Below are 1,113,910 nucleotides of genomic sequence, written 5' to 3'. Positions count from 1 at the left end.
ATCAATCTAATCCATTTCCACGAGTTCCAGCAAAGTCCAAGTTCAAAGTCTCATCTGAGACTCGAAGGCAAACTTTTGACTGTGATTACCCTGTAAAGATCAAAAGCAACTTACACATATTTGTTACTATATAATGGCACAGAGTAAACACTTCCTTTCCGAAATAGATAAATAGGGGCATAGAAAGAAGGGATGGGACTAAAGAAAGTTTCAAATCTAAATGGGCAAACATGGGCTGGGGATCTAGCTCAGTTGGTAGAGTGCTGGCCTTGCAAGCACAAGGCCCTGGGTTCTAATCCCCAGCACTGCAAAAAAAAAAAAAAAGGGCAAACATGTCCTATAGCTTCACATCCACGTCCAGGTGCCAGCTGTGGCACATGGCATCATGATGTTCTCTGAAAATCGCTTGCGTAGCTTGGTTTGTTGCCATCTTGATCAGTAACCAGGCATCCTGGGGCTATGACTGTAGCAGCCTCTGACTGCGTGGGCAGCTAAACTCTGTGGGGTAGCTTTCTATGCCCACTTGTGCAAGCAGAATGCCCATATAACCACTTCTCATAGGAAGTTTTGTTTACACTCTTCAGTCTGTGATGATTGTGGTCTTGCCAATTCCTTAAATACCCTCAAACCATCTTGTCTATCATGTCTGAGTAAATACTTATCCTTTAAAGTTTGTAATCTCTCCCATGTCTACACCTTCCTTGGGCCCAAGTTTACATGAATTTTTCTGGTGAAATTACAAAAGTTTTTCATATCTTTATGCCATACTCTCTGATCCTGATTATCATAGTAAGCTTGGCTAAACACTACTAGCAATGTTCATGCCACCACCGCAATTCGTGTTGCCTTGAAATTTCCTCCACCAGAGGAAATTTCAGCCTCACAGAAAGTTTCAGGTCATGGGCAAAATGCAGACAACTTCTCTACTAGAATGTAATACTAACAGCCTCTAGCCCAATTACTAATAGAGTCCCCCTGACCCCCCAAAACCACATGAGCTCAGTCTTTACTATACACAGACCTATTGGCATTCTGGTCTTCTGAGCTCCATCAGAATCACCCAAAAAACTGTGCTTATAACATTCTAAGGCCTCTCCTGCCTGCACGTGCAGACTTTCCAAACTCCTCCCACAAATCAGTTCCAAATTTCCGCGTGCTTGCAAACCACATAGGTTAGTCACAGCAAAGGCCTCCTTCTCAGTGCCAATTTCTGTATTAGTCAGCTTTTGGTTGGTGACTAAAAGACCTGACAAGAACAACAAAGAGAAGAAAAAGTTGATTTTGGCTCAATTTCAGAGTTTCAGTCCGTGGTCAGCCAATTACACAATTCTGGGATTGAGGTAAGAAAGAACATAATGATGGGAAGGCCAGATAGGAGGAAATCTGCTCAGTTTATGATAGCCAGGAAGCAGAGAGAGAACTTGAGTGCAAGAAGCCATAATATAATCCCAAGTGCCTTACTTCCTCCAGCTAGGCCATACCTTCCTATATTTACCACTCATTAATACTTTCAAATTATTAATTCACTGATAAGGTTGTGACTCTTCTAGTCTAATAGTGCAATTCTAAACATTCTTGCATTGTCTCACATATGAACTTTTAAGGGACACTTCATATCCAAATCATGACAATATTATATTTCAGCAAATCATAGTTCCCAAGTTTTTCATATTTAATATCTTTGAAATTAGAATGCAGCATACAATGATGGTATGCCTTAATTTAATTATATAATTTGAGTATCAAGATTTTTTAAAAATTAGTATTATACAAAATAAATTTTTGTCTTATAATTGGTAGTGTCTTAGATTCAATGAGATACAGTATAATGGAAGCTGGCATTCAGAGTAGTACATTACTAGTAAAGTATTATTCTATGTGGGATGAGGTTTGAATTCTCACTTCTTTGCAAGATTGTTTTGTATTATTTGGTATCTTTGGGCCAAATTTATTGAACATTAAGTAGTCTGGCAAAATAGTCTCTAATTTTCTTTCTATGATTTATATTCTATAATTTTAGAGGATGATGATGATGATAATGATGACAATTGCCATGACCAAGTGAAGAAAAAGAGGCCACACCAAGGAAGAGATGAATACAAAACATCAAGCCACAATTTTCTATCAATCAGTCTTATTTACGTAATTTTAGAAATGAAGAAAATGGCTTAATGTTTTTTGTTGGTTACTGGCTGTTTATTTTACTGCAGAAGAATGATTTCGACAGATAAAATTACTGGTGGATAGCAACTGAAAAAAGTGTGGTCGCCTCAGTGTAGTAAAAATCAAGTATCACCACACATCCCATGAAGTTAAGTGCATGTGCTATGCATTAAGTGATGGTGTCCTACAATTCATGCTGAAACCTAGTCCACGATAGAATGGAATTAAGAGGTATGACCTTCCATAGCTCATTAAGTCACCAGGGCTCCATCCATATGAATGGAATTAGCACACTTATATCATGGTTTGATATTGAAGGTGATGCTCTCTTCACCATGTGTATCTTCCACTGTGTGAGGACACAGTGTTCATCCCTTCCAACAACAAGGCACCATCTTGGAAGCAGAGAGCAGCCCTCACCAGACATGCAATTGGCCAGTGCCTCCAGAACTGTGAGAAATAAATTTCTTTTCTAATATAAATTACCAGTTTAACATACTTTGTTATAGCAGTACAAATGAACTATGGCAACATACATAAGCTCAATTATATACTGAATATTATGAAAGACTAGTTTAAATTTCAGGCTTCTCTTAAATACATTTTTAGCTTTCATTATTTCATGCTTTCAATTCTTGTGGGTTAACACAGTTTTGGCTAGATTCTTGATTACTCTTTGGAACTATATCTGGCTTTGAGATGTAAAAACAATAACTTTAATATTCCCAAGGAAACTGCTGAACTAGGCTATGTATATGTAAGATCAGTGCTGACTTTCCTTCATCTACCGCTTGTCATCAATCTTTACAAGCAATAAGTGGAAATGGAAGCTGTCGACCAGACCTCAGCATTTGCTTTGGAGCCTTCGGGCAGCACATTTCCATTCACTTCTCTTAAGCATTGAACTTCATCCTGTCCTTTCTTGATAACCAGAACTTGACTTTATCTGCACCTGTCATTCCAGCCAGTAAACAGATTTGCTCATCATTCTTGTCTTCCACATCATTTAAAAGGCTTAACTATGATTATGGATTGCTTTCCAAAATGCTTTCTTCTGGTCATATCTGTGTCTTCTCATGCATAAAAATACATAGGCATGAAGCCCCTATGGCAACAGAAAGAGCATCCAGAATATACTGAGGATTCAGTCTGGTGTTAATGCACCAATATAAGGTAATAAAGTAAAGGTAAAGTTTCAAGATACCTTTGTGCCCTTGTACCTAGAAATTGGAAACAGTTCATTAAGTAATGCATGTGCAGCAATAATTTGTACAGAGATTATGAAAAATGTGCCCTCTGAGTTTTTTGTTCAGATGATAAATGTGATCCAATCAAACCATTAAAATGACTTAAATGCAGCTGAATGTCATTTGTTGCTTGCCATAGTATTTTAAGAAAAAATAATCATTATGAACTCTCAAAAAGGTCTTAATTGCTTTATAACCTATGACAGCTCTCGAGGTCTGGTAATAGCCATTTGGCTTTTGTGGAAATTATGAACTATGAAGGTTGAAATGTCATGTCTGCACGAGAGTATAAAAAGTGTTTCTTTGAGTTTTGTGTTATATTCTTAAATTATCTAGAAAAATTAAAAGAAGTCAGAACTTGAAACAGCTTAATGACTTATTTTTGTCAATATGATCTGTGCTAAGACCTAATTTAGGACATGTTAGCTCAGTTATCATTGACCAAAGAAAGTGTTCTTGAATCTGTAATCTTCTGAATCAAAATAGTTTTCATTGAAAAGACACCCCCCTATACATTGGCTACTTATAACTTTAGTAAAATATATACTTAAATTTCAGTCTATAATATTTCATAGATTATTATTGTTATTATTAAAATTAGAACAGTAATTTCAAAATCGTGGAAAATTTGTGGAATATGTAAATGAACTTTTAGCATCATATATATCATTGAGTATAATTCAGGCCTACAATTTATTGAGTATAAGTGCAATTGATTTTATCATCCATTTGTTTACTGATTCAATGTATTTACTAAGTTTCTATTGTGTCTGGGATATTAGGATGTGTTTCAGTGGGTGTCTGTGTAACAATAATTAAGTTTTTTTTTTTTTTTTAACTAGGCCACCATTCATAAATTACAGAAAATTGTAAAAGTACCCCCTGGTACTTTCCTAAGAAGTTTCCTCCTCAGATGGGTGGGGTTAGAGGAGATTAAGGTGTTTTCCGAGTCTGGTTATTTTAGTGAGCAACGAGAAGCAAGTAACTGACAGAAGGAGGACAACTGTCTCCAGTGACACTCAATGGGGACAGGGCTGGAGGATAAATGCGATGCTTAATTCTGATAAGACGAGAAGACACCAGCAGTTTTTCAGTAGAACTGGGTTAAAAGAGGGTAACTGACATTGTCAAGGCATATGTGGCCCTGGAGTCCTGAAATGTTACATGTTCCAAAGTAAGCTTTTTTCTTGCACAATACATACTAGTCATTTGGGTCATCATTATGTTCATGTTGTTTTCTGATTTAAAACTTGTTCCAAGTAATTCCAAAATAAGAACGACACCAGGAGTGTGTGTGTTGGCTTTCAGGGGAAACCACATGTGCTCCATGTCTGCTACCAGAGAAAAGTACCATTGTCATAATCCTAAAACTTACTCTTTAAATTGTAAATTGTAAATTATATTCTAATACACAAGTTTATAAAAAGCATACTTTACCCATCAAGATAGAAAATAAAAACATAGAAAACCACACATCAATTGATGATATGTTTTCACTGTGGTGGTTGAACCAGGCTGATAGTGAGAGGTTCTGCTCATTTGTCAACTTGACATCACTCCCCATTTCTTGGCATGCACATTTCTTATTCTGTTTCAGTCATATAACATTTTGGTCTAGGGTCTTTATGTTCTATGTCTTTGAAAGTATTATTTCAATTATTTGAAACTGACATCATACTAATATCTAGAATGTTGTCTGGCATATTGGAATCATTCAAATGTTGGTGACTCTTTGGGTAGGATTATTTTTATCCCTCTCTATCAAACTCACAGAGACCATGCTGCCTCTCCTGAAGTCTCAGGCTTTTATCTTCTCTTTATTGCCTCACTCTATCTTCCCTTCTTTCTTTGGAATTCTCTGGAGTGGTGGAGAGGTGATACAACATGTTTTCAGTGTCCCAAGAGTGGGCAGGGTTGACTTGGCCTCTAGATACTTATACACATGTGCCACCCTGTCTCTGTTTTATTAACCTAGAACTCTAATGCTTTTTCATTTCCCTAAGAAAAAAAATTGTATAAACAATCATTGAATAATGAATTTCAGTTTATCTAGTTTTCAGAAAAATTAACATTTTGTTTTGATTATTGAGGTAGAGGCAATTAAACATTAGCTGAGTGTAGTCTGATATCTGGGATTAAAGGCAAAATTTGTTAAATTCAACCATAATTACAGAAATTTTTACTAATATTAAGATCAAGTATATAATTTTAAACTAGTTAAGTATTTAGCTTACAATATTTAGCTATACTATGGAAATCATTTAAAGTGATACTAGTAAAATATAAGCCTTCTATTCATATGCATGCAATACTGCTATATTAATAAGGTTATTTATTTATACATGTTCTGCTAGAACAAAAATAAAAACATGAATAAGAAAGTTTTCAGGGTCAGTACTCCAAATGTAAACTTCATTACGTATTACCATAACTTTTTCTAGATTCCTTATAATTCATGAATGGGAAATGCTATAATCTCAAAGAATATTATTTTTTGCTATTTTATTTAGGGAAAGCTGCTTTTGGATAGCTTATTAAATAATTCAGTGAATATGTGCTGATTCACTTAAAATAAGAAATATACACATAGTGAGACCCAAGTGTTTTCTAGCACAACATGTAACAAGGTGTTCTATGTGCTAGTAAAACAACACATATGAAGAAAACAAGGACTAAAAAGGAATGGAAGGGAGCCTATGTATTTCTTCCTCTTCTTTTTTCAACCCTTGCATCTACCAATAGGCAGAGTGCATCAAATGAGAGACTACCTTCTTGGAATCAAACACCACACCTGCCTGCATTTCCATCATTTAGAGATCCATTGGTTTCATAAGTACAATACCTCTGGGAAATTACCATCTGGGAGATGTATTCTCCTCAGTTTATAAACCAAAGACAACCGTCTTCAATTTTGCAGAATCCCAATAGAATATAATGAAAGCTTTAAACTAAAGGGAGCAACAGGGATAAACTTTCAGACCTTAACATTATCCAGAATGCCTCTGAACATTGGCAGTTAATGTTTGCTTACATGTACAACTCAACTGGTAGAATCTAATTATGGGAATTCCCAAGATTTATTGTATTTATTAATAAAACTGACATTCTTTTAGTTCCTTAAATTTTGGACTATTAATTTACCGGACAAGATGTCTAAAATATGTACCACCTGTTTGCCTAAGATATTACAAGCCTGATTTTAGAGGTTAATATTCCATGTCAGAATCATGGTGCTGGTGGCAGTAGTAGGTTGTAAATGCCTATGATGTTTCAGTACTGTGATGGGTAAAAGAGAATGATTCTTAAGAGTTAACGTTCTAGCAAGATCACACGTTAACTGTATCACTAAATAGATATTAATTATCAAATGAATAACCAAGATAGATATAAAGAGTATGAATCCATAAAATGACTAAGGTATTTCATATAAATTGTTTAAAATTACTTGTCCTGCTTACTTCAGAGCAATGTGGTGGACTTAGAACAAGTTTTGTTACAAGGAGTTTCAGTGTTCGACTCAACTCTTTAATATTCTTACACTTGTGGTGTATTCAGGTACTACTGCACTAACTTCCTTGTAATGGCTAATTTGAATGGTCAATTTCACTGGATCAAGAGATGTTGATAATTAAGAGGCTTCTGAGTGTGTCAATGAGGGTGTGTCTAGGAATGATTGGAATTGGGAAAATGAACTGAAGTGGAGTACCTCCCTAAGAGTGGGCAGTACCATCCAATAGGATGGTGGCTTGGATGGAATAAAAGTTGGAAGAACAAAGAAGCAGCAGCAGATGCAAGTTCCATTCTTCTTGAACAGGTTTTTGATTGCTGCTGTGATCACCTGAGGATATCAGACTCTCACCTCTTCACTCTTCCAAAGTGGACCCTGCTAGTGATTCTCCAGGGAGTTTCCAAAAGCCCTCAGTCTCAGACTAAGGTAGCACAATTGATCCTTCCTGTTCTGAGACTTCAGCCTCTTGGACTGTGCATCTACTGGTTCCTCCAGCTCTCCATTCTACAGATGGTCATTGAGGACTATCCAGCTTCTGGTCCTGTAAGCCAATCTAGTAAGTCCCCTTTTTATAATCATACTTTCTATTGATTCTGTTCCTCTAGAGAACCCTGACTAATACATTACTGATGCTCAATACCTATCAAAATCTTATTGGAGGAGACTTAAGATTAACTTTAAAAATATTCTCTTCAGCCCAGAATAGACAAAGCTATCCTTAGCAAGAAAAGAAAAGCAGCAGACATCACAATACTTGACCTTAAATTATATTACAGAGCTACAGTAACAAAAATAGCATGGTATTGGCACCAAAACAGTCATAAAGACCAATGAAATAGAAAAGAAGGCACAGAGACAAACCTACATAAATACAGTTATCTCATACTGGACAGTGGTGCCAAAAACATACATTGGAAAAAAGACAGTCTCTTCAACAAATGGTGCTGGGAAAACTGGAAATCCACATGTAGTAGAATGGAATTTAACACCTATTGCTCACCCTGCACAAAACTCAACTCAAAGTGGATAAAAGATGTAGGTATTAGGCAAGAAACCCTGCACCTACTAGAAGAAAATGTAGGCCCAATTCTACATCATGTCAGCTTAGGGACTGATTCCTTAACAAGACTCCTACAGCACAAGAAGTAAAGAATCAATAAATGAGATGGCATTGAATTAAACACTTCTTCACAGCAAAGAATCAAAAACATGAAGAGAGAGCCCAAAGAATGGGAGAAAATCTTTACCACCTGCACCTCAGATAGGACATTAGTTTCAAGGATATACAAAGAACTCAAAAAGTTTAAAACCAAGAAAAACATAATGCAATTAATAAATGGGAAAAGGAACTGAACAGGCACTTCTCAAAAGAAGAAAGATGAATGACTAACAAATATATTTTTAAAATGTTCAAAATCTCTAGCAATTAGAGAAATGTCAATTAAAACTTCACTGAGAGATCCAAGATGGCGGACTAGAGGGAGGCTGTGTTCCTTGTCGCTCCATAACTCCGGTTTCAAGCAGAGGATATCTGTTTCTTGGTGAGGCAGTTTTTGCTGCTTATCGATCCCCTGCTGTTTATCCCATTTGTCTGCCGGGATCACCTGCAGTCTGCCAGCATATTGATGCCTTTTTTGAGTGCAGATTGCTCACTCTCAGGTGCCTATCATCCACCATTTGCCTGCCTCTCAACTGTCCATTGCCTGCCTTTAACCTATCCATCACCCAACGCACGAGGTTCACCTCCTGATCGTTGGACAACAGTCAGCAAACTGATCGCCGACCGCCAGTGGAGCACCAGCTGCCTGCTGTTGCCTGGAAGTTCACTGTGAAAGTACTTGCAGGTCTGATTACACGTGGCTGCCACCATTTTGAGACAATAGACAGGACCTGTAGGACTCCTTGCCGGACTGACTGAGCCCCGTCTCCAGGATACCTCAGCCTGACTGATCACTCCCTGCCTCTGGGGCCCTCACATTGACTGACTGCTCCCTGCTGCTAGGACCCCCAGACCACTGACTGCACCCTATCACTGGGACCCCAGACTGACTGATTGCACCCGGCCTCCAGAATCCCACAACCACACCAAACACACCTGACCTCCAGGACCCCTGCCTCACCAACCGCACCCACCTCCAGGACCTCCAGCTGACCACGTCCACACCCTGAGCTGCAGCTCCCCATTTGCCAACACATTTCCAAGCCAGAGCAGCCATCTTAGATAATCCGGGAAGCCAGAGCTCCCATCTTAAGCCAGAAATCCCATCCTGAGACACCTGCTGGAGGCTTGAAGCTCATTGTCAGGTACCTCTCATGCATCAGGCTGCTAAAGACTAGGAGGTTTCACTACTATATGACTGTTAAACTGTAGATTTTCTTTTTTCTCCTTATTGAAAAAATTTAAGTTTTTATTTCTTTACTTTTCTTGCTCTCTTTTCCTTTTGTTTACCTGCTCCCTCAGAGTCACTTTCTCCCTTTTTTGCATGCTAACATCAAATTTCTTTTGATTACACTCTCACCCTTTCTATTATCTAGAACTTCTGTATATTCTTTTCTTATCCCATTAACAACTACATTCTACATCTCTCTGCATCCTCTTTGTCCTCCATTTGAAACTGCAGACCTTATTGCAAATCTGTTTGTTTTACTGAAGATAATATTTGAACTCATTCTGTTTATTATGACAATTTTGTTATTGTCCTCATAGGGGCTATTTGGTCTAGGATTGCATAGTGTCTGAATTGGGCACTGCTAATATTGATCTCCCCTTAAAGAAAGGGTTTTGGAAACCTATAGGACCATTATAAGCCTATAGGGGGAAATCTGCAATACCCCAGATTTGCACTGCTAGAGGGGAAGATATATGAACAACATAAAAAAAACAAGGGAAGAAAATGATACAAACAAATCTAGATTCTATATTAATAGAACCCAATGACAGTATGTTAGAAGAAATGTCAGAAAAGGACTTCAGATTATACATGATTAAGATGATTCACAAAGCAAAGGATGAGATAAGAGAGCAAATGCAGGCAATGAATGATAATACCAATAAGCTGAAAGAGCAAGTTCAGGAAGCAAAAGGTCATTTCAACAAAGAGATAGAGATTTTCAAAAAAAAAAAAAAAAAAAAAAAAAAAAAAAACCAAACAGAAATCCTTGAAATGAAGGAAACAATAAACCAAATAAAAAACACAATGGAAAGCATCACCATCTTTGAAGACAGAACCTCAGACAATGAAGACAAAATATTTAATCTTGAAAATAAAGTTGCCCAAACAGAGAAGATGGTAAGAAATCATGAACAGAATCTCCAAGAACTATGGGACATCATGAAAAGACCAAATTTAAGAATTATTGGGATTGAGGAAGGCACAGAGATACAAGCCACAGGAATGAACAATATATTCAATGAAATAATATCAGAAAATCTCCCAAACCTGAAGAATGAAATGGAAAATCAAATACAAGAGGCTTACAGAACACCAAATACACAAAATCACAACAGGTCCACACCAAGGCACATTATAATGAAAATGCCTAACATTCAAAATAAAGATAGGATTTTGAAGGCCGCAAGAGAAAAGCATCAGATTACATATACGGGGAGACCAATACGGATAGCAGCCAACTTCTCAGCCCAGACTCTAAAAGCTATTAGGGCCTGGAACAATATATTTCAAGCTCTGAAAGAACATGGCTATACCCAGCAAAACTGACCTTCATTTTTGAGGATGAAATAAAATCCTTCCATGATAAACAAAAGTTAAAAGAATTTACAAATAGAAAGCCTACACTACAGAATGTTCTCAACAAAATATTCCATGAGGAGGAAATGAAAAACAACAATGTAGGTCAGCAAAGGGAGGAACTACCTTAGAGAAAAACCACTCAAAGGAGAAACCAAGCCAAATTAAAATCCAAAAATAAGCCAAATGACTGGAAATACAAATCATATCTCAATAATAACCCTGAACATTAATGGCCTAAACTCTTCAATCAAAAGGCATAAACTGGCAGAATGGATTAAAAAGAAAGACCTAACAATATGCTGCCTGCAAGAGACTCATCTCATAGAAAAAGACATCCACAGACTAAAGGTGAAAGGATGGGGAAAAACCTACCACGCACATGGACTCAGTAAAAAAGCGGGTGTTTCCATCCTTATATCAGATAAAGTGGACTTCAAGCCAAAGTTAGTCAGAAGGGATAAAGAAGGACATTTCATACTGCTTAAGGGAACCATAAATCAGGAAGACATAACAATAGTAAATATTTATGCCCCAAACAATGGTGCATCCCTGTACATCAAACAAATCCTTCAATTTCAGGAATCACATAGACCACAATACAATAATTCTGGGTGACATTAATGCACCGCTGTCACCAATAGATAGAACTTCCAAACAAAAACCAACCAAAGAAACTGTAGAACTCAATAACACAATCAATAACCTAGACTTAATAGACATATATATATAGAATATTCCATCCATCAATGAGCAGATTCATTTTCTTCTCAGCAGCACATGGAACCTTCTTGAAAATAGGCCACACGTTATGACACAAAGCAGCCCTTAGGAAATGCAAAAAAATAGAGATACTGCCTTGTGTTCCATCAGATCATAATGGACTGAGAGTAGAAACCAATGACAAAATAAAAAACAGAAATTACTCCAACACCTGGAGACTAAATAATACGCTATTGAATGAAACATGGATAACAGAAAACATCAAGGAGGAGATAAAAAAAATTCTTAGAAGTCAATGAGAATGACGAGACAACATATCAAAATCTCTGGGACACTATGAAAGCGGTACTAAGAGGAAAATTCATTGTATGGAGCGCATCCCAGAAAAGAATGAAAAGTCAACAACTAAATGACCTAACATTACAGCTCAAAGCCCTAGAAAAAGAAGAACAGAATAACAGCAAAAGTAGTAGAAGACAGGAAATAATTAAAATCAGAGCTGAAATCAATGAAATTGAAACAAAAGAAACAATTAAAAAAATTGACAAAACAAAGAGTTAGTTCTTTGAAATGGTGAATAAAATAGACAAGCCCTTAGCCACACTAACAAAGAGAAGGAGAGAGAAAACTCAAATTACTAAAATTCGTGATGAAAAAGGAAATATCACGACAGACACCACTGAGATACAGAACATAATGAGAAGCTACTTTGAAAATCTGTATTCCAACAAAATAGAAAGTACCAAAGACATTGACAAATTTCTAGAGACATATGATCCTCCCAAACTGAACCAGGAGGACATTCACAATTTAAACAGATCAATATCAAGCAATGAAATAGAAGAAGCCATTAGAAAACTACCATCCAAGAAAAGCCCAGAACCAGATGGATTCTCAGCCGAGTTCTACAAGACCTTCAAAGAAGATCTCATTCCAATACTTGTCAAAGTATTCCAGGAAATAGAAAAGGAGGGTACCCTACCAAACTCTTTCTGCGAAGCTAATATCACCCTCATACCCAAACCAGGCAAAGACACATCAAGGAAAGAAAATTTTAGACCAATATCCTTGATGAATATAGATGCAAAGATCCTTAACAAAATATTGGCAAACCGTATCCAAAAACATATTAAGAAAATTGTGCACCACGATCAAGTGGGGTTCATCCCAGGCACACAAGGATGGTTTAACATCCATAAATCAATAAACGTCATCCATCATGTCAATAGACTTAAGGATAAGAATCATATGGTTATTTCCATTGACACAAAAAAGCATTCCACAAAATACAACACCCCTTCATGCTCAAAACACTAGAAAAAATAGGGATAGTAGGAACATACCTGAACATTGTAAAGGCTATTTATGCTAAGCCCATGGCCAACATTATTCTTAATGGAGAAAAACTGAAACCATTCCCTTTAAAAACGGGAACAAGACAGGAATGTCCTCTTTCACCACTTCTATTCAACATTGTCCTCGAAACTCTAGCCAGAGCAATTAGATAGACTAAAGAAATTAAAGGGATACAAATAGGAAAAGAGGAACTTAAGCTGTCACTATTGGCTGATAACATGATTCTATATTTAGAGGATCCAAAAACCTCCTCCAGAAAACTTCTAGACCTCATCAATGAATTCAGCAAAATAGTTGGCTATAAAAACAACACGCATAAATGTAAACCATTTTTATATGCAAGTGACGAAACATCTGAAAGGGAAATGAGGAAAACAACCCCATTTGCAATAGCCTCAAAAACATTAAAATACTTAGGAATCAATCTAACCAAAGAGGTAAAAGATCTCTACAATGAAAACTACAAAACATCGAAGAAAGAAACTGAGGAAGACCTTAAAAGATGGAAAGATCTCCCATGTTCTTGGATAGGCAGAATTAATATTGTCAAAATGTCCATACTACCAAAAGTGCTATACAGATTCAATGCAATTCCAATTAAAATCCCAATGATGTACCTTACAGAAATAGAGCAAGCAATCATGAAATTCATCTGGAAGAATAAGAAACCAAGAATAGCTAAAGCAATCCTTAGCAGGAAGAATGAAACGGGGTATCACAATACCAGATCTTCAACTCTACTACAAAGCAATAGTAACAAAAACGGCATGGTATTGGCACCAAAATAGACAGGTAGATCAATGGTACAGAATAGAGGACATGGACACAAACCCAAATAAATACAATTTTCATATACTAGACAAAGGGTTGAAAAATATTCAATGGAGAAAAGATAGCCTCTTCAACAAATGGTGCTGGGAAAACTGGAAATCTATATGCAATAGAATGAAACTAAGCCCCTTTCTCTCATCTTGCACAAAAATCAACTCAAAATGGATCAAGGACCTTGGAATCATACCAGAGACCCTGCATCTTATAGAAGAAAAAGTAGTTCCAAATCTTCAACTTGTTGGCTTAGGATCAGACTTCCTTAACAGGACTCCCATAGCACAAGAAATAAAAGCAAGAATCAATAACTGGGATAGATTCAAACTAAATAGCTTTCTCTCAGCAAAGGAAACTATCAGCAATGTGAAGAGAGAGCCTACAGAGTTGGAAATATCTTTGCCACTCATACTTCAGATACAGCACTAATTTCCAGAATATATAAAGAACTCAAAAAACTCTTCACGAAGAATACAAATAACCCAATCAACAAATAGGCTAAGGACATGAACAGATGCTTCACAGAAGAAGATCTACAAGCAATCAACAAACATATGAAAAAATGTTCAACATCTCTAGTAATAAGAGAAATGCAAATCAAAACTACCCTAAGATTTCATCTCACCCTAATTAGAATAGCGATTATCAAGAATGCAAGCAACAATAGGTGTTGGCGAGGATGTGGGGAAAAAGGTACACTCATACATTGCTGGTGGGGCTGCAAATTAGTACAGCCAATCCGGAAAGCATTGTGGAGATTCCTTAGAAAACTTTGAATGGATCCAACATTTGACCCAGCGATCCCACTCCTTGGTCTGTACCCAAAGGACTTAAAATCAGCATACTACAGGGATACAGCCACATCAATGTTCATAGTTGCTCGATTCACAATAGCCAGATTGTGGAACCAACCTAGATGTCCTTCAATTGATGAATGGATAAAGAAACTGTGGTATATATATACAATGGAATATTACTCAGCCATAAAGAATGATAAAATTATGGCATTTGCAGGCAAATGGATGAAATTGGAGAATATCATGCTAAGTGAGATAAGCCAATCTCAAAAAACTAAAGGTCGAATGATCTCGCTGATAAGCGGATGATGACACATAATGGGGGTCTGGGGGGCAAGAATGGAGGAAGGAGGGACTGATTAGAGGGAAAAAAATGTGGTATATATACATAACGGAATCTTACTTGGCCATAAAGAAGAATGAAACTATGGTATTCCAGTAACTGGATGGAAATGGAGAACATCATAGTGAAATAAACCAGACTCAAAAAGTCCATGTGACCCAGCTATCCCACTCCTTGGTCTATACCCAAAGGACTTAAAATCAGCATACTACAGAGATACAGCCACATCAATGTTCATAGCTGCTCAATTCACAATAGCCAGATTGTGGAACCAACCTAGATGCCCTTCAATTGATGAATGGATACAGAAACTGTGGTATATATATATATATATATATATATATATACACAATGGAATATTACTCAGCCATAAAGAATGATAAAATTATGGCATTTGCAGGCAAATGGATGAAATTGGAGAATATCATGCTAAGTGAGATAAGCCAATCTCAAAAAACCAAAGGACGAATGATCTCGCTGATAAGTGGATGATGACACATAATGGGGGGTGGGAGGGATTAGTGTTAGGGTTAGAGTTAGGGTTAGGGAGAGGCGCAAGAATGGAGGAAGGAAGGACTGTATAGAGGGAAAAGAGGGGTGGGAGGGGTGGGGGGAAGGGAAAAAATAACAGAATGAATCAAACATCATTACCCTATGTAAATGTATGATTACACAAATGGTATGCCTTTACGCCATGTACAAACAGAAAAACAACATGTATCCCATTTGTTTACAATAAAAAAAAAGAAAAAGAAAAAAAAATACAGGCAAGGAAACAGAAAAAAAAAATGTCAAAAGTAGAATGTTTTCTCAGCCGTGGAAGCTAGAGTAAAATAGGGACTAAAAGGGTAGGGGATGTCATGAGATTAGAAGGGAAATCAGTAGAGTAGAGGAAGAGGATTCAGGAAAAAGGAAAGAGGGATGGGAGAAGGGAGAAAATATGGATTAAAAATGACCACATTATGCTATGTACACACATAGATATATCACAGTAAATTTCATCCTTATGTACATCTATAAAGCACCAATTTTATTTTATTTTATTTTTATTTTTTGGGTGTTCGGGATCGAACCCAGGGCCTTGTGCTTACAAGGCAAGCACTCTACCAACTGAGCTATCTCCCCAGCCCCTAAAACACCAATTTTTAAAAGCAATAAACAAATGGAAGGAAGACAGTACAGGAAGAGAAATAGAGGGGAAAGGAGGTGAGAAGAAAGCGGAAGTAGTGGGAACTGAAATAGAAAAATTTTTATTCCATGAATGTATGATGGTGTCAAAATGAACCCAATGATAGATATAATTATAATGCAGTAATAAAAACATTTTAAAAGCATGTTTAGAAGTAGAATCTGAAGACATGACTGAATTGCTGCCATCTTATGATAAATCTTCAATGGATGAGAAGTTACTTCTAATGGATGAGCAAAGAAGGTGGTTTCTTGGTATGTAATCTACTAAGTTACCATAAACAGTTGAAAATGACAACAAAGGATTTACAATGTTACATAAACCTCATTGATAAAGTAGTGGCAAAGTTAGAGATGATCAATACCAGTTTTGAAAGAAATTCACTGTGGGTCAAACAATATCGCAGATTATATATTTTCATACTAAAGCAAGAAGGGTCAATTATTGTTGCAAACTTCAATGTTGTCTTATCTGACAATATAAATATGGAATCTGAATAAATTGCCACAACCACTCTAACCTTCCATGACCACTGCCCTGATCAGTTAGCAGCCATCATCACTGAGAAAAGACCCTCCACACAAAAAATATTTCAACTTACTGCAAACTCATATGATTGCTAGCATTTTTAGGATTAAAGTACTTCTAAAGTTTATAAACATTTGCTTTTAGACACAATGCTACTGTGTTCTTAATAGACTATAATTTAGGGTAAAAATGATATTTACATATACTTGAAAACCAAAATATTTTGTGATGTGCTTTATTATAGTACTTGCCTTATTGCTGTTGTCTGGAGCCAAAATTTGAATATCTCCTTGGTGTGCCTCGATTTATTTATCTTTACTGTGAATTCAGGAACTCTGAATACAGTAACAGTACACTCAGTAGTTTGAAGATGGTTAGTTATTCAATGGAAAAAATAATAACAACTTTTAAAAATAAAATAAATGGTCATTTCATCTTACAGAGGTAGAAATATCTAACGATACTGAAATTCAGGATTCACAAAACTGAAATGATCTTAGTCCTTAAATATGAAAAATCTGCAATGATATGCAGAATATAATATATAATAAAGGATTAAATACATAACACAAGGTTAATTTTCTACATTATAAGTAAAAGATAATAAGCAGAAAAAAATGACAGATGATAAGAATAGAGAATACTAGATGGAAGAAATGAAATAGTCCTAAAACTCTAAAATTCAGACAATTGTAGACACTTCAAAAAAAAATGATGTTTAAGTTGTCACAAAAGTGAATTGGAAGACATTAAAATCTATCTAGAAAGATGAGAAAACAGCATTACACTCATTCTAATTTGACCAACAAATAATCATTATAATAAAAATGCATGTAAACATGTCCCACTAACCTCATCTTGGGACAGTTAGTATATATAAGTAATTTATTGCTATCCCTGCATTTTCATATGAGGATATATTCTGCTTCCTTGTGTGCTAGGTAAACAAACCCTGTAATAATAATGGTAACACAAAGAAGGTCCATTAAAAACAAAAAGGCAACAAAAGCAGAAAGAAGAGAGAAAAGGCTCTTATACTTAATCCTGCTATTCCACATGGAATGTCCTCCTTCTGAGCTTCCCCTCCTGGTGAATTACTATACATGACATTTTCTAAACTAATGATAATAATTAAACTGTGTTCTCATTTGTTCTCTAGATTTAAATTGATAATTGTGCTGGAAGCTCAGAAAAAAAGATAATTAGTATATTCATCAACAGGAACTGAAGAAAAACTATTCCTTAGATGATGTTAAATAAGTTGGTACACAAAATTGAAAATGCTATTTTGGCCTGGAATGTGTGTGCATTAGGAGTGTGTTGGATATTGTTGGCTATCACAACTTGTTGTGCTTAGGAAAAGATAGTAATTTCAGTTTGAACTAGCCTTATTGCAGCAATTGGCTAATATATACATATATATACATATATATGTACCTTTGAGATATGCATATATATATATATAGAGAGAGAGAGAGAGAGAGATTATATTCCATATATGTTTATTATATATATTAGTCTCACACACCCACACATACATTAGTTTGGTTAAAAAAAAACTATTTTGTGATTGTTATTATCAGCACTTTTAACTACCTTTTTTTTTTCCTGGTTTTATCTTAATGTTCCAAAAATGTTTATAGTGGTAGACATTTTATTATTTACACAAGCAGTAAAAAATTTATGTTCTGACTTCTTCTAACCACCATGCCCCACCTTCTTAACTTTCATATATAGAATCACCATGAAAGATTCAAGAATACTGAGATGAAGACTAGTAGGAAAAGCAAGGCCTGACAGGTTACAATACTGAGAGTGAATCAGCACTGCAGTGTTTGAATTTTGACCAGGAAGTTCTCAGCTAATTCTCATCTATTTTACCAATCCAGAACGGATTTTTTTTAAAATTCTCTAATTTGATTAGTGGTGTTTATTAAATCAGCAGTATGAGGCTAGAATGTTACTGGAATACCTGTTGTTTAGGTTTTTAGCACTTAGGACATTTTGTAAGGATAGACTTACATAGCTCTTCAGAAAAGGTTTTATTGAATACTGATTATTGAATGAATACAAAAGTGTGAAGAAATCTTACTAGTAATTATATATGAAGGCTAGCATCTGTCACTGAACTCCATTTCTCAACTTGTTCTTCCTGCTTTAATTCAGAAAAACTGGGGGATAAGAGAGATGGAGGTCCTGCTAAATTTCTTGTCACTTTGTTCTAATAGGATGGTCACAGGAGGAATATGTGTTCCTAACAGCTTACAGAGAAAGGGGGGGAAAAAGGAAATGAGCAGAAAATTGAAATTGGTTTAAAAAACATTACTATATACAAAATTGCATTAAAAACAGGAAAAAGATTTCATAGTTTTAATAGGTCTATGAAGGCTATAGCAAAGGAAATAACAAAGCAACTATGTAATTTGAAAAATTATAAAATATGTTGCCAATTATTATGAAGATGTGAATTTTTATTAATAGTAATTATTTTAATTTTTCCCAAGATGTGAATGCACCATAGAGCTTCAAGAATCACTGTTGAAAACAGTTACTTAAAAGTCAAATTTACCATTAAAAATGGAAGAAGCAACCTTGAACATGATAAGTGATTTTTGTTGGTTTGAAGATAAGATAAAACCTTATTAATTCAGATTCTACTTAATTTGGAATTTGTGATCATTTGCCAAGGCTGACATTTCCTCTTGCATTATCTTGAAGAAAGTTCTAACAGAATTGATGAATAGCTTAAAGAAGATAGTGGGGGGGGCATTTAACCTTTGTGGAAGAGACAACATAATTTTAGAAGACTTTATAACATTGTTTATATGCAAATGGATGCCATTATTTATGAATTGATTTTTGTCTTTTAAAGCAAACCTAGAATAATTTATTTTTACAAATACAGCTTTAGTTACTCTAACATACATATAATTCCAACTAATTAAATACAGTGAATTGGATTTGCTTATTATTCATTTACCTAGTAAACAAGTGTTTATTGAGAAGCAGTCATGTGCAGGGCCCTGTGAAGGGCGCAGAGACAGACCTCATTTCTTTTACTGTGGAGTATTTGGTCTAGTGCCATGTTTTAAAATCTTCTTTGATTACTCAGCTCTATTAGCAAAAATATTTGAGAATGTACCTTCGACATATGCATATTTACTTACAAATTACATGCATGTACTATTTTACTAACATATGAAGTACATTTAAAACTAATTTAAGAATAAATTACAAACAGGATGAGATAAAAAGAAACAAATAAAAGTTGCAAAAATGAATCTTCAGGTTTATGTTTACTGTTTAACCCATTGGTCTCCCGATACCCATGTGGGAAACTGCTTAGTGGATGATATCGGCATGAATCAATGGAGAGAAAAAATTCACATATTTGTAATAAATCCTACAAAGAAAAATGCAGTGGGAAGAGGGGAGAGAGAGAGAGAGAGAGAGAGAGAGAGAGAGGAGAGAGAGAGAGAGAGAGAGAGAGAGAGAGAATATGAGACTGACTGACTGACTTAAGTTATATAGTAAGTTTGGAAGGCTGGCAAGACCATACTGAGACCAGTTTAAGTAAGGTGGAAGAGCATTCCATGATGAGTGTACAGAATGTTCAGACTTTGTGGGGGTAAAGTTTGGTGTATGTGAGAAGCTGGAAGAAGGCCAGTACAGCAGAGAATCTATGGCAAAACATGAGACTGAATGGTCAGAGAAGGACCATTAGGAAACTTAGCATTTTGACTCTCTTCAGTGACAAACAATTGGAGGGTTTTCAGGCAGGTTGTTGCCATAGCCTGATTTATGTTTTAGAAATAAGTGTTAGAGTGATAACAGAGATTTAGAACTTGAGGAACCAAGTAACTGGTGCTGTACTTATTGAGATGAATGAGAATATAATGGGGAAATAGAGTTGTATTTTAGGCATATTGCATTTGAGATGTGTTTGTGTAATCAATATGTACAATAAAACTTATTGTACATATAAGCTATATATATATGTGTGTGTGTGTATATATACATATACACACATGTATATATATACATGTTTGTGTTTATATGTTGAATATATTGAGATAAAGTCAGTCTTCTTTATAATATCAAATTTTCCCTAGGAGTGGGGATGAGAATATGGTATAGGCATCTCTGATGAAAAAGAAAACATTCTTTTGTTTATGGGAAGAGTACAAGAGGGGATTTGTTTGAGAAACAGACCTTTAATCATGTCTAAGGTTCTCCATGTGAACAAAAGAAAACATTAATCTTGGATATTGATATAGTCATAAGTCCTTATTTGTCAAGCCCTAGTCCTTGTGACAGGTATTTGTGGTCACTAATGACTTTTTCCTTTTCATCTTTTGCCCTCTGTAAAGAACATGAAGGAGCTCACCATATCTTTTTACCAGTGTGACTTTGCCCATTATTTTTCTTATTGCTTTGAGGTTTGCAGTATTTCAGACTAGGCTTTTCAGATGCAGCTAAGATTTTATGCTCACCCTTCTGATGTTACTGGCACTGGGAAAGCCAATATACTAGAATTCTTAGTTATGGGTGAATAACTGAGCAGCTTCAGGAAAGTGCATACAGATTTTACAATGCCATCTTAAAGGTTGCTATTAATATTTATCATAGAAAGCTATATATTTTAGTTAAAGCATTTCTGATTAATCATAACAACAAATGAAAAAGAAAAGCAAATACTTATGGAAATATAAACTCTCTCTGTTGGAAAATAATAATATTTTCAAAGATATTATTGATACCTAGTCTGACAAAAGCAATTAACACATACTGTCTCCCCAGGATTATTTCATGTGTGAAAGTTACTGTTTAGACCTGCCAGGTTTGATTTGTTCTTTCTCTTATAAAAAGGGTTCTTTATATGAAAATGCTCCCTGTGCAGTTGAACTTCCTTTCTGCCTCTTTGTAGTCCCAAAGTGCCTTTTTTGTTCCTGGCAGACCTTTCTTTCTACCGGATTGGTTTTGCCTTTCAGAATGTGACCTCTTGTTCCCAAGCATATGCCATGATTTTCTCCTTACAATATCTACAAAAATTAATATGATTGAACAAAAACTAGATTTTGGCAAAAACAGGTACTTACTGAATAAAAGGTAATTTGAACTGATCCTCATAAGAAGAAAATACCATTGAGACACGACACTTAATTCAGAGTTTTGAAATAGTGTTTTAAAATCCACTCTATGGACTGGTTTTCTTAATCTCAAAAATCAAAGGTATCATTCAATAATCATATTTCTAAAACAAATGGATTCTTTTGGTTCATATATTAGATAAAAATGTCAATCAGACATAGTCAAGTAATTGACCTTCCCTTTCCCCAATAAATTGCCCAAGTATTTAATTAAATTTTATTTAGAAAGTAATTATTCTTAGTTATTTTGCATATGTTTAATAGTAATAATCTTTTTAGATAAATATTAAACAGATCAGTTTTCTGCTTTTCATTTATAAGTTATCTTTCCTTTTTAGTAGGTTGACTTTTTATCTTGAATTTAAAGATAAAATATCAACATATTAACCAAAAGTATCTAAATATGAAATAATTTATATATGAAAATTCAAAATAGGTTCTCATTCCCTGGAGGAGAGAGAGATTATTTTGTAGCCTCTGTAAAAGCAAAACATTTACAACTAACATTTCTATACTATTTTAAAAGTAAGCTCTGATAAAGGATCCAAGATGGTGGACTAGAGGGTGACTGCATCTCCAGTCGCTCCAGAACCCAGGATTCAAGAAGGGGAGGTATTGAGAGACTCGGACTAACATAGAGCCCTGGGGAACTAGCCTAAAGGAATAGTCAAATAAAGGAGAAACTAAATCATGTCAAAAAACAAAAATGAGTCAAATGACTGGAAATACAAATCATATCACAATAATACCCTGAATGTTAATGGCCTAAACTCATCAATCAAAAGACATAGACTGGCAGATTGGATTAAAAAGAAAGATCTAACAATATTCTGCTTGCAAAAGACTCATCTCATAGAAAGAGATACCCATAGACTAAAGGTGAAAGGATGGGAAAAAACATACCATGCACATGGACACAGCATAAAAGTTGGAGTATCCATCCTCATATCAGGTAAAGTGGACTTCAAGCCAAAACTAGTCAGAACGGATAAAGAAGGACATTACATACTGCTTAAGGGAAGCATAAATCAACAACACATAACAATCATAAATATCTATGCCCCAAGCATTGGCTCATCCATGTATGTCAAACAAATCCTTCTCAATTCCAGAGATCAATAGACCACAACACAATAATACTAGGTGATTTTAACACACCTCTCTCACCACTGCATAGATCTTCCAAACAAAAATTGAATAAAGAAACCATAGATCTCAATAACACTATCAACAATTTGGACTTAACAGACATATAAAGAATATACCATCCAACAAAGAATGGGTACACTTTCTCAGCAGCACATGGATTCTTCTCTAAAATAGACCATATTTTATGCCACAAAGCTACTGTTAGCAAATACAAGTAGAGATACTACCTTGTACTCTATCAGATCATAATGGATTGAAATTAGAAATAAATGTCAGAATAAACAACAGAAACTTCTACAATACCTGGAGATTAAATAATACCCTATTATATGATGAATGGATAACAGAAGACATCAAGAGGCAAATAAAAAATTCTTAGAAGTAAATGAGAACAAAGATACATCATATCAAAATCTCTGGGACACTATGAAAGCAGTACTTAGAGGAAGATTTATTTCATGGGCACATTGAAAAAAGGAAGTAAAATCAACAAATGAAGGACTTAACACTACAGCTCAAAGCCCTAGAAAAAGAAGAGGCAGACCAACACCAAAAGTAGTAGAAGACAGGAAATAGTTAAAATCAGAGCTGAAATCAACGAAATTGAAACAAAAGAAACAATAGAAAAAATTAGCAAAATAAAGAGTTGGTTCTCTGAAAAAATAAACAAAATTGATAAACCCTTAGCCACACTAGCAAAGAGAAAGAGGGAGAAAACTCAAATTATTAAAATTCGGAATGAACAAGGGAATATCACAACAGACATGAGTGAAATACAAAACATAATTAGAAACTATTATGAAAATCTATACTCCAACAAAACAGAAAACCTCGAAGATATCAAGAAGTTTCTAGAGACATATGAATTACCTAAACTGAACCAGGAGGACATAACACAATTTAAATAGATCAATTTCAAGTAACAAAATAGAAGAAGTCATCAAAAGCCTATCAACAAAGAAAAGTCCAGGACCAAAGGGTTCTCAGCCGAGTTCTACAAAACCTTTAAAGAAGAGCTCATTCCAATACTCCTCAAGTATTCCATGAAATCGAAGAGGAGGGAACCCTCCCAAACTCATTCTATGAAGCCAGAATACCTAAACCAGACAGAGACACATCGAAGAAAGAAAATTTCAGACCAATAACCTTAATGAATATTGATGCAAAAATTTTCAACAATATTTAGCAAATCGCATACAAAACTATATTAAAAAGTTAGTGCACCACAATCAAGTGGGTTTTATCCCAGTGATGCAAGGTTGGTTCAACATCCAGAAATCAATAAATGTCATTCACCATATCAACAGATTTAAAGTTAAGAATCACATGATTATTTTGATAGATGCAGAAAAAGCATTCAATAAAATACAGCATCCCTTCATAGTCAAAACGCTAGAAAAATAGGGATAGTGGGAACATTCCTTAACATTGTTAAGGCCATCTATGCTAAGCCCATGGCCAATATCATTCTAAATGATGAAAAAGAGAAAGCATTCCCCCTAAAACCTGGAACAAGGCAGGGATGCCCTCTTTCACCACTTCTATTCAACATCGTCCTTGAAACTCTAGCCAGAGCAATTAGACAAACCAAAGAAATTAAAGGGATATGAATAGGAAAAGAACTCAAACTATCCCTGTTTCACTGATGACATGATTATATATTTAGAGGAACCTGGAAATTCCACCAGAAAACTTTTAGAACTCATAAGTGAATTCAGTAAAGTAGCAGGTTACAAGATCAATGCTCATAAATCCAATGCATTTTGTATACATAAGTGATGAAACTTTAGAAAGAGAAGTTAGGAAAACTACCCCATTCACAATAGCCTCAAAAGAAATAAATACTTGGGACTCAATCTAACAAAATAGGTGAAAGACCTCTACAATGAGAACTACAGAACACTAAATAAAGAAATTAAAGAAACCTTAGAAGATGGAAAGATCTCCCATGTTCTTGGATAGGCAGAATTAATATTGTCAAAATGGCCATACTACCGAAAGTGCTATACATATTCAATGCAATTCCAATTAAAATCCCAATGATGTACCTCACAGAAATAGAGCAAGCAATTATGAAATTCATCTGGAAGAATAAGAAACCCAGAATAGCTAAAGCAACCTCAGCAGAAAGAGCGAAGCAGGGGGTATTGCAATACCAGATCTTCAACTATACTACAAAGCAATAGTAACAAAAATGGCATGGTATTGGTACCAAAATAGACAGGTAGATCAATGGTACAGAATAGAGGGCATGGACACAAACCCAAATAAATACAATTTTCTCATACTAGAGAAAGGGGCCAAAAATATGCAATGGAGAAAAGATAGCCTCTTCAACAAATGGTGTTGGGAAAACTGGAAAATCATATGCAACAGAACGAAATTAAACCCCTATCTCTCACCCTGCACAAAACTCAACTCAAAATGGATTAAGGACCTCGGAATCATACCAGAGACCCTGCTTCTTATAGAAGAAAAAGTAGGTCCAAATCTTCAACATGTTGGCTTAGGATCAGACTTCCTTAACAGAACTCCCATAGCACAAGAAATAAAAGCAAGAATCAACAACTGGGATAGATTCAAACTAAAAAGCTTTCTCTCAGCAAAGGAAACTATCAGTAATATGAAGAGAGAGCCTACAGAGTGGGAGAAAATCTTTGCCACTCATACTTCAGATAGAGCACTAATTTCCAGAATATATAAAGAACTCAAAAAACTCTACACCAAGAATACAAATAATCCAATCAACAAATGGGCTAAGGAAATGAGCAGACACTTCACAGAAGATGTACAAGCAATCAACAGATATATGAAAAATGTTCAACATCTCTAGTAATAAGAGAAATGCAAATCAAAACTACCCTAAGATTCCATCTCACCCCAATTAGAATGACGATTATCAAGAACACAAGCAACAATAGGTGTTGGAGAGGATGAGGGGAAAAAGGTACACACATACATTGCTGGTGGGGATGCATATTAGTGCAACCACTCTGGAAAGCAGTATGGAGATTCCTCAGAAAGCTTGGAATGGAACCACCATTTGACCCAGCTATCCCACTCCTCGGCCTATACCCAAAGACTTAAAATCAGCATACTACCGAGATACTGCCACATCAATGGTCATTGCTGCTCAATTCACAATAGCCAGATTGTTGAACCAACCTAGATGCCCTTCAATTGATGAATGGATAAAGAAACTGTGGCATATATATACAATGGAATATTACTCGGCCATAAAGAATGATAAAATTTTGGCATTTGCAGGCAAATGGATGAAATTGGAGGAATATCATGCTACGTGAGATAAGCCAATCTCAAAAAACTAAAGGACGAATGATCTTGCTGATAAGCGGACATATAATGGGGGGTGGGAGGGGTTAGCGTTAGGGTTAGGGTTAGGTTTAGGGTCAGGGTTAGGGAGGGGGGCAAGAATGGAGGAAAGAAGGACTTATAGTGGTAAAAGAGGGGTGGCTGGGGTGAGGGGGAAGGGGGAAAATGGCAGAATGAATCAAACAGCATTGTCCTGTGTAAATTTATGATTACACGAATGGTATGCCCTTTACTCCATGTACAGAGAATCAAAAAGTATCCCATTTGTTTACAGTAAAAAAAAAAAAATAAAAGCAAGCTCTATACAAATTCTTTGAGATACTTTATTATTGGCTCCAATTTATAGATGTGGAAAACCGAAGTTCGCAAAGCACAGCAGGTACTGTTAATGACTTGAAGTACTTGTTATCTGTGCATGCTAGCTTGATTTCGAATTTCCAGTATGTGTGATCATTTACTTTTCTAATGTCAAAATTAAAATTCCATAAAGTACCTGATTTCTCCTAATGGAATACCATACAATATTGCTGGGTCCAAGGGAGGCACTTATAGGAATGGAAGCCCAGCAGTGGACACATGACCTAGGACCTGTTAGTGCTATCATTATGTATCATCCAGAAGCTGCTGACCTGTTGTGTGTGTTTTTTTTCTTAAAGCTAAAAAATCAATTGGGAGATGCAGCTCTGATGGGTTGGGTCTATGCATTCAAGAGGTGTTGTCAACATTAAATTCATTACCATGATATGGTGCTATGTTTTCTGATAGGTAGAAAGGAAGTAGAACAGGGATGACCTACCTCAATATTAGTCTCATTAGAGAATTCATGTTTCCTATATCCACAAATTTAAACCTTGCTGGATTAAAGGTCTTGGTCCTATGTTAGTCAACGTTCCATTACTGTAATAAGACCTGTGAGAATCAGCATGTAAAGAGGAAAGTTTTATTTTGTCTCATTCATGGTTTCAGAGGTTCTAGAATCCATGATCAGTTGGTCCTGTTGCTTTGGGTTTGCATGGCAGAGGAAATTGCTTTCTTCATTGCCAAAAAGTGAAAGAAAGAAGAGACTGGGGTCCTATAATTCCCTTCAAAGTATGCCTCAAGGATCTGGTCTCCTACTAGGACCCATCTCTCAATGGTTTCACTACCTTCTTAGAGTGCCAAGCTGGGGATTAAGCTTCAACATATGCACCTTTTGGGGACATTTTAGACACACAGTTCCTAAGAAGAGGAAGTAAGGCCTCTACCAAATGATACAGCAAGTGTTTCACTAAACCTTAGCAATGTCTACCACTTGGCTGTTTGATGCTTTTCATAATAGTAGGCAAGCAGACAAGAAAAGAAGTTACCATATTGGTAGGGTAATTCATTCTGATTATCAAGAGGATCTAGGGTTGCTGCTACAAATAGGAGCAGAAACAGCACCAGTAGAACTCAGGGTATTCAGTGAGGTTCCCCTTAATACTTCTGTGCCTAGGGATAACTGTGAATGTACACTGCAGATGCCATAACTGACCAGGGTACAGGTACCAGGAGTTAAGACTCCTCAGGAAAAGTCTGGTCACCCTACTAGGTAGGGTGACATAGAGAACCAGAAAACTAGCTGGGGGAGCTTTTGATAAATAAGTTAGCCTGACTGATAATGGAAGGAGATAATATATGCCAGTTATGGTCTTAGGAACAACTGAAGCAATGGGGATTGAAGTTTGTTCCACTAAAACTCATTTTGTGATTTTATAAAAAACATTGTGAATTAGTGACAGGATGCAGTGACCTGGGGTTATGCTTGAAATCTAGTTGTGCAAGGGGATAAAGCAGCAAAACCCTCAGAGGGCCCTACCCCGCAGCCTTGGTTTTTACTATTTCTTTGCATCCTCTTGCTTCTTCCCATGTGTGAGTCTTTGACTAAAAGCTTACTCTGATCACAGATCCTTCTGGGCATGTTCTAAAGGCAGGTTTGAATTAATCCTCCCCACTGCAAAAGCTCTTGACCAATGTGTGATAGAAGATACTGCTTAAATATCTCAATTTCCTAAATTGGAGTTAGATAACTTGGAGGCATATCTTTTATTTCTCAGAGTTTCCCAGCAGGATTAAGCTCTAGTTTTCCACAGTGAGAAATTGTTTATCATAATATATTTGTTATTAACCTTTTACTTTTTGTTTCATTTTTCCACTCAGCTACTGGGACTCACCTTCCAAGTCAACTAATTGTATTGAAATATTTGAATTAGGGTATGTTTCTTTGAAAACCCAAACAAAGAAAGTGACTTGTTAAATGTCACTGAGACAGTAATAGTGCAGACCTGCATTTTCTCTTAAGCCAGTACTCTTTTTGCTACTATATTCCAGAAGTGTTCTGTATACACTAGACTTGATATTGATATTGATTTACTCTAGACCTTTATGTAGAAAGGTTACATTAACACATTATGGCGGTAAAAACATCTATCCAGGTAATTTTTTTTTGTACAGGAAGATAATCAAGTAATATGAATTTGAAAATTTAAAAACTGAAGTATAGTGTAGACTTTCCATATTCGTGGTTTTTATTCTGACATGCTCTTCAAAGGAGAGAGGATTCTGCTTTCTATGGTTGGGTCAGTTTATTGGCTTTCTTTCATTCTGTGGTTTAATTGATGTACTGATTTTTGGGGAGAGAAGCAGGTGACACCTTTTTCGTCTGTAAGTGGGATGTTTCAAGAATGGAGAATTTGACTTCATGGTGTGGATGAAGTCACAAAATGAATATGCAGGAAGGGCAGTGGGAAAGCAGTGTGTAGACTCCAGTTTTTGCACTGATGAAGAAAGACTTATTGACATGAAAAAGGCAGTATGGAAAGAGAAAAGAACCATATGAGTTGAGATTTTGTGAGGATCTCTGCCTGTGTGGAAAGTATTAAGAGTGGTGATGGCTAAAAGGATTTTAAAGATATTCCATTGTATTTTGGGATTTCCTAAGAGATGAGTGCAGATTTAAAGTAATTTGTATTTAATTTTGTTTGTTTCCCTTGATTGTGGTGCCATGCCCAACTGGATCATAGCAGACCTCTGTAATTTCCTGGTAGGAAAATTACATGTGCTAGAACCAACATAGCTTGAACAGAGTTCCTACTAAATTTAGTTTGTGGGTCTTTTGTTACCTGGGTGGGAAGCTTGTCTTCCAGGTGAGGCAGCAAGACACCTCTGGAATGAGAAGTAAAGAAAGAACCAAGGGTGACAAAAGGAAAGCAGATTCAGTGTAGAGATGATTTCATGAGTAAAGGATCCAGAACTCCTAAAACAATTTTAATTCTTCCATCCTTCAATCTAGGCTAAGAACTCAGGAAGTTCAGGTGTTGGAGGAGTCAAGGGACAAAACAGTGTAGTGTGTGCTCAGGCTGTGACCCTTGTGGAGGAGAGATGGTTTCCAAGGGGGTTGCAGTGGGAATTAACCATTCAGGTTTTACCTGGATTGACCTCACAGTGACGTTCCTGAGCTCTGACCAAGTCCATAGTTAGTGTCTAGGCCACCTAGAAATATGAACTTTGAAAGAGTTGGACTGTACTGAGAAGCCAAGTTAGTGTGGAAATGAGAATGAAAGAAGTTGGAAGAGGAGAGCAAATTGATCCCATTGGCTTCTGTGTTTGGTTATTATGCACTAGGTCAAGGAGGAACTTACAAATAGGTGTGAAAGACCATAAAGAGGAATAAAATTATGGCATTTACAGGTAAATGGATGGAGTTGGAGAATATCATGCTAAGTGATATAAACCAATCCAAAAACCAAGGACCGAATGATCTCTCTGATAAGCAGATGATGATACATAACTGGGATTGGGAGGGAGGCAAGAATGGAGGAAGGATGGATTGTATAGAGGAAAAAAAGGGGTGGGGAGAGGGCAGGGGGAAGGAAAAATAACAGAATGAGACAAACATCATTACCCTATGTACATGTATGATTGCACAAACAGTGTGACTCTACTTCGTGTACAACCAGAGAAACAATAGTTGTACCCCATTTGTGTTCAATGAATCAAAATAAATAAATTTTTAAAAAGATTAAATTAAAAAGTATAGAGGGTTTTAAGAAGATTTCATAAACAATTGTTTAATCTGTCGTTTCATGAATTTTAAGTACAATAAAAGAACACTTCATCTTAGAAAAATAAAAAAAGAGAGCCCACACAGTCTCTAAGAGGCTGTGAGGGCTGCCGGTGATGCCTTCAAGGGAAGAATCATAGTGAAGGTTTGGCACAGGGGACTCAGAAGAGTTGTTCAACCAGGGAGCACCGATGAGAAACTCAGTTGGATTGAACACAAGAGGCATGTTAGAGATAATTAAAATCCTTGTTAATAATGAATTTTCTGTAAACTTCAGAATGGGTGAAAGAAATTGGATTCAACTTTGGAGAATACATTAGGGGGAGGTCAGGAATTCTGCAATGATTTTTGTGATTCTTCTGAATAAGCCAAGACTAAAGAATATCAGAAAATAAAGGTCAGAAAAGAAGTGACTAAGAGATAGGATGAGTGGTAAATAGTGGTAAAAATATAGAAGCCACAACAGCAGTGAAAACTTAGGAGAGAAATGTAACTGGATTGAATGACACTAGGACAAGGGGGGATTGAAAGGAAGACCTGAGAGAGTCTACTAATGAAAATGTGTCTAACAACATTGCAGAAAGCCCATACTATGGAAAAGGGTAGCGTTATTATTTGGGTTGTTAGGTACTTAAAGGAATAGCTGAAAGAAAAAAAAATATTAAGTCCTCTTTGGAAGCTAGATGCCTGAAAAGAAAAAGTTATTAGTTTGTAAAAGCTAGGAAAAGAAAGATGGTAAGGGGGAAAATGCCAGTAAGATTTAATCCTCTTAAAACATTAGAGAAGACCACCAGCAAGAACTCTCGTGGTCAGTGTCCATGAGAAAGTCAGCTACTAAGCTCTGTCACCTACGCACGAGGCGAGGATTCCAGGAGGTGCCATTCTTTCCATCACTGCATGGCATCATCTGCCCTGTTCTGGGAGCCAGGAATGCTGCAGGGCAGATGGAATCTGAGCAAAACAAATAAGTCAGAGGCCCCTACTCACCAAATAAGGTGACCATCACACAAATGGAAGGTGAATAATAAGGGGAAAGAGATATTTGCTAGATGACACACACAAAAAATTATGTGCTTGTGTGTTACTTAGGTCATAAAGAGATTACATAGTAATGTCTCAAAATATTGTTTATTGGAATCTGTAAGAGTTGGGAATGTGGGGATGCAAGAGGAAGAGGATATGAGAAGAAAAATGAGATTTATTTTAAGTTCAGACTTCACACATGAAAAGATACTTCTATCAAAGGGTATTTTAAATCTCACTTATTGCCACAGCATCTTGAAAACACAAAGATTCTGATCCTTCTAAAAATTCGCAGATTTATATATTTAAGCTAAAAAGAAATGATGCATTTTGGAGTTACTTTGGATTAACACATGTTCAAGTAATGGGATTATCTCTAATTTTTAATGTTTTTTCACATTATCATTTTCTCCTAGTCAATCCTTGGAAACTTTCAAAAAAAGGAGTGTAATTTCTCTTTGGGCTATATGCTCCTGATAGTTATAATCCCATTTCTTCCCCACTCCAGTATGTTTTTTAATGGTGCAAATGTAATACACTTTATGCTTCTCTTATCCATTAAAATTCATCTTCAAAAGCTAGAGCTGAAGACCAGGGAACTCCTTGCCATGTAAACATATAAGCATTATAATTTAATCTCCCTTCTGTCCAGGTTCTCTGTCCATGAAAAAAAATGTGATGATGCTTAAAAGGACACGCCAGCATTTGAAGTAGGAAAAAAATGGATATTTTGAGATGTATTTCATAGATAAAAATGACAAATAGGGCTTACCCTTGATTAAATTTTGGGGGCAGAGAAGGAAAGAGAGGAGTAAAGGGTGAAGCTATGGTTTAGCCTATATTATAAGAAAGATGATGATACTATTCATGAGATGGAGAATCCTGGAAGGAGAGCAGAAGGGTTTTCACTAAAAGATTTACTTATATCATGTTGAATATGAAATGCCTTTTGGAAACCCAGATAGAGATGTCAAATTGAAGCGGTATATATAAGAATAGTCCTAGATATAAGATTTTGGAAGTCAATTAAAAAATAGCAGTTCTTTCCTTGGATCTAGAAGGTATTACACAGAGATATTACTTAAAGATGAGAAACAAACCTTTAATTACTAAGCTTTCTAATAGTTATCAACTGAATGTGTCCTCCCTAAATGTTATGTTGAAATCCTAATTCCCAAAGTGATGGTATAGAGAGGTAGGGCTATGGGGAAGTAATTGGGTCATTTGAGTAGAGCTCTTATAAATAGGATTAATACCCAGAGTTCACTTGCCCCCTTTCAGCCATGTAAGGAAACAGCAACTTGGCAGTCTGCAACCCAAAGAATCCCCTCACCAGAACTTGTCCATGCTGACACCCTGATCTCAGATTTCCAGCCTCCAAAACTGTGAGAAATAAATTTCTCTTCTATATAAGCCACCCTGCTTATCATATTTTGCTGTAGAAGCCCAAACTGACTAAGAAAAGTATTAAGAAGTCAGAAAAGAGAATAGTCCAACAAAGAAGATGAGGAATAAAAGAAAATGAAAACCAGGATTGTTAAATATCATGGAATAAAGGGAAAAAAGACTTCAAGTAAAAAATGAATGCTTGAGGTAATAATGTCTGTTTCACTCTACTATCATTTCTGACCAATGTGATCTGACAATATGTATAATCAGAAAAATGAGAAATTATACTCCATTTATGTTTGATCTATCAAAATCTATAAATGCATTCTACTGTCATATATAACAAATTAGAACACATAAAAATTATTAAAATTTTTTCTTTAAAATGAATGCTTGGTGAATTCTGCTGAGAGGTCAAGGAAGAGAAGACCAAGTGAAGTAGCATGGATTTGGCAGGGTACCCGTTGTTGACTGCCAGAAACAGCAGAGGGGGTTCAAAGAGAAGGAAGCGGGGTGGTGACTGAAGAATGAATAGAAGGTGAGGAAGTAAAGCCCATGAGAGCAGATACTTCAGATGTTTCCCTGTGAGAAGGATCAGGGATGGAATAGTACATACAGGGGACTTTAGAATTGAAGGAGAAGGTTATATTTTAAGGAGATTAGACCCCAGAGCATGCCCATGAAAGACTGAGTGGCATGGTAGGGAGAAGGATTGACTGGGATGACTGCAGAGCAAAAGCTCAGAGAAGGTGAGTCAGTGGCAGGAGGATCTGGAGCACCAGCAGAGCATTGCGAGGGTGTGTCTTCCATCATTGCAAAAGGGAAGGCAGAGAACAATGGCAAGCAGGAAGGGAGGTCCATTGACTGAGTGGTAGGAGACAAAAGTGTTATATTTGGCAAAAGAAGTAAAAATCTGCATGAGACAGAATCTAGAAGTGTTTCTGTTCAGGACCAAAGCAAATGGCGTGCCCCTGATTGTGCTGACTTAGAGATATATCAGTTCCTCACTGAAGGACAGGTAAGCTGGAGTTGACATTCACACTGTATAATAAACTTTACGTAGTTTTATTTATAGAGTGTAGATTCAGTCATTGCCAACAAATCCCTTTATCATTGCCAGAAAAATCTTCAAATAAAGAACTTCTCTAGGGGTTATTAAAAATAGATCCAGGGATTTGTGGGACCCTACCTTTCCACCAGGTCCCAGTTATGGTGCCCCTTGGGTAGGGCCAAAGAAGCTGAGTTGCTTTAAGGAGCTTGGTTACATATGGAATAATGTTAATAATGAGAAAAGGAGAAGAGCTTAAGAGTTATTGAATATTTTTTCTGTGCCTGCACTGTATTGAAATATGTGCATTGTCCTATTGTAATTGTCCTATTGTAATCATCAAACAGAGCTCTGAGGTAGGATATTACCTTCTTTTCACATGTGAGGAATCTAAGGTTAGACAGAAAAGGGACTCATTTACAGTGTGTAACTAGGGTATGAGTCCAGAGCCAGCAAAATGTACATGCAGAAATGTACATGCGTGTACCTGCACCCATGCTCATGAACTGAGTAGCTTAACGAATGTTGCCTGGTTTGAAACTTATGGGGCAGGCTATTTACAAGTGTTCCAATCTGATTTCTCTAGAGTTCAGACCAAAAATAAGAAGGAAATAATTAACAAATAAAGTACATGTTAAAGTAAAAATAAGTAAAGTAAGTAACATAATGTTGAAGAATTTATACCTGGAAACTAGGAGTCAAAAGTGATTCTACTTTAGTCTAAGAAAGGCTGAAAGCAACAGAAAGAGAGATGGATAGATAGATGGACAGATAGATAGGGAATTATTGGTTCTTAGAATTGCAGAAATATGTAGCACTAGAAGCAATCCACCAAGTGAGGCCCATAGAGGGACAGTGGTTTGCCTCAAGGTTAACAGGAGATCATGCCCTAGGATTAACCCTGAATTTCTTTCCTATTTAAGTTTTTTTTTCCTTTTAGGTAAAAAGGAGAAATTAAAACATAAGTTATTAAAAGACCAACAACAACAACAAACATTGTTCAGATAGGGAGAAAAGAGGTACAACTTACAAGTCCTAAAACATATTGAGAAAAAGCATGTCAAATGATTTAGAGGAATTGTGTCCAAAATTAGTGTGATGAAGAACAGAAGAATTGAAGAATATTCATTTTTGAAATGATCCCAGAAATAGCTAAAGAAACAGAATTATGGAAAGAATGCCAAAATAGCATGTGGAAGTCCAAGGAATGAAAAAAAAAATTGTGGACAGAGAAGTCACAGATATGATGGGCCTCCACGCTGTAGTGCTGAATTCTAGAAGGCGTTTGAATCTTCTCATCAACCTCTGACAAAAGTTTTCAATAATGTGTGGAAAATGTCAAATGAATACAACTTTGAAGTAAAGTGCTAATAATGTTTTTAAAAGGGAATGGAAAAAGGGAAGCCCTTGACGTTGGTAACTGCAGTTTTCAAGTTTTCTTCCGTGCCCCCCTCCCCAGTTACCCTGCAGCATTTATTCTTGTGAATGGTATTAGGTGACACCTATTAAGTGGCACCTGCAGCCTCATGGTTGTATCATAAATCAGAAGGAAAGGATCAGTGACCTTAAAATCATAAAACTGGCTGTGAGGAAGACAGGGACGGGAAGAATACTTTAGAGAGACCTTCCCCCATCTCTCTCTCTTCAGGACCATCCCGGGATATGTGAGGACAGCACTTCTACGTGAACCTAGGGTGCCCACACTCAGTGGAGGTGGGAAAAGACAGGAGGACAGGTGGAGTGAAGGAACGCGTCTTCGTTATGTGGGTCGTCCCCCGTTCCTCCTCATGGGGAATGTGTCAGATTCATACCAAGTGAAGACTGCAGTTGAAGGTTCCAAATGGAAGACAGGTAGCTGGGCTTTTCTGGCCACATGATATTGTGTGGGCCTAACAGGAGGGTGGGAGAGAAACACGTGACGGAACATAGTAAGAAAATTGATGAAGTAGGCAAGAATCCATTAAAAAGGGGTTTTCACGGAATGTGCTTTGTAAGCCTGACAACACTTTGACTCTCTGTAATGGAATGTGTATTGTGGTTGTAATATGGTGTGACAGAATGTTGAACTATATGTTTGTGAATGTATATAGCACATAATTTGGAAAAAACCCTGAAAAGTACACCATTATTCCAATGCACTTTATAGTATATAAAATATTTCTCTCTGTAGTAAAATTTGCTAATTAAAAAAAGTCATAAAACTAGATTGATAATCTTGAAGCTTGCTAGACAGGGCATAATTTTGGTTTTGTTTGATTTTGTTTTTGTGCAAAGCAAATAAAACAAGCAAATAAAAGCATGAACATGGTATATATCTCATATTTTGGATTGGAGTATGGCAAGAAAGTTATTGAAATGCATTATTTTTATTTTATTATGTCTTCTGCTATTTAAATAAAAATTATTTGGGAGGGAATTGAAGCTCATGTTTCATTCTGTGAAAGCACAGTCTAATTAAGATTGTTGTTCTCACATATCTAAGAATATTTAAATTTTAATCATGTAATTGTATAGGGACTTATAATTTTAACATCCTATTAACTAGCTAGCCATGTGGTATACTGTTTCCTATTACTACTATACTAGTTAAAACAAACACATAAACATTATCTCTTGAATTTCAATGACAGAGCTAAGGATATTTCAAAAATATTTCAATATTAAAAAATATCTGTAGCACCACATTCTAGAACATTTTTTATTCTTTGCTTCTCGTGAACTCTCTGCACAACAAAGCATTGTGAAGGATATTCAGTTTTTTTTTTCCTATTTCCTCTTATACTGTCCCCTTCTTTGCTGGGGTCAGAATTCTGGGAACTGAATTCTCTAGAATTTAGTTCTAGTTTCCATTGATGAGAGGTGCTTAATGAATTTGGAAGTTGTAGAGAAAGTAGGGCATATCGTTCTTCCTCCAGTGTGGTATATAGTGGTGTGGACTTCACAAAACATGACTTTTAAAAACTTTTTAATTGAGGTAAAATAATATACACTAATGTACACTAATATTAACTCTACAGCTTAATGAATATCACATCAATGCTATAAATTTTTACAACGACTATTTAGTTTTATCCTCCAAATTTTATATTGTTTTATTCTCACTTCAAATATTTTTAATTTCCCTTTTGATTTTTCCTCAACCAATAAGTTTATTTAGATGTGTTTTTATTTCAAAAATTGGGGGAATATTCTAAGGATATATTTTTTGTTGGTTTCTAATTTATTTCCAAAGAGAACGTATTTTATATAACTTGAATACTTTTAAGTTTACTGAGTTATTTTTTGGCGGCAGGGAGAGTGGCAACCCAGAATATGGTCTGCATTGTTAAATATTTTGTATGAACTTGAAATGCTTGTAATTAGCTGTCAGGTGGGGTCTTAATAAATATTAGCTAATGGCATTGGCTAGTAGCATTTTCCATATCCTCCATATGCTTATTTCTCTCTACTTTCAGTTATTGAGAGTGCATGAAATCTCCAACTATAATCATGAATTTGTCAATTCCTTCTTACACTTCTATCAGTTTGATATTTTAATATCTGCTGTTAGGCAAATAATTGTTTAGTATTGTTATTTCCTCTTAACAGATTAAGTCCATTAAAATTATGACATAGTGTCATTTATCCTTCGCCTATTGTTGCTTTGAAATTGACTCTTCAATGTTTTTTTAATTTATTTTTATTGTAAACAATGGGATACATGTTATTCTCAGTTTGTACATGGAGTAAGGCATACCATTTGTGTAATCATACATTTTACATAGGGTAATGTTGTTTGATTCATCCTGTTATTTATTTCCCCTACCCTCCCACCCCTCCCAACACTCTTTTCCCTCTATACAGCCCCTCCTTCCTCCATTCTTGCCCCTCCCCCCATTATGTGTCATCAATCCGCTTATCAGAAAGATCATTCGTCCTTTGGTTTTTTGAGATTGCCTTATTTCACTTAGCATGATATTCTCCAGTTTCATCATTTGCCTGCAAATGCCATAATTTTATTATTCTTTATGGCTGAGTAATATTCCATTGTATATATATACCACAGTTTCTTTATCCATTCATCAATTGAAGGACATCTAAGTTGGTTCCACAATCTGGCTATTGTGAATTAAGCAACTATGAACATTGATGTGACTGTATCCTGTAGTATGCTGATTTAAGTCCTTTGGGGACAGACCAAGGAGTGGATAGCTGGGTCAAATGTTGGGTCCATTCCAAGTTTTCTAAGGAATCTCCACAATGCTTTCCGGATTGGCTGTACTAATTTGCAGCCCCACCAGCAATGTATGAGTGTACATTTTTCCCCACATCTCTCCAACACCTATTGTTGCTTGCATTCTTGATAATTGCCATTCTAATTGGGGTGAGATGGAATCTTAGTGTAGTTTTGATTTGCATTTCTCTTATTACTAGAGATGTTGAACATTTTTTCATATGTTTGTTGATTGCTTGTAGATCTTCTTCTGTGAAGTGTCTGCTCATTCCCTTAGCCCATTTGTTGATTGGATTATTTGTATTCTTGGTGCAGAGTTTTTTGAGTTCTTTATAGATTCTGGAGATTAGTGTTCTATCTGAAGTATGGGTGGTAAAGATTTTCTCCTGTTCTGTAGGCTCTCTCTTCACATTGTGATAGTTTCCTTTGCTGAGAGAAAGCTATTTAGTTTGAATCTATTCCATTTATTGATTCTTCCTTTTATTTCTTGTGCTATGGGAGTCCTGTTAGGGAAGTCTGATCCTGGGTCGACATGTTGAATATTTGGACCTACTTTTTCTTCTGTAAGATGAAGAGTCTCTGGTCTGATTCTGAGGTCCTTGATCCATTTTGAGTTGAGTTCTGTGCAGGGTGAGAGATAGGGTTTAATTTCATTCTGTTGCATATGGTTTTCCAGTTTTCCCAACACCATTTGTTGAAGAGGCTATCTTTTCTCCATTGCATATTTTTGGCACCTTTGTCTAGTATGAGAAAATTGTATTTATTTGGGTTTGTGTCCATGTCCTCTATTCTGTACCATTGATCTTCCTACCTATTTTGGTGCCAATACCATGCTGTTTTCGTTACTATTTCTTTGTAGTATAGTTGAAGTTCCGGTATTGCGATACCCCTGTTTCATTCTTCCTGCTAAGGATTGCTTTAGCTATTCTGGGTTTCTTATTATTCCAGATGAATTTCATGATTGCTTGTTCTATTTCTGTAAGGTACATCATTGGGATTTAATTGGAATTGTATTGAATTTGTATAGCACTTTTGTTAGTATGGCCATTTTGACAATATTAATTCTGCCTATCCAAAAACATGGGAGATCTGTTCATCTTCTAAGGTTTTCTTTAATTTCTTTCTTTAGTGTTCTGAGTGTTCTGTAGTTCTCATTGTAGAGGTCTTTCACCTCTTTTGTGAGATTGATTCCCAAGTACTTTATTTTCTTCGAGGCTATTGTGAATAGGGTAGTTTTCCTAACTTCTCTTTCTGAAGATTCATCGCTTATGCATAAAAATGCATTGGATTTATGAACATTAATCTTATATCCTGCTACTTTACTGAATTCACTTATGAGTTCTAAAAGTTTTCTGGTGGAATTTTCTGGTTCCTCTAAATATATAATCATGTCATCAGCGAACAGGGATAATTTGATTTCTTCTTTTCCTATTCATATCCCTTTAATTTCTTTGGTTGTCTAATTGCTGTGGCTAGAGTTTCAAGGACGATGTTGATTTGAAGTGGTGAAAGAGGGCATCCTGCCTGTTCCAGTTTTTAGGGGGAATGCTTTCAGTTTTTCACCATTTAGAATGATATTAGCCATGGGCTTAGCGTAGATGGCCTTTACAATGTTAAGGAATGTTCCCACTATCCCATTTTTCTAGTGTTTTGAGCATGAAGGGGTGCTGTATTTACCAAATGCTTTTTCTGACTTCATAGAATGAGTTGGGAGGGTTCCCTTCTTTTCCATTTCATGGAATACCTGAGGAGTATCGGAATGAGCTCTTCTTTAAAGGCTTTGTAGAACTCGGCTGAGAACCCATCTGGTCCCGGACTTTTCTTTGTTGGTAGGCTTTTGATGACCTCTTCTATTTCATTGCTTGAAATTGATCATTTAAGTTGTGTATATCCTCCTCGTTCAGTTTAGGTAATTCATATGTCTCTAAAAACTTGTTGATGTCTTCGAGGTTTTCTGTTTTGTTGGAGTATAGATTTTCAACATAGCTTCTAATTATGTTTTGTATTTCACTCGTGTCTGTCGTGATATTTCCTTGCTCTTTCCAAATTTTAGTAATTTGGGTTTTCTCTCTTCTTCTCTTTGTTAGTGTGACTAAGGGTTTGTCATTTTTGTTTATTTTTTTCAGAGAACCAACTCTTTATTTTGTTAAGTTTTTCTATTGCTTCTTTTGTTTCAATTTCATTGATTTCAGCTCTGATTTTAACTATTTCCTGTCTTCTACTACTTTTGGTGTCGATCGGTTCTTTTTCTAGGGCTTTAAGCTGTAGTGTTAGGTCCTTCATTTGTTGATTTTTACTTCTTTTATTGAATACGCTCCATGAAATAAATCTTCCTCTAAGTATTGCTTTCACAGTGTCCCAGAGATTTCGATATGATGCGTCTTTGTTCTCGTTTACTTCTAAGAAATTTTTATTTCCATCTTGATGTCTTTTGTTATCCATTCATTATATAATAGCATATTATTTAATCTCCAGTTGTTGGAGTAGTTTCTGTGTTTTGTTCTGTCATTTATTTCTAATTTCAATCCATTATGATCTGATAGAATAAAAGGTAGTATTTCTATCTTCTTGTATTTTCTAAAGGTAGCTTTATGGCATAAAATATGGTCTATTTTAGAGAAGTATCCATGTGTTGCTGAGAAGAAGGTATATTCGCTCTTTGTTGGATGGTATATTCTATATATGTCCATTAAGTCTAAAATTATTGGTTGTGTTATTGAATTCTATGGTTTCTTTATTCAGTTTTTGTTGGAAGATCTATCCAGTGGTGAGAGAGGTGTGTTAAAATCGCCTACTTTATTGGGTTGTAGCCTATTTGATATCTGGAATTGAGAAGGATTGTTTGACATACATGGATGAGCCAATGTTCGGGGAATAGATATTTATGATTGTTATGTCTGCTCATTTTTGCTTCCCTTAAGCAGTATGAAATGTCCTTCTTTATCCCTTCTTACTAAACTTTGGCTTGATGTCCACATTGTCTGAAATGAGGATGGATACTCATTTTTTTTGCTGTGTCATGTGCTTGGTATGTTTTTTCCCATCCTTTTACCTTTAGTCTGTGGGTATCTCTTTCTATGAGATGAGTCTCTTACAGGCAGCATATTGTTGCAATTTTCTTTTTAATCCAATCTGCCAGTCTATGTCTTTTGATTGATGAGTTCAGGCCATTAACATTCAGGGTTATTATTGTGATATGATTTGTATTTCCAGTCATTTGGCTCTTTTTTGTTTTTTGACACAACCTTGGTTTCTCCTTTATTTGGCTATTCCTTTAGGTTAGTTCCTCCCTTTGTTGATTTACATCATTGTTTTTCATCTCTTTCTCATGCAATATTTTGGTGAGAATGCTCTGTAATGCTGGCTTTCTTTTTGTAAGTTTTCTTAGTTTTGTGTATCATGGAAGGATTTTATTTCATCATCAAATCTGAAGATTAGTTTTGCTAGGTGTAAGATTCTGGTGGCATCCATTTCTTTCAGGGCTTGAAAAACGTTTGTTCAAGGCCCTTCTAGTTTTAGGGTCTGATTTGAAAAATCTACTGATATTCTTATGGTTTCCCTCTGAATGTAATTTGACTTTTTTCTCTTGCAGAATTTTTAAAAATTCTGTCTTTATTTTGTATGTTAGGTATTTTCATAATAATGTGCCTTGGTGTGGGTCTGTTGTAATTTTGTGTATTTGGTGTTCTATAAGCCTCTTGTACTTGATTTTCCATTTCATTCTTCAGATTTGGGAAATTTTCTGATATTATTTCATTGAATAGATTGTTCGTTCCTTTGGTTTGTTTCTCTGTCCTTTCCTCTATCCCAATAATTCTCAAATTGGCCTTTTCATGATATTCCATAATTCCTGTAGATTGTGTTCATGGTCTCTTACCATATTCTCTGTTTGGTCAACTGTGTTTTCAAGATTAAACATTTTTTCTTCAAAGTCTGAGGTTCTGTCTTCCAGGTGTTTTATCCTATTGGTTATGCTTTCTATGGAGTTTTTAATTTGGTTTATTGTTTCCTTCATTTCAAGGATTTCTATTTGTTTTTTTTTTCAGTATCTCTAACTCTTTATTGAAATGATCTTTTGCTTCCCATATTTGCTCTTCTAACTGTTGATTGGTGCGATCATTTAATGCCTGCATTTGTTCTTTCATCTCATTCTTCAATGCCTACATTTGATCTCTCATCTCCTCATTTGCTTCTCTGATTGTTTTAATTATGTACATTCTGAACTCCCTTTCTGACATTTCTTCTGCCATGTTGTCATTGGGTTTTATTGATATAGCATCTAGGTTTGTTTGGTACATTTTCTTCTGTTGTTTTCTCATATTGGTCAGATATCAGTGGGTCTCTGAAATATTGCAGATTTCCTTTATTGGCTTATAGTGTCCCTGTAGATTTCCAGCATATCACCTCCTAAGCTTCAGTTGCCTGAAGTCTTGGAGGAACTTGATAAGGCAGTGCTTCAGAAGAAAGCTGCCCCTGGCCTGCTGCTGGATGTGGGATTTGGGGATGGGTGTGCTTGGAAAGCCTCTCACTAGGCGGGCCTACTCTGAGAAGCCTGCAGTGGACCGGGCCTGCCACTGGATGGAGCTGGGCTTCCCAGCAAAGCCTCAGGCCCCCCTTGCCTGGTCTGAGAAGCTGCCTGGGGACTGGACCCGGGCTGCCACTGGGGACTGGGTGTGTGCAGAAAGCCTCTCACTGGGAAAGTCTGCTCCGAGAAGCTGGCTGTGGGCTGGGCCTGCCGCCCAATGGAGCTGGGCTCCTGGGGAAAGCCTCTCACCGCCCTGTCCTGCTCCAAGTAGCTGCCCACTGTCCCAGCCTGCTGCCTGGGCCGAGCTTCACCCGGTGGGAGCAACTCACCCAGCATCTCTGAGTTCGTCGGAGTCTCTCAATACCTCCCCTTCTTGAATCCTGAGTTCTGGAGCGACAGGAGATGCAGTCACCCTCTAGTCCTCCATCTTGGACTCTTCAATGTTAATACAACCATTCCAGCTTTTTTGATGGTTACTGTTAGCCTTGTGCATCTTTTTTCCTTCTTTTCTGTTATTTATTTATTCATTCACCCATTTATTTTCCTTTTTAACTGAAAAAATATAATTGTGTGCATTTGTCATGTACCTAGTGCTTTTTATTTCTTTTGTTGTTTGTTTGATATGATAGGATTTCCAGTATTGTTTTGAACAGAAATGGTGGGAGTTTGGTCATCCTTTCCTTTTTCCTGCTCTTAGAGAAAAAAACTTTAAATTTATTTTCACCATTGAGTTTGATGTTAACTGGGAATTTGCCACATTTGGCTTCCATTGTCTTCAGGTACATTCCTTCTATGTTTAATTTGTTGTGCAGTTTTATCATGAAAGAACATTGAATTTTACCAAAAGCCTTTTATGTTGAAAGAAGGATGATCATATCATTTTTGTCATTCATTTTATTAACATGTTATGTCACATTTATAGATTTGTGTATGGTGAACCATTCATACTGGAGTCCTGGGATGAATCTCACTTGCTCATAGTATTCACTTTTAATGTGCTGGAACATTTGTTTTGTTAGTATTTTGGTTATAGGATATTGTCCTAAAATTTACTTTTCTTGTCTGGCTTTGATATCAGGCTATGCTGTCCTCATAATGTGAGTTTTGAAAAATTCCATTTTCTCAGTTTTGTGAGGGAAGAGTTGAAAAGTATTTTTTAATTTATTTTTTATTTACTTATTTTTTTTTATTTTTACAGACTGTATTTTGATTCATTGTACACAAATGGGGTACATCATTTTTTTCTATGGTTGTGCATCATGTAGATTCACACCATTCGTGTAATCATACATGTACATAGGGTAATGATGTCTGTCTCATTCCACCATCTTTAATAACCCCCCATCTCATTTCCTTCTATGTAATCTAAAGTTCCTCTATTCTTCTTTCATCCCCCACCCCCATTATGGTGCAGCCACTTTGGAAAGCAGTATGGAGAATCCTCAGAAAACTTGGAATGTACCAACTTTTGACCCAGTTATCCCACTCCTCAGTTTATCCCCAAAGGAATTAAAATCAGCCTACTACAGTAACACAGCCACATCAATGTTTGTGGCAGCTCAATTCACTATACCTGGATTGTGAAACCAACTTAGATGCCCTTCAACAGATGAATGGATAAAGAAACTGTGGTATATATATACAATGGAATATTATTCAGTCATAAAGAAGAATAATATTATGGTATTTGCAGGCAAATGGATGGAATTGGAGAATATCATGCTAAGTGAAATAAGCCAATCCCAAAGAACTATAGGCCAAATGTTTTCTCTGATAAGTGGATGATGAAAAGTATTGATATTTGTTCTTTTAGTGTTCAGTAGAATTCAACAAGGAAGTCATCAGGTTCTGGGCTTTTCCTTGATGGAAGATGATTTACATTTGGTTAACTTAGTATTTATTCTTGTTTCAGTTTTATCTTCTTCATTGCATTAGTAGCTGCAACTTTTTAAAGAATATGATGTTATTTATCATAGTGTACATTTACATGATATTACACAATTTTAATGGAATAACTTTTCATATGTGATTTATACTTTTTTTAAATTTTATGATACTTTTGATCATACCTTTTGTTTGTACACAATATAAACTATACACTATTATTTGTTATCATTGTATTATAAGTTATTTTGCTTTTTGTTTGGAAGGTGGTGTTGATTGGTATAGTATTCTTGCCTGATAGTTATTTTTCTTTGTTATTATTGATGTTTTCCTTTTATGATACCACTCTACTGTCTTCTGGCTTGTGTTATTTTTGAAGAGAAATATACTGTTATTTATATCTTTTTTTTTTTCTGTACATATCATGTATTTTTTCCCCTGACTGTTTTAAAGATTTTCCTATCACTTTTAAGAGCAGTTTGATGTGACTTGCTGTGATTTCTTTATGTCTTATATTTTTGAAGTTGGTTGAGATTTTGGATGTGTGGGTTTCATCAAGCTTGGAAATTTTCAGCCAATATTTTTTCAAATAATTTTTGTCCTTTCTCCTCTCTCTTCACCTTTAGACATTCCAATAACACACCTATTAAGTGACGTAAAATTGTAGCTCAGATCATTAATTTTTTTCTTTATCTATTTCTGAGTCTCTTTTTGTCTTTTTCATTTCATATAGTTTATATTTTATTTCTTCAAATTGAAAAGAAAACAATTGTAAAGTTGAATCTGCTATTGATCTCATCTGATACCTTTTCCATCTCATATATTGTAGTTTTTATCTGTAGGCTTTGATTAGTGTTTTTGTACCTTACATATCTCTATGTAAAACACTAACTTCATAACATCTTGTTCATATGAAGTAGTTTTAATAACTGTCAAATTTGTCATATTTTAGCTTTAATATCTATGTAAATTCAGGGTTGGTTTTGATATATTGATTTTCTTATGAAGTTCATAATTTTCATGTTTCTTTGCATGCCTTGTAGTTTAAGATTGTGTGCCATGCATTGTGCATTTTACCTTACTTAATGGTGGATATATTTGTACTACTGTAACAGTTTTGGGGCTTTGTTCAAGAGTGAGTTAAGTTATTTATATGATTATGATGCACTATTAAAATAATAGTAGAAGGGAGACCATTAGATTACGGTGAGTGGATTGAGGAAGGAGGAGAGGTACTGGGGAATGAGGTGGACCAATGATGTTATTTACATGTATGAATATGGCAAAATGCATGCATGTAAAAGAATATGGTTACATTTTTGAAATAGTTTGATTTTTTGAGTGATGCTGAAGGCATCACAGTACCTGATTTCAAATTGCACTACAGAGTCATAGTAACAAAACTGCATGGTACTGGGATAAAAAAAAGCAGACACACAGACCAATAGTACAGAATAGAAGACACAGAGACAAACCCATTGAGATACAGTCATCTGATCCTTGACAAGGCACCAAAAACATATATTGTTTTCAACAAATGGTGCTGGGAAAACTAATTATGCATATGTAGAAGAATGAGACAAGACCCTTATCTCTCACCCTGCACAAAAAGTCAACTCAAAATGAATCATGATATAAAAATTAAACCAAAAATTATGCAACTCCTAGATGAAAATGCAGGGTCAACACTCCAACATACAGGCACAGGCAACAACTTTCTCAGTAGAACTCATAAAGCTCAGGAAATGATGCCAAGAATTAATAAATAGATGACATCAAAGTAAAAGGTTTCTTCCCAACAAAGGAATCAATTAAGAATGTGGAGAGAGAACCTACAGAATGGGAGAAAATCTTCATTTTTCTGACAGAGGATTAATATTCAGACTATATAAAGAACTGAAAAACAACACCAAAAGAACAGATAATGAAATTAATAAATGGGCAAATGAACTAAATAGAAGAAATACATGTGACCAACAAATATATGAAAACTTATCATAAATCATTAGCAATTAGGGAAATGCAAATCAAAACTACACTGAGAGTCATCTTCAGTCAGAATGCCAATAATCAAGAATACAAACAACAATAAGTGCGGGAGAGGTTGTGAAGAAAAAGGAATTACTTTTATCAGTGGTGGAATTGTAAATAAATACAACCACTATGGAAATCAGTATGGAGTTTCCTCAAAAGACTAGGAATGGAATCACCATATGCCCCAGCTGTACCACTCCTCAGTATTTATCCTAAAGTTATACCAATATTTATAACAGCACAGTTCACAATGGCCAAAAATATGGAGCCAGAATAGGTATCCATCAATAGATGAATGGAAAAAGAAAATGCAGTATATATAGACAATAGAGTGTCATTCAGCTTCAAGTAAAAATTATATTATGTCATTTGCAAGGAAATGGATGGAACTTGATAACATTTTGTAAAACAAAATATGGAAAACTGAAAAGGTTAAGGGTAACATGTTTTCTTTTATATGTGGAAGCTAAAAAGGAAAAAAGAAAAGAAAGGTTGGGGTGAGTGTTCTCATGAAAATCAAAGGGAGATCAGCAGACCAGGAAAGCAATCAGGGTAGGGAGGAATGGAAGGAAGGAAAGGGAAAATACTGGGGAATGATATTGGTTAAATTTTATTGTCATATTATGTGCATGTGTGAATATTTAACAACTAAAGTGACCATTGTATACATCTATCATGCACCAATAAAAATATGGAAAAAAGAGACTGACTTTTTGTTATACCTTTTAATTTTGGTATACAACTCAAGACTGTTGAGTTCAGAGTGATTTATTTTGCACTAATGTGGCAGTACTCTTCTGTTAAGTCTATTCAGTACTTGTAAATAATAAGGATTTCCAATAAGGTTCATCCCTTTATTATTTTAGATAAGTCTTTTCATAGATTCAGGTAGATTCCTAGTGTGTAGATTCCTGATTAGTAGTTTGCTGAATACATAAAGAGAACCCTCTTCAGAACTCTGGGATTCTTTTGCTTTGTAACTCTTCCATCTCTTATTCAAGGAACTACAGCTGCCTTGGTCTCCATGTACCCTCAGCTCCATGTCTTCAATTGTGAATTCTTCCAAAACTACCTATATTCTCCTCCTCCATTGGCCATGGCCAGAAAATTTCTCAAAGCAGTGGTTTGGGGCTGTAGTTATGCTCACCTCATTTGTTTCCTCTCTCTCAGACATTGCAATGTATCATATCAGGTTTTAAGTATTATTGCCTGGAATCTGTTTTGTTGGGGTTCGTTTGTTTTTCAAGTGACAGGTAAATCTGGTCTCTGTGTTTTCACTTGAACTATAAATAAAATTCCTTATCAAATTGATAACTATTTTTTAACAAAATATAAGATTTTACCTATTGAAGGAGGTTTGGGATTTCTGATGATAACTCTGAATACCTGATGTCTAATTTTAAGTGCATTTGTTGAATAATGACCCGTTAATATTTTAATGGCCTGTATTTTAAAGCATGTTAGGTGATGAGTGTGTGTCACAAGTCAATATACTCTTTTTGAGATTATATGTTAGTTTTTGGACACTATAGCTCAATTAAAACTGTGGTGATATAAAGTAAATAATGAAATTTTGTAAAAATAAATCTTGAAAAATAAAATTATATTATGAAGCCAGCTAAGAGATACCAAAAAACCAAAACTGTTAATTTTCCCCTACTGTTATTCTGACTCATTGTTTTTGTATATTTAGGCAGAGGGAGTCGTATAATTAAGAACTCTTATAAAATGTTGAAAAGACTTTTAGGTAGTGGAAAATGTAAGTAGAGAAAAATTAACACTATCCAATCAAGATGAGAAATAAATAATAAAATCATATAGACTGCATTGATGCAGTTCTCAGGATGAAAGGGATTATTCAATTTAACTTGATGAGCTCCTGTATCATTTTCCTCAAAGAACCAACATTTCAGGAAAACAATGAGAACAAATGGAAAATTTAAGGTTATCTGAAGTGAATAAAGTGATGCATGCAAAAAAAGTCATTCAAACTTTAGATAATTATACCTGTTTGCAATTAGGGGTGACTTGTAAGGAAAAGTAAGCCAGGTGTAAATCAAATGCATCCAATGGGATGACCCCCAGCTAGCACTTCCTGGCAGGCATTCCATTGTTCTGAAATATAATTTATTTATGCCACAAAATTTTGATTTAAAGAACCCTCAGTTCTGAAAGTTTTAAAATGAATTTCATGCCACTTTGAACAGCTGGAGTTGGAAGATAGAAAAGATTCTAATATAAGCTGCATGATTACTTGTTAGTCACTCATGGTAGAAAAAAGAAAAAGAAGAAAGATATTTTGAACACTTTTCACTTATATTCCAAGGTGATCCTACTTTTAAGAAAATTCTAGAAAATATGGACAAGGTCCTTGAAAAAATAAGTAATATGTCCTTTGATGATAATATTGCTGTCTCTCCTAGAATACATCTATCTATTCACAAGTTTAACTTAGGAATATAAATAAGGGGAATGTACACTTTCACTTTATTTGCTTTACTCACAAGATGCAGTGTGAAAACCATTATTCAACAGGGAATTGGTAACCTTGTTTAAACTAATTTAGGACAAGATAAAAATTCAAAGTCCTTAGTAATAATGGATATTTATTTGCATATTCCTAATCTTTAGTACAAAATAAACCATGAAAGTTTTTATCCTATCCTTTTCAATTCTGTAGGGAATTGAAAACAAACATCTTGGTTAAATATAATAATGCAAGCATTTGTCACAGAACAAAGATAAAGCAGAGGTTTCTTATTTTCAGCTTATTTTTCTGTGCTGGGAATATTTTATTAATAAAAGGATATTTCATTTCTGATCTTGAACAGAAAGAATTTATAGTGTTGTAATCAGAGAATTAATTTTGTTAAACTGAATTGTCTTGAAACAATAACTATTAAAATGGTTCAAAAGAACACAAATGAACAACAACAAAAAGACATACCCACAAATGTAATTGAATAAATTGTTTTCTTTATCTTTTCAAATTCTCACAATGAGTCCATATTAGGTGCCATTTACTGTATGTACTTTGATTTGGCTTTCTTTATTTAACCATCCATTGTCCAGGGAAGCATTTCTTCCTCTCAGTCTACATGTCATGCTGTTGAAGTACACTCTGGCTCTAGGGTTGAGAGAGATGAAGACTGTCCCAGGCAGAACATAGTATCCTCCAAACACCAGTAACTGTTTCAGAGTGCGTATCTGAGCTTTGCCTAGCCACTCAAGTTAAAATAGACTAAACTGGGGGTCTTTACTTAGCAGTCAAGAAAGGATTTGACATCTGTTTTTCTGAATCTGGAACTATAAATTGGCATATCTAGAACTGCTTATGATTCTCATAATATCATAAGGAAGGATCTCTTGATAATGTAACCTTTCCAGAAGAAATCAGAACTAAGGGGACTTCTGGTTTGTGACAAGGGATAAGCACCAAATTATCCTAAAAAAAATAAAAAGCAACAAGCATAAAGAACTGGTTCCAATATATGAAACAATGGGTACCAGGCAATTATGAGCCTGCAAAAAATGGGAAACAACGTGGGTTCTATAATATTTCCAAGCTATTGAAAGAGTTTCTAGGCTGGGATCAGGGAGAGGGGAACAAAGTAGAGTGTGGCAGATTTCTGATTGAGGGTCACCATGAAGATTTGAGTTTGTAGGAAAAAGTATGGTATGGTTTGAATCTTAAATATCTCTCGGTGGTCCATGTGTTAATGGCTTGATCCCCAAGTTGTACTATTGAGAGGTTGTGGGATTTTTAAGAATCAAAGCCTAGTGGGAAGAATTTAGGTTATTGGGACCTTGCCCTGAAGGAATCATGGGACCCAGGTTTCTCCCTTGTTCTCTTCTGCATTCTAGCTTTGAGGTGAGTAGCTTTGATCTACTATGCCATAATGTGCTGCCTCACCACAGGCCTAATAGCAACAGGGCCAAAAGATCATGTGTTGAAATCACCAAAAATGCGGGGGCAAAATAAACCTTTTATCTGTAGTTAATTATCTCTGATGTATTTGTTATAGTTATGGAAATTTGACTAACACAGAGTACCAGAAACAGGAAATCTCCACAGACAGCATGAACATCTTCAGATTTTTCCCCTCAAGTTTTCAGCAGAATGCTGATTAGTACAAACTTAGAGGAAAGTGCCCACAGTTATGGAAAGAATCACACAAAATTGCTACAGAGAACAGTACCCAGTAATCACAACAGGATTAAGAATAGATCTTGAAGACAAGGTAGAAAACCTTATAAATCACAGAGTAGTGGGTAGAGCCTTGATTCAGTAATTAGCATTAGACTAAGTACTACTCTTGCCCTTCCATGAAAAAATTTAAAAAGCAAGACCTGAAAGGATCAAACTGTTGCCAACCAACTTAACTGTATCCCTCAAAAAATGCTCAAGAATACTTACACAAATACAAAAATATCCAGAATCCAGCAAGGTAAAATTAACAATGTATAGCATCCAATAAATATTGCCAGGCATGAAATGAAGCTAGAAAATACAACCCATACAAAGGAGAATAATCATTAGAAACTCAAAGATGCTAGAATTAATAGAAAAGGACATTGAACAGTTATTGACTATACCCCTTATCTTGAATTGTTAAGTAGAAATGTGGGAGATATTTAAAAAGACCCAAATTGAACTTCTAGAGAGGAAAGCCATAATATATGAAATGAAACAATTTATGTGATTAATTTGCTGAGATAAAAATATACAGATTAGACATTGAGGAACATGAGATGAATGAATTTAAATATTCCACAAAAGAAACTATTCAAAATGACACAGAGGGGAAAAAATGGGGGAAAAAAGGAAAGGACATCTGTGAACTATAGAATCTATAAGAAGTTAACTAACATTTACTATAAAATAACTTAAAAAAGTAAATGAGTTTACTAAGATTTCAGAATAAGTAATTGATACACAAGCATCAATTTTATTTATATATTAGTAATGAATGATTAAAATTAAAATTGAAAAACAATGTAATAGCAAACTAAAAATAAGTATAAATTGAATTAAAGCTGTGCTGACCTAGACACTGAAAACCATGTTGCACTACCAAGAAAAATCACAGCCCTAAATAAATGCATATATATAATGTGATGTTGAGTCAGAAGACTCAATATTGTAAAGATATGAGTTCTCTACACATTGATACAGGTTCAATGAATTCCCGATTAAATCCCAGCAGTTGTTTGTTGGTTTGTTTTTTCTAACAGACAAGCTGATTCTAAAATTCATTTGGAAATTTAAATGACCTGAGAGAAGCACAACAAATTGGATAAAGCAAAATAAAGCTAAAAAGTTAACATTACCTGATTCAAGATTTATGATAAAGCTACCGTTGTCAAGATTGTGTGGCACTGAAGTGAAGATAGACAATTAGAATAATGGAAGAGAAGACTGAAATGAGCAATAGCCTCACATATGTAGGGACGGTGTATTTCTAACAAGGGTACTGTGGGGAGAGCACAACCTTTCAATAAATACTGCTGGAATAATTGGCTAACTGTACACAAAAAAGCTAAAACAGAACTTGGATTCATATCTCCTATAACATATAAAAATCAATTCAAAATTGGTTATACATAAATTTTATTTTATTTTTTATTGTAAACAAATGGGATACAACTTGATTCTCTGTACATGGAGTAAAAGCATACCATTCGTGTAATCATAAATTTACACAGGGCAATGTTGTTTGATTCATTCTGCCATTTTCCCCCTACCCCCCCCACCCCATCCACCCCTCTTTTCCCTCTATACAGTCCTTCCTTCCTCCATTCTTGTCCCCTCCCTAACCCTAACCCTAAACCTAACCCTAACGCTAACACCTCCCACTCCCCATTATACGTCATCATCCACTATCAGCGAGATCATTCGACCTTTCGTTTTTTGAGATTGGCTTATCTAACTTAGCATGATATTCTCCAATTTCATCCATTTGCCTGCAAATGCCATAATTTTATCATTCTTTATGGCAGAGTAATATTCCATTGTGTATATATGCCACAGTTTCTTTATCCATTCATCAATTGAAGGACATCTAGGTTGGTTTCACAATCTGGCTAAGGTGAATTGAGCAGCAATGAACATTGATGTGACTGTATCTCTGTAGTATGCTGATTTTAAGTCCTTTGGGTATAGGCCAAGGAGTGGGATAGCTGGGTCAAATGGTGGTTCCATTCCAAGCTTTCTGAGCAATCTCCATAATGCTTTCCAGAGTGGTTGCACTAATTTGCAATCCCACCAGCAATGTATGAATGTACCTTTTTCCCCACATCCTTGCCAACACTTATTGTTGCTTGTGTTCTTGATAATTGCCATTCGAATTGGGGTGAGATGGAATCTTAGGGTAGTTTTGATTTGCATTTCTCTTATTACTAGAGATGTTGAACATTTTTTCATATATCTGTTGATTGCTTGTAGATCTTTTTCTGTGAAGTGTCTGTTCATTTCCTTAGCCCATTTGTTGATTGGATTATTTGTATTCTTGGTGTAGAGTTTTTTGAGTTCTTTATATATTCTGGAAATTAGCACTATATCGGAAGTATGAGTGGCAAAGATTTTCTCGCACTCTGTAGGCTCTCTCTTCACATTGCTGATAGTTTCCTTTGCTGAGAGAAAGCTTTTTAGTTTGAATCGATCCCAGTTGTTGATTCTTGCTTTTATTTCTTGTGCTATGGGAGTCCTGTTAAGGAAATCTGATCCTAAGCCAACATGTTGAAGATTTGGACCTACTTTTTCTTAAAGATGCAGGGTCTCTGGTATGATTCCGAGGTCCTTGATCCATTTTGAGTTGAGTTTTGTGCAGGGTGAGAGATAGGGGTTTAATTTCATTCTGTTGCATATGGTTTTCCAGTTTTCCCAGCACCATTTGTTGAAGAGGCTATCTTTTCTCCATTGCATATTTTTGGCCCCTTTGTCTAATATGAGAAAATTGTATTTATTTGGGTTTGTGTCCATGTCCTCTATTCTGTATCATTGATCTACCTGTCTATTTTGGTACCAATACCATGCCATTTTTGTTAATATTGCTTTGTAGTATAGTTGAAGTTCTGGTATTGTGATGCCCCCTGCTTCGCTCTTTCTGCTAAGGATTGCTTTAGCTATTCTTATTCTTCCAGATGAGTTTCATGATTGCTTGCTCTATTTCTGTAAGATACATCATTGGGATTTTAATTGGAATTGCATTGAATCTGTATAGCACTTTTGATAGTATGGCCATTTTGACAATATTAATTCTTCCTATGCAAAAACATGGGAGATCTTTCCATCTTCTAAGGTTTCTTCAATTTCTTTCTTTAGTGTTCTGTAGTTCTCATTGTAGAGTTCTTTCACCTCTTTGTTAGATTGATTCTCAAGTATTTTATTTTTTTCGAGGCTATTGTGAATGGGGTAGTTTTCCTAACTTCTCTTTCTGAAGATTCATCACTTGTGTATAAAATGCATTGGATTTATCAGCTTTGATCTTATATCCTGCTACTTTACTGAATTCACTTATGAGTTCTAAAAGTTTTCTGGTGGAATTTCCAGGTTCCTCTAAATATATAATCATGTCATCAGCGAACAGGGATAGTTTGAGTTCTTCTTTTCCTATTCATATCCCTTTAATTTCTTTGGTTTGTCTACTTGCTCTGTCTAGTGTTAAAGGACGATGTTGATTTGAAGTGGTAAAGGAGGGCATCCTGCCTTGTTCCAGTTTTTAGGGGGAATGCTTTCAGTTTTTCACCATTTAGAATGATATTGGCCATGGGCTTACCATAGATGACCTTTACAATATTAAGGAATGTTACCCCTATCCCTATTTTCTCAAGTATTTTGAGCATGAAGGGATGCTGTATTTTATCAAATGCTTTTTCTGCATCTATCAAAATAATCATGTGATTCTTAACTTTAAGTCTGTTGCTATGGTGAATGACATTTATTGATTTCCGGATGTTGAACCAACCTTGCATCCCTGGGATAAAACCCACTTGATCGTGATGCACTATCTTTTTAATATAGTTTTGTATGTGATTTGCTAAAATTTTGTAGAGAATTTTTGCGTCGATGTTCATGAAGGATATTGGTCTGAAATTTTCTTTCCTGAATGTGTCTCTGTCTGGTTTAGGTATCAGGGTGATATTGGCTTCATAGAACGAGTTTGGGAGGGTTCCCTCCTCTTCTATTTCATGGAATACTTTGAGGAGTATTGGGATGAGCTCTTCTTTAAAGGTTTTGTAGAACATGGCTGAAACCCATCTGGTCCTGGTCTTTTCTTTGTTGGTAGGCTTTTGATGACCTCTTCTATTTCATTGCTTGAAATTGATCTATTTAAGTTGTGTATGTCCTCCTCATTCAGTTTAGGTAATTCATATGTCTCTAGAAACTTGTTGATGTCTTCGAGGTTTTCTGTTTTGTTGGAATATAGATTTTTAACATAGCTTCTAATTATATTTTGTATTTCACTCGTGTCTGTTGTGATATTCCCTTGTTCATTCCGAAATTTAGTAATTTGAGTTTTCTCCTTCTTTCTCTTTGTTAGTGTGGCTAAGGGTTTATCAGTTTTGCTTATTTTTTCAAAGAACCAACTATTTATTTTGTTAATTTTTCCGATAATTTTTTTTGCTTCAATTTCGTTGATTTCGGTTCTGATTTTAATATTTCCTGTCTTCTACTACTTTTGGTGTTGGTCTGCTCTTCTTTTTCTAGGGCTTTGAGCTGTGGTGTTAAGTCATTTATTTGTTGATTTTTACTTCTTTTTTTAAATGCGCCCCATGAAATAAATCTTCCTCTAAGTACTGCTTTCATAGTGTTGCAGAGATTTTGATATGATGTGTCTTTGTTATCGTTTACTTCTAAGAATTTTTTTATTTCCCTCCTGATGTCTTCTGTTATCCATTCATCATATAACGTACTATTGAATCTCCAGGTATTGGAGAAGTTTCTGTTTTTTATTCTCACTTTTATTTCTAATTTCAATCCATTATTGTCTGATAGAATACAAGGTAGTACCTCTATCTTCTTGTATTTGCTAACAGTAGCTTTGTGGCATAAAATATGGTCTATTTTAGTGAAGGATCCATGTGCTGCTGAGAAGAAAGTGTATTCATTTTTTGTTGGATGGTATATTCTATATATGTCTGTAACGTCCAAATTGTCGATTGTGTTATTGAGATCTATGGTTTCTTTATTCAATTTTTGTTTGGAAGATCTATCCTGTGGTGAGAGAGGTATGTTAAAATCGCCTAGTATTATTGTGTTGTGGTCTATTTGATTTCTGGAATTGAGAAGGATTTGTTTGACATACATGGATGAGCCAATGTTCGGGGCATAGATATTTATGATTGTTATTTCTTGCTGATTTATGCTTCCCTTAAGCAGTATGAAATGTCCTTCTTTATCCCTTCTGACTAGTTTTGGCTTGAAGTCCACATTACCTGATATGAGGATGGATACTCCAGCTTTTTTGCTGTGTCCATGTGCATGGTGTGTTTTTTCCCATCCTTTCACCTTTAGTCTATGGGTATCTCTTTCTATGAGATGAGTCTTGCAGGCAGCATATTGTTGGATTTTTCTTTTCAATCCAATCTGCCAGTCTATGTCTTTTGATTGATGAGTTCAGGCCATTAACATTCAGGGTTATTATTGTGATATGATTTGTATTCCCAGTCATTTGACTCCTTTTTGTTTTTTGACATGATTTAGTTTCTCCTTTATTTGGCTATTCCTTTAGGCTAGTTCCTCCCGTTGCTGATTTGCATTGCTGTTTTTCATCTCTTCCTCATGGAATATTTTGCTGAGAATGTTCTGTAATGCCAGCTTTCTTTTTGTAAATTCTTTTACCTTTTGTTTATCATGGAAGGATTTTATTTCGTTGTCAAATCTGAAAGTAAGTTTTTCTGGGTATAAGATTCTTGGTTGGCATCCATTTTCTTTTAGGGCTTGGTAAATGTTGTTCCAGGCCCTTCTAGCTTTTTGGGTCTGGATTGAAAAATCTGCTGCTATTCTTATTGTTTTTCCCCAAATGTAATTTGATTCTTTTCTGTCACGGCCTTTAAAATTCTGCCTTTATTTTGTATGTTAGTTATTTTCATAATAATGTGCCCTGGTGTGGGTCAGTTATAATTTTGTATATTTGGAGTCGTATAAACCTCTTGTATCTGGTTTTCCATTTCATTCTTCAGATTTCGGAAATTTTCTGATATTATTTCATTGAATAGATTGTTCATTCCTTTGGTTTGTTTCTCTAAGCCTTCCTCAATCCCAATAATTCTTAAATTTGGCCTTTTCATGATATCCCATAATTCTTGTAGATTCTGTTCATGATTTCTTACCATCTTCTCTGTTTGGTCAACTTTGTTTTGAGGATTAAATATTTTGTCTTCAATGTCTGAGGTTCTGTCTTCCAGGCGTTCTATCCTATTGGTTATGCTTTCTATGGAGTTTTTAACTTGGTTTATTGTTTCCTTCAGTTCAAGGATTTCTGTTTGGTTTTTTTTTTCAATATCTCTAACTCTTTATTGAAATGATCTCTTTCTTCCTGTATTTTCTCTTTTAACTGTTGATTGGTGAGATCATTTAATGCCTGCATTTGCTCTTTCATCTCCTCATTTGCTTCTCTGATTGTTTTAATTGTGTACATTCTGAACTCCCTTTCTGATGTTTCTTCTGCGTGCTCTCATTGGGTTTTATTGATATACTATCTAGGTCTGTTTGGGACATTTTCTTCCCTTGTTTTCTCATATTGGTCAGATATCAGGAGGACTCTGAGATATTGCAGATTTCCTCTTTGGCTTACAGTGTCCCTGTAGATTTCCAGTATATCACCTCCCAGCCTTCAGTAGCCTGAAGTCTTGGAGGAACTTCATAATGCAGTGCTTCCAAAGAACGCTGCCCCCAACCTGCTACTGGTTCCAGGACTGGGGGCTAGCTCTGTGAGGAAAGGCTCTCACTGGGCAGCCTGCTCCAAGAAGCTGGCTGTGGAAGGTGCCCACCACCAGAGGGAGCAGGGCTGCTTGTGGAAGCCTCTGGCTGTCCTGCCCTGGTACCAGAAGCTGCCTGTGGGCCAGGGCCCGCTGCTGGGTCAGGGATTGGAGCTGGCTCTGTGCGGAAAGGCTCTCACAGGGCGGCCTGCTCCGAGAAGCTGGCTGTGGAAGGAGCCTGCCACCGGAGGGAGCAGGCTGCTTGGGGAAGACTCTAGCTGCCCTGCCCTGCTCCGAGAAGCTGCCCCTGTCCGGCCCTCCGCCTGGACCAAGCTTCACCCAGTGGGGGAGACTCACCCCACGGCTCTATGTTGGTCCGAGCCTCTCATTGCCTCCCCTTCTTGAATCCTGAGTTCTGGAGCGATGGGAGATGCAGTCACCCTCTAGTCTACCATCTTGGATCTATATATAAATTTTAAATATAAGTCTTTAAAACTTCTAGAAGGGCCCCAGCACCCATATGCATCTCCCATGCAAGACCTGACCCAGCACCTGCTGTCTCCAGTGCCAAGAACCATTCCAGCATGTGGTCTTGTGCTCGCACTGTGGCAGACCATCTATCAACATTTGGGGTCGCTTCTGCCCACTAGCATGGATTATTCCTGACTTGGAGGCCACCATCCTTAGTGGAGCAGCACCCTTCTTGGAACACTGCATTATCAAGTTCCTTTCAGGCATCAGACTACTGAAGACTAGGAGGTTTAAACAGTACAGTATAGTTTTACTGTAGTTTTTTTTCAGTAGTAGCAGTAGTATTATGATTATTCCTATTACACTTACTATTATTCCTAATTTTTTTTTATTAATTTTTTTCACTATTTTCTTCTTATCTAACTGTTTACTTGGAGACTCCTCCTTTTCTCATGCTAACAACCAATTTCTTTTAATTCTGCTTTCACTAGTTCTACAACATAATACCTCTATAGACTCACTTCTTATCTCATTAATGTTATATCCTATACCCTCCCCATCCTCTTTGTCCACTATTAGAAATTATGGTCCTTATTGCAAAACTATTGGTTGTGCTGTAGATAATAATCAAACTCATAATCTCTGTTTATTAAGACAATATGGTTAATATCCTAATAGGGACTATTTGGGTTAAGGATGCATATTGTTTTTATTGTGTGCTGCTAAGATTGATCTCTCACTTCAAGGTGAGGTATTGGAAACCTGCAGGGACACTATAAGTCTACAGGGGGAGAACTGTAATACCTTGGATTCACACTGCTAGAGGGGAAGCTACACAAACGACATGAGAAAACAAGATAAGAAAATGTCCCAAACAAACCTAGATACTATATCTATAGAATCTCATGACAGCATGCAGAAGAAATGTCTGAAAGGAGTTCAGAATGTACATAATTATAACAATCAGAGAAACAAACAATGAGATAAGAGAGCAAATACAGGCATTGAATGATCGCACCAATAGACAGTTAAAAGAGCAAATGCAGGAAGCAAAAGGTCATTTCAAAAAAGAGAGATTCTGAAAAAAACCAAACAGAAATCCTTGAAATGAAGGAAACAATAAACCAAATTAAAAACTTGATAGAAAGCATAATCAATAGGTCAGATCACTTGGAACACAGAAACTCAGATAATGAAGAAAAAATATTTAATCTTGAAAGTTGACCAAACAGAGAAGCTAGTAAGAAATCATGAAAAGAACCTCTGAGAATTATGGGATATCATGAAAAGATCAAATTTAAGAATTATTGTGGGTGATGAGGAAAGTGCAGAAATACAAACCAAAGGAATGAATAATCTATTCAATAAACTAATATCAAAAATTTTGAAAATCTGAAGAATGAAATGGAAAATCAAATACAAGAGATTTACAGGACACCAAATGTACAAAATTACAACAGATTCACACCAAGGCACATTATAATGAAAATACCTAACATACAAAATAAAGATAACATTTTAAAGACTGCAAGAGAAAAGCATCAGATTACATATAGGGGGAAAACAATATGGATATCAGCAGATTTCTCAGTCCAGACTCTAAAAGCTAGAAGGGCCTAGAACAACATATTTCAAGCTCTGAAATAAAATGGATGACAACCAAGAATCCTATTCCCAGCAAAACTTATCTTCAGATTTGATGATGAAATAAAATCTTTCCATGATAAACAAAAGCTAAAATAATTTACAAATAGAAAGCTGGCACTACAGAACATTCTCAGCAAAATATTCCATATTGAAGAAATGAAAAACAACCATGTAAGTAGCAAAGGGAGGAACTACCCTAAAGGTAATAACCAATTTAAGGAGAAACCAAGTTAAGTTAAAAAACAAAAATAAGCCAAAATGACTGGAAATACAAGTCATATCTCAATAGTAACCCTGAATGTAAATGGCCTAAACTCATCATTCAAAAGAAATAGACTGGCAGATTGGATTAAAAAGAAAGATCCAATAATATGCTGCCTTCAAGAAACTCATAAAATAATATACCCACAGACTAAAGGTGAAAGGATGGGAAAAAAACATATCATGCACATGGACTCAGTAAAAAAGCAGGGGTTTCCATCCTCATATCAGGTAAAACAGACTTCAAGTCAAAGTTACTCAGAAGGGATAAAGAAGTACATTTAATATTGCTTAAGGGAAGCATAAATCAGCAAGACATAACAATCATAAATATTTATGCACCAAACAATGGTGCATCCATGCACTTGAAACAAATCCTTCTCAATTCCAGGAACCAAATAGACCACAACACAATAATTCTAGTTGACTTTAACACACCTCTATCATCATTGAACAGATCTTCCAAACAAAAATTGAACAAGAAACCATAGAACTCAATAACACAATCAATAATTTAGAATTAACAGACATATATGAATGTTCCATCCATCAATGGGCAAGTACACCTTCTTCTCAGCAGCACATGAATTCTTCTCTAAAATAAACTGTATGTTATGCCACAAAGCTACTCTTAGCAAGTACAATAAAATAGAGATACTACCTTGTATTCTATCAGAACATATTGGAATGAAATTATAAATCAATGATAAAATAAAAAACAGAAACTGCTCCAACAACTGGAAACTAAATAATACACTAATGAATAATGCATGGATAACAGAAAACATTGTGGGGAGATTAAAAAAAATTCTTGGAGGTAAATGAGAATAATGATATGACATATGAAAATCTCTGGGTTGCTATGAAAGCAGTATTAAGAGGAAAATTCATTGCATGGAGTGCATTCAATAAAAGAAGAAAAAGTCAACAAATAAATGACCTAACATTACACCTCAAAGTCTTAGAAAAAGAATAACAGATCAATTCCAAAAGTAGTAGAAGACAGGAAATAAGTAAAATTAGAGCTGAAATCAATGAAATTGAAACAAAAGAAACAATTCAAAAAATTGACAAAACACAGAGGTTATTCTTGGAAAAATAAACAAAATTGACAAACTGTTAGCCACAGTAATTAATAGAAGGAGAGAAAACTCAAATTACTAAAATTTGTGATGAAAAAGGAAATATCATGACAGACACTATTGAAATTCAAAACATAATTAGAAGCTATTTTGAAAATCTATACATCAACAAAGTAGAAATTCTTGAAGACATTGACAGGTTTCTAGAGACATATAATCCACCCAAACTGAATGTGGAAGACATGCACAATTTAAATTGATCAATTTCAAGCAATGAGATAGAAGAAGTCATCAAAAGCCTACCAAAAAAGAAAAGTCTAGGAGAAGATGAATTCTCAGTTCTAGAAGACCTTCAAAGAAGAACTCATTCCAATACTCCTCAAAGTACTCCATGAAATAGAAAAGGAGGGAAACTTTCCAAACACATTCTATGAAGCTAATAGCACCCTGAAACCAAAACCAGAAAAAAGACACATTGAGGAAAGAAAACTTCAGAACAATATCCCTAATGAACATAGATGCAAAAATTCTTAAAAAAATTTTAGCAAATCACATGCAAAAACATTTTAAAAAGATAGTGCAGCATGATCAAGTAGGGATGCAAGGTTCGTTCAACATCTGGAAAGCATTAGATGCTTTTCACCACATCGACATACTTAAAGTTACGAATCGTGATTATTTCAACAGATGCAGAAAAACCATTAGATAAAATACAGCACCCCTTCATGTTCAAAACAATAGAAAAAAATAGGCATAGTAGGAAAATACCCCAACATTGTAAAGGTTATCTATACTAAGCCCATGGCCAACATCATTCTAAATGGAGAAAAGTTGAAAGCATTCCCCCTAAAAACTGGAACAAGGCAGGGATGCCCTCTTTCACCATTCTATTCAACATTGTCCTCAAAACTGTAGCCAGAGCAATTAGACAGGCCAAAGAAATTAAAGGAATATGAACAGGAAAAGAAGAACTCAAACTATCCTTCTTTGCCAATGACATGATTCTATATTTAGATGAGCAGAAAAATTCCACCAGAAAACTTCTAGAACTCACACATGAATTCAGTAAAGTAGCAGGATATAAAATCTACAATTATAAATCTCATGCATTTTTATTGGTAAGTGATGAATCCCTTGCAAGAAACATTAGGAAAACTACCCCATTCACAATAGCCTCAAAAAAAAAATAAAATACATGGGACTCAATCTAACAAAATAGGTGAAAGACCTCTACAATGAGAACTACAGGACACTAAATAAAGAAATTAAAGGAAACCTTAGAAGATGGAAGGATCTCCCATGTTCTTGGATAGGCAGAATTAATATTGTCAAAATGGCCATACTACCAAAAGTGCTATACAGATTCAATGCAATTCCAATTAAAATCCCAATGACTTACCTCACAGAAATAGAAAAAGCAATCACAAAATTCATTTGGAAGAATAAGAAACCCAGAATAGTTAAAGCAAACCTTAGCAGGAAGAGTAAAGCAGGGGTATCACAATACCAGACCTTTAACTACACTACAGACCAATAGTAACAAAAACAGCATGGTATTGGCACCAAAATAGACAGGTAGATCAATGGTACAGAATAGAGGACACAGAGATAAATCCACCTAAATACAGTTATCTCATTTTAGGCAAAGAAGCCAAAAACACACAATGGAGAAAAGAGAGCCTCTTCAAGAAGTGTGCTGGGGAAAACTGGAAATCCATTTACAGCAAAATGAAACTAAACTCCTATCTCTCACCTTGCACAAAAATCAACTCAAAATAGATCAAGGACCTCAGAATTAGACCAAAGACCCTGCACCTAACAGAAGAAAAAGTAGGTCCAAATCTTCATCACATTGGCTTAGAGGCAGACTTCCTTAATACGACTCCCAAAGCACAAGACATAAAAGCAAGAATCAATAATTGGGATAGATTCAAACTAAGAAGCTTTTTCTCAGCAAAGGAAGCAATCAACAATGTGAAGAGAGAGCCTACAGAGTGGGAAAAAATCTTTGCCACACATACTTCAGATAGAGCACTAATCTCCAGAATCCATAAAGAGCTCAAAAACTTTACTCCAAGAATACAAATAACCCAGTCAACAAATGGGCTAAGGAAATGAACAGACACTTCACAGAAGAAGATCTACAAGCAATCAACAGATATATGAAAAAATGTTCAACATCTCTAGTAATAAGAGAAATGCAAATCAAAACTACCCTAAGATTCTATCTCACCCCAATTAGAATGGCGATTATCAAGAACACAAGCAACAATAGGTGTTGGTGAGGATGTGGGGAAAAAGGTACACTCATACATTGCTGGTGGGACTGAAAATTGGTGTTGTCACTCTATAAAGCAGTATGGAGATTCCTTAGAAAACTTGGAATGGAACAATCATTTGACCCAGTTATCCCACTTCTTGGCCTATGCTCAAAGAACTTAAAATCATCATACTACAGTAATTCAGCTACCTCAATGTTTACAGCAGTTCATTTCACAATAGCTAGATTGTGGAACCAACCTAGATACCCTCAATAGATGAATGGATAAAGAAACTCTGGTATATGTACACAATGGAATATTATTCAACCATAAATAAAAATAAAATTATGGCATTTGCAGGTAAATGGATGGAGTTGGAGAATATGCTAAGTTAAATAAGCCAATTCCAAATAACCAAAGGCCGAATGATTTCTCTGATAAGTGGATGATGATACATAACAAGGTGATTAGGAGGAGGAAAGGGAAGAATGGAGGAAAGATGGATTATATAGAGGGAAATGAGGGATGGGAAGGAGGCAGGAGGAAGAAAAAATAATAGAACGAGATAAACATCATTACCCTATGTACATGTATGATTATACAAATGGTGTGACTCTACTTCATGTACAACCAGAGAAATGAAAGTTGTACTCTATCTGTACAATGAATCAAAATTTTACAAACTTCTAGAAATATATATGGGAGAAAACAGTGATCTTGAGTTTTGCAACTCTTTTCGTTAGGCATGTTATTTCTATAGAAAAATGTTCATTGTGCACATTCATATGAGTTTTGTCAAGATTTTTTAAAACAACACAAAAATCACGAATTGTAAAATAAAAAGTCAACAAATTGGACTTAATAAAAATCAGTAGAGCAAAAATGAATATAAAATGATAAGCTATTTTATGAAAAAATATTTGAAAATCCTATCTGATAAAGGCCTTTCTGTACGTACTGTACTACAAGTATATACAGACATCTTTTAACTCAATGTGACAAACATCCAATTAAAATTTTTGGAACAGATTCAAAGAAGTGAACAGATGCCTCACCAAAGATTTATATACAGCTAATAAACACCTGATATCATAAGTCAACAGGGAAATGCACATTAAAACCACAGTGAATACAATACTCATACTAGAAGAACTAAAGAGATGGATAATACAAGGTGCCGGAGATAAAAATGAAGAAATGGATACCCTCACATAATTCTGGTAAGAATGTAAAATGATTTACATTACAACTATTTTATAAAGCAGCTGGACAGTTTTTCAAAACCTAAACATGTACCTACCAGATGATCTAGCTATTCCACTTCTAGGTATTTATTCAAAAGAAAGGAAAAGAGTATACAAGTTTTTATATCTATATTTATTCATGTATTCTGATAGGAAATATAAAGTAACTGGGTGAGAGAATAGACTGTCTACTCACAGATCATCTTAGTGTCATTTCTCCATGCCCAGAGGTCCAAGAACACAAAACAATGTCCCTATACAAGGAAAAGGGTTTGTTTGCACCTCAGGAGATTAACTCCAAAATTGAGTTTATATAGAATAGCAGGCCAATATAACCCTGACTTGGAGAGAGTGAGAGAAAAAAATTTGGATTGTACAGAATGTAGGCAAATACTCTCTAGGGAGAAAATGTACAGTCTCTAGCTCCATTACCCTTTCAAATGGAAGTAATGATGGTCTTGGGGAGTGATACATCTTTGTCTCTCGCTGGAGGTTTCTATCTTCAGGGTTGCAGCTTAGTCATTCTTTAAGTACTGTGCTCAGAAAACCATGACCATTCAGAAAAGTGAAAATATTTATGGAAATCTGTTTCCTTAGACTGTTCATTCAAAACTTGTACAGAAATATTCACAGCAACTTTGTCTTGAGTAGCAGCAAGCTAGATACAACCGAAATGTCTATCAATAAGTCAATGTATAGGCACTGGTTATATATCCACAGAACTGAATAACACTCAAAAATGAAATTATGAACTATTAAAGTGCACAACTATAAGGATGAATCTCAAAATGCTGTGCTGAATGAAAAATGTCCAACCAAATAAATCATGCATGATCATTTCATTTATATAAAATTCTAGAAAATACAAGTTAATTTATAGTGACCAAAGCAAATCAGTGGTTACATGAAAATGGAATGGGACAAGAGATTGTGTAGGGTTGGAAGAAACAATTATAAAAGAGGAATGAAGTAACTTACTTGAACATGACAATCATTCCATAGGTTAAGGCATATGTCTAAAACCCATCAAACTGAACACTTTAAATATGCATAGTTAATTTTATATCAATTTTACTGTAATAAACCTTTTTTTAAAATCAGTCTTCTAGAATCTTTGAAGCTCTTTCTTTGAATTTCTGGTTTAGAGTTACATGGGGAGACAAAAGGACAAGAATAGCTTTTCCCATAGACAGGGAAATTAATAGCCACAGTTCTCACATTTTTCAGATTTACACTTAATCTGGAGCCTGGAGCTAAACTAGAGTGGCTTTGACCTGGGGATCAATAGACCCTGGAGTTGAAAATTTTCAGAGTACTCATGTCTTCATAATTTTTTATAAGAATCTAGTAACATTGCATAGGGAAAAGAAAGCAGAAAATTGAAGTTCACTTATGAGTACATGATTTATTAATAACCTTGTATAAGCCATTTAACTTTTCCTATTGTAAAGATATTTAATTTTTTTGCTATGATTTTTAAGTCAAAACAATTACTATGTATTTGTATATGGGTTGGGCAGATTATTAGTCCATCTTACGTTTAATTCTCAAAACAACGTTGTGAGTACCATTGTGCCCATTAAACATTAAAAATGGTGATAGCTTTTTGACAGGAACTTTTCCCCTGTGCCCATCTCTTTATTTCATAAATGTATGTTAGCAGACTTGCTATTGTTTCCTTATCAGGACTATTTTGTTCTTTCCTGTCTTCTCCTCTCTAGTTGGTACTTCCCATTGGCTAACTCCAGTTATAAACCAGAGGGCAAGAGAGCCCTAAAAATTCTGTCCATAGAGGAGCTCAGAGCAAATAAAAGTAGAGGATGAATGGGATGGTGGGGGGTGGGAAAAAAACAGAGAAGTCCATTTCCCCTACGCATGCTTGGGATCCTAGATACATCTACAGACTCCCCTAGTAGAAGCTAATTTGCTTTACAACATTACTCCTTAAACTGATGTCTGCCTTGAGCTCTTGTTTGGAAAGAAACTTCTCATAGGTGTGGTTGCAGGTGTGAACCATGGCTTCATCACTTTGAATCATGGTCTTTAGCATGCTCTTACCTGGCCTCAATTTTCTTCCTCTATAAAATGGAAATATTGAAAAACATGAAATAGTGTGTTTAATAAATGCTAGGAGGTCTCTTTTCTCTTTTTATTAGAGTCTTAATTCTGACACATGAGAAATATATATTGCAATTTTTCTTTATGAGGTTCAGACTGTCTTTATTATTTGCAGATTTAATGTTTGTGAATTCTCCTACTTGCTCAAAGTTATTTGTAATTCCCCAAATTAGTACTCCAATGTTTTTACAGTCACTTATGGCATGTGCAAAGCTTCACAAAATTTGAGTCCCCTGTCCAATTCACACATTCTAGCTGAAGTTGAATAAAGTGACACTCTACATTCTTGCTTCAACTCTGATACTGTAAAAAAATATCCATATCTATTCTTTTCCAGGTCTATTTAGATCTATTCTGTATGTGATGTTTTTCACATATTTTCACTTTTTTGTTGGTGATTTCACTTTTAAAAATGTGCCTCCCCCAGCTGCCCCACCAGGGTATGACTGAAGAGCTGTCCAGTCTTGCAAAGTACAAGTAGGCTGGGTTGTGCCTCATGAAGGAAAAAATACAGGTGAGCTATGCTGTTTGCCAGAAGTTCAACATTAATGAATTGATAACACTACATGTCCAGAATAAGAAAAAAATTATGATCCGTACATAAGGCTACTTCATGAAGTTCTAAAGTAACATCTAGGGTATGTGGTGATGTTATGAAAAGTGACTGTATTTGTGTATTCCTGATTTTTTAAATGTAAAATAGCCTTGTTACAAGACTGAAAGTCAAAGAAAGTTATGGTCACATTACCCAGCATCAGGAAAATGTGAAACTGTTCTCAATTATTGCTAGCTGGCTTGCACATTTACAAAAGGCCATATGGTGTGAAAGTTGTAAGATTTTCAGGTGAGGCAGGTTCTATATATTGGGATGTTGAAGAAAAATAAAATACCTGTTAAGTGTTACATATGAAAAGGTTATGTGGAACAGGCCTTCAAAACTGATAAGAATGACTTGTTTAGAAAGGGTACTGACAAAGGAGCCTACATAATGTAAATTGGTATTTTGGCTGATAAAAATTCTATGACCAGGGACTCCTAGGAACCTAACCTTGAAGTTCCTCTAAGAGCAATACTTCAGAGTTCACAATAATAGGAATAAATCACATGTGTTTAATTATTTTTTCCTCTACCAAATTGACTTTCTCTCCTACTTTTTGTCAGTGAGTTATTCTCTATAACTTTTAGACATTTCCATGAAAAAAATACAATGAATTTTTGTGCAACTCTTGCATGTTCCATGTATAAATAAAAAAAGTAGTACTTATGATTACAGAAAAATTAAAATATCTATAGGTTAGTTAAGATTTTAAAATGCTTGTTTTATCTGGCCATACTACTATACAGTTGTCTAATTTTCTATTAAACACATGAGCCTGACTTGGGGAGGGTATTTTTCTTAGATATTTCATACTTTCAGAGGCATATAATGGTATCATAAATCTCCAAACTTGGAAAATGGAATACTGGTACTACAAGGTTCTTGAGTTAGAATCAGAGTTACATGTGCAGGATACAATTTAACAGAACTTATAACAAGGTAATTAGATTGGTGCATTACTATACTTACATTTAAGGACTTTTTGAGCAAACCAGTGTTATTATTCTTGTGGGAAAATGTTAGGATTTTTTCCCACTTACTTAAAATTAACAAGTATTTTCTATAATCTTGGCTCTTATCACTACACTTTAAGCAATTTACATTTTGGAAAGATAGGGCAGTCTTTGAGCAGGTAAATAAGATCACATGGTAAATAAAGATGCTAAGAAATTCCATTTCAGCTTTTCAAACTTAGTATTAACCATCTGTGAAGTTATAGCTGCAAAACTAGCCATATGTTTAAATCATTTTTCTTATTCAATGTGTACAGTATTTTTAAAAGGTCTTTGTTATTGTCTAAATAGGCTATGAAAGGGACTTGAAGATTTTTTAAAATTAATACAGGTCATCTATTTTGAGGGAGTTTTATTATAATGATCAATAAAAAATTTTATTTGTATTACAGTGAATGTGTTAAAGCAATGGTTTTACATGTTTTTAATTTTTAATTCAATGAATTTTATAAAATTTAGAGACTACATATATAATATATGTAAAACTAAAGCATATTATTTTCATTTTCTGAAAACTCCTTCCAATTATGTATTTGGCAAGTACATGATATTTTATGTTGAACTTGGTAAAGACTGTTAAATTGACTGTTTTTACTTTACATGGAAACTTTTATTAGTCTATTGCCAAGAGCATAATGTTTGATTTATTGGTTTCTAGTTATGTTAACTTCCAATGTAATTATCATTTATAACTAGAAAAAAAAATTTAAATTTCATTTGGGCACATCCATATTCATAACAGTATTTTTCACAATAGCCAAAAGGTGGAAGCAACCCAAGTGTCCATCAGTGGGTGAATAGGAAAACAAAGTATGTATAGTAGATTATTATTCAGCCCTTTTAAAGGAAGGAAACTCTGACATTTATGAAGGAATCTTAAGAACGTTATACTAAATAAAATAAGCCAGGCCCCACAAGACAAGAACTGAATGATCCCACTTACAGTATTTATCTGTAGTAGCCAAACTCATTGAAATAGCAGAATGGAGGTGTTAGGAGCTGTCAGGGTCTTGGGGAAATGGGAAATTTTTGTTTGATAGGTAAAGAGTTTCAGTTTTACAAGACAATAAGCGTTTGGGAGATTGGTTGTACAACAGTGTGAATACATTTAACTCTTGTGAACTATATGCTTAAAAGTAGTTAAAGATGATAAATTTATGTTACATGTATTTCCCACAATTAAAATATTTTTTAAATGTATTTAAAAGGATTCATGAAATGATCTGTTTATCACTTTAACAGTTCACAATATTGCTTTTAAATGTCAAATTAAAATTTCCTCCTATCACTGAAATATTATGAACAGGTAAAAATATTTTTTTGGATTAAATAAATTTGTACCATGTGCATGTGTATCTGTGTGTTTGTACTTATTTTACATTCCCACAAATATTTGCATTACTTATTTAAAAGTAAAAAAATCTCTACTTAGAAAATGCTTGTGGTAAATCTTTTCATTTCTATTTAATGAAATAAGGGAACCCACTGTAGGTGACCCCAAGCCAATTTGCGATCACATGATTCACAGTATCTATGTCTACTGTGTGTATGTCCTGTATATGTATTCATATCAGCATGTCAGCAGGCCCCTGCTCATACTTGGGCAAGTATTTCTCCCAGGAGTTATTGATTACAACTAGTGCCATTTAATAGTTTATTATCCTCATCTTTATAAATATTTTCTCTTCTCTTCCACCAGGATACAGCATCCTGGTTCTCCCTGATGTTTTAAAATCCACTTTTTATGGTTTTCTTTTCCCTGCTCCCTGCTTCCTCTAATTCTGCTTTTCCTGCCAAATCAATGCTCCTAATATGGATGCTTCCAAAGCTCATGCCTTGGATTTCTTTTTTGTGTGTTTTTGTTTTCCCCTTTTTAAACATTTGTTCTCATAATTTTAACTCTCACAGCTAGATCTTATTTCTGAGACTTAATAGGAGGCTTAATCAGAGTTAGGATGTAGCTAACTGAATAAGAGTTAAGAGAATTTCAAAGGACCACTAAGAGGTAATCATTGCAGTCTCATTAATTCATTTTATAAACATTTGTTTAGTGTATGTGATAGAAATTAAGGGTACCCAATATTTAGAAAGAGAAAGAGGTAAGTAAATCAATGATTTTAGGACCATGGGATAATATTTATAAGATGATTCATGGGGAGTTTATGGTGTACAGGAGGAACTTTTAGTCAGCATGTGCTGGTAAATTCTCAACGACTCATTCTGTGGAGGGAAACTAAATATGTAGTAGTTGAATATCCCCATGGTGTAAAATGCTACTAGTAGCAGGGATGGTTTTGAGTTATCAACATAATGTCACTGACACTTGAGTTGTGAAGAGATCTGCACATTCGGTTCTCAGAAGCATGTTTGAGTCAGGTCTACCTAATTCTATTTTTAAGTCAGACTATGGATGCTACACAGGTTCCCTGAAGGAATCAACACTTGGGGTGGGACTGATGAAGAATTGTCTAGATGAAGGGGATGGTGAGACAGGAAAATGGACTAATATTACAAGAAATAGCATGGGGATGACATGCAGTTTTGTGACAAAATTAAATGTTTGTGTGAACTTAAATGGTTATGCTTAGCTGCAGTGAAGTATAGGCACTGGGAATCAGTAGCAAGTTGAGTCAGAGAGGAGGGGTTTGTGTGGTAAGAGGACTCAGTTCTGAAAAGGAGCTTTATGAGATGGAATAGGATACTAAATCCTTGATTTCTGTTTATTTAAGTTAAATACACTTTGTTCAATGTCTACCCTAGGCCAGGTACTTGACATATGATGATGAATAAGATATAATTGTTTTTTTTTAAGGATATCATAGAAGTTGAATGGGGAACTAGTCAGAAGTTTAATTGGTAACTGGCATTCTTACTAATTGATTCTTTCTTTTGTGGACATATCTACCTAATCTACACCCTTCAATTAACCTCTGTTTCCTATCTTTTATGTATCCTCAAGGTTTCACAATAAACTTATTCATAGATCCAGATCATTAGCTTTGATTACAACCTTGAACTCAAGTACCACATCTTTAAACCTGTGATGCTATATTTCTTGTTAGTATTCTGCCACCATCTCAAAATTAACATGTCCCAAACAAAACTCAGCTTTCACTAAACCAACTCCTTTTCTAATCATTCCACTTTTATATTCTCGCAGGGTTATCTCAAGAGGATAATCTTTGAGTCATCCCTTGTCTTCATTGCCTAACCTTAGGTAGGTGCTAGTCTTTGTTAATTTGTTCTGTTTATTCATCACCTATTGAAATTATTTTCTCTTTTACTATTCTGACCCCAAGCTCTATCACCTTAGAGTTTTACTGCGTCTCTGAGTCACTCTGCTAAACCATAGCTAGATTAACCTTCCTTCAACACATCAAGATCTAGGATCTTGCTGTCTGTGTACTTGCAAGGCACAATAAAATGATAATTATGATGCTAAAGAAATGGAAGACTCTTCTTTAAGATTATTTTCCCTCCTCCCACACATTTCCAGTGGAGATCTGATCAAATATCAGTCTGGATATGATTTTCACTCCTATCAAAAATTTTCTGTATTGACGAATTCTAATTTCAAGGACATCCTTATTTAGGTTCATCTAGGTAAAGTTTTATACTGGGGAAGAACTAGCTAATTCTTACTCTTGCTTCCCTGCTTGTGTGAAATGTTGTGTTGCCTGATTTTGGTTGAGCCCTTTCTGTGGGTGTCACCTGAATGTACCTGATGCCTCATTCTCTTCAGTCTCCTGAGTTCTCCTTAGCCCTGTTTTACCACTAGGACTCACACCAACCTGAGTTTTGACAACCAATAAGATTCAAGGATTCCTGGGTTTTCTTAGTCTTGTCATACTGTCATGATTTCTCGCACACTGCAGGACTTTTCTTTGAGTCATCTCTGTTCATCTTTCCCACGCAGGCAAACTCTTTCACTCTACTGGAACCTTGTTCAAAAATACATTTATTGATTGCTAACATCAAGGTTTAAACTTTAAAATTATTCCATAGTTTTTATTTCTTTCCCATATATTTTCCACCATGTTTTTCACTACACTTATTCTACTTTCTTTGCTTTCAGCAATTTCATTTCACCCACATACTTAGCCCTATTTTCTCCTCTTTGCATATCCAAGTACTATTTATCGGTTTTCCTGCTCTGCCTTTATATCTAAGCACTGACTCAGTGCTCACTGTGATATTTGTTTTTCTGTCTTCCTCTTGTGTTTTCTGTCCATCTCACATATTTTGGATCTTAATTATTTTAATCAACAATTATGCTATCTGTTCTCCATGTGTCTTCTTTTTTTATAAAATTCAATTCTTTGCATGCACCCACTTTATCAAACCATAGTTTCATGTAAAACAAACTCAATAAATACTTAATAGTTCTGATGTTTAACAGATAGATTTCATTGTTGTGGTAACCTACAGGTTACCACATATTTCATATGATGAAATATCACATATTTCATATGATGCAACACTAATTTTGTACTTCTTAGGTTACAGGCACTGTGTTAAACTCTTGACCTTTAAGGGCCTTTATAGCATATGTGAAAAAAATCAATACATGACAGTTTATAACTTATAAATTTGCAACCTTTGTATCCATCTTGGATACATATTATTAATGATAAACATACTGATTGTAAAGGCAGCTACTTAATTCTATTATTAATAAGGATCCTAATAAAAACTACTATTATCTAGAATTTTTTCTGTCCCAACATCATGTGGAAAAATATTGCTTCTCCAACAACAATACAAGGATCTATTTAGTTTATGGTTAAGATATAGTTGTGCTGTATTCTTTTCAGTTAATTAAATGTGGTCAGAAGGGTCCAAGTCTGGGTTCTGCTACCTGCTATGTGATCTTAAAAAATTTACTTAACTGTTTCTGAGCCTCAGTTTTCTTTGATTTGACTAAAAAATATAAAATGGTATCTATTTATTAAAGCAATTGTAGAATTAATAGATTCATGGATCAAAATAATTAGCACATGCCCTGACACAAAATACTTTGGCTCTAATGACTCTGCAACCTCTGCAACTAAGCAGCTGTCCCAGCACATTGTTACCAGGATGCAGTGATGTTGACCATGAAGCTCAGATACGTTATTGTCATTTGGCTTCTGACTGGCTGACTTCTGATAATATTGTATAATGCAAAATTCCAGTTTATGTTTTAATTCAAATCTTATATTTCTGAGATCCTTTTGGAGTGCAGAGACCTAAGGCTACATATGTGTGACAACAGTAGGTGTTCTCGTACAGGAAATCAAAAACATGTTGAGCCGAGTCTCTCATCAACTTGCTGGAAGCTTTGTATAGGTCAATCTGCATACTCAACTTCTTCAGATAGAGGAAAAATAGTTTAATTAGGTGATTCTTAAGGTTTCTTCTGCTTACTCATTCCATAGTTTATTTTTCTTTACAATTCAATTTTATTTTTTAAAAAGTTTTAGGTGTACAGAAAAATTAAGCAGTTAGTATAGAGTTCCCATATGCTCTCCTTACACACACACACACACACACACACACACACACACACACACACAGAGTTTCTCCTAACATCTTGCATTAATGCGATATATTCGTTAAAATTAATGACACAATATCAATACATTATATCAGCAAAAGTCCATAGTCCATAGTTTATCTTGTACAGATTTACTCTGTGCCATATAGTTCTATGGGTTTTGATAAATACAAACTGTAATGTACCCACTACTATAGCATCATACAGAACAGTTTTACCACCATAAAAATCCCTTGTGCTTCACCTGTTCTTTCCCCTATCCCGTCACTGGCAACCACTAATCATTTTACTGTCTCTGCAGTTGTGCCTTTTCCAAAATGTCATATAGCTGGAGTCATGCATTATGTAGCCTTACTTGACTGAATTCTTTCACTGAGCAACAAGCATCTAGCATTTCAGGTTCCCCCATATCACTTCAATCCTCAATATTTAATTTATTCTTATTGTTGTGGAATATTTCATTGTGTGGATACACCACAGTTTGTTTGCCCTTTCAATAATTAAAGAACATCTTTGTTTTTTATAGCTCAACGTTTGGTGATAATTAATGAAGCTGCTGTAAACATGTATGTAGATGTTTTCATTTTTAAAAAAAATTATTTATTTTGATTCATTGTATACAAATGGGATACAACTGTTGTACAGTCATTCTCTAGTTTTGATCCACTACAGACATTTTGGTAGCAATTCAGTTTGAACTATGACATAACTTCCATAATTGTCAATGTAATGTTAGATTAGTTAATAAAAGCATAACCATTGAGCAGGATGTGGTGGTGCACACCAGTAATCCTAGGGACTCAGGAGGCTGAGGCAGGAGGATCACACGTTCAAGGCCCTCAGCAATTCAGCAAGGGCTTTGTCAGCAACTTAGTGAGACAACAACATTATACATAGCTATAAGAAATGGAGATATGTTAAGAGGAGAAGGATCAGTGAGTAGGAAGACCTCAAAATCCTTGTTGGATATAGATGAATTGAAGTAAGGAGCTGGAACTCTTTACCTTGAAAGAACACAGACTAATAAGGGGAGGACATGATGGCTTAGTCAGTATTTGTCATTCTTTTAAAGGTTATCTAATGGAGGAAAAAAATTACAGTAATCTGTGAGTACCACAGGGAATAATGAAGAGCCAGAGAGGCTTATACTAGGACATGCTTTGTCTTACAGAGACAATAGATAGATGATGTTTGTAGTAGAGTTCCACATGAACATTCTATGACTTTATGATTATATTTGTCTGGAGAATGTCCCTGTGATAGGTCCCTACCTACTCTCCATCTACAGATTTCTCTTTATTTTCATTAGAACATTTGATCTTTCTTACTGTTTCTGTTTCTTAGGAGGTAAACTCAATGTCTATCCTTAGAGTTTTAAAAATTATATCTGAGATATAATTTATATACAGTGAAATGTACAGATCTCAAAAATAGTTTGATGAATTTTTAAAAATTTTCAAAAATGTATGTATACATTTACCCCACACGCTACTCAAGATTTAAAACATTTCCAACACTCCAGAAAGTTCTCTTAAACCTTTTCCCATCCAATACTTACCCTTAGAGAATACCATTGTTCTGATCTTACCAATGAATTTTTCTGTTCTTTAAGAAGGTAAATAAAGTGGTGTGCCTCCTTGTATCTGGCTTCCTTTACTTAACTTAGTGCTTTTTAAGATTCATGTGTTTGAAGAATTTTTTCTATTTATTGCCAAATAGTGTTCCTTTTAGTAACTATTCTATATTCAGTTTATCCATTTCATTATTGATGAATATTTGGATTGCTTCCTACTTTTGACTATTATAAATAAAGATGTTTGAACATTTTTTAAAAAGTCTTTGTGTGAATGCAGTTTCTCTTGAAAAATATCGAGGCATCAACTACTGGTGTGTATTTTAGTGAACTGTATAAGAAACTGCCTAAGAATTTTACAAAGTTATTTGGAAGAATAAAAGATCCACAATAGCCAAAGCGATTCTGAACAAGAAAAGTGATGCAGGAGACATCACAATACCCAATCCCAAATTATACAACAGAGCTGTAGTTGGAGAAACAGCATGGTATTGGCATCAAATTATGAAGACCAATGGAATAGAAGACACGGAGACAAACTGAAATGTTTATAGCCATTTGATACAAAGATGCCAAAAATATATGTTAAAGGAAAGGCAGACTTTTTAATAAATGGGGCTGCAAAACTGGATATCCATTTGTAGAAGAATGGATTTTTTTCTCTTTTCAGTTATATATGACAGTACAATGTATTTTGACATATCATACATATATGGAGTATAACTTCCCATTCTTGAGGTTGTACATGATGTAGAGTCACACTGGTCATGTATTCATATATGAACATAAGAAAGCTATGTCCAATTCATTCTACTGTCTTTCCCATTCCTGTTCCCCCACTCTTTCCCCCCATTCCCCTGTCCAATCCAGTGAACCTCCCCTCCTCTTTTCCCTTCCCCTGCCTATTGTGAGTCAGCATCTGCTTATCAGAGAAAACATTTGCCCTTTGTTTTTGGGGGGGATTTGGCTTATTTCACTTAGCATGATAGCCTCCAATTCCATCCATTTACTGGCAAATACCATAATTTCATTCTTCTTTATGGCTGAGTAATATACCATTGTGTATATATACCACATTTTCTTTATCCATTTATCTGTTGAAGGGCACATAAGTTGGTTCCACAGCTTAGCTATTGTGAACTGAGCTGTTATGAACATTGATGTGGCTGCATCACTATAGTATGCTGATTTTAAATTCTTTGGGTATATGCTGAGGAGTGGGATACCTGGTTCAAATGGTGATTCCATTCCAAGTTTTCTGAGGAATCTCCATACTGATTTCCAGAGTGGCTGCACCAATTTGCAACCCCACCAGCAGTGTAAGAGTGAGGGTACCTTTTTCCCTCACATCCTCGATAACATTTATTGCTCCTTTTATTCTTGATAATTGCCATTCTAACTGGAGTGATATGAAATCTTAGTGTAGTTTTAATTTGCATTTCTCTAATTGCTAATGATGATGGACATTTTTTCTTATATTTGTTGACCATTCATATTTCTTCTTCTGTGAAGTGTCTATTCAGTTCCTTTGATCATTTATTGATTAGGTCACTTGGTTTTGGTGGTGTTTTTTGAGTTATGTATATATGTATATGTCCTGGAAATTAATGTTCTATTTGAGGTGCAGGTGGCAAAGATCTTCTCCCATTATGTAAACTCTCTGTTTCTGACTGTTTCTTTACTGTGAAGAAGATTTTTAGTTTGATACTATGAAGAAGAGATTTAAATCCCTATCTTTCATCCTACACCAAAAGTCAAATCAAAATGTGGAAGCAATCTAGATACACTTCAATAGATGAATGGCTAAAGAAACTGTGGTATGTATACACAATGGAATATAACTCAGTCATAAAAGAGAATAAAAGTATGGCCTTTTTAGGTAAATGAATGGTGTTGGAGGGTATCATGCTAAGTAGAATAAGCCAATTCCAAAAAGCCAAAGGCCAAATGTTTTTCTGAAATTCTAGAATTTTACACTCAATTTGGCAAACCACAAGTTTCGCCAAACCATTTTTGATAAATTTTCAAAATTCCTAAGCAAAATTGAACCTCTGGAAAATCCTAATTTTATTATCATTTATAAACCTTTAAAGGGCTGCCATTAACTCAATTGGGTGAAACAGGCCACAAAGTTACATCTCTATAATATAACACTCAAAGATGAAAAATATTTTAAGATATTTGCATTATTGCAGGTAGAGATTTTTCTTGTAGAAGAAAAATAATTGCCATTTTGTACCTGGGACCACTATTAAATAACTAAATTTGGTAATAAAGGAATGAAAACTGTTTTGTTTGATATATTGTTAATAGAGAGAGAAATTATCATGAAAGGAGTTTGGCAAGAGTCAGGATAAATACTGTGGTTCTTGTTTCAAAGGATTTGTGAAATCAGTGAAATTTTTTGCAGTAATGGAAGGTCAATTTGGGTGTGTATGTGTGTCTGTATGTGAGTGTGTGAATGTGTATGTGTGCAAGCCCATGCATGTGATTTTTTTTTAGTAGGACGGGATCAAGAAAGTCTAAATGTGATTCATGACCCTAAGGAAAAGATAGTTAAACAGATTAACAATGCTTTGAAATATTATTTCCAATTTTCCCTACATGAATTTTAATATTAGATATGCAAATTTGATTAATACTTGCAAGAATCCAAAATGTAATTGATCCTTATTATATGTTTCATTTCCTTCCTTTCTCACCTCCCCAGTTCTCTGTAGAACTAAATAAAATCCTGCTCAATATCAAGTAATTTACTGCAAAGCTTGAGCTTTATTTGGCTGCTAAAATGTGTTAGAACATAGAGCTTTGCTTTAAGAGGGGTTTCATCAACTTCTAGAAAGCTTACTGTTCATGTTTGTCTAATCCCATAAGAGTTGAAAGGTCTTAGAATTTTTCCTCTCAATGCAGAAATAAAAGATGAAAAAGACCTGGTTTTTGGCTTGGTCCTGTGCCAACCAAAGATTACCTTTTCAATAGCCTTGCAAGTATATCCATTTTGACTTTAGAAATTTTAAATTATTTCACTTGAACCACTTGCTTTGGGAGACCACTTCAGAGAACAAATAACTGTTTGAGCTTATCTCTGTTCTATATTTAAATTATAATATAAAGTGTTCTAAGTACTAAAGGCTAGATAAATCCTGATAAACAGCAGTGGCTCAGATTATCTTTGCCAAGTATGTGTTACTGATCCTCTTACTTTTCAAGCTTCTATTTCAAAAATAGTCAACATTACCCTGAATGTAAGAGGAATACATATGCATTATGGTAGAATAAAAACTTCTTAACTTTATGAAGTTGGACTTGAGCATCTCCCTTCAGCTCCACAAATTGGTGACAAAATCTATACTTGAGCACAGAGCCAGGCAGGATCATCTTGATTTTGCTGTAGAAAGGATCCTAGATGAAAGCTCAGTATATACATTAGAAGTAACATCCTCTGTGTTAACACCTAAACTTTGATCTTTTTCCTTTTGGGCTGGTCATGGGAAGCAAGGATTGTAGCACTGTTGTGGTTCTTATTTTATGTAGTTGGTATGAATCATCATTGGCTTTTTTTAGCTACTACTTTCCTGAAATCTTCTGTGTATAGTTGTTTCTGAGAACCCACGGCCAGGTCTGAGAGTAAAACTTGAAAGTTCTCCTGCTCCTATATTTAGGTACAGATCTTACGATGTCACCTTTCCTTGTGTGTTACAAGACATATTTTATTGCCTCTTCTTTCTCTTGCAGTCTCCTTGATCTCAGCAGTCAAGTTTCTGGTCCATTAAATTGTGTCCTTATTACCAATTCCAAGTGTATGATCTCATTACTTATCCTTTTGCAGTTCTTCATTGCCTTTGTTTCTTTTTCCTCCTTGAAATAACACTTCAGGATTCAGAGATAATGTTTCCCCACCCTATTCTTATTCTTTATTTTAAATTGATCTTTTTATTCCTGTCCAAAGTTTTGTGTTTTTAGGAATTTCAATTGCCATCAATTTATACTAGATTATTTTCTTGTGACAGGTATAAATTACTCAATATTTTTCTTTTTTGGGGGGGATTTTTGCTGGGGGAAAACACGCAATCATAAAGGGTGGGTCTTAGAGATGACTGATGAATCTGGCATTCAGCCTTGTAAAGCTGGAAATTCAATGTCATCTGTATTCTAAAACGATACAATGCAGGCATGGGGAATCATGCAAACGGTTTTCATAAAATACCAATATGTGAAACAAAAGTGCAGTTTATTCATTTGAAATGAACAGTAACTATTAGAAAGAACAGATATTTCGGTTGTCCCGCCCTGCCCTCCTGTCTACCTAGACAAAGTATTTGGGATTGATGTAATTGGAACAAGGGATATTAGTTAAGTGGATTCAATGTGCAAGAACATCCTTCTTGGATAGTATACTGAATCTGGTTCTGTAATATAATATTCCAGTAGATCAGCTCTATGTCTATGCCTGCCTGGAAACATATCCTCTCCTAGTTAGTGTTTATTTTGTCAGTGTGGATATTTTCCTCTGTGACCATCTTTTTTGTTCTTTTATAGCTTTGTGTTTGAATGACATGGTTTTTGCTTAGTTATATCAATAATGTTAACTAGTTTATGATCAATTCTTCATGGCCAAAGAATATATTTATATCTATTGCATTTGCTTTCTCAGTTTAATTAAGAAAAGAAAATTCTAACAGGACTTATTTTCCCCCATATGCTTCTATAACTTTGAGAATGATCCATTTGGTTACATGTAGATTGATATATTTAAATACATGCCATGCTGTATTCAGAGTATTCCATTTGAATATATAACTCTGAAAATCTCATGGCAAAATAATATGTGTATTTCCAATTCCTTTGCTAGATATTTCTAAGCACCTAGCAAAGCATTCTTTCCTATCACACTGTAAACTTTTCTTTCTGGCTGAAAATCCCATACACTGGAGAAATCAGACAATGTACATTAGAAAAACTGTAGGTTAAAATAAAAGTCAGAGGTTACAATATTTGTAGTAAATTGTGAAATATATTTTAAAGACAAGACACAGCAGACAGTATACTAGAAGAGAGAAGCATGTTATCATAATTATTTTAAGCACTCAAAGTATCATAGTAAAGATAGATATTTATTCTATTATATTTTTATTAGTGCTTCTTGATTATGCAGAATGGTATATTTCACTGTGGTAAATTCACACATATATAAAAACATGATTTGATCAATTTCACTCCCCAATATTTGCTTCCTCTTCTTCCTTCTCTTGTCCCCCTGCCTTTATCCTAAAAGTCATCATTCTACTTTCATGGTGTCCCTTTCTAAGTCTGGTTTATTTCACTCAGAATTATGGTCTCCAATTCCATCCACTTCCCTTCAAATTACATAATTTCATTCTTTTATATGGATGAATAAAAATCCCTTATGTATACATACCACAGTTTCTTTAAACACTCATCTGTTGATGGACACCTAGGTGGATCCTGTAACTTAGCTATTGCAAAATGTGCTGCAATAAACATGGGTACGCATATATCTAATTCTTTTTAATAAATGCTGAGAAGCAGCTGGATCATATGGTAGTTCCATTTTCAACTTTTGAGGATCTTCCATGCTGATTTCCATAATAGCTATCCTAATTAGCGTTCCCACCAGCATTATGTAAAAGTTTCTTATTCCTGGCATCCTCACCAGCATTTATTGTTATTTGTATTCTTGGAGATTGCCATTCTAACTGGAGTGAGATGGAATCTCAGTGTAGTTTTGATTCTCTTTTTTTTTTTTTTTTTTCCCTAGTGGCTGAAGATGGTGAATATTTTTTCACATAGTTGTTGACCATTTGTACTTCTTTTGAGAAATGACTGTTTAGTTTATTTGCCAATTTAAAGATTGGGTTATTTGATCTTTTTAAATGTCAAGTTATTTGATTTACTTATACATTTTGGATATCAATTCTCCATCAGAAGAGTAGCTGGCAAACATTTTTTTCTCATTTTGTCAATTATCTCTTCACTATGTTGTTTCCTTTGCTATGCAAGCTTTTAAATTTGATGTAATACCATTTATCCATTCTTTCTCTTATTTTTTGAGCTATTGGGGTTCTATTCAGGAAGGCTTTGCCTGTGTCTATATTGTGTTTCTCTTATTTAGGAAGCTATTTAAACAGGTTGTTTTAATAGAAAGGAATATGTTAGAAATGGACAGGTGGAGTTCATAACTATTTCTAGAGAGAACAAGAGCACCTAAGAAATATTTGAGGCTTGTGAAGAATGAGTAGGTATAATTTTTCTTGTCAAATTGGATAACTGCACTGCTCACTGTATTTGGGAAGGTTAAGTTTGATTGAAAGTGGGATACAGAGCAAGAAGTGAGAGTTGCTAAAGCTGGAAAGATCAGTTATAGGTGATTCCAAAGTCTTCCTCATCTTGGTTATGAATCTTGACTTCTGTAGGCAAATGGAAGCTATGAGGTTCTTTTAAGCTAAGGACTATTAGGACTTCTTATACGTACATCTTTGGCTTTGGAAATAGACATCAGAATATCAAAGAGAATAGTTTGGAGGAGTCACCCTGAGAGACCAGTAATGAGGTTACTGAATGGATTAAAATAAGTGTTAAGTGTTTAAACAAAGTTACAGCAGTGGTAAGAAAAGGCACAAGATTCAAGATACATTTTTATAGCAAAAATTTGTAGACTTGATGACCAGACAATATAATGTAAAAGGAGAAAAAGTGAGAACAATTGTAAATTGCCTACCTTTGAAAACTAGTGAGTAGAGATGCCCTTAATAAAACAGAGGAAACATATAAAGTGGGTACAGTGGAAAGTTATCCATGACACGTGGACAAGTTAGCTTTTTTTTTTCCTTCTAGTATACCTGCATTATGTCACTTAGAAGGCAAATCCACATAGATACAGTCATCTTATTCTTGATAGAGACGCCAAAAAGATTTGTTGGAGAATAGAGAGCCTTTTAAACAAATGGTGCTGGGAAAACTGGGTATCTATATGTAGAAGAATGAAACCAGACTCCTAACTTGCCTCCTGCACAAAAACCAATTCCAAGGGATCAAAGTCCTAAGAATTAGACCAAAAACAGTGCAACTGCTACAAGAAAACATAGGGTCAATATTCCAACATTGGTGCAGGCACCAACTTCATTAATAAAACTCCTGAATCTTGAGAATTAAAACCAAGAATCAATAAGTGGGATGGCATAAAACTAAAAAAGTTTCTGAACATCAAAGGAGACAAGAGCATGAAGAGACAGCCTATAGAATGGGAAATAATCTTTGCTGGATAATTTTCTGATAAGGGATTAATATCCAGAATATACAAAGAATTCAAAAAAATTAACACCAGAAAACACAGAATATAGTCAATAAATGAACAAATGATCTAAACAGATATTTCTCAAAAAAGGAAATGCAAATAGCCTAAATATATGTGAAAAACAGTTCAAAATCTTTATCAGCTGGGTGTGGTGGTGCGCACCTGTAATCCCTGAGGCTAAGGCAGGTAGATAGGGAGTTCAAAGCCAGCCTCAGCAAAATCGAGGCACTAAGCAACTCAGTGAGACACTGTCTCTAAATAAAATACAAAACAGGGCTGGGGATGTGGCTCAGTGGTCAAGTGCCCAAGTTCAATTCCTGGTATCCCCCAACCCCAGGGGAAAAAAAAGTCCTTAGTAATCAAGAAAATGCAAATCAAAACTACACTGGGTTTCTGTTACACCCCAGTTAGAATAGTAGTCATTAAGAAAACAAAGAACAGGAATTGCTGGAAGGATGTTGGGTAAAGGTACACTCATACATTGCTGGTGGGACTATAAACTGGTACAACCACTTTGGAAAGCAGTAGGGAGATTTCTCAAAATTCAAAGAATGGAAACACCATATGACCCAGCTAGTCCACTACTTAGTATTTATCCACAATTAGTATACTATAGTGATACTGCATACCGATGTTTATAGCAGCACAATTCACAATGGCCATGTTATGAAACCAACCTAACTGCCCATCAGCAGAGGAATGGATAAAGGAAATGTGTATATACACAATAGAGCTTTACTCAGTCATAAAGAGTGAAATTATGTCATTTGCTGGTAAACAGATGGAAATGGAGAACATCATGCTAAGTGAAAAAAGCCAGGCTCAGAAAATCAATGTTTTCTCTTGTATGTAGAAGTTAGAGGAAGAAGGTGTGGGAGAACAGAATTTTTAAAATGAGATCTCTTGAAAATAAAAGAGTAGAGGACTAAGAGGGAGGGAGGAGGTCAAGGTATGGGGCAGTACTGGGGAATAAAATTTACCAAATTATGCTATGTCAATGTAGGAATACACCATAATGGATTCCACTTGTACATATAATGTACTAATTAAAATAAATGTAATACTCATAATCATAATAGAAGAGAGATCAGTAGAGTGGAGTAAGTATATCAGGGGAGGGAGGAGGAACAGAAAGATAAAAGTATTGGGGAATGTAACTGATCAAATTATGTTATAAGCAAGTACAAATATGGCAAAGCGAATCGCAGAATTACATGATTATAATGCACCAATTTCATAAAGGCTTTTTAAAAAAGAAAAAAGGCAAATGTAAATATAGGGATAGAACTTTGGAGAGAGAAACTGGAGACAGAAGCTAACTTCAATCAGAGACAACCTGTACACTAAACAGAGAAGTTAAAGGATTCAAGAAGAATAGTGCATCTTTTGGTGTGGAGTGATTATTCTTGTTTGGGAATGAATTGAAATATTTAATGATTTCTCATGGAGCTGTGGATGTAGTTCAGTGGTAGAGTACTCACCTAGAAGGCACAAGGTCCGGAGTTCAATCTCTAGTACTGCTTAAAAATTAATATCTCATGTATATTAGGTCATATTTATGAAGGTAAATATTCTGGATGGGTCCTGTTATATAGATGTAGTTGAGAGTCATGTCTGGATCTCAGTCTTGCATCTCTAAGTCAAGTAGTATAATTATTTTGTTTGTGAAAGTTATCACAATTGTTACTAATCTATCACAGAGGCTTTTGAAACTCATTCATTTTTATTATTTTTCAGTTTTGTCATTTTTTAAAATTTCATGCTTTGTATTTCTTAATTTCTTTGGTCAAATAATGAACTTTCTTTTCCGTCAACTTAATTTCTTCTCTTCTAACTCCTTTGCTTGCTTTCTTTTGATAATGCTTTGAAAATTATCTTCACCCTTTGGAGTTTTCACATGTCCATCTGTTGCTCTTTGCAACAGATTCCCTTCTCAGTTTCAGACACTCTTTCAATTTCTTCTATGTATCTTTATATATCCTTTGTCCTTTCCTTTGATTGCAACTAAATAAACATCCTATTTTCTTGCTTAATCTACTAAAACTTTGTCTAACCCTCTCTCACTGTTCCTTTTCTTTAGTATAATTTACAGGTCATCATCAATCACTTTTTAGTTTAAAGCCTGCTTTAAAGGAAGCTCTTCCTTAATTTATCTGCAGCACACCTTCACAAACCTCAAATACTACTTCTGAGAAAGGGACTGTCACATCTAATTTTTTGACCAGTTTAGAGTGTGCACTGTTTGAAGGAAAGGAATGTTCTTTCATATTTTTATATCTTATATTTTTAAAAATTTTAAATCTCTTTATGTATCATGAATAGAATCCTGAGAAAGATTTAAGACTAATATTTTAGAACTCTGTGTTAGTACTTCATCATAAATATTTACATATATATTATTTTTATGGAAAGGAATTATAATTTTAGTTAATTTTTAAGAGTCTAAGATGAAAATAAGGGATTAAGGATCAAGATCTTAACTTTAGTTTATGGAAGGAACAAGTATGTTTGGATTTTTTGTAGAAGTTTGAAATAATTTATGTATAATTTATATCACTACTTTTCTTCCTTATGAAGTTTGGTATTATTTTTACGATTTATTAACCTACTTACCAGATTCAACAAGACCCAGAAGTTATAGACGGCCTTCACATAATAATAGCTATTTTTTTTTAAGCTTTTGAATGTAGCTCTACTTAACTTGTTCTTTGGAAAAACTTTATTTTTCAAAGAACAAAATCTGAAACAGGAAAATGGGAACTTCTGGCAGCGTCGAAGCAAAGTGTGTAATTTTCTAGCCATTCAGCTGCCACCTGCCCTGCCACCAGAGATTCAGTCTAATTATACTCACTGATCTAAGCCAGCTACAGAAAGAGACATGATGTATGTGAAAGGGGAGGTTCTTTGAGGAGTTAAAGCAATCTTTCTTTAAAAGCTGGTTCTGTTTTTGCCTTGATGCTTGCTTTAACTGCTTCTTCCTGCCCATGATGCAAACCCAGTTTCCATAGAAGTAGGTGACAGAGTGGAGCTGACAGTAGTAACATTAATCATGAGGAAGTCTAATTTTTCTAGCTTTCAGTTCCACTAAGTGACAGAATGATTTTTACTTTTCCAGAATTCTAATGTGCTGGATGATATTTAGACTTTCCACTGTCCTCAAAGTATCCCAGTATCAGACTAACAAATGATCCTATCATCTGCAGGATGCCAGGGTTTAGACCATGGTCACGTTGGTTTATTTATTTTATTTTCAGTTTAGGAGAAGTGTTGGAAAGGTCTTACCTGATCAAAGTGATATGACACTGGCATTATTTTTGTTGTTCCTATAGAATTGAGTTTCCATTTCTGAGTGTCAAAGTTTCTCATAGTGATCAGCTCATTTGACATTGATATAGATAGTATAAATTCATCTCTGCGGCTTTCAAGTGTATTTTCACTGATTATTTTTATTTGTATAAATGTAATATTGGGTAGGTATGTTGCATGCATTTAGATTAAATCAATATTTATAAGATGATGACTTTTGGACAGTTATTATCTTACTAGAAGCTCTTTTTTTTTCAGAATCTAAGAAAATGTGCTTCATAAACGTGCCTCTTTAGCTGCAGGCCTGGAGTAGGCCTTTTTCATCGAAGTTTCAATGTAGTGAAGTTCGTATCTTAGTTTTATGTAAATTTTTCTCTTGGGACAAATGATGGTGTCATTGCTTTATAAAACAATATTAATCTTAGCATCCTTTGGATTAGATTTCAGAACTTCTTTATTATTAGAAAATATTGGATTACTTGCTGAATGTAAATAGTCTTCCTGTAACCTTTGGGTATAAGGCCCAAATTGTTCTAGACTAGAGACTTTGGTCGAAAGTCACTACTGCCAATGAATATAACTTAACTTTCCTGTGTACATATACAAATATACCACAGTGAATCTCACCATTATGTATACACTCAAGGCACTAATTTTAAAAAAACTATAAGTAAATAGTAGAAAGATCCATAGAATAGAGGGAAGGGAACAGGGGGAGGGAGGAGAGGAGGGAAAGGGGAAGTACTGGGGACCAAATTAGAGCAAATTACATTTTGTGATTTTTATAATGATGTCAAAATAAATCCTAATGTTATGTATAACTAAAAAGAACTAATAAAAAACTCACCATTTCCCCTTGCTTTTACAAAACTCTTTTCATTGTGGTAACTTTAAAATATCTCTTTTCCTTCAAAGTATTTCTCACCTCCCTACCACATGCTATTTTCCTAAATTACTTTCATCATGTAAATATTAATTTTAAAGTTTTCATAGGATAATTTTAAAACAATTTTTGTGTATATTTGAGGTTTTCAATATGATAATATATAGTACATATAGATAGTAAAATGGTTACTACATATTCAGAGCAGATTAACATAGTTATTATCTCACATACTTACTTTTTTGTGACAGAGCAGATATAAGCTACTTATTTAAAATATACAACACAATTTTATTAACTTTACTTTTGATTAAACTTATTTCTTCATGTAATACATTAAATCTCTAGGTCTGTTCATCTTCTATATTTGCTATTTTGGATCCTCTTAACTTTCTCCCATTTTCCCTCTCCTGTCTTCCCCAGCCATGATCATCACTATTTTATTCTCTATCTCTGTCTATTCAAGTTCTTTTTTTAAATGTCAATATAAGTGAGATGATGCAATATTTTTATTTCTGTGTCTGGCTCCTCTACTTAGCATAATGTCTTCCGGGTACATCATAAGAACATTATACTAGTAAAATAAGGATATTTGGTATGCAGTGTTTAATGGTATATTAGATCTCTAATGCTGTGTAACAAATTACCACATACTTAGTGGCTTTGGGACAATACCCATTTATTAGCTCATAGGTGAGAAGTTCAACATAACACAACTGAGTCTTCAGTTCAAGGTCTCAAAATATTAGCTAAAATGAGTTCTTATCTGAAGACTGAAGGTTCAGGAGAGTCTTTTCTAAACTCACTCTTGTCAAAATTCAGTTCCTTGATGATGTAAGCCTGAGGTCCCCGAAGTCCCTGACGTCCCTTTAAGAGAGCAAAGGTACTTTGAGTTCTCCTTGGCTTCTTTGTCAAGATCCGTTATTAAAAGTCTACAATAATTATATTAGGCTGAGCAAGATACTGTCCCTATGTTAAAGTCAAAAGATTTGGGTCTTTAGTTACATCTTCAAAAGTCCCTTCATAGTTGTAATTTATATAGAGTTTGTTTATAAAACTGGGAGCCTGGTGTACACCAGGAGATGCCTTAGAATTCTGCCTACCCCAGGATTCTACCGTTATCCACTCCTAATCCCTTCCTCCTATGCCACACCCAGTATAGATAAGTTGGAAAGCCTTATTCCCTGTTTTCTAGCCTTCCTTCCAGGTAGAGTGACATGTTGACCCAGTTTTGACCAATGAAGCATTAAGAGGAAATTAAATGGGACACTATCGAAACTTTTGCTTTCCCCCCAAAATAAACAAACAATCCTAGAATTTTTCTTTCTTTTTTCTTTGTGCTTGGAATGTGGATATGATACTGGGACCTGCATTGGCCATCTGGTGACCACGAGGTGATAAACAAGCATATCATGCCACTTTGGTACCCACAAGCACATGTTTTCTTTGGGCAATCAATTATATTCTTGTTTGATAAAATGATGCTTAGGGTGAGAAGAAATATCAAAAGTACTTCTGGACATTATTAAACTAGTGTTCCAATCTTAGGTCTTTATATTTCTAGACTTATTAATTTTGAGAGATAATTATATGTGTTTAGTGACAAAGCTACTATTATTTGCACTCAAAACATTCCTAATTGATACAAAGCAAAATGAAGAATTAATATTTATGAGTAATTACTAATTACAAGCCATGGAGCTAGATGTTTTGTATATTATTTCTGTAATCAAACAGAAATTTTGTTAGGAAAGAATTAGTATTACTCTGTCTAGGGTTTCCCTGACACAGAGATAGCAAGTACAGGAACTGGGATTTCAAAGCCATGTCTCTGGCTCAAAAAGCCTGTATTCACTTCACCTAACAGGGCTGTACTTCCTAAAGATTTAATCTTGTACCTCAGGGCATTTTCTTAAAATCTTGTCATGCTGAATTTGGCATTTTATATTATTATAGCTACATAGTAATATTACAAGTATTTAGAAATCTTATGCTAAAGACTAAATTGTCCCTCTTTCCCTCCCTCTAATTCCTATGGTGAACCCCTAAAACCCAATGTGATAGTATTTTGAGATTGGGTCTTTTGGGAACATTAGACTTATATGAGGTCAAAAGGGTAGGGACCTCTTTTTAATAGAACACAGCATAGAAATTTTTCTCTACTACATGAGGACACAGCAAGAAGATAGCCGTCTGCAAACTAGTAATAGTCTTCACCATAATCTGACCATGCTTTACCATAAACTTGGACTTCCAGCCTCCAAAATGTGAGCAAACAAATTTCTATTGCTTAAGTCACCCAGTCTATGGTATTTTGTTATCACAGACTGAGATAACTAAGACAATTTATAAAAATGTGATGTATAACATGTCAACCCTGAAATATTGATCTTAAAATAGAATTGTACAATGATTCTTTCATTTGCAGACACTAGAAACTTGACTACAATAATCTGGTAGCTTTCACACACCTCAGGTATAGCAATCTCTAGAGATGCTTTGAACTCAGAATTTGCAAAGTCAAGAAAAAATTGAGAGTTAATAAAGTTACACTAGGTGTTATGGTTTTGATGTGAATGGTCCCCCAAAAGCTCTTGTGTGAAACATGCAAGAAAGTTTAGAGGTGTTTAGGTTATGATAAGTTTAGGTTATGAGAATCTTAACTAATTGGTGCATTAGTTCACTTGAATGGATTAACTGGGTGGTAACTTTAGGCAGGTAGGGTCAAAGGAGATAGATCATTGGGGTATGCCTCTGGGGTATAGATTTTGTTCCTGATGAGCAGAACACTCTCTCTGCTTCTTGGTGACATGTCCTAAGCTACTTTCCTCCTGTCACACTCTTCTGCTTTGATGTTCTGCCTCACTCCAGCACAGAATAATGGAGTTGGCCATCTATGGACTAAGACCTCTAAAACCATGAGCCCCAAACTTTTTCTCCTCAAAAATTGTTCTTCTCGGGTCTTTTTGTCTCAGTGGTAAAAAAGCTGATTCAAACATTAGGGAACTAGGACCTATATAACATTTGTTATATAACATTTCACAAAACACCTTAAAGTTCTTGCACATACTACCAGATATTTTTTAAATGTACATTTTTTAATGTACAATGTAAAATTTCTTTGTGTGGACCAAGGAGGATGTTACTGTCCAAGTTCAGCTGCCCAGCTGTATTCATATGACTACTGAACCATATCCACTAGCCTTAGGATGGCCACCTCTTTGTTCAAAACTCCCCCTACACACACACACACACACAAAAAAAAAAAAAAAAAAAAAAAAAAAAAAAAAAAACTTTGCTAATTTTCATTTCATTTTAATTTGATTTTTAAAATTCTGTCTTATTTTTAAAGGAAATATTAGGTATTTTTTCTTTATCCATATGCTCTGCAGAATTTTGGTTGTCTATTTTGTTTGTTACCCTAGGACTGTCTTAAGTTCTTTTTGCTTACTTAACTCCCCAGTTATTATCACTAACCTTAATGCTAATTGTCTCATCTATTTATTCAAGGTCATCAGATTTGTTTTCATGTAAGAAAGTAAAATTTTTTATTATTATCTGTCACTGGAATATTAGGATTGAACAAAGCTGTGAAAGAATAAAATAGAGTTATGAACTGAACGTAATGAGGAGGGAGAGCAAAAGAAATATAAGGGGATAGTTAGGTATGGTGGCATATGCCTATAATCCCAGCAGCTTATGAGGCAGAGGCAAGAGGATCTGAAGTACAAAGCCAGCCTCAGCAACTTAGAGAAGCTCTAAGTAACTTTGTGAGACCCTGATTCAAAATAAAAAGTAAAAAGGCTGAGGATCTGGCTTAGTAGTTGAGCACCCCTGGGTTCAATCCTGGTACCAAAAAAAAGAAAGAAAGAAAGAAACACAACTGGTCATTGACCGTCAGGAAACCACAGAGTAGTTTCACTTGGCCTATCTCTATTCATTAGTGTCTACTGTACGTGGTTTATAGAGATGGTTGATTCTTCTCCAGCGTGTTCGCTCTTTTGTCTTAGAAAACCTTTTATCAGGTACTGACCCTAGACCTAATGCAGCTCTACATGTCCCAGTTGTTTTTTTTGTTTGTTTGTTTGTTTTTAGATTTTTTTGCATCTAGGTATGTCCATGTATTGTGAGTTTTGCTCAATAGAGTCTGAACAGAAGTGAAGCATGCAATGTGTGATCACAAAAAGAAAGGGCATGCTGTTCCTTTGTTCCTTTCTTTCTTGTTGTTAGTTAGAATATAAGACTATTTATAGGACTTAGAATATCTGTCTTTAATTATGAGAGATAAACTATATGGGGAGATTAGGAGGACAGCCAGTAGGAGAAACTGGGGTCCCTCTTGATGGAAACTGGAACCCCTATTAACTGATGAGCATACCAGTCCTGAACTTCTTATCCATATTTCACATGAAAGAGAAATAAACTACCTTGTTACAGACATTTTGTTCTCCGTTACCACATCAGAACTTGTATTCTAATACACTGAGCAAAATTTTTAGACTGCTCAGTAATTTAAGGAACTTTCCTGAAAATTCCTATCTACTAAGGTCTGTTATCTCAAGTTAATCCCATAAAGAGGTTTCTATCCACTCTGGGGTATGTGAAATCTTTCACCTCTGCTTGTAATTTCTTGATTCCAGAGTTTTTCTGTATTCCAACAGAAATTCTCTCCTGCTGTAGTCATTGGTAGAGGAGAAAAGAGACGTGTGAGATAGTCTACATATGCTTCTGTTCCTCTCCACTCTGTACCCACTTGGATATAAGAAGAACCAAACTTGAGGCATTGTTCAGAACCAGAATTTCAAAATATTTTACTTTAGATTTCGCATGGATACAAAGCTTTCCTGGTGTAAGGACAGAAGATGGAATGAGAGTGTTATTTGTTATTTGTCCTAGTGCCCAGGACAGAAGATGAAGACACAGTGCTATTTGTTCAGTCTACTTCCAGATTTCTTTTACTATCTGTCAGGTTCTGTTGATTTTCTTCCTACTAGTTCTGTTTCCACCCATGAGTAATTGGGGGCAGAAGCTGACCCTGCTGTTGTATAAAAGTAATTGACTCTTATACAACAAAATTTAGTTCTTTGTGTTGCTCAGGTATAGAAAGTCCTTTATTTCATACTATATCGTAAATTATCTTCTCACAGCTAGGTTCTGAAATTGTCTTTCCCAACTTCAGTTAAAGTTCATGGAGTTTGATGAATAGATTTAGTGTGGGATTAATTCCAGAGTCATGACCTTAGGCCTTTTTAGTCATAGGTTTGCCATATATGGCATTTCCTATTAAGATAAAATCTGATTAGAACATAGATATTTACTCTTCCAGAGATGTTCTCAAATACATGTCTCAATTATCACAAATCCCCTACTTTAAAAGCCCTATTAGTGTGAGATGTTTTTGTTTTTCTCTTATGATTATTATTTACTTAATTTTGATTTTTGTGTCATTTTATATTTAACTAGCCACATGAGAGGATATAAATGGAAGAAAGCACATGAAAATATGTCAAAAGTTAAGTGGTCAGGTTCACATTTAGAGTAGTGATTTAGGAGAACGAATGCACCAACTGGGGCTAGTATTTATTTGAATTTCTATCAGAATGATTGACTAAACAAGCCCACAAATATTGAGATGAATCTTAATGGTATTGCCTAGGAAAAATAATTTTTTATTTACTACATATAATAAATTTTATTTATTATGCTGGTCACAGTGGTGCATGCTTATAATCTCAGCAATTTGGGAGATTGAGGCAGGAGGATTGTATGTTCAAAGCCAGTCTCAGAAACTTAGTAAGACCCTGTTTCAAAAATTTTTTAAAAAGTTGGGGGCTGGTAATGTGGCTAAGTGGTTAAGCATCCCTAGTTTCAATCCCATGGTACCAAATAAATAAATAAATTGTATTTATTGCAAATAATAATTTTTTTATTTATAGCATATATTAGGAAATTCTTCTAAAGAACACTGCATTAGAAGGTGACATCTTAAAGCAAAATCCTATCCTGTGGTCCATTCTCCTAATGCCATGATTCCTAATTCCTAGGAATATGATCTATTTTTGAGAACTCCCACCTCAGTTTTCTGATGCTGCTCTATCCACTGCAGGTATTCACTCTAAGTCTAATTATTATTTCTGTATTTATGTGCTGTCATTTCTTTGCTCATCATTCTGTTTTTGTGAACACACTGAAAAGAAGAAACTGGGGCCCAGATCAATAATCACAAATATGCTTGCCTCGTGTAGTCTTTAAGAATGTGGATGTCTGTGTGTCTGCCAAGTATAGAAACCAAAACAAAAAAATTACACTCTTAGAAGTTACCTGGGAGATGTTTCTTTCTATCTAAAATGCTCTTAATAAAAAAGATATGAGAAAGCAAAATAGATTGAATCAGGAAAAGCCATAATACCATTTTGGATGATTAATTCTGATAGGAATATTAAAATTCTCAAACCGGAAAGTAAATCCACATTGTCTAGTAAATATGAATTTCCAGTTTATGTATAGATAACCTAATATTATGTACTAAAAATTATAAATTTAGTTAGAATGTGCTTTGGGGCTCAGGAACGCAATAGTCAGTGACAGACAGCTGGAAATGAGGAAGAGTAAGAAAAGTATGATGATCACCAAGAAGTCCCCAAAAACGACAGGCAGTAAAGGAAAGGTACACATCTCTATAATTTAGGGACCCATAAAGAGCTATCAGTAGAACCCTCATGGGTCATCAAGGTCATGATGACCCAGGATGGAAAGGAAGAGCTGAAGTAAGATTTAGTTTAGATGTCAAGTCCTTTGTGGCCAGAGAGAAATGAAGAATGAAAGTAAGTAAAAAGAAAAATTGTGAGGTAATTATGTACACAATTTAGTGGCATAAATGGTGAAAAAAAAATAGCAAAAGAATAAAAGGGGCCGTATTGTTCAGTGAGTCAGCACGCCACTGGGCTTATGACTTAAATAAAACTTTTCTGGCCTTAACTTACCAAAATTCCTTCAACAGTTAGCTAAGACACTGTGACTATCCATTTCTTTATGTGTACAATGGAGATAAAAATGGTGTCCCATCTTATAGGGATATTTGGAGATTAAATAAGTTAATGCATGTGAAGTATGTTACACCATTCCTGGCCCATTCAGATGTTCTATATAAGAGCATTAATAATAATCAACAATTATTATTCTAATCCTAATTTTTCTAATTAGTCTCACACCAAACTTGGGATCAATCCTATAACAAGGTGTTGGTAATCTCAAGTTGAACACCAATCTCACTGCTGGTTCTGTTTGGATTCTTTTGTTCATTTATGAATATAGTCATTCATCAGATATATGTAGATGTGTGTTGAGTCTCTTCCCTGGAGAGGCTTCTATTCTAGTAGAGACTGTTATCAACAAATAAGATAACTTGATAGAATTATAAATGCTGTGAAGGAAAACAAAGCAAAGGGAAGAAGGGTGACTGGGGTAGAGAAATGCTGTTGGATTATGTAATCAGAGAAGGCCATTTTTAGTAGGTAGACTTCGAGCAGAAAGCTAAATGACAATATGCAGTCATTTGGGGAAGATATTCTAAGAAACCATTCCAACTCAAGGAAATAATAGTGATAAAATCAGAGAAGAAAGAATTTCATATATTTGAGTTTCAGAGACTCAGAATTCATACTGGTGTATCTGGGCCAATATTGATCCAGATGCTTCTGAAATAAGAAGGGACTGGTGAGGCCAGGGGAGTAGATCATGAAATCTGAAGGATGTGGTAAGGAGTTGGGATTATTTATATTCTACCTAATTAACATTGCCACTTGACCAACTCAAAAGCAACTCAAATGGAGCGCTATCTCTAAATAAACTCTTAAGGATATTTCTGGGGAGACTAAAACTGAAGTAGCATTGTCTTAATATGACCTTCATTATTTTAGTACTTTCAATAACCTACTGTATTAGGTATTAACTATGAAAAGCTTGTCCCTGAGCCAAGGACACCATTTCTCTCACTTAACACCTATTTACTTGTGAGTACCATACACCAGATACTGTTAGATGTTCAAGTTCCAATAGTTAATTATATAGCCACAGACCTGATTTTTCTGTGAAGTAAACTGGAATTTTCAAGATCTGGAAAGTTCTGAGTACTGTGAAAGCATAGAGTAGCATGTCCAACAAGACTGTTGTCTACATTGGGACCTGTACAGGAATAGAATTAAGCCAAGCATACAGTGTTGTTCTGGGAGGGACCTGAAATTGAGGATAGATTGTATAATTCTGTCAGGATAAAATATTTATTGATAACTAAATAAATCTCTTTGTATATTATTTGAATAATTATGTTTTGTCTTGGTAGGGATTATTTAGATAAATATAAAACCATCTATGTAGTGACTGAGTATCAACTTCTTTGTTGTCTTTAAAGTTATCATGAATATCTCAAAGCACTATGGTATATTGAATTACTGGCTCCAATGGCTCACCACTTCCTGAATTCGTGGATTTTCTCCTATGACATTGCTGTCCCTCCTATGACAGCTAGAGTGAACTCCCACCTTGGCTTTGTGCTCAATCACATGACTTGTTTCGTTCAAGGGGATGTCAGCAGATACCAAGGTTTAAAGTAGACTTAAACTGTTGGGCTTGCCCTTTTGCAATCTCCTGAAAAGAACTTTCCCTGGGTAGATAACGGAATCCAAACCATAATGAGGAAATAAGCCTAAGTACAACAAAAATTTTAAGCAGAGTAGATCAACTAACTTCCAAATGAACTAAAGATGCCTACATTGCTGTTTGAATCCAATGAATTTTGGGTCATTTGTTACACAACATATGTGGCAATAGCTAATTGATGCAAAAAACTGGTACCAACAATGGTCCTAAGGTCTACTGTTAATATGTTTTCCTCATTCTTTTTCCTATCAGTATTTACATTTTCTGATTATATATCTTAGTTTCCCAATACTTGTAGCTGAGCCCTTCCTGCCTCCAATGACAATAACATCTTCACCTTAACCATCATGATTATCCTTCATGTGAACAATGCAATGACTGAACAGGTGCCCTTGATCATTGAATAGATTCTATACACTGATATTGTTCACATATTTTCTCTCAGAACTGTTCTCACTATGATTTTGAACCTACCTTAAACTTCCATCTCTGTTCAATTATTTCTAGGAAAATGATTTGAGATTTTTCTTTAAAATTCTTTATTAGATATTGTGCTAGAACCTGGAAATACATAAGTGACTAAAATAGTCTTGACTCTCCAAGTATTTGTAACCTAGTTGTTATATGTTGAATTGTGTCCAAAATTCATGTTTAAACCTTAACCCCCAGTACCTCAGAATGTGATTTTATTTATAGATGGGGTCTTAGGAGGTAATTAAGTTAATGATGTTAACCTAGTAGTTATATGCTAGTATGACCAACGTCCTTAAAGAAGGGAACTTAGGACACACATACCTACATAGGAAAGACTATCTAAAGACACAAAAATAAGTCTTTTTGGCTATAAGCCAAGAAAGAGAATTCAGAATGAACCAACCCCGCTGACATCTTAATCTCAAACTTCTAACCTACAGGGTGGAGAAAATGTTTTAAAGTCACCCAGTATATAGTACTTTGTTATGGCAAACCCAGAAAACAAATATACTAGTCAAGCAGATAAAGCAGAATAAGTGCTTTTTTTAAAAAACAATAAATCATATTAAAACCAGTATAAAAACACGAAGGGGGGATAATGTAATTTTATGGATTCAGAGAAAGAAAGAAAAGTAGAAATCTTCATAAAAGTGGTAATATTTGAATTTTAAATGGTGATTAAGATGATACCAAGTAGAAATATAGGGGAAGAAAAGCATATGCAAACCCAGGAAGATATGATAAGCCATGGCATATTTAGGTAAATGCAAGTTGTTGGTTAAAGTTGGGAGTGTGTGTCCACATGTGTCGCTGAGGTATGTATGAAAAGGGAAAGGAGGGAGGCAGATGAGGAGTAGAGACTGAAATCAGGCAACATCCTTTATGTAAAGATAATTCATTTAGCCAGAACAGTGGCACACACCTGTCATCTCAGCAATTCAGGAGGCTAAGGCAGCAACTTAGCAAGGCCCTTAGCAACTTTGTGAGAGCCTATCTCAAAAAAAAAAAAAAAAAAAAAAAAAAAAAAGACTGAGAATGAGGCTCAGTGTTTAAGCTCCCCAGGGCTCAATCCCCGTACCTAATAAAATAATAATAATGCATTTATACTTTATCACATTTAAGTTAATTATTCTCAACCTTAGTTAGACATGCCAGAATCATTTGTGAACTACACTTAGCCAGTTTTGCCCCCACTCCCTCAGTTTGAAAACCCTTATTATAATGGACAAAAATAGAAATTGGTACAATATTAGGATGCATGTTTATACAGGAAAAAAGTATGAAAACCAATACATAGACAATGCTGCTGGAAACTTGCAGTAAGTATTAAATATATGGTCACTAAGAGGAAAAACTAAAAACTGGAAAAGTTAGAGGCAAGCAGAGGAGTGACATGCTTGATTTTCTCTCTGGTAATCAAGAGGGGTGGCCTGGAAAGAGGAAAGTCTGAATGCAAGGAGACCGTAACTGGCTTTAGCAATCACCTTAGGAAATATAATATCTTGACCTAGAGCCACAGTGTTTTAGTCAGCTTTTTCACTACTGTGACTAAAAGGATCTGACCAGCACAATTTTAGAGGAGGAAAATTTATTTGGGGGCTCACAGTTTCATAGGTTTTAGTCCATAGAAGGCCAGCTCCATTCCTCAGGGCTTGAGGTGAGGCAGAACATCATGGAGGAAGAGTGTGGCAGAGAGAAGAAACTCACATCATCAGCAAGCAGAGAAAGAGTCCACTGACCAGATACAAATATATACCCAAAGCCATGCCCCAATTCCCACCTCCCCCAACCACATCCTACCACTTCAGTTACAACTCAGTTAATCCCTATCAGGGGATTAATTCACTGATTGGGTTAAGACTTTCACAACCCAATCATTTCTCTTCTGAACCTTCTTGCGTTGTCTCACATGTGAGCTTTTGGGAGATAGCTCACATCCAAACCATAACATAGAAATGGTGATGAAAGAAGAGGACAAACTCAGAGAACTGACAAGATCTGGCAGAGTACAAAATATGGAGAAACCAAGAATGGATCACAGCTCTTTCATTCAGAAACTTGAGTGATGGTGGGAGAAAAAAGGTTTGAAAAGAGATTTGTTTCAGTTTGGACATGTTGAATGTGAGGCACTGAAGAAGCATTCAGGTAGGCATATATAAGCACAAGGAAACCTGTAGCATATAAGGTTTCAGAGTCAGTCACCTATAATGGTATGTCCACTCTTTAACTTTTAGTGGCCCAAGAGAAATCACGATTAGAATTTTTCAAATGAAAAGAAAAAAACTTGATAATTTCCCAAACATTTTTTCCTTCCCCAAATCCCTGGGAATTCTCATGTTTACTGTTTTGTGCTAGGGACTTGGAGAAAATTTAGTTCCTAGAGTCCCCAATGTAAGCTTTGGATTTACAATAGCATGGAAAGGTATACAATATTAGATTACAATGTTGTACTATAAAGGTTCCATTTTTTTTCTGGCTTCTCTGATTTCATTTTTCTCTGTGTCCAACCAAGAAAAAAGGGTATAATTAGATCAAAAACAAGTTTCTAGACTTCTCAATAAAATGCTGTCATATCACTGTAAGGGTGTTATCCTGAGAAATATTTTTATTCTAATTTTTTTTATTATTCTTAGGTCAAGATGAGTATAGTAATCAAATTTATAGTTGACTTTGAACTCGTGAGGATAGGTCAATGAGTGTAGTAAAAAACTCCCAAATCTCCATAGTTAACAAAAGTTTCTCATTCAGTCTGTATATGCAAAATGAGTTGGTAGCAAAACTCTACTCATTGAACTAAATTTAGATACCTAGATAGATGGTAGTTCCATCTAGATAGTCATTTCATCAGCAGGAAGAAAATGTGGGAAATCACTCACTGGTTCTTAAAGCTTCCCCAAGGAAGTGGCACATGTCATGTCCACTCAAATATTATTAGCCAAAGAAGCCACATAACTACAAAGATCAGAACATTGTCTGAAAAATGGGAAGAACCAATAATAGTAGGAGATTAGCAAAAAATTAGTTAGGTTATTTCTAGCTCAGGCATCTTGTGCTTATAATTCATATTTAAAGAGAGTATATGCTGTTTTCCTAGAACATATGAATCTATCTACTACATAAAATAATTTTTGTAACAAAAGAGTGATTTCTCTATATTCTATTCCAAATGAATTCCTGGTGTCAAATTGGGTGATATTTAAAATATCTTGACAGCTTGATTCTAATATCTAACTGCAAAACTTTTGGAGGGAAAGTGATATTACTGTATTTTTTATCAGTTATTCATACCACTACATAATCGTTGTGCCAAATGTTCTTCCATTTTTATAGACTATTTAAGTAGTTTCCAAAGATAAAGCTCTGAATTGGTTACAGAGGTTATAAAATCAGAGAACCTGGGTCCTATTTATCACCACAGTGAATAAGAGTAGTTTTTTTCCTTGCTTTTAGAAGGGCTAAGAATTCGTGATTGTTTTGAGATGTAGAGATGAGAGTGAGAAAAGTGGCTAAAACATCGAGTCTCTGGAAGAAGGAAGTTGAGTGAATTTCTCTTATTGGGCTTCTCTCCAGAAAGAGTCATCTGGCAAGTTGGCAAATACAAAATCAAACAGCTATGTGCCAGATGTGTACGGCTGTTGTTGGGCCATCTGCAGCTTGCTTCTATGCCATATGCCACTTTTACATTTGGTTGACTTGGGTATCAGAGGCAAAATTCACAGTGCAACTTTTTGTATTATTTTTGTTAATTTGATCAGAATAAAATGAACTCATAACTTGCTCTGCTAGGGAGTGAGTATAGCATAGTTGATGCAGGAGATGAGGGTTGTCAGGATTGCTTAGGTCTCAAGAGCTAGAAATTATAACCATTTAATACATGTTGGGAACAAATGATAGAAAGGTGCTATAATTCTGACTCTTTGGTGTGCTTGTTAACTTCAGTCATCTCTGAGGGAGTCTTTTTCCTTTTTTTTTCTTCTTGAAGTTTTTCCACTTTGCCTTTCTTCTGATCTATGAATAACAATGCTACTACTGCAAATAAAAACCTAGCCAATTATTTTCTCTTTATTGAAAATGGATAGCATTTGTAGTTTTACATTTCTGAGTTGTTGCCCTGCTTGGTAATGTACATCATTAGTCAAAAAAAAAAAAGATGACTTTGCAATTTGAGTTCCATAAGTAATATATTAATACTAATAATAAGGCATGAACATATGAAACACGTATTATGTATTATGTAAAATGTGCTTACATTTTACACCCAGAAAATATATTCTTGACTTTCTACCAGATTTTTCCAAGGTCATCAATTATTAGAGACCATATATTAATATATTTGCATTCTACTGATTTGGAATCAACTTGAGGTAAAACTTAAGGCAACACTTTTCTGAACTAAAGTCTAGAGTTTTAATTAAGCTAACAAGTGACTGAACATCTTAATAGAAGTAGTCACAGCATTATGCTGTATCCTGCTGTTGGTATTTTTATTTTGCTGGTAGTTTTCTTTTGCTGGTATTCTTATTTGGATATTCTTGTTTTGGATATATACACTAAAACAAACACTATATTAAAAAGTATGCCTAAAATAAAGGGTTCTCTGATTTTTAAAGATTTTATGAATATTGTATTAATATGTTAGAGTTTTCATGGAATAAGTAAGGCTTGGGAGCCTTAAAGAGGTATAAATAGTAGTTATAAAGGAAAGAAATTTAGGGTAGGTAGCATAAAAAATGCATTAAGATCTATATGGCTAATTTGATGTTTTAGCTCCATTTTAAGGATATATTCTCTATTTAAATAAGTGTTCTCAGTAACTTAAACCTTATAAAATGGATAACATGTAATGTTTAGTACATTCATATCATTCTAAATTGCCACTGATGTTAAGTTATCTTTTGAATTTCAAAACAACCACAAAAAAAGGCTCTTAGATGTTTTGGCACCTAAATTTTGGGTTCAGAGCTATTCTGTGTCATCTAGATAGATTAGCACTGTAAGGAAAATTACGGGTTTATAGACCATGATCCTAAACTAGGATGGTGAAGGGGTTTTCTATTAAAGACTAAATTTAGATTCCTTATCTGCAAAATTAGTAGACTAGAATGATTTATACCTGTAAATCAGCTGTTATGGTACCTGATTATCACTTGTAGCATTTGGTTTTCCATCTTGTGGCTATCTTCACTAACACAAAAAGTTGAGAATAGGTTATACCTCAAGGTCAGCATCATCCATGAGGAAATGAGGGGAAATTGAGGGAACATTGTTGTGGTCTTGATTGTATTCCAGGACAGGTGTGCTAGGTGTTCTTCACAGAGTATTTCTATAATCCCTCAACAGACATGTAAGAGTTACTTATTAGGTTATACCACATTAAATTTCCCTCTTTATAGGTCAAAAACTATTGAATATTCAGCGATTTCATGTGGATCATCTTAAATGTTATTCCTTCTAGTTTACAGGTAAAACACTGAGTCCTAGAAAAGACAAATAATTTGCCCAAGTTCACAACTATTAAGTGGTCAACCTGAGATCAGAGATACTATGTAAATTAATACAAATTACTGCTTCTATAAACTAGATATTATTAACTATTCTATTTACATGTAAATAATACCCTGAAATCCTTTAATTTTTATTTTAATGGGTTAAATGTGCTTCCATCCCTTGATTTTTCTTGCTGGAAATTCCCTTTTTTGTATGCTAACATGTTATATATTAACTTTTGACAAAGAATTATAGAAATAAAGCTATTGTTACTTATGAATGTCCATGTTAGCATGTGAATAACCTAGTTATTTTTGCATATAAAATGCCACAATCAGTACTAATTTTTTCCCATTTATTTTATTTTGTTTTTAAGCAAAGGTTTTGTTTATGGTTGCTACTAGAAATTTTGCATTTGAGTGTGTGTGGTTGTTGGGGTGAGGATTAGGGGAGTATCATTCAGTTTTTTGAAATACATATTTTCCTTATGACTAGTTTCTTACAAAAAATTTGGTTTTGCATCCTTAGTTTGTCTTATCTATGACTAGTAGATGTTGGGTATAGTTTCATAGGAGAGATGCAAATATGTTTATTTGAGTTATGATTAAAGCAATTAGGTGTATAAGAATTTGAATTTGGCAGAATTTTGTATAATAGTCCTTACTTGCTATGAAAAATGAGCAACAAAAAGGTCAATATATGGGTGCCATTCTGGCCCAGTATATTAGTGCAATGTTACCCAGGTACATAGCTATGTGGCAAAGTTACATGGCAAAGCATTCTGCTGATGATCTTTAGTGATTACTACACAGTCCAGAGAACCAAAGGGAAAGAACATCCTTCAGAAGACATGAGCGGTCCCTTTAGTCATTTCTTCTCAATTCTCTTATCATCCCTTGAAATGAGGCACAAGCCCTTAGAGTAGCAGGATATACCATGTACAGTGCTTGGTGATTTACATAAATGAGCGATTTGCATACAGCATGTGCTCAGTAGACAATTTTGAGTAAATCAATGATCTCTAATTTTCACAACAATATTAGGAAGTAGATATTGTTACACCTCTTCACAGGTTTTTACAGATTAGGGGCCCACAACAGTTGTTGTTGGTTTCTTGCTTTTGCTGTTTTTCTATGGCTGACAGGTGAGCACAGACATGGAACCACATGGTGGGAATGTGATGCCTGTACAAGACCATGACAAAAAAGAGGAGACAGCCCTCACGGACATGATCAGTCCATAAATCTGCCACCAATTCTACACAATATTCAAGCAGGTAACCCTGCACAGGGGAAAGGTCATGAATTTTGGAGTCAGACAGACCTGAATCTGAATCCTAATCTCTATCAAAATAACTGTGGACAAATAACCTCTTTTTGGTCTTCACTACCAGAACCTATGAAATGGGACTTATAGTATACAACTCATGGTGTAGTTTCTAGAATGACATCAAATAATATATGTAGTGCATCTGATGTATTTGGCTCAGAGTTGAATGTGCGACAAATGTTAGTTTATGTCCCTCCTTCTTGAGTCTCCATTTTCTGCGTTAAGATCTTCCCGATGATGTTTTACTGTGACTTGGACAGTTAGAAAATGTTCAAGATGGAGGTACTTGAATGAAGTCATTTTTTTCTTCTTAGCCTCCTTTTCTTTTCCTAGGTGTGATTTTAGATGTGAGTTTACAATTTCCTCAGGAACCATGTCTAGCAATGGATGAATCTGCATGATAGGTTATCTTCTAAAAGCACAATAGAAGCTGGAAAAAAGTAGAAATGGTATTAAAGAAGTTCACACTTACACGGAGACCCAAAAGTTCTAATATTTGCTTCCTGTGACAAAAGTAGGTTGCTTTTGGGATGAGTGAGGTGCTGGGCACAAGATGAGGTACTTCCTTTCAGTGAAAATATGCTCTCTATGAAATGCTTTGACCGGGTAGAACTTATGGCTCTGGAAGAATATACATCAGGTATCCTTATTCTCTGTTAGAATTTGTAATAAAATTCACATTAATATTTATTCATTTGGAGAAATGTTTTTCTCTTTGTTTTTATATTGGATGCTACATTTATTTTTTCTCTTTGAAAATTCTAATGACCATCTGCAGTACTGGGAACTAGAGAAGTTATTATGACAGCTATGCTTCAGATTCAGTTAAGATTACTAGTAAATTGCATGCATTAGCTTTTAAAAATTTGGGGCAGATTCTAAACACCTATATACTAGCTTTTAAAATAAAATGTGTCCCTCTTAAATGCTGGAAATTTCTCAAAAAAGAAAAGAACATAAAATCTGTTCGGCATGTTTTTTTAGAATTTTTCAGCACATAGAAATCTTAATTAACTTTGGCTTAAACAATTTTTCTTCTTCTTTTTTAGTAGTTGACTTCCTTCACCCTTCTATAATCATTGAATTTTATGGCCAATCCATTCTTCTGGAAACTTGTTTCTTCTCTTTCTTGGGTTCCTTCTCTTAGCATGACTGGTGTTCTACTCTCTACTTATTTCTGTTGGTTTATTTGTTCTTTTTTCCTCCTACAAAAATGTAGCTTTCTGTCTGTGGTCTTATTCTCTTCTTTCTATATCATCTGTTACTTAGTGAGCTCACATATTCCATGGCTTCAGTGATTACCCCCTAACTAGGTGATTTTTAATATCATTCTCAACAGCTATTTCCAACTCTTTGACAACATCCAGAAGTACCAACGGCACTCTTCATGGCTCCCCACATGCGCACACTTTTTTTTTTTTAATACTGGTGGCAATAAATTGCCATGTGTGATTACTTCCTTTTCCACTTTATCTTCGATAATTCAGTTATGAAACTCTGTCAAAGTTTTTTTGCCTCTGCCCTTTGCATTGCAAGCAATTTTACCTTATTTCATCAATTCTAACGTGTATTTGTTCAAATGTTAACATCTCTGAAACTAGCACGTCTTATAATCAGTGGCATATTTGGATTGTGTCAGCTTCATTAGCAGTGCTTTATGTTATTTTGTGATGGTACATAAAATAAGGACGAATCTTACACTGATGGTTCTCAGATTGGAGGTCTCATTCTATGTAAACTCCTAATTACCACTCACTTGAATTATGTAAGTGGTTTGTTTAGCTCCAGTTGTTCTTTCCATCATCACTATAACACTCTTCTTAAAGATCAATTCTGATCAATTGTTCTCTGTCAAGACTCATTTCTACTCATTCGTTATCATATAAATTCCAAATTCTACCTTGCTGCATTAAAATCCCTCTGTAATCTGAGCCCAGCCTAACTTTGTAATTGTATTTCTCAGAGTTGTCAAAATTACCCACTCCTTATATAAACTGAAATAAATGGAAAGTATACCCTGTCATTTATTACCTATGTTCCTCCTTCAAATGCTGCATTCTTCTTTCTCTTGATAACCTACAAGTGATAGTTTAAATGTCATTTTTTTCCATGAAACCTTACTTATACGCCCCAGCATCTATGAATTGTCTCACTCATGAACAATAACATTATTTTACTCTCACTATTTTATTTATTTATTTTTATGTGGTGCTAAGGATCAAACCCAGTGCCTCACACATGCCAGGAAGTGCTCTACCACTGAACCACAACCCCAGCCCCTGACTTTAAATCTTTTCCCCAATTCAATATAAAAAAAAAGTTGAGAGTCAGGGAGTTGTCACTCAAGGACAAGGGTGAGGGAAAGCGTCAGGATGTGAGCCTATATCTGATATCTTATGTGTAATAATACACCCTCTTTAGTTACTGAGGAAATGTAAGGAATAAGCTGAGGAGAATAAGGAAAAGAGGTTCAAGTATCTGCTTTCTCTATTGTAGAAATAGAAACCTGATAATAACTTTATTTTATCTTAGGATCTACTTATGATGAAAAACCAACATTTTATATTCAGCTGAATGGATTATAATGTATCATGGGGAAAACTTAAAACTCTCAAATTTAATATCTCCTTACATATCTGGACACAGCACCATCTGTTATCAGCATAAACACTGCATTCAACAGTGTTTCCAGCTATAGGCTTTGCTAATAAAATATAAATAAAATTAAGTGACACACTAAAAAGAGAAAATAATAAAGAGATGAAATAAAGCATAAACACACACACACACACACACACACACACACATACACACATACTCACAAAGGATAAAATATGATGTACAGACCCATTTTCCCATAGAAGTAAATGATTTCCTTTAAATTGCAACAAATTCAAAAACAGAGTTTCCTTCCTAGAGCTTCATTCAGAAGTCAGGTATCACATAGTGGTTCCTGAGAGAGATGTCTCAAAAGTAAGGTCCTGTGTCTTATGTTGCCCAAATCTTGATCTCATGCCAACCTCACAATTTTGGGGTGAGGGAAGTCATGAGCCTCATAAGATGAACACTCTGTACTCAAACATCCAAATCCCAAATCTAGCCACCTGTCTCCTCTTACAATCTACACTGTAAAATCTTCTACTACAAACAAGTGTCCATGAAGGGTCTGCCATTCACATATAGAATCTTTTTCATCTCCAGTATAAAGGATCAGCTTTCAATTGAAATAAGTCAGTTTCTTGGTATATATATTTTGTGAAAAAAATCTGCTGAAAGTATAAAGTCTCATGAGTTTTAACAAATATAGCTATCATCATGCTTAAAATATAGAACATTTTCATTACCTCAGCAGGTTCCTTGGGTCCCTTTCCTTTAATCTACCCAACAATAACACTACTCAGATTTTCTATTTTTCCTTGAATCAGTTATTTTTTTGTCTTTCAAATAGTTTGCCTATTTTATGTTACCAAACTTATTGGCAAAAATGTAGTTCTAATATTCTATTATTATTTAATATCTCTAGGACCTGTAGTATACCTAATATAAGTAATTTTATTTTCAGTATTTCTGTTTATTTCTGTCTTTTCCTGTCTCTCCCTCAGTGTCTCTCAATATGTCTCAGAGTTGATCAATTTTATTATGTTTTTCTGAAAATGCATCATTTTATTGATATTTTTCCCTTATTTTTTAAAATTTCACTGAACTAATGAACACTACAAAAAAAAAAAAAAAACTTAGTTAAGTTGAAAATAAAAAAAAGTATAGGACTGGGTTTGCCGCTCAGTGGTAGAGTGTTTGCCTCGCAGTAAAAAGTCTCTGGTTTTGATTCCAGCACTGAAAAAAATAAAAGCAAGCATAAAACTGTTTCAGACAATTTTAAACTAACCAATCAACCAACAAATCTCATGAACCCTTCTTCATGTGGTTTAATGTATAACAAAAAGTCTAAATGAGACAAGGAAGGTAAATTAATTTTGATAACAACCCACAATAAACATTTAACATTCATGAATAACTAAGAACCAAATAGCGGAGATCAAAATATAGAACATACAAGATGATACAGAATTGCATTAGTGACAGGATAAGCCTTATTTCTTTCAGAAAATAAGAAATTTAATGGGATGAAAAACAAGTAGAGGTATAGGAAGATTAACTAGACTTACTTGAATATAATATATATTTATTTATATGTAAAATTACTGAAAGAAAACAGAGTGTATACCTTTTATAAAAGTACTGATAATACATAATGAGGAGAAATAAAATTTATAAAATAGAAATAAAAGTGCTCTGTTACAGGAAAATAAAAGTAGAAAATAAAAATCTTTCAACTTAAAATTAAAAGTTTGAAAAACTCTTGTGATTGAATGAACTGCCGATTGGAATTTCAGAATATTTACAAAATAATAATTATAGTACTACCCAGCAGAATCAATTATATAGAGCTGAAATTATACTCAGAGGAATTACATTTACTTAACAATATATGAAAATAAGAAAAAAATAGTTGAATGGTAGCAGAAGGAAGGAATTCACAAATAAAAAAATTCACGAACAAAAAAATCAGAAAGCAAAGAAGTGCCCTAAATAAATAATAAATACAAACTTGTTGGGGAAAATGTTATATATCATTAACATTTATAAGAAGACAATAAAATAAAAGCATATTAACTTATTTAATTGATAAATTAGAAAATTGAAGCAACCATGCATTTGGGGAAAATTAAGGAATTATAAGACCGTATAATAAATAAAAAACTACGTATGAACATATAAATAGAAGAAAATATGATTGGAATTTTGAATAGAAATGTAAGTACTTAGAAGTATAAATTGCTGAAAATGACTTTAGAAAGACAGAAATTCTAAGCAAACCAATTACCATAAAAGAAAGCTACTGGAGAATGATGAATGACTATATTCACATATGTGTGAAATAATCTGTGCGAAAGGATATTTACTTCAGTATATTTACACTACAAAAGGGTGGAATAACCTAATTTTTCAACAATAATGCATTAATATTAATCATAGTTATCTACATAGCCATTAAAAGGGATAAGGAGGCTTTATTTGTATTGATAAACAATATCCCTAAGGTAAATTGCTATTTTATTATATAACAATGTAACATAATTATGATGTAATAACCTACTGAACCATGCATATAATATTCCACATTATTTATGATGAATGGGGAGGGTCTGCTTTTCTCTGTATTGCCTCTCATATATTTTGAATTTTGCATCATTTTGAATTTTATAGCATGTGATTAGTTTCATCTATTTAAAAATATTTAACTCAAATATATAAAAAGTAGAGTACCTGATGAAGATAATGATGATGACAACTCCCACATATTGATTTCCTGTGACAGGAAATTTCATATATAATATCACCTTCAATTCTTCAAAGCCTGTTATAAGCCTGTTATATAAGTGAGGACACTTCTGCTCAGAGAGGCTAATAAGTGTAAAGGATTAGTAACCCACCTACCACCTGGAAATCAGATCTGTCCACCTTCAAAGTCAGTGGTAACAAAGGTTTGCCCAAGTTCAACTGAGCATCAAGTTAACTAACTTTAAATAGCTATTAACCATTTCTCCACTTCATTGAGCCACATAGCACTTATTTTAAGTACCATGTTTGATATAAATTAGCTAACTTTATTACTATAGTTTGTGATTTTATATACATGAAATCTTGTTCTCCTGAAAGATCCAATTAAGATTGCATAAAGGTTTACAACAGTCCTATTGTGTAAATGGTTCAACATTCCAACAACAAACTAGATAAACATTTTGCCAATCACTAATTAAAAAGCTGGCTCAAAGTACAATAACCTGGAGTCAGTTTGCATTCACATTTCTATTAAAGGCTAATGAATACACAGCTAAACTAATTTAGCCAAATTGTTTCTTCATTGTGTTCAAAGTTAAAACTAACAATTCAGTGTTAGCCCTAGTCTTTTAAATTATTTTTCCTCCCCTATTGAGTAAAAGTCTAATTAAAAGCTTTTAGTCTTTCACATTGTGCAGGCTGCTAAGTGATATTGTTTAGTCTGCAGGGATTCAATTATTACTTGGCTTTAAAATATAAAATTCTACAAGAATCTTTTAACTCACTTTGCCTGGAAGTTTTGGGGTTCTAAAATATAATCTGATCACAATTTATCAAATTGTGAAACAACAGAAAAATTTTCTCTATTAGTTGTGAGATTTTAATACATCCCTACAATTTATTGATTATGCACAATAGGTAAATTTCAAATCAGGCAGAGAGGTCAAAAATGTTTAAAACACTACATAGTACATGTAAGTTTAACTCTGCATACTCACAGATAGAAATGACTGGACAATTTTCTGGACCTATTACAAACTGAAAATGCAGAACCTCTTGTTGAAATACTTTAAAAAATTTCAATATGGTGGCACAATAGCATTAAACCAAACCACAAGGGTCCTTGTGCAGCTGCATAGATTATACACTCACGAAATCAGCCCTGCTCATAAGTATAGACTTCAGAAATTGTACATTTTGTTATTATTACTTTTGAAACTAAACTGACTACCCAAATCACTGACAGTACAATGCATTATTGTGATTTGTAGTTACCATTATAAATTCCTAACTAACTGTAACTTAGTACCCACTGATTTGGTTAATAGCTCCCTACCACCCACTAGGCTTTTACAGTCCCCAAACTCTTGTAACCCCCATTCTACTCAAAACTTCCACCAGATCAGTTTTTTTGTTTTAGTTTTTGTTTTTGTTTTTAGATTCCATGATTAAGATAATGTGGTAGTTATCTTTCTGTGTCTGGTTTATTTCACTTAAACTAATGATCTTTAGTTCCATGGTGTTGTTGCCAAGTATAGGAGTTCATTCTACTTTATGACTTCATTGTGTTCCTTTGTACATATATAACACATTTTCTTTATCTGTTCTTCAGTTGATGGACATGTCAGTTGTTTCTATTTTTTAGACTATTATAAATAATGCTGCAATGAAAATGGGAGTGAAGATGTCACTTTGACATGATGATTTTAGTTCCTTTGACTATAAACCTGGTAGTGGGATTGCTAGATTTATTACTTCTATTTTAAAATTTTTAAGAACTATCACCCTCTTTGCCATAATGGCAGTATTAATTTGTATTCCCACCAATAGTGTTCAAGGGTACCCATTTTGCCACATTCTCACCAGTATTCATTATCTTTAATTTTTTGGTTTTTTTTTTTTTTTTTTTTTTTTTTTTTTTTTATAACAGTCATTCTTACTGGGAAGAGGTGATATGTCATTGTGGGTTGTGATTTGCATTTCCCTGATGAGTAGTAATGTTAAAAATTTTTTTCATGTACCTGTTGGCCATTTGTATGTCTTCAAATAAATGTCTAGATCTATTGTCCAGTTTTAATAAGGTTTGTTTTTCTTGCTATTGAGTGTTTGGAGTTCCTTTTGTATTCTGAGTATTAACACTATGTCACATGTATAGTTTGCAAACATCCTCCCATCTGTAGGTTGTTTCTTCATTCTGAAGATTGTTTCTTTAGCGCTGCAGAAATCTTTTATTTTTATGTATTGTCATTTGTCTGTGTTTCCTTTTATTTCCTTGCTTTTGAGGTCTTCTTTCCCATACCAATATCATGAAGCATTCCCTTGTTTTCTTCTAAGAGGTATCACAGTTTCAGACCTTATGTTTAAGTCTGTAATCCAATTTGATTTGATTTTATCAATATCATGAAGCATTCCTTTGTTTTCTTCTAAGAGGTATCACAGTTTCAGACCTTATGTTTAAGTCTGTAATCTATTTTGATTTGAATTTATCTAATGGGAGATAGAAGTTATTATGGTTTGGATCAGGACTGTCCCCCAAAGGCTCATGTGTTGAAGTTTTGGTCCTAAATGCAACAGTGTTTAGGTGGAGCTCTTGGGAAGTGATTGCATTATGAGGTCCCATGATCCTCATCAGTGCACTAATGCATTGATGGGTCGATAATTTGATGACATCACTGGGAAGTGGTAGAGACTGTATGAGGTGGGGCCTAGTTGGAAGAGGTAGGTCACTGGGGGTATGCCCTGGAAGGTTATATCTTATGCCTGGCCTCTTTCTCCCATTTGTCTCTCTTGGCTTCCCTGCTGCCATGACCTTAGCAACAACTTCTGTCACACGCTTCTGCCATGACATTCTGCTTTCCCTCCCATCCAAAACACGGCAGCCAGTTGACCACAGACTGAAACCTATGAAACTGAGAACCAAATCTTTCCTTCATAAGTTGTTTTTCTCAGGTATTTTGTCCCAGCAATGAAAGCTGACTAACACAAGGGTCTAGTTTCAGTCTTCTGCAAGTGGATACCAATTTTCACAGAATCATGTATTTAAAAAGACTGTCCTTTCTCCAATGCATATTTTTAGCACCTCTGCCAAAACTCAGTTGGTTATAGATGCATGTTTATTTCTAGTCTGTTTTGCTCTATTAGTGTGTGTGTCTATAATTAAAATACCATGCTATTTTAATTATTATTGTTTTGTAGTAAATTTTGAAGTTTGGGAGTATAATGTTTCCTGCTCTTTTTGTTGTTGTTGTTTTTCTTTTTGCTAAAGATGACTGTGGCTACTCAGTACTTCTGTGTGTATGTGTGTGTGTGTGTGGGTGGGTGTATGTGTTTCATACAAGATTTTTATCTGTTTTTCTCTAATTCTGTGAAGAAAGTTCTTGATATTTTTGTAGGCATTTCATTGAATCTGTAATTGCTTTAGGTGATATGGACATTTTAAGAATATTGATTCCTCCAATCTATGAACATGGGATTTCTTTCCAATGTTTTTGTGTTCTCTATAATTTCATTCATTAATGTTTAATAATTTTTATTATACAGATATTTTACCTCTTAGGCATTTTATTTTTTTGTAGCTATTCTGTTGAAATCTTTCCTGATTTCTATGTCAGATAATTCACTGCTGGTATATAGTAATGCTACTGATTTTCTGGAACTTTGTTGAATTAATATATTCTTTTTTTTTTTTTTGGTGTTATCTTCTGAATTTTCTGTATATAAGGTCATATCATCCTCAGACAGTAACAATTTGACTTTTTCTTTTCCAATTTGAATGCCCTGTGTTTCTTTGCCTTGCCTGTTGTTCTGGCTAACTCTTCCAGGACTATGTTGAATAAAAGTGGTGAAAGTGGGTATCCTCGTCTTGTTCCATACTTTAGAGATAAAGTCTTCAACTTTTCTCCAATCAGTATGTAGTTAGTTATTGTCTTGTTATATATGGCCTTCATCATGTTGAGATATATCCCTTTTTTTCCTAATTTTCTTAGAATGTTTATCAAGAAGAAATATTGTATCTTGTCAAATATCTTTTCTGCTTCTAGTAAGATGACTGTATGTTTTTTACCCTCATTCTGTTGATATAATATATATATATATATATATATATATATATATATATATATATATATAAAACCATCTGGGGAAGAATTCTATTTGATCATGAAGAATAATCCTTTTAATATGCTGTTGGATTTGGTTGGCTAATAATCTGTTGAGGAGTTTTGCATCGGACCACTACTTTTCAATGCATCCATCAATAGTAGTGTATTGTTCCTTTTTCCTATGCATCTTCAGCTGTTTTCCTAATCATTCTCTCTTTCTCTCTGTTGAGGAGTGAACTCTGGGCTTCATTCTTGCTAAACAACACTACCTCTGAGCTATAACCCCAGACTTCATTTTCTTAAACTCATGTCAAAAGTAGGAATAAGTAGGCTTGAAATAAAATTGAGATGATCTCCTAATAGTGAAGCATAAAAATTTTATCATGTGACCTTTCCAGACCTTAATTTGAGTTCACTAAAATTATTTATTTATCTATTGCTTCTATCCAGATGCTTGATATTTTCTCATTAACTGAGATAGCCAATGGGCTACTAGTTCAACAAGCATTAAAATGTTCACAAGTATAAATTGTTATTTAATATTGTTATGTGGGAATATAAAAAATATAAAATCAATATACAAAAATAAGGATTATTCCTTTTGCACTATAATTCTTAAGCCCCATTTTTAGTACATGAACTTTTTCTGAGCAGAGGGCTATATTTCTAATATAAAAGCCTTGCAAAGTGAAGAACAAGAGATTGCCTATGCAGCTGCTGGAAGGAGAGGTGATTAGAAACACTGAGGATAGAAGCAGATACTTGTCTCTTGGTTTCATTGTCTTGGCTTTGCAAGAAAAAAAGTAATAAAAGTTCTTGAGATTCAAATTAAGGGTACTTTGAATTTTTTTCTCTTGGTACAGACTTGATCTAGGTGTTCTGGAATATTTTGTAATGAATATTAAGCTATTTGTTACTTATTTGTACATCCTGTTTTTCATGAGATTGAGTAATGGTAAGATTATTTTTCCCATGCAATTAACTCTCTGAATCTAGTCAATATGTTTTCAATACAAATCAAAGTTGTATCTCGGCTATCAGAGAAATCAGATTTAGTAATTAAATTATAGAATTTTTAAATTCTATAAAATAATTGCTTCTCTCTTACCAATTCCATTTCCCTGTTTTTTTTTTTTTTTTTTGGTATAGCCTTCTTTTTTCTTAATTTTTTCTTTAACTCTGCTAATCTCTTCCAAATTACATGAAAAAAGTCATATATTCTTAACTTTTCAGCATGCAAACTATTTCCATTCTTATCCAATCACATTTTACATTAGTATAAAGAATTCTGTGAAGAACTTGTCATTCTTTCATGCTAAGATGGTGACAGAAAATTCGCTGTCCAGCCTGAGAGGAGTCCCTGAATAGTTAGCAGGTTTTCAGGTAACAATTTATGCAACCTAGCCTTAAGTATGAAATCTTAATCACTCATGTTTTCATTTAAAGCTCATAATGATGACAATTAGGTAAGGATGACTTTATTGTCATTGCCAACATTACCTTAAGCAGATTTTCTCAGAAAAGGAGGAAAATAGGATTCTTTACACAACTTTCATTTCAGCTTCAGTGAGATACAACACTCAAATAGAAACCTTTAGGGAGTAGTTAATGACCAAAATGAATTTCCTTTATTACCCCCACAAAATTGTCAACTTACTAGCATAAAACTATCTCAATAACAGTTAAATTAAAAGTGCAATTGAATGAGATGTCACTATAGAGGTACAAACTGGGGACCCTTTCTATTTAAACTCAATTTTCCATAATCAGCCAAGTCCTTCAGTCTTCAGAGAGATACCATTTTAGCAAAAGAGATCATATTCATGATTGTCTAGTTGGTTGTATTCATTTGCATTATTTCAGTCCCTCAGGAGAACTTTGTCTTAAACAATCACTTTCTGTTTTCATATAAGACAGTTTTCTCTGTATTTTCTGTAATTGCCTTTTCAAAATGCTCTCCTGCCCAACAAGAATTATGCCATCACTTGGGGTTCTGAGATGCTTTGAAGTCCAAAGTAATGATATCAAACAGTTTGATATCATTACTTCAGTTTTTTCAAATGTATTTTAACTGATATGTAAAAATATACATTTTTCATATATTAATGGGGTACCATGTAACATTTTGATGCATGTGTACATATAATCATGCTTAAATCAGGTTAAACCTATTTATATCCTCAAATATCTATCGTTTTATTATAGTGAAAAATTTTTAAAAACCCTTTCTTCTAACTTTTTGAAATGTGTAGTACATTATTATTATCAACATTCAGCCAACTATGCAATAGTACCCCCACAGATTCTTGCTCTCTCCTCTTATTATTTTTGTTTGAAATCTGAAATATCCTATAAAATTTACATCAGCTCACACATGGGACAGTGAAATTAATTGACTTGTTTAGATTTCAGTTTAGGCCAGATGCAGAGCTGAACCCAGAACCCAGGTCTCTACCTCTTTTTTTCATTAAGTCACCTATAATGTTACTTATTGTTGATTTTTGTATTTCTAATTCCATGAATTTTTGTTTATCTCATTGTTCTTTATATATGCACCTGTTCATTTCTTCTTTAATCATCAAAAATGAGTATTTCTAAAAATAGGCAAATGTTCTGAATAAATGTTTTTCTGAAGACATACAAATGATAAATAAATGTATGAAAAATGTTCAGCATCACTAAGTATCAGGGCAATGCAAATCAAAACCACAATGGGATATCATATCACCCCAGTTATAATGGTTATTATCAAAAACACAAAATTTCACAAATGCTGGCAAGAATACAGAGAAAAGAGAACTCTCATACACTGTTGGTAGAAATGTAAATTAGTACATCTATTATGGAAAATAGAATTGGAGGTTCCTCAAAAAACTAGAAATAGAATCACCATATGATCCATCAATTCCAATACTGGATATATATCAAAGGAAAAGAAATCAGCATACTAAAGAGATTTTGGCACTCCTGTGTTTATTGAAGCGTTATTCACAATGGCAAAGACATGGGATGAACCTAGGTATTCACTCACAGAAGAATTTATGTAGAAAATGTGGCAAATAGACTGAATGAAATATTATTCAGACATAAAAACCAAAACCCTGTCATTTATGGCAAAATGGATAGAATTGAGAACATAAGAGTAAGTGAAATAAGTCAGGCTGAGAAACAAAAATTCCATATATTATGACTTCTATGTGTAAATTAAAAGGTTGATCCTCTAATAAGTTTTGAAATCAATGTCAATCCTCTTTGTTCCTCTTTTTTTCAAAGTTGTGTCGGCTATATTGAATTCTTTGTCTTTCCATATAATCTATATAATAATGTCAGCAATCTCACAAACTAGCCTGCTACAAATTTTACTAGATTCTAACATGGATAACAGATCAAATTGGGAAGACCTGACATCTTAACAATAACGAGTTTTCTAATTCTTAAGCACAAAATATACTATTCCTCTGTGGCATCTTATATTTTGGCTTTTTTGTTTTATTTTATATAAATTCTGATTTTTAAATCATTGCCTCCTTCATTTAATTTAAAAATATTTTGCATATTTTATAACCTTATGACATAAAATTTTAATGACAGTATAAGATTCAAATTTATAAGAATTCTTGTTTCTATACTATACGTGGTATGTGACCTTGGCAAGTCAGTTTCCAAAAATTAAATCTAAAATTTTCTTCATGTTAAAAATGAAAGAGTAGGTGTAGGTGTTTTAGCTGTCAAAGACTAAGATCTTATTTCTAAAGATGAAACTAAAGATCTATTTTTCCTTTACCTGAGAAGATTCTTACAGAGAATATACAGACTTATAAATAAAATTAGAACTTATTGCTGCTCCTGCCACTTTTTGACCCAAGAAAGAAAAGGGGGCCCCTGGATTAGGAGAGAGTAAGGTTTACAGTTTTTTTCTTCAGGCAGGGTACAACAGAGTAGAAATTTATAGTCATGCCCCAACAGCAGGCAGGTACTCAAAGAACACTGCTTCAAATTCGTTTTGGAAGGGCCTGTATTTTATCTGTGGGTGTCAGTAGGTGCCATTCATCCTAAAGTGGGGACAAGAATCTGTGTCCTATTACCTCAAGTTGTCACGGAGAATATTCTTGAGTGTCAACTCCTGTGTGGAATCACTTGATAGTTACAGCTCTCATCAAGAATGACATATACAGAAAAAAAGAAAATCAAGATTAAAAAAAAAGAATGACATATATAGTCACTCAATGATCATGATCTCCCCATGTGACATAACTTAAAACCAATTTCAAGCTTAAAATCTCATCATAGCTTCAAGAAACAAAATCAACTAAGAGAATGATGAGATTATGTCTTCCTTGTTCTAATTAATCAATGAACTGTTCTTAAGGAAAGATCATTTCAACTAATTATTTACTCACATCAGCCTAGGAGGGAATCTCTAAATTGCTACCTAATACCTACAAATAGGTTCCCTCCTGGTCTCTCAGATTAGTGTAATAAATTTTTGTATTCTAAATATACATAGTTGTCCCTCGAAATTCCAGTTCTTCTCTTCATTTGTGTTTCTTTTTAATTTTTCTTTTTCTTTTAAAAATTTTTGGTACCAGTATTGAATCCAGGGGTGCTTAACCACCTAGCCACATCCCCAGTCTTTTAATTTTTAAAACAGGGTATCACTAAATGGCTGAGGTTGACCTCAAACTTTCTATCCTCTTGCCTCAACCTTCTAACAAATGGGATTATAGGCATGCACCACCATGGACAGTTCATTTGTATTTCTAAATATTCAGACACAAACCCAAATAAATACAATTTTCTCATATTAGACAAAGGGGCCAAAAATATGCAAGGAGAAAGATAGACTTTTCAACAAATGATGCTGGGAAAACTGGAAATCCATATGCAACAGAATGAAATTAAACCCCTATCTCTCACCCTGCACAAAACTTAACTCAAAATGGATCAAGGACCTTGGAATCAGACCAGAGACCCTGCATCTTTAAGAAAAAGTAGGTCCAAATCTTCAACATGTCGGCTTGGGATCAGACTTCCTTAACAGGACTCCCATAGCACAAGAAATAAAAGCAAGAATCAACAACTGGGATAGATTCAAACTAAAAAGCTTTCTCTCAGCAAAGGAAACTATCAGCAATGTGAAGAGAGAGCCTACAGAGTGGGAGAAAATCTTTGCCACTCATACTTCAAATAGAGCACTAATTTCCAGAATATATAAAGAACTCAAAAAACTCTACACCAAGAATACAAATAATCCAATCAACAAATGGGCTAAGGAAATGAACAGACACTTCACAGAAGAAGATCTACAAGCAATCAACAGATATATGAAAAAATGTTCAACATCTCTAGTAATAAGAGAAATGCAAATCAAAACTACCCTAAGATTCCATCTCACCCCAATTGGACTAGCGATTATCAAGAACACAAGCAACAATAGGTGTTGGCAAGGATGTGGGGAAAAAGGTACACTCATACACTGCTGGTGGGGTTGCAAATTAGTGCAACCACTCTGGAAAGCAGTATGGAGATTCCTCAGAAAGCTTGGAATTGAACCACCATTTGACCCAGCTATTCCACTCCTTGGCCTATATCCAAAGGACTTAAAATCAGCATACTACAGAGATACAGCCACATCAATGTTCATTGCTGCTCAATTCACCATAGCCAGATTGTGGAACCAACCTAGTTGTCCTTCAACTGATGAATGGATAAAGAAACTGTGGCATATATATACAATGGAATATTACTCCGCAATGAAGAATGATAAAATTATGGCATTTGCAGGCAAATGGATGCAATTGGAGAATATAATGCTAAGTGAGATTAGCCAATCTCAAAAAACCAAAGGACGAATGATCTCGCTGATAAGCAGATGATGACACATAATGGGGGGTGGGAGGGGTTAGTGTTAGGGTTAGGGAGGGTGGCAAGAATGGAGGAAGGAAGAACTGTGCAGAGGGAAAAGAGGGGTGGGAGGGGTGGGGGGGAAGGGAAACAAATAACAAAATGAATCAAACAACATTACCCTATGTAAATTTATGATTACACAAATGGTATGCCTTTACGCCATGTACAAACAGAGAAACAACATGTATCCCATTTGTTTACAATAAAAAAAAATTCAGTACCACTTATTCCAGCTTCCCTGGAAATCAGTGAAGGTAAAAGATGTTGTACATTTGAATTTAGGGAATATGATGGATTACATTAAAAAGATTTTATATGTCAGTAAGGAGGGGAGGGGTTGTGGGGATTGGAAGGACAGTGGAATGAGACAGACGTTATTAGTATGATTACACTAATGGTGTGACTCTACACCACATTCAGCAAGAGGAAGAAATTGTGCTCCATTTGTGTACAATGTGTCAAAATGCATTCTACTGTCATGTATAGCTAATAGAACAAATTTAAAAATAAAATGAAATAAAGCAACATAAATGACCCCCCCAAAAATAATTTATATAAAAAATTCCAACATTCAATTTCTCTCTACTTTTTAACTCTTAATTTTAGGAATATTTAATAAAATTTTTACTACTTACAAAACTTACAAATTGATCACCTGAAAGATGATGTTGCTTATTTTCTCTTAAATTACAGTAGTTTGAAAATCCCAAAGAATGCCTTTGGGTTCATTACATTCTACACATACATCTTAATTTAAACCTGGAATAGTCTGTGCAATGAAAAAATATCTATGGTCAGATGTGTTTCAGTATAAACCAGAACTAGAAGAGCACGTGTACTGGAGTGGGACCAGGGTGTATATTTCAGAGTGGACCATGGAGCTGCAAGTTCATGAAGCAGGACGCATGTAGAATTTGGTGAAAACCAGTGTTTGGAATAGATCAAATTATTGACGCTAATTGAAGATAACTGGCACAATAGTGTCTGAGGTTAAGGAATAGTGTTAGAAATTAGTCTGTGTCTATAAAATAGATCTAGAGCTATAGGTATAGTTAGGAATGATTTTTGAAGGCAGGATATATTGAATAAGATAGGACTGGAAATGTTGATAGATGCATTAAGATTTGATAGGAAATGTTGATAATCCAGGATTACAGAGATATATACCTGAGTTTTGTAGTTTTAGACTTTGGACTCTTATATTTATGTTTTTGATCTATTTTACATTAATTTTCATAGGGCATGAAAACCCCATTAATTATTTTGCATATGGATATCTCTTCACCCCAGCACCATTTGTTGAAAAGACTTTTTTCTCTTTTGAATGGCAGTAAACCCCTTGTCCAAAATCAATTGAGCATATGTTGTAGCTTTATTTCAGTACTATTCCTTTATTTTATGTGTCTATCCTTGTGCCAGTACCACAGTCACTTTATTGTTTTAGCTTTGTAGTTGGTTTTGAAATTGGAGAGTATGAGCTCTCCAACTCTCTTTTTTTGAAACTGTTTTGGCTATTTAGGGTCCCTTGCATTTTAAATAACTTTAAGGATAAGCTTGTCTATTTCTACAAAAAGGCTTTTGGAATTTTGATAAGGACTGATTGAATCTGTAGACCAATTTGGTGTGATAGCCAGTGTGTATCTATGGGAAATATTCTTTTCTTAATTATTAAGTTTTTCAAGTCATGAACACAATGTTATACATTTATTAGATTTATAAAATGCATTTTAATTATATTTTGGAGTTTGCAGTGTATAAGTTTTGCACTTCTTTAGCTAAATTTATTCCAAAATATTTTTTTTGATGCCATTAGAAATGGAATTGTTTTCTAAATTTCATTTTCAGGTTGTTTATTACTAGGGTATAGAAATAAAATTGGCTATTGTATGCTGATCTTGTATTCTGTAAAACTTAACTAGTTTAGGATTCTGTGTATATAATATATCAAATTCAAATAAAAATAATTTTACTTCTTTCTTTCCAATATGAATGACTTTTTCTCTAATTGCTCTGAATTAGTCATGATTAGAGTGGGCATTCTTGTATTGTTTCTAATATGAGGGTAAAGATTTAGTCTTTCATTATTGTTATCTGCATGTTTTTCATAAATGTCCTTTATCCTTTTGGGAAGGCTTCCTTTTATTCTTATTTTGGTGTATATTTATAATCATGAAAAGATGCTGCATTTTGTCAACTGTTTTGAGACTATCGACTATATTGAGATGATCATCTCATCTTGCCTCTTTATTAAATTAACATGGTGTATTATGTGGACTAATTTTCATATGCTGAACTGACCTTGAATTTACCACAGGATACAATACAATTTATAAATATATATATATATATATATGTATGTATATAAATATACATCTTTATATATATTTATATACAAATATACATTTATATATTTATATATGTATTTATATAAATACACCCATATATGTACACACACACATATACACAATTTTTATATATGGTGAGAAAGAGATGTATATACCGAGAGTGATAAGGTTTTATTTATTGTGTGCTACTGAACTTCATTTGCTAGCATGTGGTTGAGGATTTTTACATCTATATTTATAAGCGATATTGCTATGTAGTTCTTTTTTGTGCTGTCTGTCTGGCCTAGGAATCAGGGTAATGATGTTCTCATATAATAAGGTAGTATGTGTTCCCTCTTCTATTTTTTGATTGAGGTTTTGGGAGGAATGGTGTTACTTCTTATTTAAACATCAGCAATGCCATCTGGTCCTATCCATTTCTTTGTGGTAATTTTTAATTATTATTACCATTACAGAAAAATATTGTGCTGCCCAAGATGATGAAGTTGAAGTTGATTTGATTCCAATACTAATGTCAATTATAGGGGATAGAACGAACCCTTGTCTGGAAACTCACCTCCTTTAAGATGAAGGGCTAGGGAATTTCAAGAGCTGGGGTAAGGTGGAGGAATTATGGTTTATCATTATTTGCTAGTTTGCCTCTTTCAAGTTAAAAGGAAACTTTCCCTTGTCTTTCTCTTGTAATTATGACAGGGTAGGCTTACAAATTGCAGCAAGGTGCCCTCCTCTGACCCTGACCTACAGACTAGAAGACAGGGATACTACCTTTCTGGATGATTGCATTTCAAAGAGATGGTTCCCAGGTCCTTGAGGACGACAATCCTTGGTTGAAATTTACATCTTCAAAGGAGTAGAGAAAGATTTATAATTATAACTTTTTCTCATGTAAAATCTCTAAGAGTGAGGTCAGGATCCTACAGTGAGGAAGAAGCCCCTGGCTGAAGTCTAGTGAAGCTGAGAATGATAAGGTCATCTTGGTCGTAACTCCAGTTATTTATTTTTTGTTACAGGTTTTTCCTCAGGTTTTCTATTCCTTCTTGAGTCAATTTTGGCAGTTGGTATCTTTCTAGGAATTTTTCCATTTCATGTACATTTTTGAAATGTTTAGATACAGTCGTATTCCCTTATAATTATTGTTTCTCTAAGATCAGTAATTACATTCTTCTTTCATTCCTGATTTTACTAATTTTGGTGCAGACCATATAAAGAAGCCCTTCACCCAATAATAAAATGAGAAACAATATACACTAAATGAGCTAAAGACTGAAAAATGTGTCATAAAGTATTATGTGATTGACTAATAACATTTTAAGGTCGTATTTTTAAATAAATCTGTTTATTGCATTTAAGTTGTCAAATAAAAAGGCATAATATTGTTTATAATACTCTTAGTGTCTTTTTAATATATGCTGAATCTATAGTGATGTGACCTCTGTCATTCCTGATACTGATACTTCTTTTCTCTGTTTATTTCCGATTGGTCTGGCTAGTGCCTATAGATTTTATTGATTTTTTTCATAAAGTGTTTTTTGGTTTCACTGATTTTCTGTGGTGTCATTCTGTTTTCTATTTCATTCGTTTCTTTTCTGATCTTTATTATATACTTCTCTTTGCACAAAATTTGCTCTTCTTTTCCTTATTTCTAAAAGGGACAATAAAATAAGTATTAGGGATCCTTTTTTTTCCTCTAAATTCTGCTCCAGCTGCATCTTACAAACTTTTGTTTTTCATTTTTAATCAGTTCAAATATATTACTTTCTCTCTTGATATCTTCTTTGACCTAAGGGTTTTTCAGAAATGTATTATTTCATTTCTAAATATTTGAAGATTATCCAGATATCCTTCCATTACTGATTTCTAATTAAATTCCATCGTGATCAGAGAGTCAACTTTGTAGACTTGACTCCTTTTAAATCTACTAAGACTTATGAAATTCATTTGGAAAAATAAGAGGCCCAGAGGAGTCAAAGCAATCCTTATGGAGAAAAACAAATCAGGAGGCAACACAATACCAGACCTTAAATATTTCTATATAACTACAGTAACAAAGCAGCAAGTATGAGCACCAAAGTAGTCATGAGGACCAATGGAACAGAATAGAAGACACAGAGACAAACCCACATAAATACAGTTATTTCATACTAGACAAAGGTGTCAAAAACATACACTGGAGAAAAGATAGCCTCTTCAACAAATGGTTCTAGGGAAAATTGGAAATCTACATGGAGCAGGATGAAATTTAACCACTCTCACCCTGCACAAATTCAATTCAAGTGGATCAACAACCCAGGAATTACACCAGAAACCTCGTGCCTGCTAGAACATGGAATGGAATCACAATTTGACCCAGGTATCCCACTCCTCCATTTATACTCAAAGGACTTAAAATCAGCATACTACAGTGACAGTCATCAATGTCGATAGCAGTTCAATTCACAATAGCTAAACTATGGAACCAGGTTAGGTGCCCTTCAACAGATGAATGGATAAAGAAAATGTGGTATACATACACAATGGAATACTACTCAACCACAAAGAGAAATGAAATTATGGCATTTGACAGTAAATGGATGGAACTGATGACTGTCATGCTAAGTGAAATAAGTCAAACTCAAAAAACCAAATACGGAATATTCTCGGTAATAACTCAAAATAAGGGAGAGAGTAAGGAAGAATGGAAGTACTTTGGATTAGACAAAGGGGAATGAAAGGAAGACAGGGGGAATGAGAATAGGAAAGATAGTAGAATGAATCAAACATTACTTTTCTATGTGCACATATGAATACACGACCAATGTAATTCCACATCATGTACAACCAGCAGAATGGGAAATTATACTCCATATGTGTATAATATGTCCAAATACATTCAAGTTTTAAAAATGTAGACCCAACTCTCTAACATATTGGCTCAGGAACTGGCTTCTCTAAGAAGTCTCCTAAAGCACAAGAAGTAAAATCAAAAAATCAGTAATTGTGATGGCATCAAACTAAACAGCTTCATCACAGCAAAGGAAACAAGTGTGTGAAGACAGAGCATAGAATGGGAGAAAATCTTTGCCTGCAGCTGCTCAGAGGGGGTGTTAATATCCAGGATACACAAAAAACTAAAAAAACTGAACACCAACAAACCAAATAACCCAATCAATAAATGATCAAAGGAACTAAACATACACTTCTCAATAAAAGAACTATGAACAGTCGACAAATACATCAAAAATGATCGACATCTCCAGCAATTAGACAAATGCAAATTAAAACTACACTGAGATTTCACCTCATTCCAGTTAGAATGGCAATTATCAAGAATATAAGTGATGACCTAGGTCGGTGCCATCACTGGTTGGTCTCAGTTATGGAGTGAGCTGGCGGGTGAGTCAGGCCGCCTGCATCGTGGAGGTAGGCAGTGGGCACCCAACCAGACTGCCTTGCAGAGCTGGGCAGCAGGTAGCCAACCCGCCCAACCACCAGGCCAAAGACAGACGCCATCACTGAACAACCCCACCCGACCACCACGCCAAGATTTGTCACCATCATGGAGTTACCCAGAGGCTTCTTTACAGGCTGGTGCAGGCATTTTGAATTACTAGTGAGGGCATGACCATCATCATTGGAAGGGCAACTCCCTTCCTGAGACACCTACAGGAGGCTAGAGGACCTTTGACAAGACCCAGGAGCCAAGAAGTGGTATTGAGAGACTTGGGACCAACTCAGATTCACCGGGGAATATACCCCACCTAAAGGCCACCACTCCTAGAAAGCCAGCTTCCTAGTGGAGCACCACATTATCAACTTCCTCCAAGACTTCAGGCTGCTGAAGGTTAAGAGGTGAGTTATTGAAAATCTACAGAGAAAATATTAGTCAATAGAGGAAATCTGCAATATCCCAGAGATTCACTATTAGAGGGGTAGATACCTGAACAATATGAGAAAACAAGGGAAGAAAATGTCCCAAACAAACCAAGATGGTATAGCAATAAAATCCAATGACAGCATGGCAGAAGAAATGTCAGAAAGGAAGTTCAGAGTGTACATAATCAAAATGATCAGGGAAGTAAACGAGGAGATGAAAGAGCAAATGCAGGCATTGAAGAATGAGATGAAAGGGCAAATGCAGGCAATGAATGACTGCACCAATCGACAGTTAAAAGAGCAAATACAGGAAGCAAAAGATCATTTCAATAAAGAGTTAGAGATATTGAAAAAAAACCAACAGAAATCCTTGAAATTAAGGAAACAATAAACCAAATTAAAAACTCCATAGAAAGCATAACCAATAGGATAGAACACCTGGAAGACAGAACCTCAGATATCGAAGAGAAAATATTTAATCTTGAAAACAAAGTTGACCAAACAGAGAAGATGGTAAGAAATCATGAACAGAATCTACAAGAACTATGGGATATCATGAAAAGGCCAAATTTAAGAATCATTGGGATTGAGGAAGGCTTAGAGAAACAAACCAAAGGAAGGAACAATCTATTCAATGAAATAATATCAGAAAATTTCCCAAATCTGAAAATGAAATGTAAAATCAAGTACAAGAGGCTTATAGGATTCCAAATATACAAAATTACAAGAGACCCACACCCACGAAAATTATAATGAAAATAACAAACATACAAAATAAAGAATTTTAAAAACTGCAAGAGAAAAAAATCAAATTACATTCAGGGGGAAACCAATATGGATATCAGCAGATTTTTCAATCCAGACCCTAAAAGCTAGAAGGGCCTGGAACAACATTTTTCAAGCCCTGAAAGAAAATGGATGCCAACCAAGAATCTTATACCCAGCAAAACTTACTTTTGGATTTGACGACGATGACAAAATAAAATCCTTTCATGATAAACAAAAGCTAAAATAATTTACAAAAAGAAAGCCGGCATTACAGAACATTCTCACCAAAATATTCCATGAGAAAGAGATGAAAAACAATGATGTAAATCAGCAACGGGAGGAACTACCGTAAAGGAAAAACCAAATAAAGGAGAAATCAAGTCGTATCAAAAAAAAAAAAAAAAAAAAAGAATCAAAGGATCGGGAATACAAATCATATCTCAATAATAACCCTGAATGTTAATGGCCTGAACTCATCAAAGGACATAGACTGGCATGTTGGATTAAAAAGAAAGATCCAACAATTTGCTGCCAGCAAGAGACTCATCTCATAGAAAGAGATACCCACAGACTAAAGGAGAAAGGATGGGGAAAAGCATACCATGCACATGGACTCAGCAAAAAAGCCGGAGTATCCACCCTCATATAAGAAAATGTGGACTTCAAGTCACAGGTAGTCAGAAGGGATAAAGAAGGACATTTCATACTGCTTAAGGGAAGCATAAATCAGCAAGACATAACAATCATAAATATCTGTGCCCCAAACAGTGGCTCATCCATATACGTCAAACAAATCCTTCTCAATACCAGAAATCAAATAGACCACAACACATTAATGCTAGGTGATGTTAACACACCTCTCTCACCACTGGACAGATCCTCCAAACAAAAATTGAACAAAGAAACCATAGATTGCAAAGACACATTCAATAATTTAGACTTACCGAACATTTATAGAATATACCATCCAATGCGAAATACACTTTCTTCTCAGCAGCACATGGATCCTTCTCTAAAATAGACCATATATTAGGCCACAAAGCTACTGTTAGCAAATACAAGAAGATAGAGGTAATACCTTGTATTCTATCAGATCATAATGGATTGAAATTAGAAATAAATTACAGAGTAAAAAACAGAAAACTACTCCAACACTTGGAGATTAAATAATATGCTATTGTATGATGAATGGATAACAGAAGATATCAGGAAGGAAATTAAAAAATTCTTAGAGGTAAATGATAACAAAGAAACAACATATCAAAATCTCTGGGACACTATGAAAGCAGTTCTTAGAGGAAAATTTATTTCATGGAGGACATTCAATAAAAGAAGAAAAAATCAACAAATAAATGACCTAACACTACGGCTCAAAGCCCTAGAAAAGAAGAACAGAGCAACACAAAAAGTAGAAGGCAGGAAATAATTAAAATCAGAGCGGAAATCAACAAAATTGAAACAAAAGAAACAATAGAAAAAATTGACAAAATAAATAGTTGGTTCTTTGAAAAAATAAACAAAATTAGTAAACTCCTACCCACACTAACAAAGAGAAGAGAGAAAACCCAAATTACTAAAATTCAGAATGAACAAGGAAATATCACAACAGACATGATTAAAATACAAAACATAATTAGAAGCTATTTTGAAAATCTATATTCCAACAAAATAGAAAATCTCGAAGATACCAACAGGTTTCTAGAGACATATGAATTACCTAAACTGAATGAGGAGTATATACACAATTTAAATAGATCAATTTCAAGTAATGAAATAGAAGAAGTCATCAAAAGCCTACCAACAAAGAAAAGCCCGGACCAAATGAGTTCTCAGCCGAGTTCTACAAAACCTTTAAAGAAGAGTTCATTCCAATACTTCTCAAAATATTTCATGAAATAGAATAGGAGGGAACTCTCCCAAACTCGTTCTATGAAGCCAATATCACCCTGATACCTAAACCAGACAGAGACACACTGAGGAAAGAAATTTTCAGACCAATATCCTTAATGAATATTGATGCAAAAATTCTCAACAAAATCTTAGCAAATTGCATACACAAATATATTAAAAAGATCCCAGGGATGCAAGGTTGGTTCAACATCCAGAAATCAATAAATGTCATTCACTATATCAACAGATTTAAAGTCAAGAATCATGTGATTATTTTGATAGATGCAGAAAAAGCATTTGATAAAATACAACATCCCTTCATGCTCAAAACACTGGAAAAAATAGGGATACTGGGAACATTCCTTAACATTGTAAAGGCCAACTACGCTAAGCCCATGGCCAATATCATTCTAAATGGTGAAAAACTGAAAGCATTCCCCCAAAAAACTGGAACAAGGAACAAGGCAGGGATGCCTTCTTGCACCACTTCTAATCAACATTGTCCTTGAAACTCTAGCCAGAGCAATTAGACAGACCAAGGAATTTAAAGGGATACAAATAGGAAAAGAACTCAAACTATCCCTAGTTGCTGATGACATGATTATATATTTAGAGGAACCAGAAAATTCCACCAGAAAACTTTTAGAACTCATAAGTGAATTCAGTAAAGTAGCAGGTTACAAGATCAATGCTCATAAATCCAATGCATTTTTATAATAAGTGATGAATCTTCAGAAAGACAAGTTAGGAAAACTACCCCATTCACAATAGCTTCAAAAAAAATAAAATACTTGGGAATCAATCTAACAAAAGAGGTAAAAGACCTCTACAATGAGAACTACAGAACATTAAAGGAAGAAATTAAAGAAAGCCTTAGAAGATGGAAAGACCTCCCATGTTCTTGGATAGGAAGAATTAATATTGTCAAAATGGCCATACTACCAAAAGTGCTATACAGATTCAATGCAATTCCAATTAAAATCCCAATGACATACCTTACAGAAATAGAGCAAGCAATTATGAAATTCATCTGGAAGAATAAGAAACCCAGAATAACTAAAGCAATCCTTAGCAGGAAGAATGAAGTAGGGGGTATCACAATACCAGAACTTCAACTATACTACAAAGCAATAGTAACAAAAACGGCATGGTATTGGCACCAAAATAGACAGGTAGATCAAAGGTACAGAATAGAGGACATGGACACAAACCCAAATAAATACAATTTTCTCATACTAGACAAAGGTACCAAAAAATATGCAATGGAGAAAAGATAGCCTCTTCAACAAATGGTGCTGGGAAAACTGGAAAATCATATGCAACAGAATGAAATTAAACCCCTATCTCTCACCCTACACAAAACTCAACTCAAAATGGATCAAGGACCTTGAAATCACACCAGAGACCCTGCATCTATAGAAGAAAAAGTAGGTTCAAATCTTCAACTTGTTGGCTTAGGATCAGACTTCCCTAACAGGACTCCCATAGCACAAGAAATAAAAGCAAGAATCAGTAACTGGGACAGATTCAAACTAAATAGCTTTCTCTCAGCAAAGGAAACTATTAGCAATGGGAAGAGAGAGCCTACAGAGTGGAAGAAAATCTTTGCCAATCATACTTCAGATAGAGCACTAATTTCCAGAATATATAAAGAACTCAAAAAACTGTACACAAAGAATACAAATAATCCAATCAACAAATGGGCTAAGAATATGAACAGACACTTCACAGAAGATCTACAAGCAATTAACAAACATATGAAAAATTGTTCAATGTCTTTAGTAATAAGAGAAATGCAAATCAAAACTACCCTAAAAATCCATCTCACCCCAATTAGAATGGCTATTATCAAGAATACAAGCAACAGTAGGTGTTGGAGAGGATGTGAGGAAAAAGGTACACTCATACATTGCTGTTGGGGCTGCAAATTAGTGTAACCACTCTGGAAAGCAGTGTGGAGATTCCTTAGAAAACTTGGAATGGAACCAACATTTGACCCAGCTATCCCACTCCTCGGCCTATACCCAAAGTTCTTAAAATAAGCATACTGCAGAGATACAGACACAACAATGTTCATAGCTGCTCAATTCACAATAGCCAGATTGTGAAACCAACCTAGATGCCCCTCAATTGATGAATGGATAAAGAAACTGTGTTATATATATACCATGGAATATTACTCAGCCATAACTAATAATAAAATTATGGCATTTGCAGGCAAATGGATGCAGTTGGAGAATATCATGCTAAGTGAGATAAGCCAATCTCAAAAAACCAAAGGACAAATGATCTCACTGATAAGCGGATGATGACACATATATGGGGTGGGAAGGGGGCAAGAATGGAGGAAGGAGGGACTCTATAGAGGGATAAGAGGAGTGGGATGGGTGGGGGGGGAGAAAAAAAATAACAGAATGAATGAAACATCATTATCCTATGTAAATGTATGATTACACAAATGGTATGCCTCTACTTCATGTATTGAGAAACAAGATGTATCCCATTTGTTTACAATAAAAATGAATTTAAAAAAAAAAAGAACATAAGTGACAACAAATGTTGGCATGGATGTGGGGAGAAGGATACATTGCTGGTGGACCTGAAAATTGGTGCAACCACTCTGGAAAGCAGTATGGAGATTCCTCAAAAAAAAAAAAAAAAAAAAAAAAAAACTTTGAATAGAACTACTATTTGACCCAGTTATCCCACTCCTCAGTATATTTTTAGAGAATTTAAAATATGCATACTACAGCATATTACATTAATGTTTATAACTGCACAATTCACAATAGCTAAGTCATGAAGCCCATGTAGTTGCCCATGGACAGATGAATGGACAAAAAAAAATGGTATATATACACAAAGCAGTATTACTCAGTCATATAGAAGAATGACTTTATGACATTGGTGGTAAATGGATATATCTGGAGACTACCATGCTAAGTAAAATAAGACAATTCCCAGAAGCCAAGGTCGAATGTTTTCTCTGATATGTAGAAGCTATTCCACAAAAGGGGAGAGGGGATAGAAGTTCAGTGGATTAAACAAAAGGGAATGAAATGAAAGCGGGGACAGGAATAGGAAAGACAGTGGAATGAATCTGACATAACTTTCCTGTGTACATATCTGAATACATCACAGTGAATCTCACTAACTTGTATGTCCACAAGAAATTAATTAAAAGATAACTATGGGTAAATGGCAGAAAAATAAATAGAGAGAAAGGAGCAGGGAGTGAAAGAGAAGCAGAAGGAGAGATACTGGAGTTAGAATTAGAAAAAAGTGTATTCCATGCTTGTTTAATTATGTCAAAATAGAGTCTACTGTTGTGTATACAACTAAAAAGAACCAATAAAATAAAAATAAATAAATAAATCTACTGAAACTTGCTTTGTGGCCCAGAACGTCTATCTTGGCAAATATTCTGAAAAGGTGTTTAATCCACTGTCGAGGGGAGTGCTCTGTACATGTCAGTTAGATACTGTTGGTTGATAGCAATTTTCAAGATTTTTATATCCTTATTGATTTTCATCTGCATGTTCAGGTAATTATTGAGGGGGTTACTATAAATATACAAATATAATGGCACATTGTTCTATTTCTTCTTGCTTTTCTGTGGGTTCTTGCTTCAAGTATGTTAAAACTCTGTTATTAGGTTTATAAACACAGGATTGTAATTTCCCCATAACAAATTTAAATGGTATTATTATGAAATGATGCTTTATCCTTGTTAATATTCTTTGGTTTGAACTCAACTTAGTCTGGTATTAATATAACCATTCCAAATGACTTTTGATCCATGTTCATGTGCCATATATTTCTCCATCCTTTTAGTTAATTCATTTGCATCATTTTAGGTAAAGCCTATTTCTTGGAAGACAGCATGTGACTGGGCCTTATAATTTTAACCAGTTTGAGAAGTTCCAACTTTAAATTGGTTTGGTTAGATTGTTTACATTTTTTAAAATTATTAATATGGTTAGGTTTAAGTTTGTCATCTTCTATCATTCTCTGTTTGCCTCACAATTTCTTTGTTTCCCCTATTCTTTTTTCTCTGCCACCTTATAGATTTTGTTTTTTCAGAGACAGTGTCTTACTATGTTGCCCAGGCTGGCCTCAAATTTGTAATCCTCCTGCCAAAATCTCCTGAGTAGCTGAGATTACAGGTACACACCACATTTTATTTCCTTTGTTTACCTATTAAATATAAATCTTTGTTTTATTATTTTAGTGCATACTTTAAAGGTTTATCACATACATTTTTAACTTTTCCCAGTCAATACTAAGTGTTCTTGCCAGGTCTTAAATTTCATTTTATCCTACCTATAAGTCAATAAATAAATAAATTATCCTCTTATAGTTTCATAGATGCTTGAGGGAGGAATAAGACCCTTAGGTCAAAGGCAATGGACTTTTTACTAATGGTACAATAAGCAACATGGGCATCTGCATGGGTGGTTCCTTTTACCTTCATTGTATCATAAAGGCAATGTAAGGACTAGATGAATGCATGCACAGGCAGTGGTTTGTGTCACAAATGAGTAACACTGAATTTGGGAACCCACTCTTTCATAGCAAGCAATAAGCAAGACTGTCATTTATGCCAGAGGAAGACTTTACCTCATCCCTCAATATTGCTTGCTACAAATACAATTCTGAGGGGAAAAAAGCAGGAAAAAGTATTTGGGGTACTTTGCATTCTTGGCATAGCTCCAAGGAATGACCAGATGAAAAATGATAACATAAGAGACCCATGAAAGACTATATCTGCACATAGTATTTCACTACCTCAAGCATAGCATATGAAACTTCCAACACGATATGTCCATTTCTCCTTTCCTTGACACTGTCACTATTGCTTTCTATATTATACATATACTTGCATTTATGTATTATAAAACCCACTACTTAGTTTTGCTTAGTCAATTATCTTTTTTTTCAGTACTGATACTTGAACTCAGGGCCTCACACATGCTAAGTAAGTGTTCTACCACTGATCTATATCACCAGCACAATCAATTATCTTTTAAATAAATATAATTAATGAGAAAAATATTTACATTTAATCATGTAGTTAGCATTCATGGAATTCATGTAGTTAGCATTTATTCATTATTCCTTTGTGGTAATCCAAGTTTTACTCTGTTATCATTTTCCAATGGGTCAATTTTAAAAAATACATATCTTTTACTGTAGGTCTGCTCCTGATGAATTATTATAGATATTGTTTCTGAAAAAATATATTAAAAGATATTTTTGATGGGTAAAATATCCTACATTGACAGATTCTTTTCCTTTTGCTACTTTAAAGATATTTTTCTACTGTATTCTAATGTTCACAGTTTCTGGTAACAAACCTACTGACATTGCTTTTTTAAAAATTTTTTGTAGTTGTTGATGGACCTTTACTTTTCATTTATTTATTCATATGTGGTGGTTAGAATCAAAACCAGTGCCTCATACATGCTAGGCAAGTACTCTACCTCTGAGCTACAACTCCAGCCCCTGACAGCTTAATATTTGTTTCTCTCTTCATAATTTCTACCCTTCCTGTCAGATTTTATGGCCTTTCCCTTATCACTGATTTTAGGGTATTGGTTATAATGTGAGTGAATGTAAAGTTTTCCTGTTTCTTATACTTGGGGTTCATTAAGCTTATTAGACTGCTGAGGAATTTGGAAAAATTCTTTTCATTATTTCTTAATTCCTACTATTATTCATACCATTATTTTTCTAGCCTTATATTACTCAGCTTTTCATGGCTATCACCAAAATACCAGATAAGAACAAATTAGAGTAGGACAAGTTTATTTTGAGCTTATAATTTTAGAGGTCTCAGTCCATGTTCAGCTGACTCCATTTCTCTGGGTCCATGGTGAGGCAGAACATTATGGCAGAAGGGTGTGGTGGAAGAAAATTGCTCTGCTTTTGGGAGCCAGGAACCAGAGGGAAGTCAAGGAGCCAGGTGACATGATATAAGACCAAAGGGCAAACCCCAGTGACCTACTTCCTCCAGCCACACCCTACCTGCCTTTGGTTATCACCCACTATTCCATTCAGATTATTAATCCATCCAGTGGATTAAACCACTGGTTAGTTATGGCTATCTTAATCTAATTATCTCACCTCTCAACACTCCTTTATTGTCTATTACTTGAGCTTTTTTGGGGGATACCTCATCCAAACCTTAACAGGTCTCATCCTTATGGAGATTCCAATTACATGTATATTTGACTACTTTAAGTTGTTCTATGGTTCATGGATGTTCTGATTGAGTGTTTTGGTCCTTTTTCTGAACATTTTATGTTGGTGAGTTTATATTGTATTATCTTTGGATTCATTAATCTTTTCTCTTGTAACACACAATCTGCTTTTAATCTGACCAGTGCATTTTAAATCCTGAATATTGTAGGATTTATCCCTAGTGTTATGGTTTGAATATGAGGTGTCCCCCAAAAGCTCACATGTGAGACATGCTTCCTGGTTCAGAGGAGAAATGATTGGGTTGTGAGAGTCTTAACCCAATCAGTGATTTAATCCCCTGATAGGGATTAACTGAGTGGTAACTGAAGGGATAGGGTATGGCTGGAGCAGACTGGAATTGGCTCGTGACTTTGGGGCATATATTTTATATCTGGCAAGTGGACTCTCTCTCTCTGCTTCCTGATCACCATGATGTGAACTGCTTCCCTCTGCCACACTCTTCCTTCATGATGTTCTGCCTCACTTCAAGCCCTGAGCCTTCTATGGACTAAGACCACTAAAATCATGAGTCTCCAAAGAAAACATTCCTCCTCTAGATTTGTGCTGATCAGATCTTTTAGTCACAGCAGCAAAATAACTAACTAAAACACCTAGGAATTTGAATTTTTTATATATCCCATGAATTTTCCCTACTTTCTTAATTATATGTGATGCATTTATAGTAAATGTTACTGTCATTATCTACTAGTTTTATAATCCATCATTTGTTGGTTTAATTTTTCTTCTCAGTACTGGTGGCTGTATTTTCTTGCTTCTTTGCATGCCTAAGAATTTTTGTTTTATGCCATACTTTGATATTTGTTTGAGGAAACAGACAAGTTACTCAGAAATAGTTTAGTCCTGTGTAATTCCGTACACAGGAGCAGCAGTATTTAGTCTATGATGAATTTTATCCTGCTTAATGGCAAGAACTTGCCTTGTTCTCTGATAGCCCATGTATTATAAGGTTTTCTACTGTGGCAATTGAGTACAGTCCAATATTTTCTACTCTATATGGGTCTGAAGCATTATTTTCTATAATATATTTAAGCAGCACCCTCCCTGCTTTATTTGGATAACTTGCTAACAAGCAAGTGTTCAAGGGAGACTCTCTGAAGTCCTCTGGGTTGCTGTGATTGAGATCTCCTTCCTTAAAGTGTGACCTAGAAATGTCCTTTAAGCAGTGAGTTAGATCAATGATAGAGGTTACTTCCATGTCTTGAGTGATATTGTTCAGTATATTCTGTTTTTTTTTTTCATTACCTTAGTAGATAGGATAAATATTGTTTCTGTTTCTCTCAGAGCTGAAATTGGCAGATTTTATTTATTTTTTCTTTTTTATTAGATCTTTATAGTTATACATAGTGATTCAGTTAATCCCAACAAACTCATACATGCATGGAATTCAATTGCAGTTCATGATCTTCCACTCTTCCCTCCCGTCCTTCCTTTCCTCTTCCACTTTTCTTCTACTACTCTACTAGACTTCCTTTGGTTTATCTATTAATTTATATTTGATTGGTTCTTTTTACCTATGCATAAAGGTGAAATTCCTTGACATATATTTACATATGCACATATGATTTTTTAAGAATTCATTCTGCATTGACTCCCCTTTGCCATCCCTCTACTCTGCCTCTTGATCTCCTTCTTCTGCATTGCTGATCTTCTCTTTATCTTTATGTTATCTTATCTATCCTTTCCTCTTTCCTTTATTTTACTCTAACTTCTGCATGTGAGAGAAAACATTCAACCTTTGAGCTCCTGAATTTGGTTTATGTCACTTAGCATGATATTCTCCATCTCCAGCATTTACCAACAATTGTGATAATTTCGTTCATTTTTATAACTGAGTAGAACTCCATTTTATATGTATACCATAATTTCTCAATCCATTTATTTATTAACAGGCATTTGGGTTAATTCCATAATTTTGCTACTGTGAATTATGCTGCTTTAAACATTGAGGTAGCTGTATTGCTATAGTATGCCAATTTTAGATCTTTGAGGAAAATACCAAGGAGTGGGACAGCTGGGGCATTTGGTGGTTTCATCCCTAGTTTTTGAGGAATCTCCATATTGATTTCCAGAGTGGTTGTACTAGTCTGGAGTCCCACCAACAATGTACAAGTGTCCCTTTTCTCCCACAGTCTCCCCAGCATTTATTATTTGTATTCTTGATCATTTGAAATAGGCATATTTTAAATGACTGACTTAATGTTTGTAATGATTAGTTTCATTTGTGTTTTCTTGTTCATTTTGATTCAGTTTAGTAAGTTATTTGTTATAAAACTCTGTTCTGATTTTAGTATTTATGGGGCAAAGTCATTAATAGCACACTTTTATCATATTTAAATTTTCTGCTTTTAGTTATGGCATTTACTATTGCCGATTTTCTGGATTAATCTTGTTTTATATTGGTCAATTTTCTTAGATTTTTAAAGAGTCATATCTTGAACTGGATGATTCTATTTCATCTTTATTTTCTATACCATTAGTGTCTATTATATTTACTTTGTTATTTGTAATTTTTAAATTTAGTCTATTGATATTTTTCTAACTTCATCAGTATGTCACATCTCATCAACTTTTATTCTATTTTTTTTCTCTAAGTAGTTAAGGCTATAAGCAACCCTCTAATAACCATTAGTTTTGCTATGTTGTAAGTCTTTTATCATTGTCTTCCAAGAACTTTCTAATTTCAACTACAAAGTCTTTGTTTTTGCTCATACATTATTTGGAAACGATGTTTATTTTTAACTTCCAGTATTTTCCTCATCTGGAACTTGCTATTCACTCATTCCCCCAAATTTTTTCCTCTTGTGAAACTCTTTCCTCATACAGAATTAGATATACTAACTTCTCTTCCCCCATCAGTTTCCAGGTCATCCTTGAAGTTTCTCCAGTTTAAACAGTTTTGTACAGGTTTAGGAGCTGTGTTCACGTGCAAATCCTTTCTTATCTCTCAGTGTATTTAAAGGTATACATAAGTGATGAATCTTCAGAAAGAGAAATTAGGAAAACTACCCCATTCACAATAGCATCGAAAAAAATAAAATACTTGGGAATCAATCTCACAAAAGAGGTGAAAGACCTCTACAATGAGAACTACAGAACACTAAAGAAAGAAATTAAAGAAAACCTTAGAAGGTGGAAAGATCTCCCATGTTCCTGGATAGGCAGAATTAATATTGTCAAAATGGCTATACTACCTAAAGTGCTATACAGATTCAATGCAATTCCAATTAAAATCCCAATGATGTACCTTGCAGAAATAGAGCAAGCAATTATGAAATTCATCTGGAAGAATAAAAAACCTAGAATAGCTAAAGCAATCCTCAGTAGAAAGAGCGAAGCAGGGGGTATTGCAATACCAGAACTTCAACTATACTACAAAGCAATAGTAACAAAAACGGCAAGGTATTGGTACCAAAATAGACAGGTAGATTAATGGTACAGAATAGAGGACATGGACACAAATCCAAATAAATACAATTTTCTCATACTAGACAAAGGTTCCAACAATATGCAATGGAGAAAAGATAGCCTCTTTAACAAATGGTGCTGGGAAAACTGGAAAACCATATGCAATAGAATGAAATTAAACCCCTATCTCTCACCATACACAAAACTCAACTCAAAATGGATCAAGGACCTCGGAATCAGACCAGAGACCCTGCATCTTATAGAAGAAAAAGTAGGTCCAAATCTTCAACTTGTTGACTTAGGATCAGACTTCCTTAACAGGACTCCCATAGCACAAGAAATAAAAGCAAGAATCAACAACTGGCATAGATTCAAACTAAAAAGCTTTCTCTCAGCAAAGGAAACTATCAGAAATGTGAAGAGAGAGCCTACAGAATGGGAGAATATCTTTGCCAACCATACCTCAGATAGAGCGCTAATTTCCAGAATCTATAAAGAACTCAAAAAACTCTACACGAAGAATACAAATAATCCAATCAACAAATGGGCTAAGGAAATGAACAGACACTTCACAGAAGAAGATGTACAAGTAATCAACAGATATATGAAAAAATGTTCAACATCCCTAGTAATAAGGGAAATGCAAATCAAAACTACCCTAAGATTTCATCTCACCCCAATTAGAATGGCGATTATCAAGAATACAAGCAATAATAGGTGTTGGTGAGGATGTGGTGAAAAAGGAACACTCATACATTGCTGGTGGGGTTGCAAATTAGTGCAGCCACTCTGGAAAGCAGTATGGAGATTCCTCAGAAAGCTTGGAATGGAAACACCATTTGACCCAGCTATCCCACTCCTTGGCCTATACCCAAAGGACTTAAAATCAGCATACTACAGAGATACAGCCACATCAATGTTCATTGCTGCTCAATTCACCATAGCCAGATTGTGGAACCAACCTAGATGCCCTTCAGTTGATGACTGGATAAAGAAACTGTGGCATGTATATACAATGGAATATTACTCCGCAATGAAGAATGATAAAATTATGGCATTTGTAGGCAAATGGACGAAATTGGAGAATATCATGCTAAGTGAGATAAGCCAATCTCAAAAAACTAAAGGACGAATGATCTCGCTGATAAGCGGATGAGGACATATAATGGGGGGTGGGAGGGGTTAGCATTAGGTTTAGGGTTAGGTTTAGGGTTAGGGATAAGGAGAGCGGTAAGAATGAAGGAAAGAAGGACTGTATAGAGGGAAAAGAGGGGTGGGAGGGGTGGGGGGGAAGGGAAAAAAAATAAACATCATTGCCCTATGTAAACGTATGATTACACAAATGGTATGCCTTGACTCTATGTACAAATAGAGAAACAACATGTATCCCATTTGTATACAATAAAAAATAAATAAATAAAAATAAATAAATAAATATATAATGATACTAAAAAAAAAAAAAAAAAAAAAAAAAAAAAAAAAAAGGCTTGATGTCCCCTCAGCATGCTCCAATCTAGGTAGTTCATTCTAGTTAGTCAAAGTAATTCTGGAGAAAACAACTCTTCACTACTGATTAAAGACTGTATGCTGAGAATTCTGACAGAATAAGGTCCTTGAGTCTTCCTTTAGTTAGGTACCACCCTTTGGGGTTTTCCTCTAGATTTTTTCACCAATTTAGATATTGATATGCCTCATGTCATGTATTTATATCACCCAAGGTTCTTCCTTAAAAAGAAAACTGGGTCATAATTCCTACAGGGATATATTCCACCCAAAATTTTGCTGAACCTCTGAAGGTGAGCATTTGAATAGCCTGTAAATAAAGAAAGTGGAAAGTGTGTCCAAATCATTGTTACCAAGGCTTACTGTGTAACAAAACAGGGAAACTATGGTCAACTGCTATTGCCACTCAGCATTGCCACATGCCATATATCATTTGGCTCTGGTGTTTGGGATTTTTCAAAGATATTGTCTGCCACATGCAACTTCCTTGTCAGCAGTGACTACTTTTAACCTAGAGACCCTATTTTGTGAGTAGAACAAAGACTTTCACATTTAGTCAAATGGGTTCACCTGAGGTTTTGGCCATTACCGTTCATCTTTGTCTTTGTATAAAGACAATTCAGTTCCTATGTCCCCAAAGACAGTACCTAAGGAATTAAGAAATTGTGGAGCAATCACCAGAAGCAAGACAAGGTTCACACTGGACCAAATAGCAGGTCAGGAAGTCTGCTCACAGTGTTCACACAGGGCTCTAGGAAAACAAGAAAGACTGGAGGTGAGTTGGACTGAGAAACCAATTGTCCAGTTGGTGTCCTTTGATTTTTCTGGGAACTCTCCAACTATACATTAATAAAATAGAATTAAATCATTAAGCAGTTTAGTAACCTGAGAATAGTTTCTTACAAAATTAGAGCAACCTCCAAGCCCTTGATGATTTTCATTTCTTTGCAGTCCATGGGGCATTGCCAATGGTTGTTATCTGGTAACTTTCCAGGACTGGTGCTCACTCTGTACTTGAACGATTTGTGCCCAACATATTTGAGAAAGATTGGAAAGAAATGGGAACTGGTAATTCCAAATCTGTCCCTCCCAAACTGTTCAGTAGATTAAGAAGTGGTTATTCATGTTTCTTCCAAGCCCTGCAGAAAATAATTACTTCATCTAATTAAACCAACACTTCTGGCTAACTGGTATCCTTAATTACCTTTTCTTCCTTCCTTTCTTTCTTTCTTTCTTTCTTTCTTCCTTTCTTTCTTTCTTTCTTTCTTTCTTTTTTTCTTTCTTTTTTGTTAATCATTGAAAAGTGGTGGTTGTTCCTGAAATACCTTGAACTTTACATTCAAATTAATAGACTCCCATAGAAATGTGACAAAAACTTATTCTCCTAAATCATAGATATTTTCTGCAGTGTTTTGGGAAGAGAAGCAAAGAGAGCAGAGGGCCTTTTAAGGTAAGAGAAAAAGAGAAAGATTTTGTGTGTATGTGTTCATGTGTGTAGCACTAGTCAAATTTTAATTTAAAGAAAACCAAGAAACATTCAGTTTTTGCTTACTTGAGATTTTCATCAAGATTCACATCTGCTAGAGTAGTAAACTTTATGTTTTAGAATAGATCATAGAAACGGCTAATATTCGTACTTTACAAATTAGACCTTGATTATTAACAGGCACTAAGTGAACTGACAATTCCTAAAATTTGTGTATTTTTCAATTTCCTGTTAGCTCTGAACATCAGTGATAATAGGAATAAATATTTGTTTCATCAATTACATTCACATTTCATTAAAATGTCTCTATCCCCAATCACTATTTCTGGGATTGTTTTAGTCAGCTTTTGCTTCACTATGAACCATCATACTTGATAAGAATAACTGAGGGGAGGGAAAGTTCATTTGGGGCTCCCAATTTCAGAGGTCTCAGTTCATAGATTCCATTGCTTTGGGCCAAGGTGAGTCAGTATATCATGGAGAAAGGGCACAGTGGAGGAAAGCTGCTCAGCTCATGGTAGCAGAAAGACAGAAGGAGGGATGAAGAGACCTCAGGGAAGATGCACCCTTCCAGTGACCCACTTCCTCTAACCATGCATTCCTCTACAGTTACTACTCAGTCCATTCTAGTTTGAATTAGTTTGATTTAGGTTACAATTCTCACAATCCAATCATTTTACCTCTGAATATAGAGGTATTCAGATAATACCTGCACTGATAATAGAACTTCTGGAGTACACCTAATATCCAAATCATAATAGGGATCAGGTTGGAAGTATCAATTGAAGTTAAAAGTGAAATATACTTGAGAGAAATATTTGCATTGTATAGAGAAGACAGATACAAGTTATTCATTGCAGTACTGTTCACAATATCAAAAACCTAGGAAAATTTAAATGTGTATCAGTGAATTAATTATGAAATAAATTGAAGCATATTCATAAAATGACATACATAACAGTTAAAATGGATAAATTAGATTCATATTTAGCAATATGGAAAGGCTTCAGAAACATAATATTGAGTGAAAAAGGAAGCTATGTAAAGATATCATTTATTTAAACTTTAGAAAAACATTTTTGGTACTGGGAATGGAACCCAAGGGTGTTTTGCCACTGAGATATATGTCCAGTCCTTTTTATTTTGGTTTTGAGACAGGTCTTGCTAAGTTGCTTTGGGCCGCACTAAATTGGTGAGGCTGCCTTTGAACTCGAGATCCACCTGTCTCAGTCTACCAAGTAGCTGGGATTATAGGCATATGCCACCACATCCAGCCTTATTTAGATTTTTAAAATGCACAAAATAATACTAGCATTGTTGATGGGTTATTGAATATGTTAAAAGTATTTACAATGAACTCATGTGGTTAAGTTATAGGATAACTCCATGAGAGGCTATCTACAGTGAGAGTCAAGTAAATGCAAGTGTAGTTTGCATATGAATAGAACTTTAACTGTACTAGAAATGCTTTTGGTTAAAAAAATGTGGCAATTAAAATGTTAACAGTTGTTATTTACTTATTATTTCTAGATGGATACATCAGTGCTTGTTATAATATTCTCTTTATTTTAGAATTTTATAAAATGTTATTCGTCCTTTCTACTCTCCGATATCAAATCAGTACAAGTTTTCCCATTATTCTTTAATTCCTTCTTTGGAAATTGAGCATTTTCTAGTATTAGGATTCAAGAGCTTAAAACCTCCGTTGTTAAATATGCAAAAGATAAATAACAGGATACAATCACCTAAATGCACTAAAAGGAAATTGCACTGAGCTGTATGTATGAAAGGGGTTAAAGAAGGAGAGAAAGAATCCCCATGAGCATTCAGGAAGGCTTCTCAGAGTTTCAGAAGTCTTCCCATTTGTGCCAGGTTCATTAAAATCCTGTTCATCCTTCAGGTAGGATATTCTGGACCAAGGGAACAGAGAAATGAAACTGCATGGGGCACTCGGAGAGCAGGAAGACATCAAGCTTGAGGTCAATGTGGATTTCTAGGACAAGATGTTAAAGGCAAACGTTTCATGACTTTTAGATGGATGAGGTCTCCAGCCGATGATCTTACAGGGAGAAGCTCCAGACAAGTGATCAGAGAGGAAACCAGGCAACAAGATGCTGCTGATAAGATTGTTCCTTATAGAAGTGTGATGGTTAAGAAAAGGGGGGATGGAATAGCTGTAGAAGAAAGAAAATTGATTCATAACTGTGTCTGAAGTTTATTTTCAGATTTATTACATAATAAATGACTTTCAGATATATAAGCATTTCAGACTTATAATAAGATGGGTTATTTGGGAGCTTTTTATAAAGGGAAGCATGACAGAGCTCTGACTTTTAGCAAAGGCGAGAGACCTATGAAATATCTTGTTATGAATTATGCTGTTCATTTCATTTATCATTTACACCCAATACTAGATTGAAATACTCTTTTATAAAAAATTCTATAAGAGTAAAGTCCTGTTTGTAGGGAAAGAAAAAACAGCATTTTCAGACAAGGATCTTTTCTTTTTTCATTCTTTTTTTTTTTTTTTTTTTTTTTTCTGAATGGGATTTCCACAGCTTAAGGAAAGGGAATAATGTTTTGGTTAATTCTTTTAGGAAGACAAAAAGGGGCGTTAATGAGAATTCTCTGAGTCTACAAAGGTTTTATAATACATAGTAGGAAATAAAGAGAAGGCAGGCAGTCCAGGGAAAGTGCTGATTAAATTGTATGTTGTGGGGGAGTGCTTGGGGAGTTTCAAGATATCCAGAAATAGAACTGTTCCTCAAACTTTCTAGGCAGACCAGGTGCCACCCGATACAGGGACTAGGTTTTCTCTGTGCACAGCTGGCTGTGGGTGGAAGTTATATCCACCCAAGCTGTGAATTGAAAACCAATTTCTTTGAAATTGTCTCAGTTTGAATGTATTCTCTTCCTCCCTTAACCCATCAGTGAGCCATGAGCACTGATGTGTGTATGTGTGTTCAGTTTCTGTAAGTGAAAGTAGTACTGAGGCTGCAAGAGTGCTTTAACATTCCTTTCTGCCTAATCCATCCTCATATTTAAAGATTTTACACTTTGTGAAACACATTCATTTAAACCTGGGAGCAGGTATTCCAGTCTATTTTACAGAGAAAGAGATAAAGGCTCAGAAAGTCTGGATGAGTTATCTTAACTACTGACAGGTAATGGGGTAAGTTCCCATAGGGAAAGTTTGGTCCTTTGTTATATCAAATTGGGAGAGTAATCAGTGAAAATTATTCAGGCTTTTCTTGCATTCCTTACCCTTTTAGTTCTTTTACCCATGAAAAAAATAATGTAATATTCTGGTCAAAGTTTGGAACACACCTTGGTCTTTATGTGAATGGTAAGGTTTCTGTGGCTCATGGGCAGAAGCGAGCTGTACTCTTTCCATTTTAATTTCTGGATTCTCACAGGTGAGTTCCTAATGTCTTTGTCCCTTACGTCAGAGACACAGAAACTCACATCCTGGTGTATGGGGAAGACCAGTCATTTCTATACTCTATACAAAGACTGTGTTATATGTTGGTCCAGATGTTAACAGCACCTGAGTTCAAATCCCAAATCTTCCCTTACTCTTCGGTAGTAACTTTGCTCATGCTTCTTTTCACAGATGAAAGCTACCACACTCTGTGGTGGTCTTATAGTGGCTATGGTCCCTGGGGTGTGTAATAACATTGGTAAGAACAAAGAAAAAATAATTAAAGCTTCTTTTTATATTGTTTTTCAAATAGAAAGCTAAGCTTTCCTATTTAACAATAAGGACTAACACTGGTTCCCATACTCTCTGGCACTGAGTAATACAGATCCTTGGAGGCATCAGGAAGGACAAATGGGAGTTTCTCAGGATGGAGGTGTTAACAGTGTTCTGCTTTGGCTTCAGTGTCTCATGTCAAAGTGTATTTACATGCAACTTATTGCTACTGAAGTAATTATTTTCATAAAAGCAAGACATAAATATGTTTTCATTTTCAAATGCTTTATGAAAATGATGCAGTAGCTTCAGAAATCTGTTCCACATGGAGGTTTGCCATTTATCTTGTGGCAAAATATTTCAAACATCTGTGAAAATTTAAAAGGTGTACATTCTTATTTTATAAAATGATAAATATTTTAAATTTGCTAAATATTTTTATGAGGGAAATGACTTTTGGCAATATGTTAGGGAGAAGGACCAACTATATCTCCCTCAAAGGAAAAGGTAACATTTAAACAATAAGTGAGAAAGTAAATGCTATTTTGTTTTAAATTTCACTCCACCAAGAGCACTTTGAAAGTGGATATTAGAAAAATTTCCTTACCTGTGTAATTTTATTGTTGAAAACAATGTCACTTATAAAAACTTATATATACAAAACTATGCACTTACAAAATACAAATGGTATGAATCTACACTGTGCACAACCTAGAAACAAAATGATGGACCCCATTTGTATACAATGAATCAAAATTTAGTCTGTAAAAAATAAAAAAAAAGTTAAAAAATCAACAACAACAACAAAAGTAGGAAACTGAATATCCTCATGTGTTTAAAAATCTTCCAGTTTACTAGAGTATAAATTTTCAAAATAGTTTCTAATGATCTTCTGGAATTCAAAAGTTTGTGGTGAAATTTCCTTTTCCATCTCTAATTTTGTTGATTTGGTTCTCCTCTTCTTTTGGTTAGATTGGCTAAGAGTTATTAGTCTTATTTATCATTTCAAAGAACCAACTCTGTTATTGACCCTTTATACTCTTTTTTTTTCTCAATTTCATTACTTTTGAATCTGATCTTAATTTATATTTCCTATCTACAACTGATTTTGGAATTATTTTGTTCTTCCTTTTCTAGGGTCATGAGATGTAGCATTGTATTATTTATTTAGGATCTTTCTTGATTTTTTGGGAGGGGGTGTTGTTATTATTTGTTTTTTAATGGAGGCACTCAATGCTATAAACTTTTCTCTTAGAATTTCCCTCATACTGTTCCAGAGATTTTGCTATGTTGTTTTTCTGTTCTCATTTGCTTCTAAGAATTTCTTGAATTCTTCTTTCATTAATTATATCATCTAATTTTCAGTTACAAAAGTATTGTTCACTCTGCATATGTTTACATATTTTCTATAATATTTTTGCTGTTGATTTCTAATCTCAATCCATTATTATATGATAAGATGCATGAAATTACTTTTTTTTTTTTTGGAATTTGCTAAGACTTACAATTTGACCTAAAATATGGTCTATTTTGGAAAAGATCCCATGAGTTTGGGAGCAAAAAGTGAATTTGGTTTGTATTGGATGAAATATTCTGAAGATGTCTGTTAGGTCCATTGTATTTAGAGGATTATTTAAGGTGAAAATACCTTTATTGGTTTTATGTCTGGATGACCTGTGTATTGGTGAAAGGGGTGGGTTGAAATCATGCAGTATTATTGTATTGGGCTCTATCTGGGATTTAATATCAAGAAGTATTCTTTTGTTATTAGGTGCACTGAAATTGGAGCATAAAAATTATCATTTGGTGGTGTGTACCTGTAATCCCAGTAGTTCAGGAGACTGAGGCAGGAGGATTGCCAGTTCAAAGCCAGCCTCAGCAACAGTGAGGCACTAAGGAACTCAGTGTGACCCTGTCTCTAAATAAAATACAAAATAGGGATGGGGATGTGGATCAGTGGTCAAATGCCCCTGAGTTTAATCCCTGGCACCCCCCCAAAAAAAAGTTATTATCATTTAATATATTTGTTAGGTTGTTCCCTTTACCAGAATGTAGTGACCTTCTTTGTCTCTTCTGATTGAATTTTGCTTGAAATCTGCTTTGACAGATATAAGAATAACTGCTCCAGTATGCTTTTGAATTCCATTTGCATGAAATATTTTTTCCATCCTTTTACTTTCTGCATGTCTTTGCCTATTAGGTCTCTTGCAAACAGTATATAGATGGATCTTGTTTTTTAATCCACTCTTCCAATCCATGTCATTTAATTTGGGAATTGAAATCATTTATATTCAGTGTTATTACAGATAGATGTTGGTTGTTTCCTGCTATTTTGGTTTGTTTGCTGTATTTTTGTCTTAGTTTTATCATATGACCTACCCAAATTAAACCAAGAAGATATAGAAAATCTAAACAGACCAATATTTAACAATGATTTTTGTAGAAGCGAGTAAAATCCCTCCAACAAAGAAACACCCAGGACCAGATAGATTCTCCATTGAGTTCTACCAGATCTTTAAAGAAGAACTAATGCCAATTTTCCTTAAATTATTCCATGAAATAGAAAGAGAGTGAACACTCCCAAATACATACTATGAAGCCAGTATAACCCTGATACCAAAACATCATACAAAGGAACCTATAGACCAATATTCCCTGATGAACATGAATACAAAAAATTCTTAATAAAATATTGGCTAACCAGATTCAAAAACACAGAAAGAAGATGGAATACCATGATCAAGTGGGTTTCATCCCAGGAATACAAGTTGGTTCAACATAAGCAGATCAATCAATGTAATTTGCCACATAAATAAAATTAAAGACAAGAATCATATTATCATCTCAATAGATGTGGGGAAAAAACAATGAAAAAATCCAGCACCCATTCATGTTAAAAATACTGGAGAAACTAGGAATAGAAGGAATTTGCCCTAACATTATAAGGGATATATATCACAAACACAAAGCCAACATCACACTGAATGGAGAAAAACCGGAAGCATTTAAAAGCAGGGAATAAGACAAGAATGTCCATTCTCACCATGCCTATTCAACATAGTCCCTAAAACTCTAGCCAGAGCAATCAGGCAAGAGAAGAAAATTAAAGGGATACAAATAGGAAAAGAAGTTAAATTATCTCTGTTCTGATCCTATATTTACAGAGACAAAAAGAAAATTCCACCAGAAGACTTCTAAAGCTGATAAACAAATTCAGCAAAGTATCAGGATACAAGATCAACATTCAAAAATCAATAGGTTTTCTATACTCCAATAATGAATCTACTGAGAAAGAAATCAGGAAAACTCTCTAATTCACAATAACAATCACAACAATAACAAAATTAAAAGAAAGTAGTTGGGAATAAATCTAACCAAAGTTGTGAAAGACCTCTACCATGAAAACTACAGAACACTGAAGGAAGAAATTGAAGAAGATCATAGAAGATAAAAAACAAAACAAACAAAAAACTCCCATTTTCTTGGATAGACAGAATGAATATTGTCAAATGGCCATACTACCAAAAGCAATATACAGATTCAATGCAACCTCCATCAAAATCCAATGAAATTCTTCATAGAACTAGAAAAAAACATTTCCAAAACTCATTGGGAAAAATGGTGACCCAGAATAGCCAATACGATACTGAGTAAGAGGAGCTACACTAGAAGCATGAAATACCTGATATTTAAAAATATTTTTTGTCTCCATATATTTTTTGATGCATTATAGTTGTACATAATGTTGGACTTTCTTGTTACATACTTGTACATGAACAAAGTACAACAATATAATTTGACCAATATCACTTCCCAGTATTTCCCCACTCCCTCCCTACTTCCCTCACCGTGGTTCCTTTCTTCTACTGATCTCCTTTTGATTTCCATAAGATCTGACCCCACCTTTCCTTTTCCCTCTCTAGGTTCCTTATATGAGAGAAAACCTATTTCCTATGATCTTCTGGGTTTGATTTATTTTACTTAACATAATGGTCTCTAGTTCCATACATTTTCCTGCCAGTAACATCATCTCATTTTTCTGTATGACTGAATAAAACTTCATCCATTCATTCATTCACTGATGGACACCTAGACTGATTCCATAATTTGACTACCATAAATTGTATTGCTATAAACATGGGCATACATGTATCACTGTGGGATGATGACTTTAATTCTTTAGGATAAATACTCAGGAGTGGTATAGCTATACCATATATTGGTAGCATGCTAGTCTTTTGAGGAAATTCCATGCTGATTTCCATAGTGGTTGTTTTCATTTATAATCCTACCTACAGTGTTAAAGTTTTCCTTTTTCTCCACATCCTCTCCAGCATTATTATTTGTATTCTTGATAGTTACCATTCTGACTGGTGTGAGATGAAATCTTAGTGTAGTTTTGATTTGCATTTCCATAATTGCTAATGATTGAGGGAAGCCACCTATGAACAGTGTGTGAACTGAGTGATGTTGGAGCCTTTAGGCAGGGAAGCCTGGTTTTGGGAACTCCCAGCTGGAATCCACTGGTTTCAGAACACCTGTTTCATGTGGCACCCTGTCCTAGCTCACTGTTCAGATTCAAGCACAGCCTTGGAGATGGGAGTGACCTAGTGACCTACTAAGAGCCAAACAACCTGTTTAACCTCACCCATGCCCTTTTTTGTGTAAAGAAGCAAGCACCAAGACCAGACTCTTCCCACACTGAAACATTATATCTACCAATCCCCTTTGATCTGTACTGCTATAAATAAAGCAAGCTTGTGTTCCATCTTTATTAGAAGTTATACCCCTCTGGTTGGTTTAACCTGTCACTGCCCCCACTCTTTAAAATATATTTCAGGTCTTTTGTGCCTATTTTGTGGTTATATTTTCAGAGCTTTTATTTCCCAGCCAGCCCATCCCTCCCATGGGAACCCTCTCCCTCATCCACGTGGGACTTGAGTGAGAACTAATGTTGAACATTTTTTCATATGTTTGTTAGCCATTGCTATCTCTTCTTTTTGAGAAGTGTTTGTTTAATTTATTTGCCCATTTGTTAATTTGATTTTTTTGGTGTTGATTTTTTTGAGTTCTTTATATATTTTAGATATTAATCCTCTGTTAGAAATGTAGCTTGCAAAGATTTTTCTTCCATTCTGTAGGTTCTCTCTTCACATTCCTAATTGTTTCCTCTGCTGTACAGAAGCCTTTTAATTTGATGACATTCCATTTATTCATTCTTGGCATTATTTCACAAGCTTCAGGGGTCCTATTGAGAAAGTCATTGCCTGTGCTTATATATTGGAGTGTTGACACTACATTTTATTCTAAGACTTGCATGGTTTCTGTTCTGGTTCCTAGGTCTTTGATCCACTTTGGGTTGATATTTGAGCAGGATGAGAGATAAATGTCTAATTTCATTGTTCTACATATGGATTACCAGATTCCCCAGAATGATTCATTTGTTTTTTTTTTTATTGTAAACAAATGGAATACATGTTGTTTCTCTATTTGTACATGGCGTAAAGGCATACCATTTGTGTAATCATAAACTTACATAGGGTAATGTTGTTTGATTCATTCTGTTGTTTTTTCCCTTCCCCCCACCCCTCCCACCCCTCTTTTCCCTCTATACAGTCCTTCCTTCCTCCATTCTTGCCCCCCTCCCTAACCCTAACCCTAACCCTAACCCTAATACTAACCCCTCCCACCCCCCATTATGTGTCATCATCCACTTATCAGCGAGATCATTCGTCCTTTGGTTTTTTGAGATTGGCTTATCTCACTTAGCATGATATTCTCCAATTTCATCCATTTGCCTACAAATGCCATAATTTTATCATTCTTTATGGCAGAGTAATATTCCATTGTATATATATACCACAGTTTCTTTATCCATTCATCAATTGAAGAACATCTAGGTTGGTTCCACAATCTGGCTATTGTGAATTGAGCAGCAATGAACATTGATGTGGCTGTATCTCTGTAGTATGCTGATTTTAAGAACTTTGGGTATAGGCCAAGTAGTGGGATAGCCGGGTCAAATGGTGGTTCCATTCCAAGTTTTCTAAGGAATCTCCACACTGCTTTCCAGAGTGGCTGCACTAATTTGCAGCCCCACCAGCAATGTATGAGTGTACCTTTCTCCCCACATCCTTGCCAACACCTGTTGTTGCTTGTATTCTTGATAATTGCCATTCTGATTGGGGTGAGATAGAATCTTAGGGTGGTTTTGATTTGCATTTCTCTTATTACCAGAGATGTTGAACATTTTTCCATATGTTTGTTGATTGCTTGTAGATCTTCTGTGAAGTGTCTATTCATTTCCTTAGCCCATTTGTCAATTGGATTATTTGTATTCTTGGTGTAGAGTTTTTTGAGTTCTTTATAGATTCTGGAGATGAATGATTTGTTTTAAAGACTGTCTTTTCTCCAAAGTATATTTGTAGAACCTTTGTCAAGGTCAGATGACTATAGATATATGGGTTTGTCTCTGTGGTTTTGTTCTGTTCCATTAGACTCTGAGTCTATTTTTATGCCAGTACCATTTTGTTTTTGTTACTACAGCTCTGTAGTATAATTTGAAATCAGGACTGGCAACAAAGTAGACATGAAGACGAATGGAATAGAATAGAAGACACACAGACAAATCCACATAATTATAGTCAATTGATCTTTGACAAAGATGCCAAAACCATACTTTGGAGAAAAAACAGCCTCTTTAACAAATGGTGCTGGGAAAACTGGATATCCATATGTAGAAGAATAAAACTATATCCCTATCTTTCACCCCACACAGAAAATCAAAAGTGGATGAAAGACTTAAGAATTAGACCAGAAACTTGGCAACTTCTAGAAGATAATAAAGGGTCAACACTCCATCATATTGGTGCAGGCACCAACTTCCTTAACAAGATCCCTGAAGTTTGAGAAGTAAAACTGAGAAACAATAAGTCATATGGCATTAAATTGAAAAAAAAAAAAAAAAACCAAAAAACTTTTCCTCAGCAAGGGAAATGATTAAGAGAATATAGAGAGAACTACAGAATGGGTAAAAATCTTATCAACTACTCCTCTGACCAGAGATTAAATCCAAAATATATAAAAAACTAAAATAACACCAAAAACATAATTAACCCAATCTATAAATGAGAAAAAGAACTAAACTAAAGAACTAAATAGACACTTCTCAAAAGAAGAAATACAATTGACCAACTAATATATAAAAAAAAAGTTCAATATTCCTGGAAATCAAAGAAATGCAAATCAAAACTACATTGAGATTTCATCTCACTCCAGTAGAAAATGGCAATCATCAAAAATACAAATAATAATGCTGGTGAAGATGTGGTGAAAAATGTAGTCATGCATTGTTGGTGGGACTGCAAATTAATGCATCCATTCTGGAAAGTAGTATTCCAGATTTCTTAAAAAGACTAGGAATGAAACCATCATACAGTTCAGTTATTCCATTCCTTAGTGTTTATCCAAAGAACTAACATCAGCATACTATAGTGATACAGGCACATCAATGTTTATAGCAGTGCAAATCACAATAGTCAAGTTATGGAATTAGCCCAGTTGCCCATTCACAGATGAATAGATTAAAAAATACATGGTGTACATATACAATGCAGTTTTATGCAGTCATAAGGAAGAAAGGAATTATGGCATTTGTTGGTGAATGGATAGAAGTGGAAAACATAATACTAAGTGAAATAAATCAAACTCAGAAAGTCAAGGATCAAATGTTTTCTCTCATATGTGGAAACTACAGGAAAGTAAGGGAAAAAAGAGGGGAGTCAGATCCCATTAAAAGAGGGGAGATCAGTGGACTAAAGTAAGGAATTCAGAGAGAGGTAGGAGAGACAAGGAAAGGGAGGTAATGCAAAATGAAATTGACAAAATTATGCTATATACATATGTGAATATACTACAGTGAATTCCACCTTAATGTATACCTAAAAAACACCAATTTAAATAAATAAATAGGTAAGTAAATACATAAATAGGCAGCAGAAAGACTAGTAGAGAAAGACAAAGGGGAGGAAGGAGGGCAGGAAAAGAGGAAGTGCTTGGGACTGAAATGGAATAAGTTATATTCCATGCATGTATAATAATGTCATAATGAACCCTATTATTTGGTATAATTATAATGCACTAATAGAAAACATTTAAAAATTCTTCCAAATGAAGTTTTCAGCAAACTTTGAACCCATTTGTTTAAAAATATCTGAAGGGCTGGGGAGATAGCTCAGCTGGTAGAGTGCTTGCCTCGCAAGCACAAGGCCCTGAGTTTGATCCCCAGTATGGCAAAAAAAAAAAAAAAAAAAATCTGAAAACCATCACCTTCACTTTTGTCTTAATAAGAACAAGTGATGTAATAACAGGGAAGACAGAAATTTATGTGAATTTCAACAAAAAAATTTGGGGTAATTGCTAGACAGGATTGAAATATAGATTTTATGATTTAGCAAGCTTAGTTATATGCTCCTATTTGAAAGTATGTATGTTTTTGAAACAGTTTTTCAACTCTGACAGCAAATAAAACTGTGTTGAAGTGAACTAGACCCAAATCTAGAAGTTCAAATAGCTGAATCATAAAGTCAAATTTCTAAAAAATGGTAAGACATATTTATAGACAATATTGTAGGAAGAGGTTTACCCAGAATAAGAAGAGACTATTTAAAAAATTTTGTATTATATTTGTCATATAATGTACCAAATACTTTAATAGTGTGTCATGAAGAAGTAGATCTTCATCAAGGATTCATTTAAGGGTGTAGGCTTAAAATCTCTTTGATTTGGGGCATACCTGACAAGAAAGCTTGCTCAGTTCTCTTACAAAAGAATATGAGCAGGCTCTGGTGGTGTCAGAGATGTGTTCCTGAAAGTGGAAACTCAAATTAGGGTATTTCTCTACAGGTTATTAATGCTTAGTCCTAATGAGTCCTACTTCCAGAAACTCATGTTAGTAATCACTTTTCTCTTTCTCCTGATGTTGTGACACACTTGTAAATATACTATCTTCCTACTACCAGCCAAGTATTTATTGGTGGATTCTCCCTATTTGTAACACTTGGGCCATGCCCTTAGTAATGTTAGCATTCCTCTAATCCCTAAGTGTTTGTTGGTCCTCCTTGCTTGTTGGTCTGTTCTCTTGATTAGGTTTCAGGCTGCTCTGAAACTTGAAACTTGAATATTCAGGTATAGTATGACACTCCTCCCTTGGGTCTATGCAGAACTGCAGAATTATTACTTGTACACCCTGTAAAAACCAAAATTTTTTTTGCCAGAAAACAAAATAAAAAAATAAAAGACAGATTTGGGAATAACAGCAGAGAGACCATGTAGGTTGTAGAACTCACTCAATTTAGGAGCCTATATAGAACTCACTGGTTGACTGTAGCTCAAAAAAGCTTCGAATAATCTACCACTCTATTTCTCAATGACAATAAGCCCTTTTTATTAAAATGTATTCAAAACTAGAAATGTCGATTGAAATGATCTAGCCTGACACTGAATTGCACTCTTCATACAAAATTCCTTTGACTAAACTGTACTTCCTGACCACCCAGGATGAGGGACAAGGCTTCCTGCAATCAGTAGGAAATTTCTAGATGTAGGCATCTCAAAGAAAAGGCAAATTTCTCTAAGGTGGTGATCATCTCACAGGTCACATTTTTATCATGCATCCCCTACATTCATAGCCCAAGGCTAATTTACAATAGTGTTTAGGAGATAGTTGTTAAATTGTGTGTTGAAGTCAGCAGGTGGAATAAAGTTTGTAATACAATATCACAAACATTGACTCCCCAATAATTTAATGTTATTTTTGGCTTTTGAATATGCATGTATCTGAGTTTCCATATTAGACACACTTTAAAAGTGCTAATATTCTGTGAAAACCCAGTGCACAGGAAGTTGAGGGAAAACTGTACCAGTTTCTTATCCAAGTGCTTTTCTTCTCTTGGTATAGAGGACAAATCTCTAAAGCTGATGTACTTTGAGCAAAACTATCCAAACTCTGTCTCAAATTACTGATTTCCCTTGGAGGACAGGCATTTAAGACTGTCCTCCTCTTTGTTCCCCCCAGCTCCCCACTTTTTTTCATTAGAACTAAGCTTCTTTTGAGGACTATTGAAAGAAAGCTTTTCTTCCAGCTTTTGCTGAAATGCATAAAACAAGTAAACAACTGAAAAAGCCAAAAGTGGTTGTTAGACTGCAGATTCTATATTTAAATGAAATTTGAGTATGCCAGAGAATTTAGCTAGAAGTCATAACACATGGAGTTCTGGACTAGTATCTTCTTGGCTGCCCTGTTTAACTTCTGGTTTAACTAGGTTAGAGAGTGGATTCACTGGAGTCCAAACAATGAAACTCATTAACTACTGAGGAAGCGCTAAAGGACCTAGAGCATTACTTACACTCACATAAACCCCCTTTAAAAACATCTCAGTGCTCTTTTTGTTTGTTTTCTGATTTTAAAAAATGGAAAATTGTTCTCTTCAATTGTTCTGTTTTAGTCCACTTTTTCACTGCCATGACTACAAAGACCTGACCTGAACAATTTTAGAGGAGGAAAAGTTTATTTGGGGGCTCATGGTTTCAGAGGTCTCAGTCCATAGAAGACCAGCTCCATTCCTCAGGGCTCTAGGTGAGGCTGAACATCATGGCAGAAGAGTGTGGCAAAGGGAAGCAGCTCACATGATGCTCAGGAAGCAAAGAGAGAGGTCTCCACTTGCCAGATACAAATATGTACCCCAAAGTCACATCTCCACTTCCCTCCTTCTCCAGTCACACCCTACCAATTCAGTTACAACTCAATTAATCCCTATCAGGAGATTAATCCACTGATTGGGTTAAGACTCTCAACCCAACCATTTCTTCTCTGAACCTTCTTACAATATCTCACATGTGAGCTTTTGCAGTATACCTCACATCCAAACAATAATAGTTCTTCCCTTCAGAAAGTACCAGATTAGAACAAAGAGTGTGTGAATGGTTACTGTCCCTAATGCTAAAGAGAGCATATGGAGCCTTTATTACATTCCCTTTACAGAAAAACACCCGCGTTTATTATCTGTTAAAAAACAGTATTTTCTAAACCAGTTTTCCTCAATTTCTATAGCTGATCTTGGATTTCATTTGCAGAAAGGAGAGAATTGAAATATTTTTAGTTAATAGTCTAAACATGTCAATTTAAATGGGGTTCAGTGGACCAAGGTATTTATTATACTTCTTACGAGGGGAAATTGTACTGATAAGATTTTAGGAGCTTACAGGAAGAAGGCTGCTTCAGACCTGCTCATACAGGTTGAGTACTGTGAGTAAATGATGCCAAAATGCACTGGAAAGATAACGTTTTTATTAAAAGCAACAGAGAGAAAGCATGAAAAATATGATGCACTAAATAAGCTCTTTTTCCCCCTCATAAAAAGCATATAAAATGAGAATATGCTAGTGGTGCATACTACAGACTTAACTTAGAAGTAAATTATGGGACTACATTGGCTAGGTTCATTTAAATTCTCATTTGAACATCAATTTTCTATCATTTCCTGGGTTTATCACTGTCTTCCTTTTCCCTATCTGTGAAGCACCATGTTTTCTATGGTTCTTTTGCAAAATCAATATGATAGGCTCTCTCCAAATAACATTCTTCTGGTTTAGAAAAGCATGAATTCAGAGTTAATAATAATCATTACTTTAAAATTAATATTCATCTTAGTAGAGTCCAGGGACAATTTCTGAAGAAAGTAAATCTTTGGAAATTGGAAGAATTTTTATTTGACTTAATATAGACTTTAAGTGTTTATGGTTTATTCATATAGAAAAAAAAAGATTAACTTTGGTTAGTCTTTATTTTTTCTAAATGTGTGTGCATGTGTGTGTGTGTGTGTGTGTGTGTGTGTGTTCATTTTAAGGTGAAACTCTCTTAGCTTCCTGTGTCTTTAGCTTTATTGATCCTCCATGGTCTAACAGGGGATACAACATACTAGTTTACTCATTTAAATCTATTTATCTAATCAGAAACCTGAAATAAATTTTTTCGACACTTTATGCTGGATATTACATGTGTTTTTCTACTTTACTCAACATGCATACAATGTATAGTGACAGCATCATGAAAGTTTTCCAAAGCTGCAAGTACATACCTCTAGGGTAAGTGAGATTCAGAAGAACTTCTTCACACAGATCTCAACAAATTGCTGCCCATATACCAGTTGCTCTCTTTCTTGCACTTGCAGAATCCCAGCTGAGTCTCCTTATGAAAAGAGAGCACATAATAATTGCTCTAAATATGCATTAAATTACTTTGCAAAATGATAGTGGCATCCATTATAAATCCTGTGTTTGAGGAGCTTAATCAGCTATTTAAATTTTCATCAGGATGCAAGTTAACATGCAAGTTCTTGGCCACAGGCATTCTATTTACACATAAATATTTGTTGATTAAGAAAAGCATGGGCCCTTACACTTTCCTAGGGTTTCAGAGGCACATAAGCATTTCTCAGGAGCAATAAATTAAAACATGAATTTAAAAAAAAAATCTAACATGAATTGGGATACACTGTTTAGTTGGCAACTATATTTCCCATGAATAATATGCTACTTCATGGTGATTTAATATTAATATTCCTCAGGAAATCAAGCTTAGGAGAGTAGAATTAAAGAACACAGAAAATGCTAGTAAATTGTATTACAGAAGAGCAAAGCTAATAAATGAAAAACAAATGATTTGCTGATTATATCACAAGGTTTTATTTTAGTTTCTTCTATGTTAAATCTTTTGTCTACTAGAGCACTTAAATCAAAATTAAAATAAATGGAGCATTTGAGGGTAAAGAATTTTATTTGTACATTTCTTTTCATATTTACCTAACCTTAGTTGCATCCAGAGTTTGGATCTGTATTGATTAGCTCCAGAAAACAGAGTTGATACACCTTATGTCTGCTGGGCTCCAGGGAGGAGACTAAGGGGAAAGTGACTTCTGCTGTCCATCCCAGCAAGTGCTCCCTTTATAGAGCTCTGGATATCCTCTGCAGGGAAGTGCTGGCAGGAAGAACAGGAGGGAGGGAAAGAAGGGAGAAGGGAACTGAGAACACCTTGACCTTGGCTAGGACTAACTGGTTCCTGGATAAGGATAAGGATGGAATTTAAAAATTTTTTTCCCTGGAATAATTTAGCATTCTACATTGAAAGGCAAGAGTGATGAATTTGTAGAAACTATAAATGAAACTTCCTAACAGAGAAAAGAAAAAGGTAACATATTTAGATATTGTGATTTGCTCTTTGAATAGGAATTTATAATACAAGGATGTTGAAATTTTCATTCCTTATTATACTTCTAATATCCAGCAATTATTTTGTCAGGTGTAAAATGATAAGGCTGGAAAATTATTTAGTTGAATTTCTTTTCAAAATTTTAAACTATAAATATGAATCCTTATGAAAGTCACACAATATTTTGTCCACTCTGTTGTATCCACCAGAATTAATATGCAATGCCAATAGAACTTTTCTATTTTTTACTGAACTTACTCCTATAATAATGGAACAAAATGGGGCAAATGGCTCTTTATGTATTTGCAGGGGTTTCCTCTGAAGAGAGTGAAACCACTGAATTCAATTGTTAGGGCTACTCTTTCTAAGTAACAATTTGTATGTGAATGATAGTGTATTTTCAGTTATGTATGTATATGTGATGCTTTCTCTCTTCTTTGAAGATGTCTTTACTAACAAATAGATACCTATATAAATGAAAATCAATTAGCAGTGAATGCTTTTTCTGTTCTTTCTGCATGAAAACTTGCCTTTGTTTTCTAACTGAAAGTCTTTGGAAGGCATTGACCTGCCTCTGACCCTGAGTGTCACTCAAAATCTTTGTTCAAAAAGTCTGAAATATTTATCTACCTGCTGTTACTAACCAGGCATATGACCCCAAGCAAATAACTACCTCGTTTATTTGCTTCAGTTTCTCCACCTATGAATTGCTAGTTATGGTATTTGTGGAAAGCTCCATGGTTTCTTTCAGCATAACAGCCTATGAATTTTCAGTCCAAGATAGACCTTGATTACTGCTTGAAGACTAGAGGTTCTTGCTATGTAACACTGTAGTGCATTTTAGAGGTGTGTCTTCTGCTCCTCTTTGCTCTATGTTCACACTTCAGTTGAGCAGGTAACTTACCTTCACTATGTCTCTGCTGCTCTAGAAGTAGAGATGTGTAGGGCTCTGGGTACAGGCCAGTTGACGAGGCAATTTGTCTATGGGACTCTTTGTTTTATGTTAGTAAGTCTCATGAGTAAGTCATGAATGTGCTCAAGAAGTTGAAGCAAGGTATCTCTGAGTTCAAATCTCAAAGCTAAATGGGACACAGATCCCTCCTTTTCCTGCTTTGTGTGTGTACTTTTTGAATGGGTGTGTGTTCATGAGCATTCACCAGCACAAAGTGAAAGACGATATAATCCTGAGACACAAAATCATCCATCCTTTCATAAGCATAAACATTCTTATAAGCAAAATGAAAGAAGACTTTTCAGCACCACAATACTACCAATTAGTTTACAAAGCATCTCACTAGTTATATGGGAAAAGATTAACTCAGAAATCTAGTCTGTTCTCTGGGGCAATGAGAAGTTTTATCTATTCACAGTATCTTTAATCTTTCTATCCGCTTCTCTGTACTTCAGGATAATAGCTCTGCCACCAAAATCTTTCCTGATTTCGAGCCTCATTTCCTTTTTCTTCCTTCCATTCATTTGGTTTTAATCATACACTTTTAAAGCCTCTTAAAATTTTCTCTTTTCAATGCATTTAATCACTTTTTCTATAACTATTTCAAAGATGATTTTTGAAAAATTCTACTCATTTAAATATTTTTAAGTTAATCATACTGCTCATGTTCTCTCTCTCTTCTCTTCTCTTCTCTTCTCTCTCTCTCTCTCTCTCTCTCTCTCTCTCTCTCTCTCTCTCTCTCTCTTTCTCTCTCCCCCTTCTTCCTCTCAAAATATTGCCCTTGGCAAAATTTAAAGTTTATGTGGTTAATCTGAAAAGCTGTTTATCTGATATTTGGAAACTTACTGAAGCAATATCCAGTTTTCAAGGTAAGTCAATTTACACCTTTTCCTCAAAATTATTGGACACTTTTAATTTTCAAAATCAATGTCTTTACTAGCTCTCCACATCCTGTCTTATAAGTTCACAGTCCTCTACAAACCTTGTTAATAGCTCTTGGAAATAAAGAGAAAAGGGATATAAGAAGTCTCAGATTCAGCAAGGGTCATAAACTAAACACATTTTAAAAACAATATCTTGAGAGCATATTTTAAATGGCAAATAAGTGAGGAAAATAAAAAAATGACCATAGAAGTACAGAAGTTGAAGCTAAGGCAGGTGGGAAGCTCAACAGAGAACTATGGCAGTGGTCTTCTAGGGTTCAATTCCATATCTTGAGATCTAGTTGTTTGTGAAAGTCATCCATGTACCACTATGGGACCAACAGATGGATTTCGCAAGCAACAAGTATCTCCTGAAATTATGTTGGAATTTTTATTTTTGTATAATGTTGTCCTGGGACAGTCAGATTTTCAGTGCTGTTTAGGAACAAGGCTCTTGACTCAGTATAGGGCAATTGCTGCCAAAGGCTGTGATCTGGTATATAGGGTGTTTGTGTACTCACTAGTCTTAACACCCCACCCATTATATGAGTTACTATTATGTAAATATGAGAGTCAATTTGGCTTTTTTGAGACTATTGTGAATGGGGTAGTGTTCCTAACTTGGGAATCAATCTAACGAAAGATCTGAAAGGCCTCTACAATGAAAATTACAGAACACTAAAGAAAGAAATTGAAGAAAACCTCAGAAAATAGAAATATCTCCCATGTTCTTGGATAAGTAGAATTAATATTGTCAAAATGGCCATACTACCAAAAGTGCTGTACAAAGTCAATGCAATTCCAATTAAAATCCCAATGATTTACCTCACAGAAATATAGAAAGCAATCATAATGTTCATTTGGAAGAGTAAGAGACCCAGAATAGTTAAAGCAATCCTTAGCAGGAAGAGTAAAGCAGGGGGCATCACAATACCAGAACTTTAACTATACTACAGAGCAATAGTAACAAAAACAGCATGGTATTGGAACCAAACTAGACAGGTAGATCAATGGTACAGAATAGAGAACACAGAGACAAACCCACATATATACAGTTTTCTCATACTAGACGAAGGTGACAAAAACACACAATGGAGAAAAGAAAGCCTCTTCAAGAAATGGTGCTGGGAAAACTGGAAATCCATATGCAGCAAAATGAAACTAAACCCCTATCTCTCATCCTTCCCAAAACTCAACTCAAAACGGATCAAGGACCTTGGAATCAGACCAGAGACCCAGCACCTAATAGAAGAAAAAGTAGGTCCAAATCTTCATCATGTCAGCTTAGGATCAGACTTCCTTAACAAGACTCCCAAAGCACAAGAAATAAAAGCAAGAATCAATAATTGGGATAGATTCAAACTAAGAAGTTTTTTTTCTCAGCAAAGGAAACAATCAACAATATGAAGAGAGAGCCTACAGAGTGGGAGAAAATCTTTGCCACACACACTTCAGATAGAGGACTAATCTCCAGAATCTATAAAGAGCTCAAAAAACTCTACTCCAAGAATACAAATAACCCAGTCAACAAATGTGCTAAGGAAATGAGCAGACACTTCACAGAAGAAGATCTACAAGCAATCAACAGATATATGAAAAAATATTCAGCATCTCTAGTAATAAGAGAAATGCAAATCAAAACTACTCTAAGATTTCATCTCACCCCAATTAGAATGGCTATTATCAAGAACACAAGCAACAATAGGTGTTGGCAAGGATGTGGGGGAAAAAGTACACTCATACATTGCTGGTGGGGTCGCAAATTGGTGCAGCCACTCTGGAAAGCAGTGTGGAGATTTCTTAGAAAACTTAGAATGGAACCACCATTTGACCCAGGTATCCCACTTAAAATCAGCACACTACGGTGATGCAGCCACATCTATGTTCATAGCTGCTCAATTCACAATAACTAGTTGTGGAAACAACCTAGATGCCCTTCAATAGATGAATGGATAAAGAATCTGTGGTATATATACACAATGAAATATTACTCAGCCATAAAGAAGAATAAAGTTATGGCATTTGCAGGTAAATGGATGGAGTTGGAGAATACCTTGCTAAGTGAGATAAGCCAATCCCCAAAACCGAAGACTGAATGGTCTCTCTGATAAGTGAATGATGATATATAACGGGGGTTGAAGGGAGGCAAGAATGGAGGAAGGATGATTTTCATTACCCCATGTAAATGTATGATTACAAAAATGGTATGACTCTACTTCGTGTACAACATGAGAAACAACAGTTGTACCCCATTTATGTACAATGAATCAAAATAAATAAATTTTTAAAAATTTGCTTTTTGTCTCAAATTCCCAGTAACTAAACTTCTATTGAGCTTCTATGGATGAGTCCCTACCTGCACTACCTCTCTTATCCCTAGACCTCACAGAGCATGAATTTTCTAATCCTGAACCAACTTCTCTGAGTTGGTTTTCTAGTATCTGCTGCCACATTTTTGAATGCTAGCCACTTGTCTGTCCTTTTTGTTTTAGCCAACCACCCAGGTTGAATGGATGCCATGAATTTAGATAAGGTCTAGAACTTTTGATTAATTATGTTTTAGTCCTGCCTGTCTTTTCCCCCTGATTAACTCATCTCCAAATTTCAGATCTGCCTTTGGAACCTTGATCTCATGTTCAAAGCTACCAAGATTTTTAGTTCTTGTTATTGTTGTCCAAACTTTCAATGCCAATCACTAATCTAAGCATAGGTAGAAACTACACATAGCACTAGATTGTCTTATAACTCTCAGACTTAAACAAAGCCTTGAAAGAAACATGATCCAATAAATCTTGAGGTGGGTAAGAGGGGTTATTGAAAAATATAGAAAACATCCTAGTAAGAGGTAGTGGAAGCAAATAGAATCAAAATAAGAAATGTAGAGATCCTATAGCATGTTCAGTAAAGAAGACAGTTATCATAAATAATAAATATCCTAAATTTATGCAGTATTTCTGATTGAAATAGAGAGTTGATATTTTTGTTCATAATCTCCCCTTTAAATTGCAAAATTTTACAAAATTTTTAGAGATCAATGGCAATATTTTTCCCTCAGAGTCATTTTAAATGCTTTCTTGATTTCCTATTTGTCGAGATTAAAAACTAGGCAATTAGCTTTGGTTGATTGTACCTAGCATCTGATGGGCTCTTGCACTGTTTTCACCATCCCATTGTAATATTCCAGAGACACCATATGATAGCAGAATGCCGAGATTCCAAACTAAACCTTGTTTCCTGAAATGACACGCATTGCTAAAAACCTATAATTGTCATGCCAGTAAATTTCTACAAAGAAATTAAAGTATTACAAAGAATTTGCTTTCGATGGCAGTTCTATCTTCCTAGATGTATTTTTGTTATTTAAAATATGAATATTTCAATGATGAGTTACTGTACCATGTGATGTTTTCATTTTATAAAATTATTATTAAGTGCACAAGCCCTGACTCTTAATTTAGGGTAGGTTTAGCTCGTAATTTTTAGAGTACTTTTTATGACTAGAAGCCATTTTTCAGTGATAATTAAAATTATATTAAGTAAATCTTGTAAAATATAACACCATAAACTGTTATAGTGGTGCTAATCTGATAAATCTGAAGAGCAATGAATGTCATTAGCACTTTAAACAAATGAAAAACAAATATAGAGGGAGACATAGAAACAAGCTTAATATTAGCCCTTAAACTTTGAAAGGGCTAGCAGTAATGCTGATTTTATAAGCTTAGCATCTTCTGAGATTATTGCAAGGGGGTTATGGTTTCCAAGTATATGCTGCCCTATTTTATTAAAAGGGAAGAACACCAAAATTATTTCACTAAAATATTTGCCTTTGAAAAACAATGAAGCTCCAAACATGGTAACTGAACATATCCCTGCAAATAGAGAAGGAAAGAAAAATTGTATTGAATGGTATCTATTCAAGTCAGGATAGTTGGCTAAAACAAAGACAGGCACATGGCTAACATTCAGAAATGTGGCAAAAAGATACTGAAAAACTAGGTCTGATAAGTTGGTTCAGGGATAGAAAATTCATCCTCTGGGAAGTCTAGGGATAAGAGAGGTGGTGCAGGTAGGGACTCATCCATAGAAGTTCAGTAGAAGTTTAATTACTAGGAATTTGAGGCGACACAGTAGGTCTTTAATAAATAAAGGTTTTGGGAATCTCCAACCAATCATTCAGAGCTTCACCTGACTTCTGTAGGAATTCTAACACAGAGTCAGCTTGGATATTATGGGTTAAAGAATTCCTGCCACAAATCAGAACTGGAATCCTTTGAGGTCATATTTCGCCTTTGAAGGGACATAACTGTGGCACCCTGGTTAGTGCAGGAGCACAGATCAGAAAGAATCACATTAGGGAATCCTAAATATCTATTTCTCCCTAAGGTTAGAAATGAGATCCAACCCCAAGGGAGATAACAAATTTAATATGCTTTGATTTACCAAACCATGTCTGAGAAAGTCTCTGACATACAGGCTATAGGACTTTATACAAAATAATAGTTTTTAAAAAATCAAATAAAATCCCCATTCTTCCAAACGTAACAGTACAAAATTATGAACAGGTATAATTATAAAGTCTGCTTAAGTAGAGGAAGAAAATTGTCTCCATTTGCATAAAATTCTGAAAAAGTACATTTCATCTTGTTAATGTGCAATAATATATTTTAAATAAAAAATATAACAGATTTTTGACTTGCAATCTCTTAATTTGTTCTGTCTCCCTCATAGTTTACTTTGTTTGCAAATTTGGTTCAAAAACTGCTTCTTAAAACTGGAGAATTTCAGTTTTAGTAAATGTGGAATTTGAGACAATTTTGTGATACAAAATTGAGGTGGCAGAGTGCATGATACTTTGGAAAGAAAAGGAGTTCATGAGAAGTACATGGAAGATATCAAGAGTGGGGTGGTGTTTGTCTTTACTTTTCTCTAATACCACAATAGAGTGAACCAGGTTGTGAACAGAGAAAATCTGATAACCCTTAGAAATATGTTAGATCATTCACAGCACATTATACTCTGCAAGACAAGTCATCATCCTGGCAAAGTGAAATTTTGTTTTCTTATTTTCCCCTTCATTTTTGTTTATTTTTTAGTCAAGGTAGGATAAGAACAGACTGACCAAGTTCATCATCTTGTAGAAGCCGTAATACCACACCCTGAGAGAGGGACAGCTCTTTCAGTTTTCATGAAAAAAGAGCAATAAAACAGTAGTTGTCAGCAAAGCACGTGGCAGAGGGTTTCCATGCTATTGCCTTAAAAGAGACATGGAAAGATGATACAGATAACCCCAAGCCTTCCCTATTAGAAGCAGTTCAACAGTGTCAGAGTTCTCACTGATCAGGCCTATCTTGTTGTGTTCTAATCTGTACTTCATTGGTAGGTCCATGAGTAAAGCTAATCCTGAGGAACTGTCTCTGTTTGGGGAAACATTTGTGGGTGGAATTAAGCCCTAATACTCCTCTGTAATACACTGAAAAATTTACAAGTTCCCCACTATTTTATTGTTATCATTGTTTTATTTTCCTTCATCTCCATACATCAAATATACATGTTATTTTGGTTTTCTTGGCTCCCTAGAAACAGGACTCAACAATTTAGCTCAGAAGAACAGAAATGTATTGATTATTTTATAAGGGACCAGAATTTACTTGAGTATGTTTACAAGTTGCAATAAGACAAAGTTAATTAATAAAACTCTCATTAAAAAATAAAACTTTCTCATCCAAAAGGAAGGATGAGAAAAATGGAAATTGACTGCATAGTATTAGTAATTATTAATTTAAAATTTCCAGTGTGTCCTTGATGTTCTATTTAATATCTATACTTTCTCTGTTTTGCTTCATGTAAAAAATATGTATATAAATATAGGGCTTTCACAGGTGCTCAATTATCAACTCCTTAAACCCATTTCCACATAATCTTAAATTCCTAAGGAATGAATTTTCTCACAGCAGGGTTTTTCAAGAACATAATAGAAGTCAGAGAAGGATTACCATTTTATTCTTAGAGTTGTTTCTAAAATTAAAAGCAACCCACAATTGACTTCCCTTCCAGAAAATGGGAAGTATTTTAACTAATGCATCCAACATTTTCATCTTGTCCTGTCTTATTTGCAAAAGGCAAATAGACACACAAGGATTTGGGGAAGAGGTTTCTTCAGATGGCATTGGTGACTGGCTTCAGGAACATGGTATTCAAACTGTAGAGTCCATGTCTCATGCAACCATAGTTATCTGAGTCAATAAACATCAGATGATGATATTAACAAATACATCCAGCATTGCATGATATTTTCTTCATTTCTTGAATTTACTAGGGCTTGTGATTCACTTATATACTACAGAAGTTGAGAAGTATAAAATACACTCCACACCACTTCACTGTTCATAATCAGTAGTAATGTGATAGGGAGCAATTGCTTCATATCTTCACACCTTCTTTCTTAGGTTCACCTAACAGCCTCCCTCATGTTCACAGGGAGTTAACTTGTGAGTTATCAAATTCTGAACCATATTCCTGGTGAACAGGGGTAATAATGCATTAAAAACTCTTTATCGATACTTGATTTTCTTCCTCCATTGCTGAATTCAGCTTTAGAGAACTTTAAGCCAAGTTTGCCTTTAGGTATATTCTGACCATTAATAAAACCAAGTACTTTCAAACCACTTCTCCCCTGAAATTATGAATTTTTGAGGATAGAAAGTAAAAAGTAGTAATATTATTGGCTTGGTTCCAATTTATAATGATATAGTACTTCAATTTCATTTTCTACTATTTTTTGAGTTTGCATTCATGTGTTAGCTTAACGGAAAATTCTGGGTGTAACTATAATGTACTCTTATAGGATATTTACCCACAACAGGATATAAAATGTCATGCCTTTAAATTACTAAGAATTATAATTCTCAAGTTCTCAAGTCAGTGCTGTCCTTTCTTGGTGTGTACCTTCCATTTCCTTTCAGCTTTCCTTCTACATTGCCTATTGTGTCTCTCTGAGTTTTATCTTCAGTTGTGTATAGCCATAGTCCTGAAGCCCTTCTCTTTAACTGACAGTGAGTTACTTGGAATCTGATTTTTCAGACCTCCAGAGTGTACTGAGGAATGAGGAGAGCTTTGTGCTTTCTTCACCAACCCAAGGTGATCTCACTCGTCCTCTGGTGTTAACATAAAAATCAGATCTTAGTCTCTGTATCCAAGCTGAGAGAATAGGAATATGATTTCATTCTCAACACTGGATGCACATTAAAATCACCTGGAAAGCTTTAGAGAAAGAACCTGTGCCCAGCTCCTACCTAAGACCACTCCTTGGGTAGCACTGGATATGTGAAAGGCTGGTGCTTCCAATGTGCAACTAAAGTTGAGAACTCACTTTCTGGAGAAAAGAGGCATTCATTGCTCTTTAACCCATCAAGAAAATGCCCTCTACCTTTTGTGATCTAAGAAACACTATCCAAACTTTGTAAGCAGTAAATAGCAAATATATTATGGTATTCTAGCAAGTGAAAAATGATCAATACCATATCAATTTTATTATATTATTAATTACATTATTTACTTGCTTTTTTTCTCATTTGGTGTCAATCTCCCTGACGAGACTGTAAGTTCTATGACATGAAGGATTTCTCTTATTTTCTGTGCAGAGAACCTTGCCTTATTTCCTGAGACCCTGGAGCAGTGACCAGAACATAGTTGGTGCTCAATAACTTCTTGCTGATGAGTAAAATATCACCGGAAACCAATAATGAAGGATGAATAGTAATCATGAGGAAAAAAAGGCCAAAATATGACAAAGGGTTATGTAATAACGGAATAAAACACAGTGCTATAATAAAAAAGATGGTCAAAAGACATGCATAAACAATCCAAAGAAGACATATAAAAATTATTTTTATTTTTAAATTTTTTAAAAAATTATTAACCATGAGAAAAAAACATGAATTACTGTAAGCCCAAATATTCAAATGAGAACATTAATTACATATGGTTTTATCTACCATACTAGTCAAGGTTCTTTAAAAGCAATATTCAATGCCAAATTAGATGTGGTTTGACCAGGACTTTCAAACTTCACCAGTAGAAGAACAAATTAGGATAAACTTTCCCGAATGCAATTGGGAGCTACATGTAGAGAGCCCTAAGGATAATTTATAGGATGTATTCTGCAGAAATAAAAATCAATTATTTAGTCCAATATTTGCATGCAAGTATATTTATCTTAAATTTCTTTTGAATAGTAAAGATCGGAATAAATCTGTTTCTTAAACAATAGGGAAATTAAAAGTACCTTCTCATGAAAGACTGTAATAAACCACTGTAACCATTGTTGAAAATATTAATAACAGGAAGTAATGACCCCATTATAATGTTAAGAGAAGCTATGAAAAATTCAAATCTTCTTGCTTTTAAATATATAAATTTGTAAAATAATTATGTTTGATTTTTGTTTTTAGTTTATTGCTTTATGCTCTGAAATTTTTCTTTTATTATACCTTGTATATTCTGATCATTAACAATAATAGATGTTTTTAAAAAATACATTCCATGAGTGAGGCACTATACTAAGCAGTTCCTACTTAAAACTATGAAGTGAGTTTGATTATTGTACCTATTTTGCAGGTGAGGGTGTGCAAGCAAAAAGCAATTAGGTAGCCTGCCCTAGGTCACAAGTTTGAATTGCCCAAGCACATGATGCTCATGCACTATTAAAAAAACATGTTAAAAAATGTAAAAAATCAATGCAGGAAATCTTCTTAAGTTCTAAGGAAGTTTGTGTTAGAGTTCACACATTGTCTTTATTAGAGTCCACACATTAGACAGAACTCACTCAGGGGCTGGAAGAAATAGAGGTGTGTGGTGGTACAGGGCATCCAGAGAGAAAGTTTCATCTTCAGTTTTTTAATAAATAAAAACGTACAATTCCTTTGTTTAAAACACATTATATATGTTATCTTCCTCCAGAAAAGAACCCTGCAGTTATACTGACAGGGCAGAGACAGAGGCATGGCCTGTTCCTTCTGACCATTTTCTCCTGTAGACTTTGATTAGCAGCTCCCCTGACAATTTGTTATGGATGAGCCTGCTTCTTCTATCCTAGCAGAGGAAATATAGCCCATGTAGTAGTCTTCAGTGAACCCACAAATCATCACTGTGGTGTGACTCGCTGACTCTGGCTATTTGGAACTAGAAGAGGGAATACCATCATCAGCTCATGGAATCTGTGTTTTGGCAATGAGAGGGAGGCTTCCACTTACTATCATGCCCAGGGAAAGAGAAAAGACATTGATGAGTACCCTGATTTCTCTCCACATTTCTTTCATTACAAGTGTCACAGCAAACTTCAGTAACAGAAAGGGAACTGGTGAGAATTAAAATCATACTTCTCATAGTCAGGGGAATAAGACAAACTGAAGAATTATGCAGAGATTATATGAAGTGTCATGAAGCAGTTTTATATCTGGTTTTCTAGAGGTTGTCAATCAAGGATTCTACTAGCCATAAGAGTGAATGTCCAAATCCATCGATGAACCTCAGCCCAGACCCCTTGCCCTTAATCTCAGGGCAAATAAATGACTTTGTATAAATCTAATCTGAAATTGTGTTGGTGCTAAGATTTTCTAACTTTAGATATTTCTGTTTCCTTATGGGTGCTTTCATTCTCCCTTCCTTAAACAAAATTGTTTTTGATATTTTTATTTAAAAACACATCACTAGAAACTTTTCCCAAGGTGATGGTGAGATTTTCTTCATAATGGCTTCAGTTAAGAAAGCATTTTGGGATAATGAAGGATGAAAATCACAGTAGAAATGTAAAAATTCTTATATTAATGAAGCATAACATATTATTGGACCCTTCACGGAATTTCCATTGCCAAATCAAGGTTCATTATTCTGCACCTGAGCACCACAATCCCTGGAGTTCCATGGCATGCTCTAATAATGAGAGAAATGTCCCATTTTGTTTTATAAAACCTTATTTTCTCTTTCTGACAGCCTTTTTCTCAGTGAGTTTTACTATGGTCTCAGAGATTTTGAATACAAACTCCCTTAAGACACATCTTTTTCAATTGTGTGGGTTGAAGCAGGGTAGAAGTGCTGCTGTCATCCGAGAAATAGTTTAGTTTAAGTCTTGGCAGAATATCTGCATTGGAAGACATTACCAAAGTATTTCCTACCTTGAGTTTATGATACAAATCGTAACACCTATAGCACAAAAATCATATTATATTGAGAACTGATTTATATATTATGACAATCTTTGCCTTTTTGGTTCTCAATGGTAGGCTGATATCTTAAGCAGTAAGCATCGGAGTCCCTGCTAGAGAAAGGCAAAGATTCTCTATTGCCTCCATTGATCTTCCTTTCAGAAATAATTTTTTCCTGCTGTGTTTTTCTCCCCAGAGTTTGTATGTGACCTTCTGTCTTTTGTTTGTAATTGTCCACAACTCTTGTGCATTAAATCATGTCTCATGAGAAAGACAAGGGGTTACTGCTCATTTATTATCCCACATACAGACTGATAGACTGAAGAGACTCTGATGTATTAGTTGAATGGAATTGATTACAATGATAGGATCAATGCACTAATACCAAGTAGTGACTCTAGTTTAATTCTATGAATGAGTGTGGTTTTATTTTTTAATGAGTTCCAAGAAAAAATGAAGATATTTGGAATAAATATGATGTGCTAAATTCAGGTTTACTCTTTAAGTATAAATGAATCTATTAAAAATTTTAAAAGAATCTCATATTGACCACAAATATAAATCTTTATATTTTAATAAATAATAACAGTACAATCCATATTTTTGGTAATATGTAATAAAACAAAAACTTATAGCCAAAAATATGAAGCAAAAATCTGAAACCAGACTTTAAAAAATAGAAAGAAAGAAAGAAAGGAAAGAAGGAAGAAAGGATAAGCCACTCTTACACAATCCTTAGGTCATGAAGAAATCAAAACAAATTATAGAATTTCAAGGAAATATACTGCCTTTCAAAACTCAAAATCTATAGACTACAGCTAAGAATGTACACAGAAGAAAATGGTAAGACACTTAATTTATTAAACATAAAAGAAAAAAACTAAGTCAGTTAACTATTAAAATCAAGAAATTGGTAAAATAAAAATAAATCCTAAGACTATCGGAGAAAATAACTGTTAAAATAAAAGTATAAAATAATGAATTAGAGAAAGGAAGACAGCAACATAGATAACCCAGAGTCAGTTTTATGAAAAAAATAAACGTCAGGGTTTGGGGGTATAATTCAGTGGTAAAGTATTTACCTACATGTCTGAGGTTCTGGGTTCAATCCTAGCACTGCATAAAAGAAAAAAATCAACACTGAAAAAAATAGGTACCTTTTATTAAAAAAATTTTTTTTGATAAAGAAAAGGAAGCAAAATAAGAAGAAGAAAAAGCAGAAAAGCAGTGTCTATGGATTGAGTGCAAATACATAATTTAAACATTAAAAGATTTCCTTGTACTTTTCCATATTTATGAATTTGTGGAAAATACTAGAAAAAAATAAATGTTTTTGCAATTAGAATTTTTTTAAAATTGATCTTAAAAGGTAAGACAATTTAATAAACAAATATAAAATGAGAAAAATTGAGAAGAATTTTAAAAATCTATATCCATCACTAGCTACCAAGAAACAAACTAACAACCATAAGAACAACAAAAAAACAACCACCCAATAGTAAAATACTTCTTACAGAGTGGAGAGAAAGGCCTGCGCTGTGTGGGTGTCCTGTCTTGCCCCCACGCCTCCAGCCCCACCGGACACATACTCCTTTGCCCCTGGCGTCCCCTCTGGCTCGCTGCTCTAGCTTGTCCTCTCCAGTCAGGCTGGCTCGGCGGGCGCTGTTGCTGTACACTAGCCATGTCCGCTCACCAGCGCTGGACTCCAGTTACTTCACTACACTTTCCCTTCTGTGGTCTGCATTTCATTACATCCAGAATAAAAGTTGCATCTCCTATCACTGGAGTAAAATGGAACATTTTGAGGATGATAGAATAATTATCTAGCCTTTCTGGATGATGAGGGTAAGGTTTATTTTTTTTTTCTCTGTCATTTTACTAAAGAAATTTCTTGTGAACCAAAGAATTAAGTACAAAATTAAAAGCCTTAAAAGAAATCAAAGAAAACATAAGTGTAGGACCAGTATTCAGTCTGTTCAAACTAGTATAGTTATAGCTTATCTCTCTATCCCTAAATGTCATCTACCTATCCTTTCTCTGAAAAAGAAAGATAAGAATTTTTCTTTTTCTCTCTCTCTCTCTTTCTCCCTCATTTTACTATATAAATGTAAACTCAAATTGGGATCACACTAAATATTTTTCAGTTTCTCTCTCACCTTTGGGTATATTTATGTTATATAGATTAATACATTGGAACAATCTTACTAAATATGGCACAAAATTAACATCTCTGTGGCAAAATATAGAAATATCATGACCAATCTCAAAAACAATCAGCCTAGGAAGAATATTTGCAACAATAACACAGGCCAAAGACCCTTTCTAATATACAAACAGTTTTAAAATATTTCATACAGAAATGAACTACAGAGACTATACCCAGTAATTTCAGCAATAATTAAAATTCAAATTAAAATATTTTAAGTATTAAAAACATTAACACCTACTGTTGGTGAAGGTGTAACAAAGTATATATTCATTTAGGTAGATAAAAGGTAAAAGAGTATAATCTTTTTTTCATAGAAATTTGGTCATTAAAATTATTTTTAAAATACATACTCTCTGCTCTAGAAATTCCATTTCTAGAACACTCACCCTACAGAAACACACAAAGAAAATCTAAGCACAGGGATATTCCCTTGGAAGAAGAGAAAAGAGCAAAAACATACATGCTTATCAAACTGAATTTGATAAATGTTTTATTGTATAGTCATAAAATATTGTGCTGTTATTTTACAAAATGAAATTTATCTGTTTGTACTAATATGAGAAGGCCTACAAGACATTTCATTAGATCAAAAAGGCAAACATTAGCACACTATTCATTGGTATAATTCTGTTTCTGTAAAAATATATCCATGTAGCTGTCTGTTTAAATGCATGCACACATATTCATGTGCATATACACATGTACACCAGGATATACAGAGTGAAAAATAGAAAGTATATTCACTACCTGCTGATAATCATCACTTTGAGGACTGCAGGTATTTTCTGTTTCTAAGCCATACATTTTGCTAATGTTTGCATTTTTTATCATGAACATGTACTTTTTAAATGAAGTAAAACACAGTTTTTAAAAGATTAAAAGGAAGTTGTAAATGTAGACCCCCCTGAAACATATTTTAGGTTTCTGTTTCATCTAACATAGATTTAGGACTACAAGTCAAGCTGAAGAATGTATACAGCATCTCTAAACATAGTTTCTGTGAGACAAAAAAAAAAAAAAATGATGGATCATTTCTGGATAATAGCAAAATGTGCAATCTGATCTCTCTTCTATGAGTTCAGAAATATATTGCCTTGAGGGAAATGAAGTTCATCCAGTGTTTTACTTATTAACTTCTGTCAATGGGCATGCTAAAAAAAAGTGACTTTTTCTAATCTTTGTGATTTTCTTTATTTTATCTTTTGAAACGTTTTATTCCTACTAATATTTGAGAAATGTTCTGAGTAAATTGAGTGTGAGGAGTTTTTAAAAAAGGATTTAGTAATATGTCTTTTTGAAATGCTAATCTTTGGAACATTTTAAAGTTTCCAGCTCACATCAGTCTCCTAGTTACACTGCATAAATTGGAACATTTGCACTTAGCCAGTTCACTTCCTTGAGGAGGAAGCTTAGCAAAGAAATTTTTTTTTAAATATACCCAATTGACTTAATACATTCTGAAAGATTCTGCAATTGGACTTGATTAAAAGCAGCATCATATAATAAAATCTCATTTCTGAAAATAACACCATGCAATTATTTGAGAAAACATTAAGACCAAGGCAAGTCTGGACCATCTGAAGAAGTCAAATTGCACAGCCTCCATCCTGCACGACTTGCTCTAAAAGAGAGAGAAGGACAAAAGACTTTCTCCAGGAGGAAAACTAGAGATGTAATGTGTTTTCTCAACGTTGAACAAAGACTTGCAGAAACCGTCACGTGCCCAGCACTATTCTCGGTGCTGGAGGTGAGATAGTAAGCACAACGCAAAAATACTCCCTTGGAGTTCCCAATCTTGAAAATAAAACCACAGAAGACTGATTCCTAGATTCTAAATTAATTTTAGATTTAAATGATTGAGCAGGGACTAAGTTGCCATGTTTTATAGAAATATCTCCTATTAAAAACATACATTAATAAACCTGGAGCCAAGTAATGTTTAAAATGTTTTTTAAATGTTTTAGAATATATATTTAAAAATTTATGATCTTAAGTATAACAGACAGCAAATTAATCTCATGATTAAATTAGAATCTGCAGAATCTATGAACATATATTTACAGTTATATACAATAAAATGTTTTATTGTTTATATTTGAAAATAATTACAAAATGTCTTAAAAATACTTGAAATTTTGGGGGGGCTAAGGAACTCAGCAGACACTTCACAGAAGATATACCACAATCAACAAATGTGTGAAAGAAGGTTCAACATCTCTAATAAATAGAGAAATGCAAATTAAAACTACCCTAAGATTTCATCTCACCCCAATTAGAATGACTATTATCAAGAATACAAGTAACAATAGATGTTGGCAAGGATGTGGGGAAAAAGGTACACTCATACATTGTTGGTGCGACTGCAAATTGGTGCAACCACTCTGCAAAGCACTATGGAGATTCCTCAGAAAACTAGGAATGGAACCATCATTTGACCCAGCTATCCCACTCTTTGGCCTATACCCAAAGGACTTAAAATCAGCATACTAAAGTAATGCAGCTACATCAATGTTTATAGTAACTCAGTTCACAATAGCTAGATTGTGGAACCAACCTAGATGCTATTCAATAGATGAATGGATAAAGAAACTGTGGTATATATACACAATGGAATATTATTCAGCCATAAAGAAGAATAAAAGTATGGCATTTGCAGGTAAATTGATGGAGCTGGAGAATATCATACTAAGTGAAATAAGTCAATCCCAAAAAACCAAAGACTGAATGTTTTCTCTGATAAGTGGATGCTGATATATAACCGGGGTTGGTGGGGTAAGGAAGTAAGGGAAGAATGGAGGAATGTTGGATTTTATAGAGGGAAATGAGGGGAGGGGAAAGGGTGGAGGGAAGGAAAGATGGTGGAACGAGACAAACATTATTACCCTATGTACATGTATGATTACATGAATGGTGTGACTCTACTTTCTGTACAACATGAGAAATGAAAATTTGTACCCCATTTGTGTACAGTGAATCAAAATGCATTTTGCTGTAACAAACAATAAACATTCACATACATCCAAAAAGATTGCACTGTACTTTAGGCAGAGGGGAGTGAAGGGAAGGGAAGGGGTACAGGGGTAGGAAGGATAGTAGAGTGAAATAGACATTATTACCTCATGTACATATTTGACTGCATGACTGATGTGATCCTACAACATGTACAATCAGAAAATTGAGAAATTATACTCTATTTATGTATGATTTATCAAGATGCATAAATGCATTCTATTGTGTCATGTGTAACTAAGTAGAACAAATAAAATTTTTTAAAAAGAAAAAATGGAAAGAAAATTGGAAAAAGATAACCAACATATGATATTATTGAGTCTTTGACCACCATGGAAACAATTCCTTAATCTTCCATTAAGAAGCTTATTCTTAAAAAAAAAATTAAAATTTTAAAATAGCTCATTTTTTTTTTCAAATTTCTTTGGTATATGGGTTTTTTATATTAAATTTGGAATTTGGAATTCAAAGGTGTTTAGGATAGAGACATTCATTTTTAACAAGTCCATTTTGGTCAATATTTTGTAAATTTAACTAAATTTCCCATATACTGCTATGCAGATATTATTGGGGTTTTAATTTTTTTTTCTTAATTCTAATATAAATTAATAGAGTGGTGAGTGAATAGTTGAAGAATAAAATCTATTCTGTTGAACTTTGAACAAAATGATTTAATTGAGAGTGATCATTTTCTTAGCACTTATTTAACATCCTCAATTAGCCTCCGAGCTTCCTAATGTGAGTCATATCTTTGGGAGTTTGAACAGCCAAAATGTTTTTCTTTCTTTTCTTTTCTTCCCAGATAGATGGGTTATGGTTGCTTGTTGATGGCTGTAAGTTCAAAGTATATATATAGTCTGTGAAGCATTAAATATTTTAGCTGCACATTTGAGACTTGAAATCACTTTACATTTAAATCTATTTATATAAGCACATTCTGAATTCCCTAATATGTGTTAAGGGAATATGCTTGCTAAAAATGAATCTGTTTTCCAGGTTTTACAAACGTTGTTTAACCATTCATCTTCAATTATTTTTTTAATTTGGTTTTCTCTTTTGGAGAAAATTTTCAGTTGCATGTCTAAAGATTGTTTTGTTCTTTAAATTCAAATAATTTAGATGAAGCTGCAATTCAAACATCCATTACAGTTTGTGATTCCCCTCAATTTTGTGTGTCTGTTTATGTGTATGTGTGCTTATTTTGTTTGTTTTTTTCCCCCAAAATCTTTGCTCAAGAGCAACTATAAGTTCCTTAATGATTTGCTGGTTTCGTTGATCTACCCTGCTTATTTTCCAGTGACCTACTGTTTTGCTGCCCTATAAAAGAGGAGGGGCTAGGATGTTTACAGAATTTGTGTAACTTATGTCAAAAGAGTAGAGAGGTGACAGTAATAAATACTACTTTGATGACAGAGTCATTTCAACTACATCTTGTTCTAATTTTTTTATGTACATATGGTCTAACATGATACATATGTAGGTCAATATATGTAATAATTTATATATAGATTTTATATATATAGTATAATTCTGTTTCTCTAAAAATATATCTATGTAAGTGGATATATATATCTTTTGCATCACCATCCACGAGAGAGTATTAAGTATTGATGGAGCATAGAAGAGATGGTTCAGGATCAAGTAAAGAATAAGATGAAACTTTTTCACCCCCAAAGAATAAGTGAAATTTAATTTTATTACTGTCGAGAAGTGAACCATGTATGGAAATAGATGGAATATTTCAGGAGTCTGACAAGTACTTTCTCTGCCGTTAGGCTAATGGAGTTAAGAATCAACTGTGAGGAGAAGCAAGACATATTTTACAGAAATATAAAGTGTGTTTTTGAACACACACACACACATATATTTAAAGATATTGTAAGTATGCTGATAAACAATCTACTGTTGCCATTAAATCACAATACATACTCTGATCTATAGAATTTTTGTATATTTTTTCCTTTGATTAAACTTATATAGTTTTGTGATGAAACTCATGACAACTTTTCTAGCTGTGTAACTGAGGTACATTCTTTAGTTGGTGGGTAACTATAAACACCAGTAATGCTGCTGTCTACTTTAAACTACAAGCACCTAAAGGGCAAGAACTGCACCTGGTTCCAGTCAATTTAGTTAAAAATTAACCCACATAACCAAAATAATCTAATAAAAACTTTACTTTTTCACCTACTACTTTGGTCATATAGATACAAGCTTTTTGGAAAGTGTTCTGTTCAGTATCAAAACTTTATCTTGTATCATGTGTACAAATTTATTGATTATTATGATACTATTACCTAGAAATTTTTTTTGCTGCTAATATGGCATAGAAATTGAATCTTGTAATAGCAAATGTGCTAACTAGTTGCTCTTTAAGAGTCTTTTATGGAATATTTTCCCCTTTAGGTAATTTTAGCATGCCATAATTTCTCACTGGCTGTTAATTTATCACTATTAAGACTTTTTAATAGTTTTTATGGTCTATATTATTAACAGAATATTCTGATTCAATAATATAATGCAGTTTGAAAATCATTGTGTTGCCTTTAAGTTTTTTAATAAGCCTTTGCCTTTCATTTTAATTGAGAATCAGCATGATATACCTCATACGTCAGAGACTCAAAGATGTGGGTGCCACCTTGCCATGATCACTACCTACTGTGTCACCTCAAGTGAGTTCTTATACCTTTTTTATAGCTACAAAAAGATTTGGACTCTCATTTCTAACATCTTGCTGTATCAAAGTTTTAATGATATATTTTGCTACTAATTTGTGTTTAATGGTAAATAAAGTGTCAAATTTGCCAAGAATCGACATTTTATTTTAGGTTGGTTATCACTAGCCTTGTATCGTTCACACTCATTTTCACTCCTATATTCTATTTTCGAGTGGGAGAGAAAAAAGTAGATTTGTAGTTTGTGTGTCAGGAATAACTGTGGGATGTAGTTCATGCTTGTGAGCATCATTTTATATAAGGATTCATAAAAAGAGGTTGAGAAATTCAGGGTCAGTAAGGCTATATGTTACACTACATTCCAGGATTCCATTATTCTTCTACAGACATTCCCTATTCTCCATGTCAAAAAATCAAAGGTGCACAAAATGTCCTTCATATCTAAAAAAAATTAAAGAGACGGGTATGTTAACTACCCTGAATTGATCATTACTTACTATTTATATGTATCGAATTATAACTTGGTACCCCATAAATTTGTATAATTAATATCATAAATAAATAAATAAAATGTCCTTTAAGTTACTTTATTTATCACATGGAATTATTTTCTTTCATTTTATCTTTTCAATGACATTAACATTTTATATACTCAGAAAAAATTCTTTTCTTTTTAGAACAGCAACATCCTTGTTTATTTGTAATCACAGTTTTGATCAACCACAGATTTAAATCTCAAAATAAATACAAATACATACATATCTTTTAAGTGTCAACAGTGAAAATTGCTGAAAAGAACCACAGACACAAAAATCAAAAGGTCATAAAAATATAATTATTTACTTCATCACACTGGACAAAAGAACACTATTATTGGATGTTAATGTGATAATCAAAATCTTAGCAGGATTAAAGAGGATTGAGGCAGGGTAAAATAGGAATGGCAGGAAAAGATGCTGTTTGAATACCTTTGGGAATTACAAAATGGTGTTGCAAGAATGTGCTCCACCTGCACAGTGGCAGAGTGTCTACAAAGAGTGGTGGGTGAGAGAGAAGCTTTTCCTAGCATTCTGAGGACACAGAGTATGGGGACATGTTAGCCACCACGTGGCTCAGTTACCCTCCAGGGATCCTTAGTGTCAATTTAATAATAAAGCTCACCAATTAGAACATAAGAGCATTCTGGAACCACACACTTTTGGGGAAAGCAATATTTCATGCTCCAAAGTACAGAAAACGGTAATATGTTACTGCATAGTTCATTTTGTCATTTATTCAAGTAATCTTTTTAGATTCATCAAGAATATTTTAAAGTGTTTTGAGAAGCTTTTATTTTATAAAGCAGAGAACTAAGTAAGATATCTTCAAAAGAATTTATTGACCAAAAGAATGGGGTTTTTTTGTGGATTCTGAAGAACCAAGTTTGATATTGCATTTTCAACTCATAAGATATTTGTCTATGAAAAAGTCATTTAGATTCTCAGAGCTTTAGGTACCCCCCCAACAGTCCCCACTTTGTGAGAATACCTATTCTACACACCTTGCACAGTGGAGGAAAGGATTAAAATAATATATGTTCTTTGAGTAATTGAAATATATAAAATGCATTTACAAGATTACATTACTATGATTAAAAATTTCAAGCTTTGAACATACAGTTGAAAGGATCTAAAATTCTTCTTTGTTCAAAATACCTCATTTCGAATGCATAGGAACTACAGAATACTGCAGAATAAATCAGTTAGTTTTTATTTCAAGGACCAGAATTCTGAGGAAAAAGGAACCAAGTAAGTAAGCAAATGGTGGGATGGCTTTATTTATATTTGGGGAATGGAATTTGACTTGTGTTATAAACCTCTAAACTTGAGGTTTCTGTTTTGTGCATATCAGAATGTAGCTTCCAAATGAATACAATTATTCGGAACTCTTAAAAGAATACAGAACTAATTGATGCACTGTGATATTAACTTTAAACATGATTTTATAAAAGATCTAATTTGCATTTAATGGAAACTTAACACTGACACTTGTCAAAGATATGAAAGAGTTAGCAGTTTCTTACATACAGTTTCTGCTTAAGAGAAATGCTCCTAAACAGGAGCCCAGGGGAACCCCAAACATGTTTGCTAGCACTTGGTCCCTAAAGGTGGCTATGCCAGTTTTCACTACTCTGATTCCATCTGTAGTTATGTAAGAGCATCCTCCATTGCATATCCTCATATATGCCTTCTTTATACCTACCTAAAGGGTTGTGGTTTCATAAACATAGTGAATTTCTTATCAGCTTTGTAAGTGCTAAGCAGTGGCTTGTGGTAAGGTAATAAATCTCTTTGAATAAATTGGTTATTGTAGATGAACAGTGTGATACATGAGGAAATATTGACTATTCATGTTTTCTTACTGAATGAGATTTGTATCAAAATAAAGAACTTCTACACCAAAGTTATATTCTGCTAAAAAATGAAAGCGTATTATGCTTTTGTGATTAGAGGCAGACTGGGATGAATTTAGGTCATATCTTGTAGGTTTTCAAATCTGGTAATTTTTTGATGGAAATGCAGACCAGAAGATTCATAAATTCATTTGGAAAGGGATGAAGACAATGAAGAGCTATGTCTTTTGAGTTTTTTATTATGAAATTTGCAGCAAAACAAAGATAAGGAAAAGTAGGATAAGAAACCTCTATATTTGGAAACTTTCTACTATAGGTTTTAAAATATATTCTTTGCCACTGAAAGACTGCTTTTACTGTTTCAGTAGGGAATGAAGCTGTGCTCAATGGTAAAAAGACAGCAGGTAGACAGCATTAGGCCATGTGATTCCATGAATTGTGCTACCAGCTCTATGGTGGGTAAGGTGGCAGAGCAGCCTGCATACACTGGGAGCTCCCCTACTCATTGCACCCAAGGGAGAGTCATTTGAATCAATAAGTTTTAATGTTTGAGAAGGAAATTCAGGCTCACTGTTCATTCACCAGTTCCTGTAAATTGCTCTAGGATCTGTTTCAGTAATTGGACATTTTGATGGGAACATGGTGAATACAAGTGGAAAAGAAGTAAAGGAGACTATGTCTCTGGAGACATGTGTTCCAAGATCCTGTCTCCATTTTAAAAACTCTGCATCTATGGCACATAATAGGCTTCCACCTAGCTTTGAATTATCTAAAACTTAGTGTAAAACCTTAGGGTTTCACAGGTGTGATGATCAAACTTTCCTACCTTGGCAGGTTCTGATAGCCACAGCCTGGTTGGGAATGTCATGAGATGGGAATTCTGCTTGGATGATGGCAGCAGACATTGAGGCCATTTGGATGCTCAGGAGCTTCTTATTCTCACATAAAATGGAAAGTGAGCTCATCTTACAATAGTAATGGGGGTAGTAGTTATGGTTGAAAGGAATAAAGAAGGTGGAAGGTAAAGAAGTTGTTGTAGTTTTTTTAATGAATTGCAGTACTGGATTTTCTTTTTCTATATCTAAGCTTTTGTAATTTTATTTGGCATGCTTTCATTTTATCTCAGAAATTTTATTCATAAAAACTAATTCTGGCTATGCCAAAAGAGATCACATGGAAGAAACATTGCACTTTTCAACCCAACAACATTTAATAATAGAGGAAAATAAAACTGAAGAAGGACCTGGGGCACATTCCACAGCGGCCTAAAACACCTAGAAATTTCTTTGAAGTTCTGTGTCTTAAAATTCTAAAAAACTTGGTTTTGTGTAATATAAAATAGCCATGCATGCACATTTTGACATAAAACAATGTATCAAATTTCTTATTAGTGACAAATTTTCATAACCACATAATTCTGGCTATGCAGGCTAGAATTCTAGAATCATGAATCAAGATTCTGTCTCTCATCTTTGCTGGTTTTGCAACCATAGGGAAGTTAGTTACCATTTCTGAATCTCTGCGTCATATAGAAAATGAAGAGAAAGGACACTTATGAACTTGGCTCTAACTATTAAATGAGAGAATGTGTCTAGCACTTACTAGGCTCTCAATACATGGTGCTAGTACAAGAAATTGTTTTTCCAAATTCTAGTACTTGGAAAGAAATAGTTGCCTCTAAGAGACTCTCTTGGGAGAGCAGAGTACTCTGAACACAGCAGGAACAGATGCAGGACTGGGAGATGTGACAGCCTAACCCCACAGTTCACATCAGTGATGTCATATTCAAGAACAGGCTTCTGAGGGGTTGATATGATTTCTAACTTCTACCTTTGATCCTGAATCTTTCTTCTTCCACTGTTCCATTCCTACTTGAGTTCCTTAGATTTCCTTCTTTTAATACCTGTGAAAATGTTGATTCTCCTTTAATTGAAATTGAGTTCATTTTTAGTACCTATTATTGTCATTGTCATCTTAGGCATCTTGTCAAAAAAGAATTTTCAGTTTTTCTTTCTTCCTGAGACTAGCAAAAGCACAGGTAGTAATTGCCTCCTTTTGCACATATGGATTGCTTCTCAGAGGCAGGACCTTCACTTCACATCCACTTCCAAAGTCCCTGACCACAGAATCAGGAAAGATGGGAAGATTTTGTCACAGTCCTTCACAAAACCTTTCAATGTGCCATTACCAGAGGCATCTCACTCATTTCTAATCATTGTCCTTTCAGAGAAGAACAGAACAAAAACAAAATTCCAGGACCATTACTCAGCTATTGTGAAAATGATTCAGAATAAGTCGAGATTGATCAATATGGAATTATTCAGCAAATCTAAGAGTAGAAATCCAGAGAGCAACTCCTCTCCAAAGTGGTTTTAATGACAGGATTTTAAAACAACAACAACAAAAAGCATTATATTTATCCATATTTTCTCTATTTTTCTTTGCATTTTCACCTAACACAGAAGGGCCTGGGGACTTGTGGGTGTATTCACTTTTTTTATTGTTTGTTCTATTTAGTTATACATTACAGCAGAATGCATTTTGATTCATTGTACACAAATGGAATACATCTTTTCATTTCTCTAGTTGTATGAGATGTAGATTTTTATTCTTAAAGATTTTCACATTTTCTATACTAAAGAGTAGGTATTCATCCAGAGGAACATAGTACTCATTCGCAAAGCAAATTGGATTGAGGTATTTAAAATATTTTTCTTGCCTTCAGCAATTTCTCCTGCACCTAGTGAAAGATTTAAATGTATCTGTCTGCAGAGCAAAGAAATAAAGGACTGGAAGTTTGCAAGGATTTGAATAGCACAGTCAATATCTACCACATCCAAATTTTGTATTACATTTAGGTTCTTTGGTTCAGGAGAAGTGGAGCCTGGCAGATATCACCTGTCTATCTGCTCATGACATAACAAAATATCATAGATGGAGTGGCTTAAACAAAATACATTTCTCAGTTCTGGGGACTGGAACATTGAGATCAGAATATAAGCATGGTTGGATACTTGTGAGGTTTCTCTTCTTGGCTTACAGACAGCTACACTCTTGAAGGTGTCTTCATCTGGTATAGAAAAAGCAAGTGTTCTCTCTGATGTATCCTTTTATAATGGCACTAATCCCATGATGTGGGCACACCTCATGACCCTACCTAAACCTAATTTTTTTCCAAAGGTTACATTTCCTAATACCATTACTTTGGGAGTTAGGGCTTAAACATATGAATCTGGGAGTAAGATGCAATGCAGTTCACAGTATCACCCTGTTATAGGTTCAGTATTGCTTCTTTATTCCAAAAGTGAACCTTCAGCTCAGGACAACATTGGAATCATTTTTCTTGATATTCTGGGTCAATGGTGAAGTAGTTTGTTACTGGTTATGCTCTGACCTTGATGGTATCATATTAAAAAAAACAGACTTTAATTTTTAGGGAAGATCTAGGTTCACAGAAAAATTGAGAACATGGAAAGTTCTCATGTACTCCCTCACACTACCTCCATCAATCAAACTGCCACTTTTAACACCTCACCTAGGAATGGTGTGTTTATTATAATGAACCCATACTGAAACATCATTATCACCTAAGGTCTGTAGTTTACAGTAGAGTTCCCTCTTGGTGGAATACACTCTGAATTTCAACAAATGTATGATAACAAGTATTCACCCTATAGTATCATATGGAATGATTTTGCTACCTTAAGAATTATTTGCTCTATCTATTCATCTTCCCTCATTCCTAATTTCTGGCAAACACTAATGTTTTCACTATCTACATTGTTTTGAATTTTCCAGAATGTCATATAGTTAGTTGAACTTTCAGACTTTTTTTTCCTCTTAATTATATAGTTTAAGGCTCTTCCAAGTCTTTTCATGACTTGATAGCTCATTTCTTCTTTGTACTGAATATAGTTTATTCTTTAATTGTCTGGATTTCCACCTTGACCTCAAGTGTCCTGGTGCCTAGATTTGGCTCCAAGGGCTCACTCTTTAGGTGACTAAGTCTCCATCTGTACTGCTGAGGTCTTGATCTTCAGCTTCTTAAACCTGGTTTCTGTCTGACTTTTTGGACTCCTCTAAGGTCCATCTTCCTTTATTCTGCATAGCTTTGTATCTCATTGGCAACTGTCTTTTTTGTAAGCCCTAGACTTTGCTCAACCCACACACATGCTTTACCCTCCTGTGCATAATGTCCTCTCCTTACGGAGTTAGTGTAGCAGGTAACAGGCAGGGAAAAGCAGTAGTGCTACAGAAATTTTCATGCATTTTCTCCTAGCTACCTGTTTCAAAGAGCAAACTAGAATCTTAGTCCTGACAAGAGAATTCTTAAAAAAAAAAAAACTATTTTAAAAAATCACACACATGCCTCCAAACTAACACACAAAAACACTAAGTTAAGGTAAAATATTAAAATAAGTGTTTGTTTATTTTCTTTTCAAAACGAGATTGGTGTCAGGGATATCTGAATCTTTTCAATTAACACCGTTGCTCTTTGTAAAGCAAAAGATTCACACCCAAAATGTAGTGGTCTCTCTTCTGCTCCTTCTTATACCTTTCCAATCTGGAGGTTAAATAGGTAGAAAATCCAATTGGTGGGAAAAGAATGTTACTAGCTTCACAGGTGCTCAAACTTTAGCAAGTTAGAAAGAATCTGACAGCCAACGTTTGACTCAATATCCTCTAATATGATCCGGACTTATTTGGCTCAGCTCTTTTGTCATCATCTATAACTGAATATTTTTTCTCATAGAGAAATAAAATGATAGGAGGCAGAAAAAACTCTGTTAAAAGCATTGGAACATTAACCTTTCTTGGTTTCTTTCTACTAATATGAATGACATAATTGCATATTGAATTTGAATCCACGTGGGCAGTCTGAAGGGATGTTGTGAGAATTCATCTGTAAGTTGTTCCAGCTCTATGAGAATATGAAAAAGGCTCTGTACTTGGAAAACTCTGCAACAATAACAAAATACTCTTTTTGTTTTACTATGGCAGACACAAATAAAATGGAAGGGGAAACCAGGTTTGACAAAAGACAATGCTGGGTCAGGAAGATGAGATAGTTGTAACCTTTGGTTCTATAGTACTGTCTGTGAATACTCTTTGATGAAAATGGAGACTGTGCCAGGAATTATGAATGTATGCCATAATTATGCTCAACTATATTCACAATGACCTGTTGTTGACCTATCTCTGAGAACAATTTGGTAGTTGTTTCCATTCTGATAGAGTGGTTGAAATCTCTTCTGTTCCTCTTTAAGTGAATGGCTAAATTCAGTGTTACAAAACTATAGATGATTTGATTTAACATAAAATGAATAAAAAATGGACTTAATCCCACCTTGATTGCTGCCAGCATTTTAATAGAAGTCTCTTTTTTTTATTTCTGTTATTGGACAAGATTTGAGAGAGAAAGGGCTTACAATGCAGAGTTGAAGAAGCATCATGCTGTCTGTCCCCAGGGAGAAAAGAAATCTGTCCTCATTTTGAAATAGCTCTTGGCTATGGCTCAGAAACACTCAATGGGCAGCTTTAGATTATAGTACTTTCTATGACAAAAAGAAAAATCTCTGTATGTCTGTGTACTGTTAAAGGAAATAGAGGAGGTTAAGGAACAGATACAGAAATAATTATATACTTGTAGGAGCACCCATAGTATTAAATATTCTTAATTTTTATTAGAAATGTTATGCATTCTCCTCTGAGCATAATCTTTTAAATTTATTTAAATTTAAAACTATTTTGTTCTATATTCAAATCATGTGCTCCAATTCTGCATTAGGGAGCATACAAGATATATTGTATTATATTATATTCAAGAAGTCTTTCATCAGAGTTGTAATTTTTTACTCAATATTATGCAGTCTTCAAAAATAACTTTACCTGAGGTTGGTAGTCTTAGTTTTGCAGAGGGGAGCTGGAACAGGCATCTTTTTGATTCAATCAATTACATCTTCCTGCTCCAAACTTGAGGGTCTAATCTTATATTTTGCTCACCTTTATATTGCAGGCAATAGAAACTGTCAAAGTTAAAATCAGTTTTGAACCTGAAGAGTTCACATGGAGTTGGAAGTTGGAATTCTTTCCTGTTTAAAAAGTATTTCAACCAGGAAAAAAAAATCAGCAACTGGTTTTTGTTGTCTGTCTGAAAAAGTATAAGAAAACTGACATATAAACATGACATTTCAGCAATATACTGAGATAAAGCCCTGAAAATTAGTTTACTCTCTGTTTTGCAGTTCTTTTGGAATAAAACCACATTTATAGAAAATAGGGGAACACTATTTTGAAGATTCCTTGAGGTATTTCTATGAAGCCAAGAATATTATCAAAGTATATGCTCAGTCACAGAAGTTCCTCCTATCTAACTTAGATTTAATTTTTAAAATAGTATTCCTTTGTTATCAGAGTCAATCCTGGAAAGTGAAGTGGAAAACACGAACTTTGGAAGTAAGCAGAGCTAGGCTCTACAATGACGAAGCAGACTGAGATCTGAAGACCCCTCTGAGGCAGTCTTTATATCTTCTTTGAAGGATTATTGCAGAAAGGTTGAGTGAGATAAAATGTGCAAAGTGTTTCAGAAAGTATCTTTATGTAACTTGATTCAATAAAAATCTATTCTTTTTCCCATCCTCAGAGGGGTAAAAAGATCCAGAAAAAAAAAAAAAAAAAAACGAGTTATCTGTTTTCGCCTTCTATCAGATTTTACAGGACAAGATGAATATGGATCATGGATCACCTGCCAGACTTAAACAGTTACAAATGAGTAAACTTGAGGAAAAAAGAGAATTAATTGATATATAAGTGATGTCTCAATCATTTTGCTTTGGTGCCAGTTAAAGGGTCAATGAACTACTGGTATATACACTAAAAGTCCTGAGCCTTCTGAGCACAAACAGAATGGTTATCTTCTGAAATTGAAGTCTAAAAACCAGTAAAACAGAAGCTTGTTTTCAAAAATTGGTCATCAGCAGTGATAACTCTTTTCCTCTTATCTAATTATGAAATTGTATTTTTGAAATAAAATATGACAAAAGAGATTTGAAGTTTATAGGTTGAAAAATAATTTTATTATACTTAGATACAAATTATAAATAACAATGTGGTATTTTACGTGTTATAAATTATAATTTTGTTATTAAATTGTTTACTTTTTGCTTAACACTTAAGGGATAATAAGTCTTCATGTTGAGTTTGTTGTCTACCTGTTCTGTGACAGGCTGTGGGGATAGAGGGATGAATAATAAAATTATGGCCCCTTAGGAAGAGGGCTATATTCCAGTAGAACAGAGAGTGCCAAGTGCCAAGAAGAATAAGAAACAGAATAACATGATGGAGTGTTAGAGATGGGGTTGGATGACTAGGGAAGCCATCCTGGAGAAGGCAATAACTGAACTGAGACCTACGAGATGAAAACAACTCAACTATATGAAAATCTAGGGCAAGAAAACTCCAGGCGGAAGGAAAAGGAAATATGACACAGGAACAAATGAGTATAAAGGATACCAGCCTAGAAGGTCAGAGTGTTCAGGGGAAAGGGATAAAAGCCGGTATATACATACTACTGTGAAAGAGGGTGAACTTGATGGTGAAAGAAGTTGGAAAGATGAGTAGGTGCCAGGTGCAGCCATGCTGGTGCAGGCCTATAATCCCAGCAGCTTGTGAGGTTGATAAAAGGACTGCAAGTTCAAAGTCAACCTCAGCAACTTAGTGAGGCCCTAAAGAACTTAGCAAGAACCTGTCTCAGAATAAGAAAGAAAAAGGGTGGGGATGTGGCTCAGTGGGTAAGTGTCCCTGATAACCCCCTCAAAAAAACAAAAAAAGAAAAAAGAAAATAAAAAGAAAAAACAGAATGAGTAGACTTTGCAGAATCATGGGAAGGAGTTGAGTATTACAAAAATTCATCAAATGGAATCCCAGAAGGTTCTAAGAAGGGGGAGGTACTGATGTTAAGATCATTTTTTAAAAGATGGAGAATGGATCAAAGGGGCAAGAGAAGAAGTGAAGATACAATTTAATGTTATGGCAGAGTAGCATAGGAGATAGATGGTGGTGGCTTGGACCAAGGCTTGTGTAACAAACATGGAGAGAAGTCTAGAAGATGAGGAAAACAACAGGAACACAGGACTGGGCGATGTGAAGGAGGCAGGTTTCCTGGGCAAGAACAGTTTCAGTGAAGTAAAGGGATGAATGTCCAAGTTGCATTTTTTCAAGAAGGTGAGGTAGGAAATAGAAACAAGATTAGATGACTAAAAAACCTTTTGCTATCAAGATTAGCAAAGAAATGGGGCTATAGCTAGGAGAAGACACAGAATGGAAAATTATTTCCTTTTTCTTTCTTGAAGAACTGAGCTAAATGAAGATGTAAAAGAGTTCAGAATCCAAGACACAAGTAATTGGATGCACTTTCAAAGAGAAAGTTGGATCATGCTATCTTTTGGAGGATCAAGTATGTGTCATGATATGGAAACAGGTGACAACAGTGGAAAGAATTTGTTGATAGAGTAAATAATTCCTATCTGATTCTTTTATTTCAAGTAGAAATGAAGCACATTATAAACTGAAATGAGAATTTGAAGGAGAAGAAAAGAGATGTGAAATAGTTGTTTCTTAAGAGAGAGAGAGCAAACTTGCAGGACAGTTTTGAGGGTTTAATTGTAATGTATAGTTATTTATGTTGATTTTGGTCAGTGTCCTTGTATTAGTTTTCTTGGGTAGCTGCAGCAAAGTATCACCATGTGAGCAGCTTCAAAGATATTTATTCTCCCATGATCTGGAAGCCAGAGGTCAAATATCAAAACTCCTTATGGGAGCTTTATTAGAGAAACTGTCCCATATCTTTCCCTAGCTTCTGGTGGTTTCTGATAATCTTTGATGATATTTGGTTTACAAATGCATTAATCCTATCTCTCCCTCCACCTTCCCATGGTTGTCTTTCCTCTGTGTGTGACTGTGTCTAAATTTTCCTCCTATTATAAAGTCACAAGTGATACAGGGTTTAGGACTCAATCCAGAAAGACCCCATCTGTTGTGGTTTGGGCATGAAGTATCTTCCAAAGACTCATGTGTTGAAGGCATAGTTCCCAATGCAGCAGTGTTCAAAGGTGAGGCTTTTAGGAAATGTTTGGATCATGAGGTCTCTAACATCATCGGAAAGATTAATCCATTTGATGGAGGTGGGGCCTGTTTGGAGGAAATAGGTAACTGGGAGCGTACCCTGGAAGGGTGTTTCTTGTCCTTACCCATTTCCTCTTTCTCTCTTTCTTCTGGCTGTCATGAATTCAGCAGGTTTTCTCCACCATACCCTTCTACCATGATGTTCTGCCTTGCCTTAGGCAAAAAACGTGAACTAAAACCTCTGAAACTGAGCTTTAAAAGGAGGGAAACAAATCTTACCTTTAAAAGTTGTCTATGTCAGGCATTTTGTAACTGTAGTGAAAAGTTGACTCACATAACTTCTCACTTTGATTCCATCACAAAGATTCACTTTCCAAATAAGTTATCATTCATATTCCACATGTGTCAAGTAGACACAAATTTGGGGGAGACACTATTCAACCCATCTAGGCCCAATTGTCCAATTTTTTCTAGAAATTTTCAGCTGCTAGGGTTCAAAGAGCAAGTGGATGACTGTATTCAATCACTGTCACGTTTATAAAAAGTATTGTACTACTGCTTCCCATATATGTTAACTTTAGGCATAAAATTATAGAATTAGTATTTGTAGTGGTTTTTGCCAGGTACACAAAAAGTATTGTTTTTTGTCAGAAAGACTTATTTTTAAGTTATATTGTAAGGTTTGAATATTTCCAATGACTTTAGATGAAGTATCAAAGCAAAAGAACTATATGTCATCTGTAGCTTAGCTCTTGATGTGGGATGTTTCATCATCAAGACAGTAGTTGAAGTCCAGTGTCCAGAGTCCTTTCTTCATTCCTGTAGTGGTTGTAGTCTGATACTAGTTCTGTCAAGAACCATCACTTTTTTGTTTTTTTAATTGCTAGGACCTGTAGTAATCAAAATAAATTCCTGCTTCATATTTTACAAGTGTGAAAAGTAGCAAAGACTTCATTTTTAAACAGAGGTTTAGTTAGCAAAAACTCTTAGTCCAGTGTTGCTTTTGCTATATCATAAAATTGATCTGAACTTTTTTCTCCTAATTCATAAAAGGAGGAATTATCCTCATCATGTCTCTTGGCATTCTTTCGGGATTGCTATATAGAATGAGAAATAAGCAAAAATGACATAAATAATGGATTCTACCCCTTTATAGTTGAGACCAATTTTATAATTCTGGCTTCTGATAGTTGGATCTTGGGAAATTCCTTTTTTTGTGTGGTTGCTTATTTTAAAATAAAGTGAAGTACATACAAATATGAACCTTATATCTTGTCTTAGGTGAGTAAATATTAAAACATAATATAGCCATTTAGCATATATTTTCTGATTTATCCACCACAATGATTTCTATTTATCAGATATTATTTGTTTCCATATCACAAATTCTTCTTTCTATTTTCCTAATTTAAATGTATTTAATTTTGTAGAAATAACTCTAAAGCTGTCAATTTGTCAGCCTAGAAGAGCATCAAGGACAATGTGTTTAACCACATTTTCAGTTTGTAAACAAGTTTTGGTTGGATGGCTCTGTTTATGAAGTGGAAATGTGGTCAACAAACCCTTAGTCCCTACAGTCCACAGAAAAGGCTAAATCTGCTTTTGATTTCTACATGATCAACTACATAAAATATTGATGCAGTTAAGTGATGCATTGCTACTGTCCATCTCTTTGTACTCAAATTTAACATGTGTTTACAAAGGGATTCTGATCTGCGAGCAGATTGAGACAGTTATCTATTAAAAGTTTGTTGGGACAACAGATTGCAAAATAAAAGTTTATTTTCTGATTCTCACACTTTCCATTATCATGCAGAATACGGGTCTACATTTTTATTCTAGCCTCCTCTCTGTTTATTTCCCTTTCATTTTAAACTTATTGCCTCATCCATTAATTTACAGAATTAAAAACCGTAACTGAATTCTATTACCTCTGTTGTGTGCTATCCAACAGTGCACATCCACACCAGGCCATGGCAACCCTTAGTCAGTATCCTTATGATTCTTCTGTAGAAGGGAATATGAAATATCAGCAGAGTGTTCATATCCTTAATGCATATCAGTCCTTAAAGCTGAGCTAACCTGCAAAAAGAGAGTTGAAGACTTTTCTAATTAGAATTACTTCATTAAATCAGAGGAGGAATATATATTTACACTGTGGTCAGTTCCAAAAGGCCCTCCATTGAAAGCATGACCTCTCCAGGCATGGTCCATAAAGGGAGCAGTCTTAATTCTGTACTGAAACAACTTCTTTATTGGTGAACTCATACAATCAGGCTTTGCTAAGAAAGTAGATCTTAAGTGTTCACATTACAGAAAGAAAAAAGGTAAGGAGGTGGATATGTTTATTAACTTGACTATATTAACCATATATTTTATGTACATCAAAATATGTCACATATCTTAAATATTTGCAAATAAAAACATGTAAAATCTGATTCAATATTCTGCAATAGTTTACAAACTTTGTCTTTAAGATGATAATTTTGCAGTTGATAGACCTGTTTAGATAATTAAATGCTATATTTTATGCAAAATATGCCTAAAATAGAGTAGATTTTAGATAAATCATAACTCCCTTTTTCTCCCTGAGTTTTGCATTAAAAAAGAGTGCAGAGCAAGAATGAGTGAAGAATGCTCTTGATTTGCATTTGGCATTTTCTTTGGGATCTGGCAAAGTACACTCTGTGCTTTGAGGAAATGTGTACTTCTGCCCTGTATGCCTTCCTCCTCTACCCAGAATGCAATTCTCTTTCCACTTGTTCACACTCCTAATGATCTTCATTACTTCTTTCCTTCTATGTTGGTAGAATAGGGAGTCCAGCACAAAATATTTTCAAATACAACACACCTCTGATGGTGCCACCTCTGCATTATCTGCTGATACACTCCTGCTTTTCCTTCAGTGATTTCTACAAAAGCAGGGGCAGGAATATCAAAATCTGACTTCCAGAAGTTATCATGTGTTTTTAGAAATATTTTACAAGGTGTACTGCCTACATTTTTTTCTTCATTGTCTTGTCTTCATTTCCCAACATGGTAATTTAGTAAATAATTGCTAAAAAAAATTGATTAGCTACCAGGTGAAATAGAATTTGAAGGTTTATGAATTGGCACAGATAAGGGCAGCATAGGATGGATGAGGGAAGACAGTATAAATACACTGAAGGAAGGGTGAGTGGGAGTCATTTGAATATTCAAAGTTTTACAATTCATAAAAGTAGAGTGGACCTAAGTGTTGGTGATGAATCTAACTACATTTCATTATCCTTTCACACTTCCATGCACTTAGTGTGATATAAAAATATCACACTTTCTCTATTTTCCTTAAACATCTAAGAACTTTGCCTCTCTCAAGATTCTTGACTTGTTTTAATTCTTATTTTTTGAGGAAAACAAAGAAGAACAAGAAGATCTCATATTCTCTTCCTGTTCCTATTTCTCCTTTCTTATCCCTTCCCTTCCTAAGAAGTTCAGTACTAAAACCATTGGAGGGAACCAAGCAAAGCAGTGTCTGTATGGGAGTAAATCCTGGTGGCTGGAAAGTGGTATGGAAGGTGAATATGAGGCAAAGTTCTGGAGTTCAAGTAAGAAAAGTAGACTCTCAGTACCACACTTAGAAACCAATTGACATTTGTGCTGTGTCCTCTGCCTCTCCTCTTCTTACTTGGGTTGACTGATGCTTCTCCTGTTCCAGGGTAACCTTTCTGTGTCACTATATTAAATGGCCAGTTTGTGGTGCTGACTATCAGCAGCATTTAGCTCAGCTGAACAATTAGTCATTTGTCTTCTTAGCTTCTGAGAAACTCTTGGTTGTTCCTCTATCTCAGTGGCTGCTACTTCTTTATCTCCTTTGTTATTTTCTTATATCATCAATGCATACACTTTGGAATATTTCAGTGCTCAGTCTTAAGAACTTTTCAGTATCCCATGTACGTAGTCTCTGTGATTATCTCATTTGCCTCATATCTCTATGAGCTGATGAATGGCAAATGAATAACTCTTCTCTGAACCCCTGGCTTATGGTATACAACTATCTGTTCAGAATTTCTACCTAGATGTCCAATGTATGTCACAAACTTAATATTATTAATATTTCCAAATCTTCACTCATTATTCATCTGATATCTTCCAAACCTCTTCTGTAATCATTCTTACCTAAAAAAAATAACTAGATTCCTTAGTCAGAATAAAAAGTTTGGGCTCATTCTTCTTCTGATTCATCAGCAAATTATGCAGTTTTACTTAAAAATATATCTAGAATCTGACCACTTTTCATCATTTCCATGCCACTACCCTCTACAGTCTGTCCTTGTCTAGATTATTTCAGGAGCCTCTCAGCTGGTGGCCTTGATTTGACCCTAAACTTTGTTAAGCCTGGTCCATCTTAATTAGAATAGCTGGAGTGCCTATTTACATGTGTCAGACTATACCTCTCCTCTCGTCACGGTCCCTTCATGGCTTCTGTGTTGCCTTCAGAGAAAATCCAAAACTCTCCAGGGCATGACTTTCTGTTCCTCTCTGACTGGATTTTCTACCAGTTTGCACTGTCATCTCTGGGAATTGACCTCTTTGCTCTTCTTCAGAGGTTTTATACTTGTGTCAAACTCAATTTTTTCTACCTGGAAGCTTCTTTTTTCCAGATACACACATGTTCTTTTCCTTTATTTCCTTCAAATGTCAACTAATCAGGGAGTCATTTCCTGCCCACTGGCAGCAAAACAGCACCTTTCCCATGTTCAGCTTCCCTATTATGTCCTATTATGGCTACTCTGCTTTATTTTTCTCCATTATACTCCCTGCTATCTCACATCTTATATGTTTACTTGGGTATTTATTTATAGTCTTTCTGCCACTCAACCAAAAGCTCAATGAGGGCAAGGGTTTTAATTTGTTCACTGCCATCATACTACCCTGGAACAGTATAGGACAGATAGCATCACTCAATAAATATGCCAGGAGACTTTAGAAATGAATAATAGAAGCCGTCCTTCAGAAACAGATATTAATTAATCTGAGAGTAAATCCCCAGTAGGCTCTTATGTGTTATTAACACATCAGTGTAATTCATGTCTAATTACTTTTTAAAAGATCTGAAGGAATGGAAACAGGTGGTAATCACGACATCTGATCTGCAGTGCTTGAGTCATTCTTAAGCCACTCTTTGACTCTAAGTCTTTTTAGGTCTACATTTTCTCATCAATAAATGGTATTGTTGGACTGGATCAATGGTTTTTAGTCTGGGTTTGAAGGGGTCCTCAGCAGCCTATAGGCTTCAGAAGATCTGTGCATCTTCTATTATTTATTGTATGCAAAATTTCAAGGTCATGTGCACACATGTACATTTTTCCCCAGATGAAAGGTCTGAGAAGCTGAAGTGTCCTTGAAGTTTCCAACTTCATATGAGTTTAAATTTTACAAGGGAATGACAGAAGACACCCTAATGCAGCTACAAGGCAGTCTTAGTTCAGCACATTTTGAGGGGAAAAAAAAAAAGTCACTCCTTTTTTCTCATTTTGGTTTTTATCACCTGTAAAATGAAGTCATGGAAGGAGGTGATCCAAAATAACACCCTTCAATTCAATTCAAACAAACCAGGCCAAACAAATAAACTCCAGCAGTGAGCTTTAGAGTTCAGATATGTCCCTGTTGGGGTCAGGAATCAAGATCCCAGAGCTGATAATGTTCCAAGAGGACTTTGAAAAGTAAGAAAAGGAAGACCGGGAGGCGATTTCTGTAGGACTAGCTGAGAACTACTAACTTTCTCAAATATAGATTATTTTAGGATGACTGAGAATAGAGAGGAAACTTTTTCATGGCTGCCTCAGAAGGGACTTGGGTTATATTTCCTTCAATTAACAAATCCTGGAATAAATTATGAAAAAGATATCTTTATAACACTGGAAAATTTTGAAGGGTTAAATGGATATAGTCAAATACTTTTTTCTATTAGAATCTAGATAATATTTTGCTATTTGAGGAAATGAATCTGTCACAATATGCATAATTTTGATGTTCCACTCTTCCCTTGCTCCTTTGGCCCTTGCTTAATTAAGCCTGTTCTATAGTTTTCGTGTATTCTGTTTGTTTGGAAAAGAAATCCATAACTAGAGTCTCAGATCAATCACAAACAGCACAAAAAGGAAGTTGTTCCCTAAGCCTCTCCCTCCCTGAATAAAACAGTGTATCCAAGGTGTGCCTGGGCACAACAGTGCAGAAGGTGGATGGCTGAAACCAGTAATTCCACCACTCTTTCATTCAACATCTACTGTATGCCAGACCCTATGCTAAGCACTTAAAATTACACACAGTTCTTGTTTTACACTATCAGAATCATCACAAAACAGCTGGATACCTTCATCAGGGATTTCCACTACTATGTCAGGTGTTTTGCTCCTCCCTCCCTGAAAGGCGTGGGGGTTGTTTCAATGACAAGGAGAGTGTCTTTGGCTAGTAGACAAGTTGTCTTCATTACTCCAGTGAGGGAATGGGACTGAATGGGGCAATTTTTACCAGCCTGGCCCAAACTCGAGCCGATTCGAGGGTCCATTAGGCTGCAGGTCACAGCAGCTGGAGCCCAGGCGCCTGGAGGCGGTCACGCGTCTGTGCTGCCCGCTCCAGGATACACAATGGACTCATTGACTATTTATTTACTCCATACAACAAGGCTGCTGTTGACTTAATTACGGGAGCCTCCCAGCCACCCCCGGGATCTTTAAACGACTAACTGAACTCCATTGCTACTAACTCTTCTCTCCTTAACCCAAGCCCTGAGTTTCCCCACCCCAGCAGGCGCAGGAGGCATGTGAGGGTGGTGTACAGAGCCCGGGTTAGAGACTGGTGGTGTTGGTAGGACTGAACTTCTGTGTTTTTCTGAGATAGGCTTTCAGACGCTAACCCCAGGGTGTGAAGGGTGGAACCCATATACCAAAGTGGGGTGAGAGCTTAACTCAGTGAGGGCTGATCATAAAAAGGCAGTAGCAAAACGAAAAATGCACATCTCCAGACAAGACAACTGCTCCCAAGAGTCAAAGCCTCTCTACTTCATGGTTCTCCGAATTAGAGAATGGAGGGCCTCCGGGGCTTAGGACTGCTGGGGACTTCACAGAGCCTAGGAATCCCACCTGTCTCCTTCCTTGTACAGTCGGTATGAAAATTATCTCCTGGGCCCAGCGTGCTGGGTCTGTTCCTGCTCAGCCTCACTTAGACCTTCTTACGAATCGCAGCTCTCCAATTTACTCTGGGGAAAACTGCTAAGTCTCTGCTTTAGTTAATATTGTAGGACTGAGGATAAAATAGCAACAGTATTGAATACATGTTGACTTTCTGACCCAAAGGAGCAGAAATCCGGGATTATTTGCAGAAGCTAATCGCTTTCACTGAGAAGCTGGGTGTGTGTGTTGCCGGCAGGCGGGGTTGGCTGGTGTGCTCACCACCGCAGGTCCCTCTTTGCGAGCAGATCTGCGGGAAGACTTGGATGCAGGCATCCCTTCCCATCTCTGGTCTTTAAAAAACGTTCACGGGAGAACACAGATATGCGGCTGCCAAATCCGGGCAGTTTCTCAGGTTCCTTTCCCCTACCTTTGAGTCTGTGACCTCAGGCTGAGCGCCTACAAGGTCTCAAATCCAACTTTGTTCCCTCCCCCACAATGTGCTTGGGTTGAGAGTTCAGGGACTTAGAATGTCTCAAGAGAACATCTGGCATTTACGAGCCAGACATTACAGAGCGGCCCAACAACCTCCTGATACTGGGAAAGCACCCCCCACCCCCGCCTTTTGGTATTTGTTCTCAGTAGCCGGTAGAAGCGGGGTATTTTGATTCCGGGTGTCTATCCAAGCACTAGAAGCACACAGGGGCGTATTTGTTTTGTGCACCAGGAGTGGGACTGGGAGAGAACGCAGATCAAGATTTACCCCACAAACCTCAAAGGGAAATGCAGTGGTTGAAGTAAGAGGGCTACTTTGGAGACTACCAGCTGCTCCCCATACCCTAGCAGAGAAGTTTCGTTGCTATGGTTTCGGAGAGGTATAAAAGCCACGACCCAGAACCAAACGTGCTAGGGCTCCTTATGTGTGTTTTCGCCACTCAGGGCCAAGAAATTCCTCAGGCTTTTTGCATTACTTACTATCTGACCGAGCATTTCGGTCCCAGTTTCCTTATTCCACGAGGCGGGAAGAGGGCGAAGTCCTGGCCGGGGGTTCATAACGACCTAGTCTGGCAGAGTCCGGAATTCTTAACTCTGGTTCTTGTAACACTGGGGCCGGCGCGGCGCCCAGGTGGTCCGGGGGGCCCTGGAGCGTGCACCCGCCACGGGAAAGGAGCGCGGCGCCTTTAAAGCAAGAGGCGAGGAACCCCCGCCAGGAGGCGTGTCTGTCTCTGCCGCCGCTATAGCGGCTCCACGGTCACCGTCTTCACCACCGCCGTCACTCGCGCTCGGCGCCGGCGGCTGCGTTGCTAGGTCTAGGAGCTGGGGACTTCCCGCCCGACCTCCTCCGGCAGCTCCTCCCGGAGGACCACCCCACCTCCCTCCCCGCCCACCTCACCCTTGCTCAAGGTAAGGACTCCCTGGTGGTGGGCTCCTTGGGGCTCCTTCCCGAGGTGTTTTTTCCCTTGAGGACGGGAGGGACAGTGGGTGGGCGAGGAGCATTTTCCTCCTGAAGAGATGGAAGAAGGCAAGCGGCAGCGCGACGGAGTCCGGCGCTCTGGAGGCACCTGCTGGACCTATTCGCTATGAGCGGCTTCGTTCCACTCGCCTCAGCCAATTCCTGTCAAGGATGCAAGTGGCTCTTTTGGCTGCAGGCGCTCATATTCTTCACATAAAATAATTTAATAAGTTGATGTGTCAGGAAGTGGCCTCAGCTACCGGGACTCACGCGAGGCGAAGAGAGTGAGACAGATGGCATGAAGCTGTGTATTTGCCTGCAGGTCTGACGACTCTCCGTCTCTCCTTCCGTCCATGTATCCTTCCATTAACCCTGATCCTTAGTTCTGAGCTGAGGAAGTACAGACATTATTTTAACTGACGCCAGTGTTAAGAGCTTCTGGGGGAAAAAAAAAAAAAAAAAAAAACTACGAGGGCGTCCCACTAGGGTAAGGAGTGGGTAGTGTCACTGGGGTGGATCATCAACGTCAAGAACTTTTTTAAAGAACCGCATTTCCTAATATTTTATCTTTGAGGGGATAGGTGTGCGTGTGTGTGTGTGTGTGTGTGTGTGTGTGTGTATCTCTGTGTGCATTTCTCTGTATGTGTGTGTGTGTGTGTGTGTGTGTGTGTGTAAACCAAACAACAGGACTGTTCTGAGGCTTCTTAGATAATAATTTCCGATTTAGGGAATAAAGACTATGTATCTAACTGACTACATCTTTTCCATAATGCACCGATTATCTTTTATCATTTCTTCATCTTCATACCCTCTTTCTCATCAGAAATTTCCTTATGGATTAATGATTATTTCCATTTCACAACAGATGATTGATTCATTTGAATCTTTGTAGTTTAATCGCTAGAAAATAGGCAATCATATTTCGATCTCCACTTGTCTTAGTTCGTTAGTTTGTAACTTTTTGTAGAATGTATTTCTGGAACAACCAAGGCAGCTTATCAACTTCCTGCCAGTGGCCTTAGTAACTTATGTGCTAAACAAACAAAAAAGCACAGAAGGAAGGTGATAGAGAAATGAGTGATGTCTACAAGTCATAACCTGTTTGTTTCTGTTATTTAAACCCACTGAAGATTGCAAAGCTGATTTTTTAAAAAAGATTCCAGGATACATAAATCTATTCCACTTTAATATCTTAATTAAGACACATTTATTTTAAGTATCTAAAATTAATTAAAATTCTAAATGTCATTAATCATCAATGCAGTAGAACGTTAACAGAAGAGCTGATAATGTATTCAGAATCACAAGGGCTAGCATAGCATTCATAGTTAGGAAGAGTGACTTACAAGTATGCAACAGTGTGATTTCTACTGATCTCAGCTTTGACTTTATTCTCTGGCCTCTTTAATGCCATGGGTGAGCAGGCTGTTTATTTTAGCTAAGCTGCAATACAGCATACCATTTGCATGAAAGAATAAGTTAGGTGTTACTACAAGATGAGGTCACTCAAATGTCACATAACAGCATGACTTTAGTAACAAGTCAGTTGGAATCCTTAGTAAGAGATCCAAGTGAAAAAAATAATTTAAATGTAGATATGGCATGGAAGAACCTTGGAAACACCTCTGAAATTCAGGTTACTCTGGGATATATATTTCCAACCAAAGGTATGGCATTGTCTTTTTAAATGTTGTGCTATAACGATTATTACACATTTGTTCATGCCCCAGCAGGTGGCAGCTAACTAGAATAAGATTCATTTTCACCAGGAGAATAGGAAACTAAAATTGCTTCTGAAGTAATAGTGCCCAAGAATAAGAGGTCATTAGTATCAGCAAAAACAACAACAAAAAAATGTAGTGAACTATGAAGCTAGTGGGTCGTTGTTGTTGTTGTTGTTGTAACAAGCTTTGCAAGAACATGATATGTATTTTCTTCTTTTATCATGGGCTTGATATTTCTTCATGTTAACCTTTTGTGGTATATTTTTCAAGGCTTAACTTTTAGACTTATCCCTTCTCTGTGTGTGCATATTATCTGTGCGTTTGCAGTTTTTCATCTCTGCTTTGACCTTGGAACCTACGAAGCTTTGGCTTCTAGAAATAAAGGTTGCCACGTAGTTAAAATAACAATAAGGCAACTAAATGTCACTATTACTAAATATAAAAGATAACATGACTCCCAATTGCAGTTTTTTTCTTTTCCCTTACAAAAGGAGCAAATTACAGAAGTGACATAGTTCAAAAAAAGAGTTAAATCAGATTAGTTGAATACTGTATAGTGGCTATAAATTCTTCATAACCTCAAAACTATGATAGTGTCCTTATTAGGAAGAAACTTGTGATAACTTCATAATTTCCACATAATATAGCATTTTTTACACCATCAAATCATTTTCTTGTATTGGGGAAATAAATTTTGTGAGTTTTGTTGTTCTTGTTCTGGGAGTGAGTGAAGTTTAATGAGAAAGAATGTGAATTAATCTGAATATCCTCATAACAGATGGAAATCTGGAGGTGGAGAATTGAGAGTGAAAACTAATCATACATTTTAGAAATGTCTTCAGCCACTGAACACTGACAGCATGTTTCAGTATCCTGAATTCTTTGTAGTCTTCCAGGCAATTTTTTTATATGAAGAAAAAAAAATAGTTTAGTGCTCAGGAGGGATTGCACAGTGAATGTAAGTGACTTTTGTAGTAGTGTGTCCTGGAAAGGGATGACATCCTGGTTATGTCAAGCAATCCAGTTAGTCACACTGAAAAATACACACAAAACAGTTGAAAAAATTGTCCTCTTGGCAACGTACTGTGCAATAATTCAAATTACTTGACTCTGTGTAATAGAAATATGCATGTTGTCACTTCAAATGGCATATTACCCATTCATTGTACTACTTTAATGACAACTCCAGAATAAATCCATGCCTGTAGCGCTGTCCACGGTCCTGAAGAAAGGTCGTTTTCCAGTCTTGCAGAAGTTCAGTTGGACAGGTGGAGTTGCTGTCTGTTGCAGTAAGCTTTTCAACTTACTTGATAGATGTAAATGAACCTAATTTAGCAGATGTGCAAAACTGGTTCTTTGGGGACCAATTAGTAGTAAGAAAAAATTCTACTAGATTTTTTTAACTGTTTATTCTTTCTGAACTTCATGAATCTGGAAATTTGATCTTTCACTTTTCAACTAGACATTCAACAAATAACCCCACACAAACTACATAGTTTGGAATACAAGTTTTAAGAAGATATATTACAACTGTTAGGACGAATACCAATTTGTTAACAGAATAAATGAACAAGGAGTTACAGTGAACTTTGTTTTCTCAGGTGCCACTAAATGCCAACTACACTGCAAAAATTGCCATCTTTTGTTTAGCCATAAAAGAATGTGCTATTTTCAGGTAATAGATGTAATTGCATTGGGGGATGGAAAAACTAAGAATATTTATTTTATCCTAGCAGTCCTTATTATCTCTGCTAAAATAAAAAAGAAAACAAACAAACAGAATGGAATAAAATGAGGCAACAAATACAAGACAGAACAGTAGGGCTGTACATGTTTTACAAGAGATATTTTAAACATGGACTGAAGGAGTCGCTAGATACCCTTGTTTTTAACACTAGGTGTTCCTTTTAAAGTGCTCAAATAGTCGACTTATTTGATTGAATTGCCTGCTACTGCAGAACTAGCCATTCATGATACTTATTTTTGACATTGCAGCTATGTCTCCATCTTAAAAAAATCAATGCCACTAAGTGCCTTTGCAAAATGTAGATTTCTTTTCAAATCAGCATTTTATAATGTCTTAAGAAAATACAGATTGAAAAATTACTATAATAAAATGAATACATCGTATTTTCATGCTATTTGGAAAAAACATAACAGGACTTAAATAGCACTCATGTCATTATTTTAAAATTAGATAGTCTTCAAATAAAATACAATCATAAGTTTTCAGAAGGTTTAAACTATGCCCTGTTATTTGGTTAAGAAAGAGTTAAATTGTAAAGTAGAAGTTCAATAGTTAGCCTTTTGTGCTGCTTAATAAGTTAAAAATGTTAACAGGGATGTATTTGTTGCTATACATGTTAGTTTTATTTACATGCTATATGTTAGTATTTATTTATAAAATACTAGTATTGGGTATTTTCAATACACTTCTTATATATTACTCATTTCAGTGATAAAAATGTACCATTTCCCCTAAATCGCTACTTATGAAAGCCCAGAGAGGTATTCTCAACATAAAACTAGCAAATGATAAAATCTTTTGAGACAAAGCTCTGACACTCAATGTTGATCAAGTTATGATCCCATATTCCATCCTTAAAAGAAAAAAAAATCTAAAAACCAAGATAGGAAGAAATTTGAGCATAAAATTCCTTTAAAGTTTACTTCACCAGTTAAAACATTATTGTTTTTATATATGTAACAATTAATTTATATGAGCTAAAATGAGTGGGGAAATATAATTTTCTCATTTTAAGTTAATATTTCTCCCCTAAAAGTTCACTTGAAGAAATTTCTCTTTACTCTGGATAGTAATCAAGAAATGCTTCATCAAGTTTTTTAAAACTACATTTACTTCTCCAATTGCATTCCACTCTATATTCATTCCTAGTCAAAATTTTAAAAAGTACAAGCAAGACTCTCTTTCAACCTGTCCACAAGTTAGATTACAATAAATTCCTCTGTCTTAGAGCTTTTCCTTTCTTTTACAATTCCTAGGCAAAGTGACTTTGACTTAGCTAGTCATTTATTAAAATTCATCAGTTGATTGTAAGAAGTCTGCTTGCACACACTACTCACTCTCTTAGCAGAGTCTTATTGAAAAATCAAAGCAATTTTCATCACGTAAATAAATCCCGACTTCTTTCTTGTAACTCAAGGCGGGCTATCAGATCGGTTGCATAATAGATATTGGGAAGCTCACTGGCAGGGAGCCTTAACAGGCGAGCAGCGATCTCAATTTTTCTCACTTAATCTTGGCTTCACGTCAGAAGCTGTGCAGCAGTGCAGTAGAATAGGGCCTGGCAAAACCTTTGCGAGCAAAGAGGCTTTTGTGCTGGAACTGTCTAGCTATCAACATCTCGTCCAGGTCCAAGGCTGGATTTCCTATTGATTTGCTCTTCTTTTGCATCCTTAGGCTCTCGCGACCGGACATTGTGGGTGTGCGTGCTGGATTTCTGCCGGATGCTCCCCTACTAACATGGATGTCCCACCATCCCTTGCAGTGGAAGGTTGCTCCTTGGCGCAGTGAGTGAAGAACATGCAGCGATTGCTAATGGGTTTGGGAAGCGGAGACTCCTTCCTCTTTCTGTGACCATGCCGTGATCGTGTCTGCGGCTACCACTCGACGCATCCTCATTCCAACCCGAACCGGGAGCCTAACGCTAGATCGGGGAAGTGGGTGCCGCGCGTGTAGGCACAGAAACACCATGAAGATTATTTCCCCGATTTTAAGTAATCTAGTCTTCAGGCGCTCCATTAAACTCCTGCTCTGTTTACTGTGGATTGGATATTCTCAAGGAACCACACATGTATTAAGATTTGGTAAGATTTCCCATCCCCACTGCCTGGCATCCGGCTCTGAGGCAGCCGGATGTAAACAGGCGGGCTCGCTCAGGCTGGCGGTGGGCTCAGCGCTTTCCAACCTGCTCCCTGCTCTGATGCATCCCGGTTTTAAGGAACCCTCGTACTTTCATTTATTTTCTTATATCATTATTTTTAGCTACGGGAAGGTGAAAGGAATGTCAATGTATGGTAGTGGTCCTTGCATGTACCTCTCCACAGTAGCAAGCCACAGAGATGGTGATGACGCTAGGGGCTCCGCCAGCCTCCGAGTCTGCCTGTCTCCCGGAGCCTTTCTGGCTGCGAGGTCAGAGCAAAAGCGAGCACCAGAACTGCAAGCTTCTTAGCTTGCAGAGCTGATGAATTAGTATCTGGTAACTCTGACGAGTTGCGTCTGTCCACTTCCGCCCAGTCCAAGTCCTCACGTGCAAGAGAAAGGCGCGAGCCCATTTGATTTCTTTTGTCAGAGAGCCTTTTCTATTACTCTAAAGCTTTCTCAGCTTTTGGTGTCCTTATTGGGTTGCAAAGCTTTAAAAAAGTATTGTAAAATTTGAGGTTTTACTTAAGGGAAGAACTCTGTTCAGTTAGAGTGAAATAGCCATAAGACAGCTTTTTGTTTGTTTTTTTAACTTGATGAGTCTGTTCACAGCTTTTCTGAGTCCTGGACTAATAGATGATGTATGGTAGTAACTGGGAGCAGAGGGGGTAAGATAATTGTGTATAAGGATCTAAGTCTGTAGTTTTATTTCACTCTGGCATGGTAAAAGACCCAAGATAGTTAAATTTTAGGAGAATTTATTGCTTTCCTAAGAATCAAGGTTTCTTTGGAGCTTGAAGGAAAATCTGAACATGGGACTCCAGTGCAAACCCTAGTCAGGTTCAGTTGGAGGAAATTAAGTGTAGGAAGGTTCAGCCATTCTCCATGACCAGTGGAGTTTTTAGTAAGGAGCTGAACTAGTCAGATGAAGTTCCCTAAAGTAGGTAGGGGCAAGAGAGGATAAATCCAACAGGGTAAATGCTTCCACTGTAGGCACCTCTTTTGTCAGTTTGAGTGGATTTAGACCAAAGAGTGCCGCAAACCATATAATTCTGAGTGTATGTCTTTGAAATAAAAGTGGATGCATTAAGTTATTCAGTACAATTTAAAGCAAAGGATGATAACCTGAATCTTCTGTAACACCAGCATCTTCTATTTTTCGTGTGTGTGTGTGTGTGGGGGGGGGATTTACATAAATTCTCATAGGCTCTGTGGAAATAAGGTAGAGGTCCTTTCACACATGTTAAAAAAGGGAACCTCACCTTCCACCCCTATAGACACATGGAGTCAAGAAGACTGATAAAGACAAAAGAAACAATAGGTTATAGATGTAGTAGTTTTCCTGCCTTTCTTCATGTCTTTAGATGGTACTTAAGTATGTTGCTCTTAGCAACAAGCATCCACAGGAATGCTTATTTCTTTGGAAGGATTAAACAGGTCCTTATATTATTGGAAATTCTGTGTGTTTTCAGCAGTTCTGCTTCAAATATGGTAAGCACTACCGTATGGCAGTTTTGCCCAAAATTTTGAGTATAAAAAATACTTATATGGAATTCTGAAGAATCTTCTGATGTGTTTTTGTGAATAAGTGTGAATTAGTGTGTTTTTGGACTGGGTGTGTGGGGGAAAAGACTTGGAATCGAAAAACTGCCACCAATACTCTAAAGATTTAATTATTGCTGCTCTGGTCTTGCAGCACAATATTTGCTGAATCATTAGATTGTTACATTCGCTGATCATTTCATATCTTCATATTAAAAATCTTGGCGACTGTAGCACAGTGTATAGCAGCTTTCCAAAAGAGCTGACACACACACAAAAATACATTTTCCTAGACTAACTCTTACTAAGAATACCCTTAAGAAATAGGGTGGTAGGAAAAGATCTCCACGCTTGTACCTTGATACCCTAAACCAACAATCTGGTTTCTAAATAACTTGTTATATTTTTATATTAACTTCAAACATCTTCCACGTGGAGTTCCATTTTCTCTGATATCTGACCTGAGTTGTGGGGAAGGACTGTGTGCATTGTAACCACTGGAACATTTCCCTGTTGGGACTATTTTGGTGCGACGGTGGGAGTTTTATTTTCTTCTGTGGAAACATGTTCTGAGTGAATTGGACGGTTGGTTAAGCGAGTATAAGCCACTCGAGAATGATTATTTTCAACTTTGGCTCTAAAGTCGAACCAGTGCCTCATCCCTGGCCCCGTGCCCTGGAAGGAAAAGGGTTGGAGATGGTAGTAGAGCAGCTGCTCTTCGGCGGTGGCAGGCCGCTGGGTGCTGGTGGAGACAGCCGCCTCTCAGGGGGAGCAGCCTGGAGAGCCCCTCCACCCTTCACCCCCGCGAAGGCTACAAGCTGCCAAGCGCGGGGCGCTTCCGCCGCGGCACTATGGCAACCGTGAAGCCCTGCCTGGCGGCCACGCCAACACCCCCTTCCCCGCTGACTGTAGAAATCCACCCTCTTGAGCTCTGTACTGCCCTGCCTCCTGTCACTATTAGAACTGTGACTCGACCCTTTCTCCTCCTATCACCGCTTGTGGAGCGAGGAGCAGCCCCCATTCAGGTTGCTGACCCTTGCAGCATGGTTTCTCTTCCCCGCCCATTTCTGCCGGCGCAGCGTCTTCCCCTCTCTTAACCTTTTCCCCTTTCCCTCTGTGCCTTTTTTTTCCCTCCCCCGCCCGACACACACCATAACACAGCGGGCACACACGCCCTCGTGAAGCAAATCTCAGACTTTGCTACGGTTACTCTTTTCCTAGTGTCCAAGAAAACTTTGCAGTTCCGTCCGGGAACGCCTCCTTCCCACCCCAGGCCTGACTCCCTCCAGGCTGCGCACTCCGGCCTGCTCTTCAGCAGCGGTTCGGCAAACGCATCCTGGGCGCTGACCCCAGGACTCTGTCCCAAACCTTTAAGGCAGTCCCATGCAGTGAGGAAAGCACCGGAGGACTAGCCCAGTGTCCCCTTATGACAGGCAGGCGAAAGGGCGGGCGCAGCGCCTCGGATTGGGCCCGTTCCCCTGCCTTCGATCCTGAGTCTGCGCAACTTGGCTTCTCTCTGGCGCCCACCCAAATGGCATGTTTTCGAGGGGTTAGATGCATCTTAGTCAGTTCCCCTGCCCCAGGTCAACTCAGAAGTTCTCCACGGCTTTTCTGGGCGCAGAGCCTGCAACTCCCCGAGGCAGGCCTCTCCCGAGCCCGGGCGCGCCCCAGCGCTATGTAAATGAGGCACCTTTGTTTCTCCGCAGCTGCGTCCGGGCCTGTTCGCTGCTGTGGAGGGCGAGGGCAAGATCCTTCCGTCCCAGGGGGTGTGGCCTTTAATTCCAGCCTCCAGGTCCAGAGCCGCAGCTCTGCCTTTAATGTTTCTTCTTTTGTTACTTTAGAGGGTCTTTTCCCGCTTCCGGGTCTGCTCGGACCCCTCGCCCCGGGAAGCTAGAATAAAGCTCAGAAGCCCGCTCGGGCTCTGTGCGGGGCTGGCGTCCCAGCTCTTATTCTGGGAAGATGATGTTTAAGCATCATCTTTAAGGAATCACTCCCCAAAACATTATGTTTCTGATCTTCCAGATAAAATTATTATTCAGCCTTGACACGAATTGGAATTTAAAAAGCTAGGAGCAAAGCCATCAACCCAAACTTTATTTCAAACTTCTGGGCAGCTTTTCAAGATAGTTCTTTCCTAGGAGCTGGGCATATAATAGGTCCCTTTCTTACCTTCTGATGTTGCGACCAAACTTTTGAGGAAGCCGGTAGAGCGGCTTTCTTAAAAGGTTTGCGGTATGCCGTCTTCCCTCCCCAGAGCGCTGGGATCTCTTTGGCACTACACATTGGCCACGCGTCCACCGCACAGCGTGCAGTCACCGCCCTGTGCACACGCGGAACGTGAGGCCGCCAGCCAGGTCAGGGGCGGCTCACAAGATAAAACCCACTACGTGAGAAGCAACGAAAAGGGTTCATAGGGAAACTCCCCTATTCTTCTGGGCATCCCGTGTGCTCCCAGATATAATAATTGGTAGCAGATGTACTGCACCATCGAGGAATCTGAATGAATTGACTGAGCTTGAAATCTGCCACTCTCTACAAGTTCTTTGAAAGAGATTTTTCTTCCTTTGGGAGGTGAAGTGGGCGGGAGGGAGGAGTGGCTTTACATCTGGAAGCAGGAAAACTGACTCTTGGGAGGCGGGGATGGGGGAGTGATATAGGCTACTATCTGCAACAGATAAAACCTAACACCTGCTCAGAGTTGAGCTCCGGAAAGCAAGACAGGGAGATCTTTCCAAGAATGGCCAAAACAGCAGGCGCCCTCCCCTTTTTAAAATTAGGTTTTCTTGTAAGTTGTTGCTTTTTCTTAAAGTCTCAAATAATTAATGTGATCCATCAACAGAGGATTTCAGAAAATGACTTTGAAGAGTGATCTTTCCGTCCTGTGGAAATATCACTCTTTCTCCACCCAGGCACTGGGAAACTCAACACATTTTCTGGTTTTGTGAGGTTCTCTCTCAGTGAACAGTTGGGGGTCATTTTTTGAGACAAATTTTGGTTTTGGGTTTAATGCAAGTGATCATTACAGTGTGTTCATTCCCTGAATTCTCAGATGACACTGTTTCAACATTTACTCAGCAAAGGAAAGTTAATGTGAATTCCTTTCACACAAAGGAGGAAAATATCAAAGATCAAATGAGAATGTCTCATTGATCATCAGACCCTTTTCAAGTCTATTCATAAAATAAAGTGTTGTCTATGATATAGTGACATAATCTTTTATGGCATTTTGTTATCATAATATCTGACAAAGAAAATGTTTTGCTCTTTGTGGAAAAAATTTAGGGTTAATGTGGTAGAAATTACATTCTTTTCTCATTATGTTTTTGAGACTTTACTGTGTTACTATAGCCCAGTTACATTTATTTCCTAGAAATTTCAGTGTTCATTTTTACACATCAGAGTCAAAAGTAGTTCACTTTCTTTCAAATGTATTATGCCTAAATCATTAGTCCATTGCATGCATAGTACTTGGGGTATGCTGAGACCTTCTCAGTAGCATAGTATGATATATTGAAATGTAAGCATTGATTGTTTTTCATTTGGGTAGTGAAACTCTGTCTTCTAAGGACTTTCAATTTGTAGTCCACTTATCAAAGTATTAGAAGTGCTCCAAATGAATCTTAAACCCTCAATCTTGGCATGAAAGGGAAGGTCAAAAGCTGCTGAAATGGAAGGAAGTAGGTGCACATCATCATTATTGACTAGTCTAGATTAAACACCGAAGAGGAAGGTTTCAATCTGATAACGTCATAGGGCTTCCTGTTTTTCTTTGCTGCTTCTGCTGACAATTTTGTAAGGTAATTAAATTGGCTGATTGAAGTCACAGTGGTCATGGGGTGATAAAGACCATTTGGATTTAATGGAATTTAAAACAACAGAGCACTGAACACAACTCTTACTGAACAAGAATTTTAATGGCCTATTCAGGGTGCTGACTAAATAGAACGCCCTTAACAAGTTTAATTGAAAGGGCAAGGCAGATTAGCACTATATAGTCTTTATGGTTGAAGATTGGGGAATTAAAATTATCCCTTTAAAAGACTCATTAATGCATTATCAAGATTTAATGTAGGTTAAATAAGCCTTCTTGAGACCTTCATCATGTACTGTGAACCTAGGTTTAGGACCACATTTCAATACGGAAATATTTTTAAGAGCTGACTTAATAAATGGAATTAACGATTTATTTCATTTTAAAAGGAAGCGACATTTTAAATTCTTTGAGTGTGTACAGTGTGTTGAGGGTGTCAATGATAAATCTTTTCTTCTAAAAAAGTTAACCTACATTTGACTTTTCTTTGAAAGTTTTGATATTGGTATTTTTTTTTTCTTACAAACAAAGCTTTTCATAGTAGAGAAACTTCACAGATAGTAAAGGAATGCTCTCTTTTAACAGTTTCATACAACAATAAGTATCAAGCTATTTTATACTGTCTTTGTAATCCTGATGTTTTTTCTTGTTGAAACTTTTGCAATCATATTAAATACTTTAGTACCTTTAAATACCTTTGCCCCCTGAAAAAGGGACATTCCTTGCTTTACATTGGAAACACCCAGGTTCAGTCAATTCCAAGCAATAGTCAAGCCTTAGTCTCTTGTTGGATTATTCATTCTATTTGTCTTTTGTCATATAAAATTGACTACTTGGGGTTGACAGTTCCTTTGATATTTCCCGACAGATCTGAAACTCAAATTTTAACATGAATATCTTACTGATTTTAAATATATAATTTTGAAAATTGTTTTAAAAATCTAAATTGGACAAACCAAAAGCATTTATCAGGATGAATGTGATCCTGAGGTTACCTGTTTTAACCTTCCAGTATAGCCCACATTCTGAAGGTTCTCTTAGGCTCTCCCTCTAAGGCTTGTCTCCTTTCTCATTGATCCATAAATGAGTAAAGCTTATTTGCCTCATGCCCTTAGGGGCACTTTATATTTTTATATTTTCAAAGAGACCATGAGCTAATCTGATAAAATTTATTCATGATAATGAGTGCGAGATTAGAGACGACTCAAAATCTTCCTCTAGGATTTTTATTAGTCATTTTAGTTTTGCATTTGAGCTTTGAGCCTCCTGTTCAAAGACAGCAGTATTCAAATATAGCATGTGGTACTTAGGTTTCTGTCTACAGATTAATTTAAGCCCTTTATTTCCTTAATGAAAAACTGAACATTCTCTTCTGGATTTTGTAGAGCTGGGTCAGTAGACAGCAGGGCTACATGGGAAGATCCGAAAGCATAGGGGGAGGCTGTGTCATTCAGATGTTTTCCCCACAGATACATCTAATTCTATTAGTCTTTCTTTTTGGTTCAGCATTTGCTGTCTCCCATGACCTGTTTTAAAACAAATATATTCTGGAAGAGAGAGCACATAGTCCCAAGACTATAGAGTTAGGATGAGTTTATTAGATCAATCGATTCTGTCTGTGACAGAGATGCTCAGATACCAAAGAGAAAACTGGGTGCCTAAGGGAGTGCTGAGTGATTAACACTGATGTGAATGGGAGGCTGAGAAAAGAGAGAAGTTAATGACATTTGATACATGGTCTTTTCTAGATTTACTGCTAGACATCTCAGTGTCTAGTACTTTGTAAATTATTATTTTTTGCTTGTATTAGTCCATATCTGAACTATATGATTATTTTAAATATGGTCAATGATATTCTTAAGTTGACATTCTTCCTCTCAATCAAAAGGTCTTTAATGCTTTTCAAGTCCTTTTAAATCAGCCAGCTAATTTTCCATCATTGAACTAAAACAAATATTTGGAAGTTGTTGCCTCTAGCTTTCATTTCTGTCTCCAACTCAGTCTCATTCTAAGTTGTTGACCTATCATACTGGGAATATTGTGTGTCTAACGCTATCAAATAAACAAAGGAGGTATTAAAGAATTCTGTTTCTGAAATTTCAGTATATTCAGATATTTGATCTATGTTATGTTGTCTTTTTGATCCTTCCTTTCGTTTTACTTACTGAAGCTCCTGCGTTTGGTGCATATCATAACTCTTACTGCATTCAGTTCCCTTTTTCCCCAGAAGAAATGAAAGGGGAACTCTCAGGATGAATGAAAAGTAGAGGATCCTGGATTATCTAATCCAAAGAGAACTTTAGAGATCATCAAATCTAGTAGCCTAAATTTAGAGATGAATTGCCAAGTGCAGTTTGTAGTTCTGAGTCACAAATATTTAGTGTCCAATTTTAGACCAAAACACAAATACCCTCAGTGCCAATCTAGTGATACATTTTTACTGGATTATGCTTTTATTTTCAGGGTAGCCTCTGACTTCCTGTGCTTTACAGTTTTAAGAAGAACCATAGGTTTTGATTGCTGCCTTAGACATTTGTCTACTTTGTCTCCCCCGTCTTTACTTTCATAGAACATTATCTCATTGCTTGTCCCTTCTTCTCTTTTACACCTGCAACTTTCTTCCTATTCATTTCCCATGCTTGCTTAGGTCCTCCTTTCCCAGTGTCCAAAACTTTTGTCATATCCATTAATTCAACAAATAGTAATTGAATACATGCTATGTGTCATGCATGTTGAAAATATATTTCGAAGACCCAACTTCTGATCTCAAGGAATTTGTACTCCAGTAAAAGAGAAAAGATATATGCATATTGAGTACCAATTATGCAATAGAGAATATATACAATTGTTCTTTAAAGGAGATTGAATGTTTATAGGAGTGATGGGACTCTGACTAGGGCCTGAAGAAACTGTGTAACAGGAAAAGGGAGGAAGAAATGCATCATTGGTGGAAGACTCAGCACAAATAAAGGAACTTAGGTATAGATTGAGAAGTTGAGCTTTGGGACAGTTAATGGACCAGCTTATAAATAAGGCCTCACTTTCGTAGAGCTTATATTTAAATTGCAGACTTTAAACTCCTGTTTGAAGGAGTTTACACACAAGAAAATCTTTGGTCTGTAACAGGCAGTCAAGCGAGTTTAGTGATTCGGTGCTAGTATTTTATGAAGAACAAATGGATCACCTTTCTCTGTATTACTGAAATGCAAGCAAAGGACCAGCTATGATCATTGAAACCTTTAAGAACTTCTTGTGAAATGGGGTTGTGGCTTAGTTGTATAGCACTTTCCTGGTATAGACAAGGCCCTGATTTTGCTCTCTACCAATGCAAATTAAAAAAAAAAAAGTTGTCTGTCTGAGATAACAGATTGTCTTAATCATGGTCTCCAGATAAAAAGAGATCCCATATTAGTAAGGACAATGCTTCTTGAGTCTGTGAGTCAAGATTCAGATACTAATCTCTTTCTGAAGCACCCCTTACAGACACACCCATAATGAGTGACCAAATATCTGGGTACCCCATTGTCCAATCAAGTTGACATATAACATCAAGCATGATACTGATTCTTTGTAAGCAAAATTCTGCAAGGAAATAGAGGACTGTCTTCTTAGCACATGTCCAGATCAAATGATTAAATAAGGAATAGTATGAGTTAGTTTCAAGGAAAATTCTTTGGAGAATACTTAAAAAGCATGTTTGCTTCTCTGAGGGATACAATAAATCACCTCCAAGAAATTCTCAATGTTTTATGCCTGGTTCCAAGGGATCTCTATTAACTGAAATAGTATACATTTATTTGTAAATATAGTTAATAATCATACATATCATTTTTATTTTATATTATATAATAAATTCTTTTTGATCAGAATTTAAGATTAAACTAAAATTAAAAACAATTTCAGTTGAATAAATTCATAATTAGTAATATTTTTCAAATTTTAGATGAGATCATTACCTCAGATCCTGAATTTAGTACAGTCATAGAATTCACTTTTGACTTTGTCACACGGTGGTTATAAATCAGGAAAATTAATTAAATCTCACTAGTCTTTGACTTCCTTTTCTGAAGAATGAATATTACTTGCTATCTGTTTAACTAAAAATGATAATTTCAGAATTAATAGGAATATCTCCAGAGCTTTGAGATTATTGGCAGAAAAATTCTTTGAAATTGTGGTTGTTTATTTACTTTGTATGTTTGGAATAAAATAATATTTTTTATCTCTCACAAATTTTTGTTTCTTTTCTTTTTAGGGAGGATGGGCACTGGGGATTAAACCCAGGAATGCTCTACCAGTGAGCTACATCCTCAGCCTTTTTTATTTTTTGAGACAGGATCTTGCTAAATTGTCAGACTGGCATGGAACTTGTGATCCTTCTGCTTCAGCCTCTTAAGAACTGGGATTACAGGCCTGTGCCACTATGCCCTGCTTATTCAATTTCCTAAACTGTACATAAACTTTTAAGGCAAACTGCTTTTCTAAGGTACTGAACATTATTCCTTGGAATGTACATGAAGTTTTTACAAACAAATTGAGTACAAATTTTCTTTTGATTAAGTAGTTCTATGCAATTCCATTCCTTTTTCTTTTTCATGCAACAAGATTTTTGTTGGTATTCTCAAATATCCAGGAAATAAGTAGGAAAAAAAAAAACTTAAAAGCAAAAATAATTAGCAAAGAAGTCATTCTAAGTGTTGTGGTTTAATTTTTTTTCCCACTTGACAAGTACATAGTTGTGGTTTATGTACACAAACATTTTTCTTCATCCTTCAGTTGTATATGATAAACTTTTAGTTGTTAAGCAAAATTTAAAGACATGCCAGTGACTGTATTTTGGCCATTTGTGTTGACTCACGAAAAGTTTCACAAACTTTCTTATATGCTACAATTGCTTGAGATGGAAAAGTGGATACTTTTCTATGGCTAGATTGGCTACTTCATCAAGGAACTGTCTATATAGTTTTTCTGGGCTTACTGTTTTAGGGAGAACAGACTGTGTTGCCACCCTAAACCTCCAACCTCACCATTCTTCCATAAAATGCCTTTAGGCTAACTTTTGGTTCTTTTTAAAAAGATCTAATCCAATGTTACAAGGATCAGCATAGAGGCAGTTAGGGAAAAATGAGACAGGAGGACCCCCAAACTTCAACCAATGGAATCACATCAGAGAATCCAGGGAAACATTTGAAAAATGTATTTTACTTACAATATAAATCATATTTGGAAATTTATTTCTTTAAAATTTTAGAATGTGAAGTATATTAGAAAAATTTTATAGCTGCTGAGGATATTTATTTGAATAATTAGGTAATTTGAGAAAATGTGAGATGGAAAAGAGAGTCTCAGGATTTTTTATGTTAATCTACAGGGGGAATGCATTAAATGCTGGTTGAAAAATACTCTCCTATTTTAAGCTTAATTCTAGACTCTCCCACTCCTGGAAGCATCCTGAGTCACAGCATAGCTGATGTTAGAGTGTGTAAGAGTAATTTTGAGTTCTTGTCTTCAGTAGGTGAAGAACAGACCAGAATCTTATTCCGTCATCTTTCCCTGAGAATTTCAGTTGATCTCTCAGGAAACATAAGTGACATTCTAATAGCTTATTCTCAGCTCGTTCTCCAGATACATTTCTCTTCCTTTTGCTGTTCTAAAATCCACTCTATTTTAAAATCTAAATCAAGTTTTGCCTTGTCCAAAAGGTCAGAAATTGATAGGCATATTGTCAAATAAATTCAAGTATTGACTGGAGACTCTGATCAGATCAATAGGTTTTAAATTTGTTGCACGTTAGAAGAGAAGATACTTTAAATAATTTAAATTTCTGATCCTCAATGATGGAGATTCTGTGGTTTGAGATGTTTTACTTTTCCATGAACATGGGATATCTTCTTATGTATTTATGCCTTCTTCAGTTTTTCTTTTTTGTCAATGTTTTATAGTTTTTAATGTAAAGATCTTTTATTTTCTTGATTGAGGTTATTTCTAAGTATTTTCTGACAACTACACAGTTCTTTTGCGTGGTTCTTAGTTGTTTATTAAAAACAAAACAAAACAGAAACAAACTCTTAGTAACTATACTTAAAAGAAAAAAAATGAAACAAAACTCCCAGTCAGATTGAGGATGATTCACAGAACTAGATAATCCAAAGGAGTTTTTGACTTTTTAATTTACATTTCCTCTGTTTATAATGGGTAGATACATTAGCTTTTTGACTTGGTGGTTGATTGTCATGACTAGATTATTCAAAACAATTTTTGTAAGTAATTGTTGGGACTTGGATTTTTTATTATTTCTCACAGTAAACACTGTTGGGGGTTCTCAGCACACTACTGAAAGATTGCTTTTTTAAACCTATGCATTTAGAACATTCATGCTCACATAATCAACCCCATAACCCAAAGGGAGCTTAAACAGGTGTTGTTTTATAAATAATGTCTAAGTGATGTATGGTTGTGGGATTTTACTTTTCAATCTCCCACTATAGGAGGCCCTAATAGATCATTCTATGTATTCCACTCCATGTATTATATTTCAATATTTCATTTCAATTCCTTGTTAGAATTAAGTAATCATCTTACATATTTTTAATCTAAGAAATTCACATATAGTTTGGCATAATTTAATATGTGTTTATAGTTGAAGATTATTATTCTCTAATATTTATAGTTCATATTGTGGGATTCATATATTTATAATATTCTCATGTCTGTGTTTGTACCAGCAACCAATAATTGGAATTATTATTTAAAAATTATTTTTTGTTCTTTCAACCATTCACTTAACAAATATTTACAATACTTTTCATGTGGTAGGCACTGGGCTAGGCACTAGGGCCCTAAGAATTTGAAAGCAAAATGATCTGGCCTCTGCATCAAGACTATCTTAATCTACAGGTATAAATGGCCATATAAAAGTATATTGTAAAACTACATGACAAGTGCACACAGAAGTTTGTAAATAATTATTCTCTCATGAAGGGAGGCATCTGGCTGTCTCTGCAGTGGATGTCCAAAGCCTTTTGTTTGCATCTAAGATGTGTGATTCACTGAGGACTTGACTCAGAAATTCCGTTCTTGACATCACATTAGAATGACTGAACTTTGTGTGCTCAATCTCTCTACTGCCCCTGGCACCAGAAATCTCAGCTGAGCCTCTTGTCACATCATAGTGATGCCATTAACACATTTCATCTGTATTTCATACGTGGCACATTTATATTTATCATATGCAATAGTTCTTTTTTTTGAGAAAGCTAATCTAAATTATTTTAAGTGTGTAGATACAATATTAATTAGGATACAGAATGAGTCTCATAACACAGATTTTTCCTTCCAAAGTGAAAACAAAAACAAAATAGATGTCCAATTTTGTAAACTCTATATTTGGGCAGTTCAGGGATAGTGTGGTAAATTTGAAGCCTTCTGAGCTTCCTGCCACGTCCAGCTGTCTGTTCTGGCATCCTTAGGGTGTATCCTTTCTCATAATTTCAAATGGAGCTTTAGTGATCTCATCCACCTTCCCAACAGCGTAATGGACACTTCCCGTTCAGTGCATAGGTGGCTGAGGGTTGAGTTCCTTTTTTAGGAATTGTACCCAGCCGAAAATCTCAGTGTCTATTTTTGTAGAAGACATGGAGAATGTTCATTGTAGGACAACTGGAAGTTTTTGCAATAGGCATCCAATTAAACATTTCAGAAAGGAGTTCTTTACAGTTTTAAACATGTGTGTGTCCAAGGGGAGGGTGGTTTGTAAATGCTCTGTAGCACATTTAGAAAATAGGAAGAAGCATACAAGTGAAAATAGAACCTCTAGTAATTATATTATTCAGCCAACTGTTGTCATTTTGTTTCTGTTTATTACCTTTTTAAAATTAAAACCAAACAAAAATATTTAGTTTATGAAAGTAGTAAAATAATAAATAATGAATAATATTTATTATAGAAAATGGAAAATACAAGAGAATTATAAAGAAAAGAAATATCATCCATTAGGTCACCGTCAGTAGCATTTTCATAAAATCTGTCCTTGATCTCATTATCCATGTTTTGTTAATTTTTATCATTTAACATTTTATTGTAAGCATTTTTGTGGCACCAAGTCTTTTTCCCATAACAATTTTTAAGATTCTGAATTTCTATTACATAGACGTTTATCATATATTAACTGATCTGTTAGTTTATACCTGAATTTGAACTTGACTTTGTCTTAAGTTTTAGTTTCCTTATTTTTGAAATGGTAATGATATTATCAACTGTGTAAAGGTATTCTTGGAATGAAGAGAGAATATGCTTAAAATAGTGAAGTGCCTGGCATGTAGGTACATAATAAGAGTCAGCATAATTATCAATCAATCATTTAATTAATTTTGCCTGACAACGTGCTTGATTTCTCTTATTGGTTCCAGATTTTATGCTGTTCTCACAAGGGAACCCACAGAAGTCTTATGAAGCCTTTTAGGCCATCCTTTTAGGAATGTGAGGGATCAAGTAACCAGGACCCTTGTGATCTATGGCAACAGGGCAAACCTTTATATGAAGATATATAGATACCTGAGATTATGTAGGCTAGGGATGATCAGAGGAGGCTAGAACAACTTATAAATTCCTAGATGTGTTGGGTTAAGGCTTTTGAGCATGACCTGCCCTTCCCTTCCCTGCTTGTTTCCTCTGATGGTTCCTCAGTATTGATACTGATGAGGTGAGAAAAGGAGTGGGGTGGGGTAGCAGCAGTTTGAACAGCAGTCTCCTCTTTGCTTTCTGATTTGCTAAGCAAATTCCAGATGTCTTACTTGCTAATCACATTATCATCCCTGATGCTTAATTATTTTCTGTTGGGAAATAGAGTTGTTTGAAGCTTTCAGGAAATTAAATTGAACTTCAAAAGCCACTTCCACATAACAATTAACATTTTGAAATGGGTAATTCCTCAGGGTTTCTTGCTAGGTGAGTTTACCCAGTTTTTTTTTTTTTTTTTTTTTTTTTCCCCTTTAAGAGGTGCACTTTTAAATAGTGAATTTATTTCTCCTGTTAATTTGAATTTATATTTTTTAAAGATTGTGTACATTAAATCTTCCTAAGGTGCTAGTAAAACATCATGAAAATGTGTAGCTACAACCTTTGAGACAGACTAATGCTGACATATATGGACTAGGAAATTCAAGATAATTGTCCTGAGTTCTGTATTTGGGAGGAGCCAGCATCAGGGAAAGGCGACCCCCTTGGCCTAACCACAAAGACATAAGTGGTTTCAATGTTAGTACAGTGATAATGCCTGAAGGTGATTTGCATATGTGTAAGAAAGTGAATTTCTATGTGGCTATCACTCCTATTTTCCTATAGAGTGTATATAACCTCAGCACAAATGTTATCAGTTCCATTTTGATTTGACAGAAATTCTAGAGATTCCATGAGTTGCCACATTATCCCCTTCCAAAATTCTTCCTCTATTTATTCTTATATGTTAACCCTTAAACCTTTAAGGTTGCCCATGAGTTTTAGTATTTTCTGATTTTCAGACACACAGATGCAGTCACATGGAATCATAATTTGATGTGGGTACAGAATATATATCAGCTTTTGAGAGATCTTTCCAAATTATAAGATCCTCAACCAGTTACTCATAGCCTACTATTGTCAGGAACCATTAGACTTACCTAGAAAAGGCCTGGAAAATGTGTTCAGAAAGACTGGGATTCCAGGTCCAGTTCTACCACCTACAAGGTATGAACCTTAGACAAGTTACTCAAACTTTTGAGTCTCACTTTTTATTTGAGAAATGAGAATAAGAACACCTCACTTACCTGATTGTTGTAGGCATTAAATGAAATAAAGTCCCTGTGCTTAGTAAACAAACAAAAACATCCTTCTTTTTTAGTTATTCTAAAAAATTGGTTGTGGAGGAATTGTTGAACAGTAGGTTAGCTCTATATTTCACGAGAGCTTGTCTGTCAAATGCAGAGTTGTATGTGTTTATTGACTACTGGTTTCGTCTTCTGTGCAGCTGAGAAACAAATTCAGCCCTAGGCTTTTATCCACAGATCTGAGAGGAGGAAGGCAGGCAGTACCTGTAATTATAGTGGCAGTGATGAGCTGCAGCTGAATTGCATGGTGTGTTAAGACTTTTCTATGCTGCTTGGCTTGGGTTTTTCTATAGCAAGTCTGGAAATAACAGACAATATTTTAGCAAGTGTTTGTCTCTCTGTTATCCATCTTAAAGTAATCTGAGAATCTCCACAGATGTATAATGTGTTCTTTTGTTGCTGCAGATAAAAGGATCCATTTTTATAAAGTTATCTCTGCAGAGCCATTTTATGGACTGGTACTAGATTACACATGAAGGAATGGAGTGAAGATTGTTTTCCCAGTAATATTTATAAAAATCTTAGATTCAGATTTCCATGAAAATATGTTATTTTACAGAAGTCTGAGACTCTAAACTTTTTAAATGATTTTCCTTTGCTTCTCCAAATCCTTTCTTCACATTGGTTATGAAGGCACCTGTCCACTTGATCTGTCCCAGGGGGTTCTGTGAGGTCTGACAGTTGGGCAGGTAAGGAAGGTGGGAAAGAGGGCACTTTCCCTCTGGAACATCCCTTTCATTAATTACTCTGTTTATTCCTCTTTCCCTAAATTCTCATAATAAAAAGTTAAATGCTCTTAACATCAGTAGAATGAGAAATGACTATTTTAAACAGCATCTGCAAAATGACATTTATGAAATCTAAAAGAAAATGAGCCCCTAAACCCATGCTATTTTCCATTTTTCCTTCATTTAGTTGAGAGCCCCAGTAACAAGGTCACCTTGACATGCTAAGGGAATTTAAAATTTTACTGGAATTTATTGAATGTGCTATTTTTAATATCATCATGGCTACATGACTTCCTAGCCTTTAAGAGCAAGAGGCGAATCTTAGCTAGCTATGCCCAAGATAGGAAAGAAGAAAGTTCTTGTACGTCTTAACACCGCTCTTCCTCTAACTTAGATTCTCTTACCCTGGTGGACAGCTGTGATGCCTCATCTTTTTTCTTCTTTCTCAGAGTAGGCACCAAGGTGGTTTTACTTGTTTCTCTTATTTTATTTTAGCAAATGATATGTTCTCCATGTTGATGTAGGTTTTATTCCCATTACCCCTTCATCTTTCCAGGAACCACTTCCATTTCTTTCTGCCTATGACCATTCATTTCTCATTGTAGTTTTTTCTTTTTTGTGTAACTAGTAGCTTTATATAATAACCAAAACCACATGCAGACATGTGAGTAGGCAAGGGAGGAGTATCTGGTAACATACAAAAATGGCTGGGATCCTGAGATATTTAAAGTCTCTATAGCTATGGTGACCCATATTTTGTGGATCCTAAGTCAACACATAGGTATGACTGGTATGGGTTGATTTAGAGGGTCATTGGAATAATATGGTTGAGACTTGTCCTTCCTCATTGCACAACTAAATAAGTTTTCTAGTTCATTGCATTGTATATACATTTGTATACACAGCACTCATTTATTCTTTATAATAAGTCTATGAAATAGTTGCTGTTCTCTTTCTCAAAATTAAAATGGGTTGAGAAGGAATAAGTAACTTGCTCTAAATGTCCTAAATATCTAGGCATATGAAGTTGGTTTAGACTTCTGACATTGTCTTATGCTCCTTCCATTTCAACACTTTTTCCTTGCACTTAGTTGAATTTCACTCCCATTTACTGGAATGTAAGATTCCCCCCACACACTGTGGGTACTAAAGTGGGTGTTGCACTTGGTGACAAAAACATTTTCCTCAGCAGGAAGAGTAATGGCTCTTTAGAAACAACCCTCAAGCATTTTTCCCCCCCAATTCTGGTTTACTTCTAATAGAGAAAACACACAGAAGAATATGAGTTATTCTAATGTCTGGGAGTATAGCCCTGTGTCAAGATGATAATACTAATTGTGAAATTAACAATTCCTTTATCAAGTATCACCATATGCCAGGTACAATACTTGGTGTTTTCCATGTATGATTTCACATTCAAAACAAGCTCATCATTCCTACTTTAGAGGGTGTGAAAACAGAAGCACTAAGAAGGTAAGTGATTTATGTGGGGCATCACATCTAGAATGTGTCAAATTGAATTTTTAAATACATGTCTGTCTGGCTCTAGAACCCATGTTCTCTAGTCTGCTATGTGTGTTAATGCTGGTTTTGCATAAAAGCAAGCTCAGGAAAGAATGTAAATGCTTACATTACATTCAACTATTCATTTGTCACTATTAATTCATAAGCATACTGGATTGAATAATATAAAGTTGCTAATGTTGGCCTTTTGGGATCAAGAAATATGATAATTTCATGTGGCTTCATAACCAGCCTTGGTCTGGATCTCCTCCAGTCTGAGCTCCTGTGCTCCTTAATACATGTTTTCAGAGAGAGACATTCCTAATATTCTCTTATTCGCCAAAGCACATGAGTCTCGAATGTTTGAAGAACACTACATTACTGAGTAATTTTTAAAAATTTATTTTAAAAAATTTTATTTAAAATTTATTTAAAAATTTATTTTATGTTCTGGATGGACATAAAACCTTTACTTTATTAATTTTTTTTATGCTGTGCTGAGGCTTGAACCCAGTGCTTCACAAGTGGTAGGCAAGCACTCTACCACTGAGCTACACCCTAGCCCCCTGAGTAATATTTTAAAATCAGACTTATCTTGGGTTCATATTTTCTTCATTCTCTATTGATGTTCTTTTTCAAAATAACACTCAAGTACAAGTCATGTATCTTGAATAAAGCCTAGATCTTCTGAAAGTATAACCAGGCCATTTGTACCACCAATTTTCCAAAGAAAAGGGAATAGACATCTGTTGTATGCTCTCTTAAGGAAAAAATATTTAAAGAAATTTTAAGTAATCTCAAGTAAATGAACATAGAATTTCATTTGGATTCCCTCCCTTCCATTGGTAACGGTTTAGAAAATCATTTGACAGAAATTCTAATGATGGGATTAGAATCTGAAGATATGTAAGAAGAGCGAGGATACTTTCTGACAATGTACATTTTGGGTACTGACATTAAAAATGTTGCTCCTATTACTAATACTTAATTTGAATTAAATTTCCAAATGTAATTCTATACTTGTTACAGGAGAACTAATTCACATATACAAATAGCAGTAGTTGTATGTTCTGTAAAGACAAGCCATATGCATATCAGGCATTAAGAATGGGAATCCCACCTCTGAGAATTCAGTAGAGTATTCACATAATCAACACAGGCTTGTACTCATTTGATTGAATTTTATTTCCTTGACTGTAACTGGGGGAGGGAGATTCTTAAAGTTATGAAATCAATGCAAGCTGCTTTTGGATTTTGTGATGGGCTTGAATTCAGGATCCAGCCTCTTCTCATCACCTGAAAGACAAATCATGTTTTTCTCCTGGAGTCCTTCAGAAATTCCCAGAGTATGCTCAAGTATTACATGAATAATTCATTTTACTCACTACACATTACAGCACTTAACAAAGGCTGCGGCCAGAATCCCCTCCTCAGGGAAGCTAATTTGGAGCATCATTATGGCTCTGATTTTACAATGTTTAGCAGTTTTATGACCTACCTGATGAAGTCCTCCTATCTTGTTCAGACCTTTTAAAGAAACACTTCAAGTTTAAAATTTTATCGAGTATATTCTTGGCAGAAAATACTCCTGGGCTTTCATACTTACTCCACCCCTACCCTTGAATAAAAAAGAAAAAGAACAAGAGACGAAGAGATAATTTGACTATAAATTAAATCATTTGCTCACCAATATTTCTTTACCATTGAAAATTGTGACATGATTTTAATGGCATATAAATATTTCTCCCAAATCATGTGATGGTACAATTCAACTAGGAAAACCAATTATGTGAATATATCTGTGGACATCACTTAGTTCTGGTGTCTTTTTAATATTGATTTGGAGTGCATTTTTTTCCCAGTGGCTTTTATGGGAACTCATATGAGCCTTCATGTTGCCATTATACCATAGTGTTCTTTCAGTTATAATTTATTACCATGTGGGATGTGTCCTGCCACAAGAGCAGATGGGCTGTTCACTTCAGTACATTCTGAAATATGAAAGTTCTAAGGCAGTGCTGACTATTCAGTCAACTCTACCAATGAACTTCTCTCTTTTTTGTTTTAGTTTTGTTTACTCTTTCTCACAGTCTACAATATACCGAGACAAATTTTCAAACAATTGAATAGAATATGTTGCGTGTAGCACTCTTAGACTCTCTAATTCCAACTTCAGTTTCTCAATGACTCTCACTAGTACACAGCTGAATATTTTTTTAATTGCCTTGGTTTTGAATATATAGAGGGAACCCCTTTTGAACAGATGGGTGAGGCAGCTAAACTTATTCCTAAGTACACTTTTTAATATATATTTTTCTTTGTTCTAATTAGTTAAACATGACAGTAGAATGAATTTTGACACATCATACATAAATGCAGTATAACTTCTCATTCAACTAGTTGTACATGATGTAGAGGTACACAGGTCATGTAATCACATGTGCACATGGGGTAATAATGTCTGATTCATTAGGTACACTTTTAACACGTCCTATTTTTAACTTTTTAGAGGAACTTTCCATACTGTTTTCCATAGGGATTGCACTGTTTTACAGTCCCACCAACAGTGACCAAGTGTTTTAATTTCTCCATATCTTTGCCAATACATTTTTCTTTAGTTTTTGATAATAACTAACGTGTATGAGATATCATTGTGGTTTTGATTTGCATTTCCTCCATGACCTGGTTATGTTAATCATCTTTTCATGTACCTGTTGGTCATTTGTATGTCCCTTTTGGAGAAATGTTCATTGCCTGTTTTTAATTAGCTTATTATTATTAATTGTTGCCTATTGGAGTTTAGAAATCTTAACCTCTTATAATACTGTTGTATGATCACTCAATCCTAGTTCTGAGTATTTATCCCAAAGTATTGAAATCAGAATATCCAAGAGATATTTGCACTCCCATGCTCATCTTAGCATTTTTCATAATAGCCAAGATACAGAAACAACCTAATTGCCCATACACAGATAAAGTTTTAAAAAATGTGGTATACACACAAAATGGACTATTATTCAACCATAGAAAGAAGAAAATCTGCCATATGCAAAACATAGACAAACTTGAGGACATGATATTAAGTGAAATAAGGTTGTGACAGAAGGACAAACACTACATTGTTACACTTTTATAAAATATCTAAAACAGTCAAATACAGAGAAGCAGAGAGTAGAATGGTGGTTTCCCAGGACTGGGGAGGCAAGGAAAGGAGGAGTTGCTATTCATCAGGTCCAAAGTTTCAGTTATGAAAGACAGATTTGTTGTAGAGATCTACTGTTCAAAATTATGCTTATAGTTAACAAGTGCATATTATATTACGCACTTGAAAATTTGTCGAGAGGGTAGATCTCATGTATGCTCTCATTACCACAGTCAAGAAAAACAAATGAAGAAGCCCTAGGAGGGTATCCCTAAAAGGAGAAGAAAATGAACTTCTTAATTTTTAATAGCACTTGACCAAATTGCATGTGTAAAGAAGTTCAAAGTTTATTAGCAGTTAGGGAAAGGTAAACTAAAAATAAGTGATATATGACTTCACACTCAGCCTGGCTGAAAAAGAATGAAGCCATGGCATGTATTGCTGTCTATGAGGTTGGGAGAAAGAATACTTATATTTATTGCTGGGGAAAATGTGAAATAATATAGCTTTATTTGGAAGCAATCTGGCAGTATTGATTAAGTTAAATATATATATTAGTGCAAATAATACATTCATAAGATTCTAACCCATAGAAACAAAAGAACCGCATATAAAGACATAGGGTAAATTGATCTCTATTTCAACATTGTTCTGGCAAAAAATGGAAATAAAGCAAATTTGCATTAAGAAGACAATCACTGAATAAAGGATGATATATTCATATCATATATTATGTCATATTAAAATGAACAAAAGAGGATGACACTGGATGAGTTGTAGGGCTTTCCAAAAGATAATGTTGAATGCATAAAGCAAGAAGTAATTATATATAATATATAACATGTTATATATTTTTCCTATATTTGTGCAGCAGTGACAAAACATCCTGTGTAACTGTATGCCCATGTGTTGTGTCTGTGTCTGTGTGACTGTGTGAGTCTTTGTGTGTCTGTATGCCCAAGCACAGATTTGTATGAGACTACCCAGATGTAGAATAAGTCCACAGCTTGATAACAGGGTATCTGGAGAGGCAGGGACATGGATGTATGGGGGTATTGCAGATGTACATGGGAAATCTAAAGGGAGGAATGAAATTTAGGAAGAAAAAAAGAACAGGTGAGGGGAGGAGAACACATGAGCATGCTTATACATCTACATAAAGTTATACATATGCATTCATAAAAGAGTTAAGTGAAAAAAGGCAGGGAGAAATGGAAAGAAAATATGCCTGGAAGGACTCCCTATCATTCAAAACTTAATCAAATTAGTTTAATCTGATTGCTTTCTTCTGATTTTGACAGAGGTTAGAGCAGAAATAGAAGTGAATTTTAGGCTTGAAGGATTGAGAGAAAGTGAGAACAGGCCAGGTGGAATGTAGAAACAGATTTGTGATACCTAAAGAGACTGTGTGGTGGAAAGGTATCGAGACATTTTCTTGAATATTTCAACTTTTAGCTGAGGTCGGACCCAGTAGGAACAGAGATGAACTGGCTCCAAACTGAATTGAACAAATTCTGATTAATACAGCTCATTATCCCCAACTTTATAGAGCAGATCACAAGTCTTTGGGTGGAAACCCCCTTGACATTTATAGAGAATTTGGTTCCTTATACACTGGGACAACTGTTTTTGATGAAATAGCTAATTCAAGCTTTGACTTCTTCAACAGTCTAGATCCATTCCCATATAAAGCTTCACCAATTTGGGGGTGCAGGTAGATGTGGCAGTGGTAAATGTTGAGTCAAAGGAAAACTTACAATGATTATTCATGAAAACTTGGTTTTTCTCATGGAAAATATATATATATATATATATACTTGAGTGTTTAGAATAGACAGCAAGTACATAAATCTTAATCCAAATTTTTGTAGATTGAATGTAAAAATTAGTCATTAGGTACAATCAGTACTATAGAAAATTGGTTACATTAATGTTAACACTATGTTTTCCCAGTTCAATTGTTTTAATAAATTTAATTTACCATATATTTATATAGCCATATAACATAAAACATAGTAACACATCATTCACAAGAGCAATGACAAATGGAACTACTGGTAGTATTTTAGCATATTCAGTTCCATGTTTCCCAATATACACATTTTTGTTTCTAATTTTCACTATGACTACAGAAAATTTTATCCTCTATTTTTCAATTTTTATTATATCATAAGTTTAAACCATTTATTAGCATGATGTATAATAAGATTAAAATTTAAAGGCAGCAGGGCATGTTTATTATTATATAATTAACTTTTTACAATCAATCCTGTGTATCCCAGCCAATTCAAATTTAAGAGATTCATTTTCACTGGCTTTGTTTGCTCCTGCTCTAGACAGTTAAATCTAAGTGTTTTCAGAGTATCAGTAGTGTTCTCTGTATGGCTGGTACTCCCCTGGCTTCTACTAATACCCCTTGTGAATTATTCTTGAAGAGTTGAGTCTGTCTTCTGAGCCTCAGTGACTCTCCAGGATTGGACGGGTATACTGATTTGAAATTCTCATGAGCACAAAGGTCACAATCTATCATTCCCCAACTAGCTCCCTGCTCCCAGGTTCTTTATTGTTGTTCATGATGATGATGGACTTTTGGTTCTTTCAGACTTAAAAATTTGGAGGCATCTTTGATCTTCTTTCTCTTCTTTATCCACATCCATTGAGAGATGTCAATATTGTGATAGCTAAACCTTTTCTCTAAGGATTCTAATTCCTAATATAAGTCTTTGTTATTTTCCCCTTTGTCTACTGAGAAGCAGTAAACACTGTGCCTAGTGACACTGAAGATAGAACAACTGGGGTAAAAACTCCTGCTCTGCCATATGTTAGCTGGGTGATCTTGGGCAAGATTTTTTAAGTTTGTTCTTGTCTCTGGTCTGTAAAATGGGTAATGCAATAGTGCATAGCTCACAAGATTGTGGGGAGGATTGCAGAGTATCTAATATATACTAGGCACTCAAAAACTATAGCCCCTGTCATATTTGATTTCTATTTTTCCCTCTCTATCCTGTGCACTGTTCCCAGATTGATTTTTCTAAAATATAGGAAAAACATATATCCTATATAAAATATATGTACTTTGTATATGGATTGCCTCTCTTTTCTTCCCTCTCACCCTCCAACCACCATAATACTTCTTGCTAAGTGAAATCCAAACTCCTTGGCTTGGCATTTCAAGTCCTCTATAATCAGATTTCAGGGCCCATTTCCAAGTATCCCCCTGTACTATAAACAATCTGGACAACATGATGTTTTTTCTTAAAAGGCCTAATTTAAGGCTGATATGTGATATATTATATATATCACCTAATATATATTACATTAAAACACTACAACAGACCATAAGCTGGAGTAGAGGGAACTACATATTAAAATTATAGTTGCCTTGTTGTGTGAGGCCCCAGGACCCATGGGATGGAGGAGGGCCCTGGGCAAGTTTCAGGTTGAGACCAGTTACTACCTGGTAGGCATGGAAGTATCTCATTATTTTAATAACTCCTGTGACTGAACTGAGGCATACTGACTGAATGTGAACCCTGAGCAGCTGCCTCCCCTCTTCATCCTCCTCTTCCTGTGCATTGAACTCTGGTTTAAATTCCCAGACATTCTAGAAGACTTAGATGAAAAGCTTCTTCACTTTTCTGAAATTCCATAGCACATCTAAGTAATTGTATTTTAGAATTTACATATTTGACTGATATTTTGTTGTTTTTGTATATGAACACATATAGTTAGATATGACTAGATAAGTGACAGGAAAACCTACTTGTAGACAGGCCTGTACATTTTTCATATCTGCATCCATACCCTGGTGCTCCTATACTAGCAGCCAGTCAATATTTGCTGAGTTGAGTAAGGGAATTGTTAAATATTTTTATCTTTTATGTCTTTTGCTGGCAAAGAATGTTTTTGTGTTCCTGAGTACCTTTGCACATGGACTGCCAATTACCAGGTTTGGATTATAGTCTTGCTTTATATATGTGCTTTCTGTGAGGAAACAAAAATCTACAATGTTTGGCAAAATTGAATGATTCATTTAGTGAACTGATCATTCAGTCTGTCAGTGAGTCATTCTGTCCTTGGCCATTCAGTTTATCTATCACTCATCCATTCATTTACTCATTCAGTAAATGCCAATAATTCCCAGCTAAAAGATACTGGTGGCTTATATGGTGTTGGGAAGTTTCTGAGATGATCTGATGGATCTCACAGGCAACATGTAACATTTTCATTAAGAATGAGTTGGGGAGGCTGGGGATATAGCTCAGTTGGTAGAGTGCCTGCCTCACATGCACAAGGCCCTGGGTTCAATCCCCAGCACCACAAAAAAAAAAAAAAAAAAAAAGAATAAATTGGAAATGCTTTTCTAATTGCTAATCTAGTGATCTACTTAGAAAGTAGTTCTGGAATCATTAATGCTTAACATATCCTAGTAGGAGACTTTCTTTAATTATCTCACTAGGAATTAATATTGATGTCAGAAGTAATAGCCTACATTTTATTATATATAAATAAAAATGTCAGTGATTGTCTTTCATGTGAACCAGATGAACATAAAATCATTTCCGAATGTGAATCACTGACATCAAAAATAAAACAAAAAATCGAGAGTTCTTTTGAGCTTGGTTATAGCTTGTTGTCAACTCTGTTGGCTATCTATGTTGTATCTATGTTGGCATTTCAAGTCCTCCATAATCAGATTTCAAGACCCATTTCAAAGTACAACTTTGATGTGTTAATATGCAGTTCTTCTAAACTGCCCTCCTTATTAAAGTGAAGGAAATGCATTTCAGCCTATTTGTTGCTATTTTTGCAGCATTAAATGGGAAAAACAATGAGAACACATAGTCAGTTTCCAACACAGAAGAAAAAGCTAAAACTTTTAGCATTTAAAAAGTTTGAACCTCTATAATAATTTTAATCTTGATAGGATATTTTTATTGATATTTTTAAAAAATAACCCATGGAACTTTGGTAAGATGTAAGAAAAACTACAAAAAGGAAACTAAAGAAAGATATTATATAAGGAAATTATTAATATTAAGCATTTTGAAAATGTCTACTTGTGTAAAGGTCCAAGCTTGAATGAAATCCATGTGCTAGTTTTAAAAAATATAATAATCATCTATAAAACCATAGGGTTTATTTTTATTTATTTATTTTTTTAGTTATACATGATAGTAGAAACCATTTTGATACATTTATATAAACTTGGAATATATCTTACTCTAATTAGGATCCCACTCTTGTGGATGTACGTGATGTTGAGATTCACTGTGGTGTGTTCATGTATGTACGTAGGGAAGTTAAGTCAGATTCTTTCCACCGTCTTTCCTATTCCCATTCCCCCTTCCATCCCCTTCATCTCTCTTTGTCTAATTCACTGAACTCCTATTCTTCCCCTCCCCCACCTGTTGTGTGCTAGCATCCACTTATAAGAGAGAATATTGGATCTTTGGATTTTGGGGATTACCTTATTTCACTTAGCATGATAATCTCCAGTTCCATTCAATTACTGGCAAAAGTCAAAAGTCATTCTTTTTTGTAGCTGAGTAATATTTCATTATATATGTATATATATATATATATACATCACATTTTCTTTATCCATTCATCTGTTGAAGGGTACCTAGTCTGGTTCCATATCTTAGTTATTGTGAATTGAGCTGCTATAAACATTGATGTGACTGTGTCACTGTAATAGGCTGATTTTAATTCTTTTGGGTATATACTGAGGAGTGGGATAACTGGGTTAAATGGTAGTTTCATTCTAAGTTTTCTGAAAAATCTCCATACTACTTGGATTGCACCAAATTGCAGTCCTACCTGCAATATATGAGTGTACCCTTTTTTTCCCACATTCTCACCAGCATTTATTGTTGCTTATATTCTTGATTGTTGCCACTCTTGCTGGAGTGAATGTAGTTCTAATTTATATTTCTCTAATTACTAGAGATGTTGAAAATTTCTTCATATGTTGTTCATTCATATTTCTTCTTTTGAGAAGTGTCTGTTCAGTTCCTTTGCCCATTTATTGATTGGGTTATTTGATTTTTTTGATGTTAAGTATTCCAAGTTCTTTATATATCTAGAGATTAATGCTTTATCGGAGGTGCAGGTGGCAAAGATTTTCTTCTATTCTTAAGGCTCTCTTTTTATGCTCTTGATTGTTTCCTTTGCTGTGAAGAGGATTTTTAGTTTGATACCATCCCATTTATTGATTTTTCTTTTTATTTCTTGTGCTTTAGGAGTCTTGTTGAGAAAGTCAGTTCCTAAGCTGACATGATGAAAGTTGGGCCTACATTTTCTTCTAGTATGTGCAGTCTTTCTGGTCTATTTTCTAGGTCTTTGATTCACTTCGAGTTGAGTTTTGTGCAGGTTGAGAGAGTTTAGAAGCAAAGAGCACCTTAAAAATAACTATATCCAATAGTCTCATTTCTTCCCTAAGAGTTGTAGGTGTCCAAGGAATCACTCAGGATAGTGTGCAGGTCAGAGGCAGGGATTAGACTCCTACCCATGTCTTCCTGTCCTGTGCCCTTCCCCTGCATCGCACTATCTTTCTTTTAAATATTTTTTATGATTCTTTTTTGCCCTCTCACATTCTTGGGTTTCTTTTCTTCTTTCCTTTCATTGTACTAAGGACTGAACTTAGGGCTTCACACTTGCTAACCACTTAAACATTTATCGGAAGTTGCTACAATGGAATTCTAAGCTAAAGCTTTTATGAAAAATTGAGAGCATCGTTATTTAAAAAAATTCAAAATACTTGCACCTGAACCCTAGTCTAAACTACTAATTTGTTTGTATGTTGTCCATTGCATTGTCAGTTCTCTTGGGAATTGCTAAAGTCATGGTGACGTTTTGTCCCCACAAGGAGTGTCGTTTGTGAATGTGACCAGATCTTCTTTAATCAAAGTAGTCTGCAAGGCTCTATTTACCTTTCGTTCCTAATTAGAGCACCACAAGGACCTTGATACTATAAGTAGTATGTGAGGAGGAGAAATCATATTGCAGATGAATGGAAGAATTTACATAGGGCCAAAAGAAACCATGCCCTTGTCACTCTTCTTTGTTTTATTAATTCTTAACTAGAGAGAGATGTAGTGCTCTTACTGCAGATACTCTGCCCTTCTTCTTTTATATTTTGAGCAGGATAATTCACAGCTGTGAATCAGAACAAGAGCATAAGGGCTTCAGAGCTCTGATAATAGACCAAGAATTATCTTGGCAGAAAAACTAAGAGCAGTTAGTACTGAGAGCCTAAAAAGAAAGTGCTAACTGGATAATTAACATCTTTTCTCTCAGTGGCAACCTGGAAAAACTCTTGGTCTGAAGCCATGAAAAGATTTCAGGCCTGTAAGAAAGGAGAAAAGGATAACAGACCTCAAGGAAAGGAGGGTTTTACTGCAGTTGTATGTGCTCAGTGTGTTTGTATACATGTGGAAGAGAGTGTGTGCTCAAAACAAAGCTGGCTTACAGTACTCATTTCAGGGTAGAGCTTGTGTTTAACATCAGTGTGTCCATTTGAAAAGTGGGAATACTCATTTTCACTTTGTACACTTGGCCTGCATGGATACCTTATAACTACTGACTTAGTATTTTTTGCAGAAATGTAAAATTTCCAACACTGAATTAGGGGAAGGGGCATAAGCCTTCCTGCACAAGGCAACACTTTTTATGGAGTTCCATGAGTTTCAGAGTTGGACAGCTGTCATGGAGAGTCACTTAACACTTGAGTCATGTGAGTAGACTCTCCATTCTCACTTACTATCCATAGACAAGAGGCTAATAACCCATTTTGAACAAATTTTAAGGAAATTAATATTCTTATCATTAAGAATCTGGGACTGTTCAATTGCTGCTCTTCTCATTCGATCTTGTCCTGTTTCTCTCTAGATACCCATGATCTTGTATCTCTTCCCATTTCCCAGGACCTTCTCTTGGGCACTTTCTACCATAACCTAAGGAGGCCTCTCTTCCAGGGTTTTTTCATAATTTAGATATTTCTCTTCTGATTCCCTTAGGACCAGTTGCTTCCTGAGTCATCCATTCAGCTAATATTTGCTGGAATACTGTGCTACCCCAACCTGTCCTATGTGCTTGCTAGAAAGACAAGTCCTTGCTCTCATGGAGTTGATATTCTACTGTCCTAATCCTTTGAGCCCATTCTTGATGTAGTTATTCTGATGAACAAATTTGTACTATGGTATTAGTTACAAATTTTGGATTAAATGATAGTTCCTGCCCAGATAATACTCCACAACAATTCACTCAGTAAACATTTACTAATAAACCTAATTTCAAGTGAGAGTATAAAAATTAATCAGCTATAGTCCCGTAGTCTACTACTAGTCTACTACATGAGGAAAGTGTTGCCTATGTATGGAAAGTGATATTTATGTGTAAAATGCACTTCTCTTGCCTATTGGGAATCAGATCCATTCTAGTGTATTTACCCTTCTATCAGCTCAAAGTGATTAGAAGGAGTGTTAATTATTTTTTTATGAAAAAGATCATAATAGCATGATCTTTTTGATCTGTTTCGTCACTCAAGAATAGGGTGAAAGAGCTCAATAGTAACATACAAGTCAGAATATTATCTTGAGAAAATATCTTCTGAATATCTTTTCCTTCCCCTGTGGCAAAGAATGTGTAGAGAGAAAACCATTCTCTACTCTTAAGCCCACACAGAGGGAAAGAAAAACGAAGATGTGAAAAAGGAAAAAAAAATCCACATCCTTGTTAGACACGTCAATTTTAAGGAGAAAGAGGAAGATGACAAAGGAAGAGTGGAAGAGAACTGGGAGGAAGAGGAAAGGAAAACAAGGTGTCATGGTGTCGTGAGTCCCCTTCGACCCAGAGCTGTTGTGTTTGAGACACAGATGGAGTTGAGAGCACCAGCCTCTCATGGCAGGAGGAGGTGACCTAGGGCAGAGGCTGTGGAGGGCATCAGGACTGGCAGAATCCTATGCAATGTTTTCTGTAAGTTGGAGGTAATAATATCTACTCTGGGGGTTCCTACAAAAATCACAGAAAGGGATGTCAAGTGTCCAATAAAGTATCTGACTTCTAGAAAATGCTCAGGAAGTGCAAGTTATCTCCTTCTGGCAAGACAAAACTAACTTCTTCAAGGTTGAAATGACTGCCTGGCTTGCTGCTTTTATTGCTGTGGACTGATCAAATTTCTCAACCTTTTAAAAACTCAATTTATTCACGGATAAAACAAAGATCATATTAGTAACTACTTTGTAGAAAGACTATGAGTACTAAGGAGTACTTATATAATGAGCTTAGTCCATTGCCTCACATGTGATCAGGGTTCAATAAATGTTTATTTTATCTGAGAATTGAAATCAATTTTTTGTTTTTTCTTTTTATGTAATCTGATGTGTCTAAAGTTATCTTTTATTGTTTTTTCATCGTTGAAAGGTACCTACCTCAGGTATTTGATTTTTTTCCTTATTGTTTTATCTTCTGTATACTGAAGAGCAAACTATTTGCCTACATTTCCAGTCACCCAATTAATGATCATCAGTCACCTATGCAAATTACTCCCAGGAGTAGCTTAAGGAACACTTTATGAGTCTTCCAAGCCAGGAATAGATCTTAAAATAGTGACTAGAGATTTAAAGTCCTCTTTTCTCTGTTAGAATAAATAGTGCATGTCCATTCACAGCAACATGGTAACTCAGAGTTTTACTGTAGTCTGCTGCCAATAGCATATAGGTAACTTAAAGGTCACTGATAAACACAGAAAAGTATCTGACCATGGGTTTCATAGACACCATCAGGCAAATAGTGCTCAAGTGGGCCTCCATGCCTGCTACTTACTCCTGCAGGAGAGGAGGGGTCCCAAGCAGAATTCTAGAAGCCTTCAGCAGAAGCTCCAACTGGAGGCGAGGAAGAGATGAGCAATGGAATACACCTCCTTGGGCCATTTGTGAAGAAAGACACTTCTAATCAATCCTAAGGAGTGACAGGGCTCAACTCATCTCCTTGAGAAGGGTTCCCATGAAAGTATCAGGCAAAATCCAAACAGAAGAATCCGAGCTGGAAGGGATCTTGAATATTAGACTTAAGGTACTGGTAGGTGTCTGATTCAGTGAACAGAAGCTCTGACATGCAGACTTTTCTCATTAATTATTATTTATTTTTATTAGAAGAGTTAAGAAAAATACAGGTTTTCCTCTGAGAAGTTTGTCATTCTTGGGTAAAACTTTATAGCTCTATTGGGTTTAATTTAAGAGTTTTGAATATCACCTTTTGGACATGGAAGTTATAATATTCTCTTACCCTACCACTTTCTGGAAGGAGACCATACCTTTCACAAGTGAGGGGGCTTTTCCCAACCACCTACATCTAATGTGTCACAAACCTGTTCCCTCATAGTGAACGAACTGCCCTTTCTTCTCAGGTCACACCTGTCAGTGGAGGCACCGCTATAATAGGGAACTTCTTTCCCCAACTGGTGACCACAACCAGTGAGGAAAAACAAAAAACACGAGGAAATGAAGAACATGTTGCTTATTTCTCTGCAGCTACTCTGGGAGGACCCTGGGTACTTGGAACATCTGTTTTTGCTCCTGAGAAAGAGTCTGAACAAAAAAGAAAATTTTGTCCATTGAAATTTAGGCTGTCAAAACTCAGCCTGTATTTCCAAAGAAAATAATAGATCACATAGTCCTAGTTCTTAGAGTTAAAATTATTTTTTTCTTTTTCATTGACACCATTCTTGCCTGCTATACAACAGTTTCTAGATCAGATTTTTGAGTGCTTTCACTCAGAATGAGTGACTGTAGTTTTTGTTCTTTTTTTTTTTTTTTAATGTAGTTTGACTCAGTTGCAGTAACAATGTTTTGTGCTCAATTTCTTAGTAGCTGCTGTGACTCATTGGAGAACTCTTACCTGGCCCTTTCTGCCATTCAGAACCAGATCTTTCCCCTAAGGACTTAAGCTTAGCCCACGTTGAACCATGCCAAAAATGAGACAATTTTCCCAGTTAACTATATTATGAAGACATTTGGTGAATTTTTGGCAATAGAATACTTAAGACAGATATTTTAAAGTAGGGTATAGCAATTCCTTTACCTCCTTGACTTCTTACCTCAAATATGCCACTGTCAGTTTTTCTCATTTCTCTCCCAGTTTGCTGGTGACAATTCTAGGCCTTTCTCTTCTCCATTGCCTCCATATCAATGACTCAAGAAATTTCCTTGGCACACATGGTTTATAAATCCCTATTTCTAGTTCCTGTGAATACACAATTTCCAAATCTCTAGATTTTTCTGCGCTATTGCTTTTCCTTTGGCACCTCAAGATTAATGTACCCAAATAGCACTCATTTCATTCTTCCCAGAGCCTTTCTCATTCTTACTAATGCCACTGACATTCTCCAGTCACTTAGACTTAGAATCTTGATAAGTACTTAACCTTTTTCTCTTCTGAGTCTCAAATGTGAACATGTTTATAGCCTTGGAGACACTTGTTCTCAATGCATCCTGGATTCAGCATGTCTTCATATGCATAGTGTGTTAGTTAACTTTTCTGTTGCTGTGCTCAAAATACCTAATGAGGGGTCAGCTTCAGTGGTACACACCTGTAATCCCAGTGACTTGGGAGGCTGAGGCAGGAGGATCACAAGTTTGAGGCCAGTCTCAGCAACCCTGTGTCAAAACAAAAAACAAAAAGGGTTAGGAATGTAGCTCAGTGATGAAGTATCCTTAGGTCCAATCCCCAGTACCAGGGGAAAAAAAAATCCCTATGAGAACAATTTATGGGAGAAAAGTTTATACTTTTGGGTCCCAGTTTCAGAGTTTTAGTTCTAGTCATGGTTGATCAATTTTGGACCCAAGATGAGGCAGAACTTCATGGTAGAAGGATATAACATAGGAAAATGCTCAGCTTCTGGTGGGGGTGGGGGGAGAGAGAGAGAGAGAGACAGAGAGAGACAGAGAGAGACAGAGAGAGAGAGAAGGAGACATGAAGTCCAAGTTATATCCCCAGTGATTTGCTTCTTTTTGTCATGCTTCCTCTTCCTACAGTTACCACATAATAGTCCATACAAATTATTAAACCGTCAAATAGATTAACCTAACAATGAGATTACAACTCTCATAATCTAATCATTTTACCTCTGAACATTCCTGAATTGCCTAATATATGGGCCTTTGGGGGACATTAATGGCACAAAACTTAAGTTTCTACCCTTGGGCCCCAAAATCTCAAGTCCATCTCATAATACAATTAGTTCATCTCCAAGAGTCCCTACAATATTTTAAAAATTTTTATTTGTTCTTTTTTAGTTATACATGACAGTAGCAATCATTTTAATATATTTATACAAGATTGGAATATATCTTATTCTAATTAGGATCCCATTCTTGTGGATGTACATGATGGTGAGAGTCACTGTGGTGTATTCATGTGTGTACATAGGAAAGTTATGTTAGATTCATTCCACTGCCTTTCTCATTCCCATCCCCCTTCCCTTTCTTTCCTTCCCCTTTGTTTAATCCACTGAACTTCTATTCTTCCCCTTCCCCACCATTATTATGGGTTAGCATCCACATGTCAGAGAGAACATTGGACCTTTGGTTTTTGGGGATTTGTTTATTTTCCCTAGCATAATAGTCTGCAGATCTACCCATTTAATGGTGAATGCCATAAAGCTGTTCTTTATGACTGAATAATACTCCATTGCATATATATATTATATTTTCTTTAATCCATTCATTTATTAATGGGCATCTAGTTTGGTTCCATAGCTTAGCTATTGTGAATTGTGCTGCTATAAACATTGGTGTGACTGTGTCACTGTAGTATGCTGATTTTAATTCTTTTGGGTATATATCAAAGAGTGGGAAAACTGGGTTAAATGGTGGTTTCATTTCTAGTATTTGGAGGAATTTCCATACTTCTTTTCAGAGAGGTTTCACTAATTTGCAGTCCCACCAACAGTGTATGAGTGTATGTTTTTCCCACATCCTTGCCAGCATTTATTGTTACCTATATTCTTGATGTTGCCATTCTTAATGCAGTGAGATGAAATATCAGTGTAGTTTTAATTTGCATTTCTCTAATTGCTAGAGACATTGAACATTTCTTCATATATTTGTTGTCAATTCATATTTCTTCTTTTGAGAAGTGTCTTTTTAGTTCATTTGCCCATTTATTGGTTGGGATATTTGTTTTCTTGGTGTTTTTAAGTTCTTTGTGTATCTTGGAAATTAAAACCCTGAAATTCGAGTGGCAAAGATTTCCTACCATTCTGTTAGATTCATTCCACTGTCTTTCCAATTCCCATCCCCCTTCCCTTCTCTTCCTTCCCCTTTGTTTAACCCACTGGCTCTTTTTTCATGCTCTTGATTATTTCCTTTGCTGTGAAGAAGCTTTTTAGTTTGATACCATCCAATTTATTGGTTTTTAATTTTTTTTTTCTTTTTCTTCATGAGTCTTGTTAAGGAAGTCAGTTCCTGAGCTCATATGTTGAAGTGTTGGGTCTAGATTTTCTTCTGTAGGTTCAGGGTCTAATTCCTAGGCTTTTGATGCAATTTGAGTTAAATTTTGTGCAGGGTGAGAGAGAGAGGGGTGAAATGTTATTCTACTACTTATGAATTTCCAGCACTATTTGTTGTAGAGCTCTTTTCTTCAATGTATGTTTTTGGTGTTTTTGTCTTGTATGAGGTAACTGTATTTATGTGGGTTTGTCTCTAGGTCTTCTGTTCCATTGGTCTTCATACCTGTCTTAACCATTCTTGCACTGCATAAAAGTCTAAGTCTAAAGTCTCCTCTAAGACTCAAGGCAAATTCTTAGCTGTGAACCCCTGCAAAAATCGAAAGGAAGTTACATTCATCCAAAATACAATGGCTCAGAGTAAACACTTATCTTTCAAAAGGGAGGGATAGGGGCATAGAAAGAAGGGATGGGACCAAAGGAAAACTGAAAGCCAGCTGGGAAAACAAATCTTGTAGCTCTGCGTATGGAATCTGGGATGCATGGAGCCAAGATGTAAATCTCAACAAGATTGGGTAAGCCCTGTTTCTATGGCCTTGTCAGTGGCAACTTATGTTGCCTCTCTCTGGCCTGGTTGGTTGCCTCTTCAGCTTTCCGGCAGATGTTCCATGTTCCTAACATCTCTTAATACCTGAAATATTCATTATCTTCATTTTAACTTCAATTTCATTCACATGATTCCATGCATTGCCTTCTTGTGGGCTGCCCATGGGGGTTCTTATACTTTACTTAGTTTGGTCTCTCCGGCCTTTTAAATCTTAGTGGAAGTCTCCATGACCAGCATCTTATATTCCTACAGAACTGACACCATGTCAGTAATGCCAAGGTTTGCTTGCAGCTCGAGTAGTAGCCAGGACTCCATGGACCATGGGTGCAGCTGCCTCTGAGGCCTCAGTATGCATGGGAAGCTGAAAACAGTGAAATAAATTCCAGGCAACAACTTCTGGGCATATCTGTGCAAGCAAAGTGCTCCCATGGTCTCTTCTTAAAAGAATTTTCACTTTTACACCTTTGAGCCTGTCATGTGTCTGGTCTTGTTTGTTCCTGAGATACCTTCAAAAGGCACCGTCAAGGCATTTTTACTACAGCCTCTGTGGAAATTATTTAACCTCTCTTTATTGGTGGTAATATCTTCAGTAACCTTGCCTTCTTTGGCCACAGTTTTATATGTGCTTGTCTCTGGTCAAATTTCAAATTAAAAAAATTTTTCCCTTCTGCTCTGTTCCTGATTACTATCATAAACCTAACTAAAAGCTGCCAGCAATTCCCATGCATGAATCTTGTGCTGCCTAGAAATTTCTTCCACCAGATTGACTAGGTCATCACCTTTAAATTTCAACCTCACAGAAAGTCTTCAGACATGGACAAAATGTAGACAAGTTCTTTGCCAGAATTTAATGTGAATGTCCTCTAGTTCAACTTCTAATACAGTCCTCATTCCCATGTGAAACCTCCTGAACATAGTCTTTATTGTTTACATTCCTTTTAACACTTTGGTCTTCTAAGTTCCCATCAGAATTGCTTATTAAACTCTGCTTACACATTCCATGACTTTTTATTTTTTTTTATAACAAACATGGAGACATGCAAAAGGCATGTCCTGTGTCCTCATTTTTTGTTTTCTGTGACTTTGAACATCATAAAGTATCTTTAAGCAACCTGGCTTAGAATATGATCTCTTTATAGAACTATCTCGAGCATCTAGGGAATTGGGATTATTGCCCTGGACACCATAATTGAGGAAATTTCTCTTTTAAAAATTGTCCTTTGGAACTGAGGGAGTTGAATAGTAAACTAGAGAATCTTCAGTCTAGGACTACACAAACCAAAAGCTCATACAAACCATAATCATCCAATAACATTTCTTTCTTACATCAACCCATGTAACCACCATTATTAGAGCAGAAGACTCCATCCCTTCTACATATTTTTCTCAGAGAATATCCTATATTCTTATATAATATTCTCTTCATTGTGATTCCATTTGTTCAAGCAAGGAGAATTGATGACATATTTCTTCTTTATCCATGCCTGACAAACTTTATATATATATTTCTGCTTTTATTTATTTATTTATTTTATTTATTTTAATTCATTTTTATTGTAAACAAATGGGATACATCTTGTTTCTCTGTTTGTACATGAAGTAGAGGCATACCATTTGTGTAATCATACATTTACCTAGGGTAATAGCTTTTGATTCATTCTGTTATTTCCCCCCCACCCTCCCACCCCTCTTATCCCTCTATATAGTCCCTCCTTCCTCCATTCTTGCCCCCCTCCCACCCCCCATAATGTGTCAATAAGCAGCTTATTTCTGCTTTTAAATCACTTCCAGTGATGAATTAAATTGCTTAAGGAAAGTAAGGCTGTCATTCTTTTTTTTTCAGTTTCATCATCTAGACTTTTAATTTGTTCTTATTAGTTATACATGACAGTTGAATTTATTTTGACATATTATATATATGTGTTATATTACTTGCCTTTCTTCTGGTTGTACATGATGTAGAATTGCATTGGTTGTGTATTCATATATGCACATAGCAAAGTTATGTCTGATTCATTCTACTAGCTTTCCTATTACCGTTCCCTTCCCTTCCCTTCATTCCCCTTTGTCTAATCCATAGTACTTCTATTCTTCTCTTCCCTCACAACCTTATTATGAATTAGCATCCTCATATCAGAGACAACATTTGGCCTTAGAATTTTTGGAATTGATTTATTTCACTTAGCATGATATTCTCCAGTTCCGTCCCTATACCAGCAAATACCATAATATCATTTCTCTTTATGACTGAGTAGTATTCCATTGTGTATATATACCACATTTTCTTTATCCATTCATCTGTTGAAGAGCACCTAGTCTGGTTCCATAGTTTCAATGTTGTGAATTGAGCTGCTATAAACATTGATGTGACTGTGTCACTATAGTATGCTGATTTTAAGTCCTTTGGATATAAACTGAGAAATGGGATAACTGGGTCAAATGATGGTTCCATTCCAAGTGTTCTGAGGAAACTCCATATTGCTTTCTAAAATGGTTGCACCAATTTGCAGTCCTCCCAGCAATGTTCGAGTATAGATTTCCCCCCATATCCTTGCCAACATTTATTGTTATAACTGCATCTTCAAAGTTTTCCAAATTAATTTTGCAAACCAGTTCCAAAGTCTTCTGAACCATATAGTCAGATTAGTCACAGCAATGACCCCACTCTTGATACTAATTTCTGTGTCAGTTTTCCACTGCCCAGAACAAAACACCTGATAAGAACAACGGAGGAGGAAAAGTTTATTTTGGATTCATGGTTTCAGAGTTTTATTCCATGGTCTATCAATTCCATTGCTCTGGAACTAAGGCAAGACAAAACATCATGGTAGAATGATGTGGCAGAGGAAAGCTACTCAACTCCAGGCAGCCAGGAAGTACAGAAAGACAGGAAGAGCAAGAGTCCATGGACATATATAGTTCATGCCATGCCCCCAGTGATGTACTTCCTCTAGTCATACTCCACTTGCCTACAGATACTGCCCAGTAGTCAATTTAAATTATTTATCTATCAAATGGATTAACCCACTGATGGGGTTTTAGATCTCATAATCTAATAATTTCACACCTTAGCATAACTTTATTGCCTAATAATGAGTTCTTTTGGGGACATTAATGACACAAACCAAAACAAATAGTCAAGTAATCATACTTTTTCAGATGAATGCAGTAACCTTATAAATTGTTTCTTTATCTTCACTGTTACCTTCTTTTATTGCCTATGCAAATATTAAAATATGTACATTCATACTTAAGAGAATCTATTGTTTAATTCTTTTCAAAATTCAGTCTGAGGTTTTCTATAAGTATAATTTTGCCTATTGCACTTAAAATCAACTTTAATTATCTAGTCAGAGTAAAATTTAAAAAATTTCAGGAGTAAAATTTTGATGAAGTTGACATTTTTATATACATTTATATAGCTATATTTCATTGGTTTATGAGATAAACAATGAATTCAAGTTATTTTTTCAAGCTGTATTTTGATATCTATCACATTTCTACAGCATTTTTTTTTAGTATCTCAGAATATTTCACATAATAGAAAATTTGAGATGAATTTTTTTCTGTACTGAACTCTTAGTGACATTGCTAAAAAATTTTTTTTTCAGCTGCAAGGGTATGTACAGAGACATTTAGCATTTGCCTCATGAGAAAAATGTTCTGTAGCAAAGCTTGAATAGAGTGGGGGTGTAATAGATAATTAGGTTTTTTCCATTTTTAGATCCTATGATTTATGTTACCCTTGCTCTTATTGGAATAAGATTTTTATGTGGGAGCAAGTAAGTCTGGATAAAGAGAATGCAATTTGGGGAATTGGTATCTTCTGCAAATTTTCAATTTCTTCTCAGTTCACTTCATATATAATTTTTTCCTAGAACTAAATCACTGTATTCAAGATCTTATAATTCTCCTTTATTCTGTTCTAAGTAGAGGTTTGTTTTTTTCTGCTTTTGTTATTATCAATAATGATTTAAAATGAAAAAAGTACTGGATGATTTAAAATTATATTATGAATTTCTTCTAAGTTGAGATTAGAAATGACATATCTTAGTGTTTAAAGATTGTGATCTAGTTTATAATTGTGTGATATATTGAATAAATTGATTAATTTTGAATGTAAATACACATATAAGCATATATATTGTATTTTATAAAAAAACTGAAAAAAAAAGAAATGTCATTTTGTCCTTATAGCCAATAGCTGACAATGAAATAGTCCTGAATTTAACAATTTAACCTCCTGTCACTTGATGCTAGCAGTCAATCAACAAGCCACATTGCTGGCTCATTTTCATACTCAGAAAAATCTTCAGTTTTGCATTTTCACAAAGGTAAAGGTATTAGCAAAAAGGTCCTTTTACATTCCTTCATGAGACCTATTTTACTTAATGGAAGTCTAAGCAAATATGTTCTTTTTCCTCTTATTAATCATGGTCCAGCTACATAATAGAAACATAATGTGGTGAGCATCTAAGTTACCCCACAACCCAAAATGGTGGCAAAAGGATTGCTCCATTTCTCTTTATTTCAAAGATCCTGTTTATATTGTTTGTTGCTATATAGTAATACCATGATTAAAAATGTCCTCTATTTCTCCATTATTATGTTTTTAAGAACATTTAATTTGATAGGACTTTTTATTAGGAATAAGGATATTATAAATAAATAGGGCATATGCTCTTAATATCTTGAGTTGGGGAAAACAGTAACATATTTGTTTTCTTATAGCAAATACAGCTGTATATCTTATAGTAGATACTAGCTGTCTTCCCAAGGTGGGCAAAGTGTCCAGCTTGCCTTCCAAGTGGCAATGAGCAATGATCATAATCTCTATGAGTCTCAGATTCTCACCTATAAAATAAGGACAGATACAGAGTAATTGTAAGAATCAAAATACATGATATATGTAAAACATCTAACAGAATGCCTGATCCTTTCATTCCCTCCTTGCCGCCAAACCCTCATCCTGCTTCCCTCAAAGGGCCTATATTCATTGTGAGAAACAGAAATACATATATAAGGTAATAAAATATAAAGCAATGGCCAGAGAGAGTGTAGTGAAGGAAAAATGGAAAGAAACCCCCTAAATTCTAGTAGGTCTAGTCTTGCACCTAAACAGCTTTGAGACCTTCTTTGATTATAAATTTTTTCTGTGTCTCCACACAGCTAAAGCTTTAACTGGTATTCTTTGATTTAAGTGCCAAATATGTTTTGTAAATGTGAGGGTTTTTTTTTGTAATTCTAATGTTAGTGATCTTTGTGGATGAAAGCAAGTGATTAGGGAAGATATCATGGAAGAAGTGGGACATGAAATGGGCTTTAGAAGTTGATTGTGAGTTGGTTAGCTCAAGGGAAGACATTTATTTGTTGTTGTTTTTGATGTTTTGATCTTAGCCAACTGAAATGTTTCAATTTTTCACAGAATGACATAATTGACCAGAGCAATTTGTTCTGAAGCAACTGGTTATCAATTTAATTACTTTAACTCTTTAGATGAGCTTTATTTGAGAGATTTAAAATTACAAAAGATAATTCATTTCTGTGAATAACTTCAGTATTGCAATATTAATAAGTGTTTATGTAGAACTCTGGAATGGAACATAGATCTTTCAAAGACAGGGTTCTCTGTGTGTGTAGACACATTGTAAGATCACCATCAACAAACATGTACTCAACATCTACAGTTATAAATATAGCCTTAGATATGATAATATGTAAAAGCAACCTATCAAATATGATTAGTACTTTTCTCAGTGAACTGATATGGAACAATGTGCCCTAAAACAAAGTTATAAACAAGGGAGCTTTGAGAGTCATTACCACGCAGAAGGCAATTGAATTCCTGGGAATAGATTAGATCACCTAGGTAAGACAACTCTATGTTTATAAGGCAACACACACTTTTGTAAGCTGTAATGATTTTTTGTGACAATAACAGCAATGATTATTGAGGTTGTTATGCATGTGTAGTACTGTTATATAGTGCTAATGAAGTTTGGTACATTTTACGCCAAATTGGTTTCAGTTATATTGAATCCCAATTTTATCTTAGAGTGTCTAAAACTGAGATTTAACACGGATTGCATAGATATTTTAAACAATTGCATGGTTGATTTCAATGGAAAACTAGAGCTTGGTGACCACCTGTCTGGTGTCCTGAACGGTCTTAATCTTAAAAGTGGGTCTCATTGTCTTCATACATGTTTATATCATAAGGATTATTCCTATTGCTTATTGTTCCATGGAATCTATCTCAGAGACAAACTTACTTAGGTTTGTATACATATTTGTTACCAGTCCCTTGCCTAGTTAATTTTGCCCTAGGAAGCTGAATGATTCATTGGGCACCTTTAGAGAAAGTAACAACTTTTTGCAGAATGAGTACTTGGCACCTTTAACCTTAGAAGGCAGACATACTTGTGGCAGTCACATAGTGTGTCATGGGTTCCATTATGCCCAGCCTGACCATTTTAGTGAGACCCTGTCTAAAGATAAAAAATGGAAAAGACTGGAAAAGGTAGCTCAGTGGTATGGTGCTCCTGGGTTCTATCCCCAGTACCAGAAAAATAGGAAATACAATGCTGTGTAGTTGAAATTAAAACACACACACACACACACACACACACACACACAGTGCTTGTAGGAGATGCAGCTATTATAAATGTTTATCTTACCTATTATGTTAAGAAAGATAACTGGTTTAGGACTTTGAGTTATATGGGCATATGTAGTCACCCTGAATTTAAATACAGTTTCTAAGAAAGAAAAAAAATACCAATATTTTACCTTAGAAAATCTCATGAAAGAAGACTTTTGAAAAGATTCCTGGGGGCATATTCATTTTAATGAGAATCTGGGTTTAAAAATTGCAGCTATGGCAATGATGTTTCTATTGATGAATGATACCACTTTTATGATCTTATGAAAATACTTATGAGATAAATGTTACCAGTAGAAGAAATAATTTCTAAGAAAAGTATAAGAACATACATATACAATTGTAGAAAAAATAATGGGATATCAAAGAAAAATAACCTTTTTCCTAGAAAAAGTGCTAGAAAAAGAATCTATTAAAACAATAAAACACTAGGAAATCATCAAGGTGAAATTAGATGGAGAAAAATTCAACAGAATTAGGTTTAAGACACAGCATGGATCAATCTTATTTGACAAGGGTCAATTGATGCCAACAAAAACTGGAGAGAAACACCAGATTTTATGAAGAAATGAACAAAGTCGTAATTTAGTTCAGTGCATTAAGTTAATCAGTAATTAAGATAATCCTGCTGAGGCACTCGAATCTCTATTTCTTTACCCAATGGTTTGGAGCCACAAGAACCCTAGGACAAATGCTTGCACAGTCGATCTGGTTAATCAGCCAATTCTAAGACTGGTCAGCTTTGAAGGAAAATCACTTGAGGAAGATTATTCTGCCCAGTTGGAAGTAATTGGTCTGGGGAACTGAAAGCTGTACATCTTTCTACTTGTGTTTTAGACCAAGACCTGTACCCATGAATGCTGTTCAACAACTGTATTTCCTAGGATTTTTCAGTGAAAATATTTGGAATTGAGGATCAGATTCCAACTGGGGCCCTTCTCTGCCCTGCAATATAGTGACACATTTACTCCTCTTTTCGTATGAGGACTTAGTGCAGCTCAAAGCCCTTTTCCCAGATTACTATGTGTTACTTCCTTACACTTGTCTGCACTTGCTCCCAAATATGCAAGGTACCTGAAGACCCAGTTATTATCATTCTTAGACTTAAAGACTCATCATCTTCTTTGCCAGATTCCGCAAGAAAAAAACATGCTTTTCAAAAAATTGTGGAAGACTCACAGAGCGGGGAGTGGTTGATTGCTGGTCGGTTATCTTCTGTCATGTAGGCCTTAAGACTTTTATATTCTCCCCAAGCTCAACCCTTTCCAAAAGCCAGTACCCCACACATGCTGTTCCGTACCATGTGATACTTCCTGAGTAGTCTAGTGTCTGTCCCCTGTCTACACAGTATCTCTGCCTTTGAAGAGATAGGTACTACCTAACCAATCTGTATCTCTGGGAATGCTATAAACAATAAGACTCTACTTCGATACTACAGTATAGAGGAAAAAATTAAGCAGTCATAATTTACTGTTTTCCTAAAAAAATCTGCAAGTTACTTTTTATGTATGTAGTAAGAGGACTGGTTTTTGTTTGCTTGTTCATCTTGTTGTGTCGTACCACTGGATACACTTTTGTGTTACTTAGAACATGGTGTTACCCTGTTTAGGAGATGAGTCACCCCCTTGAGTCAATAGAATGTCAATAGTTCTACCTTGATTGGCTTGAACATCTGGAAAACCTTTGTGAAGTGAGTCTGTATGGCTTAGTTTTGCTGCTGGAACTGCTGAGTACAAGAAAATGGCCTGGGAAAGTTCCCAGAATGAAAAGGATTTATCTACTTGTCTTTTGGATGATGTGAGGAGAGGGTAAGCAGAGCAGTTTTTCCAGTTCTGGGCTGAGGGAAAACTTCAAGGGATAAGACTGGGTGGAGATCATTTCAAAGAGGAAAGAACCATTGGTAGAGATTCTGGGTGGCAGGAAAAGGATAGTATGAAGTCTGTATTTGGTCATACATGAATCCTGAAGTTTGACACTTGCTTACTTGCTGCCGTATGTCTTAAAACACATGATGGAAACACATTTTCTATATGCCGACATAGGGATCAGAGGGAATTATAAGACAAAAATAGTTATGGAAAGACAGATTAATGGAAAATTCCTTTAATCCTAGATCTGGGGTCTGCATTTTACATTTTCTGTAAAAGACCAAACAATAAATATTTTAGCTTTGTAAGATATACTTTCTGTAACAATTCACTCTACCTTTATAGCATGAAATCAACCATAGCCAAATATGTAAATGAACAGGTACTATTAAGATTCAATATACCTTTATTTACAAAAGAGGGTGGTAGGCAAATTTGACCTGACATTACCCTTATCTAGGCTTTTCCCCCAGATTTCTGGGAATCAACATTTTTACTGTATCTTGTTAGCAAGACATAGTTTTAGCAATATATATGTGAGAAAATTACTATGCTCATTAAACAGCAAAGAAACAACACAAGGTACTTTTCCAGTTTTGTTTTTTCTTTTCTTTCATTCACAATAAAATTGGACATGGATGCTTTTGATTTTATTGCTCCTTCTCTGAACATTAGATTTCATTTTCATTTTCCTTTGCAATGTAATAGAATGCATCATAAAGTGATCACCTTGAGATTAGCTGATTGCTATTTTTAAATGTCCAAAGTATGAAAGGGGTCTTTAAGAAAACACACCCAGAATAAAAGAAAAACATTGGTTTAAAGAACAAGGGATGCTAATAACACATTTTGTGCAGGTAAAAAGTGAATAACAGAGTTTCTCTTTTTATTTTCAAGAACTGAACAGTTCACTTGAAAGAAAATAAAAAGGAAAATGTCTCAAAATATGGAATAAACAGAGCTCAAAATCAAAATAATTTAATTCCAATTGCCATAAGGGAATGCTATCATACAGAAAAGCACTAAAAAATCTAGTAATTGAGAAAAAAAGAAGAGTACATGAAACATCAACATAAATTATGTGATTTTATTGTGGTTATTCCTCAGGGCAAATAAGTGGATATATGTTTTTGAATTTTAATTAGGGAAATCAATTTTGTTCAGCCATATATTATGAGGAAATATTTGTATGAAAGGAAACATTTTTAAAAATCATTTAAAAAGTGATTATTGTTATTATGTATCAATGGAAATTATTTCTGAGACTTAAAGGACAGATATTTTAAATATATGTGAAAGACTTCACATATATGTGAAAGATTTCGTATATATGTGAAAGATTTCAAACTAGAACCAAGTAATAACTTCATCTCTGATTACTCTATAAGATTGCTACCTGAAAATATTTGCACAATACTAAATGTAATTTTCTGTATTTTAATCTAAAATTGTGTTCATTGTTATACTATTTTTTTTTCTTTTCATGGAAGAATATTTCTATCTGCTGAGTCTTGATGGGAGTTATATTTGTATGTATTCACATGTTGTTACTTTAATAATTTTTAGAAATATTTCAGATTACATTAAATAATATATTCAATTTAGTCAAAATGTTTCATCTTTAAGCCTTTGCTATATGACAGTATGATATTTATTTATTTATTTATTGAGGTACTGGGAATTGAACCCTCTGGTGCTTTATCACTGACCGATATCTCTGGCCCTTTCTAAATTTTTTATTTTGAGAAAGGGTCTTAATAATTTGCCCAGGCTGGCCAGGAACTTGAGATTCTCCTGCCTCAGCCTCCTGAGTGGCTGGGATCACAGGCATGCACCACCATGCCATGCAACAATAGAACTTTTAAAATATTGTTTGTAAAGTGTATCAAGCTTTCTGAATTAGGACAGGAAACATTGTTGTTAAATAGCCTGTGGTAACTCTTGAATTCTAGATTTATTATAAAAGTCAGTATGATTCACTTTCACAAAATTCCTTCAATTTATATGCAAAGTTCACCTCCATTATATTTTCTTATAGGACCATACAATTTCTTCACTAAGTAATAATTTCCAGGAAGGGAACTGTGGTCCTTGTTGCTTACTGTGAAACTTTATTTTTCAGATAAAACAAAATAGGTAACTACTTGCCCCTCATGGTTGATGGTACTAAAAAAAATTTCTTCATTAACTTTGTTCAATCTATTCACTAGTCCCTGTCTAATTACATAACCATGAGCCTTTTTTGTTCCTTGAATGAAAGCGTCTCCATTTTGCTCCATGTGACTTTGTTTTCTTAGGCTTTTCAGTTCTGACCCGTAAGCTCTCTAAACCACTCTGTCCCATCTGCTGTTTATTAGTTGCTTCTGCTTTGCTACCTGCGTGTCTTGTTCTATGGGTAACAAACTAATCCTAGAGTTCAAATTTTTCTGCTATGTTTCTTCCTCCTCCTTCTTATATACCCCAAATCTGACCACATATCTGGAATTCTACTCCTGTGCAGGTTGCTTCTCCATCGATTTCCTGACAATCTTGGAAATGAGAGGTAGGCTCAACATACTGCTAGACTACCACTACCCTACTCTTCTCTTCTCTAGTAATTTCAACAATTTGGTCAGTCTTCTTCACTGACTTTGTCTTACCACAGTGTTTAGAAGCATGGTACTCTGTTGATGACTCTTGTCTCATTGTTTTCACCTTCTAAGGTTTGTTGGCATTTGACCCTCTTCAGTCTGGACCAGTCTGTGCTTCCTATTATTGTGATTACACTCTAATTACTTGAGCGTATTCCATTTCTAAGCTTTCTATCTCATCATAGTTTCTGTAAGCACTACATCTTACTTCCTCTCCCATAATGAACTTCTCATTTATCTCCTCCCCTGAGCCCTTCTGTCCTTCTCATATGCCCTCTACATCTTATTCATTCTGGTTCATCTGCTTAAATGTTCAGCTCCTACTCCAGGGACAGTCATTTCTAAAGTGCGCAGGCAACCACTTTAGAATCTATTGTCCTTTTTATCTTCTACCAATTCCCTTTCATCCTTCCACAACCCAAGATATTCTCTAGTGACTTTATCTTTCAAAATGGGCCAACAAATTTAATTGACATGGGCTATGGATCCAGAGTGCTGCTTAACTACAGCAAATTCTTGTGATTTTATAGCAGTTGGGTTGTAGCCACTTTTCCCATCTCTAGGTGACTCATTCACTATTGTGGACATAGCAAGCCTTTCCAGATTTCAGGGCTTGCAGGATTTTTTCCCATTAATGGCACACATTTCTGTGTGACTCTTCACCTATAAAGGAGGCAGAATTACTTATCTTGTTTACATCAGTGAACATGGTAAGGACTTAAATGAGATAATATGTGTGGAAGTATACTTTTACACCTGTAAGACCATGGTCTTATCATTCCATAAGCACATCTCATATTTACCACCTCTGATTTATTAATCCTGATCTCTACCTGTGATATCCTTTCCCAACCTTCAAGACTTAGCTTAAGCATTGTTTTCTTCTCTGTGATCTCTCCTTGCTCAGCACTTAGCATATTTCTGTGACCTTTGATGAATAGAAATATTTATATGTGATAATTCTGACTAATATTATATGTTTTTGGTGCCCTGGTAGTACATAGTCCAGTACTCTATATATAATTGGGTAGAATAAATTTTTACTGAACCATATTAACTTGAATGGCAAGTTTTGCAAATTTAGAAACAAATTTCTATATTAAAGTTTTGAATGAGTTCATGGATTATTCATAGGATTTTTGTGCTTGTCTCAGACTTTTTGTGCAGTTCATTATAAAATTTAATTACAAACAATATAAAGTATAAAATCACATATTTTCTGTTAGAATAAACAGATTTAATATAGTATTGATGCTTCTACTTTTTAGTGGTTGCATCCTTTCTTTTATACACACAGAAACTATGGCTTTATAAGGATGAGATAGTTATCTTGTAAAAGAGGATCCTGTGTGATCATCTGTAAGGTGGATTTTAGGGCTTTTGATTTTGATTCCATAACAAGTTCTGAGTCCTCTTTTTCATGTGTTATATGCTTCAAGAGGATCCTACTTTTTACCAGTCTCTAAACACTTCTTTTTCTTTTAATTATTTCTTTTATTTATTTATTTTTACAGTACTGGAATTGAACCCAGAGGCACTCTACCACCGAATTACATCCCCAACCATTTTTATTTTTTGTTTCGAGACAGGGTCTTTATTAGTTGTCGAGACTAGCCTTAAATTTGTGATCCACCTGCCTCTCCTCAAAACTAACTGGGATTACAGGCATGTACCACCATGCCAGCTCTTCTTCCTCTTTAGACTAATCATTGTACTGCCATCTCATAGTCTTTATTCTCAGAAAAGGTAAATTCTACTTAATCATTATAATTGAGCTCAGTTTTGTCACGAGCATAGTCTTCTTGATTCCTAATACTGAAATTAATTTCTCTTTCACCAGGACTATTGGTAATTCTTGGTTTAAACTTTTTTCTAGCATATAATATATACTTTTTCATCAAAGATTATTTGTGTAATAATATCTTAGAAGACAGACTTCATATGGTTACTATTATTATATTAATATATTGTTACATTATTGTTATATTAGCTACTAGCAGTCATTGATTATTTTAGGTAGCCAGTAAATTGGTTGAGTGTAATTGGATTAATTATGGAATTTTTTTCAAGGTATTTGTTTCTGTTTTCCTCTGAAAGTGAATTATACAAAATTACTCTTTCATGGGGACTGTATGGAGTGGTGGGACAAATTCACAAAGTGAAATCAGGATTTGCACCCTATTTTTAAAATTAATCATTGTGTTAATGTTTGAACTGGAACTTTTCAGTTCCCATTGTGTAATCTGATGAGTGAAAGGTACCAAGCGCATCACAGGTTTTTTGTTTTTTTTTTTTAAAGAAAGGTGAAATAATACATTTAATGATATGACCCAAAAATGGGCCTTCCAAATGTCAATGTCATTTTCATTACCCTTTTAGTAAAAATTAGAAACTTTATTTCGTACTCTTTATTTTGTGTTATGTTATTTCACCCTTCCCATGGAGACACTCTTGATATCCAACATTAAGATACATTAATATATATTAAAGTGTAAAAAATATTCACAAATATTCAAACTAATATTCAATACTTTGTCCCAGTCAGTAGTTTTCCATGAGTTATGACTCTACATAATATTTTGTTAACTTTATAGTATGGTTATGTTTAATACTTTTCTCTTAATCAACACATTAAATATGGATGGTATGTTTCTTATGCAAGTGACACAAGGCTAAAATGGCATTTTGCATAATATACATAGAAACAGAGCATATGGGTATTCAAGACAAGCATATGGATCTCCATGTGTTAAGTACTTTCTTCAAGAAACATGGCTGTAGTATTGATAATCAGCATAGTATGATGTCCTGATTTAATTAAAGACTAGAGTCCATTTGGCAACAGTAAAAACCCAAATAACATTTTATGAAAAATTTACCCTGCTTTAGCAGTGTTTCTCAAACCTGGCCACATATTTGAATCATTAGGCAACTTTAAAACATTACTAAAGCCTGATGTTTTACCCAAAGACATTGTCATTCAATTGACCTGGAATTCAGCATAAGCAGAAGGAGTTTTTATTTTCCCTTTAATTTTTAATTTTTTTTTATTTTTTATTGTTCCCTAGTGTGTAGCCAGCGTTAAGAGCTATTGCTCTCAAAGTATCAGATAAACACTGATTTTGAGTTTCTCCCAAACTACTTGACACTATTAGATCTTTTTTTCTTAAAAAGATGGCAATGATAATATGAACAATATATTTGCCCAATACTTAAATCAGTTCTTGGTATCAAAAATTAAAATACCTTCAGGCAAAAACTAAATAATGCAAACTATGTTTTTATTTGAGAACAAGTTAGGATTCTGTTTCAATATTCTTCTTTATTGCTTTCCTATCTTAATATAAAAATCATTGCAGTACCATTGTTTAATCACTGCAGTTCCCATTGTTTTATCTGATGAGTAAACCAAAATAGTTTGAAGAGAAGTATTGAGAATACTATCTGAATGTGGTCCATAGAAATATCTTAGTAGTCTCAGCTTCTACAAGTGATCAAATTCAAACCATGAGATTAATGGTAATAAAAGAAAATGGCAGTATTATTTTTGCAATAAGTTTGTAACTTTTAGCTACCATAAGAATGCAGTTTTCTTTATACGATTGTGCTAAAAAAGCTTTCTGTTTAGGATATTGCTTGTGAAAATGATGTACTGACTCTCTACACATTAAAGTTTTCAAAATGGATTTCCATCCCTACATATTGGTGACCTCCAATAGATAATGTTATTATTCAGCTGTATCCTGCTATTAAGATCAGAATAAGAAATAGAAGCTTTAGATTTTTTTCTTTGTTTCATTCCCTTCCCAGTAATTTCCTTTTTTATTCATCTTCAGATTTATCCATCCTTGGCAATTTCAAGCTAGAAGACACAAATTAAGAAAAAATATTAATTGACTTTATTTGCTTTAATGCTGCCAGCCCATATTATCTGCTTTCTTTAAATGAGTTTGGAATTGCCAGCTTTGAGGATATTACACTACATTTTGGGTTGCTGCCAGCATATCCTAAGCAAATATATTTAAATCAAGGCTAAGCTGCTTAAATATTCATGTTATGCTCTTATTATGGTTTTAGAGAAATGTGAAACCATTTAAGATTTGCAAACGTGTTACATGGCCAAATAATGTATTAGAACTGTCAGAAAAATACTTTAAATTGATAGTGTTAACTTAGTTTCATAAGCAGAGATTTCCACAGTCTTATTAGTTGTGACATGTTCAAAATATCTTAATTTGTTTGTTATTTTCCGGTCACTAGGGCAATACAAATACAAACTTTTTCTTTAGAAATATATGTTGTACATGATCCCCCAGTATGTTGTGTTATTAAAATGTTGTAGACTCTGATTCTGTGTGCTTTATTTCTGTTCTATGATTTTATAAGCACCCTTTTATCACATATACATTATATTTTATTATATTAATTTTTCCTCCTTGCTTTGCTGACCCATTTCTTCAAAAATATACAGTTTTTAAGCTTTGCATATTTACTTATTTTCTACGGACAAACTTTGAGGATTTTTCACTATTTGAATGTAACATTGAATATAAAGAAAGGAATAATCAAGAAATGCTAAACACCAAATAAACATTACAGGGAGAAAAGGAAGCAAAGGAGGAGAAACTGAATTCACACTCTTTGGACAGGGGGAGTTTGAGTTATTCCTACCAAAGGCTGAAACCAGGCCTTTCACTGTTTTCTCTTCCTCCCTCCCTTTCTTATTTTCTTCCTCTTCATTTTTTTTCATTGGTAACATAACCAGTTGCATATTCAAAGCATCTGATTTGGTGTAAAATAGATCTATTTCCTTCCAGACAAAAAATAAAACTATTCAGAAGTTATAAATTCTGGAATACCAAAAGCTATTTGTTTATAATCAGAGTTTCTAATCATAGTAGAACAATCTATGATTTATGAGATGGAGCATTTTTAAAGCATTGTGAAAAATTCAATATAAATTCATGAGATGTCAGTGAGAATTGCCACTGTCCCACCTCTAGCCCTCACATGAATATAGCCAAACATGCTAGACCTTCCCAGCAGAGACAGGGCCCGGAAAGACAGTGCAGCTGTCTCAGAGAAGCCACTTGTGCTGTTTTATGCAGCTAAATGTTCTGATGTCCATGTAAAAAATAAACTAGTTATAGCTGCAGACCCAGCCATAGATCACTATACTGAGCTCTTTTCACAATTTGTGAAATGAAATCCTTGAAGGGTCTAATACAACTGCTAATTTTCACTGAATTCTTCTCTAATGTTGTTGTGACAGAAATTTTAAGTTTCTCAGTGGGGAAACTGAAGGTTGTTTTTTTTTGCTTATGTGAGGCATAAACCTTACTGTGGTAGGGCCTGCAGGGATCACATGAGCATTTAGCGTTCAACTAAGAGGAAAAATTAAGCTTATTGGTATAAATTTGTTGGGTTCTCGAGAATACCACACATGATCATGAATGTTATCATTATTGTGATTTAATAACTCACACTTACAAAAATTTCATATGCAGCAAATATGTTAACTTTAACTGTTTCTGTGCTGTTTATTTTTTCATGTAATTTGGAGTTTTAACTGCTTGAAATAATTTTTAAGACTATCATTTATGAATACATTTGATACTTTATCACTGGATTTGGTAATAACAGAATGAAAAATACTATTTTGTGAAGTTTGTATGTATGTCAGCTAGGAAGAAAGGTTTGGAAGTTCATGGAGCATGGCAGGCTTGGGTAGGGAAGGGGAACAGAGATTTTTGCTGGCAAAGTGGGTTGATTTGTTTTGTTATCTGTGTTTTGCATTATCTAAGAAAGAAGAAAAAATTGAAAGTAATGTATTTAGAAATTTCGATTCTATTTAGTTCCAGTGATTTTAGCAATATATGTTGAGCCTCCTCTCTGTAAGCAAAATTCCATAATTTAAGAGAGTGCTTTTTGGGTGACCTGAGTGGGAAGTGGGATAAGTTCTTCACAGGAGATTAGTGTTGGCAGTGGGAAGCATTATTTTAAAACTTCTTCACTTTTTTAAAGAATTTTTTTATTTGTACATTGTTATTATATATAACAGTGGTATTCATAATGCTATATTAGCACATACACAATTTAATCAATATCCTTCCCCAGTGCCTTCCTTTTCCCTCCCTTCCTCTCTTCCCCTGACTAATTTGCTTTAGTCTACTGACCTCCCTTTTATTATCGTGATTATTTTAATTAATTAATTATTTATTATACACTCACAACTGGAATTATTGTGGTATATTTGTGCATGGGAACATGAACATATCATCATTTGGTAGACTTTCTTCCCCAGTCTTCCCCATACTCTCTCCTCTTCCCTTTCTCCATCCCTTCTTCTGCTCTATTCTCCTTTCTATTTTCTTTGCTGAATTGTTTCTGTATCCCTGCTTCTAGAATGTCATGGGTCAGAGTACATTACTATAACAGAGTTACAGGTGTCATCCCATAAAATTAGACCTAGGCTAGATTTGTACTTCCCAAGTTAATTTTAATATGAAATGTGGATATTTGGGGGAGTCCTTATATGTTAAGGATTCAGTAATTTTTTTGAGTTCTCGTTCAGGGGTCTTTTTAGTTGGATAGTCATGTAGGAATATTTTGATTTGGAAATCATCAAGGAAACATGACATGAAGCCACATTCATTACAAAGTCCTCCTTAAATATGTCAAGGATTAATTTAGTAGGAGATAAAAGAATGCATTTGTGACTTGATGGGATAACTTGTTTTATGTTGGTGTATTCTGTGTATGATCTGATTGTATTGTAGTATCTCTAATGGTGGATGCCATCAAAATCAGGATTATAACTCCATAAGCACAGGGTCTGCTCAGTATATAATTGAATTAAATAGCTGGTATCCTGAATTGAAAGGTGAAAACTCAAAAGGCTGGGGTGCAAGAAAACTGGAGCTTAAAAATTTTTTGAGGAACCAGATTAAGATTTTAGGGAGATTGTATAATGCTTTCAGGTTCAGGTTTCCACATCTGTAAATAAAGGAGTTTTACCCTGTTGTCTTGAAAGTTTATTCCAGATCAGAAATGACTTTTAACTGTGGGCTTGTTCTGGTGTCTGAAATTTCAACCACAGTAATAATTTCTACCGTTTAAGATAGTATCTCTTGGAAGCTCCTATTAATATATAATGTACAATATATAATATATTACTGTGAAATTATCCCAGTAGGACCCAGTTACATATTGGCTTTCTTATTATATAAGCTGGCTGTTTTTTATCAAAGGAGACATTCTATAGAGGAGTTGATGTGGGACCTGAACCAGGACAGGCATGCAATAAGTGCTCATGAAATTTTAAAGAGGAGATAACAACGTGTTTTACTTAGTTTTTTTTTTTTTTTTTTTTTTTTTTTTTTTTTTTTTTTGTGGCTGTGATGATAAGACCTGAAAAGAACAATTTTAGAAGAGGAAAAGTTTATTTGGAGCTCATGGTTTCAGAGGTCTCAGTCCATAGACAGCTGGCTCCATTGCTCTGGGCCTGAGGTTAAAGCAGGATATCTTGGCAGAAGAGGAAAGCAGCTCAGAACATTGACTAACAGAAAGCACAGAGACTGTGCTCAGCTTATCAAGGACAAAATATATAGCCCAAAGATATGTCCCCAGTGACCAACCTCATCTAGCCACACCCTACCTGCCTACAGTTATCACTCAGTCAATTCATTCAAGTGGATTAATGCATCGATTAGACTAAGGTTTTCATAACCCAATAGTCTTTCACCTCTAAACTTTCTTCCACTGTCTCTCACACATGACCTTCTGGGGGACATTTCATATCTAAACCATAACACATGACATGATTCATGAACTTGATCTGGAATATTAGATGCTTCTAATATGGGGCAGGACTTGGGGGCCCTGAATACCCTTAGGTTGTTGGACAGTAGCAGGAATTGGGGCAGATATTTTATAAAGGAGAAGGATACTGAAAGAGATATGTGCATACAAGAAGACACTGGAGAAAAATTTTATTAACATTATGATATTGAGCACATATGGTCCTGAATTGACAAGAAAGAATACTTTGAAGTCTTAGTAGAACCCAGAATTAGGTACTGATATATTTTTACATTTGAGGAAAAGTATTTTATTTGAGATAATTTATTCTCATATGTGGATAGACTGAATAGCTGAATATTGTTTGTCCAGGAAGCTACCTGGAGATAGGGGGTAGAGGAGAAGAAACAAAGGTTCACTAGTAAAAGTTGTCCTGAAAATCGAATTGTAGGAAGAAGAGTAGTAAGTTTAGTCAAATAACTAGTTACTATTTGAAATAAATATTTTCTGTTCCTGTTGCACCTAGAGGTCAATGTATGGCATATAGTAAATGCTCAATTTTGGATTGTGTAGAGGGTGATGTGGCGGGGAGGGGAAAGGAAAGATAGTGGACTGAGACAGACATCATTACTCTATGTACATGTATGATTACATGAATGGTGTGAATCTACATTGTATACAACCATAGAAATGAAAAGTTGTACTACGTTTGTGTACAATGAATTAAAATGCAGTCTGTAAAAATATAATAAATAAATAATTTTTTTTGTCGAAAGAATGAAAATAAGTTTTAATTCAACCGCAAATGTGCATTTGATACGTATGTATGTGTACATTTTTGTGTAAATGCAACCCTAATTTGAAAAAAATAGAGATCATTTAAGACTTTATGTAAGTTATTTTCTGGAATTTTTGTTTTATATTCTTGGTGTCTTGTATTATTAAGATTTTTCCTTTGCAGCTATATACAATTTTTTATCTAAATGTAAAAACTTTTAATATTTTCATTTTTTCAATCAGGCTTGAAAAAAATATAACTTTCCTAGATTAAAACATATCTAGACAGACAATGCTAGGAGACAAATTCAGAGTATTGATGATTATTTTGGATTAAAAATAGAGTGAAGTTTGTTGCCTATGTAATTGAAGCATGCCATAGCAAAAATGTAGCATTTGACTCAGCTGGATTGTGTGACTGAGTGCTAAACAATTTTAAAGGGAACACTGTAGTTTCTTGCATGTGTACTTGGACTCAGGTGACAAATTAGTGAGTAAAACTGACATGTTTATTAAGCTGCAGATATGTAACTGTCAGTAATCAAGCCAATGCATAGGAATTTATGAACAAATTCTGAATGCGTCTATTTTTTTCTTATATACATGATATTAATATCAATTAGCATCAATATTAGAAGAGAGGTAATTGTAAAAGGGTATGCTTATCTTAGTGAGGCTTAAGCATGTTAATAAATGAGCACCTCTTGAGGTCACTTATTGATTACAAACAAAGCTTATTATCTTTGATGTGCATTTAAAGGAGTAATTGCTTATGGAAATCATAGCAGGATAGTACCAACTGCAAATTAGCAGCTAGGTAGTATGGCACTGGGCATACCTGAGGCTTTGATTTTTTTTTTTCCACAGTTGTAATCTTTATTAACTAAGACAGCCTATTCACACTTCACTTTTGTGGGATATGTATTTTTTTCATAGCTAAACCTGCCTTAATTAACATTTTAACTTTTCTTCTAAAAATGAATGTCCATTTTTGGTCTTTAAATGTAATCTACTGCCTATTCAAGTTATACTTACTTGCTAAAAGCTCCAGTGAGTCCTTTCATCCTGTTTTATTGAGTTAGGAATTTCAACTACATTAACATTTGAGTTCTTGGTGGTTCACCGAAGGTTATTTCTTTGAATGTTTTCTTGTGCACAAGTTTGACCTGGCATTAGAAATTATAACTAGATATACTTGTTTAATCAACTACTTGAATGCCAGAGAATCCTTTGGCTTCCACCCTGAATGCAAAGGTGAAGAAAGAAACATTTTTGTAATAAATTTAAAACCATTAATCTTTCTATAATACCTTCAATTAAAATGATGAAATATCATTTTTAGACTTCAAAGTAAACTGCTTTTGTAAAACACAGAACAACAACCACAAACCCCTCACTTATTGTTACAGGTCTCTTAGAAAATAAGTGTTCTCATAAAAATTTATTATGCATATTTAGAAAACATTAAGATACAGATTTCTTTTAATTAAATAGATGGCATTATTATTGCTATGCTTCAATGTTAAATTATATTTTTGTTGTATGTTCTATGTTTTTTTTTCCGTCTGAGGGATGATTGAATTTTTGAAGAACATTTCTGTAAAAATCTTAACACACATTCAAGGAAAGTTTGGTCATATTGCTATTTCAAGACTTTTGTGTAACTAATTCATTTATCCCATCATATTTTGTTTGTAGAAAGCCAGGAACCACTCTATTTAGTTCTTTTATTCAGCGCTCCAGATGTTCTTTGTTTTGGCACACATAGAAAGTAATCAGATTCCTGTGGCCCATTGGACAAATGTAAGAATGCTGACAGTTGGAAGCTGCTTGTTCAGGACTGGGGCTGACTCAGCTCCTTGCAGTGACCTCCAACCATATACCTGTTGAGAGGCTCTGATATCACTGACACTGATGTTGCCACTCTGAGCCACTATAGGGTACAAACACTGTCAGAGAGGGTTAGGACCCTCCCTGTATACTGTGCCTGGCAAAAAAGTGTCACTGGGGAAACCCAGCCCACCACTGTTTGGCAGCTTCTAGTTCAGGGTTGTGGCCTCTTTAGCAAGAAGCGGGTGCACCCACCAAATCCTAAGAGGGCTTCTCCTGAAGAAGCTCATTTATCCACACAGAGTATTTATTATTATCATAAGTTTATCTAAAAACACAGGATCTCTAATTCCAGGAAATCAAAGATTTCTTAACTTGAAGATAAATTTTAATGCATGAGAATATGGCTGTTATTGATTAAAGAAAGATTCAAACTTTTCGAATCCTTTTTTATGATCATGACCTCAATTGTTTGTGTCTTTTTTGTTTTCATTAAGTACACAAGTTTGAAGCATCAACATTTTCAGTTTTTTCAAAGTTGGAGTCCGAAAAAAAAGGAAAAATAAAGTCTGTCTATTCTGCTGCTTTCTGCTTCTGTGCTGTGCTGGGACTGAGTTGAAGGGGCTAAGGTACCCAACACACCTTCTTTGCACAAATATGATTTTACTCACCAAAAGCACATACTGTCAGCCTACATGTAATGGAAACTATCTGTATGTGATTTCTAGCCCAATTTGGCAGACTCCAAGGGTCCCTTTGAAAGGCAGCTGACATTTCTGATGTTTACTGAAGTTGAGTTGAACCTCTACAGTTCAAAGAGTAAAACGAGTAAGAATCATGTATTACAATTTCTGTTGATGTGGAAGAAACTATTTAGTCTCCCATTTAGAAGGTACAAATATACTTACCATGTATCTTAAGGAAATCCATTATGATATACATTTACTGAAATTGCTTTCCCAGTTTTCATTAATATATAGATCTAGTCATATACAGAAAGCTTTTTTTTTTTTAATATACAGCTTACTTGGACATGGTTTTGATGATTCCTCCTATAGGTGGGCCTTAACTCTGCAAAACAGAAACTTAATAGGAAGTTCTAGACTAACATTTTTTCCCACAATATTGGACCATTCCTAGTGGTCCGTGAGCAAGCCTCCAAATGTGAATCTCACTGTAAAGTTTCACTGATGAGTGCTTCTTGCATTCTTGTAGTCTAGGGGATATTTTACTCTGGAATTGAACATCATTTGCTCTTATGCACAATCATGTCCTCCAAATTCTGCTCTGACTGCACATCTGCTAGATTTGCCATGACATTTGCAAAGCCACAGTTGCATATTGCCTCTTGGTGAAACATTTCTTGGCTTCTTTCCAGCCCTTTATCCAAGTCCCTCAAGTAGAGTGTCACTGCTTTTCCAGGGGCCATTGGGGTCACTGTACCATGTCACTATGTTTTCCTAGGGCCACCAAGGTCTGTTTACACTTGGACAAATGTTGGAAGGAGAAAAAAAACCTTCCCTATTTTACAAACCCAAGAGTCAGTGTACAACATTCTGATGAAATTGTGTGGGGAATAGGTGTTATTTCTCCAATGGAAGTTTGTTTCTTCTTGAATAGCAGAATAGATCTTAAAATAAACTTATGATATTAGTAATATAACACAAGTTTATAATCTAATTTATAGCAGCATGCATTCTTAACGCTGATAGGAACTGTTGCAAATAAGCTAGAATAGTCCTTTGCAGTTTGGATTACTTTTCTAATATAGTAAGAATGATAGCAGTACATTAACACATTGCCTCGTTTCACATAGATAGAGAGGATATTTGCAACTTCATCTTGGAGAAATTTGCATTTAATCTTTGAATAGCAGGGGGTTATCTCCATACAGAGAATCTTCAATTTTCACTATGCAATTCCTTAATTTTCTCTGGAAGGACAGCTGGAAAAATTAAACACAGGCTCTCTAACATCCAATTTTGTGTCCTTAGAAACCTGAGGGAAAGCAGAAGGACATTCTTGACAAGTCAATTTTTTTTCTTTGATGAGGAATCATCTTTCTTGTTTTGGTATAACAACAAATCAACTCTTTGTAATGAAGTTTATGTGGGTAGTTACTTTATGATGAGACTTAAAGGTGACATATAACATTTTTTAACAGCAGTACTTTTAGTATAGTACCAGTGTGTGTGTGTGTGCATGCACGCTCAAAGTGTGTGGCATTATCCTAGATATTACTAAATAGAAAGAAATGTAATAGAATGATGTATTGTAGAGATAAAGTAATAACTTTTTAATAATTTTTTCATCAAGACAGAAAAGTTACCTAATTCTACAGTTTCTAAATTCTGGAGATGAAGCCATGTGGATATTTACAAATGTTGGCTCTGGGTGCCTATATTAGTTTTCTATTGCTGACATCATAAATTACCAAATTTAATGGTGTAAAACAACACAAATGTATTATCCCACTGTTCTGTAGGTGGGCAGTCATGTGTGGGTTTCACAGGACTAAAATTAAGGTTTCAGGAAAGCTATATTCCTTTTCAAGGATCTAAGGAAGAATTTGTTTCCTGCTTTTTCCAGCTGTTAGTAACATTCCACTTCTTGTAATTGAAGCTTTGAGATCCTGTTTTTTAAATAGTCAACAACTAAGAATTGGCTCCAGGTTCTACAACATTCTTGGTCTAATGGCTTACTTCTTTCATTAGTAAAACAACATGGGTGAACCTGTAGGACATTAGGTTAAGTAAATAAGGTAGGTACAGAAAGACAAATCCATGAGTAATCTCTCTCATCTGTGAAATCTAAAAATGTTGGTCTCACAGAAGTTGAGGATAGAATGGACATTACCAGATGTATGAATGAATGGGTGGTAAGAGGAAAGAGAAAGGAAGGATTGGAGAAATGCTGATCAAAGAACGTGTGTGTGTGTGTATAATTTTTTTTTTTCAGTACTTGAGATTGAACTCAGGGCCTCCAGTGTGATAGGCAAAAGTGATGCTGCTGAGCTTCCTCTCCAGCACTTTTAATTTTCTAATTATTATTTTATTTTGAGATAGGGCCTTAGTTGCCCAGGCTGACCTTGAACTTATGATCTTTTTGCCTTAGCCTCCCAAGTCACTGGGACTATAGGTGTGCATCACTGCACCTGGGCAGGAGGAATATTTTTCAAAATGTCTAGAATTGGCAAATATATAGAGGCAAAAATTAGATATGTGACTGCCTGAGGCTGGAGTGTGGGGTTTGCATGAATGGTGACAGGGTAGACAGGAATGGGGAAAGACTACTAATGATTATGAAGATGATACTTATGAAAATGTCCCAAAATTGATTTTGATGATTGTTACTCAATTCTGTGAACAACAACAACAAACAATGGATTATAACTTTCAATGGGTGAATTGTATGATATGGAAGTTATATCTCAATAAGGCTGATAAAAAAAAAATGGTCAGTTATTTCTCACATTACATTTCTCCTACGTAGCCAGGAATAGTTCTCCACTCTTAAGGAGTCAGATTTTTAGATTGGGCGCAGCAGGATAATCTGTAATAATCCACATTTCTGGGTATGCACTTTAATCACACCTGCAACATCCTTTGTGCCATGTAGAGTAATATAGTCACAGGTTCCAGGGAGGAAACCACAAACACTTTGCAGGTCATTTTCCTGCCTACCACAGTGCTGAAAACAAAGTGATTTTCATAGTTCTCAATTGCCAACAACCTTTTAGCATTGGGGATTACTAGAATATTAGTTGATTAGGTTTAAATTGCCACACCCCTCCAAATAAAATAACTGAGTTAAAAGTTTTAAGTTATAAAGCTCATTTTTTAACTTCTGTTTTTCCACAGAACCAGAAGATTAGAATGTTATGTTCCCTGACATTAGCTATTCTTAAAATACACTAAGCTGAAATTGATTCACAAAGTTACTTCGTTTTGAATCTCAGTTCTAATTTACCTGATTTCCAATAGTTCAGTGTGATCTTAAGGAATTTGGGTAACCTCTCTGTGTCTAATTTTGCTTCCATAAAATAGAGATACTAATAGTACCTCTTTGAGGGTGTTAAATGTTAGTAGATTAATATTATTCAGTTAGAACTGTTAGGTCCTAGCACTGTAGGAGGTATGTATAACCACAGAACCATACATTGCTGCCGAGAACTCCAGCATGCCTCACCTAATACATCTTCTTATGATTTAACTGTTCCATTCAAAATCAGAAACATTTTTTTTAAACTGATAATTTATTAGAAAAGGAATGTCATGGAAAAAAATTTTTAGAGTTAAAATCATATTTTCTATTTCTCAGGAGAAGGTTGAATGAGGGCACAATGTTCCTTTTTTTTTTTTTTTTAAGTGTTGTGAGTCTTTTCTTTCAGCAAAACCAGTCAAGATACTGTTCTAGGATAATGGCTTCTTAAAAAATGTAGATATAGGGACATCTTAGAAATTGCATTGTCTATTAGGATTATTACAAACCTGGCCATCTTTTATCTGTACTCTGGAGAGTACAAGTCATGTTCATTGCAGTGTTTGTAAGGCATGTGTAAGGAGGAAGTTAGTTGGTATAGCCCAAGTAAAGACTGAGTGTAGAAACAAGATGTTGTGCAGGAAAGCAGGGCTGCTGGGCAAGGGGACTTGAGATATTCATCCTGAATTAGCATCCTTACATTCGTCTCCCTCACGGATTCCTGAAACTTTGTAGTGGAGGTTAGTGAAAGATGGGGAAGGCATTGAAGGACTGCCAAGTGTGTCTGATGGAGAAGAACTATGAACCCAGAATCTCTGAGTTATACTACGAGAAGTCTGTTTTAACGTAATTTGAAGTTTATAATGTTGAAAATCGTGTTAAAACAGCAATTATCTTCTGTTTAAATTGATCCATTAAAATACCATCAATTAGCTGCTAGCTACCTTAAACATTTTAGACATATCTTTTTGATAAATTATGTATCAAAATATTTTGTTTGAAATTTGAATTAAATGTAGTGATATGACAAATTACTTCAAAAATATTCTATTAACATTATCTATTAGCTTAAATAATGACATTTTACACAGTATTTTAGAGACAAATCGTCCACACTCTGTAAGAAACCATATAAAACATGTATTTTTAAAAAGGAAGCTACAATCTATCCCTAGACATTTATGAGTTATATTTATTATTACAATATTACTAAGTGCTTTCTTACAATGTTATGTTCCTACTATTTCTTTGAAGAAATCTGTGGTGAAAAAAATGATTTTGTTTTCCTACTCAAGAGAGTTGTTGACTTACTAGATACCATCCATAATGGTTGGGATTGGAGTGAAATAGGAACAATATAAATTGTATTTCATATATTACATTGTCTTTATAGCAAACCAGAAAAACTCAGTTGTATTCAGAATATACTGCCTGGTCTGTTGGGGTAGTTCTTCAATCAACTTTGAGAATGGCTTAAAATGCCATAACTCTCTCAGGTAACCACTTCATGTGCACCTGAGATAAGAAGGTTTCTTTTGGCAGACACTGCAGGACTTTGTATCCAAGGATGACTCCAGGGCTTTAATCTCTATCACAGAAACAGAATCAGATCATGAGCACAAGACAAAGGAACTGCAATGTGCATAGAGAGCAGCATTTCCCCGTTGATTCTAAGGGGCATTTGTGAATGTGGTTGTGGTAATCCAGAAGTTTCACATGGATTAGAATATATTATAGACTTTTCCTTACTCTAAGAATTCTCCTTCTGCAACACACTAATGTTCTTAGTAAATCTGTAAGAAAGGTAATATACAAAGTACATGACATTTCCTCAAATAACAAATGACTATGTTACAGTCTTTTTTGTGATATATCTTCTATATCACTGGGAACCAACTTAGTTGAAGTGTCTGTAGGTAGGAATAGACAAAGACAACACTTGGCATAGGATATCAACACAGGTTTGGGAGCTAGCAATTTAGACAATCAGCAGAGACCAGAATCTCAGGAAGTTGGGACAGCTTTACATAAGCTATCTTGAAGAGAAGGTCAATATCTTTATGAAAGATGAAGTTCAGTAAGTGTTAGGCATCTGAGAGATAGATGCATAAAGGCAGCTGAGGAAAATGTGATTTAAGATTGCCCACTACTTCAGATTTTAAGCATTGTGTGTGTGTGTGTGTGTGTGTGTGTGTGTGTGTTTCCTCTTGAGTAGGAGGCAATCTGAGTGGAACAAGTATAAACCTTGTCTGTGGTTGTAAGTCACTGCATTGTACTTTATTTTAATTTTTACCTCACCTTTTTCTTATAAAAAGACTGTGGTAGATTTTTCAAGGTAGAAAAAGTCTTTGAAAGGATTTATACCTGGGAGAGATGGAGTATATCAGGGAATTAGATCAATAGTTCTTTGTAAGTCAGTCTTGAAAACAGGTGTCCTAAATTCTTTGTCCACTAATTCATCCATAGCAGCACTCCCTTTAATAGTCCTGCAATGCAAGATGACCAAGGACTTTAGAAGAGTTTTGACTTTCTTTGGAGAATTTATCATAAAAGTATATTCTCAGAATCCAGATTTAGAGAGGCTGAGTTAGTAGATCTGTAGTGGGATCTAGGACTCTCCAATTTTTAATGAGCTTCCTGGATGGGTCTAGGATAGGAAGTTCAGGTATCATTGAGTGGAGACCATCCTGAGATCTTTGTGGTTATGAAAGATCCGTTCTTTAGCTGGGAAATATAGAACAGGACACTGGTGTTATTTAAAGCAAGGGGATTCAGACACATCAGGATTCTAGTCAGGTCAAATATTTAGCAGCATTTCTCAGAAAGAGAATGATCTTCAGTTTTGAAAATAAAATTATTAATTCAAGCCTTATGGACATTGAATGCTGTTTTGACTAGAGGGAGGCAATGTTTTAAAGCATGAGGTAAAATTGTCTTCCCAAGTGAATTCAAAATCAAGAACAACAAGAACAACAATAAATCAAAGACAGGTTTATTTAAATCTTGGCCTCCAGTCAGTGTTGTGGCCATTGACACCCTAGGCCATTATTCTGTCCTTTCCAAAATATTTTCTTCTGTCATTGTCAGTGTTCTTAAGTTGTCAGAGTGTTCCTTTCTGGGTCAAGGTCTCATTACCCTGAACTCTTCAAACTTCAACCTTCCCTGAAACTAAAATGTTGTATTAATAAATTGGTTCGGCTTACCTCAACAGAGCACAGTTGTAGTTTATGAATATGTAATATTCAATATGATATTCATTAATATGATTCTATTTTGTTAATTTTACTTAATATATACATTCAAAAGACTAATTTCAATTTGTGACATTTTTATAATTGGATGAATAATGGTATATTGCTATTTTAATTAGTATTTCAATGCACTGAACAATCCTAAAAATGACCAGCAATCAATAGAAGACACTCTGTATCCTGCAGCCTATAGAGTGCATTTTACCTCACAATTAGTAACCAGTTGCTATGTAAAGAAAACCCTTTGGAGTTAGTGAAACTTTTTCATTAGTTACTTTGAAATATTGACCACGACGCCTGGCACTCTTCAAAAGCAATTTCTGTACTGACACCTGTCATGTCACATATATTTTCTTTCATTCATCTCTTGTCCAGGACTCAAGTAACTTTCTCAAGATGTCAACCTTTATGGAGAGCAAACAAAACATCAGCAATTTCAGGCAATTATAAAAGCTCTGATATACTTTGAAAGAGTTAATGTGCTTTCAGAAGTTTTAGCAGGAAACCCTTGCAGGTGGTTAAGGTAGAAATCTAGAAATGTTTGTTGTCTTCTTAAAATATGGAGTTAGCAACATTTACTTCTTGACTGATTGGATTTCAAAGGATGGATGAGTTTTAAAGTGTTCATTTATTACTTTTGAATAACTTGTAAAAATGATTTCCTTTCTCCTGAGATTTGATCTAAGCACCTGCTAATATACACAAATAGTAGCTGTGTCAGATGACACAGGAAAATGAAATGTCTATTCATTCATTTCTGGTTTGGCAAGTTGCATATATCACAAGATACATTTCATTTCCTTTTCCAGCAATAGAAATATGCTTTTATTGTATAATTTAAGGCCATTTTCTTTGTAAAATTTTAAACAAATTAGATTTTTTTTTTTGAAATTGAATTGTTTCTGGACCAGAAAAAGCACTATGAATGGGGAATACATATAAATAATTGAAAAGTGAATAAGAGAAAAAGCCAAGAATTCATTTGCATTTTTGAATAAAGCCAAATTTCATTTAATTATACAGTAGTGGGCTTTAAACATATATTTTTAGTCAAGTCTGTAAAAATGCCAGATGCTAAAGTAACATAGATAGTCCAATTATGGATTGTGCTTCATTAACATAATCAGAGATTTTATAAAGGATAAAAAGCTTTCAAGGTTTGGATCTGAGACAAGGTTTTCAATGCCTCTATGTAGCTTAGTAAAAATGTGCAATGATTCAAATGCAGAGTGGTGCAAGCTAGTGTCTTTTATCCTATTCTGCTGGTTAAAAAACCTGGGACTCTAGCCCCTGTTATTCAATATTCCCTCACCTGCTATAGTGGGAAGAAAGGCAGAGCAGGGACAGGGGGAATTCCTGTAGGGCACTTGTAGGGAAATATTACACCCTGATTGATAGTACTAAAAAAAATGCTTGTCTCCTTTTCCCCCAATTTCTGATATTATCCAGGTGTAGCAATATAGTAAAACATCAAACCTGTGGCAAAGAGCAATCTAGATTACATTTCCCAGGTAAACACCTAGCTTGCTGCTCCCATAATCCCTTCTCACTTTTTTTTCCCTAGGTTTCTTCCATTGGTTCAGTTTAACTTCTTATTCTTTCACTATGGCTTAATTTCACATGCACACATTCAATTTAAATCTGTCTATACTGGGGGACCTGATCAAACAGAAACACAAGTTCTAATTCTAGTTAACTCGCATGTCTTTTTATGGTATGCTTTCACTTTGGCATGGCCTGAAAGTTGCAACTGCTCTCCATGGGAATTACAATGGAAATTACAAAGGAAATTCTAGGCAGATTTTGTTTTGATTTTTAAAAAGTTGAAAATGTTGCTTTAGGCAAAAGACTTGTAAAATATGAATGGTTGACTCTTGTAGTTTTCAGTTTGCTTTTAAAATAGATTCAAGAACCACTCCCCTTTGAAAGAGGTTGTAGATAGGAACTGTTTTACTGGATCTAACTTGTCTTACTGAATAGTTTAACAACATATGGATTTTATGCAGATAAAATCTTAGGAGTTTTCCTGGAAATAGGATAACCCATTAAGCCACACTATTAGATAATACACTTTTTTAAATCTCATCAAGGGAGGGCAAAACTTCTCCATATTTTAAGAGGTTCTACATTATAATAACCTCATATCTCCTTATACCCTCCTTCTGCCTTTCCCTTCCTCCCAACACATATCCCTTATATTCATTTTGGGGGACTGTGGAGAATGCAGACCCATGGTGTCAGAAATGAGTAGGCCTGAAGACTTCCCAAGTTCCATCAGAACAGTAATGTTACAAATACTTGAATAGCTTTTGGGTGGTCGCCTTTCAGAAATATTGAAGGTTTTCAGCTTGAGCCACAAGTTCACTATGTATTCTCTGTTACTCCTCCAACTAGAAAATTCTGTATTTGAAATTTTATAGCAGAGTAAACAAGGTGGTTTGTTCAAAACTAATGGACTATTGTCATGTAACACAAGACAATTATCTCACATTCCTTAAGACACAAAGTAGTCAAATGAAATTGTTCAAAGTAAATGATATCATTTCCTTTCTTTCTTGTAGGGGATGTTAATCCATTGGGTCTGTTTAGATTAGTGGACTATCCAAATATTACTAATGAAGTAACATTATCATTGATAAGTAATATTTATTTGTTTAAAAACGTTTAGCACTAACCATGGGGTAAACGTTTGCAATGTCATGTTTGTTTAACTCTCCAAATTCATTAGATGGTGAGATAAAACTCTAAATGGTCTTGTTTCTTGCCAAGCAATATTTCAATCATTTCCTTCCCATACTTGAAAAAGTTCCACAACTTTGTGGTTACTTTTTAATTCTAAAACCCAGTCCAGCGTAACATTTGACTTTCATTTAATCCTGTGCTATTCTCTAACTGCAGGATAAGGGGGTGCATGATATCTTGGAGTGATGCAGGTGTTGGTCCAGTCTCCATCTAGGCTCTACTCCTTTTTCCTTCTGTTCAGGACTTGACTCCTCCAGTATTCAGGGGAAAGGAAGACAAAGGGATGAACATTCTCCCCAATTTCACCACTGTTGAAGTTCTTTTCTGTTGGTAGTCAATAATAACCTGGCTAATACTACCTGGGTGCTGACAACCCCTACATAACTGGCATGGGGAACATGCAAGTTCTTCAGAGGCTCTGTGAACCTTCCCATGGGTCAGTCCCTTGACAAAACTTGAGTTGGTTTCTTCCTATCCCACTTTAGCTCTGCCTCAGGCAGTCCACCAACTGTTTGTTAATCTCCTTCTTGGTGGTTAGCTCTCCTGGGTGGAGAACTGGCAAAATGATGTCTCTTCACCTGAGGGACTCTCTTATATCCTTGCTCTGACAGATGGAGGGAAAGTGAATTACTTTTCTGTAGCCTGTTTCTCTTTACTGTACTGTCTTTTTAGTTCTCTTTCCTTCCACAGTTATGTAAGAGGGCAGTCAGGGAATTTGTTGCCTAAGCATATCTTCAAACAAGGAGCAAAATGCCAATCTCCTCTTCTTAATGAAAACTCCGATTTCTAGGTACAGTCTTTTTTAAACCATTCCACACATATACAAGTGCTGGATGTTCAAGAGTAATTCTTCTTTCTTTCCTCAGAAACCCTCTCACCAGGCTAATTCTGAAAGCTTCCTCTCTTTCTTCCTCATCCTCTCCATTTATATCCTGGGGATAAGAGAGGGGTTGGGTGATAAGTCTCTGGTAGAAGGGTGGGTTCTGTGCCTGCAGGAGGATCATTAACCTTCAGATTTAGTGAGCCATTCTTCTCAGTCTATAAGCTTAGTCACCTGTTTCAAAGAAGCAGGAAATGTCCTATTACCATCCTTCTGCACAGTGATATTAGACTGCACAAAGGAAATATGAAAAAAACCTAATAATTCCTAGTTGACATTTTGCAATGGAATAGCAAATGTTCTACATATCTATCATATATGACACATGTGAAATGTTTAGTGGACTACATCACCTATAAATACAACCATGATATTATAAATACCAATATGCATGTAGGGACAAATTATTAAGTTGAATATAATAACACAAATATGAATCTTACTACTTGATGCTCTTTTGTGACATAATGCACAATAGTAACTCTAGTTATCTCAGTTCCACATTTTCACTCTGTTCTTTTAATGTATAACCAGCATTTTTTTTAATTTGCACGTGTATTGGAACGAGTTCTGGACTTGACGTCAGAAAGAATTCTTGACTCAGACATCTTTCAAGTGAATTCAAATCTAGATTTTTTTCAGTCACTATACTTGCTAGATGACTTCGGGCAATTTCCTTACTTTCCCTAGATATCTTTGAGCAGTCTTAGCTATAACACTTTAAAGATTGTTTAATCTGTTGTGTTATGCCTAATATGCTTCCTAATTCTTAACAAAATGTTGCTGAATAAATAATTTAATGCATTTGTTCCAATGTTTGTCATCTGTAACCAGATTTTACTTTGTATCCATTAACTTCACATTCCACAGTGGTTTCTATCTATATCTTGTACGCAACCTTGTTAAAGTAGACCATTAGGTATTTTTGAGTTAATCTTTTGATTACTAAAAACTAATAATTTAGAGATAAAATGATAAGCATAACTTACAACTAAATATCAGAATCATAAAATGACTTTAAACATGTTACATGTTCCATATAATTTATGATGTCCTAAAAATTTGCTCCAATAAGGAATGTTTTCTTATTGCCATACCACATTCGAAATATTGTTTTTCTGAGAACTTGGTTGTTTGCTTTATATTGCTAAGCAGTTTTGTTATTTAAGCTGGATTATTCAGCTTTTGCTTTTGTTTGCCGTGGAGCAGTAACTTTTCTAAAAATATGTCTTCATAAGTTATCTACTTTATTGGATGTTATGTTTATGATTGGCAGTATTTGGTTTTCTTGTAATGCTTCTCTTTTGGGATAGCTCTCCTTTTGGAAATTTCACTAGCAAAAAGATTGCTTTTCAAAGACATATTTTCCTTTGTGCCTTATTTTTTGTTTGAATTTGTTTTCCCTGTAGAGATACAATACTGTTTAGAAACAGAGATACTGAAGATTACCTTTTGTTCTGGTATTTTTCAAAAAATCAGAGTTATTTATTTTGACTTCGATATTCAATGGAGAATCCTAGGAGACACATCATAGATTTCCCATACTGAATATATGTATCTAAAATAAAGACATACAAAATTGTTTACAAAAATATAAATGTACTGTGTTTTTTGTCTTTTAAAATCAGCAATGTCTTCCATAGCTTTCAAGATATAAGATACAGCCTAAAGACTACTCAAAATTCATGAAATTTGTGCAGACTGAATTTTATTTTTAAGTGTGAATAAGAAACAATTTCCATTTCAGGTTCTTTTTGAGCCAGCACAATACATAATTACAATTAGCTGATTGGCAGCTATTCCTTCTAGTGATTTAAAATCATTATGCAGTTGCTGCACTGTCCGCTTTCAAAGTTCTTTGATTGCTAATTTTAAAGACTGATATTCATTTCAGAATGAGAAATGTTATATATTCAGAATTTGGAAAGCAACAAATTGTATTCAATTCATTTTTAATTTTTTAGTTTAATAGAAACTTTAGGATAGATGTTAGGAGGAAAGAAAAAGGTTTGATAACTAAAATTGAGACCATTTCTAATTTCATATCTTCTTGTTTATTCAGTCCATTTCAAAGAAATTCTTTCATTTCTTTAAGACTTTTTAAAGCATGTGCATCACCCCACATACACAATGAAAAACAGTGAATGTCAGTTTTTCCTAAAACTCCTTGTGTTTAACTCAGAATCTGATATACTACTTCAGAAAAGTAGGTTAATCAATTTGTTTCAACTGTGGGATTTCATTTATTCATTTATTCTTTGGAGAATGTTAGGAATTTTAAGACTTGTAGGACAAGTGGTACCCTAGTTTTTCTTCATGTACCTATTTTTTATACAGGTTTTGTAAACAATTACAAGGTCATTCTTTGTTATTGAGCTACAAAAGTAATAGTGATTTAAAAAAATTTGTTGGACTTAAATCACAATGCTACTAGTTTTTGTTTTATTGTTCTGATATTATGTATTAAGGAACAAATATTTTCTTCCAAAACCAAAAAAGAATAAACCAAAAAATTCCATTGACTAATTTCAATGTACTGTACTTCCCTCTTTGAGATAGCTTATATTTTTGTTCCAGAATCAGATAATAACTGAATCAATTGATTCTATTACTAGTTATGAGTCTGTTTTTGCCTATATTTTCAGCATGCTGGATGCCCTTAGGTTTGTAACACATTTTATTTCTCTGCTGTGTCATAAAGTAAAACACATTCATAGCTTTGAGGAATAGTGGTGGTGATCGATCCCTAAATGGAAAGCACCAAAAAATGAGGAGCAGATGTTGTTTTTTCTCATTTTGCTTTATTTTACATGTCATAAGTTAAACTCATATAAAATTGTGTAGGGATTTTGGACACGGGGCATATAGAGCAGTGCATATTCTCATTGCTCTATAGCTAAAACATCCTACTGCCCACTCCTTTTAGCTTATCAGCTCTGTGGCTAATTATCTAGTTCTTTTCATGCCACCCACCCCCACATTTACCTCTAGAGTTTTCTGTTGGAGCTTCAAAAAATGGTGGTTGTAGGGTGGATTTGGGGTGAAGAGACAGAATAAGCAGCAAAACTCTCTGAGTTAGGCCAATGCTACACCCCCCCAAAAAACAAAAACAAAAACAAAAACAAAAAAACCTTTGGTCATTTAGGACTATTTCAAATGTTACTATCATTCATCCCTTTAGCATAATCTTACTGACTGAATGAGTGATTCTAAAAACACTTGAGATAAAGACCTTTAAAATTTATTTACATTAGAAAGGAAATGCCCTATTCATTTGAAATTGAAGATTTAAAAGAGGCGAGTGCTTTATTTCTTAAGCCACATGGAATTTTAAATGACATCTTTTTCTGAGGACCAAGATAGCCAGGATAGGGGAAAAACTCTTAATACTTATTTCTCACTTGGTATTGGTATTATTCATTTTAATATAATAAATGCCTTAAAGATTTATCTGGTCATTTAGAATATTTTACTTTGATGACAAATTATCTTATGAATAGTGTATCTTGCATTTTTCTGTAGATTTTTCTAACAGTAAACAGTAAAGGCATTATACTTGTAAAAATCTTATTCCTATGATAGTTGTTTCCTAAGACTCTGATGCTTTATTTAATATTCCCACTAACTTATTACATAACTCACTGTTATATTTAAGCACATGAAATAAATTAAAATTTCACAGAAAAAATTTGAAAGTGTGGCAGTTTTTCTGCACTTTGACCTTTCACTGTTCAAATCCCATTGTACAACTGGCTATTAGATAACTTTCATGAATAGTGTAATGATTTGATTATATACCATAGATACTGTTTAAATGAAAGCTCACATAGTACTATTCATCACAATATATATAAATATAAATTTGTAGAAAATCTGAAATGTAAATCTTTATAGCAGTGCTTTCTTTTCTACTTGAATCATTGGCAGGCTTTTCTTCTTCCCATGGTCCCATACTAGCTAACACTTGAGTGCTTCATTACATGGATCATTTGTGCTTCCTAGATAACCAGAAGGTGTAACTCTTGTGTTGATCAATTATAGGAGACTTCCCTTGAGGCCTTAGAAAAAGAATTCTTGAAAGAAATTTTTATCTGCTTTCCCTGACTCTCTCTGATGACTGATAACACATCTAAAGGCTAATATGTGTTAGAAGCTGACACACATTTGGAAAGGTGTATTGTGCCCTAGAGATCCAAGGCTTTCCTTCACTGTCTAGAATTCTATCATCCTCTGTGTCTAGTGAATTTACAAAAGTCAACTTGGTGAGCAAGCACATCACTGATTTTTTTTTTTTAGCATCACACGTACTGTGTTTGTCAGAGTCCATCAAAATGATGGATTAAAAATATTAACACTATATGTGAAATATGTTGTAGAGAATGTCATTGAAAGGAATTAGGCTAAGAAAAAATATTGTACATTAGACCCTAAACTTCAGTATGTTTGAAAGCTGGACACAATTTAAGAAATGTGTAAGTTATAAAGAACTATTTTATTGCTTTAATGACTTTCTCTTTAAGGTGAATGTTACTGGGTTTTGTTTGCCTTGTTTCTCTTAGATTTTATGTTATACTTTTTGAAGAGTTTGGTGTATACTTCAAGTTCCCTTTCTTTACACAGCAGAGGAAGGAAAGAATTGCATAAAGTATTTGGTAATCTTATGTTTATATTTGTATTATTTGATAGCATATGAAATGAACTAATGACATAAAGGTTACACAGGTTTGGAATTTAGATCTCAAAATGCAATATTTATATGAATGAGCAGAACATAAGTAGGAGATATATGAAAAGAAGAATCATTAATACCTTCATAAAACCTGCCTTGACATTGCTTGGTCAGAATGCTGTGAATGCAACAGTACATGCTTAACATCTGATCATCTCAGTGACCCGATGAAGTGACCAGATTTTTAATGAGGTGAAGCAGAATATAACTTTTAATAGACAATCAAACCAAAAGAAGTAGTGGAAATGACTTCCATATGAGGTCATAAGAAACCTTGCAATTTCTATCCAGAAAACTCCTAGGTATCTAACTCTGGGGATTCTTCATTCTTGTTAAGTGTCACCATAGTTAAGGAAGCCATGTCATATGGAGAGACCATGTGTGAGCACTGGCAGTTGACAGTCCCAATTGAACTCAACCAACAAGTAGCAGCAACTTCCAGAAATATGAGAGGGTCCTCTTGGACACAGTCTTGTCAAGCATTTGGGGAATTCCAGTCCCAATCTTTGATTGACTGTAACAGTATGAGAGACCCTAAGTAAGAACTGATCAGCAATTCTACAGAATCCTGAGAGAGATAATAAATTGTATTTCAGACATTAAGTTTTGGGATAGCCTATGAGGCAACAGACTACTAAAACATTTGACTATCAGGTCACACATTATTCAATAGGCAATAAATCCCTACAGAATATTGAGATAAAAAATAATGTTCTCAGAGCTCTGATTTTGGGTAGATTCCTTTGATAATTACATGTAATAATTAGGGACATAGAAAAACTGAAGACAAAAGGGCAAGAAGCCATTGCAATAGTCCAAGCAAAGCATAAAGGATGTGTGAGAACAAAAGAGTAACACAAAAAGAGGATGGATATCAGAGATCAGTAGGGGTAAAATCCAAAAGACTCTAATTGATGAAATTTAAGCACTAATAGAAGGCAGAGGTCAAAGTGAGTTCTAGGGTTACATAACTGAGACAACCAAGAAGATAGTAATTCTACTAATCAAGATTGGTTAAAAGGCATATATGGAGGAAATTAAGTTTTAAGTGCTGGGAGGTCAGTGAGGTAGAATCATTCAATAAGCAAATGGCAATGGGGCATAGAGTGCCCTTTAGGAAATTAAATATTTTTTATATCTGGTTGATATCTGAAGTCACCCAAAGTCCTGAAAACATTGACATCCTTTGTGTCTCCAAAGTGTTACAAGTTTCTTTTCAAGTTAATTCCTTCTCTTTTCTTGGCAGGACAGAAGGAGGAAGGGATGGAGGGAGGAAGAAGAAGAGAGATGTAGATAGCTTTCCAAAAAATACCTTACTAAAAGTTAAAAGCACTTAAGACAAATTTATAATAGTTTAAACAAATTAATCTCAATCTGAAACAGCTTGCTAAATTTTAAATGTGACCCCCTGCAATGCTCATGTATTGAAAACTTAATCCCCAATGCAACAATGTTGAGAGATGAGACCTTTAAAAGGTGATCAGGTCATAAGGACCTTGCCCCGCCTCCCTCCATAAACAGATTAATGGTTATCACAAGAAGGGGTTAGTTATCTTGCCAGGGAGTTCCTGATAAAAGGATGGGTTCAGACCCTCCCCCAACTTCTTTTTCCTGCAGGCTCTCCTGCCATTTCACTTTCCACCGTGGGATAATTCAGCCAGAAGACCCTCACCACGTGCAGCCTCCCCATCTTGAACTTTTTCCACCTCCAATACCATGAACCAAATGCATTTCTGAACACTATAAATTACTTAGCTTGGCATTTTGTTACAGTAGCAAAATCAAACCAAGACAAATTTTCTACTTAAAAATTAAATTCTTCCAAGTTCCCAATCTTAAAAAAAAAAATTCACTTTAAAAATATTAAATTTCCTCATGGAAAAAGTTTAAGGACCACTATTCTAAAATTTCATCCCCTTTTTTCTCTACCACAGTATAATTACTATATAGGTAGAATTCAGTGAGCTCTTTCCATGTGCCAAGCTCTCTGTCTCATCTCCCTACTGTCCTATAAAGTAGGTGCTATAATCATGCATGCCAGACTCTATGAAGGAATGTTTAAATAATACTCCAGAAAGACAAGTCGTGAGCTCTAAGATCATCACCCAATATGACCAACCTAAAAGAACCTATTTAAGTCTCAAAACAATAATTTACCATAATAAAGAAACAAACATTAATTCAATTTTATAAATTATAGAGATTTTAAAGATTAGTTTATAAAATTCAAAACTCTTTATGACCAAAAGTATACTCAGATTCTACCTAGTTTAAGTGTGTAAATATTTATGGAACCATATAAAATAATTTAAAGCTAGAGGTTTGTAAACCATTTGTTTTTTAAAGGAAATGCACACAGTCCTTAAGTTTAAGGCACATCCTGGGGGAATGGAATGCAGTTTAGGGTGGCATATGCAGAGCCGTGATTAAGTCTGGTTGAATCCTTGGGCTCTATGTTGAGATGAGAAGGGTAGTACACTGATATTAGGGAGAGAATGACAAGACATCAGGAGAATGGTGAGATGCACAGAAAGGCAAATGTTTTTACTTTTAGAATTTATCCATCCTGGTCATTCCTTGGTGCTTAACTCACCAAACAATTCATTAAATTATGTTTCTCATCTATTATGGTCTCCCTTCCTTTGTAGCTGTTCTTTGACTCAGTGGCTAATGATGAAGCATGGGACTCAGGGCAGGATTCAAGCATGTTGGCTACTTTTCAGTCCACTCTATTGGCAGGATGTGGACCTTAACCATATGGCAAGGCAGAGCACTTACACTCATTCTAGAGGTTTATCCATGTCTGCCTGCTGCAAGAAATTAGCGCTGTTCACACTTGTTTAGCCTTCATAAAATTCTTTTTAGCTGAAGCACAAGGATAAGGTCACCATCTGCCACATAGAAATGCCAATATCAAATGAACAACAGGAGGGAGTTGTGTTTCATTCTTAGGGGCTTTTAGAAAGAACTTCAAATGGATTAAGCACTAATTGCTTCCCCTCTATACTGCTATAGACCGTGATTTATATTTTATATTGTCAATTGCATTATAATAGCTCTTAAATCTATCACAATACACTACTTGCATTCCTAGAAACAGAATTGCAGGTAGCATTTAAGAATATGAATATCTTTAAGATCAAACATATACTGTCTGTGCCAGACAGTGTCTGTAACTTGAGTTAAAATGACTGGTGGAGTACCTTTGAGTTTTCATTAAAGATTTTAGGGAGATTAGAAATTATGAAGTCTTGACTAAAAAGTAAAATTTTTAATGGTGGTATATAATATTAAGGAAACTTTGTGATTAATAAATTCATTGGCACTTAGGAAAAGTTAATGAATACATTATTTAAACCCAGATTTTTTTTTTGGCATGAGTAGGTTTTCTTGAGTCCTTGGAAATTACTTGACACTTCTAAAATCTGATTCTATCAACTGAATTTTAGTCATGAGAAGACAGCTAAAATTTAAATAATGCTGTTATTATATCTTTGGATTCTGTGTATTTCAGTGAATGTTTAATTTGTTTAGTATGTTCTATAAACAAAGCACAATTAATGATGACTGGAAAAATGATTAAAATTATTTTAAATAAAACTAGAGGTGGAAAGTTTTAAAAGTTCTGTTATGTACACAGGAGTGAGCTTTTTCTTCTGTTTGGGTTTTTATTTTTATAAATAAAAAATTTAACTCTGAGTCTAACGTTAATGCATATAATATCCATTTTGTCTCTATCTACCACCTTTACCCTTTTTTGGTTACTTAAAGCCCTTTATATGTTTTTGGTAGAAATATAATCTTAAAACGTTGACTATATATTGGGATTTTATTGAAGTAGATTTTCATACTGATCCTAGCTACAGAATTGGCAGAATTTAGTTGAGGAGAAAATGAGGTGCAATAAAGATTGTGGACAAATGAAAAGAATGATCTAGAAAGTTGATATATTGTTCTTATTTTATTTTGGTCTTACACAATTATACAAATTAAACAGCAAATGTCTGGACAGGAATAAATTCTCATTCTTACTGCTATAGTCACTAATCTCATTTCTTTGACCTCATTTTTCTCTGTAACATTTAATTCTTAGGAGTCTGTACCATTTATTTTAGCTTAATTAGCAATGAGCATGAGGCTATCTGTTCCAGAGTTGCTCTAAATGATATTTGTTGGATGGTTAGATCACATAGTTGTTATCTTCTCAATGAGGGAGAATTATCTTCCTTATATTTTAAAGTTAATATGAATCTCATGTGGTTGAAAACCAGTCCTGTCATTTATCTTTATGTGTTCATGTGCCTGTATGCTGAATTGGAGGCAAAATTTTGATATGAGGTCTACAAAGCAAGTTTAAAAATTAGTTAAAAAATTAATATTAGAGTGTTTGAGCTCTTAATGATAAAAATCATTATTTTAAAAAAATTCATCATGTTCTTCCATTGATAAATTCTTTTTGCTTATGAGAGTAATAGGTTATTAACATGAATATGCAAGTTACTTATTTAATGAAATTGGTTTTGTTATTGGTAATTTGTGCATACTGGCTGTTAAATGTCAGTTCTTAGATACCTTTTAAATCTTTAACTTCAGAAATTGAAAAATTCTTCACTCTTGTGACTAAAACACAAACTTTTGGCAATTTTAATTTTTATTGGATCTTCACATTACTTGGGCAATACTTTTTATTGCCTATGCCAAAATTTTTTATTTGAAAATTGTCCAATATTGAGGGACAAAATCTTACTATATTTAGTAGAAATATAGGACTTGCTGACTGTATTAAATTTATGGAACAACTCAGATATCAGCAGCACATTTAAATAATATCAATTTCTACTCTTACCAGGCCCCAAAGAAGTCCAGTCCCTCTACAGAGTTTCTGCAGATTTACAAAGGAACTTTGAGGTCATTCTGCTAAAGCTTATTTTGGAGACATTTCTGTTACAAATTGCATCAACTCAGAAGGGAAATCAAGTCTCTTCATTAATGTCCACAAAACAACTACTTATACCAGTGATTCTCAAGAGCAATAAACTTTGCTGATGATTTTAGGAGAGCAAAGGAGGAGGGTCATAGCACATCAATTCAAATGACTTCAAATTGGAACTCAAGTCAACTATGCTATTATGTAATCTGTCAGGGTTTCAGATAGCCCCCACTTCATAGCATTCCACTGGCTTCTCTCACCACATCCTCTATTATCATCCTATCCAATGTTCTCTTCTCTTTTGCCAGGAGTAAAACAAATCCCATTTTCCTTCTACAAGGGAAATTTAATTTTCCTTCTTCCTACAAAACCTCACTGTTGCTTTGGCTTCCACCTCTGCCAAAGTACTGCTTTCTTTAGGTTGGGAAGAACTTTTTCCAGATGAAGAAAGCTTCCTTTGTAATAGAAGTTCTTGAATCAGCTATTACAATAGCATTAACATTGCTATCTTGTTACCAAGATTTTCCTTTGCAGATTGCCTACTCAAAATTATACTAGATGCTTAAAAACTGTGATAAATGCACAGTGCTATGTTCATAGGGCCCTGCTTTGGCCTTTCCCTTACTATTTTTGTTGTTGTTATTGTTAGTCTTGCTGACATTGAAATAAATAGATAAGATCTTCAATGACAGGTATTGGTAGAGAAACATTAAATCAACTATTGAGATTTTAAAGGCAGTAAAAAGCTTGAGCAGAAGCATGTCATATAAGGAAAATGGGTCATGAATAGTGTGTTAGCCAACAAGAATGACACAGGAAAACATGAAATGAAAATGTATTTTGTAAATCTGAAGACAAGCCATGCCTAAACCCAAGGATAATTTTGATGTCAAAGCAAGTGCTTCTGATTGATTTTAATTGCAACTTTGTATAATGAAAAATCTTTCTTAGTGGCTCATTGATATTGATTTTTCTCTAATGTAACTGAAGGAAAATATGTTCTGGTATTTTTCAGGGTCTCTCTTTAGTTGGGATTAGGAACTAATAGCATTGTTTTCAAAAATTTATCTTTTTAAATTTAACGGGTATATAACAAAAATGTCGAAATGAGCAAAACTGCATTTTGCAAGTCTCAAAATAGCATAATTTTTGAAACCATTTTTTGTGTTTCAAAGGGAGTATACAGGCTGTTTTTGGTAATTGGAATCAATGCAGAAGGCTTTTCTATTTCAGCCAGTGCATCCTAAGCAAATCCAAAAGAAATCTTCATATTGTGCCATCAGTAAAGCAATAATTATGAATTAACAATTAATTAGTTCTCAACCTGCATGTGGAAGTTTGGAGTATATCATTGGAGATATAGAGATAATATTCTAACTATTGGCAAAACTATTTGGAAGACAATACTAACAAAACAACATTCCTAAAAATCATAGTTTCCTATATTTAAAAAAATTTCCTTGTCAAAGTTTGTGCTTATTTGTGTCAATTTAAAAGACAATTTCAGATTATTTTTTAGTTCTAAATATGTAATATTTTCAGGAAAATTCAAATTTTATTTATTTAAATTACAAATAACCAAGATTAATATAAGTGTTTCAAATCCATTTTGCCATTTGGAACTAGTTAGTTTTGAATTTAATCAGTGAATTAAACTGACATGTCATTAATTATTACACTAGCAACTTTGAAGTCTATTATTTTTATTCCCCTCAGCTAAATTAAACTTCCTCATATAGATTCATAGTAACAAATATTAGTTGCACACCTATTATTGTCAGACCTTGGTTCAGCTGTGGAAAGCGAGAATCATGGTCCCTCACTCAGTAGATATACCCAGTCTGTTCATGTCAAGGCAGCATCGCCAGTGATACTTTTCTGACAGCTGCTACTCTGATTGAAATGAGGTGCAGAAAATGGAGATCTATAATGGACTAGGCAATTCAGGATTTCCAGAGCAGATATACCAGATTGACATTAAAGGCGAGGTTACTGTGAGTAAGTCAAAAAGGGAAAAGCATTTCATGGAGAGAAAGAACTGTGACCAAAGGATTGGTGGTGAGACACAGCTCTTGTTATCAAGGCACACATCATGTCACTTTCTGCCAAGAGAAAAGGACATATGTGAGAAGAGAGGCAAAGATGAGGTTACAAAGGAAGCCTGAATGAAATGGAAAGTTTTGGATTTAAACTAAGGTCTGCATACTATGGAATAGAATTTTGGAAAACCTTTTAAGGATTCAAGTAAAGGAAAAACATTGGAATAGTATTTTGGGAAAATCATTCCAGAAGTAATAGAAATATGGGATATGTATGGGCACTGGGGCGTGAGTGGGTAGATTTGAGCACAGAGACAAAGAAAAGGTCATGTTAAGGGACTATTAGACTAACTGGTAAGAAGTATGAGAGCTTGAATAAGTAGGAATGGGAGTGGAGAAGAAGTGAAGGGATGAATGAGATGGTTGACTCAGTATGACTTAGGATATATTGGAATTGAGAAATGATGAGAAAGCAGGACTCTAACATGATCTCCTTCATCCACAAAAGGTATACAGCTATTTTTCAATGTCCATGAGAAGGTATTTTCTTGCTTATTATCCAAACAAATCATATGAAGTGAAACCAAAAATTATGTGATAATTTTAATAATTATTTCCATTTAATGTGTAACTTATACATTAGTGGTGTGATATAGAGATGTTTAACAAAAAATAACTACCAATGCACTGCAGCAGTCTTAGATTGTATTTTATTATGTATCTTTGAAAAGCAATGGCCACAATTTTTAAATTTTATTTTGTTTCTTCATAGTTTCAAAATGGTGCAGAACTTACTGTGGAACATTTAATTCTTTATGGAATTTCACTCTTTCAAATTTACCCTTATGGAGGATTTTCTGGGCAAGGGAGAATGTCATCTCTTATCATGATTTTTACAAAGAATATTTATTAAATAAGCACTTTCCACTCTTTTGTGTCATCTGAAGAATTATTAATAATGGGTTTAGAAATGCCACTTCTGATTAGATGCTTTTCTGAGCCACATTATTGCTTATCCATATATATCTTTTAAAGAGAATGTGAGCTACATGTTAGTTTTAATCCCTTTTAAAAAGTCTACATAACTGAAAGAAATTCTGTTTTTTCCTGCTACTCCTGTGTTAGTTTTGTTGGCCCTTTTTCTCTTTCTCCTAAACCAAAGAGTTATTTAAGATACAAAATTAATATGGACATTTTGTCAACACAGAACTTGGTTATAATGAGAGATATTGGAAAGCCTGTTAAAGAGTTTTATATACTTTCTTTAAGCATGGGGAAATCAGCATTGGCCTATAACCTGAGTTTAATTTGTTTAGTTTTTATAACTTTACAGTCAACCTTATTTTAATTTATACTAGATTTTCTGTGAGTCTGCTGATTGCAAAAAACAACAAAGAACAAAATTAGAATTTTAGTAGAGTAGATAATATTCCCAGTTGCTTGCCTCCTTTGATAGCACATATGAATTATTCACCATCCATATTTAATAGCATATGTTATACTCCTTAATACATTTATAACCATCTACTTCCAGAGGGAAAACTATTCAGATGCTGTGGTTTGTTTAGTTTTTCAATGAAATCTGAAGAGAGAGTTGAATATTTCCCCTAAGACCTACTACAGCCTGTATATTACTATTTTCTCATTATCCTCCATGGTGCTTTCCAAAAAGGTTTCTTTGGGAATGCTATCAGGTTTTTTTTTTAAATTTAAAATAAATTCTATTTTGAAATACTGGCAATTATTTCTATACTGTATTTCTATAACATTTAAAATGCATATATGTAATTATATACATGTATATAATTACATGTATATATTACACGTATATCTATAGGATATGCGAAGTTGGAATTTATGTCTAATATGAGGAAATGTGCAGTTAGATAATGTTAAGATGATATTTAAGCAACTGTCTCAAAGGAGAGTGAAAGCTTCAAGTATTATTATTGTTGTTGGTTACTGAGATTTTTCTCAGCCATCAGAGAAATTTGAGGTAAAATATATTTCTTTAACCTGGAAAACATACTATTGGTTTTTCCCAGCAATTCCTCTTAATATCTCAATGCTTATATAGATTCTATATTTTTAGATAAGTATGAAATTATAAGTGCAGAGTTTATGAGTTCAAAATGCTTCTATTATTGACAAATAACTTAATCACTGGAAACATTTATCACTTTTATTGGTGCAGTTGACAGACAGCAGATTGCTGCTTTCTTGAAGGAATCAGGTTGCAAAAATATGTCATAATTCAATTGAATCACACTTTTTCTATCGGGAAAGCTAACTAGCATCAGATATCCTTGGCTACAAAGCATGATGAGGACAACCTCGACTAACCCCAGAGCATTTACTTCAACAAAAGGAACAGGACAAATATCAGAATGGAAAATCCCCTATCTTGCTCCAAATTATGTAAAATAGTTATAGATTCAGAATTATATATTGTGAAGAGAATTTAGCCAATGTAATTTCTTCATTTTATAGATGAAAACAGTTAAGTTCCACAGAGGTCGTTATATTCCTAAGATAAGCAGCTGGTTAGTAGCTAAGTGGAGCTATAATGCAAAACTTGTGATTCTAACTCAATCCATTATTCTTTCTGTATTGCATTGTACTTAATTATTTTTAAGCATTATAAACTAATTTGGATGATCAGCAATTTTCTTTAATCTGTCAAATATTAATATTTTTTCTCTATAAAACTTTGTGTTAGTTTAAAAAACTGAATCTTTAGATGCAAAATATAACATTCCTCTGTGATATTTATATAAAATATGGTAATAAACTTGTATGTAGTCATTTGTTTTAGCCACTAATTCTGGAAAGTAATTCTAATGGAATTTAGAGAATGATTTGCCCCATAAATATTAGTGGATCTGATTTCAGTAGTCAGGGAGGTTTTATAGGAATAAGAAAAATTATATTGAAGTATATTTGGATGATAAAACATGAATATAAAATGAAAGTCTTTAATATCAATATTTGTTTAAGACAAATAACACAGAGTGACATTTTTGCATAATAGCCAAAGAAAAGCAATAGTTCTTCTGAATTATGATATGTGATCCAAATGAGTTCTATATTTTCAGTTTATGTGGCTGTTTTCTCTAGTTGGTAGAAAATGTAATTAGTTGGCACTATTGTGTTAGTTTGTACTTAGGAAAATAGTTTCACCTTTTTTTAGGGGAGAGCTGGTGATATATATGTAAAGCATCATGACATGAAATCTATGGATTTCTTGTGCAGTTTTATAATTATATGAAATTCAATCTATAAATCTTTTAGTAATGAAATTGGTGTGTCCAGGTGCACCTTAACTTTGAATCAAGACTTTCCATGGTAAAGGTGTTGCCTGGGGAAACCATGACAAATGTTTTCACTGTCCTTCTGTCTAGAATCGTCAAAAGGCAAAACTTCAGTAATAAAAACAACCCTGATGTAAAAGAAGTTATGTCACTAAAGGTATTTGCAATTTGAAAGGACAAGAGTAAAGAGGTACATAAATCACTAGTAACCAAGTGTTACTGGCATCCTTTTTGGTTCTGTTTTAGTAAACTTTTTCACTGCTATGACCAAAAGACCTGACAAGAACAATTTTAGAAGAGGAAAAGTTTATTTGGAGCTCATGATTTCTGAGGTCTCAGTTTATAAATGGCCTACTCCATTGTTTTGGGGCCAAGGTGAAACAGAATGTCGTGGAGGAACAAGGTGCAAGAGAGAAGCAGCTCCAACAAACAGGAAGCAGAGAGAGCTTAAGCTTGAATCACCAGGAATAAGATATATACTCACAAAGGCACACCCCCAATGACTTATCACCTTCAGCCATGCCTTACCTACCTACAGTTATGACCAAGTTAATGCATTCATATGGATTAATGTGCTGACTAGGTAAGATTTTATAACCTAATCATTTCACCTCTAAATGTTCTTGCATTGTCTCACACATGAGCTTTTGGGGGACACCTTGTGTCTAAACCATGGCAGTGTCCATGGCATTATTTTTGGATTAGTATATCCGAAACACATCTTTGAAATTTAGTGAATGAGGCTTCAAAGAGAGCAAGCAGATTCTGGAAACCCTAAAAATTTAAGAGGTTTTCCCACTGAGACATAGAAGAGAGAAAGCCACTAAGGCATGTGAAAAAAGAAATGCTCTCAGGTAACCATGCCAGAAGATATATTTGTGTACAGTTTGCTTTGAGCACTGGGGCGATCTTGGACACTTCTTTGTTGGGTGAAGGAAGATCAGATAGGAAAAAGACCTCAGTGAACTTTAATTGTATTTATGTTTATTTAATCTAAAAGTGGGTTTCAAATATCTATTCCATCAAATCTATTTCCACATTTCAACAGTAATAAATCTGAGTGGAGATGTCTTTGCTAGGTATGTGGCAATTAAGAAGACTAGGAGCTAGAATTTACCTGTAGGTAATCTGTTTAATAATGCTTGCCCGTAAATATTCTCTATAGCATTTAGGAGGTACTTTGATTTACTGGTACCTCTCTATGACCAAGTACATGAGATAGCACTGAGTTCTGATAAATGTAGTTGTGTAGAACAAAATTAAGTCCCTAAATGCTCTGTACAGATATTTGGTTATAGCACATCAGACTTTAAAATAGGCACCCTGGCTAGCGCAATTGGTCAGGATAACTGTAACTCCTGACCTCTCCTTTTTTCACACAGTGCCATAGATCAGAGAGATTTTCAGGGGGAATTTGGGTTGATACTGTCCCTTTATTCATGCCACACAGATTAACTATTTGCTGTGCCTCTTTATCAAGCCATCTTTTGTCCTTATACAGTGATTTTCTACAAAAATGTTTAGAAATGTTTAGTACTAAGCTCTATGTTATAACTTATATTTTGATATATTACTCTAATAATGAAGTAAAATTTTGTGTTTAGTAGTGTTTTTACTAGAATGGGGTAAAATATGACAGGGCATTTTCTTATGAACCAGGGTGTTTCATGGAAATGAAACATGGTTTTAAAATGTCACAGACACCAGTCTAGGACTGACTGTGGTTCTGATCAATCTTGCAAATATGCATTAGTCTCCCTGTCCCCTGAGCCTTAGTTCTTTATTTATAAACTGGAGGTAATGATATCAGTCCTGCTTCAACCCTAGCATTATTATAAAGATAAAAATGACATCAAGCATGTGAATGGAAGCCATAATTACTTTTCACTGGTATGGGAACATTGTTGTATTATAATCTTTTTCCAAAGCACTCTGATAGCCATTTTGTAAGATACGAAAATCACCAAAATGTAAAACATAATCTACTGGAAAAATGCAATGTGACACCTATAGTAATAAACATACTGTGACTTGGAAGTAGGAATAATATTCTGTGTCTTATATATAATAGTTTTTGGTTGTTTTGTGTAATTCATTTATCACTTGACAAATATTAATAAATATGATATACTAATTATGCTTTAAGGTGTTCAAGGTTGTTGGGATACAACATTAAATTTAAAAACACAAAAATGTTTCCCAGTGTAGATCTTGTCTTTTGGTAGAAGAATAGTAAAACTAGAAAGATATTTGATTATTTTTTCAGAATCACATAGGAAATAAAACATTAATTCTGAATAAATGCTGTTTCATTTTATTAGGTGGTAAGAAAAACCCTATCCATGAAGGGGAAAATCTGTATTTTTACTTAATTACCAAGGGACATACAATCATTCTAATACAACTGAAGTTAAAAATGAGAACTCTATTCCTTTTGATTTTTGTCTAAAAATTTTGTTCAGATGGATAGGAACTATAAATGTACAAGTCTTCATCTCTCCCCGTCTATTTAGACTATATTTGAAAACCGGATATAAGAAAGCCATAAATAGACATGAGCAAGTCTTAAAATACTTGAGGCATCATTAGTGCCTCTAATAATATTTTATAGTCCCTTCTATTTCCCTTATAAAGAATCATCCTGGTTTATATTTATCCAAATTATTCTGACTTGTTTAATTGTTATTACAGAATGTAGAGTGCTTACGAAAAGCTTTAAAGTCCTCTCCAGTAGTAGAAGCAAACTTCTATAGTCTATGATCCCCATAGTTAACATGATTTCTTGACAGTTTACATAGTTAGAATATGTGAAAGAGGCCACGAGTAATTATTTTTAGAAAACTTTTTTCATAATGTGGAAAATAGATTTATCAGAAAAAGAATAAAGTGTTAAACTTGAATATAGGAGTGAACTTGTTAAAGAGTCTTATACAAATAGTAGAGGTGAATTTGGTATGAGGTTAAGAGAATTTTGAGAGAATCATCTTTTTCAGTTTGGAGGCTTGTTCCAATTAATATATTGATAAAAGGATGGATAGATGAATGAATGGATAGAAGGAAGGATGTTTCCCTTAATTTTCATGGAATCTGAGTATTAATTTTGTTTTTATTTTATGTGACTTTAGAAAACACTTTCCCTCTCTGACATCATTCAAACCAAAATGGCCAGGTCACATGATGTTCAAATTATTTTCTTAACTTTACACATACACACACACACACACACACACACAGAGAGAGAGAGAGAGAGAGAGAGAGAGAGAGAGTCTGGTGACGCTTCTATTTAGTTTTCAAAGGAATTTTTCTTGATAGCTCATTCCTGATAATAGGTGAGTTTTCCTTTTCTATAGGGGATGAATTTATATGTACAGAAAGGAAATAAATATAACTTTTGGAGTTTCCTTTTAATGCTGAGATGTGCGAAGACCTGGCAAGTTATAAGAAATAGAAATTGTGTTTCTGGAATTAATTAAATTCTGGTTAAACAACATTTATCTAAAATAACGATGCTGTTGATCATCTATTTTTGAATGGAAGATTTGTAAGAATGTTCTTTTAAACAATAATATTCACTAGATTTTTTAACATAAACCTACTTGTAGAATATCCCTGTTCAGCTGTTGTTCAAATGTCAAATGCCAAAATGTCATAAATACTCAGGGAAACCTTTCTGAATAAGGAGGTGACACAGCTTTATTTAGAAGTAAAAATCATGATAGTCATCCCAGATATACACTATTTTCATTAAATGACTCTGAATAGAGATCCATGAAAACTGGAAGTGATGTACTGTATTGTCTGTAAGAACTCTTTAAGAAAAGCTGAGGAAGTGCCTGGATGCAATTTAATTATTTTACTGTGGAAATGCATTAATTAAAAACATAGTTCAGTTGGCATTCTTCTTTTGCCCATACTGACTTATTCATATTTTCCTTAAGAATATAGTGGTATTCCTGAAGCACTGTTTTCTTAGTGCATATTAGTTATACAGAATGGTGGGTTTCATTGTGGCATTTTCATAAATGTATATTTATATTTTCATCAGTTCCATTCCTTACTACTCTACTCTTATCCTCCACCTCAATACCATTTCCTCTTCTTAACAGTATCCTTTGAAGCACTCCTTGTGAAACTGGATTTATGAAAGCAGTATTGTCTCAATTATGACAGGGTTTGATTTTCTTGGTAAATTTACCAATTTATTGTGTTTTGTAATCAAACTATTGAAGTCAAAGAAATCTTCTTAGTGGTTGTTCAAATGACTAGCCATATTTCTCTAGGAACATAGTGTTCTGCAAATTTCTCATATTTCTCCAGGAACATAGTGTTCTGTAAATTTCTCATTCACTAAGTATAAATGCATGATTTTAATAACTGCAGGCAAATTCAAGTATCCAGCAGTACTTCTCTGACAGTGTGATGGATTATGAAATCCCACTATTAGAGAGCTTGTTCTCTAAGATTAGACAAGTACTTTCTTTGCAGTCTGATTTAAACAGAAGTATATTTTATTACTTTTGAAAATATAATTTATTATATTTTATATTTATTTAAATATAATTTATTCCTCCTGAAAAAAAAATTCCAGGTCCAATATTAAAATCTAGATAACAGGGAAACGAGAATATTAAAATAGTGGTGATATTCTTAAATGAGTTAGCTGCTATCCGAATATAAATGGCAATTTAATTAAGTTAAGCAGTATTCTAGTCCCATCAAAGGACATGGAACAGCATGCAGCATGGTCTTTATTTGTAAGATTTTTGTGCTCTGCCTGGAAGGATGAAGCATAGACACACACAAATATAACTAACATTAGCAAGTACTGAATAGTAAGTTATTGAGAACTTACTACACATTATGTGATATGCTAAATATCTTTCTTGGGTCATCTCATTCAGTCATCAACAGATTCCTGTGAAATGGAATGACATATAAAAAACAAATACATGGAGAACTTAGGAAACATTTCCAAAGACATACGACCCACAAATATTGTGAGAGAGTCAAACTCTGGGTAGTTTGACTTCAGTCTGCTTTCTTAACCTCTCTGCAAACCTGAACCCATGAAGGGGTATAGTTCAGACAAAAGTTGCTATAGGGGTCAGAAGAGGCAAGAGGCTGTTTCCTCTATTATGGAGGAGAGGAAATTTAACTCTTCTCAGCAGGGTGTACCACAATCAAGTGAAGACATATAAGGAAGATATTTTTGGAGAAGATCATCTTGAATGAGGCATTAATATATAAAATAAATGTTGATAAAGGAGATAATGTTTATGTTGATTTTTAAAGATTTATTTTTTAGACTACTAGGTATTCTTTCCTTGTTGATCTGCCTCTGGGTATAACTTTTCAACTTTCCAGTTGAAACAAACTACCACATGGTGCCATAAGGAAGACTGAACAATTGCAACGAGGAAAAAAATAAAAACCACAAAACCTTCATCTTAATAGAGGAATAGAGGAACTGTGTGAAGTACTTCACATGAATTTTTTTTTTTCTGAATCTTCAATTCCATTTCTTGTAATTAGATGAGCTGGATGATAGAAATATCACACACATACCCACATACATCAAACACACATCAACTTAAAAGAAAAATGATTGATCTTGTGGGAAACTAAGAGAAATCTTCAGAGATCAGAAACAGAGAGAACTTTGGTATCCAGAGAGGTGTCTGCCACTCCTTGGCGACCCTTAGATGTCCATAAGCTACATGTGTGAAGGTGAAGGACAGATCTTTGGCCTTAGTAAGGCAGGAATTGGATAGAGATGATCTCCTGTAAAGCTGCTGCCCCCCGTGGGTACACTGTCAGCCAGAGAATGGCAAAATGAGGAATGAAAAGCCTATCTCTCAGAATTCAGAACTGTATCTATTTGTGATTCTAGACCTTGTTTCTGAATGAAGAGGGGGGGAAAAAAGAAAAAAAAAATTAAAAGCCCTCTTATTCATCTGGAACTGGGAATTACATTGTTGACAGAAGCAAATACAAACCTGCACTGGAGGAATGAGTTTGATTTTTTAAAAAAAGTTTTAATTATGAAATAATTCAAGCATAGGTATCAGTAGCATAATACAATTACATCCATAAATCCACCAGTTAGGTTCTTCAAATTGTCAGAATTTTGACAAACTTACTTTTCTTTTGCCTCTTGTCTCTTTGCCCTTACATTTTCTATCTTATTATCTGACCATTTAAATGTAAGTTTTAGATTATCCATGATAATTTACCCATAATATTTTATCATGCATCTCCAAAAAAATCTTCATATGTCACACTATTACATTCATCAGACCTAAGATAATTAAATACTACTAATGTCTATGTTTGGATTTCTATAGGTAATGCTAAATCATTTTTTAATCATCATTGTTTTTGATAATGAGGGCTCTATCATAGTTTATATGTATATGTATATGTACACTGTAGGTATATGTGTATTCAAATTGGTTGTAAACACTAGTTAGGTATGGTTTAAACTTTTTGGGCAGCAAGAATTGCTTCTGTTGCATATTTCATCTCAGCAAGAGGTATAGAAACTGGGATGTTGTGCTGTTAGTAAAGCTGGGGTTAATCTGGCAATCTGATGTGATCAGATTTCTTTATAAATATACTTATTTATATGCTTATTTGTTTTTTATATACTTTTATTTATTTTCAAGGGTTTCCTTTCTGTATAGCATAAGACTTTGATAAACTTGTTCTTTCCTTTCTCCAGATTCAAAATTAGTTTTGCCTTTTTCATTGACAAGTTATCGTTAGGGTGATATTTTGCCCCCAATTGAATGTCTTATTTCCAAATAACCCTCACTTACTAATATTAGCATTAGATAATGATATTAGTTGAATAATTTTATTGAGAGTTGATACTCATTAGCTGACATATAGCATCTGTTAGCCTATATTCTGTAATGATGACTTTTCTTTTACCAACTGGGAATGAACTACAGTAACTTTGAAGTATTCCCCTCAATTGCCAACTTTCAGAGAAAGTTACTGTCATGTTAGTCATCTCCAGTAAAGATAAATGAGAATTGAGTCTTTCCCCTATCTCCTCTCTCTTTCTCCCTCTCTCCCCCTCTCTGTCTTTCTTGAACATCACTATGGATTCATTTTACAAGAGTTTATTCCATGACTTATAATAAATTAGTATTATTACTATTATTTTGAAGGTCACATTTTCCCAAGCTATCATCTGTATCATTTTTATATGCTTTTGTTTCTTTTTCAGAATTTCCTTCTTGTATAGCACAAGATGTTCTGGGATAAATTTGTTCTTTAACTTCTCCAGATTTGAAATTAGACACATGTCCTGTGAAACATGGGAGCCACAGAATAATGTACTTTAGATAGAAAATTCCCTTGGAAATCTTTTTACCAGTAAATGGGCACACAATTTAAAAAGAACACAAAATATATGGTGTTACAAATATCACCAGATACAGCAGAAAAACAAACTCTAGTATTAGACTTTCAAGACTATGAATATTACAATTATCATATTCAGAAAAACAAATATGTTTATTATACCCATAGACATAAAAAAAAAGAATTGTTGGGGGCTATGCCATGCGGACTGCGCCGGGATGGCGCCTGGCAGCCAGCCAGAGGTTGCTTTGACCACATGGGTGGTGAGGAGGTTGATTAACATAAGCACACCCAGGTGATTTGTCTTTGACCGTATCCAATTAAGTCCACCCACACAACGTGTGCACAGGTGTTCCCCAGTGCTCCTGATCGTGCCTGCTTGTTTTGACCTTTACCACCATTGGGCAGCTAGCTCCTCACCTAATCTTTGCATAATTGGCGTCAGCCCTACCCTTCACCTCCTGGAGGGGATATAAGCCGGCTCTCCTCGAGCGCCGGGGTTTGAGGTTCGAGGCCCCAGGTTCGAGTTTGGAGGTTCCAGGTTCGAGGTTCCAGTTCCCGGGTTTCCTGATTCGTCAATAAACCATTCCAAATTCAAGAGCCTCGCTACTCTTTTGTCCCCCATGTCAAATTGACTCCATTGGATGGCGTCAAAGAGTATTGATGGTTTAGCAAAGAATTTTAACAAAGAATTTAAAAAAAGATTAGCAAAAGTAACCTGGAAAAACTGAAAAAAATCATTAACTAGAACTTCTTGAAATAAAAATATATGTAATATTGAAATTAAAAGTACACATAGGAGAGTGGCTTGGGAGGTTGAGGCAGGAGGATCATGAGTTCAAAGTCAGTCTCAGCAACTTAGTGAGTTACTAAGCAACTTATTGAGACCCTATCACAAAATAAACTATATATATATATATAACTATATATATATATATATGTATATGGATGAGGATGTGGCTCAGTGGTTAAGCTCTCCTGGGTTCAATCCCTGGCATCAAACTCATGTGCACACACACACACACACACACACACATATACACACACAAAGTACACATAGTAGAAAAGCTTCTTGTCATTGACCTTGGCAATGATTTCTTGGGGATCATACCAAAAGCACAGGTTACAAAAGCAAAAAGAAAATAAACAAGACTACATCAAATTAAAAGCCTTCAGTGTAGGAAACTATCAACCAAAGGAAATGTTAACTTGCAGTTTGGGAAAAAAATATTTGCACACCATAATCACATAAGGAATTAATGTTCAAAATTCATAAAGAACTCATATAACTTAATAACCAAAAGCATGGAACCCAGTTAATAATGGGCACAGGACTTGAATAGACATTTCCTCAAAGATGATACAAAAATGGCCAACAGGTATGTGAAAAGGTGTTTAAAATCATGAATCATCAGGCAAATGCAAACCAAAATCCCTAGTTAAAGCCACCTTACACTTGTTAGGATAGCTGTTATCAAAACAACACAGCATTTGATTACAATAAAAAAAAAAAAAAAAAAAAAACAGCAAGTGCTGCTGAGTCTGTGAAGAAAAGGAAACCCTTGTACCTTGTTGGTGGGAATGTAGTTGATGCAGACATTATGGGAAAATAGTATGGATGACCTTAGAGAAATTAAAAATAGAACTTCCATATGACTCACCAATCATGCTTTGGGGTATATACCCAAGGAAAACAAAATCACCAACTCAAAGATATCTGTATTCCCATGTTCATTGTAGCATTGTTCACAATAGCTAAGATATGGAGACTTTTCATCATTGGATGAATAGCTAAAGCAACTGGCATACTATTCAGCATTAAAAGAAGGAATAGAACCTGCTGTATACCCCAGTATGGATGGAACTGGAGGATATTATACTAAGTGAAGTAAGCCAGACAGAAAAAGAAATTGCATGTTATCACTTATATGTGAAATCTAAAAAGTTGTCAAATGTATAAATGGAAATAAAACAGTGGTTAATAGGGTGGGGGCAGGAAATAGGAAGATGTGGTTCAAAGGAAATGAAGTAGCAAATTTATAGGAAGGACAGGTTGAAAGATCTAGTGTAGCCCAAGAACTGTATTTAATAATAGTGTATTGTATTCAGAAATATTTTCCAAAACAGTAGATTATAACTGCTTTTGCTACAGGGGAGAAAAATAGGTAACTATGTGAATCAATGAATATGTTAATTTGTTCCAGCAGAGTAACCATTTCAATCTGCATGTTACCACACCATGTTGTATACCTTAAATATATACAATAAATTTTAGTTTTTTTTTTTTTAAAATATAGAATTGGCTTCAATAGTAGATTTAACACAGCTAAGAGAATTAGTGAACTAATCTCTGCAAAATTGTACAGAATATAATACAGATGACAAAAGTTTTAGAAAGAGTAAAAAACCTTAATATACATTTAATCAGGCTGTAAGGTGAGAGTAGAGAGTAGAATAAAGGCAAGAGTCAAAGATATAAAGGTGAAGAGGTTTCTGGAAATACTGAAAACATGGATATTGATATTCATGAGATCTAACAAAAGATAAATTCATACCTAGACATACTGCAGTGAAATTGCACAATAACAAGGACATATTGAAGAAGCAACTCAACATAAAATAGAGATTACCTACGAAGGAACAAAATTTAACAGCTAACTTTTGTATAGAAATAATGGAAGGCCGGGGGGAGGGGTTAGCGTTAGGGTTAGGGTTAGGTTTAGGGTTAGGGTTAGGGAGGGGGGCAAGAATGGAGGAAGGAAGGACTGTATAGAGAGAAAAGAGGGGTGGGTGGGGTTGGGGGGGAAAGGGGAAAAATGTCAGAATGAATCAAACAACATTGCCCTGTGTAAATTTATGATTACATGAATGGTATGCCTTTACTCATGTACAGAGAATCAAAATGTATCCCATTTGTTTACAATAAAAAAAAAAAAGAAATATTGGAAGGCAGGAGTTACCAAAATGATATCTTCATATTTCTGAGAGACAGTAATTGTCAGAATAAAAGTATATCTTAGCAAAAATTATTTTTCACAAACTTGAGCAAAATAAAAGCCTTCTCAGACTACAAAAATTGAGAAATGTTTACTAACTGATGAATCATCATTAAACTTTTAATGAAAGTAATTTAGAAAGAAGAAAAAAGAAAGAGTTGAAACAAGCTTAGAGATGCAAAAAGTAATTATCAAAGAACATCAAATGAGTACATGTAAAATAAAAGTCACTGAATATGCAAAACAATAATTTTGTATAATTTGTAAAATTATAAATAAGAATTAATATACTAGACAAAGTAGCATGGAAAGTTGAAGGACAGAGATAGGAGTTGAACCATTCTGTTATCTCTTCATTCCTTTGATTAAATTTACATTTTTCTAGGTTAAATATATATGCCATAATTTCCAGTGAAATCATGAAAGAGTACAAGGTCTATAACTTCCACATACTTACACTGGATCTGTAGGGGTGACCAGAAGTTAATCTGGGGAGCATGAGCAGGTTGCAATCTTTGTCTGTATAGAAGCATTTTTATTAAAAGTTTAAATTTAGTCAAAATGCAGTCTGTAAAAATAAAAAGAAAGTAAATTAAAAAATTTTTAAAAAGACAAAGTTTATTTTTTAGTATTCCTGAAATTTAAAAACTCTGAAAATCATTAATCTTACTGATTATACTGTTTATGAAACTAGTCAATATTATACATAACTTTAAAGTAGTTACTATTGTATACAATTTGACATACTTAATTTTGTAGTTTACAATAAATATTATACATCTTTATACATTTAAACTACATAACATTCCATATTATATAATACTAGAGAGGTGATGAAAATTATCTGTAATTTCTTCATTTAGAGATTGTCAACAATTTGATGCACCTTGTTCAAAAACATTTTTTCCTATTTTATCATTTGTTATATGCTAAATGTAAAATTATTTTAATACATTTATACATATACTATATATTAATATATTATATTACCTACCTAATCACCATTATATCTAAGTTCCTAGGAATCAGTTGTGTCATTTAGTCTTTAAGAGACCAGTAAGATTAGACTGGTTTCCATACATTATGGGACTTCCCGTATGATTTCTCCAAGATGACTGAATTTGGGGTACATGAACACATCTGATTATCTTTTTATGAGAATTATCTTAATATGGTATTACTCGATGAATATTGGGAATGTTTTTAAAGCTTCTGATTATAAGATTATCATAAAGGTCTCCTTAATTCATACCTCAGAGTACATTGGGGATGTATATTTCATCTACCAACATTAGGTTCTGTTGTACAAATACAACTTTTTTTTCCTATCAGATTTGTCTAAGTAAACATTTAAACTGATTTTATTTTCTTTCCTAAATCATATACTGACTAGGAGGGCAAGGAGGATGACAAAGGAAGAATATTTTCTGGTATTTTTCTGGTATTTTGCATATCTGGCCTTTCTCTAAGAACAAAAATAAAATAGCAATATGCCTATGTGGCTAAAAATATCCGACCTGAAAATAAAGCCTTTTTAGAAGCAGTGATGTGACACAATGCCTGTGATTTACTTTGGAATTATGCCCATAACTCCCATTAGTAATAATGAAAGTTAATGACATGCCTTATGGAATCAGACAATGGTCTGCAATATTTGTAACTACTTGCTGGGGTAGAAGCTATTCTGTATTGTCAGTGGGTGTCAGTTTGTAATTACAAATTGCACAAACACTATGCACGGTATGTATTTTGCCAACAAGGATTAACTTGGCATCTAGAAAAATGCTTCATTTTCAGCATCCAAGAAAAACAAAATCTGTGCCTTTTTAAGTAACAAGGTTTGAAGAGTAAGCACTCGTGAAATATAATTTATAGCTTTCACATTTAATAGGGAAAATGTGAGTTTGGATTTTTAAAGTCTAAGTGATCATTTACTGACATTAGTCCACAAATGAGTTAAGAGTGCCTTTTCAGTTAAAAAAAGAGGTGGTAGGTAATACAACTTTGAATGTCACTCGTAATTTGGGTGTATGTATTCATTTAGCTAATTGTCTAAGGATTTGGAGATTGATAAAATAAACACTTAAAATAGTCTCCATCATGGTTTGGGGAATAACTGTTTCCTTTTTTTTTTATTTGTTCTTTCTAGGTGTACATGACAGTAGACTGTATTTTGACTTATCCTATGTATGTATACTTATTCTACGTGTATATACATAGAATAAGTGTAACTTGTTCCAATTAGGATCCTATTATTGTGAAGGTACATGATGTGGAGTTACATTGGTTGTGTATTCATATAGAAGGATAGGAAGGTTATATCTGATTCATTCTACTGTCTTTTCTATTCCCATCTCCCCTCCATTCCTTTCATTCACTTTTGTCTAATCCAATGAACTTCTGTTTTTCCCCTCCCTTGTTGTGGGTTAGCATCCACATATCAAGAGAACATTCTGCCTTTGTTCTTTGGGGGCTGGCTTATTTCATTTAGTGTGATATTCTCTAGTTCCATCAATTTACTGGAAAATGCCATAATAGCATTCTTTTTTATGGCTGAGTAATTTCTATTGTGTATCTACACCACATTCTTTATCCATTCATCTGTTGTAGGGCATCTAGATTGGTTCCATAGCTTGGCTATTGTGAATTGAGCTAGTAAACACTGAAATGACTGCGTCACTGTAGTATGCTGATTTTAAGTCCTTTGGGTATAAACTGAGGAGTGGAATAAAAATCACATACAAAAACATATTAAAAAGATAGTGTACCATGATCAAGTGGGGTTCATTCCAAAGATGCAAGCCTGGTTCAACATTTGGAAATCAATAAATATAATCCATCACATCAATACACAAAAAGACAAAAATACATGATTATCTCAATAGATGTAGAAAAGCATTTGACAAAATTCAGCATCCCTTCATGCTCGAAACACTAGAAAACTAGGGATAGTAGGAACATATCTTAACATTGTAAAAGCTATGTATGCTAAACTCAAGACCAACATCATTGTAAATGGAGAAAAATGGAAAGCATTCCCTTTAAAAACTGGAGCAAGACAGGAATGCCCTCTTTCACCACTTCTATTCGACATTGTCCTTGAAACTCTAGCCAGAGCAATTGGACACAAGGAAGAAATTAAAGGGATACAAATAGGAAAAGAAGAGCTCAAACTATTACTATTGGCCAATGACATGATTCTATATTTAGAAAACCTAAGAAACTACACCAGAAAACTTCTGGAACTCATAAATGAATTCAGCAAAGTAGCAGGATATTAAATTAACACCGATTAATCAGTTGCATTCCTCTGTAGCAATGATGAATCAGCTGAAAGAGATATCAGGAAAACGATCCCATTTACAATAGCCTAGAAAAAAAACTGTTTCATGATGGCTCCTCATGTTATATTTGGTAAAAGGTACTAAGTAGTTTGGAAAAATGGAGTAAAATATGCACAATTTCCAAGAGGCTATGTAGATGTAATTCACCCTTGTCTCCTTTGCCCTTCTCTTCAGTCATTCTTCTCCAGAAGCTCAGTCTCCCAAACACTGAATCCCTTTCCACTTCAAGGCCTTCATACATGCATTTCTTTTTTTCATTCTCCTATAATCTGCTTCCTTGAGCAAAGCAATTTTTTTGTGATTTTTAAAAAAGTAACCAATATAATTCATATTAAGAGAAAATAAAATCCTATGATTATAATAGATTCAGAAAAAAGCATTTCATAAAATTTAATATCATTTAAATATTCATGAATGAATTTGCTAAGGATCGACCAAAACATGTGCTTTTCTTAAGTGAAAGAAAAATCACTGCTATTTTAAATGTTATCAATTTTTCCTAAATCAAGCTCTATAATTGTATATCAAAATTTGCTATGGATTTGATTATTGATTCTGATAAAATTATTCATTCTGATTATTGAATATTCATTATTATAAAAACTATAAGGCAACCAAGAACAAAAAAAATTTCCATTTTGGAAAAAGAAATCTTAAAAAATTAAAGCATATATAGTATTTAATGAAAGTAGTTCGATTTTTTTTCCTCTTGATGAACAAAAACAAGTGTAGGATATATTTTATATCTACTACCTTTCAGTAAAGGAAAGGTGTTCTGATTAAGTATATTTAGGAATTTTTAAGCTTTGTTACTGCTTTATAGTTATACATAATGGGGGGTTCATTTTAACATAATCATATATACATGGAATATAATTTGCTCCACTTTAGTTCCCTGCACTTCCTCTTTCCCTCCTCTTCCCTCCTACTGCTTCCCTTTCTCTACTCTATTGGTCTTTTTTGTATTCATTTATAGTTTTTTTTTTATTGGTGCTTTATAGATATACATGAAGGTGAAATTTGCTGTTATAGTCACATAAGTACATAATAGTATAGTTTTGTTTTCCTTATTCCACCATTTTTCCATCCCACCTCCCTATTTTTCCTCTACTCCACTTATCTCCCTTCTATTTTCATGGGAAATCCCCTCCCTTTTCCCCTTATTTTGCTCTAGCTTCCATATATGAAAGGAAACATTTGACTGTTGACTTTCTGAGTCTGGCTTACTTAGCACGATGTTCTCCAGTTCCATCCATTACCAGCAAATGCCTATTTAATTTTTTCTGACTCAGTAAAACTCTGTGTGTGTGTAAAATTTTCTTAATCCATTCATCTGTTGACTGGCACTTGGGTTGGTTCCATAACTTGGCTGTTGTGAATCACACTGCTATAAACATCGATGTGCCTGTATCACTATAGCATGCTAATTTTAGACCTTTGGGATAAATACCAAGGAGTGGGATAGCTGGATCATATGATGGTTCTATTCCTCTGCTCTTTCTCTTTGCACTTTTTTCTCTTCCTTCCTAAACTTGGCCACAACCTAGAATTTTGTATTCATCTTCCCATTTGCTTATGCAGTCTGTACTTCTTGCATGGGATGAAAAAATCCATAATTTCAGAAAACACAAACTTTTAAACCATGTTTCTATTTCTTGCCATAGTGCTGGTCACATAGCAGATGCTCAATAAATATTTTGTTGACTCAGTGTAAAAATGAATGACCAAATGCATATATTAGAAATATGTAATTTGGGGGTTCATTCTAGTCACTTTTTATTGAGCTTTGTTTAAATATGACATTTTGCATCTTTGACTTTTGTATTTAAAATGAGGTAATAACATTTTTGTTCCAGCAGATGGAAGTATGAAACTAAAAGAATGCTGAGCATAACTATACGTTTTATTATTGCTTATTCTTTTTTGTTTATATACCTTATCATAAAATTTCATACTTAGTTCCAAAGATTTGTTTCTTATCTAAAAGTGCCATATGCTCACATTCGTAACTAATTTAAAGTTAACTTTATATTTTGCATTTTGAAAGTGTTATGACATTTTACTTTAAAATAAGAAATATAAATTTATGGTTAAGTTATTCTAAAATATGCTTATTGAATATTCCAATTTAAATGTTGAACACATTAGTTTTACAACCTTATTTTTTATTAACTGATACTTTTGTAAGTACTGTAAAGATGTGGTATATTTACAAAATATTTTGCTATACAATGATAAAGCTTGATTTAGGAAAATTTGATAATATTTAGAATAGCAATGATATTTTCTTTCACTTAACAAAGCACATGTTTTGGTCAATCTGTAGCAAACTGTATGCTTTTTATTTGTACATTTTATCCTAATAGAAAGGCTCTATTTCCTATAAAACATTTGATTAATTCTGTAGTAAATTAAGGCTATAAATTATATTGATTTATTCAAGTGACAATGATATTTAAGTTCATTTTAATATACTGTGATTTTGTAATTCCCTTAAGTTTCCTGTTTTATTTTGAATTTTTCCTGTTTTGTTTCATTTTGGATAAAATTACCTTCATAGAAATGAGTTATTTTTATGTGACATTTATTACTTCTGTCATTATTATTTTTTATGTTTTCAAGTTGGACTGATAATTCCTATAGGTTTACTGACATTTAATGGACACATTCTCTACTGTAAAGTCCATTAGGGTATGGACTGTGCCGTAAAGCCCATGGCAGTGTTCACTGCCGAGCTGGTGCCCAGTGAATATTTATTTATTTTAAAAGATGAAGGGACAAAGTGAACTGATATTTCCTTTCAGTAGCAGAGAAGAACCAGATTGAGTGTTCTTGGTTTCTTTGGTATCATCTATATCATTTGTATGATACATGAATTTATATAATGTGTAGTTTTGACTCTTTGATTCTGGAATTTCATCCTCACATATGGAGTTAACAACATGAGATACTAGGAAATTAAATGATTTGCCCAAGTTGTTAATCTAAATAGTGGTAGATTCTGGATTAAGGGCCATAAAGTAACTTCTATAAAAATGTAAATATTGCTCATCTTTGTGTGCTTAGAAAAGTTGTGGAGTATTTTTCAAGAATTTAAAATGTTTTCTTTTTGGTGTTTGGCAAGAATCCATTCTTCTTTATGTTTAGTTTTAAGAAATTAAATGAGTTTAGGGATTCAAACTTCTCAATTATGTGCAAGTCTGTCACCATAATGGTAAGTTAGAATTTATGACACAGATTTATGAGATTTGTGTAGGGATGAGGGATTTTTAAAAACAATATTATTTGTAATGCTGGGATTTAGAGTGTTCTTTGTTTTTTAGGTAACTAGTTTGTTTTTATTATAAAACTAAGTTTACTAGAATAGAAAGTTGACTAAATTTTAAGGAAACTTTTCAGAAAAATACTTGTGAGTGATTTTCAACCCAATCTTGATGAATTTTAATATACTTGATAAAGTTCTCTCTTCCTAATTCTGAGCAAACTTAAATAGGTAAACTATATGTTATAAGAATTGCGAATTTATTTTCCTTGTCAAACATGAGTGATATTTTAAAAGTACATTCTAGAAACAAATCTCTGCAAGACTGAAATTGTTTAAAAATTATTATGTTATAGACTTATTCATGTCTGTTAGTACATACTACCCATGTATCCCATTCTGTAGCTTTTAGCAATGTGGTATAGTGGAAAGTTTCTTTAGCACTCTAAAACCAGGTTTCGGATCCCAATGGAGCTCCCTGTCTTGATCAGGTTGAGTATATCTATAAATCGAATTTAAGAATATCTACTTTGTAGGGTCTTATTGCAGAGTCATATAAACTATGCCAAAAGTTTAGAGCACTAAGTGGCAATATGCTTGATAAACACTAGTTATTATTAACAGTCTTCACAAGTTTTGATATCTTTCTTCTGAATTATTCTTTTCTTACAGTTTGGGAATGCCCATATATTTGAGATAATTATGATATTGATTTACTTTTTGAATATTAATAGTGACAGATATTTTCTCAACTTGATGACCAACTCCCTTGACAATCATATGAGTACAGATTTAGAAGTAAACAAAGCTGATTAAAAGAATATTGAGTAAAAGAAGTATCTGGGAAAATCTCTGTAACTCTTCAATCTGTAAATCAGTGTTGGTGTGTGATTCTACCTGATCATATTTGGGAGTAGATTTTAAAAATTCCATTAAATAAAGAAAACTACTTTTCTAAACATTTATTCTAAATTAATTTCAAAACTAATAATGGGTCCTGAGAAGTGAAGCTAGTTTCATTTTTCTAGACTATGTCATTCATAAAAATTTCAGAGATCAGTTAATATTATGCACAGAATATGAACTTTGAAATCACTATGGTAAGCAATGATTACTTTCACCAATTATCTTGCTTGTAATTGCAGATTGCATAATTGCTGCACAGATCCTTCAATGGCAACATGTGTTGTATTTATGTCTTCATTGGCTACACTTCATTGTGTCTAGACAGTTTGATAGGCTTTACATTCAAGTTGATGAGTGAGGCAATTACTGGTCAACATGTCTTATAGGTTCTACATTTGGCTTACCCATTTATAATTTTTCTTTAAAAAATCATGGTCTGCAGAAATAACTAGAGTAACCTGATTTGAAACCTGGATCTAATGCTTGCCAGCTATGTGACCTGGGAAATTCTTTAGTGTCTGTGAATTTTAGTTTCTCATCTGTAATATTTTAATAATGATTAACAGAATATATATTACTTGCTTATAATTTGACAAAAATCAATGAAATTGATGAAGGGAACAGGTACTTTCATATATGGTTGGTGACAGTATTCATTATTAAAACATGTTCAGATCAATTTGGCATTTACCTGTTACATATTAAAGGGTATATTCTCTGTGATTTACCAGTATCTTTCTTGAGATTTATTTTACAGAATCCAATAGTATAAAATGATATTATATACAAAAAGCATTCTTTATAACAACTAACTTTTTAAATACTTAAATATCCATTAGGGAAAAGTAAATGAATAATGGAGTAGTCATGCAGTATGAATATAACTGCACTAAAATGAAAAGATTTCTGAAACATTTGAACATAAAATTAAATGAAAAATAAAACAAAATCAAAATACAAAGAATGAGGAAAGTATTATATGTAAAATGTGAGAATACAAAGGTAATTAACATATAATTGCATATTGTGTGTTAATGAATGTAAACTGTAAGTCTTATGTACCATTGAAGAGCAATAAAATGATACATATCTAATTATTGATGGGGTTTCATTCTGGTGAGAAAGTGATAAGATATCTGTAGATCAGGAATTTGTATATTTTATTCATATTTAATGTATGAATCAAAATACTAAAAATAAAACAAATTACAAATTTTTAAAAATGTACATAATAATGACCTTTTCCCATTATTATTAGTCCCATTCCTTTTCTTGAGATTCTCACCTAAAATGGAAAAGGACAGGATACTCTAGAGTATAACTTAATTCTGTGGTGGCTTCAGCGTTTTCTCGAGGATGTCTTCCCATGTTCACCCGCCAGAGCTGAGGATGACTGCTTTAATAAGGGATGACAGACAGATGGGGGTACGGATCCTGTGCTATAGGTGATACTTCTCAAAGACGAGGAGAAGGGGACCTATATAAGTAAAACATAACATACAGGGGAAAGGCAGGGGAAAAATACAAAAAGAAGAAAAAAAAATCAATGTAAGGTGGGGGAAAGTCAGGGGAGTGTGATACTATTTGTCTGGAATAGGTCAAATTTTAAGAAGGAAGGGAATGATGAATCATGTCAAAACCTGCAGGAAGTTAAATACAGTAAGGCTCGGAAAAGTTTGTGTTTAGTTTGAATTTTTCAAGCACTAAGCAATGCTTGTTGACTTTGGTGATAGCAGTTACAATGGAGGTGGCAGGAGGGGAAGGATCTAGTCCAAAATAAATTGATGAGCAGGAGGTGAGAGAACAGATATTGTTGCCAACTCTTTTTCAAGACATTTGGCCAAAGCTGGGAGGAAGAAAGAAAAGAGAAAGAAGGTCTGCCCTACACTTTGTTGTGTCTCTCTAATTTTTAGGCAATATAAAAAGATAACTATCCAAAGTCATCTTTTTTTTTTTCTGGTTCCAGGATTGAACCCAGAGGAGGTAACCACTGAGCCACATCCCCAATCTTTTTGCTATTTTATTTAGAGACAGGGTCTCACTGAGTTGCTTAGGGTCTCGCTAAGTTGCTGGGGCTGGCTTCAAATTTGCCATCCCACTGTCTCAGCTTCCCAAGCTGCTGGAATTACAGGCATGTGCCATTGTACCAGGCCCAAAGTCGTCATTTCTGATAGACATCTCAGCTTCAAGTGATTGACAAGAAAACAAATCAATTCCATTCTTTAGATATATAGTTTGCAATTAGTTTTTCTTGAAAGATTTCCAAAAATGTCATATTGCTCTAATTTTGACACTTTTCTTGCTGCTTGACTGAGATTTTGGATGGTTAAAAGGGATGTTTAGGAACCTTACCAATTTCCCAGTGTGCATTTATTGTGTCTGTGATTTATGGCATAAATTTTGGACTGTTCTTCTCCACTCCTTCCATGTCTTATCAAAATTTCTAATATTCTTTGTCATTCTCCCTTGGTTTATAATTAGTGAATTTTGGCTTTGCTTGTGACTTTTCTCTCCGACTCTATTTCTCCTTCTTATCCCAGAATATTATGCTAGACATAAAAACAATATGAGGGTATGGGAAAAGAAGGTAAGTTTACTCAGAAATGTTGTGTGGTGGATCTCTGGAAAGTTCGAAGCTTGGAGAAAGAAGCTTATAGCCTTATGGTGTAATCCAGAGACTTTTCCTGTAGATTATGTGAAATCGAAAACCAGATTCTTCTAAATACTATTCCCTTTATTTTACAGATGAGTAAACTAACACTATGTGTATGTGTGATATATGTAAATTGAAAAAAATGGGTCATATTCTAAATTGTATATATATCATTGGTTTTACTCAAGTTATTGCTTTGAAACAACTAAGTGGTGCTTTGTGTACTTCCTTGAGACATAGATATAGATAAAACATACTTAAAACATATTTACAGCACAGGGATCATATATTTCACATTAATATTATGTTTAAGTATCAGGTAATGAATCATGTTGCTGCATCAGTGAACTATATTTCTACATTATTTTTTCTGTTTGAAGACTCGACTATAATAAATTTTGACCTTGCAAGAGAGTGAGGAAAATTCTTTATACAATAATCTAGATTTGACCTCTAAAATTTTTAGTGGTTTTTCCTTTCATTTTGTTTTTCATCTGAAGTAACTTTAAACTGAACAGAAAACTTCCCTACATATGTTAGTCATATTTAAAGACAAAAATAACAATATAAATAATACTACATTGGTTATGATACACACACACACACACACACACACACATATGTATATACATGCAAACTGGGTCACTAATTAACAGGTTGGATTTAGTAATGGAATTTCTAGTTAAACAGATATTATGTAAAATGCTGTTTTATTGTATGTTGTCTTTAACATAAGTTATTTAAAATCATTTGTGGAGCTTTTCAGATTATACATAAATGAATGAGGTAAAATTTCATTTCAGCAAGTATTTGTTATGTAGTTTTGAATACCCCTGTGTGAACTGTGTTGCATACATACCATCAGGAACATGTGGGAAAATAATATTTCCCTAGATATAGTCCTGGTGAATTGCAAGGCAAAATGAGAAATGATTGCTTTTTGAAATCCAAATGTCATGCTTCTTGCTAAGTCAGTATTGTTCCACATAGGAAAGCATACCGTTATTATATTTTGGGAAACAACCTTATTTTATAATGTGCATTTGAGTCATTTGGCATTAAGTTAAAAAGCACTGTATTTATTTAGACTTTGGTGAATTTGATGTCTTGAATTGTGGAGGATTGTATTATTTTTAAAAAATCTTTCATACAGCTCAATTAGTATGTATTTCCATGTTTAGTTTTCTTTCTGAATTTTCTATTGTACTATTTTCAAGTGTTCTAGTACCTGTAACATTTTGTGCCAAGAGAAATTTATTTGTTGTGGCCTTTGAAAATATTTGTCAAGCTGACGCCTTCACCAATGACTTCTGGAAGTTTTCCTATATTATGTACCTGGCTCTAGGTGGATATTTTCTTAGAGAAAAATGAAAAGTGCTTTTACGCCTTGACTCAGCTTGCTGACTCTCCTTCATTGCTTCACCTCTCTATGGTTTCCATAGATATTAGCAACAACACTGTACTAAATGTAATTGTCCTGTCATAATAGACACGGAAACATAAAACAGTGATACCAGAGTAACAACATTTGTATGGCACAGATATTTCCTTTTCAAATGCACAGTAGTCCCATTAGTTTATGGGTGTAGCTTCACAAAGTCCCAAAGTTTAGTGGCTAATGTCCCAACTTTAAATGAGGAGAAACAAAGGAGGGAGTAAGATCTAGTAAATCATACTTCCCCAGGACCATAAAGAAGATAAGATGTATATATATTCTTGTATATATGACTTCTTTAAAAAGTCAGGAATCAGAGAGCAATTTCTTTTTCATTTGAAAGCAGAGTTAAAGAGGTGGTGATTGCTCATCATTCTTTGTCAAAAATATTTTTAAAACAAAAATGCATTGAAAGTCAATTTTTGAAAGGCAAAATGGATTTTAAATTGGAATGGAATATTTTGTTATTGGGAGTAGACCAACAAACTGCAAATTAGTAGTCATAATACAAATATTTTTTGAGTGCTATGTGCTGATATTTTTATAAGTACTTTGCATAAGTGAACCAATTTGATCCTTGCAGTCACTCAATGAATTATATAATTCTTACTGTTTTACAGATGAAGAAAACCACACATCATGTGATTCATCCCTTCTCCAAAGTCACACAGCTATAAGGTAGCAAAGCTGGGTTCTATGCCCAAGGAGGCTTGCCTTAGCACCCATAGGCTCCACTCTACTAGCTGCTCTCAAGTTAGGATCACTGATCATGGGTATTAGAACTAGGTTTCAAGAGTGAGTTTTGTATTTCCAACTGAAAGACTTTAGACTTAATGTTTGCTCTAAAAAAAGATCTAATTCCTCTATGAAGTTCAAAAATCTATCCTTTTCATTGACTTAATTATTCAATGTAATAATATAGTACCATAGAGAATATTCATCTTATGCCTGAATGATACAAGATATATCTAATTAAACTTCTTTTTAAAATAATAAAATATGGATTTCTAAATATGTGATTTTATGGCCAAAATTTTCAACTTCTACTCATGTATTTGACTATATGCCTGCTGATGAATAAGCACTTTTTGAAAGATCAGAGTTCCATGAAAATGCAATTAAAAGCATCACTTAGAGGTGTTTCTGCTTTCATTTCTTGGTTGTGTAGACTAGTGACTGACAAAGATCAATAGAGCTTTCTTTCTAATTTTGAAAGCAGATGCTGATACTGCTAGCTCATGATATTTTTTTAAATGACTAATAGTTTTATATATTCAAAGGTTTCAAATTGTAAACTTATGTGCATATTTTGTGGGAGCTGTGAATTGGGTAGATAGTTGAGAGAGTTTTTGCAGAAATGAAGCTGAGGAAAAGTACACTTTAGGTTTTTATATAAAGTAAGCATAGTGCAAATTTGAGATTTATCTAAATCAGGCTAAAATGAATAGCTGACAAAAACCCTCTTTCCTCAGTATCATTAAAATGATGTTCATTTGCATTATTTAGATCACTCTCCAGGGAAAATACAAGAGAGCTCTGTGGCTTCCCACAAAGCTTGGAGGCAGTTAGCTCCGCTGTGTTCACATGCACTCTATCATATGTTTAATTAAACATGATTATTAGTTTCAGGTATTTTATTTTTTCATGAATTTTGGAAAATTTATCACTGATTAGATTGTTTTAGGAATTTTTAAGTCATCCACAGCCTTGTAGAACTCATTCAGTTCACTTTACATATATTCTTACTTATAGTTAGGAAAGTCTGTTCTTTAAAAATGTGTTTCTATTAATCAAACACACAGCCATTTTAATTTAGAGCACTTCAAAAGACTGTGCCAATCCAAACATCAGAAAATGTAATTGATTTCAGAAATGATTTGTGTATTGCTTTAGAGATGTATCCACGTATTGTATGTATGCTTAAACATATTCATGATATTATTCTATCCATGTGCTAGAAATATTTCCTTTCATAGATTTTTATCAGAATTTTTGTATCAAAGTTAACACCAAATTTATTTTGAAATGTCAAGGATTAAGAACTTAGGTTTGAAAAAAATTTCCCCAAACTCAAACCTTAAAAAAGATGAAGATAAAGTATGTCCATATACAGAAATATTGTTCTGTGCACATCACATATCTATGAACTGATTGAAGCCTAAAGAAAGATGAACTACAGAATCATAAAGTAGAAAGAAAAACAAGTAGAAGATAACATATTGCTCCATTTTATAAAACTCCAAATAGAAAAAAAAAAAAAACCTAAGTCATGTTTTGTTTAGCAGTTCACAAATACATGATGAAAGTATGTTTTGAAGAGGAGGCAAGAAGGATGGTAGGCATAAAAATCTGGATAATGCCCCCATGGGGAGGCAAGAACTGAGGTTGAGGGGAAGGTAATGGGAATATTCTAGGATTTAAGTTAATGGCAGGATCACAAGAGTCTTTATTTTTATTTTCTATAACATACATAAACATAAACTATTATTTTGTATGCAATAAATACTGCATAACAGAAAAAGTTAGAAGACAATAATTTTCTGTCAGTTTGTCATTGTATCTGCCTTAGAAGAAACTAGTGAAGTGGAATATTTAGACAACTAAAGTGGTTGCTGTATTCACACTAGAGCAAATAATAGGCTTACTGATTTTTTAAAGGACCAAATCATCCTGTTTTAAAGCTTCATATTTTAATTTTCACTTTTTTTCCCATTTCAATGGGACGACCACTTCAGACTAAATTAAATTACATAAAAGTAAATTTAACAAATATTTGTTGAGTTCACTCACTGCCTTTCAGGTGGTATCCTGGGTGCTGCAGAACTCCCAAAGTAAGACAAATTTCTCTTCTTCGGTAAGTTCAGTAGGAACAAGAGGATAAAATTTGTCTATTATTTTAATTATTACAGATTTTGAAAGCACACAATATTAGATAAACTTAAATTATTGAGAGTAATACACCCTTTAATATATTATAATAAAATGCGAGTAAAACAAAGCTTCATGTAACAATTTACATAAAGATTGAGGGATTGTTTTGTTAATTCTTCAACCATCTCTTTTCTTATTCCATAAGATTATGTATTATTCCATATTTAGGAGCTTCTTCCTCAAGATATTAAGACATTAAGGCAAATGTGTAAGTTCCATGAAATAACTGTAATGTAGTTAATTCCAAAGGAATCTTTGGTTCATGCAGGAGACCTTTGACCTGAATGATATTATAATTTATTTTTATTTAATAAATCTTTCTCCTTATCTAGGAATCAGTTTGGTATGATGGAAAAAAGGAAAAGTTTTAGACAAGTTGTATTTGAATTCCACCTGTTACATGTTTCATTCCATTTTTATGGCTTTAGATAAATTTTTTATTCAGCCACTCCAAACCTCAGTTTCTCCAACTACAAAACGGAGTTGGTAATATTGCTCAGATAGAACTGTGAGGATTAAATTTCATGATGAGTACAAAACACCTAATAAATCTGACCATGGTAGCTTTTATACCTATATATCTAGAGTAGTGCTAGATAGCATTCAAGACCACTTAGAAATAAGGCCTTTAGCACATACAAATTGTATTTTTTTCTTTAATCCACTGACTTAATTTCCTAGTCCTGAAACATTGTACGTGCTGAGTCACTGAATTTTTAAATGAATTAATTATTAAAAGCCGAAAACCAAAGATGTTAGTAGGGAACTTTCTAGTTCAACTACTAGAAAATAACTTTTAAAGAAACTGAGCAGTTATTTTCCTATCCCAAACTGAAAGCTTAGAGACAAGTTATAGAAATGCTAAGTAGTCTACCTCATTTTTATGGTCTGGGAGGGGAATTGGAACAGACAGGAAATGATCCAAGTAGAAGAGGAATTGTCTGGGAAACTTTTCATCTGATTCTGAGTTAGATATTAATGTTGATTTTGTTAGTTAGTTTGATGCCCTGTCTGTAAATTCCAAAACATCAAGGGTATTTATGATCAAATAGAAGGCAACACATGCATTCCAAATGATATTTGGATTAGTTGCAATTTGGTATTTTCTTTCTATTGCTTTCCTCTCTCCAAATGAATCTTTGAAGTTGACTGTAGAAATGTCACCACTACGTGCTGAACACAGTGCAAAGAATATAGTTTACATTTCAGTTTCTTCCCTCAATCATTCTTTTCAACGCTTTCCAAAAAAGAACAAAACTTTCATGAAATACTTTGAATTTGTATAGTTTAATATTTTGCTAATTTAAAAGAAATGTATCTGGATGTCTTTGAAATGCACAATTATATTTAACAGGTTAAATATTATGTATTTTTAAAAAATTTAGTAATATACATGTAATTCCTCTTAAGTGAGCATCTCAATTTTTTAAAAAAAAGTATAGATATTTCAATGACATTAAAGTGGGTTTCAGTTATGAAAAAGTAAAATCTATACCCATGACCTAGTAATCAGAAGCTTGTATGTCCAGAGCACTCTACGTGGAATAATGAAGGAGTATAAGGTTTGTTCCTATCAATCAAATATCTCTATAAGGAACTTGGCTCTGTGTGTGTGTGTTTGTGGGTGTGTATGTGTGTGAGAGAGAGAGAACTAAAAATACATAATATGTACTACGGCTACATATCCTTCACAGAGACTTACATCTTTCTTTTTGAACCTGTTTTCTAGGAGAAAGAAAAGTCTCGATTCATGACTAAGTCATACAGCATAAAAGTTGAATATGTTTTTCTACTCTCTTGCACACTTTAACTAAATTTCAGATATTGTATTAAGTCTTCTTTCCCTATAAGGAAAACAGGGAATTGCTATTCAGGCTCCTGTAAGGTTTAAAGTTTGCATTTTTAACCCATTAAGTACACGTTTCAATTCTGTGAATATTTCAATGAAATTTACAAAGGTGCATTAAAACAGGTTGGAAATCTAGGACTTATTATATAATTTATTAGATTAATAATATTAGTGAATCTTATCATGAATCATTCACCTGTTGTTTTTCTCCAAACAATAGAACTCTAAAAACATAAACTTAAATGTGGTCTGTAAACATTAAATAAATAAATAAATAAATAAAGTTTAAGTTAAAAAAAAAACAAAAAAATAAATATTTATTTTTTACTCAATTCATGTTTTTGTAGGTGTTCCATAAAGGAATGATGGAACATAATGGGTTAGTCCTATGTTATCTCCTGTGGATTATTTACATTGACCTAGCAAAATGACATTTAGATGTCAACCATTGATGCATAATCTATAGATTGTTTAAAATTAACTTTTAAAATATTCATCAGGCCATTGGTTGCATTGATGTTATTCATGATGTTAAGCATCTTACATATGAGGAAATGTACATATATTTAGACTTCTTGAAGTTAGGAGGAAGGAAATCTTTAGGTCATCTTTAGATTCCAAATACAATAATGAGAGAAGAGTTGTTCAGTAGTACACATAGCATTAGTTGCATGGTCTAATAACTTACTGCTCAAAGTGTAGTTCAAGAATCAGCAGCATTGATGTTTTCTTCTATGATACTAGAAATGCAGATTGTCAGTCTCTACTTTTGATCTATTGAATCAGAACCTGCATTTTGATGAGACCTCCAAGTAATTCAAACATATGGAATTTGAGAAACACTGGTCTAATAGATACTCGTAAGTCTTATGGTATGAATTGTTGCTTACTGTACCTAAAAGATCCTCAGAAATCTGTGGTACAGATAGTGTAATGGTGGAATTATAATTAATAACATTAAAATTATACACTCATAAGTTGTACTGAAAACTTGAAAGTTACTTATCAGGGGATATATAGAATTTTTTAAAAAAAATTATGGACTAATAAAATGTGTTCATTTATTCAAAATTGAATATTGGTAAAATTTAAAAAGACGTAAAATAAATTATATAAAAATCAATAGTAACTACATAATATTCATTCCACAATAATTCCATATATGAAAACCAAAATTAAAGCAGGATGCATTTTTTCATTGGGTATTTTACTCAAAATTAAAAGGTTAATCTATATCTAATCTATTGATGTAGCATTCTATGCAAGGAGAGATTGAAAGACTTGATGCAGGTAGAGTGAGTGTTGAAATTATTTCTCACTTTACCTAATTTTATTATTATAGAGCTGAGAATGAGTTGATTGTATATAGAACCAACAGAAATTGTGTGCATAAATAGAACAGTAGACATGGCTAACACTCATGGCGTGTTAACCTTTCTGTGATTTCATACAATTCCTGGCATGATAAAGAGTTTTCCCCAGGTTTTACATGAAAAGTGGGCTCTGCCATGGGTGGAGAAGTGAAGCTTACCCTGAAAGAATGCATTAGGGTGGATGTGATAACACAATCATAAGTTTCTGGTGGTCATGGTTGAAAAACTGCTATAGCACTTCTAATCTTAGTATCTTTTAATACATTCTTTTCTTTAGTGGTTAATAATAAAAAGCAGAAAGTCATGTATTTCCTTATGGAAGCAATCAAACTGATAGAGTAATCTGAGATGTGTTAGAGATGCTGGTGTTTTGAGCCAGGTATGTAGCAATCCTAGTACTTATAAAAGAATGAAAATGATAACAATAGAATAGTGGGCTTTTTCAATGGAACTAGATCATGTTAAATTATGCCTCCAATAAAGATATGCACTGTGGAAATGTTTACAGTGATAATCACATACACTTTTCACTTTTATTTTTTTTTAAGAATAAAGTAAGGCTGTTCTTTTGTGTAGATTCATAGAAACATTAATATTCTGAGATGACAAGTATAATTTTTGAAGACATCTTAAGATCTTCAGTGAAGGGTGGAACAGAGAATGTTTCCTTAATGGTACAGTAATCCCTCATAGTTTAAAGAACCTGAAAGGAAATTGCCTATATATTGTACACTGTTCATTTACATGAATATAGCTATAATAAAATATAGACTTAGACTCAGAAATTTGGCTGTCTTCCCAGCAAAAGGCAAGTATATAAAAACTGAACTTACTCCTCTGTTAAACAGTTGGCCTTCTTCATCAAAGTCATGTACATGTGTCTGTGCATTTTAGCGATAACACATTATCTTTTTATTAAGTCTGGTAAAACAATGTGTTTTGACTCTGGCAATTGAAAGTGTCTACTGTCTTTTCTGGAACAAGTTGAGTAAATTTTCAGGTCACCATATAAGCAATAGTCCCTAGTCTTATTATTAATTTTTTTCCTGGAGTAAACTTTCTGTCTCCTGCCCTTTCTTATTGAATACATTAACACATCCATCTTCATTATCTTTATTTTTAGTCATCTGAATATTTAATAGGACATGTTGTTATACTAAATGGGAGACTTTGAGGGATGATACAGAAATATTGAAGGGAGCTGTTATATTGTAGAAGAAGGAGAACAGGAGTAAAACAAAACTGAACTTAGAACCCAAGCTTGTCACTTACTAACTGTGAAACATCAGAGAAGTTGCTTACCTTAAATCTCAGTTTTCACATCTGAGAAGGGAGGTTAAGTGTTAATAGACTTAAACTGTGGTTTCTGAAAAGGGCTACTCCTAGATGATCAAAAATTATGTTTATCTTACTGTTATAGAAAATAACAAAGAAAATTTGAGAAAATATTTTTTTTTAATTTTTACTAAAATATTACATAGGGTATTTATCTCATGTAGTAAATCCATAACTGCAAAATAGGTCTCCAACTGCTAGTATGTTACACTTTAAGGCAAGCAGCAGCATCGCTTCTGTCAGGTATTGTATAGGTGGAAAAACACATTTTTGACTTTTAAACCTTTGCTTTAGTTATGGGCAATGTGTCCACTTTTAAGTAGACCTTGGGCAATATTTACTTGCTTTCTCTGAGGTGTTGCATATCAAGAGTTGTGATTTTATTCATTGTCTTTTCATTCCTCAAGGAACATTTCAAATTCTTGATTTTATCTATGAAAGAGGCTTATTAATAGGCTGAAGATATTTTTAAAGCTATATGTAAGGAGAGAGAAAATGCTGGTCTTATAGTTATAATGCATATTGACAGTTTTTCTTCATAGAACTCAAACTTAGGAATTGAATCCCTGTGTCTGTTATCCACTATAAAATTATGTGAACAGTTTGAGCTGCAGCCTTTCCAACTTGAAGCTAATCTTCTTTAAACATGAAAATAATTCTTTATTCCTCACAAATAGAGCTATTGTGAATGTTTTGAGGCCCCAAGTGTTTTGAGTTATTAAGATTGTAAAATGAAGCATTTATTGGAATGTGTCTTGTTGTTAAAACAAAAATGCTGGCAATAAAGTTAAAAAAAAGTGCTATGGCAAGTGTTTGTTTAATTGTAGTTAGAGAGAAAACAGTCACTGTTAATGTACGACAGCTTTTAATGACACTTCTGTGTGTGATAAAAGCAAAAAGTACTTTCATTAGTTAAAAAGATGGAAATGGCTTTGGGTCCTACTTATATAAGAGCATTACTTTCTCATGTACTCTGTTTGAACTGCTAGCATATATAATTTTCTTTTGTTAAGCCTGTAATCTGTCAGCTAATCATCCAAGATTTATTACACACCTTTTCTGCTGTATATACTGTGCTAGTTGTTATGCAGAATAAAAAGATCATAGGACAAGGTAAGTGACTTCCTATCACATTGGAGAAGCAATACATTTTCTACATGAAACAGATAGTGATATTAACTGATGTGTGAGTAAGCGATGAAACTAGAGATGCCAAGAAACATTTCCTGAAATATTCTCTGTGACATTATTTCTTTGAAATGTTCTGGGGAAAAACTTTTGGCCTAATGTGTTTGTAAAATATGGCCTAATGTGTGTTTCTTTAAATTGCATGTTATATGCTCTGAAAAGGCCTGTAATGCAGGCCTTTGATAGACCAAATATTCCCTACAATTCAATACTATGCAATAGGAAATAACATTATTGTATCGTCATAGGCTTTTGCATGTGATTATTTTCATTGAAAATATAGTCTATTGTATTCAAAGTTTTCAGTTTCCAATTTACATACGAATTAGTAAATCATATTTTATATACATAGGATGTTCAGTTTCCAGAAAAATATTTTCCTAAAAATCTAAAAGAAAGTTAATTAAGTCAAAGAAGCAAATTGTGGTATTTGATTATGCTATTTTTCATATTTTTTTAGAAAAATAGCACTTCCAGATTAAAATGTTTACAATTATTTTCTGTAGTTTCTCTAAAGAAATGAACACATAAAAATTATAATTTTAAACATAAATGCCTGTTTTAATTTCTACTAACTAAAATTTTCACATCATTTCTTGGTAGGAAAACAAAACTATTGTACATATTAAACTTCATTCAGGTTTTTTTTGTTGTGGTGGTGTTTGGAAGTACTGGGGATCGATCCCAGAGACCAGACATGCTAGGTATCATCCAGTTTTAAGAGACTTTGCATTGTGTTTTAAGAGCAAGTCAACTTACTGAGATTTACTAAAAACACAACTATTGAGACAAATATTTAACTTTATTAATAAATCAACATTCATACAATTTTTCCTGTTTCAACATGTAGTGTTATTTTAGAATCTTTAGTTACAGAAATTGGCCATTTAAATCATTTTCATGAAGACACCCATAGTCTTTTTATTTCTGTTTTTAAATAATATACAGTATTAATTGACAAGATTAAGACTGCTTTCCAAATGATTAAAGTTTCCAAATTACTTTTATTAGAGGTGAAAACATTGGTGAAAATATTAACTTTTTAGATCAGCATTTAAGTAGAGTAGAATTGTTATTTTAAAACAATGAAATAAAGAGGTACTATTTACTTTAAAGCAATTGTTACAAGTAAAATCATTGTCAAGTGTTCTTAATAGTAAATTAGATTTATTCTAAGTTGTGGTTATACATTGGTATAAAATATATACCCCTTCCATCTCTTTTCTGTTTTATGCTTTCCAGAGAGAAGATAGGAAATGACTAAATAGAGTTAAGCTTTATTTTAATTCAAATATAAATGAAAGAAGTTTAATTTCCTGAAAATATGTATTGTTTAGATTTGGTTCATTAAATAAAAAATAAGCCATTTAAAGCAAGACACTATTTTTGTTTAATGAATCTTTAGCAAATAATTAGGACACTTGTATTCATGAATATTTTTAATATCTTTATGGAGATAGTGCCTTCTTAGAAGTTGTATCACCATCATAAGGTTTGTACCTCATATCTCCTTAGCAACCATCAGAAGTTTAGGGCTAAAAGACTCCTTTGAGGAATAATTCTGGAAACTAATTAGGTGCTTTTGCAACAATTTAAACCATAAAGTTAAATTTGCTCTTTTGCAAAAATATCTGTTAGTGCTGATCCCAGGCCTGTGAGTGTCCCCCATTTCATCATTTTGTTTGACTTGTCAACTCCTCTCCCATTTTCTTCCCCTTTCATTTAGATAATCCTTTTAGTATCTTAGACTGAATAGGCCAGGTTTGATGGAATAAGAAAAAAAAAAAAAAAGACAAAAATCTCAGTGGCTTAGCATTTCTCATTCACCCAAGGCTGCTGTGAATCAAAGTGGTTGTCATGTACTGCTGTCCTTAATGTGGTGTCTGTATTGCACGGTCACTTCCATCTGAACTCATGATTTTGCAGTAGCTTCACAGAAGGTCAGTGAGAAAATTATGTGACCCCCCCTTTTTTTTAGAGTTTTATACAGTATTTGGGTTCCCATGACAAACTCATACATGCATGGAAATTGACTTCAGTTCATGATCTCCTTGTTTCCCTCCCCCTATTTCTCTCCTATTCTCCCCCTTCTCATTCTTCTTCCTCTATTAGACTTCCTTTCATTCATCTATTAATTTGTATTTGATTGGTTTTTTGTCTTATCCTATCCTTCCCTCCCTGTTTCCTTTATTTTACTCTACCTTCCTCATATGAGAAAAAACAATCAACTTTTGAGTTTCTGAGTTTGGTTGATTTCACTTAGCATGATATCCTCCATTTCCATCCATTTGCCTGCAAATGCCACAATTTCATTATTTTTTATTGCTGATTAGAATTCCATTGAATATATATAAACCACAATTTCATAATATGTTCATCTATTGATGGGCATCTGGGTTGATTCCATAGTTTATTGTGATTTGTGCTTCTATAAACATTTGTGTGGCTGTGTTGCTGTAATATGCCAATTTTAGATCTTTTGGGAAAATACCAAGGAGTGGAATATCTGGGTCATATGGTGGTTCCAGCCATAGTTTTTTGAGGAATCTCCATACTGCTTTCCAGAGTGGTTGTACCAGTCTGCAGTCCCACTGACAATGTACAGGTGTATTTTTCTCCCCACTGCCTCACCAGCTTTTATTGTTGTTCATATTCTTGATCATTGCCATTCTGACTGGAGTGAGATGAAATCATAATGTAGCTTTGATTTGCATTTCACTGATTGCTAGAAATTTTGAACATTTTTTTCATATATTTGTTGGTCATTTGTGTTTCTTCTTTTGAAAAGGTTCTGTTTAGTTCTTTTGCCCGTTTATTGATTGGGTTATTTGCATTTTTGGTGTTCAGTTTTATTGAGTTCTTTGCATAATCTGAATATTAATCCCCTATTTAAGTGTTAGCTAGCTAAGATTTTTTTCTCCCATTCTGTAGGCTCTCTCTTCACACTTTTAATTGTTTCATTAGCTGTGTAGAAGCTTTTTAGTTTCATGGCATCCCACTTACTGATTCTTGATTTTATTTATTACACTTTAGGGTTCTTGTTAAGGAAGTCAATGCTAGCACCTATATGATGGAGTATTGGCCCTAGGTTTTCTCCTAGCAGATGTAATATTTTTGGTTTAATTTCTAATTCTTTGATCTATTTCAATTTGAGTTTTGTGCAGGGTGAGAGATAGGTGTATAATTTCATTTTTATACATGTAATTATACAGTTTTCCAAGGACCATTTGTTTAAAAGGCTGCCTTTGCTCCAACATATAATTTTGGCACCTTTGTCAAATATCAGCTGGCTATAGGTATGCAGATTTGTTTCCATTAGTCTTTGTGTCTGTTTTGCTGCCAATATCATGCTGTTTTTGTCTGTACAGTTCTGTAGTTAAATTTCAGATAAGGTATTGTGATGGCTCCAGCTTCACTGTTTTTTACTTAGTAGTGCTTTGATATTCTGGGTCTCTAATTCTTCCAAATGAATTTAAGAATTGTTTTTTCTAATTCTGTGAATTACATCTTTGGTATTTTAATGGGGATTTCATTGAATACATATTTTGCTATTGTTAGTGTGGCCCTTTTGACGATATTAATTCTCCCACAACACTTTTTAAGTATTTTTTATGGAACTTCAATTTTCCCATGTATCCTAGAATGGAAATGCTGGTGGTCATTAGTAATATCTAACAAACCTTATTAAATAAAATATTTGTGTATCTTTTCTTGACCTCTGTTCTTCCTCCTGGTGTTCTCCAAGAGTTTCCTTAACCACCTGTTATTTTCATAGGAATTATAATGACTTGGTTATGTTTTCTTCCTTTGGGTGAAATCTTCATGACATTTGTTTTTGAAGTTCATCATTTTATCCATAACTAGCAAATAACAAACAGCTAAATATACATTTGTTAAATTATGAACTAGTAAGTTTCCATGGCTTACAGTCTTCCAATTGGAGTGCTAAGTGATTATGTTGGATCTATGTTGCTTTATTTTTGGATCCCCCATCGTTTCATGTTTGATGTGCATATAGTATGCAATGAGAAAAATTTTAATGTATGAATAATGTATGTATTTAGAACACATTGTGTGATTGATACTGTTTTTAGTAAATCTGTCTTAGGGGATGTCTTTAAGAACAAGTAGGAGAAACTTTTAAGCAATGAGAAATATTTTTTCCATTGACATTTCTGTTAACTTCCTCCCCCACACAATTAAAAATATACTTATTGTAGGTACTGTAATAAAAACTGTTAGATAATTGCTGGAGGAAAAATAAAAGATGGATATTAAAATGTAAATGAGATATGACCTCTGTCCTCATATGGCTATTGAAGAAGTTAGTATGATAAAAGGGATAAGAGTTGGGACTATGGTTTCTGGATCTATTTTCAACAGTAGTTTTGATCCAGGAATATCAGGGAGGATATGGATGAAGGAGCTTTTGATCTGGTTTGTCCCTAAACTCCTGAGCATGATGAAGGGCAGGAAGTCATTTTAAGCTAAGAGAAAAATATAAAAATTCTCTACCTCTACCATATGTACATTGATTAAGTAGCTGTACTAGATATGGTTTGTGCTCATCAGTATTCTCAGATATCATTCTTTTGCAACAAAACTGGAAAACAATATTCCCTAACTATTTTAATGTTAGGAGGAACCATGTGAATACTTCAGGTCAATGGTTTCTATGTGGAAATGATGTTAGTTATTTCTGAGTCAGAATACTAGAGGCAGTATTGAGTTTCCAAACTTCCTTCCTATGTTTTCAATAAATTTGAAGTTTGAGGTTGAGACATACTGTCATAAAATGATAGAAGTTTCATGAGTGTAGGGCCTTGCCAGTATGGATCAAAAGTATTAAAGCATGAGCAAGAAATTATCATTTTTAGTTTTAAATCACTTTCATCTTTAGTTTGATTATTACTCTTGCATAATCCATTCTATCCTAAAAGACACAGACAAAGCTCAAAAGCACTAATATCTAACTGTCTGGTCTATCTATTTCAGGTATATAAATTTCTAAAGAAGTTGGTTGTAGAAAATAAGATATACTCAATTTTATTAATTAAACATTGTGGTCCACTCTTATTCATGCATGCTCTCTTTCCACCTTATATTCATATTATGGAAGGAAGGGAGGGAGGAAGAGAGAAAGAGAGAGAGAGAGAGAGAGAGAGAGAGAAAGGGAAATGGATTCTACTTGATCCTTTTTTTGCTTAACACACCAGGTTCTCTCCCCTTTCTTTTCCCTTTCAATTAGCTAACCACTATTCATCCTTTTTATGTGGTGTGTGTGTGTGTGTGTGTGTGTGTGTGTGTGTGTTTGTGTAAAGATGGGGGGTAGAGAGAGAGAGAGAGAGATCCACATAGTATAATCCCTACAAAGCGTATAATAAGCAGACTGCTGATTATTTGACCAATATTTGATCACCTCACACCACAATATTTTCCAAAATCGTTTCTTCCTAAAATCAGTAAGAATCTTAAGAAGTGAAGGTTCTTGAGTACAGTATAAGACAATTAAGCTGAGTGACAAATTTTGCTGATATGATGCCAAATAAGTAATTTGACATGCTTTTACAAACTATAGTGACATGGATTGACAAAAATAGATGAAAAGATAATCTACTTAAACAGGATTATTTATTGCTTTTTCTCATATATTAAGTTACAAAGAAATGATGATTTATGTTTAGGGTGGGTCTATATTATCAGTAGGAAGAATATTCCTGGCCAAAAACATTAGTGTCCATGTTTATGGTCAATTCAAAGAGATAACACAACCACATGAGTTACTGAGGCGAAGATTTCAGTTAATGGTGATGTGTAAATTCTTGGTAATGGCAATGAGTTAGAACCTTTTAACCTTTTGGAAACTGGAGTCAAATTATCAGATAAGTAGAAAATAGCAAAAATAGGGGAAATATATCTGATTCAAAAACATGTAGGATCCTAGTTAACAATTGCTGCCTTTACATTTTAAATAACTGATACCTCAAGGACCAATTTCTGAAATTTGCAGAACAACCTGGAAATCATGCTTATTCTTTCACACTCTGGTGTTAATTTCCTTGTCCTTTAGGATAAGCCATATTTCCCAGCTTTCCAGCAGTCACCTTATAAAAATTAAGAAGTGCACTCTGAATTTCAACATGACCTGAGTGAACAACTTTATGAAAATAATGTGTGTTGCATAATTACACACTGTCAATTCTGTTATATGAGGGAGGATTACTAAGTTTGCATATTAATCAGGCTCACAGTTTTCCATTTTCCTCCTGTAAGCATCAGTACTCTTTCAAGGGCCATATAATGTGGTGAGTAAAAGGAAGAAAACAAACACTACCTGTGCTATAGAAAGTTATCTGGTGCAGAATGAAACAGGAATAAGGTATAGCAAGATGCACTGAAGAGATTGTGGGGATTACCATGCATAAACCAGACAAAATATGGAAACAATGTCCCAAAATTGATTCCTAAATGTACCCACAGATCAGCTGCAAGTCTTATCAGTCCAGTCACAGTGCAGATGACTCATTTTCTGTTATATTCTACAATTATCCTTAATTTCAATTCAGAAAAAGGAAAAATCAAAGAAATAAAACCCAGCAAAGGTAATTCTTTATTTACACTTTTTGAATATGGCAGATTAAGTAATCGCTGATGTATTGATATAGTCTCATTTTTCTAATTCCAGATGTGTAACTGGAGAAGTATCATTTTTTTTCCTGTATAGGTGGTACTTTATAGAGGGAATGTAGAATCAGAGGTGAACGCTATCTGCCATTTCTCATGACACCCAGAGAGGAAGAAAGGGCAGGATCACTAGTCATAAAGGAAGATAAAGGTTACAGTGTCTCATACCTCTACATGGGTTTTGGCACAGAAGGATAAGTGGAGTTACACCCTGATCTTGTGTGCCTAGTACTAAGCTGAGTCCTGTCCTGAGTTTCAGTACTGACACTCTCATGTTCTTTTTCTCTTGGGCCCTGCAAACTTTTAGAGATTGGACAGATCAAAAGCACCAGGCATCCATTTACATTAAGGGTTGCAGGGTGATCTAAACTGTGGACCTCAGCTTCACTCCAGGATAAACAATCTGCTTGTTTTAGAAAGGTTCACTCTAAATTAGTCACACACTTAAACACAGAGTACTGACATTCAAATTAAAACTGCCATATTCTGATCTAACTTCATTAGCCAAGATTAGAATAAAGGCTTTTCTTAATTGAGGAGCAAAAGAAAGGAAACTTTCTGACAAAATGATGTTTGTTGAAAAATTCCCCATATCTCAGTGAAAAAGGATTGTTTCAGGGGTCTCTTAACCAAGACAGATATATATTTGGAACTAAACTTTGGAACTAAAGTTGAGTAAAAAGTCACTTTTCAGTTTCTTGAAGGGATTTTTCTTTTCATCCAGAACATGTCAACCACTTCATGGCTTTGTGATTTTTGATGAGTGCCAGCCTTGCCTGTTTGTTTCCATCTCTTTGTGGGTAATGTCAGACTGTGCACACAGGTATTTTCAGTACTCTTCAGATCTCAATGGGAGGGGATGCCAGCAGTGGCTACCCTAAGAGCTCATTTAAGGCCATGATGTATCACATTTTAGAGGCACAGTCTCATCTGTAAAATCTAGTAATATTCTGTGGAAAATAATAAGGTTGGATATCTTGCCTTTTCTACACACTGTTTCTCCAAGCAAATTTTGGCAAGTGACACCTGGTGGATAATTATGTCTCTAATCCTTTCTTGTAGAATAAAGCTTTCATAACAGTCTTTCAATTGGTAATTCTTCCAAAAAGCAGATAAATTTAGAATGTCTTCCAACAAAGCATGGAGGGATAGCAGGGAGGTATTGAGTTTGTGTATTGTGGCATCAAACTGCTGGGTTTTGCATTCTTACTATACCATTTAGTGTGCAGTATGACTCTGCCCTTGTCATTGAATCTATCTTTACCTCAGTTTCTTCAACTGTAAAATGTGTATAATCACAGAATTGTAATGAGAATTAAATGAGTTCACAGAGCTGGCTTAGTCCCCACTGACTATAAAATATTAACTAGTATTACCATTGGTCCATGGTCACTCATATAAAATGTGTGGAGCAAGATGAATTTTGGAATTAAATGAATTTTAAGCTTTTTCTTGGGTCAGGGGCTGAATTCAGAACCTCATTCATGCAAAGTATGAGCTCTAGCACTGAATTATATCCCTAGCCCCTCAATCCTATTTTATATTTTAGAAGTTACCCATACTCTGTAATATGTAACATCCCCTGTAGTGTGTGGGACAGAATCTCTTAATCAAACACTTGACTACTTCTGTTGCTAGGTGTATAGCATAGTCATATTATGTGGGATGAATAAAAACTATCAATAAATAGCCTCAGGTTGGTTTAGGTTAGTTCTTACTGTTAGGTATGTTTCCCAAACAACTATTTTTGGTAGAGTTTTTGATTCTGAAATTTCTAGAATGCAATCGTGGACCCCTATTCTATTTTCTGATGTTCCTAATTCAAACCTGACTCTACTATAGAATGGCAGGCATCCTTTTGAAGACTGGAGCAGACTCATCTTCTGGTTCTCAAAGTGCTGCTGACTCAGGCCTCACTTGAAGCAAGCTGGCTTCTTTGTGAGTCCTAATATGTAGTTAGGACTGAAGAGACATTACATATAGAATGAAATTATTTCTTACTGAAATGTATTTAATTCTTCGAAACATATTCTCTCAATCCAGTTTTGCTTCACTCTGTCAGAAATTTCTCATTTTAAATGGCAAATAGATCTGCATCAAGCTTCATCTCAGAGTCACAGAGGCTCAGCTTATTTTCTTTCAGGGTACTTCACGGCTGAGTTGATGCCTAGAGGCAGGGACCCACCTTCAAGGTTGTAGGTCCCCCACATCACTGGGGTTTTGTGACAGTGGGCAATGACTTAATAAGGCTTAGTTGAAAGATTTATGTGAGGTTCTAGATATGAAAATGCCAAAACATCTACCTCTTAATCGTATGTCCAAAAACTGCATTTCATTTTATTTTTTTCTCCATTCCTTATATTCAACATATGGTAGTACTACAAATTCATGGCATTCTTGGGTTATTAAATTTAAGTTAAGATGAGGAAAAGATTTTCTGTATGATATAATGAGAAAAGTCTATTTGCTAAAGCATGAAGTTGGGTAATGTTATTATTTAACTTATGAACATCTTCTCTTAAAGGCAAAATCCATGTCTTTCATTCTGGCTGATTCGTGGTCCATATGGAGTATTCATTTGGATTTCTTTCTCATCAACAGAAAGCAGAAGTGCCTAAGAACTCCATGCCTGCAGACATTAAACTTGTATTATTTTTCATTTATCTTGTGTCTCTTTAAATTTTAAAAAATTTGTCAGGATCTACTGATGATGACAAAACTCAATATATAGTTCACATAATTCAACGTATGTGTCTCCTATTTTTTAGCTTCTTTACAACAGAGTACCATCAATAAGTCGTCTTGGTAGAATTTTGCTTGACATTTAGAAAAACGATGGCTAAGCAAATGCATTCCCACCCAATAATTTCATTATAGTCTCCAAGACTCAACTCTCATTAATTGCTTCTCTAATTGCTTTATGAGAAATTGCTATTTGATAGTTTTTCTCCTTTTTCTTTCTAATGTCATTGACAGTTGCTAATTTACTTACTAGATAATTTAGGATAAGTTACATAATTTATTTGAGCATTTTATAAATAATTTCAGCATGCAGAATTTTGAATTGCCCTTGTGATATAGTGTTCTCTGCTGATCTATTTTTTGACATTCATTAATTCAACCATTTATTCAACAAACAAGTTCTGAATGTTCATAATGTGCAAGGCATTGATCCAACTATTGCGGAATTTATAAAAGAGATGTTATACTAAAGGAGCTTATATTCTATTAGGGAAAGAAGAGTAAAATAATTAGAATTCAAGGTTGAAAGTGATAAATGCATTGGCCTTAGCAAGGACCTTTGGGAATTCAGAAGAAGGATGGAGATCATTTCTGGCTGGGGATTTTGAAAATAGTTTAATGGAGGACATTATGTTAGCCGTATATAAAAGAAAAATACAATTCATGTTTATTAAAATGGATTAAAATATTGTCTTCCTTGTCCATCAAGAGAAGATTTGTTAGGTAAAAAATGATACATTTAAAAATCGGTGTTATACTAAAAATATTTAACAGCCAGTTCAATATATACACCAACAATTCAGAACAGACACTGGCTTCTTAGAGTGGACAGGCACTGGCAGGTGCCCTCTGCTGGTACCTGCTGGCAGAATATCAACCTTACTCAAAATGGAATTTGTAATAATTGAAATAATGACTCAGATCATATTTTTTTTACATGGAAGAATAACTGCAAAATGTTGTTTCATAAGAAACTTGAGTAGCATATTTATTTTCTAAAATTATATACATATATTGGTATCTAGGGAATTGTCTGGGAATATGTTCAACAAATTTGAGTAGATTTCACATACTTCTATCTATCCATTGTATTTTTCTGTTTGGTTTGAATTATTTACAGTGACTATGAATTTGTTTTTCAAAGGAAATGAAGTAATTTAAAAATAATCATGTCAAAAATCATTACACAGAATGTTTTGTTAGTGATAAATTTGTGAAAGATAGGACAATTAGAAGGAACTCACAGCTCTGTGTATGCCTAAAAACTATTGAGTTTAAGGGGAAAAGAAAAGGGATGAGAAGAAAATAGATGCATGTAGATGAAATAAAGTTGGAATATTATTGTTGAAAAATCCCAGAAAACCCTGAAGAATTGAGAAAATAGACTTTATTTGGTAAAGGTGGAGAGGAGACCTTGAAGTTTTTTTTTTTTTCGATAAATAGTTATACATAGTAGTTGGGTTGCCATTGAAGTTTTTGAGCAGAGTGATGATCACTAAAAAGTCCTTAAATAGAAGTTCTTCTGGAACAATCTTTGGAAGGAAGTTTTGGTGATTGAGACTGGAATTAGGGAGGACATTTAAGAGGTTTCTGTAATAACCTGCAAGGGAGGCAAAGAGGACATGGAACTTAATGGTGGAAATAGTAATGGAGATGAAGAAAAGACACCTGTGGTATTTTGGAAAGAAGTGGACAGAACTTACAGAGAAAGTAAGTTAGAGAATGAGGAAGGCAATGGAGAGGAAGTATTCACTGTCTAATACCCATGGGATTAGCCTAAATAAATCAGTTACAAAAGAGCTATGGGTTTGTAGAAAAGTTGAGAGAAATCAGAGATGTTAAATTTGGAAGGGATCATTCATTCTCCTTCTACTGTATGTAGGAAAATCAAAGAGAGGTTAAATGACTTGTCAAATTCATACATATAAAGGCTGAGTTAGTTTTACATCTATTGTGTTTGAAATGCCATTGAGTATTCGAGGGTATCTGATAAAGTCATTTAGAAATATGTGTCATCTCTGTCAGACATCATATTTCCCTTAAGTCAAAATTAATAACTCCTCTGAGGTACCACATAATTATACATATTGATAATATAACATTTACAAAATTATATTTAGCTTATTTGTATTATTGGTTTCTTGCATGTATACCTCTAGAAGAAAAGGACCAGGCTAAATATACAGTGCCAGAACTGTAGGCTCTCACAGTTATTCTGATGAATAAATCAAAAAGGTGACAAGAGTTACGTAGATTTGAGAGTCTTCCTAAGTTTTAATAGAAGCTAAGGGAGTTAAAGTTCTCACGGTAGACTATATAACTACAAAGGAGATTCTTCTTCCTTGATCTCATCTACCCACACAGGTATAGGTATATGGAAATATTGCCATTTACTGGGATTTCTGAATATGTGTTTACAGCTTTTATCTCAATTTTGCGTTACAGATAAATCATAAGACAATCTGATTAGACTCTGGTGCCTTAAAATCAATGACTGTGATATTGAATGTACCATGCTTGTCCCCAAGTAGACTGTTTCACCTCCCTAAGTTCTATCTTGGTTAATGGCACCATCATCCAGTATATCAGAAATCTGGGAGTTGTGATGTCTTTGTGACCCCAATCTGGTTCTTTTTTAAATAAAATGTATTTCTTGAGTATCTTATAAATATATAACTCCTTCTGCTCCCACATGATCTTGCTGCCACTCATTATTTCCAGTTCTCATAATTACTCAACTGAAAAATTGCAATAACCTACCAACTTCTTTTCCTTGGCTCCAGTTTTACCTATATCCTTAAATCCATTGGCAAACAAAATTATCTTTATCAAGTACAATTACATTTTTTTTTTTAAATATCATAATGACTCTCAATTGCTCAGCTTACAACTTATTCTTGGTGTGGGGTACCTTCTATATTTTGATCTGTCCACCTCTCCAATTTCATTGCTATATTTACTGATCCAATAATACTGATCTAATCATAGCCCCTCACACTTTTCATATTGTTTTGTATATTATTATCTCCTTTCTCTATGATGTTCTTCCTCTTGTTCTGAAAAATTTCCATTCCTGTTTAAGAACAAACTCAATTATCATCACCTCTGAGTAGGCCTCTCTGACTTTGCCTGATAGATTTGGTCACTTCTTTTACTCCCTGAATTTACTTTTTACCACATATTGTTGCTATTAAGCATTATTTTATTTACATGCCTATGAGGTAGGGGTTTATACTAGGACACTTAGTTATCTTTTAGTCCTGCACCAGACACATATATCAAACATCCAATAAATTTTTACCTACTTCTGCACAGAAGAAATACTGGTGATTGAAAAATCATTCTTTTTTTTATAAAGTATTCATAATTTGTGACCATAATAGGACAGTTTTAGGAAAGAGATGGGGATAGGAACAGATTTCAGAATTTAAAGGGATGAAAGAATGAAGAATAATATTCAATGAATATCTGCACATACATATATTCCTGTGTAGATATGTCTATATATATTTATTAATTCATACATATGATTTTCTAGGCTATCATAATTTCAAGAAATTTTGGGTAGAAAGACCTAATTGAGAATCTAAAATATTGGAAAGGAACCCATGCAAAAAGACTATTAGTCAGGTTTTCACTGCTGTGACCAAAATATCCAAGAACAATTTAGAGAAGGGAAAGTTTATTTGGGGCTTGTGGTTTCAGAAGGTTGCCTACATTGCTCTGGGCCAATGTTAAGCAGAACATCATGGTATAAGGAATGGCAGATGACTCCTGCTCATGACATCCAGGAAGCAGAGAAAGCAAGGGTAAGTGTCCACAGAGAGGGAGAATGCTTCTAGGACATGTCCTCAGTCACCAATCTCCTCCAGCCGCATCCCACCTGCCTACAGTTACCACCCAGTTAGTCCATTCAAGCTAGGATGTACTGAGTAGGCTACAACTCTCATAATCCAGTCGTATCACCTCTGAATATTCCTCTATTAACACAAGCACTTTTGGGGGAACACCTCACACCCAGACCATAACAAAGAATTCATTATGAGTTTTAAGAATATTATTTAAATGAGCAAAAGGGAAGACATTAGAGGATGACAGTGAAGAGGGAGATAATTTTGTCATATACATCTTTGTATCTTTGGTGCTTTGCACATAGTTCTATGTATTCACCTAAACTACAGGGAAAAATAAGGGTGAATGTGAGGAAAAGAAGAAAGTATAGAAAAGAGAAGGGATGTTAAAGGTGAAAGAGTTGAGAACATTTAGGTTAAGACAAAAATGAGTGATTAGGGACAGCTTATATTGCAAACTTTTCCATGAAAATGTTAACATTGTATCTATTCTCACCATTACCTTTTAGAAAATTTGCCCTCTGTAACCACATTGAGAAACTAAGGACAGTTTATAGAGGCTCTAAATGCAACAATAAGCACTTTGACTTAGGACTGTTAGGTAAAGGAAAGTTCTTTCCATTCCTTGAGAATAGCAATGTAGGGATTAATGTTTCACTGAGAACAAAAAGGTCATTGATGTGAAATGTATCAGAGGAAAAAGAGGCAAGAATTGAAAGTCGATTAACTTGTGGACTTGAGAAAAGGCATGAATGAAGTTTGGGAGAAGCAAAGAATGCTGCCCTTCATAACGTCTTTTACTCTCCCTATATAATGCTCATATTCTACCCTGAAAGATATCATAGTACATATGAAAATATATTTTGTATGTGAAACTGTTCAGGGAAGGCAAGCTGTGTGGGGATTTTAAGTGATCTTTTAAAATAGCTGAGAAGTCATGCGAGGCTATCATACCTTGCATCTGACAATTCTGTTAGACCATTCCTGCCGATAGGACACTATAGGGACAATGTATGTTGTGCTGTGGTTTTGAGTATGAGTGCCTGGCTACAAGAGTTCAGTGATTTTACTACATGACAGCTGTTGAACCACTTATTTTCATTATGAAGGAAATTAAACATCTGCCCAAGTAGTTAATCAAAATCCATGACTATCCAGTTGTTGCTGCCATTGGCATTTATTTATCATAGCTTTATAGAATTTCTGTATTAATATCACATTTGTCCTTTCTTAATTTTGAAATTTGATAGTCCATATTATAGATTTTCTTTCCTTTTGTGCCTTTTTTCCTCATGATGTTAAGGGAATGATTTTCTGGATTCCAGAAGCAATCTTTACAAAAATATTACATGTTGGCCAAGACAGTACAAACATGTTTCCTATTTTTCTGAGGGATGATGTTAAACTAATTAGATGTAGAAACTGTGATATAAATAATTTAAAAATTTTTTTCAAATATTCTTTGCAAATTTTTGCAATATTTCTACTATTGGGAAATATTCTGAGTAGAAAAATCCTCACAAAATCATAATTTATGATTGTTATTTGGGCATTGTCTTAACTATTAACTAGTATTAAAGTGTATATTGAATGTTTTCTATTTGTTTCTAGTACAAAAAAACTTCAGTATATTTGTGGTGTTTAGATATTTGAGAAAAGAAACCACATTTTAAGATATGCTGTTTCTGAATACACAACTTGGTTTTCTTAGTCCCAAAATATTCAATTTACATGCTAATACTGTTAATACTGGTTTTAACATCATCACAAATGATCTAAACCATGTGTAAAAGGTATGTTTTTTTTTTTTTTAACTGGTTTTATTTTTAGTAAGATGCGCTCCCAATTTCTGGAAATTCTTGGGAATGTAGACACAGATAGATGACTTTTATATGCAAAATTCTACTTACTGGTTTTAGTTAAGAAGGTTCTTTTTAATAAACTCTTAGGAAGACAATATTTTTATATACTTCCTTTGAAGCATATTGTCCTTCGAACCCTGAAAAATGATAACATCTTTGAGACGCTGAAGTGATTTATTCTAACTGCACTGAGCACAAAACAACTTACCAATTAAAACGTCATCAACAAAATCTTAGATTTTTTCTCAGCGATTGAATAAAAGATCACTGTTGGAGTGATTTTTTTTTTTGAGGCATTTGATTTTTCTCTCCTTTTTTTTTTTCTTTACTCTAAACCAGCAGATTTATAAGCCATGTACTTGAACAGCAAAACCATTTGCCATTTGGTAGAATTGGCTGACATTTCATTTTTTCTGGGCAGATTGCAGATTAGTTTGACATTATTTTGCTGGGCTCTGAGCTGCATCATTAACATATTGCTTATGACTAAAAGCAAAGTAGTTTCATTTTGTGGCATAATACCCCACATTTTCTACAAGTAGTAAAAAGTATGATTTCTCTGAAAATAACTAGGTATTGCTTCAGTCTTGAAAAAAAAAAAAAAAAAGAAACCTAGAATTCCATTAATGTAACAAAATGTATCACTAAAATGGTGTGTCAGAGGGGAACGAAAACCTCCATAAAGGCATGATGTGTTTACTGTTGATATCTCTAAATCTTGGCTAGAAATGAGAAACATTCATGAAATATTGGGCTTAAACTGAGATTACATCAGTATGGTGGCAATATCGTGCTTGTCAACTAACAGAATATAACTGCCTGGTTGTACCACATGAAAATGAAAATTCACTTTTTGATCTAAAGCATAATTCTTTTTCTGTCCACGTTGTATAACATTTTTTTTTAATGTAAAGAAAACAAGGACCAGGCAACTGCATAGTAAGATGCCTTTGTTGGGAAATGAGGGAGTAACAAACTGCTGATCATTTTTTAATTAAAGTAGTGATGAAACAATTACCAGTGCTCTTATTTTAGTTTTCAGTATATTTGCTCACATACCTTCTTTCCTCCATGGAATGAAGTCTGTTGTATAAAATAAATAGGTCCACATTGTACAATTTTTGGGTTCTCTTTTATTTGAAAAGAGGTTGTAGCATTATATTTGCATAGAGTATGGATGAGTTACACTGAACAATTCACTTGCTGTGATTTTTCTTCTTTTCATTATGCTGACATATTTTATGAAGACAGAACATTTCGTTGTTGCAAAATGCTGCTTTTAACGACAGCAAGCACCTAAAAGAAGTATTTTGAAAATGTTTTGGTCACACACACTTTAGTGTTTAAGCAAAACATCAAACCAATTAGCAAGGCATGCTTCAAAGATAAAATATATAGCTTGCTAGAGGATTCTAATGCAGTTTTTCCTTTCCTTACATTCATGCACTTAATTCTTTCTGATTACATGGCAACAGATAGAAAATCTTGAGGGAAAAACTATAATTTCATGGTCATCTGAGATAATTATGATATTAATTACCTATTATTAATTCCATTTCCCAATTGTTTCACTGACATTTTGAAAGGTAAAGGGGGTTGTTTTTCATGAACTTGCATTTAAGCCCCCCACTATTTTTTACCACAAAAAGTAATCAAGAATGATATATAGTTCTTCAACATCCTCTATTCATGTTGTGTATCAGAGATGACCTGGTTTCTGTTCCTTAGATGGAATATTATTAAGCTAGAAAAAAAAGTATTCAATTTTAAGGAACAATCTCCAATATATCAGGCATATCTCCTCTTTGTTCTAGCATGCCCATCTTCTTCTAATTCACCCTATATGTCAAATTTTATCTGAAGGAAATCTGTACATTCAATTTTCTCCAGATACAAAAAACTAGGAGATGGGGTGTGAGGGGGATAGCATCCAAAAAATAATAAAAAGTATTAGAAAGGCTATTTATAGGAATTACTACATTCTTTTTATTCTAACTGTCTTATTAGGTTTGTTCCAATTTATTTTATCTTTTAAGACATGACATGATTTGCTTCTGGCAGCAGAATTACCTTTAATATTTTTAAATAGATATTTATCAACAGATTTTGAGTTATGATCATATTATTATTACTATAGTTACCAAACTTTTCTTCAGTGAATTTGTTCACATACATCCAGTTATACAGATTATTCCAATGAGTAATAATTCTTACTTAAATAGCTAAATTCATTCTCATTTTAATCAATACCACATTATTACAATCTGAATGAGCTTAATGAGATGTATAAATATTATCTTTATAATTTTATTTTCATAGTAAAGGATAAAAATAAAAATTCTAGAAATATGACTTTTGAAATGAGTGGTGTGTTATTGGAAATGGATTCAAAATACACTGAGGCATGCTGGCTCCTTTAGGTTTCTGGGGTTTTGTTTAGTGTGTATCTAGTTCTGAAGGAACAAGAAGCAATATCAATACCCAGGAGGTCAGAGGGGCCAAAGTACTTCTGAAACTGATCCATTTATTGCATAGGGCACTTTTGACTCTCTATGTTGACTCCTTGTTATTTGCAATTCATATTAAGTGTGAGCCATTCTTTTCAGTATACACTGGAAATGACTTTATAATATGTTTTAGTTGCATATTGTTGAGGAATCAACTGAGATAATTTTATTTTTCTTAATGAATATTCGTTCCAACCAGAGTGGGCCCATTGCCATTTCTTCGAAAGTCAGTTGATGTAAACTAATTGGCATCTTAGCAAATTGCTTTAGGTCCCCAAATAAGAGCAGTAGTGTGTATGTGTTTAAGCAAATCAGGAAAACAATATTTCAAGGAGTGACAGAGGCAGAAAGAAATGATTTTTAGTGACATCTTTCTCTGTGTTCCTGTGTCTGTGTCCAGATGGCCCTGTGTTCCATAGAGAGAGGGTGATTGTCTTGGCAAGGTAGAAGGGACTGAGTATTTCAAGTTGTCCTATGAGCTTGTAAGAATTATCAGTAGTTTTTCCAGTTTGCTATTTAACTCAGGAAAACATGGCTAGAGTTGTTAGGTGACCTCTACAAATTATCAATGATACAACTAGGAAGGAAACCTAAGACACTCATTCAGGCTTACTGTTTTACATAGATCACTGCCATTAAACAAAGTCATTCAACAATGCTAGAGGGAATAACTTGCTGTGAGCAGACATGTCTTAGCACATACCTATAACACTAAGATTTTCTTAAACATTCCCATAGCATTATTTACATAAAGCATCCTAAAATATAATGGAAAGGAAATGTTGAGGTTTACAATAACTGCAATAGACCCTGCAATACAGGGAACTACTTATTACCATAGAAACAAGGAAGTATGCACAATGATAACACATGAAATCAACAAGACTCTTGATAATAATATATCATAAACTAGCATCTTTTGCTTACAACATAATTTTGGTTTTCTGTTATTACCATAAACATATTGGTGGTTTATATTTGCAGGACTAGTACTGTCTCAAATGGTTATGATGCTCAATCATGTTATTAAGAATATGGATTCTAAGCATACTGATGACAACTAAACTCCTGGGTACAAAAACTAATTTTGAGAGTAAACTATAGTTCCTAAAACCTACAATGATCTATGCTGTGGCATTGTGTATCATTGACAATACTAGGGAATATGCTATCTTTTCAACCTAATTTCACATGTAATTAATATTCCATTTTAAACACTAGTAATTTTTGAAACATTTTAATTACTCATAAGAGAAAATTTTATTATGGGTAGCATAGTCTTACATGACTTTCTTATACATAGTACATTAAACACACTTAAAAATTTTCCTTAAATCCCTGGTCTTGTAATTAAGACTATTAAGGATAGAATTTTGCTGTGACTCACAAATGTGCTCAGTCACATTTCTGTTTAGCCTTGTTTCCATTTGCTGTATGTAACCCCACACTGTCATAGTGTATCCTTCTTGTCAACTGTACCTTCATCAATGTCAGTGTTCTTCCTCACATTATTCATTACTATTTCACATCTAAGTGAATATGTTAGAAATGTTTGAAGAATAAGAACAAGCAGGTTCTGAGTACATTTGAGATCTTTCTTATGATTGAAATGTGGACACTTTGATAAATGTTCTGTGAGATTTATGCAGAAAACTCCCTAATCAACTTCTAATTCCAAATAAATTACAGGTGATTGAAAATATCAAAAGGCTAATTTGTTGACAAGTGAGATTATTATTATACTTTGAAAATACTAGATATAGTAGTGCACAAAGGAGAAATCTGACACGTAGCAAACAAAGAGAGTTTCAGAGTTCATTTAGCAAACCAATTAAAGAAGATTGAGTCAATCAACAAATAATCATTACTCAGAGGAAAAGAAATTGAACTTTCACTTCATGCCATTGGTCAGATAATGATTAACAGATTCTTGAAGTAATAAATAAGAACTTCTAAAGGGCAATTCCCTTCTTTTATACACAATAAGTCTAAGTTGTTAGTTTTATTTGCTTTACAAAATTCCTAACTACCAGATTGTAATAGCATACATATGTAGCAGAATCATAACTATTTGGGGCCCAATAGGCAGATACAGCAAAGTACTATAATCTTAACCTCCAATTCCAGAGCACTAATAAAACTATCATGGGAATAGATGATAGGGAATAATTTGAATACATAAAAGCTTGTTTATTTTTAAAATATTAAGTGAGAAAATTAAAAAAATAAAAGATTGAAAATTTGAAATGGCTAAAATATATCAACTCAGATTAATTGCTTCAGTTTGAACTGGCTATTTTACAATAGTCATCTTCTTAAGAGGGACAGTAATAAGTAATGATCAATCTCCATTTCTTCATGGGAATTTCTACTGGGCATCCCTTGATTTTCTTCCTAATATGATATCTCACAAGTATATTAACTTTTACGTATCATACTTCACATACTAGATGGCTGAGTCATACAAAAACTCAATTCTCAAAGTCCTAAATCATGTCCGAACAAGAAATTTATATATTTTTTTAGCTAAAGAATTTTCTTTCAAATCTTAATACTCAAGACATTTTATCTTGGAGATCTGAATTTTCAAGAAGAGGCAACAGTTTTGTTTAGAAAATGGAAGTTACTATTTCTCATGCCTCAGTTTCCTTGCAGTGAAATGATAGTATTTTAGCTACATTATTTTTCAAATTCTTCTTAACTCTAGGATTCTATGAATCATATTAAATATTGGAGGATGGGTATGCATCCATTGATATTTGGCCTTTGAATCTAGTCTACCTGCCAAGAAATATTCATTTTGTTGGCAGGTTGTCATGAAAGGTCAGCACTTCTTGGCATTTTTTTTTCACCTGATCTTTAAATATTCATTCAAGCATGACTTTTTTTTGTGTGGTCAAATATGTGGTCTCTGAAGATCTACATTCTTTTGCAGCTCCATCTAATAGGGCTTGAATCTCTCTGACAATATATTTTGGAGCATGTAAGAAGACTGATTGATAGTCTAAGTGTCAAATTAAGTTTAGACCTTTGCAGAAAATGGCAAAGAACGTAATTTTCATTGAGAAGTTTTAAAATGAAAATTTATGAGGAAGCAGACCTTATCTAAGTGCCAGGTCTTTCTGACAATGAGAAGCATACAAATATGAAAGGGACTTGTGCAGTTTGAGTTCTCTATCCATGGGTATGTTCAAGGAGTAAGTATATGATTATATTATGGGGATTTTCAAAAATAATGAGTGGGCAATTAGATGACCTTGCCTTAGAGTTCCTTCTTACTTCAAGTTTCTATGAGCTCCTAATTAAATATAATTATGTTGAGTTTGGAATTTTGCTTAAGTAAGGCTTACATGAAGAATTAGGCTCAGAACATCTGTCTTTCTGGATTAATGCATGGGAAATAGTCCTGATAACTTACAGTGATTTATTAGAGCCATTAATAAGCCAGAATTTCTGTACCCATTTGAGTAGCGTAAGCAGGAAAAACAGATTTCTTGGGAGGACATGTGTAGTTAGCAGAATTGAATGAAAACTGAAAATCAAGCCCTGGAGAAGGATGGGATCCATCAAAGCCCTAGATCTCAGCACCAGTATTTGTGTATTATGAGTCAATGACTAAATTTCAAAACCCTTATATACCCATGTGTCTGTATTCAGTATTGAAATGTCCAAGGAAAATTGATGCGTCTCTGTAAATATTTCTACCCTTGTAGCCAAACCAGGGAGAGGGAAAGGAAGTTAGTGGGAGAGGGAAATCTGGGTGCTATGACTCCAACCTTGTCACAACTAAGGTCTGGTAAGAATATTGGCTGAGAGTAGTGTCTTGAAGAAAGTATGGGTTGGGAGTTGCACAAAGGAAAGGATAAAGATCTTATCAAAAGAATGGGATAGAAGTAAGAAAGCCTCATGGGAAGATAAAAGGGTTTGTAATTTTATAATCTATTTCTGTCTCCCCAGTGGCCTCTAAGCTCCTTAAAATCAAGGATTAAGTCTTGTTCACTATGAAATCTCCAGTTTTTCCTACAGTCTTCTACATAGGACTTTGTACAGTACATATTGGTTGAAAAAAAACAAAACAACAAATGAATAAATAAATGGATGAAATTAAGTAATGCAAGTTGGAAGTTTACCGGATCGCCTTCCATAGATATAGAAGGTGCTGTTTAGCAAGCTATTAACCTACTGACCTTTAGAGGCTGTTTAAATACAGGCCAGTGCTGGACAGGGAAGGAGTCTCACATGTTTCATCTTTTGATTTTCTTTTTTGCCTTTTGTTTCTTTTCTTAATGTGTTTTCTTCCAATGTATATTATTATGGATCATAAACTAAATGCAAATTCTTTTCCTTTATTAACAAAATATAATTATTCACAATGATATTTGAATGATAGTTACTGTTTGTATTCTCATAATTATTGAACACAGCAGATGGACTTTAAGATTCTTTGCCAAAAAGTCTTGGATTCTAAGGTGTTTTTACTCTTTTCCATGTTTCTAAGGAAACTGTAATAATCAAGTCTCTCATCTGATTCTTTTTAAGCTTTGATGAAATCTAGTTCAAAAGTAGACCTAATCATAGTTTATAATGAGCTTTGAGGGAGTTTTCTTGTAAATTCAAAGGGAAAAAAATACAGAATCTAAGAGAATTCCAAACGCTGTTAACGAGGCTGAAATTGTTGTTGAAATCAGAAATGACTATCTTAAAAACAAATTGCATATATATCATGTTCATTGTAACCACATTTGAATAAATATCACCAGCAACTCAGCATTCTGTGCATTTTACAGGCACATAATTTATGTAAATGCTTCCATATCAATAACAAATATATCTAAAAAATGGTCACTATAGCAAGAAGATGATGTTTGATGCACAGAATCTAGAAGTGGAAGCATCTTCCTTTAAAATGCATTTCTTTCTGTCAGCAAATGTGCATAAAAGAGAATAGCTTACACTATTTCAAGTACTATGTGTAACTTCAAAGCAGTTACAAGTCAGCAGTTTTTAAACCCTACCTATAAATAGCGGTTTGGGAAGAACACTAAACATTTGGGACTTTTTATCATTGTATTATTATGTTTTAACTGTGAGAGTGTAAATGATCTCACAGCTCAAGCAGAAAATTAACTAAACTATGAAACATTAAATTTCCACATAAAAGGAAAATTCAGTAATATCAAGAATATTATATTAATAATTATGACTCTATTTTACTTTTAGAATATCACCAATGGCTATTTCATTGAGGACTGTCATGTGTTTGGATTGCTACAGATTAATTCTAAACTGATGTTGTTAGAGTAAGAAGTACAAATTACCACTGTTAATGGAGAATTGCCTAAATATTAAGCTAGACAAGAAAAAACTGTAAAAAAAAAATTGTATCTTATGGAAAATTGGATTTTCTCCTGTATGTACATTTAGCATATACGCTTAGGAAAAGGTAAACTCATTTCCATTTTAAAAAGCAAGCAAGTAAACAAACAAAAAAAGGGCAAACTTGCAAAATGATAGATTTCCTGCTTACCTGGAGTAGATCAATTTTTTAAGCACCTGAAAGACCATCTAATGTAGACAAAAATCAATGTGTCTTCATGAGAAACAGTTCTTACTGGATTAATCTAATTTTCTTCTGTGCCAGAGTGACAGACTTAGTAAATCCATCAGAAGTTAAAGTCTTAATATAAATTCACCCAGTGAGCCTATTCTTCTATTCTGAACCATATCCCAATTAACATCCTAGAAATCGTAAATCTCTTTACCAATATGCTAAGGGATGGCATAATTTTGACCAATGCAATATTTTTAAAATTTACCATGCTAGGATGATCAACCAATAGGTTTATACATTCATTGTATAAAAAAAAATCATCATCAGAATATAAAGAATATCTTAAAGTTACTAAGCCATTATTGTTTACCAGGTATTTGTCCATGCTATTTTTGTGTATTAATCCACTTAATCCTATCTGAGGAGCTGCATCAGGTACTATTTATATGCATGTACACCTGAGCATGGGTTCAAATTCTAGCTTTGCCACCTTGCTTTGTGACCTGGGTAAGTTATTCACCTCTTTGTGCCCTCCTAAGTTATAACATGGGAATAATAGATCTTAGCTGTTAGAGTTGTTATGAGGAGTGAATGAGTTGTTGTTTAATAGCATGCTTAAATAACTGTTCTGCTACAAATGCTATGTACATTTTGTTGAATAAATAAAAAATATTCAAAACAAATTATCAATTGCAGAATAATGCTTAGTAAAGAGATAGTAAAATAATCACTTTTGGTTATGAGCACCAAACAATGCCCAGTGATAGAAAATGATTGAGTAAGCAGAGTATAATATAGCAGAAGAAGTGCTGTGATCTTGGTGGGACACTGGTTGAGCATATGTCAAGATCACGGGGTTGTAATTACTTAAAATAAACAGTCTCTCTGTTTTCCTGATGGAATAATGTCAAAACAGCACTAACCCGGGTCTAGTACTTTCACCCCATTTCACTACACAGTAACCAACTTAGTTTTTTCCCCTCCCCTTTTATCTTTCTTCCCACCCACCCCTTCTTCCTTTCTCCTCTGACTTTAACATAATTTGGAGAAAAAGACTATTATCCAGGGGAAAACAACAACAATATTTTTATTATTAAAAAACACACTGGGGGAAATTAGTAGAGTTTGGATTGATAGAGCACCTGTATATCTTGTATTCTAAACAGCTTTGTGGCATTGCAGTCACATGTCATCATGCAACACAGAATGTACTATGCCTTTGCATTCATTGAACCCTCCTGAGAGTTATGTGCTCCTATGAAACCAGGACTCCATGCATGCCAGGGACCGAAAATGAGGTTTTGGTTCTACCTTAGAGATAGGGTGTTTCTGACTCATTTTTCTTGCACCACATAAGACTGATAAATTTGTTGTGGATCCTGCGTACATCACCACTGGAGTGCTTGTCTCTGTTGCCTCTCAACTCAATTATTATTTTATTTTTCTCCATCACTATCATAAACCTTTCTTGTGTTATGCTATATAAAAGTTTTCTTTTTTTTCCCCAAATTCAACTACCTTCTTTGAATACCTCCTCCATCTATGTTCCATCTATGTGGTGCTTTATGCTCTTACATATTTAAAAATCACTTAACCTCAAGAAACTCTTTGATATAGTTACTGAAGTTGGGAAAACAGATTCAGAAAAGGTACTTAACTTTCTCAAGCCCATCCAATAAGACAGTGGTGGAGCTGAAATTCAAACTCTGGTCCTCTTACTAATAAAATTTGCAGATTTGTTCCAAGTCTTCTGTTAAACTACGTTCAAGGAACTATGTTCAAGGGGGTTTTACCCTGCTTTGTTGTAGAATAATAACAGCTACCCTCGCATGAATCCCCACATTTTTTAATTTTTCCAGAAGTATGTTAAAAACTAAACATATATTTGTTTTTTCATTTTTGCCATAATTTTTTCATTCCCTGAAGTTTCTCCATTCTTGAATTTTTTTAAGATACCTATCAAATTATTCCTTAATTTTAGGTTATGTTCATAATTTCTAACGTTTTTTGTGAGAATATTTACTTAGCCACTTGGGAGATGCTCACAGAGGCTCAGCTTTTCTTCCTGACTGCCTCAGCACGTGCCTGCTTCCCAGATCTTCCACCTCTCTGTCTGAAAGCTCCAGGGCATCATCTCACCTGCAGGCTGTTGTGTCAAAGAACGAAGCCAAGGACTGCTTTTAAACTTTGATCTTTAAGTGCTACTGAGAACCCAGTGGGCCACACACCTCTTCTCAGTCTGAGTAACCTGAAGTGACTTATTTTCAGGGAAAATTTGGGAATCTACTATTTTCTTGTGTAAGTTTCATGCATAGTTTGAATATTGCTCCGTGAGGCAGAGGGCCTAATCGAAATATAAAAGCAAAGTGTTGCTCAGCTCTTCAACAAAACATACCTACACAGGTTGGTACAATTGGTTCATATCCTGTGAAGTTCTATGCCCAGTATATTTGCATGTTTTGGGGGAGAGGATTTCCCCTCTGAGACCCAAAACTAAAGAAGAACCATGTTTTAGGTGAGAACCTGCAAAACTAGACAGTAGAAGCTTTTCTAAGAACATGATCATGCATCTATAAAATGTGAGTGTGCTTAGTTGTGTTGCTTCACAGACACTGATCTTGAATTTGGAGGCTGTGAAAAATTTACTATGAAGCTGAGGGGCAAATAATTTTATTTGAAATGCCTATGCTGTCCTTTCACACAAGCAGCTCTTTATTTGACTAAGATTTTGAGTTCATGTGAGAAATTAGAACTATAATTTCATCACTAAATTCTTAAGTAACCTGGCCTAAAGTCTTTCTCATTGCAATTGCCTAAAAATCTATTTGGATTTTATAATAAGTTTCCATTTTACAATTAGTCTTATTTGATAATTTTTCACTTTTTTCTGTAATTCTTCTTTTCTATTTCTGTGAGATCAGAATTCTTGCTTATCTGAGCTGCCATTTATCTCTCAGTATTTTTTTCTGGGCGGATCCCTCCAGCGTTTCATTACCTGGCACACAGTGCCCCATCCATCTTTTCCATTGCAGCAGAATCTAATAAAATCTCTACCCTGCTTATTTAAATGTATCACATGCACTTTTTATGGTTACTCACTTTCAGATTGCAGGTTATCAAAAGGCATGGATTATTTCCATTCACTTGTACCATAGGCAGGAGTGATTTTGAGCTGCGATGGCAAATAACAAACATGAGAAAACACTTTTCAGGACTAAGCATCTTTAGTATTAAAATGAGAACATAAAATATTACAGTTTTCTCAAAAGTGATTTCTGAAAAGGTGATAAAAATTTATGTCCTGGAACAGAATTTACTCACTTTAAACATTAAACAATAATCATCCCCTCATGATTAACCCCATGCCCTACATTGGTCTTTTGTTTGAGAATTTTCCATGTCTCCACCCATATCTTTATTAAGTGTGAAAGTTTTGGGGGAGGTCTTCTCCTGCGTGATCTGAGCAGCTAAGACTGGGAACCACGGACAGTATTAAATCCTTTCCTACTGTTTGTCACCAGCAAGACCTTAAGTAAATTGCCTAATCTTCCTGCACTCCAGTGTCAGAGGATGACAACACTTCTTAATACACAGAATTGTTAAGTGGGTTAAATTAGTAATATATCTTAAAGAATAAATAGAACAAAGATCTGTCACAAATGCTACATAGGCATTGTCAATATTGTTTGATAATATTATTTTATTAACTTCTGAATTAAACTACTTCATAATTCCATAACTCCAGGGCCTCTTTCATTGCCTGTTTTTTCTGTTTTCTCCAACTCTTATCTATTTTTGCTTTTGTAACTCATGTCTCATTCTGAAATATATTCCTGCTATCTACATTATCATATATCCCCCCCCCAAAATCTTGTAAAATTAGTGAGAGCAGAAGATGAGTTGAATATTCTAATTATTTTCTCTAAATGTCAAGCACACCTTAGTTGGGTGCTTGGTGTCAGGTGTCTTGTCTGTTAGCAGTTGCTTTCATCATCATTGTCACCATCGTCTTTTCATAGTCATGATCTTGGTCATCATCTCATCATCTCCAGCATTTACTGTGGTTACGACCTGCCAGAATCTAGTCTATGGATGCTATATTTATTAAATAATCACAAGAAGTAGCTAATATTATTATTCTCTGTTACAGATATGGAAATATAGGCTGTTGTCACTCCTCTTGCTTCTTTCTAACCTTTTTATTGTCTCAGAACACCCTTATAACCATGAACACATGTCCATGGTCCTTTCTTTACTTTGATCACTCAGAAGACCGCTAATGGTTATTGAGTGGATAATGAACCCAATGTTCATCATTTTTCTTATGAAAAGTTTGAGGATTAATTCATGGGATACTAAAGTGTCCAATGCTGTAATGTAAGCATCAGTCTGACTGATTTGGACAGATACTGAATTAGCAGGAGAAGCACTTACAGCATACATTGGTACATGAAATAAGAGTGAGTTTCTGTGTAGAGTTTCACATAATATTTCTGGGGATGATCAAATGGAAGAGGCCCAGCAATGATAAATTGAAGGAAAGGTGGCTGGTAGAATTGCTCTGTGGTAGATGGGACCAGCCTGGTGGGGTAGGAGGAGAAGATTTGGCACTGCACAGAGACAGATGCTTGAATAGATTTTGCAGGTGGTTTTATGCTAGTTCATGGTGGGCTCATTGGCAAATCTTTCTTTTGGCTCTTTTAGTTCAATCCAGGCTGGAGGTGACACTGTGTGTCTCTGCTGGCAAGATACACACAATGACCTTGCTCACCTTGCCGATATTTTTTCCAGTATATACTAGAATGTATTTATATTTACTTTTTATCTGATTTCTGTGCAGCAAGTTGTTGCTTTTTATTTAAATTTTTAGATTTCTGATTTATGAATGAATTTCCCTTGATCATTATTATGAATCAGCCAATAAGTGCTGGGATAAGAATTAGTACTTAGATATTTTCTCCCTTTTGTTTTAATTAAAAATATAGTATGCAATATTTTAAACCAAAACGACAATAGTTAACAATTGTTGAGTGGTTACAATGTCATTGATTGCTGCTTCTTGTGACAATTCCATAAGGCAGGCATTATAATTATTCCCATTTTACTGGTGAAGAGAGTAAAATATATAGTGATTGAACAACTTGCCTAAGGCTACCAGAAATGAGAAGGACTTGCACAAAGGCTTCTGTCTCAGAACCTGAGGTCTTAACTATGGCTCCACCTCCTTCTGTACAGTCATCTTTAGGCCAGGTGCTGTATTGCACAAATTATTTTCTGTAGCTGTCAAGCACAAAATGAACCTAAAGTTCTTTTGCAGACATGTAAAAAAAAGTGTGACATGAAGTTGTCATTCTGTGTTCTTTGCTTTGCTTTTTACTAGCTTGAGAATAGGAGACCTAAGTTTTTTATTTTAATTAGTAACATTGAAATACATTAAATAGAATCTGTGGCAGCAGCTGCATATTCTCACTTTGACTTGAAAACCACATTCATTGGTATCTTTTTAGTCTTTGGAAAGAAATCTATTGTCCATTATAGCTGCTTCTTCTCTGAACCCTTTTGATAATTGTCCATGCAAGAGTCTGTTCTCTCTTCTTTGGGAAAATAACAATGGCATACTGTACTTCACAGGTGCAAAAATGAAATGATTTGCTCCATCATTTAGTTTGCTTAATTTACAGCGTTTTGTGTTTAATTATGTCTATTGTTCATAGATTGGATATTGAGGATCCAACAAAGATGATATTTTGAATCAGCTTTGTAATGTCATTGAGTAGGTCTTACACTGCAGGATACTTAAATCTTTTCTTCAATTGCGACAGTTTGGATATCCTCAGGGGTTCCAAGCTGTCTTCAATTATGCCAGCTGTCTGAATGTGGAATGTAAAACTACTATTACAGTGGGGAATTAAATATTATTTGGCCCAATTTTATAACATGTGCCTGTATATAAGTGAAAGTAGACAGTAATGGTATGTTGCAAACATGCTGTGGATACAGTTTTCCTTTCAAAGCATTTATGATTTGGAGAGAATACCCATCTGCTAGCAATAAGGTGAGTAACCTTGGGTATGTTTCTTTATCACTCTGGCTTCTATTTCCTAACCTGTGAAATTAAAGAGGTATTCTAAATATTTTGGAAGTCATTTGGGATAGAGGTTTACAATCTTGGAAATTGTGTGATTTCCACTTCTCTTGCTCCTTCTGCTCTGATGAACTTGGATCAGGAAACTCAAATCTTTCCCTCATGACTCTGCCCATATCCCCAAGAATGGAAAGTTTTCACCAAGTCACTGTGATGATTTTAAACTTCTTCCTAACTACATTATTCCCAGAGATGTATATATTTTCTGAGTTTATCCAGAAATCATTCAGAATGAAATTTATAAGAATAGTAGGTTTTTCTTTTGGGGAATGGTGCACAGTAAGTTTCTAACTTACTATTTTTTGGTTCGACTCTCATTTGGAAGAGTTTCACTTAGTATTTGCAAATATGTAGCTTAGGTAATATCCTGGCTCCAGAGGACCATGGATTATGGTTTCTTTCATGAATCCATGAAGACTTCTAGTTCATTGTTGAGTACCATTCTCACAAAGCTTAATTTAATATACTATACCTCACCACTATCTACAGGCATGAAGGAGCTAGTGATTTGGATGTGTGAGAGACAAAAATTTAGAGAACTAAGAAACACTGTGAGACATTTATGGTCTATAAGCATAAATCTTTTCCAGTTACTCGTTGGTCTTGGTTCTATCTGGATCTGGCTCCCCTTCAATTATTTTCATTGATTCAATTAATTAATAAGAATTCGTTGTGCACTCAGCATATGTCAGACATCATTATAGGTCCTGGAAACAGAGGTGAACAAGCCCAACAAAGTCTTTGATTCCTATAAAACTTATACTAAGAAAAGCTTAGCCCTGAGATGCAAGCTGATTTTTACCCAATCATTATTTTTCTGCTTATTTATGCAATTTCCCTTTCCATTTTTTTAAAATGCTAGAATCCTATCTTCTCACAAAAGCCAAGTAGTACTAGGAAATAGCAAAGTATTAGTATAATAGACAAAATGGAATTATGTTGCAGCAGCTGTCTTCTTGATAATGTGGCAAGGATTATGAGTTGGGAAGGTTAGCTAGCGTACACCTTCATCATCAAGTGTAGTACTGACCTAAAGTAGTAAGTTAATAAGTGAAAACATTGGACGAATTTTAATTTGGTCTGTTATCAGGCTTGATAGGTAGTGAATGGGAATCAGGAAAGAATGAGTGTTTTTCTTTCAGTACTGTGGCTCGAGGGCAGGCACCATCTAGAAGTGTTTTAGAGAAGGGCTATACCCCAGCATTTGACAAGGCTTGGGGGTAAACTCATAGGCCATGGAATGAATCAGTATATGCATTGTTGTCATTCGGCAATTGAGACAATTTGAGTGGAAGGATTTCAAATGACTTGACAGGTTTGTATAGAAGTTTACAGAGCAGTTTTTGGTGCTGGAGGGCAGAAGTGATGAGTTCTAGCGTTCTAAATTTTATAGCTTTGAGTAGACAATCTTAAACTTTAGCCCAAAGGATCTCTTTCCCTCTGGCAATATTTTTAGCATTCATGTGGCATATTTTCCTGCTTATACTTTGGCTGGGTTTCTTTAGGTAAATCTTGTGGATTCCCCACTCCCTGCTTCATGGTTTTCTAGGACAAACAGTCAAGGGGTTAGAGAAGATGATCCTTAGAGGTTCTTGAAGGGTGGATCCTCCTTCTCTCGGTTTTGGCCCTACTCCTTCATGTCATTATGTGTTGGTGGGAAGTCTCAATGTGCATTTAGCTTTCCTGGCCTTTGGGATGCTTCACTGCACTCAGTGTGGCACTGATCACAGTGCTCCATCCAGTGCAGATGTGTCTGACCTGCTGCCATACACCTGAGAATTGGAAAAATGATGTACTTGGCATTCTATTCTAAGCTTATTTCTCTAGGCACTTCAAAAACCACTAATGAGAAAGACTCTTGTGCCACCTGATGCTTTCTTTTACTCTTCTGTTGGTGTTCAAAAGTGATCAATAGGAAATAGTTTCAAAATACCCTCTGTCTAAATTTCAGATTACTGGAGTCTGATAAGTTTGAGCAGTTCTGCACAAGAGCATGCTCTTTGATTTCTACTTGTAATCTTATTGGAAATGTCCTTGATGATTCTACCTATGCCTCACAGCTATCTCAGGGAATATTTCATCCTCATTCTCTCAATAAGAAACTTGGGGAATTATAAAATGTGTTCAGGGAGCTCACGGTTTTGGAAAGTGACAGAAAAAGAGAACAATTGAAGTATAATGTCATAAACACTATCATAGAATCACATTCTAGATGTTAGAGGTTTAATATGACATGATGGATATTCATAATGATTGTCCTTTTTTTTTAAGAAATGGACAAATTTTTTGATATTATCAATTAACAATTTGGGATATATCAAATGCATCACAGAGTAGATTACTTCAAAATATGTTAATTAAAGGGTATGTTTTAGTTTCTATAATTGTCATATTTAAATAATTTATGTTGTAGGAATTTCTGATTGGTGAATACCCTGTTATAACTCCAGAATTTATAATAGTTCTTGGCAGAAAATACATGCTCAATAAATATCTAATGAAGGAATGAATTATCCATTATATGAAGAAAATAGCACCATCAGAATTTTATTGTAGATACATGCAAAAATGACCACAGGGAGTTTAAACCCAACTGTAATTTGGTGACTAGACAAGAGCTTTGACTTATGTAGTCGACACAGAACTAGGTCAAAGTACCCTTTCTTATATAAGAAAGTTAGATTTTTATTAGGAAAGGTAGTTGGGAAAAAATAGGTGTGTATTCAGCTGACCATAGATCAAATCTTAGAGAATTAAAAGGTTCTACAAATTAGAATAGTACAAACAAGGACTGGACCAGGAATGAGACAAATGTACTTTAAATCTTATTAAGCAAAGCCTTGAAACTGTGTTCATACTTGCCTGCTCTTACCAGTTTCCAGAGGAATTGTCTATACCAACAGGCACAGCTACCTCAATGGGCTGGAATGTTGTTTGAGCCACTTCCCTGTTAATAGGTGGCCAGATTTGGGAGGGCTCCTGACCCAAGGACAACTCCCACATTCTTCTCCTTGACCTGGCACTAGAATTTGAGCTGTGTCTGTCTGTATAGGCACAGAGACTAAAACCATAAGCAGGAGGAGCTCACTTAGGGAAGTTATGGCTGCAATTTTGAGGGAGCAAAAATCACAAGGAAAAGAGCAGAGTTTTGCAGGAAGACCAGCTCGCCTGTGAGGGAGAGAAATAGCATCTGGGAGAGACAGAGGAATAGGGTTGCCTGAACTCCTGCAGGCTGCCCAGCTCGGATGTCCCCACAGTCACACCCCTTCCCCACACATAAACTCACATTCATAAGGTTTTTGTTGTTGTTAGAGATAATTAAAGTAGATTTTCCTTCTTGTAGCACACCCAAGGGATCAATTAAAATATTCACAGATACTAATTTGTTACCTTTGGGATATTAGGCAGAATTAAGAGAATGCTTGGATTAGAGCATTTCATTTAAATATTGAAATTCCAAAATCACCATATTTTCATGTAAACACTTAAAAGTGAATAGATAATATGTGATAGAACTATGGCATAATGAGTGACCTTATAATTGGATAGAGAAGATTAAAAAAATACAACAGTGAATTGCATTTAGATTTAATTCCTGCGTTTTTCCTGACCATTTTTTTTTGTATTTGTAATGAAAAACATTATTGAGAAATATTTCAATACAGCCAAAGGAAGCATGATGTCCCTTTTCCATTCACTAGTTAGGTTTTAGATTTCCTTCCACAAAAAGGGCTTGAGACTTGGATTTTATTGCTTCTGTTGTTCTGTTTACAAGAATGACTCAAACAAAAGTCCTGTTAGTCTTCAAGGTAAATGAATATTTGGTACGTTCCTGGTGTGTGTGGACGTGTGTTGTGCTGAAGCAGCACCAGTTCCCAAAGTCCCCTCTGTTGTAAGAACAGGGTCCTTGGGAAGGTGAGTGGAGGACATCCCCTTACAGCAAGTAGCACACATGCAATGGCTCTCCTGATTTTCAGAAAGCATCTGGCTCAGTAGTTCTTTACTCTTCAATGTCAAGTTTGGCATATTTGCATATGAGACAAGTAGATATTTTAGAGTAGTTCCTATATCCAGAGGGATAGGAACTTCAAGGTTAGTCAAGGAAGGCATATCCAGAATTGCAACTTTTAATTTAAAATTTTATGTAATGGTCTTTTTATTGGTATGGTACATTCTGTCCCTTATAAAGAGGTTTGGTTGGGTGGTTGGTTTGTTTTCCCACTGGGATTGAACTCAGGGCCATGCTTTACTACTGAACTACATCCTCCCCCAGCCCTACAAAGAACATTTATGAAGCCTCTTTACTTAACTCAGAATCATAATATTTTGTAAAATCATTAAATATTAATTATTTAACTAAATATTACTTGATTGTTTTTTCAATTACACTATCATTAGTCAATAATGTAGAACATGGAAACCACAAAAAAAATTATATACCTGATCACTTTGGCTGCATTACTTAATGTACTCTTTTATCTGTTTATATTGAGGCAAATGCAAATAAAAAACATTGTCAATAAAAGGAGAATTTTGACAAAAATGTCTTTTAAATGGGGCAATACATACCTAACCACTGGAATATCATGTATTAATGAGAAAGGAAAATAAAATAAAATTAATTAGTAACAAAGGGGAAGAGAGACAAGATTATGAGTAAAGTGCCAAATGCTGAAGTTTTCTGTAATTCATTATAATCTTTAATGTTAGCATTTTCATCAGTAGACACTGAACAAGTATATTTTACTTTTAATATATATGTTGCAGATGTGTCTCCAAATTGCAAATATCTATGCTAATCATAAATGCTAATCATAAAGACATGACACTTCTGAAAATTATTCAAGGGTATTTTTTCTATAAAATATTTTCATAATAGAAGTATAATTTCTCATTCAAGTTTCCTACCTTTATCAGGAGATTTAGCTAAATATAGGTTTTTAAAAGTTGATTTGCCAAAAAATGTTATATTAATAAGTGATATGTTGATAACATTTTCAAAATTAAACTGTCCCTTCATATGTACTTGATTTAAGTTATTTTCAGTTATAGAAGAAGCAAGTAGAAGAAAAATGACTGATCAATAGGACGTCATCACTGATAACAGTAGCTGCCATTTAATGAGGGCTGCCCATATGGCCTGTGTCTTATTAAATTCTTTATGTGCAGTACAACAAAACCTATGTGATTTGGTGGTATTTTCTCTATTGCACACAGAGGTAACAGGTGTGGAAAATGTAAGTCTCTTGCCAAGATCACTTAGCTGGTAAATGGTGGCTTGGGTATTCAAACAGGTCTGTTTAATGCCAAACCTCAGGCTCTTAGCCATTGTACTGTATTTTAGGAACCTGCTAAATGGTGATATTTTGAGAAAGATAAATGATATGATGAATTTGTGGCACATTACAGTGGATCAGAATAAGAAAAATATATCAGTAAAATTTATATTTCTGTGAAATATCCATTTTTTTACTTCATATAAACATTTATGTTTTAAAGTGCTTTATTCCATATAATTGAGATGTTTTCACTTATCACCTTGCTACCTATCTACAGAAGTTTTATATTTGTCTTTCAGTTTAAACATGCAGAGTTTTGTGTTTGTAGTCTTCCTTTATTCTCCATTCCATTTTTCCATATTATTATTCCTAACATTCAAATACTCATGTTCAGCAGAATAATCACCACTTATTTACAGAAGCCATTCAATAAAAATAAAAGAACTTTAGCTTTTTTTCATCTACAACAACAAAAATTCTACTATAATATTTCTTTTCCTCTTACCTTCTAATCTCAGAGGAAAAAAATGTTTCTATTTACTTTTACTTTCCTGTGCATTTAATTATTTATTGCCATCTTTGTCTCTATACCACCAAATTACACACATTGTTTCATTTCTTAAATATTTTCTCTCAGCTTATAAATTTCTCTATTTTTAAATTTCTTCCCTTGTGTTTTGACTGGATTCTTTTATAGTTACTTTTTAAACTCTCCACTACCTTTTAGTAGCAAATTGTAGATATAGTGATCTGTGGTTTTTCTTTCTAATTACCACCCACTTCTTCCTTAATCTCCTATTATCTGGCTTCAACCCGTAGCATCAGAGTGAAATTGTTCTTCCAAAGGTCATCACTGCTCAAAATAGCCAAAGCCAGCTTCCTATTCTCTGAGCTCATAATACAACACAAGTAAGACATTGTTGGACAAAGAGTGGAGAAAATTTCACAGAGGAAGTGGTATTTGAGAGAATTAGTGGTTGATGACTCTAGGCAGATTAAACACTACAAGGGAACACAGAAATGGGAACATTTTCTGGGAACATGATGGGAACAAGCACATCATGGTTTGCAAATTCTGAGTGTGGTTCAACCTTGTAAAGCTTGGAGATGTGGTAGGGATATGAGTAATAATGGGAGTTAAAACAGCTTTGGACCAGATTGTACAGACATGAAACTTTTTTTCCATTGCTTTTGTTCTCTGTCTTGTTTCCTGTTTTCCTGCATTGATTCCTATTTTCAAACAACTGTTCTCAAGAGCAGCTCTTGCATCATATGAAGTCATTTTCTTTTTTGACCTAAGCGATGCTACCTATTCCTGTCTTTAACCACTATGTTACATACATATAGTTTACAAAAATCTTACAAGTCAAGGGAAAACCTCAACTTCTCTTCTGAGCACCAATGTGAATTTCACCCCTTTATGTATGTTGTTAATTCACCTCAAATCAAATATAGTAAAAGTAAAGCTTAGTGTATTTAATTTTAAGACTCTTTGCTCCATCTGCATTCTTCATCTCATTCAATGATCACCATCTTCCTGATTGTTACAAAGGAGAGGTACCATATTAATTTTTACTTTTCCACTGGATAATTAACAACTCCAGTCAGTCACTGTACTAAGACACTTGCTCTATCCTCTTACCTTTTATTCTCATACTCATCTGGGTCATAACATCATAATTTTACCTAATCTATTATCTAAGTATTTTGACCCTTATTTTGTGTGTAATTGCTTCTCTAATTTCTTTCTTAAACAAGTTAAAATATAGTTTAAATAATTATAGTATAATTGACTTCATACATTCAAAATAAATTATGATTTAAATTATGAATTATAAGTTATAATTCTATATTATTTAAGTAATCAAATACTTAACTACAAAAACCCTAAAAAGGAATAGCTTTCTTATATCTGTCTTTATTTTTATTTCAGTTCAGTGTATGCCTACAGAAAGCAAAGAAACCTATTGTTATTACTTCATGTTTCTTACAAGTTAACACTCAGAGATAACTATAAACTAAAATAATTTAGATGTGCAGTCGTTCTCTAAAAAAAAAAAAAAAAAAAAAAAAACAGTAAGGGGACTGTTACTATGATTTTTATTCGATTCATAGTGCTCTTCTCCAGAATGATAGCTCTGCCATAATGGAGAGAGCATCATACAGTTCAAATATTTAGCAGCTATTTCATGTGGAGCAAGTTTCTTCTCTGGGTGAGTTTTCTCATCTGTTAAATGGAAATTTTCAGATATATCCTTTGGGGTTATTCTCATGATTAAGTGAAATATTAAATGTAAAAGATATCAAGTTGAAGGTCTTACTTTGAGAGCCCTGACATTCACAGAGTTCCTTACTATCAGCTTACACCAATGTAGATGCAGCTTCTGAAATTTGAAAGCAACATTTTCCAAATCAAGTTTATACCTTTGCTATTTCTGAGCCTTCTGTAACATATATAACTTACTTGAACTTCAGTCTCCCAATAGTTTTAATTTTAGCTTAAGAAATCTATTTTTTGTATTGGAAATTACAAAAGAAAATTATTTAAATCACAAATTATGTATAGGAAAAGCAAAATGCTTACAGAGTCAGGTGATTTTTAAAATGTTTTAAGTTGATGTTATAAAAATTTTAAAATAGTTTATGATCCAAATGGAATTATATTCAAAATGAAATTTATTTTAATGATATGCCACCTTGAAATATTATATAGCTTGTAAATTATCTTCTTAGTAAATTTATAAAATATAGTGGCTATAGAACCATCTTAAGTTTATTGTTGCATTCTTCCAAAAGTAATTACTATATTTATAGATGATATATAAATTTACAAGGATCTTGTACAAGCATTTTTACTATATCACAAATCTGTTACCCAAACAATAATAATCCAGTAAATTCTTTCTATTCATATATACATTGACCTTTCTATTCAAAGATCATGAAATATTTATGCATTTAAACAAATAAACTGCTTATATAAAAAATAGATATTAGTTAGAGTAAATCTTTAGCTATCTCTATCCTTTCAGAAGGAAAGATTTTAGGAAGCAAATTCCTACATACTTAAATGTTACCCCCCAACTCACACACCTGTGTATACTTATTTTAAGTACCATTTCTGGAATTTTTTTTAATTACCTTTTTCTTTCCTTTTTAAACAAACAGTACATTGAGCTTGAAGCACACATGTCTTACTGAATCAGCGTAATCTTTGAAGTTTTTTTTATTGTGAAGCACTGAGCTTCTGTTGCATTTAGTGATATAGACGGAATGGAAAATAGAGGCAGTCGCTAAGTTGCCTAAACCTTGCAGAAAATAGCTTAATTGTCTTCTTCCTCAATTATTGATATGTGTAGTCATTCAGAGCACAGCCTTTGCAAACACATAAACTCAGTTTGAATCCTAGACTTTCCACTTCCATGATCTATGTAGTTTGTTAGAGATCATTTGACTTCTGCCAAATTAGGTTTCCTACCAGGTAAACTTGCAGCAATAATATCAACCTTGCAGAGTAAATATGAAGAATAAATGCAGTGATCCGACTTAAACTTACTACCTCGTATTAATAAATGCTCAACAAATGAGGTTGATGTTCCACCAGCCATGGATAGTGACAGCGTAAAAAGTAGGGAAGGACAAGTCAGGATAAATGAAGGTGTAAAATTGCAATGAAGTATGCAAAAGTCCTCCATAACTAGTGTTCTTATTTGCTGCTGCTTGGATATACTGTTGTCATGCCAGTATTTACTTCTAATGGTGATTCTCAAGACAGTTGATCTTGATTACTAGTTATATCTTCTTTTTATATTTTTATTCTTTTCTAGCTTAAAAAAAAAAAAAAAACTTGCTGCTCTTTTTTTAAAATTTATTTTTAATGAAAAAGTGTCTTACAAAGGTATTACCAGCCATGAGGGCTATCCTTACCTCTCTTTAGTGAATAAATTATGCCAATATTTAGTAGTAAGTTCTTTCTATTTTCCTCTATAGTGCTTAAAGGATACTTTCATTTTTCCTATTTTTAACTTTAAAACATTATACTTCTACTCTGGCCCCTAATACTACTCTCCTTCCCACTGTATTTCTGAGTTTGCAATAAATAACTCTTACATCCCTAGCTTCATAACCAATATTTTATTCTAAGTAATCATAATACAATATGCTACAAACATTTTAAATATGTGTGCTAAACCAAAGCCAAATAGATTTTATAGTTAAAAATAGGAAAACAATTGGGAGAAGAGGACATGTTTTACCTTAACAAGGAGACCAAGGTTAGTTGTTTTCATTTCTTTCTTAGAAATTAAAGTTTATCTTGCCTTACTAGAGTGACTCAAGTACAAATGGAGGTAGAGACTCTCTACAATGCAGTTCAAAATTCACACCAAAATATACTCGGTTCCGAAAGTGTCTGTATTATTATTATTTTTTTACCATACCAAATCTTTCAGTGTACTTGACCTTGGTTTCTGCTTTAGAATTGCTTTAAGTTGGATAAATAGTGTGTGGTGGTGGTATTATTCTGGTTATGGTTAGTGGAGGCGTTGCCTAGGAAAGGTCTTCGACATGAAAAAGTGCAGGATGGTCTCAGAATTTACTCTAAGCCTCTTCTACAGAATATCTTTGCATTATATTGTTTAGCCACATGGGCTTGCGGGTGTTAGATCTTTGGTCATAGATTGCCAAGGAACAGATCTCACCTTGGGCATCCAGGAAGCAGCATGTTGTTGCAGACAAATGTAGTTCAAAGAAACAACCAAAGCTCACTGTTGAAAGAAGCCATGAATCTGAAGATACATGTCTGTGGTTGTTTTGCAAGGACCAGCCTCAGTACTCATTTTGTTACTTATCCATTTCTCTTCCTTTTAGAGGATTTCTATATTTTCACTCATCTGTAAGCAAACGAAAACTTAGTTTTTCTCAATATGGTATCTGGTACACCGTGACATAATGTGTGTGATATTCTTCTGATACATATAATTTTGTTTAATCTGTGTCCTTTAAGTTATATACCTTTTCTTCAGAGTTCTTTATTTTTTATGGACCTTTTGAAATCTTTTGTGTGACAAGGCACACGTTCAAATTATCTATCAATAGATACCTATACATACATATATATATATATATGTATGTAGTCACACATGTATACATACACATTAAATATATAAGCACTCAGTATTTATCAAAGTTAGAGTGAGAATTTGAAGACAACAGAAGTTAAGGAGTTTTTTCCCCTTCCTAGTGAAGTTTAAAAGTCAGTTCTACAGAAAATTTCTTTTAAAGAAAAATAATATTTTGTAATAATATTAAGATCTAATGAGATTTTATATTTTTCCCCAGGAAATCATGTAACTGGCATGTGATTTCCATTATGTAACTCTATGTTCTCTGTATTGTGCTGAAAATTTTAATTTATGCTGTGAAAGGAAGTTTAGGACTTATTTGTAATTGCTACTGAGATTAAGTATAAAATTATAGTACATAAAATGGGGGGATTATTATTTTTGAAGACAACTGTAGGTGTTTATTTAAAAATAAAGGGGTAATAAAAGGTAACTGAAAAATTAAACGTAACAAAAATGAATTAGAATTCCAGTGGAGGCAAAAACCATTTGAATCAATTATTAAAACACTTGTATTTCTGAAGAGCTCTAATGTAAGATTGTAACACATTTATTTTCTTAAGGAAAAACTAACATGTAAGTAGAGTCTATACTTAATTTTTAGGCAACACAGTGTACCACAGCAAAAGAATGAAGACTTGAAGGTAGGCATTTGCAGTTTGAGTACTTCTCTGGTCATCACTAATCCTTGGCTCTGGGTTTTAGGGGTATGTAGCACCAGATCTATTCAGGTTTACTGTCATAAAGAGAAAGTATAGCATTTATAAAATCTGGTCTCCTGAATGTTTCAGTGGATATAGATTCAATGTGAATCTAGAATGCCATGTTTAAGACAATGTGGTTTTTTAATCTTATAGTTATAATGATCAGATAATTATCTTTTATTTCTAAAAAGTAGGTTAGTTAACATCAGACTTTCAGATATATAACTTATGATAATATAAATTATTATTTTATATATTATTTTCATGTACAGTTTTTATATTTCTTGAAAATGCTATTTTTATTATAATAGGTTGGATAAAATTAGATTGAAGTAAATACTTCAACACTATTAGGAAGAGCTGATATTTTAAAATGCAACTATGCTTACTTCTGATATTGTTTAATGTTGTCATATATTCATATTTTAGAATAATTTTATTACCTGTAATATATGACACTTGATTTTCATTATTTTCAAAGATAAGGTATAGAACATAATAAAATTCTCCCCAAGTCTCAACAAATTATGTTCTCCAATTAACAATGACAATATCGCAATAAAATTGTACTAGATAATGTTACATTAATTCAATGTATGCAGTTTATGAATGTAATAGTTTTCTATTGTTTTTCATAGCAGATCTGGATTTTAATTGAATACAGGTGCAAAATTAGATATTACTCAGAAAAGTGGTTTAATTAAATAAAATCTAAGAAAAATGAATGTATATAATAGTATCTGGTATAAATAATCATATTCTAAGTTCATAATCTTAATATCATCTCCATATTTTTTGAGACATTTTGGGTATAGCCATTCTCATTAACAAATATCTTTTATTTTATTGATAATCTGAAACTAAATATACCTGAGTATGATTTTCTTGAGTGATTTGTTTTTAGATGAACCATGATTTCAAATAGGAATGTATATCTGGGTGTGGTGGCACACACTTGTAATACCAACAACTTGCAGAGCATAATGATAGCAAATTTTAGGCCAGCCTCAGCAATTTAGTAAGACCTTCACCAATTTAGGGAGACCCTATTTCAAACAACTAACAAAAAAAGGAGTGAACTGAAAATGTGTTCACTGGTAAAGCACCGGTGGATTCCATCTCTAGTACCAAACGAATGAATGGATAAACAAACAAACAAATAGGTAAGAATCTGGGGACCCTCGGAGTGTGTGTGTGTGTGTGTGTGTGTGTGTGTGTGTGTGTATACACCACTTTCTGTTGCTTAATTTTATTAGTTAATATTTCCCAGAATGCGCCAAAGAAATAGCAATTTTGTTTTTATTTTTGTTAAAATCATTAAACTTTAGCTCTGTAATCTCTACCCAGTAAACCATGAGATTAATTCATAGGCTTTTGCACCTGGTCACATCTAAATTCATATTTTTAATATCTGTAGCCTTGTGTGTGTGTTCTGTCATCATTCCTGTTTCCATTTCATGCCTGTACCTGGCATTAATAATTCCTTTGCCATGTAGCCTATGTGAGAATTTCTTTGTTTCTATCCATTCCATATTCAATTAAGAAATTTTGCTACAGAGGCTAACTGGTAATAATTGTCATTCAACTAAACAATAACGATGCTAAACAATCATGATGTCTTTAGTAGGACATATTATGAAAGAATAAACATGGGAGAGTCTTTTAGTCTATCAAGTTTCCCCACATGTTCCACAGAGTGCTCAGCTTCACTGATAAGGAAGAAAAAAGCATGTCTCTAAGCACTTGTGATGTCAGCAGGTCCTGGCAAGGATTAAAAGGAAGTTGATAATTCTAGGAGGCGCTTCAAGTCAGAGTTCTTGCTCTAAACTTCTTGAGCCTGAAGAAAGTACAACAAATCTACAGAAAGCTTCTGCTGCTGCTCTTATCAGGTGTCACTTATGATGCTTATGCAGTGGTGAGTGCTAAGACATATAACCTGATATTCCTCTGGGATCAGTGCAAGTTATGAAATTAGTGAAACCACCATCATTTTTCTCCTTTATGACCAAAGGGAATTATCACTTATCTTGGACAAGTATGCTCCACCATAGTGTTTATGTGCAGGAAATTGACATATTTACCAAGATTTGTACCTGAATGTCTAAGGTAATAGACATTGGGCACATATCTGTCACATTTTACATAGAAATGAATTTTTATACAGGTGTCCAATGCTAAGTTGAGTGCTGAGGACATTATCATATTTAAGCATCAGACTGTTTAATAAAAATGACATTTACTTTCCTGTGCAAACGAGGAGAGTTGCTGAAATACATAAGATACCTGAACATAAAAAATTTTGACTACTGGCTTATATGTCTTGAAATGTATGCTTTCATCTAAGTGCTCTGTTAAGACAACTATATAGTGAGTCAGAAACATAAGCCATTTCAGCAAAAATGCCCTGTGATACATAGATAAAGTCACATTCTATAAATATATAATGAACACATTGTGGTTTTATATCTTGTAATGTAATCAGTTTGCCTGGAAATAAAAGATAGAGATTTCAAACTTGCTTAAAACAGGTTCTTACCACAAAAATAACTATATGAGGAAATGCACATGTTAATTAGCCAGATTTAACTACTTCACAATGTGCATATACTTCAAAACTTCACTTTGTATGTGATAATTGTATCCAGTTTTGTCTGCTAATTTAAAATAAATAATAAATAAATTTATAATGATGCATTAGAATTAGAAATTAGATGTTTTAAAGGTATCATTAGCTATCAAGAAATGAATTAAATAATTAGACCTGGTTTGGTTTCTTTGACAACTGGGTTATAACTGGTTACATATGGGTACAAAAAAATCAACATAAGTTAAACATAACTTAGTATCTGACAGGGAGTTCTTAAAGGAAACTAGTTAATTAGCCATTTTGTACTATAAAGAACTTTAATTAAAGTGAACTTTAATTAAATTAAACTTTAATTAAAGTTTGGTTTTATAGATGTCAGCAATATGTCAGAAAAATGTATATAAATGGTGGTAAATGATAGTCCCTGAATATTTTTAAATGGTACCTCTAAGCATACATTTTTATGAAAACAATCTCAAAATCACAAAAATTAATCATAAAATATTCAGAATAATTCATATATTCTCAGAAACCATAATTTTCCTTCTAAGTAAGAAAATAATCCTCAAATGAGTTTTAAATTATAACACAAATAATAATTCACTAAAATTTAACTAAAAAAATTAAAATTTTAAAACATAATAAAAGTCAAGGTTTTATAAAATGTAATGACTAGAGTATATTTAGTGTTTATGTTTATCTTAATAATGTAAATCAAAAATGTAGATCAATACAACTACCAGGAAAATGCAGAATTTTTAAAATTTCTTTTCCTCGATAGGATAAAGCATTTAATAATATTAGTTAGATCTCTCATTACATTGACTGGGTCTAAGTAAAAGATAAGTCAATGTATAATCCTTTCCCTCCTAGGAAACAGTTTTGAGGGGCCTGAAGGGAAGAAAACATCTGATGAATAGGCAGAGACCCTGTGTTTCTGGCTGGTGAGTGCAGGGGTGGGGAAAAGGTAGAAGGTGGGTGAGGCTGCCTGTGAAATGTGTGAGTCCCCATCACAAACAGGGCTTGCTGTGGGCAGCTGGTCAACCACCTTTGCAGTATAAATGGATGTTGCCTCAAGCCCAACTCCTCAGGTTCCCCTTAAGATAAAACTGCGGCCTGTGTGTCTTGATCTAGGAGCCATCAACATCCTGTAGCCCTTACAGATGTAAAACAGTGCATTTCACTAGAACCAGGAATGCACAGACATACATTCAGATCACTAAGTAATCCCCTTTCCCTCTTTTCATGGCTAATGTAAAAGTATGCCTGATTTTGAAAAAACAAACTGAAGTACCAGGGAGAACTGAAGTATGCTTTCAGTGTAGTTTTGAAGGTATCCCAGAAACCACTTTGCAGCACCTTGTTAAATCTGAACACTATGTATTTTCTATATTGTTGACTGAAATTCAAAGATCAGAATAGTTTTGGCACTGAACACACGTTTCATTTTGCTTGACTCTCAGCTCCACTTTATTACAGAATACCAGAGCCAGAAAGCAACAGCCTAGATTGGTGTGTATGCTGGTGCCAAGAGAGCTAATCAGAGTCTAGCATATGGGGCATTTGAACAAGGAAATGGATGTTAACTACCTGGTTGTGCATTTGGACTGCTTCAGAAACATTTGAATTTTGCTTGGTAACCTGAGAGGTAGCCTGGAGGGGATAGAACAGCTGTGACCACTCTCCCTATAAGTGGCCTAAATTGCATCCTTTGGCCATCCCACTTTCTCCACCTGAATATTATTCTGTAACTTCATGGATGCTTTCCTAAACTGCCTATGAGCTATTTGATGAAGGATTATTTATAGATTTAGGGATGAAATTCTTGCTGATATTCTACATTCAAATTCAGTGAATGTTTATTGAATGTTTGCTATGAATCAAGCAACATGTGAGACGAAAAATAAAGCCACAGTTAAGAGCAATTCTGAAACCCTATCATACAAGTTGTAATCACAGCTCCCACTGTTTTCTATGTGCCTCATGTTCCTCATCTATAAAATGGGGATCTTAGTAGAAATTAACATAGCAGCACTGAATGAATGAAGCAAATATGTATGTGTACTTAGATTAGTATTAGGCACATTGAAAACAAATAATGTCTGGTATCACACACAGTAAAATTATAATATCCTCTATTATGTAGTTGGTATTATTCCCATTTTACAGATAAGAAAACTGAGAGGGAGATTAATTATTCTTGTGGTCCTGAAGTTAGTTAGAAAGGAGAAGGTAAGATTCAAAACAAAGGTAATATGTTTCACAATTAGTGTTCTTTTTCTAATACCATAATAACCTTAACATATTGTCATCTCTCATCAGGAAGATTGCTTCAAAAGTTTCCTTCAAATAACCAGTAACTCTGTTTTACTCCCTTTGTTGCTCAATTCTTTTTTCTTTTCTCCCCTGGCATTGACTACCCCACTTAGTCCATCTTTCTAAGCACTTTGAAACCTTCATTCTTCTGGAACATTATCTCCTCTTGGCTCCTAGGTCTCCACTCATGTTTGGTTCCTTTAGAACTTCATTACTGTACCCTCTTGGTCACCTCTGGGATCCTTCCTGAACTTTATCCCTACATTTTGGAAAGCCTTGGCACTCATGGTTGTTGGACTTCGTGCCTTTTCCTGAACTCTTTTCTTGGGTGATATTATATCTAATCCTTCTGCCTTTAAACACTGTGCATAATCTGATGACTTTCAATTTTTGTCTCAATTCTGGCTTTCACTTCCTACATGGTACCTCAAACTGAACCTCTAATTTTATTCCTACTAACCTGTTCCCCCCGCTTATGCCCCTCAAGCATTTGGAGACTAGAATCACAGAACTTTACCAGAACCCTCACAACTGCCTTTAAGGCCCTACCTGATCCCACTTGCCCGACCTTTTGGTCCATGGCTCCCACTGTTCTCTCTCTCCTGCCCCAGCTCCTTGTTCTTTCTTGGATACACCAGGCATGGTCCTGCTTTTGCCCTTCCCTCTATCAGGACTGCTATTCCTTCAGATATTCTACATAGCTCCCTCCCAGATCCCCTCATGGAGATCTGATGAAAATATTAAAATTATTACCCAACTCCTATTTTTCTTCTGTGCTTTATTTTTTAGCAATAGCCATCCTCTCTCCTACTATATATATCTTATCTATCTACTTACATTCTCCTCTGATGGATTGTATATTCTCAGAGATTAGAGATTTTGCCTTTTTTATTTATCACTGTTTCCTAGAGCCTACAATAGTGCCTTAATGACATAACATACTCAACACAATATTTGTGGTATGGGTGAACTAAGGTATTCAGTTATCAAACACAAAATATACAACATCAGTGCAGGTGCTACTTAGGGAATAAAAATACACCTTGCCTTTAAGAAACTTAAAACGTAGTTTAGGAAATGAGGAAATGAAACACAAATATTTTCAATATAAGGTATAACATATAAGTGGCATAAAATTTCAACATATTAAAGAGAAAGAGGGTATGATTCTTTGAAAAATTGACATTTTAAAATACCCTAAATGTGTGATAGGATTTAAAAAAAAAAGAGATGAGATGGGGATTGAAGGGTTTATAGAAGGAATATTATGAGCAAATCCACACAGGAATGGGAATATGTAGGTTATATACAGAGAATAATCTGCACTGCAGTTTGAGAAGAGCATGCAGTATACACACAAAGGGAATAGAAGATTTCATTTGTGTATAATGGATACAAATACAGTTCCTGACAAATGGAAGATGTTCTGCACCTTTTTCTCGAGCATATCATTTCCATGTTACTTGCCCACTCTTCTAATCTTCCTTTGTCAATAACCAGTAAAATCAATAGTGGGCAAAGTCCTGTGAATAACCTGGTATTAAAAGTTCTGTTCTCTTAAATAGGAGTGATTACTCAGGTGAATCGGGTTTTGGCTCCTGGGAAATTGAACAATGAAATAGAGACATTCAGGCAAGGGCAATGGGAATATAAGAGACAAGATAGGAGACAGAAGCCAGGAAGGAGCATTAGTAAGCTGAAGTTATAGGTATTTGCATGTACAAAGAAGGTCTAATTAAGCAAATGTTCAGTGAGTGTTTGAGAAGAAACTGACCGAGGTTAGAAAATTATATACAGAATAAAGGGAAACCTGCTGGTAGAAGACTGAGAGAAGCTGAGACTTGGTAATGCTAAGCCATTTTAATGAAGTGTGGTGAAGTCAAGAAGATGCACAAACTCTGGCTCTTATTGCTGTTAGAGCAACTAGATGAACATTATATAGAACCTGAAGAATATAAATCTTCTTTTCTTTGGTTCCTATGAAAGTCTTTGTGCCTTATTGTCATGTTGCTGTATTATATGTCCTAATTATTTATGATAGCCTGAGTTAGTTGCTGATTCTTACAAATTAAAGATGTTGGTACAAACTGTTTGCCTTCTAGTAATTAGCTTCCTCTACTTTGCTATCACGTGCTAGATGAAGTGGGTTTACTAGATGGTTTTCAAGGTTCAAAATTGCAATGTGAAAGTAGACCATTTTTCTATTGAGTGATTACTTGTATGTTTTCCATATAGAATACTGTTATCACAAAGAAGCCTATTGTTACATGTTGACAGCTGTGGACAGAAAAAACTAGATTAGTGAAAACTTATGCAACTAGCTCCCTCCCCACTTCATTTCATTTGGTGCTTTTGTTTGATGCTCTATGTCTTGTCCATGAAAGATGCTACCATCCTGGAAAAATGGGAATTTAATTACTCTCATCAAACATGCTGCCTAATAAATTGCTTACTCTGGCAGAGAAAATTAGAAGTAGCTTTAATATGGGCAAAGCCTTTTTAATATGGCATATTTTATATGATATAGATGTATATAACTAGATTTTTTAATATCATATGCCATCTGTCATTGAGTATTGGCATGATGGCTGTAGTTGATGTTATTATATGCCTACATAAAATGACAAATGAATCTTATTTGTATTCATGTATTATTTTCCAAATTTTCTTTTAAAGAAAAAATTAAGATATAATTTCAATATTTGACATGAACTTGTGTTTATAAGCTTAAGGGATATTTTTATTCTACTTCATTCCTAATACTTATTTTTAATTTTCTGGATCTAGGAAAGCAAGTCAGTTCTTTTTAAAGTAATATCAAAGTGAATTAAACTTTTTTCTGTAATTTTCGCCAGCTACTCAAAAATTATTTGAACTATTTTCTGCATTATTGGATATTTTTCTTTTTCTTCCAGAGGAAGATTTTTATGCAAGGCAACCCATACTTTTTAAGTTTTCCAGTGAAAATGGTCTAGTTTAGTGTAATTTCACAAAACATTTTCTTTTCATAAGGAGACTAATAAAGTCTGATGCTTTGTTCTATCATTCAGAAAACAATTCCTTAACATCCAGAGACAGTACAAAACTAACATTTTAAAATGCCATAAAATTCATATATAAGAAACCTGCTTAAGAAACAAAATCTAGAGAAACAAAATCAAAAGAGAGGGAATTGTTTCTCTTCATAAGGGAATAGTCATCAAGTTATTGTTAGCTGTTTCTATACCACATAATTGTTTCATTGTTTCTTTTTTTTTTCTTTTAAAGAACATAGCAGAACAAAAACATAAATCACCATAATAATTTAAGGTTATTACAATGTTACCTAGAGGACAGAGGGACAGGGAACTGACATGGGTTTTTGCAGAAAGGCATTCTCAAACATCTAATGCAATATTTGTTTATACATACATACAAATAAATGCCCAAAGTTGCAAAAATGCAAGTTTATGGAACCTGACATTTGGTTGCATAATGAGATTTCAGTGGGTGGGGATGTAACCACATAAAAGAAAATTCTGGTCAGTAGGTCAGTAAGCCAGCATTTCTCATTTCCTAAACTTTAAGTAAAAGTTTACCTACCCTTTTCATATGAAAAGCAAAGAAGAGGAAACCCCCTTCCCCAATTCAGCTATTTAATTATTAACTATTTAAATAAGAGAACAAATTTATGATAATATCATAATTCTTAAGCATAATTATAATCTAAAAAAAGAGATTAAAAGTCAACATTATTAAATGAGCAAGGTAGGAATTTATTTAAAAATTGTGACCGCATTTTAAAATTATTTATTGATTCTGGGGTTATGAATATATTTAAACACTAAAGCAGAGTTTAAAAAAAATAATTTTAAAATGTCTGAAATTTGTAGTCCTATTCTTATTTTTTGGAGAAACTACTATATTATTTTCCACAAAGCCCACATTAATTCATAGTTCCATGAATAGCATGCAAGTATTCCCTTTTCACTAGCACTTGTTGTCTTTAATCTTTTTAATAATAGTCATCGTTTGGATGCATGTATGTTGAATTGCAAGAATAAGAGTCTACTGATACATTATGATAAAGCCAATTGATATATTTATTCAACCATTTGGTCATGCAACAAATAGTGTCTATAATATCCCAGTATTATGCTACTATTTAATAATGAATAATTTATGTAACTTAATCTAAAGTAATTTCTAGTCTGAAAGTTACAATACAAAACTTTACAACAAAAATACAAAGAACCCAATCAATAAATGGACCAAGGATCTGGACAGACACTTTACAGAAGAAGACACACAGGCAATTAACAAATGAATGAAAAAGTGTTCAACATCTCTAGTAATTAGAGAAATGCATATTAAAACAACTCTAAGATTCATCTTACTCCATTTAGAATGGCTTTTATCAAGAACACAAACAATAATAGATGTTGGCGTGGATGTGGGGAAAAGGTACATTCATACGTTGCTGTGGAGTTGCAAATTGGTGCAGTTACCCTGGGAAGCAGTATGGAGACTCCTCAGAAAACTTGGAATGGACCCACCTTTTGACCCAGTTATCCCACTCCTTGGTTTATACCCAAAGGACCTAAAATCTGCAAAGTACAGTAACACAGCCACATCAATGTTCATAGCTGCTCAATTCACAATAGCCAGACTGTGGAACCAACCTAGATGTCCCTCAATTGATGAATGGATAAAGAAACTGTGGTATATTTTCCAAATGGCTGGAGGAGGTGGGAACTGAGATGTGGATTTGAGGTATGTATTTGTATCTGGCAAGTGGAGACTCTCTCTCTGCTTTCTGATCATGATGTGAGCTTCTTCCCTCTGCCACAGTCTTCCACTATGATGTTCTGCCTCACCTTGAACCCTGAAGAATGAAACCAGCCTTCTCTGAACTAAGACCTCTGAAACCATGGGCCCTCAAATAAACTTTTCCTCCTCTACAATTGTTCCAATTGGGTACTTTAATCAAAGCAGCAAAACAACTGACTAAAACAGATTATTACTTTTTTCCCCAAAACTGAAAATGGAAAAACAACTCCATTAGGTCTTGACCAGCACTTTTAAAACTCTACGGCACATAAAAATCACCTGGAACACTTGTTCAAACTTAGGTTCTAGGATACAACTCAGATTCTTATTTCAAGGTCTGGGGTGGGGTTTGATAATTTGCTTTTTCAATGAGTTTCTAGCTGATGATGATATCAGCTCAAGAAGTACTGGTGTTAGAGGAAATGGAATGATTAAACAACAATGATTTATCAAAATGTACAAATGTGTTCTGTCATGTACAACTAATTAGAACAAATAAAGTAAAATCTAAAAAAACAAATGAAGAGATAAACATAATGTAATGAGCTAATTATTATACAGAATATGTGAGGGATTATATCCACCTACAGTAAGACTACACATATGGTGTTTAATGTTAAGTACCAAGTGAATATGGTGCTGCAGGCAAGAGTATGGATAGCCACTATCATGATGGATCAAGTTAATACAGAATTTTACCTCCTGGAAACCAAACCAAAACCAAACCAAACCAAACAAGTATGAATAGCTTTCAAACTAGAAGTAAAACTGTGTTTTTAAATGCTTATTTTTTTAAATATGAAAGACAGGAATTTTCACATCAAAAAAGAGGGAGCATGATGTCAAAGCTGTACCTTTGCAAGTTACTTTAATAAGACATTCCTGGGTCCTAAGTCAGGATCCAGCAATGAGTCTGGAAGTTCATCCCCTACAGGAAAGCATTTGGGCTTTCATTCTCACTCAGGAATAGGAAATGGTAGGTCAGGATTAGGCATGTATTTGAAACTGAGACTCCAACATAAAGCCAGAATCTGGAAGGGTTGAATCTTCCATGGAATGGGGACTGAAATCTCTACCTCAGGAAAACAGAAGGAAGAAAATTTTACTCTGCCCAGGAAGCTGAAGGGAATTTTTTTTTTTTTAAATTAAGAAATCAAAATTTAAAGCTTAATTTCTATGTGGAGTATGGCATACAAATTTTATTCTCTTCATGGTAGAAGGGATTTGAATAGACATTGTAACACAAACAATGAAATCCCTTGGACATCTGGAAAAATAGAAGTCAAATGCAAAACTATTCTGCAGGAATATTTCCAACCCAACTGTACACAGAATCCTATGGGGAAAATGTCCCCACTCAGGATGAGTCCTATTCTCCTTCCACCCTGCACCCTTACCAAAGTTAGGACATTGACAGAAAGTTAGCCATTAAAACAAATAGAAGAGTCAGCAACCATCCCTGAGAACATGTTTATAGACAACCTGAAAGAGAACAAAAATAAATAAATAAATAAACTTGGTGGCAAGTACCTTTTTGTCTGTATTAGCCAGTGTTGAGGATGAATGAGGATGACTCTAGATTTTGTTGAACGATTTTATGTGTGTGTGCATATATATGTTATGTTATTATATACATGTGTGTGTGCGTGTGTGTGTGTAACAGATTCTAAGGGAAATAGTTTTTTTCTTAAAAAAAGAAAATGAGTAGGCAAAGTTGAAAAAAGAAACAGAAATTAAAGTTGGAGATATTGACAATAGAAACAGAGGAGGATTGGGGAAGGGAGGAAGGAAGGGTGAGGGTTATTAGGGAGTAAAACTGATCAAATAATGTTTTTATGTATGCACAAATGTGCCACAGAGATACCCCCATTCTGTATAATTAATATGCACAAATTACAAACAAACATTAGAGATGGGTTAAAGGGTCAATTATATCAAAGTGTGCCCAAAAGTGATCTAGAGACAATTCCCCAAATGTGGTACAACTGAAAACAGGAAATCATGGGAGAATAATTAAGATATGTAGAGAAAAAAATGACATGATCTATCTATCTTTCCAACTATCTGTCCATCCATCTATCCAAAATAGAATTAGAAGTAGCAAAGTAGAATAGGGAAGAGGTAATATTTAGGGAGTTAATGACTGAGAGCTTTCCAGAATTAATAAGATATATGAATTGTCAGATGGAAAAACCACAATGAGTTCTGAGGAGATTATATAAAAATAAACCCATTTATAGACTTTATGACAGATAAATTATAATTAGTTGAATAATAGAGTTTTTAAAGCAACATTGGAGGCTAGGAAACAATAGAATTGGTAGCTTCAAAGTGCTGAGAAGAAATAATTTTCAAAGTAGAATACTAAATTGGAATTGCTAAATTGGTGATGAAAATTGAGGCTAAAAAAGGCATTTTTAGGCAAAGACTGCAGACATTTCTATGCACAGACACTGAACTATTAAAGAATGTACATCAGGAAAAAGATTTTGAAACCATTTGGGGAAACATGATAGTATAACAATGGTGAGAAAAGAATTGGCAAAAACATAGGCAAATACAAATAATCACTGGCTCTAAAATTAACCTTGGGGCAGCTAGAATGAAGACGGACATAAAATACAAGACAAAGAAAAGAGTACCATCTGCAGAAGATCTGTGTGCAAGCATTCTGGGATCTATGTATCAAAGAGAAAGTAAGAAATTTCCATTAATTTTCTATTTTGTTAGGGTAAAATATGGAAATGAATTAAATATAAAAATTATCAGAATGCAAACAAATGTAATTTTTAGGCCAATTGATGGGAAATGAAGGAAGTAAACAATCGACCATACCATTGACAAGAAAAATATATATTAAAATACATGCGTTAAAAGCAACCAACCAAACCTAAGCAGGAAGGATGTACATGGAAACACCTGAAAGCAAGGGGGGGCAGGCCAGTTTGGGAGCTACAAGTTCACATGGATGGACAGGAGGCAGGAGGGTGAGGCATGTGGGGTGGGTATCTTAGGGGTAAGGCAACATGAGGCTATAACATGAGAGTTATAACGGTCTTCATATTTAGTATAAAGCTGAAAACGTTTGTTTAGGAAAAGTGAATTGGTCCAATTTGTGTGCATTGGAAGATCATTCTGGCTGCAGTGGATGATGCACAGAAAAGGCAGATGGAGGTCAAGAATACTAGTTATCTAAGGGAAACACGAAAATGGCTTGATGTAAGGTGGTGGCAGTGGGAATAAAAGCAGGTGAGAGAGTGGGAGGAAAACAATGCTGAGGAAATATATGCCATTTAAAGAACGATCTGGGGTTGAATGATTTGGGAGGAGCATAAAGAGGAAATACCGGTTTCTGGTTTGGATAATGGAGTGAAAAATGTTGCAGTTCACTAAGTCTATGAGCCGATAATTCAGAAGAATTTTAACAATGTTTATTATCAAAGCTTGTAACAGGCTCTGTTGAGAACATTTACACCACAGAAATTGGCAAAAAGATATATACACTCAGGGATTTTTGTTGTTTTCTTGTTTTTAGTTTAGTCATTTGTTTGTTTGGGAATCAACTTGCCAACACTTGACTGGGATTTGGACATTGAAGTTAGATGTACTGACTGGATATCCAAATAGACATGTTTGGTAGATAACAGATTGTGTGGAGAGCTAAGCTGAGAGGTAGTTTAGAGACCAAGATTTGATACTCAGGTTTGTGAAACTGAATTATTTGTTTACTTATTTAGTTGCTTGTTCACGTTTGTGGTGCTGCAGATCTGACCCAGAGTTATGTGCATGACAGGCAAATACTCTACCACTGAGCTATACTCCCAACCCCTTGAATTGTTTATTTACTAATTTAACTTGTTTTCAAGTTTGAAGAGAATATTCATAATAATCTAGATAAAATAACATCAATATTCTTAACTGTTTAGAAAGATAGACTGCTTTTTGCCTTTGCTTTGTATTACATATTGTGTATAGAACTAAATGTATTTTATGTCCATAAAATGTACTCGGTACATTTAGGCATGATTCTTCCATTTTTGAATATATTTGAAGAAACTCTGGTTTAATTTTCCTCAGTGTGTAGTCTGTCATTTACCAATTTAATTATCTGATATACTATACCAGTTATCAGTTTCTTGTCTCTTGGCTCCATGTTCACTCAACTTTTTCCCTGCTTCCTGGTACTGGAACAGAACCCTACAAACTTTTCTCCTTTGTCAGAGAACTCAATGTTAGGATTTGTCAACAGAGGGCATTGGAGAGCAATAAAAGGTATGACAGAGGAAAGAGCTTCTCTTCCTAATTCAGTTGTGACTCTTCCACTTTCCATGTGTGTGTGTATCTCCACTTAACCTTTGGAGAATTTCTCCAGCACCCCAGGAGTTGTGGGCTGATCCTCTCCCATGGTGCTGTGGAGGCAGCTTCCTGTGTACCAGCTTAAGCTCACAGCATTTCACTGGCTTCCCCAGTATGGGCTCTGACCCAGGATGCCCCAGGAGATATGTCATTCAGTGGGCTACCATCACACCTGTCCTAACAGTTCTTAATATCAACCTTATGGCAGAGGGATGGAAGAACTCAAAATTTGTCCCCTTCTCTGAATTTTGTCCCTGAGCCTGTGAAGTAGGACTTTTCTCTATTAAATGAGAACTTTCTCTCTAAATTTGCTATAATTAGTTTCTCCCTTACAGACATTAGCCATCTTGTACTAGTTAACACTTATTTATATTATTTTTTTTGTTCAAAATATTGGTGTGATCTGTACCTCCTCAATGGACCACAAGTGATACATAGATAAGATTGTCGGAAAACAGAAGTTTATATATACAGAAAGGAAAATGGAACAAAGAAGATACTTTCTGACACCTGTTCAAACAGTGGTGAAGGACTTGTGTGTGCATGATGTTTTTTTCTGAATTTTAAAAGAAATGCAGATTCAGAATACTCTGTAACGTTTCATATCTGATTTTGGGGATTCAGCCTTGATTTCGGAAGCAATTTTAGATCCTTTCTTTCTAGTTAAAATGTCCTTTAATTTTTTTCCACTTAAATCTATATAATGCATATTTCTACTTCTATTACTTGAATTTATAACCTCCAAATAGTACTTCTTAAAACTTAGTGTTTCTCTCTCTTCTTTCACATTTCTAATTCTAGTCATTCTTTGGGGTGGGGCTCGTGTTATGATTCTTTCTAGTCTTTTACTCCCATCCCCCATTCAAATTATCACCTACTTCTTTACCTACCAATTCTTATCTCAAGAGCTATCTCCAATTTAACTTATTTAAAGGTTTTGTTTTTGTTTTCTGATGACTACAACTAAATACTCAATCTCCCTTTCTTGAATCTCTGTTGAATTTTACACCTCTCTTACAGGGAAATTATTTTTCTCTGCTTTCCTTCTTTTGAGACTATTCTTTCTTGTCATATACTTTAAAAATGTTTTAAGGCTGATTTTGTTAAGAGAAGTGCATAATAGATACTTATTAAAATATGAGAAGTAGATTGACAGAGACATCCACTATTAAATTAACTGATAACAGTGAAACAGTGATGTATGGAGGAAGAGAATAACTGTAAATCAAACATAGGTGGCAGTTAACACTTTAATTTATTATTAAGTTTAGTTAAGAGATATTGGGAGGCAAGAGAAAAAGGGAAAGACTATTGACTTTGTGTTTGCATTTATTTGTGTTTCACATTTTTAAAGGTTAAATTTCTAGGGAAGCAAATATCTGTGTGAAATGAATATTAGTTTGCAGAATTTCTTTAGGAAAAAGTAAATGATCAGGTTTTTATAAAGAGAATTTAACTACCATGGAGTCATAAAATGGAATCAGTAGAACACTCAGGGATGCTCTGAAGCTGAGGTGGCCTTTAGAGTTGTCACAGTTGGGTGAGGGAACTGGGTCCTTGTACTATGGTATTAATTAGTTACTGGTCATTTATTGGTCCAGGAAGGAGATGTGCTTTGGGTGAGGAACTCTTTAGCTGAGGCAATTCTTGTTAAGATCAACTGAAAACTTTTCCAGCACTTGAGAAAAGGTATCAGTCTTGAAAAGGGATGTGGGAGGCACAGTACAGAATTGCTAATATCTTATATGTTTTACTTTTCTTAGAAGGAACTGTTTATCAACTCTCTTTATTAGGAAGGACCTTGCTTGGCAGAATTATTCATCAATAAATTTTTAGAATTAAATGGAAGCAAAATCATATGCATGACCCTGGGCTGGGGGTGTGTAGGAATAGAAGACTGAAACATAGTGTCAATTTTTAATGGCCATTGGTGCCTGGCGGGGGGTGGGGGGGAACTATAAAGGAAAGGAGAAGATAAGTAAGAGTTGATGCAACTGTAGAACAGATGCCATAAGGAATTACATATTACATTACATGATTAATTGCCAAATGAACCACATTAAGTCTTGCTGGAATAAATAAAAATAAATTACCAAATTAATGATATAAACAAGTATTATTACTACAGAAATTTAGTTGGAGTGGACAGTTAGGGAAACCAAGCAGTTGGAGATAAGGCTGAACTACTTCTGAATAAGGAATCAGATTGCTTCTGTCAGATTCCTAGGAGTGCAGGAGGGTTTCTGATGAGAGAATTGTGAAGACCATAGGAAGATCTTTGTCTGTTGGAGGTGCAATGGATTAGATTGGAAGGAAAATGGTGGCCAGTAGACCCCAGTAGGTGATTTTCTGAAACTGGATGTGAGGTGACAGAGGTGACATTAGGCATAGAAGCAGCTTCTGTCATAAAGACTTCTCTAACTCTTTGCTCCAAGTTGATTGCTACCTCTGTAGTCTACCATAATCCTCACTGTTTTACACATTTTGATCTTCAGTAACTTGTTATTGTGTACTAAGTGGAATCATTAAGATTTATGTTGTTATTTATATTTTACAGAGTGCTTTCACTGCTTATCTGATGCCTTCAAGTGAGCCAAGCTGGAATGTAATTTTTATATCCATATTTAGATGTGAAAACTAAAGCCCAGTTGTTTAATATTATTACTCCCCTCTCACAATATAACTTCTTCAGCCTAGAGTTAAATCCATCCTTACAGAGCCTAGAATATAAAGGCAGTCAACAAATTTTAGTGGGATGAGTGGGAGCTTGTATTTGAAGCACTACAATCTCATAAAATTAGGTGTTATAGATTATGCTGCCAAAAGATGACTCCAAGTAATATTAAAGTTGACTTTTTCATTTTTTACTTCCGAATGAGCAAGGCTTAGTTTCTGAACAGATGACAGCTTCATATGTTACTTTAGGTGTAATATCACATCTGGGGGACCTTTTTTTTTTTCATGCTATTGGAAAATTTTTACAGAATTTCCAGATAGATTGTGCTATAAGCATTTCTGGGAAATGAATATGCTGCCAGTGAAGAATGTATGTGTATCTGGGTATACTTACATCACACAAACAAAATCTCAGAAAAAAATAAATGTCAGTAAAAGTAAAATTAAGGAGTGTTGTACACTGGATGATAATTAACCAAATTCTTAAGTCCTGATAATCTGCAAGTAATAACTTGTTTTCTTAATTTAGTAAGTCTTTACTTTTATAAAAGATACCTTGTAAGGAAAAAATTTTATGACAATATATTAATGTAGTAGAGGCACTATAAACATGGGGCAAAACACTAGAATAAGTTTAAGTCTTCCAGCTTTTTCAGTAATTTATACTATCAATATAAGAAAGTCCAAAGGGGGTTGTATGAATTTTCTTTCACATAGAGAAACATTTATTCAAAGTATTTGTAACTGATGCTGGAGACCCAGCAACAGTGAATAAGAAAGGTGTTTTCCTGTTTTCCTGGGTTTATGTACTGGTATTGTGTACATGATGGATTTGTACCACATATGGTTTATGCCACATGAAAAGCATAGCTTACTTTGGCAAAGCACAATGATGAAAGGGTTCTAAGACAGGGAAGTGTATCATATGTTTGAAGAAAAGTTATACTTAACTTGCACACTACACAAACCAAGTGAGAATAAAGTTTCAATCAACAAAATCCATTATCAAAAAACATCTTAAGGAAGAAGGAATACAGAGAATTGGTGGTAAGTTGGTACTCATTGATTTTTAGTAAAATTCAGTGGAGTCGCAGGGCAAAGCCAGAAGGAAGGAGTTCAGTGTCAGGGGTGGTGATAAGTGAAGGCAGTGGAGTATGAGCTACATTTAAAGAAATGCTTATAGTTTAAAAGCATAAGTAAAGGGAGATAGGGTAGAGAACTTCAGAGAAATCAGAATTGGACGAAATTTTTATATCAACTCTTTTTTAAGAATGAGTGGAGAAACTTTGTAGACAAATAAGAATGTGGGAATGAATTTGAGCAAGATAAATAAATCTGGAAGCTATTGGATCAGGGCAAAGATGGGCAGTCAACCTTGGGGAACACAGATGTGAAAGAAAGAAAGAGGAAAAAATCTAGACAAATATCAAATTGGGCCTTCACAGACCATTCAATAAATTTGAAAATTCTGATAGGTTTGGAATAGTTGCTTTTGAGAACAAGAAAGGGAATAGAAAGCATGATAACAAAAGGGGAGGGGGAGATGATAGGAAAGGAAATGAGAAAGGGAGAAGAGAAAGGTGGAAGAGGGCAGTAGATAGCAGGAAGGGAGTAATGGTCCAGAATAGGGCTCAGTAAACGTTTTCTGTTAAGGGCCAGATAGCAAAGATTTTAGAATTTGAAAATCATTTAGTCTGTTGCAACTATACTACCTACTTTGTAGTACAAAAGGAACCTTAGACAATATATAAACCATTGGGTGTGGTTGTGTTCCAGTGAAACTTTATAAAACATATACCTAGTTGGATTTGACTTTAGTACAATAATTTGCTGACATCTTATCCTCATGACCAGACTCTCTTTGGTTATAGACAGACCAAATTAGCATGATCTTATGACTTTCTTGAGTGTAAGTCTAGGGATTATGTTTATATGTAACCCCTACAAGCACAAATATATATATGTATGCATTTATTTATATGCATATGTACATATTTTCATACATATGTACATCTACCAGAAGTCCTCTGGAGTCTCCAATTCCTTAAATCTAAGTGTCATCTACCATGGACCCAATTTTTGTGGACTTTATATTATCATGGCCATCTCTGGTTTTGATTTTTCTCCATGTCATTTTTTTCTGTGTTTTTTGTGTTTTCTGCACCCCTTTTTCTCTGCCCTGGTGTTAAATCTAAATCTGATTCACACTTTACTATCCTTGATTTCCCATGGCTCAACACAAATCCATGACATGAGGATAAGAATGTGGTATGGAATACTACTTTTTTTTTTTTTAACTAAAATTACATAGAAATCTGAGAGTCCTCACATTATGAATCACATGGTAAAGAACTTCAAATTTTAAATTGATTTTATATACTCATACTCTCACAGGTCATTTTGGCTATCATAGTTATGATAGGTATTCTCACTGGCCAAGTATCTAAACATAATTGGTTGTAAAATATTTATTTTCTTTTTGTCTGTTGTCCTTTCTTTTCTGGCAAAATCAATGAGCAAATTGTGTTAAGGAGAATTTAGCTTTTCATTATTATAATTTCTACTAATAAACATTCCTTACAAATTCACATCTTTATGTGAAAGGTTAAGTTTGTTCTTAGCACTATCATCTCTATCTTGTGTGATTACAGCATCCTGTGTGGTTGGTATTATTCTCTTCATTTAAATACATAGCAAGAAGAATTGAGGAGGATCTAGAAAGAGTGAAAATGAAAAGCAGAGCAAAGTTTCTTTAGGAGATAATGGGTGGAATTTGGGATTCGGTGTCCTCCGGTGGTAGGTTTGATACTATCAATTAAGATTAGAGATAATAACACTTTCTGCCAACTTCCCTTAAAAGTAATTGCAAAAATCCTTAATAAGCAATATTTTAACTGCATGCAAAAAGGGAAAAATAATTAAGGCTTTTCTAGAATTCAGTTGGACTTTCCTTTAATAAAAATGCAGGTGATCCCTATAACAGAATAGCCCAATTAGATAAATCTTTTTTAAGAGATGTCATTATGTAAAATTTTGAACAAATCCCTCTCTGAAATTTTGTTTTGTGTTGTTTTTAGTATATATAAAAAGAACAAGTTTGGGATCATCATCATCTAAGGTACTTAGTCGTTAATACTGAATCAGAATCTAAGGTTATTGGAATGCATACCTCAGGAGAACAGGAATTTTTCTGTTTGTTCAATGCTCTATTCTCCTGCAAAAAGTAGATTCTGAATACTTACAAGTTGAATGAATTAATATTGAGACCATCCCAGCTTTTTTCTTCTTTTTGTTTTATTTTATTTGCTTTTTGCTAAGCAATCACACTGGCTTTTATTTGTACAGCTCAGTATCTTATAGCATTTCAATTTGCATGCCAAAGGAGTATCTGTAAAGATGCTTTTGAAAAATGAATAACAATCGACAATGGTTACATTTACTCCGAACATTTTAAACATGTAACTGGGCCATCCTCAGTTTTAAAACAGAGTTAATATGTGGTCCTCTGAGCAAGTTTGGTGTTCTGCATTATTCCCATGTATTCCCCATTCCACTGGCATCTCCTAGTTTAATTTTACAGTAAAGATTTTTTGTCTTAAGTGTAATAACTGGTGAAGAGCCATTAAGAAGACAGTTTTGAAGTATAACTAAGATGTCATTGGGGCCCCTCCATCCTTACCAATATCTTTAATGATTCTTTGGCAGTGGTGGGGCTAGCATTTTATCCATTCACCTCTAGCTGTTGTTGTTTATTGTGGATGATTTTATCTAAGGTCTGGCAGCTATTTTTGCATGACCACAAATATGCAACAAAATTTCCATTGCTTGTTTGCCCCAAATACTACCCACACAGAGACATGAGGTATAACAGGGTTACTGAGTGAGTGTGTGGGAAGAGCACATCTACTAACCTTTTTACAATGAATGCTCAATCTCCATATTTTAAATAGTTATTTGAACAATTGTCTCTTTTTTCTTCCTGCAGTTCCTGGTTATTTTCTCTTGTCTATGTTATCAACCTGGCTCTTACTGGGTTTTCTATCTCTAATATTCCTTTTTACTCTCCTTAATTCACTCCTCTTTGTCTTCAACCTCCCCTTATTCTTGAGCAAAACACTGTCTGTCCTTTGTCTCAACTCATCCTGGGGCAACACTGTTCAGTGTGTAACCATGTGAGCTCTGGACTAAGACCTCAAGGGTGGCAGTCCTCCTCTTTTATTAATTTTGAGACTCCTGGGAAATTTACTTAACTTTTCTGTGCCCAGTTTCATTTCTAAATATTTTTTTGCAAGAATGTAATCAACTGATGAGTGGAAAGCTCTAAGGAAGGTATGAAATGGTCAAAAACTCTCATTAAATGTTATTTATTGTTACTAACTTGCTCCAGGGCTCTCTTTCTAAAAAAAAGATAACAGAAAAAAAAAAAAAAAAACTATTAATATCATTCACTAAACAGAGACAAATAAGCCCACTACAAGGAGTTCAGTAGTAATTAAAATAAAATTATTTCCTTACCACTAAAGAAAGCAAATGGTAGTTCTTTAAGACAAGGACTATCATATCCTCATTTTGTGCAGTTGGTTTTCTCTTCCCTGTTGAAAATAATCATCATAATTTTACTTTTTTGGAGTTAATTCACTACTTTTTTAAAAGGGATTATATTGTATAATTTTGAAGTCAGTTAAACTCTACACTTTCATTGTATATATGTGCAGCTTATTATAGGTATATAGTGACTACTGAATAAAATAAGGACTTTTTTATTCTAAAAATGACTTATGATACCAAATTAAACCTCTTAAGCAGAAATTATTGCATTTTTTCCTCTCATCTTAAAATTTGAATTATACCGATTCTCACATGGAGAGACTCAAATGAATGACAGGGTTTTTGTGTTTGTTGTGTTCTCATTTTTTGGAGATTGGGGGTCATTTAGAGATTTTACAGTATGTCTCCCTATATTTTAACAAGGAAGACTTAGAGCCAGTTGGGTAGATGACATGTACAAGCTCCCACCTCTTAATGTTTAGGATCCAGGATTGTCAGGATTGGAGTCAAGCAAATCCAAATACTACTATGCCAGCACACTTCCTTCTGTGTTGCATAACTCCAGAACACAATGGGAAACTGTTAATGTTTACCTGGAGTAAACATAGAAAGAAAGAATTCTGCTTTTACACTACTCCAAAGTGTAGGTGTTCAATATAATGTGGATTTACCCATTATTTGAGTAGCTGACTGACTTGTATCACATTCATTCTAGTCCAAGTCAAAGAAAACTATCAGTCAGGATAATAGTACTTTCTCTGTATTTTCTTGTACCTGTTATTTTCTTATGACGGGGCCTGATACTAATATTCCCCCTCCTTCTTGTTGAATACATCTTAACGTTGCACATTATTTGTTTCATAGGTACTCAAATTATCACTTCAATATATTAACTTTCTTTGGGTTGGCATAAGTCAAGTCAATGACACAATCTCCAGTCTTGAAGATCTTATTACATAAATGAAAATACAGGATGTGAAATAGACCTTAAAGAGTAACATTTACTCCAATGATTTCAATAGAATACAAGAGAATTTCACAACCCACAACATGTTCACATTAAGCCAAAGTGGATAAGTAGTTGACTTCACTGGCTTCTTTGCAGCCACCATAGGAAGTAACTATTTTGGTACAGATGTGAAAGAAGAGGTTAGAAGTATGACCCGATGGATAAGACAGGGTCTTGTAGGCCATTGCAGGAGAGAAGAACATAACACAATGTTGACAAGCAGAATTTTTGATTGGCAAACTGAAGTCCACATGATGAGAAAGTAAAGTTTTTTAATCTCAAGGGTGGAGGAAGATTGGGCTGAAACTGTGGAGAAAAAGCTCATGCTCAGCAAAATCTGAATATAATTTTTTGAGTTAACATGCTTTTGCTTTTACTCCTTTTTTGCAAGACCTTCTTTCATAAACTGAAAATAACTCATGAATGAATTATAACCAGTATCTCTTCATGTTTTAGAAGCTCCATGAATTTATAATGAATTCTATTCTTTGTATTCTCTGTTTGACTGATGAAAGGGTCAGAAGCCCAATTTATAGGTTAAATGATATTAGAGAACTGTGCATTGTATGACATATTTCATTAAAGGAGAGGCTATGAGCTGGGGCTTTAACAACCAGGAATTTCACACATCTGACCAGCAATCTTGTCCATAATTACTTTTATAATTGCTAAGAATAAGAAAAAAGAATTGTGAGCATGCATTTTTTAAAGCTTTACAATTGTAATTTCTACACAGAATGGATTTTAGTTGTGAGGGGATACTCTGCTATAAAAATGTAAATATAAAGTATAATAATTACTTCAATGAAATTTATATAAATTTAAAAAGTTTTTCTATAGTGTTCTGAAAGTATGTAGTAACATAGTAGCATCTTATAAAAACCAAAATTGAAATCCCTTTGAAAATTTATTTTTGTTAGTTACAAATTATCCCAAGAAAATTTAAAGTCAGACTGGATCCTTTCTCATTAGAATGTTAATACTATTTGTAAAATCTGCTTAAAATTGTTCTTCATAAAATTCAAATATTTTCAAGCAAAAACTTAATGCAATGTGTAATTGCAATAAAACAACAGATGCATGTATATGGATATATCAAATGGCTCATATTGATAGTTATTGATAGTGAGCAACAAATCAATTTTTTAACATGTAGATATCTTCCATTTGTCCTTCTGAAGCTGTGAGATTTCTAATCAAATATAAATAAAACTATGACAAAAATTAAAAAGTAAGGCAAGACAATGTATAATTAAAGGATAAATGGCATAGCTTTAAGTGCTGTTGAAGTTTAGGAGTAAATATTGCCTATAAGAAGAACAGACATTTTCCACATTTTGTAACACTCATATTATTCATTTTAATCAATGGCCAAACAGAAATTTCAGAGCTGAGTGTGATAAACTATGCTATTTGAAGGGCTGTTAGAAAATAAGAAGATTGGTTAATTATCCACATAATAATAGTTTAAAAAGCCAATAATTTAAATACATAATGACCTATTGGATGATGAACATTTTCCCTGCTTTTGCTAAGCAAGATAGAATATTTTAGTTGTTTTAATAACATTTAAAAATAATATTGACTAGCCTCCCTTTTTAGTTACAATTAAATGTTACAAGTCACCGAGTCAGTTAGTTGGTGGCTTGGACCTTGAAAATTGAAGTAAATCTAAAATTCTGGAGAAACAGTAAAAACAATATAGAAAAATGGGAAGGACTTATAGTTGCTAGTAATTTTTGGAATGTTATATCATTGCTACAAGACACAGTTTCCTTGATCTCTTCCCCTCACTTTTGGTGTGATCTCCAAATGGACAAATTCTGTCAGAAATTTTGTAAGAGAGAAATTGTAACCATTTTCATTATTAAAATCACTTCCTATTTCTCCCTACATCTCTGAAAAACACATATATTATGACTGAAATACATTGGAGAGATTTGATGCTCATACAGAAGATTTGGAGTTTCCTTAACTCTGTCATTTTCCCACTATGTGATCTTAAGTCACTTCATTTCTTTGAGTGGGACTGGTTTCCTATTGACAATTGGGCATCACTATTTGGTCTCCCAGTTTTGAGTTTGTGAATGTTTATATTAATAGTGTTAATTACCAAATGCTCTGGAATCATTAGTTCTTCCTGTTTTCTTTTTCCTTTCCTTCCTTCTTCCTTTTCCTTTCCTTTCCTTTTTTCTTTCATTTTTCTTTCTGTATCTATCCCTACTAGTGTACATTTCTAAAAGAAAATAAAATGTAAATAATTATATTCTAAATAGCTAGATGTTACATATGACATTAAAACTATCAACTCCACTTTTCAAATTTTATGCAGATATTTAGTTGTTATGTTAGTACAAGGTGACCACAAACCTGTGGTGGTTACTTTGGTAATGCTCCTATCTGTGTTATTCCTTCATAACCTTTTCTCCCAAGCTTCAATAAAAGGCAAGGAGAAGGACTTTGTAGAGAGTAACTCATTAGCATAATAATTTCATAGGGTAGAAATATAATGATTAAATCAATTTCAAATATGTAATCTATAGAAAGTAGAGTTTGATTCCTATTCTTGAATAAAATAATAAGTTTCTAGTGCATGTGGTATTAACAGGAAAGACAGTAGACTGACAAAATCCATAGTTATGATTTCTGCTATTCAGTAAAAGATCAATGGTTAATTAAATCACCACCAGTGGAAATTTGATCATGGATGAAGTCTCTAACTTTGCCTGTATTATGGAGCAATCACTGGATGACTCAGCTAAGTCATTATATTATCTTTGCTTCCTCCAGACAGGTACAAGATTCAAACTGGACTGACAGGGGATTTTGGTTATGGTACTATAATATTACTTTCTAGATATTGATACTTATTTCAGAAAGCACACCTTTTCCTCAGAAATAAGATTTAACTTTAAGGGTTTTGCTTGTCATGAAAATTAGCTACATCATGTCATAGGTTAGACTGACAAGGGTCTTCTGAGTGCCCTTATTTGCTGATCTTTTAAATAATCCATTCCTTCATTTCCATGAATATTCACTGAATGCCTTTTATGTGCTAAGCACCGTGCTGGGCACTGGAGATAGGCAGATTAAAAGAATAGCATGGGCCTTCCTTCACTTGAGTTCTTCAAACTTCTCAGTTCATAGCTAGGTAAACTGAGACTCAGAATACTTAATTGATTTACTTAAAGTTCTGTTCCTTAATGGCAGAAACCAAAGTAGAATCCCAGCCTATGAATCCACCTTCTGCTTGGACTTACCATAACTAGAATGCCTTTAAAATTTTCCTTTAAATTCACATAAACCTTTTATAATATGCTTAGGTACCATTTTATGCTTAGCACATAGTATATAAAATTTAAAAAAATGGGTACCAGAGAAAACTTGGATGAATTGAGATGCAGGAAGTATCCAAATAAACCCAAGAAAACCTTTACTGCTTTAGAGGAAAAATTGCTTTGTTTACATTTGTACCATTTTCTCAGTGTCCTCATTCTGTGACTATGCCCATAAATAACATTCTCTCAACTTTTCTCTAAAGTGTGCTTTGTGCCACATTTTTTGGTGTCACAAACAGGTATGTGAGAAGAAAAACAAATATTTTTACTCAAATTAGGAATATGGGTATTCAATGTCCTCTGACAAAAGCTGAATACATATTCATGACATCTTACAATTGTAGCTGAAATTCTATCTTTGCCTCTAGGCTGCCTTCAACTAGGTCACACCGGGCAGATAAGGATATACGTTGGTTCTAATATGTCTATTGGGAGAAATCCACGTTTGAAGGTTGGGTTGGGAAAGAGTTTCGGTGTAGCTTATGTATATTTATGGTGCTTACATTTACTCTCTTGCAGTTCCCCTGTGGGTAGCATTGTATTGGTTCATTTTGACAGTATTGGATGAGGCACAACGTTTTAACCTCTTTTCTCTTGTAATTATATAAACATGTACCCTGTACATGGTGACCTGGGAATGATGATCAGAACATCTGTTATGATAAATGAAACAGTGAATGAGAGTTGATTTTTGAATTGTAAAGCACTAAAAGTCACTCTTCTGATCTGTGGCTTTATGCAAATGGGAATGTTTGAAAATGTTGCTGAAACCTGTCATTCTTTAACTCACTAGAGGTGGAAAAAGAGTTTGCTTTTTACTATTTTCAATGAGTGCTGCTTAGTGAGAGAGTATTTTGACTTTCTGGGAATCAGTTTTGTTTTTTTTTTGTTTTTGTTTTGTTTTGTTTTAATACTAATTTGTGTAGCTGTTTAAACATTTTGGAGATGACAAAAAATGCTAGTTTAACTAATAATGTCAGTTTAACCTTTCACTAGCCAAGATATCTTGGCTACATTTCTTCAGCATGTAATCTATATACCCTTGGTAAATTTTGGGATAAGCAGCCAGAAGACATGGGTTGCAGTCAATAAGATAAATATTACTCTAATCATTCTTTTCCCAAAATGAAGGATTAGTTGAAGATTCGAGACCCAGGGACAGGTATAGAGTTCACCTTGTAGAGGGCTGATTTGCCCATTTTTCTGATTCCTTGCACACTCTCAACCACATCAAGATTGCCTACCTCAAGAGATTTATCAGTTCATCTCTTGGTATGAGCATGGCTGCAAGCAGTAGACATTTTTAAAAATAATTTTAAAATTACTTTTCATGTACTTGTTTTTCATTGATTTCTAAATATCTTTTTTTCCCATTCAACTAACAATTGATTTCTAATTTAAGCTACAATTTAATTGTGAACTGCTTAGCATATCAAAGTTTGGGAGAAAATTTTAACCAACAAGTCATTCATACAACTCAACAAATATTGGAAAATTTTGTGTGTGTATGTGTGTAGCGGGGAAATGTGTGGAGGATGCAAGGGTGGCTCTGCATCCACCTGATCCAAATCACTTCTCTACAGCCAGGTTATCTTTTTGTTTAATTTTCAAGGTCATTTGTATTTATGGGTAAAGTGATTTATTTCTACAGTGACAGGAAAAGTTTACTAATGCTACATTTGGATATTTTGAATATTTATTCTCCCTTTTGGTTGGTTTGTTTCAGCCTCAAGAATCTGAATAATTTTCTGTCACAAATTGTCCCCATATTTAAAAATTATTTTCTTTCTTTAAAGGTATCTCAGCCATATGAAAATTAATTTTATTTCTAAGAAGTCCAGAAAATAGTAATAATCAATAATCCTATTCATCAGATAAAATCTCCATTATGTGTATTCTTGAGAAATAGTCCTATGTATATAAATTTATTTTATTCTGATAAGTAAATATATTGACATAACTAAGTTCTAATGAGCTAGAACTTGTTGTTCTAAGATTTTAATTTATAACTCATTCAGTCTTCATAAAAACCCTATGAAGTTGGTTCCTGGTATTATTATTAACATAGCATTTCTTTCCAGTAGAAAACCAAGGAATAAAAAAGTTAAGTGCTTTCCTCAGGTCACAAGGCAGAAAGACTAAACTGGGCTATGAACCCAAGTAGACTAACTTCGGTGCCTTTGTTTCTAATCACTATACATGCTGACTCTGTTTTATTAGCAATACATTGTGAACATTTTTCTATGTCAATAAATATGCATATATCCAAATATTTTAATGATTACACACTATTTGGTTTAGTGTTACATAGAACCCACCCCTGAGTGATGCATATTTAATTTTTTTCTAGTTATTTCATTTTTAAAACTTATTATATTATGAACATCTTTGAACATGTGCAATCTCCAGTATTATCTGTGTAGGTTTTCAGTTCTGATGCAGTTAACTTTTCATGCCAACAGAAATTTACCTCACATGGTTACTGACTTAGATAATTCCTTGATTCTGCATGTCAGTATGATTACATTAATGTAAGAACTATTAATGTAAAACAGACTGTATATCTGACACTCAGAGCTGTGAATTCATTATGGCACAAATGGCTAAGAGTTTACAGACTAGGAATTCTCATTAACAAATGAATTTTACAGGAAATGTTTTAAAACATTTGCTTGAATATAAATCCATTTCTCAGGGGATGCTTAAGAATACTACAGTTTTAAATGAAATTCTGTCAGGGGTGTGTATGTGTATGTATATATTTACTCTTCACTCTTTGAATGCACAAAGCTTCATAGTCTACATCTGGGAAATTCATTTGACTGTAAGACACTCAGGCTATGTATACACAAAATCAATGTAAACCTTTGGTCATTGATCCATTGCTTTGACAGTGTGTGACCCTTCTAGCTTTTTCTCTGCTACTTTTTCTCTGATTTAACTAGATGATTGTTAACTTGCTTTTTTTATGAGTCAATGTGTGTATACATAAGTTTTGCATGCATGCTTACATATGTACAGATTATTTCTATGTCAGAATCTGAATGGCGTAGTCACATTATCTGCAATTAACTTTTTTCTACAAAGCTTTTTGAAGTTAGACAGTTGGAAAAGGAAAGTTACCAGATTTTAATATTTTATTTGCACATTTACATTTTCTTAATTTTTTGTTTTATTTCTTCCCACTACTGCTTTGGAATCTAATCGCTTTTAAATTTCTGAGAAAAATAACTATTATTGGATACTGAACTAGTTTTGAAGGGTTTTTTTTAACACGTAAGTTTCAAATAGTTTTAGAAATGTATTTCTCTATTCCAAAGACCATCTTGTTAATAAAAATAACTCGTAACACTTTGGCAAATAAGTGAGGCTTTCTGAAATGCTTTCTGGATTTCTGGAAGGACACATTATGATCCGCATGGTTTTCTTAGTTTCTTGTAAAAAAGAAAATAAATAATGACCCTTTGATCAATTTGTGCAGCATTTCTTTTATATTTTTTCAACATAAAATATGGTTTTAAATTTCCTTCAGTTTATTTGGTACTGATACTTACAATGTTCTCATGTTCCCTTTAGTGGTTTATTTTTCAAACATTTATTTATTATTATTTTTTTTTCTTTTTTCTTTTTTCTTTTTTTATTTTTTTACATTTACATAGGGTAATGATGTTTATTTTATTTTTCCCCTCCCCCCACCCCTCCCACCCCTCTTTTCCCTCTACACAGTCCTTCTTTCCTTCATTCTTGCCGCTGTCCTTAGCCTAACTCTAAACCTAACCCTAAACCTAATGCTAGCCCTTCCCACCCCCCATTATATGTCCTCATCCGCTTATCAGCGAGATCATTCGACCTTTAGTTTTTTGAGATTGGCTTATCTCACTTAGCATGATATTCTCCAATTTCGACCATTTGCCTACAAATGCCATAATTTTATCATTCTTCATTGCGGAGTAATATTCCATTGTATAAATATGCCACAGTTTCTTTATCCATTCATCAACTGAAGGGCATCTAGGTTGGTTCCACAATCTGGCTATGGTGAATTGAGCAGCAATGAACATTGATGTGGCTGTATCTCTGTAGTATGCTGATTTTAAGTCCTTTGGGTATAGGCCAAGGAGTGGGATAGCTGGGTCAAATGGTGGGTCCATTCCAAGCTTTCTGAGGAATCTCCATACTGCTTTCCAGAGTGGCTGCACTAATTTGCAACCCCACCAGCAATGTATGAGTGTTCCTTTTTCACCACATCCTCGCCAACACCTATTGTTGCTTGTATTCTTCATAATCGCCATTCTAATTGGGGTGAAATGAAATCTTAGGGTAGTTTTGATTTGCATTTCCCTTATTACTAGGGATGTTGAACATTTTTTCATATATCTGTTGATTACTTGTACATCTTCTTCTGTGAAGTGTCTGTTCATTTCCTTAGCCCATTTGTTGATTGGATTATTTGTATTCTTCGTGTAGAGTTTTTTGAGTTCTTTATAGATTCTGGAGATTAGCGCTCTATCTGAGGTATGGTTGGCAAAGATATTCTCCCACTCTGTAGGCTCTCTCTTCAAATTTCTGATAGTTTCCTTTGCTGAGAGAAAGCTTTTAAGTTTGAATCTATCCCAGTTGTTGATTCTTGCTTTTATTTCTTGTGCTATGGGAGTCCTGTTAAGGAAATCTGATCCTGAGCCAACAAGTTGAAGATTTGGACCTACTTTTTCTTCTATAAGATGCAGGGTCTCTGGTTTGATTCCGAGGTCCTTGATCCATTTTGAGTTGAGTTTTGTGTAGGGTGAGAGATAGGGGTTTAATTTCATTCTATTGCATATGGTTTTCCAGTTTTCCCAGCACCATTTGTTGAAGAGGCTATCTTTTCTCCATTGCATATTGTTGGAACCTTTGTCTAGTATGAGAAAATTGTATTTATTTGGGTTTGTGTCCATGTCCTCTATTCTGTCCCATTGATCTACCTGTCTATTTTGGTACCAATACCATGCCGTTTTTGTTACTATTGCTTTGTAGTAGAGTTGAAGATCTGGTATTGCAATACCCCCTGCTTCGCTCTTGCTACTGAGGATTGCTTTAGCTATTCTAGGTTTTTTATTCTTCCAGATGAATTTCATAATTGCTTGCTCTATTTCTGCAAGGTACATCATTGGGATTTTAATTGGAATTGCATTGAATCTGTATAGCACTTTAGGTAGTATAGCCATTTTGACGATATTAATTCTGCCTATCCAGGAACATGGGAGATCTTTCCATCTTCTAAGGTTTTCTTGAATTTCTTTCTTTAGTGTTCTGTAGTTCTCATTGTAGAGGTCTTTCACCTCTTTTGTGAGATTGATTCCCAAGTATTTTATTTTTTTCGATGCTATTGTGAATGGGGTAGTTTTCCTAATTTCTCTTTCTGAAGATTCATCACTTATGTATAAAAATGCATTGGATTTATGAGCATTGATCTTGTAACCTGCTACTTTACTGAATTCACTTATGAGTTCTAAAAGTTTTCTGGTGGAATTTCCAGGTTCCTCTAAATATATAATCATGTCATCAGCGAACAGGGATAGTTTGAGTTCTTCTTTTCCTATTCGTATCCCTTTAATTTCTTTGGTTTGTCTGATTGCTCTGGCTAGAGTCTCAAGGACAATGTTGAATAGAAGCGGTGAAAGAGGGCATCCCTGCCTTGTTACAGTTTTTAGGGGGAACGCTTTTAGTTTTTCACCATTTAGAATGATATTAGCCATGGGCTTAGCGTAGATGGCCTTTATAATGTTTAGGAATGTACCCACTACCCCAATTTTTTCTGGTGTTTTGAGCATGAAGGGATGCTGTATTTTATCAAATGCTTTTTCTGCATCTATTGAAATAATCATGTGATTCTTAACTTTAAGTCTGTCGATATGGTGAATGACATTTATTGATTTCCGAATGTTGAACCAACCTTGCATCCCTGGGATAAAACCCACTTGATCGTGGTGCACTATCTTTTTAATATATATTTGTATGCGATTTGCTAAAATTTTGTGGAGAATTTTTGCATCGATATTCATTAAGGATATTGGTCTGAAATTTTCTTTCCTTGATGTGTCTCTGTCTGGTTTAGGTATCAGGGTGATATTGGCTTCATAGAACGAGTTTGGGAGGGTTCCCTCCTCTTCTATTTCATGGAATAGTTTGAGAAGTATTGGAATGAGCTCTTCTTTAAAGGTTTTGTAGAACTCGGCTGAGAACCCATCTGGTCCTGGACTTTTCTTTGTTGGTAGGCTTTTGATGACCTCTTCTATTTCATTGCTTGAAATTGGTTTATTTAAGTTGTGTATGTCCTCCTCGTTCAGTTTAGGTAGTTCATATGTCTCTAGAAATTTGTTGATGTCTTCGAGGTTTTCTGTTTTGTTGGAGTATAGATTTTCGAAATAGCTTCTAATTATGTTTTGTATTTCACTCGTGTCTGTTGTGATGTTTCCCTGTTCATTCCGAATTTTAGTAATTTGAGTTTTCTCCCTCTTTCTCTTTGTTAGTGTGGCTAAGGGTTTATCAATTTTATTTATTTTTTCAAAGAACCAACTATTTATTTTGTTAATTTTTCCAATTGTTTCTTTTGTTTCGATTTCGTTGATTTCGGCTCTAATTTTAACTATTTCCTGTCTTCTACTACTTTTGGTATTGGTCTGCTCTTCTTTTTCTAGTGCTTTGAGCTGTAGTGTTAAGTCGTTTATTTGTTGATTTCTACTTCTTTTTTTGAATGCACCCCATGAAATAAATCTTCCTCCAAGTACTGCTTTCATAGTGTCCCAGAGATTTTGATATGATGTGTCTTTGTTCTCGTTTACTTCTAAGAATTTTTTATTTCCCTCCTGATGTCTTCTGTTATCCATTCATCATATAATAGTGTATTATTTAGTCTCCAGGTATTGGAGAAGTTTCTGTTTTTTATTCTGTCATTTATTTCTAATTTCAATCCATTATGATCGATAGAGTACAAGGTAGTATCTCTATCTTCTTGTATTTGCTAACAGTAGCTTTGTGGCATAAAATATGGTCTATTTTAGAGAAGGATCCATGTGCTGCTGAGAAGAAAGTGTATTCGTTCTTTGTTGGATGGTATATTCTATATATGTCCGTTAAGTCTAAATTGCTGATTGTGTTGTTGAGATCTATAGTTTCTTTATTCAATTTTTGTTTGGACGATCTATCCAGTGGTGAGAGAGGTGTGTTAAAATCGCCTAGTATTATTGTGTTGTGGTCTATTTGATTTCTGTAATTGAGAAGGATTTGTTTGACGTACGTGGATGAGCCAATGTTCGGGGCATAGATATTTATGATTGTTATGTCTTGCTGATTTATGCTTCCCTTAAGCAGCATGTAATGTCCTTCTTTATCCCTTCTGACTAGTTTTGGTTTGAAGTCCACATTATCTGAGATGAGGATGGATACTCCAGCTTTTTTGCTGTGTCCGTGTGCATGGTATGTTTTTCCCCATCCTTTCACCTTTAGTCTATGGGTGTCTCTTTCTATGAGGTGAGTCTCTTGCAGGCAGCATATTGTTGGATTTTTCTTTTTAATCCAATCTGCCAGTCTGTGTCTTTTGATGGATGAATTCAGTCCATTAACATTCAGGGTTATTATTGTGATATGATTTGTATTCCCAGTCAATTGACTCATATTTGTTTTTGACATGATTTGGTTTCTCCTTTATTTGGCTATTCCTTTAGGCTAGCGCCTCCTGTTGCTGATTTGCATCGTTGTTTTTCATCTCTTCCTCATGGAATATTTTGCTGAGAATGTTCTGTAATGCTGGTTTTCTTTTTGTAAATTCCTTTAGCTTTTGTTTATCATGGAAGGATCTTATTTCATCGTCAAATTTGAAGGTAAGTTTTGCTGGGTATAAGATTCTTGGTTGGCATCCGTTTTCTTTCAGGGCTTGGTATATGTTGTTCCAGGCCCTTCTAGCTTTTAGGGTCTGGATTGAAAAATCTGCTGATATCCTTATTGGTTTCCCTCTGAATGTAATTTGATTCTTTTCTCTCACGGCCTTTAAAATTCTGTCTTTATTTTGTATGTTAGGTATTTTCATAATAATGTGCCTTGGTGTGGGTCTGTTGTAATTTTGTATGTTTGGAGTTCTATAAGCCTCTTGTACTTGGTTTTCCATTTCATTCTTCAGATTTGGGAAATTTTCTGTTATTATTTCATTGAATAGATTGTTCATTCCTTTGGTTTGTTTCTCTAAGCCTTCCTCAATCCCAATAATTCTTAAATTTGGCCTTTTCATGATATCCCATAATTCTTGTAGATTCTGTTCATGATTTCTTACCATCTTTTCTGTTTGGCCAACTTTGCTTTCAAGATTAAATAATTTGTCCTCAGTGTCTGAGGTTCTGTCTTCCAGGTGTTCTATCCTATTAGTTATGCTTTCTATGGAGTTTTTAACTTGGTTTATTGTTTCCTTCATTTCAAGTATTTCAGTTTGTATTTTTTTCAGTATGTCTAACTCTTTATTGAAATGATCTCTTGCTTCCCGTATTTGGTCTTTTAACTGTTGATTGGTGCGATCATTTAATGCCTGCATTTGCTCTTTCATCTCCTCCTTCAATGCCTGCATTTGCTCTTTCATCTCCTCATTAGCTTCCCTGATCGTTTTAATTATGTACATTCTGAACTCCCTTTCTGACATTTCTTCTGCTGTGCTGTCATTGGGTTTTATTGATGTAGTATCTAGGTTTGTTTGGGACATTTTCTTCCCTTGTTTTCTCATATTGGTCAGTTGTCAGTGGGACCCTGAGATATTGCAGTTTTCCGCTACTGGCTTATAGTGTTCCGGTAGATTTCCAGTGTATCACCTCCCAGCCTTCAGTAGCCTGATGTCTTGGAGGAATCTGATAAAGCAGCTCATCCGAAGAAAACTGCCCCTAGCCCCCTACTGGTTCCACGGTTTGGAACTGGCTCTGTGCGGAAATGCTCTCACTGTGGGCCTGCGCCGTGCAGCTGGCCGTGTGGGAGAAGCCCACTGCCGGAGTGTGGAAGGCTACCTTGGGAAGACTCTAGCTGCCCTGCCCGGCTCCAATAAGCCACCTCTATCTGGGCCTGCCACCCGGGCCAAGCTTTACCCAGTGGGCAGACTCACCCGTGGCTCTATTTCAGTCCGAGTCTCTCAATGCCTCCCCTTCTTAACTCCAGGGTTCTGGAGCGACTGGGGGTGCAGTCTCCCTGTAGGCCGCCATCTTGGATCGCCCTGTGAAGAGAGCCTGCAGCCGGAGTGGGCAGAGCCGCCTGAAGAGGTCTCTGGCTGTCCTGCCCTAATCCCAGAAGCTGTTTGCGGATCGCGGCTCTCCGCTGGTTCATTGCTGGAGTATGCTGCGCTGCAGGGGCTCTGGGACTCGGAGCTTGTTCTGGTCAGAAAGGCTCTCACTAGCGGGCCAGCTCCGTTCCGAGAACCTGGAGAAGCTGGCTGTGTGGGCGGGGCCCACCGTCGGAGTGCGCAGGGCTGCCTGTGGATGACTCTAGCTACCCTGCCTGGCTCCAATAAGCCACCTCTATCTGGGCCTGCCACCCGGACCGAGCTTTACCCAGTGGGCAGACTCACCCGTGGCTCTACTTCAGTCCGAATCTCTCAATGCCTCCCCTTCTTAACTCCAGGGTTCTGGAGCGACTGGGGGTGCAGTCTCCCTGTAGGCCGCCATCTTGGATCGCCTCAAACATTTATTAATCTTCACTGTACCAGGTACAGAGTTAAGTCCAAGACATTAAAGTTTTCCAGGGAGCTCTGTGTATACTAGAAGACCATGCTCCTTGGTACTGTTGGAACTACTAGAAAAGAGGAATAAAAAGTGTGCTTCTCAGATTTGATATCTGTCTGGGGAGACTTGTGAGGTGAGCTTCATGAAGTTGGTGATGAAATAGTATTAGTATCAATGTGAATGTTAGTATTTTAGTAATCTTGAAATACTTTAGGTCTGACTAATACTATAGCTTTAATAAATGGAAGGCAAAATATTTTAAAGGATTTTTCTGCTCTATATCATAGGAACTAGCATTTTCCTAACTTGCCAGCTGTCTTCTAAATAGTTTTGGACAATAGAGGCCTATACTTACTATTTATCTGTGGCTGTAATGTCTAGTACAGAGACACTGAACACATGTGCCTACTGAATACTTGAAACATGATTGGTGTAAATTGAGTTGTGCTATAAATGTAAAAAATATGTGAGAGAGTACAAAGCCTCAATAAAATGAGGGATATGTCTAAAAATATCTCCTTAACAAATTTTATATCGATTACACATTGAAATAATATTTAGGATATGTTGGTTTAAATAAAATATGCTGTTAAATTTTAACAAAATATTTTTTAAGGACTTTATGAAACCTTAACAAAAAGGATAGATATAAATAGTTTTTAAGTTCTTCTTTATCACTTCATGTAAAACAAAATAATCATGCATACATGTATGGCTCATATATAATGGTAATTTTTCCAACTAATAGCATAAAGAAAATATTTTTAAGTGTGCAAAATAAATATGTAAGGGGATATGAAAGGCCTAGGTCCTAGTTATAGTCATATAAATAATGTAAATTTTTTCAAATATAAAATCAAATTACATACTTAGGTTGCTTCAAGCATTACACTGTTAGTATTATGTTTTTTTTATTTTGTAAAATATTAATTTGCTAACTATCTTTTTAATTTGCTATTTCTGAATTAAATTTCAGGAATGTTTATTTTAATGCCTTTAATTTAGCTTCATGACATCTAAATACCCATCTCAGACTCAAAACACATTTATATAGATATTTTGCTGATTGAATTAAGTAACAATTTGATAGATGTTTTCACAAATTAATGTTATTTGCAAATGAAAGAGTGTTACAAAGTTTGCCAAATTTACAAGATTCTTCCTAAATTTCTACAGAGACAATATTCTTTCCTAACTTACTGTGCAGTTTTTCAGCCATCTTAGAATCATGAAAGTTTTCTAAATCTCTGATCTTCATAGTCATGTCACTGACCCCTTCACTTTGCAGAAGAGAGAATGGAGATCTGGGTAGTGAAGGGCTTGCTCATTCGATCATGGTTTGCTTTTTCTTTCCATTTAGTTGACCTATTTTTTTAATTGGCATAATTAAAGTGTGAGCTATTGGCCTTTAAATAGTTGGTTTTATTTATAGAGTTTATGTAGTGATTATCCATGTGACTATCTTGCTTGTTATCTCTGTTTGATCAGTTCTATTTATGTCTTTTGATACTATTCAAGCATCTGCCTACCCCATCAGTATGCTTTCCTTCTAGGTCTTAAATTGCTCACATTTAAGTGCCACTTTTCAATTTTCCTCTCAGTATGTTGTGCATCTACTTTAAAATTATTATTTGAATGTGTAACTCCAAGATTTTCCCTAGAATATTAAGAGTCCATTTGTAGGAAAACCAAGAAAACAAAAATCTACACCTTTTTCCATTCACTACAGAAAAATCTGTTGGAAACAGTAGGAAGTTTGTAAAGTTAAAAACATGTTTGTATGTAAAATCAGAAACCACATTTATAAGCTACTAAACAATGAATCTTTTTCTAATGGGACTATTTCACTATTTCCCATCACTTGATTTCAGTTTACTACTCTTTAACTCATTTTCTTAATTCTAGACTATTGATAGCTTTTTTGTTCCAAATTCCAGTACAAATTAGAGTTGAATAAAATGTGATAGATGTAGTAGGAAACAAATAAGAGTAGTTTTAATGTTTTCTGTAGTTGAATAACTGCAGAGTATTAGTACTATAAATATTCCAGGACATTCCAGAGATAAATTTTTCTTTGGTCATATATTTGAATAGTTTTTATTTTACCTGAAATGTTGATATAGGTGCTAGTTTGCATAATTTGATGAGATTTAACTTAGAACCTTATAATGAAGAAGGTCTTTGACACTAGACACAGAGGAGCTAGTCCTTGTATTAAATTAGAAAAACCTGGGACTGGGGTTGTGGCTCAGTAGTAGAGTGCTTGCCTAGCATGTATGAGGCACTGGGTTAGATTCTCAGTGTCATATATAAGTAAATGAATAAAATAAAGGTCTATCAACATCTAAAAAAATATTTTAAAAAAAGAAGTACCTGTTGACCCAAGGTAAACAGGCAAATGGGAGAGTGGGAGCCATGTGGAAGTATGAAGCAGAGATCAGTCACAGCTCATTCCCTAAAAAAGTAATACATTAAACTATGGGCTTCATAACCAGTAATATTTTTGGAAGCTATGACCTATTGTTTCTTCATGCTCTGTCAGTCATTGGGGTCCATGTGAATATGTTTTTGTTTGTTTTTCAATAGAACTGAAATGGAATGCACCAAACTCACAGAAAATCAGTTTCAGAATCTTGTGGTTACACTTCTTCTGGATATAAAACTCTATGAATTTGTTTTAAGGACTTGAACATATTTACCATTTAGAAAGAAACAAGCTATTGAGAAAGCAGCCAGAAGTTAGGGTTAAAAAGTGGCAATAATACCCTGCAGGAATTTGCACAATATTATAATTAAAAGATGGAATTTGGTTTGAAGTCTCTTGTGTTCTAATCCCATATCCATCATTTACTGACTGTCTACCTGATCTTAGGCAAGATATTCAAAATTCTGGACCTGCTTTAAAGTCTTGTAAAAGCAGAATGTGACGGGTTTAGTAACGCAGATTGTTTTGCCAAAGAAACTATCTTGTGGGACTGTGGAATATAAAGGAAAAAAGTCTTAGATTCAATATTTCGGACAATTTAAATATCAGTGTTATATTCAGACTCAAAATAGACAATGTATAAAATATTATAACCATGGAAATATATTAAAGAGAGAAAATGAAAATTAAATAAAGTTCTTAATGACATTTTATTAATGTTTCCAAAATATTTAAAACAATGCTTCGTGTAAAGGATGTTCTCAATAAATGTCTGTTAGAAGCTTTCATCCTTCAATTGGAGTGGGCCAGGCTTAAACACATTTCATACTAATTTAACTTTCTTAAGTTTCAGATTTCGGGAATATTAATTATAATGCTTCAAATGAATTTAAAACTGTGGAAACCTAAAAAAAATAAACACATAATTGGGTGGGGGTTGGGGCTATTATGGAATATTTTCTCAGAGAAGGTGACTGTCTCTAAAGGTTATAATGTGTTATGGGAAAGTTACAGATGTATGTGATAATGTGAGTGTGTGTGTGACTGTGTATAAGTAGATAAAGACTGAATTCCTGGGCAGAAGAGTATCACATGGGAAGGAATAGTAGAATTTGATTCTGATTCTTTCAGGAAAGGTAGGTGGTTTAATGTGACTATAGGATTAGACAAGAGACAGCAGTAAGAAAGGAGCCTGTAATCCTAGTTACTTAGGAGGCTGAGGCAGGAGGATCTCAAGTTCAAAGGCAGCCTCAGCAAAAGTGCAGTGCTGAGCAACTCAGTGAGATCCTGTCTCTAAGTAAAAATGACAAAATAGGGTTGGGGATATGGCTCAGTGGTCCAGTGCCCCTGAGTTCAATCTTCAGTACCAAAAAATAAACCTGGAGAGGGAGATAGAGGAGTATAAAGAACCTTGCAAATAGCATTGAACTTAGTAATTAGATAGTCACTGGGAGATTTTAAAGAGTTGAATGACGAAGTCACACTTGACAAATGCTACCTTGGTTGCAGTGACAAAAATAAGTGACAAAAATCTGTATAAAGAGTAGTTATCTGTGAAAATTCATTGGAGACACATTATTGTGGTGTGGTATTTGTATTCAGTCACATATATAGAAAGCTTTACAGTGCTTATCCTATAGAAATGGTAGAGATCTGTGAAGTGTTACCTAGAATAATTAAGTGGATTATTAGCTAGTTTAAAAATGGGACCATCCATGTGATTATGATCTGAAGCTTTGTCCTTAACTCTTTCTTACTCATCACTTTTATCACTGATTTGAACACAGAAAACAAAATAAATATGACTTAAAAGTAGAGAGAAAAGAAAGCATTTTGTATATTATTGAGGTTTTAGTAATTTGCTCTAATACTTTAGAAGTTAAACAAATTAATATTAACAATTAATGTTAGATTGCAGAATTTGAATGGTCTTAATTAGAAAATTAGATCAATTGTAAATATATTTTTCAGAGGCACATGCAAAAATGAGCAAAAGAAAATAGTTCATAAGAATCAGCATTTTCAACAGTACGCTTAAGATGAATTAGCAGACGTTGTACTCATAAAAATACCCAACAACTCATTGTATGTATAATTAACTTAGGGAGCTGAGAGCCCTATTATAATTTTGCTTTACTTGGGATACTCGGATTATAACATTGAGCTGGGGTGTGTTCAAGTAAAAATAACTAGAAAAATTAAGGAATCAGAATAGCCATGTCACAGCCAAAAGATATAGTTTTGACCTAGATGAAGGAATACAATTGGAAGAGGAAATCTGTTTTCAAATTCTGGAAGACCGTTATGTGTGAGTTGGGTATCCTAAACAGATAAGATGATTAGAAACTCCAGGAAAACAGATGATGAATTAATATGTGGGTGAACCTTGTGCTTTTGCTCTCCAGAGAGGTAGGGGACTGCTTCTGAGGGCATTCGATTCACCATTCTTGGAGGTGCATTTGTAGTGGTGGAGGAAAAACATTCTGAGTATCCAAAGAATGAGTAGACCAGATGACTTATTGATTGCATGTTTGTCAGATTCCTCTGTCCTTTACACTTGAAGTAACAGTGCAATTTTAATACCTAGTACATATAAATACTTTCAGATTAACCATGATCTTTTTGAAAGACTTTTCAAAAACATATCATAATAACAAAATAAAAGAATTTTATTTCTTCTTTTTCTTTCCTGCCTCCAACTTTTACTATGAAGTTACTTACATTCAGAAAATTTAAAGAATAGTGGAATAAGTACACATATTTACCACCTTGATTAGACAATCGTTAACATTTTTCCACGTCTGCATTCATGACACTTTACATCTGAACACTTTAGTGTGGATTTCCTAAGAACAAGTATACTTTTTAACATAACCACTGTATCATTATTTTGCTCAGGTAGAAAAAGTATACTTCTTACATGTCATTTAATATACAGAGCTTTGAAAAATGACTTTTGGCATTATATTATATAAAAATTAAAGAAGCTTGATGATTTCGTCCTTTGAATAATGATTTTTACAAAATCAAGAATGGGGATAGCACCTTTGCCACTGTGTTTAGATAGAAAATAAGTTTAGTACATCAGTTGATTGAGAAAACCAGCATATCTTCCAGGAGAGTAATAGATGATTTGTCATTCAGAACATCAATTATTTTATTAAATTTAAAAGTCTGTAAAACACTGTACCCACTTTAGGATAGAACCTATTTGAACAGTCTCAGAGGTTAAATGTGACATTGGTCAGCAATCCATCATAGGTTTATGAGTCATACAATCCTTAGTAGTAGTTAAAATTGATGTAAACGAGAAAAGCATTGGCTAGGTTTCAGAAGTTGACTAATAAATCTTTTATTTCAAGTCCTGAGTAATGATGTTCTTTTGTGAGTCAGAGAATGTAATGGGAAAAGTTTCAGTATTGGCATATTCCCCATAAACCCGGGATCCCTTACCTTTTGGTCTTTTGCATTTACAAAACAAAATGGGGCAACTATTCTATTAGAAAAAGACCACTCCCTGTGCTTCCATCCTTCCTTTAATAAGCCTGTGATAGAATGATGAAGTCTGTTAACTTTTAACATAAGCTTGGAAAAAGAACTGCATGCATTTTTATTGTTTGATATAAAGGTTATGTGAGATGTGACAGCCCTTCCTGAATTCAGAGAAACCAACCAACCAAACAAACAAAATAAAACTGTGAGAACAATTAGGTGATTTTTTTAAATGTGAACAATCTAAAAGTAAGTACAAAAATGTAGTAAATTTTTCCCATGTCCCAGAGAGAATATGGAATTTGAAAACTACAAAGTGGTCCCTAGATTCTCAAAGATATGAAACTCAGCAAATATAAGTCTAGGGAGAGTATATAATTACAGATTACTAAGATTGCTTTAAGATCCTATAGTTTTTATATTTTTATTACCATGGGATGTTTTCTTATCTATCAAACATGTTTTGTGATCTCCATAGGGTACCAATTTCCTTTTTATGGATTGCATGCTTATGAAATGCTACATACAACTCTGACATTTCATAATAAAATGAGTGACTCTGCAGGCAAAGCTTTTTTTATATTAGATAAAATGAATATTATCTTTCAAGTTTTTTAAAGAGATAAATCTGGTTTAAAGTCATGTGAACAGTTACTCTTTTGTAGGTTCATGAACAGGTAGAAAAATGCTTTGTTATTTAATTTTTTATTAGCAATTTTTAAACTAAAGGAATATTTTTAGTATAAAAACAGCTAGTTCATGTCTTACTACACAAAGAAAACACATAAAACATATATCCCTTCACTTCCCTGTCCATTTCCACATTTGGAAATTATAGATAATGTCCTCTTGCTTAAGGAAATGAGTTGTCTTCCTCCCTAAGACTTTGTTTATTTCCCTGAACTGGGTCACTGCTTGCTATTGAGTCACCTGACTCCAACACTTATCTTTTTTTTTTCTATCTGTTCCTTTTTCTTTCTGATTGGTTCCTTCACCCTGCATATAAATTGTTAAGTCTTTCTTATCATAAAAGGAGCAATGGCTGAACACCCTGAGATTTTACATTCTTTTCTAATAACTCTCCTGTTTTCTTCTTCTATTCCTTAATATTCTAGTTTCATTTTAAAACATATTTTATTCATTTTTTCAAAATAACAAGATGAGCTAAAGGTCATTTTCAGCTATTTAAAATACACAAAATTAAAAAATGAAAATTAATCAAAGAACTATCATTTGAACCACAGTTAATATTTTGTTAGGCACAGTGCATATTGTAACTAATTGTTAAGTATATTTGTCATGAAATATCTTCCATAAAACAATTTTAGGTACCTAGATTCATAGTATTTTATTTAATTATATGTTCCATAACTTCTGTAAATAATCTCCTGCCATCGTACATACAGAACATTTCTACTCAGAATTTTCTTATGAATGAAGAAGGAAGATCCTTGAAGCTAATCAGTGACATTTTCCTTATGGCCACTGCTATAACTAGAATTAGTGGATTCAAGTGTATGGTATTTTGTACCTAGACTTAAAAAAAAAGTTTTTTTCAGAAAAACGAAACCAAGTTATTTTTCTATAAAATTCTTGCTTTTTCTCATACCTCAACACTTTGATAAGTGAAAATTCTCATTGGTTTAATTAACCTTTATTTTTACCAATTTTGAATATTTTAATATGCTCACTGGATTTTTATATTTATTATTTATGAAGAATTATGTTGATCTCTGACAGTTTTTCTATGAGAGTTATCATTATTTTTCTTAATGCATGGTTTAGTCAGCATTTTTGTCGCTCTAACCAAAAGACAAGAACAATTTTAGAGGAGGAAAAGTTTACTTTGGGGGTCACAGTTTCAGAGGTCTCAGTTCATAGATGGCTGGCTCCATTTGCTCTGGGCCCAAAGTAAAGTAGGTCACTGTTGTAGAAGGGTATGGAGGAGGAAAGCGACTCAGGACATGGACACCAGGAAGCAAGAGAAAGACAGAGAAAGAGAAAGAGAGAAAGAGGGAGAGAGCTCTTGCAAGTGAGCTCCCTTCACCAGGGACAAAATAAAAACCCCAAAGTCATGCCCCTGAAGACCCACCTTCTTTAGCCACACCCTGCCTGCCTGTAGTTACCATTCAGTTAATTCCTCTCAGGTGATTAATGCCCTGATTAGGTTATGGCTCTCATAACCCAATCATTTCACCTCTAAAACTTCTTGCATTGTTTCAAACATGAACTTTTGGAGGCTATCTCACATCTAACCCATACTAGTCCTTTTAAATATTGAGTGTCTGACCTTTAACCTGGCATATCCTTTACATATTTAAATCTTTAATAAAACATTTATATATTTAATAGATATTTTTCATATGTTGAAGTTACATTCAATAAGATTATCCTTATTTTTGCTGCTTATAGTGTCACACTTAGACAGGACTAGCACTTTTATGGAATTTCTTTTTAAAATAACATTTTATTAAGGATTATCTGCATGTGCCAGTGTGCATAAATCATAAGAATAAAGCTCTAGTAATACATATCTCAGCACCCAGATCAAGAATAGAACTTGGCCAGCATCATGAACGTACTTCATACTCTCTCCCTATCACTATTTCCATCACCATTTTTTTTCAACATTTGGAGAAATAAAAATCATAAATCTTGTTCTTTTATGCTGGCTTCTTTTACTAGATATTTAATGATTTATTTCATGTTGTATATAGTTATTCATTCATGAATATAGTTAATACTGTTAAGAATATTCTTATGTATGTTTTTGTTGAAGTTATCTATATATCTCTGTTGGATATATATCACAGAGTGAAATTGATGAGTCACAGGATTTGTGTATTTTCAATATTAGGAAACTCTGAAACACAATTTTCAAATTAGATTATGCCCATTTATCTTTTTCATTTTAGCCATTCTTGTGAATATAAAATTGATTGGAATTGTGGTTTTAATTTTCACTGCCCAGATTACCATAAAGTTAATCTCTTGTTCATATGTGGATTGTCCATTTGAATCTTTTTTGGAAGTGTTAGTTCAAATTTTCTACACACAAAATATTGGTTTGACTGCCATTTTCCTTTAATGTAGAATTTAAAGAGGTGAACCTTCTCTCATTTTTTTCTCTCTCTTTCTTTCTGTCTCACACACACACACACAAACAAGCACATGCATACATACTGAATTCGGTCCTTAATTAGGACATTTTTAATTTTAATGTAGTTCAATACACCATATTTTAAGATTCATGGTTAATACTTTTCATCTTCATTTAAAGAAATCTTTTCTTAGCCTAAGTTTTCCTTTGAGGCATACAATTAAAATGGTTCTTAAATGTAATTATCCAACTGATCCACAGGGCTAGGAATGTAACTCAGGGGCAGAACACATTCCCAGCATGTTCAAAGTCCAGGATTTAATCACCAATACCTCAAAAACCAAACCAAACAAAAATTACTAATCCACAAACATTTACTGAAAATATGATCCTTTCTTTGCATAATGACTGCATCATCACTTTTGAGTAATAGCCATTCTCACAGGTATGAGGTGGTAACTCATTGTGGTTTTCAAATGCATTTCCTTGTTGATTGGTGATGATGAACTTTTTTTTCTCATGCCATTTGGCCATTTGACTATTTACTTTGAGACTACTAAAAGCAATATGTGCAAAAAAAATGGGATGACCTCTAGAAATAGCTGTCTTCCTAAAACCATGCAAACAACTAAGTCTGAATTATGAAGAAATAAAAAAAATCTGAATAGTCTAATAATGAGTAAAGAAATTAAATAAGTCATTGGAAAATTCCCAACATGACACTCCCAGGAGCTGATGGTTTCTCTGGTGAATTCTACCAGGCACTTAAAAGAAAAAAAAAAAAAAACAATTAATACTAAACTTTCTTAAAGTCTTTCAAAAAATAGAAGAGGAAGGTACAATCCCAAATTTATCAATAGACCAGCATTTTCCTGGCACCAAAGCCTGACAAAGAAACTATAGGAAAGGTAAATTTGGGCCCATATCCCTTATGAATATAGATGCAAATGTTCTCAACAAAATCTTAGTGAACTGAATTTAGCAGGACATTAAAAAAGTCATATACCATGACATACTGAGATTTACCTCTGAAGTCTAAGAATGATTTAAGATATATAAATCAATAATGTGATATATTACATTAAAGGAATGAAAGATAAAAACTATATGATCCTCCTAATGGATACAGAAAAAGTATATGAAAAATTTAACATAATTTATGATAAAAATCTCTCAATAATTTACTTACAGAATTGTACATCAACACAGTAAAGTCTATACAAGACAAATCTACAACTCACATCAAACACAATGGTGAAATGTTGAAAGCTTTCCTCTAAGATCAGGAAATAACACTCTTGCTCTTTCTATTCAACATAATACAGATAGTCTTACCAGAGCAATAAGAGTATGAAAGTTTAAAAAGGAATCCAAATAGGAAGAAGTAAAATTAATTATCTCTGTTTGCAGATGGTATGATATTTTACATAGAAAACCTTCACTTCACCAAAAAAAATGTTAGAACTAACAAATTAATTCATTAAAGGTGTACCACTCAAAATCAACATGTAAAATTCAGTAGCATTTCTAAACACTAACAATATCCACAAAAATAGTTAAAACAATCTCATCTAAGTAACATCCAAAAACAAAACAATTAAAAAAAATTAGAAATAAATTTCACCAAGGCGGTGAGAAATCTGTACATTGTAAACCAAAACACGTTTATTAAATAAACTGAGGAATATACAAAGAGATGGAAAGATACCCTGTGTTCATGGATGTGGTAATTAGCTTTATGTTGCTGTGACTAAAACATGACAAAAACAACTTAGAGAATGGAAATTTTATGTTGACTTATGGTTTCAGAGATTTAGTCCTTGGTCAGCTGAGTCCATTGCTCTGAGCCCAAGGTGGGGCCAGGAAACTATTTCACACATGGTAGCCAGGAAGCTGAGAGAAGAGGAAATGACTACAAAGGAAGATGAACCCTTCCAGGGTACCAGGGTAGACCTCAGTGACCCATCCTTTCCAGCCACACTCTCCCTACCTAGAGTTACTACTCAATCCATTCAATTAATCATGGAGAGATTACATCTCTCATAATCTGGTCATTTACCTCTGAATATTCCTTCTTTAACACAAGAGCTTTGGGGAAAACCTCATATGCAAACCGTAACAATGGATTGAAAGATTATTATTATTAAAATGTTTATACTACTCAAAGTGATCTACAGTTTTATTTTTCTAGTAACTCCTATACATTTTCCCCAGAGATAGAAAAAATAATCTTAAATTCGTATGCAAACACAAAAGATCCAAATAGTCTCATCAATCTTGAGTAAAGTGAACAAAGTTGAAAGTTTCATACTTACTGATCTCAATTATGATTCAAAGCATGGTAGAACATAAAAAAAGCATGGTATAAAACAGCATGGCATAGCATAAAGAAAAGATATATAGACCAATGGAATAGAATAAATAATTCAGACATAAATCCATGTGCTTACGGTCAACTGATCTGTGACACAGGTACTGAAAAAACAACAGAGAAAGGTCAATTTCTTCAACAAATAGTTTTAGGAAAACAGGATATCACAAGCAAAAGAATGAAATTAGATTCTCATTTTACATCATATACAAAAATCAACTCAAAGTGAGTCAAAGACTTAATAAAACTGGAAACTGTCAAACTACTAAAAGAAAAATGTAGGGTAGAAACCCATAACCTTGGTCTTGGCAAAAAAGTTTTTATATGGCCCCCCAAAAACAGGTCACGAAAGCGAAGACTAACAGTGGGATTTCATAAAAGTGAAAGATTCTGTAATAAAAAGTAAATAATAAATAGATCACCTGCAGAATGAGTGAAAACATTGAAAACCATATATCTGACAAAGGATTTACATAACAATACATAAGGAATTCAGACAACTCAAAATCAAGAAAAAAACCTGATTTTTAAAAAATGGACAAAGATCTTAAATAGATATTTCTCAAAAGACCACAAGCTGTTATATTTTATTTGGAATTTTCATCTATATTTTTATGAAGAGTTGTTTCATAATTTTATTTTCTTGTAATTTCTTTCTTCTTATTCTTCATCAGACTTTTTGGATTTTATTCATTTGATTATTAGTCTCTCTAAAACACAAAAGTTGTTCTTGTTTTTTTCTAATGAATATTTGTTTTCAATTTCAGTGATTTGTATTCTAAGATTTATTATTTTTCTCTTTTTATTTTCTTTTAATTTTATTGGCTCTTTTTTTTCCTCTTTGCTATGTGAGGTAGAAAATACATCATTGTTTTCAATTTTTCTAGTAAATTCACAAGGCCATCTTACTGATTTTTAGTATTTTTTCTGTGTATGTTTTTTACTTGACTTTTCTTATCTTCTTCAGACAAATAAAATATTTTATGATTTTCCCTATTAATTTTTCAATTATATGGTGCTTAATTACTACTGTTGCTTTGTGTAGTCAAAATTCATTAATATTCTCCCATAGATTTGCCCTATCTTTAATACTTCATCTATTTAAGATTCATAGTGTTTCCCTCTGTGATTATTTTTCTTCTACCTAAACAATTTCATTTATTTAACATTTGTTTTAGTAGCAACAACTAGTATTTTTGTTGGTAAAGTCAGACATTATTGACAAAAAATAATTGGTTCCCTTCCTTGTCAAATGAAAAGAAGATGAATATTAAGGAAGAGTGGACATATAGATGTTCTTATCATATATGTTGAATCTAAATTATTTATTTGGAAGAGAAGTATAAGATAAGCAAGTTTTAACATACTATCATCAAATATTGATCATTACCTCTATCTTTTTCTTGACATTGCAACTTGTTTTCAATTCCCCTCTTAAATATAACAGTCACTATCAATGTGATTTTTATCTTAATGCAATATCATTGTTTCTCTCTTTTTCCTAGAAATCTATTTTTTTAAAAGAATAATTAATGATATTCTTCCAAGTGGTTTTATAACATCTAGTACAGTGTTTATACTTTCTTATTCTTTGCCTGATTAATGGTTAAATGTTATTAAAACTTTTCAAATTTTTCAATAGGATGAGAAAAAGTTTCTCCCTCCCTCATGTGTTTGTGGCCTCCTTTCTACATTTTTCTGGAAAGCAGTTCATTTATATGAAATATTTTTAACCCTTCCTATAATACCTGCTCTATATATGTCAGAAATGCTGAGTTATTAAATTTCTCTCTTCTCTTGAGTTAATATTGTTGGGTGGTTTTATGAAAGGTATTTTGCTTATGAAATTTGCTTTATCTGAATTTTGGGGGGTTTTTCTTGGCAAAGTATTAGATTCTGGTTTTGAATCAATAAAAATTAATTATTCATCTTACTTAATTAAGGTAGCAAATGAGTTATCCTGAGTTTCAAAGATTTCTTTAAATATTCAAAGCAGTGATAAATATGTTGAATCTAAATTATTTATTTGGAAGAGAAGTATAAGATAAGCAAGTTTTAACATACTATCATCAAACATTGACCATTACCTCTGTCTTTCATTTATATCACATAGAAATTACAATTCTGAACTGAGGAGAAAAGATTCAGTTTTTTAATTTTACTTTTCTAGAAAGAAACTACCCCAGGTTTGGACTTGTCTAAGTGATTTCTTATTCATAATTAACAACTCAGGTACTTTACAATTGAATTTTTCCTGTTCTACACATAAGAGCTTACATTTCTAATATCATATTATTTGTCATTTTGTCTCACATTTTAAGATATTTTGTGTATTTTTTCTGAATAAATATTTGAAGAAAACTGCTAGATTCTAGTGGAATAGGCAACAGTTTAAAATGAGGCCTGGACAGATTACAATCCTGGGTCCATTACTTGTTGGCTGATCTTTTTTTTTTTTTTCTTGTAAAAAACTTCTACTTTTGATTTCTTTGAAGATTCAATGAAATTTTACATTCACATCAACTGTTTGCCTTATAACAATCACTCTTCTAAGAACTTCATGTGAGCTAATATTTCATGTTTACAACAATTCTATGTAGTTGTGTTCCTTATCTTCCCTTAAAAAAACAGATGAATAATTGCAAACTGGGGGTTAAATATTTCTCCAAATTTACACCAATGGCAAGGGGCAGAGCCAGAATGTCAATCCAGTCTGGTTCCAGAACCCATTCTCACACCATGATTGTCTTCTACATATACACACAAGACATATAATTCAGTTCTGATTACCCATCAGAGATGCAAATACTTGTATCCTGCATAGCATAAGCCAACAACAATTTTAAAGATATTCACATTACTGTCTTACAATAAGTCTGTTTTTGTAGGAACTATACCACCAATTTGGTTCAATTCCAGAATAAGAAAAATATTGCAAACTAATCTGGTATTAAGTAACAAATTATCATATTTTTCCTGACTACAAATTTTCCTTATCCTGTGGTCCTTCTGAGTTCTAGTTCCTCACTGTTAGAGAAATTTCAAAGATACTATGGCTTTTATTTAAATCTGAATAGGTAATTTGCCAATAGTATTGTAACCTTTGATAATATATGGATTTCTAACTGTGAAATTGACTTATTCAAGGGGGTGTAATTTGTTAATGATTGTGCTGCAAGTACATGGTGTGAAATGTAAAAGCCGGAAAGATAAATGCTTTTTAATTTTTAAGTACTAGATTTTCAGTGAAAAGTTAGAGAGAATTATGTATCAGGCATTTCCATTTGCATTCCATTCACCAAATCAACAGTAAGAGATTCTGTCAAGGCAAAGTTTGGCAGCTAGAATCTTCCAGCAGAAGAGATTGATATCAGATAGGAGGAAGACAGGGACAAGAATAAGGAAACTGGGCTCAGGCACACTTGGGAAGGTGCATGTTAAAAGTACATTTTATGGCCAGATGTTTTAAAGTTACATTTTATGGCCAAAATTTATGCTACAGTGTAATTTGTTATTTAAGGAATTTGCATTAATACCATGTGTCCTCTGAAAAGGAAATTAGAGAAAATGAACAGAGAAATGCTACTTTGTTATCTTTTTTCATAAGATGCTGGAATTTGCTTTGTTATCTTTTTTCATAAGATGCTGGAATTTGCTTTTAACAAAACAAAATAAGTATCATTAAAGTTGTGCTAAAGAATTCTGACTTCTGAATTAGACAACTCTAATTCAACTTTTCCATTGCTTAGCGCTCTCTCTCTCTCTCTCTCTCTCTCTCACACACACACACACACACACACACACCACACAAAATTGATAATTCTGGAATGCTGTGCAAAATTAGGGGGTTAATTTTCACTATGTATGACAAAAATCTATCTATCTATCTATCTATCTATCTATCCATCTATTAGCTCTAAAATAAGTGATTGTCAAAGTCAGAGGAAATATCCCATTTAAATAATGTTAAATTTAAATTTTGGCAGCAACACAAAGGCAGCTTTGGCAGTATGGATTTATTTAAAAGAGAATATCTATACAGTTCATAGAAAAAGTAAGTACAAACACTCTGCACTTAGATGAATCACACAAACACACATGCAGACACTCAGATGTACACATATAAGCATAAAATATAGAAAACTTGTGAAATTTTCTCTATATTCTAAGAACTGTGTGATTATTCTTTTTTGTTTTGCCAGGTGGTATTTTTGAATATGTGGAATCTGGCCCAATGGGAGCTGAGGAACTTGCGTTCAGATTTGCTGTGAACACAATCAACAGAAATAGAACCTTGTTGCCCAATACCACCCTAACCTATGACACCCAGAAGATCAATCTGTATGACAGTTTTGAAGCATCCAAGAAAGGTAATTGATTGATGTTTAGCATCATGTTTTCTGGAATTCAAATTTCCAAGTGTTCTAAAGAGATTTCTTAAAAACCTCATGTAGTAGCTGGGTGAGGTGGCCCATGCCTGTAATCCCAGAAGTTTGGGAATCTGAAGCAGGAGGATAACAAGTTCAAGGAGATCCTCAGCAAAAGCAAGTTACTAAGCAACTCAGTGAGACCCTGTCTCTAAATAAATTACAAAATAGATCTGGGGATGTGGCTCAGTGGTTGAGTGCCCCTGAGTACCTGCCCCCCTGCAAAAAAAAAAAAAAAAAAAAAAAAAAAAAAAAAAAAAAAAAAAAACCCTCATGTAGTTTATAAACTGTTAAGAACACTTATGTATAAAGTTTTATTTATAAGTGCACATAAATTTTATCAGGGAAAGTAAAGTGATATAATCACCTATTACAAGAAATCTACTTATAAATGAATGTAATTAAATCTGTGATGTCAAATTGTTTTATTCCCATTGATCATTCTGCTTTGTTATTAAATTATACCCATTTTTAAAAACTCAGTAAAATAAGATAACATGTATCAATGAATTTCATGAAGTTTTGAAATACACTGTTACAATTTTAATTTTCATTACCTGTCAATCCTGCTATATTATTACTTTGGTCTCAAATTGTAGAATACACTGAAAGTTCTGTGGTTCCAAGTGACTTCAAAAAGTTGGTTTATCTTAAAATTTTCTTTGGAAATTTTGAGCTATGATTAATTTATGTATTCTCTATGCTCATTTTTAATCACTTGATATTTCTTCTTCCAACTGAAAGTAAATGACAATATAAAAATTATATGAAGGAATAATTAGAATACTTTATGTATTTTGTTTTATTATCTACTCTTATGACAATAATAGAAAACCAATTTGTGAATATGAATTTAATGTTTATATATGAAAAAAGATAACAGAAGGAACTATTATAAAAGCATTATGTTAGCCAAACAGCAGTCTTGGTGGTAAATACATTTGATAGGTATTTCCATAGTTTTTTCTTCTAATATATATGGGCTATTATAGTTGAGGTTCTTGTCTTTTGCACAGTTAGTATTCATGTAATAGAAATTAACTCCATTATATAGATTTTTCTCAAAGGAGCAGGCTTACAAAGTATTTGTTGTCACTTCATACTTTTAAACAATGTTTGCCTTTCAGTAATGCTAATATTTTACTAGATGCCTTACATTAATGGAAATGTACATAATTATTTATAATTCTAAGTCAGTACAGATTTCTTCTAAGCTTATTAATATTAATGGCAGCTGATAAGGTACAACATTGCTCAAGATGAAAGTCTTCTTTTCCCCCAGCAGCTAACTTGTGTTTATCAAAGCCATATTCTGCCTGCCCTTTGAATTCATATCTTTATGAATACAAATAAGTTCCACATTTCAGAACCATGTCAGGGTGGTGAAAGGTTTGGAAGGCTGAAAAAAGGTTAAAGTTTACTGCTAAATGCTACATTTGTCATCATAATTGCAAAGTAAGTCATTAACTGCAAGACAAGTGCATTTGATTAGTGGCATAGTTCATGATTATTTTCATTAGGAAGAAGAAGCTTTGCCTCTAATGAAAGCATTCAGACCAAAGAACATGGAATGAGTGCAGTATAAATAAAATATTAATAGATTTCTTAATGGTGACTTCACAGAAACAATGTAAAAACACAGACCAGAATGTTCTGACTACAAAACAAGACACTATGCTGGGAATGTCCTAGCAATATATTAAGTGATCAAGTCACAAGTTGTTTTCCCAACTCTTATAGCAAATTTAAAATCTTTAAAAACTCATTGGGAATCAAATCTATCAGTTGACTTTGGCCTAAAACAGGAAAAGCTCAAATAAGTGTGTAATTTTTTCTGAGAGATGTTAAAAGGGTGAATGCATGGATTGAGCCTCATCTTGTGAAGCTCTTGTTTTAAGCTATCGTTGACTAGAGAACATGCATATGTAAAAGGCTAAAATAAAGGGAGAGGTACCATACTTTTTGAACCTTGGAGGGGTTTAATAAAAGTATACATTGATAATGACTTTAGTGATTAATCATAAAATAGCTTAATTAATTTGAAAGTTTTTAAAAGTTAACTTTTAAGGCAAGAAAATAAGAAATTAGATTTAAATTTTGACATTTCCACTGATACTTTTTTTTCTTGTATTTTTATTAGGAAATACTGTTTTGCTAAGTTAATATACTTATGCCTTAGAATTTGAATTATTATTTGAATGATATATTATTTTTAAATAACTTCTGACAATTGTAACTTTTATGTTAAATACATAAATATTATAAATAGTCTCATAAAATATTTTCAGTTTTTCATAGCTTGTGATTTTTCAAAAAAGGGAGTGAAAGAAGATCATTTTTTCTCAATGTACATGAATTAAAATCCCATGTTGAGACATTCCATGTTGAAAATTTTCAGTCTTCAGATTTTCTATGGATTCAAAATTCTATTTATTATGTAGAAAGTTAAGAATCTGTTCAAAATCAATTCATTCGGATCATAGTGGAGTTTTGAAAATTCAAACAAGTGTTTCAAGAAACACTTGAAATTTCTTGTTTCAAGAAAATTCAAACAAGTGTTTTTTCCAACTAAGACTTTATTATTGTGTGCCCTTATGATTAAGAATTCACCAACACATTATATTGTATGTAGAAAATTCTGAAAGAAAATGTCAGAAAAATTCACAATCCATTTTGGAAGAATTGTGTCTGAACATTCAATTTTAGTCTAAATCCCAATAGAAGTCCTCAATTCTGCTTAAATCTTTACAGTGATGGGCATAACATTTCCTCTTGGACAAAGTATTCCATGTTTGAACATTTCCCACATCATATATTAATTTGTGAGAAGTTTTTAAATATGTGCCCTACTTCTTCTTTGCCAGTTAAAGGACACAAGCTTAAGCTTATTTCACAGTTCAGGTCTTCAAATATTTTTTTTTAGTTATAGTTTTATAAATATATATATATTTTAGCTATAGATGGACACAATGCCTTTATTTTATTTATTTATTTTTATGTGGTGCTGAGGATCAAACCCAGTACCTCACACGTGCCAGGCAAGCACTCTACCACTGAGTTATAACCCCAGCCCCCAGCTCTTCAAATATTTAAAGATGATTTTCATGATTCTAATAATTATTCACTCTTTAGATCCAAACTATTTGCTTCAGTGTGCCTTGTAAAATTTTAAGTCCAAACCTGAATATGCTCTAGTTTGCTTATGCCTTTTAATTACTAGTTATTATTCATGCAAGTGAAATTTCCTGTGAGGAAATGCTAACTTTAAAAAGTATTTTAGAACAGTATAAAAGACATTTTAGGATCCAAAAAGTATATAAAATGAATACTTATCTAGTGATTTTGGTGCTCTTCTACTCAATGAGTTAAATTCATATGAAATCATCCTCCAAGAGCCATAGCAGGTTTATATGACTGGTTGTATGCATAACTTGACTGTGTCATTAGAAATATATAAATGTTTAACTGTACTTTGCCATAGCTAATTCAGTCAGAAGAGGGACCAAATGACTGGCTGTTCATTAAGAATTTGAAAGTAGAAAGTGACCAGGGCATTTGGAAGCAACATTATTTTTCTACCTTCCTAACAAAAACTGTTCTTCAAAATGAACACGAAATTTAAAAACCTATGGATATTCCTCTTCTGTCTCCTTCCCTCTCTCCCTCCCCAACATTATAGAATTACTTGAACATAAAGCTGCATCTGAGTGAATTAATGCTCTTGTAACAAACTGAAAATGTTCAGAGACAGACAAAATACAAAGGTAGTGAAATGCAAATATTATATTAAAGGAAAAAAATCTTTATTCAGGATGATACCTTTGGGTTTTAATAATAATGTGGTATCTGCTGGCACACTGGCATCTCTCCTCTCTTTATTAACAGACTTCTATCTCCTCTGTAGCCTGTGATCAACTGTCTCTTGGGGTGGCTGCCATCTTCGGGCCTTCACACAGCTCGTCAGCAAACGCAGTACAGTCAATCTGCAATGCTCTGGGGGTTCCCCACATACAGACCCGATGGAAGCACCAAGTGTCAGACAACAAAGATTCCTTTTACGTCAGCCTCTACCCAGACTTCTCTTCGCTCAGCCGTGCCATTTTAGACTTGGTGCAGTTTTTCAAGTGGAAAACCGTTACAGTTGTATATGATGACAGCACGGGTAAGAAAAATGAGTTGTCTTTGGGGCTATGCTTTAAATATATGATCTTTTTTGAAGCCTACTCTGGATTCTGTGTTCTTGGTTTTTGCGTGGGTTTTTGTTTATTTTTTCATTTAAAAAAATTAAGAGAAGGAAGATATTTGGAACCAGATATCAATCCTATTTCATGCATATAGATAACAGCAAAATCACAAGACTTTTTCTCTGTTTGTAAAATAAGCAGTTTTTTTTTTTTCCTTGGAGGGTCAACTAACTTGAACTATAAATTGGATACAGGATAGAGATAATATGAATATAATATTGAAATGCTTATACAAAGAATATTTCTGATAGGTTGAGGATAATTTTCTGCAGCTATCAGTGAAACTTGTCAAGAAACTCATAGTTTTGCATCAATTTTTTATCTGTCTGTTTACATTAAGTAATGCACGTGAAAAGTAATACATTTGTTGAGATGTAATATATTTCTCAACTGTGGAACAACATAATAACTATTGAAATACAAGTTTTTGGAACTGCTTTTGCATGACCATTTAGGGACTCAGAGAATAGAATTTACAGATGATATTTATTGCAGTGTCTTAAAAGAATATTTTAATGAGTAGTTACTCATTAACCTGGAGGTTGTGCATGATTTCTTATTTTTATATATGTTAGTATTTTGTATATGAATGGTTACTTTCAGTTGTTAACTAGAAACAAGTCTTAGACTGAGGGTGCAGGTCAGTAGAGCACTTGCCTAGCAAGCAAGAGGCCCTAGGTTCATATCATCCAGCAGCATTGAAAGAAAAAGTCTCAGAGAAATGTAAGCACATAAATAGTAAAAATAAACTTTTAATATTTGTTGGCAGGTATATTGTTGAAGGAACTATTTTTCTTACAGTATAGCAATACTTGAATAAATATTATGCTGTTTTTCAATATTTTGCCTAGTGCTCTTTAAATTAGAATGTAAAATAATTTATTTTAGGACCCTTCACTCTACCTTCTTAAATATATCAAAATATAAATTATTTGAATTTAAATTCTTCCCAAGTATGCCAGGAACACACTTAGTTTACATATCTAGTATACTGAGGTATTTACAGAAATTTGTTCATTTGCTAAGAATATCAAAAAATGCAAATTGGCAAATAGGAATTCTCTAAAGAGCACAGGGAGTTACAGAGCTTGAAAAATGAAAATATTTTTTAAAAGTGTTTGTTGGGATGAAAATAGTTTGGCAAGTTTAAACAGAAAAATATATACAGTTAACTATACCTGCCTACATTTATTGTCATCCTAACCTCAGATTAAATTTATTAAAATAAGGTAAGTTGCTATTTAAAGAAGCTTTGTCCCTTCCATTGCTTTGAAGGTGATGAAGATATTTGGATATTTCAAAGGTATTCAATTATTTGAATATTAATGCCAATTTAGAGTCATTACAGAATTATTTGCAGAATAAGTATGCCTTAAAAATCCTCTTGGGGAAATATTTATTAATGTTCCATTTCATGCAACATTTAATTCAACAAATATTGATTAAGTACCTGCTACAGGCCAAGGACAGTTACAGATAGGATTACATGCCAGTAAAAGAAGTAAAGCCCCTGCCTTTGTTTCTAATTCACATTTAAGGACATTTTATTATTTATGATTTTATAATTATTTTTAAATTGAAAGGTTAATTGAGAAAATTGAATTCATAACTGGCCATTCTTTTCTCTTCATTGAAAGCACTTTTGAGAACCTGTATGTTCTTGATTATTTTATGTGATACAACTAACTTTAAGACAGGCAGAAAAGTCCCTTTAAAATATGTTCAGTAATATATAAAAGTTAAATGTCCTTTTTATATTTAAAACTCTCAAGAAAGAATTTTAATGATGGAATCTTAAAAAAGAAATTATAAATTTCACAGGAGAGCATGATTATTATTTGATGACTTGGGAAGAGATCTGTTTACAACAAGCATTGTGAATTGAAATGGGTAGCCCCCTACCCAGCAAGATAAATGGTATTTATATATCAATTCTTTACTGCAGGACCCACATGTGACTTTTTATTTATATTTTCCTTTTTCCCTATTCAGATTTATTTATTATGTATGCTATTCCTCCCATTTATATTCATTTCTCTTTTGTTTTGTTGTCCACTTTGATACATGATAATCATACTTTCATCCAGTCTTTGTTCCTTCCCCCAAAACAGATGGGAGGATAGATGAAATATACTGCAAGAGCAGGAGAAATTCTTAAACTGATGTTAACAGGAGCTATTTATTTTTTATGATAATTAGCATTTGTTGTTGTCGTGGATGAATGCTTTTAAACACCATGAAAGTCTGTTATAGCTCTGAATGATGTCCAAAAATGATGGAAAGGAATTGGCTTCAGAAACAAAGCTGTGTTTCTGTCAGTCACTTTGGAACATATGATTCATTTTAAATATAAACTAAAAATAAGTTGGATAGCTGTCAGCTTGTAAGTAATTCAGGAATAAGTTGTGAATATTTGCTTTAAAGTCTGTGTTTCATCTTTGTTTATAGATCAGTAGTTCATTAACAAAGAACTCGAGGATGGTAAGAAAAAGTCTGGAATTCTATTGCCAGTTGTGCTAGTAAGTGAAAGGAACAATACTGGAAAAGAGTAGAAGAGAATGAAAACGACTACAGAAATGAGCAAGAATGCATTAGGCCTTGTGGTAGTTCCTGTCACATAAATTATTTCACTTAATCTTCAAAAAAATTCTTGAGTCCAACAGGAAACAGGTTATCACCCCATCATGCCTGCCTCCTCCTGTGACTGACTCTCCTGATCACACAGACTGAGATAGAAAAATTTTTTTTCTCTTATTTCTTCTTCACTTGGACTTTACAATCAAGTTCTGCTGGTTGTCAGTTCTGAACCTTTCTGATTTGCTTATTGCTTCCACACTCTACCACTTCTTAGATCAAAATCAGCATCATCTCTCATGTATTATGACTAAAAACCTTCTAATTGTATTCTCCATTCAATTCTGCATCTCAATAATCTGATCTCTACACTGCACTTTTAAAAAAATGCAATTCTTATCAATTCCTCCTTTATTAGCTTCTCATTGCTCTAAAAATAACATCAAAACAGTTTAAGAAACCTATAACTGATCTAGTCCCTGTAACTCTCCAATAACTTTTGAGAGTACAAATCCCACTTAATTCTCTTAAATTGAACAATTAAGCTTTTTGCAAGTGCTAAAAGTGCTGTTTTTTTTTTTTAAACCTAGAAAGCACTTATCCTGTCCCCATTCTTCCTAACCCTAATTGCACACATGTGCATGTATGTATTTACACTTACACACTCATACATAACATTTGACTTTAATGTCATGAAGAAAGGCTTCCCTGACTCCTGTTCCCGATTCTGAACAGGTGTTGCCCAGCACATTCCATTGTACCACATTAACTCCCATGACACTTCCCCTGAGAACACATTTCACAATAAATTGCTTTTCTTGACTGAATCTTCCATGAGATCAGAGCAGCATGTGAGCAGAATAAGCCCTCACACTGTTCAGTAATATTACCAGTGGCTAAAATATTGCCTGAGTTGTGGAAGTACCTCAATAAATATTTAAGGAATGAAGACATGAAGATCTTATTATATCAATGTTTAGACAAGGAAATTCCAACGAGTTCAGTAATCTGCCCAAAGTCAAATTCAATTAGGTAGATTTTTAAATACTTGCCATTGAGTAAATAGATTTAACAATAATTTTCAGGTGGAGATAATTGCTTCTATGATTTCGAAAATCACATAAGCAAGCTAGAATGAGATGTGTTTGTGTTCAATTTCAACTATATGTTAGTCAGTTTTGCAGTACTGTGACCAGTATATCTGACAAGAGCAACTTAAGGGAGGAAGAGTTTATTTTGACTCCTGGTTTTAGAGCTTCAGTCTAAGGTGGGATTGACTTCATAGCTCTTGGCCCTAGATGAGACAGGAAGGTGTGCTGGAGGAAAGCTGCTCCATTCATGAGAACCAGGAAGGAGAGAGAGAGAGAGAGAGAGAGAGAGAGAGAGAGAGAGAGAGAGAGCGAACACGAGAATGCTCCAGTAGTCAGGGACAAAATATAAACCCTAAAGGCATACTCCCAGTGACCTTATTCCAGTCATATCCTATCTGCCTATAGTCACCACCCAGTAAGTACTCCTGCCAAATTATTAATCCATCAAATGGATCAATCCACTGATTAGGGTTATAGTTCTCACAACCTAATTAAATCATCTATGAGCATTTTTGCATTATCTCACATATGAACTTTCCAGATATGAACCTCATATCTAAATCATAAAAACTACAGTTAAACATGTATGTACTTATTCGAACAATCATTCATCCATTTTCTTCTATGGGATAGGAGCTACTTTAGAGGGGACTTGATTATGGAGAAACTTGTCTTCACAGGCTCAGAGTTGAGTGAGAGGGAGAGAGTGACAAATGATAACAGCTTGATTATAGCATAGTAAGAACGTAGAGACTCAAGAAAACAATATTGTGGCAGTTCAAGAGAGGAAGCGTTAGTCAGGTGTAGTGGCACACATCTGTAATCCCAGTGGCTTGGGAGGCTGAGGTAGGAGGATCAGGAGTTCATGGTCAGCCTCAGCAACTTGATAAGGCTCGAAGCAACTTGGGGAGACCCTGTCTTAAAATAATTTTTAAAAGGGGGGTGTGCTAGAGATATAGCACTGGGTTCAAACTCTCAGACCAAAACCAAAACCAAAACAAAAACAAAAACAACAAAAAAAGGAAGGGCTTCGTGCTACCTGCAAAGGACAGAAGAGACTTTTGGAGAACATGTCACTATTATGAAGTTGCTATGGAGGATGAGTAGAAATGTTTCAATTGGAGAAGTGGATGGGAGCAGTATGTTGAAATGTGAGAATGTCTGAGGGGGAGAGCTTATTATGGAATTGCAAGCATTTCCTAATGATGGAATCAGAAAAAAGGAAGATGGGATAGGATGAGGGAGAATTTACATAAGGATAGCAGAAGAGAGATCATCCAGAGCTTGTGACTTGCTATTCTGGCTTTTCTGGATACATTCTCCTGCCCTGGATTCTACATGGCTATAGAAATATCAGTGGTGTTTGTGTGGTGTGACCCTGCTTTCTAAATCATGATTGAGTGCCTCAAAGATGGACATGAACTCACCTATCCATTATTTTCCAGAAACCTAGAAAGAGAGATAGGAGATGTCCACCAGTATTGCACTAATGTGGTTACCATGTTTTTTTGGTGTCATAACCTTCTAGATTAAAATCCTGGACCTGTTGTGTAATTTTCATCAAGATACTTGACTTCTAGGGGCCTGAGTTGAGGCATTTCAAAGCTGAGGACAGCATGTACTTCACAGGACTATTGACAAAATTTATGAAATATATAAAATATCTCACAGAATAGGCATAGTAGAAGCTTAAAACTTGCAGAAATACAAATGCCATATCCTATGTGCCATCTACTCTTTACTATAATCTATTACAAAGTCATTGTTATCAACCCAACTTTTTAAATATGAGAACATTTAGATGCAGTGATTTGGTCAAGGGTATATAATAAGAATGTGGAATTCTCGGTTTTGCTCCTGTGCAATCAACTTCAGAATGCCTTCTTAAATACTGATTAGTGGCACATTTACCTAAAAAAGAAGAAAGCAAGTAAAGGGACTTGGAAGAGGACATGTTAACTCTGGTTGTTAGCAAATTAAATTTGAAATATGTATGAAATATTCACTGGTGACTTTTTAAAAAAGTTTACTAATTAGGGTAAAGTGTATTTATAACTGTTTTGGACACATCTGTGTGTGCTTTTGAATTTGGTTTAATGAATTGAGAAGTCAACTAATAGCAAAGAATATATTTTACTTTATCTCGAATCTACATTTAAGTAGGATAAAATAAAAGAATTCAATAGTGTAAGTTAATTTGAAAATATATATTCCTGGAAGACATTAATTTTGAATAAAGTAACATTTTTTTGTATTATAAAAGATAGAACCAAATAATTTCAATTTTATTTTAGGGAGTGGGGTAATTTGAATCTAAGATGATTATATGTTGTACACTTTAAGTATAAAGCTTCAAGTGCTGTATTCTCTAATTTCAAGTGCAAATACAATTAGCAATTACAATTTAAACCTAATTATTTGGATATAGTTGATTACATAGCTCAGTGTACTAGTGTTTCTGTAAAGTTGGTTATGTTCAAACTTGGTGTCTTTGCTCCTATTTAAACAGGCATAAAATTATTTAGAGTATTATTTATTATGTTCTGGTTATATGATATTTACTATCTTTAATGTAATCATAAAATTAATTCTTTCTCTAAGTTTTTCAATCTTTAAAACATATGCCAAAACATAAAGTAAAAAATAAATGTCTAATTCATATTAATCCTACAACACATATTTCTGCAGGATTGAAATAAACACGTCTTGATTGAAAGAAATATAAAGAGGTTTTCTGTTTTTTATCAAAAATCTCACTGATCAGTAATATCTGCCTGTTTTGCATGATAAAAATATTACATCAAATGGGAGTAATTCCCATGTGGGTGTTCAGAAACTGCCGGTTCTCAATTTAGATTTTCCTGATTCAGACATATTGGTGCGAGCATCTTGGTGAGTGCGTCCCTACCAGCCTTTCTTGTTCTTGTCCGCTTGCCTCTCTAGGCAGCATAGAGGGAAGGAAAGTATTCAAATGATTTCTTTAAAGTGACTGCTCCTCTCTTCGAGAAAGAGCAAAATTCTCCAGCTTTGTACTCTGTGCCATTATTCTCTCCTTGTTATCTCTTTTTCAGTCATTTATTCCCATCTTCATACTCTTAAACTCGTTTCTTTTTTCTTGTTTTGTAAATGCTTATGTTGTTCAAGGGTTTATTCCAAGTCTTCTTGTTTTCTTATCTGTTTACCTTATCCTCCATACAGACTCTTGCCTCCTTCTGCCTATATGCTGTAGGCTCAACAATCTACATCTTCAGCTCTTTTTAGATCTCCCTGCTCATCTCCTGCCACCCATCAATCACCTTGATAGACACATCTGCCCCAACATGACGAAAACCTAACATATTATCTTTGCATGCAAAGTTGCTTTTTCCCTTGAATTTCCCTCTTTATCATGTTGTCTCAACCTGATTGCTGGTGGTCATTCAAGGTCTCTGTCTCTCATCTCCCATTTCCAGTTGATCACTAATAGTTCCCAGTTTTACCTGACATTTCTTAAATTTATTCCTCTCCTTCATCCCCACTGCCTGTCTCAGTTAATATCCTTCTCCTTTACACCTGAATCATGTCCTGTGTGCTGCCCTATTTGAGCTAATGTATCTGGAATAGTCAAACTGGTCTTTTAAAAATAAGTCTGATGGACTTGGAGCTGTTCAGTTGTTCCTCATTTCTTGGAAGGATGAGCTCTGATCTCAGCATGATATGCCTGTCCTTCATCATTGGCCTTCTTAAGCCTCTGATTTTACTTCACTGATATTTCTTGTCTTTGCACTTATATTATGGTTCTCCTTGTACAATTGTCACTCTCCCCTACCAACCATGCTCTGCTATGTCAATCTCTACTATGCACAAACAGTTCTCTCTGCCTAATATGCCCTTGCCATTTGATAGCCTATTCATCACCTTCAAGATATACCTCAAAATAGTCTTGTGAAGTACCACCTCCCTGACCCATGTGAGTTAATACCCTATGCTTGGTATGGTACAGATTTAATTTGGTTGATAAATAGGTCTTCATAATTTCTGTAGTCTTTTTTATTTTTTTCAATTTGTTTTATTATACATTGTTGTGGTTTCCACATGAGATGTCCCCCAAAAGCTCATGCGTGAGACAGTGCAAGAAGGTTTAGGGTAGAAATGATCAGGTTATAAGAGTCTTAACCCAGTCAGTGAATCAATTCCCTGATCAGATTAACTGAGTGGTAACTGAAGGCAGGTAGGGTGTGCCTGGAAGAGATGGGTCCCTGGGGTATCTATTTTGTAACTGGAGAGTAGAGTCTTTCTCTGCTTTCTAATCTTCGTGTGAACTGATTCCTTCTGCCACATCCTTCTGCCATGATGTTTTGTCTCACTTTGAACCCTGAGGAATGGAGCCTGATGTCTATAGACTTGAGACCTCTGAAACCATGAGCCCCTGAATAAACTTTTTCTTCTCTACAATTGTTCTGGTCAGGTCTTTTAGTCACAGCAGTGAAAACTGACTAAAACAGACATAGGAGTTGGGTTCATCCCGATATCCATACATGCATAGAAATCAATTTCAGTTCATGATCCCCTACCCATTTCCTCCCGCTTTGACCTCCTGTTCTCCCTGACTCCAATTCTCCTTCCTCTAACAGACTTCCTTATGCTCCTCTATTAATTTATATTTGATTGGTTCTTTATGTTATCCTGTCCTTTCCTCCCCATTTTCTTTATTTTACTCTAGCTTCCACATATGAGAGAAAACATTTGACCTTTGGGTTTCTGAGTTTGTCTTGTTTTACTTAGCATGATATTCTCCATTTCCATCCATTTACCAGCAAATAATTTCATTTTTTTAATAACTGAGTAGAATGCTATTGTATAAATATGCCACGATTTCTTAATCCTTTCATCTATTGACTGGCATCTGGATCGATTCCATAATTAAGTTATTGTGAATTATGCTGCTATAAACCTTGATGTGACTGTATCACTGTATTATGCTGATGTTAGATCATTTGGGAAAGTCCTCTGGGGTGTGGGGGTGCAGATAGCTGGTTCATATGGTGGTTCCATCCCTAGTTTTTTGAGGAACCTCAAAACTGCTTTCTAGAGTGGTCATGCTAAGTCTGTAGTCAGAATAGCAATGACCAAGAACACAAACAATAATAAATGCTGTTGAGGTTGTGGAAAGAAAGGAACACTTATACATCGTAGTAAATTTTATTTTCAGCATACTCACATAAACTATTTAGCAACAATGATGTTTTGCTTAACATGGGAGCTCTAAATATAGTATAAATTATTTATGTGTTCTTTCCCTTTCATCCTAATCATCTTTATTAGTTCTCTGTAGTTAAACATGACAATAGAATCCATTTTTACATAATTATACAGTAATGGAATATATCTTGTTCTGGTTCAGACTCCAGTATTGCTCCTTCTCCTTTCCTCTCTCATCCCCTGCTCCCTTTCCTCTATTGATCTCTCTGCCATTTACCCATACTTATGAATGTACAAGATGGTGAGATTCACTGTAGTATATTCATATATGTACATAGGTAAGTTATGATTTATTTTTTATATATTTTTACTCCACAAATAATTATCAAGTACTTATTATGTATTGGTACTATTTTGTTGTTGGTACTTGGAGATAAAAGAATGACAAAATATACAAAAATTATTCACTTTATGAAGTTATGTTCTAATACAGGGTGATAAACAATAGCAAAATACTATGTGTATTTGCTAGTTTCCAATGGGATAAATATTAAGGAGAAAATTAAGCAGGAGAGACGTATAGACAGTCAATGGGAAAAATATTATAAAATTTAGTGGGTTTGTCAGAAGAGACAATACTTAGAAGATGACATTTGAACTAATTATAATGAATTGAGAAAAACCACTGAAGAAAGAGTAATTGAGACAAAATCAAGAAGGAAAAAAATAATCAAGGAGGAAGGAGATTGAGAATTTCAAGGCAAAAGAGTATATTTTTACTTTAGAGGAAGAATTTTGAAAAACATCCAAAAACTGAGGGTAATTTTGTGTCATTCATTTTTCTAATCATGTAGGTGTAGGTAAGTGCTTACATCTGTATATGTTCCATTATTTCCTTACAAAGAGTAATGTCATTTCTTTCAAAGTAGCTTGACTTGTTCATATCAAGGTTCAGTTGTATGTTACATTAGTAATGATTGTGTTCTACAACACTAACCCCTAAAAACTTGATAATATTCACTTTTAATTGCAATAACATTTTAGGTAAGGAAGAAAAGAAATAAATCTGCTATTTATCCGTTTCTACAAGGTATAATAGATTTATTGGACAATTAAGCAAAAATAATTGTGTATCAGAAACACTTTTTAAAAAAATCCATGTTAATTAATATCTTGTAGTGAATCAGTTTAATGTCTTTCTAAGAGTATTTTTGTTTCCTAATGTTTGTTATTGAACTTTGTGTAAAAGTATATCTTGCTTTACATATAATATATAAAAAGCATAATGAAGTAAAAAAGAAATCTAAGATTGGAAATGTTGAGAAGGTGAGAAAAAAATAAAACCAAAATTCCAGACAGGTTAATTGTCCATCATTTTTCAGAATTCTTCCAAATACTTTTTAAAATTTTACAGATACACAATAATTATATATATTTATGGTGGACTATGTGATATTTCAATATATGTATACAATGGTAATAATCAAATTATGATAATTAATATTTCTACCACCTAAAGTATGTATCATTTCTTTGTGATGAGAACAATTTTGAAACATATAATAAATGTCCTTGTTATTCAAAACACTTTCTTCTAACTCCTTTAAAATATACAATAAAATATTTTCACCTATAAGTTATCCTACTCTGCCATTCATTACAGTAGAATTTATTCTTCCCATCTACATTTAATTTTGTACTGGTTAACCACTTCTCCCTATCTTTTGCTCCCCTATCCTTCCTAGTCTCTGATCATAACTATTTACTTTATATTTCTATGGGATCAATTTTATTAGCTTCCACTTGTAGGTGAGATCATGTGATATTTTTGTACATGGCTTATTTCATGTAACAATATCCTCCAGCTTTATCCATGTCACAAATGACAGGAGTTCGTTCGTTTTCATGGCTAAATTATATTCCACTGTGTATATATAACACATTCTTAATCAATTATTCTGTGGATGAATGTGTATGTTAAAAAAATCTGTTTCTTGGCTATTGTAAATAGTGCTGCAATAAATGTGGAAGTGTAGGTATCTCTTTAACATATTATTTCCTTCCTTTAGATATAATCCATTTGTGAGATTGCTGGATTACATAATAATTCTATTTTTAGTTTTCTGAGGACCCTACATATTGTTTTCCATCATAGCTACACTAATTTACATTCCCAACAACAGTGTATAAAAGTTCTCCTGTATCTCCATCTTCACCCTCATTTGTTATATGTTGTATTTTTGATGGTAGCCATTCTAATTAGAGTGAAATGGTATCTCATTGTGGTTTGGTGGTTTTGATTTGCACTTCCCTGATGATTAATGAGGGTGAGCATTTTTCAAATACACATTGTCATTTGTGTGTCTCTTTTTCTGAGAAATGTCTACTCAAATCACTAGCCTATTTTTAATAGAATCACTTATTTTTTTTCCTACTGAGTTGTGCAGGTGGCACAGTGTCCACTGGGTAGTATTTTAATGATTAAAAAAGGATTTACGAAATGAATTTTTAACATGAATGCATTAAACACATATCAAATCTATCTTGTTATAATCAGAACCCTAACTGGTAAAAGTTAATAAAAATGAAAGCCTAAAATGCAACTGTCCTTGGCCTCATGTCATAACCAAAGGTCTTATTTTACTATTCATAAATAATTGTGTTTCTGTAAACCCAACTGTCTTCCTTTTGAAAAAATTAAATTTATTATTTACCATATACTAAAATTAGAATCCAAAGCAATATTTCTTAAATTTAATTGGTACCAGGTAATGGGATTGCCTGGGTTATTGTTAAAACTAGAGATTCCTAGGATAAGCTTATGATAAGGTAACTCTTGGAGTATACATAGGGGCTTGTATTTATAATAGGAAATAACTAATGGTGATAAGCATTGCTATTGTGTACCAATATCTGGTTATCTCTACGTCTTGATCTCAGTGGGTTGTAGTTCCCTACAACCAGTTGGTGAAATGCAGTCAACGGTGTTGCTCACTTCCAGATGGAAGCATTTAGTTTCTGGAATCTTATTAACTTATATTTCTAGCCCACTCATTCTTGGGCATAGCAATTATGCTACACATTTGAAGCATCCTAAATTCTTGAGACAAAATATTGAATATTTCTGTCTTGGAGAAATGTCTAGAGCTACAGCAGACCTTGTTCTTTAAGACTCTGAGGGAGTGGGATAGGGTGGTTTTTACTTACAGCATAAACTAGTCTAGTAGTTTTTGGACTTCAGTGTCTTGTTAAAACACTGCTTTTTGGTCTTACTTGCAGTTTCTGGTTTAGTAGGGTGTGACCTGGTAATTTTTTTTCAATCGGTTCTCAGATGATCACGATGTCTTTAGTATAGCAACCATCTTTAAGAACCACTGAGCTATCCAATCTTGATTGATAAACATTTTTTCATATTTTGAAAAATAATTGATATTATATCAATTAATATTAATAATAATAAACAAAGACAAGGCATCATTTGTGAAACCAATTTAAAATTTTCAAGCTAACTTAAAAGTTTCTTCAGTGATTTAACACTGATAAAATTATTAAACATTTTTTAAAATACTTATTTCAGTTGTCTTTTATACTAAGTAATTTTGAATTCCACTAAATATTCTTGTCCTGAGAGTGTTTTAAGCAATTTTGCATTAGCTTTAATAGGGAAGTACATTCCAAGGTAAGAACAATAAAAATTATCAAATGTAGATGTGAAACGTTTAGATTACTCTTAAACTGATTTAATGTTCTGTATTTCATAAAAAAAATTTACACATAGTTTTACTTTTAAAGAATTTTGCAAGAAGTACTATTTGTGTGGGTAATGATTCTGATTTGTTAATTAAGCATTTTAACAAATCTCCCGTTCCATTTCACAATGAACTTTTCATCCAATTGAAATAATTGGGTTGGCATTAAAAAAGAAAATTAAGTCAGCCCTTGAAATCTTAATACAACTTGTTAATTACCCTATTAATTACACAATAAGAAATGACAAGCTATAATTCTCTTTCCTAAAATATGACTGAAGGTCAGAGAGCTATCTTACTGGCATACTGAGAGAACAAAAATTACAAATGATGCAATTAAAAAAATAACCATCAGATGCTTTTAGAAACTCAGCCAAGGGACTGGATCACTGTTTTAAACATAGTCTTTAAATGTAGCTTTATAAATTATAAAATAAAACATTGGCTGCTATATGTTAAGACATAATGTTGTGAAGATACTTGTAGTATTTATGTGTTAAAAGAAGACACATAGCAAGGGCTTTCAAACACTGCCGAGGCCTTAGCTTTTATACTGTTGACAAAGCACCTTCAGCCTACAGTGAAGATCAAAAAATATTCACACAGGCTGGTTTTCTCTGCCATTGAACAATAATTTTTGAAAGTCTCTCTTTCACTCACTCTCTCTCTCACTATCTCTGTGAAAGAGTAAAGCTAAGTCATTTTACAAACACAGTGATCTTCTGTGGTATTGTTTACATATTAGTGTATGCATTTTCCTCAGTAACATTTATATGGGCTTCAAAAGACTTCTTAAGACTGACAACATTATTTGTAAGTCTGTTCGTGATTAGTTTCAAGAGAGACTAAACCATTTGTGCAAAATATAGTTGTATTTGTCTTCAAACATGTACAGCAACACCATAATATTGTACTTGGATTTTTAAAAATTTGTGGCAGGGACACATAACTAAATTCACCATCTTAAACCCTTTTACATGTAAATTTCAGTAGTGTGGCAGTAAGTATATTCACATCATAGTGCAACAAATCTCTAGAACCTTTACATCTTGAAAAACTAAAACCCATTAAAAATTCCCCCTTTTTCTTCTCTTCCTAGCCCTGGAAACCATTATTCTACTTTATGTTTCTATGCATTTAAATCATATGGTATTTGTATTTTTGTGATTGGCTTATTTCATCTAAAATAATATCTTCAAGGTTTATTTATTTTGTAACTGGTGTCAGAATTTCCTTAATTTTAAGGTTAAATACCATTCAATTGTATTCATCATGTATTGTCTATTCATTCATCCATCTATGAAAAATTGAATTTCTTCTACCTTTGGCTATTGTGAATAAGGTTGCCAGGAACATAGGTGTACAAATATTTCTTTGAGACCCTCTTCTCAATAATTTTTTGGTTATTTCCTAGAAGCATAATTTCTAGATTATATAGTTTAATATTTTGTGAAATTATCATACTGTTTTACACTGTGGATATGCATTTTACATTCCCACAAAGAATATGCAAAAGTTTTATTTTATCCACATCCTAGCCAACACTTGTTATTTTATTTTTTTGATAGTAGCCATCCTGATGGATGTAAGGGGATGTCTCATTATGGAATTTGATTTCCCTTATGTTGAATTATGTTGAACATCTTTCCGTATGCTTGTTGGATAATTGTATACTCTCTTTAGAGAAATGTCCATTATAGTCTTTGGCAAGAATTTATGTGAGTTTTTGATTTTTGTTGTTGTTGTTATTGAATGGTTGGAATTATTTATATATTTGGAATATTAATGCCTTATCAGATACACTATTTGCAAATAATTTCTCCCATTCTGTGGTTTGCCATTTGTTCTGTTGATTGTATCATTTAATGTAATTTTTAAAATTTTGTGGTGAAATTTATTTCTATTTTATTTGTGTTTACTTTTGATCATATCCAAGAAATTATTGCCAAACCAATGTCAGAAAGATTTTCCTCCATATTTTCTTGTAAGAGTTTTATAGTTTTAGGTCTTAACATTGGCATCTTTCATCTCTTTTGAGTAAATTTTGTATACAGTAAAATGTAGGAGGCCAACTTCATTTTTTGTAGATAGATATCCAGTTTTCACAACTCTATTTGTTAAAAAAATCTCTCTTTTATATTTAAAAGTCTTGGCATACTTTTTGAAAATCATCTGACCATGTATGTGAGAGTTTCTTTTTTCCTCAGGATTTTCTTTTGTTCTTTTCTTTATTACTTCCTCCCTTCCTCCCTTCCTCTCTTCCTTTCTTTCCTCTTTCTTTCTTTTTTTCTTTCCTTCTTTTCATAATAAGGATTTAACCCAGGGCACCTTACCACCAAACTACATCCCTAGCACTCTTTATCTTTTATTTTATGACAGGATCTTGCTTAATTCTTCCCTGAGTTGCAGAGGCTGGCCTCAAACTTGCTATCCTCCTGCCTCAAAACCTGAATGAGTAGGATTACAGGCATGTGCCACTATACCTTTTACTGAGCTCTTCATTCCGTTCTCTTGGGCTGCTTGTTTGTCTTTATGCCAGTAGCATACTAATGCCAATATCATTTACTGTAGCTTTGTAATGAGTTTTGAAATTAGAAACCATGAGATCTCCAACTTATTTTTCATTTTCAAGATGGTTTTGGTTTTTCAGGGTTTCTTGAGATTCCATATGAATGTCAAGATGGATTTTTCTATTTCTACAAAAAAACACTATTGGCATTTTGGTCAGATTTATATTAAATCTTTTAAATGTATATAATGTATTTTGAAACATTTAAAATTTATTAGGTTTTGTAGTTGTTAGTATTTGAGTTAGTTTTTCATTACTGTGACAAAAATACCTGAGAAGAACAACTCAAAGAAGAAAAAGTTAATTTTGAGCTCACAGTTTCAGAGATTTGTCCATGGTGGGCCAAGTCTATTATCCTAGGCCCAGGGTAAGGCGGAAGAGCATGGTGGAAGGGCATGCAGGAGAAGAGCTGCTCCCTTCATGGCTGACAAGAAGCAGAGAGAGAAAGGGGAGGAATGTGCTGCAGGGAAGATGGACTCTTCCAAGGCATGGCCCCCCAGTTACCCACCTCTTCTAGTCATGCCTATAGTTGCCACTCAGTCCATTCAAAATAGGAGGGACTGATTAAGGTACAGCTCTCACAATTCAATCATTTCACCACAGGACATTCCTGCATTAACACAGGAGGCTTTTGGGGGCTCCTTCTTATCCAAAGTCTAATACTATCATTTGCGAAATATGTCTTGCTTTGTTCTCAGATAGAGCAGAATTACGTTTACTCACTTTCTTTGCAGCTAAGCAATTTCATGTGATTTTCTTTCTAAATCACTTCTTTGGGAATGTTTAAAAGCTAAAGATCAATTTGTCACATTTTCTTCCCCATGCCATGATGATAATGAGAACATGTTTCCAGGTTGAGGTCCTGGAATAACTATAATGAGCAGAACCACTGTACCACTTCATGTTAGAGAGCAGTGAGACAGAGAAATACCTTTGCATGTTGTTTAGTCTCTGAGATTGGGCACTTTTTATGGGATCATAAACTATTCTGACTAAGACAAGTAAAACATAATAGTTGTAGAAAGTCTTAACAATAAAGAAAAGGGGAAAAAAACTTAAAATCATTATATTATTATCTAAAAGAATCATTAAATATTTTGATATTTACCTCTTTTACCTCTTATGTTTGTTGCTATATAGAAGTTTAATTCATCATGTTAATTATTAACTGAGTTGTGGCAGATGTTCACTCTGCTGAAGATATGTTCTGTTGCTCTCTCTGTGTCTCTCAGGAGATCAGTTTTACTGACAGTAGCTGTTGTGTGATGACCCAGCTTGTAATCATATGACCATAGGTTTAGGTATTCAATGTATCAACTAGCTATCATCAGTTTCTCCCTTATATGGGAAAACATGTAACAGAGTTGTTTTGAATCTTACATGAGACAGGAGTGTAAAATAAGTGACACCTTATAAAGTAAACACTAAATGCCAAGGGGGCAATTTTGTATTTCTTAAGATGTCCTTATTGAAATTTAAAAGTATTTGATAACTTTAAGATGTAAATCATTTTTTCAACAAAACTATAGCATAATTGTCAAAAATTCCCTATCTCTGATTAGCTAAATAATTTTATTTTGTTCCTTCAAATTATATGAACTCATCTGGTTAGTTGAAAATTTCCTTTATAGATCTGATTTTACAAATCCTTGATATTTTATTGTACTACTACCTACTGTACTATTAATGCATATTGGTTGAGTAAACTAATGTGTAAATACTGTGCAATTCACAGTCCAAGAACTCATTCTGACACAACTACATCCTCCCTTGGGTTTTAAAAGCAAATATTTCATTATCTTCTTGATGATTTAATTATAGTGATACGTGTCCAGTTGAGATAAAAAATAAGATCTACTTGTATGAATCTAAATCTAGTTCTTAACTCCTGGCCTTTTAATAAGATTAAAAGTAAGCATAATAAAGGCTCATGGGGAAATTTTAATCAGTGATGAAAAATATTTGTTATCTTTACTGTGATGATTTCATCATGTCAAACCTTATCAAATTTTACCCTGTGAATATGTACCTTTTAGTTTATTTCAGTTTTAACATAATAAAATTGAAAATGAAAGTGGCAGGTGGTCACAGGCAGTCTGAGAAATGAAAAGTTGTACCCTGTTTGTATACAATGAATCAAAATGCAGTCTGTAAAAAAAATAAATAAAAATAAATAAAAATAAAATAAATAAAATTGAAAATGAATAAAAGAAAAAGTAAGAGTAATATATCAAACTATTTTGTTTTAGAATTACAACATTTCTGTAAAAATTCTGCCTCTATAGTATTTGCATCATGGTGAAAATTTGATAATGACTTAGAAGTCTTCATCAGTGGAATATATTAATGTTTCTGCTTGATAGAAAAACTAAAACTACTACAATTCTATTATGTTAGAGATAAAAAAAATTTTAAGATCAACTTAAAATTTTCAACCTTCAACCAGGAGTAGACAGAAAGGAAAGAAGAACAGAAACATTTGGAGAGGAAACTATCTTAATATTAAAATGAAGAGGAGGGATAGAAAAGAGATACAATATAAAGAGATAAACATCAATAACCATCATTATGAAACAGCTATTGAAAAATCACTGCATACCAGTTATAATCTAAGCATTTAGCATGTACTTTTTTTTTTCTCTTACCATCATAACTCTGGTATATTGTCCCCGTATATACAAATGTGAAGTGTGAGACTTCAAGACATTATGAAACTTTTACAAGAGCAAGTCCTATTAAGTGTCAGAACCAGGAATTGAACCCCAAATGTTGAAGCCACCAATCATATTCTTCACTACAACCCTTTCTAACAACAAACACAAATAAAGAAAAACTGAGGAGTGATAACAAAGAGAAACAAACGTCTATACATATAGGCAAATGAACAGGGAATTTAACAGCAGATACCTGGACCTTGTTCCAGGTTCCAAGGTTTCCACACACATCTCTGCAAGATAGAGCTTTCATATGACAGTTGACTCAAGGTACAGGAATGTTAAAGCATTCTGAAAGCAGAAAAGAAGTAATAATATGATGTGTTCTTTGCAACTTTTGCATTGCATGCATTTTTGAGGATCCAAAGTTTTCTCTAAGACTATAACAAGTGCACTTTAAGCCAAGTTTTGTTTTATGAGATATAAGAAACTACAGTCCAGCAAACAAAAATAGGAGATAAGCAGACATGAGTAAATGGTATATAGTATCGCTAGTTTTACAGAGGATAAAGATTATATCTGATGCAGCCTACTTCCTCTATAAAAAGACACATAATTCCCTTTATATAACTATTGAATACAACTATTCAGTTCTTTCTTTTTTTTCTTTTAGAAAAGGATGAATAGTCTCTACCGTATTGTAAAAGGACAAGCAATGTAAAGTTCAATCATGTAAAATGTACCTAAATGACTAGAATACACATCTTAGGGACTAGTACATAAAGCATTCAGCATAGGAAGCAGCATTACATATTACTGTTGTGTGCTGAATGCTGGTCTCAAATATCTGTGACTTTGACCACAGTTTTTCAAACTTGATACTATTTGCATTGGCCCAAATAATTCTTTGTTGTGGGTGACTGCACTGTGTATGGTAGAAGGTTTTACAGCATTCCTGGCCTCTAAACACTAGTGGTTTAGTAGCAACCTCCAAATCTTATTGTGACAATCAAAAATATCTCCAGATGTTGCTAAATAATCCCTGGAGCCAATATCATCACTTCTGATGGAGATCCATTGGCTTCTTGAAGTATGTTCTAATTATTGTTGATTAAAATAAGTATGTTGTAGACTTAAAATAAATATAGTCTACAGCTTTAGGTATTCTGAGGTCTTAAAAATCTTTCTATAGCTTAGATGTTAATATAAATAGACTCAGTACAATTGGGATTGGAATATGATGATATATATATATATAAACACATAAACATTTGTTAGACACCTACTAAATATCTGTCACTATTCCAGGTTCTGGGGATACAAAAATAAAGGACACATTTTGGGGTTTTGTTTGTAATAATGGGGATCAAACCCCAGGGTGTTGTACCACTAAGCCACATCCCCAGCCATTTTCGTTTTTTGTTTTGAGACAGAGTATCACTAAGTTACCCAGGCTGGCCTTCCTTAAACTAGTGATATTCCTGCCTCAGTCTTCTGACTTGCTGGGATTATAGGCAGCACCAGCTTAAAGGGTGCCCAACTTAAAGGACACGTTTGGGATTTAAAATAGATCAATCATATAAATTATTCATCTAGATTCTCGCAGTTTACTTTTCTCTTCTGTTAGATGATCAGAAACCACAAATTGTGATCCCTAATACCTCATGACTATAAAGAAAAATTTTCAGCTAGTTATGTTTTCTCTAGGAAACGAATATGAAAATTGCCTTTGAAAAATTTTTTTTTTGTTTTCTAAAGATGCAAACCAAAATACCATGCCATTCAATATTCTTAATGCAAAGGAAGATGTATGTATATTATAGGTAAAACTTGAGTTCCAAGCTATAAGAATTGTTTATCTACCTGTGATTTTATGTATTTATTATGAGACAATAACAATTCCAGCCAAATTCTCATAGATAAACCCAGTCTATTTACAAGAACAAGCTACATTCAAGTTTTTCCTGTATTCTCATGAATTATTAGAACTGATTCTGTTTCTTGTTTTCTCTGTATACCCTCCCCATAATGTGCTTGAAGATTCAAGATTTATAGCAAACAAGAAACAGAATTTACAAAATGTTCAATGCATGACCAGGTTTATTGAATTTCAGGGGAAGTTTAGGGAAATTGGACACAATATCACAAGAATGAAGGGAGAAAGTCCAAAGTATGAGCCCTGGGTCACTGTGTTAGTCGTTTTTTTTTTTTTTTTTTTTTTTTTTTTTTTTTTTTTTGTGGTGCTGGGGATCGAACCCAGGGGGCAAGCACTCTACCAACTGAGCTATCTCCCCAGCCCTGTTACTCGTTTTTTTGTCACTGTTTTCAAAATACATGAAAAGAACAATTTAGAGGAGGAAAAATGTGCATTTCAGCTCACAGTGTCAGAGATCTCAGTTCATGGGCAGCTGACTCCGTGCTCTGGGCACGGGGTCAACTAGAAAGCAGAGAGAGAGAGAGAGAGAGAGAGAGAGAGAGACGGAGAGACAGAGAAGGAAGCCAGGGACAATATATATAATCTGAAGGGCATGACCCTGTGATCTACTTCCTATAACCACACCCTACCATCCAGTACTGTAGTCCTTTCCAATTATTAACCTATCTGATGAATTAATTCATCAATTATGTCACAGATCTCATAATCTAATTATTTTACTCTGAGCATTTCTGCATTATCCAACACAAGTTTTGAGGAGACATTTTATGTCCAAACCATAAAAGTTATCCATGGGTGACAACTTATGGCTGAGGAAGGAAAGGAAGGGAGGTTATTTGGTATAGGAAGAGGGTGCAGAAGGGTGCAAGAGGCAAGTCGGGTGGGTCTTCAGTTCCTATTCAGAGCAGAGGTCATGCATTTGGGCTGCAGGCCAGAGTAATAGAGGCCAGAAGAACCCCTTACCATCCTGCAATCTTTAAAGAATGCCTCATGCAATTAAAGCTGATTCAGTGCTTTTGCATCAGCTGTTTGAAACAGGGCTTCCTGGAAGAGCCTGACAAATTAATGTTTCCTTTGATGAAAGCAACCTAAGAGCAGGTTGGACCCATTTGTAAAATGAATTCAGGTACTTGAATTCACCTTCCAGAGTAGATAATATTTTTCAGACCACAACTGAAGAACAAAGGTTGAAGATACTAACAACCCCAAGAGGGAAACATATTAGAAAACGATTAGTGTGTTTGTCAGTCTAAATGACCAGATAGACATCTTCTGCTGTTTGTAGAGGGAGAGAGGGAAAACATACAGTGTGTTCGGTTCCAGAAGCAGCAAGAGGTCACCAATGAGGGAAAGAACAAGAGAGGGGAATCTTGGTGCAAATGTGAAATTTATCCTCTTCCTTTTCGGTCTAACCCCAAATTGCCCCTGTCAAGAAATATTTAGAGGACAAAGAGAAGCTCAACCAAGAGTCCTTTCGTCTCATAATCAGCTGTGCTCAGGAAGCGTTGATGGAGGGGGTGGGTTGTATTAGATGAAAATCAGCCCACACCCCAAGATACAGTGACAGTCGGCAAGCCCTGACTCTCTTTGAGGAGGCTCCAGCCTGCCCCTTGCAGCGCCTGCTGCCCCTCTTTGCTCCATTAGAAATAATCACTCCTAAGTGGCCCATCATCAGTGCCAGCATGATTTTTTTTTTCAATTTGCTAAAAGCTTTTCCCTTGGCCCATTTTTATTTTCTCTTTTGTTTCTAAGTAACTATTTTAATTCCCTCTTCCGTTTATTTTGCAGTTAACTGACTTGAAAAAATTTGATATGAAATGGGGCTTACAGACTTGTTTCTTCTATTCTTCCGTACACCCCTCCCCCACCCTTAGTAACAGCCATTCAGCCATTGCATTTGCATTAACCAACAGATCTATTAATGGAGTATTGTTTTGCCATTTGAAGACAAAGAAAAAAGACACCTCTGGTTGGAATATACTCTTTTCATATATATTTCATACATATGTGTATATATATATATATGTGTATATATATATATATATATACACACTTTTTTTTTTTGCGACAGATAGCTTCCTTTTAAATTCAGAAATGAAATGGCACTGAGGTCCTAAATTGCTCTCATCTAAAATGTTTTACTCCCATCTTCACTTTTCTAGATTGTGATCAATTTTCCCTCAGAATGAATTATTCAAATTGAGCCCAGTCTTCTAAATCCTTAGAAAAACAATGCCTTAGCACTTTGGGTCTATTCTACTCACTTATCACTTGGCATATTCTGCCTGGTACTCACAGATATTCTTCTTTTTTTTTTTCAACATATTATTTATTTTCTCAACTGGTTTGCAATCTTCTCAATATTAAAGATCATGTCATTCATTCAACAAATGTATTTGAACATCTACCATTTGGTAGACACAATCTAATCACTTGTGATCTAGCCAAGAAATCATCAAATAAAAATTTCTACCCCCGTGGGGTTTATATTCTATTGCAGGGAGACAAAGAATAAATGTCAGTAAGCTATAGAGTTTGTTAAAAAAACAGAAAAAGAAATAGAACACCACATGAGAATCTGAAGTATAAGAAGAGAGATCTATAATTTTAAATAGGGTGGTCAATGTAGATAAAAGAATAAGCCATGTGAATAATCAAAAGAGGGGCATCCAGGTAAAGGATATATTCCAAAGCAGGAGTTCCCATCAGCGTATTGGGAAGACTGTGACAGGAACAGAGAGTACAGCTTAGCATGTATTGATTTGGGATCCTACTAACTTCGTAGTGTAGAGGTGATGGGGAAAACAGTTGGATATAGGAGTGCAGAGATTCAGTAATCTCTGGATTGGAATATTCATGTGGTATTAAAGTCATGAAATTGAGTGACATCCACTACAGAAGTGAGTTTAAACAAAGAAGTCTGGGAGATGTAAAGAAATGATTTGTAAGGTAAGAGGAAAATTAAGAACATGAGGTATCATGGAATTCAAGTGCAGAAATCGTATTGAAGAATCAGGAAATAACATTCTATTGGTCACGTGAAATGAAGGCTGAAACCTGACCATGTATTTAGCAACCTGTAAGATCATTGATAATTTCAACAAGAGCAGTTTCAGCAGAGTGATGGAGACACAACCTGAATAGAATGAGATTAAATGAGAATGTGAGGTGCAATGGGATGAATATTTATATCCCAGAAACTTATTATTGAAAATCTCTCCTCAATGTCATGTTTTGTAGAGTAAGTACATTGAGATCTAACTAGGTCATGAGGGTGTACCCCTTACATATGGAATTAGCATCCTTACAAAAACAGACCAGAGAGCTACCTCATCCTCTTCAGATTTGTTCAGCCCTCTGCTGGAACTGAATTACTTCTGAATCACAACTAATTTGACTAGTGTCCTAGAGTTTAGCTTAGTTCTTCCTGCTACCTCTGACTTCTGTTTCTGTAGTTCTATCTAAGAGTCTTTCCAAGAGTTGTATAGCTGGGCTGGGGATATAACTCAGTTGGTAGAGTGCTTGCCTTGCAAGCACAAGACCCTGAGTTCAAATCCCCAGCACCACACACACAAACACACACACACACACACACACACACAAAAAAAAGGAGTTGTATAGCTGACCTGGGATCTCTAACTCTAACCTTAACCCTAATTCCTTTTGTTCCCCTATCCTGTGTGTCAATATATCTCATGGCTGAGGTCTGGTTATGGATCTACTAGGACCCTGTGCAAGGTCTCTGGCGTTGGTTCTGCCATTATTTCTACCTTCTGAACAATTCTGCATGCCAACCCCACTCTCCTATTCACTTCTACTCTAAAATATTTCCTGGTTCCCACAATTCACCTTGCATGCCCTGTTGTAAACTTGTCCTTGTGTTGACAACTTTTAGATTTTACAAGAAGTTCAACTGCAGATGACATAAATATACATGAGTAGGTAGTATTCTTGTCTTATTAACTCTGACCTTTGAATACTATTGTTACTATAGGTAAGGAACTTTGACAACTCAGTTATTCTCCTTCCTATTTATTGATTTCCAATGGCTAATAAAATGTCAACAATTTTCTGAGTACCTCTGATTTTTAGGTACTCATTTAATGCCTATTTCCTCCTGAGAGTCTCAGGTTCATAGTTTTCCTCCAACTTTCCAGATGGTAAAAGTACATTTTCATAGAGAACAACTGCTAAGAGTACTTCAGATATGAGCACATGGACTGCAGTGTGTTCTACCCAGAAAATCTAATGCATTAATTTCCGGTGGAATAGGGATTTTTGTAGGAACTTATTCTATGCATCACATAAATGACTAAACATTTTTAAGGAAAATCATTATCTATTTTGAAAGGTTTAGCAAAAAAAAAAATACAAGAGTTTATTTTAATTCAGCCTATCTTACAAAGAATACTTAAGAACAATTGCTCATAAGAAAAATATAGATAGGACAAAGAGTATAAATTTTTATTTCTGCTTGTTAGATTTAAATAGTTATCAATTTCTCAAATCTCTGTGCCTTATTTTTTCTGTACAAAGAAAAAAATAACACTTGCATATAGTAAGTGATCATAAATGTCCAATATCATTCTCTAATAAATCCTTTTACATAAAAGTAAAATCAAAGTTACATAAGAGTAAAATCAAATGATTGGTTTATTTTTGCTTTATTTTTAAAGTTTAAAGTGAATTACAATGGACCTTAGACATACAACTAAAGTACCATACAGTAGAGATGGCAAAATAGCATCATATTAACAATGATTAAGAGCAGGGACCATTTATAAAAATCCAAATGTGCATAGAGAGTGGTGCTAACTAGCTGGCATACCAAATAGTTCCATGTGGAATAATAATTAAGGACTATTGCCGAATATCAGTTATGACAGAGACTATGTAGTTTATTTATTGTTTGGAAAGAATTTAGGAGATTTGGACCCCTCTCTCATTTATTAAGACTCAAAAAGTAAGTTAGTTAGTTGATTTATTGGAAAATGCTACATTTTGATAAGTGATATAAATTGTAAATAGCAATCAGAAAAGTAAAAGAAAAAAATTCAAGACAATAAAAGTGAGAGAAAATAGAAAAGCTTAAAATCTAAAAATATTTTGAAATAGATACTTTAAAATAAAATAATATTTATGCTTACAAGACTAGGTTTTACATTTGTATAATAAATAGCAAATTGAATAGTTATTCTGCCCAAATCCATGGGTGGATAAAAGTCAACCTGCAGCACAATTTAATTGCCATTGTCATTGTTGGGGTCTAAAGTATTTTGGAAACACCTAAAAATTAAATTGCACACTGAGAATTCAAACTGTGAAGTTAACACATAATGAATGATAATGACAAGTGGAAAATCTACCTTAAAAGACATAGAAAGCTTCCCACGTAAGCAAGATTTGATTATATCCTGACTGAAGGCACCAGCATAATCCAAAGAATAAGTTTGTCAGAAACAGAATAGGTCAGACATTTGATTTTCTCAAAAACAGAGACAAGACTTACAAAGTAAACCAAAGACAACATTTGTCTAAAAATTGTTAATGGAAAATGGGAGTAAGATCAGCCATGTTGCACTGTGGATATAAAATTGTGTAGGGGATTTGGACAAAAATTTTCAGGGTTTAGATCTGGTTTTCTATTTATCAGCCATGGACTTTGAAAATAATATCTCAGATTCAGTGTCTTCACCTCATCTCTGAAAATTGGGGATGAAATATCACTTCTTTATGGAATTATTGTGGATAGAACAAAAAAACTTCAGTAAATCATATTTATATTACATTCATTAAGCCAATTCTCTTTGTTGTGATTCCATACAAAATATCAAGCAACCTTCTAATTTTGATATGATTTCTTGTGTAGCTTGAGAATTCACTGGCCATATAATTCAAGAATCGCCATGCCTGTGACCATTGTATTTCTCATTATAAACGAATAGATTGGATTTCTAGTATTATAGGTCAGTCTCATGATCTTCATTAGTGTCAGTCTTTTATGTCAGCAATGTGGCATGTTTCAGAGGAACCCAAAAGTCAAGATTCATAACTATTTAACAAATACTGCCACAGTTAAGTATGTAAGTAAATTATTCTGTGCAAGAAATTCTGTTTCCAGAGAAGTAAATGATAAGAGAATACATATAGATACATGGTAGAATAGCTATCACTCAAACCTAGGATGAGGGGAACATGGAAAGAATTCCCCTGTTCTCTCACTTATGCTAATAAAGGATAAAACACAAGATGATCTCCTTTGATTTAATATCTTGAACTATTTTGTTATCCCCTAGATTAATACTCAGATATCTTTTCTTAGAAATATTATCCAAGTAATCTTTTGAAAGAAAAATTTGTTCATATCATTCTCCTTAATTTTTTCAATGATTCCACATGGCCAGGGAAGTGTAACTCACTTACAGAACAATCTAGCTTCCTTGTCTTAGAGACGGGGCCCAGACAGTAATGTTCATCCCTTAAGGCAAGCCTGTGGCCCTAGTTAGAGTTCATTAGATGAAGAGACAGCTGGGCAAATTAGATTCTCTTCTAGGAATTTGGAAATGGGAGAAGCAGAGACTAGTTGTTTTCTGCCTGATGTTGGACCTAAAATATGTAAACTCAGAAGTTAACTTGTCTTCTGTGAACTACAGAGCAGGAAAAACTGCTCTAGTTAGAAAGAAAAAAAATGACACAGATGCACAAAAAAGAGCAGAAAAGAAAAATATCTTAACAAGGTTTTCTCCTTGTTTCTGTTTCTAAGGAAAAACTGAATTCCCATAGTTGGGTTTTTTGGAACCACCTGAATATTTCTAGTAAATTTTCCTTTTCTGCATAAGCAGTATTGTTTAAAAAATACTTATGGCTATGTAGTTAATTCCCTAAAACATCCAATCTATCATGATGTGTTTCTTAAGTGATTTTCACTTACAAATGAGGCAGTCTCCTCTCCTACCATCTCACGACTTACCCTTGAATCTCCAGCTCTATCAACCAAACAACTCACATGAATTTTTGAGCTTCCTGTATCTGGTGTCATTGTGTTTCAAAATACTGGTTCCTCCTTTTCTAATATCCACCCATTCTGAACTTCCTACTAAATGACTGCACATCCTTAGGAATGACTGCCACTTCCACTGCACTTTAGAGATGCCCATATTATTGCACATAATTCATTGTAGAAAAATGATTTGCCTGTCTCTTTCCCTAATGCCCTATAATCTTGTAAGTGGCAAATATCTAATCTTTTATATTTTTATATTTTATGTCTGCATCCCAGTTTAAAATGCACAGTTATGCTGGCATGAGTTCTGATATATTCACATCTTCCAACCATTCATAAAATAAGATATATTATATATCTTTTATAATATTATCTATCATATATGATATTATATATAATATATCATTTATGATATTATATATATATATATATATATAAATCATATATAGAATACTCAGACAAAATAGTGGTATTTTTTTCTGGGGCAAAAAAAATTAAAGTAAAATCTGAGTTCCTACAGAGTCATATTCTTCTTGCTTTCTCAACAGCACATAGAAGTTCTGATAATTATTGTTAGTCATGAGTGCAACTGCCTAAAGCTTCTTAAGCTGTTTTGTCAATGTCAACTTTAAATCATATTTGATGTATTAAGTGGCAGGATAAAACCAATAACAGCAGCATCCTGGGACAGAGCCAAAATAAGAACTGTGAAGGATCATTTGCTGCTTCATAACTGCACTGACCTGGACACAAGTGGGGATTAAAGGACAGCAGGCTACCTAATCAGCCACTGTCTGGAGAGCTGCCGTCGGGTTCTCACAAGCTGAGAGGGCAGTGGGAATGACAGAAGGACAGGTGTACATTTGAGCTGGTTGTCAGGAAACAGAGAAGCCTGCAATGTAGCCATCAGAATTGAACAATGAGGTGTGCTGGTCCCACTGGAGTGGATCAGTCACATGGCCAGGATAGCAGGTGATGAAGTATGCATGAGGAAGTCTGAAAGTCTGAAGAGTGCTGAGAAGGAAGAGGAGGAGTGTTCCTGCATTCTACATGTCATTGCCCTAAAAAGGGGGAAAAATAGCAGAATGAGTTTGACTTTGGACAATTGTTGAATTAAAATTTTACAAGTCTGATCACAAACCAAAGTACAGTCATGTTGTTTAGAGAGTTTCAAAACATTTCTGTGGTGCATTTATGAGTAGTGTGCATTTTTGTTTGTATCCCCAGAGTCCCTTAAGGGTTTCTTTGGTCACTTTCTTTCCCCCCACCCAGTGATGCCACAGGGATAGCCATCTAACTCCTTAGTCCCACCAAATAATCCCAATCTGGGCTAGATGTGGTCTTTCCTAGGATTTTGACAGAACTTAGAAAAATCTCCTTTCATAAGAATGAGATTCTATTGTTCTTCTATGTTATCAAGTAGGTAAAGGTTAAGAGATAATGATGGTGACACAGAGGAAAAGAATATTCAGCCACAATGAAACAATTCTGAGTTTCAACCTGGCAGGCATTTATTTTTGGTTACAGGAGACAGCTGCTTTTTTTGCTTAGTGTAGTCTGAGTTGGATCTGCACATATTAGCAAGAGAGTCCCAATGAATACAACTGCCTATTCATTATCCTATCAGTTTTTTACCTGTTCTATCTCATTGCAACAGGCATAAGCCCATGTGCAGCAGCTGTATGACTGGAACAAAGAAAAAACAAATGATAGTATAGATCTAGCACTGGTCGTCTTAAGACAAAGCCACTTACCACCATGACAGTGGTGCCCCCAGTGAGAACAGCACTTGAATCAGTCACTAATGTGCTTATTTTTCTCATGATTGAGATGCAAGCAAATTTTAATAGCAATAGGCAAGGTAAATGAATTAAAATGCAACATTTTTTTTTTTTTTTTGGCTCCTCACAAAGTGAAGCATCTTGAATGGAAAATTGTCCTTAGCACACACCGAATTAGACCCTGAAGCTTTAGAAGCCAAAGGAGCTTGACCTTGACATGGTCAAAAGCACAATTTACTTTTTAATAATGCATAATGGCTTTTCTCATATCAGTGAAAAAAGAAACAGAGATAGCACATTTTCAAATTGACTTTAGAAGTAATAGACTTGCAGCCCCTGCCTTCCTTAACACTTTTCTGCTGGGACCTCAGGCATGTTTCACAGTGAAGTGCTGACCATAGACAGGTGTCCATCAGAGGTAGTATGGAGCTCCTTTTGATTCAGCATGTGGTAGGAGCTGAACACTTTCTATCCTCTTTATCTCTGTTAACCATGCTTCTCCTCCTATCCTGTACTGATAACTTCTGGTTATAGCACAAGATTCTACTCAGTAAGATAGCATCTTATTCTCTATACTGGTCTGTGTACAATTGTATTTGGGACTGAATGTCAGAAGCCACAGCAACTCCTTCCACTGGGCCTAGAGTATTGCAAGCCACTATCATAAGGTACCTTTACCTTGGAAATCTGTGTGTTGAGTCAAATCTAAAGACTCAGTATTGTTCATGTGTGCTCAGTATAGTTCTATTTAGCTGCTGTTGTGGTATGCAGTCTTGTGTGAAAGAGTATTCTGTGTATTCCTGCCTTCTTTATTTTTACCTTCCTGTCCCCAAAATATCTAGAGCACTGCCTTCACCACAGACTTATAAAATAAACTCCACAGGCCATGATTTACTCCTGGATTTGAAAATATATAAATAGCTCACTAGGAGGTCATTGCAATATGGTAGCTTGATTCCATGTGTGAGAAATGGTAAGAATTGGTCATTTTCTAAGAATAATTTGAAGTCTATCTTGTATGATTTGTGAGAAAGCAGATACGGTATGTGCCAGAAATAGAGTAATTAAAGATGACAGAAACAGTTTTGACCCAAATAACTGGAAATATTAAATTTGCCATTATTCTTGTTGGGGACAACTCAGGGAGGAGCAGCTTGAGGGTACAGAGTTGAATAGCCAGTTTGTATAAACTATGTTTGTAAAGTAGAGATTTCTGGAGTAACCAGGACCACCCTCTCATCTGACACCAATTGCAAAGTTTAGGAACCTCCAAGATTACCCTCCTTTCTGACAGAGATTGCAATTTCAGGGGTCAGAAAGATCATCCTCAAATTTGATAATTTCCTAGAAAGGTTCACAAAGTTCTTTGAAAATGGTTGTGCTCACTGTTACAATTTATAACAGCAAAAGGATACAGAGTAAAATCTGCTTAAGGCAGAGGTACAAGGGCAGAGTCCAAGAGAAGTCCATACTCAGAGCTCTAGCAGTTACTTCTCCAGGCAATAATGTCGGACAATATGCACAGAGTATTGCCAATCAGGAAAACTCACCTGAGCCCTGGTATCCAAAGTTATTTTTGGAGCTTGATCATGTAGGCATGACTGACCACCCACTTGGCTAACTTACAATCTCCAGCCCCTCCACAGGTTGAGCTTATAAAACTTGTCCTGAAGCCCTCACCACAAAATGCATGGCCCAGAGCACCTAGTTAAGAAAGACAATCATACCAGACAGGGCATTCAAAGGACTTAGAGATGAACTCCCAGGAGGCATCAGTAAAAGCCAGACCCTTCGTTACACAAGATTAATTCTTTACTATACAGATGTTAGAAAAGAAAGTAAGTTTAGAAGTCTAGAATTCAGGGAAATATTCTTATAAGAGACCTTTGGGTGTTGCAGAATGTAGCATGAATTAGGGTCTTATATTCTATGTTCTCTGTACTAAAGTTATGTATCTCACCTCAAGAAAAGGATGACTGATAAAAATTTTGAAAATAAAATTTCGAAAGAATTTTTTAAATGCCAACATAACACTCCTATCAAAATCATTTTAATGTGTTTATTGTAAATTATTTTTAACTTGCTTTTATAAATTATTTTTGCAGCATTATTATATATTACAAAATCCATGACTGGAGCACATACACTATTTAGTTTACTTTAAAAGATTTCTGTAGCCCAAATAAAACCTTTTAATAAAAATAACTCATTGAAATAACATAATTTAGCCTGTCAATGAATTATCATCTTTTCTTAGCCAAAACAAAAAGGACAGATGATGAAACATTGAGTACAAAGGAGTCATTTTTTTTTCTGTTGTTGTTGCTTATTACACAATGCATTTTGGTGGGGATCTGAACTTGCACAAACCACATTAACTAAAATGATAAATAGGCCTGGTGATTAAGCCAGGTGGCAACGCTCTAGTTTGTGTGGCTGCTGAAATGGATACATGGGTATGGGAGGAAACATGGGACTCCCTTCCTGGGGCTAGGGGAGTTTGGGCCTGCTGAAGAGGTGTTGTGATTGATTTCTTTAGAAGAGAGTGCCAGCTGGAGTGTGCATAAATGGCTCCTTCTGGATTCTCCTTAAAAGCTAAATTGATGGCAACTTCTGAAAAGAGCAGCTCAGACCTCTATCCTTGTAGCATAAAGATAAATCTTGATTTCTGCTACCACTGAAGTAAGTGAAAGTAGGAAAAGGTCAAATAATAATAATTATTATAATGTACTCTCAATGAAGGAATTAGAGAAATAGATTGTAACTCATCTACCAAAATAAGGAGGTAATTGCAATGTGGTGCTCTTCTTTGTTAGGAGAGATTTTAGGAACCCATCTGTGCAGATTGTTTCTTTTTTATTATCATTACATAAACTAATTACATTAGGGAAAGGGGGGCATTTTAATTAAAAGGCTGTTTTAAAGAGTTATAATTCTACTATGTCATTAAATAACCTAATTGGGTGCCGAATTTGTTAAACAGTATTTCTGAAAACAGTTGTTTGCAAATTATTTGTAGTAACCACATTTTCAAAAAATATATTGTGCCCTTTTATTTTTCCATTTTGACCAGAAGAATATAGGGCAGTAATATATGCCAACCATCTCAATTTTGGGGATACAAAATTTTTCTATAAAAGGACAAAAATATTTCATTTTATAAAGTATGCATATTTGTTTGTGTATGACAGGTTTAACTAGGATAATTGCCTCAGAACATGATAAGTTGCAAAGGGAAAACACTGGGGGAGGTAGAAAGATGGATAGAGACCCACACAGCTAATATTGTCATCAAAAGACATTGCTGCTGTATAAACTCATTTTTTCTTTGAATAAAAACTTCATACACATAAATTATGCTACTTGGATAACATCAACTGTCCTACATAAAACTGGTGGTTGTTTTAATGCATTTTCCATTTCGTTACCCCTTTCCCATTCATCCATTGAATTCAGACAGGAATTTCTATCTAAATTTTGGGGAATGGAGAAACAAAGAATCAAGAACAGAATTATGGAAAAATGAGAAAAAGAATAACATGCAAGAGAGAAATGAAGGCTTAGAAAAGATTAAGTACCTGGTGAAAGAGGTAGAAACAGGAATTTAAACATCATGATTTATTTTAGTATTCTCTCTGCTTGAAATGCTGAAACATTCTTATTTAAATATTAGATGTGAAAAACATTACAGAAACCACTTTTGTATTAAAAAATGCCATAAAGTGTAAAGATATATACTATTATCTTAATCATTGTATTTATTGATGAAATAGTATCTTCTACTTAGTAGACATGCACAAAATATATATTGAATGAATGAATGAATGAAGACATTTCACTCAAATTCTCAAGTAGGACATGGCAGTTCCTGCTAGCAGCAATGATTTTTAAAAGTTTTTTTGCTCTTCAATATCATTCCCCAGGGAAACTGGCAAACTGAAATCTGTTCCATTAATGCCAGCAGGGGAGTATATGTGTGAAGAGACTAAGTAAACATTTATGGTACCTGATGGCTCAATGAACTATCCACGTGAATTCTTAAGAAACTTGAAAATTCTTGGCAGTATTTATACTTAGAATGAACTCTACAAATACTATTTATGGATGTCATACTTAAGAAAATTTCTATTTTTGAGTTAGTTGAGGTTTTTCAATCCAAAACTACTGGGCTAATCTGTAAGCATATCTCCTTTTCCTTTGGTAACAAGTTAATCTCTTAAAATGTTCTCTTAAACGTTTATGCTAGATTTTCTATCTAAATCAGTATCAAGATGTCTTCCAAGAGCACATTAGTAGCCATATTTTTTAACATATGATACTCTTTGTCTGAAGATGTAGAGTGTACTAGCCTAGCACATATTGTCCTGGGTCCAATCCCCACCACTGAAAAAAAACATTTTTTTTCCCATGTTGACAAATGTAACCACAATGACAAACTGTCTTTTGCCGAGTGTCTAAGATATGCAGATTTCTTTTTCAGTGTTTTACATGTTAATGAGCATAAGGTTTTATCCTGTTATAAAAAAAAAAAAAGAAATCAAAGCCCTGTATATAGATCATACATTTTTGAACTGAAATTCAAATCCAACACTCTGGTTATGGTAGATTTACTCCACCAAAGTTACGTTTGAGTTACAAAAATCTTGTGAGGTCAGTAGGCAAAGGGTAGTTTTCTTTTCTTTATTCTGCTACAGTTGATATTTGTTCAGTCTGCATTTACATGAATATTTATTAGAATTACAGAAATTCAGAGCAGGAGAAATTTATGTATAATCCAAATTAGCAATTATCAGGAATTATGGCTTAAGTGACACTAAATAGTCTTAATTATTGTGGATATTCAAAAGTATTTGTAATATGTGCTATCTTTATTGATACCACATGAACAATAAAAGTAGAACATTTAAAATATTGGTTATTAGTTTAAAATACCTAGAATTAGATTTTTATTCTCAAGATCTTATGTGATAATTTAATACAAAGTAGATTCTTAGTCCTAATAAGGTATGTCTTTATTCATGTTTCCAAAAAGAGTTGATTTGTTTACATACATATACAGAGAGAGAGAAAGAGAGAGAGAGAGAGAGAGAGAGAGAGAGAGAGAGAGAGAGAGAGAGAGAGAGAGAGAGGAGAAAGAGAATCCATCTAGATTAACTATTTAAAATTTTCCACTGTCATACTAGTATTGATGAAGGCAGTGTTTTAGGAAAGTTGGAACTATAGGGTAGAAATATACAGGTATAATTTTTTAAAAAGAAAAGATAAACAAAAATGAAGAGTAGAAGGAGAAAAGGAAACTGCTTAACTTGGTCCAAGTTACAATAGAATTAAATGATTCATTTTTTTATTTTTGTACCCTTTTTGCAGAGTGGGTCTTATGTATCAGTTCTTAAATGTGTTTAATTATTTAAAAGTTATATGAAGGAATAAATTCAGTAATCTGTCTCTGTTGTTTTAAAATACATCAAAGTTCCTTGACCTATTAATGTATTCATTAATTTGATATTTGAAATTTAATCAGGAGTTAACTTCTCTATGAGAATACCTGCTTTACCAATGTCTGAAGTTATATTTACTTGCATATTTACCCAACTTAAATTATTATACCTAGAAAACAGAACAAAAGAATGTCAGTTTTATTTCTTAAAATAATTTATTATGGTTCAAGTTATTTGGAGCCTATTTTATTAAGAAAACTTCTTCACTTTTATGGATTCATCAACTCATGTATACGTGGGTGTTTATCATAGTATTACTTATAACTAAGATAAAAAAGAAGTAACCAAAGTGTTCAATAAAGGGAATATGTACATAAGATGTGTGCATGAGGAAACACAGTGTTCATTAAGTCAAGCTAGAACCATAGTCACTGACTTACAAGGACCTCGAGGATGTTGTAAAAAGTAGTTACTAATATAAAATACAAACATATCTCTATTTGTGTATGTTTAAGTACATAGAAAGTGTTACAGAAGAATAATTTGTAGCTATTAATAGTGACAACTCAATGGGAAGTGGAAATAGGGTATTGAGGAAAACTTTTACCCTCAATTCTTTTATATATTTAAATTATTTACATTAAATTATAGTAATAGTTTAATTTGAAAAGTTTTATAATTTGAAAAGTACTTCATAAAATTTGTAACAAAATTAACAGAGGACCCGAAGTTTATTAAAATAGGAATTTCAGTGGTTGCACCATAAAATGCACCTGAACATGATCAAGAAAATCATGCCTCATAATTAGTGGTTGGTGATTCTATGGCCCACACTGATTTACCTCCAATATTCTTTTGTTCTTTTTTAATTAAAGGTCTCATTCGTTTGCAAGAACTCATCAAAGCTCCGTCAAGATATAATCTCCGACTTAAAATCCGTCAACTGCCTGCTGACACAAAGGATGCAAAACCCTTACTAAAAGAAATGAAGAGAGGCAAAGAATTCCATGTAATCTTTGACTGTAGCCATGAAATGGCAGCAGGCATTTTAAAACAGGTAATTTTACATTACTTAAGTTAAATCCTTAGTCTCTTTATAAACTTACACTTGAAGTATGATCTTTTTTAAAAATAAACACAATGTCATTGTTACAGTCAATTAAAAAAAACAGGGAAATTACCTTTGTGAAATTTTATAATACAAAGTAAGGTAATTGCTTTCAATTAATTGTCTTAAAGAAAATTAATATAAATATAGATACTCATCAAAGCAGATTAAAGTTGTGAGAATATTTTCAAATGCCTACAATACTGTTAATGAGATTGTTGACTAATGAGATAGATACTTCTGTTTTATACTGAAATGAGGGAATAAACTACTAAGAGTCAATGACTGAATAACTCATTCATTGTAAACAGAGTAGGAAAAAAGAAAATAGATGTACTCTTTACCTGTTGTCTGCTGTGAGATGCCTTATATATTTAACATTATTTCATCATCACCACAACCAAATGAAGTAAGGACTATATCTACTTTACACACACAAAAAAACTGAGTCTCGTTTCAGAATGACTAACTTGACCAATGCAAGGAAATGGCAGAGGGGTTAATGTCTCACCTAGATTTATTCCAGAATAAAGCAATGCCTACCCTAAAAGAACACTTCAAAATTAATCAAATGAAACAGTTTGCAGCAGTAAAATAATGAAAAGTCAGCATTATTCAGACCAAACAGCAAACATGAAAAATAGAAATTATTATTCCTCTATATCTTGCAGGTGAGGGAACTGAAGTTGGGGGTTAAAATGGTTAGTAGAAGGCAATATATTCACTAGGTAGTAGAGTGTAGGATTGAATTCATATCACTAGATTTTTCTTTCTTAAGCTTATTTTTTTTTAATGCACCTGGGGGCTTTGGATTAGTCAACTATTTTCAGACCTCTCATGCATAGGATAAAATGTCTGCTGGAGAGTTATACAGATTCAAATGACAAATTATATTCCATTAAATATAACTACTGATAACAAATGCCTGCTATAACATGGTTAGTTTATTAAGCAGATGTTTGTCCAATATTCCAATATGAATGTTGCTTTCACTATAGTAAAATATTTAATTTGATTTGAAAATTTGCTCTAGTTTATGTTTGGTAGCAAAACATATGAGGGGTTTTAGTTTTTGTTTTTGGATTTTTTAGTAATAAATAAAATGATGCAATAAACTAACCACTAAAATCTGGAATTTATTTTTCACATAATTCCCAAACAATTCCTGATCACATTTCAAATACACAGATTTGGAAAGAAGACCTTTCTCTGGCTCCCAGAGCACTTGACTATTCCAGTAACAGAACTTTATCCTTTTCCTCTTGGCTTCTTACAAATATGTAAAGGATCAATTATCTTTTCTTTAAAGAAGTAACTGACTTACTTTGATCTCTGGAGGGTAAGAATACCTGTAAAAATTAGTGACAGAATTGGCCTATTGGCTTTCTGCCTTCTATTGTGTATACCCATTATCATACACTTTTTTTCTTATATAAACCTGTTTTGTGTGCAAAATGAAAGCAGACCTAAAATAATATTTAAATATATTCAACAGAAAAAATATATAACTAGTCAATGAAAAACAGAACAATGGTAAAATACAACTCTAAAAGTCGAAGTGCAACCAGTGACATCATCATACAACATGCACGCTCTGAGGACCAGTAATACTGGCAGGCCACATACAAGGTGGCTTTTGTTTGTTTGTTTGTTTTAACTTATCTCAGAAAGTATTTGTCTCACATTTGGATGTCAGTTATTCTAGAAACCAATTCAAGAAGAAAACAAATAGCTTCCTTTTAGTAAAAGTGGCAGTGCATTCAATAGAAATCTATTTTATGGTTTATGCAATTTTCCTGAGATTCCTCAGCATCAGCTAATGTTGAAACATGGAAGAGATAGTATTTTAGTCAGTTTTTTTTGCTGCTGTGACTAAAGGACCCAACCAGCACAATTGTAGAGGAACAAAGGTTTATTTAGCGGCTCACGTTTCAGAGGTCTCAATCTACAGACAGCAGGATCCATTCCTTGGGGCTCGAGGACAGGCAGGACATCATGGTGGAAGAGTGTGGCAGAGGGAAGTGACTCGTGGTGATCAGAAACCAGAGAGACTCCACTGTCCAGATACAAAATATATAACCCATAGCCACCCCCCCCAATGAATCACTTCCTCCAGCCACCCTCCACCTTCCTCCAGTCACCACTCAGTTTATCCCATTAGGGACTAATTCACTGATTAGATTAAAGCTATACCCAATGATTTCTCCTCCAAACCTTGCATTGTCTCACGTATGAGCTTTTGGGATACACCACATCCAAATCATAACATAGTTTAGGAGTTGAATAGCAGAAATGTATGAGCTGGTAGCTAGTCTGGTCTCATTCAAGAGTAAATGTTAGGTGTATCCAGAAAAAGAGATGAGCTTAATCAAGTTAAACTTCTTGGCTTGTTTGTTTATTTAAATTATCTATTTAAACTAACTGAGCACTTACTAAATATTAAACAACAGTGAGTTTGTAATTTCCTTGTCTGAAAGCTTTAAAAGTGAGTGGAGCTTGTGATTGATTAGATTTTCCTCTGAAGTAAGTTGAGTGCACTAATTGGGGACATACTTCAACAGATGATTCCACGTTTATCCAGATTTGTCACAGAGAATCCCCTAGGGGAGAGTCTAGATGCTCTGAAGTAAAACCTCACAAGGACATTCTATCACAGAGAAAAAATAGCAATCAAGGACTTCAAAGTCTAGATCAGAAAATGTGAAATAAAAAACCTCTAGATTAAAAAAATGGAAAAACTGATGCAAATAACTACAATAGCAAGAAGTAAAATAAAGTTAAACTTAAGAGATATGTATAGAGATCCGCCCTTCCCAATTTTAAATCTTGAGCAGTACAATTTTGGGATATAACTCAAAGAATAAATTGTTTGCAAATTATATACCTAGAAAACTGAATATGCAATTTTTCATACAGTATTTTTAACAGTACACCAGGTTAATTTGGGAGATTTCTAATGTTATTTTTATTTAGAAAAAATAATCTCTGATATTTCAAGGAGAGATGATATATAGCACAATCAATTTTCTGTTGAGGCAACTCTTTACTATTGGTACATAAAAAGACACTGATTTTATTTTTTGTGTGTTTTGAGGTATGCATACAGTTCATTCAAAAGTAGTAGCAAGACATAATGCTATAAAATTAAAGGAAGATCCAAAGCAAATTTTTTTTTAAATTATTATAAACTAATCTTTCAAGACAATATTCCTGTTGTTTGATTTTGTGTGTGAGATTGCAGTATAGGTACTTAATAAAAAATATTCTCTTCTATTTTTATTTATAGCTTTTTCTAGATCATACATCATAACCCATAACTTATTCTCATTTTCAAAATCAAAGGCTGAGAGAAAGTTAGTGAAAGCCACAAACAGACCCCAGTTATCCATTATAAATTTCTTCTCACACAGATAAGAAACTTGTAACAGTGCAGAACACCCATATCAGAAGTAAGCCGTCCTCTTCCCCACCTTCTCCTCAATGTCTTCCTACCAGTTACCAAAACACAATTAACTGCAGAGGTCCGAAATGCCAAGGTTTTCAAATTATCAAGGAAAAGGAAAATTTTTAGAATGCATAGGTTCTAAAATGAATCTATATGCTTGAAGATATAAAATACATCATTTTATAAAATGACATAGATTATGAATGTCAAAGAAGAAAATAAAAATGGAATAGATTTGTTTGTAGCCCTTAAAATGGAATCAGGAGGACATTATGAATCAGATCTCAGGTACTTTGTCTGCTGAACCTTGGAACTGGGCTTCAGATTCTGGCCAACATATGGACTGAGTCAAACTGCAGTTTTCCAAATATTGTTAGGCTCTGCTGACTTTTATTCAACAGATCCCTTCCCTCAAACCAGACAGAGACTGGGACCTCACCCAATCCCTTTTTTATAAGACAGCTTAACTTTTGCCAGCACTAATCATAATTCCTGATTAAAAACTGATTTGATTTCCCACTCTCTACCCCTTGCAATTTAAAGATATAAATTCAGCTGTACTTTTTTAAAATCTCTGAGCACTTAGTCTAGCTGGAATAGGTATATCCCCAGGACAATTCTTACTTTTTCAGCAGTAAACTCTGTGTTTTCACATTGGGTGTCCCCTAATTTGCCTTTTAGGTTGACAGTTCTAATCCAGACTCCAAGAGTTAGAGGCCTGGAGTCCATGTTTACTCACTATCTTGTGTTCTTGGGCAATTTATTCATCCTTTTTATCTATTTCTCATTTCATCAACTGTAAAATGAATATAATAGAACCTATTTTATAGAGGTTTATGATGTTTAAATATGCAATATGCTTAGAACAAACATACTTTAGGCATAACGTGTTTTTTTATACATATATCTGGGTCACTATTTCTCTCAGTTATCTTTGTTTCTATACCATTGAATTGGTAAAGAAGAATCAAGGACAGTACTGAGGTGTCATAGAGTGGTTATAAAGAGGAGAAAACCTCTTCACATATCCAGCAAGAAAATTAACACCCTTTGAATAAATAGATAATGTAAATTTTTATTTAAAAGGGGAAATTTTATTTTGCTTAGGATAGTAATATCATGAGTGTTATTGTTTTATATATAATTGTCCATTTAAAAAGTATTATTTGATGATATGATTTCAAGATTTCCTTCCTATGCTCATTTGCAGTTATTTTCATTAACCAATGTTTCTCACTTTTTAAAACACTTCCTGTGTTTCATTTTTTCCCCCCACAAATCTCTCTCCTTTCTTAACTGAATGACTTATGTTGTAAAATCACAATTTTTATTCTAGTTAATTGGTTAATGACTACCTATAAGCATTCTGTATATAGAATGCAAAAACCATAGCTAGGGCAGCTACTAATGCTAAAGGAATTTGTGTAGTTAGTAATTTGTGGAAGACTATCATATGCACCTGAGAATACTTATTTCCTTCTAAGACCTCTTTATTCAGTTTAAAAAAATTAACTTTTATGTCATTGCCAAGTGTTGTTCATTGATAAACAATTATTTCAGAAGTATCTTCTATTTTTAGAGGGGAAAATTACATGGACATTTCTCATTGGTGGACATTTGAAATCATAAGAAGCTTTTCTAAGATTGATAGTCTAAAATTAATTAGAACTATAGAAAAGTGAAACAAAACAACTGGTCAACTGGTCTATTAATAATAAGAAAATATTTCTCTAATTATCTATAGTTTTTAAATAATAGTGGTGATTTATTTCCCTTATTAATCTAAAGAAATGACTCTAAAGTACTGGGGGTAAATGGCCTTTGACTTTGTATTTTGTGGCACTTTACAATTCAGTAACACTGTAATGAAGACACTGCAAATATAAGGAACTAAGATATGCTAATTTCAGGTTTGTGTCAAATTTAATGCTTCCTTTAATATGTAAAGCCATAAGCTTCACAATTAAAAATATTCAACCAATAGTTTTTCTATCAAAGGAACTTGGTCAGAAATTCCTTTAGTAACCCCTAATCATTTTTAACTACTGGGAAAAGATTTAATTTAACCCAATTTTGATGTAATATGAATATTATAGCTTGATTATTATATTCTACTATTTTGTTCTCATCTATATTACTGATATAATGTATGTTATACTATATATATCTTCTATATTAATATTTTTATTTGTTCATTTTTTATATTTTAGGCATTAGCTATGGGAATGATGACAGAATACTATCATTACATCTTTACCACTTTGGTAAGTAATTTATTAAAAAACAAGGTAATATTCTAAATTTTATTATTATGATTTTTTAGGATGAAGAATGTGCTTTTGTGATGAGGTAATAGAAATTTAGAACATTTGTAGTTGTACTTTATTTGGATAAAACCCAGAAGGAATTATCAGAAAGAACTCATAATTTTGGTGGGAGGATGATGACTTTAAAATAATATCATTTCAGATATCAATTCAAAATTTTACATCTTATTTTTATAGTGCTTCAGAGGACTTTCAAACATAATGAATTTTAAAGTTAGTTTGCTGAAAAAAATCAATGTTTTATGAGAACACAAATTCTTATGTTATTGTCTCATCTCTATTCATTTTTTGAAAATCAGGTTTATTGAAATTGCCCTTTGAGGAGATTAAATTTTCTATCTTGTTTTTTACCTGTTTAGTTGGATTTTTTAAAAAGTCAATGTGCTTTAATTTGCAATTAGATAGCAGAATGTTACCTTTATATTTTGTGTTCACATATTTTTCCTTATTATACATGAAAATATGACTTTACCCTTTAATCAAACCTATTTACTGTTAGCTTTATTTCTTTGTTAATACGCTGTCCTGATGTTTCTTTTTCTGTGAAGGAGTTCTGTATCTCTTTCATTATTTCCTGCCCATTTCCAAAATATGAGAGCATTTTAAAATTTGGGTCTCCATCTTATTTTTGTTTTCCTCTTTAACTACTTCCTTTAGATTTGGTATGTGTTTATAGAGTTCCATTTATCACCTTTCTTCAAATGAGATCTCAATGTCCATAAGTAATATTCTTAATAATCATATAATATCTATTCTGCCATTAAGATAATTTAAAAATATTTAAAGTTTAATGTATTGTCTTCCAAATTGATTCCCCTTTTGATTTCCTTTAAAGTTCATTATCTCTGACTCCTGTATCCACCCAAAAATTCTGTTGACTTTTTTTTTTTCCTCTGAAGTGTCTCTAACATCCATCTTTTCTATTCCCACAGTGACCAGTTTAATCATTGCTCTTTCTATCAATTCAGGTTTCCCATATGCTCTTCTTACTTTTGGGAATCTTGAAGTCACCAGATCAAATTACTAAAATTCAGTTGATTTCAATAGCTTTTCATAATAATAACTCTTTCCTCCAATGGATATAGTAGGTTGTATTTTACTAATAAATACAAGGTTAGCCCTGCTATATCTCTACATTGCTTCTTCCTGGATGACTTTTTATAGTTTGTAAGACACTTAGTGGTAGGAAGGTAAAGAAGTGAAATTCTTCCCTTATCAGTAAATTACATTTCAACATTGTTGCAATACTACTCTACCAAGTCATACTATTTTGAAACATAACATCTCTAAATTTGAGAAAGAGAATGAAACAACTACTTTAAGATACATATAAATTGGCCTATACTTGAAAGCCCTTTGTACTTTGATTCTAACCTAACTTCCCTGTTTTCTTTTGTTCTGATTCTTCTTTATGGATTCTCTTTAACAACCAAATGGATCTAGATGTGTTTCTTGAATAGATATTACATTTTCCCATTTTCGTGTCCATATTCACATTCTCCATGCCATTTTTGTCTATTTGAGTCAGTCACTCTTTAATGGCAGATATAGAGGAAAAAAGATTTCTTCTTCACCTATCTTAAGTTTACGCCTGAGACCTTATAGCAAAAGATAGATTAACAAGACAAAGGCAAGACATTTACTTAATATAAATTGTATGTGACATAGGAACCTTCAGAAATTAAGACCCAAAGAAACAGGGAAATCTGTCTATTTTAATCTTTGGTTTGATGAAGAGTGGACAGTTGTATAGAAACATAATTGAATAAAAGCGGGATGTAGTCTCTTAATAAGATGGGGGGCAGGCACAGTGGGCATGCCTGTAATTCCTAGTGGCTCCAGAGACTGAGACTGGAGGATTTTGAGTTCAAAGCCAGCCTCAGCAAAAGTGAGGCACTAAGCAACTCAGTGAGACCCTGTCTCTAAATAAAATACAAAATAGGACTGGGGATGTTGTTCAGTGGTTGCGTGCCCTTGAGTTCAATCTCTGGTACCCCCCCCCCCCCAAAAAAAAAAAAAAAAAAAAACAAGACAAAAATATGGGAGAGGATTTAGCAATGCCTGTTTGTTCAAGTTCTTCTGTACTTTCAAGGATTAGTCAGGATTCCTCTCTAATGAGGGTCTTATGACCTTCCTAATTTTTTTCTTTTTTCTGAGAACAATTCAGGCCAATGCCAGTTGCTTTCCACTGGATTTTATTCTTGATATCCGGCCTGTGTAGCTGTGCAAGTTCCAGGCAAGCTGTGTGCAGGACTGATGGCATTTATCTTGCCTTGGATCTCAATATTGTCCAGAAAATCTGAGGGTTAGCTAATGCCAACTAGAAAGAGAGCAGAAGTCCCACATGCTGTGTGTTCTCATGGTGACATCCAGCTCCCTTGATAGCTTTGGCCCCATACCTCCTGGGAAAAGTAAAGGGCAAAACAAGAGCTTTCACTGTATGTGGACTGGAGAGGGCAACAAAAGTAGTGCTCCTATGGTGAGGTCCTTGAAAGGAAATGAGAAAAAGGAAGTGCAAGGTTTGTACAACCAACAAGTACAATATTCTTAACTTCTTTACTCACCTTTCTTATACATATTACTTAGAAATAACATTTCATGATCTGTCTCTTAAAAGCAAAAAACAAAATCCCAGACAAAACAACCAACAATTGGTAATAACTAGATAAGCAAGCAAGTCATAAACAAAATTAGTTTAAAGGAAAATATGGTTGCATAAAATATAAAGGCAAGCTGTCCTTAATGTGGAGAAGAATGGTCTTACAAATCTTGAATTTAAATTATATAAGTGAAGTACATGTACATGTTAAGCATATTTGTATTATCAAAGCATGAGGACAATCTATTTAAACCTTGGTCATTTGTGATATTTAATATCACTTGAGACACAATGGTGTTAAATATTCTAAGGGAAGCAAGAATAAATGACTGTTATTCAATATATGCTTGTGAACACATTCTATTAATAACAGAAAGAAATTTGTCTTTCAGGACCTATTCGCTCTTGATGTAGAGCCCTACCGATACAGTGGTGTTAATATGACAGGGTTCAGAATATTAAATACAGAAAACACCCAGGTCTCTTCCATCATTGAAAAGTGGTCAATGGAACGGTTGCAAGCACCTCCGAAACCCGATTCAGGTTTGCTGGATGGATTTATGACGGTATGAATAACCATTTAAAGATCAGTTTGTATGTTCTAAATAGTATTGCATAAGTTATTAAATCCTCTGGGTTCAAATTTTCAGATTTTTTTTGACAGTAACAGCATGATATCAGAGCTACTCACTGCAAATAATTCTATTAACAGTTTTCTAAATCACTTTTATTTGACAAGGTTACACTTTCATCCAAGTAATTCAAAATGCATTGCAATTATCATTAGGATACTACAATGTGGGGTTGTCTCTAAAGTTAATTAATGCTATATAGAGAACAAATGAGAGACTGAATTTGTTGAATATCCTTCTGATCGTACCTATCAATATAATTTCTCTTCATCATGATGTTTTTAGATGCTATAGTGACTTACATTATACAAATGTAAGTCCCTGTGCCTACTCATTCTTTAAGACTCAGAACTACCAATATTCACATTTGTCAAGTTTTAGTTTAAAAATAAAAAAAATATTAATGAATAAACTATAAAGAAGAGCTCAATCTTATGTAAATTTACTTGTTTATAACAATGCTTCCAGTGAAAAACTAATATAAGTCACATAATAATTTAAAAATTTCCAATAACTGTACTAAAAAATACAGATCAAACCACAGGTAAAAAAAAAAATCAGTGTTAATAATTTGTTTTATTTGAATTGCTATATTAAAAAAAACCTACTGTTCTTTAACCAGGTGATTGAAATTATAACTATCATAAGGTAATTTTCCTTCTTCTTCTGCTAAGTCTTTGAAAGTTGGTCAGAATTTGACACCAAACATATTAATTCAAACTTTAGTCACATTTTCTCAGTAGCCAAAATGGTTAGTGGCCATCTTATAGAACAAGGTAATTTTATACTCTACCATTTTAAAAATGTATGAATGCCTGTCGTATCTCATTAAATACATTTTCTAGAGACAAACTGATTGCTACAATCTATGAAACAGCTCCATATTTTGGCAGTATTTGCATTTCATAGGTCATTATCACCTGCTTTTAGGAATATTAGTCTAACCACTTTACAAATGTGAAATTCTCTATCTTTGTATCTAGAAAATCTTTATGATTGTCATTTTTTCATTTAATTGCTTCAGTTGGGGCTTCAAAGAATGTTTGTAAAACAGGAAAGCTTTTTTCCCCTTAAAAAGAGATATAGTAAATTGAGTGTCTTCATAGACACTGTGAATAAAAAATGGATGACCTTAGAACCAACTTTTAGATGGAAAAAAAAAAACAGATATTGGTTTTCTTTTAATAAGAAAAAAAAAACCTTCTAGGATTTGAAAATATCTTATATCCAACCTTAATTTTTAAAAAATAATATGAGGGATAATTTAATTTCTTTACTTATAAAGAGATAGTTAACTACTTCTAGTAATTTGGTCTTCAGTCTAAGATATATCTTATGATTTATATTAGAAGGAAATTAAAAATTAAAATATTTCCCTCCAAAGCATTTCCATATTTAAAATGAAATGAAGTCTAGAAGAATTCTAAAATTGTTTTTACTAGTTTGAAGATGGTGAATCAAACTTTTGGAACTTAACACAATATTGTTTTTTTAAAATTAAAATGTATGTTGTCCTTCAAATGATTATTATAATCATGTGTATATTTTTCTATATGTTCATTTAGTTTTCTTATAATTCTTCAGTTTTGTTATAGGTATCATTTCTATTCAAAAACAATTATTAATTGGTATTAGGGAAAGTAAGTCGGTAGACATCATGACAATCTTAACCCTTTTATACTCTGAGAATTTTGCTGGTTTCTCAAAAGATTAGTGTTCCTCTTTATATATAAGAATCATAAAAAATTATAAAATGTTACTTCAGCATTCTACCTCTATATGAGTTCTGTGTGAGTCTACATGTCATCCTCTGAAGTGAAGTATTCCTTAACTTATAATAACTTGCAGACTATTGAAAGACAATGAAGTTATGAGGAAATGTATACTCATTTCTTGCCCAGGCATGTGGAAAGACTTAACCTCCAGAAGATGGAAAAGAAGGCAGGATGTTAGGAGGAATATGAGTTGGGGTTCCATATTTCTAGCCAGGAGTCTATTCTTCCTCTGTTCTGCTCTTTTGATATTACAGATGATTTTGTGGTAGTAAATGAATGAGAGAATAAAAATGGAATGCTGAAAGCACTAGCCTTTGTCTAGGCATTGAATAAGGACCATAGAATTTTTAGAATTTCCAGTGCAACAGTTTTCCCTTTGGTATAGTCCTAAAATGCTTCTCAAGTGGCATATTACACACACACATACACACACACACACATATATATGATATATATGCATATATCATATATATATGAAAGTTCTTACATAGAAGAGATAAATACTCCTTCATTTAAATGTATTTTAAATGCGTTTATCAGTGCATTATAGTTAAAAATAATATTGGAGTTCATTTTGACATAATCTATATGCATAGAATATAATTTGCTCTATTTCAGTTCCCAGTATTTCCACTTTCCTCCCTCCCCTGTTCCTCCTCCTTTACTCCATGTTTTCATTTGAGTTATTTCAAAATGTAAGATTTCACTAGAAAACTTACATGAGAACTTTTTTAAATGAGTGGACTCAGAGGAAATTACATGAGAACTTTTTGAATAATACTGCATATCTAGAACAGTGCACCAGCTATTATTTATTATGTGTATAAACACAGCATCAAAACCAAAATATTTTGAAAGTAGACTTGAGGTTGATCATTAAGATAAAAATTTCTTCCAAAATAAATGCTGCTTAATTATGTTTTTACAGTTTTCCTTTTTTGAAAATGTGATAATAATTTGAAAATATTTTCATTATATAACTTTATAAAATGACAAAGATTATACATACAAGCTTTTCATTATATAACATTAATTCTTACTTAAAATACTATATGATTTTTATAAAGATAAAACCAATATGAGATCTTTATTAAAATACTGGCATATTTATGCCTTGTATGAGTATTTTCTCTCTTTTCCATTTATCATTGTATTGTAAGCATTTTCAAAAATTATTATATGTTTAGGAAGAGAAATCAATAGGCTATTTCTACCATGAATGAATGAGGAAATTAGGAAGAGTTTAGTTAGAAAAGAAAGAAAAGGAATTATAGCCTGGCAATATGGCTTTGGCAACCTTTCCTTCAGTCAATTCATGAGATCTCAGTGTTTATGTATTTTTTGTTCTTTTCTTTCTCCCTATAGCTCCATAAAGAAATGGGACTATCAGCAAAGTTCTTAGTGCGTGGAGCAAGACCTATTATTATCAGTATCATAGTCATTTGCCACTATGTAAGATCATAGTGCTTAGACTTTCACAACCTTTCTTCATGTTTGAGCTATAAAAGGCAGCTGTGAATTGGATTCATAAAAGTTTTTCTGGTTGAGTTAACATCTTAATTGACCCCTGAAATAACTGTCGATCAGCTAAATGACTACTGGATACAAGACCATTTCTCTGGCAATTGTCATTTCTTCTTGTATGGGCTTTGGGCTTCATATTAAAGGTATTGATACTGGTTAACGTGATACTGTTTTGATCTTTACTTAGTACAAACACAACCAATGAACCAACTTCCATAGTACATACAAGCCCTATCTAGTTAAAGAAGCCCAAATTCCTTCCTTCACGCATGGGCCATATTTTTACCCACATCCTTTTTTGCACTTCTTCCAGGCCTCCACACTGCCATTCCATTGGTATTTTAAATTTTCCTCACAATTTTCCTTATTTTAAAACTATTTTTGTACTGTTTATCTTCTATTAAATGTCCACATCTTTTCATGCTTCTGGAGGTGTGGAAGTTCTTTTCTGTGAGCATTACCACTGTCCTTTACTTCATAATCGGATGATATTACTCCCCATCCTCTATCTAGACACTATTTTCCTTCTTTCAGCAATCACTATAGGTTGAAAATTTAGTTTTTTACCCATTAGAGCAGTGGTTACATTTATTGTTGGTCTATTGAGTTTAAAGCAATTTCAACTCAAAAGAACCAAATCAAGTACGAACGCCTTAACGTACATTTTAAACAGTCTAGCTATAGCCCTAAAATCCTTCCCAGTGATCCCAATATGCCTATGCATATTAATATTAATATGTCGTGATCCATTCCATGTCTTAATGATTATCATATTTGCTTGTGCTGATAAAAATATAATGCATATTCATGTATAGTATAAATTTATGACATAAGTCAATAAATGTGTCATTTGGATTGCCATAGGGAAATTAATATTTTAGTAATTTAAACTCTGGATAGCAACAGCTATCTCCCTTTTCTTTCTTCTAAATAATCCTTAATTGTACCACATCAATATCTTTTTAAACTACATTCATCTTTTTTATCTACAGAGCTATGCCTTAGTTAAGAAATCAGTGGAATTTCTTCTGACTCTTGCAAGTCTTCTTACTGAATTTTCACTCCTAACACCTCTCTCCTGCTCTCTAGTGTTATCTTTCCACAATTTTGCTCATAGCTCCTTATCATTTATTAGGTGAAATTGAGCTCATTTCCAAGCTTCCAAGCCCTTCATGATTGAGTTTCTACCTCCTTGTTGAGTCTCCTATTGGCTCATTTCCTGTTTCAGTAAGCTTTTGTCTCACCCTTGATATGTCACCTCTCATCTTTCATCACCTGTGTTTAGCACAAGATGTTCCCATTGTCTGACTGACCTACCCCTATTTGAATGCATGACACATTCCTGTTTATACTCTGATTTTAGATTATCTGTTACCTGTATTATGAATTTGCTCTAAGTCCTCTAGGCACTTTATGTGGTCCTACATTTGTTCACCTTGAGTATAACTAAATAGAAATTTAATGCTGGTGATTTTTTTTTCATTTTCACTTTCCTTTTTCAATAGATTATAAACTCTTTTGAGGCAAGAACTAGATTGTGTCACCTTTTAAGGCCCTGCACCTAGTTCTGTGTCTGGTGCAGAGTAGATGCTAATAATAAGAGTGATTGCTTGATTAAGTAAATATGCATGTTAATTGATTTTAATCATATTACATCTGAGTTCTAATCACTAGACCCTCTCACTTCCCCAAATATAATCTGGAGAGCTTTTTTATTTACCTACTTGTACTTTATTATCAAGATATCTAATCATTTGGAAGATGCAAATAAATTAGTCTCAATTAATTTTTTGAAAAACACCTTAAAAAGTGAAAACTTAGAGATGATTTTGATTAAACAGTAAAAGTTTACTGAGTTAGAAGAGTTCTTATTCTCTTTCACAAAGGAAGAATATTCAAAGGAGAGGTAAGTATGTGTTTATATTCTAATGCTGTCCTGACAATTACTTACATAATAGAACAGAGCCAGGAATTTTTAAATATGTTTTTTTTTTATCATTTATTTATCTTAAATTGAAGATATATGTCTCCCATATACAACTCAACAGAGATTTGCTCCTGTGCTAAAGGGGAACATATTATCATTCTGTTACTATACAAATACTTAGTTTTAGGAAAGTCAATGAAAACAAAACCATAGAGAGATCTAATATGACCAGGAAGACTTCTATTAGTGCTAGAACTGCAAACTTGCCCCTGCTATTATAGTTCTCTTTTGTTAATTAAAATAAGAATAAATATAAGAATTTGCCAGAAATGGATCAAACTAGCTCACTATTTTATTTTTTAAGTGAAATCTCCTAATTTTTATAGCAAATATTAGTTCATCTTAATTGTACAGATTAATGGGTTTCACTGTGATTTTTCCATACATGCATGTATCATGATTTAATCAGAGCCATCCTCTCCCATTATATTCTTTTGCCTTCCCTTCCCACCCCGAGTCTCCTTCCCTTTCCCTAGTTGTGTCGCCTCTACTTTCAAATTTATTTTTATTTTTTTAGTTCCCACATCTGAGAGAAGATGTGATATTTGTCTTTCTGTATCTGACTTATTTCACTTAATATGATGCCTTCCTGTCCTATTTCCCTGCAAATGACATGATTTCATTATTCTCAACTACTGAATACTATTCCATTCTGTACAGATACTGCCCTTAGTTGTCTACTCATTTGTTCACAGGCATCAAGGCTGAATCCCCAGTGTGGTTATTGTGCACAGTGTCACAATAAAGATAGGTATGCTAGCCAGGTACAGTGGCACACACACCTGTAATCCCAGCCACTCCAGAGTTCCAGAGTCCAAGGCAGGAAGATGGATAGTTCAAAGCCTGCCTCAGCAAAAGTGAGGCACTAAGCAACTCAGTGAGACCTATCTCTATATAAAATTAGGACTGGAGATGTGGCTTAGTGGTCGAGTGCCCCTGAGTTCAAAACCTGGTACACCCCTGCAAAAAAAAAAAAAAAAAAAAAAAAAAATGCAGGTAGATCATTTATGTGCTGACATCATTTCCTTTGGGTACACACCCAGGAACATGTAGGTAATTGTATGTAGTCCTATTTTTCAGTGTTTTTTTTTTTTTTTTTTTTTTAGGGACCTCCATTCTGTTTTCCAAAGCATCTGTACTAGTTTACATTACCACCAAGAGTGTACAGAGCTTCCTTTTTCTCCTTCACCAGTATTTATTACTTTTTGTTATTTTCTTGTTGATTGTGGTGTTTTTTTTGTGTGTGTGTGTGTTTTTTTTTGGGGGGGTGGTTATAATGGTCATTCTGACTGGTGAGGTGAAATCTCAAGGTAGATTTTATTTGCATTTTTCTGGTGGATAAATATGTTGAACATTTTTTTCATATGTTCATAGATCCATTTGTACTTTTTTTGAGAAGTGTCAGATCATTTCCCCATTTTCAATTGAATTATGTGTTCTTTCAATGTTAAGCATTTTGAGTTCTTTATAGATTAATTTCATTACAAACCTTAGTCAGATGAATAACTGACAAAGATTTCCTCCTATCTGTAGGGTGTTTCTTCACTGTGTTGATTGTTTCCTTTGCTGTGCAGAAGCTTTTTAATTTGATGTAATCCCATTTATCAAATCTTGCTTTTATTTCCTGAGCTATTGGAGTTCTATTTAGGATACAACTCACTATTATATAATCAACAAAACATTTTGAAAAAGTTCATTGTATCAAATATGACACTAAAATACCAGAAAATAACTGAAAATGTAGCAAAGTAATGAACTAAATACCCTTTCTTTGATCAATTTTAATTGTGGGTATGTTGAACATAGCACTCAGGATTGGAAACCAAGCTCTCAGGTTTTAGTGATGTACATAATGTTACTATTCCTTCACAAAACTAGAGAATTGACAATATCGGAGATAGTTTCTTTCTGGTTGCATTTCACATCTTTGTTAGTATAAAAATTATATGCAAACTTTGTTGCTCTTCTCTCAATTTTGTATTTTTTGCTCTAATTCTTCGTCTTCCTTTGAATGCATATTAAAAATCCTTCTTTCATAATATTTTGTGATAATGAAGTACAAACATACATTAAAAAACAAAGTTTCAACACATTATAGAACTAATTGCTTTTATTTGATGTTTAAGCATTGAAGAAGCTCTCCTTCCACAAGATAGAATGAGATTCCACTGGGCAATAGTAGAACAATGGGTTTTGAGGTGTGGAAACAAAATGACAGAACAACGGAAAAAGAGCTGATTAGATGACTTCATGTTACCTCAGGCCCCCCATCTTTGTTTTGCCCGACAAGGGTAAAGCAGAAGGCATTTCTTTATTATGCTCATTTGGGAATGCAGAAATATCATTATTTCAGGAAAAATCTAGTCTCTTTGGTGCTGTATCTCCTTCTTTAAAGTTTTAGTTTCATTATGTTGCATTTAGCGTGTATAATTTTAACACATGCAGTATATTTGCAGGGATTTTACCTAACTTCTTACCATTTTGTTGAAAAATGTGAAACACTCAACACTTATTAACATAAATATATAACCGCTTGTTTTATTCTTGTCATTTTCTTAGAATAAATATTGTGGGTCCATAATATCACCAAATACAACAGAAATATTTGTACATGATTTCAGAGTATGTAATGAAGTCATAAGCATACCATTTATTATATTTATATATGATTGATTTAATGAATGGTTAAAGGACAGTGAGTATATAGTATGAATAACAGAATAATACTGTTTCTTCACTTAGTATACCAATTAATCTTCTATGATATACTAAGTTGCAAATTAAGTCTACATGTATTTATGATGACCTAAAAACCTTCATTGTTTCATTAACAGAGAACATTCTGATTGTCTTCACTCATTGTGACATTAAATAATCAGCATTTATCTAAAGCTGATAAAGACATGAAATTTCTATTTTAAGTAATTGTTCCTTACATGAAAAATGGTGGTTGCAGTGAAGCATTACCTTTGAAGACATAGTTTTATGACAACTTTTAAGCTTTTCACTTGGAAAAGAAAGACTGAATAAAGATGCTTTTTTCCTCTCCTCCCTGAAGAGCAAAGATACTCTTCAAAGTGATGATATAATATCATACAATACAACTTATAAAGGATAAATGTATATTTGCTTACAATTTTCCTTAGCTTCTTATTTTATATTTAAAGCATAAGAGAGGAAAAAAACTTTACTCATGTTAGGTTCATTGACTAGAGCCCTATAAATCACACCAACAAAAGACAAACTGACAAGGGATATACAACAGGAGTTCACTAATTGGTGCATTATACATACACACCAGAGAACCCCAAGATGAGTAACTGCAAGGGATAGTTACAACTTGAGTTTGTATACCATTTTCACAAAGATAGAAATCTGTGGAAAAGTGATAAGACAAAGGAATAAGTGGCTACCTGTTTAGAGGTTTAGGAGTTTAAAGTGGCAAACTGTGAGAATAATGTATATATATATATGTGGGGAAACTAAGGGAAGCTAAAGGAAAGTTAATAAAGTTTGTTATATGGGTTCATCTGCTGGTAGGTAGGGAGTTTACTAAACCCTCCTATTTCCTTCCCATATAGATTTTAATTTATAAATAGAGATTAGAAATCAGTATCTTAATCCCATTTCCAAATGTGTCATGCTGTTACTTTAGGCAAGTTTGATAACTTCTTTGAGCCTCACTTGTCAGATCAAAATAATAGATTTTAGTAAGTTATCCTGAATGTCAAACAAAATATTGAATTAATAAAAATGTTGGAAAATTACCTGTTTCCTTAATAATTATTTATACTATTACTTTTTAAAAAACTCCAGTGCTTTATAAATATAGCACAAATTTTGACACAATTCTATACTTTGTTTAGTCCATTCAGAATTTTAGCATTCAATGTATGTGTGTATGTGTGTTTGTGTATTGTTGGATGGTAAATTGACATAGACCTTAAGAGGCTTTTATACAGAATCTGCTTATAAGTTGAACTCTAGTAATCTTCTTAAAAAATTAGCCCATTCACAATGATTTGAAGTGGGCTATTAGAATGATATATCTCTATTTATCAGGTTTTTAAGTCTAGTTAGAAGTTTCTGAAAAGGGTCCATGCCATTTATTTCCTCTCAATATCAGGTCATTTCTTTACTAGGGTAAGAAGACAGTTTATTGGGCACAGAATTAAAGGATGGATTTTCATTTCACTTATTTTTATGCCTGTTATGGAAGACTGAAGTGTATTCTACTTCCATCTCAGAGCAAGAACTTTATAATCAGAATGTAACTACAGAAACCAAGGTTTACTTCTTATTTCCTCTGTAAATTCTGTTAACTTTATAATAGCACTGAGCTTCAGTTACCTGATCTAGTTAATGGAAGTAGTAATGCCTACATTTTAGTATTAATAAGACGATCAAGTATATAACATTCATATTTCTCAAGACAGTGTCAGACACATGGTAGATTCTTCATAAATGGTATCCATTTACTTCAAGGCAAATGTCATCTCTGTACTTTTAGTGAAAGTTCTATTTCTGTTCAGAGGAAAATTCATTACTGTCAAAGAGTCTTGATGCCCTGTTCATACAAATATGATAAATGAACATGTATACAGCTACATAAAAACTATTTAAAAAAATTTAAGCCTATGTCGTTGCTTATTTTAATGTTCTGACTGAGACAGTGAGAATGAATGAACATGAATCATAACTAGTTTTAATATCAAGTTGTTTTGTTTACTTCATGACAGTGGTATCTAAGTAATTATATTTACATTAGAAATATAATTTTTAAAAAGTGTAGCCTATGCAGTTTTGTGCTGTAAAGACCTAAGTAATGGTCAGTGATCCACTTTGATGCATTAATTTCCAAGATAGGCTTAGCCAATACTCTTTAAATCCACATTAATAAATCAAAAGAATATTTCTGACAAAATGAAATGAAGAGTTTTGGGTGAATTTGCCTAAGGGATATTAGGAATTCTCTTGCTTTATTATGCAGAGAGGAAATATTATGTTGATCTTTCATTTGCCTTTCTGAAAGAACTCATAAATATTTTATTCATTAATCTTCAGAATACCCTGTGACCAAATTGAACCAGAAGGGGAAAGTAAAGTTATTAAACAGACACAGATATTGAAATGGTACCAAATCAATCCTTCATAAAAAAATTCCTATGATTGTTATTCATTCATTCAATCTCCAAATGTTAATTGAATACATACTATATGAAATGTGTGGTATTAGACCATGTGAACAATAACAAAAAAAAATTATATTACATGATGTCTGCACCTGAAGAATATTCAATTTAGTAAATGAAAAAAAAGTTCACAATAAGGAATGTATATAAAAAATAGTACATTTACAGAAGAGTTCACCCAATTGTGTTTACTATTTAACTATAACTTCGTATGTAAAGACACAGCTTGAGAATGTCACATGACAAAATAATAGTAAGAATATTTCTCTTCATTTGTAGTTATCTACTGGATATGCTTAAAAATCTGCCTTCCTGTGATCAGGTTGATCAGGTCAGTTGATGGGACCATAATAGGAACAATAATAATAATAATAACGGTAATTATATTACTATTTCAGATGTGCCCTGTTAAAAATAAACAATTTCTTTCGATGCTATTGTGAATGGGGTAGTTTTCCTAATTTCTCTTTCTGAAGATTCATCACTTATGTATAAAAATGCATTGGATTTATGAGCATTGATCTTGTAACCTGCTACTTTACTGAATTCACTTATGAGTTCTAAAAGTTTTCTGGTGGAATTTCCAGGTTCCTCTAAATATATAATCATGTCATCAGCGAACAGGGATAGTTTGAGTTCTTCTTTTCCTATTCGTATCCCTTTAATTTCTTTGGTTTGTCTGATTGCTCTGGCTAGAGTCTCAAGGACGATGTTGAATAGAAGTGGTGAAAGAGGGCATCCCTGCCTTGTTCCAGTTTTTAGGGGGAACGCTTTCAGTTTTTCACCATTTAGAATGATATTAGCCATGGGCTTAGCGTAGATTGCCTTTATAATGTTTAGGAATGTTCCCACTACCCCAATTTTTTCTAGTGTTTTGAGCATGAAGGGATGCTGTATTTTATCGAATGCTTTTTCTGCATCTATTGAAATAATCATGTGATTCTTAACTTTAAGTCTGTTGATATGGTGAATGACATTTATTGATTTTCGAATGTTGAACCAACCTTGCATCCCTGGGATAAAACCCACTTGATCGTGGTGCACTATCTTTTTAATATATATTTGTATGCGATTTGCTAAAATTTTGTTGAGAATTTTTGCGTCGATGTTCAAATACTTGGGAATCAATCTCACAAAAGAGGTGAAAGACCTCTACAATGAGAACTACAGAACACTAAAGAAAGAAATTCAAGAAAACCTTAGAAGATGGAAAGATCTCCCATGTTCCTGGATAGGCAGAATTAATATCGTCAAAATGGCTATACTACCTAAAGTGCTATACAGATTCAATGCAATTCCAATTAAAATCCCAATGATGTACCTTGCAGAAATAGAGCAAGCAATTATGAAATTCATCTGGAAGAATAAAAAACCTAGAATAGCTAAAGCAATCCTCAGTAGCAAGAGCGAAGCAGGGGGTATTGCAATACCAGATCTTCAACTCTACTACAAAGCAATAGTAACAAAAACGGCATGGTATTGGTACCAAAATAGACAGGTAGATCAATGGGACAGAATAGAGGACATGGACACAAACCCAAATAAATACAATTTTCTCATACTAGACAAAGGTTCCAAAAATATGCAATGGAGAAAAGATAGCCTCTTCAACAAATGGTGCTGGGAAAACTGGAAAACCATATGCAATAGAATGAAATTAAACCCCTATCTCTCACCCTACACAAAACTCAACTCAAAATGGATCAAGGACCTTGGAATCAGACCAGAGACCCTGCATCTTATAGAAGAAAAAGTAGGTCCAAATCTTCAACTTGTTGGCTTAGGATCAGACTTCCTTAACAGGACTCCCATAGCACAAGAAATAAAAGCAAGAATCAACAACTGGGATAGATTCAAACTAAAAAGCTTTCTCTCAGCAAAGGAAACTATCAGAAATGTGAAGAGAGAGCCTACAGAGTGGGAGAATATCTTTGCCAACCATACCTCAGATAGAGCGCTAATTTCCAGAATCTATAAAGAACTCAAAAAACTCTACACGAAGAATACAAATAATCCAATCAACAAATGGGCTAAGGAAATGAACAGACACTTCACAGAAAAAGATGTACAAGTAATCACCAGATATATGAAAAAATGTTCAACATCCCTAGTAATAAGGGAAATGCAAATCAAAACTACCCTAAGATTTCATCTCACCCCAATTAGAATGGCGATTATCAAGAATACAAGCAACAATAGGTGTTGGCGAGGATGTGGTGAAAAAGGAACACTCATACATTGCTGGTGGGGTTGCAAATTAGTGCAGCCACTCTGGAAAGCAGTGTGGAGATTCCTCAGAAAGCTTGGAATGGAAACACCATTTGACCTAGCTATCCCACTCCTTGGTCTATACCCAAAGGACTTAAAATCAGCATACTACAGAGATACAGCCACATCAATGTTCATTGCTGCTCAATTCACCATAGCCAGATTGTGGAACCAACCTAGATGCCCTTCAGTTGATGAATGGATAAAGAAACTGTGGCATATTTATACAATGGAATATTACTCCGCAATGAAGAATGATAAAATTATGGCATTTGTAGGCAAATGGTCGAAATTGGAGAATATCATGCTAAGTGAGATAAGCCAATCTCAAAAAACTAAAGGACGAATGATCTCGCTGATAAGCGGATGAGGACATATAATGGGGGTGGGAGGGGTTAGCATTAGGTTTAGGGTTAGGTTTAGAGTTAGGCTAAGGAGAGCGGTAAGAATGAAGGAAAGAAGGACTGTATAAAGGGAAAAGGGTGGGAGGGGTGGGGGGGAAGGGAAAAAAAAGAAACGTCATTATCCTATGTAAACGTAAAAAAATAAATTAAAAAAAAAGATACATTTTATCATAATCACAAAATCATGGAATAAAATTTGTTCTAATTCTTTCTCCAACACTACCTGTTCTCTTCTCCTGCTACTCTATTAATTCCCCTGCAATTAATTTATAGTTTTCTAAAACTTAGTGTCTGGTCAATGTACTTGGTATTGGGATTCCCTGTGGCATATTGATGTATGAACTTAGGAAAGTACCATCATGTATATTCCACTGTTCTTTTCTTTTTTCTGTCTCTCCTTCTTAAGGGTCTGTACACTTCAACTACTATACTGATCTTTTCCTCAATTTTGATAAAATTTATTCTCCCATTTTTATTTCCAAGATATTTTAAGAAAACATTAAGATTGTACAAATTTAAAACAATATCTATGTAGTAGTAAAGAAGAAAATAATCATTGACATGTATTGAGACCATGAATTTTTTAAAAATAAAATTTCATCAACTTTTAAAAAAAAAAATAAACAATTTCCTAGAGACTGCTAGGTTTGAAGCAGTTCAAAAGGTACTACTGTGGTCCTGGAGCTAGTAACAGTCCTGGGGTCCTGATATTTCTACTGAAAACATGGCAGTCAAATCCATCCAAGGTTCTATTGCCTCAGGGATTAGAGATCTTTCTTTGACAATTCTCTCTCTACATCTTGTCTGGTCACCTGTTTCTGGAACCAGAATTTAAACTCACTCAAACTGGCCCATTCTGGCTATTTTCCAGCTTATAGTTAACTAACACTTTAGTGTATGTAGGAAAAGTGTCACTTAGCTGAGTCAGGAGCCCAACCTCCCATTTCTCCAAGACTCACTCTCAGGCCTGTCTAGACTGTGTCCTTTCTTGGTTGGCACTTAAGTAGCCTTAGTCTCTCAGAGGATTTTGGAATTAGGGCCTTGATTGCTTTTCTCTTAAGAGTTTCCTTGATCCTTTTGCACATTTATCCACTTTATCCTCACCAACTTTCAAGAGCCTGGTACTAAGGAGAAGAGAGACAGCAATCTCCATAAAACCACATGTGCAGTTGCAGTGACCACCAGGGAAATGACACAGAGTTGGTTTTCATCTACTTATTACCTTTTTCATTTTTAAAAGTCACTTGATGGATCAACTAAGAGCAGAAAAACTATATTCCAAGATAATTTGATGTTTTTATCTTTTGTCATAAAACTCAATTGATAATATTTTCTTGCTATTATTATTTCAACATCACCAAATACTGAACACTTATTATAAGAATCCTATAATTTGGTGTGATTAGGAAAGGAATTTGAACACAAAATAGCATTTTGATAAGAATAGAGGAAAGCCAAAAGGTCTTTTTGGAAAAAGATAATGGAAAACTATTGAAATTTTTAGGAGAGTGCAATAAAAGTAATACTTATCATTTACCACTCTTCGCTAAACACTATGCCATTTGTAGTCATTATAAAAAGATATACTTGCTTTATGTCAACCATAGTTTTAAAAATAATTCTGTAAAATGCATTATCTTACTTTTCAGGTCATGAAACTGAGGCTAAAAAAAAAAAAATGTTTAGTTTTAATTTTCCCAGGGCATCAGTTAGGCAGCTGAGCATGAAGTCCAGGCCTTTCTGTTTTGATAACTCATGCTTTTCCTGCTCCACTCTCCTCCCAGAAAGGCTCATCTGGTGACTGGGAACAGATGTAGCAGATACCCTGCAGCAGGTGGGCAGGAAGCTGTAATTCAAGTCTAAAGTAATAGGGATTTATATAGAGCAGAGGGGGCTCAAAGGAATGATTGAAGGGGAAGACTTTTTTGAAGTAGGAAGGAGAATAGGAGACGAAAGAGATGTTTGAGGTTTTCAGCTGAGGGGACTAGGGGGAGTCCAGTGTTTTTAATAGAAATGGGGCTGTCTGGAGAAACAAGTGGCATGAAAAGGAGATGACATTGATTGTAGACATGAAGAATTCTAGATGATTTTAATAGCCAAAGGAAGAGAACTCCCATAAAAAATTGGAAACTGGAATATTGTTTCTCATGGCAATAGTGGCTCAACACTTTTACTGTTGCTTTTTTTTTTTTTTTTTTTTTTTTTTTTTTAATTTGTTTGCTTTGGAAATGGAGCAAAATATCACAAATTACTATACTATGGGCATGTATTCAAAATCCTTCATAGAAAAACACCTCCTTTACCTGTTGGGCCACTAGGTCTAAACCCTGAAAATGAGAAAATATAAGTTATGCTTAAAGCTAGTAAAAGAATTACTACCTCTTTTGGTGCTTTCTTTTTTTTTTTTTTTTTTTTTTTTTTTTTGGTGCTGGGGATCAAACCCAGTGCCTTGTGCTTGCAAGGCAAGCACTCTACCAACTAAGCTATCTCCCCAACCCCAGGTGCTTTTGTTTCTTAGTAGTCATGCTAGAGTAGACAGAGGATTCATACCACTTATATCTTAGATATGGGGATTAATGGCTTGAGAGAAGAGATGTTAATTTGAATTCTGATTCTGGCTTTCAAGCAAAATAATACTCTTGCTAAATATTGTCTTTGAAATCAATTTTTCAAACTCCATTTTCAACCTTTAAATATTTATTTACCTTTCCAGGGGAAAAGAGAAATGAATATGATAAATTAAAGAATATAAAATATCTTTACAAATGAACTTCTTCAACCCTGCACAAATTTAACTGACAAAATTCAACCATAGTTGTCTACATTTGAGAGTCTGATAGAATAAAATTTTATTTTAACTAAAATTTGGAGTAATAAAAATGAAAATAAGGCAAATACAGATATTACTCACTTTTAAAAACATTATTTTGTTGTGCTATTTTTAATGTTTAATATTATTTAAATGTTATTGCATAGGTGACACATGGTGCAGAAAATTGAAAATTACAGAAATGTGTAGAAGAAAATTAAAATTTTCTATTTATTAACACAGAGAGAAATCATTCAGCAGACAGAATAACAATTACCATTTTAAGGACCAGTAGAAGTTCTCTTAATCTACCTTCCCTTAATTGATTTATGAGAGTAACCAAAGCTCTATATTCATTAGTTAAAATATGACAATTGATGTCCACAAAATATTGAAAAATCACCTCTAAGAGGCTATTCTTCAGGTACTGTGTTCTGTCCCCTTGATTGAGTATTTTTAATAAATATCAGCAGTATTTCTTCCATAAACCACTTTATGCTTTCTATACTTATTAATTATATTCATTTGAACATCTTATAAAATAGTGATATAAAAAAGCAAAACATGAAACTGAATGAAAATTAAAATGTTTCTATTTGGAAAACTTGATAAAGCTAAAGCATTTAAAATATTCATGTGTAAGCTGAATCAAAACAATCTTTATGATATATTCTGCACATAGGCTGCTTCCTTAAGTATCTTCATTTCTGCTTCACTTAAAAGAAACTGAGGCTAGAAATCATAGATAATCTAGCATGCTTGGAGCTTATGCAAAATAGGAAATAATTACAATCAACAAACTCATGAAATAAGTCTTGGCTCTACCCTAAAGTATTTAGGAATAAATTTATAGTTAGATGTTTTATACAAAATGAAATTTTTTCTGAATATATGCTTTAATAAGCCATCTTAAATTAATAGGTCAGATAATAGCTTGATTGCCTTGGAAAAGAGATCATCTATGCATTTATTTCTATAAAATTCTGTGTCCTTGTATATAGTATATTCAAAATAAGAGCTTATGTTGGGAAAAGTAATAGGTGAATGATTAGAGCATTTGAAAATATATACATATATACATGAAAATGCATCTAAAGGATATATAGGCTCCAGATTATAATTTCCAACTTATTTTAATGCCCCCATGTCAATTTCATTGAACTATTCAACAGAATTGAAAACCTGGAACTTAATGGGTTAGTTCCTATTTTTATCTCTATACTAGAAGCTTCATGGATTCAAGAATTATGTGTTTGTCTTTGCTCCACAATGCTCTCTCAACACCTAACATAGTGCCTTGTATGTAAAAGATGTTTAATAAGTGAATAAATGTGCAGACATATGGGTAAAAGAAATAAGAACTTATGATATATACAGTTTACTTCTTGTCATTTATACCTCATGTTATGAATTTTTCAATTTGGACTTTAATTTTCTTTTAATGTTTGTCTCTTTTTTGGTGGAAGTGTTACTTCAAAAAGAGTAGAAATATCTTAAGTGTACATGTTTTGAATGGTGGCTGAAATGAAAGAAAACATAAAATTTGATAAAATGTTTCAAATACTATGTAAAATAAAATTAGTGATGGTTAATGCAACTTAATGTGCTATTTGAATATGCTACCAATGTGTGACAGCATGATTTATAACTGCCATGAAATAATGTAGTATGATAAAATATTTTTCATACCAATTAATTTCTCCATCAGTGTGTGTGTTTATGTTTGTGTGTGTGTGTGTGTATCTGGTACTGGTGATTGAACCCACAGTTTCACACTTGCTAGTCAAGCACTCTTTTTTGGATTTAATTTGAGGCTTGAACTCACTAAGTTGTTTAGGTTGATCCTGAACTTGTGATCTTCCTGTCCTAGCCTCTCAATAGCTGCACTACAAGTACACTACAGCACTTGTTTTCCACACTAAGTTTTTTTTATTCCTTTGTTTGTTATTTAAGATAAATTCCTTGATAAGTATTATTAAAATATCAGCAATGCATAAATGATATAAAGAAATGTCCCGAATTCTACTCTTATTATTATTATATTCAATATTTTGCCCTCATCAAAATATACCCATAAGAACAGTGCTGGACAGAATATCCTTCTGTGGTTTTTAGAAGTAGTATATTGCCCTACATATAACTCAGTCACAAATCAATGAATATGCTTCAGGCTTTGATTTTTGTTTTTAGTTCAAAGATGAACACCATGAGGACATCATACAGAGAGATTTATCATGTTTTGTTTCAGATCTCCAGTAGTGAAAGCTGAATTTTCTAGTCTTTTTTCTACCACATGCATTGCTGTGCATATAGCATTTAAAAAATTAAACAATATTTTAATAGTTTAGTGAATATTAAGAAAAGCATGATTGAATTAAATTGAGGTAGGTACCACTACCTTCTGAAAACATAATAACCACCTGAAGATATGTCTGTGCACATTTGTTATTCAAAATTTTATTTTCTCTCATCTATTTTCAAATGTTATTGCAAACATCAATTACTTTTTTAATTCTAGAATTACATATAGATCAAATATTCTGTCTGTTTTGGTCCTCCATAAAGCAAATGCCAAGAAGAAGTTAGATATACATGAGATTTGTGCTTATGAAGGGTAAAGAGGCAGGAATAAAGGAAGTCAGGCAGAGAATTTTCAAACTAACTTTCTACTCTGAAACCTGTGGAAAGAGGGAAGGGAAGTTAGGATTGGATAGGAAGACCCTCAGACTGCAATGCAGAAATTCTTAGCCAGGTAGATGGAGATTCCTGGAAATACAACTTCTCACTATAGGAATTTTGCATCAGGCAAGAATGGTATGGTTCTTGACAGCCAGCCAAACCCAGTCTTTGGCAGAAAGTTGTCCTGTAGACATGTGGACTTCCAGTACAGTGGTGATACAAAGGTGTACAAGCAGAAGCTGCAGGCTTTCAATAAGTTATTATCCCTGAAGTAGTTTGTTTGGAAAGAAAATTTCAACAGAACATCTTCGTAATCTTCACACATCTTGGGCCATTTAGTGAAGTTGTTGTTGAGAGGATATGGATTTTCGTTTTTTTTTTTTTTTAATTAAGATTTTTTTTTTTTTTTTGTACTGGGGATTGAACCCAGGGGCACTATATCACTGTGCTAAGTACCCATCCATCCCCCTTTTCAATTTTGAGACAGGGTTTTGCCAAGTTTCTGAGGATCTCTCTAAATTGCTGAGGCTGGCCTTAAATTTGCCATGCTCCTGCATCAGCCTCCTGAGGTGCTGGGATTATAGGAGCACCACTATGCTCTGTTAGATTCTCTTAATTTCCTTAGTTAACATTCTCACTCTTCATAAGTAATCATATCTTATAACTACTAATTATGCGAGAGACTAAGGATGGATTATATAAAGGCACCATAGGCTCTGGACTTTTAAAAAGGAAAAATTAAATAAAATCTCAAAACATATATCCTGACTATGGAACAGTATAGGCTTGTATATGGTTCTAAATGAATGAGCACATATTTTAATTTTTCACATACTACTACTAAAAAGCAAATTCAAAATTATAAGGGCAATTACATTTCAGTGGGGAATGTTAGTAGTGTTGAGCTAAAAGGAGAGAAAGACATGTGAATAAGCATGGAAAAAAGTACAACCAGATGACAAGCTACATAGATTTAATAACGAAGTATGTTGAGAATAGCTATGTGACATACACATATATTGCATTTTTAAAGAACTGTGCAGAATTGTTAAAATCAAACTTTGCAGAAGTAATGACTGAATAGGCCCTGATGCTCCCTGAGCTTCTAGAAGGTACTCCATTTACCTTAATTAATAAATCATAGTCCAATCTTTAATTCATAAAATCTTTGATTAAAAGTATAAATATTGTAGGATTTCTCAGTATTTCTATATGATGGCTATTTTGAATTGGTTATCATTGATCAGTAATGTAGATTAAAGCTCAGTAATATATTATAGTGAGTGTTGATCATGTTCCAGACATTGTGTTGGGTACTGCTGATGCACAGGTCCAGTAGATAAGGTGTTATCTTGCCCTTGCTAATTAGTTGAAACTTCATTCATTCACCCTTATGTAAAATGAATATGTATTTTCCATATACTCTGGGTATTATAGTAAATAAACAAGACAAACAAAATAAATGAATTAAAAAAAAAAGCAAGTTCCAAAATACAACTGGCTAACACTGTGTGATCTTTCTTTTTGGAATTTTTTATTGTGCATATAACATCCCTGAACTCATCAATGCAACTTAAGATCTCAATTTGAGAAATAGGATGCTAAAAGAAAATCACAATTCCTTATAGTGACATTATTCAAAACTAAGTGGAAATCAACATCATTCAACATTTTTACTTTATTTTTATATCTTTGAAATATATCTTAATTGCTTTCTCTGATAATCATTATTATAAGATTTTGTAAGATCATTATTTGTAAGAAAGTGAAATAATTAAATTTGAATAATAAAACTCCTCTAAGATACTCCTGTCAATGGTTTGATATATATTCTTCCATGATTTTTAGTGAGAAAATCCACATTTTGGCATGAATTTAGTTTCATGCTCATTGTTGTTTTTCTTTTACTGACCCTATCTTTTTAAATTACTACATAGAATCTGGTGTATACATGTATTGTAATTTGCCAATAAATACGTAACTTTTTTTCAGTTACTTACCAACAATTGCAAGAAGAATACATTTCATATTTATAAATCTCTCTAAACATATTTAGTTATGTTTTTAGAATAAATTCTTAAAAAGGTAAGCTTCATCAGAATGTTTATATATTTTAAATTTTGATCTACCTTTTGAGATGACTCCACTTAAAATAGTTTTCAGGTTTTACTTCTATCATGGGTGGAATTATGTCTTCTAAAAAGATGTTAAAATCCTAACCCTTATGAATGTTACTTTGTGAGGTTTTTGCAGATGGAATCAAGTTGACATCATATTATTAGGGTGGGCCCTAATCCAATGATTGATGTCCTTTTATAAATCTTAGTATCACTTTTTCCTTAATAAATATATACAAGTCTAATTTGCCATTTTACAATTTAAAATGAAAATACTTAAACTTATTTTTTGAAAAAGAGAAGTATTGACACAGAAATATACTCATTCAGAGAAAAGCACCATGTAACAGGGGCCTACCAGGTGAGAAGGAAAGTTGAGGCTGGGGAGTAGTTGTAAGCCGAGGAGTAGTTGACATATCAGAAAAAAATTGTCATGGGACAAATTTTTTTTCTAGATTCTTCAGAGAAATCATGGCTCTGGGAACACCCTGAGTTTGTCCTTCTGGTCTCAGACTAGGGAAGAATAAACTTCTGTTGTTTTAAGCCACCTTAATTTACCAAAAATGATATAACCTCTGGCAGTTGTTAGGAGTGCTTCTCCTACAGTCGCCAGACTGAACATTCTCACTATTTTGTTATAATCATAAGAGTAAAATCAAAAAGTTACATAATACATTTTAAACTATATGAAGCTCATTATCTAAAAGTCAGAATTATTACATTATTAATGTGCATGTATAAATATGTAATGTGTATGTATATATGTATACATGCATATGTATTTATCTACCAGTCAACCTACTTAGTTTTCTCTAGTTAGTATAGGAAAAAATGCTTTAAAGTTCAAGGAAGGGAGATCTCCATTAAATAAATAGATAGCTCTAAGCTCAGGTGTCATCCTTACAGATGAATAACTGGGTCTTGCCATGTCTAGGGATTTGAGTTTTTGGCTGTAGTAGAGACTAGATTACAGAGTTCAAACTTATGTTTTTGATTTTTGGCAAGCCTCTTATCTCTTAGCTTCAGGTTTTGGCACAAATTTAGGATGGCACAGAATCATCTGCTATTTCTATGGGATAGAAGGCAGAGAAATCTTGCCATTAATGTTCAGCCCTGCTCTCATAGGCGTTTGACTAGGATGCTGAAATACATAGGGTTTGTTCTGGATGGCACAGAACTTCCTGACAGTATCTATTCAGGGATGTCCTGGGTTTATACTTAGCCTCTGGGGATTATATCATGAGATGCAAAGACTCCTACAAAATGCTTAACTATAATGCCACTGTCAGTTATGGTTGGCTTTAGGTTGATTTGATCAGGATGGTATTTACTGTGTTTTAAGTAGGAGAAGAGCCACTGATGATTCCTCATTGTGAAGTCTTTTCTGATAGAATGCATTGAAAATGTCAATTTCTGGTGTGAGGAGATAGCTACATAGTGTGAGGAAATAAAGGTGAAATGGGAGAACAGGGATCGGCCTGCTGAGACCTGCATTCTAGTACTGGCTTTGCTGCATCCCTAGCTGTGGGCCTTTGGAACAGAGACTGGTACATTTTCTTGCTCATCAGTCAAGTGGGATTATAATGTGTACCTCAAAAGAGAGTTCTGAAGTTCAAATGAGAAGACATTTTTGCTAATATTTTGGAAATTGCATAGTACTAAATACATATAAAATTTTTCAAATGAAACAATTTTAATTTGAAACAAGAGTGAATGGACTTTTTGATCTATAATTATTATATTATTATTTCTATTATTATAAAGCTTTGAGTCATATTTAGTCTAGAGATAAAAGCAAAACAAAATATACAGTGTAAAATAGCTACAATATGTTTGATTGGGGCTGGCTGTAGGCAAAAGAATATCATTAAGGAATGGTTGCTCACATCCACTCCTATGGCTCACCCACTCTTCTAATCTGAGTGATTCCTTACTTTCCCAGTAGTTTCACTGTTAACTTGGAGTCACAAGACTTCCTTTCCATGCTCAGTACTCTAGCCAAACTGGACCCTGCCCGATTCCTTTTAGACGTGTGCTTTTCAAAGGAGTCAGTCTCATCACTAATCATCTTGGTAAAACTATCTTTGTAGATTTCATTATTACGAAAATATTTAAAGGATTCATCAGTCTTCATCCACTTCTCCTTAACCAGGGCCCTGCTTGTGTACTGCCTGAGACTTGATAAGGCGTTTTGACTTGACACTTCAAAACAATTCTTGTAACACTTAGCTTTCTAATCCTAATGGTAAACCAGGAAGAAAATAAACAAGTCCACCCCTGCACAGAGATTTCAAAGTGGAGGCTCAGCCCTGTTTTGGGGGATGGGTTGCTAGTTGTCTGTGAATAAACACAACAGATAAAGAATTTAGGGGAAGGTGATTTTTAAAAGTTCCTGATAATATGCCAATTGCTACTCTTAATAATTACAAAATCTCTCAGTCAGGTAATGTTTTAAATGAAGATGTTTTCTATTTCTTATTTCCCTGACTCAGAAACCAAAATGAAACATTTGAAAAGTAGTGATTTCTATCTGAGGAGACATACTGCTTCCTTATATGAGCTGTGCAAATGGAATTTTTTATTTCTTCTCTTATTTTGTTATATGAGCAAATTATCTAACTTTGGTATTTGTTTCAAAATATTTCAGAGAAATATTTCTTTTCTCTGGATGAGAGAGTACAGTGGTAGAATATTGGAATAATCCTCTTCTTTTGCCTTGACCATACTTGGTTCAGCCCTTCAGTCTCAACTCCTCTTGGCTGTCACCCTTCCTCAGACATCCCCTGATCATTCACTTCCTTGCAAATACTTTCCATCTGAGTTGTGTGTCCTCACTTATTTTATTGTCCCCACAATTTTTCTGCTTATGTTTTTATTGCCTAGTGGCACTCTTTCCACTGTAAGATTTACAAGAACAGAGATCTTGGCAATCTTGGTTACCATTATAGCCCGTATCTGTAGAACAAACTCATTTAACTAATTACTTAGTGAACTTCCCTTTCATCATCTGATGATGATGTATGCAACAATGGATATAAATATGCATACAGTGTCACAATACCAGTATTTCTTAATACCTATGACTGAGAGAAATGTGGACTTACATAATACTTAAAACATACCTGTCCAGAAGAAGGAAGTTGAGGCAGCAAAGTGTAGATATTACTTTATTTTCCATGGAAAAGGTGAGCAAAATTGAGATTAAAGGGGAAGAGATGATTTGAATAGGCCTATCCTATTATAGCCTTAGGATGATTGTTGTAGAGTTATCTTGTTTTGCTTGGGCTATTTCTACCTTGCTTGACTTTGGTACCTGCTTGGGTTATTGGTGACTGCAGTGATTGAATTGATTGGGACCTTGTTGGTGTGACTTTCTGAACCTCTCCAAATGGCCCTTTCATTCCTTTGTGAATGTTAGATTTGTAAGAATCTCTGAAATGGTGGGAATCTCTAGGTTGATGTATGGGAATTCACAATGGAAAAGCATACCTTTTCTAGGTTGGTTTATATAACTGTACCCATCTATTCCAGTTTACATTGGCTACTTTTTACATTGGCAGCCTCATTGGCTGCTAAATTTTAAAAGATAAACTATGAATGTTACTGACTAAAATTAGAATAATTTAAAAACATTCTTCAAAACAAATGTAATCTGATGATGAAATTCACTGAGTATATAGTAAATACATTGCCAAAGATATAGAAATCTCCATAAAAGAATATTTAAAAATCATCCCACGCTTACATTTTGTCCATCTGTGTCCTAAATTTGGTTCCATGGTTTGAAATACAAAAAAATTTCATAATTTTAATATAAAATCTGGAGAATAATATTCATGACCATATGCTTATCCATGTTCTTTCTGAATATGTAGTAGTAATATTAATAAACTACGTAATGCAATAATTTGCACTAAAGGAGATGATTAAGTTTAAATGACCTTGTCCTTACTTACACTTTACTTCCTTAGGAAACCAGTGACCTACATTCAAACCCTCTAAAGCCTCTGAAGCCATGAATGAAAATAAAATTTCTTTAATGATGAGAATTTAAATGTCAAAGGGTGCTATTGAATTAATGTAAGATCAAAAGAGAAAATGTGTTATGACAGATAAAATCAGTGGAAAATCCTCACTTAAGTTCTGAACACTAAGAATCATAACTAAAAATTTATAGCGGCATTTTCATTTATTCTGGACACACAAATAAGCAAAACCTGGTGAAAATGCTACATGATGGAAGTGTAAAATAGGATTTTTTTTCTTTCTCGAAAATTTAGATTGACTGGGCGTGGTGGCACATGCCCGTAATCCCAGCAGCTCAGGAGGCTGAGGCAGGAGGATCGAGAGTTCAAAGCCAGCCTCAGAAAAAGCAAGGCACTAAGCAAATCAGTGAGATCCTGTCTCTAAATAAAATACAAAATAGGGCTGGGTATGTGACTCAATGGTTGAGTGTCCCTGATTTCAACCCTGGTACTACCCCCCCTCAAAAAAAAAATTAAACTGTAGCTTTATACTTGCTTCTTATTGTAGTTGTTTCCACAAAAATTTCTACAGCAATAGATACCCAAGATCATTTATTTTTAAAATTTTCTTCAATTAGTAAAATATGAAAATGTGAAAATGATTCTCTAGGTAGGTCAAATTACTTACTCTAGTTATTGAGTAAATTTCAAGCTAAGGTAAATTAGAATTTTTAATCACAATTAGAATCATAATTCAAATGGAGTAAAATTCATGTTTATTTCTTCACAATGAATTTCCTATTTTTGGACACAGAATTATAGTTGACTGTTACCATTTGGAGACTCAGTACTCTAATTATGGTCCACTGACCAGCGTGGTCATATCTATACAGGAATACAAAGCCCCAGGCTCCAGCCTAGGACTACTGAATCAGTTTTCCCTCTCAATGGATATTCAGTGATTTTATATCCTCATTAAAGTTGGAGAAGCACTGATTTAAAACATTACTATATACTTTCTCATTTTTTTTCTCATAGATAATAAATGAAAATTATTTACCAAGGTGAACTGTAATAAAAACATTAATTTTGTCATAAATATCAAAGATCCTTTAGGCTTTTTATAAAAAGTTGAGGCTAGGAAAGACACATTCCAGAGTGAGGTGTATACAGTATCTATTTTATTTTCTAATAACGAGGGATGAATTTGTTGTGTTACTAGTGAAGATTTGAAATTATCCAAATACCTCAATAAGATCACAAAGTGTTTTTGAGCAATAAGGTATCAGAGATGAATTTTTATTTTCATCACAATGGATGCATACAATGTTTTCACATCCATCCAGTGCCATTAACTAAAAAATTCCCGCTCAAATCAGTGCTCAGCAGCACACTGTAAGAAGTTATTTACAGTTTCTAATTGGATTTTAGGCAGAGGACTGTTGTATGCTTTAAAAATCTACACAAAGGCAAAATTATATAATCAGAATTCTTTAGCCCAAAATATTTGATATGCTTCTTCATATAAAACAGACATAAAAGATTATAAAAACTGTCACTATCCTAATATTGGTTGACTATGTAAGCAAAAGCATGCAATGTTTGGTATAGATCAGAGAGGGGAAAAAAAAAACTGTTGCAGTTTTCCTTTTTATGCTGGAAATTTTCACAAAGGATAAAGATAAAGGAAGAGCTAGATGCAGTCCCTCTTCTAAGTGTAGGAGAGCAGGCTGTCGGGAAAAAGATGGGACTGTGACTAAAGGCCAAGGCCCACTGTCCTTCAGGTTGTAAGAACCATTCATTTTGAAAAGAAAAATTACCCCATTAATCCATTTAGAGGCATGATGCCTGTCATCATTACTGATTTGTATGCATGAGAAAACCTCCTGACCTTTTCTTTTCTAAATCGTATAACTCATGTGAATGCAGTTTCCTTAAGGCCTTATTAAATGGTATTATTGCTTTCTCCAAACTCTGCATGCTAATTTCCTTTAGGTGCCTGGGTTAGTTGAGGAGACCCAAGAAAAGGGAGTACTTTGTTTACAAATATGTAATGTCTTAAGTTCTATTCAATTAGGAAAAAAAAAATATTACTCAAGAAATATGTTCATTAGAGGAAAGAGACAAAATGGGCTTTGTCATCCTCCGGCACAAGGTTGGTTAAGCTAAATGAGATATTCAGTAAGAGATGTTGAATCAGTTTCTCTTCATTGAAGCTATGTTGACATCTCTACTCTGCTTCTTCTCATTCTAAGTCTACATAACCAGCAACTGTTTCTTGCTGGCTCTCCTATTGATATTTAAAGTCTGTTTTTTTCACAATCAGATAGCTTAATTATTTTCTTTGTTGATTATGATTAGAAATAAACAAATTCAGGACTACACCTGCAATAGAGAAAATTAAACGTTCAAATCCTTGTCTTTTTAAATATATATTTTGGAGCAAAGGGAAAAACTGTTTGTATACTGGTTCTCTATTTTCTAAAATGTGAAATGTAGTAAGGGTGAATATCCAGAGTACCCTAGAAGCACTAAGTTTGATTTAAGGCTTACTTCTTTGCTTCTTTTCATTGTACTGAATTAAGTTAAAATTAGAAACTTTTTTTTTTTCACCTAAGTAGAAAAGGAAATACTGTGTTTACGAATATATGATTAAAAATGTATGGCTTCCAAAAATAATTTTTCCTCTTAGAGGAAATATTTATCCTTCCTGTATTATATTGAAACACAAAGAAATATAGAAAGCACTTTTAAGTTCATGTTCATTTGTTATTTACAGAGACCACACAGAATGAAAGTAGGTTGCTAGGGTGCTTCTTCAGAACTGATAATGCACTTTTAGCTTTGCCAATTTACAGATTTTTCTCAACTAATAGGAAGTTTTGGTTTTTTTTTTTTAAATATGAGAACATAAAAGATCATACCTCCAAAGTTAAAATGTGAATCATACAATCAAAATTAAAATGAGTTTACCAAATCAATTTTACATTAACTATAAAATATGCTTTCCATAAGACCTTTGTGATCTTTATTTGATGGGTCATTAGTACCAGGAATAAAAATTCTTTTGCATATCTTGATTACTGTGGTCTAAATGAATTAAGATATTTTACCCTACATCTCTATCTCTAAGAAGGATGTTCAATTAACAATCTTGAGCTTAAAATCTTAAAAAAATATTTAATGTTCTATTCAAGAGAAATTCTAAACAAATGCTATGTTATATCAACTGAATTATTCATTGAATTTCCCATAGTCTCACTTTAGAGATGGTCACACATAACTGCTGTTTGTTCCCTGAGAGTTCAACTGTCTAATTTATTTACTTGCTTGTTTTCCAAAGCAAACAAACAAAAAAACATTTATTAAAGGAGACCATGTTAGTCAGCTTTCTATCACTGTGACCAAAATACTCTACAAGAACAACTTAAAGGAGGAAAAGCTTTTTGAGATTATGTTGTGAGGTTCAGTCCAAGGTCTGTTGATTCCATTGGTTTGGGTTCAATTTGAGGTAGATCATTGTGGCAGAAGAGTGTGGCAGAGAAAAGCTGCTCGCTTCCTGAAAGCCAGAGAGCAGAGAGAGCAGAGAGAGCAGGGAGGACAAGATATAGTCTTTAAGAGCACACCCTTAGTGACCTCACTTCCTTTAGCGCCATAGGCACCACACACCTACCTATAGTTAACAGCCAGTTTGTTCATTCAAATTAGGATGGACCAATCAGGTTACCACTCCCTCCCATAATCTTATCATTTTACTTCCTGTATGAATGCAGGAGTTTTGGGGAGACAACTCATAGCCCAGACCACAATAGACAGCAAAGGTATACACACCTCAAAGGGGGGCTGTGCGTACCTCTGACCTCTTAGAGAAGAAGACTGAATCATCTAAGACTACTGATGTTTTTGATAAAGCATTTGCTCTCATGTTTAAATTTTAGCACATACATCTAATTTCATTTTTCAATTTATTTTGCTTTGTCACAAGTCATGTGTTTTATTACTGTTTTATTTCATTATATATTTAATGTGACCTACCTTTGCATTTAAAGTCATTAGAAATGTTTATTATTGTTCTTCATTTCAAATCAGAGAAATTGATTTTAAAACTATGTGATATGAAACAAATGACTATGATATTAAATATTAAGTAATCTGAAGTGTTTCTCAAATTTGAACAAAATTATAACAATAGAATATAAAATGTGAATAAAAATAATATTAAGATTAAAATCAGACTCGAATGGCTATCATATTGAATCTAATCACATTTTTAAAAGTCTTTTTTAAACTCATACGATCAGCAAATGAATCATATAAAAGAAATTTATACAATACTACCATAAAAATTATGGGATTTACATGAAATGCTATAAATGAAATTGAGGAATTTTCATTAAGATTATACAGTTCTTTCTCAATTTCTATTCATCTTTAGAAACATCATTGAATATTTTATTTGTCTTTTTATTAGGCACAGTGAAATGAAGATGATATAATGTAATGTTTTTCCAGGGGCTACAAACCTAATTAACAGTCTTGCAACTAAATAAATGACATTCAGGTTGCTAAGTGCTTATCTAGGTAGAGCACATGATAGGGAGAGATGTTCTGGAGATGGATCAGATATGAAGGAAACCCTTAGAGAGGGTTTCAGCTTAAAGAGTTAAGGCTTAAAGAGTTGGCTGACAAGAGGAAAGATATGACTGATGGGCAATGTTCTAGGCAGAGAAACTATCTTATCCAGAACAAAGAATACCTACACACTACTGGTACTTTATTCTGATTCACATCTATGGATGTAAATATCAAATCAACATCTTTAATTATACTGAGAATGAAACATAATCTAAACAACTGTTCATAAGAGCTTGGGATATGTAGGAGTTTGTATGTGATCTTCTTTAATCCTTCGTTATGAAAGAGAATCAGGTCTAAAGTAACCAGCACACTTGCAGGTAGAAGAAGGAATATGAAGCAAGTCTGGAAAGAAACTGCTGAGATTTAAAAAACAGTGTGGAACCCCAGCAAAGGATCCCTGGTACTATGTTCCTAACTCTAGATGTGTTTGTAAAACCACTCAGTAAGTCATCCTTGACCTTAAATGTTTTAATTTTTTAAAAATTTTTAATTAATTTTTTTGTAATTTTTAATTTTTTATTTTTACAGACTGCATTTTGATTCATTGTACACAAATTGGGTACATCTCTTTGTTCCTATGCTTGTGCATGATGTAGATTCATACCCTTCATGTAATCATACATGTACATAGTTGATCTAAACAAGTTGTGTGTGTGTGTGTGTGTTAGCAAAACCATATTATTCAAAAGATAATAATAAGTTGTCTTTGTTGGAAATGCTTGAAATCCACTCTCTGATTTAGTCTTCATACTATGGATTTTCCCCACCCCAGACCCCACCTGCCCTACCATCTCCTCTTTTCTGTTTTGTTTCCTGTCTTTCTGGTTTCCTTAAGTTTCTATGTCAACTCCCAAGCCTAGATATATAAAACTAAGTTTTTGTATAACACAATTTGAAAATGGTTTGTTCCAATTATTTCTAATGCTTTTAGGTAGCATTTTCATACCTGAATTGTGTTTAATAATCAATTAATTAGTAAATGAGAGAAGAGTAACACAGAAAAGAAATAAACTTGGGGGACTGTGCTAAGACAGTTGAACTCAATTAGATATTTCCCATCAGCACAAAATGGAAGAGGGCAAGAGCCAGAGAAAGTTATAGAAGTTTTGGTTTTCTGACTAATTGTGAAAGTCACTAAGATACAGTGAAGTCTGGTACTGAAACAATAATTGTAGGTACTGTTTATTAGTTTATTATTATGTGCCAGATATTAAAAATATTTTGATCTTGTTTAAGTTTCCAACCGCCCTGGGGATAGATATATGATTTCTATTTATACAGACACCTTGTGAATAAAAGGGGTTAAAGAATGGTTTCTTGTCTTCATTGACAACCAAAAGAGAGACAGTGTTTTTGTATTGGGCCCTAATTCACATTGAATTTAATCCTCACAACCTATGAAAAATTTAAAGTAAGGATAATCATTCCCATTCTATGATTTAAATATTGAGGTTCTGAAAGGTTAAATTAATTGCTCAACCTGCGTACATCTGGCCTTTTCTGCACTCTTTCCTTTACATCCTTTGCCACTTGCTTAATCTCCACAGGAATCATTTTCCCTTTCTATCAGTCTTCAAAAGCTTGTTGATTGCTCTCTAATTATAAATACTTGGAGAAAAAGTGTGTAAATTGATATGCAAATGATCTTTTCCCCTTTGCAAATTAGCACTTTACTTCCATCTAATTAAGTAGCTTTGTGGAGGAAATGGATTTTTCAAAGAAGAATGGAAAGTGTTTGGATTTGTTCTAGGGGTGTTTTGGTTTCACAAGTCTTGTGAATGAGGTATATAGAGAAAGGAACCAATGAAAGCACAGAGAAAACAATGAAATTGCAGAGAAAAGACAGGGGATGGACAAGAGAAGAAAAATTAAGTGTAATGACTGACAAGCCTTCATTAAAAAGTAAACTGCTTTCATCTTCGACTTTCCCTAATGATAAATTTTTTTTAAAAGTGAAACAAAATTTTAATAAAATAATAAAAGGAAAATTTCTGATTTTTTTCTCATATTTGCATGAGAGAGGGCTTCAGCAATACAATACATTTATTGGAATACTAAAAATACATTTATTGGAAATGTTTATATTCAAGGTTAAATTTTAACCTTATATTCAATGTTAACCTTATATTCAAGATTAACCTTATATTAAAGATTAAATTTGCTTAGTGTTTAGAATTTATAAGATATGCTTTGAATTAGGAAGAAATTGATTCCTTAAATGTAAGTATTTTCCTTAGAAAAGGTCACTTGTTGCAATGAAAATTAATGGGCCAAATCTCTGCCATTATATATTTTTTGTGATATGAGCAGCAATGGGTGTCTCTGCTAGCCTGTTTTCACGATAGGACTGAAGCAGCTGTTTGAATGCTATCTTCAGTACTTTACACTAAAAAGGAATTGAGTACATGGGGCTTGAACATGTAAGAACTGACATAAATAGTGCCAATTTAAACTTGTCATTGAAATTAAAGTGACCAAGATTTTCAACAGCATATCAAATGCATAAATTTCTCTACAAAAGAATTGATAAGCAATTTAAATCTTTACAGCAGAACTCTTTTATTTTATTTTATATTTTTTAATTATATTTTTTTATTTTTGCAGACCATATTTTGATTCATTAAACACAAATGGGGTATATTGTTTCTATGGTGGTGCACAATGTGTAATCATTACCATTCGTGTAATCATACATGTATATAGGGTAATGATACCCCCCCATCCCTGTACATAATCTAAAGTTCCTCCATTCTTCTCTCACCCCCACCCCCATTATATATCATCATCCACTTTTCAGGGAAAACATTCCGCTTTTGCTTTTTTGGGATTGGCTTATTTCACATGATATTCTCAAATTCCATCCATTTATCTGCAAATGCCATAATATTCTTCTTTATGGTTGAATAATATTCCATTGTACATATATACCATAGTTTCTTTATCCATTCATCTGTTGAAGGGCATCTAGGTTGGTTCCACAATCTAGCTAATTGAGCTGCTATAAACATCAATGGTAAAGCAGTGTGGAGAATCCTCAGAAAACTTGAAATGGACCTTCATTTCTTTTTAAGAAGGAGAAAAGATTGTAGTTTTGTATCCCCTAACTTGGTCCACCCTCCCTTATCCTGATTGTACCCCTTCCAGTGTATTGAGAAACAAGTTCATGTGAGATCATGATATTAATATGTTTATAATCTTACTTAACATAACAGAAAGGAACTTGTGAGACCGTCAGATTCACTGTCTTTATTTTAGATGAAGACATGCCTAGAAAAGTAATTTAAACTTTTCCTGTTGTAGTGAAGATATAATAGGATGTCTGGCATATGATCCTCAATTAAAAGAGGGTTTAAAACCTGATGGAGCATATTAATTAATTTTCTGTTTCTATAACCAATACTGAAGATTGGGTACTTTATAAAGATACTTTTTTGGCTAGTGATTCTGGTGAATGGTACAAGCAAGATGTTTGTTCCAGCATGATGTCTACGGGATGCACAATATGGTGGAGAAATGGAAAGGGAACAGTCATGTCAGAAGGGAGAGATTATACGGCAAGACAAGAAGGAAGGCAGAAGGACTTGGGACTGGACTTTCTTTTTAAGACAATCTACTCGCACAGGAACTAATTAGGGTCCCATAAGAACTATATTCACCTCTTTCAAGAGTGGCATCCCCAGGAATCCACCTTCTAATAAACTCTACTTTTTAAAAAAGTTTCACCACCTGAGAACCACCACAAAGGAGACCAAGCTTCCACCGTAAACCTTTGGGGGAAACACTCAACATAGCTCTTGGTGTCTTTATTCTCTGAATCAAGTCTTTATTTATTTACATTATTTATCCAATAAGGTAATCATATCTGCAGGGAGAACACAAATTGATGGAAGTTTTTACAATTATTAAACATGAAGAATACATACCTACTTTTACATGTATATATGTATTTATATAAACATTTATGTGCAACATATATAAATATGTAACATATATAACATATGTTACGTATATAAAAATATGAAGTATTTATTTGCTGGAGTATTTTCATCCTCTCTCCCTCTATTCCAAGATATTCTCTTCCCAAGGACAATATATATGATGTTTCAATTTTACTATATTCTAAAGAAGTCATACAGATGTATTTTCCCAAACATGTAACATATTGCAAGGCCTTTCTTTTCACGACTACATAATTGTCCTAAACATTTTTAATTTGTTGCATGGCAGATTTCCTGAATCAAATAGCAGCTGGGTATCAATTACATTCTCTCCAGGCATTGGTTGCTGTTTCGATTTCATATCTCTCATCATTAACTATATAGCAGTGAGAGCAGAGGCTTCATTAACAAATATATTTTCATTGCTAGCCAAAAAGTGTACGTGAACTAGTGGTAATATTTGATTTCATAGAATTTACTTATGTCTTACACCAAGGGACTAACGCCCAATTCGAGAAAGAAAAAGGGAGGAAATTAACTAGGTAACTGTGAACCATCAAATAGACCCAGATAAATAATGAGCTTTCAAGAGGCTGGAATATAACAACAGTGAGTCTTTGGAGTTGGGTGGGTAGTTAGAAGCACTAATGGCAGTGCTATGCTGGGAGAGCATGCATTTTAGTTGGAATTTTTCTGTGGAGGTGATTGCGCATTACGATATGAATAGCTGTACTAAATGCATGGAGGTTTTCTGGCAGCATAGGAAGCGGTTAAGGCCCCCTCTTCCAGATAATGGCCCAGTGGAGGAACATAATGATGGTAAAGTAAAATCTGAAAATAGATGATTTCCCATTTAATAGTCCATTGACTTTCCTCCTAGAGCCACAGCGGTGATGGCACTCCTCTTTATTTTCATTTCACAAAGAAGCATAAGTTGTCTGATGTTTTTGTGCTCTTACATTTATTTTTTAGAAAAAAAAATGAAATGGTAGGGAGAGACAGAAAGAGAGAGAGAGAGAGAGAGAGAGAGAGAGAGAGAGAGAGAGAGAGAGAATACTGAGTTTTGCGTTAAAGATAACTGGAATTGATTCAATTTTTCATTTTAAGAGACTTTGTTTTGTCTTTGTTGAATGTTCCTTGTAGCTCAGGATGACCCCCACCCATTTCATTCATTCTCTAGGGAGCTGCTTCCTTTTACAGAAATGGAAACTGTATCTTAAATATGTTCCCAGTGTGAGCATGAGACAGCCACAGACCAGCATCCTTGGACAGTTCATGTTTGTCAATTATATTGCCATTTGGATGTGAAATATCATAATATGTAGGTTGAATACACTTGACTATCCTATGTCATCATTTCTTTAAGCATAGTAGTCAATTTCTTTCTTTTTAAATATTCTATTCTGCAAACAGGGTTGTGCTGAATTTATATTTAAAATAAAATGTGCAATTGTGGTGTAATTAAAAGCTCCTAGTATTTTTGGCCTAGCTCCTGAAAGCTCATTGGTTCATTGTTTGATATTTCTTGTTTAAGACATTCTAGAATCTTTGTTGTTATTTACCAATATTTTCTCTCTAGCACATCTGTTTTCATGTACTTCTGAAATTAATAAGACAAATAAATAATGACTCAGAGCTGTATCAGAGATTATTTTCATGTGTAGATTCTTCACACCTTAAAAATTCTGTTCATGCCAAGGCTTAGGAGATTGATCAGTAATTAATCTAGTGATGACCTAGTTTACTAGCAAAAGTGAATGTATAGATTTAGCATTTGGATAAGATAGTTGAATCTATTAAGTCCATTTGTTTTACAGGATGAGAAAATTTTAATAATGTTGTCATTCCTTAAATTAGGCAGCTGCTTTTAATCTATAGGTAATCAGCAAGATTTTAGTTTGTTGACTGTGGTTTCATTTCTTGCTGTCAGAACTTGTGAATATCTCTTTGAATTCTAAAGTGCCGCTTTTACAGCAATAAATTGCATATAGGTGATTAATATTTGTCCATGTTTATTGCATATTCTCTTCTCCTTTATCCAAAATTTGTTGTATTTCACTTTTATTTTTTACTTCTTTTTAAATAAGACCTTTTTCCCGCTGGTGTTTCAATTGTATGTCTCTAATATTTCTTAACCCACTGTGGAATTTTGATATTTCTATATGTAACACATATATTTCTATGTGTTAAATATATAAATACATATATATTTTGATATTTCTATGTGTAACACACATACATGCACTATATATATATTCATATGTATATATACATAACTTGCCTTAAACACTTACTTCTGAATTCATATGAAATATGTGATTTTCAAGACATTCAGTATTTTCACTCACTTCCTTTCCTTAGATTTATTTTTTTCACGAAAGTTATATTTATGTAAATTCTAGAAATATTATTTTAACTCATCTGTACCTCAGTATACTCATGGATGGAAGCAAGAGTAATGGAACAAAGTTTTTACTTTACTAAAGGTACTTAAACTAAAGGCTGTGGATTTAAATGAACATAAAGTGATTCTAGCTGTTAACATATACACTTACATCTTGGTTAATTTTGAAAGATGCATAGTAATTAGTAATATTTCAATTATTTCCTTCTTTAAAAGAGAAAAATTATGAAGAAATCAGTGATTAATTAAAGACTTCACTATTCATGGTAGAAATAGACAAAAGTTATATCTATTAAATCCATTATACTGTTTAAAAATAATCTGTGACATCTGTGATTTGAACTTATAGGGTTATATTTAAATATACTAATTACTGGTATTTTTGCTGTCTGACTTTCAGATGGAAGTATCATTTGATTTTCAATTTTGTAGCTAGTTAAAGTGAATAGATCTGATAAACAACTCATACTGCTGGAATTTGCATGTTATGAGCACAAAGCCAGTAACTCAAGCTCTATTTTGAATTCCATTTTGTAGACCTTCACCTTCTCAGTCAGCTAGTCCACCCAGACTACATTCCAGTTTTAGAAACCAACATTAGAATTGGTTGCTACAGGCAAGCTGAGAACCAAAAATAAATAAATAAATAGATAAATAAATAAATATGGTAAAAGAAAGAAAGAAAGAAAGATATGCTACTATGTGATGGTGGGAAGGAGGGAAACTTTTTCTTAGCCCAAGGAAAAGAGCAAGATGGTGATGCCCGAGTGAAATACAGTCTAATGCCAAAGTTGACTAGAGAGAACAAACGGACAAGATGAAATAACTCATGATCTGAGATACAATCAGTAATGAATACAGTGGGTGAGACCACCATTTTTACTGTCAGCTTTTTAAAGGCACCAGTCCTTCTTAGCATCTGCCATTTTAAGATCATAATATTCAGAAACTGCATCCTGATACTAGTAACTTTATAGAAAATTTGTGTTTGTTTATGCCAAGTAATAGGTGAGACAGACAGGCTGGAAAGGTGGTTTAAATCCATGGTCAATTTTAGAAAAGATTCAAAGCATATGCAACACATTGGTTCAATTTGATCATCTTCAAACATAAAGGACAGCAAGTGAATTCTCCATAGCCTTGAAGAAATGACTTGTATTAAGTACTTATCAGTTTCTTCCAAGTCTATTCTTCCACAGAAATTAAATCTATATAAACTATAAAAATTAATTTTCATATGTAGACAAATATAAAAGTCTGTAATTCTGTTACAGAGATTATGCAACTCAACTATGAGTCATATTGTCAAAAAGACAAATATTTCCACTGTTTTTATTTCTAAAATAAAAGTATTTTAGAAATCTCAAAAATAAACTGGGTATGATGGTACATGCCTGTAATCCCAGAAACTCTAGAGGCTTAGGCAGGAAAATATTAAATTAGAGGCCAGTCGAGGTAATTTAATGAGACCCTTTCTCAAAAATAAAATAAAAAGATCTGGAATGTAGCTTACAGGGCCCTGGGTTCATTCCCCAGTATCCCCACAACCACCACACACACCCGCCTTAGAAATGAGAACAAATTGCAAATTGACTAGCAATGTATTTTGAATAAGTCCTTTGCCAGAAACATGAAAACATATTTATCTGAGAAATATCTTCCAACTGCCTGCCTCCAACCCTGTAGATACATTTTGTACTGTACTGTAATAACCTATAATTATAGAGTTGAAAGAAACCTTAGTGATCAATTGATATACTACTCCCTTCTATTCACAACTGAGTAATCTGAAAACTAACTGGTTAAGTGAATAAATAATAAGTGGAATCCAATAAAGTACAGGGGAAACTCAACATTTCCTGTGCAACAAAGAATAAAAGGACCTATAAATGGAGAATATGATTTCATTGTTGGGAAACTTAAAAGAGATAAGTGAAGTTGGGTTTCTCCCTTTCTAATTGAATGTGCTATCTTAAGGGAGAAAATTCTTACAGATACTTTTAATGTATGCCTTTAAAGCTTATCCCCTTGAATTCTTTTTACAATTTTTATTTTACATTGTATAGACTTACTGAATGTATCAATATAGGCATCAATATATTTTAAAGACCTTCTGAAATTACTGTCTCTCCTTTCTTGACATCATGTCTTTTAAAACAATTATCTACCCAAATGAGGGTGCACATCACAGGAATTCTATGAATGTGTCATGTTTTAAGTACATTTTTGGTTTAAAATATCAAAAACAAAACTCAATATACCAAAGAAGATTGGTATGATTTGAGAAGACATGCTAATAGTAAAATTAAAATGAGAAAGCCAAATTGGGTAAAACAGGAAGGAAGTAAATCATCAGTGAATTGTTACTTTAGCATTAATACTACAAATTATCTTCTGAAAAAAAAAATTATGAATTACATTTCAAATACCTACCAACTACTTGTGATTTTTTAAGGATATGGTCTTTTTGACTTAAAATAATTCATAATTTAGGCTTTTTTAAAAAATAAAAACCAAGTATATTATTTTCTGTTAAATTAATATCTTAGTTGCATTAGATGTTTCCGGGTTACATGTTTGGGAGGAACTTTCCAGCACTCATGTAGATCAGTACCATGTCTGTTGAAAAGCATTTTGATCCTCTTTCGAAAAACCAGGGCTGAATCAGTGTCAAACCTGAGAAAACTGGAACGACTTAACTCTGTTCTATTTAGTGCTTAATATGTTTTAAGGGTGAGAGAATTGATCTTATGTTTAATAAATTTTTTGTTTTAAATTCATTGTTGTTATTGTGGTGCTAGCAGTTGAAACCAAGGCCCAGACCTGGTAGGCAAGCACTCTACCACTGAGCTGTATCCTGAGCCTATGTTTGATAAATTTAATGATGGCTGTCAGTAGAGAAATGTCCCACCTTTGGAAAATCACATTTCCACTAAGATGAGGATGGTGTGTCATTTTTCCTAATAATGAAGAAAAAATTAAAGCATGTGTACTCTGGAGGTAGGTCAGCAGCTACTGTCCCATTCACATTGTCTTTACTGTATATTAACCCTCAGTTGAAGTTGTTAAGTGACCACCTTCTTCTTAGGTGGAAGGCCATAAGTTCCATTCTTGGAGGTCATAGTGTATCAGTTAATAATACCCTCATCTGTCCTCAGAAATGCCTCAGTTTTAATGACAAATTATATGACAGTTGCCTTAGGTACTGGCTTTCTTGATACTCCATAATGGATTTATGTGATGCCTAGAGTGTGCTTGGGAGCATATGACTAGGTGAAGAAGCATTCATGAGACAATCAAGACAATTCCCATGTTTGGGAATTAGTACCTGGTTGCTGAGAGGAAAATATGAGATTAAGATAATACCCATTTTAGTGACAATAAGCAATATAAGCAGTTAATGAACAAGCTCAGAAAGAATGGAAGTTGTGGACTGAAATGATGAATATTTCTCCAATTCTCTTTAATTTGTCTAACATTTTCTTACCCCATAAATATCTCACTAAAAGATTACTGAAAACTGAATTTACTGGGCCTCTTTTTCATCTTATTGCTGTTAGTGTTTCTCCTCTGTTCCTGCCTTTTTCCAGTGTTAACTTCCCACCACCTCCTTTTTTTTAATTATTATTTTTATTTAGCTTTTAATTCTTTACAGACTGCATTTTGATTCATTGTACACAAATGGGGTACATCATTTCGTTTCTATGGTTGTACACAATGCAGATTCATACCATTCGTGTAATCATACATGTACATAGGGCAATGATGTCTGTCTCATTCCACCATTTTTCATACCCCCCTCCCTCTCATTTCCCTCTACATATTCTAAAGTTCCCCCATTATTCTCTCATTTCCCATCCTCCACCCCCATTATATATCATTCTCCACTTATCAGGGAAAACAACCAGGCGCTGAGCATCCCCCCTGCCCCCGCACCACCTCCTTTTTAAATTTAACTTTGTGAATTCATTCTAGTAGGTGCTTTGAGACAGTGATGCAGGCTTGTGGCTTTCCACAGGTAATAATCTTTCATAAACTAGTGCTCTTAAATACAACAGACATAATCTTTCAAAGTAAATTTCTATGTGCTTGATGTCTTTCCTTAGTTGTTAGGCTGTTTTCTAAGAAGTAGGAGTTTTCAAAAGCAACACAATGATGCCGAATATTTGAGTATTTGATTGCAACATGTTGCAGGGTGGATTATTTTAGTGCTGTGGGATTTTATAAATGTTAAATTGAGAGTCTTCACTACTGTAATTTCTGAAGTATTTTCTCCAAACCACCTCCACTGAATCTGAACTGATGTTGCTTTACAATAGGCAAAGATACTATTTAACTATTGAAGAAATTTCTCAGGAAATAATAATTTAGCTATTTGTACTAACTTTGCATATCTTTGGACAGTAGACACATTGATTATTTTTCACTCATCTGTAGAAGAGATATTTTTATATTCATGAGTAAATCATCTATGAAAAGATGCAATATTTTTATGTTGCTCTATGGTCAACAAAAGTATATAGAATGACTTAGAACTGACATTTCTTTAAATACATGTTTACCTTAGCTATGCCATTGTTTCTTTTGTTGTTGTTGGTGTTATCCAAAGACATTTATTGACTTACAGTCCTACCATACCAATAATAGAATTTCTGTTTTACAATGATATCCCTAATTTGTCAGTACTTGGTACTATCAGATTTGTTTTGCTCTTTCCCAAGAAAAAGTATTTATGATGGTACATCACTGTGGTTTTTAATTTCTATAATTATCCATTTAAAAGGGATAATTTTGATAATTAAAATAATTTAATAATAATTAATTAATTAATAATAATTTAATAATTTTAATAATTATCCCTTTAAAAGGGATTTCTTTTTTAAAATTTCTTATTGGTTCTTTTTAGTTATATAAGACAGTAGAATTCATTTTGATGTAATTATACAAACATGGAATATATCTTATTCTAGTTAGAATCTCATTATTATGGATGTACATGGTGGTACGATTCATCGTGTTGTTTTCATATATGTACATGGGGAATTATGTCAGATTCATTTCACTCTTTTGCTTATCCCCATTCCCTTCCCTCCATTCCCTATTCTCTAATCTATTGCACTTCTATTCTTCCCTTCCTCCCTCTGCCCTTATTGTGGGTTAGCTTCCACCTATCAGAGAAAACATTCAACCTATGGTTTTTTGGGACTGACTTATTTCACTTAGCATGATCCATCCATTTGGTGGCAATTGTCATGAAGTCATTCTTCTTTATGACTGAGTAATACTCCATTGTGTATATATACCACATTTTCTTTATCCATTCATTTATTGAAGGGCACCTAGGTTGGTTCCATGGCTTAGCTATTGTGAATTGAGCTGTTATAATCATTGATGTGGTTGTGTCACTGATTTCAACCAAGAGGTGGGATAACTGAGTTAAATGGTAATTCCATACTTGGAATGGGACCATCATTGTTTCTTAAAAGTACAATTTTAGGGCTGGGGGTCTGGCCTATCATGCACAAGGCCATTTGTTCAATCTACATTATCCCAAAAACATATCTATACAATTTTAATCTTCAGTATTTGTAGACTTGCAGCTTTCTGGACATAATTCAAGAACCCATAATTTTGTACTGGTTCCTGACACTCCAAAGATTTGATTTGGATATTTTTAGCATATTATAGTGTGCCTACCTGATTGCTCAACCCAACAAGGAAAAAGAATATTTATTCAATTTATTCTTAAGGTTAAGAATTTTTGCTTTTGCTTTTTATAATGTAAATTACATGATGATTGATTACAGAACCAGTTTTCACAGAGGTTAATTTGTAACAATGCTGTAGTATAAATTTCATTAAGAAAAGTATCTACCTTTTAAAGTCAATTAGTTAATTTTAAATATAGCCACTGGATTTTTCAGGATTTTTAAAAGATCATAAAAAATGAAAAATGCTGTTATATACATAGCAACACTAGGAGATAGGCCTTAAATTATTATCATAATTTTCTTCTTATAGGATAATTTAAATAATAACCCTCATGTGCTAGATAACTCCTTATGCAAACAGTGCCCAAAGAAAATAGCTAATCCTCATTAAAAGTGGCTATGCTTGGTTAGCCTCTAGGCTTAATAGAAAAATCAAGACTTGCTAGTGCAAGATAGTGTTTGTTGATTCAGAAGATTATAGCAGTGAATTTCTAAAAGCTAATGAAAGTGACTGAAAGGAATTGACAATCTAGCTGGTACATTTTTTCAACCCTTAAAGAAAACTTGAATATATAAATAATTATATATAAATATAATTATATGTAAATATAATTATAATAATGTCCTCATGAAATTGCTTATATTCTGTTCTGATACTAAAACATGTAATTCAGGTAAGCATACAAACATGAATCAAGGGAGATAACAAAGAGATTCAACATTTATAATTACTTTCTTTGACAGGAATTAAACTATGACAGTTATATTGAGGGTTGGAGTAACCAAAAATGAAGACAGGGATTTATATTGGAAAAGATGAGAAGAAACATCCAAAGTAATATACTGTCAAAAATACTAAGTAATGATTGCATATACAAATAATGAACATTGAAACACTATAAAATTATGTGAGTTCTATATATTTTTATTTTATTTTTTAATAATTATTTATATTATTTTTGTTCTTTCTAGATATACATGACAGTAAAGTGTATTTTGACATACTATACATACATAAGATAAGTATAACTTGCTCCAATTAGGATCCCAATATTGTGGTTGTATGTAATTGTGGAGTTACATTGGTCATGTATTCATATATAAGGATAGGAAAGATATGCCTGACTCAATCTATTGTCGTTCCTATTCCCATCCTCCCTCCCTTCCCTTCATTCCCCTAGTCCAATGAACTTCTAATCTTCCCCTCCCTTGTTGTGGGTTAGCATCCATGTATCAGAGAAAACATTCTGCCTTCGGTGTTTTGGGACTGGCTTATTTCACTTATTATGATATCCTCTAGTTCCTTCCGTATACTTGCAAATTCCATATTTTCATTCTTTTTTATGGCTGAGTAATATTCCATTGTGAATGTATACCACATTTTCTTTAGCCATTCATCTGTCGTAGGGCACCTAGGTCGGTTCTATAGCTTGGTTATTATGAACTGAGTTGCTATAAACATTGAAATGGCGGTTCTATTGTAGTATGCTGATTTTAACTACCTTGGGTAGAAATGGAGGGGGTGGATAACAGGGTCAAATGGTGGTTCCATTTCAAGTTTTTTAGCAGTTGATGTGCATCTGTTTTGCTTGGTCAATTTCATATCTTTTACATATGTTAAAAAAGTGAAAAATTATAGAAGAATGACAATGAAATTGTGTTTTAAAATGAAAACCTATTCTTGTTAATTTTATGTTTTATAATATCTTTACAACATAGAAACCAAGTCCTGAAGGCAGACCAGGTAATGTTATATTTTAAGGATGTTACATTATTGGCCAACTTACTTCATGCTTGAAAGTATCATAGATAGTAATTTATTTGACTTAAACCATATTTTTCTCTTAGACCCTCATATTAAATATTATCTTGTATGGAATAAAATTTAGGTATTATTATTTTGTTTTGTCAACTTTTAAAATACTGAACAACTAAACTATATTTACAAAGTAAGTATATAAATGCCCTCAAATATGCCCATTTAACAACACGAGGCAATAATCTAGATTTACATGCTCTTTATTTTGATATAAATGGGCAACCCTCTGGAGGAAAAAAAAAAATCTGAGAAAAACAGGTGTTAACTCATGCTTAAAGTAACACTATCTTCAGCAAAGTCAAACTAGTAGAAAATAGAGCAGGATATTGGGCATGGTTATGTTCCTTAAAGAGCAAAGCCCCAGATATGTGTGTATCTTATAGTCTTGGCATGTATGTGAAGACAGTGAGACTGTGAAGACTCCATGTGGGAGGCTAGGTCTGGCTTTGCTCTGCTACCTACCAGGCTTCCCACCAGGTAGGTGCACTACAGGTACATCACTTGTTGCACACGCTTCTAATTCTTTTTATCTTTCAGCGATTCTTTTGGTCTAATTTCTACTTTTCTTCAGAGAAAAGAAAAGTTATGTGAAATTTGGTTTCAGAGGTTTTTCTTGTGGCACTGCTATAACAACAGATAACTTTTCACTGAGCTGTGCACAGAACACCAGAGATGTAAAACTAGAGGAGAGAATGTGGAGAAGTTCAGGGTTGGGGGTAAAGGCCTGTGGCTTTAAAAAATGAAGGCTTGAACATACAAAGCAAAGTGATAGCTTTGTGTACTTGAAGCACATGTGTATACATATAATGTACCTTATAGATAAAAACTGTACATAAGCTAATGCTTAGAAAATAAATTATAAAAGTATTTATACATGTTTATTAGTTGAGAATACCAAAACATAATCTGAAAATAACTCATGTGCAGATGGTTGTGAATCGATTGTAAAATGGTACCTGCCCAAATGAAGAAAATTTGGGTTTAAAAGTAACTTCATTGTTAGCTCATTGAAATAATAAAAAAGTATCAAATTTGAAATTCTGAAAAAGATATTTCAAATTAACTTTATTAGTTTATACCAGTTACAGCAGGTATAGAAATTAAATTATTTGAATCAGATAACTGTACTTGACTAACAATAATAGGTTAGACAATTGGGTATTATACTATGTGCTAGATATAATGGGCATCTTACTTCATTTAATTATATAAACAACACTGCATGGACAATATTTGCATTTCCATTTGAGACATGAAGAGAATGATTTTTAGAGAATTAAACAACTTACCCAAATCACACAGTGAAATGATACAGCCAAAATTTGTGTCTACATCTCTTGACCCCATGAAATAGTTTTTTAAAACGGGGAAATGAAATTGTTAACCAATTAAATCAATAGAGTGTTTGTGAGCATGAACTGTAAAGAAAATCAGACTTTGAGTTTCAATTCTGAAAACGTAATTTGTAATAACTGTGTGGGCTTGGATAAAGGCTTTATACCATTTGAGCCCAAGTTACCTCATTTATAACATGGGGAAGTGATACTTAAACACTCAAAATTGTGACTATGTTGCCTTAACTGATTAAGTTATCTGTGACAATGTAACTCCGTTGATACTCTTCAAATATTCTAAGGGGGTATAATTTGCCTTCAAATCAGGAACATCATCAGGATAACCTATCTGACAGCTTAGTTGTGACCCCTTCAAACAAATAGCTGAGACCTAGAAAACGTTAGTCATTTGTTGTTTCTTTCTATGTAGGTTCCTTTGTTGAAATAGGTACTTTGTGAATATTGGTAATACTGCTAATGGAATATGGCTGCATTAAAAGCAACTATTTTTGACAACCCTTTATTAGCAGACAGCAATTAAATATATTAGGAAGCCTTCTTTTGCATCCTCTTCCAGCCACATAGCACTAAAGATGTATATGCTATAATGACAATTATGCTTTTTCTTCATTGTCCTGCTGAGGAATGCACTGTAATTCTGGCATCTAGACTACAGAGTTGGCTTGCTTTCCTTGTATTGCAGATGTCTAATTGCAGGCAACCATTTCATTTAAAATGACTCATTAAAGTAAAAACCATTTAGTATCAGTAACATGGATCAGCATCCATGATTATGCATTTAATTAGAGAAGTAGTTTTGTCCCACTTTTCAAATTTTTCTATTGATCTCTGTATGTATCTGTACAGTTACTTACGCATATATGCCTGGATATACACACACTCACAGACACTTATAAACTTTTCTTGGACATTAATTGTGCTATTTTGAAATAGTTGAAATTCTTTGACTAAGTGCTCCATGGTGTATGTACACAGAGTACTAATTATTAAATTGTAGGATATGTTGTTACTTAATATAAGTAGATTGGATAGTGCACATATAGGAATAAATTTCTTATTTTGTAACCTTTTCTGGATGTATTATATTTTCCCTTAATAAATGTCTTTTTTCATTAACTCAAATATTAAGTGATTATCATTCCAAAGAACTGTCAGGTCCTAAACTATTAAATCATAGAGACAAAAATATGAGAAACCTTTCCTCCCTTATCAGGGTCTTAAACAATACTCCATTAATAAAAGACAGGCTAATGAGAGAATAGCATAACAATTTTATTAATCAAAGTTTTGCAGGGCATGGGACAATTCAGAAATGCAGACCCAAACACCTAGGGAAAACAGTCCGTTGATATGCTTACATTTGATAGGAATAAAGATTCTTGTAGAAAATTAATTGGATAAAAAACTGATGGGGGGAAAAAACAAGAAGTGCTGTCTGTCCAGATTATTCTTGGTCTCTGTAGTGTTCTTTCCTCCAGGACATGGGGCGGAAGACCTCTGCAATGGGGGTTTTCAAAGAAAAACTGAGCTTTCTCGGTTTCATGGCTTGCTTTGGGGAAAGGGATTCTAGCTCTGACCTTCCTTAGGGAAGAGGAATTCTGGTTTCTATGGCTTACCTGGGGTGAATAAAAGAGGGTGGGAGGCAGGAGGGCAAGAGGTCAGAGAAAGACTTTGCTTCTGAGACTGCTTCTGAGTGAGGCCTTCACATCTCCTTTAGTTCAAAGTACTCACTCAGCATGCAAAAGTGCTATGCTTTTATTTCTTATTCTCATGCATAAAGGATCAGTCACTGAAGCTTTGTGTGTGTGTGTGTGTGTGTGTGTGTGTGCATGTGTGTGTGTGGTACTGGGGATTAGACCCACAGCCTCCTATATACTACCAGCTAAGCAAGTGCTCTACTACTCAATACTCAACTATATCCCTAACCCTTTTAAATTTTGAGTTCGGGTTGCTTGTATTGCTTGAGTTGGCCTCAAACTTGAGCTCCTCCTGCCTCATCCTTCTTAGTAACTGGAATTACTGGAGTGTATGCTACTATACCTAGGTTTTTTGGTTTTATTTTTTGTAATACTGGGAGTTGAACCCAGGGCCTTATCCATTCGAGGCAACAGCTCTACTGCTGAACTACATCCTCAGCCTGAAGCATAGTTTTTGATATGATGATATATCCTGCTTTTTATATTGTGATACTAAGTTTCTCTAACAACATTTTCTCAGAAACAGATTATCTGGATATTTTATCCATTTTACTTTTAATAATAATAGCATTTTATAAAGTTGAAGAGGAAGGCATTATCTAATATCATAAGTCTACTAAATAGCAGTGGTAGATTATATGAACTTCAATTAGTTGACAATTGAGTCAGTGTTTACATAATTATTTGTAAGTCATTTGTAAATGGCCTTAGGTTTTATAGACCTATAAATTTCAATAAGTGAAATGTCATTTAGAGGCTTTTATAATATTAACTAAAGATAAACTAAGCAGTCTTTTATTAGCTTATTTTTCATTTCAACAGAGAAAAACATAATTTGCTTGTGCACAGATATGCTGATGTACTATATCATGTCTACATTTGAGATAGTGAAGAACTTTCTATTGAGAGCATCTATTGAGAGCATCTGAGCCCTAAAGTGCAGAAAAATCAACAGTTGGTCACATAACAGTAAAAGTCTTGAGTCTTATGTTAAAACATGTACATTCATGTGTCTGTGAGAAAGAAACTGAAACTGTTACATAAATTAAGAATACTTCCTTACCTCATCCCCATCCTCTGAGGGCAGAGGATGGTCTCAGAAATCATGGTCTCAGAAATCATGGGTACTTGGGTCCCTCTGGGAGTTTACTTACCTCCTCGTTGAATTGTTTTTGTTTGTTTGCTGGTGATAGTCATGGACAATGTCTCACTCCGTTGCCTACGCTGGCCTTGATAGTCTTAAATTTGCAATCCTCCTACCTCAGCCTCTTGAGTATTTGTATTAGAAATGGATTGCAGGAGTGTGCCACCATGATCAGCTTCTAGCTGGATCTTTAAAATAATTTTCTCATTTAATACAAGGGCTAGTCAATTAAAAAAAAATCTACTTGTGGGTGTACTTTACTCCTCAACAAATTAAAAAATATCATTATTGCTATTAAAGTATCTTAAATCCTTGATCTATGTGATTATTATACACCAGTTACATTTCATCCCATTCCTTTTTTTTTTTTTTTTTTTTTTGGAGAGGGGATCCCATTCTTGGTATTGGTTAGAAGCCAGAAAAGAAATTCATGAAAGTTACTGGGTGCAGTGGCACATGCCTGTAATCCCAGCAGCTTGGGAGGCTTGAGGCAGGAGGATCAAGAGTTCAAAGCCAGCTTCAGCAAAAGTGAGGCACTAAGCAATTCAGTGAGACTCTGTTTCTAAATAAAATATAAAATAGGGCTGGGGATGTGACTCAGTGGTCGAGTGCCCCTGAGTTCAATCCCCAGTACCCCCCCCCCAAAAAAAAAAAAAAAACATGAAAGTGAAGGTGGGGAGAAAAATAGGGGAGAGAGAAAAAGATAAAAGGAGAACACGAAAGAGATATTCCACAGCTGAGGAAGAGTCAGATAAAAGGAAGTAAAAAGGAGGATCAAGTAGGATTTGAGAGAATAGGAACAGGAAGTTAATATTAAGAGTGAAGGAAAGGGAGAAAGGAGAAAAGTTTTGCATCTGAAATGTTAGTAAACTATGCTTCTCACATACTGTGATTTACTTGAATGTTCATCTTCAAAGTGTTATCAAATTGTATCACTGCTTTGAAATGCAAAATAGATGATTGATTACTATTCATGGTTCTTCAACTATCTTTACAAGCAGAGCTTCAAGTACTTCTATGGAGTTTCAATCCCAATAGCTAACAAGTCTTAGAAATTATCCTAGCCCTATGGAGAACATTACTTGTCTTTAGGAAGGAATATATTTAAATAAAAACAAAATTTTGACCCTTTGATCAATGGACGATTCCCTCCCTCACCAGGCTGCCAAAAGAATTGTGATTTCTTTATTTATTTCTCACTCTTACCTTCAGTTATTCTCTTGCTTTTCTAGTGAGAGCTACAGAGGGGACTGCCATTGAATCTCTATGTATGATTAACGTTTAAAATATATTTATTAGTGCATTCTAGTTATACATAATAGTGGGGCTCATTGCAACATATTCATCACTGCATATAATATAATTTTCTCCATTTGAATCTCTAGTACTTCCTTTTTCTTATACTAGGAACTTTAGGAAATAGTGACAAGGTATATACAAAGTCTCTGCCTACCTTCCTTACAATCGGGAAACCAAGGTATACAAAATCCCACAACTCATGAGCAATTTCAAGGACTGTGTGATGACATAGAATGTAAATTTTAGGATGAAACATTGGAGAGAAAAATGACAAAACATTACCACCTGGGGTTTCTTTTAGGGAGTTTGCAACAAAAAAACCTAACCTTACATTTTATTTCAACCACAAAATAGATAATGGTGCTTAAAAATGAAGGTAAAAGTCATGACTTACTGAGATATAAAGATGAACACATATCAATATGTCACATAACTAACAAAGAAATCAGACACAGGTTATAATAGGTCCCAAAGAGAATCTGAAAAAGAGACTAATTGATAGAGCAGTGATATGCAAATGAGGCAGGGAAAGATATAGAAGTCAACTGGAACCTCTACCAGACAAAATGGAATTTTTGTCAGTCGGTTGCCTACAATTTAAAGAGAGTTTTTAAACCATTTTCCAAAAAAATCATACTCAAGGCCAGTAGTATAGACAACACATAGTTTACCTTTGAATTACCAATGTGTCCTCTAAAATAGTAAGATCAAGAGCCTAGAAAACCATAACAATACACATTGTATCACCTTTAAATAATCAGGAAGAGTGCATCTTTAACATTCCAAAAGATAACACTTCAGACTATAAAAATTACTATAGAACACATTTTTAAATTCTTCGTGTTGGTACACATGCACACCTTTATTTTATCCTAGTGTGATAACTACTTTATATGTTGATTATTCCTTTTATATTGAATTTAACATTTCAACTGGTCTAATCAATTTAATCTAATTCTTTGGGGTAATGTACATTCTTTCCTCTATGTGTAAGGACAAATTAACTTCCCATTCAGATCTTTCCAAATAAATACGTAAGAGTTTTATTCATGTTAGAATTCCAGAATCTATCAAAGTAGAGAATGTGGTATATTTTTTTCAATTAGGCTATATTTCTAACAACTATCATTTTATTGAAATTATAGTAAGTATTACTTACCATCTTTTTTTTAACCATTCATTACAAAATATGCTTGGCTGTTTTCCACTAATTTTAAAGATACTATGATGGTAGATTTTTGCATTAAAGCAACATTTACACATAATTTTTTATTCCATGGTTTATTTTCTTTAACTCCAATACAAGTAATGCTCTATAGGATTTCTACCAAGACAAAAAATAGATAAATGAATAAAATGTTATGCAGAATTACAAGGATTCACATTCTTATCATTCTGTTTTCATTACCTTTATAGTGGTATTCTTATACTGTCATTTGTTTACTTTTGTAATTTGGAAAAAAAGCATGTCCAAATCCAAACATTGTTTATAAATTATTCTTATAAAAAAAAGCCAAGAAAATCATAATATGGACTTCTCTGTTCCAATCCTCTGTCAGTCACCTCCTTTACCAAGGTCTACCAGGCTCTGTTTAATCTGTCCTCTGCAGACTCTCCTTCCCAAACTCCTCACCTTCATCCTTTTTTTCTCTTTGGTTTATAGACTGCCTTTTCTCTGTGTCCTCATTTGGTAGAGAGAGAAAGTGTGAAGAGAATCTCTGAGATCTCTTATTATAAAGGTACTAATATTGTATGGACCCCCCTGTCATGATCTCAGATAAATCTAATTACCTCCACACACTGCATCTTAATATTCCATCACACTGAAGATAAAGGCCTCAACATACACATTTTGAGAAGAAACATTTCAGTTCATAGTATTCTGCCTCTGAACCCCCAAATTTCATGTCCTTGCTTGCAAAATACATTTTCTTCTACCCAAACAGATTTGAAGTATTAACTCATTACAGCATCAATTCTTAAGTCTAAAATCCAGAATCTCAGCTACATCAGATATAGATGAGAATCAAGGCATGAATATTGCTGAGCAAAAATTCTCTACCTTTGAATTGATGAATGAGACAAGTTATGTACTTCTAAATACATTGGAGAAATAGTAATATGATTAACATTCCCATTCCAAAGAGAAGAAATAGGAATAAAGGAAAGGGTGATGTGGTCCCAAGCAAGTTTAAAATCTTAGTAAGACAAATTCTGTTATAACTTAGACTTGGTCAAGTGCAGAGGCACGTTCCTATGCCATGAAAGGCTGAGGTAGGATGATCACTATCAAGGGTGGCTTGGGCAATTTATTGTGACCCTGTATAAAAATATAATAAAATAGAGTGCTTACCTAACAAGTATATGACCCTGAGTTTAATCCCTAGTATAGAAAGAAAAAGAAAGAGACGGGAGAATGAACAGAAGGAGAGAAAGAAAAAATTAAACTTCGACTTGGAAAATCATATTCTTTGGCTCACTTTGCTGTCTTCAGGACTCATTGGGATGGTAGATTCTATGGCTTTACAAGCAGGAATCTCACTCTAAGGCACAAAGAGCTGCATCCCCAAAGCTCCAAGTGGAGACCCTATGGCCTTTGGAACCAAGGCAATGGCCCCAGCTTTGAAAATAAGATGGCATTGCTCATATCTGAATTAACTTTGAGGTCATTTTTCTCTTTTCCTAAAGAATAGCATGTTTTTATCTAGTAGTCCTACCATCTGGTCCTGTCCATTACAGACATTCTGACAGTCTTCCTTCATTCCATCTCGCTTTCTGTGTCCCTTTAAGTTCCTAGTTTCTTTTCTGAAGTAATTCTGTTTTCATTCCTCTTCTCTTTTAGGATTACTTCTTGAATCCATGAGTGTTACACATGAATGAATTCTTTCCCAAATGGTTATTCATACACACCTTTAATGTTCTCTTCAGAAGGCAGGCTTTCTTTCTCTCTCTCTCTCTCTCTCTCTCTTTTTCCTGCAATATGAATAGACAGAATTTTACAAATACTCAAGTTCTGCTTTCTTCTTGATTAAAAATTTCCTTCTTCAATTGATCTTTTTATCATTGCATTTCGCTGTAAGCAGTCAGGAAGAACCAACCCAGCTGTGCCTTCAGTATTTGCTTAGAAATCTCCTGAACTAAATATTTAATTTTATCTTTCAAATAGGTTCTACCATCCAGAAAACTCTAGAATAGAATTCAGCCAAGTTCTTTGCCACTTTATAACTGCAGTTATATTTCTTCCAGTTTCCAATAACCCATCTTCATTTCTGAGACTTCACCAGAATTGCCTTTATCATTCATACTTCCAGCATGTACCACAAACTCTTCCAAATTCCACAGGTTACTATATTTCAAAGATTATTCCACATGTTTAAGTATTTGTTATAACAACATCATGCTTTGTGTTCCCAAAGCTGTATTTGTCTGTTTCTCAAGAGAGACCGTACCCACAGGTAATATATATAGTAAGTATTGGAGGCTGAGAAGTTTCAAGGTCTACAGTTGGAAAGCTAGAGTCTGAAGAGAACTGATGTTGAATTTCCAGTGCAAAGGAACTCCAATAGGCTTTTTAAAAAATCCAAGATGAACCAATATTTTAATTAAAATAATAAAGGAAGAAAAGATCAATTTCCCAGCTCAGGATCCTCAGGAAAGATGAATTTCCTCATATTGATGGAAGGGTCAACCTTTTTAGTTTTATTAGGCCTTTAACTAATTGGATATGCCCTCCCCTCCCCCATTAGGGATGTGAATCTTTACTCAACCTACCAACTCAAATGTTAATGCCATCTAAAACACAACCTTACAGACACACACCCAGAATAATGTTGACAAAAGATCCAGATGCCTTGTGAATTAGCCCACTGACACATAAAAGTAACCATCATAGGTGCCAGAGGTAAAGATCCTTGGAGAAAAGGGGAGAAAGAGCTGGTTCAGGAGACAAGGTGGGCTTGTGGTGAGGAAAGGCTAGGAGGAAGACAGTACAGTAGGTAGAAACTGTGGTTTGTTCTCAACTTCTCTGCCTGGGGAAGCGGGTAGAGAATTTTGAAATACAGTGAGAGAATTGACTCAATATCAGGAAAAAGTAAGAGGGAGGAGTCATCAGGAGCTGCCAAGTTTATAATTTGAGCAAATATTTTTATGGTGTACCATTTATCAAGAGAGAGAAAAATGAAGAAAGGAAGCATTTTGGGAGAAAGATAATGGCTTTAGTTTTAGGTATATGAATTTTGAATGGTTTAGGTCTAAGGTCCACATGGGTCACCTGGATGGACTCATTCATTGTGAATAGACAAGATTCCCTAGGTAGAGAATCTAGAAATAAAGAATGTAGAGTCAGAAGATCTGATGAAAGGGCACCCAGTGTTTAATGGACAAAGGAAGGGAGACATTGCAGGTGCCCTCAATTATCCTTTTTCCTATTGTGCTCAATATGTCAATTTTTATTCAACATCTCAGAAATAGCAGGGTCCAGAAAAAAAATAATATCACAATGAAAAATGTACCAAATCCATGACTTCATTTGATCATAAGGTTTGAGTTCATGAGAATTTCAACTTTTGCTGCTTTTTTGTTGATTTTCGCATGTGTTAGCAAACTGCTTTCTCGTAGGCTCTAGCTCTCCTTGGCTGTAGAAGTGAACATGTGTGGATGGCGCACAGTGGAAGAAGAGACTGAGCAAAAATCAATCTGTCACAATTGATTAAAATCAGTAAAATTTTCCAATGTCAACAGGATATTTAGTATGAGAATAATTAAATGAGCTCTAGAGGCAAATGAACTATTGATTACTCACAAATATCAGGCCTAAGAAGATAGAGATTGAGATGTGTGTCTTTTTTGCTTGTTTGTTTTTTCCCTGGTGAGAAGAAAAAGCCATCTCTTATGTGTAACTTGGAATTAGACTTTTGTAAGTAAGAATAAGAAAATTATCACACATTTATAAGCCAAAACAATATAATCGATACTTTAAATATAACCTATATATGTCTGTCTATACATACATACATACACACATACATATCATTAAAAATCATTATCCTTTTAAAATTATTTTCAGAATTGGTTTAAAATTATATGAAATAACTTATCAAGAAATTAATAGCACAATATCTTCAACCTTTGTGTTTAGTGGCTAGAGTGCAAATTTCAACTTGTCTTTTCCCCTGAGAATGATTCTCAGGTTCTCACCTGTGTATTTTCAAGGATTTTAGACTCTCTGCTCTCTCCTCTGACACTGGCATCATTCATTATTCATTTGTTCAAGTGGTAGGTACTTATTCAGCAAAAGAGTCAGTCTCTGTTTTCATAGAGCTTACATTATGGAACAAGATTTCTCAAGCATGGCACTATTGACATTTGGGCCAGGTAATTCTTTGTAGTTAGGGGCTGTCCTGTGCAAAGCAGGATGATTAACAGCATCCCTGGCCTCTAACTAACAGATGCTGCTAAGCACTCAAAATAATGTTCTTAGACGGTGCCAAATGTCCCATGAGTGGCAAAATTGCCCCCTGCAGATAACTGCAGTTCTAGAGGGAGGAAACAGACAATAAACAAATATAATATAACAATATTGCTGGTGATAAGTGCTATGAAGTAAGTAAAACCTGGGACTGGGTAGCAGCGCAGGAGTTGTAAAGCTTTCTCTTCAAGGACAGTAGTCTGCATAGTGTGAAGATGTAAAAAGCTCTATTTCTCTTTTCACAGATGCTTATCATTCACTGAGTGCCTGTCTATGAAATTGCCAATTAAGGCAAGAGCCTGATATATTATTTACACGATTAAATTATTTCTGGCTCTTGACTATTTACAAAATGCCACAGTCACAGTAAGATGTTTTTTGAATATGTCAAGTATCTCAACTGAATAGAGTATTTATAACTTCAAATGGACTATCCCATGCTATTGATTTCAGTGTCCTGTTTCTGCCACTGGGAAACATGAAGATCGATATGTCACATAGGCCCTCAGTGGGTGATTGGAGGGTATATTTATTTAAAACCATCTGTTAATTTTTGTTTATTACATTATTTAATCAATTTTAAAGCTGGGCTGCCATTTTTATGGGTTTCAGAATTGTCGGGACTCAGAATGGGAAACACGGTGACACCATGATAAATGAAGAGCAGTGGAGTGTGAGCTGCACTCTCCGATGCTGGTTCAGGCTGTTACCGACTAGTGGGAAGGCCTGGGCGAATCACCCCTGAGCATCTTCTCCGAAATGGAGAGCATTACAACTTCTTTATTTACTTACTGATTTTTTTAAATATATATTTTTAGTTGTAGATAGACTTGCTATTTTTTTTTTTTTAATGAAGAAATCACACTAAGTGTGAGATCACCTTTAAGAACATTGTGTGGATATATTTTTCTTTTAAAAATTAAGTAAATGTATTAAAGATGATTTCTCTTTCTTGGCTGGTCTTGAATCTGAGGAAGAACAATTGTTGCTATTTCCATGGATTGGTGTTTCTTCTCATTCAGTCTCCTTAAGAATTTCAGGTTCCTGAACTATCTGGGTAAATCCTCTCCAGTTGGCCAGCATGTACCATGTCTCACTGAAAAACTATTTCCTGTAAGATTTGACCTAACTATAAAAGTACAGTGAGGCTGTTAAATCTTTTCTTCTTGAGCAGTGATTCTCTTATTCATTTTCACTCCCCAATTCTCCTGAAACCTTTTTAGAAATATTTTCTTTATTGCTTACCCATGAAATGTTAGCAGCATAGGTGTGCATCCCTATAGTTTCACTTGCTGGGAGTGATACGCAGGGTGAACAATCCTTATGCCCCCGGTCTTATCTCGTCTGCTTGAGAATACATGTCTTAACATGTCTAGATTCAGTTCAGGTGGAGCCTGCTTTGGAATTGAAGTGTAGAAAAGTGGCTCACTGAGCAGAATATACTGTCAAATTCCAGCTCCCTATGCTTGTTGATTCTCAAATCACTTAATGTTCATGAGGTGTTCTTTAGCTGTAAAATAACATTATATCGACTGTTCCTAGTGTCACTGGAAGGATTGATTGAAGTAACACACATAAAGTTCTGAGCATAGTGCATGACAGATTCATTATAAATGATATCTAATAATGGGGGAAAAGCGAAAAAGAAAAGAGGGCAAGGGGAAGCTAATACACGTAAGTGCTCTTGTTACAGAGCAAGGGTCTGCCATGGAGCTGAGACAGGTACAGTGGTTCTCTCTCACTACCTTTTGCAATCACACCAGAAAAATTTCAGACATGTCTCTCAGAGTGGCAGGGATGAATTTATTACAAGGCATAGAATGGTGCAGGGTTCTGACACAGGAAAGAGATTCAGGGTTCAGTAGGTGGAAGAAGATGCCAGACACAGCTAAGATAGTAGACATATTTTATTCAGTTGTGGCCACAGCAATTAGCCAGACACCAGCTTCAGCTTCTGCCCCAAGCCAGTTCCACTTTAGCCCCCTTCCTAGTTTATTTCCATAGGCCCATTTGCATATTCAGGCCAAACAAAGAAGGCACACTGCCAATAGCTTGCACAAGGTGGGGTGAGGGGCACATGCTCACAAGTTAATTAAGTTTATTACCTTGAGTCTACACACTGAATCACAGTGTTTCTTGACCTAACTAACCATAACATAGTTGGTTCCCAGCCCTGGATACACACTAAAATACAGCGAAGCCCGCTGGAAGTCTCAGTGAAGGATCCTAACTACAGCCATGTGAGGGCCTGCCCCAACACATAGGAAAAGAGAAAAAGGGGACACTCTTAAGGAAGAGAATGAGTCCTACCAGACAGGAGAAGTGTAGTGCTCCCCTCCTGCCCTCCAGCTTTATTGGAGGTCACAGGGAAGTTTCCAGATACTCCTACTTAGATCTACCTCTTGACTTTTGACTGACAGCAGGATAACATCAGATTTTTAAGTGTCCCCTGTGCATTTTGAAGGTCCAAGGTAAGTGGGTCACTGTGGCCCATGTTGGAAGGTTTTAAATGGATCTTGTTCTTAATGATTTTATGGTTGGGGGAAATTATTCTTATCTCCCTAAGTTCTGGAACCTGGTTTGTGTAAGGGTCACAGAAGTACCCACCTCTTCAGGTTAACTTGGGTCCTTCTATTTCTCCTTCAGAGAACAGGTTGTTCGCTGAGGAATGTAACATATCTTATTGACTTAATCTAGGCAGGGCTGCAGGGAAATTGCTTTTTAAAAGAAAGCATGTGGGGGTCAGCACAGTGGGCCAGTTTATAGAATTATTCCTTTAACCTCATGTTCCCACTACTGACAACTGTCTGTTACCTATCACTGTTAAGTCTTACTACTGTATTTCATATTTGTGCTGTTGTTACATTCATTTTATTTTTTAAACTATGTTCAGAGCTTAACCTTTGCTCCTGTTTTTCTTTTATCTAGTTTGACTCCTTGTTTATGCCTGTACTCTGCTGTTTTCACACAACATAAAAACAGAAAAAAATTAAAATAAAGAAAGATACAACTACTGCTTTGAGGAGAACAAGGTTAGGGGAAGCAATAAGTCTGCAAAGATGCATTCAGAAATTTCATTTTAGGGCAGTGGTTCTCAACCTTGATGGTATAATTAGGGCTGGAGTATGATCTAGGTGTTAGAATTTTTAATAAATTTACCAGGTGACTGTAATGGGAAGCATATCCACATATTCAAACAATAAGGAATCACTCTAATAGACCATCAAATACTAGGGTTTACACATATTTCCCTGTTGAAATTCATATAGATCTGTCTTCAGCATCCAACTTTTCCTCCATTATCTTAGATTCAAATGGTTGGGGGCCTTGATTGAACTGACTGTACACAGACTATCAGGAGAAAAGACAATTTTACTAACACATGTATGTGAATACATAGGCATGTTCAGTGATGAGTAACTGAATAATCAGAAAGTTTCAAATGTCCTTTTCACAAAAATGTTATTTTAAAGGGCTTCAGTGGGAAAATATGGAAGACTTATCAAGTTTTTTGATGCTAATGAGAAAAGCCAGTCTGTCTCCCTGGCAGCAGAATTCACAGGAAACACCCATGGAGGGGTTAATGGCAGCTATATTTTGAGGACACTGCTTTATTCAGATAAGGGAAGTTCATATAAGATTTCTTTTTTTATCTACTGTGGCTCAAATGCTTTTACTTTAAAATAATCTTTGTGTCAAGCTGTGATCCCTTTACATCTGATAACTCTGAAAACCAGAGATGTGTAGGAATAAAGGAAACTGCATCAGAAAAGCAGATGTTATTAGTGTGGCATAACTGAGTGCTTACTATGTCCCAATTTTGTTCAGCCAAACCACATAACTTTCCTAAGATCAAAACCTAATAAACAGCACAGCCAGGACTAAATCAAGGTATACCCAACTTGAAGATCAACAGTATACTGTTCTTAATATGCCCTGCCTGAATTCCTTTGGAGTTCTACCAAGGTAAAAAAAAAATTTTTGGCTTGGTTCAATTATCAGAATTTACTGACTTCTACTTCATGAAAAAAACAAAATTAATTCTCTTAATAATTTTTAGCATTTTAGCTGGGTTTGATCATCTTATTTGAAATGTTTTCCAGTATACTGGGAAGTGCTTCACATGAACACAGAAGTTTATTTAAACCAGCAATATAGTCTTCTCTAGCCTCTCCTATCTAAACCTTTTTGTTGCCACAGGAGGGGAAAATTAAAATTGGAGTTCCATAGATTCCTATTCTCACTCTGCTGCCTGATATCAACCGTAACTTTAGTTAATGACAGAATTTGTTCTATACCATAGGTTCTATTGTTACAGAGCTGGTGCCTTCCCAGAAACTGAGGCATTGGGAAGACCCCTTCTTCAAATTCTAATTCTTATGACTAAGTCGGAAAGATTTCAGACATGTTGCTCAGAGTAACAGGAATTATTGAAGGGATAGGAAAAGGGGCAAGGGACACTTTCAAGGGAGAGAGTGGGTCCTCTCACTAGGACCCACATAGGGATAATGTGCCTCTGCTGCACACCAGTTTTATTGGGGATCCGAGAGAACTTTCTGGAGACTCCTGCCCAGGTCGACTTCTTGACTTTGAACTGACAGCAAGGTAACATCAGACTTTCAAGTCCCTACTGTCATGGCAACTTTGGGTCACCTTGGACCATGCTAACAGGTTCTAATTAGATTCTTCACCATACTTTGTCACAGATTTTATGGTTAGGAAGGACTATCCTTATCTCCCAGTTTCTCTACCTTTAGAGTAACTTGGTTTCCTCTTATCAATCTTATTTTGGGCCTGCATTTTTCCTGCATTTAACAGGTAGTTTGCTAAGGAATGTCACATATCCTGTTCACTTAAGCCAGGCAGAGCTACAGGTAAATTGCTTCTTGGAAAAGAAAGTATGTGGGGATCAACACAGTGGGCCCATTTTATATAGTCTCTTAACCCCATGTTCCCACCATCCTCATCTGCCTGTTCCCTGATACTCATTGCCCTATTTTTTTCTTGGTGTAAAATGATTGAAAATTAAGAGCTACTTAAGGCCAGTAGTAGTAGTAGTTCTTATAGTTGTTTAGTATGAACACTGTTTTAATTGTGAGCCTCCTTTGTACTTAAGACTAAATAAAAAAAAATTCATGCAATTCATTTGATAACTAAAGGGAAATATATTAACTCATTTAAAAAAGATAACTTTTTAAGCTTTAGAAGAAATTTATTAAATAGATGCTTATATAAGGAATATTAAAAAGACACATTCTGATTTTGGATCCTTTTTTGTGTGTGTGGTGCTGGGGATTGAATCTAGGACTTTAGTGCATGTGAGGCAAACACTCTACCAACTGAGTTATATCCCAAGACCATGACTTTGGGTCTTTGTCATTAGTTCTCTCTAGCTTGCCCAGGCTGACTTTGACTTTCATCATCCTCCTGCCTCAGCCACCTGAGTAGTTGGGATTATAGGTGCACATCACTGTGCCCAGTTCATAAACTGATCTTATTACATTTCTTCATAGAATTGTTTGACATTTTTTGATTTTTAATAAAAGCTGAGGCTATAATATCAACTTATCCTCATTATTCAATGAAAAGATGTCTATTTGTAGCAAGAGCTATTATAAATCAGATGTTCATTTTTTACCTGAATGTTAAATTTAAACAATTCAAGAGAGTTTATCAGATTGAATAACTGTCCTATCACATTAAATGACCTCTCTTAAATAAGTAGGTCTTTTATCAGTACCCTTATAGCAAAAAGCTGTACACTATGAGCCTGCATTTTACTGCTGTACCAACAGAGCCTATGCTTAAAAAGAAACTGGAAAATACATTTATAACATCAAAAATGTTGGCTAGTATTCTTGTTGTGGTGGATATAGAGACTTGTCCATGTAAGTAGATGGGAAGTGTGAGATTACATTGTAAAACTTAGTTTTCTTTGATAGCACTTTCAAAGTTTTAAAAATTAACAAACCTAATAGTAAGGAAAGAAAATTTTCTTAGCCTTATATTTCTTGTCTATTTTTTGTAAATCTCTTCAAAACCTTAGCTCTTGCTCGGCATGGTGGTATACACCTGTAATCCCAGCAACTCATGAGACTGAGGCAGTAGCATCAAAGCCAGCCTCAGCAAAAAGCAAGGTACTAAGCAACTCAGTGGGACCCTGTCTCTAAATAAAATAATAAAATACAAAATAGGACTGGGGATGTGGCTCAGTGATCAAGTGCTCCTGAGTTCAATCCCCGGTAAAATGCCCCTCCCTGTCCCCAAACCCTAAAATTTAGGAGGCGTTCCCCATTCTGCTATATTTTTAGATGTTTCTACATTTTTTCCCTTATCAGGAACATTTATGATTATAACATTTCAATTTTGATTTTCAAATAACTACATTTAAATCTTTTCTGATTGAGCTATAATACCATAAAAATCTTAGGTCTTTTTGTGTTCTGAAAGTTTTGAAAAACTGGTTTCTGGTTTCTTAAAGCATTAACTGATTTGATAACTGTAGCCCAAAAACACTTTCCATCAAACCACTCTTCTCTAAGATGATCCTGAGCATCAGGATGGCAAATTATATTTGTGGAATCCCATCCTTCCAATGTCACCACCAGTTCCTCCTATTGATCCAATGCAACTTACTGCTTCTTTTGGCATAAATTCTTGAGGCACTAAATTGCCAGCCAACTAGGAAGATGAAGAAATTTAGTTATTCAGTTAAATAACACTTCTTGGAGAGTCGAATGCTCTTTTTCCCTTCTCCTTCTTTTAAGGCATATAAGAAATTTCTCTAGCATTTTCAGTGTTAGTGTGGAATAATCTTCCATACTATTCTTATAACCAGTAGTCCATATGGTCTTCATCAATGGTACCAATTATGTTCCAGTCTCCTTTTATTGTGAATATCCTGCAACCTTTAAATTTGTATCCAAACAACATTAATCAGCTTTTTGCTCTTGTGACAAAATACTTGAAAAAATCAACTTAAAGGAAGAAAGGTTTATTTGGGCTCAAGGTTTCAGAGGTTTAAGTCCACAGTTGCTTGGTAACATGCCTTTGGGCCTGTGGTGAGAAGGATGAGGAGGAACATCATGGTAGGAGGGTGTGGTAGGGGAAATTACTCAACTAATGTCATCTAGGGGAGAGGGAGATAGAGAAAGAGAGATTGAGATTGAGATTTGGAAGGGGATCAGGAATTAAATATGCCCTAAAGTCCCATCACCAGTGATCTACTTATTCCATCAAGGCCCCACCTCTTAAAGTTTCTACTAGCTCCCATGCAGCTCTGGAAACCAAGTCTTCAACACCTGAGCCCTTAGGGGACATTTCAATTCCCAAAACGTGCACATATGCATACTCATATATATATATATATACAAATACTGTACACATACATCTCCATTTTATAATAATACCTTGGCCATTTATAATTGTGCCCTTTATTTTAGCATATAAGTATTTTCTATAACATTGTTATATTCTCCTATGAATGCTTTGAAGGATTCCCTAATGTTTTTCTTTTTGTGTCAAATCTAGTATCTTTTTAAAGTCCTTGTTAATATTTTGGTATCTTCCTTTCCCAATGAAATGTGCTTTAAAATACTCTGAGTTAAATCATCAGTTTACCAGAGAAACAATGTTCTTTCCTGTTCCTATGAAAATGCAATCCATTCTTAGGCAATGCCTACTAATTTTGGTATCTTCAGTAATGATTCTGCCACTACCTATAAAATCAGATGTTCTGCCTCTTTCCTATCCTAAATCAGACATTTTATTAGAGGAAGTTTTAAATAATATCTGGGTTCCAGGACCCCTTTTTCCCTGGATATCATGGCTCCTAAGGTTGGTTTGCATGTGTATTAAAATGGCATCATTCAAACCCTTATGAATCAGCAGGCATGGGTATTTGCCAACAAGTATGGTAAGTCTTGGCAGTTTTTCTATTATGTCCTAGATAAATGCTCCAGGAGAAAATGTACTTTCTCTTTGGTCATATCAAGTGTACATAATATTCAGTCTTCTTTGGCAAATAAAAGGCATTATTCAATTAGATGTCCCCAATTTTTTTGAAATAGGTAGTTTTCTTCTAAATCATTAATATTTGATCTCTTAGACGATTTGGAATTTCTGAGTATCACATCTGTGATGAATGAAATAAAGACATATGCACTGTCTTAATTAGTTGAGTCAATAGTAATATATTTCAAACATAACCCAAGATTTATAACATTATCTTGTAATAACAATGTAGACATTAATATTGATAGACATGTCATTCATTCTTATTTGGGTGCTTTAAATGATTATTATGATTTAGATTTGAAGTGTCCCACAAAAGCTCATGTGTTAAACAATTCAAGAAAATTTAGAGGAGAAATGATTGTGTTATGAGAGTTTTGACCTAATAAGTGCATTAATCTCCTAATAGAGATTAACCAGATGGTAATTGTAGGGAGGTAGGTTTGGCTGAAGGAGGTAGGTCATTGGGAGGTATGTTTGGGGGGGTTATATATTTTTTCTTGGTAAGTATAGTGCTCTCTCTCTCTCTCTCTCTCTCCTTTCCCTTCCTGGCACAATGTCTTGAAGCACTTTCTTCCACCACACTCTTTCACCATGACTTTCTGCCACATCTTCTGACAAGAGCAATGGAGTAGCCCTTCTATGGACTGAGACCTCTAAAACTGTGAGCCCCCAAATAAACTTTTCCTCCTCTAATTGTTCTTGTCAAGGTTTTTTTTTTTTTTTTTTGTCATAGTAGTAAAATATCGACTAAAACAAAAATTGGGTCATTGCTGTGACTAACATGATCATATGGTTCAGAAGCTTTAGGAGCTTTATGGAATTTGTGGGAGGAATTTTGAGACATTTAGAAATGCAAGATGGAAAATATTTAGATTTTTATAAGCAGAGCTTAATGGGTAATTCTAATGGGAGCTCAAAGGACCAGAATGCCAATACGACCATGGATAAAAGACTGGGCTCATGGGTTTTCAGAGGAAAAGAAGGACTCTTGGATATTGGACTAGAGGCCATTCATGCTATGTTCTGACTAAGAAGTTGTCCATATGTTGCCTGTGTTCTGAGACTTTGTGTGATGCTGAATTTAAAGGAAATTGACTTGTTAATCTGGTGGAATAAATCTCTAGGCAGCATAGCCTTCAGTGTGTGGCATGGGTATTGTCGATGGCTTGTAGGCAAGTTTATTGTGATAATCAGGAGCAAAAAGTAAAGGAGAAACATTTGAAAAACTTGTAGTTTGGTCAGAAAACTGAGAGTAAAACTGGGGCTAAGGAAGGTATGGTTAAAGAAATTATAGCCACTAAAGAAATGGTAAATACTAAGAAACAATAATAAAGTTATTTTGAAGGCATCTCAGGAATTGGCAAGAATATACTCATCTCAGGCTCAAGGGTATAAAATAACAGTTTGCTTGAGAAGAGACCAGTGGGGAACCCTGCTTGCACAGGGGAACCTAGGAAGTTGTTTCACCTTGCTCAGTCACCCAGGCACTCAGAGGCTGCTGTAGCCAGGGTATCAGGAGACTTGGCTACTGCTCCTGTTGGTGGCAGACCTTGGCATCAAACATATGGTGCTGGTTCTACAGGTGCAATGTCTTGAGCTGCTTTCCTCCACCACTTTCTTCCACCATGATGTTCTGCCATACCTTCTACCTAGAGCAATGGCTGTCTATGGACTGAGACTTCTGAAACTGTGAGTCCCCAAATATTTTCTTCTTGTATTTGTTCTTATCAGGTACTTTGGTCACAATGATCAAAAACCTGACTAAAACAATGATATCTGAATTAATAATTAGATTTAGATGAAAATAGAGATTAATTCTATCTCTGTGCCTTTCCATTCTTGAGACTTCAATACAGGATATATCTTTTGACACTATTAAACAACAATTCCTTCTACTTTGTTCTGTGACTGGCAGGCTTGTGCTAAAGAGGCCAGCAGCCAGTGTTGAGTCTCTGCAGGAGGATTTTAAATAGTGCCAAGTAAGAAAGAGATAGCAACCAAGGAATCTGGCATTGTAATTGTTAGAATTTCTTCTGTAAATGTTCATATATTGGTCAAAAATAAATAAAATGATGTTTTTGTTGCACCTACCAGATAAAATTAAAAAGCAAATCCTGGTTGAGTTAATGAGTTATTGGATGATGTGAAAATCAAAAGCATACATCTGAGAAAATACTCATGTAGGTAAAATAAATGAAAACTTTGGAGTTACCTCTTTCTTATTCTAGAGGCTGTTAGAAATAAAATGGATTAAAATGTATTCTCTTGTGAAGCAAACTTATGAAGTAGAGTCACAATTTTATTCTTTAATTCCTTTGATCAATTTCATATAAAAAATATTAAGTGAAAATTAGTCGTGATAAAATTTGTATTCTGGGAGTTGACTGTTTTTGCTCAATAAGAGGACAAATTAATGTTAGGAGATTTGGGGTGACCAAATGAAATTAAGAAGGACAAGAAGACACTTTAAATACATTAATTGACCCATATGAACTTTTAAGTTTTATAAGTAAGAAATGATGGATATCTACAATTTTATATGGTCCAACCTAACTAGTATTTAATATATTATTTGCATCAGAAATATTTGTAAAAATTTCTCTTCTCTGGGTTGTTTAAAGGGTGAGACTTTTGATTATGTATCCCTAGGATACACCACAGTACTGAATGCCTAGTAAGTATTTAAAAAATTCTGAATTGTGGAATTAGTTTGATAAGAACCTGAGAATATTCTCCAGAACAAGTGTGTCTAACATTTTGACTTACTCTGACTCAAAATGTATATAGATTTATTTAATTACAAATTATGTTCTATTTCATTGTAAAGTTATGGATATATTAAAACATTAAATATTGAAAAACTTAAAAGATGACCTTTTTGGTCTAAAGAGGACTTTGGTTTAGAAAAATCTCCAGAATTTTAGCTTGAAAATAAATAGTAAATGCTTGAAAAAAAAAACTGGTACTAACTTAAATCTGGTTTTTCATTTTTCCTATTTTAAGTAAACTGAATTAGGGCAAGGAGAAGGAATCAATCTTTATTCAATGCCTAGAATAATAAAGGTAAATTTACACACATTATTAAATTTCCACATTATAAAAGAAGAATTATTTCTGATAACCAAATTTCAAAGCTGAGACTGAGAAGTTAGATGAGTTGTCTCCAGCATCATCCAGTCCCTAATTCCAGAACCTGCCCTAAAACACAGTCTGACATTTGATAATGAAAGCTTACATATGGGTGACTTTCCTTCAGCTTGAGAGGATGACAGTATTTCTTCATAGTCTATCAATGAGAGTCAAAAATGACTCCTTACATGTATTCAGGCATTTCATTTCTATGTGGCCTGAATGAGGAAAAGTGGTTTTCCTTTCATGGAGAACAAGCAAGACTCTAAAGGCCAATGTTGCATAGCTTCTTGACTTCTTTCAAAAACAACAGCAATAACTAACCAAGACAACTATAGTTTATTAGAGTGTTTTGTATGCCAGCTTCTATGATAAATGTGATCGGACATTACCTCTATTAACCCTCATAATTACCGTCTGGAGATGTCGCTTTTACCATTTGGTTGTTGTGTATATAAGGCTTAGAGAAACCAAATGGGTCATACGTAAGTGGCAGGGCTAGAATCTGAACATAAGTTTCTCAGAATCCAAAGCCCACTCATAACCACAATAAATACTGCTGCCCTTTCCATGTGAGCTGTATTGCATGTTGTATCCATGATGCTTCTGTTTTTTGTTCTGCTCACAGAGGCCAAGATAAGTGTGTCTTATTTTTCAGATATTGTATATAGAAAACAAAAGTATCATGTCTTGTAGAGCAATCCTTTCTCCTTTCAATGGCATAGCCATGGTAAGCTGATAAATGACACATGAAGTTGCATAGCTATTGCACATATCTGTAGCATAAGCTATAGCAGCAAGATTCATCACTGTCTCAATGCTGTAGCAAGAAAAAGCAGTCAAGGAGAATGATGCAATTATTTTTCTGTAGTTCCTGACTTCTTGTTTTTGGAAAGTTAGCAGTTGAATGGTCAGAAAAAGAGAAAGTGTTGTAACAGCAAATAATTTCATCAAGCCTTAGGGATCAGTTTCCTTTGGGCAGAAACTTGGTAGAGGAATAGTAAACTTCCCTTGCTCATTCATACAGGCCCACTGACTATTTCATTCACTGCTTCTTTCATTTATTTTTCATGCCTTTTCTAGACTTAAAAGGGCAAACAGTTCAAGAAAATTTCTCTAAAAAGATATTGCCACTTAATTTCAAGTTCTCTTATCATTCTGTGATATTGCAGTTGAAAAAAGTACTAGATTTGAAGGCAAAGCACTGAAATGATCTCCCACCATGTACAACTATAAATTTGTGAGATCATTTCTATTTTCTAAACTTCTTTTGCTTTTTTTTTTTTAATGTCACTTTTTATTTTGGGAGAATTTAAGTATGTACCAATGTAGGCAGAAATATAATAACAAATACTTATGAACTCTACCTAGTTTCAAAAATGATCAGCTATGCCATTTTATTTAACCTCTATTCATGCCTACTTTCTCTTCCAATTTTTATCTTGGTAAACCGTGAATATTATATCATTTTAGTTATAATGTTTCATTAGGTATCACTAAAAATAAGCACTCCTTAAAAATACGTGTAACAAAGATATCAGAATAGTACCTAAAATTAACAGATAATTCTTTAACATCATCAATTATATGATGTTTTAATTTCAAATTATCTCATCAATTTTATATTTTTTCATTTACAGAAGTGGGTTTTTAGAATTCTAATCCAAGGCCCACTGATGGTAGGGTGATATTATTTCACCATCTGAATTTTGTTGACTGCATCCACATAATAATCTTAAACATATTTATCTGTCCTCTATATTTTCTGTAAATTGGTTGTTGGTTCTTGACAATTAATAATATTTACATTGGATATTTTATTTGTTTTTGGACAAAACTACTTCATAGATGATATAGCACTCTTCAATTAAGAGGTTTACTCTTTATTTACTTCTTGTGATATTGGTATTCAATGCCCAGACATTAATTCATGAGAAGCCAAATGAAAAATTTTTATTTTTCTCATTTCTTTCTAATTTATTAACTAGTGCATCTATAAAAGAGAAACTTTCAATTATTTGGTTTCCCATTGACAGATTTTCCTTCAGAAAAGGAAAAGTAAGTGCTTAATTATTTCAAAACCAAGTTTGTTTTATGCCTTATTACAAACTTTACTTCAATTTACTTGTGGTAATTCAATCCATTTTAGTAATTGTTCTTGGTTTTCAAATTATTCCATTTTGTTCACTGTAAATTCCTTAAGGATAACATATATGTAATTTTACTCAGACTTACTTCTCCTTCATTGATTACTGATAAGCTTTTCCAGCTATGTTTTGTATCTCATTTTGCCCCAGACCTTAAGGTGGTAATTTATCAAAAAAGCCTTATTTTTTTTATTTGTACAGACTGCATTTTGATTCATTGTATACAAATGGGGTACATCTTTTCATTTCTATGGTTGTGCATGACGTAGATTCAAACCATTCATGTAATCATACATGTACATCATGTTTAGGGTAATGATGAAGTATAATTCCCCTCTCATTTCCCTCTATGTAATCTAAAGTTTCTCCATTCTTCTCTCACCTGCTACCCCCCAAGTCCCATTATATATCATCATCCACTTCTCAGGGAAAACATTCAACCTTTGGTTTTTGGAATTGGCTTATTTCACTTAGCTTGATGTTCTCTGATTCCATCCATTTATCTGCAAATGCCATTATATTATTCTTCTTTATGACTGAATAATATTCCATTATGTGTATATACCACAGTTTCTTTATCCATTTATCTGTTGCAGTGTGGAGATTCCTCAGAAAATTTGGAATGGACCCACCTTTTGATCCAGTTATTCCACTCCTCAGTTTATACCCAAAGGACTTAAAATTAGTATACTACAGTAATGCAGCCACATCAATGTTTAGAGCAGCTCAATTCACAATAATTAGATTGTGGAACAAACTAGATGCCTTTCAAAAGCCTTATTTCTTTAGGTGGGAAATTGCATATAAAGATGATAAATTGGGCACTAGGGCACACACATTGCTATTGGGTTGTTCCTTGACGTTACAGTTTTGAGAGAACAGAATAGAAAAATATTTATTTTATTTCATAATTATTTTTCAGATAAGGCAAATTTGGAGTTTATTTTAAAATTCCAATTCAAATTTAGAAATACAGATTTTTTATTTATCCTTTTAAAATTTATATCTGTATCTTATTTTCCCAACAGTGAGAACCTAAATTTTCAATGATACCATATATGATATAATTAGCATATCACATAAAAAGTTATTTAGTTTTCCCATATACACATGTAATAGTCTCATGTCATTAATATTAACACTAACATATGTTACAATGATAATAAAAATGAGGAACATGTGTACATATATACACATATAAATATAAGTACATTAATTAAAATAAAAATAATAGAAGGGAAATCAATAGAGTACAGCAAACAGATGGGTGAAGAAGGAGAGGGAAAGGAACAGTACTGGGGAATGAGATTGATCAAATTATATTATGTGTATGTACATACATGACATAACAAATACTACTATTATGTGTGTTTACAATGCATCAATATAATATTGTCACACCTATGACACAAATTGACACAAGTTCTTATATTATTTGGAAAACTTTTGAATTGTACAACTGAACATTCTCCATCATGATAAAAAGACAAGAAGACTACTATTATCATCTTCCTTCCAAAACATTGTCAGTTTCAATATTCCTATGGGCATAATAAGATTTTTTTTTTCTAAGATGCAAGGCCATTTTAAGGGAATAAATCACTTTGTTCTTTTCTCCTGTGATCTAGAATTAAATCTCACAATGCAGTGTGATATGCCTTTTACATGATATTACTAATGGTCTAAAGTTTTCTGGGAAAAATTAACTTGATATATAATCATGAATACGATCCACAAATGCTAAGTGTTTCCAGATATGAAACTTCAGAACATTCATTTTATTTTTTTTTGTCTTCACTTTTAAAGAATTCTTTGGACACTAATAATTATTAATCTTTTAAATTGTACAATAATATGACAGAAACAAGAAACAGAAGGACCAGAACTTTAGTGAAAATGTGTGGCATGTATTTTTACTGCTTGATAATTAATAGTTTTCTGACTTATTAGTAAGATATTACTGGAGTTTTCTACTATGTAAAGTAGTATGAAATATTGATAATGTAGAATACATTAAAATAATAGTGTGGATGCAGTAATTTTGTTAATTAAACTTTCATTAATTTTTAAAGAATATTATACATGCTGCTTTTTAAATGTTTAATTAATATTTTTGGTTTAATAAACTGAAGTCACCCAATATTATTAGAATTTACATGAGTTTAACTCTGTAATGAAAGAACATGACAACTTATTTTGCCAAATAAAAATAGAAGAAAATATCTGATTAACAATTAATTGAGAAAAATGCCACATTATTTCCTCTTTTCTATATAGATTATTCTGTCTCATGCAAAAAAAAAGTTATTGATGATATAAAACAAATACTGATAAAGTGACTGGTTTCTCTTCTTTCCATGCCTTTTCAGGATTATTTTCACAATTTGGAAGTTAATTTTAAAAGTACTTATAACATTATTTACCTATACACGTGTACTTTATACATAATCTCAACCTGGGTGTACTTTAATAAACAAACACTAATCCATAATCTCCCCTCAAAAGGTACCTTAATTTGTATTTTTTGGAAGATGAACTGATATTTAAGTGATGTTTCACATATAATTGCATCATCCCATCTCAAATGTTCTTAAATATACAAAACCACTGTGATGTAGGAGATAATACTGTGGGTTAGGATATAGGTTCTGTGTTCTCATTCAGATTCAGGGAGGTGAGGCCTAAGGTAATTGGAAACTGGACCGTGAGGGAAAAAATGAATGATCCAAGTAGAAGGAATAACAAATGAGAAGACTCAGAGGTTAAAAAAATATGGCTACCATGAAGAAGTGCAGTATCACTCTTTATGGTTAAGTCATGGAAATCAAGTTCAGGGATAGTGGGACATAAAAAGTGACCAATGAAAACATCCTAGATTAGGTTAATGAGGGTTTGAATAAGACTCAGAGCAACATGGAATTGATCCTGTCAGCAATGAGGCACTCTTGGAGAGTTTTAAAACTTATTCAGGCTGAAGTGTGGAGAATGAATTCCAACAAAGACAAGAAACAAGGAACAAGACAGGAAGACAGGCAAACCAGTCATTTAAACTCATTGTCCCTTATGACATCTTTAGTATAAATCATCCCTAAGATGACTCCTAAGGTTAAATGATTTTAGTACCTCTTTTGTTTTACCTTTTCCATTTCATTATTTTTTTAATTGACAGATTTAATTGTCTATATAGAGTATGATGTGATGTTTTGAAATACATGCACATTGTGGAATGACTGAACATGCCTTATTAACACATGCATTCCTTTACCTAGTCTTGTGGTAACTTAACATCTACTCTCAGTATTTTTCAATAATACAATATATTATTATTAACTGTAGTTGTCATGTTAAACAATAGATCTCTGGAACTTTGTCCTTTGTCCTTCTATCTGTGATTTTATGTCCTTGAACCATCTCCCCAATCCTTCCCCCAACTACTCCTTCTCCTTGTAAGCACCACTATATTTTCTACTGTTAGATCATTTTTTTTGTTTGTTTTTAGATTCTATATGTGAATGAGATCATGAAGTATTTATCTTTCTATGCTTGGCTTATTGTATTTGATGTACTATCCTTTATGTTCATAACTGCTCTATCAAATGACTAGATTTCGTTCTTTTTCATGACTAAGTAATATTTACACCTCATTTTGTTCTACCTAGTCTGGACTTTGGAGAGTTTCAAGAAGGCTTTTCCTCAAGGAGACAAAATTGGAGGAAGGCAGTTATATCTTTGCAGTAAAACTAGAGTTGTTTCCTGCCCTAGCTTGTCAGATATATGAGAAATCGGGGGAGGAGGGTCACAATAAGTTTTCGTCACTTGGAGCATTGCACTATTAGATGTAGCACACTGTAATAACAATAATAAAATATGACAAAGTAGTAATTAAATAATGTGAAATATGTTATTCTCTTATAGATGTGTCTAGCCTATTGGCAAAACTGATTTATATAGTACATTTCATCCTAGGAAAGCAATTTATAAAACATTATTATAATGGAATTTTTTTTTCCAATTAATCATTAAACACCAAGACATCAGTTCCTGGGGGAAAATGTTTATAAAGAACACTGTCTGTTGGTCTCTTGAGAGTAGGCATGTAGGAACTTCCTTTGAAGGTTGTACACTGGAGGACTTTTACAAGAGATATGAAACTCCTTCCCCTAGGCTTTGTGTTCCTTAATAACAGCTGAGGCCAATGTGAAGCTTCCCTTGTTAATGTGACTGCTGCCCAGCTTCAGACAAGATCAGGGGAAGAGGCAAGTTTCCCTAAGAGAGCAGTTAGGTAATTAATTAAACTGAGGGAGGCACTGGGCTATTTAAGAAAAAAAAAAATTAGAGTCAAGAACAAACATCAAGAACACAAAAGAGCAATAAGAGCCAAGGGAGAACAACATTTACTAACTTTACCACTTGACCTTGACTCTGTTGTTCTAAAAGAAATTTGAATAAGTTTTCTTACAAAAAAAAATTTCCTAGTCCCATAATAGTGTATACTCACAAAAGGCTACAAGTGTAAACGTTAGTGATTTAATCCAATACTGTTTAAAATATATAGCTTCTCCTAAGCAAAGGCTTCATTCCAAATGTAAATCTCAGAGGCTATTCAACTTAACCTCATTTGGAAAGTTTCTATAGACTCAGCAAAACTCAGATTTATGAAAGATAGGTTTAAAAATGGATATTGAGCCTTTTCTGAAAACCCTTTTGTCAAATGGCCATCTCAATTTCAAAATTTATCCTTTTGTCTAATACCAAGTTAACTGCAAGTACTACAGCTTGTTAGACAAGTATAATTAATTAGTGTATTGGTATAAAGTACAGAGTTGCATTTAACAGCCAGTATTCATGAATTTATCCAAATTTCATAGATTTTGGTAAAAAAAAAAAAAAAAAAAATTCACCTTCCTTCTCACTATCCTTAAATCAAATGGATGTTCTTAAAGACAAATACAGTGTTAGTATGTATGCATTTAATTTTGAGAAGTGACATCATGAAACCTTGTAAATAATTACTTGCTGAAAATTCCCATGTCTGTGGTTAAAGTTTCAGATAAAAAGGTTACTTTAAATAGTTGATGGGACATATACAATTGGCATGGAAGGAGAAAGCAAAACATTTGCCCTGTCATTGACAGCATGATCTTGGGTTATGATGATTTTGTGCCCTTTGAATTAATAAATGTTGTAAGCCTTTGTTAAATTATCTAGAAAAATAAATGGTTTTAACAATGATAACTGAGACTTAGGTCACTGTTTTCAAATTAAATTAATAAATATTTACATAGTATTTAACATGTGGGGGAAATAAAAAAGTCAATGGAGTTCCATTTTTTGAGAAACATATACTCTAGTAAGGAAGGAAAGTTATAAATTTGTTTCATTATTTAAATGAAAACATTAAGTTAAAATCAAACAATTCTCTTAGTAATTCTGTTTTTTTGAATGCTTAGACCCGTGAAACATTCTATGTGCATTATTTCATTTAAATTGTGAATGTGGGAGCTAAATTTATCATATTTTCTCATCATCGAGTTGAAGTAAACATGATTATCATCCTAATTCATAAGTTAGTACCCTGAAGCTCAGAGGGAACGAGCACGTTGCCTAAGCACACATAGTGCAGAGTCAGTGAAGCTTGTCTTTGTACCGGTCTCACAGGGTTCCGGAAGTCTCCATTTTATAAAAGCCATGGGTTCTGCAGTCCCTGCTCATTGGAATTGAGATTTTCCCAGGTATAGTGAAAAGTCTGCTGTTGTGGGGTCTGCAAATAGAAATAGTTTTTTCCTTATGTATTCTACTGTATTTAGTAGAATTTTCTGCTTATAATATTCATCTGAATTATAAATGTTAGCTTTAATCCTGGCATTAAGAAGTAAACACATTTTGTGAGTATGAAAAATAATTAAATCTCAGTAGGTTGCATTGAAAGTGTATTATATAAATGATGTAGTTACTGCATTTTAATATATTATAGTGTATTTCTGTACCTAGCTTGTTTTTAACTAAGTCAGAACTTGTAATGTGGGGATTATTATTCTTTTGATGCCTTCTCCTATTTAAAATAGTTTATGTAGTTTAAGGCATGTGCATGTTATTAAGTGCACATTGTTTATAGTTAAATGACTTGCTGATGTTCATCTATTGCTCCCTGTTGGGAGATACTCCAGTGATGAAAATAAAATCTTGGCTGTTGGTTTAATTGTGCCCCAGGGTAGAGATGAGAATGTGTCTAGGAGTAAGAGAACACCAACTTTAATAAGCATACAATGCAATTTAACAGTTCATAAAACAGTAAAATTTAATCCTGGACTGAGAGATTTATTAAATTTCACTCAGCAAAATGGAGTATGGGATATGGGAGCAAGTGAGAATTAAGTGAAATGATTTCAGGGGTAATAGATTTTATTACCTGATAAAGTGGGGGAATCAGTCTCTCTTTTTTTTAAAGCTATTTCTTCTTAATTCACTCTTTGGAAATAATTGTCTTACATAAGAAAACTTTTTGGAAGCAAAATAAATACATTGGCAACTACTAATAGCTTTTGTGTAAGTTTATTTGTTTAATCTCAAAAGAGTACAATTATCTCACTAAAACCTTATAGAGATCATGACTGAAATATTTTAAACTATAAGGTAAAGAATTTTGTATTCAGGGAGAATTTACTGATTTTCTTCTTTTTAATATCCACTTAAAATGCTCCACAACTAAATTATGTTTGATGATAATGCAGTTTCAGATAATTTTATTTTTGCCTATCTAGTAGCATATTAAAAAATTTAAGGCATACTTTCTGCATCAAACCACTCAATTGAAGCTTTATAGAAATGGGTGATATTTTTTAAAGTTTATTTTATTTTTCCTTGCCTTTCATATCATTTAAAGAAGTATTAAGTAGTTTAAGTATGCTATTGAAGAATATAAATCATACCTGTAAGATTTCCTCAAATTTAAGGACTAAAATTCCTATTTGTTTCTTCTGTTGAGTTGGGAAAAATTATGATTAAAAAAGACATGTTCTCCAGTGCTAGCTATCCCTTGATTTGCATTTGAAAACAGTAGCCATTTATGACATGTGGAGAGTTAACTACACACATTTGAGCTTCATCACATCCAAGTGCAGTAGCAGGTCAGGTATCATTGCCCTAATTTATAGTGGGTGAAAATGAGTTTGGAAGAGGTTACAGTTTACCAGGAGACATATGGTTATTAAGTGCAGAAAAGATTTGGTACTAGTCATTTCAACTCAAGTCATAAAAACTTAAGGCCTTTTGCTATATATTAACCAGTAAGGAATTAATGACATTAGCTTTTGAGGATTTGAAGAATTTTATTCTAGAATGTAATTGTAATTATAATTGTAATTGTAATTATTCAACATCCATGAACACTTTCAATAGTAATTTTTTTTGTATTAAATTTTGTCCTATAGTGATTGTTAGCTTGATAATTATAATACTTTATTTTTGATCAAAGATGTATTTTTAAACATTTAACATTACTGAGTAATGATATATTGTGAAAGTTTTCATAAGCTACCTAAGTATTAAATCAGTGATATTTAATTAATTGGGTGTGGAATTTTGTTGTTAATTTTATATATATATATATAAATATTGCACACATATAACTAGATTAATATAAACTATTTGTGCTGTGTAAAATTTTATTGAGGATTTTACTTAGAAATTGCAACTTATAAAAAGTTAGCATTGTCATACAAAATCAAATTTTTTCTCTTGATTTTGAAAGTCATGTGTTTTACATCATAAAATACAGTATCTTTCTCACACGAAATGCTTCATACGTGTTCAGTAATGAGCGCCTACTGTCAGCTGTTACTTGATGGGTGACATGAAGTCTCAGTGATACTTTAGTAAATGAATCTGAACAAAACTGAAAATACAGACCATTTAATGTCCCCAAGAACTCACATATCAAGCGTCCTCTTTTGATTCCATTTAGAAAGATCATAGCACTCAGGAGAGCACCGCCAGTCACACATTAGTCTTTTCAAGCACACCTGCACACAGCAATGGTCTCTAGGAACATCAGAATTGTATACCATGGCTACTAGTAGAAATAGTGCATAAGGGGGCGTTTTTGGTTATTTTGGTGCTGAGCACTGATAGGAGAAAACAAAGGAAGGCAGGAATATCTATAGCTGTGTGACTCCAATGATTTCATCTCCTATTTCTTTCTTTCTTTTTTTCTTTTCTTCTCTCTCTCTCTCTCTCTTTTTTTTTTTTTTTCCAAGTAGCTATTTAGGCTATTCAGATTTTCCTAAGCAAATATCAATGACCTAGTAGGAAATGTAGTAAAATCTTTTCTGGCCAGGATATTTCAGGGTATTATTTTTACCAAAACCAAATGTAAACATTTTACCTAATCACATATTACAAGAATGTTTCCCATTTTAAAATCAGGTGCTTCCTAATCCACCTGGGAACAAGATGGCATGACTTAGGCTTTTGCTTGCTTCTGAACTAGGTATTCAGAGTGACAAGGACAAGTGACTAGGTTTAAAATGGTGTCATTAGGTATATACCTTGACAGGGTTTGAAGTTTGTCCTAATTCAAAATGTTAGTTACAGCTTTCTTTACTTGTCGATATTCAGCCAAAAGTAGGTATGTCATGTGAGTCAATTTTCAGATACCCATGAGGTTAATCTAGAGGCAAACTAAAATGACCATCAAACTATAAGGTTATCAGTGCATTTTTTGTCATGTAATTATTTATATTTATATTTGATTATTTATGTATATTTAATTATTTATATTTGAACCTTGTGTAAGTCTGAATCATCAGACTTAAAGGACTGACTTTTAACTATACATCTTCTAGAATCAGTCCAGACAGTCTCTGCAGCAGGTAGAGATCCCAGGGCTGTCTACAGGAGGCTACTGTGCCAGGACAAATCATGCTGGGTGTTCCTTAGAGATGCACATGTACAAATGAAATAATGTTTCAAAGAACATCAAGGCCATCCTCCAGAGGAACAAGAAATGACAAAAAGACAATGTACTGATCTAGGGTCTTGGCAGAAAATCAAAGGGGCTGTCCCTACTGCTTTGATTCAGTGACAATGTGGTAAGAACACTGGAATTCCAGGATTTGTTTTTAACAACTGGGTAATTCCCAGGACACCAAAGCTCTGGGGCAATGTATTGCCCTAATTCACTCAATCCTGAAAATGAGACTGAATCGGAGGCTTTTAGAAGTGGGATATTGGTAATATTTTTAGTCCCTAATGTTTAATGGTCTCTGATTAAACAATACAAATTATTAGCTCTTTTAATGTGTTATAAATGCTTATATACCTCAAAAGATATAAATTTCTTCTTTAATTTTTCTTTACATGAGGAAGTTAGCATCTTATAATCATATTCAGTTCATTCAACTAATCAAAATTCTATTTTCTTCTCAAGTCTATCCCTTTTTGAGGGACCCATATTTACCTGCTGCCTTTAACTCCATGTAACTGTGGCAGGGGGATGTTGTTTCTTTTGATCACTCAAGGTTTAGAAATTTAAACAACTAGAAAGGTATAAGTCTCTTATGGAAAATAAGATTTTCTTGTCTAACTCAGCTGAACCTGATTGAAACTCAACAATAAGGGTTGTTTCTAAGTCTAGTTTCATAGGTGTGTGATGTTATTTATATTTGAATAAGGAACCACACATTTTGTTTTTACTGGGCTTTGCAAATTATGTAGATGTTCTGTTTGCTGTCAGAATTTAAATAGAATCATTTGCACAACAAAGTTTAAGAGCAAAGACAACTTATTTTTTTTTTTTTTTTCTGATTTGGCAGAGAGATATAAACATCTACCTTTAAGGAAGATGAACCCACATTCAGTAAATGACACAAAGCTTTAACCCCTGTGTGGCTTCCTTGGAACCATTGTCACCTATCTATTCACCATCTCCTTCTCAAGTTTCTTTTTCCTTGTCAGTTCTTATATGTCAGTGACTCACAAGACTTTCTTCTCTTAATTTGCATTTATTTCTGAGTATTCTTTAGTTCTGTGTCTTCAATTCTCCTCCATAAGTTTGTGATTTCAAAATTCATATCCTAGGCTCACGTCTGTCTTCTGAGCCCTGATCTCATGTACCTAACCCATCTCCCAGACACCTCTTCTTGCTCCAACTTTGTATCATCTTCCCACCTGAAACTTGTCTGCTGATGGGGATACAGCAGGAAGTCAAGTCTCTGCACATGGAGATTAAGTCTTAAAGGAGAGGGGAAAGAAAAATCACACTGTTTGTTCAGAAAACATTAAGCCCTCTGAAGAAAAATAATTGAGGGTATAAGGAATTATTGTAACAGTCTGTTTCTGATGGCATCTGTCTGTTTATTTACCCTCATTGAATATGATGACCATCTTCCCACTGACTCAAATGCAGCCTCTTTTCTGTTTATCACCACTTCCTCTGGCAGCGCCCCATAATCAAGCCTACTCCTAAGTATTTCTTGAATTCATCCATTTTCCTCCCTCTTCTTAATATCACATCTAAATTACTGTCATCAGTCACTGGGATTATTTTAATGAGCCTCCTCAAGTTTCCTTTCCTCTGGATTTGTGCTTTGCTCATTTTCTCCAAAGATTAATCCTAAATGTAGATGTGATCATATCTCTTCCCTGAAAACACTTAAATGGTTTCTCTTTATGCTACAGGTAAAATCTACACTCCTGAGAATGGTTGATGAAATCTTTGTTTTTCTATTTTTTGTTAGTTCCTTGGAGTCATCCATTATCATACCTGTGATCTCCATCTTTACCAGGGCTTCTCTGTGGGAACTTTCCTCAACTCCTCAACACCCTTGCTGTCTCTGACTTCTGAGCTGTCCTATGTTCTCCCTCTCCACTTCACTAACTTAGACTTCCTTAGTGTTAACATTACTTTCTTCTGAAAACTTTCTGTGAGTCTTTCAAATTAAGTTAGGGTTCTGTTAGATGTGTGTTATGGGACCCTGTCCCCTATTTCAGTTTTAGAATGCTTTATTTTTACTGCATCTTGAATGGCTACATTTTACTGGTCTTGAACTCCATGAAGAGAGGCACTGTATCTATCTTGAGATTGTTTATATTTCTTGCATTAGCACAGTGCCTAGCACAGTGCAGCTGAGTACTCAACCTTATGTGCTATTTCTCTTTTTCTCTGATTTCCTTCTGCATCCAAATGCTGTTGTTAGTATGCTAATATACTACTCTCTAAATACAAATGCTGATAGCAATTTCACGTATCATATAGGGTTTTTCAAGGTTGGCATGTTTTTCCGCAAGAAACAGTGAATGATTCACTTACTTCAGATTAACATTCCAGTTCAGAGACTGCATTATTTTCTTTGGCAAAAGGTACTAAATCTAACTTTGGTTGTAAAGTTAACTGACCTAACCCAGAGGCACACAGAACTAATATGCTCCCCAGATAAATCACATGAACAAGTCAAATCACTTTTTTATTTTAAGAAGTTTTGTCTTATGAAATCAGTTCATTGCTCTAATTTTCCATGAAGCAGAAATTACTCCTGTAGCCTGTGTTCTGGGTGCAAATGATTAAAATGATCCCTTACTTAGAAATTAGAAACATAGCAAATGGCAAATTTAGAATTTCCCGTATGTTTACTGAAACTTAGTTTCTCAAATAAATGGTATGAGTGAAGCTTGTTGAATCTTCATTCTTTTTGCATCACAAATAAAACCTAAATTTCAAATAATGTTATATGAGTTTAGACCCATTAAAATGCAAACAGTCCTTACCACATGATACCACCATTCTATTACTAGTTATATATTCAGTGGAAATTAGTAAGTCAAAGAGACATCTGTACTCCATGCTTATTACAGCAACATCTACAGAGGCTAAGATATGTGATCAATCTAAATGTCCATAGTAGGCAAATGAATAAAAATGTAGTGTGCATATATATACACTATATAATATGTAATATATATATAATGCATTGAAATGCTATTAATAAAATAGAGGGAAATCTTGTCATTTGTGACAACATGGATGAGACTGGAGAACATTATGTTAAGTGCAATAATGTAGATAGGGAAGAAAAGTACTGCTTGACTTCACCCACTTGTGGAACCTGAAAAAAACAAACAAAAGGTGATTTCATACATAAACTTAGAATGGTGATTATCAGAGATTGGGATAATCAGGTGGAAGGGGAGAATAAAGAGATGTTGGTCAAAGGATATGCCATCACAATTGGGGGGAATAAATTCAAGACATTTATGATATGGTATGGTGACTATAGTTAATAATGACAGAACACATTCTTAAAAATACAAAAAGAGTGTGTCGTGTTATTACCACAAAAATGATAACTATGTGAGGTAATGCATTTGTTAGCTAGATTTAACTATTCCACAATGTATATATACTTCAGTATATCATGTTGTATATGATAAATACATAAAATTTTGTCATTTAAAAATAAAAAATTTAAATTTAAAAATGTAGACTGTTCTTGATTGAAACATTTTAAGTTATCTTTATTTTTATGACATGCTGATTAGAATAAAGAGCCAAACATCAATTTAACACATTTTTAGTGCAAAAAATTTATTTTAAGAAATAATATACAAAGCCTGGCATCATATTTTCCTGATATAGTTTATGTGCTTACTCCAATTATGATTATATATTATATGTTCAATGTGTTTGGACCCTTGCTTTAGAAGATTCTGAACTGACCAATCTTAAAAAAAATGCGAGGTAACCATATTATTAAGTATATGCTTCTAAATAATTACTTTAAATATTTTAGAAACATCTTGTGGCTGAAAATTTTAAAACATTGACATATGAGAAAGATATTCTCAACAGTTCCTAAATATTTTAAACCTCAAAGTCATGTTTGATATAAATGAACACATTAAGTTTTATTGAATCCATTTGGGAGAATACATGCTATGTTTGACCTAAATTTTTTTTTTTATAATTAAATTGAGTATAAATAAATACAGAACACAATTACATTTGTTGAAAAACATCTGGACATGATATGTAATTGTTAAATTATATTTTAGGTAACTTCAGCATATTTTTATGAATGTCTTCTGGGAGTCTTGTCCTCTAGAGATGAGCTTCATGCTAACAACTTTGTTCAAGACGGAAAGAGAGCTTATCAGTGCTTTTCCAAATGATACCTGTTCTTAGTGAGTGATGCTGTAATTTTATTTAATAGCTTGAGGCTTCATTTGCAGGGAACAGACACCTTGTTAATTAACAGGATGATGCTTGTGGAAAACTTTAAGATACTACTTGATTAATCTCTCATTCCATTTGATGTCCGTATTTAGAAAATTATTAAGTCTCCTCACACGGTAAATGTCATGCTGGTTGGTTGTAGCTGTACACATGGGTTGGCTTTAGAGTAATGTGGCATATGTTGGCTCTTTTTACCTAATCTGGCAATCTGGTGCTTAACTCTTACTTCTGATTGTTTATATATGAGAGGAATAAAATTTTGTAGTTTAACTTCCAGGAAATTGGAAATGATTCAGGAAAACAGTGGCTGCAATCAGACAGAATACAGAAGAAACAACTGTTACTTTTAGTTAGAGATTTTATTTGTTTACAGTTCACTAATTCTGCCATGTATAGGAACAATGCTATTTTAGTTCTGAAATATCGAGCATGTGTAAAGTCGTGTTTTTTTTTAAAATTTCCTGTCTACCAGTAATCACCTCAGTAGTTTTTCTAAAAGAGTATCATTCTCACACAATTTAGGAATATAAGAAAGAAAGTTAAAAGTTTCTACAATCCCATTACCATTGTCAACTCTTGGATTTATTATAAACTATATCACTCTCTCTCCCCTCATGTATTTATAAAGCTACATGAATATACATATATTTAAATTAATATGGTCATAGGCTACATTTTATTACACAAATAATATGCATTTTAAGAGTATTTATAATTGAAAATCAATTCCATTGTTGAAAATAATGAGGTAACTAACATGGAAGGATATATTTAAAGTGATTAAATTATAGATATCCCACTTATGCTTAAAGCATTAAAAATAAATGCAATATGTGTATGTATCTATATAGATTCATACTGTTGAGAATAATTACCTTTGAGGAAGTTAGGATCAATGAATGATGGGTGTGATGGATATATTTATTGGATATCATTCTGTTCTACTATAATATAATAGGAATATATTATTTTATAACAAGAATATGTGAATTTTAATAACCATATTTTTATGTCAGTAGAGTTCCAGATAATAATTTCATTATCATTATAATGTTCAGTTATATAAATTATATAAATTGTTTAATCTTACTTGGGAACATTTAGAATGCATTTTTAAAAACCACAAGCTGCATTGTAATGCTCATATTGTGTACAAAGCTATGTGCACTTGTCCCTTTGTTTCTATGAAGTTCCCCAAGCAGTATTAGAATGTTCCATTTGGTGCGGGCGCCTATTTCCATATTGTTCTCTGGTCTAACAGTACCAATTATTTTCTAGCCCTCAACCAAGAGTACTAACTAGCACATGATTATTCATCCTTGTCTGGTGAGGATTGTGGTTTCTCTCACCTAGAAATATTACTGATTTTGTCTCACCTCTGTACCAGGAAAGTGAACTCATGTCATAAAGACAGCATAGAATGAAAGCTAGATTTAATAACTTTGTTTTATAAGGCACATTGCACTATTTTAGCATGTAGAAATAGTCTCTAAAATAGATGCTTATTTTATATAGTTTAGACACAAAGCTATATACTGTAGCAATATTTATTATTTAAACTATCATGGGTTAGCAGGAAAAAAAAATCTTTGGAATTCAGTAGGCCTAGATTCAAATCTACTGGCATGTTCTTTACTTGGTGTTTTGAACCTTGACTCTTGCAGGATGAGTGTCTTTATATCATTGGATTGTCAAAGAAAATCAACTATCTGTAAAGTGCCTGCCACAGTGCCAGATGCTAGGTGTTATAGAGATTAATAGCTTGATCAAAATACTTCTCTGTAAAATATTTACTTTTTTTCTAATTAAAAAATAGATTATATTCCAGGGAACATAGTTAAAGCAGAACTAAAAGTAGGCTAGCATTATAGCTGAAATGGTTATTACTCTAGCATTTTTTATTTATAGTAAACTTCTCTCTTTTAATTTTTGATTATAGGTAGTAACTGTGATTCAGATAATTAGGTAAACTTTATTTCTTTGTTTTTGCATGTTTGTTATAATGTGTTTACATCAGTTCTATGAGAATAAAATTAGGTGCAAATGCTTAAATGTGAAATATGTTGAATTTTTCTCAGCATTTAACATAGCATAACAGCTACATTTGCAGTATATTTACTTTCAAAATTAAAAAGAGTGTGAACATTTATTTGGTAGACTATGTTTAAGAGGTGAATAAAGAAAAGACATCAAAGGATTTAAAATACTGCAGTAGAAAGGAATGCAGGGTTTCAGGATTAGGGATGCAAAAGAGAAGAAGAAACATGGTCTTACTCCATGAACTCTGGAAACATTACTCAATAGTTACATACTTTCATCATGGTTCATTGGATATGCTCAGGTTCTGCCATTGCAATTTGAGTTGGTGCATACTTTATAGGACTCTAAACATGAGATTCACAAATCTATGTCATGAACTAGGTTCAAGATAAACAAGTTCTGAACAAATTGTATTTGCATTTCTTCTTGAAATACAGTCATCAGATTTCTTTGTTTCAACTAACATAATCTTTTATACTATAATCTATCTTATATGGCCTATTGTTTCTTAATCTTCTTTATTTTTCTTCTGGTAAGAATTTTCATTATGCCTTTTAAGATATTTCTAACAACCTCTTGTTCCTAAATTCTCTGTGGACTTACTATTCTTTCTTACTTTTCTTTGAGTCTTTGCCTATATGTCTCCCCTCTCTTCTTACTTTGGCTCTACCTGTTCAGTTCTCAAATCAAGCAAGTGAGTTTATCATTCTTTTTTTTTCCCTGCCAAGCAAAATGTTATCACCCTTACCTCCTGTTCTTTGTTTACTTTGAATTAATTTCCTGAATAGCATAAAGTTTCAGTGCAAGAAAAATATTCATTGCAATAAAAATATTTTATTTACTGGTTTGTGATTTATAATTTGCTTCATCAAGTATAAAATTCAAAAGTATAAATGTCAAGAGTTATCTGACACAGCTTTACTGATCATTTCTGATTTTGATGTCAGTCTGTTAACCTACTGGCTAAAAGGGCACTGTAGAGTGTTAGTTTGCATTTGGTTTTAGAGTCCTCTATGATTTCTTTCTTAATAATGTTCACAGCACGGTATCATGAGAGTTTTTGCTTCAGTTCACATTCTGATTGTCCCTAAACCTGCATAGTTCATAATAAGGGTAGGATGGATTTTAAAAAAATGTTGATCCATGTATTTTGGTAGGAATCATGTGCTCCTGTGCCTTTTCTTTTCTTTTTTTTTTCACAGTACAAGCATACATTTATTAGAGGGGATGGGAAAAGGGAAAGGGGAACACTTTCAAGGGAGAGATGGGTCTTCTCAGAATAAAAAGGGACCTCTTGTGCATTTTCAAATTTGTTCCAGTTTGTGCTTTTACAATGCTGTGTTATGGTTTGGATATGAGGTGTCCCCAAAAAGCTTATGTGTGAGATAATGCAAGAAGGTTCAGAGAAGAAATGATTGGGTTATGAGAGTCTTAACCCAATCAGTGAATTAATCCCCTGATGGGATTAACTGAGTTATAGTTGAAGGCAGGTGGGGTATGGCTAGAGGAGGTGGGTCTCTGAGGCAAGCCTTTGGGGTGCATATTTTATGTCTGGCTAGTGGTGTCTCTCTGTCTCTGCTGCCTGATTCATCATATGAGCTACTTCCCTCCCCACACTCTTCCACCATGATGTTCTACCTCAACTTGAGCTCTGAGGAATGGAGCCATCTGTCTACAGAATGAGACTTCTGAAACCATGAGCCCCCACATAAACTTCCCTCATCTACAATTGTTATGGTCAGGTCTTTTGGTCATAGCAGTGAGAAAGCTGATTAAAACAATAGGTAAATCTTGTAATTTTCTAAAACACTTTTTTCTACAATGAATTAAGGATCTTAATAATTGGAAGATAATAATTTTACATTTAGTAAATTTATTTACTATTACTATTATATATCCTAGTATTTTCATATGTATAATTATTTATGGCCTACCTTTACATATAGCATCTTAATTTCCTTAAAGGTTTAGTAAATATTAGAATAAGTCTTTGAGGATATAGGAGAAGTAAAAATCTCATTTTACTTAAGGAAACTGATGTCTAAGACTATATTATTTCAATCTTTTCAGTCTTAGTTGTCTATAATTCCATGAAAGTTAATAGCAAAATTAAGCATATTGATCTTCCAACATATAAACAATAGGATAATTTGTCTTCATATACTGTTGGATCCAGGTGGAAAAAGAAAGTCCTCATCAATAGGTTCCTCTCCTCTTACCTCCTGTTTCATCTCTACTGTTTTCATTGTAAGACAGAGGTGGGATCAAGGTTTACAATCCAGCAGTATAGACCCCCAAAAGAAGAGAAGAGTCTCTTTCCCAATGGTTCCCACAAAAGACCTGGTCTTAACTTGTGATCCAAGTTTGTTGTCATACCTGAAGCAATGGCTTCAACCAAACCTGGAAACATATACCTGCTTCTGGAACTAGGAGATGAGGACAAGGAGTGGATGGGAAGGCAAGAGGGTTCTGCTGCAATCAGAAGAGATGCTGGGAAGGCAAAACAATGGATTCCACCTCAGCTGTTGCCTGACTTAACAGAATCATGTTCCTTAACTTCTTAGTTCCATGTTCTACTATTTTAGTCTTCCACTAAAATGGAAGGATACATGAAGACTCAATTTAAGAAAATCCTTTAATATCTATTCCATAAATGTCAAGTCTATTCTAATTATCTGAAAAGAGTGTTAGTAATTGCAGAAAATTTTAAAAGTTAAATTAAAAAAAAAAAAAAAAAAACAGTGAGAAGTCTATCCCCACCATTCTTTCTGACTTTTTTTTGTTTTCTTAGCTTGTCCCTACTCCTTTTATTTTTTGGAGATACTGATGTTAACAGAAAAATCTTTCAAATGATGACTACTTTCCAATATCAGTAGGTAGATATTATACTTCCTATGAAATTAGGCACTCCTTTAACACCTTGTATGGTGTTATGTTAAGAATTTTAACTTTATTATAACCTATTTTTAAAGCTTATGGTTTATATTTATATAAAATTTTCTAACTTTATCCTTACAACAAGGATCCTTATGAAGATGATTATTATTTTTATTCAAAAGATGAGGAATATGATGGTATAAAGATAACTTGTCTTCTCACAACCACTAAGTTAAAATGATTAAATCCCACATCCTATAGCTTTCTATGAAAAATTTACTTTTTCACATTTTTTGTGAGAAATTTCTTTTATAGTTTTTATAGGCTAATAGGCACAATATAAAAGGCTAAGATACAATAAGAACAAGATGTCAAAAAGGACATGTTTTAGTGTGACTGTTTGCATATGTGCTTTTATTATTTTCATAAGTATCTAAATCTTTGCATTTTTCTTCCAATCATGCTTAAAATAGGTCTTTGGTATTATTTCATTTTAGGCTATTAATTTTTACAGATATTTAAGGTTAGCATTTACATGAATATTTGAATTCATACAAACATAATTTCTAGAGTATGTTTGGTTGAATACTCCTGGATCTCAAATTAGAATGAACCACCATCTGTTAACATCATAAAAATCAATTTTAATTCATCATATTGAAAAAAGGAAATGTAAACAATATTTATTGATGAATATACATTTTTAAATGCAAGAAACTAATTCAAACTGCAAATATCAAGATAATTGGATACATTGGAGACCAGCTGGTAGTGTAAGGAATACTTCCTCTCAATATTGATTCTTCTCTAGATCAATAGCAATTCCAAATGTAGTAAAAAGCAGACAAGATTTAACAGGATCTGAATTATTAAGGTGAGTACATTGTTGCTGGAAAGTTCATTAATAATCCCATCAATATAGCATGGTTCATGTAAGTTATAAGAGCTTCATGGAATATTTTAAAAGAGAAAGAAATATCTCCATGGACTGATCTTAGTAGAAGAAATTTAATTATGTAAAATAATTATATTAGTTAAATGGAACTTCTAATTGAAAAAACTGTTGGAATTTTCTAATCTGTTTTATAGCTGTCCCTCAAACATGTATATCTGAAAAGTGAAGAGTTTCTCTATATAATAGTAGAAAACATCTAAACATTTTTGAAATTGGTATTAAAATCTTTAAAAGTGTTTGAAAAGCATCACAATAAAAATATAGGATTTTCTGCTTGTGAAGTTGTGCATTTTAAAGATACAAGTCAGAAAAAAATGACAAAGTCAGAAAATGACAAGTCAGAAAAAAATGACAAAGACAATATTCATGGTAAATATCTATAATTCTTGAAAAGCAAAATAATTATCTCCTAAAATTGTAACTTTAAAACCCTGTGTACTGATTTCATTCCTTACAAAGCTCTAAGCATTTACAGGGAAATAATGCTATTTGCAAAATTATCTTGTTGATAATGATAAAGTCAAAGACATTCAGCAAGAGTTTTTAAAGGACTGAAAGCCTAAAATTGTATACAGCAAACACAGAGGCTCAATGACAGCTCTTATTGTTATAATTAGCATTAGTCACATTTTAGGCCATATTGTACTGATTGTTCCAAATAAGCTAACTTGCAGGCATTTTTTTTTTGGGGGGGTAGCTTTTACCAAAACAAAAAATTGGGTTTTGGTAGCCAAAAACATTAGTTTAGAGAGACATAGATATTTGTATTGTAAACACTTCTTTGAAGTGACTTGATCACTGTTAAACTTCTCACACACATTAAAACCCTCTTGGATTCTTGATACTCTGAAAAGGAAAACTAAAATCCTTTTTTCCATACCCAAAACCATTTCCTAATACCCTATTTTACATCCTCTCACACAATAGGGAGGTGAAAATTCCAAAATTCACTAATTCACAGTAGCACCAAATAAATGGATCTGTTAGCTACTCACGGAATTAATACTGGTTCAGGTCATTTCTTATTAGAATCCCAGCAACCACTATCATCCAGTGCTGTCTCCTTCACTGGATGTTCAGCACATGGCTCATTTTGAATTGTCTTCCTCATTCATTTGACTGTGAGACTAAAACTATTCTATTTTTACCCTCCCGTCCCTTTTCTTTAATTTTTTTTAAGTTCTTATCCATTTTAGACCTCACATATACCAATTTCATGCAGGTAGAGACAAAAATCCATATTGTTTTTTAAGATATTTTATCATGCAATTTCTGGAATCTCCTTTAAGCCAACTAATCTGCAAAACAGGAATCACTCTGGTTAGTTCAACAACATGAAGCATAGGCAGATTCAACTTCTCGCTATGAGAGAAGAAGCAAAAGAAGGTAAAATTCTGGGTATTAGGGAATTACTTTGGATAGGGAAGAAAGAATTTTCCTTTTCATTGCGGGGAGGCCAGGGAGGGTTTTAATGAGTGAGAAGTTTAAGAATGATGAATTCACACCAAAGAACAGTCTAAAATACAAATATCAGCAGGTTTTATTAGTCCTGGAAGAAATTGGGTAGAGTATGAACACTGACAATGACAGAAAAAAAGTGACCTTTGATTTCCCTCATTTGCTTGAAATGCTGATACAAAACATTAGATAAGCACACAAAGCATTAAGAATTATTGTGAGAAGTTAGGTAATGGTATTGAATTATAAAGGGTAATATAAAATCAGAAAAAATGTGAATTTCTTTGGACTGTGAATATAAATTACAGGACATCTCACAATCAACCTGGTTTAATCCCTTCCTTTTTATACATGAAGAAACTGGAGTGTAAAAAAAATAAAAAATGATTGACACTTGTCCCACTTCACATTGCTGGTATGAAAGTATCTGTCCAATGGCAGCTCTTTGTTTAATAGTAAATAAAAGACACTATGATATTTTACTATTTATTCTTAAATTATAAATAGTCAGTAACCCATGTGTATTCAAACTTTTTTTGCTCTGACTTCAACTGAATTTTGGCATCATATACAAATCACATTTTATAGGGATCAAGGTGTTTTATGGTAATTTCCTCCTGCTCCTTCTCTTTCTAAAACGTGATCTGTTGTCTTGAGCAGCATGAGGACTGTTCAGTCATTTAGGCTAACAGTGGGTGCAGAAGGGTTGAAGCATTATACTTTCTAAACCAGTTCTTTGTTTTGGATCATATCCATCTTGAAGAGATTACCAGTCTTCTGGTGATCATCACCATCATCGTCGAACACCTGCCTATGGACCATGGGCCAGGAATTGTGCAAACTGCTTTAATGTATTATCTCATGCAGTCTGTGCAGTCCACGCAGCTGCTGGTAAAGCACTGTGTTTCAGAGTGGTACAAAGAGCTGGCAACAGTGAATGCGTAATGGCAGCTGCAGTGTAACTGTGAGAATTGTCTCTGACAATTGTCTCCCCATTGGTTCTGAGGGCATTTCTTCATCAGTCCCTCACTTCAGTTAGCAGCTACCATGCTCTTGTTTTGTGTGGGCACAGTTCTAAGAGCAGTGTGCCAGCTGAATGAGTGAATGCCAGCTTGCCTTCCAGGTGTGACCTCCTCTTTCTTGCTCAGAGAAATGTATGGTCCTCTCTCTCCTTTGGGCTTGTGCTGACTGTGCAAGGGAGCTCTCCAGGTCTGTATCTACCCCTTTGCCCATCAGTCTTAATGTCTGCATCTTCTAATTGAAGAATTAGCATTTGTAGTTGTTTTTCTTCTGAAACTATCTTGTTTTTGAAAGTGGTGTTTCCAACAAGAAAGAGCTATAGCAGATCATGATTTATATTTCCAATTATAAAATGAGGAAAGCAAGGCAAAACGAATTTTTAAAGAAATATATATTATTTGTTTTATTTAGAAGATCAAGTCAATGAAAGAGTCAGAATTCATAAACTTTTCCCCCATTTATTAGACCATGCACCTCTTTGTGCCATACACTGTATCTCAGATGGGAATTCAGAAGTGAGCAAAATCTGAGACGTAGGAGTTCCAGAATGGATCTGCCACCTGCCAGCTAGCATTCAGATCTCAAAGGAGACCTGCCTGCACTTATTTAATGGAAAGATAAATGTGTTCACAGAACTGTTACTATAAATTCATTTAGAAATGGGACAGAGGCTGCACTCACATTCCTCCCAGGTTAGAGCTGCTGGCAGATTTGGTTCACTGTACCTCTGGGAGGTAATACATTCTAGGTAGATAGCAAAGCATGATTGTTATTCAGAGCTCTCTGATATCTATTTTTTCACTCTTTAAATGAACTCTTTTGTTAAATTCAAGTATTTATTTTAAAAAATGCTTTTATACACTTATTATTGGTAAGGCAATACATGGAATATCACATGGGTATTACAAACAATACATTGTTACCATAAAAAAAAAAATGCTTGTGGTCTACAATGGAAAGCACAAAGGTAAGAAAAAGAGTTTTATTAAAATTGGAATGTGTAAGAAAGAAGATGTAGATCAGTAATGATTAAATGGGAAGGATTTTAGATGCATCTAGAATAAAATTAAAATTATTAATCATCTTCCAAGAAAAATGCACAATATCTCTTTGATTTTTATAGCTGTACTGAAGTACAAAGTATATTCTTTAAATTGTCCATATTAAAATTACAGTTTGGTAAGTTTGGATGTACAGACATGCAATATACTTATATGAGACTATCACTATAATCATGATGTCAATACATATCACAATAGCTATTAAGAGTTATTGTTTTAAAGGTACATTATTACATACAATATTGGGTGAGTTTTTAGAACAGAACAGGACCTGTGATATGTAAGAAGCCTTAAACAAAGAATGATATATTAACACAAATATAACCTTGATTGGCACAGTAGTGAAAAATCATTTTGAAAATGCTGTGTTCTAAGTTCTCCTAGTCAAAATTCATTTGGGGTACCGAAAAGTAGTGTTTCCTAAGGGACAGAACATTCTGAAAGAATGCCATCCCCTGGGAAAGAAATATATGTTTTGATTGATTTTCACTGGGAGGAATCTTTAGCATCTTTGAGAAATTTTATGTACCGATGTTCTCTTCTATGTTTGTATGTAGGTCAGAATTGATTGATTATATTTTCTTCATGCTTTATGCAAATAAAAGCTACTTGACATAGATGAAATGTCACTGGGTGAATAAACCAATTTCTGTTGCAATTGCTTAGCCATAGAATTTAACATTTGTCCCTTACACACCTGCATCTGTTACACATTCCATTCCTGAAAATAATTAGATTAAGCATAAGATAAATTCAGCAATAAGTTAGTGAGAAGATTAGCTCATATTTAAACATATTTGCAGGCATTTCATGATCTTTTCAAGCAACCCACTTAGAGCACATTAGTTCTGAAACGTGTAGGATCCTATTGCACAGTTTTAAAGATTTTTAAAACAACTTTTTCGCCGACAAACATTCTTTGTCCACTAAGTAATTTATTTTGGAAAGGAAATTAAGCTCCAACTCCAGTCTATTCTGAGGTAGGATATTGGAATGGCTCACTTTCCAACTGATGGACACTTGAACTAGCAATGCAGCATGGAGGTCTACACTAAGTTCTATTATTTTTAGCTCTGTCTCTACCTACCTGATCTGTACTTCTGGGGTATACTCCCAGGGTGAACAACTATTCTAGCTTTCAAGTAAATACATATCTATCTTTCTTTCTTTCTATCATACATATGTGATTATAATTCAAATATATGTATGAGTAATTATACTTGAAAGAGAGAGAAAATGGGGTGAATTTTCTTGTCTTCATCCCCAAACTTAGGTTTTATCTTTGCAGTTTAGGATGCAAATAACTATAGATCATATGTCCATCTTATATGGGTTTCAGTAACCATATTGTTCACATATTCAATTTTAATGCAATTCATTAACTTTTTTTTTCTTTTTAACCCTGAAGTACTCTTTAGAATAGCTGTGATACGTAAAGAAAATTTTTAAAAAATTGACTTGGGAACCAATTTAACTTTAATTTTCAATCCCAGCTCAGAGACACACCCTGGTGGGAGTCATAATTGTTTGGTTCTCATCAGAGCACTCCCCAAACATAAGACCTTCCCTCCTCAGCTTCTCCTCCTTTGCCACCTTCATAGATTTGTTGGGACTAAGACCTCTGGGAGGCAGTGGGCTATGATCCTCAGAGAGATTCTAAGAGTAGGCTTTGCCTGAGTCTCCTTGCTGCCAATATTTTCATGATGAAAACTTGAGAGAATTACTTTAACCTTCCTTAAGCTTCAGTTTCCTCCTCTCTAAAATGATAAGAATTTAAAAATATATGGTCATTGTGAGAAAAGTGATATAAAGCATGTAGTCACAGTTGTGCAGCATAAAGCATTCAGTGTAACTTAACAGCAATAATAATGTTAAGAAAATAATGACAAGATGCTTTAACCTGGTTCTCCTCACATTTCTCCTCTGTTTCACCCTCCCTTTTTTTCCTCCTGTGTTTGTCAGGACAAAAGTCAAGGCAAAGGATTATGGAGTCAGTGTGAGAGAGTGAAGACTTATCAAAAGTAGATAAATCTCTAGATTTGGGAGTAAGAGTAAAATCTCTGGATTTTAAGCTCAAGCTTGAAAGACACTCCAGAGCCTTTGCCTTTTGAAAATCTCTGAGCAGCAACTGGATAAAAGAAAAGTAGAGTGTAGAAGAGGGGCTTTGAGAAGCATAGTATTGTGAGGCGTTAAGAATTAGGCTTCCTCTGATATTCATGAAATAAAGATTAAAATTGTTACATTTTAAATTAATTTTGTACTTATGAACTAATATTTGTATCCTGCCTGAGTCAGGATTTCTTTGAGTTACAATCTGCTATAATTTCTTCTTGCAATCTAATATGTATATGTATTTGTGGCCTTAGTTTTCTATATTTCATATTTTATTTTATTTAAAAAAATATTTTTCTCTGGCCTCTATTTAACTCCATTTCTAGATTTTATATAATCATCTGTAGGTCACTCATTTTTTATATTTATAGTGATGAGATTTTACTAATAATTAGACACAGTCAGAAGCACCAAGAATTTCTGAAGAGTGTGACTGTTCCTCAGAGACACTGATTGGGAATGTAGGTCTATGAATAGAACTTTCCTAACCATACTTGAAATTTAAATTGTGTTTCACTTCAATTTCCCTTGAAACAAATAATATTTTCATTTAATAATCTTTGGAATGCAAAGGTACATCTTCAAAGGTATACTATCTACATGCTGTCACTTAAAAGAAAGTTAAAGATTTTCAGGAATCATACTGCCAGTTATCATAAGATGGTCTGACTCTGGTAGATATACACATATACATAGACACATGTGTGGGTGCATGTACATATACTTATTTGCATTTTCTGTTTCTAAATTTTATTAAATGTAGTGCCCTGAGCTTATGTAGTTTCCCGAGCCCATTACATGGCACACGCTCAGAAATCTACCCCATGAATGAAATTGTTTCTGATTAATGTTAATGACTTTCTAAATAACCTACTTTGCTTCCTTTGTATATATACCTATTGGTGGGACTGCTGGATCATGTGATGGTTCTATTCTTAATTTTTAAAAGAATTTCCATGCTGTTTTCTGTGCTTGCTGCACTAACTTACATCTCCTTGAACAGGGTTCCCTTTTCTCCACATCCTCACCAGCACATTAGTCTTTTTTACTAGCATTCTTACTGGACCATATATTTTTAAATTCTTATCATTTTAGAGAGGAGGAAGCTGAAGCTTAGGAAGGTTAAAGTAATTCTCTCAAGTTCTCATCATGATATTTCATTGTGGTTTGATTTGCGTTTACCTGATGATTAATGAAGTTGAGCATTTTTTATGTACCTATTGGCCGTTTGTATGTCTTTTTAGAAATGTTTATTTATGTCTAGTGTCAATTTTTTAATTAAATTTTAATTAGTTTTTGACTACTGAGTTTTTGGTATTCCTTAAGTATTCTGCATATTAACCCCTTGTCAAATTTATACATTACAAATATTTTCTACCATTTTGTAGGTCATTGATGTTTTCTTTGTTTTGCAGAAGCTTCAGGTTTATGTAATTCTGTCTATTTGCTTTTATTTCCTGTGATTTTGGGGTTTTATCCAAAATTTTTTGCCCACTAAAATGTCCCAAAGCATTTGCACTATGTTTTTTTATTCTAGTAATTTCATATTTTTAGTTACATTGAAGTCCTTTATCTAATTTGAGTTGATTTATATTACTGATGATGGGAATCTAGTTTCATTCTGCATGGGGATATCCAATTTTTCCAGAACCATTTATTGAAAAGACTGTTTTCTTCATTGCATGTTCTTTGCACTTTGTTCAAAATCAGTTGATTGTACATGCACAGATTACTCCTAAGTACTTTACTCTCTTCCATTTGTTTTTATGCCCATTTTTTAAGCCAACACCACACTATATGAATTAAAATACCTTTTTAGTATGTTTGAAGTTCAGGTACTATAATGCCTCATGCTTTGTTTTTTTAGCTCCAGGTTATTTTGTTCAACCAGTTTTTTTTTTTTTTTTTTTTTTTTGTGATTTCATACAAATTTTAGAATTGTCTAGTTCTGGGAAGAAAGTCATTGGTATATTGATAGGGGTTGCCTGAAATCTCAGATTGTTTTATGTTGTACATACATTTTAGCAAATTAATTCTTCCAATCCATGAATGCAGTATATCTTTCCATTTCTTTGCGTCCTCTTCAATTTATTCCAACAATGTTTAATAGTCATATTGCAAAGATGTTTCAACTCTTAAGTTAAATTTATTGGTAGTTATTTTATTTTATTTTTTTGTAGATATTAAAAATTAGATTGCTTTCTTGATTTGTTTAAGCTAATTCAGAAATGCTACATAGTAATGCAATTTGTATGTTGAGTTTTATACATCCTGCAACTTTGCTTTGTTCATTAATTTTAATTTTTAATGGTGTCTTTGTGCTTTTTACATATAAGATTATATCATCTACAAGCAATGACAGTTTGACTTCTTCCTTTTTTATTTGGATTCCCTCTATTTCATTCTCTTACTTAATTCTTCCAGCTAGAACTTCCAGCACTATTTTGAATAAAACTGTGTGAAGGTGGACATCCATACCTTTTTGCATCTCTTAAATACAAAGCTTTAAGCTATTCCAAATTCAGTATGATGTGAGCTGTTGACTTGTTATAAATATTATTTATTATTTTTAAGTATGTTCCTAATCCTAAATCGTTCAGTGCTCTTATCATCAAAAGGTGTTGAATTTTATCACTCTTTCTGCATCTATTAAGATGATCATAAGCTAGAATTTTGTGAAGGACTTTTGAATCCATGTTCATCAAGGATATTGACCTGCTACTTTCTTTTTGTTGTTGTGTCTTTATCTGGTTTTAGTTTGAGGGTAAAGCTGGCTCCTTGAATAATTTTGGAAGAATTTTCTCTTCTTGTTTAAATGTTTGGTAGATTTCAGCAGTGAAACCATCTGGTTCTGCACTTTTCTTTGATGGGAAACTTTTTATTACTGCTTCAATATTCTTATTCATTACTGATCTTTGCAACCTCTATTTCTTCATAATTCAATATTATTAAAATGTATATCTTCTTTCAAGTTATCAAATTTGTTAGCATATAGTTGTCTCTAATAATCTCTGATGATCTTTGTGTTTCTTTGGTGTCAGAGAAATGAATTCTTTAACTCTGATTTGAGTCTTGTTTAGTCTATCTATGAGTTTGTCAATGGCGATTAGCTATTCAAAATATATATAAACCTCTTCTCACTGCTTTTACTATATCCTATAATTTTTAATATCTTTTGTCTCTTTTTTTCAAGAAATTTTATCTTATTTTCCCTCTTCATTTATTCCTTGATCTGTTAGGAGTAACCTGTTTTGTTTCCATGTATTTGTATGGTTTGTGGTTATTCATTTCTGGTTTTATTGCATTATGATCCAAAAAAGTTCTTCATGATTTCAATTTTTAAAATTTTTTAGTGAGACTTTTAAAAACAACTAATGTAAATACAGTAGATTCCTATCTCTGACTTTCCTAGGGAAATTTTCAGAAAGAACATTAGGTCCGAATGAACATGGATAGTTTTAAAATTCCTTTGTGGTGATATTGTGAAACTTTTCAATTATATCTAAAAGAATTCATTTTTCCATAACTTGTTAACAGTGATACAATTTTAAAATTTACTTAATTTTGAAATCAAAATGTATCTTTCATATTTTGACAACTATTTTTTGCGACTACCTGTGTGGTTATAATATACATTATTTGAATGCTATTTCAGGCTAACAACAACTATTAGTCTAATCCTCAAGTTACTAGTATATGCCTTTATTAGCTCCATGACTATAATTTTCACTATACAGCAGGATATATGAACTGAGTCAGTGGGTATTTATAAAATAAATGTTATGAATCTGAATTATATTCCTTAAAGACTCAAGAAGTATAAAATATTATTATTATGTTCTGTCATTCCCATTGTTCTCTTTAGTCATCTTATTTCATGTGATAAAACTCCTTAGGATCCATTTCCATGAAAACTACTGTGTGTACTCCTTTTATTTTGTATCGTGGCAAACACTATAATCTAAAGGATTACTATTCATTTTGAAATTCATTTTGCAGCTTACTGTTTGTGTGAATGAAAATAAAAAACACCTGTTTTTATTCTAAAGCATGCTAAACAGATGGCTCAAATTTTGTTGGTACCCTCTCATCGTGACCCTCTTCTGTAGGTAGTGAACCTGGCATGGATCTGTCAAACAATGTGAGGGACCGTTTAACACAGCAGTTGTTGAGTCTTGACAGTTGTTGAGCCTCTGAGCCTCTGGTTTGTTGTGACTTATAAACATTTTATTTTTTACCATCAACCTTGTAAGTAGTTGGCAATTTGAGCAGGTGTAGCATAGTAGAATTCACATTCATTTCACTTAAAAAGCCAAATGAACTTTATTCATATGGAAATTTTGGGGAAAGACAATAGCATAGGAATTAAACTTAGTTTCCTGAAAAGGGATTAATAAATGTATTGATGTTCAAAACTGTAGCATCATTTCTGAGACACAACTTTTTGAAAAATTAAGTTAAAGAAAGCTTTTTTTGAGAGAATCACTTTTAAAATCGCTTTTCTTCTTCCCAAACAACAGAACTGCTTACTTATTTACTTCTGTATGTGATGTGACTTATGTAACCATTGACAATGTTAGCAATTACATTCATTGTGTGTACATGCAGGTGTGCGTTAGTAGAAGGTAAATGTAATGGAGTCAGAAAGAGATGAAAGGGAATTAAAGAATGTCTTCACATATTTCCAACTTCAACAAGGATATCAGGATAACATCTAACTTGGTTATCATTTCAGGAAAGAAATACTGGTGCATGGATTGTTCTAATGGAGCTAATGTAGTAAGTTAAGTTAGAAAACGGCAATGCTGGAGAAAATGTTTTCTACCCAAATATAAAGAAAAGCTAGATATATATTTCTCACTTCATCCTCTCTCCAGTTCCCTACCTCAGGCTCCACAGGTGCACTAAACATTTATTTCCTTTCCCTTTGCTTCCAGACGGATGCTGCTTTAATGTACGATGCTGTGCACGTCGTGTCTGTGGCGGTCCAGCAGTTTCCCCAGATGACAGTCAGCTCCTTGCAGTGTAATCGGCACAAACCCTGGCGCTTTGGGACCCGCTTCATGAGCCTAATTAAAGAGGTAAGTCTGAGAAGCACTGTGCCTTCGCACTTCTGTCCTCGAGGCGAACTAAATAACATTATTGCAGTTTTTCTATCTGGTGATCTTTTACTTTTATTTTTCAAAGTAAACTTTCCCTCTCCCTTGAAACAAACAAAATTAACCTCATTAACAAATAATATGAAACAAAATTTATTGTTTTAATTATTCATAAGTGGAATATCCATAAAAATATCTATGATGGTATAACCTTGAAAGACTGTGGCACACGAAAGTTTGAAATTTGATATTGTAAACTTTTACCTTTCTGAATCTTTATGCGTGTTAACTTTTCATTTATGTAGACTTAAGAAATTTTAAAGAGTATTCATACTTTAGGCAACAAGATATAAAATGCATTTTTAATATGAGTGTCATTTGCACTACACTAAAATTATATCTAGTTTGTGAGGCTTAAAGTGCAGTTCTTTAGATTTATGGTTCTGAAATATAATGTCTAGTTATTTTAATTATATTAACATTTAACATAAAACAGAACATATGGACTCATAAAAATGCAAAATTTACTTCATATTGTATAATACAACCATCCGTATGACTATATATTATTTCAGATTGGGTCCATTACAGTTATAGACCAAGCATGCCTGATGTAAGAAAAAAGTGACAAATTCTTGAAGATTGTACATATGTGCACACACAAATATATTTTCTTTCTATTCTTTCTGCTAGTCCTATCATGAAAGAAAGTCATATGTTGTCTTAGGATACATTTCAGAGATGAAAGTTTAACTGATCCTTAAACTTTGATATGAAAAATCACAAGTATTACCATATAAGAAATTTAATTAACTGGTTAAATAAATCATCAGTTTATCTTATCATTAATTAGTTATCATGAAAATAGGATCATTCACTAATAAAACACTTAGGCATATATAAATAAAAGAGTTTCTGAATCCTTGGCAAAGAATAGCTACGAATTTTCCTTGTCTAATCCTTGTGAAACTCTCAACTAAGTGAATTGACATCCCCTGAAGAAGATGAAGTTCCTTAGATGCTCCCCACTTTATATTTACTTCTGGTTCAAAACAGAGCATCAGAGGACTCACATAGCCCACATAGTGAGCTCACTGAGTTCCCTCAGAGCCCACAGGTTTGAGTAGTTGAAGAATTCATTTTCCTGAACCCGGCACTTGAGTATTGAGACCATGACATTTGTCAAGTAGCCCTTAAAGAAATGGTATGCCTTTACGCCATGTACAAACAGAGAAACAACATGTATCCCATTTGTTTACAATAATAAAAAAAAAAAAGTTAAAAAAAAAAAAAAGGAAGAGTTGTATGACATTCCTCTCATTATATTTCTTGTGGAGTGTAATTGAGAACCTTGTCCACTAATTCACATGGTGTCCTCCTTATGAGGGTGAACAGGAGACATTTTTCTCAGGTCTCAGTCCCAGGAAAAACTGTTTCTCCTGAGCAGCTGGTGTGTCCTGAACTATGGACTCTGCATATTGTTTTCATCATATTTTCTTTTCTACTTTGGTTGCTAGGATGTTCAAAATTGAATTGGTGATACAACTTTATTAGTTGCATGTTCATTTGGTATACATTTTTATGGTCTCTCTATTCCAGATTTGTTTGACTGTTTTATGCTTCTATTCCTTTAGATCTTAACGCATTTGTATGTTTTTATATCATTGTTTATTTTTGCTAACCATCTGAAATTTTTTTTCTTGGGCAAACAATTTTTTTTTCTAATTTTTGGTACTGGGGAGCCCAGAGACACTTTACCACTGAACTATATCCCTAGCCACTTTTTTTTTTTTTTTAATTTTAAAACAGGGTTTCACTAAGTTGCTTTAGGGCCTAAGTTACTGAGGCTGTCCTCAAACTTGCCATCCTCCTACTTTAGCCCCCTGAGATGCTGGGATTACAGACATGCACCACGATACCTGGCTAATTTTTCCTTTATAAACAAGTTAACACACGTTTAACTTTAGTGAAGACATGTTGACATATACATATATATATATATGTATAATATTTTTATTTTATTTATAATTTGTTAACTTGACAATTTTGTAGTTCCTGAGTACCTGAGAAACACAGAGGTTCAGAAATGTTCTAATAACGATATTTATTTGGATTATTTAGTGAAATAGTATCCTTAATATTTTTTGGTTTATTTCTTTTAACTATTGGTGCTTATTATTTCAAACATTATAGTTATTTTTACCTTGCATAATTTAAATTTTTCATACTGTATAAGTATTTTTCAAAACTATTTCCAAATGAAAATAATGTAAATCAGTTAATTTGGCTTATGTAACCAACAGAATAGAGAAAGATTTTATATTAACACATAGTGCAGATATTACCTGCCTTGGAAGGGTGAACACATTACATAGGCTATGGTAGTCCTACTTCATTAAACAAGTATAGCTTTGTATAAAATAATTACTTAGGAGAAATTAAAGTAACAAGTGAATTATTATAAGGGAAAATTACATAACTGAAGAAGTATGACATGTTTTCCAGAGTTTACTTCCTTTCTGTATAATAAGTTTCTTTTCACATTAAATGAATTTAGGAACTGGTATTTCATAACAGTTATATCTGTAATATCCAGTGAGATATTCAATAGTTCATATGTCATAAAAAATGACTAAATTTTTCTTACTATTTAAAGTATAATCATCAAATTTCTTTTACAAAAGCTAGTAACTAGAAAAATTAATTGTATAAAATGAAAACTTTAAACTTAAAATTAATTATATCCTGAAATTAGAGGAAGTTATTAATGAAAAAAATCCTTCAAATTTCATAATAAAATAAAAAGATCTTAAATATCTATAGTAATGTAAATTTATGTAGTGTAATGATAATAATTTTCCTAGTGTTTCTAGAAAAGCATTTTATCTCCTATTTCTTTACTTACTTATTAACCTACTTTTTTTCCTTTTCTCATAGGCTCATTGGGAAGGCCTTACAGGCAGAATAACTTTCAACAAAACCAATGGCTTACGAACAGATTTTGATTTGGATGTGATTAGTCTCAAGGAAGAAGGTCTGGAAAAGGTAAATCGCTCAATTTATTTGCTTTAATTATTAAATAAAACATATCCTAATGAAAAAAGTTATAATCTTTGTTATAGTCAGATTTTATTGACACTTAACTTTATTAAGTAACTCTTAAATGTGAACTAATTATGTCAAATATAATAATTGACAACTAAGATTCAAGGATAAAGGTATCCTAAGGCAATTTAAATAACTTATTTTCTCATCAGGTTTTCCTGAAATGAATGCAACCTTAAATAGCCTTAAATATTTTGAAATGAATAAAATACTAATTAGTCTTAAGGTTTAATATAGTTATTAGAAAATATTTGCTTTAATATTATAATATGGTCTTTTATATGCAACTTACAATCACTTGTGTTTGCATGGAGTTTCCTGTATGGTAACTAGGCCAAAAAGAAAATAAAAAAGTAAAATACACAAATAAGTTTATCTTGCTGAGTCATATTCAAGCGAAACATCTGAATTAAAGTACATAAAATATTTTAGGTATAAACATAAATTCAAAATGCTATACTAGATCATCTTGTTTTTACTTCTCGGGATTGAGGTAAAGGGCAGGCAAGGTATATAGAATTTGGGAATGTGTTTACTTTCAGAATACTTTAATTTTGCTCATATTTGTAATGTATGCTTTTAGATATTTTTCTGATAAATTCATTGGAATTTACAGATAAATAGGCATTTGAATATGACATTAAGAAAATATTCTATTTGATTCAGATAATATTGCCTTAAAATATTAAACTATATTTCATCTAGCAATTGAACATGGAACATTATTCATAGGTAGAAACTGAAGAAAAAAGTTGAGTCAGAACATTTCTTCTAGCCTGAGAGATAACAGCATATATAAGAGATGATTCAAATGATGCAGGAGAGAGAGCGAGAGAACACATTTTTGATAATGTCACAAAGATAAGCACCTTATGACCAAATGATGACTCAAGATGACAGGGGTGTTACTTCCTCCCATGAGAGTTTCTGACTGTACCTTTAGTCAATACTGTTTACCACCAGGAATGTTTTATAAGAAACTGGAACCCAAATATTCATGGGGTAGTCACTTCTGAACACCTCGTTTCAAAGATGAGAACATTCATTTGTATCCAAGACTGGAGAGGATAATGGTTGAATTTAGTCAGCTCCTAAGAGTTTATCCCCCTATATACTAGGGATGTCATAATCTTATTATTTGGAAATATCCAAGACATTTGGTTAAACTATGATCATTACTTCTATTTTAACACATAAAAATAGTGATGTACTCCATCTCTCCATGGATTCAAAATAAGAAAACTTTGCAGAACTTTTTTCTATGCCTTAATTTATCTTGTAGCAATACCTGTACAACATGTTTGCCGAGTATAAAATTATCGTACTAATAAGTGAGGTAAAAAAGTATGACTTATGCACTTTGCACAAAATTTTATAAGTATTTTTATTTGCTTCTAGAATCTGAAAGTTTGTTTTGCAAAATTAATTACTCCCAGTAATTTTCCTCAAAAACATAACAGATAACACATTTTTAAATAAACAATGGACAAATATCTGTTTCAAGCCTTCAAGATAGCAGTAAGTGAATAGTTCAAGCAATGGATATAAATTAAGTATACAAACACAGTAATGGGATACTTAGAATTAGTCTTTGAATAATGAAGAGATAATGGTTGGTATAGATTCAATCATTTCAGAAAGAAGGGATAATTTCAGGAAAGGAACTGCTTGGAAATTGACTTGATCATTTTATGTGAGTACGCATACATACACACTCAAAATAAAAGTGGGATATTGAGTTAAAAAATTTTAGTCATAATTTGAATGTCAGGTTTAAGGTATTTGCAATGTATTAGTATACTATGTGAGGTCAAAGAGAGAATAGCCTGGAAGTTATGGGCTGCTTGCAAAGATATTGGACTTGAAATACTTTTGGTATGAGGTTGTGAACCTGAAATCATTCTAAATGGAAGTAGGATATGAGTAATAGTGTCAGAGTTAACTGAACCTTCAATAATTTTGTTAGTTGAAGAACTAGTAGAGCAACATTTTTAAGGAAACAGACAACATTTTTAAGGAAAAATAAAGAAGCCATATGGCAAAAGGGGAAGATACTTATGATAAAGGCATAAGTCAAAGATTTGGAAAATAATTAGCAAGTGGGAGAAATAATAGTAGAAAGAAGTTTGTATAAGTCTTCCTCTGAAAAGACAGATAAGGTACTGAGGATGGGTGAATGTAACCTAGAAAAAAAGGAACACTAAAAGACTTCAACAACATGTTTTCAGGATCCTCAAAAATTAGTACTTATAGGACTGGGAATGTGACTCAGTGGCAGAGTACTTGCCTAACACATCCAATGACTTGGTTCAAGTCATAATTCTGGAAAAACAAATGAGTACTTGAGGTCATCAGCTAAAAGACAAAGATATGATTAAAGTTTATTCAGATCATAAGAATCATTGGAACTGCAATTTTAACAGACAGGATTTTTGACATAATAGGAATAAAGTATTATTAAATAAAAGTCCCCATGTTTTAGTTTAGTAGAATGGTTAAAAGTTCAACGAATAGATTCAGACAGAATAGGGCTCAAATTCTCACTCTGCCATTTACTAATTACATGCAAGATTCTTAATCTCTCTAAAACACAGTATCTTCAACTGAATCGGGGGCAATGGCAGTATCCACTTCATGAAGACTAATGATCCTTGTGTTAACTACATTTTTTTCCTGAAAAATATAGACAGCAACCCACAGATGAAAAAGATGAAATTGCTATCTTGACAAAGTTCGGTTTAGAAGGACCAAAGGATGAGTTTCCAGAGGGCTTGAATTATCATTCCAATTTCTTCACAATTAACTATGTGAATTTCATTCTTTCCCCAAACTTCTCAGTTCCAAATTCCTCATCTCAAAAAAAGTCTAATGAAGGTCTTTCCTTGAATAGTCTGAAGTCGGACTATCATGGCTTTTTAAAGAACAGTGAGCACAATCTTTATAGGGAACAGTGCAAGAAATCTTACCCGTCCTCAATCCTTTCTTATCATGATTGGGTGGAGAAAATGAACAAAGAAAACATATAGGACTGAGGGTGTGGTTCAGGAGCAGACTGTTTGTCTAGCATGAGCAAAGCCTTAGGTTCAACCCTCAGCACCACAAAAAGCAACAAACAAACACATAAAACACTATCTTTATTACCTCTTCTCATGCTTATTTCCATCTTCTTGTTCTGTCTTAGTTATCTTTGACAAGAAAAATTCATTTATTTATTTAATCCTCTACCAAATGTGATGAATGTCTATTCTATGTGCATATGAGGTTTAAACTCTAGTAGAGGAGTCCTACCAATGATAAATGGAATTACAAACTTACAAGATTGGACAGTATAAGTGCTAGAAAGAAAGGCATCTTGTTTGTATGTCATTCAAATGATAGATTCAGAATCATTTTTTGAAATGTAATCCTTAAGATTAAAATTATTTTATGAAAACTAATCTATATTTCTGATGTTTTCAACTATGTAACAGATAATCAGAAAATAACAAGTATGCTTCTGGTGAACAGGTGAACAGAGAAGGATGGGACATATTAAGAGGACTGAGCCTTGAGTGAAGTTGCAATAGTGAACTTCCTTCCCACATAGATAGTCCCCATAGATCAAAATGAATTCTTTCATTCTATCTTGACAGGAACATTGGTTGGAACCCAGCCCAGTTATCTGTGGCCCAAGAAGGAGCACCAATACTGTATATATAACCTGTCACATCAGTCCAAACAAAATTTCTGGGGCCATGACAGGGCCTTGTCTAGATCAGAGGAGGAAAATAAAGGGAGAAAAGGCAGCAGGTGCCATTTCTGACTTTGTTTCCCTCAGGCTACAATAGGAAATTTTTCTTGTTACCAGAGCCTGGTATTGAGTGCTCAAGAATAGGAAAGAAAAACCAGAATAAGTGTTTTTTCCTACTTGAATTTATCTATTCAAAGACCACATTATGTATTTCATTTCAAAATGTGTTTAGAATCTACCTATTTCTCTCCACATCCATTTATGTAAGCATATTCTGGAGTTCATTTTAGCTGTACAACTACATGTGCAAGTCTCTGTGTTCTAGTCTCCCTTATAATTCATTTCCCAAACTGCAGCAACCAGATAGTATTTTTCCAAGCAAATTGATCTACACCATTCCTCTGTTTAACACTTCCATGGGTTTCCAGTGAATTTTAGGTAAAATTCCAGTATGACTGGCAGAGCATTGACACTCATGCCCTACTGAAATATGCTATGTTCCAGCTACACTAGCCTTTTCTCACTTCTTCACAGGAACAGATTTTCCCAATACTTTGACAATAACCTTTTCTCAGCTTGGAATACCCATTCACATCCTCTTTATGGAGAGCACTTAACTCATCCTTGAAGGTCTCATCTTTAATATTTCTTTCTTCATCCGACTTCCCCATAGTCAAGTAGGTTTCTTATAGTACCCTGTCCTTTTTATTCCTGGCACATATAAAAATGTGTAATTACATATGTTATGTGCAGTGTTTAAAAAGGCTATCTCCCTAGCAAGATTATAATATCTATTAGATGAAAAAAATAATGCTGTATTTTCCACTATTATGTATTAAAGTCTAGCAAAGTGTCTAGCACAAACTATATTCTGAAGAAATATTTATTGATTGTTGGGTGAATAAAGAATCATTATGACAATCATGATATTTCACACAGTATGCTTATTCAAGTAGTTAATGTGTAGTAGCATAAATTTTTACTCTTTCTAACTTTCCTCCAAGTCTCTGACATGGAAACAGAGAAAGCCAGTGATCAAGGAATCAGTGATCTGGGGTTATAGAGTAAAACCCCAGATAAAAGGCACACTGGAATCTGAACTCAGAAAGATGCACATTGCACCAGTAGCAAATTGGGTTCCTACATGGTACAATTTAAAGTCTTACAACTCTTCATTGTGATATTAAAAAATATAAATTATTATCTAGTTATAGATTTTTTTCTTCTTCTTAAACAATTTTATGGTATGGAAATAAACAGAATTGATCCAAATGGGGACAAACAGAAGTTGTTATTCATCCTGTAGAAAGGGAGCCAGCCACCATCACTTCCATTAAACATTCAAAAACAGGCAGAGGAGTGGAAATGTTCTGTTATTTCCTGCTTCAGCATGGTTTCATAATAAAATCAGCTTCTAACTTGTGTATCAGTAGATCATTAGGAAAAATAACTTGAAAATGAAAAGGGGCTAAAAATGGACATTTAATATAGGTTTGTCAATTTCTGTAAAGTTAAGAATTTAGAAATTAGTATTTGTTATATAAATACACAATAATAAAAACTTTACAAATAATACAAATATAAGAAAAAAATTTAAAAACTAATAAATAATTTAAATTAATAAAGCACATATTTTTAAGAGTTCAAATTTTTCACATTTGCCTTTCAAGTGAAACTTCACTTCAACTTTTAAGATCTTTATTTTCTAAATAGTCAGTGCTCATAGACCAGTAGTGTTCCTAGAGCACTTGCCTAACAAGCATGAAGTCCTGGATTTGATCCCCAGCATCTCCAAAACAACAGGAAAAAAAAGAAAAATCACTGCTTATATTTGAACCCAAAGTACATAAACAAATATTAAAAATCTATAAAGTCAAATATTTTGATAAAACATTAAAGAATAATAATTAATTGTAAAATTCTGCCTGCCCAAGTTTACAGGCATATATGTTCCAGAACTGGAACAGTTTCAAAGTGTTTTTTGAAGAATTCTTTTTGTATGAAAAAGCAGTAATTTCTATGGAAATATTTACTATTGAACTTTCTCTTCCCTGTAGACTTCTGTACTGATTAACTCCCTATGAAAAAAATGTCTGAATGGAATTACAGACTTCAAGATTAATCCAAAAACGCACCTAAGATAGGTGAAAGGTATTTCTATAATAGATCTTTAGACACCAGATGCACAGTAGTTTTTATCTTCCTCTCCCAATGGCATTTGATTCATATGTCCTGGTCCCCATGGAAACAGTAACCCTCAACTTTCCCAGAAACTGAGATTTTTCTGCTTTCCCATAGAAAAGCAATGTTAATGGTGATCTCAACTAGTAATCTTTAAACTAGTCAGAAATGTGTTTTTTTCTTTTTAAAAAGCAAAAATACTTCTTGGTCTTCATTCCAGTATAATGTATTTCTATGGAAATGTTAAGCATTTAATTTGTCTAACAGAATTTATCATATGCTCTGTTTCAGAACTATACTAACATTTTCTTACATCAGTGTGTTTGTAGTTATTATTTTGCTTGATCATTTAAAAACTTCAAGATGGTAAAATAATCAAGACATTTATTTTTGGATGATGTTTGTGTTTAGTAACCAATAGGATTGCATTCTTTGAGGGCAAAACGTTTCCTATTTTTGCCCCTAAAAATTTTTAATTTTGGCCTGTCAAATAATACCACATATTGACTTTTGGTTTTCAGTTACTGAATTTGAATTACAATATGCATACTAGCCATAATTGTAATGCATTGATTTGACTTCAAATATAATAAAATACGAATTACATTTTATATTTGGAAAATGATCCTTAATTGAGTGTTATCACATTGTCATTTTTGAGAACACTTAATTCACTGGTTTAAATTTATTTAAAAAAATTAAAACCACCACTGCTCTCTTAACTTTTTAATTCTGTTTATATTGGACTTTGCCCTAAACACAAATAAAAATTCTAAATGTGAAAAATATACATTTATATTAGACATCCCATTCCAGGAGATTATTACTTATATATAGTAATACATAAGTGTATATAATATATAATATTTATTTATTTATTTTTCCCTCATGTTAGCACTGTATTTCTCAAATGATGAAGTCTCAAACCCTGTGAAGACTGCTGGGTATCAGGAAACTGATAACTAAAGTGTTACTTACACTGTCCTTATGGACAATTAATTTCTATACAAAGGCAGCCCAGTTCCAAGACAATTGCACTGTTTTTTGAATTTTCACTAGCAGGCAGCACATAGACCTTGCTATGCAGTATTTCCCGTTTGTCTTTGATAAATCAGGCACGAGACTTAAGTACTCTCATCTAAACAAATAGCCCAATGGAAGTATACAACTATTAAACTTTGATATCAAGGATTATTGAAGAGTAATGCAAATAACTATCTCTAGTTCTTATTTAAATATTCAACATTTGAAGAAGTGAGGAAAAAGAACAGCTCTAAATTTTCATCAACACCTAACAAGAAAACTACGGTATTGAAAAAAAAACTCCATATCCATGTGAAGTTCCATACTGGCTTGAGAAATCTGGTTTGCAGATTATCCAGAAAGAATGGTTATACTTAATAGAAATGGGTTACTTAATGAGTAACCCACTAGTATATATTCAGTCAATTGAAAGGAATATTCATCTTACAAATATAAATCACCACTTAACATATATTCCTTCCTTAGTTTCCATTTTCCAATACTCTGAGCCAGTACTACTAGGAATGCCCTTTCTTCTAAGAGGAAAGTTGAAATACTACATGGAAAACTATACTTCATGTGGTTGGGGCAAACTAATTTCTTGGAAAATACTTTTTAAGCAAACTTATTCTATGATGGAGAATTCACTTTGTTTTGAAACATCTATAATGTGGTTTCTCATGATCACATGGGCCTTCCTAATCTAAAAAAATGTTTCCCTTTTCTCTTTTACACTGTATGTGTATGTGTGTGTTTGTGTGTTGCTGAAGATTGAACCCAGGGTCTCAGGCATACTAAGCTAGTGCTCCCCACTGAACTACAGGCTCAGTCCTACTCTCTTTTATAATGAAAACACTATTGATTTTTTTTCCCATCTACCAACATCCAATAGATATTTTGTTGGTAAATGTCAATAAGACTGTGTAAAGAGAATTTTGATGATTACATTGTGCCAATTACTCTTCTAGAGGAGAATTTAATTTAAATTAGTTGTTAACTTCAAATAAGCTTGGCTTCCTTTTGAACTAATATTTTTCAAGCCTCGCTGGGAATGTTTATTTTACTCCTACTTGAGAAAGTTTCTGGTATTCTTGTCAAACAGATTACTGCTAAAAATTCCACAGAGAATAAGAAACATGTCTTACTGATTCTGCCTATAAAAACCAAGGTGACATTTTTCTTTAGAAGACATGAGAGATGTTAATTTCAGATGAGGTAAACAATTTTGTAGTTTGTGTAAAAACAAAAATATTCTTTAAACATAAATGTGATTTAAGAAATGAAGTTTATACTGAGAAAAAATGTCAACACAAGAATAAATATATGATTAATTACTATGATAAATGAACAATTTAAAAATAATTGTGTAAATGAATGCTTCTTTTACCCAGAAAAAGTAAAACAAAGAAACCAAACAAAACAATTAACAAGCAAAATTGTATATCTGAGAAATAAAAAAAACATAAATTATTTAAATAGACTACCTATAACTTATTCAAATATACATAAAATATAACAGAAAAATGGCAAACACATGGTAAAGGTATGTGGTATAATATTTGAAAACATTATATAAGATATTGAGTTAGAGCTCTTTAGCTTGGTATAGTGTTGCATGCCTGCATCCCAGCTACTCAGGAGATTGAGGCAAGAGAATTGCAAGTCAGAGTCAGCCTCAAGAACTTAAGAGATACCTGGTCTCAAAATAAAAACTAAAAGGGTTAGGGTTATAGCCCTGTGGTTGAGTGCCCCTGGGTTCAATCCTCAGTAACACACACACACACACACACACACACACACACACACACAAATGAGATGGAGTTTGAACAAAACATGGGGGGAAAAATACATGTAGAGAAACAGGAAGAACAAAACATGGAAAATAAATTATGTAAATATGAAATAATAGACACATAATATATGTTCAATATTTACCACATGAATGAATGAAATTGGAAATTGGAAAGTCAACCTAAAAAACCTAAAAGTTTTCAACATGTAACAATTCACTTACATATTCTACTCATTTAGTAAATTCAGTAATAAATTTGATAAATATTTATTGAATTTTTATTAAGAATTTGTGACATGCTTCCTTCCCTTAATGTACTAACATAAATCTAACATAGTAAGATAAGATAAATAAAAATGAATTGCAATTTTAATTCAAAACATGTAAATGTCATTTCTGAGATATGTGAAATAACAGATTTATTTCTCCATATAACCAATGTATTCATAGCTGTCACATAAAGTCCCTAGGATGCCCTGTATTCAAAAGCATTGAGATAAAAGATGAGTAAGTTACAGTCTCTACCCATAGTAAAGTTTTTTTTTTCATTCTTTTTTTTTTTATTGTAAACAAATGGGATACATGATGTTTCTCTGTTTGTACATGGCGTAAAGACATACCATTTGTGTAATCATAAATTTACGTAGGGTAATGTTGTTTGATTCATTCTGTTATTTTTTTCCCTTCCCCCCCACCCCTTCCACCCCTCTTTTCCCTCTATACAGTCCTTCCTTCCTCCATTCTTGCCCCCTCCCTAACCCTAACTCGAACCCTAACACTAACCCCTCCCACCCCCCATTATGTGTCATCATCCACTTATTAGCGATATCATTCGTCCATTGGTTTTTTGAGATTGGCTTATCTCACTTAGCATGATATTCTCCAGTTTCATCCATTTGCCTGCAAATGCCATAATTTTATCATTCTTTATGGCTGAATAATATTCCATTGTATATATATACCACATTTTCTTTATCCATTCATCAATTGAAGGACATCTAGGTTGGTTCCACAATCTGGCTATTGTGAACTGAGCAGCTATGAACATTGATGTGGCTGTATCTCTGTAGTATACTGATTTTAAGTCCTTTGGGTATAGGCCAAGGAGTGGGATAGCTGGGTCAAATGGTGGTTCCATTCCAAGTTTTCTAAGGAGTCTCCACACTGCTTTCCAGAGTGTTTACACTAATTTGCAGCCCCAACAGCAATGTATGAGTGTACCTTTCTCCCCACATCCTCGCCAACACCTGTTGTTGCTTGTATTCTTGATAATCGCCATTCTAATTGGGGTGAGATGGAATCTTAGGGTGGTTTTGATTTGCATTTCTCTTATTACTAGAGATGTTGAACATTTTTCCATATGTTAGTTGATTGCTTGTAGATCTTCTTCTGTGAAGTGTCTATTCATTTCCTTAGCCCATTTGTCAATTGGATTATTTGCATTCTTGGTGTAGAGTTTTTTGAGTTCTTCATAGATTCTGGAGATTAGCGCTCTATCTGAAGTATGATTGGCAAAGATTTTCTCTCACTCTGTAGGCTCTTTCTTCACATTGCTGATAGTTTCCTTTGCTGAGAGAAAGCTTTTTAGTTTGAATCTATCCCAGTTATTAATTCTTGCTTTTATTTCTTGTGTTATGGGAGTCCTGTTGAGGGAGTCTGGTCCTAAGCCGACATGTTGAAGCTCTGGACCTACTTTTTCTTCTATAAGATGCAAGGTCTCTGGTCTGATTCCGAGATCCTTAATCCATTTTGAGTTTAGTTTCGTGCATGGTGAGAGATATGGGTTTAGTTTCATTCTGTTGCATATGGATTTCCAATTCTCCCAGCACCATTTGTTGAAGAGGCTATCTTTTCTCCATTGCATATTTTTGGCCCCTTTGTCTAGTATGAGAAAATTGTATTTATTTGGGTTTGTGTCCATGTCCTCTATTCTGTACCATTGATCCACCTGTCTATTTTGGTACCAATACCATGCCGTTTTTGCTACTATTGCTTTGTAGTAGAGTTGAAGATCTGGTATTGCGATACCCCCTGCTTCACTCTTTCTGCCAAGGATTGCTTTAGCTATTCTGGGTTTTTTATTCTTCCAGATGAATTTCATAATTGCTTGCTCTATTTCTGTAAGGTACATCATTGGGATTTTAATTGGAATTGCATTGAATCTGTATAGCACTTTTGGTAGTATGGCCATTTTGACAATATTAATTCTTCCTATCCAAGAACATGGGAGATCTTTCCATCTTCTAAGGTTTTCTTGAATTTCTTTCTTTAGTGTTCTGTAGTTCTCATTGTAGAGGTCTTTCACCTCTTTTGTGAGATTGATTCCCAAGTATTTTATTTTTTTCGAAGCTATTGTGAATGGGGTAGTTTTCCTGATTTCTCTTTCTGAAGATTCATCGCTGATGTATAAAAATGCCTTAGATTTATGTGCATTGATCTTATATCCCGCTACTTTACTGAATTCACTTATGAGATCTAAAAGTTTTCTGGTGGAATTTCCTGGTTCCTCTAAGTATACAATCATATCATCAGCAAATAGGGATAGTTTGAGTTCTTCTTTTCCTATTCGTATCCCTTTAATTTCTTTGGTCTGTCTAATTGCTCTGGCTAGAGTTTCAAGGACGATATTGAATAGAAGTGGTGAAAGAGGGCATCCCTGCCTTGTTCCAGTTTTTAGAGGGAATGCTTTCAGTTTTTCACCATTTAGAATGATATTAGCCATGGGCTGAGCGTAGATGGCCTTTACAATGTTAAGGAATGTTCCCACTATCCCTATTTTTTCTAGTGTTTTGAGCATGAAGGGGTGCTGTATTTTATCAAATGCTTTTTCTGCATCTATCGAAATAATCATGTGATTCTTGACTTTAAGTCTATTGATATGGTGAATGACATTTATTGATTTCCTGATGTTGAACCAACCTTGCATCCCTGGGATGAAACCCACTTGATCATGGTGCACTATCTTTTTAATATGTTTTTGTATGCGATTTGCTAAAATTTTGTTGAGAATTTTTGCATCAATGTTCATTAAGGATATTGGTCTGAAATTTTCTTTCCTCGATGTGTCTCTGTCTGGTTTAGGTATCAGGGTAATATTGACTTCATAGAATGAGTTTGGGAGGGTTCCCTCCTCTTCTATTTTATGGAATACTTTGAGAAGTATTATATGTTGCCTGCAAGAGACTCACCTCATAGAAAGAGATACCCATAGACTAAAGGTGAAAGGATGGGGAAAGACATACCATGCACACGGACTCAGCAAAAAAGCTGGAGTATCCATCCTCATTTCAGATAATGTGGACTTCAAGCCAATGTTAGTCAGAAGGGATAAAGAAGGACATTTCATACTGCTTAAGGGAAGCATAAATCAGCAAGATATAACAATTATAAACATCTATGCCCCAAACAGTGGCTCAACCATGTATGTTAAACAAATCCTTCTCAATTTTAGAAACCAAATAGACCATAACACAATAATACTAGGTGATTTTAACACGCCTCTCTCACCACTGGACAGATCTTCCAAACAAAAATTGAGCAAAGAAACCATAGATCTCAATAACACAATCAATAATTTAGACTTAACAGACATTTATAGAATATACCATCCAACCAAGTGCGAATACACTTTCTTCTCAGCAGCACATGGATCCTTCTCTAAAATAGACCATATATTATGCCACAAAGCTAATGTTAGCAAATACAAGAAGATAGAGACACTACCTTCTATTTTATCAGATCAGAATGGATTCAAGTTAGAAATAAATGAAAGAGTAAAAAACAGAAACTACTCCAACATCTGGAGATTAAACAATATGCTATTATATGATGAATGGATAACAGAAGATATTAGGAAGGAAATTAAAAAATTCTTAGAGGTAAACGAGAACAAAGAAACTACATATCAAAATCTCTGGGACACTATGAAAGCAGTACTTAGAGGAAGATTTATTTCATGGAGCGCATTTAATAAAAGAAGTAATAAAATAAATGACCTAACACTACAGCTCAAAACCCTAGAAAAAGAAGAACAGACCTACACCAAAAGTAGTAGAAGATAGGAAATAAACTCAGAGCTGAAATCAACGAAATTGAAACAAAAGAAACAATACAAAAAATTGACAAAATAAGTAGTTGGTTCTTCGAAAAAATAAACAAAATTGATAAACCTTTAGCCACACTAACAAAGAGAAGACGAGAGAAAACCCAAATTACTAAAATTCAGAATGAACAAGGAAATATCACAACAGACACGACTGAAATACAAAACATAATTAGAAGCTATTTTGAAAATCTATACTCCAACAAAATAGAAAATTTCGAAGACATCAACAGGTTTCTAGAGACATATGAATTGCCTAAACTGAACGAGGACGACATACACAATTTAAATAGACCAATTTCAAGTAATGAAATAGAAGAAGTCATCAATAGCCTACCAACAAAGAAAAATCCAGGACCAGATGGGTTCTCAGCCGAGTTCTACAAAACCTTTAAAGAAGAGCTCATTCCAATACTTCTCATAGTAAAGTTTTAACTAGCAAGAGATAAGAAACTTGTAAAAAGGTAATGTGATACTTACTGTAATGAAATGATACTTACTGTAATGTCATTGTTTATGAAAGTCCAGTAGGCCATCAGTTGCCAAAGGATGTCCTTCATGCACATTTTGAGGAGTGATTAGGATACATCTTCAAGGTAATCAAAGAGGGAAAAGCATTTTATATCAAGTCTAATATCTAATCAAGAGATGACAACAAATGCTTCAGGAAAACTAAGTTCAGTAAAATCTGTCTTTAGAAAATAGAGAAAAGTATCATTCTGATCAATAAGATAAGAAGTTATGTCTCTGTACATATTAAACAAAGTCAGGATATTTTATTTGCGGAGAATATTTTGCAAAAAATGTTTACAGGTTCATGATGCACATGTGTATAACATGTATCTATATACATATATAAACATGTGAAACACATATACATGTATGAAAAAAGAGAACACTAGCAGATTTCAAAAGAATATCTGCCAACAACACCAAAAACAAATACTAAGGTGCTTTCAGTTTAGTAATTTTAGCAACATTAAATATTAAGAAAAAATCATAAGATGGAGCTCTGAGGAATGAAGTGTAAAACAGACTATGTCTTTATGTTTTCTTAATGTAAGAAGGTCAAAAAATCTTCTGATCTGCAAACGGATAAATGTATGTTGAGTTGCTTTCATAAATAGTCTTATATAAAGAAAAAGAAATGAGAGGTACAAATGGATGAGTAGAATTTCTGACATAAAAGATGTTAAGCAAGATAGTGTTGAGTACCAACTTTAAAATTATATCAAAAGTCACTAATTTTTTCTCAGAGTTCATCCATAATATACAAACCAAAATAAGCAAACAGATAAGTAGTGCTCTCAACACTGATTAAATTAACTAAAACTGAATCAGTATGTATCATAGCAAAATGGATCAAAGAGTGAATTTTTATAGAGAAGTTATTTTAATTTTTAGAGCTCAACACTGGTTTTAGAATGTGATAGTAAATGTTTACACAAAAGTAAAATACCCAATTTATAGACTTAACAGTATAGTATCCTAAAGTATCACAGAGTTATTATCTACCTCCAACCCCAGGATTAGAAAAGAAATAGTGAAGGCTAAACAATATGAAAGGAGCAAGGCTAAATACAAGATTTATGAGGGGGAGAAAGTCCAGACATAAAAATATCCATCAACGAGTAACTATAAGAAAGCCCATACAATGAAAAAATATGTTGAAAGTGAAAATGTAGATAGTAATTGATCAGTAAATGCAAGTTCACAAATATAGGAAGCAAGGCAACCATGAATAATAATAGATAACTAGAAATTTAGGTGAGTAGAATTTATTGGGATAAAAAACTAAATAAATAAAAACCCTACCTAGAGATAACAACATAACTGTAATGAACTTCTAGAACATCATCCAATTTTGTAAGTCAATTATTATAAATAAGTGATGAATTGTTAGAAAGACAGTTGTTTTATGGGAATTTTCATGAACTATAAGGGAGAAGATAACAAGTACAGCATAATTGTTGAAAAGCTATTTGGCAATATGTACTAGCAGTCTTGACAACTCTTATAACTTATGCCCAATAATTCTAATTATATAAATTTGTTTTTAAAATAATAGAATACGTGAGCAGTTATTTATAAACAAAAATGTTTACAAAAGTCCTTCATATGACAATGATAGTTAAATCATGATATGTTCATATGAATTTCATAATGTATAGTCATTAAAATTAGGCCATTTGATTAATTTTTAATGCCAGGAGAAAATGCTCAGAATAGAGTACAAACAGGATTTATTTAATAATTATCATAATTTTTATAGTATACATATAAACACACTATGTTGACATTTAATGTTTTTATTACTACATCATAGTTATATAGTTATATATAATATTGGGGTTTATATTTACATAATCACACAAGCATGGAATGTAATTCATTCTACTTTTATCCTCATTATTTCCCTTTTACCCTCCTTCTTTTCTCCCTGTTTCCCTTCCTCAACTCCACTGGTCTTCCTTCTATTTGCTTTTTTAAAAAAAAATTAGTGCTTTATAGATATACACAAAGGTAAAATTCACTGTGGTATATTCATATGTGTACACAGCATAAATTTGTCAGTTTCATTCCACTTTTCCTCTCTTTTCTAGTCCCTCCTCCCTCCCAATCAATTCCCTTCCTCTGCTCCACTAATCTCTCTTCTATTTTCATGGGCTCACCCCCTCCCACACCCACCATTTTGTTCCTTATTTTGGTCTACCTTCTGTATATGAAAGAAAACATTTAACCCTTGACTTTCTGAGTCTGGCTGATTTCACTTAGCATCATGTTCTTCAGTTCCATTCATTTACATGCAAATACCATAAATTCATTCTTCCTTATGGCTGAGTAAAATTCCATTGTGTATACTACCACTTATCTTGATCCATTCATCTGTTGACAGACACCTTGACGGGTTTCATAACTTGGCTATTGTGAGTTGCACTGCTATAAACACTGATGTACCTGTATCATTATAGTAGGTTGATTTTAGTTCTTTTGGATAAATATGTTGACATTAAAAATGTAGTAGTCATAAAACCTGTATGAGATTAATGATTTCCCCATTTCCCCATCAGTAAATGAGAAAATTGAAGAACAGATAAGTCACCTGACAGCATCTGGGTGACTACAGTTGTACCCAGGAGTCAGTCTGATACTCTTGCAGAAAGGAGACCATTAACTGCTAGGTTATGATGGAAACCACTGAAGGAACAAACATGGAAAGATAAAAGGTTGGAAGAAAGCGCACTAAGGCATTAGCTATGATTAACTCTGGGTAATACACTTTAAATTAATTTCTTTTTATATCATTTTTGTAACTTCATAATTTAAGGATTATAAACATACACTTATGACAAGAAGAAAACAATTCAGAGTGAGTCAGAACATAAAATAAAAATGAAACAAACCATAATTTTATATAGTTTTTTTATACATTGAGATTACTTTCATATTTTGTATCTAATTTAATTATTATAATTGGGGTGATCTTATAATTTATTATTTGAACTATGACATTTCTATTTGTACAAGAGTGTGTTACTAACAATTATATTAGTAAGAAATTTGTAAACCTGAAGTGTTGTGCAGGACAAGATGCAGAGTCACCATACATAAACAAATTTTCTGAGGTCAGCAGTACATAGATATATTAAACTCATTTCAAAACTGAAAAGTTAAAAAAAGACTTAAAAGAATTGATCAAGGGTTGGGGATATAGCTCAGTGGTGAAGTGTCTGCTTAGGATACACAAGGCTCTGGGACCTATATGCAGTATCTTAAAAAAAAATCTGAGTAAGTCATATAATAAAATAGTATTTCTGAATATAGGAAAATGAAGAAACAAATTACTGAATTTGTGCATGTTTCTTGTCATTGAACTTTTAAGAAAAATCAAAAATACTGGTTGGGTGGCTGGCTGTTTCTTTAATTCAAAACATACTGGGTACTATTAGGAATCCAAGTAAAGGAATACACAAAATTCTGTTTGATTTAATATCTTAAAGTCACTGAAATTTCTGAAACTTCTTAGTATTATACCAAGAAACCTAAGATGTACATAAGGTATTAACTGTGGTTATAGGAAATTATGGATTCATATGACAGGCTTTTGAGCTTCAGCTCTTCCATACAAATAGTACTAAAAAGAGAACTGACAATGAACGAAACTAGACAAGTATGGTGATGAGTGAACTAAATTATTTAGCAAGCTAAGTTATTTTTTATAAAAGTAATCATGTAGGGTGTCACTAAGTGAAACAAAATACTTTGTATTAGTGGCTTTCAACGTTGAAAACATATTGATCATGCTTGAAGGTGTAGTTAGGTAGATGACAGTGGACAAATGATGTTTGCCAGTGCTTTGGCTGGTAGAATTATACAGCTGAATAACCTAGTTATTTAGTCAATCATGAATAAAGGAAAAAAAATAAAATCCAAGGGAAGGAATGAGTGGTAGGTATTAATTATCAACCAGGGATAGAAAAGCAGCAGTCACTGCAAAATGCCATCTGTGGATGTGTCTTGTTTAGCCAACAGAGTGCCTTTAATGATTTGGAACTTGAAACCCTTCAGCAGATTAGTAGTCATCTAAGTTTGCAACTCTCCATCTATTCCCACCTAGGTCTCCAGCAGGGTCCTTGAAAAGAAATACTGTTAGGGTTAGATAGAGAAAATATGTTCTAGTGTTGTGCATGGTGGCTACAGTTCACAACAATTTATTGTATGCTTTCTGTTTGATGCAAATATCAGAAATGCACAATGTCTAAAAGCAAGAAGATTGTTAATATGACAACATATGCAAGAGAATTTTTACGATATCACTAAAAAGACTTTGACTCCCTTATATAGTTAAATGCATTCTTGAAAAATATAGTAGTTTGCACTTACATACACCTATTAGAATGACGTGTCTAACCTTCTTTCAATTAACAGAAATTATTGATATTTCTACTTTTATGCTTCTATTAAGGGAAAGCAGATTTCTCAATAGTTGACTGAGAAAGTCACTCAAATGGAAAAGAGATCCAAAAAGGTAGATATGATGAAATATAATAAAAATAAAGAATCTTAATATTTATATGGGTGTTTATGTTAATAAGAACTTTGCCTATTTAGGTAGACTGGAATAATACTTGCTAAATCAACATCACATTAAAATAACTTAATTTATATATAAAAGGTTTATTGTAAAGGTAAATTAATAGTTTTCTTTCCTTTGAGGAAAAGAAGTTGTGTAGTTGGTTAGGGTAGTATGGAAGGCAAATTTCATTATTGCTAACTCACAGGTTTTACAGGAAAGGAAAAAGAACTACAGATTTCATAAAGAAGCTTTATAACTAAAAAATGTAATTGATAATTTATACTTTACAGACATATATAGAATATTTCATCCATCGATGACTGAATACACTTTCTTCTCAGCAGCACATGAATCCTTCTCTAATATAGACCATGTTATGCAAGCTATCACATATATTGGCGTGCAATTGTAATATTACCTTAATATATTTATTTTGATAGCTCTCTTTCCATTGATATTAATTTTTGTGTTGTTGATTTTTTTCTTAGACTTGTTTGATTTTTATCAACTTTTAGCTGAATTATTTCTTCTCTATTTCATATATTCCAGCTCCTACTCTTAGTTTTTTCTTCCTACCACCTAATTTGAAAATGATTCGATTGTTAATCTAGTTTCTTCCTAATACAAGTACTTTAAGTTATAAATGCTCATCTGAGTACAGTTTCATCCCAGAGATTCTGATATTTTAAGCTTTTATTATCACTTAGTTCAAAGCACTAGTTATTTTCTTGTGCTTTCTTCCTTGACCTATGAGATATTTATAAATGTGCCATTTAATTTTGAAGAAGTTGACATGTGGGAGTGGGGTTCTATGTATCTTAAGGTGATAGATTTCTAATGTAATAAATCTTGCAGGAAACACAGTTCACATCATTTCAAATTTAAAAAAAAAGTAAAGGAATGCCTTTTATATTGATTATATTAGTTACGTACTTGTCAAAACATGTCAAAACTGATCACATTACAAAAAAAAAAAAAAAAAAAACAGAAAGAAAGTGCTAGGATTGTAGATCAATGGTAAAGGACCCGTGGATTCAATTGCCAGTACAAAATAATGTTTGCCAGAGCAAAAGAGTTAGCTACTTGCATTGGGTGGAAGTCAGAGGACAGCTGGGGAGAGGGAAAGCTATGAAGTAAACAAAGCATAACCTTGAGGGGCACCATTGCCTGGAGGCTGTAGGCTCAGGACACTAGAGATGGCTATCAACCAGCGATGCATCCTATATGACTGGTTATGGGTGTGTATTTGACTTTCTTTGGTTAGTTTGAGTTGGAAGCCAAGGAAAAAGGAAAGTTGCTGTCATTGTCTGACTGGTTTGGACTATTTGATGCAGAAGTCTATAGTTCCCAGGATTGGTTTCTGTAGAGGTTGTGGGTCAGACACAGCTGAGCTTGTCAGTAACAAATGCATGCTGACTTGTGAGTGAACTGAGTAGCAATGCCACTTTAGAGCAGGGTCAAAGGATTTATGTCAGTCTTCTTTACGGTATTCAAGGTGACACCCACTGTTTTATACGTATTGATTGATCAAATTTAAAAATCTGAAGTGAGAACCATACAATATAAAATAATTAAACTTTTTGTTGGTGGTACTGGTGGATGAACCTGGGTTGCTCTACCCCTAAGATACATTCCCAACACTTTTTATTTTATTTTCAGACAGATTCTCACTAAAATTGCCCAGATTGGCCTTGAACTTGAGATACTCTTATCTTAGATTCCTGAGTAGATGGGATTATAGGCATGTGCCACCATGCCTGACAAACCTAACAGTTTAAAGGTGAACAAACTGGTGGCATTTAATACAGTCATGATGTGGAACCACCAACCCTGTCTAGTTCCAAACATTTCCACCAACCCACAAAGAAATTCTTTACATATTAAGAAGGTACTTCCTATTCTTTCCTTCTCAGACCCCATGGGAACCAGCAATCTTAATTTATGTCACAATAGATTTGTCTAATGTAAACATTTAATGTAAATGGAATGATAAAATTAAAAAAAACCTACTTATTTAATATCTTCCTTTGTCCTTGTTCTCCTTTAACGATGTTTGTTGTTATAGGATAGGACAACAGTGTGTGTGCCAATAGACCCACAATCTGTGCATTCTGTGATATCCTCTACTTATGTTTCTTCCCAAAGGATTGTATGTGCATCTTATATGCTGGTTCAGTGAGTATGAAATGCCTGTACACATAGTATAGGTTGGGCGAGGTGGTGCACACATGCAATCCCAGCTACTTGGGATGCTGAAGTAGAAGGATTACAAATTTGAGATCAGTCTTGACTGCTTAGAGAGAACCTTTCTCAAAATAAAAAAATATATATATATATAAAGGTTGGGAATGTAGCTCAGTGGTAGAACTTGGTTCAATCCCCAGCATTATACATTATACACACAAAGAAGGAAAAGAAAGAAGGAAAGAAGAAAATGAGTATATCGCCTATTCTATAAGAAAATATTAGTTCAATTAAAATGCATATTAAATAGAATATAGGAGTAAGTATTGATAAGAGTTATATAGATGAGACTGCTATAATCTCCTTTTCTGAGAGTATTTTAAAAACTGCATAGGTATGTTTTTAAAAGCTCCAAAGATAATTCTGGTTATGGCTTTGCCCTCCTGGGGGTAATGGAGAATACTAGTCAATTCCTTCCTTAAGCCTGCCTTTACCTATTAATTTATCCTGGATCTTTAGGTTTTACTCTGTCTTTTAGCATTGTTCCTATAATATGGCATGCTGTCTTTATAAAGAGAGGATGAGATAGATCCTTTATACTAAAAGATATACCCTGTTCATGTGTTTTAGCCCGCTATCAAGGTATCATCAAATGTGGTTTATCTTGGTGAATGAAAGTTTGAATAGAAAATTAAGCTCCCACACCGACTATAGTGGTGCAGTGGATCATTTTGTTCTTTAATGTCACACTTCACTGGACACACTTCACAGAGTAGTGAATCATGCTTAAAACAAGCTGCTTTACTTTAACGACAGGAGATAATGCAGCAGAGGTGAATAATAAGTGTTAGCAGTCTTAACTTTCTCTGCAGTTCTCTCTCTCAGGTGCCTGATGGACAATTTACAAAGTACATATGCTATTTTATAGATTGGAACTTGGGATCCTGCCAGTGGCCTGAATATGACAGAAAGTCAAAAGGGAAAACCAGCTAACATCACAGATTCCTTGTCTAATCGTTCTTTGATTGTTACCACAATTTTGGTAAGTATTTGTTTTTCCATTATTTGTAGATAAATGTATATACATATGTAAGTGGAGAGAAAGGAACTTTATAACTGGAATACTAATGAACCTAATGCAACCTATTTTATAGTTATTTATTAATTATTGTGTAACATACAAGTCAATGTTAATTTAGTCACAATGTTATTTGGTTAATCTTCAATGATGTAAATTACATTAATATTGGGATGTTTATACTGATTTATAATACAACTTCATGTCTTACTAGGAATCTAAATTTTTACAAAATAAATTACTATTGAAGAATTATCAATGTTAAGATTTAAAAAATACAGACATGCAGAAGTATAAATATAATTAAATGAGGAGCAAAACATAAGCTTTATGGCTTCTTATTTCCTGTGAATTTATTTCAAGGGACATAGCATTTATTTTTCAGTGTTTTTCTCATTATAATTATTCCTTAACCTTGCTTTCGATTTCATTGTTTTCAGCCTGGAGAATCACTCTACTTTACTAATCTCTCTAATGAAATCAAATGGCAAATACTTTTTTAGACCAGAAATATTTTCGCCACCAACTTAATTAAATGAATACTGATCAGCTAGATAATTTTACTTCTGTTATAATTGTATATTTTAATGAACTCACACAGTAATGGTCACTTATGCCATTCGTAAAAGGGAATTTTACTTTTAGGATAAACAAAGAACTCTTCTATTATTTAGTCAGTGTATTTGTTTCCCCAGGTAGTGAGAAGAATATGAGGTTAGTGTCGGGAGCAACCTGCTACAAACATATAGCATTTATATAATTTCTAAATTTGATTTACAATGGTGAATCAAGCCAGGAAAAATCCATATTATTGTCCTTTTAGTAACAAAAAAGGATGTCAGAGCTGTAGACAAATCAAAATAGAATAGGTTTCATTAAAGGCTTTCATAATGAAGTAAAGCTAATAATCCTGAAATGACAGTGATAAAAGTCATGATATTTTCAAATAGCTCTGTTGCTAAGAACCTCAGAATACTTGCTTCCTATGTATCACATACAAAATTCCAAGGCCCTCTTTAACTTAATTTGAGACCTCCCTTTCTTTTCAAAGATAACAGTTGTAACCACCAACCCAGCTCTGTTCTTTAGTCAAAATATTTTCACAAGGCTATAGAACATCTTATTTCTTGTCCATCAACCATTACATTCTTGATTTCATTACCTCCTGCTTGGACCTTTTCAGTAATCATAAATCTAACCCTTTGGCTTAATGACTTACCCTTTCCAGTGCATCCCAGACCTCTGTGTAAAAAATTATTTCTGTCATTTCTTTGCTTACATGATTATACAAATTTTTAGAGAATCCATATGAACCATTAAAAACCCCAAATTTTATCTTTAATGTTCAAGATTTTCTATGGTCTTTCTTCTCCCACCTTGTGTCTTCTTTGTCCTTATAGGAGGTCAGTGTTTAATTGAGGTGGGACAACCTGTTGTCCTACTACTGTGATTATGTAGGCAATTTTCTTTCTCTGCTATATGTTCTTCTCCATTTCTGAGATGTTATAGTATTTGGCAGTAGTGTATATGATTTAGAATTAATATTTAGCTATTTAACTATTTCTTGTGTGCATTATTTTTCCCAAACATCATTAAAAAATCCTTAGAGACATAGAATTTGACTGTGTCTTCTATTTTTATGCCACATGTGCCTTCACAGGCAGAATAAGGAATGTTGTGCAGAGAACATCTATAGCCCTTAATAGTCTCTATTCTTTTTTCACTATTCTCCCTGAAACAACCAAATTCCCAAATATATCATTTATTTTATGCCTCCAAATATTTGCTTGGCTCTTCTTTATTTCTATTGTGTAAATGTTCTTCATCTTCCCAAATTCATTTCAAATGAGATCTGTGCCATGAAACTCTTTGATCTCTTCTTTAGCTAACTATGTTGCAGAGGGATGTAGGTGTGTTTTACCTGTCATAATATTCCATTGTGGCGCTTACCATGCATTTTTTATTTTAGAAAATTTTTGCAAGTATGAGACTCCATTTGACATATAAGCTATACAAGGGTCATTAATCAAATTTCATACTTTTTTGATTTTTCCATTTCAGAGAAAAGTATCTTAATTATCACAATCAATAAATATTTATCAAATTAAATTAAGTGAATGAAAAAGTAAAGAAAATAAAAAAACCTTTAAGTGACTATATTTAAATCTTTTTCAAGTGTGCAGGTTATTACGATTTTCTAGTTCAAACAAAGCAGGTGATTAATATTATCCATGTAGTTTCTGAATCTTGCTTAGTTATTCAGAATTGTTTTATAAAAAGTATTCAGATATTTTTCTCAATCATAAGCAATTTTACATCTATCTGTAAACAAGTAGTGTTTTAGATTTATATGAGGGGCAGGCATAAAACTTTAGGAAAAGTACTGCTATTCCAAACATACTTTATACTGTTTGAAGTAGTATTTCTAGACTCTAGGCCTCAGATATCTTCATTTTTTAAGGTTTCACAGGTAATCTGTAAGTATGGTTGAGAACTACTACTTAGATTATTACTCCTTATAGTTTAATGTTAGGGAAACCATCAAATATGTACTATACTTACAATATTTAAGTAGGTATATGTATATAAGAAGTCACTATTTTCAAATTTCTTAGTTGAAAAAGTTATTTTTCTGAATGTGCTTTTAAGTGTCCAAAGTCAAGAAAAAGAATAAACTTGAAGGGATTGCTTACCTTATTTATATAAACATTATACATGATGTAATTTATTAGTATCTCATTTATATGTTATGGAGAGGTTATGATCATTTAATTACTGTTATAGTTATTTTGTCCTGTTCTCTTTTAGTAAATCTTAGAGGAAAGTGTGGCTATTATGCTTAATGACATTTCTCCCAAAGTTCCTATCATGTAAAGAAGACACAAAGAGAAGTTCAACTATGATTCTTATTTAACATTTTTATAAAGTGTCTTTAAAAACCTGTAAGATGTTCTGGAATTTAGATTATCTGTGAACCAATCATGATCAGCTCTATTTGTCATGAACTATATTCATTCGTTCATTCATTTCATTTAATCCCCAATTCTTTTATTGAACAAAAATACATTGAATGATGATAATATCCCAGGGATTGTGATAAAAGCTTTGTCTTATGAACAAAATAGATATTGTTTTTGCCCTATGGAACTTGGATAATGGCAAGGATTCATATGGATAATTACAAACACACACACACACACACACACACACACACACACACATACACACACACACACACTCACAGAGCTGTGATTAAGATTCAGGAGAAAAATACATAATGAGATGGCTTGGTTTACAGGATGATAGTTACACAGTGGGTCAAGAGTGAAAAGGTAGAATCCTAGCAGAAGAATAGGCAGTAGAGATCCAATGTTTGGAAAAGAATTTGCAAAGGGAAATAAAGGAAAAGGAGAGTGCTAGGCAGCGAGAATAGCATATGCTGAGTGTCTAATGCAGGAAATGTCTTGGGAAATCTGCAAAACTGAAAGAACACGATGACCAGTGCCAGTGCATTGGTCTGCTTCTCAGTTTCATCCAGTATGAATATCTGAATAGGGTTCATTACCAATAGTAATAGCAAACATTTATTGCAAGTCTGCTGTGTGTTAGCCATAGTTAAGAGGGCTACCCATGCATTTATTTAATCTTTATAATAACCTCATTGAGGTAAATATCATTATTCATATCACTATACTGGTAAGAAAGCCAATGTCTAGATTTTCTAAGTAACCTACTCATGCTCACACAACTGGAAAGTAAAGTAGCAGGGTGTTCTCCAATCTGGTTAGGCACCTTGAGCTACTGGTACTGAATGAAATTTATCTTGGTTCACTATGGAAATGTCTAACACCTACAGTTTAGAAACAGAATAGAATCTTGATTGAGAATTCTTCACTTAAAGCAATGTATCTCATTAAGAAGTCCCACATATGCTAGAGCACTGTGATGTGCTTCTGGGTGTACCCCTAAATATCTAGACATTTTACTTTACAGAGGCTAGCATTTAGCCTACTTTTGTTTGGATGTGTGGGATTTCTAGTTTCTGTGCTTGCCTAACTTAGCATTTCTTTTCTTTCAACTTTTTAAAATCATAATCTTGGATTGTCCTAGGCAAATAAAAGAGTATTGGAGCTTATGTCATTTTTATCTCTTTAGAATTGGGATTAAAAATTGGAGTTGTTCATTAGGTTAGAGGGAGAAGAACAAAGGGAAGAAGGAGGGACGAACAAGGGAAAATCCTGGGGAGTGAAATTGATCACATTGTGTTACATGCATTCACAACTATGCAACAATGAAACCCACTATATTTTTTAATTAATTTGCATCAATGAGATAACTTAAAGAAGAATTGAGATTGTTTACAAATAGTTTTGCTCCACCTCAACAACACCACCTAGACCCAACACACTGGCTATAGCACATAGTTACATTATGGAGGGGTTTCATTTTAGCAAGCACCAAGTGTTGTTTTAAATGTTTAATTTTTTTAAGTTTTGATTTGGAGATTTATGAATCTTCCTGTACAATTCTACACCTAAAATTCAGTTTCTACTCATGCTCTCTCCTTAATGTTTAGTTTCTCTGCTTTGCATTTTCAGTCTTTGAATTTCAGTTCAACTGTGGTTAAAATTCCTTTGTTTCTTGTATTTAGTATTTTCAATGAAACTAAAATTATCAACCTTACAACCATTTCTTCACTCAAGAAACATTTTATTGTTCAGAGTTTCTTGAAACACGAGTTTCTAATTGCCAAAAATAACAAAAATTCTAATTCTGAGCAAGGTAGAGAGAGCTTTGAAAGAATGACATGTGGTAACTTTACTTTATGACTGGATCCTATTTCTGTGTAGATCCACTAGCTTGGAGAAGTATTAGATGACTGAATACTTATTAAGGTTCATGTAGAGAATATCTGTTTTCCCTCAGAGTTCTTGGTTTTCAATAGATTTTTTTCAGTCCTATCTAAATATGTTGAGTGCTTCCCACTGTGCTGCTTCTGTATAATAATTGATTTTTGTCCATCAAAAGATTACTAGCATTTAAATGCCACTGTGCATGTCTTTCCTTTCATGACTTGCAGCACTGGGGTACACAAATAACTATGCATTGGAATTATGCATTTGCCTTTTCAGAATGCATTTATTCTCAAGGAGGTTCTTTCTTCCCAGTTGCTCAATGAATTTAACAAATGTGCCTGCACCTGCAACTGAGTCTGTCTTTTTTTTCCCCCCAACACTCTGTGGAGGGTTGTGGATCACAGCATCTAGTTTTCTTTTATAGGCTTGTAAAGATTTTTTTTTTTTTTTTTTTGGTCACAGTCACTGACACAGAGGCTTATCTAGGAACAAACTCCCAAGGACAATAGAAGAGTTCACAGTACAAAAGAAAGAAGTGACCAAATCATCCCCTAAATGGTTCTGCAGCTTCTACCATAATATCAACAAAAGCAGATTTCTAGGCTTCAAATCTGCCACCACAATGAGTTTTTCTCTGATTCTTCTCCTCCCATTGTCATTGAAGGACTTTCAAGCGTTTAGTTCTTAAGAGAGTAGCATCGTATTGGGGCTCAGAAACCCAGACACTGCAGCTTCACAAAGAAAAAAAAAATTTATTCTCAGTAACGTCTACACCATTCCTAAGCAGTTTGAAACATGTATTATGGAAACAAAGAGATCAAAATAATTTAAGAAAGACACAGTGGATATGCATATTTAAGTACTGCTTACATATTAACTTCTGACTTTCGAGGGACTTGCCCAAACTGAAAGTTTTCTCAAACTACATTTGCAAGCGGTTGTTCAAAGGCAACCAGACCCTCTCTTACAGCATTTTTAACTCTCTTTCACAGATTATGCTAGCACCACATTTCTTCTTTTCATTCTTACTCTTAGCTCATTTTATTTTATTTTTTATTTTCTCAGCTAGATAAATTATAAAAACTATTGGTAGAACTATAGAAAAACAGAAAGAGTAGAGAAAGCAAGCTGTGAGTTTTGATATTATCATGAATAAAATGAAAACATTAAAAAAAATCTTCATCACAGTAGCAAATTTAAAATAGAATTAACAAAGAAAGGTTAGGAAACCAAGGTGTATTTTTGTGTATATAGTAAAATCTGAGGTGCTGTTCACTTATAGGGTTTTAAAAATTAAGAGATAGGATTTTTAAAATTTTACTTAATTACACATCAAAACTCACAGCTTGCTTCCTTTACACTTCACTTTTTTCTACTACCATCAATAATTTTATGAATATGGTTTGTTTAAGGGTAATACTGAGTGGGGTTTATTGGTGGAGTCCATTGAAAGGCATTGTACTTAGGGGAAAAAAGAGAGGAAACATTGAAACACCAGGAATGAGGAGTTTGGGGGATGGGATAAATGGGATCAAAAACTATGAAAAATTTGGTTGAGGACCTACAGGTTAAAGACCCAGAGGCAGGGGTGTTAGCATTGCCAAGTGTGGTGGGGATGTTGGAAAAGGAACAATGAGCTCTGCTTAGTCAGCTCTGAATGTAGTTGTTGGCAATAACATTTGTGCTGTCAAATCTTGATTTTTTCATGTGAGGGGATAGTAAATTAGATTCAGAGATGAAATACAGTTTAGAGATTAGCTAATAGGTGCAGTCTCCTTTCCCATCAAACCTTTTACTGGAACAGCAGTGAAATGGCACCTTTGATTGATTCGAGCTTTGCTTTTTCTCTCATTGTTCTCCTTCACTTTTGAATTAAGCTAATGAAAAATCAATAGTTAAAATACAAATATCAGCAGAAACAAAGTAACAACCAAGATCTTCCATCTAACGTGATTATGCAGTCAAGTGGAGAAGTTTAATAGCACACCACGTTTTGCTAAAACATGACAAATTTTTCTTTACACAAAACTAGAAAAACTCTTGTCCTAGTCTCTTGAAAGTTGAGTTCAACTGCATTGCACAATCATTATTTCTATAGAATTCTGGGCAATTTCCAGTGAATAAATATTGCTTTTCAGGGAGAAAGATATTCTTCCCACCTTCCCAAATCCCAACAGATTTTCTACAGTTGTAAAGTAAAAACAGAAACTTTTCCTAGAATGATAGTTAAAGGCAACAAAGACTTAGATTTTTTTAAACATGTTATTCACATTCTCTGAAAGTTATTCTTTTAGAAGGAAGTGAGCACAGTTTGAGACAACAAGAATATAATTATGCTACAGGGTTTACTGAAGGATTTTTAGGTATGTTGCAGAATCATTTACAAGAAAGAATGCCTTTGCTTACTGGACTTGCAAAAAATAAAAAAGAATTTTTCTAGTTTGCCACAAAATATACTTGCATTTTGTAGGAAATGATATTTAAAAAGTAAATAATAAATATAGGTTATGAAAATCTTATTGAAGAAAAATGTTGCTGTACTGACCTGTCATATGATTAAGTTATTTAAAACAACCCCCAGATTATGATAGTTACTCATTTTCTGCCCAGACTGTCCATGTAAATTGCCTTTTTAGTAGTAATATCTTGAGATATTACTCTGGGGTTTGTTCTTCAGGCAAGAAAACAGTACATGAGCCCATGCGCAAACTCTTCATCAGTAGTTTTTGAGTCTCATAAATCAGTATTCCTTAGTGTTGCTTTTTCTTGAAAACATTAAGCTGTCCTGATGGTGGCTGGGAGGACTTTTCACTTGTTCCTCCTGGTATTCTCACTTCCCATTGTGATAACCTGTAGTGCACCATGGGTTTCTGATGTGAATGCTAATTAGGGATGGCAGAATTCAAATTTTAGGAGTCCTGGTGAATAAAAGCAAATTCAAAGGCCAGGATTCAAACAATTCCAGGCCTGCACTTAGCTCTACAGTAGTAAAAGCACATTATTTGTTGGAATGACAGAGGTCAAAAAATACCAAAAAAGAAATAATAGTGTTCCATTAATAAAGAATAACCATCAACTGTTGTGATCATTTGTACTTATACATGGCTTCTCCTCATTGGCCATTTCTCATGACTACACACTGGGAATTTATTCTGGGTATGTATGTATATTTTAGTTTCTGTGTTTGTTTTCCTGGAGCATTTAAAATATGATGAATCATTGAGATGCAATGAGAATACTAGTAAACTTATTATCAACTGGTTCCCTTAAATACAATCCCTTAAATGCAATCCCTTTCTCTTTTTGAGACCAAAGCTTTACTACATATATTTAAGAAACTCCTTAATTTAGTTTAGCAAAAAAGGTCACAGTAAGGACTATTTTAGAATGACTCAAATATAATTTAGACCAGTGGTGGTGTTTATTAAAAGAAATGAATTGAAATTATAAGCATGGAAAAACCTGTGACCCTGGATAGTGTAAGAAGTCATAAAATCAGAAAGGGAGTAAGACTGATCAAATTATGTTATATGCATGTATGAATGCAGCATATGAATCTTCCTGCTACAATGAATAATTAAAATACACCAATGAATTTAATAAAAAAATTATAAAATCTACATTATCATCCATCTTTACAAATGTTGATGATACTGGACTCATTAAATCTCATTAGGTTTAAAAGCAACATTTTCAAGTAATACAAATAAATGTCTTATAAGTGAATAATTTATCTATAATGTAACAATCTTTAGTTCTGCATTTCCTTTGAAAGAATTTATAAAACATGATCAACTATATTAGCACTTGAATATTTTGTTTCCTAATACTGCTAAATATAAAATTATTTTCTTAATTATTTTCCAATTATGATATTCATAATTTGTCATGTTCTTAATCAAAAAATGACTGAGAATAGCTTTAAAATCCTTGTTGTTTCTCACCATTATAATAAAATTTATCATGAAATTTTCTTAGATAATATTTTGAAGCAGTTTAGGACAACTATAATAAATATTATGTTTTGAGCAAACAAAATGAAAATCTTGAGAAGTTACCACATGGGAATATTGACTCTGGAATTGTGCTTGCAAGTATTTGACCATGATGTGTCTCCTTGTTTGGCAGATGGCCTGGCACCCTGTGCCTGCTGTCAAGTTGGAGGTGAGGGCTAGACCAATTACTTAAGAAAAGTCATTTAAGATGCTTTAAAGTCAGATCTAAAGAAAAACAGAAGTTGAAATTTTCCTTTGGAACAGCCTAGTTTTCTGTTTTAACCTGCACTCTATTTTCCCTCTTTAATCCATTCTTCAGTACTAGTGCTTCTTTTTATAAACTCCAATATTGTTTTTATAGTGGACATACTTAGGATTATCCATAAATATATAATCAAAGTATTTTCCAGATGTTCATAATTGTAGGTATCCTTATTGATAAGTAAAAGATCTGCTTTTAACTTTTCAATACAATTTTCATAAAGATTCAAGAAAAACAACACAGAACAGTCTTAAAATATAGTACTACTATAAGTGAAAGTTAAAAGAAACTTGTATACTACAATTTCAGCAGACACACTAAATAAAATGTATGGTAACTGAATGAACTTTACTCCCTGAACCTGTTTTACTTATTTTAATAGTAATTTATAATGAATTATGCCAGTAGATTTATGATTAATAAGATCTTTTATTCCAGGTTTACCAAATACTAGTATTCATTCTAGCTGAAAATATTGAACTGATACATTTTGTTTGCTTTATTGGATTTAGGAATATTCAGTAATGATTGCTCCATAGTCTTATTAAATTTAGCCAATTTTTTATTTTTAGTTTTTCATATCAAGGTTATCTTCATTCAATAAAAGGAAAACTGGTTTCAAAACATTTCCTATACACAAATGTAGCCTATATATCATGAGGTTATTTGTTTATTTAGGCTAAAAAAAAAAAAGCCATGGTATTTAGGGTTTTGTTTGGGGTGTTTGGAAAAATATCTTTAAAAATTTTATAAATTTGTTTTATGATTATCATTTTATTGTATGTTTCTGAGTCAGTTTTAATTGTGCATTGATGTGTAACAAGGAAATCAAACTTATTACAATAGATATTCAAATAATATCACTGTATAAATTTTATAATTTCTGTGTACTGAGTCCATTTCTGGTAAAAATTCTGTGGGTTTAATAAAATCTCTTTTTTTCTTAAATTGTTACACTAAATATTTTATTATTTTTATTTTACTAAAAAACTCATTTCTTTCTCACTCATATCTAAAAGTAAAGATATTGCTCTTATATTCATGGAAAGGTGGGCAAGATGGAACACGCCTGTAATCCCAGTGGCTCAGGCGGCTAAGGCAGGAGGATCACATGTTCAAGGTCAGCCTCAGCAATTTAGCAAGGCCCTAAGCAACTTAAGGATAACCTTTCTCAAAATAAAAAAGGCTGGGGATTTTGCTCAGTGTTTAAGCACCCCTGGTTCAATCCCTTACCTAAATAAATAAATGATAAATAAATAAATTAAGTCAAGGAGTATAGAGTAGTGGCCACTAGTGACCAGGAAGGGTTAAAAAACAAGCATCAATAGAATAAAGTTGGATAAAGTCTGTCCATATCCAAGTAGAAATAAGTTATAGCATTGTACAACACAGAAGAGAGGTTTTAGTTTACAACAATTTTATAAATTTCATCAAAAAAACTAGTAGAAAAGAGTTCTGATTTAAGTGTTCCATTTATTTTAATTATTTAATAATAAACTCAGATAAAAAGGTATGAGACTCAAGATGGTGAGAGCAAGTTAGGCAGCAATCCTGGATCTGCTCCCAACACAGAGGGTAGGCAGCAAAGGAAAAGCAAAATTGAGAGGTGGTCTGAGACCTGGAGAAACTAGAAGAAAGGGCAACAGAGTAGAAAACAAATGCAGTGCCCTAACCCTCTACCTCCAAATAAGCACGGAGGCTAATCCACTCAAGATCACATACTTAAAACCAACTGGAAAGAGATAAAACTTGAAATACAATGGTAACAAAATGATTGTAGGATTTTTTTTTTTATTGTAGGATTTGTCAGTTTCCTATGAAAATATTAATTCAAATTCAAATGCTTTTATTGAACTTTATACAACTCCTCTTGGTATAGGAAGAAATGCCAAATTACTCATGAATTCCTTCTATATCTTTGGAAACCACATGTTCTGCTGCTGCAACCTGGTCTTGCTTTCTTCTGAACTCAGGTGCTTCACCAAAATGGTAGGAATTCTCTTTGCTGTCTCCTGTACTGGAGGCCCATTTCCTGCATTTCCTGGTGCGCTCTTTTTCTTTTTAAAAGCACTAGAGTTTTAGCCAGTTTTTTTTTACTGCTATGACTTAAAGACCTGACCAGCACAATTGTAGAGGAGGAAAAGTTTGTTTGAGGGATCAGTTTCAGAGTTCTCAGTCCATTGACAACCAACTCCATTCCTCTGGTCTTGAGATGGGGCTGAACATCTTGGTGGAAGAGTGTGGTGGAGGCAAGCAGCTCACATGATGATCAGAAAGCAGAGAGAGACTCCACTCTGCTAATTACAAAAGTTATACCCAAGGCCATGCCCCCAGGGAACCACTTCCTCCAGCCACCCCCTACTTGCCTTCAGTTAGCTCTCAGTTAATCCCCATCAGAGGATTAATTTGCTGATTGGATTAAGACTTTATAATCTGATAATTTCTCTCTAAACCTTCTTTGTCTCACACATGAACTTTTGGGGGACATCTCACATCCAAACCATAATAACCAGAGATGACACCCAAGGCTTACATATTTTAGACATGCATTCTATCACTGAGATTTATTCCTAACCCTTCCCAAATCTTATGTTTCCAATTTTTCTGAATTATCCTCTCATTTTATTACAATCCAGGCAGTAAGAGCATCCTGAGAAAAATTACAGGGGAATAAAAATGTTAGATCTCATATTTCTAAAATCCTTGCCCCCGGTAAGTTTAATTCTTTGGAAACTACTCCATTGCATCTCCTATTGTTATAGTTGTTAAGATGTCATTCTGCTTTCTGAAATCTGTATGTTTCCTGTATTATTCTTTCCTATGGACAGTTTCAACATTGTCTCTTTATTCTTTTTTTTTTTTTTTTTTTTTTTTTTTTTCTGTACTAGAGTTTGAACTCAGGGATGCTTAACCACTGAGCCACATGCCCAGTCCTTTTTTTTTGTTTGTTTGTTTTTTATTTAGAGACAGGGTCTCCCACTGAGTTGCTAAGTGCCTCACTAAATTTCTGAAGTTGGCTTTGAACTCCCAATCCTCCTGCCTCAGCCTTCAGAGCCAGTGAGATTACAGGTGTGGGCCACCATGCCCAGATGTCTCTTTATTCTTCATACTTGGGAATTTCACATCTTATGAAGTCTGAGATGCTTCCTTAATATTTAATTTGATGATTTCTTTTCCACCATTTCTCACTGTCTCTCACTGGATATCTGTTAACTGGTTGTTAAACTTCCAGAACGACATAAACATTTGCTTTTGTTAGTTTGTTTTCTGTCTGTTTTAAACAGTGTTGCCCAGGTCCCACACTCAGACTTTCTAATTTAATTGATGAAACCTGGCATTATATTGTTTAAATCTCCCTGAATAATTTTAATGACCCTCTGCTTATATCATGAATTTTCAAGTTCTTTTGTTTTTTATTCTGTTATAGGACTTCCTCAACTGTATCTTCTAACCCATCATTTGCTTTATGTGTTTGTTATATAACTAATTTCCAAGAACTTTTTTTACAAGTTTATTAAACAGTATTGATTCACAATAACTCTTTTATACAGTTTTCATCTATTCTTTATTTTGTTTTTTTTCCTTAATTTTGTTCTATTTTCTCTGTTTTGCTTTTGTCTGGATGCTAGAAGCTTCACTAAAAATTTCTTTCAAATATGCAATAAGGCACTATTAAGAGCAACGTGAACTCTATGTATGTGAGGACCAACAGGTGAAGTATACTTTGTAGCATTTGCTGGGGGTGTATACTTTGTAGTGTTTGCTGGGGGTGGGAGGATCTAGCCCTTCCATCTATGCAGCACAAATAATATATCTATATATCTATTACTTGTGTCACGAAGTTTCTGAAAGGAATTCTGAAGTTTGTTGTCTGAGTGATGCAAATATATCTGTTTGCAATCAAAAAGGTAAAGCATGGGTGAATCTGAAGAGTATTGTACTAAGCGAAATAAGCCAGACACAGAAAGACAAATACTACATGATCTCACATATAAGAGAATACTAAAAAGTCAAACTCATAAAAACAAAAAGAAGGGTGCTTACCAAGTTTCGGAATATAGGAGCAATGGAAAATGTTGTCAAAGGGTTAAAGTTTTCAGTTACGTGATAAGTTCTGGAGACCTAATGTACAGCATGATGACATAGTTGATAATAATGTCTTACATTTTGACATTTGATAAGAGATTATATCTTAAGTGTTATCACCACACAAACAAAAATGTAAGTATATGAAATAATAGATATGTAAATTAGTTTGATTATCATGGCCATTTCATAATATTAACATGTATTAAAAACATCACTTTGTATACCTTTTACAGTTTTTATTTGTCAATTATACCTCAATAAAAATGGAAAAAAGAGAAGAGAAAACAATTTGGGTTATTTTCAAACATTAATTTAGATTTGTGAATTTTAGCATGATACTTAATCTCTATGAATCCACAGTTAGTTAGAACCAATTTCTCCTTCAGCCAGGATCAAGGCAAGAGAGAATGAGTAGTTCCCCACAAATGGACTGAAATCAATCCAGTTTTCTGTTTGGTGCTGAACAAAAGGACATTTGACCAGGAGAACAAATTTGTTTTAAAACTTCCTCAAAAGGACCAAGACTTCTTGGATTCCTGTGGCCTTAATTGGTCTGCATCAGTTTTTTTCAAATGATCAACAAAGGTCTTCGGGGGTTCAGGACACACTATCCAACATGTGGCATGTTGGTGTTTAAGAAAATTTAGGAAGGTTACTTCCTGACCTTCTGTACTCCCCAGAAGTAGGGTCATATGGTTTTTAATCATGAGATGCCCTCCCTGCACCCTCAGAAAAGGAACATTCTTATCTCTGAAGTAATGGCTCACAGAGAAGAATCCGAACAATCATTGTTACATTCTCCACTTGTTACCAATAGATCATACCCTTTGTCCTCCAATCATTTTTCCATAATTGTCTACATTTCATCAAACCTAAGCAAAGAAAAAAAGTACTTAAGTTTATGTGATTCTATAAAACTTATATTTAATAAATGTGTATGTTTTTCTTTTGCTAATCTGGCTTTTACTATAGAGGTTTCAGCCATGAATCTGATGATATAGGTGAGAAAAGAATATTTTCTCCCATACATTCCCTTATAAATTATCATATAATGCTGCCTATACTTAAGAATTAAAAAACAGTCACAGCTTCCAGCCATGTGTGTAAACTAATCTGAGTGCCCTGCTTTGCCCAGGGTCTCACACTATTATAGTGGACAGTGGCACCAGCCATATCCCAGCAAGAAAACAGATGGAATTTTGGACCTACATTTTTCCATTCCAGTAGTCCTTTCTTCTTTTTAAATCAGAATTCATCACCAACTCTCTTCACTCTGCTTGCACAATTTATTTCTCTAGACTAGTCCACAACATGCTTTATATCCTGAGTAGAATGAAATTCTTTTTAGTGCCACGTCCATGCCCTCATCCCATGATTTTATAACATTGCCTACCAACTATCAATTTGATTATATGGATGATATTTTCCACATATCTGGATAATATGCTTGCAAGTTTTACCAAGACTCTGTTAGTATTACTTTTACTGTTTTGAGTTTTTGTCTTGCATATAATCTTTGGTAGGGAGTTGGTAGAGCCAGGTAGTACTTACATTCCACCAATGCTTGAGAAATATTTGCTTTAGGACTACCAGTCTATAAGGTAAAGAAGGAATAGGAAGCATTGTAGTCAGTGGGGAAAATATGTTTGAAGGCACAGATGTATACAGGAATTCAGAGTATATGAATTATTGTAAGTAGTCCATTACTCATGGAGCACAGAAGATGTAGGGGTGAGGTGATCGATAGGTGTGAGCAGGCAGACAACAGCAAGGCAGGAAGCCTTTGTAGGTCTAGTGAAGGAATTTAGTTTTTACGATATTCATAATGAGGCAATTTTGAAGGATTTTAAGTATGTGAACAACATGATCAAGTTGGGATTTTAAAGAATCCCTTTTGGTATTAGAAGTGGAATTGTAGTTCATGAGACAGGATTTGGTGAGAACAGCTGAGAGAATATTGCAATAGTGAACATTGATGTGGTCTGAACTGTGGTGATATCTGAAGGGGTAGGAGATGGAAATTGGATTTGTTAAGATATATGGAGAATGAGGAATACTTGATTTTCAAATTGAAGTTTAAGAGGAGGTCAGAGTTAGAAAGTCATTTTTCCAGTAAACAAGACTAGAAATGGAATTAAACTAGAAATAGTAGAATTGGGGTAATATAAGAAGAATTTAATTTTGAACATATTATATTTAATTTTCTTGTAGTATATTTATCTAGGTGGCAGGTAGATACATATATAGTTCCAGAGCTCAGAAAAATGGTCTGGGCTGGAGATGAGATTTTGAGATACTACAAAAAGTGGTGCTTGGCATCATGCATATTGGTGTGATTATTCATTTAGAAAAAAATGTGTGTTTTTAGTATGTTTTCTTCAGTGCACATTTCTCCCCCCTCCTAATATTAATTTTGTTGATTCGTTTGGCTTGAGAATGAAATATAAATTCAGAATTTTCAGGGAAGATAAAAAGAGTCTGGGATAGAAAGAAATATATAGATTTTTCTTGATTTACTGTAATAAGGAATTCATGATTATTTGAAAATATCCTAGGTAAAAATGCATTTAATACAGCTGACTTAAAACATCACAGTTTAGAAACACAGTACACAAGGGAGTGTGTGTTTTTTGTGTTATGATTGTGCAGCTAGTGGAGATCTGTGGTGGCCACTCCCCTGTTTTTGTTAGATATTATATTGCAAATTGCCAACCCAGGAAATATTCAAAATTCAAAATTCAAAAGACAATTTCTACTAAGTATGTATTGTTTTTGTATAATAGGAGTTAAAAAAATGTAAGTCAAACCATCTTTATGTCAGGGACTATTTGCACTATACTTTGAGTCAGGTTCAAAAGTTCTTCATACTTACTGGGAATGATGTTTGTAAGATGACAACCATGAGACATTTAAGACCAATAAAATCAGGTACTTCAAACCTAACTTCATTTTCTGATGTATATCTCATTTCCGGGTTCTGATCTTTGTGTTTTCAGCTACCACCTGATTATTTGACATTGATTCCTAATTGCTTCTCTTTGAGATTTATTTTTTGCTCTTAATGATAGATTGTATATCCTAAGTCCAATTTAACCCCATCACAATGATTTAAAAAGAAAGACAGACTTCTTCTCCTGGTAGAAAACTCATACGTTTTGCTTTTCTGGAATCACTGAAAAGAGTGTATTTTGCCTACAAATCCAGAATAATGAGTCTAATGTTCTTATTTATTTATCAATTATTTCATTAGATGTGCTTCTCAGGAAGTTTATACACAGTGTCATTAATCAGATGCCTAAACAAATTCAATGTTCTTAACCTGAGTTCTATAAATTTTGTGTTTTCAGCTTTTTTGGCTACAGTTCTATGTATGATTCTTTTTTTTTAAACACTTTTAAACTTTATTTTATTTATTTATTTTTATGTGGTGCTGAGGATTGAGCCCAGTGCCTCACACCATGCTAGGCAAGTGCTCTACCACTGAGCCATAACCCCAGACCCCTGATTCTTGATCTGTGAAATCGAAACAAAAACCTCATGCAATTTTTTATCCCACCTTGTTTGAATAAAACTATATTGTTTAGTACTTCATCTGTGAACTATTAGGAAAAAGTGTCTTCGCCACATAGCTTTTTGGAAAACATTTCAGTTTATGTGAAAAATACTTTATGACTCACTCAAATATAACTAGAGACAAAGACCATTTATTTTCATGTCAACCACAGATTTGTATTCCTAATATATAAATTTTTGTTTGCTATCTCAAACTTTTAAATTTGCTATTGCTAGCAATTATAGTGCTCTCTGATCTTGATCAGAAACAAAGCACTACTTTCATTACACAGTGTGTATTTTCTTTGTCCTGTAGCAATACCATTTCATGATTACTATTAGGTTACATCACAATTTCAGGTCATGCTCCACAGTTCTGATAGGTGCATCATACAGGCATATCCTGAAAGAATTTTGCAGTTAAGTAGATTTTAGAAAATAGTGGTCAAGCACTATTTTTCTTTATAGTAAATCTTTAATATGTTAATGTGTATTATAAATATCTTAAGGAGTAACAGATATGTAGAATTTCTAAAAATTTTAAATACAGCATTTTTCTTAAAATCTGTGACATATTTACTTAGCAGAATACACAGTGGAATAACACTAAATTATACTAAAAGCCTTTAAATTTTTTTATGGTGAAATTTTCTTATATAGGCAAATTTGTGAACTGCTTACCCTACCAATGGTTAGCAGAGGATCAGATCCATTTTACACTTAGATAACCTTTGGTATCTGAATTGAATATAGAACTCAAAAAAGAGCTTTGAGTAAGGTTTGCAAATTGAAGGGACAAATGGAAATCAGAAAATATAGATTTGAATCCTGAGTCTGCCACCAGAAGTTCATTTATTTTGAGCAAGTTGCCAAATCTTTAAAATCAGAATGAAAATAACATGTGACTTGAAATTTGTTCATTTTGGAGATATAAAATGTATAAAATATCTAATAAATTTCCCTGCTCAAAATTATCAGAAAGTGATGATATTTAATGAACTCAAAGTTAATACAAAAATTTAACATAACAAATGGTACTCTTGGAGCTCCAGTGGGACAATCACAATCTATTAGCACATTACTTACAAGACAAATGGTGCTCTTGTTTATTGTTTTCTCAAAGGACTTTCTAAAATATTCATTGACATATTTCTCTTAGGAGCTACTGTTCCTCTTTTTCAGGTTATGTACCAGTAATTTTTTTTCTATATATTTTATCAATTAATTTTTCTTGAACTATCTTTCTTACTTCTCTCCATTTATCTAATTTATAATCATTCTACAATCCCCACCTCTTTTTTTTTTTTTTCTAATAGCCTTTACTCTGGGATGGTTTATCTGACTACCTTGAGACAGTTTCACTTTCCCTTTTCTCTGGAACAGAAAGATGCTTTTATTTATATGATGTACTCCTCAGGCACTTATATGAAAACTTTTGTTATTAGTTTACATTTTTTTTCTGTGCAGATTTGCTATTCCCAACTGGATAAAAGTTACTTGAGAGAAGTAATTCTGTTGTAAACCAGAGTATTCTCTTCAAATGATAGCTACTCAATAAACTTTTTATTGATTACCAAGGGCCTTAGCTGAAAGTTAATCCTCATTGACTTGGATGCTGTTTTACAGGCATATTCAAGGAACATTGAAGGGTTGGTTTGCCAGTGTCTGATAACTTTGAATGCGATGAGGGTGGAGTGCCAGAGAGTAGGTTTCCTCTAACATATTTTTTTCTATCAGTATGTTTCCACACTTTGTGGAGATACACAATGCCTCCAGAGGATGGTCAGCACTGGACTCTCCTTTCTAAGACCAGTGAACCTCTAAGCTCAAATTGTTACAATGAATTAAAACAAAACAAAGTAAAGCAACAACTTAATGATTGAAAACTCTACTTTTGAGTCATTTGGCAAAATATATTTGACCTCATTTCTTATACAAAAATTGGTGTTGGGTAGAGGCTTACCCATAATCTGAGGAAAAGGAATGCCATTCTAAGCAGGAAATGAGTTCAAAGAATGATAGTCAAGAGTAATTTTATCTAGATAACTTTTCAGAACTTGTAGGAATAAGTGTTTCCTAAATTAGGACTTCATGATCTTGTATCGCTCTATCTTTTTTTGCTTCACACACTTTTTCTTTTTCTAAGTATTTTTTTGGCAGTCTTTTTCACATGTCATACAGAACTATGTATGCTTTCCAACATTCACATGAATCATTTTCTCTAAAATATTACCATATTCTCCACTTCTTTGTTTAATTCAGTAGTTCTTTTCTCTAACTGCACATCAGACCAGCCACATTATTTCTCTCCCCATTGCAAAATGAAAATGAGTTTTTAAAATACAAAGCAATTATTAAGAATTTCAAAAGGGACCAACAGAGCATAAAACACTGCTATTCTCAACTACTGAGCCTTTGAACAAACTGTTGGGCCTTGTGCTACTTCCCAAGTTACACACCCCTGAGGTTGACCCAAGTGCACAGTAAAACCATTCAGGAATGCTGTGGCCAGAAAGGCCAAACTCACAATTCCAGTGAGGGGCAAAGGGGGATTAGGAAAATAAAGACTCACAAACAGATTTTGAAGATTAAGCTGGGATCAGGTGGAACTTTGCCCTCTGCTTAAGAAGCATATCTAAAGAGTTATGCCAGTAATCTTTATCTATATATGTCTCATTTTCAGGTTAAAGACTATGCAAGCATTATTCTTTGTATTCAGGAAAGTTACAGAAACTAGTGCACCTGTGTAGCTTTTGCACAGTTGCAATCCACAGTTACAAAGTGCAATGTTAGGAGCTTTGTGTAGCTCTCAAGAAAGTCCTTTGTTAAAAGTTACTGTAAAGTGGGCAGGAACAGGAGAAGCAGAACTGGTGAAACATTGTATGGTTATCTAGCAGAATAAAGCCCTGCTTCCTGATGTAAAAAAAAAAAAAAGAGAGTTTCTCTAGGTAGAGGGAAGTGAAAGGAGGGGAAAGGGATGGGGGAAGGAATGATAATATAGTGAAACAGACATATTACCTCATGTACATTATGAATGCATGACTGATGTGATCCTGCAATATATATAGTCAGAAAAAATGAGATTACACTCCCATTTATGTATGATTTATCAAAATGTATAAATGCATTCTACTGCCATATACAACTAATTAGAACAAATAAAATAAAATGAATTAAAAGAATACCAAAAAAAGAATTCCTCTATTTCCAGGAGCCATATGCCTGAGGTCAAGGTCAAAGCTGATAGGACTCTTACACAGAACCTCCTCTTGCAAGTGCATTTGCCCAGCAGCTAAGCATCCTGTGCCCTTGCACAGAAACATTCCCAGATACCAAGCATGCCACAGCCATGAGGTCATCAGAGACCCCCATCTCAGTCAGGGCTCTCCCATCCTCTGTCACTGCTTTCCACACAGGAAGTTTTTTTTTGTTTGTTTTTCTTTAAAAATGATGCTGGGGTGACTCCCTTTATGCATTAGATCAGATTCACTGGAGGTAGATCTGAGACTTCAGTATTCTAATTTTAGTTGTTTTTAATTGTTAAAAAAAAATCATTTAAAAAATTTTAATATACAGCCAGAACTAAGAGCTGAGTTTAAAAGCTATTTCCTTGTGGCTGTGTTGTACTTAACTGTTAACTTTCCTTTTTCTTGCCCTAGATTATTATGCTTCTTAAGCATTGGATATCATGACTTATTAGTCCTTTCATCTTTATGACATAGAACAATGCCTGGAACATTTTGTGAATCTGTTAAGTGATTTTTAATGAATGAATGACTTACTAGATAGATACTAATATGACTGATGTTTTTACTTTATAGAATAATCAAAGAGAAGAAGTAAAGACAGACCTATTGGATAATAATTTGAAATTTAAAAGGAAAATCATATTCTTACAAGAAAATGGAAAAAAAAATAAGAGATTTAAAAATTATGTCTAAATTTATTAATTTTCTTATTGAAGTTTACTGAACCATAAATAGCCACCACAAATCTGTTCTTAGAGGGAAATTATTTTATTGTTACTATTACACATTAAACTTCCAGTGTTGAGAAAAAGCAAGAATAAGGAAAAGATGTGGGAGAGTTTTTAGAGAGAATTAAGGGAAACAATTATTCCCTATCACATTTGAATAATAAGAGAGTAAATTTGTGTTGGAAGACTCCATTTAGAAGTACTATACAGCTTGTGAATGAGACTGTCAGTGGAAAATAGTGAACTGCTGTTAGTAGTGGTTTTGTCTGATAAAATTAATAGAATAAATATAATTTTCCATAACACGAGTAAAATATAATCCTAGGCATTGGCTAGTTTTAAATAGTTACCTTGGAGTTGGACATAACATACAAGTTTTCCTTAAACAATTATACTCAGGGCTTACACTCAATATGTTCTTTTGTTTATTAAAAATAATAATTATATTGTGTATATAGTATATAAGAGCAATTGATGGACACAGGACACATTTTAGTTTATTTTTTCTTCTTAATAAACTATTTCACAAACTAAAACCAGAGAACTGAACACATGCTGTTTTATTTTGTTTTGTATCAAAGTAGAATTTACATAATATAAAATTTACCATTTTAACCAGTTTAAAGCATACATTTGCATGGCTTTTAGTATATTCACAATGTTATATGAACATTACTACCAAGTTTGTTATTTTAAAAGGAGACCTCTTATTAAAATTTTGATTTTTGTTTCTCCTCATAAAAGATTCCCTAACTGTTGTAGATGTCTATTAAATTCTAGAGTTATCAAAACTTGTTTGTAACCTTGTCATCTTACTGAATGCTTCTAGGCCTGCTTTTACTCTATAAAGATAGATTTAAGTAGTTGTGACTGTATCATCCAGAAAGTTGAAAATATTTAGACTTAGTCTTTATGAGAAAATGTTCTGGTTTCTTTTAATCTGTATACACACTTACATAAAATATTTGTTTTATGAATTCATGAATGGATGTATTGGTATATGAATGAATGGATTAATGCACTAAAATATTCTACACTTATATTTTAGCATGAAGTTATCTAATGCAGAAGTCTATATGAAACTTGTTAAACTTCAAATAAAATCTAAAAATATGCAAATTTCTGAAACCTGGTAATTTACTGATCCTTTCTGGAGTTTAGACTTTCACTTATAAGTCACTTTTAGGTTCATTTTTATTTATAGATCTGAAAGGTGGTAGTCATTTAAAACCTGTAAACATGCCAACTGTAAACATCTACTAGTATTGGAATCATTCTTATTATTACAAGCTGTTTGTTCTCCATCTGGTCAAAATATGAATTATGAACTGTAAATCTATGGAGAAGTTTTGCTCATTACGCCAGAGGAATAGGCTATGGTCACATTTATATAATGAGTTTGTACTTATTTGTTAAAGAAATATTCATCTTTGTTGAAAAATCTCTCTTTTTCCTGCTTGTATATCTTTATCAGCATTAGTACAATTTCTTGGGTGTTTTTGTTATTCAATAAAATATTTACTCAAAAATTAAATTTACCCAGAAGAATTTGACCCAATAAGGATCTTCAGTTGATTGTAATGAAATAAAAAAAGCATTAGACAAGATCGAAAAGAATGTTAAGAGAAGCAACTAATCATTACTGAATTATTTTCAAAGTTTTAACCCTAGTGCTTGGGTGAGGGAAAGATGACAAGAGAAGTTTTGGAGAAATTGAAGTAGAATGTGGTATAAGTAGAAAGGCCAGGTTACCCTTTATTCCATCTCCTTAGTATTGCTGTTCTTGGTAATGTCTTATTATCCTTAATCTCCTTTAAAAGGTGTGATTCCACACTTTGCATTCTCTTGAACACACACTAGTAAGATGTTGAAGTTCATTTTTTTTTTTTTTTTTTTTTTTTTTTTTTGTTAAGATGTAAATTCCATTGTTTTTTTGAGCTGACTCCCTTCCTGGAGCCCAACTAACTTCCACAGCATCACTGCCCAGATTTCATGCTGCCCATTCAGCAGCCTTACACCTTCAACCAACTTCAGCCTTAAGCCTTCCTTGATTTACACAGTCTTGAAAATCCAATTTGCTTCATTATTATTTGTGACTTACTGCTTTCAGTGGGAGGGTAGTGATAGGACACAGACACTGTGGATATAAGGTTCAGAAAATAGAAGGAAATAAATGGTACTTAGAAAAATATAACCTGTTCAGTTTTGTTTTAATCTCCACAACCTTATTTTATTTTTATTGTAACCATTATGTGCTTTTCATATGGACTACAGGAATGTTGTTTTTTAAGTGTTTTGCTTTTTCAGCCCCTTTTATTAATTAAGGAAAAATTAAGTAGTATTGATAATACCTTTTAAATATTTTGATATCTGTAAGCATCTACATTTTCAACTGGTAGTAGAAAACGAATTTTATAAAAGATTTTTTGGTCATAAGGGTAAATCAGAACCAGACTGGGGGTACTGAATAACTATTTTCCCATATGAATAATTTGAGGGTCACAGTGTCACATGTTCTGGAATTCATCAGAACACTCCAAAACAGGACTCACAGTACTGTCTCTCAAAAATGTACTCTATGAAAGTTCTCTGTTTCTAATTATTAGTGAAGCAGCACATACAAGAAAGTAATAATGTGTAGCATATAATATGTGGACATTTTAAATTCATCCCTAGATTGGAAGTTTCATAAAGGCGGGATTTTTCTGTATTGTTTTGTTTCTCACTGTTTACAGTGGTATACCTAACCTCTATAGGAGTGCAGGAAAAGAGTAGGAATTCAATACAGTTTTAAATAAAAATACATTAATTGGTTTAGTCTTAATCAGCTATTTTGTATATAGCATGTTAAAATTAATTTATGTCCTTATGTCTATGTTGTAAATAGCTTAAGTTAAGACAATGAGAGTTCAGGGAACACATGAAAAAGAAAATCTGAACTATTTAGATAATAGTAGAGGGATATCTGAGTTAAATACATTAAAATTATTAAAAGTTTTAATATATTTAAATCAAACATTTTATTCCTTTCGACCTTAAAACATATTTTACTTTTTCAAAACTTCATTTTAGATTCATTCTATGCCAACTCCCAGTCTAATGCAGATAAAAATACATGAGTTATTGGTGGGTTTCTTACACTGGGGTGGATAGTAGAAATGCTGAAAATTCCTTATTACAGATGCCAGTAGAATGAAGTGCCTTACCTCTAGCAAATGCTGATGTGCAGATTTAAGACTATATGAGAAATCAGTAAAGTTGCCCAGGAGAGTTTTATCATATTATTCATTGAACTCAGTCTGTGATACAGTAATTGCTTCTGGTATCATTTTTCTTTTTCTTACACGAGGTTATTATTTATCCTTGTGCCATGTGAAACAGAGAAAGGGAGTTTAAAGCAGAGTCATAACTTGATGTAAAACTATCTTGTGACACGGTGTAGCCAGAGATAGGAATCACAGCTGGAAAACTGTGTCTTACTTATCAGAATTAAATATGAGAAAAGTAATACTTGAGATGGTGGAGATCCATAAATACTAAAAAGATGCATTCAGGCCATGTATATTTTTCTCCTATGGTGTGCAAAGCTGTTTAAAACATATATTTAAGTGGTATTTTTTTATCTCGCGAGGATCAAAAAATGTATTTGCCTATGACAGAAGTTCTTGCTTGCTTATAGATGAAGAAAATCAAATTAATAGATAGGATGACTAGTAGGAAATTTGGATTAATAAGATTTAAATACCATAATAACTTTGAATTATTTTGCTGTATTTTCATTCCTTACACATATATATTCCTTATATACCTCACACAGTCTTAAACAACCCCTAACTTCTATCATACTATTCCCAGTAAGTCACTTATGTGAAAAATATACCATATACATTGTTAACTAATTCTGATGGGATTACTATGAGCTGTTTTCAGAAATTTTAACCATACCTCCATTTTAAAAAGATATGTTTTTATTTAGAAAGGTGATCATTTCTTATAAAGAAAGTGAATTTTCTGGATTACATATTGACTTCTTATTCACTTCTACAATGTTGCTTGATTACATTGTTCAAGCAGTACTATTTTGCATGCATTACAACCCAGTAGCTATTCCCAGTTGATTAAAAATCCCATAAAAGCATACAACATATCTTCAGTTATATAATGAGCAATGTACAATTTTGCATTCATATAAAGTTTGGAAATTATCATCAAAATGTATTTAATGGAGGAAGCACAGTATGGTGGTAGATGGTCCAGCAGTTCGAGTACCTGGGTTATAGGGAGGCAGTTAACCATATGCAAGGGAAAAAATAACTTAGCACCAACGTTAGTCAGTTTTTCATCACTATGACCAAAACACCTGACAAGAACAACCGAGAGGAGGAAAAGGTTATTTTGACTCATGATTTCAGAGGTCTTAGTCCATGGTGGACTCTATTGTTCTGGACCCAAGGTCAGACCGTATGTCACAGTGAAGGAAAATAGCTCATGGCAACTGAGAATCAGGGGGGGCGGGCAGTGAGAGAGAGAGAGAAGAAAAGAGAGAGAAGCATCAGGGATAAAATATAAACCATGATGTGTACCATCCATGACCTGATTTCTCCAGCCACACCTACTTACCTGTGGTTGTCACCTAGTATGACCATCCTTTCAAGTGACTACTCTCTCAAGTAGATGAATCCACTAATTAGGTTACAGCTCTCATAATTGAATCATTTTATCTCCTGTATTAACACAGCAGCTTTTGGGGTACACCACCTATCTAAACCACAACAGCACCTTTCTTTCAGTTTCTTCATCTGTAAATCGAAGATAGTGATATTAATGATTTTATATAGCTGTTATGAGATAAAAATTAATTAAAGTGAAGCACTTAATCTGGCACATAAGTAAGTACTTGAAAATGTTAGTGCTATTGCTTAGTGCATGGAGCTTAACAACTTGTCCATCTTTGTGCCTTTAAAATTTTTTAAAAACCCATTTATTTATTTATTTATAAATAATAAGATAGCCAAGACCAAAGTATAAAGTATTTTATCTACTATGCCTATATGCTTCATTTGATTGCCATTCTGCCAATCTGGTGTCCTCAGATTTTCACCTCTTTTTCAGGGGAATGTGGTGTTTTCTCAGGTCTTTAATCTTCTGCATATGGATTAGGGACCTGAGGATTGATGTCACCACACCTGAACCTAGTAGAGGTATACACCTGTCTCACAATTTTTGCCTTCAAATTTAAGTTTCTATCCTTTCCCCAGTTGACCATAGTAATCTATGGCCATTCAATTCACTTCAGCAGTCATTTTATTTGTAGTATGTTTGGTGCTTTCAATGTAAATTTATCTAATTGGTGCTTTTGATGTAAAGTTAACTCATTGTTTTGCTGGACAAATTGCTCAAGTCTAGTTAAGAAGAAATATGTATAAATTACTCTCTCTATTCAATGTGGTAAGTGTTATGGTAAAGTAACTCAAAAGTTATTGTGGGAGTACCAGAAAAAGACACTTGAATTTGCCTGGAATGTGAATACCCAGTACAAGAGTACTGCTTACTTCTTTTCCTTCCAAGACAACACGGGCTTTTAAAGTGTGATGTACAGAAATGTGTTCTTTAACTTATAGGTTCCCTAGGTTGAAAAGACACTATGTCTGTCATATTTGTAGTATTCTATGTATCCCTAAGAAATAAATTTGATTTGTGGTCATAAGTTACATAAAACTCAGACCTGATCCTAACAGTCTTTTTACTTTGTATTAAACCTAAATATCTAGTTTTGAATGTAATTATAGGTTTCTGATTACTATGTTTGAAATAATTCCATATAAGAATCTAGCATGTATGGTTCTCTCCCAAATGAATTGATGGTGTTCAAGCAATACAGAATAACTGAAAATTATGTATCATTAAATTTAGAAAATATAGGTTCAAACCCATTTGTCTCTTCTTATCAGTTCTTCACCTCTTCATAACTATGAGCTGAGAAATTTAAACTCTCTAACATTCAAATGACCACAAAATAGTCCTAGTAAAACTATTTTGAAACATGAAAAGATACTAGCATCATAGGTCATTAGGGAATAACAATTTAAAAAAAGAGATGTTTCACATACTATTTATTATGGTCCAAATCCAGAATACATTAACAAATATTGGTGAGGATATGGAATAATAAGACTCTCCTTCATCACTGGTGGGAATTCAAAATGATACAGCCACTTTGCAAGAGTTTGGTAGTTTCTTATAAAACTAAGTATAGTCTTAACATATGATCCATAAATCATGCCCTTGGAATTGAAAAGTCATATCCACACAAAACCCAGAACACTTATGTATATAAAGCAGTTTTGTGTATATTTGCCAAAACTCAAAAGCAACCAATTTTTTTCATTAGTAGGTAAGTGCACAAATAAACTATAGTACATCCAAAGAATGTTATATTATTCCACACTAAAAATAAATGAGCTATGGGCTGTCAAGCCATGAAAGGACTTTGAGGAATCAAAATGCATACTACCAAGTGAAACAAACCCATCTGCAAAGGCTACATACTATATGATTCCACCTATTTGACATTCTGAAAAAGACAAGAGTCTATAGATATTAAAAAGATACATGATTTATAGGAGTCAGAGGGGAGAGAATAATGAATAAGCAGAGCTCTAGCACGGTCAGCTATACCATGTTCCATGTGCCCACAATAAAATATTCTAATGTTCTTTGCACTCAACCTTACAGATTTTCATACGACCTGTTTTGTTAGAGACTCATAGGGTTGTTCTCCTCATAGTTTTTGTTCTCATCTGCTTAGCTCCCTTATTTACTGGATGTGACATTAGTCACAGTCATGGCTATTGTCTTCTTCCTGGAACTCTCCAATGTCATACAAACCTCAGGACTTTTTACTTTCTGTGTCCTTGATCTGAAATATTCTTTTTTCAGATTTTCTAAGGGCTAGAATCCATCTCTCATGTTTTAGGTTCCATCTTATCTTATCTCTTGCCTCTTCAGAAAAGACTTCCAGGTATATTACTTGGTTTTGTGTTGTCTTATCTTCCCAAGTACCTTTCAGTTGTTCTTCATCTTATTGACATATTTTATGTTTTTGCAACACTTAGCATCTGAAGTTACATGTCCTATTTGTTTAAGCATGTATTATGTTTCTTTCCCTATATTATAAACTTCATTGTTCAATTATTTGTCTTAGATAGAAGAGGGGCTGGCTCCTTAAAGTGACTTTGGATGAATGCATGATCACTTGATAAGTTATAGTTTCTTTCTCTATATTTTAAAGTAATTGCCACTTTTCATCTTATAATTCAATATAAAAATTGTTATAATTTTCATATTTTAGGATAGAGTACATATACATACGAGGTATATACCACTCCAATTCTTAACACAGAGTATGCAATTAGTCAATGATTTTTTTTCGTTCATTTCATTCATAGGCTTCACTGAAACAGTATACTAGATATTGCTTAAGTGGCATAATTCAAATTTGGACATTATAATTATGGTGAAATTAAATATTATATACTCTACAGAAAGCATCGCATGTCACAGTTTATTATTTATTTTGATTAATGTAATACATGGTATAAGATGTCATATTTTAATTATATACCTTTGGTGGGATTTTTATAGCCAAACATTCTTTTGTGAATCACAAACATTTCCTAAATGATCCACATGTCTCCATTCTTAATATTTCAAACTACATTAAATACAATTAGAAGCATAAGTTGACAGCTGTCTTAAATTAATGCAAATTTTTCTGTCTTTCAAGTAGGGCTGTCATTAGGATGCTATGTTTCATGATTAATCATATCTCCTCTGTTCATGTTCAATGTTTCCAGGAAGAACCTTATGTCCTGTTTAAGAAGTCTGACAAACCTCTCTATGGGAATGATCGATTTGAGGGCTATTGCATTGATCTCCTCAGAGAATTATCTACAATCCTTGGCTTTACGTATGAGATTAGACTTGTGGAGGATGGGAAATATGGAGCCCAGGATGATGCCAATGGACAGTGGAATGGAATGGTCCGTGAACTAATTGATCATGTAAGTCCCTTTTCTCATTACTTATTACCATTGGTAGACTGTTAAAAAATTTGCTTATGGGTTAATAACTACAAATAGCAGTAATGTATTTCAAATTCATTTTTTCCTAAGTTTACTCAAAGTAGGTATTAGTTTTTCACTACAAATAAGGAATCTAAGAAGAATACATAATCCTATTAGTCAAAATGTCTTAAATTGTGTTTAGTTGTTTAATATCTTGAGATAATTGGTCTTCTAAGTATGATTCCCCAACAATGAATATCTGCCTCATTTTTGCAATGCTAACTTCCTAAGCAACAGAGAATGAATGTTGTAAACTCTTAAGTTCATGCTAACACTTTCCTATGGTAGGATAGGATACTTCTTGTTTTTAGAAAAGAGGTAAAACAATTATATGAATAAGGATACACACACACACACATCTGATAAAAGTGAATTATTTTTCCAAAATCAGACTACTGTACAGATTTCAGAATATATATATATATATAAACATAGATTAGGTTTTGGTTAGCAGCTGAATAAAAATTCAGATAAACTATCAACTATTTCTTCAAACCATTAGCACATTTTTTAATGATATAAAATTTCCAAAATAAGATTCTAAAATTCTAGACTTGATCATTTACTTCTCAGCAGTTCTACTAAAGTGGAGCATTTATATTTCAACTTTGTAAATTCATTTGAAGATGAGGAAAATGCCTCATTCCACGGTATATAAGTGTAATCCCCACTACTTGAGAGGCTGAGGAGGGAGGATTCCATGTTCAAGAACAGCCTGGACAACTTAGCGAGATACTGTCTTAAAATAAAAAAATAAAAAGGGTTGAGGATGTAGCTCTGTTGTAAAATCCACTTGGTTTTAATCTCCAGTACTGGGGAGAAAAGGTGTGAAAAATGCTGGAGTGTGCATGTGTGTGTGTGTGTGTGTGTGTGTGAATTAGAACCAGAAACCTTAAACTTGGGGAGACTGGTAAGATAGCTGAACAGAAGCATACAGCACTCACTTGAACCTCCTGTTTGGAACAGCATAAAGAACCCAGAAATAAATCCACACATCTACATCCAACTGATTTTCAACAAAGGTGCCAAAAGCATGTATTTCAAAAATGATAACCTTTAACAAATGGTGCTACAGAAACTGAAAATCCATGTGGAAAAGAAATTTGCCTCTTCTCTTTCACCCTGTACAAAAGTCAACTCAAAATGGATCAATATATAAGACGTGAAACTCTCAAACTACCAGAAGAAAGCAGAAGGTAAACACTTCAATGTATTAACACAGGCAACAATTTTATTTTTCTGCATAGGACTTCTAAAGCATAGGGGGAAAAAGCAAACTTTGACAAATGAGATTACATCAAACTAGAAAACTTCTGTACAGCATAGGAAACAACAGAGGAAAGATACACCCTAAAGAACAGAAGAAAATATTGGGCAACTATTCATCTGACAGGGGGTTAATATACAGAATACATAAAGAATTCAAAAAACTTCATGACAAAAAACAGGTAATGCAATTAAAAATATAGGCAAATGATCTCAACAGACACTTCTAGAAGGGAAAAGCAGAAATGGCCAATAAATATATGAAAAGTACTCATATCATTTCTCATTGGGAAAGTGCAAATCAAAACTACATCACCCCAGTGACTATGTATTACAAAAACCAACAAAAACCCTGAAAATAACAAATGCTGCTAAAGGTAAGGAAAAAAAGGAACCCTTATATGCAGTGGTTGGGAATGTAAATTAACACAGCCACTATAAAAACAGTAAACAGTTTCCTGAAAAAACGAAAAATAGAAGTACCATATAATCCATCTATACCACTCCTGGATATATATCCAAAGGAAATAAAGTATACCTACAGAAAGAGATACCTGTTGAGCATGGTGGCCTTTGCCTGTAATCCTGGCAATTCAGGGGGCTAATGGAGGAGGATCTAAAGTTCAGAACCAGAATCAGCTACTTGGCAAGGCCCTACACAACTTGGTAAAACCTTGTTTCAAAAGAGAAAGTAAAAAAGGGCTGGGGATGTGCCTCAGTGGTTAAGTACCTCTGGGTTCAATTCCTGGCACCAAAACAAAACAAAAACTGAAGAGATACCTGCATGCCTATGCTTCTTGTAATATAATAACTAGAATATGGGATCAGTCTAGGAACCTATCAACAGATGAATGGATAGTGAGAGTATGGTATATGTACACAATGAATTATTATTCAGCCACGATGAAGAATGAGATCCTGTCATTTGCAAGAAAATGAATAGAACTGGAAGTCATCATGTTAACCAAAATAAGCCAGAAACAGAAAGACATGTATTACAAGTTCTCTCTCATATTTGGAAACTTAAAAATAAAGTCATCCTGAAAGTAGATGAGGGAGTTGCAGGGGGTGTGGGTGAAGGTGAGAGCAAGAGTAGAGAAAAGGCAGATGGATAAGATCGGTTCATGATGTAGCATGTATGCAAATATCACAATGAATTGTACAAATTTGTTCAATTAATATGTGTCAATAATAATAATAGAACCTTGAACTTTATATGATGCTATTTATATAGCAGTAACTATCAAAAACCTACCTGGGGCTGGTTAGACAATAACAATAACTTATTGGTTTGCATTTTCTTGAAGTCCGGAGGCAGCAAAATGGCCAAGGGTGTTGCTTAGTCTAAGATGTCAGATTTTAGTCTCTGATCTTTCATCAAAATTTAGTATTTGTTTTCTTAGATTTGTTTTACTCAGGCATATTCCTTCCTAAAAGTGGCAAGAATAATTGCCTCCATCAATTCTAGAGTACTTATCCAGGAAAAAAATAAAGCATCATTACTCTAATAATTTCATAACAGAGCCCAAATTGGTATATTGGCCTGAACTAGTTTATGAACTGAATTCTAAACAAATTATTCAATCCAGAAGAAAGTGGTTTCTCTGGATAATCTTAGGAATATACTTACTCAAAGAAGAACATAGGATGTAGTGTCAATTCTAGGAAAACCACATCCAAGGGATATGAAGGTATTTATTCTTGAATAGAGTGGAATGAACTCTGCAATGTATATTCACTATGAAACTCTGAATAAATAGTGTATGTGAGACTTTTACATTTAGACAGAACACAGAAATTATTTTTATCACAAATACCTTTGTGTATACATTTGTCACATGCGTTTAGTTAATGTTTTTCCTTTTGTGTGTGTGTTGGAGGGGGATGACTGGGGATTGGACCCAGGAGTGCTCTACCTCTCAGCTGCACCCCAGCCCTTTGTAATTTTTTTTTAATTTTGAGACAAGATCTTCCTAAATTCCTCAGACTGACCTCACACTTGGGATCCTTCTGCCTTAGTCTGCCAAGGAGCTGAGATTGTAGGCATGCATCACATATCCAGCCATTAATGCTCTTTTAGTTGGCATTTTTGGTATACAAACTTGACCGAAATTTTTAGTTTCTACAATTTGTTCTTTTTCTTAAAATTTTCTGTGTGTATTTATTCAAGAAAATTTTAAAGTAGAAAATGGTGACTGGGAAATCACAATTTAGAACCACGGCACAGATGATGATGCAGCACCCAGAATTAGAACCCAGTGTTATCATCAATATTTATTTCTCAAAACATATCTTTTGGTATAGAGAACCACTGATATGATCTTCAAGCGATCTATTCATTTTCAAGTTATCTATTCATCTTATTCTTCTGAGGGCATACTTGTTGATTTACCTTCTGTTACCTTGTAACAATACAGTCTTACTCTAGCATGATCTTTTATGTTGCCTTCCTCATGTCTCAATTGGCTTAGCCTTGGCTTTGAATGTTTAGTGATTTTTGTCTTATTAACCCAGAATGATGATTATAGTCAACATACTTTTCTTTGTAATACTTCATTATAATTTGCATATTTGTGAAAATATGCTAGTTTTGATCCGGCATAGTAACTGATACTGATAATCAGATCGACTCTGTTCTTCCGTCTGTCCTCACTTTCCTTGGACAAGGTTATCCTCTCATGACTTGATTACAGCCCTCACACTGAAGTTTCACCATTCTGCTTTTTGGACCTGAGCTTCACATAGGTATCTCTAGCTGCCCTGGTGTATCCTCCTCTTACATATCTTTCAAGCACCTCATAGGCAGTTAGATTCTATCCAAAGGAAAAATAAGTTGACATCATTATGACTAGAGACAGTGTTGCAACTTGGAGTAGGGTTCCTTGGGAATTAGGCTCTCGCTCTCCCACAGAAACCAGGAGTCAGGGGTGTCATCGTCCTTGATGACTATATTTCAGAGAGATACTTGCCAAGTCCTTGAGAAAGGCATTCCTCTTCTTAAAGCTGGAAAGAGGCTTAATTAGCTTTTAGAGGATTTATATATATTTCAAAGAGAGAGAGAAAGGACTTAAGGATTGCCAGTTTTCTAAGCAAGTGCTCTAAGCAAAGGGTGGGGGTTGTGTATCTTCCTTTTCAACTGGGAGAATTAAGCCTCTTATTTTAATTAGTATTTGCCCTTATAGTTGTAGGTCTTTGTTGTTTTAGAAACAGCTAATTTACCACCTTCTCCATTTTCATTCCTTTTTCCTGAGAGGACTCTTAATTTACAGGATTTTGTATGATCTCTCAACTTCATTATGATCAAACCAGGGTTAGTTCTTGGTAGTGAAAAAGAGATAAAACTTTGGAAGGGTATTAGGAAAAAGTAGTTCCCTGAGGCATTGTTTGTCCTTGATAGAAAATCTTCCACCAAAACACCTTCAGTTCCTCTACCCGCTCATTACATATAGATCAGGGCTCTACAACATGGTATACTAGAAAGTACTGGTTAAGACACAGTAAGTTAAAACCTAATTCTGCAGTATAGGTATATGCTATGAGCACATTGCCTTAAACTCTCCAAGCCTTAGTTTTCTCAAACTTTTATAAAAGGTGATAATGACATCATATTTACAATTAAGAACAATTATGAATATGAATTTATAATTCATATGAACTCATATGAATTCCCTAATATAGTGCCTAATTTATAGAAGAACATAACTAACTCCAAATTTTGTGCCTTCTTATTTATCCTATCATTTTACTACAATGTTTATGAGTACTGTTGTTAAGGACTAAAATGTAAAACATCCAGACAGTACTGAAATAAGAAAGATCAGAGAATTATATTGTTATAAATTTTTTAGTAATCCTAGTTAATTAAATCAGCATTAAATTTTTATGGTGAAACTTTTTCTTGAATGCTTTGGTGTTAGTAGTCCCTTCTTAGTCATGATTTTGTTTTCCATGGTTTCACTTACCTATAATAAACTGTTCAAAAATATGAATGAAAAAGTTCAAGAAATAAGAAATTCATAAAATGTTAAATTGCATGCCATTCTAATAGTGTAATAAAACCTTGCACTGTCCTGCTCTGTACTTCTGGGGACACAAATCATCCCTTAGTCCAGTGTATTTACCCCGTATATGCTACCCACCCATTAAGCATTTAGTTTTGGTTATCAGATAGATTGTGATGGTATTGCAGTGTTTGTGTTCAAGTAACCCTTATTTTACTTAAGAATAGCCTTTAAGAACAACATTAGTGATGCTGACAATTACTGACATTTATAATATGCACAAGAGAAATTGTAAAGTGTTTTGATAAATAAAAATATTAAAGTTCTTGACATAAGAAGGAAAGGGAAAAAAAAAAGTCACATGCTGAGGTTGTTAAATCTATGGTAAGAACAAATAGCCTGCTGGGTACCATGGTGCCTACCTGTGGTCCCAGTTATCTGGGAAGCAGAGGTGGAAGTATTACCTGAGTCTGGAGTTCAAGACCAATTTAAGAAACATGTTGAGAGCTTTGAAAGAAAGAAAGAAAGAAAGAAAGAAAGAAAGAAAGAAAGAAAGAAAGAAAGAAGAAAAGAAATAATAGCAAAGAAAAAAATCTATCAGTAAAATTGTGAAAAAGGTAAAAGAAACATGTTACTTTTGCATTGTACCCCAAACTACAAAAGTTATGAATGCAGTACATGGTAAGTGTTCAATTAAGATGGATTATATGGTGAATTTATGTACATATATAAGAAAAACACAGAGTTTAGTACCACTGGAGTGTTCACTGGGGGGGCAGCAGAATGTATCCCCCACACATAAGGAGGTGTATACTGTTTATCAGTGTTTTCCTGCCTATAGATGATCTAAGTCTTATAAATGGATATTTATATTAAAATTAATTAAACATAGGTGAACCTTACTTAATAAAGAATCAAATTCATTAGCAATAGGCATGGTAAAGAAAGAGAAAGAGAAAGAGAGGGAGAGAGAAAGGAAGGAGAAAAGAAAAAAAAAAAGACCTAAAAGAATGTTTAGGGCACCACCAAATAGATACACCCATTGTTTTTATAGGAAAAAGCATAATAATTTGGACCTTCTTATACTTATTTTATAGTTCAGTACACTGTCAAATTTGAATTACATGAAAGAAAGAAAGCAAAATATTTATTTTACTTGTTCAGATCCTTGAAAATCTTAATCCAACTTTCTTCAAGTACAGTTAAAAAAATAAAATTTGCCTGGAAACTCGTTGTTGGTACATTTCAAAATGTTAACAGTATGTGTCCTACTACAGAAAAATTAAAGGAGCAAAATCTCTCTTTTTTCCTTTATAGATGATGTTTTAAAAATATTTAAACTCTAGGTCTTCATATTGTACTGACCATTTATTTAAAAATTGGATAACAATTGGTGACTTGTTATTTGAAGTTTGTTGACCAACTATAAAAAAATTGATAATTTTTTGAGCCTTCAAATCAATCAGTATCTAAAGTACTATGTTATTTTACCTGATCACTTTACTGCATATATGGTCCTCCTTACTGTAGTATACTTAGTAGCATCCATCTGCTTCATGTATACCAAAATAACTGGGAGACATAAATAATGCTAGTACAGAAAGTGTTCAGCATTCAACAATATTTTTTGAAAGAATGACACAAATGTTCCACAACAAATGTCACTCTCAAGTACCATGCCCCTTAGAGAATATGCTACATATTTTCCAAATGCTTTCATTTTTACATTGCCTTCCAATGAAAGTGTCTATTCAAGGACCAAGCAAAGAAATAAATAGTGCCATATCTTTCTCTCAAAATTAAAGCATCATAACTTCTGGTATAATATTTATGAAGTGTTTTATCAAGCTTTTCACTCCTAAGAGCAAGCTGAGCTATTGAATCTAACATAGTAGAAGTGAGAACACAGAAAATTGGTAATGCAATCATTGTATTAAGTTGGGCATAAATTTTACTTGTAGCTCTGGGTTGTGTATTCCTTATAGCTAATAACTCATTTATGGGCTCATGAGACAACTGTTGTGAGTATTTTATTTATGAAGTCAACTGGAATTACTCGTTAGCATGAGGGAAAACACCTAAGCTTCAGTAAGCTGGTGCTTATTATGATGGGACTACATAAAGGCAACACGGGCAGTTAAATTAGCTTCAAATCCCTGGTGGTTTTTGCCTTGGCACTGGAAAACCTCAGGAAGATTTCTGCTTGTTAACATTCATACATAAACTAATAAAGCAATACACAAAGTTTCTGTATGTGTAGGTTAAAAATAGATTTCAGATCTGTCCCCACCTTCCAGTTTTCTACAACCAATGTAACTCAAACAGTCACCACCTTATTATGTGTTATGTACTTCAGGCTTTTGACACTATCAGTAGGAATCCACTTATTTATCATGTTCACATTTTTATTTAATCACCAATGTTTTCTCAAAGCTTTTCCAATGACAGAACTGGAGAGGTACATTTTATGATTTCAAGTATTAATGCTGACCTCTGATTTTTCTTACTGTGGTTCAGGTAGTCCTCATATTTCTTATTGTGTCACCTATTTAAAGTACACACCCAGTGATCTGTGTTAGGGCCTTGCTTCATAGGCCTTATTGACCAGGCACTCCTCTGAAGAGTAGAAGTTCTACTTTTGGTGCCTAATCATAGATATTTCTTATTACTTGAAATTATTTGTTTTTGGATTTTTCACACATTATAAGCCTCAGCTAGCAAGAACATTTTTGTAATATCTTTAAGCTAATGATCTATTGTGGGAACTCTAATCTTACATCATAATACTGATAAAATGTGTAAGGGAATACTATGTAGATATACTCTGTAGATCTACAGTTATGTCTTAACTGTGCAAATATGGGTTCTCCTCTTTGTCTCTCTCAGCCTTGGGAAGGTCATAATAATAATTGTAATAATAATAATAACTTTTTCTTGAATGTTTCCTATTTGCCAGGCAATATTCTAAGTCTACGCAGTGCATTCATGCCATACACCCCACCCCCTAACACACACAAAAAAAATATAAGAGCAGGAGGCACTGACTGTGTAGCCTATAGCCTTGGGAATATTATTTAATCTATGGTGCAGTGAGAGGTCAGTTCTATCACATATGCAATGGGATAATGATACTTCCTCACAGAATGAAGTGGGGGTTAAATATTAATATCTGAAAGCAGAGCAGCACTACAGTCTTTTTAACTTAGTTAACTCTATCAATTGGACAGAAGAAATAGGAGTTAGATGGAGGAGACATAAGGGACATAATGAAGAAAAGAAAGAATAATTCAAGTGCTGTAGGACAGTGATACTGATATCTTCATAGATCGCCAGTCTCTCATGCCTCCCTGTGTGAGAAGTTGCTGGTAGTGATGAATACGCTCATGGTTACAAATGCAGAATCTTTTAAAGCCTAACCTTTAGTGAAAAAAGTTGGAGAGAACAGAAGGCAGGGTGGGGAGGATGATCAATTTGTACAATGCTACACTTAGATGGAGAAATCAGTTTTGGTGTTCTATGGCACAGGAGAATGAAATACAGTTAATGACATCTCAAAATAAAATATACATACAAAAGGATTTTTTAAGTTACCCATCATAAAGACATAATGATAACAGTTATGGTGAAGCATATGCTAACTAACCTGATTTGATTATTACCCAATATATACATGAATCAAAACATAACATTGTACTTCATAAATATGTGCAAATATTATGTGTCAATCAAAACATAAAATTAATATGAAACCTTGCCAATTAACCTGGTATGCTGCTAAAGAAAGAAACAGAATTTACTTCTAATCTTTGTATAGGTGGTTTCAAATCAGATTTGAGAAGCTGTCTCTAACATAAGGCATTAAATGTACTGCATAGTCTTGGTGTATTGCCTGGTAAATAGGAAATATTCAAGACAAAGTAGTTATTATTATCATTACAATTAGTATCGTTGCTAATATATACAAAGGGATGTCAAATGTTTCTTTTGTTTTGCTTTGTCTTGACTATTCAATACTATGAGTAGTTTACAGGATTACTATTGAACTATGATTAAATTTTAAACCATTAATTGACTATATGTGTGATATTATGTTATAAAGGGGGCATATTTAGGTAATTACAATTAAGAAATGATTTTTAAAGCCATATTATATGTCATCATTACCTCAAGTTTTTAAAAGTAAATCCTAAATATAAAGCTTAGTTTAAAAGTATCAAAGAACTTTACAATTTCCATGTGTTTAAAATGATTTGTGTTTCAATATCATTAACTCTTTGAGGTTGGTAAAAGAGTTCATTAGGTAATAAATACTTTTTTGAATTATTTCTTTTTTGGAATTTCATTGTTCCTGAAGTTTTAAAAGAAAACAAACATTTGTACATTGAATAGGGTTTTTTAAAACAGAATAAGAAAGAAACTGTTTCAGATTACAAAATGATTATAGGAAAGTGAGAAGTCATTTGGGATCTAATTCACTCATATTTTGCATAAGTTTTAAGAAGATCCATAATGCCATGATTTTCCAACTGTCTAAATGCCTCTCAGCATGCTGCCTTGGCATTGCAATTGGTATTTAACACTATCAAGTCTTTTATGATTCATAAATGAGCCTTAGAAGACCTCACTACACTTTGCTTTTGCTTCCTGATTGCTCTTTCATTATGCAGTAAGAAGGAAATTAAATATTTCTTTTTCAAGGAATTTTGAAAGGCTCTGAGTATATCACAAAAATGGACAGACTAAGTCAAAAACAGTTTCTTTTAAATAGGTACTGAGTTGTACTGCCATGTTGTTTTGATAGCATGTTGTTAGATTTTGGCCCTAGTTTAGCACTTTAGTACTTTCTGGTTAAAAAAAAAAGGACACCATCATCAACAACAACAAAAGAAAATGTTTGGGTAGTGGTACTGTTGTTAACTTTAAATTTAGAAAAAAAATAGCTAAAAAACAGAATACTATATTTATTCACAATTTCTGTTAACCTCAGAGTGACACATGTTAACACATGTATTACTTTTGCTTCAAGTGTCTCTTTTAAAAGTCCTAAAGTATCATAAATAATGTTGAAGTTCTTGGGGCTGGAGTTGTGACTCAGTGGTACAGTACTTGCCTGGCATGTGTGAGGTCCTGGGTTGAATCTTAGCACTGCATATAAATAAATAAATAAAATAAAAGATCCATGGACAACTTAAAAATAATTTTTAAAAATGTTGAAGTTCCTTACTCTTTATAAATTTGTTCAGGTCATTGATTTTTTAAATCTTTTATAAAAGATTAAATTACATTTAATTTCACATTCTTCTTCAGATATAATCACTATGAGTTTGGTACTATCCAAGTCTATTTTGGTTTTTGTTTGTTTTTACAATACTGGGAATTGAACCCAGGGCCTAGTCAAGCACTCTGCCATTGCCATGCCAAGCCCCCAAGTCTACTTTGTATGTGTTCCTCAGTAGTACTTTGTAATCAGAATATTGAATATTGTTTTTAACCAATTTTGCCATTGTATCATAAATTATTGAATAAATATTATTATTGAATAAATATCCCCTGTGCATATTACTAAGTTTTTCAAATATGATTCCTAAATGTATGATTTTTAAAATATCTATAGAAAATGGTTTGGACATAAATATTATGAGAAAAATTGCACAAGGATATAATTTAAAGCTTTAAAAGAACCTAAAATACTTAATTGATATTTTAGAGACCCCTGTAAATAATAAATGCATAGAAGCATCTATACATTCAGATATATGTTATATAAAATTTTGTCATAAAACAGTAAGCAACCAATCAGTACAAAGTTGTAGGGTACTGAAACTTTTAAGTCAGGAAAGCTTTTCTTAAAAAAGAAAACTTTTCAAAAGATTCTTAAATGAACAAAGGAAAACAGATTAAAATGGAAAAGTCTTCAAGTTGGGAATTAATGACTCAAGCAAATAAATTCTAATGAAAAATGGAAAGTAGAAATATAAATTAGTAGCAAGGGTATTCTTTGAGGAAACTATCCATATGAGCATATCCAAAAATCGAGGATTATTCAAAGTCAACAAACAAAATGTTTGTATTTGATTCAGAGAGTGAATTTACAGTGACACTATTAGAGTAGTGGGCTGGAAAATTTGTTTATCTGTGGTGTATGGAACATCTGTGTGTTTTGAAATAATAAGCACTGATTTGCATCTATTATTACTAGAAAAATAGAATAAATGTAACTGAAAACAGATATAAACAAATGTGGCATTCATAAGGTGACATTTTCTTTAGAACAGAGAGAAAATCTAAACAGAAACAAAATAAAGAAAAGCCCTAAACAAAGGGTTTGAAGATTTTAATAAAAGGAAAAACAGAGCTTAGAATTTCCTAATAGATATAATATCATTTCTTTGTTAACTGCAACTGGTTTTCATTTCACAAGAAATTATGTGAAGTTTCTTTGTAACGTGAATTTGAATAATGGAAAAATACAATTGTTAAATGAAGATATTCTCCATGATATCCCTAAATAGAAGTGTAACTCAGTATTAAAATTCAGCAATTTTATGTCAATCAGTTTTACACAGATGTTTTACAAATGTTAAAATAAGTATAAATTCTAGATGAAATAGACAATTAAGTATTTTTTTCTACACTTCAGGTAGTGCAGCAACAGAGCTGTTCTCAAGATGTTTTTGGAAACTGGAGGGGTATACCTAATCCTGTTTGGGAGTGAAAGGGTCACAGAAGTTGTTAAGCTTAAATTATAAGAAAATGACAGATGCTCTTTTGAAGTCACTATTTTTAGTGCTGCAGTTAATTTCAGCACATAATATACCTGAGGGATGTTATTTTATATAACATCACACATGACTGAAATAATGAACTATAACTTGTTCAGTTTTCATTTAAAAGTACGGAAAGACAATTTAAGAGAAACTATGATCTCATTCAGGAAATTTTAAAGAGCAGATTAACATAAATTTTAAAAAGTTTCTATATCTCTTTACTTAAATGTGAAGAAAATGGATCTATTTTTAATCAACTAAATATATATGGAAAGTTCATTGGTTTGTTAGTATGAATCACACTAATACTAACCACTGTTGTTTTGTGCCAATATCAGGCCCTTGTCTACATAATTTCGAGATCACTTCTAATTACATTTTATGGTTTCTTGGCTCTTCTGTACATTCAGTTTACTAATGATATAACCATTGAAGTGCAGTTTATTTTTTACATATTTAACCATGATCAGATTACTGTGATGAAGTTTTATGAATATTAACAGCTGGCATATGATGCTTAGAAAAATTAGTTTGAGGTGTATTGCAATTTATTAGTTTTATAAGTAAAGTTGGCCAAATTGACCAGGACAGAAAAAATAGAATTCGTGCACTCAATACTTATTATCTATTAATATAGATCATTGCTGGATCGTACTTGGATCACTGGTAGATTAAAGGTACTGACTGTGGGAGTCATTCAGTACAAAATCATTTATATGTTTATGTGATAATACTTAATCTAAAATTAAAGAACATAAACCTATCTTTCATGTTCTTTTATTTTTTCTTCTCTTCACACTATAAGAATATAATAAAGTTTACATTGTACCTGTCATTACCTTAAACCATAGCTATGATACCATCACAGATTCATTCTTAAATAAATAAATTTAAAAATTTTTAAAAATCTCAGGTGAGAGGGTTGAGATTATTTAAGGTTTGAATTTTAAAGTGGAAAATAAGTAATAGATATGAAATAATATATGAAAGGCATTATAGAACACACAATATTTGAATTGTAAACACTTAAGAAAGTAATGTTAAATGCCTATTAAACAGATATTATTGGATTATCAGACAATATATGGCATGAAAAAATGAAGGCATGCATTGTAAAAATCATTTAGGGTAAGGTATTTAAACCAAGTGACTTTGCCCTTAACTTTCCCCAAATAAACAAGTCAGAATTTTCATTATTATATTGGTATAACAAATGGAATTTGATTGCATATACTCTATGATCAAACATGTTAAGAGTAAGATATGTTGATCAGCTGAGAGTTTAACTTTAGCACTTTCATACAATCTTTCTGGAATCTTTCAGAAATTTCTGGGTCTACATCTTTGTTATGCAGGAAATCAATATTTATGTTGCATGTATTTAAGCGTTATTGAACTAGCCAAACAATTGCCTGACTGTACAAAGAAATATGTTTTCAATGTGAATGCAGGAAGAACCAGGACTTCTTGGTCCTAATAATATCTGATGGGTGCTATTAGAAACCAATGCACAAATCAGGAGAAAGTATAAAGCCTGAGTAAACAATCTATTGTTCTGTATGATGGAACTTTTCCTTTCTATGTACTAATGTAGGAAATTGAGAATCCTTGTATTCTTGCATAGGTATAAAATCAACACATACTATTTGTTTCTTTCAATGCGCTAGGTGGAGAGTTACACTTCTGATCAGACAAAACAAAAATATCTCAAAGATGTTATATAGCAATTGAATGTTTTTTTTTTTTAAGGAAAAAATACTATTTTCCTCCCTTTTTTTCTTTTAACTATTAATAGCATTACTTTTCTTGTTATTTAAGGACTTCTGGGAGATATTTACTTTTCCTTGAACAAAGAGCATTAATGGAGAAACAACTACTGACCTTTCCTTACATACCCTTATCTCCCAATTTGTCCTCCCCTTGGTCCCTTTCCTCTACCCTAATTGTCTCACTCTACTTTCTATTTTCATGTTGTTCTTTTTTATCCCCCTTAATTTTCCTTTCCTCTAATCTCTGCATATGACAAAAATATATAATACTTGTTTCTGAATCTGGCTTTTTTCACTTAACATAGTACTCTCCAGTTCCATCAATTTTCCTGCTAATGACATGATTTCATTTTTCATGACTGAATAAAACTCTATTTTGTACACATACCACATTTTCCTTATCTACCCATGTGTTGACAGACACCTAGGCTGATTCTCTCATGTGGCTATAGTGAATTATGTAGTGATAAACATGCATATGTATGTATCTTTAAAGTACATTGACTTTAAAGAATTAATTCTTTCAGATAAATACTGAGGAGTAGTATTGCTGGATCATATTGTAGTTGTATTTTTAGTTTTGGGGGGAACCACCATGTTGATTTCCGTATTGAATATACCAATTAATAGTCCCACTGTCAACAAGAGTTCCTTTGCCCCTGCATCCTCACCAGTATTTATTATCATTTATATTTTTGATGATTGCCGTTCTGATGGGGGTGAGGAGGAGTTCTAATTTAATTTTTATTTGCATTTATCTAATGACTGAAAATGTTAATAATTTCTTCCAATAGTTATTGGCCATTTGTTCTTATTCTGAGAAGTGTTTATTCAATTCATATGTCCATATGCAGAATGTATTTTTTTGTATTGAATTTTTTAGTTTGGTATATATTCTTTATATATTTCCTCCATTGGAAATATAGCTGGCAAAGATTTTTACCCATTCTCTTTGCTGTCTCTTCACTCTGCTTTTTGTTTGTTTGTTTGTTTTTCAGAAGTTTTTTAAGTTGATGCTATCCCACTTATTGATTATTACTATTATTGTCTGAGCTACAAAGTCATATTCAGGAAGTCCTTGCCTGTGTCTATATATTGAAGTCTTCCCTTTGTTTCTTTGAGTAGTTGTAAAATTTCTGCTCTTACATCTAGGTTTTTGATCCATTTTGAGTTGACTTGTATAAGAGGAGAGAGGGATGTAGTTTCATTCTTCTAAATGCATATATCTAGTTTTTCTAGCACATTTTCTTAAGGAGGCTATCTTTTCTCCAACATATGTTTCTAGCACATTGGCACCTTTGTCAAGAATCAGATGACTGTAGCTTGCCGGGGTCCAGCCCTAGCAGGGGTCGTAGAGGTCACAGGTGATGGAGTAGGCGTTGGCGAGGTGGAGAACAAAGCAACACAAACTCAAGGAATGGATGCTAAGTTCTGAATTTTATTTTTTCCAGCCAGCTTTTTATACATTAAAAGGTAGGCAGTTACACATGTTTTTTCAGGACAGAAAAAGATCACAAGGAAAAATAACAAAAATATCTTGTATAATCATTACTAAACCAGGCAATGAAGTATTCTAATTATTTTTAGTAATTGCTTACTCGTGATAACTTATAACTAAACAATAAGACATATTAATATTGCTTAACTAATCATAAAGGTTAAAGCAAGTTCAGCGGGGTTGAGTAAATGTCAGTTGTGTGGCTACTGCTGTGGTTAATAAGTGCTAGACAGTTTAAACTAACAATAATATGACATCATCTTCTACTGTGTGAACTTAACATTGAGGAACTTTTTCTCCGGGAGATAGGTGGCCAATAATATTTACAGCATTTAGTAAATCCTAATCTTTAAGAAATGGAATATCTTGCACTCTTGTATGTATACTTTCAAACCAGATTATAACATGTCCTGATTTTACATCTAAATTCTAAATCCAAGGGCTTAAGAGGCATCCCTCTGTAAGGATGTCATGGCTTTCCATTATTTAAATAAGCATTGTCATAAGGTGTTTTAACTGTAAGAACTTTATTTTCTTTATTTCTTCTGTTCCTGTTAATCACTCCTGATGGGGTTGGAGTTATTTGCCTACATACTTCAGGTCATCTGAGAGTAGTCAACAGGGGATCAGCAGCTAGAATCTATTTTTGTATTTTCTCATAGCATTCTTGGTTACTCAAAGTTTCATTATAAATGACTAAATCTGAAATCACTGTTCCATTAGAAGTTTGTATTTTATGTTTTAACCCTGGTTCTGTTAAGACCCCTGCTTTCAGGGAAAACACATAAAATATTAATAGTAAACCTACACATATTAAGCAAACAAGGAAGGAAAGTCCACAACCGAATTCCCCATACGATGAGACTTTGAAAACACGTTTATTACTCAGCGGAATCCTTGTCAAGCACTGAGGGGAATTGCAGGTGGCGTAACAGTAGCTGTGTGGTTTTCACTTTGTGTCTTCCATTTCATTCATCTTTATGTCTGTTTTTATGCCAATACCATGATGTTTTTGTTACTATGGATCAGTAGTATATTTAAAATCAGCATTGGTCTTTTGTTTAGGATGCTTTGTCTGTTCTGGGTCTTTTGTCATTCCATGTAAATTTTAGGATTTTTTTCTAGTTCTGTGAATAATATTATTGATATTTTAATGGGGATTGCACTGACTCTGTTGCTCACTTTTGGTTCATTTTAAGAACATAAATTATGCTTATCCATTAACATGGAAGGTCATTCTATCTTCTAGTGTCTTCTTCAGTGTATTTACTCAGCATTCTAATATTATTGGTGTAGAGGTCTTCTACCTCTTTAGTTAGATTTATTCCTACATGTTTGGGCTTTTTCCAGGATAGCATAAATGCAATTGTTCTCCCGATTTCTTTCTGAGGGATTAATAGTTATAAAAACAAAAACAAAAACAAAAAAACTATTGATTTTTTTTTGTTGATTTTGTATACTGTTATTTTACTGAATGTGTTTATCTGTTTTACAAGATTTCTGGTGGAACTTTTAAGATTTTCTAAGTATAGGATAATATAATCTATAAACAGTGATGATTTGGGTTCTTCTTTTCCTTCTTGTATCACTTTTATTTCCTTCTCTTGCCTAATTCCTCTGGATAAAATTTTAAGTACTGTATTGAACAGTAGTTATGAGAATGGACATACTTGTTTTGTTCCTTATTTTAGGGAAATTATCTCAGTTTTCACAGTTTTTTTTTTTATCATGAAGGAGTATTGAATTTTGTCAAAGACTTTTCTGAATCTTTTGAGATGATCGTGAGGTTTCTGTCATTGATTCTATTTATGTGTGATATTATGTTTATTGATTTTCATATGTTGAACTATCCATGCATCCCTGCAGTAACACGGATCTGTTCATGGTGTATATTTTTAATGCATTATTACTATTTTATTCAGTTTCCATGTATTAAGGATTTCTGCATCTATGTTCATTGAGGATCTTGGTTAACAATTTTATTTCCTTGGTGTGTCCTTATCCAGTTTTGGAACCAAGGTGATACTGGCTTTATAGAATCAGTTTAGAAACATTCTTTCCTTTCTATCATGGACGTAATTGAGGAAAAATTGTGTTAGTTCTCCTTTAAAGTCATTGTAAAATACAGCTGTGAATCTGTTTGATTCTGGTTGGAAGGGTTTTTATTAGTGTTTTAATTTTATTGTTATTAATCTATTTAGGTTTTATATATCTTATCAATTCATTTTATATTTTTCTTCAATTTTCCAACTTAGTGGAATATAGCTTTTAAAAATAGTCTCTGTAATCTTCCTTGGAATACTCCCTTTTTATATACAATTTTATTAATTCAAATCTTCTTTTTCTTTTTTGTTGGTTTGGCTAAGTGTTTATCAAATTTGTTTATATTTTTAAAGCAATAATTATTTAATTGAATCTGTATTATTTTATGCTCTATTTTATTGATTTATTAAGCTCTGATCTTCATTCTTTCTTTTCTTCTCCTGGTTTTTGGCTTAATTTGTTCTTATCATTCTGAGAAATTGAGATAGATCATTAAGTTGTTTAATTGAGAGCATTGATTTTTTTTTTTTTATGTAGGCACTGCAGATATCAACTTTACTCTTAGAACTGCCTTCATTGTATCCCGCAAGTTTTCATATGTCATGTTTCTACTACTCTCATTGGAGTCTATGTATTTTTAAATTGCATGTCATGTTTCTAATCTCATTGGAATCAATGTATTTTTTAATTTCTTCCTTGATTTATTTGATGAGTCACTCATCATTCAAAAATGTATTGTTCAATTTCCATGTGTTTTATGAGTTCTGCTGTTTATCTTGCTATTGATCTCTAATTTCATTCCATGTGATCTGACAATATTTAAGAAATTGCTTCATATTTTGTAATTTCCAAGTTTTTTTTGAAGTCTAATAGATGATCTATTTAGAAGAAATGCCATGTGTAGCTGAAAAGAAAGTGTATTCAGTTCTTGTTGGTTAAAATACCTGTAGATGTCTGTTAAGTTAATTTAGTCTCTAGTGCAGTGTAAATCTTCAGTTACTTTGTTGATTTTTTTTTTTTTTCCTGGAATGACATTTCTGGTGAAAGTGGTATATCAAAGCTATCAAATATTATTGTATTGGAGCCTATCTATCCCATTATATATAGTAGTTTTAGTTTGGTGAAGTTCAGGGCAACAATATCAATAGCATAAATATTTATAATTGTATCTTCTTCTTGGATTGTTCTTTCTACCAATTTTTAGTGATCTTCTTTGTTCCCTCTGATTAGTTTTAGCTTGAAGTCCAGTATGTTGGTGTTTAGAATAGCTACTCCTGCTTTCTTTTAATTTCCATTTGCATGGAATGTCATTTTACAAACTTTTACTTTCAGTCTATTAATGTCTTTGATGGTAAAGTTGTACACAACATAGAGTTAATCCAATCTACCAATTTGTGTTTTTTAGTTGGAGCATGAAACCCATCAATGTTCAGTGTTTTTCTAGATAAGTATTACTTTCTCTCATTTTGTTATCTTTCTTTCTTTTTTCCTTTTTTTTTTTTGGTTGTAGATGGACACAATACCTTCATTTAATTTATTTATTTTTATGTGGTACCGAGGATCAAACCCAGTGCCTCATACATGCTAGGCAAGTGCTCTACCACTGAGCCACAACCCCAGCCCCTCGTTTTGTTTCATTTCTAATGTTTGCTTTGTTCCTAATTCTCATTTGATTACTGTTTTAATCAGTTTTATTCTTTTATATGACCTCTTTATTATTTTTATCTTCTTCTTTGTAGAAGATATCTTTAAATATCTTCTGCAATGCTAACTTTGTGGTCAAGAATTCCCTTACCATATATTTATCTTGGGAGACTTTTAATTCTCTTCAATTTTGAAGGATAGATTTACTGGATATAGTAATCCAGGTTGGTAGTTACTTTCTCTCAGTGCTTGAAATATATCATTCCATCCCCTCTTGACCTTTTCAGTTTCTTAAAAGAAATCTGCTATTGTTCTTATAAGTTTGCCTTTTACATGTGATTTGACATTTCAGTGGCTTTTAAAATCTTTCCTTGTTCTGAGTTTTTGGCATTTTAATTATAATATATCATGGTGAAATTCTCTTTGTGTGTATTTGGAGAGCTGAAGAATAAAAGTTCCTGAATACCCATTGCATTTCCAAGATTTGAGAAAGTTTCTTCTATTATTTCATTGAATACTTTTTTTTTAAAGTCATTAGTCTGTATCTCCATTCTTTTCTTAAGACTTATGAACTTTAAGTTTGATTGTTTAATATTGTCCCAGTGCTCTTATATATTTTGTTGATAGTTTCTTATTTTTATCATTTGTTATTGTTATAATGTTCTATTGTATTTACTTCTTCTTTAATCCCCATGGGCTTTGTTCTGCTCTATTCAGTATTTTTTTTGTATGTGTGAGATTGTTAAATGTGTTTTTTATTTGACTTATTGAGTTTTCAGTTTCAAGGTTTCTGTTTCATTCCTTTCAGATGGTATATTTTTATCAAAATATTCTTTCAGGCCTGGGAATATAGCTTAGTTGGTAGAGTGCATGCCTCGCAAGCATAAGGCCCTGGGTTCAATCCCCAGAACCACAAAAAAAAAAAAAAAAAAATTCTTTCATATTCTGTATTGTCTCTCTCACTTCATTCCTTAGTTGCTCTTTTAATTCATGGAACATTCTGACAATTAACTTTTTGAATTCTTTGACCAGCATTCTCTCCATTTTCATACCTATGGGCTCAGTTATTAGGGATTTTTTAGTTTTTATAATTATCTTATTACTTTATCATGTTTCCTATGTGTCTAAGTTGAGATTTGTAAATCTGTTAAGATGAATATTTCTTCCACTATTATAGAGGGTCTTTTTAATAAGATCCTTTCTCTTTATGTTCTTTACCAGACTGGAGGTATATTATGATCCCACTTAACAATTTCAAAATGATATTTTCAGTTTCCAGCAGTACTTTGAGAGGAAAGAATACCCATCAATATCAGCAATAATTTGAAAGAAGGCCTTATACCAACATATAATAAAAACTTCTTGAAATTGCTCTGTACAACTCCATTTATCAAAGAGAAGGAAAGGGGACTAGTAAAATAGAAATGTTTGAAAAATCAGGCAATCAAGAATCTAAAATTTACATTAAACTGTAGAAAGCATAAAAAATAAAAATCAAATACTGGAAAAGAAGAAAGCAGAAAAAGGTGGTGAGGGAGGGGAAAGAGACAGAAGAAGAAATGAGAAAAGGAAGCAAGACAAAACAGAATGGTGGAGTATAAAATGAGAAAGAAAAATGTGTGAATTAACCCTATTAATGAATTAACTTAAAAGTAGAGATGAGAAAAATGCATAAAATTGTTTATAAGTATTCATAGCAAATAATGAGACAAATCAAAACAAACCAACACTGAAGGCAATATCAGTGAAATCAAAAACATTGAAAATACTAAAGTTTCTTCTTGTCAAGGATTCTAAGTTGGAAGGGAATACTCTTATGGACTTCCACATTTGGGATGCACTAGATGTTGAAGTTAGGGAAGGTATTCAAAACTCAGAGGCACTTCCTCTGAATATCTCTGGACTCGGAGGAGGCAACTGTACTGCATGGTGTGTCACATATTTACTTTTTCCTGTGTCTGGATGAGATTCTGCTTAGGGGGAAAAACAGCATGCAAAACTCAGGCTGTGGCGATCCAAGATGGCGGCCTAGAGGGAGACTGCACCCCCAGTCGCTCCAGAACCCTGGAGTTAAGAAGGGGAGGCATTGAGAGACTCAGACTGAAATAGAGCCACGGGTGAGTCTGCCCACTGGGGAAAGCTCAGTCCGGGTGGCAGGCCCAGATAGAGGTGGCTTATCGGAGCCAGGCAGGGCAGCTAGAGTCATCCACAGGCAGCCCTGCGCACTCCGGCGGTGGGCCCCGCCCACACAGCCAGCTTCTCCAGGTTCTCGGAACGGAGCTGGCCCGCTAGTGAGAGCCTTTCTGACCAGAACAAGCTCCGAGTCCCGGAGCCCCTGCAGCGCAGCGTACTCCGGCAACGAACCAGAGGAGAGCCGCGATCAGCAAGCAGCCTCTGGGATTAGGGCAGGGCAGCCAGAGACCTCTTCAGGCGGCTCTGCCCACTCTGGCTGCAGGCTCTCTTCACGGGGCGATCCAAGATGGCGGCCTAGAGGGAGACTGCACCCCTAGTCGCTCCAGAACCCTGGAGTTAAGAAGGGGAGGCATTGAGAGACTCGGACTGAAATAGAGCCACGGGTGAGTCTGCCCACTGGGTAAAGCTCGGCCCGGGTGGCAGGCCCAGATAGAGGTGGCTTATTGGAGCCGGGCAGGGCAGCTAGAGTCTTCCCAAGGTAGCCTTCCACACTCCGGCAGTGGGCTCCTCCCACACGGCCAGCTGCACGGCGCAGGCCCACAGTGAGAGCATTTCCGCACAGAGCCAGTTCCAAACCGTGGAACCAGTAGGGGGCTAGGGGCAGTTTTCTTCGGATGAGCTGCTTTATCAGATTCCTCCAAGACATCAGGCTACTGAAGACTGGGAGGTGATACACTGGAAATCTACCGGGACACTATAAGCCAGTAGCGGAAAACTGCAATATCTCAGGGTCCCACTGACAACTGACCAATATGAGAAAACAAGGGAAGAAAATGTCCCAAACAAACCTAGATACTACATCAATAAAACCCAATGACAGCACAGCAGAAGAAATGTCAGAAAGGGAGTTCAGAATGTACGTAATTAAAACGATCAGGGAAGCTAATGAGGAGATGAAAGAGCAAATGCAGGCATTGAAGGAGGAGATGAAAGAGCAAATGCAGGCATTAAATGATCGCACCAATCAACAGTTAAAAGACCCAATACGGGAAGCAAGAGATCATTTCAATAAAGAGTTAGAGATACTGAAAAAAAACCAAACTGAAATCCTTGAAATGAAGGAAACAATAAACCAAGTTAAAAACTCCATAGAAAGCATAACCAATAGGATAGAACACCTGGAAGACAGAACCTCAGACATTGAAGACAAATTATTTATTCTTGAAAGCAAAGTTGGCCAAACAGAAAAGATGGTAAGAAATCATGAACAGAATCTACAAGAATTATGGGATATCATGAAAAGGCCAAATTTAAGAATTATTGGGATTGAGGAAGGCTTAGAGAAACAAACCAAAGGAATGAACAATCTATTCAATGAAATAATAACAGAAAATTTCCCAAATCTGAAGAATGAAATGGAAAACCAAGTACAAGAGGCTTATAGAACTCCAAACATACAAAATTACAACAGACCCACACCAAGGCACATTATTATGAAAATACCTAACATACAAAATAAAGACAGAATTTTAAAGGCCGCAAGAGAAAAGAATCAAATTACATTCAGAGGGAAACCAATAAGAATATCAGCAGATTTTTCAATCCAGACCCTAAAAGCTAGAAGGGCCTGGAAGAACATATACCAAGCCCTGAAAGAAAACGGATGCCAACCAAGAATCTTATACCCAGCAAAATTTACCTTCAAATTTGACGATGAAATAAGATCCTTCCATGATAAACAAAAGCTAAAGGAATTTACAAAAAGAAAGCCAGCATTACAGAACATTCTCAGCAAAATATTCCATGAGGAAGAGATGAAAAACAACAATGCAAATCAGCAACAGGAGGCGCTAGCCTAAAGGAATAGCCAAATAAAGGAGAAACCAAATCATGTCAAAAACAAATATGAGTCAATTGACTGGGAATACAAATCATATCACAATAATAACCCTGAATGTTAATGGCCTGAATTCATCAATCAAAAGACACAGACTGGCAGATTGGATTAAAAAGAAAAATCCAACAATATGCTGCCTGCAAGAGACTCACCTCATAGAAAGAGACACCCATAGACTAAAGGTGAAAGGATGGGGAAAAACATACCATGCACATGGACACAGCAAAAAAGCTGGAGTATCCATCCTCATCTCAGATAATGTGGACTTCAAACCAAAACTAATCAGAAGGGATAAAGAAGGACATTACATGCTGCTTAAGAGAAGCATAAATCAGCAAGACATAACAATCATAAATATCTATGCCCCGAACATTGGCTCATCCACGTACGTCAAACAAATCCTTCTCAATTCCAGAAATCAAATAGACCACAACACAATAATACTAGGCGATTTTAACACACCTCTCTCACCACTGGATAGATCGTCCAAACAAAAATTGAATAAAGAAACTATAGATCTCAACAACCCAATCAGCAATTTAGACTTAACGGACATATATAGAATATACCATCCAACAAAGAACGAATACACTTTCTTCTCAGCAGCACATGGATCCTTCTCTAAGATAGACCATATTTTATGCCACAAAGCTACTGTTAGCAAATACAAGAAGATAGAGATACTACCTTGTACTCTATCAGATCATAATGGATTGAAATTAGAAATAAATGACAGAATAAAAAACAGAAACTTCTCCAATACCTGGAGACTAAATAATACACTATTATATGATGAATGGATAACAGAAGACATCAGGAGGGAAATAAAAAAATTCTTAGAAGTAAACGAGAACAAAGACACATCATATCAAAATCTCTGGGACACTATGAAAGCAGTACTTAGAGGAAGATTTATTTCATGGGGTGCATTCAAAAAAAGAAGTAGAAATCAACAACTAAACGACTTAACACTACAGCTCAAAGCACGAGAAAAAGAAGAGCAGACCAATACCAAAAGTAGTAGAAGACAGGAAATAGTTAAAATCAGAGCCGAAATCAACGAAATCGAAACAAAAGAAACAATCGGAAAAATTAACAAAATAAATAGTTGGTTCTTTGAAAAAATAAATAAAATTGATAAACCCTTAGCCACACTAACAAAGAGAAAGAGGGAGAAAACTCAAATTACTAAAATTCGGAATGAACAAGGAAACATCACAACAGACACGAGTGAAATACAAAACATAATTAGAAGCTATTTCGAAAATCTATACTCCAACAAAACAGAAAACCTCGAAGACATCAACAAATTTCTAGAGACATATGAACTACCTAAACTGAACGAGGAAGACATACACAACTTAAATAAACCAATTTCAAGCAATGAAATAGAAGAGGTCATCAAAAGCCTACCAACAAAGAAAAGTCCAGGACCAGATGGGTTCTCAGCTGAGTTCTACAAAACCTTTAAAGAAGAGCTCATTCCAATACTTCTCAAACTATTCCATGAAATAGAAGAGGAGGGAACCCTACCAGACTCGTTCTATGAAGCCAATATCACCCTGATACCTAAACCAGACAGAGACACATCGAGGAAAGAAAATTTCAGACCAATATCCTTAATGAATATCGATGCAAAAATTCTCAATAAAATTTTAGCAAATCGCATACAAATACATATTAAAAAGATAGTGCACCACGATCAAGTGGGTTTTATCCCAGGGATGCAAGGTTGGTTCAACATTCGGAAATCAATAAATGTCATTCACCATATCAACAGACTTAAAGTTAAGAATCACATGATTATTTCAATAGATGCAGAAAAAGCATTCGATAAAATACAGCATCCCTTCATGCTCAAAACACTAGAAAAAATTGGGGTAGTGGGAACATTCCTAAACATTATAAAGGCCATCTACGCTAAGCCCATGGCTAATATCATTCTAAATGGTGAAAAACTGAAAGCATTCCCCCTAAAAACTGGAACAAGGCAGGGATGCCCTCTTTCACCGCTTCTATTCAACATCGTCCTTGAGACTCTAACCAGAGCAATCAGACAAACCAAAGAAATTAAAGGGATACAAATAGGAAAAGAAGAACTCAAACTATCCCTGTTCACTGATGACATGATTATATATTTAGAGGAACCTGGAAATTCCACCAGAAAACTTTTAGAACTCATAAGTGAATTCAGTAAAGTAGCAGGTTACAAGATCAATGCTCATAAATCCAATGCATTTTTATACATAAGTGATGAATCTTCAGAAAGAGAAATTAGGAAAACTACTCCATTCACAATAGCATCGAAAAAAATAAAATACTTGGGAATCAATCTCACAAAAGAGGTGAAAGACCTCTACAATGAGAACTACAGAACACTAAAGAAAGAAATTCAAGAAAACCTTAGAAGATGGAAAGATCTCCCATGTTTCTGGATAGGCAGAATTAATATCGTCAAAATGGCTATACTACCTAAAGTGCTATACAGATTCAATGCAATTCCAATTAAAATCCCAATGATGTACCTTGCAGAAATAGAGCAAGCAATTATGAAATTCATCTGGAAGAATAAAAAACCTAGAATAGCTAAAGCAATCCTCAGTAGCAAGAGCGAAGCAGGGGGTATTGCAATACCAGATCTTCAACTCTACTACAAAGCAATAGTAACAAAAACAGCATGGTATTGGTACCAAAATAGACAGGTAGATCAATGGGACAGAATAGAGGACATGGACACAAACCCAAATAAATACAATTTTCTCATACTAGACAAAGGTTCCAAAAATATGCAATGGAGAAAAGGTAGCCTCTTCAACAAATGGTGCTGGGAAAACTGGAAAACCATATGCAATAGAATGAAATTAAACCCCTATCTCTCACCCTACACAAAACTCAACTCAAAATGGATCAAGGACCTCGGAATCAGACCAGAGACCCTGCATCTTATAGAAGAAAAAGTAGGTCCAAATCTTCAACTTGTTGGCTCAGGATCAGATTTCCTTAACAGGACTCCCATAGCACAAGAAATAAAAGCAAGAATCAACAACTGGGATAGATTCAAACTTAGAAGCTTTCTCTCAGCAAAGGAAACTATCAGAAATGTGAAGAGAGAGCCTACAGAGTGGGAGAATATCTTTGCCAACCATACCTCAGATAGAGCGCTAATTTCCAGAATCTATAAAGAACTCAAAAAACTCTACACGAAGAATACAAATAATCCAATCAACAAATGGGCTAAGGAAATGAACAGACACTTCACAGAAGAAGATGTACAAGTAATCAACAGATATATGAAAAAATGTTCAACATCCCTAGTAATAAGGGAAATGCAAATCAAAACTACCCTAAGATTTCATTTCACCCCAATTAGAATGGCGATTATGAAGAATACAAGCAACAATAGGTGTTGGCGAGGATGTGGTGAAAAAGGAACACTCATACATTGCTGGTGGGGTTGCAAATTAGTGCAGCCACTCTGGAAAGCAGTGTGGAGATTCCTCAGAAAGCTTGGAATGGAAACACCATTTGACCCAGCTATCCCACTCCTTGGCCTATACCCAAAGGACTTAAAATCAGCATACTACAGAGATACAGCCACATCAATGTTCATTGCTGCTCAATTCACCATAGCCAGATTGTGGAACCAACCTAGATGCCCTTCAGTTGATGAATGGATAAAGAAACTGTGGCATATTTATACAATGGAATATTACTCCGCAATGAAGAATGATAAAATTATGGCATTTGTAGGCAAATGGACGAAATTGGAGAATATCATGCTAAGTGAGATAAGCCAATCTCAAAAAACTAAAGGACGAATGATCTCACTGATAAGCGGATGAGGACATATAATGGGGGGTGGGAGGGGCTAGCATTAGGTTTAGGGTTAGGTTTAGAGTTAGGCTAAGGAGAGCGGCAAGAATGAAGGAAAGAAGGACTGTGTAGAGGGAAAAGAGGGGTGGGAGGGGTGGGGGGAGGGGAAAAATAAAATAAACATCATTACCCTATGTAAATGTAAAAAAAAAAAAAAAAAAAAAAAAACTCAGGCTGTAAGGGGATCATCCCCACTCTGACCAGAGTGGTCCCTCTCTGGAAGGAGCTCTGCTTTGTGAACTCATAAGCACTGTGCCTGATGCTAATTCTCCACTCCTTGGTTATCATTGGCTGTTGCTGGTAAGGTGGCTCTGTGAGTTCTGCCTTGAGCCTAGTAGCTATAGAGTTTCTTGTTTATGCAGAGGTTATGGTGTTGGAGAATTCTCAGCCTTCTGGTTGGAACTGTCCCTAGCAATGGAGATTTAGTGTGTGTGTGTGTGTGTGTGTGTGTGTGTGTGTGTGTGTGTCCCTGGGGAGATCTGGGTGTGTGTGTGTGTGTGTGTCCCTGGGGAGATCTGGGTGTGGGTGGAAAAGCATAGTATTTCTGGACTCCAAAATGCCCCAGCCTACTCAGCTCCTGTCTTAGCCTTCAGCTCACAGTAATCTTACTTAAATATTACTTAGAGGACATGCTTCAGTGGTGTCCTGTATGGCAAAATTTGCTGCAATATACAGAAGAAATGAAGAAGTATTTGTCTTTCTGAAGCTGTAATTTTTAATGCAACTTTTGTAAAATGACTTCCAGCCACACCTTTCTACTCCTAGTCAAGAGAAACAGGGCAATTCTTGCAGATCATCAAGCCATTCAACTGACACATACACTCAGTTATGTTCAGCCTGATTTTCTTTTCAGCCATTTCTGAAGCAAATTTTCCAACTTTCCTCTTCTTTTTCATTTTTCTTTTTTTGTCTCTCCCTGCAATCTGTGTCTGCAGAGTGACCACAGGTTTGGAACTAAACTGTTGAACTATTTCTTGCTTTCTGTTTTAGTAACCAAATCTCTGAGTTGTTCCAAGTCTGTCAGTCTAATATTGAACCTCAGTGTATGCCCTCAGTCACCCACCTCAGTGTGTAGTTGTTCAGCTGTTTCCTATTCAGAATTTGCAGAGGAGCTAGAGTTTGCAGACTTCTCTTCTACCATCTGGATACTCCTCCTACAAGTACTTGTCTTGGCTTTATCAATAAGGGATTAGTAAAGCATCAATAAACTATCTTTTATGAAAATTTTATTTCTGTTGTCTAAATTTGTTTCCTTCATTTTTTTGTTGTTGTTGTCTTGTGTTTTCTTTGGCATGAGTAGTTTTCTTTTTTTTTTTTTTACATATATATATATATATTTTTTTTTTTTACATATAATTTAAAACAGATGCCCTTCATGGTAATTAGCACACTAGTTTCCAAAAGTTATTGCTCATTAGAATCACCTGAAGATTCTTCTAAAATGAGTAGTTTTCTTTTGACTCATTATATTCCTCCTTCCATTTGCACTTAAAATGCTTATTTTTATTTATTGTTTTAGTGACTTTTATGGAAATTTTAACAAGCTAACAAGCTATTGACTTATGAATATTTGATCTTTCTGAAAAAACAATACAATGACCTTAGAAAGCTTAAACTTCAACCACCTTCTGAAATCTAGTATTTTATTTCCAAACTGATTCTTTTTTAAAATAAAAAATAATATAATAATATTATTTTATAGGATCATTATTAGTTTATACTGAAGGGTATTTTGGACATATTTCACACATCCATTTAATTTACTCATTTACTGTCTATTCCTTTTTATATCATAGAGCTTCTATGGGATTATATTTTCTTCTAGGATATTTCCCTACACACACACTCACAGAGTGTCTCACTTTGGGATAATCAATGCAAATTTAAATGCAAGTTGAGCTACACATAAATTATGAAATATTTGATGTCAGTATTTATGAAGAAGAATATTTAGGTGAATTTATTCTTTATATAAACACTAATGTTAGATTGAAACATGAGATTGCTTTTTGTAGTTTAAAATAAAATATCAAGAACTTAATGTGATCCAATCTGTACATTTTCCACCCTTACGATGTTACTAAAAATTTTGCATAAGTTTTTCTTACCTTGTACCTGAATGTATAATCTTAAATATTACTTTAAGAGCAACTCTAGATTCTTTACTTTATAATTGTGAAGATTACTTTCTGTAATTTCACATGCTTCCTTAAGTCCCTGAGTCTAGTTAAATTAAGAACCAGTCTACATTATTAAAATGCAGTTTCCTAAAAAAACAAACAGAAACAAAACAAACACTCACCCCCCTCAAATAAAACCCAAATAGTCCCCCACAAAAACCTCATCTCTGCAGCACTGTTCAGGACCCACATATTTTGAAAGTGCCAGAGACCTGTCACCATTGTTTAAACCTTGGCAAAGTTCAAAGAGAGCTCATCAATGCACAGTGAGAATTAATGTGCACTACTCATTACCCTGCTGAGACCCTTTGTTAAAACAGTCAATTTCTATGCTGTTTGTAAGACTGTGCAGTTGTAATCCCTGGATAACTGCCAGTAATAGCCACAGTAACAAAATACCCAGTGTCCTTCTGTTTTCAAATCAATCTGTCATTGTGTGGAGAATTTTTTGAATTATGATGAATCTTGTTGCCAGGCAGAGCTTTTAGGTCATTTTACCACCTTAAGTGGACAGTATTTTCTTTCTATGTCTATGTTCTTTTAGATAGAATCATTTTCACACATTTCTTTTTATAAATTATTTATGTTCAGGTTTGTCATAACCACTGAGGTCAAATTGGCTAGTTAAAATGGAATATGTAATATGTATGCAAATAATAATGATCTGGTATGTTTTCATACTGTCTTTATATAAATCATGCTATATTTAAAAATAAAATTAACCTGCACAATTATTTTAAAGACACTGGTGCAATATTACAACTATACACTTGCTTATACTTTTATATTTATAAATACTACTTATATTTTTATATATTTATGTCTGCAAAAAGTGTCTCTGTGTATGGGCTTATGTATGTCTATGTAAACATAATGTGTGTATATGTGTACTAGAATCAGTTTTGAAAGAATAAAAATATATGAGCACAAAATAGGTATTTAAATAAACAAAGATTCAATATTGTAGTCAAGGACAATGCCTTATGTTTAAAAGTCACATGAACTCAGATAATTTAGTGAGGATTTGGCACATCTGTATTTTATTTCCTCAATGACATCTTTACTTAATTATTTCTTAACACTCTTTCATACTATGTTGAATGATAACCAGTTCACCAAATGCGTTTTGCTTTTTAAAAGGTTCTAAAAATGTCCTATAGAATGACTGAAGCCAGCCAGAGTTTCTACATCTTCCTCCGTTACTTATTACAATTGTGATCTTGAGTAACTTGTTTAAGTAAGTTCCCTGAAACTTGCTTGTCTTATTTTGAAAAGGGTATTGATAAATAAATATGCTTTATAGTTAAGATTAAACAAGTTAAAATATATGAAGTATTTGTAATGGCACGATTATAAGAACTCATTCGTTTATTTTTCTTTATAAAAATACTAGCAAAATATTTGAAATGGGAAGAAACAAACTCAGGCATCTCTGCCACTTGCCCATTCCCATGGAAATTATCAATAGAATAAATAAATAAGGAAATCTCTGCATCCCCACTGGAATTTAGGGATGGAATCATTCATATGACAAGTTTTTTTTTTTTTTTCCTGTACTTAGTAAAGTACAAACAAGAGTAGGTTATAGCCAGTTGCACTCATCACATCTGTGTGTCGAAGAATTTAATGGAAAACTATGGAAGATTAGAAAATACACCTCACATGTTAAATAGTGCAAAAATTCAAAGTATCTCAGATCTATTTAACTTTCCTTGTACTTTTTTTAAATTTTAATTTCAAAATACACTGGGCTGTGTTGACTTTGTTCCAATCCTACATACTGCCCTTTGCCATTCTTCAAAGTCATTCATAATTCTCTCTGGATACCTCTATTCTTTCATCATTAGTAATATCCTTTCATTTCCTATCTCTTCCTTGATTATTTGCAGTCCTGTTTGACCTCTCTCCTGTTGTTGCATCTATTCACTCTGGAATCTGTCTATGGTGCTTCTCTGTCACTCTACTTTGAGTCTAGTTCAGATCCTTTTGGCTGCCTGGATTAGACACATGTTCTAGATTATTCCACTACAGCAAGTTTAAAATTTTAGTAATTTATACCTGCAGAGATTGTTTCTTATTCCCCTGTATGTAGATGACAGGTCATCTGTGGACCCTGATCTGTGCTTTGTCACTCGGGGCCCAAGCTAATGGAGCAACAGCAGCGTGATGCACCTTCTCTTCTGGGAACTGAAAGGAGGGTGAATTGCACATTTTCTCATAAAAGTTTCTTCCCAGGAGTGAAAGCATACCATTTCTTTCTGCTAACATTCCCTTGACTGAATATAAAGCATACATGTGCCCAACTTCAAGGGAGGAATGAAGTGCAGTCTTCATGAACTCATGTACTCAAATTCAGACAAACCACAACATAGCTCAGTATTTAATGCTCACCATGATCTCCATAACTGCTTCAATTCCATGGTCCCTCTAGGGAGGAAACAAAACAAAATATAACAACAATGCCCACCCCAAACAAACAAAAACCATGTGTCATTTTAGAGGTTTATTCCTCTGGATATACCATTCTTTTTTCTTCATGTGTTATCACCTACTCACTTCTTGATCAGAAGTATGTATTCACGGTTAATTTTGGCAGCTGACTCATAGCCTTTCACTGAAATCAGTCAACTTCATTTTTCTTGGTGAATTCAGTGAACTCATGGAAGAATTATACATCATTCTTGACTTTAAGCTTCTTGAATTTTTCATTTCTGGGGACCTCTCAGACACACAGTGCTATGATTACATCATTATCATTATTTTAATCTAAAATACAATAACTTTTATATAGATAATTGAGGTATTCATTTATTTTTATTATTTTTATTAATTGAGTTGTCCTTATTGCACTTATTTTCAACCTCATCTAATGAACATTAATCACTTGTTTTTATCCTCATATTTTGCCCCATCTAGACTACTTTCTGTGGTTTATTTATTTAGCCACTCTCTTTGGTACTAAATTAATTTATCTTTTATTGTTTCATAGCACCCACCCCCTCAAAACCTAAGCCTCTGCTAATGTCATTATCTTCTTCACTGTACCTAACTAGAATAGCAAACTCAGATGGAGAAAAATCATCCAACTGGGAAAAATGGAATCACCGTTAGTCAATAATTCAGAGTGAGCTGTTTACACTGCCACGGAGCTTACTGAGTCTCTTCAGCCACTGTATTCTCTTGTATTCTGTGACAGTTCTTTAAACGTTCCTTTTAACTCCTCAAGTCTACCAATTCCTCCTTAACTTACAGAAGCTGGTGCTGTGCTTCTAAGAGAGTTAGAGGCCACTAGATGAGAATGGCTTCCTTCAACCTTCTTCCATCAAGTCCAAAAGCACTGCTGTGTTAACACACATTCCTTCCTCCATGCCTCCATATTTCATGGAGATGTAGTGCTTGCCTATTTAAGTCTATTCTTTTTATCTTTTCTATTCTCTCCCAGATTGTCCGTTTAGGAATTTTTGCACACATTATCTCTTTTCCTTATCTCCTCTGGACATCAATCCTTTCTCTCCTGATTATTTTTTATTTTTTAAATGATCAGAGTTTTATTTTTAAAAAGAATTTATTTCCTCTGCTTGTGACTTAGTTTTCCCTTTGAGGTAAACTTCTTTACACAATGGGTTTTGCTAGCTATTTCCATTACCACTGGCCTCATCAATAATTTTTGAACTAACATGGCATGGCATAGTCAATACTCTTATGAATGTCTTCAAGTTTCTAATCCAGTAGATATTCTTCAGGCTTTATCTTGATACCTTTGTCTCTGTCTCACTTGTACTTTCTTGTTGAAATTCCTTTCTCCATAACATTCTCCTCATTCTTAGTTGCTTCTTTTGGAACACTGCTTCTCAGAACTATTTGCTAGCTGTACATCTACTAACTTCTAACTTTAAGGGCTAACAGAGGGACTGCATATTGCAACAAACTTGGCAAAAATTCCTGCCTTATTTTTTACCAAGATGGTATAGTAACATCGAGGTTTGACAGATTTTCTATGACTAATGCCTATGACAAAATCCATACAGAATGAACAAAACTAGACCAAATTGTAAGTCTGATACCTGACCTAAAAGCAGCACATGTTGGTCTAGAATTATCCAGGGTGTACAAAGTTCTCCAGGTGAAACCCAACTTTGAGGAGGTTTATTTCTCAAAACCATGACATTAAGTGTAGTTTTCTTGCTTATGAACATAGCATGAAAATGCTGGAACATTAGGCTTCAAATTCTTTTAAAGTTACAAGTCTAGGAAAATAGACATGTATTAGCCATACAGCTAGGAATTTTGTTAAGACAGATAATTGTTTGGGGACTAGGTAAGAGATGCCATCAATATAATCATGGAATTTAAACCACAGTTCACACTCAGAAAATAAAACTGGTTGAAAGACTAGAGAGGAGATACTGAGTGGAAGGAATAATAGAACAACTAGAAAGGTACATGTGAGGATTTATGAAAGTAAGAGAGAATTAAGGAGAGAAAAATAACAAAAAATATTCTAACTTATGCAGAGACAACAATGAAGTCATGCTTTGATATGAAATGTCATGAAAATTAATCTGAACACTGAATGCTGAACATGAATTCAGTTCTTCATTTAATTCCATTCTTTATTAATTCAATTAAACTCATGGGCACTTAACCACTGAGCCACATATGCCCTTTTTGTATTTCATTTTGAGACAAAGTCTTCCTAAGTTGCTTAGAGACTAAGTTGCTGAGGCTGGTTTTGAACTCATGATCCTCCTGCCTCAGCCTCCTGAGTTCCTGGGATTACAGATGTGCACCACTGTGCCCAATTATGAATTCGGTTCTTATAAAATACATTATGTGACACTGAAAAAAGATTTTAAAGAAAAAGCTAAGTGCAAAATATTTTTTAATCTATAAAATATCTATACTCAAAAATTGCATAATAATCGTAAATAAAATATTCAAATGTTAAATAACTTAAAATGAAAATTTAAAATATGAGTTTTAAAACAAAAAGCCTCACTAGACAAGGTATACTGAATGCAAAGAGAAAGTTAAGTGGAGGAATACTTACTGGTTTAGTCATCAGAAAACAGAAAATATACAAAAAGATACAACTTAAGAAAAAGTCCTAAAAGCCATGGAGGCTAGATTCAGATACTATACTATACATTTAGTTCAAGAAAAAGATAATAGAAGGACTTGCAGAAAACTGATTTTTAGGAATATTGTTGGGATTTTCTGGAATTTCAATAAAAAGCCTATACTAAGTAGAGAGAATAGATAAAGAATAAATATATGCCACTGTGAAAAACACACAGGGAGAAAGTATTTTAAAAGCCATATATTAATTTCCATGACATCTATCGACAATTATTTTTATTATTTAGGCTAATAAAACTTCAAAAAATTTTCAGTGAGGTAGGTATAGAGACATGGTTGCAGGAAGATGAAGGACAAGGTTTCCATGGACTAAGTTTTGTGATCTGAGAATGCTTTCTGAAAGCTTGTATCTAATGCTTTTATGCAAGTATTGAGCAAAGATTCAAAGTAAGAGTCTCTCCCTAACCCACTGATAGTGAATATAAAGACATAGAGCATCAAGATGTAGGAATAAGGTTTACTGTCCAAATGATGACTTGATCAGGGAGAAGAGTCTGTATTATCATGAAAATGATCCAGAAAGTTTCATGTCTCCAGAAATTGTATGTCTCTATTGTCTGACATTCTTATCTTTGGGTAGGTTGACTTGGACCCTAAAAGTTTTGCTTTCAAATGGAAAGTGAAGTTCTGCTATTTCAAACAGATATAGTGTATCAAAGAATCCTGCTATATAGACTTCCATGACATCTTGGTTTTATAAGAAAAGTGGTAGATATGTCTGTGGAGAAATGTTCTTTCCCTCCATTCCCACAGATTAAAATAAAGTTGCTTACCCAGTGGGGTCCTATATTCATAAGTGCTTCTTTAAATACCTAGTCTTGGTCCACTTATAAGTGAAAATATCATCGTGTCCATTGAGCTAGTGTGACTATGTAACTTCAGTGCCCACAACAAAGAGCCAGAACCATACACGAACATGCTAATTAGGAGCAGAACTCAAGGCTATCCCATCACCAAGCTATGACTCTTGAGGTATTGCCAGTGGCCTAAATATTTGGTCTTGCTCCTTTTGAAAATGTGTTTTCTTGGGGCAACTAAAAACGGAAACAAATTATGACTTTTGAATGCAGATTTTGGGTCACTAATGAGTTCAGAATCTATGTTTATTAATTGCAATATTATTTTTTTCTTCCTCAAGGTCTCAAATATTTATGAATCTTCTAACCACTCCACTGATCTCTTCTTCATATTGATTCATTGTGGTCTCACTGCTTCTCTGGGTATTTCTTATTTCAAGGAATTTTTGTACATGTTCTGGGAGGGATCACTTTTAAATGTCTTTGCATTTCTACTCAGCCTAGTCTACTGGTAAATCCTGATTGATAGATTCTGTCATAGTACTTCACAGCTGAGAAAATAGAAACTTATTATATTGTACTTTGAGATAAATCTTTGTGAGCTTTTAAAATAAATGAAGGAATGGTTATTAATTTTTGAAATCATAAATATTTAACATTTTTATGATTTTGTTTTTCCTCCAAGTTTTACATGTGAACAAAAATAATCTGATTGACTGTTGTTCCCTCCTATTCCGGGAAAAAGTGCATGAACATATGAGAAAGATAAGAATTAGTAGCCTATAAATATAGTAACAAACATTTTACCCAATATAGAATTTAATATTTGATATCAAAGAGTCCATCTGACTGTGCAGGGTAAAATATAGTTCTGAAAGAGAAACTTATTTATCTTTGTTTTCAAAATATGAAATATATTGGCTGCATTTCAGAAACTTAAAACAAAGTGAAATAATCCTTTAGCTGTTTACTCAATGTTTCAGTAGTTTCTTTTCAGAAAGGTTTTTTTGTTGTTGTTAATCTATAAGCTTAGGACATATAAAACATCTCGCCTCTATTGATCAGGATTTACATTCTTAAATATAAGGACCATAAAATTTTGTGGTTTGCTTTGTTGCTTATAATTGTGTTTTATTTGTTTAGTGACACTTTTTAAGGTAAAATTTAAATGGCATAGCTCCTAAAAGGCATAGCATATATTGTGTTTCTATATTAAAATAAAGAATATAGTCTCATGGTAAAATTATAAACTATGGAAATACTATTAAAATCTATCAAATTTTATTAATTAGAGATAGATATTATAAACATTTTTCTTAATTCTTTCTCTTACTGATTCTATACTTCTTAAACATTATATTATAGAACTTTCAAACATATAAAACTAGTAATAGAAATTGAAGTTCCATTACCTATTACCAAGCTTCAAGGATTATAAATTCATGGTCAATTTCATTGTATTTTCACCCCACCAACTTCTTTCCTACTTCTACTATTTTGAAGCAGATCCCAGACGTGGCTTTGTGTTATGAATACATATTTCATTAATTATTACTAAAAGAGAGGGAGTAAAAACTAAAACTTAGATTGTTATTTGCACATTAAAACAATTCCATTTAGGTTTCTTAGAACCAGCAAGTATGTAACCATTATTTCATGATATATTTATGTGCATTTTCCCTTATTCTCTTGTAGTATTATTATTTCTTCATTATGATTTACATGTTTAAATTTGAGATCCTTAATTTGTGGTTGGTTGATATATTTCATAACTCCTTTAATTTATAAGTTCCCCTTTTAATGTGGGTTTAGTTAAACAAATGTTTAAATATTGCACATATTAGTATTAATTTGGCATGCTCCATGTTTCCATTTTATTGGAAACACCAGAAAATGCTGGTTAACAATGCACAAGTATTAATTGTTTCTTGTTATACTCTGATATATTTAATCATCTCATTTCAGGAGAAAATAGGCTATTTACAGTTATAGATTATGATTGTTCACACAGGAAAAGCATCATGTATCAACTAGTTTTTGAACTTAGAGTTATTTCTCAGAATTACATGTCTGACATTCCAGTGAAGTAATATAAATCTTACTTAACTAATGGTCCATTTTCATTCAATATAAAACATTCTTTGCTAATCATCTATCCTGAATTCTACTATATGTGCTATTAGATTTTAAATTTTATAATTAAAAAAATATCTCTAGAGTTCAGAGTGGAGAGAGGAAGACAGAAAGAAAAATGAGGGAAGGATTAAGAAAGGAAGGAGGGAGAGAGGGAACAGTTTAGATATAATGATCCATAGAATTTCTCACTCTTTTCTTACAGACTTTTCTTTGTTTTTTCCTTCTGTTTATCGATATATAAAAAAAGAACTATCACAACCACAGCAATTACGAATACAAAGATTTTTGCTCACTCTGGTGCTCTTTCTGTTGTTTAACCTTTATATTTATACTTAACCTGTGAATGACCCCAACATCTTTATATATGTTGATATACTAATAAATAGTGAAAATGGTCTTAATTTTTAATTAAGAAAGAGGGAATGGTTTCATCTGTTATTATACCTGAATAATTAAAAAAAATAAATATAATGGAGAAAAACTGCCATTTGTTGATGATAATTGTAAGTTGCTTTTATTAAGCCAGATGATATTTTTTAGGGGCTAGTGTGAAAAGACATAAGTGAGGTAGGAAAATGGTCACATCGCAAGTTCAGAAATACTGTGTACAATGTGTTTAATGTCTTATCTATTAAATACATAATTCTAAGTTATCACCTCATGGGGATGATGTTTTTCTCAAATATTTAAGGAGCAGTGTGGTATATTAACCAGTTCAAAGGCACAGTTTTCTTCATTATTATTATACTTAACATTTTATAAAAATTAAAGGGATTTACCATGAAATTTTCATTTATGCAGACATCATGCATTGATCATGTCCACCTACCCTTCACCTACCTTAGGTAATTTCCCTTCTAAGTTCCTAGTAATCCCTCTTCTATGTTCAACTCAAGCCTTTTGTTTCTACATGTGCGAGAGAGAGCGTGCAGTGTTTGTTTATCTGTGTCTGTCTTATTTCATTTAACAAAATGTCCTCCAGTCCCATTCATTTTCCAACAGGTGATAAGATTCCATTCTTCTTTAGAGTCAATAATATTCCATTATGTATACATACCATATTTTATTATCAATTCACCTGTTGCAAAGCACCTAGGATCATTCCATATCTTCTTATGGGCATTCGATATGTGCATTGCTGTGCATAGTGTGACAATAAACATGGGCATGTAGATATATCTTTTATACGAAAACTTCACTTTCTTTTGATGTACACCTAGGGGTGTATAACTGGATCCTATGGTAGTTTTTCTTTTTGAAGAACCTCCATATTGTTTTCCATAATAGCTGGTTAATAATTTACATTCCCACCAACAGCGTTTACAGTTCCTTTTTCTTCGTATCCTTTCTAATAACAAATAGTTTTCTTGCAGCTAAATTTGGACAACCTAATTTTTAAAGGTTATGTGTATAAGATAGAGATGAAATAATAAACTTAAACTGTATTATTTCATTTTAGCAGAGAAAAACACAGAAAAATTGAAATTAGATTTGCATTGACACAAGTTTTCTCTCCCTCCTCCCCTTTTTCTTCCCCTCTCCCTTCTCTTCTTCTTCTTCCTCCTCTTCCTCCTCCTCCTTCTTCTAGCACTAGGTGCTGAAACCAGGGATGCTCTACCACTGAGCACCCCTAGTACTTTTTGCTATTTTATTTTGCAACAGGGTCTCATTGAATTGCCCAAGTTGACTGATCCCCTCCCTTATCCTCCTGAGTAGTTGGGCAGAATGTACCAACATTTTTGGTTTATAGATTTCCTCTGGTGAAATCTGAATACTTTTGTCTATGTAGTTTAAATGTATATGGTGTCTGTATGCATTCATAAGATTTTCTGGAGAGGATCCACAGGATGTTGAAGTGGGAGGAGATAAGGAGAGGCAATAGGTGTTCATCCCTCTGTCATGATACCCAGCTTCTTTCTACCTCAGGGTCTTCATAACCCCCAATTTCCTCTGCCCGGAGAACTCTTCACTTAGATCCTATCAGAATTTTTATCCCTTTCACCTGAAATGAGGAGAACTGGGACTCAGATGTCAGGATCTTGGAGAGGTTTCCTCTGTCCAGATTCAAAAAGAGCATCTTCCTTTACAACCTTAGCCACTCTGATCCTCTTCACTTAATTTTCCTTCCTAGCATTCTCTCCTTCCTGATATTGCCTTCTCTAATTGTTTCCTACTTACAGTCTGTCTCCTCAACTTTGTCTGATTCTGTCCATATTATGAACATCTAGAGCAACTCCTATTAATAGCAGTCACTCAATAATATTTGTTGAATAAATTAGTGAGTTGTTCAAAACTAAATTGTTAAATAAATTAGTAAATGGATTATTTCAAATAGATGGAAGAATTTTACATTATCTTACATTTCAAAAAATTGAACAAATATTCACTAACATAGTTATAATTGAACCTTTACAAAACTTGATTTTATCATATGGTTTCAGAAATTTCACTGGACACTGGAACAATACAAAAGAGCTTAAAAATTTTTAGAAAATTAATTGGAAAGAAAACTACATGTAACACTAATAATGATTAGCTATTTATATATATATAAATACTTTTATTGCAGAAAGTTTTTTGTTACAGTGTATATTAATAGTTTACATACTTAAATAATATATACCTTGTATTTGTTTTAAGTATATAATACAAGTGCATATAAAATAAATTTATATTTTATATTGGACCTCCTCTAATATAGGTTTGCATAGTCATTCAGCATATGTTGTAAATATGTTTAAAAACAAATTCTAGCAAAGGTATATTCTATGAAACAAAAAGTTATCCTTGTTCTGTCTGAAGATCTTCTTACAATTTGTTCTATTGTACTGAATAAGCCTAACACATGCTTTAAGTCAAGAATAGCAGGGCTAATTAGGAAAATTGTGTATTGTTTTTATGTGGTTTATCTGGAAAAAGAGATAGGCAGTTTGGGAGTGACTTCCTGTTTACTTATATGTCTTACAAGTGTTACTTACCCTTCAACTCTTCTAATTTATATTATATTGAAGAATGAACTTCTCAGCATAGCTTTTAAAAATCCACAAATTAAAAGCCAATAATCAGGAGCTATAACTATATTATTATACATGCCAATTTTCCCTCTTAGGTCCAATGCACTTTTTTTAGTGCTAACTATGGAGCATTTGTGTGTTGGCCCCATTTCAACTCCAAGATTTGCAGAATAATGCCAATAGTTAGAGGGAAAAAAATGAACAAATTTTAGCACAATTATACCTATACATATTTCACCAGAAATACCTTTTTGACACTTCCAATAATTTTCATGTTAATCTTCTCTATGATGCTATGTGCACTGATGAAATGAGATTATCATAAACACCTTCATAACCTGTCCATTTTCCTAGACCTAGTGCATAGAAGAATTTTGGTAATCCTTTGTCAAGGGATATTTTTCACTGTGACAATTACTCTACATAAGTAATGCAAATTAAATAACTAACGTCCACTTTGAGAGTAATCTAATACTGGAAATTTTTATAGCATTAATTATTCATAAGGAATATCATTTACCTATTGTTTTAAATAGATACTGGGAATTCTCTTAAACTATTGTTCTTAAGAAGTTAACTAGACCAGAATTATGAGTGCAGAATTCCATTAATTTTTTATTTATTTATTTATTTTTTATAGTTCACATTCATCCATTTTAGTGCAAGTAGTTGTTTCTTGGTCCACCGGTTGTTTTCCCATAGCATTATTCTTTTGGCGGGGAGCATCAGGATTAACCCCACAGGTGCTTTACAAGTAAGCCACATCCCCAGCACTTTTTGTATTTTTATTTTGAAACAGAGTTTCACCAAGTGGCTTAGGGCCTTACTAAGTTGCTGAGGGTGGCTGTTGAATGCTCCTGCCTCAGCCTCCCAAGTTGCTGGGATTCAAGCATGTGCCACTGCACCGGGCTTCTTACAGCATATAAACTAGAAAACTAAAGGGGTTAGCAGAAAATATATAAGTGAAATCGTAGCTTAAGATTAATAACAAAACTGTGTGAATGTTATATAAATTCAAATACTAACCTGAGATTTTAAGTAACATTTTGAATTGTTTCTAAATTTCTATTTTGAAAATTTGCACATCAATTTGTTTTCAGTCAGTCATCTCCTTTTCCTCAAGTATTTGCTTGATAAATGTGTAATAACTTTTAAATTTGAGTGTGTTTTTTTCCTTTTTTTATGCATATCTAAATTTAAGTACAAAATTATAGAATGTAACATTTTCATATATGTGATTATATTTTCCAGAATAATTTTGCATTGAAATATTTTAAAACATGATGATTATTTTAAAACCAGAAAATTATTAATATCTAAAAATCAAGTACATAAAATGTCAGAGATGTTTACTTCAGTGCTATGCTCTGATGAATAGTAGGCATACCAAATTGTACCTTGGAATATTGACATACACAATCTTGCATTTTTCTCAAAATCTTTGTTTTTTAGAAAATTATCTATCTGTGAAAAACACTTAAATTTCATGGTACATATTTTTTAAGGAAGTTAAACCAAACTACCATTAAAATAATAAATTCTGAGGAAATATGAGAGTAAGAAAGAATGATGTTTTGAGTATTATCGTGCTGGAATATTAATTCCTATGAAACATACAACCAAGAGTTTAAAATATAATCAGATTGTGTTGGATGACCAAGGGGGAGAAAAAAACTTAACCCCCTTTAGTGTTTACCCACTAAATTATAGAAACATTTTGGAGTCATGGCCCTTCTTTCGTTCTATCACCAGTGGCAAGATTGGTTGATTTTGTTTGTATCATTTGAAATTAACAGCTGGCTTACTTAAGCATTAATAGAGTAACAGCTGCTGAAGCAGCAGCTAAACCTACTACTGTTTGTGTTTAATTCTTTCTAAATTGCTCCTATTCAAGCCCTACAAGTGTAAGAGAAATATCCATGTTTAATACCAGTTGTCTGCTTTCCACTGTGTACTTTGTAGTGATTATTTGGTTCTGTGAGAAGGAACTAAAGATACATTTATATGCTTATGAAATTTAATATGTATTAGGTTTTCTGTAGTATGCAACAAATGCAATTTATAGATGCTTATAGATTTTTCTCACATATAAAACATGTAATTTTAACCTCATCAAAAATTTTTCTTAAATACCTACCTACTATTTACATAATGTTTTGAGGTAGTTTCTTGTTTATTATTTAAACCCAGTTTATCTCAGAGATGTTAATTATGAAATATTTTAGCAGTTATGATCAATTATTGTTTTAGCAAAAATAGAAATCATGCACATGAAAAATCTTACTTTTAAACTTCTTCTTCCTCCCTTTGTATAATCCTAATATTAATCATGTGATCCAGCATCTCTCTGTCATGTAGCCAAAGACAGATACTTGAGTACAAACAGTAGGGTGAGTTTGTGGGGTGATAAAAGGGAAAAGTACAAGAGTGTTTTTCATGAAAGTCCCTGCTTTTGCTACTATGTGATAGTTATAATAAAATGAGATGATGAACAATCTAAATAAAATCTTCAGCACAAAAATCAATTCAAAGAATCTCAAGAGTACTCTATTCTGAAATACGTTTAGGGTGTTTCTGAGTATAGAGTTTGCAATAGTGATCATGTTATTCTTTCATTCATTTAAAATTTTTCATTTAGTAATACATTCTGTGCCAGGCACTGTTCTAGGTAAAGGAGGTACAGAATTGTACACAATGGAGCAGAAACAATTTACTCAAAAGGGACTTATTGTTCTAGTGGAAAGAATTTGATAAATGATATAATTTTCATTCATGATGCATCTTATGAAGAAAATGGAAAAACAGTATGGAAATAAAGATTAATAGAATGACTGGTCATGAAGTAAATGCTATCAAAATAGACACATGAACAAAATAAGAGAAGAAGTCATGCGGACCTATGAGAAGTCATCTTTTCTCGAGGCAGAGGGAACAAAGTGTGAAGGCCTGAAGAAAAGAAAGTGTGCACACCTTTGAGAATTAGCAAGGCAACCAGAGTTGTTAGGACAAAAGGGAGGGAGTCTGGAAGAGTCTGGAACTGATGACGAAGTAGCCAGAGGCCGTATCTCCTAGTACTTTTCAGGTCAAGATGAAGAGTGTAAACTGTAGATTGATTCTGTGTGGGTTAGAAGTCATTGGAAGTTTTTGAGCAAGAAGAGATAATCTGCTGTGTTTAATAAAAAGACATTTTTGGTCTTTGGATGGAGAAAAGATTCTAGTTGGGCAAGCATGGAAGTAGGAAACCAGTCAGAGGCTGACTAGGTTAGTAGTGATGCTCTGATATGCCCATTGAAGGTGAACTCTTTCCTTGCAAGTGTGCAAAGGATTTTCTCATGTAATACATTGTAGAAAACTTAGGAAAGTATGGCTATACATACATGTGACAGTAAAATTAACATGCAAAATTAGCTTTAATGTCTTAACCAAGTCAAATTTAAATATCACTGATTTACTTACATGAACTTATTAAGTTGCATTAAGCATTTCCCAATGTCATCGACAAGAAAACAATGTTTAGAATTGATTTTCCATACTAAATTATAAAAACTTTCAAAAGTATGTTTCACTGACCAGATCATGTTATAGCAAAAGATGTGATTATGTTTGTTTTAGTCAGCTCTATTGCTGCTGTGATTAAAGGATCTGACCAGAACAAGTGTAGAAGAGGAAAAGTTTATTTAAGGGCTCACAGTTTCAGAGGTCTCAATCCATGGACAGCAGACTCCATTCCTTGGGGCTCAAGGTGAGGCAGAACATCATGGCAGATGAGTGTAACAGAAGGAAGCAACTCACATGATGATCAGAAAGCAGAAAGAGAGAGAGAGAGAGAGACTCCATATGACAGGTACAAATATACATCCCAAAGCCACGCCTCCAATGCCCACCTCCTCCAGACACACCCCACCACTTCAGTTACCACTTGCTCAATCCCTATCAGGGAGTAATTCACTGATTAGATTATGACTCTCACAACCCAATCATTTCTCCTCTGAACCTTCTTGCATTGTCTCATACATGAGCTTTACCGGGACTCCTCACATCCAAACCATAACAATGTTTTTTGATTCTTGTTAATCCATAAGGAAAGTTTTCACAGCATCATTAAATTTGGAGCCATTGCTCCATTTTTGCAGATATACTTTGTTATCTAAGTTTTGTATACTGTATTGTTGTATATTTTTTACCAATGTTCTATGAGACTTACAGTCTTATGAGCTGTATCACTGAAAAAGAATTAATCTCTTTTCCCTAAATGGGCAGTAACCTCAAGTTAAATTATTATGGAAATACATTTTGTTTCTAGAGTAAAACTGGAAAAAAAGTTTAATTTAAAAGTTCTCTGAGAAGTTTTCTTTTAATGTTTTGAAATTTTTAATAAGTTTAATTGAAACTGTGTTCAATAAACATTTGCTAGGCAGTTCCTTTGGTGTCAGATTTCATCCAGTGCCTTGGGGATGTTAGGTCCATTATGATCACAAAGATGAATAAGACAATTTGGCAGAGTTTCACATAGAAAGTTGGAATATTAAATTAATACTTATTAATTTAGTAAGATAGCTGCTACCTAGGTAACTGTATGAAATTTCCAGGGAGGGATGTCTTTTAATTCCTTCAGTTCAGAGTTATGTGCTTTAACTGATGGAAATGCCTGCAGGTTGTGAAATGCTTATACACTCATAGGCAACATGAATAAAATAAAATGCACATTCAAATCTCTCATATCGCAGTGACTGACTTACAAGTAAAATAATCAGAAATAATAACATAAAACATTGTTCCATGTTAAGTTCTATAGTTTAGTTCATAAATGCTTCCCAAAACAAAAATCACTGGAATTAATGTTGACAGAAGCTTCAGGAATTTTCCACAGGACTAAGAAAACCACAGGTATATATCCTATAGAATTTGTACAGCACAGAAAAGGGAGGGTCATTTTGGTCAGGAAAATACACAACCAGTATGGAAGTAAAATTGTCATATTTTTTAAATGATTGTACAGAAAAAGAGTGGGAAATGAGTATATCTTCCATTTTTGGTAATAATTACGGTCTCAGGTTTCATGTGAACTACACTGGGTTCTTCATTTGTAAAAAGGAATTTACACTGTATTAGAGCTTTTGGGGCATTAATTAAAGTGATAAGGGCAAAGAATATAGCACAATTTTGGCCCATAAAAGACATACAGAATACTAGTGGTTACTATGATATTCCTATTTCTGGATTCTGCCATGCTTCCAGTTCAGGGCTTGGCCAGTTCAGACTCAGACTTCAAACTGCAAACACTGGTGTTATTGATCAGTAAGGGCTTCCCTGACCCAGTCATATGTATCATTCATATGACAAAGAACAACTTATTTATTTTTATTTAGCTGAAAGGATTTTTTTAAAATGTCCACTATTTCTAATGAAAAAATATTTTATAATTCTTTTTTTTAAATAGCAAACATCAGGAACCATATTTATTTAATCATATGCATGCTGAGACATGATAAAATAAAAACTAAGTAAATGACCAAATTATTTGCCTAGGTCTAGTACAATATTGTCTTATCCATGTAAAACAATAAGAATAAAATGAAAGCAGGAAAAATCAGAGTTGAAATTTGTCTACCTCTGTAAATATTTGCTATGTGTATTAGGAAGAGATAGTTGATAACACACACAGTTTGTTGGTTGTTTTACCTATTTTTAAAATACCTTTTTGAAAAATTCTATTTGTTCTAATTAGTTATACATGACAGTAGAACGCATTTCAATTTGTTATACCCCAATGGAGCACAACTATTCATTTCTCTGGTTGTACATGATGTAGAGTACATACCATTCATGTGATCATACGAGTACTTAGGTTAATGATGTCAATCTCATTCCACCATCTTTCCCAACTCCCGTCCCTTTCCCTCCCCTCACTCCCCTCTGCCCAATCCAAAGTTCCTTCACGCATTCCCCTGGCACTATGGATCAGCATACACATATCAGAGAAAACATTTGTCTTTGGTGTTTTGGGATTGACTTACTTCACTTAGCATGAGATTCTCCAACTCTATCCAATTACCTGCAAATGCCATAATTTTATTCTCCTTTAAGATTGAGTAATATTTCATTTTATATATATTCCACAGTTTCTTGATCCATTCATTTTTGAAGGGCATCTAGGTTGGTTCCATAGCTTAACTATTATGAATTGAGCTGCTATAAACATTGATGTGGCTGCATCACAGCAGTATACAGATTTTAAGTCTTTTGGGTACAGACCAAGGAGTGGGATACCTGAGTCAAATGGTGATTCCATTCCAGGTTTTCTAAGGAATCTTCATACTGCTTTCCAGAGTGATTGAACTAATTTTCAGTCCCACCAGCAATGTATGAGTGTACCTTTTTCCCCACATCCCTGCCAACACCTATTGTTGCTTATATTCTTGATCAGTGAGATATCTTAGAGTAGTTTTGATTTTAATTTCTCTATTTTTTCATATATTTGTTGATTAATTGTAGATCTTCTTCTGTGAAGTATCTGCTCAATTCCTTAGCCTATTTACTGATTACATTATTTGCTTTTTGGTGTTAAGTTTTTTGAATTCTTCATATAGCCTGGAGATTAGTGCTCTTATCTGATGTGCTTGTGGTAAAAATTTTCACACACTCTGCAGACTCTCTCTCCACGTTATTGTCTCCTTTGCTGAGAAGAAGCATTTTAGTTTGAATTCATCTTATTTGTTGATTCTTGCTTTTATTTCTTGTGCTTTATGAGTCTTGTTGAGGAAGTCAGGTCCTAAGCTGACATGATGACGATTTAGGCCTGCTTTTTCTTCTATTGCATGAAGGGTGTCTGATCTAATTCGTAAGTCATTGATCCACTTTGAGTTGAGTTTTGTGTAGGGTGAGAGATAGGGAATTAATTTCATTTTACTACATATGGATTTCTAGTTTTCCCAGCACCATTTGTTGAAGAGGCTTTCTTTTCTCCAATGTATGCTTTGGCACCTTTTCAAATATGAGATAACTGTATTTATGTAGTTGTCTCCCTGTCTTCTATTCTGCAGCAGTCGTCTACCTGTCAATTTTGGTGCCAATAACATGCTGGTTTTGTTACTATATTTCTGTAGTATAGTTTAAGATCTGGTATTGTGATGCCTCCTGCTTCACTTTTTTTTCTTTTTCTTTTCTTCTTTGCGGTGCTGGGGATTGAACCCAGGGCTTTGTGCTTGTGAGGCAGGCATTCTACCAACTGAGTTATATTTCTGGCCCCTGCTTCACTTTTCTTGCTAAGAATTGTTTTGGCTATTCTGGGTCTCTTACTAATCCAAATGAATTGCAAAATTGCTTTCTCTATTTCCATGAGGAAAGATGTTGGGATTTTAACAGGAATTGCATTGAATCTGACTCTTTTGGAAGTGTGACCATTTTGACAATATTAATTTTACCTATCCAAGAGCATGGGAGATCTTTCCAACTTCTACGGTCTTCTTCAATATCTTTCTTTAGTGTTCTGTAGTTTTCACTGTAGAGGTCTTTCACCTCATTTGTAAGATTAATTCCCAAGTATTTTTTCATTTCCTTTTCATGGAATATTTTGCTGAGAATGTTCTGTAGTTCAGGCTTTCTAGTTTAAGTTCTTTTAACTTTTGTTTATCATGGAAGGTTTTTATCTCATCATCGAACCTGAAGCTTAATTTTGCTGTATATAAGATTCTTGGTTGGCATCCATTATCTTTCAGAGTTTGATATGTGTTGTTCTAGGACCTCCCCAACTTTGAGGGTGTGTGTTGAGAAATCTGCTGAGATCCAAATTAGTTTGCCCCTATATGTAATCTGATACTTCTCTCTTGCAGCCTTTAAGATTCTATCTGTATTTTGTATGCTAGGTATTTTCTTTATAACATGACTTGGTGTGGGTCTGTTGTAATTTTGTACATTTGGTGTCCTATAAACCTCTTGTATTTGATTTTCTGCTTCATTCTTCAAGTTTGGGAAATTTTCTGATATTATTCAATTGAAAAAATGTGCATTCCTTTGTTTTGTGTCTCTGTACCTTCCTCTACCCCAATAATTCTTACATTTGGCCTTTTCATGTTATCCCATATTTCTTGGGTACTCTGTTCATGGTTCCTTACCATCTTCTCTGTGTGGTCAACTTTATTTTCTAGGTTATATACTTTTTTCTTCATTATCTTAGGTTCTGTCTTCCAAGTGGTCTAGTCTGTTGGTAATGCTTCCTATTTAATTTTTAATTTGGTTGATTGTTTCCTTCATTTCAAGTATTTGTGCTTTTTTCATTATATCTTCATTGAAGTAATCTTTTTCTTCTTGCATTTGCTTTTGTAACTCTATATTGAAGTGATATTTTGCTGCCTGCATTTACTCTCTTATATCATACTTTTCTTCACAGATCATTTTAATAATGTACATTCTGAATTCTCTCTCTGACATTTCTTCTGTGCTGTCAATGAATTCTTTTACTGCTGTATCTTGGTTTGTTTGGGGTGCTTTCTTCCCTTGTTTTTTTTCATGTTGTGCACATTTCTTCCCCTCTAGGAGTGCAGATTTGAAATATTAAGATTTCTACCCTATAGATTTGTAATGTCCCTGCAGGTTTCAAATACCTCTCCTTTAAGGGGTAGATCAATATTAATAGCACTCAATGCAACAATATGAAGCTCTAAATCCATTAGCCCTTATTAAGACCTTTACAATTTTGTTGCAATAAACAGAAATTGATGTGTTCAATTATTCTCTATAATATAAATGGTAGATTTGCAATAGTGTCTACAGTTTCTAATGGTGGACAAAATGATGGGGAGTGTAGGATCTGATGTTTATGGAGTAGGAGGTCAGAATATAAAGGTATTAGATCATAGTAAGAGTAAGAGAGGAATCATTAGAAGTTGACTATTAGTAGGAGAAAAGAAAAAATAGGACTTTCCAGTGTAAACAAGCCTATAGGGACGTTGGAAATGGTCTTCCAGGTCCTGGCTATTGTCCCTAGATGGAAACAGCCATGTCCCTACTTGATGGTGGCAGTGGCGATTTACCTGTAGGTGCCTTGATATTGGGCTTCTAGTCTCCAGTTGGTATTCCATGATGGAAGCTGCCCCAACTTAAAGATGGTGGTTGTGGCAACAGAGGTAAACCAAGATGGCCATGGAGGTAAAATAGGATGGAACCAACTGCTTTCAGAGATGGAACTACAAGGGTGGGCCATGCCAGCCTGTTCACCTATGCAGCTCTGTGATATGCTTTGTTGCAGTGGGCTGTTGCCGTCAGGTCCTCTCTGTTGTCCTAGGGTGGGGGCTATGGCCTTGACTGTAGTGTCCCAAGATGGAGGCCGGCCTGGGGAGTCTTGAGAACTATAGTATGGGGGCTTTCCTCTCCTCCTCCTTCAGGCAGGCAACCAGCCAAGGGGCAGGCGTTCTCTTCTTCTCCCAGCAACTGGCTGGGGGCAAATGTCTCCTCTCCTCCTCACACAGTTGGCCTATTTTATAATTCTCTAAAATCAGAAATAAATTACTCAATATTTTTATTAAATCATATTAACCTCTGTCTAAATAGAATGCTTTGAGAATATTCAATTTTACTATTAGGATTTTTCTTTAACCACTCAGTCTTTAATAACATGACATTTAAAGGGCAAATACCACAATTGTCAATTTGAACACATTTAATATGATAACATTTTTATTAGATTTCAAAATTATTTTATTATTAAGAGACTTGTAATGAAGTTGGATCTTATTAATAGAAAGTGCAACTATGTATAAATAAAGTTTCATTTTTACTGTTCAAGATGGTCCTGAGGTTTCATTTAAGTGGATTTTAAAATCTATTTAGTGTGCAATTAAAAACTATTTTTGATAATTAACATTTGCTCAATCTTGTATCACTATTAATAGTAAAAATCAAATTCTAACTAATTAGCATAATTTATTCAGTTGTATTAAATGAGGATATGGTAAAAACAACCTGTTATAAAATTAATATGACAATTTTTAGAGGAATTTTAGGTTTGTAGGAAAATTATTCAGAAAGTAGTTTCTCCATACCACCTCCCCTTCAGCCAAAATACAGTTTCTCTGTTATTAAGACCTTCCATTAGTATAGCATATTACAACCCATGAACAATACTAGCACATATATTTTTAGCTAACACCCATTTATATTAAGGTTTGCTCTTTGTATTGCAAAATTTTGTGACATCTATTATTGTTTATGTTCTTGATAATAACCATTCTAATTGGAGTAAGATGAAATCTTTAGAGTTGTTTTTATTTGCATTTCTCTCATTACTAGAGATCTTGAACACTTTTTCGTATGTTTATTAATTGCCTGTATGTCTTCTTCTGTAAAATGTCTGTCCAGTTCCTTGTGTACAGTGAATCAAAATGTGGTCTGTAAAAATTAAAAAATAAATAAATAAATAGATTTTATTACTTCTGATCAATGTATAATGCTCATATCAACCATTACAGTAACCTGCAGAATAGCTTCAACACCCTAAGCATGCTCCATGTTCTACCCTTTCTTTACTCACTCTTACCCATGAATCCTTGGAAATCACTGATTATTTTTCCTGCTTCTGTAAGTTTACCTTTTCCAGAATGCCATATAACTGGTATCATGTAATATGTAGACCTTTCAGACTGGTGTTTTTTTCTTAGTATATTCATTAATGTCATTTCATGGCTTGACAACTCATTTATTTTTATAATTTAATGACACATCATTATGTGGATGTAACACTTAAATCTATTTATTTTTTTACTAAATGTTTCAGAGGATCTGCTTATATCTTTTGTTTTGAATGGCTATTATTTTATACTTAAAAATTAAATCTTCCTATTTAATTTTTATCCTTTTTTCTATTTTATCTTTGGGATAGAATTTTTGTTTTAGGCAATGCAAAGTAAATTTGAAATTTGACGTGTTTAGTCCTGCCTATTAATATATGTCTGGAGAACTTAACTAGAGTTATTCATTTCATATGTATGTATACATATACATAGATATACTTCAAAACATGTTGTAGACAATAAATACATATAATTTTATTTGTAAATTTAAGAAAGTTTACTATTGTAAAGAATCTTCACTTAAATTTTTATATATGATGAAATTTTGCTTTTCATTTGTGTAGGAAGAGAGGAGGTACCAGAGTGAAGTAGCAGGATAAACTATACTCAATTTTTAACTTCCAACATAGTATCTAATTACTATATCCTATTGCCCATCTTTTGGCAAAACCTATCTTTTTTTTCCTTCTTTAAGAAATTGTTCACTTTTTAAAATTCTTTTTACTTCCTTCCCTTCTGTCTCCTTCCTGTGGAGGACACTCCCTCTGCCTGAACTCTGCATCTGCCCTCTATAAATTCTCAGAGATTGTAATTTATCAATTCTTAGCTTTGTTTCTAAATTTTCCCTTTCCACCTGTACACACTATTTCATGAATTAATAGACAACATTTTATGATCCCTTTGCTGGTTTCTGAAATGCATGACATGGATAAACTCTAGGCATAGGCTAATAGGGCTTGCATTTATACCCTGACCCAATGCTAAATTACCTCTATGGCAATCAACACATTCTCTGACTTCTTAAGGTTTCAGTTTTCTTTTCTGAAAAAGGGAATAATAGTTAGATTGTGTGAATATGAAATATGATAATTCATGTGAATTTCTTAACGCAGTACCAGTTTCACAGTGAATGATTACAGAATAGTACCAATTTTACTATTCTTAAATTGATATTTTTCTTGAATTATGAATATAAAAATGACAGTGTCCCCCCTCAGTACCTTTTTTCTTCTTAGTTTTTAGAGACATGCCTTTCTCCTTAGCTACTCTCGAAGACTATCTCCATGCATCTGAGTAAAGTTTCCTCCACATCCCACACCACCAACACACATATGTACATAAACACACAGAGCAATATTGTCAACAAACAACTTCTTAGGAAAGTTTCTTTGGCACACATATTTATACACATTAAATACAATTCTATTTGTTAATTTAAGAAAGTTTCTTCTCTAAGTCCTTCAATAATGCCTAAGAATAGTTAATTTTATTCATTTATAATTCGTTCGGATGCTTTCTAAAATGCATAGTTTTATTTATTCTCTGAATGTTTTGTATGTTTATCAGAAATAAAAAGAACGTAGCAATATAGCTTCTCATCATAGATGCCTTTGTTATTTTAAAATATTATAATTATTCTTCCAATGTATTAGAGCATAAATTCAGCCCTGACAGATGGTTATAACATGATGAGTGAAAAGCATTAGTAATTTAACATATTTAAGCTACCGTGGAAAATTAGCAACTTTGTGAAAATTGAAAAACTCATTTCCTAATGCGATTTGGGCAATGCTGCAAGGATTTTCATTAAATAATATAAAACAAATTAGAGTGATAGAAATAAAACTCAGGGGTAGTAAACAGAATCATATTAAAGGATGATTTTTAAGAATGTTTTAACTATTTCAAGACCAAAATTTTTAAACTGCATTCTTCTGTGATTGCAAAACCAGGAAAATCTTTCTTGATTTCCAGCTCAATTTTTTGATGTCTTTTTTATTTTTATTTATTAGGTTCTTTGTTTGTTTGTTTGTTTGTTTTTGGTACTGGGACTCAGGGTCATTTAACTACTGAGCCACATTCTGAGTCCTTTTTTGTATTTATTTAGAGACAGGGTCTTGCTGAGTCGTTTAGGACCTCACTAAGTTGCTGAGGCTGACTTTGAATGAGCAATCCTCCTACTTCAGCCTCCCAAGCCACTGGGATTATAGGTGTGTGCCACTGCACCCAGATGATGTAGTTATTATTGCAACTAGAATTTGACCAATGTATTCAGAATGATAATTGATATTAAATGAGTTTTTAGAGCTTAAAATAAAATTATGCAAAGGCTCAGTACCATAATTGTTCATGTACTGAATGTACAATACTTTCTCCATTTTTTCATCCTATATAGTATTTTCTTTCTGTATGTAGTTATGATAAATGCTGATATACTATTCTGGAAGCATATAGAAATGAGTAGCAAAGTAAATCAAATGCTTCACAATGGAGTGAAGAATGCTTTAAATTTTAGCCTAATTATTACTGAAACAATCATTCAAGTGTAAAATCTGTTTAATTTAGTTGTTAACTTTTTTCTTGTGACTTAGAAACAATTTTCATCTTTGTTTTTTCTTCCTTTTTATGTTTCTCTCTACAGAAAGCTGACCTTGCAGTTGCACCACTGGCTATTACCTACGTTCGAGAGAAGGTCATCGACTTTTCCAAGCCCTTTATGACACTTGGAATAAGTATTTTGTACCGCAAGCCCAATGGTACAAACCCAGGCGTCTTCTCCTTCCTGAATCCTCTCTCCCCTGATATCTGGATGTATATTCTGCTGGCTTACTTGGGTGTCAGTTGTGTGCTCTTTGTCATAGCCAGGTAACATGCTCACTTTTGTGATTTTTTTGGCAATTGTTACCTCCTTTTTCTAACTAATGATTGTCAAAAGTCACAATTGATTTTATTATTTTTTTTCTTTTTTCCTATGGGGTGCTAAATAACAATGAAGTTTTGAGTCACGTTCACTTATTACAATGTACTATATTGCCTTTTTGGGCAGAAAGCATGCTGGTTGTGTCAGTAAGCTATAAGAGTGGTAGGCTGTGCTACTCCTAATGAGAACCAAAAATCAATCCAAATTACTATGCTGAAAGGACCATTTTTTATTTAAAATGAATAAGCATATTTCACTAACTTGAATTAATAATTCAGTCCTAAGGGGGAAAAAAAAAGTAGTAAAATTTCAAGAGACCCTTTTTTTTTAATGTGATCAAGGCTGGTTTAAACATTCTAAGTTTTAAAAACAAATATAATCATGGTTTACTATGTAAATCTTGCCATTTTTTTAACAGAATAAACATATCACTACAAAACAATTGCCTATTAACACTGAAAGGTAATATATGTTTCAAATCATATGATCAGAATTTCAAATGGTTAACTTGATAATATATAGTTTTACATTTTTATACTGACTTTTAAGATCACTATCTTTGATACAGCTCAATTTTTATTGATTTTCCTACTTCATTGCTCATGGAGGTGAAAAGTAATAATCATTTTCATTCAAGTTTAACTCATTATCAAATTTGCAATTGATAGATCATTCAATATCATTTTTTTTTTTTTTTTGGTCTTATTTAAGAAGATCCAAATTGTGCCTCAGGACTAAGAATTCTATTGTTACATTGAAGGCCATATGTTCTTTGAATTTTTAATTCTATTAAATATAAAAAAGATAGTTATGAATTCAAACTAAGTTAGAATTTCATGTATAATTATTTTCATATTGAAAAATTATTTAATGTATAATCACATATACTTCTGTGCCATATAATCAATATTAAATACACAATTGTTTTTTCAATCATATTATACTAATTCTCTTAATAAATTTATCATTAAGGATATTTGTCCTTCCATGAACTCATTCTTTTTCTGACAAAGTCATGTATTTTTTTCTAACAGTAAAAAAATCCATTCCATTCAGTTTTAAAAGGAATGAAATTAATTATAGATGGGAATAATATTTTGATATGTGTTTGATATATTTATACACAAATATTAAATAAATTTATTTATTTTTTGCCTAAATGGTTCAATATTAAAACTCGAATACTTCAGAGAACTATTATTTGCATTTGCCTGAAAATATGCACTAAAACCATGTACCTTATAGTATTTGAAGCTGTAATGTAGGGTCTGTTAAAATTCCATAGTTTTGAATGCTTTATAAACTTCTTAACTCCAACTCTTTCCATATTGCATGAAAATAAAAGACCCTTCTCATTTTTAAGCATCTTCAGATCAATTATATCTTTTTATACTGACCAAAACAAGCCGCCCTGTTTTAAATATATTTAGGAAAATGCAGTTCAGCTTAAGTAATTCAATGGCTTGGGAACTCTTCCATTAGTACACAGGCAAAACAGAATTTTTTTTAAAAAGACTCAAATATATGGTAAAAGCCTTCCTTGATGTCTGTGTGCACCTTTTCTTCTTAATTGCATTAGCAGAAGTCCCTAGCAAGGTTATAAATAGTCTATGAGAAGGGATTCTGAGACAATTCTGAGGTAGCTGAATCTAACAGTTTTTGGAGCCCTTGAACCAGACTTTAGAATCAAAAGTAAATACCAAAACATCTAGTTTCTTTCCCAGCTTAAAAGTATACTACCTAATACAGACATACCATGTGGATATGTACTTTTATAACTTTTAAAAATATTTCTATAACTCACTTTTATAAACCACCAAAAAGAATATTATGACATTATAGTAATCTGTATTGGTTAATATGTACATAAATATGGCAACCTCTATTGGCTTACACAAAAGAAATATACTCACATCATTCTGTGTGAAAACATAAAGTCATTCTGTTTGAAAACATAAAGTCAAGGGCTCTGCCATTTTCTAGTGACTTTAAATTTTAGAATGTTACCATTATATTTTCTTTAATTAGTAAATGAATGGATTTGAAAAAGATCCTACTACAGCTTCTTATTAAACAATGTGAAAACAAACCATCACAAATACTTTTTTTGAGCGGGAGGGTGTACTGGGGATTTAACCCAGGAGCACAGGACCACTGAGCCATATCCACAGCCCTATTTTGCATTTTATTTAGAGACAAGGTCTCACTGGGTTGCTTAGCACCTTGCTTTTGCTGAGGCTGGCTTTGAACTTCCAATCCTCCTGCCTCAGCCTCAGAGACACTGGGATTACAGATGTGTGCCACTGAACCTGGCACAAAGACTTTTTTTAAAGGGTAAAATCTTTATTTAAAGACAAACTAGTAGAGATACTACTCAATAATTATGCTAAAACCATATATTAAGTAATCAATAATATAGTTATTCTTGTTAAATAAGTACATAATATTGAAATGTTACATATTCTCTCAGAATATTTTATTCATTTTTTAAAACTAAAAGTCATTTTTAAAACATTTCCAAATTTGAAAAATAACTAAAAACTCAGATTAAAAGAAAAATCTTTAAATAGACTCAATTTAAATTCTAAATTGAACCTCCAAATTCAAATGAATTCATATTAGATTTATTTTGACATGATATTAAAATGTTGCTAGAATGAAAGAAGTTTATGATGTGAAAATTCAGATTAAATGTCCAAGTTTTTATTGTAGAACTTGTAATTTGAATTATAAGTGGATCACACATTTTGTTAGAATTTCAAATACATGTAGTATTTTGTTTTTTATATCAGTAAAAATTAGGTCATATCATATAAAGAAAAATATGTTCTTGACATCAATATTGATGTCAAAATAAATTTTGTATTTTGTTTTTCCTTATGTATATTCTTTATCTCCTGGACAATTACAGAGAGAAGAAAAATTACATTTAAAAGAAGTCTTAGATAATCATCTAATTTTCCTTGAAAATCATAAAAAAAGGTCCAAAATAACAGGATTAATCTTTAGATATTATTGTGTTATGTCATATTGAATTTTAGTGTATTACATAACACATATTTTGGAATGAAATTAAAATATATCAAAAGTTATTTTTCAAAAATAAAGTATAATAAATGATTTAAATACTATCAAAAACTTTAATTGCTGTTATTTTTACTTTTGCTTTGGTCACCATCTGATACTATTTCTATTGTTATTGTTACAGTTTTTTATATTTTTCTATCTACCAAGCTGCATCTTCAATTTTTTTTTTCTGATTTCACTTTGTTTTAACTATTCCACCAATCACTCACTCAATTAGTCAAATTTTTTTTTTAATTCTTCAGTTACTAATCAGGGTCCCAAAAATGTTAAAAATCTGTTTTTCATCTATTCTTTAATGTTTTCAACAAGTACCTATTTGCCACCTATAATTTTAAGAATTTTACCAGATAAATAAATCCAAGAAAAAACATGAATGGATGTGTTTTTTTTTAACAAAAATCTCACAATCAGTCCATGAGTCTGATTTTAAATATCTTTTGCCCTTGAGGAAACTTATGGAAATATAGTAATCTTAAATTTTTTATGAATGCCATATGTTTCAAACCTGTTTTCCTAGAAAATGAATTGTAATATATGTTTCACTAGAGAGAAGCATACAACGAAAAATAAAATAAGACATTAAGTAGATTATTAGTTATCATTATAATACTACTAGATTTTAAACTTATTGAAGGTCTGTTCTATTACAGTTTAGCAATATTAATTTTATGAAAAATTAAGAACCAATACTAAGTGCTAGAATTCATATTTTTAACCTGGATTTAAAAGTACCTAGTTTTGGTGATGCCTTTGAAATATTTCCCCTCACCTTTTATTTATAAGAAACACATCTAAGAATACTTAACAAATGCTCTAAACAGATTTAACTAATATCAAGAAAAAGATAAATGGCCTTATTTTTTTCTTGGTATAATTTTATATTACATGGTCTCTTGCAAGCAGTTGTATTATTACTTATAGCATAATGACATAATTGGCATGCTTATTATAATTAGCTAGAACTCATTTAAGAGAATAGACGAGCCTGGGATATTGCATTCTAGAAATAGAATGCCTTTATCCCAAGTATCCTAACAGTAGCTCTTGGCAGGATTAGAAAGAAGCCTTGTCCATGCTGGGCTTGCACTTATTTTCCCCTAAATCTTTTTCCCTCTCTTTCTTTCTATTTTCCTTTGACCTAGATATATTATTATGGAGATGGCAGTTAGTCATATAAAAATGGCTGGTTAGGGCACCCACCTTTTATGCTGACAAGAGGTATTTTTCACCTTGCTTCAAATATTTCCTATATTTAAAAAACTGATACTATTGATACAGGTACTATTTATAAAATGTGTTCATTTACATTTTTATAGATATTAGAGAGGGTTTTTAAATTATTGATTTTTTTAAATTTTTCTTTTATTCATAGATATCTCCAGGACAACCACAGTTGTCCTGAAATTCTGCATATAAATCTTGGTCTAAGGTTCTTAGTAGTTTGGTATACAGAGATCAATAATTGAAGACAAAAACTAAAAGAAGGGAATAATGGTATATTTCTTTTTCTCCAACAGGATTGATACAATCTTAACAATTATTCATTAAGCCTATAAGAAATTTGCAGTTTTTCCTACACTGACATTTTAAAATTAAATACAAATAAACTATGACAAGAAAAATAATATTATATCAAAGTTGATAAGAATACTATAACATGAAACTTTTTATAGTGTTTAATTAACAAATTGATATGATCAAATATAGGAAAAAGAGTAAAATCCAAATAGTATCAACCAATCCATTCTTAACTAGTGTAGCAAATCAAAGATTATTCAATATGTTAAATTTATAACATTAGTTTTACTAAGTAGAAAGGAATATAGGGGATTGCTTGTGTGTTTTGTATTGAATTACCCTGCATGATTTTTAGAATACTAAACGACAACCTATTTTGATGTTGGATTAGGCAGTAGGAGATGGTCTTGCAGCTCTGCTCAATTGTTTACTATTTCAGTGTTCACCAGAACGGTCTTGACAGGTAGTTTGTCTCTGACCTGGCCTGTGGTCACAAGATGACAAGGCTGTTGCCTTACTCAGAGTCCTAATACTTTCTTAAATATTCTGTATTTCCTTGGAGCTTAGAAGTAGACATTCTAAACATAGTGTTTTTGATAGTTTAACTGACTTTAGAAAACCGTGTCCAACGTGCTTGCATTAACAGCTTTGATCTTGGCTCCCAACTAGTGTGCAGTAGCTTTTATAGTCCTGTCACAATGATGGGTGACATTTAGTATACAGTGAAGGGCAGCATTGAATTATTATGCACTTAGAAATGGATAACTGTTTTGGTGGGATGTTCAATGTTAAACTAATCTTCTGTCAAAAAGACAATTGTCACATTAAAATGAAATGCCAATTTTGTTGTGTAGGCCTATGCCACCAACTTGCCAACTTCTTACTCAGAAAACCATTTAAATTTTAGTTTTATAACATAATTTTATGTATATATTATACTTTTATTTTTGATGTCTTTTTTTATTGAATTAGAGAAGCCTGTTTGTTTTATCTCTATCCATTAAGCAATTTTCCTAGAACTTGCTAAAAATTTGGTTTTAATAAATGCTTTTCTATTAATATACCTTTCACACATATGAAAATGATTTCTAAGATTGATTATGTATTAAAAACATTTCTCCAATAATACACCTAATCAACACTGATTTAAATTAAATGCACTTTCAAACTATTGACTAACATGTTCCCAGAGGTGGTGAGGCCACTCTTCATTGAATGACATTTTTTTCTCAATTATTGTACGGTAAATCCATCATGAAATAATGTGTATCTTCCCTTTTAGTGGTTTTCATAATTTTCATGGTTGTAAAGTAGACATTCTTGGTTTGAGTCACAGTTGAACCAAACCAAATGAAACTAAGTTGAATCAATTACTTATTTTTAGCTATGATGAAAATCTTATCTAGATACTTCAGGCAGCAAAGGTCTTTACTTAAATTATGTGTCTGGACAAAGAAGAGAATCCCAATAATATGAAGGAAAATATAAAGATATTCTCTGCCTCCCAATTTTATGATTAGGCTAGAACTTTACAAAAACAAATGATTTGAGACAAAAATTGAGTAATATGAAGACAATTTAAGATTAAAGTGGTTTATTTTTTATAGTCTTATAATTAAATTAAATTCTTATTGGCATTTTAAGATCATTGTTTTTTGAATATCTTTTGCAAGTTTTTTTCTCTGTCCAAATTATTTTTCCTAGTGTGGTGTTGGGATTGAACCCAGGGTCTCATACATGTTAGGCAAGTACTCTACCACTGAGCTGTATCCCTGCCCCATTTTAATTTTTCTTGATTGTTAGGCCAAAATCAAGTAATCACATGCAGAATAATGATAATCTGTTTTTGTTTTTCAGAGTCTATAAATGAATCATTCACCTCTGTGACTTTCTCTGTGCCTTTACTAGAATTGAGTCCAAAGGCTCCTGGCAACCAAAAGACTGCCTTTCTGTAGTCATTAAGTGTGTCCACTCAATAAATATCTTGGCCAGGGAGCTTCTGAGAATGATGGTCATGCTATGATGCTTTGTTTCCAATTAGAAATTGCACAATGTCTACCTCATTAAATCACAGAAACCAGTTATAGAGCATACATAGAGCAATAGAACAGTGCATAGAGCAATATTAAGACATTAGAGCATGCTGCTAAACATTTGAAGTTTAATGTATATTAAATTGTTGTATTTTCTACCAAAATGGCACCTCTGTACATAATGAATTTATGATTTTTTACAACACACACACACACGCACACTCACAATTTTTTTGGATCAAATACTGCTGCCTTGTAAGAATGTTTTCCTTTGAAAAATTTAGAAAATGCAGTGCAGTGGTTTCTTTGGCAGTTGTCTCCCATGCTGTCAATGGATGTTTCTATTCCTTTTCATTTATTCTGTCCTTTATATTATTTTATTTATTTTTTGGACCATATGAAAGTAATTTTTGAGTTGTCTTTTAAGAGCCAACAAGACAAGGAAGATCAAGCATTTTCCCCCAATAAACAACATTCTACTTTGCAATTTCCAGGTAGCTACATTTCACACAACTGTAGTACTGTGAAACTCTTGTGAGAAACTACCTCCTTAGCTTGGGTTTGTCCCCTTAATTCTCAAAACAAAGTTGCACCTCTGTTTTTCCATAGTCCGTAGAAAAGTGTTCTCCTTTGACTTTCTGGGAGGCCTTTCAGGCAATGTAAGAAAGAGCTTCTTAATTTAAAATATCCTGGGAAAACCTGTTACTTTCTTTTATGATGTTTTTATGATTTTTTTTTAAATTTAAAATGCGTAGTTTAAGAAAAACCAAGGCTTTTATATGAACTTGTACGTTGAAATAGCGCAGTCTATGCAGAAGCCAGTGAAACAAGATAACAAGGAAATGAATGTTCGCTAGGGTTTTGCTTTCTGTCTGTCAGGGAGAGTACACAGCTCTTGGAAAGGCAATTGTCTTGAGAAATGCAGAGAAACAGATCATTTTTTTTTTCTCTACTGATAAACATGACACCTAAATTTGTATTAGGTTTTAAAACTGTCCTTTGTGGATTTTTTGGTGTTCAAGTTCTCCCAGATACAGGTTTTCCTATATAGTCTTCTCATGGGGTGTAGAGCATGTGAGGAAGCTATTGAGAGAAAAAAAAGAAAACTAGTATATATTGCATGTCAGTAGTAGCCAGGTCATATTTGAGAACCATCAAAAGATTTATTTACTACTTTCTTTTTTCAAGCAACTGTGTGTTTTTATGATTGAGTATATGGAACAAATAACATGTACATCAGCCTCTGTTCCCTACAACTGCACAAATGAGATTATAGGTGTTTACTCTTCGTTTGATATTAATATTGTTGCATTTTAAAATTCTAATTTGCTATAGAAGGGAAGGTTGTTCTAAAAAAAAAAAACAGAAAATATACTTAAAATTTAGAAAACACTTAGAAAAGGAAGTTTTATCACTTGGTTTGTTTTGACTGTAATGGTAAATTCACTTTCTGCTTTTTCCTCAGACTTTAGGAAAAAAAGATACTTTGGTTACAATTAATATTTTTTAAGAATGTTCTATTAAATTTTTCTACTATATATTAACAGAACATTTCTTTACAATGACAGCTAATTCCTGGAGAAAAAATTACCTTAATTAGCTACACTTCAGAAGTGTGTCTTTCTTTGTAGTCTGCAAAAAGAAACTTTAAGAAAGCACCCTGTCAGTTGGGCTTATAGTAAGCCATAGCTGCCTTTTAAAACTATTTTCTGGAGATCCTAAATTTCTTTTCCTGAAATTTATTAGTTACATGTAATATAAGAATAGAACCACTGTGAGTTTTTCTGAGGACTCATATACTGCTTGGTATTATTTTAATTTTTCCCCATGACTTATAGATGTGAGAGAAATATCATCGATATTACATGAAAATGTATGGAAAAACTTTGGTAATTTATGATTTTACTTTTTCCTATTAAGTAAAATAATGCACTCTATCCAAATAATTAATGAGTAGGAGATACAGTATCATCAACCAGTGCAACTTCATTCATTAGAGCATGTCACAACACCTTAATTGCTATAATTTTTTTTACATTCCATTACATAATTACATCATTCAAGTTAATTGTTTTCTTATCAATCCTGTTGAGTACATAGGTATATGTATATATATATATATATATATATATATATATATACACATACGGAAAGAAAGATTTTTTTAAGAAAAAAATATGAACTTCCAAACAGTAATGAGAAAGTCAATATATTTGTATACTATTTTGATCATAAATAGAATTGATAAAACAAATTTTAAAACAAACTGTTCTGTTGATTTTTCAATATTTATAGTTTTAAATATTCCTAGTTAACCCTTGCATAATAAGGGACACCCTGAAATGTTGAGGTTATTTCTGTTGGAAATTTGTTAATTTCACACCTATTTTTGAAATTTTATTTGGAAGCCCCCAAATTAACCTTACATTCCTTATGAGAAAAATAGTATTAATGAAGTCATATTATACATCTACCTTTTAAAATTATAGTGATTATTTCCATTTCACCTAATATGCATTAAATTGAAATCAACTTTTAGTGTAAGTACCTTGTAACTTACAGTAAAGGTGATTATCCTTTTTCCTGGGATAGATATGATGTTTTCCTGCTATTCTTTGTGAAAACTGTATAATACTAAATTATTACCAAACATTTTGCATCCTATGTACTCCTCTTTCTTACTATTCCTGAGATGATAAAATGAGGTTAGTGAATTTACAATAGATTTTCCTATCATATTGACAGACTTAATAATATTTGAAGCAAAGGTGAAATTGTAGGGTTTTCAATGTTACTGGCATGATAAACATTATAAACAGAATAGGGCTACAACTGTCATCTAAGTTGGTTCAGAATATGCACCTGAATATTATTTTAGCATAATAAAATTAGGTAAGTGTTTCCCTACTTCCCTTACTATATTACTGGTAATGAGAATGGGGGTGGTATTGGGAGGTATATTTCAACATAAGTTTAGTAATTCACTACACTGAAGATATGTTTTGGAAACTTGTATACTAAAGTGATTTTACCAAAAAAAGTAGAAATTTTACTTGTATATGGAGATGTAAAAATGAGATTCCCACTTAGAAATACATGTTAATTGCAAACTGTTCAAATTACTATTTTAATTTTCAATTAGGACTTATAATTTTTAAAAATTAGAAACACATTACAAATAATATTATAAATCTATCAATTATCTTAAATTATTTATTTTCCTGATTGTTGATCTGGATATTTTATTTTAAAATAAAATTAGTGAATGATTTCCAAACATACTTCAGTTGTTATAGGTAATAAAATGCATATTCAGTGCACACATATAATTTTAAAATATTTTATTAATTTGTTTGATAAAAGATAATGTCTATATTTTCAAAAAATATTTCCAACATTTTAGTTGGAAAAACAGCCCACTAATTGTTAAATTTTGTGAAATCTCCAATAAAAATAAATTTTACAGTTATAATTTTATTACTAAAAATGCCTTTGTGCCTTGCATGTTTATAGTTGCTGAAGTTTGCTATTTTCAATATAGCCCTGCTAATTGCATATTATTTAAATCTGCATATTAATTAGTTTAAATGTCCAAGTGATGATTAAAAATCAAATGTTACCTTTCCAATGCTAGCTTCAAGATCTTGTTGATAACATCATTTACTCTTTGAGTGTCCATTTTTTCAAAAGGCATAGTTTGTTTCATTTTTCAGTATTAGATACCACATGACCACCTGACTGATGTGCAGAAAGTTTGCCTTGAGCCTTTTAATTCTGGACTTACTGCTTTTATAATCCTTAGCAAGTGCATTGCAAGCTAACCACTTGCTTCCGATCTGTAAGTCTAAGAAAGAATTTTCTTAAATGTAAATTATGCTCATGTTTACTTAAAATAATTCCTTTTTGATGTTTGGTACTTCAGTTGCAAACAACTAACTTGGTAAAAAATAGGACCAATAGGGCATTGATAGGACAAATCTGTTTTCTTTTTGATATTTGAGCCATTTTCCTTATTATTCTCAATTTAAAGCCACTCGATTCAATTTGCTTAGACAAATGGGTGTTTTAGAAAAAAACTTATCGATATTCATGTAATCGGATGATATAAAAGCCATCATATAATTTTAAAAATGGATTCTAGTTTTGAGAGTAGAATTACATTTTTCTTTTACTTTGACATAGTAAAATTACCTGAATTTTAGAGCAACCAATAGTATTACTTTCCAAAGGAAAAAAAAGACCTAAATTTATAACTGGAGGATTATAATAAAGATTCTTAAATCCCATAACAAAGAAAAATGATTTTGGATAGCCTTAATATATAATTTAACTAATTTGTAGTGCCCCATTGAATCAATTTTACTTTAAATGTGTTTCTAAGGATAGCAATCAGCTTATTGATGAAGCTGATTTTCTGTTTCAAATGTAAATTTGAAATGTCAGCAGGAATTCCTAGGTTTTGAAGATGCTCATTATTTTATTTTTCAGTTGTTTATCCACAATTTAAATTTGTTTTCATTAATAAATCATAAGTCAATGGAAATGATCATTGTTACCATTTCATTAAGCCCTTTCAACTCATTTAAATCTACTAAATAATATGTTCAATAGCATATTATTACAACATTCCTGTGAAATAATCCTTGTACTTCACTGAGTAAGATCTGGTGACTTTGTGTTACTAAATCTATCATTTAGACAACATGAAAGTTAATTAACAAATTATGTATAAAATTGGCTTAAAACTTAACATGAATTTTGTGTATTATTCAGTGATATGAGGGCAATTGTTTAATACTTATCTGTGGTGGTAAAGGATGCTTTGGTTTGTAGTGTTTGCCATTTTTAATGGTTTAAGTATTCCCACTATGGCCAATATCAAGCTACCAATGGAGGGTCATTGAATGCAGAACTGGGTAAATAGATGCAAAATTGGATTTCACAAGTCAGTATGAGAGGCTTCAGGGTATCATTAATGTGGCTATGAAATACATTCACATGAAGGGAATACACAGTAGTCCAGGGGCAATGGGTTTACATACAGTATGCAGTATGTGTGAGAAGGATATTTAGAAGACAATGACAAGGTCATGAAAAGCCTTTAAAGCAAAGTTAGGTTTTTATTAAGACATTTAGAACTTTGGAAGTAACTCTATACTCCAAGCAAATGTTAATTTATCCTCTTGCTCATGAAAATAATTTGAGGTGTAAACAATTAATCATAATGTTTTAAGTTAACTGCATATGAATATATCTGTGGAGGACTGGGGTTGTGATTCAGTAGTACAGCATTTGCTTGGAAGGCAAAGCTGTGGTTCGATCTCCAGCATCACAAAAATCAAAACAAAACAATAAAACCTTACAGAAAAAAAGGAAATACATCAGGAATACTTTAACTATATGATGAAATCATGGAATGAGTCATTGTAGGTATTAAAAGTTTCTGAATTATTGAGCTTTTGCCACTATGGTAGAAAACTTAAACTCCTTGCATGGAGTTTTTATATCAAGGTAGTCTCAACTGTATATAAATTTTCAATCAAAATCCTAAAATGAATAAAGTTTTCTTAGATCACTTAGTGACAATATTAACAATATTAAAAACATTGCTTTTTCTCCTTTGAGGGTAATAAGAGTCTGTTTTAGTAGAAATGGGCAACTTATGGGTAATAAAAAAAAAACCTGACCGAGAGTTACTTAAATGAATAGGGATGAATGTTCTCATTGTCTTAAATTATGTAGGGCAAGACTGAAACAGTTGCGAAGGGTATAACAAAGAATCTGAGGGCTGTAGGATGTAGTTCAATGGTAGCATGCACATGATCCTGGGATCCATCCCCAGCCCATAAGGAAGACAGAGTAAAGGAACCTCCTATCTTCTGCCTAGCTGCTACACTATTCTTTGCATGAGGTTTTCATCCTCATGGTTGCAAGATAACCATTGCCATACCAGATGTCCTATCTGAATCCCAGGACAGGAAGGAGGGAGAAAGAAGAAGAACAAAACATACAAGTCACTGCCTTCTTATTTACAAAGAAAATTCTTCCTCTATCTCTATCTCATAAACCAGAATTATTTTGCTTTGATAACACTAGCTGCAAAAGAGTTTGGACCAATCTTTCTTTCATCTGGGTGTTCTGCCACCCCAGTTCTGCAAGGTCAGAAAAGTGATCTTACTGGATACGTAATTGGCAATGACTTCTCAAGGGAGTCATTGAATTGTGAAGTAAGGTTTTACCAACATGTAATGACTCAAAATTTTAATTTAAAATGTTCATTTTTGAAGTTTCCTGTTTTCCTTTCTGTCATCTATTGGTAGAATGCCTGCCTCTAAATAGTCTGGTTATTCTTTCCTTGTTTGTTATTTTAAACCATTCTTTTTTAAAAACAAGTTTATGAAATTTGTTTTAAAAAGTATAAAAATATAAGTGCAAATATTTTATGTATTAGATATATTCACACTTTCCTTCTGGTCCTGGACTGTATTAAGAATTTACAAAACTAGTTTTGTGTATGAAATATGCATTTTTTCTAATCTCTGAAGGGGTGGATAAAAATATAAGTTTTCAATGCTGTAGAAAAGAATTCTAGTTTGTTTATACTATGAGATATTTCAATATGTCAGTATTTCCCCAACTTTTCCAGAGCTCTCCAAGAATTTGGGCAAAAGCTCATGCAATATATATGTATTACAGAATATGTGAGGACACCTTTTATGAAACATCAGATACTTAACTATTTCTGGGGAGAAAAATTCCATAATTAAATAAGGTCAGGAAAACTAGGTGTTAGATTCTTCCCTTGGGATTCACTATTAACAAATGAATGACTAAAAAGTTTTGCAATAGAGAAATTGATTAGGTTGGTTTAACTCAACATTTCCCCAACATTTTTGGCTGTGAAAAATCTACTATCTCTTATTATAGGTTCTCTGTTAATAGTGGGTCAATTAATCTTCTGCCAAGTTAAGTGTGTAAAGCATTTCTTTAGCATGTAAGTTTGTTTCAATTTTTTATCTTCATCATACACATGATGTAGATTAAATCTCCTTTAACAAAACTAAAATATCATCCTTGCATCTGGTACATCATGGAATTGCTATAAATGCTCATTTTGCTGATGTCCATGGAAACATGACTCATCACATTTATTTATTAGATATTAATAAGATTTTAATAATATTGGTAAGGAGCCAAATTACAAAATACCCTAGAACACAGGAGTATAAAAAATGATAATTTATTACTTAGTGATTGTATTAAAAAAGTATTATATATGATAAGAATATGTCTTAAATTATAGTAATTTCTAAGAATAAGTGTAAATTTAATTATAAGATTCCATTTTAAAATCTCTGGTTTTAGGACTATCAATAGTTACCTATTTGTGAGATTGATTTGAAAATCAAATTTTGATATTAAATTATCAGAAAGATGCTCATTTGTGAAAGCATTTTCCCATATGCTTTAAAACTTACAAAATAATTAGAAATTTTGGGGGTATAAACCAAGCAAAAAAGTTTTCTATTTTATACTCTCAAGTTATGATTTAGTTTTAAATGAATTCCAATTTTATTGATAATATTATCATGTTTTATAAAAGGAAGTTTGTTATAAAGTAGTTGATAGCTTACTTGTGTTTATTGTACTAAAGGAATTATATATTTATGCTTTATAAATAATCAGTGCTTTTGATAGATGAGTTATGTAGGTTTTAATTTGAGTTACAATTTTGAAGCTACATAGTTTTATGAGGTTGTAACCTTTTCGGTTAAGAGTCCTATTTGCCCGGTTTATGACACACACTGTATAAATAAGGCTGAAAGGAGGTCACTGTGTTCTGAATCTCATTAACATATTAGACAACACCAAGTGATAATTATTAATGCTCTACTTCTATTAAATGTAAGAAACATAAGTACAAAAAGTCATAGGATAAGTAGGAAATTCAGCACACATGTAAGCCTAGAATGTCAACTTGATATTAAAATGATCTGTTTAAGGACAACCAGTAATTTATATCTGCATACTCCTAGTTTGCTCATCTCATGCAGGTTAGACAGGTAGCAATTTAGAATGGCTCATCTTAAAATGAATGCAATTATCAAAGGTTTATGTGGTCCATCCTGGAAGGCATTCATTCACTTTAATCTTTTGTTTGCAGCCTCCTGGCTCCTTTTATGCACTTCAGTTATAGTTAATAGAAAGTGTTATAGCTTAGGTCTTAGCCTAATTCAAATATGTTGTTAAATAAAAGCTTCATATTTGGAAGTTGCTTCTCTAATTTATTTATTTGATTTCTAAAACCACTGATGACCTCTTATTTATGTAATTTGTGATCAGAAATATTATATATCCAAGATATTAAGTCTATTACCATAATTTATATGTAAATTATAATTACATATAAATTGAGTACTGAATATTAATACTCCATGTTTTTTCTTTAATTATTTTTATCAACTAGAAATTATTAATCATCTATATATCATATATCATCTATTTAGCATCAAATTATTTCTATTCATCTTTTCAGCATTATACCTGACATTTATTCTTTTTCTCTATCACTCATAATTTTTAATATATATTTACCTAAGGACACCTACCAGAATCTATTGCTAAGCTATTTCAGAAATGAAAGGATATATTTTTTATTTTGGAGATTTGAGTACGTTTAAAAGTATTACATGAGACAATGACAGTTTGGGAACTGGATATTCTGGATTATAAAAGTGATTTTTTTCTTACTAAAAAATACAGTAAATAAAAGAGTCATTTGAGTTTTTCAACTCAGATTTTAAAACAACCAGATATATTATTGTATTAAAAATACATGAAACATTTCAAAAATACAGTTTGTTGAGAGAAGTTGCATTTTTTTTTCTTCCATATATTATTGTATTAAAAATACATGAAACATTTCAAAAATACAGTTTGTTGAGAGAAGTTGCATTTTTTTGCTTCCATATTTTGAGTAGAATATTTTTAAAAACTTTTGTGTGAAAAGATTTCTTACAAATTCTTTAGCTTTATTAAATTTTAATCAAAAGTTAGATCTTATTATCAATGTACTTTTTTATAATATCTCAGAATAAAGATTTTAAATTCCAGACATTTAAAACTACTCACTTCTAAATTTTTGAGTACCCACTCTGATCAAGATATCTAGGAAATGCAAATCTACTGTGTGGATTGGGAAATTTTTAAATTTAATATTGAAAAGGACAAAAGTACATGAGAAGGTACAAGATGTTAATAAACTAATCCATCGGGAGACAACACTTTAAATGGCATGGAAGATGGGCCAGCATTCCAAAAGAGCATAAAATCTACACAGTAGACTCAAGAAGTCAGAAAAATGGCAGTCATTTCCATGTTGAGTATTGTCTGCAGAGGATGTTGTTCTATTTATATGCTTGTTTATAATGGATCTAAAGACCATATGCTACCCTAACAACAATCAGCAGTTTCATTTTAGTTGATTCTATTACTGACCATTTATCTACTTGATATTTGACTTACTAGTCTAGCAAATATTAATCTACACTTAAAAATGGTAACCAAAAAAATGACAATTTTCTTTTGATTGTTATTTTTCTTCATTTATTATTTTAAAAGCCAAGCAGTTGTTTAACAATTATCAAGTTATGGACAAAGGCACAAAGCATTATTAGCAAAGCAATAGCATCACTACCATCTTGAAAAGATTGCAAACAGAATGCAGAAATTTGCAATATAAAAGCAATGAAAGTGCTTGGATACAATTTGGAAAACCATGTATGTATTTTGAAAGCGTAAGTACAAATAAGTGTAGCAGTTATATGAAACCCTTAATGAATATAATCAGATATGCAGTGTTGAAATGATACTTTGGGACATAAATCTATTATTTAATAATATAACAACTTAAGTTCTTGCAAAACTTTCAGGTAGGCAAATTAGATTAATGAAATGACAGGAATGGTCTGGAAATGTCTTGTAAATGCATCGTGACATTAGGAAAACGGAAATATGTGTTGAAGAAACTAAAAGTTTGTATACCATCTCAAATAAAATAACATTATGTGAAATTCCATGTACTTGCTTTAATTTAAAAAAAAATATTTAACATATAATCAATGGAGGCTCATGCAATAAATGAAGAAATAAAGAAAAATCTAAAGAAATAAAAGAATCTGGTCCAGATCTCTATTCAGTTAAACAGCTGAAACCAAAGTATTAACAGCATGTAGCAGAACACATAGAGCATGAAGGCAAGGTTGTGCCACCCATTAGGAGAACTTCACCTTTACAAGCTAAATTTAGCTTGTTGGACCTGCAGGACTCAAAACCCGTAGCTAACAACATCTTCCATAACTTCTTGAAGAAATCAAGAAATCAAATGTTTTTTTTTTTTTTTAATATATGACTGTAGCATAAACTTACTTTTCCCTTGGCAACAGGCTACACATCAGCTTTTCCTTTAGTTCCTCATTTATTTTTTACCCCAATAAGTAGATTTTAAAATGATGTTTTCTTTCATTGCTCTGAAGGTCATCTGAATTTCCTACTCCCCTGCTCCCCTTTCTTCTTCCTTGTTCATCTGGTTATTGTGGAATACATGTTTCTGGATATCTTCATTCTTTCTATTCTTTCTGTCTCTTATTTATTATTCTTTCTGTCTCTTATTTATTGGGCTTGACTTTTCAGAAAGATTTGGATAACTTTTCTTTTGACTAAACATGTTGTTTGGTATAGATTTAATTAGAAAATTTCTGAAAATTTCATTTGCTGTATTGTCTTTTATCGTTTAAAGTATACACTAAAAGATGAAGGTGGGCTACATTCAGAGAGAAATTTTTGTGCTATCTTATTATATGCAGGTGCTTTATGTACTAACATTTATTAAATTTGCTCACTATTGTCTTTCATGTACTTTTGAGAATATGTAAATTCCTTATCTAAATGAATTTGAATGAAGTAAGATTTTGCCCCAATTTATCTATTCTTAGATTATCGTCTCTTATCAGCAAAGAGGAGTATATGTAATGTAAATATTCTTACTAAAATATTATATTTTAATGAAAATTTCAGGAACTATAACTTAATGTTATAAGAAATGAAGCAGGAGGGAGAAAGAATGTAGGTTATAAGACAGGAGAAATAGTAATAAATAATTATTATTAATAATAAATAATAATTGTATAAAATAGTGTCAATTAATTTATTAAATTTGCTATGTTTCAATTAATTTTTTCAGTACATAATAGCAAAAATATGAGTATGTACATTCAAGGAATAATATTCCTATGAATAGATATCAGCAATGAGTAGAAATGAAAATTGTTCATAAAAAGTAGCAAATACACACAAATTAAAGTGAAATAAAACAAACATTTTAAGAGCATTATAAATTTCTTTCAAATTAACAAGGTAATTTTACACAATTCTTTTATTTTATACATAAAAAAATTGGGGCATCAAATAGATGAAAACTTCCTGGAAGTCATATAGTTAAAGGTTTGGCAGGCCTAGATATCAGTGTCTCAAGTACAACATAAGAATGAGTGCTTTCTCAAAAAAATTGTAATGTTTAAAATTATTAATAAAACAACTTCAAAGTAAAGAAATGATTAAGAACGTTTATCAAATAGATACAAGTTCTTATATATGGGATAAAGCATCATCAATAAAAATTTGATTCAATTCTTGGCTCTGAAATTAATGCAAAGAGATTTTGATTTTAAATATTTTGACAAATTCTATTGAAGTATCTCAAATTATGAGATAACTTTTTAGAAACATGATTATTTTGATAATGTCTTAGAAATCTCTATAAAAAGGTACAGAAATGAAAATTTTAAATCCCTTTAATACATACTAAGAAGGGTTCGGAATTAGTGGAAAAATTTGGACATTGAAGAAAGAAGTCTCTCTTTTTTATAATGATCATTTGGGATTTAGAAAGAGTATCTGCTATTTGAAGTTGGAGCAGTCTATTTGTTTAGCGAAGCAGATAGTCAATCTTGAGATGAAAAAAATATTTTGAGAAATTAAAGAACTCATAGCTCAGAGAAATGAAGAGATACAGATGGACTTCTTGGCCTTCTTTCGTGAACACATTTCCTATTTTATTAGCTAGTATATATAAAGCTTTCTAAAAGTGAATAAAAATGCAGAATAAAAATGCATCTTTTAGAAATATATAAATGTTTATTGCCATTTTGAAAAAATAAATAGTGTTTATATGTGTGTATATTCATAAAAACAGACATATGCATGTGTGCATGCATATTATACATATATATGTGTGTGTGTATACAAAACACATAAAAGAACCCCATACATATAGAATATAGATATACATTCTCAATAACTGGGGAGTCAAATCCATTTTTAATTGCTAAGAAATATTAAGAATAAAAAATTCATATTAATATATAAACCTAACATGAAGAAGCACTGATACAAATAAGAATATGATATAATTGGAGAGGATTACAGTTTTGAAAACATAATTTGATATACATGATATAATGTTTAAGAATCATTATTTAATAATTATTTTATGGCATGCATTCTAAAATCATTATATACAGTTATAGAACTTTAGCATTAAAAAGTCATTTAAATTAATTTTGATATTTTTTACAGAATAAGAACAACATTTAATGAATATTACCAGTGGTAACATTTTATTACATTAAAGAAAAATGAAATGTGATTGTAACTTAATATACAAATGTGGCTCAATATGCCATTATTGAGAGTAATTCTTTTCACTAAAAATTACTATATGAAAGTTTAAATATAAATAAATGGCAATTTTATTTACATTGACAAATATAATTTTATGCTGTTTCTAAGGTCTACTTAATAGGGAATTTTTGTTATTAAAAACAGTATAATTTAGCAAATGTTATACTTTTCTGTGGAAGTTATTAAATTTATTCTTAAACTTTATATCTAATGTAGAAGGAATATAAATAAAAATAATTTTGCAGGTTATAGTGATTAATAGGGAATTTATCTCTACTTCAAATTTAGTCAGTAGTTACTATTCTACTCTCTACTGCTGCCATCTATTAATTTTCATGTCTCATAAAACTGCAACTCTTTGCATCACCTATTTTTCTACATTTTATGTTACTCTAAATAAATATTAGGTGATTTTTTAAATTCTTTACAATTTCTCAATAACCTTATTTGTCATGACTTTTAGTTTATTTTCATTAATTGACCAAAATGAAAATTCTCTGATCTAAATGTGCCTTTACAAGTATTAAATGTTCCTCCAAATACAGAACTTCTCAGTTAAAAGTAACTGTACGCCATTTTGTGATTTTGATTCCACATTTTCGTTCTAGCTTACACATTTTGAGAAGTTAAAGCAATTTCCTTTGCCCAAAAAATAAACTAAATATCACACAGAGCATAAACAGCCACACAGTCAATGTCAACCTTATATAAGAACCACCTAATTATATATGGTTATATTTTCTAAAATCTATTTCTAAAACTAAACTGCACTGATAAAAAAAATCCAGATATAATAAAGATATGGTAGAATTAAATAATTGTGGAAGGATAGAAATGGATAAAGGTAGTAATTTTTGGATAGTATATTTGTAAAACAGAGGTGTCAGGAAACAAGTCCTACCAACCTTCATTTTAAATTTAGGAAAACGCTTAAGACATAGTATTAGCCAAAAGGAAAATACCTGAAACCTGAGTTTGTCACTTCTGTTTACAAACCGAAATCATTAAAATAATTGCATGTTCATGCTTTGAATATACTACAAAAACAGCAGAAGTCCATAGATGGCCTTCCAAATTAACTTAGCTGGCTTTAAATTCCAAAAAATGGGTGCCTGGTGGGTAGTTATGTTGAGTGATGGGGAATGTTACAAGGCACATCTTCAAATGTTTGTACAAAGCTACTTATTTGTGATGAGAATTACAGAATATTTGTTAAAATAATTAGGAATATGACCTACCTTCTAAATACATGTCAAATTTAACTTTATCTGCAAATAGCAGAATATTATCATATTCTAGAGCTTGTTTGAACATTAATAGTTTTTGAGGCACTAATTCTTTTGATGGTGATGAGGAATTGTGTAAAATGTTATATTAATTCTTGATAAGTTATAAAGAAGTCAAAACATTAATAAGTTTTCCACTCACCATTTGGATTCAAATGTGTTACTATTTTTATCCCCATTTATTACAGTGTTCAGTTAATCTTTGAGCTTCCATCTAACTATAGTGGCTATGAGTCCATGTGTTTCAAGTACTAAGTCCATGATTAACTTTTTTTAATTAATGAAAACATTCACTTGTATTTGTAAAAAGGAATTTTATTTGAATCAAAGCCAGTCTGTTTTGTGGTGAAGTGAAGTCGCTAAACATATTAGCCATTCATGCATTAGAGCAGAAAATAATTTAGGTGCAAAATTCAAACTAATCTAATATTTGCTTTGGCCATAGGTAGAAACAACAAACAAAATACATTTCCCCATTCTTAATATGATGGGAGATAGAAATTAAATACATATGGATGTCATCAACTCAAATCAAGTTTAAGTATTTTGTAATTTTGAGTTGGTTGCATATACAAGGAAGATAGGGGGGTAGCAGGTAGAATAGTGATCAGGTTGTGTAGCTGCAGCACACTTTCCAAGCTCCCCACCAAAAGGGGATACCCACCGGACACCGCCTCTAAATCAGTTGCCTCTTTACGTGGATGTGTCAAACATGTAGGCCTAACTGGTTATTATGTTCCATCAATAGATTTTTTTTATACTTACTTACTTGATTTAAAAAATCTCTTCAGCTAGAAATCAAGATTTTGAATGTTTTCACCATAAGGAAATTAGAAGTGTTTGAGGAACAGATTCGTTTTTCCCATTTAAACATTGCCATGTATAAAGAATTTCCAAAGAGAAACTACTCACTTTGAGTACTATAAAAAAAATTGTGTAAGTTGAACAAGTTTTCCAGCCCTCTCGTATACAATAGTAAGAAATAAATTATTAATTTGCACTAAATTATGATTCCTAAAGAGATAAAAGTTTTCAAAGCTTGCCTGGCTATCATAGTCTATAATTCTAGTGAGTTTGGAGACTGACACAGGAGGATTGCAAGTATGAGGCCAACCTCAGCAACTTAGTTAGTCCCTGTCTTAAAATAAAAAGGCCTGGGGATGTGTCTCAGGGGTTAAGCACTCTGGAGTTCAATCCCCAGTACCACAAACACACAAAAGTTTTCAAAGCCCTTGTCAAAGGCAAACTTTCAAAACTACCTTTGTTTGGAATCATAATTAAAAAGGGTTTATTGAAATTAATGAACTATAATTGCATTATTTTTATAAAACTTTCACAAGAATTTAACTCATAATTATCCTTTCAATATCTGCCTTTTTTGTGTAGATCAATATTAAGTAAGAATATAATTTGAAAGAATAATGAAATCTTGGATTACCAATTTTGGTAACTTCCTCACTCCACAGAATCAGAAACTAAGGTTGAGAGAGAGGAAAACAGATAATGATAGATGATAATGCCAAACATCTCAGAAATGAATGGTGATTAAGATGTGTAGCTACAGCATGTGTGCTGGTAATGGAAAACATCTCAGTAATTCTCTCTCATATTTGTTCAACAATGCCTATACATATAACATATAATATATAATTCTGATATTTGTCTATATGTATAAGTCTATATATATTTATAAATACATATAAATAGTTTTTAATTTAGAAGCAATTACATTTTAGAAATAACAAAGAAAAGGCCTTTCATCAATTTGCCCATATTGGGTAAGCAAAATGTTTGAAAGTGATAAAATTGTACGCAAGTGACAAATTAGTTTTTGAGTGTTTCTTAAATTTTTCTTAAATAAACTATAATGTACATTTAAAGTTGCTGAGATGATGTTGAATAATGGCTTCTGATTCTCTGAGGGGTTAATATACATAACATTTTATATAGAGATCTTATCAACTAACCTGAGTGCACTGTAGAGAAGCACCAGTTGTATGAATGAAGAAAACACCTACAAAAATACACAAAATATTTTTAAACTTTTAAGAATTCAGTAAATAAATATCTATTCCTGTAGCATAATGATTATCTGAGTAGTATTAGTATATTCATTACTGTTTTGGAATATTTTATTTTAGGTGCTATTGATTTAAAGATTAACCTACACATCCTTTAAATTTAATCATTATAATAATGATGTATTTGTTTAAACATTTGAGTATTTAAATATTTTTGTGTTTTAATATTAGCCTTCTACTTCATCTTGATTCTGCCTCACATGGAAGACCTTATACTCCAGAATCTGACTTTAAAACTGATTTGAACAATGTTTTCATCCAAGCTCTTCCCCAAACATTCTTTGTTCTCATTGTAGAAATCCCATTAGCAGAGAAAAGAGAACTTGAGAACTTTTAGCCCTAAACAATCATTTTTCAGAGAAGGAAAGTGAGATGAAGTGACTTGTCTTACTACACAATTAGTGAAAGAAAGAAGAAGAAATGCAAGAGAGCACTATGGGCAAGACTGAGCAACCTGTTAGATCAAAGTAGCAATTATATTTTTCACTGGGCATCCAACTTGCACAGAGGCATTAAAGCATTTCATACAATGGCAGGCAAAAAAGCAAAAAATAGAACCTTGTATTAGGTAATCAGACAAAGAGTAGGCCTCTTTTATTTTTAATCATTTTCAGGACAGCCCGGGGGGGGGGGGGGCTCTGTAAACAACGTTTCAGTTCCCAGTATTTAGCATGACCAAGTGTGGAAAGGATTCCCAGTCTCAATCCTACATAGCTGTCAACTCTCAGTATTTATGTGCATCTCTTTAATTCATGCTCAAGGATTATGTTACCGGCAGTGATTACCAGGGTGGGAAAGCTGTGCTTCAAAGGGCTAAATAATGGCTAAGCCTCGCTTCTCTCTGTGCACATTTAAAAGCAGAGCTTTCATTCATAGCCAAGATTCTGCTAACAGGGATGGTATTATTGTTCCCACTCCTCAGCTTCATGAAGAGATTTGTTGTTTTTGGAAATTCTGAGCCACCTCATCTAGTTTCATTTTTTTTTTTTTCCCTTGTACTATTAAAAAATAACATGCCAACTTTTTTATGGACTGTTTTCACTGAGGCTGACCATCCAATAGTTGCATGAGGTTTTTAATATTTTTCTCTATTTTAAAGGAAATGCATCCTATGAGGTAGAGCTTACAGACCAGTCATAGCTTAGCTCTCACCAATTACTCTATTGAGAAAACTTAAGTTTATCATTAAAGTCATAGAGAGCTAATTTTTTAACTTCTCTAAATTTATAGGTTGATAGTCGTTATGGCATTTTGTTTATTATTCACAGAGAGATTTATCTGGATAAAATATAGATTTTTTTGAATTGTGGATACATTTTATTATCTGTGGATTTAAAGTAGTAGGATTTTTTCCATCAGTAGTTTATGAAATAATCCTACACAGGAAGTAGGTCACAAAAGAGGCAGGTAGGTAAGGTAAACAGGGAATTAAGGCAAATACTATTTGTCCAAAGCATCAAATGTTGATGAACTGTTAATATTAACACAATGCTCCTGCTTGATAACATGAAAAATGGAAAACAGATAAAGGTAGATTTTTGTAATTGTTTTATAAACTGTACAGTATTTCCTTATTATATCAAAGAAACTCCTGTGTACTCTTTATTGAAAAGCATTGTTATCATAACTATTCACAAAAATAATCGCCTGAATATTCGACATCTAGTAGTATCACATATTCTAGTTAACAGTGAAGAAAGTACTAAAGGAGTTTATTTTTATGTATACAAAGACTAAATGAAATAACACTATTCACTGAATATTTATTCTATTTCCAGTATTGTTTTATTGCCTTTTAAGAGATATAAAATTAAAATGACATACTCTCTTTCTTTAAAGAGTCTGTTATCACAAAAAGTAAATTAGACTTTAAGACATGAAGAAAATTGTATTAAAAAGAGAATAATGAAGAGAGCATTTTAAATGGAGAAGGTTAAAATAAGTATGGCCTATCTTCTCCCATTAAAGGGCTTATCATCCAATAGGTAAATTAGACTTTAAAATGTAAGTAGGATATTAATTAATGGACAGAAATGGGGGTACAGTTCAGTTGGAAGAAGGAATATCAACTAAAGTGTGAACCGTTGATATGAATCCCATTTAAGATGTTAAAATGTATTCTACATATGAGCTGTTTTTTGGTTTATTTAGAAAACTGTAGGATCTGTCTTAGGATGTAGTGGAAACCATGAGCATATGACAGTTTTCTAAAGCCTTGAAAGTTTGGCAGAAGAGGTTGGAGTTGATTGGACAGCAATATTGATTTCTTGCAGATTTTTTTCTTAAATAATAAAAAAGTATTAAAGATTGTGAAGATTTGCCTAATAGTTATATGTATAACGGACAAATATATGTAGATAAGAAAATCAAAAGGCAGGGAGATCTTTTGGTTTACAGAAAACTCAATACTCAATATAAAATTATAATACTATGGGGACAGTGAAATGGGAATTGAAAGGCAAATCAAATATTGATTTGCAGGAAAAAAAGAAATGTGGTGATACGGTGAATACAAGACATTGAGGGAGAAAGACAAGTGACTTCAAGAATTTTCATCTAAATAGTTGAGAAATGCCTAAATTACCTGTCAAACTGATTGAGTATAGACAGGATATTAGTTTGTAACAGGGAGAATGAACATTTGATATTGGCCATGCTGGGTTTAAGGTACAGCAGTACATCCGGATTGAAATTTCTTCTAAGTAGCTAGAAATAAATAACTGGAGCAAAGATCTTATAAGGAGATTCTTATAAGGAGGTTGCAGTTAATTCCAGATCAGCAAGCAACTATACCAAAACAAATATATAAAATCACAAAAAAGTTAGTTTTACATTGATATGGATAATAACGACTTGTGTGAAGAATCTATTGACATTACAGTCCTTTTTTTGGTTTGGAGTGTTAACTCATGTTACTTATATCAACAATGTGTTCGTTTTGAAATAAGAATAGATTGTAAAAATTGTCACACTTTCTATTTGGACATCTTTTAGCATAGGGTTAACAAGGTAGTAAGTTGCCATAGTTTTTATTTACTCTATACAATTGAGATCATAAATCTGTGGATGACAGGTAACTCTTAAGCTATAAGCCTTGAAGTGACTATGTTTATGTTCATTTGTATTTACTTGACAGAAAATTATCTTTGTTAATTATAAAATTTGGTATTATGCATAGTTTATGTAATAATGTTTTCCAATTGTTCTGTTCCTTTCATTTCTTTCTTAACCATAGTTTAATTTCATTCAACTTCAAAACTTCACCATATCATTTTACATTACAAAACCTTTTACATCTGAACATAGAAAACACACTATAGCCTTAACTAATATCCTGCTCATTAATGATTTGGAAGGTAATTAAAATTAACTATGCCTAGGAGAGATTTTTTTCTTAGAAACTAGTTCTTATAGTACATAAAATATGCACAATTAAAAAAATCTCATAGGACTTGTATGAGTCATTCTAAAACACATGCACACACTGTTACTTTTTAAAACCTACAAATTTAATTTTTGGAGGAAAAATAATTTGAAATCTATGTTGTCATTGATAACTAGCAAAACTGAATATAAAATAGCTGATATGGAATATCTGTTATCATTAGTTCTGAAAAGAGATTAATTTATATAAACTCTGTAATTGGAATTAGTCACAATACAAGGTTACTGGCTAGGAAGAGCATTTAGAATTAATTAAGAAAGTTAAAAAAGAAAACAATAAGCAAATAAACACAAAACCTTAAAAATGAAGCTATACTTCTAAAATATATGTAGATTATGCCATAGAGCAATTTCTCAAAATCAGTTTGGTATGTTGGTGAAGCAGGCCACTGAAAAGATACAGTTGTTTTATTTAGTATGGAGTATAGCAGTATTTGAGGCAATTATCCTATATCTTAGACTTCTTGCAACACTATAAAAGATATCGCCACTGACTAAACTCAAGGGAGGCCAGGCTGTTTTCACAGAAGTTTCTTGTGAACTCTGGGTTTCATGTTGGTATTAGTAAAAGATAAACCTAAGTGCAGTGTTTGAGATGGTGCATTTTCTAGTTATGTGACCTTATCTTTGACAATTGTTTACAGTAGGCAGGTAAATCTTTAAGGTTACTTCTTGATATCTTCTTTTCTGAGATCTAAGTTAATTTTAAATGAATGGTTTTGAAAAATAAGCTGTCTACCCTCAAAGTATTTTTCTTTTTTTTGTTTTTCTCTTCCAATATGTTGAGCTAAATTTCTTTACCTTGATTTATTTTTTAAAGTTGATGTGATGGCTCACAAAAACATCTTGTAGCAATTCTTCCTGGATTCAAAGAGATAAGTTTTCCTGACAGTGTAAAAGAACAAATCTTCTATTCCATGCATAAAATAGTTAGGATTCAGGTGGCAATGGTAAAGTATAAAAATAATACTGTAAAAATAATTTAGACTTCAAATAAGTTTGAATATTTCCTAAGGATTTCATATCTATGAATATATTATTTAATTTAAATGTTTACACTATTTTATTATTAGGCTTGGTATGGTGGTAAATAAAATTAGCATACATTTTTAATATAAATCAGGTGGCAATTAATGTATTTATTAACGAAGATATGATCTTTTATCGAACATTTCTCAATTATTGATATTCTGCTGATGTGATTAGCATGATGACCAAATCTTAATTTTTGAACCATCTCAAGGTGAATAATTTGGCCCTAAAAAGTACAGGCCATAAATGTGCTTTAAAAAAGGATAAAACAAGGAGTATTGTATTGAGTGAAAATTGAGCAATTCCTTATTTATTGGAGTATTGGATTACTAGAAATAGTATTCTTCTGTCACCAGGACATGAATTAGATCACAGGAATTTCCTTTTCTTTTTGATAAAAATTGAAATGTTAACTAGGATGGATTACAATAAAGAGAGTAGAGACTTGCTCACAGGAGATCTCCATTACAGACCTGGCTCCAGCCTTCTCTGTCCTCTTGGGCAGATCCTGATCTATCTGAAACTCAATTTTTATACTAATAATAATGATGTTCTTAGATCTTTTGTTACAGTTAAAAACAAGATAGCATAACTAGTTGTTTTATAAATGGCGGGTATGACACAAACAAGGTGATAATTATGTGTCTCTTTCCAAAAGTTTATTGAAGTTGCTTTATGCAGTATGCCTTAATTGGTCTTTTCATGTCTTATAACTCTTCTTTTAGTAGAACGCATGGTTGCTTTTCAAAGATATGAGAAGCTTTTATTTTATGTCTGCTTCTACTACAATTGTCATCAAAATGGCATAATTTCTACTGAATGCTCATGTCTTATTATAGAGATGGTCAGGTTGCCTATTATCTTTAAGTCTGTAGAGAGCCCATTTCCCTTATTTTCTAAATTTTAATCTGTCTTCCTGCCAGCTAAGACAGCGCTTAAACCTGTTCCTCTTCATGGCTTTCCTTAACCTGTCAGGAATTCTCACCCCCACTCAATAGTAAATTTATCCTGATGGCTATCATTCCATCTAGCTTAACTTTCTAAAAACACTGTTTCATTTTGGACTCTTTGGCTTAATTATGGAGATAGCTGTGAAATCCACTGCCATGCCCTGCTTCTGAAGTAAAGCACATTAGCACCAAACTGGCCCAATCATCTATGTTCAGACAACACATGGTTCATTTCAGTAATCACGAAAAGTTGAAGTGTGGTGTCATTTAAAAAACAAAACAAAACCCAGAACTGGAACTGAAAACATGGCATATAGTATTTCTGTGAAGAGTTTTAATGTATATAGATATCTATACAGCAATTACCTGCTTCTTATTTCTCCCTAACATAATCAGGTTAGCATCACCTTGTCACCTGATTAACTAAAGAAAAAATAAATTATATAATTTACTAATAATGATAATTTCTTTTAAGAATCCTTTATTTTATTCAATAAAATGCATGGATCCTTCACAAATAATTATTGCCATTTAAAATAATCTCGTTTTCACAAATCAGAGAAATAAGAATTGAAAGTTGAACTATCCATCTTTTGATTTTTCAGTTACTTGGAACTTAAACTGCAAAGTAGTAAGAGATCACATTTAAAAATCTGACCGTGAAAGGAAAAACAAAGCCCCCATCTATAAGTATCATATAATGCTAAAAATCTTTTTATTTATCATACTTAAATGTTTATTCATATTTGACTTTGAAAATAATTGTGTTTATTTTAAGACAAATTCGATAGGGAATTATTTATTTTACCTATTCTAACCTGTTTAACCCCATGTATAAGATGAGGTCAGAAATTACTGTGTCAAATAATTAGGCAGAATGAGAACAATTAAAATCAGAATCTAGTAACTACAGGTAAATTTTTAAAGAAGGTTTGTTTTGAATTTGTTATAGTTCAGGTGAAAGTTGAGGATTATTGTGTAGTAATAGTTATACTGAACTAAGCAACTCATACTGAATTTAAATTCTGAAATATGAATAGGTTACACTGTGGGAAGATCATTCCAGCTGAAGGAACAAGGAAAAACATGCATTTAAATATGTGGAATTATAGAACCAATGCTCAAAGTAATACATAATGTTATAAAATCATTTTTATACTTTCCATAATTATAATGCAGTTTGCTTCTAAATGATAAAGTGTTCAAATTAATGTTGAATTAGCATTTTGTAGGATATGGTAAAAATATTCCCTCAATGAGGTGTAGATTATTTCATATATTCTCTAAATTGTTTCTTTGATATAAGGATGTAGAGTAAGAAAGTTTTTTAAAAAGATTATATTCTTTTAGCTAACATTTTTGTGGCAATATATAATATGCTAAATGCTTTGCATGTATTATCTCTCATACTCAGCTTTCCCCCTCTTTTTTAGAGATGAATATTTATCTCAGAAAGATTTAGTCATCTGTCAACAAGTACAAAGAAAATATGTGATTAGAAGTCTTCTAATCTCCAACCCTGTGCTCATTCTAGTATGAGTAACAGAAATATTAATGATATGGTAACAATGAGGATAATGGTAACAATGAGGATAATGATAAAAGCCCATCTCTCAAGGATCTCATGAAAAGTTGAGAATACAGAATTCATCACAAAACCTCCAGTAGTAGAACACAAGACAATGGATAATAAGTAGAGATTTGAAACAAATAAACTTTGGATTCAAGTAAACGTAATGGAATTTCAGAAATGAATAGAATAGAAACTAGTTGGCTGAATCACCAGAAGGGAAGAGAACTTGTCACTTACTGCAAACAGCAGAGATAAAAACATAATGAGGTGTTTGGCCAGTATGTGTAATATTTTGACTAAAGTTAATAATATTGAGTCATAATGCATAGAAGCTTGAAATTCAAAGGCAAAGAATACCAAACCTGACTGAGACAAATTGGTTGATTTGAGAAGGGGAGTTGCATGATGTACACCTTAGTGTGAAGATAGTTTTAAAAGACAAAAGTAGAGAAAAGAAAACCAAGAAGAATTAACTTTTTGGAAGTCCATGATTCAGAACTGAGATGAAAGTACAGTAGAAGTTGGTGGAATCAATCAAAGAAGCATTATTTTAAAAGAAGTTTATGTATACTAAACAGATTAAATTTAAGTAAGGATATTAAAAGAAAACATGAGTCTTAAGAACTCAGAGAAGTCGTGTATCAATTTAAACAAGGAGAAATTGAGGAGCACTCATATGGTAGCAGTTATTGGGTTCGGTTAAAACTTGTTAAGTATGAGGTAATAGTGAGATGTCTAAGAAGTAACTTACAGATTTTAGATGAAAAAACATGGAGGCAGAATTTATGATTGTACATTGAGAATTTTGTAATCATCAGCATAAAGGTTAAGGCCATGAGTATTTTAGATGATTTAAGAGAAGGGAAAATCTCAGAGCTGAGACCAAGACATGAGAGATGCCTTTAGGTGAGGGATAAAGTACAGAAGCAGAGTACACACTACAAAAGTTAAAAGAGAAGATATTGTTTGATAACATTGTTATTATAAATTTAAAATTGGTTAAAAAAATCAACTTGAGGGAAACTGGTTTCTAAAATAAGATTTTAAATGTCCATTAGTTTTAAAAACTGGTACTGGAGATTGGAGGAGATGTAAAGATAAATCAGAAACACTATTTGCATGTATTTAGAATCTAATAGAAAAAGGGAGAAGTATGGGTGTATTAATTTATAGTTAAGGAATCAGATTTTGATAAGTACAACTTGAAGTTCTTAACACTACAGGTGATAGAGGGAAGAGAAAGACACCAATGGTATTCAAGTACTCTGTTGACAAAGAAAAGTCTTGCTTATGAAGACATCATAAAACACAGTATATTGCATTGCAAACATTTATTTCTCTCTCATTCACAATCTACAGGAAAACAGTTCAAGACTGGTGGGGCAGTTCTGTTATCCTCAGCTCAGGGCTTCCAGTACTTCTCTAGTCCTCATGCACCCTCAAGAAAGAAGCAGAATAAAGAATACAGGGCAAAAAGCTGAAGAAGCATTCTCGGAAAATTACCCACATGAATTCTGTCCATATTTCAAAACTCAAATTGAGTTGCTTATCAAAAGAAGGTGGGAAGAACAGGTGTAGGTAGGCAACAATGTTCTCAATAATTCCTCAGGGAGGAAAGTGAATAAGGAGGGTGAGGCATCAGTTTCTATTACAGATAAACTCCAAGAAAGAGAATCAGGAAAGCTAAGCCTCTATAATGCTACTGAGTGGAACTGGAGGAGGGATGTATGATTTGAATATCTGCAGAGTGGAGAGTAGAGAATTACAAGATAAATGACATATGAGAAAAGGAATTGACAAAAATAAACATAGTCTTTTTTGTTTTAAAGTGACTAATTGCTGAGCTGAGAGGAGATCAGGATTTCCATGAAGTAGATGATCATAATATTAAATATATGATCCTAATATTTTGGTGTGAAATGTGAAGGAATCATGAATTCCATGCTTAAGACTAGATTTTTTTTTATATTTATGGTGGAAATGACTAAATACTTGTTTTAACTATATTTGTGATATTACAAGAATTTTCTACATTAAAATTAACTGGAAAGCAGAATTTAGAAATTAAAAATTGGTGATAAATAGAGGAAAGTCTAGTTAGGATGGTGTTGCTCCATGACAGCCCAAACTAGTATAATGTCAGTGGGATAGATGGGGGAAAGAAAGAGACATTCTGGAGGTATACTGATACAATTTGGCAACAGTTTGAAGTTTAGATTTGTGAGGTAAAAGAATGTGAAAAACTAAAGATAACTCTTCTGGTGTTCCACATAAGCAAGCTAAGGGCTAGTGGCAAGATTATTGCAATTGATCAAATGAAGATGCTGGATTGTGATGTTACTGACAGATGGGGAAGGTAACAAAAAAAGGAAGGATGAGGAAAAGAGATTTTGAAGTAATATCGGACATATCAGTTAAAAGTCAGATTACTGAAAATCTACTTGAGGTCAAGAAAGTGAATAGGGTTAAATACATAGATTTGAAGCAATTTAAATGATCTTTGTAAGAATAAAATTATAAATTTGAAGCCTGATAGAATATTTATTTATTTATTTATTTATTTATTTGGTACCAGGGATTAAACCCACAGGTGCTTACACTGAGTCACATCCCCAACTCTTTTTATTTTTTAAGACAGAGTCTTATTAAGTTGCTTAGGGTCTGGCCCAACAGAACTTTTAAAAGGAAATCTGAAGGAATTGGAAGATGAAGACAGATACAAGCAAAATTTGTTGGAAATAAAGAAAATAGAGTTAAGTGAAACAGTTAATCTTAGAAGGACTAAGTGATTTAACTTAGAAAGAAATGGAGGATGATACTAGACTAAGAGCCATGCTAACAAAAGTGAAGGAAAGGAAACATACCACTGAGAAAGGAGTGAGGGCTAGGGAGCAAGTGTGTGCTCCAGGTATTTCTTGAAAGTGGGAATTTGAGAAGTGGCTTACATTACTACCATTAGAAGACTGTTAGTGAATCAAATCAAAACAAAGAAAAGTTTCCCGAGTATTACCACAAGGATCAAGTTAGATTATTTTTGTTGGCTAGGTTTGCATCTTTGGAGATTTTGTCAGCTGAATTTCTGAAATTTAAGGGGAAAAAAGTAAGAAAAAATAGAGGTCTTCCCTTCCTCTCTCTCCCCCTCCCTCCCTTCTTTCCTTCCTTCCTTGTTATTTCCTTCTAATATATGTATGGAAGGTCAGTAAGACCCTGTATATGTATATTTCCACTTCCCCAACATGGCCACCACACCTCTGTCCCCCAATTCCACAGAATCCCTTGAGTTGCCTATATAAAACCCAAGGGCTCATGGAACTCTGAGATAACTAGTAATCTCTGTCAACCAAATTGTATAGTTCTGACTCAGTGGATATATTTCTAAGATTTGTCTTGGGATAAAGCTAAATCTAGCTCTTAGAGAGCAGCTTTATGTTTATAGTTCATACTTTTTCAAGAAGAGTATGATATTTAAAATATTAAACTTAGAATTTGAGTATGTTAACTGTAGGTGAAATCACATTTATCTAAAACTATTATTGTCCCACGTAATTAAGCAATTTCTATAGAAACTATATTAATTCAAAGAATCCTTACAACTCTTACTAGTTAGGTCTTACTACCATTCTCATTTTTGAGGTGGGGGAACGAAGGGCACATAGTTATGAGGGTAGAGATGTGCAGAGCCCATAATCTCCTAGATTACATTGTCTCTCATGAATAATACATTCTTAGATAATTTAAAATTTCAATATTTGAAAGAAAATATTTTTGTTTTAAGATTGATGGTCAGCATTCTGATTCCTGGAAATATTTTTAAAAATGTGTACAAACTATCCTCACTAGTATAAAAGTAATGAGGGAATTTAAGTAGAAATAAATGTCTACAACTAAAGCTACTTAGATTTTAGTCAGACACACGAATCAGATCAGAGTATTTAATTACTATTCAATGAACCTTTCTATTCAGTGTGTCAGTTTAACTTAGAGAACCAAACAAAACACTTCTTTGTTTGTCAAGGAGAGGCGATTAAAGCAAGGGTGTTCTAAAATTACATTAGAAAGATGAAAATGGTTTGTTTGATCTTCTGAATTTTAATATGTCAGAAAATTATTGTGAAGAAAATTGGGCTCTCTGAAGTGACAGATACATTATTCAAATAACTTTGATTGAATTTAAGATTTTTTAAAGCTTTCATAAAGGGAACATATACTAATTTGGTTTGTAAAGGAGTGGCTTTAAATTTTGAGATATTGGGGAAAATATTTTGTTAGTTTAGTAATTGGAATGAGTATATTTAATTATAGGGATGATGTTTTTGAATGTTCTATTAATTGATAAGTATATCTAGATTATTATTAGCATAAATTAATTTATGTGCACAGTTGACAATTTGAAAAGTCCTCAGTTTGAATTATATGAGAGATGTTCATAATATTTCTAAAACTATCTGCAACTGACCTTAAGATTAGATTTGATTTAAATTAATTATATATCTGAAGCCAAAGAAGTGGAAAACAGCATTAGTATGCATTCTTGCTTCTAACACTGCTTTGATATCATACATACTGGTATGTGCTCTGAGAGCTGAAATGACCTCAGAAGCATGTTAGCAGTAGATTTTGATTTTGTTGTTAAGAGTTGAGTTTGTTACACATAAATATATGAATTCATAGTATTGTTAGGTATGCAAATATACATTGATTATTTTACTCTCTGTCCCTTTGGTGGTGCTATCATATGATAACAAACTCTTAAGATGATTTGCTAGTGTTTCTCCTGTCTCTAACAATGTTTTTCAGTCTTAAAAAATGTTCCTTTATAGCTGTTTATTTTCTACTTTAATGATTTTCTTGGTTTTTGAAAAACATTGTTTTTTAAATTCTGTGCATGAAAAGTACTGAGTCTTAAAATATATTCTTGACTTACTGATACAGAAATTTTCTTCTCACAAGTAAAATACAGTAAAGAAATGCCTTTCTTATCTTAGTATGGAAATAAACTGATAAGGGCAGGGGTATTTAAAATCTAACACTTGCTGTCATGCATATGCAATCTTAGTATAAGAATGCCTATTTCTGATTTCTATTTAATCTTACCTGTCTTTTTGTTTCTTTTGCAGCAAAAAATGCTGGATAGAATTTCTTCTCACTGCAATTTAAATATATTCTTTTTTCTGTCAATTACCACAGGTTTAGTCCCTATGAGTGGTATAATCCACACCCTTGCAATCCTGACTCAGACGTGGTGGAAAACAATTTCACCTTGCTAAATAGTTTCTGGTTTGGAGTTGGAGCTCTCATGCAGCAAGGTATACGATTCAGCCTGCTATTTCCCTTGGGCACCATGTCCCACTCTTTGCTGGGGGTGACAGCTCTCGCTGGCACAAGTCGCTTGCATGGGTGCCTCTGTGCATGTAACCATAATCCAGCTTTTCCATCTACCTAATGCATTTAGGCCTTCTCAAATCCCATCCAAGAGAGATTCTGAGAAACAATTAGCTTTTGCAAATTCACATACAGTATACTCATCTAATTTTTTTTTCTTAACCCACAGTAGGTACATCACTTCATAGATAACCAAGCTAACCTGATTCATTAGCCAGAAGCTTCATTTAAAGTACTACTAAAATTACATCTCCTTGAGACAAGAATACAGTTCAATACTGCTGTTTCCTGTCTCATTTTGATGTAAAAATGTCTCCTCTTTCATATTAATTCCTGGTGATTAGATGCATTTATATTGCATGATTACTAAATCTACTGCATATAAATTTGCAAAATTAAAATACTAAAATATTTAGAGTTAACTTTCTGAGTAAAATATTAGCTGCATCTGATAGCTTACAAAGAATATAAAATATTGCATGCTCAGTGGTGCATGCAAAAATACTTTTTCATAATTATTTAAAATTTAAAATATAAATGTTAAAAGTAAAGGTTGTATTTTAGAAAATGATAGAATATATGTAATAAGATGTCTTAGTGGTTTATACATAACTATGAATTTATTATATTAGTGTTGGTTTTTTTCAAGTAGAATTTTAATTTTTGACACTGTGGTTTATTTTATTTATCTTTTCATATTTAAATAAATTTTAGGAAATTAATATATTATACAATTTCTAAAAATAAAATATTTTACAAACCAAAGTCTAAGATTGTTGTATACATTTAAAATGAAATACCTTTAAGTTGTAAATATAGTAAGTATAGCAAAATGTCCAAAAGTTGAACATTGGACAATGTATGAAGTAAGAAATAAAACACATTCCTTCCTAAGAATCATTCCACCTTATATTATTTGGATATATTTGAGTGGCATTTATTATTAACATTGGAGAAAATTATTCAATGATTGCATTACATATCTGGAGTGAATTTTTATTCTTAAATTATAAATTGTTTATAAAATTATACTATGACTTTGTATGCTTAATAATACACTAAATTCATTAATTCATTACTGTTTCTTTTATAAACTACTTCTAAAGTAAGAATAAATGATGTCAAAAAGAAAAAATAATTTATCAAAAAATAATATTTAATACATGTTGTAAGCAAAACCTAAGTTGAAATAATTATTTCCTTGTATGATTATGAATATATATGTATATAATATGTACATATACATATATATACATATATAAATGATGAACTAACTAATCTAAGTTTGTAGCATCTCTTTATAAATAACTTTAAAAATGTAAAGTCAGTAGTTGTATTTTCCCTTTCCTACATTTTTGGTCCAAGGTAAGGATTCTTTTCCTTAGGTATATTCTACACATAGAAGATAATATTGGAGTTCTTTTAAAATAGTAGTGAATAAAAGCCTGCCTATGGGATAAACTTCTCTTACAAGTAGCATTGAGAATACAATTTACCCAGGAAAATTGCTAGTCACCTGCTAATAATTAACTTTAATAGTCTAGAGTGAATTATCCTGACACTAAAGGTTGATAATTATGATTTTTTTTTTAATTTTTGATTCCATTTAGAAAAATATTGTTTTTTAAAATTATTTCCTAAAATAGCTGGAGGTCTTTGAGGATTTATATGTTCATTAGGTGATCTTGATATCAGTAATAGAAATTATAGATAAGACTCTCTGTGCTATCTCTGAAGATGATAAATAATCCAAGCAATGAAAAATTCAAATATACATTTGCTTTGCCACATAACTACTTCACTGCTGGTGGATACATGAAAGAGGAACCCATACTATTCTGGCTGATGCCCAGTTCCCCAGGAATTAGTGGGATATAGTGCTGGACATGACGTTACCTTGAGTACATGACAGTCAGCCCCTAACCAGGCTCTGATTCACAAGCGTTAAGAGGTATTCGCTTTCGGTCCTTGGGTAAGATACAAACTTGTGGTAATTGGGCCATTTTTTTGTCAAATGTCTCCACTATTCTTTTCTTTCCCAGTCTTGTTTGACCTTATTGGTGTTCTTGTTTAAAAAAAAAAAAAAAAAAAAGGAATAAAAGTAAAATAAGCAGCCCAAGCTGCTGCTGATCATCTTGAGAGTGTTTTAGTGTTTCAGTGTCCGAGTGTGTGTCTGACAGGGCCTACGAGCAACTACATCAGAAAGGTACTTTTCTGTCTTTTTCTTCCTTACAGAGTGGTAGGCAGAGTCTGGAGCTGGAGTTGGCTGTCATGTCCAAGTCTGTCTGCTTTTAAAATTTTGTTTGTTTGTTTTAAATTGCAAGGGTAAGATGAACTGCAGTGCAAGATGGGCTGTTTTTGATATAGTACAATCACAATACCATTTATTTTTCAATGTTAATGTGAATAATTTTATTTTTTCTCTCCATTTAAAGATGTGTTACCGTACTACATCAGTGATCATATTTAAGATCTGACTGTAAAATAAGTCCATCTTTGCTCCATTCCATTTTACTCAAACCCTATTAAAAATTATGTACTTTTTGATTATAGATTCAAAATGATTAAAAGTGAATGGTAATATATTTTATACATACATCCACAAATTTCATTTACATTTTAATAAAAAAGCCCACATTCTGATATATCTTCAACATTAAAAAATGTAAATAATATGGTAAAATTATAATAAAATTTAATTCATAGCAGACCAAATTTTAAAGTTGTTAGGGTTTTATTTTATAACTTAAATGAATTAAAATTAATAATAATCAAAGGTAAAATATAATTTATAGATCCTATTATCTTATTAATACCATGGGCAGGCAACTCCAGCCATATATTTTGATATATATATGAAATGTGATATATATGTATAAAAATAAATTTGTGACAACTTAAGTACTTATTCTTATCCTAATTTATTTCATTGAGGCTAACCATAGTGATGGGAGATATTTGCTTATACATTATAAAATGAGGTAGTAAATTATTTGCCACCTCATATTAAAATAAACACAGGACTAAAACCCTACATCATATCTTAGGAATGTGGGTAATTGAAATTACTTTATTATTATGCATCATTACTTTTTTAAATGATGAAATAGATAAAATATATGTGCTACATGCACAGGAAAAATGAAACTCTTACAGAAAGGTTGTGAAGAAAAGGATGTGAACATATTAAGTCATTTCCTCTGTAACCCACAAAAAGAACAAGACTATGAAACTCTACATGTGTGGCTTATAAGCTGGAAGTTTCCCCCCCTTTTCTAATGCTATTTTTATAAAGAATTTAATTCATTAATATTTTAACTATACCTTCTCAGGTAGATCTAGAGTCTCCTGTCACTATACTTAAAACTGAACATCCTAAAGGATTGTCTGTCAAATGAAATTAGCTTCTGGTCTCCCAATGGTTGTTACTTGCTTACTAAAGCAATATGTAAATCTATTACATAAGCATTTATTACACGGTGATTCCATTCTGCCACTGTGACCAAAAGTATCTGATTGCTGATCAAATTCTCTGTATTCGTTTCACCTTTCCCCCAATCTCTGTTAGGTTCTGAGCTCATGCCCAAAGCGCTCTCCACCAGGATAGTGGGAGGCATTTGGTGGTTTTTCACACTTATCATCATTTCTTCGTATACTGCTAATTTAGCCGCCTTTCTGACAGTGGAACGCATGGAATCTCCTATTGACTCTGCTGATGATTTAGCTAAACAAACCAAGATAGAGTATGGAGCAGTAGAGGATGGCGCAACCATGACTTTTTTCAAGGTAAGTTCTACTGGCTATCTAAAATGTATACATTAAATGTTATTTGTGCAGGACACTTAATAACATATAACTCAAGGGGTAGAAAGTTGTAAACTTCACATGTCCACGAAAATGAATCATTTGACAGTTGAATATCTCAAGGAGTTTTTGCTTTACAAGTATTCTACTCTTATTTTAAGGAATATTTTCCTCAAAGGAAACATTTTTTTTTCTCAAAAGGGTTTTAACTTTGAATGAAAAAATCATGTGTTTGTGGAAAATTAAATAGTTATAGATCTGGATTCTACAAGGCTTGGTTATCAGAAAAGAATACTTACGTGGAAGATTGTTACCAGTGTACACATTTATTTCGTCACAATGAGGCAGGGGATGAGAACTAAAGGAAAAATCAGTTCTCATTATCTATACAGTTATTCATCTAGTATTCTGCAAGATATGGTCTGGACATAGGATCCCAGTTGAATTCATAGTGGTTTCCAAAGGGAACATTTACGTGGGAATTGTGATTTTGCACAGTTCTGGCATACAGAGCACCTTGTTCTCCTTGTTACTCTTCTCCTCCTACTCCTGTTTGCTCACCTATCCAAAGTATATCAGAAAGGGGAATTCACTTTATGGAATATCACTTTATAATTCCTTTAACATTTTATGAAGTATTTTCCAGACTTTTATAGATGGGGCAAGTTATTTTAAGTATTGGTATTTCCTTTCAGTGTTTATACAAATGCAATAGGCAATTCTATTGGACAGTACAACAGGTAGATGTTTTAATTAAATAATTGGTTCAAGCTATAAAATAAATTCCTTCATCAAGTATGCACCAAGTGCCTTCTGAGTGTCAGAAACTACACTACTGGTTGGGTATTCTACAGAAAATATGACCTCATTATCACTCTCAAGGAGATTATAGTCAAGTTGGTGTCAGAAGAATGTGTCAACAATCAGAAAATAGGAATTGATGTGACTTAAAACAGCAATTTTACCATGTAATGCAATTTTCTTGCCAAAAATTCATATAAAACTGAGTCAACTTTCTTTATAGAGATATGAAGGACACCACATTTCCAAAGAATGTGACAGATTTCATCAGTTAGTTCCACATAACCAAAAATTTTAAATTATTTTCTGAAGGAATTTCTCATATGGTAGGTTAAAGATTGAGTGTATATTTCATATTTAATTAACCCAATCATTATTACTTAATGAAATACATTGAATAACCAAAATATGAGCAAAACAATTTCTTCAGTGTGGTATTATATGACTGCATGAAGGATAATTGATTGATTTTATTCAAATTAAATACATAGAATTATTAGAGATTGCCTTTGTAATAAAACTGATTTTTCAGATTTTTGTTTTTATTTTAAGAAATCAGTTCTGTAATTTCTAAATGCTCATTGTCAGTGTCAAGAACATTGCAGGGAGTGAATACATGTTGCATTAAAATTATTAGAGTATTCAAGTGAAAGTTAAAGTTGAGTTTATAAAATAACACAAATAAAGTACCTACCAATTATTTGACACCAGAAATGTTTATATCAATTTCATAAATATTTCATGGCTTTAATTTCAATTTTCTTTTCCAGAAGACTCAAATATCTTATTTCAAAGCCCTAATGTATTATGAGCAAAGCTTCTCTCAGAAAAAAAGCAGTTCCAAAAAATAATTCTCCTTATGTCATTTTTCTTTTTTAAGGTTATTTTCCTCCTTGTTTATCTTTTCAATCTTTTGTTCTTTTTTCTTCTTTTTAGTTCAGTTGCTCTCTGCCGTGTCATTTTTTTCCTACCTTCACTTTTCCTTGCTACTGGCTTTTCTTCTTACTCTTTCATCTCCTGCACACAAGGGTGCCTCTAGCACCTGGAGAAAATTGACATGAAGCAACTTTCTGTTTCCAACAGCACATACTTTCTTTAGAATTGAAGCCTTCTGGAATATACACTAGTTACAATAAAAACCACACAGTGATGATTGCTAAGTTGACAATTACCTTATGTTGCTAACTATCACATGCTGAATTCTTACTGTTATAATAAAAAAAAAAAAGCCCTAAGTCTTACAGAACATTATATGTTGATTTTTCTTTGGGTATTTTAGTGTAGTCTTAAAAGAGTCTACTTCCAACTTCATGTTTTGGCTTGTTAAACTATATCGTTATACTAGCCATGGTATGGAATTAAATTTTTTTTTCTAGCACTCTAGAATTCAAATAAATGTATTCTTACTTTGAAATTCTACGGTGAACCAGGAACTATTCTGTACTGTGTATTTATATTTTATACCACTCTTTTATTCTTTAATTAACAACCACAATACAAACACTCTAGGAAGCACCCTTAAGGCATTGACTTCTAAAGGAATTTCCATTATGTTTTTACTAATTTAATAAGACCCTGCTGTTAACTAATTGTTCTGGAAGGCTCAGTTCCAGAAAATTATTTTAAAAATAATAGTTCTTTCAGTACAACAAGATTGGCTCAAGATATCTTGTCATAATGCAGATGAGTCCTCAGCATTGCAGAGGCACATGCAGAGTTAATGCTGCTCTACCACGTCAAATAATTCTATTTCCAAAAACAAGCTTGATTTGTTCACTGAGCTCATATGTACATTGTCTTTGAGAAGAGGTCTTCCTTCCTTTCGTCAGTATCCATCGTACTTTCCACACATTCTCTCCAGGGATAAATATAAAGCCATGACCGAAAACAAGAATTCAAAATCAAGGTGATGCTGGTTCTCCAGTGTTATTCAAGAAGACTAAATAAACTGGATGACATTACTGATATGTTTTTAGTCATGTTTAGATAAAAGAATAGATGTGGGATCAGGGGTTTTTTTGAAAAGCATTGAAGGAGGAATCGAAAACTCCTTCTTAAAAATCTAAGAATTTTGTGTTCTAGAATTAAAATCTCACTCCAGGCACAAATAAAATGCTACCAAACAAGCATATTCTTTTCTCCCTGAAGTATGAAGATTAGGAAAATGAATCCACAGAAACCAGAGGATTAAAAGTAACTCACCAATAGCCTGTAGGTGTTATGGATTCTAAGAAAATCCCTATCATTTGAAGGGAGTCAAATATTTTACAAAATGAAGCTGAATAACCTTTTTCCTATGCAACCCATGAGCCTATGGATTTAAATTTCCACAAATTCTGTCTATGGTTGGTCTACCTGAAAATTTTTATTTTTCTACATGTTCTAATATAGTCTGTCCATCTAAGAAGAATTGTGGAAAAGGAAGCACTTTTGTAAAAAAGAATATAGTAAATAAAATCCTGGCACATATTAAAAAGAAATGTAAATGGTATCAAATTCCTAATGTAAATAGCTTAGCTCCTCTAACAAGTTAAGAATCTACATTTTATTTTATTGTTCTATTCTTTTTACAGGGTGGAGGATTGAACCCAGGGCCTTTCTAGGAGAAATATATCCTATTTATCCTGTTTCTCCTAGTTCAAACCAGTGTCACTTCTCCCAAAGTTATTGGAGTGACTTAAAGTTCTTCAAAAGGACTCCCTCCCATTTCTTTAGAATAAGAGCTCTTTCCTTGGCTTACAAAGCACAGGTCTGCCTTCTTACTCTCTCTTCACTTTCCATTACACTAGAAGTTCCAGCCAAACTGGTTTGTCTTTTGTCTGGATGTATCCTGAACTCTCACGCCTCCTTCTCCAACATTATGCTCATTCTTCATCACCACCCTTCCCTACCAATCTAATTAACAGTTTGTCTTTACTCTTGAGATCCTTATTTATCCTCTATATACTCCCAGAAAAATTTTCTGACCCTTTTCAGACTAAAATCTACCCATGCTGGGAAAGATGCTTATTTTATTTGTCCCCCTAAGTATTCTCTTTTTATGTCAATTATCAATAAATTATCAATCCAAGATGTATTTCTTGTTTTTTTAATGTTCCCACACTACACTGCGTAATATAGATTAAATGAATCTATATCATTCACTCTCATATCTGTAGCCCTTCAGACTGAATTTGTGAATGTCATGGGCTTGTGTTGGTTATAATTTATTTCAATAATATTGCTAAACAATCAACCAAAAACCCTTAATTAGTTTGCAGGTCAGGTGGATATTGGGAGCCTAGAACCTTTTCTACATTTAGAATAGGGTCAGTTTCTTTCACACTGGAGTCAAAGTCCTTTTCCCAACAGTTTCTTTGGAAGCTTTGTAGACTTTAAATGCATACGATTGAGTCTGCTTATGATCAAAAAGTCATACCGTCGATTCTTCTTAAGATGCTGTATGCTTCTCTAAAGAGAGATTTCGAGTAGAAATTATCAAGAGGAGAAAGTCTACAAGGCATTATCTTAAGGCAACACATTTAATTTGATTTTTAACCAAGGTCTGAAACCATTTTGAGACAATATTAAGAAATTTCACTGGCTTGATACACTAAAGATTAGAAACACTTGCTGGGTTTGGTGGTATATGTCTGTAATCCAGCAGCTCAAGAGGTTGAGGCAGGAGAATCACAAGTTCAAAGTCAGCCTCAGAAACTTAGCAAGGCTCTAAGCAACTTAATGAGATCCTGTTTCAAAATGAAAACAAAAAGAGCTGGGGATTTGGCTCAGTGGTTAAGCGCCCCTGGGTTCAATCCTCAGTACAAAAAAAAAAAAAAAAAAGATTAGGAACACATTTGTTATCCAACAATACAAATTTTAGCTCTTCTCTATTACCTCTAAATTTTGCCTGCAAACGTCAGGTCATTTTTATTTCATTTTTCCTCATCTACTTGTAATTATTATTATTATTATTATTATTTACATTTTATCTCTTTCTTGTAGAACCTTATCATGTGTACTTAAAGCTAACCAACTGATTCATTAAACATTTTGTAACTTTTTAGGCTATGTCTGACTAAAGCTAAAAGATTATTAGTACATTTTCTAACTCAGATAACTAAAAGGTATACTTTTAAAATTCCATCTTCCTCTTTATTCATGGACCTGCATTTTCTTGTCTTTCTCTAATGATTTCATTTTCATCTGTTATGTGTGCCATAAATCAATGCCACATGTTTACATTTGTTTTATGAATGTACTTTATCCTTTTACCAAATTCTGTACAGTTATATACTAGCAAAACAAATGTTGCCATAAATCAATTTTATTGATGGAAAACCTGTGACAGAGAGTTTTAGATAGAATGTACGGTATAGATGTGATTGCTTACAAAATGTTGTTGCTCAGTAGATGGGTAAAATGCTTTTTTTTTTTTCAAAATATGTTGCTTTCTATGACATTCTCATTTTAACCCTCTGTTGAAAGTCAATTTATTTGAGAGTGTAGTCAATGAAGATAGGAATGCAAAAGGGTGGATTAATATTCCCATCTGGGGCAAAAAGTTTTATCTTAATTTTTGTTTTTATGTACCTAACGACAAAAGAGTCTCTCTCTCTCTCTCTCTCTCTCTCTCTCTCTCTCTCTCTCCCTTTCATACACACACACACACACACACACACACACACACACACACAAAGAATCTTTCTCTTTAGGAAATCTCAAAGTAAGTTCTAAATATCAGCTCATTAATCTTTGTAACAGTCTTTAAGAAATGTAGGAAGCAATTTCCATTATGCTCATTTAACAGATGAGGAAACTGGGCCATAGAGAGGTTAAGTGACTTATTAATTATGAAAGCAATAACCAGGGGCTCATAGTATCACAATAAAAGTAATAACCAAAGAGATCAAGGCATAGCCATCATTACTCAGAAGAGCTAAGTGCATTAGTCATTTTGGTTCACCCTCATGACCTCAACTACTTGATCATATTAAGTTTCTAAACGTTTATCTTAAGCCATTGATGCAGATAGAGCCACAACATGTTCTTTATAGTTTGCTACTTATTCTGATCTTATCAGTTCAGTGATCTCCTAAAATTAATTTGAACTGGGGTGATAGGTTCCAAAACCTGAATAGCTAGTGTGTCTTGCCTGCAATGATTGTTTTGAAAGCTCGAGTGATCCTACTAAGAAGTACTAGAAAAGTATGTCATTTTTAAATTAAGGGATAGAATATAAAAATATTTTAGTTTATAACATGTGCTTAACAACTAGCTTTATAAACGCATATCATATGCCATTGCTCATAGTTCTTTATTGTTTAAAATTCATGACTTTGTGTATTATTTTTAACACCAATAGACCAGGGGTGGCAATACATGTATAATATATAGTATATTTACTATAAAAGTTTCAATAATTACTTGCAAGCACATGGATGGAAACTGGTTTACATCTTTCAGTGTTCACATATTTGCCAGTACTGTACAAGCCCTAATAATCTTTTATCATTATGCAATATAATAATTATAATTTCTTTTTGGTATTTCATTTAAGTCTAGGGATAATTTCTCAGTACTTCCTCACAAATGAATAGCTTTATTTATTATTAACTTGCCACATAGTTTTGTTTCAGGTCATTTTTACTTATTTGAAGTCTGTGTAAGCTTAGTTAATGATATTCCCTTTTCTCACTAGTATTTGGGGGAAAACAGTTTTCAAATTTCAACACTAGTGATATTGTTTCTATTCCATGGAAATCAATTTAAAAATGAAATATTAACAAGAGGACAGGTATATTCACATCAAAGTCTTATATATAAAGTCTTTGACATTTTGTTACATTATAGCTCCTTATGTATGCATTATAAACTCTAGACCACTGCCTCGCAGTGTTATTGGTATTATCTGTTTTATCAGATTCCCCAGTTAAGTAACTGCTTTAACTTATGTATAAAGTTTCTATTAAGTTGTAGAAAATGTGGCTGGGCTACAACCAGTAAAGCTGGATAGCATGTATGCCTCATGGAAATACAGTCTTTTCCATGGCAGGCAATTGTATCACTGTGATAAATAAGAAGTATTGATTTTTTTTTTTTTCACATTGACTTTCCTTTCTCTGAAGGAAAAAGTCATTATGAGTCATTTGAGTATATTTTAAATGTCTTTAAGATATTCATTTATGAGCTGGGTCAGGTGGCTCGTGCCTGTAAATTCCAGCAACTTGGGAGGCTGAGACAGGAGGATGACAAATTTAAGGCCAGGTTGAACAACCTAGTGAGGCCCTAAGCAACTCAGAGAAACCCTATCTCAGAATAAAAAATAAAAATACCACTGGGTTCAATCTCTAGTACCAACAGAAGAAAAGAAAAAAGTTCTTACCTGAATAATTACTAGAGATATAGTGTATAACACAACAACCATAGTGAATAATAATATCTAGTGTATCTGGATGTTACTATAAGAACAAATCTTAAGTGTTCTCCCCATAGCTGTACATAAAAATAAGTCATTATGTCAGGTGATGGTTATGTTAATTAGCTTGTTTGAGGAAATCATTGTACAAGATGCCCCATGTTGTATGATTTAAATATATACAATTTTTCTTTACCTATTGTAAGAATAACACTGGGGAAATTAATTAATTGATAAGTTAAATAATAAAATATTAATTTATTTATGTCAACAAATATCAGCCTGACTATAAATGAGACCATCAGAGGTACTTATGAAGTTTTTAGAGAATCTTAAGACTCAAGTTGCTTATCAGTCCAAGGACTGATTTTTAGATGGAATACTCAGCCTCTGAATTTGTAAAAAAAAAAAAAAAAACTTGCTTTGGTGATACTATTGTGCAGGCAGAGTTAACATGACATTGAAATGATCCCTTCATTTATTGGCACCAATAGTAATGATTGCACCTACTTCCATTTCTTTCATATTTTGATGGCCCTTTTTGCTCTTTTGAAACCCAGACCCCATGACAATTAGTCTGAGCATAAAACAATGATAAAACTTCTGACTACATTTTTAAATTTTACAAGTTACTTACCAGAATTTTATTTGCATCTTTTTTCCATATAGATTTGCTAACAATAAGTAATGTAACTACCTGTTCATTTCTGACTCTTTTCCTGGAGCCCTCCAATAGATAAGCAGAATTGTGATATTATAGGGTCACAAAAAGTGTTAGATCTTTATTTCTCAAAGTTGTGTGGTAAGGTAAATTCTGACTTTTATTTGTGTCTCTGAGTAAAAGTGTATTTTTAAAAATATATGTGTTCCAAAGGACCTGGAGAGTCAATATTCTTGTGTCATTTATACACAGTCACTGTATCAATGTTCTTCTACCCAAAGGTGGGGGAAATTAGAGGAGAGTCCTTTAGGTTGCAGAGAAGAAGGGTTGTACCTGTCATTGGTATTTACAGAGTGGAGGGTAGATTAAGACAAACTTTTTATTTGACATTAAAAAGGTTAACTGACTTTAAAATAAATGTTTAATTGACACAAAGAACTCATATCAATTAGCCTTTTTCATAGATTTATAAGTTGGGTTCTGAGCAAAAGCTTTGGGATTGGGGCTCACAAAATTTTCTTACATAAGTTTATTGTACTACCTTGTAATTTGGTGAACTGCCTCCACTTTTTTTCCCTGTTGTAAACGAACTTATCACCCGATGAAGGTAAATTACCACACAATTCTAGTTTATATCTTACTTTGTGTTACTTGATAATTCCTCAGTATCTCTTGGCAGATCTGAATAAAATGTGCTTCAAACATGAAATTCTGCTCTAACTTGGGTGTTAGAAATTCTGATATAGTTAGACTTCCAAGTCAAAAGCTTCTCTTGCCAACTTGCTTATTACAAATTGAGAAATAACTATGGATATTTATAATTCACAGAAAATTTATTTTTAATTTTTTTGTTTTACATATTGAAATTTGTAGATTATATTTGTATGCTTTATTTTTCCACCTACCTAAATGAATAAAAAAAAACAAAATTTTTATTTGATTTAAGGCAATATATCTGAACAATCAGTTCAGAATAGCGATTAATATTATTAATGAAATTTTCATCTATACTTGATAATGTTTTTCATTTGCATCAGATATCTTTCCTAAAAATCTAAAATAGATATCAAGTGAAGATTTTTATAGCCATGTAATTTTTCTTATTCTCCCAAGTAAATTTTCCTTTATTAATGCTATTGAGATATTGGTTGTGGGTTAATACATAACTGTTAACATTAAATAATATTTTGCTTAACAAAATAAAACTGATGTTTCAAAATTGTTGTTATAACCTTATTCATGTCTAATATGGGTTTTGATATAAATTAGTTCCTTTTGAAATTAACATTCAAACTAATTCTTTATTACACATTTGTTTTATTTGCATAAAAGGGAGTTATTTTTACCCAAGAAGTTCGTCTCCCTCCCCATTGTCTCATCTAACACAAAATTTATTGTATGTGAGACCTGATCCTATGTTTATTACAGGGATTTGCATAAGGCCTACAGGAAACCAACACCATTTTACTATGTTCCCATTGCAAGAAATAAAATGGTGCCTTTGAGTAAAGCTGCTTCATCAGACACTATTTTAGCATGCCAAGTTACAGCCATCAATGGTGAAACAGCAGATGTGAAGGCTAGTTGGCATCAAAGCATATGAGTCAAAGACTTTCCTATGGGAAAAGAAAGTGCTTCATTACACTTTATCTATAGTGAGAACATTGGTTCTATCAAGCTGTCTGAAAATTAGAATATGATGGGTTTTATTGCCCTAGCTCTGCCAGAGTGAATTCAATAGTTAAAAAGAAAGTGATAACGCCATTTTGGGAATTATAAGAAGTGATTAGAGTTTTAGTGTATTTAAACTTGGAAGGAGCAGCAACTTTTATCTTAAAAAGTAGCTTTTCTAAAATATCCAAGGGACAGCAGTTTAATCCCTTTCTAATTGTTACATTTGCAATATGTACTAATGCAACTTTGGGGCACTTTAATTGAAGGAAAAAAGTTATGTGTTTGACTGAAGTGTAAAATCTGAGAAACAATGTTTTAATTGCCTTGGAAAGCGAGTGCATGAGGCTGCTGCCATCCGGGATACACTGTGGTTCTCTCCCTCCCTTGTCCTCCCTCCTCCGCTCTGTGTAAGGGCCACTCCTGTTGTTTGTCAAATCAAAAAGGCAGCTCAAACACCATGTCACACCTCATCAATCTTGGAAGAGAGGGCCCCACAGGGAGTGAGAGAGCTAGGAAGTCAGTTAATATTGTGATGTTGAGTTGGCATGTCAAGTGCTGGATAATGGATAATAGTTGTCACTGTAAGAGTTTGTAGACACTGGTTAGGCAACATTTTGAAGGAAATTCAAGAAGGATGTATCTTTGGACATAAAGGATAAGCTGAGGAAATATCAAAACACACTTTGGAATTTAAAAATTTTCAATGTTTATTTCTCAGATAAAAATAGCTAAAATGAAAATCATGTTTCTTCTATATAAACTGTCGAATTAAAGGCATCATTTGTCATTTTAAAAATAAACATGTAAAGAAACTGCACTCTGGATTTGATAAATCTTTGAGGAAATTGTATTTATTGGCATTGTAACTGTGAAAGATCTTTTAGTTATGCTGATTTTTTTTTTTTTTTGAGAAAGTATTACAACTTTTGAAACCTCAGAAAAGATACAGTTCCTTTCTTTCAGGTAGTTCATTGATTGCAAGAATAATATAACAAAACTTGTATCTGATTCATAATGTCTGTGACAGTTCATGTTCCTGCTTTTGCTTGCTTTATGCTTTCTTTTTTGGGGGGAAGCCTTTGTTAAGATGCATACTAAAGTAATCAACTTTTTGGGGTGACTGAATTTTCTTTTGTTCATTTGTTTTCCTATTCCTCTGCAAAACCCAACCTATGAGGAATATTACTTCATTCTCCATTACCAAGAGCTGATTGAAAACAAGTCAGTTTTCTCTTTCCTTGTAAGATAAAACAAAAGGAGATTTACTATTTTTTTTTTCTGCTGCTGCCATCTTTGATGATCAGGCTTTTATTTAAAGACAGTACAGTATTGATTTTTCCCTTGGGAGAAACAAGATATAAAGTCGTGCACCCTTGGAATGCCCAGTGATCTTAGCAGCTCATCATGTATATTCACAAGGAACAAAAAGGGTTCATACATCATCTGTTTTCATATGCTTCCTTTCAATCCCAGATAGATCAGAAAAAGGAGAAAATAAATTTTAAAATTATTTAATAGGTGTTGATATGTGCAAACTGAACGAATTCCTTAAAAATGCTGCTTAAAAATAAAGTAGATTAAACATTAAATGGTAAATGACTTGTCCTTAAAGAGACCAGATTCTAAGACAACTTGAATATCTCTTTATATTGTGGGTATTAGTGGCTGTGGCAGTGCCAAGACTTATTTAATTACCTAATGCATAATGGTGAGCATTCTCTTGACCAGTTATATTCTGAGAAATTCCTTAGTAATTTCATGAAGAACTTTCCAGATGACTAAATGTGTCTGCATGCATGTATACACCTGTATATGAGTGAGTGTGATACGTAAGAGTAAGACATGCTGCCTTAATTGGAGTTAAATTATAGATGATTATGTAATTCATTTTTCTTATACCCAGTTCCCATATTAAATCTCTTTTAGAGGAAGAATAGTTAAGGGTTGCAAATAAATTATACTTTTACATTTCCTGACAGCATTTGAATAATGCTTCTGATTGTTATTAGCCTATTTTATAAACCATAGCACCAGTGGAGTTCAATGAAAAGATTTGATTGTCTCTAAAGTTAGGTGTTTCATTTATTCAATATAGTAATTACAGCTAATTAGAAGTTACACAATAAATTAGTTCTCTTTGCAAGTCCCTTGACTGTATTCAGAACTCTATGAGCTTATGTTTCATTTTAATTTATCATACAATTAAATAAAGACTAAAGAATTAGAGAGTAGCATTAATAATGTATATAACTGATTTCACATCAATATACTAGTTTAATACAATGATTAATTGTATAGAGTAGGTGATGGCATGAACCCCTACATCTGCCACTCACCAGGGATTTATTTATCTTCTCTAGGCTTCTGTTTTCTTATAGGAAAACTGCAGGTATACATACATATCTTATGGGTAGTTCATATTAACACTGAACACATATAAACTCTAATATATACTATTCTTACTGTACAGAAATTAATGGTTGAGTCATTCAACCTAACATAACAAATAAAATCATGTACCCCAGTGTAAGTACTTGTACCCCTGGAAGTACAGTTGATTTATGTTCAATGCCATGATCTAACACTCAATTGCATTCTTGTTTCATTAACAGAGTTTGTGGATTCAGGTAACAATAAATACAGTCTGAATTACCTTCTGATACTGCTGAAAAGATAAAACACACCAGAAGTCCATTTTCATCTCTATATTATGTAGACTCCATTTTTAATAGACCATTATATGATAATAGTTTCATGTTCATAGCAAGATTGTACAGAAATACAGTTAGCATCTACTGTGCATTAGATAGTATTTTCCATTGTCATCACCCCTTGCCAGAATGGAACACTTTTGTTTTATTGCTGATGAGTTTGACATGGCCCATCATCACCCAGCATTCATAGTAGATATTAGGGTTCATACTTGGTGTTTTATATTCTATTGATTTGACCACATTTATAACTGCTTCATATAAGACTGTATTGTGCTGTACTACACTACAACTACAGTTATACTGTATTACTGTATCTGGTGGTCCTCTCTGTCATGTCCTGCGTGGATGAGGAAAGGGTTAACTGCTGGAGGAGGACGTTGGCAATTTTTCTATTACCCAAAAAACTTATCTACTCAATGAACACACAAGAGCCAATACTCTTTTTATGAGAGAGGGAGTGTGACAGTTCAGCCATACCAACTCTGGCCTCTTTACAACAACCAAGTTGCCCAACTCTCCTTTATTTATGATATACAGGTAAAGGGGGCAAGGACCAGGAGGAACTTCTTCTGCGATGGACAGGATAGGGTGGAGTTAGGAGAGCCATCCTTTTAGGGGGAAATTTCAGGAGACAGGGTACCACTCCTACGCAGCACCACATACTTCCTGGCAGTTCCTAGAAGCCAGGCCTCTGTGTCACATGGCTCAACCTAGTCTGATTCTGCTAAATAAGGATGACTTCCCACAATATACTATACTATACTATAAAACTACTCTATGAAATTATAAGGGGAATACATGCCTTGGTTATTTAATTAATATTTTTATTAGTACATAGATTCATTTCAATTAACTTTTCAGAAGCTCAAAATTATGTTTTAATAGAAGGAAAACTTCCAATTTTTTGTATTCATTAGTGTATTATTTTTCAATATAATAGTGGGGTTCATTGTGGCATATTCAAAAATGCATATAACTTAATTCGCTCCATTTAATTCTCCAGTATTTCATCTTCCCTTTCCCTGATTCCTTTCCTGTACTCCACTGGTAAACCTTCTGTTTATTTATTAATTTTAATTGATGCATTTTGATTATTCACAAAAGTAGAATTCATTTTGATATACTTACATAACATACTTTGGTTAATTCATTCTGCTGATCCTCCCATTTCCCACCTCTTCTCCTTCCCCTTCATCCACTCTAGTTTTCCCTTCTATTTTCATAAAATTCTCCTTTTTGTTCTTTTTTTCTCTTTAACTTATTCATATAAGAAAAGTATTCAACCCTTGACTTTCTTCATTAGGCTTATTTCACTTATCATGATGTTTTCTAGTTCCATCCATTTGCCAGCAAAAATGACATAATTTCATTCTTCTTTATGGTTAAATAGAACTCCATTTTGTATATACCACATTTTCTTTATCTTTTGTCTATTGATGGACATCTAGGATGGTTCTATAACTTGGATGTTGTGAAATCTGCTGCTAGAAACATTGGTATGTATGTATCACCTTGGAAAGATGGTTTCAACATTTTTGAATAAATATCCAGGAGTGGAAGTGGAATAGCTGGGTCATATGGTCTATTCCTAGTCTTTTGTTTTTTTTTTTTTTTTCTTTTTTATAAATCTCCATCTTGCTTTCCTTAGTGATGTGCTAATTGCAGCCCTACCAATAATCTGCAAGTGTTACTTTCTTTGACACATCCTCACTATCATTTAGTTTTTGTATTTTTGATGAACTACCATTCTTACTGGGGTGAGATAAAATTTTAGTGTAGTGTTGATTTACATTTCTCTGATTGCTAAGGATGCTGAACTTTTTTTCATATATTTGTTAGACATTTGCATTTCTTTAGAGAAATGTCTATTTCATTTATCCATTTATTGATTAGGTTATTTGTCTTTGTGGTATTAAGATTTTTGAATTTTTAAATGTATCCTTGATATAAATTCTCTTCCACAAGAGTAGCTTGAAAAGATTTTCTCCCACTCTGCAGTTTTCCATTTCAGACTCTTATTTTATTTGCTGGGCAGAATATTTTCAATTTAATGCCATCCCGCTTTTTGATCCTTGGTTTTATTTCTTGAGCTTTAGGAGTTATAGTAAGGAAGTTGCAGCCTGCACCTATATATTGGAGTTTTGAGCCTATGCTTTCTTCCAGAAGTTGCAATTTTCTGTCAGATTCCTAGGTCTTTGATTCTCTTTGAATTGACTTTTGTGTAGGGAGAGACATAGCAATCTAGTTTCATTTTTCTAAGTATGAATATACAGTTTCCCATCCTCTTATTTTTTTAAAAGACTGTCTTTTCTCCAAAATATGTTTTCTGGGATCTTTTTCAAGGAAGAGATGTCTGTATCTGTGAAGGTGTGTTTCTGTGACCTCTATTCTAGTCCATTGCTTTTCATGTCTGTTTTTATGCCAATACTGTGCCCCAAAGCTTCCACTTTAAAATGTTTTCTGCTCTATGAATATTAACCTTTGTAATTTTTAAGCAAGAATATTTTTTCATATGCAAATAATGAATATGATTCATATAGACTACAGGATATTAAGAAAACAAAAAGATTCCAAAAGTCAAATGTACAAGGTTAATTCTTAATATCTTCTAACAATAATGCTCAGTATTTATCTGGAGGTGTATTTTCATTTTATTTTTTTTTTCTATTTCAGTGTTAAAGACTTTTAGCCCTAGTACAGCTGTGTAAAGTGTCTTAATTTCTTTGAATATGGATAGTGATTTTTTTTATCAGAAATATGCTTTGACTCTTTGTTATCATTAAATAAGATTGTTAAGATGTTATGATACTTTAAGAAATAATGGTTCCTTGAGATAAAGTGTATTGCAGAGTTATTTACTAATTTTCAAACCTATTCCAATCTAGTCATTGCAAAAATCTCAAAAGTATGTTTATATATAAACACACATGTTCAGCAGAACAATCACTTAAAATTTAACTATCTAAGCATTGGGATTTTCACTGTTGATCTTCATTGCACTAAAAAAAATAAGAACTGCAAAGCTTTCAAACTTTTTAAATTTAATAAATATTTTAATCAAATCTTAAAAGAAAACCCATGAGGTAAATATTAAAGTTATTGGTTTAGTCTTCCTAAGGTAATCTTAATTTCAAGTGAAAGACAAAGAAATGTTATATAAAAAAGTATGCTTGCCAGAATAATCATTTAACCTTTTCAGTTGAACAGTATTAATGAACATTTAGAATAATGATCATAGGAATTGCTTCCTTTATGTTAGATTCAATTTACCCGTCTTTCCATTTCTTCCATTCCTAGTTTTGTTGAGCATAATTGACTAATATCGTATATATTAAACATGAGTAATGTGACATTTTTATATTAATATACATTGTTAAATGATTGTTACTATCAAGCTATCATATTCATTATCTTACATTATTGCTTTTTGAGATAAGAATACATAAAAGCTACTCATTTAGCAGATTTCAGTTATATAATGCATGATTATTATTAAACATAGTTACCAAGCTGTATATTAGGTCTCAAGATGATGTTCATCTTATAACTGAAATTCTGGACAGTTTGACCAACACCTTCTCTTTGTCCCCATTCCTTGACTCTTGATAACCACCTCTCTATTTTTCTATGAGTTCGACTATTTTAGATATTGTTTATGAATGAGATCATGCAGTATTTATCTTTCTGAGTCTGAATTATATAATTTAGTACAATCTCATTCATGTTCATTCATGTTGTTGTAGATAGCACAATTTACTTTGTTTTAAAAGTTGAATAATATTCCATTACATTCATACTGTCATATTTTTTATCCAGTCATCAATTAATGAATGCTTAGGTTCTTTCTGTATTTTGGATATTGTGAGTAATGCTGCAATGGACATGTAAGCCTCTCCATTTTTATGAATGAGAAGTCACCTGCATCTTTGTATTCCCCTCACAAAAAGTTGACAGTTAATGCATTTGGGTTAGAATTCAGTGATCCTATAGAGGTGCTCTGGATATACTAACATATCTTATTCATTACTGTAGCCTTTAAATATTTTATCTCACATTCTTCAATTATTCTGTTTTTGTTCCATTTTGTTTTCTTTGGGGGTACAGTAGGGTCTTTCTCTTTTGCCCAGATTTGTTTCCAACTCTGTCACCCCATCCACCTCAGCCTTTAAGTATTTTTATACAGGTGTTTTTTTCTTTTATTAGCCTCCTCTTTCAACATTAGAAATTAAGACCAGCCTGATTTTAACAAATAAGTAGAATAAACAGTGAATTAGGACTCCTTATTGTCAGAGTGGAAAGAGATAACAATGTAAGATAGTCATGATTGACAATAGTGAACAAGGTTAAAAACAACCAGTTTTAGGTTCTACCTGGCACATTTAAGAATCTTAGGCATATGTTGCAGAAAGGACACCCCAATTTCTTGATGGTGATTATAATGACAGCTTTGTGGATAATGGTGCCAATTGTGACAGAAGTTCCCTTGGAATTTAAGGAAAACACTGGAGCAATTTATGTCTGTGAGAAAAGAATAGAAATGTCTTTAAGATGACCATCAAAAGTCATTTTCAGGAAGCCAAATCAACTAGCATTAGTAAGAGTAAAAGTCCTCCAAATTTAGAAGCATATCTGCCTCTGGAGATATCTGAGAGTTAATTTTTGTGGAGACAGAGGAATCCAGAGATTATTGCATTTAGTGGTTGTTTTAATGAAGCACCTGTGAGTGGCATCAAGCCTTCCAGGCCTCACTTTCAGAGCTGTGGTCCTCTGGGGCACAATCATTGCATGTGGCTGCTTCCATTCATTTCTATGTTGATGCCATAATGGACATAATCCTTACAGTGAAAATCTTACAGCTGAATAAGAAAATTATTTGTTTAGAAAACAAAAATGGTGACTGAACTATTCCCTTGTGTTTTTGCACTGGCAGTAGTTACACAATAGCTATTTCTAATTCTTTCTTACTCAGTTTTCTTTCTTTTCTGAAGTCTAACATATTGCTCCTGCTATGTCCTAGATTGAGAGTACAGTGGTTTTCCTCTGCGACCCATTAGGCTCCTTTTCTTAAATTTTCTTTCACCCCTTTTTTTGAATTTGAGAAACGTTCAACAGTACCATAGTAGTTTGCTTTAAAATTCATCGAAGAATTTTACTACATTAGGCAAAGAAAAAAGTCTATATTTCTTTATTATTCTGGCTTCTGAAAAAAATATGTGGCTATTAAGCACAAGAAATGTGACTAGTACAATTCAGGAACAAAACTTTAATTTTGTTTATTTCAGTTAATTAATTAAATTGAAAAATTTAAAAACAAAGCAATATAAGACATTTCTTCCACTAAACTAAAAATTATATTTCATTTTACACTGTGTTATAAGGTATATTACAAAGTATGAGACCTGGGTGTTTTATTTCTAGTATGATATGTAAACACTAGTCATTGGCAATGAATTGATTCATTTCAAATAATTTCTTCTATATTCCAAAGTGACATAATAATGTGTTTATTTGTGTATTTTATGCAGATGACATAAATTACAATGATAACTGTGTAAAGTATATCTGGTAATTAAACTGAAATACATGCTATTATTTTCATAAAATATAGCTAAATTATTTTTCTTGCATAAAAGTACATATGATAGTGTACTATATATTTCAAAAATCTTTATAAGAGGAGTTTAAATGTTTCACCGTAAAAGATAATACATTTTTTAGAAAATAGATATGCTTAACATTGTAGAATATATACATGTATCAAAATATAGTATAGCCCATAAATGTGTACAATTTTTTGTTTTTATGTATCAGTAAAAATCAATTTAAATTAAAAATTATAATATTGATAAAAATAGACCTAGCATTTAAATTTATTTCCATGTTAAAACTTTTTAAATTTAACAAATAAAATGAAAGCATTCTATTAATATCTAATTAAGTAGAAATATAGTGCTTAATATTACATCTCAAAAATTGACCAATACAATCTGAATGAAGATTTGTCGCAGAGTTCTGCATAAGTGGCAATTGATATTTGCTGTAGCAAAATGGAAAAGGTATTTTATTTGTTTAGGATTATTTTTAAGACATTAAAATATTCATCACCAAGATACCATCTGAGAAAATGCATAATAAATATGATGAGCAGTTTCTTCTTATTAATAGTAACTAAAGAATCAAGATATTATTTGACTGTAATTAAAGTCAAACATTCAATAAATTTAAAAATGACTTTAACAAGGTCTGACATAATATATCTTTGAATTTTTATGCAATGACTTGGATTCCTGAACAAAGAAAAACATTTTTAGATGGTATACTAGTCAATCTTTCATCACTGTAACCAAAATACCTGACAGAAATAACTTACAAGAAGAATGATTTATTTTTCCTCAGGGTTTCAGAAGTTTCCATCCAGGGTCATCTGGTTCATTACTTTGGGCCTGAGGTGAGAAGGAAAGAATATCGTGATGAGGAGCTTGGTGTAGGAAAACTACTCAGTTCATGCAGCCAAGAAGCAGAGAAGAAAGAGATTGGGGGGGGGTGAAGGGACAGTGACAAAGGTTTATATTCCAGGGCATTCCCCCCATGAGTCCCTTCCTGCAACTATGCCCTTGCCACTAAAGTTTCCACAACCTCCCCGTAGTCCATTTAGCCATGATGGATTAATCCTTTGGTGAGGTTAGTACACTCATGATCCAATCATTTCCAAAAATCCCCACCTCTGTACCTTGCTTCATTGGATACCAGGCCTTTAAGTACATGAGACTTTTGGAGACATTTCAGATTCAAACTATAAAAAATGAAAAGGTAGAATACATTGTTGAAATTATGGAAATTCCATTAGAGATTTATGACAATATAATTAAAAGAAATATTTTATAATAGAAAAGATCTTCCACTTATCCACCAAATAATTGCCTAAAGGATATGAGTCTGAATAAATCTTTTTAATTTCCAAGTACCTTTGTTAGCTTTAGAATGTGAAAGAATGTCTAGTTTATACTTGGGGTCTTTCCTCAAAGAAATTTCAAATTTAGGAAGAAATATCAGTTTTGGAACTATAAAGTCGAACTAGTGACATGATAGTTGATACTCCAAGGTATATTATTTAAAACAATCCAGATATGTTAGAATTTTTAAAAAACTCCTTATGACTGTTTCATGAAATTCCATTGTGTTAAACTGAAGTTATAAGAGCTCAGTTTTTTGAAGCAGATTCTGAAATGTGTCATGGACACAGTTTTTGTATCATGTATTACATGATTCTGCCAGTATTGAAAGCAACAGAAGCCAAGAAAGATATGTTTTTGTGTTATTTGGCAAAAATGTACTTTTATTGAGTGGAGAATATAAACAAAGATAAATACTGTTAATCCCAAAATCTCAAAATTTTCATGAAATCATTGCAAGAAATTCAGTAATCAAAGATAAAAATTACAATATATTTTATACATTTTAACTAGTATGATTTGGCACAAAAACAAACTAAACTTTAGTCTTCAGTGAAAGAAGATAAACTTACTTTTGATGCAGGTAGACAGTTATAATAATTTATACTGCAAAGCAAAATTTTGTAATGTAAATCAATAAATATTATTTTGAATATTTTCTGAAGGGATTGTAGGCCACCTGTGTTTGCTAATTGGCCTTAGCAGGGAAAATAAACTTTCTGCTGTATTTATACAGGAATGAGTTTAACAGCTTGGGTTAAGACACCCTCTGAAGTTAGGTGCCTCCTATCCCAGAATGAATGTGAGGTAGAGAAAGTCTTCCTAGATGATTACAGTTCACAGGGAAGGCTTCCAGGTTCTGGAGGTATAGGTTTCTGCCTTGTAGTATTGACGGGAAGCTCTTAAAAGATTGACATCTCAGATTCATTCCACTGTCTTCCCTTTCTATACCCCACTCCCTTCCCTTCATTTCCCTTTATCTAACTACTAAATATCTAATTTTTCACCTCTCCCCAAATTAAAAAACAAAAAAATTTACATCTCAAAAGGAAAGAAAGGATTTCTACTTACAAGTTGTGTAAAATAAATGATCTAAGAATAGGGAGGTCAGGGCCTTAGAGTCAGGAAAAAGTCCACCTCAAGTAGAAACGAGCTGTCTTGATCACTTAACACCCTCTAGAAATATTGAGGCAATTTTTAAAACTAATAATATTTAATAGTCATTAATTCTTCCCACCTTAACTTTTAGTGTGCACAATAAACTAGACTATTGACATTTTATTAAGGAAAACATTACCATTTTTATTTGTATTTCTTTGATCATTGCATGCATTAAATATTTTAATATGCTTATTAGATATTCATATTTTTTGCTGCTTGCACTCATTCTTTTTGTATTATGCTTTTTGCAACTTTTGTTTCTTTGCTTGCTAGGTTGCTTTTGGAAATCTGAAATATCTTCACAATCATTAACATACTGGTTTGTTATTGGAATACTACTTTTTTAGTACTTAGAGCAATGATACTATGAAAATACTATTTTAGGAAAAAGATCAACATTTAATATTGAAAAGTATACTCAATTCTTTTAAGATATCTAGTGATCATACACAATAACTTGAATTTTAAAACTTTAAAATTGAAACATCATTGTTTAAATTGGTTTTTAGAATTCTATGTGGTCTACATATGACTAGGATTCTTAATCCATTAACAATGACATTTTATATATTTGCATATGTAAAACATTAACATAAAACATATATTATACATATATATGTGTATACATAGAGATTCATGTCAATAGCATCATGTCATTAATAATTAATAATTGTGTTGTAGCACGACTGAGGGATCTGATACAAGAGAAACACTTGCTTATTTAAGAATGTTAGCCTTATTTTTACTTGCTTTGTTAATACAGGCATATGATTTTGGATAAAATTTATTAGTCATGTGGAAAAACTGCCTCTTATTATATCAGAATTAATTAAATATGACAGATCCCAAGTGTTATTTTATTTCAATACATATATTCTGAAAGTAATCTTTCAGACAATGAAATTTATATTAAATATCTTTTCTGTTAATCTGGAGCATCTACATTATTCTTTACAATTTGATAGTTGCCAGATATGTTTTTTGGCCCTAGGACAGTTCTATTACTTGTCAGTCTTCACATTAAAATGAAGAGGTAAATTTCTACAAAAATGTAGAAACAATGGAAATTTTGGCAAATACTATATTTTTTAAAAGCATCCTCAAAATTCGACTTAAATTTGTAAAGTATCTTTTGGTCTGTTTGCTTGGACATATTATTAGATATTATTATTATTTAAATAAAATTTATTTTAGAACAGTTTTAGAAATATTCTCTTAATATAAAAACAGACATCAGCACACTGAGTTAAGTTTTTGTTGTGATGGTGATAATGTGGTACAGTGATGGGTAGGTGTATGAATACATTGTAATTATATTTATTATATCTATATCCTTAATTTTATTTATTACATTCATATACTATGTGTTCCAAACAAAAAAAAACTATAGAATTTTAGAGCTGTATTGTTTTTTTAAATAAATTCTTCCATTTATCAAGTTGTAATAAGCTACAACTTATTAAGTTTATAGATCTAAAACAGAACCCTTATTACCAGTGCCATTTTTATGTGTTCAATTCCTTATCTGTTTATTTGTATACAAGCCAGTGTATGTGCATTAAGAAGATTTCAGACACAGAATCAAATATTTGAAAAGTTTTTAAAACAAAACAAGCAAGCTATACATCTTCATTAAATAAAGTAAAAGGATATGAATTTGCCAATCTCAAGCAAACTCAGGGAAAATTTCATTTGCACTGGGAGCACATTTATAGACTCATGCTGCACCTTTTAAATTATGTGACTATTCATTAAATATGCATTTTTCCCCATAGTAGCCCACCACTGCTTAATGTTATATTCTGAAAATACAAATCCAAACTTTGAAATAATTATTGTCTATTTTATTAAATTCAACATTTAGCATACTCACTGATTAAAAAATGAAGTTCTGTCACTTTAAATTCATGCTAAAAGGAAATATGTTCAAATATTCATGTGACTATGTTGGAAAGGAAGGCTGAGGATAAGTAGTTTATTTATTTGTAGGTAATAATACTCGTCCATCTACATAAGATTTTAAGTGCAATGTTATAATTATGTTAAATGCCAGGATTTTATTATAATAAAAATATATCAAATCTTTTTAACTTGTGCACATGTATTTGCCAGTTTGGAATCTTCTCTTCAATATTTCATAACGGTATTCCTCTCAACTGCAATGATTTCATTTTCAGAAACAGAATAAAAATGCCAGTAACACTGACAGCTGACCTTGGTTTTATAATCTATCCCTCAAATAATTTTTCTCATTTTTACTTCCTTTTTCTTTTTCTAATATTTTGAAAAAGATACTAAAGTTGGTCCTATGGCATATCTCATTGAGTCCATCTTTCAAATGTGTTACCACCATCTGTTCACTGCCAATCTTAAAAATGACTGTAGAAATAAATGGAATGACTTTTGATGTAATTCACAGATGGTTTTGAGTTATTCATGCAATATTTACTTTTTGTGAGTAAGCTTATTATTTTGATATAAGTAAGCTTATTATCTTGATGCACATGCAGTTGTAAGAAATAATACAGAGACATTCCATGTTGTCTTTACCCAGTTTCCCCCAATGGAAAATCTTGCAAAATATAGCACATTATTATAATGATGATTTTGATATTGATATGGATAAAATACATATTAATCCCATCACATCTTCCATATTTGTTCATCTATTGACTACATCCATTTCCCTCTTATTTCCCATTACTTAACCCTTGATAATTACTAATATGTTTTCCATTTCAATAGTTTTGCCATTTCAAGAATGTAAATAAAATCTTTGTGTAATTTTTTTGTGATTAACTTTTTCACCTAGCTTAATTCTTTGGAAATTCATCCAAATTTATCATTATGTATACCAATAGTTTGTTGCTTTTTATTTTGGAGTAATTTTCCATGGTGTACGTACACTACAGTTAACTACTCACTGGTTTAAGCTTATTGCAGATGTTTCTGGGTTTGGTCTGTTGTGACCAAACCTGCTATGAACATCTTTATACAAGTTTTCCGAACGTACAAATCTCTGAACATAAATTTTCATTTCTACGGATCAAAGAAAAGAGTACAATTGTAGGTTTGTATTATAATGGCAAGTATAGTTTATTTTTTAAATAAAAGGTATATTAAGACAATGTTTACATCCCCTATAATCCACCTGTCTAAAGCAGACAGTCCAAGAAGTTTTAAGTATATCATAAATTGCATAATCATCACCACAATCATTTTTAGACATTTTCAGCATTCCCCAAAGAAATCCTATACTCATTCCAATTTACTGCAAAGATTTACCCACCCACTTTGACCAGAGTAAATCAACCATCAAGTACTGCCTCTATAGAATTTCCTTGTACAAACATTTTATGTAAAAGAAATCATAATACATGTGGTCTTTAGCTTCTTTCACTATGCATGTTTTTCACATTCATCCTTATTTATATATCAAAACTTTATTTTTGTATCAAAACTTTACTCCTTATATTGCAAAATAATATTCTTTTGTGTGAAAATATCACATTATATCTATTCATTTGGCGTGGGATGGACATGTGTATATTTTTCACTTTCTGGTATTATACCTAATAATGCTATGAATATTTATGTACACGTTTTGAGGCAGACATACATTTTCATTTTTCTGAGGTATATATATCTAAAGGTAGACCTCCTGTCTTTTCTGGTAACTCTATGTTCAACTGTTTGAAAATTTCAAAGTACTTTCTAAATGGCTGCACAATTTGATCCTAACTTCAGCAGTGTATGAGGGATCTGATTTCTTCACATCTTCCTCAACACTTGTTTTAGCTGTCTACATGATTATAGCAACCCTAGTGTAAGAAAGTGGCATCTCACTGTTGTTTGGATGTGACTTTCCCTGATAGCTGATGATGGTGAGCATATTGTATCTACTCATTTGCCATTTATGTATCTTTGGAGAAATATATCCTATATGCATTTTGAAATTGGGTTACACGTCGTTTTTTATTAAGTTGTAAGGGTTCTTTTATGGTTTTAGATGTAAATTTCTCAACAAAATATGATTTTCAACTACTCTATTCCACTCCTTCTCTCTCTTTTTAATTTTGATAATTTTGTCCATTGAGACAAAGGATTGTCAAATTTTCCTAACCCAATGTTCTAAAGAGCCTGATTTGTATAATTTCCCTAACCCAAGATTCTAAAGAGTCACTACTATATTTTTTCCTAAGAATTTTATAATTTTAGCTCTTATATTTTAGTTCTACAATCATTTTGAGAAACATTTCATAGCGCCCCCAACTTTTTTTTTTTTTTTTTGCATATTGATAGCTATCCAGATGTCCTAAAACAATTTGTTGAAAAGACCATTCTTTCCCCATTGAACTATTTTGGCACTTTTGTGAAGAACCAAATAGCTACAATTGTGAAGGGTTTATTTCTGGTATCTCAGTTCTATTCCATTGATCTATATATCTATCCTTGCCTAAATATGACATACACTTGATTAGTGTAGCTTTGAGTACAATTTGAAATTAGGAAATCCATTGATTTCTTTCTTTTGCAATATTGTTTTCACTATTCTATGTTTCCTACATTTTCATAACAATTTTGAGAATACCAGCTAATTTTTGTAGAAAGCCAAGTGTGATATTAATTGTATAACTTTTTGAGGGATATTGCTTTCTTAACCATATTGTCTTCTAATTCACAAACATTAGTGTCTTTATGTATTTAGGTGTTCTTCAACTTCTTTCAATATGTTTTATAGTATCATCATGTATTTCTTTTAAAAATTATTCCTCTGTTTTATTCTTTTTAATGCTATTATATGGAACCTTTTATAATTTCCTTTTATGATTGTTCAATGCTAATGTACACAAATACATTTGGTTCTTATATACTGAGTTTGTAAAGTATATTTTGCCAAACTCATTTATTGATTTTAATAGTGTTTTAGCAGATTTTTTTTTCTATATACAGGATCATGACATCTACCAAGAGATATATTTTTAATTCTTCCTTTTCATTCTCAATGCTTTTTTTTTCTTGTCTTCATATTCTGATAATATAATCATTCCCAAGTAAATTTGACTAGGGATTACAAAAGTTTAAGTGTTGTCTTGTTCCTTATCTTAGGTATGAAACATAATGTTTCACCCTTACTTTGATTTGGGGTGTGGGTTTTTCACAGTTGTTGAAGGTGAGTCTTTCTCTCCCTGAATTTTTAAGTGTGTGTGAGTGTGTGCGTGTGTGTGTGTGGGTGTGTGTTTTGTCATGAAGAAATGCTTGATGTGTAGAAATATTTTTCTGAGTTTATTGAAATCGTCCTGTTGCTTATGTCTTATATTCTATTAATTAAGTTCTATGTTAATTGGCTTTTGCAATAAAAATAACTTGTGGTCTTAGAATAAATGCCCACTAAATTTTGCTGTATAATGTTTTTTTATAAAATACGATATTCATAAGAGATGGTAGCATATAGTTTCTTTTCTTGGAATGTTTTTGGTTTTGGTTTCAGAATGACACTGTTTTCATGGAATGAATCGGAAAGTCTCCCGCCTCTTTTACATTTTGGAGAATTTTATGAAGAATTGATACTAATTTGGTTTCAAGTGTTTCATAAATTTTACCACTGAAACCATCTTGTCCTGGGCTTTTTTTCTGTTGGAAATTTTAAAATTACACACAGACACATACACATTTAATTTTCTATTCCTTCCAGGGTTAGTTTGGGTAGTTTGTGTGTGTATTTCATCTAAATTGTCTAATTTGTTGGAGTGTGGCTGTATATAGCATTCTCTTTTATACTTTTTATTTCTGTTAGAATGCTGGTAATGTTTTCATCTTTATTTCTGATTTTGATGATTTTCATCTTCTCTCTTTTTTCTTGGTCATTCCTGGTAAAGCTTTGCCAATTTTGCTGATATTTGTGAAGAATCAACTTTTATTCCCCTTGATTTCCTGTTTCTCTGGTCTCTATTTTATTAGTTTGTGTTCTGGTATTCGTTGTTTCTTTCCTTTCTTTCACTGAATTGTACTTTGATCTTCTTTTTCCACTCCCCTGAAGGTTAGATTGTCAATAAGAGATCATTCTTTGTAAATATAACTACATATAGCTATAAATTTCTGAGCACTGCTTTAACTACATCCCATAAGTTTTGTTATATTGTATTTTTTGTTTTCCTTAGTTTTCCAGAATAGCCTCCTTTGCTTATCATTTCTTTTTTTGATTTTCTGATTATTCAGTGGTATGTTGTTTAATTTCCACACATTTGTGACTTTTAAAATTTCTTTTGTCAATTTCTAATTTCATTCCATTGTAGTTAAGAAAATACCTTGTGTGTTTTCAAATTCAAATTTATTAAAACGTGTTTTATGGCCTAGAACATATTATATCTTTGAGTACCATGTTCACTTGAGAAGGATATGTATTTTATTTCTGTTGAGTCAAGTTTCTTAGGTCTAGTTGCCTTATACTGTTGCTCACATCTTCTGTTTCTTGGTAGATTACTGCATATTTGACGTATTTGTTATTGAAAGTGGTACGTTGAAGACATCAATACTTATTGTTCAATTTGTATTTTTACTTTAAATTCTTCAAGTTTTGCTTCATATTTGGGGGTCAATTGTTTGGCGCATACATGTTTAGATTCATTCTTTCTGATAAATTAACAGGATTAAATTCATATAAAAATGATAATATTGAGTCCATTTAAAATAATAAAATCGATCCCATATTAATTATAAATATTCTTCTTTGTATTTAGTAACATTTTTGTTGTTTTAAAGTCTAGTACTTCTGATATTAGCATAGCCACAGCAACTATCTTGTGGTTACTATTTGCATGATACATATTTCATATTCTTTTATTTATATATTTTTATCTTATTTCATTATATATAAATACATTATACATAAATATGTTTTATATAAAACTTTCCTGTAGATAGCAAAGAGCTGAATCTTTTTAAAATCCAGTCTGAAAAGCTGCTTATTGATTGGATTACAAAATACATTAATATGTAATGTTATTATTAGTATCGGTGGGTTTCCATCTAACAATTTACATTTCTGTTTCTCAAATATCTATTTTGATCTCTACCTCTTCTTTATTTCTTCAGTTTCAATTAGGTAAAAATTTCAATATAACATTTAATTCATCTAGTGATTTTTTTATTATTTGAATAATTTTCTTTGTGGTTGACACAGGATTTACATTATACATTGTATTTTGTCAGATTTTATTTTAAATTTATGGCTATTTGCTTGTAGTGGGATAAAGAAACTCTAGTTCTAGGTAACTCTACTCCTTCTTCTCCTTTTATATAATAATTGTTAGACGTTACTTCTATGTATGGTAGAAACCAAAGAATGCACTAGCTACCAGACTCCACATAATTATTTATCATCAAAACTTCCAGTGTTTCAAAGAGCAACCTTAAACCTGAACTTTCTTACATTCTCTATCAAGTCAAATTAATTCTTTTGAGGGGCACCTCAGATTTCTTGTTTCTTATTTCTAGCCTACCCTCCTGGGCAAGGCATGAACCACTGCTCTAGAGAAGGGAGAGGAAAAGAGTGAACTGCTGGCGGTACAAGTGTTATAGATTTTAGTTGTTCTTACTGAAATTTAGCAGAGCTTCTTTTAAAAATATTCTTGTACTGTCATAAGTCTTTAGAACCATTTTTAGAGATTTAAAATGTGTTATGTTGGCTGTGTGTGTGTAAAACAACCAGTTATCGTTGTGTCAATGAAAATCAAGTTTGTGGAGTTTTTCCAATGCCAGTTAGAAGTACATATCCTTAATTATTTACTATTTGGTCTTAGAAAATTTGTTTTTCTGGCATGCACTTCCAGTATTCCCTTCTGCAAAAGTGAATGATGTATCAGGTTTATAATGTTTTGCATATTGGATTAGATAAAGTTTATGAAACTTATTTTCACAATGTCTTCCCATAAAAGATAACCAATACACTTTAGTTCCCTGTATTCCTTTTAGATACCAAAACTTGTCTCTCTATGTTATACCTATAACAAGATGTAGAGTTTATCTTCAGTTATAAATAATTAATTATTCTTCCTCATCTTTTAGTTCAGTTTATTCCTTGGGTTGAATCCGTGAAAATTTTTTCATGTTAGTCTTTTTTCTTTACTCTAGGAATCAAAGCCAGGACTTCATGCATGCTAGGCAAGGATTCTATCACTGAGCTACATCCCCAGCTCACATGTCTTAATAATGAAATTCTGATGCTTATTTTTGTACTAAATAAAGAAGAATATAAGGATATAATTCAAGGAAAGTCTTCCTACGTGCTGTTACACAAAATCATTTTTGACTACATCAACATCTTATACTTTTGATTTCATAATCTATTTATAACAAGTTGTTAGTAAAATCCCATGTTAATAAATTTTAACTCTGTTACAGGATTGGCTCATTGTACCTCATGTAAATTACAGAGAAATCCAGACAACATGAATAGCATTACAATTCCAAAATTAAAAATTATTTCCTGTTATAAATTGCTTTTAGGGAAATATAGTGATAAGATCGTATAGCATGTAACCAATAAATATTTAATGACTTTATGTGCAAAATTCTCCATATGGGTAAACGAATCTGTAAAGTGGTGTTTTCTCACTGAAAAATATTTTCAATATTTATTATTGCCATTATCAGGAGAACAGATATTTACAGGTATTTTCCAATTAATTATTCTACCACCATAGTACAGTGTATTTTGTACTTTAATACATAGTTCAGCTAAAAATTAAAACACTTTTGGGCAGGGGCATGGGGATAGGAAGGATAGTAGAGTGAAACAGACATTAATACCTCATGTACATATATGACTGACTGATGTGATCCTATAATATGCACAATCAGAAAAATGAGAAATTATACTTTATTTACATATGATCTATCAAAATGTATAAATGCATTCTACTGTCATGTACAACTAATTAGAACAAATTTAAAAATTAATTATAAAAATAGAAAAATTTATTTGGGTGGTACTAATATGTAATCAAATAATTGCATCATAGTGTAATAATTTTAATGCAGAAGTACAGGGATTTAGGTAATATGAAGAATGAAACTGTGGATTGTTCTACAGCAGAGATATTTACAAAAAATATCACAAAAAGTGATGCCAAAGTACCTTTTGAGATAACAGAATTAATATGGTTTTATAATGCTGAAGGTGGTTCCTGGATAGAGATAAGCATATTGCAAATCTACTCTATTTAAAGTATTTGTTTGTGTTTTGAGTGTATAACTAGAGGATTTGAATGTTCTAGTCATTTGTTTTCCCTGAGCACATAATGTAACCAATGACGTATTACAGATGCTCTAAAAATGGTCAGAGCAAAACTAATGTAATAAAAAAGAAACAGGCTGAATGATTCATACCTTACTCCACTGAGTCAGAGGAGCAAGTGAAAAGTAAAAACATTGGAGAACTTAATTCTGTATTCAGTCTTTTGAATACTTTTTTTAAAAATTTAGTTGACTGGTTTGAATATGTATAAAAGGAAATTCATTACAGTACCGAGTCAATGTTGTGATAGACTTTTATACTTCTTTTACTCTTTGATTCACTTTTATCATAAGGGATGTAATAATCTAATCCCCAAAACCAAAGGTTGAATGTTCTCTCTGATATGTGGATGCTAACACATAACAAGGTTGGGGAAAGAAGAATAGAAGTTCAGTGGATTAGAAAGGAAGGAATGAAGGGGGTAGAAATAGGAAATACAGTAGAGTGAATTGGGCATAACTTTCTTATGTTCATATATGAATATACCACCAGTGAAACTTCACACCATGTGCCACTGCAAGAGATACTAATTAGAATAAGTTATACTCCATGTAGGTATAATATGTCAAAATACACTCTACTGTCATATAAATCTAAAACGAATAAATAAAAAAAATAAATAAGGGTCCCAGCAGTTCGAGAGGCTCAGGCAGGAGGATTGAAAGTTCAAAGCCAATCTGAGCAACTTAGACCCTAAAACTTAGTGAAACTCTACCTATAAAATATATATATATGGCTAGGGATGTGGATCAGAGGTTAACTGCCCCGGGGTTCAATGTCTGGTGCCAAAAAAACTTAAAAAAAAATTAAGGGATATGTTAACTTCCATATGTATGAGCTCACGTTACTTGCTTTGTGTTTTAGATATTTTTTGAGGAGAAGTCAGGATTGTGGATTGACAAAGCAGATCTTTGTGTGTAGTAATATGACACTGTTATTAAAATATGTATTTTATTATAATAAAATAATACCATAAACACATATACATGATAAACTATAAAGAAAAATCAATAAAATCATAATCATTTAATATGAGGGAATGAAAATGTGTTTGATCACCATGAGGGCATGACATTCAAGCTGAGTCCAAACACATAGATGAGTTTCGAAAATTGAGAAGTGAGGGATATCCTACTCCCAAAGTGGACTAAAAGGAGAAAAACAGATATTTTTAAGGTCAAAAGTAAGTGATTTGCATTGGATTGTGTGTTGAGTTTGAAAAGTATAGAATCACAGAAAGATAGGTGACTTTAGGAAACATGAGTTATTTTCAAGCTTCTTAAAGCCATGAAAGCATTTCCTTAAGAGGTATCTATCTATGAAATAGCTAAAAGCAGAACAGTTCTGGTGGAAATAGGGGAGAAGGATTAGTACTGAACAGATCCATCCACTTCCAATTGTTCTCATCTGTGACCCAAGATTATAATCAAAGAAGCCAAAGTTCTTAGTTCCAACTACTCCTTAAAATCATCAGGGTAACTGCTAAAAAACCTGAATACTCAGTTTAATTGAAAAGATATATCTAGGAGTGAGACCAATTTTTTTATTTGTTTGTATTTTTAATCTGAGAATGATTCTGAAGAACCGAAGAACATACAAAGATTAATAGCCATTGTCATGGGGTAGAGTGAAGCATCTTTAAAAACTTTTTTATACTATGACTTTTCAAATGTGGTAAGTGGATGTCCGAGGTTACTTAAACACTACAAAACTTGGGAGGCTCTTCATAATAATTTTTTAAAAGTTAAAACGTGACTCATAAAAATAAAAATAACATATATCAAAGATTTTATTCATTTCATTAAATTCAAGATGCTAAGAATCATTCAAAAAGTAGTGCATTTGAAGCAACCAGAAATGCCAAAATTATTTGCTAACAAATGCAAAACTACTAAATTTCCAATAGTTATACTTCTCTGTGGGTGCAAATCAATTCATCTCTAACATATAAAATATCTTGCATTGCTATGGACAAGAATATTTTCATCACTACCAATTTACTAAAACACAATGTCTACTCAACAGGTCTGTTAATTGTTTGATCAGTACAGAGTCAGTCAGTGAATACTCTTCCAGAATCAGATAATCCCCAAATAATTCATTGGACAACGTACAATATTACATTCAAAGACCTCCCAGGACTCCTTTCAAATTTCCAATTCTTGGACAATATTTTCTTATGGTTTCTATATTGTGAACCTGCACAAATTTCAAAGATCATTCTTGATCACAAAAACTGGTTTCATTAGGCTAGAGGTGATTAATTATATATACACAGCAGAAATCTTAATTAATTAACTTAATTAACTATGAATGCCTTATTGAATTTGCTTTGCATATCTGGAGCTATGCATTATTTGCCAGCTGCTTCATCAGAAAGAAATTTTATCTAAAAGCTTTTTATAAACAGTCTTATATTGGAATTTTAAAAGCTCCCTTTACTTGACCAAGATTAAGAAACTTTTTCCATCTGAATTCACCTGTTGTGTCTGTGATTTAGGTGAAGACCTCTGTGCTTGATGTTCCCAGGTCTGATTTCTGAATTAGTAGAAAATACATTTCCTTACCACTGGTACCAATAGGGTTTTTTAAGTCAAATGCAGGTCATTTTTTCTAGGAAGATTTTGTAGTTCTTGACTGCACATAAAAAGTCATCCCTTATTTTTAAATAACAAGTTTATTAAGCATGTTAAGTGAGAATTTTTATTGAATGTGACATCTCAGGTAAGTTTGTGGTCACAATGTCTAATTATATGATACTAGGAAGCTACATTTTTATAGAACCTGTGCAAATCATTTTTGTCAAGAGAATTTCTGAACTTCAGGGTATGAGTTAGAATTAGGTTCCATATAAAGAGGCTCATTAACATTTATAAAAACAAAATCTACAAAATTAAATCTTATAGAAATTAATGAATTTTGTGTTTCTTCATATTGCCATGAAAAGAGAGCACAAAAAACAAATAACCACAATTAAAGCCCTCTCAATTATCTCACTCTTCCTTAGATGATTGCTGTTCCTTTTGATTGTGGAACAGTCTACGTTTATGAAATACGTCTGCATTTAGAGGGAAGGCACTGGGAAATTCTGACTCAGATCTTTGTCATAACCTGAGCGTTATCTGAGTAATATTGTGGTGAAGCCCATATCCAAGGGTCTGTTTTTTGAAGTATGAAAGTTCTAAGATACATGACACTAGTTTCCATGGGGTTCTGGGAAGACCCTTTGTGAAGGATATAAGTTTTGTCCTATGACATATAGTAGAGCCTTTATACAAACATCCGAGACTGTGAATAGTTTGTTTCAGTAACAAATAACCTAAAAAATGAAGGAATTAGAAACTTTCTATTAAGGTGTAATTCATAATTATTTTATGAAAGTTTGATTAATATGTCCCCTACACAGTATTATACATCATCCAGGACCTCCAGTAAAACTTATAATTATTTAATATTTATTCTAATATTATTTAGCCTATTAAAGTGAATCTAAGGAAGAATGTCTCTTGATTTGAAACCCTTTCCCATTGAGCTTTTTCAGATAGGTAATTGCTTAACTAATTAAGAACTATATTTCACACCAAACAAAACTCTTCATTTTAAATTTTTTATTATGTGCAAAAAAAGTATTTCTGATTTTCTAGGATAACTTTGAGAATGCAAAGGCAGTTTTTCTTGTAGAAGATATTCTGATAAGTTATTTGGTTAATTTTTAAATTTCAGAATCTTTTCTTGTGAAATCAATATCACAGGAGTTATCAGAAAGGATTTGATCACTTGATAGATATTGTCTCATGGGTACCAAGAGTAATAGTATCAATTATCTATTCAATAAAAGGAGTAAATATTTTAAATAAGCATGAAAGGGTACTATCCTAACTAGTTTCTGAAGAACTATTTTTTTTCTATCTCTTTTTATAGTAAGAAAGTGGTAAAATCATCATAAGTGAGGAAAATTAATCTGTAAAGATATACAATCTATTCTATTTGGGCAGGTTATACAGCTGAAGAATAGTCTTTTATACTTATTTGTAACTCTGAAACCAATTGATCATTATAACAAAGAGAGTTCAATATTAATTTTATATTTTGAATGATCATGAATAAGCCCATCAAAACTGAGCAAATTGAACATTTTAACACATTTTATGGTTTTCTCTAAGATAGTATTACTAAAGTTTTGTTCTTCACTGTGCTTTTTTAGTACACTGAAGCAGAATGACACTGTAGAGCAAATATACTCTTCAAAGCACAAATATGGAGGTATTTAAATTCTCAGTTACCATTGCCATGGGACCCAGTCTTAATTACCAGTATTTATTATAACATGAAAAAAAAAAAAAAAAAGAAAAACTAACTTTTGTTTCACCAAGAAAATGAGGAAGCACATAAGTGAAAAATTCTGTAAGTCAAACCATTTCATTGGCCTAGCAAACTAGTCAAAAAACAGGATAACATTCAACAACCACGCATGTCCTTTTTACATTTTCTCCTAATGGCAAAAATAATGTACTCATTTTCATGATAAAAAAATAGCTACTATACAGAACATAAGATAGACTTATAAAAGTGTAAATTTTGCTTAATCATCAGCATTTCAATTCTTTACTATAAAATCATTTATGTATAGAGTGATTATTCATAGAGTAACTCAGTTTAATATTAGTTCAAGGTATAAGTTATCTAAAGATCTTAAAAATTTTGTTTAAGCTGATGAAATTATTTCATATGAAAATATTGATAGAATCATGATTCAACTTATTTTAACATTTTTAAATATATTTTTAAAGCATGAAATATTTACATAGTAGTAATTTTAGCTTATTTAATTTAAAATAAGTATGGTTTCAAAACATAAGAACTTTCAGAAATTCAGATAAAACAGACTTTTCACAAGAAATCAAAACTGAATCTTAAAATCCAGAAATACATATTTGTATACTACTTAAGATTTATAACTTAAAGTCATGTAACTGCTTTTTCTTTTTCAGATCATTATTATTAAACCAGTATGATTTGTATTTTTGTAGAAACCTTTGGGAAGCATCTTTTAGAAGATATCACAATTAATAAATATGCTTTCTTCATTCTTTAAGTATTTAAGAATGTTACATTTATTTCTAAAACCACTTGTCAGTGTCCACTAGAGAGGGAAGTCAAGCTTTTTCTGAAATGCAGACGTAGGCATATATAGTCCAAAAGACAACTAATAGCTGCAGTCCTACCACCTTAGTCGAAGGTCAAAAGAAAACACAGAAAACCAAAATCTTTATGGTTAAATATTAAATAAGCGTTTTGTTTACAATGGGCATAGAGCATTTTCTCTATTGATTTGAACTCTAAGAAGACAGACAAATGAACAAAATAACTAACAAAACAGATTCTCAGTCATTATCTACCAATAGATTTTCATCATTCATCTGACAGAGATCACCAAATGTTCAGAGCAAAAAACCAAACTCTCAATCATTGCTGTCACCAATAAGGTGTAATTCACTGCTCAAAAAGATCTGGAAAGAAAAACAAATAATAAAGCAGAGGGGAGAGACATAGTCAGAGAGAGAACTGGAGAGTCAGAAAAAGTTAAAATTCTATTGACACTGGATTCTCTCTAAGAACCAAGAAAAAATGTGCACTGGCTTAAGTAGCTCCAGAGATGCATTTCTCCTGCAGTACAATGTGTTTGGTTCTGTCAGGTGAATCCCCTTGGAAATTTTAGTAAGTAAACAAATATAACTTATGAAATTTTTTAAAAACACAAAGATCCCACTCAAAACTGAACACATGGTGAATTAATTATTAATTATGGTTCAAAGGAGACTCAAAAAAATGAGCACATACAATCAGGAATGCTGAAATGCATTTGCTAGATGTAAAACTGATGAAAAATCCTTTAAATCTGGGAAATGAAATATTGAGGATTTATCTTTTCTATAGTTTAGAAGTAAATGTTCTCTCTACTGGACAGAACAAATTCACACTTCTGTGGGCAATAATAATTTGCATTACTTTTACAAGTTAACTTCTAATCCTACAGAAGTGATCCTGCTCTGGTCGATAGAAAGCTAGTCAAAGGAACATACTAGTATAGAATTAATCCCTGGAGAGTCTGATAGCATATGCAGCACAACACAGTATGAAATAATTGTGTTAATAATTCTAGATCCTCAATTTTGATATGTATGTCTCCTCACATTGATCTGCCATAGAACAAGCCTGCAAGTGTGTGATTTATTTCTGTTCTTTTTTTTCTCAATTCCCCTTTCACTTGCGCTTCTTGAACTAGGTAAAAAGCATATTCTTTTCCAACCTTCATAAGTTTTTGTTCCCTGAGGTGAAAAAAAATTAAAATCTGCTTGGCACATGCAAAAAATCAATTAGAAATATTGATGTTTTAGAATCCTCCTTTACTGAGAGCACTAAAAACTTACCCTTTATTCCCATGAAAATGCATTTCCAATAAAATTTACGTACTATTAATAAAACTCTGCATTTGCTTACTTGTAAACTAAAAATACTTTTAAGTATAATAGTACAGAATAATATTTTGAAATTTGAAGACTCAACATACACAAATTTTAAATGACATTTAATAGTAATACATAAAAATTTTTGAAGTATAAAAGGGTCATTTAATAAAAGATTTTCAGTTGTAAAATATATTTCCTTAGAATAAAATTTACAGGTGATATGGAATAACTATATGATTTTAAACCGAAAAGAAAGTAAATATAATTTGTAACTCATAGAAAAACTTTTGTCTTTTTTAAATACATAATTGTGGGTGACAAGATGCCATTGTATTAGTATTCTGCAGAATACTTTTGAAGAATGATGTAATACTTCTCATTAAAAATATGAATAATTACAGTATATTAGAATTTATATTAAGACAGTTTTTAATGCAATGATAAAAACATTAGGCTTCCATAGCTTCAAAACATTTTCTCTTTAGACTTCATTTACATTTATGTGTTATTTCCCTAAGGAATATTTTTGATTTCATGTCCATTTCTCCCCAAATTGTTACTTGCTACTTTTAAGATGGAGACCTATGATAATGTGAAAGGTGACCTCGAATAATTTATTGACCCATAAAAGTGTTCAAGATCAAAGCAAAGAATAAGATTGTGATAATTTTAAGTGCTTGAAAACTAGAACACAGTTACTTCAATTCCATTTTATGTCCAAAAAGACAATTCTTATTTTTCTCACTAATGGAATTCCTTCTTTTCTTTGTCCATAGGATATTCCTTTGGTCTTGATGTTTAATATTTAATCTAGAACATTAATCTTTATAGGTGAAATGTTAATGACTGCACATATGGGGGTGTCTCAAATCAGCTCAAGTAAAATGTAAATAAAAGTTAAGATAAGCAACAACAAAAAGGGCTTGGCCAGCAACTGCTTGTTTTGAGGTTGTGATGAAAGAAATTTGTATTTATAATAATGCCTCTATTCTTACAACTACTTTCTTAATCCTCTGGATTTATGAACTTCAGTTAATTATCTTGCCTGGAGAGTGTCTTTCAAACATTTGACTGTACAGCTCTGTTTCTTTCTTCCAATAATATTCTCATGCAACTCACTTGTCAAAATCAGTTTTGTCAGGAATTTGTCAGGAATTCCTCCAGAAAGTCCTTTTTAGACTAATGCCCTCTGAAACCCTTCCTTATTTTTATATCTATAACATTTTATGTACACATTTTGTGTTTGAACCTTTATATTTCAATCATATTAATACATACCTGTTGAATAAATTATTAAATGAATAATAAACCTGTCACTCCAATCTAATGCCTATTAAATGGAGCAGAATAGTGATTTCCCCACCTTGATTTTTTTTTCCTTTTGCAAAAAAAATCAAAAAAAGTCACTTTCTCAAGCAACTTCAATATTTGAGTTTAAGTTGAGATGAAAATAAATTTACAGAAATGGAGACAAATCTAAATTCCTCAAGTGGCAATCATTGTAATTATTCTTTTATTTTTATAAAGACTTGTCAATTTCCCATTGAAAAGCAAATATGATTCTACAGGTTCACTATTATTTTGACTTTTGGCAGTTTATAAAAGGCAGGTGATCTGCAAAGTCTTCATCAATGTATTTCTCACTATACATTTCACATTCTTTTTGATATGTCTCCTCTCAATTTCAAAAAAAAAATATTCTGGATTTTGAGAAATTTTCACATGTTGGAAAATATTAGTAGATCATATTTGTCATAAAGTCAATGAAATATATTCATTTCTCAACACCAATGTCTGTGTTTCTATTCAGAGAGAAATTAGAAACAAGACATTTTTCTGTAATCATTTTATTTTGAAACACCAATCTAAAGTATGTAAACATAAGTGATATTCATGTTTCCCTATTCTCTACAATAGACAGTTGGGGCATGGGAGGATATGGAATACAAAACATATCCTATATCAGAAAGATTTTCTCAGATGGACTTATCAAAATAATTTTCCAAATATTTGTATCACAGCTCTCAAAAATCTACCTCTTCTAGGCCTAGTAAGGGTTAACTCTGTGCCCAAAATTTAATCACATACCTAGTGAGCCTTGGTACTAATAGAAATACACTACATGTGTCTCAAGCATTTTAGGGTATAAAAAAGCATTACTAGCTGAAAAATCACCTGCCAACCTAATTAAAAATGTAAAAACTCTAAGTCCTTTTTCTAATTTACTGAATCTCTAGCTTTAGTTCTAGAAATTTCCATTTTCAGCAAGCACTCCAACTGTTGTTTATGCATGTTAAAATTTTAAAGTCAAAAGTCTTTATGGGATGATATCACTTTAAAAATACTTTTATGTGTAGAGTTGCAAATATGTGTAATAAACATTCAATCTTAGGAATTATCTAAAAATGGAAGAACATGAAAATCTCTTATAATGAAAATCACATATTTAGAAAGATTTCTACTATCATCACCCTTGGGCAAAAGTTTTTTTTCTTTTTTATAAATTGATATTGGGTTTTCGTGCTTTTATCCAGGTAATTTTTTTTCAAAGACATGAAGTTTTATGATTTATCACAAAGCACATAGCCATAAAACTACCTTTTAGGAAAAAAACAGACAGGTATTGTTTTTACTTATTTTATTGGTGCATTACAATTAGACATAATACTGGGATTCATTATCTCATGTTTGGACATGTACATAATTTGATGGATCTTACTTCCCAGTACCTTTTCTTTTCCTTCCCTCCTCCCTTCCCTGGATCCACTTGCTGTACTCTATTGATCTCCCTTTATTATTTTACTTAGTACTTTACAGTGTGTGTGTGTGTGTGTATGTGTGTGTGTGTGTGTGTGTGTGTGTATATATAGATATATATATGCAATATAATATATATGTATCCATTATATTTTTGTAGATGGATGTAGCATGATTAGTAGATTTCATTCCCCAGCCCTTCTTCATGCCCTCCATAACCCCTCCTGTTTCACCCCCTTTCTCTACCATATTGATCTTCCATTTCATGAGGACCCCCACCTCTCCTTTAGATTTCTGTTATTTTTCTCTCCACAGCCTCTCTCTCCAACTTCTGCCTGTGAGAGAAAACATTCTGCCTTTGACTCTGTGAGTCTGAGTCTGGCTTATTTACCTTAGCATTATTATCTTCAGATATTTTTATTGTTGTTTATGGTTTTTTTTCCTTTACTTTTCTTGGAAATTGGAATGATTATTAAGCTTTAAAGTCTGTGTGAGCCTCAAGATGTGTTTTAAGGTCTTGCTTTTATCAAATAGTTATTCATATAAATTATAAAGTTCCTTATATTAAATTATAATAGCAAAAGATCAGGAATGTGATAGTATTGGCATATATAAATTATCCCAGGTTATTTCTTTCATTTCCTCTTTTTTGGGTATTGGAGATTAAACCCAGAGCCACCTAACCACTGATCTTTATCCTTAGCCCTTTTTATTTTTTATTTTAAAACAAGTTCTTGCTAAATTATTCAGGATCTGGCCAAAGTGCTAATGCATTAGCATTACTAATGTAATTTGACCTTTAGTAAGGTATCATGAGGACATAATCTTTTGAATATACTGATCCATATGAATCATACAATTGGTGCTTATAAATTGGGAAACAACATGTGCTCTATTAAATTATCCTAATTCCAAATTCCTAAAGTTATTTTCAGTAATAAAATCTCGATTACACTACTTTAGCAATTTGTGCCTAGGAAAATTTAGCAAAATTGCCATTTTGTAAAGAATTGTACACGATAAATGCATTTTATAAAATTTAAGTACTACCAAAGAACTTTACAAATAATCAGAATGAAAAGAATTACTTTCTACTTATTCTAATGAATAAATAATTTTTAGTATGTACCATATGTACTGGAAAATAAGCTAGAATGTAGCAATAATGATGAGTAACTGACCTTTATTCCTTGCCCCTGGACATTATGGTACTATACAGAAAACAAATATTGAAGGCATATGTAAGTAAATGTTAAGTACTAAATAAAAAGGTGGAAGGGGCTGTGGAAACTGTATTTATGAGGATTTTATAAAGATACAGCATGTACATATATATTTATATATAACAGTATTTATATACATATAAATATGTATACTTTTATGCACACACATATGCACACACATTGTTTGTTTGAAGTGGTTTGTCTTAAGGAATTGGTGCCCAGGATTGTAGGGCCTTTGCAAACCTTAAACCTGTAGGTAAGACAGCAGCCTGGAAAGTGACAGGAGAGTTGACACTATGGCCACCTTCTTTTTTGGGAAACCTCAGTGTTTGCTCTTCAGTCCTTTCAAATGATTGAATCAGGTCCATCAGCAATCTTGAGAGTAGTCCTCTTTGCTTAAATTCACAAAACACAACTGGGTGCACTTGCCTATACATCACAGGAATATGAAAGAGGGTTTACATGAACAGTTAGCCATGCAAGTAGAGAGGCACTCAGCATAGTTTCCTTATAAAATAGGCCTTTCAATTTAAATTTGACCCCAAATTGAAGTCAACTAAATAAAGTTAGGTAAACTGTAGTGTGAGATTGGGTAAAGAAGAAAGAAACACTTAGGTGTAGTATTCCAAAGTTGAAAGAATCAGACGGATTATTTTGACCTTTGCTTTATATAGAAAGCAAAATATGAAAGGAATCAAGGATGGTTTCTTGAACTATATACTGAATTATGGAATGCCCCAAAACAAGGAGAATAAAATACTTTTAGTTTTAGATTCGTTAACTTTGAAAAGCCTATGAGCTATCCCTATGAAGATGTCTACTAAGAATATAAAAATACAGAAATAACTTAAATTGATCATTATTAATTCATGTACTAAAATCTTGGGTATAGATGCAATCACCTGGGGAAGTGTAGAATGAAGACACAGTGTTTAGATGGGACCTATGACCTATGGCACTTAAGAAACTGGGGCTTTTGTGGATAATGAACAAGAAAGTGGAGAGAGAGAGGGAGGAGTAAGGGGGAGGAGGAGAAGTAAGGCGGGGAGGAGGAGAAGTAAAGGGAGGAGGAGGTGATGGAGATAAGGAGGAGAAGAAGAGAAAGAGAGGGTTGGGGAGCTAAAGTGGCAGAAAAATGTGGAGTGTGATGTGAGAGAAAACATGCCAGGATTTGTCTTGAGAGAAATGCTGTAATCAAGAATATTAAATGCTGGTGGGAGGCCAACTAATAGGTGATAGGGAGATCTCCATTGGACTTTGCAATAGGGAGCCCACTGTAGAATCACAATTGGAGAAGTGAAGGGAAACCAGAGATAAAGAAATGAGGACAACATTGTGGAATAATAATTTGACTAAACATCAGAGAGTGAAAAAGGAGATGGTGTAAAAAATGAAGATCAAGGAGGATATGTAAGTTCAGTTAGTTATTTGGTCATTTAATTGCAAATAATTTGTGTGTGTGTGTGTGTGTGTGTGTGTGTGTGTATCAATATTATATTTGGGGTTAAATGATGAAAAATAGAAAAGGGACTGAAAAACTATAGATACAGAGAATAATTGGTAGCACAACATCCCTGAAAAAATAATTGAAGTGAATGATACACAAAACAGTAATGAATCACTTAGCTTTGAATGGAGGGTAGGGCTCAAGGATCTTTCATTGTACTGCAAAGAGAGGAGAATAAAGAAGTCAAGGTGAGTGGGAAGGTAGCAAAACCCAGGATTTCAAGACAATGGGAGTTAAAGATCCATGGTGAAGAACTGGAAAACTGATTGGGTAAAAGTAAAATTATAGAGCAATTTTGAACACTCAGTGGAGATTGGTGAACACTGAAGTATCTATCTTTAGTAGCTTAAATATAGTCATGGAATAAAGGGCTGAATTTGTAGGACTTCTATATGAGCGAAGGACAGGAATTTAGGCTACTGAAAAAAGCCAGCAGTTCAAAAATGTTCTGTGGAATCTGAATTTGGAATAGAGGTTCGATCAGAAAATTGTGGAAGCATAGTATGGGAGAAGAAAACCGGGAGGACAAAAATTCCATTTCCCCACCAGAGAGAACTGCAGTAGGGTAACAGCAGATAAGCAAACGGATGAGAATCTGCAAATGTGCATGGGATGGCTTCCCAAAGGAGTGAGAGCTGCTATAGAGTAGTGGAGATCTGTAGAAGACACAGCAGTCAAACCTTAAACCACCTGTCCACAGGTACATACTTTTATCTCCGTGTCACTGTGGCACGGATACCAATTATAAATAAGTGAAGAAGTTACCAGGCAGCAGTCAGTGATAGCACTTTAGGGACTGGAAACCTTATACAGTCCTTATATGGAAACTTAATAGGAAAGGAACTTTTTATAAAAGAGAACTATTTAATAGAAAATAATCATAATACAGCTTATGCCTCTTTATTGGTGTGGATAATATGTGAAGAGCTTGAGTCCTTTGAATCAGATGCCAAGTAAAGATTAAAGATACCAAGAGCTATTGGGAAATAACTGTAAGTGATAAATGAACAGAAAAAAAAGGGGGTGGGAGCAGGGGTAGTGAGCAGAAGGAGGCAAAGAATGTCTTCAGGCAGCAATTGAGGAGTAAGATGGGAAAGAAAGTAAGGAAGGAAAGAACGCCATAGAAAGAACTTAACCACCTAGTTATTCTGCAAAAGCCTGGGTCAGGTCAGTGACCAGTCCTCAGGAGAATGATTCTGAGTGTAAGAGTTCCGTATAAGGCAGGAATGTTCTGAATTTAGTAATCTCAATATGTTCAGTCACTGGATGTGAGCAGAGCATCGGAAGTGTGACTTTGGAGTGAAAATCTTGGTGGACCCAAAGGTGCAGTAGCTGAAGGCTGTTAGCCAGCTCTGCTTCATCAGAGGACTTTATTTTTTAAAGAGATAGCTTAGAAGAAGACATCCATGGTCTGCACACTGTGTCCTCTAACTCGTCCTACTCCTCATACACAATCCTGGAAGCCTTTTCTCATAGCACATATTTTCTTTCATTTGTTTCGCTTTTTGCCTACAAGTACTTTCTTTTTAAAAATGACCTCTACTAAATAAAGATCCTTGAAAAAGACATTCCTGAAAGTGTACTGAATGAAAAACAAATTCAAAATGACCCCAAGTTATTCTTGTGAGCTGGAGTCAGCAATTCTTTTAGCTGAAGAACGTGATTTAATTTCATTCTGAATGTAAAAGAAAGGAAATTAAAATAATGACAGTTGCACGTCTGCTGATGGAAGACTTTTCTGAGCCCAAGTATTTTTGTTGGTGGAGACTAAGTTCACAAGTTTAGTTACCAGTTGGTTTCTTATTTTTATGCAGAGTATGGTTTTGGGTCTCAATGTGTTAAGGATCAAATCTGATGGGTTAAAATTCTAAGTATCACAGGTGTTTCAAGATTAAAGGCGTGGGAGGGGTCCTCATCAGGGAACTGACAGTTGTTGTATGCAGTTGATTATACGTTTTCATCTTTAATTATAAGGAGTTCAAGAATACTATATCCACACCTCTTCCTAGTATGATTTAGATCTTTCAAAACAGCATTTGTTATGCAATGGCTGAATATGGAAGTATACATTGCTATTGAATTGTCTGTTTCTTGACTGTCAGGTAGTACCTCATTGTATTATTTAATTCTGAATGGCAGCTGTTGAGCATTTACACCTCTTATTTTTCCCTCTACTATTACTTCCTTAGTGCTTATTTATATCTTCAATATTTTATGTCATAGATTTGAAGTTTTTGACTGAAAGGAGTTAGGATATATAAAAGCCAATTTTCCTCAATTTATTTTTTCTGGTAGAATTTCTGATGCACCTGTAATAGCATAAGCAGTATAAGCTGTATGAAAAAATGTTAGAGGGGTATAAATATTAATGATTAATCAGTTCACTTTTCTGGATTATATGTTCATAATATTTAGAATACTTGCTAATGGTTAAATTTCTTTTTATTATAAATTTTTACTCTTTTACTACTAGTAATTAATAACAATTATTTTTCAATTTTAGCTCCTGCCTTTAAATTTCTTCTCTAGTTTTTTGTGCTACTTAATGATAGATACATGGATATTTCTTTAGTGCAATATAACATATAGAGTTTTCTATGCATTACATTGATGACAAGCTACAACGTCTTATTTTCCCCGGTCAGCTTTTGATATCGTATTATTCACCAATTAGTTATATCCAGTTGTTATGTAAGCACATTGTTACATAGAAATAACACACAGGAACATGTCAGTAATACTCCTCTTGAATTCGGATAGCATGATAGCAAAATAGAGTAAGAAACAGAAAAAAATTAAGGGTTGAAGGATTGTTGGAAAAATAGGAAGAGGTAGTCAGTGGAATAAAACAAACTGAAAATGAAAGTGCTATAGATTTTAGTAAATAGCAATGTTTACACCATGGTGGATGACATAAAAATTTTAAAGCATGTGGCAATCTGGGGAGAAATAAAGGAAATAGTGTAAAAAGGGCAGTGAAAAAAAAACCCAAAAAGACAATATCCCACTCCAGAGGCACTGGGGCTGCTTGGGAACTAAACAAACAAAAGAATAACAACAATACCAGTAAAAACAGCCCCCAGTGGAGGGGATGGTGTATGAGCTACTTTTTTTTTTTTTAAGGAAATATCTGTTAGAGCTGGAAACTGAGTGGAACTTTCAAAGAAGATAGTGAACATGGAGGAACATTTGCTGAATATCAGAAAATATTCTGCAGTATCTGTGCTGGCGTATTAGAAAAGATGGACAAAAAGAATTGACTTCCTCTTCCTCCCGCAATGGGAGTGAGGTTTTCCAGGACCACTTTTGGTTGCTGTGAGAAGGGATGGACTTATACTCCTTACGCGGGTTCTACCGTGGTAGTCTTCTGGCTCTTATTCTCACGTGCACTCCCTCTTCATTTTTGTAACAAAGGGATGCTGAAAAATATATACTTTTTTAAAGTTAAATATTATCTATATAGTATCTATATTTTATCTTAAATTTATGGATATTTTGGCCACTTCTTATTTGCCAAATAAAGATTTTTTGGGTTGCTTCTCAACCTGAGGTGCAATATGAGGCTTCATCGGTCTTCCTGCTGTAGCCAGGAGTACAGCATAGGAAAGAGACAAAGCCAGTTATTTTGTAAAGAATGACCAAAGCCTTTGTTGATTTCTCTGGAAGAAATCTGCATTTGGTAGCAAATCATATAATTAGGGGTGTAGAGTCGACAGAGGGACTTCTTTGAAAAAGTGCCATATTACATGTTTTGAAAGAATAAAGATGAAGGAGCAGGGAAACATGTTAGACAGAAGGAAATCTATGGAGAGGAAACTGAGGCAGGTGGAAGATTGGGCTAAATTATGCTAAATCCCCTTCCAGTTCCCATACCTTCCCAACACACATGAATTTTGAGATTTCAAAAAAAGGCAAAAGGTTTTGAAATATTTTTCTTTTTTAAATGTATCTTTTCCAGATTATCCCCTGAGGTGTGTTTTTTTAAATTTTTTTTTTTTTTAGTTGTAGATGGACAATATGCCTTTATTGTACTTGTTTATTTTTATGTGGTGCTAAGGATTGAACCCAGTGCCTTGCATGTGCTAGGCGAGCACTCTGCCACTGAGTTATAGCCCCCGTCCCTTTTGTTTGTTTGGTTGGTTTGATTTTTTTTTTTTAGATATACATTACAGTAGAGTATATTTTGACATATTATGCATGCACAGAGTACAACACATTCCAATTAGTATCCCATTCTTGTGGTTGTACATGACGTAGAGTTACACTGGTCATGTATTCATATGTGAGCAAAGGAAAGTTGTGCCTGATTTATTCTACTATCTTTCCTATTCCTATCCCCTCACCTTCCATTCATTCCCCTTTGTCTAATCCAATGAACTTCTGTCCTTCCCTCCCCTGTCCCCTTATTGTGTGTTAGCATCCACATATTGGGCAGAACATTTGGCCCTTGTCTTTTTAGGATTGGCTTATTTCACTTAGCATAATAGTCTCCAGTTTCATCCATTTACCAGGAAATGCCATAGTTTCATTCTCTTTTATGGCTAAGTAATATTCCATTGTGTATATATACATTTTCTTTATCCATTCATCTTTTGAAGGGCACCTAGGTTATCTTCATAACTTAGCTATTGTGAATTGAGCTGCTATAAGCATTGATGTGGCCACCATGTCCCTGTAGTATGTTGATTTTTAGTCCTTTGGGCATGTACCGAGAAGTGGGATAACTGGGTCAAATGGTGGTTCCATTCCAGGTTTCCTGAAGAATATCTATACTGCTGCTTTCCAGTCCCACCAATTTGCAGTCCCACCAGCAATGTATGAGTGTGCCTTTTTCTCCACAATAACATTTTCTGTTACTGATTATTCTTGATAATTGCCATTCTGATGGAATCTCAGTGTAGTCTTTGTATTTCTCTAATTGATAGAGATGTTGAACTTTTTTTCATATATTTGTTTACCATTTGCAGTTTTTCTGTGAAGTGCCTGTTGAGTTCCTTTGCCCATTTGTTGATGGGTTTGTTTTTTTTTTTTTTTTTTTGGTGTTAAGTTTTTTGAGTTCTTTGTATATCCTGGATATTAATGCTATTAATGCTGTATCTGAGGTACAGGTGGTAAAGATTTTCTCTTACCCTGTAGGCTTTCTGTTCACATTTTTTATTATTTCCTTTGCTGTGAAGGAGCATTTAAGTTTGATACAATCACATTTATTGATTCTTGATTTTCTTTCTTGTGCTTTATGAGTTTTATTGAAAAAGTCAGTTCCTAAGCCGACATGATGGAGAGCTTGGCCTACCTTTTCTTCTAGTAGGTGCAAGGTCTCTGGTCTACTGACTATGTTCTTGATCCACATAGAATTGAGTTTTGTGCAGGGTGAGAGATAGGGATTTCATTTCATTGTACTACATGTGGATTTCAAGTTTTCCCAGCACCATTTGTTGAAGAGGCTATCTTTTCTCCAATGTATGTTTATATAACCTTGGTCTAGTATGAGATAATTGTTTTTATGTGGGTATGTCTCTGTGTCTTCTGTTCTGCTCCACTGGTCTTCACGTCTGTTTTTGTGCCAATACCATGTCATTTTTGTTACTGTTGTTCTCTAGTATAACTTTAAGGTCTGGCTTTTTGATGCCTCATGTGTCATTTTTTCTTGCTAAGAATTCTTTTGGCTATTATGGGCCTCTTATTTTTCCAAATGAGTTTCATGACTGCTTTTCCTATGTCTATGAAGAATGCATGCTTTCTCTATGTTTATGAAAAATTTTAATGGGAATTGCATTAAATCTTTATAGAACTTTTAGTATTATGGCTATTTTGAAATATTAGTTCTGCTTATTCAAGAAAATGGGAGATCTTTCCATTTTCTAAGGTCTTCTTCAATTTCTTTGTTTAATATTCTGTAGTTTTCATCGTAGAAGTCTTTCATTCCTTTTGTTAGATTGATTCACACATTTTGTTCTGTTTTGTTTTTGTTTTTGTTGCTTTGTTTTGTTTTGTTTTGAGGCTATTTTGAATAGGATAGTTTTCCTGACTTCTCTTTCAGCTGATTCATCATCGGTGCATAGGAACACAATTGATTTATGGGTTTGGAAAATTTTTAATGGAGCCTGAAAAAGTACAAATAATTCTTTTCTATAAGGATAAAGGAAAAATACTTTACCATTGCTCACCCCTGTCTGGCTGGCTTTATCCCATTCTCTAGGCTAAATGTTAGCTTCGTCAATGCTTTCCTTTGCTGTGCAGATACTTTTTTATATGAGATAATGCCATTTGTGCTTTGGCTTTCGTGCTTTTTGTGTTCTGTCCAAAACTTTTGCCCAGGCCACTGTGCAGAAGCATTTCATTTGTTTCATTCTAGTAGTTTCATGGTTTTGATTATTACACTTCAATCTTTATAATACATTTCAGGTTGATATTTCTAACTAGTGAGAAGTAGGGGTCCAGTGTAATCTGCACCACAGGAAATGAAATGATCATGTCAAAGAGACACCTGTACTTCTACATTTACTGAAATACTATTCACAGCAGCTGGAACATGGTATCAACCTAAATTCCCACTAATCAATGAATGGATAAAGAAAGTATTGTACACATACACAATGCAATATGGTTTAGCCATAAAGAATATGAAATCCTGCCATTGGTGACAACTGAATGCACCTGAAGGACATTAAATTCAATGAAAAAATTCATACACAGGAAGACAAACACTGTATAATCTCACTTCTATGTGGAATCATAAATGTTAATCCCATGAAAGTTGAGAGTAAAATAGTGGTTACCAAAGACTGGGAAAGCAGGGGAGAAAGGAGATGGGTAGAGGTTGATCAACAAGTACCATTCTTACATTAGATAGGAGGAATACATTCTGGTGTTATATGGCACAGTTGGCTGAACATATTGACATAGTGGACAATAATGCATTGTACATATTAAAAGAGGAGAATTTGAGTGCATTCACCCTAAGGAAATGATTAAAGTTCAAGGTGATAGATGTGCTCATTACCCGGCTTTGATCATACCCAATGTATACATGAATCAAATGTTACCTCATAACATAAAAATATTCCAATATTATACACCAATCAAAAACAAAATAAATTTTAAAAAGTAGAGATTAAAATTATTTTGAGGTGGCAATGAGAAAGTATAGTTTTCTTGAACAGCCTTGAATTTTGTAGTTGAGTGATAGAAGATAGAATAGTATAGGTAGTGAGAATGAGGTAGGGAATCAAAGGTAGAATAATAGCTGAATGGAAATATAAGTGGTTGAGTAGATAGGAAGAGAGAAATAGAGAAAACATGAGACTAGACATTTATCAAGTTCATAGTCTCTGACAGGCACTATTTTTCACATCAACTATTTAATGTCAAATGTAAGGCATTTAAGTATACTGGACTCAGAATTTAGAATGGACTTAATATATTTTTATATCAATTTGTCCTCAAAATTAACAAAGAGAATAGGTGATTGATCATTTTGATCTTTACCCTTGTTGGTTGCAGACATCTTGAACCTAGCCTCTTTATCTCAGAAGGAAAATAAAACTCATGACAATAACTCATGTACCAATTATTCCCTTTCCTGGAAACTCTATTCAAAAATATAGTTTTCTGATGAAATGAAACATGTGAAGTAAGCTATGACTTCATGCCATTTGCATATGTTCTCACAGTGTCATAAGCCCAATTTTATTCTGGGGTACTAGACTCAAAGCAGTATTTTAATAAGCTAAAGAGTGGTTTCTCTTATTCAGTTTTATCTGAATCATAGATATAATTTAAGACTGGAAAGAGGAGAGGCTTCCTGGCCTTTGGATTGTGAAACTTGAGAATGAGAAAGCAAAATTGAAATTAAAAATTCTCAGCTATTTTCTCAGAATTAATAGCTATTGATACTTCCTATTGATACTATAGGAGGCCAGAACTTCTTCAGTGCCACAGCTGGGACAAAAAGTGCCTAGATTAGATAAAAATGCAGTTCACTGCAAAGTGTCCCCAAAGATCTAATGGCGCAATGTACGTATACCCTATGCCATTATAGGATAAATGACATCTCAGTAGAGTCAGTATGGGAACCAGAGTTCCTTGTTTCATTTCCACAAAAGTAAATTTTAATTCTTTGTACACTGAGATTCTATATTTGGAAAAAGGAGAAATAGGGAAGTTTCCTTAGAAAGAGAAAGGTACCCAATGGATAGATTCTATATATCCAGATTTCCTAATTTTCACCTGCTGTAAGTCAACGAATAGTTTTTAATTATTTTAGCACCTTGTCTTTATCCTCAAAAAGATCTCAATTTGGGGAATAATTGGCCCCTTGGTTAACAGGGAACTTAAAGTTTGGATTAATTTACACATTAAACTGGCAGTTGTAACCTGAAGGATAGATAGTAAATATGGCAACTGTAGTCAGTAATTGACTTTCACTTGGTTTTCTGATTCTCCTTCCCAATTTTCTGCACACTACATTATCTTTATAAATGAAAACTCCAAGGTAAAATGTAGCTAAAGAAGGCGATGGCTATTTTGGCTCTTTAGTTTAAGTGTTTACATTTCAATTCTGCTGCCTTAATCATGGTGCAAGGAGGATATTGCTACAGTGTCTCATCACATGCTTACTCATGCTGGGAAATGTCACCATCTTTTAGGTCATCCACCAAAAATCATTAGGGTAACCATACACCTAGTATTTTCCTTCATTACATAAAAACACAGTGTTGGCAAAATTGTATGGATTTGCCAATGTTTCATGATTAATTGGCTCATAGTATTATAATGTGGTATTAAACATAGAGTTTAATGATCAACATAATTTTGCTTTGTGGACATTCACTTGCATTCTTTCATGTAAGAATGTCTAAAACAAACATTTGAATTTTACTTATCTCACAATACCTACAATTTCAAACAAAAGTTATGTTTGAGTAAAATTATCCTAGGAATGCATAGTGACCATGTTATCAGAGTTCCTTAAACTAGATTTGTTGGACTTTTTCAAATCCTAGGTTTCAAATTCTTGGAACCTGTACTGTCTTTATTTTCCAAAAATGAATCTGAGAATTACCATCATCTATGAAAACTGGAAAATAAATTTTTCAGATTATATGTAGCATACACATTCTTGTTACTTATTCTGAACAAAATAAATAATTTCATGGGCAGAACAAACTCAGGCTTTAAAAGTTTATTATGTGGCCTTCATCACAGATACATAAAAATAATAATAGGTTAGACTTAATAGTCATATCAAATGGGTAAAATGACTAAAAATGTCTCAAAAGGTTGACTAAGTTATTAATCAACTGGTAGGTATTTTTATAATGGAAAAAGGAAAGAAATGTGGAATCCAGAGTTCTTACCCAGGTCAAATTTAAATGGTTATCTGTTTCTCTCTGGAGAGTCCACCATCCCCAGTGGAAGGGTCATTTGAAAATGTAAGGAATAAGATTTATTTTTCTTTTAGGCAGTTACCATAGCACAGAGGGCCAGGTTTTCAGAACTCATTTTCTTGTGTAGTGGTAGTGCCTGGTCACAAAGTATTGTTCCATCCAAAGTCCATCTTTAATAGAATCCCTCTTTACTAGAATATTGAAATCTAATTCACTTATTTTCTCTGAGCATCAATGAATGTCCAAAATTACTTCCAGCTTTGAAATACTCATCAGCAGTTACTTAGAAAGTATGAAAATAAACCAAGCTATAAGCTTAAGAGAATCAGATATATTTATGGTTCGTACATATATGATTAGCTATTGAACATACACACACTTATACACACACACACACACCTTTAATAACATCATCTCAATAATGAGAGTCAGTGAAAGGCTACTTAAATTCAGAATAAATACAAGGGAATGCAGTTTCACAAGAAAAATAGGCTTTTTTAATAACATTATTTTTCAGAAAGATGATCCATGAATCAGACCCCCAAAATGAAGTTAAACTACATTTTGGATCAATGATTTTATGCCTTTTTTATTTAAAGAAATAATATATTTGTTTTAAATAAAATAATACATAGGTAGCCAATATATATACAGTTTATAAAAGTCAAATTCTTCATTATTTCATGAAGACCATGGCCCACCTCCTCCACCCTATCTGCTTGCATGGGAACTAGGAACTTCTCTGTTAAGCCCCAACAACCCTACAGAACACAGTGGAAAAACTTGCTGTGAATGAGAAATCACCAAACTCAGTGACTAGCCAAATAATAAGCAAAAGAAGTAGATCTTGCCAATCCTAGATTATCAACAAAGGTAAAATTGAAGTGAATTCAAGACCCCCCTAAAACTTTCAAACTCAATGAAAAATTTTGGTGAGTCAAAGAAAATAGTTCTATAAACTATTTTGTCCTTGAGTGGCACTTTTATGATATGTCCTAGATTAGACATTGCTAAACTGTTAGAAGAAACTTCGTTTATTCCTTCTATTACATCTATCATAAAAATCATTACTCTCTTTAATGTTTGGGCCAGGTAAAATAATGAAACCCCAAATCTTTCTGCCAGTGTAGAGAAGTGGTTCTTCTTCATTGACATTGTGACTTTTTGCATCTTTCTCTTTTTTTTTTCTTTTTTCTTTCTTTTTTTTTTTTTGTACCAGAGACTCAGGAGCCCATGACCACTGAGCCACATCCCTAGCTCTATTTCATATTTATTTAGAGTCTCACTAAGTTGCTTAGTATCTCACTTTTGCTGAGTCTGGTTTTGAACTCATGTATCCTTCTTGAATGTAGGATACAAAGTCTTCCATGGATTTGGAGATTTTTGGCATTCTGCTTATCTGCATATTTTGGACCTTATTCTGAATATGTTGTGTTCTCTTCACTCAGTGAAGATATGTATCAATAAAAGAAGCTCGTCTCCACCATAACAAACTCAAAAAATACATGTTTGCACAATGCTTCTAGCCCTTAATAATAAAAATCAAAAGGTAATCATTGTGCAGTCTGAAATGTGAAGGAATAGCCTGGAATGGCCTTGAAAGAAAGTTCTTAGAATATATTCAGAAAGTATATGTTTTAATAAAAGTGTTTGGAAGATAAAAAGGAAAGAATGTGGTAATGAAATAGAGAAAATAGCAGATGAAAGTCAATGATTAGGCTCACATATGTTTGGAACTTAATTTGTATTGAATTGTGTGTATATATAGTATCTTTGCCTCATGATGTAATTGATAGATTTTTCTCTCTAAAAAGAGAAAATACAAAGTTTATTGCATATTTTATCCTTATGTTATTGAAAATATTTCTTGTACAAAGTTCATGCCATATGCATTTTTTACTACAAGGAATGGTATTTGAATATGAATTTATGCACTTTTATCTCAATGTCTGGATTTCAATCTCTTGCAAATTAGCAATTAAATTGAACTAAATACACTTTTGATATGATTTAAATGCCATTTGACTTTTTTTCAGAGCTCTCATAAATATGATGATTTCATTTTAGTGGGCTACAATTACAAATCCCAAAAATGTGGACTTTTTTTTAGTTCGTCAAGTGACAAAGGAATACAACATTCAGAATTATGAATAATGGAGATTTATCCTTAAATTATTCTTTGAATTTTATATTCATTACATTTAGTGTGAGACAGTTATACCTCATACTGAAAAAGAGAATGTGGTTTAGAAATTAATGAATGTGTTGGCGTGGCTTAACTAGATACTTTACCTGAACTAACCACACAGTTTTCACCTTTTCTGTTGCATAGTTTGACCTTGACTGCTCTCTTGTCATTGAACTAGTACTGATACTGATAATATGGTAAAAGCATTTCAAATTACGATGTGATGAAAGATTCTGAAGTTTATTTGCTTTTTCTCTTAGACATGCTCAGCATAGAAACCCATATTTTTATTTTGTGTTGGTGTATTAGTATTTTACTTCTTCCATAAACTGAGGAGACTATGGAAGAATATTATGTGTAGATCTGATTATGATACTGTACAAAAGCATTAGTAAAGAATTATATTTGTAATTATAATAATTCATGCCTGGAACACTGTCATTCATTGTTTGAATGAGTATATTTATCAAAGGTAAAATTCCATTATAGAGAAGAACTTTTAAAAGCACTTCTTAGCTTAAAAATGATAGTCTTATCTGGGCAAGGTGATGCATGCCTGTAATCTCAGCAGCTAGGGAGGCTGAGGCAAGAAGATAGTGAGTTCAAAGTCAGCCTCAGCAAAAGTGAGGTGCTAAGCAACAGAGTGAGACTGCGTCTCTAAATAAAAAATACAAAATAGGGCTGGGGATGTGGCTCAGTGGCCAAGTGCCCCTGAGTTCAATACCCAATGCAGCCCCCCAAAAAAGTTTGCATATGATTGCATGAAAGTTATAGTGTTGTTAACTGTATACACTTTTATATGTATAAGGCATTAATAAAAACATAAATGTGGCTATATTTTAGGTTGGTTCTTTCAAACCATAGCCCATGAAATCCTAATATCATGCAAACAAAATAAAAGCAAAAAGTTAGTAGCCCTTTATTAATTGCATAATTAATTACATAATTTTGCTTTAACAGTTTCTAACATGTCTAAATTTTAACCATATTGAAGACAGATCTTTGGTTACTTTTAATATAGTAGTGAGTTTTGAGTATAAAAATAAAAATTTAACGTCCTGTTAAATTCTTAAAGATATAATAATATAAAAGATATAGAATTAATTAAATCTAATCATATTAATGAATTTTTAATTAAACCATCTCTTGAATTATAATTAGTTATATATTAATTATTAAAATAAATACAATAGACAAGACAGATACATATAATTAAGCTTAATTATAAGAATATTTTATATTGATTGATCTTAAGATTTACATTTTAAAATATTAATTTGTCTAAAATGTAATAATTACAGATTTGTATAACATGTGCTATCCATATGTAATCAACATAAATACATTTCCTGCAACTCATTTTTTGTGTTTCCTATAGGCTGAATCTCTCCTTTGATTTGAATTGCTTTCACTTTTTATAAAATGGTTGCATTAATATCCCTTTCTTCTTAAGCTTAGAATCCTCAGTACCCTTATTTATAGATTCCAAGTCCATAATCAGTTACCTTGGAAACTACTTAGAGAGCATCTTTTCTTTCCTATTTGTTTCTATCAGATCATAAACGCTGACTTTCTCCTTCATCCACTGCTTCAAATAACTCAATGCTGAGAGAACTGATAAGCTCAGATTTATGCTAGTTCTAGATATGTATGCATGTTAGTGTGTTCATTTGTGGTCATGAGTATATATATGTATGTGTGTGTGTGTGTGTGTGTGTGTGTGTAGATATGTGCATTTGTGTTCTGTGAATGACTATTAAAATAATCATAATATTATCTTTTGTCTGTCACTTTATATCCCTATTATTTTGGGAGGACTAAACATGTAACTAAAAAGTGGATGCATAAATAATTCTTCTTATGAGTGTTCTAATGTCTGAATCAATGCTGTGTAGTATTTCACCATCTATATTATCTTGTGTTCCATAAAACACTGTAATACTTTATATCAGGCAGTCTATTAGGGATTATTTTTTAAATGCTAATTTGCTTTATAAGAGAGCAAAATTCATTGATAAAATGTAAATGTTTTGTGTCTATATTGCTTAAATTTGTGTACTAGTTTCATCAAACACTATTTGATTTACCTTATACTAGCTATTTAATACTTTGTAATTTATCTGTAAAACTGGAGTAATAAGTTTCTATAGCATAGGTTTATTATCAGTCAGTACTTATAAATGCCTAGAATACATATTTAATGCATGTTATGGGTCTATATAACTGACTCAAAAATAATTGATCTTAAATTTAATTAAAGTCTATGGTAATCCATTGCTGATGATCTTAAGAGAAATTTAATTTACAAGCATAAATTCATAGTTCCTGTGTTACATGTCAATAAGATCAAATAGTAAGTGCATAAATAACATTGATTTATTTTTCAGCCCAAGTTTCAAAGTCAAAGTATATTGAATTTATATATTTTTATACTGAAACCTAAAGGAGCTTGTTAATTACTTTTGGATGTCCTTGCAAACAGTCCACTTCTGTTGCAAATTTCAATGCTTTTTTGTATGTGCATATTTTACAGAGGTTTTGATATTTTCAGATTCTTACCATATCAAAGACATTTATTAATTAAGAAAAGTCTTTTTGGATTGAGATATGCATGCATGGATAGAAGCTTAGATTTTTAAATTCTTTAAAACCACTTAGGGCATTTTTACTTAATATTACATCTGGTCAATTCATTTGGGGGAGACTAAAGCTTTGTGAAGACAGAAAAAATAGCCAATAAGTTTGATATTAATCATGTTTTTGTCCATATAAGAAAATTCAATAGCCTGAAGTAATAGCTTAGTATTTTTTAAGAACTAACATTTATTTATCATTTATAACACCTTGAAAAATTGCTCCTTCTGAGTCTCAGTTTTTGAAATACCACAGAGCTAAGAAATTTTACCTTGCAAGATTCTTTATACCTTGCAATTATATAACACACTTAACAGAGAGCCAAGCTCCTTTTTGATGCACAATAAATGTTAGTTTCTTTCTTTCTTTAGTGGTTATAATGAAATTAAAAGAACTACTTTTGTTATTTTGAGACATTTTTATAGCATTAGTTGCTAATGCAATTATACACTAAGTATGGTTACAGTGGCAAGAAGGATTTAATAAAATTGTTGATACTTCTTCCTGAATCCACCTACTTCATTAGAAAAAAGTGTGAGATGAGACCAATGATCAGGCATCTTCCAAGAATACTGTAGATATATGGAATACTCAAGTTCTGAAACTTGCCTTTCATTTCAATGTGGGTAATACAGTGAGCAATTGCAACATTTTCAGGCAAGTGCTTTATCACTAAGTACATCCCCAGCCCTAATCACAGTATTTTTGGTTACATGTGGTCCCCAGAATGTGCATTTCCTCTTCTTTGGATGAAAGATTTATTTCTGCCACTCCAATAATGTGGCAAACCTTTATTCAGTGAATGCTTACCAAATACCAGACATTGTTAAACACTTTTCATGTATTTTTTCACTTAATACTTTCAAACAATCTGTATTCCAATCACTCCTATTACTCATGTTTAAAAGGAAGGGAATTAATGATTATAAAATTTATGGACTTGTCCAAAGAAGTACGAGGTACCAGATCCAAGATATGAACTCAGGACTTACTTCAGAGCCACTAGTGTAAACTACATGTACTATGTTTATCTTCCAACTCAAATTTCCAATTAATATCTTCATTTTTTCTGAAAATAACTAATATGTTTAATCATATGTAACTACACACTTTGAAGCTTGAAACAATAAACAGAAAATTAACACATGAAGAGAAAGAACATGACACAAAATTAAGAGCTTATGACATCAGTCAAGTTACTATCAGAATTTCTCCAAAATCTTCATGTAATTTGATTAAAGAGCAAAGAGGATTTTTGAGGTTGCTCACAGGTTTTCAGACTCTTAATATCTTGCTTTAAAAATCAATTTAGTTCTCTTCTTCAGGTCTGAGTTAAATGAATAAACATTGAAAAATAAGGAGTGGACATGAATAATAAATTAACAATATAATTGGGGTGATCTTGTCTTATTATCATCAATTTCTTAATTTTTTCTGGGTAGTCCTTAGAGAAATTTCATCAAAATAAGAGACTTTAAATTCAAATTAAAGTTTAATTTTAGTGGTAAATTTTCATACTGAAGGCCTTATTAGTTAATAAGTTAAATCAAAAACTAGCAATTTACAAAAAAAAGTTTCATTGATTCTATGGGTGTAAGATGCACATGTTGAAGTGCATATGATCATTCCTGATCTACCCTTATTGACTCATACTAGAATAATGCTTCCCAATAATTGCTGACTCTTGACACTTTCCTCTGTGTGGTGTTATCATTATAGATATTAATGTTACTGAATTTCAATCACACAATAATTATTAACATCACTCTTGGTTGAGCCTTTCCCATATGCCAGACTCTAGCCTAAAAACCTTTTCATAAAATATTTAGCTTTATATTTCCATTTACTAGGTGAGAAAACTGAAGTCTGGAGAAACTTAGTAACTTTGCCCAATGACAAGCCAGTATGAAAGTGGGACATCTGAATCCAAAGCCTAATATCATACTTGTTTTACTTTCTTACATCTTGCAGTCAATTTCCTTTTGCTCAATAAATTATAATAAAATGAAAAATATAAAATACTAATAATTTAGAGGATTTTGTTATGTACCTGTTTAAAATCCCAGCTTTCTCTCTTAGCAAAATAAAACACAAAATAAAGAATATTTTATTTATTCTTCACTCTAAAGTGCCAATGGAAAGTTTTTTCTAAAATTCTGGAAACTATAGCAAACTTCCTTATAATGATTTGTGGGGTTTTTCTCCATACCATGTCTATTATCTGTGAAATAAAAAGTTATATTCATAATTATACCTGGACATTTTTGCTTAGTAAAAACAAAGGAAATATATATCTGTTTGCATCATTTTTTCTGGAAGTTGTATACAGTATTCTGCAGACATGGTTTAGTATAGTCTTTAAAAGCTTTATTTTTTTAATTATTATTTATTTTTTTATTTTTTACAGACTGCATTTTGATTCATTGTACACAAATGGGGTACATCATTTCCTTTCTCTGGTTTTACTATAATTAAATTGTAAAACTACCATATAAACTTTATCTCAAAGTTTATAAAACAAACTTTATGTTCTTTTCTTGCTTCTTCAGAAATAACCATATCAATGTGCATTTGGGAAAAAGAATGCTAAGTTATATCATTCATGAGAGAGCTGATTTAGTTAATACTCTAGCCTAAATTTCTGAAAGTGTTATGCATATGACATACAACAAGTAAGTCATGGAGAAAAAATGATTCATACGCATATATACATATATATGTAACTTTATATTTACTAATTGAAATTATGCTAATTTTAATTTGTAGAAATGATAGAATCTTTTTTCTATTGAATATCATTTAGAATTGAATTGTTCTATAGTATATAGAAACTCATTGCAATAACTAGAAGATTTATGTTTTCTGTAAATGTCCTTCTATATAATAGTGTTAATATTTATGTTAATTAAAAGAAAATATAAAGGAGCAGATCAGTCAGTTATAGAAATCAGGTTTAAACAGCTTTTATGCAAGAGGTTCAAGGTGTTGTTCCTAAGGAAAGACACAATGCCATGACCTCCGATTAATCTCTTCCCTATATTTGATTTTTTGAATAAATAGATTGCTCTGTGTTCTCAAAGTAAAAAGGATGATGTATTCTAATATTGCTGTAGCATTTGATATACTGTAGATAAAAGCCTATTTAGGGGGGCATAAGATCACCATAAGCCTCTTGTCGGTTTCTAACGAATTCATGCATATCAAAAAGGACTCAAAGAAAACTAACAAAAAGGAAAGATAATGAGCCCGTCAAAGCAAATGTTTAATGCAGATCCACTTTGATATTAATCACACTGTATGTGGGTGAGGGTCAAACCAACTGAGGTCAATAGAGAGGATTTTAGTTAAGGCAAAAAGCAAAATGAAGCTAGTGATTTCAAACAGATTGAAATTTAAAAGTGAAACATAAAGGTCACAAAGTTAGATTCAGTTTGCAGAAGCACAGTAGGCAAGTTTTAATGACTTCTCAGTAAAGCTTTTTAAGAGATGCACTCAAGTTTGAAATATCTAGACAAACTAAACTTTTTTTCAAATCAACAGGAAAAGAGAATTCTAAAGATGAAATTAAATTATAAAAGTTATTAACATTAAGGAATTTGACTACTCAGGATGACTATAGTAGATTGTTTTTAAAAACAATTTAAAATATGTGCAGGTTCTAGTCATCACGTTAGCTATTGCATTACATCACATGTGTATATGTGTGCATGTATAATTTTAAATATTTATAAGATACTTTCCATAATTAAATATAGGAACTTTTAATATGAATAAGGCTTTAAACATTTCTGTAACTTGCATCCTCTGAGCTTCCTAAATCCTCTTTTGACAATGTTTAGTGGGAGAGACACAATAAAGTTCTTTTCCTCTAATTGTGGTACTCTACATATAAATAAAAGGAGGAGATGAGGAGGACGAAGAGAAGAGAAAAGGTAACATAAACACAAAATCTTACAGAGCATTATATAAATATTTGCTTACTTGTCAATTCTCTGGTTGAACTGTTAAACAAGTTTTTTTCTTAGAATTTTAAAATATATATTCTGCTATTATTTAATCAGTTTACTAAAGCCTACATGGTAGAGTATCCTCCAAGGATCATAGAAGGCTCAAAGATTATAAAATATATATGAACTCTGCTTCACAATCTTTAAAAATTAAAAAAAAAATGTAATTAGCCATAATTCTGGACATTTTTGGTATCTAGATTAAATCATACCTTATGTAAATGGTTCCTTAAAAGTTAATATCATAGTTTTGTGTTGAAATAAATCTTACAATTCCTTATTCTTTTTCTTTAGAAATATATACATATTTATCTATCTGTGCTTGGATAGTATTCTTTGAGAAGAATGTACTTCAATCCGTTATACTGACATGTGTTCATTTGTAAAATATGTATATAATTCTACTAAGTTGAGGTTGCAATCTATTCATTCACAATGACACAGTAAATTCACTCAAACATCATGGATTATTGTAGTCTCTACTGAGCCTTCTTTCTCTAGTCATTCCAAATATGGGTTCAACAAGTAGCTTTATGGCTTACCAGATACAGGAAATTTAGCCACATTTCTATCTCCATCTTATCAGCTTTTTCATTCTTAGTACATATCATTGTATACATCAGTGTTCATTTGATGAAAGGTTTCATAAAGCAAAAAGGACAAATATTTCATGCATATTTACAGTTTTTAAATAATGAAAGAACCATTTTTCTCTTGCTCTCAAATTACACAAAATTATGTTAAAAATGAATTATAATTTTAAATACTTTTTTCATTGCTAAAACAATAATAACAATATTTATTAAATCCTAGGATTTTTTCATTCAAAGTAATCTTGAAAATTAGACAACATAGGAATTAATATTTTAGTTTATAGAGGGGGGAATTTTCTCTGTGATGAATAAAGGGGCATGCCCAAGATTTCTCCTGTAATAAATGATGAACTAGCAGTGGACTCCTGAGCATGTGTAATTTTTCTTTTTCCATTTGCACTAGAATGAACACATGCCCCAATTTTTCAGGAAAGTTCCACTTAAGATGCGGTATCCTGAGCTGAACATCAATTTTCCCCTCTTTCATTCTGAATAGCATCCTAATTTTAAGGTACAGGTGTAAGGCTGCAATGACTATAGCTAGTAGTGAGAAATAAGAAAAAACATAGAAATAGATTTTACAAGAGAGAAGTTATTCTGATGATCATCCGATCATATGGGCTTATTATCACTAATGATAATCTCCTTTGAATGATTCACTGGATATAAAACTAACCATCTAATAAATATCACTACTTTCACATAGACTATTATTATTTAACTTATCATTTGAGAACTACCAAATTATTTATGTGTCTCTTTAAACATTGCCTAAGCAAAGTTTAAATATTATACCATGTGAAACTAGGTCGAGGGTAGATCCAAAGTAGCCAAATTTGACATATTACCCAGCAGATTTGATGGGGACAGTATCACTTGCTTTGTAATAACCTGGTCAGGTTAAGTGAAATGAGAGACTTCTGATTAATCAGAACATGAGTCTCTTTAGGAGAAAACAAATCCAAATGGCTTGACTACCAAACTAAGTAAATTTTTCACATATTCTTTGTTCCAATGGCTTAAGACTAGTGATGTGAAAACTTGGTGTGTCTTGATAGATGCTTGTTTTCTTTCACCAGTTTACATATTTTTCTTCAAAAGTAAATTTTATAATTAATAATTTTGAATTTTTGTTCATTTTGAAAATCTATTTTATTTAGAAACTTATTGATATTATTTTACATAAAATAGAAGAATGCTTTGATATTCATCAATATCTTTTCCAAAGGTGTTATTATTATTTTTACCTATCAAAAAAGAAAATATTTGACAGGTTGAGTTTTGTTCAGAGTAATTATATAACATGTATGTGAGATTTGAGACAGGTGTGTACGTGTGTGTGTGTGTGTGTGTGTGTGTGTGTGTGTGTGAGGGCACGTGACCTTCCCAACCTGGGGAAAACTGTTTCAGACAATTCTGTCATAGAAAGCACAGGACAGAAATGAAAAGTCTATGATTATGTCCATTCACAAACTGTTTAAGTAGGTATAGTTTAAAACAAGTTACTAATATTGTTTTTATGTGATCCCAGATAATTATTTTGGATTAAAAAGTATATGTTTATTTAGATGAGTTCATTGTATGTTCAAATTGGAGATAATACATGGAGAATAGGTACTGCAAAATCTTTATAGTATCACTGAATGTTACAGGATTGAAAAAAATCTACATAGAACTATCTGAACCATTCTTTATCCTGAATCATTCTTCTTCCACTTTGATTCTTTTAATTGTTATTGGACCTTCTCCAACATATAATGTCATACTACTTGATCAATTATATTCTTAAAATGGTTGTAAATGTCCCACTCTACTTAAGTCCATGTCTAAAATCAGACAATGCAGACAATGAAAATTTACTAAATATTGTTTTATAATTTTTGTTTCCTTCTTGATTTTTGTTCTTTTAGATTTTCTACCAAAAAGGGCCATTTTAGTTTAGGGGAAAATTCTCAGCAATAGAGTGAATAAAACAAAATATTTCAAGAGGTGAAGAAATAACCGTTACAACTTTTGCAATTATGTTTCTTTATTTCTTATTTGATAATCATGGCTCAGTTGTTCCCTAATTATTTTTGTAGATACCAACAAATGTCAGCAACTGTTCTGTTTTCACTAAAATCTCTCAACAGAACACTCTTCATGTCAGGATGTATACAAAGTTAGATTCATTTGCTCAGAGTGTTAACTTGAGAAATAATTTTCTTTTAAATTACCAATTTAAAATGGAGCATCAGTGACAGAGAGGAAGTTACTATTGCTGAGTTGTAAATGTTATGTTTTTGGATTTATTTATGCCCTCCTTGGAAAGTAGTTACTTCAGGAAGTAGGCATAATAAGATAGAGCTCCTTAGTTGGCTTTAATGTTCTCTTGTTTGCTTGGATATGTTCCTTGCACAGTTCTGTACTCCTTGTAGTTACTCACCAAAAATTGGCCATGGATTTGTTATATTAAACTCATAAACTCAACTTCCCCCACCTCTGAACTATTTTCATTAGTGTTAACAATAGTAGAAGTTTCTGACTTTTTCAAATGTCTTAAGTTACATTAGGCCCTGGCTTTAATTCCATTAAAAGCTTTACTTTCAGATGCATTTTTATTTATCCACATTATATATATTTTTTTTCTGTAACACCTATAAAAATAAGTAAATGATTATCCAGGAGTAGTGGCACAGACTTTTAATCCCAGTGACTTGGGAAGTTCACAATTTTGAAGCCAGCTTCAGCAACTTAGTGAAATCTCAAAATAAAAAATAAAAAGAACTGGGGATGTAGCTCCTGGGTTCAGTCCCCAGTACCAAAAAATCACTAAGAGCTAGGAGTCCTATTATTTTAACTCTGTAAAAAGCAAGACTTCTATAAAAAAAGACATATTTGACATCATTTTCCCATGTACATATGTAAACACAGTGAATCCCACCACCATGTACATCTATAAGAATGAGACTCTAACTAGAATAAGATATATTCCATGCTTGTATAATCACATCAAATTGAGTTCTGTTGTCATGTATAACTAAAAAGATCCAATAAATTAAAAATAAATTAAAAAGCTACATTGAACAACTTGGGTAAGAACTAATTTAGTTTGTTTTCATTTGTGTTATTTAGAGGTAGGGCAGGTTGGGGTTATAACATTTATTACCAAACTGTTCAAGTGAACAATGCATAACTGACTAAAAATGACTTGGACTAGAAGGAAAATAAAGCATATGTAAACCTCACTCTTTAATTAAACTATCATGATCTATGCAAGGTCCTGTTTTATTTTACTATTGTAAATTTTTTAAAAAAACTGTTACTCTCTGAGACCCACTAAAAGTTCCAAGATCCATTTTCCCTTCTCATAAAGAAATTCCCTTTTGTATGTAAAGTACATGTTTGGCTCTGGCTATACCCCTAAAGTATATATGATGGTGTTTTTAATATATCTCTATTAAATTTTAATTTTTTAATTTATACTGTTTATTTCTACTGAATGTGATTGCTAATTGTGATTTCCAAGTGTCATGTGGCATGTGCCTGGCATGTTTTCTTTATTCTTTCACTAGTGTTAGCAGCCACATTGATTTTGAATTCATGCTGTCACAAACTTTGTTCAATAATAATCTCTATACAGTGATAATTTATTTCTAACTTATTTGTGGTGGCAGTTATATCATGTGTGAAATTATCTGTCTATATCTATTTATCTTCTATATATCATCTATGTTTTTCTGTTGCCAAAGCTTTAATTGCATTCCATTGATCATTTTGTCTATCCCAACTTATTCTTACTACTATGTATGATTAGTGCATATTAATATTTGACTGGGTGAATGATAACTCTTTTCCCTTTTTTCAAATTAACCTTTCTATAACAGTTCATTTTGATGCATATAAATATAAACCAAATATATGCCAAAACATTTAAAAGCTGCTTTGCTTAGCTTTATTGAGCTGAAAGTGGTATTGAATAAAGTGTAAAAGTTTAAAATGTAAACTAAGTTTCTTTTTACATTTGTATAAGTTTGAAAATACCAGAATCCTTTTTACATTTGTATACTTTTGAAAATACCAGAATCCACAGAAAGCATATCCATCACTGCTATCTTACCTTGTACCCCTGGGCAATCTGTTCCCTTTGCCTCTCCTCAATACCACCCCTAGCCCTAGGCATCTACTGACCTATTTTCTGCCAATTCTGATCATTTTGCCTCTTCTAGAATGCTATATAGATCTAATTGATAGTACAAGTTCTTTTTAGGTTTTCTTCTTCTTTCATTCTGCATATTTTGAGATTCATCCATGTTATTTTCTCCGGGCTTGTAATTTGTCTTTTCATCCTTCTAAATGTAAACTCTGGAATAACAGAAGTACTCAATTTTAGTGAAATCATATTTATCTTTGTTTTATGAATTGTGTTTCTGTTGCCTAATTTTTTTTAAATTGCCAAATTTAACATCACAAAATGTTCCTATGATATTTATTTTAGAAGTTGTGTAGTACTAAGCCAAATTTAGACTTGTGATTCATTTTCAGTTATATATGTGCACATAGTATAAGATATGAAGTTTCATTTTATTTTTATGTGAATAACCAGTTATTTCATGACCATTTATTAAAGAAACTTTCCTTTCTTCTGCATTTTCTTTTCATCTAAGAATCAACTAAGATATGCATGTGGATCTTTTTCTGCACCCTTTAGTCTTTTCTATTTGTCTGTGGTAATGCTACACTGTCTTGATCACCGTTAAGTTTGTAATAATTCTCAAAGTCAGTGAGTATCAGTCCTTGAATTTTGTTCTTTTTCAAATGTGTTTTGACTATTCTAGGTCCTTTCTACTTGTATCTGAATTTTAGAATCTGTATGTCAGATCCTTCAAAAATATGTGCTAAAAATTTCACTAGGACTAAATCAAATCTACAGATCATTTTGGGGAGAATTGATAACTTAAGAATTGTGACTTTCACTAAATAAACATACTGCATTTCTTGAACACTTAGTTTCTTTCAGCAATACTTTTTGGTTCTCAATTTCTAATGTTGTCAGTTATTGCCAAGTATTTCATTACTTTGAAGCTCTTGTAGATGTTATTTTTTAAAATTTCAATTCCACAGAAACAATTAATTGCTTATTGTTGTTCCTGTATCCTGAGAAATGTGTGAAAGTCCCTTATTTGTTCTATTAGACATTTTTGTAGAATATCATGTTGCCTGTGAAAAATGAGTTTCACCTCTTCTGTTCAATTCAGGTGACTCATTTGTTTTTGTGCCTTTCTGCATTTACTTCACCCACAAATTTTGACTAGGAATAATGAGAACAGGTATCTTTTCCTTGCTCCTGACCTTGGAGAAAAGCGTGTCTTTTGTTCTTAATTATAACAGGTTCAGTTCTTTTTTGGTACCCTTCATCTTCCTGAGAAATTTCCATTCTTTCCTACTTAATCAAAATATTCTTTACTTTTTTTTAAAAAAATCTAATATAATTGTTGAATTTTACTCAAAATTTTATATCTATTGAGGTGATCACATGTTTTTATGAATGGCATTGATGGTTTTCTAAGTAAAACAATTTTGCATTCTTGGTATAAACCCAGAAGTTCATTGTGCATCATTCCTTTGTGCATTATCCTTCTTTTATTGTTGAGATTGTTGAGTTTTGTGTGTTCAAATTTGCTTTTTTTTCCTTTATATCTATACTCAAGATATATTGTGGTAATGCTTGCTCCACTTTTTCTTATATCTTGTTAGTTTGGGTGTCAAATAATATTACTTCATAGAATAAGGTAAGAATATATCTTCTTCAGCTTTCATGAACAGTTAATTTAGAATTGGTGTTAGTTATTCCTCAAAGATTGGGCAGAATTCTGTAGTGATAGTGCATAGGCATGGAGTCTTCTTGGTAGAAGGTTTTCAGTGTCTAGTTTTACTCTACAAAGACATAAACTTACTCATGTTATCCATTCTTTATTAAGGTCTTTGGCCGTTTGGGTCTTTCAAGGTGTTTGTCTTTTCATCATTGTTATTGAACTTAATGGTATAAAGTTTTCACAATGCTATCCTATTATTTTATATCTGCAAAACCTATACTGATACTACTTTCCTCATTCCTGATACTGGCAATTTTTGCTTGTCTCATTTGCTTCTGGTCATTTTGGCTTGAGATCAGTAAATTTTGCTGTCAATTTGAAAGAGCCAGATTTTTTCATTGATTTTTCTTTATTTTTCTGTTTTCTAGTTCACTGATTTCCACCATAATCTATATCATGCCCTTTCTCTGCTTACTGTTGATTTCATCTGACTTTCTTTTTCTACTTCTTGAGATGGAATTAATTAATTAATTAAATTAATTTATTTATATTTTTCCCTAATATAGATAAATAGTATTACTGGTTTATCTCCAAATGATAAATTTTAATAAATTTTATTTTTATTCAGTTCAAAATATTTTTGAATTTTTCATATGATTTCTCTTTTCACATATGTACTGTATGAAACTGTTATTTTCTAAATATTCAATGATATTTTAGATTACTTTCTGTATGTTTAATCTGTAATTTAACTCAATTTATCAGGAAAGAATTCTGGTGTTTTTCCACTCACGTATTTCTTAAATGACTTGGTAGTATTTAATATATTTTATTAGAAATATATGTAATTTGGGGGATGAAGATACTTAGAAAAAGCGAACTTATCGTGGAATGTTGACTATTGATCTCATTACCTTCCAGATTATTTAGTTTTAAAACTTTCTTCTTTCTTTTTAGGTATTTAATAATTTCTATTACTATTTATATGATATTTGTTCTAGTAATAATGAGTTGGCTTTGTAGGCTGAGCCAGGAGGATCACAAGTTTGAGGCCAGCTTCAAAAACTTAGGGAGGCTGTATGCAACTTGGGGAGGCCCTGCCTAAAAATTGAAAATAAAAATGACTGGGTCTGGGATTCAGTGGTTTAGCACTCCTGGATTCAATTTCTGGTAACAAAACCAAAACCAGAATAAAAACATTTGTTCATTTCTGGCATATGGAAAAGTAACTAATTTTTGTGTATTAAATTTGAATCTTGAAACTTTATTCTGAGAATTTTCTTGTCGATTCTTCTGGATTTTGTGTATAGTTGATGATATGATACATGAACAAAACCAGTTTTATTTCTTCCTTCTTAAACTGTATACTTTTTATTTCCTTTTCCTGTCTTATTGTGTTAGCTTTGACTTCCATTAAAATGTTGAAAAGCAATGGTGAGAGGGAACATACTTGCCTTAATGTTAATCTGAGAAATAAAGCTTTATGTTTCTCCTCATGTATGATTTTATTTATAGGTATCCTGTTGATGTTTATCAAAAAAATGGATTTTCTCTCCTTTTCTAGTTTGCTGAGAAAGTTTTTAATCATGAATGAGTATTTGTTTAGTCAAATGCTTTTTCTGCATGTATTGTTTGATCTTATGATTTTTTCTTTAGTCCATTTTTGATTCTTACATTAACCTTTGAATATTCAACTCATTTTTAATACTTTAAATAATCTTAATTGACCCTGGTGTACCATTCTTTTTATTCATTTTTGGAGTTGATTTGCTAAAATTTTATTTAGGTTTTGCATCTATATTCATGAGAAATACTTCTATATTTCTATAGAATGAGTTGGAAGGTAATTTTATCATCTAGAAGATGTTGTATAGAGTAGAATAATTCTTTTCCTTAAATGTTTGATAAAATTCACCAAAGGACACTTCTGGGTCTGACCTTCCTATTTTACAAGTTTTTTTTTTTTTTTTTTTTTAATTATTGCTTCAATTTATTTAATAAATGTAAGCTTTTTCACACTGTGGGCTTTTTTATTTATTTATTTCGTGAATTTGGCTAACTGTATATTGAAAGGAACTGGCCATTTTTTTTTTTTGTTTCTCAAATATGTAAGCAAAAAGCTATTGACATTTCTTCACTATCCTTTTAATGTCCATGGAGTATACAATGATCTCTACTCTTTTATTTCTGACATTTGTGATTTCAGACTTCTCTTTTTTATTTTTTTACTCCTTTACCCTAGTGAAAGGCATACTGATTTTATCAATATTTCCAAAGAACTATTTTTTATTTGATTTTACCATAATGATCTAAATTTCATTTATTTTTGCCCAATTTTTTATTATTTTTTTCTTTCTTTGTTTAATTTTCTGTATTTTCCTAATTCCCTAAAGTGAAAACTTAGATTATTAATCTTAGGTCTTTCTTTATTTCTAATGGGTGAATACTTCTACAATTTTTACTTAAAGCCTTGTTTTTACCTTATCTCTTCAATTTGAAAAGTTGTATTTGCATGTTTCATTTGGTCCAAATGGTTTTAATTTTGATTTGAACTATTTTTTGACTCATGTGTCATTTAGAAATATATTGCCTTATCTCCAAGTATTTGAATATTTTCTGGTTATCTTACCTGCACTAACTTCTAGTTTAATTACATTATGGTGAGAACAGACAATATGTTATTTCTATTCCTTTGAATTTATTGTGTTTATGTTTAGAATGTAGTCTATCTTGGTAAATATGCAGTGTAAGCATAAGAAGGATGATTATTCTGCTGTTGTTGGATGAATTTTTATACAGCTATCATAAATATCCAGTGGATTGAAAGTACTATTTAGTTTTTCTATATCCTCACTGATTTTCTGTCTACTCAAACTGTCCATTTCTGTTAGAAGTGCTAAAAGTCTCAGCTGTAGTAGTGAATTCATCTATTTGTTCTTATAAACCCCCAAATTTCCACATTATCTGATTTTGACACTCTGCCATTAGGTGAATACCCATTAAGGATTAATTGTGTCTTGGAAAACTGACCACTTTCTAAGGTCAATTTGTCAATGTATAGAATTCTAAGTTGGTCTTTTTATCCAACCCACCCCCTACGCACCCAATATCTTCTTTTTCTTTTCCTCTCACTCTCTCAACAATTTAAATATTTAGTTTGACTCTACTTTTGTTTGTATGGTTTCTGAAGAAAAGTTGGATACGATTCTTATTGCTGCTATTCTATTTTTTGTTTTTTTCCTACCTTCTATCAAATCATGATTTTTTCTTAATCTTTGATTTTCTAAAGATTGTGTATGCTATATCTATCTAGTTGTATTTTTAAAAAAACATTTATACTGTTTTGTGTTCTCCATTCTTCCTGAATTTGCAGTTTGCTGTCTGACATTAACTTAGGGATGATTCTCAGTCATTGTTGCTTCATATATTCCATTTTATTTTCTCTTTGCCTTATAATGATAATATTATAATGATATAATGATATAATTATAAAATTATAATTATAGTGATATAATATTATCATATTTACATTACATGTCATTTCATTTTCTTGGATACTCTGTTTTTATTCCCAGTCTTTTCTCTTTGCTTTTTAGTTTTGTAAGTTTCTGTTGTCATCTCTTCAAGCTCAGGTGTTCTTTCCCCATCTAAGTCTAGTCTAACCACAGAGACTATCAGTTTTTCTTCTTTTGTGTAGCAAAAGACCTTTAATTTCTAGCATTAAATGATGATAGTCCTTGAAATTTTTTCTTTGTACTCACATTATGCATCTATTTTTGCATATCATTAAAATCCTTAGTATAATGATCTTTTAAAAAATATTGGCTGGATAATTACATTACTGTCATATATAACTCTGGTTCTGATACTCATTTAGTCTCTTTAAATGTGCTTTTAGGTTTTCAATATTCCTCATAATTTTTGTTGTTGTTGTGGTTGAAAGCAGACATGAGGTACTGGGTTATAGGAACTATGGTGTACAGTCCTTTAGTAATGGAGAAAGAAGGGGTAGGTAAAGGAGATTTCTTTGGTTTTAAAATTAAGTCTCAGTCCTTTAGTGCACTCACATGTGACCTGGACTTTGAATTTCACCAGTGCTTCTGTGCCCCTGCACCTTAGGTGAGACACCACATAAAAGACTGGAGACGGCATGAATTGGTTATTTCCCTTCTCCAAGATAAGTTCGTCTCTTATATAACTCCAACAGGTAATTTTCTAGTGAAATAGTTTCTCCTGAAAACAGGCCTTGATTAAAAGAACAAATAACACTGGAATATTTCAGGATGGTTTCTCCTCCCATACCCTCTCGTGGTGTTGTTGTTGTTATACACAACATAAATATATTTCTTGCAGTTCTCCAGGCTAGGAAATACAAGATGAAGACTAGCAAATTCAGTGTCTGGTGAAGGCCAACTTCCTTGTTTTATATATGGTCTTCTATTTGCTGTGTCCGCACATAGCAGATGGCTCTCCTGTAATTTTTATCTCTCAGGCTTGTCTACTCTGACCCCCAACAATTCATCAACTGCAGGTCAGCTTTTCCCACCTCAGTATTGTGGACATATAAGTTTCTACTTTTCAGTTTCTGCTTCAGTAATTTGAGATTCTCCATATCTACCAGTTTGTCTTTCCAATTTCAGGGTCAGTGGTTTGCCCTGACATCTCCTCTCTGTTGATTTTAAATTTTGTTCAGCTATTTGCTTGTGAGTGGAATGAAGACTTCAAAGTTCCTTATATTCTGGATTCGAAGCAGTATTTTTCAAAATGAATTTGAAGATATCTTAATTTTTATTTCATTGTTTTAGTAACAATGCAGCTTGCTTTGTGAAAGTAAGCCACATTTAAAATATTCTATGAGGCATTCTAACAGCATTTTCTTTTGCTCAAAATAGATTTTCAAACATTTTGGGTGTTTTCCTATGAAAGCATTTGAAGAAATAGTTTCGCAGTCTGATTTTAGTTGGTCATATAACTAAATTTTTAAGTACTATTAAAGTTTGCTGTGGCTTCACTTAAAGAGATGTTTTCTAAGTAGCATTTACTATGGCAAATCATTTGATTATACTAACATTTTTGCTTACTGTTATGTCAAAAAGATGTATCAGCTGAAATTTAAGGCTGGAGTCAGTCAAACTGCCATTCCCAAACTTGTCTTTACCATATGGTTTGATGCCTTCTTGACATGACATCTTTTTGATGGATGATGTTAGAAGAAACTCATCATCAGCAAAGAGCATTCCAGGACAGCTGCAGCTTCCTTTGAATCAACAAAAGCATTCTAGTGAAGTTGCTGTGAAAACAACCTCAGTAAATGCTGAATTTGTGCTAATTGGAAAATGTACTGCCTTTTCCTATTGCAACTGTCCTCTTGGAAATGTTTCCTGTCAAAATGGCCCCAGACTAATATCCTTACTCATTTGCATGCATTTTATCTTAGGTGTTCAGATGCCTCCTGCCACTTTACAATGGGCTGTGGTTACTTCTCATTTGTAGACATTACTCTTTAGATTTCCTAGCTGTGAGACGCACTGGTTTTCCATGTCCACTGGTGCATGAGATTTTTATTAATCTCTTCAGGTTATTACTTTTCTACCAGTTAGGAACTACGAGGTATATTGCACATACACATGCATGCCAGCCAAAGAAAAGGAGTCCTAGGAATAACACACCAGATCATAGCATTCTTCTAATAAATCATCTTCAAAATATCCTCTCTTAATCTATTTCATTACCTTGTAATAGCCCTCTTAGAGCAAACATCTCAGTGTTTCCTAATCTTCTACTATCAAAGTCCTCATGGTTGTGTCTTTAACATTTTACTTAGTATTTTATTTCTATGATTTCTTAACTCCTCAATTTAAATGTCCAATTTAACATCATCTTACCCACATAGAGGTTAAAGAGATATCAGATAGGTGTAGATTTTTTAAAAAATAGAATGCATATTCTTCTTGATAAATGAAAACATTTCTAACAACTTTTAGGTTAAAAGTCTTTTCTGTACTGATACTGAAGAATACTTACAGAAAATGAGTACCACTTCACAAAGGAAGTAACTCAAGGGGTTGCCTTTGATGTTTTGATTGCTAAGAAAAACCTTAGAGCTTTCATTGTGGAATAATTTTTAGGACATGCTTTTATGCAACGCCAGAAAACTAGCACCTTTAAAGAAAGAAGTGTATTGATGCTTGTTCAAGTATGATAAGATAGATTTTATTCAAGACCATTGCCTTTGGTACAGGAATCACTGCAATAGGATTTTCTCAGTGGGGCAGAAGAATAATTATGGGACACTGTAAACTTATAGCCAGGGAGAATGGTAGGGTTTCATAGATGAAAATATTTATAAGGGAAAACATGAGGAGTAAGAGGTCCTGGTTAAATCAGTCTCACAAGATTTTTGCTAAAGACGGGCCAGGGTAATCAGACATCACCTGGAAGATGGTTGGAAGATAAGGAACCTGAACAGAATTTAAGGACCAGCAGTTATCAAGGGAGGGTTCCTGCTGAACTAATATACTAGGCTCTTTACTAAAATTGTATTTTACAAGGAAGTGCATAGATGTGACTAGTAGAATGTTCAAGAGTCTGACTGAAGTTTGGTCAAACAGAAAATTATCCCTGCTTTTAGAATAGTAACAACAAAGTAGTATATGGTTTAAACAGGCACTGTTGTACTCAAAATGCTTTATTTCCAAAAGGAAATATATCTAAATAGAATTAATCGTTTTAATACTGGGGCTATCCAAAAGGTTATATTATAATATCTGAAGGCAAGTCCAAAAGAGAAGCTTTTCAAATCAAGTCACTTTAAGTAATCAAAAATAAAGTGGCTTGATTTGAAAGTGAAATAGTCCTTTATGGGTGTTAATTGATGATGTCTAAATAAGAAATTGTTTTTCATTTTCTTTTCATAAAACACTATATACTTCCTGACAATAGTCACAAAAGGTCATATGGGAAGTAAAGAATGTAACAAAGGCATATTAGTGAAAAAAGTAATGCTTTTTTGGCAGAGACTCCACTTATTGTTTTCTCAGGCAGGATATGGAATATGAATGGGTCCTTTTACTTTTTCTTTTACTTTTAAAATAATCCTCTACAGAATGAATAGTTTTGTAAACATACACTTATAAAAAATCCAACTTTATGTTTTCTGTAGTTTAATTTCACACGACTTTTATATTTAACGCAATTCTTATCAATGTTATTCATTAGCTTTCAGTTAAGAATTTGCTAATGTACACATTTAATAAATGTTAATATCCATTAATGTTAGTGAAGATTATACCTGAGAATTTTACTGTTTTTTAGAGATTTATTGACATTTTTCATTCAGACACTTTAGGGTAAATTTTCATTTTGCAACATATTTTCAGTTGATGTCTCTTTTATTTATCTAAATTCATCCATATCTATTTCTCATGCATTTTTAGTCACAGCTGAGCCGCTTCTGCCTATGTATTTAGAAGGTTAAATTGTGATTATAATTTCTTTAAAGTGTCCTTGGAACTTCACTCCAATCCAAAATAAATTTTGCATTTAAAAGTTAGTTTTGTGAGTGGGAGTCATTTGTGTTTTAAATAGACACATTTACCTCTCTTCCTTGGTTTCAAACACAGTACAGCTAGGCAGATGCCAACACATTTAAAGATGAAAAGCTCTGAATTTAAATATGTCAAATTGTTTTCTTGATTTTTAGAATAGAGTTATTTACCCAAATAATTTATATTGTTTTCAAAGTTCATTGGCGATGTCAAAAATAATTCTCTGCATTTCTTAAATTTAGTTTATTTTTCTTTTAAATGACTTTTTTTCTTTACAATTTAGCAAATTAGTTATCCATTCTCAACTAGACAACATTTCAAAATAAGTCCACAAAGCAAGATAAAAATTGTATGTGAATTTGTTGAATAAATTAGAAGAAAATTAAATTTCTCAGTTAAGTAGGTTTTTCATCCTAAGTTTTGTTATGATTGACTGACTAAATATAAACACGTACGTACAGAATAAGTTCTTCAACTGTCATTTGGGATCCTAGTTTAGTAGTTGTTTTGGTAGAATATCGTGCCCTATATTTTGGTAATCCACTCTAAAGATGTGATTGCTCCATCTGGAATGGAAGTTGAAAGTTCTGTAGATCATACCACAGGTTACCTGTGACAAAAGGCAGGGCTGGACTTTCTAGGAAGACAACGTAGGTCTCTGATATAGAGACCTTGATGCAATTCAATCTTTCAGAATGACCATATCTATGGAGAAAGACAGGTCTGGCCTGGGAATTCCTAAGATGGAGCCCACTGAACAAAAGCAAAATAGAACTTAAGCTTTTGCAAGCAGGAATAAATTGATGAGACATGTAGCCATTCACATGGGGAACTCTAATTCTGAGATGGGAGATTATTATAAAACAGCAACAGCAGCAAGATCAAAACACAATTGTAGGTACGAACTTGTATACTTGAACAGAATAAGAAACTGGCAATATGTTTGGCATACTACAAAACTGACAACCTCAAAGTCTATGTATAAATAAATAATGATGATTATTAGGTAGTATGTGGTACTGTTTTAATCAGTTTTTTGACGGCTGTGTTTTAATCAGTTTTGTGACTAAATGGCCTGACCAGCACAACTATAGAGGAGGAATAGTTTGAGGGCTCCTGGTTTCAGAGATCTTAGTTCATAGAAGGCCAGCTCCACTCCTCAGGGCTCAAAGTAAGACTGAACATCATGGCAGGAGAGGGTGGTAAAGGGAAGCAGCTCACATCACAGTGATCAGGAAGCAAAGAGAGAGAGAGAGAGAGACTCCACTCTCCAGATACAAAATATATACCCCATACCCATGCCCCAATTCCCACCTCCTCCAGCCCACTCTACCACTTCAATTAATCCCATCAAGGATTAATCACTGATTGGGTTAAGACTCTTACAACCCAATCATTTCTCCTCTGGACCTTCCTGCATTGTCTCACATCTGAGCTTTTGGGGGACACTTCACATCCAAACCATAACAGGTACAAAGCAAAGAAATACTAATTAGAGAAATAGTTACTTATAATCTAGCTATCTCCACAGTTAAGGTGAAGGTAGTAGAAGATTCTAGTAGAGGTTTGTATCAAAACAATTGAAAAAATCATAATGAAAGTAGCTTAAGTTAAATACAAAAGTGTTCATTCAGTATAAAATGCAATTAGGTTGTTTCTCCAATTGCCTTTGGTGGAGAACAGTGTAAGATCATAAATCTTGTAATTACCTATCTTGCTCACCTGTAGTTGATGGCATTGCTAAATGGAAGTAATTCAAAGCTGGTGAATGGTGGATACTTACTCAATGTTGTTCATGTGTTTGCCTGGAGTTGGATCAATTTTAGCTTTTCTGTTTATTCTGTCTATACTACCCATGGGATTTAAACTTGAACAGGGGATGTTGTAGGAGTTGTACAGGTTGACCACATATCACACACAGACTCACATACCCAAACAATCCTACTATCCTCTTGAGACTAAATTTAGATTTATTTAGGAACCACTCAACATTTTGTTTAGAATTAACTTCAAAAGATTATTCTGGAAAGCTACCTAACCTGATTGTACTATGCATGTAATTCTGCTTATTGGACTATTTTTTCTTTTGATATTTTTACTGAAGTTTTCATTTTCCTTGGATTTCACTCCTATTTTAGTTCTATATATGTATTTTATCCTTTTGCATAGGCATTTTGTGTGTTTACTTTTAAATTTAATTACATATAATATTTTGACTGGTAGGAGATATATTTGTTTTGTACCTACTCTATTTTACCTTATTTATTTTGTAAAGAATATTTTGTCCTATATCTAAATCATTGTGTTATACAATAACAAAAGTTTAGTATGTAAAAGCAATTTCAGGAAAAAATCATGCTCACTTTTATAATACATTAAAATTTTCTTTAGTATATGATTTAAGAATCTTCTTTAAAACTTAGTCCATATATTTAATTATTCTTATCTCACTTTTCCCAATATTGTGATGAATATCATAAAACCTATCTCACAGGCATATGAGGACTTAAATAACATTGTGTTCTTACAATACCTAGTATAGCATTTTACACATAAAATTTTCTCAGTTAATAAGAGTATTAAGAAAATCATCTATGAATATGTTCAATCTAAGACTTCCTTTAAAGGATTCTAATGTTAATGAAAATTAGCCTATAATTTAAATTTACATGCATAAAAATGACATTTAATACAATTTTGTGATTGATTTGAATATTTCCTTCAGCTATTTTATTATAATTTAATGGCTAGTTAATATTTCTCTGAACTAAGAAAGATGTATTATTGAATTTTTCTTAGAATACCTCTTTAATAATATCATATTTTAAGTAACCTGTGCTTCATAGCTAATTGTCCTTATATATTTTCATTAACTTACTGCATCCGTTCCTTCAAATATTTATTGAGTGCCTGTCAGTACCAGTAATAGCTATAGGACTACAATGGAAACCAATAAGAGCCATGAAGATCACACAACTCAACCAAATAATCATTAAACAGAATATATAATTAAAAACTGCATGCATGGATGTGGCATGGTGGCTTCTAGTATCAGCAGGACACCAATTAGAAAAAAAAAGAAGAAGAAGTTAACTGTAAATGGATTTAAGAGAGATCAGTGGAGTGGAGGGTAGGGCCAGAAGTGGAGAGGAAGTTCTGGGGACTGAATTAAAGTAGGTTGTGTTCCTTGCTTTTGTGATAATGTGAAGGCATATCCTGGTGTTGCATAAAACTAAAAAGAATAAATTTTTAAAAAAAATGCAAAGATGGCCATACTATACTATGAGACATACATTTTGTCTAAGGAAGACAACTGAGTCTGCCTTATCATCTAGAGTTCATCAGAGGTTCCTTTAATGTTTCATTATTGTACCATTGGGCATAATAGGGTCACATGTCCAACCTATTATGAAAAGAAGAATAGGAATATTCTATAAGAAAGGAATAAGGAGCAAATGGATAGACAACTAGTAATGTCTGCTAGAGCTGTGTACACAGTTATCTTTTTTGATCTTAAGAGTAACAGGGAACCATTTTTCAAATCACAAATGTAACTTGGAATGTTACAAATGAGTTAAAAATGTGGGTTTATATGATCGAATTTGAGATTTAGAAGGACCGTGCTATCACAGTGTCCTGAATGGTTTAAAAGCAGTAGAGGATATGAGGAAAGTCGTTAAGCACCTTCTCTAGAATATAGGAACGGTCAGGTACGGTGATGCATGCCTGTAATCCCAGGGGCTGGGGAGGTTGAAGCAGGACGACTATGAGTTCAAAGCCAATCTCAGCAATATAGCAAGACCCTAAGCAACTCAGGGAGACTCTGTCTCTAAATAAAATATAGAAAGGGCTGGGGATCTGACTCAGTGGTTAAGCTCCCCTGGGTTCAATCCCTAGTACCAAATTAATTAACTAATTAATTAGTTAATTAAAATGTGAAGAAAGGAGTAAACAGACTTGGTGACCCAGGCCTGTCATCCCAGGGGCTCAGGTGGCTGAGGCACGAGGGTCGTGAGTTCAAAGTCAGACTTGGCAAAAGCGAGGGCAACTCAGTAAGACCTTGTCTCTAAAATACAAAATAGGGTTGGGAATGTGGCTCAGTGAGTGCCCCTGAGTTCAATCCCCAGTACGCCCCTCACCACAAAAAAAGAATGTAGGAGTAGTTAAGAGCATTGCATGCTGAGTAGCAGTTAATGAACTCAAGTTCGAATATATTTAGATTTAGAAATATTTGGAGATTTAGCATATTTACTCAGATTTATTTCAAATAAAGAATGAACTGGATGGCAGATTTAAATGCTAGGTTAAAGACAACTCTGAATAATTTTGTTGTAAAGTGGATGAAAAATAATGTTAAGTATGGGGGAAGGTATAAAGGAAGTTAAAACCTAAAGGACTAAGACGTGTTAAAGTTTAATCAATTGCAAGGGAGTGACAAGAAAGAAATGGTTGGGTAAGATGTCTTAAAAGAATACAGGAAGGTACACAAAGAATTCACTGTGGGAGGAAAGGTTACCATAAAAGAGAGAAAATTTTGATATAAAAAGTTTTTAATAATGTAAGAAGGGTTTTGAATTGGTCTTTGAGTAGGTCCTAGGTATATTTTGATATTTCTCTGTGAAGTAAAGGCAAGGCCAACTTTCAAGAATGAATGTTCACAGTAGGTTTTGAGTTTCAAGATAAGAGAAGTTTGAATAGGCATTGTAGAAAGTTAAGACAGGTAGTAAGACTTCTGGGCAGTGTCCACTGTCTGGTGGAGCTTCGCACTAGGTGGTATGATTTTCTTCTGCGATGCTATCGCTGCTTTGTATTAGACTCAGAGGACATGTATAATTGAATTCACTCACAATTGGGGTTGGGTTAGATGGTCCAAATAAAAGAGAGGGTATAATGAGCATGAGGCTCCAATGAGATTAGTAAATGTGTCCAGTAAAGAAATTGAATACACAAAGTAGGAAAAAAAGAGGTTACAACCAGATAGTGGGGTAATTGAGTTTGAAAGTAAAGCAAGTTTAGATGTTGAAAATGTATTATAGGAAATGGATTTGGGTTACTGAGGCATGAGTATGAACACTGTTGGAGATGATTTTTGAACAAATGAGAAGTTTGTCAGGATTTTTGATGAAGGAAAAGTCTTAGTACACTTCATCTAGTTCCAAATGACTTTAAGAAATTCTACAGTTTGTTTGATTATAAAGACATAAAGATTTGCCAGTTGTACATACGACAAGATCTGTACTGTGAAATCAGTAATAGTTGGAGTAAATTCAGCAAATACAACAAATAAAAATAAAGCAAATAAAATTCAATAAACACCACCAATTAGGACAATTCCCCCTTACACACATTTTTCTAGAGAGTCAATTATTAAACATTTATTATTTCAGCACCAAAGAGAAACAAATGAATGGGTACTATGATATTGTAGACATTATGTTAACGTACAGAAAATAAATGTAAGACTGTAGCAAAAGGAATTGACAGTGAGGGTGAGTAGTGTGAACCTTAAATGAGGAGGTGGGGTTTGTATCTGTTTTCAAGAGGCAGAGGGTCAGTGATGATTTAGAAATGGAGATGAAACAACAATACTAATTTTATTTCCCATCCTTGACATATGTGGAGTGTGAAATGCTTTTTTCATTAATGCCTGAAAGCTGCATTTTAAGTTAAATAGAGCTTAAAATTATTTATATAGAGCAATGATGTGGCTATCTTTATGCTTTCCTTTAAAACTAGGCCAGTGATATTTTTTCCTGTTTGAATATGGCATAACATAGCAAAGTCTGAGAGAAAGAAATAACTGTCTGTCTATTTATTCATCTAAATATTCATAGATATATACACTGTCTCTACTGAAATACATCTCAGCATGTATATATGGCCTTGGCTATTTATTCCTCAATTGAGCAAATTGAGATCTAGAAAGAAGAAATTATTCTTCAGAGATTACTAAGGATGCAAATACTAGAAATTGAATTAATATCATTGTCTTTTAAACTCTGGCACAATAGAAATAATTACATAGAATACATTTAGTCATTCATTTATGTGTTTTTTCTAGTTTATTCAATAAATATCTATTATTTTCTGCAATCTACCAGGTGAGGCACTGTTTGTGGTAAAAAGACTATAAGAATTGACAAAAAGCTCTGCCCTCATGGAGTTTATCCTCTAATGGGTGAAGATACAAACTGAACTGAAGTATAAATATAAAGAGGAATACAGAACATTCTACATAATCATTAAACGCTACAGATCAAAAGCAGGAGGAATATGGGGTGCATCTGCGGTAATGGAAGGGTTGCAATTGTACATAGGGCAAGTACTGGAAGTCTTCTGTAAGAGGTCACTTGTGAGTGAAGATCAGAGAAGAGTGAAGGAACGAGGCATGTAGATGTGCTAGAAAAGTGAATTATGGGAAAGAAGAGCAGTGCAAAGTCCCCAGGTTAGAGTACGGCTCATCTCATTTAAGTGAACCCCAAATTAATGATGCATGTCATCACTGATGCAATTATTTTATGCATATTCATAATTATTGTGATCAACTAGACTTGTCAAGTCAGTGAATGGTGGCATTATTAGAATGGTTCATCCCTTCATCTCTTCTCCCTAGGTTCCAATAAGGTCATTTATTTACTATTTAAAATAGTGATTGTCTAGCATGATCGAGAAACTGGATTTGATCTCCAGCACCAGAAGGGAAAACATGAAAAGTAGAAATGAAAACTTATTATGTGTGTATTCTAATATATATACGTTTTTGGTTATACATGTGTGTGTATATATAATACACATAAACACCTATGCATATTATCTTGAAATATTATGATGAAATTTAGAAAACTTAGATAAGTAATGACTCAGAGCAAAAAAAAAATAATAATTTTTTAAGAGTTTCAAATGTAGAGCAATGTTACTGTTTAGTGTTTGCTTCTTTTATTTTTGGCACTACTATTCAAAGTTGAGGACTTCATTTACAGAGAGGAGTAAGAGATCCAGTAAAATTGTGAGTGATTATTTAAAAAATGGGAATTATTTCTACTGATTTGTGTCATATCATGCTTCATCACTTTAGGCTACATCTTGATGTCATTTGTCATGGCAGTTATCACACCATGTTATAATGCTTAGTTTGTCAAGCATCATGAGAATATAAGCTTTGCCAGGAAAGTAGCCATACTTTGTTTTTGGTTAATCTTTGCCTGTCCAGTGCCTGTCATGATCTTTTATAACAACCTGGTGCTCAACAAATACCGGAAAAGAAGAATAAGGGAATGAATAAGTGAGTAAGTGAATTATTGAATGGAATGAGCTCAAATTTAGCATAAAATCTTTGTGCCTCTGAGCCTGTTTGCCTGGAAAGTCTGACATTGTAGGTCATGTTGATTAAACACACTCACTCCGCAAAGGCTCAGGGTGCATCTGCTAATTTGCCTACTATACTGATGTGATCCCATTATATAAAAAAGAAAGAGGTAGCTTTTTTTTTCATATTCCTACAATATTATACATTATTCTAAATATAAAGTAATATATAAAAACACTATGTATACATTCTACAGTCACAACAAATAGAGTCATTATCTTTCTCTAATGATTAACTACATAAAACTTGAATAAATTTTGCTTCCTGAGAGATCTTTATGGTTTGTCAAAATGACTTTAGAAGAATTTACTCATTTATTCTTCATGACATTTGTATGATTTTGGTAAGGAAATTTTTTAATAGATGTGGCTGAGAAATTGTGGAGCATTTAAGTTCCTGCTTAGGCCCGGTGAGATCAAATTTCTTAACTGTATTTCAATTTGACCACATAGCAGTTAAATATATTGTTGATTGTTATTATTTATTAGAAAGGTAACATTTGAGCAGAAAAAATTTAATGATGTCTCATTTATAGAATAAAATGCAGTAACCAGGAGACTCATTAGAGGGATTCTGAGTGGTACAGAATAAACTATCAAATACTATTTCAGCCACCTAAGAAATAAAAACTGTCATTAACTGCACCAAATGGTTTTAAACATGATGACTGTCATATTATGCTCAGTGAAGCTGCTCTCTTTTCTTCCTCTATTATTTCATAGTAACACTGAGAAGAGATTTCTCTCTATTTCATTGTCCTTCCCTTCAAATATCCTGTTTTAAGAGACTGCAGATGCTTTGAGATAGAACTGCCAAAATTATTCCAAGGACTGACAGGTTTGCTAACAACCAAATGTTTTTCAGATCACTGCACTAGACTCAGATCCACCTCTGATATGAACCACATATGGCTCCAGTCCTGTTTTCCTGAATTAATTCTAATTTCCTAGTGACCAAGGTCAGATGAGTCCAAATAGGGCTCAGCTGTTGTTACCTAGCACATATGTTCTAGTATTGTTGGTAATTTATTTACTGTAATAAAAAATTAAAATGCAAATCTCAGCCAAATTCTCCTTTACCAAGGGAGACTTTGGTATGGGCTCCTCTCAAACCACATATTAAATATTATTGCATGAAACCTTTCCATAGTAAAATAGGAAATACAATTATAGTACATATAACCAAGTATTTAATATTTAGAAATAAAATCGGTCATGGGAGATTGATTGAAAAGTAATAATTTGAGTAAATTTCAAGGAACACCAAATTTATCTTGGTAATTATGAAAAATTGATCAGAAATAGCCCTCTTTCCTTAGAGTAATTCTTTTCCATGTTCATTTATGCATAAAGGTTCAAGTAATTCTGCCATAAGTATGATACAGGAGTTAAAACATTTATTCCTGATTGTTTTAACAATCAAAAGTAATGAAATCTATTCCTTTAGTAAGTATTTTTAAAGTTATTACAAACTATTAGGGGTGTTTGCTGCTTTATTTATTTATTTATTTTGATACTGGACACTGAACTCATGGGTAATTTATCACTAAGCTACATCCACAGTCCTTTTTATTTTTTTTATGTTGAGACAGGATCTTCCAAAGTTGCTTAGGGACTCCATACATTGCTGAGACTGGCCTTGAACTTGCAATCCTCTTGTCTCAGCCTCCCTACTTGCTGGGATTATGGGTGTGCGTCACCATACATGGTCATCTGCTTCACTTTTTAAAAAGCCTGAATTGAAGTGAGCACTTTAAATATTATGAATGATAATGCAATTTAAAATGGGTACACCATTCTCTCTGTATTATTGATACTTTGTAGTTATGACATATAAAACACAATTAAACTTAAATGTACATTTTCATTCGTGAAGACAAACTTTCTTCTAGAACATACTTTAAAAATTAATTCTAAATTCTTACTATCAAATATTGATAATGACATTTTCTTGCAATTTTAGGTAGTCTTACGGGCTTATAAAAGTAAAAACCAATGAGCATAAGATGGTTTCTTAGTTTTAATTTGTATTTGACAGAAAACTAAATGAACATAGTTGTTGAAATTTTCATTTGTGTATCAAAGCACAAATTTTATTTAGGCTGAAAATATTCTTTTAAAAGAAAATGGTTTGTAGACTGCTTTGAAGAGAAAAGGAGACGTGCTAGTGACACGAATATCCCCTTATTTAAGCTTTTATAACATTTTAAAAAAGAATAGAAATAAAATTACAAGACACCTTCCTTACAATTTATCTTAGTTCAAAAACTCTATATATTTTCAAAATATTCAAAATCTCTAAAAATCCCTTAGTTATTTGGAACTTTCAAAGAGTCAAATAATTTTCAGGTAACAAATCTTATTTAGAATTCTACCAGAAATTTAACTAATTTTTGTACATTTTAAATCATTAGGTGTGTGTTTACAATACTCTCTATATTTAAATTGTATATTCTTTAGAAAGTACAAAATATTTTGGCTACACTGTTGTACTTCTTTTTCTTTTGCTGTTTACTCTTGACAAGAATATTTTCTTTTATCTTTTTGTTAATGTTAGTCCATGAAAATTGCTTTTATAAGCAGACAGTGTCTTATGAACTGGTTATATTAGTTTTGTGCTGATGTAGCAAAAGCCAAATCAGCTTATAAGCCTCAGCATTTTGATAAAATAAACACTGCTAAACATTGACACCCCAACTCCATCCAGAATAACAGAAATGTCATTAATCTGAGACAGATTTAAGAAAAGGAAGAATAAAAGAGAGAGAGAAAAAAAGCTGAGTGAGAAAATAAGATGATTTTATTTACAAAAAGGTTTAAATGCTTTTTCCTTACACTGCTGTGCTATATGCATTTTATGCAACATCTCTTAGATGTGATTTAAATTAATCTGTCTAAATTTCTTTGTACAATATAAATGTAAAGATAATCTTTAGGAACGCTTTTTATTTTTGCTGAAGATGTTAGTTTGTATAAAATTACAACTATTCTGTAGAAAAATCATATCACAGATTCTATCTTCCCTGGTAATTTTTTTAAAAATTGGCTAACCTTCATTTTCTCATCTCTTAAAGAAAGGAGCAGAACAATATGTACTCTGTTTTCCCCCAGTAATTCAATGTATCTTTTACTTGGCTACACTTGGTATATCAGTTTCTCTATTATGCTGTAATTTGTCATAACCTCATTCTTTCCTTCCAGAGAATTATTGTATGATGTGCTTAGCTTAGTACCTGTCTTTCATTCTTCATATTTCTTTTAGGTAATGCATTCTTCTGGAAAGTCTTTCCTAATAAATTTAGGATCAGCCATGAGCAGGCCAGGCTGGGTCTGTGTGTCCTGAGTCTTTCCTCCAGTTTGTTTTCGTCCTCCTTTCTCCCTATTCATAGAGGACCTTCAAATGTTCACTTAGTCCCCGAATGTGATTTTATCTGGATCCTAGGCTGTGATCAGCTGCTGCTTCCTTGAATGAGGCTAATCTTAGTGACAAGAAATTGAGCAAAACTTACTGCAAGTGGTTCTTTCAACATGTCAGAGTCTTCCATTTCTAATCTTTAGTTCATTCCAAAACTTATTATGTCTTCGTTTTGCTGGGTCATTTTGTACATGACTTTCACATTCGATGTGAAAGTATTTGATTATTAACTTCATTTTAATCACTCCATCATGAATCATAAGTGCATTTTAATTTTTATATTTAACTTGTGCAGCCTTTATTTATTACTGACTTTAATCTTCAAGATTCTATAATCCATTTTAAGAACATTCAACAAGTTTCTGTTTTATTAAAAATAAATCTATCCAGGCTTTCTTTCTTATTATATTCCTAATATAATAGATTTTACAGCAAAAGTATAATATTATGTATGTTTAATGTAAATATTTTGAAATCAGAGGTCAATTCAGTTGAATATTTTAAGTCTTCACTCACTCTGCTTGAAACCCACACTGTTAGGAAATCCATACCATTTTTCTAGCTTTATTGGAGTAAAATTGACAAATAAAAATTGCATGTATTTATAGTATCTGACATGAAATTTTGATAAAATGTGTTTACATTGAAAAATGATTACCATAATCAAGCTAATGAAAACATATCCATAATTTTTCATATTTTTCCTTGTTAGAAACATTTCAGATCTAATTAGCAAATTATAAGTATACAATACAGTAAAGCTACAGTGTAACCGCAGTCACCATGCTAAATGACATATGCCCAAGACAGAAAGACAAATACTACATGATCTCACTTGTCTGTAGGATAAAAAAGTCATTCTTGTGGAAATAGACAGTAGAATGGTAGTTACCAAGGATGGGATAGAGAGGGAAATAGGAAGATGTTAGTCAAAGGAATTCTGTTATTGATTTTTCTCTTTATCTGACATTTTAAACCCTTCTTTACTTTTGAACTGTCTCCCCATTGGCATTTAAACATGTTCAAATCTCTTCAATCTGAAAATCTTAGCTGAATGAAAATATTCTCTCTGCTGGTCTTGATCTCCTCTTCTTCAAAGTCTTACTTTTTGATTTCTTTTTTACTTCCTGGCTTCAATACACGTTCCCCAAATTCTTCCTGAATTCACTTCAATGTGACTTCTAAGTGCTTTACTCCCTCCAAAATAACATTTTGTTTGGGCAGGTGGGCACAAGGATTGAATGCTGGGCCCTCTACCACTGAACTATGCCCTCATTCCTTTTTTATTTTTCTTTTGAGACAGGGTCTTGCTAAGTTTCCCAGGGTGGCCTCAATTGTGAGATCTTCCTGTCTCAGTCTCTTCAGTCATTGGGATTATAGGCATGCCCATGATACCTGGCTTTATTAATTCTTAATAATCAAGGAGTCCTCTGTTGCCAAATTCAAAGTTCTTTTTGTTTGAGTTTTGTTTTACATTTGTTTTTTGTTTTAGCAAAATCACTCTAAGTGATAGCTGCCTCACTGAAAATTCTCTTGCCTTGATTTTTGTAGCAGTACAGTTCTCAGGTTTTCTTCCTTCATCTGTGTTCACTTTTTTATGTCTGATGTACAGACTTTGCCTTTTATTTAAATCATTGAAATTCACAATTTCACATAACTGTATCCTAGGATTCATTTCCTCCTCTATTCTTGTTCTCTTCCATCTAAATTTGTCATCTCTTTCTAACATGAATCCAAAAAGCTACATTGTTTTTTAGCTCTTACTTCTCCATTGAAGTTTAGCCTCACATACCTAAGTTCTCATGACAGATCCATTTGGATGTTCCTCAAGCACTTCTAATTCATAACTTATGATCTCTTTACCCCCAGACTTGCCCTTCTTTTAGCTTTCTCTCTCAGTGCAGCTCAAGTTTAAAACACAGGTTCGTTTAATCTAAACCCTTTCTGCTTTCTGTGTTCCAAAAATGACTTACCGATATGGGGTGGTAGGCACATGCACGCTATATATATCTCTCTCTCAGATTTCTAAATATTTCCCATCTCCATCACCATCTCCCTAGGGCAAGTATTGCTTCTTATCTGGACTGAAGCTATGTTCTCTTAAACAGTCTTAGCTGTATCCACCTTTGTCACCACTGATCCATTCTCCACATAGCAGCCTTAGTGATCTCTTCAAAATGTAAGTTTGATTTCATCACCCATCCCCAATCTGCTTCAAACCCGCTTTGGCTTCTCACTGCTTCTATGGTAAGTATCTTTGATGCTCTTGCTTGTTAAGTACTTATGATACCTGGAACCTAGTTTTTATCTATAATTTTGCCTACCACCTTAAAGTAATTCAGCAAATATGTTTCACATAATAAAAAATACTGGTCCCATGAAACAAAATTGCTCTGGGAAAAGTTAAACAGGTAAGGAGGACTATATTCAAAGTCATACAATCAGGGAAAAAGAGACCCAACTCTGTTGTAACTCTGAAGAGAGTTTAGGATGAGGATGAGACATTTTAGAAAGGGGTGGGAAAGGTCTTAAACCTGAGTGTGGTTGGGGAATAGTAACAATTTGTGTTCGCTAACTGGCCTATTCAAAGAAAAAATAAACTTTCTCCTGTTTTCAACAGAAGGTAGTTTTACAATTTGGGTAAAGGTATCCAGTGAATGGCCCCTACCATTCTGCAGAGACTGGAAAGTAGAGACCTTTCTTCATTGATGAGTGCATTTCCAGAAGATGATTCCCCAAGTACTTGAGAAAGAAATCCTGAATGGTGAAACTGGGAGAAGTTTTTAAAAATATTTACATTTCCAAGGGACAAAGAATTTATAACTACAAGATTGCAAAAGTAAATGATCTGAGAAAAGGGAGGAGAAAGATATAGACTATAAGGCCCTATGAATTATGAAGACTAGGACCAGTCTGAGAACTGGAACCTTGAGGCAGTTAAGAGCTTGTCTAAAGTTTATAAAGTTGAGGAAAACCTCAAGGCCACCATGGTCACCCTAATCTATTTCTCTATCATTTTCTAGCCCTATATTCCTTGACTCTGGTGTCCCTGCCTGAGTATTTCCTTCTGTTATACCATCCATCAAATTCTTGTCCAGGGTAGCATCCCCATCCTTTTTAAATATATTTTTTTAATGAGTACATTGTGGATATGCATGAAGGTAAAATTTGCCATGGTATATCATATATGTACATAGGGAAGTCAATCAGATTCATTCCACTCTGCTTTTCTTCCCTTTTCCCATCCCTCTTCCTTTTCTCTTTCCCCTCAATGGCCTTCCTCTAATTCACTGATCTCTCTTCTATTTTCATGATATCCTCTTCTACCTTTTCTTTTCTCTTCCTTTCTTCTTTTTTTTTTTCCATATTTTGGTCTAGCTTCTACATATGAGAGAAAACACTTGACTTTTGACTTTCTAGATCTGGCTTATTTCACTTAGCATGATGTTCTCCAGTTCTATCTGTTTCCCAACAAATGCCATAAATAATTTTATTCAACTATATGACTGAGTAAAACGCTATAGTACATATATATTTAAATATATATATATATATTTAAAATTTTCTTTTTCTTTTTTATTTTTTTTGTGGTGCTGGGGATTGAACCCAAGGCCTTATGTATGCAAGACAAGCACTCTACCAACTGAGCTATATCCCCAGTTCTAAAATTTTCTTTTTCTGTTTGTCTGTTGATTGACAACTAGGATGGTTTCATAGCTTAGCTATTGTGAATTTTTCTGCATGCTAATTTTAGATCTTTTGAAAATAGACTTGAGAAGTGGGATAACTGGATTATATGGTGTTTTCATGTCTAGGTTTTGAGGACTCTCCATACTGCTTTCCAGTGTGGTTTTATTAATTTGTAGTCCCAACTATAATATACGAGTGTACCTTTCCCCCACTATCCTCACCAACATTTATTGTAATTTATATTATTGATAATTGTCATTCTGACTGAAAGACAAAATCTTAATGTAGTTTTGATCTGCATTTCCCTAACTGCCAGAGGAGTTAAACATTTTTTCATATATTTATTGGCCATTTTTATTTTTTCTTTGAGAAGTGTCTGTTTAGTTCTTTTGCCCATTTATTAATTTTGTCTTTTGCTATTAAGTTTTTTGAGAGTTCTTTATATATAATAATTCCCTCTCAGAGGAACAGCTGACAAAAATCTCCCTTTCTGTAGGTGCTCTCTTCAAGTTCACATTCTTTCCTTGGCCAAGCAGGAAATTTTTAATTTGATGCATTCCTCTTACTGATTCTTGATTTTATTTCTTGTGTTTTAGGAATCTTGTTAAGGAAGTCTATGCCTGTTCCAGTATGTTGGAGTGTTGGGACTACATTTTCTCCTAGTAGTTGCAGAGTTTCCCATCTAATTTCTAGGTTCTCCTTCTGCTTTGAGTTGCCGTTTGTGCAGGGTGAGAGGGATCAATTTTCATTCTTCTGCATATGGATACCCAGTTATTCCAGTACCATTTTTTTAAAAAAGATTGTATTTCTCCAAAGTCTGTTTTTGGCACCTTTTTCAAGTATCAGATGAAAGTATCTATATGGATTTATCTCTGTGTCTTCTATTCTGTTCCACTGGTCTTCATCTTAAATGTCTTGGTGCCACCATGGTGTTTTTATTACTATGGCTCTTTAGTATAATTAAGATCCAGTATTGTGATGTCTTAATCGTTGCTCCTTTTGCTCAGGATTATTTAGGTTATTCTGGATCTCTTATTTTACCAAATGAATATTATTTTATTTCATCTTATTTTATTTTTTTGGTACCTGGGATTGAACTAAGGGACACTTAACCACTGAGCCATATCCCCAGCCCTTTGTATTTTTTTTTTTTTTTTAATTTTGAGACACAGTCTTGTTAAGTGGCTTAGGGCCTTGTTAAGTTGCTGAGCTGTCTTTGAAGTTGTGATCCTCTTGCCTCAGCCTCCCCAGTCACTAGGATGACAGGTGTGTGCCACCATGTCTGGCCCAAATGAATTTTATAACTGTTCTTTCTAGTTCTGTGAAGAATGTCATTGTATTTTGATAGGAATTGTATTCCATCTATATAATGATTTAGGTAGTATAGTCTTTTTGATAATATTAATTCTGTCTATTCGAGAACACAGGAGGTCTTTCCATCTTTTAAGGTCTTATTCAATTTCTTTCATATCTATTAAGATGATCATGTGATTCTTGCCCTTAATTCCACTTAAATGGTGAATTATATTTATTGATTTGTACATGTTGAACCAACCTACCATGTACTATCATCTTAATGTTTTTAATGAGATTTGCCATATTTTATTAAGAACTCTTGCATGTATTTTCATCAAGGATATTGGTCTGAAGTTTTCTTTCCCAATGTGTCTTTATTTGATTTTGATACTGGGGTAATAACTGGCTTCATAGAATGAATTTTGCAATGTTCCCTTCTTTTCTATTTTGTTAAATAATTTGAGGAGGATTGGCATTAGTCCTTCTTTAAAGGTCTAGTAGAACTCAGCTGGGAATAATTCTGGTCCTAGACTTTTCTTGTTGGAAAGCTTTTAATTACTGTTTCAATTTTATTACTTAATATTGGTTTGAGTTTTCTATATTTTTATGGTTCAATTAGGAAGGTCATATGACTTTAGAAATTTGTCAATACCTTCAAGTTTTCTAGCCTATTGAAATATGAAGTTTCAAATCCTCTGGATTTCAGTAGTGTCTGTGGTGATATCTCTGTTTTTTCTCTCTCTTATTTTGTTATTTGGGGTCTTCTTTCTCTTCCTAATTTGATTAATTTGACTAAGGGTTTATCAATCTTATTTATTTTGTCAAAGAACAAATTCTTTTATTGACCCTTTGTATATTTTTTTATTCTCAATTTCATTGATTTTGGCTCTGATTTTAATTATTTCCTGTCTTCTACTGATTTTGGTATTTGTTCTATTTTTGCTAGGGCCTTGAGTAGTAATGTTAGATTGTTTATTTGGCATCTTTCTATGTATTTAATATAAGAACTTAGTTCTATATCCTTTCCTCTTAGAACTGTTATCATAATGACCCAGAGATTTTGATATATTAAATTGCTATTCTCATTTGTTTATAAGAATTTTTATATTTCTCCTCTGAATCATTCAGAAATTCATTTTTCATTTTAAAGTATATTATTTAATCTCCAGGTGTTGGAATGGTTTCTATTTTTTCTCTTCTTTTTGATTTCTAATTTCATTCCATTATGATATGATAGGATATAAGAAATTACCTCTTTTTTTTTTTTGTATTTGCTAATAGGTAATTTGTACCCTAATATATGGCCCATGTTAGAGAATGTTCCATGTACTGCTAAGAAGGTGAACTCATGAAGTCAGTTTTCAGTGGATGAAATATTCTATAGATATGTGTTAGGTCCATTTGATTAACAGTATATTTTAGTTCTGAAGACTCTTTACTTAGTTTATGCTAGGTGACCTCACTAAAGTTGAGAGAGTTGTGTTGAAATCTCCCACTATTATGGTAGTGAGGTCTATTTAATTGTTTATAAAGATATGTGTTTGTTTTATGTAAATACATGCACTATTGTTTGGGGCATAAATATTTTCAGTCATTAAATCTTGTTGGATGATTCCCTTAACCACTATGAGGTGACCTTCTTTGTCTCTTCTGATTAATTTTTGCTGGAAATCTAGTTTGTCTGATAAGAAAGTAGCCACCCCTGATTCCTTATAGGTTCTATTTTCCCATCCTTTTGCCTTCAGTCTGTGGATATCATTGTATGCAAGATGAGTCATTTGTAAATAATTTACGGTTGGGTTTTGTTTTTTGTTTTCTTTTTTCTTTTTTTGGTGCTGGGGATCAAACCCATGGCCTTGTGCTTGCAAGGCACGCACTCTACTGACTGAGCTATCTCCCCAGCCCGGGTCATTTTCTTAATCCAATTCCGCCCGAATCTATGTTTCTTAATTGTAGAGATTAGACATTTAATGTGAGTTTGGAAATATAATTTTTATTTTCTGTTATTTTTATCTATATCTAATACTTAATTCAGAATTAATTCTTCTTTAATTGACAACTATTCTTGTACAATTCATCCCTATGACTGTTTTCATTTCATCTGCACAAAATATTTCATTAAGTATGTTTTGTGGTGCAGGCTTAGTGGTTATGAATTCTTTTGTTTTCTGCTTATCATGGAAGTTTTATTTCATTTTTAATTCTGAAGCATAATTTTCTGGATATAGTAACCTTGGTTGGCATATGTTTGCCTTTGTTTCTCAGTATGTATTATTTTAAGCTTTCCTGGCTCTTAGGGTCTGGGTTTAAAAAATCAGTTGAATTCCAAATTGGTTTATATATAAATGTGACCTGTGTTTTTTTTTCTTGTGGTTTTTAAAATTCTATCCTTATTCTGCATATTAGGAATTTTTCATTATATTGTGTCTTGTAGAGAATTTTTAGAATCTTGCCTATTTGGAGTTCTATATGCATATATATACATATGTATATATATATTTAATTATTTTATTTGTTCTAATTTGTTATACATGACAGTAGAATGCATTTATACACTTTGATAGATCTTCCATAAATGGAGTGTATTCTCTCAGTTTTCTGATTATACATATTGTAGGATCACATTGGTCATGCAGTCATATATGTACATTAGGTAATACTATCTGTTTAACTCTACTATCATTATTTCCATCTCATTCCTAAGATTTGGAAAGTTTTCTTATATTATTTCATTAAAGAGATTGTGAATTCCTTCTGTTAATATTTCAGACCCTTTTTATATCCCAATATTTCTCAAATCTGGACTCTCAATATTGTACCAGATTTCTTGAATATTCTAGTCTCTTAACTTTTCTTTATTGTTGCCTTTAATTTGAAAAGTATATACTTTGTCTTTAAGGCCTGAAAATCTATCTTCAAAATGCTGTATTCTATTGGTGATGTTTGTATTGAATTCTTAACTCAATTTATCTATTCTTTTAGTTCCAAGATTTCTATTTGGGTCTTTTTCAAAAATCTCTTTTTATTAAAATGATCTTTTACTTCCTGCACTTTCTAAGTTTATTCCATACATCCTTTTAGCTCATCGAACATTTTGGTATGAACTTTCTAAATCTTTATCCAACATTTTCTCCACTGTGGTTTCCACAGGGTCATTTGTTGAAGTGTGGACTATTTTGGTTATTTATTTCCTTATTTTTTTTTTACTGTTTGTATGTCTACCTATCTATTGGAATGATTATCACTTCTTTTATACAAGGGACTATTTTGTGTGCTTCTCTCTCTTAAGAGCCTCAGATTGGGCAAATATCAGATATTGATATTTTCATTCATTGTGTGTCCTTTGCTATTCCTAGCATCAGCACCACTTGGAGAGAACACACTGAATCCTACCAAGTATAATCAAAGGCATGAACTATCCAACCTTAGGAAAACAAGCAAACTAACAAAAACAACAACAAAAACTCGTTCATTCTGTTCTTTACAATCCCTCTAATCCAGGGATAAGTTGTACTAATGTTCTGGAATAAGTTGAAAAATTAGTTATTAAATACAGTCAAATTACTGCAACATTATATAGTGATTGAAAAGGAGAGGAGAAAATGGGCAAAGGAGAAAAATAAGGAAAAAAAAAAAAACAGAAAAGAATAATACAACAAAGTTTAAAAGAAGTAAAAGATGGTTGGGGGTGGTGAATTAAAAGGAGTAACAGGTAATGTAAGAGGGAAAAGAAGGAGTAAGAGGAGCCAAGTGTAAACTTGAGCTAGGAAAACAAAATGGCAGAGAATGATTTTGATTAATGATAATCAAAAAAATCATTAATGACTATAATTTCAATTAATGATAATCAAAAAATCATTAACGATAATGATTTTAAATATTAAAAGAAATACATCAAATTATTCAAGGGCACAGTATAGATTACTAGAGTAACAACTATCAAATCAAAATGAAGAATGGCATTTATAGAATCAAATTGATGTTAGAGCTATTTTTAGTAAACCATGACAAGGTGAAGAAAATTCTTGTTGAGTCTTGGTTTGGATTTCATCAGAATTTTGGATATTTAGAAGATGCCCATCACTCTTTGGCTTTGGATTCCTTGAGAGGTGCTGGGGCATAGGAACCACTTCCCTGGTTGCTATAGACTTCCCACCAACTGGTTATCTTATGTCAGCCTAGGGGACTGAGGCCGGATGCTTGGAGGGTGTGGTTCTGTGTCTATTAGCTTATCTGTACTGTGCCTGGCTCTGTGCCATCATTCTGACTGCCACAGATCACCACACACCTGCTCCCCTCTATAGGGTATCTTTCCAAATTGTCATAGAGCATGGTAGCTGTCTGCATGCATAGGACTTGTGATTGTGGCTTCTCTGTAGGTGGTCTATGGTGCAGAATTCTTCCCACTGATGGACACAAATCACCAGGACACTGTCCCTACTTTTAGGAAAGAGACTCAGCCAGTTACCCTGGGTTCTAGGTCTCACTACCCAAGGTTGTGAACTGTGGATGCTGCTCCAGTTTGCTAGCTGGGACACAGGAAGCCACTCCACCCATGTCTAAATTTCTACTACCTGCATCCATGAATCAGGAGCACCTTCCCTCTCTGCTGTCCAAAACTTTTACAGATGCCCCATCTGTTTCCAAACCCCCACCTGTTGTGTCTGCAAATCACAGGTGGTGTCATCCTCCCCTGCCAGGGACCAAGAAGGTCTTGTCACCCAATTCTGCACTTGCACTTCCTATGACTTTGAATTGTGAACATCTGCTCGGTCTCTACTGGGGCTCCCATGGAGGCTGTGCAGTGTGCACTTACCAGACCGGGTCTGATCTACTCCACTACTTTGTGGTGAGGGGAAGGAATTGCAGTGATTTTCTGCTACTAGTAATTCCTCTACAGGTTCCTTCTAGGAAGGTTATTGAGACTTCCCACTGCAGGGTGTTGGGTCTGGTTATACTTGTTCCTATCTGAAGGTGGGGAAATGTGGTGTTGATTTAATTTCTTCTCTGAACACCAGCCAGCAGTGGTCTCCATGAAATGACTGTCATGCCTAGCATAAATTTCTGTCCCAAATTTGAGTTAAACTGCTCTTCTCCAATGACCCCACTGCTCATGTCACATTTTTATTTAGTCTGCTTTGCTTTCTCCAGCTGTTTTAAGTGAGTGAACTTATGTGCTTGTCCTCTCTCTCTCTCAGTTGACTCTTTCCCCTCACCCCAACCTGGTTTGGGTTTGAGGTTAGCAAGCTCTGCCCTTATTTTCTGCTCCAGTAATGAACTTCAAGTCTTTCTAGATCTCAGGTTGTCAAATATTGAGTCTTAGAGCATGTATTTTGTCAACCTCAGCTGTTCCTTCTCTGCCTCTTTCTGGGCTGTGGAGGGGTCAGGATCACCACCTTCCTCTGCTCCACCATCTTTCTCTCCTCTCTGGGGTAGCATCTCTTAAGGGCTTTCTCTCAGTCTAGAGTATATTTTTTATTATTATTATTATTATTATTATTATTTTGGTATCAGTGATTGAATCTAGGAGTGCTTAATAACCCTTTTTCTATCAGATTTTAATATGATTTTTCTTTGAATGTGATTTCTTTTAATATAATCCATTTTTATTTTCATATTTATATCATTTACTTCTCTGAGTACATTTGTATCTCCCTTTTTTTATCTTTTATATTTCATATTAGAGGGTCTCCTCAAATATGTTATCCTTAGCTAATTGATCCCATTTAATAGATTTTTAAAAGAGTCACTGCAGCCCTGGTTTCTTACTCAAGTCTGAAAAACTGAGCTGCACTCCAAGGTATTCAGTGGATCTTTTAGTTGTGAAATCCACTATATGTGTGTTTTGGTAGAGTTAAGGTAGTGCACTATTTAAAATGTGGACCCTCTAGCTATCATCACCCTATGTTTGAATTATGGTTTGGCCACTAAGTAACCATGTGGTTTTTGGCAAATTATTGGCATCTTTTTTGTTTTGTTTTTTCAATTGTAAAATGAGTCAAAAGTGTCTACCTAATAACATTATTATAAAACATAAATGATTTTGTATTTATAGAGAATTTGAAATAGTCTGGTATCAACTTCTATTTTAGTCAGTGTTATTAATAATACTTCATATCTGGAGCTATTCAGATTTTACAGAAAAAATATCTATTATTCTTCTGGAGGCTTTTCTAGGGCCTGAGAGAGGCCTGAATGGTCTATATAGTTTAAGATTTCAGTTTATTATTTCCAGTTTCAGTATGGCCTCCCTGGGCTCAACTCTGTGCAGTACACTGACTCTCTGGACTTGTGCAGTCACCATGCTGCTCAGAAATAGGCTCTAATGCTTGAACTGTTTTTAAAGCATCTTTCCAGTAAAGTCTACTTTTGTTTGATCCATGTTCATTCTGACAATCTTCGGAAATTTGTGGTGGGGGAAGATGTTGGATTCTAAAAGTTGGTTAGCCTATGACAATTCATCTATCTATTTTCCAGCTGCCCAAATTATATTTCTATTACAACTTTTCCTAATCTATTTCATCCTAGTTTTGTGCCATAAGAGAGACAGTGTGTTCAACCTTTGCGAGAATTCTTGGAATTTTTTTTGTTTGTGTTTTGTTTTTTTAAATATTTTTACTATGAAAACAAGTGTTCCCCAACCAGAATAGGAACCTGGGCCATGACATTCTCCACTGGACCCTAACCATGAGACTACTTGGGAATTTTTTTTTTTTTTTTTAAAAGACAAACAATACACGAGAATTTGATAGTATTATTTTCTTATTATAAAAATATTTAAAATTGCAAAACACCTTACTACTGCATAGTGTGGTTACATATGTTGTCTTATTTAATCTTCAAAATAACCCTGTGAGTCTGGCAGGTATCATTCGAGTACTATGTGGTTTGAAATTTGGAGAGATTAAATAGCTTGCATAAAAGCATAAATTAAACTATAAGAGCTGTAGAAGAGTGATCATTACTTCGATTCAGCTCAACTCTCCTCTGAATTTATGTTAACTGTTACGTAAGTGAAAGTAATCAACTATGTATGAGCAGTCAGGTCTATAAAGAACAAAACACTCTAAGCTTTGTATTTGGTCTAAAGACTTTAGTTTGAATATATTTTTTTCAATATTCTATAAATCATCTTTAAATGTAAGAAACTGAAGATCATCATGTTGAATAAGTCAGATTCAGAAAAACAAGTATCACGTGTTTTATGTAATATCTGGAAACTGGATAAAAGACAAGAAAGGTGAAGAGAGACTATTAGAGGACTAGGGTCAGGAGGAGGAGTGAAGGAAGGGTAAGGGAATTAAGGGGGGAGTAGAAATGATAAAAATGTTTTATCCAGGCACAACATACCACAAGGAAACCCATTATTCTGTATAATTAATGTGCACTAATAAAAAAGACTGGCTTAGAAAAAATTATGAGGTTTTCAGTAAAATTCAGGCTATGCAGAGTTTCTAAACCTGTGATTCACTACAATTCCTTCATTATTAAAATAATAGAAATAGAATTATTGAAAGATTTTAAGAATTAGTTCTCTTTTCCATGTTTCTGTGAAAATAGGTAACAAATGACTTAATAGACCTGAGTTTCTGAAAATTTCCTTGATTTATATGAAATTTCTGGGGAATATGATTGTGGATCATACAAATATGATTGGCCTTTGTGCAAGAGTGGTTAAGTGATACAAAAACTGGAAGTGTATATTTCATTTAACACAACATGTAGTCATACAAGTCAGAAAACAGCCATCTTTGAAATTCTAATACTTCCTCTTTCTAGTATCTTGAACCCACATGTAGAGTTCTAGAGCAAACAGTTACCTTGCACACACATATACCACACATGCACACACACAAGTGTGATGGAATCACAGATCTGACTCCATGAGAATGTTATAGGCCTGACTCTAAGGGAAATGACTAAACAGACTCCATTTTGCTCTGAGACTCCATGTTATGCAGGAAATAAACTTCTCCCATGGGAACCCCACCTCTGTACCCATCATCAGTTACTTAGTGTGACATGTTTAATAATATACAATGGCAACTCCTATGTAGTAAAAATTGCTCTCTTTTGATCTCTATTGCTCTTAACCAACGTACCATGTAAAAGGTAATCCTGTGGATGTTAGCAACCATTCTTTAGTTTGTACCTAGTTAAGGGTCATTTTGACCCACTTCCCCCTCTGTTAACTATCTCATGATGTTAGTTTGTAATTTTGAATCATAGCAACAGACCCTTATGATTGATATGATTTTTGATATAAGAACCCCTACAACCCTGTGGTTGGAGCTGTTCTCCCAACAACCATTTTTTGGGGGCATTGTGTGAGACAGTCAGCTGGCCAGCTTAATAAAGACTTTCAAATTTGGACTTCTCAGTGGTGATCAGTCTATTCTTAAGTTGTGCCCCATAACACAAGCACATCTCAGTCTACAAAAGTAGTAGTAGCTTGTAGTCTTATAGTCCATGTTATTTTGGCACAGAGTTGTGTTTTATAGTCAGAGTTGGGCAATCCAAATAAGTAAATGGGTAAAATTAGAAAGTATATTTGAACAAGTGAACAAGCCACAAAGAAACAATGTCAGAAGTATACCTCCACTTACTCAGTGACGGCTGACTTGTGACCAAAAAAACATCAAATTTCTTAAAATTGACTCATTTGGTAATGTTCAGAATAAGAAAACATTTATATCTTCTCCAGACAGGCAGGAATATGAATGAAACTACAAAAAAAAAAAAAAAATTGTAGACAATAGATCCTTGAAAGCAATTAACAAGAAATGCTGAAGTAACAATGGAAGATAGAAAATTATTAGTTTAAAAATGATTTTGGATAGTGTTTTCTGGGAAGTGCTCAGAGAAGTAAAAAAAAAAATCTCTGGAGTGAAATATTTCAAGAGTTTTAATTGAAAAAATAAACTGTAAAAGTTTTATTTGGCAAATTAAATTTAATATTGTACAGTATATGTTTCAAAAATAAATAACTCCTAAAATGTTGTTTATTTGAACTAAAAAGGTTTGACTACCAAAATTTAAGAATGGATGCATTCATGTAGCCGCATAAAACATAAATATCTTCTTCAAATTGTTTATGCTGTGTAAATGATGTTTAGGCTTCACAGTGCTTATGATGCTGTTTGATGACATTGTAATCATTATGTTTCCCTTTGGAACAAAAATGCTAATCCTGCAGTTTATTTCAATGAACTCAACAATGGCTTGAGTATATCATAAAATGAAAATAAAGTAACAGAATGTATTTGTTGCTGATGTTCTTATAAACAAAACAAAGGAGATTAAAGTAGGCAATTTTGTAGCCATAGGTAAAAATAACATGTACACTTTCTTAATCTTTTGCATGAGTTTGGTATCATTATATTTAGTTATAATTTTAAAGTATCATCCTTTGAAAATGTTAGTTTTAAAATTGTCAAATAATGAGTGTGAAACTTTAATTATAATTTTTTGTGTGTATTATAACTTGTAGAATTTTGTTTATCTACTATTAGTTGCTAAATAAAAAGCTGTACCAATTTTATTTCTTTATATAACATACCTTCATATGTGGAGCTATAATTTGGATTTTATCCAATATATTAGGAAAAATTTGCTTTATTGTGTAAAGAAAATGAACTTCTGCTAGCCATTTTCACCATCTTCATTCTGACACCGATTTGAAAAGAAAAATGAGACTGAAATTCTCATCATTGACCACAATGATCTAAATAAGAATTTCATCATAACCTCATGTATTATTTGCATTTACCATTTCTATTCTCAATAGTTCATTATTTTTCTTGAAAAACAACAACAAAAAACACGAGATCATTGTTTCTCAAATATGTATTCCTGTCAGTCTTATGTTGGAGTCTTTTAACTGCATCTTTTAGATGTTAAGCTATTCATCTTTTAGCGTGTTTTAGAGTTCAGTGAAGAACAAATGTGTGCTTTACTAACCCTCTCTTAGTCCTAATGCTATCCTTGTTTTTATAAAACACTTGTTGCAGTTTAATTTTCCCTAATAAATTATGAGGGATTTCTTCTGATTTAATCACCCAAATAATGTCATAATTTTTTTCCACGTATTGTTGTGTGCCTTCCTTTTTGTGGAAGTAGTGCTAAAATAACTTTGATGACTTCACACACATAGCAATGAATTCGAAAAAAAATTCATATCTATTTGTTTAAAAATGGTTTGACTTTTTATAGACAATGCAATCAGTATGATGAATATCCCCTTTGTGTTTATAACATCAGTAGTTATTCTTTTCTATCTGAAAAAGAATTGAATACAGATAAGGGTTTCAGAGTTGAGCTTTCAGTAAGCAGATGCTAACCTTTTTCATGTTTATGCTTTACTAGTGCCTCTGAACAAAATTCATTTCTTTTTGTTAATAATGAAATTCTAGTAAAGCCCTACTGAGAATTTTCAGTTGGTTATAAATCTATTCAATTTTATTGGTCCAGGGATTTTTAGTTAGTTAGTAGGCCTGAGCGATAGATTTTTGTTTGTTTTTAGGCAGACTAAAAGAGGTTCTGTGGTAACCAGATTGTCTCAGTGGAAATGGAGTCATCCTTATTTGTAACCTTATTTGTAAGAAATTCTCCTCGTCTCTTCAATCTATACCTTAGTGTATCCTTGGGGGTTAGTGTGACATCTGTGTTATACTTAAACCGATTGGTGAAAAACAAAAATTCTTGCAATCTGACAGTGTCAATTCATGTCCAGTTTCTCGCTTTTCTAAATTTGATGCTATAATAATGTTGAAAAAATAAAATGATACATGTAAGATACTCAGAAAGATGCAAGCACAAAATAACCTTATTAATCTTTTTTCTTTAATTTGTTCTATGATTTGCTAACTTGAATTTTTAAAATAGTAAGGCATTTTCAACATGTTTGTTAAAGGAATATTTATTATACCTGGAAATATGATGAAGAATTTCTATGAGAAACTTTCTAATGCAGATCTTGATTTTATTTTGTGCTAGATATTTCCAAGTGTTAATATAATAATTGGGTAGCGTGAGAAAATGAAGTGTAGTCACTTGTGTCTAAATATTATAAGATCACATAGAGACTAAGAGATATCTTTCTTATCATTGAAGTGCATTTTATTTTCCCCCAGAAATCAAAAATCTCCACTTATGACAAAATGTGGGCCTTCATGAGTAGCAGGAGGCAGTCTGTGCTGGTGAAGAGCAATGAAGAAGGGATCCAGCGAGTTTTGACCTCTGACTATGCTTTCCTAATGGAGTCAACAACCATTGAGTTTGTTACCCAGCGGAACTGTAACCTGACACAGATCGGAGGACTCATAGACTCCAAAGGTTATGGTGTTGGCACTCCCATGGGTAGGTTGTATGTCAACCACTTGCTTTTTCTTCATTAATCTTAGTTGCTAGGAAAAGGGGGTGGTGGGGGGATAGGACCTCCATATAAGCTGTGAAGAATTTTGTTTTTACTGATTGTTTCTTGTCAATTTTTTCACTGTATAAAAGTAGCTTCACAAATTGGACATATGCTTCAAAATGGTAAGTAAATAAGAAAAATAAACCCTACCAAATATCCTGTAGCCATTATTACTGTAACACTGTTCTCATAGCCACAGCATGCCCCTAAAGAATCTTCTCTTCTCAATCTTACATTTTAAAAAAGTTTTAGGAATCAAGTAAGGTTTCTGAAACAAATTTTTTTTTCCTGATTTGGGGCTTATGAATATTATTTAACTTAGAGAATTAACTAAAAGAATAAGGTACAAATGGTTTCTATGAATACTACTTTAATTGTTTCACTTAAAAGAAGGTTAAAATAGCAAATATTTTTATCAATGAAATATCTAAAATGTTTGACATCAAGAGTAATTGCTTTAACACCTCTGTTACACATCATAAAATTATGTTCAGTCATAATAATAAAATGAAATAAAAGAATAGTAATTTCTAAGCCAGGTGGCACATGCCTGTGATAGGAGGCTGAGATAGGAGGATTGGTTTGAGTCCACAAATTTAAGAACTGCCTGGCAAGATAGCAAGATCCTGATTCATAAAAGAAAATAACAATAAGGAATCAGATTTTATATACAAATATATATATACACACATACATATATACAAATCTCTGCCTACATATATAATATATGAATATATATTTTGTTATAAATAAATAAGTACATAAATACATAATATTGCAGTATATGTATCCATATGGAGGCAGAATAATGGTTACCCAAAGATGTCCATGTCCTAATCCCCACAACCTATGAACATATTATTTAAATGTCAAAAGGAACTTTGTAGCTCTTACTGAATTAAGGGTTTTGAAATGGAGAGATCATACCGATTAACCAGTTAAGTCCAATGTAAATCACAAGAGTCCTTATAAGAAGGACAAGGCAGGAGTGTAGAGTCACAGTTAAATGTGATGATAAGAGAGAGAGAAGAGAGGAGAGAGGGAAAATAATAGAAAGATACAAAGCTACCTGTTGGCCTTGAAGATGGAGGAGGGGGCCATAGGTCAAGAAATGCAGTTGACCTTTAGAATTTGGGAAAAGCAAGGAAGCAAATTTTTTTCCCAGATTATATAGAAAAAACACAATCCTACAGAGACATTGATTTTACGATTTCTGACCTCTAGAGGTGTGAGATGATAAAATGGGTTTTGGTTTAAGCCAATAAGTTCATGGTAATTCGTTACAGCAGCAACAAGAAACTCACCATACAAAAGCAAAATATAATAGTATGTTTTAATTTTATCAGTACATTTTTGAAAAAAAAGGGAAAACACATACTTGCTATCATATCACAAGAATTAAATGACATATATTTAAGTCTTAGCTCCTAAAAATTTACAATGAACTTTAAAAAATAAATTATTGCATGTTCTTTTAAGTAATTTAGTCATATATGTTGATATATCTTTACTCATAATTTTATTAATTTTAATTTGGAAAAGTTTCTTTCACTTGAAACAATAGATATGCAGTATTGGAAAATTGCTCAAAATTTTATGAAAATATCATTTTATAATAAACCCCCCAATTTGAAATACTATCCATGGCGTTTACTCCTTTAGGATCATTTATAGTAACTTTGAAATGCTTGGGAAGTCCAAAAATTGTACCATAATGACCTCACCAAAATATTCAATATTAAATCCTGATATTTGGGGAAGTTATCTGAAATATATTATGGCTCAAAGTAGTGTAAAATGGATCTGAGAAAATTTCAAGACACTAATTCATGTAATACTACATATGTCTGCATTTATACTGGGGATTCAAAAGTGATGTTTAATCACTTTAGTGAAAAAAAAAAAAAAAAAGCCAGGAGTGGTGGTGCATACCTGTAATTCCAGGGGTTCGGGGAGGCTGAGGCAGGAGACGTACAAGTTCAAAGCCATCTTCAGCAATTTAGTGAGGCCCTAAGCAACTTAGCAAGACCTTGTCTCAATATAAAAAAAAAAATAAATTTAAAGGACTGAGAATGTGGCTCAGTGATTAAGTGCCCCTTGTTTCAATCCCTGGTACAAAAACAAACAAAACAACAACAAACAATCAAATGGAAAAAGAAAAAAGAAAAAAAAGTCTTGAATTTCTATTGCCAAACTTGCAAGTTTATATGAGTCCCCATGTCCTGGGGGTGTGGGGGTGTCAACATTATTATGGGAATTTTTCTGTTTAATTTTCAAACATAATACAATGTTTATGAAAGAATAAGAAAGACATATTCTAATTTGAAGTTCAATAAGAGCTTAACAATAATTGTTTAGAACTTTAGATTATGAAAAAGTATTTCAAAGGACTATTTTTATCTTTAACATGTTTTAGACTTGCTAATGCAAAGTGATAATTGACACTATTATTGTTTTTCATATCTTCATGGAAATAATTCCTTCTTGCTTGCACCAGGGAAAGACCTCCCAATGCTGTGTCCTTGTTTTACTAAGGTTAGACTCTAATTCAAAAGTATGACAATTAATTTTAATATTTGTTAAACATAAAAAGTTATAGATTTTCCACAATTATAGTTTGAGGAACTTAATTTTCAAAATGTGCTAAATTAAATCTTATTAAAGCTTGAGCTTATTACCCCAGTTGTGTGTTCATGGAGTACTCAGACTGTGGCATTCTTCATAGTTAGGTCAAGAACAGTCCTTTCCTTAAGTAAAAATTATATAATAAACCCAGAAACTTCAAGTTACTGTACCACTTATTTGGAATTTGTGATGTGCAACATATTTGATAACCTATATTTAAGAGACTGGGAATGTCCTAGTAGTATCATTGTTCAACATTCAGTATTCTGTGTTCTAGATTTAGACTTGTCACTCTTGTCTTGGACAAGTCATTTGAAATTTATGAGCTCTAGGTTCCTTTTGTTTAAAAGACTCGTTCTCACTTTGTTATATAGGCTGGCCTGAGTTCCTGGGCACCGGTGATTTTTTCCCTCAGCCACTGGAGTACCTGGGCCTGGATCGAGACTCCGCTACACCCAACTAGGTTCCTTTTCTTTAACTAGTAGAATAAAGGAGTTGTACTATCAGAAGACCCTTTGAATACTAAACTTAGAATAACTTCCCAAGTAATATGTATAACAGATCCCCAGAATTTGCTCTAAATTGGGCTGAAACTTAGGGGAAAAAGATGTTTAGGCACCCTCTTAAAGCATTTATGAGAGTTGAAGCAGGAATATGCTAAGCTCCCATTGCCCTTTAGTCACATTTAGAGTGAGCTTGGACAAATGTATTTTTTTCCATTGTTGTTTCTTTTCCTTTCCTGTTTTTTGTTTGTTTTTGTTTTCTTCTTCTTTTTTTTTTTTTTTTTTTTTTTTTTTTTTTGCAGTGCTAGGGATTGAACTCTGGACTTTGTGCTTGCTGGGTAAGAGTTCTGCCACTCATCTACATTCCCAGGCCTCGTTATTTCTAAGAGGAGTGACATTCTTGTATATCCCTACCATCTTCTGTTGGTTTGCATTATTTGGATCAGGGCAGAGATTTTTGTCTCTCCTTGTGTGTTGTCATTGTTTTATAAGTAGCTGCACACTGTGGTCCTCAATCATTATTTGCTGAATGAACAAATATCACATCTGCAAATATGATGGTGCAGCAAGATTTAGAAATAGAGGAAATAAATTACTTTTAGATAACTATGGAATATTACATTATTAAATGTGATGACATTATCAAAGAAACTCCAGTAATTCAATTTAATAGCGGCGCTGAAGAATTCAAAAATTCAAAAATAAATTTAAGAAGGAGAATGAAATGTAGGGAGTATGTGTGAGAACATTTGCATACTTCTCAGATATTTTGATTATTTAGAAGTACATAATAGCACTCATTAAATATCTCAAGTAAAGAATTCGATTTATATCTAATATGAAATCTTAGACTTGAGTTTTGCATTTTTCTTTTTTTATATGTGAACACAGTATACCAACATACCAGGACATTCTCTATCACTGTATCTTGCTCTGAGGGAATGCTTGCCAAAAGTAAATCAAAATAGTACATTAATAAAAATCTCAAAAACTCACTAGGATTTTTAAAATGTGAAACTTATTTCAAAAAAGGAAGATAAGTGATGGAATCTGTTCTGAGGAAGTCCTCTGTTATGATTTGTTGGAACCATACAATCAATAATTTCTGAGCCTTCCCCATCCTGGACACCATTAAAAGGTAACTTATTTTAGGAAAGAAAATAAAAAAACAATTAAAAATATTGATGTATATATAAATATTTGAATATAACTTTTTTAATTGGGGGAAATACTAGTTACAGCATATGGAATATCTATTTCTTCTAAGCTTATCTTATAGACAAGAGAACAAAACAAATTCTAACTATAAACATAAGGATGTAGATCATTCCCTCTTTATCTGTTAAACTGTTGACTGATTCAATCAACTCTTGCCCTACTGGAGAAAACTTAATTATTGTAAAATATGTTTATTGATAGTGGCAAGGTCACTTATATAAGAAAGTTATAAAAATTGGTTTGGATTATATTTCTAGGTAGGATCTGTTTTGCATTGTATTGGTTACTGTAGTGTGATATGTAGTATATTAACATTTTCAATAAAATAATTTTTTAAAAAGTAGGTAACAACTCATGAATAAACTTCATTCATAAAGAACTTTCTGGAAGTTAAAAATTGAAAAGGTTGGACTAATACCTTGACATGACAATTATGATCAAGGAGAATATTTGCATACTGAACCACATCCTTAGACCCTTTTAAATTTTTTTCTTTTGAGACAGGGACTCTCTAAGTAGCTTAGGGCCTTACTGAATTTCTCAGTCTGGCTTTGATCTCACAATGCTCCTGCCTCAGCCTCCTGAGCCCTTGGGTTTACAGGCCTGCACCACTGTGCCCAGCTGAATACATTCTAATTTATTTTCATTGTTAAATAACATTTATTTTAATTTTATAAATTATTTTCTTACTACTAAAATGATCTTTATTGCATTTAATATATAATTTGCCTTAACTCTAATTATAAATGAAACTGTACTTCAAGTTCAAATGAATAAATATTCATATTCAATAAATAGTCATGGAAATAAATTTTTTTCTTCCTGTTTTCAGAAAATTTGTTTTCTTTTTAATTTGATAACATTAAATTCTTAACTTCAGTGAATCATATGCTATTCTTTCTAAGCAGAGTATAAAATCAAATTGAATTTTGAGTCTTTACATTATGTATGAGTTCGCTCATATAACTTCATCAAAGAAGTATGATCTAGAAACAAACATTTCATACTTCTCTCCCTTAATTATGTTACAGAAAAAAGATTCAGGCAATAATTTATGATTTTCTATTTCATATTTCTAAAAATGTGTCTTCACAAATCATTTAATATTAATTTAGTCTTTTAAAAGATGACATAAAACTATAGTATTTTAATGACATTTTGATTTCCCATAGACTTCCAAGAAGCATTAAAATCTGCATTTCTCAACTAGCCAAGTATCATCTGCCACTTATGTTATCATTTCCAGGTCATATTAAATATTATTAATAGGTTATATTTCATTAGTTTTAAAATTTTATCTAATTTTATTTAAAAACAAAACCAAAAATGGAATGTATTTAGGGTGTGAAAAAATGTTATTTAAGGCTTTTGCTCTTTACCAAACAGAAGTTAATAAGATAAATATACTCAGAAGAGAGAACTACATGTGCAGGTTATAGAAAATTTAGATCAGTTCCAGAAATTCCCTAGAATTTTGAATTTATATTGTCAGAAGCTATCATCCTTAATGAAAATTTTAATTTTCACTAATATAAGTGTGATCAAAGAGAGGAGCTTCCTTTACTTTGCTTTTACCACTGCTTAGATTTTGAGATATTGTCATGGAAGTGTATGTGGTTCAGTGAAGTAAATTAAAACACAGTACAAGTAAACCTTTTGGAATGGGAAATCAAAAACAAGTTTTGAAATTATACATGTTCTTTCCCCCTCCTTTTCTTTTTTCCCAAATCCAGGCATCCTCTTCCTAGCCTGTCAGACCTCCTCCTGTGTGATTCATTTAGGGACTTGCCATCACCATTTGTCACCAAGTGTGATGATTACTGCCCAAAGTGTGTTGTGAAATTGCTGAATGACTCAGATAGAAGCTATTTAATTAGGGAAGCTCTGTTTACATAAAAATACCTTACTGGAGCAATCAACAATAATGTGAAGGCAAATGCTAAATAAGCATAAGCTGGTTTAATTAAGTTTGGGTGACATTAAATCCCTTACAGGGTTTTCCTGGGAGCAGCAATATTATTTTAATGTGGTATCTACTATACGGTGGATTTTTGAAGTAGTATATGTTTTTATTCATAACAATCTAACCAAATATCCTATTCCATTCAAAATCATATTTCAAAAAAAAAAATAGTGTGGGTGAGGTAAAGGCAAAAAGAAAAACACAGCTGTTTCATTAAGGAATGTTTAAAATGTGTGAGCTCTTATAGTCTTGCCTCTTAATTCACCACAGGTGATAAATCTATTTATCTGAACAGGGAGCATTTCTACTTAATGGAATTTTTGGCTGCATGGCCTTGCTCCTGACTGTGTGTGCTGAAAACCTTCTTGGTTTCTCTTTTGTGAGATTGAGTGCATCTTACACTTTGAGGACAAGGCGAACTCAGCAGACCGTGAACTGGTAGAAAAGCAGCAGTTAAAAAAAAAAAAAAAAGAAAAAAAAAATCCTCTAGGACCAGTTGGTGTTGTTTTGCTTCGCTTTGTTCAATTTGATAGAAATATTGTAAACTAACTGAAGGGTCTTATTACTATTTCTATTTTCAGCAATGAGCTAGTGCCATGTTTCTTTCATTTGTTACTTCATTCACAACTTTAATAGCAGGCCCTGTGTGACCACTGAGAGAGGGGTGTAGAGAAGTGTGCTCATGTCTGTGCAGATTGTTGATAGTATTCCAATTTTCTAGCATCTCAGTTGTTTCCATATTTTGTGAAATTAAATTAGTTATAAATTCTAAACAGTTAGTGTATAATTATTTCACAATCAATAAAAATATTTCTTTGAAGAAAACCTAAAAGAAATTAGTCATATCACAGAAATGAAGACCAAGTGACTATTTATAATATCCTGTAAGATTAAAAGACAATTTTACCACACATGAAACGGTTATATACAGTTCACTTTTATCATATTTACTAATTTAATTGTAAATGTTAGAGTACACTTTAATAATTTAATTCAATGTTACCTTTACAAGTGAATGTTTTAAAATAATTTGCTATTAATCAATGAAAAATAGCATTAGTCCTATTGATAACTTACATGGAAGTTTTAAGCCATAATAATGTCTTTAGCCACATTCAGTCTGAAGTAAACAAGGGAGTGATGGATTATGTGATTGATTTTTGGGGGGGGAATGTACTGCTTTGATATGTGAATGAAATGAAAGTTTTTTCTTTCATTTCTGTTTTTTAATGTTAAATGCATGAGAATCCACTACTTTATTTCTCACTATTTGATGAAGTAAGGTGTGTAGAATTGGTACCAGGGAGGCATATTGTTTGTTTTTGAGGCAGATGCCAGTGTTTATAAAAGTAGGAATCTGTATGAGAAGCATGTTTTTCCCTGTTTTGCTAACCATCCATTTCTAGAATTCCCAATTCATCATATAATAAGTACTGTAATATTCATCATTATGGATGCATAAAATTGCTGGCCTTTGGTTTTTCAGCTTTACTAAAATGAATGAATACATTTGTCTTCATTAGTTTAACATAATGCACAAAAATTGATGGAAATTATTCATCTTTCTGCAGGTCAATCCTCCCATTAAAATGCATTCTACTTTTTCTTTGCATAAACAGAATAATTTTAATATTACTGAAGTGATTTTGTAAGGATAATTTGAGATCCAGTAATTCTCAGAAAATGAATTAAACAAAAAAAGTCAAATTATACCTCTAGAAGCTGGGAATTCCTGGCATATTTGTTACAGTCTAGATTACTTGTCACTGAAAACAGATGAGAGTCTCAGTAAGCTATGCCTGCTCTACAGATATTATCAACAGACTCTGCATGCTAGAATCTAGTAAGCTTCCAGAGGGAATTTGATGAATTGCGAGCACCAGTGTGAGCAGCCTTCATTAATATTGTAAATGATGACCAAATGGTACCCAAATAATGCAGAAATGGGTAATTCTCATAAAAGAGTTAGTTTTGTTAGATTTTATACGTACGGACTGAATCATTTAATGCATTTAGTGTTTTGTACTGATTAATTTAAGAACATATATTTAAATTCTATTTGAAATTAGTTAGCCACTGTCTGACTATGACAGGCAGTCATTCCTTGGGTTGGTAAGACTAAAATCAATGAGTCACTTTTATTAGAAAAATGTTAGTCAAGATATAGGGATTAAATGTATGAGTATTATATTAAATGTAAGAGACAAATTCCTTGCATTTGCTGGCCCTTCATTTGATAGGCATATTCTTACCATGTTACACAGTGAATGAGACCTTCATGGTTAGATGACTTATGTGCAAATCCTAGTCTCTCCTGTGTGTTGTAATATACAAGGTAAAGTCAGTGAGCATCCCTGTGACTCAGTATCTTCATCTGTAAATAGGTTTAATGGTGACTGCATTTTGGATTGTGGTAAGAATTAAGTTTATTCATATTATTTAGGTCAGAACATACATGCCATAAGAAAAAATCAATCATTCCACAATGCATATATGGTTCAAAACATCATGTTGTTCATGATAAAAACATATTATTTTATCTGTCAAGGAAAAAGCATAACAGAAAAAAATTAAGAAAAATAATTCCAAAGGATCATCTTAAAAGTGTTTTCTAATAACTGAAGGGATCCATTAGTGTTCTTTAAGTTATTTGTATTTAGAAAATGCTAAGATTGGATGTAAAATGTTCTCACCACAAAAAGTGATAACTATGTGAGGTAATGCTTATGTTAATTAGCCAGATTTAGACTTTCCATAACATACATATATATACTTCAAAATATCAACTACATCATAAATACATATAATTTTATCTTTCAATTTAAAAAAGCAAAAATAAATTTTAAAAAAATTGAAAACCATCTTGAAAAAATTTTCTCTTCCAGTTTTTGGATTCTAATTAGTATGATGATTTATTGAAAATGGTCCAACATTCATAATTTAGTAATTCATGTTTATATGAAGCAAAAATATAATAAAGTATTGCTACCATATCAATACCTCATACTACTAAATAATCATTACACAAATGCCAAAATCCTGAAGAAGATAAGATTGATAGGATACAAGTTTCTGTTTTCATACTTAGTGCCAGGGTTCTATGAACTAATACTAAGAAAAAATATAATAACTCTACTTCACCAGTCCCTTTTAAATAATATATATGAAATATGTCAAAACCAGTGAAAATAGTGGACTGTTTTACTATGAACTGATAACATTTGTCCTCCATTTTCTTTTACATATAAATTAGAAAATATTTGGAATATGAACAAAAGGCAATTAAGACATGTACTCTATATATTGATACCACAACATCGCTCTTTGTGATCTTAGGTAACTGAATATTCTTTAGTATTTTACAAATATTTATTCAAGTACAAAGTATTACATTATTTTTAATAAAGTTTATAAATACATTATATTTTGACACCTGCTATAGAGGACAATGCACAACTTCTATCTAAATTAAATGAGTTATTGATTCAAAATATAGATATTTAAAGTTTATTATATCTACAATATTCTTGGTGGCCAATATATTAGCATATTTTCATATACTTGCTTTTTAAGCACATATAGACTCTACTTCATTTTTAATGATAAATTTTATCATTAGAGCACTTTTTAGATACGTAGCCAAACTGAATGGAAGATAGAAAGATTTACCACATACTCTCCACCCCGACACATGCATATGTTCTCTCATACCTTAGCATATCTCAGTAGAATGGTGCATATATTATAGTTGATGAACCCGTAGCAACACATCATTACCAAAATGAATAGTTTCCATTACAGTTGATGTTTGATGTACCTTCTATAGTTTTGAACTAAAGTGTATGACATGCAATCATCACTGTAGTATCATTCAAAGAAGTTTCCCTTTCTAAAAACCCTCTGTGCTTTGTCTATTCATTGCTCCTCCTCCTTTAAATCCTTGGAAACCACTAGTGATTGTACTGGATCCATAATTTTGCCTTTTCTAGAATATCACAGTTACAGTCAGGCAGTATGCAGCATTTTCATTTTGGCTTATTTCATATCATAATATATATGCTTAAGTTTCCCTCAAGTGCTTTCATGGCTAGATAAATTAATTTCATTAAAGTGCTGAATAATGTTCCATTGTCTGAAGGAACCACAGTTTATATTCCCCCTCACTTACTAAAGAATATATTAGTTGATTCCAATTTTTAGCAATTGTGAATAAAGCTTCTATATACATCCATGACCATGTTTTGTGTGGATGTTTTTAACTTCTTTGGGTAAATACCAATGATCACAATGACTGAATTATAGTTTTAGTTTCATGAAGATCTGCCAGACTGTCTTTCAAAGCAACTTCATCATTTTGCCTTACCATCTGCAATGAATGAAAATTTCTGTTTATCCACATCCTCCTGAGCATTTGGTGTTGTCTGTGTTGTGAATATTGGATATTTTAATAGATGTGTACTACTATCTCATTGTCATTTAAATTTTTATTTTCTTGATAACATGCGATATAAAAAATTTTATAAGCTTCCTTGACATTTGTATATCTTCTGTTTTGAAATGTATTTTATGATCTTTTCTTCCATTTTTAATTAGGATTTTAAATTTGTTGTTTAATTTTAAGAATTCTTTGTGTATTTTGGATAACAGTCCTTTATCAAGTATCTTTTGCATATATTTACTCCCATCTTGTCTTGAAATTTTTGACCTATTTTCTCTCATTTCACATGAATAGTGACATTTTTTATTGGTTCTTTCTAGTTACACATGACAGTAGAATCCATTTTGATAAAATTATACACACATGGAATATATTTTATTATAATTAGGACCCCATTCTTGTGGGTGTACACAATGGTGGGATTCACTTTGGTATCTCATATAGATACATAGGAAAATTACATTAGATTCAATCTAATGTCTTTACAATTCCTATCCTTTGTCTAATCCACTGAACTTCTCTTCTTCTCCTTGCAATACCCTGCCCCCACCTCCTGCCTTATTGTGTGTTAGCATCCACATATCAGAGAGAACATTTGGCCTTTGATTTTTCAGGATTGACTTTTTTCACTTGGCGTGATAGTCTCCAGATCCACCCATTTACTGGCAAATGTCATAAGGCCATTCTTCTTTCTGGCCAAGTAATACTTCTTTATGTATATATACCACAATTTCTTTATCCATTCATCTGTTGAAGGACACCTAGGTTGGTTCCACAGCTTATCTCTCGTTAATTGTGCTGCTATAAACATTGATGTGTCTTTATCACTGAAACATGATGATTTTAAATCCTTTGGATGTATGCCAAGGAGTGGGATAACTAGGTCAAATGGTGGTTCAATTCCTAGTTCTTTGAGAAATCTCCATATTGATTTCCAGAGAGGTTGTACCAATTTGCAGTCCTACCAACAATGCATAGGCATGCCCTTTTACCTGTATCCTTGCCAACATTATTGTTACTGGTATTCTTGTGGCCATTCTCACTAGAGTGAGATTTGTATTTCTCTCATTGCTAGAAAAGCTGAACATATTTTCATGTATTTTTTTGACCATTAGTATTTTTTTTTTTTTTTTTTTTTGAGAAGGGTCTTTTCAGTTCCTTTACACATTTATTGGTTGGGTTTTTTTTTTTTTTTTTTTTTTTTTTTCTTTTTTTGGTGTTAAGTTTCTTAAGTTCTTTGTATATCCTAAGAATTAATGCCCAGACTGAGATGCAGATGGCAAATTTTTTTCTCTCATTCTGTAAGCTCTCTCCTCATGCTCTTGATTGTTTCCTTTGCTGTGAAGCATTATATTTTTATGCCATCTCACTTATTGATTTTTTAAATTTTACTTCTTGTGCTTTAGGAGTCTTCTTAAGGAAGTCAGTTCCTGAGTCAATATGTTGAAGTACTGAGCCTACATTTTCTTCTAGTATGTGCAAGGTTTCTGTTCTAATTCCTAGGTCTTTGATCCACTGAGAGTTGCAGGGTGAGAGATTTGGTTAACTTTCATTCTACTGCATATGAATTTCCAGTTTTCTCAGTACTATTTGTTGAAGAGGCTGTCTTTCTCTGGTGTGGATTTTGATGCCTTCATCTAGTATGGGCAACTGTATTTATGTGGGTTTCTGTCTGTCTTCTAAGCTGTTCCATTGATCTTCTTGCTTCTTTTTGCTTCAATACCATGCTGGTTTTTTTACTATAATTTTAGGTCTGATATAGTGATGCCTCTGGCTTCATTTTCTCACTCAGAATTGCTTTGGCTTTTCTGGGCCTGTAATTTTTCCAAATGAATTTTATGATAGCTTTTTTAGCTTTTTGTATTCTTATGAAGAACATCATTGGAATTTTGATAGGAATTGCATTTAATCTGTATAGTACTTTTGGTAGCATGACCATTTTGACAGTATAAATTCTGCCTAGAACATGGGAGGTCTTTTTATCATCCAAGATCTTCCTCAATTACTCTCTTTAGTGTTCTATAGTTTTCATTATAGAGATCCTTCACCTCTTTTGTTAGATTGATTCCTGTTTTTGAAGTTACTGTGAGTGGGATGGTTTTCATAATTTCTCTTTCAACTGATTCATCCTTGAAGCATTGGAATAAAATTGATTGGTGGGAGTTAGTTTTATATTTTGCTACTTTACTGAATTTGTTTATGAGTTCTAGCAGTTTACTGGTGGAGTTTTCAGGTCTTCTACATATGGAATCGTGGTAGGCAAACCAAGACAATTTGAGCTCTACTTTTCCTATTTGTATCTCTTTAATTGCTTTCTTTTGCCTAATTGTTCTGGCTGGAATTTAAAAGTTTATGTTGTATAGAAGTGGTGAAAGTGGGCATCCTTGTTTTATTCCTGTTTTTGGAGCGAATGGTTTCAATTTTTCTCATTTTAGAATAATGTTGGCCTTGGGTTTGTAATGCATAGCTTTTACAATGTTGAGTTATATTCCTTCTATCCCTAGTTTTTCCAGTGTTCTAAACATGAATGGGTGTGGCATTTATTTTTGTCTACATTCTACCATGACCTTGATATTTTGAACCTAGTTCTTTGTCTAGAAGAAATGAAGAAAATGAATTTTGGATGCTATCACTTTCATTTCCCTTGTTATATGTACTTTTCTAAACCAGGAACACGTACAAGGGGGAAAAACAGAAAAGTAGGCAAAAGGTAACCAAAGATAAATAAGTTATTACTACTATACTTATTTTGAAATCTACTTTTTGTGTATCTGTTGGATTCGTCTTTCATATAGTCCTATAATTCTTTGTTTTCCTTTACAGTGCTCCTTATATTTGCAAAAACTCATTCAACATGTGTGTCCTCTTTTTACACTAAAATCTATAGAAGCCTTCATAATTCATGGTTATGTTGTTTACCATTGTATACATAATATCTTGCACATGCACTGAGCAATATTTTTGTATGTGGTAATTAAAAGGGAGACTGTAAAGATAAAACCATGAATCAGACATGGTCTTTATCCTCAGGAAATTCACACTATAATCTGGTAGGGAAAGAAACCTGAAAAGGGCTTTAGAGAACTATATTCCAAATGCTGTATTAAAATATCTGCAGTGTTTTATGGCGCCAAAGAGAGATAATATATTTCTCCATGGCAGTCACAGAAAAGTGGGTACAGAGGAGGAAAAATGAGCAGACATGTCTGGAGGTTAAGAAGTTCTGTCAGAAAAATAAAAGAAAATATTTTCACTATGGAAAATAAAAGGATACAGCTACTTGATATGGCTATAATACAGGATATAAGAAAAAAGAATAATTTCAGAAAAAAAGACTGAGATAGTTTAAAGACAAGGATTTTATAGTATGTTTAGGAAATGGGATTTTATTCTATAGACCCACAACACCCCTGCAAAACTTTAAAAAATATATGAAATTAACAGATTTGCAATACAAAGCGATTACTATGTAGCTTGGGGAGTGACTCACATTTTTTTAATGCTTAGCATTCTGTAATTTAACTCATATGAACTAACAATTTTCAAGATAAAATTAGTCTTTTAATTATTTTTTTATGAATTTCTTATACTCTTAAAAAATTAAGTGTGTAGATGGTTTACTTCCAAAAGAAAACACAGGGAGCAATGAGAATAACTCCACATCCATTTGATAGCTATCTAAATTATGCTATAAATGGTCCCATGAAATGCTCAGTTGCTAAATGTAGTAAATACTTCATTTCAAAGAAATGGATTATAATTATCATACATAATTATTAGATATAGATTAGATAAACATTTAGATACAGCTTGAGTTCAAAACCTGATGCGTTCAAATTGCTGATGATAAAATTGCAAGTGTGTAGGACACTTCTTTTCAGTGTGTATTTTATTTATTTTTCCTAGTGTACTTATTGTTCATTAAAGTTGTACATAATGATGGCATTCATTGTTACATAATCATAAATGCACACAATATACCAATATAATTTGACCAATATCATTCTCCAGTATTTCCCCTTTCCCTTCTCTCCTCACTCCCTCTGGATCATTTCCTCACTCTACTGATCCATTTTCATTAGTTCTTTCCCCACCTTTCTTCTCCCTTTCTCCTTTTTTCTTTCTAGTATCCACATCAGAGAAAATATATGACTCTTGATTTTCTAAGTTTGGGTTATTTCACTTAATATAATATTTTCAAGTTCCATCCATTTTACTGCAAATGACAAAAGTTGATTCTTCCTTATGACAGAATAAAACTCCATTGTCTATATATGCCACATTTTCTTTATCCATTTATCCATTGATGGGTAGCTAGGCTGATCCCATAGTTCAGCTATTGTGAATTGTGCTGCCATGAAAATGGATATGCATGCACTGTTATAGTATTATGATTTTAATTCTTTAGGATAAATATCCAGCAGTGATTTATCTGGGTCATATGGTGATTCCATTCTTAGTCTTTTGAGCAATCTTCGTATTGATTTCTCTAGTGGTTGTACTAATTTATAATCACAACAACAGTGTAAAAGTTTTCCTTTTCTCCCACATCCTCTTATTATGATTTATTATTGTTTGTGTTCTTGATAGGTGCCATTCTGACTGAAGCAAGATGAAATCTCAGTGTAGAGATTCAGTGTAGCATTCCCTGATTGCTAATTATGCTGAAAACTTTTCAGATATGTGCTGTCCATTTGTATTTCTCCTTTTGAGAAGTATTTGTTTATTTGTCCATTTATTAATTGTTTATTTTTTCTCTTGGTGTTTTTGATATTCTTTATGTATTCTGGATATTAATCCTCTATCAGAAGAGTAGCTAGCAAAGATTTTCTTACATTGTGTAGGTTTTCTCTCCTTTATATTCTTGTTTCCTTTGCTGTGAAGAAGTCCTTTAATTTGATGTAATCACAATTATTAACTCTTGGCACTATTTCCTGAGTTTTAGGAGTCCTATTGAGAAAGTTGTTGCTTTTGCCTTTATGTTGGAATGTTGACTCTGTTTCCTTCTAGGAGTTACATCATTTCTGGTATAATTCCTTTGCTCTTGATCCATTTTGAGTTGAATTTTGTGCAGGGTGAGAGATAAGAATCTACAATTATTTTTTCTATATAAGGATGACATATTTTCTCAGCACTATTTGTTAAAAAGACTGTCTTTTATTCAATGTATGTTTTTGGTACTTTTGCCAAGGACCAGATGATTGTATCTGTGTGGGTTTGTCTTTGTGTCTTCTATTCTGTTCTATTAGTCTGTTGTGTCTGTTTTTATGGCAGTATCATACAGTTTTTGTTACATACCTCTGTATAGTTTGAATTCAGGAATTGTGATGCCTCCAGTATTGCTTCTTTGGTTTAGAACTGTCTTAGCTATTCTGGGTCCTTTATTCTTCCAAGTGAATTTTGGAACTGTTTTTTTTAGTTCTGTAAAGAATGTCATTGGTATTTTGATAGGGATTGAATGGAATCTGTATAGTACTTTTGGTAGTATGACCCTTAATATTTGTTCTACATATCCATGAACATGGGACATCTTTTATTCTTCTCATGCCATCTTAAATTTCTTTCTTCAGTGTTCTACAACTTTCATTGCAGAAATCTTCACTTCCTTGGTTAGACTTACTTCTAGGGTTATTTGTTTTTTATTGAGACTATTGTGAATGGAATTGTTTTTCCTGATTTCATTCTCAGTGGATTTGTTATTGGTATATGAGAAAGTTATTGACTTGTACATGTTGATTTTGTAAACTGCTACTTGCTGAAATTTTCATTATCTCTAGCAGTCTCCTATTGGAGTATTTTGGAGCTTCTACATACAGGAAGATATCATATGTAAACAGTGTTCAGTGTTAATTTGACTTCTTCCTTTCCTGTTTTTATCTCTTTAAATCCCCTCTCTTGCCTAATTGCTTTGATTTGAATGTCTAGTACTGTCTTGGATAGAAATGATAAGAATGGATAACTTGTATTGTTCTTTTTCATCATTCACTATGATGCTGGCTTTGGGTTTGTCATATATAAATTTTATTATGTTGAAGTGAGTACTTCTATCTCTAGAAGTTATTTTAGTGCTTTTATCATGAATGGATGCTGACTTTCATTGAAGGTTTTCTCTGCATCTTTTGAGATAACTATGTGATTTTTGTCTTTAATTCTATTTATGTGAAGAATTGTACTTATTGGCTTATGTAAGTTAAACAATCCTTGTGTCCCTGGATAAAACCAACTTGATCGTGATATACAATCTTCTTAATATGTTGTCAAATATAATTTTCCATTATCTGCTTAAGGACTTTTGCATCTAAACTTTCAAAGTAATCTTTAATGATCCTCTGCATTTCTGTCATGTCTATGGTGATTTATCCTTTAGCACCTAACATCCCATCAGAGATCTGCAGTTTTTTTTCCTTAATGTGTTTTGAACTGGTTTTGATATGAGTGGATACTGGCTTCATAGAATAAATTTGGAAGCATTCTATCCCATTCTATTATATGGAATAATTTGAGAAACTTTGGCATTAATTATTTGTTAAAGGTCTTATAGAATTCAATTGAGAATCCATTTGATCCTGGGATTTTCTTCCTTGGAAGACTTTATTTCTACTTCTATCTCATTTTTAGCACTTGGTCTGTTTAGGTTTTCTATGTCTTTTTGATTCAATTATGGTAGGTTGTGTTGTATAGAAATGTATCCACTTATTCTAGGTTTTCCCATTTATCAGAATATAATTTTCAAAGTAATCCCTAATGATTCTCTGAATTTCTGTGCTGTCTATGGTGATATATCCTTTTTCATCTCTAACTTTATTAATGTGGATCTTCTATTTTTATCTTCTGGTTAGTTTTACTAAGGGTTTATCATTCTCATTGATATAGTCTAAGAATCACTCTTGTTTCACTGGTCTTTCGTGGTTTTTGTCTTCTTAATTTTATCAATTTCAGCCAGTATCTCAATTATTTCCTTCTTTCTACTGACTTTTAAATCGGTTTGTTCTTGTTTTTCCAAGGATGTTGAAATGCATCATTTGGTTGTTTAGTTGGGATCTTTCTGATTTTCTTATGTAGGCACTCATAACTACAAACTTTCCTCTTAAAGCTGCCTTCACAGTGTCCCAAATGTTCAGGGACTTGTATCAGTATAAGAATCTTTAAATGTCTACCCTGATTTCTTGTATCACTCATTCATTATTCAAAAGTGTATTGTTCAGGGTCTGGGGTTGTGACTCAGTGTTAGAGCACTTGCCTCACACATGTGAGGCATTAGGTTCCATCCCCAGAGCTACATAAAAATAAACAAACAAAATAAAGGTATTTTGTCCATCTACAACTAAAAAAAAAGTGTATTGTTCAATCTCTGTTTGCTTTTATAGTTTTCATACAGTTTTCTGGTGTTGACTTCTAATTTTATTCTATCATAATCACATAAGTTGCAAGAAATTATATATATATATGTATATATATATATATATAATATGCTGAGTTGTTTTGTGCCTAAAATATCATAGCTCTCAACTTTCCTTCTGACTAATATTAGATAGAAGGAAATGGGATATTCCATGGGACTGTTTGTTGGAGTTGGGCCCAGACAGAACAAATTGATGAACTCTTAGGATGGACTGCTGCAGAGTTCTAAAAGGGATTTTTCAGTTACTGTGACTTAGCTTTATTTAGGTTTTAGTTGGGTGGTACCTACTCTGGAAAGATTAAATCAATACATCTCTAAGGCCAGGCAGAGGCTGATCTCTGCTGTGAGTCTGGATCTCAGGAGCTTCACAGGAATTTTATCATGGGCAAGGGAGTCAACCCTCCACAGGTCTCACATACTCTGCTGCCCACCAACATATTCTTTCCTGGTTATTCCCTGTGTGTATTCACACTGGCCTATTGGGTTCTGAACCTCTTCAACTGTCCATGTGAGCACCAGTCTCAAAGAGAAAATAAAATATACTTCCCTTCATTTTTCTGATTCGAATAGCCCTGGTAACAATCTTCTCTGTGCTGTTTTACTCATGTTCTGCTAGGTACAACCTAGGTCATATGTTGTTTCTTGTCAGGACAGTATGGCAATGTTTGCTATGATCTCTGGGGCACCTGCAGCAACAAGTTCCAGCATGTCCTCCTCAAGATGGCTTCTGACCTCAGTTTTCCATTTTCCAGTTGAGAAATACAGAGCTCTTTCAAATAGGAGTTCACTGTGCAACCACTGGATCAACTAATTCCAATCTGCTTTTCTGATGTACAGATTTTTCAATGCCATGTATGTTCTTTGTGTTTGTCTTTGTAAGGTCCCTGCTATCTGCAGTGAATCAATATCACTGCTGCTGCCACAACCAGCTTGGCTCTAATGTACTCTTTCTTGTTCTTTGTTCAATGTATCCAAATTTCTGAGTCTCTAAGAGGCTCTGTCTGATACTGAATTTCAGTGAAGTCCCCTTTTCACCCACTTTACTGAGAAGCAGTACTCTTGCTACTTGAATCCCAAGTCACAGGATAAATGGAAATGCAGCCCTCCTCTAATCTACCATTTTGTACCTCCAATTACCAAACTTCTTAAAAACTTGAACTAAGCTTCTTGGAAGAGTTAGGGGCAGTCTTTTAGACAAATTTGGTGTTGATAGTTACATCTGCTACACTTGAGACAATCTTTAATTTGCACATATTTGGATGTTGACAAATTATTAAGTAATTAATATTATCTTACATATGCATTTATTCTCAAAAGTTCTGTGCTTGGTGTGCCATAAATAATATTATATACATGGATAAAATCCACAGAATTTACATCCTTATGGAGTAATAAGTATTCAATAATCAGAAAATTTTAGAAACAGAGATAAATTCTAAAAAGAACAAAAGTGTTATGATATTGTAAAACAGTGTTATTGGCTGAATAAAACATCAAAATGGAAATATAGTGATAACATAGTGATATAAAATTTAATATTAAATTTAAATAAAACATCTGTTTTAGCAGTTCTTAAAAGGGAGTGGTATCTCCTGAGGGATCATAAAATACATCTGAAACTAAGAAAATGTAGTGTGATTCCAACTTAGAAGATTTTGTCATGGAAAGAGTTGATAGAAATGATAAATCTCTAAAAGAACTAAGCATCTGTTTCGCCTTTAGGGCAACTAGTATTCATTTCAGCATAAGAAGTAGGGAGTAATTTGATTAAATGTAATACTGCCTGTAGAACTATTACCTAAATATCAAAGTTGATGATTATAGGTGGGTGTGGTGGTACATGTCTATAATACCAGTGATTTGTGAGTTTGAGACAGAATCACAAGTTCAAGTCCTTGACCACTTAGTGAGACCCTGTCTCAAAATAAAAAGTGATAGGGATATAACTCAGTGGTTGAACACCTCTGGATTCAATTCCCAGTACCTTAAAAAAATGTTCATGATTCTATCAGAAAACTTCAGACCATGTGTGGTGGCAGTACTTTTACTTATAAAGACACTGACCAAGGAAAACCCTGATTATTCAAGTACAAGAATTTATAAACATGCTTGCCACCCTAATTTATTCTAAGTGGCCAATACTAGAAGTGCTAAATCACTTTATTTATGTTATAATTGACCATTTCTTGAATCCATCATTTCATATCATTTCATTCAAAAAACATATTGAATGCTCACTATGTGATAGGCATCATGCTAACACTGAATGAATCAAGGTGTATAAGGACTGTTTCTTACCACCACTAACCTGAGTCTGATCTTAGTCAACATTTAAAGGAAATCATGTTTGGGGACATACGTCTTGAAAACACTTGTTAGACTAAATTATTTTTAAAAAGAGGAATAATTAAGGCATTATTAAAGTTCTGTGACACAAGTCCCTGTTTGAAGATTATACTATAATTATATACTCCATTAACATATAAATTAGTATGTTTCAGAGAATGTGTAATATCTTGGGGCAATGACAATCTAAAATAAATTTAATGTTAATAGCACACTTTATAAAAATATCTTTTTGGGTCCACAAAAAGCAAATAGTAACTGGCAGTTACCCACTTCTGAATCATGTTCGACACAAAATATATCATGAAATTTGAATAAATAAGAAATAAAAAATAAAGAAAACTAAAGTCCTTCAGGAAGTAACTAGAGAGTATTTGTTATTATGAAAATAAGTGATACCCGAAGAATTCCTAAATCTTTTAACAAAATGTTTAAAAATTTGTGTTCTATCAGAAAGAACAAAAGCTACTTATTTTATATTTTCTTTAAAATATTGGTTTAATTGATTTTGGCATACATATATAATTTGAATAATTCTTATAGCTCTTGTCCCCCCAAAATAATCTTGCAGGGACTTAAATTCAGACATGGAGAATGCGATGTGCTCTGAATTCTCATGAGATGATGTTTCATGAAACTCGGAACAATAGATGAAGATGCAAGTTGACAACTTTGGTATTATAATGTATAAAGTCAAAGACAAAGAAATTTATACACAGGGACAGTCAGAAAGAACTCACAAGGAACAACATATTCTTGACAGAACCTATGTCATAAAAGTAGTAATTACTGTTACCTAAGGCAGTGGATCACAATAAGCATTAATCATTGTTTCTAAAACAGTACAAATTGAGGTTAAAAGAAAAATATTGCTGGGGACACTCAAAGACATGAGGGAAAAATTGTTCCTCTGAAAATAAATTTAAAAATTACAAGAAAATTTTGTTTCATTTTTTTTCCTGATTTTGCCTCTAAGGGATAAATGTAAATTTCTAAAAGATATGTTATGGAGGACAATCTAAGATTCTTGAACCAAGGAATCCTTTAAAAATGAAACAGTGGCACCTTTCATCAAAAATGAAGATATGAGAAATCTAGTTTTGGAAGTATTGTTCTAATGATTGTTAGAATGGGATATTTATAGAAAGGAAGAATAACTTTATTTCTGAACACTTAAATTGATTAAACCTTCCAAAACCCTTATCTAGAAGTAACGAACCTATTGACCTGATGGCTGGAAAATTACCAGGTTTGGGATAATGTTATTTTGGCACATTTTATTAAATCTGGAAGGGCATTAGATAATTTACTGTGCATCCAGAAGAAAAATTGTTTACTAATCAATAAATCTTTGCCAGAATTAAGATTCATATGTACTGCATTTACTATATTTTTATAGAGTATCTGGATATACTGAAATGAGGGAGATATTTGCATATAAAATTGTGCATTCAGGGAATTAAAAGGCAACATACTGAGAAAAATGATAAATTGTATGTGGTAAACTTAGACTTTAGAATTTAGTATGGATGACTTAATTCTACAGGTGAGGCACTTAGAATGATAGGAAGTGATGGAGGGTGGGAAGAAGGGGAAGAAAGACAGGAGGACAGGAGGGCAGGGGTAGGACAGGAAAGGAAGAAATGCGGGAAGGAGATGAAAGGAAAAAAAAGGACAGGAGAAGTGAAAAGACAAAAAGAAGAAAGGGCACAAGAAGAGAATAACTAGGAGGGAGGGGCAAAAGAGGAAGGAAGGGAGGGAGGGAGAGACGAACCATCTAAATTTGATAAACCCAACAAGTTAACTCTGAAATCTTTGATGAGATTTGTCTTTATTATTTATAATAATCACAGTTTATTCTCCTAGTAAGTTTTAATATATGTTTTAGAAGAAATTCTCATAAAATCATAATTTTATATGAAATTCTTTGGTCAAAATTCAACATTTAGGGACTTTCAGAGTCAAAAATTTTATAATTGAGGAAATTCTGTGTAAGTACATCTGTTGTTTTATATTCCCATCCACATACTGTCACAGTATGTTACATGAAACAACCTCTATACCTCCTTTGATAGCTCAGTTAGAGCTTCATGTCTTATGCATCTGACACATCAAAAGGCTTTCTTGGAATAAATATATGCCTTTCTTTCTTTATTTTTCTTTTACTTCTTATGCAAACTAGAACTCTTTTTACCTTATCAACGTGGTATTTTGGTAACTTCTAAAAAGAGAATTTTAAAAACAATGATTCCTTACTATAAATATGAAGAGTATGTTGAAATAACCAAAGAAAGTCAAATGAGAGAAAGAATATAAAAAGAACCAAAGAACCAGTATTCCATAATAAAGATGCAAGGGCTAAATTCAGCTTTAGGAAGTGTTTGGCTTATTCTGAGCAGTTTTTATATTTGCTACATTTAAATATAGAGAGTTTTACACAAAATATTTCATATGATCTCATAAAAAAGTAAAAATGTATGGTCACTCTGGAAATTCCACAGAGTTTCAATAAAACTGGATCTGAAGGACATCTGTCTACTGTGGATGTTGCAGCTGTTTGGATAGTTTTGTCTACCTTGCTTCACTCATTTATTGTTTTCTTCATTTATGGTTGTCCACTCCTTAAGCCTATTTGATAGATGAATTTTAGTTGTAAGGGTACTTGTTAGTTATAATAGACAACTGTATCATTTCCTCAGGGTTTTGTTTTGTTTTGTTTTCAAATCAAACATAGAGATCTCTTGAAAAAAAAATGCATCTCTTCTTTGCAGGCGACCTGACAGTGTAAATCTGCTTCTGTTTATTCCAATTCCATCAGTTCTTTGCTGGTCAGTATATGAATCGAGGCTGGAATTGGGACTATCTATCTAACTAATGACTCTTCACTTCATTAGAACTAAGCACATGGCTGTTCATGTCACAGAGAATGAAAGATACTCTTATTCTTTGATCTCAATATGTCCTTGAGATTTCACAACTGGATGAAATTTCAGTTCACATTTGACTTCAGCTAGTGTCTGTGTAGAACTACTTCCCAATGAGCTTCAAATTCTGTATCAAAGCAGTAGCAAATTCATTGTTGAATTACTGTTCCTTTTAAAAAATACTTAAACTAAGTTAATGCAAGAGTAATATGTAAAACATCATTGATTTACTGTTATTGATTATATCCATGCTATCATTTTATTCTATTAAAACCACAAAATAAATTACATTAACTTCATATGATTGATTAAAACAAAATATCAATTACACATTATTATGCTTAGGAGAACAAGTGTTCTAAGATCTTCTAGCAATGGGAAATTCTTATATTCATAATCATTGTTGGAAATAAGAAGCTCAGCTGGCAAGGAACAAAAAGGGGCCATCATTTGCTAAGAAGCAGTTTGTTTTTGTTGATCGGTGTCTAGTTTTGTTCTTTAAAATATAGTGGAGAATGTTTTGTTTGACTATATTAGAACAAACATCCCAGTACAGTTCCATGGCGATGGTGAATTGGCAATAAACTAATATTCTGTCAAAACTACTTAGGATGAGAAATAAGCTGGTACAAAGTATTTAGCTGGATTGAGAGTGTCTGTATTTGAAAGTCACTTTCCAAGCCCCCTGAATCTTGCTTTTGATTATACTTTCAAAAAAGAAACTACCTCTTGTGATAACCAGCTATGGCCACTTTCAGAAGTACTCTCAGGAAAATATTTGTTTTAGAGGCGATGTTTTAAATGAAAAGAACAATTGATAAACTACCATTGTGCTTAAAAGGGAAGCTTTTCCCCCTTTCGATTAAGTATTTATTTTGTGGGGAAAAAACACTAATAAGAATGATTATTTAGAGTAAGAGTGACGTTAGAGCTAGTACTAGGCTAGATACTGTGGATTATTGAAAAAGGATAGTCAAAAAAGATGGGTTCTATAGTGTTTAATTACATGTCAGAGAGACCCAAATCACAAGACTGTCACTCTTAAATATTTTTTTTTTTTTTTTTTTGGGGCAGTCAACCACTGAGCCACATCCCTAGCCCTATTTTGTATTTTACTTAGAGATAGGGTCTCACTAGTTGCTTAGCGCCTCTCCATTGCTTGAAGCTGGCTTTGAACTCTTCATCTTCCTGCCTCAGCCTCCCGAGCTGCTGGGATTCACAGCAGCTATGCTTTCACAGGCTGTGCTGCTGTGCCCAGTTTTACATTCTTTAGAATGTTATGAATCAAACATTAGGCTCTGCAGAAGATGCAAACATTTGTGTAAAGCCTATTTGAGAATTCAGAGAGATGGATGAATGGATGGATGTTTGAATAGACCAATCAATATCTTCTCCAAAGAGCTTATAATGTGGGAAAACAGGTTTCATTAGGACAGGTGAATATTAATAATAGATTACCTAGGTTAATTGTCCAGTATGCAACTGTTCCAAGTAGAACGTAGGATGGGGTAATATACTAAAATGTAAAGAGTTTGTTTGGGTGGATAGATAGAATTCACACTGAGCCTTGGAAAGGATTAGTATTTGAAAGAGAACACAGGAATGAAACTGGGAATCAGAATTGCTTTAGTATAATTAGAAATTATTCCATAATGAAAATTGTAAACAGGGAGTTCCAGTTACAGAGATGGATAACAGCCTTTTTTTTAGAAAAACTGTGAAAATGTTTATAGAAACCATAGACTTCTACTCTTTTGAGTAAAGTATTGCTCACCAGTTGTGTTTGAAAGATCTTCACTTCCTCAACTTTTTTCAACACACTTAACTTCCTCTTATTTATTTGGCTTTTACCTTACCTCCTTTTGCAAAGAGAGATCTGTGGATGTAGATATATTTATACATATAATCACAGGCAGCATTGATGAAAGCTGAAATGTTTAGTATTTTTCTATAAGCAGAGAAACATGCTGGGTGAATTTGTGCAGAAAAAATGGAATGTGTAGCGTTCTAGGAAAGAAAATTAAACTTTAGAAGCAGGCTATTTCTGGGTAGGAGAATGCAATAAGACCAATTCCTTTGGACAGATATTGAAAGATGCATGCAGTCCAATGTTTTTTTCTGCTTCTGGGGCATTCAATTATTAAAATAATACTTATGCAATTGCTAATACAGATCCATGTATATCCTTATATGCATAAATACTAGATTTCTTTATTTTCCTACCCAGAATTGAATCCAGGGATGCTTTACCATTGAGCTATATCCCCAGTGTTTTTATTTTTTATTTTGAGACAGGATCTCACTAAGTTGCTGAGGGTCTCATTTGCTGAGGCTGGACTACTTGGGATCCTCCAGCCTCAGTCTCTGGAGTCACTGGGATTACAAACATCTGCCATGTTCCTTCCACTGGAAAGAACATTTTCCCCCCAAAGCGCAAAATGATAAACAATCAAAACTGTACAATATAAAGTCATAGAGTCCTTGAATTATGAAATACATTGCCATTATGAGTTTTGAGTAATCCAGTTCTGCACAACCTGTGACTTTTTAAATTCACATCAAGTAGCAAATAAAACTGTATGCCCATTATCTGCAAAATATTGAATGATTGGATACAGTTTGTTCATCACAACTGTATTTAACTACTGAATTTCATACTGAGAAAAATAATTTTTCACTACTTTCCTAAAAATAAATCCACTGACTAATCAGTACTTTTAATTTAGTGTAGAACCATTCTTAGATATGAACTAACCAACTTTGTACTCTGCCTTTTCCTTTTGTGAATTCCTTCTTATGGTTTGATTTATTTTCCAATGTTCTGAGCTGTCAGTTTTTTAGATGGAGAAATTTCTTTCTTAGCAGAATTCAAGTACCCTTCAAAATCTAGAAAGTCTTTCTGCTTTATTTATTTTATTAAACTTCTATTGTCTGTCTTTTTCCAGTTGATTTTTCTGTACTGAAAATGAATATTTGCACACTCAAAAATGTCATTTGGAAAAATGTCTGCTTTCCTCTCATCTTGCTAACCTTTAATTATGAAATTCTGTGTTCCTTGAATAGTTAACATGTCCTGTCCTTTCTTAGGTTCTCCATATCGAGATAAAATCACCATAGCAATTCTTCAGCTGCAAGAAGAAGGCAAGCTGCATATGATGAAGGAGAAGTGGTGGAGGGGCAATGGTTGCCCAGAGGAAGAAAGCAAAGAGGCCAGTGCCCTAGGGGTTCAAAATATTGGTGGCATCTTCATTGTTCTGGCAGCCGGCTTGGTGCTCTCAGTTTTTGTGGCAGTGGGAGAGTTTTTATACAAATCCAAAAAAAACGCTCAATTGGAAAAGGTAAATGTCACTTTTTTGCAATTTAAAACACTTATTTTTGTTATAATAAAACACAGATGAAAAAATTTTTGATCTTTGCAATGAAGGGTAATGCTTAGAACTGTGTTAATTGTCTGTCATTCATTATACAAAAAAATTGTATTTTGTGAAATAAGAAATATTTCACATAAGAAATATTTCACGAAAAGATTCATGATCACCCTTACAAATTTAAATTTCATTGTAATATATTTAATTGTGATCAACTTCAGAACAAATGACTATTTCCATCTTTATGGAAACCGAATTAAATATAACTTTTGTTACTTGAAGTTCATTGCAGTTAGTTTAATAGAGGGTTATAGTTAATGAAATGAAAACTATAAATTATATTATGAAAGAAAAAGTGCTCTGCAGATAAAAAGATATAATACTAGTTAAGAGTTTTGAGATAGAGATGTGAATTTTTATTTGGACATAATTAGCAAAATAAATTTATAGTTAAAAAATCTTAACTTGCATTGTAGAATCTACAATTAATGTCCTATAATAATGAATATTTGGAAATACAATGATTTCCTTTTTGCCTCTTACTATTATTATGAATGAGTTTTTTCCCACTTGTGTCAGTCTTTATGAGAATATGTATAACCTCAAATATATTGAGACTATTTTTCTTTTTCTTTGAATACATTTAGTCATTTGTATTAATGCTTTTGTATTCTATTCTCGGAATGTTTGTGACTTCATTTACAGTTTTTATTTCTAATTCTATAAATGTAAATATAACAGAGAATATTTTAAAAATCACTCTTTCAGATAGTCCAGGATACATTTTGTATGCATGGTTATAGCTCTGGACCTAAAATAACTGATATTTTTAAGTCTTCCAGCACTTTGTGTATCAAGTCTTTTATATATGAACATCTTTGTGTTTTTAATAAAATTCAACAACTTTAAGATCTTCAATTCAAAAGTTATGTTAGAGTGAGGTTACTGTCTCTTTAATTTTTGAGAGGCTAATGAATTTTTATTGGCAAATACAAAGAACAGAAAAGTGGTATTTAAAAATAATGTCATACTGTAATACAAGAAAAATATATTGTGCTAAAATTCCTTGAAATACTAGTACCTTTAAAATTAGTTTTGAAAACCTTGTTGAAAATGTCTTCCTTTTGCTTTAAAACTTTTTTATGAAACCGAGCCTTTTCTGAAATCAAGAATTTGGATGCGGTTTCACATTTTTATTTGACTACAGTACGTGATACTTGAAAATAATGTTTTTATAAATGAATATTTTGATAAACTCATCCTGTCTTTGACTAAAATAGCCAATTATAAACCTTGAAAATTTCAGAAAGTCACACAATTTTCCCTCAGCAACATAAAGGATGACTATTTCTGCTGATTTGATGAAATTGAATATTTTTTGCACTTATGTGACTAATGATGATGACTAAATACACTTTTTTAATTATGAGCCTTTCTGTGATATCAAAATGAGGTTTGAAATTAAATCCAAAAGACTAACCAAAGAAAAACATGAACTTATTACTTATCATTGTCATTATAATTGTCAATAAATGTGATATTTGATTATTTAATTCTTCAAATAGAAACAAAATTATAGAGGGAATTTGAGTTTTCTAATTGGAAGTTCAAGTCATTCATATGTAATTATTTTCTTTAAGTTATAATTTAATGTTAAAATAAAATAGACAAATTAAATCTTGATATATGTGGTATTCTATTGTCCTTATCTCTAGGTGTCTTGTTCATTTGATATACCTATGTTGTTCTCCAAAACAACATTAAAAAAAGAAAAAAAAAAACATTCTTTTTAAAACAAAAACAGAGAGAAAAGTGACTTAATTTTGAAGATAAATCTACTTCATTGATACTATATATAACTAATTCATTTGAATTTTTCAGTTATCAACCAGAATTTTTGAAATTCTGTGAGCATATATAACCTTCTAAAAATTAGGAAAAGAAAGTTAATGTGTTTTTAAAATCTGAGACAGGTGGGGCACTACCACTGCACTGGGAAGGCAGTGAACAATACTTCTTATTCATCACAGTCTGGTATGAGATGGGTACCACAGTCTTAGCCCATGCTTTCACAGGACCTCCACAGAACTCCCCTAAACAAATCCAGATTCTCCACCTTAGCATGAAAGATAATTCAGAACCTCCCCTGGCTTCTGCTGTCGTTTCATCTTTGACTTCTCCAGTGTGCACCTTTCTTCTAATTGTGTTAACCTTTTTTTTTTTTAACTTTACCAATCATATTTTTCATTTTGACTAAAACAAAACTTGTCAATTTTTCTACCTTGCAATTTCCCACCAATTATTTTAGGTTGGGCATTAAATTATCCAGAACTATTCCCTAATCAATAGTTTTAATGGGTTTGGACACAAGGCATAGCTTGTTGTCTACAAGATGGAAGTGGGTTTTAAATTTCTATTGCAATGGAAAAAATGTGGTCTGTACTTCTTGTGTTTTTACTTAGCTGATTTCAGGTACTCTCATCATCTCCAGGTACAAACATTCATCTCCTGTTGAAATGTTGGGAAGGTATTTTTCTCATTTTAAATAATTTCTGGCAGTAAGTCTAGATCTCTTTTCTCTGTGAACCTTATGTACATCTTCATTATTTCTAACCACACTATTGGGTTCATCTTTGTTTTTTCTGTGTGGGGTGCTTTTCTCCCTAAACCGTTATTTCTTTTTGAACAAGGTCCTCAATCTTTCTTTCTGTCTCCAGGATCTTGAACAGTGCCTCATGGCAAAATTCTATCCATCATTTAAGTTCATGATGAAATAGATTCCTTAACATATATTTAAATGTGCATCATAGAGAAAAATTGTGTACATTAAATGATTGTTGATTTACTGGAAGTGACTCATTATATTTATTGTGATAAATTATGTTCAAGAGTTTAATTCTTCATTTTTTCTTGAAAAATATCTCTTAGATGGATTATACAGCTATTTAACACCTTACTTAATTTATTAAAATTAGTTATAACATATGCCTGCACTTTATCATAAAATATTCATGAATCCATACAGCAATTCACAATTTACTTAAATTTATAATAATGGGTATTTTAATCTAAATTTCTTAAATTTTAGAAACAAGGTAAACAGTTGTGAAATTACTTATTTATTCAATAAATATTTATTAAGAACTAAATCTTCAATGAATTTTTTTGCACATTGAATGTAAACAAGAATGTGCTAGTCAGTTCTAGCCCAAATTGCATTCTTACCCTTTTCTCTTTACTATTTTTCTTTCTTCTTATTTTAATCTATAGCATTTCAGTATTTAAAAAAAAATCAACTTTCCTGTCTCTAAATAGTCTGTCATACATAATGTATACACAGCTTACTTGAATATGAACTTTAAGTATCAAATTTATGGAACAAGTAATATATTTCCATTATAGTCTTACCTTTAATGGTGATGATGATGAAGATGAAATTAAATAAATAAATTTTATTTTTAAAGATGGAAATAAAATATCCTATATGACCATTATGTTGTAAAACATTGAAAAGTTCTTGATGATCATAGCTTTTCTCATAATTCCAAGTTGATAATTAATACTAGTATATAAATGTATCATTTTAGTTCAATCCCCAGTACTGCAAAAAAGACCCCATTATATTAAAATGAAACCAAGTAAAAACGAAAACAGAGAATAAAACTGAAACATATGGACTATAAAAAATAAATGAATATGTATTTTATTGCTTTCAGATAACCATAGATGGTATATAATCATTTGTATAATACCAACTTTAATTTTGATGCACATATTAAAGCATCAAAGATACATTGATTCTTATTTATTCACACTTTTAAAATAAACACTTTATTTTTCCCAGTTGGATCATTTGGAGGGATACTCAAAAAGTTTTTCTTATCTGCATGTATTTTTAAAAGTAACCAATCAACATGTGCATTTTATAGTAATTTTATTTCAGTATTAAACTAAATATTTTGCTATGTAAGATTGCAACAATTGAATTGGTATAAACAATCCAAGAACTAGTTCTATACCTCTGACAATGATCAGTACATGTTAGGTGCATGGATTTGTTGGGTTTCATTATGTCCTTATGATACTTACAGTTCAAAAAAAGCTGCTTAAACAATTCAGTTTTCTGTGGTACTTATGGCAATATACTCACTTTGTAAGTATAATAGTTTTAATCTTTATAAAATTATTTGTAATTTAATTACGGTGCAATATGTTTAAAATTTCTCATTTTTTTACATAATTAATGTCCTCTTTTAAAAGGTATACATAATTATGTCTTATTTGGATTTTCAGCAAGAATAGTAACGTATACATATAGATGGATACATTTTAGCCTGATTTACATACAAAAATATTGTATTCCCCATTTAATGAAATGAATTTAATTGTACAAATTGTTTATATTGAATGTCTTGGTCATGAGCTATTGAGTTCTCTGACACACACACACCAAAAAACTTTCAAAATGCCCAAAATATTCACTATTTTATCTCAAGTGTAAATAAACTAAATAGAGTGAATAATCTGAGAAATAAAAAAATATAAATCATTGCTCAGATAGTGAACTGACAAGATAGGTATCATATTTTGAACACATATATTTGTTCTAATACTTTTCTAAAATGATTGAAGTGTACAGTATTATAAGAATTATGAGTGATAGTTATTTCTTAGGACGTAGTTGGTTTCAGCCAATACAGTTGTCTTTATTATAGAACACTGGCAAATCTTATTCAAGATAATCTCCAAAAAATGATGTTTTTCAGGTATTGACAGTTCAAAACAAGTTTTTGTAGGGCACACAGAATGTTTTTGTTTATAGTTGAATAATACATATAGATTACTATAAATCAGAGCAGCAGAAGCACAAATAAATGAAACTTTTCAGTGTATGGAGTGATAAGAGAAAATCAGAGTGGTTTAGTTAAATGTTGCAAGACTATGGATCCTGAGTGAAAATTTGTTCATTAGGAAAATGCATTTCAAAGCTGGTTGAATTTGTATTTCATAGAAGCCAAAGAATTCAAACAAGTTGCTCATACACTCTTATATACAAACTGCTTTCTGTATGTTGAAGACTTGGTTTTTACAGAAACAATTCATTTTAAAGAACCCATTTATTGGATAAGTTACAGTAATTCAAACTGTGTTATAAATAATCAGTAAAGATTTTATTTTAGTACTTATGTTTTTCTCAGTGATGTATATTTAAAGACTTCAAAACATCTGCATTTTTTCATTAATTAAATTTGATGTAAGAAATTTTAAAAGCATTTACTTTTTCAGAAGTTAAAAGATTTAAGTTGATTTTTCAATGGAAGAATATTTAATTATAAAATGCGCTATTCTTTAAAAATAAAAAGTTGTAAAATAACTTGGACCAATGTTCCTATTAGTATTGTTTTTATGTCACTATCTTTCTCTGAGAGCAGAGTCTCTTTCTGTTTCCATTAATGATCTGTATAAAGACCAACTAGATGGTTTTTTAAAAATGTCTTTACATGTAGATAGGAGATACCTGGAAATAATATTTCTGTCTTTAACTCACTAATCAACTTCCAGCTAAAGGATTTTTAAGCCAATTATTTATGATGATGCATTTTTATTTATTCATGCAAGTGATGTTCTAAAACTAAGATTGCAACTTGACAAATGACAATTTTGCTAGCATATTCTTATAAATGACTTTAGGTTTTTTGACATGTATGTTACTTGAGTACAAAACTACCCAGAGAGCCGTGAAAATGTTGTTATCCATATTGTGCAGAGGAGGATAGTGTCTCAAAGGGCAAGTATGCTTCTCCAGGTCAATGATGCTTAGTCTAACACTTTAAATTATATCATACTATACACAATGAAGGCGATTATTTAACTATATTTATTGTTTACTTTCCCTTGAAGTTTCACTGAGACAATATATAGATTAGAAATTTGAATAAGATAAACAGATTGCAGTCTTAGATCATAGGCACTGTCTAATTATTTCATCTTCCAACCTATGAAGAGTTTTAGAAATAGAAATACTTGAGAGCACAACTCAACATTGTTTTAATCAATTTTAAAATTGCTTTAACCTTTCTTTACTTTTTTAAAAAATTAAGTAGGATTATGAACCTATAATGGAAGTGGATTAGAAATTAAGGTATGAAATCCTGTCATTTTTGACAGCAAGGATGAGACTTGGTACCATTTTTAAGCAAAATAAACAGGCCACAAAATGGTCAAGTGTCTCATGATCTCTGTTGTACGTGGAGTATAAAAATGCTGATTGCTTAGAAGCTGAGCATAGAATGGTGGTTATTAGGCTGGGAAGAGTCAGAGGGAATGAGGGGAGAGGAAAGGTTGATTATTGGGCATTAAATTAAAGATGAAAGTAAGAAATTCTGGTGTGTTATTGCATAATAGTGTGATTATGGAAAACAATGACAATGCTGTACATCCCCAAAAGTGCAAAGAAAATATTTTGAATGTTTTCATCACGAAGAAATGAGAAACATTTTTGGAGATATGTTTAGCTGTCTTAAACATCCCAGGATATATACTGTACCAATGAATCATGTTACCCAATAATTAATACAATTTTTATGTTATGTATTACTTAACAGATTAAATTAATTCATTTCACTGGTGTATCAACTAAAGTGGTATTCATTCTAGCCAGACTTTATTTATTGATTTTTCCAGCTAAACTAGGGGAAGTGTGACAATGTATGATGATGTTTCGTTTTTTGACGTTTCACTGTATTTGCAAATATGATATGAAGATATTGGGTAACCTTTATTAAGTCAAGATTTCTCAGAATATTTTAATCTTTGGTGATGTTTATCATTGAAAAATGATCCAGGCTAAAGCATAACATGCTTTGTCATTTGATTTATTGAGAAAGATATGTATTCCATTTTCTGTATTTTTGTTTGCTTTACAATTTAGTATGCAAATAATTTAACATTTAGTAAGACAGAATCCAAGTAGAAAGATCAACTGAGAATGAAATCATCATTAATGATATTACCTAATATAATAAAGCATTAATATAATGAAAGTTAAGAGATTAAGGTTCTCATCTTAGATTTGATATTAGTTATGTGTATACATATACAACTCAAATTCTTAAGTTTTAGTTTCTCTTGCTAAAACTTACAGTGATTAAGCAATAAGATCTCTGCAAACCTTACATATAAAGTCCCTTCTGTCTCTGCAAGGCTTATGTAAACAGCATAACTTTTTCAAAATCATCGCTGCAATAAAACTAAATATCAAGATCAAAGTTGGTATATATTTTTGAACATGAGTGCTTTAACAATTCATTTATCATCTCTTTGCTTCATATAGCCTAGGTCAATTCAGTATTCTAATATGTAGCATTAACTGTTTGATAACTCTGAAAGGTTACCAATTAAAAATAGTATAAAGAAAAAGGAAAAATTTAACAGGTCACATGACATTTATTTAAATGACATTTATTTTCTTATTTAATATACTAATATTCATATAAATAATATATAAGACATTTTACACATGTTTTATTCCCTTTTATTTAGTTAGTTATTACTTAATGTGATATAGTTTTCTGTAACAGATTACAATAACTGTTTTGATTTGCTTCCACTACATAAGATTCATGATTCTTGAACAAATGACTTATGGGGCAGAAATTAACTAGGAAGTGTCAATAATAGATTGAATATTCATAACTAGTTAACAAAATATTTAAATGAAAATCACAACACAGAACAGTTTGGTTGCTATATGCTGATATATTTATTAGGACATTAATTACAAAATCTGATAGAAGCAGATCAAAGATATTTCACGGGGATTCAAAACTGAACTGTATGCAAAAATAGTTGTGAATCATTCAGAATAAAAACTGGAATATCACTTAGTATCCTCAAGGAATAGGACAGTAAGACACATAAGATAGTTTCATCCTTAAAAATTAACACTGATATAGACTTGATAGTAACATATACTTTACTATTGTTTAGTTGATGAATACATTAATTCAACATGAGAATGATGAACTTAAGAGTTAAAATATCAAACTTGTTATTTTTCATCAGTTGCTGGTTTTACCTTAAAAATAAAATTTATGTCAACATTCAATGTGGAGTGTGATTATAGCTAAGATTCTAATGTTTACAAAATCTGTTTTTCCAAATGCTATCATGTTTTTACATATTTATAAATTGGAAAGTTAAATTATTCTGGAATACCAGTAATGGTGTTTTGTGAAACCATTTATCAGTTGACTATTTGTGTGTGTTTTTATTATACTCAAAATACAAATTAGGGCTTAAAAATCAGTGTAAATATAGCCAGTTTCATACTTTTAAAGGTTTTCAGGCATTCATTATTTAAAGAATGAGAAGTGTAAATACAGTTTGCTTCATTCAATCTAGTGAATTTTTTAAAGAATTTTACTTATTTTAATGCAATTATACATGCTAACAGCTCAAAGATTTAAATTTTCATTTTCAGGAATCTTCTATTTGGTTAGTGCCACCATACCATCCAGACACTGTTTAGTAAACTTTTGAAACTTACTAAAAGAGGTTTTTAATAATGGTTAGTATCCTTGTGCCTTTCTTTTTCTTTTTGTAGTCTGTTACATTAATGTGGAGAAACATTTTCATTGTTGTTTTCACTTTAGGGGATTTCCCTTATTTAAGGACACAATGTATGGGTTTCCACCCCTAAGAAGAAGTGAATTATGGACAGGATAGTTTTCCCTCCCTCCCTCCCTCTACTTCCTTCTCTACATTTGTTTCTTCCTCCCTGTCTCCTTCACTTCTTCCTTGCTTCATTTGTTTCTCTTATTCTTCCTTCCCCTGTTTCTTTATAAAATCCTGGGAAACATGTTAAGTGCACATGATTTTTTTCTAAAGCCTATTTCATAGTCCAATTAAAAAAAACCTTCAAAAATTCTAAACACTCTCCGGAGGATAAACAATCTATTTTATTCAATGATAAGGTAAAGCTTTATGTAAAAGTTATAGTACTTTCTGGCAACATAAAATAAGAATAAAGACTATTTCACAAAACTATATGATTTCAATTTTAGATATATACACACATCAAGATAGGGAATTTACATTACAGAACTATAAAAATATACCAACCAAAACTAAACAAAATAACATGTTTACCCTCGTAAAATAACTAAGTGGTACTTTATGATATCCTTAAATGCCTTTGATTTGTTCTGTTGTTTCGAAAATATGATTGAATTGAAAAGGATGTTGGAATTTCATGATGGATTTGAAATATTCTCTAAATGAGATAAGAACCTATCATTTCACAGTGATTTTGTTTGTAACCTAAAGAAAACTATTTTACAGGTGATCTTACACTGATAGATCAAAAAGGAACTGGCAAAATTCAGCTTATTTAGAGAGAAGATTAATTATAAGGTTGATATTTTGACATTATTCAATCAAGACCATTGATTGATTAAAGGTTGCTTAACTAAAATTTTGACTTTCTAATGGCTTTGTAAAATGAACAAAGTCTAAAAGGGTAAAGATGGGTTACAGGTTTACAATTTTGAAATCACTTCTAAATTTATAACTATAATTACTTAAGATAACTTAAAAGTATAAAAGATAAACTATTCTGATCTTAGATTGGAGCAGGTTTTACCTACATTTCACATAAGCCTTAAAATCTGATACTACATGAAATTACTTAAAATAGATTTATGTCAATTTATATTCTAAGGTAAGCATAGGTTACTGATTATTCAATTTACTCAATTTACTAGAAATAAAATTGAATCATTTGATAGTTGGATGTGTATGTACACTTAAAAGATGATTTCCTAGGAAAATCTGTTGTTTAGTCTTCTTCTTTAGTACAGACAAAAAAATAATCTATCTGCTTTTTCTTTGAAGCTTATGTAATCAAAGTGCCTGAAAGTTGAGATTGCCAAAAGAAGGTGGTATTAGTCAGTGTTGGGGGAATTCAGTACTTTTGAACAAAAATCTTAGTTCAAACAATTCTGTTTTTCACATCCTATAACATTTTAAGTGTCAATGGGATCAAGGTCTGAGCCTGTCAGATTATCTAATCCATTCTTCTGTTAAATGTTTCAACAGAGAGCCAAGACTAAGTTACCTCAAGACTATGTATTTCTCCCCCTTTTGGAGTCAGATTTTTCCATTTCTGCAGTGTTGTCATCATCATCATCTTCATCACCATTATCATCATGTTCTTAATAAGTACATCTAATAGTAGGTATTAAGTAATGAGAAACACTGTGTCCATATATTGGCTGGCAGGTGCCATATAAGTCCTTTAATAGATGTATAATTCATGAATTTTAGAACTGTCTAGTTTAACAAATAATAAACAATGCATGGTAGTGACTCTATAGTTAATGGGAAATTTATGAGTAGCATTTAATCATCACCCATTTCCAGTGATAATAAATTAATATTTTTACTAATTTGATGTTATTTAACAAATGCCAAAGTTTTACATTTTGTTTTGTTAAGGTTCTAAATGTGAAAAAGTTTTAAGCAATTAAATCAGAAATATTGTTAAATGAGAATTAAAATATGCGGGCCATGTGTAGTTATTATTGTTAATAATTAATTAGGTTACTATTGTTAATTTGATCAGCATTTAAAGAACAGGTGTGTGTACAAGCAGTGCCATGAGAAGTTTTTCTTTCTCTTCACAGTTCAGTGAGAATGATGCATAGGAGACCTAGAGGCCAGATAGAAAAACAAAAATGTGTACAAAATATTGGGGAATAAAACTAAATTGAGTGAAAATATTCAGCCTGTGGAAAGGGCTTTCTAGATAAGCTAAAACCTGAGTCATATCCTGAGGTAAGGGATAAAGTGGGAGTTATATAAAAACTGAAAAACCTCAACAGGATGCCAGAGCAAGAAGAAGCAAAGGAGAAAAGTCATGGTGGTCCAAACAGAGAAGGTTGTGTGGAGAGAGAAAGGAAGAAGGCGGGGCAGGGGGAAGATGGAGAAATGGGAAGAGAGCTGAATCAGAGAAGTCACAATAGGAGATATGGATTTGACCTGTTTCTTAGAGGAAAAAAATGTTGCTAATAATTTATGGTTAAATATGTAGATTATTCTGGTAACTGTGAGCCCTTACAGATGGAACAGAGTAAACACACACTTAGGAAGACCGATAAGTAAGTTATTTAAGGAACTTATCAGAGAATAGTGAGGATATAGCCACAGATGAATAAAAAGTCACTAAAGTAGTGTCAAAAATCTCAAAATTTGGATACACTGCAGATGAAGGTATGAATGACAGAAAGTCACTTACCCTCTGAGTTACCTTCTCTCTCATGTACAGGCCTAACTAATGTATTGTTTTTAGTGTCACAAAAGATTATGCATGCAAAATGCTTTTTGAAACCATCAGATGTGTGCTAAAATTTTTATTCTATATCTCTTAGAATTAGTCTAAATAAATATACAGCACGGTAGTAACACCTAATGCAACAAACAGGTCTTCACGTGCATTTTGATTAGGTTTATTTCATCATGTTTTCATATCACTTTTTAAAAGTTCTGTAACTTTTTCGTATGTGTCAACGTTTGGTTGTTGTCCAGATTTTTGGTTCTTGTATAAAAAGAGCCTAATCTGAGTTTCAACTACAATATGCAGTTGGTTCATGAATCTGAATTAAGTGTAACTAACACATAAATATCTCTATCAAGTGGAGAAAGAAACTAACAAAATTTTGTTTCATATATATGACTCTGTAATGGAATTCTGAGGAGCTGTGATAATGATCCCCAGATACACAGAATATTTAGAAAATCTATTACAAATAAGATGGGAATTAAGAAAAAAATATTAGATCATTTTTATTTCTCATGGGATGAATTATTTCCAGCTCTCAGTTGTTAAGTTGTTCATGACAAAACAAAGATAATATTTGTTCATAGATGTTTAACATGTTATAATTTGTCATTTCATGATTAAATCATATTTGTTTCTAATCACCATTGATGTTTTATAGGTATAATCACAAAAATGTAATTAAATACTAGAAATTATTTTCATAGTTTTATGTCTCTGTGAGTGCTTTTTGTTGTTTTGAAATGCATAATGAAGAGTCAATGTTTACAGAAAATTTACATATTTCATCTTATGATCTGAAAAGTAGTACATTTCTTCTTATTGTTTACTTTTTAACTATAAAGAATGGATTTTTGGTGCAGAATGTGTATGTCCGAGTTTAAATTTTAAGGTAGATTTCTATCTTATACTAATCAATTTTACATATGTCATCAAAAAATCTTATTCAATAGATATGAATTATTTACATTACTACTTGAGAATTCATTTCTGTATCAGGTGATTTTCTTAAATTAGCCCATTTTGATGGCATATTTTAATTATAAAATGTTGTATCTTAAAAATGTAAAAATGTGGTATAACATTTATAATGAAATTTTCCAAACCTTCAGGGCTGCTAAATTGGCAAGTCTGTGGGGAATGATTTTAATATTATTTCTGGACATGTACTGTTAGTCTGTTTTGTAATATTCATTTTTTCTGTGTTTTTCTGTAGAGATCCTTCTGTAGCGCTATGGTAGAAGAACTGAGGATGTCCCTGAAGTGCCAGCGTCGTCTAAAACACAAGCCACAGGCCCCAGTTATTGTGAAAACAGAAGAAGTTATTAACATGCACACATTTAACGACAGAAGGTTGCCAGGTAAAGAAACCATGGCATAAAGCTGGGAGGCCAAACACCCAAGCACAAACTGTCGTCTTTTTTTCCAAACAATTTAGCGAGAATGTTTCCTGTGGAAATATGCAACCTGTGCAAAATAAAATGAGTTACCTCATGCCGCTGTGTCTATGAACTAGAGACTCTGTGATCTAAGCAGTTGCAATGATCAGACTTGATTTACAAGCATCATGGATCAACCAAGTTACACGGGGTTACACTGTTTATCATGGGTTCCTCCCTTCTTCTGAGTGAATGTTACATGCGCATTTTGTGGCTGGTTTCAAATGCAGTCCAGTGAGAAATTACAGGTTCTTTTGAAGCCCATCTGTTGCCAGGAGATGGAATGTCAATGCCCAACAGGGTAACCAATAGAAAAAGTTCTTAAGAATAAAAAATACTTGGAATCAGAAAAAAACTGTAGTGTAACAAGAAACAGTACAGTCTTCTGAGCAGCCAGATAATAGAAGTGATTATGTTACTAGCCCCCACTACTCAGTATAATTATTGTCTGAATAAACAACATGTGTTTATAGGATGTGAAAAAAATGTAATGCAAAACACATCTGAATTCCATGGAAAGTGGAATATAAAGCAGATCTTCATCAATTGTTTTTCTTTCTTTTTTTTTTTCTTTTTCTGATAGTCTGTGTTGCTGATTGAGATAGAAATATCTATTATGAAGGCAATAATTTTTTTTCTAAGTTCACCAAGACAGGAGATTTAACAAGCAACTCTACCAGATCCCTACTTATTCCTCTGATACCCTTTCCCTGACCCATGCCAGAAATAAAAATGCAACAATTGGTACATTATTTCTGAGTCGAAAGGATGATGTTTTGCAATCTTTGTCTGAACTTGTAAAGGAGGGCTCAGTATTGATGGTTATGTGGAAGGCATAAGCTTTCATGCTAACATTCAGATATGTCAATCCAAACCCTTGTTCCTGTTAGAAATGAACTTGATGGAGCCTGGGCAGATCTCGATGATCAGAGAAAGGGGACTTGTCATCTAAAGAAAAGTATGTGCAGAGAACTTTGAAGTGGACTGCATTTAACAATACAGTCACAATGTCAAATGAACAAAATTCTTGAGCAGTTTTTTTTCAAAAAAATGTTCAGGTTTATTTGTGGAAATGCAAGATTTCTATGAAAATAGTTTTTGTATGGAAATTTTTGTAATACTTTTTATCAACAAAATAAGAACATGTGTTCCTGTCAGGGGTGTGATGTCAAGCATGAATGGTAGTGCGTGTGCACCACCAACGTTTGGTGAAAACTATTTTTATCAAGAAAAAGGAATCATAGAAGAGAAATATTTTCAAGTTAGATAATATAAAAGCTAGGTGCACTACCACCACTGCTTACCATACCACACCCCTGGTTTCCACGAGACTGACAACATGCTGTAATGAACAATTGTGTGTAAAATGGTAAAAGACACAGACCTCTTGACAACATTGTGATATCAGTTGAGTGCACACAGTTTGCTGTTTGAATCCAATGCACAAAATTAAAAAAAAAAAAAACCATTAAAATTATGTCCATTTTACTTTCAGCTTTGACTTTCATTTTTCTCTTGCATGTGTAAGTAAATGTACCATATACTCCTTGTGTTAAGGGAAGTACACATTCTGAATCCTTCTAGGTCATCAAGGATGGCCACTTCCCAACTACCCGAAGATAAGAAGAAAGCTTGGAGAAGGAGCTACTCAGACTTAGGAAAAACTGGACTGTGTTGTAATGTAGTCTTTAGACTTAGGGTAGTTAAAATGAGAAAAAATAGAGGTTCTAGAAATAACAGTCATAATCTGACCTTTTCTGTGAGTGAATACTGACTGTGTTCATTGGCTTGTACAAGGCTGTGTAGTAATTGCTGGTATTTGAAGTTCAGCTCATATCCAATTTAAGAATTTCTTGTGTACTGATAGTCCAATGTAATTCAAAGAAGGGAGAGGAAGTGATAGATTCAATACTAAATAATTAGTGATGATGTTTAGATTTTAACACACTAGTAGAACCTTTTTAATCATGAATTATAATTTATTTTCTATTATTTTTAAGAACACAATCTATAAAATTTTATTTATAATGCTGATCAATTAATTTACTTAATTTTAAATGAACAATTATAATTAGAACTTCTGACAAAATAAATGAAATAAAAAAATCTCTGAAGTATTTCTTCAGTGTCAATTGTCACATAATCAAATTGCCTAACATCTAAGTTAAGTTAAAAATTAAACACCCAAGTGCTTTAAATACTTTTGGTGTCATGATTATTTTAAGTTCCAATTTATATTTCAATGATAATTTCATTCCAAGATATAATTTTAGAGAATTACAGAAATCATTGCTAAAAATATCTTATTAGTTAAGTGGTAAACAGCCTCAAATCACATATTTAACAAAAAATATTTAGGTTTTGGATAATACTAAGTTTTTAATCAATCACATTCTAATTTGAAGTTATGGCATTTTAAATTTTCAACTTCTCATTATATTAAACAATCTTAGTGAGTAGGCAGGAAGTATACCTTTAGTTTTTAAGTAGTCAGAAAATAATGATTTACCTTTTCAGTAAAATTTGATATTTTATTCTAGTATTAAATTAATGAATTTTGAAAAGAATTGATAACTTGCTGCATTTTAACTTTATAGATAATACAGAATATACAGAATAGACAATTTTTTATCCAGTTTCCTAAAAGGTGTCTACATTATGGTCAAATAGGTATTTCCCTATCTTAGGTGCTTATACATGTATGAGGTAATCTTAAGTGTTACAAAATTTTACTTTCAAAATAAATTTCAAACAAAAAGAAAGTCTCTTCTCTGGGAAGGCAGTATGTTGGAGTAAGCATTATTTTCAAGAGTGGCACAGAAATTGCAAAGAGAGGAAGAGAATACTTATTCTAGTAAATAGCATGACCTGTTACTTGAGGTAAGGAATGGAGACACATATACCACAACTATATAACCCTAATAAGAGTGAAAATGACAAGAATTTCTATTCACAAGTAACATAACTAATTAACTGGAACCACTATGGGCATATCAAATATATATATGCACAGGTAAATATATCCATAACCTCTTATGAATAATCCTAACTACTATGGGAACAGTAAGGAGATTCTGTTTTATAGATGCATAAAATGGATAAGGGTATTTTATGGATTGCAGTGTTTCAAAGATTTGGAAATTCAGTCATGTACATTTATGCCCATATATATTTATTTTAAATACAAGCTTCATGTTGCTGTTGTTGAATGAGTTTGTGTGCTGAACACTAATGATTTTAAAGTATTTTAGCCCCACCATACCTTTTAACATCTGTTTGCTATTAAACATACAATATATGCAGAAGAGTGTATACAATGCATATGTGCAGAGGAATCATGGCACCTGACTGGAGTGTGTGGACCAAAAATTGTAGTGTGGAGGGAGTGGGCTGTTGTATATATTCAGAGTCTAGGCTTATGGAGGCTCCTGTCCAATTCTCAGATGTAAATTTAAGCAGTGTAAATTTTCACAGAGACAAAAGAGTATCCATCTGTTTTAGAGAACAGAGCACGGAAGTCCAAGAATTTCATCAGTGTGCAAACTAGCCAAGTTAAGTATGAAGAGCAATGGATCAGGCTTACCTGGGGAATTTGTCCTCAGGTTTGAAAGAGAATAATGACACTGACTCTGAGGATTTTGGTTATGACAGTCCTATCTTATCAGGAATTTGAGTCAATACAAGCTAAAGGGTGGCTGTCTATATCTGCAGAGTAATTATTATCTCAAGATCCCTCTCTTGCTTTCTGAGGGGTCCCATTTATCCCTGGGTCATGAAGAATCTTGTTTTCTCTAACATATATCCTCTCTTTCTCTGATTCAGTCTCTAACTTTGGTTGCTTCTATAGAAGAATGCTTGAGAGGTTCATTTTTTTTTTGTATATACTTCATGTCTCAAGTTGCTTTTATTTTATCCTCATAAATAGTTGTTTTCCTACATATAGAATTTTAAGTTGAAATTGTTTTTCCCAAATAAATCTAAAAAAAATTCTATTATTTCTCCCTCTTTTTTATTTTCTTTTTCTTATTTTTCAGTTCCCCATCCTATGGAAAACCTGAAGTCTTTTAGTTTCCTGGTTCTTCAAATAGGATTTTTGTTTGCTTGTTTGTTTTTACAAACTCTCTCTTAAATTGTTTGTTCTTCTCTTTCTTCAGCATCCAGAACTATTTCAGTCATAGTCATGTCTCTATCTCCATTCATTGTCCAAGGTTTTTTCTGAGTTTTTCAAATTAGCTAATATTGTTCCTCAGCTGGGAAAGCTTTCTGAACTACTACTTTGACTATCCCCACCTATCTTCTTTTCTTTGTTCACTTTAAATGGATTTCTTTGTTTCTTTCTTTCTTTCTTTCTTTCTTTCTTTCTTTCTTTCTTTCTTTCTTTCTTTCTTTCTTTCTTTCTTTCTATCTTTCTTTGACATTAGAATTAATGAACTTTCAAGTCTAGATTTATCTTTGCTCTCTTATTTCTCATGTGTATTCTGTCTTCCAGATGTTATACTGGACTTTCTTTTCTGCCAAGCTGTTTTAATTTCTTGGTCTTGATAAATGACTGTGATATCTTGTCTCATATCTTAGACATTCACTTCTTCTTGAAAGACCTTTCCTCCCTGTTGCTTTTTTCTTATTTTTTCATTTGGATTTCCATATTACAGATTCCATATTAGAGATTTTGTTGCAACGTTTGTTTGTTAAATCTTAGCAACTGGTTCAGGACAAATAAAATCAGACTTAGAGGCTCTTTGGGTATGGCCTGTTGAGAAGAGACTACTTACCTAATTTAATATTGTCATAGCTTAATCTAGGTGAACTGTTTTGGTGTAATCTCTAAATATGTCCCTGCCTTTGCATACTTCCTTCCAAGCCTATTAGATTCTTCTGAGAAGTGTATTTTAATTTCCTGCCTGTAGCTCAAGACCCTGATTTCCAGTATTCCAGTAGCTGTCAGGTAACAGAGCTTTGAATTTCTGTATTCTGTTTTCAGATTGACTAATGTCACTTGCCCTGTTTTAAGTTTAAAACTTAGTCTTTCAAATGAATCTGGCATTTTCTAGCCTAAATACATACAAATTCTTTTTTTAAATGTAGACTTTTATAAGTCAATTTAAAAAAAATAGTAAGTTAAAAAATTAACAAAAATTAATCCCTAGAAGTTTGCTTTGATTTGGTGGAGGGCAACCTCTGAGAGGTGAAAGAGGGTGAACAAATAGCGATTTGCTATTTCCAAAGTATTCAACAGGTCCTTCTTATTTTATGCTTTGTATTACATTACTAGTAATTAATATACTTTGCATACTAATTTCTGTGCCTTTTGAGGATTTCATGATATAACTGGTTGATTCTTACTTTTATTCAGCCCTTGGGATTCTTTTTTCTGTAAGACTTCTAACTTACCATTGGCTCATGTGCCTTTGTCCTTCTAAAATTCTATGAAAATTTTCTCCTTTCTTATTCTTCTTGTTCTTGACGTTTTATACACTAAAAATATCTTTATTGTAATTTTTACTGTTGAGTAAGGAGTAATTTAGATGAATATATTCAATCCTTCACTATTACCTGTGATAAGAACCCTTTCTGTCAATAAACTATTACTCAGAAATATAACATAGGAAGCAAAAATTAAAAAAAAAAAAAAAAGAAAAAAAACAAACTAAAGATGTCTGGTTCTTGTAATAGAAAAGAATACAGTAGTGTTAATATTTTCTCTTACTAATAATTTTTCTAACTCTATGCTCTAAGTATAAAGGATACTTTCACAAATTAAAATTTCATAAAAATACTGCTTGTGCTGGGGATGTAGTTCAGTGGTAGAGCACTTGCCTAGCACGTAGGAGGTTCTGTTCAATCCAAAGTACTAAAGGAAAATTCACAAAATAAAGTTCAAGAACATTTCTGAAATGTGGAATATTTATATTTTATACCTGTCCAATGATACTAAACTTGGGAGACAAAGGAATTTATACACTAAATACTTAGCTCTAAGTCAAAACACTCCAATTTTGATTTTGTAAAACTCAGTAAACATGTGTTACAATATAGATAAGAATTGGTGTCTTAGTGAACCATCCTGAACTACAAGATTTTAAGAATCCTCTTTAGTATATTGCTTTACACTGTATCTTGCCTTCACGTTTATTATGAACCTAATTTAAAAGAGATTTTAAACAAATATGCCTCTGCCTCTTTACACAGGATAATTACTGTTTTCCCACATTGCAACTAGAAATTTCAGTAAAATTATAATTCCAGAGACTGTAACACTATCAATTCCAATATAGTTAACCTTAAGGTTAACTTGTAGCATTTAAAATATAATCAAATATCATTAACTCACTGAAAATTTTAAATTCTTCTCATATCAAAATTCTCAAGGCTAGATAAAAAACACACTTATTTTCTGTCTATAATATTTAAAAGTATTTTTTACCATTGACTTTGTATCTTGGCTTCTAATTTAAAGTCATTTTAGGATTTAAAAATGCTGCTATAGCTTCGGATAGTGTATTCACATTTCTATCAAAAGGAAAGACTATAAATAGAAGAAAAAGAGCAAGACTTTTTTTCTCACAGTGTGTGCATTCTACTGATGAGAAATTAGTCATGTACCCACCTAGCTGTAAGGTGAACTGGGAAATGTAGACATTAACTTAGGCAGTGGTGGACCAGCTAAAAGTCAGTGGCTCTTAGAGATGGCTAAGACAAGCTCACGATTCATTTGCAGCTCCAAACATATATATTATATACCTTAAAAACATTTTATTTCTGCATATTTGTCTCCATATTATTTTTATTTACTACATAAACAGTCACATGATCTAAAAATAGTGAATAACTTTGTTCCTCTTTCTATATATATATATATATATATATATATATCATTTGTGGCTCCCAACATATACATATATATACATATATATTATGTATATATGTATTACATAGAAAATTATTTATGGGTATAATGTAATATATTGTTGGACATATTGGAATATGTTGTAATATATACAAAACTTTTGTTGTGCTATTAGAATATTACTGCTGCCCTATTACTCATTTTGGCAATTTCCCACTATACGAAATATGAAACTATAATTTGACTTCAGTTTTTATATCATCTGTGTTCAATTTTTCCCTTTGATCTCACATAGGTACAAGAAAATACTTACCTGTGCTCCTTTGTTGAAAGTTGTTTTTCCTTTATTGCAGAGTAGAGAGAAACCATGTCCTAATAATTGTCTTTGGGCACTGAAAACAGTCTTACTGAAAAAGGGTGAAACAGAGTTAAGTTAAAATATATTTAGCACTTGTCCAAATGTTTACAAGAAAGTGCACTTGAATTTATTTCACACAGTCAATGGAAAGTAAAGTTATAGTGTTCTATAAGAGTTTGTAATAGAGGAAGATTACTTAGTCTAGGGAAATGGGATAGACTTACATGAAAAAGTGATGGTTGCATTGAGATATGAATCATGAGAAACAAGTACTCAGCAAAAGACAGTTTCCCAACTCCCTTACAAAGTTTATGTAAAAGTCACACAAGGAAGTATGGCATGTATTCAAGGAACTGAAAGACAGTGTTGATAGAATCCAATAGCATGAGGTAGGTAATATGAGATGTAGTTAAAGACCTTTGGTACTCTGTTTAAAAACACTTCCTAGTAACAGGATGATATTCATCTCTATGTATTTCTAAAAATTTAAAAAAAAAACTTCATCATTTAAGTTTTAATTCAAATTCAATATGTACATTCATTTTCCTCCAAGTATATAATCATTTTCCTTTCTAAATTTGTTGAAAAATATCTTCTTACCTCAATAATCTTTGATATTCCAATATCAATATTTCATATATTCATGGGCTTGATATATAATTCCTTTTGCTAATTCATATTTTGCTATACCAGTACTTCATTATCTTAATTACTATAACATTATAATAAGCCATTTTTATTCTGCCAGATACAACTATTTCTTATTTTTCATCATCAGAAATATTGTCATGCACACACGCATGCATTAACTATTGGATTTTAAATTGGAGTAAAAGCAAACTTTTGTATCAATTGGGATAGAATTTATGTTTGTTCAGTATTTTCTTAATCATAAGCACTTATTTGATTTGTCACCTTTAGTATCCTTTATAGGTTTTTAAATAAAATTCTCACACATACTTAATTTGTTCCTACATTTTATAGATTTGGTGGCTATTACAAATGGTGTCCTTTTTCAATGTTTCTTATTTTGTGTTGCTGGAATGTGGGAATATAATTGAGTTTATATTCTTTATATGTTCAATCACCTTGAAAAACATTTTTTACTACATGTTTGTCTCCAAATTATTTTTATTTACTACATAGTCACATGATATAAATATAGTGAATAACTTTGTTCCTCTTTCAATATTTCAAATTTCTCCTTAACTTATTGAGCTATGGCCTTTGTTATAATTCTGAATATAGTACATGGTAGTAGACAGCATTATCTTTTCCTGACTTTAAAGAGAACATTTTTCAGTCCATCTGGCATTTCTTATTTTTGCTTCAGTCTTTTGATGTTTCTTGTTACAGCATTATTTCCAGCTAATTTTTCCCCCTTTCTTCTCAAGACTTACTTAGATTTCCAGGTCCAGTTTGTTATTCACCACTACTGCATATATATATTTTTTTACATTCATCCTTTGCTGTTCTCTGGATTGTTTCATCTCTATCAATTTTGAATTCATCCATTAAGATTTATATGAAAAGCCACCTATTTCATGACCCCCTACTTCCAGGAAGACATGTTCAATTCCTTCTCTTGGTTCCCATAGTTCATTGTAGATATCCCTAGAATGTTCTTTCACATTTATTTATTCACTTAATAAAGTTTATTGGGCTCACCTATGTTTCAGGTTGTATTGACCCCCAAGTTTAAAAGATATATATGAACTATAGTCTGTTAGCAGGGAAAGACTTTGTGAAGCACTGATAGAAGCCAGTAAAGGTCCTCAAATAATTTGGGCTCTATTCATGCCTACATGAAGGCAAGGTGCTCATTATCTATTGCTCATTGTAAGATATGCATCATCTATCTAGTTCCTGTTGCCAACACTTTGCTTTTTAATTTACTCCTTACACTCCAAATAGAGTTTTAAATAAAACTAAAAGGGATCCTGATGAATTTTCTTCACACTGACAAGAACAATTAGTCTTTGACTTTTTTTTTTTTGTTCTGAGTAAATGAAATTTTATGTTTAACTTAAACTGTAAGAATTGGAATTTGACTAGAAGGAATGAGGAAGAAAGTTCTAGGTAAGTACCATGTAGGGAACAGCATATGTGAGAACACAGAGGCAGGAAAGGTAGGTTTATGTAGCAAAAGCATAGCAAGCATGGAAAAGAATGACCTAAAATGAAGACTGACATTTAAATACAGACTGGAATAGGCCTGAACTTGACATTCATATAAAGAACCCCAAATGTTTTTCCCAAATGTAGAGGAGTACTGGAAGTTTTATTAGGGAAGTTATGTGATCAACTTTTTAGTTATCAATTTTGCAAAGAAAGTTTTGTCAATGTTTCTAGAAAAAGCACCAAAAACTATTAATAAAGTCATTTCATGAGCTCGTCACTTTAAATTGTTTAAAATGAATGGATCTATATGACTTAACACTTATTGTGGTGATTTTCCTGGTTGAAACAAAACATTTTTATGTCTACTTGTAGAGAAAACTCCTTCTTGGTTATACAGTAGTTATCAGGGAGACAATATCCTTTCTCCTTTTTGTACTGTGTGTTTGTGTTTGCAGAAAAAATTCATAACTTAGACTTTCAATAAATATTTTTTGAAAAAAACAATGAACATTGGCAAATTGGGAGAATAACAAGACTATTTTATTACTCTTTAGGTTTTAATAGGCAAAAATGTGTGGACAGTGGTGGAAAAGGTTATCCTTGTCTTCTGATGACAAAGAAGTATTAGGAGAGTCAAATTGAAAACTCATGAAATCATAATAAATAGTTTTAAGAAAATATAATGTGAAAATTTTAGTTAATATTACTAATCCAGTACCATAATTACCCAGAGAGATGGAAAAATGCATAGAGTAGCGAATCTATTTGTTATTTTTAAATTTTAAACTTTGGATGGAAGGAGAAGAAGAAATAAAGACTGCACATCTTTCTGGCTTTCTCTCTATGGGCATTTCATATAACATCATTGCTATATAGATTTTGGTGACTTCCACACTTACATATGGATTCCAGATTATTTCTGTGATTACCAGATGCCTCTGTGGAACTGCCCACTGGGCATTTATGGATTTTTCCAGATCACCTCTCCCTATATTACACTTTCTGGTTGAAGTCACCACAAAACAGCCTAATATGCTGAAAAATCCAAATTAAATACACTACCATAAATAATTATTTATTAAAAGTGCTCTTTTAGGACTATACAGGAGGTTATGAGCATGAAGAGAAGAGCATGAAGTCTAACCCAGAGTGAGTGCCCAAAAACAGGACTGGGGAAAGTCTCTGTAGGAGGTGGTAGACAGCTGCCCCTTGAAAACAAGTAGAAGCCAGGGGAGTGTTCTTACTGCGGGGGCGGGGGAGGGTGGTCACCAGAAGAGTGAGTCTAAAGAAGAAAAGGGGAACAAGAACACGCCTTATTCAGAAAACTGTCAACATTTATATGTGGTCCAAAGATTATGTTGAGGTTGTGAGTTTATATGAAGAGAGGAACACCATTCTGAGGAGTTTTAGTTTACCTGTTAGTCACTAAAACACTAAGTGGGAGTGATTCCATGTCATTCATGTTTTAAGAAGATACCATATCAGCACCAAGGTGAGAGGCATGGAATGAAGTTTAAAAAATTATAAGAAATAGAAAAAAAAATGGTTACTTCTATTTAATCTCTGCAAGGAATATCAAATAAAAGCAAAATGTAAAATCAACAGAAATGAAAATGAAGAAATTTGAGTAACTTTGAGTTTTAACTCCCATAATTTACACAATTAGAATGAATAAGATAGAATTACTTGAGGAGTGAAGATGTGGGAGAAGTCAGATGACTTCAGTTTACTAACTTAGGCAGCAGTGTGGTGAGTTATGTCTTAAAACAGGATGAGAGAAGATGGGGATGCAGCAAATTTGTAAGACTTGTATTTTACAATTTATTCTTCTTTACCTCTGTACTCAATTATCATTAAATTCATTCATTTTCTTCCCAAATTTTTTTGAATATGTTTTATTTCTACTGCTTCTACTGTTTCATTTTAAAAAAAATTATATACTACTTTATTTTCCTATCTCTGATCTTATTTTCCCTTCAAAACTAATGATCAAATTACCCATCTAAAACCTGCTAGAACTGTTTCCACTATACCACAAATGACATAATACATTGGAATGATTTTCTGGCATGAATAGCTCTACTTTTGGACTATGAGTTTCTTACAGAAAATCTGTATCTCAATTTTCTTTGTATTACTACCTCTTACCATAGTGCCCGATAAATATTTGTTACCCTTAAGGTTTTTTAAATTGGTGAATGAAGGAATGAATCTGTGAACAACTGTCAGAAATATATTCATTTTTAAATTTTTTTACATTTGTTTTAATTAGTTATACATGACAGTAGAATACACTTTGATACATCATATATAATGGAGTATAATATTTCAATCTTCTGGTTATACATGATGTGAAATCCCATCCATCGTATAGTTACATATGCACAAAGGATAATAATGTCGGATTCATTCATTCTTATCTCCATACCTCCTCCACTCCCTTCAATTCCCTCTACCTAATCTAAAGTAATTCTATTCTTCCCTACCTCCCATTGTGAATTAGCATATACATGTATATACATATATACATAATATATTTTTAATCTATTAATCTGTTGAGGGCATCTAGGTTAGTTCCATAGATTAACTATTGTGAATTCAGCTGCTAAAATCATTGATGTGGCTGCATCACTGAAATATGCTGATTTTAAGTCCTTTGGGTATAAACCAAGAAGTGGAATAGCTGGGTCAAATGGTGGTTCCATTCCAAGTTTTCTGAGGAATCTCCATACCACTTTCCATAATGGTTATAACAATTTGCAATCCAACCAACAATGTATGAGTGTTATATGCTTTGAAGTTTTAGAGATAACAGTGAGGAGCAGTGGTTGTCTGTTTCCCAGAAATCCTGGATGTTATCATTAAAGTCTAAGACTAGTCACAAATTTGGAAGTCCAGATATTGTATTTCATTTGGATTAAGAATGGTTGGCTTGAGTAGCATTGTCATTTTGGAAGTTGTACCTTTAAACCAGGTGAAGCATTCATGCAAATGCAAGCTGCTTTATTCATAAATATCTGAGGCCATCAATTTAGGGCAGCATTGACCAGAAGACCTCTCTGTGATGGTAGAAATGTTATAGACCTGCACTGTGCAGTAAAGAAGTCCCTGGTCACATGTGGTCATTAAGCCATGTGAACTATTGCTGATATGACTGACGAACATAAAATGTAATTTTATTGAATTTTAACTGTCTTAAATCTAAGAATAAACAGTGCCATGTGGCCAGTGATTGCTTTATTATGTAGTGAAACTCTACGGAATGATTTCTTTTCTCCCAACTTGTTTTTAATTGAATCTTGACTGACTAGCATACAATACCATATTCACTTTAGGTTTCACGTTTTCATATAGTCTGAATAGTTTCCACTGCCCACTTGCCTTCATTCATTAGACCTAACACACGTGTCATAGATCACATTCCTTTCCCAGTCTCCATTTTAGAGATCTTCTGTTCAACTGGGCCTTCTAAGAGTGTGTTTCCAGTTCTCCAATGGTAATGAGGCCATTTGCAGATTGGTTCAGATTGTACCAATTTGCATTACTTAAAAAAATCAGAGTATATAAAAGTAACTGAAATGTACCATCAATGAATGTTGCTTTGTCTGATATTCTCTACCTTTTGAGTAAACCTACATGAAAACCAATTAATATTTTCAGAAATGATACAGACTCAGATTATACTTAGTGAAATTATGACTTTTAACAACATAAAGCATCAAGTTATCTTTTTTCCTGAAACTGTATCAGATTTCTCAACTTTGTGTGCCTGTCCCCAAATGGAATGAATTCTCCTACTATTGGACCAACATGTTATTTCCTGGGCAAGTGATAGAGGCAACACAAATCTACATATACAAAACAATGTAAATGTAGAATTTACATTGACAATTTTAGTGTATGCTGATGGTCTAGTCTTCTCTCATGCTTTCTCTCCCCTTCAAAGAGAAATAATTATTTTTCAACTGTATGTAGTTAGGGTCCTATTTTTACTCATCTTCCTACCACAGCTGTCTTAATTGACAAGTTTGAAGTCAGCCTTTTCGATGCTTTAGCTATTCTTACCTGTGAATAATTCCTCATGCCTTTCAAATTTACTGATTGATCAAGTCAGAGAAGAGTCATTATTTTTATTTCATGACCTATTGAATAATCTTAAATGATTTAATAAATAATTTAAAAGAAGCATAGGCAGTAAAGTAAGCCTCATTTATGGGAACCTCTCAACACACTTCATCTTTCCACTTCTATCTATACATACTAGATCCAATGCAATAAAATAACTGATGCTTTGAGTTCTACCAAAATTCTCAAAATTCTCTATGAACTAAATATGCATCTGTATTTAGGCAAAATTAATATTCAACTAGTAAGTAATTTTTAATCAATGCTATTAATCTCAAAAGTAAGATAATCTGTACAAAATTATATATCAATAAAAATGAGATTTTATACTTCAAAACAGTAATATTGTATTTCTAGAAATATATTGAAATGAATTTTTTAAATTAAATATCTTTCAGTTGATGAGAAATGAAGATAAAATGAATATAAACATGATTATCAGTGGATCAGAACCTGATTTGAACAGTGATTTAATGATGTGTAAACGTATGGATAAATCATTATCTATATGTGAATGAGCTTATATAGAACCCACAGCTTGCATGATTACAAAGTATTTTGAATCAAACATTTGTGAAGAATAAAATAGTTGAAATTCTTTTCATATAAAACTAAAAATAATATTTGTTAAGCATGAGAATAATCCTCTAATTTTGATTAAAGAAAAATGAGATTGGCTTTAGCCTGAGTGCCAATATGTTAGTAGTTAGATATGATGATGATTGAATAGTTTTAATATTTGAAATGGGCAAGAAATGTTATTTAAATAAATTGAAGTGTCTTATTTTTTTAAACAGTACTCCAGACTATTCAAATACAGGTGGTCCATAAACTATACTTAGTTGTGCAATGCATTTTTATGTATACAAAATCAATTGTTTGCTATACTTTTAGAGGCAGTGTAATGCAGTATGAAAATAGGTTTCAAAATAATTCATGATATAAATACATTGTAAGTACTTACCCTCAGTTCTCTCATCTGTAATATAAAAAATTATTTATAAAACATGTTGCCATATAGACACTTGTAATTATGATGGCTTCAGATCTTTTAGTAGGGGGCAGGATTTGATGATGTCTTCATCTTCCCACTATTTCTTCTTAATTTTAAAGAAAAAAATAAAAATAAATGTCAAAAAATATTAGGGAGAAAAATGAATAATAAACCCTTTCAAAATAACTCTTTAGAACATGTATGACTATTTAAGTCCATGATGAAAGTAAGGTGGATGAAAGAAGAGTTATAGTTAGATCAGAAAAATTTGAAAATATACTATCTTCTACAACAGCTATTATAAACTCTTCATGGGATAACTTTGAACATAGGGATGTTCTCAGGTGCTTATCAATGAAAAATTTAAGGACCATTATTCTAAAGTGAACCCTGTGTAAATATCTCCTGAATTGTAGCTTTTGTTATTTTGCAGTATTTTATAATGTATTTAAAAACAAAGGTTTTAAAATTCTGTATCTTTGCTGTTGGACTGTACTCAGAAAACAGTTTACAGTTTATTTTGATTTGTTTTACTTAGTGCAATTCCAAACTGTTTTAATGCATAATAATTGAGAGTTTTGTGTTATATTTTATTTTATTATTACAAAAATGGATACCTTACTATTGAAATATGAACAGTTGATAAATATAATGATAAAATATTATAATGTAGCACAATATCATAATTATAAATAAAATCAACAGGACAAATATAGAATGAAACTTTGTACTGGTAAAAGCGAATTCTTAAGTGTGACGTTTTTGCTCAGGTGGCCAGCAAGGAAAAGGTAACTAATAATTATATACAACTGAAAATTGTATTTCTTGGAATTGGTAATTTTTTAGTTCCCATTACTACTGCTTTGAACATTACAGAATAACGTATAATAAAGTCATCAGAGATTTTTATGTTAATCTTATTAATCTTCAGATAAAACAAGGAAAGGTAGCAATTAAACTCAACTATATATACATTTTCATAAGAAAAACCAAAAATATTCCTTCAAAAATTTTGAAATCTGATTAATGTTTTCTTTAAAGGCAGAGAATAGACCCCAAAGAGGCGTTATTAATATGTGAATTACTAACAGAAGGAAAATTAAAATGGTATAAACATATTCAAATTGCTGTGTTAGTAAGACTAAGGAAATCACTATCCCAACAACAGCATTTTAACAGAAAATAAAACAGAATAAACTATTGATATAATTCTTATTTTAATTATTATGGTTATCATGGTATCAATAATACAAAACATATGAAAGCATTTTTAATTTTGTGCAAATGACAAAAATAGTTTGCTTTGTAATTAGTTTAAATCATTCATGTGCATATTAAGAATTAGCATTAGAATATTTACTGTTTTTATACAATGTAAAATGCTTTACAAATTACACTTTTTTAAATATAGAAAATTTGTAGGGAGGAAATTAGATATTATTAGAAGATTTTGTTTGCCATGTTGTACACGATGAAAAGGTGTCAAGAGATCTGTCATTAATACAAACACATATTATTACATGGAAAAAATACTTCTGAATGCCAGAACAAATAGGTTAATGGCCAAAATCAACTTTTGTGTTCTTATTAGAGCAGATAACTTTCAGATTTAATTTGAAGGAATACATGCTTACCTTTTTTTAGTAATTTTGTAAGCTCATCATATGATTGTAACTTGAAACTACACATGGCTACTAGAGCTCAGAAATTTTGAAGGGATGTGTGTAAAATACAAATGTACCTAATTCTTCATTTTAAAAAACAGAGATTATCAACATATATAAAATCCCAAGGATTTGTTCTTTTTTATGTGTGACTCACCATACATATAAATGCTGGTTGAAAATAAAGGATGAAAATTATATACATATGTAAATGCTAATAAATCTACATTATTATCACAGACAGTAGAATTTAAAAGGGAAATAATACTAGAGAAAAAGGGACATGTTAATATAAAATGTGTATGCAATCAATAATTGCAAAATATTCTCAGAACTGAGAAAAATAAACAAATCCAAAATCATAGATAAAAATAATCATAGTCAAAATAATCACAGTTAACCACAATGACAAACTTTATTTTAATGCCTTATCCTGTTAATTGTTGAAAAAAATGGAAAGGTCAGTATGGACAGAGAAAATTTGAACAAGACTATCAATATATTTGATAAAACTCTGAGACTACACTACATGCAGCAGTTGAAGAATTCACATTGTTTTTGATGATTACATGGAAAGTTTGAAAAACTAGAACATTTACTTGGTTTAAAAAAAACTATCAATAAAATAAAAAGGTTTTGTAATCTCTGACAACAAATGAAGAAATCAAAAGGATCAATTAGAAATAAATAATGGCAAAATACCTAGAAAAATCTGCAAATGATTGGAAATTAAATAGCACACTTATAAATAACCCAAAAGAAACTGCGAAATAAGTTCAAATGCATTCTATCTTAATTTGAAAAGTAAAACAATAAAATTAATGATTTAAGCTTTCACATGATGAGGCTTAAAAAAAGGAACAGATACTATGTAAAGCAATTTAAAGTAATGAAGATGACACTGGGTTCAATTGCATGGAAAACAAATATTAGGAAAACAAATGAAGAATTGGTTCTTTAAAAAATCAAAAATATTATTAATATCTACAAAGACTGATCAAGAAAAACTGATAACAAATTAGCAATATTATGACTGAAAGAGCACAACACTATAATTTTAAGTGTTTATAACACAGGAATAAGCAATTTCATATGAAAATTGGAGGACTTGCATTACATGTTATAAGATGTAATACAAAACTATAATAAGTATTTAGACAGAAATAAGTTCTGAATTGAATCTACAATGACATCTTGACCAATTTTTTGAGTTAATTAAAGGAAGTATTTTCTAGACATGATGCTAGAATCACTAGAAGACCACATTTTAAAATGAACCCTTAACTTGCTCCACAAGCAAGAATTAATTACGGAATGATCACAACCCTATCAATTACATATGAATTTTAAACTTTTAGAATTCCAAAAAAATTACAGGTTAATACATTTGAGTCTTCACAAAGACTAGCACAATACTAAATGTAAAAGAAAACACTGAATAGTAGAACTTTATCAATGTTGAAGTTTTTGGCTCAATAAAATTTTATCCATGTTGAAGTGTTTGGCTCAGTAATGATTATGTCAAAATGTACCCCAATATTATGTATAAGTATTACACAGTAATTGAAAATTATGAAAAAAGAAAGGCAAGCCTCAGATTGTGGGTAATTATGATGAATATTTAATTTTAATTCAAACTTTGTGGCAGTATATGTGCAGAATGTTAGTAAAGCAATAATAAAATTTGCTAAGTAACAAATTGGTAAAGATATGGAATATACACTTTATAAATAAAAATATAAAATGATTAATAAAAAGTTAAAAAGATGTACAACATCCCCCAGAAATCAAAAGTTTCTCTATTACAACCACAATGGCTACAATTAAAAAAGTTAAAATCTCCAGCCACATCAATGTTCATTGCTGCTCAATTCACCATAGCCAGATTGTGGAACCAACCTAGATGCCCTTCAGTTGATGAATGGATAAAGAAACTGTGGCATATATATACAATGGAATATTACTCCGCAATGAAGAATGATAAAATTATAGCATTTGCAGGCAAATGAATGAAATTGGAGAATATGATGCTAAGTGAGATAAGCCAATCTCAAAAAACTAAAGGACGAATGATCTCGCTGATAAGCGGATAAGGACATATAATGGGAGGTGGGAGGGGTTAGCATTAGGTTTAGGGTTAGGTTTAGGGTTAGGGATAAGGAGTGTGGTAAGAATGAAGGAAAGAAGGGCTGTATAGAGGGAAAAGAGGGGTGGGAGGGGTGGGGGGAAGGGAAAAAAAATGAATCAAACATCATTGCCCTATGTAAACGTATGATTACACAAATGGTATGCCTTGACTCCATGTACAAATAGAGAAACAACATGTATCCCATTTGTATACAATAATAATAAAAAAAAAATTTAAAAAAAAAAGAACACAGGGGAACTCAGGTGAAATTAAATAAATAAGGGCCAGTACCCATAAGCCCCCCCCCAAAAAAAAATAAAAAATAAAAAAGTTAAAATCTCGACAAAATCAAATTTTTAATAGAGTGACCAAAACTACAATTTCATTAGGGATATAAGATGTGTTGGCCAATTTTGTGTCATTATGACCAAAATACCTGGTAAAATCAACTTAGAGGAGGAAAAGTTTAATTTGGCTCCATTTCAGCACACCACAGCAGAAGAGTGTTGCAGGACATGGTGCCAGAAAACAGAGAGAGAGTGTGGAAAGGACCACAGATAAAGGGACCCTTCTAGGGCTTGTCCCAGTGACTTACCTCCTCCAGACACACTGCCACCTGCCAACAGTTGACAACTACTTGGTTCATACAAACTAGGAAGGCTGATAAGTTCGCGGTTCTGAAAATCTGATAATTTCACCACTGAACACTACTACATTAACATAGTAGCTTTAGAGGGACACCTCATATTCAAATCATAACATAAGAGAATATTATTACTTAATGGAGTGTTCAGCAATTTCTTAAACATTTAAACATGCATCAGCTTCATAAACCAGTAATTCCACATATTAGAAAAAGAAATAAAAATATAAAAGCATATGATCAAATAAATTAATACATAAGAATATCTGTAATGACTTTACCTAGAATAGTCCAAAACTGGAAAGAAGCTGAACATTCACCAACAGAGTAATAGATAAATAAGTTGGCATATACTCATGTACTGGAATTTGATCAATCAATATAAAGAAAAGCTACTAATATGTGCAAAACATTCCTAAAAATCAAAAACATGAGAAACTACATAGATCCGACACCAAATAATTTTTACTGTATATTCTTCTATTTATTTAAAATTCTGTAATAACCGAAAGTAATTTATGGTTGATGAAGAAGAATTGTACGATATACTCTCATTCATTGCTGTTGGAAAAACCAAATTAAGAAGTCACTTCTGAAGACAGGAAGGGTCTTACAAAGATAAATATATCGTATGATGGACCAATCATTTCCCTAAGACTTTATTGATTTCAAAGATTTTGTCCACTTAAAAATCTGCACACAAATATTTATTATCTAAAACTGGAAGTAGCCAAGATTTTCATCCATAGTTGAATGTACATGTAGACCTTGTGTAGAATATCCATACAATAAAATATTTTTCAGTAATTAAAAGCATGAGGTAAAAAGTTTTCTGAAAACATTGGTTCATCTTAAATGCAAATTGTTAAATAAAACAAGCTTTTCTAAAATCTATACATAGGATATATATGTATTATTATTTATCTGTATATATTTTCTATCTATCTATCTATCTATCTATCTATCTATCTATCTATCTATCTATGGTATTCTGGAAAAAGCAAAACTATAGATTTGGCAAACTATCATTGGTTGCCTGGGGGTTGGGATTAGTGAAAATTAAATATGTAAAACATGGGGGATTCTTTAAAGAGCTGAAACTAATCCATAGGATTCATGGTATATGTGTTATGACATTAGGTATTTGTTAAAACCTATAGAACTTGAAAACACAAATACTCAGTCAGAATGTTTTCAGGTTTAAAAATAAATCATGTAGCAGCTCAGGGATCCCAGGATGGAGTATAAACTGACAAAAGAACCTAAATCTTTTTGTAAATGTATAAAATAACCTTTCTGGGGTTGAACAAAGTGTATCCCTAGGTAACTTTGTAGTCTATTCTGTTGTTATTATGGAAAAGGAATTGTACTTAAATGCTTTAATCTAGTTGGTAAAATGGTCATTTTACTTTTATTATCAGTACTATCAGGATATGAGTTAATTCTCAATCCAAAATTAATGTATAGTAAAACTGAAAAATTGATAACTGAAAGTTGAATGGTGGTAGTCTGATTATTATTGATGTGGAGGTTATAGAGAAGTAAAAATCTGAAACAATCAATTTTGCAATGAACTAAAGTTGGAAATAGTAATATCATTTCACATTTTGCTTAATCTATCACATATAAATCTATCTCTATAATTCATGTTATATATTTTTATGAACCATATAATTTATGCATATACATATTTACAAAGTTACCCATGTATGTTCTTGATCAGTCATTTGAGAAACTTAGAAACAATGGAACCCCAGTAATAATGAGCACACCCAGAGACTACACGTTGATTTTAATATCATTATTCAAGAAAATTAATAAGACATTCTTGAAAACAAGTAAACAAATGAAAGACCAAATATGATGAAATAATGACACTCAAGATTTGACAAGGAGATAAAACTGTGAAACTGAGATAAAACCTTATTATTCTCTTAACATTTCTCCCTGAGTGGAGGAGGTAGACATGAGAGTCTCTTCCTGTTCTTGGGAAGTTCTGAACAGAGAAAACTGTGTATTCTAGAAATTTATAACAAATCCTATTAAAGTGTTCAGCTGTATAGGTGTATGAAGAAACCAAACAAGGATAGAAAACCACCCTAAATAATTATAAGAAATAATACATAAAGTGAAGACAGGGGAGGGAAAAATACCTCTTTCCAGTAACTAAAGTAGTAAATTCTATAATTCAGGTGGTTATTTACAGCTGACTTTGAAAATATTTGCCTGTGAATCAAATATGACTCAAATGTCTGTGATGTATTTTGATATAGACTTTGAGCTAAATGGCTTGTACATAATAAAAAGAACAAAATCAATCATAATACTTGTATACATATTAGGAAGAATATGTAATAGAAGCCATATGTGACATAGAAATCATAAAATAAAGTATGTAATGTTATTTATAAATTTCTTTTACAAAAAATATATAAAGTTTTGACTAGGTACTGCTAAGGATTTTGTTGAGTAGTGTGAAAAAATAATCCTAATTCACTTAAGATTTCCTCTTGAAAAAAAGATTGAATTAAAACTAAACCAATAAATTATTTTCAAATAACATCTTTTTTTTTTTTTGGTACTAGAGATTGAACCCAGGGTTGCTTAACCAGTGAGCCACATTTCCACAAGCCCTTTTTATTTTTTATTTTGAGATAGGGTCTTGCCAAATTTCTCAGAGCCTTGTTTAGATGCTGAGGTTGGCCTCACACTTATGATTCTCTTGCCTCTGCCTCTCAAGCAGCTGGGATTACAGATGTGCTCCATCACACCTGAATCAAATATTGTAACCATAACCCAAAACAAATCTTAAGAATAAAAAAAAAATAACAAACATTCGACATCTAATAAAGCAAAATTCACAACATCTAGCATCTTGTAAGGAAGAAGCAAAAAACAATCCAAGTAAAATGAAAGATTGTTCAATAGAAACTTCCCCAAGATGATGAAAATAGCTTAAAAAACATTAATATACAGTGTTTTTAAAGTGTATGCTGTGTGTCCAAGAAGGTATGTGAAAGGTGAAATCTGGTTAAGATTTTAACCAGAGACATGAAATACATATATTTGTGTGTTTAGTTGTGTGTAAATTAGGTATTTCAGAAGGAAAGATAGGGAATTTGAAATGTAGCAATATACAGTTTCTGAAATAAAACACAAAGAAAAATCACTTAAAAGTCTGAGCAGCAATGAACTGTGAGAGAATTTTAACTGGACAATTAGGTGTATGAGTGGTATCACTAACTAAAGAGCTTTATAAACTATAAAACCACAATTCTAAACAGCTCAATAAGCTACAACAGTAAAAACAAAGAGAACCACCCAAAGTACTTTATAATCAAATTGCCTAAAATCAGTGACAGAAATAAAATCTTAAGAGCAGTAAGAGGAAAAAGGTAAATAAAATAGAAGCAAAATTCAGGGTGACAGCTTACTTCTCCAGAAACAATGCCAGCTATAAGACAGTAGAGTGATTTCAAAATTTTGTCAACTTAGAATTTCTCCTTTCTGAAAATATCTTTCAAAAAAAAAAAGAAAAATAATGCCACTTTCAGTCAAAAGTATATATACATTTAAAAAATTACATAAACTTATCTAAAGGAAGTAAAATATTAGAAGAAAGAAAACTGTATTTACAAAATGGAATAAAGAACATTGGAACTGGTAATTACATGTCTATTGCTATTTGTATTCTTGATGATTGCCATTCTGTTGGAATGAGATAAAATCCTAAAGTAGTATGTTCAGATACATTCTGTGAGTACTTAGCCAAATTTTCTATAATCCAACTGGTTAAAAATAGAGATTATGGTCGTAGGCAGCCTGGGTATAACCTTGGCTTCACTGTCTTCTGACTAATATTACTCCAAGCATTTCAAAAGGAAAGCATATATATATATATACCTATTTCCTAACCTGTATAATGATAAATATATATTTATTTAATTTTTTCATAATAATAAATTATAATATTTATGAAGTAATTGATGCAATAATTGTAGTTAATGCACAGTAGATGAACTACATTTATCATCATAATAAAGAATGCTGATTTTTTTCCTTTAAGAACAAAATACATTTTTAAGTTATATATTTCAAGTTCCTTGATTCTGAAAAAAAAAATCAATAAATTAAACAACAGCATGTTAGCATTACTCTTTACATGAGGGTATTATTTTTAGTCAATATTCAAATTTCAATTTTAGAAGCAAAATAGACTTGGTTTTTATACCGATCCCTTTCTTTGGAACATCATGTGAGAACAGAATGCACAACATGTAAACATTTAAGTAAAATATATATTCTAAAATCCTAAAAGCAATTAATTCAATCATTTTCTTTAAAAACACATAAAAATACTAAGTATTTTTTACACAACAAATAACAAATGTGCATTCTCCAGTAACTATTATTAATTACATTGAATGTTAAGTCACTGAATATGAGTGAAAAGAAAATTTGTTGACCAAATATTATCACTTCAAAAGTTAATTGTGATTCCTACACTAAAGTTGCTGATGGAATCTGAACATAAACAAATGACATTTAAAGATAAGTAAAGTCATCTTAAGTATTGAGGTTCCAAGTGCTTGGGGATATAATTTCAGCATAAACCTGCTGGCTTATCATACAAACTTAAGTATTAGCTTCAATCCACAAATGTCTGTCCAATTAGAATGATGATACATTCCTAGGTTCATGTAAAGATAGATATTTCTTTTAGGTAATTGAAAAAGAAATGAAGATCTATATTAGATACATGGTTTCACAGCAGTTTGAAAATAAAAAACTTCATGAGGGAAAAAGGTGGAAAATTGCTCCTATAGTACAGAAGCCCAGGGGAAATCAGGAGGTTGTGTGATTGTGTGTGTGTGTGCGAATTTGGGCGCAAGTAAATGTAGAGCAGTAGTATGGTCAATTCCAGGAGTGTGTATGTTCAGGCAGACGTTGTGGCCATTTTTTAAAAGGCTAAGGCTTCCCTAAGGGAAAACGGAATTTCACTAGCTGTGCTATTGAATAAATTTCTATTTTTCAGGTTAATTCTCTTTTTCTTTATTTAAAGTCTGTTCCTTAATCTGAGATGTTACTGTGACCACAAACTGGACCTCTCTGGTATGAAATACAAATAGTTTCCAATTACTGAGCAATCTGTGATAAAGACAGAACCATCTGCTTAAACAATTAGCTTTGAGAAGGTAGAAGTCATTCATGAATTTTTCAATTGTTCTTTCTTGTTAGGAATGTAACCTGTGACCATAAAGAATAATCTGACTTTCAAATAAATATTGAGGATAAAAATTATTTTTTTTCTAACTTCAAAATTTAGTACAGTTAAGGAAGAATAAAATGAAGGAACTATGAAAGTGATGGAAGTAGAAGTCTATATAAAATTCTGGAGTCTATATTTTTATATATGTATATAAGTGATTGGCTACAGAGACATTTTTGCCCTTTTTAAAAATTCTTTGTTGCTACTGTTGTTCTTTCTTCTCAAGGATGAATATATCTTCCATATACTTACTTGATTTTATTTACTTATGTATATTTTTTTAACAAAAGTAATAGTTGGCCTATAATAATTTTGAGAAATAGTTTCAATTTTAAAAATCTAAAATATGTAAGTAACGAACTTTAGGAAACTAGGTGTGTTTTTTTTGTTTTTTGGTTTTTTTTTAGAGGTGGTAGAATGTATATTAAATTTCATGTGTACGCACAACAGTGCAAGCACACGTAACAGTTCTACACCAGCGTCAATGGCAGTGAACCAAGCCCAGTCCCGTTTTCAACATCCACCTAAGCCAGCAGTGGCTGGCTGTTGTCCCGAGGCACAGTTTTCCTCCTCTTTGCTGGTGGGAGGTTGGATGGAACCAAGGGGAGTCACAGTGGGAATCTGAGATCCCTTGGGGGTGCCATTCTCCTTCAGGAAGGTAGATTTCTTCAAAGGCTGCTTTACCTTCTCAGCCTTTTTTGACTTCCCAAGGAGTTGATCACTGTCATTAGGCCTGGGGGTAGCCTGAATCTGAGAAAGGGGCTTCTGTGTCCATGCTTTTGGGAGGGGCATTCTGCTTCAGGAAGACAGCTTTCTTAGAAGACTGCAATTTAGGTGCCTGTTGCCTTAGCCTCCCAATCACCTTTGATTTCCTGACCACTTCAGTTTTCCAGTGGACTGAATGCTACCTGGGAGTCTGGAGGAAGTTTGGGACTTTGTGATAGAAGGTACAATGGACACTCCTGAGACTGTTCCTTTGGTGATGCCATTCAGTTTCTGGATGGAAGTCTTCTTGGGATGCTGCTGTTTCTGCAACTGCTTTGCCTTTGCAGCCCCTCTGGCCTTCTTGGCTAGTTGGCTGCTGTTCTCAGACTTGGGAGTGATCTGACTCTTTGGGTCAGGCAAGTCTAGGTCTGTAGGATTGGCTGTTGCAGAATTTCCTGTTTAGGATTAAGGGATAGAATAGGAGAATTTCTTGAACTTGGCAGTAAAGAAACCATCCACATTTTGGGTATGAGGATAAAATTGCCTGGTGGAATGCAGAGTGGGGTGGAAACGCCTTTCTGGAAAACAGGTAAAACCTTCCAGGCCAAAGTCCAGGCCTGTGGACACAAGTCACATATTTCTCTTTTTCAAGGCATAGGCTACCACCACTCATTCTCTTCCACCACAATAGAACAGGAGCAGTAGACAAGGTAGCCTCCTGTCTTAGAAGTGGCATTGACAGAGTCAATAGCACTCAGAAGCAACTCTTTCTGAAGGTGAGTACAGCGCTTGTTAGTCTTCACAGTTGGATCCTTAGAGATGACCCCATTGCCACTACAGAGAGTATCCAGGATTTGTGGGTCAAAGCCCCCAATCACCTTGGGAAACTGGTGCCCATCACAGTGGCTAATAATGGTGTTAGTGACTCCCAACTGATGCAGGTTGCCCACGACACTCTTCAGTCACTCAGCATTAGCATCATTGGCAAGGATCACACCAGTGTTTTTCATCAGCTGGGCTATGTAGCTGGCCTTTCCTCCAGGGGCACAACACATGTCCAGGATCCGCTCATGTTCCTGGGGCGCCAAGGCCATGACAGGCAACGTGCTGGAGGCTCCTTGCAACATGTAGTGTCCAGCCAGGTGTTTGGGAGTAGCACCAATGGGCACTGAAGAATCATATGCAAGGAGTCCAGTCTTTGACCATTTGCCCAAGGGATCCAAGTTAACCCCATGATCAATTAGAGCCTGAGCAAGGTCTCTGCGGCAGGTATTCAAGGTATTGGTCTGGAGGGTGATGGGCCGAGGCACCTGTTTAGCTTCTAAGAACTCTATCAGCTCAGACAGAGGGAAGAGCTCCATGAGCTTGCCAAGCAGGAAGTTTCCATAGGAGTGATAAGTGGCCAGATCCTTCTGAAGTTGATTCAGATATTCAAACCGAGACCGACCTTCCTCCCATTGAGCCCCCCAAATTCCGCAGCACTCCCACTGTATCCTGAATCCGCTTGTGAACTCGTTGCAGGTCCGGAGCATGGGCATCCTGCTCTATCTCCCCAGAAGGGGGCAGCACAAATGACTCCTCCTCATCCACCTTGATCTGCAGGCCCCCATCTGCCTCATCAACTTTGTGGGGCCTGATTCAGGGGACACTTCCTCTTCTTCCTCTTCGTCAGTCTCCTCACTCCATTGGCCCCCAGCAGCAGCTTCCTGGGCCTTCTGCTTCTGAGCACCTCTTTCAATGGGCAGTAACTTTTTGCCTTCATCCTCTGAGTTGGAGTCAGCTCCATAGTCATCTACCATATCAGCATCACTGTCCTCAGAGTCCCAGAGGTCCCCCTGGTTCACAATACCATCTTCTTCAGAGTCTTCCTCATCCTCTTCCTCATCACTACGATGGTTTGGTGCTAAGCGCTTCTGGCCTTTTGATAGATTTCCAGGCAATGGTTTGGCCCCAGAAGACTTACAAGTCTTCAGGACTTCAACAGACCCAAACTGCCTCTTGCCTGCTGCTCTCTTTCAAGCCCGACTAGACAGTCTCTTGGAATTTTCATCACCAGCTGCATGCAAGAACCTGACCAGTTCTGTCTCAGCATCCGTTTGTTTTGGGGCCTTTCTGCCAGGCCTGCGCTCCCCCTTGGGAGGGTCTAACTTGGCCCCATGGTACTAAAGATTTGGTTTACTGAAAGGGGTTCAAGCCTGAGACGCGACCTCCTAGCAGAGCGCAGCGCCACCCCACTTGCACCTGGGGAAGTGTTCTTAACCACTACTAGGTGTTCTGAAATACTGAATATGCCTAGAAATAGTGTACCTTCTCAAATATATCAGTACCAATAATTGAACTGTCCACAAAATAGCAGATATTCCCCAAATACCATTATAATGATGAATTTTTTACAATGAAAACTTTCATTAAAAATGCATCTATAAATGCAATCTCTAATTGATCCACACTTGCCAAAACCTTAGAAAACAGGCCTGACATCTTCAGCAGTAAAAACCTAACTAAAATAAATAAATAAATAAATAAAGCGAGCAAAATGAAACCATAAATGTGAAATGGGAGCACAGCCCTGGGGCTAGGTGGCAGGATAGTAGCTAAACATTACATAACAACTTCTTTCAACCTTCCTCAAGCCTCCTCCCTTCCTGGATGTTTCACTTAAAGACTGCTGTTAACTTTGTGCAATACAAATTCTTTGACACTATGGTGAATGATATAGACAGAAGTACCTAAGGTAGACAAGGAGACAAACATTTGGATAAGTGTGTTTCATAATTGTAAGGGGTAAATGGATTCTATAAAAATAGCTCATCTTTTGATTTTAAGTCATGTCACATTCTGTGCCCAGCCCAGAAAATTCTGTTCCCACCTGGGAAGACCTTGCTTTCCTTCCCAGTTAATTCACTCAGGGAAAATGATGACATTATTCAAAGTTCATAAACAGAGTCAGTACAATCATAAAGCATGTAGGTGAAGACCTGTTGAAACGTTAGTCCCAGTGAAGCTGTCAGATGCCTGTCAGGACATGAACAAACCTAGGTAAGTCCAAAAGAAGAATTATACAGGGTTTCAAGATGGCAGACTAGAGGGTGACTGCATTTCATGTCGCTCCAGGACTCAGGATTCAAGAAGATGAGGTTTTGAGAGACTCAGAACCAACTCAAAGCTGCCAGGTGAGTCTCTCCCATTGGGGAGGCACCCTGGATGGGCAGTAGTCCCAGAATGCAGGGAACTTTGTGAAATAGAGTTGCCCAAGGAGACCACCTCCCCACTGGAGCCATGAACTTGGATGACTGGGAGCATTGTAGAGGAGGGCCACTCAGCAAGATGCTCGGGCACGGAGTGAAAGCCTCAGAATTTTAGGCAGCTTCTCAGAGGAGGAGCCACCCAGTGAGATACTCAGGCTGGGAGTGAAGGCCCTGGCACCCCTTGGAGGAGGAGTCACACAGAGAGACACCTAGGGGCAGAGCGAAGGTTCCAGAACTGTAGGCAGCTTCTCTGAGGAGGGGCTGCCCAACGAGACCCTTCAGGACAGGGTGAGGCTCCCAGGCCCAGGAGGTAGGTCTGGGCCCATGGGAATGGTGCAGAGGAGGGCTGCCCAGCCCAAGCGATAGTTCTGGACCAAGGAGAACTTCTAGGAGGAGAGCTGACCAGTGAGACGTTCCCACCAGGTGAGTCTTCCCTGCTGGGCGAGGCTTTCCCAAAGGGTGGTAGAACAAGAGACACAGGCCCAAACAAGCCTTGTCTCAGTCAGAAGTCTGGTTCCCCTTTAGCTGACCATCAGTCAACAAGTGGAGGCGCCTCTGCCCACTAGCAGGAAATATACCCCACCTGAAGTCCACCACCCCTAGAGAGGCAGCTTCCTTGTGGAGCACTGCATTATCAACTTCCTCTAAGACTTCAGGCTACTGAAGGCTAGGAGGTGAGTTATTGGAAATCTACGGGGACACTATAAGCCAATAGAGGATATTGGCAATATCTCAGCATTCTACTGATATCTCACCAATATGAGAAAACAAGGGAAGAAAATGTTCCAAACAAATCTAGATGTTACAACAATAAAATCCAATGACAGCATGGCAGAAGAAATGTCAGAAAGAGAGTTCAGAATGTACATAATTAAAATGATCACAAAAGCAAATGATGAGATGAAAGAGCAAATGCAGACATTGAATGATCACACCAATGGACAGTTAAAAGAGCAAATACAGGAAGCAAAAAATCATTTCAATAAAGACTTAGAGATATTGAAAAAAAACCAAACAGAAATTCTTGAAATGAAGGAAACAATAAACCAAATTAAAAACTCCATAGAAAGCATAACCAATAGGATAGAACACCTGGAAGACAGAACCTCAGACATTGAAGACAAATATTTAATCTTGAAAACAAAGTTGACTAAACAGAGAAGATGGTAAGAAATCATGAACAGAATCTACAAGAATTATGGGATATCACAAAAAGGCCAAATTAAAGAATTATTGGGATTGAGGAAGGCACAGAGAAACAAACCAAAGGAATGAATAATCTATTCAATGAAATAATGTCAGAAAATTTCCGAAATCTGAAGAATGAAATGGAAAATCAAGTCCAAGAGGCTTATAGGACTCCAAATACACAAATTAAAATAGACCCACACCAAGGCACATTATAATGAAAATACCTAACACACAAAATAAAGATAGAATTTTAAAGACTGCGAGAGAAAAGAATCAAACTACATTCAGGGGGAAACCAATACGGATATCAACAGATTTTTCAATCCAGACCCTAGAGTAGAAGGGCCTGGAACAACATTTTTCAAGCCCTGAAAGTAAATAGATGTCAACCCAGAATCTTATACCCAGCAAAACTTACCTTCAGATTTGATGACAAAATAATATCCTTCCATGATAAACAAAAGCTAAAAGAATTTACAAAAAGAAAGCTGGCTTTATAGAACATTCTCAGCAAAATATTCCATGAGGAAGAGATGAAATACAATGATATAAATCAGCAAAGGGAGGAACTATCCTAAAGGAATAGTCAAATAAAGAGAAACCAAGTCATGTCAAAAAACAAAAATGAGCCAAATGACTGGGAATACAAATCATATCTCAATAATAACCCTGAATGTTAATGACCTGAACTCATCAATCAAAAAGACATAGACTGGCAGATTGGATTAAAAAGAAAAATCCAACAATATGTTGCCTGCAAGAGACTCACCTCATAGAAAGAGATACCCACAGACTAAAGGTAAAAGGATGGGAAAAAAACATACCATGCACATGGACACAGCAAAAAAGCAAGAGTATCCGTCCTCATTTCAGATAATGTGGACTTCAAGACAAAGTTAGTCAGAAGGGATAAAGAAGGACATTTCATACTGCTTAAGGGAAGCATAAATCAGCAAGATATAACAATCATAAACATCTATGCCCCAAACAGTGGCTCATCCATGTATGTCAAACAAATCCTTCTCAATTTCAGAAATCAAATAGACCACAACACAATAATACTAGATGATTTTAACACAGCTCGCTCACCACTGGACAGATCTTCCAAACAAAAATTGAACAAAGAAACCATAGATCTCAATAACACAATCAATAATTTAGACTTAACAGACATTTATAGAATATACCATCCAACCAAGAGCGAATACACTTTCTTCTCAGCAGCACATGGATCCTTCTCTAAAATAGACCATATATTATGCCACAAAGCTAATGTCAGCAAATACAAGAAGATAGAGTTACTACCTTGTATTCTATCAGTTCATAATGGATTGAAGTTAGAAATAAATGACAGAATAAAAAACAGAAACTATTCCAACACCTGGAGATTAAATAATATTCTATTGTATGATGAATGGATAACAGAGATTCAGGAAGGAAATTAAAAAATTCTTAGAGGTAAATGAGAACAAAGATACATCATATCAAAATCTCTGGGACACTATGAAAGCAGTACTTAGAGGAAAATTTATTTCACGGAGTGCATTCAATAAAAGAAGAAAAAATCAACAAATAAATGACTTAATATTACAGCTCGAAGCCCTAGAAAAAGAAGAAGAGAGCAACACCAAAAGTAGTAGAAGATAGGAAATAGTTAAAATCAGAGCTGAAATCAACAAAATTGAAACAAAAGAAACAATACAAAAAATTGACAAAATAAATAGTTGGTTCTTTGAAAAAATAAACAAAGTTGATAAACCCTTAGTTACACTACCAAAGAGAAGGAGAGAGAAAACTCAAATTACTAAAATTCGAAATGAACAAGGAAATATCACAACAGACATGAGTGAAATACAAAACATAATTAGAGGCTATTTTGAAAATCTATACTCCAACAAAATAGAAAATCATGAAGACATCAATAGGTTTCTAGAGACATATGAATTACCTGAACTGAACGAGGAGGAAATACACAATTTAAATAGATCAATTTCAAGTAATGAAATAGAAGAAGTCATCAAAAGCCTACCAACAAAGAAATGTCCAGGACCTGATGTGTTCTCAGCCGAGTTCTACAAAACCTTTAAAGAAGAGCTCATTCCAATATTCCTCAAAGTATTCCATAAAATAGAAGAGGAGGGAACCCTCCCAAACTCATTCTATGAAGCCAGTATCACCCTGATACCTAAACCAGACAGAGACACATTGAGGAAAGAAAATTTCAGACCAATATCCTTAATGAACATTGATGCAAAAATTCTCAACAAAATCGTAGCAAATCGCATACAGAAATATATTAAAAAGATAGTGCACCATGATCAAATGGGTTTTATCCCAGGGATGAAAGTTTCGTTCAACACCTGGAAATCAGTAAATGTAATTCACCATATCAATAGACTTTAAAGTCAAGAATCACATGATTATTTTGATAGATGTAGAAAAAGCATTTGATAAAATACAGCATCCCTTCATGCTCAAAACACTAGAAAAAATAGGGATAGTGGGAACATTCCTTAACATTGTAAAGGTCATCTACAATAAGCCCATGGCCAATATCATTCTAAATGGTGAAAAACTGAAAGCACTCCCCCTAAAAACTGGAACAACGCAGGGATGCCCTCTTTTACTAATTCTATTCAACATTACCCTCGAAACTCTAGCCAGAGCAATTAGACAGATCAAGGAAATTAAAGGGATACAAATAGGAAAAGAAGAACTCGAACTATCCCTATTTGCTGATGTCATGATTATATATTTAGAGGAACCTGGAAATTCCACCAGAAAACTTTTAGATCTCATAAGTGAATTCAGTAAAGTAGCAGGATATAAGATCAATGCACATAAATCTAATGCATTTTTATACATAAGTGATGAATTTTCAGAAAGAGAAGTTAGGAAAACTACCCCATTCACAATAGCCTCGGAAAAAATAAAATACCTGGGAATCAATCTAACAAGAGGTGAAAGACCTCTACGATGAGAACTACAGAACACTAAAGAAAGAAATTAAAGAAAACCTTAGAAGATGGAAAGATCTCCCATGTTCTTGGATAGGAAGAATTAATATTGTCAAAATGGCCATACTACCAAAAGTGCTATACAGATTCAATGCAATTCCAATTAAAATCCCAATGATGTACCTTACAGAAATAGAGCAAGCAATCATGAAATTCATCTGGAAGAATAAGAAACCTAGAATAGCTAAAGCAATCCTTAGCAGGAAGAGTGAAGCAGGGGGTATCGCAATACCAGAACTTCAACTCTACTACAAAGCAATAGTAACAAAAACGGCATGGTATTGGTACCAAAATAGACAGGTAGATCAATGGTACAGAATAGAGGACATGGACACAAACCCAAATAAATACAATATTCTCATACTAAACAAAGGTTCCAAAAATATGCAATGGAGAAAAGATAGCCTCTTCAACAAATGCTTCTGGGAAAACTGGGAATCCATATGCAATAGAATGAAATTAAACCCCATCTCTCACTCTGCACAAAACTCAACTCAAAATGGATCAAGGACCTTGGAATCAGACCACAGACCCTGCATCTTATAGAGGAGAAAGTAGGTCCAAATCTTCAACATGTCAGCTTGCAATCAGACTTCCTTAACAGGACTCCCATAAAACAGGAAATAAAAGCAGGAATCAATAACTGGGATAGATTCAAACTAAAAAGCTTTCTCTCAGCAAACTATCAGCAATGTGCAGAGAGAGCCTACAGAATTGGAGAAAACTTTTGCCACTTATAATTCAGATAGAACACTAATTTCCAGAATATATGAAGAACTCTAAAAACTCTACACCAAGAATACAAATAATCCAATCAACAAATGGACTAAGGAAATGAGCAGACATTTCACAGATCTATAAGCAATCAACAGATATATGAAAAAATGTTCAACATCTTTACTAAAAAGAGAAATGCAAATCAAAACCACCCTAAGATTCCATCTCACCCCAATTAGAACGGCAATTATCAAGAATACAAGCAACAACAGGTGTTGGCGAGGATGTGGGGATAAAGGTATACTCATACATTGCTGGTGGGGTTGCAAATTAGTGCAGCCACTCTGGAAGGCAGTATGGAGATTCCTTAGAAAACTTAGAATGGTACCACCATTTGACCCAGTTATCCCACTCCTTGGCCTATACCCAAAGGTCTTAAAATCAGCATACTACAGAGATGCAGCTACATCAATGTTCATTGCTGCTCAGTTCACAATAGCCAGATTTTGGAACCAACCTAGATGCCCTCAATTGATGAATGGATAAAGAAACTGTGATACTGTGATATATATATATACACACACAGACACATACACACACACACACACACACACACACACACACACACACAATGGAATATTACTCAGCCATAAAGAATAATAAAATGATGGCATTTGCAGGCAAATGGATGAAATTGGAGAACATCATGCTAAGTGAGATAAGCCCATCTCAAAAACCAAAGGAACAATGATCTTGCTGATAATTGGATGATGACACATAGTAGGGGGTGGGAGGAAGGAAAGGTAAGAATGGAGGAAGGAGGGACTGTATAGAGGGAAAAGAGGGGTGAGAGGGGTGGGGGGGGAGAAAAAATAAGAGAATGAATCAAACACTATTATCCTATGTAAATGTATGACTACCAAATGGTATGCCTCTACTTCATGTACAAACAGAGAAACAAGATATAACCCATTTGTGTACAATAAAAGTAGATTTAAAAAAAGAAGAATTATACACATTGTGACCCTACATATATATGTATACCTACATATATGTGTGTGTGTATATATATGTATATATATGTGTATATATATGTATATATGTGTGTATATATATGTTTATATGTATATATATGTGTGTGTGTGTGTGTGTGTATATATAAAATTGTTCTGGGCAATTTTGTATATTTTTAAAATGTGGTAATAGCTTGATCTCCTTTAGAATCATTTTCAATCTTTTTATATATACTTCCTCCCCACCTCCCGTTTACCAAGATGGTAGTGAACAAATTGGGAAATAAGATAAAATTTTGTGTTACAGACATCCCTCCCTATCCATTCTGATTTCTAGGCAAGACAGAGAGAAAAGGTACCCACTGAAAAGTCTGGAGCTGATAACTCTGTTCTCTCTCTCTCTATTTTTTGGTACCAAGAGATTGAACCCAGGGGGGCTCAACCCCTGAACCACATCCCCAGTCCTTTTTATTTTATTTTTTTAAATTTTGAAACAGAGTCTCACTAAGTTGCTTAGGGCCTTGCTAAGTTGCTGAGTTTGGCTTTGACTTGTTATCCTCCTGCCTCAGCCTCCAGAGCCTCTGGGATGGTAGGGGTGCACCATAGCATCTGGCTGTGTTTGTTGTCTGTCTTGTTAGGTAAGTAAGATCAGGTGGTTATTGATCACTGTACCCATTGTAGATGCTATAGAGATTTCTAATGACTCATTGCAACTTGATGTAGATTCTCAGTCTGGTTTGAGAACACTTTGTACACAAGAGAGCAACTCCTTTTTCTGTCAACTAACTTCTAATAAATTGAAAACTATGGTAAACTTAAAATCTTCCCACATCTCAAGGGAGCCAACGGAGCTGTAGTGCTCTGTCAATCTAACTGTGCTATGTTGCTACATTTGCAAATTTGAGGTGACTGCAATGTATTTATCCAGATCAATCCCATATTCATTTTTGCCTTATATTCAAAAATAGCAATCATGGATCCAACACATTGGAATGGTTGCTAGGGAACTTGATCTACATATAAGAAAATGAATATATTTTCAAATGTTGCTATTATATACAGATTTTACTTTTTTCAGTTTTAAGAAGTAAAATTTAAAATTCTCACATTAGTAAAATTTTATTTGAAGTTCGATAGCCATACCCCCATGAGAATGCTTTATAAACTAAAAAGGCAATTTGTTTGTGATCATGAGAAATTAGCTGACATCCTTATTTGATTACATAACTCAGATAGGGACTAAATTCCAAGCTTAAAAAATTAACAATAAAAGCAGAAAACCTTTGCCACTTCATCTTCAAATATATCAAATTCATTAATTGCTTCTTTTGTATTCCTTTGTCTATAATACACCTTCTCTTATTCCCTTTGACTAACTCCTAGTCATTTAGTGATTTAATTCTTCTTTTATTTTTTATAATGCTGGGGATCAAAAATCCAGGGCCTTGTGCATGCAAGTCATTGAGGTTGGCCCTCAGTCCTTTAATTATTAGTTACACTATTAATGTCACCTCTTCTAGGAAGTCTCCTTTGATATTTTGTACTCCATATTCCCACTCTCATGATTAGATGTTCTCAGAGTATTCTAAGCTTATTACATGTGACTACCATCACATTTATCTCATGAACAGATATCTCTAATTGTCTGATACTTCTCTCTTATTTCCCAAATTGTCTTTGAGCCTCAAGAAAGCAGGATCCATCTTAGTATCTCCAAGGTCCATCATGATTCTTGACACAAGGTAGGTGTTAAATAAGTTAAACAAAAGAATTAGTATACACAGTCCTGCATGAGAAATCAAAGAACAATTAGAAGGCTGTTAGATGAACACAGTATTAACCAAGGAAAGAAAGTTGTATATCAAAGAATTAATGTCATTGTGTTCCAATTGTCATAAACATCCGTCTGCATGATAAGGTTAGGATTCCTACAGAGATTCAAATATTATCAAAATGTTCAGACCCAAGGCATTGCTACTGCTGGGCCAGAATCAGTGATACTGACTTTTCTAGGCTTCTACTTCTCATTGTCCCTTCACTGATAGAAATAGTACTTTTAATGATGTCTTTCAATTACTTATTTTACTTTAGTAAAAATAATTAACAAATATCAAACCTCCTAATAAGTTTGAAGTGATAAGACAGCATTGTTGGCCATAGGTATATGTTGTAAAACAGATTTCTAGAACTTACTTATCTTGCTTAACTGAAGCTACACCCCTTGACTCTTACCTCCACTGTTCTCCCTCCCCAGTCCTTGGCAATCATCATTTCCTTCTTTGATTCTATATATTTGATTATTTTTGTGTAAGTGGAATAATGCAGAATTTGTCTTTCTGAGTTTGGATTATTTCATTTAAAATAATGTTCTCAAGATTCATTTATGTTGTCACAAGTTGCAGAATTTACTCTTTAAAGTAAGAGTAGTATTCTGTTGTATGTTCATATTACATTTTCATTATTCACTGTCTCTTACTGGACATTTAAGTTATTTCACTTCTGGGATATCATGGACAATGTGCAATGAACATATAAATGCTAATCTCTTTGAGACTATCATTTTTTTAGATAAATACACAACAGTGGATTGTTGGATCATATGATGGTTTTATTTCTAATTTTTTGAGGAATCTCCATACTATTTTCCAATGTGATTGTACCATTTTACACTCCCATCAGCAGGTTGCAAGGATTCTAATTTCTCCACATCCTCACCGACAGTTTTCACTTGATTTTTGTTTGTTTTGTTTTGTGTTTAGTTAATAGCCATTCTGATGTGTGTGCAGTGATATCACAGCGATTAGGTGAGCATTTCCCCTATGGTTAGTGATATGGAACAATTTTCACACACTTGGCCATTTGCATTTCCTCTTTAAAGAAACATCTATTTCTTAGACCATTTTTAATGAATTATTAATTTTTTGCTATTAAGTGGTAGAAATTCCTTATATATTTTGAAATTAGTCCCAAATTGATCTATGTTTTGCAAATATTTCCTCCCATTCTGAAAGTTATTGTTTCAATTCATTATTTTCCTTGGTGTGCAAAAGGTTTTTATTTTGGTGTGGTCCCACTTATTTATTTTTTATTTTGTTGCCTGTATTCTTGATGTCATATACATTAAATTACTGTCAAAACTAATGTCATTAAGCTTTTCCATTCTGTGTTCTTTTAGGAGTTTTATAGTTCCCAGGATAACATTTAATTCTTTTTTTTTTTTTATTGTAAACAAATGTGATACATGATGTTTCTCTGTTTGTACATGGCGTAAAGGCATACCATTTGTGTAATCATAAATTTACATAGGGTAATGTTGTTCAATTCATTCTGTAATTTTTTTCCCTTCCCCCCACCCCTCCCACCCCTCTTTTCCCTCTATACAGTCCTTCCTTCCTCCATTCTTGCCCCCCTCCCTAACCCTAACTCTAAACCTAACACTAACCGGCCCATCCCCCATTATGTGTCATCATCCACTTATTAGCGATATCATTCGTCCATTGGTTTTTTGAGATTGGCTTATCTCACTTAGCATGATATTCCCCAGTTTCATCCATTTGCCTGCAAATGCCATAATTTTGTCATTCTTTATGGCTGAGTAATATTCCATTGTATATATATACAACATTTTCTTTATCCATTCATCAATTGAAGGACATCTAGGTTGGTTCCACAATCTGGCTATTGTGAATTGAGCAGCTATGAACATTGATGTGGCTGTATATCTGTAATATACTGATTTTAAGTCCTTTGGGTATAGGCCAAGGAGTGGGATAGCTGGGTCAAATGGTGGTTCCATTCCAAGTTTTCTAAAGAGTCTCCACACTGCTTTCCAGAGTGGTTGCACTAATTTGCAGCCCCACCAGCAATGTAAGAGTGTACCTTTCTTCCCACATCCTCGCCAACACCTGTTGTTGCTTGTATTCTTGATAATTGCCATTCTAATTGGGGTGAGATGGAATCTTAGGGTGGTTTTGATTTGCATTTCTCTTATTATTAGAGATGTTGAACATTTTTCCATATGTTTGTTGATTGCTTGTATATCTTCTTCTGTGAAGTGTCTATTCATTTCCTTAGCCCATTTGTCAGTTGGATTATTTACATTCTTGGTGTAGAGTTTTTTTAGTTCTTTATAGATTCTGGAGATTAGTGCTCTATCTGAAGTATGATTGGCAAGGATGTTCTCTCACTCTGTAGGCTCTTTCTTCGCATTGCTGATAGTTTCCTTTGCTGAGAGAAAGCTTTTTAGTTTGAATCTATCCCAGTTATTGATTCCTGCTTTTATTTCTTGTGCTATGGGAGTCCTGTTGAGGAAGTCTGGTCCTAAGCCGACACGTTGAAGCTCTGGACCTACTTTTTCTTCTATAAGATGCAAGGTCTCTGGTCTGATTCCGAGATCCTTAATCCATTTTGAGTTTAGTTTCGAGCATGGTGAGAGATATGGGTTTAGTTTCATTCTGTTGCATATGGATTTCCAATTCTCCCAACACCATTTGTTGAAGAGGCTATCTTTTCTCTGTTGCATATTTTTGGCACCTTTGTCTAGTATGAGAAAATTGTATTTATTTGGGTATGCGTCCGTGTCCTCTATTCTGTACCATTGATCCACCTTTCTATTTTGGTACCAATACCATGCCATTTTTGTTACTATTGCTTTGTAGTAGAGTTGAAGATCTGGTATTGCGATACCCACTGCTTCACTCTTTCTGCCAAGGATTATTTTAGCTATTCTGGGTTTTTTATTCTTCCAGATGAATTTCATAATTGCTTGCTCTATTTCTGTAAGGTACATCAATGGGATTTTAATTGGAATTGCATTGAATCTGTATAGCACTTTTGGTAGTATGGCCATTTTGACAATATTAATTCTTCCTATTGAAGAACATGGGAGATCTTTCCATTTTCTAAGGTTTTCTTGAATTTCTTTCTTTAGTGTTCTGTAGTTCTCATTGTAGAGGTCTTTCTCCTCTTTTGTGAGATTGATTCCCAAGTATTTTATTTTTTTCGAAGCTATTATGAATGGGGTAGTTTTCCTGATTTCTCTTTCTGAAGATTCATCGCTGATGTATAAAAATGCCTTAGATTTATGTGCATTGATCTTATATCCCGCTACTTTACTGAATTCACTTATGAGATCTAAAAGTTTTCTGGTGGAATTTCCTGGTTCCTCTAAGTATACAATCATATCATTAGCAAATAGGGATAGTTTGAGTTCTTCTTTTCCTATTTGTATCCCTTTAATTTCTTTGGTCTGTCTAATTGCTCTGGCTAGAGTTTCAAGGACGATGTTGAATAGAAGTGGTGAAAGAGGGCATCCCTGCCTTGTTCCAGTTTTTAGGGGGAATGCTTTCAGTTTTTCACCATTTAGAATGATATTAGCCATGGGCTTAGCATAGATGGCCTTTACAATGTTAAGGAATGTTCCCACTATCCCTATTTTTTCTAGTGTTTTGAGCATGAAGGGGTGCTGTATTTTATCAAATGCTTTTTCTGCATCTATTGAAATAATCATGTGATTCTTGACTTTAAGTCTATTGATATGGTGAATGACATTTATTGATTTCCTGATGTTGAACCAACCTTGCATCCCTGGGATGAAACCCACTTGATCATGGTGCACTATCTTTTTAATATGTTTTTGTATGCAATTTGCTAAAATTTTGTTGAGAATTTTTGTGTCAATGTTCATTAAGGATATTGGTCTGAAATTTTCTTTCCTCGATGTGTCTCTGTCTGGTTTAGGTATCAGGGTAATACTGGCTTCATAGAATGAGTTTGGGAGGGTTCCCTCCTCTTCTATTTTATGGAATACTTTGAGAAGTATTGGAATGAGCTCTTCTTTAAAGGTTTTGTAGAACTCGGCTGAGAACCCATCTGGTCCTGGACTTTTCTTTGTTGGTAGGCTATTGATGAGTTCTTCTATTTCTTTACTTGAAATTGGTCTATGTAAATTGTGTATGTCCTCCTCGTTCAGTTTAGGCAATTCATATGTCTCTAGAAACCTGTTGATGTCTTCGAAATTTTCTATTTTGTTGGAGTATAGATTTTCAAAATAGCTTCTAATTATGTTTTGTATTTCAGTCGTGTCTGTTGTGATATTTCCTTGTTCATTCCGAATTTTAGTGATTTGGGTTTTCTCTCGTCTTCTCTTTGTTAGTGTGGCTAAAGGTTCATCAATTTTGTTTATTTTTTCAAAGAACCAACTATTTATTTTGTCAATTTTTTGTATTGTTTCTTTTGTTTCAATTTCATTGATTTTGGCTCTGAGTTTAACTATTTCCTGTCTTCTACTACTTTTGGTGTTGGTCTGTTCTTCTTTTTCTAGGGCTTTGAGCTGTAGCGTTAGGTCGTTTATTTTTTGAGTTTTACTTCTTTTATTAAATGCGCTCCATGAAATAAATTTTCCTCTAAGTACTGCTTTCATAGTATCCCAGAGATTTTGATATGATGTTTCTTTGTTCTCATTTACCTCTAAGAATTTTTTAATTTCCTTCCTAATATCTTCTGTTATCCATTCATCATATAATAGCATATTGTTTAATCTCCAGGTGTTGGAGTAGTTTCTCTTTTTTACTCTTTCATTTATTTCGAACTTCAATCCATTATGATCTGATAGAATACAAGGTAGTGTCTCTATCTTCTTGTATTTGCTAACATTAGCTTTGTGGCATAATATATGGTCTATTTTAGAGAAGGATCCATGTGCTGCTGGGAAGAAAGTGTATTCGCTCTTGGTTGGATGGTATATTCTATAACTGTCTGTTAAGTCTAAATTATTGATTGTGTTATTGAGACCTATGGTTTCTTTGTTCAATTTTTGTTGGAAGATCTGTCCAGTGGTGACAGAGGCGTGTTAAAATCACCTAGTATTATTGTGTTACGGTCTATTTGGTTTCTAAAATTGAGAAGGATTTGTTTAACATGCATGGATGAGCCACTGTTTGGGGCATAGATGTTTATGATTGTTATGTCTTGCTGATTTATGCTTCCCTTAAGCAGTATGAAATGTCCTTCTTTATCCCTTCTGACTAACTTTGGCTAGAAGTCCACATTATCTGAAATGAGGATGGATACTCCAGCTTTTTTGCTGAGTCCATGTGCATGGTATGTTTTTCCCCATCCTTTCACCTTTAGTCTATGGGTATCTCTTTCTATGAGGTGAGTCTCTTGCAGGCAACATATTGTTGGATCTTTCTTTTTAATCCAATCTGCCAGTCTGTCTTTTGATTGATGAATTCAGGCCATTAACATTCTGGGTTATTATTGAGATATGATTTGTATTCCCAGTCATTTGGTTCATATTTAAAATTTTATTTATTTATTTATTTATTTTTTGACACATCTTGGTTCCTTCTTTATTTGACAGTTCCTTTAGAATAATTCCTCCCTTTGCTGATATGCTTTTTTGTTTTTTATCTCTTCCTCATGAAATATTTTGCTGAGAATGTTCTGTAATGCTGGCTTTCTTTTTGTAAATTCCTTTAGCTTTTGTTTATCATGGAATGATTTTATTTCATCGTCAAATTTGAAGGTAAGTTTTGTTGGGTATAAGATTCTTGGTTGGCATCCATTTTTTTTCAGAGCTTGAAAAATGTTGTTCCAGGCCCTTCTAGCTTTTAGGGTCTGAATTGAAAAAATCTGCTGATATCTGTATTGGTTTCCCTCTGAATGTAATTTGGTTCTTTTCTCTCACAGCCTTTAAAATTCTGTCTTTATTTTGTATGTTAGGTATTTTCATTATAATGTACCTTGGTGTGGGTCTGTTGTAATTTTGTGTATTTGGAGTCCTATAAGCCTCTTGGACTTGATTTTCCATTTCATTCTTCAGATTTGGGAAATTTTCTGATATTATTTCATTGAATAGATTGTTCATTCCTTTGGTTTGTTTCTCTAAGCCTTCCTCAATCCCAATAATTCTCAAATTTGGCCTTTTCATGATATCCCATAGTTCTTGCAGATTCTGTTCATGATTTCTTACCATCTTTTCTGTTGTTCAACTTTGATTTCGAGGTTAAATATTTTGTCTTCAATATCTGAAGTTCTGTCTTCCAGGTGTTCTATCCTACTGGTTATGCTTTCTATGGAGTTCTTAATTTGGTTTATTGTTTCCTTCATTTCAAGGATTTCTGTTTGGTTTTTTTTCAATATCTCTAACTCTTTATTGAAATGATCTTTTGCTTCCTGAATTTGCTCTGTTAACTGTCGATTGGTGCGATCATTCAATGCCTGCATTTGCTCTTTTATCTCATCGTTTGCTTCCCTAATCATTTTAATTATGTACATTCTGAACTCCCTTTCTGTCATTTCTTCTGCCATGCTGTCGTTGGATTTTATTGATGTAACATCTAGATTTGTTTGGGGCATTTTCTTCCCTTGTTTTCTCATATTGTTCAGGAATCAGTGGGTCATTAATATATTGCAGATTCCTCTATTGACTTATAATGTCCCTGAAGATTGCTAGTATATCCCCTCTTATCCTTCAGTAGCCTGAAGTCTTGGAGGAAGTTGATAATGCGGAGCTCCATGAAGAAGCTTCCTCTCTATGGGTGGTGACCCTCAGGTGGCCTATATTCCCTGCTAGTGGTCAGAGGTGCCTCCACTTGTTGACCAAAGGTCATCCAACGGGGAACTAGGCTGCGGGCTGAGGCAAGTCCTGTTTGTGCCTGTGTCTCTGGTTTTACCGTCCCTGTGGGAAAACCTCCCCCGGCAGGGAAGACTCACTCAGTGGGGACGTCTCGCTGGTCAGTTCCCCTCCTAGAGGTTCCCCTCAATCTACAACTACCGCCTGGGCTCGGCTGTCTTCCCCTGCATCGTTTCCAGGGGCCCGGACCTACCTCCTGGGCCTGGGAGCCTCACCCTTTGCAGGCGAGTCTCCTTAGGCTGCCTCTCCCATAGAATCTGCCTGCAGTCCTGGAAACTTCGCTCCGCCCCTAGGCATGTCTAGGTGTGGCTCTTCCAGCAAGAAGCCACCTAGCTCCTGGGACCCTGCTCTGCACCTAATCGCCTTGCTATACGACCCCTCCTCTGAGCTGCCACCTGGAGTCCCGTACAATAGCTCCGATACCCAGAAACCCGTCACACACCTCCTACTCTGGACAGCGACCGGGTTTCCGACGCAGTCACTAGGAGTGCAAACAATTCACTTCGCGTCTCCTCCCGCCAACCGCCCGTAGCCCTAGGCAGTCACTCCAAGTCCAAGTGACCCGCCCTGTTCCTCCTCCTCCTCCTCGGGGTAGCCCCCCGGGTGTTCAGGAGCGGTGGCTCCGAGACCAAGTTACCCACCACGCTCCTCCTCCAGGCAGGCCTCCGGTGTTCAGGAGTGGTGGCTTTGAGTCCAAACAACTCACCACTCGCCTCCTCCTCTGGCAACCGCCTGTGGCTCTGATGCAGTCACTCCTAGACCAAGCGACCTGCCACGCTTCTCTTCCTCCGGGCAACCCCCCGGTGTTCAGAAGCGGTCGTTCTGGGTCTAAACAGCTCGCCATGCAGCTCCTCCTCAGGCAGCCGCCCGGAGCCCCAGTGGTTGCTCCGAGTTCATGCGCTGTGCTGAGCCGCCACCTCTACGATGATCCCAGTTGTCCATGTTTACCGCTCCAGTGGGGAGAGGGGCATCTAGCCGAGCAACTCTACTTCACAAAGTTCCCTGCGTACCGGGGCTACCGACCCATCTGGGACGCCTCCCCAATGGGAGAGACTCACCCAGCGGTTTTAAGTTGGTCCCAAGTCTCTCACTATCTCCTCTTTTGAATCTTGTGTCCTGGAGCAACGTGAAATGCAGATGCCCCCTAGTCTGCCATCTTGAAACTCCAACATTTAATTCTTTAATCCAGTTTGAGTTGATTTTTAATGTTTGGTGTAAGCAATAGTCCACTTTAGTTCTTCTGATTTTCTCACATCATTTGTGGAAGAGATCATCTTTTCCCCATTGTTTATTATTAGCATTTCCATTAATGACTGTTAGTCATATGTCTGTGGACTTATTTCTGGGATTTCTATTGCATTGTTTGGATTTATTCATATGTCTTCAGGTAAGTGTCATATTGTTTAATTATTGTATCTTTGTTAAATATTTTTAAAATCAGGAATATTATGCCTCAACTTCACTTTTTATCAAGATTGATTTAGCTGTTCATAGTCTTTTCTGGTCTTTTGAGTTGTTTTGTTCTGTCAAAAAATGTCACTGGTACATTTATAGGAACACATTGAATCTATAGATTGCTTTGGATAATATAGACATTTTAACAATATTCAGTCTTTCAATCCATGAGAAAAAATGTCTTTTCATTTCTTGGTGTTTTAAGTTCTCCCCACAGTGCTTCAGAGTATTCAAAATACAAGTCTTTCACATTTTTAGTTTGATTTATCCCTAAATGTTTCATTATTTGCTAGTGTAAATGTGATTGTTTTTCTAATTTATTTCAGAAAGTTTGTGATTAGTGTACAGAAACACATTTTTAATGTTACTTCTGTATCCTGCCACTTTACTGAACTAATTTAGTGGTTCAATCAGTTTTAATTATGCAATTTTTTGGATTTTCTACATATATGATCATGTCATCTCAATTGCAAACAGACTTCTGCAAATTTTTCTTCTTTCTTTCCAATTTGCATGCCCACATTCTAATTACTTCTCATTCTGGCTTTAAGATGTTCCTGCCTATCAATTGATCAATTTTATTCATTTTGTGCTTTAACTTCCTGATGGTGATCTTATTGCCCTGATATTTTAGTCCTTGTATTTATCATCCAAACCAGGACACATTTGAGAGTGAGCAATGCACTATTAATAATTATGACAGAACAATGGACATAAACCTATTTATGATTTATTACTGCTTGACAAACTGAGATGTCACCTTACTTAACTCACTTTCAGCTTTTGGAGGACATCCACATTGATGTATATTGAACCTCTGTCCAACATACTATACTAAGAGCAGTGTTACATATTCATTTTCTTACTATAAAAAAGAAGGCATTTTTAAAAGTTGATGGTGACACAATTATAGACCTAGACCTTTTAAAAACATTTTAGAAAGCAGAGAAAATACGAATAAACAAATAGCTGAACAAAACTAAATATTTAATCAGATCACTACATGCTTAAGTCCCATGTTTCTATGAGACAATTGACATAAATAAATACACAAAATATGACCTCTTTTTTGAACTTATCTGAATGTCATCCATGAAACTATAAATTCTCTTGATAATAGTCAAAGTTCTGATGTGTTTCTATTTGTGGCTATCCAAGTTCAATGCTGATCTCTAGTCTGTCTGCCCTGTGTCTTTCTTGCTGTCATCAATTCAAAATATGTATTGTTGTAAGGGATTTCTTCCTTTGTACTTCATAAAGTTCAAGTTTATCAGTTTCTAAATATCCTTGAGTTCACCCCTGTTTTCGTCATTACCATTTTACTTTTGTATACCATGGAATCGAAAAATAAATATGAAATCTCCTCTACACAAATGGTGGTATGCACCCACAAATACACACATGCATTTCCTTTCACGGGTTTTGCAACTCCCTTCCACTATGTCACCACTATCTTTCTTGGGTAGGATTTTACCTCCCAATATAAAGTTTCCCTTACATTGCTTTTTAGGGAAAACATTGTGAAACAGAATTTCTACACTTCCATATTACTAGAAATGGAAATTTCCCTTTTATAAGAGGTGTCATTTTAGTTTTTTTTTTTTTTTTTTTTTACTGGGGATTGAACCCAGGGCCATCATGCACATACTACACAAATGCTATACTACTTAGCTATATCTCTAACCCTATACATGTTTTTATGTTTTGTGGATTTACGTTTATTGAGTTCTGTGAATTTTTTTTAGTTAATTGTATCAAATTTTCTTGAAGTCAACTTAAATTGTCTAAAAATCTCTCTCTTCCTCTCCATCTCTATTGATACTCCCTCAAGATGGTTTATCATCATGCCTGTCCTGGAATAGAGCATCAGGTTTCTATTTATTCATCTCTAGTCTAGTTCTTTGATTCTTTCTCCATATACATATTTTAGTGATTTTTCTAAACCCTAAATATGCAAGTGGTTTTTTCTTTAAAATCTTTCGATAAATCCCCTTTGATGTTGAGATGAAAATTTATATTCACCATAAGTGCACTGTGTGGTAGAATCCATTTCTAATCTTCTGCATCTTTGTACCTATCTTGTCTAAGACATTTCACATGCCCTCTACTCCGGTTAAATTCTGTTCTTTCTTATAGCAGTAGTCCTGGACATGTTGGTTGTCATGAGCCTTTTACTGTTCAGGTGAAAGATATGAAATCATGCTTTCAAGAGAAATACATGCACATATATTGAGTGTAACATTTGCATGGAGAGTGGACCTTCATTCTACACCCAACACTACAAGTCCATCTCCACTATTTAACTCCCGGTTGTGGTGCCACCTTCCTTTGAAGACTTTCATATCTCTTGATATTATTTTATGTGGCAATGAGTTCACTTCAAGGCCTGAGATTTTGCTAACTTCACTTGTTATTTACCAGTGCCTGTCATGTAAGGGACATACAATATTTATTTGTTGAATGAATGCAATAAATGAATTTCTTTGATACCCTTTCTGGATCTCTGAGAACTATGTTACACAATTGATGCAATAAACAAGATCTGCACAGCAAAATTTGTTTTACAAATGCAGGAAGGCCTCAGACTGGCTAAGTGACTTAATTCAATGGTAGAACTGGATCCAGGGCCTCTTTATCCTGATTAGAAATTCTGGAATGCATGTACATATTTTGTATTCACTACAAAACAAGAAAAACAGATTTTACATCTTTACTTGACTATTTTTGCCTGGACACTTTCAGGTTAATAAAAGGAAAACTTTATCCTGAATATACATCTAGTCTATTATTTTTGTAAGGAAACTTTGAAAAGACAGAATGATTTTTAAAAATTCATTTCTTATAGGAAAGATAAGTGAGTGTCTGACCCAACTGCAGCTTATCTTGCCACATTGTGAAACTATTAAATCAAGATAAATATTTTAAGTGGACAAATAGAACCATACTTTTCCTCTTGGGAGGGCAAGTAAATACTTTTGTTTTTGTTGTTGCAGTTGATGCTGCACTGTACATTCAATTTGACAATCTTATATAGGCTGTATACTTGAATATATTTTCACCAAATTAATGTACTGTGAATGAATATCTCCCTGTAATACTGTGGTGGCTCCCTGTAATACTGTGGTAGTTTTTCACTGAGGAATTCTAAAAGAAATTTGCTTATAATTTTAATTTGCAATAAAGAAAGTGTTTTAAATCATAAAAGTGAGTTTGTTTTACTTTTTCTTTATTTTATAGATTTTTACAATGGTCAAAAACAAACACTTGATGTGAACAATTAGTTTTTTTTTTCTTTATCCACAATAATGGATCAACAAAAGTTTAATGTTTCATCAGTTGCCTGAAAAAACTTATTCATACCAAGAATAGGTCAGTGGTTGTCTGTTCAATGACCAAAATTCCTTGCAAAAGATTACCTTAGGGTGGATCAGCAAAGTAGACTTTCATATTTTTTTTGGTAAAGATTTAATAATTTAACAAGAACAAAATAATCTCCTGTCATTTTGAAAACAAACAAAGGAATAGTCATAAGAATAGACAACATAGAGCAATACAAAAGCAGATTAAAAGTCTTTATTATATTAACCAAATCACATAGAAGATGTTGAAAAATAAATTCATGGAAAAAGGACGTACTTCCCTCTATACCACTAATAAATTGAACATAGTATGTAAAAATAATATAATATGTAAAAAAATGTAAGACGCCTCCAAGAGGTAGAGAAAATAAGGCAGGCTGACTTGGGAATTTGGGACCCAAGAAATGACATAATAGCAAGTTTCCTGGGGTTTTGGGGGGATGTTTGTTTGTTTTGCCTCAAATATTCCAGGCATGGAGCTGATAATTTAGCATCTTAAAAACTCCAAAGGACACTGACCAGGAAATCAATGAAGCCAGTTCCCTATAGCCTGATGATGAGAAAAAGTTAAGACTAAAATACCAGAAAAATAATGTAAATAATTACTTCTACAATTCAGGAAAGATAAACAAACAACCAAAAACCTGTGTTTGAGTGCTTTCACCAAGTCTTGCTTTCATGACTTAATGAAGTTTCTCCCAATAGCACCACCACATAGTAGCACAGAAGGCTATACAGGGAGCTGAGACTCATTCCTACTGTCTAATCATAAGCCTAACTTCTCCTCACATCCGCAGAGACAATATGGTGGCCTGGACTTTCACTCCTGCCTGGCACTAATGGGATACTTTCTTCCTTACAGATTTATCTATTAACGTAACTAGACAGTGGAAGTCAGTTTTTGTTGTCAAACACAGTCCAGATAATGCTGTGAAAGTATTTTTTCCCAGTGATTATTTTTTATACTCAGTAGACTTTAAGTCCACAAATTAAAATCTCATAATGTGAATAGTACTCATCCAGTTTACTGGAGAGCCAAGAATGAGTTTTCCAGAAGAAGTAATTCTTTCTGAATGCTATAACAAAGAATTCTGCCGCAAGTTCCAACCTGCTGATCTTGCTTGAGGATTTTGGATTATCCATCTCTCTCTCTGTGAACCTGAAGAATCCTGGTTAACAAACTAACTACTGTGACTCCTGCTTAAAATGCCTTATGATACACCTTACTCTTGCAACGCCCAGTTTTCAATTCCTAGACTTTCTCTCTTCCAATGATTTTGTCATCAATCTTATCAAACATTTTTTAAATAGTCATATTGTAGAAATCATCATTATTTCAATGAAACTATCTTAAGCTCAATTTTAAACAGCCACTGTCAACCACTTTCTCCTTTCTTTGCACCTCAATCTCTTTACTACTTCCGTTCTAACAATCCTTTAACTCCTATAAACATCCTCTGAAGACCTATAAAGTCCTCTACCACTCTTATACCCTCTGTTCTTTCCTTAAAAGTTAACAAAATGGGTTTTCAAGATGGCGGACTAGAGGGCGGCTGCATCTCATGTTGCTCCAGGACGCAGGATTCAAAAGAGGAGATAGCGAGAGACTTGGGACCAACTCAAAGCTGCCGGGTGAGTCTCTCCCGTTGGGGAGGTGTCCCAGATGGGGCGGTAGCCCCGGAATGCAGGGAACTTTGTGAAGTAGAGTTGCCTGGAGACATGCCCCTCCTCCCCGCTGCAGCGGTAAACACGGACAACTGGGATCACTGTAGAGGAGGCGGCTCAGCACAGCGCTTGGACTCGGAGCAACCACTGGGGCTCCAGGCGGCTGCCTGAGGAGGAGCTTCGTGGTGAGCTGTTTAGACTCAGAGCGACCGCTTCTGAACACCGGGGGATTGCCCGGAGGAAGAGGAGGAACATGGCAGGTCGCTTGGTCTAGGAGTGACTGCATCAGTGCTATAGGCGGTTGCCCGGTTGCCAGAGGAGGAGGCGAGTGGTGAGTTGTTTGAACTCAAAGCGACCGCTCCTGAACACCGGTGGCCTACTGGAGGAGGAGTGCAGTGGGTCACTTGGTTTCCGAGCGACCACTCATGAACACCTGGGGGGCTAACTCGAGGAGGAGGAGGAACAGGGCGGGTCACTTGGACTTGGAGTGACTGCCTAGGGCTACGGGCGGTTGGCGGGAGGAGGAGAAGTGGAGTGAGTTGCTTGGACTCCTAGTGACTGCGTCGGAACACCGGGCGGCTGTCTGGAGGAAGAGGTGTGTAGCGGGTCTCTGGGTATCGGAGCTATTGTATGGGGCTCCAGGTGGCGGCTCAGAGGAGGGGCTGCAAAGCCAGGCGACTAGGGGCAGAGCAGGGTCACAGGACCTAAGCGGCTTCTTGCTGGAAGAGCCACACAGAGACACGCGTAGTTGCAGAGTGAAGTTTCCAGGACTGCAGGCAGATTCTCTGAGGAGAGGCAGCCTAAGGAGACTCGTCTGCAAAGGGTGAGGCTCCCAGGCCCTGGAGGTAGGTCCAGGCCCCTGGGAACATTGCAGAGCAAGACAGTACAGCCCAGGCGGTAGTTGTAGATTGAGGGGAACCTCTAGGAGGGGAACGGACCAGCAAGACCTCCCCACCGGGTGAGTCTTCCCGGCCCAGGTGAGGTTTTCCTACAAGGACGGTAAAACCAGAGACACAGGCACAAACAGGACTTGCCTCAGCCCGCAGCCTAGTTCCCCTTTCGATGACCATTGGTCAACAAGTGGAGGCACCTCTGCCCACTAGCAGGGAATATAGGCCACCTGAGGGTCACCACCCATAGAGAGGCAGCTTCTTCATGGAGCTCCGCATTATCAACTTCCTCCAAGACTTCAGGCTACTGAAGGATAAGAGGGGATATACTAGCAATCTTCAGGGACATTATAAGTCAATAGAGGAAATCTGCAATATCTTAATGACCCACTGATTCCTGAACAACATGAGAAAACAAGGGAAGAAAATGCCCCAAACAAATCTAGATGTTACATCAATAAAATCCAACGACAGCATGGCAGAAGAAATGACAAGAAAGGGAGTTCAGAATATACATAATTAAAATGATCAGGGAAGCAAACGATGAGATGAAAGAGCAAATGCAGGCATTGAATTATGAGATGAAAGAGCAAATGCAGGCATTGAATGATCGCACCAATCGACAGTTAACAGAGCAAATTCAGGAAGCAAAAGATCATTTCAATAAAGAGTTAGAGATATTGAAAAAAAACCAAACAGAAATCCTTGAAATGAAGGAAACAATAAACCAAATTAAGAACTCCATAGAAAGCATAACCAGTAGGATAGAACACCTGGAAGACAGAACCTCAGATATTGAAGACAAAATATTTAACCTCGAAATCAAAGTTGAACAAACAGAGAAGATGGTAAGAAATCATGAGCAGAATCTGCAAGAACTATGGGATATCATGAAAAGGCCAAATTTGAGAATTATTGGGATTGAGGAAGGCACAGAGAAACAAACCAAAGGAATGAACAATCTATTCAATGAAATAATATCAGAAAATTTCCCAAATCTGAAGAATTAAATGGAAAATCAAGTCCAAGAGGCTTATAGGACTCCAAATACACAAAATTACAACAGATCCACACCAAAGCACATTATAATGAAAATACCTAACATACAAAATAAAGACAGAATTTTAAAGGCTATGAGAGAAAAGAACCAAATTACATTCAGAGGGAAACCAATATGGATATCAGCAGATTTTTCAATCCAGACCTTAAAAGCTAGAAGGGCCTGGAACAACATTTTTCAAGCTCTGAAAGAAAATGGATGCCAACCAAGAATCTTATACCCAACAAAACTTACCTTCAAATTTGACAATGAAATAAAATCATTCCATGAAAAACAAAAGCTAAAAGAATTTACAAAAAGAAAGCCAGCATTACAGAACATTCTCAGCAAAATATTCCATGAGGAAGAGATAATAAACAAAGAAGCAAATCAGCAAAGGGAGGAATTATCCTAAAGGAACTGTCAAATGAAGGAGGAACCAAGGTGTGTCAAAAAATAAATAAATAAATAAATAAAATTTTAAAAATGAACCAAATGACTGGGAATACAAATCATATCTCAATAATAACCCTGAATGTTAATGGCCTGAATTCATCAATCAAAAGACAGACTGGCAGATTGGATTAAAAAGAAAGATCCAACAATATGTTGCCTGCAAGAGACTCACCTCATAGAAAGAGATACCCATAGACTAAAGGTGAAAGGATGGGGAAAAACATACCATGCACATGGACTCAGCAAAAAAGCTGGAGTATCCATCCTCATTTCAGATAATGTGGACTTCTAGCCAAAGTTAGTCAGAAGGGATAAAGAAGGACATTTCATACTGCTTAAGGGAAGCATAAATCAGCAAGATATAACAATCATAAATATCTATGCCCCAAACAGTGGCTCATCCATGTATGTCAAACAAATCCTTCTCAATTTTAGAAACCAAACAGACCATAACACAATAATACTAGGTGATTTTAACATGCCTCTCTCACCACTGGACAGATCTTCCAAACAAAAATTGAACAAAGAAACCATAGATCTCAATAACACAATCAATAATTTAGACTTAACAGACATTTATAGAATATACCATCCAACCAAGAGCGAATACACTTTCTTCTCAGCAGCACATGGATCCTTCTCTAAAATAGACCTTATATTATGCCACAAAGCTAATGTTAGCAAATACAAGAAGATAGAGACACTACCTTGTATTCTATCAGATCATAATGGATTGAAGTTCGAAATAAATGAAAGAGTAAAAAAGAGAAACTACTCCAACACCTGGAGATTAAACAATATGCTATTATATGATGAATGGATAACAGAAGATATTAGGAAGGAAATTAAAAAATTCTTAGAGGTAAATGAGAACAAAGAAACATCATATCAAAATCTCTGGGACACTATGAAAGCAGTACTTAGAGGAAAATTTATTTCATGGAGCGCATTTAATAAAAGAAGTAAAACTCAAAAAATAAACGACCTAACGCTACAGCTCAAAGCCCTAGAAAAAGAAGAACAGACCAACACCAAGAGTAGTAGAAGACAGGAAATAGTTAAACTCAGAGCCAAAATCAACGAAATTGAAACAAAAGAAACAATACAAAAAATTGACAAAATAAATAGTTGGTTCTTCGAAAAAATAAACAAAATTGATAAACCTTTAGCCACACTAACAAAGAGAAGACGAGAGAAAACCCAAATCACTAAAATTCGGAATGAACAAGGAAATATCACAACAGACACGACTGAAATACAAAACATAATTAGAAGCTATTTTGAAAATCTATACTCCAACAAAATAGAAAATTTCGAAGACATCAACAGGTTTCTAGAGACATATGGATTGCCTAATCTGAATGAGGAGAACATACACAATTTAAATAGACCAATTTCAAGTAATGAAATAGAAGAACTCATCAAAAACCTACCAACAAAGAAAAGTCCAGGACCAGATGGGTTCTCAGCTGAGTTCTACAAAACCTTTAAAGAAGAGCTCATTCCAATACTCCTCAAACTATTTCATAAAATAGAAGAGGAGGGAACCCTCCCAAACTCATTCTATGAAGCCAGTATTACCCTGATACCTAAACCAGACAGAGACACATCGAGGAAAGAAAATTTCAGACCAATATCCTTAATGAACATTGACACAAAAATTCTCAACAAAATTTTAGCAAATTGCATACAAAAACATATTAAAAAGATAGTGCACCATGATCAAGTGGGTTTCATCCCAGGGATGCAAGGTTGGTTCAACATCAGGAAATCAATAAATGTCATTCACCATATCAATAGACTTAAAGTCAAGAATCACATGATTATTTCGATAGATGCAGAAAAAGCATTTGATAAAATACAGCACCCCTTCATGCTCAAAACACTAGAAAAAATAGGGATAGTGGGAACATTCCTTAACATTGTAAAGGCCATCTATGCTAAGCGCATGGCTAATATCATTCTAAATGGTGAAAAACTGAAAGCATTTCCTCTAAAAACTGGAACAAGGCAGGGATGCCCTCTTTCACCTCTTCTTTTCAATATCATCCTTGAAACTCTAGCCAGAGCAATTAGACAGACCAAAGAAATTAAAGAGATACAAATAGGAAAAGAAGAACTCAAACTATCCCTATTTGCTGATGATATGATTGTATACTTAGAGGAACCAGGAAATTCCACCAGAAAACTTTTAGATCTCATAAGTGAATTCAGTAAAGTAGTGGGATATAAGATCAATGCACATAAATCTAAGGCATTTTTATACATAAGTGATGAATCTTCAGAAAGAGAAATCAGGAAAACTACCCCATTCACAATAGCATCAAAAAAAATAAAATACTTGGGAATCAATCTCACAAGAGGTGAAAGACCTCTACAATGAGAACTACAGAACACTAAAGAAAGAAATGAAAGAAAACCTTAGAAGATGGAAAGGTCTCTTCTTCAATAGGAAGAATTAATATTGTCAAAATGGCCATACTATCAAAAGTGCTATACAGATTCAATGCAATTCCAATTAAAATCCCAATGATGTACCTTACAGAAATAGAGCAAGCAATTATGAAATTCATCTGGAAGAATAAAAAACCCAGAATAGCTAAAATAATCCTTGGCAGAAAGAGTGAAGCAGTGGGTATCGCAATACCAGATCTTCAACTCTACTACAAAGCAATTGTAACAAAAATGGCATGGTATTGGTACCAAAATAGAAAGGTGGATCAATGGTACAGAATAGAGGACACGGACACAAACCCAAATAAATACAATTTTCTCATACTAGACAAAGGGGCCAAAAATATGCAATGGAGAAAAGAAAGCCTCTTCAACAAATGGTGCTGGGAGAATTGGAAATCCATACGCAACAGAATGAAACTAAACCCATATCTCTCACCATGCACGAATCTAAACTCAAAATGGATTAAGGACCTCGGAATCAGACCAGAGTCCTTGCATCTTATAGAAGAAAAAGTAGGTCCAGAGCTTCTACATGTCGGCTTAGGACCAGACTTCCTCAACAGGACTCCCATAGCACAAGAAATAAAAGCAAGAATCAATACCTGGGATAGATTCAAACTAAAAAGCTTTCTCTCAGTAAAGGAAACTATCAGCAACGTGAAGAAAGAGCCTACAGAGTGGGAGAAAATTCTTTGCCAATCATACTTCAGATAGAGCACTAATCTCCAGAATCTATAAAGAACTCAAAAAACTCTACACCAAGAATGCAAATAATCCAACTGACAAATGGGCTAAGGAAATGAATAGACACTTCACAGAAGAAGATCTACAAGCAATCAACAAACATATGGAAAAATGTTCAACATGTCTAGTAATAAGAGAAATGCAAATCAAAACCACCCTAAGATTCCATCTCACCCCAATTAGAATGGCGATTATCAGGAATACAAGCAACAGGTGCTGGCGAGGATGGGGGGAGAAAGGTTCACTCATACATTGCTGGTGGGGCTGCAAATTAGTGCAGCCACTCTGGAAAGCAGTGTGGAGACTCCTTAGAAAACTTGGAATGGAACCACCATTTGACCTAGCTATCCCACTCCTTGGCTTATACCCAAAGGACTTAAAATCAGCATATTACAGAGATACAGCCACATCAATGTTCATAGCTGCTCAGTTCACAATAGCCAGATTGTGGAACCAACCTAGATGTCCTTCAATTGATGAATGGATAAAGAAAATGTGGTATATATATACAATGGAATATTACTCAGCCATAAAGAATGATAAAATTATGGCATTTGCAGGCAAATGGATGAAATTGGAGAATATCATGTTAAGTGAGATAAGCCAATCTCAAAAACCAAAGTACAAATGATATCTCTAATAAGTGAATGATGACACATAATGGGAGGTGGGAGGGGTTAGTGTTAGGGTGAGAGTTAGGGTTTGTGAGGGGGGCAAGTATGGAGGAAGGAAGAACTGTATAGAGGGAAAAGAGGGGTGGGAGGAGTTGGGGAGAAGGGAAAAAATAACAGAATGAATCAAACAACGTTACCCTATGTAAATTTATGATTACACAAATGGTATGCCTTTACACCATGTACAAACAGAGAAACAACATGTATTCCATTTGTTTACAATGAAAAAAAAAAGAAAAATCCACATTAAAAAAAAATTTAAAAAAATGTAATCGACACAATAACAAGGATATTTTCTTAATTTTCACTCTTAAATTATCATCACTCTTGAATATAAAATCCTTTGATCCTTTCCTGCTGCTATAATGGACAGCTCTACTGATATCCAACTTTCTTGTTATTCTTTGACTGAATATAAACACAGTTGGAAAATTTGATTTTAATGATTTTTGCAACTCAATAATAACAATTAATATCCTCAGTGGGGCTTTAAAATATATCTGCATTTTACCCTTCACCACTCTAACTCTAAATGTTTCCTCAGAAAACCAAGGTGCATGAATTCTATTGGTTTTGGCCAAGAATGCTTCCCAGGAGGGAACTGGTAGAAGAATGAAAAGAGTGAAGGCATACAATTTATGTTTTTGATTCTTTCCCTTAAGGTTATCTTGAGTTGTTTGTATCTGTATCTATATCTTTTGCCAGTTATTGGCATTTTAAACACATATTTTGCAAAACTTGCAGTTCTAGTAACTTTTACTTCCTAGTAGTAGTAACTTTTCCCAATTACTAGTAATAACTTTTAGCAACTTATATCCCTCATGTCTTTTAGATGAGCATTTAATGCCTGGAAGTTAGTAGCCCTGATTTACTGCAGTAATCATTATAATTTTCTTGCATCTGAACCTGTGAATAATCTCATTGTGTATTAATTCTTGAATTTACTATTTTCACTTTGTCAATTGAATTAGGAAAAGATACTTAATAGTTTGACAATATTGTTCCCCGCCCCCATTCTTGTAGATGATTAGTTTTGGCCTTTTTGAATTTTCTCAAATGTTTGGCAACTCTCCATCTTCATTCTCAGTTCATGATATATAAAAAGAACTAAACACAAAGCAAAACAGTCTCCTTATAAAGTTTATAATCATCTGCCTCTAGCTACTCAAAATATCCAATATTGCAATTTATTCTGTAGTGCCAATTCTGCCATGATGGCTAATTTGTGTCTTCAATGTGATACCACTGTGTTTGGGACAAAGTAAGAACTGTCAGCTCTTACCAATCATGGTAGATGGCTCCAACAGAATACTACGTAGGGGCAGGATTTAGAGGTTTGTTGTGTTCTATGCCCTATTCTTAAAATAATGCCCATGAAATAGTAGATGATAAGTTAATAATTTCTGAACTGGATGAATATAGTAGTTACTGTATTCATTTAGTTGGTAAATAATATCTTTTCTCAATATACATACTTGCAGGTACTTGTGTGTGCAATTTAATTTAAACATTAACTGTTAAGTTAAACATGCTTTAAATTTCTAAATAGTTGTACATGAAAAAGAACAGTTTTTATTAAGATTTGTTTACTTGTATTCTCAACTTGAGGACATCTAAATAAATAGAACATTTTTCTTTATTATATTAACTTCTATACCTACAGTAGCATTTAAAGACAGAACAAATTCTGACAATTAATTTTTATTGAGAATAAGCATCTCAATTACTTAAAGTGGGGGTTATGCTCTGTAAAATATGATTAATTATATTTATTTTCTGGGTTCTGATCAGAAGAAGGGACACAGCAGAATAATACAATAATGCAATAATGGGGCAGGGAAACTTCTAGGAGGTGTGAGAAAATTTTTATATGAACATTGATTTACCTATTTAAAATATTGCCTATTCCTTAAGCACCTTGCCGATAATTTTCTTTCCACACCACCTGGTGTGATAAGCACAGGCAGAGGAAATCCATGAAGGTAGAAAATCCCTGGATTCTAGATAAAGTTATTTTCCTCACTTTTTATGAATTCTATAGACTATAAGCTCTCTTTTTAAAGTATACTTTACAGTACTTCTGGCAGTAAAGATAGCCTTCAAGCTGAAAATCAGCATATATTGCAAGCTGGGAGTGAGTTTCCTTCGTTTGCTTAATGAGACTTCTTATACTTACTTTTTAATATTTAGATGTTTGGAATGAAATAATACAAATTTAGTTTAAAAAGTTATGGGCAGAAATAGATCAATTATAAGTGTGCAAACTGCTCTTAGGATATTAATAGCACTTCAACAGTTGCACTTTCAGGTAAAAATAAATTATATTGCAGATTCCTGCCAAGTTCAAACATAGATCATATGGGCATATTGTGTGAAAAATAGACCCTTTCCCAGAGAGTAAGTAAAACTTTACTAATTTTTAGACAGTAATTTAAAGTATATTTTATCATTTTAAAAATTAACTTGATGCTTCTATGGTAAGCTAAATAATGGCTCTCAAAGATCTCCATGTTCTAAGCCCTGCAAGTTGTGAATGTCACTTTACATGGTATAGGGAATTTGCAGATGTGATTAGGTTATAAATATTGAGATGGCGATACTATCCTGCACTATCTAGGTGGGTCCAATGTTATTAACGGGCCATTATAAGAGGAAAAGAGGATGTCAGAGAGAGGACAAGGTGATGTGACCAGGGACACACAGACTGGCATAATACAGTCTTAGTGAATGAAGCTAAGGAAGTTGAAAGTTTCCAGAACAAGGAAGAGATTCTTTCCCCTAAGACCTGCAGAATAAACCAGCCTTACAAATCTCTTGATTGTAGTCCTTGTAAGATTCATTTTAGACTTTAACCTCCAGAAATGTAAGATCATAAATTTATATCATTTGAATTCACTAAATTTGTGGTAATTTGTTACAATAGCAATAAAAAAAAAAAAAAACCCTAAACAACAACAACAACAAAAAGAATACAATTTCTTTAACATAAATGAGGTGGATTTTTGATGTTGTTGTTGTTGCTATTTTTTTTAGATAGGGTCTCCCTAAGTTGCCATGATTTCACTAAATTGCTGAGGCTGGCTTTGAACTTGCAATCCTTCTGCCTCAGACTCCAGAGCCTCTGGGATTATAGGTGTGCATCACTGCACCTGGTTGAGAGATTTATTTAAATATGTACATTTTTTAACACTTAAACTGATATAAATCTAATGAAAATCTGTGAGTGCAGTTATTTTATATATATGTGGGTGTGTATTCTTAGTTAATATATGATACATGTTATAACATATATGATGAAATAAATTTAAAAGTTTATTTGTAATTTTCTGGTGCATTGGTAGGAAAATCTTTTTGATAGAAGTTTTCCCACAAACCATAGAAATTAACTATTTTTAGATAGAGTGTGCATATTTTATTTAAAACCCACAGTGTATAATATTTTTAAATTTATAGCCATAATAATTTTGGTCATTGAAATCAGTATTTTCCTGTATCATATCATAGACTGGAATTATCTAGGTACAAATCCTTAGCAAATGAAACCATACAGTATGTTAAAAAATAGTTCTATTTTTTCTCCATAATTATAAATGCTTGAGTTGGGGAAAGAAGAGAAACAGATAATAACTGAAATAGAATTGGTTATATAAAGTTTGGAGGACTCCTTAATATAAAATATAGAAATTATTAATGTATATTATGTTAGGAAACATATTAGGACCCAAAAGAAAATCACTAATGTGAATAAAATATTTATTTTTATTAAGATTGATTACATAATTTTAAATTTTGAATAATACCTTACAGTTAATGTTTTTAAAATAAATTTAAGAATAAATAGAATAATAATTTTTCTCCTATTGGCAAATGCCATAATAAACAGTAATTTATAATAGAAACACAAAGTATTATTTCATAATTTCAAATATGTTAATAGGAATCTCACTGTGAAAGTCAGAAATTTTTCCTTTATACATCATTTTTCTGGAAAAGTGGAAGAAAATGTTTGAGCAATATCTATCTGGAAAATTCTGCATAAAGGACATGGGAATTAAATGTTAAGAAAGCATTTTAAGAATGGATGAAGATATGAATCTACAGGTCAGAAGATGCAATAAATGGTTGATAAACATGAAAAATATTTAAAGACTTCACTAGGAAGTACAAAATTAAATATAGTTTGAGATATCATGTGTTGCTTATCAAACTTGGAAATTATTTTCAACATAACAATTAACAGTCATAATTTGAGAAGAATAAAAAGCTTCTACTCTTACAATGCTGGGGGAGTTTACAGTGCTATCTTAATGGGGCAGAAATAATCTACGAATGTTATTTGAAAAGGCAGGTTCCAACACCTTCTGCTTTAGTCTTATAATGATGCCAGTGATGAGAATTATAATATAAAGCTGCTCCCCAGTCCTTTAAGCTGCAGTCATTTCCCCGCCTCCCACTCCTTCTTGTCAGTCTGTGAACATCCTAGCTAGCTATTGGTTCATCAGTCAGCTTGCAAGTATCCTTCTCCGTTATTGGTCCCCTGTTAACCCGAGGGAATTTGACTGCTTAAGAATAGCTCCCCCGCCCTCTTTTTCAAGTTCCTCTCATCTTTTTCTCTCTCCTACTCTCTTTCTCTCTCCTCCTCATTTTTCACTTTCTCTCTTGCGCAGGCTCTCTCTCTTTTCCTCTCATTTTCTCTCTTACCCGGCAAGAAAACACTCTGTTTGCTTAATAAACTCTCTTATGTGAGTTCCCGTGTTGGGAGTGGTTTCTGGGTTCTTACAAGAATCAATCAGGGCAGAGTCCCATTTCCCCAGATGTTGAGGATTTCAATCACCTGAAAAAAAACTGAGGCAAGCATAGAAAGCAAGTTTTGTTTAAAGGATAAAATGGAGATAGACTTCTCTGCACAGAAGGGGCCCCAGAACCGGATGTAGAACCTGCCCCTTTGAAGGGTTTTAGATTTCCTTTGTTCTCATGCCCTTCTTCTCCACTTATGTTGCCTGAGTGACTAGTGACCAAAGGTGGGTCAAAAGGTGGGCAAGAACCCTTCCAGCGGTGCATCTCTGTGTCTGCCTAAACAGGCAGGAAAGGAGGTACTTCATTAACAATTCCTACAATTCCAGGCAGGGAGGAATAATTCCCTGGAGGCAAGTAGCCTAGGCAACAGGTTGGAGGAGGCAGGGAAAGAACTTTGGAGATACTAGCATTTTATTTCCTTTCCTCTTGAATCAGCCCCCATCTTTCTGATCAGACCCAATTATTTATTACCTACACTTACTATCCTTTTGGTCTCCTCTACCCCCAATATGACCATATTCAATTGCAAGGAAGGTTGTATAAACTACTCAATTGTAATTATTCTCAACTCCTGGGAGTTTGTTTACTAATGTATTACTTTGGGAAGATGAGGAAAGATTCTTACTTTGTCTTTCCAAAAGGACCAGTTAAAAAAGGAGTTATACACAATATTTATAAAAACAAAAAAAAGATAAAGAAAGGTATAATGCTTTTAATAAAAATCATAAGAATTCCATTTTTGCTACCATAAGTTGTGCTAAAATTATTTGTTTTCCGCTAACATGAAAGACAAACTGTCTTTCAAGTAGGTGGATTTCACATACCTCCTACCATGCAGTGTGCACCACAGGTCCTTTGAAGTGTGTGCTTTTTTCTGAGAGAGAAAGTCATTAGTATTTGTGAGAGAGAAAAATGAAAAAAAAAAAAAAAATGCAAGGGGAGAACCATTAGGAAGTGTATATTTTATTTATTAAAATATTGAGCCAGAAATTGTAAATTCATGAAATAATTTAAACTCCTATGATGCAGAGTGTTAGAAAAACACCATCCATTTCAATGGCCTTACTTTTATCAGAAAGTTAAAATTTTTCTAATTTAAGAATTTTTGCATGTTCTTTTATGTTCTGTGGGATCTGCCTGTATAGGTAGGATTTAACAGGATTCAAGCATTGCATATAAATGAAAGTTTGGTGGAAAAATAAGATCAATCTCTGCAAACATTCTCATAGACTTTGCCAGTTTTGTGGTCATGCTGTGTTTACCATTAGCACTACTTGAAACAGAACTGATCATAAAACCTGTCACTCAAGGAAACTAGAAACCCAGGTTTTCTCTTTGGATCAACAACATTCCACTACTTAATCATTTTGTTAGGGTTCAATATTGACTGGTCCCCGATATCGACTGATCCCCAGAGAGTCAAAGTGCACACATGGTAATGCAAGACACACAACGAGATTTTATTGCAAGCTCGAGCCTGGACCACAACCAACCTCTCAGACCATTGCAATGGCTGAGTAGGGAGCAGCCCCAAGGGTGGAGAAAGCCCTCTATTTAAGAGATTTCCAAGCATTCACACACAAAGACCTGTACGTTATTGGTTAACATCTGAACAGCTAAACATTAGTCCTCCTCTGGTTGGGTCCTGCCAATCTAATTGATTCTCATTGGGTCCTGCCAGAACTGAACGGTCCTAGTGGAAGAAGGGAGTAGGGAAGGGGTGAACTATGCAGGAGATAAGTCAGAGATAGGCCCCCCTGTCCTTGATAGATAAGGTTTCCAGGCAGCTGCACATTCCTCAGATAAATATCTTGATAAGCACAGGGGCCCAGCAGTCCTGTTCGTCCTGTATTGACTCTTGAGGGTGCAGTCGCAACTGCCTGCATCCTGGTGATTAAGACAGTTAGCTGCACAGATATCACCCTGTTCTCAACAATTTCAGATTACTATAGAATTTTTCCTCATTATTTTATTTTGTACATTAACAAATTATCACAAATTTAGTGATTTGTAGCACAAATTTATTTTCTTACTTCTCCTGGGTCTCATTCAAGGTCTGACAAGGTTGAAATCAAGTTGCTGACTGAGCTATTTTTTTTTTTTTTTCCTGTGGTACTGGACATTGAACTCAGGGCCTTGTGTGTAGTAGGCAAACACACCACCACGGAGTCACATCCCAGCCCAAGTCATTTTCTTTTTTTAAGCTTGGATCCACCTTTTTTAAAGCTCATATGTTCGTTGGGAGTAAAAGATGTGGACAATAGGTCCAAAAGGAACTTACATTCCTGTTCCCCTACCTGCCCTAAATGATCCCACCGCCAAAACTCCTCCCATGAACTGGCCCTGCCTCCTGCGGGTCAAAAGAGCCCATCAAAGTCACTAATTCCTCCCATGACCTGGTTCTGCTGTAAAACCCAGACCCTCATGATGGCCCGCCTCCATTTTGTCCCTGAAGAGTGTCCCTCCAGTGTTGAATAAAACATTGCTGGTCCATGAGGTCTGCCTCCATTTTTCTTTTTCTTTTTGCATTCCCTTCCATGTGCTCTCAGGCAGAATTCATTTCCTTGAAGCTATGGGACACAAAGATAACTGCTGTCCTTTGGTCAGGTGTCATTCAGGGGCTGCTCTCAGGCTCTAGTTTCCAGTTCTGCCCTCAGGTCTTTGTAGTAGGATTCTCTTTCATCTCTGACTACTGGGAGGGCTCACCTGATTAGAGCCAGACCATCCAGATCATCTCCCTCCTGGTGGACTGGATTAGTAGCCTGAAATCATGGGAATAATATCACGTCATATTCAGATTTGAGTGGTATTCAGGCTGAGTGGCTTTATACAAGGTGTGTTCACCAGGACCAGTGTAGGGGGTGGGGTGGGGGTGTCTCCAGGATGTCCAGAATTCTATTTACCACAGATATACAAGTGCATACTTCTTCTTTGGGCTTAATATACAGTTAATATTTGAACGTCCCACTTAAATATAAATTATGGTCCATTTTTCTTACTTTTTACATTCATTAATTTCATCATTAGAAATTATGATTCTATAGAAACTTCTGCTTCAAAATTAGGGGCATAATCTAGATTATGATTAAAGTTCTTATCCGAAGATATTTAAGTTTCCTTTCTAACATTTTCACCATAAAATGAAACCATCCATAAGCTCTACTAGTGTAAATAAGAAAAAAATTTTTCTTGATTCCTGTTTTGTTAATAAAAACTTGATTAAAATCTTGCTGCATGATAAGTTCTATCTAAAATGCCAAGATTTCTTTCCTCTAATCCTCATATCAGTCTTTTCAAGAAAATATAATTATCTTATATTATGGATGTAAAAAGAGAGACTTAGACAAGATCACACCACTAATCAGTGTCTAAGCTAGGCTTAGAGCCTTCCCTGCCTGCTCTGCATAGCCCCTGCTAACTAATGTTCACTCAGATAAAAATCACTGTTCTAAATCAGGAGTTATTTGTGGAAATGAACAAATAGAACTTTGCATGACATACTGAAATAATTATTTTCAATTTTTTTTTTTTGAATTCTGAAATTCTGGAATTGTATCTCATGAGTTACCTGAGGGATAATGGATAGGAAGGGTGGCATTGTATCTATAAATAGATTGTGATTGTTGGGACAAGGGGCAGTTACTCTGTTAAATATTATATTTCTTGGAACCGTTTTATTTCTCTTTGAGCTCTTCCAATAACCATACATAGATACCAGAATACCTTTCTGCTAGTTGAATTGTTATACATATATTGTACTTTTGGAAAAGTTGTAAGAATAGATAAGCTCGCACATACCCCTTTAGTCAGATCCACCAAATGTTAACACTTCACTCCATTTGTACCCCCAATCCCCTTTCACAAACACACACATGTATATTTATGTATATTATAGTTGTTTTTCTAAACCATTGAGGAATAACTTAGAGACATTTTATTCCTTTACTACTGAAATGAAATATTTTTAAGGCTGATTTACCTTTTAAAAATGTTTATCCTCTAATGAGACAGAAATTTCATCTTTGAACATTCATTGTCTGGATTTCATTTTGCTAATATGGTAATACAAAATAAATAAAATTCTACTACACATGATCCATTTATTTTACAAAAATTGATCATGTCTTTAAACCTTTCCGTAGGTCTTGCTCCCACTCTTTGAATGGTTGGGGTGAGGATACTGTATCTTTCTACACATGAGATTAATTGTTCTTATTCTTCATTATTCTTTATTCTTCTATTTTTTTTTTTTTTTTTTACCTCCATGTTCTGTTACTACATATTCAAATTTCACATCTCTCATTTTGGGCACTGCTGTATTTATGTTTTTGCCACACAATTATTTTTAAGGATTATTGTCAAATTATTTTTCAAAAGTGGTTGCATCAGTAACACTTACAGAATCAATAAATTATTTCTCACTGTTTCACAACATCAACAACACATCTAAAACTTTTTTTGTTGGAGTACCAGGGATTGAATACAAAGGTGCTTAACCACTGAGCCACATTCCTAGCCCATTTTTGAATTTTAATTTTAAGACAGGGTCTTGCTAATTTCCTTATAGCATTGCTAAGTTGCGGCAGCTGGCTTTGAACTTGAGATTCTCCAGCCTCAATCTCTGGAGCCACTAGGATTGCAGTTGTGTGTCACTGCAACACAGATTACATTTTAAATTTTGTAAATTTCTAAATATAAAATGCTTTCTCATTGCATTATGCATTTCCTGATGTTGAAACTAATTCCCTTTATTTATTATTCATTTACATTTTAAGATGCCTGTTCATATCATTTGTTCAGTTTTCTATTGAAGATCCTCTTTGTCTTACCGATTTGTGAAAATCTGTATATATTTTCTACAGCAATATGCTTCTGTTACATCTGATGAAATATTGTCTCCTAGTTGGTGTGTGTTTGTATGGGGGCTTTGATTTTTCACTTTCCTTATAGTGTTATAACCTAATTTTATAATTTGATCTGATTCATCAAATTTTCCATGGTGGTTTGCCAATCTTGTTTATAAAAGGAAACAAAACAAAAAAGTTTTCTTTCCTTAGAATCATGATAGATTTTTTCCCATTGTTCTGAAGTATTTGAAGCCTTTGTATTTCACATATCAGCTCAAAACTTATTTGAAATTGCAAATGCTTGGGAGATAAGAAAGTTTGTTTGGTTTTATTAGGGAAAACACACTTATTAGTAACTTGGTCTAGTATGCCTTTTAATTCCTTTATTATTGGTTAGTAAAAATGCCTTGTTTTATATCATGCTCCATACATATATATGTAAATATGTCTTCAAGTGTTTGGTGGTTGCATTAAAATTTGCATGTGAAGGGTCAGGAATATGACTGAGTTCTAAGACACGGTATAGAATACAGAAAAGAATCTTGACTCAGAAGAATAAATTGAGAATCTCAAAAGCAAGATTTGAAAGAATCCAACAGCTTCCAAGTAACTTAAGTACATCACTAGAAAAAACTCTATAAAGTATTTGTAGGAATGCAGAAATATCCAACCCTAAGAGGTAAAATCATGTGTAGCATCAAATCAAACTTTACAAGGCATGTAAAAATCAGGAAAATAAGACACACAAAGGGGAGAAAAATTGATCATTCAAGATTACTAATTCTAAAATCTCTGTAAATTGTGATTGATTTTTTTCTCCACATATGTGTTACATTTACCTGTAACCAGTATATGTAGAACATATAGACACAATGAAAAATCTCTGATAATTCAGTAGCAAGAAAATAAGCAACCAAATTAAAATGAGCCAATGTGTCAAGTGTTTGACTTGACACTTCACTGAGAATATTACTACAGATACTTCATCAAAGAAGATATACAGATGGCAAATATGCAAATGAAAAGATGATCCACACGATTAGTCATTAGAAAAATGCAAATTAAAACCAAAATGAGATATCACTATAAAAGTATTAAAATGGCTAAAATTAAAAAGATTGGCCATAAAAGTGTTGGCAAGGTTGTGGAGGAGCTGCAGCTTGTATCACAGTCAGTGGGAATGTGAACCGTTGCAACCACTATAGAAAGCAATTGAGCAGCTTCCTAAAAAGTTAAATATACCTACCACATGGTTTAGCTATTCTGTTCCTAACTATGCACTTTAGGAGGTTGAGAGAATGTATCCAAAAGATTTGTACATCACAGTTTTATTTGTAATAGTTACAAACTAGAAATAACCTAAAACTCCATCACCTGGTAAAGGGTTGAACAGATTGTGAAATATTCCCATGAAAGGATATTATTTTGCAATGGAAGAATGATCTCCTGATACACACTTCAACGTCGTGAACATCAAAATAATCACTGTGACTGAGAATGTCAGTCAAATATAGTTATTTTATTTTTTAAAACATACACAGTTTTACAAAATACGAATTAACTGATAGTAGCAAAAGCAAGCCAGTGTAGCCTTAGAAATGTCTGAGGAGTTTAACATGGGGACTACAAAAGGGTCACAAGGGAGAGTTCTGGGAAGATGGATATTATAATCATTATCTGGAATCTGTTTTTTTCATGAGTTTTTATATAAGCCAAAATATACTAAATCATATGCTTTATATATGTACTGTTTATTGAATATCAATTGTCCCTCAGTAAAACTGTATTTAAAAATGGGTCTGGCTTCTGAAAATTTAACTTTTTTATTTTGGATTAAAATTTGTTTGAAAGTATCTATTATTTTAATTGCTTTAATGATCAGGTTTTTTTTTTTTTTGACTCTGTAGTCATTTGTGCTGCCAGAAATGGAAATTTCTTCCTAGATTTTTTTTTGTACACAATCTCAGCCACAAGCTAGTGGAAAAAAAAAAAAAAAAAAAAAAAACTTCCAAGACAAATAATGAGAACACAATTATTCCTGTAAAATCTTCTTATTTTTTCTTAATAAAGAGAATGTGTTACTGTACTTTTAAAAATCCCTATTTATTATTTAAAAACTGCATCTTGTTAACTAATCTATTCCTCTTTTTGGAAACCACCTCCAAACTAAATATTCCCTCTATAACTGAATCCTGTTCACCAGAAAAAATATTAAATAAGGTGGAGAAATGGAGAAAGTTTTAAGAATTCCATCAACTGTTACCCTCAGTTGAAATTGAATCATCAGAATGTTTGTTCAGCCTAATCCCAACTTGCCCATGTTCTTTATAAAAATTTACTTATCAATAGGATTATTGTGATGTTCCAATTTACTAATTCTTAAAAAGGCAAAGAATTCAATGAACACTTCAAAAGCTTCTGGGGTGACCTATTTAATGATCAATTCTAGAATTTTGAAAACTATAAATGCTGCAATTTTTCACAGCATACGAATACTTCCTCCTTTCATTTATATGTGTTTGCCTTAAAGATTATCAAGGGCATTTCCCTTATCTTAAAGTTCTTCATCTAAAGAAAAATGGTAATCAAGTCCAGTATGCTTACCTTGACTTAGGATCACAGGTTTCAATTTCACAATTCCCTAGAAACTCTCTAGCTATATTTAATAGCAATCATTCTCTTTTGCAAAAATAGTTTTGTCCTAAACACCAATCTGAGGTGTGCACTGCATATGTTATGACATTTTAAATTTAAAATTAATAATTGCTGCTCCCAAGTATGGTTAAATATGTTATTTATTCACTTACTTCATAAAAGGCATCTGACCTATGTCTATGACCATTTCATTCTATTCCAGTGAATTTTTTGATGTGAAAATCTATTCAATTTTACACTTTCTATATGTAGGCTAACTTTTTCATCTTATGTGATTTAGGAGGATATTTCGAAATATGACATAGATGCAGAAAATATTGCAAGCTCTTCATTACTTGGGGTAATTCATTTTATCATGCCTAATTCAAATTTCCTGAGTAAAATTTAAGATTTGCAATAGATTTTTCCTGGATTAATTGTTTTTTTCTCTCTTATATTGAAGATAATGACTTTAATTATTTTAAAACCTTTGTTCATACAGAAATTCAAATTCCATGAAGATAATTTATGGAATTTGTTACAACATTTTTGTACTTCCTGTCGAAGAAATTTATTAAATAAAACAAACCATCCAGAAAATAACATGCAGCATCTTTTGTTATTTTATAAAAACTATTTTAATGCTCAGCCTCAAGCATAGATGGTATCTGAATTTAATAACAGCCACTTCAAAGATATGCAGAATCACATTTGCATATTCTACAACTAGAAGAATTTATGTGCTTAGTTCACAGATATTAAAATTAATTGTTAAATGCTACTAAGAGAATTTGTCTTTTGATGTTCTCTGTAGGGGCAAATTTACGTTCTGAGATTAAGCATTAAAAATAAAAAAAACTGAAAAGAATGTATGTTTTCATTCCATGATTAGTGGGTAGGGCACAGATACATCTCAAAACATTACTAATTGAGTGTTTCCTAGGATCTGTGCACAGAATGTGCCAGAGGAACTCATTTCCATTAATTCATAAAGGGCTCAATTTCTCTTTTTAATACATAATGTTATGTCAGCTACCTTTTGCTCTAAAAGGAATTATATCAGGTATCTGATTATTATGGAGGTGTTTACTGGTAATTCATCACTTAAGGTTAAAACTGGCTTTTAATTAGTAAGTATATAATAAAAAAAACTTAATGTAAATGCCTAATGAATTGCATTTTACATAAAAGGATTTCCCCTATAGTATTAAGCATAAGAACCAGAGGCAAAGTTGACCTCCTACCCTACAATCATCTCATCCTTTTTCATAATTAAGTTTTCAAGTAATTTCATGCTCCTTAAGTTAGACACTTCTCTGGGTTCTTAGTTTATGTCTAAATTTATCCATCCACTATTCCTCAGTCTCAGAGGACAAGGTTTGATAATCCCTCAGCAAAGTACTACCATGTCACTGGTTTCTTAAAGTCCTGCCAACATGAGCACAGTGCTTAAGTAGCCACACTGAAAAGTGCTGAGGAGACAGAGGAAGCCACTGTATTGCTCTGTAGTTGCCTTAATCTAAAGGAAAACAAATAATATAATATTTGATTACACAATATAAATCAACTACTTGAGAAATGTAAAGTATATTCTACATTTAGGCTAAATGTAAGTGCATATCGTATTTGTCCTTAAAAGTCAGTTATGGGGTTAAGTGATTTCCATAAGTGTACAGGAAAGCATAATAATGTCCAAGGAAGGGGAAGATGAGAGGGATGATAGAAAACAAAATGAAGGCACAGATGGAGAGACAAAAGAATAAAATAAATAGGTGCAGATACAAAATTGTAGGTGACAATGCTTTGTAGGGCATATTATGATAGAAGTATATGGCCATTATGCTACCAATTAAATTAAATAATTGACTCATGCCAGTAAAAATTAACATAACTTCAGTTTTGTAGGGTTCTTGACTGAGTCCTATACCATGACTAAAATTACCTCAAATATATCAGACAGAAAATAATATGGAATTGAGAAAATTTGTCTCTGACAGTTTGTAAGGCATGTCAAAGAACTTCTATACTTTACTTTCTAGTAGGTATCAGGGATGGGAAGTTAGTTTGTTAGAAAGTAGCTTTCTCATTTTAAGTCCTTTGGGTATAGGCCAAGGAGTGGGATAGCTGGGTCAAATGGTGGTTCCATTCCAAGCTTTCTGAGGAATCTCCATACTGCTTTCCAGAGTGGCTGCACTAATTTGCAACCCCACCAGCAATGTATGAGTGTACCTTTACCTCCACATCCTCACCAACACCTATTGTTGCTTGTGTTCTTGATAATCGCCATTCTAATTGGGGTGAGATGGAATCTTAGAGTAGTTTTGATTTGCATTTCTCTTATTACTAGTCCGAAGGACTTAAAATCAGCATACTACAGAGATTACATCCACATCAATGTTCATTGCTGCTCAGTTCACCATAGCCAGATTGTGGAACCAACCTAGATGTCCTTCAATTGATGAATGGATAAAGAAACTGTGGCATATATATTCAATGGAATATTACTCAGCCACAAAGAACGATAAAATTATGGCATTTGCAGGCAAATGGACGAAATTGGAGAATATCATGCTAAGTGAGATAAGCCAATCTCAAAAAACCAAAGGACGAATGATCTCGCTGATAAGTGGATGATGACATATAATGGGGGTTGGGAAGGGTTAGCATTAGGGTTAGGGTTAGGTTTAGGGTTAGGGTTAAGGAGAGTGACAAGAATGGAGGAAGGAAGGACTGTATGGAGGGAAAAAAGGGGTGGGAGGGGTGGGGGGGAAGGAAAAAAAAACCAGAATGATCAAACAACATTACCCTATGTAAATTTATGATTACACAAATGGTATGCCTTTACTCCATGTACGAACAGAGAAACAACATGTATCCCATTTGTTTATAATAAAAAAAAAGAAAGTAGCTTTCTACTTTTTAAAGTTTCCATATACACTTAGAGATATACACTAATATAAAATGGAAATATTACCGTAGTAATGTCTGAATAACACTAATTGATATGTCAAATCTTCACATGGGCTCTCTCCTCTTCTTTTCTCCCATTGTAAGCCTTCTCCAGCAAATTTGTCTAGAAAGTAGGTTGTATTCTGGGAAATTTAAATAAGATCCTTTTCTCATGCCTCCCAAACTGTAGATGCTTAACTCAATACAAACAAATTTAATTCCCTTTATTCACAGAAGAGAAACTTGAAGTCAGGACCCTAAAATGGGGTGCTTACAATGCACACTTCAGAATAGAGAAGAGTACTCATTGTGTGCAGATTCAGAAAGACAAAGAATAGTTATTGACTTACCTTTTCCTGTAATTTGAAGAGAAGGTATGAACTCAATGTCATAAATGTCTCAGTATTGTGTACCTTATGATATTCAGAGGAATGGAACAAAGAAATGTTTGTTTACTTAAATCAGGTAATCACAGGGATGAATGCTGGCCTAATGATTATTATGAAGTATTGATTTACAATTGTGTCTATTTCTTGAGTAATTGGTTTAATAAACATTTAATAAAATAATGCTTACACAAGAGCTAGGTATTGCAACGAAACAGGTTTTCCTATTCTTGGGAAGGTTATAGTTCATCAGAAAAAAATGAAGTACCCTCATAGAACTCCCTTGATATTTCAGAAGGGTTTGGTAGGGCCCTGTATACAACAATCCTCAAGTAAGCAATTGTTATAGTTTAAATATTAGGTGTCCCCAAAAGCTCATGTGTTAGAAAATGTAAGAATGTTTTGAGGTGAGATGATTGGGTTATGAGTTCCTTCACCCAGTTTGTGAATTAATCCCCTGAAAGGGATTAACTGGGTGGTAGCTGAAGGCAGGTGGTGTGTGGATGTAGGAGGTAGGTCCCTGCAGGTGTGCCTTTGTTGAACAGAGCTCTCTTTGTTTCCTGATCATCACGTGAGCTGCTTCCATTCTCTACCCTGATGTCCACCCTCACTTCCAGCCCTGAGGAATGGAGCCAGCTATCTATAACTGAGACCACTGAAACTGTGAGCACCCAAATAAACTTTTCCTTCTCTAAAATTGTTGTCAGGATTTTCAGTCATAGCAGTGAAAAAAATCGATAAAACAGCAATTGTTTGTAAGGAAGAAATTAGAACAGACTGTAAAACCTTTCTTCACTCTTCCATTATGCCATCTTTACTCTGAGAAAGGCTTCTAGTAAGTCCCTTATCTCTGTGATCTCCTCCTTTTCTAATTCTCTTCTTGCTCCCCTCTTTCACCATTATTCCCCCAGCATTTTCTTGTCTTTTATCCTCCCCCTGAAGTTCTAGTTTTCTCACAGAGAGATGCTTCAAAATCCTAATCTTCTGATTGTAAGTCCTCATTCTATCTTGGGAAACTATCACTATGGATTTACTGGGTTTATTGTTCTAAGATGAAGCTTTAAATCTTTAATCAGCTTTGCCATAAAGCATCTTTGCGATGCAGCTTTATCTGGCTAACATTGAATGTTCTCCCTAGTAAAACTTCAATATTCAATATCTTATTAAACTGGTGAATCTTATTTCATTTTGTCTAACTTACTAGGGTAAAATACAGATAAAAATAAGATGAGAAAGAAAAACCTCAGTTTCTCAAAATATACACTAAGTTCAAACTTTGAAGTATATATAATACTACCATTAGTATATATAATACTGAAGTATTATGCCTTGCAAATGGAGTAATCATTTGTGCTGCTGGAAAGGAAAAAAAAAAAAATATATATATATATATATACGCCAGGTGAAGGGAAAGAGGGATAACATTGAACACCTGGAATATGCACTAATGAGAAGCAAGAAAAGATGATAAGAAATTCTAAATGACTAACTGAAGGGTCAAATGGAGAAAAAATTAGAGAGACAAAAATGAAGTCAATTGATAAATTAAAATGCAAATTTGAGACATTATAATCAATGAAGCTTCTAGAACAGAGAAGGACAACTGATTATTCTCTGAAGTCTATTTTTGTCTTCCAACACAGTTGAAATAGTTCTAGGTGGGCACACAATTGCCCAGATAGAAACTAATCTTATCCGTCTCCTATGCAACAATATGGGGCTAGGCTATGCAATTAAAGATTTTTATTATTTTTATTTTAATTGATTCTTTTTAGTTGTACATAACATCAGTATTCATTTTGATATAATTATAGAAGCATGGAATATAATTTGTTCTAATTCAGTCCCCAGTACTTCTCCTTTCCCTCTCCTCTGCCATCCCTGTTTCCTTCCCTCTCTTCTACTGATGTTTTTTGCTAGAGAAAGATGAGTGGAATTCATAGGGATGATTTCTGTGTAACCTATTGTGATAGGTTTTTGTTATGTTGATTTTTCTATGCTACAATTCTCAAGTATGTAATGAAACACTACCTGTAATGAAACACTACCTAAGTTTGCTGCAAAGAGATTTTTCAATTACAGAAATAAAATTATAATTATATCTTGAATAATTTGTGGCTCCTACTTAATCAGTTGGAAGGACAAAGCAGAGCTGAGGTTTTTCAGATCCAGAGATAGATGATAGAGATAGAGATAGAGAAGGAGATGGAAATGGAGATGGAGGAGATAAAGGAAGAGGAGGAGGCGGAGGAGGAGGAAGATAAAGAGAAGGAGGGGAAAGGGAAGGAGGAGAGGGAGACAGTCCAAGCCTGTGGAGTTCTAACCTGCCCATGATCTTCCATTCCTTATTTGTTACTATGTAGATTTTGTACTTGATAAGCCAAAATCCAGAATCATAAGCAAATTATTCAAAAGCAAATTATGCTGGCTAAGTCAATTCCAAACAGCAAATTATTTATGTTACATATAGCATTCCACATTATAAGTTTAAAATTGTATTTATGTGCACATGTGTGGGTGTGTTTGTGTATATGTATACGGTCCGTTTATCCTATTGGTTTTGCTTCTCTGAATGCATCCATACGGTTACACCTGTTTAATGTGAAAATAATCTCTCGTTTCTTCATTTAATTTCTCAGATGTCGAGATAGAAATGTGGAGGAAGACTAACCTGGACCATATGGACAAAGATAATACACTAGAAAATGACAAAAATAGGAGGAATTAAATTGTGGTTTGTTAAAAGTCTCATGGAACCAAGTTATCTACCCATCTTAGACTGACCATCTAATTTTAGATTATTTCAAAATAAATAAACTTTCAAATTATTTCAAAATAAATAAACACATAAATACAATTTTAATAAATAAATTTCTCTTATTTTAGATGTTTTAGATGTTTAAGGGGTCACTTTATGCAGTATTGAAGCTTATTTTATACTTTTTTTTTCTTTTTTTAAAATTTAATGACTTTTTTTTTACTTTTTACAGACTATTTTGATTTATTGTACACAAATGGGGTACATCATTTAGTTTCTATGGTTGCACATGATGTAGATTCACAACACTTGTGTAATCATACATGCTCATAGGGTAATGATGTCAGTCTCATTTCACCATTTTTCATAGCCCCGCTCCCTCTCATTTCCCTCTACGTAATCTAAAGTTCCTCCATTCTTCTCTCACCCCCCAAATCCCCACCCCCATTATATTATTCAGCCATAAAGAAGAATAATATTATGGCATTTGCAAATACATGGATGGAATTGGAGAGTATCATGCTAAGCGAAATAAGCCAAACCCCCCCAAAAAAGGTTGAATGTTTTCTCTCATAAGTGGATGATGATGATATATTTTATATTATTATCATAGCAGTATGGCCTTAATGAGTGAATATGGCATTTTGGAAAGATTTGAACACTCACATATTTAGTCAAATAGATCAGAGAGACTGGAAACAAGGTAACATTAATTGGGAGGGTGTTGCTACCATGGTAGGTGGATACTGTTGTTGATGAAGTCCCTTGAAACTTCCAGGCATAGAATCTTTATATAGGAGATTGAAATATTTCCAATATGAAGAGCAAAGTAATACCAGAGAAATAAAATTAGAAGTAGTTGTATAATCTTGGTCCATCTAGAGTCTGCAAAACCAGTATGGACTTTGCAGGAGAGTATGTTCAGACTCTGACCATCCCACTGTGTGACTTTTGAAAGTGAGTGATAAGATCTTAGGACTTCAGTTATGTCATTTCAGAAAGAAGGACGAATGACCTTTTTACATAGGATATTTGATGATTCTACAAGTTATTTTTCCTTGTAGTGAGGTATAATAATTTTGAGGAGGCAGCAATGTTGATTTCTATAATTATGATTATTGCTAAGAAAAACAAACTTGCATATAAAGTGCTAACTTCCATGAGAACATGCCAAACATTGATTACTTTAAGAGTTGGCATAGAAATTAGGTGTTAAGAATTAACACCTGTGCCAGGTATGGTGGCACATACCTGTAATTTCAACTACTCAAGAGGTTGAAGCAGAAGGATTGTAAATTTGAAGACTGCCTGGGCAACTTAGTGAGATCCTGTCTCAAATTTTAAAAAATAATAATGGCTGGGATGCAGCTCAGAGACAGAACACCCTGTGTTCAATCTCCAGCACAGGAAATAAGTAAATAAATGAATAAGTGAAAATAATAAATAAATAAATTAATTAATTAATAACACCTATTATTTTCAGAAGTAACAGTAGTAGTTTTTCCAGATGCAGAATTTGGAACTGAACTCTGAATTAGAATATATTATAGTTTGTTAAATATTCTTGTTCTTTTTTTTACCATTTGAAATTGCTTTTAGTGAGTTTGTCTTAATTCATTAATTTTATTCTTTATGATTTTATAGCTTCAGATCTACCTTTAAAATGATCGAATCCTAAAGATTTAAGTAAGGAAAGATCATGCTGTAGCCTTTTCTAACTACATAGAGTTCCTTGATTTGCCCCACACTCTTCTTTTATTGTTCATGCTACTTATTTTTTCGGTAATATAATGCCTCAAAGTGAAGATACCATTTTATGTATTCCAGACATACTCCTAAGGTAGGTAAATCATGTGGTTTCTCCCCGACAGGCCTGGATTAGCAGCCCATGTACTAGACTCCAGAGCTCTGTACTACTTACTGTTATATGATGTTTATACTCCACTGGGATTCAATTGCCTGTTGCCGGTCTGTAATTAGAACACTCAGTCCTGCTCTGTTGAAACTTCAAACAGGCAGAGTGACCTGTTAGAAAACAGAATGTGAATGTGCATATGCAGCCTAACAAGAATTTCTTTAGGTAGACTGTGAGTGTTAACTCAGTGCTTTCAACTGGAAGTGGTTTAAATGATAGTGAGCTGTAACCTTTAGGCTGCTCTGCCTGGTGGGTTTCTTCTTCCTCATTTCACAGCTTTAGAATCTTAGATTTACCCTCTGAGAAATGAGGAATTTTCTTTCCTATTCATTTTGTTTTATTTAATTATTTTTTGCTACATCCCCAAACCACATATTTGTCTTCAATGACCCCTTATATATTCTTCTCTGGTTTAGGAATAAACCAAAGTAAGCAACAAAATAAAACAAAACAAATTGTTTTTAATTAACATATTCAAATTGTTATTATTAGTGACAGCCTGAGAGTGATAGTGGTTTTTCCTAGCTCATAATATGAAATAGTCCCTGGAAGAAAAAGGATAGTGTACTTTGTCTTCTTCATTGTCAATTCAGAAGTCTTTGCTCAGTACCTAACATGAAGTATAACACTTAATTTTGTATTAAATATTAACTACATAAATTGTGAAAGATACAAACTCCTCTCCCTTTCTTCGTTTACTCACTGTTCATTACCTTACCATGCTCTATTGGCATATAAAATTCAGTACTTCCAAAGTTTTGAAATTTTGACTTACTATCAATCACCAAAGTTCTGTCTTCTTTTTGGTTTATTTTTCCCATTAAAAGTAGGACACAAGAAGTACAGCTCCAAACAAGGAGCTCAAGAATTCTCATTTCCCCTGCTCAGTCACTTTCTTCATTCGGCCTTTATTTTATCAACTGAGGTTCATCTGAAGGTTAAGTTCTGTCTATATGTCTGTCACTCTATCATCCATCCATCTATCTGAGTTTCATTGTGCACACTGTGGAATTCACGCCAATTATATTAATGGCCTCTTGGCAGCAAAGCTAATAGGCATCAGAGTGCAAAGCTTCCTAGGGAGCCTTAAATATTTTGCACTATGATTCATTAGTATTTTCTTCTATTACTCTTTGCTTTTTTTAGAAGAAAAAAAAGAAAACTGGCATTCTATAACTTTGCATAATGAGCTATCCTTTCTAAGTATTCTTAGTTAAAGTTACTTCTGAACAGGAACACCTACTGCCTCCTCTAAATTCTCATTAAAATCTCTACAAAAAATATAAAACATTTTTTTAAAACTCTGGAAGAACCCCCAAACTACATGTAATTCGATGTATGGGTAGCATTTTGGAAATATTTGTATTAACAACTAATAGGATGGTTGTAAATTTCAAAAATCAGCAACCAACCACACAAAATATCAATCAGAAAAGAAGACAACAACAAAAGTGTGACACCCTTGTTTTCTGAAAGACAAAGAATTGAATCCATTTCTATCATTTGTCTGGTCATTGCTTCAAAAAATAAATGAAAGGAGAAATGAATACAAATATTTAATAGCTTTCTGTGGTGTGCGTATTTTATTTTGAGTCAGAGTGCTGTTTCTCACACTACCATTACTTTTCTCATTGATATTTCCACATAACTACCAAGAAATGGTAAATTACAAAGTATCCCTGGACAAAAATTAGGGCAATTGATGAAGGCAAGTTAGGTGGTTTGGCTTCAGATTGTCACTTCTCCAAAGATCTATATATCTACGTATCATGTTATGGGTTAGAGCTCAGATCGGAGGAATGCAAATGAAGTTGTATATTCTTCAGATTATTACTATTCTTTTTTTTTTTCTCTGATTAGACTTCCAGATATTCAAGGAATAGTGACAGTGGTATGGGGAGAGACGGATAAAAATAATGTCTAGTGCTTTTGTAACGCTTCCTATGTGACAGATATTATTCTACATATTTACTCAGGTGACCCTCACATCAACCAACTAAAGAGGAAATATTACTATTATTACTATTCTTAATTTTAAATGAGGAAGTTGAGTGATGAAGGTTTTAAGTAACCTGTTCAAGATCAAACGGCAACTAACAGAACTGTGAACCAACTGTGGTTTTAAACTTTATGCTCTTAACTCCTATCAAGATAAGATTATCTTGGGCTAGGGCTGTAGCTTAGAGGTAGAGCACTTGCCTAGCACATGTGAGGCCCTGGATTCAATCCTTCGAACCACTTATAAATAAATAAATAAAAGTATTGTGTTCATTTACAACTAAAAAATAATAGAAAATCTTGATTCACAATCCCAGTAGGAACTTAGGGATCAAGCTTCGAATTGTGTATTTCTACTTTCTTGTAACCATCTCTCTGAAAGATACTTGATTGATCTGCAACTGAACAAGGTTTGAGGCCAAATAAAATATGCATAGCAGCTATTTTCTGAATAAGCTAAGAACCAGCAAAATGTACTGTGCCAAATAATGAAATTACAGTCTTGAGGAATTATGTAGTAAGATCACAGAGCTCTCTGGAAGAACTGGAGAATTATTCATCAATCTAATAAAATCCTTATGATACTAAGGAAACCCACCACAATGGAGAACCATATGAATATTGTGAGAGATTGAGTTAGAAAAATAATACTGTGGTATTATGTGTGGGATGAATGAATGAAAGGACACTACAATTATCACAACAAAACACACACATCAAGGATTATAAAGATGAGTAAACTGAGTACAAAACTGAATGTTTCCTTTGAGATAAAATGTCATATATCCTAGCCAGGTATGGTGGCACACGCCTATAATCTCAGGAGACTGCTAATTGGTACAACCAGTATAGAAAGCAGTAAGGAGATTCCTCAGGAATCTTAGAATGGAACCACCATTTGACCCCGTCATCCTGCTCCTCAGTATATACCCAAAAGACTTAAAAATCAGCATATTAAAGTCATGCAGCCAAATAATTGTTTATAGAAGCTCAATTCACAATAGCTAAGCTATGGAACACACCTGGGAGACTTTTAAGTGATGAATGGATAAAGAATATGTGGTATATATACACAATGGAATATTACTCAGTAATAAACAAGAATGACTTTATGACATTTGCCAGTAAATGGATGGATCTGGAGACTATCATGTTAAGTGAAATAGCCAGCACCCAAAAGTCAAAGGTCAAATGTTTTTTCTCTGATAGAAGCTAACCCACAATAAGGGGGAAGGGAGAGGAACAATAGAAGTTAAGTAGATTAGACAGGAATGGAGGGAAGTTTGGGGGATAGGAAAAGGAAAGACAGTAGAATGAATCTGACATAATTTTCCTATGTGCATATATGAAAACAATCCAGTGAATTCCACCATCAGGTACATTCATAAGAAAGGGTCCTAACTAGAATAAGATATTCCATGCTTTTATAAATATATTAAAATGGATTCTGATGTCATGTATAACTAAAAAGAACCAATAAAAATTTTAGAATTGTGCAGACCATTACTTATAATGAATCCCTCAATTTTCTTTATTATAAAAAAGGATATTATAAGTGTTTATACACTAACATATTGGCATATATCCATTTTTATATCCTTAGAATAAATTGAAGTTGAGGTTTCATATAGTGTGCACATTCTCAGGGATTTTAAATTAATCCTGAATAAAATGTTTTAACTGTTTGACAAACTGTTTTAGCATCTAGATTTTATGTAGAAAAAAATATATGGATAAAGGAAGTCAAATTATAACTACCATTTTTTTGTTGTTGTTGCTGTTTCTCAAGGACAAGAAATTTTGGAACATAGGTTGAGAATCAGTGCTTACATTTACTCTAATTTCATATTTTGTTTAATAATTGATATAATCAATTTCTATATACTGCACTACATTACTGGACCTCATATTTTTTCTGTCATGCCATAAATGCTCCATATATCTTCGCCATGAATCATTTAATCAAATGCAAACTTGTATTACTATACAGTATGCATTCAGGACATTTTTCTAATATATTTGTATAAATCCTGAAAACATTAATAAATCTGATATATAGTTGCTGTCTTGGTGCTATTGATGAAAATATTCTTGTATATTTTAAAAGAACCTGGAAATGCAATATTCATTTATGTGCTCAATTTTCAGAATTGAAAATTAATCATTGTAAAGGATCATTGATCCTTTACCATTTGAATGTATTAAAATATAAAATTTTTCACTCAACATCATATTAGATTGTGAAAAAGAATATTAGGATGTATAATATGTGTCACTCCAGAAGGTGGAAATATAATAAAGACAATAAAAAATATAGGGAGGAATAAGTTGACTTATGGAAAAACAAGAAAAAAATCACTTCCATTGTCATTGTCACCAGTGAACCCATGTGACTCTGTAATCTCTGATTTCCTCTAATATTTTCTTAGACTATTCTAAAATTATTTTCCCTGAAGTTCTAATTATGTGATTTCCATAGCTCATCAGTAATCAACAGATGCCTTAGCTTGCCATTCCAGGTTCTCCATAATTTGATACAGCCCAAATGTCTTGCCTAAACCCTCACAGTCAAGTCATCTATCTTGAAATGAACAAACTTTTATTGTTCATAATCTAAGAATCTATTCAGTCAGTTTTGTTCATTTTATGGTTTTGTCATGAATTTTTGCTATCTTACTTCTAAATCTACTAAACTTCCTTTCCCTCTACAATGGACAAAATATCATAAACAGACTATATATTTGAATTTCAGTTCCACTACTAACTACCTGCGTGGCTTTACAATAACACTTGACACTCCACTCTTTGATTTCTCCTTGAGTAATATATAGTGGATGACAGTCCCTACCTCCCTGAGCACCAATCACCTTTACACAGACACTGTCTGACACAGGGAAAAGACTTGGGAAGTGTTAGCTCTCATTAATGTATCTAAATGCTTTTACGCATCTTGACTTCCACTAGCACTGCATGTTTATGTGCACACAGGCATTGTTTTTGACTTCTGAGCTAACATCACCAACCTTGACTTATTTCTTTTCTTATCATCATAGTGCTTAACACATTGTCTTATTCATAGTAAACCCACCTCAAAACTAATTAAGACAATAACTGGATCTATTAAAATTGTGTAAGAAAGGTAAGACTGCTTCACAAATCTTCCTGCTCCAAAGGCATTAGAAAAGAGTTGGCTAATTCTGAGTAATCACGCATAAGGTTAGTAAATTTAGAGGGAGACAGGCACAAATAAACTGGTGTGATTATAAGACTCAGGGTAAGTAAAGAACAAAGCTACAAGTAAACAACATGAGGAGAAAATTATTATTTAATGGCTGTATATCATCACATTATTATAAAATTACTGAGGTATGTTGGGTCAGATAAGTGGTAAGGTGGAAATAGGACTTTTGCATTGGTTGAGCTAGGAATTATATTAAAATATACTTTTTAAATATGATGCTTGCTTAATAATGCCTATTACGAAGCCGCTGTCTTTTGGTAATTAGAATAAACTGGGAATCCTGAAATTCAATTTTCCAAGAAACTAGCAATGTGATTTTGAAACTATCCCTATCCTCTCAAGATTTGTTTCTGCATCTGTAAAATTTTTGGCTTGGACCAAGTAACATTAACACCCAAAGTTTATAAGAGCTTTGAGAAAACTTCAACCCTTTAATATACAGAATGCTAAATAGACCAAAAAAAAGTATTTCTTAAAAATTGTAGAAATGTAGAAGTGCATAAATATTCATCAAAGATGTGGCCAAATTCTTGACAAGCAAACTCTGGTGTGTTTTCTCATCAACCTAAATTAAACTGCAGTTGTATCCCAAACAGCCTTATATGTCTGTGGGCTCCTGCCAATATGCAGTTGGATCTCTCTTCTGCAGCTGTCTGTGATCCTCTGAAGAGACAAGAGAATACTGTTGTCAAATTAGAAGTGTAGAAAACAGCACCATTAAAGCAGAATGAATAAATTACTATAGCTCTGGAAGAAAATCTTTACAAATGAAAATGGACAACAAAAAAGAGTATAAATTCCTATATTTGCACTAGTCCAACTTCCAAAAAATTTTTAAAGTTTAAACTTTAACTTAACAATATGTATTTTATTTTAGTTCTATATGTTAACTTCCCCATTGCTACACAGTTTTATTAAGAAACATTTGGAAAATTAAGATTAATAAAAAATATTCTTTATCGTGAAATCAGAAAATCTGTAATTTTAGTTTGGTTCTTCCATTAGGTTTCTGCAGTAACATTATTGGGTCTTGGTTCCTTATGTGTACGTTAAGACTAGATTATCCTAGGCTTTTCTAAAGTTCTTTGATTCTCTGTTTTTCTGAGTATTCTACTGTTGAATACATAAGTCAAAATTTTTTGTTTGCATTGCACCCATTACAAGTCATTTTCACATATTCTAAATTAGTTGAGGACAAATTTGATAAATGTCGACAAGTTAAATGTTTCAGAGAAATGGAATTAAAAACTGAACCAGGTGAAGGATTTGAAATTCTACTTCAGATGTGAAGAGCAACACAGATATTTACTTCAGTACTAGAGTCATTGAAACAAATTAAGCATTTCTGTGTTTGTTGCAAGTATATCTGAACTGTAAACTCACCTCAGATATTTAAATGGGGACCTGGCAGCGTCTGCAACTGTTAATAGCCAGAATATGGGAACTGGCAGCAACAATTTAGCAGGTAGGCACTGGTATGAAGAGGGACATAATTGGCACTTAAAATTCAAATGAACAGGCACATAAATTATGTTTTTTTTTTTTTTTAAGCTGTTAGGTGGTCTGTCATACCTTAGACTACCTTTAAAGGTATTTTAGAAAAAGCGATGAACAAACAGGGTGGCAGGTGGTCAGAACAAGCAGCAGAAGTATTTTGTATTTTTACTTGGAATGATGCATAAACAGACAGCAAAGTTGGAATCTAAGCCTGTGGTGCAGGTGCTAATTATTTTTTCAGTGGCACCATTAGAGTTCATGGAATAGAGCCTGATTTATAGCCTATCTTGGCTAGTACTGACCAGGCATAAGTAATTCCAGATGCCAAATGCAATAGGGGCACTGGAGGGGCTCAACAATAAATAGCAGCGATAAATTTTTCGATGAAAATTGTTGCACCTCTGTCCTATTACTCTTTTTGCTAAGTAAGGATTATTTTGAGTTATAGAATGTGGATTTGTGCTGACATTGACTTTAAAACTTGTACAGAATTTCGGTATAGCTTGACCAAATTTATTTGTCCTCTTCCTACCCACACCCCATTCAAGTATCTTATAGTCTAGATTCTTTTAGTGACAAGTATTTCTTAAAATAAAGTCAAAGTCTTCTAAGAAATTAAGTAATCACAATTTCCATTATTCTAAGAAAATAAAAATTATATAACAATTAACTTTTTAGGATCTTCTTTGCTACTTGCTTCATTTGTCAAATTTGGACTTACGACTTAAGAATTGAATTCAGTACCTTCTCTCCAACCATCCACCCTCAGAATTTAACACATTGATTTTGTATTACACTTTTTATTTACTTGTTAGTCTTTAGGCCTTAAAATCTTTCATGGCAAGGAATTCATCTTAATCATAAGTACTGAATGAATGAATAAACATATAGATGATCAAATTGGTGGATGGATGCTGTTTGCACTCTTTTGTCAAGAGATCACAGCTACAGATTTGTGGGTTTGAATAGGCAGCACAACAATAAAAGTTATAAATCTGTAGCATCTGAAGCCAAGAAAAGTATAAAGCAAGGTGTGCGTCAGAATGTGAGAATGCTCTATGAAAGTATGGATGGCTGGGTCTCACTACTGCATAGTAGTGCCCCGAGTACTTACTTTGAACCAGCAGCATGAGTATCACCTGAGAATTTTTTAGAATTGCAAATATATACTGCCTATTACTGACCTACTGTATTGAAAACTTCAGGATTGAGTCCCAGAAACCTGTGTATTTTTATGTCCCCCAGATAACTCTGATGCATAATAAAGTTTGAAAATAACTGTGAAATTTTGATTCAATCAATGGGGAGTATAATGCAGATGATTATATTTTCTCTAGAAAACTTCAGATGGTTTTCATATGCAGCCAGAGATTTGAAGCACAAGAGAAAAACAAAATTGCACACACACACACACACACACACACATACACACAAACACATATCTGTAACTATCTATATTACATTAATAGAAAACAAGAAGAGATAAATGAATAAAAATTTAAAAATTAAGGGAAAAGTGAATATGAAATTATTCAGTGTTGACATCTAAATTTTTATCTGTTGACTTAGCTAAGTTTTATTTTTGTTTGTTTTGACTATACTGAGAGGAGGAGCACATTAATGTAGAAAGCATTTTCCAGAGCCTCCCTCAAGGGGTAACTTGATTAATCTACAAAATTTAATACCACTTCTGGATGTCAGATTATCCTTCTTCTTAAAATACCCAGACCATAGGACTATTTTCTTCAACAGTCATCATCTATTCATGCATAGGTGTAACTGCATCAAATTAAATCTTACTTAATCCTCAAATAATCCTTTGAGGCACAGTGTTATTAAAGTATTTTTTGCAGTTATGTAAATTGAAGCTCAAAGTAATTAATTAACTGTCCCAGAGTGACACATCTGGGATTGGAACTCAGGTTTCTTTCACTGCACTATTTCCTTCCTTAGAATACTGTAGATACTAGAATTGCTAAGTGTGAAAAAAAAATAATTTAAAAGTTGTAACTAAAATCCAATGTGGGAATTTTGATCTCTATTGTTTATAATTGTTTACCTATTTCTGTACTTGTGCTGATATATAAACAAGAGAAAAAATAGGAAGTAGCACATTTTAATGCCTAATACTGGCTGAATATTTAACACACACTAATGCATTTATCTTTTTCAAATTCTGAATGTTAAATAATCATGATAACTGTAAGTGAGAGAAATTCTGACTAAAAGTTACAAGAATAGTGACCAAGTGACAGCCAGGCAGCACTAGATGCAAAATCTAAACCCAGCTCTGCCTGACCACAAAGCAACTTGACGACATTCATTTTCAGTACAATGGCAACTGCTTCCTTTATACATTCAGGAAAAAAAAATTGCAAGCAAGTAATTCCTAAATTATTCTGAGGCTGTAAGGATGACAAAGTGTTGGATGAAACAGAGTAAGTTTTAAGTGAAAATAATATAAAAGAATAGAGAAATATGAATGTCAACTTAAAGACAATTTAAACTTGTAAAAAATGGAAAATGCTAAAAGCCAAGAGAACTTCCTTGGGGAAGTTCAATGCAAATGAAGAGTAGAGGTATAAAATTATAGTACTGTACGTTGGGAAGACAGTAAATATGATATAGAAAAACTATGGATAAGTTCATGAAAGAAGGGACCATGAAGAAAAAGTCATGGTGTCTTAGCAGGGAGTGACAAGGCCCGTCTCTGTACCGGGCCTGGTCATTAATTAAGGGAAATACCAGAAGGGGGATGAGGGAATGGAGAAAAGAAAAAATAGACATAACATAGGGAGAAAAAGCTGGGGCCAGGTGGGTAGCTAAGCCCCGGTGAGGCTTGACTAATTCCAGAGCTAGCTCAGTAAGTTCATTATATAGGTTTCATCGTCAAAAGGTTAATTGTGGGATTCACAATAGCTAAAAAATGGAACCATCCTAGGTGCTCTTCAACAGATGAATGGATTATGAAATTGTGGTATATTTACACAATGGAATATTACTCAGACTTAAGAATGAAATTACGACATTTGCAGGTAATTGGATGGAGCTGGAGAATATCATGCTAAGCAAAATAAGCCAATCCCAAAGAACCAAAGACTGAATGTGTTCCCTAATATTGTGATGCTAATTCACAATAAGTGAGGAGTGGGTGGGTAGGGAAGAGTAGAGGTACTTTGGATTAGACAGAGGGAAGTGGAGGGAGAGGAGGAGGCATGGGGGTAGGAATGATAGTTGAATGAATTGTACATTATCACCCTGTGTGCATACATGATTACATGTCCTGTGTCACTCTACATCATACAAAACCAGAAGAATGAGAACTTATACTCCATTTATGTATGATGTGTCAAAATGTGTCCTACTGCCATGTATAACTGATTAGAATTAAGAAAAGATAAATAAGTAAATAAATAAATACATAAATAATTTTTAAAAAGGTTTACTGTGGAAGTTTCAGCAAGGCAGGCAATCTGAACGCAGGACTGGCAAGACATTAGAGTCATTTAGCTTTGCTCAGAATTCCCTATTCCTGGGAGAAGGTGCTGAAATCAAGGCCTAAACTGATAGAGCCTCCTGCCTTTGAAGGTTGCCATCCCTGGCCTGTGTTATCATAGCAACTGGGGCATTTTGATCTGTACTTTCACACAGGTAGCTCCCAACACAAACGTAGCCATGAGAGAATCAGGCCATAATTTGATTCAAATCACTGCTCTCCACAGGGGAGACACTGGACATTTTAAGTAGAAGTCAAGGTGGAAATACATGAAAAATTCTGATAAGCAAGTATAATACTAGAGGTAAATGAAGTGTAGATTTTGAGGATGTACAGAGCATTGACAAAAACAAATAAACAACAACAAAAAAACCCAAAATTGTAAAGGAAGATTATGTTCAAATATTTCCAGTGTAGAATATTCTTCAGAGATATTTTTCTATTCTAGTAAGTTCTTTTGTGCAAAAAAGCAACCAGAAGCCTGCAATAGAAAAAGTTCTGGGTCTTCAGGGACCAGTGGAGGATTGGAACATTGGTGAGAGATAGTGAGGATTTAAAAGAGATAGAAGTACCACAAACGGGAACTTAATTCACATGTTTTGAGAAAGTAGAGTGTCTTAGGCCATTTGGACAGCAATAACATATAACACGTATATTTATAAAGGTAGGTTTATAAAAAACAAACCTATTATTTTTAGCTGTGAAGGCTTGGAGGTTCAAGACCAGGGTGTTGACAGATTCAGTATCTGATGGGGACCTGGTCCTGGTTAGATGGCACCTTCTCACTCTGTCCTCTCATAGTGCAAGGGGCAAACAAACTCCAGTCTGTATGAACCAGGGTACTACTTTATAAGGACACTAGTTTCCTTCATGAGAGTTCTGTCCTTATGGACTTATAACCTACACCTCTTGACTATTAGCGTCACCTTGGGAATGAGGGTTCAACTTAAACATTTTGTGGAAACACAAAATTCAGAACATACCTTAGAAATTATTTCTTTTTTTATTTTTTCCTTTTTGATTTGTTGTATTATGTTTTTTTTTTAACACCACACATGGGAGAATGAGAAGAGAACAAAAGATAACAATAAACATATAAAGAAAGTCCCCATGGAGGAGATAGAAGAGGAAATGAACCAGGCAGCAACTTCAGTTGGAAAAAAGTTGTGTCTTTTTTTCCAAATTTTAGTTCTTTAGGCAAACAAATTACATTTTCACCATATCTCCATAACACCTGCACTACTATTTACTTATTAGTAATTTTCTTTGTATTATTGGTATACTTACATCCTTCAAGATAAACTTTATGCTATTGCTATGAAGAGAATGCCCGTTGTTCTTTTTACATTAAAACATACACAATTGAATTATATAAGGATGGTAATGATGCAAAAATTAAAAAAAAAAGATTTTAAAAATCCCAGGCAAATGTTTTCCTGTAAGGAGACACAGTAGTGCTCAGGTGGAACACAAACTGACTGGCCTTCAGGTTCCACTCTTTTGATTTCACCAGATCCAGGTGAGGATACCATTAAAACCGTCAAAAGTTCTCTTGACAATCTCACAGTGAAATTTCTACCTTTTGGTTATCTTTCCATTGCTATGGGAACTCTGACTTCTCATCCCTCGGATAGTCAATCCAGGCAATTTGAGTGTTCACATCAAGAAATTTTAAATTTTAAATTTATAAGCCAAATAACTACACTGTCTGTTTTCCCTTGGATTCTCAGATGGGACTTGGAGCTCTCAGATTCTCTTCAATAAAAATTTAAAATTTGTCCGGTATATCACAAAGCCACATGTAAATAAAAATAATGCCAAAAAGTGATACACCACCTACACTCAGAAGGAAGTTAATACTAGAATTTTTCAGGAAAAGAACATCCTGGAAGAGGTACTGCTTTAGTTAGAGAAGGTTTAGTCTTAAAGCTTCATACATACATTTTTAGTACCAGGGATTGAACCCAGATGGCGTTTAACCACTGAGTGACATCCCCAGTCTTTCTTTTTTTTTTTTTTTTTGTATTTTATTTAGAGAAAGGGTCTCACTGAGTTGCTAAGTCTCTCCCTAAGTAGCTAAGTGCCTCCCTAAGTTGTTGAGGTTGGCTTTGAACTGGTGATCCTTCTGCCTCAGCCTTCCAATTCGCTGGGATTATAGGCATTCACCACTGTGCCCAGCAAAAGTTTCATATTTAATACAATAATTTAGATAAAGTCTGCAACATTGAATTAAGTAGCTTTAAAACTCTTTTAAGTTTCCTATTATTTACTTCCTATGACATAAAAATTGATTCATGGACTGGTGAGATGGGTCAGTGGTAGAGCACTTGCCTAGCATGTGTGAGGTCCCGAGTTCAATTCCCAGCACTTCTTAAAAAAAAAAAAAAAAAAAAAACTCATTGCACATAGTTATTTAAAACAAATTCTTGTCTAAGAAATTTAAATGAAATCTTCAAGTGTGGGCATTGGCATTGTTTTTATAAAGATGCAAAAGACTTTATTTTCTCTTCTTAGGTTATCCACAGAAGCATCTAGACAAAATTAGATAAGGTTTGTTCTCCATAACACAAGTCCCAGTTAACTACTGGGTAGCATTGCCTGGAATTGAGGGCCTCATGTCTGGTGCAAACAAACTCACTGTTTGCCTAGAGAGGGCTGTAGGAGATTGGTGAATTTCCTCAACTGTATGCAAACTATTAGGCAAATTTGACATTTTTTCCCCCTGAAATGTGACTATATAAATTTCATCAGAATTACATACTGACATCTGAATAATACACACATGCACACAAGAAGACTGGGAGGGACAGAGAGACAGACAGAGAGAGAAGGGAGAAGGCGATATCTCTGCTACTTTGGGGTTACTTCCTGCAAATCTAACTCATTTGAGTGTGAGAAATACATAATTTGTTCACCTCTGAAGTTAGATTGTGAATTTACAAAACTGGGCACTCCTCCCCCATGCAATTGGCTGATCTAGATTTTATTTTTTGTTTAAAGAGCTTGTTTTCATTAGAGAACTAAATCTTAAACTTTGCTCCCAAAGCACAAGCCAGGACGGCCTTGTGAAAACTATTTTAGTTGGTGTTGCCATGCCTGTGCGGTTCTCTGTAGTTAATGAATTAAGATGGAATGTTCATTTCTCTGTCTATTCACTCCTTTTCAGTTTTCTCAAGGACACTTTAAGAGTGCTAAGAACCAGTATTGGAATACTAGTATTAGAGCATTAGAATATGGTCCTCTAAGAATCTCAACAGGCCATGAATGTTATCAAGTGCCCTTGAGTCAGTCATCTCATACAAATGAATTTGAGATTAATGTGCCACTACTTCCCCCAATTAATGTAGTAATCAAGACCTGATTGCAAAATTATGAGGACAAAAATCTAGTTTTTATAGGACAGCTGCAAATAGTTTTTCTTTTAAGATTTCACTCCCTGGAGAATATTTATATTGTTCATGCCTTTCCTATCATTCTTTTTCTCTATAATGATTTATAGTTCTTCACCACCATAGCAATTTGACCTTTTCCATCTCCACCTGCCTTTGTTATTGGCCCCAAACTCAAACAAGAAAGAGAAGCAAAAGTATATACTATGAAAAACACAGAGAACCGTAAATTTCTCCTATAATTTGGTGGAGACCTCTCTTGCTATGACACTGACCTTCATTTTGTTTTACACATTAAAATCTCTATTATAATGTTTCTTAAATAACTTTCAGAGCATTCATTCTATAATAGTTATGAGTTTGCTATAATGTAAAGTAGGAAAACTAATACTGCATTGGAATTTTATTACTGCTTTTGATATCCCTAAAACACTAAATACTAAATTTGACTTTTAAGAGTTTACTATAAAATATCCATTTATATGAACTAGCATAATATCTCATATTAAATTATATCCTCCTTCATCAAAACCCATGGAAATTAATGATTAAAAATTGCTAAGCTGGACCTTTGCAATAGTCATCAAATTGATTTACATGCATCAGATTTCTTCCTTCCCCATAGACAACTGCCAGATGGAGCACAATAAAGCCACTTGGATTCTTTGTTTGGTTTGTTTTGTTTTTGGTACCAGGGATTGAGCCCAAGGGTGCTTAGCCACTGAACCACATCCACAGCCCTTTTTATTTTTTATTTTAAGACAGGGTCTTGCTAAGTAGCTTAGGATACTGCTAAGTTGCTGAGGTTGACCTTGAACTTTGAATCCTCCTGCCTCAGCCTCCACAGCTGCTGAGATTATAGGCGTGCACCACCATGCCCAGCTAAGCCACTTGGATTCCTATGTCTGTCCCCAGACCTTTGTATCCTTCATGCCATTGAAGTAGAATGGGAACTTAAAATTAGTTCCAAGACTCTTCAGGGTTTAACCCTACTATAACTTCTTAACTCTTGCTCATTACTCATTTTTTCCCATCCTTATTCTCTGACACAATCACAGCTTCATAGTATTTCATACTGTTTCCCATCAGTGTCTGTGAACTTCTGTCTATTCCACCTTCTTTGCATTTTCTCATCCCCAAGTGATTTCTCCTGCCCTTTAATTTTGTGCTTGTCTGTTATTTGTGTTCACTGAATCTCCTTGCAAATTAGATATGTTAATCATCATGGTTCCCTGGCTAACCTCTGAACATTTTGAGGAGATGACTGTGTCCATTTCTTCAACAGACAGTATTGCAACATTTCAAGATAGACAATACCAAAGAAACACATGCTGGAACACAGACAGTGTTCTATGTATTACATGTCTCAAAGGAGAATGATGACAAAAGTAGTTATATATTCATTAATTCAGAAAGTTTATTTCTCCATAACTAACAGTTGTCAGTTTCATGGAAAAAAAAAATGGAATAAGTCAGGTACAGAGAGACAACTACTGCATGATCCCACTTAGATGTGGAATATAAAAAAATTACATGGATGCAGAAAACAATAGTAGGTATGAGGTTTGGGAACAAGGGAAGGAGGAAAAGGTACAGAGTTCATGTTAGAAAAAAATGTTCTACTGGTCAACTGTTCAGCATGGTGACCATAGTTAACAGTAATGCATTATATATTTCAAAATTGCTTAAGAGCAGATGTAAACATTGTTGACACACAAAAAAAAGACGAACCTGTCAACTTGCTTGATTTACTCTTTGTAGACTGTATATGTATATCAAAATCACATTATACACTGCAAATATGTGAAATTATTATATTTAATTAAAAATAGTTAAATCTATCAGTGTTTAGGAGCCTGCTCCTGAAGCAGATTTCCTCCAGAAACCCTGCCTTACTAATGTATTTTTTTGCTGCCTTGGACTTTCCTGTGCATACTGCCCTCTTCTCTCTAATTAAAAAATAAATAAATAAATAAATCACCTAACATGTAACTTGGAAAAATCGCTGTTGTAGGAAATGGCTACCCAGAAATTCCTCCACATATGTTGCTCTCTCTCATCACAGAGTGAACATTGTTGACCACTAGTGTCAGCCTGGATGGTGTTTGAATCCTCTATGTCTTTCTCTTGAAACAATGGCCCTATTCTATAAGAAACTAATGCATCTGTTTCTATGACTGCTATCCTGAAGTACTCACAGCTTAATTAATTTTTTTTCCTAGAGGAAATTTTAGCATATCATACTACTTCTTTATGTCAACACCTGCAATTTTCTGAAAATATCGATGCAAGAAATATTTTATATGTTTAGAGCTAGATTTTAGTCAAAATTAAGTTACACCTTCAAAGCATAGGCTAGTACCTGATTTAACAAATTCTTCACTTCAGTGGTCACACAGGTTTTGTTTCATCAAAGGGAAAATATATTTTTTAATATTTTAGCAGACACCGGTTTTACTATACCAGAGTACCTGGTGTAGGGTACATGGGTAATATATATTTACTGAATCAATGAGATTTGGTGTTTTTGTGCCTTAACATTATGAGTTCTTTGTGTGTGTGTGTGTGTGTGTGTGTGTGTATCTGTGACACTGTGTGTATATTTGTGTATCTGTGTGTATGTGTATATGAGTGTGCATGTTTATCACTGCATGTGTATCATGTGTATGTATTACTGTCTATAAGTGAGTGTGTGTCTCTCTGGAAGAGTAAGTATGTGTGTGTGTGTGTGTGTGTGTGTGTGTGTGTGTGTGTGTCTATGTTGGTGCATCTTCTTCAACTATAAGATTTGGAATTTTTGCTCCTGTTCTACCTTCCCATTCTCCTTGGAATACCTATATCTATTATGGTCTCTACACAAGGATTCAACTTGCTGAATTTTATTTTCTTATTTTCTTATCTTCAAAACAAGATTAGTTGATTTAAGCAATTGTTAAATTCTTCAACCTCTGAACTCTTTGGTTCCATGGTTTAACTTACATATTTTATTCTATTCCTCATTTATTCTTGTTATCAGTTTAGATTTGATTCTCCTTTTCACAGGATGTAAAGGAACTCTTTTATGAATACAGTCATAGTAGAAAGTGTAGACACTGATTTTTAAAAATCGACTAAATAGCCAGGCAAAGTGGTGAATATCTGCGATCCCAGCAGCTCAGGAGGAGGAGGAAGGCAGATTGCAAGTTCAAGGCCATCCTCAGCAACTTAGTGGGACTGTGTGAAAATTAAAAGGGCTGAGGCTGTAGCTCGATGGCAGAGCTCCCTTGGATCAATAACCATCACTCTAAAACAAAACAGAAAAAAAAACTGCTAAATAATGGTAATGGTGCATAAATAAGGCTATTTTTCCATAACTTCTTATTTCAAAGTTTGTTTTTAAAGTAGATTATTAACATATTGTGATGATCAATTAGATCCATGAATCAAGAAAGGCAGAAGCTGATGATAAAATGGTCTCATTAAAGAAGGATTTGGGTTTACTCTGAATGTCAAGTGTATAGATCAGACTTAGAGTCAATCTGGTCCCCTTGGCAGTTGCACCATATCTCTGCTCATCCCCCTGGACTTGTTTCCTTTTCTATCCTGTACTGTTTATCCCCTCATAAATTTACAAAGCCTAATTATGAGCTCCAAAAAATTGATCGCATCCATATTTTACTTGAAGCTTTCAGCAAATTCAGAATGCTTTTATAGTATAAGCAATCATTCAAAAATAATATAAATCCTATCAATTAGCATTTAAACTAATTGATTTTTTTTATCCTTAAAAATTTAGTGACCAACAATTTCTTTTGGAGTTTCTAGTTCAAGTAACCAAAATCAAGAAATCGTGTGAAGTCAGATGTTTAAGTTTGACTCCTGTTTTACTGTGTTTCCTGAGAGCCGGCCTGGCAACTCGATCTTTCTATCTTTCGAAAAATTGTCCTTTGCCTCCTGGCAATGGTACTAGGTCTTAGAACATTCCTTGTAACTGCTTCAATAAACATGGAGTACAGTTGTCTCTCTTTCATTGCTTCCTCCTTTCATGTTTTATATTTAACTCTTTAATCCTTTTTAAATTAATTTTTCTAACTGCTGAGTTAAAGTTTCATGTGTCTGTGTATGAATGTTCAAAATTTCCTCTGCACTCTTTATTAGAAAGCCTGTTCTTCCTTAACTGTACATGCCCTCTCATTTTGTTGAAATTCAGGTGAATCTAGATATTTAAGCTTATGTTTAGGTTCTCTATTTTGTTCCACTGGTCTCTGCGTCAGTTTTAGTGCCAGTACCATGATACTGTGATTACTACAGCTTTCTAGTACATTTTGAAGTCAGATAATGTACTCTTCAGCTTTGTTCTTGTTTTTCTTCTTCTTCTTCTTCTTCTTCTTCTTCTTCTTCTTCTTCTTCTTCTTCTTCTTATCAAGTTGGCTTGTCTTCTTAGGGTTTTTCTGGTTGCATATAAATTGTAGTATTATTTTTTCTAGTTCTGTGAAGGATCTCATTGGTACTTTGATGGGGAATGCATTGAATCTGTAGATCTATTTAGGTTTTATGGACATTTTGATAATATTAATTCTTCTCATCCTTGTACACAGGGCATTTCTATTATTTTTATGTGTGTCCTCTTCAATTTCTTTCATCAAGAATTTATAATTTCATTTGGTTAAGTCTATTCGTAATTATTTTCTGTTGTAAATGATGTTGCTTTGTTTATTTCTGTTTCAGATATTATGACATATGGTAATGCTACTGATTTTTGCATACTTATCCTGTATATTGCAAATTTTCTGAATTTGTTCCCTGGTTTTAGTAATTTTGAGGGTTTTCTAGGTGCAGGATCATGCCATTTACAAACAGTTTCAATTTGACTTCTTCTTTTTCAGTTTGGATGCCCTAGTTTTATTTCTTTTACCTGATTGCTCTAGCTAAGACTTCCAGTTTTATGTTGAACAAAAGTGTTTAAAGTCATGACAGGTTAAACAGCCAGGCAACACAAGATTCAGGGTTCAGAAAACCATGAAACTTCTGTTGGTTGAGTGATAAACATCTGCACAAAAGATAAACAGTTAAACAAAAATTTCAATACATTATACACTGGTATAATTTTACCAACTCAAAACAGTCAATTAGGAAAAGTATCAATTAATTCAAAGGAATTAAAGTGAACATAATCTAAGTTACACACACACATATACATATATACACACATGTATAAAGTCTAGACATATAATTATATACACATATAATTATTATTTTATACTAAAGATTATATAATAATAAAAGGTTAAAAATAAAAATATAGAAAATCTTGAATATAAAATTTTTTTTCACTAAAAAATACCTTAGTAGGTTGGATACAGTGTGATATAGGTAGAGAGAAAATTAGAAAAAAATTAATGAGAAATTAACCTAAGAAACAGTGTTAATGAGATGACATTTTTAAAAATGTTAAAATGTTAATAAGAGGCATGAGTAATAAAATGAGAATCAGAGAAACAACTATTATATTCTGAGTGAAGATTAATAAATGGGAAAAATAAAACCTAACTAGACAAATATGGAGCAATAAGATTGAAGCCGCAATTAAAATTTTTCCAACAAAGATTAAGTTCAGTTTGGTTTTAATTTGCATTTCTCTAATTACTAGGAATGATGAACACTTTTTTATATATTTGTTGATCACCTGTATATCTTCTTCTGTGAAGTGTCTGCCCATTTCCTTAGCCCATTTATTGATTGAGTTCTTGGTATTTTGGGTGTAAAAAATTTTAAGTTCTTTATAAACTTTGGAGATGAGTACTCCATCTGAAGTGTGTGTGGAAAACTCCAATTAGAATGGCTATTATCAAGGACACAAGCAATAATAAGAGTTGGCATGGATGTGGGGACAAAGGCACACTCATACATTGCTGGTGGAGTTGCAAATTGGTGCAGCCACTCTGGAAAGCAGTATGGAGATTCCTCAGAAAGCTTGGAATGAACCCACCATTTGACCCAGCTATTGTACTCCTTGGTTTATACCCAGAGGATTTAAAATCATCATAATACAGTGATGCAACCACATCAGCTCAATTCACAATAGCTAGATTGTGGAACCAAACTAGATGCCCTTCAATTGATGAATGGCTGAAACTGTGGTATATATATACACAATGGACTATTACTCAACCATAAACAAGAATAAAATTATGGCATTTGCTGGTAAATGGATGAAGTTGGAAAATATCATGCTAAGTGAAATAGACCAAGTCCAAAAAACCAAAGGCCTAATTTTTTCTCTGATAAGGGCATGACAATATATAATGGGGGGGGGGTGATGTGGGGGAAGAGAAGAATGAAGGAACTTTGGATGGTGTAGAGGAAAATGGGATGGGAGGGGGAGGGGGATGGAAAGATAGCAGAATGAAACAGACAGTATTACCCTATGTATATGTATAATTACATGAATGGTGTGAATCTACATTGCATACAACCATGGAAAAGAAAAGTTGTACCCCATTCGTGTACCAATGAATCAAAATGCAGTCTATAAAAATAAAAAAAGATTTTAATAAAAAAAAAAAAGATAAGTTCAGGATCAGATGAATTCTTAAATGAGTTGTACCAGATCTTTAAAGGGTTACAAAGAAGAATTCTTCAAATTATTCCATGAAATACAAAGGGAGGGAACACTCCTGAAATCATTTTGTGAAGCCTGACACCAAAACCAGATAAAGATCCATCAAGGAAAGAAAACTAAAGACCAATGCCCCTCATGAATATAGATGCAAAAATCCTTAGTAAAACATTAGAAACACATTAAAAAATACAGTCAAAATGTTGTACATCATGATCCAGTTGGTTTCCTCCAAGGGATTTAAAGTTGGTTCAACTTACACAAAGCAGTGAATGTTAATTACCACATAAATAGAATTAAGGACACAAATCCGAATCATCTCAATGGATGCAGAAAAAGCCTTAGACAATACCCAGAACCCGTACTTATAATAAACACAGAAGAAACTAGGGATAGAAGGAACTTACCTCAACATTATAAAAGGTACATATCAAACCCAAAGTCAAAATCATACTGAATGGAGAAAAACTGAATGAATTTCCTCTGAAATCAGGCACAAGACAAAAATGGCCAAAGAAATAATGACTAAGAATTCCACAGCATCACACGCAAGGGGAAATCTTTGATTAGGAAACCCAGCATGTGCTGAGAAGATAAAATAGAAATAAATACAACAGCCAACCGTCTCTTAATAAAAATATAAAACTAGGCATAAGGTAAATACCTAAAAAACTATTATAGATGAGTCGATTATAAAAAACAACACTATTTGTATGACTAACACATTTAGAAGGCTGTGATCTGCTTTGCCACTTGCGCGTTGTAAGTTCATGCTAGTTACTCCATCCCCCTCAGTGTCTCAGTTCCCTCCTCCAAGCACTTCGCACTATTTTCTCCCCTCATCCTCAGGATTGTGTCTGCCACATACAAAATGGTAACTATTAGAGGTTGCTACTTATTACTACCATTATGCGTCACAGACTAACGTTTTGGCTGCATATACGATGGATGTCTCAAGATTATAATGGAGCTAAAAAATTCCTCTCTCCTAGTACCATTAGGGTTGTCATAAAATTATAGTGCAATGTATTACCCACGTGTTTGTAGCAATGCTGGAATAAACAACTGTGCTGTATTACCAGTCATATATAAGTATAGTACACACATCCAAAAATATACAGCACATAACACTTAATAATAAATGACTGTTACTGGCCTCTAGATAAAATATTAAGCTTTTTATTATTTTTTGGAGCATAATCTTTCTACTTATTAAAATAGTTTTCTGTGAAAGAGTGTGCCCATTACAGTAACAGCAGCCTCATGTTTATCACATTCACTGATTACATCAAGAGGTCACTTCAAGTGACTGACCATATCATTTAGGTTTGTGTCAGTACACCCCCATGTTTTTAAAATATAGAAAATCACCTGACACATTTCTCAGAATGTATCCCTGTTGTTAATTCTTCAAATTATCTTTAATTGTTAAGGGATTCAGAAGACAACTGAGTATTTTTTCAAATATGAAGGAAATGAACATGAATCTAAAATATTAGAAAAGAGTCTGGGCAAATAAAGATAATTTTAAAATGGTAGACATTTTTCTGATCTGAGTTTTCATGATAGTAGGAATAAATACTTCATGAAGAAGATAAAATGTTCCAAGAAAAAAAGAGGCAGGATGGGATGTAAGAAGAAAAATTAGTTTAAACCTTAATGAGATACGTTTTTAAAGAAGAAATATTTACCATAATAAATAAAATATTTTTATGATGGGCTAAACTGAGTTCTCTTGTGCATTTGTGACTGTTTCTGGAGACTCTGAAGTTTCCATCTGTTCCTAGGTATCCATATTCTCAATAAGTTGTAGGAAAAGAAAAAGATGAGAGAAGGTAAAATGTGAGAAATGCATTGCCCAAAACTTTCATCAACAAAGGCTCCTTAATATCTGAATTTGGAAGTGATATATTTATAAAAGATTGTTCATGGTTTCCATAATCAAAAACCAGGAAAACATAATAAAATTCACCTCACCCTAGGTAGCCTATTGTAATGCATATTGTATGATCTTTAGAAAAACTTAATCTCTATTGAAATAAAATAAAACGTGAGAATTGTAACTGCTTGGGGAAACATAACCTAGAGCAGATTCAACAAGCACTATTCATCTTTTCGCTTAGGAACAGAATTTTCATACATTGGCTAGGAAATGCTAAAACCAAAAGTTTGCATAAAATGTTTCCTAATTATTCTTTGGAATTAGAAATAACCCCTCAGAGATTTCCAAAGGAATTATTGTTTTAGCACTTTAACAATGTTATGTTTTGAAATTTGTATTGAGACTTGAAATTCTAACCCCATCAGGTTTGTTTAATATTCCATTCAAAACACAGCCCCAAACCAGATAGCACTGACACTTGAGCAAAATGGATAAAACTCTTCTTGTTTTAAAAAATCTAATACAAATGAAATGAGACTATTATTTGAGTTTATGAGATGTTACTTGTTGTAATATATATATATATATATGCATATATATATGATACATTATATGTGTATATATATCTGTACACACACACACACACACACACACACACACACACATATATATATATATATATATATCTTTCTTTTAAGTAGTAGTTTCCTCCCCTTTCCTTCCTTTCTGGATTCTTCCCACCATCCTGCCCTACCCTCCTTACTTCCCCTCCCTCCTTTCTCCCTTCCCTGCTCCTCTCCACTTGCTCCCCTTTCTTCTTTTCTTAAATTTTGGCATTTGTCTGCCTAGTTAAGCTATTTGTTCATGGCGTTGACTCAAGACAATGGTCTGCTTCCTCTCTGTGTCTTCTGCTGCTCCTCTTGCCTCCTCTCATGCTGCTCCAGACATACTGGCCTTGGAACCAGAGATTTTGCACTGTTTTTTATCTCCCTTGGGAACTCTCAGCCCCAAGATGTTCCTACTTTAATTTCTTTTATTTATTTATTTATTTATTTTTTTTTGCGGTGCTGGGGATCGAACCCAGGGCCTTGTGCTTGCAAGGCAAGCACTCTACCGACTGAGTTATCTCCCCAGCCCCTACTTTAATTCCTTCATCTCTTTTAAGCTATTTGTTATCATGTCATCGTGTCAGTGAAATTTACTCACTCCCTGATATCAAGTGAACATTTCTCTCCCTGCCATTTATTCCCCCTTTTTGGTGTACCCTGCATTTTTCCGGATGACATTCAACCCTTAGAAGATATGTTCTTTAACTTTATATTATTTTTCAATTGATACTCATCTCTATGGCCTCCACCATAAGACTCTCTCTCTCTCTCCTCTCTTAAATGGATTTTTAATCTATTTTGTACACTACTATAATTCAAATATCTAGAAAAGTGCCTTGTACATAGGAGCTAACTGCTAGATAAAAGTAGATAATTTGCTCTAATTTTGCAAAAAAAAAAAAAAGACTAAAATGAGAAAAAAATGTAAGTCTACTCAGAAGATGACCCTGCTTGACTTTATATAAGGAACAGTGGGAACAATCTGCCAAGGAAGGCAAGCTAACCACGTGTGACCTGGAGATGCATTTTTTATGGTTGGAGGCTATTAAATACCTTTTGGAGTCAGTGGTTAAGGTGTGATGCACCTCTTTTCAGGAATGCAATTTTTAAACTATGATTATTCTAGTTATATTCTAGATTTTTCTATTTGATATTTTGAAAGTGATTCAATGTATTATTTAGAACAAAGATTGTCAAACTATTGCCAGTGGACCGAACCCTGTCTGCTGCTTGTTTTTGTATGCTCTGTGAGCTAAAATACTTTTGAAATGTTAATCATTCCGAAACAATTTTAATAATACTTCATAGCATGTTAATATTATTTAAATTTAGTTTGATTCTATAATAAAATTTTATTGGAACACAACCAGACTTGATTTATGTGGTGTGGTTTCTGTTTCATGCAACAGGCCACAGTTGAGTAGCTGTAAAAGAAACCTTGTGGCCCTCAAGCCACACAAGAGTTAATGTTTATTAACTCTCTTTGCTGAAAATAAAAGTTTGCTGGCTCCTTATTTAGAACATAAGCTCCAAAATCTAGAAGTGTGAAGTCCAGAAAAGATTGACACTGACTAGAGACAGGAGAAATAATACACAGAAAGTGTGGATTAGGAAATTTAACTCTTTGTGCGACATTGTCTGTGTACTCACTGATGAAACTCAATAGGTGATTTACTGTTGTGAGAAAGATGAGTGGATTTGATTGGGTAATTTGAGAGACTGAATTGGAAATAACCCAGGAGTTTTTAAATTTATTTTTTTTTTAGATATACATGATAGTACAGTGTATTTTGACATATAACTTAGTCTAATTAGGATCTCATTCTTGTAGTTGTATATGATGTGGGGTTGTGGCTGTATATTCACATATGGACACGGGAAAATTTTGTCCAATTTATTCTACTGTATTTCCTATTCCCATCCCCCTTTCTTACTTTCATTCCCCTTTCTCTAATCCCATGAACTTCCATTCTTGCCTCCCCCTTCATATTGTATCCACATATCAGAAAGAACATTCAGCTTTTGGATTTGGGGGATTGGCTTATTTCACTTAGCATGATATTCTCCAGTTCCATCCAATTACAGGTAAATGCCATAATTTCATTCTTCTTTCATACTGAGTAATATTCCATTGTGTATATATACCACAGTTTCTTAATCCATTCATTTGTTGAAGGGCACCTAGGTTTGTTCCATATTTAACTATTATCAATTGAGCTTCTATAAACACTGATATGATGCATCACTGTAGTATGCGGATTTTACATCCTTTTTGTATATACCAAGGGGTGGGATAATTGCATCAAATGGTAGTTCTACTCCAAAGTTCCTGAGGAATCTCCATACTGCTTTCCAGAGTGGCTGCACTAATTTGAAGTCCCACCAGCAATGTATGAATGAATATATTTCCCCACGCCCTTGCCAACATATATTGTTACTTATGATCTTGATAAGTAGCATTATGACTGGAGTGAAATAAAACATCACTGTAGTTTTAATTTGAATTTCTCTAATTGCTAGAGAAGTTGAAACTTTTTTAATATATTTGTTGTCCATTCATATTTCTTCTTCTGTAAAGTGTCTGTTCAGTTCTTTTGCTCATTTATTGATTGGGTTATTTGGAATTTTTGTTTGTTTGTTTGTTTTTGGTGTTAAGTTTTTAAATTTTTTTTATATCCTGGATATTAATGTAAAGATACTCTTCCATTTTGTAGACTCTCTTCACATTCTTGATTGTTTCCTTTGCTGTGAAGAAGCTTTTTTGTTTGATACCATCACATTTATTGACTATTGATTTTGTTTCTTGTACTTTAGGAATCTTGTTGAGGAAGTCAGTTCCTAAGTTAATATGATGGACAGTTGGACCTACTTTTTCTTCTAGCAGGTGCAGGGTCTCTGGTCTAATGCTTAGGTCCTTGATCCACTTTGAGTTGAGTTTTGTGCAGGTCGAGAGATAAAAGATTACATTTCATTCTATTACATATGAATTTCCAGTTTTCCCAGAACCATTTGTTGAAGAAGCTGTCTTTTTTACAAAGTGTGTTTATGGCACCTTTGTCTAATGTGAGATAACTGCATTTATGTGGGTTTGTCTCTGTGCTTTCTATTCTGCTCCCTTCGTCTTCATGTTTGTTTTTGTGCCAATATCATTTGTGTGTTTTTGTTATCAAAAAAAAACTTCTAGACCTCATAAATGAATTCAGCAAAGTAGCAGGAAATAAAATTAACACTCATAAATAAATTGTGTTCCTATATGCCAATGATTAATCAGTTGAAAGAGAAATTAGGAAAACCTTCCCATTCACTAAATAGCTTCAAAAAAGTGAAATAAAATACTTATGAATTATTCTAGCAACAGAAGTTAAAGACCTCTACAATGAAAACTGCAGGACACTAAAGAAAGGAGTTTAAGAAGACCTTAGAAGATGGAAGATGGAAAGGTCTCCCACGTTCTTGGTTAGGCAGAATTAGTATTATCAACAAGGCCATACTACCCAAAAACACTATACAGATTTTATGCAATTCCCATTAAAATTCCAATGATGGTCTTCATAGAAACAGAAAAAGTAGTCACGGAATTCATTTGAAGAAATAAGAGGCCCAGAATAGCCAAAGCAATCCTTTGAGAGAAAGATGAAGCAGGAGGTATCACAATAGCTATTATTGTAAGAGATTTAGCAATGACAGTAGTACCCAATTATAGACTTCAAATGAAAAAAACAATTATGGGGGCATATGGTATACTAAACAATAAAGTAAATCACTACATAGATGGGAATAAGGGGTTGGGGTTATAACTCAGTGGTAGAGCACTTACCTTGTTGCTTGAGGCACTGGGTTCGAGCTTCATCATCATATAAATAAATAAAAAGAAAGGTATTGTGTCCATCTAAACAAAACACAAAAAAAGTAGATGGGAACAAACAAATAATTTATATGGAAGGATTTCAAATAATGATGGTAGAAGGAAAGCAAAAAAAAAAAAAAAAAAAAAAAAAGGAAAATAAGCATTTCATCCATAGATACAGAGATCAGTGGACAATAGTTTGAGCAGAAACAGGATGCTTGTATAGTTTCAATCTATCTCCTATAAAATATTTAATAATAGCAAAGGTATAAAATAACTTTTAAGTGAGGATCTTGTCTCAGGTAGTCAAAGTTATCACCATCACAAGGCATATGGACACCAGGTACCTCCTGATCTGATGCAGAGAGCAAGGCATATCACTGAGATGTCTTCCCAAATAATGCTTAACTTCCATACAATCAAAAGAAAACATCACACAAATCTAAATTAAGGACATTTTAAAAAAGTAACTGACTAGTAATTTCAAAAGGGTCAAAGTTTTGAAAAAGAAGAAGAAAAAAGGAAAGACTGACTCATCACTTAGATTACAGTCAGAAGACGGTACCACAAATGCAGTGAGATCCTGTAGTGCATCTTAGAACATAGAAAGTGTGATCCTAGAAGAAAACATTGACGAACTTCATTAAGCTTTGTATTTTGGTCAACAGTGTAGTTTAGTATTAGTTTCCTAGTTTCAATAACTATACTATGGTTAGGTAAATTGTTAACATAAGAAAACTGGTTGAAATGTATATAGCAACTCTGTACTATTTTCGCAATACTTTGTGAGTCTAAAATTACCTCCGCATTAGAAACTTTCCAAAAATGCTTTCTCTTGCCTGTCCCCCTTTACCCAAAAGAGTCCTAACAATACTGAGGGCTGTAAGTTATACCATGGTTTCTTATTGAGCTGGTGGAGAAGGGAAAAATGAGCCCAGAGAGCACATAAGCTACTTTCTAAGCTTTCTGACACTTTCTATTCCCTTCAGGAGCAGCCACAGCCTGAAGACACAAATGAGCAGAAGGAGAGAGTCAGAGTGGCTTATCTTCTTTTCATGCCCAGAAGGAAGACTAAGGACAGCTTTTAGAAGCTCTTAGAAACTAGAGGAAGGAAAAGCAGAATACTATATATTATTCCCACACTTTATTTCTTTTAAATAATAATTATTTTAATGCCAAGGGAATATTCTTCAAACAATAAAATCTAGGCATTGTATTAAAGAGTGAATCTGTCAAGTTCAGTATATTTATTATTTTACTCTTGTTCCTCATCAATGTTTAAATAGAATAAAAGCAAATGCTAGTCTTATCCCCTTATGTGCAAGGAGATGATTGGAATAACATTGCCTGCCATATTAATTAATGAAAGCTTTATTTCCAAAAAGTGCATAGGCTATTATTTTTAAATAATCTCATTAGAACCTAGGGGGAACATTTTTCAAATTACATGTGGATTTTGAACTAAAAATTATTCATGAATAATTATTCATTATTTTCAAACTGAAGTCAGAAATAATTTTAGTGGATATGCAGGAGAAAAAATAATGTATTTGCATTCTAACCCATCACTATCATTAGCAGAAAGTTTAAACAAAAAATAAAATTTACTAAGTTACAAAGTAATTAAGGTCTACCTCCACCTAAATCACTGGTGATGTCTTGCTATTTGAAGTGAAGGGCTCTTTTTGTCTTTTAAGCACTAGAGCAAGGATAGAAAGCTTAGGAGCTTGCAGTGGCTAGCAGAAAAAATGAGTGAATTTGTGGTGGGCACTGTGGCAAGCAAAAGAATCTTTTCTTCTGTAAAATGGCAACCATTAATAAATCAAGAGTTAATTTTTACCTTGCAGAAAGGTAAACACAATATTTACATTTTTTTAAGAGAAAGGAAATATTTTAATATAAAATCTTTCTAGCCTGTGACTTCTTTCCCACAGGATTGTTAGTGCTCTGTGGGACACGTCCTGCCTTTTTCCCAAGGGCAGAATAGGCAGCAGGGACACAGAGATAAGAGCAGAAGAGGGTGGGTGTCTGTTCCTAGTGACACACTATTATAAATGGAAATTAATTTTAAAAAGTCCTTGTTCAAGTACAAATGGGTAACAAAGGCTTAAGAAAGGTTTTGTTTTCTATTGGACACATAAAGGATAATTTATACACTGAGGTGTATGCTAATCTCTAGGTGGAGACTAAGATACCCGATTTTTGCCCAGATTTTCCACAGTTAAAAAAGGAAATCCGTGGTTTTATGAACATTAAAATGCCATGCATTTTATATATCTGCATTTATATCTATTACATATATTTACATGTGGTTTTGGGAGAGATTTCTGTACGTTTCAGCACAAATGTAGCTGTGTGTGTGTTTGCATTCTCCTGTTTCAGAATTGACATACAAGTGTGGTAGTGTGATCATCAGACTCCTTTACCCTGGGTAAATGTGAATAGTAGCCTTGAGTTGGGTTTAAGCAGATGTTTGCAAAGCCTTTGCTCACATTTTCCATTTTGGTACTCTAGTCTGTTCTTTATGCTATGATTATGTCTCAGCACTCTGTAATCATGCCTCATCAATTCATGCTGGTTCAGTGTATCCTTAGTGTGTTTTTTTTCCCCTGTGAATCTCACTGGTCATTGCCCTAATCCAGCTGGACTTGGTAGCCTGCTGAGTGAGATTCAATTCTCCCAACATGTCCCTCTAAGAGCATTTCTTATTTCAGTGTATTTAGATAAGTCTATACATGCATATACAATTGAATTATTTTGTTTGAAACATAATTTTATGCTATTGAGAGTCAAAATTTGATTTGTGTAATAAGTGACGATCTCACTGATTTGCATTTGACAGGTAATGAGTATACCTGATTTTGGTTTTTGCTCTGACACTAGTTAATTTTAAGAACTTCAAAAAATCAACATACTTAGTCTCGGTTTCTTTAACTGTAAGAAAATAGGAAATCATACTAAAAAGATATTTCTAGTTTTAAAGCTTGTATAGCACTGATGCTCAACTTCAGAATGTACTAAAATCATCTTTCAGTGCAGACAGATTATTGGGTACAACTAAGATTTTAACACAGTAGTTCAGGGGTGAAGACCATTAATTTGCATATCTATCAAGTACTCAGGGAATGATGATAATTTTCCAGGTCACACTTTTTGCAGCACCACTCTAATAAATAGCGGCCATGAATATCATGCTGTTTTATTTTTTATCATATATCTGCTGAGTACCATTTCCTGATTCTATATGAATTTATTTAATATTTCATAAAATTTAATGGGTTGGGCCTTTAAGACATAATAGTATAGCAGGAAGAATAAGATATCAGTGTCAAAACTGCATCTTAGAGAAGAGATTGCTTTTATTTGTATTTAAAATAAACCTTAGTAACTAGCTAAGGAAGGTCCTTCAGAAAGTATTAGGAAAAGAAATAAAATAATAGGGTTACAAATTATGAGTTTTAGAAACCAAATATATCACCTACTTTAAGAATATATTTTATATATGTTTATATATGTTATAAATGATTTTGTATACATATACATATATATAAATAACTTCTGAAGCATGTGTTTTCATTTTCTATCAGTGTGTAATAAACTACCTGATAAATAAGTTGCTTACAATAACAGTCATTTTCTTGTCATGATTATACATTCACAGCAGATTTTGGCAGAGATGGCCCATTTGCTCCATAGGTGTCACTAAAATGAGTGGTAGTTGGAAATGGGTGCTGGCTGTGGAGCTCAGCTGAAGCTGTCAACTAGTGGTCTTGGTTCTCTCTGGTGTGGACCTCTCCGGGTCAAGAATGAATGCTCCTATGAGGATGAAAGCAGAAGCAAGGGATCTCCTAAAGTCTGGACTCTGGGTCTGAATCTTCATCATCAGTGCGGCAATGAGACAGAGAGGTACAGAACTAGAAAAGACAGAGATCAGAATATGGAGAAATTTATAACCACAAATTATCCTAAACACCCAGCTTTCATCCCAAACCTGAAAACAGGTTATTTTAAACAGTAGAATGATATGAACATACCTGGTTTATAATTAGCTTATTTTGACATCATTGTGAGCGCAGTTTTGAGAAAGATGCAGATACAGTAAAGGGGACCCATTATAAGCTGTGGTAATTTTTTTAGATTCCAGGGCATGAGGAACTTAACTACAAGAACAGATGCAATAGAGGAAGTGATAAGATAGAGGCAGAGATTCAGCAATTGTAGGCAGAGGTGGGAGCTGAAGGGTATTGTTTTAGAAAAACTCTATGAAAAGAATTCTGAAAATCCCTGGTTGTGAGGGAGGAGAAGGAAACTGTAGGAAGATGATTCATTTATTTTGGAATTTGAATTTAAAGGTAGATGAAAATCATAGAGATTGAGTGTTATTTTGAGCTCAACCATACCATTGAATTCCTGCATTATAGGCAGATGGTTGAGAAAGAAAATATAACCATACAAAATAGTCTATTATATGTGTCTAGTTAAAAGAGATATTTTTAAAGAAAGAAAACCCCATAAATGACGTAGATTTCTAAAAGCAAGAGAATAATTAAATACATTTGGCTACTAAGATTAGGAGTAGGTAAAGTATTTTATTTATTTAAAGGTTAATTGCTAATTTGCAATTATTGGCTTTGCACTAACCTGTCTTAGGGAATGAGTGTATATTCTTGTTGAGACTTCTATTTTAAAGGTTTCGTGGAGATTGGTACCTATGGCTGAGTTTGTTTTTGATTCACTTGTACATCTTAAATGAAAATGATATCAAAATTCCTTCTCTACTATGTTCTTACAATAACTATAAGTAGTCTTCTGCTTCTTTTCCTTAAAGACTTAAAGAAATGAATGCTGTTGAACCCCTTTTCTTCTTAAATCATCCACAGTTACTCCAATTACAGTACTGAGTTTTGTAAGAGAAAATAAACCACATAAATCTGCCACATATACTTATATATTTTGTGTAGGAATTGAACCCAGGGATGCTTAGTCACTGAGTTACATCCCCAGCCTTTTATTCGTAATTTTTGCTTAGGGCCTCACTGAGTTGCTGAGGCTGGTTTTGAACTTTTGATCCTCCTGCCTCAGCCTTTTAATCTTACTGGGATTATTATAGTCATGCACCACCATGCCAGGCTCTGCCACATATTAAAATGAGTTGAATTCTGTTGTCTTAAATTACTGGTAAACAGTAATAGAATATGTACACTGTAGAATTCCTCATGTCCCTTTTTTAAAAAAAAAAAAACTATTTTTCTTTTCTTATTTATTTTTTATTTGTTCAATTAGTTATACCTGACAGTGGAATGCATTATGACACAGCATACATAAATGGAGTATAAACTTATTCATTTTGTTGTACATGATATACAGTTATACAGTTCATGTAATCATATATGCACACAGGGAAATAATGTCCAATTAATTTTATTATCTTTCCTACCCCCATGCCCCTTCCACTCCCTTCACTTTCCTGTTTATTTCAAAATACCACTATTCTCCCTCCAACCTACTTATTGTGAATTAGCATCTGCATATCAGAGAAAACATTCAGCTTTGGTTCTTTGGGATTGGCTTATTTCACTTAGCATAATATTCAATCATGAAGAATACAAGCAACTACAAATGTTGTCCAGGATATGGGGCGAAAAGGTACACTCATACATTGCTGGTGGGATTGCAAATTAGTGCAATCACTCTGGAAAGCAGTATGGAGATTCCTTAGAAAACTTGGAATGGAACCAACATTTGACCCAGTTATCCCACTCCTTGGCCCATACACAAAGGACTTAAAATTGACATATTATAGTGACACAGGTACCTCAATATTTATAGTAGCTCAATTCACAATAGCTGAAATATGGAACCAAACTAGGTACCCTTCAATAGATGAATGGATAAAGCAACTGTGATATATGTACACACACACACACACACACACACACACACACACACACAATGGAATATTACTCAACCTTAAGGAAGAATGACATTATGGCATGTGCCAGTAAATGGATGAAACTGGAGAGTATTATGCTAAGTGAAGTAAGCCAATCTCATGTCCCTTTTATGCTGCAGAACTCAATAATTTTTATCTTAAAATAATTTATATGTTCCACTGGGAGCAGAGCTATGTTGCTACCCTTGCTGCTGTTGAGCCTCAGTTTGCAGAGCTCCCACCCAATTAGCCCAAGCAACGTAGTAAACTCAATCTGCCTCTATAACTGGCTGAAAGAGACAATTACCATGAAAGATACTGTGGAAAGCAGTGATTTGAATCATGGTCTTTCTGACTCTCTTGTGGTTACATTGTGCTGGGAACTTCCTGTGCGAAGGTGCAGGTCAACATGGCCCTGTTGCTAAAATGATGCTGGCTGAGGAAACTGCAAAGCTTTAGAGTTATCAGTCAGGAACTTGAGCTCAGACACCAACTCCCAGGGATAGAAAATTCTGAGAATAACAAGGTGACCCTAATGTCTCACCAGTCCTGTGTCCTTCAGATTGCCTGCTTTGCTGAAACTTTCCCATAAATAACCTTTTGTTGAAACCTATATAATAAATGTGCTGAGCTAGCTCTGGGTCAGTCAAACTCCATCACAGTTTGACTGCCTACCTGTCCCAGATTTTTCTCTCTATATGTGTCTGATTGTCTTTTCTTCATCCCCCATTGACCCCTCATCCAGTTTGTTTCCCTGAATTAATAGCTGCAGCTGAAAGCAGAGAAGAGAGGGCCATGGCTAGGTTACTTATAAAAGTGGTAGGCAGAACTGATCTACCACATAGGAAAATCTCAAAGTTGGATCACAATACATATGGAAAAAAAAAAAAAAAAAAGAAAAATGACATCTTGGAAACCATACAATAATTGCGTAGCAACAATCTCAAACCAAAGGGTATTGATGACATGTCAGAGAAAGAATTTAAAAGAATTATTATAAGTGAACTGAATGAAATTCGAGGGAACACAAAAAGACAATTCAATGAAATAAAGTAAAATCACAATATGAATGAGAAATTCATCAAAGAGATAGAGATCATGAAGAAAAAACAAGCAGAAAACTTGGAAATGAATAACTAAGTAAGTCAAATAAAAATACTTCTGAAAGCATCAATGGATAAGATGATATGGAAGGAAGAATGTCCATGTAGTTAGACAAGGCCAGGTCTTTTGTGATATCCAGGTCATATAAATAAATAAATAGAATAAAAAGGAACAAAGAGAGCCGTTAAGGTATTTAAGATACTGTTAAATTAAAAAAATCTGTATTTTGGGCGTACCTGAAGGTGAGGAAAAAGGGAAGGGCTTAGAAAATCTACTAAATGTAATAGTTGATGAAAACTCTCTTAATCTTTGTCAAAGATACAGACATCCAGGGAGAGGAAGTCTGTAGGACTTCATACAGACTGACCAGAAACAATGTTCACCATTCCATATTTTAGGTAAATGTTCAAAACTACAAGACATGGAAAAAACATCCAAAAGTTGCAATACAATGCTGTTATGCCACTTTTAAGGATATGCACAGTAGACTGAAAACATTTTACTTATCGGAAACCTCATAGACCCACAGAGAAAGGAACGATACAATGCAAGTACTGAAATAAAATACACACCCAGCAAGAATACTGTATTTAGAAAAGCTGTCCTTTAGAAATAAAGAGCTTTCAATATAAGCAAAACTGAGGGAATTTTTGACCACCATACCAGCCTTAAAAAAGATGCTTAAGGGAATCCTACATCGAGAAGTAAAAGAAAGATAACTATCATCATAAAAATACATAAAACTGTAAGTTCCTCTAGAAGAAAAGATAACTCAAAAGAGAAATATTAAAGAATCAGGCATTACCTGCAGAATAAACTACCAAACTGTAAAGGGGAAGAAGAGAGGAAGAAAAGAACAGAGAATATTCAAATCAGTTAGAAGAGAGTTAACAAAATGACCACAGTATATATCAAAAATGACATTGAATGCACGTGAGCTCACTATCCTAAAATATACAGTATACCGAATTTTAAAAAAAGGACTGAACAAACTTGCTACTCACAAAATCTTCGTCAGTAAAGATGTAGACTGAAAATGATAGGATAGAAAATGATATTCAGGATAAGTAGAAATCAACAATGAACAGGAGTGAACTAATTTTGATAATATAGACTTTAAATAAAAAATTAGATAAGGGACAAAGCCATTATGTAATGATCAAAAGATGAATCCAACAAAAAATGAAGACTGTAAATGTATTTGTACCTAAAGCCAGAGCACCTGATTTTTAAAACAAACACTATTAGGTCTAAAGGGAGAGATAAGTTCCAATAGAATAATAAAGGGGGAGTTTAAAAATCCATTTTCATCAATGGATAGATCATCCAACCAAAATAATCCACAGAGAAACATAAGAGATAATGTTTAACACACATCAAATGGACCTCACAGACATTCACAAACATTCCACTCAACAGCTGCAAAATTTAAATTATTTTCATCAGCACATGGAACTTTCTAGATAATCGGACATATATTAGTCACAGAATAATTCTTACTAAATTAAGAAAAAGACCAAAATTATATAAATCATATCCCATAACTCTTCTTACCATGAGAAATAAAACTAGAAACAAAAGAAAAACTTAAGAAATTATACAAATATATACACACAGAGAGTAATACACTTTTGAGTGAACAATGGATCTTTTAAAAAATCAAATGGAAATTTAAAAATGCCTCAAAACAAGTGAAAATAGAGTCAAAACATACTATAACTTACGGTATGTAACAAAAGTAGCACTAAGAAGGAAGTTTATAGCAATAAGCACCTGTGCCAACAAAATATATTTCAAATAAAGAACCTAATGATGCATTTGAGGAAACTAGAAAAGGAAAAATCAAACACAAAATTAATCGAAGGGAATAGAGAGCAATGATCAGAGAAAAAATAAACTTGTAGAGACTATAAAGTTGTTACAAATGATCAATGAGATAGGATCAAATCAAAGAGTAGGATTTCATACATATTAAAAAGAAATCAGAAAACTTCAGTTGGATTAAAAAAAGAGGGAGAAACCGAAGACCCAAATATTTTTTTTTTTAAAAAGAGAGATAAAAAGGAGACATTACAACTGAGCCCCCAGGAATAAATTAACATTAGAAACAACTACATGGACAACTATATGCTGACAAATTGGAAAATCTAGAAGAAATGTATATAAATCTTTTGCCATATATGATCTGCCAAAATGGAACCACCACAAGGACAATAAAGACCTGAATAGACCAATGACAATCAACAAAATGGAATAGTAATGTTCTCCCCAAAAAGGAAAGCCCATGACTGATGGCTTCACTGATGAATTTAACCAAATATTTAAAAACAGAAATAATGACGATCATTCTCCAAAACCCAAAGATTTGAAAGGGAGATAACCCCTCTAAGCTCATTCAAAGGGTCAACATTACCCTGATGCAAAAGCAAAAAGGAGCACAAAATAGTACCATAGATCAACAATTTTAATAAACATGGAAATATGCAAAATTTTTCAATAAAATAGCAAATTGAATACAATAACACATTGAAAAGGTCATTTCCTACAATCAAGTTACATTTATCCTAAGAATACAAGATAAGATATATAAATCAAAAAAGAATACCTTACAACAAAACAAAGGTAAAATTATATGATCACCATAATATATGCAAAAAAAGCTTTTGATAAAAGCAACATTGTTTTATGAGAAAACCCCTAAAGAAATTAAATTTAGAAGTTTCTTACCAAGTCATAATAAAGACGGTATATGACAAACCCACAGACAACATAATACTGAAGAGGGAAAAGCTGAAAGCACTTTCTCTAACATTGAGAACAAAATAAAGGATGTCTACTGTCAATGGCCTTATCGTATAATACTAGAAGTTTTAGCTAGAACAATTAGACAAGAGAAGGAAACAAAAGATATGCAAATAGAAAAGGAGAAAGTCTAATTATCCATGTTTTTAGATGATGTGATTCTATTCTATTTTAAAACCTAACATTTCCACTAAAAGACTATCAAAACTGATAAGTTCAGAAAGGTAGCAGGAGACAAAATCAACATATGGAAATTCAGTAGCGTTTTTATAACCAATACTGAACCTACTCAGAAAGAAATCATGGATGCGATCCCATTCACAGTAGCTACAAAAACAAATAAAATCCCTAGCAATAATACCTTTTGCTGTGATATTCTACTTCATTTCAGGCCCAGACCAATGAAATCAGCTGAACCTCTGAAACCATGAGCCCAAAAGAAACCTTCCCTCCTCTAAGTTAATCTCCTTACGTATTTTGGTTGCAATGATGAAAAGTTAACCAACACATAAAGAAATTTCAATTTTTCAAGACTGGCTTTAGGAATGTACAAAAAGTTTTGGGAACTGTCTTTCCAGAGTTACAAGGGAAAGGTAAGCTAGAAATCAACATGCCACCACAGGGTGACATCAACCTGCCTCTTTTCCTTCTTCATCACTCACTAGAATGTTTGTCAGCATGGTGGTTTCCAGAGTTTGATTCAGTTAAAGTGAGAATGAAATTGGCCAAATTATGCCAATGTGCATGTATAAATGAATACATTACAATCAATCCCACTTTTAATCATAATTATAATGCACCAATTAAAAATAATAAATAGAAGGAAAACCAGTAAAGAAGAAGGAGGAGGGAGGAAGAGAGAAGGGTGAAGTACTGGGGAAGGAAATGGGGAATATATGACTATGTCACAATGAACCTCACTATTATCTATAATCATAAAGCACCAATAAAAAAAGGAAAGAAAACAAAATGAATCCTAGAATGACTCTTGTCTTCACTTATCACCTTTTCTAGAAAGCTTTGCATGTTATTCACTTGTCCACATATTTATTACTTCTATTTTATATTATCATATTATGTATTTTCTATTTCAGTGTTTATTTTATGTACTGGAGATTTTGGAAACCATATCCCAACCTCTATCACTCTGTTAGTCTATGAAAATTACCTGTGTTTTTACCGATATCTATATGGGTATAACTGTGATTACAACTTAAAATTTTCAAACCAGACGTTGTGATACCAGCCTGCACACTAGTTTTAAAATTTGAATTATTCCCCAGTTATTTAAAACAGGTATATTTCATATATTAAAAAATGAAGAACATCTTTTGAAGTCAACTATGAGCCAAAGTTCAGTGGCAACTGCTTTTCTAAAGAGAACCTATGTCTTCCTGTTCATCATTATTCCCATTTGGTCCTTTACTCATTTATGCTAGTTCCTGAGAGTGAACAGGATTTGATTTATGACTGTCAGTGGGGAGAATTCATATTTCATCTTGGAGAACCCCATATTTAATTAGATTTGTTCATTTACTTAACAATAAATGAGACCGGCAAAAATATACCCAGTTCCCAAAGAGCAAGAATGCAAAAGTCTAGGAGTCTATGCACATTCTCAGGAAGATGTGACTTTCAAATCCACTGGACTCGTAAGATTTTCTACACATCCCTCATTGTCAACCTAATGTGTGAATGCTCCCAAAGTTAGGAAATGCTTTCCATCTTCCAGAAATCAGCTCATTTAGTTGAACAGTGTGTGTAGTGATATGTGACTTTATTCCCTTTGATTCTGGAGGCTGAGGCAGGAATATCACAAATTCAAGTCCAACCTCAGTATTTTAGTGACCCCTAAGCAATTTAGTGAGACCCTGTCTAAAAACAAAGAATAAAAAGGGATGGGGATGTAGCTTAGTGGTCAAGTACACCTGTGTTCAACCCCCAGTACTTCCAAAGAAAAAAATTAAAAAATAGATCGCTTAGTTGCTACCATGATGACATCATTCTTATTATCTCAGTGTTGGAACATCAACCATTCATAAATGACATTCACAAGGCAGGAGTTGGAAAGTTTGCTTTGGACTGGTACAGCTAGGAAACAGTGAAAAGACAGTGATTTAAAAAAAGATACCTATCCCCAAAATAAATTGATATATTACCCTTCTCAGGCATATTTCTATACTCTCAAGACTCTCTATATAATTTAGATTGATAGTATATTTCTTTGAATCTATAAGAATTATTTTTATATTAAGCAATAACATCCTTATTTTATATTCCTAATATTGACCTCAATTTTATTTCCAAAATAGAATTTTTATTGTTAATCAATACTTGTTTATATTTAACAGCAAAAGTTTAATGAGTTAAAGATCATGGGTTTATAATTTATGAACTATCTGTTACATTTGATGGAGTTTGATACTGAGTAATACACAAAAAATGTACTTGTAACTGAAAACTTAACAGGCAAGTAATTATTTACTTTTATTTGTAAACTGTGAAATTATAAATAAAACACAAACATAGTGTGCTGTTATTGCTGAAGGAAAGGAAAATAAGTCCAAGGACATTTCCTCTAGCTGCAGCTGTGCCCCCTTCCAGCTTGTCTGGGGTAAAATTGAAACTTTTCTAATTTAAAAGCCCAGGCCTCAGTCAGAGGGAATAGAGGAAGAGAAAACACAAAAGGAATTCACACCTGACTGGCGCCAGACCCCCCACTTTATTGGGTCAGTGACCCCAATACTATAAGCCCCAGAAAGTTCCCAATCCACACTCCTGTTCCATCCTAATGGATCAACTGACCCCAATACAATGAACCCCCAAAACTACCCTCCTGTCCCACCCTAAATGAAGCCTATGAAACTCAAATCCTTGCTTTAGCCCATCACCATTTTCTTCCCCCAAAATGAGCCACATCGGTGTTTGTCCGACTGACTCCACCAATGAACAAAGAAGAGCTTGCAGATCTGAGGCCTGCTTCCTGCCTCCCGCCTCTGTCATTTGTGTGTCATATGTGCTTACATTTCGGTTCCCTTATTGAGGAAACAGGAATAAGATGAAATTGATCCTTTACTGCCTACCCCCAAACCCTTTCCCCTTCCCCAACAGTCACATTAAATGGCCATTGTGACCTGGGAAGTGACCACTGAGTGTCTGGCACCCTCATGGTCCTCTGAGGTCAGGGGAATGCCCAGTCACAGCTTGTGCGGCTATGGCCAAATCCCTAGACTGCCTGTTTCCCCCCAATCCCTCCCTTTGCCTATTCCCTGAAGACCTCCAAATCAGAGACCATTCCCCCTCCCCAACTCTTTCCCTTCTCCAGCAGTCACATTAAACAGCCGATGAGACCTGGGAAGTGACCATTGAATGTCCAGCATCCCTGTGGGCCACTGTGGTTGGGGAATACCCAGCCACAGCTTATACAGCTACAGCTAAATCCCTAGACTGCCTGTTTCCCACACCTCCCTCCCCACTCTACAGAAAGACACCCTCCACACCTTCTGAGTTCACTCTTACTGAATGGCTGCCAGTATGCAACCCATAACTGACCCCAACTCTGGAGTAGGTTTTCTTTGCCTTTTGCTACAAGGATGGAGCAAGGATTTGTATCAAATCTTTTCCTGGTGCTGAACTTTCTGATCACCTTTCCACACCCTTGCCATCCTCTCCCCTATCTCCCCCCTATATCCTGCAGATCTTCAAATCAGAGACCTCTTTGCCATTTTGTTCCTGTATCCAGCATTGGCCTTTAAATTCTTGAGAGAGGTAAGAAACCATCTGGTCTCCATGAGACAGGTATCCTGCCCAGAGACCCTACCTTTTGGTGCTCTGGGACCCTGGTTGTCACCCACCATTAAGATTGGTGATCCCAGTCCCCAGTGGGAGATGTCCAGTCACCTATGACATAAGAGTTCAGGGAATACTCCCCTCTTAAACCATCACTTCCATTGAATCTCTCCAAACATGGGAGTTGTCCAGTCACTTCCCAGACAAACCCCCTTGGGCTGTCTCTTTACTAAATTTTAAGATCTTCTATTTCCAAACTTATCTCAAAGCTGAATGCCTCATTAAGCTCAGCATTCAAATTTGGCCACAATACTAATTAGATAATCTGCACCAATGACCCAAGTATGGGACCTTTGATCAAGAAATTCTCCAAAATTAAAAAAAAAATTACCTTATTACAGAATGGCAAGTTATCTGAGAGTCCCTACCTCCAAGTTCTCTTTTTCCTTCACTTAGTTACCAAATATACCACCCTAAACCTTCATACTTCTTCTGGTACTCTTTTTCTCCCTGTCCAATTTATCAGTGGGTCTGTACATGATACCCATAAAAAGCATAGACAATAAAATAAGGGCCCCAATGCTTCCCAGAAGCAATTTCTAGTTATTGCTTTCAAGACTTTTAAAAATAGGGAAGACAAGGCCAAACAGGAGAAAGAAAACCATCTTAAAACTAAACATCAGCTCCTAGCCTCAGTCATCCATAGCCCTAAAAAAGCCACCACTGCTCATGGCCCCACCAGACTCTCGAATACACCTCCTGGATCCTGTTTCAAATGTGGGCAGACCAGATACTGGGAAAAAGCTAGCCATAACCCAAGGCCCCCCACCAAGCTCTGTCCCAACTATAGGCAAAAGGGACACTGGAAGGTGGACTGTCCCCAGGGAAGGACCGCTACCCTCAATGCAGCCAGCTTCCCAGTCCCATTCTCTGAGTTGCTGGAATGACAGGATACAAATTCCACTGCCCTGTTACATCAGATAATACATCTGAGGAGCCCCAAGTTATAGAAATGGTGAATGGCCGAGCAGCAGGTCAACGTTTCCCTTTTCAAGAAATTTTAAGGGCACAACTAGCTGGTAAATGTCCTCCTTAAACTTAAAATAATTATCAAAAAATTAATTAGTTTCCTCCATTCTGAGTGTGGTCCTGGCCCAAGGTCATAGAAAAAAGAGCCTTACTTCAAGCCTCTGTCCTCAGCTTATCTATGAAGCAAAAATTTAACCTGTTTGTCACTAAGAAAGGAGAAATAGTCCTGGAAATAATCACACAAGAGAACAGATTAGCCCAACAGCCAGAGACATGTCTCAGTAAGGAGCTTGACATAACAGCCTCATCCTCAAAAGTAATAGGAAATCTAATCTGAACCTGGCCTGATTACTAACGGGTAAAAAATAGTTAAAAAGCCCTAGGCATGAGGCTTTTAACCTAGGCTGAAGCTTGCATTGGAATGTAAATGGCACAGGCTCAGCAGGGGACCAATCTGAGACTGAAGGAAAAAAGGGAAAAAACTGTCAGTGTAAACAACTAACTGCAACACAGGGAAAAATATAATTTCAGTACTCCCTCTCTCCCCTTTCTAACTGTCCCTCTCTCTCTCTTTCTCACTCTCTCATGCTGCTTTACTAAAATAACTAGCAGCCATGTCATGTTTTCTAGGACTCTTGTTTTTTTAAAATTCTATATGTTTTTGAACTCATGATTTTGATCCTGCATGCCTAGGTTAACGTGTTTTTCTGATCAGGTCTATTTTATTCAACTATAGAGGTTTTTTACACTGTTTTGTACAGAGGCCAATTTGCAAGGGTTGCTGCTCAATCTAACAAGTTCTATAAAGCTACAAGGCCTTTGCTTTTGTGTATGAGTGTACACTAGTGTATTGTCCTGTCTACATGTGTGTGTGTATCGAAATTGGCATATAGATGAATGAGCACTCATAAATTAAAATTTTAAAGTATGGATCCAAGTAACTTTGGTTCACATGGTTTGAAGGGTTCAGTTTACATTGACTAGACAGAGGAGAGTGAAGGATGTTTTTAAAGTTACTAACTCACAGGTTTATCTAGGTGGTCAAGCAACTAATAAAATGTAGGTGTATAAATCCATTGTTTTCAGGATTTTATTTCAAGAAGGAAGAGGTGAATGCTGTTCAACACACTTATCTGATACCTTGAATTTTAAAAGTAAATTAGTATTTAACATATGGAATTAATCATAAATGTGTTTGTTAGAGGTATCATTAATTTACAAAGTTAAAATGCTGTTAAATGTAACATCAAGTACTCTTAACTTCTTAAATTTCATGAAGTGATATACTTGAGCATTGTGTTTTCATAAACTGGTAAACGAACAGATATAATTCTATGTACAAGAGGTCCAAAAGTTTCAAATATGTTTTAATTTGAGTACTGTAAATGACATAAAGCATTTTCTTCTTATTGAAATGGAGTATATATATGGGGCACAATCAGTTAAAGCTATTCAAGGTTTTCCCCTAAGATCAAATACTAATGTACTGAAATAAATCCAAGGTTTAATCTATGTGTTAAAGTAACAAGAATTTCTTAAAACATTAATTTACTCTTAACTTTGTGTCTGTTAAGCTTTATTCTTTAAAGCAACTCATCTTAAAGGAATTAGGGTCTATACAACACAGCAACAACTGTTATTTTCAAGTTTTACACTGTATTACAGAATCTAAATTTTCCTTTAAAAACCAAATTTGGTTAATATAAAACATAAGTATAACATAATAAATATATTTATCTTCCAGTTATACAAGTCTTTAAAGCAGGGGATTTAAAAAAACATTTTTATCAAGCTGTTATTTTCCAAACTAAAGTTATCTATAATGTTAATTTTACTCTTATAAGAATAGCAAATTTAATTGGGAATTTATTTATATCACATAATGTTCCATAACCAAACCTGAACCTTATGTTACCTTTTACAATGGGAGAAAAATGTAAATGTATTTCTAAAAGATAATAAAAGTCTGATCTGTTTAAAGGATAAGATTGTTAAACATGAAAGCATTTGCCACAAAAAGGAAGTTAAAAGCTCTCTTAGCCTTACTTTGACTCATACTCTGAATATAATGTTATATTGTGTTAACTATCATTCATATAGACTCAGGAAACAATATTTATAAACTTCATAAAATGATATATTTAAGAAAGAGGCAAAGATCAGCTTCAGAAATAAAACACTTCATCTAATATTTGTGAATAGCCCCACCTTACATGAGATAAGACTCTGCCTCTCAGTTAGAATGACTTGTGCTGACAATATAGTCCAACTCCTAGAGTGGTTGCCAAGAATGCAGAAGGATGGAGGTTCGAATCCCCAGTACAGTGCGATGGATAGAAAGAAAAATATACACTTCAGTTAGAATGACTCCAAAATAGACCAGACTTCAGTTCATTTAAAGTTGTGTTAAAAAGATTGTTTTCTTATAAAGATCACCGTGATCTCATACAGGGGATATATAATGTATAACTCAGCCAAAATTCAGGATAGCTATTATACAAACTGAATGTTTTACACTTGTTTATTTCATTTTGTATTTTCCTTGTAAACTCTCTAACTATTGCCTGTTAATGTTTTGCAATGCAACTGAAGCCTGAATTAAGGACAGGCAGTTAATGCAGAAATAGGGGATCGAGTCAAATGGAAGAAATGAAGCCATGAAAGCCACCTGCCTCTGGAAGTTGGAGACTGCCCCTGGAAGAATGGAATGTCAAGGAACTCCAGAGCCCATTGATTACCAAATTTAACTGCCTTTATCAAGGACAGAAAGCAAGGAGATGCTAATTAATGCCCCCTGGGCCCTTGCCTGACTGAATCACTTTGACCCTCCCCATGCCCTATTGGCTTCTCACTTTTTAACATCTCACCTGCAAAACCAGGCCTAGTCAGGTAGGCAGGAAGGAGAGATAAGTGGGGAGAGAACTGGAGAACAAAAGAAACCTTAACCTATAAAAAATGTAGTGTGCGCTCACTTCTGGGGATTTTAGAACATCAGCCATGGTCCCCTTCTCCCTCCCAGGAGAAGTCTGTATTATTACCTTTAAATAAAACCTGCTTAATATGCTTGCCTTGGCGTGCTCCTCTAGTGTTCAAACTTCAACATTAGAGGGAGCAGAACTCGTCACTGGTAAACAGCGATATGACTACTTCAAGAACAAATAACCTAGGTTAATTTGAGATGATAAGCAATCATCTAAAGGACAGATTAGATATAAGTTTAACTTCCAGTTCTAATACAGACCCCAATTAAATAAAAGGGATAAATGACTGTAATGTTATAGACATTAAAGTTAAAACCTTTATTTTAAGTTTGGTGAGACTGGCTTGCTGAAAGTTTAAGATCAAGGCTTAAAGATTAATACTAAGAATAAAAGGACCCAAAACACTAATATTTGACTCCTACTCTCTGAATCAGTCTAAACCCAGGGAACAAGGGGACATCTCTAAGGGTTTTGCAACTCAGGGTCACTTGATCTCCCAATCAGGGAGATTAATGAGACTAATGAAGAATGGAAAGCCAATCAATGCACCTGCTGCAAAGAGGAGGGTCTTTGGAGAAGGGAGATATCCATGATGCTTCCAAGGGAAGCCACCTCATCAAGGATACCCTAATCCATCCTAGCAAATGGCACTAAAAGAACTAAGATGCTGCTCTCAAGTTCCCCAAGAGTGACCCCTGAGGAAACTTGGCTGACTCTTAACAGCAGATAGGAACAAGATCAATTTGACCAGCTTGATCTTAAACACATAGCAAAAAAAAAGGTATAACCAAAATACAACCATTCCTGGGCATTTAAAAAGAAAAAAACAATTGTTCTTTTAATAGAAATTAAGATATACACTTATATCAGTTCCACAGCCCTGATGCCTCCCAAATTCTGAGGTTTTTTTCCTTTGCGAGGTTATATTTATACTTACCTATGAAAATTAGACTGTCCTCTGTACCTTAATCTTCCTTACTCCTCAAACTGATATTTTATCCCACACCAAAGTCTACTCATTCTAATAAGAACACACACCAGACCTAGAAGAACCCCCCAAATTTTTCACTTACTCAGAGGGCTAAAAATCATCCACTGGAATTGGCACAAGAGCAATGGAATTAGGAAACTCTCTTTGCTATAAAAATAGTCAGTACATGTTATTGCAAATATCCTACAGGTCACCAATTTGTACTGAATTCACAAAATCAACTGGACTCCCTGGCATCTATTCTCTTGCAAAACTGGTTGGGAAATAATGCTATTTCTATGTAAAGCAATTGGCAGTGAAAAGAGACAAGGTTAAACAGCTCTAGGACCACCTGGAATATGGAAAATAGATCTAACTCAGAAGCCCTTTTGAATCTAGAATAGTGATTTTCAATATAGTAAGTTTAAACATGTAATCCATCTTAATATTTCCTTTCATAAAGAATTCTACCTCACAACATATATATTAGGTCCCTATGTTTTATTGTCTAGACCCATTCAAGTACAATGTAACACCTTACAAAATATATATTATATTATATGTGAGAACTGTATGTTACAACAACATGTAAATCATACTATACAGCAGAGTACAGGATAAACTGTTTTGATTCCCAAGAGGCCAGTAGCCTCTTGGTTCCCTGTAAAAGTACTAAACATTTTATCTGATGGCTAATAGCTGGCATTGTTATGTTGCTGGAGTAATTGCTTCTGCATCTACCTTCAAAAATTTCAAAAGAATTTTACTGATACCTAGGAATCTCAGGTACATATTGACCAGGAAATTTTAAGTGAGATTCAACAATTAAAATATTCTGTTATATGGCTAGAAGAACAAGTACAAGATTTATGATGGACTCAGAGACTTCAGTGTCATTACAAAGTTATCCAATTTTGTGTTACTAGAATTCTGTATAATGATACTGAGGTTCAAAGGCAAAATGTATATGTAATCACCTAATGGGGCTTGAGCCTTTTAATAATGCTTCTTTGGATGTGTTGAAATTACAATCTCAGGTTCTGGCCATGGTTAATGCAAAGGCACTTGCTTTTAACAATGAAGAAATCTGGGGCAATTTGACTGAAGACATTTCTTCCCTTAATTCTTTTAAATACTTTTCTGCACATGTAGCTGGGTTACTAGCTATGCCTATACTGTTAATCTTATCTCTGTTCTTGTTTTGCATAGTCTGTCAAGTAGAATGGAGACAATTAAAACATCAGGGAAATATGGTTCCAAGGCTAATCATGCTTCTATGCTTCAAAGGACCTGAAGTCCTGAGATCATGGAGAATGCACCCTAAGTATGAATAGGCCACAATAGCCTTGATTAAGGAAAACTAGGGTCATAACTGTATTACCTGCTGAAAGTATTTCCCAGCACTAGAAAATCAATTATTCTTAATTCTTCTTATAATAATCTTTCTTCTCCCTATTCTTAATTTTTGTACAGAAAAAGTTTCTTAGGGAGGCGACCTAACCAGACCTAACTGCCTCCCAGGACACACCTTCTCCCACTCCTATTGCCTGACTTTTTGTAAAGGAGGACTTCACTCACAACAATCTCAAGGATTGTCCCACATATACCCCTCTTCAACCTTTACCACCAGGGTCTCCATGTTCTCTTCCAGATTTCTGAAAGGGGGAGGTACCGCTACTTTACCCCATCATAGGAAGAAACAGTCAGATTTAATATCAATTACCCAATTCATTTCCCATCTCAGGGTGGAAAATGAAGGATATAGAATGAGTCCCAGGATATTCCCCCTATCTGTAGTTGTTTCCCCATCTGCCTTGTCTGGGGTAAAATTGAAGTTTTTGTCATTTAAAAGCCCAGGCCTCAGGCAGAGGGATGGTGGGAAGGGAAAATGGAGAGAACACAGAAGTAACTCACACCTAACTGGCAGTGACTCCCCACCCTAATAAGTCAGTTGACCCCAACACAATAAACCCCAGGAAATTCCTGATCCACACTCCTGTCCCACCTTAATGGATCAGCTGACCCCATATAATGAAGCCCAGGAACTACACTCCTGTCTCACCCTAAGTGAAGCCTATACAACTCATACCCTTGCTTTAGCCCATTGCCATTTTCTGCCCCAAAATGAGCAGCCACATCAGGTATTTGCATGATTGACTCTGCCACTGAACCAAGAAGAGCTTTCTGATCCGAGGTCTGCTTCCCACCTCCTGCCTCTGTCATTTGTGCTTAGAGTCAGTGTTAAGTAATTATTTAAAAAGCATTACAAATGATTGATAGAGGACATTTCTCAGGTAATAATAACAACATTCAGTATCACATAATAAATTTATTGAAAATTAGAAACATCTATAAATATATGTATATAAAAATTATTTTTATTTTCTTCTTCTATTCCTAGTAGAGGTAGATATTTTCTCTTTCATTGTTTTTAATTAAGAAATTAAAAGTTATCAAGTTATCCAAGTGAAAAAAATACTTAGCCTACTTTTTAAATGTTAACTTTTCCTTTCTCCCTGTTCTTTCATCCTTCAGTAAATCAATCTTTTCAATCCTTCCTTCCTTTTCATGCTTCCATGGCCTCATCCTGATTTGAATAAAAGGAATTATTTTTATTTAAATTAAATCTTTATAGATGTTCCTTGGAAAAAATATTTAAATATGTGCAATTAAGAGGAAAATATTGAAATAACATTGCTTTTGCATGGATGCAATTGCTATTTATATTTGATAATCCTCTATCATATATATATATGATATATATATGTGTGTATATATATATATATATATATATATATATATATATACACACATATATATATCTGTGTGTGTGTGTATATAATTCTTATTTTTCTAAAGCGGCTCCAAGCAGAACAGAACACCTTTTTAAACAACACAATATCAGCAAAGTTTTTATAATTTGCTAAACATTTTTCTAAAATATTTCTAATATTTTTCTTATCAAAGTAATTTACCATAAAAGTATTAAAGTAATCTCTATTATTAAATAAGTACACCTTTTATTTTCATTTTTATTATGAGTAATTTAATTGATTTGTATACTTACATTTTTGCATGCATACTCATTATTTTCACAGTGTATGTGGTCAAATAGAACTTTTGAACATGGTTGATAAATACTGCCAAATGCTGTTAAAAAACAATTTCCATATTTAATCTAATATTTGGAAAATATTTATTATTCCTCTGCATCTTAAGCATTGTTAATCATAACTACATTTATTTTCTTACTAGAGAGAATAAGCTTGCTTCGAATATTAAAAAGAAAGAGATTATTTCCTCACTTAACTACAACGCCAAGAGTTACCATGAGTTGACCCAGCTAAATGTTCAGGGGCTTTTCTCCATTTCTCTGCACTGTATGTCTCTGAAAGAGTCAATTTTAACAAAAGCTTTGCTATCAAATCTGTAGTGATATCATCCTATTCACCCAGTCCAGTGGTAAAGGTTCTGTCTTCCACAGTCAATCCAAACTGATCATATTCACAGTATCAATTGTAAATTTGCATTCTACCTTTTTTAATTGAAATTTTCATGTTTGTTTCTTTCCTATCATCATAATTTCCTTTTTAATAAATTAAATCCCACATATTTAAAATTATAAACCTTATGTATATGTGGAAAATGTTTCTTAAATTATCATTTGTCTTTTCTTTTATACACTGGATTTTTTGGACATAGGTATTTTTAAATTGTGTGTATTATGAGAAGAAGAAAACTAGTATGTGCATATTTACAAGTAGTTAATAATTGTGCTAATAAACTTAATGCACAATTTCTTAGCTTAATTGAAATACTATAAATGTGTGTATGCGTGTGAATATATAATACAAATAGGTGTGTGCATGTATTCTCACACTTTTCATATTGTTAGGCACAAAAAATAACAAATTAAAATTGCATTGCATTTGTAACTTATTTGAAAAGAGTTGGAACTTATAGTGTATTTAATCTTCCCAAGCAGAACTGTGAAGTTTCTGATGTTTATTTAATTCTTTTATTATCTCTAAAGTTTTATTATTTTCATTTTATAGGTCTTAATATTTCTTTTTAAGAGTATTCATGTGAATTTTAATGTTATTGTATATAGTTCAATTTTTATGTCTGTTTTAAAATTCTTTTTAAAATTTTTATATTGAAAATAATAGCTTTTAGCTCCATTTAATCTATTTTAAATCTCTTCATGTTACTCAATAGCTTTGTTGGTTCCTTCACTTTATAGTCAATATTCTTGGTATCCTCAAAATATACTCTTAAAATCTACAAAAATAATGATTTTATTTTCTTTTCAGTAGTCACCCTGATGGTCTTTCCACCCTTATTGTATTAGCTAAACTTCCCAGAACTATATTAGATTAAAAAGATAGTATGAAAGTTTTGTCTTATTCTTGACTTTATAATTACTCATTTATCTAAAGTATTCTTTTTAAAAAAAATTGTGTAATATAAGCAACAATAAATGTTGAGGATGTGGGAAAGAAGGAACATTCATACATGGCTGGTGGGACTGCAAATTTTTGCAACCATTATGGAAAGCACCATTTGACCCCGCTATCCCACTTCTAGGTTTATACCCAGAGGACTTAAAATAAGCAAACTGCAGTAATGCTGCCACATCAAGTTTTACAGCAGTTCAATTCACAATAGCTAACCTATGGAACCAACCTAGATGCCATTCAACAGATGAATGGATAAAGAAAATGTGGTATATATACACAGTGGGATATTACTGAGCCTTAAAGAAGAATGAAATAATTATATTTGCAGGTAAATGGATGGAACTGAGAATATCATATTAAGTGAAATAAGCCAATCCCAAAGAACCAAAGGCTAAATGTTTACTCTGATATGCAGATTCTAATTCACAATAAGGGGGGCAGGGATAGAGAAGAACATACTTTGATTAGACAGAAGAGAGTGAGGGAGGAGAGAGGATATGGGGGTAGGAAGGATATAGAATGAATTGAACATTTTGACATATGTGCATATATGATTACACGACCAGTGTAATCCCATAACAAGTACAACTAAAAAAAAAAAAAAAAGAGAATTTATACTCCATTTATGTATGACATGTCAAAATGCCAGTGTCATGTATAAATAATTAAAACATATTTAAAAAGTGTAAAAACCCTGTAATATGTGATAAATTTTATTAAATTCATTTTCATATTTGTAAGGTTCTTACTGCACCTTTTTCATAGTACATGTTTGGTAATCTATTGGTAGCACTAAGCCATCACACTATGTTTACTTAATATCTAGAATTGATACACTCTTACTTTTTATTTGACTTGCTTATATTTAAAATAATTATGTCAATATTCATAAGTAATGTTGCCCTAAAGCAGATTTTTCTGACATTTTGTAATCTTACAGACATTTAGATGAATGAGATGGTATTGCAAGATCTGGCATGCAAGGAATGACTTGCAAAATTTCTGTGAGAAGGGAGAAGCTTCTTCCATTTTCTTTCTACTTAGGGATTATGATCTTCAGAGATGTTTGTCCTTTTTCATTCTAAACATCATTTGAATTTTTATTGTTCTATCAATTTGATTATTTAACTGTGTATTTTTTCTGACTTAAATATGAAAATGTTTTAATGTGAACATTTTTGTTAATATTGCTTTGGATTCATTCTAGAAGGTTTGACATGCTATTATTTTCTGTTATTCAAATCACAATTTGTGTTTTTCTTGCTCAGGAATATTCAAAATATTTTCAGATATTTCAGTTCTTTTGTTGGTATTTTTAATAATAATTTGGGTAAAGTATTTTATTCTCTTTATTTTTAATTATAATTGTTAACCCATGTTAATGTATTTCATTGTGACATTTTAATTGTAACTTTTCTAAATGTGCACATAAGGTGCTTTGAGCATGTCTACCCTGCCTGTGAACCTCTCTTCTTCCCTGGTCTCTCTATAAACCTATGGAGTAAGAAAATTATGGTTAACTCTTCTATCACCTTTACATTTATAGTTACTTGTTTTTATATTTCTAAGGTTATTAGTTGTTAACAATTTGGTTTTCTTCTGTGAATTCATTATTCAGCTTGTGAAACTATGGTGCTCTAAGTGCATTGTAGATATACCATTTATAAAATCAAGCAACTATTTTAAAATGAGTTTTGTCTTTAATTTTGTTTTCCTTTTGACAAATATTGGAGTGACTCAGTTTTCCTTTTGTTGCCTTTGCCTAGCATTTATACTGTGTTGTTTTAAATTTTTCTTGATCACTTTTAAGTGAGTCTCTGGTCAATAATAATATGAGGATTTGCTTTAACTTATATCTCAGTATTTGCATTTCATACTTAGTTTATTCTTTTCTTATACTTTATAAAAAATGATGTATTTTTTCTCATTTATTATCACATAATTTATGTTCATGTGTTTTGATGTAGTTACATATATTCTTCTTTAATTTTCTCAGATATAATTCCTACTTTCACTTATTTTATGAGTGAATTACATAACAATTACATTGATCATCTGATATTTCTTGTATTAAATAATATTAAAGACAAGCCCTTTGAGTCTTTACTGTGCATGTCACAATATTAAGCATGACATTTCTTCTGTTTGCTCATATTCCATTTCCTGTCACCCTTCTTTGATGAAATATGGAATATCAGATTCATTATTATTGTCTTTGATTTTAGTGGAATTTTATTGCTGTTTGCAAGAGTTATTCACTAAATTTTCAACATGCTAAAAACCCATATTTCTTATAGGCCAGTAGGATTTCATGAGCAACAAGAGTGAACAAGCCCCAAAGAAAAGTCACTTTTTAAATAGTTGCATCTCATTTGCTGATGTCTTTTGGAAAACATATTACAGGACAAAGCACAGAATCAGATTGGGAGGGCTCTCAGAATTCTATTTCAAAGATTTTGGATAAAAAAATAGAAGCATTTCTGTTTTTTTCTTTTTTCCCTAATTATTCTGCACAATTTTTTATAGTCATAATACTTAATTTCAGACAATTTTTATAGACTTTGCCTTATTTTCTTTCATTCCTTCTTTAATGTCTGTTAATTTGCTTATAAATTTCTATGGATATGCTGTATATGTGTGTGTATGTACATATACATATATATTAGTGATGGTAAATTTAGAATTTCTTCACCATTTACCTAGCTGCTGTTTTAATACTCTCTTCAGATAATAAGCTGGAGGGCTTGTTGATATAAAATTACATTTCAGGTACAGCAATTTAACAAAGTGACTCTAATAGCAAGGGAACTATAGCTGTGGGCAGTTTTAGCAGAGGAATTTCATTTCTGCATAGTTTATTCTCTGTGTTGATGAGATGGTTGCCCTGAGAGCAAGGTTTATGCATTTAGCTCTATGCCAGACCTGTCTTTCTTACTGTTCGACCTATCTACAGGTATATATGTCAGGCAATGAATACTGCAGGACACAGGTGTTCTCTTTTTGTGTATCATTTCTATTTCACAGACCAGAAACCTAGGAGTTAAGTACATTCTTGACACTTTTCTTTTCTACCTTGATTTTCATATGTAATGTATTATAGTATTATTTAGATGTATCTGTTCTAAATATTTAAAAAGTCACCATCTCCCTTTTTGTCCATCAATCTCAGCATCCAGGCAAATTGCACTGAATAGTTGTATTTCTGAAGTCCCAGGAAGCAGTGGGGTTTCCCCAACCACCCTTAATGAAGTTATAAAAAAAAATTCATAATCAAACTGAATGAGAAACTTAGGAATTAAATAGAAAGCATTAAAGAGAAACTAATAGAAATTTTGAAACACACTAGATGAAGCAGAAGAATGAATTCCTGAGCTTGAAATAAATCTTATGGAGCTACCCAGTGACACACACAGAATAAAAAATAAAATAAATAAGAAAGTCTACTAGATTTATGAAACAAGAATTAGACATCAAGTATTTGCACTGTGTCCCAAAAAGGAGAAGACTAGAGAATAAGCATAGAAATTGTATTTGATGAAGAGTAGCTGAAAATTTCCAAAATTCTGGGACAGGTATGTATACCCAGATCCAGGAAGCTCAAAGGATCCAAATTAGATTCAACCAAAATAAATAAATAAATAAATAAATAAATAAATAAATAAGTAAATAAATAAAACGTTTCCAAGACAGATTATACTCAAACTGAAAAATCCAAGAAGAGATAACTTCTAAAACAGCAAGAGAAAATTGTCAATTCATGGAGAAAGTAATCTCATTTCACTAATAAAATATGTATCAGCAGAACCCCTGCTGACTCAGAGATAATGGCATGACACATTCAAGGTCTTGAAAGGAAAAATCAGAACCCAAACAAAACCCAAAAACCTTTCAATCAGGAATATTATACCCAGCAAAGATATCTTTCAGAATTGAAGAGGAAATAAAATCTTTCCCAAAGAAGCAAAACTGAGGAAAATCACCATTAGATAAGCCCCACAAGGGTTTAAAGTCATCATAGTTATCATCATAAAAACAAATAAATGTATAAAGTTCAATAATAGATTAAATAATCAAAAGAAAAAGGGGAAAAAAATCAAACCTGATCAATATAAAAGACCACTAAACCACAAAGATAAAGAAGAGAAAAAGGAAGAAAAAGAAGAGAGATATACAAAATGATCAGAAAAAAGTCTTTACCAATTAATAATAGTTTTGAATGTAAATGAATCAAGTTTCCCAATCTAAGAATATAGGCTCCCTGAATAAATTTTTAAAAATGACCCAATTATAGGCTACTTACAAGAGATTCAATGAACCATTAAAGATATGTATAGATTGAAACATAAGGTATAGAAAACATATTTCATGAAAATTCAAACAAAAAGCAAAAAGAACTAACTCTGTTTATATCAAATAAAATAATCTTTAAATCAAATAATGTAATAGAAAAGAAAGATCATGATATAATGATCCAGGGAAAATTCAACAACAGGAAATTATTATATTTACATATGCATCCAATGATGAAGCATGCAATTAAATGAAGCAAACATTATTAGACCTAAAAAGATAGATAAACTCTAATAAAATAATACCTTGGAATTTCAAAGCCTAACCTTCAACAATGGACAGATTATACAGTCCCCACACCCCCCAAAAAAATCAACCAAGAAATCACACAGTTATTCTACACTATAGACCAAAAGAACTAACAAGCATTAATTAACATTTCATGCAACAGAGGCAGAATACACATTCTTCTTATCAGTAAATGAAACAATAATAAAGACCAATCATGTCTTAGGTCCCAAAACAAGTATTGACAAATTCAAAAGCATCAAACCATACTATGTGACTACTCTAGTCAGATGGCATAAAATGAGGAACTGCTAAAATAGAACCTTCAGAAATTGTAAAATGTATGAAAAATAAATAATATGTTCTTGAATGACTTCGGGTCAATGAAAATTTCACAAGAGAATTTTAAATAACATTTTGAAATGAAAGTGGAAGCACATCATAAGAAAAGGTAAAAAATACAACAAAAGCAGCATTGAGAACATTAAGAAACAGACATAAAAGAACAAGTGCCAACGTCAAAAACAGGGCTTGGGGGATTTCAAATTAACAGCCTCATGCTTTGGTGCAAGAAATTAGGGAAAAAAAAAAAAAAGGAAAAACAAAAAATCAAAATTGATGTGTGTTGAAGGAAAAAAAAAGTTAAATCAAAGCAAAAATAAACAAAATAGAGAATGAAGTACAAAAGATCACAAAAACAAAACTGGATATGTAAAACTATAAACATTAAAAAGGGAGAAGACCTACTGAGTAAAATTACAGATGAAAATGGTGACATCATTATAATACAAAAGGAATACAAGCAACTGATTGCCAACAAATGTGAAACCTAGGAGAAATGGATAAATGCTTAGACACTTGTACTTTAACAAAATTGAAGTATGAAGATACAGGAAACTTAAACAAACTGTTAAGGATTAATGAGATTGAATCACTAATAAAAGGATTCTCAGCAGATAAAATTCCAGGATCAGTTGGTTTCAATGCTGTAATATGCTAAGCCTTATTTTTTTTTGGTTTTGTTTTGTTTTTGTGGTGCTAGGGATTGAACCTAGGGCCTTGTGTATGGGAGGCAAGCACTCTACCAACTGAGCTATATCCCTAGCCCTTGCTTAGCTTTTATGGAAGAAATGATACTAATTTTTCTCAAACTATTCTCCCCTAAAAAAAAGAAAGAAAAAAAGAAAAGAGAGAGGATGTAAATCTTTCAAACTCATTCAGTGAGGTCAGCATTACTCAAAAACAAAAGTTGACAAGAACCGTAAGAAAAATAGAAACTATAGACAAATATCATGATAAAGATGAATGCAAAAATTCTCAAAAAATCTCTAACAGACTGAATCTAGCAGCACATCATAAAGGTATACAACATTATCACAGATATTTATGCCAGGATTGTAAGATTTGTACAAAATTTGTAATTCAATATATCAATACATCATATCAGTGAATTGGAGAAAATCATATTATCTCAATGGAAGGAGAAAATGCATAAAGTAAAACTGAACATATATTTACAATAAAACCTTAAAAGTGTTAAGTAAAGATGGAATGTACTTTAACACAATACAAGTTACACATGGCCAACTTACACTTGACAATATACTAAACTGAGAAAAGCTAAAAATGATTTGGAACAAGACAGCCATGTTCACTTTAAACAACCTCATTTAATAAATTACCAGAATACTTAGCCATGGCAATAGGAAAGAGAAATAAATAAAGTACATCCAAGTAACAAAGAATAAAAATTATATGTTTGAAGATTACATGATTTTTTTATACAAAATAAAAAACTAAAAACTCCACTGAAACTAATAAACAAATACAGTAAAGTTGCATAATAAAAAATTGATGTATACCAATTGGTATATTTTATATATCATTAATAAACTTGAAGAGAAAGAAATAAAGATAGCTACCCATTTATCCTAGGCACAAACCAATAAAATACCTAGTAACAAATTTAACAAAGGAAACAAAATATCTATATAAAAAATACTGATGAAAGAAATTGAGAAAGCACATATATAGCCCCCCACACAATTGAAAAAAAAGACCCTGTTCATAGGTTGGAAAAAGGCAATACTGTTAAAATGTCCATACACGAAGTTATCTTCGTATTCATTACTATCTCCATTAAAATACCATGATAATTCTTCACATAAGTAGAAAAACAATTCCAAATTTGTATGTAACCACAGAAGATTCCAGATAGTAAAACAATCTTAAGCAAAAAGAATGAGTCTAAAGGCATCAAAATACCTGTTTTAGTCAGTTTATTTATTTATTTTTAATCATTGTGGCCAACTTTAAAAGAGGAAAAAATTACTTTAGCTCACAGTTTCAGAGGTCCAGTCCATGGTTGTCTGATTCCATAGCTTTGGACCTGAAATGAGGCAGAACATCATGGCAGAAGAACATGGTAGAGGAAAGCAGTTCAGAACGTGGCATCCAGAAAACAGAGCTCTGCTCACCAAGGACAAAATATAAACTCAAAGTCACAACCACAGTGAACAACATCCTTCAGCCATAGTCCACCAGCCTAAAGTTGCTACCCACTTAATCTATTTCAGTGGATTAATTCACTATTAGATTACAGGCCTCAAAATATTGTCATTTCACCTCTGAATATTCTTGCATTGTCTCACACATGAGCTATTGGGGGACACCTCATTTCCAAACTTTAACAATTCCTAATCTCAAAATACACTGCAAACTAGAATAAAATAGAATATTACTTTCATAAAAACTGGCATATGATGAATACAACAGAATAGAGATTTTAACATTAAATGCACTCATCTATAGATAACCAACCTTCTAGAAATATGCCAAAAACCTATATTTTAAGAAGAACCATCCTTTAATAAATTATGATGTGATAGCTGAATATTCATATGCAGAAGAATTAAACTAGACCACTCTGGAAAACATTAGTATAGACAATGAAAATTTGGAAGAACACCAAAAGCACAGGAAACAAAAACACAAATAGACAAATGGAATTGGACCAAATTAAATGACTTCTCCACAGTGAAGGAAGCAATCAACAGAATGAACAGGATAAAGAGACAATATAGCCATTATGTAAAACAGTATGAATGCTCCTCAAAAAACTGAAATAAAGGCACTATATGACCTAGGTATCCCACTATAAGATATATATGGAAGGAGAATGAAATCATATCAAATACATACTTGCAATTTCATGTTTATTGAAGCACCATTCACAATAGCCAAGGTAGGAAGTTGAGATATTCATCAGTAAGTGAATGGATAAAGTATGATCTGTACACATCTTGTAATGTATTTATAAGCAGAAAATAAAATGTTTTTGAACAATAAGAATGTTCATTGGAGAACATTATGTTAGGTTAAACAAGCCAAGCATAGGAAAAAAAAAAATACTGCAAGATCTCACTTACAAGTAGAAGCTTAAAAGAACTCATTTTACACAATCTGAGTGTAAAATGGGAGTCATAAGATGTTAGGGAGGGTAGAGAATAGGGAATAAAAAGAAGTTAAATATGAAATACAAAAATGCAGTTATGTAAGAGGCATAAATTTTGGTATCCTATACAAAATTAAGGTGAATACAGTAAACAATAAATTTTTGTATTTGCATTGTCATGTTTATGCTTCTTAAGGTATTTTTCATAATTTAGGCCTACTTTTTTTCTACCCTTGCATCTTAAAAAATATTTTATTTTGTTGTTTGGTATAAACTTTAATTCGGCATTCCATGGTCTTCACAATATGATCCTAATCTGCAGTTGCATGCTCATCTTTATAACTACCATTCATTGCATTCATGTGTCCAAATTTTATGACAGTCGTGCCATTATTTATGTAGTTTCCTACAACTGGAAATCACTCTATATGCTACTATTATATTTCTTATTTTAGTGTGCCAGAATCAAGATGTTGAAGATACTCAATTGAACTGTATGCAACTATTTCTAACCAAAAAATGAAATACCAACTCAGAAACAGCACACATCAGAAGAGGGCATAAATTATGTTCATTTCTTCTTTCCCTTTGTAAAGAAATGAATCAAAGAAAATGGAAGATGATTAAAAGGAAGATATGCAGTATATGAAAAAATACTGACATATCTTCTTTTTAAAATGGTATAAAGAAAAAAGCTATCAAAGCAGATATAAAGGCACCCTAAAAATCCCTCTGTTAGAACAGGAAATAAAGTAAAAAGGAAGGTCATTGTTATGTGCAGTTTGGCTCAGAGCCAAGAAAGAAAACCATAACACAAATGAAAAATATTTTTAAGATTTTACCTAAAAATTAAGAAGCTATTATGCTAGAGCAAAAATAACTTTTAAAATTTTCTTTTAGTCCCTGGCATCATATATTTATTGACTTTTTATTGTGTTAATGGTAATTATACAAAATAAGATGGTTTTAATATCTACAAAATAGTTGAGAGATTTTGATTGTTTCTAAAACAAGGAACCAATAATATTGGTAGTAGATATGCTAATTGATTTGATCTGATCATTTCACATTGTATACATATGTCAAAATACAAGAGTATCACATAAATATATATAATTATAATGTATCATTTAAAATGTAAAAATGATATACATCAGTTTTTGAGAATCATAAACAATAATTTATTTTTAATTCTGAAATGTTTGAAGTATTACTGTAAATAAATTTTTAAATAGTATCATTTTTTTGTTTTATTGATGGTTTTCATCTGAAAACTTTCCACAAATATGTGTTCTCTGTATAATTCTGGCAAGTTTTCATAGGACTAAACTTTGAGTTCATATTGGTAGAATCCTGTCAAATAAACTTTATGTCCTCCTGCACCGAATATTATGTTTCTTCAGTTTAGCAGATGTGGAAGTATTAGAATTTTTTAAATTGTTCACTTCATTGCAGTAAAATATAAGACTAAAGAGCACTTTATTTGAAACTAATGTTAAAAATTCTTAGCATGTATGTGATTTATGTTAGTCAGTTTTCTGTTATTGTGAGAAAATATCTGGGAAAAACTATTTAAAGGAGAAAAGATTTATTTTGGCTCATGGTTTCAGAGGTTATAGTCCATAGCCTTATGACTGAATTGCTATGGGCAGATTCATGATAGAGAGGACATGATGGTGTAAAACTGCCCACCTCATGGTGGAAAAGAAGTAGAGAGACTGTAACAGAGTCAAATACAGAGAAAAAGGTGAGAGACAAAACACATTCTTCAAAGTTATGCCACCGTGACCTACTTCCTCCAACTCGGCCCTGCCTCCTGGAGTTCCCACTCCCTCCCAGTAGTACCACCAACTAGGGACCAACTCATCAGCCTGAGCCTTTGGGGAACTGTCTAGATCCTAACCATAGCATAACTTCAAAGCTTACAAATTTCTGTGTACAAAGAGGTTAAGCAAGGAAAACTTAAAGTAAGTTTTTAAAGTTATAATTAATAGTTATATAATTTATATTATTTATATTCTATACTAAAGCAAATATATCTTTTCCAATATCACATAAAGGTCATATGAACCTTTATATTCACATATTTTCATAAATAAACATATAGCAAATGCATACACTATTTCCATTATGGAAAAATACTATTTTATTATTGTCTTAACCATGAAAACCTTGTCACTTTTACATGAATGATTATATCTAGATTTTTTTCATTTTTATCAGTCTTTAATATAGATATTAAAACCAGCTTATTTTGAATAATTACCATTAACATAAGAAAAAGTAAATAAATATATGATGTCAGGGACTAAAAGAAAATTAAAAGAGCTATTTTTGCTCTAACATAAGAGCTTCTTGATTTTTAAGTTAAATTTTAAAAATGGGTTATGGTTTTCTTTCTTGGCTCTGAGCCAAACTGCACATAACAATGACCTTCCTTTTTACTTTATTTCCTATTCTAACAGGGGGATTTTTAGGGTGCCTTTATATCTGCTTTGATAGCTTTTTTCTTTATACCATTTTAAAAAGAAGATATGTCAGTATTTTTTCATATACTGTATATCTTCCTTTTAATCATCTTCCATTTTCTTTGATTCATTTCTTTACAAAGGGAAAGAAGAAATGAACATAATTTATGCCCTCTTCTGATGTGTGCTGTTTCTGAGTTGTTATTTTATTTTTCGGCTAGAAATAGTTACATACAGTTCAATTGAATATCTTCAACATGTTGGTCCTGGCACACTAAACTAAGGAATATGAAAGTAGCACATAGAATGATTTCCAGTTGTAGGAAACTGCATAAATAATGGCAAAACTGTCATAAAATTTGGACACATGAATGCAATGAATGGTAGTTATAAAGATGAGCATGCAACTGCAGATTAGGATCATATTGTGAAGACCCCTGAATGTTGAATTAAAGTTTATACCAAACAACAAAATAAAATATTTTTAAGATGCAAGGGTAGGAAAAAAGTAGGCCTAAATTATGAAAAATACCTTAAGAAGCATAAATATGACAATACAAATACAGATTTATTTATTGTGTATTAGGGTAAAAGCAGCATCGCATGGGTTAAAACTCAAAGTTTTTTTTACTTACACATGTACACAAGACACACACACACACACACACACACACACACACACGCACAACATATAATAACACAGTGCATATTTTTCCAGATACCCATATTCAAGTATAGATAGAAGAATATATTACCATACTTGGTTAATTGAGCCGAAGGAAAAATGGATCGGAATCCAACTATTATTGCAATACTGTTACTAAAAGGCCCAAAACATCACTGATTGACCATGAGAAGAAATGTTACCTTTTTTACTCAAAGCTTGACTCATTGTAGGGATGACAGTTTCAATCGTGCCACAAATTCTCTCTCTTCTTAGATCAACGACTTCTCAGATCATGCTTTCTCACAGATGGCAATAACCTTGTCTCTTGATTGGTAGTAACAGTTTGTCTCTTCTACCTAACTTTCATGGGTTAAATCAAATCTTATTGACAAGCCAAACAGCTATGGAGTGGGGATTCTATTCCATTACCAGTTGATTATAGTATTTAGTGGTGGGAAAGGAAGAAAGAACTATAAAAATATATAATATTTTACTTTCTTGGAGGTCTAGTTTATTTATGGTGAAACATCTTCTATATTATCAAATTAACAGGTTAATATTTGTATAGAATCCAGAATCTAAGTGATAGTAAGTCTCATTCAATAACCAACATCTGATATTAATTTTTTTTGTGGTTACCACAAAAATTTATGCATATTTTGCATTAAAACAATAATAATGTACACATTTAAGTCATTTGACAGATATTTTTAATCTCATAAAAAAGAGTTAATCCTAAAAAACAAACTTCTCTCTTAAATTTCAGTAGTTGCCACTTTTTAAAATGAGAGGGGAACCAAAAATATATTTTGTAGGTGGTCATCTAATCTATATGACTCTATACAAACCCCAGTTACACAGACTATCTTAATGATTTCCAAATAGTGATGAGTAGACAAAAGGTTTTTCCTCAAATAGTCTTACAGTATAAAAATATTTACATGGTCACAATGACCATATTCTATGTATGTATGTGTCTTGACTTAACATTTTTAAGAGCTTCATTACAGCTTCAAGAAATTTGGTCCTTTGGGGTAATATGATCACAGAAATGTAAGAATCATTGTTTTTGATCCATTTTTCACACTTACCTAATTAGTACCATTCTTAATAAACAACTAAACATCTATTGTGGTTTCAATCAAAAAAAAAAAAAGATATTTTCCTTTCTGTTATGTACACTGTAAAATGAAATATAATTTTTTTTAGATTATATGTTAGTTAGCTTTGCATTACTGTAGTAAGATACCTGACCTTATCACCTTTTAATGAGAAAGAATTATTTTGGTTTATTGTTTCAGAAGTTTAAGTCCAGGGTTACTTCGCCATATTGCTTTGAGCCTCTGGTGGCATAGTATACCAGGGTGGGCGTCTATGAGTAGAGAGAACTGTTCACCACATGGCAACTGGGGAACCAAAAAGAGAGACAAGAAGAGCCAGGATCCAAAGACCTCCTTCAAAGTCATGTTCCCAGTGACCTAACTTCTTTCCACAAGGCCCACCACCTAAGAGTTCTGCCACCTTCCAATGAACCATATGATGCATACCATATCTTTAATACATGAACTTTTGGGTAACATTTGAGATCCAAATCATAGCAAATTAACTCTCCTTTAAACCTTTAATAATTGATGTTAAACCTAAGGAAATGAAAAATAAAAGATTACAAGACCATTCCAAAATATAAATTTTAAAAATTTGATGCAATCTTCAGGCTTTTGCATTAAAAAAAAATCTCTGATGTCAAAGAGTAAAGTGAAAATTTTCTCATAGTCCACTTACATGTTAATATCTCTGTGTAATCTAATAAATTTTAATAGTACAAATGTAGAAAATGTGTATACAACATAAATTAACATCATGATAGATAATTTTATTTGTTAATTTTATTGATCAAAGGGTGCTCAGGTGAAAAAATATTTCTGGGTATGTCCATGAGGTTGTTTCCAGATTAAATTAAGACTTGAATTGTGATAATGAATAAATCAGATTGCCCTCCCTGATGTGTGTGGTATGATACAAATATTATGGGGTTTGGTCTGAATAGAAGAAAAGGTGATAGAAATGGCTGGAGATTTAGTTCAGTGGTGTAGTACATACTTGGCATGGGTAAGGCCTTGGGTTCCATCCACAGTGTTGAAAAAGAAAAGCAAAAGTAGAAATAATTTATCCCATTTTGCCTCTCTTAATGTTTAAGCGGATACATGTCATCTCACCTTCTCTGTCCATCAGACTGGATGTTTTGCCATCTGTTGCACTGGTTCTCAGGTCTTCAAACTCAGCCTAAATTACACCAACAGCTTTCCTAGGTTTTCCAGATTGCAAAATGCAGATAGTGGGATTTCTTGGGTCCCACAATATTTAGGGTCAATAGGTAGTGCTTAGAGTAACATATTGCATTACTGAAGTCCATGACTTGTCTTGGATTCTCTGCTTCTGGTGTACCCTCTAAGGGTTGGACAAAGATATCATGCCATGTGTTCAACACATAGTACCACAGAGAATGTTCATTGTCCTAAACTATAATCATTCCTCCCTTCCACCCAACCCCTGGCAACTGCTGACAGTTTTACAGTCTGATGGTCTTCATATCTTTTCTTTTTCTTTCTTCTTTTCTTTTTTCTTTTCCAGAAAGTCATGTAGTCAGTGTCAAGGAAAACAGATTCTTTTCAGATTGGTTTCTTTCACATAACACTATGCACTTAAAGTGACTCCGTGTTGTTTTCATGGCTTGATAGCTCATTTCTTTTCAGTGTTAAGTAATATTTAGTTGTCTGACTATATTTCAGTTTATTTAGACATAGTAATGTTTGAAAGATAACTACACTGTTTATTATGGGTAAATATATAATTAATGACAACCTTTATGACCATCATATGTAAAATTTAAATGTTAAAGGTTACTGTATTTAAGCATATTGTATGGAAATTGCTACTAGTACTCAAGTATGATTATATAAACTAACTACTAAATGAACAAATATTAAATAAACTAAAATGTCTGACATCATATATTTTATTACCTTAAATAGCATTACATATTAATGAATTTAACTTTTGCCTAGTTTGTATGAAGTATGCGAAAGAAAAGTTATATTAAAATGGAAAAAAACAATCATTATTTGAGACTAGCATAACTAGGGAATATTTAAATTGAAATAAAAAAGCAAAGAGTTAATATTGAAGTAAAGAAGGTTACACTTTCTTGTGGTAGATATGCTTCAGCAATGAGTTCATTCTAAGAGTTATTCTTAAATCTATGAAACAAAATCATGGCCTATATGTTATAGGGTTCCACAACAATATGTTAACCTTAAAAAAAATGCAAATTCTTAAATTGGCACCAAAATTAGTGATCACAGGAGACTGTCCTCTATTATTTTACAGTGTCATGGGTGTTTTCCTAAAAATTATGCCAAAAGTAACAGGTGAACAAGTAGGAAATAATGGTTAAAAAAATTCTTTCAGACATTTTCCTCCCAAAAATTTGCATGGTAAATTCTTTCCAAAAAGATTTACTCATTCTTTTTTTTTTTTTTGCGGTACTGGGGATCGAACTCAGGGCCTTGTGCCTGCGAGGCAAGCACTCTACCAGCTGAGCTATCTCCCCAGCCCTACTAATTCTTAAATAATTGAATAACCATGAGTTGCAACAAGACAAGAGATATTTTAATAACTTTAGAAAAGACAAAATGTTAAGCAGAAATTGGTATTACTCATCACTATACATAGCTTTACTTACTTTTATTTGTGTTTATGAAAGGCTTATAAACTAATAGGATAGTTTTCTGTAAAATTACCTTGAATTTTATTTTATTATTTTTTTAATTTTTATTTTAACAGACTGCATTTTGATTCATTGTACACAAAGGGGTACAACTATTTATTTCTATGGTTGTACACAATGTAGATTCACATCATTCATGTAATCATACATGTACATAGGGTAATAATGTCTGTCTCAGTCTACTATCTTTCCTTCCCTCACTCTGCCCACCCCATTTTCCTCTAAATTATACAAAGTTCCTCCACTCTTCTCTTGCCCTCCTGCCACCGCCCCCATTATGTATCATCAATATCAGAGAAAACATTTGGCCTTTGTTTTTTTGGGCTTGGCTTATTTCACATAGCATGATATTCTCTAGCTCCATTCATTTACCTGCAAATGTCATAATTTTATTCTTCTTTATGACTGAGTAATATTCACATTGTGTATATATACCACAGTTTCTTTATTCATTCATCATTTGAAGGGCATCTCAGTTGGTTCCACAATCTAGCTATTGTGAATTGAGCAGCTATGAACATTGATGTGGCTGCATCACTGTAGCATGCTGATTTTAAGTCCTTTGAATATAAATCGAGAAGTGGGATAACTGGGTTAAATTGTGGTTCCATTCCAAGTTTTCTGATGAATCTCCATACTGCTTTCCAGAGTGACTGTATCAATTTGAAACTCCACCAGCAGAATTAATATTATCAAAATGGCCATACTTCCAAAGTACTATACAGATTTAATGCAATTTCAATTAAAATACCAATGACATTCCTCATAGAAATAGAGAAAGCAATCATGAAATTCATCTGGAAGAACAAAAGACCCAGAATAGCCAAAGCAATCCTGGGCAGGAAGAGTGATGCAGGAGGTATCACAATACCAGACCTTAAACTCTACTATAGAGCCATAGTAACAAAAACTGAATGATATTGGCACCAAAATAGACAGGTAGACCAACAGTACAGAATAGAAGACACAGAGACAAGCCCACATACGTACAATTATCTTATACTAGACAAAGCTGCCAAAAACATACAATGGAGAAAAGATAACCTCTTCAACAAATGATGCTGGGAAAACTGGAAATCCATATGCAGTAAAATGAAATTAAACCCCTCTCTCTCACTCTGTACGAAACTAAACTCAAAATGGATCAAGGATCTAGGAATTAGACCTGAGATCCTTCACCAAGTAGAAGAAAAAGTAGGCCTGAATCTTCATCATATTGGCCTAGGATCAGACTTCCTTAACAAGATCCCCAGAGCAGCATGAAATCAAAGTAAGAATCAATAAATGGGATGGACTCAAAGTAAAAAGCTTTTTCTCAGCAAAGGAAACAATCAATAATGTGAAAAAAGAGCCTACAGAGTAGGAGAAAATCTTTTCCACACACTTCAGACAGAGCACTAACCTCCAAAGTTTATAAAGAAATTACAAAACTTTACACCAAAAGTACAAAGAACCCAATCAATAAATGGGCTAAGGAACTGGGCAGACACTTCATAGAAGATATATGGGTGATAATATATGAAAAAGAACTCATCATCCCTAGTAATTAGAGAAGTGCAAAGTAAAACAACCCTAAGATTTCATCTAACTCCAATTAGAATGGCTATTATCAAGAACGCAAGCAATAATAAGTGTTGACTTGGATATGTGAAAAAGGCACACTCATACATTGCTGGTGGAGTTGCAAATTAAATTTTATTTTGAAATCACTTACCCTAGTAATACATGTTACTCATTTTTAAAATTTTGTTTCTACTTTGGCTGATTAGATTTAAAAGAAAACTGATTTTTAAAATTTCACTTTTTATATAGACATTTGAGTTTATGAAATTTTTTTCTTTCTTTTTGTTGTAGTTGTTACAAAATAGCAGTCAAGCCATTAGAGGAAAAATGCACATTGCTTATTATAGTTACACATGTGTGCATAAACCTGAAAGATATGATTAATACAATTTCACTGTAAACGTACTAAATCAAAAGTTTAAAATGTGACAGAGTATAGTTAACAATTGCACTATTTGATAACATAGAGTGGAAGTCAATTAAACATTCCTATTAGGTATACTTTTCTTTTATTGTATCAAGTACATTTTATAAACACTATTCATTTTGAAATTTCTTTTAAAGCTTGAAATCAACATTACTTTTTTGTCAGTTTTATTTACTTTTGTATGGTCCTATGGAGAATATATGTATTTCTCATTAGAGTTAAAAAATAAAGTTTGATAATGCTGATGTTTGCCCAATTTAAATTATATAATCTGAAGTGATGTGATTAAGGACATTCAGAGGTTTAAAGTAGAATCCTGGAAAGTTGAATTGAAGTTCTCTGTTTCAAAAATTCATGTTGTCTCTGGATAAAAACCATGTGTTTTCTAAGTACCAGATTCTTGTGAAATTCATTGTGAAGATAAAGATACCTGCAATTAATTCTTTACTGCTAGCAATTTAGCATCAACTTCTGATTAGTATTCCTCCTTGGTATCTGAGGTTCTAATGACATATTTCCTATATTGAGTTGTTCCAACATGCAATTTAAGTGGATGATCTGGAGAGCAAATGATATGCTATCATTTTAAACCAAATTTGTTAAACACGTATGTGCTAGGAACAAAAGGTGTTCAGGAGTCACTTGTAGTTCATTTGTTTTCTTTCTTAAGGTTGAGAGACTTTGAGTTTGAAAGGAGGCGAGTGATCCTGGCCTAATCCTCATCTGGATCTGCGAGTGTGCTCTTTAGGTCTAAATGCCCTCTGTATGGACTCTCTGGGCTGCTGCTTTCCTTTATTACCCATGTAGTTGCTCTGTTTTTTTCTTCTCCTACATGAAGTACTTTGGTAGAACATCAATTTATATCTAATTCCCTTGTTTTAAACAATTCCCATGTAAACTGTTTGTGTGGGTTACATTATTATATGCCTAAGTGAAAAACCAACTAACATCTACTATCTTTAAAAATGGCCATCAGTTACCGAGAATATACAGTGTATTGTTGAAGGAGTGAGTCTTTATGAAAACTGAATATGTGGCCTGTATTACGTGATATGCCAATAATTTAAGAAATAACAATAACCAGCAATTTCAGGAAGATGTTTTACTTTATAAATGACAGAACATGAATCATATTTTTAAATATTCTTTTTATTAAACTAACTACTTTAAAAGAGGACACAACTATGTAATTGAAGTTAAAAACCAAAAAACAGGAATAATGGGTTTTTTTGAGCCAATAATTCAAATGTGAGGTCCTTCTATAGACCTCAGATGCTCCATCAATTGATGTGAAAATTAATGAGATGATTGTTTAAATTCAAATTTTTCAAACCTATTTTGAAATTATGAATGACAATTTAAATAAATGGTAATGGAAGCTTTTATTTCTCTCAAAGGGTTACCAGATATGTTTTGACTTTTTAATCAGTATTCCAGAAGATAATTTCTTAATTCTTTTTCATTGAGATGAGCCAGATGGTGGCATCATTTTCATTTAAATTGTAGCTTTGAATTTTATTATCTAAATATTTAGTTTATTTATGTTGTAGAACATTCTGAGTGGTGTCTTTATGGAAGATTTCAGTTTCCACAAATTCAACAAATGTCTACTCTGCTTTAGGTATGGTGCTAACTTTTAGGCATAGAAGGATGAAGATCGTCTTCCCTTACAAAACCTATTTTGATGGGAGAGGAAAATGTTCAAATAAGTAAAATTGTAATTTTATGTGCTTTTCCAAAAATGTGTAAAAATCGCAAACATAATACCAAATATGATGTTATATCCACCTCTTTCTAGCACAGAATTTAGATAAAATATAATGGGGAAGGTGACATCTAACTTGGGTTCTACAGAGTGGGTGTTTAATAAGCAAAAGGAAAGGATATTTTGGACAGAATTGGAATTCATGAGAGTGAAACTATAACACTGAATTGCCAGTGTTAGAAAAAGTATTATAGAAAATATATTATGAAAAGTGTAGAAAAAATATGAAAAGTGAGGATGTGATATCAAGCCAACAAAGTTCAACAGAGTGGTCAGAGTACACACATCTCAGGAATGGTCTCCTAGTTCAGCACCCATGATTGGAGGAATACCAATGTAGGGAATCAATGTGATATAATCCTTGAGCTTGCATCTGTATAACATGCTAGGCCGTGGAGCCTCAACAGGGGTGCTGGTCTAGGAGCTTAGCAGTGCGTTGGTTCCACCAGGACGACAGTAGATCAAACTTGAGGGAACCCCTGTTGGACAAGTTAATGCTTATTATACACGTCAAAAGTGTTTAGACCACAACCTGGCATAAAATGATCTCTAAATATTTCCATTATCATTTCCTGAACACATTCATTTTGTTTGTGGTAAAGCTGGCATTTAAAATCATTCTTGTGCACATCTTAAAACATTATGCCATAATAACCTTAGCTTCATTCTATGTGGATTCATTCATGTTTTACTTAATTCCAGTCACTTTGAGAAGAATATATAAGAGTAAGGTGACCTTTTTTGTTTCTCTGTTGTTTCATTGAAGTCGTAGTATTGAATGTACCAAGAAACAGAAGAAAGGGATTATTTTTCCTTTCTGCTTACAATACACAAATGGAAGATGCAAATACAATATATTTGCTAAATATAAATGATGCATAATGCTAATATACAAATTCAAAGACTATAAAACATAGTGAACATATTTCAGCATGAATATGTTCTTAGAAGTTCTGTTTTAAATTCTTAAAGAAAGAATAAAAGCTAAATATAATGGCATTAAAGCAGAAGTGTTTATTTTTTAATTCTCAAATTTTGCAACTGGGAGATAGAGTTCATGGAATTTAGAGGAGATTTTCAGTTCAAGTTGGGAGTCATTTCTTCATCAAAATTCCAAAAAGTTAGAACTACCTTACTATGCCACATGAAGAGATGAGATAGTACACACAGCAGCTGAATAGGAACACAGAACAGACTCCATTCCCAGGCTTAAGGTTTTCAAAAAATGTTGAATGATGTGTGGACTTCAGAAGCTATGTAATTGAAAACAGTGATAGTCAAAATACTGGAAATATATTTTGTACACTTTCAACAAAGATTCTTCTTCTTCACTTTGATTAAAGTGGACTGGAGTAGAATAAGAACATTATAGAAATTTTAAAATAAATTAGAATCTTTGTCTAAAAAAGTGGAAGACAAAGTTGGAATCCAGTGTATTCCCCAAGTTTCTAGACTTAATGATGGAGTACCTTTTGAGAATACTGGCAGAGAAAAGAAATAGACAAGAAAGAACACAGTTTGTCATGAAAGAGATTCGTTCCATTTATAACACTTTGAGCCTATTGAGATTAATAATATAAATATAATCATGTGAAGACATTTAGTTGAACATTTAAATTCAAAACTAGACAAAGGATTGAAACTAAGTGGGGCGATTCGTCAAACACATAGACGACAAAAAAATAACTTAAGTCTTATACTTACTTTGGAGGAACATAGAAATTCAGGGAGAGATCATTTTCCACTTAAAGAAAACACAACATACTGAAACCTAAGTATACATTCTGTATTAATGAATTGCTATTTTTTAAAGTATTCTTTATTTTCCTTTCCTGTATTTAATTTGTATTCCACTATTCTTATCTATAACAAGTCTAAGCATATAAGCTTTATAAACTGCTTAGCTGGGCTCACTATCACATATTTTTGAAATATTTTGCACTTGGTGGAAAATTGTCTATGTGGACCGTATATCAATTCCTGAATACATCTGAAAAAAATCAAATCTAGATAAAGGGAAAAATGTTTAGATATTCATGATATCATTATAAAATTATTTTCTACTTAGCTGAAGAATAAATTACCTAAAATAAAAATTTGGACATGCAGTTATTAACTCTAAATCACTAATATTGTCCTGTTTCCTCAGAGAGGAAGGAGTGCACATTTGCTCAGTGACTGCCATGGGGGAGAAATGCAGAGGAGTCTTGTATGGATTCCTTGATCTCTATTGCTTCATTTAGCTGAAATTTTTATGGGAAATCAAATATAAGCAACTGACAAACATGGAAAAAATAGCTACAAGTAAACTATATTTTTTGTATTTAAAGACCTAGATGTTTGAATTGCTTTATTATAGAAAAAAACAAAGGTGGAAAGAATTAATTCAAGGATGACTTAAAATTGCTTAAATCACAGGAATTCTGATAAATTGAGTGAATCACCTCAGGATGGATGATCTTTTCATTTGTTTTGTTTGTTTTTTTAATTTTCTCTCTTTTCTGAAAGTTTCATACCACAGGTTATTACTTTTCACTATGGTATATTTATCTTCCTTCTCTTTCCATGAGATAATTCTCCTCAAGTTAAATCCATTTTATTCTTTCTAAAAAACACTATAGATAGACAAACAGACAGTCAGATATATAATAGACAGATAGGTACAGAGCTGTTCACTTCCCCACATCTACCAGGAACACCCATTCAAAGCCACCCCATCTGTGCCTGTTTGGCTGTGACAGACTAACATCCTATTCCACCTCTAGTTGCAGCCACAGTAATCCTGGTAAAATACAAGTGTACTTGCCTTCCTTTGCCCTGCCCATCCCTACGTATCCACTACAAACTTGAAAGTTACATTTGTTTGTGGTAGAGAGAGAATTCCTTAAAATAGCTGAAATAACCCTAAATTTCCTAGGCCATATCTACCCCATTGACCTGTTCTCAAACTGTTTGTTTGCTCAACATGTACATATTAAATATATTCTTATTTTACATATTTGTGCACCCTTTATCAACTTCCCTATCACTTTTTTATACTTTATCTGCTTCAAGTCCTCTCAAGTTTCATCCACTCCAGTCACAGAAATTATTTCATTTCCCTGGACACACAATACTCTCTCTAGACACACAGTCCGGGCACAGATTTCCCGCTTTCCACTGTGATCATTTTTATCTACTTAATTTTTTCTAATTTACTTCTATTTTTCCACATTGATTTTGTAAGAACCCAATGAAGTCTCTCACATGCATGGGTTGCTTTCAAGACTTTATATCTTACATAAAGTTTTTTCCTTAAAGTGGGCCTAAAATTGTGTAAGATTTGGTCATACTAAACCTGAATCCACCAATGGTACAAAATACAATAATTTCTTATCTTCTAAAAAAATCCCTGATAATGATTGCCCTTTGGTGAATTCTAATAATGAATGAAGAATTCTCATAATCTAATCTATAATTTAAAAAATCTGCCTAGTACTTACTTTGCAAACCAAGTTAGATGAAGAAACTCAGTTTTAGAGAGGTTAGAAAATTTTCCAAGATAATCTATGAAAGATTCTCTAATGGGAATCCAATTATGTGTAAAGTGGAGGACTTTTTCATATTTTATAAGTCAGAAGGGAAGAGGTGAAACAACTGTTATTTTGTTATAAAATGCTGCCATAAAAATTTTACTATAGCTAAATATTTTTAATATCATAAGAAATAAAACAAAATTTTAATAAATACAATGTAAAACAAGTAATTTGCTGGTAAAGTGTAATAGTGTATGTATTTTCACAATATTTTTATATTATTTGAAATAAAAGAAAACACTGATAGTTTAAAGTGATATTACCCTGAATAGTATATAAAATGAGCTGCTATAAACATTGATGTGGCTGCATTACTGTAGTATGCTAATTTTAAGTCCTTTGTGTAAAAACTGAGGAGTGGGATAACTGGATCATAAGGTGGGTCCATTTCAAGTTTTCTGAGGAATCTCCATACTGCTTTCCAGAGTGGCTGCACCATTCTGCAACTCCACCAGCAATGTACAAGTGTGCCTTTTCCTCCACATCCAAGCCAAGATCTATTATTGCTTGTGTTCTTAATAACAGCCATTCTAATTGGAACTAGATTATGGAACCAACCTAGATGCACTTCAACAGATGAATGAATAAAGAAACTGTGGTGGATATGCACAATGGAATATTATTCAGCCATAAAGAAGAATACAATTATGGCATTTCCAGGTAAATGAATGAAATTGGAGAATATCATGCTTAAGTGAAATAAGTCATTCCCAAAAAACCAAAGGCCAAATGTTTTCCCTGATAAGTGGATGATGATATGCAATAGGGTGGGGGGTGAGAGAAGAATGGAGGAACTTTAGGTTAAGTGGAGGGAAATAATTGCGGGGAGGGAATGGGAGTATGAAAGATGGTGGAATGAGATAGACATCACTACCCTATGTACATATATGATTACATGAATGGTGTGAATGTACATTGTGCACAACCATAGAAACAAAAAGTTGTACCTCATTTGTGTACAATGAATCAAAATGAAGTCTGTAAAAATAAATAATTTAAATTTTTTTAAAAAATGAGATAAAGATCAAATATATTTATCTTATTTTAAGAATCTTAAAAACTCGTATTAAAAAAATAAAATTTGTTATTTTTTAATCATTATATTACATACATAACAACATTTAAAATGTTTCAGCTAACTTTTTCTTCTTATGTAATTCAGCACGATTTCTTAAATTATTGGAAACGACTGACATAGACTCTTCTAATAAGTATTTTCTACTGAATGTGTAGGACACTTCTGAAGAACTGATCAAGGATAAAAAAACAAATTACTTATGAGAGTGAAGATTGTAAGATGATATCTATCGAGTGAAAATTTGTGTAAATACATATCTAAGAAAAATGTTAAAAATGCACAACAGATAGGTCTGTTGAAGCCAGAATTCTTTGAAGGTGTCAACATGCAAAAGAAATGTGAAAAAGTTCTCAAAATACTGCAATGTTTTAAAGAAAACGGAGCTTTCAATTTTTGTTTGGTTAAAAAAATATGAGAACTTTTTTTATTTAAAGCTTACCAGTCTGACTTTCTTTTCCACTTTCTATACTTCTAACATCAAATCTGTGTGTGTGTGTGTGTGTGTGTTTCCCCACAACAAGCAATTCTTGATGGACACAGACTGGTGGTCCCACAATTTAACTGGATTCGGATACTAACTGCCTGGGGATAGTATAGAACCCCTGCATTATGGGTTCAGTCCCACAGGACTGTCCCCTACCCCAGGTATCATTCACAAGCAGAGGTTCTCTGCTTTCTGCTGTGCTTCTGAGAAACCGGCTAGCAATGAGGATTCCAAAGACATCCTAAGATGTAGTAATTTGTTAGAATGACTCATAGACATCAGGGTAATGCATCTGTATATTTAACTGTTTTATTACGAAGGATATGATGAAGGATACAGATGAATGACCAAATGAAAAGCTACACAGGGCACGGTCCAGGAATGTCTGGACATAGGAGTGTCCATCGCCATAGAGCTGGGCTATGCCACCCTCCCAGCACTTATTTGTGTTCGTGGAAAAAAAAAAAAAAGCCGACCCTCTCCAAACCCTGTGTTTTAGGGACTTGAATAAGCGAGGCTCATCACACAGTACAGCTGAGAACTAAATCAATTTTCAGCTCTTCTTCCCTCTCCACAGGAAGGTCTGTGGTTGAAATTTTCTAGCTTTTATCATCATGGCTGGGTCATTTGGGTGATGAGCCCCATTCTGGAGCCAAAAGAGGCACCTCATTAGAACAAAAGGTGCTTCTATCACCCAGGAAATCATAAGGGGGCCAGGAACTCTGTGTTGAAAACTGGCATCAAAGATTAAATATTAAATTAAAGATGATCCTAGCACCCCTATCATTCAGGAAATTATGAGGATATTAGGAGCTCTGTATCAGAAATTTCAGATGAGATTAATATACATATTCCTTATTATTTCACAGAAATTTAGTTTTCTGTACTATTTGGTATCTCAGTGATATTACCAAGCAAAGAGTGACAAAAGCATTTAAAATATTCTAGAAGAAATTGTAGGATTGAATTTTTAAAACTTTTAAAAATGTTATATTTTCAATTTATTCTGGTATCTTTTGTGTGGTAAATTTATGACTCTTCTAGTTGCCAACATTATACAGTACAATGCTTGATCAACAAAAGTTGTCTATATGAAATCAAAGGAATAATGTACAGAAATTACAATAAAATCAATATTTGAAAGAAAAATAGAAAATAAAAGGTAAAATGTTGTTCTCTTTATAGGGTCACCTATATATTTATCTACAGAAATCAGTAAAATTTATTTTCATTGACAACCATTTCCTAACACTGAAAATTTCTCAATTTTTCTCACATCACATATTATAATTGATCCTATGCATTTGGTTCCTTTAGAATCACTGTAGGAGTAAGTTAGGCGTTAAGGAGTCTACACATACTACCAATATTGAGTCAAGATCCAATGTAAAATGTTTTTCATCAAATGATAGCCCAAAGTGATATCCTCATTGCCCAGAAAATGGAATTGAAGCAGAAAAATATTAAATGACTTGCTGTGGATCAAAGTCTCCCATTTCCTAATCCAAGGGTCTTCTAGAACATGCATTACTTAAGGAATGGACAATTCTAGTGTACTTTCAAGAAATGTGGAATCATTTGGTAGATCGTCAGTATTCATCAAAATGAGAAAATCATTTGCTCATTTAGCTCTCAGAAATCAAACAAGTAGCTTGGGCTGAACCCCTATTTTGGCAGAGAAAATTGGTTAGGTTAAGATAAAAGCATTTCTGAACTCTGATGATTAATACACTGCCAGGTATGCAGGGGATGCAAACTATTTAACATACATTGAATATATTTCCTGAAATTGTAAAGTTTGAATATCTGTGTTAATAAAGTTATATTTAATATTTTAATAAAATTGATAGTCATTAATATTGCAATAAGAAAGATTTAATTAATGTACGAAATGAGTTTTCTTATAATACATGGTTTAGAAAGGTATGATTCTTTAAATTTCTATATAAAGATACATTTCAGAGTTTAAAATTACATTTCATTTGAATAATTCAAGGAACACAATACATGAGAAGACTTTACAGAGTATTTACATTGAAATAAGCCAAATTACAAAAGTAAAATAAATTAAAATGTTATAACAGAAACAAATTGGTAAAAAGCATATGAATATTATGGCTATTATATTTTATGTAATCTAGTCTCAGAGGTTGTGAAAATGCTCCCCCTTTTTGATTGAGAAGAATATAAATAAGATAGAATTCCTCCAGGGTTGTATTAAGAGAAGCAAATTATTTGATGGAGAATCATATTGTATTTTTATTGTAAAGACTGGAAAATATATATTCTATACTGTTCCTGATTTTTAAATTGTCTTCAGTTAAGGATACTTTTACTGGCAGGAAAAAAACAAAACAAAACAGCTTTTATTTAGCAAAATGCAGATTTTTTTTTTCATGAAAATAACTGAAATGTCAAGAAAATGAAGAGAAGGAAATTGCTTGGAAAATTGCAGAAGATAACTTAGATATGAAACCTGAAAAGTTCCTAAAATGTCATAAAACTTTAATGCCAAAGTGAAGGTTTGCTAAGTTTTATCTCACTGTTTTTAAAATTATTTTAATCTGTGCATACTGATTATACAGGATCATGCTGAACAGTGTTATATTTTAATACATGTTTAAAGTGTGTATTGATCAAATTAATTAGCATATTTATCACCTCAAATATTTATCTTTGTTTTGAGAATATTCAAATTTTTTTCCTCTAGCTACTTTGAAATATGAAATGTTATCGTTATTAGTCACCTTACTGTGGGACAGGGTTAAAGAACTTATTCTTGTTGTATAACTGCTTTTCTGCATGATTATCAGCCTCTCCTCCTTACTTCCACCTGCCTTCTCAACTCTGGTAACCACTATTTATTCTGCTTCTACGGAATCAACTTGTTTAGTTTCTACATATGAGTGACAATGTGCAGTTTGTCTATGTGTGCCTTGCTTATTTCACTTAACATCATGTCCTCTAGAGGCTTCCATGTTGCTACAAATGATAGGATTTCATTATTTTCATAGCTGAATAATAAATATTCCATTATGTATATATAATATATATTTTTACCCATTCATTGATTCATGAACATCTAGATTTGAATTTATAAACTACCTATTGTCAATAATGTCTCACTCTTTATATGTATGAAAATCAAATTTTTGACTTAAATTTTTATAAATGTTTCATTTATAGTCACTCATGGTTTTGTTCTTAGAACATTTATGTAGTCAAATATTCATTTCTTCATTAAGTTGAATTGTAAATATATATATATATATATAAATATATAAATATATAGTTCTACTGAATTTTAATGAAACTGAAACTTCATTTATTCCATTTGAGGTAATGTGGATAATAAACCTTGTAAAGCTATTTCACTGGCTTTTGGTTAGGTATGCATAAAAAAAGATAATTTAATATATTTTGTAAAATGTAATAGACATTTTTGAGAAAATGTTTTAACAGAAGACTAAGAATTCAAATCTAAATTGCATATCTATGATTCTTTAGAGCACATTATATATACATTTTCTTTAAAGAATACATAATATTCAAAATACTTTTTAAGGATATTACCTTATTTTTTCAACAAATTAATAAATTACTAAATCCTCAAAGGGAAATACTTGTGAAGCTATATTTAAAATTCAGGTTTTATTTTTACTAATAATTAGAGTGTTTTAAAAACAGGTAAAGTCAGCACTAAATTTCTTTCCTTGTAATTTTTCCCATTCTTAATTTTCTGAAAACTATTTTATTGTTTTTCTCTTTTGCCTTAATTTCTACCTTCTTTTCCCTTTTGCAAAATTTCACCTTCCTTCATTAAAACAAAGCCTTCTACATAGAGACAAGATTCTAGAGATGGTTAAACCTAAAAGGATTAGAGACAGATACGTAGGCATTAATTTTTAACTCAAAATCTGCAATCCTCAGCAGAAATCAAGTAGTAATAGATAATTGTTATGTAATAGGTGCACTGTTATGTCAGGCTGGGCACCTGTTACACATAATACTTGAGAACTTCATTTGCATGGATTTCACTCACAAGTTTTGATGTGATTGATTAGTTAACAGTTCATTGTTTATGAAGTACTGCCAGTGTTTATAGAACTTCCTTTAACAAGATAATGCAAAACATGAAGAGAACTTCTAAGACAGCTTAGAATACTAAACTGTCAAAAACACAATTTATGGCTTTGAATATTTTATAATGAAGAGTTAAACTTTATAAAGCACCAGGAGAGCATTTGGCTCTAGGCTTCACTCTCCTCCTTAGGAGCCCCAGGTTGCTCTGTTGTGCAGGGGCTGAAAAATCCTAGGGAGAAGGACTGGATCCTGAACACTCAGAAATGGCTCAAAAAACTGGAGAGACACTGCCCTGAATGAAAGCAGGGAGCTTAAAGCATAAAGCTTCCAGAGGGATCCAAGATGGCGGACTAGAGGGTGACTGCATCTCCTGTCACTCCAGAACCCAGGGTTCAAGAAGGGGAGGCATTGAGAGACTTGGACTAATGTAGAACTGTGGGGTGAGTCTCCCCCACTGGGTGAAGCTCAGCCCGGGTGGTAGGCCCGGACAGGGGTGACTTCTCAGAGCAGGGCAGGGCAGCTACAGTCTTCCCCAGGCAGCCCTGCTCCCTCTGGCGGCAGGCTCCTTCCACAGCCAGCCTCTCAGAGCAGGCCACCCAGTGAGAGCCTTTCAGCACAGAGCCAGCTCCAAGTCCCAGACCCAGTGGCGAGCTCCAGCCTGCAGGCAGCTTCTGGTACCAGGGCAGGGCAGACAGAGATTTCTCCAAGCAGACCTGCTCCCTCTGGTGGCAGGCTCATTCCATGGCCAGCTTCTTGGAGCAGGCCGCCCAGTGAGAACCTTTCCTCAAGAGCCAGCTCCAAGCCCTGGAACCAGTAGGGGGCTAGGGGCAGCTTTCTTCGGAAACACTGCATTATCAATTTCCTCCAAGACTTCAGGCTACTGAAGGCTGGGAGGTGATATACTGGAAATCTACAGGGACACTATAAGCCAATAGAGGAAATCTGCAATATCTCAGAGTCCCACTGACAGCTGACCAATATGAGAAAACAAGGGAAGAAAATGTCCCAAACAAACCTAGATACTAGATCAATAAAACCCAATAACAGCACAGCAGAAGAAATGTCAGAAAGGGAGTTCAGAATGTACATAATTAAAACAATCAGGGAAGCACACAAGGAGATGAAAGAGCAAATGCAGGCATTGAAGGAGGAGATGAAAGAGCAAATACAGGCATTAAATGATCGCACCAATCAACAGTTAAAAGACCAAATACGGGAAGCAAGAGATCATTTCAATAAAGAGTTAGAAATACTGAAAAATAAACAAACAGAAATCTTTGAAATGAAGGAAACAATAAACCAAGTTAAAAACTCCATGAAAAGCATAACCAATAGGATAGAACACCTGGAAGACAGAACCTCAGACATTGAAGACAAAATATTTAATCTTGAAAACAAAGCTGACCAAATAGAGAAGATGGTAAGAAATCATGAACAGAATCTACAAGGATTATGGGATATCATGAAAAGGCCAAATTTAAGAATTATTGGGATTGAGGAAGGCTTAGAGAAACAAACCAAAGGAATGAACAATCTATTCAATGAAATAATATCAGAAAATTTCACAAATCTGAAGAATGAAGTGGAAAACCAAGTACAAGAGGCTTATAGGACTCCAAATATACAAAATTACAATAGACCCACACCAAGGCACATTATTATGAAAATACCTAAAATACAAAATAAAGACAGAATTTTAAAGGCCATGAGAGAAAAGAATCAAATTACATGCAGGGGGAAACCAATAAAAATATCAGCAGATTTTTCAATCCAGACCCTAAAAGCTAGAAGGGCATGGAACAACATTTACAAAGCCCTGAAAGAAAATGGATGCCAACCAAGAATCTTATACTCAGCAAAAAATACTTTCATATTTGACGACGAAATAAGATACTTCCATGATAAACAAAAACTAAAGGAATTTACAAAAAGAAAGCTGGCATTACAGATCATTCTCAGCAAAATATCCCATGAGGAAGAGATGAAAAACAATGATGCAAATAAGCAACGGGAAGAACTAGCCTAAAGGAATACCCAAACAAAGGAGAAACCAAATCATGTCAAAAAACAAAAATGAGTCAAATGACTGGGAATACAAATCATATCACAATAATAACCCTGAGTGTTAATGGCCTGAACTCATCAATCAAAAGACATAGACTGGTAGATTGGATTAAAAAAGAAAAATCCAACAATATACTGCCTGCAAGAGACTTATCTCATAGAAAGAGATACCCATAGACTAAGGTGAAAGGATGGGGAAAAACATACCATGCACACGGACACAGCAAAAAACCTGGAGTATCCATCCTCATTTCAGATAATGTGGACTTCAAGCCAAAACTAGTCAGAAGGGATGAAGAAGGACATTACATACTGCTTAAGGGAAGCATAAATCAGCAAGACATAACAATCATAAATATCCATGCCCCGAACTTTGGCTCATCCATGTACGTCAAACAAATCCTTCTTAATTCCAGAAATCAAATAGACCACAACACAATAATACTAGGCGATTTTAACACACCTCTCTCGCCACTGGATAGATCTTCCAAACAAAAACTTAATAAAGAAACCATAGATCTCAATAACACAATCAACAATTTAGACTTAACCGACATATATAGAATATACCATCCAACAAAGAACGAATACAGTTTCTTCTCAGCAGCACATGGATCCTTCTCTAAAATAGACCATATTTTATGCCACAAAGCTACTGTTAGCAAATACAAGAAGATAGAGATACTACCTTGTATTCTATCAGATCATAATGGATTGAAATTAGAAATAAATGACAGAATAAAAAACAGAAACTTCTCTGTGGAGGCGTCCGGAATTCCATCCAGTGCTTGACAAAGAGCCTCTGGAGGATGTTTGCAAAGGCTCATCCTAAAAGGAATTGCCAAATGTTTTGCTCCGGAGCATGGTGTTTTTTCTGCTGTGTTTTTCTGATAATATATTACTCATTTCAGTCTGAACGGATTGCTTAAGGGGATGAGGGGAATACAACAAAAATTCCAGAAAATATTACCTACAATCTGAAAAACAGTGGGTCTTTACCACTAACAAAGTCAAAAATAATTTTACAACCATACAATGAGTCCCTGAAAGCCTCTGGAGAAAATAGATATAGATCTGTCTTTGTCTCCAACAGGCTGGTTAAATTCTAATGATGGTGGTGGGGTAAAAGAATAAGGTTTCACAATATTCCTTCCTTCCTACAAAGAATAGGTCACTCCTATAATAAACGTTGGTGCACTATGCCCTGTTCTGGAAAAAAGAGCTACATAAGACAAGGTAATCTATTCAGTAAAAAAAACTTGTCCACAAGAACCATTGTGACCGCTGCCCTCCTGTAGCCCTTAACTCAGCAATTTAGATATTAACCAGATGGACCTAGTAGAGATGGTCACATGAGATTACTTGTCTCTTGCTTTAACCGTGAGAATAATAAGATTAGTCTTAGGTCACATAGAGTTTAGATATTAAGGAAATAAACATTGTATTAGCTCATTGACATAGTTAGATATTCTTAAAACAATTGTGATTAGGTAAGGATAATCTGTAAGGTTACTGTTTTCTGCCTATGCTTTGGAAACTTCTTTAATTTCATTAACCACAAGACTGCCATTATAACCTGAAGAAAAAAATGTATATAAACCCAGCCTTCCCCAGAATAAAGTGGGAGTGATTGCACCAGAACTAGAGTCTGTGTCTTTCATTCTCCATCCATCGCCGACGCTGTCTCCCCGAGCCCCGTTTACCTGTGTGGAACCCATGGACTCCTGCTAGGGTTGGACCCCGGCACTTCTCCAATACCTGGAGATTAAATAATACAGTATTAGATGATGAGGGGATAACAGAATACATCAGGAGGGAAAAAAAAATTCTTAGAAGTAAACGAGAACAAAGACACATCATATCAAAATCTCTGGGACACTATGAAAGCAGTACTTAGAGGAAGATTTATTTCATGGGGCGCATTCAACAAAAGAAGTAGAAATCAACAAATAAATGACTTAACACTACAGCTCAAAGCCCTAGAAAAAGAAGAGCAGACCAACACCAAAAGTAGTAGAAGACAGGAAATAGTTAAAATCAGAACCGAAATCAATGAAATTGAAACAAAAGAAACAATTGAAAAATTAACAAAATAAATAGTTAGTTCTTTAAAAAAAATAAACAAAATTGATAAACACTTAGCCACACTAACAAAGAGAAAGAGGGAGAAAACTCAAATTACTAAAATTCGGAATGAACAAGGAAATATCACAACAGACACAAGTGAAAGACAAAACATAATTAGAAGCTATTTTGAAAATCTATATTCCAACAAAACAGAAAACCTCGAAGACATCAACAAGTTTCTAGAGACATATGAATTACCTAAACGTTACGAGGAGGATATACATAATTGAAATAAATCAATTTCAAGCAATGAAATAGAAGAGGTCTACTAACAAAGAAAAGTCCGGGACTTGATGGGTTCTCAGTCGAGTTCTACAAAACCTTTAAAGAAGGGCTCATTCCAATACTTCTCAAAGTATTCCATGAAATAGAAGAGGAGGGAACCCTCCCAAACTCATTCTATGAAACCAATATAACCCTGATACCTAAACTAGACAGAGAGACACATCAAGGAAAGAAAATTTCAGACCAATATCCTTAATGAACATCGACGCAAAAATTCTCAACAAAATTTTAGCAAATCACATACAAAAATATATTAAAAAGATAGTGCACCACGATCAAGTGGGTTTTATCCCAGGGATGCAAGTTTGGTTCAACATCTGGAAATCAATAAATGTCACTCACAATATCAACAGAATTAAAGTTAAGAATCACATGATTATTTCGATAGATGCAGAAAAAGCATTCGATAAAATACAGCATCCCTTCATGCTCAAAGCACTAGAAAAAATTGTGGTAGTGGGAACATTCTTTAACATTGTAAAGGCCATCATGCTAAACCCATAGTCAATATCATTCTAAATGGTGAAAAACTGAAAGCATTCCCCCTAAAAACTGGAACAAGGCAGGGATGCCCTCTTTCACCACTTCTATTCAACATCATCCTTGAAACTCTAGCCAGAGTAATTAGAAACCAAAGAAATTAAAGGGATACGAATTGGAAAAGAAGAACTCAAACTATCCCTGTTCGCTGATGACATGATTACATATTTAGAGGAACCTGGAAATTCCACCAGAAAACTTTTGGAACTCAGAAGTGAATTCAGTAAAGTAGTAGGTTACAAGATCAATGCTCATAAATCCAATGCATTTTTATACATAAGTGATGAATCTTCAGAAAGAGAAGTTAGGAAAACTACCCCATTCACAATAGCATTGAAAAAAAAAGATAAAAATAAAATAAAATAAAATACTTGGGAATCAATCTCACAAAAGAGGTGAAAGACCTCTACAATGAGAACTACAGAACACTAAAGAAAGAAATTAAAGAAAACCTTAGAAGATGCAAAGATCTCCCATGTTCTTGGATAGGAAGAATTAATATTGTCAAAATGGCCATACTACCAAAAATGCTATACAGATTCAATGCAATTCCAATTAAAATCCCAATGATGTACCTTACAGAAATAGAGCAAGCAATTATGAAATTCATCTGGAAGAATAAGAAACCCAGAAGAGCTAAAGCAATCCTCAGTAGAAAGAGCGAAGCAGGGGGTATTGCAATACCAGATCTTCAACTCTACTACAAAGCAATAGTAACAAAAACGGCATGGTATTGGTACCAAAATAGACAGGTAGATCAGTGGTACAGACTAGAGGACATGGACACAAACCCAAATAAATACAATTTCCTCATACTAGACAAAGGGTCCAAAAATATGCAATGGAGAAAAGGTAGCCTCTTCAACAAATGGTACTGGGAAAACTGAAAAACCATATGCAACAGAATGAAATTAAACCCCTATCTCTCACCCTGCACGAAACTCAACTCAAAATGGATCAAGGACCTCAGAATCAGACCAGAGACCCTGCATCTTATAGAAGACAAAGTAGGTCCAAATCTTCAACTTGTTGACTTAGGTTCAGACTTCCTTAACAGGACTCCCATAGTACAAGAAATAAAAGCAAGAATCAATAACTGGGACAGATTCAAACTAAAAAGCTTTCTTTCAGCAAAGGAAACTATCAGTAATGTGAAGAGAGAGCCTACAGAGTGGGAGAATATCTTTGCCACTCATACTACAGATAGAGTGCTAATTTCCAGAATATATAAAGAACTCAAAAAACTCTACACCAAGAATACAAATAATCCAATCAACAAATGGGCTAAGGAAATGAACAGACACTTCAAGAAGAAGATGTACAAGCAATCAACAGATATATGAAACAATGTTCAACATCTCTGGTAATAAGAGAAATGCAAATCAAAACTACCCTAAGATTCCATTTCACCCCAATTAGAATGGCGATTATCAAGAACATAAGCAACAATAGGTGTTGGTGAGGATGTGGGGAAAAAGGTACACTCATACATTGCTGGTGGGGTTGCAAATTAGTGCAGCCACTCTAGAAAGCAGTATGGAGATTCCTCAGAAAGTTTGGAATGGAACCACCATTTGACCCAGCTATCCCACTCCTTGGCCTATACCCAAAGGACTTAAAATCAGCATACTACAGAGATACAGCCACATCAATGGTCATTGCTGCTCAATTCACCATAGCCAGATTGTGGAACCAACCTAGATGTCCTTCAATTGATGAATGGATAAAGAAACTGTGGCATATATATACAATGGAATATTACTCCGCCATAAAGAATGATAAAATTATGGCATTTGCAGGCAAATGGATGAAATTGGAGAATATCATGCTAAGTGAGATAAGCCAATCTCAGAAAACCAAAGAAGGAATGATCTCGCTGATAAGCAGATGATGACATATAATGGGGGGTGGGAGGAGTTAGCATTAGGGTTAGGGTTAGGTTTAGGATTAGGGTTAAGGAGGGTGGCAAGAATGGAGGAAGGAAAGACTGTATAGAGGGAAAAGAGGGGTGGGAGGGGTGGGGGAAGGGAAAAATAACAGAACGAATCAAACTACACTACCCTATGTAAATTTATGATTACACAAATGGTATGCCTTGAGTACATGTACAAACAGAGAAACAACCTGTGTCCCATTTGTTTACAATAAAATAAAATAAAATAAAATAAAATATTCTAAATAGTAGGAAAAAAAAAAAAAAGCACCAGGAGTTCTATTCAGAAAAAAAAGAATCAGTACCATTTAAAATGGCTAAAGAATTCTAACTCATTTATAATTTTCATACATTTCTTTTGAAGATTGGCTTTTAAACAGGCAGAATATACATGGCTATTGGTTTACTCTTTTACTTCAAGAAAAATAAATGCAGTTCAAATAATTGCATCAGAAAATTTGGGCTTGACAAAATCTTGTCCTCACAGTACAGTTAAATATGATGCTCATCAAAAATTGTGTTGGTAAATATACTTTAAAAAATTTTTACTTTTAAAGACTGCATTTTGATGAGGTGTACACAAATGGGGCACAACTTTACATTTCTGAGGTTGTACACGATGTAGATTTACACCATTCATGTAATCATACATGTACATAGGGTAATGATGCCTGTCTCATTCCACCATCTTTCATACTCCAACCTCCTCTCCCCTCTCATTTCTCTCTACATAATCTAAAGTTCCTCCGTTCTTCTCTTACCCCCTACCACTCCACCCCCCACTATGTATCATCATCCACTTATCAGGGAAAACATTTCACCTTTAGTTTTTTGGGATTGGCTTATTCCACTTAGCATGATATTCTCGTTTCATCCATTTACCTGCAATGCCATAATTGTATTCTTCTTTATGGCTGTGTAATATTCCATTCTGTATGTATGCCACAGTTTCCTTATCCATTCATCTGTTGAAGGGCATCTAGGTGGTTCCACAATCTAGCTATTGTGAATTGAGCTACTGTAAACATTGATGTGGCTGCATTATTGTAGTATGCTAATTTTAAGTTCTTTGGGTATAAACCCAGAAGAGGTGGGATAACTGCATCAAAAGTTGGGTCCATTTCACGTTTTCTGAGGAATCTCCATACTGCTTTCCAGAGTGACTGCACCAATTTCCAACTCCACCAGCAATTGTACAAGTGTGCCTTTTTCCCCGCATCCACGCCAACACCTATTATTGCTTGTGTCCTTAATAATCGTCATTCTAATTGGAGTAAGATGAAATCTTAGAGTTGGTTTAATTTACATTTCTGTAATTACTAGAGATGTTAAATAGTTTTTCATATATTTGCTAATCACCTGTATGTCTTCTTCTGTAAAGTGTCTTTCCAGTTAAATATTCTTGATTTGACAATAAGCAAGTTTGTTTTACATGGCATAATTAATAAAAATGAATTGTACATCAGTATCAAAAGTCTCTCAGAAGTATTTCAGAAACTCATCCTCTGAACAATTAAAGCTAAAACTATGAGGAAACTTCTTTTTCTTCTTTGAATTCTTCAAAATGATGTCAGACAAAAATATTTCAATATAAACACTGAAGCTTTAATATTGTTTTCCTCTATGTGAACTTCTGTTTCTTTGTCTTTCAAAGGATGCTTTTCATTTTGGAAAAAATAATAAGTGAAGTCAAATCAATACTTTTTGCTTCTTTATATTTTCTTAAATTTATGTCTGATTTGGTGAGATGTGTTTAACCCTAAATCAGTGTATAACTATAGATATGTTAAGATACATTTATATATATTCTCTCTGCATTATATAATCTCTCTATAATTAACTTTGAAATTATGTATGACATGCATGACTTTTATTTATAAATAAGTAGTCAATTATTATCACACTAAAGACTATAATCCTTACACACAAAATGTGAAATGATATATATATTTTGCAAACTGGGGTCTCTTTCACACACACTCACACAACACTGATCCGTGCATCTATTTTGCCTAAGTATCACTCAGTTATGATATATGATGTGTTTGTATCAGTATTATATATACATATATCAATTATATACATGTCATGTGTATGTGATGTATATATCATATGTAAATTCATCTATATATAAATTTGAACTGAGCCTGGTGGCCCCTGCCTGTAATACTAGCAACTCAGGCTGAGGGATGAGGTTCACAAATTCAAAGTCATACTCAGCAACTTAGGGAGGCCCTAAGTAACTTACCAAGACCCTTTCTCAAATTAAAAAAATAAAATGGTCTGGGGATATGACTCAGTGATTAAGCACCCCTGGGTTCAATCCCTGGTACAAAAAAATCATATATGCGTAAATCTGTAAAAATATAAAATTTTGTACACATGTTAAAATTTGCTTATATATATATTTATGTGTATGTATATTAATCCTTCTCAGGAATCACATGTAAATCTCATGCAGAAGCTGAAACTCGATCATTTAAACACCAACTTTATCATTTACTAGCTAACCTTGTACAAGTTACATCATTTCTCTCTTTTCAGATTATCAACTCATAATATAATGATGAAATTGCCACATAAGATTGTCATAAAGATTAAATTAATAAACAATAGTGCTTTGAACACTGGCTCAATATTACTTGTGTTCACTCTGATATCAGCAACACCTTTTTTGGTTTTAAAATATTTTTATGGATTTTCTTTTCAAAATGTATTTTAGGGCCCAAAAAACCTGTTGGAATTTTTATTGAGATTATATTATGTTTTCATATTTAATTATTTCACAAAAATACTCAAATACTTTTTGGTTCCATAATGAATAATCATGTAAAATAAAGTTACATTACTTTAATTGGAGACATCATAATGTGGCAAATGTAGAGATTTTTTTCTTTGCATGTGCAGACATAAACACAATCTACATTATATTGTCCATTTTTTTCTTTCCCATAGACTACATAACTGCAATTCACGTTGATAATATTCATTGCTCAACAATGTGTTACAGACATTTCTATTTTGTTTTTACAGATGTTTTCTATTTAATTTATATTTATCGATCAACAAATAGAGCATTTTCAAATGTATAGAAATATGGTTAAATGAATGCAATTTGCATATATCCTTTCTTGCATATTTACAAGTTTTTCTCTGGGGTAGATAGCAAAGAAAATAATATACTGACTTTTGGAAATAATTAAATTTTGTTTATTTTATAAACATAGGGCAAGAGATGTGGAAAATTTTTGTATTCCTGGGAACTAAAATTAAAAAAAAGTGTCAGATATAAAAGACAGAACATTGGTTTAGCAAAACAATGAATGCACCTATAGGCTCTGCTCATTTTTACATAAACAATTTTATCACAAAATAAAGCATTTTTAAAATATCACAAAGGACAATAAAGAATTTAAGGTTAAGAAATGTGTAATTAACCACATTAGTCAAGAAAACAGAAATACATTCATGTTAGCTATTCCAAACCAAATTCCTTCCCATCTTCTGAAATTAATCACTATTCTGACTTTTATCTAAATAACTTACAGTACTCTATATTCTACCTTCTCAGTTTTTATTACTAGATTTTATAGTTAAATTGTTTGCCCTTCATTTTTATGGACATGTCTTTCATAAGTCAATCTTAAATTTTATATATTCCATATTGATTCCATTTTTTTCCATAATTTATCCCTTGAAGACTCCAGGCAATTTGACCTATATGTTTGAAATTTTTAAAAAGAAAAATCAAGATCAGTTTTACATCAGGGTGCATAGTAATGCAATTTGAATTGAAAACTTTGCAAATTCTCATATATGTAGTTTAGGATATCAGTTGGAAAGGAGTAGCTTGCTTAAAATTAGGATAGAAATACATGGCAGATTCTACTACAGTTTGAAACTTGAACCCTGAACCCCCAAATTCTGCTGAGCCTCTTTATTCCATAGAAGCACCACTTTCTCCTGCAGGAAGAAATTCTACTAGCCTCTACTGAAATAGTTGCTTTGCTGATTACCTCAGGATCTTCTTAGAAAACCTATCAGTGTTTGGAGACCTGTGAGCAGATCCATGTTTAATTGGCACTCAGGGATCTATTACAAAGAATGAATAGTTAAAGGTACCAAATGCACAATGCACTCTTATAACTTTATTAATATGGGAATATGTGTGGAAATGCAGAAAACTTTTTTTTATTATCTCTCTGTTTAATAATATAAATATGTATTTTATTAATGTCTATATTTTATGGCTTTTAGTACAGAGAATATATATATGTTTATATATGTAATTTTTTCTTATCATTTATAGTTGCTTTCTCATTTAGGTTTGAATTTATGGAGAATTTATTTTTAATATTTTAATTAGTTTCTGTACTGTGATCCATTTATGTAGCAAAATTAGAGTATTTTTCTCCCCTAAAGTTTTTCTTTTTTTTTTCTTTCTTTCTTTCTTTTTTTCTTTCTTTTCTTTCTTTCTTCATTTAACTTTTTCTATAGTACTAGAAATTGATCTCAGGGTCTTACAAAGGTTAAACAGGCAGTCTACTCCTGAGTTATGCTCCATGAATCCATTGACTTTTTAAATAACCTCTATCAGTTTTCATGGTTATTTTACTATTTGGGTTTATTTCTGGGATATTTGGTCTTTTATTGTTTTATTTTTCTGTTCTAGTATAATAATTAATCACTATGATTTTACAGTTTATCTTAAAATAAGTAGGATGACTATTATATTATTTTCTGTTTCAAAATTCTGAGGCCCTAATCGTGAATTTAAATCCTTACACATTAATTTTACATTTATTTCTTTCATCATTTTTCTGGAATCATGACCAGAATTGTGTGTACATTCGGAGAGTCAAATTTATGTATTTGAAATGATGGTGATTAAGTTTCTGATATGTTGTGTTTACTTAGGGGAAAAGCTAATTCTAATTGCTTTATATTTTTTTATTTTGTAATGAATTTCATTTTATTTTATATTATATTTTCTAGCTGGTTACTTTTTACATATAAAAATTTTAATGATTTTTGTATTTTTCTTCTTCTTCTTCTTCTTTTTTTTTTTTTTTTGTGATGCTGGGGATTGAACCCAGGGCCTTGTACATGTGAGGCAAGCTCTCTGCCAACTGAAGCACATTCCCAGCTCTATTTTTCTTATTTCTGATGAACTTATATTATTTAATTATTTCTAATAGTTTCCAATATTTTTACTTGGTTGATTCTATTCTTTGTTAGTATATGTTTTCTGCAAGTATTGTCTTTCCTTCTAGTCACAGATTTAGTCTCTCTAACCTTCCTATCTCCACATATAATGAAATATTCAGCATGTTTTTCCCCTCATTCAGATCTTATTATAATGTTATATAATTTCATTTCTTAATGATTTTGCATTTTGAATTGGCATTTATTTGTGTTTAACTATAGCTTTTGTTCCTTGAATCTCAGATCCCAGAATTCATTTTTTTAAAATAATTTTTGCTGTGGTATTATACTAGCAGTTATATACTTTTTATTAATTTTAACAGAATGCATAGTAATTGTAATTGGAAATGATTGAACACCCTAGAATAGCTATTAAAATTTTTCTCTAAACTCTTGTGTTTGATGTCTACTAGTCTTTCCTAACATTATTTGCATAATTTAAAAAATTTTTATTTTTGAAAGGTTTTATGAGTTTATTTTTTAATCAGTCTTATTTTTTAGCAATTATTCAGATTTTAGATCTGTTTATGAAACTTTCAAATTTCTATTCTTATAAATGTGCATATGCTTATGAGTTTGGTTAAATTTCTTTAGATATGAACACACTGTTGTCTATCCAAATATTCACTTTGAGAGATTTGAAAGTCTAATTATTCCATTTGAATTGGGAAACTGTTTTAATTGTATATTTTTCATTTCTTTTCACTTTCATATAGAAGCTTATCTACTATCTTTCAAAAAACTTCACAATATGTATCGTTAAGCTTTGCTCTTACTCTTATTCAAAACTTGTAGTTAGGGTATGTCAATGGCTATTACAAATGCCTCTACAATCATACAACTTCTTTTAAAGAAGATTAATTTATTGTCACCGAGCGGTATGAATTAAAGAATTGGGACACTCCACTCCATGTCATCCTTCAAGGTCCTGGGTCCCTTTCCTCTATTGGTTTAGGCATTCTTATGTTTTCCAGGACCTTCCACTTGATCCTCTTCATTCAGCAGGTAGAATGAGAGGCATGAGAGAATCATACTAAGTATTTTCTAGGTGGCAGACAAACTTCTCACTAACTGCAGAGAAGTCTGGGGATTACAATTTAGCTCTTAGCCAGGAAACGTGGGAAAACAGGATTTGTGATTACATAGGAGTGCATCTATCCTGCCCCAACCCCCGGGGTTTGGTCACCAAACATGTTGATATGGTTAGATCAGAATGTAGAACCACTGTAAGTGGAAGGGAATTAATAATATATTATTTCTAGTCAATCTTACACAATTTGGGAGAGTACATGACATGGTAGCATCTTGAAAAAAGACATTTAACAAATGTGGGAAAAGACAATTTCCAGGGAGTACAAAGAATAACTGATGTAGAAGTCTACAGAAGGCTGTTTACCTTCTTCTGGTGTTTGACTACCAATTGTTGTAGGTCAACAGAAAAGGTGGACAAGAAATAAAACTCTATTTGAAAGACAATAATGGGAGAATAGATGGAACACATAAGAACAATTTGGAATCTCCAAAGACAAAGTGGAACCCTGAGGTGAACTGGACTCAATCCATCTGAGCTGAAATTAAACCCTTCTAACATTAAAGACTGGTGGAAAAGGCTCAAGCCCTTTTACACAGACCTGCACACACTCCTAGCCCAAGAGTCAAACTAAAGGAGGAGATCCAGCAAGTGTGGAAAGACCTATAATCTAGATGTCGATTCCTTGAGATTGGGGCTCAGTAATATGTGTGAGCTACAGTAGCATCTATGTCTCTGCACTGATTGTGGGGGAAGCATTCTTCACTTCCACTTTCCAAATAGGACAAAGTTTTCCTGGGCCATAGTGTAATCCAAAAACATGTAAGGAATACAAAATCAGGCAATGTAGTTCCAACTTACCTTCAATTATTTTAAGATAATTGACAGTGACTTTTAATCTTATTACAGTATACAACTATATTATTATGATTCTATTTTTATACAACTGTTTATAAAAATAAGAGAAATGTTCTGTTGGTGGCCATATATGAATTATGGGTTTGTTTGAGTTATCACAAGGCAGGGGGATTTGCTAATGACCTTATTAATATTCACAGTGACAGTACCTATACTAGTTCTTTTCAACAGTTTCATTATCAATTTTGTACTGATCATAAAACAGATATTTCTTATAATCCTCAAGGTCAGGCTGATATGGAACAAATTTGTTTGTCACTTAAACTACATGTTAAGAACAAAAAGGGGATGTAGTACCCTGTAAATTTGTTTGTCATGCTCTCCTGTTTAAAAAAAAAAAATTAAATTTGTGATGTAAAAAGGTTCACTGTTGATGAACAACACAGTAGTCCCATTAAGCCTAATTTGGTAGAAAGATTTACAAACAGGAAAATGGAGAGGACCAAATTCAGTAATAATACTGGGCAGACACCATGCTTGTATTTTTCCAGAAGCTGCAGCTCAACCTGCCATTGTGGAAATAACTGAAGGACCTGATGCATCAGCTGAGCAGAGTTCAACAGGAAGGAAGTATTAAGATTCCAACCACAATGTTTGTGGCTATGATGGCTCTATTGAACTGTCAGGTAAGTGGAGTCCCTGGGGAAACTTATTGGACCTATTTCCCAGATCCACCTTTAGTGCACCCAGTGGTGTGGGCTGGAGAATACATTCCAACATTTACTAATGATATATGTGATGGGGGTTTTTACGGACAATCACATTGTACCCATCCATGTACTGGATTTAACTATACTGGCTACAGTGGGAAATTACCTATGTGCTGGTCCCCTTAAACATACTTGGCATTTAAAAGTAACTTTTGAGGAAAAGACAGCATATGGAGGACCTAGACGAGTCAATTGCACTGGCCCATGGGACTTAAGATCATATGTCCAGTTATTAAAATGGGACTTTCCCATAACAAGTCAGTCATTTCCACAGGATATCCACTAATACTTTGGTGCCTTAATCTTAGAATTTGACACCTTTCCTAAATGGATGGAATGTACAAACATCTTGCCAGTAAAACATGAAGTCTCCAGAAATGGTGGATATATTTTGAATTGGTCTCCAAGGATTGAGAAAAGACAGCTCTGTCAGAATGCCATGACCCCTGGAGATTTTTGGTAATATCCTAACTTTCAGGGAGGGTAGTATTCAAGAAGATATCTGTCATGTAATTGCTGTCTCAGATTTTCTCCATTATACAGATGCCCTGTGCTTAACTTTATAAACAGGAACAACAAAGAGGGCTCCTGCTATGGCCTGTGAGCCTTTATCCAATCTCCTTATGCTTTAATTACTGGAAATGAAAAAGTAAAGAGAAAAGATGATAAATATCATGTAACTTGTAAAAGATGTAGTCTGACTAATTGTATCACCAAATTTAATAGAGGGAAAGGAACATTAGTTCTTCATCAGCCCTCTTTTGCCTTACTCCCAGCTAACATTTCAGAACCATGGTATACTGATGCTGGGGTTCAAGTTTTGCGACAGATACATGCTCAGCTAACCAGAGTCAACCTCATAATTCTTGGAATTAGTTGAATATTGATGAAAACATTGAGACTAAATTAAATGTTTTGAAAGCTACTATCATAAATATAGGAAATGAACTTTTTGCTCTCAAATTTGAACAAAGGCTTAGATGCCATGCCAGCTATGTCTATGTTACTGCAGCCAAATATAATGCTTCCCAGTGGGATTGGGGAAAGGTCAAAAATCATCCAATGGGTGTTTGGCATAGCAATAATAATAGCTTGAACCTTAGGGAGTTACATCATCACATCCAGGATGTTCAGAAGGGCAGGATTGCTCTCATGGACCCTGCCTCTCTAGCTGAACATATGCTTCATGAATTAAATGACTTTAATCCTGGAACTATTTTGAGACATCTGCATAGTATATTATTGGAATGATAAGTTTGCTACTAATTTTTTTGTGTGTCATGATAATAGGTTGTCACACCCTCAGATTCAAGATCCCAGAACTCCAAGTAACTACACATACTTGCATTTAAAGTGTAGAGAAGGAGAAGATGTTGGAGTCCATATATGAATTATGGGTTTGTTTGAGCCATCACAAAGCAGGGGGGTTGCTTTTCTGAGAATTTCTGGTGTGAATCCACTGGTTACAGATTTCTCAGATTAAAGCTGATACCCATTTTAGCTCATAGCCCTAGGTTTTTCAAACACAGCCCCTGTAGGGGGGGTAACCTCCCTTGCCCCAAACAACTTGTTTACCTGTTTTCCTCAAGAAGCCTGCCACACTGAAATCTTCTGATATATTTTCCCCTTAAAAATTTTGGGCCTTTTTCTTCATTCAGTTCCAGTTCCTATTAGCTCTCAGGGTGCTGGTAACCCTGACAGGATTCCCTGAGGATCTTCATATTGGTGCCTTTTTACACTGCAGAATCTATACTGCATATCAAGTATGTAATTATATTTTGATCCCATTTTAAAGATGTCATGGGAATGAAAGCGATGTATTTAATTTCTCTCTGAAGTTATAGAAGTATCATTGAAACAGGTAGAAAATTATTTAAAATCATTTTATTTTTTAATTAAATGTTTCAATCAATTTCTTTAGCAATTTTAAATAATGTAAGACACGCTGTTTGAGCTATAATGCTCAAGTTTGGCGAACTTTTGCTAAGAAAGTTTGCTTTTCAAGCAATCTTTCACTGTTTCTCACAGCTATCTAAACACAGCCCTTTTTTTAGTATGTGAGCTAAATGTATTTTCTTTAAACTGAAAGTACCTAAAGAAGAAGGCCTCAGGGATATGGTACTACCTGAGCTATTCACTCTGAGCCAAGGAAAACATAAATACATTCTTTCCAAGGTAGTGGGGTTTTGCAAGGCTCTGTAAATTGTTTTGTGATAGATGAACCCTAGGAAAACACATTGGCTCTGTTAGAACAATCAAAGAAACAATATTCTAGTAAAGAAATACACCCTGGGGTCCACAGAGTCATTATGTTATGAAGCTAGTGGGTGATGACTCTTCTATCTATGGCACGACTGAGAACATAGTTAAAATACTACATATGGTTTACTACCTGAAAATGCCAAGTTCTTACAACCAGGAAAAAGTCAGCAGAGTAGAGGGGATCATACAACCAAACAGCAAAAGCAAGGTAGGATGACAACAGATTGATGTAAAATGCAAGTGGCTATATTAAAATCTCACAGTTCTGGGAAAAATACATATTTTAAGTGGTATATTATGTTGATCCATTTTTTTTACATATTTCTTTTGTATGGAGAAGAAAAAATTTTTCATTTACTCCATTTTTCTCTTTCTGGATTTGAAGGTTATGACATCATTATACCTGATGGAAAAAGAAAGAAAATAGATAATTCATGCTACAATTTTCCTTTGTTGTCCTTTGCTATGATATTTGCTTTAGTTTCTTCATGAATTATCAACCAAGGGCAATTATACAATATAGTCATTGATGTTACTGATTACAAGTAATAAAACAGAGAAAAAGAATGGTATAGATGGATTATTAATATATAGGAGTGAATATATACAGATTTACATTGTGTACATAAATAAAATTTTGCAATTATATGTTGACACAAAATTATTTATCTATAGAAAATATATAAACATATAAATAAATAAATGTATAAATTTATGTTTCTCTTTCACTTTCTAGCTGTACTGAACAGTGAATAACAGGAAGGAGAAAATACTGAAAACAGCTTCTTGTTAGAAGAGTGCTGCTAGCTTAATGTGGTCATTGCATAATAGTAGCAGAGTTTGACTTAATTTCCCTTAAATAAATATTAATTCATGTAAAAATTTTATATAACAGGAAAAGAATTGTTGAATAAATTAGAGAAGAAAATATATATCCAAGTCATCAGCACAAAGCATATGTATAATGCAAGCATACACTATATACTCAGTGAAAGTGCTAAAATGATATATATCTAATATATTTAATGTGTACATATGTGTGTTTTTGTTCAGAAGCAGTATCAGTCTTGAAATAGCATGACAGATTCATCTCTAGGAAAGTATAATTTTTTTCAAAACACACAGAACCACAACAAGATTATAATTAAAATAAAAAGACAAATACTGATTTAGTTGAAAATTTTTGCTATAATATAAAAATGTACCAATAATCTTAATAAGTAAGTGTATAACATCAATCAATAAAAAAAAGTAATATGAGCTACATTGGAAAAAAAACACAAACAATAGAAATAATATTTACATAAAATCTCACAAAGAAATCACAAATCATTTTCAATGTTCAACTTGGGCAAAAAAATCACAACTAAAAACTATTTGTCTAATTAACAAAATTTGAAGATATTGTAAAAATGTAATATTTAATTCTACGCGGTTTTGTTAAAAACTGTTTCAAGTAATAATGGTAGAAATTACATTAGTGTAATTTTCTTGGAAATTTTTTAATCTTAAAAATCTAAGTCATTTATGCAATTAATTTGAAGATTTTATTTCTGAATTTTTTTTTGTAATCCATTATTGAAACTAATTTAAATTGCAACGAGTGTCAGGAAATATATTCTAAAGACTGAGCAACAGACAAAAGACACTATAGAGTGTCATTTAGTGGACATTGTGTGACAGATACTTGAGATACTCTGATAACATAGAGACATTGATTAAAGTGTACAACTTAGTACTCATTAGGACTGCAGGTTGATTCTCACTTTCATGACTAGTTTATTTTATGTCTTTGTGGGTGATACAAGTTGTAATGTCCAACAACATTCCTAATGTAGATTATTCTCATTTGGAATAATAGAAAAATATATAATCTAATATAGATAAAATAGATCTCTTGCCTCTATAAATGTAAACTGAATCATTATATTTATTTTTCTCATTGGATATTAGACAAAGTACACACTATCCACTCAGATTCAAGCTAGAATCAGCACCAGGAACCAGAAAACACCTGGTTATAGGTCCAGGGTTTCAAAAAATTGATATGATAGAAAACTGGATCAGTTAGAGAAAGACTCCAGATAATGACAGGAAATAGAGAGCAAAGAAAAAACAACTGGAAAAGATATTAGTTTTTAAAAATAAACAATAAAGATGGATCACAGAGTTTATGTTTTATAAGTAGAGAACTGATAAAAAATATCAGTTCTATGAATCTTAAAAATGTTAAGAAATAATAACAGAATCTGATGATTAATTAACATACCATATAAAGGGAAATTTTTATTCAGTTTGATGACTACAACCTAGATTTGGTCACTGAAGTTTATAAAGGAAGCATCCAGGAAGAAAAGTCAAGTTTGTAAAAGGAAATTTGTCAACAGGCCTCATATTCTATATGTACACATTCAGAAAAGTTAAGTAAAATCTGAGTGAAGTAGCATTGAACTCAAGAGTTTTCCAATCGGCCCAGATTTCCTTTGTCTATAATAGAAACACCAATATTTTTAAACAGACAAAGTCTTCAGGCACGGCTACTCATATTTCTCCTCTTATACTTTTCTCTGGGTACTTTTAATTTAAACAAAAGTTTCTAGTTGTTGATAGGGAAGGAGAAAATATTTCTGTCCTTGTGTTATATCTAAGTTTTTGTCTTTTGTTATTTTCTATCTCTGTTTTTAATCTATATTATAAATCCTCTTCAGTCTCCTATGGATTAAGCAGTTTTGGACAGCAAATCCCGTTTTTATCTTCGACTTTATGCCCCTGGTACATCCATCCCCTAAGGTGAAGAACAGGGATTGATTTACAGGATTGTGTGTGGAAAATAATTGGAGAAAACAGCAACAACTAAACTGTTGATCTCAAATGACTGAAAAAACACACTCCCTTACTGACACATATTTGCATCATTCAAACATCAGTCAAGATTCTGTCATGATGCAAAATTACACCAGTAATTTGAACAGGGAACATGTAATCTAAATGTGTTAAATAGTACAAAGGGAAATAACTACTAAGAAGGATGAAAATATATCTATACGAAGCTAGAATGGCAGATACTGAGATACAGTCACTGCTCCTCTGGCTGAGTTAGGATACACAAGGGAGAAAAACATGTGGGAGTGACCAAACTTTCCCCTCTAATGACCTAAGACTGAGACTCAGACCTCCTTGGAGAAGCTATTGCTTTAGCACACTGAATGGCAAAATGTTAACTGAAGAGCAACTTGCTTAAGGTAAGGTGGTAAACAGAAAACTGCCTAGTGGGGTGCTAACTAGACATATTGGGGCTTTATCCCCTGCACTATTATAGACTGACTGAAAGGTCTGGGGTGCCATAGTTCATCATCAGTATTACAGAGCAGAAAAAAGGGTGAATTTGGAACTGAGACCTGATAAGTTGATAAATGGCAAAACCTTAGAAACATTTAGTATATCCAGAAAAGAAATAAGAACCTGAGATTATATCCTAAATTGAATTTATCATAACCAAACTCAAACACTAAAAATAACACAAACTGAATGAATATTTATTCTAAGGTCACTATAGTTGTGTTGAAATGCCAAAACTTGGGGTGAAATCATTTCCTTTTAAAATATGTTAATACCTACTCATCCTCACCCCCACTGTCTCAGGGAGCAGTGCCTTCAAGAACTTAGATTCTGTAGTCTTCTGCAAGCCCCCCTTCTACTCCTTCTTCTCTATTCTTTTGACATTTTTATGTGTCTCCTAAATTTGCATACCCTTCCTGATATGTCAATCTAATTTTTCTATTCCTGATATGTAGTGAGTTAGGATCAGCTGTTCTCTGCATTATTTTAGTGACTGTTCCTAGCCTCTCTTTTGGAAAGTGTTAAGTATTAATGCTTCAATATGTTCTCAAATAGGCCAAAATTATTTTTTGAGACCATTTTAACATGAGCTTTTTCATTTTCTTCCCCAACTTTTTACACAGAAAAATCTTCTAAATATTTCTGAGGTAATGCCAGAATGCTTATGCAAGGACATTCAGGGTGTCCACAGTACAAACGTCCCTTCCTCTGGAATTTCTGGGGACCTGTTTTAGGCTAATAGTAAGAATGGAAAGGATTTGTTGTTAGTAGCTTCTAGAGGATGATCTGAAAGAAACTATTTCTTCACAGAGGTCTGTGATCAACATAGGAGTCACACTTCAAAACTGGGTTTAAAGGACAAAGGTCCTATCTTATGCTTTACTCCCCCTATAACCTAGAGCAATGCCTGGGATAGTTAGTGATTGATATACACCAAATAGAAAATTTCACTACTTCATTTCCTTCTATCATTTACTTTTCCAATCTTTTAAAAATCATTTTACATACCAATAGTCTTAGAATTTTGATACTGTCTGCCTTTTCTTACAGTGCCACAGGTAAATTAGAAAATTATCTTGTTTAACATAGATCACCAAACTCTATCAGGTTTTGTAGTTTAACCTAAATGTTATTTTTATTGGTATTTATGTGTCTCTCACATAAGATCTGCATCTTACTTTTAAGGTCACTGGCCGCTCATGAAACGTTTCATTTTAAAATGTGTTTCTTTTTTTCCCATTTGACTATATGTCTAGGAAGATCTTACTTCTGTTTTTATTAGTTCTTTAAAGTTATACATGACAATAGGATTCATTTTGACATAATTATAAAAGCATGGGACAAATCTTGTTCTGATTCAGTCCCTAGTACCTCTCCTTCCCTTCCCCTCCCCTTCCCACTTGCCCCCTTTCCCCGACTCTACTGATCTTTCTGTCATTTACTCATAGTTTTTTTCTTTTTTTTTTTTTAATTACTGTCTTGTGGATGTACATGATGGAGATATTTGCTGGATAAGTTCATTCTGTTTCTTAATGAGATAATTATCAAACAACATACAGAATTTTGCTTATAGAGCCTCTGTTTTATCTTATTCTTTCTTCTTGCAGCAAATTCACCACAATATTCATTCTCTACAGTTTTCTTGCTTTTGAATTCGTTCTCAGCTACTTATATTTTAGAATCTTTGGAAAAGTTACTAACTTAATTTTCAGTGAAATTAAGCTTAGGGTAAATCTCTGTTTCATCCCAGCCAAATTCTCCAGTGGGGTTGCTCCAAACTGTCCCAAGAAGTGACTGGTTGGGATTCCAAAGAAGCAGCACTAAATGAGCAGGTGATCAGCCTAAAGGAGTTATGAGAGGAACACAGTCACAGAGTGAGCTGCAATACGGACTTGATAACCAACAAGAAAAAGACACCTCAGCCAGCACGTCCTCAGTCAGTGGGGCAAGGTATGGTTTATAGGAGGGTTTAAAAGGAATCTGACTCAATGCTTCGTCAGTTTTTCTCAGGTTTTTGGGAACCTAGATACCTCTATCAGACCTGGGAATATTCTAGACCATGTCTTAGATTCAAGTCTTCTGGAAGAAGCTGGACCTTCCTAGGTCACAAAGCACTCATGGTACATACAAAGAAACTTGGGAACCCTACAATTCATTTATATACATACATATATATATGTATATATATATATATAAATAGTACATATTTGTGTCTTCATATGCATATATATAGATGATGAAGTCTGAGGTGTTCTCCTACTGAAATACATCCCCAGTCTTTTTTATTTATTATTTTGAGGCATATTTTCACTGAATTACCAAGGCTACCCCCAAATTTGTGATCCTCTTGCCTCAGTCTCCTGGTTGCTGAGATTACAGGTGTGTGGCACAGTGTCCAGCTTTGAAATATACTAATAGTTACTATTTGTTTAAAATACTAATCTGTCACTTATTCTTTAAGGACATGTATTTAAATTCAGTTAATATGCTTCTTTTATGAAGTAAATAATATGAAGTTTAAACACTATTGTCCCAACTATTGGTATACTGAGTTTTTGTTTTCCTTGATTTTTTTTTCTCTGCTATCCAGAAAAAGGGGCAAATAAAATTAGCTCTGCCTATACTGATCTATGTTTAAATAAATGTACAACAAACAATTGACTATCAACACAGAGATTTGAAGAGAAGCTATAAATAATTAAGCAACTACTCTGATTAAACTTCACATGATATGAGCAATGGCAATGAGAATTTGTTAATAAATACTTTGATCAGTTTATATGTAATCCTCAATAACAAGTAAGAACGATCAAGTCACTGTACAATTCTCACAAATTGTTAAGGAATACCACGAGATTCACTGACAAATGATAAATCTGACTAGCCAATTCTAATCAAAGCTCTCCAAATTGGGGGCCCATAGTAGCCACAAGAATGATAATTCCTACCCCTGGCGTTTAACTTACACATCTTTTCTGAATGGAAGGTCATCAGCTTAATATCTTACCAGGCACAAAAGTCATTTTAAGTGAACAAATATAGTATATTTATAAGAAAAAGTTGCAGGTCCCTGCTGATGGTCACCTAAAACTCTGGTCTAGAGTCTTGATATTTGGTCAACATCGTATGGGGTTGGTTCACCAACTTGTTAAGTTAGGTTTTATTTTTTAATATCCCAAATGTCTGTAATTTCAGGAAAGTACTTTTTGAAATTAGCTAGCTGATTTCAACTTTCTTTGATAGCCTAATGAATTTTTGCCACATGCAATGGAAATATCCCATAGAACTTTCCATTTGCTTTTCAGCAAAATTAGTCAAATTTCATATTCACTCTTGCTATTAATTTTACATTTGTATGGTGCATATTTTACACACATGCAAATACATACACTTAAATTAAATGCTCAATAATTTGAAATGGAAAGGTTAGATGATATAATTATGTGTGGAAAAAAACAAAAGATTAAAGAAGAAAATCACTATCCAAAATAAGAAAAGTAAAAATATAAGAAGTTATAAAATTGTTATGTTAAACACAGTAGCTTCTTTAAGAGTAATGAAAATTATTTAGAAATAAAAAGAACATAAAAGAAAGAAAATTCTTAAGTGCAAACAAAGTGAGTGAAAAATGGGGAAAATTTATATAATGCCAACAATAAAGTGATCTTAGAAGACTCAGAAACTCAAACATACAAAAAAACATATTTCTGGGCAATGAAAAAATCTCGTAAAGATGACATTCTCTTTTTTATAGATTAAATGTTGTCCCAATAAAAATATAATTAGAATTTTTTCAAAGCTAGATCAGTAGATTACAATGTGTAAGTGGAGAAATTTGAAGGATAATAAAGAAATGCATGAAAAGAGATCAATGAAATAGGAGAAGATTGATATTAAAATCTCTGTGGTTAAAACAACATAATATTGACCCATCACTAGGACAACAAAACCAATAAAATAGTAAAAAATCCAGAAAGTGACCAGTTCTGTGCTGATATACAGTAAACAATAATAATTAATTTTCAAATGAATAGTGAAAAGATACTATTCTAAAAAGTAGTATTAAGATGGCAAGACACAACAATACATAAAATTAGGTTCCTTTTTTTCCCCACAGTGTTCCAGGGTACCTTTAAATGAATACAGTATTTAAGTTGTAAAATTTCAAAAGTGTGAAAGTACTTAAACAATCTGGGAGTGGTGTCTGTTCCAATTACTGTCTGTGGCACAGTCCTGGCACTAGCCATATCAATGAACAACCTTAATTTCAGCCTCCACCCTTCAAATAGTCTAGCCAAAGTCACCCGCATTGTGAAGTAGCAACAAGGTGTTGCTACTCTGCCCTTTCAAGTTCCTGACACACAGATTCCATGAATACAATAAATCATTTTTTTTTTTCCGGTGCTGGGGATTTGAACCCAGGGCCTTGTGCTTATCATTTTTTATTCTATTAAGTTTTGGGGAAATTTGCCACACTGAAGTATTTGGTATCTGGTTGTAGATGCTGCTTCTATGAAAAGTCCAAAACATGTGGAAGTGACTTCAGGATCAGGCAGCGAGGTAAGAATTGGAAGAACCATGAAGAAAGGCTTACGGTACTGCAAAAGACTGTCAGTTAGGGCTTCAAGAAAAAGTGAGACAAATGATAGGGAAAGCTGGTAGACAGGGGACACCCATTGGGAGGCAGCAAAAGGTCAGCAAAACTGTCACTCGTCTTAGTATGGAAGATGGAAAATGTTCCTAATGAACAATATTATTTTACAATGCAAATGTTAACACATTTCTTAAAATAAAACAGCTTCTAGATGAAAGATCAAAATTCACATGAAACCTTTAGTAGATATCAAACTTTTTTTAATAAAGTGAAAAATGTCTCAAATTTTAAAAAATTAAAATAGGTTTAGGGGAATTTTTCATTAACATAAGTAAAGGTGCATATATATATAGAAATACAGATTTTTAAACTTTGTGTATGCATACTGTGTAGGTGTGCTTAAGTGAATATATCAATTTAAAACCATTTCATATTTTATAATGAAATACAATAAACATTTCTGCTTTAATGAGGTATAAAACATGGGTGTAGATATCGTCTCAAGTTTCACTTTATTATGGAGTATAATTATCATTCATGTTCAATTATTATCCTCTTCCAGGATCATGGCAGCACCGTACTACTGGTCTTTGTATTTAACAATGGTAAATAGGTTGCAAACATGATTATTTAATTGTCAGCATCATCTTTCTTTTTGTGTTTTAACACCATTATTGAAGAGAATGACTCTTTCATTAGCCTTGCTTAATGAGCGACTGCAATGTACTCAATGTACTCTGCATATCTACCCAGAATGGACATGTAGCATGAAATAAAATGAGCTTTTTAAATGTAATCCACTAAGATTTTGGAGTTATTTGTATTCTATATAATACCTAATAAAATGAAAATACTATGTAAGCAGTGGTTATACTATATTGTTTAGGGGATAGTAACAACAACAACAACAACAACAACAAAAGGCTGTTTAGTACAAACACAATTTGGTTTAGAAGATTCTTGACCAGTAATTGGTTAAATATGCAGATACAAATGACCAACTATAATCTGAAAATATTTTCAAAGAAATTAAAATATCTTTCAAATAAATTCTGATTGTACATATTTGCACTATTGAAAAAATAAGCTAAAATATTCCAAAATATTAATATTTATTAGTGCTATGTACTTTTTCCTTTTTTGGGGGTGGGTACCATGAGCACTCAACCCCTTAGCCACATACCCAACCCTATTTTGTATTTTTTTTAGAGACAGGGTCTCAAATGAGGTGCTTGGCACCTCACTTTTTCTGAGGCTGACTTTGAACTTGTGATCCTCCTACCTTAGCCTCCAGCTGCTGGGATTACAGGTATGTGCCACCATTAATGGCTCCTTCTAAATTGTATTCAAGATATACTCTTATATTCTTAATAAGCTATAAATATAACTCAAAATGAGACATAATAAGTGAAAATAGTTTTGTTTGAATACTTATTTTGTGATCTTTGTGATTTTGTAATTTATTACTTAGATACATGCAAAGAGAGTTAATCATATAAGACTAACTTGAGAGAATATGTAAGATGATGCTATGTCATTACTAAATATATGTGTCAAAGTCCTAAATTCCAGTATCTCAAAGTATGACTACATTTGTCAATAGAGTCTTTTAAAAAGTAATTAAGGTTAAATGAGATCATGAAACCAAATGACTAATGTTATTATGAAAAGAGGAAATTTGGACCCAGATAGGTGCACACAATGAAGAAAGATTATATGAGGTGAAACCAAGCCAAAGAAACAGAAGAAAACATACCTGTCAATATGTTGTTTAAGCCTGAGGTATTCTGTTATGGCAGACACAGAAAGTTAAAACAGATAGAATTCATTTGAAATTTGTATGTAAATGTTTTACGATTTGATTGTCAAAGCATCTATGAGATTATACCTAGATAGATATTGTGTATTTCTTGTTATGTGGAATATAATATAGAGTTGAAATCCTACATATAAAAGTAAAAATCAAATTTTTTGGAAGATTGACTTAATGTGTAGGTGTGTGTATTTGTATATAAAAATACACTTCACATTTTCATCTTTAGGTTAGCACAGTTTTTTTTTTTAACATTTCTTACTCGATTTCTTCATGTGTTATCTGAGGGTAATAACAACCAGATATACGTTTTCTTTTGATCAAGAAAAATAGAATTTTATATGAGTGTAAAACATGTATCACAGTGACTACAACAACTAAGTAATTAAATAGAATCTATTATTATTACATCTATGTTTTGCTTTTGGTCATAATTAAATGCTAACTGCTAAAAAGGCCAATTAATCTTTAGGATGTTCCTTGCTTAATCACATTAAGATAGTTTCTTTACCTTTGTAGATAACCTATGCTCCCATTTCTTAATCTTTTTATAAATAGGATTGTACATTTTGGTAGTTGACATCATTTTGAATAGATAGGACTGGATATGGGAAATGAAAATAAAAAAAATGAAAACCTAAAGAGTAGCAGGTACATTCTTTTCAGTTCCTCTCCATGGTAACTTACAAATAATATTGTATAAAAAGATAGTTGTAATTTAGTTAGGCTATTTGTATTAGTATATGAGATGACAGGATGGGAAAAATCACAGTAAAATAAAAGGAGAAACATTAGAAATTTTAGTGCATTGTAAGAGAAAGAAAATTATAACAATGTAAATATCACTCTGGTAAAATAAATTTAAAGAAACTTCTTATACAGATTCTTTACATTTTTACACAAAAGTTAATATTCTACAAAATTTTGAATTATTAAGTGACATTTTCCTTCTTAGCATGAAAATGTCATATCTCTGGTATAATTTCCTTATCAAGAGTCTCACTATAATTTATTAGTTCCCAAGGTTTTTATCTTACTGAATTTGGAAGCTAATGATAATGTTTCTGCTTTAAACTACACTGTGAATTAATGTTAGCAGATTTCATCATTTAGTAAAATTGCGTATGTGGTATTACTAAAGATTCATCTCTATACATTCATTTGTAAATAAGCGTTTGTGATTAGAGGGAATAAACTTGAGATCATTTAATCTGGATAGTTTTATCTACAATGCAATATTATATAATTGTGCAAACACATGGAACAGACTTAAGTGAGTAATTTCATATTCAGAGAGTGGCACAGCAACCATATTGAATGAGACCTCATTTACTACCTTTAATTACAGTTTAACTGTAAGTTTGAAAGTCATTTTTAAATGGTTAGTCTTATATATTCATATGCTCTTATAATACATTCTAAAAATTCAAATTCATTCTTGATTGAAGTCACAACATAAAGTTTAAATGTTATCTCATGGACACTAATTTCCTTCTCCATAACTAGTTGTGTGGGTCTACATTTCAATTCTAAAGTCTTTTCCTTTCTACTGTAATATATCTTGAAAGATTTAAATCACACATTCAAAAAATAATTGCCATTTTAAATTGAACTCAGAGCAGAACAAACCAATTACTGTAGCTGCATCCGTGTAAAGCATTTTAGACTCTCACCAGCTGTAGGAGTGAGCGTATTTCCTCTATCACAATTATTATCACATTACTGCTGCATTTGTATTCACCTCCTCAAGTAGACTAAAAAGCTTCTGAGGGGATGAAAATCCTTGAAGTTCATATTGGATTTTAATGGTCTTATGGCATAATTTAAAATATGAGAAATCTATAGTTAAACTAATTTCTATTTCTCCTCAAAATCCTTGGGTATATTCTGATAGTAGAAATAGTAGAAATCAACACACACACTTCATGGCACCATCATATATAGATATAAACATATATCTGTAACTAGAAGGATTCAAATGTATTTGATTAAAACTAGTGTTGTAGTATCTTAAGACAATGATATTTTTTGACATCTAAGAGTGACAAGTAACAGATAATTTTGTTTTGTTATTATTTTTTTAAAAAATTAGACTTATTTGGCTAGAATTTACCTACAGTGAAATGTACCTTGACTTAAATATATATTTTGATTCATTTTGACAAATGAATACTGTGGTAACCTTAAATGCAATCAACATATGGATTATTTTTGTTGCCCCAGAAAAAAAAATAGAATATATCTATCACCCCTTTGCCTCATTGCAAAACACCTCTTCCATAGTTTATAGGATGTATTATTGAACATTTTAAAGTTTAGGTCTTGATTATATTTTTTTACCAGGACATTTCTAATGGCCTGTTTGTGTGGCATGTCATCTGGGCTTCCCTATGTAACATAATCCTCTGCTATATCCTTTAGCATCAGCAAAATGTCCAGTGTCTTCACTTCCCTTTACTTCATCGTATGTCATCTGCCAGGGCAACTCTGGCATTTCTATTTTGCTCAGCATTGACCATCATTCTAGTGAAGAGTTTATCTCATCTGTAGGACTTCTTGCCCGAATGCTTACTCCCATGTCATGAGAAAGTACTGCATATGAATGTCTTATCTATCCACTCTTATATTCTAACTCTATCTTCTCCCAGATTAGTACCCACAAAAATCTAATCCCAAGATACCCATCTGGTTTGTCACTAAATAAGTCAATTCTTACAGTTCTTTCAGTGTGGAATCTTTGTTAGGTCTTCTGTATTTTCTGAAGCAGGATATCTAAGCAGTGCATTTATGTGGTCACAATAAAATAATTTGTTTAAAATAAAATTGTGTGCTCTTTACCTTATCAAGTACTTCCCAAATCATATGAACTTCATTCATATTGACATGTTTGTCAGCACCTGATCAGGGAGATTTTCAGATTTTCAGTCTCAAACATCCACGTTATTCCATTAATAGAAAAACCTGAACTTGATTTTTGTAAAATGAGTGAGATTTTAAAGAAATGCAGAGAGCATGAAGAGCATTCTAAGTAAGGAGAAAAGGAGAAGAAAAAATGATGGCATTAGCAAGCCGACCCTGTGAGCTAGACCTGAGGATGGGAAGCCAACAACCAGAAATAGAGCCAGATTTCATATGAACCAAAGTATCAAATAACATAAAAGAAAGACCATACCCAGCAAGTGTCATTCTGGGAAGATATGCCTGATGGCTCTGCAAAGAATGATATTTTACAATGTGGAAGTTTGCCTTCTGCAAAGTAAGGGAGCTAAAGAAGAAAAGATAGAATTTGAGAAGCAACAACAGACTAATTAACAAAGAAATTTACCAATCATTAATTTTTTTTATTAATTTAATCCACATTCTATTTAGATTTATTTTTTTTTTTTTTACCTAATGTGCTTTTTCTATTCTAGGATACCAGAATAATATCACATTTAGATGTCATGTCTCTTAGAAATAGTTTTGTCAGCTTGACAGATAAGATTGTACATATTTATTGTACATAGCATAATGTTTTCAAATATATATCTTTATATATATTTATGGTGCGATGACTAAATTTATTACTGTACATAGGTAATATTTTTTGTGCATAACACTTTATATTTATTCTTCCAGCATTTTTCAAGAATACAGTATAGTTTGTACTTAATTGCCATGTTGTATAACTACTTTCTATCAACTGAAGCCTTCTATCCTTGGATCGACATCTCTCCAAACCCCCACCTTACCCCTAGCTTTATAATTATCATGCTCTTCCCAACTTCTATGAGGTTAACATTTTGAGATTCTGTATAATTAGAGGTAACTCAAAAAATTCTCAGATATGTGCACTGGGAATAAAAAATCAATATTGTATTAGTAAACCATTAATTACTGCTTCCCTGGAAGTAAAAAAAAAGAAACAAATTGAATTTCTACATTTGCCTATATATGTGGTCCAAATACATTATTGATTATTTCAGTTTTTCCATATACTCTCAAAATTCCCAAACCTTAAAAATTTGGCTCTCAATATCTGACAGGAAGCAAAAAAATCTATTAATAAGACTACTAAGACATAAAAATAATATCTAAATTATCTCAAATGTTCCTAATTTAAGGTGAGCATAAAAGAATAATGGTTTGTAATCTGATGATGATTTCTAGGAGTACTTTTATTGGGGTTCTAATATATAGTTTCTGGATCACTACAAAATTAGTATTATGGCATTTTAAAAACTGTGTATCATATAAAATTTCCAAATAAACTAACATTTTTCTTAAAAATTAGTTCTTCCATTTCTATTTTTGAAATTGTTCTTTCCTCTATATGAATGAACTTAAAAATGCAAAATGCTTTGCTTTGTGGTCTCTGGCAGATGAATCATCTGGAACATGAAAGTTCTGTTATATAAACTTTAAATTCTTGTTTTGCACAGTTACTTGCATTACTTTTAAATATCTTTTCCATGAAAAGTGAGTAATTTAATTATCAAATTTATAGGAGAGTCTCTTGTATTTAGGTGACTTTTCATAGTTATTTGACTGATTTGTAGATAAGTGACTAGAAATTCAAAAAATAAATAGCATCTTCAAGGAATGTAGGGTAAAACGAAAAAGGCTTTGTTTAATATGCAGTTTAATTAAAGCATATGAGTTTTATGTTTAAGTCTTTGCAAATTATATCCAATGACTTTTTCCTCTATATACATTGTCTCATTTTTGGTGCTATGTGAATGAACCTGTGAAATATATGACCTTTGATTACTTTTGAAATGCATGACAGAATGTGTAGTTACAAACCTACCTTATATAAAACTAATCTTCACCAATTTTATTGGGTATGCTAACTTTCATCAGCAAAGCTCTCAGAGATGTTTATATCTATTGCTATGGACTTGGATATTAGATTTCAATTTAATTTATGTTTTGCTATTTTCAAAAGATTATTGGATTCTAGTAATTAAATATCTTCAAGCAACTAAAGAGAATAATTTGAGACTTTAAAATGAAGAGAGTTTATTTTTTAAAATGTGTGCTGCTATGGTTTGGGAGTAATTTGAGTGCCTCTCAAAGGTTCATACGTAAAGGCATAGCCCTCAGGGTGTCAACCTGGAAAGGTTCCGTGTACTTTGAAGAGATGGGGCCTAGTGGAAATCACTTGACATATGGGCAAATCACTAGCGTGACCAAGAAAAATAGATTTAAAAAGCCACTCACAGGGGGAGAGAGAATTTAAAATTCGTGGGAACTTTAAAAATCATAATTAATGTACTTGGTAAAATATGAGGTACTTTCTTCATGCTCCTATTATACTAATTAATCTTGAAGCAACAGTAATTGGAATCTTCATCATAACATAGCCAACTGTTTTATAATCCTTGATTTTTATCCAAGTATTATTGGATAATCCAAGAAACAAATACACAGGAAAATATGTTAAAAAGTGATATGAATATAGTTACTCATCTATGTTATAAGCCATCAATTCTGAATCATACCATGGAGAACTTCCCAAGATCACAAATATGTTTTCCTTTTTCTAAAGTGTTATGACTATTTTAAAATTATAAACATTTTAGCTATTTTTTCGTATTCATCATGGCCTTTTATTTTCTTTCCAAGTTTATTTATTTTCTTACATAAACAATAAATGGCTTCTTGATTTTATCAGAAATGTTGTGTTCAATACTTAATCCGTTTTCTTTCTGAAGTTATTATTTATGTATTCTTCTAAGTTTCTTTTTGAATAATTTTTATAAGTACATTATAGTTATATATAATATTGGGGTTCATTCTGACATAATCATACAATCACAGAATACAATTTGCTCTACTTCACTCCCCAGTACTTCCCATTTACCTCCCCTCCTACCTATCTCCCTATTTCCTTCCCTCTACTTCACTGGTCTTCCATCTGCTTGTTTATAGTTTCTTTTAAGGTAGTGCTTTATACATACACATGAAGGCGAAATTCATTGTGATATATTCATATATGTACATAGCATAATTTGGTCAATTTTATTCTATTGTTCCTCTCTTTTCCTATTCTTCTTCCTTCCCCCTGGATCCCCTTCCTCTGTTTCACTGATTTCCCTTCTGTTTGCATGGGATTTGCCCTTCCTCCACCTTTTAATTCTTTTCATATTTTGAGTTAGCCTTCACATATGAGAGAAAACATTCTATCCTTGATTTTCTGATTCTTGCTTATTTCACTTAGCATATTGTTCTCCAGTGCCATCCATTTAGGAGCAAATGACTTAATTTCCTTTTTCTTTAAGAATGAGTAAAACTTCATTGGCTCTACATATCGCATTTTTAAAACCATTTAATCTTTTTATGGGAACCTGGGAAGGTTTCATAACTTGGCTGTTGCAAATTGCACAACTATAAAAATTATTGTGACTGTACAATGATTTCATCTATTTTGAATAAATATCAAGGAGTGGGAGATTTGGGTCATATGATGATTCCAGTTTTTAGGAAACTCTATAATATTTTCCAACATGATTATACTAATTTGCAGTCCCATCAACATGTGTAAGTGTACCTTTCCCCTCACATGTTCAACAGCATTTATTATTGTTTGTATACTTGATAATTGCCTTCTGACTAGAGTAATATGAAATTCCAGTGTAGATTCGATTTGCATTTGTCTGATTGTTATTGATTTTGCCCATTTTTCATATATTTGTAGGGTGATTTGTATTTCTTCTTTTGAAAACTATTCAGTTCTTCTGCTCATTTATTAAATAAATTATTTGAGTTTCTTTGGGTATTAATATGTTTTAATTCTTTATATATTTTAGATATTAATGCTCCTGTCTGAGGAGCAGGTGACAAAGATTTCCCAATCTGTAGGCTCTCTCTTCAAGCCATTAATCATTTTGCTGAATTCTTAAAATTTGATGCCATTATAATTATTGATTCTTGATTTTATTTCTTGTGCTTTAGAAGTCTTGTCACAGAAGTCACTGCATCAATAGGTTGGAGTATTGAGTCTATGCATTGTTCTTGCAGTCACGAAATTTCTGTTCAATTTGTAGATGTTTGATCCACTTTGGGTTGACTTTTGTATATGGTGAAAGAGAGGATTCTAGTTTCCTTCCTCACCATATGGATATTCAGTTTTCTCAACACCTATTATTAACCTATTATTAAAAATGTTATCTTTTCTCCAGTGTATGTTTTTGATATTTAAGTTAAGTATCAGATGACTGTAATTATGTGGGTTCTATTATATTTCATTGATGTTCATATCTGTTCCAATGCCAATACCATGCTATTTTTGTTACTATAACTCTGTAGTATAATTTGAGATTTGGTGCTGTGATGCCTCCAGCATCTCTATTCTTTCTTAGGATTGCTGTGGCTGTTCTGGTTCTCTTATTTTTCCAAATAAACGTTAGGACTTTTTTTTTTTTTTTTCTATTTCTTTGAATAATGTCATTGCTGTTTTGATGGGAATTGCATTGAATCTATATAATGCTATTGGTAGTATGATGATTTTGACAATATTAATTCTGCCTATCCAAGAATGCAGTTTTTCCCTTTTCTAAAGACTTCAGTTTCTTTCTTCAGTCTTCTACAATTTTCATTGTAGAAGGTTTTTAACTCCTTGGTTAGATTTATTTTCATATATTTTTTGAGATTACTGTCCTTTAATTTTTTCTAATGTTTTTCTTAACAAATACATTATTAGAGTATGGGAAAGTGATAGGTTTATGTATGTTAATCTTGTATCCTGCTCCTTTGATAATCTTTTTTTTAATTAGTTCCAGAAGTCTTCTGTTGGAATTTTTGAGTCTTCTAAATATAGAACCATGTCATCAGTAAACAGAGATAATTTTATTTCTTGTTTTCCTGTTTGTATCCCTCAAATGTTCATCTCTTACCTGAATACTCTGGCTAGCGTTTCAAGAACTGTGTTGAACAGAAGTGGTAAGAGTGGATATGTTTCTCTTGTTCCTGATTTTAGAAGAAATAATTAAATTTTTTCTACATTCAGTGTGATGTTGGCCTTGGGTTTGTTATATATAACTTTTACAATATTGAGGTAAGTTCCTTCTATCCCTAGTTTCTGTAGCATATTTGACATGAATGGTGTTGCATTTTACCAAAGAACTTTTCTGCATCTATTGATATGATCTTATAGTTCTTGTCCTTAATTCTATTTATATGTTGATATGCAATTATGGACTGGTTGTTTTACGTACATGGATGCACCATTGTTTGGAGGAATACATATTTACAATTATTGCATCTTCTTGTTGGATGATTCTCTTAATCATGATGAAGTGACTTCTTGTTTCTTCTGATTACCTTTGGGTTGAGTTTACTGTGACTGATATGAGAGTGGTTATCCCTTCTTGCTTTTTGTCTCCATTTCCATAGTACATCTTTTTCCTTTCCTTTGACCTGTAACCAGTGGATATCTTTATGTGTCTCCTGGAAACAACATAAAGTTAAGTCATGTTTTTTAATCCATTTTGTCAAATTATATCTTCTGATTATAGAATTTAAAACATTTATTATTATAGACAGAAGACTTTTATCTCCTTTCATTTTGATTTTTTTCTAATACTCAATCCAGACTTAATTCTTTTTTAATTGACTGTTCTTCCACTGACATTCATCTCTGTGTTGGTTTTCATTTTCATTTTCATTTCTTCATATGAAATATTCAATTGGGTATGTTTTATAGTTCAGGCTTTATGGTTATAAATTCTTATTTTCTGCTTATCATAGAAGGACTTTTATTTCATCTTCAATTCTGAAGGATAGTTTTCCTGGATATAGTAAACTTGGTTGATATCCATTTTATTTCACAGTGTAGCTTATATTAAAAGCTTTACTGGATTTTAGAATCTAGGTTGAGAAATCAACACAAATTGGCTTACCTCTAAATGTTACTTGCCATTTTTCTCTTGCATCTTTTAATTTTCTCTCCTTATTCAGTATCTTGGGACTTTTCATTATGATATGTTTTGGAGAGGATTTATTTTAAAAATCTTGCCTATTTCACATTCTAAATGCATCTTGTATTTTTATTTCCATCTCATACCTAAGGTTTGTAAAATTTTCTGATAATAGTTAAAAGGTTGTGCATTCCTTTGGTTTGAATTGCCATGCCTTCATCTATGCTAATGATTCTTAGATCTGGTCTCTTGAAATTATCATAGATTTCATGATTATTCTGATCATGGTCTCTTAACATTTTTATTGTCAATATTATTTTCAGGATTGTATACTTTGTCTTCAGTGCCTAAGCATCCTCTTCAAAGTGGTCTAATCTTTTGGTGATGCTATCCACTGATTTTTAAATTTGATTTATTGAGACTTTAATTTTCAGGATTTCTATTTTTTTTTTTTTCAGAATCACTATCACTTTATTGGAATGATCTTTCACGTCTGTTTTCTCTCTACGTTCATTTTATTTATTTCCTGTAGTTTATTTAGCATTTTAACTGTGAACTATCTAAATTATTTTTCTGGCATTTCTTCCACTGTCATGTCAATGGATTGGTTGTTGAAGCATCATGCACTGTTTGGGGTAGTTTGTTTCCTTGCTGTCATGACCGGTATGGCATTTACTCATCTTCCCCAAACTGGGAGGATGAGGGGATTGGAAAAAGGTCAACAAACTCTTTCAGGGGCTCTCCAGTGGAATCTAACCCCACATAGTAAGGGATTTAGACTTGAGGATGAAAGCCAGGAAGCATTTCCTCACTGCTGCTGGTCACACTGCAGCCAAGCGACAACAATTTCTAGAGGATGCCCTTCCTGATACCCTTCTTGATTGGGACCTTAACTTTGATGCAAGCTAGGAACACTTGGATGCTTATTACCAGAACCTACTGGTAGGGCTACAAGGGGCATCTAAAAAGCCCATCAATTTTTCCAAAACCACTGAGGCACTCCAGAGTCCAGAGGAGGCTCCAGGTCTATTTCTTGAAAGGTTGTGAGATATGTTCAAGATATAAACTCCTTTTGACCCAGAGGCACCAGAAAATGCTCAGGCCATACATTTGGTTTTTGTCTCTCAGTCAGCCCCAGATATTTGCAGGAAACTGCAAAAGTTCAAAGGATTTTCTGGCTTGAATATTTCCCAACTATGTCAGGTGACCCAGAAGGTTTTTAACAACAATGACACTGCAACTGATAAAGCTGCAAAATGCCAGGTCAAAATCCTGGTGACTGCTATCCCAGAGACCAGAAACACTAGTTCAGAGTCAGATCAAAGGAACAGAAACTTGAAAGGAAAGAAAACACCATTAACCAAAGATTAACGTGGCTGGTGTAAAGAACATGGACATTGGAAAAAGGACTGTCCTAAATTAAAGACAATAAAAGATTGAGACACGGCCCAGTCTATTCTCACCATGGCTTCACTCTCTAATTTGGAGGCTGATAAATATAGGGGTTGGACCTCAATATCACTTAGCCCCCTGAGCCCATCGTAATCACCAGGATAGAGGACCAAAATGTTAATCTCATAGTTGATACCAGAGCAGAATATTTCATTCGCTCTTCTCCCTTGGGTTCTACAGGCCCCAGGGAAAATGTCACCATACAAGCACAACTGGAAACATCACACATTACCCAATGACCACCGAAAGGACTATATATGTAGGAAAAATGGTGGTAACATACTCCTTCCTTTTTCTCCCTCACTACCTGTTTCCCCCTCTAGGACATGAATATTGGGACCTCTTGTGTCCCACAAACACAACCTTTTCTCTTGGACCAGTCTACCAGCTGTTAGTGACTATACCACTCACTAATGAATATATGCTTACTCCCCAAACCAAAAGAGATCACTCTCCCAAATAAATTGAAATTTTGAACCAATGGAAGCAAGAATATCCTGACAATGCATGCACTGAACAAGTACCTCCAGGCCTAGCTCAACCCTACCCACCAGTGTCTGTACATCTTTTATCTTCAGTTCAGTGGGTGAGAGTCAAACAGTACCCCATAAGTCTCCAGGCACAAAAAAGGATTTATCCTTCTATACACCTGCTCCTAGAGGCTGGAATACTAACTCCCTTCAAGTCTGCCTGGAACACACCATTCCTGACCATAAAGAAGCCAAGAAGAAGTGAGTATCGAATGGTATAGGACCTCTGAGAGGTAAACTAGTGAGTTGAGAGTATTCATACTATTGTGCCCACTCCTATGTAATGTTAAACCTATTATCCCCTGAGTCCCTAGTTTATTCTGTTTTAGATAATGATACCTTCTTCTTTATACCTTTGGCACCCATCAGACAACTTATATTTGCTTTTGAACTAACAGACCCAGAAACATGAGCCTGGTGTTCTCTTGTTGGCCTGATGAACCCCTTATAAGGGAAATCTCTCTCCTTTTGAGATCATATATGGAAGACCCTCCCTTGCTTCCTTGGGTAGCTGATATTCATTTGACTGAGATTAACCACGAATCTCTCATAAACTACCTTAAGTCTCTCCAACAGGTTAAACTTGAGGTTCATAAATTCCTTTGAGAAAACCAGCCCTGAGACACCACTGATTTCCAACACACATTCCATTAATCAGTGGGTCATTAGCCAATCCTGGCCTGGGCTGGCAAGATTGTTGGCTGTGCCTCAAGTCTAAACCCCTTACTATGTGGGATTAGATTCCACTGGAGAGCCCCTGAAAGAGTCTAATATTTCTGTTTGTAATAACTCAGGAAAAAACTCACCCTAGGTGATGTGACAGGAAATGCAACTTGCCTTGTCTTCCTGACATTGAAAATGTGCCCTCTGATATTCCCACTGACATTCGCTTTTATAAAATTACTGGAAAGCCTACTGCATCTTATTTTGTTCACAGTGAGACTTGGTTTGCTTGTGACACTGGACTGGCCCACTGCATTTCCTTAGATCATTACCCAAGCATCTGCATTGTTGTACACGTATTATCCCAGATCTGTGCCTATAGTGGGCCAGAGGGAGCTCATCTCCTATCAACTGGAGATCTTCCAGGTGAACATCACTGAACCAAAAGGGCACTTCCCCTCCTCATTCCAGCCTTAGTAGGGTTGGAGTGGCAGGATTGGCAGCAGTCAGAACCATAGCCCTAATAAACAGAGAATAAGGACGTTATACCCTAACCCAAGAAGTAAATGAAGACCTAGATCATTTAGAACAGGCTATTGACCACCTATACCTATACGACCAAATTCAATCTTAGACTGAAGTGGCATTTCAAAACAGGAGGGGCTTAGACTTTATGTTCATGTCCCAAGGGGGACTGTGTGTAGCCCTGGAAGAGGTCTGCTGTTTTTATGCTAATAAGTCTGGATCATCAAAAGCTCCCTGGTCAAGGTAAGAGAAAACATTCAAAGATGGAATCCAGGGTTAGAACAAAAGGAGTCTTGGTTCTAAAAGTGGTTTGAATGGAATCCCTGAAAACTACCCTTCTCACTGGTCTTACCGGACACATAGCCCTAATGTTTATAGAATTACTTACTGGTCACTGCGTTTTAAACCAACTTGTCAAATTCATTAAACAATGTATTTCAACAGTCAAGTTCATGTATATGCAAGACCATTACAACCCCCTACCTAATTTAGAAGGGGAATGAAGGGTTTGATTATTTCTAGAAAAGGGAGGAATATTGTGGGTTAGACTATATGTGTCTTGACCAAACATTTCATTTTACTCTGAGACTCCATTTCACAGAAAAAATCCTCCTCCCATGTGAAAACCCCACCTCTGTAACCCCAACCTTCTTAGCACACTCTGTCTGCCACCACATAATGGTTGAAAAATATTTCTTGTATTCTTATGCAATGTATTCTTGTGCAGTGTACCCAGTCCTGGGTAATTTTGACCTACTTCCTACTTTTTTTGTGTTTTTTGTGTGATGCAACTTGCTTGTGGTTTTGAGGTATAAAAGATATGCTTTGACTCTTGGTGGGGGTCAAAGTGTGCAGAGGTGACTTGGTCATTGCACTTTGGCCAGGAGGTGAATAAAAATCTTTGTCCCGCTTTCAGACTGAACTGGTGAATTAATTCAAATACACCATAACACCTGCTCCCTTCCATAGATATTTGTTTAAAGTGCCCCAGGGCTTGGTGGGTGTATGTGAGTGTGGAATCTGTGATTTGGGGCTCTCTGTGAGTCGTCTATGGTGCAGAAGCCTCTGCCCTGGCTGCTGTAGATCACTAGGCAGTACTGTCCCTATGATGGAGATAGAGTTGGCACCTGCATGAGCATCGAAAGCCCACAACTGTAAATTATAGGCACCTAATTACATTTGCTGGGACTATAGAGCAGTGTTATCTAAGTACTTGCTGATGGTCTGCAACAATGGCACCTATTGGAGAAGGTTGTCTCTGGATCATCTACAGCACAGAAACCTCCACCATGGCTGGGGCTGCTCATCATAGTTTTAGCCATCACTGTGACGGGGATAGGATATCGGTTGGCTCATTTTTGCTTGAACTCCTGTGGAGGGCATTGTGTAGGGCATTGGGTTAGGGCCATGACTCCCTGGGAGTGATTAGCTCTTGGGTTAGTTCCTCCCCTCTCCCCTTGTCTGTTGTGAGGAAAAAGGGGTTTCAACAATTTTCAGCCAGCAGTGATCTCTGTGTAAGTTCTAGATGTGTTATTGGGACAACCCATTTCAAAGGTATTCCCTCTGGTTTTATTTGTTATTATCAGAAGGTGGAGAGAAGCTGAATTGATTTAATTTATTCTAGGCAGGCTGACTAACTGTGAACTCTATAAAATTGCTGCCATACTCTACAGTGTTCAGTCTATGAGTTAAATTGCTTGATCTCTTTTACTGTCTTTGGTGCTCCTCTCCCACTTTAACTTGATCTGCTTTTCTTTTGCACTATTGTTAAAGAAGTAATTCATGGATTTTTCCTCTTCTCCCCTTTATCTCTCCTTCCCCATTACCCACCTTGGTCAGGTTCAGAGTCAAGAAATTCTGTCCTTATTTTCTATTCTATAACCAAACTCCAAGTCCCTCCAAGTCTCAAATTGTCCAGTATTTAGTTTTATAATATTAGTCTGTCCTCCACCTCAGGACAACAGCTTTCACTGCTTCCTTTCTGTACTGTAGAAAGGTTGAGGGTTGCTGACTAGATTTGCACCATTTTCTTTTCTCTCTTTTGAGTTTCTAATATTATTTGAGGTAATTGATTTGTGGGTCTGTCATACATCATTAGAGCTTTATTTAAATATACATGTAAAAACATTCAAATATAACATACATGTATATGTAATTTTAAATGTTTATATAAATATGTATATGTTAGAACCACAGTTTTTAGTATTTTCTCAGGACTCTTCTATAGTATATTGATATAATATACTGCTGTAGTATTTCCTTTAAAAAGAGTTTCAGAAAATCTACAATATAGTTTACTGAACTCCTGGGGTACATTATTTAACACATTTGTGAAAGATCCTGAAATATTTTATGTGTAACAATGTACTTACTTAATTTTTCACAGTATAACTTTCTATCTTGAAGACAATATTTTTGCTCCTCAAAACTTTGAGCAATATTGGCTCTTTCATTACATTTCTTGGCACACAATGTTGTTGATAAAGTACCTGGTTCTGTATTTTCTTCTTAGAAATCTATTAGACTCTGATTTTTATTTTCATTAGATAAATTTCAGTGAAACATGTCAAGATGTGATTCTCTTTTTCATTGTTTCTCCTCTAAATTTGTGACTAAAGGAGTATGCTATTTATATGAAACTAATGTGTACTTTCTTTTGAAGATTGCAGGTCTCCAATTTGCCTTTCCACAAATGGAAGTCTCACTATGAAGTAGGAAGGAAAATATTCTTGCCATTACCATTTGGAAATGTGTGGGAAAGTTTTCAGGCAAGTAGAATGGAGAATATATTCACTCCAAATGCCACTGTTAAAATGACTTCATAATGTAAATACAGCACATTCTATAAATCTCTCATGGGAAGAACTTTTTTTTCCCACTTTCCTGCCTTATAATTTCAAATATTGGTGTTACTCATCAGTGTGATGATCTGATATATCATCTATCTCCAGAAATCTACTCACTGGACTTTTTGCAATTAGTTGTACTGTAGGTTTCCTTGCTTCCCCTTTATATTGTTTTGTTGTTGTTGTTGTTGTTATTGTTACAAGAGGGTATTATTTTTACATTTATTCCAATGGAAGAAATGAACATGTTTAATCTTACTCTATCTTGAACAAGATCACTATTTATTTTATTAAAAAAATCCTTCAATTATTTTTGAAATAAGTACAGTCTATAGTAATAGCAGATTACTTAAAGATGTAACTGAGAACATGTAAATGGAAGTACATTTGTTCAAACTGCCAAACTACATTCCTTTTCAATGATAGTGAAGGGAAAGAAATTTCTGAATCAGTCATGTCAGGGATGAGACAGGGACTCACAAGAACAGTGTTAAATGAGCAACTCCTTCTCATTGGTAAGTTATGCACTGCTGAAATAACACATCAGGTAAAGTTAAGAGAATTCTTCCCTGTTTAAAAACCATCAGTGCTTTAATGTTCAAGTGAAATAATCTACAGTGTTCCAGAACATGCTTTTGCTTCAAGTATCAGGAAAAGGTAAGAAATGTTGATTACGACCTTCAAGTTGTTCACAACAGAGTGAAGACTTTGAGAAGCCATGAAACGTCTGCCAATATATTGTTTTCAGTTGTGTAAAACAAACACAAAGAAAGTGTTTTATATGGCCCAATTAGATATAGTTACTTAAAATAATGAGATGACATATTTTGACCACAGATGAAAATTGTCATAGACCCGATGGTATAGGCTGCCTCAAGACATGGTTCACTGTCACTGAGATTTCAGACAGACTACTACCACTTGGTGGGGATCTAATAGAAGAAATCCAATTGTTATAAGGGTACATTACTAAAAGACTATAAAAGAGTTTAAAACCCTGAGACTTTGTGAAATCTATTCATAGCTCTACTTGAGTATTCTGTCTAATTTCTGAAACCTTGGCTTCTAAAATTTTCAGTTATCTTTAAGTATTACTAGGTGGTTATTAGAGAAAAGGTTTTAAGTGTCACTTTAACACTTCCCTGTCATTTTCAGAATATTATTTTATCTCTCTACTCCATTTTTTTGTGATGGAAATATGATAGAGCCTGCTTTTTATCTGGACAGAAAAGAAAAATATGGAGAAAGATGATAGTATTGTTTTATTCTTAGTTTACACTATACAAATTAAAATAAATTGAAAAAGTTGTTTTAAAAATTGGTATTATACTTTCTCCCTTTAATTGTTTAACTCTTCAGAAATTTGAGCACAAATATAATATTTAAAAATGCACTCACCTGAAATTAATATAGCTAGGTTGAAAGTACTTTGAAGGGAGTGGATCACTTCTAATTAATTAGAAATATTTCTAAAAGGAATGAATGGAACAAGCCTGTGAAGTACAGTCTGATATTGTTCAAAATCAGACACATACAGTTGTTACTCAAACACTATGTTGGCTACTTTGTAGGTTGGGAAGGTTTTAGAATTCATGAAAGCATTTCTAGAGATACATGGAAAAGAATTCACATTTGATCCTGCTGTAGGTTTACTTAGGTAAAATATCTTGTTTTCTTTCCTCTTCCCTTTGATTTCTTCTTTGACCAATTTGATGTTAAGGAGTGCAGTGTTTAATTTCCATGTTTTAAAAAATTCAATTTTTCCTTTGTGATTGATTTCTAATTTCATTCCTTATGCTCAGAATTTCATTTGGATTGTGAGTTTGCAGCCAGGCTTGGTGACTTAGTGAGAACCTGTCTCAAAATCAAAAATTAAAATAAAAGACGGTGAATATATCTCAGTGGTTGTGCCCCTGTGTTCAACCTCTGGCAGTGTTAAATACACACACACACACACACACACACACACACATGTATATATATACATATATTTATACATATTTATACACATGTGTATATATATTTATGCATGTATGTGTATATACATATATATGTGTGTATCAATCTATGTAGTATGATTTTAATTCTTTTAATTTCATGACTGTTTTATGACCTAATGTGATCTCTTCTGTATAATGTACTGTGTAGACTTGAGAAAAAAGAGAGTTCTAGTATTGTTGAGTAGATGTTCTCTATATGTCAATTAGCTTTATTTGATCTACAATGTTCACTGTTTGCTTATTAATTTACTGTGTGGATAATGGAGTCATTGTTGAAAGTGAGATGTTGTAACAATAACATTGTATTGTCATTTCTAGGTCCAGTTGTCAATGTTTGCTTTATATATTTAAGTGTTTGATGTTGGATACATATAATTATAATTGTTATATGCTCTTGACCCTTTCATCATTATATAATGTCCTTCTTTGTCCTTGTATCATTTATTTACCTAAAGACTTTTTTTTTTAATGATTCAAGTCAACCCACTTTTTTTTTCCTTGGTTACCATTAATGTGAGGTTTTTTAAAAATTTTTCATTCCTTTACTTTTATTTTAAATGTGTCTTTAAATCTGAAGTGAATATTATAGACAGCATATATGTGGTTCTTGCCTTTTCTATCCATTCAGTTACTCTGTGTCTTATGATTGGTAAATTTAATCCATTTACATTTAATTACTCATAGTGAATAACTTATTTTTGCCATTTTAAAAATAATTTTCTTTCTGCCTTATAGCAAGTTGTTCCTCTTGTGTTCTCTTGTTGCCTTGTGTTATAGATTTGTTGTAGTGGTATGCTTTAATTTCCTTCTCTTTATTTTTTTGTGTATCTTCTTGTTATGGTTTGGATGTGAGGTGTCCCCCAAAAGCTCATGTGTGAGACAATGTAAGAAGGTTTAGAGGAGAAATGATTGGGTTATGACAGCCTTAACTCAATCAGTGAATTGATCCCCTCACAGAATTAATGGAATGGTAACTGAAGGCAGGCAGGGTGTGGCTGGAAGAGGTGGTCACTGGGGGCGTGCCTTTGGGGTATATATTTTGTAACTGGTAGGTAGTGTCTCTTTCTCTACCTTCTGATCATCATATGAACTGCTCTTCTCCAAGGATGTTCAACTTCACCTAGAGCCCTGAGGAATGGAGCCTGCTGTCTATGGACTGAGGCCTCTGTAACTGTGAGCCCCCAAGTAAACTTTTCTTCCCCTACAATTGTTCTGGTCAGTGCCTTTTAGTTGCAGGAATGAAAAAACTGACTAAAACACTTCAATGGAATTTCTTTTTACAGTCCACGATGCTTGCATGAAACACATTTCTAACAGTCTATTTTAAGCTGATAATAACTTCAATCACATACAAAAACTCTACACTTTTATTCCTCACCTACAGTTTATGTATTAATATTATAATTTACACATTTTGATATCATATATTATTTCACAAATTTTTGTAGTTATCATTATTCTTAATTTTTCTTTTCACCTTTTCAGTAAAACAAAAGTGATTTACATACCACCATACTGTATTACAGTGTTCTGCATTTGACTACATATTTACCTTTACCAGTGACTTTCACACTTTCATCTGTTTTTTTGTGTTTTTCTTCTTAAAGAAGTATAAATTTCATAAAATAACAACAGAAATTCTTATTTACATGCTTTTAGAAATATATACAGTTCTAAGATTCATGTGAAATGACTGGGACCAATAACCCAAACATCAGTGGTCTATAACAATATAGTGAAAAGTAAGAGGGATCCATTGGCCTTATACTTTAATTCCATCACTAGCATTCTAATGGATATTATACTGTGAATACATTCTAATAAATAATTTGTCAATACAATTGTAATATCTGATGTTAACTGAAGAAGTTTCAAATTTATCTACATTACCCTCAAAGGAGCAAATGAAATCTAGCTTAACTCTTACATAGTTGATCTCATTTTTTCATAAGCTCCTCCCTCAAAATGTAGGGAATTATAGTATCAAACACATACCCACATATACATGGGCACACAGAGACAAACACATCTGTTGCAAGCACAGTTATGGTTCAATTTGATCTACTTGGAATTCCAAGTGATTTTTGTTATCAGTTTATGCAATCCAAAGTGATCATTATATTTCAGTATTTCAGATATAAATCCCCCCTCTATTCTGTTTCCAAGATGAGATTTGTACACAAAAGTGTGCATAATCATGTTTGGAGGAGTGTATACTGGTGTTCTGAGAAGAGATCAGGGAGAACCTATACTTAAGCATCCTGCAGGTGCAGTGGTGGCTACTGCAGTTTGTGTTCTGGTTTGTCAGAGGAGACACTTTACCCCACCTTGGCATTTGCCAGCACTGTACCTTCTGAAGTCCGACCCAGGTTACCTGCCCTACAGCTTTCAGGCAGTGCAATTTCTCTCCTAATTCAATGAAATTACCGGGAAACTTGCCTAAGAGCAACTTCAGATCTCACGCATCTCTCTGTAGAGTGTATGAGAACTTCCAGGTGTCATTTGTGTGACATAAGGACAGAGGATATCCTTGGGTTTTCCTTCTGGTTCATCATGTCTCAAAACTCAGTTAACTCTTATGGGTAGTGAAATTGTATTCGTCTTATCTTGCCACAACATCTCAAACAGAAATTTAACAACCCATTTGCCTTCAGCTTTGCCCTCAGCCTCTTGGAAAATGGCTCAGAAACTCCTTGGACTGTAGCCTAGCAAAGAAAGAGAAAGGGCCATAACCTGTCTTCTCTCTGCATTCTCAAAAATTCTTACCTTCTTTTTCACAATTTTGTAGGGTGTCAGGAGTCTGCTTTCTCCATCCTCTATAATCCATGGAGCAGAAGATACATTCTGTCTTTTCCCTTCTTCCTGGTGACAACATTAGTTTATATCCTATCCTGCCTTTCTGAAACAATATCCATCTGTCTCTCCTATATCTGCTAGAAGAGAAACCAGATGATTAAACAGTGAACATAAACCAAAAGGAATTTCAGAAAATTAAAACTTAATAAGTAATTTTTGTTAGGGTTTTGGCTAATGCTTATTTTTCTTTGTTGTTTAAAAACAAATTTAGTGACTCGGTCTGGTGCTAAATGCCTGTATTCCATGCTAGTCAGAGCCTGAGGCAGGAAGATAGCAAGTTTGAGGTTAACCTTGGCAATTTAGTGAGACCCTGTCCCAAAATAAAAATAAAAAAGGCCTGGGAATATAACTCAGTGGTAGAGCTCCCTTGAGTTTAATTCCCAGTAAGAAAAGAAATTAGTAAATATTTGGGGAATTTAATATTATAAATTTGTTTTTGGGTTCCCTTGATTGTGATATATAAATATATTTAGTCTATATTGCAGTTTGAAAGAAGATTTGCTTAAGATGTATGTGTATACTTGTATGTTTGTACACATGCATTTATATGAATTCTATGTGTATACCACATGCATACATGTATAAAATATGCATATGCAATGCATATATTATCTATTTTCTTTACTTGCATAATATGTAGATAAAACATTCAGCATCATATGTATACATAGACACACTCATTCTTTTTCATTCTTCCTATTTTCATTCTTGTGTGATGGAAGTAGGAAGCCATGAGAGTTGTAGTAAAAATCTCAAACTGAACAAGAACAGGAGAGTTAAGAGACAACATCTCAGACACTCCTTTTCAAATCTGTTCCACCAATTGTGGGATGTAACAAAAGGAGATTGGAATCTGATCACTATCTCACATGTGATATACATCTTAAAAGTGCTGATTTTTTAAGGATATAATAATTAATTTTATTACAAAGGAATCTATCTCACACTTTTTCTTGCATTTGTACTTCATTTATAAAAGGAAACTTTTTACTGAATAAAGTAGATAATAGTTTATATAGTTATTTTAGCTCCTTAGAGTTTGTAACCACAGTGACCTAAACTGGAAAAATAGGTTTCCTCCCCTGTTATCCAAAGTCCTTGAATCCTTTTTAGAATTAAAAATATATCCCTTTTAGGAAAAAAAAAAAAAAAAACTTCTGATTGAGTTTTAAAAACAGTTATAAACTTGAAAACTTTTTAGCTCTTTTTACTATGAATTTTGCATGGTTAAATTCTTTGCTGTTTTTAATTTTTATCACTTTTGAAAAAATCAATTAAGATGAAAGTGAATTGTATTCTTAGAAGCAGGCATGGATATACTGCTTGCAAATCATGTGCCAATGGACTGAATGAAGCAGCAGCAGAGTTCCTCTTACACCATTGAAAATCTGTTTTTTAATGGCCTCTGAGAATGATGGCTCTTTGTACCTGATAAAGTTATTTGATTAAGAAGCCAACTGTGTTTGAAAATTGTCACTACAGTCAAGGCTGAATGCATGAGACATATGTCTCATCTCACCACTGCACTTCATGGTTTGCAATTTTATTGTTTCTTCACTTGAAATACAACCTAGTATTTAACTATTAGATCATTACTTTTCCCAGTGCTATAATTAAGGTTGTCTCAGCACTTCTACTCTAACCCCTATTTTTCAAGGATTTTAAACTATAGCAACAAAATTTGGAAATAGGCATCCAGTGTTTAAATTATAACTGTATTTTTTCCAGTTAAAATAGAAAAAGTAATTTCATAGACTCATGGATTATTTAAGTATAAAGGTATTTGCATAACTTTTTAGTCAATGTTTGGAGATTTGATTAACTTTTTAATGCAGCAACACATGTATCAATAACTGATATCCTATGAAAGATTAATATATAGTGAATACATAATTATTGTATAAATTCATGGATTCAGCTTTCCCTTGTAGCATAGATGCTTCCTCTCCCTGCCTCTCTCCACCAGGGTGATGCACTCACCCAGGCTTGAGGTAAGGTGTTCACAGGCATAACTCTGCCATCTCCCTAGAAAGTAGTCCAACAGTACAGCCTGTTGGATAGAAAACATTATCCTCTCTACCAAAGAGGTGGAGAATATGACTTCCCTGCATTCGACTGAACAAACTCTTTGGTTTGATCCAGAGCTTGCCCTTGGGATCAGGCTAAAGTTGATCCCCTACCAAGTAAACATTCTTGTAGAAATTTCTTCCTTGACCTTCCCTGCTTCCTACACTCCTAAAAGCACTCCCTCAATCAGTCCCTTTCACAAGAAACATTTCTATTTTCAGCGAACCTGATCTAAACATTTACACGTTTCCTCCTGTAAACTCAAAATTCTTTGTTTTTAATTGAAATTGTTTTAATAGAAGTTGCCCAGAACAAATGCTGCCTAATAAAGGACAGATTCAACTTAAGATTTTTCCCCATTAAAGTGCATATATATTTATAGTGGTACTGTCTTTTTGACAATAACCAGAGTCCTTTTTTTATTTTGTTAATTTTTTTTTTTTTTTTTTTTGGTACTGGGGATTGAACCCAGGGGCATTTAGCCATAGAAGTATATCAGCAGACATTTTATTTTTTATTTTGTGAGTCTCACTAAGTTGCTTAAGGTCTCTGTAGGTTAAGGTTGACTTTGAACTTGGAATCTTCCTTCCTCAGTCTCTGGAGCTACTGTGATTGCAGGTGTGCACCACCATACCTGGTCAGAGTTTTTTTTTTTTTTTCTTCAATTTTTTTTTTTTTTTTAATTTGTAGATGGACATGACACCTTTATTTATTTATTCTTATGTGGTGCTGAGGTTTGAACCTGGTGCCTCATGTGTGCTAGGGAGGTCTCTACCGCTGAGCTACAACCCCAGGCCCAGAGACTTTTTAAATAACTGTATGCTTCTTTTATGCACTATTCCAAATTCATATTGTGCAAAATTATTGGCCTGGCTAAATCTGTATTACCTTAGAATATATATTTACAAAATTAAAAATAAATCTCCATAAAAATTCCTCCTATAACTTGAGATAGTCTATAGTGCAAATTAGAAACTTCAACTTGCAATTGTAGACATATTTAATATAATACCAAAATACCTTTCCATATTTCCAGGCGATTCCATCAAAGACATAGTGGGCTGTGGGTCACCCTTATGCTTCCTGCAGGTAAAGTCACTGGGTACTCTGGTACAACTTGTTTCCATACCAGGTGGTAACTAATGCTTTACCCTCCACCACTTAAAAAGAATGGGTCTTACCCGCTTGCTCATAATTCAGTTTTTCTAATGCTTTTGTAAGTGAATGCTCTTCTTTTGGGCTTAACCTATAAGTGCTTGTTACAATAACTCATGAAAGAGTAAGGGAAATACAAGTTGACTGTCCAGATTTCTTTCTTTCTTTTCTTTTTTTTTTTTTTTTTTTTTTGTACCAGGGATTGAACCTAGTGGTACTTAACCAATGAGCCACATCCATAGCCCTTTTGTATATTTCATTTAGAGACAGGGTCTTCCTGAGTTGCTCAGGGTTTCTCTAAGTTGTGGAGGCTGGCCTCAAACTCACTATTCTCCAGCCTAAGCTGAGAGTAAGGGCATGTGCCACCAAGCCTGGCTTGTGGTTCAGATTTTATTATGTGCTAATGTGAGGAATTTTCACTGCATCATGGTTCTCACATATTAGTATGCATGTCAGAGCTGGAATACTAACTAAACCTATGTACGCTTATTTTAATATAAGATTAATAATAATGCTCTGACAAAAAAATAAATGAATAATCTAGGCAAATTCACAACTATATGGGACATACTACCCTAACTATATCTGTATGCTATGTTTAATAAAGTATCATTTGTACCTATGCCTCCACTCTTGTTCTACTCCTAGGAATGTCCACAGTGCTGCAAAAGAGAAATTTATAAAATTCAAATATATTCATATCACTCTCTATGAAAAAAAAAATTCTTTCTGTGGTCCCCTATGCATCAGGAAAAAGAACAGGGCTCTTCTTTCTCACTGTCTCTCTCAATTCAACATGGCATCTCCACCTTTACTTCCTTAAACAAACCAGTTTCTAATGATGTTGTATTTTCTTAAGTATTTTCTCACCTCTCTTTCTTAGTCCTCTGTGTACTTTATTCTTCTCCCATTATCTCTTGAAACTTGTTTCAAGCATCACCTCTTCCAGACTATCTTGATATATATAAAGATACTTAAGTTTGTTGTCTCTCCTTGTGTCCCTATAGAGCACTATGTTTACCTCCATTGTGGTAGATATGGAAAAGTGAAAGTTGACTTAATTGTCTTCCTCTAAACAACTAGATTGCAATACCCAGATGGAAGTATCCAGCTCCTATCAGTGTACCCAATAAACACTTCTTAAATATGTGAACTACACTATTAAAAATAACACTCAAATTTATAAAAATGAATAGAACATTGTTCTTTGTTCCTATGAAACTGGTCATTTTCTGTGAACAACAGATGCTTCTCAAGTTATTAAGTCTATAATAGTAATGCAACATTTATGAATAGATTTAATCCACACAATAATTTTTAAAACATTTTAATCCATAGTTTAACCCAATGTTTTCTTTTTCAAGAGAAAAAAAAGAAAGAGAGAGAGAGATTTAAAGAATCTAGTATATTTGCAATGAAGTTCCTTAGCTTTCTTGGCTGAAGTTTATTCTTCGATGTGCCAAATGTGGATCAGGTAACACCCATCTCACCCTGCCCAGAACTTCCATCTGTTCTCAACAGACAAAGCCTTCTTAACTGTCAGTGTACTTGAAACACTAAAACGGGCATCTAGTCAAATGCTCTCATTTGACAGTTGGCTTTACATATAAACAGACAAGAGAGGGGCAATAGAGCGAGTTTCAGGGATGGGCCATAGGAAGCATAACAGAAGATGACTAGTATGCCATTCTGTGAGCTGGCCCACTGCTCCTGAGAATACAAGAGGGAAAGACAGCCATGGTCTCATGATGAAGCTGAGAATGAACTCTCCATCCTTGAGATCCAGAACTCTTTGTTCATACTTCTACCATTGCTTGTTATCAATGACTAAACCAAAGGAACTTAATCAAACTCATAGTGATGGGGAAGGAACCGGGTGAATTTAAAACTAATACATACTCCCTGGAGAAAGGTTTGAAATGTATTAGAAATTATTTTCCTCCTATTCAACTACTTTTCCAACTCAAATCCTCCTCTGCCTTTCATCCCGTGGTGATTCAATGATAAAAATAGGAATAAGTCACATTCTTTCCTATGCATTGTTGCAGGAAAAATAAGTTGTAGAAAGATTGTGCTCTGCTAGACTGTATGTCCTAAGAAAGAGAAGAGGGCATGGTAAAGTAAGGGGAAATGGAACTAATAATTTCTCAAGCTACTCTGCATATTCAGCTATTTAAAATTACTGGATACTACAAAGTTAAGTTGGGATGTTTTGTTGTATTTTGTTTTGTTTTTGTTTTCTTTTCTTTTTTTTCCTTTTTTTCTTTTTTGCTTGCTTTTTAAATTGTCCACAGAGCCTGGTATACTGGATTCTGACAACATAATTAACAGGACTGAAAGATCATGAGAGGGCCTACTTCCTTACAAGGCCAGGGCACACAGAGTGGAATTACATCAAGAGGCTAGAGGCAAATGCAATTGCTTCCACATTTTGTTCTCTGTAATCATCATTTCTAATAATCTTCCATTGAAAAAAGGGAATGGAATAAAGTCTTTAAATAGGTGGGAGACCTATTGGATTTAAGGATGCATTATTAAGGTAACACTTAATACTTAAACAAACCAGAAAATGATAAGATATAGAAAACATTTTAGCATTCAGAACACCTGCTATTGCATTCAGCATTTATTGAACACATATTCTGTACATTATTTCTTACATGATAATTGTAAGAAGATGTGAGCAAGGCATGGTGGCACATACCTATAATCCCAGCAATTCAAGCGATAGGAGAACTGCAAATTCAATGCCATCTAGGGCAACTTAGTAAAAAACCATCTCAAAATGAAAAATAAAAAAATATTGAAAGGACTGGAGATATAACTTAATGGCAGAGAGCTTCTGCGTTCAATCCTCAGTACTGATAAAAAAAACAATTTATGAATTTATTGAAACCATTCCATGAAACTATTGTTTTATCCTTTTATCTTTCCTGGGTCTAAGAAGCATATTTGTAAACCAACTATGATATAAAGTGTGTAGTGAATTCCATGTAAATAACAGAATTAACCATACACATGTAAAAAGATTTTCCATGATTTTGGCAGAAGTTACAAATAGGTTCTTTTGCCTTCTGCCTTTGGTTCTGGAAGCTGCCACTGTTGAATATTTATATCACAAACAACTAATTGGTATGAGTAGAATAGGAACATCCAACATAGGTAGAAGGGGAATGAGCAACATCTAACCTAATTAGATAATTGTTAGCTTATATGTGCTTTTAAATATATAACAATAACACAGACATTTAGAAATATCTCCCGAGTTTAACTCTTTTTTAAACACTTGATGGATGATGTTAAAATATTAAAAGAAACAAAAGTCTAATTTGAACCTAAAGGACTGCATTTTTAACTATAGATCTCATTTTCTACTTTGTTAATGCTTTGTTTTCATATCTGTTTATCCTTACTATTACCTATGATTTCAGTCCACTTATTTTCTGACTGTGTTTTGTTCTTATATGCAATTGGAGTTAAGACATCAAATAAGCTGAGCTTCGTGTGGTCTCAAAGAGCTATTAGGTTTTCTCAGAAAAATTTTATCTCTAGCACCTCCTCCCTTTTTCAAACCTCTGGTATTTGCTTTCAGCTCTTCACATTACGTAGCTCTAAGATTTGATATCTATTAACTCCTTGTCACTTGTGGATTTCAGTCATCATAAAAGGCAAATCTATACATTTTTTTTGCTGCTGTTGCAGATTTTCATAATAAATAAGATAAAATTCTAATTTTCACAAAGCATCAAACGTATCACCTGGAACTTTTGTTTTAAAGTGTGAAATCATTTAGACATTGAAGTAAATCATAGCTTAAAACAGAAATGGCATATTACTGTATTATGAGTCCCATTTAAAAGTACATTGCTAGCTAGATACATTTTCATCATGTAAAAGTCACATCAAGAATCAATAAATGGTATGGACTCAAACTAAAAAGCTTCTTCTCAGCAAAAGAAACAATCAATAATGTGCAGAGAGAGTCTACAAATTGGGAGAAAATCTTTACCACATGCACCTCAGATAAAGCATTAATCTCTAGAATATTTTAAAAAACTCAGAAAACTTGACACCAAAAAGCCAAATGACCCAATCGATAAATTGGCTAAGGAACTGAACAGACACTTCACAGAAGAAGATATATAATTGATCCATAAATATATGAAAAAAAGTTCAACATCTCTAGCAATTAGAGAAATGCAAATCAAAACTACTCTAAGATTTCATCTTACTCCAATCAGAATAGCAATTATCAAGAATACAAGCAACAATAAATGTTGGTGAGAATATATACTCATACATTACTGGTGGGACTGTGAATTGATGCAACCATTATGGAAAGCAGTATGGAGATTCCTCAGAAAACTTGGAATGGAACCACCATTTGACCCAGTTATTCCACTCCTTGGTTTATACCCCAAGAACTTAAAATCAACATACTACAGTTACACAGCCACATCAATGTTTATAGCAGCTCAATTCATAATAGCTAAACTATGGAACCAACCCAGATGCCCTTTAATGGATGAATGGATAAAGAAAATTTGGTATATATACACACAGGATGGAATATTACTCAGTTTTAAAGAAGAATGAAATTATGGCATTTGCTGGTAAATGGTTGGAGTTAGAGAATATCATGCTATCATATCATAGTGGTTCTGGAGGCTGAGGCAGGAGGATTGCAAGTTCAAAGCCAACCTCAGCAATTTAGTGAGGCCCTAAGCAACTTAATGAGACCCTGTCTCAAAAAAAAAGAAAGAAAGAAAGAAAGAAAGAAAGAAAGAAAGAAAGAAAGAAAGATGAAAGAAAGGAAAGAAAAAGGGCTGGGATGTCATTTAGTGTTTAAGCACCTCTGGGAGACCTCTAATATGCAACAGTTGCTGGGTCACTTCTAAGCCTAGGCCATGAAAGACAGCACAGCTTTCACCTCTTTGCCTGCTTGACACCAGACCTGCCAGGTAAGACACCTGACAAGAGACAATGTTTCAGTGCTCCAGTAACCAGCCGCACTGCCTGCCACATGTGATCAGGCCTTTTTGGTGATCCAGTCCAGCAGATCCTTCAGTTGACTAAGAACCCAGCTGACCTGTGATATAAACATAAGAGAGACCCAGGTGAGAACTGCACTGCTCAGTTCTTCCTGAATCTGCAAACCACAAAGGCATAAGAAGAATCAATGGTTATTTGAGGGTATTATGTTTTGAGGTAATTTGCTGCACTGAAATTATATCTAGCACAGAAATTTGGTACTGGAGCAGAGTGCTTCCATTATAAATATAAAACTAAACCATGGCATTTGCCTTGCAAAAAAGCAGTGGGCAGGGGACAGAATGTGGGAGGGACTTGGGGAGATGGTTAACAGAAGGCCGACAGGACTCAGGAATGCTATTAGTAGGCACTTGAAATGAAAAGTGAAATATTAGAGACCGGACAAAGGGTAGGTCTTTCCTCCTACCTGATGATCGTGTGTGACCACTAGTAATGAATATTGCTTCCTACTTTTGAGAGAGTATAATGGTACCAGTTTGGGGATAGTTAAGCAGTGTCACATATATGTATTTTGATACATGCAGAAAAGAGAGAAAGAAATTTATACTTTATAGACAAATACAAATTTAGGAAAACAAAATACCTATAAAAATTACAGCAAAATCCTATTCTTTATTCCCATCCTTTTTTTATTATTGGAATATCAGAATTTAAACTAAGAGATCTCTTGCATGAGTTAGTATGGTCATCTAGTATGCATTTCATACATGCCAGGTTTCAACTTCCACTCCACCTGGACCGTGAGCCTCAGGAGAAACATGCCCTTTTCTCACACTTTCCACACTGACTCTACCACAAACTGCAGTGTTATATCTACCCAAAACCTGCCTACCTGCTTGGAAGAACATGGGGTAAGCGCATTTCTGGCCAGTGACCTCTGTGGTTTGGTGTAGCACTTGGGAAGAGAGACTGTGGGGCAAAATGACCACAGCTCTGAAAAATAAAATACCACAACAATCATGACACACCCAACTGAACCACATGCAGCACACACGCACCAGCTGCTCATTGTACTGAATCATTTCACATTCTATCAACTGTGCTGAAGAACATTGACACATCTCATTTGTCCTCCCAAAAACACATGAGAAAACTGAGACACAGAAGGTTTAAACTGTCTGAGGTTATATATCTACTAATTGAAAGAATTTGCCAAAACACAAACAAAAAAGCAGACAGCCTGAATTCAAAAATCCAAATCCTTAACCACAGTATTATATATTGCCTGTAGAAATGGTATCTGAAGTATTAAAGAATGGTGTCAATTAATGGTTTTATTGACATTAGGAAATTACTCAGCTTGAGCTCTCTCAGTCCTGGTTGTAGCAAATAAAAAAATCAAACATGTATACATGTAAAAAATTAAAAATAAATAAATAAATAATTAAAATAAACAAAAAAACCATAAATAGCAAAATAACACATTGTATTTTTAGCCATATGTGGAAATCTCTATCAGCTACCAAACATACTATAGTGGCATTAACATTGTGAGCAAATATTTTAAAAGTAAGTGCGAACCCTAAATTAAAATGATGTTCCTCATGTAAAAAAAAAAAAGATACTTGTTTACTTCTAGCGTATTTTGTCTATGTATGTTAGTTTTTTTAAATTCTAGAAGGTTATCTTCAATATTTGAAATATTCTTAAAATAAAGTAACTATCTTTAGTAAAAAAAAAACATGTATACATATCACAGGATCCTTTGCATATACTGTAAAATTCGAAGGACTATAGAAAAGGTCATTGTTTTATTATTATTATTGAGGTTGACATTATGAGGATGTTTCAGAATAGCAGCTTATCCTCAGTGGTGGAAAAAGTGTAATTTAATAAGAGAAAAATACCAGACTGCTTCCCCATTTGTTTCAGTATCAATTCAAAAAGTGATATTTATTTATGTAGAACAATCATGGAATCCTAACAGTGTATAAAGGAAATACTAGAGTCTGTGAGTGCACTTGAGTGTTTGTTTAATTTAATAATATCTATTATTTTAAGCGTATTTCTTTGGACTAAGAAGAAACACACCAGGAAAGAAACCATATAAATTATTTCCTCTGTGGGCTCATCATCAAAAAAGATATAGAAATATAAAGCCTTTTGTAGTTCTACTTGGCAGAATAAACTAAGACCTCAGAACAAATAGAAGCCTTCCTAAGCCTTTTGTTTCTCTCTTGAGTTAAGATATAAAGCAGTGAGCAAGCTCTATGTGCTTGAAAAGCATTACGTAGCAGCCGGAGCTTTATGCTTTGTCTAATACATATGGATGTGGCAGCTTTTCAAGATGGGAACAGCTTGGCCATCAGTATAAGAGAAGGAATAAGTTGTCTAATTCTAAGCTAAGGCCAAGAAGGTCAGCAAGAGGAATGTACTTCATTTTCAGGACTAGATTGTATGGTAGCAACTGTGGCTAGAAGCCTAGGCTTCCATCCAAGCATGACAAGAAAAATATAAAAAACAATAAATGAACGTGAGGCAGTGAAAACATAAGAGAAATCGATAGACTAAATGAGGTAGTGTTTATTTTTTGAGTTTAGTTTTGTATATTAAGGGAATTGATTTGTCATCTAAACTATAAAATCCATGAAAACTAATTAAATACAAAACCTCTCATTACCTAAATTCTCTCACAACAAAGAACGGTATTAAAATTTCAGTAATGGTAACAACTTAGGAAGCCAACAGCAATGGAATCAATGACCCAAAGGCAGAATCACATTAGAGTAGCTTAGATGGTTGGAATTTCTTCTGTTATTAAGGGATTTGTTCTCATACCTATAATGAAATATTTTGAAAACAACACTGTAGGAAAAATACTGACAAAATAGCTGTAAGATATTTATGTTTTCTGCATAAAGCTCCAAAGTATTAAAAAGGACATTTAAAACTAGAAGAACTTAAACTTATTTGAGTATCAATCTTTGTGAATTGTGTCAAATTGTATGTACTGGGCTGTGTATTATGCTATAGGATAATACGTTTTACAACCAGGAGTTTATTATTGATTGTATTTGGAAAAAACATTTTAAATGCTTGTACTTTCTAAAATTGAGGTATAATTTGCATGTGATAGAAATGTGAATTTTTTATAAAATGTTCAAAAATTATTTGTTCTTTTATTTATACATGACAGTAGAAATTATTTTGACATATCATACATACATGGAGTATAACTTCCCATTTTGTGGTTGTACATGATGAGGAGTTACACTAGTTGTGTATTCATTTAAGAACATGGGAAAATTATGTCAGATTCATTCTATTGTCTTTCCTATTTTCATCCCCTCTCTCTTTCCTTTGTCTAAACCAATGAGTTTCTATTTTTCCTTCCCCTCCTCTATTATGTGTTAGCATCTGTGTATGACAAGGAACATTAGGTCTTTGTTTTATTGGAATTGATTTATTTCTTATGTAGATGTTTCAATGTTTAAAGTAATATAATAAATCTTTAATACATTTTTATTTTTCAATGCATATGATGCAATTGATATTTAATATTTAACACAAAGATAAGGAATTTTAGTTTAGTGGCATTATTAGTTCAGTGTTCAAATAACAGAAGTTAAAATTTTTAAGAAAAATGTTGTAGTGCTTACTGCAATGTGTTTTTAAAAATAAGATAAGGTGTCCAACAAATTGAAAAACAAATTAAATTATCTAGCAAATGCTTAAATTCCAAAATTTCCACAGACTGGGGGATTATAGATCATTAATATTAAAACTGGAAACGTTAAACCTCAGGAATTTAATTGTATTCCAAGTGTTATGTTTTAGATATGAAGTATTCCCCAAAGACTCGTGCTGAAGACTTACCTGAGCAATTCAGCAATGTTCACAGGAAAGGCTTTGCGGAAGTGACTGGTACATGAAGACTCTGACCTTGTCAGTGAATTAATCCATTGAGAACTGAATGCACTACTTACTGGGAGGTTTAGCAAGCTATTGGAGGTGGGGGTTTTAGTTGAAGGAAATAGGTCAGCAGAGTGTGCCCCGGAAGGGTATTTCTTGTGACTGGCACTTTTCTCCCTGTCTCTGCTTACCAGGTGCCACAGGCTGAGAAACTTTCCTTGGTCACACTCTTCTGCCATGATATTTTGCTTTACCTTAGGTCCAAAGCTATGGAGACAGTCAACCATGGATTGAAACCTCTGAAATGGTTAGGCAAAATCTATCTTTCCTCCTTTAAGTTGTTTTTTCTCAAGCATTTATCACAATGATGAAAAGCAGACTATGACAGGAAGACACATTAATGTTAAGAAGGAAGAATTTAAAAAAAATTTAATATAAAACTTGTCTGAAATAGAATATGAATTGGGTAATTACTATGGTAAAGCAACTAGGGAATCACACAAAAAGACATTCACAGACATGTGCATATACGTATATATGCTAAGAGCAAACCTTGGATTCCTTCTGGGGACTTAAATAAAGGTTCTTAGAAGAGGTGCTAGTTAAATGAAACCTAGGGGAATAAATTGCTTGATCACATCTAAGCTTTAGTAAGATAATTCTGACAGCAATGTGAAGAACATATGAAGACTGGAAGAAGCTAGAGGCAAGAATATATTAATTCCAATGTTATAAAATGAAAAAAATACACAAATACAGACAAGCTGAGTGATTAGTTCAATGAACACCCAAATGAACATCAGCTCATCAACATTTTTAACATATTGCCACATTTGCTACACTAATGTGAAGCAAAAATCCAATATGCTCCTACTAAAAATAAGGATTTCAAACAAAATCAGTATGATATTTAAGCAATTATTACAAACTTCCTAAAACATTTTCAAATTCTATTCTTATGAAAATGTTTATAATTTTATAAACCCTTTGTAGCACATTCAGTGTTCACAGATTGTATGAGGGATATCTTCTTAGCATCCTTCAGTGTAGGAACAGACCTCTCCCTTACATTTTCCTCAGGGAATTGCTATTTTTGAAGAGACAAGTGCTGTTGTCTCGTTGAGTGTCACATAGTCTGGATTTGTCTGATTGTGTCTTGAGGTGTTATTAAATGGATTTCTTCATCTGTTGTATTTCTAAGGAAACGAAAGTTAAGTTTAAAGCAATGATTAGATTCAGGCAAAATGTTACTTGGTGTGGACTCTTTACATGCCATCAGAAAACACATAATGTTGGCAGCCTATCTATTATCCACACTATACTATTATTTGGTTAAGATGGTGACAAACATATCTTTCAATTTTAAAGTACACTTTTCATCTTGTAGAATGTGCAGAATGTTACTGTAGCACCATGTGAATATGTAATGGTTTCTTTTCATAGTCCTGGCCTGGATCAATTATTTGATCAGGAACTGAGCAATGGTTCTTAAAAAATAAATTTATTTCTTTTGCATTAATTGGCTGGTGTTCTTCTATTAGAAAAGCTATCTTTATCAGTGGGAAAGAGAATTAGAGCTTAATTTATTTCTTTTAATTACCTATATTCAGAATAAGGAGTTGGTATAATAATCACCATAAAAATATCAGATAGGTTCTTTCTTTTTTATTTGCATGTCCACATGAACTCAGAGAATTTTAAATTTATTTGCATGCAGTAGATAAAAGTATTACTTTTCTCAGTGCTCAAATTGTCCAAAATGTTGCACATCTGAGACTTTTCTAACTGAATCTTATATCTTAGTGTGTCACCACACTGCTTTCTGTTCTTTTACTTGATGTCAAGCTACAACATTCCATGCTCAGGTTGTGACCTTACATGCCTCAGACCTCGTAGTCAATTATTAATGCTAGAATGGAAAGTAGATTTCAAAAGGTGGCAATGGGTTAGATTCTGAAGCAATGCTCCCAGATCTGTTATTTATTATGTGTCTACACAGTTTTTTTTTTTTGTGTGTGTGTGTGTGCATGTGTGAATGTTGTAGCCTTGGTGGTTGCAGGGAAACTCAGCTGTTTCTATAATCTGTAGCTCACACATTGTATTCAAAAGTTTTTTGAGTATTATAAAATTGCTGACATTTTTATATGTTGTTTCTGAAATATACTCTGCCATCAAGATCCTCATTCTTGTGCTGGGGAGATAGCTCAGTCAGTAGAGTGCTTGCCTTGCAAGCATGAGACCCTGGGTTTGATTCCCAGTACCGCAAAAAAAAAAAAAAAAAAAAAAAAGAAAGAAAGATTCTCTTTCTTTTTTCTTTGACTTAGTTCACCTGGGTCCAGGGTATTTTATTTTATTATTTAAAACATATTTGAATCTCATGGTTTAATATCTTATGTATCTGAATTGATCAACATTGGTTAATATATTTTTTCTGGTATATCTACAGATGCAGGTCTTCATTTGTTACTAAAAGTTTTCTTGTATTAGTAATAAATTAATAGTAAATTTCTTGAAATTTGAATGGCAGTGATTAGTAGTTCTGGTCTTTGTTATTGTTTTTCTCAAATACCCAATTTTGTGTACATTGGATCTTTTAAACATTTATATTTATTTATTTTATCTCATGATTTAATTAATAATATTGATCAAATACTATATTATTAACTTAGGGTAGATTATGATAACAAAATCTACACTCAACTCTAAAGCACATGCGCATACACACACACACACACACACAGGACTATAGATACTCTGCAGTGATGGGTTAACTTAACAAGCTTCAGGTGTCAAATCCTGTACATTTTAAAAGAAATAACAGGATATTGAACAACTCCTGGGAGACAACCAATGGACCCCTGGAATACCGTGCCAGAATGTTATGCTAGCAACAGGATTAGGGTGAATGCTAATTTTTGTTTTCTTGGGCCCCTGGTAGGGTGCATCAATTTGACCTCTGAGAGGGGTGGATGTCGAAGATTGAGAAGTTAAGGTCAGTCACACAGGTGTTGTCTTGGACAGCAAGGTTTGGACATCAAGGCTGCAGGGAGTGTCAGCACTCCATATGTGTTGTCCTGTGTCATTTCTGGGGTAATTATGTGCTCCCTGCACAACTCCACTTGGGGCAGATGACTGAATGCTCATGCTTGGTTTCTCTGGATTCTGCCATGTGCTTATTTTTCTAAGGGCACTCTGTCTCATTGAAGTGCTTGCAATCACATGAAGGAATCTCAAAATATGGGATGTAAAATTAGCAAATCAAAGGAAAGTACATATGGCAGCTTCTTTTTCATAAAATTATAGAAAACACAAAATGATCTACGATGACAGAACTATATCAGTGTTGCTCAGGGATAATAAGGCCAGTAGAAGCGGGAGGAAGAGATTAAAATCATGTACATGAGAACATAGATGATGGCTATGTTAATTACCCTGACAGTGGTTGTAACTTCACAGTGTATATATCAAATTGCATACTTTATGCATTCATAGCTTATTGTATATTAATTTATCCCAGTAAAGTAAAAAAATCTCCTACATTCATAAAAAAACACATTTTTACTAATATCTTTTTTAAGTACTATTTAATATGGTTTCTTTGTTTTTGTTTTGTTTAAATATTTTTACATCTATGTTTATTTATAAAGAAAATTCATTTTTCTTTATTTTTCTCTTTTTATCCAGATACATAACCAAGATTAGAAATTGTCTGCAGACAGTTTGTTTTGGAGAACTGAAAATTGAGAAAGCAGAAAACATTCAATTTGGCTACTTTCCATTTTGGGCAACTGTGGCTGAAACAGGATCTTCTGAAAAATTATGAGAACACAGGTTTTGTTCATCTTCTTGTAGGTGAAGAGATGAGACATTTGGCTTCTGGTTCCAGTTGCCCATTACTTGAGCATTGTTTGGAGGACCAATAAATCTTCGGTAAGATGAGAAATACAGTAAGCACTTGATAGAAGAAGGCTTACAACATGCAAGGAAATTGTTCACTGTATTTTCAGTTTAAATCATGGGTTGACTGATGGGGTATGCATCCAGCACCAACAATATGGTGATTTTGACACCTGACTACAGTTTTTACCCTCCTTCTGTCCAGAGGTGGGTTCTATGTGCCCTTTACTTGAATTTTTCTCCTTTGCCTTACTTATAGGAATATGCACTCTTGATCCCCTCAGATACTGTGTAAAAAGTTCAACTACTCAGTAATCATTGGCTGTCGGAAGTTTTAAGTCATCTGGGGAGGTAAAAAGTAGCTTGCCATTTCTGCCTGGTCAGGATCTACAGGCCATCTTGGCCTAAAAGAAAGAAATGTGAATGAAGGATTAAGATATTTCTTACTTCCTGTTGCACACTTCACCGTCAGGTATTCCAATTATTCCAGCTGAGACTCCAGATTCATGAAATGGATGTCATCCTACATGTACTTTATCAGAATTGTTGTCTCACACAATAAAATAGTTGTTTTATGCTGCTCAATTTAGAATTATTTTTATTTCAATAACTAAAATAATTAATAACTGCTACAGTAATTAAATTTGCTTTCTTGTCCTGTGCTTATTGTGTATAGCAGCAAGGTTAAGTATAATAAGTTTGTATAATGAGTTGGGGGAAAAGTTCCCTTCTTAAATTTATCTTGTAGAATTTCAGAGTTGAACTCTATGTTCTTGCCTTATTGCTTTAACAGAGATACTTACATTTGGTTTAAATCATCTTGACTTTTTCTATGCCTATTTTCTTAATTATTTTCTTCCTAATTGTATCTTTTCTTTTTTTGCAAGAAAAAAGAACAAAAGACACCGTTGAAGACAGCCTCCTTATCCTTTTGGAGCTATCTCTTCCATGTCCTGAATGTTTCTATACCTGGGATATTGTGATGATTTTATTTTCTCTATTTTGTTTCTTCTCTTAGGCAGGCAGATAGTGTTAGCTCCTTATGTATAACACAGTTATGAGCAAATGTCCTTTCTTGCATATTTTCTCTTACAGAACAATTAACAATTGACTTCATTTAAAATTTGTTTTTATTTTAATGTTTAAATTGGAAACAAATCATAACATAATTGTAAATATTGAAACTACTGAATTTTTAAATGTTAACCAGATTTTAGCTTATTCCTGTAGCTCAGGGATGCTAATGAAAAGGATGTTACTTTTTTTGTCAAGCATTTCTATATGTATTGTTTCATTTAATTTATCCTACACATGTTATTACTTATTATTATCACTATTTAGAGGCAAACTTTCTGAACTATGCAAGGATTAACTTATTCCTAAGGTCAAAGAACTAGTAAATGGCAAACATGAAAATCAAAGCTAAAATCTCCTGATTTCCAACACTTACATATAAAACACTTAGATCAATCCCACTTCAGACAAAGCTGTTAAGAAATGGCAAGTATTATCTATAATAAATTATTCAACACAATATAGCATTATGTATATTTTAGATATACAGTATAATCCTATTTATTTTTAAAAAGAAGTATATGACTCAGGAAAATGGCATAACCATTCTAATTTGCTTGTTTTTTCTTTCAGAAATTTCAACCAACTTAATTTCTTGCAGACAATATATAGTGATTCATTGGACTATTTATTATTACTTTTCTTTTTTTGGCATTGGGGATTGAATTCAGGGGTGCTTAACCACAGAGTCACATCCCCAGCCCCTTTTTAAAAAATATTTTATTTAGAGACAGGTTTTCGCTGAGTTGTTTAGGGCCTTGCTAATTTACTGAGGTTGACTTTGAATTTTGATCCTCCTGCCTCAGCCTTTCTGAGTTGCTGGAATAATAGGTGTATGCCACTAAACCTGGCTATGATTAATTATAAAAACACATATCCATAATAAAAGAGTTTTCTCTGTTAAAATAACTATTATTATTTAATAATAGAGTTATCAAGTTATTGATAGCTATGATCTTGTTTTTAAGGCAAGTCAGGAGCAGGGTACAAATCTGTAATCCCAGCAACTAGGGAGGTTTCACCCTTAGTTTTGGTTGGGGCAATACCAAATTTTGTGTCTCAGATGTGTAATTGGAAGAGACATTGAAATAGAAGGTTTCTAATGAAAACTATTATTTGAACAGGTAATCAGAAGTTTAGAATATTTAAAAGAGAACAATCAAAGTAGTGTGACTGAATTTAACTAAATGGGATTATTTCATCATAGCCAAAACAAAATTGAGAGGATTTTGAATTCTAACACATGCCAATAGCTACCCTCACTTTAAAATATAGAATATGGAGTCCAATTGACCATGTAGTGCTGTGAAATTATGTTGAGGTTAGTGCTTTGGTATTAACTGCTTTTTTTTTTCCCCTGAGAATAGTCAGCACTGTGTTATTTGACATGTCATATAACTAATTAATTTTTTTTCCATTTAAAAATATTAAGGTTTATTCTTGTTCTTAGGTTTATTTGTCCTTCAAAAATTTTTTTAGTTGTAGATGGACACACAATACCTTTATTTTATTTATTTATTTTATGGGGTGCTGAGGATCAAACCCAGTGCCTCACATGTGTGAGGCAAGTGCTCTACCACTGAGTCATGATCCCAACCCTAGATTTATTCACCTTTTACATAGTTTTGAGGTATTTTGTGTTCTCTCTGGCAACCCTCTGTGGACACATGCATTTTTTAGAAGCTGGAAGTTTTTGTCATTGATAGGAGAAACATACTCAAATAAAGAATACCAACAGAAAAACAGCATATTGCTTTGAAAGTAAAAGAGCAATAAATACAATAATATTATTTTGGTAAAATTTGGTTGCCTTTTGTAATAAAAATAGAGACCTTGAGAAAGTATGAGTCAACTTTTTGACCCATGTTTTATTAATAAAAACAGGTCCAAAAAGATACAGTTTGAAAGAGAATAAAAGGAAGAAACAAGTTATATTTTCAAAAATTAGATGCAGCCTGAACTTGATAGTTAATTCTAGCCACCTCTGTCTACCAGTGCCACTTTGGAAAACAGGTAGACATAACTTCAATTCACATTATTAAGGGAATCTTAAAAGAGAAGATTTAAGGCATTAAAAGTGACCCCATCTCCCTTCATAACAGAAATTCAGAGATCTTTTTCCACCAACCGTTGTCCATCCAAAGTTCCATGTATCACTGTGCAAATTGAATAACTCATACATGTGAAAAGTTTCTCAGTATGTTGGATAATGTTCAGTTCCTATATTTGACACTGTTTTAAATAAAAAAAAGATATAAATGTAAAGTTCAGTGGAACTAGAAGGATGGGAAATTGTTAGAGATAGGTGCTACAGAGAGGGACTCAGAAAAAAATCACATGTTGTATATGATTTTTGTATATGCATATGTATGTGCATAACATATATATATATATGCTTAATTAAATGTTTTAAATCCTGTATTTCATGATATCAGTGTTTCCATAAACAAAATCATACAACTAGTGTGTGTTCATGTGAAAATTAAAGAAGATGGGTCACTGAAGAGAAGGGACAACTGCGTTCACTGAACTCTCTCAGGTACTTGAAGAGAAAAGTAATTCTAAGGGGCAAAGGCAAAGTCTATGTTCTAGACAGTGACCATGAACGAAGGGAACATGGACCAGAGCAAAATGAGAAGTAGGATACATGTGATATTAAGGAGTCTTCCAAGAGGAAGCATGATTCAAGTGTTGGCTCTTTCACCCAATGCTAGAAGAAATTAATTACTATGAATTACGTTTCCTCTATACAATCCATCCTTCTTCCATTCTTGCCTCCCTCCCACTAACCCCCCCCCATTATATATCATCATCCACTTATCATAGAAATCATTCAGCCTTTGGTTTTTTGGGACTGCCTTATTTCACTTAGCATGATATTCTCCAACTCCATCCATTTACCTGCAAATGCCATAATTTTATTCATCTTTATGACTGAACAATATTCCATTGTGTATATATCCACAATTTCTTTATCCATTCATCTATTGAAGGGTATTTAGGCTGGTTCCACAATCTAACTCTTGTGAATTGAGCTGCTATAAACATTGATGTAGCTCTGCCACTGTAGTATGCTGATTTGAAGTCCTTTGAGTATAGGCCAAGGAGTGGATAGCTGGGTCAAATGGTGTCAAGGGACAACTGTGTTCACTGAACTCTCTCAGGTACTTGAAGAGAAAAGTAATTCTAAGGGGTAAAGTCTATCTTCTAGGCAGTGACCACGAACGAAGGGAACATGGACCAGAGCAAAATGAGAAGTAGGATACATGTGATATTAAGGAGTCTTCCAAGAGGAAACATGATTCAAGTGTTGGCTCTTTCAACCAACCATTCCAAGTTTTCTAAGGAATCTCCATACTGCTTTCCAGTAAGGTTGCATAAGGTTGCATCAATTTTCAACTCTACCAGCAATGTATGAGTGTATCTTTTCCCCCACATCCTTGCCAACACCTATTGTTGCTTGTATTTTTGATAATAGGCATTCTAATTGCAGGGGAGATGAACCAGATGCATCTATAAGACATGTCTTGAGTTAGGAATGCTTATTTTTTTCTCCTTTCATCAGTTGTTCGTCTATATACATAAATACAAAAAATAAAAATTAATTTTGTTGGGCTGCCTTCGTGACTCTGTGGTAGAGTGCTAACCTCACATGTGAGGCATTGAGTTCAATCCTCAACACCACATAAAATGAATAAATAAAATAAAAATAAAATAAAGGTATTGTGTCCATCTACAACTAATTTTTTTTTAAATTTGTTCAGAGAGAATATGTCTTTGAAGAAAATTGGTGCCCTACTCTGTAGGAGTGCTTCCTGTATAATAAATAAAATATTTTAGGAGACTGAGTCACAGAGAGATCTGAAGTTTGCCAGGTGGGCCACATGTTCCTAAGTTGCAATAATATATAGGGCCACCTCTTGCTGCTACCAGAAAAATGTGAAAAACATTGCTTTGGATTTGCAGCCTGAGTTTTAAGTTTGGAAAGACAAAGTTGCCTAGAAGATACTAAAAAGGATAGTGCAGCTCCAGGTAGCTTCAAGGGACTCTCCCAAGAGTATTTCCTGGTAGCAAGACAACCTGACCACAGAGGCTATGTTGAGGGGGATTTCCAGAAAGAAACTGAAACAAAATAATAAGGAGGAAGCATTAAAACTAGAGAAAGGAAGTTCCTATGGTGCCCAAGACCCTGGGAAAATATTTCTTGTGGTGTCCTTGTCTATGGATGAGTTTGGTTAGAACAGTACGGAAAATACAGAACGACATGGTCTTGCTCAAAGTGCACTTCTGTCTGTTCCTGTCATGACTGGTTTCTTTCTTGGCATTAAGACATTCACTCATGCTGCTGTGCTGAGCAGTCTCTGAGACGGTCTTCAAGAATATCCACATCCTGGTATTCATGCTGCTGTATAATTCTGTCTCATTCAGTGTGAATTACATGACTCTGGAAGAGATGATGGGATGTCACTTTTGAAATTAGGGCTTAAGCTTAGGTATCCAACTTGGATATATGCTGTCTTGCTTTTACCCCATAGCGGAAGCCCCCTGCCATTGCAAGGCAGCCCTGTGGAGACACACAGATGAGGAGAGATGAAGGGTTTTGAGTGATCTGTGTGAATGTTCCTGGAAACAGACCCCTCAGTCTTGTAGCCTCATCTGTTTAAGAGACTTTGAGCCAGAGCAACCAACAAAGCAATACCCAATTCCTAAACAATGGAAATTAAGAAAATAAATCTTTATCATTTTAAACTATTAAATTTTGGTTATTTATCACCAAGAAATAGTTATTTAATACATTTACTTCCTTAGTTGTTTCTTGATTTCACTGTCCAAACATCCATACATGTGATCACTTGGTCTGTTTTTTCATTACATGACATTTTTATACCCTAACCATTTCTTCTCATTCCCCCCCCCTTTTTTTTTTCTATTGAATATGATCTTTATAAGGACAAAAGTTGTGTTATTTGACATTGCATTCTCAATATTTGAAACTGTCACGGAGACAATAGAATTCTTAATAAATACTTAGAGTTGAAGAAAACTTAGTTGGGACCATATAGTACAATTTTACAACATATGTGTGCATTTATCTAATGCAAGGATCTTCCTATTTTATTAAAAACAGAATTTTTAATACCTGAGCAGTATTATGTTACAGATTACATATTGTATACTGTACTATTACGTATTACTATATATTACCATTATGTTGTGACACAGACAACAAACAGGAAAGAGAGCACATACACTTAGCATATACTAGAAAAAAATGAATCAATATATCAATGTTTTAATGCATGGTATAGAAGCTCCTGTCGAACATTTTTTTTTCTCAATTCGCTCCAAGTTGACTTGCATCCTTATTCCATGTTCCAGGAAAAATAGTTGCTTGAATTTCTCCATATTCAGATTTATGCTTAAGTGCTGATCTACATTTCAGTTTCTTTAATTCTTTAGCTGGTTTATGGAATGATTTAGTCAATTTGGGGCCCAAATGTAATGGAATCTGTAATAACACTGTCTCTAAACCCTAATTTGGTTAAAACTTGTAGGACTTTACTAAATATTATGTAAATAATTATTTCTAGTTAGTAAAGAAATTCATTCACAAATTAATTTTAAGCTCTAAAAAGAGTGGAAGTAAAAGACTGAAGTGGCAAAGATTATTCTTGTAGTATGGTAACATTATTCTATATAAAAACTCAGGGTAGTCTGGACTTCAGACTAACCCCTTTGGTGGACAAGCACAGAGAAATGAGACCCTGGATCAATGATAATTCTTCTTTTGAGTCATCATTCTTTTGGTAGGAGATGTGAGTTAAGATGTCTATATTTATATTTATAACGCCTTTTAGAACTGAAAAGTGACACATAAAATTTATCTGAAATTTTAAAGATTTTACTTTTAAAGTTTGTGTCAGTGAAACTGAAACCTTCTGTGAAGTGAAAATCAGTTTGAAAATACAAATGTGGCTCTAAATAAAGTTGAAAAAATAAAAAAAAGAAACAAAAAACCCTCTAAAATTTATATTTAGAGTGTGACAAAATTATTAGAAAAACATAACAGGATATAGAATAGGGTCAAGTATTTTGTGAGCAGAATCCAAACCTTTTTGTCTTATTATTTCATGCATATCGGACAGTTGGAATAAGTTGCAACTCTCTGTGCTCCATTGACAAAAACAATGTCAATATGACACCTGGAAGCTTCTGTGCATCTCTTAAGGTGCAACTTCTGTGTTACCCCCTTTAGAAAGCATTTTTCAACTCAGGTTGTATTGCAGTCATTGCTTTTGCTCTGATTTCTGTCTTTCTTTAACATTTCCTCATGATGAGATTATAAAATTTTATCTTTTTATAATTCTGTTAGGGTTGTACAAGATTATATTAGATAAAAAGGAAGGTCCTTTCTCCGACCCCTGTTTTTGTATCCTCGTAACTTACTCTATCACTGTGATGGTTAATCATGTTTGTCAACATGACAGGATTGAGAGCCACCTAGGAGATTGGCACAGCACACTTCTGGGTGTCTGTGAGGGTGTGTCCAGAGAAGACTGGCATGTGGATTAGCAAACTGAGCAAGGAAGACCTACCCCCATGCACACTGAATGTAGGCAGTCCCATTTCAATAGATTGGAGTGCAGATGAAATGTAAAAGGGGAATTAGGGGAAACACACATGGCCACACTTGACCCTTTCAAAGTGTGTGCATTTTGTGCTGCTACTCTCACCCCTGGATATCAGACTCCAGATCCTTCAGTCTATGAATGTGGCCTTACACTGGGGAACTTTTCAGGGGTCTTCCAGGCTTTCAGCTTCAGACTAGGGCTACATCATTGATACCTCTTGTTCTGGGACTGTGTAAAAATGTGGACCTATATACTCAATGTCAAGTATAGCTGTGGAGAGTAGAGCCATCTACGGAGAGGAAACCTTCCTGCACTACTGACAAAGTCATTCATGGATGGCTGTGTGCTGGAGTGACAGAATCTTCCAGAGCAGTGTCTGGCAAAAGGTGGATTCTGAAAGAGTGGCAGGGAAATTGATAAAAATGTAATATTTTGAGTTTTACTGCATAAACACTAACCAATCCTGCATATGGGCCTAGAAATCTGTTTTTGATTTCAATCTGCCAGTTGAGAGATGTGACTCTCACTGAAGTTTGAGAATTAGTATTCCAGGATAGTGATTCGTTTTGTGGACAGATTGAAGCCACTTGCAAGGCCATTCAAAATTGTAGCTATCCTTGGACAGCTTCACTGAGGAAATTCTCATATAGTTTATAGGAAATAATGACATCTGATAAAATGAACTGCCCTCTTACATTGGGCTCCTCTGCTCATGGACATCACATACATTCATCAGATTCAGTTCTTCCAGGATGAGTAATACGATTTGTGCACTTTATTCACATGTTTACCTTCAGGACTGGTGATCTTTTACAGGCAAACATAATATAGGGATTTCTCATTAAATGAAGTGGACTTCAAAAGTTTAAAATTAAGATTTAATCTATGTATAAATGCTTAAGAATATATCTGATAGCTGGCTAACGTGTATATGTGCATGAACAAACAAAAATAATCAGTCATTATTTGATGGTATAAAACATTTCTCCCTACTTTAGGTAGTTGGCTGAAGGACATAGAGCTTCCTCAAAAACATGATTTTCCTAAAGAGCCATTAAACAATGGTTTCAGTATAAAGAGACTTTTCCTATGATGATACGCTAATATTTAAAATATGTCCTTAATTCGTGGTTTCTAGTAGAAAAGAATATTCACATGACTTATCATATAATGTTAAAGGTCATCCATTATATTTAAGTAATGAATTTACCAATATGTATTATTTTCTAAACTTTCACCTTATTCACGAGGATTATGAAGTACCTTGGAAATGTGCGAGAATAAAGGTGGAGACATATTTAATTTTTTGGCAATACTCCATTTGTAGCAACACCATATATATTGTTTTATTGACTATTAAAAGCACTGCCACTTAAAATATTGATGTTGCTGACTAATGTTTGGTTGTTAAAAATGAAGTAAGTTTACTTTACAATTTCAGATGCTATTATCTTCCAAAGTATTTTGACAGACTGTGTTACTGTCTTTTGAATTAATTATGGAACTGACTTCATGCTGATTTACTGCAAGCAGTACGGGCAAATGTTATTTAAAGATGTTGTTAGAATAAGGATCTTCTCCTTGTTAACCTGGATGTGACATACATCCAATTTCTTCCTTTGTAAACTTTTAAATATTTGATATTAATAATTAATTTTGGGACAGTGCCTATATATATAAAGCTCATTAATATATGTCTTTACTTCCATGAATATTTCATTGTTTACTTTTTAAAAATCTATAACATTTACAATTCACCAAAAAATATCATTATTAATGTTGTTAATATTGTTAATTATGCATGATTTCATTTAAACCTAAAGATAACCTAAAGATAAATTTTTGCTTTCATACATAAAAGTAAAGAAATATAATAGGGAAGAATGTTACCATAAGTGTAAATCAAAACTTTAAAGATTGTTCCATCTTTATGTTAACTAGGATCAAATTTGTGAACAGCAAAATTTTCAACAGAGCAGAAAAGATATTTATTTTTCAATGAACATGAAGATCAAATTCCTTATATGAAACCAGTCATAACGGTCATTAGTATGCACATGCATTTAATGCTTATTGTATCTCATTTCACATTTTAAGTAAAATTCTCCAACTTGTATCATTTTAACCTCAAAGTAATAATAAAGTTTATTTCAAAGTGATCAGTACTTCTACATCAATGAAAGTTAGTATGGTCAATCCTTTTTAGTGAAATTAATATAAATTTAGAGTCTTATTTCATCCTTTCATATTTGATGATCAATTTTTTAGTTTTTATGTATTCTTTATTTTATTTTTGGGGTGTCCTGAGGATTGAACTCAGGAACACTCAACCACTGAACCATATTCCCAGCTCTATTTTGTATTTTATTTAGAAACAGGGTCTCACTGAGTTGCTTAGTGCCTCACTATTACTGAGGCTGGCTTTGAATTCACGATCCTCCTGCTTCAGCCTCTGGAGCCACTGGGATAACAGGCGTACACCCACTGCTCTTGTCTTCGATGCTTGATTTTATTCACACAATATTTCCAGTAAAAAACAAAAACAAAACAAAACAAAACAAAAACCTATAGACACACAAATTTAGGCAGTTACTGTATAGGTAGAAAGTTTTAGGTAAGCAAGATATATAAGGTCTAGGGGTTTTGAAAAAATTGTTTAAGGAATAGATCTAAAGTTGTGTTCTTATAATTATATATAACAAGCAACTTATTTTGGTAAAATATTTTATATCTTTTTAACTTTTATAATTAAAATTCTTTCATCTGTAGCATCACATGTGTTGATAATTTCAATACCATTACATAAATTATGTGTTGTATCTTACCTAGGGAAATTGAACTTTTTGTAATTTAAGTATATTACATGAATTAAACTACACAATTTAAGTATATTGCACAGGTTGTAAATACCCAATGATTGCAAATATGTGACTCTTTGCTACAGGCACTGAGTCTCTGTGCTTCCCCAAAGCAATCCTTTAGACCACTAATCTAAAAAGAGCAAAATCCCAATAAAGGAAGGAAGAAGAATAGGTTCAAAGTTAAGTAAAGTATTAAATGAAATGTGTGGGGTTTATGATAGAACACAGTATTTTGGGAGTCTTAAATGGAAAGATTTATCATACACTCTTCCTAAAAATATTCGTAAAATAATTGCAATATTTTCACACTTTCAAAGGTAAAAATTATCTGAGCATATGATGCTAGAATATTAGAAGATTTGTTAAATTATTATTATTTCATATTCAATTTTTGAAGAAAATAAAATTTAATGAAATAGTTATATTCATAATCTGTATTAAAAAGCGATGAATAAGTCTGGGGGACTGCTGGGAGAATTGGAAATCCACATGCAACAGAATGAAACTAAACCCATATCTCTCACCATGCACGGAACTAAACTCAAAATGGATTAAGGATCTCTGAATCAGAACAGAGACCGTGCATCTTATAGAAGAAAAAGTAGGTCCAGAGCTTCAACATGTCGGCTTAGGACCAGACTTCCTCAACAAGACTCCCATAGCACAAGAAATAAAAGCAAGAATCAATAACTGGGATAGATTCAAACTAAAAAGCTTTCTCTCAGCAAAGGAAACTATTAGCAATGTGAAGAGAGAGCCTACAGAGTGGGAGAAAATCTTTGCCAATCATACTTCAGATAGAGCACTAATCTCCAGAATCTATAAAGAACTCAAAAAACTCTACACCAAGAATGCAAATAATCTAATTGACAAATGGGCTAAGGAAATGAACAGACACTTCACAGAAGAAGATCTACAAACACTCAACAAACATATGGAAAAATGTTCAACATCTCTAGTAATAAGAGAAATGCAAATCAAAACCACCCTAAGATTCCATCTCACCCCAATTAGAATGGCGATTATCAAGAATACAAGCAACAACAGGTGTTGGCGAGGATGTGGGGAGAAAGGTACACTCATACATTGTTGGTGGGGCTGCAAATTAGTGCAGCCACTCTGGAAAGCAGTGTGGAGACTCCTTAGAAAACTTGGAATGGAACCACCATTTGAGTCAGCTATCCCACTCCTTGGCCTATACCCAAAGGACTTAAAATCAGCATACTACAGAGGTACAGCCACATCAATGTCCATAAATGCTCAGTTCACAATAGCCAGATTGTGGAACCAACCTAGATGTCCTTCAATTGATGAATGGATAAAGAATCCGTGGTATATATATACAATGGAATATTACTCAGCCATAAAGAATGATAAATTTATGGCATTTGCAGGCAAATGGATGAAATTGGAGAATATCATGCTAAGTGCGATAAGCCAATCTCAAAAAACCAAAGGATGAATGATATCGCTAATAAGTGGATGATGACACATAATGGGGGGTGGGAGGGATTAGTTTTAGGGTTAGAGTTAGGGTTAGGGAGGGGGCAAGAATGGAGGAAGGAAGGACTGTATAGAGGGAAAAGAGGGGTGGGAGGGATGGGGTAAAGGGGAAAAATAACAGAATGAATCAAACAACATTACCTTATGTAAATTTATGGTTACGCCTTTACGCCATGTACAAACAGAGAAACAACATGTATCCCATTTGTTTACAATAAAAAAAAAAAAAAAGAAAAAGAAAACATTAAAAAGAAAAAAAAAACTACAGGGGTGGAAGGATAAAATCTAGAATTAAAAAAATATATATAGGTGAGCCACATCCCCAGCTCTATTCTGTATTTTATTTAGAGACAGAATCTCACTGAATTGCTTGCCACTGAGCCACATCCCCAGCTCTATTCTGTATTCTATTTAGAGACAGAATCTCACTGAGTTGCTTAGCACCTTGCTTTTACTGAGGCTGGCTTTGAACTCCCAATCCTCCTGTCTCAGCCTCCTGAGCTGCTGGGATTACAGGCATGCACCACTGCATCCAGCTTTATGTACATTTTTAATGTTTGTATTTCCTATAATCTTCTGGTTTGAAAGTTGTTGATAAGCAGGTGCTCGTGTAAAGATCAAGAAGATGATAGAAGTTGAGTACAGGGAAATTTATTTGGAGAAAAAATAGTAAATCACACATCATTTTATTAATATCTTTTTATTTGTTCTTATTAGTTATTCATGACAGTAGAATGTATTTTGACCGATTATACTTATAGTAAGTATAACTTTCTCATTGTTCTGGTTGTTCATGATGTGGAATTACATTGGTCACATATTCATATATGCATACAAGAAAATAATGTCTGATGCATTGTATTCTCTTTCCTATTCCCATTCCTCCTCCCATCCCTTTATTCCATTTTGTCTAATCCAAAGTACTTCTAATCTTCCCTTCCCTCATCATTTATTGTGACTCAGCATCCGCATATCAGAGAAAACATTTGATCTTTGGTTCTTTGGAATTGGCTTATTTCCCTTAGCATGATACTCTCCAGTTCCATCCATTTACTAGCAAATGCCTCGATTTCTTTTCTCTTTATGACTGAGGAGCATTCCATTGTGTAAAAGTGCCACATTTTCTTTATCCACTCATCTGTTGAAGGACACCTCTGCTGGTTCCATAGTTTAAGCTGCTATAAACATTGATGTGGTTGTGTCACTGCAGTACGCTGATTTTAAATCCTTTGGAAAGGAAACTGTGGATCCTTTCAGGTTTGTATCCAGAATAAAAAATGGAGAATAAACAAAGAGTGTTTGAAGGCAGAAATGAGAGCAAATTACAAAAGAAAGTGGTATTATTTTCTCTCTACAACTTGCTGTGGACCAGTAAAAAATCTACTTCCAGACTCTTACTCTCTATATCTATATCTATATCTATATATATATATATGTCTACATCTATATCTACATCTATGATGGTGATTTTTATTAAGTTGATAATAAAAGATATAGGGGACTTATCATGTGAGATATGAAGACTAGGATGAAGCTGTAGTAATTAAAAGAATCATACAAATAGGTATCTATATTCAGATTGATTAAGTGAGCTACAATGATAAGAATAATGTCCACATAAAAAATTAAATTTCCCAAGGTTAAAAATGGTTAATTAATTAAGCGGGGACTAGTAGTGTTTAGAAACACACGCTTGAATTCAGATACCTTGGGTTTAAATCTCAAATTCAATTTTCATTAGTTGAATGACCTTGGATAAATTGTTTAATATAAAATGAGGTAATTGTATTACTAACCTCATTAATTTGTTGTAAAAATAAAAATCAGTTGTATTTTAACCTACTTATGATAGTCATGAGTATAGTAAGACATATATGTTTGTTAAATTAATAATAATAATCAGAACATTTAAAGTTGATGAAAAGTTGAATTTCTACCTATTCCATACTTAAAATTGCTCTCTTGAAAAAATAGATATAAATATAATATAGGAGTCATGTTATTTGAAGAAAAACATTGTAGTCGCCTATCAGTATTTGCAGGGGATTGATTCAAGGATCTCAAACATTCATGAACACTCAAGTCCAGCATATAAGACGTCACAGTATTTACGTAACCTATGGACATCCTCCTGTTTACTTTAATTGATACCTAGATTATTTATAACACCTCATACAAGGTAAGGGTTGCATAAGTAGTCATTATGCTTTATCGTTTAGGGAATAATGACATGAAGAAAATCTGTACAAGTTCAGTACAGATGCAGGCATTACAGTCCTGACTGCATAGTACATGAATGAGTTGTGATTAAAGCAACGCTCAAATGCTGAGCTTTGGAGAGACTCAGGATCAGTGAAATGGCAGGAGGCTACCGCAAGGTAGACATGCACATTATTTCATACGTATAGATTCAGCATAATGCTCAGCATTGTTGGGACTAATGACACGTTAACTAACTCAGGCTGACTTCTTACTCCCTGGCGAGTGAGCAAGATCAAAGGCGGTTTCAAAGGTTAATGACGATAAGTCGGGCCACTGTTAGGGATTGGTTAACAACAGTTCCAGGAACGTGATCAGCTGGTGCTTGCCATACAGTCCTATGGGACTCTCACCTGCTTGAATCCTCCGTGCCTTGCTGACCTTTAAGCTGATTGGTTCCTGCCTAGCCTCCACCTTACATAAAAGCTGTGTGACTTCCTCAATAAACGAGTTCCTGCTGTGACTCATCTCCCTGATGCGTCTGATTGTCCTTCGCTCAGAGGGCTGGGAGCAGGCGGTCAGTCGGCCCTACCTATCCCGGTCTGACCTTGTTGGGGAGTGTCCCCTTCCCTTGTTGCTCGTGGAGAAGAGCAAGGGGGCTTAAGACCCCTACACAGCATGCAGAAAATTCAAGTTTTGGTCTTTTGAAACTTTTTGGAATTTTTAAAGAATCTTTTTGATTGCAGTTGAGTGGATCTCAGATGAAGTACCACAGATGCAGAGAACTGACTGAACTTCTTTACACAGTCTTGAACTTTGGAGATCTTTCTACATGTTATATTCAAGAGGAAAGACCCTTATAAAGTACTGATAGATTTAATTGTATATAAAAAATTGTAATTCAAAGCCCTTTAAAATTATATGTTCTGCTTTCAATAAAAATAGTTTCAAAATGCTTGATGGGTTCTCTTGGTAAAAAGAAATCCCTTCATTTATAGTCAGCATATGTCAAAAATTTTGATACCGTTTCTTTTGTTGATATAATTGCATTATTTTTTTAAAATATGATAAGCAAATATATTGCAAAAGATTTCTTATCTTATTAAGAATAGTTTATCACTACAACCAATTGGAAAAAATATATAATACTGACTAAAAGGTAAATGACCGACATTCATTCACAAAAATATCAGTAGTGAAACTTGGCTTTTTTTCTTCCAGTTACTAAAACAAATGAACAACAAAAACAACAAAACATGATGCATACAGAATTGACAATAGTTCTTTGTTTAGCTTCTTAATTAAAATTCTCTATAGTTTGAATTTGTAGTGATCCCTGGAGGCTTACACTTGGAAGGCTTGGTCGTCAGCCTAAGGCAGTCCTGGGAGATGGTGGAACTTTTCAGGTGTGAAAAACATAAAAAAAAAAGTTAAGTCACGAGAAACATGTCTAGAAGAGCAGGTTGTGATCTGCCCTCCCCACTTCCTGGTTGCCTTTAGGGGAGCAGCTTTGCTCCACCACATGCTCCTCATCATGATTTACTGCTTTGATAGGAGCCCCAAAACAAAGGAGTCAAGTGAAGGGGGACTGAAACCTCTGAATTCAGGAACCAAAATAAATCTTTCCTTCTTTTAAATGTAGGATCTCAGTTGTTTTGTCCGGGTGATGGAAATCTAACAGTAGAAACAAAGTATGTTCTAATTATGCACAACTTTTAAATTTAGAAACATTGCAAATGGATTTTTAAAATGTTTTTTATTACCTGGAAACACATTTGTAGAAATGAGATATTTTATGAAACACTTATTAAATTCTAAGGCAGTATATAACATTAACATTAATAAAAACTGAAGCACAAATGGAATCTTAATTTATAGCAGATGTATGATGCTCTCTACATGATATTTTTCCTCTTGAGTAGGTATTTAAATAATCTATGTTCCTTACTAAATAAAATTTCATTTTATAAGTGCTCAAATATTCATACTTTGAAGAGGGTGACATGGGTCAAAAAATTGCATCTTTTCCATTTCAAAATACAAAGAAGTAGATGAATAAGTAAAGCTGACAAGGAGAATGGTATGCATGTAATGTCAGGAATTTAATGAACAATATGCCAATGTAGTTAAATTCACTATGGTCATATAGGATACTAACACTAGGGAATTGAAATAAGGAATATAAGGGAATTCAATGTAAAACCAAATGATCTAAAAAAAGAACATGGTAAACATTTTAATAAAACAAATGTTAAAGAAAGCTATTTTAAATGAAAATGTGTTCTCATGATCTTTTGGTAGGAGAGGAAATGGATTCATTAATGGACTGGAGAAAATGTCTCTGATTATTTGTTTCCCTGACTCAGAATAAAGAAACATTTTTCGGTCTGTTTGTACCTGTGTGTGGAAAGGGAGGGGGCACCAATTTAAGACCTTTCAATAATATGGAATGTATATCTACATACATACATATGCACATACACGTATAAACAATATAAATATACATATATACACATCATATAAATATATATTAACTTCTGTTTACTGTAAATATATACACACATACATACATACACAACATATATACATGTGTATATATATATATATATATATGTATATATTGATACTGAACACAAAAGTTAATAACCCTAATACACTTCTCCCTGAAGAATAATCCTTATTAACAATGATATACTTGATACACTCCATGATGAATAATCCTTATTAACAATGATACACTTACTACTGATTGTTTTAATTGACTATGCCTAATAAGCTTGTCTCAGCAAATTTAGATCATGTCAAGGTCATCGGACATCAGTTCTTGTATTACTCTAGTTTCTATTGTTATGACAAAATAAATAAACTGGGAATGAATAAAGAAAATTTATTGATGTGTTAGTTGTATTTCTTTTACTTTAAAACATACCTAAGATAATCAATTTATAAAGAGAAAAGGGTTATTTTGGATCATAGTACTGGAGGTTTTGGTTCACGAACCTTTGGCTCCATTGCTTTGGATCTATGGTGTGGCAGTTCACTGTGGAAAAAGAGTGCGGTAAAGCAAGCTGTTTGCCACATGGTCAGAAATGAAAGAGAAAGAGGAAGAGCCTGAGATCCCACAATACCTACAAGAACATGCCCCAATGACCACAAGACCTCCTATTAGGCTTTACCTCTTACAGTTTCCATCAACTTTCAGTAACACTAAGCTGAAGATTAAGCCTTTAACACAGGAGCCTTTGAGGGGCATTTCAGATCCAAACTACAGCAATTTAGTTACAGTTTTGGAGGTTCAAGGACCTGATGCTGCTGTCAAGTTGGCTTCATTGAAAATTTCTTTAACTGTATTGCAAGGAAGACAGCATTATAATTGAAGCACATGTAAGAGGAGGAATCACAGGATGACACAGAAGGCTGGAGAGAGACTGAGGAGGGGCTTGGTTTGCTTCGTCATAATTCACCAGGGTCCCATAAGACCTATGCTTCCTTCTGAGGGCAACTGCACCAGAGGCCTAATTATGTCCCACTATGCCTACTTCTTAGAAGCTGTTATCTTCTAACACTGAAAAACTGAGGATAAAGTCCCCAAGGGTTCATGGTCACATGAAGCAATTGTGTTGGACTGTCTTAGGCAAAATAATCACAAAAACATAAATCATATTATTAATAATGCTAACAATGATACACTTGCTACTTTACTTTTCAATTTTAGCCATGTCAAAATATAAAGAAAATAATTTATTCCAATCTGTCTTCCTTTCTCTCTCACACCCTCCTTTATATTTCTGTATTTGAGATACTAAAAGTTATGTACTTTTTCCTTCCTCACACATCGGTTTTCTTTCTTGCTACTTCCAGCTTTGTTCCTCCTTTTCATTTCCTCACTGAAAACTCCATTGCTCCCTTCCTTTATTTTCCTTTGATTATCTCTCATGTGAACTATTAGAATTGTTATGAATGTACAATTATAAAAATTTCATACATATTTTTAATTTCAACAATGAAACAGAAATTATAGAATATTTTTCTAATATTTTCAATTTATATTTTGCTTTCCACTTAAAAGTGAACTTGCAAAATACTGTAATCCTTAAATCGCATCACAGTCCAGTTAGCTTGATTAGTTTTTCCATTCTGCTTCTGCATCCTCTACAGCAGAAGCAAAGATTGCTTTCCTCATTGCCTTCATTAGGAATATAGCTCCTCTGCTGTGCAAGTGACAATCTAGTGACTGAGCCTAGTAATTCAGAGGACAAATAGGCTGTAAGTACTGAACAACCGGACGGCATTCCCAAAGTACCTCTTATAGCAAAACTAATCATTAGTTGTTGCTTGTGAAAAAAAATTCATTTCCTTAGTAATTTTTATCTCTGAACATATTCAATAATTAAAATGATGAAATCTAATGTCATGAGAAAAACTCAAGTCTATTTAGATTCAAGATTAAAGATACCTAAATATTCTGCATTGCATAACATATGTTTTCAAATTAACATTATGATTTTCCAAGTAAGCCATTTCTAAAATATTAACAAGTTAAGTGATGATATCATAATGAAAGAGGTTTTTAAAGATTAATTTTGAAAACATAACACTGTCACAAATATTTACATTTTCTTTTGGGCTATAATAATGTGAGACTAAGTTGTAATAAAGCATTTTCTAAAAGTTATATTTGTCAATTTATGTTGAGTGTTCACTGTGTGCCAATCACAGAATTAAAAACTCTAAGTTTTCAAAGGAACACAAGACAGCCTCCTTTTTAGAAAAATAAATGTTAAAAATGTAAAAAAAAAAAAATTCTGAGAGGTAAACACTTGTCAAACTGCTAAATATTACACACATTCAAAGGTGACTGATTAGAAATTTTGAGATAAAAATGCCAACCTGGAATTCATGGGTAGGTAGAAAATCACAGATCATAGACGTCGAGGAGTAAAATGAATGCATAGGAAAAAATTGGAGGAAGTAAGGTGAAAAAGAGACTTGGTTAATTTCAAAAGCTTGAAATTCAAGCAAAAAACCAATTTTCTTTCAAAAGTAATGTCATTTTCAGTGATTTTAATTTCAGTTATAGTAGTTTTGAATTCAAAAACCTATATTTGTTTCTTATTTTTAACTTTATTAAGGTGTGGCTGACAAATATTCTATACATTAAGATGAACCATGCATGGTTTTGAGGTATATTTTCATGAAAAGATGATCATCACAATGAAACTAATTAGCACACTCATCACCTCAGAGTTACTTTTTCTTTTTTATGTCTGGTGAGAAGACTTGAGATCCACCCTCTTAGCAAACTTCAAGCATATGATACATTATTGGTGATAGTCACTATGCTGTACATTAGGATTCCAGAATTTATTTATCACATAATTGAAAGGATTTACCCTTGAATTTCATCTTATTTCCCTAACCTTCAGACCCTGGTAATCACCATTATACTGTTATTATAAATTTGACTTTTTAAAATATTTCCTATATGAGTGATATCATGAAGTATTCATCTTTCTGTAGCTGTCTTCTGTCACTTAGCATAAAGTCCTCTATGTTCATCCAGGTTGGATGACAGAATTTTCTCCTTTTTAAAAGATGACTAATACTACATTGTAAGCATATATATTAAATTTTCTCTCTTTTATTCATTCACAGATATGTTTCCATATCTTCAGGGTTATGAAAAATGCTGCAACAAACATAAACGCCTCTTTGAGACAGTGATTTTACTTCATTTGGCTATATACTCAGAAGTGGGATTGCTGAATCAGGTAGTAGTTGTACTTCTAATTTTTTGAGAAAATACTATATTAGCTGTACCAATTTATATTTCCATCCAAGAGTTTTCAAAATTTCTCTTTTCTACTGTCTCAGCAGCACTTGTTTTATTTGATATTTTGGTAATAGTCATTCCAAAAGGTTTGAAGTGATACCTCATTGTGGTTTTAAAGGGTATTTGATGATTGCGATAATTTCAATTAGATTTTATTAGATTATTTTATAGAATGATGTTTTAGCAACATGTACAAATTGTACATATTAGCAAGGTATAATGTGATATTTCACCACTTGCATACAACATGCACTGATTAAGTCATGGCAATTAGTATTCTTTTCTTCTTACCATTTTCTTATGTTTGGAGACTTTGATCTCCTCTCTTCTTTATAAAAACTGAACATACTGTGAACTACAGTCACCTCCCTTTTTTGAGGAATACTTTAATTTATTCTCTCCAACTGAGTTTTGTTACTTATTATCCAACTTGCCTTTATCTACTACCTTCCTCCACCCTTCCCAAACTTTAGTAATTATTATGCTTTATTTAGTAATTACTATTCTACATTCATTGAAATTTTTAACTTTCACATATAAGAAATAACATGTGGCATTTGCTTTTCTGTTTCTGGTTTATTTCACTTAACATAATGTCTCCAGATCCATCCATTTTCCTGTAAATGTAGGATTTCATGATTCTTTATGACAGAATAATTTTAAATTATGTAAATATAATAAATCATCTTTATTTATCTGTTAATCACTTGATGGGTACCCATGCTGATTTCTTATCTCAGCTATTGTGAACAGTGCAATTATAAACATAGAAATGCAGGTATCTCTTTGCAATGCTGATTTCATTACCTTTTTATATATATTCAGAAGTGGGATAACAGAGTCATAAGTAAATATAATTTCAGCTTTTTGTGGAAACTCCTTACTGTTTTCCATAATAAGTGTGCTAATTTACATTCCAATCAACAGTCTTTAGGAGTTCTTTTATCTCCACATCTTCAGATTTTTTTTTTCCTATTTTGGAAATGCCCATTCTCACTGAGGTGAGACGCCATCTCATTGTGGAGGTTGATTTGCACTTATTTCCCTAACTGCTAATGACATTGAACATTTTTAAATATATTTGCACATTTATGTTTCTTATTTTGAGAAGTCTGTCTTCAAATCATTCATATAATTTTAATGAATTGGATTTTATTTTTACTGTTGTTTTCTTTGTGTATGTGTATTCCTTATGTATTCTGATGCTAATCCTTTGTGAGGTGGTTAGCAGACACTTTTCCTTTCTCTTGACTATCTCTTTACTTTGTTGATCGTTTCATTTGCTGTGCAGAAGGTGTAGTTTGATGTATTCCAATTCTAAATGAATATTTCTTTCATTTGTTTCTCATGCTTTGGGACACCTATTTAGAAAATCAGTGTTTCTCCTTCATTTTGTTTTAGGAGTTTAAGATTTTCACATCTTACAGTTAGGTCTTGGGTTCATTTTGAGTTGATTTTTGCAACTGGCATACAGCTTAAAGTTTCATTCTTCTGCATTTGAATGTCAAATTTTCCCCACACCTTTTGGTGAAGAGGCTATTCTTTACGCAGAGTGTGGTTTAGGAACCGTTTTTATTTGTGTGTTTGAGAATCAGTTGGCTGCAAGTGTGCAAATGTGTGGGTTTATTTCTATGATCATTCTTCTCTTCCGGGTCTACATATCTGTTTTTATGTGAATGCCTTGTTGCTTTGGTTACTATGACTCTGGAGAGACTTAAATCGGGTATTGTAATGGCCTTCAAATTTGTTCTTTTACTTTGTCATGATTGCTTTGGTATTTGGAATTTTTGTGCTTCCATATAAATTTTAGGATTGTTTTTTCAAATTCTCTGAAAAATGTCATTGGTATTTTTTCATTACTATTATTTTGATTCATTATACACAAATGGGGTACAATTTCATTTCTCTGGTTGTACAGGAAGTAGAGTCACACTGTTTGTGTAATCATACATGCACACAAGGCTATGATGTTTGTCCCATTCTATTACTTCCCCCCAACCCTGATTTTCCTGTACACAATCCATCCTTCCTCCATTCTCCATTCTTGCCTTACCCTCCTCCATTATGTGTCATTATCCAATTATCAGAGAAATAATTTGGCCTTTGGTTTTTGGTATTGGCTTATTTCACTTAGCATGATATTCTCAAACTCCATCCATTTACCTGCAAATGCCATAATTTTATTCATCTTTATGGCTGAATAATATTCCATTGTGTATATAATTTCTTTATCTATTCATCTATTGAAGGGCATCTAGGTTGTTTCCACAATCTATCTATTGTGAATTGAGCTCTATAAACATTGATGTCGCTGAACCACTGTGGTATGTTGATTTTAAGTCCTTTGGGTTTAGGCCAAGGAGAGGGATAGCTGGGTCAAATGATGGTTCAATTCCAAGTTTTCTAAGGAATCTCCATACTGCTTTCTAGAGTGTCTGCAAAATATGCAACTCCACCAGCAATGTATGTGTACCTTTTTCCCCAACACCTACTGTTGCTTGTATTCTTGATAATCGCCATTCTAATTGGAGTGAGATGGAATCTTAGGGTAGTTTTGATTTGCATTTCTCTTATTACTAGAAATGTTGAACATTTTTTTATGTATCTGTTGATTTTTTGTGGATCTTCTGTGAAGTGCCTGCTAATTTCCTTAGCCCATTTATTGACTGGGTTATTTTTATTCTTGGTATAAAGTTTTTTGAGTTCCTTATAAATTCTAGAGATTAGTGCTCTATCTGAAGTGCTTGTGCAAAGATTTTCTCTCACTTTGTAGGCTCTCTCTTCACATTGTTGATTGTTTCCTTTGCTGAGAATAAGCTTTTTAATTAGAATGTATCCCATTTATTGATTACTGCTTTTATTTCTTATGTTTTGGGAGTCAAATTAAGGAAGTCTGGTCCTAAGCTAGCATGATGAAGATTTGGACCTACTTTTTTATTCTACTTGGTACAAAGTGTCTGGTCTACTTCCTAGATCCTTGATCCATTTGGAGTTGAATTTTGTGTAGGGTGAGAGTTAGGGGTTTAATTTCATTTTACTGCACATGGATTTCCAGTTTTCCCAGCACCATTTGTTGAAGAGGCTATTTTTCTCCATTGTATGTTTTTGGCACCTTTATCTAATATGAGATAACTGTATTTATGTGGGTTTTTTTCTGTGTCCTCTACTCTGTGCCATTAGTCTACCTGTCTATTTTGGTGCCAATACCATGCCATTTTTGTTACTAGTGTTCTGTAGTATAGTTGAAGGTTTGGTATTGTGACACCTCCTGCTTCACTCTTGTTGCTAAGGATTGCTTTAGGTATTCTGGGTCTCTTATTCATCCAAATGAATTTCACGATTGCTTGCTCTATTTCTATGAGATACATCATTGGGATTTTAATTGGAATTGTGTTGAATCTGTATAGCACTTTTGGTAGTATGACCATTTTGACAATATTAATTTTGCCAAGCACATGGGAGATCGTTCCATCATCTGAGGTTTTCATTAATTTCTTTTTTTAGTGTTCTGTGATTTTGATCATAGAGGTCTTCTACCTCTTTTGTTAGATTGATTCCCAAGTATTTTATTTCTTTGAGGCTATTGTGAATGAGGTAGTTTTTCTAATTTCTCTTTTAGACGATTCATCACTTATGTATAGAAATGCATTCGATTTATGAGTGTTGATTTTATATCCTGCTACTTTGCTGAATCCATTTTGAGTTCTAGAACTTTTCTGGTGGAATTTTTTTTGGATCTTCTAAATATAAAATCATGTCATTGACAAATAGTAATAGTTCTACTTCTTCTTTTCCTATTCATATCCCTTTAATTTCTTTGGTCTGTCTAATTGCTCAAGCTAGAGTTTCAAGGACAATGTTGAATAAAAGTGTTGGAAGAAGGCATCCTTGCCTTGTTCCAGTTTTTAGAGGGAGTGAATGATTTTTTATTTTTGACTGCTACTAAATTTTACTTGCTAGGATAAAATGTATGTTCTGCAGTTATTGGAAGAATTGTTCTGTTCTGCAAATGTATGTAAGTTCATTTTCTTCTTAGTATAGTTTAACTTTGATGTTTCATTGGTGATTTTTTGAGGTATCAGGATAACATATACAATGATGAAAAGAGGGTGGTGAAATCCCCCACTTATAATTTTTTTAAAATTAGCAATATTTTAATATTTCTTCTTCTTTTTTTTTTTTTCAGTGCTGGGGATTGAACCCAGGGCCTTGTGCATGCATGGGAAGCACTCTACCAACTGAGTTATCTCCCCAGTCCCTTAATATTTCTTTTATAGTTATCTTTATAAGAATGCTAATAATATCTCTCTCTCTCTCTCTCTCTATATATATATATATATATATACAAACATTACATATATAAAACTCAATATAAATATATATATACACTATACACACACACACACACACACACACACACACATCTGGATAATATATCCAAAGATAATACATGCCATCTTAATATTCTTGCTTAGATTTAGTTAATGTTTTATCTGAGCTAGTTTTTGAGTAAAAAAAAAAATTCTAAGACTGATTAGGCATTCAGTATATCATTACTAATGAATTCTTATCATAAATCATTAATAATAACAAAACTCATAAAGTTATGGTGAATGAAAATAGGGAGTTAGTGAAATGAGAAAATTATAAAATGAGTTTTTCTATTTCAGACTTTCAATTTAAAAAAATCTGGTATGTGGTGCTTTGATGATCACTAAATATAAATGGGTGGTAGTATTCATTTAACTATAATTTGCTGATTAATTCTTATTTTCATCTGATGAATTAAAATATCCAATACAAATATTAGTTGCAGCATTCTTATGTTAATCTGAATTACTTCAAAGTTTTTATGCAGATAAATGCACATATTTTGGAAGGTTAAAAGATACAATATTATACATTTCCCTGAAATGAAATGTATTCTTAAATCTCCTTTGAAATGTGTAATACTGAGCTTTTGAGATTATTATTGAAAAATCTAGAATTTGTGAATAACATAAATTATGATGATTCTAGTGTCAGTGACTTTCAAAACATAAATTTATTTTTCTCTCTTGCCACATATATGCTGTAAGTTTTGATGCAATAGGATCAACTCTATGGGGTCAAGTTGTCTTAACGGCCACCCTAAAGGTTTAGGTAAGCTAGTGAAATGTGTAATGACTTAGGGACTTCCTTAGAACTGAAATGCGCTATTTCCACTCAGATTTTCTTGTCCCAAATTCATGTGGTTAAGCCTGACAATAAAAATGATTACTGTGCTCCTCCCAGTGGCATGGTGATATGTACTTCTCTTAGTTTTGAATCAACTTAAATCATAGAAAAGAAGAATACTAGCCTATTCAGTTACTTTTCTTGTTCCCAAATATTTATTTTCCTCCCATTAACAGGAAAAAAACATATATTCCTATAAATAAAACATTACAAATCTTCCATTTGAGTGTTACATTCTGTATATTGTTTTGCTAGACTTTATTTTCCTTTGTATTAAACTAAGCAATATTGGGAATAGAAAGACGAAAAAGGTAAAATTATTATTCCAAGAACATTTTATACTCTAAAATGAGATGGTTAATTGTGTATATAGAGTTCACATGAAGATAAAATATCTAACATCTCTAAACAAAATTAGAAAGAACATCCATCACAGTCTTTGACTGAAAGGAATTGTATTTATGTACTAAGTCAAGTGAAATTAGATAAAATCTAGAAAGAAATACACAGTTTTTCCTCTAACATCAAGAATACTTGTGATTTTGATCTTTGGTTAAATTCTTCTTCAACACTTACTCAAGAAAGGTATACAAATATCCTAGGAAAAAAAATAAATGACAATCTTACTGAGGTTGCCATGTAGGTATTAGATTTTCAGATTTTTTTTTAACAAACTGGAACTAATAAGTAACCAATAATTGATAGAAACTGCGAAGTATGAGATTGTTCATGCACTTCTGATGAACAGTGACAGGAAAGTATAAAGCCAGAAAGTGTCCCAGAGATGGTCATTTCACAAGTTTACTCCCTTATTTACTTGGTGGCATCTCCCTCAATGGTGTGTGTCAGTGCTGAGTAATCAGAACATTCATAAGGCACACTGAAACTCATGAGACATCTAGTATTGGGTTGTTCTACTGTCTTCTGTGTTTTATTAAATTACATAATTCTTGTGCTTGGTGATACTCATTGTGTCTCAGGAATGTGACCATCTATTCAAACTGAGGCCTTCTGGGTTACTACTGGGCTCTATTGCTGGTGCAGAATAGTAGCATTTCAGCATACATGTCCATTGATTTTGCAGGCAAATTTATGTATATTTCTAGCTTTCTTTGCCAAACTTAAAGCAATATAAGAAAATCACTAGACAACAAATCATGAAAATAACACAGGAAGTTCAAAGTTTGACAAACTTTAGCTTACATTTGTTTGACCTAATTCACTTACAAAATAAATAAGAGAATTCACTTAGTCTACTTGACTCCCAATATTCCTATCTGCAAAATACTCCTTTTTTAATTGAATAGTTTACTCATCTTATTTTGCTTACATGACTGATACTTTTCAACCATAGCTTTCATATTTTAGCTTTATTTTCTTGCAATTTAAAATAAAATATGTTCATGTTTATGTAATTATTTCTTATTTTTAATGTTTGTGTTTTGGTTAACCTAAGTTATCATTTATAGTGGTCAAATCCTTGTTTTCCTCATTGAAAACAAGATAGTTATATAAAATTGATTGAGTCAAAGTACATTAAATGTATTTCCAATGCAACATAATATCTATATGGGAAAATATTTTGGTGAGAATTTAATTTGAAAGATTCATATAATGCTCTAGGACAACTTCGTAAAACCCTCATTATTTAGATATGTATATTCTTTAAAATTAATTCTTATTCAAAATAGTTTTGCTCTTTTTATTATGCTAATGTTAGTGATTTTTAAATTGAAGTTGGAGAATTCAAAATAATTAAATTTTTATATATCTTATGTTTATTTTTACTTTTGTGTATTCCTCCACATTTTAATATGGTCACATATTTAATTGTGGGTACAAATTAAGAGTTATGTAGTCTGAATGCTCCTTTATGACTGACACATGTTAGAGTAATCTCATCACACACAAAAAAAGGGGAAATAATTCTTTGTGTATATGGCCTTGGAGGAAGTTTGAGAATTAATATATAACATCTGTGAAGCACTCTGAGATTTTTGAAGTAGGAGTTGTAATATAATGTAATATCACAGAAATCTAAGTGATTACGAAAGAGCAATGTATTAAAGACGGTTTATCCGTCAACAGATTAATCTTTTACAGAGCCCCAGGCAACTGCTAGGATGCTAGCTCTACTGTCAATTATGCTCCTGAAGAGATAATGTAATAGCTACACAACTACTTCTTATATATTACTTTTTATTCCTTATGATTCATACTGATAGAAAGAGAAAAAAATGGTGCAAATAAATCAAGAAATAATATGCTAACTTGTTTATTCTTTTAAAATTCTTAGCTAATTTAAACATTCCACAAAGCAGATAAAAAAGTGGAACCAGTCATTTTAAAATGGAAAATTACATGCTAGAATATTTTCTGAACCTCTATATTTCACATATGTATGCTTCTCTAAACTATATGTATTTTTGTTCCAGAAAGTCCCAATATAAAACTCCAACAGAAGTGTACCAGAGGAGTTATTTTCAATTTAAACTATACTATAAAATTTTATTTTAGTGTACCTGGATTGGCATTGAAACAAATGCTTATATTTTGGGGACTTTATTGTTTATTATATGAGCATTTATAATTGATTTTTGGTTTTATAGTGTATAATAAAAGGCAATAGATTTAGAGATGAGGTAGCATTTTTCAATGGATATTTTACCTGAAATTTATAGTTACTTGATTAATAATATTTTTTTCTTCTTCATGATACAAAAGTAGTGTCAAGGCTGTGTGTGTGCATGTGTGTATGTGTTTTCTGGTGCTCCATTATTTAAATGAATATAGCAAAAAATAAATTTTTGAAGAAAGAGTAAATTCTGAAAATCTTAAATATTCAAAAGGAACTACTTTATGAGTACACTAAGAGTGAAAATTCATATATAGATTATAATACAAATATATTGATATTAGAAAACTCTAATTGTGTTTGGAAGCCAGAATGTCAACCTCTAGATTGATACTATTTATTTAGTCTCATTAAATTAGGTAATAAAATAATCTATTATTTATAAGCATTGTATCAGTTACTCAAAGTAACAAAATTATTTGCTGCATGATCCCAACTTTCCACTTGTTCAGTCAGTTAAAGAAATAAGATTTAAGCTTCTTAAATTTCAATAACAGGAATAATTATACTTTAGGAATATATATGAACATTTTTGTTTATAACTCTTTTATGACTTAAAATTTTTCACAAGAGCCTTACGTGTGATGTTAATAAGATCCCAATTTACATGTGGGAAAACTAAAATAAAAGTGCATTAGTTGAGGCAATTTTAACTGCTAACACAGTAAGTTCCTGAGTTTTAAAGTGGTGACCTAACTGACATTTATTTTTTTGGTCATGATGTTCCTGATAGCAGTTTGCGCAGGTTATGAGTGGATGTTTGGTCATGTATACTTTCCAGTATGTCAGCTCATAAGAGCTCTGCCTCTTTCTCAGTATGAAACTTCTAAATGTACTCTTGGCGATACTATCTAACCAGCAGATTTGGAAAAAGAGGTATTGGAGAAAAATTCATGGGAAGTGACTACTGGATAGAAGTGGAAGAAATGTACTGCTGCTGTTTGTATTTCTACATACCTATAACTAAATTCAAAGGATGCAAGATATATATAGTCTGACTGGAAAAAGAAATGAATTTGAAGCCAACTACTCTGTAACAGAAATAGTTAAGGACCTTATTCAACTAGATACAATAATAGGGACAGTCTGGAGTCAAAGATGATGCCATCCAATACAGTTAAAAGTACCACATTTGCCTCTTAATTATTTTTTATTTTGTAATTTTAGCATTTTATAACTAATAAAGATAATTCATATCAATTATTCTAATTCACACACAACCATTCTATATGAAAAATAATATTCATATAGAAATTTGTATTGTGAAGTATTAATAAAAGGTCACACATCACAGAAGATGGGACATAAAGCCTGGTCTTTCATTTTCCAGCCATCAGTTTTGTGCAGATTATTTAGAGTTTGTCAGTTTTAATTTTTTTAGAGGCGAAAACTCTTACCAATACACCCATAAACAAATACAATATAGCAAAATATATGCCAAGTATATAAAAAGGAAGATAAGAATGTAATGGAAATTGTGGAAGATGACTGCAGGTATATGATCATGATTTAGAAATAAAGTTCCACTGAAATTTGAAGGAGAAATAATATCTCTTTCAGTATCTGTATGGAACAGAAGGATCCCTGATTTATAATAAAACTATTTTAAAAATAATTTGAAATAGATTATAAACCTTAATGAAAAATATGTTTCAAGGATTACACATTTTAAAATGCCTTTGAGACATTTCTTGAAGTAGACAAAATTCATTGAATAGAATGAATGCACATAAAATACTTATGAAAGAATAGAAATCATGAACTTGTAATGAACTGCATTTCTTAAGAAATATACCATTGAGAACACAAAACCATTTAATAGGAAATAATATAAATAATAAATATATCTGAAATAAAATATGTATTTTAAATATACAAATTATTCTCACAAATAAATAAGAAAACATATCAAACATAAAATAAGAACAAATTTACATAGATACTTCACAAATGAGGTTTTCCAAGTGACCAGGGAGAGTTAAGAATTCTTCAGCAACACATGCATTTAACAACAGCAAATTAAATGATCAGAAATATGCCTATAGCCAGGTGTGGTGGCACTCACCTGTAATCCCAGTGGCTCAGGAGGCTGAGACAGCAAGATTGCAAGTTTGAAACCAGCTTCAGCTACTTACAAGGCCCTAAGTAACTTAGTGAGAACCTATCTCAAAATTAAAAATAAGAATAATAACAAATAAAATAAAAAGAGTTGGGGAAGTAGCTAAACAATAAAGTGCTCCTTGGTTAAATCCTCAGTATCTCCCCCTGAAAAAAATAAAATAAATAAAAATATGCTTATGCACATTCACCTAAATGGCCAAACTCAGAAGTAGAAAAAAAAGTAAAGTATTAATTAAGATTGGAGCAACTGAAACATTCACATATTGGTACAACTGTTTTGAAAAACTAGTTGTTTGCAAAAGCTAAATATGTGTTTGGGTGCGTCTTTAAAGATAACCTCTAAAGAAACTGTGACTCTGGGTACTCACAGCCTTGTATTCATCTGTTTAAGTTTTGGGCTTTGTACTGGCTGGAACAACTGAATAAGACAGATGTGAAGTTCCAAGACTTCCAGACTATGTTATCACAGGCCTTGAACCGTATTCCTGGTTTTCTTATAGTGTTTACTTTGAGGTGCTCCCTCTAGAATCCAAAAATCATTTCTTTAAAGTATATATGCAAAAGTGTTTGAAGTAGTGAGAATAATGATTTCATATTGTGCTTGGGAGTCACAATTGACTACAAAAGGGCATTAGTGAACTTCCCTGCATAGTAGTATATGTAACTATTCATTGAGTTATGAAATTAATTAATTAATTCTGAAAATTAAGTTGATTCAATTTAGTGTACACATCATATTTCAATAAGAATTACAAGAAAAGAAGAAAAATTTCACAAGGACACTGTAAATATTAAATTAGATTGTGTGCATAAAGCATACATACCAGTGTCTGCTGTAACAATTAATATTTACTTCTTTTGTTTTCACTTCTTTCAATGTACAAACAAGGGCACCAAAACTCAGGTTCAATAATTAGGAAGCAGGCAATGAGAGATCTCAGAAATTAGATCATGAAAGTGAGACTATAAAAGAAAAATGAATTGATAAAACAGTAATTGCTACACAATAAGAATGAAAAATTACCCACAGGATGATTTATATAGTTAATGGGGAAAAGTGATATTATTAATTAATAGAAGAAATGTATAAAAATTTAAAAATTCATATTAAAGAATGAAGCATTGAAAGCAACAATAGATAATAGTGAGTAAAAACTGGAGTGAAGCTATTGGTATAATTGAAATTGATTTGGCATTTTTAAAGCCAATAATAATGGTTGTGATTTCACTGTAAAAAGTAGAGGAATAGATGATTTTCTAAGAAAGCACATTCGATATTTTGTACTTTATTTTTGCCTAAACTTTAATGGATCAACGTTAGAATCATTAAACCTATTTCTTTTTTACAAAGACAAAAATAACTTGACAAAATAAAGTCAGCAAGACATTTAAAATGTTTTTGGAAAATATAAATTAGAAGAAAGAATGTAAACTGACTCATAGGAACTAATGAAGTTAAAATTTAAAAATCAATATAAGAAGACAAATATAGGAATCAGATCACCTAAAGAATCCTTACGCATTTAGAATTTGAAGAGAGTAGAATATTATCTACTGACCACCTGGATACCTAAGCCTCCATGTACTCCATAGAAGATAGAGGTTTACTCCCAGGATAAGTTGAACCTGATCCAGACTTCACAAGTCACCAAAATTGTGTTAGGCATGTGATGGGCAGATTAAGTATATAGTCAATGATATTGCATAAAATTACGTAGAGACATTCTGGTATCCCTTTTCTTACATCACTTTTGTAATAAAACATAAAAGCATATAACCCATTTCCTCTATCCCCAAAACTTGCAGAAACATATCTATTTAGAGAAAAGATCACATCTGGGACATATGAATCTGTAAGGAAGAATGAATCATACTTTAAAATCATGGAAAATCACTGGTTGTCATATCCTTCACATGCTCTTTCACATACTCAGAGCTCCCAACCACCTTTCCAGTGCTTCATTCTTAAATAATGAAGAGAGCTTACAGTCTTTAGTTGTTAAGTAGCCCTTCACCTTGAAAGAAAATGAAAATCCAATTAAGATGGAGAAGCATCTTTCAGAAGGAAGAGCAATGATCCAGGGAGTGTAGCAGCAATTAAGGACTTAGAAGTAAGATCCTTTGACTCCCCTAAACAAGAGCACAGTGATGATAAAGCCTTTAAGCAAAAGAAAGAGAACATGAGTAAAATTTACAAATAAAATTGCTGGAACTATTCAAAGCTAACAGAACAAAGAAACAAAGATATAAGAATCGTTTCCCCAAAGCACAAAAACCTAAAAGAACAAAAGCAATAAGAAAAAACACATTCTTTATATTTTGTATGTAGAAGAATATAATGAGAATATATCTCAACTAAAATTGGTAAAAAATTGATGAATAGTAAGAGAATAAAAATAGTCTAAGTTGTGAAATTCCCAAAATTTTATATCTTTTGCAGACTTTTCTGTGAAACAACTGAAATATTCTAATTCATAAAAACAGATGAAACCCAGAATAAAATATGACACTGCATTTAAAAAAAAGTCAAGCATCCAACAGAAAAGAATAATGGATTGAAGGCCCAGAACCAGGCTTAGAAATCTAAGTAATTCCACATTAGAAAGGGATGCCTGTGGACTCTAAAAAGGATAGACTATCTGATAAGTTAGTTCATCATGAAATATAAAATATTTCCATATTTGATAAGCAGATAGAACAATTAAGAAAAAATAGCAATTGATAGAAAATAAAGCAAATAAAAGCAAAAAAATTATTAACTCAAAAAACAGATTGTTTTTTAGATCAATTTGGAAATGAATGATATTAATGCTGTCACCTATTTTTTATAGAAAAATGTGAATGAATATATATTCATGTATATATTTAGTTAATCAGAAAAAGGAAATCAGGAAGCAAAAAGAAAATAGACATACTGTTTAACTTTGTATCATATAATTTAGCAGGAATATATTTCATATACTGACACTGTTTGGCAAGCAATTATTCCAGGCATATAAGTTAAAGGTTATATTGCAAGTGGTTGATACAGTCTAGGGGGTAAAATATAATTAGCAATAGCAGAATTCTTTCCCCTTACATGTGTAGCAGGTTATTAAAAATACTTTCTGCTTATATATATATGTGTGTGTGTGTGTGTGTGTACATACATTGCTAAATTTAGTGTTTTTAAGTCCATATATTGAGTTGAAAATAGATGATCTATTTTATCATCAAAGTTGATATGATAGACATCAAAATTATTCATTTGATTATCATTGTCTTATTTCCTTTTACAAAAACCTGTTTCAGAGAGTATTTTTTACTCACATTTTTTAATTGGTGTATAATAGTTGTACATTATGTTGGGATTTGTTGTTACATGTTTGCACATGCACACAATATAACAATATACTTTAGCCAATATCACTTCCTAGAACCACCACCCCCAGAATATTTTCAATAAAAAAAATGTTTCTATATATCTAAGGTGATATTGTTCCCATTATAATTTTTTATCTTTGTTGTTTTATGTATAAATAAACACTAATCACAGAGAAACATATAAGTACTATTGAGATAAAAGTTAAACAATTGGAGATTATAGAGTTGCATACAGTGGAAGACAAGCATTAGAAAGACCATCATATTTGGGCTGGGGATATACCTCAGTTGGTAGAGTGCCTGCCTCGCAAGCTCAAGGCCCTGGGTTCAATCCCCAGCACCGCAAAAAAAAAAAAAAAAAAAAAAAAAGAAAGAAAGACCATCATATTTTAAATGTCAATTCTCTAATGAATTGATGTGTTCAGAGTAAGTTTAATAGGTATGTGTCTGTGTACCTTCTCCTCCAAATTTAGAACTTTTATGATTACATTGAGTCTATCTAAATAATTTAAGAAAATCTCCCTATATAATGTCAACTAATTAGCAACCTTTATTGCATCTTCATTATAGCATAGTCATGCATACAAACAGCATGCTGCAATCAAAAGATTAATAATTAGCATTGATATAATATTGAGCAAAATATCCCATGCAAAGAGTGTATGCTATATGATTCCATTTATATAAATGAGTTTCAAAAACTGTCAAAACAAATTAAGTTACTAGAATTCAAAATATTAGTTACTTTTTGGCAAAAGTATTACATAGGAGTTAGAAAGAGACTTTTGAGAGTCCTAGTGATATTCTAGATCTAATAGATGTTCTAAAATCAGTTAATATTCTAAATAATCCAAAATTTAAATATTCACAGGACAGTTCATGTAAGATTTCTGAAGTTGATCATGCATATGTTATGCATTATACTTTGAAAAATAATTTCAAACTTTTCCATGCCAATAAAATAAAATGTAAAAGTCTAGGTTTTTTGGAGTTTTTCAGGAAAATTGTTGTACAGGAATTAAAAGTCCTAAAACGTGTATAAATATAAAAATACATTCAAAAACATCTTGATGATTAGATCTTTTTACTCTTAAATTCTGTGAATTGTTATATTTTTATTTAAGTGAAATATAAATTTGATTCACAGCAAACTTTTTCTTTTCCTTAATAACTATATGTGTTCAGTAGATATATTAATTTTTTGCTGCTATAAAAAATCATCACATTTATTAACAATTTTTTTAAATTTTCTGTTTTGTAGATGAAAGATGCTTCATGAGTCTGTTTCACTGAGTTAAAACAAGGTGTCAGAGAGACTGCGTCTGATTCCTCACCTTTCCCAGCTTTTCAGACTCCACGGATTTCTGATTCTTCCCCAACTTCAGAGTCAGCAGTAGCTGGTAAAATCTTTCTCACATTGTGCTAATCTTATTAGGAAACTGTCTTCCTCTTTCACATTCTAAACCCTTGTGATTACATTGGACCCACTCAGAAAATCCAACATTATTTCTGAATGTTAAAATCAGCTGACAAGAAACTTTAATTCCATCTCCTGGCTTCTTCTTCCTTCACAGTTTGAGGTAACATTGTCACAGTTTCCAGGTTTAGGACATGGACATCTTTGGGAAGTTATTATTCTGTCTACTATAGCAGGTATATGAGGTTTCTCTTTGAAAATTAAGTCTACAGTGTAAAAATGTAACATGTCATAGTTTATTCACAAAGTCTAATTTTATATTGTTAACCCTGATTGCTCTCTATAGTTAAATTGATTTGTTAGCCCATGAGTGTGGAAAACAAATTACCCTATAAAAGTTTAATATGTACCACCTTGACTTTTTAACATAAAGATATTTCAACACCCTGAGTAAAAGAATAAAAGATCTTAACATATCTGTCGAGGAATGCTAATGTTGACCTTTATATTTCCACTTCTGTGTTTATTAAATTTTTCATTGATATTTATCTCTATCTTTCTAATTCCCTAATTTCCATAAAATAGTTCACACATATTATTAATTAGAAAATGCCATTGGTATCATAAGAATATGATAATTATGTCAAATGTCTGTGATTTCATTATAAAGATAAAATCAATTGTTTATATAAATTTCTATTAATAGTGTTTTACTCCTAGATAATATTATTCAGGAGTTCTCAGAAAATGTTTTCTGAAGATCACATGACAGTATTCATTTGCTGGAAATCAGACACTAGCCACAGTGACATTTAACTTTTATTTCTAATTTTAGTGGATTTTGTTACTCAGTTCTGAACAGGGACTGACTATATACAGCTTCTCAATGAAAAGAATTATTGAAAATGAGACAAAAGAGATTTAAATAAGAGAGTTCTCCATTTTAGAAAACCCTATAATAAAGAACTACATAATTATTCTGGAATTACTATTACCCAAGAAGTGTGGAATAATTTTAGTGTGGGCCACACTGAAGAGCATCATGTGGAACTGATTCACAGACATAGTTATGATCTTTTGAAAATGAAAAGTGACCCCTCCAGCTTACTAAATAGCACTTGAGTTTTAGGAGAAAATTAAATTATATCATGTAATATGCTTTTAGTTCATTTATACTGAATATATTTGTATGCATGTGTATACATCTCTCATAAATATATAATAGATATTTCACACATGTAATATATGTATGGTGGAACAATAAATGGTGTGTCAGATACAGGATAGTTATAGCAGAAATTTCATTGCCTTTTTGTTTATTTTAATATGGTTTGTTCTTTGTTGAAGTACAAATAAAAATCTTATATTTTATGTTTTAAATATTGAACATTTCAATATTTACCTAAACAAACAAAGAGTACATAGACTTTTCTGTCAGCATGATCCTTTATGGAGTCTGTTTCCTTGTAAGTTTAAAAGTTGTCTTTGGGAAGTGGATTTTATTGGACTATTAATAGAAGTTAATCTATCTAGGGGTGCCTGTATTCTATCTCTGTTCTTCAAAACTTTCCTTCTTATGTCCAGAGAAAAATATGTGTCTTTACTCATAATAAATGCTGACCATGACAATGTTAACATTTAATTAAAAAACAATAAATAGATTTTTAATGTTGGTTCTTCCTGAAGGCTGATTAAAGGGAAGGAAATGACATAACCAGAAGTCATCTCTTCTGGAGCTTAGAGGAAATTAACCATGCCTAGGAAAGTATCATGAATAGTTGTATAACCTTATGTAAACCTTGGGAGCTAGGGAAGTGTATCCACGACAAGGAAAAATTGTGTTATATCTTGCCAGGTGGATCCATTTCCACGCAGCAGGGTCATCTTCTGACAATCTATTTTCTTCTCTATCATTGTTCCACTACTGCTGAAGACCACATAATCACTCCATGAATGGTATGCTTGTGAATTTTTAATAGCTTAGAGATTCTGGTCATGGTGTGTAAGTAAGTCTGGATTGAAGAAATGGAGGCATATTTATTATATTCATTTATTCACCCAAATCCTTAAGTAAGTCTTTTCTTTCTTTTTGTTTGAAAATGAGTAGTAAGAGATCGTTCTATAATATTAGAAAATGTGAAATATGATGTCTTGTAGGTCAGAATCTCTCATTTAACTTGCAACTTAATGGTTTTCCATTTCAGGAAAGGCTCAAGAAATAGATATTTCTTTTGTCATCTTTATTCTTCTACAATCATGCAGCACATATTATGCATTCCACTGTTCCAGTACACAGGCAATGTCGCTTTTCATTTGGATACTTTCCATGTATGTTGAATGTTTATCCAAGCATTATATTTTTAAAATACCCCGATAAATCTTCAAATTACTCTGCCAATTACATTGACCACAATTGACATTTGTTAATATGTTTAATGAATGAACTTAAAATATTTTCTGTTCTCATTGAAATGACAGATACATTCATCCTTCCTTCATTCTTCCATGAAAGGTTTATTGAGCACCCAAAATTTTTCAGATACTATTATAATTTAGTGATGCCACATTGAGCAATACAAAACTGTCCCTATTCTTACAGTGTTTAAGTTCTCATGTGTGAATTGAATAGTAATTGATAAATTTAAATAATTGTCACTGGGGGAGAAAAAAGAATTGCAGGAATCTGTGAAACCTATGGGAAAAATTGATATGTTTTTAAAATTGTTATGTTTTTAAGGTAGTCCAGGTAGATTTCTTTGATTAGGAGACATGAGCAGAGGTCTGACAGAAGGTAGAGAATAACTGACGTGACTAACTGGGAGAATGTGTTCCATGCAGGGAGAAAGGCAAAGAGATAAATTTAACAAACTATGTGCCAGATCTATATACTAAAAACTGTATTAATATATCTATTTAAAATGATAAAAAGTATAAATAAGTACATGAAGAGGATTACTACCCTTATGGCTGTTCACACTCATCAATATTATGATGCCAGTTCTCCCCCAAATGTATCTACATATTTGACATTACACAAATAAAAATTCCTGAAAGTCTGTTTATTTTAGAAATTGACCACCTCATTCTAAAATTTATATAGAAAAACCAATAATTCAACACCATAAAAACAAACAGATATGAAACAAAAACCAAAAAATTGTTAAAGAACAACTTTTGAAGAATCATGACTAATTTTGAAGAATCATAACTATAGTGATTCAAACAGTGTTGTATTGATACAAAGGGAAACATATGGACCTTTTGGACAGATGAGAACATAAGCAGATTTCTCTAATTCATCTTCTATCCCAAGGGGAAACCATGTGGCCTTTAACCTTTAAATGTAATGGTCTAGGTTTTTTTTTTTAATTTTCTTTCTTTTCTTTTTTTTTTTTAGTTAGCCAACATGAAATTTAGAAAGTTCCTTTACATTCCTAGTTTGCTTAGTGTTCATCATGAATGGGTATTGATTTCATCAAGTTTTGTTTCCTCTATTGACATATGCATCTTCTTTTTTTAATTATGGTGAATTACCTTGAATTTTTTTTTTTTTTTTTTTTTTTTTTTTTTTTTTTGGCGGGGCTGGGGATCGAACCCAGGGCCTTGTGCTTACAAGGCAAGCACTCTACCAACTGAGCTATCTCCCCAGCCCCATTACCTTGAATTTTTAATGTAAAATCAAATTTGCTTTCCTTAAACAGATTTCACTTTGCCATGTTGTATTATTAATTTTATAAATAACTGAGTTTGATTTACTAATACCTTCCTTTATTGGTTAAAAGTCTTGAAAATTACTCTTTTGTGATTTTCTTCTGAATTTTTGTCTGGTCAAGGTGATACTGGTTTCATAATATGAGCTGGAAGTGATTCATCTTAATTTTTCTGTGAGTTTGTGTATAATTATTATTATTTTTCCTTAAATGGTTGATGCTGTTTTTATTAGTAAGATCATTGTACTTGCATCATACTTTCTCTTTGGAAAGTCTTTAAATTATAAATTCAATTTAACAAATACAAGAATATTTAGATTTTTATTTGTTCTTACATTTTATTGGCAATATGCATATTTTGAGTAATGTATCTACATACCTTAGCCAAAATTTGACATATTTTTTTCTCTAAAACACCAAATAATCAATGTTTTAGACTTTGTAGGCTAAAATTCAACATGAATATTACTAATCAGATATGTTTACAACAAGACATAAAATAAATAAAAAAATAACAGTGATAATAGTGTTTTCATGAAAGGTCTGCTAATACAAATTGACAAATTGAATTAAACTCTTTTCTTATAATAAATCTATAAGTATTCTGAGTCCTTATTAAGTATTCAACTTGAAATGCTATAAAGTGATAGATATTTCACTGCCATTTGTGGTGCATAGATTAGTGCCATATACTGAGAGCACTGTGTAGGGTTTGTACAAATATCTATTCGACTCTAACGTTGTATCTTAATAAGTGATATGTAAAATATATAAATCGATTGGTGTGGCTGTGTTACAATGAGGCATAATTTAGAGGCACAGACATTTGATTTTTTTTTTTTTTTTTGGTGGAATAGATTGAACCCAGGGACACTTGACCACTAGGCCCCATCCCCAGGCATTTTTTGTCTTTTCTTTAGAGTCAGGGTCTCACTGAGTTTCTTAGGACCTAAGTTGCTGAGGTTGGCTTTGAACTCACGATCCTCCTACCTTAGTCTCCTGAGCTGTTGGGATTACAGGCATGCAACATGGCACTGGCTAAATTTGAATTTCATGTAAATTCAACACATTTGGATATCATTCTTCTATTGATTATTTTTAAATAATTCAAAATGAGCCCATGATCAATACAAAGATAGGCGGGCAGTGGGAAGATTTGACTCATGATTTGTATTTTACTCATGCTTCTTCTAGTTAAAATTACTGCCATTAATGTGTTTCTAAATGTTGCCTTATTAATGTTTTAGCAACTGTAGTTTCTTTTGTGATGATAAATCTTTCTCTTACATTTGGACTTGCTATGTTCAGAAGGTCAGGTGAATGAATTTTCAATAACACTGCTGATTAATTTAGTGAGATTTATCAAGTTTTCATCAGTTTTAATTTATAAATAATTTCATTAGTTTGTAAAAGCAAAATAAATTTACTCAATTTTTGCAACAAATTTTTTGAATATGTCCAATGAATTCATATTAGATAAATTCAAATTTTTTGTAGTTATTATTTGGCATGGACAGAAGTCTCTAAAAATTAAATATAATGAAAGGAAATGGTCACAAACCAAGTACAGTAGATGTCATGTGTTATTTAATGGAGAACTGAATGAAGAGACGAAAACATTTTGGGATTATTTTGAGGTATAAATTAGGTATCTAATACTTTAAAGTGAACTTGTGAAGGTTATGGCAGGAAATATAATAGAAATTAAAATAGTATTTAATTATATCACAAATTAGTGAGATGTAGAATTAATTTTACCTAGAAAACAAAAAGGAAAATCTCCACTGTTTGTTTATACTTTCTGATAATGAATCAATTGGACTTTTTAAATAAGTTCTACTTTATTAAACTAAGTTAATAGCATTGAATGAGCCAGTCGTGTTCATTAACCTTTCATACTTGGTGGGTTATTGTAATTTTTGTAAACTTAAACATTTAAAATTCTGTAATATTTATTTCAGAACAACAGTTAATATTACATTTGAGAAAAATTAACAATTACCCCTGGAAAATGGAAGGCTTTAGTTATTTTTTTTTATAAATTATTATTTTTTTCCAAATAAGCAGAGAAACATATTATTTAAATGTTTTATGATCTTCATAAAGATTATTGTTTTTAGTTCATGACCTTCAAGTGATATATATATTTAGTGATCAGATAATTATTTCTAGAGGCCATAAATATCAGGAATAATATTCCATGTCAGGATTTAGGCATTCAAAACATTAATTGGTTGATTATTTTATCTAAACCAAGATGTTTTTGCATCATTAATAGCTTTGAATTTTTAAGAATTGTACTCTAGCCGTACATTGCTTGCTTTCACTTTGGCTTGTTCCATTTCTCTTGACCTTAAAAATAAATTCCAACAAGGTGTTATTTCTAGTTTGATTTAACAAGTGAACACAGTTCAGGGATTACATACTTTCCAATAACACATTGACATGCTGATCTTTATTTCAATTTGTGTTCACTACACTGCAATACTCAAGAGCAATAAGTCCACATTTTACTTTATTTAGTTTTTGCTGTGATATCAGATTCAAAAATTATCTAAAAAATATAACGTGCTATTGATGTAAGTTCTTTTTATCTCTAATTTCTTCAGTGTTTTTATCATGAATGTGTGCTGAATTTCATCAAAGGTTTTTTCTCTATTGAGATGATTGTGTGAATTTTTCCTAATTCTCTTTATGTGTCAAATTATGTTTACTCATTTATGTATGTTGAACCAATCCTAAAACCATGGAATGAAACAATTTAATCCATCAATGAATGGGAAAATTAACTAACTAGACATTTCTCAAAAGAAGAAATGCAAATGATCAATAAACCCACAAAAATATTGAGCATCTGAGGAAATCAAGGAAATGTATATCAAAATTACACTGTAATTCTCTTTCACTCCATTTAGAATGGTAATAATCAAGAATAAAAATAATGCCTCCTGTGGCATATTTATACAATGGAATATTACTCCGCAATGAAGAATGATAAAATTATGGCATTTGTAGGCAAATGGTCGAAATTGGAGAATATCATGCTAAGTGAGATAAGCCAATCTCAAAAAATTAAAGGACGAATGATCTCGCTGATAAGCGGATGAGGACATATAATGGGGGGTGGGAGGGGCTAGCATTAGGTTTAGGGTTAGGTTTAGAGTTAGGCTAAGGACAGCGGCAAGAATGAAGGAAAGAAGGACTGTGTAGAGGGAAAAGAGGGGTGGGAGGGGTGGGGGGAGGGGAAAAATAAAATAAACATCATTACCCTATGTAAATGTAAAAAAATAAAAAAAATAAATAAACTTCTTACATAACATAAAAAAAAAAGAATAAAAATAACAACAATTACTGGTGAAGATGTGGGGAGAAAGGTACTTTGTTGGTAGAACTGCTTTAGTATGACCACTCTGGAAAGCAGGATGAAGATTCCTCAGAAAACTTGAAAGGAACACACCATGTGACAGAACTATTCCACTCCTTCATATTTTTCCAGAAGAACTAAAGTCGGCATGCTATGGTGGTATATGCATACTGATAATAGCTGCACAATTCACAATAGCCAAGTTATGTACCATCCTAGGTGTCCCTCAACTGATAGATTATAAAGCAAAACTGGTACATACACACAATGGACATTTATTCAACCATAAAAAATATTTGAAATTATGTTATTTGCTAGTAAATGATTAAAACAGGATTACATCATGTTGAGTGAAATAAATCAGACTCAGAAAGTCAGGAATCTAATGTTTTCTCTCATATGTGGATGTTAGAGAGAAATACAGAATTTAAAAAAAAGGAATCTTGCAAAAATAGAAAGAACAGTGGATTAGTGGAAGGGGATTGAGGGGGAGAGAGGAAGAATACAAAAGGGGAGGAACTATGGAATGAGACTGACCAAACTCTGCCATATGCATATATGAATATATCACAATGAATTCCACTTTTATGTAAAACTATCATGCACCAATTTCAAAAATAAGTTAATGAAAGAAAGACCAATAGAGAAGAGGAAGGGGATCGGGGGAAGAAGGAAGGGAGTGAAATGGGTAGTACTAGGGATCAACATGGAGCAAATTATGTTATATGCATTTATAAAGAAGTAAAAATGAACCCCATAACTATCATTTTTCTGATTATACATATAGTAGGATTACATCAGTCATGCAGTCATGTATGTACATGAGGTAATACTATCTGTCTTTCTCTACTATTATTCCTAACCAATATTCCTTTCCCTCTCTTCACTCCCCTCTACCTAATATAAAATAACTCTATTCTTCTCTATCCACCCACACCTTATTGTGAATTAGCATCCACATATCAGAGAAAACATTTGACCTTTGGTTTTTTGGGTTTGACTTTTTTCACTTAACATGATGTTCCATTCATTCACCAGCAAATGCCAGAATTTCATTCTTCTTTAAAACTGAGTAATATTCCATTTTATATATATATACCACATTATTTTTCCAGTCATCTGTTGAAGGGACTAGGCTGGTTCCATATTTTAGCTACGGTGAATTATGCTGCTATAAATATTGATGTGGCTGCATCACTGTAGTATGTTGATTTTAAGTCCTATGAGTATGAACTGAGGAGTGGGATAACTGAGTCAAATGATGGTTCCATTCCAAGTTTTCTGAAGAATCTCCATACTGCTTTCCATAATGGTTGCACCATTTTGAAGTTCCACCAGCAATGTATGAGTGTGCCTTTTTCCCCATATCCTCACCAATATATATTGTTGCTCGTATTCTTGATAATTGCCATTCTGATTGGATTGAGATGAAATCTTAGAGTAGTTTTGATTTTCATTTCTCTAATCGCTAGAGATGTTGAACATTCTTTCATATGTTTGTTGATGGATTGTATTTTTTTTTTTTTTTCTGTGAACTGTCTGTTCAGTTCCTTAGTCCATTTATTGACTGGGTTATTTGCTTTTTTGGTGTTAAGGTTTTTGAGTTCTTTATACATCCTAGAGATTAGTGCTTTATCTGAGGTACATGTGGTAAAGATTTTCTCCCAATCTGTAGGCTCTCTATTCACATTATTCATTGTTCCTTTTGCTGAGAAGAGGCTTTTTAGTTTTAGTCCATTCCATTTATTAATTCTTAAGTTAACTTCTTGCACTTTAGGGGTCTTGTTAAGGAAGTCAGATCCTAGGCCGACATGGAAAGATTTGGGCCTACTTTTTCTTCTAGTAGTTGCAGGGTCTCTGTTCCAGTGCCTAAGTCTTTGGTCCATTGTGATTTGAGTTTTGTGCAGGGTAAAAGATAAAAGTTTAATTTCATTTTGTTACATGTTGCTTTTCATTTTTCTCAGCACCATTTGTTAACTACTCTGTCTTTTCTTCAGTGAATGTTTTTGGCTCCTTTGTCTAGTATGAGATACCAGTATTTATGTGAGTGTGTCTCCCTGTCTTCTATTCTGTACTACTGGTCTACATGTCTGTTTGGGTGCCAATACCATGCTGTTTTAGTTACCATTTCTCTGTAGTGTAGTTTGAGGTTTGGTATTGTGATCTCCTGCTTCACTTTTCTTGTTAAGGATTGCTTTGGCTATTCTGGGTCTCTTACTTTTCCAATGAATGTCATGATTGCTTTTTCTAGTTCTCTGAAGAATGTCATTGGAATTTTAATAGCAACTGCATTAAATTTGTATAATGCTTTTGATAGTATGACCATTTTGACAATATTAATTCTGCCTATCCAGGAGCATGGAGGTCTTTCCATCTTCTAAGGTCTTCTTCAATTTCTTTTATAGTGTTCTGTAGTTTTCATTGTAGAGGTTTCACCTCTTTTGTTAGATTGATTCCCATGTATTTTATTTTATTTTCTTTTATTTTTGAGGTGATTGTGAATAGGGTAGTGTTCTTTATTTCTATTTCAGTGGATTAATTACTGATGTATAGGAATGAATTTGATTTATGGGTATTGGTTTTATATCCTGTTACTTTGCTGAATTCATTAATTAGTTCTAGAAGTTTTTTGTTGGAAGTTTTTGAATCTTCTAAATATAGAATCATATCAGCAAATAGTGATAGTTTAAGGTCTTCTTTACCTATTTGTATCAAATTTATAAATTTCATTGCAGAGAACTTTTACCTCTTTGGTTAAATTTATTTCTATATATTTTATTATTTTTTGTACTATTAGTAAATGGCATTGTTTTCTTGATTTCTATTTCAGATAATTGTCCACTGACATATACTAATACTACTGATACTTGCATACTGATTTTGTATCCTGGAAATTTGCTGAGTTCATTTCCTAGTTCTGCTGGTTTTTTATGGAGTTTTTAGGGGGTACATTTGCAAGATCACAACATTTGCAAATAGTTTCAATCTGACTTCTTTTTCAAACTGGATGCCTTTCATTTCTTTCTTTTGTCTGCTTCCTCTGGCTAAGCTCCCAGTGCTATGTTGAATGAAAGTAGTGAAAGTGGACATCCTTATTTTGTTTCGGATCTTGGGGAGAAATATCTCAGTGTTTCTCCATTCCATACAATCTCAGCTTTTGGGTTATTATAAATAGGCTTCATTATGTTATGTTCCTTCTATGCCTTATTTCCTTCGCATTTTTTATAGAGAAGTAGCCTTTTCTGCATCTACTGAGATGGTTATAATTATCCCTTCATTCTGTTAATATGCTGCATCACATATATTGATGTGTATATGTCAAATCATCTTTGCATCCAGGTGATGAATTCCACTTGACATGGTGTATAATGTTTTAAATGTGTTGGAATTGCTTTTCTAGAATTTTCTAGAGAATGTTTGAATCTATCTTCATCAAGGTTATTGATCCGTAGCTTTCTTCCTTTCTTTTTATTTCTTCTCTCTCTCTCTCTCTCTCATGTGTGTGTCCTTTTCTGGTTTTTACTTCATGTGATACTCACTCATAAAATGTGTTTAGAAAGATATCTTCTCTTCTATTTTAGGGGAATTATTTAATAAGAACAAGTTTTTTTTAAAAAAGAACTAATTATCCCTAAATTAGAACTAAGTAGTGAAGTCTTTGGGTTCTGGAATTTATTTTAATAGAAGATACTTAATTATTGATTAATTGCATTACTTGATATTGGTCTGTTCAGGTTGGGCACTGTCTCTTGAAGATTAAGTTTTGAAAGATGGCTCCTGGATTCTAGAGAAAAACATACCTGTGTTGTAGAACCGGCAAGAGGTTAAAAGAATATTTACACCTCCAAAGTGTAGAGAAAAAATTAAGAAAAACAAGTTTTCTGCAGTAAATGTTCTAAGAAAAAGAAGTTCTGATGTCCAATTTTGGGGATAAACTTGTTAATGTTTAATCAAGCTAACTGGAACATTAAGGCCATCTCTGCTAATATGTAGGGTGAATGTCAAGGATAAATATTCTGAAGTCAATCACAATTTGATGAAGTCAAAAATTATTATGTTCCAAATTCTGTAAAGCATACTTGGACAATGACAAATTTATGGCTGAAAGGAGAATATTGATTCTTAGACTATGATTTTCCATTGTTGATGTACTTGAACACAGATAGAGTGATAGTGAAAATTTTATAGAAAAAAATAGATAAACTGAGGGCCTAGATCACCAGGTAAGTCATCTAACGAATATATAAATCTATGTAGAAGTCAGACTGCAAGGAAACATGAGATCTTGGTTTCCATGACTTCATTGAATGAGCAAGACTCCCTAGACCATTAGTAGATGATATCAAAATGAAAAAGAAGAGAATGCTTTGAAAAATTAAAGGGAATTTAATGGCAAAACTACTTTATAAAGGACTAACATATGACAACATTAGAGGAGCCTGGCGATTTTGACATACATGGTAAAAAAAAGCAATGAAGAAACAGTACTTAAATACCATAACGGAGTCAGTCTTCCAGAAATCATTCAGTTTTATTTGGAGAAAGGAGATGGTGAAAATGAGAAGAGAGTTGGGATTTAGAGTAGTTGCTAAATATGAGTGCCAGTTCCAGAAGATAAGTGGAAAGTTCTGTGAAAGTATTGATAGTTAGGTCAATGATAAGAAAATTAAGAGAATTATGAAAATAAACATGATGTTGGATCAAAGGTGAGAAATATTGGGTCCTACAATACTGAGGTTGAAAATCATGGTAAATTCACCAGACTCTGGAGGAAGATGAACAATGAACCTAGATGACAGAAGGCCGTGCTCACTCAAGAAGAGCAAATGTGAAGTTTGATATTGGAACAACATTTCATATACCCATGTAACTGAGAGCTATAAGTACTTGTGATTGAACTTGGACTCATGTGTTCTGGGTAGTACATCTTTAATATTTAGAGTGAGTTTTTGATGGTTTATAGTTATTCTCTAAAACCGTTTTATATGAGAGAAATAGAATCTAGCTGATGTTTATGTTACTTAAATATGAGTGATTGGAAGATTCTTTGAAATAGAAAATAGCAGTATTGTAGTATTCCCAGTTCAACTTAAAATACTTTCATTGAAACATTGTTTAAGTTTGTATAAATATGACAGCATAACTTATCAAATTATTAAATTGAATTTTATTTGTTCATCCTATATTTTTCCTTCCTGGTTTTTCTTTTCCTAGATTTTTAAAAAATATCTGCCTCTGGGTTGTTTGTTAACACTGTAAAAAGAAACTTCTAGGAGACTCTGATTTTTAATATGATACTAAAATTATGATAGATATCCCATGTGTATATTAAAGGAATTGGGGGATTACTCTTTGAGAGTCGAGAAGTAAGGCCTAAAGGATCTAAAAGGTCTTGCACATTGAATTTTGGCCCAGGGTCAGTGGCTTTTAAGAGCTGAAGAGTATGTACCCTGATTCTTGGCACATATGTGGGACATACATTCTGAAAATTTTTCCAAAATTTCCTATAAATGAGTATGGCTTAGAAATAACAAAGCTATGGGAAGTTAACTTAGTGGCCTAATTTAAAGACACAGGATTATGAACTAAATTCAGGGAATAAAAATTGAGATGCCTGTGGAAAATCCAAGTGTAGATGTGTGATACCTGGATTTTATGAGATAGTTCTGGGATGAATATTTATATTTTCTTATCATTTATTTAATAAAACAAGATAGCAATATCATCTAGGGAAATGGTAAACAGTGAAGAAGAACAAGTATTGGATGTTCAAGAAGAGAAAAAGAAGCTTGCTAAGTAAATTTAGAAGTGGCTAGAGAAGAAGCTGGAAAGCCATAATGGTGTTACTGCATTAAATGGAGGTAAAAATATTGAGGCAAAAAATAAAAATTAAAAGGTGAAGGGTGGTCTCCTGATAAAATCTAAAAACAGTAATTGATGCATTTACTTTCACCATAAATAGTTGATTATTTCATGAAGAGATTATTAAATAGGAAGTTGAAGAGAGGATAGTGAAATACGTGAGAAACTCATTAGAACTGTGAAGTAGAAATTTCACATAAAGAAACTAGTTTCTGAAAAGATATCAAGATAGACTGGAACTTAGAGTAAGGCATGAGGAGGAATAATTACCTGTGCAAGAAGTTTTGTATTGAAATGTTGATATGCAGATTCAATAACAACTGAAAGGTTGAAGAATGTGGGATTGGGAATACTACTTCAGGACATCTTTGCAGTGAAGTAGAAGTCAACATAGATTGTAGGTTTTATGCAGGGCACAGGTGGAAGAAAGGGACAGGAAAGCAACAAGCTTCTATGTGGATGTAGAAATATATGCTTGTTCAATTCTATCTTAGGCAACCAGGGGTCATCTAGTCAAAGTGATAGAAAACTCAGTGTGATGAATGAATGAAGAAGGTTTTAAAGAGTCTTAGAATAATGGTAGATGTTATTCATTAGGAAAACAAAAATTGCCTGGTAACTCTAAAAGACTGGTAATTGGATTTTTCTGGTGCTAGTCCATTACATGTTCAAATTCATTGGTGGCCAGTTTCATCTGCATTGGTAAAGGAATAAAAACAACATAAATTTTGGTTACTCTGAATTTGTTTTATATATTATAATGGTGCATAGAGACAAGGACTTGGGTGAATGATCCACATGAGAAGAACTGACATAGGGAAATAATACATGACAGGGTATATTGGTGGAAAAGAGAAGTTAGAAACTGGATGTTTGAAATAGTTAAAGAGCATCTGCAGAGGAAACAACTGATGGGAGGAAATGAACAAACAACATTATTGTTAAATAATAGTTATGGTCTTAAGATTTCCAAATATAAGACGCACTCAACTATGTTTATTGAGCATATCCCATAGGTGAGAAATTGCTCTTATGACTGTGAAAATGAAAATGATTTTCTGCTCTTTTGGACCTTAGATTCCAGTTAGGTGGATAACAAAAAGCAAAAGAATAATTCAGTATAATAGTCTATATTGCAGAGGTGACAGAGTGAAAGAGAAGGCTTCTGAGATCCTCAGCCCCGGATGCTATTTACAATTTCACAGAGCTAGTGTCATGGCATTTATGGACTGTCCAATTGGGAAAGTCAATCATCAGCTTATAACACAGGAAGGTATTTCTATTGCTGAACAGAAGGGGAACTAATCCCTACCATCACCACAGCATTGGCAGGGCACAGTATGTTAACCCAGGGCACAGAACTAAGATCAAAAGCTGCAGGGTCACAAAGATATAAAGGAAAGCCACTCTAAAGCTAACTGGTAGTAAGTGGCCAGCTGTTTCATGATCACATTGGAGGCAGTCAACCTGATTACTCCTTCATAGAATGAAACTATTTGTAGTGGATTTTGAGGATGTTTATTGAAGACTGAAAATATAATTAATATATAAAAGATACCCCAGTCTGTATTTGCATGTAGCAAGGAAATATCAAGGAATAGAAGAAAGAGAAGAACCAAAAGTTAGAAAAGTTCTGAATATAACTCAAATAAAGAGATTTTTTCCTTGCTAAACTGAATTAAGAACTTTTGTAATCTCTAATTGAGTAGATAATTAAAAGTATTTTAGAACATGGAAGTTTTGGGTGATATGCTTTAGTTGGTATGTTTATTTTTATGTCTGCATTTTTTAAATTGTGTTATGATTCATGCAGTTATTTTATCTATTTCTTCTCAAGTATTCTTTTTATTGCTCTTTAACTTTTCTACATATCTTTGCCACTTTTACTTAATAATATCTAAAAGGTATCAACCTAGTTTGTTTTAGTATCCACAATGGATATTTTCAAAACTCTGTTCACAAATTATACCAGAATTTAGAAGGCTAAAGCAATCATTTCACATGCCTTCAAATTTTATGTCAGGAAATCAGACAGTCTAATGAGGTTTCCTGGTCTGTATCCCACAGTGTCCTGGAGCACAAATGGAAGTGTTGCAGCCTGAAAGCTGTATTCTGCTGATGGGTTCTTCACTGATAAGTCCAATTGCTGATGCCTGCTCTTGGATAGAGGTTCTGTTCTCTTCATGTGTCCTTCCTTAGTGCCAATTTGTATTTTCTCACAACATCATGAGTGGTTTTCAGTGGTGGTTGGTTTCTAAATGTCCTGGGAAGGAAAGAAGGAGCAATGGAGAGAGGAAGAGACAGAGAAGCAGAAGAAGGGCAAGAAAGAGGACATATCACCTTTTATGACCTACACTAAAATATAATACAGCATCATTTCTACATATTCCTTGAGGCACAGAGTTTTGTCTAGATTCAAATGAAGGACATGAGACAGATTCTGACTCATTACTGGAAAATCAGGAAAGTGAAAATACTATTTCTACCAGTTATAAAAACAAAAACAAAAACAGAAACATATCTTCCATATTCAGTGGTACTTTTCAGAGAAATTTGTTTTAAAGTTTATTTCTTTTCGATCTTGCCATTGGTTGCTTGTGTTTTGTCCTGTAAGGGAACACTGTGGAAAATACATTAATTTTGTCTAATGAAACTGAGTAATGTTTTGTGGAGTAGGTCTAACTGAGTGAGCTATTTAGAAAAAACTTGAAGTTTATCAGGTTTATCAGTATTATGAAACCATTATACCACTGTGCACATGAGTGAGAAGGTACTTGGCCTACAGGAGACAAAGGCTGTTCATTGTGAAAGATGAGGTTAGAAAGGTCACACATAGGTATATTAAACCACAACTCAAAATAACAATTTACAACTTCTATTTTACTACAACATATGCTATAATTCATATATACATGCATTTTAGGCATGACTGCAGGATAATCTGAAACCAATGCCTATTGAACTTTGTATAAACACATCACAATCAGTATAAAGTAGAAGCTTCCAAATTGTTTTTCCCCAATCTTTTATCCATATCTTTGAGTGTACCTTTTTATGATATATATTTAATTATTTATCAATATTCAGGTTTTCCTTTCATACTATACACACTAAGAAGTGTGTGTTTTTCTGTTGGTCACACACATGGTTTCTGTTCACTAGTATTTTCCTATGTAAGTAGTTCTCATCAATGAAATATCAGTAAAAATTGAGTGCTTCTCCAGAAAAAGACTTTAAAGGGACAGGCTGTCTCTTCCTCACAACTGCATGGAAATAATAACAGGAACATACTGTATAAAAGGTAACATGAAGGAAGGAATCTGGATTATTAAATAAACACATGGAAGAGATCTACCTACAGATCAATATTACTTAAGTTAAGTAAATAAGTAAAAAATATTATTTTATATTATGTTTAGGCCAACACATGATTTTTTAAAAAGGATTTCACCATGGGTCCCAGTCTGGTTTTGAATTTCTGGGCTTAGTGATGCATTCACCTCAGCCTTTCTCGTACTGGGACTATAGGTACACTCCTGTGCTTGGGTTTCAATACACATTTTTAAAGTCTATTTGTTACAGCAAAATGAAAATGCTAACTAAATGCAAGATCATAACATAAATTTAAAGTTATCATAACAATGGTTCTGTCAAATTATATGATTTGATTTTTAAAGGAGATAACTTTAAATTATTAGTCATTTTTCTTTTAAAATAATATTTTCTACCTTTATATCAATAATTTTCCAAAATTATTCTTTGGAAGATGAAAGACATTTATATTGACTATAAATGGAAACAGTTGGAGGGCAGTACAGGCCATGGAATCTTTCATGAACACAAGGAGATTTTTTTTCTTTAAAGAGACAGTTTTTATAAGCAAAATTCCTTAGAATGTGATGATATCTATGTAATTAAGGATTGATAAAAATTCACATGTGGAAAAGGAAACAAAATATAATGACCTTTTCACTCTCTTAAATATTCCTCTGGAATGTGAGCAAAAATAGGATGAAAGAAATATTGTGAATAAAGTAAACAAAGCAAAGAATTTATATTAGAATCAGACATATGCATGCCCATAGTAACCCAAACATTTTAAATGAATTATTTATATTCAGTTTATTTTTTTTTTTCTTGTGTGTTTCCTCACCTCCTTTTTCTAGCTTCAGGAAAGGTATTTGCTTATAATTAGTATCTGAAATAGAAAAATAGTCTACCAATTTGCAATGATTTCTAAAGCCTATGATAAATTTAATTGATATTTCTATACATTTTAATATTTATTTATATAAAATAAACTTTAGTGTTCTTTCAAATAAATGTCTGGTACTCAGCTATTTTGAAAATAATGGGACAGGATAGTAAGCATTGGACTGTATCTATACACTATGAACACTAGGTTAAAATCTTTAATCTAGTTCCTCTTTCACCCTTACCCTGGTTATAATCTCTGCCAAGCATCTCATTCTTAAGTTTAGGTTATGACCTCTAAAACAGATAAGTTATAGTAATATTGCTAGTACTACATAATGTATTATAAAAGGTTGTAATGGGTGCTAACTGAAAACTGATTTGGAAAACAATTAACCCCCAAAAGCTAAATACTTTTCTTTCTTAACTTTTAATATTCTAATAAAATTATGATTGTCCAAAGACAGGAAATAGAAACTAGGGAACACTAAAGAGGTGGATTGTAAGGACTGCTGTGATGCAAAAATCAGAGTAGATTTCATTTATTTTATGTTGTTTTCATATGGCATTTTATTGTCATAAAGTGTTCTAGGGCACAATTAAAAAATATCAATGATCTCCATATGTTGTTCATAATAAAAATTCAATAGTTTTTCTATTTAAGTGTTATCTATCAATCATATTTCTAATTTTATGATAGAAAATTTTTAGTCATAACCACATTTTTATGTATCATTTAATAAACTTTATAATCCATACCAGCTGATTGAGTTCTTGTTATCTTGTAGAATGGCAAATATGTGAACTTTTATTTTAAAATAATGAAAGTAAGCCCTTTAATTATAATACATGCTAAAACTTCATTTTCAGTTAAAATAATAAATATGATTAAAATAACTGGGTAGGGGATATATGGGTTAGCTTTACTAAAAAAAGATGAATTAAATTCAAATTCCTAGTAACATGCTAAAAATGAAGGTAAATAATCAGAGGTAGCAAGAAGGGTTTGGTTCATTCAGTACTTTGGACAAATTGTTGCTGTCATTCAGAGAACGACTTGTTGGAGTAATAAAAAGAAAAGAGTCAATTCATCAAAAGCTGCAAACAGGAAAGTGCATTTGTTTCTCAAACTGAGAATCAGAGAGAGAGAGAGAGGAGGGTTTTAAGGTGAGAGAGAACTTTGAGTTCTGTCTCATAGTTTGGGATACATGATTTCATACTGCTCTTCGGGATAGGGAGAAGTTGGGTAATTAGACAACTGTAAAAAGTAAAAGTCACTTGACAGTAAAGCTGTTAATTAGATTGATGTCAATTAATAAATTTGCTTCCCACTTTAAAACAAGTTGACATAATACAACTGATAGATGTTATTACGGGAGGGAAAAACAAAACAAAACAATCACACATCAAACAAATGACAACCAAATAGAAAACACTGTTCAGGTTGTAGTCCAATGACTGAAACTCCTCTATCAAGTTAGATTTTGTAAAAAATTGATTCATGACTTTTAATTGCAGCTGGGGTCAAATCCAAACCAAGGCTACAGACCCAAAAGTTCAGATGATACTCTATTTCTCTAATTCATCTTGGGATCCTGTCCATTTTACTCAATATTCTCCTTCTATATCAAAATATTTGTTTTCATAAATGTTCATTTTTATATTATATTCAAGAATAATATAAATAGTATAATAGTTTAATAAGTTTCACTTTCAGGGAAAGTGCTCTTTCCCTGATTCACACATTAACTCCGTTTAGTTTTTGTTTTAAAATTCCTCATTCTATTTTCTCTCTCCTTCTAGAGATGCACATGTGCATGTGTATTGATGTATGTTCACATGCACACACACATGAACAGAAGCACACATATTTTTTTCTCAATTCCTTATAGAATGTTACAGGTATTAGGCACTGCAGGCAGCACTCTACCCACAAGACATTCTAGTTTAAAAACCACTGAAGTAATCTATTTTCAAACAACCTAAATAGAGGGAAAGTCAATTCTCTTTAGTTTCGCCTTTCCATTCCCTCCCTCTTCTACACTATGAACTACAAGCTTCTCAATTGATGTAAGAACAATCTACAAAAACACAGGGCTGGAGATAAGACTATTGATTTAAATCACAAATGGTCCTATATTATGGTTCTGTTTTGCTTATTTATCTTGATCGATTGATCTGAGGTAGAAACCAAAATTATAAGAATTAGAACTCCTGTTTAGTGCAATTGAATGGAGGGGATCTCATCATGGTTTAGTGTGCCTGAAGCTTTGGTTGGGTAATCACGTTTGAGGAGAAATCTTAGAAGCACAATTTAATCAGATTATTTCTTATAGTCTGTAAGGAGTCAAGATAGGCCAGACAGCCAGGACCCAATGATTTTGTTAGCATCACTCCTAAGCCCAGTTCCTTAAGACAGTTGTTAGTAAAGCTACCTCCTTTTTATTGCTTCACATCTTCAACACTCACATTCTTCAAGGGTTAGGAATCCCTGGAAATTGGGAAGTGTTTTATTAAAAACTGGCTGATATTCTTTTGATTGATTCAGGTTTACAAAGAGCTCTGATGTGGACAAAGTGAACATAGTATCCTTTTTAGGGTAGAACTTTGGTACACGTAATACCAAATTATTTTTCCTACTTACATTTCTTAAGTCATTTGATAGATGAGGTTCCTCTATAAAATTTTAACTGAATTCTAGATTCTACAATCAAAATATATAATCATCATACTATTTCACCCAAACAACCAATCAAAAAATTCCATAAATATAGCCAGTAGAATATTTCCCATTTTACAATTAATCCATGGAATAGAAATGTGGGAAAACATGTCAGATAGGAAGATAAATGTTTAAACCTGTGTGTTACTTATCCAGGAGATACAAACATGGTGAAAGTGAATTTGGTCAACCACCTTGCGTTGATCATCCTCAGATAACTCAGTATTGTGGGGAGTGAGGTTAGGGGCATAGCATGAAACCTTGGGTGCAATAGGAGCATCTATTATGAGTGTAGTAAAGAATTATAATAATAGAAGTGCCGAAAGCCAAAGTAATGATAAGTTCCATGGAGGAAAAGGAGGGTGATGGATTGCCTAGACAAACCTGTAGGAAGACAAAGGAGAGAACCGGAAGAGAAGTATGAAGCATTTGAAATAAAGCACTTTGTTTTCAAAAGTATTGGTGAGAAAAGAAAAAAGTTCCAGCATCTACCAGTAACGAGTATAGACAATAGGATTAGCTAAATTCCTTCCTTCTTCTGTCTTTATATTCAGGAGCTTGTTGAAGGCTGGCAGCTCAGTGGAAGGAATGAGATGAAACAGAGATAAGGACAGAACCAGCAGCACTCGGAAGGACAGATATTGTTTGATGTATTGAAGATAGCAAATCTATGCTTCTAATTTTACTAGTCTGAAAAAGATGGATCCTAGAAAAATCAACAGAGATATTAAATGAGCACTGCATTTTCCTCAAATAAAGATAATATTAAGATCTTGGAAAACTAATTTATGACTGTTGGCAATATTTTAAAGAAAGATCAATAATGTATCATTGGAATCCACCCCATACTAAACTGTTTTAAATATGTATGACAGTTGATTTTCTATACAAGCTTGTGAGAGTATATGCTATGCTACCTTTTATAGAACTTATACATTGATATAGGTCCACCCAAATAAATATTCCCATATCAGCAAATTTATGTTATGGGCACACACATCTTTTAGATTAATGAATAATACAGAAAGATAAAATTTGAATTAAGGATATAAGAAAGAATATATTTATCAAGATATGAAAATACAAATTAATAAAATACATTATTGGTGGTGGTGATAGCAAAGTTCCCAATGAAATATAAATTCCTTTGATTATATCGTATCTATAATGGAGTTGGAAAATAATACCTTTTATTCCTCTCCTGCTCTGTATTTTAAGTTACATATTTCAGATACTACATGCCATTTTCTTTACCTTTGGTTTGACTCTTTCAGAACTGTGCCATAATAATGAAGCCCTGGATCCTCTGGCTGCTTCTGTTGTGAATGGATTATGCTCTTTCTCACACACACAAATGAAAAAGTAAAATGGCTGAATGAATTCCAAGTTGGTTTTTCATTTAATCTTCTGTGTGCTTTAGCCATAAAATACAGTTCATTTAAAGGCCTCTTTGTTGTTTCACTTCATTTATTTGGCATAATAGCAATAAATGTTCTTTTCTGTGTGCTTTGCAATAGTAAAACAGCTCCCGGCTTTACAATAAAACTGGAGGGGCTTACTATATAAGAACAGCTTATTGTGCCAGCAGAACATGTACGAAAGGTGCCGTTATTTAATATATTAATTTTTGATAGTATCAGACTACAATTTCTTAGCAGGTGGAAATAGTTTATAAATTCACAATAGAGGCCTGAAATAATCTACTATGTGTGTGTATGTTTGTGATTTGATTTCATAACTCAACTTGTTATAATTTTCCCAGGTGTGTTAGCACTTTATTAAATTATGGTGGATATTGTTATAAAAATATTATGGAATAATAGCAATAAATCATATTTGAGATTATATGCCACAGTATGAGCAAAGCACCCAGCTGGTCTGCCATATACTTAGGCTGCAGATTTCTTCACCTTCTTTTTGCTTCATAATCTTTAAAGCTTCATGAATTTTGTTTTACTCATAATAATCAGGGAAACTGAATGATCAGTTGGTTGAAGTTTGGATTTATAAGAACATTTAAAAAATTTATTATTGCAAAAATAATTTAAAGTTGCATATTCTACTAAATCAAATTCAGTATTTCCTAGAGACTAACATGATACATTTATATCATTGCCTGTATATCTTACCAATTTTTTTCTTTTACTTTTGACTATTTAACATCCATCTGACGTTCTGACGAATTCCAGATTTTGATGACACTTCTGTAGATGAGAATTTTAAGATATTTTATCAATAGCTCAGATCTGGATTACTTTTAATATTCCTTCTTACATTGATTTAGTAACTACTCTACAGGTTTATAACAAGTATACTTAATGACAGTTTATCTCCATTAATTAGAGCCTTACATAATTCCTATTTACCCGACACCTTGACCTTATTCTCTGCCTGACATCATGCAGCTCTTGCCCTGCATGTCTTTTCCAAGGATGTAATTTTCCTCTTGGGCTCAATTTCTATAAGTGATGGCTAACTCTGCTGTGAAAAATACAAGTCTTTACTTTAATCTCCCCAACAGGGTGCCATGTACATACCTATAATGATTAAAATCCATCAGTGAATTTTCCTCATTAATCTTCCTTCAATCTGAGCAACTTCTTTGAACACTTACCAGAATTTTCTTTAATAATCTCTCCTAACATTTTACTTGTGAATTAATGATCATACAGATTTTCTTAATTTAGCCTAACATGAAAAATCAAGGTAAAAATATAGTATCAGAAGTAATATGGCAGGGATCAATTTATGTTACTAAAATGTAATAAATATTGGTCTGTGTTAAATCACCAAATTTAAATTCAGCAATTATTAATAGTTTAAACATGTCCTACACATTCTGTCCATTTCTTCTTAAAAAGAAAATATGTCCATCTATAGATGAATGAATAAATGAAATGTGCTATATACATACAACAGAGTTCATTTAAACTATAAAGAAGTATACAATTATGTCATTTGCAGGAAAATGTGTGGAAAAGGAGAGTACTGTGTTAAGAAAAATAAGCCAGACTCAGAAAGAAAAGCACACGTTTCCTTTTATATGTGAATGATAACAGAAAAAAAAAAATTGGAGGAAAAGAGAATTCATGAAGATAGAAGGGAGACCATTATAATAGAGGAAAGTGATCATGGAGAAGGAGGAAGGAGGAGCAAGCAGAGGTATTGGGAAGTGGAATTGATCAAATTTTGTTGCATGTGTATGCATAAATATGTCCTAATGAAACCCACAGTTCTGTATAACTAATACGCATCAATAAAAGAAAAAAGAAAAATTCAAATCAGTTAAATATCAGCTTTTCTTAAGGAATGAAGATCACTACCTAGACTATTATAGTTTTAGAAAAATAGGTGATGATGAAATATTTAGAACACTGGAGAAATGGAAATCCAAATAACATAGGGGCTTAATGTTTTTGCAAAACAGTTATCTGAAAAAATTTTGAAGTCAGACATTTTGCCTTCTGAAGATGTAGCTATAGCAAAAGAGTTCAGAAGATAGAATATAAGCAGTTTTCTTATTATTGTCCATGTTTGCAAAGGTATTAGAGAAATAAATATAAATTAATGAAATAAATTGTAAGATTGAAAAAAATTAAATGGAATTTCAGTATTGCAAAAATCAAGGACTTTTCAACATTCAAAGAGTCCACTGATTGAAGACTGCTAAGCTACTCCCTCAAGTGGCAGGGGATATGATGAAAAGATTATTTGAGAGACAAAACAATGTATAGTAAAGTCATCACTAGATAAAGTTGACCCAGGATTAACATTAGACTAAGCGTGATATCTGTTAAGTCTTTCTAATTGAGTAAAGTATATTGATGGAAAGATTTGGTTTAGCCTTTCTCGTGGAATCTCAACAACTTGAAAGTAGTTCTGTTGCAACTGAATAAGAACAAAATTACATGAAGAAAACATGGAGACTACTACATATTGAAGAACTAAGACCTGAAATAAGTGGGTGTGCTCCTGACAAGTGCAGATGTCAGTAATCAGACACTATTTGCACTATGTTTTTCTGAGAGATTTACTTCTAAGACACCACAGGCTAGTTATGATTGTGACTCTTAAAGTCTTTGAACGTTGGGCCTCCTGTTCTTTCTGACAGAAGAGGTCTTAAAAACATGCAAGCCACTCAAGGGGTATATATCCTAATGTCTACTTAAGCCTGAGTTTGAGAAATTTAATAGAAAAAAGGAGCTCTACCAGAGGAATCATGAAAACCATAGAACAAATAGTGTGAAGGGCAGGACTGTTCTTGCTCGGTGGGGTGGTTTTCACATTATTTTCTCAGCAGGAGGATTAAAGAATTGTCTATATCTTACCCACATTAGAAGGAGGTTGTGGTTATCCTGTCCATGTCTGCTACCTTCATGTGGGATTTCGGACATTTTGTTTATAAGTACCTATGTAAAAACAGTCACATCTGAGCCTGATCTAGAAATTTAACATATATCTCCTAGGACCAAAGTTGAAATCTTCCTCACATGACAATGTTCTTTTTCCTGAATTTAGGTAGACTATGTAAAGCCAAAAAGTGAATGGTTGGAGAAAATAACAAATATATGAGAAGAATACTAAGAAAACATGATTTTAAGAAGCATGCCAAATAGCATTATATACCTCAAAGTTTTAGTATCCAAAATTATGAGCACTTAATTGGACAAAATGAAAATTACCTGTCTATTGACAAATATCAAACCCAACTGATCTCATTTGGTGGGTGATTGTAAAGTAACTAAAAGAAAAAAGAAAAAAATACTCCTGAAGGAGAAAAGCAGGATAAGGAAAGACATGCAACACGAGCATTAATTTTAGCAGTACTTCAGAATAAAAATTCAGGATTGTGATTAGTATCTTCAAAAGAATATAAGGAAGTATAATTTGTGAACATAAAAGGATAAGGAAATATGAAATAAAAATAGAAATAAGATAGCTACAGATAAGCTTTTTGAAGGAAACTATATACTCACTATCAGACTCTTAGGCTGTAGCTAATATTAGTGTTTAATTGAGAGAAAATTATTATTTCATGTGCTAACGACAGAATTAGTTAAATGGAAAGTAAAATGAGGCAGTCTGCAAAAAATCGAACACAAGGTCTCAGAAATAATAAAAAAGAAAAGAATAAAGGAAGAA

General features: G+C 33.5%; 1 protein-coding gene, 1 non-coding gene and 1 pseudogene across 7 annotated transcripts; 1 reads left to right on the top strand and 2 right to left on the bottom strand.

The window, feature by feature from the left end:
- Positions 1–196,177: 196,177 nt before the first annotated feature.
- Grik2 (glutamate ionotropic receptor kainate type subunit 2) lies at positions 196,178–839,685 on the top strand. 6 transcript variants are annotated; one of them, XM_047557543.1, is made up of 19 exons: positions 196,178–196,303; positions 201,498–201,904; positions 406,083–406,250; positions 410,212–410,469; positions 445,403–445,584; positions 451,291–451,344; positions 454,399–454,572; positions 551,811–551,954; positions 554,910–555,017; positions 576,095–576,208; positions 604,831–605,037; positions 658,467–658,690; positions 693,678–693,796; positions 697,441–697,658; positions 798,344–798,569; positions 798,720–798,749; positions 825,134–825,384; positions 835,513–835,647; positions 837,969–838,108. In XM_047557543.1, the coding sequence occupies exons 2-18, from the start codon at positions 201,790–201,792 to the stop codon at positions 835,630–835,632; spliced, it is 2,712 nt and encodes a 903-aa protein (XP_047413499.1). In that variant the 5' UTR covers positions 196,178–196,303; positions 201,498–201,789; the 3' UTR covers positions 835,633–835,647; positions 837,969–838,108. The 6 variants fall into 6 exon arrangements, with proteins under 6 accessions (XP_047413499.1, XP_047413497.1, XP_047413500.1 ...); XM_047557541.1 differs by lacking the exon at positions 835,513–835,647 and having other exon boundaries at positions 837,969–839,685; XM_047557544.1 differs by lacking the exon at positions 798,720–798,749.
- A 23,179-nt stretch (positions 839,686–862,864) lies between these two features.
- LOC124989228 (probable 28S rRNA (cytosine(4447)-C(5))-methyltransferase) lies at positions 862,865–874,499 on the bottom strand (annotated as a pseudogene).
- A 217,991-nt stretch (positions 874,500–1,092,490) lies between these two features.
- Trnat-ugu (transfer RNA threonine (anticodon UGU)) lies at positions 1,092,491–1,092,567 on the bottom strand. Its single transcript has one exon. It is a non-coding gene; the product is annotated as a tRNA-Thr (tRNA).
- Between the last annotated feature and the right edge of the window lie 21,343 nt (positions 1,092,568–1,113,910).

The sequence above is a fragment of the Sciurus carolinensis genome, chromosome 7 (genome assembly GCF_902686445.1).
Source record: "Sciurus carolinensis chromosome 7, mSciCar1.2, whole genome shotgun sequence".
Taxonomy (NCBI): Eukaryota; Metazoa; Chordata; class Mammalia; order Rodentia; family Sciuridae; genus Sciurus; species Sciurus carolinensis.
The sequence above is the reverse complement of the archived record's forward strand: the minus strand, read 5'-3'. Positions and strand labels throughout refer to the sequence as shown.

What these genes read in the sequence shown, in the direction of transcription:
- Grik2 (XM_047557541.1), top strand. Translation starts at nt 201,790, where the DNA reads ATGAAGATTATTTCCCCGATTTTAAGTAATCTAGTCTTCAGGCGCTCC. An exon ending in CAGCAGGCATTTTAAAACAG is followed by an intron (nt 445,585 to 451,290) that starts GTAATTTTACAT and finishes TTTATATTTTAG; the next exon opens with GCATTAGCTATGGGAATGAT. An exon ending in TGGTGTTGGCACTCCCATGG is followed by an intron (nt 798,570 to 798,719) that starts GTAGGTTGTATG and finishes GTATAAAAGTAG; the next exon opens with CTTCACAAATTGGACATATG.